A 1,021,358-nucleotide genomic window follows, 5' to 3' on the forward strand; every position below is an offset into this window, starting at 1 on the left:
AAAAAATAAAATATCAATTTGCCCCTTCCCTGCCCCCTTTTTATTTTACTTTGCTATCAGACATACTCTATACTAGTAAACTTGCTCATTTCTTTACTGTCTGTCACTTCCCAGTAGGATGTAAGCTCCATAAGTTCAGGCATTTTCTTCTCTTTTATTTACTATTTTATCTCTAGATCTCAGAAGTATTCCTGGCTCATAGAATGGGCCCAATAAATATTTGTTGGATGAATAAATGGATGAATGAATAGTGCCTTCTATTTTTTTCCCTAGTGAAATGGGAGGCAATGCCATCTGCTGAGGGAGGAGAAAAGAGCATGACAATGGGGAAGAGAAGTGTTTTGGGAAGGGTAGAAATATCATGGTGAAATGTAAAGGGACCATTAGTATTTGGGACCATGAAATAACTTGAAAGTTGTGATTTTTTTTCCCTAAAGTTTCTTAGCAGCCTCCATAGAGGGAGACAGAAGATACTTGGAAGGATCCAGTGTTGAAGATTTTTTTTCAGGTCAGTATAATGGACAGGAAGGAAGCATGGATATTTTGGAAATCTTCTAGGAGTATGATTGAAGTATTAGACAATGAGCTCTTGCCCAGAGAGAGAAAAGGAGAAGGCAAGAAGGGGCTGACTGATTGGGAAGGAAGAGAAGACGTCCCTATGGTAATGAAATTGAGAAATCCAAGCTCCATGGATCTCACCTCCTAATGAATGGAGGTATGCAAGCATAACCTGTGTGAGAAGGAGCTGAGATGGCTGACAGGAGACGTGCTTACTCCCACATGAGGAAGAGTCTCGCATACTGTATTTAGGGATTGTTATGGAAAAGACTGTGGATTTGGAATCCAGACCTAGGCTGAATTTGGACTCCGAAACTTGCTAGAGTATGATCTTGGGTGAATTATTCTCTCTAGGTATCTGCTTTCTCATTTTAAAACTAGGGATAATAATAACATCTTTCTCATGGAACATTTATGAGGATTGAATGAGATAAGATATGTAAATGCAACTACTATATTTAAGAGAATAAATCAGATGACATATGATACTGCATATTGCCTGTATAGAAAGAGTGTTTAATAAATATTGGTATTCTATTTTGCTGTTTGTCTGCTCATTCTGTTTTCTTTCTGGGCTAGAGGTTTACACTTATGATGTAGCTGTGGGAAGGGTGCCAAAGTAGGGGATTTTTGATTCATCTGGGAAGTTTTTATTTGTTTGTTTGTTTGTTTTCTTATCAGATGGTCCTTCATTTGGCTGGAACTTCATGTCCTAGCGTCCCCCCACTGGCCACCCTGCCTTAATCAAACCACCAGAAGTCTCCTGTGCATGGCTTCACCCTCTCTGGGGTTTTGCATTCCTGGTAAATGCCAATCCTCTCCTCCCATTTCCGATTCTTGAAACAACTGACTTAAAATTCCATTCCTTCAGGAATTCCTCCATATTTTATCCTCTGCTTCATATTGTCTTGGAGCTGGCCTCTCTTGCACCCCAGAGGGCTTTCATACTGTTTCTTGGCATAAGCATGCAGGGCAGGGTCTGGCTCTTCCAGGTTCTGGATTCCATGGCCACCTGTCCTTTCCAAGCCTTTGAGGAATGGAAGAGTCCAAGTCTCCAAGTCCTCCCCTGAGCCCCTGTTGCTCTGCAGTTGTGTTCTCACTTCCTCTTTGAGGCTGACGTCCTTGTCTGACCAGGTGCAGACTGCTAGGTGGTGCTTTCCTGCTAGTTGACTGCTTCTCAGCATCTCATAAAGATTCTAGTACCTCTTAGCTCAGCTGAGGATTTTATTATTATTATTATTAGACGTGATTTCAGTATTCTCTCCAACTTGAGCCTCATCCTGCTAAGAATAGCTGCAGGAGGTAATGGGGTGCCTTTGAAAGTTTTTATGTAGATGACTACTAGGTCTTGATTTGCACACATAGCTCTGGTGGTAAAGCAGAAAACAGACAGATGGTGGAGGAAACTAAAAGGAATCTCAGAGACAGTGGGTAACATGGAAGTCAAGATGCTTCTCTTGGCAGGGAACTAGGAGAAGAGAGAGATTAATTTGACCTCCTAGTAAATTTTTGTTTCTAGGGAATTAAATATTAGGACTGGTCAGAATTCAAATCCTGACTCTTCCATGATTGGGTGTTTAACCTGTACTAATTACATCATCTTTAGCTTCAATTTTCTCAGATGCAAAATAGAGAAAATAAAATTCATTACAGAGGACTGTTGTGGGGATAACAGAAGCTCATGTATCCTAAAGGCTTCTCACAGAGGTCCCATCTGGCAGGAAGTAAGTGCTCACTAAATGGAGCAGTGGTTATCATTTATTTTGTTGCTACTGTTTCCATGGGTTTCTGAATCTCCGTTTTTTTCAACAGTTTTTTCAACAGGTGGATAATCATGAGCTATGTAGATAGAAAATAATGTTTGGCTACTATATTAATAGTAATTTAGCTGCTGGAAATGACCATACTCTAAACAAAAGAGAAGTTTAGTCCTCTCTCACCTAATGACACAGAGTCTGTGGAGCAGCTCTGGATCCCCAGCATGTGGCTCTGCCTCAGAGTCCAAGGCAACTGCTCTAGTTCTGTCATATTTATTTATTTACTTATTTAGGTAGGTAGGTAGGTATATTTTATTTATTCATTTATGAGAGACACACAGTGAGAGGTAGAGACACAGGAAGAGGGAGAAGCAGGCTCCATGCAGGGAGCTCAATGTGGGACTTGATCCCGGGACTCCAGGATCATGTCCTGAGCCGAAGGCAGATGCTCAGTCACTGAGCCACACAGGTGTCTCCAGTTTTGTCATCTTTAAAAATCATAGGAGTTCTAGTACTAGAAGAGAAAAATGGATAATGGAGTAGAAGAGAAAGGAGAACAGGATGACTCTGGACAAGGGAACTTTAGTGGAAAAAATGCCTATGATACATCCATCAGACGACCTGGAAAATTCTTAGCAAGGCATGGCTAGCCCCTCATCTGCCAAAGCTAAATCAGATATGGCTTAGTCCATGCACCTGAGTGACAGAAAATATTAAAGCCAAAGACATGGGAAGGTGATTACCACAGAAGTCTTGTAAGTGGGGAATCAGGTGTTCCCTTGGTAGGACCACTATCCCTACCCAGGGGCTTGATTTTAGCAGTAAAATTCCTAAATCTTAGGAAAACACTCAGCCCCAGGGAAACCTGGATGGTTGGTCAACCTTCACTCAGGTTTCATTCGGAAAATGATTTTTCAGTGATGCTTCCGATACTGTCAAGGAGGACAAACTTTCCTTTTTCCCATCTTCATGACAGCAACATACATATGGGTTGAAATGGTATGGTCAGTCTCTTATGGAAATACAGGCATCAAGAAAAAATATTCATTTATTCAGCACTTATCAGTATTGATCATATACCAAGTACTATGTTAGGCATGTCATATATAGGGACAACTTAGACGTGAACCCTGAGTTCTAAATGTTTACAGCTGATGTGGGGAGAGAGATCAGTAAACTGATGATTGCGATAAAATGTGGTGAGTGGTAAGTGCTGTGAAGGAAAGAAGTCCAGATACATGGAAATGCAAGGGGAATGTGCCCAGCTAAGCCTGTGGAAAGTGGGGCACATTTCTTAGACATAAAGACCCTAAGTTCTTGCTTGAAAGATAGATACTGATTTCTTAGGCACAGTAAAGTGGGGAAAGAAGAGGCACAGAAAGGTGGAGAGGAGCAGGTTGGGTAGGAGGAAGAGGGAAGGCAGCTAGCTGTCTGAAGCAAAGGGCATCTGAATAGCTGGAACAGCAACTCGGGAGTTGACACTTAAGAAGGAAGTAAGTCGGTTGAATGACTACCCCCCTTCAAAAATCTCCCCAGTCCTTCAACCCTCACCTTCATCACTTCCTCCCAGCTTTAGGTGAGCTGGTTGTTACAACTGTGTACAGATCTTGACACGTTGCTGGGAAGTCCTCTTGGAAAACTTCATCCTTAACCGATGCTCAACGTTCTGGAAAGCAGGTGGATAAAGTCAATCAGAAGATGGGATCCCTGGGTGGCACAGCGGTTTGGCGCCTGCCTTTGGCCCAGGGCGCGATCCTGGAGACCCGGGATCGAATCCCATATCGGGCTCCTGGTGCATGGAGCCTGCTTCTCCCTCTGCCTGTGTCTCTGCCTCTCTCTCTCTCTCTCTCTGTGACTATCATAAAATAAAAAAATAAAAAAAAATTAAAAAAAAAGAAGAGGATCACACATCAATCCGTAAGAGTCCTACAAGCCCTGCCTCTCAGTCCTCAGTGTGCCCAGCCAGGAATCATGTAAATAAATACTAGAAAGTGTGACCTTTCAAGTTGTAAGTGAAGCACTTACTAATTCATCATTCTCCTCTGGAAATGTTTAGCGTAGGCTGCATAGCTCTCTCACATGGATCTGGGTTAAGCTGGTCTAGGGTCCAGAGAAATTAGTAAGTGAGAGGTTCTTCCCAATGTTGTCCATGAAGAATATTTCAAGTATTGACTAAAATAGTCATTAATTAAATCACAGGTTGCCACAACTGAGTCCAGCCAAAATCCTATTTGATACTTACATTAACATTGGCCGTGACTTAAGTTGCATGAGTTTCTCCTCCTGGAACAAGGTCCTGTCCTAATCAAGGTTTAATCTCATGGGTATCTTCTGTTCCGGATACATTATTAGCAACATCAACAGATACTTATAAGGGAACCACCTGGGATGCATTTCTTGGCCCTGGTACAAATAATAATAAGTCCTCCTGTTCTGGACTAAATTGTGCCTCTCCCCCCAGAATTCATAGTTTGAGCTCTAATCTCCAAGGTGGCTGGATTTGGAGATAGGGACATTAAGGAAGTCATTAAGATTAAGTGAGTTCATGAGGATGGAGCCCTAATCCAATAGGGCCAGCGTCTTTATTAGAAGAGGAAGAGATGTCAGATCTTCCTCCCTACCCTGAACCTGTAACCTGTACACACGCATTGGAACTCAGAAAGAACGAGGCTGTCTGTAAGCCGGGAAGTGAGCTCTCATGCTGGCACCCTGACTGTGCTTTCAGTCTCCAGAGTAATGAGAAAATAAACGTGTGCTGTTGAAGCCTCCGCTTCATGGACCTTTGCTATGGAAGCCCAACTGGACTCATTCATCCTTTGGGAAGATGTCTTCTTTTCTCCTTAGGTAAGTCTCTTCCCCCAGCTTTCACGACCCAGGCTCCTCACTGAGTGAGAGAGAAAAGAGGAAGGGCTGGTTCCTGCACTTCAGTCGGCCAGAGGGCAATATTTTTGCTAGGAGAAAAGGACTGACCTGATCCTACACAGATGTCTGCATTCTTTTTGGGTTCTTCTCTACCCTCAGTGGGATGAGGGGCAGGAAGGACTCTTAAGAGAACAATTAAAATAAATGACAATGGCAGGAGAGCACTTGAATCGGTACATTTTAGGCAGGATTTCAGGTGTGTTTGGGAGACCAATCCAGGTTACATCATGTCTTTGCTGGAAATATGTCTCCTTTCTTGCTCTGTGGGCAAATGTGCATCTCTATCCAAGACATCTGAGGGGTCCTTTTTCTGTAGAGAAACTAAAGGCCACCTTTTCTAGTCTGCACACCTGCACGGGGCAGCTCCCACCTCTTGGCCAGCGAGAAGCATTGTTTCGATCACCCACACACATGCCAACAGAGTTTGAGCGTGAGCACATGAGGAATGATAAGGGATGCATCTGGAAAGCACCACGGAGTGAAGAATGGAGGCGTTCCCTCCCCGGCACTTATGAAGAATTCATGGGTATCCTTGCTGCAGCCACTTCATTTAGTCAGAACTTTTGCAAAAGAAGCATGCATAATTGAAAGGCCAGAGCCAGCTCCTTCTCGATGAGAGCAGAGGGGGTGTGTCTGAGTGCTGGTTGGTGCATGCACACAGCAGCGCAGGGTGGGCACTGTGACAGCATCTTCTGTGGCCTCAGCATGACTTTATATTTAGTGCCTCAAAATTGGCACTCTGTTCAGTGTGGGGTATTTCTTACGTAAGTGGATGGATGCTGGACGGTCACTATGGCATGGACGGTGTGGAGAGAGAATGTCCATCTCTTGGCTTGTTATCTAGGAACTGGATAGATTACTATTTTCTAACTGCAAGTCATGTCACATGATGGGTCACAAAATCAATGTACTGGGTCGTGGGCAGCATTTTGCTTTTTTAAATGAATGGACTAGACTAGAATAAAAATTTTCAGTACACGCATCACACTCACCTACACACACACTCATAGACACAATGTGTCCTGGTATAAAATGTGCATTGCAGTAATTTTTTTTTAATTTTTATTTATTTATTTATTTATTTACGATAGTCATACAGAGAGAGAGAGAGAGAGAGAGAGAGAGAGAGAGGCAGAGACACGGCAGAGGGAGAAGCAGGCTCCATGCACCGGGAGCCCGATGTGGGATTCGATCCCGGGTCTCCAGGATCGCACCCTAGGCCAAAGGCAGGCGCCAAACCGCTGCGCCACCCAGGGATCCCTGCAGTAAAATTTTTGAAAGCCATTGGAGTCTATGACCTTTAAGTCCCTCTTACACCTGAAATCTCATAATTCCATGATTTTTTTTTAATGTGTGCTGAGCACTTTGTGAAGTGTTGCAGACACAAATATGTTTAAGATAGTATTTCCTAAATGGGAGACCTACCTAGTTCAGGGAAGGAAAAGCCAGTTAACACTTCCAGGCTCCTCCCCCCTGGGCAGGCACTCTGCTGGCTCTTTCTGCAGTTCCCTCTTTTAATTTCAGCAGAAATTGTGTGAGATGTGTATTTTTCTTTTCATTTTCCGGGTGAGGGAACAGGCCCAGAAAGGCTAACGGACTCCATATAGGTTACAGAGCTCTCCTGGAACATGAGACTTCACATGAAATAATAAGCTGATATAATACAATGCAAAACTCACATTCCAAAATGTTTGCTACTGGCAGCTATGGTCGTAGGGAATCCCTGAGGGAAATCAGTGTGAAATGTCCCATGCGGGCCAACTGGTTCTCCATGGTAAGCTTTGTGAAGGAGAACATCTAAGTTTGGGGAAATGGAAAAACTAAAGAAGCAGAGATAGTGTAGATCCATTCAAAACAAAACAAAACAAACAAAACAAAACAAAACAAAACAAAACAAAAATAAACATTGACTACATTCCAGATCCTGCGATAGCAACTGGAGCAGAGAAGCACCAAATATTCTCATTCCCAAGGAGTGTCATCTTCAGGGCAGGTGCTTCCAGAAGGAGCACGTGGGGTAAGTGCTGCCTGTCTTTATATCTAAAAGCAGATTGAAGAGACCCAAGCACTTTTCTGGTGGCCATGTTAAAGTTATTCTTTTTTTTTCCCCCAGGCTACTAGGTTTCACTGATGAGAGAAAGAACAATTTACTGAATAGCATAGAAGGGTTGCTGTTTCAGAACAGCCAAGAATACAACCAGGGAGTTTCTCAGGCAGCGAAGCATCTTATTCAGCAACTCTGAACAAAACCAAGGTATATCCAATGAGCCAAAGAATGGATTTGGATAAGATTCAACCACAATGCTTCACGCACAGAGCTAGTCCCAGCACTGCACCCAGGGCCCAATCATCTTTTGGGTGTGTCACCTCTGATGCTCAATCAGAGCCCTCTTATTATTCTGAGTCGACATGCCACGGCTAACATACCTCCCTAGTGTCCAACTAGTAGCCACCATGTGCTTCCCTCCAACATTTTCTCATCTCTCTATCCCATGTTCTTTTTATTTTTTTAAGATTTTATTTATTTATTCATGAGAGATAGACCGAGAGAGAGAGAGAGAGAGAGAGAGAGAGAGAGAGAGAGGCAGAGACACAGGCAGAGGGAGAAGCAGGCTCCATGCAGGGAGCCCCATGCAGGACTGGATCCTTGAACTCCAGGATCACACCCTGATCATGAAAGCAGAGCTCAACCGCTGCACCATCCAGGCGTCCCACTCCCCCGTCTTCTATCAGAGCCAACACTGTGGCCTGGATTTCATTCTTTGTCCTATTCTCTGTTCCTCTACCAGCATTTCTGTTTTTGCAAAAGCTCAGCAAAGTGTGTCTTTGTCCATCTCTCTTTCTCCCACTCATGTCATTCCCAGTGCATGCCTCAAAGAGCGCCTGTAAGGCATCTTTTACACCTGGAACGTGTGTTGATTCTTCAAACACCTGCCATCTCTCCAACTAAGCTCCTTTAGGAAGTTTTCCCTGACTATTGATCAGACAGACACCGTCCACCCTGTAGAAACCTCCTTTTCATAGAACTGTTTCTCAAAATGAATTGAGAGCAGCAGAAACACAAGATCATTAAAAACGGCAATTTCTTGATCTTTGTTATGTGGCCTTAGAACAGGTGTTTCCACTGGAGGGAATCTCTTGTCTTTCTACTACCTTATTATGTGCTGCTTACACCCTGGGAGTGTTTAGCCAACAGAGGCAACCCTGGGATAGACCAACCCATTTGCACACAGTTAGTTTCTGATGTGTGCCATCCTGCGCTAAGCTTCTGTGCTGGGGATGGAGAAGATTAAAACAGAACCTACGTCCTTCGGTAGCTTAGTTGAGTTGGGAGAGTGGGGTGCAGATGTATTTGCATATATTTCTAAGAGGACAGAACCCTAAGTGGGAGTGATAATGCAGGATTCCAGATTGCTCTGGTCACGTGCTCTTGCTTGCTTGTTTGTCTTTTCTCTCTGATCCAACAGGCCCACAGTCTTTCTGGAGATGATCATACACCTTCTTGGCTCCTGGCTTCCCCTGCCCCCATGGTGTGTCCCCACCTTTCACCTGCCCTGCCCTCCCCAGCAGTCAGGAGATGGCTCCCTGAGGGCGAATAAAGGAAGTGGATTTCATCCTCCATGCACTATGCTCAGCTCTTGGGAAGGGCATCCTTGTGAGTCAGGAGCTTGGAGAGAGTGCTGAGGGTGTTAAATGATAAAAAATGCAGTGTTTATGTTTTTTTAAATAACCCAAATAAAAGCAAAATTTTTTCTAATACTGCATGTGAGCTTCTCAGTTCTTCTATTATTTTTTACCATAGAAACACTTCATGATCATGTTTTCAAGAGGATAAATGAAGATGGAAATATACAAAGCGAAAGAGGAAAGCCATTCCTCACCCTTCCTGGACTCCGACCCCAAGGTGAGCACTGTCTGTCCGCTGATTCACCTCCATTCACCTCCCAAGATACATGCACATGTATACTTAACCTTTTATCAATAAATGGGATATTATACTCATTGTGCTTTGATTTTTTTTTCATTTTTCATGTAATAATTTCATTTAGAGATATTTCAGTACATACAGCCTCACTCCATTCTTTTACACAATGGTAGAGCATCCTGTAGAACAGAAGAACAAATGTGTACTTTAAAACCTCCCTTCTGATGGATCTCTGGGTGGTGCTTATTTCCCTTCCCGCAATCAAGATTGCAATCAAGATTGCAGACAACACACTTGTGTAGATGGTTCTTTGTACCTCTCCATATTTCTCCAGTGTGGAGCAACGAAACATACCACTGTTGACTAAAAGAAAATGCACATCTAAAATGTTGATTGACACTGCCCAACAGTGTGTGAAATGTTCTTTTCTTACATCCTCAACAACCCTCAATACTGTCAACAATTTAAAAATGTTGCCAATCTATGGCAGAGGGTAGAGTGGAGAATCACATTATTGCTTAAAATCGAATACCTATGCATACTAGTACACTTGAAGATCTTCTCATATATTTATTTATTGGCTTTTGTATTTCCTTTCTGTGTCTACTCTGTCGGCCTGTTTTTATATTGGGGTGTTGATGGGTAAGGAGATGCGCTGCCAGCCCATGGGGGGAGGGGCAGGCCAGCAGCCTCATAAGTGTCCCCACTCTATGCTCCAGGTCCGAATCAGCTTCTCAGAGAATCCAACCTGTGGCAGGATGCCTGTCTTCATTGTAATGATTTGTAGGAACATCTTAGGTATGCTGGTGCCTAATAAATGTTGCAAATACAATGGATTCCAGACCCCCAAAAAGCTACAAGTGAAATATCTCATTTTTCTCTCACTTGATTTGATTTCAGCCCTTTCCACTAGATGGCAGAAGCTGAATCTGAGACCCAACCATCATCACTCCTTCCCTTCCATTGGGGCCAAGTCCCTGGGGCAGGAGAGTACAAAGGTGTTGACGGCCAGATGCATCCGGGCTCCAGCCACCGTTTGTTCACACTGCCTCCCCTGAAAAATAGCTTATACCCTCTGATTCTTGATCTTTAAGGTAAAGCTGAATGATCCTTTGCTTCCATTCAAGGTGACTTTGCGTGCAACTTCAGTGCCATTATTCGGTGCACTGTGATAATTTGGCTGTTTTGTTGAACATGAGAGAAATCTGTAAGAACAGGTCAAGCCTGTCTCCCCAGACACATCATGCAGGTGTTTTCACTCTAATGCCCACAACAAAGGGCTGGGTTAAGAAGTGGGAACACTAGGGTCTTGCTTGGCCCTGAGTTCCACTTGAGAAAAAGATAGAAGCTTCTGTTTCTGCATTTTCTGTCTCTAAAGCCTGCCCCCCACCCCACCCCCCGCCTTACATACACACTGTAAGTACACCCTTCACCCCCAACCCCCTCATCCTCCCCCAGCCCCCCACCCTCCGCCACACCATTCTCAGCCTGTGGCAAAGGCTGGAGGCAGGATGTCTTTCCCAAGCATCCACCAGTTTGGTCCTTCTCTTTACTTCTCTCTCGACTCCTCTTCTTCCCAAAGCTAATAGAATCTTGATTGATAATCTAGACAATCAGATCTTGAGAATGGGATGGTCACAAACACATTTTTCCAGATAGTTTTTCTATGCCCTGCCCTAGGCTTTTGTAATTCAAAAACTGAGAGCTGACTCCTTTGTTCTCTGCATTATGCTGTGTCATCTGTTCTCTGAGGCAATGAACGTAGAACACCCTTGCTGCTGCCAAAAGAAGGAGGGGGCAGCTGGTGGGGTTAGGTGGCAGGTATAACACGAAGTCAGAGAGAAATCAGTTCTAATATCAAAATATTATTCTGCTGCACCAGTATTTCTTTTACGTGTCTTTTAACTTTGTTTATGGAGTCTTTTGTCATGCAGACATTTATAATTTTTGTACAGAAAAGCCTGTCTGTCAATCTTTCCTTTTATAAATTCTAGGTTGGGTATCTTAGGAAAGCCTTCCGATATACAAATTAAAAATATATTCTTTGATACTTTCTTCAAAGACTTATAGAATTTTGTTTTTTACCTTAAATTCTTTATCCCATCATAAATTAATTCTTTTGTACAAGATCAAGAAAGGAAGAGTCTCTCTGTCTCTCTCTCTCTGTCTCTCTCTCTCTTTATTTTGCTCCTTCTTCCTCTTGGATAGACGATTATCATTTTCCTAACATCATTTATTTAATAGCCAATTTCGTCCCCACTGATTTAAAATACCATCTTTAGTATTAACTAAATTCCAAGAGGCACACAAATCTTGTTCTAAACTCTATTCATGAGTGTTTCAGCCACAGAGTAAGGATGAGGTGGGAGTTGTAAGTATGTTTTTCCTTCAATTGGCTTCCATTTCTGTGTATATTTCATGAAGATGAATGTGATCCGCATGTCTAAAGATAATATGTTTTCATGCAACGTGCCTCTAAATTTAAACAAGCAACTTCATTTTTGATCCACCTCTAAAAAAACCAGTGAACTCTTCTAATTCTGGAAAAATGGTTATGCTAGACTCCTAAGGGATTTTAAAAGCTATTTTTGACTGTCTGCAATTTTCTATATGATGAGGCTCCATTGTATTCTTTTAAAATACCGGTGGATCCATTCTGAAATTTATTTGATGATTATTCTTCCTCAGATTTCTGCCTACTGAGTCAGTTACATTTCCATATGCTTCAGAAATCTTCTATTTCATTTAGATATTCAAAGTTTTGGCTTAAAGATGCACCTAATATTCTCCCAATGTTTAAAATTTAATTTGTGTCTTCTTATTTCTAATTCTGCCTGTGTAACAGGTGTGCTTGCACTGACCTGAGCTTTAGCTATTATATTATCTTTTCACATAACAAGATTTTGTTTTTATTGATCAGGTTTTCTGTTATAATCGTTTCTCATATATCTTTTTCCTCTTATTGTTGCTCATTTCCTCCATCAACTCCTCTATTCATTTTCAAATTTCCCCTTGCACCCAGCATTGGCCAATTGCTATAGTTTTGGCCAATGAAAACTAGTGGGATTTTGGGAAAATATTTGCTTTCCTGATACAAGAGGACAAAGCTAATGCACTCTTTACTCCTCTCCTTCTTCTTGCTTGGGATGTGAATGCAATGTCTGGAGAAGCACTAAACATCATGAGAGATAAGGCAAAGGGTAATAATAGACTCACAGAAACATCAACCCTGATACTGCCTAACTGCTGAACCAATGTCAGCAAATGCCCATCTCTGGACTCCTTTTTAAATAAAGAAAAAAAAACAGCAACAACAACGACCGTTCTTTTTTTTTTTTTAACACTGAATTCAGTTTTTTGTCTGCTATTTGTAGAAATATTCCTTAATAGACACATATGCCTCCTGGATTTACTTCTACTACTGCTTATCTAATGTCATTTAAGACTATACATTTTTTTTGGCCACATTCCATGCAATTTAATATACAATGTTCGAATTCTTTCATAAATATTTTGTAATTGTTGCTCAAATTCCTGTTTAAAGTAGGATTTTTCTCCTTTCAAGTGGTTTCTCTTCTCTTTCTGTTAATTTCTAAGTTTATTGTATTTTATCTAAGAACATGGCCCACAGCATTCAGAACATTAAAATGTATTAAGATATGTTGACCTGAAGGTAGTAGATTTGTGAAAATTCCATTGTGTTTGAAAGGATGAACACTGTCTATTTTGTAATTCAAAGTTCTGTTTCTTTATATATCTATCATTTGCCTATTTATGTATCTATGTCTACCTATATTATTCATTTATTTATTTTCAGATGGTTGATTCATTAAAATCTTCTGGGTACTTTTTTCCTAACTATTTGTGTACCTATGTTTTTTTTGAGAGTTGTATTAATATTTTTACAACAATTGTGGAGTGGTCCATTTATCCTTGCATATATGAAAGTTTTTTTTAAAAAGATTTTATTTATTCATTCATGAGAGACACACAGAGAGGCAGAGATGCAGGCAGAGGGAGAAGCAAGTTCCCTGCAGGGAGCCCGATGGGAACTCCATCCCAGGGCCCCAGGGTCACGACCTGAGCAGAAGGCGGATGCTCAACCGCTGAGCCTCCCAGGTGCCCCTATATGAAAGGTTTTATTATGTAATTAGTTTATTCACTTCACTGAAGTTACTATTGTTTCTTCTTGGTGGATTATACTATTTATCCTGTAAGTACCACCTTTTCTCATGATTAATCTTTTCACCTACATTTTTGTTTCTTTTGATATTAACATTCATTATACCTGTTTTTGCTATTATTTTCCTGGGCTATTAATAAAACTTCTATATTGTTTTATTTTATATGTATCATTATTAAATAGCCTAAAACCAAATTTTCTCAGTATTCATATCTCTGTGTTTTAACAAAGAAAATTAAGACACTTATAATTATTAATAGTGAAATCTTTATATTTTTTCTAGTTATCTACCTTTCTGTTTTCTTTCTTTTTTTGTTTTTTTTGGGTTTTTTTTTTTTAGATTTTATTTATTTATTCATAGACACAGAGAGAGAGAGGTAGAGACACAGGCAGGGGGAGAAGCAGGCTCCATGCAGGGAGCCTGATGGGAGACTCCATCCCGGGTCTCCAGGATCATACCCTGGGCTGCAGGCGGCGCCAAACCGCTGTGCCTCCGGGGTTGCCCAACCTTTCTGTTTTCTGTATTATTCTTTATAATTCCTTAGTTAGCTCTGTCTCAGATTTTTAAAAAATCTTATCAAGTTTTTTGCAGATTATCCAAGCATGTTTAAGTCATAGAATTAAGTGTATTGTACTTTTCTAAAAACACATAGAATTTTTTAGGTATTTTTCTTTTCCTTAAGAACTTTTCCTTAAGAACCCAGAATCTTAGCTTTTAAAAATTATTTTCTGATTTCCTATCTACTGCTCTCTACCCATCAAAACCCTTGGTCTCTCCCATGTTAAGAGCATCTGATATTTGAGTTTTAGATGTTAAGTTGTTTTTTTCTTTTTTCCCAGAAAACCATAACATCAACAATTATTTAAGTTTAGCTATAAGTATTACTGGTTTCTTTCTACTATTACTTGCAGCTGTTTCACTTTGGAACTTCTTTATCTTTTTAATTGTTTTTCCTAATAACCGCCATGTTTGATGAGACTGTCCTGAGATTTCCAGGATCTAGTGAAGTTATCATATAGCAAAACACCTTAGATGAGGTATTTCTAGAATTCAACTTCTGCTTGCTATCTCATGGCATTCTTTAGTTATGGCTCTTCTCGTTTTTGTCTAAACTCTACTTTTGACTTCCTAAATGGTGTCCCTGCCCCATATGAAACTTAGCAGGAGCTAAAACAAAAAAGAAAAAAAACAAAAACAAAAACAAAAACAAAGCAGCAACAACAAAAACAACCCAAAAAACCCTGCAAACAACTTTCCTGCCTTAAGCCACAGTCTAGCGTTCTTCTTTTGTGTCAGTTAGTGTCATTTATGCTGATTAATTCGATATTTATGATATTTATAACTGCTGGTCAGTCTCTCACTTAAACTGTGAGGAACTTCAGGAAAAATCCCAAATTTGTGAATAGTTGTTTTGTAGTACTTGCAAACTGTGTAGCTCACAGTGGGTGCTAAGTCAGTATTGTCCCATCTGTCACAGGAATAAGAGTGTGCCTGCGAATGGCAAGGATGCCCGGGTACCGTATCTGGATAAGACACAGAGCCCATCACCATGCCTGAACAAAGCTGGGGCAGGTGCAGTCAGTGACTGCACTGTGAGGGCTGGGGGTCAGACCTCATAAGGGTCCCTTCTGGTCTGCTTACACTGCGTCCTTTGGCTGCTCACTTTTTCCATCTGCAAGATGGGGAAGAAAAATAAAGTTGAGCAGAGCATGCCACAACAACCAATAAAAACATACTAAAATTCTGGTTGTATTTTCAGCCTTTTTACTTTCATGTGTGGTTTAGATTGAATTACAGTTGTAAACGTAGAAAAGGAAGGAGCAGAGCCTGCGTGTGTGCGGGTGCGTGCACGTATGACTCTTCTTCCTGCTTTTATTAAGAACCTCACCTCTTGCCCTGTGTGGGTGCCTTATTTGTGCAGTGACATTTCTACACACATTTCATTTCTAATAACATCAAATACAAACATTCGTTAAAGCCATTTTCCCTATACAAGCCTTTGCGATTGCATGATAAAATTTCTGAATTGCTGTAGAAGGCATGAACCATGTCTACATGTACACGTTTCTATTAACAGTGACAGGAAGTTGTGCACTGAGGGTCCCAGAATACTCACTTTTTCCGGTCACAGGCCTCCTTTTGAATGAGATGGATGCAGGAATACCATTCTGCCTGGAGTCATTTCTTACCCCATATTTTAGTAACCAATTTCAATATATTTTGGTATTTTGTCAGTGTATGCCACCCCCAGAAAGCTTTTCTGGGCTAAATGCAAAGAAGGTATATGGAAGCCTACTTCTTCTATCAGGTTAAGAGTCTCTTCTTCATTTAAAGAGAAAAAAAAGGAAAGAAAAAAAAACAAAGGAAAAAGAAATTGCAATTAGAACAACAAATAAAAATGACAATTTTAATGTAAAATCTATCTTTTGTTTACGTAGAAAGTTTCTGCCCCAAATAATTAAATTTGTCCATCTGAATTGAAAAATAATGTTCTTCTAGTAAGAGAATCAACATACACTCCGTGACTACTGAGTGCCAGTGGCTTTACATATATGCTGCATTCAATCCTATGAGGCCGTTGTTATTCGCTAGCCCATGAATGGGGCACCTGCAGCTCAGGCAACTCAAATCTCTGGTAAAAAAAAGAAAAAAGAGAGAGAGAGAGAAAAAAAGCAAAGGTGGGACACGGGCAGAATCCAGCTCTGCCTCACAAAGACCACACATCTATTCTACCTCTAGACCTCTAATCTATCTTGTTACTTTCTTCCCTCATAAGGTGGCATTTCTGTTAATGATTTTATTATCATCATCACATTATCTCTGTGTTGTGTGTATTTTCTTTTTTTTTGCTTTATATTAATGATAACTCATGCCTGAACCAGTGGAACAAGGGCAGGGGGTTAGGGAATCTGAGTTCCTTCTAACTCCATTATTTTTTTTTAGGATTTTATTTATTTATTCATGAGAGGTGCATACAGAGAGGCAGAGACAGAGGCAGAGGCAGAGGAAGAAGCAGGCTCCATGCAGGGAGCCCGATGTGGGACTCGATCCCGGGTCTCCAGGATCAAACCCTGAGTCAAAGGCAGACGCTCAACTGCTGAGCCACCCAGGGATCCCCCCAACTCCATTTTTGACTGCAAGCTTCTCTCCTCATCCTCTCTCTTCTGGATATCCAAGTTATATTTCTGTCCTCCTCACTTCCCTAAGCTTACTTTCAGACCTAACATGCTATCATTTTCTCTATCTCAGTCTCCCATCCCCCTCCAAAAAAAATGACAATAACACATATTACAAATACTTTATGAAAATACTAGGAAATAAAATGTGCCAACATATTTTGAAAATTGAAATTCAGCTTTGAGATATATGTAAAGCTTTAGTGTTATGAGTCTGTCCATAACGATAGTCATAGAATAATTTGTTTGCAACGGACTTTAAAACTCATTGATTTTGTTTCCCTACCAGTTAGCCCTTATATCATCCTAACCTAAAGCCTACACAGAATGGTGGGAGCGACCTGCACACAAGGGAGGGACAATGGATCACAATTCTTCAAGAGACAAAGGGCAGACTATATGGGGAGGTAGCTCAGAATACTCAGGAATGATTCAGGCAACTGTCTCTGTCTTTCTTCTTCTGGGCATAAATCAAAGACTCTAGCTTTCTAGGCTGCCAATTCAACACCTTTTATAGGCACTTAATTCACTCAGAAATTAAAAATATATACATACTCCTTACAGAAAGTACCATTATTCTTCAGCCTGACACATGATTTGATTTTAAGCCTTTATATGTCTCTTCTATATCCTACTGTGGGTTAGAATCAGTCAAATGTCTGTGATGAATAGCTATTGCTGCCTAGGCTAGTCAACTCCTACATACAGTCTGTTGATACCCTCCTGGAACAATCTTTATCTCTCCCTCTCTGCAGGAATCATCAATGCAGCTGATGGGGGCAGCCCATGGACGAGCTGGTGGCTTGATAAGAGTATTAACCATGCCCTCTTACCACTAGATCTTCTGTCTCCTGCCTTGCAGAGCAATTTTCAGAATCACTAGGAAAGCTGGGTCCATCATCCTTGACAGACCTAGCCTCTCTGGTTTCCATCCCCACCCTCCCCTCTCCTTCCCCCATACTCCGCATACCACACGTGCTCTTTTGTTCTCACTGTCACCCCCTTTTTTTTGTAACCTGTGCTTTATAAGGAAGTTGAAACCCCTTCACTCTAAACTTTCAATAAAAGTGGGTTCATGTATGTATCCCATCCAGGTATGATTAAGAACTTTCAGTGGCAAGGAAGACAATTTGGAGTTAGAAGGGCAAGCCAGGGGCTATTGTTTAGGCAGAGGAGTTTTTGCCAGGAGCTGTTCAATCAAGCTTTGAACTAAGGCATTCGGGTATATTCTGGAATAAAAGAAATAACACTGGACAGGAAGTCAAGAGAGTTCATTGTACTCCCAGCTCTGTTTCTAACTTGTATAAATCTAAGCATGTTATTGCCCTTCTCTGGACCACTTTTCAGCATAAAATGGGTTTGGGGGACCAACAGAAATATTCCCAGACTCTGTTTATTTCACACTGCTGCCCAAATCCAGTTGACAGAGTCCAGCATAGTTTTAAGTAGTATTAAGATACTATGAGGCTAAGCGATTAAGAAACACATAAATCTTTCTTCAGACCAGACCTCTCCTCCCCATGATGTCTTCAAATCAGATATGTACATGGGGATGAGTGGTCAAAGGCAATAAAGTGACACTTGATGGTCAAATAGGCTGAACTATCACTTCCAATGTAAGGAAGTAGAGCTGTCCCAGGTATCCCTAGAATGCTCCCACCTTCTTCTAAGTTCAAGCTTGGTTCTCACCACTGTACTATCGTCTGTTCAACTGCCTAGTGGACAGTGGGCTACAAAGAAGAGGTTACCAGGGCCTGTGTATGTGCCAGAGTCACTCGTGTGTGTGACCTGTGGAATACCCCAGAGCCACTGTCCCACAGTCTGCCCAGTCAGACTAGGAAAGCAAAGGACAGGAAGGTGTCCAAGTCCACAGGGCCAGAGACTAGATCAGGCGAGGAAGGGATCTCCTCTGAGGGAGTGATTTGCTTTGCTCTGCGTTTTGTCCTATTAAGCACCAGAAATACCAATTGTTATTTTACCAATTTTTTTCACTTTCTTGCTTTGAATCAACAGCAATTATGCTTTCAAATTCAGTTCAAACCTTCTGGACCCTTAAGTCCTTCCAGTTTGGGCCCAAAGTACATGTAATCTTAGTTATCTTGAACACATAGGCTCAAATCCGCTCAAGTTAGATCACCTTTATTCTCACAGAGCTCCATGTTTCCCTCCAACCATTTGCTGAGCCATTCACTTCAGTTTGAATAAACTCCCACCTTCTCCTATTTAAAGTTGATCAAGACAGATATCTTTTTCATAGCTTTCATTGACCACACAAGGCTTCTCTGATCTTTCTACTTTGAGTCTATTTTACTTAGAGTGTATCAAGTATGTGGGGGGAAGAGCATGGTCTTAGGTGTTCAGAAGGCCTGACCAAATACTACCTGGATGACTATGGATGAGTTAATTTACTTCTTTACTTGCAAATTAGGGGTAATGATATTTATCCTCTAAGGATACTCTAAGGGCTAAGTAAGAAGGTACAAAAAAATGCTACCACAGTCCATGGCATGTAAGGGGTTCATTAAATGGTGTTTCACTCTATATACCCCAACATTTAGAAGGAGTAGAGGGAATCCCTGGGTGGCGCAGCGGTTTGGCGCCTGCCTTTGGCCCAGGGCGCGATCCTGGAGACCCGGGATCGAATCCCACATCGGGCTCCCGGTGCATGGAGCCTGCTTCTGCCTCTGCCTGTGTCTCTGCCTCTCTCTCTCTCTCTCTTTGTGTGACTATCATAAAAAAAAAAAATAGAAGGAGTAGAGATTTGGTCCATCTTGACTCCATCTATGACCTTATTTTTTTTATAATTATTTTTTATTTATTTATGATAGTCACACACAGAAAGAGAGAGAGAGGCAGAGACATAGGCAGAGACATAGGCAGGCATACACCGGGAGCCCAACGTGGGACTCGATTCCAGGTCTCCAGGATCGCGCCCTGGGCCAAAGGCAGGCGCCAAACCACTGCGCCACCCAGGGATCCCTATGACCTTATTTTAATCCCAATTAAATAATAACACTAACCATTTGTTTTATAAAATATAGGGCCTTGGACACTTAAATCTCTACCTAAGGTATCAGATAATATCCAGATATTTGCCATATATCAAAGAAAGTAATGTAGAAAGTAGAAGGAAGGAAAGGAAGTTTGTATTCAGCCATCGTCCACATGGTCCCTATCAGTCTGGACCTCTTCAGTTGCAAATGATAGAAACTCAATTCAAAATAACAAGCAAATAGGGGAACCGGGAAGTCTGAGGGTGTATGTCTGCCTTCAAGCATGACTCATCCTACTTTTAATGATGCTCTCTCCTCTTGGTTCTACTTTCTTTTTTGTTGACTTCATTTCCTTGTAGACTTTCTCCACCTGTTAGGAAAGATACCCCCTAACAGCAATGCCTCTTTCCAAAAGTGCCTAGAAAAGTCTCAGGGAAGAAACTGATTGGCCAGGCCAGGGCCATTTGTCCACTCCCACACCAAGAGTCTAACAGCCATGATGAAACCACATAGCACTGATTCCCTGATGGGCAAGTGGAAGGAAAGTGTGCCAAGCATCCAAGGACATTGCCCATGTTCCAGTCCAAGATGGTGAGGTGGGAAGGCCCTGAACTCACTACTTCACCAAATCTATACATCAGGGCAATTCCTCTTGAAGAAGAACTGAAGGATGACTGAACAGCTTCTGCACAAAAAAAGATGAGAGACCACATAGAAAATGGTAAGGGAGACAAAGACATGGTAAGGAAGGCAGTCGTCAATACCTACATGTGAACTTCAGTAGGAAGGATAGTACTGAGGAACGAGAGCAGAATTTCTGCCCTGGGGCATGGAAAAAAGCTGTAGTTTAAGTGTATTTTATTTTACTTTATTATTTTAATTTTTAAAAATATTTTATTTATTTATTAATGAGAGACAGAGAAAGAGAGGCAGAGACACAGGCTGAGGGAAAAGCAGGCTCTATGCAGGGAGCCTGATGTGGGACTCGATCCCAGGGCTCTGGGATCATGCTCTGAGCTGAAGGCAGATGCTCAACAGCTGTGCCACCCAGGTGTCCCAAAAAACTGTAGTTTAAAAGAGCAACTAGGATATAAAGTATTCAGCCTTAGATTCCACCAAATGGTGGTGGATCTCTTTTGGGGCCCACAGTTTACATACCCCTCAACTGTGATAACACCAATGGGAGCAGGGAGCAGGGGTCTCAACACCATGGCCCCTTCAGTGAGCCCTGCCTTGGCCCCAGTGTGCTGGGTAACAGAAAAAAAAAAAGACAAAAAACAAACAAAACAAAACAAAACAAAACAAAACAAAACAAAAAAACTGCTTTGGTTTTAAAAAAGCAACTAGGATATAAGAGAACTAGCCCAAGAAGACTTCCAAAGGCAGGTAAGCTGCTGGGACTCTCTCTGAGTTGAAGTGGCTGATGAGTGTCATAGTTTACATTCCCCTTCACCTTGAGAGAGTGGATGGGAGCAGGTTCCAGGTGTCTTAGGTGGACCACTGCCTCATGAGCTCCTGTTCCCTAGGCCATGTGAGCCTCAGTCATCCCACTAAGGAGTCTCCAGGGTGGTACACACTGGGACATGCCTGGTCAGCATTCCCTATAGCTCCAGCTGTTAGGCCAAGGTGACACAGGTGCAAAGCACCCCAGAACACTCCAGGCCCTCATTATTTGGGCTTCAGATGGCTTTTTAGAGCACCCCCAGCACAGAGTACTCCACAACTGCTTAGCTCACACAACTTTGGTTCCAGCAACCCTGTGAAGATTCCCTCTAGAGTGCCCCAAGTCCCCCCAGCTTACATCCCACCTCAACTCCAGCCATCGGCAAGACCACCCTGTACTTAGCACCCAGGGATATCATGGCCCATGTGCACTTCATGACAGTGGTCTTGCCATGGTGCCCTCTGTGCTGAGTACCCTGGGACTCCCTGGCCTAAGCCTCATCTCAGCTCAAGCCACCCTACCCTTCTGTGCAGAGAGACCCTTTTCCTTATATTCACTTCACCTTCATCTATCCTGCCTGGGCCCTGAGATCCCAGAGATTGCCTTAGCCCATGCCCACTTCAGTTCTGACCATCTTGGAGTGCCCTGGAATCCCCAGCCCATGCCAGACACAACTCCAATCAGCCATCCAAAGTCACCAGGCATACATAATCTACACAGGGGATTACCATACCTGAAACCCTTCCTTCAAGTATAAGAGTAGCTGTTGCACCTAACTCATAGAAACAAACACAGAAAGTCAAGCAAAATGAAGAGAAAGAGGAATATGCTCTACATGAAAAGACAAGATAAAACCTCAGAAAAAGAACAACATGAAATGGAGATGAGCAATATGTTTGATAAAGAGTGGAAGGTGGTTTTTCATAAAGATGTTCACAGGATTGGAGAGAAGGGTGGAAGGACTCTGAGATCTTCAACACAGAGCCAGAAAAAAATATATATATAGAATGAATCAGAGTTGAAGAATACAATAACTGAAATGAAAAATACACTAGATGGAATCAATAGTACACTAGCAGATGCAGAAGAACATATCAGTGAACTGGAAGACAGGGTAATGGAAAGCACCTAAGCTAAACAGTCAAATGGAAAAACTAATTTTAAAAAAGAATAAGGATAAGAACTTTGTACAATGGTAGCATTGCAGTCAATGCACTTCATCTGAGATCTGATTATTGCTAATTGAAAAAGTGAGGATAGGTTAGAGGATCTCTTGGACATTGAGTAAATAAACATGCCTATCATAGGGATCCCAGAAGGAAAAGAGAGAAAGGGGTAGAGAACTTATCTGAAGAAATAATAAAAAATCCCTAACCTGGGATAAGAAACTGATTTCCAGGCTCAGGAATTACAGGGAGCCCTAAATAAGATGAACCCAAAGAAGTCCACACCACAGTACAGAATAATTAAAATGTTAAAGTTGAAAAGCAAAGGGAGAATTTTAGAAGTAGGAAGAGAGAAGCAAAAAACTACTTACTACAAGAAAAATCCCAGGACACTGTCAGCTGAGTTTTCAGCAGAAACGCTATAGGCAGGAAGACAGTGGCATGGCATATCCAAGAACTGTAGAAAAAATCCCCTCAACAGAGAACACTCTAGCCAGGAAGGTTGTCATGCAGAATTAAGGCGAGATAAAGAGTTTCCCAGACAAACAAAAGTTAAAGGAGTTCATTATCACTAAACCAGTTTTACAAAAACATGTTAAAAAGACTTTTTTTAAGGTGGAAAAGGAGAGGCCCTAATTAGAAGTACAAAAATTATGAATAAGAAGATGTCAGATATGATAACATATATACATAAAACATGTTGTGGGGGAGTAAAAAAAAAGTTCTTTTAGAAAAAATAAAACAAAATTGAAGGTTTAATTAATGGTGAATTTCTTGAGCAAAGCAAACAGTGAGCTGATACAAACTTATTTAGAAAACGACAAAGGAGAATAGACTTCAGGGAAGGTAAAGCAGATGATAGAGTACTCAGCAATGTAAAGGAAGAGGTTAGGGAAAGCAAGTAAAAGTAGACATATAAAAAAGAGAGTTACGTTGGAAACCGTATAATTATAAGAACACCCCTTGATTTTTTTTTACATCGCTAAGAATAATTATCAGCAGAATGTGTATGTGTACAAAAGAGACGAAACAATTAGGTAAGTATGCACTGGTCAAGAAAGAAACATATACAAAGAAAATTAAACTATGTTTAATTTTTTTTTAAGATTTTGCTTATTTATTCATGAAAGACACACGCACACACACACACACACACACACACAGAGGCAGAGGGAGAAGCAGGCTCCATGCCAGGAGCCTATGTGGGACTCGATCCCGGGTCTCCAGGATCACACCCAGGGCCAAAGGCAGGCACCAAACAGCTGAGCCACCCAGGGATCCCCCTACTATGTTTAATTTTAACAACAACAACAACAACAACAACAACAACGAAAGACAATAGCTCCTCAGTCTCCTACAGATCCCAGGGAAAACTTTTTAGTTAGAAGCATCCTGAAGGCAGTGGCTCTTTCTGTGAGGTTCTCGTTGTATATGATCCAGCAGAGTGATCTGTTTCTCAAACAACAGGATCACAAAGACTGGGAGCCGACATGTGGGTTAGACATCACAGGGGGCCTTTCGCAGTGTTCGCGGGGTTAATGCCTGTCAACTCTGTGAGGTTGATATTACTATTTCCACTTTAAGGACAAGATGTGAGGTGATGAGATGAGAAAATTGAGGATCATGGAATTGAAGCTGATAAGTGGAATTAGACTCAGATCCAGGTCTTCTGATTTTAAGTGTTAGATTCTTCCCATTACACTACTATGCCGTATTGCTTCTTTTTGAGATGATGATGATAATTCATAGAAATCTCAGCCAGATGACTGTGCCTCTAATTCCAGTTAGAAAACACTGAAATTTGTGGGAACGCAGACTTAAATCTCTGTGTCCTTAATCTCTGTGCTGTGAAGAGCTAGGCTTTCATGTTTAATATCAGCTTAGGCAATTTATCCATACATCAGGAAATCTCCTGATAGGAGTCAAATGCTCAAAACGGAGCCCCCGTAATTCCAACACTTGTGCCCTCGACCGATTCCATTCACATCAAAAATGACCATACGCGGGAGCTGCAGTCAAGATGGCTCTTCAGGGAGAGCCCCTTGCAGAGGTAGGAGGCTGCCTTCTGGCCGCCAGGCTGCTTCCCTCCCTGAAGTGACAAGTCAGAGCTGCATCCCCGAGCCCAGGTGTGTGGAGGGCAGGCCGGCTCCCTCCCCCGGCGGAGGCGGGCCCTTCCCCGCATCTGAGCTGTGAGATCCCCCTGCACTGAGCCTCAGCTGAGGCAGGCCGCAGCGGGGCGGACGGCGGAGCAGAGCAGAGGCTTTTGTTAAGTCCTGCACATTATTTCAGTGCTGCTCTTTAGATTTAAGCTCCTGCGGTTCTTTCCATAATAGCTGAGAGAAATAAAAAACACTGGCCCCCACCCCTTCCTCCCTCCTTCCCACACAGCATCCACACCTACCTCCTCCCCCTCACTGGGGCCTTCTGTCTGCCAGGCCTCTGGGCCTAGAGCCCCAGGGTTGCACCATAGGCTGGCCCTCCTCGGGGGGCTGGAGGGCTGCTGTCACGGCTCAGGTGGCATTTGATGGTGGGACAGTCAGGCCCACGGTGACCTTCCCGGACTTCCTGTCTGACTGGCGAGGTGACAGGTGTGCACGGGGGCAGTTTACAGGGAATCAATCCCTATTTATACTAGCTCACCGCACACCGTGCAGAATCTTAAGCTACCTGATGATGAGAGGTCCATGAAATGCCATCCTGGCTGCCCTCTTCTCAGCAGTCAGGCACCTCATCTGTTTTCCCCTTCCTTATGCCTTATTTCTTATGCCTTTCCCTTACCCCTTACCTACAAACAGCAAAATTATTTCTGTCGTAAAGTTCTCTTACGTTGAAGGAGTACGAAGGTGGGGGAACACCATTCCACCTCCACTTTGAGGTCCCTTTCCTGACATTAATTTTGTCTTAAGACCAGTCACCCTCTTTTGACCCTGGAACTGGGAAGTCAGTGGTGCATAACGTGCATCTAGCTAATCCCAGAGGCAAATTGAGTCCTGCAGACACCTGATTGTAAGTGCGCACACCTCCCGACTCAGAGGAGGGAGCGGTAATTGTGGAGTGAGGCACAGCGATTTCACAGCATCTCCTTCCAATCAGAGCTCCCCCCAATCAGGGGCTCCTTAGTCATTCCCCCCCACCGCATCTAGTCACAGGAATCCCAAACACAGTGGTAGGTCACCCCAACACGAGAGGCCTGGCCCGAGACCCCTGCTGTTTGGGGCAGTTGCCACAACAGAGATTTCCAGCTCTAGGCCCGAAAGACTCTGAGACTAAAATGGAAAAAGGAGAGGACAAATTCTGACTGCTTGGATGAGACCCACTTCATTAAGTAAGAGATGGGCCTGGTTGAACAGAACCCTTCTGGGTATAGCCCAGGATCAGCCTTTCAATCTGTAATGATATCAATGAGCTGCCAAACGACCCAACAGGCCTCGACAGGTGACATTGTGTTAAAGCCCCATGACAAAGGAGAGGCAAAGATGGCTTCTCCAGGAGGAGGTTAACTGTGTGCTTTTGTGAGACATGAAGGCCATTGGGAAATTACTACATGTGGTAAATTCAAGCACTGAAAGAGATACAGCTCTCTAGATAGTTTAGCATTTAACAGCACTCAGAGCCCAAATTAGACTTTTTGGTTTGGCAATCCCCTAGGATATATTTTGCCTTAGTGAATGCACAAAGTACAATTCTGAAACTACTCCCTCCTGGACTTGTAGTCCACAAGCGCTGGCAGCTCCTCCCAATGGCTCATGAGAGACCACATTGGTCTCAGTTTGGTCAAAATAGTAAAACAAATGAAAATGAGTCGATGGCTATGATGGACGGTGGTGCTTATAAGGGAATTTGAATCGTCGTCCCCATTTCAGACCTGGAGTGGATAGAACTGAACCAAAGGCCTGTAGCGCCGAGGGGTCGGAGCAGGGATGTGAACCGAGCCAGACTCAATACCAGTCTGTACTCTCAGTCAACAGGCCACGTTGACGGTGACGGGGGGTCTGTCGAGTGCTCCTCTCATGTGCCAGGCGTCTTACATCATCCTTGTGTAGGGAGTAACTACTATGGATCACACAATAGGCTGCATTTCACTTTTTTTTTTTTTTTAGTCTTTGAAAGATTTTATTGTGACACAGTGGGACAAGATGGGAGATCTCAGACAGGTCTCTGGAGCCCCAAATGTATGTGATGTATTTCCATCTCTAATTTCTAATTTACGGCTTCCCTTGCCTGCAATATTCTTCCCTCTGCCTGAGATTTAGTCTCTACTTCACTTTCAAGGGGTATCATGACTTTCACTATCCCCATAAAACTTTTAAAAACTGTCAGAAAATCTCTTCTATCACTTCTTTGCATTCTGATAAAATTAATTACGCGTACCGACCGTATGCAATTCAATGAATATTTAAAACAATACAAGGGTTTTCTTGTATTGCCTCTATTGATATATGTGTATCATATAATTTGCAATTTCACATGCTATTAAAGAAGCAAAAACATCATATATGAAGAGTGAAATCTACTTGGGTCCATCAGAGTTTTGAGCATAGGACAGTGTTTAAGAGGTTCGCCTGAGAGGCAAAGGCTGGGACTCCAATTCTGGCTCCACCGTGTGCCCGCTGTGTGCCGACTGGTTCCATTGCGCGCTGACTGAATGTGGACGTGTTTCCTTTGTGCCTCGATGTTCTCATCGGTCAAATGGGTGGGATGATAAGCGAGGACACTTCATAGGTGAGGAGTTAGTGAGAAAAATGCAGGCAAAACACTGAGCGCCACCCCTGACACAAAGCATATGCTCGATACATATCACCTAGAACTATCACTTGCTATTGTTGTCACACATACAGATGCTCAATAAATATTGGTCAGAGTACAGATTTACGGCAGTTTAGGGTGAGGACATTTACAAACGTTAGTGTGCCTGCCTCTCCGGGGAGGGACTGAAGACTTATCGATGACCCATGGCTTCTCTCGTCACTCCGGGGAGCCGCGGGCTGATGGTAAAAGGAAGCCCTCCTTCCTCTGAACTGTACTGCTCGCGTTGCCACAGCCATTCCAAAGCATTTAATTGCACATGTCACTCTGCTGAGCACCACACAAAAAGACTGGTAGGGAGATAAAATTCTCGTCCACCGGGAGCTCACAATATCAAGGACATTTTGATGGACATGTGAATTAGAACATAGTGGCAGGGAAAAAAAAATCTGTTAACGTAAAAACACCTTTAAAATGGAGAGATCCTGGAAATTGTTCCAGTTCTCGAACTTTACAGAAGAGAGGCCCAGGATCACGGATCACAGGGTCAGATGAGCTGCCCACGGTCCTTCGGCGTGTGTGAGCACACCTGGGCGCTCCCTCCAGCCGGTCCCTGGGCTGCACGTCTCCGCGGGGCCACTGCTCCTGTACACACTCAGCGCAGGTGCATGTGCCGCTTACACTCGTGCAGAATGGCCTGTGCGCTCCAGAAGATAAACAGACGGGAAGTGCTTTCGTTCTACGCCAGTCTGGAATCTGTGCCCTTAGTATCGGGGTTACGAGGAAATACAGCCCTTAGTTGTGGAGATTTGGAAGAAATATCCCCAAAATGTCCGTCAGGGCATTGTGATGGTGTGTATTGAGGGTCAGTTTGGAGAGGTTCTTTGAGGGGCTAAGTGTCCCCAGAAGCCCATTCATATCATATAACTTCCTTCCCATCGGAAGAAACCAAAAATTCATATTAACCTCCAGGCCCTTGGAGTTAAAAGTCGCTCTAGAGGTCCTTAATGCCCTTTTGACTATTTCTATCTGATTTTTCTTCTTACCCATCACCGAGGAGATGGATGTCTGCAACTCTCTGAGGACATTTCATAACCACATACAAAGTCCACAGTCAGAAAGTCCTTCAGCACGTCTAACTTAAATCTCTCTTACTGCAGTTTAAGCCACAGGCACTTACATTCTCCATTTTAATGAATGAAGGCTGATCAAGGCGTGAAGAATAAGCCCATCTCTTGCTCTCTCTTGGAGGAGCTTCTCCTTATTCAGACTGCAGCTCCCCAAAGACCTCAGAAGCCTCATCCTTGCCCATGGTATTCTCCATGGCATCGTACACACACTGAGGACTTCGGGAAATAAATGAAGGGAATGAAAAGGACGAGTCATACAAGAATTCTGAAACAGGAGGGACGGCACAGGAAAATAGGAAGTTCTTTATTATTTTCCAAAGCAACTAAGTAGGGGGTTGATTTGGGAAAGGTGAGCCGAGAGAGACAGAGAGAGAGAGAGAGAGAGAGAGAGAGAGGAAAAAAAATCTGTCACTGAATGATATTTTCATCGGAGAGGAAAATAGGTACCAACAAATGGAATTTGACTCATCTTTGCAAGTTTCACTGAGCATGAAAATATCCCTTTAAAATTTCCCGTAAGCCGTTGCCGGCTATGGGATTTTTCCAGTGCACGGGGAATCTGAGTTCCAGAGGCCAGGGAATGCCAGAAGGAAAGGGATTTTTTTGATGCTTGGGGCTCTGAGACTGTCAGTTTAAAAAATGAAAGTAATATAGAAGGGCCAAAGTGGCATTTATCATCCCATCTCTCCGGGCTCCTGTCTCTTTAATCAGCTAGCCTGATTTGCCCAGTAAATGATTCCTGAGTGAGAGTGTGTGTGTGTGTGTGTGTGTGTGTGTGTGTGCGCGCGCGCGTGTGCGTGTGCCGGCGCGCGTGTGTTGTAGCTCTGTCAATCCTTGGATTAGAACCAATGATTGCAGCTTGTAGGAGGGCTGTCCAGGGCCAGATTGTACGATGTGTCTCAGTGCCAGAGTATGAGTAGAGATAATTACTGAGAAGTCACACTCTCTCACACCCTCGGCTTTCTTGTGTCCTTCAAGCAAAACAGTGGATTTAAATCTCCTTCCAACAGCTTGAGAGCAACGCAATCTGTCAGGAAAGACAGAAAGAAAAAACCGAACCTGACAAGAAAGAAGAAAAAGAAGAAGAAGAAGAAAAAAAAAATCATGGAAACCATCCAGGCAAAAATGCACAATTCTATCTCTTGGGCAATCTTCACGGGGCTGGCGGCTCTGTTTCTCTTTCAAGGTAAGAGCTTGCTATCGATTTGCCTACCGTAGACCCAGGCATCGCACAGGGTGCTTTATAGGATCCGCAGGCTCCTGAGTCTCGGCTGTGCTGCACGGTTTGCAGGTGGAGGCGAGAGCGTTTACACAGCATGGCTGGGACTTCATTCTCCCGAGCAGGCTGTGAGAATATTGATTCGATTCTGGCTGCTGCCGGAATGGGGGAATGTATATGCATAAGTAAAATGTGGCTGGGGCTCGGGCGAGGTGCGGGGCTGCGCGCCGGTCTCCCCGGCTCTCTGTGCATTCTTGCACACATGCACCACGGAGCGCACACGGAGCCGTGGGGGGAGACCACAGACCTGGAGGGCAGCCGGGGCTGCTAATGTGTTGCTTGTGTAACCGGGAAGGAATTACGAGAGGAAACTTTAAATATCGGCCGGTAAACTTGCAAAGCTTCTAAAAGGAGCGGCTGGAAAAATGCAGGCTAGGAAAAATCAGGTAACCGTGCACCCTGCGAGGTTCTGGTCGCAGACCCAGCTCCGAGGGATGAATCAATTTGCGGCAGCGGCGGACAACTGTGTTAGTTCTGGATGTGTCTGGGGGTGTGTTGGCGGTGGGGGCTGGCGGCCGGGCTGGGGGGGAGGGTCGCCAGCTGATAAAAGGCAGTGGGAGCACTCGGGGTGTGGGGGGAACCCGGAATTGGGGGAAAGATTTTCCAAGTTGAAGGAGAGAGGCAAGAAGAGTCAATGCTAATTTGGTGTTTATTTATCCGGGTGGGGGGGAGCCGAGGCCCTGGGGCGGCAGGCAGCTGGGGTGGGCTTGCCCCCCCCCCACCGTCCCCGGCCAGGGCGGGCTGTGCTGGGTGCCTTTGGAAGCGGCCTCAAGCTCCTGTCCATCTGCTGCACCCTGTGGCCCCGCGCTCGCCCCGGCTGACGTTCCTCGGCCCGTCTGCTCACCTGCGGCCCGCACCCACCCTCCTCTGGAGGGTCTCACTTGCCCTTTTCATAGGAAAGGCGCCCGGAGTCCCCGGGCTGGGGGCTGGCAGGGAACTTTCCCTGGGTGGTCCAGCCCAGCCGCAGTCGGGATCCCAGGCGCAGTCGGGATCCCAGGCGGAGCTCGGCCCCGCACCTTGTATTCCCAGAGGAAAGTTCGGGCTCAGGGGGCCAGAGAGGATGGGGAGCTCCAGCCACCTGGCCCCTCCTCATCCTGCAGTGTGGACTTCTCAGCTCTCGCCCCTGCGTCCCCGCTCCGGTCCTGCTGACCCCCCTCCGAGGGCAGGCTCTGGGGACTGCTGCGGCCCCTGGACGTAGGCTGCAGCATGCACCGTGGGGACCCACGCGGGGTGGGCAGGGGGCGCCGGGCCGGGAGAGGCAGGTGCGTGTGTCCCCTTGGCTGGGGCTCAAGGAGGAAAGCAAGGGGGCTGCAGGGATGCGAGTCCGACCCCAGGAAGTTCAGGAGGTGCATTTTGCCGAGGTGGCCTGAGCGTGGATATGGTCTGCTGCCCTCAGCCTCTGAGGGGCGCCGGCCCTGGCATCTCTGTCCTCTCCCACAGGGGCCTTGGTGCGTGGAGGAGGAAAGGAGCCAACTTGGAGGCATCCTGGGATGACTCCTCTTACGTAATAGGGAGCAGCAATAGTGCGTGTGCGCATGTAAGTGTGTGTGCATGTGTGTGCAGGGGAGGGTGCGCGCCCTGCGTGATCGGGGCCCCTGGGGAGGCTCCCCTGGTCAGAGCAGCGCTCCAACACTCGCAGTGGGGGAAACTGAGGCAGGGCCGGCCTTCTCCCAAGCTAACCACAGACCTGAAAACTAAGCAGGCAGAGGGTAGAGTGAAGGGTCAGGGGAAGGGGAGGGGAGGGGACTGGCCCTCGGGAACCCCCATCTGTCCTCAGGTCCACGTCTCTCCTCTCTCTACATGGAACTGGAGACAATGGCCAAACTTCCACCATCAGCGGCCCCACTGGCAGCAAGCCAGGAGCCCCAGGGCCATACTGAATTTACATATAAATTAGCATACGTGATTTTTTTTCCTCCATCAGAAATAAATGCAGGGAAGCATAATATTTGCTCATACTTGGACTCATCCTTGCATAGACGTGTAGAAAGTGGCAGATCCCAGATGCCCCAGGGCGAAGTCGGATTTCGTGGTCTTGGTCCTCCCTCGCAGTAGGGCCAGGGGTGATGAGTATCATAACCGCCTCACATCCCACCAAATCTGACATTGTCCCCGGAGACCCGTGCTCCCCACCTCGAGCCAGCTGCGAGCAGGCTCCGCTGCATCCCCAGGAGGCAGGCTGTCCAGTTTTAAGGACGACGAACCCGCAAAGACACCCCCCCCCCCCGCACACGCCAGCTGGGCAGGCAAAGGTGCGTTCTGGTTTCCCTCTGGGGGTTGGAAGCTGGCATCCCCACTATCTCTTCAAGTCAAACTTAGGAGAGACTGAGGCAGCGGGGTCTGGCTGCAGTAGCCACCCCTACTGCCCTGACCCCGGGGACTAGTTGGAATGCAGGGCACATTCCAAGGCAATTTTTTCTGCTCTGTTTTTGTTTTAAGCCAGCTCTTCCTAGAGCTGCCACTTCCTGGGGTTCTCGCCTTTTTTTTTTTTAAAAAAAAAAAAGGTGTCCGGAGCTAGTGGCGGATTAGGGACCCCTCTCCTCCCCCACCCCCTGTGCCCCCACCCCAGCCACTGGCCGCCCAGATCCAGATTAGAGGGGGAGGGAATTTCCAAGGGAATCAGCGCTGATTAGTGCTGGGCGGGGGGGCGGGGGGGGGTGATTAGCGCCCTGGGGCTCTGGCCCTAAGACGCCCCAGGGTTGATTAACCAGCAGCTCCTCTTCCCTGGGAACAGGGGCCGGGAGGCTGGATTAGGCGGCTGTCCTTCTCAGCACACCGCCCACCTCCTGCCACCGGGAGGCTCTGAAAGGAATGGCTGGTGGTGCTGCAGCCTTTCTCTTTCTAGAAACCCGGCCAGTCCTCCTTCGAAGGATGAATGCTCCCTTCAACACCTTGCCTGAGCTTGGCTAGGTTCCTGTCTTACCTTCCACATTTTCTCTCATCTCCCCACGTCCCACATCAACGTGTATTCGGGCCACGTGAGACCCAAGGGGGTGGAGGAGAGGGAAGGGGACCCTGGGGCCAAGCTCTCCCCCTCCTTCACTCGGACACTGTTCAGCTGGCAGATGGGCCAACTTCCTGCCGCTCACCGGAAACCTACATTTGGGTGCCAGCAGCAGCCTGAGTTGGGTGATGCTTCAGGGGTGTGAGGGAGGCAGATGAGGCCATGCACCACGTTTACTGGCAAAGTGAAAAATCGATGTGTGATGATGGGCCCCTGGGCCTGATGTAAGCATTGTGGGCACTTGCAAGCACTGCCAAAATAATAATAATAATAATAATTATAATAATAATAGGAGAGAGAGAGAGACAGAGGAGCCTCACAAAGTAAACCCTGGTTGTCAGGCTTGGAGCTGGCAACTTGGGGCAAGTTAGAGGCAAGGCGCGCGCAGCGTAACACATGTACTCACCTTCGTCCTTCATGCTCCGTGATGGTCTTGTGAGCGTTTCACCAAGGGGGCCTGGGGACACCCAGAACCGACCAGTAGGCCTTGCCGCATAAAGACCGTTCTTGGGATTGCAGCTCCAGTTCCCAGGTGCACAGCCTCATCCGGGTGCTGGTTCCTCCTTCCTGGCACTGGTAAAGCCGAATATAGGTCCAATAATGCCTTCCTAGGAGCTGGACGCCTCGCCGCGACCTCTGGGGATTCTCAGCAGGCCTCTCCCACAATGCTGGTATTAGGGGTGGGTCCTTGACGGGCCGGCTCTCCTGCCTTCCTGCTCAGGGGCTGTGCTCTGGAATGTCTGGCTCCGTCCTCAGCATGCCTGCATTCTGGTGGCTCAGAGTTACAGTGACCCGGGCGGGATCGCCCACTGCTCACAGAGGGCCCAACAACTGGGGGTCTTGGGCCACAGTTTATCCACTGGGATGCGGTGATCCCTCTTAATATCCTAAGGACGGAGGATATTTCTAAATCAGTATGAGCCACATGCCTCTGGTGTGTTCGGGACACCTGTGCTAGAAAGATCCGCAGCATCTTTTCGAGTCTGTCTGTTCAGGATGAACACGCTTTGGGGGGAGGCAGGACGTCATGTCTGAGAGGGGGCTCTGTTCCGGGTTGTTATGGGTTTGGAGTTTACGACCTGCTCCCACGCACCACCCAGAAAACCAAAGATGCAATCAAATTCTGCTTTATTTTGACCTCAGCAGAGGGCCTCCAGACTCTCCAAAGCCTCTCATGCGCGTGCCCTCCAGGTTTCAAGCCAGTTCTGGTGGCCTGCCCAAGCCTCGGTGGGGAGCAGGTCCATCTGAGCTCAAAGTCCCCTATGTTTTCTGTAGGGGAAAATCTTTCCCTCTGTGTGCCTGTCTCCCCACCTGCCTACCAGGCTGGGGGGCAACTCCCCTGGGTGCTGTAAGGACTCATTAATGCTTGTAACGCTCCAAACATGTGGCGCTAAGTGGAACTCCATGCTGAGACTGGTTATATTTATGCAGTTTACTTCCTTTCTGCTCTATTGGCTTGTTAAATGTTTACTTTATGTCTATAGTCATTTGAAATTCAATAAAACAAATTAAACATAAAAGATGAAAACATGCAAAAATAGAGTGATCGATGGCATAAGGGTCAAATGGGGTCTGGTGGCGCCATTGCAGCCTCCCTCCCTTGGTGGTGGATGCTTCCACTCAGTTCCACTAGCAAGGGCACTGGGGAAAGGCAGAGGGGCTTTGGAAGGAGCATGAGGGAGGCCTGCCCACCACCCACTTGCCAACGGAGGTGCCATGCTGGCTGGGCCGGTGGCAGAGAGGAGGTGGTGGGGAAGAAAGCTGGAGCTAGTTTTGGAAGGTTAAAAAAAGAGCTCTGGTTTGGACCAGAAAGAAAAAGTGGGAAAGAGAGGACTCAATCCTCCACCTTGACTGCGAATTTGGTCAATAATCTCTGAGAGTCTTAGATTTTATTTTCTGTATTTCTGCATTTATTTATGCAACCTTCTGGAGGAAGCCTGCTCGGGCTATCAACTGCTTAGACTTAAAGGATCTGTGTGTTCCTGCACCTTCCCGCTCCTCCTCTGTCTCCCCATCCCTCTCCCACTCCTGCCTCCTGTCCTCTCTCCCCCTTTTCTGTTTTTCTCCATTTCCCTTTCTCTTTCCTCCTTTCATTCTTCCTTCTCCTCCACGGGAACAATAATTGATCAGTTGACAGATCTAGGTCATGCTGGCAGGGGTTGCTCCGCTTCATGCAGGCTTGCCCAAGAGAAGGAGAGAAAGTCTGTCTTCCCAGTTCACAAGGAGCCAAGATGATAGGGCATCGCGGGGGGAAGGGGAACCAGTGAACTGGTGGGCAGTTTCCGGCATCCTTAGCAAGGCTACCCGGGACCCCGTTGATTGATTGCAGAGTGCTCAGCCCTGCGATATCCCTGCCACTCCAATTTTCCATATCCGATTTACCTTTGCCACTTGCCCACATTTTGCTCAGCTTCTATACCCTGCCTGTTCCCATTTTCCTTTCTACTTTCCCCTCCTGTCCTCTTCCCCTTTTCTCCTCCTTCCAAAACCACGACAGATCACAGATACTCCCACCTAAGTCATATTAGAGAGAGGCCTTTTGTTTATTTGCAAGAAGAAAAACAGAAACCCTGCCAGAAGAACTCTGTAAGTCATTTGCAAACTGCAAAACAAACCAACAAAGATTCACATTTTCGGTGCTGAGAAGAGAATATTTCAAGAGAGACTGTCAAGCTAAGAAATCAAATATTGGAAAACACATTCTTTAGCACTGTTACTAAGGACATCTTAGGTTACTAAATTTGAGGTTTTTTTTTTTTTTTTTTTTCTTCTCTAAGAGTATTGCCTTCACAGTTATAAAAGACTGTTCAAAGAACTGGCTGGTTTTGGCTTCAATGGTTCATTCAGATTCACTCCCTGGAGGGGCTGCCTTTGCTTAGTCTTGGTGGTGCTACTACCAAACTCTAACCCAACACAGCCCGTAGCTGTCTATGTGTTTATTGGTTGGATCACCCAGCATTTATTGAATGTTTATTATGTTCCGTGTGGAGTTGTAGGTGGTGGGAATAAATATGTCGGTGACTAAAACAAACTAAAGGATGAGACCAAAGGCAGAGTAGAATTTCCAAGATTTGGCTTGGTTTGCCATCCTTTTTTAATAGTGCTCAGAAGCACCAACAAGGAGTGCCAGAAGCAAGCGGGAGAGTGAACGACACAGCTTCTGGTTTCTGGTGGAAATGAGGGCGGGCAGCAAGGGAGCAACTAACCCTTGATCGCTGTTCCACCTGGAGAGCACTGGGAGAGGGTGCATGGCTCTAGTCCTGGGTTAACAACAGATGAGAGGTGCTGCCTTTGCTCCTCCCTGCCGTCTCCTGCCAAGAAGGGCCTCATGCATGTTTGATGTGCCCTCAGTTAGTACATGGATGATGAAAGCTGGCGTAAGTTTGTTGGCCTTGTGACAATTGTCTTTTGTCATTCAAGTTATTAACTGATTCTTGGCACAATGCCACCTGTCTGGTAGCCTCCCCAGCTCCTTTTTGCCCTGCCTTCTGCACAGAATTAGAGGACCAAAGAAGGTAAGCAGAGCGGGGATGGGGGAGCGGTGGGGGGAGCTTATATAAGACCAGGAAAGGCTTTGCCTCTGGCAGCTAGTCTGCATGGGGCAAATGCTGTGCAGGGGACCTTTGTGAGGGATTCATAACTCAGGGTAAATCTAAGATGATCTCCCTTCTGAGAACCCTTTGACTTGCTACCCACTCATCATACCCAACTTAGGGTTCCGAGAATAATAAAAATGCATCATGATTTATTTGTTCTCCTCTGGTCATATACGACAGTTGGGGCACAAGCCTTCTTCCAATCCATCAACTTGTCTTTTCAGCCATATGTACAAGAGGGAATATAGCTTCTCTTTAGGCTCACACTGTACTAGCTGAGTCCGGAATGCTCTGAGATGATTGTCTATCTGGCTGCTTCTATCTCCATTCCCATAGTGGTGGTGATGATTGTTCTTAGCTTTTCTCCTGTAGGAGAACAGATAACTGCCTTTGTCATGGATCCTGATTCTTCTAAGTCAAGCAGCCTACAGCAGTTGGGATCTCCTGACCTCTGGTCCTCCGGGGGTAGGTTCAATGTGTATTTATTTGCAATATTTTCATTCCCTATATCTGTGGTTCTCAAACTTGGTGTATTCAAGTGCCTGAGGAGATTTATAAAAATACCAATGACTGAACCCTATCCCAGGTGAACAAAACCAGAACTTCATCATCAATCTTATTCAGAGCTCTATTAGAGGTTCTAATAGGTGGTCAAGTTTAAAAATTGTACCTCTACAGTCATCTGAAATGTTCTATGATCTTGAGTAAGACACTTCCTCTATATGAGCCTTAGTTTCCACATCTCTAAAATATAGAAGTTGGATTGAAATGTTTGCAAGTTTCATTTCAAGTTCAACATTTTGCAATTCTGCAAATAGTCTTTTTGTGTATACCACTTGAAAGAGAGTGACGCTAGAAGAAAGTATTCAGAAGTAGTTTCTGCTTGCAGGAAGCTAAGAATATAGACATAGTCACAGACAGATGACCAAAGTCAGAATGTGTGAATGCTGTGTGTGCATGCAAATCCTACATACCAATTCGTATCTACTATATCACATATCCATATATGCATGTATATCTTTATAAGGCATCCTCAGGATGGGAGGAAAGGACTAACTAGTCACAGCATTTTAGGTAGAGGGAATCAGGAATGATAAGGATTCTTAACCAATCCATCTAATAAGGGAAATTCAGGATCACTTGAATGTGGGTCAAGAAAGAACGTGTTAGAGCTGGATTTAGAGAGTGCTAAATGATGGTGAGTCTTGGAAGAAGCCCCATTCCTTAGTGTGAAGATTTGCATTTTCTCTTCTGCTCAGGCTCCCCCTTCCTGTCCCCGAGAGTCAGTGACCCAGGAGTGTTGCTCCCATTGCCCTCCTTGTCAGCGGCAACCAAAGGCCCAATGCTGAGAACCTCAGTGACAATTGTGCAGCTCGTGCATTAGGCAGAAGTGATGCTGGTTCCACCCCCAAGCCAGGTCATTTGCTGCAGTACACACAAAAGTGAAAATATGGTCTGTTTTGATGGATCTGCAGGATACGAGGGCCATGGGGAACAGAGCTACCCTGGAAATTTGTGCCCAGGGCAGTCTTTGAGTAATTCAGAAAGTACTCACATTGAAGGCTCCCCAAAGTGTTCACACTGCTGCGTCCGTCAGCCCAGGGTCACAACCAGCTCAAGCCCAGAGGAACTTTCAAGATGACTTCTTTCAGTCCCTCTCTAGGAGCTCTGATACCTCAACAATAAAGCTGCAGTGGTCCCCTAGCGTCTGTCTCCAATAAGAGGGAACATGCATCTCTCCAGATGGTCTATTGTACCTGACTGTTGGATTTCAGGAAGATGGGAAGAGGAGGAAGGCAAAGGAGAAAGAGAACCTGTCTTCGTATAGATTCCAGCCATTTGCTCTAGGTCTAGAGAGAGATTATCACACCGTGGCTGGATTGCCTGGGTCCAAACCCTGGCTCCACCACTCCCTAGTTTGAAACCTTATGTGATTCAGTCAACCTCTGTGATTCTCTTTCCTCTTCTATAAAATGGAGATAATTATGAGACTTAGCTTTAAGGCTGTTATGAGGATTAAATAAGTTGCTGCAGATAAGGTGCTTGGAGCATTGCTTAGCACATAGTAGGTTCTCAATAAATATTACCTAATAGTATTATGATTGATATTATGATTGATATCACCCACAAGACAAGTCTAATCCTTCTTCAACATGACTTTTCTTTAAATACTTGAAAGAAACATTCCCTCCTCTCCTTCCTCAAATTTTCTCCCCACAAGGTTAATTATCCCAAGCATTTCTCCTATTTTCTATATTATCATCCATAGAGAGGGTGCTGATTGCTTTTCTCAAAGATTGTTCTGGTTACTTTGTATTCATCTTAAAGTCTTATCCCAGTGTGCTCTGAGGAGCCCAAAATATTATAGAATGTGGACCCTCCTGGTTCCAAATCCAAAGAAGATGAAGTCTTAGCTCTTTGGGAAGGTATTGGAAACCCTACAGGTCTGACCTAGGTTTGCCAGCCTCTCCTAATCCTCTGCACTCCTGTTCCATGGGCTCCTTCCTCCCAGCATGTGTGCACACTGCTCCCTCTGCTGAGTGTCGTCCTAGTCTACCTCGAAAACACTTGTTATAATTCAAGAAAAAATTCCAAGCTCAGGATCCTTCTGAAGTCTCTCATTTCATCCTTTATGCCTCCATTTCTCTTGACCTTACCTCTATTCTTAACATTCACCACACACTGTGTAGTTACATGCTCACATGTCTATCTTCCCCTACCAGTCTCTGAGCTCCTAGAGGTCAAGGGCTGCCTTATGTATCTTTATTTCCCAGGGAACCTAGCAAAACACTTGGCACAAATTCAACACCCAGCATTTATGGCTGGAAAGAAAGGACACAGAGAGGGAGAGACAGAGGGGAAGTGCCATAAGGTCCCTTTAGTTTTTTTCAGGAGCTGTTGTCAATTCAACCCTTTCTTATCCTATGCTTGTGGTGTTTTGCTATGTATACAACAACCTAGCCTCAGAACTTACCCTTTCTGAAGTTATCTTATCAGATTCAATTACTACCTTTTTTTCTGACAAAATCTTTTTGGGACTCTGAATCTGTGATCCCATATTTCAGCAATCCCTCCTGGTGATAATCAGTCATAAATCTTATGCTGTAGGCACTTGGGGTGTGGTGGATGAGCTCAATATTTATGATTAAACTTACCCAAGAGCAGAAAATAGCCACTCTAGTGGTCAGTAGATCAGATGAGCGGAGGAACAAGGTGGCTATCTGAACGTACATTGGCATCAGGAGAAGCAACACAGATGGGAAATTTGGATCTAAAAAAACTGAGGAAGTGACTGGATGGATTGTAGTTAGTTGTAGAAGATGAAGTGCTCAAATGTTTCTTATCTTCAGATCTACTTCTTCTTCGGATCTACTTTATCTCACTTTCACAAAGTTGACCACTAGGTCATTTGGCTCTCCTCCTAAACAGTCAAGGAGAAACTCATCCCAGACATGGAAAAGGTTAATTGACAGCTTTTTTCTCAATGTAACCGGTGACACATAGAACTCTGCAGTTGTATAAACCATTTTGCTAATTTTGAAAACAAATAAAAATTAATTGTTCTACATTTCTCCTTTCTTTCTCCCCAACACATCTTAATAGAAGGATCTAAATGCCTTGTCACCATTTTTTTCATTACTTTCTTGCACTACTGAAGACTTGTCAAGACCAAAATAATTCAATCATCAAATACAAAAGCTTTTTCACAGATTCCTAGAGTTGTGAGATATCATGGAGTATTCTCAGCTTCCCCCCTAAGACAATGATCCTGTCTGAATGATTTTCACCAATTTATGTCCAACAACTCCAGAGATTCCCAGTGAGCAGACACTAACCACCTGCATTGTGGTCCCCAGTTCTGGCTGCCTATTGAAATCACCTGTGGAGTTTATTATGAGCAGATGCCCAGGGATGACTCACAGAAATTCACATTGAAGAGGTCAGTATAGGGCAGAGTCTTTTGTACTTCGAAATAACTACAGATAATTCTATTGTGTAGATACAATGGAGAATAAATGATATTAGCACCACTTTTCATAGTGGATAAACTCTGTGAGAAAATACTTTTTTGGCAAGGACTTTCGATATCGCCTCCAAATCAATTATTATCCTTTCTCTGTATAAACAGTGCTCTAAATTTGTTCAGGGTAGCAACGTGCCTGTTCAAAATATTTGTCACCAAAATTCCCTTATAGCTGAATATGGTCATGTAATGCAGTTCAGGGAAATGGAATATAAGCACAAGTTTACTTGGGGTTTTGAGGATCATACTCAGGAAGCCTGAGCTTTCTCAACCTTACCATTGCTGCTTCTCCTTGACTCAGAGAATAGGATACTACCTAGAGGTCCAGGAAACAGCTTGAAAACAGGAAGATAAACAATACATATAAAGAATGGCAAGGGGCACCTGGGTGGCTCAGTCAGTTAAGCATCTGGCTCTTGACCTCAGCTCAGGTTTTGACCTCAGGGTTGTGAGTTCAAGCCTGGTATTGGGTTCCACACTGGGCATGGAGCATACTTAAAAAGAAAAAAAAAAGATTGACAAAGAAGGAAAATTTTAGGCTGAACCAAATGGACTTAGCTGTTTTGGTAAATCAAAAATAGTTGAATATAGGCAATTTCATATGGCTCAATCTAATTAAAGGACCTTGGGTTCAAGATGACATAGCAGTTGTACTAGCACTAGGATACATGTTCCCATACTCACTATCACTTATGAGAAAAAAACTTATTTAATTACGTTTCTGTTACTCACAGATGAATATAATCCTAATGGATCTATGTTGAGCAAAAATTTGCCTCTTTCTAACTTCTGTCAATTAGAGTTGCTCAAAAATATAAGTAATATTGTGTGATCTTGTTTCTAAAAGATGGTTATCACAAACACTACTTAAATTGACATTCTTAGCTCCTTCTTATGATTATCATATGGCATAACTTTTAAACCATTAATCATTCTGATCCTTATCTTCTGAACATGCTCCAGTTTGATAATGATCCACTAAAAGGCATTACCATACAAATTCTCCTAAATGTAGTTTGATTGGTAAAGTGGAGCATAGACTATTACCTACCACATTTTGGACTGTATGGTTACATACATATGGTTACATATTATTGTATTATTTTCTTTTATTTTTTCAGAGATACTACCCTATTGGCTCATATTTTTTTTTCCCTATTGGCTCATATTGATGTGATTCAGTCATTGTGATGACCAAAATGCTACTATATAAAACCTCTCTTATTCTCGCTTATATTTAACTTTCTTTAAATGTTTCTTCTGGGGATCCCTGGGTGGCTCAGCAGTTTAGCACCTGCCTTTAGCCCAGGGCATGATCCTGGAGTCCCAGGATCAAGTCCTGCCTCAGGCTTCCTGCATGGAGCCTGCTTCTCCCTCTGCCTCTCTCTCTCTCTCTCTCTCTCTCTCTCTGTCTCTCTTTCTCTGTGTCTGTCATGAATAAATAATAAAATAAAAAAAATTTAAAAATAAATGTTTCTTCTAAGTATTTGAAATTTTATTCCTTTGAGTCCTTTATTTAAATACACTGAGATTATTTTTGGATTCTGATGAGTTGTCACCACCAGCTTTGTGTCATCCTCGGATGATTTAGACATATAATCTCCACATCAGAATGATTAAAAAAAAAAAAAGCAACATAATAGCACCAAGGGCATGGCCAGTTCTTATTTACATTTATATTTCAATAATAGACCCAAGGGTATGGCCAAGTTCTTACTTACACTTATATTTCATCCACTCCAGAATGATTTATTCATACCCTACTGTATGCTAGCCATAAACAACAACAAAACATAGTTCTTATACTCAATGAAGTAGACAATTCAATACAAAATGGTAAGTGTTGAGATAAAAGCGAGTGTTGTTTGCCTATGGCAGCATCTATGAGAATTTTCAGTTTGGAAAAATCTTCTAGAACGAAGAGATGTGAAAGCTGAGACACAAAGGTGACTAGATTTAACCAAGTAAGAGGAGAAATAAATGTTACAAATAAGATATGGCACATGCTAAGGCCTAGAGTCAGAAGAGCATGGTAGGAATTCAGGAATCCAATATCCAATCTGGCTAGATGGAGTGTGTTTGTGTGGTTTGGGGGCTCAAAGGGATGGGGGAAAAGGGGTAGGTAGAAAGACAAGATATACAGGTAGAGATGTAGGCAGAGGTCAGAGCTTGAATAGCCTTAGGTTTCCTATTAAAGATTTTATATTGAGAGAAGAAATTATGTTGAAGGATTGCATGAAGATAGTAACATGGTCAGCTTTGCAGTTTTACTTGTTAGGTAAGGTTATTTGGGTTACTTAAAAATGTTAAAATATGGTTCTAGTGACAGTGTGGAAAATGAATTGAAATAGGGGCAAGACTAGAGGAAAAGGGAGCCTTCTAGAAGATGCTGCAGCCAATCAAGCACAAGTTAACCAGGGTGAGTGCTGCGGAAATAGGGAGATATGGGAGTAATCAAGTGTTATGGAGGTAGAAGGGTTGTGACTTAGAGATGGAGAAGAAAGAAGATGATAAGTAATAAAGGGAAGTGAAAGAAAACTTTTCATTTTGGGGTAAATGATGCTTAAGTGGGTTTGAGGGAAATGGTGGTGATGCAGTTTGGGCCACAAAGTGTTTGAAGATGCCTAATGGTAGACATGTACAAAGTTCTATCCAATATGAAGTTAGCCACATTGATCTGGAACTCTGGAGAGACCTTTGAGCCTCAACAAAGATAGTCTGTGACATAGATACAATTAATTACCCAGGAGAAGAGTAGAGAATACATACTAGATAACTAGTACCCAAAATTTGGGAAGAGAAGAGATCTTGGGAAGATAACTGACAAGAGGTGGTCAAAAACATAGGAGAAAAGCCAGGAGAGCATGGTGCCATCAAGGTCAAAAGATGTGTCTGGAGAAGGCAGGAACAATAACAGTGTCAAATGCTACTAAAGGATCAAGTGAGATTATACTTAGTGACAAAAATTTCTTCTATCCCCTTGGGAGAGCAGTTCTGTGGGGTGGAGCCCTTAATGTGGGGAACAAAAGTAAGGTGAGAATATAGAAAATGTGGACAATTATCTCAAAAAGTTATTTTTTTTGGTTGTTATTGCTGTTGTTAAGAAAAAAAAGAGGGAGGAAATGGGGAAACAAGGGGGAATTGCAATTGAAGAGGATGTTGTTGTTTTTATAAGATGGGAAAGAGTTCTCTGAATCCTGAAGGTCAGGTGCTCATTAAGGGGAAGGATGAAAGACCCAGGAGATATCTTACCAAGTGAGGTCCTCTAGTAAATATGAGAGGGTGAGAAGGGTGGCAAATCTTGAGCACTGGTAAAAGTATGAGTCTTGAGTACAAGGAGAAAGACAAATTGCATTACTACATATATTAAAGAAGAGAAACTTATTTGAGAATTCCCACTATGATTGGATTCACCTGCAAATGATAGAAACTACACAATAAAAGTGGCTTAAATAAGACATTTTCTGTGTGGCCACAGAAACATTCCTCTCTGTCTTTTCATGGCTGGTGTAATGTCTTCTAAATTGAGGAACCCCATCCTTTCTGTGGTTCAGATCTGTTGTACAGGCCACATCTTTGGCCCTGTGGTCTCAGATGGCAGCATCTGTGTGCCTGGCAGTGGGACGAAAGGGTCGGTGAAGAAGGGACAGAATGCTGTCTCCCAGTGTGCTGTCTCCCAAAGAATGTTCCTTCCTGGAAGCCCACATACGGCACTCTTCTCCAAGTGCCTGTGGACAGAACTTAGTTACCCTGCTACATTTAGGTGCCATGATGGGAAATGCATCATCCCCTTTGGATGACCATGCGCCCAGAAAAATTCAGGGGCTTATTATCATGGAGGAAGAGGAAGACGGATGTTAGGAGACAATTAGCATTTTGTGTGGCAGGAAGGAATGTTAGATCTCCCCTCGACAAGGATGGAAGCCCTTGGATCCCCACAATACACACGTGATTAAGGTATCACCACCTACTTTTTTTTTTCACCACCTACTTTGTGGCATCTAACCATAGGTTGTCAAACTGTCATTAGGGAAACGCAAATCAAAACCACAATGAGACACTACTTTACACTCATTAGGATGGCTGCTGTTAAGAAATTTAAAAAGGAAACTAAAAAATGTTGGTGAAGATATGGAGAAATTGAATTGGAATCCGCCTCTGCATTGCTGGGGGGCAAGTAAAGTGGTACAACCATTGTGGGAAGCAGTGTGGTGGTTCATCCCAAAATTGAAAATGGAATTATGATACGAGCTAGTAATTTCACTTCTAGGTATTTACCATAAAAACACAAAAATTTGAAAGCGGGGATTCAGGTATTTGTGCAGCCATGTGCGCAGCAGCGTTATTCACAATGGGCAAAAGGTGGAAACAACCCAAGTGTCCATCAGTGGATGAATGGATAAAATACGACGTGTGCGTACAATCAAGTATTATCCTGCCTGAATGGAATTAATGAATGAAATTGTGGCACACGCTGCAGCACGGGTGAAGCTTGAAAACACAATGCTAAGTGAAAGAAGTCAGACAGGAAAGGACAAATATCGTATGATTCCTCTTAGGTGAGGTCAAAATAGGCAAAGTCATAGAGATGGAAAGTAGAAGTTTCTGGCAGCTGTAGGGAGGAAGAAATGGAGAGTTGTTTAATGGGTAAAATTTCTCTTTGGGATGGTGTAAGCGTTCTAGAGATGGATGGTGATGCTGGTTGCACAACGGTGTGAATGTACTTGATGCCAGTGACTTATACATTTAAAATGGTTAAAAGGGTAGATTTTATGCTGTATGTAAGTTGCTCTGATAAAGACAAATGAAAAAAGTGAAAATCAACTGTCTTCACACAGCATAGATTTGGGCAAACCTTCCAGCTTGGTTATAGGAAGGCGAAGGAGTCTGCATTCAACGGCTGTTATTTTCACTGAGTGTAATCCGGGGAAGATGTGTGTTCGCACACACGTGTGTACATGTTCACATACGTGTCTATAAACCTGTAGGCTGCATTTCCCAGAAGGCAGAAAAGACTAAACACAGTGACTTGTGGAATGGGCAAAATGCTGATTTCGACTCAGGATCACAAAGTCTCCTCCTTTCCTCCTGGCATCTTCTTCCCTCTGGACGCTAAGAGGCAGTCTGACCCGCTCCTTCTCGATGTCTCCATCTGTTCCCATGGTTCTGGTCCTACCATTGAGGAGATAGTAGCCGACCATCTCTCAAACTCGGGCTCACCCCCAGCTCCTTGCTTGGGCTAACTCTCAAGGGAATTACACGAGACGCAGTTACATGTTCACGGTTTGCAGAGTGCGTCCACATGAAGTCTACTCTGCCGTCAGAATGTTCTTTCTCACTCCAGCCCTGCCATTAACTCTGACTTTTGGAATCGAATATTCTTCCCAGAGCCCTTGTATTCTGCATCTGTAAAATAGGAAATTTAAACTTCCTTGGAATGTAGCTTCCATGTTTCACTGAATTATGTTTAATGAAACCTGGGAACTGCACTTCCCCTCTGCCCCCTGTCCCCTGAACCCGCACGCCCCCCTCCTATAACCACTCACGGCTCAGTTCAGGGAGGCCTCCGCGAGACCTCCCATATCTGTCCCTCCTCCCCTGCCCGGTGGCCCTGTCTCACTTCAAGCTCAAGTCACGTCATGCTAAACTAATGCCGTCTCTAAATAGGTCCCCTGCTACCAGGTCCTCCCCAGATGAGTCCATCTTCTCTCTTGCTAATAATTAATTATTGCTTAAAAAAATGTCACCTCAGTCTTTTCTTAAAATATCCGTTAGCTCCACGCGGCTGGCTTTCAAGACAAACGCCCAGGGTCCTTAACTTGGCACGGAAGTCCCTCCCCTAGCTTGCCCTAGGCTCTCTATTGCTCTGGCTCAGGCACCCACTTGCTTCTGCCCTTTCACCCTGCAGGCCCCAGGCACTGCCTCTGGACACTAACGCCCCGCTGCCGCAGCACAGGGCCTTTGCACATGCCGTGCCCAGGCAGGGTTGGCCTTCCCGCAGGACTCACTCAGTGCAACACTGTACAAATTTGCATCAATATTGAGGGTGGAATGATGGAATAATCCGGGCCAGGGAAGGAATTTGAAAGGCTGAAAAGGAGAACAAGGATTTTTGAGACCTACTCCAGCCCTTCATTTCTATCCTGAGCCTTCAAGCGGACCCCTCCGAGCGGTCTCCTTGTTCCTAGTCTGCCTGAGGGGAAGAGGAGGGGGTACACAGTGTCCTTAGAGTCATGGCTGTCCAAGTGTGGCCTTTGAATCAGAAAGTCCAGGGCTTTCCGAAACCTAGCTATGTGCATTTCAATAAACCCTTCAGGTGATTGATGCTAAATTTGGAGAACCACTGACTTAGAGAAATGGTTAACATAGGTGCAGCGAGCTCTGACTGGAGGGACCCCAGGGTGGGGGGCGCAGGAGGAGTCACCTCTCTACCCTCAGGGGAGGGGTCTCAGTTTCTCTTGAATATGCCCACCCCAGGAAAAAAACAAAAACAAAACATCAGGACAAGGCAAACTTGGTGCTATGCAAGCGATGGGAAAATATAAAGTAAGTCATTAAATATTCCCTTTTGCTCGGATTGCCAGATTTGGCAAATAAAAAAATCCAGGATGCTCAACAAATTTGAATTCCAGATAAGCAGCAAATGATTTTTTTTATTATGCACAGCATATACTTACACTAAAAAAAATAAAAAAAATAAATATTTGCTATTGATCCGAATTTCAAATTCAACTGGGCATCTTGTTTCTCTTCTGTTTTTATCCAGCACCTTACCTTTTGTCCCCTAAGGCCTTGGTGCGGAAGGGAAACAGCCTGCTCAGAATCAGGTGCTTAAAAGATAGAAGTTTCAGTCGTCTGTTTCTTTACTTTTTAATGCAGAGGAATAGGAGTTGTCCGGGAAGAAAAGGAATGGCTGTTCTTTCTGGCTCATTGGATTATTTGTAAAAATCGACATTTGGAAAGACAGAGGGGGGAGAGAGAGACATGATGATGGTGACCCGCATGCAGGAAAGTTCCTCCCCCTTGAAGTAGCTGAACCCCTAGGGAGGGCCAGGCCCCGAATCCACATCCCCTGCCACCGAACCCTGGAGCGAGCTTCAGGGACCTGGGGCTGTGTCCCTGGGGGGCTCTGTCTCCCAGCCAGAGTTTCCAGGCCACTCCTTACCTGTGCCAGGTGACTGCGTCCTCCGAGGCGGGGCTGTGATGCTGGGCCTGGCGGGTGAGTGACAGGCTCCCTAACGAGATGCAGCTGAGGGAGCGGCTTGCTGACAGAACAATTTGCTGGTGCCCAGAATACCTGCCCAGGGCTGGCGAGGCGGCAGCTGAGGCGTCAGGAGAAATCTCAGGATGTATCAGCGGCCCGGGTGGCAGGTGGAGGCCGTGCGCCCCGCGCCCACCTGCCACCCGCAGCGCCGTCCACCCAGGCACCCGAGCCCGGGCATCACACGTCGAACGATGCCATTTCCCCCCTCCTGATCCGCTTGTGTTTATGTAAATGACTGGAAAAGCAGTTTTTGGCTTATTTCCGAAGCTTAAGGGCTTCGCGAGAAGCCTATTATTGAAAAATCAGAAACTGAAAAGCAACTTCTTAGACAATGAATTAGCAACTCAATGACTGTGTGTAAAGCCAGACGCACTGGAACGGGCTGCAGTGCAAACAGGAACTCCCCTGGGACTCAAGCCGGGCCCACAGGTGGCCTCGCTAGGACAGTGAGCGACCAGAGATTTGTGGTTAATCCAAACAGGACAGACAAGTAGCCAAGCGGAGGGCCAGGGGAGGGAGAAGTGAGGCGGGTGTGCACGGCTGAGGGCCTTCTGACCTGGACTCCCGGGCCACCAGAGCCCCCTGTGAAGCCCGCAGGGCACCTGCCCAGCTGAGCACTCCCGACACCAGCCATGTAGGGGGGAAACTGAGGCTTGGCCGCATCCTGCACTAGCCAGGACACGAACCTGAGCACTTGCCTCTCCTGCTCCTGGCCAGGGATGCACAATCGGGCCATGACTTTAGTAGCCCTCGGTGATCTGCCTCAGGTTTCTGGGTCCTGGTGCCGTCTGCTGTTGTGGGGACGAGCCAGGGGTGGGGACTTGCTCCGTCTGGGTGGCACGGGTCACACAGCGGCACCACGCCGTTTCGGGAGGCACATGGGTTTGTATGCCCTCCTGGGTGTTCCCGAAGCGTGACCCCAGACCGGGGGACCTACTGGGAGTGCACGTCCCCGGACCCCACCCCAGGAATATCGACTTTCAGAAGCTCCCAAACGAGGCCCAGCAGTCCTCTGGGCGATTCTGATGCTTGCTAACCACTGGCTAATCTGGCCTCCCGGGCGCTGCAGGTGCCAGGGAACGCGCAGGGCGCTCGTGTGGGCTGGCCGCCGCCAGATCCTGAAGCAGATCTGTGCCCACCCACTCGGTCCTGATCCCCTCCCAGGGCTTTGGGGCTGCAGAGAAAGAAATTTAACATTTATTAAACATGTCCTAGTACTCGGTGCCAGGCACTGGTAAATGTTTTATGTGTGATATTTTATTTAATCCTTTCTACAACCTTGTGAGCTAGGTGTTGTAGATCGGATTTTGCTGCTGAGGAAATTTTGGCTCGGAGAGATGGGCTTGCCCGGGTCTGGATGTTTCCCGAGCCTGTCCCACCCAGCATCCCTGGCACACGTGCCCTCTGCCCCCAGAACGCGGGGGGTGCCGCCCACACAAAGCCACTGCCAGCCTGGCAGGCCCCAGTTCTGTATTTCTCTCCCTCCCCCACCCCACCCGACTCCTTGCCTCATGTTAATTTCCCACCTGAGTACTGAGTACTTTATAAATAGCAAATCTAAAATGAATTTTCTACCAGCGATCATTAGCTCCCTTGACATCCATTAAACATTCTCGCAAGCAGAGTGAAGTGACAAAAGGGATTGATTTTTACAGTATGCTTAATAGGGAAAAAGAAAGAAAGGTGTTGACAAGTCCTTTTTTTTTTCTGTCCTGATATCACGAGGAATTTGAAATCAGTCAAATGACTTTTATCTGGAAAAAAAAAAAAAGAAGAAGACGGAGGCTAGGATTGGGGGCGGAGGGAGAGAGGGTAGGGGAGAGGGAAGCAGCTTCCCCGGCACCTTGCTCAGCCGGGGTCTGTATCTGTGACAGGTAAACATGAAGTTAGTTAGCTAGTGCCAGCCACCAAGATGAATATGTCAGATTTAATGCTTCAAAATATATAGGGTCCGAGCCAGGGAGGGCTGAGGGACTGGGGGAAGCAAGCAAGCGATATTATAGGGGAAGAGGGAAATAGCCAATCTTCTGCTGAAACTATTGGAAGAATAAATGTGTTGGGGAAGTAGTTGCAGGCAGAGGAGGCTGGCATATGAGGCACTGTAGCTGAAAATTTAACTTTGATTTCAATTTTCATATTTGTCAGCAATAATTAGATTCACGCAATGTTTTGCCACTGTTCTAAAATACTAATAAGTAGAGGCCTTTGTAGTGTGGTTAATGGAGTCTTTTTTTCCTAGTGGTCTAGAAAAATCCCATTAAAGCGAAAAGTCATACTATATTACATCCCTCCAACATACATGGACTCTGCTGCTGAGGTAGCGCCCTCCCCGAGACTGGAGCCCTCTGTTCAACCACAGAGCCCCCCCCCCGCCCCCCCGCTGGCAAGAGAGTCTGGGCTGCATGCGCCGTGGCTGTTCACCGTTTCAGACCTCAGGACCTCCCTGGGTCATGGGCTGAGCCAGCCAGAGACAAAGGGAGGAGCAAATTCAACAAAGCATCGCTGGCAGAAGGAAGGTTGAGCTTTGATAAGCATGACCTCCTGGAGCAGGTTGGAGAGAGGACAGAAGAGGGTGGTCTGGTGGGCACCTCGCCCGGCTGGGAGGTGTGGCTCCAATCTGGAGAAAGGAAATCTGCTGTGGTCCATCAACAACCTGGCCTCTGTCCTGGGAGCTTGATGTTGCCCTCCTGGGGCAACAGTCCCCGTCCTGGAACAGCTGAACCCTCTGGAGATAAGGTTTGATGAAAAGGTCCAAGTTGTATTATTTTTGAGCAGCTTTTCGCTGGGGTGCCCAAGCCTCTCTGATGTCCTGGAAGTCCCCGTAGACCAGTGTGTGGAGGAGTAGTTGGAGGTGTAAGCCGCCTCCCTTGGAGAGTCCAGTGGGTGAGGAAGGGCCTGGAGCATCCTCACCGCCTTCCTACGTTGCCTTCAGCCCTACTCCCCTGCAGTCATGGATCCTCATTCAGATGGGCTGGCATCTCTCTCTCTCTGGCACATCCTTTTCCAGGCAGACTGCTGTTGCGGACAGCTGCCTGGTGCCTCGTCTCTTGGAATCCATCGAATGTAAGAATTGAATTCGGCCGTGATGTGCTTCTTTCTCCTTCTCTAAGTTCTGGGGAGAAATTCCAAGCTGTCAGCTCTAAGTCAACCACGCCAACAGAGATAAAGGGAGCCAACGGTCCTATATGATGCCCCCCATCTCCCCGCTCCATGCCCCCCTCCGTGTTACGTTGTGCTTGGCTTGACCTGAGAGCAGAGTGACTTGGAATCCTCCAGCCTTAAGTCTGTTCCCTAAGCCCTAAGGAGAAATGATGGAGGAACGTGGCGATGGGCAGGGGGCCAGGCCAGGATTAACAAAAACAGCCTCCGGGATGAAGGACGACTCGTGGAAGTCACTCGTGGCCAAGGGGAGGGTACATCCGTCCCATGGAAGCAGCTCCACGGCCTCCCTGTGCACTTCCCGCCCTGCCCTGCTGCTGAGATCCTGTTCCCTGGACTTCGTCCTCACAGGTTCCTTCATCCCAGGCGAACCTGTGAGAGTAGAGGGAAAAACCGAGCCTGTGCTCCGTCCCCATCGTGCAAAGACCATGCATGCTCTGGCCTCTCTCTCCACCCGCCTTCCTTCCTGCTCGGCCCACCAATCGCTGCATCGCTGTCGCCTTGCTTTTCCCTAGTGGCATGTGCCAGATCTTATCCCCATGCAGCACTTGAGGATGAAAGGAGGAGGGGACATTAAATCCACCAGTGATACGCGTGGCAATCGGGAGAGGCTTTTGTTGTGTCATTTCCTACCTCCTTCAGCCTATTAAGCAAACAAAAGTGCTTGTGGAATGAGAAATGTAAATGGCCAACGCAAGCCGATTAATCCTAGATGTACAATTCCATTAATAAGGCCGCTTTTTAATAGGCGGCTCCGGCGGCAGCGGCGGGCAGGCCAGGAATTGATGTATTCTCTGTAATTGTATTGCAACTAATAGGATATGAAGAAAATTGTAGCAGAGAAGCAGGTCTTTCAACACCACTTTCCAATCAGCTGAAATAATGACTTGCAGCCGAAAGCCTCGAAAAGTAACGACACAAAAAATACAATGTCATCCGGGAGTATCTGTAATGCCACATCCTGGGTTGGGGGCTCTTTCATTCATTCTTTCTTCCCGAGCTCTCTCCTTCTCTCTCCCTCTCCCTGCCTCATCTCTGTCTTCATCTCATCACCGGGGTTAGGAAGCAAACCCTGAGGAGTCTTGTCACGGTCGATGAGAGAGGAGTCACCTCGCAGGATGGCCGACGCAGGCCACGCATGTGGGCGGGCACTGCAATGCTTCTCTGTCTGGAAGTCCCGGGGTGCCCATGACGGCCGCGCACCACGCTAGGTTCTGGCGATGAAGGATGCAGACCCCAAATCCATCCCTGCCCTCATGACGCTTGCGGTCTCTCGAGTCAGCAAAATTTGTGCTGAGTCCGCATCGTCCATCCCACTGGGCCCTGGGCCTGCGACCATCCCGAGACCATCACTGGACAGCCGGAAAGCACCTGCGCCGTGGCTCCCAGCCAGGTCCTCTCACTCCCCCTGCCTGCCTCCCCTGGTCACTGGTCTCCCTCCTGCCCATTTGTATGCGGACTCTGACCCTCCCTTGGTCACAGGCTGGAGAGTAAATACAAAAAGAAAAGGCAAAGCACATTTCAGCGGAAATCCCCAAGGAAACTGATGTGATTGCTCTACAGAAATGGCTCCAATAAGGGCAGAAAGGAATATTGCTTTTATAGCTTTTGGGACATAAAACATTTAGAAAATGTGATTGACTGGCAGGGTCTAATTTATCATTTATCTCATTCCCTCTGCTCGCTCCCCCTCCCCGCAACATAGAGGCAGACACTCACAGGCAAACTTTTTTCCCCTCTTTGCTTTCCTTTCTTCTTCTCTCTCAGAGACTTGGATTTATCATCATTCTGTGAAGCAGGAGAACTCCTGTGGCTATTTATAATTAATGCTCAGAAACCTGCCAATCCATTTAATGACACTAGCAGGTCATGGCCCCCTTATAGCTCTCCATTAATCATCATTAGAACAGCTCTGAGTTTTTACATTCTTTTTAAATGTTAATTCACCTCTGTAATGCTCCTTTTAGTTAAAACTGTAAAGAGGCAAGTGGCTGGTACCTCGCTGCTGCCCGCCAGGGGAAAGGCATGGAGGAGTTGATAAAGCCTGGCTGATTTCCTCTGTTCCTTTGTCCTCCACCCCCTATCCCCACCACCAGATGTCAACCCAGCTTCTTCTTTGGTTGCCTGTATTTATCTTTAAAAAAGTGCCTAGTGGCTTAAAGTTCCAGTGAGATCACACACTCTGATATCTTTGGACTCCCAGAGCCAAGGCAACTTCCCGAGAGGCCCAATGTCACGCCATGTTTCGTAGCTCCTAAAGGTGACGAACCATGGAGCGCTCCAGGGGTAAGTCGCGCCAGAAACTATCCATATGCTTCTTCAAACACTCAAGAATAGGCTCCGAATGAACACACTGAAAGAAGTCACGTAAGGGAGTCTCTTTCCTTGTGTCAAGAAAGCTCACCAGTTATCCCATTGTTGCCACAATCGGCCATGAGACTTTGGGGAAAACATTGGACTTCCCTCCTCATCTACACCATGGAGTCACAGGCTTCCAGTTAAGGACTGAATACGTCGTGGGGACGGATGGCATAGCATGAGGAATAGTCAAGGGTTTCATAATAGTGTTGCATGGTGACAGGTGGTAGCTGTCCTTGTGGTGAGCGCCACACCACGTATAGAGTTGTGGGGTCACCATCTTGTACACCTGAAACTCATGTAGCATTGTGCCAACCGTACTTCAATCAAAATAACTAACTAAATTTTTTAAAAAATGAGGCCAATATCTGTCCCACCCAACGAATACGGTGAAAATCTGTAAGGATTAAATGGAGTTGCAATTGTATCAAACTTGTAAAACTGATAAGACATCGAGGCAAGGTGTCGCGATTGATAGTTTCCTGCCTTTATCTGCCCCTCTGCATATATATCCCGACCCCTTGCTGAAGCAGTGCCCTGTCATCATTCATACCCACGAATATGGATGCTTTCCAACCTCCATACTGTTGCATTCATATCACATTTCTCAAGCCAGAAAAATGTATATTCAGTCAGCAAAACATGTCGTAGAAAGTATGTTAAATTGGGAATGGGGGAATCTAAATGTAAGTATCAACTCTGTTACTAATTAGCTGTGCAACTTGGAGCAAATCACTTCACTTCCCCGAGCCTCACTTCTCTTATTTTTGGATTTCATATTTTTTAAGGCTCCTTGATCTTAGCAAATCCTGTGATTTTATTGTTTGACCCATGCGTCGGCCCTAAGGGCCATGCCAGTGACTCAGGTCCCTTCGACCAGTGGAGCTCTTAAATTCTCGTCTTGTCAAGCACCATGCCCTCGAGCTTAGAACTCTAACAAAAGCAAACACACATAGTTGAGAAAAATAGAAAATGTGCATTTAATTCATTTTTGACTAATCACCTGATTTCTCTTGATACCACCCATTTTTGTACTAGGCATTTAGAATTACGGACTTGAACTTATTTTCAAGGCTGTCTCAAATCCACGCAGTAGAGACTGAGATGACCCCTCAGGGCCTAACCGGGAACCACGCACCTCACAGATGGTATCATTTAATACTTTATAATACTCTTCCAAGGTGGGTTAGCCTCATTTGATAGATAAGTAAACTGAGGCTTGAAGAGATAGTGTGCCCAGTCCAAGATTTATGTACATTGCAGGGTCGTAGGTCAAGCCCAGATCTCTTAAATGTAAGTCCAGGTAGGGTTTTTTTGTGTGTTTGTTTTTGTACTCACCTTACTTTTGCCCATTCCTTCAGCTCCTATGAGTAAGGACGAGGTGACATACCATCTTCCATGAAATAAAGACATACTTTTTTCAGCTGCTCCTGTTCTGGCATGGATCATAACTAATGACCAATGATTTGGGCTGAAAGTCTACTTTCCTGGTTTGATTCCCCATCGTGCTTCGGTTCTCTTTGGCATTGGGACGGATCAACGAACTTCCATTGGTTTTCCTACAGGGAAGCCCGCAGGCCGCCCCCGTTCATTTTTGGTCTTCCTCCCTGTGTGGTCCCAGTCCCCCTTCTTCACAGGGCCAGCCATACCTCTCCTCCTTCTTCCCTGCAAAGCATCACTGACACTCTAAGCAGACACCAGTCCCCAGGCTGGGCTTTGGCCATCTGTTCTGCCCATCACTTGAGAATGCAATAAAACCGGCTTGACAATTATGTCAGCACAAAGGGCAGAGAGGGCTGCATGGCAGAAAGCTGTGTAAAATTCATTCTTCCAAAGGTTGCGTCAAGAATATTCCAACCCAAAAGAGCTTTCACAGCAAGTGGAATATTGTGTCATCTGCCTCTTTCTCATTTCTCTATTTGGCTTTTGTAATGGATTTGTGTTAGTTCTTGCTTGGTGCGAGTTAATAATAATAAGGCATTATAATTGTGTGGTGCCGGGTGCCTTTGAAAGGACTCCCACAAATCTATTCCGTCTTTTAATCTTGTTGACTGCAGCTGGATTTTAGAAATGAAGGGGCTCTAGAAACATTTACCCCAACTTTCTCAGCTGATTATTATTGATGTATTTTGTTTAGTTTAAGTAATGTATCCGTATTAAATATAATTTGGGCACCATACAAAAGTAGCTTTAAAAGATTTAAAGTCACTCATGCACAATTTCATTTAATGTATTTCTTCCAATTTTTTCCTTATTCTCGGCCATGGTTTTTATTATATAGTTATAATCATATCATTTATATCTCATTTTTTCTTTTAAGAATAGATCAGAAGCAATTTTCCATACCATTACATAGTATTAGTGAACATAATTTTAATTGGTTTCATTACATTACATCAAGTAGATGTACAATACCATTACCCTATGTTTGGACATTTATGTTGTTCTAATTTTTGGCCGGTATAAATAATGTTTTAGTGAACATCGTCATGAATTTAGCTTCATTCCAGTTTTATGATTGTTTCCTTAGACCAGGTCACTAGAAATATGAGTATCATCACCTTTCTTCTTTGACTCAGGGGAAACTGAGGCATAAAGAAGTAAAGTGACTCTGGATCCTGTGGTGGATTAGAAGAGCAGCACTCTGTCCAGAAGTCGGGTCTTTTCTCTCCTGGTTTTACAACCCTTCCATTATATGATGGTCTTCCATATTTCTAAGTAAAAGGGCTTGAAAAATGTGTTGAGTGTCCACATAGAATTAATTTGATTTTTAGTATGCAATAATTGAGGAAAAAACACAGTAAAAGGCATCATAAATTACGTAGCATTTGTAAACAGCATGTATGCAACGAAATACAGCAGCATCCATGTGTATTTAGAAATAATGTGAGTGGTGTATGTTAAGAAATATCTACTCCATCTGCCCGCAGCACTTGGATCCCATTCTCCTTTTAAAACCTCCCTCTTCACACCTTACTCCAAACTAGGGTCCACTGTACCATAAAGGAAGGCACCCTTAGTTTGTTTTTTTTTTCCCCAGCTAGAACCTTCGGGTACCCTCAGTTATCTCCCTCTGGATCTTTCCCGCCCTCTTTAATTTATGGGGATATCCAAGTGGCAGAGGAGAATATTGAGAGCCAGAACAGGTCTGCATAAGTTTTATGTAAAGACATGAAGGCTTTACAACCCGAAGGAATAGTCTCCAATAATAGTGATAGTTTAAATTTACTGACTGTCCACTAGTTACTAGGTATAATCCTAATTGCTATGCACATATTATTCCTGTTAATTTTTATAGTGTTTCTAGGAAGTGGGTGCTACATTTATCATAATTTTACAGATGAGAAGACTGAGGTTCAGCTCACACAGAACAAGTGATAGGATGGGATTTGAACCTTGGAAGCATGGCCACAAAGCCTCTTACGCCATGCACATACCATCTCATTTACTCACTGTCCTCCTGAGATTTAATTTAATTTTATTTTTTTCTCCTGAGATTTTAGAAGTGTGACGAGGCAGGTTATGGTCCTTATGTTTTCAGCTCTCGTTCTTATCCTAACCACTCTTTCACAAGCCAGTTATGGGGTGAGGGAGATTGTAGGGCTCTCTGGACCCTCTTCTTTACCATCTGGCTCTCCAGAATCACTGGGATTCTATGCAGCAGGATGGCTCTTCCTGCTGCATAGAAATGGGTGGGTGGCTCTGTGCCCTGGCATGATTTGCAAAATGTCTATGGGTGATCATGATTACAGTGTTAAATTGGGCCATGCAAAATTGCCAGTATTCAACCATTTTGATATCTAATAATATCATCTTCATAAGGCTTATTCTAGCACATATATGGAACACGATTGCCTTAATAAGGGTCATCATCGGTTGGTAGCACATTGCAGTGAAGGGAGAAAGGCGGGTATATAACCATCATGCCTGCCCCCCAGTCAGCACAGGGAAACTGCAAAGGGACCCAACAAACAGAGGGTATTGTAGGCTGTAATGAATAGATGATTAGGATATCACCTGTCCCTTCTCTTTAATCTCTCTTCAGGTTCCCTCAGGTTTACCAGCTATCCTGAACCTATGGCAACTCAGTTTCTATTTCCACTAGCTTTCCTGAGGATTCATGTTAGGGTACTTATCTCTTTATGCTAAAGACCATATGCCTTTTCTGAAATATAAAGCACTAGAGGAGCTCCTTCCAGATGTACAATCTTTATCCTTTGACAGTGTCTCTGTTCTAAAATCTTGCAATGTCAATCACAAGCTCAGGATTTAGAACTCGGGGGGGGGGGGGACTTGGTTTGAATCCTGATTCTACTTATTATGTGACCTTGAACAGTTTGTTTACTCTCTTGCAGCTTTGCTTTTGTCAACTATGAGATGATTTTAATGGTCAAATACCAGAATATACATAAAAGTATCCATGCATTACGGAAACAGAACACATTTTGCCCCCCCCCCTTTTTTTTTCTGAACCTGGTGACCTGGGAAGGATGCCAAAGAAGGAAATCTGAGGTTATCCATTCCCAGAAAACCCCCATGTGCTGAACTATTAGTTGGCCCCCAATTTACAACAAGTACAGGTATGTTTATGGGGATGATGGACCATATGATTTAAAATAAGGCACATTTTAGAAAATCTAGGACATGTGCTCTTTATTCTTTAATTTTTCTCCCTTGAGCTTGGAGTAAAACCAGTTTTCTTCTTCCTCTCTCTGGGCCTAGCCCTGGGCCTTTTATGTTTCTGAAGTCTGTTACTGAACCTCCTTAACCATAGTCCCCTCTCTCATACCAAGAGAGAAGAAAAAAAAAAGTGTGGCTTACATAGAAACAGACAGGGGTTGAGAGAGAGAGAGAGAGAGAGAAGACAGGGCAAGTGGCAGGTCGAGAGAGAGAGATGACAAATGATAGATAGATGTTAAAACCCTTAAAATCCAAGCCAAAAATACTTAGTGATCAGAAAAGCTTTTAATTAACAAACAAAATTCTACAGGCCTTTATTTATTTATTTTTTTTTTAGATTTTATTCATTTATTCATGAGAGACACACACAGAGAGAGAGGCAGAGACACAGCAGAGGGAGAAGCGGGGTCCATGCAAGGACCCTGACGGGAGATTTGATCCCAGGACTCCAGGATCACACCCTGGGCCCAAGGCAGGCACTAAACCACAGAGCCACCCAGGGATCCCCTCCTAGAAGCCTTTAAATAAAGTATCCCTAGGGTGTACAAAGAATAAACTCCCAGGTCATGCAGCTTTACCATTCCCCACCAAAGGCCCAAATCCCATCAAGATATGTGTTACATTTGAGACAGTGTGCTCACCACATCCTTTTGCTCAGGGAAGACTATTGGGATGTCTCCTTGAATTGTTTCCTTTGGTTAAAACGTGGGTTTTGAGAACAAGTAGACAAGGGTTCAAATACCCAACGTGCCCTCTGCTGGCTGTAAGATATTTAACCTTTAATCAGCTGTAATACTTATGTCTCTGTGGTGCTACAAAGATAAATGAATCTATGGCGGTGCTTGATATTAGGTACTCAATATAGGGAGACACTGCATCCTAACATCTGATATTTGGATGTCTCAGTAGCAGCTCCCTCCTTCTCCATCTTCCACTGGTTGCCCTTAGTGCTCACCTGTGTCTCCCCTCCCTCAGGATTTTGGGCATTTGGAGAAGATACTTTAACTGGGGCAATTAGTAGAAACGGTAAACTGAAAGAATTTTCTTCACATGTATTTCATCATCACTTTCTTCATCACCCCAGAATTATCTTCATCATCACTTGAGTCTGGTCATATTAATATGCTTACGTCTAGATCTATAGATTTATAGGTATAAATACATCCATATATCTATATATTTATATCTCTATATACCTATATCTATATATTAATTTAAACTGTGAGTTTCACCAAAAGAGGAACTGAACTGTGACAACTGGGCTACTCAGTGTCTACTCAGTGTCTTAGTTGCAGAGGGAGGAGAGAGATGTTAGCTGTGCCTTTCTCAGTCATCAAAGGCTCAGCAGAAGTCACCTTGCTACTGTGGGATAGTATGTCCTGTAAGCTTAGAGTCCTCAGATTTTTAAATAGATTTTATTTATTTATTTGAGAGAGAGAATGAGAGTGGCAGAGAGAGAGAAAGAAAATACTCCTCACTGAGCAGGGAGCCCAACACAGGCTCAATTCCAGGACCTGGGGATCATGACCTGAGTCGAAGGCAGACACCTAGCCAACTGAGTCCCCCAGAAGCCCCCCTTCTCAGATGGTTTCTGGACTTAGTGCCAACTTTGGAAAGGCAGCTGGCAGGAACTGGGTAAAGGATCCTCATTGATTTCTATGGATGGGAGAATTTGGCTTCACAGGGTCCTAAGAATAGATTATATTCCAAAAATAATGTTATGGATCCAACAATGTGGAAATTGCATGTCATATCACAACTACAATGATCAGATATTGAATCCACATTTAGCAGTTACCGTGATCTCTGTTACATTTCTCAGTTCCATACCCAGGGCATCTCTAGGATTCATTACCTTGTACTGAGGTTATCAGGAAAGAATGATCAACAGAGACATTCATTCTCTCCCGGCAGAGAAAAGAACCCAGTTTGTAGAGAAAACAGAACCAAATTTTGTAGGATCCTGCTTGCCCACAGGCCAAGTGGAGTTTGGTAGATGAGATCTCCAGAGAAAGATCAAGAGATGAAAAAGTAAGATAAAAATAAAAGGAGTTACATGAATACTCATAGAAGATGGGCCTCATTCATGGGAGTTGCAGAAGGAAGCACAAGCCACTAAGTGGTAGAGTCAATCTCGATATAAGTGTCTGCCTACACAGGATGGGAAGATTTTCTGAAACAAACAAGAATTGAACTTAAACCTGCAAGAAAACTCTAGTTATTTGAAAGTAATCATTAAAACAAAGTATATAATCCAGGGTAAAAAAAATATATATAGACACAATGGGATATCCTGTGATCCTACAGGTACTAGTGAACCTTTATTAGGACCCTTATTAAACCTTTATGGCATCTGCTATAGTACTCCAGAGAAACTCAACGGAAATGATCAAAGGGCCATATCATAGGCCCTATGAGGACTGCCACAAGGAAATAGGGTTGTTCAGCAGGATGAAGAAATTTAAAGGGTGACTTAATACAAGTTCACAATTAAAATAAAGGATACTCCATGTGGATGACAAGCAGCTGCTCTTCATTAGGCTTTGGGGACTGGAGAAGGTGAAACCTAATTTAATTGCAGTAAGAAAAGCTGAGATGGCATAAAAGGAAAAGCCAACCAACCCATTCGCACTTCTTCCAGACTCTGGGACCTTTAGGCCTCCTGGACTGTGGTGATTCTCTGAGACACCACTTCTGTTCAGATCTCAGATGGGCTCACCTCCTTCCTTCTGGAGGTTCTTTGTCTCTTCCATGTGAAGTAACAAGACCCTCCATTGCTCACTGAGGAGTCTTCCCCCTTGTTCCAAAGGTTACAGCACATTCCCTAAGTCATGGACCCTGCAGTTTTTCACTCCTCTCCTGTGTTCACCTCATTCTTTCCTCACTATAGCTGCTTTGACCCCATAATCACTTGTCTGCAAACACTCTGAATTCTCTGATTCTCTTTCTTTCTGTTGCATTTCCCTGGCTGAGACGAGACTTCGAGCTCGAGCTGAAACAACCTACCTACTTTTTCTGATCCTGGACTTGTGAAGCCGGACCTTGCTAGGAAAGAATCCTGTGATCTGATGCCATTTTCAATTTAAATTACTCACTAATGCCCATGAATCCTACTATGCATTCCTGGGATGTTTGCTTTTATTTTCTCAGACGTCTGATTTGTATTTCTGCCCCTCTCCTCAATATGTTTACAGTATTCCAAACATCTTCTTGCTCCCATTTGGGGTGGATGACTCATAGTTCATTGAGGAAACAGAAGCAGTCAGGAACTAACTCATCTTCAAGGTACCAAATCTTCCACTATACCTGCCTCATGTTTGTAAACCCATATTTCAGTCTTATTATAATAGGAAAAAAATCCCATTCCATTTTAGCGTTCAGCTTCTCTATGTATGCTCTGGTGGCTTCCCTCCTCCCTCAAGGATTTCCACCCTAGAATTCTCTTTCTCTTTCTTCTACATCATTCCTTCTTTCCTCTGCACTGGATCACTTCCATGGGCGCACATCTGCTCTAGTATCTCCCATCTTTACAACTATAACATCAACAACTTCTCTTGGTCTCGCATTCTCCCTCAACTTCACCCATGGTTTTCTGCTCTCCTTCCCAGTAAAGCTTCTCAGAGGAATGATCTTTACTTGCCTGTCTGTCCTTTAGATCCTGCCACTCACTCTTAATCTCTCCTGTCTGACACTGGTCCATACCACTCCCCTGAAACTCTTCTCGTCAAGGTCATGAGCAACATTTATTTTGCCAAATACAGTGATCAATTTCCAATCTTTATCCCACCTCTCAGCTGCACTTGACAGAGCTGACCCTTTCTTTCCTTTTGAGAATTTTCCTCTTGGATTCTTTGGCATCATTGTCTCCTGGTTTTTTTTCTACCTCACTAACCATCCCTCTTCTCTTTTGCTGACTGCTCCTCTACTGGATCTCTGTATGCTGGGGTGCCACGGGCTTGGTCCTCAGGTATTTTCTGTATCTGTTCACTTTTCTAGACCTCATCTAGTACTACGGTTTCCAATATCTCTATCTACTGAGGACTGCCAAATTCGTATCTCCAGTCCAGACTCCAGATTTGTAAACATATTTCAAACTTATTATGTCATTTTATTCATTTGATTGCCAATATTTTCGCACATCTTTATGTCTCTGAAATTAGGGTGTATCTTATAATCAATGGCATCTTATAACCTCAGTCTGCCAAGTGGAGATGTGTAGTCACTACTGCCCACAAGTGCGCAAACTCAGACCCATTTTCTTCATTTTCTTGAGTGCTATGCATCGTCAGTATGACATGAGTGAGTTTAATTGCCATTTAAAATTTTTCAAGAAATGATTCCTTGAATCACACTGTCCTTCAGTGTGATTGAAATAGAAATTATTTTGTCTACAAAAATGCATGTGGACAGACCAGTAGGGTGCAAATTGGAGAATAGAGAAGTCTATATTTGTCTATGGAAGAATGATCACAACAGTCAAGTGCTCTATAGAACCAAAGATAGAAAAGGATGACCACAGCTGATGACCTAGTTGTCGAGATACATGAATAAGGTTGCCTATCGCACTTAAACTTAAGGCAGAGGAAATTGCCAAGTCATTTGCAAGGACAAGAAGACATCAGCTCAATAGAGGCTGGTATGACCAGTTGAGAGTGTTTTGTTTTGTCTTATTTTTCCTTCCTTAGTATATAAGCTAATTGTGTGTCTTAGAATAGATTACATCTGCCATTTGGTGTGTCCAAAACGAAGCTCATTATTCTACCACCTTGCACCCCGTGGGGAGGGTGTTATTCACTCAGTCTTCTCTAAATTACTGGATGGCACCCTTTTGAACACGTTGCTCATGCACAGAGCTTAAGAATTATTCTCGTTCCTCCCTTTTCAGAACTTCTAATTTCAAATCTATCAGCATTTCTTGTTAGTTTTACTCCAAAGTCAATCTCCAATCTATTCCCATCCCCCTTCACTCTGATACCTTTGTCCACAGGACCATGACATCTTGCCTGGACCACTATGGTAGTCACTTTTGATTGCTTCCATGCTTTCCACCCACCCTCTGCCTCATGCCTCCTACAATCCATTTTCCAAACAGAAGTGCAAGTAATACCTTCCAGCATAAATTGTTGCTCCTCCTTTATACCGAGATTGAAATCCACACTCCTCCTCACAGACTCAAAGACTCCGAAGCCTTAGCCCTTGCCTCCAAGAGGTCCCCACATATCGCCATCTTCCTCAGTGATTTTGCTCCAATGAATGTCTGACCTGCTGTTTCTCAGACTTGCCTTCTGCTTCTTGGTCTGTTTCTTAGATGCTTGAGTTTTACTTGAGGGACTCTCCCTTTGCTCTGTCTTCTCCCTTGACCTTTTTCCTTCCAGACCTTTCCACGCAGGATGGATTTCTGTCATTCCAATCTCAAGGAAGCCTTTCTTCTTTCTTTCTCTATCACATCATTTACACAACTTCCCATAGAGCACCTCCCACTTTTCGAAGTCATTTTGTTGATTTGTTTACATGTGTATTATTTATTTCATCCAAGTAGGATGTTAGTTCAAGAGGGAAAGGAATCATCTCATTTATTATTGCATCCTTAAGACTGAAGGTGGTGTCTGGTAACTCGTAGATGATTGATCAATACTGTCAGAATTAATGAAGGGATACATATTGATATTCCGTCTTTTCTTCTTCAAAGTGGTGGCTCTGAACATAAGAGTCTTACCATCCTTCCAAAACATGAAATATAACACCCTTCCAGAAATTGGGAAATAGAAATGGTGGCTGAACAGAAATCCTTATATGCCTGGATGATTTCAGAGTGAAATGAAATCATTTATGTAAATAAATATTTTGCTAAATGGGAACTTTTATTATATTCCTCATTGAGAACCAGGTAGATGCTCTACTTTACTCCAAATCTGCAGTCTAAGAATATGCATAGATGTGCAAAGGGCTCCGCACTGAACAGCTCCGAAGATTGCAGATAGACACCTTCCCCCACACAAACATTGTTACCTTGGTCCACATTAAGTCAGTTTTTCAGTTGATTAAAACAAGTAGGAAAGCTAAGATGTTTACTCCTTACAGTTAATGAGATAAGATTAGCATTTTAAATTGTAAATATTGAAGACCCCAGTCTGCCACCTGTTCCAGGTACTGGTTCACTTTGAAAGGTCCCTTCCACTTTCTGGTTATATCAGTGGCCTGAAGGTTTCTAGTGAATAGTTACAAGACTGGATTTAAACAACCTCCCCCCCAAAACAAAACAAACAAACAAACATCCCAAGGCTGTCAGGAGAGGACCTTAGTGACTCAACATGTCTGTCATGGGATTCAGTGCATTTTCTCCCTAAATGGATCTGTTATGTGGTCAGAAAAAAAAAACAGTGTCACAAAAGGGAGCCCTGTGCTCTGTGCTGTCCTTTGCTTGTCAGTTTTTATACGAGGGTGGCATACAACGCCCTGGAAAGCAGTGTCATGGTGGAATCGGGAAATATTTTATAGCAGCACCCAGTCTGCATGCTCAAAAGACCCAATGACAGAGGACAGAAATGTGATATGTAAAATTTATATGGGAAACATGCCCCAGGTCCAGGGGAGGCTTATAGAGAAGCCAGGGGAGGGGATCTGGGACAGAGAAGAATAGTCAGTGGGGGAAAAAGGCAGAAAAAAAGGCTCAGAGAACCTTCAAAGATCAGGCTTTGTCACATTTTTTGCCTTAACTCAAATACTATGAGAGATGGTCCCCATGGACTGGATGTTGAGGAGAAAGAGTCACGTGGTCAGAACACTGCCCAGGACATCGCAAGTGGGGATTTCTTGGCCTGACTGCCTGGATCTGCTTGGTTTCTGGGAGGGGGGAAAGGTGACTCCTGATGGGGCTTGGACCCGCCCCTTTCTCTGAGCAAATAAACCAGTAGCATTTGGGTTAATGAACTGTGCCTTTTAATAAATGGTTCTTATCTCACCAGAGTGGTGCTAAATTGTCAGGATTTTAAATTAACTTAATAGTTTCATGGATGGTACTTATTCACTGGTTACTCGGAAAGTGAATGCAGCCCCCAGCCTGGGCTTCTTATTGAATTATGCAACAGTTAGTTATTTCATTTGGGTTTAAGGGGAAATGTTTAGGATTAATGTGCAATGCCTCAATGCCCCCCTTAATGGGCATTTCCAGGCCTACCCTACATGAAAAGCCTGTTATTTATCATTGGGTCACTCAATGTTCTTCTTCAGGCTTCAAGAAGAGATTGCTCTTGCCCAGGGATGGCCAACCGGTCTTGGAAACCCCTTCCCCTGCTGAAAGAGCAAAACAAAATGCCTTGTCTTCCTTTTGTTCATTTGTGAAAAATATTTACTGAGCTGAGCAGACCCCTGCCCTGTCTATAAGGAACTTATAATCCTAAGTGTTGTAGATAGAGGTGAGTGGGTGAGATTCAGGGACTTCAGAAGAGGAAGGAGAAATTAGTTTTGCCCAGAGGAGAGGGAGAGTTGGATGAAGCTTCTAGAGGTAGCATCTCAGCCAGGTCTTGAAAAAAAAGCATTAATTTATATGCATAAAAATATGAAGCGCATTCCAGGTGGAATTTTAATCTCGTGTCCCTCTCCCTTATCATGATCAGCTTGTGAGTAAAACGGATGGTCACTTTTTGAACATTTGCTGTGATATTATGTAAGTTCTTAGCAAGAAATTTATGAGATAGAAAACAGCATGGTTTCCATTGAACAGATGAGAAATCTGAGCCTCAGAGTTGGGAAATATCTTGCCCCGAGGTCCCCAGCTTTTTGGACGCAGAAAGAATCTAACTCAAGTCCACGTCTCTCAGTAACATTGGTTTGAGGCGGTTCCTTTATACGGACATTTATTTCAGCGGACGGTCATCACCACGAAGCAGATTCCTCTACAGGCATTAGAAACCACCTTTGGAAAAGAAGAAACCACTTAGCACGTAACCAGTGCCGATTCCCTGCAAAACGGAGTGTGCCTGGGGGGTGCGGCGGCAGATACGGAGGCAACTACACCACTCTCGGTGCCCCCCAAAGCCGTCAGGTGATGCAGAGACGACACCCCATCCCCACCAACTGGAGACGCGCAAATCACTGACATCCGCAAGCCGTTAACAGGTGCACAGCCTAAAATACCAAGTGCCGAGTGAAATGTAAGGAGACTGCAAAGCATTAGTATCCAACGGTGTCTGAGAAGCAGAAGGACACAAGGCAAGCGTGCAAGGGAGGCTGAACAAGGGCAAGTCCGCATGTGCACCGTGTCCTCATCACGCCCTCGAGCGGGCATCTGGACCCCACGGGTGGCAGAGTGTAGGGGAGGAGGTTGGACGCTGCTGAGGGGCTTCTTTCCGCAGAGGGGGGCACCAGCCCGACACCCCCGACTGGGCTCGCCCTGCTGGGGACTTCAGGTGTCTCTGCCCTCGGGCAAGGGCTCTACTGCGACTAAGGAGAAACAGAAAACAAAAGCTGGCCCTTCTGGCTCCTCGGCGCAGGTCCCTGGGAGAGGCACAAGGGGGCCTGCTGTGTGGAGTGACCTTGAGAAGGTCAAGCTGGCGTCTGAAGTGGTGCAGCATCACTGGGGCAGGAGGAGCAGCGCCAGCCATAAAGGAAATATTGTATATAAAAGGTCTGTTTTCCCTTTCTTCTGGAGCAGGCACAAGGCACTGACTTCATTTTGCATTCATAAAGCCTTCCCTTGGAAGCGCCTTTAAGTACTGCTGAGGGAGGCTTGAAGAAGCATGTTGGAGGGTCAAATGCACATCTCCTTGGGCTTTCTTTCATCTGCCTTAAAAACAAAAATCTCTCCTTTTTTTTTTAATCACCTCTTCCTGTAAAAAAGGCTAATCTTTTGTTAGCAGCAGCTTCCCATGGCACAGAATCTAAGCAATTAATACTGGAGAGCAAGGGAAGGACAGGTGGAGAGGGACTCAAGTGGTCGGGAAGAGGGACGGCAAGTCTGAAACGGCAGGGGAGCAGGCTGCTGGGCACCCGGGGGGGGGGCGGTGGGAGCTCAAGGTGCTCAGACGAAGCTGCTTTGTGGGTGCAGGTCTGCAGAGGCGGCCAGTCAGTCCAAACTGGGCCCTTCAAGGAGGCGGGATTTCAGCTGGTTGGATCCTTAGAGCCTTGTCTTCCTCCTCTTATCCCCGTGTGGTCCCTCGTGCCAACCTAGGGTTTGTCATTAGTTTGCCTTGGATTAAACATGGTCGCAGTCTCTCGTAAACAGATTCATTATCTCCCCAATTTCTGACTGTGGTTTTTGCTTTAGACTTACATTGCTGGGGGCCCCCGGGTGGCTCAGTGGTGGAGCGTCTGCCTTGGGCTCGGGTCATGATCCTGGGGTCCTGGGATCGAGCTCCCATCGGGCTCCCCACAGGGAGCCTGCTTCTCCCTCTGCCTGTGTCTCTGCCCCTCTCTCTGTCTCTCAAGAATGAATAAAGAAAATCTTAAAAAAAAAAGAATTACATTTCTTAAGAAAAATATGCTACTATTCCACTTCAACCTGCACCGGCTCCCCATTTCTCCTTGGATGAAACTTCAAACACGACAGTAAGGTTTAAGGTTCTTGGGTCCTGAATTTTATAAGCCTGTCCATCCTTTGCTATCAGGCCCCTTCCCTGACACCTGTGTCCTTTTGAACAAGCCATGTTCTGAGATGATTTTGCCCCCAGGAGTCTCTACCCACTGGACCTTCACTTCATCTTCTGCTGGCAAATCCCTCTTGTCCTTTAAAACTCTGCTCCATGATCACTTCTTCTGTGAGTCCTTGTGAGCTCTTCATGGAGGTTTTAATCACTTGCTCAGAGATCCTTCCATGGCCGTCTGTGTGCCCTGTTAATAATGTGCTTATTATGCTCTTTTAATGATTTGTTTATGTGGACAGCTCGTGTACCTCCATGAGATTTTTAAAAAGCAGTGAGTTTGTGTTCTCCTTTTTAGCACAGTGCCTGGGACCTAATTGACACTCAACACATGTCTGAGCTAAAGATTGCCAAGGATATATTAGTCTAATACAAGAGCCACCCCCTAACTTTTGAAGGGAAGGATGGAAAGAGGAGGAAAAAGGTTTCTGTATTTTAGTCTCCCCCCACCCCCGGCCCCATCAGGCAAGAGTAAGGGGATGGAGGGAAAGGACTGCTGGAGGATTTAAATGAGGCTGTATTGGTGTGGGTGTGCGTGGTGGGGAGCTGATGAAGCCAATCAACAGCAAGGAGACCCCAGTTAGCAACTACTGGGGTTCCCCAAATCAAGAGGACCCGATGCTCTGCTCCCAAAGTAGCAGGAGGTGAACCCCAGCAGCTCTGACTCAGTTGCAGGCCGGGATACATTCCTGCCCACGGCGCCAGATTTACAGAGCGCAAAGAGCAGGTGGGGCAAGTCAGAGCACATGGCTGTCACATTTTTTCTTCTTCTTCCCCAATTGTGTGTTTGGAACAGAGCCCTGAGGACAGTTTTATTCAGCAAAGGGAACGAAACTATACGCAACATTTGTCTTACTTATGTCCAAAGAGCTGTTGCAAAATCTCTTGCATGGCTAGACCCGAAAACATAGTTGGCTCCTTTCTGGTCTCAAGCCTGGTGCTTCCTCGCCACAGAAGTACTGTGCACCCTGCCCCTTCTCCCGGGGGTGCAAGCTGGCCGCCAGCTCACGGAGGTGTCACTCGGTGCCACTGCGACTCTAGTAGAAATATCACTTCAGTTTATTGAGCCCTAAGGATTATGTATTTACCTCCTCTTTTCCTGTCCTGTGCGAGCTTGCAAACTCCTGCCAGAAGGGATGTGGGAGCTAAGGAAGCAAGGACAGCTTTTGTTTTTGCCCCCATAAGCTTGTAGATTCTAATCATGGAATGATGATGAACTAAGCCGTTTTGGGAAAAGCCTATGACACTCGTCAGGAAGACCACCCCTAAGGTTTAGCATACATCACCTTTTGAGTGTTTTCATGGAAATGATATGGTGTGGAAGGAAGAAAGGAGGGGAAAAAAGGATGGGGGAAAGTAGGAAGAAAGAAAGAAAGAAAGGAAGGGAAGGAGAATAGGAGGGAGGAATGAAAGAGAGAAGGTTCAGAGGGGGGAACGGAAGGAAGGAAGGAAGGAAGGAAGGAAGGAAGGAAGGAAGGAAGGAAGAAGGAAGGAAGGAAGGAAGGAAGGAAGGAAGGAAGGAAGGAAGGAGGAAGGAGGGAAGGAAGGAAGGAAGGAAGAAGGGGAAAGGAAGAAGCTAGAAGAGATATGGAAAAGGAAAATAAATTGACCATTGGTTATCTGTGCATTTTCAATTTAAAGCACACGCTCATGACCCGTACATTCTCCTCTATAATCTTCGTCACCTGACTTCCAAATAATAATCTGGAACATTAAGACAGAATTGCCGTCCCCCCCTTCCCCTCCCCACTACATCAAGTTAAACATTTCAATACTTATCAGAAGTAGAAGACTTTTGTTAATCCCCCAAGGAACCAATAGCCATGAATTTGTTTGCTGAGTGATGTGGCTTATTGGTGACATTTGTGCCTCATCTCCTCCCTGCGTTATAAGGACGGGATCTGTGTGTAGCGTGAGTTAGAAAGATCTACAAGGTGGTTTCAAAAAAGGAAAAAAAAAAAAAAAAGAACATATTCTTGAATGTAACTCTCGGCAAAGCAGCCACCCCTCGGTGGGGCGTGTGCGTATGCGGATGTTTCTGAATCGTCACTGCTTATGTGAAAGGGAACGTGTCTCCTTTCTCTTGGTTTGCTTCAACGGAGAACATCTCTGATGGGAGAACCATTTGGTCCTAAGATGGTTGTAGATTCTGAGTGGAGCTTCAGCCTGGCCCACTTGCAGAGTTCTTAGAGAACATTTAAGATCTAATAAGACTTAATGCTGGATTTGGGTCAAAGAGAGAGAGTTTTTACCCCTTGGTCTTGTGAGCTTGACACAATTGCCTGTGAAGCCCACCTCTTCCCATGTGTTCCCTGAGTAAGACAATGACTCTTTCTCCAAGGGAGAGTCCTGGTGTCAGGAATGGAATCAATGCCACCTTGCAACCCCTTTGGAGAAGCCACTGCTTGCGAAAATATTGTTATCGATGTTAGAGAAGTAATTAAAATGAACTAATCATTTCCCAAAATATTTATGTATTGAAGGTAATTCCGGCTGATTGCCTTTAAATAGTGTTTTATTCTGTTTCAGTAATAAACAGTATGTGCATGCTTCCTTTTGCTTTCAGCCTAGCCACTGTGAGCATGACCCTGGAGCAGTGTGTGTCCTCTTTTCGAGGACAAGGTGATGACAGTACCCAACCAATGCCATGGCCAAGCCCGCTAACCCAGACACAGCCCCGTAGCTCAGCTGTCCTCCCTCCAGGGCCGTTTTGGGCAGAGCCCTGTCCTGTGGGTACACCTGGTATCTTCTCCCCAAGATGGGATCTGTTGTCTGCTTGGTGTGGCTTCCCTTGCGCTACAGCCTGAAAGAAACAGTAGTCTGACTAAACGAGGCCAGACACGCAAACACCTGGGTTGCCAAGCCCAAGGAATTTTATTAAAAATAATGGTGTTCGCAGCAGTACAGCCTTCTGAGTTTGCATGTGAATACATTGCTCCTGCCGGTCCAGACCCTTGGGGAGAGGCAGGAAAAGTGCTGGGGTGAAAAGGCGGGAAAGCCAGTTGGCAGGGATCTGCAGTGATCAGAGAAATCAGGATGAGGGGTTCTTTATGTCAGAAAAGTGGAAGCTAACCCTGGGACAAATCCAGCTCAGGAGACTGGGGGACCTGGTTCCTAGGCCTGGATTGGCTCCCACTGATTGTGTAACTTTGGGAAACTCCAAACTGTCTGAATCTCAATTTAATCTGCCTTACGTGCCTTACGTGCGAATGGATGGCTCTTTAGGATTTCGTCTTATCATAACATTCTGGAACTCTGGAGAAAAGCTCCAAGTACAGAGAAAGGGAAGAGCAGACGGTTCTGGTCAACGCTGGGAAACCGTGAGAAATAGATAAAATCTAAAGAAGAACTGTACAGAGTGTCTCCCTCCCCAAATACTGGGAGGTGATGTGAGCGGAAATGCCCTGGGGATTGGCATTCCCGTTTCTTTCCTCCTGCCCAGGATGAGCCTGTCTGCCGCCCAGACTCTAGCTGACACCTTGGAGCGGCGCTCTGCTCACCGCACCCATGGAGGGGCTGGTGCTAAAGGCTGCGCCAGAGTCCGTCCTGTGATCAGTGACAACACGACGTACCAGGGCAGCGGGCTTGGGGCTACCTCCACACGCAAACATTTTCTTTGTGGAGTTGAGGAGCGTTTAGAAGTTTGCAGGGCCCTTTGGAGGAGAAAACGGCATGGCCAATAGTCTGGGAGGTTATTTGGCCAAATACATCACTGTCTCCCATGTGCTAGCCTGGCCCTTGGCCCAGGGTCGATGGGCTCTGGAGGTGTCTACATCTGCCTGGGGCCAGTGATGGATGGTGGTGCGTGTTGTGTTCACCATCCCTCCTCTCACTCTGTCAAAACCCACATGTCTATTCCTTTAATGAGAAGGTCTTGCCTTCCCCGCGTGTACACTTGAGTTCTCCTAATTTCTTATTGGCTCTTTCTAACTCTTCTTAGGCCTGTGCGCCTATGCTCTCAATCTCCAAACAGTATTGCCTGCACACTACAGCTGCTCATGCCTTGGAGAGCAAGTTAGCCATTCCTCAAACCCACCAGATTCCAGTCTGCCAGTCTTGCCACTTGGTACCTAGTATGAACAATCATGATGACTTGGGGGTGATCCCGGTATCAGCCAGGAGCTGATCTTTCCCTTGAGACCAGAGGACCATTTATGACAGGAAATCTAAGGGCAGGCTGTCTGGGAAAATAATAGGGGATGGAATTGGAATGGAGTTGAACTATAATCATAGACTCTTAGAAAGGATCCTGGGTGATTTTCTAAGTCAATAGGTTGCAGACATTTTTTTTTTAAACTAGTGGCACCTTTATACAAAGAGAACCACCTCCCAGTATACAAAGCAGATAAAGAGAGCCTGCTGTGGTGGAAGCAGACTCAACCCACAGCCTGGTGCGCTCAGCTCCTCACCGAAGCCTTGCAGACCTCCCCTATGCCCTGGCCACTGTGGTGAGCCCATTCGGAATGCTACTAAGCTAATGAACTCCACTACAGATGAGGTCACTAAGAATAGTGCTTCAGTAACTTATTTATTCCCATACTGCTTGATCTTGAAATTCTAAGGATGTAAGTATTCACTGTATTATTAAACACAAATGAAATAATCCTAAGTTACTTATCTGAAGTTGCACATCTGATGGAGAGCACAGAAACCAGAATTGTGGGCATCTGCCTCCTTAGGCCAGAATTCCTTCCTCTAAGCTGAAGTCTAGGCCAGTAACATCGCAATCCCAAGACAACTGTTAGGAAGGCAAATTCTCATGCCCAACTCCAGATGGACTAAATCTGAAACCATGGAGATGGAGCCCAGAAATCTGTGTTTTGACAAGGCCCGGGTGATTCTGATGCATGCTGAATTTATGACCAATTGACAAGGCCTAAACCATGTTGATTCTTGAACTTCCCCAGCAATTTAGAATGTTCTTAGCATTGTATGGGTTAACGCTTTGGGTATTTTCCCCCTTGGTGTTTTTATATGTTTTGCTAGTGGGTGCGAGAGGTAGGAGAGATTTAAAACATACAGAATGCCTCACATGACTTTGGGACGAAAGTTGCTAGAGGTGGCAAACAAAAATACACAACACTCAGTTATATTTTTGTTCAGATAAACAATGAAAAATACTTTGTTTGGGACACATTTTATATTAAAAAGTTATTGGGACACCTGGGTGGCCCAATTGGGTAAGCATCCAACTCTTGATCTCAGCTCAGGTCTTTTTTTTTTTTTAATTTATTTATGATAGTCACAGAGAGAGAGAGAGAGAGAGGGGCAGAGACATAGGCAGAGGGAGAAGCAGGCTCCATGCACCGGGAGCCTGACGTGGGATTCGATCCTGGGTCTCCAGGATCGCATCCTGGGCCAAAGGCAGGCGCCAAACCGCTGCGCCACCCAGGGATCCCTCAGCTCAGGTCTTAATCTCCAGGTAGTGAGTTCCATCTCTGCACTGGGCTCCTCACTGGGTATAGAGGCTACTTAAAAAAAAAAAAAAGAACATTTACTTTTTGTCTGAAATTTAAATTTTATGGGCATCCTGATCCTGTATTTGGTCTGGCAACCCTGTTTGGGACAGATCATGAATCAGGAGAATTTCCTTTTTCAGAATGTCTTTTTCTTCTTTTTCTCTTTTCTCCTTTTTCTCCTTTCTCTGCACTCAAAGTCAGACACACATCTCAATTTTGTGCACTTATTACCTGAGTCCCTTTCTGTCTTGGTGGGAGAAGCTGGGAGAGAGAGGAGTCAACATGTATGAAATGGGGAAGGAAATAACCTCCAAACACATTGTTTTTTACCACCATTATTTCACTGGCACATTCATCACATCATAAAAACTGCTGAGTAAGAGGTCAAGAGACTCACAGGGCTGCCTCTCTGCCCTTGCTCCCAGCTCCCAACCCTAGTAATTTCCATAGCCTGGCTGCCACCTCCAGTCCAGTGCTTGCTTATGAACATGCTGGTGGATGAACTACTCATGGCCTCAGCTAGACTCGACCAGCAAAACCAAGTCCATGTTTGTAAGCCGCAGGGTTAGACTCAGCACACAGACTCAGCTTCTCCTGTGTGTGGAGGCAGGAATGAGGAGCATATTGTGGGAGGCAAAGTACCATGGGCCTTACCATTAGGTCTTCCCAAGAAACTTCTTGAAGCTCTAATAGGACCTAATTTGGAAACCAAAGGAAATGGATCTATAGTCTTGTTTTGATGTGCTGTCCAATTAACAGAACTTGAATTAAGGAGGGGATTAGGAGATTGGGAGGAATGTCAGCAGAGAGGGCCACATAGAGTAGAATGCAAAACAAAATGTTTTCTCGTCATATCCCCTGTTGGGTCTCCTTTTGGTGGGAAGTTAGGGCTGGTTGTCAGCAGACCTGTGTTTTAGTCTCAATTCTATTTCAATATTATCACATGACCTTGCAGAAGTCCCAAAAGTTTTCTTATTCTCAATCTCCTTATTTGTAAAGTGAGGGTATTTTTGAAATTATATAATTTTTAGTTTGATGACTCAAATAATATCCTTTTTTAGGGATCTGTTAATTTTCCCAGACCTCTGTTTATCTGTAGGCAGCCTAAACCCATTGCTGCCCTGGCAACCTTACACCAGGGAAGATGTCAACTGCTCAAACACCACATGCTTCATTTAGAGGATTGTGCATCGAACAACAGAAAGGAGAAACAACAACTGATCTTTTTTTTTTTTCCCCTTACCATCTATAGTGATGATAACAAAGCTTATTCAAATTGGTGGGTTCAGGGCAGACTCTAATGAAATCTGAGTTTGCACCAGGGGTGCCTTTGATCTGATCAATGTAGCCCATCCTTAGTGGGAAGCTTTCCTGGCTCCAGAAAGGGCTGCATTTTTTTTAAGACACGAAGGGACGTGTTATTATTAGTGGGAACTGAAGAGAGAAGTTCATTGGTCTAGAGAAATCTGAACAACTCTAGTGCAACTGTCTGTGCGTAGGTTCGAAACTTAATCACTGAGGGAGAACAATGTTCTAATAAAAGCAGGAGACTTAGGTATTTATATGCTCTGTGTGGCTGGATGGTGTGTTGAGTGCTTGCAAGGCTGCCCATGGTCTTGCGCGCATCTCCTCTGGAGCAGACCCGCGATGCAGAAATAGACATAACACCTTTCTACGTGATCGGCTAGCTGGATCCCTGCAGAGGGCAAAGGATAGGCAGGGTATTTAGAAACCACAATAACCCAAAGGCTCCCAAGTGCCAATTCACACAGGATCAGATCAACTTTTAATTTCTCTAAATGTCCCAGGGTTCTTTCCTCGTGAGAGAAGGATTCAGCAGTTAGTTCCAACCTGGATGTTGGGTTGTTCTGAAAACAGTTTAACTCTGTAGAGAACTTCTATTAAGAAACATTGAACTGCTGCAGTCCCAGGATAAAATTTTTTATTTAGAAGGAAAATGGCATGCTCATTATCCTATTCAAGGTGCTCAGTTTGGCATTTGAGATGGCAGTTGTGAGTGTTATAAAGAAAAGGATAGAACCTAAGGCAAGCAGAGCCCTTCAAAATGTTCCTAAGCCATAACCTCTTCCTATGGAAGACAGGGCCTAATCCTTTCGACAAGAAGGAGGTGAGTCAATGGCTTTCCTTCCCTTGATCCATAACACATACGGTTAGGAAGTTGTAGTTCACACCTCACCTAAAATTCCCATTTGGCAATGCAGGGCTTTTGGAAAACAAACAATCCATGGTGGAAAATATCCTCAGCCTTTGGCTGTCTCCTGATAGGTTTGGGTACAGGTTTCATTTACTCTTTTAATGGGATTTTCTATAAGTTATTGGCAGTCAGAGGGGCTCAGACAACTGGCTGAACAGGAGGCATCATAGGGTCATAGAATTTTAGAGCTGGAAGGAATACTTGGGCCTGCCTTCCAGACAGCAATCATTTTGTCTTAGGTTCAGCTAGGAGGTAGTGAGGCAAGGGTGATTTTATCCAGTCCTTTTTGCCACACGACTAGACTGATGGAGACCTTTAAATGTCAACAAAGCAATTTTGAGTGGAATTCAGAGCTCACTAGGAAGCGAGGACCGGAGCTGTGATAAAGAGGAATCACAGGAAGCAAACGCCTTGTTGTACACTGGTGGAAGTGTTCTGCGTGGACTGAGGCCTGTCATACTTTATCAGCATGTCAGGAAATGTGAGCTAGAAGCTGACTGCACGGATCACAACTACAGCGTCAGTACGGGTCAGACACCACCCACAGATATCCAAATCTCCTTTGTTTCTCATCTCCCACTCACCAGGGAACCAGTAATAGCTCTTCCAAAGACTAGGCTTTGAGGGAAACTGAACAGGTAGAGAAGGAATAAGCGCCCTGCCTGAGCTCCAGCCCTGTGTTCAAATGCAGAGTGAGCGAGGGAGTGAGGGCGCAGGAAGGAGGTGGGACATGACTGGGTTGGGCTCCAAAGCCTGTCCATCCACTCAAAGGCCAAGCCTGTCCATCTGGTCAAAGACCAGATGACATTTTCTTCCTCTTTGTTGCCTGTGCAAAGCCAACTGCGTATACCCTGGCAGGAGTCACTGTAGAAATGAGGAGCAATGACATGAACGTAGAGATTTTCCTGGTAAGTCTATTGATTCTCTATTAAATTGCAAGAAAGTAAAACAAATCACTAAGGTTTTGTCAGCCTGGCTGTTGCTATTTGTGTGTCATGTGTGTAGAGACATACGGACCCGGTTTCAAATGAGCAGAGTCTGTGTCCTACATCGAATCTCCCATGTATTAAAATCAAGGTATATACTTTAGGAGCTCCTTAAGTTTTCTACTTTCATCACCAAGTGGGCAGAGGCAATCACCAAGTTATGCTCTAATTAGACCAGTACAGGGATCCCTGGGTGGCGCAGCAGTTTGGCGCCTGCCTTTGGCCCAGGGCGCGATCCTGGAGACCCGGGATCGAATCCCACGTCGGGCTCCCGGTGCATGGAGCCTGCTTCTCCCTCTGCCTGTGTCTCTGCCTCTCTCTCTCTCTGTGACTATCATAAATAAAAAAAAAATAATTAGACCAGTACAGAGAGACCCCATGGGTCAGAGTGAGTACACCATCTCCCTTGGGTTAGCCTTCAGAGATGAATCCGCCCTTCCATTCACCCATGCATACATCCATCAACCATTCATTTATTTATCCATGCAACAGATGACCCAACCCTACCCTAAGTGCTCATGGTACACTGATGAAGAAAAAGTGCCTGCACTTGGTCCTTGTCATTACCTTGTAGTCTTGTAGGGGCATCAACAGTCCTCATTTCTCATAATTTGTTTGTCTGACTATATTATATATATAATATATATTATTTTTATTATTTATATAATACATATTATTTTTATTTTATATATGAAAATTTGTTATTATATGTAAGTAAATAAATACAAAGCCATAATTTGTGCTAAGTACTATGACAGTGCATAAGGAGAACTGAGAGAGGGTAAGGTGGGGGATGGTGGAAATTTCCATAAATAGAGTGATCCAGAGAAGGGCTCTTGGAGGAGTGTCATTCAAGCTGAAACCTGAAGGTTGAGAGGAGACCAGTGGTGAAAGAGAGACAGAAGAGCATCTCAGGCAGAGGGCTGACAAGAAGGCTGTGTGGTGGGAAATAGCTCAGCATGTTTCAAGGGACTGAAAGAGGCCATTATAGCTGGGCTGGTAGGTGAGGGAGAGAGTGGGACCAAATGAAAGGGTAGGGGACAGAAGCCAGATTGTGTAGGGGTTTGGAGGCCATAAAAAGAAGTTGGTTTTTATTTTATGTAAAGGCAAGACATTAGAGGGAGGGTTGGGAGTTAAAAAGATTCTCTTTAGCTGCTATGTGTAGATAAAATGGGAAGAGAGGAACAGCAAGCATTGGAAAACCATCATCGTAGCTTGGACAAGAGATATCAGTGGTGTGGACGAGGGGGAGCCTGAATCAAGACTGGTTGCATGCCATTCCTGAGGATGTATAAAGCTGAGCCATCTGTGCCCAGAATGTCACGGGAGGATTCTATTATGAAAGCCTCCCTTAACTTTCTCCCTCCCGTTGGTTGTTGTGGGCAGGTGATTGGCGTCAGGTTTAGTGTCTTGCTCTCACTTAGTTGCTCGCTGGAGTTTTATAAATGAAAGTGCACTGGGCTAAACAATTGGCTTCCAAAGATGTCTATGTGGTAATCCCTGGATCTCCTGACTCTGTTACTTTCTACGGCAAAAGGGCCTTTGCATGTGTGATTAGGTTAAGGGTTATGAGTTGGGGATACTGTGCCAAATTATCCAGGGGGACCTGATGTAAAGACAAATGTCTTTAAAGAGGGAGGCAACAAAGTCAAAGGCAGTAGCAGGAGCAACAGAGGCAAGAGGCTGGAGACATGACTTAAAGGGCCACAAGTCAAGTCATGCAGGCAGCCTCTAGAAATTGAAAAAAACCCCACAAAACTCAAAGAAATGGATATGCCTCCAAGGCTCCAAAAAGAACCAGCCCTGCTGACATCTTGACTTTATTTATTTTTTTAAAGGTTTATTTATTTATTTGAGAGAGAGCACACATGCGAGTATAGGGGGAGGAGCAGAAGAAGAGGCAGAGAAAGAATCTTAAACAGACTTCCCACTGAACGTGGAGCCTGATGCAGGGCTTGATCCCACAGCCCTTAGATCATGACCTGAGTCCCCAACAAGAGTTGAACATGTCACCAACTGAGTCGCCTAGTTGATTTTAACTCACTGAGATAAATATATAAAATATTTGACCTATAGAACTATAAGATAAGAAATTTATGTTGTTTTAAGCCATATGGTGATTTGTTACAGCAGCAGTAAAAATGAGTACAGAAAGTAACAATAATTAAACTGTGGAGGTGCAAGGCCCATAATGTGGTAAGCTCTGTTTTCTGCACCCCCAGGCTTTCTGTTTTGCATCCACCCAACTGCGACAGGCCTCCTATTATCATGCATCTAAAGTTTGTTTCCCTTAGTGGAGCAACCAACTGGGGACACTGAAGCATTGGGCTCCCGGAATCGGAATCGGAATCGGAGAGGCTCAGGAGACATGATCCAGATAAGTTCAGAAAGAACGTATTTGTTGTATTGCTGTTTCTGTTTCATAAAGGTCAATTTTATTAAAAATAGGAAACGATGGCAGGAATCATAACTTGGTAGAATCAGTGTTTGTTGGCAAATGCTTGGTCTGTCTTATGTGATTTAGAGCTTTTTCTATTCAACTCTGAACAATGCTCTTGAGCCTCCCACCCCATCTCTGGCACTGGCCTTTCTCTATTGTGCCTTCACCCCTACCTTCAGCATCTCTCCATTCTGAACCAGTTGGAGTGTGTCTACCCTTGAGTCGAGGGAACAAACAAACTTTGGAAATAAGCATTTTTTCCGCAACTAAACTTAGACATCTACTTGCCAACTATGCCTCCTCACTGGCACCAGCTCTCCAACAGGTCTGAGCTGGCTCTCAAGCCCGGTGGCATGGCTGGCTCACCAGCTTCCTGTGCCCACTGATAAAGGCCCCGGGCTAATCTTTTCCTCTGTGAAAGTGATGGGACTCACCATAGAGGAAAGGACAACGACATCTAAGAAAGTATTAGAATCCCGCCCGGCTTGGTGGTCCTCTCCTTGCAGGAGCTGCCAGCATGCCGTCCTGCCTGGAGGAAAAAAAATGGGTTGGACAGTGCTGAGGGTTCTTTTAGATCCTTTGACCTTTTCCCCACATAGACTTTTTCTCCGAAACCAAGACTAATGATCTGGTAACCCTCCAGACAGACCTCCCGGAACAGGGGCTTAATTAGTGCTCATTTATAGGAAGATACTGCATATGTAGTTACAGGCGACTTCCCCAAGGGCTCAAGGCCCAGATGACAGGGGGGTGACGTGGGTCAAGATTTAGACTCTTTCTTTCCCAGAACTGTCGCCTCTGCCTTGCCTGGTACGAGCTTCCCATGCTCCACCTCAGATTTAAACAAAGAAATTGCTGGCTAACCTACATATCTTTATTATGAATGCTCCACCTTGGCCTTGGAGAGATACATATTTAGCAATGTGATTATTTGGGGTTAGCTATTTTCTTCCTCTTATGAATACACATGAGGATCCTCCTTTTCCTCCTAACTTTGTTATGGTGACTGCCTCGCTAATAAGGGTTGTGTCTATAAATGCATCTTACGTCCATAATTACTGAGGGATTTAAATGTTCTCTAGAGAAATTAGCTGTTCCTGTGTCCTGGTGAGCAGGCCGTGGTCAGGAGCATAAGCTGTTGAAGAATCAATGGATTGAATAAGCCAGAGAGTTTTCATGTTCAGATCTGAGCCCCATATTTCAGCCACGATGTAGTGAAGCTGGTGTAGGTATCCTGCTTTGTCCTAAGGGAGGAAGGGAAAAACCGTGATCCTTCTTGGCTGAGCAGAAAAAAGCTTAAAATTCTAATAGGCCATTCAGAGCAGTGACATCTGACAGCAGTCACATCTGAATATTTCTGACCAAATATTTTAGAAATTGATGTTTGCCCAGTTCCGATCTGCTGCCTCCTTTCTGATGCTTCAACCAGATTCTCCATCTAGACACCTGTCATCTGTCTGGATGTCTGGCTCATTTCCATGAGGTTTTCTGCCTTTGGCCCCTTGCCCTGTCTAATCTGGCTGAGAAAGGTGCTAAATGGGCTGTTCTATTGGCCCCATTCACCTCCTCCTTCCTTCCAATGATCCCTCTCACGGCATGTCCTGCCCCTCTGTATGCAATTCAAGCTTCCGACCATGGATTTGTATTGGTGGTTACCGTTCAGGATTGACACTCCAGGTTAGGACCTCTAGCTTTCTCTACCTGGCCACTGAGATGTTAAAAAAGAGATGACAAAAGACGTGGCCCATCTCCATGAGTGTGTCTGGCCTGCCATAACAAAATACTACGGAAGCCAACTATCTCTCAGTTCTGGGGGTAGAAGACTGAGATCAAGGTGCTGGCAGAGGTGGTTTCTCCCGAGGCCTGTCTCCTTGGCTTGCAGATGGTGTCTTCTCTCTGTGTCCTCGCATGGCCTTTACTGTGTGTGCACCCAGTCTTGGTGTCTCTCCATGTGTCCTGATTTCATCTTCTTTTTATTTTTTTAAAGATTTTATTTATTTACTTGACATGGGGGGGAAGAGAGAAAGAGAAAATAAGTGGTGGGGGGGTAGAGGGAGAGAGAGAAGCAGGCTCCTCACTGAGCAGGGACCCCAAGGGGAGGACTGGATCCCAGGACCCCAGGATCATGACACAAGCCAAAGGCGGATGTTTAGCAGACTACACCACCCAGGCGCTGCCCGGCTTCCAATCTCCTCTTCTTATAAGGACGTCAGACAGGTGGCATCAGAGCCCAACTCCTATGACTTAATTTCACCTAAATTACCCCTAAATGATCTGATCTCCAACTATTCTGAAGCCATCTTCTTACGTACTGGGGGTTAGAACTTCAACATATGAATTCTGGGGAGATATAGCTTAGCCTGCTACCTATAGACGTGAGGATGGTGGTAATAATTCCTAAAATACTGAGTACTTACTACATACCATGCACTATTCCAAGCCCTTAAAAATATCTCATTTAATCTTCACAACAGCCCTCCCAAGTAGGCTTTATATAGAGGCACAAAGTAATTTGCAATGGGTGCTCAGCCTATAAGTAGTAAATATAAGACTTGAACCCAGAAATTTGGCTCTGAATATTTGCTCTCAATCTCCCTGCTATACTAATACTATTAATAATGATCACGGTTATGGAGAATTCATAGGTGCCAGGCACGATCCTAACAGCCTCATGAACATGATCTCATTTAATCACCACCTCGACCCCTGTAAGGTGTCTCAGAATCACTCTCCTACAGGATAGAATAGACGTTGGTGGGATAAGTGAGCTGGCTATGACCACAAAGCTAGGGAATATCCGAGTTAGGATTTGAATACCCATCTGGCAGGCTATACATAGCAAAGTTCTCAACACCACACAATGCTGCCTCCCGAGTATTAGAAGGTAAGGGGTCATGGGGCATCTCTAAAGATAAATAGCAGTCATGATTCCACGCACCTGGTTCTGGAAGAGCCATTTTAAGCAAAAACCTTAACTTTCTATGCCTTGGTTTCCCCATAGGGCGAATAGAATTAAACCGATCAAAAGATGAAGAGAGGAGTGAAAAGCTTTTCCTATTTGAAATGCTGGAGGAAGAATGGTTCATCAAGTACCATCGAATGTTCAGTTTCATTTTGGGAGGAAGCCGTTTGCTTTGGCTTCTGAAGTTACAGGACATCACCACTGGAACAGGGTGCTTGGAAATCAGTGCTGGATAAGAAGTGGCTGTCAAACACTTGAATCTTTAAAAAGACCATTAGTTTTTGATCAGGCATGAATTAAATAGAAAACCAGAAGCTGTGAGGTCCTTCTGAAACCCACTGGGTGACAAACGTCTAGGGTAAATCTCAGAATCCCCGAAGTTCGCAAGAATCTTCCAAAGTAAATTGGCCCATTTTCCCTCTTCCAGATCATATGGAACCTGAGCCATTTTAAGCACTAGTCTGGGGAGGAAATCTCAAAATCTCATCAGAACCCTCTTCCCTCCCCTGTCCTTCAGAAAGATATATTCCAGTATAAATCAAGGAGGCAGCATGCAGGAAGTCATTGCAGATGGCTAATTTTACTCCTTTCTCCTACACTTTAAAATCCGCTTGCTTATTTGATGCATTCTACATGAGAAATTTATTTCCCCTAAATCTTAAATAGTTGTTGAATATTGTATAAATTGTCAGCCTAAGATCGGGGACCGTATCTCTTATTGTTCTTGTTTCTATTTTGTAACAGTGAATAAAGTAGCCGGCAAGAAGCAAACGATCAATAAGATCGGTGTTTGCTGAGCATTTGTTATAGCCCAGGCGTTGTCCTTGGTCCACTAACATCTTTGCTCGTCAAAATGTGGTGCCAGGATCAGCAGCATTCTCTTTGCTCAGGAAAATTTTAGAAATGCAGTCCCTCAAGCCCCGTGCAGACCTTCTGAATCAGAATTGCCCTCGGACAAGACCCTCGGGCGTTCCACACGCACATGGTAGTTTGAGACATACTATCTGACATCATTCCAGTTACCCCTAGAGGGTGGGAGTCATGTAACACCTATTTACAGATGAGAAAACTGAGGTGTCGGATCAGGGATTTAAGCTCAGTTCTCTCTGTCTCCATACTCCACGCTTTTTGTGTTCTGCTATGATGATTTAGAGGAGAATCCATTTATAGTAAAGATTCAGCTCTAAGATACCTGAGTTTCCTAACTTTTGATATTTTCTGGGATAGATAGAGCTGATGTGTTTTTAAAATATCTAAAGGTGCTGATGAGTAGACTCTCTCTAAATGCAGGGTATTGTGCATTCAGTGAGAGACCACGCTGTTGTTCAGCTTCTCATGGTATCTGGCTGCATGGTAGGCACGTCCAGGTACAAAGAGTGAAGGGCTTGCTTGGTACTCCCCCAGGAGGAGTGTTTGCTGCTGAGCAGACAGGAAAGCACTAGTTATTCAGACACCGAGTGCTCTCTGACACCAACTCAGAATTCTCAAAAATGGCAGGCTGCCGGACGTCCACAAATCCAACTTGCCTCCAGGTAATAAAATATCAGGTCCCTTCTATGCTGCCGATCGGAATGCAGCACCTGTCCACCTCTCGTCTAGGACAGGGGATGTGTAGAACAGTCTGGATTTCCTCCAGTAGCATCAGCAGTCTCTGCATTCCCAGCTGAGGTCTTTCAGATGGGGAATTTCCATTTTTCTGAGGCTCCACCAGGCAGAGGCTAGAATGTCGTGTCCATTTGGCCAGCTGGTTAGGGAGGTGCCCTGGCCACTGACTCCCACTTCACACCCTCAGTGGTGAATGAGCTCAAATCTGCCATGCAAATAAACCCTAATGGTTTTTCTCCTGCATTTACATTATTAGGAGTTCCTTTGACTGGCATTATGATGATAAATGAAAAATGCTTTGCACCATTACATCAAGCACTAATGCAGAGTGGTATGAATTTCTGCAGTTTTTTTTTTTTAAGAAAAAGAGAAAGAGAGAATATAGCAGATGGGAAAGCAATTGACTCCTGGTATCCTGCTAGGTTACAGGCCTGGGTGGAGGCTGCCTGGAGGGTGGCACTGCTCACACTGTACCGGGCTGGGCGCACGCTGGCTGCCTGCCCCCATACTGCAAAAGTTTTGCCAGCCTGAATTTTCCATTTCTCAGGGCTGCACAAACCACTTAGACCCATCTGACAGGCAGGCCAGTTATTACAGATAAATGCCTAATTAGCCTGTGAACAAGCATTTCCCTCAGAAGGAGCACCATGATAATTTAGTGTCTGGTTTGCAATAGTTTAGTTCTATTCGTAACTTCTTGTTTTTGTTCTTTTTTTTTTCACTTCTCCCCTCAAATTTAAGTGCCATTGTTGTAAAGATCACTGGACTAAGGTGGGAAAGTTTGAAGTTCTTATTTTGTCCCCTCTCTTCATGCCTTGGGGAAGCCATCGTAGAACAGACTTTCTCAGTTTTAAAGTAGATATATTTGACACTCACCTTTTGAGAGTTACTTGTTTTTTTTAGGGAGGTTTTTTTTTTTTGGTAGATTAGAGTTATGAAATAATTTTTAAAATTTGCGTATGTGCAAGGTTTTATTCAAAGTGAGGCCATAGTTTCCAAACACCTTCCCACAGTTCCTAAGAGTCACACACCAGCAGGTCTAAATGGTCCAGGAGTAAGCATCTCAATCAAAAACAGCCTTTTGATGTTAAGGCCTCCAAACACTAAAGTAAATAATAAACACATTTGAAATCCTACAACATGATAGAGAAAACTTAAAAATGAGTGGAGAAAGAGTTCTGAAGTGTTCCCCAAAAAAGCACAAAATTCAACTGAGTAAATTTGAAGATCTAATTGGCTTTATTCAGTGATTCATGAAATAGATAGTATCCCCTCTTGCAAATAGAAAGGGGGTCTGGGAAGCTGTATAAAACAGAACACTTTTGTAGACAGAAGAGGGCAAAAAGGGAGTTTCTGAAGAAGAATGGATTGCTTCCTCTGTAGGATTATCAGGGTCTGTCATGTGGGTTACCTCACCAGTGGAGACCAGATAATTCTAGTTCAACTAGTTAAAGGTCATATTCTTGGGAGAGGCTGAAACTGCAGTTAAGTTAGATATTAAGTCTTGGTTTGTTTACATGGGCTTAGCACAAGTGACTCCACTTTTGGCCTTCTCTCTCTCTCTTTACCAATTCCCTCATTTTGATCAAATTCTCATCTTAACTGAGAGATGTGATTAAAATTTAATGCATTAGCACCACTCTCAGGTACCTACTCTGTAGTACTCACAGTTTCTGTTAATTCTCTGTGTGGCATTTACAGGTCATGGTGTTTTTTGCTTAACCTCTGTGATACTCACAAGCCACAACTTCAGATTCACAATTTTTAAGTCTGTCATTTTCTTTGCTCCTTTTCTGTTCTTCCAGTCTTAGTGAGATCATTTGCTTGGTGGTTAGCATCTATGAAAATGGATTTAAGGCTCTTAAGAAAATAAGGCATACCAAGGAGCCTACTATGATTATTATAAGCAGGATAATTCCCAATGTCAGCAGTACACTGCAGAGTCATGGTCCCCAAGACCCAACCAATAAAAATCCAGCAGTTCAAAGAAAGACCCCCACAGAAGGAGTCACTTTCTTAAGGCAAATGGCTTGCTCAGTGATCTCATGTAACTCAATTTCAACCTCCTCAGAAGTGTTAATCCAGGCACAGCTGGTAGTGTTGGCCACAGCACGGGCACCTCCCTGCTCAGCTAAAAGATAATCAAGGGCTATCCTATTAGAAGAACAACTTTGGCCAGGGAGTCTAAGGACTTTTGTTGGACAGCTACTGCTTTCACAACAGATTTGGGAGTAATTTCAAGAGTTAAGCAGAGTTTTCCTATCATGGCCTCACTGTACTCACTCCTGACCAGGGAAGTAGGGTCCTGGCAAAGGAGGCAAATCTAGAATCCTGAATACCTCCTGACAGTTCTCTTCTCAATCAGTGATGTGATTTAGATTCAGAGAAGTTGACCCAAGACGTGTCTCAGTCTGTTTGTAAATAGTTAGGGGCACAGTAGATAACCTAAGAGACATTGCCCAGTTATATGCTAGCCATATAGGCATCCCTAGGCCCAGGGACAATGATAACTACTGTAGACAAAGATAGATTTGGTCAAGGCACAAACCTCTCCTGCTAAGTTAGTGGATTTCTCAGAGCTTTTGATGACAGATCTAGCAGTCTGAAAGGGTACACCATTAGCAATGGCCTAGGAAATACATATGAGGGTATTATCTTTCTAGGACAATGCCAGCATAAAGGAAAGAAAGAAAAGGTGAAAGTGTTTTGTGGTTCATTAAAATAGGAAGTCTTGATCCAGTGGCCTGGATAGAAGCAGTCTACATTGATGTCAGGTGGAGTCTTTTTTAAATGTGAGATGTATACCTAAAGTTTACGTCTCTGAAATTTGGCTGTCATTTGGGGAGTGAGGGGTATCAGATATAGTCCCTTCAAGGAGATTCAAGGGCACCCTTTATTCTTAATAATTCCAAATGAGAAGGGTAGGAGAAAGTTGGAAACATTACTTTGAATAATCATAGCCAGATATTTGAGGAAACTAGAATAATTCAGGATCCAGAAGAGTTTACAGGTATATAACAAAACCTCAAAGACAATTAAAGACTAGAATCAAATGTCTACAAAGGTGCAAACATAACTTCTCTCTATAATTACTCCCATTTTTTTTTTAACCAAAGAAAATCACAGTGAAACTAGTTTGTTTGCATTGAACTTGGCCTGATTATTTACTTTAGTGTAGCAAAAGTAGTGATTGACCATATAAGCTCTTTTTAAAGACTCTTTTGCTGGAGCTTTAAAAAAAGGAATCTTAGATTGAACTATTAAAACCCTCTGAAGCCAAGAAGCTAAGCCAAGGACTCACCATTAGATTTTACTTCTAATAACTGTGGTTTGGGTAAATTCCTTTCTTCTTGATGTGCCCCCACATGACCTATGCTTCCTGGGCCTGCAAGGCAATGACTTTCCCTATTCACCTGGCAAGGATGCCAGAAACTCTATAAAGAAGGTACTGAATTGATCTTTCCAAACAGCTCCTTAAAGCTGTCTGGTCATTTCTGAGTCTATACACATCTTTCTCGAATACGACATTCCAGTCAAGGCTTATGTAATGTAGCCAATGTTTCCAGTCGTGTCCTGTTATAAGAAGAACAGATTCTTATTGAGCTTATGCAAATAACTAATTATATTGCCATGAAAGGAATATTCAAGAGTTTCTGAATTCTGCAAGAATCAAGTAGGGAGAAAAAGTAAATGTTCCATCTTTGTTTATAATGATATAGTTTACCAAATTGCTGTAAGTCATAAATAGCTTAAGAAAAGTTTTCCCTAAATCTGGAAAAATAAAACATTAAATAATCAACAGTGTTTCAAGCAAAAAGTCCTAGAGAATTATAAGCATCTTCTTTAGTTCATTCAGACCCATGTAATCGATACTTGGTCTGCTTGAACTGAGATTTTCCATTAGTCATAGAAATTTTTACCCAGTTCAGTTTTATGATCTTATAGTCATCAGAAACCTCTAATTGTCAAATATTTTTTCTATGAATCTCCTTGAAAACAATGCAATTTCTTGGGAACATTTTTGCAAAAGAATCTGAGTAAAACAGTAACTGTCCGTAAATGACAAAAGACCTAAAGGTGCCCATTGTTAAAGATCTGATGAGAGTTCATCAAAATAGAATTAACAAGGAAATGCGGTTGGTTATTTTTGTGGCACACACTTTTAAATGATAAGTGAAATTATGATAATAACTTTATACTAGAACATATTAGACTTCAGGAATTTTATATAATTTCTGGAAAACTTACTTCTACTAGTGCAACATAAAGAAGGCTTAGTATTACTTCTTATTTGACAATGTTTCCCATGTAATTTAACATATAAAATATGTCTAATTAGTTTAAAATTTCCCTTTTTGTAAGTAGAGTGAACGGATCTTTTGAGATGTTCTTGGAACCCTTTGAAAAATCCCAAAATTAGTTTGAGGTTAAAAGGACTTCATCTGGAATTTAATTTGGGGAAGGTAGTCAAAAATATCAAAAGGTTAAAAAATATTTGATCAAATAGGATCATAAGTTACTGTGAAACAATACTTAGTTATATCTTTATCCATAGTGACAAAGGCTTTGCAAGTAAATACGAAAAGTTAAATAGTTGTAAAACCAACAAAACCAACCTTAGCTCTTTTGCTAGAGAATACTCACTTTTCTTAAGTAATTAAAGACTTGATGATAAAGAAATATCAAACACAGTAAGTTATCTTGGAAAGAAATGAAATCTTTGCTTTCTTTGCAAATCACTTAAAGGATAAAAAAAACTTTCATAATCTGTTACCAAAAGCCAACCAAAAGTCCAAGAAAATGTTGTCCTTTTAACAAAGAGAAAATCAATTTTAATTTTGCACCAGTATACTTCTGACATTAAAATTCATTTTTTTTACTTAAATAAATTCATTCCAGTCTTAGCCAGGTTGACTACACATACAATTCATTTCACAGGATTCCTTTTCCAAAATTTTTCTACAATTCTGTTCTGTTTTTTTTTTTTCTCTCTCTCTCTCTCTTTCTCATCCTGAAGTAACCAGTCTGACTTTAGGTTAAAGTTACTTTTTTTTTTCTATTAACAAAAATACATCTCCATTCCACAGAACTTCTTTTACCAAAAATGTATTTTACTTTCCTTGCATATCTTCCTTATTTTTAACCCCAGAGAACCTTAATTTTTAGTTAAAATAAAGAAGTGAACAATTGTGAACTGTTTTTTACATTAGCATTATATGGCTAGAAAAAAATCATAAATATTTTTTATAATTTTTAGAAACATATGCTTTCTTATAGTAAATTATTTAGTGTAGCACAATATGTATTTATTAATATACCAAAATATTTTTCTAAAAGGAAGCCAAAAGTAGATAAACCTATGCTCAGTAATGTTTTAGTATTTTATCTTCTTTGGAAAGATATGGATATGTAATGACTATATATCATTTAATTTAATTTAGCATATCTTTAAGGTTTTGGGTTACCAAGATTTGGGGAAACTATTTAACAAGTTCAACTAAAAACTTTCATCCACTTATATCTATTTATACTTGTTCTCAAAAATTATGTTTAGATTATCAATAAAAACTTCATGAGGCATTATTAGATAAAGCTAGCCATCATCCCAAGATATTTTTCTTGCTGACAAATTTTTGTAACAGAGATAACATGAATTTATTTGACTAATAAACCCAAGTAGAATAAAGTTATAAGTCTGCATTAGACTTAGTTCAGATCACATGAACTTGAAAAGCATTTGAGTTAGTTTCTAGCATATTTCTGAGAGTTTTAGGAATCCTTTATTCATGTGAGCCCTGTTTCTCTTCAAGGCAATTAAATAGAGCTCTTTTACAAATTAATTTTAGTAATACCCTTTGGAGGCAGAAATACCTACATCTAGAGAAATACACACACACACACACACATATACACATACACTCTTAGTTCCCATTCTAAAATTTTAGCTATGAATTAAGTATAATAAAATAAGTCACTAGCTATAAAAGGAGTTGGACCTAAGTTTTTCTGGTAGATGGAACAAGTTAAAGTAGCTGCTCGGATGGCTAAAGCTTTCTACTAATATTTGTGGAGAAGATACATGATTTTTATTCACCTAAGATTCAAATGTTATTTTCCCTTTTTGTTCTCCTTCTGATAAGACTTATCTCCCTGAAGTGGGTACTTTAAATAGACAGCCTAGATATGTTACCGTTTACATCTCGAAGGCATAGGGAGAGAATCCATGTTCTACCAAGGAGAACTTTAGTTTTCCAAGGCCAATATTTACAGGTGTTTTGAGATACATAGGGGAGATTTGGAGATTGGTAAAAAGAAATAGAAGAGCTTCAACTGTGTTCTAGAACTGCATTTCTAGTTTTGCCAAGATTTGTAAGATAAGGACAGTTGTTCTCGATTCCTCAGAAAATTAGGTTGCCACTTAAATGACATCATAGATTGATCTATACAATCTAACCACGTTATTCTATGTATCTGTATGTATGTGTGCATGTATGTGTGTGTGTATGTGTGTGTGTAAACACAAGCACAATCATACACATCGACACACACCAAAGAAAAGACTTCCAACTGAGATGGAAATAAAAAGATTTCTGTCTGGATTTAGAGTTGTTTGTCTTTGGAATGGTTTAATAAATCCTTTCACCAAAGTTTCACAGGGTTTCTCTTTCCCTCAGGGTACATTAGCTTAGGGAAGGAGGCCTAAAACAAAACAAAAGTAAATTCCTCTAAAGTTTTGAATAATTTTACTTTCCCCTGGTTGTTAAAGGGAATCACATAGCATTTTACCAAAAAACCCACCAGAGTTCCATGTACTCTGGGAAAGGCCCATATGGGGCCTTCCTTTGAAAGTAGATGTGAAGTCATTCAAGTTGGTGTTGAAGAATTTACACAAAACCTTTGAGGACAATCCTTTTTTTTTCCAGTGTGTCAGTTGAATACAAATGAGATATCGATTTTTGGGCTGGTATTTTAATGTTAGAGTCTTAGAAGAGGGAATAATGGGGGAGGCCTAGGTGTTCTTTTAGATGCTTTTTATATTTTTAATTTTTCATTACACTTTTGCTATGAAACTTCTATTAGGCTTATTTTGGAATCTTGAAGGCTTTTGGAAGCTTTAAATTAAATCTTAGATATTAAAATAGGTATCCCGTTTTATTTGTTTAGTTTAGGAACACTTGCTTTCAAGTATCCTTCTTAAATGAATGAATGAATGATCTTGTCTAATTGGAATGTTCCTTACAATGACTATTGTAATTCTAGTTGTCTTTGGTAAGATTTTGCCATTTTTTAAAAGATTTTATTTATTTATTCATGAGAGACAGAGACAGAGACAGAGACATAGGCAGGGAGAGAAGCAGGCTCCATGCAGGGAGCCCGATGTGGGACTCAATCCTGGGACTCCAGGATCATGCCCTGGGCCGAAGGCAGTGCTCAACCACTGAGCCACCCAGGCATCCCAATGTTGCCATTTTTATAGATATTTCTAACTTCCAGTACCATAGTTCCTAGAAATAAAATAAGCAGGTATGCTAAAAGGTGGCATGCTTACCTCTTTGGATTTTAAGGGTCCCATTTTATTTATTTACTTAGTTAATTAGCTAGCTAGCTCCCTTAAGGCCAAACTAATACCTAAAAAGGATGGACCACTGGGTTGGGAAAGAAAATGTGTAATATTTTCACAGTGTACCTTGTTCCACAAGAATTTTCTTGAGGTTGTTGGGTGACCTGGTGTCAATATAGCCTCTTCTGTGACCAACTTCTTATAAGATAGGAATATTTGGATTACATGATGGGAGACCTAGCAGCTTTTAAACCTGTGCTTACCAGATTTGCAGCTGCTTCTGAGATTTCCATTAGCAATAGCCTTTATCTACACAGATCAAGACAAATAAATATGCAAACCTTAATATTTCCACAGTAACCAAGAGATATTACAGCATTTTGTCTAAGAGAAGGCCCTTTACACACCACCATCAAGTCTCACCATGGAATCTTGGACTAGGGAAAGGATTGACTCAACAGACCTCAACAAATGGGCAACATGGACTGGGCGTTCCACATAAATGGGAGAACTGAAAATTCCCAGTAACAGTTCCTATGTAGATCTTGGGATAGAATCAAGGGCTGGGGTTTTCTACTAATTCAACAAGAATTGCAGCCTGAACTACCAGAAGCTCCCAGCATGGAACTGACTGGGAAGCCAATTAAATTGGGCACTTGACACAAAGAGAGCAGAGCTCAGAATCAAAAGAAACTTACAGCCTTCAGAAATGGGGAAAAAGACAGATATCCCTAAAGTGTTTGCAGAAACCATATCTGTGTTTCTCATTGTCCCCCGATGCCATCAGGAATTTGCTTCAAATCCCACCACTGCCACCAAATATGTTTTTAAAAATTCAACTTAGTAGATTTGAAGATCTAACTGGCTTTATTCAATGATTTATCGGTTGAGCAGCATTCTACCTAACAAATAGGAAGGAGGTCCAAGGATCTGTATAAAATGAAAAGCTTTTATAGGCAGGAAGGGGCAGTTCTAATAGAGTAGATTACTTCAGGCAAGGTCACCTTACTTTGGGGGGAAGGGCGGGGCCGGTCATGCAGATTACTTCATTAGTGGGGACCTGCTAATTCCAGATTAACTGGTTAAAGGTCACATTCCTGAAAGAGGCTGAAACTGTAATTAGGTTAATATTAAGTCTTGGTTTGCAGACTTGGGGCTTAACACAAGTGACTCCATTTTAAGCCTGCTGTCTCTTTTTATCATTAACAGAAGATAGGGTTGAATGCTGGCTTCCCTCCAAAAATCACTAAAATACCCTGTTAATAAGGGAAAACCATGTTCATCACTGTCTATGGTAATGAGAACACCATCTCTACATAGCCTTCCTATCGCTTCTGAGGTAGAAAGGCAGATTTAAGCTACTTTTTGAGATGTTCAAGCCTGGCTTTACCTGGGTCTTTCAATGTGAGAGCTAAGGAGGGGCAGATTAGGATCCATAAGGGTCATAATATAATTGCTTAAGGTTAGTAGACACAAAGAGTCTTGGAGTAGGGTCTGTCCTTCCTTATTGATAACTTAATGGGTCTTTCAGGGAGTTCCTGGAGTTATTTGCAGCTGTTCTCTTTTTTGGGCAAGAGGTTTGGGAATAGTAAAATGTTGATGAAAACAGTAAAACAGTGAAGACATTAAGGTATACGCAAAGAATTAGGGTTCTCACCAAGCAGGACTCTATCTCACCACGTAGGATCATAGTGGGGGCAGTCTCTGAGCCAGAGACCAATGACTTTTACTGCTCACAGCCTGTGAGTGTTACTCTCTTGGAAGTCATCATGGAGGGCCTGCAGCCATGTTCTCCTTCCTTATCCCCAGAAGTGTCCTGTTTGGCTAAGAGGTCATCTTTCCCTTCAGACTGAGTGTCAGGATGAAGTCCGGGATGTGAGAGTACAAGTTCTTGATTTCATGTTCACAGTTTTCTTTGCTGATCCTATGAGTAAGGAAGAGAAATCTGTCTGGGATGGTGGTGGGAGGGTGACGGTGAGCCATGACACCAGGGACACCAGGAAGTGAGTGCATCTTCACGCTGATGTGATCCTGTGATCCTCAGCACACCTGAGGAATTCTGGCTTTTTATTCCAAAGTAACCCAGTATGCAGGGGGAGAATTTCCCTGCTTCCAGCTTCTAAAGAGTTGTATTGAGCAACTGTGAATAAAAAACAATTAAATTTGCTAAGGTCTGAGAAATCAGATCTAATCTCTTTGGGGACTTGGAAAAAACAAGCAAACAAAAGAGCTGAGTTATCGATTGCTGCATTTCAGCAGCTCTTAATCTGAAATGAAATCAGCCTGGGCTTGGGCCCAAAGGCCAGAGACCCTGATATCCATTCTCCCCTTGTCAGAAGGCCCACCTGTCAGAACTAGGCCTCCCTGCTCAACGACTAAATTAGTAGGCAGGTGGCAGGTTGCAGAGAGCTGCAGCCACTGGGCTTTCTTGGGGCACAAAAGGCAGAGGAAGAACTGGAGTATTTTCTTAAGTGTAAAGCAGTGAAGCAAATTGAGTTCACAGGGTCAACATTACTCTTCTTCACTGTATCGACAGAAGCACCTAATCTGGCTGGCAGCACTGTGCCTCGATCCTTATATTTCCCTTTTATGAGGTGCTGTCACTCTATTATCTTCCCCCGAGTTGGTCTTTACCCCTTTGACCTTCAGAGGTGGAGGGGAGGAAGGCGCAGGACTGGTGGTGGTGGGGGTCTGCCAAGGAGGAGATAGACTTTGACCTTGGATAAACTAGATATGCTGCTTTCCCAGAGTTCAGGTTAGTGGGGATCTCACCAGCTTCTCCAGTCTTAAAGCAAAAGACTAGCACCTGACAGGTCAAGGTATCTAATTTGTGTTTTTTTTTTGTGTGTGTTTTTTTTTTTATTTGTTTTGGTAACTGGAAGAAAAGTCATTTCGTATTCCCCAAAGCAAACCAAATGAATCTCTGAGATGAGAAGTGTGGATCCTTGACAGAGATCCAGCAGACAGATCAGAATGTCTTAAAAGTTATAGCTTCTCAGTTTACCTTTTCAGATCCAGGGACAAGAAAGAGGGAAATGATCATTATATATATGTATATATATTTTAGTGAGACCATTTTGTCTTCTTCCATTCAGGCTGTTTTAACAGAATAGCATAGACTGAGTGGCTTGTAAACACCAGAATCTTATTTCCCACAGGCCTGGAGGGTGGGAAGTCCAAGGATCAAAGTGCTGGCAGATTCCGTGTCTAGGGACGGCCCACTTCCTGGTTCGCAGACAGCCATCCTCTTGCTGTGTCCTCGTGTGGCTGAAGAGACAGGGAGCTCTCTGGAGTCTCTTTTATAAGGACACTAATTTCATTCATGAGCACTGCACCCTCATGACCTAATCAGAAACCCGACCTCCTAATACTATCACGTGGAGAACTAGGTTTGACATGCGAGTCTGGGGAGGATGCCATCCTCAGTCTTCAGCATTTTTGAAATATGGTCTCCAGGAAACCACAAGGCAGATGAATCTGAAAATATGCAGATTGACAGCTTAAAATAATTAATTCAGGACTCCTGGGTGGCTCAATGGTTGAGCATCTGCCTTTGGCTCAGGGCATGATCCCAAGGTCCTGGAATCGAGTCCCACTTCGGAGCTTGCTTCTCCCTCTGCCTGTGTCTCTGCCTCTCTCTGTGTCTCTCATCAATAAATAAATAATTACATCTTTAAAGAAATCATTAATTCATCATGAATAGGATCCGATCTCACCTCCATGCCCCCTGTCTCCCCAATGTTCTGCTCACACCTCCCATTCACTTTGCTTCACAATGAATCTTTCTGAAAGTAAGTCTCCAAATCTTGTTTCTCAGCATCCTGCAAACCAGCTTTTGTTGTGACCCCTGGACAGCCATGACCTTATCATTGACTAAGCTTCTCATTCCTTCCTGAACCTGATTTCCTTGAAACAGTTGGCATATTGGCAAACACTTCCTTGGACTGTTTCTCCACCTTGATGTCTTAAAGGTAGATGTTGTTTGTTCCTGCCAAGGACTCTCATGCAAGACCAGAGTGATGGTAATACTTTTTATGGTTGATGAAGAGGATAGCTGAAGACAGATGTACAGATTCCCCGAGTCATGCAGTAGAAAGACAGTCAAAAGAGAGGGACAGCCTCCTCAGAAAGGGATACAAAAGAGCACAGGAGAGATGGAGAAAACACCTGGATTCTCTCTCACTCCAAAGATGTGGGCAAGGACCAACTGAGCCTCAGTTTCTTATCTGTAAATAGGGATATGTTACCTGTTATAAGAATTCAGTGAGGGCTCTACGTGTTTTCTCAAGCCATCCATGAGCCCAGATTCTGGACATCATTACTTTTTTTTTTTAATGTAATCGTCTGTAAAACTGATGATAATTATGAATACTAAGGACACACAGTAATACAGAAATAAGTATATAAGTTATAAATACGTTTATAAAGAAGTTTATGAGCTATATTACTTAAACAAGAGTGTTGAAACAAGTGAAAAAAAATAGAGAACACTAATGTGTTCACAAAAAAATAGAGCCACTTGAATTGACAGCTGTGGCATTTCCACACATGCTGTGTGAACACTTACTGAGCTAGGGGTGTCTCATGTAAAGACGTTCTTAGGGATGCATTTTTGTTTACTCTCTGTATCACCAGAGTTTTTTTCTCAATAGTATTGCTCTAATGTATTTATTCAGTGGGATTTATAATACAGTTAGGAGTTCATGCCATAAACCTTTCCTCATCTCCACAAATAGCTTGCATTTCCCTCCAATGTGTCCCAAGGCGCTCTGATCCTACCCTGACCATGGTGCTGACGGGGCCGCTGTTGGTTGATTTCTCTACATGCCTCAAATGTGATTTGAATTTCTGAAGGATACGGGTGGTATCTTGTTCACCACGCTCCTGGTACCTTGTACAGTATGAAACTCTTCAGCTGTGATCAAAAAGTATCTTGCTAGCTATTTAATCATTCATTCCTGTGCATTTGTGGAGCGCATTTCACTACGCTTGGCCCTGGACGTGCCGTAGAGCTGGTCGTGCTTACGTGCAGAGGCCACAGATGGGCAGAGCCCAGCCACAGGGAGTGCTTTAATTAAAATTGTGGTAAGTGCAACACATCAAAAATATAATGTGGTAGGAGGGCCTATAGGGGTCCCCAACCCTGTAAAGGCTGTAGGAAAGGAGCTTTGAGGAAACTATAGTAAAATCTAAAGTCTAAGGTGTGGGGATGTGCACGGTGGGGAAGGGGATAATCCGAGAGAGCCACGGATGGGAAGGTGCTGGAACACGGAAGGTACAAACCCCTGAACCCCAAACAGGCAAGGGGACCGGCTTCCTCTGGGCTGCCACGTCACGTAACAGCAGAGGAAGGCCTGAAATCCAGGGTTTTGCTCCCAGGCCGCACAGTGCAACTAGAGCTGCGGTCAGGAAAATGAGAGAAGGCCCAAAGCGGGTTGAGAGCGGCAGTGGCCAGGGATCCAGACTGATTACAGGGGAGGGAAGCAAGTTCGTAGGGGCTAATTGGTTCTCCTTCAGCAAGACACCTGTCCTGTACCTTATCACAGTGCTCAGCAGGCAAGAGCACAGGTGACAGGCCAGACCCCCAGGTGCCCTGCTTGAGTCCTCTGGGGGATGTGCTCCCTGCAGGTGTCAGCACCGGGCCACACCCCCTGGGTGATCCGCTCCCCCAGACTGCTACTCCCCCTCCCAGCAGGATCTGCCACCTCCCAGCAGGATCTGTCGCCCTGCAGGTTGCAGTCAGGATCTTCCCTCTCAGCCAGGCTGTCCCCCGGGGCCACTGCGGTCTCCTGCGCTGCGGGGGAGGTGGACTCTGGAGATGCGCGTCAGCTTGATTTGTAGCAGCTCAGCTCGGTGCAAAGTGTTGCGGAGACCTGCAAATATCCCCATGGCCTTGATTACGCGTGCTTTTTGCTGTTTATCAGTGGCACCTATCTGTGTTTACGGCCACTCCTTTCCTGCCGGCGACTGCTGCCGAGGCCTATGGTTTCTCATTCAGGCTTGGCAGGCAGTGGGGGGCGACCAGAAAGCCCAAGAGGATCAGAAGCAGAACAATCCCCCAGCGCTGCGAGGGCTGCTGCCCGGGGGGAGGCAGCTGTCCCCTGATATTTTATTCCTGTTCGACACCCCCCCCCCCCCCCGCCACCGCACAAACATCTGCTCACACGCTCACACCTCGCTTCCAGGAAGGTGGCGGAGAAGGACAGTGGATAAGTTTGAGGAGATGCCTTCAAGCAAAGGCAAGTCTAGGTTAATGAGGTGCTTATCTGCCTCCCGCCACTGGTGTGAAGCTGCAGGAGCACCAGAGATGCTCGTGCCCAGGAGCTTGCCAGGCCCTCGCGTGCAGCTGGCCCCTCAGTCCACACCTAACCCAGTAAATGCTTATGATCTCATTTGATTCTCACAAGCCCCCTGAGACATGGATGAAGTGGGCTGGTCTCTATGCCCAGTTCACGGATGAACAGGTGACCCTCCCCAGGCTCCATGCAGCCTAGAGCCATGTGTGGATCTCTTGATCTGAGTGAGGGCAGCTTGCTCCCCAGGGAGTTTCCACACAGCAAGGAGAGCCCTGGGGGGACGGAACCAGCGAGGAGGCCCCTATTCCCCCCACAGGCCACCTTCCCCACACCACTCCCCATGACTCCCCACCTACTCCTACAATCCTTCCATTCCTGACCTCCCCACCACACTCCTCTGTCCCCTATCACCCCAACTGCCCCCTCCCCCTCCCCACCTCCTTCTCCCCACTCCTGAACCTTCCCTCTCCCCACCTCCTCCACTTCTGACCTCCCCCATACACCCCACCCTTGCCTACCTCTCCCCCATAACCTCTATCTCCTCCACTGCTACACTTACAACTCCCTACCTGCCCCCATCACCCACCACTCCCATTTCACCCCACCTCCCACATTACTCTTTCTTGAACTTTCTTTTTTTGGGTGGTGGAAGGAAGACTGATGAAAGGCATTTATAAAATTAAATTGCAAGAAAGAAACACTTTTGCACTCAATGATTCTTTTTGAGAATTTTTTAAATGTTTGGTAAATGCAGGGGATTTTGAATCTACCTAGAGGGGAAGGAGGATTCCACCCCCTGCACTTCCAAGCCCCCATTTCAGACCAGTGCGAAGTCTTACGGGTAATAACACTATAGCAGAGAGAGGGTATGGTGGGGAAGACTTAATTCCTCTATAAGGAGGCCTCTGCCATTTTTGATGAACTTGTATGTAGACAAATTCATTCATTTCTTTATTTTCTGCTAGGCACCAGAGAAATAATAGTTAAGAAACCATGACCCATCCCTCGATGGACTTTGCAATCTAGTGGGGGGAGATAGTTTAGATGAATAATTTTCTCATTAAAAAATGTGATGATTTCTCAGAAGAAGAAGTTTCTATGAGAGAAATGGTCAGAGGAACTTCTTTATATTGGAGGGTATCAGAGAAGGCCTTTTTAAGGAAGTGACAATTATATTGAGAAGGCAGTTAGATGAACTCTTGGCCTAGCAAGGAGAGATTAATTAATTGTTCAAGGTCACGTCACTAGGACATAGTAGAATTAGGACTAGGGGTCAGAGGACCTCAAATCTAGGCCTTGAAAAAGATTGTTATTTTTCTCAAAATAATTAAATATCAAAAGTTCTACAAGTGTAGTTCAAGAAAAAAACAATTGGCCTCGTGCCCCTCACCCAAGAATCCCATTCTCCAAAGGCGACCATCTTCAACTGCCATCTGTATATTCAGATATTTACCTCCAGATTTCTAAGTAGCATGCTTATAAAGCTGTTTCATAAATTCCACGCGCTAATTTGTGATGGAAAGTGCAGATTTAGCACTCTCACACCCCTCCCCCTGTTCCATTTCCTCATCATATTTTCCTAACATGTAGTTTTACATCATGATTCCGGTTGATCAGTAGTCAATATTCAGATTGTCAATATAATGCAAATCAAATCAACTGAATTATTATTCCATTTGCTCTCTTATACAGCCTGTTACATCTCCTGGAACTACGTGTGTGTGTGTGTGTGTGTGTGTGTGTGTGTGTGTGTGTGCTTGTTTTCTCCAGAATTGCTCCCGTGGCACTGCACAAAGGTGTCACGCATGAAGTGGCCTAGCTCTTCTCATTGCTGCTGTTTGCAGTGCTCCTCTTAGACCCTGTCTTCTAGAACCCCAGCTGTCTGAGTGGGTTGCTCCCCAGGCCTGCTCACAGCTCTCGCCCAGGTACTCCCCACCGCCGTCCTCCGGCGGCCCTTCCCCAGTGTGGAATCCTTGTTTCCTGTGGTTTCCATTTTCTTCATTTCTCCCTTGTTTTGGAGAAGGACACTTTCCAGTTACTTCCTTAGGAAAGCGTTGACAACCCGCTTGTTTGAAAGATCTCATATGTCTTTCTTCATACGTGATGGCTGTTTGGTTTGATATAGAATTCTCACCTCGAAATGTTTTTACTTCAGAATTTTCTTCATTATCTTGTAGCTTCCAGGGGGGCTGGTTTAGAAATGTGCCACTCTGATTTCTGATTCTTTCTGTGATCTATGTTTTTTCCTAGGAAGGTCTTAGGCAATTCTCTCTACCCCTGGTAGTTTGGAATTTCTTTATACAGTGGTTTGGTGTTTTTTTGTTTTTTTGTTTTTTTTTTTTGTTTTGTTTTGTTTTTGTTTTTTATTTGCTCTCATGGGTACTTGGTGAATTCCTTTTCAGTCAGTTTTGGAAACATGTTTTGGTATTTATTTGTTAATTTTCTCTGGTTTTCTTCCCTTTCTTCATCTGGAAGTCCCATTAAATGGACATTGTATTTTTAAAAATTATTCTCTCATTTCAATTTTCTATCTTTCTGTTTTCCTTTCTGGAAGAGTCCCTCAGCTTGATCATACTATGTTTAAACTTAATATTATTTAAGATTTTTTCTTTTGCTATAGCATTTTCAGTTTCTAAGAGTTCTTTGCTATTTTCTATTTATTGTATTTTGGGGGAAGGTAAGTGCTTAGCAATAGTTTAGAAGTGTGTATGTGACCATGCTGACCAGAGGGCTTCATTGTAAGCTAATACTGAGGGGCAGACATTTTGTTGGGGAACCCTCACGTCTTGGCAGCTTTGCACGATACTTGTGGGTATCTTTTTCAGAGAAGACTCTTCCAATCTGCTTAGTTGTGCTTGTCTCTGATTCTACTGTGCCTTGTCCCCTAATGGTTCTCACACTTAACGTGTGTGTGTCATGACATAGATTGCCCTGGCCTCTCTCGCGGAGGTTCTGACTCAGTAATTCAGTTGGGCGTGTGAATCTGAATTTCTAACAAGTTCCCAAACACTGCTGCCCCTGCTGTATAAAAACCACTATTCTGGGAGCATCTGGGTGGCTCTGTCCATTAAGCATCTGACTGGGTTTTAGCTCAGGTCATGATCTTCTGGTCTTGAGACAGGCCCCGCATAGGGTTTTGCACTCAGCATGGAGTCTGCTTCGAGATTTCTCTTCCTCTTCCTCCTGCTCCCTCTTTCTCAAATAAATAAATAAAATCTTTAAACAAACAAACAAAAACACTACTTAGGGAATAAGTTTTTCATCTCTTACCAGGATAGAAGTCTTATTCCCCAGTCTGAGAGAGGATTTAGGGAAGATGACTTTTCCTCATAGAGACTTTCAACAGTATCCTCGTTTCCTGCCTCATCCATTACCACAGCCTCCATAAATATATGGTGAGTATTTCTAGAGGTTCGCAGCCTGAATCAGCTGGCTTCTCCCATCCAGGCATTGCGGTTTTAACTTTCCCTGCGTGGCTAAATCAGTTACTATTCATTCATCTGCTCTCCATCCTATGCAGTTTTGTCGACATATTTCATCTGCTGACGTTTTCTCTCTTGTTTAATCGGTCTATACTGATTTTTTCTTTACTGTTATTTTTGAGGGGTATTGGAAGAAGAAAGTAGAACTTAGTGCAGTTCTTCAGGCCATTGTAATTAGTCATGTCAAGAGCATTTCGATTACAGAGCATTGCTTCCCTTCCCCTTATTAAGCACAATTCTCGTTGGCCATACGCTTAGAATGAGCGGATGCTGTCCCCAACCAAAGCCCAGAGACCCTGAATGTGCCATTATCCTAATCATGCAAAGCACTCTCATTTCCATTCCTGCTGAGGGAGAAATGCTTCCCAGAACTAAAATCCCAACCACAAAAAGAAGAAAAGGCAGTTTGACGTTTTCTTCACTGTTTGGAAATTTTTCTAGCACAACAAGCTGTTTATCCTCCACTCTGGTTCTTATTGAATTAAGGAGGGAGAAAAGAAATCATTTCACTCTCCATATGCTGCACGGTAAAAACCACCACTCACTAAACACTATGGAATATGTAGGAAAGAGGAAAAAAAGATAAATCAATCAACTAACAAGATAAGTGCCTTGTTCCTCCATCTGTTACTGCTGTGTCCTTATCTAGGATAGGAGCATGGCAGCCACGATATATCTTGTGTCAGGTATTATATTCCAAAGTCATATGAATGAATTTTCATGCTAGTAACCATCCATGATCTAGCTCAGCCACAGCTAAATTTGTCCTAAGGCACCAACTGTCTTTTTGCATTTGGAAGTCCATTGAATTCACAGGCACGAATAGGGTTGGCTGCTGCCGCTGGGTGATAGTATCTATCTCATAGCTTTTCTAGCATGGCTCTCTCTTTGCTGAGCATGGGCTGGTGGTGATGACTTAGTTGATTCACCTCTGAGGAAGTGCTCATGTCCTTACAGGAGACAGGACAGAATTGGAAGCCTGGAGAAAACATATATAGAGGTTCTGTGTATGGGTACATCAACAATGATTAAATCATTGATTAGATGATTGATTAGATGTACCACTTCTTAGATCACTGGGGAAAACTTCAGAATAGTGTTCAATTAGAATGACATCTCAGGCTCTTCAGCAGCTCCAATTATACTGTGATGATTTCCTCATTCAAAAACAGAGTTTATTTTGAGGACTCAGCCTTAACTGAGCATCCAGGTGCAAAAACAGAGATGATGACACGTGGCATAGGAACTCGTGCTTTTGGCATTTCTGACAAGTACTGGAAGTCTCAGTATATATATATAACTTGTTTAGATCCATGGTTGAGACTGAGCCTCACATTTTATTATAGAAATGGTATAATTCATCACATATTATCGTTAGCACTATCATCATCATCATCCTTGCCAGTGATGGCAGCAGCAACAGCCCTGCAACAGAGTGGTCATTACAGATTTCAGCTCTTCTCTGTGTCCATCTTTGTTCTCGTAACCTGAGTAGAAGAGAGCACCTACTAAATGCAGTGTGCTGGACAGTGTTACTTAGGCTGTAGTGCTCATGAGCCAGATTTGTTTCAGGGATCCGGATGAAAAAGAATGAGCAACTCAACTTTGTTTAAGTGGCAAGGGATTGGAAAGAATGGAAATAGGCTGAAAATATGAAGCAAATAAATTCAGGATATAAAGGCTGATTATATCAGGATAGGATCAAGGAGAGTGGAAAATGAAGTGTCCCTTTTATTTATTTTTTTTAAATTTTTATTTATTTATGATAGTTACACACACACACACACACACAGAGGCAGAGACATAGGCAGAGGGAGAAGCAGGCTCCATGCACCAGGAGCCTGATGTGGGTTTCGATCCTGGGTCTCCAGGATCGCGCCCTGGGCCAAAGGCAGGTGCCAAACTGCCGCGCCACCCAGGGATCCCAAAGTGTCCCTTTTAGACTTCTAACTAGGATGCCTGGGTTTGCGGTTGTACCATATTTGGAAAATAGGAGAAAATCGGTCATACTTATATAGAGAGGAAAAACTAAGTTTTCTTTGGGATATATTGAGATTGAGATGTCCATGAGTCATCCAAAGAGGGCTGTCCTGAAACCAGTGAGTATATGAGTCTAAAACTCACTGGAGGTACCTACAGATACAGACAGACATGGGACCATCAATGTACAGGTGACATGGTAGGCAGTCTCTGTGATGGTCCCTAATGATCCCCATCTATTGACTTCACACCCTGTGTAATCTCCTCCCTTTGAGGTAGGCTGAACGAACTGATTCACTTCTAATGAGTAGACTACAGCAGAAGCAGCGAGATAGCACTTCAAGATTGTGTTATAAAAGTATTGTATCTTCTACCTTGGGCCATCTTTATCAGTTCCTCTTGGATTGCTCATCTTGGCGAAATCCGGCTTCCTAGCTATGAGGCAGCCCCTGTGAAGAGACCCAGCTGGTGTGAAAAAAACCTGTGAGTAAGCTTGGAAGATCTCCCCCCACACTCCACCATTCCTCCAACAGAGCCTTCTGGTAAAAATAGAACCTTGCCCAACAGCTTGACTACAACCTCATGAGAGGTCTTCAGCCAGAGGCACTCAACTAAACCTCTTTCTGATTCTTGACCCACAGAAACCATAACAAATGCTTATTATTAAGTTGTTGAGGATTAAAGCATCTATGATATAGCAATAGACTACTAATACTGGTGGTTAAAATTATGAAAATATTGAGCCTATCCAGGAAGTTGGTGTAGAGAAAGGTAAGTAGAGCCTTGATGCTCACGAGTGTCTAGATAGATAAAATAGAAGAGGAGGAGGAGGAAAAAGAGAAAGAGGAAGAAGAAGAATAAAAGGAAGGAGGAAGGGAGGGAAGGAAGGAAAAGGAGCTAATACAGGGGACAGAACAAATAAGGTACAGTGAGAAAACCTGGGTAACTTGGCATTATAAAAGACCAGGGAAAGCATTTTATGGAAAAAAAAAGAGAGAGAGACAGCAACATTATCAAATGCTGCAGGTAGCTCAAGTAACGTAAAGTTTGTAGTGTCATATAGGGCTGGCAGTTGGGATATGGTCTTGGGCAATCTTACTAAGAGCAGTTTCTGTAGAGTAAGGGGGGTAGATGCTAGGTGGTAGTGGGTTGAGGAATAAATGGCACATGAGAAGGAAAGAGATAGAGAGAGAAAGAGAAATCATAGACTATGCTTTTTGTTTTGTTTTGACAATGATTCAGGAAGGGAGAAGGGTTGGTTGATAAAGCAAGACATGACATAAAATGACAGCTAGTCATTATGAAAGTACTTGAATGGGTTTATGGTTACGACAGGTCCAGAAGAAGAGGGAGAGTAGAAAATTCAGGATAGGTTTAGGGTGACTGATGGAAGAAAGCCACAGAGAAAATGAGAGAAGGTGGAGTCAAGCACCCAGGTGGAGGCAGTTGGCCTAAATAGAACTGCATCTCATCAGTTAAAACTGGAGGAAAGATGTAAGAGAAGATTAAATGTGGGCATAAATATGTTTCTGGAAAGGAGAACGAGAGATTGTGAGAGATTATACTTGACCTTGATTTTCTTATCAAAGCACAAAGGGATGCATACATATCAAGACAGCGTTTCTCAAAAGTTATGTTTATTCCTAGTGAGAAAGAAGAGTTAATGTGCATCCCTAGCAATCTGAAGTCATAGCACAAAGTGGTCAGCAACAAGCTCAAAAATTAAAATTAATTATTAATACTATTTATATTCTAGCCATGCCTAATATAAGATGGTTTTTTTTTAAATTTATTTATTCATGAGAGATGCAGAGAGGGAAGCAGAGACACAGGCAGAGGGAGAAGCAGGCTCCATGCACCAGAAGCCCGACGTGGGACTCGATCCCGGGTCTCCAGGATCGCGCCCTGGGCCAAAGGCAGGCGCCAAACCACTGCGCCACCCAGGGATCCCATATAAGGTATTTTGAATTTGTTATAATATTAACTTTCCTCCAAAATTATTCAAATAAAATGTGTGTTTCTGAAAGTTGCATTATATTTATCTTGCAGTATCTTGACACATTGGCTTGTACCCCTAAGGGTGTTTATAGAGCAGTTTGAAAGTCCCAACATTAAACCATTAGCACCCACTAACACATTAGCTCAATCGGATTTTGAGATTCATTCAGTTCTCAATGGTCACCATGGGAAACACAGAGCTTCATCCAAGTGAATGAATGAGAAAAGGAAAATTTACTTGTAGTTGGGGAGTTAGGAAAGCAGAAGGAACAATCTTAAGCCTGGGGTAACATTGTTAGAATTGGGTAGGTCAGGCAGCTCTGGTGGCTCAGTGGTTTAGCGCAGCCTACAGCCCAGGGTGTGATCCCAGAGACCCGGGATCGAGTCCCACGTCGGGCCCCCGGCATGGAGCCTGCTTCTCCCTCTGCCTGGGTTTCTGCCTCTCTCTCTCTCTCTCTCTCTCTCTCTATCTCTCATGAATAAATAAATAAAATCTTAAAAGAAAAGAAAAGAAAAAATAATTGGGTAGGTCTCTTTGCTGAACCAGTGGTGTTGTTGTAGAACATCACGGAGGAGCTGATCTTTGAGATCAGCCATGGCATATGACAGCCTCAAGGTGTTGGAGTTGGACACAAGAGGTGGGAGTTCTTGAGAAGTGGAATGGTATAAATTACAAAGACACATTTGACTTCCCAACTTTTCTAAGTAATGGACCTGGCAGGAATTAATAATTCCTACAAAATGAGACTTCTATACAACATGAAAGTATTCCGAATCCAAGTATTTTTTTTTTCCTTCTCTATCAGGGGTTGGCAAACTAAGGCCCACTGGTCAAATCCAGTCCATCATTTATTTTAGCAAAAAAAAAATTTCATGGGAATATAGCTAGGCTTATTAGCTGACACATTGTCCATGGCTGTTTTTTCCCTGTAGTGACAGATTTGAGTAATTGTGACAAAGACTTTATGGTCCACCAAGCCTAAAATATTTACTATCTGGCTATTTATAGGAAAAGACCCCTGTTCTAGACCGATCTATCTTGCAAGATAAAACTTAACAAATAATTTTTGCAGATCATTCCTGCTCATTTTCAACAATAATTCTGAGTTTTCAGATATTCAATTTAAGTCTCCTCAACCTCATGGAGGAAGGGCTGTCTTACACTTAAGAGATTTCTCAGCCTTCACCTGAATCCCCCCCAACTCAAGTCTGGTAGTGTAAGCCCATTAGAATTTCCTGTGCTTAAATACAGTTTTTATCCCAGCAGAACTTCATAGGTTCAGCTCAGCCTTACAACAGTTTCCCAAATTCTCCAGTTTGCAGAATTTCTTTTGGGAACCAGCCTTTGCATTGTCCCTATTCACCCTTCTCAGCTGTTCTCCTCCTTTCAAATTTTAGTTTTTCTCTCTTTTAAAACTTCCAAGAAAGCACTCACAGATTTCTGGGCTCAAACCTTGCTCTTTGATTTATCTTTGATCCTTAGTAGAGAAGTGAACAGGACTAGTAAGCAAATTTTCAACATCAACAGAAAGAAACTAATTCTTCATGTAAAATGGTTTACTCCACCCATCACAGCCAGTCACACATTCATTCACCTCCCTCTCCTTCACCTTGGAAACCCAGAGCCTGTGGAGCCAGGCAAAGCAAGTGCTCACAGCCTCTCCCATAGCATTAGACCCGCATGCCCACCCAGAGCTTTCCTCAAGTCATAAATGCTTCTCTGATTCAGGGTTTGGGATGAAATCAACTCTAAGTACACGTATGTATAGCCGGTGCTAACTGAATAGGACTTGCTGTGGTTAATGTAGTTTGTAAGACCTGGATGACTGACTTATAATGGTTAGCACACTTTGGGGCCCTCATCTTTACTGTTTTCCAGAGTATTTCCAAGAAACATGTAATTTGAATAGGCTTCAATTCTTACAGGGACCTAAGCTAAAAGTTGGCTGCGCAATATTGCGGCAACATAGTCTTATTGTATTTAAAGGCATGTGGCAAATTCAGATTTAATCATGGCTGACTTTAAAAACCACTGTGGTCAGGACACCTGGGTATTTCAGTCTTTTAGTGCCTGCCTTCGGCCCAGGGCATGATCCTGGAGTCCCAGGATCGAGTCCTGCATCGGGCTCCCTACATGGAGCCTGCTTCTCCCTCTGCCTGTGTCTTTGCCCTTCTCTCTGTCTCTCATGAATAAATAAATCAAATATTTTATAAATACATACATACATACATGCATACATACCATTGTGGTCTAATCCAACACACGGGATCAGCAACAGGAATACAGATAGTCGTGTTTTGGTTTTAGAAAGTCAATTTGTTTTTAGCAGAACCTCAGAATGAACCTGATTCTCTGGGCCCAGTCAGTTTGCCTGCAGTTAGGGCAGGTCCCTGACACCTGCAGGTTCCCATGCAATCTAGCCCATGAAGGTGGAAGTTAGAGGAAGGCATAATTTGCAGGATTATATGGATGCATAAGGCTATCAGGCACCTCCTAACAACCTAACACAGAGCAATTCATCTTAAATCCCATGGACTCCCAAAGCAGTTCCTTCCTTGGGTTAGCCTGGAGTAGGATATGGAGGGGAGGATGGCTGTAACAATTATAAGCATATGCATGGGAGAAACCGTTCTAGACTCTCAGTGCCTGTTATATACGCCTACCGTCCACTGGGCACCTACCACGTGTCAGTGGAATGCTGGGCTTTCTGCATCTATTAGCTATGTGGCGGGAGGGCGTTATTGGCCACAACCGCAGCTCACTGCTCCTGACAAGGAAAGCTGTCCTAGTGGGAACCACAGATGACTTCCCAGAGGTTATCATGTACAGCAGCAAGCTTCCAGTGGCAGGACTGTGAGCTTTGTTTGTTAGGAGGTGGTGGCACGCATCTAATAACGGAGAAAGTAAAAAAAGAAAAAATAATAATAGTGGAGAAAGCATATGAGGGCGAAGTAGGTGCCGTGAGTGTGAAACTTGTGAGAGTTATTATTTGCTGAGGATTTTTAAGAAAGTTTCACTGTGTGATACATGCTGTGACTTCTGCTTTCGCCTTTAAAGATGCCTAATTCGTTTTCACTGACATTCTGAAACAGTATATTGCACTTGGCTATGAAGGGATCCAGCTTTTTACAGGTTACAGGCAGCTACCTCCATTGAGCACCTACTATGCGCCAAGCACCGACCTATATACTTCATATACGTCTTCTCATTTATTCTTTGACAAAGTCCTTGGAAGTGGGTAATATTGCTGCACCTGGACTTGGACAGGTTAGGTACATTGTCCATAATCACAGTGACAGCAAGAGGCAGAGGTGCGTTTCCAACCAGGTCAGCCCCACTCCGGACCTTCACACCTGTCTGGGGCCCTCTGGGGAAACTGACAGGCGTCAGTAACCACATCTGAATGAGTGGCGGGCAGAGAAGATGAGGAAAAGCAAATGCATTTAAATACTAACCCAACTAAAAATATTGCCAGGAAGGAAAGGCAGTAACAGGATATAAATATCCATGTGTAACGCACATCAAAGCCAAAAATAATTATTTTTGCTTTCAATATCCTGCCATTTGATATGATCCATGCCAAAGCTCCCCTCTCCTTAACATGGATTATTGAGTTGTTTGTGTTCACAGGTGGAGGCATATTCTCATTTTGCGATAATTTCCATGAATTGTATATGCGGATGTCACCGCCTGGTGTGGGGATGACTGGATCCCCAAACTCGTTCCTTAGACCCCCTGAAGGTGATGATGGGGTGGCCTAGTTCCTTCTTTTCTTGGCTTTTTCCTGGGTCGTTGCTTCTGTGTGTCATTTTATCTTTTCAGGGTTCATGCGCTCACCACTGCATCAGAGAGGCGTCTCTTTCCTTTGCTTCCCACGTGGTCCTGGAGGATTTTGGATTTTGGTTGTCTCTTCAGAGGCTCCCAGATCCCTGCTCCAATTTCAATTAGAGCGCGCTCCCCGTGGTGGTGCGGGCTGGGCTGGGGAAGGAGCTCCTAATCCGCACATTAGTGCGACGCATCTCGTTCCTGAGCGTCACCATTGGCTGCTCTTGGGGGAGTGAGGGGAGAGAATCAAGCAATCTTTCAGAAGAATAAATATGGTTTGTTTGTGTTTGTATTTGCTTCTACGTTGAATTCTGATTGCATCCTGTGCCGTGACACCACAATTATTATTAATTTCCCCCGTCTGCTCTTCGATTCTTGTTGCCACAAAGACGTGATGAAGGATAATGTTAGATGTGGTTAATTGGATGAGCTGGGGGAGGGGAAAGGAAGGGAAAGACAGATGTTTTATGAGGAGCTTTTGAATCTCAATTTGGGCCTCCAGAGCGGAGGCCTAAAAGGAAGGTGCACTTGGGCAATGAGGTTGAGGAGGGGAGCCATCCTGACACTCCTGGTATCTGTGCTCCTCTTATTCTCCTGGCACTTTGTGTCTCGGGCAGGTGGATTTTATACTCATTGGCAGCAAATGCCAGAAGGCAAATAAGAGGGAACATACACACCTAGACCATCCCGAGTCCTCAGGCTGTTGCTTCCCCGGTTTGCGGAACAGCAGGCCTCCTGTCTTGCTGAGTGACCACAGCCAGGCCACGTCCTATCGCCTGGTGCAGTCGGGTCACTCCGGCCTGCAGGGTCTCCAGATCTGAGGTTACCAAGGGGGCTTGGGCGCACCTGCTGAGCGCCAAGTGTCACAGCTAACGATGCTGGCCGCTGGTGAGGGTGCAGATCGCTGCTCCAAAGGGGAGCAGACTGACCTGAATTTGGCCACCCCCAGTTCCCACTTCCTTGGCCCCCTGTGAGCCCCGCATGAGGAGCTAGGCTGTGGGACGGCCAGTCACTGCCGTGTGGCTCTCTCCTGACTGATGCCCGGTCTGTCCGGGACGGTCTGACCCCCCTGCCCCAGAAGCCCTCCTACCCACCTGGGCTCATGCGCACTTGGCTTCCTGACCCTGCCCTCGAGGCAGCAGCTGCCCGGGTGAAGAGGGCCTGCAGGAGGGCCTGCGGGAGGGTCAGCAGGAGGGTCAGCAGGAGGGTCAGCAGGAGGGCCTGCAGGAGGGTCAGCATGAGGGTCAGCAGGAGGACCTGCAGGAGGGTCAGCAGGAGGGCCTGTAGGAGGGTCAGCAGGAGGGCCTGCAGGAGGGTCAGCAGGAGGGCCTGCAGGAGGGTCAGCAGGAGGGCCTGCAGGAGGGTCAGCAGGAGGGCCTGCAGGAGGGCCTGCAGGAGGGTCAGCATGAGGGTCAGCAGGAGGGCCTGCAGGAGGGCCTGCAGGAGGGCCAGCAGGAGGGCCAGCAGGAGGGCCTGCGGGAGGGTCAGCAGGAGGGTCAGCAGGAGGGTCAGCAGCAGGAGGACCTGCAGGACAGAGTCGAGGGGCTGGAAATCCACCTGCAGGCAGGGTGCGGCCCCACCTGGGCATCCGGGAGACGGGTTTCCCGGATGAGCTGGCCTGATCTGAAAGCCAACAGGGGAGGCTGGGGGGCCGGGGAGGCCCCCTGGGGTTGACCCAGCCTCCCTCACAAGGAACCCAGCCGAAGGTGCCGTGCCCCAAGTTCTGTCTCCGCCGTGTAGCCCTGCTGCCAGTACCAGCCACGTAGAAGAGACAGGGCCTCAGACTGGAGGAGCCCTCCTGCCTTCCCAGGTCTTTCTCTCCACACCACCACGGCTTGTCCAAGGCTCAGCAGACGCTGCTGGGTGGGGGCCCTGCCACCCAACTCCATTGTGACTCCACCTCCCCAAGGGAGCATCAAACCCCACAGGGGAGCTCAGTCCACAGGGCTCTGCACCAGAGCCACATCCACACCTCCATGCACGTTTCTCGCCAGCTGCCAGAAACTGGGGGTTCCCGTGACCCCCCACCTCAGCTCAATCAGTTTGCCACAGGAGTTCATACAACTCGGAGAGATATTTACTTACAACGAACAGTTTGTTATAACGGGTGTTGCAAGGGCTCCAGACGCACAACCCGCCACAGAGGTCTGGACAGGGCTTCAGAAGGATCCCAAGGGCAGGACCTCCGTCTCGGACAGGTGGACGCCCTCACCCACCCGGAGCTCCCCAAACCTCCCGTGATGGTGTTTATAGGGCTTCGTGTGCAGCCCCCACTGCTCCGCCTCCCAGAGGTTGTCGGTGCGGGTTCCAGCCTCTACAGCCCCTGGTCTTGCCAGTGACCGGCCGCACCGGAGGTCACCTGGGGGCCCCACCCTGAGTCACCTCATTAGCATGAACTTATGAATGGCTCTTACCTTGCTCAGGAACTTCCGAGCGAGGGGCTTGAGGAGCTCTGTGCCTGGCACTGGGACAGAAAGCGAACGCATTACTTATCACACCTCTTCTGGAAGCGTCTCCCTGACAGTGCAGCCTCTCCATCCAGGCCTGAGGCTTCCCATGCACCTCCAGCTAACGGGCCCGTGATGTCCGTGACCCCAAGACTTGTGAAGAAGCCCCCACACATAATGCCTTTGACCTCAGCTGGACTAGACCCCAGCAGAGCTGGGGGCACGGTGGCCACAGTCCTTGTGGGAAGTCTTGCGGAGAGCATCCCTGAACCCCTGCTTCCACTGGGGAGAAAGGTCTTGCTCATGCCCCGCAAACCCTCTGCGGGTGAGCAGCAGGCCTACAGCACAGATAGGAGGAGAAGGGACACGAACGTGGCGGTGAACGTGAGGCACTGGGCAAAGGACAGCACTAGGCGGTGCCGGGTCAGGGAAGGGGCAGAGACCTGGAGGCCCTGAGCTCTAAATCGGAGCAGTCAGATTAGGCGCTTATATTAATTGTTTTCTCATCAGCACAGACACTGTTGGTCATGGAGATGCCGTGCAGTAACCCAGGCATGAGATGAGCCACAGGGGAAGGATAGCCCAGAGCTGCTGTTGGCTGGGGGGACGAGGGTGGGAGGAGCTGCTCACTAGTGGGAGTGGGCTCCAGCAGGGCAGCCTGGCCCGGCCTTCCTCCCCTGTAGACACACGGGCCCCAGAGATATTTAGAGTCGGGCTTCCTCACTCCATAAAGGGGAGCAGAGGCCCAGATTAACGAAGGGACTTGCCTAGGATCACACAGCAAGCTGGTGGGAGAGCCTGGGCCGGTATTTGGAGCAGCAAATGCTCCTTTACAGCCAGGGTGTGTTTCCTCTGTGGAGCTGCCTCACCTCTGGGGGTCATGAGTGCAGGAAGGGGAGAGCATGCCGCGGACGTGTGGCCAGACGGCAGCTTCAGCATCGCCCACATCCTGTCTCTTTCGTCTTTTCCAATCACACCTTCTCTCCTCTCCTAATGAACTCTCTTTCTCTCTGTCCTTGTGGCAGTTTCCACAGCTGGTCCTTTAGAGGAGCACCTGTGTGTGCGTGTGCACATGTGTATGCACATGTGTGCGTGTGCAGGATCAGTGGGGGCCCAGGTGTGCTGACCAATCACACTCCCAGGGAGAGGTTGCAACGGTCTTGGAAGCCCAGCGTAGCTCTCACACATGCCCTGGGTGTGGGAAGGCTTGTCCTGATGAAGGGTCCCACTGTCAACTCACCCTGGTTGCCAGATGGAAATGGAGTGAGTCAAGGAAAGACGGCTCCTGCCTCTTCATGGCACTCGTTGAATTTCAGGCACTCCCTCTGCATCTACTCAAACTGGCACTGGGTTTGGGGACCTGCAATCCCAGACCCACAGGCATGCAGACTTAGGGCACCGTCGCTTCTTGAGAGAGTTTCAGGGCCACAGATGGAGGTCTTAACGTCTTTTCTCTCCTTTCTTACAGACCTCAGAGTAAGCTGCTTTGTTTAAAGTTGCACCACTTACTTTGTCCCTCAAAATACCTCCTCAAAGACTAAAATGCCATGTGGGATGGTCTCCCCAACTACCACCTTCTCCACCACCTCCCTGTCTTTGCTAACTCCTCTCTCAGCCCTCAGCTTTCTTTCCATTCAACCAAGTGATGGAGAAGAAAACCAAGTTTTGCACGTAGGGGGTAGGGGATTCTCACCAAGGGGCTTATGGGCCAGACTTGGAAGAGGTGAGTGGCTCATGTGGGTTCCATTGGCCAGACGTGGAAGAGGTGCACGCATCCTGTGGGTTCCGTTGGCCAGACTTGGAAGAGGTGTGTGGCTCCCGTGGGTTCTGTTGGCCAGAACTCAGTCACCGGCAGTTGACCTTATGCCATCCCTAACTGCCTCACACCTCATTCTGGGTCGTCCCACCTAGAACCCTCTTCCTTTTTCACTTAACTAATTCCTAGACTGTTTGGTTTTACCTCCAAGAAGACTCCTGCCAATCCCTAGTCTGGGCGGTTGGCCTACCCCCATGGCCATGCCACTGTGAATGGGCCTTAGGGCAGCCTTCACAGTGTTGGTGCTCCTCACCCACCTCTATTAATGGACCATGATCATCTCAAGGCCTGGACTGTACTCTTGTTTTTGGTTTTGTTTTTTGGTATATTTCAGTGGTTCTTAATAGCAATTATAACTTAGAATTACTTAGAGATCTTTACAATTATCTGTGTTGGGGCTCTACCTTCAAAAAATAAATCACAACCTTTTGAGTATGGGATCCTGATTTTTTTTTTTTTAGAAGAGCTCAAATATTTATTCAGGGTTGAAAGCCATTATAGTAGATACCTCAGCAATATTGATTGAATGATTAAACCCTTTAAAAAAAGATTTTATTTATTTATTCATGAAAGATGCAGACAGAGAGGCAGAGACACAGGCAGAGGGAGAAGAAGACTCCATGTAGGGAGCCCGATACGGGACTTGATCCCAGGACCCCAGGGTCACGATCTGAACTGAAGGCAGATGCTCAACCACTGAGCCACCCAGATGCCCCTGATTCAACCCTTCTTTCCAGCATTTAGGAATGCAAAGGAGATGGTGCAGTACAACGGAGGCCCTTCTCGTGCCCAGAAACTGTTAGGTGGGTTAGGCCCATGTGGTTTCTACATAGAAATCAGTCTGTATTTGTCATTTTAAAAAAGTCATTAAAAAAATAAAAAAAAATAAAAAGTCATTCAAACTTTTCCCAGATATTACAAATTGGACATAATAAAATCCCTTCCTCTACTTCCAGAGTTGGGGAGGGGGGAAGGATATCTATGTAAAGAAAGAAAAATAAATTAACAAAGTTTTTATTATAAGCACCTATTGAGGGCCAACTATATGCCTAATCCCGAGGGGGACTTGGGGAGGCATGCGCAATAGGAAAGCACGGATTTTCAATCTAGGTGGGGAAACCAAGCAGATGCACAAAGACAAGAGTTTTATAGATGAGTATTTTCTCTAGATATTTTTAAGAAGTACATTACTTGGTACAGATAATTAGAGAAGAAGACAGCATACCATCAGGTGCTAATTATGCAGTGCAGAAAATAATGTAAAAGGAGTAAGAGGAGGGGGAAGTCATTGTGGGCTGAAGTTTCAGGGACAGCTTTACAGAGAAGAGAGGCTGTAGGTTCGGGACGGAAAGACGGGCCCACGCAGGATTTGGCGTGGGCAGAGGGAAGCCAGGCCGGGGGACTCATACGTACAGATTCAGAAATGGGCACGTGCAACTGGACACTGTTAGACAGACAGGTCTGGGCGGGACAAAAGGCATTTGCAGAAAGGAGCACGAAACCCATGTGCTTGGGGAGGGTGGGCTCACAGATGACAGGTTCTGGTACTGAAGGGATGGGGACGGGAAGCAGCATTGTTGTGTGATCTGGGGACACTATGGTCATCGTATATTAGAAAGCAGATTCTGTTAACGGTGTGCATGGAAGCTGAATGTGAGCAGCAGTGCAGAGGCCCATGAGGGGCCATTTGGGTTGTCTGGACATGGCCCCATTGGGTTTCCACCCAGTGGTAGTGAAGGGAGGGCTGGGTGTATGGCTTCGGGGCAGTGAAGGACCCAGGCCCGCGGCCTCTCCAGGACAGCTGCCAGCAAAGCCTCAAGCACCCACCACACCACACGTGCCACTTCTGCTCACCTGGGCCTTGGGGCTGTTGTCCATTTCCTGTGTCCTTCCCATCCTTCTCCCCCATAGTCAGAGGTACTTTGGGGTCCCTGGATTTGGAAGTGGGGTACAGCCTCCTTTGGAAGAGATGCAGCCTGGTGGGCTAGATGCTATTTTATCACTGTTAAAGTCTTCTGACTGTTTGGAGTTTTCTGAGCTTAATGGGCTGAGAAATGGAAACTCATTCAGTTGGCAGCAGCCTGGCCTCCCAGCCTGCTGCTTTACTGCTCCAGCACTCAGGCAGCCTCCGATTGCAGGCCCTACTGTCTCTCAGCGATTTTCCATGGCACGGAAGCCTTAGCTTGAACACAGTCTTTGTTTTCCCCCTGGTGCCTTGGCAGTCCCCGGGCGGGGGGTGCGGAGTCCTGCTTTGAAGGCCGCTTCCTTTATGACTTGAGGAAAGACTTGCCCCTTCCCGGAGCCTAGAACCCCTGCAGAGGGGGGAACCTGTTTCCAGGGGTGCTGAATGTAAATGGGTTGCCAGGAAGCTTCCCGAACCAGGTGAGGTGTGTGTTCCTATTTGCAGAAAGTGGGGGGGGGGGGAGTAATGCCTTGTTTTCAACCGTGTAAACATAAGGGATGAGATATGAAAATATCCGCCACTTAGCAGGTGCTCCGAAAAGAAAGGTGTTATGAACGTGGGCGTTCATTTCCATCCCGAGGAAGACACTGAGGCTGGAGGAGATTCTTGGCTTTCCCAAGACCCCCGGCTAGTCCCAGCCCGTGGCGGGAGCCTACCTCTGCTGCGATTCCTGAAAGCCCCACACCTTTGTCCTTCGGCAGAGGCAGTGCTGAGAAACAGGACGAGTGGGTCCCTGGGATGCTGCTGGGTGGGACTTTTATCACTCAACGACCGTGACTGCTACTTTATCCCATGACCCCTCAGAAAAAAGTACTAACAATAATACTACTCGCCCTCGTGGCCCAGATTCCCTGTGGGACTTAGCAGTTTTCAAGGTGCTGGGTGATAAAACGCACAAGACTCTGGTTTCTTTTTGCTCTTCTAAGACCATATTTCCACTGTATTTTCCTATCTCGGGGACAGAAACCCAGATCATCAGCCCTGGACTCCGGGAACTCTTGGTGGGAGGAACTCTCGTGGAGGTGTGCATGGAAAGCAGACCCGGTCTGGGGACCTGGGAAATGGGAGAGGAAAATAAATGCCTTCTGTAGAAAATCTGATGCCTGCATCTTCCCAACAGGTGCTTTCAAAGAGAGGAGGCCTCTTGTGATTCTAATTAATAACAATTAGTGATCAGAAATAGTTTCCATCTTTAGAAGGCTTGAGGGACAGTAACCCATGGGTTAGTTACCCGGTACCAACACGCCAACCACAAACCACGGGAGCGAGTTTTCTGTGTGAAGAAACTGCTTTATTCCAGTGGTGGTGCGGAAGGAGAGGGAAGGACGAGTACGGGGGCAGGAGTCACTTTATTCCAGAAACAAAATGTGCGAACCACAGAAAAGGAGCTTATATGAGAATGACGGAGCGTGCAGGAGGCTTAGAGGAGGTCGCCTCTTTGGTGCGGTGGTACATCGTGTGTTGGTGTGAACGTGCACCCTAAAGTGACGTGGAGGGTCCCGTGTGTCATACGGCCCCCCGTGCTGTTCATGTTGAGAGCAGAAGCTCTCTGCCATCCCTGACATCTGCCAGCATTTGCTGCAAACACCTGCATCATGAGGACGGCGCCGTGACACTGTAACATCCATGCGTCACCCGGGCTTCCGGGCGCACAAACGAGTGTGTCGGTCTGTCCGTCAGGGGTCGGGCTGCAGGAGGAGGAGGCTGGAGGCCTGAGGCTCCGTGAGGGGGTCCTCGGGGCTTCCCAGGGCACTGGCCCCAGGGGTCCCACTGCCAGGAATGCCCGGGCAGCTCCTCCTTCCAGCTCCGAGGCCTCCTCAGGGTGTCTCTCCTCCTTCCCTCTGGGGTCCTTTGCCCATCACACCCCACTGCCCAGCTCTAAGCACATGTTTATTTTCTTTGACTTTTCATGAACGGACACCCCTCAGCCCACCTGTAAGCGGATTACTGTCTCTTAAAAACTCTCCTCTCTCGTTCCCGTGTCTAAAAGTCCATCGGGCGACGGCAGATGCCCCCTAACCCACCCCTCCTCCCTGGTGTCTGCACAGCAGCCCAGGACACGTTGCTGCCTCCCGGCTTCTTTTCCCAGGTGGAGGGATTTTGTGGGCGCAGGTGGAGGAGGTGGAGGTGGGGTAGCAGAGAACTTAGCTCCTGCCACGGAAGCACACAATTCGCAGGGGCTTTGAGTGTGAGGTGCTGGCCTCCCCAGGCAACGCGTGTGCAAGGAGTTTGGGGGCCGGGGGGGGCGCAGGCGGGAAGGGGCCGACACTTGGGGAATAACGGCACCCGCAGGGGGCCAGCACATCCTGGTGTGGTAATAGGCTGGGGCCCCAGAGGAAAGAAAAATCACCTGTATACAGACCCTGTGTTTGGCATAGTTTAAATAATTTTAAATGAAACTGTCAGCCTTAAGCTCTGAAATGTGCCTCCAGCAAAAGATAAACACAGAGAGGAGAAGACAGAAACGGTGTTGGGGGGGGGGGAGTGAGAACGGGGCGCTCAGGAAGGGGAGACATCACAATCTTTAATATTTTTAATCAGCCTGTCTTCCCAAAACAGGAAACATTGTTGCAGATATGCTTACAGACTATAAATTTTCTGATTTTTTTTGTGTGTGTGTGTTATTCAGTGCAAGCATGATAGTTCCATTTCAGAGGCTCAGCAAGACTTAAAATCTTTGCTTGGCAGCCGCTTGGCAGTGGAGGCATCAGGTGCTGCCGATGGGTGGCTCAGGCGTCGACTGAGCTCTGCAAGTGTGAAGCAGGGGCTGCAGCCCCTTGACTGCAGAACACTGGGTCATGGGTTGGGGGCTGAGGCGGTGCTGCAAGCTGAGGGAGCACGAGGGGTGCACCCGAGATGCTGGGCATCGTCTCAGGGCCGCACGCCCCCAGGTATGCCCTTTCTCAGCCTGCCGGGGGAACTTCCAGCATCGACTCAGGCCACTGCCTTAGGCTTCGGCCCCCAAGTAAAAACCCCACTGAAAGCCTTACTGCAAAGGAGCAGAACTATGTGCCAGGTTAGGGTCCATATTCGTATAGAAAGCACTGTTCCGTGGGAGGAAATTGGCCCCCTGAGGTAGGCATGGAGACAAGAAAAATGCAGGAAGGGTCTCCAAAAGCATGGGGAGAGGGCCGTACTCATGGTGCTCAATGTCAAATAGATGTTGGCTTAAGGTAGGCTCCAGTGGAGGATTAGGCCCGGGCCTGGGCTTCCTTAAGGAAGGTCCACCTTGAGAGGCCATGGTTCTGAAGCAACGCAGCTCAGCGCTCGTGGGTGCTTGTGGTCTGCAGGAGGCATGGGCAAGGGAAGCTCCCTGAGCAAGGCATCAGGCCCTCCTCCACCTGGCACCCTTCTTTCTTGCCTTTGGAGGCTAGGCTGAGACTTCCCTCCCTCCGTGGTCCTCATCTGGCATGCCAAAGTCATCCCACGATAGCTCCCAGGGTGAATGGGTGGCTCACGGAAGGACCCTGCAGGGTAGATGGCGTGAAGAACGTCGGTGGTCAAGTTCAGCTCCAAGGGAAACGAGACTAAGAAGGCAAAGCCGAGCTCCAAAGCAAACTTTAATATCATGCGTAATATTAACTCGGAACCAAAGAACATCTTTGACCGTAGGGAAAATGCCATTTACTTGCAAGGGCTTACGGGTGATTGCCTTTCAAGTTGGGGCTGGAAGACTCTGCAGCTCCTCTGAGGCCCACAGCTGTACATGTTCTATTTAGCTGGGTCTCCTCTCCAGCTAAATTGGAGTGTTTGCTGGACCTTGGACCCCAGGGCTTTTCTATCTCTATGCTTACGGTTAGATTCTTCTAACACTGACAGTATCTTCTCAATTCACTCAATGCAACACGCCAGGCACCATGTTAGATTACGGAGGCCCCACAATGTATAAGATGCTTTGATCAGACTCAGGGAGCACAACATTCACTCTTGAGAGATGGGCGTGTAGTATAATACAAATCAGCATTTACTGAGCGTCTGCTCTGTTCCAGGGGCTGTTCTAGGTGCTAGGGATGTAGAGCAATGAGAACGGCAGAGTCTCTACCCTCCAGGATCACACAGAGGAAGAAAGCGAAACAAATAAATGACTGTGATAAAGAAAAATAAAGCAAGCTAAGCTGGAGAGAGGGTGTGAGGTGTCCTTCTCTAGATAGGGCAGCCAGAGGGAGCTTCTCAGATAGACTAATACTTGAGGACAGATCTAAAAAATATATGGGGGTATACAGGTGGTTTGAGAGAAAATGGCACTGCATGAAGTAGGAACTCACATGTGCAAAGGCCCTGAGGTGAGCAATAAGCTTGGAGACCGATGGGCTAAAGAGGGATGAGGGAAGACAGAAGAGTAGGAGATCAGGTCAGAGAGAGAGAGGAGGGTCAGGTCCTGCAGGGCCTCTTAGGTGAAGCATTTACATTTTACTTCGAGTGAGACAGGAAGCCCCTGGGGGTTGTGAACAGAGGAAGTAGAGAGTGAACAGATGGAAAAGATGAGAAGTGGATGGATTCTCCAATTTCAAAGTCAAACAGAATTTGCCGACCTGGATGTGGGGTTTGAAAGAGTAGAGACAAAGATGTTTTTGACCAGGGGGCTGGGAAGAATGGGGATTCCTTTTATTGGATGGAGACGATTAAGAGGGAGGAGGAAGTGTGCTGGAAAGGGCCACGACATCAGAGTCTATTAGGTTTAAGATGCCTACGAGGTCGCAAAGGGAAGACGTGAGGTCAGTGTTTGCCTGTGAATCCAGAGTCCGAGGAGAGGTCTGGACTAGAAGTGTTGGAACCATCTAGATACAAAATCCACCTGTTTGAGAACGGGCCACCTATAAGGAATGAGTATGGTGAGATAAAGAACAGGTTTGAGTTTGGGGTCCCGGGTGACCTTAATCTGGGATCATGGAGGAAGAGGCGTGAAGCAGGGAAGGCGAGGAGCGGATTCCCAGCAGACAGGTGCCCTATGCAGCGCAGTGACCCTGCTGCACTAGTCATGCTGACAGGTGCCACGAGCTGACACCTGGGGGCAGACCTGGGGCTGGGCTGTGCTGAGGTCACCCAGGACCTGACGAGAGCTTTCCTGCTGGAACGGTGGGGACACACAGATACGTGTCCTTGGCGAGAAGCCCCAAGGTGGACATAGGCATAGGGCGCAGTGCAGTACAGAGAAGGAAGAGAGCAGAAGTCCAGCCATCCTGCCGGGCCCATCACAAAAGCCACCTGCTCCGTTAATCGACCCTCATCTACCGTCCCTCCTGTCCTTGCCCTACGTGGTTGGATGGATTCACTTCTCCTTTTAACATGCGATGGAGCCTTCACGACATATCACCTGTTGCTATCTGGCACCGCTTCTTCCTGTCTACATTTGTAAGCAACGTAATAGGACAGGGGCTGTGCTCTGTGTCTTACTCGCACTTCTGCTCACCTCTAGCATCTAGCACATCGTCTTCGAGGGGCAGAGCCACTCCAGGAAATGTTGGCTGGATTGAATTTTTGAGACTGGTCACCAACCTTACATCATCTCTTCCCGGGCCTGTCTGAACTGGGTTGGCCCATGCTGGAGCAAAGCTTCTCAAACTTTTTATTCCAGATCCCCTGGGTGGTGGTGGTAGGGGTGGGGGGTTTTGTTCGAGTCCAGATTGCTGGGCCCCACTGTAGAGTTTCTGCTTCAGTCGTTTTGGGAACACGCAGGAATTTGCATTTCTAACATGCTCTCCATTGATGCAAAGGCTTCTACTTCAGTCAGGCAAAAAGACTCTGAGAACCATTGCCCCAGAGCTGAAATGGGATTTCTTTCAAGCATGTCTGTTACTCGGCTTCCTTGGAGAAGCTGGTCTTGTTTTTTTGTGTGTGTGCATAAAGGCATCTGGTCTGGCCGCATGGGGGAATGTGAATGGTCCCTCTCCATGCTGCTAAATGCCAGCATGACACCGTGCATTAGCCTCCCGCATGGGAAAGGGGCAGATATCCGCATAGCCACCAGACACTAGCCCTTCTGGACCTGCAGAGACTGGAGGCCACAGGCCTCTTGCACTCACCAGCGAGGGTGCCAAATAAACAGATGCAGCTTCCCCTGCACCTCCTGCTCTATTATTTTCCCACCCAGGTTCTGAAAGGCCTCGGTGGCTCCCAAAGACATATTTTAAGCTATCTTACAGATTCGTCCTTTTGCACCTCACTAAAGGCCTAAGTTCTATGTCCCTCCACTGGGTTCTTGAGAACAAGAAATGAGCCATACTTATCGGAATATTTAGAATTTTAGATTCTCCATAGCACCTCCTTATAAAAAGAAAGACTGTAGAAAAAAAAAAGAGTATCAATTGGATGATTCTGAGCGCTGCAGAAGTAAGCAAGCATTGGTTCACTACGGCAAAGTCCTAGTACTCTAACCTCATTTCCCTCAGGTAACGACTTATGTGGGAGGTTTGGTAGACATCGCTTCTTAAATTTAAGTATGGCATCTCCCAGGGGTCTCCATGACGTTCCTGGACGGTGGGCGGATTCCTAGCTGATTGGATGACAGTCTCCGTGGGGTTCTGAGTAGTAGATTGGGGTCAACCTGGAGGAAGTCCTTAGTCCTCTAACCTGGCCTGTTTAACATTTTTATAGCATTAGATGAAGATACAGAAGGCACACGATCACACTTCCCCTGACTCAAAGCTGGGATGGATATAGCACTGGGTCAGCAGGACGGACTTGGATTTCAAAAGATCTTGACAAGGGGCACCTGGGTGGCTCAGTCGGTGAAGCGTCTGCCTTGGGCTCAGGTCATGATCCTGGAGTCTTGGGATCGAGCCCCACTTGGGCTCCCTGCTCAGTGGGGAGCCCGCTTCTCCCTCTCCCTCTGCAGTTCCCCCTGCTTGCACACTCGCTCTCACTCTCTGTCAAATAAATAAATCAAGTCTAAATAAAAATTAAAAAAAGATCTTGAAGCTCAGGAAGTGGGCCAGCTTTTTTTTTTTTAAGGAACAATTATTTCAAAGCAGTTAAAGGAAACAAGGTTCAGTGCAGAACTAAAAAAAAATTATTGAGGAATTTTAGTTGCTAGAAAGCATAACATGTCATTAGTGGAATATAAGTTCCCCAGAAATTGATATATGGGGCTATATTAATAGACCAACAGTGCCCAGAACAAACTATATTTGCAGCTTCATAAACAGGGATTCATAGACAAACAGAATCATGTCCAAGCAGCCTCGGTGATGAATAGATCGGATAATGTGTCTTATGCCTCTTAGGAGGAGTAACAGAAGGGACTGGGGGAGTTTAGCTTTAAGCCTGAAGAGGAAAAGATGGAAGGAAGATGCAGTGATTCAGATATTTTGAAATAATCATATGTGAATCCCACTTATTTTGAATGCCTCCGGAGTCCAACCATGAGACCCATCAACGAAGTAATAGGCTACAGATCCTGGCTTAACTGAAAGATAAAATTTCCAGTTTCCAGTGCTACCTGTAGGTGATGGGGTCATGATGATGAAATGTCACCAAAGATGTGACAACTCACGCAGCATAAAGGACGACTCCTTCCAGGTATGGGGCTCGATGCACCTGCGCCGTCAGGAGAGTGAGCCGGGTGTCACTGGGGAGATGCGGCCATTGGCTGAGCGCTGATGTCACAGAGAGACCCGAATGCGAGGGAAGAGGCTGAGCAAGAGGACCTTGTGTTCTGGAAGTGCCAGGATGTGCTTTTTTAAGCTCGTGCACCACAGAACTGTGCGTACACAGAATTTTTTTTTTACTCTTTGAATAGTTCAGATAATTTCCTCTGGATGTTTCCACATATGAAAGGAATCGTGAAGATGAGAGCATTGGCGGCACATGGACGGTGGCCACACATGTGAGGGAGGGACTGCCCGTGAGCCAGCATCCGTGGGCGTGTCCGCGGGGGACCGGTTTGCCCTGCGCCTTCTAAGCAATTGATTTTGTCAGTTGTTTACCGACAATCTCGTGCCTGTGTGACTCAGGGTGGCCAACGCAGTAGGAGTTCCAGCTCCCTCCTGCGAAGAAGTAGAATGTGCACCCCTCGCCCCGCAAGGTGGAAGCCAGGCAGATGTGCAGAGCTTAGAGGAGCAATTTAGTGTCTCTTCAGGGCCTGGAGCCTACCTGGCTCTGACCTGTAGGAGCCAGGTAGGTTCATAGAAGATGCAAAGACAACTAACGAAAAGTCCCGGTAGCCCTGACCTTCGGCGATGCGCGAGGGGTTTGCAAGTTAAACATGCCCTCGCCTCATCCCCAGCGAGCCCGGGAGAGACGAGGACCGGTGCACGCGCAGAGCTGCACGCGGAAACCTGCTGCAGGCTGGAGCACGCGTGTGGGAGGTATACGCGCTGTGAGGAAGCGCCCAGCTGCCACACAGGAGAGCCCTCCGAGGACCACGTCAGCCCCGGAGGTGGGAGGGTAAAGATGGGGCTTGGAGGTTGATGAGTTAGGGTTAGCCAAGGGGGAGAAGGGTTCCCACCCGAAAGCCGTGCTCCTCTATCCCCAGTCCTCCTGTCCGTGGCCTCTGGTGGCTACTGTTTGGGTTAAGGGGGTCACCCTGTTGCGGTGGCTTCCTTCCCTCCCGCACTGGGGCCAACGCCTCCTCCCAGCACCTGCCACGTCCACAGGCCCTGCCAGTGGGACCGTCCGAGGGCCGGCAGCCGTGAGCCCGAGGCTCCCTGCCTCCCCCCAACTCTGAGGCTGTCAAAGGCTAACCTCGAATTCCCAAGGTCCACTTGTATCCCCGTGAGAAAAAGGAACCAGCAAGAAGCTTTACTTCTAAGGTCCAGATACAACGTCCCCTCTGATAACGCTAGGGAATTGCCGACCTAGGACTTTAGGGAACCGGGTTCTGGGCGCAGATTTGCCTTTGACGACGCTAACTTCACCTGCCGGGTCTTCCGTTTCCTCTTCTGGAAAAAGATGATAAGAAGACAGTGGGGTGTCTGAGGTCCCTTCCAGGCGCTGACATCCTATCACCTTGTCCTCCCCTGTCTCGCGGGGAAAAGCAGCAGGAGGTTGCTCTGTCTGAGCACAAGCCCTGCTCTTGACACACGGTTCCTCGGTGTCCCCCCTCAATGACACCACGAGGCACATGCGCCAGGATCCCCGGAGCAGGAGGTCGCCAACCGCAGTGGAGCGCTGCCCCTCACTCTGTGGCCTCGGGCAAAAGGCTTGACCTCAGTTTTCACGGCAGAGAGATGCAGATGATAATCCCTACGCGGCAGCGTGGCTTCTAAGGACGGGAAAGTATTCGCTAGCCAGATGAGAAGTATTTGGTAAATAACAGCTGCTAATATATGTCCTAATTATTAAGATCACCCTTATTATTATTACTTTCATTAACATCAAAGTCAGTGTCTGTAAAAGGGGCCTGCACACCCGATGGCAGGTTATCTGTCATAATCTGACGGTGGTCAGAGCTGACCCTTACAAATACTCCCCTTTCTCACCCTTTCTCGGTTTCCTAAAATTTTCTCTATGAAATCGGTGCAGGGGCAGGGGGAGGTGGGATCCACCTGATTCCCAGTCTCGGTGCAAAACCAAGGCAGAATCCGAATCCGGGAGGTGTCACCAGGAGATGGGTCCAGGGGACCAAGTGGGGACGGGAGGGGGGTGGTGCTGGAGCAGTGGCCACGGCGGCTCTGGCTCGCGACCCCGGCACATCCCCGGGGCTCCGATGAGGTGTGGGCGATGCGGGGGCCACAGCCGCGTGGGGCCCTAAGTAAGGCAACAGCTCTCGTCCTTTAAATGCTGTTTACGCCCCGCTCCGCTTTCTAGGCGATTTCCCCGCCGTCTCCCATGGCAGGCCAGTGTTTTCCTCTCTCTGGAGACAGTTGATGAGAGCCTCACTGAGCCCGAGCGGGCCGGCGGGCCGACGGGCAGGGACCAGGTGGCAGGGACGAGTGTGACTGGGACCAGGGACCAGGCGGCAGGGATGGATGGGGACCAGGCACTGGGGATGGGTGGGGGGGGCAGCAGGGATGGACAGGGACTGGGCACAGGGGACAGGATGGACAGGTGGGGACCGGGCAGCGAGGTTGGGCAGAGACTAGGACCAGGGACAAGGTGGCAGGGATGGACAGGGACCCGGTAGATGGGACAGGATGGGCGGGTGGGGAGCAGGCAGCAGGGTTGGGGGTGACTGCGCAGAGGGGACAGGTGGGGACCAGGACCAGGGACCAGGCAGTAGGGTAGATGGGGACCGGGCACAGGGGATGGATGTGGGGGGACTGGGCAGCGGGGATGGACGGGAACAGGGCACAGGGACCAGGCGGCAGGGATGGACAGGGACCGGGCAGAGGAGATGGGATGGGCGGGTGGGCACTGGGGAGCGGGGACAAGTGGGGACCAGGCGTAGGGACCCCCGCAGCCCCCAGCCGTAGGCCCTGCTCCTTGATGAAAGGTCAGGAAGTAGCCGTCCTTGGAGGCCTCGCAGCGTGTGGGACCTGCCTGAGAATGGGACGTCCCAACCAGAGGCAGAGCCCGGGAGGAAGATGGCAAGGAGCTATCAGGGGTGACCCACCTCCAGCCACAGGCCGAGGGAGGGGAGGGGGATCTGGCAGTGGTCCCCACCTGACCTGAGCGGCACTTCCCGACCTCGCTTGTCCCTTCCCCAGCAGCTCCCACGGTTCTCTCTGTTCCTCTCCTCTCGCTGCCGCTGCCGCCTTCCTCTTCTCTTGTCACTCTTCTCCCCGCCCCCTCCTGGACTCCCGACTTGGGAACGTCCTACAGACCCAGACACGGTGACCCCCCAAACAGGCACACAAATCAGGGATGTCTTTCGAAGGAATCCTGGGAACCAGCTGTGCCCTCTGAGGGGCCGGGATGTCCTTCTGCCAGCTAAGAACCACATTCTGCTGGAGTCTTTGGCAGCATTTCATTTATCAATGTCCAGCCAGGGCTCCGAGAAGGGTCAAGGGTAGCAACAAGTCATGCTTAAAAAGTTGGCCAAATATTTTGCCTGCTTTTCCTAAAAATCTCCAGCCCCAGAACATGTCAGAGCAGATTGATACCGCTCTGGGACAAGGCCTCCAATTCTCATTTTTATTTTTATTTATTTATTTTTTTCAACTGTCATTTTTATCCAGAATTTCTACCACCCGGATTCGGGGACAAGTAGCATGGAAATCTGGGGGGCGGGGGGGGGGAATTGCTCATGCATATAGACATATACACCACTCTAGATCCAGCCATTTCCCAACTTCCCCCAACGGCAGATAAATCCCAGGAATGGATGACCCCTCAGTGACTTATATTTGGCTTTGGTATATGTTAGGCAATTAATGCACAGTCTCACCACCTTCCCAGCCGGGCTTCTCTTGGCTGATAAATGACTTTGTATTCCTCAAACAGATCCCAGCAGCATGTGAGGCCGGGGAATCCAGGGGTGACCTGCAAACAGATAACCCCACAAGTGGGTAGCCTGTTGGCTCATCACCTCTCCGGGATTGCTAGACAGTTACTGCTGCAACTGCAGCCCTTCTTTGCATTCTAGACTAACTCTGAATCAGACTGAAATCTGAGTAAAATCCAGCAGGCCATGTCCTAGGAATAATGGACTCACAGGAGCAGGAAACTGATAGAGGCCACTGCCCACCAGGGGAGAGCCATGCCTATGATTTTTTCCCCTGTTGCCAGCTTGCTGCATCTTGTTCTACACACAATCAAAGTCCTTGTCATGAGTGGGTCCTATTGTGGGCCTACGCCCTTGGGACTTGTGTACTAACCTGAGGCTTCTTGGGTGCCGTGATTTCACAGAGCAGAGTACAAACTCTGATTGAAAGTCAATGAAGTATTGAATTCCACAGTGAACACTGTCTCTTCCTTTCTCAGAATTCCAAATGGGGTTATCATTAGTATAGACAGGTAGGACTGGATACTCCCATCTGAATGCACCAGAGCAAGTCCCCAAGCGCGTTTTTGCAGGTGTGCGTGTGTGAAGCATCGTGGACGGGCTGGGGGAGGGGATCGTCTGTGCTTGTGCCCCGTTATTCTTGGAGCCACAGAGCCCTTCTCCGAAGCCACAACAGGATGCCCTAATGGTGGCTAATAACCAACAGATGGCTGATGACCACCAGGGGGCACGACCCCTGGAGTTACCCTGTGAGCCTGAGCTCTCACCCAGCAGGGGCTTCAAGCAGAGCAGGACACGAGTCTTTCAGGAGTCCGTAAGCTTTTTCCCAAACCCATCACCTTCAGCACATTCAGCAGAGAGACGAGCAACAGGGGAGCAGGTACGTGATCTATTTCCCCCCAAATATGACTGATATTCCAGATGCCTGCTGGTTTCCAGCCCTGACAGCCAAGGATTAGGCCCACAAAAGGACCCCAGGGGAGAAAGCAAGGGAGAGAGGAAGAGAGCGGGGATGGAGAAGGAAATATAAATAAGGGATGTGGTAGTGTCCTCCGAGCTGATAACGCAGCCCTGAGTACTTCACAGGGGCCCGGCCGTGTGCAAACTGGATGCCGTTTAATTCGTACAGCGACCTTATTACAATAGGTGTTCTCGTCACCTCCAGTGATGAGCTGAGGACACTTAACTCTCTGAAAGTTTAAGCAACCTGTCCTAGGACGTGGAAAAATAGACACTGCAGCTGGCATAAAGCTTGAGCGTTTGTGAAGGCTTCAGAAGAAAGACATCTGAGCTCTCATCTCAGCTCTTGGGCGACTCACCCTGCCTGCCCTGGGGTCATGCACGCTGCTGTGCTAGCCCTGGTCAGTCTCTGCGGGGTGAGAACCGTTCTCTCTCTCTCTGTGTCCCCCGCCTTCCCCCCACTGAGGATGCCGTATAGCACAATTAGTTAATGCTCATAATGTGCTTTCGACAGGGCAAGTGCCACTTAAATCCACAGCATTGATCACCTCTCGGTGACAATCTCTACAAATTCCTTCCTTCCCACTGAAATGAGGCGGCTGAGCATATCTCGGCTCCAGATCACCGCAGCTGCTGATAGAGCAATAGAATCAAATGTAAAACTAATATACTTAGAAAGAAGATAGCTTTTTTTTTTTGAAAGCAAAATAACAAAGTGATGGTTTCTTCTCTCCTTTTAAATTATTTTCTTCGTGTTGGGGATTTGCAGGCTCTTCCTCCTTCAGTGCGGTGCTCTCACAGCCTCTCCTACAGGGGAAATGAAGTCCTTGGCTTGCTCTCCAGCTCACACACATGTGCCCACGTGCGTGTGCACACGCTCACGCCAGCATAGCACACTGGCGGTCCACCCGATCCTTTGGTTTCTGGCCTTCAGGGACTTTAAAGGTAGGGAAGGAAGAAAGTAAAGGAGGAACCAGTAAGAGAAAAGAGAAAGTAAGCAGAACTAAGGGAGAGAGGGAGAGAAGGAAAGGGATAGAAGGGCAAAGAAGGAAAAGAAGGAGAGAAGTCCCCAGGGAAAATGAGCTGTAAGTCAGAGAAGCTGTAATCCTGACTAGCATGCCCTGGGCGCTCCCCATGTCGCAAGCTATACATAAATTTTTCTCCTTCCCATTACGAGTCAGTAGCATTCAGGAGCCCGGCTCCCACTAGGAATGCTCTGGACTTCATCAGCCCCGTCACACTGCCTCTGGGTATTGGCTTTACACAACGGAGGAATTCAGCTGCATTTCAGAACTCTATTGAGTTCTAAACTGGCCCCTGAAGAAAATTTCCCCGCATATATTGGTTCTGTTTCCTCCGGGTAGAGGCGTGCCCTGGCTACAGGTCTGCTTATCCTCATAAACGCAAGGACCCAAATCGCTGCACGAGTCAGTGTTATTCAACCTGCAGGTTGCCACCCTTAAGAGGTCATTAAATAACTAGCGGCTTCCACCTGTAATTTATGGAAAAAAAAATTCCCCAAAACTTTGAAAGCCATGGAACTAAATCAGCCAGCAGGCCTGTAAGCTCTGTGAGCCTCTGAGTCTAAAAGATATGGCAAGGATGTCATCTGATGGCAAGCTCTCCCCTGTGTTTTCTGGAATTATATATCTGAGAAGCTTCTAGTTGATGGTTCACATCCAAAACTTTACGGACACCTCTTCAGTCAGCCCTTTGGACGGTTTGGGAAGAGCGCAGTTGGGGAATGGAATGAAACAGGGGAAGCCTAAGCTGATCACGCAGGAAGGGCACTTAGCACAATGGCCTCCAACAGGCACAGCTCACTTGCAGGCTGGCGCCCCTCCCGCCCTTCTCCTGCCTCCCCTTCCTGCCCGTCTGCTCAGTCACATCTGATTGACTGGCTGACTCAGGCAACCTAATGAGAGGTAACACCCCATATGACGAAGCCAACGCTGCGTAATGGGTTGATTGACATCCCAGGGATCTGACTCTATGCACACCCCACTTGCAGATAATGTTAATGGTTGAGGAATTAAAACGTTCTCACTGCCTAATGAATGCAGCATGTGCCTCCTATTAGCACATGCCAGCTGCATCTCTGGGAACCAGGAAGCAGCAACAATTTCTAAATTATTTATCAGTTCCCTTACCTGCACCCCAAAAGAGAGTTGGCTTATGCATTCATTTATTTCATGGACTGATATGCAGAGTAATTGCTTTGGGTTTTTGTGATTTTTTTTTTCCTATGGATTTTCTTTTCCTGATTCAACAGCAGGGGGAAAAAGGAAAATATCATGTCAATGTCATTTGAATCATAATAGCTACAAATTCACTCCCCTGAATAAATAGAGAAGCTTATTTATCAAATACAGACAAAATGTCTGTCGAGTTGTTAACAGAGAGAGATTTGAGTAAGCAGAGGCAATTGCAAAAGTTTGCATATCTCCAGAGCTCCCTTGGGAGGAGCAAGCAAGCAGCTCCTTCCCTTGCCTAGAACCTTGTGTTTTGGCAGCTGATTGGGCCGCCAAACTGGCTGTCAGAGCCTGTCACAGGATGAGCTGGGAGGCTAGGAGGCTGGGAGGGGCAGGTGCATCTGTGCAAGGGCCTGAGGAATGAGGCAGGGCTCACCCACGTGAGGCAGAGGGAATGGACATGAAATACAATAGTGAGAGACCAGATATAAAGGGTTAGCTTGTCTGTGGCTCTGGCCTTTTTATTTTATTTTATTTCTTCATCTCTGGCCTGGAAGGGCCGACTTCCGCTGTCCATCGAGAGAACACAGGCTTCGGGCGCATCCTCCCCCTACCCGGTCTCCCTCCCCCAGAGCCAGTCCCTCGGGGTCCCACCACATGCTGCCTTGTCTCCTCTCTGTGAATCTTCCTGAAAGAGCAGCACGATGTAACCAGAGTGGCCACTGCCTGTCGAATAGCTGCCTCCAGGGGCTTCTCTAAGAGCTTTTCATATATGATCTCATTTAATTCTTACAACCACCTACAGAGAAGACACTATTTTATGACAACTTGTTATAGATGAGAAAAGCAAATCCCAGGTAGGCTAGTGACTTGCCCAAGGTCATCCCGGCTACGGTGTGTCCAGCCTCGATCTGAGCCTTACCACTTATTGCCATGCAGGTAGACAGGCACACATCTGGGCTGCGAACTAGGGGACCCGCTGTTGAGCCCTAAATGCTGAGCTATCTCGGCCGTAGCTCCCGGGACCTCAGTTCTAGCAGCAGCTCACTAGGAATATGGGGAGCATGAGCTCAGGGTGTTGCTCCCGGCACTGCCACACCGGAACAGGGAGAGAGGGTGCCGGGGCCTGAGCGTCCCCCTATAACGGGGGGGGGAGGATCGTACCCCCTCCCTCACCAGCACGGTTTCCACGATGAGCCGAGTTACCCACAGAGGGAGAAGGCCAAGCCGGGCTTGGTGCGCAGCAAGCACGCGGTCACCGCTCGGCCTCGGCCTGTGGGTCAGTGTGTCCGACACCAGAGGCAGTTGCCTTTAAGGTTTACTTTGGTCTGGAAATTCTACGAATCAGGTCTGTGTGTACCCTGCTCCGGAGCTCTGTGGCATCGATGGAGCTGTGCCCCTGAGAGCGGGCTTTGCAGCCAGGGACTGCAAAGACCTTGCACGCGCATCTCTCTTCCACACATATGCCTCGTTTCACGAGGAGGCGGGCAGCCTGGGATTCCCACCCCCCCACATGTTGAACACCTGCTGGGTGCTTAGCCCCAGGTCAGAAAGTGGGGGGAGCCGGCCCGCAGCCTGTTGCCCAGCCTCCCGGGTTCCCGCGCCCCGCAAGGCGGGCAGGTTAGAGATTCTGACTTAAAGCCCCAGCAAGAAGGCGCCTCAGAAAATGAGCTTTTGTCTGACTGTATGAGGCACTTTCTAGCCCCAAATAAAAGACTGGGCAGAGAGTCCTGGCTGTATTTCACCGGCACATCTCTCTCTGCACATAAAGATTGACCACTCTCCCTTTTCCTGACCCGGGAGCAATTAATCTTGTCTCCTGCAGCCCCTCACGGTGGCATGCATTACCTCCATCTGGAAAACACACCATCCCCTGGGACCGGAGAAACATGAAGTCACCCAAAGCAACAAGAAGGATGGGGGAGTTCAAAGCCGGGCCGGTGGGAACCCGTGAAAGCCGCCCTGCCAGACGCCTCCCGAACTTCTGAGCTGTCGCCTGGGAGGCAGATCTGCCCCCTTGGCCTGCGGGCAGGGTCCCCGGGTCAGAACACCAGAGCACTCTGCTGGGGCTTCTGCATGCAGCAGGGTTCCGCAAGGTCCCGAGGGAAGGGAAAGGTCAGAGACCTGTGAACTTAAAAGAGCAAGCAGCCAGTGTTCTTGGAGCTGCTGTTGAGAGAGGGAGGCAGACAAGCAGTGCCTGTTAAAGCTTGTGTTGCCGAGCTCTCCGACCTGCCTCCTCTGCACCTTCTGAGCTAGCCCGTGCTCCCTACATCGAAATTTCCTTTCTCTGGGGAGAGAGCACACCTCAGAGCCAACAGGAGACCGGCCAGGCCGTCTACCTCGCCATCCTCTGCAGACTGGAGTCATGCTGGGAACATAGAACGTAGCAGATGCTCAGTGAATTCTCAAAAAATCAAATTAGATCAGCCAAACGGAGTCCAACAGCAGCGTTACTTCTACAAGACCCTTGTCGGCTCTAAAATAATGATGGGAGAGGGGATTCCTGGGTGGCTCAGAGATTTGGCGCCTGCCTTTGGCCCAGGGCGGGATCCTGGGGTCCTGGGATCGAGTCCCGTGTTGGGCTCCTTGCATGGAGCCTGCTTCTCCCTCTGCCTGGGTCTCTGCCCCACTGTCTCTCTGTGTATCTCTCATGAATAAATTAATAAAATCTTAAAAAAATAAAAATAAAATGAAATAATGATGGGAGGAGGGCAGCCGACTCAAGTAACCCAACAGGAGTGGCAACATACGCGACAGTCCCGAGCCTCCTTACAATACAATCATAGTTTTAAGGGTCTCTGTGCCTTCCCAAGGAAGTCTCTCCGTGGCTGATCCATGCACTCATTCAACCAATATTCCTGGAGTGCGTGCGTTATGCAGACACCATGTTAGGAAACGCCAGAGTATTGAGGCAGCCACTGTCTTTGTCCCTGCAGAATCGATCATGGATGGGGGCAAGATCCCCATTAGACCATAAATATAAGAATTGTCTGGCTGCGATGGTTACTTATGCTACTGGGAATTAGGCTGGAATATACCGGGAAGCCCTCCGGAAATCTGCCCACGGGAGCAGGGTAGTGATGAGGGAAGAAGGCTCTGATGTCATGATATTTATATCAAGACTTAGGGAACCAGGGATCCCTGGGTGGCGCAGCAGTTTGGCGCCTGCCTTTGGCCCAGGGCGCGATCCTGGAGACCCGGGATCGAATCCCACATCAGGCTCCCGGTGCATGGAGCCTGCTTCTCCCTCTGCCTGTGTCTCTGCCTCTCTCTCTCTCTGTGACTATCATAAATAAAAAAAATAAAAAAAAAAGACTTAGGGAACCAGTATGATAATTCTAGAAAAGTTTCGGAGCAGGGGGGTGGGGGAGGTTGAGGAGCCAATGTTAAAATGAATTTTCCTTTCCAAAGGATTCCCTAACTGGTATGGGTTAGCCAGGACCAAAGCTCGCCAGTAAATCACCTCCACTCTCAAAGGCAAATGCTTGCAGCGCCTTCAGGTTAGTCTTGCTTTGTCCGTGTGTTGACGGGTAGAGGTGTTGCTCTTTGGAATTCCGTCTGCTATGCCGGGATAACGGGGATACGTGCAGATCACCTGGTGCATGTCTTTCCATCCTCTAGGCTTGGTGGCATCAGCCTGGAAATGTCCTCTTCTCATCAATGACTAGAAAGGGGGAGAGTCAAAATTTGCTTACCCGGAGATTTTTACTGGGGACAGGGATATGAAGCCCCGTGTTATTGTGGCTGGCAATTCCAACCGGTTTCCTGAAACTAAGATATTTCAATTAATGTGTGGCACTTTACCCCAGAATATCTCTCTTCCCTGATTCCCAGAGAGCTACGTACCATAAATAACAATAAGCTGGCCCAGTCAGAGGCTATAATTGAGTCTCTTTTTTTCTGCTGACATCAGCGGGATTCCCTTGAGTGAGTTACTGTGTGGGTATTTAATTGGGTGACACATGGGGGAAGCCAGCCCCTCTTTGTTCAATTGCATTGGGTATCCCCCACTGGCGTCAGTGCCCAGCCCTGGAAGGGCTCTTGGACATCACTCATGTCCCTGGAAACAAGTGCAGAAGGGTTAGGGGAGACCAGGGACAAAGGGAATCCGCTTAGAGTTGGAAAGATGGGAGGGAACACAGGATAGAGAAGATGACTGATCCCATGAACGAAAGCAGCCACCCTGGTTTACAGATTTAACTCGTTTGGAGCCAGACATGGATGGTTTTCATGTGTGTGTGCATGTACGACTGCGCGTGAGTGTAAGTGTGTGTGAGTGTGTCTGTGCCTTGGGAAGTGGTTGATAAAAGGGGGTGGGGAGAAGGATCCTGGAGAAAGCACATCATCACAGAATGCAAGTTAGCCAGTGTCGGATGCTTCCAGAAAAGTGCAGTCACATACCCAAGCAATGTCGTCTAAAATTAAGAAACAGGAAACTTTATTATTTTTTTTAACTCCCAGTGTCTGGCAATGAATATATGTGATACTACTCCTTACACTAGCCTCTGCAGTGGTATTTAACATACCCATTTGACAGATGAAGAGGCCGAAGCTAAGCAAACAGAGTTAATGAGTGGTAGTAGGTGTTCAATTCAACCCATGTCGGTCTGACTCCAAATCTCATATTGATTCCACTACATGCCAGGGACTCAGCCACTCCTCAGACTTCTCTCAAGCTCCGTGTAGATCTCATTGGTTAATTGCTGTGCAAAATATTTGAGTTTACACTGCCTGTGTGGAACAGATTCTGAACGGAATATGAGGAACAGTACAATCTAGTAACAGTGGTAGCTGACAAGCTGACATTTATGTGGTTATTACTCTTTTCTAAGCCTTGTTCCGAACACTTTATAAATATTAACTGATCTAACGAGACAGCTACGTCCAGACAATGGACTTCCAAATGTATCACCACCATGTCTTGGAAGAGTGAGTGTCTCACCTCTGATTATTTTGAATCAGGGCCTAGTTAGCATGCAAGAGCAGAGAGCAGACTCTCGGCCCAGTCCAAGGCCAGGGCAGGCAGGGGTGCCGGGGCTCTGGCCCAGTAGCTCCAGACCAAAATACAAATTCTCCATGCTTTGCCAACTGTTCCAAAAAACCTTCCTAATGGAGGCTGTGAGCAGAATATATGGATCCCGGATGAGGAAGGAGGGGCTGTGAGTCAGTGCGTGAGGGTGAGTTTATCAGACACCAGGTTCCCCTCCCACCCCCTCCTAGGGCCTTGAGTTTTCTCTGCAGCACCTGGGGGATGCCACAGATAAAGATGCCCTTCATTCTCTCAGCAAAGAGCCTGAGGTGGGCAGCTTTAAATCGCATCAGAAGAACCAGAGGTTAGACGTTATTTAGAATGTCCCCAGCTATAAGGTGTTGGAGAAACTTGGAAGCAGGCCCGAGTCAGGGCAGGGCGAATGGAAGCTACTAGCATCATTGGGTGGCCGCTCTCATAGATCACAGAGAGCGATGAACCAGGCTCGGCTTTCTCTCCCCTTCACTCTGTGCTCATGCCCAACAGAAGCGCTCGGGCCCTACCCAGCGTCAGAGCGGCCCGCGTCTCCCCTGTGAGCTCAGAGGCTGAGGAGGCCCTCTTTCTGCAGAGGGCTGACCTGCCGCTTCCACCACCCATTCGACCCACTCCTACTCCCCCTGGAACTCTGGTCCATTTATTTCTTCCTTCCCTCTCCAGCATTTGTAACCTCTCCTCCCTCTGACCACTTTCTCTCAAACTATTTTTTCCTCCAACCTATCCAGTTTTCCTTACAAATTAAGGATGACAATAAACCTTAAACATATGTCCTCTTATAATTGCCTCCTGCATTACCATCCAGATTGCTTGAAATGGTAGTCCACACCCCCTCTGTCTTCACCTTATTACCTCTTACTCACTCCTCAATCAACTGTAATCTGGCCTCTCGCCCCACCATTTCACTGCAATTGCTTTCATTAAAGTCAGAGATAATGACCTCCTATATGACAAAAACTACAAAGCACTTTCAAAATTTCTCTGATCTTTCTCTGAACATATTCACGTGTCACATCTTTGTAATAGTTGACACAACTAACCACTTCCCCCGTCGCAAAACTCTTCTTCTCCGGCTTCTGCGACACCTGCCTTTCTTTCCCAACTGTCCTCTTACATGGTTGTTTGCTTTGGGTTCTACCTTGGGCTCACTTCTTATTCTACCTGTTATCCTCGCCAATTTCATCTACGCTCATGTTTAAAAATTCCACTTCTATGCTGAAAACTCCCGAGTCTATCTCTGGTCCGTGAATTCTGTACCTATATATCCAACTGTTTGCTGGACAGAGTCACCTGGATGCCTCTCAGGCACCATATGCTTTACACTCCAACATGGAATTCATCATCTTTATCTCTTACTCTGTTTTCTTCTCAATTCTCGTTTGTGATTTGTTAGCATCTCCATCTGCTCAGTTGCCCAGCCAGGAACCTAGATTTCTCAATATTCATCTTTTTCCAGAGTTCTCTTTACAACCAGTCACCAGTCCTGAAATTTTAATTGCAAAGATATCCCCCTTTGGTCGTCCCCGCGGCCGGCACCTTGGGTTAGCCTCTCTCTGTTTCATTCTTACACTATTACAATAGCCTCCTGTTATTCTTACCTCTGCTCTGCCCATCCCCTACCCCACCCAAACAGGGCCTCCAGACTGCTCCCAGAGAACGTTTCCAAAATGTGGGGCCGACTCTATGGATACACATATTCGATTTGATGAAGACGAAGCTTTCCTATGTTATACAGAAGGGTTTGATTTATGTGACATCAGCCCATTTCTCTACCTCGAGTCCCACCCTTGCTCTTTATGTCTTATCATTATTATGCAATTACTTCTACCCTATCACGGTGCAATGTTATCTAGTTCTTTGCTCGGAATGCCACCTCGACCTACAACATTATGCACCCCTCTCTCCCTCATCATGTCTTTGGCTCCATTAGATCTTTCATCAATTCTCTCAGTTGGCTGAGCACAGTCTTTCACAGACATGAGGCAATAAATATGGCCAGCCCAGCCCAAATTTATAGGTAGACAGAGCGGGTGCCCACCCACATGGTTTGAAGGGTAGGGCTTTAAAAAACTCATAACTAGTTATCTTTCATTGTTTGAAACTATTTCATTATTGGATCATTTCTGTTATTTCATTATTAGTTCATCTCTTCTTACTTTTGGAGATTCCTCTATAAATTTCTGGGGGGGAGGGGAGCTTAATCCCTTAAGTGTTGCCAGTTTCCATATATTATGGAAAAGGGGTCATGGCAGTTAGCTGAGAGTGAGGGTTTTGAAGAAATGGACAAGGCATAAAGAATTGCAATGCAGCGGGGGGGATGTTTGTACAGAGAGAGCTGAGAATGTCAAATAAAGCAGTCATGGCACAGAACTAATATGGTTGAATCATGTGGATGATGCCGTAAGTTAGGATTCAAGTTAATACCCAGGTCACTGAAAGAGAGAAAAGATAAAAGGATTTTCTGAATAATACAGAATCATCACCTATATAGCTCTATGTTCATTTCCTTAAAAAAAAATCTGTCAAAGATAGATTATTCGTTTAATGGGATCTTGTGGGATAAGCCAAAGTATATCTAAGTTTTTAGAAATAAAGATAAAGATAATGAAGTCAGTACCCTACATGTTGTCGGAGATAGAGTGAGGAAGAAATTAGGTTACTCTCGAAAGACTGGGAAGAAAAAGAAGAGAGGCAGGAAGAGAAAGACACATTCAACAACTTGTATTGAGCATCTACTACCCAGAGAGAGGTATGTCGCTGAGATTATATCGGTGATCAATACAGACATAATTCCTGCTGTGAGTATCTACTTGGCACCTGGTAAGTACTCAGTATAAATACTTGTGGAAGAAAGGAAGGGAGGAAGGAAGTAAGGAAAGAAGGAAGGAAGGAAGGAAGGAAGGAAGGAAGGAAGGAAGGAAGGAGATACCCTATTATTGTTGGTCTAAGACAGCTTAAATTAACTGCCTCTATATTAACAATTTACCATTTAGCTTTCCAGGCTATGGGATGTTCTTGCCCATGGCATGCTCCTCTAGGAAATTCACATGGAATCTATTCTCCATTAACATTTGGGAGCACTTTATCAGGCTAACCTGGGGGCTATACATCAACTCAGCGTGCTAAATTTGATGAGTCATTTAAACAGACAGCAAGTGAGTGGTAGAGTTTGAGGTTCTAAAACCAAACACCAAGATCCCAGATAATCATGTACCCGGGCCCTGTACATATGCTGGGAATGGATGCCTCCCTGCTTGTCTGGGCCACTCGATGGGCCACCACCTGGCCACACCCAGAAGGGGGAAAGAAAAGTAGCACAGGGCTCCATCCAGTCTTTGCTTTCTAATCAGTCTGATTTACAGGACCCAGAGCAATGGGGGGACGACAAACTTATAGCTTTTGATCAAGGGATTTATGTGTGTTCTGGGCCAGTTCTATAAGATAGCTGCCCCAATAAAGAATTTATCAAGGCAATAAAAAAAGAGAGGCAAGAACCTAAAGACCCTCCAGTGAAAATAGCTCTTTTATACTATGAGAATCTGAAAGGGAACACTTTGAATAAATGCTACACTTTGCCCATGCCCACCCCTCCCCATCCTTGCTCCTACCCAGCCCAACACATAGGCAAAAGAGCTCTCTCTAATTATCATCTCAGGGCCCACATACTAAAGGCACTTGACTTCTCGTTTTGTCTTATGACACCCACCTTCAATCCACTTACCCTAGATGGATTTTCCTTTCATTGGAAATGGCTTTCCTGTTTGGTAATCCTTGGGGATTTCAAAGATGGTGAGTTCTACTAATGAAATGGTTTTTAATTGAAACGGGCATCTCAACCCTTTGAAATCCATAAAGTGCTTCTCTATATAATCCACCACTTGCATTTTAGTTCAGTTCATCTATTCACTGAGTATCCATTCTTCTTCACGCATGTGTTGGGTGGGAGGGATAAAAAGCAGATGCCAGATAGCTCCAGGGCTTGTCGTGTTCACCGGAACACTCACTGGTATGGCCAGCACTGATTGCTAGTGCCCTGCACACCACCTTGCACCTTGCAAAACCAAGAGCTTAATAAAGGCTTATTTATAAGCACTCTGACCATGATGATTCAATTACTCAGTTATTCATAATTCATTTATATAACCGTCAAACTTGTTTTGAGCACCTGCTATATGCCTTTGATATAGAGAGAAATTGGAGACTGTCTCTCTGTCCTTGAGAAGCATTTTAGAGCTTGGTGCAGGAGACAGATGAACCAACAGACAATTACAACGCAATGGAAAGTGTCTTCTAGCAGAAGTCTACGCAAGGGGCAACTTTTCCAGACAGAAGGAAGAGACGACAGCATGTATAAAATGTGAGATGGGCGGAGAGAGTACAAGTGGCTCAGGGAAATGTTAGAACCTAAAATGAGTGCTAATGGATTCTTTGAGGAGCCCGGGACAGGAAATGGTAAAAAAATAAAATAAAATAAAAAAAATGAAGGTGCAGAGGTGAACTCAGGGTTTCGTAGGGCAAAACTAAGAGAAATGCATCTGTGATTGCTAACAGCTTGAATTCCCTACTAGGCCCTAGGGAGCCCCAAATGGTCCTTCAGCAGCAGGAAAAGCAGACTCAGCACTCTGGACAGGGGTAGTTCTGGAAATTAGTGGGCCAAATAGAGGCCTATTATACCCATGCAAGGAAGAGATGATGGGGCAAAGGAACTGGGCCTATGGCAGCAGGTATGGAGGACAGAAAGTGATTCTACAGATAACTGGGAGGCAAAGGTGAAGGTCAGGATACGAAGTTGTGTATGGGAACCGGGCAGGGCCCAGAGGAGGGTGAAGCAAGTGAGGCATTCACCTTAGGACAGAATTTAAGGGAACAGGAACAGAATTTAAGCAAAACTCAGCAATAAAAATGAGTACTATTTTAAGACAACATTTTAAAACATCAAACTCGATGCTAAACAACCACCCCGTGATTAACAAAATATCAAATTCTTAAATAAAGACAAATCAGTATTACTGATTTTTCCCTTTGTCTCTGGCTCCAATGAGGCTCAACATGGTAATGTACTGATCCTGGCTTTATTTTAAAAATTGGCAGTTTGTTCATTATGTTTTTGCCGTGATTTTGAATTTTTAGAAATAATCGCATGAAATTCTTGTCCATTTTGATTACTATTTTCCAGGGACACTCTCTTAAATTTTGCACTGAGGCAAGGGCTTCATTTACTTCCCTTAGCTTTGCCCCCAGAACAGGACAGAGAACAAGAATGGGGCGGGGAGGAGTTTTCAGGAATGATTGTCGTCAGACAGGATGTTATCAGTGTGCCCCCCATGGTGCCTTACTCCCGTTGAAGGACTATTCGGTCTGTTTCTAAAAAGTGACTTGTTTCCCTGTAACTTTCCTCTACCCACTGAAGGTTGCCATTTTATGTTAGCTTTCACCAAATGCAGATATCATGCATACCCCGCCTCGTGCCCTCCCTCTGAGCAAACTGGGTTTGGGTCTCCCATGATGAAACTCACATACGGCTTGTGTACAACTTGTCTAAATGCCACAAATGCTTTGGAATAAGCATGGAAATTGGTTTCTAAGCTCCAGCAGTTTCTAAAATAGGAGTGGTTTAAAATAAAGCAGTACTAAAAAAGGGATTCCTATAGAGCAGATTGTAGGAAATAGCAGTGAGCCTCCAAAATGGAAAACCTGGGGAAAGAGTCATAAAGGGCACCCAGCCATCCCTGGGAAAGGACAGTGCAGGAGGGAAATGGGGCCTGCCAGGGAGAGCAGTCAGCTCTGTCTCCATGCCTTCAGTGCAGTGAAACTCATTTCTCTCCATCCCCTGGAGCTTCTTTTCACTCAGATCCTAGCTCGATGCAGATATAATACATTCTGTCAGTGAGAAATTTGGGCTGAAAAATATTGTGGCCTTTGGAAATCTTCGGAGGGTGTGGGTGGCGTGGGATTTCCCAAATTAATTGCAGTGTGCAGATGGAGTACATTGGGCATGGTAAGGAGAGGAGGCTACTAGCTGCATCACAAGACTGTGTATAAGGCAATGCCTAGGGAGAGAACATGATACAGTGGGTAGGGCTGGGCATCGGTATAGAGAATTTGATAATGAAGAAGAGTGGATGAAAATGTAAGTGGATGAGGTGGGCACTTGACGGGATGAGCACTGGGTGTTATTCTATATGTTGGCAAACTGAACACCAATAAAAAATAAATTTATTATTATTAAAAAAAAAGAAAATGTAAGTGGAGCTTGCCTGATGGCTCCAATCTTCTTCAAGAAGTTAGACAAAAGGTTATCTTGTGAGAGCACGGGGTTGGGGTGAATGTTTAGCTGGATGGTGAGGTTGAAGAGGAGTAGAGGGAGACTTGTCCAAAGATAATGAGTGGATTTGGAAGCGACCTTGCAGAACTTTTGCACTTGCTGACCACGAATGCCTGTGACTCCAGTCTACATGGCTGCATGGTTTTTATCTCCAGTTGTGCTCAGGGTTCTGGGCAAGGGCTTGGGAAGGTAGGCCCCCAGGACAGGTCCCAAGTTGAGAATACGTAGGGCATGTGAGAGGTGAAAGAGCTGGGAGGTAGAAGACGGAGAACTGCAGAAGCAGCACTGGGTGACTTGTGAGACCAGCGATGATATGACATCTTTCACCAGTGCTGAAGAGAGGCGAACGAAGCTGGAGTTCCAAGCTTCCAAGTGTTAGGTCATCTTTCCACAGCGCAAGAAATGGCTGAGGGATCCGTGTGATTCTAGGGTCCTGTCTCCGTCGACTCAGCCATAGGTCAGCCTAGACAGCCACGCGACCTGCACTTTTTAGCAACAGGGGCCCCTTTTGTTAGCCGGGCATCCCTACAGTCAGCATGAACTCTGCATCGTTACCAGTACCATCTCCTCTCTTGAAATGCAGCTGAACAATCCCCTCTTAGGTAGGAGATGTCTTACCTGCTTCTCTGGAACACCATTTAGGAACAAGTAAAGTCTTAACTTACCAGGAGAAGATGTATTTCCTTTCTTAGCACCGTGAGTTCCCCTTACTTGCAAGGAAATTGTTCAAATATGGGAGTCAATAATGAAGGCAACATCCTCAGGTTGATAATGAAGACAGATGCCGCGAACATTTCTTATACTGCATACAGCTGTCAGGGCAGGAGGGAATTCGAGGAGGTGGTATATAATTAACCTAGTTGGAATTGGGCCAAGGAACCCGAGGTTAATGGCCCTGGGAATGGAAGCATTAATGACCACTAATGGTCAAGCCCCTTTTCATGTCTTACTCATTAGAGCTACCTTTTATATTCTATAAGATCGTGGCCTTTGGCCCCGGGACCAAGGGTAATGGAGAGTCGCCACTCCCCCAGACAATGTGTCATGCATTCTGACAGCTTCTGTCCAGCCCTGGATCTTGCCCCCGCCCCCCGCATCACAATATTCAGGTATATTGTGTAGCAGATCTCAACACATACCAGCCATCTGCTGAGCACCGCTGATGAGAGTGAAGACATAGACATGATGCATATTCATGGGCAAAAATTGCTTCAGGTTTTCATCCAACAGACTGACAAAACCATGACATCCTCTTGCTTTCACCTGTTTGGTGCTGGTTTTCCATTTTCTACACACTTCTGGGTAGGCTGGAATGGAATCTTTAACCACCCTGGAACGCGTCCTCAGTCAGATTTGATGGTGACAAGAATTATTAACATGCGAATCTTCCCAGTCTTCTGCCCTGACTTGATTGACAAAGAGAATGCTATTTTTGTCCACTCTCTCTCGTCTCCCCTGTTCCCTTTACCCTCCAAAAGCGAATTTTTACCTTTGCCATGAGCTAATCTTATGTGATAAGCTTTTGTGATGCAAATGTGGGGCACTGGGTAGACAGAGACAGACCTGGAATCGGGGAGATGAGGGTATAAACTCAGGGCAGAGAAGAAAAAAGCAGAGACAGGGCAAAGGAGAGAGGGAAAAAGTCTAATGTGATTCGTGCGTGATTTGTTGGGGGAAAGATGAGCATGGGGCGTGACAGGAAAGGAGCGTCAAGGTAGCTGCGCTGCGTGAGAGAGAGAAGGCATGTGACAGTAAGGGGAAGAGCCTTACAGGAGTCTGGTTGACAGTCATCAGTCAGATTCCTCAGCATTCTTCAAGGGACACAAATAAACACTGGTATTAGTTTTAATTATGTCTGGTTGTTGGAGTATTTTCCTTTGCATGGAAAACCCTCCTGAGACTGAGTGGTGCATAGACCTGGGATTATCCGAGTCTGCGTGTTTAACTGGAAGGCTGTCGTTGGTGCCCGAGAGAGGCTCCAACGGTGACAGGGACTTGGCTCCCCCTATCCTTAACCTGAGATTTGGAAACACATTTTGTGAAGCTACCTCCCCTCCTGGATTTTAAAAAGCAGAGGTGCATTAAAAATGACCAAGTACCATGAAGCACCATGCTGTCCGCAGCAACACACACCCACAGAAGGCCCTAGGGGTGCACGGCAGCATCATATATTCCTATTTATTTATATTTATTTATTTATTTATATTTATTTATTTAATAAATATATTTTTTAAAGATTTTATTTATTTATTTATTGATGAAAGACACACACACACACAGAGGCAGAGACACAGACAGAGGGAGAAGCAGGCTCCATGCAGGGAGCCCGACCTGGGACTCGATCCCGGGATGTCAGGATCATGCCCTGGGCCCAAGGCAGGTGCCAAACCGCTGAGCCACCCAGGGATACCCTATATATTCCTTTTTAAAAATATTTTATTTATTTAAATTCAATTTGCCAACATATAGTATAACAGCCAGTGGTCATCCCATCAAGTGCCCCCCTCAGTGTCTGTCAGCCACTTACCCCATCCCCCTGCCCGCCTCCCCTTCTGCAATCCTTTGTTCATTTCCCAGAGTTAGGAGTCTCTTATGGTTTGTCTCCCTCCCTAATTATTCCCACTCAGTTCCCCTCCTTCCCTTATTATCCCTCTCACTATTTCTTATATTCTATGTATGAGTGAAACCCTATCATGATTGTCCTTCTCCGACTGACCTATTTCCCCCAGCATCGTACATCTTTATTTCCACCTTGCGTAAACTCTCAGGAGTCGATACTACTTTCCCATTTCATGAATGTGAACACTGAGGCCTGGCGCCAGAGGGAGACTTAACTCTTCCAGTGTTACCATGCTTTGAAGAAGCACCTCAACCCAGGGTAGAAGTTTGAATTTTTATAAAAGGGCAGATGAAGAAGGAGTAGAGATCCTGAAAGTGGAGATTCAGTTCTTAAAAGGAGGCAGGAATTCAGCGAAAACTGAGTCTCCTCTTGGGTTTCATATTTCCTGCTCATTTGGGTGATTCTCTGCACACAGTTACTTTGAGGCCTTTGTTGAGCGAGTGAGGGAAACCAGCAGAGACACAGAGCTGCACCTCTTCCCGATGCATTTCATCCTGCATAATAGCCTCAGATGCCTGGTGATCTCGTCACTTAATTGTCCTTTTTTTTTTCTTTTGGACCCAACAAAAGGGCAGTGGAGGAAACACACCGTCTCCTGCCCATGACAATTAAGGACTGGGTAGAGACAGGACAAGGAGAAGATGTCCGCGTGGTGCTGCCAGCCTTGGCATTTCCTCCACGAGCCCGCAAGATAATTCAAGCCATTAAATCATCCAAAATCATATGCGGTGACTGTCATTTTTCTGTTTGAACATCTCACTGGCTCAACACGAGCATCTCAATAGCCCTGGTGCCCTAATTTTCTTCGCCGGAGACAACAAAACCAAAGGTAATGAGTAGGAGGAGGGACTGAGTCCCAGGGGCGCACTCTCTGGGGAAGTCTCTTGGGCTTAAATACATCTAAGGCAGATCCAAAAGAAAGCAGTGATTACAGGCTAATTTTCTGCCTGCATTATGTTAAGTGTCCCGTCGTTTACACAAATAGCAATTGCTTTATGCCAGAAATCTTTTTACTGAATTCCTCTTATTGGTAAATTTTGTATTTTTTTTTCTTTAAAAGAGGAGACTGAAAGAAGATTTTTCAATTTAAAGGTGAGACTATGGGGATGCCAGTGAAAGATGGAAGACTGGCACCCACCCAAGAGCTGATTTTCCTTTTCAAATGCAAATACAGGAGAAGGAGAAGTGGTCTCACTCTTTAACTTCACCAGGTAAAGGTCTGGGAGGTCAGAGCCATTAGCCTCGTGAGGACAGCTCTACCAGCTGCAGACGCACTTGGTCATCTGGCAAGAAAGCTGACAGTGGTCTGACGTGGGGGGCAGAGGCGAGGAGAAGCTGATAAATGCGGCTCTTCCCGCGTCATTGCAGGTGGGCTGTGTAAAGTGGAAATGAGAGGAGCTCATGGGGCCGTCTTTCTCCTGCATCAACACTGCCCTCTTCCTGGGACAAATGAGAGTCAGTTCAGCCCTTTCACTGAGACCCTCCTAACTCTTCCAGGCTCGGTGCCTGGTCCTACAGGCATGTGTAGGGTATTCACTCATTCATGCATCATCAGTTCCACAAACATTTCATTACTAAGCATCTTCTGGGTTGCAGACGGTGGGCCAAGCCCAGGGAATTCAAAAACACAATTATGAAAAGGAAGCTGGAAACACGACACTCAAACAGCAGCAGAATGCAGACATTGGAATCAGAGCCATCTGAATGGAAAATTGTACCCAATTCCTTCTTGCCTTGGATAAATAACTTAGCATCTCATACCTGTCAGTTGGGGTAGTGGGGAGCCGACCTTCCTCAGACAGTTGTTGAAAGGATTAACAATACACGTGAGGAAACAGGCATGGAGGCCGTCACCACAGCAGTGCTCAATAACTGCGAGTTGATTCCACACTTCTGAATTCTCATTTGGAACCAAAATGTTTTTTCTTCTTCCCCAGGATGCTCTGACATCCAACCATCAGGGCATCAGGCCCCCAAGCTGACATTGAGAGACACTTACGTTGTGCCTATTAAGATCTAAATCTATGATCCTCTTGATACAAGGAGGCTAGAAGGAGGCATAAAGACTGACATGTTCAGTGGGGCAGGGAGACTTTGGGATTGGTTCCAAGGGAAGGCAGCAAGGACTGGGAAGAGGCCCTTCTGCTCCAGGAGCCACAGTAGGCATTCTGTGGGGATTATTTTTCAGGTCTGTGTGTGGGGTGGGAAGCCTTGCCCCATTCAATCTCAGCAAATCCAGGAGAATGGACCTGGTGGGGTTGGAAGGACAAATTGGGGGATGCCAACTTCTCAGAGCCCCAGCAGAGTACTAAACCTTAGTCTTTGACTACCAAGGAGTGTCCATTTCTGAGGACATGTGGCAGGATCATTAATTCCTAAAAGGAGTGAAGATTTGTGTTGCAGTTGAGAATAAGCTGTAAATTAGCAATTAGTCGGTGTTTCATCCAACATCCCCAGAAGACAGAGTTTTAATACCGAAGAAGATAAGCTTACCCTCGAACTATCCAAAGTAGGAACCTAGGACATAATTTAAACTTGTCTCCATGTACATGTACTAGTGCTGAGGTAGGTGTTTCCTTGTCTCGTACATGCTGACCCCAAACTCCTGCAGTGCACATATCATCATGGAATCTTAATAAATGACTGATAACCTCCAAGGTTAAATGCAGCCTCAAGAGCATGATTGTGAGGAGGGGGGGAGGGTGTTGGTCTCTATTTCTTGGACAGCCTAGGCATAGACATTTTGTATATGATGAGCTATGTGACCTTGGGCACATTACTTTATTTCTTTGAGCATGTTATATCCCCCGGAAAATGGGGATGGTAACATCTGACAGGGTTGTTGTGAACCTCAATTTAGATAACACAATTTAAATACCAAGCAGAGGGGATCCCTGGGTGGCGCAGCAGTTTGTAGCCTGCCTTTGGCCCAGGGCGTGATCCTGGAGACCCAGGATCGAATCCCACGTCGGTCTCCCGGTGCATGGAGCCTGCTTCTCCCTCTGCCTGTGTCTCTGCCTCTCTCTCTCTCTGTGTGTGTGTGTGACTATCATAAATAAATAAAAATTAAAAAAAAATAAAAATAAATACCAAGCAGAACAACCACCATTTACTGGAGGCTCAGTTAATACTGGTTCCCTTATGCAGAAAACAGAATGAAGGACACTTGGCGAAGATTTGGTGTTTGATGATGATAATAATGATCATCACTGTGGGTGTTCTGAAAGGAAGGCAAACACGGGACTCGATTGCCTCCAGAATTTGGCAGTGAGTCGGATGCTAGGAGTAGAAATGGGAGTGGATTTGGCTTTGCTGATTTGTGCCACCAGCACAGCCCTGGAGTCCCAATTCCAGGCAGAAGAGCCATCTATGACATGCATGACGCCAGGTTGCACAGGAAAACCAGAGTACTCCTTGTCGTTCAGTTCTATCATCTCCATTCCAAATGCCCAGGGCCAACCACCAGTTCCTCTTCTTTCCCAACAGTGAGGAGGCTTTCAGGTGGGTTCCTAACAGCTCCCTGAATCTGCAGCCATTCAGCTCTGCCTCTGATGAACTCTTGTATACCTGGCAGGAATGAATCTCCAAGATTACATTTAGCTGGTCAGGAATTGGAAAGGACTTGAAGTCATTGAGTCCCAAACCATCCCTTCCTCCATGTCCATTGGAATTTGGAGATTGTCTCCTAAGGTGTGGAGCTTTCTCAAGGTCAAGTTGAGCAACCTAACCAACCCTGGCCAACTATCAATCTCTTCCTTTGTCTTCTTTTCCTTCCTACCCATGTTTTTCTCCAACTTCTCTTTCTTCCTTGCTTCTCATTTAGCCTTGCTCAAAATTGCTGAGTCAAAGAGTTCTTCTCTTATTACCCCTCTCAGAGAGTGTGAGGAGAATGGGATGCCAGTATTGGATGGTTCATAAATACTGGACGGTGTACAGAAACAGCTGGAAAGTCCCTCTGGTACAAAGAGCAGATCTTTCTTTCAATAACATATGATTCTATTTTCTCTTATTCAATGCCTGTGGTTCCTCTTTCAGTAGAGGCACACATCTACTTGTTCATTGGTATGAAACCCAAGCAGTGCCGATGGTTCCCCTGCTGTCTGATCCCAGTTTCATGACCAGGAAGTCCTATCTGACATCCTCTCCTAAATCCTGCGCTACCATTCCTGGGATCACTGGGAACCTGCAATAATGGTGCCAGGATAATATTGATTCAAGACTTACGTTTCATTATTTTAAACCCTTGTTATAGTTTTGACAACTGATACTTGCTGAACCCTGCAAGGGACAAAGTGCTCTAACTTGGTATTAAATACATCAAAATACTGATGTATTTAATTAGAGTGCCTAGTAAGTTCCATATTCAGGACTAAGGGTTTGGTGAATACCCGAGGTCTCAGACATAAACCTGTAAAGTAGGTTTTTAGTATTTCCAGTTTCAGTTGAGGAAATTATGAGTCAGATAAGTTAATTGATTAGTTCAAGGTCACTGGGCTAAGAAATTATATGCCTAAGACTGAAATCCAGCATCTATGCCTTCATGTTCCATATTCATTTTTCTTTCAGCTGATTAGGATTCAGAATTTGGGGACTGATAGGGGAGTTTATCAGTCAAGGTAATAGCAGGAAACAGAATTCCACTTGGTTCAAATGAAGACATGGTAATGAAGAGATAATTTACAGAGTTTGTAAGCAGAATAAGGGAAATTCAACAGGAATATTGAGACTCCCAGTGATTCACAATCAAGGGAAGCTATTACCACCTCTAATCCTAAAGGGAAAGGGGAAGAGATGATGTAATTGGAGCCAAGTGAAAGCTGAGCCATGGAAGAGTGTCTGTTTGTTAGGATCTGTGGCTTGGAAAGCTTAGCAACTGTTATTATATCAGCATTGAAGCATAGAGGGAGCAGGAAAAAAGGCTACTGCTACTCTCTTTGTAGGCATTTGCCAAACACAACTGGAATCAGGCAGCAAAGGACAAAGTGATGCAGTCAGTGTGATCAGCGTCCTTCGACACCGAGCAGAGCAGAGAAGTGTAGAGAATGGTCTGTTAAGGGTTGTACCATGGAAAATCACCAGCACAGAGAGCCAGCACATGATTCTTCATCATATGGTTGCCATGTGGAAGAGTCATTGTCTTTCTGCCCAGGTTTTATACCCAAAGGTGGATTTTGCATGAAGCTGATGAAATTTAATCTTTGGGGTCTATTTCTGTTAGTTCTTGCTGCACAATGGACTACCTAAGAACTCAATGGCTCAAAATAGAAATGATTTGTTATTTCTTATATGCCTCTGGCTGGACTGGAAGTTTTTCTCTGATTCCCATGGTTTCAGTCACTCACGTAGCTACATTCAACTGAGAGCTCACCTAGGTCTGAAACATATGTCAGCTCTACTTGGATTTCTGGGCTCCTCTGTTCTCTTGCACTTGGTCCCTACTGCACATGATTTCTCATCATTCACTAGTCCAGGATGGACTTTCTTATATGGCAGCTGACTTCTAGGAGGACAAATAAGAGATTGTCATACCTCATAAGACCTGGGTTAGGACCTGATGCAGCATCATTTCTGCCACAATTTATTGGTCAAAGAAAGTTGCAGAATCGCCCAGATTCCAGAATTGGGAATGTAGACTCTACCTTATGATGGAAAAAAACAATGCACACACAGGATGGGAAGAATTGTCAGGGGACTCTTTTCAGACAATCCAGCACAGTCTGCTTTCACACTACAGCAATTCACATTCTTTTTATGTGGATAGCATATCCACCAAGACACACCAAATTTTCATTCCACAGGAATGACCCCAACCATTTCTCCAGCTGGCAAAAGACTCTCAAAGTAGAGATGTTGGAGAAAAGATCAAATCAAGGCCATGGCTGGAGTATCCCTTGTTAAGACATCTGGAAGATTCTAAATTTTCATTCCAATACAGCAGCAACCTCAAGTCCAATATTTCATGATCTCTAATGAATTGGTAGAGAGATGTGCACAAGGGTCCTTAGACTGGGCACTTCTTGAACTAAAAAATTGTGAGCTAAAAAATACACATTGAATTCCCTCCTACTCAACAGATAGTTGTGATACAGAGTTAATACAGGATTAATTGCAATAAACACTCCTACTGAAAAAAGGAGACCAACCAAAAAAGCACACAGCAATTACTGGACCATAACAATTTTAAAATCCAAAGAGGCTTTTTCTGGCTGTTTATCCTTCCCTGGGCATGGAAGTTAACACTTTTAATTAATTTATTATTATTATTGTTTATTTTATTATTTTTATTATTTTTTTAAGAGACAAATTTTGCCTCTGGAAGGATTTTCAAACACACTGCTTTGGAACCACTATATAGACTGTGCCCACTGGTTCATTTATCCTTTTTCACAAGAAATAGCCCAAGTTTTTAGCTGAATAACTTTCTCAACCTGCTTTCTTCCAACAGAAGCTTAGAGATCCAGGGCCTCTTTTCACTTTTAACTTCCCCTTTCCTTTATCCAACCTGGCAGTTTTCTCTTGTCAGGACAAAGCTCTTTAAAATATCACACTATCTAGGAATCTTACAGGGGTTTACTCCATGTCTCCTGGTGCAGCACAATTCTTTCTGAGATTGAAAATCAAATCTCAGTGTCAAATATGACACTTCTGTGGGATGGCACCTTTAGGGTTCCCAGGAGCCCTCTGGTCTTGCTCAGTGTGTAGGGAGCATTGCCTTAAAGCTTCTAGAGGTCTCAACAAGGGATACTCCAGCCATGGCCTTGATTTGATCTTTTCTCCAAGGTCTCTACTTTGAGAGTTCTTTGCCAGCTGGAGAAATGGTTGGGGTCATTCCTGTGGCAGCATTCAGCCGGATGTTCTTGTAAGACTGGAACATCTAAGAAGGCCTCAACCCACTGTGTTTTGAGACAGTCTGTTACACAACAGTACAAAACAGAAATAGGATTATACTGGCTTCTTAATGGCCCTGGAAGAGGTGATAAAAGTAGTTACCTGATCAAGTATATGGGGTAAATAATAGAAAATTAAGACATTTTATCTGTAACCAATCAGGACTTCTGTTACTTTTTTCAGACATAATGTTCACCCCACTTCCCGGTGTCAGATGGCACTTGAATGGCCACAAGCATTCTGGGGATCCAGCTAAGAGGAGAGTTGGGAATACATTTACTTTGTACTTAGATGTACTTTATGCACTTCGTAGTCACTTCTTGCATATTAAATTCTTTCCGGCTGCTCCAATGTAGAGATGGCTTCCAGAAAGTTCCCACTGCCTACTATGAGACACCCAGTGTTACCCAAAGTCATGTTGTGACATGAATGGGTCGTCTGGGGCAGCACATTAGAAATACGTGGGGAATGGAAGGACAATGGTAAGGAACCAAAAGCTAGTTATTCTGCGAAAAAAATTCTTCCAAATATCATAGCACATGAATAAAAGAAACTTGATAGCTATTTCCCCAGATTTGGCCAAAATTCTAAAAATTTTCATGACACAACCAATCATGACTTGGGAAGCTGAAAGAAACTGCTTCAAATTGTCACTTTAAAAAAACAACCATCTTAGAGGAAATACTGAATTATTTTTCTGCTCTTTCTATAGAAAATACAAAATTGCTTCAAGTGAAAAAGTGACAAAAAAAAGCATAAAACGAAGAACATAGGAAAAATTTTACTGAAGTGTATTGGGGAGATATTGAATATCAGTATATTATGTTTCTAGAGTTTCTGATACATATGAGTATTTTGTAGCTTTTAAAACTTTACGGATTGTGATTTCCCATTTTATTTTATTTTATTTTTTTTATTTCTCATTTTAAATAAATACACCTGAACCAATTTTTATATGTGTAGTTGTATGTTCTTTTTCTTAAAGAGAACTTCAAAACTGTATAATATAAGAATCAGGCCCCACTGAATCTGGGCCATGTCTGTACCTAGATCACAGTCTTGACTCTCAAAGGCAATGACAGGATATTAACTAATAAAATCCTGGAGTTGGTGCTATTTCTCAGCATGGAGGAATCATGCTCATTGTAAAATGACTTATCTGGTTTGTATTTCTGGGGGAGATGGAGAGTCAGAGGATACAAAGCAAGATAAGACAGGATAAGGGATGAGAAAAGCAAAGAAGAAAGTAGCCTTACCTGGTAGCTGCTGAGACAGAGACTGGAACAGGAACTTTTGGCCACAGGACACTTTCAAATCTGATCAAATTCTGAGACACAGAGAGAATAACGACACCTCTAGTATTAATACCAACAATGATATTAGGGCTCACTCATTTAATTATCGTTCAGGTATCGCTTTGAGTGCTTTGTATGCATTAATTCATTTGATCTCCCCTAACAACAAAATAGTTTCCAATGCCCTGTCGATTTTGAAAAAAGGGAAAGCAGGCACAGAGAGGGGCAGGAGCCTGCCCTAGGGCACGCGGTCTCTGTGGGGTGGAATCGGGGCTCAAGAGAGTCCGGCTATGCCAGAGGCTGCTTCCTTTGCAGCTCCCGACCCTGCCTTGCATTGGTCTAGCACCATGCAGCTTATCAAGCAGTTTTGCAGAGAGCATCTCACTTGCAATCCTAACAGCCCTGCAAAGTTGGCAGGACAGTTGCCGCTACTCTCATTTTATGGGTGATTAATTGAAATCTAAAATTGCAAAGTGACTTATTCATGATCACATAGCTAGTAAGTGGTGATATTGGAACTGAAAGCCAACTCTTGTAGGCTTTTCATTATATCACACTGTGGATTAATACATTTCAGCAATAGTACTCTTCAGTTCCTAAAACATCTTTATGTAGAGTGCTAACACAATAATTTCTACAACTTTAGAAAAAGCATTATTATTATTATTATTATCCCAGTGTTACCAAAGAGAAACATGTGGGTCAGAGAAGAAGCACTCGAACCCTGGATATTTGACATTCGATTCACAAGCGGCATTCACCCCTCCACAAATGTCAGTATTTCCTGTCTGCTTGCAGAATCCCAAACACAACTTGGCCCTCTCCCGTTGGCTGGGGGAACAGAAGACAGAGCCAACTCCCTGGACTTGGAAGTGCATGGTGGGCTCAGGAAACTAAGTGGATTAATGTGGTAGGAGCATAGTGTGGATGGATATCAAATTGGAAAAAAAAATACAGGGGCCAGACGGTAGGAGCCTAGAGTACCATGATGCAGACATTATTTTGCCTTAAGTATATGTAGAGATCTGTCCTCAACTCTGGGTGATTAAACCGAGGAGATCCCAGTGTGTTTGTTAGCTGCAAGCTGCCCTCTAGTCTGGGAGTAACAAATATATATATAATGGAAGAAGGAAGCAGCAACAAAAAAAAAACAAAAAAAAAACAACTTAAAATTATTTATAAAAAATAAATGCTATAGAAAATTAATATTGGGTCTACTGAGTCTTTCAATTACTATAAGTGAAAGGATGATATAATAACCATATTTAAAATGACCCAGGGATCCATAGGGAAAAGAGCCTTGCTTACTAAGTGCTTTCTGTTTACAGTTGACCTAGAAAGTGACCTAGTTCAGAGTTTCATAGGTGGCCACTTAAAGTGGGAGCATACTCTATCCCCCACAGCTCATTAGATTAATTTTCCTTAAGCTCTTCAGTGGTGATGGTGATGGTGGTGGTGATGGTAGTGATGCTGGTGGTGGTGATGGTGGAGGTGATGGTGATGGTAGAGGTGGTGGTGCTTATGATGGTAATGGTGATGGTGGTGGTGGTGGTGATAGTGGAGGTGGCGGTGGCTGCCATTGTTCACTCCTTGCTGTGTTGAGGAGCCCACAGAAATTGACTCTGATCCAAAACCACACTGCGAGTTAAATACCAGGACCCCATTTCATAAAAAAGGCAGTGAGGCCAAGACACATTAACAGATTTTTCCAAGTGGTAAATCAAAACAAAACCCAAGTTTAAAAGGATACACACACCAGAATCTTTTCCTATTCTGGACTTTCCCATTCCTTTGTCCATGGACCAATATTGAGAATCTAATTTTTACCTCTCAAGGTTGAACAACTAATTCACATATTCATGGCATCCACAATTGAGCTGATAGGCTACATATCCAGCCTGCTTTCCCCCCCCCCCCTTTGGAGCTTTTTATTTCAATTCTCTTTTCTTACCAAATTTATAATAATTTCTCCTCAAGTACCTTTTCTTCTTATACCTCTTAGAGCTTGTCATTCAACAAGTTCTATCAACCCAGTTTTTATCAAGTATTGTACTCAACACATACACAGTCTCCCTTTCTTAAATGTGCTTCTCCCCCTCTCCACCATTCAAAACCCTATATGTGATTTAAGGTTTGCTCTCAGGTGTCAGGCACATAATACAGCCGAATAAATTATTGCTATTAACATCATTGCTATTTTTATCACTATTACCAGTCATCCAATAAATAGTTGAGTGTCTACAACGTGTCTGACCACTGAGAGGTGTTAGGAAGCCAATGACAAATATGATGTTCGCGGTGTCTGTGTGTGTGCGGGGGGGGGGATGTGTGGGAGGAACACGTGATTATACACAATATAGGATGGTAGGGTGACTAATGGTGCCGTGAAATAATGCCATTCGTTTTGGCATTGCCACAGGAACTTCCCGGAGGGGGTCAGCCGATGTCTAAGGAACGTGGTTCCGTTAGTCAAGCGAATACAGCTTCATGTTAGGTGACCCGTCATCCGTGTTTGCCTGGGACTCAGGGGTTTTCTGAATCACTGGATTTTGAGTGCAAAATCTGGGATAGCCCCAGCCAAACTGTCATCACCTGTGCAAAGATAGGAGGTAACAAAGCCTGGTAAATAATCTTGAATGAATGAATGAGTCAATTATGCATGAATACATGAGAGGAATAGTCCCCTACTGATGGACCTCTCTCTCAATATTTGCAAACCCAAATTTAACCTCGGAGGGTGTAGCTCCCCCTTGGTGTCCCTTCCACTTTCAATGTTCATTTGGGGGTTTGCCTCTATAGTGGGATTTTAATAACAAAGAGGACGGCTGACCCCCCGCAGGTGGGCAAAGGCAGCTCTGGGAAAGCTCTTCCTCTCTCCCTCAATCCCTCCCAAGCCTGTGTATTTCATTAAAATATGTATGACAACATTTCTTCTCATATGATTGTATTACACCATCCTTAATTGCATAATTCAACATTTTCAAGGGTATTTGGAGGAAATTTGGACGGTTCATTGACTGGTATTTGAAGGAAGCAGAGAATTAAATTAAAAAACATGAGGGGAAATTAGTAATAAAACAGACTGATTGAAGGGCTGATGTGGGCCGACTCCGAGCTCCCCACCCCGGCGGGCCACGCACCCCGGCTTGGGTTTTGTGGGGTGTCTGTGGGGCTCCACACACAGTTCCTTGTCCCCTGCCTGGTCACCAGGTGAAGGCGAGGAGAAGCCTGCTGCCGGTTGTCTTTCCTCCCCATGCTCCCCATCCTGTGGTTGGTGTTGTCGTTGTGGTTTGCGATTTTTGACATGCGTTTGCAGATTGCTTGTCTCCAGCTCTGCTGAGGCTCCCGGGCCCGGGGCTGATTGCAATCACGCTGATTGCAGGGAGGAGCCCACAGCCTGCGGCCCAGGCCACCACTGCCTGAGCCTGGCTCCTGGCCTCCTGCTCTCTGCCCTGCAAACTTTCTCTCCCACGGCTTTCCCTCAAGCTTTCTCCCACCCTGCAGATGCCCCTGTGCTTCCCTTGTAGGTGCTGGCTTCATGTCCGCAGCCGGCGAGCAGAAGCATCTGGCACAGACAAGAGGCTGGGTAGAGGAGGGTGGGTGGGCACTGCTCCGGGAGCAACAGGCCAGGATGCCTGTTCCCACTCCCAGATGCCTTGCTCCCCTCTGGTTCATCAAAAGCCCCAGGTTCGAGAACGTTGGGGATTCTTAGTCCCAGCCCACCTGTACGAGCACCCAATGCACGTGCCCCCATTGCAAGATGGTGGTGCATTCCACTTCATGGGTGGGGTGGTCTCGTGAGCAACAGAGGGTGCTGGGGGCGGGGTGTCGGTTATCAAAACAGATGCTCAGAATTTGAAAACTGATTGAAAGAAGTCTGGAAGGTGGGGGGCGTCCGAGGGGGCTCAGTCGTGGATCCTCTGACTTTAGCTCAGGTCATGGGCTCAGGGTGGAGCCCGGCCTTGGGCTCTGAGATAAGCAGGAAGTCCGCTTCTCCCTCTTCCCCTCCTTTGGCCCTCCCCTCACCCCTGCTCCTGTGGGTGCTCTCCCTCCCTCTCTCAAATAAATAAATGCAATGTTAAAAAAACAACAACAAAAAAAAAAATGGGCTGAATGGCCTTCCCACTCCAGGGAGAGGCAAACACCAGAGTTTGGCTGAATTCAAAACTGAGCTCTTTAAGACAGAGGGGAAGTGCCTCCGAGGAGGCAGGTGAGCAGTACTGGACCAACGTTCGGAATGGAACAGATCCCGCCCCTCCTTCCACTGCAGACCAGGTGCTCCCAGTGAAGTCCCACCACCTGTGGGCCCCTCCAGCCCCACCGCAGGGCTGCGGAGAGGGGGGCATTCTTGGGTCCCTCCTACTCTGAGGCTGAGGCCTCATGGCTTTGTTCACCCTCGGAGAACGCTGCTCTCAAGGTCCTGGCGACCAGCTGTGGTCCAGGCTGGGCAGGCACAGCCCAGGGCCAGGGCGGCCCTGTCCCCGCGCGGGGAGCCCCAGGAGGCCGCGGGTGAAGGCGAGCAAAGCCCTCTTCCCGGGCTCCCCCGCGCCCCGCGTCTGCAGCGGCTTCTGGGGAGCGGTCAGCTGTTCCAGTTCAATCACCCATTCAATGAAACTGTTCGTGCCTGACAGGAACCCCAGACTGGCTGTGGCCGCAGGACCCGCCCCCCCGCAGGAGGGCGCATCCACCCCTCTCCTGTCGCCCTTGTGGCCCAGTGAGAGGCAGCAGCGCTGCCAGCATCCTGTGCGCAGGCACCCGGGGCCTCTGCCGCCTTAGCGCACGGCGGAGCCCGGGACGTGGGGGACCCCGCACCCCGTGCCCCGCACCCGGCACACTGTGCCCCGCACCCAGTGCCGCAGGCCCCGCACCCTGCACCTAGTGCTCCCCGCCCCCACCCATAACCCGCACCCTGCGCCCCGCACCCCGCACCCAGCGCCCCCACCCGCGACCTGCGCCGTACCCTGCGCCCCGTGCCTCACACCCCACTCCCTGCACCCCGTACCCAGTGCCCCGTGTCTCGCGCCCCGCGCTCTGCACCCTGCGCCCTGTGCTCCGCGCCCAGCGCCCGCGCCCCCTGCCCTGCACCCCGCACCCCTCACGGCCTCGCACCCCGCGCCCCCTGCCCAGTGCCCCGCACCCCACACCCAGCGCCCTGTGTCCCGCACCCAGTGCCTTGTGCCCCCTGCCCCGCACCCCGCGCCCAGCGCCCTGCACCCCACACCCAGCACCCTGCGCCCCACACCCAGTGCCTTGTGCTCTCCGCCCCGCGCCCCGGACCCAGTGCCCCGTGCCCCGCACCCAGTGCCCTGTGCCTCCTGCCCCGCACCCCGCGCCCTGCGCCCCACACCCCGCACCCAGTGCCCCGCGCCCCTCTGCTGGCTCCCTGCTGCTCCCTCGGAACCCGGTGGGGTTTGCTGTTCCTGAGGTCTCCCCAGTAAGTGATGGTAGCTCCGAGGGGGCTTTGCTTCCCCGCTGGCCAAGGCCGTGCAGCTCTAGGGGGAGACTTGGCCTCACCGGATGCGCGCTGCGGCTTTGTCGTGCTCCAGCCAACCCCTGTGCATCCCTCTCCCGCCCCCCATTGGCACCTGACCTCAGTGGTGCTTGGTGCCCGGGTGGTGCAGCCGTGGTAACTGCCTGTGGAAGGAGGTGGCTTTGACTGGGAAGGGTGCTGCAGTCAGACCCGAGTTCAAATCCCGACTCTGCCTCATCCTGGTGACATAAGAGAGTGAGCTTCGGCCTCCTTATTCCCTAAAGGGGAACAGATCATACTCTCCCCCACCCTTGTGGGGTGGTGGGGAAGACTGGTGCACATGGTGCTTGGTGCCTCGCTAGTTCTTACTGGATCTTATCAACAGCTACTGAAATGGTATTATTTTGTACTGTTGTTTTATCGATTCTGTTATTTTCATTATGATTATTAGAAGATTCTCCTAAGTCCTGCTGGGGACTCTGAGGTCTGTCCTGGGGCCAGGACCTTTCCTCTCTTTTTCTTCCAAAAAAAAAAAAAAAATCACAGCAAGTTATTGCTCATTACTTCTGCTCTTTCCCTGTGGTCTTGTTTCATTAAAAATGCTAATTCCCCCAGCTTGCCTTCCCATCTTGGCATTTGCATATACATGAGCCGCTCATTCCCATGCTGGAGTCGGCTGAGCTGAGGCCTGAAAGGAGCTCTGTTGGAGTGGGCTGGCTGGGGAGCCAGGGCCAGAGCTGCCAGGAGGGGGTGACCACTTGCTCAGCTTCTCATTTGATCTCCTTTGTTCCCGCTTGCCCTCTTCTGGAGGCACCTGCTGGTGAGCAGGAGGATGCCGGCTCCTGCCCTGGGCACTCCTCACTGGCATTGTCTTGCCAGTGTCAGTTCCAGGCAGGAGATGTGACCTGTGCACCCTGCAGTGGAGGGAGGCTGGCCCTGGCTCTGCCTTCCTCAGAGCAGTGTCACTTGGCCAAGTGGTCCCTGGGACATTCCATTCCGGTGCTTGGAGTTTGCTCTGGAGTCCAGAGGGGCTAAACAGTAAAACAAAAATGATTATTACAGCTCATGTAGCACTGGAGAACATTATGTCCACTAAGCAGGTGTCCATAATTTTATAGGAGCACAGATTAGATATGATGGTTCTAGATATTTTGGAGGGATTGAATGGTGTGGGAGACAGAGAAAAGATTACTGGGGCCCCTGGACACAGGCTTAAATATGATCTTGTCCAGTAACAGCCAGGTAACCTCACCCACTCTGAGCCGCTTCCGCCCCATCTCTAAAATGGGTTTAAAGATAATGACGCCACAACGTTCAGATGATGCTGAAACAGGTCAAGGGCCTTGCTTACACCCCCCCCCCAACCCCAGTCCCCTTCACCTGTTTTGTCACCACCTGGGTCCAAACCACTCTAACCCCTTACTTGGACCTCTTCACCTGCCGCCTGAAGGTCTTCCCACCCATCACCTCTGCTTCTTTCCAATCTATCCTTCACACCTTGCCAGAATGTCCTTTTTAAAACCCAAGTTGGATCATATAATTTTCTTCTTTTAATCTTTAAATTGGCTTTCTTTTCTTCTTGGGGGGGGGGGGGAATAGTACAAAACCTCTAGCTTGTCCTCTGTGCTCTTCCAGCCTCATGTCGTCTACTTCCGCAACTGCTCACAATTCTCCAGCCACACTGACCTTTTCTAATTTTTTTTTAATATGCTAAGCTTCTTTCGCATCAGGGGAAAAACAACTCCTGAGACCCCAATCCAGATTAAGCTCCTCTCCACCTTCATTAATATGCTCTGAGAGTATCCTGTGCTTTTGATGTGTACCTGTAGGTCAGCTGTATACATATTTCCATTAATTTGTTTCTCTTCTAATATTTTGTGAATCGTTTTGCCTGTTGGAGAAGGTACATCACTGCAAATGAAACCCTGGGTTCATGTGTGCTCAGGCGCCGGTCACGGGACAGAAGCAGTGCCGTGTGTCACGGGACGTGGTAGGCACGGTGGAATTCTCTAGAAAGACTGCAGGTGCTGCGCTGCACTCCTGGCCCTGCTGCCCCCAGCAGGAGTGCTGTCCTGGGGCCCAGGGAGTGAGATCTGGAGTGCTTGCTCATTCTTGCCACACACTGGTCACCCTGCATCCCAACCCGCAGCACCTCTGTCCCCCACGACTGCGGTGGACCCGGGAGGAGAATAAACCCTCACAAACTACGGACTATGTAGACTCAATCTGAGAGGGGACCCCACACCTCCTTCTTCCTTCTTTGGACAGGTTCTATGTTCTGCTAGCAGGAGCCTGTGCAGAGAGATTTGCTTCTTTTTTTTTTTTTTAGATCCTCAACCCCAAGGGAATCATTAGGATCTAAAATTTATGTATTCTACGAATATTTATTGGGTAAAAATCCCCATGAAGCTCTATTCCCCACATTCTCTATTTATTTATCTTCTCTTACAACATCCTTGCCAGGTAGGTGCTGTTACCATTACCCTCGTTTTACAGACGAACTACCTGAGACGCAGATGGGTAAAGTCACTTGCCTGAGACCACACGGTTAGCAGGTGGTGCGGCTGGAGGCCAGACTCGGGCAGTCTGACCTCCCAGCGGCCCACTTCCATACGTAGAGTCCAAGCAGACAGGGAGCCTGCCTGCCCCCGCCGAGCTTCCATCCCGGAGACAGTCACAGACCACAGAGAGACACAAGGAACCAGCCAGGCTCCTCAACAGCAGCAAGTGCTGAGAGGAAAAGGAAGGGGACACGGAGTGGCCGGGCGTCAGGGGAGACGGCAACTGTTGAGGGGTCCCTGGAGACCTGTCTGAGGAGGTACCTTTTAGGCAGATGAAAGGAGCTCCCTGTGTTAATATCCAGAGGAAGAATGTTCCAGGCAGAGGCCAGGGAGGAGGACCTGTCAGGTTTGGGAACCACTCTTGTGCTGGAACACGGAGAGCGGGGAGCCACATGGCAGGGGACAGAGCCCAGAGGGGAGGCAGAGCCACTGCAAGAAGACAATGCCATCGAGGGAAGGAGTTTGGGCTCCGCTCCAGAGTACCAGGGAGTTTTCTGGAGGAGGATGCTAAGACCTGATGCATATGGCCAAGGGGTCATTCTAGCTGCTTTTTGGAGGATGGAATTAAAAGGACCAATGGCCACGCTCTGCCGTTCCAAGCAAGAGACATGTTGGTCCCCTGATGTGTGGGTTTGCTCTCCATGGTTTCAGTTCCCTGGGGTTAATCACCATCCAGAAGCAAAAGATCCTCTTCTGACATGTTATCAGAAGGTCAATGATAGCCTAAGGCGAGGTCACAGTGCCTACGTCATTCCCCTCACTTAATTTCATGTGGGTGTGTTACCTTCTCACATCATCACAAGAAGGATGGGTACAGTACAATAAGATATTTTGAGAGAGGCCACGTTTCACATAACCGTTAGCATAGTGTTAGAATTGCTTTACTTGGTCGTTAGTTATTGTTATTAATCCCTTACTGTGCCTAATTTGTAAGTGGAACCTTATCCTAAGTCTGTGTGTGTATGGGAAAAAACATAACGTCTATAGTTTGGAACTATCTGTGGTTTCAGGCATCTACTGGGGGTGTGGAGCATGTCCCTCACAGATAAGTGGGGGCTACTGTTATATTGAAGTAGGGGTGACACAAAATGGGTCAGACTATGTTTTAGAGGTCCAGTTATGACAGTATTTGCTGTAGAATAGAGTGTGTGGCAAGGGCTAAGGAAAAGTAGAATCAATGATGACTACCAGGGTTTTAGCCTGAGCAGCTGGTTAGATGATGACATCATTTTTTTAAATGGGGAAAGCCAGAGGAGGAACAGGTGTGTGTGTGTGTGTGTGTGTGTGTGTGTGTACCTGTGTGCGTGTATACCTATGTGCCTGTCAATATATTGGATTAGCCTGAAATCAAGAGTTCTGTTGTGTACATGTTAAGTTTAAGATAACCAGTTGACTTTCGGTGGAGATGTCAGGGCATATTGGGTCTGTGGGTCTGGGCTTCAGGGAAGAGGATGGAGACATCACAATTTACATGGTCTTGAAGCCCTGGACTGGACAAGAGCCCACAGAGAAAGCGTAGACAGAACAGGGAGGGGAGGAGAAACCCAGGCCAGCAGGACTAGGGGCTCAGGAAAAAGAGGAGAAGCCAGCAAGCAAGGGAGGACACCCAGGAGAGTGTGCTGCCCCACACGGAAGCTTGGAGAGAAGGGTGAGCACTTAGCCAGGCAGATCCTGATTAGCCTCTGCCATTCCTTCACTTCCCCATTCCCTGCCCTGTTTCTCTCCATGTCACTCCCCTTTCCACATCAGTCTTCACACTGGGATATAGACTCATAGGGCCATGTCCCTGTGTATTTCCAGACACTTCCCTGGCACCCAGGACAGGGCCCGGCACTTCATAGGTGTTTAGCAAAAATACTTATTGGATCGATGTCTTATACCAGAGAGGCTGGGTAAAATGAGGACAAAGAATTGACCACTGTCTCTGAGGGAATAGAAGTCACTGGAGTTCGTGGCAAAATATGTTTCTAAGGCCTGCCTAGATTCTGTTTGAGGAAAAATGAGAGATGAGGAAGTGCAGGTGGAGAACCCTGGGAACTTTTCAGGACAGTTTGCTGGCACCTTGGTTGGGTCGACATTGCTTATTGCTATTTTCTGTGGGAGTTGATACAGAATGCCAGCCTGCATTGTGTGCTGGTGGGAGTTATCCAGGAAAGGGGAAGCTACAAATGGAGAAGAGACAGAGGTGAATAAACACAGGAATGAAGTCCTGAGTGTGGGGAAGCAAACTGTGATGAAAATGAGATCTTGAGTGCAGATGAAGGGTTTGTCCTGAGGTAGAAGCAGGGGCACTTCACTTGGTAGAAATAGGAGGAACAGTAGAATTGATATACATGCGGGAGATTTGGGGAGAAAAGATTACGGATCACAGTTTTCTTCTGATTGTTTCCAGCTCCTCTGAGGTGTGAGAAGTGAGATCTTTACCTGGGGGAGAAGAGAAGGAGGTTTGGAGGCTTAAAGAGAAAGCAGGAGCTGTAGGATGGTCCTCTCTGGAGGAAGGAATAGCAAATTGCCTGGGAGAGCATTCCAGGAACACTGGCAATTTCAGGTGCATTGATATTTGAAGTCATAAACTAAAACTTGGGCTAAGTAGAAGCTTATGCATTTTTCTCTAATCCCATAGAAGTTAATAGGAGGAGGGATTAACTCAGATGCTATCAATAACCCTGTCAACACAAAAGGCCTGACCCAGAACTTCCAGAAGAGGCAGTTCTGAGCAAGGGACTGAGCCACAGCCTTTCTGATAGACTGGATTGCAGCAAAGGTGCCACCTGGCTCACTTTGACTCAGGCTCCTGAGGGCCACTCATACCAGGATCATCTGGGCCAGTCGCCCACCCCGCCCCAGGTCCCCTGCTTCTGAGGCATCCACTTTAAACACTGTGGCTTGTCTTCGACATCTGGGCCTGCCTGTTGGAGAACCCCACCAGCTGCCTCTATGCTCCCCTTCTTCTCTGTGCTGCACAGCACCCTCCCCCCACACACACACTTTGGCCTGTTCTGATGGTCTGTGGCCATTTCTGACTTCAGAATGGAGATCCACCCAGCTTAGGATCCCCCAGGGGCAAACATAGACATGTCTCCTCTCCTGACAGGGGGGTGCCCTCACATCAGAGCTGCAGTCTCCCAGCTCTGCCCTGGTTAACCCGTTGAGGCTTGGCAGAAACGAAGTTCCTAGATCAAGTTTCTTGGCAGAGAACTAGAAGGGCTTTAAAACCACTGAGTGCCACCGTACTGCCCATGCCCTGCTCCAAATGGGATTTGGAGTCCATTCCCCGTGGCACTGGGGTTCCTTCCCTCACAGATGGTGCTGCCAAAACCTCATGTGTCACTTCTCTCTTTATCTCTGGGCCTGTCTACCTCTACCTAGAATTCCAGCTCCTACAAACCCTGGCAGGGCTGCATACTCCACAGCCATCTGGGTGTTGGTGCACCCCCACACGTCTGTCAGCCGTCAGCCTTCCTGGATATCTGTCTATTTATCGATCTGTAGATTCCCTGCCATTGTGCCTGCTGACAGTCTGTCCACCCCCTTCCTCTTCCTCTGCCTGCACACGTGCCTCCCTCCCACCGCAGCCTGACTGCAGCCCTTCTTTTGTCAGTTGGCTCTCGCGTCTCCAAATCAACACATACATATTGAAATCACCCCAGCCCGTCCTCAGCGACATCACCCTTGGGCCAGAAGGTGGGCAGAGGGGCTTAACATGGAGGCCGGATGCTGCTCTGTTCCTACAGCTCGGTGGAAAGATGAGAGGGTCTCAGTCCTTAGACCTACATCCTCCTTGATGGTGGCCAAGTCGCTCACCTCTCTGGCCCCACTTAACCACATCTAGAAAATGGGGATCATGTGACTGGTCACACAGAAGTATTAGGTCACACGCTTAGAGGACAAGTGACCACCATATGTGTAGCTCTATTCACGGCACATGGTAGGTCTCTAAAAAACGCCCTTGAGTCTTTGGTTATAAGCAAGGTTATAAGTGTTATAAGTGTTAAATTGCAAACATGTAATATTAATGACGACCATTTATTGAATTATTATTCTCACTATCTTAAGGACTTTCTTAAGTTTCATTGTATTCAATTTTTCCAAAAACTCAATGACCTCGATCTTCAAAGTGGAACAGTAGCTTCGGTATCTCCTGGGAATACTGAAAACTGTGGAGCTTCATGCTCCATCCCCAAACCTTTTGAGTCAGTTGGCATTTTAACAAGATCCCCAAGATGCTGAAAAGCGACACAGTGCCGTTACTTATCTTCATTTTACAGATGAGCAGACTAAGGTCAAAACCGGGAAAATAATCTCTCCGAGGCCACACAGCCAACACATGGCAAATTCTGGGTTTTAAGATTGACATCCCCGACATTAGTCCTTGCCACTGTGGCCTCATGTGCTGTGAGGATGTAAACATGTAAACTCAGACACCCACACTCAGACTCACGTGCACACAGACGGCAGATGGGCGGCCACCCAGGTCCTCAGAGCCCGTGATGCGAAATGCCTGGCAGGGAGAGACCAAGCAAGTGAACTCTCCTTCCCCTCCCTGGCAGAAAGGGTTCTCGCAGGAATGTAGACTGGGGATGGGGAGACCTCCATTTAGCTGGCTGTGAGATCCTGGGTTTGCTTCTTCTCTCTGAGCCTCTTTCTTTATTGATCAAGTGAGATGATGAAACCATCATCAACGTACCTCTGTACCTCCATTACTATCCTTTTGTTTTGCCAGTGATTCTGTTCTGATGCTCCGTATGCATAAGAATTTCATCAGTGTTTCTGTTTGATGTCAGTCACCAGAATGGAGTTAGCATGGGGAGAATGGGGGGGGGGATAAGATGCCAGAGGTTGAGAGAGAATGTTTAAAATCTGAAATCCAAACCTGGCTTCTTCTACAATGACTCCTCCAGCGCAGACAGATCGGAGGGCCCCGTGACAATTACTCCTTGTGATTATTCTGGAGCTTGTTTGTGGGACTGGAGGCCCTTTCATACATCATTCCTGGGACTTTTCTCAAGGGGTTTATGGACCAAGGACATCTGGTGCCTGAGGCTTTATGTCTGTTGGCATGATCATCCAAACAGGGGAAGGGCCTATAACACTCCAAATGCTGGTGCCCGAATATCTTTAATTCCTTCTGAAGGGTCGAGGTTATTTCTCCATCGGGAGTGCTAATGGGATTCTAATACCCTGGCAAATGGGATTTTTTACAACTGCCATTCTGCAGTTACTGAGATGGCGTGTCTCTGGGACAGCCCTATAAATCCTGCCAAGTCGCTCTGAGGAGGAGGAGGAGAGGAAGCCGCAGGGAGAGAGGACTCACTTGGGGGTACAGGCTGCGTGCTGGGCCCGCAGAAGGACTGCTCTGGGTCTAGTTCTCAGGATGAGTTACTCACTCTGCCCGAGAGCCAAGAAAGCCCAGGGCCTATGAAACCAGCCAGAATTTGATGGAAATGAGGCAGTGGGCCTATGGGAAACGTACTTTACTCTTTGCCTCTGGTTTCCTACGGCCTCCGTTTCTGAGGGCTGGAGGGCAGAGGACTCAAGGATAATTGCCCAAAGCAGATACCTCTTATTTTGGGCTCAAAGGAACAGGACTCAGATAGAGGCTCATGGTGGAGAAGAAACATGCAATTGACTCACACTGCTAAAGGGGTAAAGCTGGTCCCGATGTTAGTACACAGCTTGGCAGTTTCATTCGATCATCCCGAGAGATGAGAAAGAGCAGATTACAGTTTTTCTATGTTAGGGAAGGACTGTAACTCTTGAAACCTGAGAAAAAGTGCCCCAGGACACGCCAGTTGGACGGATGTTGCTGACTTAGGCCTCAAACCCAGATTTCAGGATTTAAACCCGATCCGCCTCTCCCCCACTGCACCAAGTTGCATTCTCCAGGAAGGTGGACACAACCCCTTCCCTCTTGGGGGCCAGCGTGCCTTGAAAGGAAAGCTTTGCCGAAGAGTGGTCTTAAATTGGGGGTCTGCCCAAGAACCCCCTAACAAGGGCACCGGGTCCACGGGCACATGCCAAGCCCTCCATTCCAAGGTCCCCTTTCCTCTGTCCTCACCACAGGTCTGTCAGTTCCCTCTGGTTTCGCATTTGGTTTCCTCCTTTGCTTGCTTGCTTCCTTCCTCCCCTAGAGGCAGGCGGATGACTCAGGGGCACCACAGGGCACCATGAGCAGGCCATCGTCCCTCCCAAAGTGGAAGCTTCTCCGGGGCAAGCTTTCGGCAAGCAAGTACCATGTCGATAATGTTTTCATAAGCAGACCCTAGGGAGGTGATGAGGAAATATAAGGCCCAGTCCTAGTTTTCAAGGAACTGACAAATTCCCTGGGAAGGCCGGATAGATCCAGGACTTAAGAACATCAAAGTCACTTGTTGTCATTATATGGCTCTTGATAGTAGGGAGTATTTTTGGAGCGTTGTCTCGTTCCAGTCTCCGCTGGCAAGAGAGGGCTAGGGTGCTAGTTCCTTCTTTAGAGATAAGCTAATGGAGGCTCAAAGAGGTACACTGAGTCTTGCCCAAATTTACAAAGCTGGAAGGGGTTGACATAAAGCTCCATCATGGGCCCGTTGCTCCACGTAGAATGGGGCCAGCAATTAGGATGACGCCAGTTTGCACAATGCCGATACAAATGCCACAAGCCGTCAAAGAGCCAGAGCACTACACAGGAGGATGGGAGAAGGAGGTGAAATGTAAGTGGAGATCATGTTTCCCAATCCTTGACAATTTGGTCTGTGTGGCTCCGAGAGGGGGAGAGGAATGAAGACTGTGGGCCTGGAGGCACCCGGCCATCGGAGGGATGGGAATCACCAGTTACACGAAAAAGTCCAGACCTTTCCACTTAGGGGAGAGACTGTGCCATTCCGGTTCTGGGAACGCACCCCGGCTGTGTGGCTGTCCTTCCTCCTGGTGCCTGCAGCCCCAGCAGGCTCGCCACTCTCCACCCCTGGCCCACGGGCTCCTCGGCTCCAGCCGAGAGGCACAGAAGCTATTGGGAGGGGGGGAGGGCATTTTCTGGGGTAGAGGCACCTGGCCTGTGTCATTCTACAGCATAGATGGGAAATGCATGGCTCTGATGACCTGTTGTCCTATCCAAAGCCATCCAAAGAATGGGGATGGGAGCCAGACAGCCCTCGGTCCTCATCCAAATCTAAGTTTTATAGTTTTAAGACTATGATCAGTTTTCTAATTTCTCTTAAGCATCTCGTATCTGACTGTTAGTCACTGTTAGTATCATTCAGTTTTCACTGCTTTCATTTTATTAGCCGTAGACCTTTGTCAGGGTCCCAGCGGCCCACGTAACTGGGGAACTAATGTATGGGGGCAGCTGGCACGGGCTCCGCCTTCTGCTCAGCCCTGGCTGGACAGGGTTCTTGCCAACTGCCAGGCTGTGGGAAGAGCGCTGTGCTGGGGAGCACTCCCCCCGGGTCTCTGGAAGGAGCCAGGGGCCATCTGTGTGGAAGGAAACAGTTGTGTCATCTCCTAACCCAGGTTCTGCCTCCAACATTCCCTGCGGTTCGGTGAAATCACTTAATCTCTTGGAAACTCCAGATCTTGAAGTTGGAAGCCCTTTTGAAGAGAATGAGCTCCCTCCAGGGCTGTTGAGAGGATCAAGGGAGATGGTGCCCGTGGAGACACTTGGTCAGCTCCGTGCTCCAGACCGTGTGGTCTTCGGAACAATGGTTGTAGGGGCTCCTCTCGCGTTCCTCTGAGACCCACAGCAGATGTAGGTGCATCCGAGCAGAGAGGCCAGGTAGTGGGTGGACGCGGGTTTCCTGACCGGCAGCAGAAGTTCAGGAGGAGCCAAGCCATCTTCCCAGGGCCTGAGCCAGCCAGATGAGCCCGGCGAGTGAGACTGGGCCAGCAGCCAGCGGGAGAGCAGAGCGGTCCCTAGACCTAATTGAATCAAAGTGAGATGAAACCAGCCTGGGTGCCAGAGACCCTCAGTCTTGGCCTGTGTCTGGCCAGGGCTCCCGTGGCATTCACACCACTGCCGGGCAATCTCCAACCACCCCTCATTTCCCTCCAGCCTTCAATATGAAGCCCAAGGCCTCATGTAAGCTTGACTTCAGGCCTGTACTAAACGAAATACAACAACAACAACAAAAAAGCCAAACCCCAAACAAAACAAAAACCCCAAGGTTATACATATTACATGACTGCATCCAATCTCTGCTCAGGATTGATTTTTCTCCATCCCCAATTGCAGGAAGCCAGAAAGATGGGATTATTGTCTTGGGCAATCATGAGCTGAGGCACCTGGCAGCTGAGCTCGCCACCTCCTCCTTCCCCACGCTTGCAAATAGGCAACATCGAGTTCCATCCTGTCCCCACAATCCTCAGCTCTTATGGCACAAACAGAGGCATTTACTAAATCCCATTATAACTTGGAGCACTTTGCAAAGCCAATCTCTGTGTCAGAGGGTGACCTGACCGGACAGGAATGCAGGAGAGCCTGACCCACACCTGGGATGACAGGCACGCAGCCCGGCTCCATGGTCCAGGATTTCCAGCCATGTAGCAAAGCCAGGCCCACCTGCCATCCCAACAGATTCCACTGCCGCAGGAGGGGAAAGAAGAGGAAAGGGGCTGGAGGGTTAGCCACCCAGTCAAGCATACAGACCCCCGAGCTCCCAAGTGCAGGGCCCACCTGTGAACAGCAGGCCTGGTGGCCGAATGTCCCTTTAGGGGGGAGTGGAGTGGCATGAGGGCCCCGGGAGACACAGCAGACCCAACCGCGGGGTGTCTAGTTTCATCGTAGCACCACTCAGGCCACGCACGCTGAAGCACATGCTGAATTGATGATGGAAATAATTTGTGATGTGTTTGCTCGTTTGTCTCTCGTTTGTTCTCTTTTTGAATACATTTAAAATCCCTGTCTGTCCTTGCCGCCCGCTCCTGCAGCAAGGTCTCCACGGCCACTGCCTGTGGCTTGCTCTTCGTTGCCTGGCTTGGTCCGGCCCGGGCGGGAGTCGGGGGGTTCCAGGCCCTGGGGAGCTCACCTGCGGGGGGAGCCCAGAGGCCACCTCCTGCAGCCTCACTCACTTCTTGAAGACTCTGGCTCCGAGGCACCCAGTGCGAGGTGGCCAGGGCTTCCTGCCCCGGGCTCTGCGGGTTTGCGCTCTAGCTAGACTGATCCAGGCTCTGCGTGGCGGCAAGCCGAGCCTCAGCTCTGAGCTCCTGAGTTCATGACTCCAAGAACGGCATTGACAGGGTAGGACGTGAAGCCACCCCCAGACCCAGCAGCTGTCTGCTCTCGTTTCAAACTCAGGTCATCTGTCCTCTCCCAGTCTCCAAAGCCAGCTGCCTGCCCTGCATCCACAGTTGGGGTAGAAGGACATGTTGTCCCTTGTGTAGTCCCTTCACTTGTGCTCTCACCTCCTGTTGGCCCAGGTTTGCCTTCTGGAATGTTTCCCGTTCCCTTGGTCTGAAGATTTTATTTATTTGCTCGTGAGACACACACACACACAGAGAGAGAGAGAGAGGCAGAGACACAGACAGAGGGAGAAGTAGGCTCCCTGCGGGATGTGGACTCGATCCCGGGACTCCAGGATCACGACCTGAGACAAAGGCAGATGCTCAACCAGTGAGCCACCCAGGTGTCCCTCTTGGTCCAGATAAATTGTCCAAGTTAGCATTAGCTTGCTCAGCCCTGCACTGGACATCATAGAGACTTGGAACCAGATGAGCCTGGATGAGGGGCAGGACCTGAAGCCTGTGTCATCCTCTCCAGCCCTTTCCTCCAGCTCATGCAGCTCCTTGTTCTCTTCCGTGACCGTGTCCTTTCCCCCTGTGAGGCTGCATGCTCCTCATCCCTTAGGGAGGGCTCCCTCTCCCCTTCCCAGCAGCCCCCCAGACCTCACAAGCTGCACTGTGTTGATGAATCAGCGGCGTCCCATCCACTGCTGAGGCTGTGGACCCGGAGTGCAAAGTGAGGTTAACACTTTGCACGGGTGGCCGCTCCTTTCTAGAAAGATGCACCCATCAGTGCCATAGGAGGGGCCGTCCCTGCACCAGCCTGTCGGAGGGCCTTGTGTGGGGCCTGCGGAGAAGGAGTTAGAGCCTGTGCGCCCAGCCTCTGGCATCTCCACAGCAGAAGGCAGAGATGGCGACAGACCACGGAGGAGGCCCAGCCAGCCGCACCAGACACACCGGACACAGAGAGAAAGACCTTGGAACACAAGCCAAAGGTCAGCTCTGCCTCTGGTGGAGGCGAAGGCGCACCAATTTCAAGTTTGTGGGAGATGGGATTAAGGAATGATAGCGGCTCCCTTCCTTAATTCCTCCTTCCACGGCGAGATGTGGGGAAGATAGAATGAAAGAACCAATATGAAAGTGCTTGGAACTTTTTGAGGCTCAGAGGAGCTTAAGGATCTGAAGTATTATGATTACCTTTTAACCCTATGATAATATTGATTGTACGGGGGGGATGGTAGGTGTCTCTGGCTGCCAGGGCAGAGTCCTTGGAAGCGGAGTGTATTTTCCAGCGCGGTTGTGCAAAGACCTTGACTGAGATGATTCGGAGAGAGATTTATAAGGCTGGTGGAGGGCCAGAGGTTAAGTTTGATCTTTATTATGTGTCGGGAAGTGGCTTTCTGCCAAGGCCCGGCCCAGGGGGACGAGAATCAAATGCACCCTTCCCTGCGGCACCACTGTCCCCCATAGACACCAGTATTTCTGCTGCCTCCAGAACGTAGGCTCCCGACCCCCGGTATCAGGCTTCCCCTTGAAAATGTCCTTAATAATGTATTAATAAAGATATTAGTACTAAGTCAGCGGACACCATCACTAATGTCCCCGGGAAGAGAGCATAAGAAAATCGCCCCAACATAGATGCTTGACTTCATTTTCTCAGTTAGGACTCTGCTTCGGCTGAGGGACGAGGAGGGTCACGGATTCCAGGGTCATAGACGGTGGGGCGGGAACGTCTGTTCTGATAGGGATTCACGCGTCTTCTTTGGCAAACCCCTTGTTTGTTTGTTTGTTTGTTTCCCTAAGTCTCAGCCTCCTTATCTCTAAGTGGAGATGATATTAGTACCTGCCTCACCGTATTGTTGTAAATGGGAAGAACCATGCGAAGCATTCGACTGACTGCCCGACACGTAATAACTCTCAAGCACTGCGAGCTGTTATTAGTACTGGTATTAGTGTCGGGCTTTGAAAAGCCCCAGAATCACCTCTAGAGGACTTTACTTTTATTTTTTATTTTTTTAGATTTTTATTCATTTATTCATGAGAAAGAGAGAGAGAGAGAGAGAGAGAGAGAGAGAGAGAGAGACAGGCAGAGGCAGAAGCAGGCCCCATGCAGGGAGCCCGATGTGGGACTCGATCCCAGGACCCCAGGGTCACGCCCTGAGCCAAAGGCAGATGCTCAACCGCTGAGCCACCCAGGTGTCCGTCTAGAGGACTTTAAAGTGCAGATACGGAGCCCAGTGGATCAAAATATCCGCTGATGCTGATACCAAAACAGAATCACCGGCCCGACTTAGAGTTTTTGTACAGATTCATTTAGGTCGCGTCTGCCAAGTGCCCAGTGCAGCGGCCGGTGCACAGTAGGCTCGCATCCTCTGTCCGTAGCCCTACCCGGACGGAGGGAGAGGCCACCGCACTGGCGGAGATTACCCGGAGGAGGCTCTGCCCCTACCCTGCTGTGCTTCCGCCCCCACGTTGAACACTTACCCGCCTGCTGAACGATTTGGTGCGGTGTATTTTCCTCTGCCACTTAACTGTTTCTTCAACCCTTAACTGTGGTGGATAATTAGAAGCAAAACGGCAGGTGTGGGCAGAGTCACCTATCCAGAGAGCGGCTAACAGATGAGGTAGGAGTTCTCTGTGAGTTCAAGGTGAGAATTGCGCAGATCCTGTTCTGCTGGCGTCAGGCACATTAGTTTAGGAATGTGTGATTCTGGCCTGGGAAGCCGAGCCTAGGTTCAAAACAATAATTCACAGTTAATGAACTTACAGAGTTATGGCCCTAGGATCAGAGCTCTCCCTCTTGCTCATGTGGCCAGTTTGGCTGGATCAGGTGCATAAGCGCAGAAATGAGAAATGTTTCAGATATTGCACATATAAAGCTTCCCGTGGATGCCCAGGCTAATTTTCAGTCGTTTCTGTTTAATTATGCTGAGTCCCACCACGGTCACGCCGCACAAATGTCTGTTCTCTACCCGGTTTCTAGGTGGGAAAATAGTCACGAAGAGAAGATCCATATGGAACATGGTTTAGAAAATATGGATAATTTGGGGCAACTGGGTGGCTCAGTCCGTTGAGCATCTGACTCTTGGTTTCAGCTCAGGTCATGAGCTCAGGGTTGTGGGATCGACCCCCTTGTGGGGCTCGGCACTCAGAGCAGAGTCGGCTTGAGATTGTCTCTGCCCTCTCCACACCACCCCCCATCACTCCCTCTCTCTCAAATAAATAAATCTTTAAAAAAGAAAACACAATTTGCCGAACTTCGTAACATTTCCAATGGGCAGAGTAGAACTCCGTCGTCCCCTTGATAGCTGCGTGCACTTGTTTGTTTGAAAAATAAATACACTAGACGTAGAGAAGGTCCTGCTGGACGGAAGGTACTGCTAGATTGCCTTTAATCAATGGTGTGTTTCTAGAGTGTGCTTTTAATTTCTCAAAGTGCTTTTACATACGTTACCTGCTTTGATTTACGCGATGGTCCTGCGTCGCAGCAAGAAGGTACTATTTTATTTCACAGAACAGATGGGCCCCCGAGGCTTGCGTTCTTGAGGCAGTCAGTCGGTCCAGGGGCGAGGGGGCATCGCTAGAGCTCCAGCTTCAGGCTGCGGACTGTCCAGCCTGTGCCCTCTCCAACAGGGTGACCCCCGCCCCTCTTGGAAAGTTGTACCCTGCATTAGAAGGAGAAACGTGTTATATTAACCTGACTCTGGGCAAGGGAGAACTCGAAAGTGGCGTAGAAGAATTTCTTGTGTGTGCGAGCACCCGGGGAGCAGGTCACCTCTGTGTCTTTTCCCCTATCTCTCCCTCTTCTGTAATGTAAAAAAAAGACTCGTTTTGCCTCCTCCTGGGCCCTTTTAAGTGGTTTCCACAGAAGTAGATATAGAATCGTTTTAGATTGCATTTCAGGGTTGGTTGCTGGAGCAGGAAAGGTGACTGTGGCCTACCAAGTGACTATCTATCTTGATTGGGTGGTCGCCAGTGGAAGTGGCTGTGTGCTCGCTCAAGGGGAGATAAGCCAGCTGATGGGGAAGTCTTCCCCGGCTGTGGTGCAGAATCTTTGGGGCAGTGATCAGAGAGCCTGGCTTCTCATTGTCTATGCTGTGGCCAAGGGCTGAGCTGCTGATTGGGTCTCAAATTGTAGGTATTCCAATCATGGCCTGCACACGGCTGCTTGATTGTACCCGAGATGCTTGTAAAAGATTCTGAATAATGTGTAGAAAAGCCAGCGTCTGTCTGACTGCCCGCATCCTGCACAAAACAAAGACTCCGGGGTCACCGTACTAGAAACCTGTCCCTTTAACGGCAGCCCCGTCCTTCCCCTGCAGCACAGCCTGAGTGTCAGCATCGACTGCACCCCAACAACCTGGTCACGAGAGTCTCTATTAACAGGCAAAAACGATGCACGGCTGGCAAACAGGTGTAAAGAGAGCCGGTCGGGTGCTGCTTCAGCCCCTTCCGGGCTAAATCCTCATCTTATACGTGCCCTTCCCGTGTCCTTCCTCACAGGTTGTCCAAGCATCGCTCTTTCATTTTTTTTTTTCACTTTTATTATTATTTTTTTTTAAAGCCCACCGGAGTGAAATCCAGTGTCTTTGGTCTGGTTTTCCTTTGTTTCTGCTCAGGCGAAGGCCAAACAGGCTTCCCGTCCACGGAATGGTCCTTGAAAAGACAAGGGCACCTGTATCCACCTGCTGTCAGCCCTTGGGTCTAATTGGCCCATGTCCGAGCCAAGGTGCTCCCCTGTTTTACCCTCTCTTCCCTGCTCTCCCACTGGCTCTCCCATCCCCTCAGCAGCGCCAGTCCCTGTTGCTCCCCGAGGTTGCATGGCCCATCTGTACCACTCAGTATTCTGGAGATCGGCTCAGCCATTCGAATTAGCACGAACACAAACATCCTCATTTACATGGAACGCACAGAAGGTGACATTCTGTCTGTAACAATAGGTTATAATTATCATGTCTCTCATTTGTATTCCATTTTACAGCTTCTTGAATTGTTTTCACATGCATTATCCCATTCGATTCTGCTTACAATGCTGGGATGTAGGCAATTACTCATCCCTTCCCTCACTCGCCGAATATTTATTGAGGGGCTGGGGGAGCCGAGGTGATGGAGACAAGACTGGTTCTGCCCTGGGGGAGCTTATATTCTAGATGAAAAAGACGTCACCTTTCCTGTTTTATAGCTGACGTAACTAAGCTGGAGAAGTCGCAAGTCTCACGCCAGTCGCGGCCTGAGTGCAAGGGAAGATGTGGAACCTAGGTCCACGGCCCTTTATCCGGGGCTTCTCCTACTCACCTGAGTCTTTGAGGCCACAGGAGGTCCTCACCCCACACAGAGGCTGTGTTTCGGGAGTTGAGTGCTTGGAATTCAGGACACATTCTCCCATAGAAATTATAAGGCCATTCAACAAAAGCCCAGTTAACCCGTTTAACCCATAAGGTGGATGAAGCACCCTATTAATAGGACAGTTTCTTCCCCTGCGACACCACGGGGGAGGCATTTCACTGGGATCATTCAAAACCGATGCCGTGTGAATAAAATCGACTTTTGGCCTTTTGATTTTCTGAGCTCCATAGGCAGGTAACAGACCCACTTCCCTCCGCTTGTTTATCCTTGTTGTATTTTCTGCTATTCTTGTATGTGTTGCAAGGAGCTAATATGTATAAGCACTAGGCTTGATCTGCGTGGATCGTACGCTATTAAATGAGTAAGTGATTGTCTGGCTTAAGGACAAATATATAGCTGTTTCCATAGATACCTGGTCATAATAACTAATTAGACCAACATGTTTTCCAAAGCTTATTTCAGGGGCATTTCAGATGTAACACACTCCGAGCGTCCCGTAACGCAGCTATATTTTTCTTTTTATTTCTCTTTAGTAGCATCAATAAATAACCTCTGATGCCTTTAATAGAGACTAAATGAGGAGTTTTGCCATTCGGTGTGTTGAAGTAGCATTAGGTAAATATTATGGCTCCCCTACTTTTCTGAACAGTAATCAGATTAGCTACTTTCAGGGGCGTTTCATGGAGAAAAGCCCTGAGTTCAAAGTTGAGACCTTGGGACGTATGTCTCCATACCTTCTCCTGGCCCTCCCCCTTTTCTTTTTTCCACCTGAGGCTTCACTAGGACCAGAAACTTGCTTGGTGGGGAGGCAGGAAGTCAGTTCTGACCAACTCAACTCTTCTTAACCTGTAGGTCTCCGTTAAGAGGCAGTATCTTGCATTCTGTACTTAGGAGGTGGTGGATAGAGTCTCCAACCTTTGTCTCCATCCACAGTTGCATCATAGAATCACTAGATAATACAGCATCAAATTCTATAAATCCTCTAGTTTTGGTAATGTGGGAGTTGCCAGTAATAACAGTACTACTACTACTAATATTGACTGAGCATCCCATGTGTGGAGGCACTGTTGTGGGTACTTTATAAAGATTCTTTTGAGTCCTCCTGACAGTCAGATATTATCACAATTTCAAGATAAAAAAAAAAGCTTAGAAAACTTAGGTGATTTTCCTAAGACTATAAAAGTTATAAATTTGAAACCAAGAGTCTGTTGACTCCACTCCATCAAGAGGTTCAAAGGACTCTGGGAAACAACAAATGTCTATTCTCTTTAATATCTGTCCACTATCCATAGGTGGTGTCTAAGATAGCAGTTTGATTTATGAGCATCCTTAGATCTTGACTCTTAGAAACTCAGGGAGCAGGAGAAGCTTTTTGAAAATCCACCCAAATACAATTGATCTCTGATGCTTAACTTTGATTCTATCCTTTGTGTCTTATGACAGCTGCCAGTCATTATTGTCATGCCATGGGCCCCACTGTATCTTGACCACTGAATGAATTAGAAGCCATATATATATATATGGTTTGTGTGTGTGTGTATATGTATATATATACATATACACACACACATACATACATACTACCCTTAAAGGGAAATTTTTTTCCAAAAACTACCACTCAGCACCCTTCAACCCGAGTATGGACTAAAAGAGATCTGTACATATCTGCATCAAAATATGCTTGCTTCTTCTCCAAAGACTATTAAGACCCCTGTATCTATACATCACTATCTTCTCCTTCCCCTTTGTGCTCTCTGAAGACCTTAATATCTGGATTTTTCATCAATCCATATTTCTCTCCTTTCTAATATAATAATAGGTTAAACTTCTTTTGGAATCATAAACAAATTAAAATTTAAATGGATGTGTTTTATATGGAAAGATGACCATGCTGTTATATATGAAAATACAGCAGTGGAGAGTAGCTCCGGATTCCTGGATTAAAGAGATAGGTCGTTTTATGGCTGCTAATCAAGTTCATAGGTGTATATGGATTAACTGTTGGGGCCATCCAGAATCTTCTTGTCCCTCCAATTTCAGGATCTCCAGGCTGGCTCCTGAGCAAGTTTTATTTTTCTTAGGACTATTGATAATTGAAGTTACTGGAAGAAGGATAGAGGATTTGAGAGAACCTAAGTCAAGCTCCATACAAATCAGCCGACTCCTAAATTAGGTGACCAAATGCATTGCCAACAATATTTGGGGGAATTTGGGGGACAACAGGGGAAAAGCCCCTCTGTTGATATGTGTGGTATCTCCTTTTTAGCTATGTAAGTGCAGAAATAAAATTATCTGCTGAAATCTTCACTGATAGGCATTTCACTGCAACTACTGTGCCATGCACAGTTGAATTGATGAGCTATCAGGGTTATGTGTTTCTGTAAAACAGAGACATCTAACTTGGAAACGCTTTCTCCAGGGAAACAGACCTATTTGAGCTAAATCAAAACAAGATTACAGAGTGATTAAAGTGCTACAAATAAGACCTGTGTGGAAAGGTTGGAGGAACTGGGATCATTTAATGCGGGACAGAAAAGCTGCAAGGAGATTTCAGGAAAACTTCAAGTGTCCAAAACATTCTCCAACCAGTGCTTTCCTCTGTCTTCACAGAGCAACGAGCAAGAGAAATAATATTAAACTGCATTATTAGGGATTTAGGTCAGCCAATGGCTCTCAGCCCCAGCTGCATGTTAAAATCACTCAGCCACCCTTTAAAATGCACCATTGCCTGGGTTTTATCCTAGATTAATGTATCTACAGAAGTGAGACCCAAGCATCAGTCTTTGGTGATATGTAGCCAGATTGGGAAATTAGCTGATTGACTAAAGGGACGAATCTTGGGACAACCTTGATCCTGGAAACTGGTGAGGAAAGCATCAAGAGATATCTTGAAAATCTAGGTGAGATCAGTTATGGCTGTGCATGTTGACTCAGTATCCCCATTTCTGACCCTCGGACATTTTTTCAGCTACTAAGTGGTCTGGGACCCTCCAGTCACAGAGAGCATCTCAGCGCAGCTTCACAATCAATATATGTTGAAGGAAGGAAGAAAGAAAGAAAGAAAGAAAGAAAGAAAGAAAGAAAGAAAGAAAGAAAGAAAGAATCCTGAAAGACCTCAAAGGAGGACAGCTGACTGTTGTGATGCTCGTCTGCACAGGTGACTCTCAGGAATGGCTTTCCCCAAAGCAGGTGTTGCTGGAACAAGAAAATGCTGCTAGACATTGTAATGCAAAAATATCTGCTAAACATCAAGACATTTCTGTGAAAGAACAGTAGAGATAGAGGTCAGAATTCAAAGGTCAACAAGGAAGTGGGTGGTATCGAAGCTGAGGTCTATGCGTTGATGACTCATTTGCGAGGCTAGAAGTAAGGAAGAGACACTGAGTTATACCTGGAAGTGAATTATTGTCTTTCCAAGTGTGAAGCTAGAGAAGAAGGATGGTGGGGAAAGGTGGAGGGTTGAGATGCTGGGCAGGGAAGTGTCGCTGAAGGTGAACGTCTCCAGAGGACATGAGACTGAAGACACGGGTGGAGGACTTCTCAGTGATTCAGGAGGTGTGCATCTCACCTAGTAGGCTGTGGTTAAACTACATGAAAACCACCCCAATTTGCAGATCAGGAATTCGGTCAGAACTCAACTGGACAATTCTTCTGCTTGGCATGGTATGAACTAGGGTCCATTGGTGGTATTTGGTTGGTGACCCCTCTAGGGTACAAGTCAGCTTTACTCACATGCCTTTTTCCTTTTTTTTTTTTTAAATATTTTATTTATTTATTTGTGAGAGACAGAGAGAGAGAGACTGAGACACAGGCAGAGGGAGAGGCAGACTCCCTGTGGGGACCCGATGTGGGATTTGATCCCACGATTGGGGTCACACCCTGAGCTGAAGGCAGACACTGAACCACTGAGCCACCCAGGCATCCGCCTTGCTGCTTTGGAAGGCCATTTCACTTGGGCTTCTTTTCCTGTCCATGTAGGACTTTCTATGTGGTCTCTCCAGGATGGTTGTGGTACTTTTATGTGGTAGCCTAGAGCTCCAAGGGACCAAGATGGAAGCTGCCAGTCTTCTCAGGCTGGGCCTGCACTGGTATGGTGACACTTCTGCAATGCTCAGTTGGTCTATCAAGGTACAGAGGCTGGGCCAGATTCAGAGAGAGGATCGCTGGATCCCACCTCCCAATGGTGGGACTATTAAATAATTTGTGGCCCTCTTTAATCTGCCACAGTCACTCCCCAGAATAAATAGATGAACAGAGAAATGATAGTTTTGAGGTAGACAATAGTGAAAATTCAGTACTACATACAGAGACTAGCATGTATGCGTCAGTAAAACATGTTAGGGCCAAAGACTGTGTGTGGGGTTTGGGTCTAAGACTAATCTGGTTTCTAACACAACTATTTATCAATCAATTACTGTTCCCTCAACTGTAAAGTGTGGTTAATAATAGGACCTACCTGACCCTGAAATCGGTTTCTTCAGGAAGCAGAACCTGAGATAAAAGTTAGCAAAAAGTTGTCCATTAAGGAGTGTCCTTGAGATGAACACTTGTGGAAAGGTGAGTAAGGGAGCAGGATTGCACGAGAGACAGTTCAAAGGATGGTGTAGGCCAGCACCTGCTCAGCGTACTCTGCATGGAGGAGCTTTGCTGGAGAATGATCCTTCAGAGGAACCCTGAAGAGGCTGGGGTGGCCAATCTACTGCAGCGTTGACCACCTGAGAAAGAGGAAAGATCCTTGAGTATGATGGCTCTCTCTGGCTAAGAGGCTCCCTGAAGGGGCTGGCAGCTACAGGCTCCTGCAGCTAACGCTCCTGGCAGCTGGAGCACCGACTCCTCTTTGGAGGGGGATGTGGGCAGCACACCCATTGCCCACAGATCAGTGTTGGCCATAATTGCAGACACCAGCATGGCCCTCGTGCGCTGTGAACACCGTCCTAATGTCAGCTGTTGTCTGCCAGCGGTGCTTGTGAGAAAGGGTGGCAGGCCGGATGAGAGAGGCGGCGTGCTGAGTGATGATGTGGAGAAGGATCCGGACGGAGGTGGCTGGTGGGACCGTGCACGGCTCATCATCAGCACTTCCCAGAGGGCCGGGTGGGCAGGGAGTCAAAGGTAGCTAGAAAAAGCCCAGCTAATGGACTGGGCAAATTTGAGAAATTGCTAATACATTCCCAGACCAGTGTCAAGAAGCCAGTGCTCTCTTCACTGTGAAGGTCACGAGACCGCGCTTCGTCTCTTGCCCATGGTTGCTCCACACCGTTGGGGCAGGAGGTAATGGAGAGATAATGGGCTCTGGGTTCAGATCCCAGCTCTCCATTCACCAGATGGGTGAACCTTAGCAAGTTAATTAATCTCCCTGATCTTGGGCTTCCTTGTTTTAAAGCAGAGATCATCATAGCAAACCCGCTGGGGTTGCTTGGTCGTAATGTATACGCAAATTGCCTGGAAAAAAAGGCCTGCGATCAACAAGTAGACATGGCCATGATAGACGGGGTCACCTGTGCGCTGCCTCCTTTCTGCATTCAGAAGTTACCTCGTGTGAATCCCAGAGTGTTCGGATTCAGCTGAAACGTTGATAGGCGTCCCTAGTGTCGGGCTCTATGCCACGCACTTGCACACACACGCTCTCTCTTGAGCTTCACAGAAGTACTTGTGGGCAACATCACTGCCCCCTTTCACAGATCAGGTAACTGAGGCTCAGAGAAGCCAGGGCCCAGAGAAGTCAGCTTGTGCATTAGGCAGCTTTGTACCAGTGTCCTGACGCTAGTCACCCTTTCTGCTGCATCGCAATTACCGGCCCCAAAGTGAGGCGCAGGTCAACTGGGTCTCTGCAGAGGCTTCGGGGGCTACAGGCTGGAGCGTGCATCTCCACCATGGGTTTGGACTGTCAGCTTTCTTCGTAATGATTAATAGGAGGTAAAGGAGGAGGAAAATGACTAAAGAAATCATCTCTGTACATTTTAATCTGAGCCGTTTTTTCGAGCAGTGTGATAAGGCAGGGTGTGGAAATGTCAGCTTCTCCTTATCTCTAATTGACTTAAGTGGAGGCAGCTCTAATCCTTGTGTGCACAGGAGCCTGGAGTGGAGAGATGAGGCCAATTGATTCCTATTTTTAATTAACACATGAGCTGCTTAAAAACAATAGTATATTGGGGGCAGTTTGGGAGCAGGAGGGAATGTGAGGAAGGGTCGCCTCCAGCGCAGTGACATTTAGAGCCGAATTGGCAAGTGTCAGCATTTGATTTGAATCAGGGAGCAGGGCTAAGCGGGGTGTCTCCTGCATGGGTGCCGTGATGGGAGACTGCTGCTAAGATGGCAGGGAAGTTGAAGCATTAATGAGAAGACCTCACTGAGCATTGTGCCAGGGCGGGGGGAGCCTCGAGGTGTGCATGGGTGCCCGGTGACCTGTCTGCTGGTCTCCATGCTGGTGCTTGTCCAGGGACAGTTAATGAAGTTAGGGGTTTCGGTTCCCTGTCATCCCAAGCAACGACAATCTGGTCGGGGCCACATGTTAGAATCCTCATCCATACTAAAGACGAGAACATGGAGGAATTTTGCCCACACCGTGGCTGACGCGCTTGTATGTAAACCCCTGGGCACCCAGAGCTTTCCACCTGTTCTCATGTTATGTACTTGGTTTAAGTGGATCGTCTTTTGTCCCCATTCCCGTCAAGTCACCTTATTCCGATCTCTGGCTTGGTCGGCTGCTGCTCTGATTTCTACAAAATAACTCGTTTTCCCAACCTTGGGAGCTGGGGTTCGTATTCGGCACTCTCTCACACTTAGTGATGGATTATTAGTCTCGTACCAGCTTGGTCCTATCTATGATCAAAATGTATCTTGTGCATTCAACCAGCATCACACTACCTGGACTTCTTACTGCCGTGCCCACTCTACTGCCCAAATTCATTCCCTGGCACATCCCCGTATGGGTAAGAATGAAAGTTTGCTTTTCCTCCTCCTGGACGTTGACGTTTGAACTCAGCTCTGCACCAGGTGAGGATGGGAAAGAAAGAAGCCACCCTGTTGAATTAGCTTCCCAAGACCCATCCTTGCAAGAGCCATTTCTACTATCTCCTTCTCCCCTGGGTTTTTTCAACATTCCAGTGCTCCAGAGTATTTCAAGGTCAAATGAGCCCGGGTCACGATACCTGTCATGTTGTTGGAGTATGTTGAGAGGATAATGGGTTTTTAACTAGAGCCCTTTAGTAATTAATTAGTTAATAGGTGGGAGATGGGAGCATGGAGAAGAGGGCCTCTGAATGTTTTACTTTCCAGAATTAGAGATCTCCCTGTTTTGCAGATTTGGAAAGCAATACATACCGTGGCCGTCCATAGCATCACGCCCATCCCGTCCCTTAAAACATCCACCTCTCTTCACTCATGTTCTCATTAGTTTACTTTCATTCTACTTTTTTCTGTCGTCCTCAAAGTTCTGGTGTGAGGGGAATGCATCTACTTGGGACTATGCTATCTTTTCCATTCGAATCAATATGAGTTCCTTAAGGACGGGGGCCATGTTCCGACCTCTGAAGCAGCTCCATGACAATAATGAAACCTGGCATTTATGAAGCACTTGCTTTGTGCCGGAGATTGTGCTATGTCCTTCGCATATTTTCTTCATTCAACTCTATGAGGGAGCACTCCTAATATCCACATTTTCATAACGAGGAAAAGGAAGTTGGGGGATGTTGAGAAACTGGCGCAGGTTTCAGCCGCTGGTGGCGTGTCGGGCTCACCTCGTCAGCAGGCAATACAGTCTTTCTGCATCTAGTACAGCGCTGACATGGAGCAGATGCTCACGGAGCACGAGGTGAATGAACCAGGAGTAAGATATGGATTCTGTGTCCAGTTCTCTTACTCACTGGAAACTTGCCTCCAAGGCACTGAGCTTGGATGCTCCTTCTACGGGCCCCAGCACGAGGCAGCGTTCAGGAGACACCGAGTAAGCGATCCACTGAATGCACGGTAGATCTGGGAGGTGTTTTCTAGATCCAGCAATGCAGGACTGCAGCTTGTGTGGACTTCTCTCCTCTCCGACCTCTCCTAACCCTTCTGTGGCTAGACATTTGATTATATTCTATCCTTTGTTGGTTGTAGTCGCTCAGTGTATGTGTTTCATATTCCTCAATAAATTGTATTATATTTCCCTCGTTTTCCCCACGGTGCCTAGCCCAGTGCCTGGAAAAGAATGGGTGTTCAATAAATACAGATTGAAATGGAATTGAGTATTGCTTCAGCACACTTCAAGCCAGAAGGAACACTGAAATAGCAATTACCTCCTGGGCTGTTGTTTTAGTCTTCAGAGAAACTGCCATGTGGTTTGTGCTAAACAGATGTTTTTGACAGGTCAGGGAGCGGCATCCGGGCTGCTGGCTTCAGGCACAATTTGACATACTGCCACAGTGTACTTACCATCCACCTTATGAGTGTTGGTCTCCAGAGAGAAAGGGTGTTATGCAGCTTTTAGGAAATTCAGAGGCCAATGGTCTGAGAGGAAGAGAGACCCCAAGGTAGTTGATAAAAATCCACTGACGGAATGAATGGAGCCCTGACACGGTTGCAAACACACACAAACACACACACACACACACACACACACACCCCATAAGACCCAACGTAACTCTCCCCCAAAGCTGGAGGCAAAATTTGACTCTCGATCTTTCTCCTTCCTGGAAGTGAGGAGCAAAAATAATTCTCAGAGGGCAAATAGGGTGGGAAAATGCAGCTAGGCTCCCAGTGCCCAAGGAAATTGAGAAGGGCCCTAGTAGTAACTATGAAGAGTTGCCAGGGAAGTCATGGCTTCCTTCAGCATCTGAGGCACCAGGACTTGATGGGCACCACCTCGAAGTCAAGACTGACCGATGCATGTGTGGGCTTCACCGCATGGGGGTTTCTCCAGAGAGCATAGATTGTCTAGGGAGTAATCAGGAGAAAAGTCAACAGGAGGATGGAAAACCCGGGCTGAGAGAGACTGCTCACCTCCCCTTAGGCATCCCCCCTGCACCTGAGCAGCTTGGCCTTCTTGGCAAAACAGCCCGACTGTCCTTGTTTTGTGATTCTGTGAATAATTTGCCTTTTGTTGGGTTTCTTTTGAAGACTTTATTTATTTGAGAGAGAGAGTTCAGGAGCCGGGTGAGGGGCAGAGGGAGGAGCAGACTCCTTCCTGGGCAGGGAGCCTGATGTGGGGCTTGATCCCAGGATCCCAGGATCCCAGGATCATGATCTGAGCTGAAGGCAGACGCTCAACTGACTGAGCCACCGAGGTGCCCTGATCATTTGCCTTTTGAAAGAATAAACTCTTTTCTCTTGTTCTGCTTCCCTCCCGGCCATTCCCCACCCCTCCATCCCACACAACCCCGAAGAGCTCATTTGAGGAGCATGCACGTGCCTGTTAGAAGGGAGCAGACTGGGTATTTGCCCATCCTCACACGTCCATCTCATTTCCCAGGACCCATCAGAGAGACTGGGTCACGGATGCTGCTTCTCCACCTTGAAACCCCTCCATACATCAGACATCAGGTCACTTTGCAGTGACACATCCCCAGAGGCTCCTTTAGGGCAGGGACCGTGTCCCATGGATGGGGCCCTTCTGGCACCCAGCCCGGAGTCTGGGGCATGGTGGGCATTCACTAAACACTCCCCAAACACCAAAGGAAACCTAGCTGGGCTTGAGATTTACCTTCACTACTGTGATGGGTGGTTTATATCCTATTTCAGTCTATTCTTCCCCCACGAGGAGACTGAATACATAAGAATTCAAGGGCAGCAAGGAAAGAGAAAGAAATACATTCACCGTGGACGTCATCCAGCGGAGTTCGGTGCTCGGTACAAAGAAAACTTACGAGTTATTTAATTGGGGGACTTGAAAGCTCACCAAAGAGAAAGGAGGGTGGGAAAATAAGAGGCGAAGGGAAGTGCTTTCCCCACTATAGGGAGGGCTGGGACGCGAACAAAAGCCCTGGGTTTCACCCAAGAATAGGAGCTTAAAGGCCTTGGAGGATGTGCCAAGGCGCCGGAGGGCCTGCCAACCTTGGCGCACGCGGGCATTTGCCCTTTGTCGCAGCCCCGGGGGGGATTCGGGGAGGGATTCGGGGAGGCTCGCGGCCAGCGGTGCTGGAAGGCCCTTCCCTGGACTCTCCCCCTCTGGACGCTGAAGTCAGTGAAAGAAAGAGTTAAGGATGCAACTGGGAAAGCCCAGATGGCGATGGGTTGCTGAGAGAATTCCTGGGGAGGAAGAAACACACGGGCCCTGAGGAGGGCCCCGAGCTGGGCTGGGGGAGCAGGAGGGTGGCCGCCGTGGGCAAGGGCCTGGGCCTCACCTGCCGGCCCTGCTGCACCCCACAACCGGCCTGGCCAGGGCGAGGCTTTCAGCAAGTTGAGTCAGGCCACCCCAGGCGTCCAGAGCCAGGATGGCACCCCCACGGTCAGGAGCCACAGCAATGCCCAGAGGCAGAACCCAAGGACGGGAGGAATCTTCGTGGTTGTGAGTCTCTTCCACTGGGCTCAACTGTGGCGGCTTCCTGGGTGCACCTGCCACCGCCCGTCCCACCGCCTGTCCCACCGCCCCCCCTCCCCGGCCTGCGCGGGACGAAGACAGAGCACTGCTAAGACCCACTGGTGTGACTGGGCATGAACTGAGCTCCTGCTACAGGGTAGGGTTAGGGGTGCTACCCCGAGCTGGGGGTCAAACGGTGCCAGAGACATGGTCCCCTGGTGGGAAGCTCCCGGTCAGCCTCACAGAACCGTTGTAAGGCAGGCGAGAGTGACTCAAGGCAAGGGTAAATGCTTTAAGGAAGCACGTAGGGGGACATTGAGACAGCTGATGTGAGGGGAATTAGCGAGAGCTTCCGTGACAAGCTGGTGTGTTCGAGGGCAACGTGGGGAAGGCAATCCAGACAGAAGGAACAGTATGTGCGAAGGCGCAGACCGAGACAGGGCCCATTGCATTCGGGGTGACAAGGGTCACCCGGGCTGTTTGGCATCAAACTCAGTCTTCAGAATCTGCTGCCTTAACATACAGGGGTTTTTTGTTTGTTTTCAGAGGGGGTCTTTTTTTTTTTCAAACTGTGGTAAAATATACATAATGTAACGTGAGTAATATCATATAACATAAACTTTATCATCTCAACCATTTTTAAATGTTTGTGATTCATTGGCATTAGGTTCAATCACAACGTGGTGCAACCATCACCATCATCCACCTCCAGATCTTTTTTTTTTTTTTTAGATTTTATTTATATATTCATGAGAGACACAGAGAGAGAGGCAGAGACACAGGCAGAGGGAGAAGCAGACTCCCTGCGGGGAGCCCGATGCAGGACTCGATCCCGGGACCCCGGGGTCACGTCCTGGGCCAAAGGCAGATGCTCAACCACTGAGCCCCCAGGCGCCCCTTCTTTGGAAAAATCTTGACCGGAGTCCTCATTTTTGAATTGAGTTGCTTGAGGTTTTTGCTTTTTTTGTTGTTGTTGTTATTGTTTGTTTTGAATTGAACACCAATAAAAAATAAATTTATTTAAAAAAAAAGAAAATATGTTTGAGGATTAGGGGCTATAGAATTGCAGCTACACGTAACCAATACAGTTTTAAGCTTATTTGCTCTTACATCTAGTAAAGCACAGCTCTGCCTTGCCGAAGTGTGAGACTGGGGAAGTATTTTAAAAGTCTAATTGTTGTTGTATATTTTCTGGTGTTTCGTGAATAAGCAGGTCCTCTACAGTCCCCCATGGCCAAAGGTAATAAAACTCAAAGCAGACGTGGAAATGCCAAGCTAAATAAAAACCCAGAAAACCACCAGGAAACAATCTGAGGATGTAAATCACTCATCGTGAAAGCCATTGGATTAGAAACACATTACCCTCGTCTGGTTTGCTAACGCCCACATGTTCCAAGTAAGCTTCAAGTGTGATTTACATCCTGACATTGCAGGAAATGGGGAAAGGGTGATCCAGGCTGGCCTTGATGAATGCCACTCTCTTTGTCTATAACTCGAGGCCTGGGAAGGATGAGACAAGCGATTCCAAACAGGTCAGTGGGGGCACCGGGCCCCGGAGGATGCGTGTCCATCAGTTTAAGGGCTTCTCCTGGTGCTGACTTGATCCCAGAGACTCAGAGAAAGCAAGCAAACAGCTGCTTTTTCTAACGGATCTAGTCCAGGATGGGAGGTCAGAATTCCTGTCTTCAGATCCTAGCTCCTCCGCTCTTCCTGGGGCGACCTTGGGTTTCTCTTCTGCAAAGTGGGGACAGGAATTGCAGTTCGAGGGTGGTACAATTGTTCTAGGAAGCAAAGTATGTCCAGCAGGCAGTCAACCTGACAGGAAGTACGGTGTGAGAGATGCTGGAGGAGAAGGGGAAAAAGTGCAGAACGAGGCGAAAAGACTACAGCAGCAAAGCGTGCGTATATAGGAAACAAATGGCAATTTCGTCCAGTGCCCAAAGCAGATGTTATCTAACAGTTGGAAATTTTATTTGTTGTGTTTTCCTATAAATTTGAAGGCCTGTTTCCCGATGCACAGACTCCCGTCTGTCTCCCCATGTCCCCCTAGCACGCAGGACGTACTCACCACACCGCCCCCTCAACGTTCTGCTTGTCCCCCCGGTCCTTTGAATTACCGGGCAGTCCTGCCCCACAAGTGCTAATCCCTGTGGTTCCTCCCCGAAGGAGATTTAGCGGCATTCATGAATTCAGAGTTAAATCCCTCATATCCCTCAATCCAAGTGAACAGCTGGTAGTGGATGCTGATAGCAAGGAAAGAAGTCATCACTTTGTTGGATATTTCCCTGAATAATAAGCGAGCCGCTGTGACATTCCCAGGGGGCTTCTGAAACTCCCGTCACCAGGCCCCTTCCACCCCCTTGCTCGTAGGACAGGCTCTCTGTGGTTTGAAACGTGGCAGTTGTATGAACGATGACATCAGACCGGGGCCGGGGGTCCAGGGACAGCAAGCGAATCCAACTTCCGTTCATAGCATGTTGTAAACCATTTCTGAATCTTGGTTTCCTGCTTGTGAAATGGGGCTAATATTTGACCAACCTCCTGTTGGGATTAAATAAGACAGCCTAAAAAATAATCAGTAAATAAACAAATATGCAGGACAGCCCGTGACGGGGCCTGTGGCATATCACAGGTGCTGGATAAATGTTGGTTCTTTAGTTCCTAACCCAATGTAAGAGGAAATCCCCAGCTGATTTCTTTGTCCAAATAGAAAAAAAAAATCTTCTTATGATATTTAGGGGAGAGGTCGAAAGTAGGAGGGAGAAAAGCAACTCTCACCCACCATGACGCTGGCATCCTTCTTGGCGCAGGGCCGTATGGAGAAGTTGCTTACAGAAATGCATGCACCGCGTCCTCACGGGAAGAGGGTGTGCTTGGCCTGAGCCGGGCTGCCTGAGGGTCCGAGCACGCGGGGGATGAACTCGCAGCACAAATCCCTGCTGTAGATTCAATGGAACGAGCCGCTCCAGTGACACTGAACGGGGTGGGGGAGGCCTTTCCTCCCAAGCAGGTTTGCTCTACAACCACCACTGAACATGCTTTTAAAATTCACTTTAGGTTTGCCTCTCAGGGTCCTCGATGCTGCTCACGGAGGGAAGGTAGACAAAGCTCATTTGTCTGTGTGCCCCTGCGGCCCGGGGTGGTCCGGGTGACAGCTGTTAGCTCTGAAGCATGTTGGGCCCTAGGCAGAAGGAGGGCTTAATTAATCAATGCTTTGATTGAGCACCTACTGTGAGCCAGGCACTGTGCTAGACGCAGTGGGGTGTAGAAGACAAGGCGCAGTCTTGCCTTCTGGTGTCTTAAATTCTAGCCAAGGGTGATAATGCATAAGCATGTGGAAAGCTAAAGAGCAACATAAGAAATAAATAACAAGTCAACCCAATGCTATGGGAGATGTCGCACAATGATTAATTGCCCGATAAAAGGCACAGGCATTAAATGCTACGGGAAAAAATTAATCAGTGTGTATTTACTGACTGCCTCTAGCAGGCCCACGATCGTGAAGCGAGCAAGGTCTTTCTCGGGACCTCGGCCCTGGTCGCCTCCTCTCCTGCTACCTTGAAGCTCTTGGTGGTCTGTCGAGTGTCAGGCAAATGGCATAGATGTCCTTATGGGATTCTCTGGCTGTCCCGTCCCAGATGCTCAGGCTTGGTGCTGAGTTCCCCAAGGAGAAGGAGGCAGGGGATGCCGTGACCCCAACAGAGGCTGTCACCCGCATCCTCTGGCTTGAAGCGGTTGAGACGTGGCCCTGAAAAACTTCACGCATCTGTCTCCCTCACGGGAGCACAAGCCATGCAAGGACGGGGGCTTCCTTTTGGCTTCCGTGGCTCCCTTTTGGCCACTGTTTACACTGACCGACGTGCGGAGGCAACTCCCCAGCACGGCGGACTGCAAGCTCACGGCAGGCTGTTGACCTCACGCCCCACTACTGCCAACACGTCGGGTGTCGTAGCAGAGCCCTCGGGAGCGGACAAGGCCCTCCTGGAAAGAAAGACTCCTTGTCCGAAAGCCGATATGCACAATAAATGTATAGTTTGGGTGTTTGGGTGGCGGCACCCAACGCATTGCCTCTTTCCCCTGATAGAAAACCTGGGAGGGAAAGGCAGCTGGCTCCGTGCTAACTTCCCTGAGACAGTCCCGGGGCCAACAGGCTACTTGTACCCCCGCAGCCATGGGAGTGCGCTCGACCTCCTCCACAGGGGGCTCGGAGGCATGCACAGCAGCCCAGACAGGAAGAGGCGGGGGCCAGGTCTCCCCTCAGCCTCCCAAGCACCCTGCGTGAATGCTGGTCAACTCTGACGGCAAACAGAAGGGAGGAAGCAGGGTGCAAAGAAGCAGCAGCCTGTGAGGGGACAGCAGGGACGGTTAGCAATTCTTTGTGGAGCATCCACTGAATTTTCTCAGCCTCACCCAGGTCATTAGAGAGGACCTGACCCCACAGTTCCGATCCCGGGATGTAGGAAGCAGTTCATCCGTGTTAAAGAAACAGCCCCGTGCATGAAGCAGAAGACAAGAAACTTCGAATGTGTCCCTCCATTTGTGCGGGGACATCATCAAACACCGAAAAGAGGCAAGAAGTCTGTGGTGAGTCCCCACTGACACATCGTTGGGTTCTTAAATTAACATTTTCCTCCACTGTCTCTATCGGAAGTTTACCTCTCTATCTGCAGCCCATCCATCCACAGGACACTTCCGATCACAGGAAGAATATATTCCACTTACGGAAACAAAACATAGACACGAGAAGCAATTACTCAGGTTTTTACAGAGCAGTGCTGAACAGTGGGATGGAGATAGGCTCCCGGTGGAGCTGAGAAGATGAGCTTCCACGGGGAATAAAATACCCAGAGACCATTTCACGTAGGGAAGCAGGGCTTCCACCAAGCCCTCGAGAACGTGTGAGATCCGGACGGGGGAAGGAAAGGGCACAGTCTTCAGTGAGATGGAATCCAGGGACAGGGTGGGAAGTATTGCTGTGGCCAGTGAGGACCACGCCGCCCCTTTCCTGCGGCCCCGGGCTGTTCTGGTGCCAGCATCATCCTTCTCACCATCAGTGCGTAGGACGAAAGCTCTCCACATACCTCGGGGGCTTCAGACCTGGAGAGGGGCTGAGTGTCTTTCTTGTTGAGTGAGGCATAGTGGGATTCAAGAGCTGGTCCAGGGGGATGGGTCTTTTTCACCCAGAGTGAAATTTAAAAAGAAAAATGAGTTGGTATGTAGGGGAGGTTGGACCTGGAGGAGCTAGCTGGGAAGTAGCAGGGGGTTGAGAGTCCATCCTGGGGGTGCTGGTGGAGGCCCAAAGCCTGCCCGCCTGCCTGTCCCCAGCAGACCTGCTGGATGGGAGCGTGCGGGCCTCGGGGACAACTGCCACCTTCCAATGGGCTAAACAGAGCAGCCCCGGCCTTGGGTGGAGGCCGCTCAAGGAGGGATCGGGAACCAACGGACCCGCTAAACACCAGCTGCTCCTCAGGGCCATCTTGGGAAGAGGCTGCTGAAGGTCAGCTTAAACAGGCCTTGGTTACTTAGGGCCTTCCCGGGACATCTGCTGGTGACGGGGTGCAGGTGCCATCCCGGCCTGTGCTTAAGGGGCAGGCAGTGAAGGTGCGGAGCGATGACTGAGGATTGTCCGTACCATTTCAAAAACCAGCCACCTGTCCCCTGGCAGGAGAGGGTCTGGCTCCTTAGGGCTGGCACACCGCCCTGCCTTTGCTGGCTCTCTTTTCCTCCACTCTCTCCGGGAACCACCCTTCCCTTCCACCTGCATCGTGCTCATGGCCTGGGAGTTGTTTTAGTAAAGCCTGGACGTGGTCGGCTCGGGCTCCCTGGTGGGGGCGCTGCACCTGCTCTGCACCGGGCGCCCGGTGCTGTGCTGCCTGGAACAGGGCCAGGGCCTGGTGTCCACAGAACCAAAGCTACCTGTCCTGTGAACCGTCCAGCCACGCTGGGCCAGGAGGAATCGGAGCGAGTGCAGTGAAGGGATAAGCTCACTCATTCGGTGACGCGGCCGCTGTGTATTTTGTCAGCAAGATGGAGAAGGCTCACTATTTTCTCCGGCTTTCAGGATTTCCATATTTATTGCCTGTTTGCTACCACTAGGGAGAAGAGAAGAAAACAACATCTTCCTCCATTTGAAATTTTAAACATGAACACGTGAGGCTTCCCTCCCCTCCCTCGTCCCCTGCAGTCCCAGCAACGCATGGAACCGGGCAGAGTGTTGGAGCTGGAAGCACCGGGGAAATCCAACAGCGTTGCTTCGTTTTACATATGAGGAGACCACAGGCAGCGGATAAAGGGATCTGGTCAACGCCAAACACCCAGTTAGTGGCAGCCCATTTGTTTCTGCAGGATCTTAATATGCGGCCTCCGCACCGTGCAGGTCTTTCTATGCAAGACAAAATCCTCCCTCGTGTAGAAGATCCCACTATGTGTAAAGTCCGTGCAAGGGGCCTCCACATTATCTTGCACGTTTGTCGCCATCGAAGTGCCAAGATCACAGAGCAGGTGGTGCAGAACCACGGCCAGAGGGAGAGGTGGTCACTGCCCTGCAGGACAGCATCATCGAGGAGAAGTAATGACACAAAATAGACAGGATGCAATAAGGGGCGGTGTATGTGGGGGATCCCTGGGTGGCTCAGCAGTTGAGCATCTGCCTTTGGCTCAGGGCGTGACCCCGGGGTCCTGGGATCGAGTTCCATGTCGGGTTCCCTGCATGGAGCCTGCTTCTCCCTCTGCCTGTGTCTCTGCCTCTCTCTGTGTGTCTTTCATGAGTATAAATAAACAAAATCTTAAAAAGTAAAAAAAGGAATGATGTATGTTGGAAGCTAAAGCACGTAATGCATGGCACACAGTACATGCTAGATGTTTCTTGAAGAAAAAGAAGGGGCTATCCTGGGCCAAGGGGCCAGGGAAGGCCATGGAGGAAACAGCACAGAGGTTACCTTCTGGAGGAGTTTCATCCAACAGCCAAGCGGGAAGGGCATTTCCAACAAGAGGCAGAACATGAACTGGGATGTGTTCAGGAACGGCATACACACACGGTACAGGGACGACTACATGTGCGGAGGGAGCAGAGAGTGGGCCTGGAAAGTGGGGTCAGCCGTTCACGGTGTAGAGATTTACCGAGGGCTTGCCATGAGCTGGCATCCTTGTAGGCCTGTGATTTTGCAGGGAATAAGACTGAGGGGGTGAGGCTGGGAGGCACATACCCACACACAGGTTGTGACATAACAGCAAGTCCCTGGGAGCCTAATTTGACAGAGGCCATCTGAGGTAAGACTTGAATGACAAGGAGAAGCCAGGCGTGGGAAAATCGGAGTCCCGGAGCCCTCTAGGCAAAGGATAGGCAAGTGGAAAGCTTTGAGGCAAGAAAAAAACTTGGCACGCTTGAGAAAGAAAAAAAATAAAAGGCCCATGTGAAATGAATTTTGGGAGAGTTCACCAGTGGGAGAGGAGTTTGGGCAGCCGAGCAGAGGTTAGATTTTGTAGAACCTTCTAGTCCATGTCGGGGAGATTGAATCTCATTCTAAGGGCGATGGGAATAGAGTCCAACCTCCCTTCCTGCATTATCTGGCCTTGGGCTGTGTCTCCGTGGGAACAACTCGTCTTGGTTTGCCCAAGACTTGCCCAGTTTTAGTACTGAAAGGCCAGCATCCTGGGAATGCCCTCTGTCCCCAGCCAGCGGGGGTCAGTCACCTTACGCCCACCCTCACTGTTGCATGCTACAGTCTTGTAGCAATTGTTTGGGACTTGTGGAGTCCCTCCAAAATGTCTGGCAGATTCACTAGAAAATAGATAGCCAGGCAAAATTTCTGGGACTGGGAATAACATAATTAAAGTTATTTAGGCATTTGCAAGATAATCACAACCTCTAGGGTCCTTCAATTTACATAAAGATCAAATCTTTATCAAATCTAGGGATTCATTTGGATGCGGAAAGGGTAATGGGCCAATAGACATGCCCCCCTTGGGAATCACAAAGGCCACCTCCATCCAGATGTTGCTGTCAACACCCTCTCTTGCAGAATTGATTGGGTGCTTTCGTCCTCGCTCTTCAAGACTTGAAGCTATGAACTCAGAATCTCTCTCTAGAAGCAAAATGTACAGGAACAGACCTTCACACGACAATACAAGCCGAGTCTGCGCAGGTACCTAGGGTCATCTCACACCTGTTGTGGGAGAAACACCGTAGCCCCCTGTGTTCCTCACCTCTGGAGTCGTATTTTCTAGCTTCTCATTAGAGTGAAATCAGAATAGGGCCTTACTCCTTTAAGAATCTTTACCAAGATAATGGTATTCGTGATCTCACAATCACATAAATCACTGCCAGCCCCCTCAAGTCAATTCATATTTCTGTAGTTCGTTAGTGGCTCGGGAGGAAATTACATTTATTATAATTGCCTCTAATTGCACCAGATTAGTGATTACAATTATTGATGGCAGCTGATTATTCATTAGGCATCAAATCAATTCCCGTGCTTTCTCGTTACTCGAAACAGTAACTCTGATGAAGAGAGGTCTAAAGGAGGCCACGTCCACCCTCTTCTCCTGCGTGGCAGGCAACATCCCAGGGCTGTCTCTAAACAAACACCTAAAAACAATTTAGGACTTAAAGTGACAGGAGCATCGCTCTCCGTCCCCTTGCCTGATGCCAAGCCCAGCACTGATGGAGGAAACTGTGGGTCTGTTAAACATCAGCAAAGCTTATTTGGAGGCTCCAGAATGCTCCAGACTGATAGCTCTTCGAGGATGTCCTTCTTGTTTTTTTTTTTTTTACATTTTTACGAATTTAAATTCAATTTGCCAACATATAGTATAACACCCAGTGCTCGTCCCATCAAAGGATGTCCTTCTTGACCACATAATGGAAACATCAGGGTTCTCTGCCCCAACTTTACTGGAATATATACAAGCTAGATTGGGGAGAAGAGAATAGCCCTTAGAGCCTTCCAGACCTGACTTTAAATTCTGGCTGAAACCTTTTGAGCTACACTAAGCTGGGCGAGGCACTGACCCTCTCTGAGCTATAGAATCAACTGTAGGTCGTGTGTAAGCACGCGATGAGATCCAGCGTCTCTTCTTCACGACTGGACTCAATCACCTAGAGTCGTGCTAGCAGAGAGTAAGAGCCCCGTGAGGATCTAAGGAGCGAATGTGCGGCTGTAGTAACACTCACCCGGAATTCATGATGTATTTACAGACCTCGTCTTGCACCGAGTGAAGATTAACTGCTCAATAAACCCCTGCCTCAACTCTACTTCCTCTACACTTTTACATTTATCCTCAAAAGTTTTATCCTTTATCTCTTTACGCACTGGCTTCAATATTAACTGTAAACTTATCAACTATGGATTTTCTTGTCTGCGAACACTGGTGTATTTTTAATACAGGAGCAGCTTCCAGAAGACCTTTTGCATGGTGGTTTTTGTTCTTTCGCTCATTCATTAGTACCTACAGCATGCCGGGCCCTGGATCTAGAGGAGTGGAGGGGATAAATAAAACATAGGTATTGACCTTGGACGGGGCACAACCAGATGAGAAAGACTGTTCATTCTGTTTCTACGCTTTGTTTGCATTCAAGGAATGTACAAGGTCTAATAAGCCCACAGAGTATGGGAGAAACCCAGCTCAGCTTGGAGGGTCAAGAAGGCCTCATAGGGGTGGCATTTGTGATGGGCCTTGCAACTGCATGAATTTCTTCAAACGCCTAATGGAGTGACTAGGTTTCCAACAGAGCAAGTAGCACCTGAAAAGACACCTTTTCAGAGCGGCACTGTGTGCTTCTAGGTGTTTGATACTCGATCACCATGGCAATGATGAGTGCTGTTAGCCAGATACTCCCACAGGCCCAAACCTCCATGACGGAGGGGCCTTTCCATCCTGAGCAGCCGAGGAGTTGCCTGAGGCTTTTTCCTGTGGACTTCTTTGAGACCAGAGCTGCCTTTGATGACAAAATCTTAAGCCATCCTTTCCCCAAATTTTTAGGTCACCTAGGTCCCGTTCAGTGCCCTCATTCATCAGCTTTCCTACTTTTCGCAATCCCCATAGTCCCCCACATGATTAGTGTAAAGGGCGTGCGTGTGCCGGGGAGCAAAGGCATTCGGACATGCCAGGGCCTACTCAGCCACAGAAAGCTCTGCACCTGCCAGAGAAGGAAGGAGGGAGGCCCCAGTGAGGAGGCACGTAGCCCCCATGCCTGCCCAGGTCCTTGTCCACACGGGAGCCGGTGCTGAGTTCCCTGGTTGCTCAGATGTAAGCCCTCCAGTAGGTCTGACCTGTTCCCAGGGCCTCTAGGAGGATAGAGTGATGACCAGAGCAAGGCGAAACATGGGATTTCATGGAGGACACTGCCCCGGTGCCCTTTGTCTTGCAGACCTTACCCTCATGCCTGCTGGTCGCTTGGCCTCTTTCAGGGAAGCCGCAGGGGAGCCCAGGACTTCTCTGGGCAGAAGGAATTGATCTCCTACCTTAAGTCTCTTGAGTGCCCTACTTTTGAACCCGTTGAAACTTCACTATTTTGGAGGCACCTGGGTGGCTCAGGGGTTGAGCGTCTGCCTTTGGCTCTGGTCGTAATCCCGGGGGCCTGGGATCAAGCCTGACGGCGGGCACTCAGCTGGGTGGGGGGCCTGCTTCTCCGTCTCCCTCTGTCATCCTGCCCCCTCACCCCACTGCTCATACTCTCTCTCTCTCTCTGTCTGAAATAAATGAAATCTTAAAAAAAAAAAAAGAAAGAAAAGAAAGAAAGAAAGAAAGAAAGAAAGAAAGAAAGAAAGAAAGAAAGAAAAAGAAATTTCACCATTTTGTCTCCAGAGCTCCTTCTCCGCCCCAGCCTGTTTATCTATGCTGGAGAAAATTAACCCTCCCCTCCAGCTGACATGTGTCCCTACCTCCTGTCTTCTGAATTTCCCATAGGGTGGCAGTCTCCTCCTTGAAAGCTGATCTTTGAGGGGGAAGAAATATCTCAGTATAGTCTCTCTTCCTAAGAAAACAGAGAATATTAGTCCTGTATGATCGACCGGAACCCCAAACAATGCTTTCTCCTTCTTGGAGACTATACACCCCCCCCAACAACCCCCTACCTAAAATTCACCAGAAGGCACAGTCTTTCCTGAAGGGCAACAGGACATTAAGTCCCCTGACTTATAAAGGAAGTTACGATCCGTGATTTTCTGATCCTGGAGAAAGCTGCTGAGGCCAGAGCAGGCGGGGAGTTCCGGCTGGTGACAGAGCCATGTGAGTTTGCCAAGGCTGGTTTGGGAAGCTACAGAGAGCCTGCTGGCCGCAAGCACGTGAGCTAGGGAGATGGGCTGTCCCCATCCCCTCTAGCGGAGCTCCTCCAACTCTATGCTTCTAGAGAAATACAGGTCGAAGCACCCCCGCCCCTGCTCCTGCCTGGTCCTGCAGCATCCCAGTAACAGTTGGTAAATGAGTCCCAGTCTAGCTGCTTATGCAGGATGGTTGTGCAGTAAGAGCCTTCATCCTTATGGCAGGCACATTAATGCCAAGTTTGCTCATTCTAATTAATAACAGTCAGTAAACACCAAAGAGAGCTAATGATGATTACAGGCCACAGCTCCTGCGTGTTAGCAAACATGCCAGGCAGGTGGCCTCTCCTCCCTTCCCAGGAAAGAGGCCGGGTCTGTTTCTTGTGGAGATGCCATCCCGCCGACAAAGCCCCTTCCCCAGCGTTCAGCAAATCTTAGATGACTTCTCACCCAAATCCTGGCAAATAAGGAAAGGACAAGACCCACTTGGCGCAGTTATGCGGACAGGACCTGGCTTCCACATCAGAGGTCTCGGGAGTAGGCCCTTGGGTGCTTTGGGGCTCTGAGGCAGCTTTCCCCGGCACCCAGGATTAAGCAGATTTTTCTGTTTCCCTTTGTTTGATGAGCTGTTCCCCTCAAAATAATGCACTTTCCCTTGGAAAATTACGATACTACAGAAGAAGGTGAAGAAGAAAGTCAGAGCCTCCCTTAGTCTACTCCAGAGGCGGGCTGAGTCACCGGTTGTCATGCCCACTTTTCTGGGTTTCTCTCATCTTCTCTTTCTTGCAAGTTCCTACCTTGATTTTATTCACTTCTATTCCTGATGCACACGTGGCTTCATTCCCCTACTGAACTGTACCTTCATGTGCCCCTTCACTCTTTGTTCTACAGGCTTTGACCCATGCTCTTTCCCTAGACCTTTTCTCCCGACTCAAAGATTCTTCCTATGACTTCCAGGTCCCAGAAGACAAAAGGAGGAGGAGTGGCACCCCTAGGATGCCTCATCTTGGAATGTTTTCTTTTTCAAGTTCCCGGAGTTGTGGCAATGAAACACAATTGTTCTGGTCAGAATCTAAGTTTGGAGAATATTTTCCTTCTCAAAACAGTCCCCAACACCATGGCCCTGGGGATGCAACGAATTGCAAAGAGCACACATGATGGGTTTGAAAGACCCTCCCCGGAGAGGCCACCAACTCCAGCTTGTGGGCTCTCCAAGTGGTCCCAGAGTCAGATTATAAAAATGCATGTCTGTCCACCTGAGAAGAAAAGTACGATCTGAGGAATAGAGCAGGCCACCTTGGAATCGAAATCTCATCCTAGATCTTTGGCTGCAAGACCTTGGAGCCCTCTCCCTCTGTCATTTTGTCTTTGTTAACCCCATCTTCCTTTTAGAGAAATTAATTCATCCGGCTATAAGGCCACCATTACTTCTCTCACCAACAGCCATCCAGTCGACCCTTTCTCCTTTGATGGGCTGCTCCGTTTAACCCACCCAAACCTGGTTCTCTGAGGGTTTAAGGATGAAGAGAATATAAAGAACTATGAAAAGTCATTAGGCAACATTTCTAGAAGGCTAAGGAGTAGATCCAAGTAAAGAAGAGAGTGTGGGTAGGATGGCTTATCTTTCTGTCTTTTTGAATGCATGGGATCTGATCTTTCTTTCTTTCTTTCTTCTCTATGTCTCCCTTTCTGTGGCTGGAAGCCTTTCCTCCATCTTTTCTCTACTCAACCCATTCTTTCTCTCACCGTTCTCATTCTCTTACCCTCATCTCTCCTTTTTTGATTATAATAAGGAATCGAAGAGCACTGCTCAGTTTGGCCTGGTTGTGTTTCATGCATTCACTCATCCATCCATTCATTCACCCCACCAACATTCATAGAGCTCCGAGTCTCCATCAGTCACATTGCTGGGTGCTCAGAACGTGGAGAAGACCACGCACCCAATCCCTGCTCCCAAGCAATATTGAATCAGCAAGGAGAGGATGACATGAAATTAAAAACAAACAAACAAAAAACTATTAAATACAGGTAGGAGACGATGGGAGTTTCGAGAAGGTGATGAGCAGACCTACGAGGTCGTATCAGGGAAAACTTCAGAGAAAGTGACATTAGGGCTGAATATTAGACCATGTTGAAGGTGTCGCCGAGGGGAGTGCAAGAGACAGGGGGCTGGTGGGACGATGGATCTGCAGGCCGAGCATCCTACCTGAGCAAAAGCCTGCAGGTGTGAAGCCCCTGAACATTTGAATATCTGAAAGTAATCTAACCTGGCTGGGGAGGGCGGCGATGAGAAATGTTCCAGGGAAGGGCTGCTGAATTCGATGATCAGGAACCTGGCAAGCTCCCCGAAAATACAAACAGCATTTCTACACGGACCGTCAGCTGGCGGCGGGGGGGGGGGAGTGCTGTCAGGAGGGGGACTTTTACATTTTACTGAACGGCCTGCTGTACGATTTGAATTTTTGTGCCATGAGCATGCATTACTTTTATTAAAAGGTAACACTAATAATTTATGGCATCATGTGCTGTGCTAAGGCGTCGAGTGTGTTCCTTTCTGAGAGCAGGGAGGCAGGCAGGGTTTCAAGCAAGACAATGCTCTTTGAAGCGGGTCTAATGCTCTTCACTTGAAGCTAGGTCGAGGCTAAGCTCATTATATATTTCCTTAACAAAGGAAACTGCGTTGTATTTTACCTCTAAGCAACCCTTGGTTGATTTTATTTTTCTGTTGGTCAGTGACCCTCCGTAGGAGCAGGGCATCCCCCCGCTGCATTAGCAATTCCACTCTTTCCCTGGTGACTGTTCCATTTCCCTGTCATCCCACTTATAGACACCTGCCCTTCCTTTTACATTCTGCACATCAGGGATTTCTGCTAAGGCTGAAAAATCGCCCATCAACCTTGGCCGATGTCAACCATGTCATGTTTTCCAGACTCCCGAGCCAGCCTGTACTTCCTGCACTGTCCAATGCACCTGATAGGTCCCTTGGAGCCCCTCTGTCCTGCAACACCACATTCCCAGTAGCAAGAGAGACCTGGTAGCCACTGCCTCAGCCACTGGTGGGGGGGCAGATGCAGATGGAGCAGCCAAGAAAGCCAGGAATGACGGGCACCACGCTCATCTTTCTGCAAAGCTGCCCAGTGACCCTAGAAGGGAACGAGAAACCAGGTGACCTTAGGGCTTCTGAGGAAAGTGGGAGGCCCAGATGAAGAACCTTTGTCTTCCATTTCCTTGCTGTACCTTTCTTCTCTGGACCCGTCTTCTGGGCCTCAGGACCCTCTGGATGTCCTCGGGCCCTTCACCTTGGCTGGCCTCATTCTCGTAGGCAGGGCTGCTTCTTCCCTCTCCCCAAACCCTTAGTTCTGTCTCTGGGTTTTGTGCCATGCTACTGCCTTCCCATAATGCTTGCCCTCAGTATTGCTGGTCCGCGAGACTCTGCTCCAACCTCCTCTTCCAAGAAGACTCCCCTAGGACTTTAGTTCCTATTCATGCCCTCATCCTCTCCACTCCCACAGACCTCGCCGTGTGTTCTCACACCTAATTCACATGGGTTGGTTATTCTTGGATTCTTTGCCCCAATTCTATTTCTCTTTTGGAAAATCCTGGCAGGTGAGGGGTAGGATTTACTAAATCATTGATTGCTCCCAAGCCCATGAGGCCTAGCACGTGTGAGGCAGCAGGTGACTAGAAGGTATTGGAATAAGGTCACAAACTTGTTTTCAAGATCACACCAAAAAGAGCAAGAAATTTGGAAAAAGACAGGGGTTCAAACCTTGCCTCTGCTACGCATACAGTGATCTGGAGCAAGTTCCTGAAGTTAAAGGATTTTCTCTTTCCATAACAATAAAATAAGGGGAGCAGTGCTTCTCTGGGAATTTTCATGACGGTTCAGTTGGATAATGCAAAACAAGTAACTAGGGGTTTGGAGTTTACTAGGTAATAAATAAATCTTTGTTCTCTTCCTTCTTAAGTGTTTGTAAGAACTTTTTCCCTCGATCACAAGTATGTTTTACCTCCACTGACACCCTCTCCTTCTGTATTTTTCTAAGTCAATCCCACCCAGGAAAGAAAACAGCCCCCAGGCAGTGTATCCAGGTGATGCCTGGAGGAGTGAGAAAAATAATCGAAAAAAAAAATGTATTCTATCTCCCTAGAAGGGAGGGGTGAAGCTTGATCCTCTTTTATATTCACGGTGCTGTTTTTCTCCCCAGAGACTTAGGGCTATACCAATGTAAAGTCATAATAATTATGATAACATTCAGATTATGTGTGATGCTGACAAGGCTTCCGGAGATGCAGAGGTATGCTGGTTCCCACTGGAATGGGTGCAGCAAAGTCTGCTTTCCCATCGGGACTTCCCTGGCGGCTGGGGGTGTGGGGGACATGAAAGGCTGACCCATTGGGGTTTTATTTATTTACGTGACCTACATCCAACACACCTCTTGCCTCCAGGCCTCCTAGTATAATCTAAATCTAAATCTTATACACATCAAATGAAAAGAAACAAGCCAACAGCAAACTTCCACTATGGACTAGTAACTAAAAGTCAGTTACCAGGTACCCGGGGATGGGGAGCACTGACGTGGAAAGGGGAGCAGTAAGAAAAAAACTACAGTAATAGCCAATGATGTGATCACCCTCAAAATTGGGAGTCCTTGAAGGCAGAATTCGTGCCTTGGGCCTCCCTGTTTTCCATGTGGTATGTGCACCTATGACGATTAAAAACATAAAGGAAGGGATCCCTGGGTGGCGCAGCGGTTTGGCGCCTGCCTTTGGCCCAGGGCACGATCCAGGAGACCCGGGATCAAATCCCAAATTGGGCTTCCGGTGCATGGAGCCTGCTTCTCCCTCTGCCTGTGTCTCTGCCTCTCTCTCTCTCTGTGTGACTATCATAAATAAATAAAAATTTAAAAAAAAACATAAATGAATAAATGCCCAGAAGCAGAAAAGCTCCTCATCCCCACCATTCACTAGGCTTCTCAGGGCCCAAAGTGTAATGACAAGAAAGTACAGTAACATTTCAGAGGCTGATTCAGGAAAGAAGGAAGGTTTCTCCGTTTCTGGACCATTCTCTGATCCCATTCTAAAGGTTTGATAGCAGAAGCCCAGAAGCATGGAATTTGGGACATTAAATTAGGAAAAGACCGTGTATGTATCTGGGATGGTGCCTCTGAAAACTCCGCACATTGTAAACAGGCGAATAAAGAAACTTGGGTCTAGGGTCATATCTTTTGTAGGAAGAAACTATGGGCAGGAGGGAACAGGAGAGAGAACCAAAGGGTTCTTGCCTGCCTCCAAGATGTCAGGTGTCGAGGTAAACTGTATATTATCCCACAGCGAGGTGAAGTCTAGTGATTGCATCCTTAATTTCTTAGGAAAAAAACAAAAAACAAAAAACAACAAACTAAACTGTGATCAAAGGGTGAAAGAATAGTCTCCCCCAAGTCACAAGAGCTTATGTTTTCCAGTACCCCAAACTTTCTTACCCCAGGTGCTCATGTGCCTTGGATACTGAGAAAGGGCCTCCAGTCAAGGGCAGATTCTACTGGAGGTTATTCATCGTCACTGGAAGCTGTTCCCTGCAGCCTTTCAAAAAATCTTCATTAGTGAAGAGTCTGGAGGCAAGGGTTTTGGGGAAGGATGGGGGAGATAAAATGTTCACAGGAAGAAATCCAATACTGCCCCAAAGATGATGAACATCTCCCAACACTAACGAAGGGTTTCCATCTTTTGCACAACAGACAACACACAATTGATGGTAGTGTCCTTTTCACAGACACGTGTGTACATGGTGGATTATGTTCATAGGTTCAGATATGCAATGACTTGCCTTTCATGGCAGACACCTGAGCATGACATGGAGTGCTTGCATGGCTCAGGGGTGGGGGACACGCATCTCTGGATCTGAGGTTTTAGGGACCCACACCTACAGAAGAAGCAGGAGTCATATTGAGAACAATAAATAATAGTATTAAATATTTACTCTGTGCCAACCACAGTTCTGAGCCTATTGCATGAAATGTCTTAATAAAGACTCAGAAAAGAGAGAGAGAGACAGAGACAGAGACAGAGAGAGAGAGAGAGGAAGGAAGGAAGGAAGGAAGGAAGGAAGGAAGGGAGGGAGGGAGGGAGGGAGGGAGGAAGGAAGGAAGGAAGGAAGGAAGGAAGGAAGGAAGGAAGGTCCATGAAACAGACACTCCTCTGTCTCCTTTTTAGGTGAGGGAACTGGGCTGAGCCACGTGAAATAGTTTGGGCCGCCGCCCAGTCGGCAGTGAGAGAGCCTGGATCCAGACCCAAACCTTGCACCCTAGAGCCCTTGCTCTCGCGTGGCACCATACCTCATACCATTTCATGAAGGTGAGAGATCCGGGGCGACCTTTGCAGAGTAGAGGGACAGCATTAGACGAAGCCAGTGGCTCATCAGGGCAACACTAGCCAAGACGAAGTGAGTCTGTCAGAACCACACAAACGAAAACGGAGTGAATTTTGAAAGGGAAGGGAATACATGTAGCATGAAAATACTGTGAGGCAGTCCTCAACACTTAAGTAAATAAAAAGAAAATCTCATGATTGCAAGGGTCAAAGAGGTTTGAGAACATGGTATCTACCATCATCGATCACCCTCTTGGAAATTCAATCATCACTGTGCATAAAGGCTGCGGAAAGTCTTATAACTGAGAAACCAATTTAACTTTGTTAAAACCAATGTGTTTCAAACCAAGACTCACCAACTATTTTTTTTTCTTTTTATCTTCTGTTAACATCCTTGCAGATGTTCAAAAATCCTCTATCCCCCCAGGGGTACCTGGGGGGCTAGTTGGCTAAGCGTCTGCCTATGGCTCAGGTCATAATCCTGGGGTCCTGGGATGGAGCCCCACGGGCTCCCTGCTCAGTGGGGAGCCTGCTTCTCCCTGGACCTCTGCCCACAGCTCCCCCTGCTTGTCCTTTCTCTCTCTCAAATAAATAAAATCTTTAATAAAAAAATTTCCTCTACCCACGAGACTGCTCTATTCATAAAATGCTCATTCCCCTAGTCTCTTTGCTTTGTGTCCTGCCCTTGAGAGGACCCTCAGATGTCCTTGTGGGGATTTCTCTTTGTCATCAGAGAAGGGGACACACGAAGGAGGCTATGCCTGTGATAGCAAAACCCGAGTCTTCAGGTGAGGAAAAGAAGCAGGGAGCTGCAGCCAGCCCGCTGATAAGACCTAGCAAAAAAAATAATAATAATAATTTTTGAGATGAAACTCTTGTCTCCCACCTCAAGATTGCTACACACACTGTGGAAAGAACTAGAGAGAGGGGCAGGACCTCTTCGGCCATCCACAGTCACCATATAACAGGCAGGGGGACCAAAGCTCTCTGTTGGCAAGGATCACCACAAATACCTATAAAGTAAGGGTCCTGCAGTTCAGGCGTCTTCCTCAAAATCTAAATCTTTAGACAGCCCAGTAGACCTCAGCAAGCAAAAGACTTACACAGGCATTTTACAAAAGAGGGCCCAAAAGGCCAATTCAACATCATTAGGTATCAGAGAGAGGCCAATTAAGGCCACAGTGATATAGTGAAGCACACTCACCGGAATGCGGACAGAGGTAAAGAAGGAAGAGAGCGAGGGAAGAAGGGGAGAGGGAAGGGACCGGGTGGAGGAGGGTGAGAGAAGGCCAAGGAGGGAAGGAGAGAGAGAAAGAACAGGAAAGAAGCCTGCCAAGACCAAGCACCGATGGAGAGGGAGGTGTGGGCACCCGACCCACAGCTCGCAGGTGCGGATCAGGGCGGGCAGTTGGGAAAATCGTTTGCCTTTCTACCAAAGTTTAAGTAGTGGGACTTTATACATTCACATTCCTCGTTGAAGAAGTGTGTTCACACAGGTGCATCAGGGGATGTGTGCAGGAATGTTCCTGACAATGTTGTTTAAAATAGCCTCAAGATGGAAACAATGAAAATGTCTATCACAGTAGAATGAAGACATGCATCACAGTATATCCGTTCCAGGGGATGTCAAACAGCATTGAAAATTAGTCAATTCTAAAGACACATAACAAGGATGACTCACACAAAGCACACGGAGCTCCAGTAGCCAGACACAGGAGGACACACACTGCGTGACGTTTCAAAACAGAATTAAACTCCTAAGTCTTGGGAGGCTTAGAGCAAAACAAAACAAAAACCAAGCAAAACACGCAAAAACCCCCCAAGGGAGGTGATTATGATAAAATTTAGGATGGGGTTATGGTCAGTGAGTGAGGGGAATGACTTAATGGGGAGGGCCCACATGAGCTCTGGGGTGCTGGCAGCATCCTTTCAGAGATCTGGGTGGTGGTGACAAAGGTGTTCAGTCTTCAATAATTCATGAAGCTGCACATCCAGGTTTTATGTACTTTTTAGGTGTTAGATATTCTATGATTTTGGAAAAGATCTTAAAAACCTAAATATGAATACAGGCCAATTGGACTCCCCTGGCGCTCAGTGAACACGTCACCAGCCCCCAGGAGGCACCGCAACCCTGAGGACTAGAACTTAACTCATCACTCCGGCCTCCAAACCCAGTCCTTCTTTTGTGTTTTCTAATTTTATGAATGGCTGCACCCTCCATGCCCACAACCCGGGAGCCATCCCATCTCTCCCTCCCCTATTGTTTAAGTACAGTTAGTTCCTAAACCTGATTCATTTCCACCTCCTACACATTAAAAAAAAAATTACTTACACCCCCATGCTCCCTAGCCCAATCTTTGTTAGAACTGCATTATCCCTAGCCTCTAGCCTGTGTGATTTTTTAAATTTATTTTTATTTTTTTTAATTATTATTATTTTTTGCTTTAAGATCTTCGCCGTCATCTGTAAAATCAAGTCTTGACCTCTCCATGCGGCGCACACAGTGATTTAAAACCTGGCACCTACATGCCTTTCCACTGTCATTTCCAGTGAACTTGACCACTTGCTATTTCAAATTCTCTTAACCCGTGTACCTGTTAGTCTCCCTGCTGCCAATAGCCTCATGCCGTTCTTTCCCTGGCCAATCCCACTCACTTCCCGGTTGTTCAAGGCCCCAACCAAATGCTTCTCGCCCTGCCTTTGAGTTCTCCTTCCGCACTTTCTACCACTTCAACAACTGGGATTTAATTTTACTGTGTAACTTGACATGCTCTTTGGTCATTACGTGTTGACAGACCGGTCTCTCTTTCAGATCACGCGAACCTCTAAATGGTTTTGCCATCTTTACCTCCCTAGTCCCCAGAGCAACACTTACCAGAAAGCATGATCTCATCCAAAGTGACTGAATGAACGTGTGAACAATAAATTATTTACCTGATGATCCCGTGATGGTGTGAGGCTTAGGGCATAATGTGAAGAAGCCAACTCCCTTCCATATTTGGTGACATATCAGCTGTTGACCAAACGCAACATTTAGTAACTTATGACTTTCGGCGGGGAAACTGGAGATGCTCGGGGATGCGACAACTTACAAACAGATGTTGCTCCATTTATATACAAAGTTTGTTTAGGTTACCACCAAACATGCTCCCCCCCTCCAACACACACACATATAGGCCCATATTTATAAAGGAGTAACTCATGAGGACAAAGGAAGTCAGTTTGCTACTTCGCGTCCCTCCGTTCTACTATTTTCACCTGGCTTTTTCATCACTCTGGGATGCTGCCTTAATAAGTCCCAAGCAAGGAGCAAAAGAACCTCCAGGGTTAAGTTCTATATTAACACTACTTTGCTAACTACCAAGAGCAATTAGGTTTCAAGAAAGTTTTTGGAGATCACGTGGGCTCCCATCACCCCCTCATTTCTTGGAGAAAGAGAACATCTGCTTGGATGTGCTTTGCTTTGCCTTCTGAAGCACCCTGCTTCCCAGCTCCCAGTCAGGAGACCGGGGCACGGAGGCTACTGCTTGCTGTAATTAAACCACTCGGGGTGTCTCTGGGGGACTGGCGTAGGAAGACACAAGGAATCTGTCTCCTTTAAAGAAGTCATACACTTTCTAAGTCACCCATACGTATTAAATGCAGGTAATTCCACATGTCATAAATATTGGAGAAATACAATCATTTCTCCCAACCTGTAGTCAAAGTCAATTTACATCTCATGCCATTTTGTTTGCTTTTTCGTCATTGGTTCTCTAGGAAAAGATGGGATAAACCGAGCAGAGTCCCGTTAGTGGTCGTGTGGTCCTTACGATGTCGTCTGTTGGAGACAGTCTTCTAAAGGTGACAGTTCTTGAAACCCATGAGTGGTTCCCTGAGTCTTTTCTTGGTGAAGGAACTGATTGTAGAACAGAGGAGAGCCCCCCCCCCAGGACAGGAGGGTTAACTGAAGGCCCTGAGTTACCTACAGATCCCCCCTGTGTCCAGCCCCTGGCATGCCCGATTACAGGTGGATTCAGGATGAACGAAGCATAAAGCAGTCCAGGAGCATTTGGGGGAGTCTCTTGCCTCACTTTCATCCACTGGTCCCAGCCCAATTGTCAGCTCTGGCTTTCCGATGCTGTCTGGGGAGAGAAATGTTTCCAGCTCTTGCCCAGGCAGGAAAGGTACTTGTCTTCCCTTTATCAGTGCTGTCCGCCAAGAAGATGATAACCCCATCGGGCACAGAACACACTTTCTCTGATAGCATCTGTTCCCCAGAGCAGTCACTTTCCTCAGGGAATGGACTTAATAGAACATTTCTAAATGCCAAGGTGTGACAGTGCACTGGAGCCCCCAGCCCCAGGCCCCACGGGTAGCGAGTAAGGAAGGATTACAAATGGCAACGGGGCAAAGGCGCCACCTTTGTTGATGACTGGAAGCCTGTGGCTCCGTGCACAGGCCTTGGGAAGGAGTTAACCAGCCTCCAAGGGAACAGTCAGAGGAAAGCCTCTTGCTTTTGTGAGGAAATGCTGGTTTAGCACCTTGTGGATGGAAGTCAGTGTTCTGAGAGCTGTCATGGAGAGAATATGTCCTTGGAGCCAAAGGCAGCAGGAAAACAGATGGAAGATGGGAAGCGAGTGTGAAAGCCAAGCCAAGTGGCAGGATTAGAAACCAGGCTGCCTCTGGTATCAGCCTCTCACCGATGGCCAATCCCCACTCACCTTCCCACATCAAGAATCGAGCCACTAAAACCAAAACGTCGCTATCCCTTCCCTCCCTCACCCCCAGACAGAGCGAAGCAGGTAGACGGAATGTTATCAGTCACTAGAAATTTGGAAAAACAACAGCCTGCATACGAATTGCATTAAAGGCAGCATATTATCATTTAATTCTGCAGATTACACTCTTAGGGGAAACGGTGTTTCGTAATGGCTAAGGCAGGGTCCCTGGGTTAAAGCCTGGTTCCGCTGCTTAAGCAGGCGTGAATCTCTGGGCAGACTACTGTGCCGCCTCGTGCCTTGACATCCTTTTCTGTAAAAAAGGCTGCAAAAATTACCTATCTCATAGGGAATTTTGATAATTAAGTGAAATCATATACAATCTTAGAGGACCATGTGGTAAATGTTAACCTTATTGTTACTTTAAACCATTCTGGGGCAGAGAGCTAATGATGTCATAACTCTCTCCATGTACACGTGTGTGACTGGGAAGGGGTATTTCAGGTCATTTGTGTTATGCACACACATATATTATTTGTTTGTTTGTTTGTTTATTTATTTATTTATTTACTTCCTTCCTTACTTATTTTAAGCCAGTCTGCCATGACAGGCAGGGGCAGCTCATTCTAGTGTCTTGAAGCAGATTTTGTTTTTCTGGGATTTCCCAGGAAGGGAAGCAGGGCACCGTGGGAGCCCTCAGGGTGTACGTGTGGAAGGAAGCGCAGGTCGGGAGGGTCAGGACGCACTGAGCATTGGGGGAGGCCCTGGGTGACTCCGGGATCAGGCTGAGACAGCGCTGCCACTGTGACGCCGTCCCTGAAGCAAACACTTGGATGAATGCTACCTCTCCAGCTGAGCCACGGATCTTTGGGAGGAAGAGGCTGTGGTCAAGGTGCTCCCGTCCCACATCGTGCGGCTGAGGCTGCTCTGCAGCCACTGGGTTGTTCGTGCCTTGGGTGACTTGGCTCAGAGGAATGAGAGGGAAAACCAGACCCATGACCTGCATCTTCTCACTGGCTCCTGGCCCTGTGGAATCCACTTCACCTTCCTGTGCTTCACGCTTCTCCTCTGAAAGCAGCAGGAAGAAAAGAATCATTTTTTTTTAGCAAACGTGGCTCCTTCTGTCACCATGACTGAATCATAGTTTCAAAACTGTCCCACAGCCATAAAGCCATAAAGCCTCTCCCTCAGGAAGCCCAGGCCCCTGACTTAAAACCAGTAACAGATTTATCTGACCCCTACCCGGAAGACACACTTTTAAAATATTTCGATCATGTTTCATCAGTTCTGTTATGTGGCACATACAAGTTTGTGGCCTTTGCTTTGGGGTGTCAGCCTCCAAAATGTAGGGGGTTCTGTTGCTGATCCAATCGTGGCCGATTATTTATTTATTTATTTATTTGTTTGTTTGTTTGTTTGTTTATTTGGATTTATTTATTTGTGAAAGACAGAGGGAAAGTGTGAGTGGTGGGGGTGCAGAGGACAAGGGAGAGAGACTCTCAAGCAGATTATCTGCAGAGCGTGGAGTCCCACACCAGGCTCAATCTCATGACCCCGAGACTGTGACCTGAGCTAAAATAAATTGGTGGACGCTGGTCCGACTGAGCCATCCAGGCACCCCTGTGCTTGATCATTTAGACGCTGCTTGGAACATTTTGATGTTGGGGCTAGGGAGGCTGGGGGGCAAGGCAGTGGGGGCGGGGGCAGTGAGTGGTGCCCTATCAAGCCTGTACCTTTGAGCAAATGCTGTCTGTCATCTTAAGACTGAAATATCGAAAGAGCTAAGCCGCAGAGCCCAACATGTAACTCACTTTGCAGCACGTGGCTTGGTGTTGGGGCTGCAAAGGAATAAAGGAGACCATGTACATGGAGGGACGGGACTAGACCAGCACCATGGTTTCCCTCTACCTTGGGTTGCGTCTCTACCTGCTGGAGCAGCATGGAGACCCCTGGTGCTGGGCCCTGACTCCACGCAGCCACCCGCACGTTCCACAGACCCATTCTGCTGGGCTTACGCTGCAGGGACTGGAAAGACTCGTAACTGTCCAGTAACTCGTGATTATTCTGTTGTCAGGGAATCAAAGGACAGTGAGGTCTGTTTCCTAATCCTCAAAGTTTTATATAAAAATGCTACTGGTTTTATTATTCCAAAAGCCCCCGCTGCCTCTTTTCTTTAGCCTAGAGCTACAAGTCTATTTTATTCTCAACTTGTCAAGATTTCTCCCTTTTTGTGTATATGCCCATCCTATTATTAAAAGCGTTCCAAGTAGATCCCTTGAGATTTTGAGGATATCAGTTGCTAATGAGGTTGGCAGTATCCTAATAAAATCCAGGCACTTCCTTCCTTGGTCTGAAGTGCAAGGTACTGGCAAGTCAGCCAAGTATCATCGGGACCTCCGTACATCATTTTCAAGTCTTTGAGAGGATAGCGGTCAACCTGAGGGCAGGGGGGCTGCTCCCTCCCTTCCTTGGACTTCCAGGAGCAGCCGTGCAAATGCTGAACAGGACTTTGGCCTGTAGAAGGGAGAATTATGGGTTCTGATGCACCGTGCTACTTGTCTGTGACTCCTGAAAGAGAGCACAGTGACGGATAAGCAAACGTGTCAAAATTGTTCAGATCCGAATGGTAGTTGTATGGGGTTGATTCTTTCATTTTTTCTGTGAATGTTTGAATATTTTCTAAATAGGAAATAAATTCAGGGGCACCTGGGGGGCTCAGTCAGTTAAGCATCTGCCTTCAGCTCAGCTCACTATTCCAGGGTCCTGGAAGCCTGTGTCGGGCTCCCTGCTCAGCAAGGAGTCTACTTCTCCCTCTCCCTCTGGTCCTCCTCCTGCTTGTGCTCCCCCCCCCCCCCCCGTGTCTCTCAAATAAATAAGTAAATCTTTAAAAAAAAGGAAATAAACTCAAAAGATAATTGAAGGGATAATTATGAAATGCAAATCCAAGTATATAAAGAATGGAGCAAGAAAAAAGCTGTTGTTTATTTGTCTCTGTTTATGTCAGGTGACCAGCACTCCTTCTGGCTCACTTGCATTTCTCTTGACAGATCAACTTCCTTTTTTTTTTTTAAATTTCCAAAAGCCTGATAGAAAACTTTTCTACATATTCTCCTTAGTGAAACATGTGGCTATCACAGATAGTAGTCTTCACATTACAGAAAAAAGGCCCACCAACTCCTCCTGGTGTTTCAGTCTGGTGATTCTTGACAGTTTTCTGGTAAAGCAATAAACTGGCTTTCTGTTTTACATCTAAGGAGACTGCTTGGCTCCTGCAATACTTTTATCTTTTCCTTCTCCTCAATATGTCACGGGGAGAGGATGGTATGTTCACTTTGCGGTCTCAAATGTATGACACATAGTCCTGACCCTTAAGAAGTAAAATGTGTACAATGCTGTCGTAGTTTCAAGGTCCATTATAACTGATCTCTGCATTAGGCAAGATGCAGGCTAAGTTGCTTTAACAAGGCAACTCCACAGGCAGTGGTTTAATCGAAGTGGAACTGTATTTCTCCTTCCAGAAGGTAGATGGCCTAGGATGGTGGAGTTATCCCCACAGCCGCAGCTTTTACCCCTGGTTTCAAAGTGGCTGCTTCAGCCCTTACCGTCACATCTGTAACCCAAACGGCAGGGAGGAGTGAGGCAACCAGAGACTCACACATTTCTTCCTTCGAAACACACGGCCAGAAAGTGGAATCCATCACTTCTGCTCTCACCCCCTGGGTCAGAACAGTGTCCCATGCAGACCTCACTGCAGAAGTGGGTGGGAAATGCAGACTGGCTATTACAACGGGACGAGAGCATGTGGTCCAAACTAGAATTTTCTGCTGCACGTAGCTCATGGCCCCCAGGACCCAAATTCAGGTGTTCCGACTCTGTACGTGCTGCCCTTTAAGACATGAAACCGCAAGTTTAAAAACTGATCTGCCTCCTAACGTGAACGAACACAAGGGCTATGCCACGTGACTCTTATGAGATCCTGTGGGGAAAAGTCTCAGGCAAATCCTGTGATGCAGCCAGTCTCTGCGAACGCTACGCAGAAATGACTTTTCTATTCTGTCACACTTTCTGCATGGCCTCATCTGTCACAGGATGCTAGAGACTTTTCTAGTCTTCTACGTGGAAAGCCCTTGTTTTTCCTCACTTAGAAATTACAGAGATAGCGACCCCCAGCGTCTATCTCCATAGTTGCAAACACAGTGGCACAGATTTTGATTCAAATATACATTACACTGGGTGTTATTCTGTATGTTGGTAAATTGAAGACCAATAAAAATAAATTTATTATTAAAAAAAAACAAAATATACATTACATGGGGTCAGAGCCAGAACATATGTCCCAACATGCCGTAAAGTCTTCAGTAATTATATACTATTAGAAAAAAAAAAAAAGATCAATACCGTAGGGTCAGCCTATGATATAATGTCGAAGGAAGGGAACCTTCAGTGGAATATGTTTTCCATTAAGTCCCGGCCCGGCATGCGCCCTGTGTTCCAGAAGGAGTTCTCAGCTCCATTTTCCCTTCTTTCTGTGGGCTCCTCCCCTCCCTCTTTCCTCAAATCTCCTCTTTTAAATATGAAAAGCTATATTCAGGGCTTAATGTATTCTTCGGAAAAACCTTTAAGGCCATCTTCAGAAACACAGCCATTTCTTATTTAATAAACAATCACTGTCTCATTAAATGTAAATTAGTTCTTTATCCTTAGCCGTATTTGTTGAATCTATTACTTACTGTGTTTACCGATTTTGTTTCCTTTGGCTGCAAAGCTTTCTGTAAACTACTCATAAAAATAAAGTTGAAAGGAAGGCACTTTCTCTCCGCCGAGGCACCTGCATTAGCAGCTTTGAGCAGCCCTCTCCCGCAAGTCCTTAATACCCCTGGTGCCAAGAGGGCCCCCATCACCTGGAAAGAGCTCCAGAAGATTCCCGGCTGCAGGCGCTCTGACGCCCGGACCTCTGTCCCTCAGGAGTGGAAGCGTTCCCTCCCTGGTCCCGCGCTGGAGGAGTCGGAGCCCTCGGTGCAGGTGGGAGATGTGCGTGTTCTTTGAAAAGAGTGAGCACAGCCAGTCTTCTGCCGAGGAGAAAATGAGTTCTTTGTGGCAGCGGTAACATTTGGCACTTTGATTCGCTCGGTTCTAACATGTCCAAGTTTCCTGGCTTAGAGGGCACAGTGTAAGGCCCATCTGTTCCAGCAGGCTTTCCCTGATTAGATAGGATGCTTGGCAAACAGAGTCTCAGATAATGGATATTTGAATATTTTTGTAATTTCCATGCTTGTGTCTAACAGCTTAGCAGTTGGCCCTATGTTTAAAGAAAATGGATAATAATCATGACTAATGTGGTAATTTCCATTCAAAAATTTCAAATGGTGCTTAATTAAATCTTCCAATAACATTTGGAAGCAAAGGTTTGCCCTGCCCATGCGATCCAGGAAGCAAAGAGTGAGAGGGTGGTGGAAGGAGTCTTCAGGAGCTCGCCCGCGGGAGACACTCGCTTCATTGCAGCCCCTAGAGTGTTCTCGTCACCCGGCCTTTCCGGGGCCGGCTGAGGCTTTCCCCACAGTGGCAGGGCCCCTCCAACCTCCCCTGTTGCCTCCATGGTGCCTATGAGATGGGAGGACGTACCACCCAAACGGAGCTGCCTGAGGGTTTGCCCACACAGTTCCAGAAGACTTGTCCCCCTGACCCTGTCCTGGTAAAGAGGCGACTGGCTGCCGTCTGGGTGGCAGGGAAGGCTGCAGGCCCACCAGCAGGGCTCACTCAGCGCTTGGCCTAGATTAGAGACGCCCTAGTCCAAATCTTCCCACCGTGGAGGCCCCTTTTGATTTTAAAAACCTTCAACATAACAGCTTTCCTAAACTACTTGGTGACTTTTCATGTCTGGAACCCTGTGAAGAATCACATCTGAGCATCTTAGCATTGGGAAAAGACGTGGAGGTTTTCCAGACGGACCCCCTGATTTTAGGGGTGAGGCACTGAGCCCCCAGCCCCCATCCGCTCAAAGCCCAAAGACTAGGTGAGCTCATTTCAGCCATTTTCATCCTAGCTTGGCCTGGAACCCGGGCCTCCTGGCTTCCAGTCCAGCGACCTTTTGCTTCAGCATTAAAAATGGATTTTTTCCTCTCTTAAAATCCAAATCTATTTTTATTCCTTTCAGTTTCCATTGGGAGACAGGCAGGAGGTGGAGTGATAGAACAATTTGTCGGTACCCTACTTATATCCCTTCTTCCCATCCCACAAGGGCCGTGGCTACGTGGCCTCTCCCTCCTCTCCCTCCCCTAATCCGTTTGGCCTTGCATCATAACCTTGCCTCTTCACCTCCTTTGGTCTCATGTCCCCACCTGCAAAATCAGGCAAGCAGGATTTGCCCTTTACCCTCTCGGGAGATTAGAAGATTGATAACATGTCAGGGAAAAGACTGAACTTATTAGAATTTCACCGCACCCTGTTTAAACAGAATAGCCCCCAGAGAAAAGAAATTTGGAAATAACTTTCCCTTATATTATTTTTTAAATTCCCTTTCGCCTCTTCTTCTTATTTATTTTTATTATTATTATTATTATTTTAATCTTGGGGTCTGGTTCTACTACCCTTGGAAGTCTTTCATAAAGGTCTTGACTGTTCCCAAGCAAGCTGGCCACGCACTGAAGCAGGACAGAGAGAGGGATGATACAGCGAGCCGGGCCTGGGGAGCGACAGCCCTGTCAGGCTGACTTATGATGGATGAGGGAAAAGTCTATTTCTCATCCTGGTCGGGGAGGGACAGTGTAAAGAAAGATGCACCAGGAGTCTCTGGGCGATTCATCTCTCAGCAGATAAACTCTCAGAAGCTGCAGACTTTTGAGGGGAGGAGAGGAAGAACTGAAGACTCAGATTCATTATGTGAAGTATAATCTCAGGAGGAAATATCAAAATGTGTCAGCAGCACCCAAGACGGGACGGGGGTGGGGGTGGGTGCGTGGAGAGGGTGGGGACCTCACTGACGGTGTTTGTCAGCTGCTAAACCAGGCGTGGAGGCAGAGAGGCTCTGGGCCCCGCTCTGCCCTGCAAACAGCCTCCCACCCCGTTCCGGAGGAGGCCGTGCACACGCGGGGGGGGGGGGGGGCACTGCAGGAGACGAGGCAGGTGGGCCCGGTGTTCACCTGCACCTGCGCCTCCTGTGTGGGGAGCGGGGGTCGGGGGGCTGGTGTGAGCAAGCCCGGGAAGAGCCACAGGCACCTGGCCCTGTCGCTAGAGGGTTTACAGGGCTTGTTTGCCCCGAACCGCCGCCTCCCCGCTGCTCATGTCCGAATTTGAGCAGAGCCCTGGCCTGTCACAAGCAGCCTGAGTCTTGCAAATGAAAATTGATAGTTTGGGGAGCCTTTCCCTGCCACTGTAGACCACATATGCATTATTAGGCGCCAGGCAGCTCCCCGGCCGCACCTCTGCAGACCCGCCCCCCCGCCCTGCACCCCAGCACCCCAGAGGGAGAAGCCGCCAAAAGCTTCCCCAACTCCGGGCACGGGGGCAGCTTTTGCAATTTCAATCTCTGTCTCGCTTCTCATTCCCACAGTGACCTTGGGCAAATCACTTTCACCTCCCTGAGACTCAGTTTCCACATCTGGAAAGGCGAGATAATAGCAGGTAGCCTCCTGGGGGGAATCTTCGAGGCTTAATTAATTAATGTTTGGTAAAGCTTCCGAGACCTTTGCTTGAAAGAATCCGTGTGAGTGCAAATTATTATTATTATATCACTAGAGCCTTAACTCCAATTTGGTGGCTGAGGCTAATAATTATTTCTTTTCTGAAGGAAAAAAAATATATATTAATTTTAATTCCAAGCAAATTTGCCAGGTTGTGGGGGGAAAATTTACCTTTTGTCAAGGACAATGTTGTGTAGCTGGAAGTTCCAGCAGCTCCTCTCAGGGGAAGGCTGCAAGGAAATCTTCCTATTTTGCCCTCTTTCCTGGGCATCCTGTCCTCTCCCCTGTCCCTTTGTGTTGCTCTCTGGGGTGGAGGTGTCAGCCTGGGGGGTGTGGAGGTGTCAGCCTGGGGGGGTGGAGGTGTCAGCCTGGGGGGGTTGGAGGTGTCAGCCTGGGGGGCCGGGCGCCCCCTCCGCTCACTGTGCTCCGGTCCCCTATGCCAGATGTCAGATGAACCCCCTCCCGCAGGACAGTGCACCACGTGTTCCGCGGGGACAAACAGCGTTGGGCAGGCACGGGCAATGGTGTCCCCATGACCCTACTCCCAGGCCGAGGCCCTCAGAGCCCCTCCAGCAAACCCCCAGGATGTGCCCTGCGCTGCTTCTCAGAGCACCCCTGGTTCCCACAGCTGCTGCATCGCCGATCCTGCTTTACCCCGACCCTGTGACTTCGGGGTGCACAGCAAGTCCCATTGGCCTGTGTCGCTCGGGGGATGCTACAACCTCCTCTGAGCTTCAGGGCCATGAGCAAGGCTCTCTTGGTCCTGATGGCCCCCTTGTCTCTGCATGTGCTTTGGGATTTCCAGGGTCAATATTATTTCCATTTTTCTAAGGAAGAAAGTAGCAACAACAACAACAAAAATAGCTTTTCACGTCCTCTTTCTTTTGTCCTGTGTGGGGAGCCCCAGAGTCACCCCCTGCTCCCAACTTTTATTCTCATTTTCCTCTCTGAGCCTTTCTTCCCACATTTCTCTTTCAAGAATATTCTCACCCAATGCAGCACACGCGCACACATGCCTTCCCTTTGTCATCGACCTCTTGCGGTCCCTCTGGGGCAGCTGCAGGTGCACGTCACCCAGGCCGGAGCCACCTGTGCTTTGCTGTGTTGCAGATACCTGTGACTTGCGCCTCCACAGAGAGTGGCCCCGTGGCACGTCCGTACCAACTCTGGGGCGTCGGGGCCTGCGGGAGCGCTGGCAGGCCACGTGTGGCGGGAAGGACAAGGACTCTGAGTGGTCAGGAGCCATCTGACCGCTGCACGGGGCTGTCACGGCCGATTCCAGCAGACCCACCTCTCCGCTCGTTTCTTGTCTCCTCTCAAATCTGCCTCCAGCCTCATGACATGTTCCCCATCTCCCAGCTGTGTCACGTTCCCTTCTTCGGGGCCTTTCTTTGTGCTTGTCCTTCTCCCCGGAGTCACATTAACTCCACTTTCTGTCTGGAAGGACGCACCCAGTGTTCCTGGCCGGAGTCAAGCCTCTCCTCAGTGATGATCCTGGGTCTGCTCCCTGCCCCACCCCCACCCTGTCTCCCGTCCCCGATGGGAGGTTAGGGCCTGTCACTTCCTCCCATGAGCCGCCCTGGTGCCTTGGGGGTGACACGATGGTCAGCATTCTCCGTGCTGGGCTGAGCATTTCTCTTTTCGTGGCTCCTTCCCCTTCTGGTTGAAAAGTCCACTGAGATCAGTGCCTGGCCCTGAGTGGCGCTCCACGAATATTTAATGAATGATCGTGTGTGCCAGTGAGTGCCTCTACATTGCACATTTTGAGAGTAAAAATTAATCAGACATTTGATTTATTTTGCACATGTGCTAAAAAAAAAAAAAATCTGAGAAATCTGTGTGGGGCCCTGAATCCCTGTGGAACTCTGCTTATCGCTTCTGATAAATGTGACCTGACCTGACGCATCTTGCTGAAGTCATCCAGAGGTCCTCCGCTCTAGCAAAGCCCTAGGCCCACTTCAGGGGCTGCTCGCCCCGCTGACGTTCCCCAGGGAGGGTCCGGGTCCCTGTGCCGAGCAGTCCACACGCTCGGGGAGTCCTGCCTGCGCACTGCCTTCAGGTCGTGGTGAGGGGTGAGGGAGCTGTGTGCACCCAAACCAAAGCGATTGGGGATGAAGGCGCAGCATCGGTGGAAGATGGTGTTACCACCAACCTGTTCAGTGGGTTCCTGGTGTGGGCATCCGACGTGACGCCCTTCAAGAAAAGAGCTCCAGGGCAGCCCGGGTGGCTCAGTGTTTTAGTGCTGCCTTTGGCTCAGGGCCTGATCCTGGAGACCCTGGATCGAGTCCCACGTTGGGCTCCCTGCGTGGAGCCTGCTTCTCCCTCTGCCTGTATCTCTGCCTGTCTCTGTGTGTCTCTCATGGATAAATAAATAAAATCTTAAAAAAGAAAAAAAAGAAAAGTACTCCACACCATGTCTCGTGCAGTCAATACAATCCTGATAAGACCTATCACAGCGCTTGTGGTGTTGGGAGGGATCAACCATTTAGGGGACTCTTCCAGCCACCCGGGTGGAGCTCACACGACGCTGCTTCATTGACAGAGGCATCCATGCGTTCCTGCCGGCCAGCGAGTCTTCCCTGCAAAATGTGTGACAAACTCCTTAATGGGAGGACATAAAAACAAATCAGAGACTCCTTTATTCTGCTTTTCGTGCTCCTTCTCCGGGAGGCAGTCGTGGCTTGCCTGCGCGTGAAGTGTGCATGCCTGTGCGTGCATTGGGTGCAAGTGGGATGCACCCCGGGAGCGGAACTGCGGCTCAGCCCGTCCTACACCCAGGGTGAGTCTCGAGCTTCGCAAGGTTGGGCCTCCTTCCCGGCCATTCTGTGGATGAGCCAGGTGTGCCAGCTCCTGAAATGCGAGGACAGTCCTGTCGGCCCCTTGCACCCCTCAGCACAAAGTTAAACGGATTAATAAAACGCTTAAAAGGATAATACCGTCGGGCAACGTGCTGAGGTTTCCTGCTCTTGCTCGGGTTGTATTTTGATTAAGCTGTAAGCTGTGTTTATTTTTTATTTTATTTTTCCAAAAGATAGAGGGAGAAGAGGAAGAGACTTTTAGCGCCCACAGCCTCTTGTTTGCAGATTATTTTCCAAAGATGCTCCGTAGAATATCAATTGCCTGCGATTAGAAGTCCTGCCAGGTACTACCTGGAATGGAAGAGGCTTCGGAATGGAGAGCCGCACATTGTAGATCTGGAAAAATGGCTCGGCTAGAGTATGGCCTTCACAGTGGGCAGAGCAAGGCAGGGGTGGAGGGGGCTGGGGCCAAGCTGAAACGAGGGGGACAGTGTGAAAAAACAAAAACAAAAACAAAAAAAAAAAAAAAAAAGAAAGAAAGAAAGGCTTCATGCTCTGCTCCTGTCTGTCTCGGAAGGAGCAGCCTGCGTCCTAGTGACCAGAGCCCCAGCCTGGGGCGGTGGCAGGAAAGGCATGGGCTGGGGTCGGCGTCTTGGGAAGAGCCCCCAGTCTGGGCACAGGCGTTTCAAAGAACTCTGGCTCCCATTAAAACCAAACCAAACCAAACCAAACCAACAAACAAAAAACAACAAAACAAAAACAAAAACAACAAAAAACCCCACCTCTCAGAACTGCTAGGGTCCCACCTAGCACCCTTTCACGTCGTGAGCAATACAATGCACCTTAAACGTTTTTCAGGGGCACCCGGGTGGCTCAGTGGTTAGCGCCACCTTCGGCCCAGGGCGTGACCCCAGGGTCCCAGGATCGAGTCCCGCGTCGGACTCCCTGCATGGAGCCTGCTTCTCCCCCTGCCTGTGTCTCTGCCCTCTCTCTGTGTGTCTCTCATGAATAAATAAATAAAATCTTAACAAAAAATTTTTTTTCAAAAAGTTCTACTTGTGCTTTTAGAAACGAGAATGATTCTGAAAGTGGACGCGATCCCATATCAGCTCAGTTGGGTGAATGCTCCCCGGCTCAATCCCCTTTTGTGCCTCAGAACGGGAACGATGGCATGGCCCAGGCTGAGCAGTGGTGCGGGGCAGACACGGATGTCACCGGGGTCCCAGTGGCTGGGACCCCTGACCACCACTCGCAGCGCCGGCGGTGCTAGCCTGGCCCCGGCCGTGTGCTCATAGTCGTGGGCTGACTTCTAGGCCAACCCTAGACATTTCGGATTTGTGGAATCAGACAATACGTGGTCCTTTGTGTCTGGCTCTTCTGACTATAACATGACAATTTTAAGATGCGTCTGTGTCGTCGCATCAAGTCGGGGCTTTGTGCGTCCGAAGTCGCGGGTGCTCCCTGTTTTCCCACTGTCATTTATGGGAAGTCCTTGCATTTCGACGTAGGGTTCAGGTCTTTCTCCTGCTCAACGTTTCCAACTCCAAGAAACCCAGGAGGGGCTCCTGCTCCTGCTCCCCAGCCCCAGACGCCCTCCCGCAAGAGCCAGCCGAGCATCCCACCGGCCGCCATGTCTGCCGGGGGTAGCCGTAGGCTTCCACAGCTCGCCTTGCCTCGGGGCTTTTCCTTTCAGTAATTCTTGCATTCCCCGTAGAAGTCCCTCAGTCTGCCTTGCCGTCCCTCTCTCTCTGATCTTTTCTCTAGAGGCTCTGACCCACGGGTCCTCTCACTGCAACGTGCAGAGAATCTCTGGAAGCTTCTTGGACCTAAGCCTCCGGGGGCTGTCATCCTGTTGTTCTGCATCAGTGCATCCCCCAGGTTCACTAGGAAATTATGAAGTGGGTGGAGTTCTTGGACTCTCTCTTCCTCTACTCCTCACCTGGGTTCCAGAAGCCCTCTTTGCTCCTTGGTTCTATCCCCGGCCACCAACACTGTTCCAGGAACAGGCCTGCCTGTTTTCCACCCAGCTCCCCACTGCCCTCCCTTCCACCTTTGCTGTCAAAACCAAGTTTTCAGCGATTCATTCACTTGTCTCTTGAGGCATTTCTCAAACCGGAGGCATGCGAGGTGCAAGGCCAACAGCGATGAGCGGCCCCCGATCTCAAGGGCTCACCCTGCTGGGGGGTGGGGATCCAGGCATGTGGCGAGCTAGGCCTCGAGCTCCTGCACCATGGCCTGTGTGCCCGCTCAGGGCCGCGCATCCCTGGAGCAGAAGGCCTCAGCATGAGCAGGACAGACTAATCATCACCCAGATATAAGCACACGAGATGTCCTCAGAGCGTTACCCACAGCAGACAAAACCAAGAGGGGTAAGGGGTGCGAGGCATCACGCGGGGAACTCAGAGGACATGACGTGGGAGCATAAGATGCGGTTCTGTGAAGACCCGCAGGAGGGACATTCAGATGAGAGGGACGGGCTAGTGCAAGGCCCGGCGCGGGGTGACAGGGACCCTTGGGGTGCCGGGGCCCAGACAGGGGAGCCCTCCCTCTGCCGGACCTGAGCTCCTTTCTGCGCCCATGTCCCCGAGGCCCTCCAAGAAGAGCTTGTTTGCCTTTCGCCCCAGTAGGATTCCTCTCTCCGCCCAAGCGGAGCCCCCGCCTCTCTGACCCGGTGCAAGCAATGTGGGCCTGGGAAAGGCAACTGAAACCACTGACAGAGAAGACCCGGCTGCTGACAGTTTATTCAGACCCTTTGGGGAAGAAAGTGCACGTGAAACAGGTGGATGAGGCACCCATGACGCCTCAAGAGTACGCCGAATGGGACTTCTTCACAGATTCCGAATGTATCTAAAACCCGGAGGCTCTAGATGAACCTTGGAAGAAATGCATTTAAACTGACGAGTTCATAGGTCGTGAGTTTGCAGGGCCGCTTACCCCCAGGTGAACGCAGGCTAAGATGATCATTTGAAAGTGATGACCCTTCTTTCAAGAAACGGGATCGGGTCTTACGTGCCAAGCACAGTGACTCAGAATCGAATGCGAGAGAGAGAGAGAGAGAGAGAGAGAAGGAGCGGTTTGGGTTCCGCCAGTAGGTACAGCGTTGCAGAGGAGGAGGCCACCAAGCAAGTCAGTGAGGCCCCATCGGCAGTACCGTGCGGTGGGCGCGAGCCACGGCTGAGTCCCAGCGCCGCTCTGTGGCCTTGGGCAACTGACCCAGCTGCTCTGTGTCTCCAAGGGCTCGTGCTTAAAACAGGGAAACTAGAAGCACCTCATTTGGTGGTTGTCAGGAGTGCTTCAAGTGAGGCTCAGCACACAGCAGGTGCTCAGCAAGTACTGACTGTCCCGTAACTAATTAACCCTAGTTTTGGAAGTGTTAGGAGTCGACGGTGTAACCGGAGTCCTTCCTCGGCCTGCAAGAGCCTCCCGTTGAACCGGCATCGCAGGGGCTCCAAGCGTCGCACCGGATCATTTACATATATTAATGGGAATAAAAAAAAATCCCGCAGGGTAGATATTATGCCTGTTTTAATTTACCCAGGAAAAAAATCTGACACTTTTCAGGGAGTTTGAGCGTCTTGCCCAAGGTCATCTAGCTGGAAACAGAACCGAGTCCCGCACGGAGGCGTCCACGTTCTCAGCGTCCACTTGGGCAAGGAGGCAGGCGTGAGAGGGAAGCGCCACGGTTAGCTTCCGGGGGGAGGTGGGGTATTAGACACAGCTGTGCCCTCCCACACGATGTCTCTGGTGCCGTGGTCCGAGGAGAGGCCTGGGCGGGAGGAACCATGCTGGGACCCGGGGGACCCATCTGTTCTGTTTATGTTCTTGGTTAAATAATCAAAAAACAAAAATGCAGGGTGGAAAGACAAGTTGGGGTGGAGGGTGCTGAGTCCCGTCTCTGCAACCGATCCCAGCTCGCAGAAGGCCGCCTCCACCTCCCGGGCTGTGTAATGAAAGCTGCGGGGCCTCGGCCTTTCAGAGGCCATGTGGGTAGGACCCTCCTCATTGGTGGTCCCGCTTCGGCAGGAAGAGAGCGCCCCGGGAGAGGCGACGTTTGCCATCCTAGGAGGATGCCGCCTTGCAATGCCCGCATCCTGCCTTGGGGGCGGCACAGCTGGCTGGGCAGTCTCGGAACACAACCTAAATCCCCGTGTGAGCCCATTTGAAACAAGGTGGACAGACACCCGTTGACTGATGTCACAATCGTACACCGGAACGCGCCAAGGCAAACACGGAGGGCCGTCCCCGGGCCCTGGCTGGCAGGTAAGCATGCGTGAGGCCCCGTGCGGAGCAGCCCCCCAGTCAGAGGCGCCCTGCTGTGGGGCACAGCCTGGCTCGTGGTCTCACGGTGGGGACGGCCCAGGCCCTCGGGGCCTTCCGACACCCAGAGCAATGGGACACGTTGGCCCCAGAAGAAAGCTCTTGGCCTCGGTTCTTCTCCAAAGGGACCAGTCCCAGAGCCAACGTGTGTCCACTGCCCTTCCAACCCCTCCATGCCGTCTGGGCGTGCCCGTCTCCCCCATCCCTGCTTCCCTCCCTTTGTCTTCTTTTACCTGGCTGTGCTTTTTGATCTTCGCTGTGACAAATTCCAGCTGCCACAAATGTTCATGTACAGCTTGTTCCTCTTTCCCTTTGGAGGGCTGTGCGCTCCATGAAAGACTTCCCCGAGACGGCTCCCTGAATAGAAATACGCAGGAGACAAACAAAGCAAGCAGCTCAGACATCCTCACTGAGGCTCGGGGAGTTTAAAAAGCCCCCGTCGCCCCAGAAATGAGGCTATTAAGGTGTGACACGCTTCTCCCTTTCAGGCAAAGGCTTTTAAACCTGCTGTAGAGCCCAATCAGGAGAAGACGGAGACTTTAGCGTCTCACGCTGTCCCCCTCTCCCCGGCTGATGCAGGAGAACATGCCCGGACACACGTGGAATGAGAAGCAGGCTCCCGGCACCCAGTTAACAGCCAGGCTGAGCGCTCGGGGCCCTGGGCGGCCCGGGCTGTCACCTCCTGTCCGTCCACCTGCACCCCCACGGCCTCTGCAGCCAGCACGACAGGGTGCAGACAAGGCCCAGGACCTGCTGGAAGGTCTCAGTGCGCGCCCCCACCCCGGGCCTGGGCACCCTCTCCCTCCCCGGGTGCCCAGGCATCCGAACCAGCAACCAGCCCGGGGATGTGCTGGGATCGGCTGCAGCCCTGCAGCTAGAAGCAAAATCGGACCCACGCGTGTTACCTTGGCATCAGGAAAACCCGACTTCCAGTCCTGTCTCTACTCATTGCATCCCTGAGCTCCGGTTCCTTGGTTTTCAAAATTCCTGCAAGAAGGGACCGGGTGACCGTTTCACCCGAACGGCCTCACGCTGGAAAGTCGGTGCAAATGAGCTTGGGTGGTGGTTTCAGACAGCGAGGAGACCAAGGCAGGGCCTCCCAAGCAGCAGGTAGGGCTCCGTTCAGCTGAAAGTAGTCACTTCAGTTTCCCCCAGTCGTTTGGTTTCAAACAGAATCTGTGCCTTTCTCTTCATCTTGCTCGTCTTGCTCGGGACTTGAGGGCCCCTCCGGGGCTGGCCCAGCTCCACCAAGGCCCTCTCTCTCCGTCGGCCCTCTCTCCCGAGATTGCGGGCAGAAGCCGGGAGGAAAATAAATACAGGTCGTTTTAGCCAACAGAACACCCTCTGTCTCATCAGAATTATCCTGCCCCCAAATCTTTCCTGATTAGAGTAATATCCAGTAGCATTATTTTCTCCCAAGAAAATCCTGGGGACCTTTTTCCTAAAGAAGCCGAAGCTGCAGACAAGCTACTCTATTATCTCGGGGATACTGGTGATGAGAACGAGCTTACCCCCATCTCTAGTTGTTTTGTTTTGTTTTCCTAAAGCCTCAAAAGTATGTCCTTCCTGGGAACATTCACATTCCCAGGGGGTTCTTTGAGCCACTGGATGTGATCCCATCATAGGAGACCACAGCAGATTTGTGCAGCTTCATGATGAAGGCTTGCGGCTCCTCTTTCTCCTCCTCCTCCTCCTCCTCCTCCTCCTCCTCCTCCTCCTCTCCTCCTCTTCTTCTTCTTCTTCTTCTTCTTCTTCTTCTTCTTCTTCTTCTTCTTCTTCTTCTTCTTTCTCTTTCTGTCATGAAATTTTGTTTATGGCCCCTCATGGCTCCAGCATATGGATGTCAGGGCTGAATTCAGACATGGGGGTGCAGGAAGCTAGATGGCCAATACCTGGACTATGCAAATGTCCTATAAAGTGCTTGAGGAGGCAGGTCTAGTTCAGCCTTTTGAAAACCAAGCGGTGGTGAAGTGCCAGCTTTATTCTGGGTAGTTTATAGGTGAAGAGTGAGGCCTGTGATTTAGGGAACGGTATCCCTGCCTGTCTCTTTCATGAAACACAACCGAAAGCAATACCCAGTGTCCCCGTGCTATATTTTTTAAACCCCCCTTGTGTCCACTACTGTCTTTCTTTCAACATCCTGGGGGGAAAAAGGATCATTTATAGACTCTATGTTGCATAACAGAGACCTGAGCGGTGGTGATATGTTTTGTTCAGAGTTATATAGCGTGACTGAGGGAATCCATGCCTGTGGTAGACCCAGTGGGCAATGTGGAAGGACCCAAGCAATGCAACCGAGTGTGCATGTGCGTGTGAGTGGGACAGTGGACGTGGACGTGTCTGCCTGTATGCACACACACATGCAGATTTACATTTGCGTACCGACCGCTAGGATCCCTTCTCGTGATAGAGGGTTAGTGCCCTGGATGAGAGAGATAAAGAAGGTGGAAGGAGAACAAGAGGGTCGAAGGAAGAGGACTGGACCCTATAAAGGAAACAGCCATATCCCTCCTGGAAAGTCCTTTTTCCTCCCCCAAATTGGCATTAGGAGCAGCCTCCTGGTCACAAGAGAGAAGAGAGGTGTCTCTGCACTCCACGGGGCCCTGGGGCTGTTTGGGTAGCAGCAAGCCTGCCCAGGTCACCCGCCCCACTCCAAAGAGGCCCCCACCTGCCCAGTGGCCAGAGTTCTCTCAGACTCGGAAGAGACCTCGGGCAGCATCAATCTCAATCTGTGCAAGAATACGCTCTTCAGCAAGGTTTCCCAAAATTGTTTCCCAGACCATCCGTCCCTGGTTGGGGATGGTTCTTTAATGACAAGGGGGAAGCGGGCTCTATACTTCACCAGTTTATGTGATTGTTGGACACCAAACTTCCTCCGAAAGATTCACAATGCGGCTTTGCAAAATAAAGGCTCTGAGAAGGACTGCAGCAAGGAAAGCATGGTTATGTTAGGGTAAGACTAACAGGCTTTTATACAGATGCGGTTTAAACAGCTTCAGGGAAGAGACTCTCACTATTACGCGAAATTATTTTCTCCAAAAATGTTCCTACAGTACACGTCTTTGGGGTACGTGCACTTACTTTATTTTCTTTTCCAGTTGCCATGCTTCTGGAACCCAAGAACTCTATGTGGCGTTATTGATATCACAGTACGCAACACATAGAGACGCTCAGTACTGCTCTTTTCAACAAGGTGCATAAAAAATAGAAGTAATGTAAAGTAGTACATTCTGACTTAGTAACATAGTTAATGAAATAACCTTGATTCATTACCAAATCGCTGTGACTTTCCGAGTTCCAACAATTGAATCGGCATCGGCCTTTCTGTTACTGTCAGCCTGTTCCTCATGGTTTCACCCTATTCCCCTAATTCATTATAATATAATGAATTAAATAATAGCAGTAATAATGATGCAGGTGATGATGATGATACAACGATGGTGACGATGGCTTGGCTTTCCCTTGATTCTGAAAGCGTCCGGAGTACAGGAAATTAAGTTTAGACCGTCCCTTAGGTCACATCTCTCTCTTGGTGACTCATGTTGCCTTCCTGCCCTTGCTGCCTCCTGGCTCGCTGGGCACTCCGTGGATTCCAGCCGAATTATCTGAAGCGGCAAATACACTCTAACAGGAGGAGGAGAGCGACGCGTCGTACATCACCTGGGTTAAAATTTCATTTCATTCCTTGTCTGATGCTATTCAGAACCGTTATCTCCCCTTCTGTTCAATAGGCAATGGAAATATATACGTGGGCAGCAAGCCAGCCTTCTACGTGGTATCAAGACGGTGGGCTGGAAGGGGGAAGCCATTGTGATTTGTGCTTCCTTCCCTCGACTCCTCTCCTGCCAATTAGGGGAGAGGGGGAGCCGGCCCCTGGACCATAAATAACAGCTACACCACTGAAATCCCCCTGCTTCAGAGCATGGCTCTGTTCACGTTGGCTACGTATTCTACAGGCTTGCATCCCTTTCAACTATTCTCCAGCACGGTTGGAAAAAGACGAGAGAAAACAGCAGGATGTGGATATTTAAGGGGTCATTTTTCAAAAGAAGCAGGATTAGTCTGTAACTAGACGTGCTGAAGGTAAAGCCGGCCTAGTACCTGGTCCCCTCCCATTACAGTGCCCTGTTCCATACTTCTTGGGGCTGTGGCCCAGACCTGCCTCCACACATTGTCTGAGCTTTTGCACTGTTCTTCACCCCTAAGATTATCAAAGCTTACCTGTCTTTCTGCCCCGATCTTTCAATGTTCTCCTCTCAACTAGACACTTTGGAGAGGCTCTACTTCACAGCAAATCTGTACTGACTGACAAAGACTGCTTCCATTTAAACATAAAACAATGCCTCACTCAAAAGCAAAAAAAAAAAAAAGATCCTCTCTAACAGTATAATCACGTAGGGGAGCTCAGGGGAACAGATACCGCTTCCAAGACCCCTGAAAGAATGGCCAGTGGGCACCTGCTTGTGTCAGGTTTGATAATAAGATGAGCCCTGATATAAATAATAGCATGATTCTTCACAGCACAGTCTCTGGAGTTAGGTTACGTGGATTTGAATCTTAGCTCTGCCAATTTCTTGCTGTGCCACCCTTGGGGAAGGTCTTCATCTTTGCCTACAAAATTAGACATAATAATATCACCAGTGGTACGGCTATTGTGAAATTAAAGGAGATAATCTTCATGAACACTCAGCGCAGTGGCTAGCTCGTTGTCAACACTCAAGAATATTAGATCTCGATGCGCTGATAATCATATCCCATGAGATATGAAGGCAAATTTCAAGGACTTTTGGATCAATCGAAACAGAGTTTGAATTTTGGCTCTTTTGATTACTGGCTGGGCGATTGCAAGCAACTTGCTTAACTTCTTTTTAGCATCCGCTTCCTCATCAATAAACAGGAAGTATCATATCTCCCTCATTAGGTTTGTTGTAAGAGCTGAAGAAATTTATGTGCTCGAAAATACCGTGTAGCTAGGAGGCATTCAATAAATGTTTGGGAATGGGAGAGGCGTCCTCTGAGCAGATCGCTCAGGGAAAAAAATGACAAGGATTCTTTTGGGCATTTAGATGTGTGCATTTCAATAATGGACTTGCTTAGTCGCTCTGTCCTAAGGCTATCTATCAACTCTGATAGCACTTCTGCGAGGCACCGAGCAAATGTGGATAATGGTGTCTTGATTTTATTAGAGAAGCAAGTGTCCCAAGCACCAGTCAATATAGCGCAATCAAGGACGACTCTAGACAGACAGATTGCTTTCCTCCTTTAAAGCGATAGTTTTCAAATTATAGTTTGCATCTCACTTTTTCAAGAAGGATCTGAAACAGGACGCTGCTGTAATAGCAAAATGGCAGAGCTGCTCAGAAGGAAGGGGCTGGGTGCCCACTCCCTCCCTCCTTGGGCCCCCGCAGTAGCCTCTGGAGCACCTCGAAGAGAATCTAGGACTCCGTCAAAGGCAGCTTAGGAGCCAACGTGCTGAAGGTACGGGGTGTTCTTTAGACTACTACAATGCACTGTGTGGATTAATAGTGATTTCCTACGGTCTTAGATTTATTAATATCAGGTCGTGTCAAACAAACCTCATTTCCTGCTTTGACAGTGTCTTCCAGGGAAATGTAACAGACAGAGTGATTTGATATCTCAGGAATGCATTTCACAGGCCTTTTGGAATAGCTTTGTTGGAATGATGAAGAGATTTGTGCTGAAGACTAGTAAAATTAGGTGTATTAGTGAGTGGATGAACACTATAGCCAACAGGTGCTGAACAACTAATTGATCAATGTCAGCCAGTGGGCTGCCAGGATACACAGGACATTGGCTCTGTCCTGTATCATTAAATGTTTCCATCAGCAACTTGGATGGAGACATAGAGATGACACTTATCAAATTTGCAGATGACATGACTGGGAGGAAAAGCAAATTTATCAGGTGATCGAATCCAGAAAGATCTTGTCAGGCTGTAGGAATGAGCCAAAGCTGAGATGATGGAATTTAACGGAGGGAAATGCAGTATCTTATAATTAGGTTCAAAAAGCACATTATTCAAATATAGTTTTATGTCATATCTCATGTTAGATTCAGGCACTAACTGCAGGAGGTAGGGGTTCCTCAGGAGGGTCCTTCGGGTAGACTGAGTACTGGAACATGGGATTAGGAGAAAGGCTGATATGTCAGAGAAACATGGCCTCTACAGGGTATGGCTGTAGGAAAGGGTGGTGGGTCAGAGCAGACAACGATTCCAGACGGAGAACAGTGACAGAGTCAGGCACACAAAATAACTCTTTCACTCCTTCTCTGAAAACATTCATCATGAGGCTGCAGTATGTGGTCTTTAGGGGGCCAGGTTCTAGGCTCAGACTAGATGGGCGTAAATACAGGCTCTGTTGTTTACCAGCTGTGTGCTAAAGGCTTCTTACCCTCTCTTGCCCCAGTATTGCATCTATAAGATGGAGGTGTATTAGTAGCTCCCCACCTCAGGGGTTCTGGTGCAGATGCAGTCCAATAATGCTCAGAGCATATTTATTGTTTGGCCCATTCTTTGCTGGGTGCACAGCTTGATAGAGGGAGGAGGGATGAGGAGGGAAGTTTGGTAGCATCAAGCGGAACACCCTGTGCTGGAGATCTCAAGGCCTAGGAGTTTAGCAAGACAGTCACAGGAAGAAAGACAGGATGCCAGTAGTCAGGTCTGCCCAACAAGGAGTAAGCTGGGTTTTGGGGATGTAAAATGGAATTTAAGCAATCAAAAGAAATGCAGAGTCCCAATCAAGGTAACATTTGATGGAGAGGTCCAGGTATCAGGCTGGTGCACTTTAAACCTCCTCTGCTGGAGCCCAGGATTGATTATAGAGACGAAAGCAGGGTGGAACCTCTTGTGGACCATTTCTGGTCTGAATCCTGCTCTGAGGAACAATGGGGCACAGAGGTTGGAAATTGGGAGGAGGCTGATGGATTGAAGAAGAATTTCCTCTTAGTAGAGTGGAAAAAGGAGAGGGAAAAAAATGTACTGTTCTTTACTAATTGTTAGTTTCCTACAAGTTACAAGAGTGGGATTCCTTCTCCCATCATATTACGTAGAACAAGAACATTTCCGAGCACCGTATTAACTCTGAATTGGCCAGATAACATCTGGAGTGACGCCCTAACTACCCTGTACCACACTTTGAGAGCTTTCAGGAGGCCAGGATGGTAGAACCACATGCACGTGTGTGGCGTGAGCAAAGGATGTTAGAGCCTGCAGTGGTCCTCTGGGTGAACCAAAGCCAGGTCCACACATGGCCATAAGACCTCTTCAAATATTTGCAGGGCTGCCTCGTGAAGGAAGGGTGGCTACTCCTTGCTCAACATGCTACCAAGGACCAGGGGATGGGAGCTCTAGGGTAAGATCTTTAACTCTTGAACTCTAGGGTAAGATCTTTAACTCTTGAATAGAGGTTCCAAGGAGAACCTCTACCTTGGAAAGGCCATGGTTCCCAGGGGCTGGGCAAAGATAGCCCGGGCCTGTCTACACCACTTGGAGAGTTGGACTAGCTGTGGTCTTTAAAATCTTTCCCCAAACATCGTGTTCCACATTTTTATGAAAAATACTATGAGTCAGTTGAGTAAATCCCAGGGTTTTGGCTCTGGTTCCAGTGCAGTGTGCCATCTTTGGAATGGCTGGGCTGGGCCACATCGTGGCCTGCTGCTGTCATTTGCAGGAGCCGTTGCGAAGCGAGCTGTAGTCCTACAGCAAGCGGGGAGGTGGAGCCGGTGTGTAACGCACCTGGAGGGCCCCGTAGGGAGGGCCATGTGATGAACTTGAACACTGGAGCTCTCTGTGTGGATTGGCAGCCATCAAGGAATCCAAGAGCTAATCGGCCGCCATCTGTCTTCATTTTGCTAACCCCCTCTATTGGATGCCACCAGCAGCTCACTTCCTATATTTATAAACATCCCCAATCAGTCATTTCTCTGCCCGCTGTCACGTATTTGTGGCATTAATGCTGGCTGCTTTATCGCAGATTGGACTTCATTTCAGGCATAACTCTCATATACTGTGGTTCTGAGGTCTTTATCGCCACATTACGGTATATGGCTGAGTTGTGATTACACATGAGCGCCGTAAGGCCACGGACAGTGATTTGGACCTCGCTCGCCCACCTGCCGCCCCTGACCTCTGGGGGAAGCTATAGATCATGCTAGAGGCACAGAGAAACCAGGATCCGTGAGAAAGACAGAGAGAAAGAGGACAAAGGGCCAGGCCCACTTCCACTAGGGCTCGGGGGTAGACCAGGGGTACTCCACAAGCCCGAGAGCCCACAGGAGTGTGGCCTGTTTGCAGAGTGACCTGACAAGTGGAAAGAGTTAATGCAAGGAGAGGACAGGTGAGAGGCAGAAGTCTGTAAGGAACTAACCTTTCTCTGGAGCCCCCTCGATCTTGGTGCTGGCAATGGGGACATAGATTTTCCTCATCTTACGTCCAAAATCAGGAGTGTAGATTAGCAATTCCTCTTACTCTCTGCGTCATGCTTGCCACATTTGTAAGATTACTTTTCCTAGAGAAATTAAAGAATATAGTTTGCTGTTTTATTGCATTTGGCCTCTCGTAGGTCCTATGGATGGACCCTGAGAACCACTGTCACAGGGGAAGCATGAAAGACTCCCTCTTCTATAAGTCATGGTGGCCATTAAGAGGCCAGGAACAGGGTCACACTTGGTTAGGGTATAAACAGACAATCCGGGGGGAGGGCAGTAACATCTTAGAAAATAGTCAGGCCCTGGGTCATTGCTAGAAGAGCATGCGCCAATGGGAATGCCACATGCGTCTTCAAAGAAAATATTATTTCTTTCTGGAAAAAAAAATCCCAATTTTCAGTCTTTTGGCCATGCTTTCTTCTTCCTGGTCACAGAACCACGTGAGGAGGGGCTCTCATCCTTTTGGTGGGTGGAGGCTGCTCATCTTTTAACTCTCTGTGGACCTCCATGGGTCGGCCCTAACTGCTGCTCAGACCCCCCCCCCCCCGCCGCCACCCCCGACGGCAGCCTTGATGCTTTCTCTACTATGTCATTGCCCAACTGTCGATGCTGGTCTTTGCCTCGTTCCCCAAAGAGGCTGGTCATATGGCGGTAGGAGAGGGGAGGTACTTCAGAGACGAGGATCTAGGTCGATGTTGGACATCACACTTGCAGCCTTTCCCTGGGCCCCCACTCTCCTGGCAGCCTGCGCCGTCTTCTCGCTGCCTCTCCTCAAGGGAGACAGATCAGCTGCCTTCCTCATCCTAACTCACCAGAGAGATTGCCCTGTCCAGAAAGAGCACAGGCTTTGGCATTATTGTGGAGAGCCTTTCCATCCTGATGATCTCAAAATCCCCTTCTAGACTGGGCTCCAGTTCTGTTTTTTTTTTTTTTTTTTTTTTTTTTTTGGTGGGAAGGGGGCCCCAATGATTACCTGAGCAAATCCAAACCCCTGCCAGGGCATTTCCTACCCCATCCTACTTCTACCCTCCACATCCCCCCCCCAAAAAAAAGCCAGTTTTTCTCAGGTTGAGCCCCTAAAATGCAGAAAGTGCTACTGCTGGAAGGATCTACCTTTGAGGGGTTTCCCGTGCTAGTGAAATCTGTTTTAAATGATCTTCAAGAATAGCCTTGAGGGGGAAATATGGACTGAATCTACACCAACTGGCACCGACCCGCGTAAGCGAAACATGGAGAAAGAGACCAGCGCAGCCGCCTGTCAGCCGTGAGCCCTAACTGTATGTAAATGAATCCCCTAGGCTTTTTATAGAATCCTAGCAGTAGCTGCACTTCTAAATTTAAGTAAGATCCTGCTAAAGTTAACTTAGCAGCTAAGCCACGCTTTGCGGTTAGGCTGCCTGCATTTTAAATCCAAGCTCCCTGCGGACGCCGCCGTCTGCTTTGTTTTTACCCGGGCCGGGCCTCTGCTCCACCGTCTGAAAAAGAGAGTCCTGTTGACCCAACCTGGTGGGAGGAGAGACCCAATAATGCCCTCGAAGCACTCAGGACACTTGTCGGTACGGGCTGAATACTCAGGAATACACACCTTGATGTTCTCCGTAATGATCAGTGTCACGTATCCCCCGCCGGGCCCCACGGTCCTGTTGTACAGACCCCCCCCCCACCAAAATTCCAAAAGCCATCACTTCTCAGACTTACTGAGCTCTGCGGTGACATGGCTGCGTCGGAGCAGGTCACCTGTGAGCCCACGTGCCCCGTCCCCGTCTGCTAGTCTGGTAGCCTCCAGTCCCTGAATCGAGGCCCACGCACCCTACTGACTGAGGTCCTCAGCGACTCTAACGGGAGGGACTTCCTTTAGGACACGGGCTCTGCTGCCACCAACGTCCCCTCTGCAGCACGGGTCCCCCCCTCCCGCTGCCTCTGATTATACTGCCAGCCTATTTCCGTAGCGCTTGGGAAGCTGTGAGGACGGCCGCAGTTCCAACAGGACGGATTACGCGGTTTTCCAACTGGATTGGGCCCCCTGAGCGGAACACCATCCCGCTGGCCCTGGAGACGGGAGAAGACGGTCTCTCTGCACTTAGAATTTAACGCATTTCAGAGAACTGCGAAGCCTCATACCCACATCCTCCCACTCAACCATCCCCCGCCTGCACACAGTACATACTTTTCATGATCTAATTCTTTAGCCCTCGTGGCAAATAGATATTAAAATATTAAATCTGTCTTAGAGATCTTCTTCATAAAATATTAAGGGGAAATGTCTGTGTTAACAATGTTTTAACATGAAATAATAAACAAACGGCAGTAATTGGGTATTTTTCTTCTGAAGGTCAGATGCCTCCCCCAGAATCACCCTGGCAAGTGTGCAATTCGGAAGAGTGATCGCACCTTCCGTACAGGCACCGTGCTTTTCTGTGTTCAAAGAGCGTTCTTTAAACATTAATTAGTCACTCCACCAAATATCCTAGGAGGGGTGGATTAATATCTGATTAATGCAGATATAGATGCAGAAAGAGAGCAAGGAGAGTCTTGCCTCTCACATCACGTGACCACTCCGAGGCAGGAGTTTTCAGCTAAAGCTTTGTGAATGGACAGAAATAAGTCAACGGGTGAGGCTGAGAAATCAAGGGTTATTGATCCTACATTTCTTAGGCATCTCTTCCCTTCTTTGATTTGCATGAACCCCGTGGACGAACCCCTGAGAAACGATTTCATCTCCCCCCTCAACAGAGATATTCACTTGTGCCAAAGGTGTCGGCCTAGATGTCCTAAGGAGGATCCGCTCCCCCTAATCAGGAGGGGACCTCTTCTTTCAAGGGTCCGTTTCAGTCTCAAGTGATTTTACCCATAGAGACCCGTGACACCTTGCTGGATCCTGCCAACCTCCGACCCGGCCAGGCAAGAGCTCGCTCTTCACGGACACACGCCCGGAGTCACAAATGTGCATCCCTCGGTCCCTGCCCTGTGCTTTTCTTAAGGACTTACGATGTGCCCATCGCATAAAACCACTTGCAACCATTCCCAATAATTGCAGAATGAAAAGTGAGCTGGTCAGCATCCGATTTTTACGGCCGGCTACTAACCCAGCCAGCACTTTCTAATAATACTTTGCCTTTATATCCCAGGATCACAGAGCAATTTACAAAGATTAATTAGAAGCTCCTCCGAACTCTCATCCTTGGTGGAGGCAGGGGCGGAGGCCGTGGAAGGGGACTTAAATTAGCCTCCCGCAGGAGCGGAGAGCGAGGATTCTAAGCAAGGGCCCGTCTGGTTCAAGCCAGGGCTGTATCTGAGAACAAAACCCCGTGTCCCATTCAGAGGCAGCAGAGAAACGATGTGTCATCTGATATTTGGAAGGGATTCAATTAGGAGGAAGTAAGGAGGCCGTGTGTGTTTATTTTTTATTCCAAAAATGATGTAAATACCCAAATTTGTTACTGCCCCCAGGGTCCTGGCACCGTGCCTGAGATATCTGTCAGTTTGCAAGAGTGCATTTTGCGTCACCCCGGCCCCGGGCCCGTTTCACGTTTTGCTCTTCTCCCCAAAGCCCGAAGCCCGCTGCCCCAGCTCCCAGAGAGGTCAAGGGTGACGTGGATGTGACTGTGATGCCGCCTTCTCGGGGCTCCCCCCTCCCAGTGCGCCCCTGGGCCTGGCGCCCACCGGGGGATCAGCTTGGCAAAGAATAGGGAGTGATGGCGGAGAAAGGGCTCTATCAGGCCATTGAGGAAGCGCAGCTGTTGAGGGGCCGAGGGGAGGGGCCGGGGGAAAGCTGCAGTGACGTTCTGTTTTGTTCTTGCAACCAAGGCACAAATTAAAGCAAAATTAGAGACTTTCTTTGGGCGATAGGACGGATGGGAGGAGGAGGAAGATGGGGAAGCAGAGCTTTTAAGGACAGCAATTTGAGAACATCTGAGACAAATCTGTGGTTGATTCTTTCTCTTCTTCTTTTTTTTTTTTTCTTTTTGGTGGATTAGTTAGTGACTTTCTTTTTGGATTCCGGAGAGGCTTCCCCCCTTCCTTTCCCTTTTTGCACCATGCACATGTAAATGTGATTGAGAATTCTTTCGTCAGATCTGCTGTCTTGGCAGCCTTCCTGCCAGCTGGCCTGGCTGGGGGAACCCACGCTGGTGGCTGATTGCTACTGACAAGTTCTCCCAGGCTTTGCGGGAGGAAGTTGGGGAGACACTCCCAGGCCCTGGATTGGGCTCTAGCGCCCGGAGGAAAGGAGGGCAGAGCGGAGCTCCATGCAGGACTTAGCCACTCTCTGCCCATGGACGGTGCCCTCCACCACCTCCACCCTGGTCCCTCTCCACTGGGCCCACACAGTGGCTGGGGCGGAGCGCTTCCTGTTGTCATCAGTGTGACCTTTGCTGTAGGATTCCTGACACTCAACATCTGAGTCCATCTTGAAAGGCCGTGTAATGCACACCCCCTTCCTCTGTCTCCAATGAAGGCATTTCATCAAAATGCCAAGATATGAGAGGTATAAATGCTTTGCTCCCCAAAATGACTAGTTTATGGCCAATCCCGTCTTTTGCTTCTCCGTTTCAATTCATTCTCCATCCTTTCTCTCCTTTTCCCTACCTGGGCTGTAGGCCTGATTCATTTATTTGCTAGATTTTCTGTCGTTTTTACTATCTTCCTGTCTTCCTCCTGGCCAGGCAAATTCTCACCGACAACCGGGACCTAACTCAAGGCTCGTATCCTCTACAAAGTTCTTTCTGGTAACTAACTAATAGTTTATAAACTATTGAGTACAGAGCCTGGAGTAAAGTAACTGTTGTCTGAAAGGTCAATAAGGGGGCACCTGGGTGGCTCAGTTGGTTGAGCATCTGCCTCTGCTCAGGTCATGATCTCAGGGACCTTGGATGGACCCCCAAGTCAGGCTTCCTACTCAGCAGAAAGTCTGATTCTCCCTCTCCCTCTGCTCCTTCCCACCATTCATTCTCTATCTCGCTCTCTCTCTCAAATACATAAATAAAATCTTTAAAAAATAATAAAATAAAAGGTTAATGAAAGGCTCCTGCGTAGCTCAGTTGATTGAGCATCAGACTCTTGATGTCAGCTAGGTCAGGATCTTGAGGTCATGAGATGGGCCTCAGCACTCCGTGAGGCTCCCCCCCCGCCCCAAATAAATAAATAAAAACCTTATAAAAATTAAAAAAAATAAAAGGTCAATGTGATCATATTTTTCCCCATTGTGTGTGTGTAGGTGTGTTAGCTTAGTCTTTTAAAACAATATTTTAGTTCTTCTTTCTTTATCTCAGTTACACAAAGCTGCATGTGTGCAAAGTCTCTCTAGAGGTCACCTTCTGTGTGAGTGGTTGTGGCCGTCAGCCACTAAGATCGCCCCCAAGATCCTTGCCTCCTGGTATTCAGGACCTTTGTGCAATACTTTCCTCTTGAGTGTGAGCTAGACCCACCAATTCAGTTCTAACAAACGGAATATAGCAGAAGTGATAGGATGTCACTTCCAAGATTAAGTTAAAAAAAGATTGAAAAGATTGAAGTCCTCTCATCTTGAGAAAGCTCTCTCAACTGTCTCTGGGACGGCTCACCAATCCAGCTGCCACATTGTGGGGGGAAGCCAGCTGTGATGTTGTGAGGTAGCCCCATGGAAAGGCGTACTTGGCCAAGGACTGAAACCTGCCAACAATCATGTGAGTGATCTTAAGCAGATTTCCTCCTCTCCAATTAAGCCTTCAGTTGAGACCACAGCCCTGGCCAACAGCTTGACCATAACCATATGAAAGACCTTGAACCAGATTTCTGGCCCTAAAAACTGTGAGATAAAGAAATGTTTGTTGTTTTTAGCAGCTTAGTTTATTCCATTGGCATAGATAACTAGAACGGTGGCTTTCCAGGCCACCGTAATACTCCAACCTTCTCTTGAGATGCTTTAAACAAAAAGACTGTAGGTTCTCCAGAAGAAAATATGAAACCACCTTCAGCACAGAGGGACCATTTCTTAAGTGGTTTTAACTTGTACGGAAGAATCTATGTTACCGATCTCTTTTTTTTTCCCCAAAGATTTTATTTATTTATTCATGAGAGACAGAGAGAGAGAGAGAGAGAGAGAGAGAGAGAGAGGGAGAGAGGCAGAGACACAGGCAGAGGGAGAAGCAGGCTCCATGCAGGGAGTCCCACACAGGACTCGATCCCAGGACTCCAGCATCACACTCTGGCCAAAGGCAGGTGCCAAACCACTGAGCCACCCAGGGATCCCTGTGTTACTGATCCCACACTAGCTATATCTAAAACTAGAGCAACTTCCAGTTACTAAAAGAGATATCTGACAATGCTATAGGTCAAATTAACTTCAGTGATTTAAAAAAATAAGTAAAAGCTCACTCAGGGGTCTTTGGAAGTAGTGGAATCTCTCAGGAAAGAGAGGGATAGTGCACAGTGTTTTCTGTGTGTAGTTTTCCCTCATGGTGTATGTTGTAACCCATTCAATCCTCATGTTTATCCTACAGAGTGGGCTCTATTATTAGTTCCATCTTACAGTTGAGGCAGCTAAGGCACGGTGAGTTTAAATACATGTCTCAATGTTACAGCTAATAATAAGAGAAGTCTGACTTCAGAGCCCATCCTCTTGACCACAGATTCAAGTCATTAAATACAGTAGGATCTTAAGACCACAAATGTTGGTTGTTGAAGACATGCTGCATTACCTACCTACATGTGGAATCCATGTGGTACTACAAGGTGTATTTTAAATTCCATCCTATGTATGGAAACCTTTTGTTGCCTGTCGCAACACTCACTCACATGAGTGGAATTCTATCGTAAATCCTCTGTAGCACCCCATGCAGGGCACTATTGTTCCATGACTGTGTGCCAGGAACAGTGGAGAGAAGTGGTTAGATAGGAACTCAGCACAGAGAGAGCATGGTGGTCGTCAGTATTAAAGAAGAGGTGGCCCAAGATCGAAACAGGTTCGGGGTTCATAACATAAAAAGTGAGATAGAGAAAAACCAAATCATGATCTTTGTGAGAACTTTGATGAAGAAGAGTGACCTGAAGTTGAGGATGAAGTAAGACAAGGACTCAGAAAGGCAGCATCTATGGAATGTTTGTTTCATGCCAAGCACTAGTCTACATGGTTTGTGGGCATCATCTCACTTAATTTGCATATGTCACAGCTGCTAAAATCATCCTCATTTCACAGATGAAGAGACCGAGGCATAGAGGGATCGCTGCTGCTCTCAAACCACAGTTAGTAAATGAAAGGGTCAGAATACAAATTCAATACAACCTGAATCCAAAATCCTTCATCTTAAGCATGATATTAAATTTCCTTGGCAGCATAGCTTGAGGCAGTGGTCCTAGTAGATGAAGGCTATGAGGCCATTGGAACTGGGGAACAGGAACATTTACCCTCCAGGGCCTTCCGTAGGTGTTGGACCTGGGTTGCATGTGGGGAAAGAACCCAACTGTAGCCAAGGGGATCTGACGTCTTGGCAACCTCATTTTACCTAGAACTAGAGCAGAAATCAAAAGGAATGGGAAAGCTGGGGAATAAATATTCAGGGCTGATAGGATTTCACTAAACATCAAATATTCAACACTTATTTGTGTGTCTGTGGTGGGCAAGGACATTGGGTTAGGTGTTGCGAGTGTCTGAAGAAGCGTAAGCTGAGGCCTCGGTCCTACAGGAAGACAGCGCGGAGGAGCGTACGCCTCAGGGTGGTGAGTAATCACTGCTACTGAGGTAAAGTTGCTTCCCGTGAGGTGACAGACTGCCCCGAGCTGATGGGCTGTGATTTGAGTTTTGAGCAGTAGATCTTAGCGAGCACGTGGGACTCGAGGAGGAGGCGTCACCCGCCGTGGGGCTCCCACAGCATGAGAGTGCAGGCTAGCGCCCATGGGTCTCCACGTGGGAGCAGGGCAGGGAGGGGCGCAGGTCTCTGCCCTGTAGGCTGAGGGAGGTCCTGAGGAGACAGTTAAGGTGACGCCGGCTCCTGTCAACCTGAAGACGGGCCCTGGGCTCCGGCGACAGCGGGGGGCGCTAACCCCGGAGTCGGGGGCCCCGGTTCCTAGTGACTGCTCTGCCTTTAATAAGCTGAGTGAGTCTGAGCATCTCTCTTCTCTGGGACGCACATTTTGCCTCATGAAGTGAGGAGATGGAGGTTGTCCACAGCACTGGTTCTTGGGGTGTCCGCACCCGGCCCCCCGGATCAGGGTCGTGGGCCAAGCACAGCCATTCCCTCCATAGAGCTGCACGCAAGCGGCTGGGCTTGTCCTCTCTGGCTTACCTCATCCCAGATCCTCACCGTCCCTCAGGGCTTAGTGTCCTCCACGTGCGGACGGCCTCTGACCACGACGGTTCGACTTCACGATTGTTTCACCTCAGGGTGGGCCAAACGCGGGCCACGCTCAATAGGGATTGTGCTTCGAGTTTTCTATTTTGCGTCTTCCCCGGCTGGTGGTCTGTGGTGCCATCCGTCTCGGGACGCGGCGCAGGGGCAGCCGCGAGCCCACGGGGGTCACCAGCCGGTGCACCCGCACCAGCCTGTCCTTCACTCAGCGCAGTCTCCAGCGAGTGACGTGACACATGCAGCGCTTCATAGGCCGCTTGCGGGGTGCTACACCCGGGTGCTCTGCCCACGCGCAGGCCTGCCGCGCGCCTGGGAGGGTAGCGTCCCCTCATGCCTCGTGTAGGCTCCTCACACGTCCACACCACTCACACCTCCCCGCATACCTCACACACTCACACCTCACACGTGCACACGTCATCCCATGTCTCTCGTACGTGCATCTCACACACCTGAGGTCAGGTGAATGCACCGGCCTGGCCGCACTGGCCTCACAGCTGACAGGGAAAAAGCCAAGGGCTCAGGGGCCTTAAGGCCCCTCCGCAGTGCTCCTCAGCTAGAGCGTAAGGCCTGATGTCAGGCGACGTCGGGGGACAGATGGAAACCCCCCTAGGTAGAACACTTCCCGCTTCAGAAAGTAGCGGACAACAGTCCTCGCAACGTAACACCAGAAAAGTAAGCAGGAAATACCCTCTTCCACAGCCGTGCACCCGGATCCCATTAAATACAGACATTCGGGGATCCCTGGGGGGCTCAGGGGTTGAGCACCTGCCTTCGGTCCAGGGCGTGACCCCGGGGTCCCAGGATCGGGTCCCACATTGGGCTCCCTGCATGGAGCCTGCTTCTCCCTCTGCCTGTGTCTCTGCCTCTCTCTCTGTGTCTCTCATGAATAAATAAAATCTTAAATAAATAAATAAACAAACAAACAAACAAACAAATAAATAATAAATACAGACACAGGTTAGGGAGCAAGTGTGTTCCCGCCCCGACGCTGGGAGCACAGCCCCAGGATGACCTGAGAATGCAACTCTGCGGGCGCTCAGACGACCTGGCTCGGCCTCCCCGCTGCCCCGACCTCCCGGCCAGTGGGGCCCCTTCTTGAGCGGCTCAGCCCCCGCCCCGCCCCGGTGGACGACCGCCTCCGTCCGCCCTGTCTTCGGAGCCAGGATCATCCGGGCTGAGGCTCGTCCCAAAGGCCTGGGCCAAAGATGAGCTGCCGGCTACGAGCGGCCGCTGGTCGAAGCCGAGTTAGCTGAGCTGACTGCAAGGCGGTGACCAAGAGGTGCACCTAAAGACAGGAAGCAGGTTGATGGCCAAGGGGCAAGGCCGAGGGGCAAGGCCGAGGGCCAGTTGCAAGGTGCAGGGTGAACCGCCCACGAGAGAGACGGCGCTGGTCTCGGGGGGTGGGAGCAGGGCGGCTGCATGCCCCTCAGACTGGAATGCAGGGCGTCGGTGTGTGGCGTCAGCGCGCCGTGTTGGCCAGGTGTCCCCTGCCGTGCACAAGGACATGCGGCTGTCCCCGTATCCGGTCCATGGCCCACTACGGGTTTTACAAGCGTAACTTCCCTTTGTTGAATGAGGCTTACTCTGCACCGACGCAGAGGAATAGAACTGCGTCCTGGTTAGACCTGGCCCAGGGGCAAGCGCATGGGGGCAGGCCCATCACCCATTGCACGGATGAGAGCACAGACTTCTTCAGAGAGTGGGAGCAATCTGTCCGAAGGGGGTTGCAGGAAGCGGCAGGCCCTGAGTGGGAACACCGGCCTGACCCCCCTTCCCCACCCCTGGGGCTCCTAGGTGCTGCTGGCCGCTGTCTCCACTCACCTCCAAGGCCGTGACATGGCTAGCGACTGGAGCCCTGCAGGGGCTCGGGGGGGCCAGGCAGTGGCCCGCGGGGCGCTCCTGGGGGCAGGCTGAGGCAATGGGAGATGACACGAGCAGCCAGCGGGGCGCCGGGTGTTGCGACAGCCCATTGGTCTGGGGTCCAGCAGCAGTGATCCTGCCCGAGCCCCAGCATCTGGGGGGAATTCCTTGCCAGCTCGGCCTTTGTGCCAGGGACACCCCAGGCCCCCCGCCCTGTCGGCAGGGCCCCTCGTGCCCATCTTTGGGGCACTGTTCACTCATCGCAGGACCAGAAAGCCCGGCAGGGCTGTGAGGGCCCTGGGGGGCTGTCCTGGGGGAGGCCGCAGCTGCGACCGGGGCTTCCCGCCGAGACCAGCTGTGCTCAGAGGCACTGCTGAGGACAGCTGAGGTCGCCCTGTGGCTCTGCTGGGCCGCCTGTAGCTCACTGGCCATGGGGCCGAGCCCAGGGAGTGCAGGCACACGTCACTGCCCCATCAGGCTCGGCCCAGCCTACTGAGCTTCATCTGAGAGCCCCACCCAGGGGTGCGTGGGATCCCTGCCCAATGGAACTGTCTGCGGATGAGTGGGCCAGGGGTCCCCATGGGGGTGAGAAGGCCAGGGGTCTGTCCCCATAAAAGCCACTAGTAAAGAAAGCTCTGCTGCCCCCAGCATCTCTTACACCGGGAAGGTGGGAGCCCTCAACCCCCTGGGGGAAATGGGGCCTGGTGGATCGCTTGGCCCCGCTTGGCCAGACCCTGGAACATCCCAGGGATGCGTGTGACTGGCTGTGGGGCAGTGGCCACCAGCCCAGAACCAATGGGGGGCATTGTCTTCACAACCCAATGGGCTCCCCGGTGTCTGGCGTAAGTCCCTCCTGCTGCAAGTTAAGGCCACTTCCCCTTCTGGTTTCACTGGAGAGGTGCCCCCTGCAGCCTCTGGGGAGCTCCCGCACCCGTCACCCGAAGGCTTTTTTCTGATAAATCGGAGACAGCTCCTCTCGCACTGGCCATGCAGCGTTTTGGGGTCAGGCTTGACGGTGATGGTCCTCCCGCTAGGTGCCTGTATTGGTCAAGCTGATGAACAGGAGAAGAAAACTATTTTTTATTAAGCATCTATAATGAACTCATCATATTTGATCCTATACAAATTAATATTTGATAAAAGCAGAAGAATGGCTTCAACCGTGGAGGACATTAGAATTCCTGTTCATAAAATATGTAGTAGAGCCAGCTGAACACTAGCTCCAGTCTTTGCACCGCCAGTGCCGGCTGGGGTCCTTGGGTGTAGGACTCAGCACCTCCGAGAATCAACGTCCTTATCTGCAAAATGGGGTGATAATATCTACCTTTAAAAAAAGGATTTTATTTATTCATGCGAGACACAGAGAGAGAGAGAGGCAGAGACAGGCAGAGGGAGGAGCAGGCTTCATGCAGGGAGCCCGACGTGGGACTCGATCTCAGGACCCGGGGTCACGCCCTGGGCCAAAGGCAGATGCCCAACCCCAAGCCACCCGGGCACCCCTAATATCTTCCTTTTCAGTGGCTGTTGCTCTATCCGCTTACTCTCATATTCATGACTAGTCCAGGGCCTGGCGATCATAGATGCCCAGTAAGTCCTTTAGTAAGAGGTCACAGTTTGATGGCTGTGGTGCAGATCACTGGAATAACACATTTACATGCCTCATGAAGGGGGCGCCTGGGAGGCTCAGTCAGTTAAGCACCCGACTCTCGATTTCAGCTCCCGTCAGGATTTCAGGCAGGGTTCTGGGATCGAGCCTGTCAGGCTCCACGCTAAGTGGGGAGTCTGCTGGATTCACTCTCCCTCGGCCCCCTCCCACCCCCACGCCTACTCTCTCTCTCTCTCTCTCTCTCAAATAAATGAATAAATCTTTTAAAATAAATGCCTTATGAAGCCTGGTGTATAGTAGGTCTCTCAAGAAGGCTGGGTTCTTTTGCCCGGCGGTGGTGGCGGGCGTCATGAACCAGCATCTCATTTCCTCTCTCCCATGCACCCTTACAACTCTCTCTCTCTCTCTCTCTCTCTCTCTCTCTCTCTCTCTCTCTCTCTCTCGACTTTCTGGCCTCAGCCCACCGCCTCTTCCTCCCTTGCCCCTCCTGCTCTCCTTTCCAGCCCTTGACCGCCATGTGTCCCCCGCTGCAGCCCCGGGTCCTCTGCCCCCCGCCCCGTGTCCCCACCAACCCCAGGCTCAAAGCAGATGTGCGGCCGCCTGCCGTCTCCTCCGACAGCGTGCCGTCCCTGTCAATCTCTGGCCATGCCTGGCAGCTGGAATTGCAATTCGCCTTGTTTACAATGCATTGTAATTGCAGACACAGGCTATGCTGTCACTTGTAATTTTATCTTGTCCTGTTCTCCCCACACACTCCCTTGCCTAAGTGTCGAGCAGTTGCCCTTGCAAGAGGTGCCATTGGCAGGAAGTGCGGTTCAACATCCAGCAAAAAACCGAACTATTATTTATTTCGATTTCTCCCCCTCTGCACTCGAGAGGTAACATAAGAGTAGGAGCGGACCTGCCCCTCCTGCAGCCATGCACCCAGCCCAGATGTCTTCTTCCCTGTTCCCTCCAGCTCCTCCGGACCCCGGGCCTCCTGCTGCAGCTTGGGGTTGCTTCAGCAAGCCTGGAGATGAGGGGAGGACAGTCAAGAAAACCACCGCTTTGCTGGGCTCTCCATGCCCCGGTGGGGTGTCTGGGACCTTCTGAGGATGGGTTGTACTCCCTCAGGGCAGGGCCTGGCTGTCCCCAGAGCACATGGGCTCAAGGTCACCCAATCAGTGTGTCTGAAACAGGCCCAGGAGAGACCCCTCTGTTCCATGGCAGGCCCCGCTCATGCACTTTGCACGCATCCCTGACGCCCCCCCACCCCCCACCATTACAGCTCTGCAGAGACACGTCGTTGTCCCTGCGTCACAGATGAGGAAACTGAGCCGAAGTGCCGGTAGAAGATCACCCAGTGGATGGGGAAAGCTGGGGTTTAAAACGAACACCGTCCGGTTCCCACCCCCTGAATGTTTTAGGGCATCTTGTTGGGATTGTTGCACGTCTATCTGTGCTCTGGGCACACTCTGTCTCTGCACTTACAATCGCCTGTCTGCCTGTTTCTCTGCTACTAGGTTGTAAGATCGTCGAGGCCAAAAGGCTTATGTGTTGTTTCTTTTTTTGTCCCTTTGGCACCTAATGCAGTGCCCAATGCCTGGTGGATCCTCTACACATATTTGTGAAGAATAAATATCTTCGGAAGTTTGAGATTTCTTCAGTTAGGCTGCTGTCTTCCTGCTGCTAAATTCTATGCCCCCAGCCTTGTATATTCTTGTTTCTAAGTAACATAGAAAATTCTTCACCTTTAGGGGCATTACTGTGGTTGTTTTAGACGAAATTATAAAGGAGGACACTTCAGAACACATACCTCATGACAATTAGATTCAAGAAAAAAAAATCCACACTTCTGGTCCATTTACTTGTTATTTAATTTGGCCCTCCCCACAATCGGGAAGAGAAATTCTGGTACGTTCTGCAGACTTGTGCAAGCTCCGTGAAGCTGTCCTCTACCTACCCAAGTACTAATAGTGTTTGCGTTCGGGGGAGAATTAGGAGTGGATGTCCTTTTAGTGCTTTCCCTCCAAGTCTTTTTTTTTTTTTTTAAGGTTTTATTTATTTATTCATGAGAGACCCAGAGAGAGAATGAGAAGCAGAGACACAGGCAGAGGGAGAAGCAGGCTCCATGCAGGGAGCCCAACACGGGGCTCGATCCCGGGTCTCCAGGATCATGTCCTGGGCTGAAGGCAGATGCTCAACCGCTGAGCCACCAGGTGTCCCTCCCTCCAAGTCTTATGTGATGTTCTCAGGTTCTGTCCATAACAGAAAAAAAAAAATGTTTACAAGTTTAGGCAAGATTGGTAGCAATCCTCCTCCCAAGGAGACTATCGCACTGCTGTGAAGGGAGGTGGAAGGAACGAAATAAGCCAGCTCGTTGCTCTTCATCAAGACCCAGATCAGCTGTGTGCGTCGGGGGGCTCTTAATACCATTGCTGTTTTGACATTTTAAAAGTAAGGACGGTGACTTGGAGGAGGCCGGGTGGCAGCAGCTGAGCACGAGGTGACGCTTGCCGCTCTGTTTAGGCTCCGCGTGGGGCCGGTGGGCTCCCAGAGTCGCGGCCCAGACGTGGCCCACCAGCTGGTCACTTGCTGGCGTCTGGCCCTCCCTCCACATCTCCGTGCACCGCCAGCAGCTTTGGATGATGAGAAGGCTTTGATGACATCCAATTAGGAGCATGGATTCCACGTTCCGGAGGGCTGAGCACTTCATACAGAGGGAAGAAAAGACCCTGAAATTAGTCTAAGTGTGCTCCTCATGTATCTTCAGCAGCTAAATAATTTTTTTAAAAAAAATAAAAAAAGATGTGCCATTTAGTGGGACTGACCCCGGGGGGTGTTTGCCTCTCATTGGCAGGGACATGATTATTTTTTTGCAAATGACATCTCCATCTCCAGTGACTGTGTCCCCCCCTCACTCCGAAGCCCACATAGATAAATGATATTTAGAGAGCTGCTGACCGAGGAGGAGGAGACTGGGCTGACATGAGGGAACAGAGGGCCTCGTTGTTCCCCAGGACACCCCTTTCTCACAAGCCTGCATGTGCATGGACTTTGGAGGGGGGGAAGGCACATCAAGCCTCTCTGTCTCCTATTTGAAATTAGTAGGGACTCTGTCTGGAATGAGGGGTTTGGGGGAGGAGGCAAGAGTGGCTCCAGAAGACCTCAAAAGTGAACCCCAAAGGAGAAGATTGAGGGATGGAACGGATGGACGGGGTTCAGTTGCGCCGGACAAGCGGTGGGAAGGAGCTAGGAGGTCCCGCCCATCCCGGAGACGGGGACTCAGTGGGACTCAGTGCACTGCCTGCCACGCCTGGCCGTGAGGGGCCCTCGGCCTTCTGCATCCTCCGGTCCCTGGAGCCTCAGGCCTGTCGCGAGAAAAGCAGAGTACCGCCCGGTGCCGGCATCCCCCCGCCCTGTGAAATGGGCCACTAGGACTCTCTGTCGACCTCGCAGTGTTCTCGACCCGACCCCTTGTTTCCCTGGGCAGTAGGAAATCTTGACCGAGATGCCTCCAAGTACACTCCCTTCAGACTAGTGTCTGTACTGCTTCTTCAGCCAAAGTCAAGATTATCATTTAAGTGAGGGTCCAGCAGTCAACAGACGTTTTCTCCTAAGGGACAGTTGTGAATATTTTAGGCTTTGGGGGCCGTAGGTCTCTACTGCAAACATTTAACTCAACCACGGTGGCAACAGAGGTAAATGAATGACGATGGGTGGGTTCCAATAAAACTTTATTTATGAAAAGGGGCAGCAAGCAGTCTTTGGCCCAAAGGCCATAATGTGCTCACCCTGATGTATTCCGTCTGGGGTTTCCTCCTCTGCTTGCCTCCACATGCCCTCCGCTCCCTCCCCTTCCCCTGTGCCCTGCGAGCTGGGAGGGGGGCAAGACACTCATCTGGGATTTTGGTAAGGCCATGGGAGAGGAGAGAGGCCTGGGGACAGCATGGATGTGCAAGCTCACGTACGCAGGTTTTCCGCCTGCATCCCTAGGGTGCAGCCCCCGTCCTCCATCAGATCCCCTGGGGGCTAGGACCATGGTGGATCTGAGGCTCAGTTGGGTCTTCAGGAAATTTAGGGACCCCTTTAATGCCACACAGGAGGTTTCGGCTGTCTCTCTCCCTCTCCCCCTCTCTCTGTCTCCCTCCATTTTGCCTTCTATCATCCTCCCCTCTCCTCTGCCCTCTCCCATCCTCTCCGTGCATCTCAGTGCTTCCACTCCCACTCCTTTTCCACCCAGACAGAGGTGAAGCATCTGCAGAGGCTGCCCCCCAACACTTCCCAGACCATTCAGTCACTGGAGCCCCTCCGTTCCATAGGCAGGGAGCCTCTTCGACCCCAACTGGACATGCCAAACTTGAGGTCAAGGAGTCATTTTTCCTACGTCTCTATGAGTTGTCTGTACGCTGCACCCTTTCTTTCAGCAGAAGTAGACTTTGAAGGTCAAGTTCCCACCTCCTGAGCTTCACACTCCGTGGTCTCCACAAAAATCACTCCATTTTCCTTGCTCTTCCCAGACTGAAGGGGATAAGGCAAGAAAGCAAGCAGGGGAAACATTCCATCAAAACGCCTCGCTTCCTAAGGTTGGCACATGAGTTGAGTATATATTGGTCTCCTGGTATAAAGTAGCCACATCATTATGATATCCTTTATTATTAGCTTTAGGTAAACAACATTCAGAAAAATTCAAAAGAATCCATTTGCACAGGTGCAGAAAAAACCTCCACAGCCTATCAGGAAATGGCCCAGAAAGACACACCACAAAACTCTGACGCTGCCAACCCGGGTGGCTTGGGACTCCTTGCTTCCACCTTTGGTTGTGATCAGTTCTGCTCTTTGGAGCAGACACGTTCACGGTCTGCTGGGGGCCGATCTCAACCTTGCCGTCTCCGGGCTGTGAGTGTGGGAAACAGAGACAGACGACTCACTAGGTTATTGGAGGCAGGAGAGTTACCTCAGTGATGATGATGATGATGATGATGATGATTTTTACAGGGGATTTCTCCAAAGAATAGTAAGGGTGTGTCACATTGCCAGAATTCTAGAAGCATTTCCAGAATAGCCTTCTCTCTTAGCTGTGGCACCAGATGGTAATATTCTTGTAAATTCCCATGTTTCAGGGTGGAAGGGTTCAGAAATGATAAAGGCCATGGACTAGGAACAGCACGACTAATCCCCTCCACCACATTTCTCTTTCTGCACTATTCTGTTTACATACAGGTTGTGTGGATCAAGCGTAGGTCACAGCCACCAATTAACACCTACATCCCAGGGGCTTGCCAACACAAAGGTCAACGTGTGCGAGAGTGCACATGTGCACATGCATGGTGTGGGGCAGCCCTCCTCAATATTGCTCCCTCAGGGATCTAGGCAGATGGAGATTGCCGTCTTGAAGCCACATCATCTGGGACACATGGTCTCCACTGTCACCACAGCAGCAGAAGGAAGAGCTGGACAGCCACATATCTCGCTGGTGTTCATGCCACTTCTGTGCCCTCCCACTGCGCGGAACTGGACACGTGGTCCTTCCTCACTTCAAAGGGACTGGGAAACATGTGGAAGCCTATGGATATTGATATTGGTTGAGCAATAACTCATTCCATCACATAGGTCTTTAGCACCTTTCAGGCCTTCTTAACAGTCATCACTTTGGACAGGAGCATTTGACTGGTCATGTCGTTCGTATATCTCTTCAATCGTTCGAAACGGTTATGGAATCCCTAGTTTGTGCCGAGCACGTATCCAGGCATTGGAGCTGTAACGGAGAGCAAGAGAGATCCTACCTCTCCCTCAGATGGCTCGTAACAATGAAATAAAACAGTGATAGATGCTGTAATAGGAAAGACACGGTACACCATGGGAGCCACCTGGCAGGAGGAATTTGGGGAATGGAAGTTATCCAGACAAAGAAAAAACTGTTGGGCATGGGGGAGGAATAATGAAAAACTGAGGTTTCTTCAAGTCAAATCCTGTATCTGGAGCAGAGAATGAAACCCAGGAATCCTGTCTTTCCAGGGAGAGTTAGACTCCCAAGTGGCCTTCATTCTGGAATAGGGACAGTTCAGGCGCTCAGGGTATAGATACTAATCGCCGTATGCAGGGACTGTCTTGGGCCGACTGTCCTCCTGGCCTCTTCCCATACAGCATATGTGTCCTCTCTGGGCCAGCACACCTCTGGTGGGCAAAGTTGAACTACGTGGTGGAGGCTGCTCAATCTGCATCTCTTATAGATATGAAATTATTAATAACCCAGGATGTCGCTGCACATGTTTGGACCCCTCCTCCAAACAGCCTTCTCTGGTGGATGGGGTGAGGGTTGTAGGGGGACACCTTGCTGTTTAATAAATAATAGAAGAGATTCATAAAGTGTCTGGGAAGCACATTCCTCATGCAGAAATGTTACGGAATAACACAGGATGAATAATAGAAAAGGTTATTGAAAAATTCATAATTTCCAAGTGCCAGTGAAGGGCAGCTCCTATGCAGTCTATTTGCCTGTAGAAAAGTGATTAAAATATATATTATTGTCCTGTCTATAGGAAAATGTATTATTAAGTGGATACTAGCGTGACATTTGAAAAATCCATTTCATTCCATTTAGCAGCAAAGGGGTTTTGGCTGCTGCTTTGTGTCGCAGGGTTCCCAAGCGTTTTAATAAGCCATTTAAAAAACAAAAAGGGATTTTAATTATGGCCCCCTGCCTCCCAGTCATACTATTGCTTTGCATTTGTGGTTCTTTTGCCAAAGGAATTTTAAAACATATGTTAGGGAATGTAAATATCCTGCCTACATTTATTATGTCAATTGCCAAGAAAGCAACTTGACCATTGACCAGTACTTATGGGCTGAAAGAAGAGAGGGGAGGAAATGCATTTGCTGGTCCAGACACAAGAAGAAACAAAGCCTCGGTGTAAAGGGCCTGCAGTCCCTGCCAAACCCAAAGTGTGGCTACTCTTCTAAGCAGACATTTGCCAAGTTCTCTGTATGAAACCAGGAGTTACTTTGAGGTATACTTCTAAATGGTTTATATTTTAAAAATAATGACTTAACTTAGAATCAGGGATCATCTGATTCACCCATCGGCTTCTGGGCAGGATGGAGCTCTTTGAAGGTCCTCATGCCCATTGAATTCAGAGCTGCATTTTAATAGATTCAAGTTCCGGACTCGGAATAGGGCAGCTCTCTGACTCTTTATCAATGTTAAGTTTTGCCTGTAACTTGGGTAAGTGTCCAGGGCTAGGATGGGATCTGAGAGTGATCGAATGCATCCTATTGGCCTTGAGTTCTCATTGCACTTGGACAACTCTCATAGCCAGGTGCTCTCTCGATCAGATGGATGGTGATGCCCATGAGATGTCTCCCTCTTACCAGCTAACTGTGTAATTTTGTCATTATTACTCAACTTCCCTAGGTCTCAGTTTAATGATGAAAAATAGAGCAATTTATATTAGATCATGATTTTTAATATTTTAATTTAAGTGTTTTTTGTGAAAAATAGATAATCATACCATTTGTTTTAATGAAATCTCATTTGGGAGCAGATAAAATTGTTTCTCTGGGTAAAGATCTGGGGATCAAATTGCCTCAAACCTCAAACCAGTTTCCCTCCTCTTTTTTTTTCTTAAAGATTTATTATTAGTTTTTTTTAGACAGAAAGAAAATGCATGCACACAAGTGGGGAGAAGGGCAGAGAGAGAGAGAGAGAGAGAATCTCAAGCAGCCTCCCTGCCAGTGTGGAGCCTGATGTGGGGCCCAGTGCAGGGCTGATCTCATGACCCATGAGATCATGACCTGAGCCAAAATCACAAGTGGGATGCTTAACCAACTGAGCCACCCAGGCATCCCTTACCTCCCCACTTTTTAGGAAACCCCCTGGAAGCCTGGAGCTTCGTTCTGTAGAGTTCTGGAGTACAGTGTGAAAACCAATGTCTTTGGTGACATACAAGGTCTCTTCCAACTATACGTTTCTGATATTGAGCCTGTGGCTTGTGTCTGACTAGTTGAAATGAGAGGTTGGATTCATCTGGCCTCAGTTTTACTCCCACTTATTGAGAGTCCTCAACAAACCCTTCCTAAGAATGGCGCACACAATGCATGTGGAATGCTGGATGAAGTACTGCTTGAATACAGAACATGTGTAAGACACGGTCCTTGCTCTACGGAGCAACAGGCATCTAAACAACATGCTATAATTCAGAACATAGGACGTAACTGTAGAGGTGACACAGTGACAGCAGAGGTACAGATTGATTTTTTCCTAGTAAAAACTATAATGTAGCTTTACAAAGAAATTAACTGAGCATCTCTATAGGTTTTTTGTTTGTTTGTTTGTTTTTAGGTCACTTCCTTAATTAAAATACTTTCTTATGCTCTCAGTCCTCTGTGACCAATTGCTATTCAGTCAGGTTGCACCAGGATGGCTATCCCAGTTGTTAAAATATTGAAATACTTCCATGTAGGTTGGTGAATAGACTCTGTCTGAGTTCCCTGAGTGCCCACTACTGCCTGGTTACGTTGAATCCACACATCTCCAACTTTTCCTTCATCTGTCTACCCTTCTGAACAGTGGAAGTAGGAGAAGGGGTTCCAGGGCCTTGATGCCTGGCCTTGGATGGTTGGGGTGATGTGATTGTCAGAGTCTGGCCCTTGAGGTTAGTGCCGTTACCTTACCAGTTGTTAAATATGTCGAATAATGTCCTTTTCCCAAAGCCAGTCTATTTCAATGCTTTCTTAGATTCTAGGTTCCTAGAAGATGAGCGCCAATAGATACCTACTCACTATAGAGTTCCTAGCGCTTTTCTGGCTTGACAGTCAGTGAGTTAGCCTTCTTTTTGGCTTATTTTAACATTGTTTTGCATTCTGTATACTCTCCTAAGTGATCTCATTTTTTTTAAGATTTTATTTATTTATTCATGAGAGATCCAGAGAGAGAGAGAGAGAGAGAGAGAGCGGCAGAGACACAGGAAGAGGGAGAAGCAGGCTCCATGTAGGGAGCCCAACATGGGACTCGATCTGGGACTCCAGGATCACGCCCTGGGCCGAAGGCGGCACTAAACCGCTGGGCCACCAGGGCTGCCCCTGATCTCATTTAAATAGCATCTTTCTGTTAATGACTCCCAGATTTATATCTTCAGCTCAAACACCTTGAGTTCTAGATTCATACACCCATCTGTCTACTGGAGATCTGTGCTATATACCTATTCCCCCTCCCACCATGTGTCTCTGTCTGTAAGTGGTACCGGCATATGCTCAAGTGTCCATGCCAAACATGCAGGAGTCCTTTCCTCTACCATCCTTATTTAATCATCAGCAAGTCTTGTGAACCTTCAAAATATATCCTGTAATCGTCTTCATCTCCCCTACTATCACCTCAGTTCAAAGCACAAACATCTTTCTGCCCAACAACAAACTAGTCTCTGAATTTCTGCATTTGCTGCTTTCCAATTAATATTCCACATAGCAGCAAGATGTCCCGATTTTGCTTAAACCTTTTGATCCTTCCCAATTGCAGTGAAATCCAAACTTCATACTCTAACGATAAGTCCCTGAAAAATATGCTCCATGTTTACCTCTCCATACTAATCCCCATGTCACTTCTCCCTCTCTTCCATGCTAAACCCCATTGGCTTCTCTCAGTCCCTCCAATATAATAATATGTTGGTGTATCTTTCCCATGACAGAGCCTTGACCCTCATTCACTGTTTATCTAGATCAGTGCCTCTCAAACTATAATTTGCATATGAATAACTGGATAACTTAATCAGTATGCAGAAAATGATTTCATAGATCTAGGGTGGGGACCAAAATTTGCATCTCCAACAATCTTCCAAGTGATGCTAACCATTAGTCTGTGGACCACAGTCTGAATAGAAGGGGTTTGATACTACTCCTGCCTCAGTTTATTGCTTGGCTCACTCTTCCTCAATCATTTTTAAAAAGCTTGATTGAGGTGTAAATCACATACAGGCACCTTTGGTGATAGTGAAGGTTTGGTTCCAGACCACCATAAAAGAGCAAGTACTGCAATAAAGTCAGTCAAATGAATTTTTTGGTTTCCCAGGGCCTATAAAAGTCATGTTTACACTAGGCTAGAGTCTTTTAAATGTGGAAAAAGCATTAGCTCTCACAAAACACAATGTATATGCCTTAATTAAAAAAATACCACATTGCTAAAAAAGTGCTAGTCATTATCTGAGTTTTCCATGACTCATAGATCCTGCCTTGATGTCGATGGCTGCTGACTATTCAGGGTGATTGCTAAAGGTTGGGTGGTTGTAGCAACAAATTAAAATAAGGCAATGAAGTTTGCCACATGGATTATCTCTTCCTGTTATGAATGATTTCTTTATAGCATGCAATGCTGTTTGATAGCATTTTACCCACAGTAGAACTTCCTGCAAAACCGAGTCAATCTTCCCAAGCCCTGCCATTGCTTTATCAACTAAGCTTACGTAATATTCCAAATCTTTTTTTGTCATTTCAACAACCTTCACTGCTTCTCCACCAGGAGTAGTTTCCATCTCAAGAAACCACTGTCTTTGCTTGTCCATTAGAAGCAGCTCTTCATGTGTTCAAGATTCACACGAGAGTGCAGCAATCCAATCCCAACTGCAGACTCCATTTCTAATTATCCATGGGCTGCAGAATGGATGTGTTCGTGGGCGTGAAAACAACATTAATCTGACTGTCCATCTCCATCAGAGCTCCTGGGTCACCACGTGCATTGCCAGTGAGCAGTGTATTTTGAAAGGAATCTTTTTTTCCTGAGCAGAAGACCTAAATAGTGGGCTTCACGTATTCAGCAAATCATGTTGTAAACAGATGTGCTGTCAACCAAGCTTTGTTGTTCCATTTGTAGGGCACAGGCAAAATAGATCTTGCATAATTCTGAAAGGCCCTAGGATTTTTGGAATGGTAAAGTTGCCTTAGCTTCAACTTCGAGTTACCAGCTGCATCAGCCCCTAACAAGAGAGGCAACCTGTCCTTTGAAGCTTTGAAGGCAGGCACTGACTTCTCCTCTCTAGCTATGAAAGTCCTAGATGACACCTTCTTCCCATATGAGGCTGTTTCATCTATGCTGAAAATCTGTTGTTTAATGTACCCGCCTTTAATTAATTATCTTCTGGATCACTTGCCACAGCTTCTCCATCAACACTTGCTTCTTCTTTCACCTTGTACTTTGATGTTATAGAGATACCTTCTCTCCTCAAACCTTATGAACTAACCTCTTCTGGCTTCAGACTTTCCTTTTGCAGCTTCCTTATCTCTCTCAGCCTTCATAGAACTGAGGAGAGTTAAGGTCTTTTTCTGGATCAGGCTTTGGCTCAAGGGCATGTTGGGGCTGGTTTGATCTCTCCAGACCACTGAAACTTTCTTCACATCAGAAATAAGGCTGTCTTGCTTTTGTATCATTTGTGTGATCACTGGAAGAACACTTTTAATTTCCTTCAAAGAACTTTTGTTTGTAGGGATGCCTGGGTGGCTCCGTGGTTGAGCGTGTGCCTTCTTCAGCTCAGGGCGTGATCCCGGAGTCCTAAGTTTGAGTCCCGCATCGGGCTCCCTGCAGGGAGCCTGCTTCTCCCTTTGCCTGTGTCTCTGCCTCTCTCCGTGTGTCTCTCATGATTGAATAAACAAAATCTTTAAAAAAGAAAAAAAAAAGAACTTTGTGTTTGCATTCGCACCTTGGCTAACTGTTCGGTGTAAGAGGTCTCGCTTTCAGCCTGTGTCAGCTTTTGACACCCCTTCCTCATTGAGCTTAATAATTTCTAACTTTTGATTTAAAGTGAGAAACGTGTGACTTTTCTTTCATGTGAACATTCAGAGGCTACCGTACGGTTATTATTGGTGTAATTTCAATATTGCTGTGTCTCAGGGAGCAGGGAGGTCCCAGGAGAGGGAGAGAAGGGGGAACGGCTAGTGAGTGAATGGAGCACTCAGAAGATACACATTAACAGTTAAGTTCACCATCTTATGTGGGCGTGGCTTGTGACACCCCAGAACAATTATGATAGTAGCATCAAAGATCATTAACCACAGATCATCATAACAAATATAATTATGGTGAAAAAATTTGAAATATCACAATGACTACCAACATTTGACAGAGACAAAAAATGAGCAAATGTTGTTGGAAAAATGGCACCAAGGGTCACCACCAACCTTAAATTTGTAAAAAAAAAAACAAAAAAAAAAAACAAAAAAAAAAAACCAACACAGTATTTGCCAAGCACAATAAAGCAAAGCAAAATAAAGTAAGGTATGCCTATACGTGACAATTCACCAATTTAAATTGCATAATTCAATTTCATGTAGTGTATTGACAAACTTGTGTGACCATTACCAGTCAATTCTAAAACATTTTCATTCCCCTATAAAGAAATGCCTATACCATTAACTATCACTCTTGGGATCGCCCCTCACCCTCAGCCCTAGGCAACCACTAGCTTGCTGCTGTTTCTATAGATTTGCCTACTCTGGGCAGTGTGTATAAATGGAATTGTACAATATATGGTCTTTATGGTGGCTTCTTTTACTTGACATAATTTTTCAAAATTTATCTATATTGCACCATGTACTAATATGTCATGCCTTTTTATGGCCAAATAATATTTCATTATACAGACATATCACATTTTGTCTCTTCATTTATTAGCTGTCTTTTCAGTTATTTGCATGGTTAGCTATAATGAATAAAGCTGCTCTGAACATGCACGTGCAGGTTTTAGTGTGGGCGTTTGTTTTCACTTCTTTTGTGTGTATATATACCTAGAAGTGAATTTGCTGGGTCAAGGAAACTCTATGTTTAAGGTTTTTAGAAACTGCCAGACTGTTTTCCAAAATGGCCACAGCGTCTTAAAATCCCATCATCAATGCCGGAGGGGTCCAGTTTCTCCACATCCTCTCCAACATCTGTTATTATATTTCATTTTTATTATAACGTGCCTAGTGAGTGTGAAGTAGTGTCTCACTGTGGTTTTCCTTCACATTTAAAAAAAATATTTATTTATTTATTTATTAGAAATGGAGAGAGGCCATGGTCAGGGGCAGAGGGAGAGGGAGGTTCTCAAACAGACCCCACTCTCATCATGGAGCCTGACGCGAGGCTCGATCTCACAATCCCAGATCACGACCTGAGCTAAAACCAAGAGTTTTAACTGACTGCTCCACCCAGGCTCTCCTTCTTTGCATTCTTCTAAGGACTATTTAAATTGAGCGTATTTTCATGTGCTTATATGAAGTTGTGTATCTTCCTTGGAGAAATGTCTCCTCAGATCCTCTGCCTATTTTTCACATGGGATATTGATCTTTTTGTTACTGAGTTGTAAGAGGTTTCAGTATATTCTGGCTAATGGTCCCTTACCAGATATATGATTTGCAAACATTTCCTTCCATTCCTTGAGTTCCCATCTTACTTTCTTAATAGTGCCCTTTGAATCACAAAAGGTTCTAATTTGATGAAGTTCAATTGATTTGTTTTTTCTTTTTTTTCCCTTTGTGTTTACTTGTCATATATATGATAATGGTTATGAAAATCATTAAGTCATTTCTTAACCTAATGCTGCAAATTGTACCTCTATGTTTAGCAATTACATCTATGTCCATGATAAATTTTGAGTTAATTTTTATATACTATGTGAGACAGGAGTCCAAATTATTTTACATGTGCATATCCAATTGTCCCAGCACCATTTTGTAGAATTTTCTTGGCACATTTATCAAAAGCTAATTGGCCATAAATGTGAGGGTTTTATTTCTGGATACTCTATTCTATTCCATTGGTCTACATGTCTGTCCTTATGTCAGTACCACACTGACATTTGATATATATATATAGCCTTGCAGTAAGTTTTAAAATCAGGAAATGTGAGTCCTTTAACTTTGTTCTTCTTTTTGAAGACTGTTGAGTCTATTCCACAATTCCACAAAGTCTCTTGTGTTTCCATATTCATTGTAGTACCAACTTGTTAATTTCTGCCCTCCTTCCCCAAGAAGGCAGCTGTGATTTTGATAGAATTGTGTGGAATCTATCAATAAATTTGAAAGTTGAGCATTTTAACAATATTAAGTTTTTAAATCCATGAACATTTTTTAAAGGATTTTTATTTATTTATTCATGAGAGACACAGAGAGAGAGAGAGAGAGAGAGAGGCAGAGACACAGGCAGAGGGAGAAGCAGGCTCCGTGCAGGGAGCCTGATGTGGGACTCGATTCCAGGTCTCCAGGATCACACCCTGGCCTGAAGGCAGGGGCCAAACTGCTGAGCCACCTGGGCTGCCCAATCCATGAACACTTACTTAGGGTTTTGTTTTGTTTTTTTACATTTCTTTCAGCAATATTTTGTAGTTTTTAGAGTGGAAGTTGTACATATATTTTGTTAAAGTGATCCCAGGACATTTTATTACTTTTGGTGCTATTTAAATGGGATTATTTTCTTATTTTCACTTTTGGATTATCTGTTGCTAGTGTATGCTTATTTCTGTATATTTGCAAAAGTACAATTCATTTTCATATATTTATCATGTATCCTGCAACCTTGCTGAACTTGCTTCTTAGCTTTTAGGATTTTCTTTAGATAAAATCATGTTGCCTGCAAACACACTTTTAATTCTCCCTTTTTCCCTGGATCTCTTTTATATACTTTTCTTGCCTAATTGCCCTGGATAGAACCTGCTGGGTGATGCTGAATGCAAGTGGCAAGAGTGGACACCCTTGCTTTGCTCTTGATCTTAGGGGGAAAGCTCAAAGTCTTTCACCAGTCAGTATGATAATAACTTTGAGTGTTTTGTAGATGCCCTTTATCAGGATGAGATGCCCCCTCCTAGTTCTAGGTTTCTTTTTTTTTTTTAAATTTTTACTATGTAAATGTGTCTTCTTCAACTTTAAGTCAGCTTAAATGATTCCTCCTAATGAGCCCTAATCCCAGCAGCCTTAGAGTCCTTCCTGGATGATCTCATCCAAATCAACTTCCCCCAGGGGACTTTACTATCATTCTTTCAGTTCTGTGCTAATTCTTCTACATTACTTATTACACATTGTAAATATTTGTTCACCATCCTTGTTGTTGTTGTTGTTTTTCTTTCTTTATAACCATCATATCAGTGAAACTCTCCCCAGGAAGGCAGGAGCAAAGTCCGTCCTTCACACTGCTGTATTTTCTAGTATCTATCACAGTTCTTGGCAGATGGCAGTTGATCAATCAATAATCACTTGCTGAATAATTGAGTAAATTAGTGAATAAGTGAGTATCCTATAAAAATAAGTCTTAATAGAGAATAGAGTCTTCTCTATGTGGATGTCACACAATTTTTCATAAGCGATGGGCCCTGAGAATCTAACACTTGCTGACAGGAGGACCTAATAGGTCACTCATTAGATAGAAGCAAAACATTGGCCTTTACCCAGAAGTGATGAGAATGAATTAAGAACATAGAAGAAACACCTCTACAGTGAAAGATTTCAAACACTGGCCAAGACAAAGGAGAGAAAGAGAGAGACCAGAGAGACAGATTGAGAGATATCCAGCATATGGGAACTGATGGCAGAAAGAGCCCTGTGAACTTGAGACACCCTCATACCCCACCCAGAAACCAGTATTTACTGGGTTCAATAGTCTGGGTGTTAACAGGATGTTTTGTTTCTTTCCAGGGTAACAAAGAGCACTAATAGCTATTAAAAGTCTCCGCAGCAGGCTAGCATCCTAGGCCCTGGGCCAGCCTGCTTTAAGGTCTTTTCCTACCCCAGCCTGCTGTGTATCACAAAGGAAAGGCCATGGTGGAAGAGACCACATGGTGGCTGGTTAAATAAACCTCCAAATGTACCTTTATCATCAGTTTCATCTCCTGCCTTTTACCACCCTGCAGTTAAATCTGTCCATTTCTCAGCCTCCTCCTCCTGAGCCCCCATCATGATCATCTAAATTAAAATCTGTTATCAGTTTCTGGGTAATCCCCTTTGATGCCCTGAGTACTGCAGGATCTGTCTTGCTCAAACCTAGCATGTAAGTGCTGATAGCTTTTGAGCGGCTGAAATGGCTTTGTATATCTCACACAAATGTCTGCATTGCTCGCAAACAGCCAGAAGCTGGCAAAAAAGACACATTCATGGCTGGAAGTTTTATGAAACTGTGAGTGGAATTACCTTTGAGGACAACTTAGGAGGGCTCCTTGCCATTCTCTATTCACTTGCCCGGGAAGGGGAGAAATGGTGCCCATGCTTCTCCGCTGCTGTATTCATACTGACCTCCCTGTAGTTACTTTGTTGGTTTGCTGGCTTTCATAACAACCTTGCTCCGGGAGGTGATTTTTGTTGCTTCAGTGCCCAAATTATACATTTGAAGTTTTTGATGAGCAAGTGTTAATTCTCCCGGGCCAGTCAACCTCAATCGTGACATGACCCATGATTTCAATTTTGCTGTTTTCCTGTTTCTTCCTTCCACTCCTAATGACCTTTCTTTCTGGGGGCAGAGGAGATAGTATCTGTGTGGGGTTAGCAGACCTTGGCTTAAAGTGAGCCTCTGATGATCAAGATCTACAAAATGCTGAACAAGGTATTCAAGCCCTCTGAATTTACAGTCCTGTCTTCTATGAAATGAAGATTGAATTCTCACGTAGCAATTACTAAAATATAATAGAACTGATGGTTGCTGTACTTACTTATTTATTGTCACTCTCCCAACCTGTTCTGTAAACCAGACTATAGACTCTATGAAGGCAGGAAATGATCCTGTTATGTTTCCTGTACTCCAAAACCAAGCCCACAGCATTTGCTCAGTAAATGTTTTCGAATGAGTGAATGAGATGAAGTGACAGGAAAGTGCTGAATGCTCAGGGTGACATAATAGTGTTTTTTTTTTTTAATAAAAATGATTCTTTTCACTAGCTTGGATGTTTCTCAGATGCCATCTACAGACTGCCAGATTTGAAAATCTCAGTTAAGGAGAAATCTCCTTCCTTTGAGCCTTCTCCATGTGGGTATCACCCCATTTTTCATAAGCAATGGGCCCAGCAAATCTAACACTTGCTGACCAGAGGATTTGTGCATGCATCAGATGTAGATGCAGACCTCGCCCTGGGCTCCAGGCCTCCTTCCTTGGGATGTATCCTGGAAGTTTGCATATACCATTTCTTGTTCCCCTTCAAGCCTGTCCATTATTCCTTCCTCCCTCTTTCTTTTTCTGTCTGCCTTTCTTTCTCTCTCTCCCTCCCCCTTTCTGTCTCTCTATCTCTTTTCTCGTGTCTGACACATGAAGGTTTCTCTAATACCAACCGGTGGAGTTGCTTCATACGTTAGACAATAAGAACACATCTCCAGAGGCACGGAGATTCAAGGAGTCCCACAAAGTTGGTGGCACACCCGTGATTAGCTATCAAATTTTTCATCCTGATCTTTTTGGCTCCCTTGTAGTCCTGCTACCTATAGTAGCTGGAAATATTTGTTCAGATAATAATTTGAAACATTTTGGAAAACCCAATGGAGCTCTTTTCATCAAAATAAATCAATGTGAATCCTCAATAGTTAAAAACAAGAAAAGTAGAGGTGCTCAGGTGAGGGTGTGGACAGGACACATTCCCACTCAGCTTCCCCCTGAACCTTGGGAGGCTTCCCGGTGTGGAGGCTTGTGGTCTACAGGCCTCGATCCTATACACTGTAGATTGGTGATCAGTGACTTCTGGGGTAATGTTCTCTGAGTCATGCTGGCATTGGCCTTCTGAGTTTGGTTTGTCTCAGCCACACTGAGAGCTTAGGCTTAAATTGCTTGGCATGGTGGGTTATTTCACTTTTATTATGCCTGGCTTAATATTAAGGCCTTGTGGTATGGTCGAAGCTCTATTATTAAAGCCATTTAAACCCAGACAAGGCCAAGTCTGAGAGAACACACTGCAGGGAAGCACCTTGCCCACACTTAGTAATGGAAGCTATGACCTCGGCCTCCTCCATCACTGCTTTCATGCTGCGTGGTTCCCCGACTGTGACTCAGTTTGGGTTTCCATCGACAGCCTTTGACTTAATCCAGAGAAGATCAAAGACTCCTTGATGAGGAAAAGGCACCACAAAGGCAGACTGTGGTTTGCATTTGAGCTGGATTTATTTCTTGGTGTTTTTTGTAGGAGTAACAATGCCAGTCCCTGGGGCTGGCACTTAATAGATCCTTATTTGCTGGACGAGTAAATAACTACTCCCCCTTATTCACTCCTCCCTAACAGCCAAAACATGCTTCTGTCTTCAACCCTTCTACCCGGTCCCTAGTTCACTTAATATAAATGCTAATTAGGATGTGGGTTTAAGGTCATTATTCTCTGTCAGGGAGAAGATACCAAGGAGAGGCTTTCCTCTTCCAGAAGACAGCATATCTCAGGATGCCTGTCTTTCTCTTGCTTCCATCCCTTCATCTAGCAAAAGAGGTGGGAGTCTCTGCCTTTGGCGACAGGAGAAATACATTTCTTTGTTTCAGCCATTTGTGCAGTCCTGGCTCTATCACCCGAGCAGCATCTTGTGGAAAACAAAAATGTACAAGTGCAATTACCCCAGCTTCCCACAGTGGGTAGCCCTAAATAGGACACTTGCCATTGGCACCAGAAACAATAGTTAAATTGTCAAACAATAAACAGGGTAAACTGAGAGAGAAAATAAACCTAGTGCAAGCAAACAACAAACTGGGGAATCAGAAAGAGCAGTGTAAATGGAGTGTCTCCTCTGCTGGGCAGGAGGCTGCTGTGCCCCTCACTGATGCAAAATCGAATATTTTGCATTTAACCATGATGGGAAGTCTAGCTCTTTCCACCCAAAGTAGCTGTTGAGCCAGAAGAGGAAGAGAGGAAGCTGTTAAAAACCTTGTTCCTGGGGCTTTTATTAGGGTTTCTGGCTCACAGAATTCATCCATAAATAAATCTTGACTTCTTCATATATGTAGAGCCATGTGCTCAACCCAGGTGAGTGGAGAAGACCCACAGTCTTGACTATGAGAAGACTATCATTTCAGGAGTTCTGCGCCCAGAGCAGGAGAGACTGATTTTAACACAAGGTTATACATCGGGGCAAGTGAGCATAGTGGATGATACCTGCAATTGGAGTTGAAGACAAGCAGAGTCCAGGAGGAGCCAGAGACCTCATAGGTGTGGGATGGGGGCGTGGGGAGCATGGGTGGATGTAATTTGGATGCGCAATGCCAAAGCCGTTGGTCAAGGCTGTAACAGGGGCGGAAGAGAGCATGCGTAGAGTAGAGGCATGTGATAAGGGCTCTCGGGTTGGGTGGGAGTGAAAAGTAAGCAGAAATATACTTTGGAATAAATGTTGAGGATCTTGTATATCAGGCCAAGGAGTCTTGATTTCATCCTGGGACAAAAAGCAGAAGGTGCTTTGAACATATGAATGAAATGACCGAAGTGCCATTTAAGAATTGATCTGGTCAAAGCATGCAGAACCGTTTGGGTCAGAGGCATCAGACATGGCCAAACAACTTAAGATATTGATGCAAATAATATATGGGAGATGAAAGGTACTTGGGAAATGTGGTTAGGAGAAGGGAAAAGAAGGTATGGAGAAGAGAGACATGTCAGCCTGTCACTGTGTGTATATACGGGGCAAAGGGGATCATGTAAACTAAGGAGATGCTTGAGTTTTTAGCCTTTGTACCTCTTTAGGTGGAAACGTGGATAGAAAAAATGTGAGTTAGGAGGGAGAGCTGACCTGAGGAGGAGTGATGCATTGGGCTTAACTTGAATATGTGACATAGGAGGTAATAGCAGGTTATCCTAGCACAGGTTGGTGGAGAAACTAGAAGAGAACTTGAACTTCGAATGATACCTTCGATCTGTACAGAAATAAGTCCGGGTTCCTGCTTGTATGATAGCATTTTATAATCATATGCTAAACTCTGCGTATGTACATGAATTTGGTAATTACAGGATAAATCCTCTGGCTCCTTGACTCTCCAGCCCCTCTGAGTGGAATCGCTCTGCTCTGGGACTGAAATAACAATAGATCAAAGGGGAATCCACTTATATAAGGAACGAGGAAAAGAGCAAGGGGGAAAGACAAAAGGGTTTTAATTCAAACGGAGCTAAGGACCTGACCGCGTGCACCAGCTCTGTTGCTCATACAAGGAACTGGCACCTGGAACACAAAGGAACGAAGGACAGAGGCACAGTGCTGTGACTGAGCTGGATGGAGTGGTGCCACCAAAGTCGCCAGAGCCAATGAAATACGCTCAAATATGTCACCTGAAGTAGGAAAAGCGCGACTTTTCCCACGTGGAGCTGGAATTGCCGACTTGCGTGTCTGTGCACGCGGCATATGCTTCCTAGGAGAGTCCAGAAGTCGACTTCAGCAATCAGTTGCCGGTGGTGGTAGCCAATCTTGGAGTTTCCTTCTTTCAGGGAGCCTGAGCTCCTGGGGTGCGCATCTTCATTGTCTCTTCCCACAAAGCATCAAGGCTGGCCCTATGGGACCAACAGAGTGTGATGGAGATGGAGAGATGCGATGTGAGTTTAAAGGCTCAGGCATGACAGGTATTGCCATTTTGCCTTCTCTTTCATACCACTTACTTGAGGGCAAGCCTGCCCCTGTATCCGAAGCACACTCACAACACTCTCAGTCAATGAGCAGCACCGGCTCTGCAGGCACGTGAGGGAGCCACCTTGGAAGTGGTCCCCGCAGCCCCAGCCAGGCCTTTGGATGCCTTCAGCTCCAGCCTGCATCAGACGTCAACCTCATACATGACCCTGATACACGCTGCCATCCGAGCTCCTCCTGAATTCTTGATCCACAGAAACCGTGAGAGATAATGAAGTGTTATTGCAGTTTAAGCCGCAAGATTTGGGCTGATTCGTTATGCAGTGATAGATAACTAATACACTGGAGTCATACAAAATATGCTCGAACTGTTTAGAGGGCTCATCTCAATGTTAATGTGAAAAACGTTTTGGCTGCTGTGATGCATCACCAAGCTATTGAAATTTATGAATAAAATGTTTTCAGCCCAAAGTCGATCCAGAAGTGTGCAAAGTTTCATGGAGGGAAGCAGAGCTGAGGAAAAGAAATGGATGCATATTAGATGTCAAACATGTGCTTATTGAGTTAAATTGAATTGAAATTGCAAGACGGTTACAGATGAAGCACTTTACATTGTCACCTCACATGTTTATCAAATGCTGAACTAGTGACAACACGTACTGCGAGGACGGCTTCCATGGTTAGACTTAACATGGTGGAACACGAGTTTACCCAGCCACGCCACAAAAAGGTGTGCGGCAGAGCTCCACTCGAAGGAAAGCAGCTTCTGGCTGGATGGAGCCTGTGCACAGAGGAACAGGAAGCTGTGCCCCAGCTCCAGCCGTGTTCACCCGTGGCCTGGTGGTCACCCTCGCCGCCGGCCTTGCTGTAGGAGTCCGTTTCTTAGACACCCTCAGTGCAGCCTCACCTCAATGAATCATCTCCAAGGCCATTGCCCCATGAGGCTTCCAGCCTTGGGATGAGGCCCACGTGAGGACACATAGCCTGAGCTGTCCTCAAGCAAGCCCTCAGCCTGGCCCCTTGCAAGTGGTCTTCCTTCAAGCTTCCGTTCCTCGGTTCCTACTTCCCTTATGGAATGGAGTCCCTTTTGGCCTCCCATCAGACCCGCTTCCTTGCAGAAAAGAGTCCAGTTGGGAGCTTTTATCTGGGAGCCAGCCATCTGCCTGCCCATTGGAGCACGGTCCTTGCCGTTGACGCGCATAAGTCAACTCCTACCAGCAGCCCTCTCAAGCTGGCCGTCCTCGCCATTCCACTGACCACAAGCACGAGCTGTACACCTTAGTTTGTCCAAAGCCTGAGCCTTCATGCTGTGGTCTCTGAAATAGTATTTTCAATTATTCCAAAATCCTCTTGGCCTCCTGTGAAAAGCATATTTCTTGCAATAGGTTCTGTTAGGACCTCTTTGTCCTGTTCCTCAGGCTGCTCCTCGGGGGTATGCTGTTCCTTCCTTTCTGACACGGACCACCAAATGCCACCCCGAGTTTAGAATCCATGATCGAAAGGACCTGTCTTTCAAATTTAGTAAAAATCGAAGACTTAACCACGACTCAACTTGAACAGTCTAGTCTTCAAAAAAAAATTAGTAATTGCAGCTTCCACTCACCCGGCGTTGATCAAACACCAGGCTTGTGCGAAGAAGGTCACCTATGTGGTCGCATTTCATCCTCACCAAACCATTCAGAGGTGTTTTTATCATTCCCGGTTCACAGAGGAAGAAATCGAGACTCTGAGAAGTTAAGCATTTAGCCCCAAACCACACAGCCTGGGAGACCCGAGGTCTGTTGGTGTGTGTGACATCCCCACTTTGAGGTGCGTGGGCACTCGCACTATCACACGGCCCCAGGGAGGAGCCCTGCGTCCTGGCCTTGACTCCGTAGCCGAGGAAGCAGCAGCGCTCTGGTCGCTAGCAGTCTGGCCCTTGCTCTCTGTACCCTCGGCTCACTCACTCCCTTTGTGAAATTCCATTTCTTTTTTTTTTTATTTTTTTTATTTTTTTATTTATTTATGATAGTCACACACACACAGAGAGAGAGGCAGAGACACAGGCAGAGGGAGACGCAGGCTCCATGCACCGGGAGCCCGACGTGGGATTCGATCCCGGGTCTCCAGGATCGCGCCCTGGGCCAAAGGCAGGCGCCAAACTGCTGCGCCACCCAGGGATCCCTATGAAATTCGATTTCTTACGTATAGACATGCATTGTGTGTTTCCTTCCCTGCTTTGCAGAAAACCTCAAATATTGGTATCATAAAGGGACTTGAAGAGGCCTCTTCACACCAGGATGCACAGAGCTGTGCAGGCCTCAGTGCTTGCAAGGTGTCACGGGGATTCCGGGGTGGCGCCTGCCGGTGGTCTCGAACCAGAAGCAGGGATTTTGAGGAGCTGCTTTTTGAAGTGTGTGCTCCCTTCCGGCAATGCAGAGGATCTACTTGTAGTTGTCCCTGGTGTCACCTGGTCAGAGAAGAGTTCCCATTAGCGCCCGGATGCCCAGAAGGCCGAGTTCCTGCCCCCGCGCTCACGGGGGACCCACTCCCCACTCCAGCTCTATTATTAGCAACTAGACTTCTATGCCAGAAAATAAACACTTTCCCCGAAAATGGGTCAGTTCTTTTTCTTTTGATCTCTTATTCTCCCCAAGGGGACAAAACCGCTGCTGTTCCCCCAGACCCGGAGCAGACCACTGGTTTGCCAGCCGGGGAGAGCGAGCAGCCCCAGAGGAAGGCCCGGAGCCGCGGCCGAGGGAGCTGCAAAACTCGTCCCCCGAGGCCCGCGCCGGCCCGAAGCTCTTCCTTGCCATTTGGCCCAGTTTTCTGGGGCTGGCTCTGGGTGACTTTTTCACTGAGATTGTCACTGCTTTGTCAGTTCTTGTTTAAAGGTCCCCTGGGTTATAAAACTGCCATTGTCTGTCCCAGGTCTCAGAGCACAAAAAGCTGTTGCAGCTGCATATTGTCCACCACGACTATGAAATTGGAAAACACGCTGAGATTTGAAATTGCTTAGTTGAAAGTGAGACACTGGATAATCTCCTGTCATGTGACCGGCTTCGCCCTGGGCCCCCGCCGGCTCCAGGCTCCATCGGCTCCTTATCTCTTACAACTGCATCCCTGGCCCCCGCCCTCAGTGTGCCCTGCCTCCCTCACCCCTCCAACGTGGGGCGGTGGTAAAACCAGGAGGTCTTGCAGCCGGAGAAGGCCTTTTTGCCTTGACCCTGCCTCTGTAGCTCCCAAAGTGCCGGCGAACGGAGAGATTTCCAGCCAAATGATCATCAGACTCCCCGGAGACAGCACACTCGCGGGTTAGACCCCGGGACGGAGGACTGGAGTCTGAGCAGGGTTCGAATCCTGCCCTCTCACTCAGACCTGGGTCAAGTCACTAACGTCTTCCAGGCTCTGCGATAAGGGGATGGTGACAGCAGCTGCTTCACGAAGTGAGGGGCTAGAGTCAAAAGCTAGCACCACCCTGGCTCATAGAAGCCCCAGTGGCATCGAGGACGGGTCGCCCTGGATGGGTAGCCCTTTCCAGCTCCCAGCTCCCAGCTCCTGGAAAGCAGGGGTTTTTGTCTCATGCCTCTTCTGCAAATCTCCTGGCACCTGCGTGGTGCCGAGAACGTATACAGCAGGGGCCTGATGGAATAGCTGTCGAACCGGCCGGCGAACGGACAGCCCAGAGTCGCCGCAGGAGCTCTGCTGCCCTGGCCAGTGACCTAGGCAATGACCTGGAGACCAGGCCTGTGTTCCCTTCAGGAGCCAAGGTCCAAGGTGTGTGTAGCACGCCTGGTGCCCTCGGCCCCGAGGCGTCAAGAGAGCAGCCTTTGGGGGAGCCTGTCCACAAGGCGGCCTTTGCTTCTCTTCCTGGAGGGGCCTCAAGGAGCGTCCTTAGAACGAGCCGACCAGTGCTACTTGCTGCTCCGCTGCTCCCTCAGCTGCACTCGCTGGCACAGCCTGGTTCTTTACCGAGTGGCAAGTCATCCGTGAAGAACTGTTGCTGGCTCTGCACAGGGCAAGGAGGGGAGGCTAGGTCCCCAGCGGCCGTGACAGGCTGGTGAGGCCACACCGCGCCCTCCTGTCCCCGGCCGTGTGACCGGGCCCTGCCCCTTCTCCCCCCAAGGCCGCATCTGGTCAAACTGGTCCCTGAGCATCTCTGCTGCCCAGAGACAGGACCTGGGAGTGGAAGGACAGAGGAAAAATTATTCTTCAAAATGGGGAAATGAGAAATGACCACAGGCAGGGCATGAGGAGAGGGACAGGCCATCAGAAAACAGGAAGCAATTTGACAATGAGGCGAAAATTGCCACTGCCAATTCTCCGTGACACCCTAACTTTACTCATGTCTCAAGGAAATCTGTCAGCGGCTCCGGGAAGTGTCTGCAAGGGGCTGGTCATAGTTTAGTGCCTGCCTGGTGACTCGGAGAGAGGCGGGGGGCTGCGGCGTGCCAGGGGAGCGCCTCGCCTTAACCCACGATGGTGACGCGTGGACAGGCCCCCGCAGCCCCACTCCCCGGGGCTCAGCACCTGAGCTGCACAAGCCCCGGCGGCGGGGGGATGTGGAGGGAAGCGCAGATCGAGACAGGGTTTTCAAAAGACACAAGTGGTGAGGGCGTGCGTGTGTGCGTGCATGTGCACACTCGGCCGTGTGCAGTGCTCGGCTTTCCTACAGCTGTTTTAATGAACGTGCCTTCCCTTCCTGAGGGCCCCCCTCCTCTCTCCAGCATATCTCTACTTTATGGTAAATGGGTTTGGATTCTAAAGCAAATTGACCTTGAAATAAGTTTCAGGATCTGAGTTCCTACGTCCCAGATGCTGGGTTGGGAGTGCAGACTGCTCATTCAGCAGATGCCAGCCCCGTCCCAGGGACCTGGAGGCAGAGGGCCATGCCGTGTCAGCCTCGTGGGCAAAGCCAGAGCTGGAGGGCGGGAGGCTCTCCAGGCCGGGCCTGGGGTATGTCCGGTGTGTGGCCAACGGTTGGTTACTCTGGTTCTCCTTTTGATTGTGCATGTGTGTGTGTGTGTGTGTGTGTTTTGTGTGTGTGTGTGTGTAACTGAGGCTGCCCTTGCACTTGGAAATGCAGGTGAGCGGTGGGGGCCGTGTCACAGATCTAACACGTCACAGGGGGGACGGAGTATCCTTAATGGAAAGAAGGTGTGTGTCACGCATGTGCACGCGTGCATGCGTGGAAATCAAAATTTATCCCAAGCCCACGTTTGCGAAGGCAGCTTAGTCTGTTTTGCTGAGGCGCGGACCCCTCTCTGTCCTCACAGGCTTCTTGTATCACTAGGTATCAGTGTTACTCTGTGGGGTTTTGATGTGATGGGTATTTAGGGAACGTCGCCCTGTGCCTGCAGTGGGGCAGCCATCCCTAAGCAGGGGCACGAGCACAGCACGACCGCGTGGACTCCCTGTGGGGCGCCGGGTGTTACACGGCACAGGTGCCAGGCCTAATTTAAAGGTGATTTTCGATGTTGGTTGCTTTAATGCGTCCCCGGGCTGCACTGCTCGTGAACTGAACCTGCGGCATAGGGGCTCGTGTCAACAGAGCTCGCGTGTTCTGCACCAGTTCCCAGCTCCCACTCCACAAACTACTCTGGAGCCTAAGCTCTTCTCCCCAGGGGTTTTTGCTGTCATTGAGGTGGAGGCAGCAACACAGATCACTGCAAAGACAGCCAGATGCCTTTTAGAGATTAGAGAGGTGACTCCCGACCAGAAGGCAGATAGGCAGCGGGTGTAGCGGCGGGGGGTGGTGCAGAGCCACCCAGTGTGCCCTCCGACCCTCGGGTGGATGGATGGAGCCGTCTTAGAGGGAGCCGAGAGCTGTCAACGGAGCCGCCTCTGGGAATGAGCCCGCTGCTCTGGTGTGGCCCACGACCAAGCTTCTGGGATGAGAGCTGGGCAGAGAAAGAGGCAGGGAGCTGGAGCCAAAACAGCAATCCCAGGAAGGCTTGAGGCTGCTCATTTGCATGCTGCTCACTTCTCTTCCAGTAAGGGAGACCTTTGGGAGGGATTTTTATAGACGAAGCAGTTAGGTCTAGCTCTGGTTACAGTAGAAATGCAGCAGATCCAAGACCTCAAAAGTCCCCCTGAGGTTACTGAGTGCAGCCCCTTCCCCTAAGCAGATCTGTGCCTACAACCATTCCAGAACACTGGTGTTTCATTTGAAATATTTCTCAGGAAGAATGTCCTCCCTCACACCCCGGTACCAAAATGAAGCCTGGCAGAAAAGAGAACCAAATTTTGTCTGGACTGTGGCCAAGTGCAATCCAAGATGAATACAGATGTTTCTAAAGCCGTCAGTTAGTCAGCAAATGTGCCAACGTACCTCTTCTCCGTGCCCTCTGGTGACAGGCTTTCCAAATTAAATTAGTGTGATATTGCTCGGGGCTTCTATTTGACTCTGATTCATTCTAGTGGGAGCAACATTTTTAGTTCAAAGAAGAGAGGTGGGCAGAAGTCTTTGCTCCTGATAATATCAAAATGTAGACCTGACTTTAGCTTTCCTGATGTTCAGAGGAGACAAGGAAACTGGAATTTAATTGTTAATTACTAGCATTGCACCGTTGACTTGCATTTTAGCAAGTTCAGCGAGAAGCGAGGATCAAACAAAAGAAAACAAAAACCAAAAAACTGAAAACAAAATGTTCTGGAAACAGAACATCTTCTATGCCTGGATACAAGGGAACCTGTGCTAATGAGCTGTATACAGCTGCCCATCTATATTAGTCACCAAGTATTTGTGCTACCAATGCAAGAAGGTATTCCTAGGGAGGTGGAAGAAATAACCATCAGGAACGTTTTCAGAGCTTATGAAGAGAGATTCCAAAGGACAGAAATCCTGCAGATAAAAACATGCCGAGAATGGAAGAATTAAGGCTAAGCTAAAGAGATATGGAAAAATGGGGTGGGGGGGATGGAAGATGTTAAGAGTTTTGCCCTGGGAGGGAGAGAGTGGGATTTCTTTTTTTTTTAATTTTATTTATTTATTTATGAGAGAGAGAGAGAGAGAGAGAGAGAGAGAGGCAAAGGGAGAAGCAGTCTCCATGCAGGGAGCCCAATGTTGGATTCAAACCCGGGTCTCCAGGATCACGCCCTGGGCCAAAGGCGGCACTAAACCCTGAGACACCCAGGCTGCCCAGAGAGTGGGCTTTCTGAGACACAGTAGTACCCTGTGTGAAATGAGCTCGGAAGAGCATGCACAGGCACCCACGTCTGATGATCGGAAATGTGGGGTGGTGGTTGGTGATACTATAATTAAGAAAAAAAATGGAGGTAATCCAGTGGAGACTTGGCATGATTATTTAAAGAGCTTTCTTACTTAGGGGTGCATGGGTGGCTCATTCAGTTAAGCGTCTGACTCATGGTTTCAGCTCAAGTCATGATCTCATGGGTTGTGAGGTCAAGCCTCCCATCAGGCTCCACATTCAGTGCGGCATCTACTTGAGACTCTCTCCCTCTGCTCTTTCCTGGACAGGTGTGCACATTCTCTCTCAGTCTCTCTCTCTTTCTTTCTCTCTCTCTCTCTCTCTCTCTCTCCTTCCCAAATAAATAAATAAATCTTAAAAAAATAAAGAAGCAGCTTTCTTGCTTTTTGAACCATAAAATAATATGGATAGGAAGCTAAGATTTACCAATCCCACAACTGCTCCCATTCTGGATTTATATTAAAACACTAGACATAGAAGGAAGAAACTGGAAGACACACATCTCCAGTAGCATTGAAGGCTGAGGGAAGAAAGCAAGGCGGGAGCTCCAATGAGGTTCTCATCTTTTCTAGCATGTCAAGGTCAGGAATAAGGTGACGAGAGGAGAAAAGAAGAAGTTATTATGTATTCAGCACCGCAATGTAGGATTTTGTCTCTAGAATGCATAGCTGATCAGACTAAAAAGGTTGGTAGTTAGGAAGAGACAGGACATACCCATGAAGAAAGGAAGAAAGAACACGTCTGGACACGGAGTCACGATAATCAGAAAGCAAAACTTGTGGGAAAAGGAGAAAAATGCCTGGAAGCAACTGTTACATTAAATCTCATGGAGGACGGCAGGTGTAATATAGAAAGAAATGTCGATGCCATGTCCAGGAAAATAATAGGGCATTACATAGAAGTCATATTTCTACTTCAAATATCTGTATATTACAGCACAGAATATAGGTAGTCGATAAAGGTAATATGAGATTTTGCCCAAGGAGGTTAACTTCTATGACTGCAGGTTTTGCACCAGCAGGATTAGTCGAGATGAAGTTTTCTTTTCATACATCTTCTCTTTCTTACCCCCTTTCGTTGCACCAGGGATCTCCTCCTGTCCACTACGAAAACCCTTTCAAATCCTTTCATTACCCAAACCCACGTTTGCTACGGAAACCCGTTATCTTCTTCCAAAAGCCCTCATTTGTTTTCCTCTCTCTACCCTTTTGTCCATCCTTCCCTCTCAGCAGTCAGAGTTAACCTTTTAAAACATACATCAGATCCGGTTACTCCCTGTTTATGATCTAGTGGCTTCTCAGCTTGTATAGAATACAATTCAAATGCCCTGGCATGGCTGGCAAGGCTTCCCTCATCAGGCCCCTGGCTTTTGTACAACCTCCTGTTCTATGACTCCTCCTTGCTCGCTCAGCCTCTCACATGGGGCTTCCCACTGCTCCTCCAAACCACTAAGCAGAGCATGCACCTGCTTAAAGGCCCTAGCTCTTGCAGTTCCCTCCGCCTGAAGTGCTCCCATCCTAGACATTCACATGGTTGCTCAATAACTGCGCTCAGGTCTATGTACAGCCTCTACCACCAACTCTCCTCTGTCCTTCATAGCACATTACTAACTGGCTTTAGATCACAAATTTATTACTTATTATCTCCCAGACTAAGATGCAATTTCTGTGATATTCAGACCTATTTGGTCAGCTGGTCTACTAATGTATCCTCGCTGCCTAAAAGAGTACTTGGCGCATAGTAGATGTTCAATAATTACTTGGGAAATGAATGAACTAATGAATCACAGGTAGAAACTATGCTGACCAATGACGCCATTCAGTAACAGTGAATAAATGCTGCCAGGTAACCAGACTCCATAAAGAGTATGATGCAAGAATTCCCAAGACTTAGGTAATGTGACATGTGAGGGTGGGAAAGGAATCAGAGCTGACCAAGCCCACTCCCTGTTAAGATACTGGAACCACAAGATGTCTTATTTATCAATGCTCACATGACCAGTAAGTGGTGGTCCTGACCTACATTATTATCTGACCCGTAGTCCACACTATATTCATTTGGTGGCCAGAGTTTTGCCTGTCTACACTACACAGTTAAGCTATGTCCTCTAAACAATGATTCTAATTGGGAAGACCAGGTGTATTATTATGACAATAATTTGAGAACACTTGTGAGTAGAATAGTATGGGGGGTGACTAGGAGATGAACAGGTGTGAGGAGAGGTATCCATTGCATACCACTGCAATGGAGTTGTGCGAGTGCATGTCTGAGGGACAGTCACAGGCAAGTGCAAGGGAGAGGGGCTTTCTGGTCCTAAATCCAAACCACAAATCAAGAATCACCCCTTCCTCTCACTGTAGAAAAGAGAGCTACGGACAGGCACCGAAAGGACCGTTTCCACAGTGGGGTTTTGTGAGATGTGCAGCCCCTATTTGGGGGCCACGGAGTAAGTAGAATAAGAGACAAATGTCCTTCCCATCTCTCATTGGAAACATGAGAAACAACATGTTAGCTAGGAAAGCTGATTTCTGAGCAGGGCATCCATGAATGTGGATGTGGTGGGTGCCATGCCCCAGCCACCTGCAGGGGGTAGACATTAGCAAAAGGACAGGGGTAAGAACAGAAGGGGCCCCCTCTAGGAATCCATACCAATCAACACGGAGGATATAACTGGAGATTAAGTCCTGGTAGTTATATAAGGAGTAAAAAGCCAGCTAGTTCTATCTATTAAAAATAACATGGGGCACCTAGGTAGGTCAGTTGGTTGGGCATCTGACTCTTGATTTTGGCTCAGGTCATGATCTCAAGGGCCTGGGATCGAGCCCTGCATGGGGCTCCATGCTGAGCGTGGAGTCAGCTTGAGATTCTCTCCCTCTCTGTCTGCCCCTTGCCCTGCTCACATGCTCTTTCTCCCTCTCTAAAATAAATAAATAGATTTTTTTAATTTTTTTATTTATTTATGATAGTCAGAGAGAGAAAGAGGGAGGCAGAGACACAAGCAGAGGGAGAAGCAGGCTCCATGCACCGGGAGCCCGACATGGGATTCGATCCCGGGTCTCCAGGATCGCGCCCTGGGCCAAAGGCAGGCGCTAAACCGCTGCATCACCCAGGGATCCCAATAAATAGATTTTTGAAAAAAAAATAATGTGACCTTATGGGCACCACAAGCTGGTAAGGACAGGGGAAAGATGACAGAATTAAAATAAGTGAATATATGTTTTATTTATCTCATAGTTTGCATAATCTCAGGGAAACAGGGCTGCAAACTGAGGTTCTCAGATCCCCAACAGCATGTCCATGCTCTGTCATCAACTGCATCGCACACAGACAGCCATTCATTTGTATGCTTAGTACATCCTGGTATTCAAAACCGTTTTTGGAAAGAATGAACAAATAATTTATTTCTTGCTTGAAAAGTTAATTCATTTATATTAATATTTTGTTTATTACCTCTAAGTTGACCAGATTATTAAATTAACCATTATTCGGTAGCCAAAATTTTGCTGCCCTAACAGAATACAAATTGATTGTATCTATTCTGTGATGACACAGTTAACAAAACACTGAAGATAAAAAGAGGGAAGTGGGGCATCCATGCTTCAGTTCTCCTTCTGGGCCCCTACTCTTTCTGTGGCATTCAACAGCAGGCAGGATGAGAAGGTAAGGAGGTGTCCTGGCTTCCCCCCAGGAAACATGCACCCCAGTAACTCACCGGGCATCCTCTGCATTGGGCCCTCTCCCTGGAAAGCCAAGAAACCTGACTGGCTCTGTCATGACCTCAGTCACTTGGTCTTTATCTATTAAAATTGTACCTTTGTGTTGGTTACTAAGACATCGGTTGCCTTCTATCCAGGTGCTCTTTCTTGGTGTGCTGGGTTTCAAGTTGTAGTTCTCCAGAGAGCAAAAAGAGAAAGAAAAATAAATAAATAAAACAAAAGGGAAATGGCTCTGAAGAAACACCTTCCTTCCATCTTAGAAAACTCAGTCTCCAAGATACCCGCCCTAGCATGGAGAGGGGGAGCCCCGTGAGTTCCCAGACTCTCCTCTAACTGGAACTCAACTTTATAATATCCTTCAGATCAGCCCAGCAGGTAGTGCAAGATCCCAGGTGAGTGGTAGTGAGGGCACAGTGGCCAGGAGTATGAAGCTTGCAATCCAAAGATGGAAGCCAAGCCCCATTTGTACCGTGTGATAGCTGGGTGACCTTGAGAAAGTCACTTCCCCTCTCTGAGACTCAGCTCCTTGAGTGTGGATGGCAATATCACCTTACCTCCCCTCATCTGAGAATCAAATGAAAATAGAGGTGAGGGGCAGCCCGGTGGCTCAGCGGTTTAGCTCCACCTTCGGTCCAGGGCATGATCCTGGAGACCCAGGACTGAGTCCCACGTTGGGCTCCCTGCATGGAAACTGCTTCTCCCTCTGCCTGTGTCTCTGCCTCTCTCTCTCTCTCTCTCTCTCTCTATCATGAATAAATAAACAAAATCTTTTTTTTAAAAGCATAGATTAAAAAAAGAAAGAAAGAAAGAAAACAGAGGTGAGAATATAGGCTCTGAGCCCAGTAGAGCCATATGCGAATACTGGTTGCCTTTGGGTTGTTCAATAACGAAGAGCTAAAGCCTAAGACAGACAGCACGTTGTATACCAAATTCTGTTTTATACCAAATCATGTCAGCAAGCCCAAGTACTTCTGTTTTAAAATTCCATCTTCCACTGTTTGCATATTTAAATGAAAATTCATTTGGATGGCAGCGCGCTTGCAGCGAGACAGCAGTAACTAAATAAACAAATAATCAGCAATGGACTAGGCCTCGATACGGATGAGAATGCAAAGCACCTGCAGTGACACCAGCCTGCGAACGATCAGAGCTGATGGTCCTCATGCTCCAGCTTGTCACCCTCTGGGCTGGGCGCTCTCCCCCACCCCCAAGAAAGCACACTGCGCAATTAAGCACCTAATGTGTATGTAGGGAGTGGGGAGGAGTCGGCTATGTTTGCCTGTTTAACTTATCCTCTTTCTGTCCTGCTTTTCTTCTGCTGTCAGCCAGGGAAAAACCTCATGACTGCCCTACATTCGGAGAAGATAAAATGGAGGGCATGCCCTAGAAGTGCAGAATTTGAGTCCCCGCATCAACTCTTATCCAACAAAAGCAGTTGCTTTCGCAAAGGTAGCTAAAGACTCTTAATTTTTTCTGTGAAAAGAGCTGATGGGCCCTGTCAGGATGTGTTTGCCCCAGTCTTTTCTTGGGGCATCTTGTGCTCTGCTAGAGGCCAAGCCCTCCCATTTGTGCTTGTGGATGGCAGGGCTCACAGGGCTAATTCTGTGGCAGGTACCATCATAAGGTCTGGGCTGGACCTCCTACTCATCAGTATCCTGCCCGTTGTGCAAGGACCAACTAACTCCCCGAAGGCTTCTTCCAGTGACAGCATGCATTGTAGCTCTGCAGCTAGAAAACTACTGACCAGCTCGATGATTTGGGGCTCATCTCATGAGTGTTCTCATCTACAAAATGAATCCAGGGCTATTTTCCTCACAGAGCAGTTCTGAGTGTTAAAGGCAGGAGTTCGAATCCAGGGCTAAGACAGTGTCTGTCACCCTGTGAACCACGGACGTTGCGGGAAGTCTCCCCTGGCTGCTCCACTACCCTTGATTAGTCTTCCCCGAGCTGCCAGAGGGCCCTGTTGCTTATTTGCACCATTTGTGAGCTATTTGTATTTCTTGCTATTTCATGAATGCCTGCCTTTGAGAGTAGGAATTAGGTCCACATATACTTTTCTACCACTTGTAGCACTTAGCCTTTTGCTGAGCGTAGGGTAGACATTTAACGAATGATTGATTTGTTAACACAAGTCTGTTTTGCTTCATGAACAATGGAAGAGTCAAGTCAGAACACCCAAGCATGCTAATCAGGAGCTACTCCATGGCCTACACGGAGGGAAAGCCACTCTTTCTTTGGCTTATATTTCGGTTTGCTGCATGCATCCATTCATTCTCTCACTAAACATGTCTCACATGCCTACCGGATGCCAGGAATCTGGGACATGGTGATGAGGAGCAAGTCAGCCAAGGTTTCCAGCTTCAGTGAATTTCAATCATTGATCTGCTTGAAGTATTTGGTCCTTTGAAAAAGAAACTATCAAAGTACATAAAAATCTCCATAACCCGAAAAGCTTGGTGGCACATAAATAATAATGTGCACCTTATTATGTTTACCTGTCATCCGACTGGAAGCAGAGTTACCAAATCGGATGCTCTGTGCTACCTGTTGAGCTCATTTCATCTCCTATACAGTAAGAAGCCATGTGAGAAAACCACCTCATTCTAAAAAATACTTATGTTCTATTTTAAGTGTTAAATTTTCATGTTCTTTGAAGATGGATATGTGTCTTCAAAAGCATATGGAGGGGTGGGGAGCCTGGGTGGTTCAGTCGTTTGAGTATCCGACTCCTGATTTCCGCTCAGGTCATCATCTCAGGGTCAGAGATCAAGCCCTGCATCAGGCTTCGCACTTAGCATGGAGTCTGCTTGTCCCTCTCCCTCTGCTTCTCCTCCCCCATGCCCCCTTTGCTTGCTCGCTCTCTATCTCAAATAAATTAATTCATTAAATTTTAAAAATGCATATGGAGAGGCACCTGGGTGGCTTAGTCAGTTAAGCATCCAGCTCTTGATTTCAACTTGGTTCATGATCTCAGGGTTGTGGGATTGAGGTGCTTTTTGGGCTCCACGCTGGGTGTGGAGCCTGCTTGGGATTCTCTCTCTCCCTCTGCCTGTCCCCTCTGCTCATGCATGCTCTCTCCCCCCAAAAACAAACAAACAAACAGAAAGCAAAGCATATGGCTCTATCAGTCCGAGCTGCAGATGTGGTTGGTCACCCGATAAGGTCCTCTGCTCCTCCTTCGGTGGGCTATAGGGAGTCCCCTGTGTAGGGGAGTGACTTTCCTGTTCCATTCATGTAACTGCAGAGGAAGGAGCAGGAGTTTTCAGGATTCAGGCTTGACCAAAGGCCTAGAGGGCAACATAGGTGCTTCCTGGGATTCACTGAAATTAGTTCTATGGAGTCTTTTCCTAGGAAAAAAGAGACATGTTGGGGAGGGGAGGGAGGAGAGGAGAAAGAGAGAAAAGGAGGGGGAAAGAAGACAGGAAGGAAGAAAGGAGGCAGGCAGGCTTCACATACTTTTTTAAATATTTTAATTGCTTTTGGGCTTGATATGTAATAGCCAAGTTCACAAAACGCAGCCTCAATGAAGTGTCACAAATTGAACACATCCAGCCAGCCCGCACTCAGGCTGAGGAACAGGACACAGCGGCCCTGAACCCCCGCACCACTGCCGTCACGACTCCGTCCTCCCACGGGCTCATCTCCAGCCCGACTCCGGTAATGTCCACGGGGATCTGCCGAACGTCCTCCCTCTGGCTGGCCCCGTCTGTCCAACACTGTGTCCTGCGACTCACTGGTACCATTGCCTGTGTTTGTGGTACCGGCCCCCGCGCTGGGGAGATCCTACTGCGTGCACATGGGAATGATTATATCAAAGTTTCCCAGAAGAGGAGAAGTTTTAAAACTGCAAATACATGTAGAAAATAGTAGAGAGGAAGATACCTAATTGTACCGGGGCATTTATACTTCTTGGAATAATTTTTTGTGGCAATTAGTCATGACTGCAGTACTGAGCGACCCTGCACAGCGGGGATGAAATACTAATCGCTGTACCTGTGAATGCTTGCCCATTTGCTAAGGAGCTCTATCTTGTTACCAGAATGAGTAGGGAAACGTGTGAAAAACATATTTATCATCAAATCGCAGCCATCGGACACCCGTTTATTTGTCCCAAAGGTGGCGGTTTGCAGTGCCCGGTGGCGGGCAAAGTATTGGTCAATAAGAAAGTCTTGAAAATGCTGGTTTTGAAATGTCTCATGTGTAGAGTGACAGCAGATGCTGCAAAAATAATAATAACAGGGGATCCCTGGGTGGCTCAGCGGTTTGGCACCTGCCTTTGGCCCGGGCGCGATCCTGGAGTCCCGGGATCGAGTCCCACGTCAGACTCCCAGCATGGAGCCTGCTTCTCTCTCTGCCTGTGTCTCTGCCTCTCTCTCTCTCTCTCTCTCTCTCTATGTCTATCATAAAATAAATAAATAATTCTTAAAAAATAATAACAATAAGAAGAATGAAGTGACGAGCAGAGGGAGAAAGGCACAGATGGGGAGACACCTCTACACTCACTTCCAGGATCAGGACAGAATCGGAGAACCAGCTGAAGGGCGAAGGTGCCTCACCCCGCCTCAGTTCCTCCCCACCTGTGACCTGTGCCTCGCCTTTGTCCGTGGCCCAGCTCCCCCGGTGGAAGCAATTTTCATCCTCTGCCTCTTACTTTGCTGAGAAAGCATAAATTAATCAATAAATAGGCTGGCTCGCCTTCCCCAAATCGCTTCTCCCACCTGCCTCTTCCCGGGGAGTCCACCTTGTGAATCACAGCTGCTTGGGCCAAGGCTCTGAGGAATCTGGGCTTATCTCCTCCCCTGCACCCAGTGATAAGATAATGAGATGCAAGGCTCTGGTATGTTTGACAAGCTGGTGGCTCCAGCAGGCGAGTTGAGAGGCTCAGGGGCTGGGATTGGAGATTAATTAATGCTAAAAGACACAGTTTGATGTGGCAATGAAATTTCGATTATAATAATCTCTAATTATCTTGTACCACGAGCGCCCTGGCTCTCCCAGGTGTTTCTTCGTGGCTGGAAATTGCTATTTGTGCATGAAATACAGCAGACTGCGCTTCGTGGGGGAGGGGGAGAGGGTGTCAGCACGAATGGTTGGAAGATACATGCTGTCCCGCTCCGAACAAGGCGGTGTCTGGAGTGCCCCTTTGAGGAAAGTGAGCTTGGCTGTGCTTTATTAGAAGTGTTAACTGAGGGGCCACCTGGGTGGCTCAGTCGGGTGAGGTTCCAACTCTTGGTTCTGGCTCAGGTCACAATCTCAAGGTGTAGGATCAAGCCCTGCATGGGGCTCCACGCTCAGCGGGGTTTCTGCTGGAGATTCTCTTCCCCCTCCCCCTCCGCCCCTTCCTCTACTTGGGTACATGCACTCTTGCGCGTGCTCTCTCTCTCTCTCTCTCTCCCCCTCTCTCCTTCTAAAATAACAAAACACAGAAAAAAGAACTTGAGCTGGTGGAGGGGCAGAGAGAGAGAGAGAGAGAGAGAGAGAGAGAGGAACAAGCAGACTCCCCACTGGGCGGGGAGCTCGAGGTGGGGCTCGATTCCAGGACCCTGACATCGTGACCTTAGCTGAAATCAAGGGTCTGACTTCAACCCACTGAGCCATCCAGGGGTCCCTAAATAAAAATTAAAACATCTTAAAAAAAAAGTTTAACTGAGGCCAGATGAAGGAAAGTGTGATGAAGGAGCCTAACTGGACCAGAATCCTTGTCTCCTGGCAAACACCCTCCTGGCTAGACTGGGCCACCTCTATGAATATTGAGGGTAAAGTTCCCTTGTGGAGCACAAATTAAGTCTCATCTTCCCAGGTGCCATCAGGGGACTTTTTCATAATAAGGATTTCACCCTCGGAAAGGAACACAAGTCCTAATGAGTTAGGTGCTTGGACAAAAGATAATAAACCCTCCACGGGGGAGAACAAGGATCCCGTCTTGCCGCAGCACACAGGGATCCCTGGGTGGTGCAGCGGATTGGCACCTGCCTTTGGCCCATGGCGCGATCCTGGAGACCCAGGATCGAATCCCACGTCGGGCTCCCGGTGCATGGAGCCTGCTTCTCCCTCTGCCTATGTCTCTGTCTCTCTCTCTCTCTCTCTCTCTCTCTCTCTCTCTGTGTGTGACTATCCTAAATAAATAAAAATTAAAAAAAATAAAAATTAAAAAAAAGGGACTTTTCCATAATGAGGATTTCACCCTCGGAAAGGAACACAAGTCCTAATGAGTTAGGTGCTTGGACAAAAGATAATAAACCCTCCACGGGGGAGAACAAGGATCCCGTCTTGCTGCTGCACACAGCCGTTGCCCTCCATCCTCTGAAGCCCCGACGTCCACGGCGAGAGCCTCGTTTGCCAAGAAAATGTGAGCCATTCGAGGCTGCGAAACCTTCATTTGGCTGCCAGATGACTACAGAGCTCGGAGAAGTCTTCCAGCCAGAGGGGGAGTTGATGGGACTAAACGTCAGGAAAAACACGATGCAAAGACAGGAAGAGGAGGGAACGCATCCCTCACCCACGACACACTTGAAATCAGGGGCACCTGCGTGGCTCAGTGGTTGAGCATCTGCCTTCAGCCCAGGGCCTGACCCTGGGGTCCTGGGATCGAGTTCCACGTCGGGCTCCCAGCACCTCTGTCTCTGTCTCTCTCTCTCATGAATAAATAAATAAAATCTTAAAAAAGAAAAGAAAAAATCATCAGGATATTATAAGAAACTCATCTAACTTCTTCAGGGGTGCTCCTCACGGGCCCTGCCCACACCCACATGACAGCTCGGCGAGCCTTGGCATCACTGGCCGCGCAGAAGGGAGTACTGCGGGGAGCTTGGCCACAGGAGAGCGGTGTGGATGTGGAGAAGTTACTTCACATCTCTAAATCTGCTCTTTCACTTGCACAATGTGGGGAATAATAGCTATTAATAGTTCACAAAGAGTACTTTAATGTACTAATGTGTTTGGCACAGGGTTTGGCATGCAGAAAATGCTCAATAAACATGATGATTACCAAGAATATTTAAAGTTGTGTGGCTCTTTGCCCAACTATATAAATATCTGAAAAGCTTTTAGGTAGCACCGTGTGTGTGTGAGCGTGTGGGTATTAGAAGTAACTGCTCATCAGTTTTATTTGGGGCATGTCTGGTAGTCAAGAGTCAGACACCCACATGGTGCTCACGTCTCTCATCCTCATGCTCAATACCAATTATCCTGCTCTCTGAGGAAATTACCGCCTCTGTCTGAATCTCATTATGTGTCAGGACTGTTGCCGGGCCCTGCAGACCAAGTGCTACCTGAGTTGAAGCCTGAGCAAGGGCCGTTCTCGCTGGAGACATACAAATAAAAGAGGGGGCTGAAGTATTGTCGAAGTTTGTAAAAATCAAAGGGGACCCTGGGGACTGCTGTGCCCTTGGTTCAGAGGCGAGTGTCCAGCTGGAATGACAGCGGGTGCCTAAGCGCCGGAGGTAGAGGACAAAGGCAAACAGAGTAGAGGAGAAAGATAGGCCATACGAGGAGGCAGCGGGTGGACTCCCCAGGGATATGAGTGCCTGGCGTCTGGGTGGCAGGCCGCAGCCTTCGGGACATCTCCCGGCCTGGGGCCCGGCTCTCCGCTCACCTCCTGGGTTGGGAGCTGAGGGATCATGAGCAGGGCCCTCGTGAAATGTGTCCCTGGGAGTTTGGGGGGGGCTTTGTGTCTCCTGCCTTTAAATGAAGAAGACAGAGGTCTTCCCAGGGACTTAATAACAGATTCAACGAAGAGCAAAAGCCGTGCGGCTGCAAATGCATTTAAGATTCTTTTTTTTTTCTTTTTATCCTTCCCACTGGCACAGAATGCCTAAGTCACTTCCTGCAAGGTGCTCTCCGTCTGAACACGTCTAGCTGTGCCGGAGCCAAGCGCGTGGAAGCTCGCTCCTCCCCTAGTCGCCACCACCCAGGCTTGCGTGGCCGTCCAACCTCTGAAATGGCCCGACATGTGGACATGTTCTGAATCCTAACCTGAGGGGCACCCGCTCTCTGAGCAGGGTTCTGAACACAAGCAGCTTGATGGCGAGGGAACGGGCCGACGCCGATCCCCGCGCATTGAGTAATTGGCTGGCTGGGGAGAGTAGGACACTCTGTTGCCTCTTGCTCACATTTAGCTGCTTAAAATTGCTTCCACTGATGGAAGCCCTGGGAAGAAAGCAGCTCACTTATAAGAAACACCCCGGAGGATGCACGGATACATGCACACGATTTTGAAATGGGAGTATTTACATTTGGTTGGTTTGGCTGAATGGAGGATAGAACCTCATTTGTTTTCCATTAGACCCAACAATCTGTGGACCAGAATAAAGGATCCAGATTTGTATTTTGCTAAAGGAAGTGTATCGCTTAGGATGAGATTTAGTGGCAAGCCACAGAAACCTGAGAAATTATGGCTTAAATAATGTAGAAATCGGTTTTGCATGTATAAAATTCTCAAGATAGGCAGCCCAGGGCTGACTCGGTGGCTCTTTGTCACCCAGGACCAGTGCTCCTCTGCACCAAACAGAGTGTGATGCTTGCCCGCCTGACCATCAGAGGTCCAGGCATTGCTTACTACACCTTCCAAGGACCCTCTTCCAGAGGGGAGAGGAAAGGTCAAAAAGCATAAACCAACTATGCTTTAGGGAAATTCTTGGAAGCTTCCACCCAACCTCTTGCTGGTGGGGACTTAATTCCATGGCTACATCCAACTGTAAAGGAGGTCGGACCACATGTTCCACTAAATATCAGAGATTTTATGACAGTCGTAACGGATATTGGGATCGAAAATTAGCAATCTCTACTTTGGATCAGCAGAAATCTATTATGCTTATTATCCGAAAATCAGATTTTCCCCAAAGGAGATGCTTCTCAAATATTTTTTTCCTCTCTTCTAAGCCTCACCTTAATCTCTTGTGATTCATCATAGCTACGAAGATTCGGGTAAGCCCTTTTAAATTGAATCTAGGGGAAAATCTTGGAAGTTTTCAGGTTTGCTTGACCCTTTACCTTTTTTTCATACCTTGCTTGAGTTGAATACAAATATTTGTGTGGTAAAGGACTTGCCAGACCTGATGATTAGTTTCTCAAATTATTCTTATTCCTTCGCATTCATCATCCTTGCATAGACCAAATAGCCTAGTAATGCAAATTAGATCTATAGTCAGAGAACAAGTCAAGAGTGAGGACTCGTAATACATGATCCAATCAAGATCCAATAGACAACTTTAGACACTGAGATTTTTCTCTTTGTTAAAATCCCCCTGGGTCAGATCACGATAATCACCTTCTGTACTGGGATGTCTTGGAGGTTAATTAGTGATCTGTATTTCAGGTTGAGCCTTTTATTGAATATTTTTTTCTCTCCTTATCTCTGGCACATTATATGAAATTTTAACTAGAGTTTGTTAGGGATTTAGAGGGTTTTTTTTTTCCCTCTGAAAAGCTAATATTTAATATCTTTGTGCTATCACTCTTCAGAGAGAGGGAATCCGTTTGGATGAAAAACGCTGACAGTGAATATCCATGTTTTCAGAGACCAAAAGCTTCCCCCAATGTTTACGGTTGCATATGTTCTGCAGCTTCTCAATATTCTCTAGTAAACACCGTCCGAATGATCAGAGTGACATTAAATAGTTAAGGGAGCACAGCATGGGGGTAAGTAACTCAGGGATGCATTTGGAAATAGGCATATTTCAGTAGGGCTCTGGCCCCCACTAACAATTTGCTTAGACTTTGTGATGTGTAGATCTGTCACAGGTTAAGTGATCAGAAGAGCACGTCGTGTGGGGCATTGAGAGAAGTTAATGAGAAGTGTGTGAAGCATGCCTACCTTACCAAGTGTTTAATAAAAGTGTGTGTGTGTGTGTTTAATAAATGAACTTACTGCCTAAAGTCCCCAGACAGAGGAAACCACCCAAACCACGGAAAGTACCCAGACCGATAACATTTTCAATCAGCCTAACTTCTCAATGTCGGTTTCCTGCCTCTGTTATTGTTAGATACTTTCAAAGCGGGATGGATTTTTAAATCACAATATAAATTGTTCTCTAGAAGTTCCCTCTAATGTGTGTAAAAGAGATTAAAACCATTAAGAGATTGGAGTATTTTTTTAAACTACATGTTTTCACTATAGACAGTAGCAGTTGACTCACAGCTAAAAAGGATGTGGAAATAAGCACTGTAATACTATCACTTTCCCCTTAATTAAGTCATTATTTCCCATTGTCATTCACTTTTGTTACTGCAATTTTCATCATTGTTTTGTCCTAATTATAAATTTAAATGCATTAAAGTTTCACAACCAAAGAGTCTTTTACCTTTCCTCCATTTTGATTGGTTTGTGCATTTTTACATGTTTGGGGATGTCTGCTTTGTGCCTTTAAAAAGCAACCCAACCACTGTAATATTTTGCAGTCACATTTTATTTCCCTCAAATTGTGGCAGACACTGTCGTCACGTCCTCTAGCATTGACTGCTACCTTGCAGAGCTCTGATGGGCTTGTGTTTACCTATTTAGTTTTTGTCCAGTGACTCCTTTTTCCACCTAGATGCCAGAGAATTCTTACTTTATCCTTGACATTCTTTCATGTGAGGAGGATAAGTTTGAAATAATGTCTCTGGGAACACAGAGAGCTCCTGTGATCCCCAGACTCAGTTCTTCCTCCATTTCAGGGCAGGTCTCCTGTCTCGCCTACTTGAATATTTTGTCAGTGTGTTCATTAGGGTCTGTGGTCCAGGGATGACGCTTTTTCCTATGTTTGATTCCCTCCATACTCCTCATCTTCTCTTTAGTTTCTTTAATCACTTTGCCTTTCTTCCTCAGCATTTGCCGAGAGTATCCCAGGTCGTTCCTTTATGCCGCTAACTGAATTGGCCAGTGGCCCCTCTTTCGTTGCTGACTCCCGATTCATTAGTCCTCAAACGATCTTCAGTTCGGGCTGTAGAGCCACAGTTGGCTCTTTCATCTCAGTCTATTGTTTTGCAATCTTTTCCTTCTTATTTTACTCATGCATTCATGCTCTTGTCGAGTCATGGTATGGAATAAAGAGGATATGCTTAGGCATTTCAAGTTAGAGTTTCTTCCAAACGGGGTTTTTCATGGAACTTTTGTGAGCAAGGTTCCTTTCTTTATTTCTAATTTGTCCTTTTCCCTTTTCTCTGTGATGTGTTTGCAGTCTTGGCTTCGCACTTCCTTTCATCTTGCTTATTCTTGGGCAGCTTTGTTCAGACCATCTCTTTGTTCCGATATTCTCTTCTCACTGTATCCAAAACCTATTCCTAGAGCCAGAGGTTTGGTGTTCTGTTCCACTTTCACCATAGCCTGAGGGTCCCCCAAAAAGGGGGAGAGGTCAGATGAGTCTGTTTGAAGTATTTCTTAATAATTGGGCTCTGATTTATCCTCTCCTATTTTGTTAGAGGTACATTTCCGAGGGGGCTTATGTGGGACTTCAGAGTATTTCACTTTGCAACTGGGAAGACTTGGCTTCAGTCAGCAGGGAGCCAATCCTCTTTGAGAGGTTATTCTGCTTCGTCTTCACTCATTTTACCAATCTCTTCTGTCCCGTGGACTTCAAACAGAACCTCAGATGGGATGCATCCAACTGAAAGCGAGGCCCAGTGTAAGTGATTACTGCGGCTTCATTCAGTGCATGAAACTCAAACTTTTCTACATGTGTGTTAAGACAGCCATTATCTTCCAAACTTTAATAATAAAAATAAGAGAGTTCAGATTTGCTGTCTGTATCTGGCAGTGTTTCTACCCAAGTTTCTGCTCCCCCCACCCTCCCTACCTCATGCACAACGGCTATGCCATCGAGAAGAGCAAACAGCGGTCTTGGTCTTCTTCATGAATCTACTTCTATCATGGAGAGCAATTTCAGAATCTTGAAGGGAGGGGCTCAGTTCCTCATGGTATGTTACGTTCAGCCAAACGTACATTAGGAATAGAAAGAGAAAACGAGGTGGCCCAAAGTCATGAATCTCCAAAGCAGCCCATCTCCGTCTCTTCAAGGCTACGTTGAACACAAACCCCCTCGTGAGCTGTTTTGAGTTGCAGAACAGTTTGCAAATGAGCTTGGAGCACACTGGGTAAAAGGGGATGGTTGGTAAATTCTATTTCACTTCACCAGTGAGCTGAAAAAGCATTGGATAATATGTTATGAGTTGTAGATCTGTGTGATTGCATTGTTGCAAAGTGGGAATTGTTTTGCAACATAGATTCTTAATCACTGAGGCATCTATGATTGAATGCGTCGAAAATTGGCTGAAATTGAAAGTTAACTATACTGCAGACGGCTTATTCTGGTGTATAATTGAAAATAAATTCTAATAACTCTTCTCGAAAGAGCTGCTCAGAGGAAATTTCAAGCCCCCCGGAAAAAAAAAAAAAGTGCTTTCTTAAAGAGACTCTTCCTCTGCATAATGGAGTCATGAAAACAAAGCCTAACCTAGTTTTTCTGTGATTTGAATGGATTGACCACAAAAAAAAAAAAAAAAGTTGATACAGAACACTTGTAAACTTATTTTGTAATATGCTTCCTGAACCTTTATGCTTGAGGGGTCTTATCACTTCTCTTTGAAGTCACTTGATGATCATTTTACACAAAGACAGGGGGAAAAATGGCCTGAGCTTTTGTAATCAAACAGCCTTAAGTTTGACTCTTTGCTTTGGCCTCACTAAGTGACATTGGCAATTCTTTTTTTTTTTTTTTTTTTTTACTTCTGAGCTTCAGTTTCTATCTCTGTAAAAAGAGCTTAATAATATAATCTAGTTTTGCTTTGTGTAGTTATTGTTAATATGAGAAATAATATAACTATGTGGACAGTATCTTCTACATGGTTGGCACTAGAAGTTATATAAGTTATATGTATGTGTGTGTATGTGTGTAAATAAAGCTTATGTAGTCATTCATACATTCATATGTTCATATTTTGCTCAAATATTTGCCCAGTTTTGCATAACCACAGGCAAGGAAAGAATAGGAGAATCAGGAGAAAATGCCTAGCTCTATCCGGGAACAGAAGTTTAGTGTTCTGGTCCTGGATTCCGAAAGACTGGAGCTGGAATCCTGACTTGCGTATTAGCCTCTCTAAACCTCAGTTTTTCCATCTGTGAAATTAAAGTAATAACTAACTAAAACAATGCAGAAAATCTGTCACTGTGTACTTGTCAGGGCAACTGCAGTGGCTGCATAGCCTCTGGGCTGCTCCAGAGCCCCCCGGACACAGAACGAGGTGCAGAATCACACGGACCTGGCCCCTGCCCTACTCCCCTTCAATGGGCTACGTGACCTGGGGCAAGTTATCGCACGTCTTCCATGAGGCCCGATTCTCAGACATCAAATGGAGATGCTATGCTTCACAGTGTAATGAGGCGGCTTCACTGAGCTCCCGTGCTCGGCAGGTCCTGCTAGTTGTCTTCACCACCCCTCTTCACTTGTCGTTGGCCTTGTCTTAGGCAGAGTTTAGACTTTGACATTGCTTACTCTGTAGTCCAGATGATCTCTGAGGTCAGGCAAGAGCCCAGATTGCCCTGGAAAGTTGACAACGTTCATCGCCAAAGACATAGTCCCCTACTCACCTCTCAGCCTCCGAGTGAGCATCTTTCTCTTTGTCCCTGGTGGTGGTTGCCAGCATGGAGGTGCAAGCCAGCCCTCTGTCTCCTGGTTCACTCCAACAGTGCTGCTCTCATTCTCTTCTAAAACAAAATCCAGGTGGGACACCTGGCTGGCTCAGTCGGTACAGCATGCGACTCTTGATTGTGAATGTAAGCCCCACGTCGGGTATAGAGATTACTTAAAAATTAAAACAAAAATAAAGTAAACAAAAACCAAAGTCCAAAGCATTCAGAGGATGCTATCCCTGAAGCTGATTTTTTGTTGTTTTGTTGTTGTTTTCTTCCTTTCTTCCTTCCTTCCTTCCTTTCTTTCTTTCTTTCTTTCTTTCTCTTTCTTTCTTTCTTTCTTTCTTTCTTCTTTCTTTCTTTTTCTTTCTTTCTTTCTTTCTTTCTTTCTTTCTTTCTTTCCTCTCTCTCTCTCTTCCTTCCTTCCTTCCTTCCTTCCTTTCTTTCTTTTTCTTTCTTTTTTTTTTTTTTTGTGGAAGGCCCGAGTCACTTTCTATGGAAACACATTGCATTAAATTTTAAAAATCCAAATAGTGGGAGGAAAGACACTCCAGCTGCTAGAGCAGTAATATCAAAGGGTAGCGTGTACAGGTTACATCTGCTTTCAGGTGTCTGCACCCAGCTACGTTACATCTTCTCTGTTTCCCAAGCTGGGTGCATCAGCCCCACCTCTATCCTCATGTCCCTTCCCGTTGGCCCGCTGTCCTGGCCATGCAGTTCAGGTTGTCTCTGTTCTTGCCAGGCCAGCAGCTTCACCTGCTCATCCTGTGCCGCCTGCCAGAGAATATAGCCTGGCTCCAAATCAAGGCTGTGGAGCTGCTATCTCTCTGCAGGTAGATAACTGGCTTCTTCTGACTTTAATTAAGGGTGAGTCCTACCTGCCCCTTGGCCTGCTCTCTGCTTGCCTCTGCCACCACCTAACCTCGTTCCAGTTCTTGTGCCCAAGCCAAAAGGACACTGTCCTTAGGTAGCTAACTTTGCATAAAAAATCACCTCTCAGAAGCCACGCTAGCCTGGTGGTGCACAAGACAATGCATCCTGCAGAGATGTTATAAGGATGAGCCAAAAATGAAAGTTCTTGGAACAAACAGTCTCTCAAAAATGGTAGAATTTTTTATTTGCTTCCTAGACTTTGATTCCAGCACCTTCTTGTAGCTGAGCTTCTCCGTGGACTGATAACCAACAAGTAAGGGTCCCCCTCAACTGTCCCCTGTCCTAAACAGCAACATCCTCCAGGTCACATTGGCTGCCTTGGGCATGGCATTGCTCCCATAGTTTGACCCTATTATCTAAGAAGATCCTTCTGTTTTGACAAGCACTTGTTCTCATGCAGTGTAAACTCTTCTGGGAGGAAGAGTATAGATGTGTTGGTTCACGGGAATTACCAATTACCGGAAAGCTGTGCCCCATCAATAAGGTTAGGAGTGTTATCATCATAGGAGATTCAGATGCGAGAGTCTAGTGAATTTAAAACACTTAGGAAAACTTTATTTAAAAGTGGGCTTAGAAAAGTATGAGGGCACGTGATATGATGAGGACTGTGTGTTGTATGCAACCGACGAATCACTGAACTCTAGCTCTGGAGCTGATAATACATTGTGTGTTAATTAATGGAATTTAAATAAAAAAAATTTCTAAAAAAGATATGAAGATATCATAATGATATGTTAATGATAAGCAAACGTGATAAAGGAGGCATTACTCTAGAAGTGATCTGGCTTCAAGTCCTATCTGTTATGACACCCTCTTGTATCCCCTTTTGAAAAGCTCGAAGGCCATCCTATACGTATAGGAAAGCGAGATCCTGCTTCTAGGCTCTTCCACTACATAGCCAGGGGATCTTGAACATTCTCTGTGGTAGTAGTTTCATTATCTCTAGAATGGGAACAATTTAATTCTCCCTCCACGCTATTTGGAAACATTTTTTAAAGTGAGCATTTAGAAAATTTAACACAGTGATAGCTCAGCCTCATGAGGTACTTACAGACACTCTTTGGAAAACTTTTATGTGAATTAACTCAATCTTTGGGGGAATCTTAAAAGACTGCTTGCTATTATGCTCATTTGACAAAGGAGGTAGGGAGGCACAGAGAGGCTGAGTAACTTGCTGGAGGTCACACAACTGATGAGGGGCAAAGCTGGGGCTTAAAACTAGGCCATCTGAGCCCAGACTGGCCTTCCCATCTCATCCTACCTCCCTAACCAATTTAGGAAGGTGGACTCATGGCAGTACACTGAGAAGCATCCAAACGTTAAGATATTTGTTAGCATGGAGATAATTACAGTCATACCTTTTGGAATGCAAAGTAATACTGATCTTTTTCTTTTTCCTTTCCTTCCTTCCTGGTTTGAGGCATTTCCTACGAACTTGCTGACTGCACCTTCTTCTCTTTGCAGATCATATTTATTTTCCAAAGAAAATCTCTTTATCAAATAGAATTTGGTAGTCAAAGTGGAAAGGCTGCTTTCAATAAAGAAGTCTTAGAAGTCTAAAAAAGGGACATGTGCGACCTTTCCCCTCAACCACAGATACCTCACCTAGTAGGTCAGATACAAAGACCTAGTGGCAAGACCTAACCATTTTACTGTTAAGCCAAGAGGGGGAAGAGTCTTTTTCTGAAACACAAACTTGCCCTTCCCTCACCACGCAAAACCTATTCTGGCACTTTCTCTGGAGAAGTTGACAGCTCTTCAACAGGGGGTGAGTAGGAGGTGGTGGCCAAATTCCCCTCTGGTTCTAGTGACCCAGGGAAAGATGGGAGTACCCATCCTGGGAGAGGGTTTGGAAGCAGAGATACTCCAATTCTGAGGGTGTCTTTTTGTTTTCTGTGTATTTTTTGCCGGTTCCACAACCTCCTTGCAGTTGGGAAGAACCTAGACTTCCAAGGGCTTCCCCTTATACCTGGAAAGACTATGAAACCACATGGAAAGATACCGTACTTCCTCGTGCTGGAACAATAAACATATACAACTTATTATTGTGACAAGAGACAAAGACTAAAAAAAATGAGTCCAAAAAACTTCTAGATTCATCCATCTCAAAACAGATTATTGACTGAGAATGTACAGGGTTTGGCTCATCCTGGTCCTTAGAAGGTAGAGCTCAGGGTGGACAATCATCCTTTCCAGTAGAGGCTCCCCTGCAGGCTCTCATAAGCCAAACTTTGGTGTTGGCTGAACCATGGGGTGGACCTAATTTGCCATTTCTTGTCTCGTTCGTGAGGCTAACTCTCCCCCACTGCTTTGGAACAAAAGCTTGAAATATGAATCCAGAGGCCAGACTGCAGGACCTCACACTCCACAGGGGACATCAATTAAGTACAGCGACTCCTAAACGTGGGGCCTCAGCTGAACTCTATGTGGAAATCAGCGGTGAAGGTTTCTCATGCCTGTAGACGCCCTTGCCCACCCACTCCAAAACTATGAAACCGGTATCTCCTGGGAGGGGTCTAGAGCTCAGTATTGTTTCGAAGCTTCACAGCTTATTTTGATGCCCAGCAGAGGCTGAGGATGACTGTCACATGGTTTCTCTTCATTGGTGACCAAAAGCTGCTACTATCTACCTTTTTTTTTAAATTTTATTTATTTATTTTTTCACCTGCCAGGTTATAGTACTCAATGAGTTACTTTTTCCAGACACTACAATCAGCCCTGCATGTTGGCTGTCAGCACACATACTAAAGGAATCATGGAAATGGCATTGCCCAAGAGACAGAAATTAGTCCATGCAAGAAAACATGTACTCTTAGGAGGTGTCCCTCTGTGCTTAGTTGCCACTGTAGGACAATTCACGGGTGTCCACACTGTAGCTACTTGCTAATTTCTCTGGTGAGACTTACATTCTGTACCCAGATTGACATTATGGTGATGTTGATGATGATGATGATGATGATAATTATGATGATGATGATTTCCTAATTCACTAGACTGAGTTGTGGAATAATAGGCATGTCTTTGAAGAGGCATCAGGAGTTTTATTTGATAGTCCACCCCTGCAACCTTGGACAAGTCACTAACCTTATTGAATCTTATGAGCTTTTTTTTTTTTAACTTATAAAAAGGAGGGAGTTAGACTAGCTCAGTGGTTTTCAAAAGGTATTTCACAGTAGAATCCTTTTTTTAAATTATTTTTTTAGAATCCTTTTTAAATAAAGCAGATTAAAGGGGATTGTCTCTGGCTGCAGCCAGGGCTGTGGTGGTAGAAGCAGAGCTCCATGACTATGAGGTCTCTCTGAGACCACCATGAGCCCTCTGGTCTCCTGAGCTCAGAAGAGTGAGCAGATCTGAATCTTACCAATTGAGGCCAGTCTGGATGCCTGGAGCTGTCAGTCTGTCTAGCTTTTCCAATGCCAACCCCCTTTTTTGTTGTTGTTGGGGAGGGGTGGGGAGAGAAGAGCAGAGATGGGAGTCAGTGATGGCTGTGAGTAGCACCCTAACTGGTAATTTATTGTAGTAGATGATCCCTGGGTTTTCTTAAAGTTCCCATAGTCTGGATTTTAAGACTTTGCTCCTTAATGTATCTCTTAAATCAAGTAGAGAACAAAAAGACACCCATCAAAATTCTGGTGGTTTTTACGACACGACCATTGTCTGGCACAAAGCACAGCCACTCTGGAGCAAGTGACCAGCTGGATGGACAGTGAGGAGCACACCAAATGGAGACTGGAGATGGGGAAGGGTTGGGAAGAGAGTGCCACGTTGAAGCTCCAACAGTCCTCAACATTTGAGAAAGTCAGAGCAGTTTGGAGTTGAGTCAGGACTCCGTTCTAGAAACTGAGGAGAGAGCCAGATAGTTGCTTGTCAAAAGAATAACAATTTGGGGAAGTGCAAGAACTGACTTTGAAACAGATGAAACAATATAAAACTCCAATAAACTCAGGTATCACTCTGGAATTAATGGAGGACAAATTGGATCTGCTGTTAACTTAAATACCCATCTGCTCACATCCCTGGAGCCCATAAATTTGTGGGGCTAATTAGTTGTTGCCATCCTGAGAGCAGCAGGGGGCTAACCATGTTCCCTGGAGTTTTGTTACACGCAAGCCCATTTCCCTGCCTCTTCAGACACCTGAGCTGGAAGGGTGGGGAGCCGAGTGGAGATGGTCCACCCTGGACTGGTCCGAAGAGTTTGGATGAGATGGTGATGGCATCCATGGTCTCATCTTGACCTTCCTAAAAGATGAACTGAGAAACCTCCAAACCTAGTTACATTTTCTCTACTTTTATACATGTTTTTTCATCACATCTACAACGACAATGCTTTTGCTCATCCACCCAATTACCATCCCATCCCCTCCCTCCGTCCCCCTCTGCTGCCTGACTTGACTTCTCTAAAAGCGACTCTGTACCAGAAACGTGAAGCCTTAATATAGGCTCTTCAGCATAATCGCTTCTTAATTAAGTCAGGCTATGGCTCGGTTTCCCAGAATCGTTTCCAGAGGGCTTAATTTTACTTCTGCTCAAAATTAATATTTTACATTTTGCTCTTAAAAGAAACAAAAAAAAAAAAAAAGACTGAAAAGGAACTCGAGAAGAGGAGAATGAGAGAGCAGTCCAGGGAAAAAGAGAGCTCATCTTTCAGCTCCTATTACAGAACCTTCAAGCCTCTGTTGCTGTTTTCAGCAAGTAATACTCAATCTGTGACATTCACTTTAGCAAAACAAAGCATGGATCAAGGTAATTAAATGGCACAGCTCACAGTGAATTAAGGGATGATTCTATCAGCGGGAGACACCTGCTGATCTGACACTTTCCACGTGGCTGCTTTGTCCTGGCTGTGCCTGCCAGGGGCTGCGGGAGGCCTGCGGCCTGTACCTGCACACGGGGCCCCGGGGGCTCCTGGAAACGGGCACAGGCAGAGCTGCAGGTGCTTGTCCTGAAGGCCGGAGACCCGGGAGACGGTTGACATCAGTGGCATTGTATGGTGCTCCTCCAGGGCTGGCCGACTACTGTCCCGAGCCCTGGCCAGCACCCCTTGGGGGCTCTCACACGCCCGTGGTGCACAGGAACTGTGAGTATGTTCACCCTGAGGCCGCAGGGAGCATGCTTATCCTTGAGAAGGAGCTGGACTGCTGGCCCAAACCGACAGCCCTGTGTGTTACCCGCTTAGCCATCACTGATGCCTACCACCTCCGGGCTGTGTGCAGCTGCCGGAGCTCCAGCAATAGCAAGCCATGGATGCAGGTGCCGCCTTCAGCAAGCCTCACATCCGTGGTCACAGGACACAGGCAGGCTGAACGTGCACTTGTGCAAACTTGCTCTGAGCTCGTGCAGGAGAGCTGTGCGAAGGAGACCTGGGAATCCCCAGAGGCTCGGGGTATACCCTGGAGGTGTGTGCTGCCTAAAAATGAGTCAGGCTTGGATTTTTTTTTTTTTTGGTATAGTCATAATCAAATATGCACAGAAATTCTGTACTTCTTCTCTCATTCTGCACTTCTCTTTTATTTTTCAAAAATTTTTCATTTATTTTTGTGAGGGAGAGTGAGAACGCACAGGCAGGGGGTAGGGGAAGATGGAGAAGCAGACTCCCCACTGAGCAGAGAGCCTGATGCAGGACTCGGTCCAAGGACCCGGAGGTCACGACCTGAGCTGAAGGTAGACACTTGACCAACTGAGGCACCCAGGCGCCCTTATCATTCTGCGGTTCTTACCATTATAAGCCTACCTCCGTGGAATCTCCCAGGAGGTTACACAGTGGTTGGGGGGGTTGGGGAATCTACTCAGAGGCTGAGGAGCTGGAAATGTGGTGCTAGGACTCTGGCCCAATGTATAAGAGGCTAAATGCAAGCTCCCTGAGAGGTTTGTTCCTGTTACCCTCAGCCTTTCCTCCTCTCTGCTTCCCAGTGAAGAGGGGTGCTGTCCAGGGAGGGGCGGGGGGGTGGGGAGATAAGGAGTCAATGGAAGTCAAAGACGCCCCACGGGACCAGTAGACTGAGTTCTTAACCATTGATCTAACCTCATGGAATATGCAAATCTATGTGCACATATGTGATAATACCTGGACACGGCGTCTATGCGATCACTGAAATTCTGGTTCCAGTAGAACCTGATGGGAGTTGGGAAATTACATCCTAGGGCCCGTGACTGATGCTTCCCCAGGGTATTTCATTTGCATAACTGATTGTTGGCCCGATAGACCCTTTGTCCTACTGTACGAAGTACCACCAGAAGCGGGTGTCTACTACTTGGCCTGTTCTTGCTGTGGGGCTGCCCAAATTCATTACTTGCTATGAAAGTTTATTGTACGAATACTATGTAAGATAATTGTGCTGTACACTAGTAGGGATTGAGAAATCCTTTCATACATGGATTTTCATCAAAAGAAAAGTCTATTTCTTTTAGGAATGGATTCATTACAAGGGGCTTAGTTTATAGGATTTCTCAATTTCTTTTTGTAAATATTTTATCAGCATGATAGATTTGTCTTAAGAAGATTGAAAGGTATATTTTTCCTTTAGCCATTTGGTGTAAGAAGAGAAATGATTTTTTTCCCCCTGAGAAAGAATTGAGGATGGCTATAAACCCATGTATGTTCAGGTGTTTCATAATGGGAATGGGGACTTCCTCATTGATGCCATCTTGTGCTTGGTTATCAGATGCTTCCCCTGCAGTGTAGAGGCTTGCAACATCGTCAACATGGGCTCTACCAACACATGCCAGGCTCGAGTTTGGAGTCTCTGTGTTCTTATCCATTCAGAAAGTTGCCGTGGAGTGAGCCCTTCCCTTATGTGCCTCCTTTGTGGTTAGCAACCTTCACAATAATCATAAAGTAGATACTATCATTAGCCATTGAATAGTCAGAAAAATTAAGGTAGAGAGAAGCGCTTGACAACGGAAGGGGAGGGGTCTAGTTGACAAGGCCATGTGCTTGGGAATCCTATCATGCTGCTGCTTCTGTAGGTCCTCCCTTGGGAGAGGCTCTCACGTGCCCCTCTCAAATGTGTTTGCTGTTCTCAGACTTTCCTCAAAGCACAAAGTCCTGTCGAGTCAGAGCCAGTGGCTGGAGAGCGGGCAAAGGCAGCAGGCATTCTGGGGAAGGCGTGCAAGAGCATTCCATTTCGATTTCGGCTTTCACATTCAGACCCTACGTGCCCAATGGGAAAGGACATCTGTGTATTACACCAAACCCTGCGGCGTCTTACTCTTTTTACAATCTCATCCAGTTTTAACCTTCATCTCTACCATGGGGACCTCTCCCAGTGATTTGTTTTTTACATTCTTCTACTTCTTACACATTCAGGTAGCTAGTGCTGTGGTGCTCTTGGAGATATGTGTGATATGTATCTTCTTTCCTCCATGGTAGCAGAGCTCCCGTCCACCCTTGGGAAGGGTCTAATATTGTCTTTCATACCATTTTTCCACCAGTTCTTGGATAGGTCTGGAGATACTAGATTACAGGGGGCACCCAGAATGCTAGAGGTGAATGTCGGGGACTAGATCGTGACCCCAACACAGTTGCATGCTATCAGAAATGTCCATGATGCTTGGCCTTCGCAAGAGGAAATAGGAAACTTAGATTCTAATTATTAAGAGTATGAAACCCCAAGACCAATCTTAATGATGAATATGCACAAAACGGAGGCTAAAAACGCAGACCAGCACTGTCAGCACAGAGAAGTGAACAAGAGGGCAAGTATATTTTCTGAATAGACTTCAAGGACAAGCACACAATCGATCACCTAAGACAGAGGTCAGCAAATCATGGCCCCTGGGCCAAAGCTGGCCAAGTTACCTGTTTTTATAATAAAGTTTTACAGAAACCACACTCACACTTTTGCATATGCTCTAGGGTCGAATAGTGAGGCCCAGACAGCATGACCCAACAGCCTAAGTATTTACAACACAGCCCTCTGCTCTCCTTCTCTTTTTGGTGCATACAATTTTCTTTTAAACTTCACATGGAAAAATCTAGGCAAGTCCAACTCAGTCTCCTCCCCTATACCTTAACTCATTTTCTTTCTCTTCCACACATACGAATTTGAAAAGATGCCCAGAACTTTGATTTCTGCAAGTCAGTCATCTCTTCAAAATATTCGGTGCCATGGTCTACTTAGTTGCAGGTTTTACATGAAGTCCCAGAATTTTTTTTATTGTACTTTACCTTTTTAGAGTACATTTTAGCATAAATGGCATGAAAATTATTTGTGCGTTGTCTCACACTTAGAATCTCTTTGCTAGATCCTGCAATTTGGCCAGGAATTTCTGGGGGTAGGTGTGATAATCATCAGACAGTCCTTGACACCTCCAACTAGAAATGTATAGTGGGAAATTGAAGAGAAATGAACTCTAGAGGGGGTTTCAATCTCAGCTTTTTCGACTTTTGGAGTTTTGTTTCAATTTTAACCTACTATTCCCAGTATGACATATTTCCTGGTTTTCAGTATCGATTTTTATATTATAAAAGAAATACAAGGATGTGCTCACTGTTTCTGGGTCATGTCCACACCATAATGTGTTCACTAAGGAGTGTGTAAAGCCCTCAGTCCAGAATTATATGGAGACAGAAAATGTGAAAGGGGACCTGGAACTTATAGGCTGCCTTGCAGGGCTCCCCGACTGGAGGCTGTTCATAAGGAGGTTAGCCTTCACACCCAAGCAGCACCAGCTGAAAATTCTGGGTTAACTCATCTTAAATCTCACACGTTTATCAGTGGGATTATATCCCCCACCAACCTTCCTTAACAAAAGGTCAAGTGGATCACGGAGAAGTGTCCAGAAATAGCAAAGCAAGTCCTTGAGACTCAGAGGCATTTGATCCAGGGAAAATATGAGCCCTGAGCAAAGAAAGAAATTCACAACTTTCTTCAGATTTGAGAGTATCACCAGTGAGAATGCTCTTAGGTGCACGGACAGACCCCAGTAGGTTATGACATTGTGCGAGGCATGAACAGTGTGTCTCTAACCTTTGAGAAGGGCATCACCGAGGGCAACCACCACACTGTGGGCCATGACGCAGAGTGTCAGAGTAAACAGGCCTTTAGAGGAACCCCTAGCTTCCAAGATAAGAAAGGGCAAGCTAAGAAAAACAAATCGAGGGGGAAGCAATCTGTCAAACAATGAGCTTCCCAGTCTGCTAGGTTTATTTTTTTTTATACATGATTTCACTTGATTCTTGCCACATTTCTGAAATTCTACAAGTCGCGTCCATTGAGTAAGTGGGAAAATTAAGCTTTAGCAGAGTTAAACATTTGTCCGAAGCCTCTATAGTTTGTCAGTGATGGAGCTAGAGAGAAATTCATATCTGATTCTTCACCACACCACGCAGGGTTGGAGGACCATTGTCCCCAGCTCTTTCGGGGACCAGAGCTGAGAGAAAAAGTTGACCTTCATGTACCTTGTAGATAAGTTTTTTTTAACCTACTACAAATGACGATTTTAATATTTATTTCAAGTAATTCCTGAATTATGTATTTCAGGTCATTTCCTGCAGGCATATATTGCATCCTAAGCAAAGTACAGCTTAGGATTTAATTTCTTTTTGTAAGATATACTCTCAGCAACCCTATCACTTTGTAATACTAAGTTAGTTTAATGATAATACTAGGAAAAGAGAGGGGGCAAAAGCACGGGGTGGGAGGTATGTGGTAGCTTGTAGGTCATCGCCCTGTTCTTTTCTCTCATTATACTGCATCGTATGGTGTGAGGATATAGGACCTGAGATTTGTGGCACATTTCTCTTGGATCCATAAACTGCTTTTTGTGGCACATCCAGAAAGAGGAAATCGAAGAAAAAGAATCACTCTGAGTTGCGTGAATTCAAATGGAAGCCAAAAGAAGCTGACAAATACTGAAGCATGAGCCAGAGACAAAAGTGGGCCCATGACGTCTGCCGATGTTGTGTCTGGGGTTGTTCATTTCATCATGTCACGCGCCAGGTGCGTGGTGACAGGTTGTTGTGCTGACAACCGCAAGTGTTCAGTTAAGCACTGCCACTTGCTCTGTAACATCCTAGTGGAAGATGGAAAGATCTCTTTGTCTCAATTTGAGTAATAATGATGGTAATTAAAACACCATGCATGGCACCAGCTCCTGGTATGTAGCGAATTTACTCAGATCAAATAAATCTAAAAGTCACTGCTTTGACAACCATATGTGAGAGTAGGGCTTCCGGAAACAGAACGCAGTGTTTGCTTATGCATGTGGGGGAGGGAGAGTGGGAATGGGATAAGAAACGGTGTGGGCATTCCCAGGGCCCTTGCAGTACCTGGAGAGAGCTCCATAATTCATAATCCTGAAATCCATAGGCTGATAATCGCCTTAATCACTGAAGAAACATGGCTGAAACGAACGGAAATAAGCCATAAAACTCATTACAAGATAACAAGATTTTATCTATCCTCCGAGGTCACGTTAGTGTTCTGTAAGGTCAAGAAGTTAATCACCTCGTTCAGTAGAAGCACGTAGATAAGACACTGGTGTGTGTGTGTGTGTGTGTGTGTGTGTGTGTGTTTTAAATCTTCCCAAATTCCAAGACGATAGAGATGGCCAGGTAGGTGAACGAACAGTGGATGACAGTTTATGAATAACCCATGGTTTTGTGCTTTCCTTTGTCGACTTTTGGAGTACAGATGCCCAAGATATCAGTTATCGTTAAATGGGTTTGGTTTGCAGATTTAGCATTCCCCAGACTGACCCCCCTCCCGTACAATCCAAGTAGGCTGTCAACAGTCAACGGCCGTACAGGGCTATGGCTTGAGAGTCTGGGCAGACTTCTTTCCCGCTGGCCTGATCAAGTGAATGGTAGATGGTTACACAGGCAAGACTCTTCTGCGTGGCCCACTCTGATCTCCACAGTCTTTGTTTTTTTTTTTTCTTTTTGTTTTAATAAATTAATTTTTTATTGGTGTTCAATTTACCAACATACAGAATAACATGCAGTGCTCATCCTGTCAAGTGCCCCCCTCAGTGCCCGTCACCCATTCACCCCACACCCCACCATCCTCCCCTTCCATCACCCCTTGTTACTTTCCCAGAGTCAGGAGTCTTTATGTTCTGTTTCCCTTTCTGATATTTCCCACACATTTCTTCTCCCTTCCCTTATATTCCCTTTCACTATTATTTATATTCCCCAAATGAATGAGAACATACACTGTTTGTCCTTCTCCGATTGACTTACTTCACTCAGCACAATACCCTCCAGTTCCATCCACGTTGAAGCAAATGGTGGGTATTTGTCGTTTCTAATGGCTGAGGAATATTCCATTGTATACATAGACCACATCTTCTTTATCCATTCATCTTTCGATGGACACCGAGGCTCCTTCCACAGCTTGGCTATTGTGGACATTGCTGCTAGAAACATCGGGGTGCAGGTGTCCCGGCGTTTCATTGCATCTGAATCTTTGGGTTAAATCCCCAGCAGTGCAATTGCTGGGTCATAGGGCAGGTCTATTTTTAACTCTTTGAGGAACCTCCACACAGTTTTCCAGAGTGGCTGCACCAGTTCACATTCCCACCAACAGTGTAAGAGGGTTCCCTTTTCTCTGCATCCTCTCCAACATTTGTGGTTTCCTGCCTTGTTAATTTTCCCCCATTCTCACTGGTGTGAGGTGGGATCTCATTGCGGTTTTAATCTGTATTTCCCTGATGGCAAGTGATGCGGAGCATTTTCTCATGTGCATGTTGGACATGTCTATGTCTTTCTCTGTGAGATTTCTCATCCACAGTCTTTGGATGAGGGAAACAAGGCGCAGGCGGGGGAGGCCCTAGCCACGTCCTGCAGCCCATCACAGCAGACGAGAGCAATGAGCTTAGGCCAGGGAGCTATTTCACTAGAAGATCAGGTTCTCGGGGAAGGAAAAGCAGAAGCGAGAGGTGGCAAATGTCAGGAGGGTGGAATCTCTGAATCCCCCAAGGATGCTAAGAACCACGTCGTCTTGAACTGGAGCATCGTGTCTTCACACACTGAAGGCGAATATTGGTTAACCCGGCCCAGGGGAGCCTGCTGCTTGTTTTTTGTCCTCATTCCATGCAGGCGACCCACGTCCCCTTCCCTGCAGGCCCTCACCTCCATCTCTGCCCCTCCCTCTTCTCTGTAGCTTCCAAGACTCCGATCTTGCATTTAGACCTAGATGTCCCAGGTTTTCCAATAAAGACTGGAAAAGAGCAAAGACAACGAAACCGCCGAAAGGATATTTATCAGGAAAAGTGGGAGTTTGTGCCTGGTTCATAGAAAGTTCTCAATAAAGTCATGGCTGTCATCACTACCATCACCAGAGTAAGCAGGGCAGGATTGAGGGGTGAAACGAGACAAGGGACTGGCTAATTCTCATCACTGCTCTGCCCCCATTAGAAGAAGTGAGCTAGAAATGCAGCAGAAGGGAATATGTCAGTTTCAAAAATAAATAAATAAATAAAAATAAAAATAAAAATTACTGTTAAAAATTCTGTTATTTCATTCCAAGGAGATGCCTCAAAATCACTCTGCCTCCCTCATGAGGTGATAAATGAGTCATTGTTTAGGGACATGAGGTGACTCCTGTGCCAGCTCCAAATGGTTTCAGGCATTTAGATACCGTTTATCATCAATAAATTACGTGTAAATTTAAATCTACTGATCTGAAATCCTAGCTTTTTGTTTGCTTCTTCTGTTTTTGTACACGAGGCTTACAACTCTGTAGATGAAAAAGACCAAGAGTGTTGTCATTAGTTAATAGAACAAGAAACTAATTCCTAGCTCCTGCAATTGCCAACTCCTCTTGAATTTATTTTCCTTAAGATTGCTTTGTGAAAACAATTTGTATTAAGCTCCTGGAATATGCATTTATTAGGGATTTATTTTGATAGGTTCTGTGTAGGTGGTTATTGCAGAATTAATCCTCAGTAAATATATCTTTGATAATCAGTTGATTTTCATTTAACACACAGTAACCACCATCTAAACTCTAGTCAAGTAAATCTTGTCAAAAAAAAAAAGAGTAAATACTAACCAGTGATTAAATTAGATGCTTGTTACCATTTGCAGCCAAATTGACTGGATACATTCAAGAGTAAATTTTTAAGTGGGATTCCCTGGATGCCAAGACTAAGTTGTATTCCCTGACAGTAGTAGGGTTCTCGGGTCTACCTTCAGCTCAGGGCTAGCAAGTTTAAATGTTTGCTTCCTGGGGATAAATGAAGAAAGCATAAAAGCCCAAACGGAATCCACTAGAAGGGCATGCTGAGGTCAGCTCATCAGCTGTGCTGCCCCAAGGAGCTCTGTGAGCAGTTCCGTGCAGACTCAGGACGTGCTGACCCCGCCCAGGAGCTCACACGCTTCTAGCAGAACCCTTAGAAAACGGGCATGGGAATTGGGGTCTGCACCCAAGTTCTAGGTCCGGGAGTTAACAACGTGTGACCTGGGGTCAATGCTGACCTCCTGAGCACCAGGTTTCCTCTTGTGTAAGATGGGAATGTAATGGAATAAGCCTTGGTGTGAGTCTCAAGGGCCACACTGACGTACGTGACAGGATGCTTTACACCGTACGGCCTGTGAATAGAGACGCTACCCTCGTGATGTTTTCCTGATGAGCAAGGGCTTGGGATAGCATAGCCTGATGAGGCTCTCTTGCCAACCAAACGCGTTTGGGGGGACTTCAGTATCCAGATAATCCTCCAGATAATCCTCCGCTTCCCAGTAGCTGCAAAACAGAACCACGTGAGCTCGTGCTCCAGGCCTGGTTCCCTCGGCGTGGGGCCCGGACCCAAGTCCACACACTTCCATGGCTCACCTTCCCAAGTGCTCAACCCACCCTTGCTTTGACCCTTTGGGAGATTGCTAGCCCTCCAAATGGGCGGCAGCGCCAGGTGCAGCAGGACGGCAGCTGACTTACCTCTGTTGTAGGAAGAGACACAGTGGGTCATGGGCTGGGGACAGGCCCGTCCTTTACTTCCCTTCCTTCCTTGGGCATTCCTGCAGAGTCCAAACTCTGGAGCTAGGAACTTCGGGGTGGGGTTTACACCAACATGCCCCCCCCCAACCCCAGCCCCCAGCTGCTCGGGCTCCCTTTGTCCCTGAAAGAAAGAGGAAGTAATAGACCCACTTGCTTATCACTAAACAAGCAGACGAGGAAGGCGTGCGACCCCGTGTGCTGCTCCTGCCTGCTCTGGGGGGGAATCTCAGCAAGTCGGGGGGCTCCAGACTCTCAGAGCAGGAAGCAAGCCTTGGAGCATGTGGCAGCTGCTGACAGTCACTCCGCCTTCAGAAAGCCACTTGGAATGCAAGCTGTGCATCGCCTTCATCTTTTACTGCCCAGCCAGACTGTTTACTGAAGCAACCTTATTACCAATCTCCTAAAAATCCCCATAAAATCCATAGATCATAGGCTCTAGCATTATTACAGCACAAGCCTACATGATGAGCCTCTGCAGCTACTTGCCAGGGGCCGGAGGAAGCCGGCCGCGGTCACCAGGTCCCCGCAGGCCAACAGCGTGTGGACCCCCCGGCTGGCTCCAGAAGGACTGAGAAGGGAGCAAAGAAGAAAGGGCTCTCAGCGGTCTCTCCTTTAAGTTTCCCTTTCTTGTGGATCTTATTCTGAGGGGTTTCTTTTCCTTTCCCTCTTTGTTCTCTCACTTTCAGATTTATTCCTCCACCCACTGTCTTTCTGAGCCTCAAGAAACAGATGTGGGACTGGAGAAAGACAACTTCATAGTGGCGGCTCCCACCGGGGGCCTGTGGGGCTCGGGCCTGGCTGGCTGCAGCTGTGGGAGAGATCGCGGATGAATTTCAAAACCTGCCTCTGCTTTGGACGTGATCAACAGTCACAGCGGGGCTTGTGTTTGACGATGTGAACAGGCTCAGAGGGAGGGAGAGAATGCAGCCCCTCCGCTCCTTTCCTCCCCTGCCGCGGTGTAGACGCCGACCGGAGGGCGCAGGCAAGCGGGTCCCCCTGCGGGCCGCCAGCGTGCACCTGCCCTGATCGGAGCCATCCTGCACAAGGTGGGCCGCAGGTGCTGTGCCCTCAACATGCAACCCTGCCCCGGTCCTCATCCATGGAAGGTGCCAGATACTTAGCAACATGTGAAGGCGGGGCCAGCCCTTGGCTCCTCCCGGAGAGGCATGGCACCCAGACCCTCGGGGTCCTGGGGCAGCCTCCCGGAGGAGAACACAGGTGGGGAGGGCATCCAAGAAGCCCCATCTTGGGGACCTGCCCCCCTGTCTCCTTCTAGGCTCTCCAGAAGAGTGGCTCAGGAGATGCACTGGTGATAAACATTGCTGGAAGGAGGCTGGAAGCTACAAAAGCCCATGTGATCAATCAATCAATAAACAAACAAACAAACAAATAAATAAATAAATAACCCCTGTCTCCAGTGATTACAGCCTCCAGCCTTATCAGGAAGGTGGTTGCGGTGCTCTCCGAGGTGTTTGTTAAATATTCCTTGATAAAGCATAGAAAGCCTCACTGTCTGCCAGGAAATAACCCGACAGCCTCTTGGCTCTCCTGCCTGTAAAATGGGTTGTTGGCTCATGGATTAACTCAACAAACATAGAGCGCGTGTCTCCCTTGGGCACAAATGTACTAGGCGATGATTCTATGGGATAAGCTCGTTCCTGTCCTCAGGAAGCTACTTGTTGGATCCCAGGATTCCTTCCTAGAGGGATAAAGTCAATCCTCTGGTCGTAGAAGGGGGCAGAAAAGGGAACGCCTTTTCCAGCCTCTTTCCCTTTTTCTGTGTGAGTCTTGTTCACAGGAAGCTTTCTAGGCCTAGCTCTAGGACGACAAGAAGAGCCAGGTGGACCTCCCTGCTCAGCGGCAGGGCCAGTGCCCTTACGGCTGTTCGGGGTCAGCCTCATAGGAGATGGGGGGGACCTCAGAGTGCCCCAAACTGCCCTTGTTATAGGAAATAACTCCCAAGGCCGTTTTTCTCCCTGAAAACCTTAGAGCCCATCCAGGGCAGTGCTTCTCGATGTCTGGTCCCTGACCAGCAGCGGCAGCAGCATCACCCCAACTCTGCAGACACGCAGATTCTCGGGCTAGGGCTCAGACCTCCTCACGCAGAAATGGGAGGAGCTCCAAGCCCTCCAGGGCTCCAGGGTCTCAAACCCTGCGGCTGCAGGTTGGAATTGTTTGGGTGGTTTTTGACTCCGCTGATGGCTGGATCCCACTCCCAGGGATCCCGATTTCAGTGCTTGGGGTGAGGTTGGGGTACCCGCATTTGAAAACCTGCTCAGGTGATTCTAATGTGGCGTCCCAGTGGAGAACCGGTGGAGGAGGCTGAAAGCCCTGCTGTGGAGAAGAGGAACCCTCAGATCCTTGCCCTACCCCAGAACTTCGACTGCTATGCTTTTTGTTTTCTAGAATCCTTGGCAATTTCCAGACATTTGCACAGTCATTAAGGAAAAGATGCTAATTAGTTGCATCTAAGCTGGCACCTCTCACCTTCTTCTCTGGAGCCGTCTCACAGATAAATGGGCAATGTGCAGCGAGGCGAGGTCAGTCGCGGTTCCTGGGACTTCCTGGAAACACAGGGAAGTGGCTGGCACAGCTGGTTTTGCACAGCTGGTTCTTCTCTGCCACTTTGTGTCAGAGTCACAGAGGGGGCTGCAGGCTGAATGCAGCAGGTGGGTTGCCTGTACCCGCTGCTCGCTCTCAGATCCCCTCCCCCGACATTGCTTCTCCCCCCAGTCCCTACCTGGGAGTGGTGCAGAAAGAAGTGCAGGGCTGATGGGGGCGGGGGGTGGAAATTGAGATTCCCTAGACGTTTAGCACGTGATGGTGTCTGATTGTGAAAATCGATAAATATTCTCACTGGGAAGAAAAGAGAAATCTAGCCAGCCAAGCTCCGTGTGAAGCCAGGAAGGGAAAGGAAAAGCATCACTCACAGGAATTCTGGTCTCCAATGGAAACCTCAGAGCAGCATAAAGCCAGTTTCCTTCTGACACGCTGGGGCCAGGTTCATTGCCCATCTTGGCAGCTGCCCCATCCCACCCCTGGACATGTAGCCTGGCTCCTGAGAAGACTTCATCCCCCGTCCTAGAAAAGAACAGGAGGGCATGTGATGGGGGGCCAGGGACTATCCGTTACCCCCCATGCACTCATCAGAGTCCAGGTGACGTTTCTCTGGGCCTCTTCTTACCCACCAGCAGGGCACTGGTAGTAGACCTCCCTCCCCGGGGGCCCAAGAAGATGTGGGTAGGAAAGGGAAGAGGCTTTTGCATCTCAGCAATGTTCTGGGAACACGGAAGAAAGTCAGAGAGGGTCCACCCCACCTCCATCCTATTTGGAGGGCTGGCTGGAGAAGAGGTTTTGAAGCCATCCCATGCCTTTTACAACATACTGTACCTTTGGATGAGCCTACGTAATTTTTCTGCATCAATAGGCTCAAAAGCAATCCTCATTTCTTTTCCTCCCAGCAGTATGGCATGGACCATGACGGCACCTCTGAAACAAGAGAATAGCTGCAGGTCTGTAGGCGTCATCTCCCCGGTGGCACAGGCAGGGGTGGGAGAGATGGTGCAGAGCCTTGGCCGAGCAAGGCCTGTTGTGAAGGTGCTGCTGGAGCTCAGGGAGCTCACCTGTGGCATCAGGGCTCCGGTGGAGGGATTTCCAGAACCCCAGTTTGCACAGAGGAGGACTGTGGGTGTCAGGGGAAGAGAGGAGGGACACTGCTGAGCCCTGGGCCAGAGCCCCTGCCTTTACATCTTTTCTCTTTCCGTGGAGACCCAGAAGCCATCAGAGAGAGGGTTGCATCAAGGTGGTCCTCAGCTCCAGATAGAGCCAGCCATGGAGCCCGACTTTGGAGGAAGTGCGCAAGTGTCTGCTTAACCCCCTCTCCCGGGGTGCCTGGCTGGCTCTGTTGGTAGAGCGCAACTCCTGATCTCAGCTCCGTGAGTTCAAGCCCCACTTCGAGCAGACGGTTTACATATAGATACATAATCTTCTCCCGGAAGGCGACCCACTTCCAGGGAACATACTTGAACCACATACATTTTGAACTTGCCGGGTCCTCTGCGCTCCGTGTCAGGCATCCTTTCTTCACTCTCGAAGGCTCTGGAGTGCCCTGGGCTGTGGGACTGAAGGGTGGCCTGGCTTGTCCTTGGCACTCACTGTCCCAGTCCGGAACGGAGATCTGGAGAAGGAGAACCCCTTCAGTGGGAACCATTTTTGCGCAGCGAGGCTATCTCTGTGTGTGGTTTTCCCCTAGGCCCCATAAAAAGCAGCCAAAAAAAAAAATTAGTAGAACGAATCGGGGCCTTGAGTAGGGCCTTGAGTGGGGAGCGGATGTCAAGCCAGCCCCATTGGCAGAGTGAGCTCCTGTCGGGCTGCATCGGAGCCCTGCTTCGGGGTTCAGGACAGCTTTGGGAACTGCGCGGCAGAGACACTGTGCAGTGCACACAGGGAGGGTCCAGTGCTCCTGCGCTGGGAGGATGGGGACAGGCGGTGGTCAGAGATGCCTCGTGCAGCATTGCAGTGGGGGCAGCTCAGAAGGGCCAGCCCCGTCCTTGAAGATTTCCCTGACTGCCTCCATCGCGTGGCACGGCATAGTTCTTTCTTTCATGTTCTTCTCGGCACCCAAATGAAAGACACTAGTGCCCCGTGCTCTCATGGCACCTCGTGCCCGCCCCCGTCGTGTCGGCCAGGAGGCCGTGTTGGGATTCAGTGCCTCCCTGTCTGTTTCCCTCCAGACTGCAGGAAGGCAGGGATCGTATCTTTCTTTCTTTCTTTCTTTCTTTCTTTCTTTCTTTCTTTCTTTCTTTCTTTTTCTTTTTTTTAAGATTTTATTTATTTACTTGTGAGAGACACACAGGGAGAGGTAGAGACACAGGAGAAGCAGGCTCCCTGCAGGCAGCCCGATGTGGGACTCGATCCCAGGACTCCAGGATCATGCCCTGGGTGGAAGGCAGGCGCTAAACCACTGAGCCCCCCAGGGATCCCCCTGAGATCGTATCTTTCATCTCTGTGGCCCCAGAGCTTTGACATCATCTGGTGTTTAGAAATCCATATTTCCTTATCCATGGTTCCAAATTCAAAAAGGTCTGAAAATCCAAAGTTTCCTTATCACTCACTTTGCAGCAAAATCTGGGCCAGGTGTCACCAAGTTTGCAAAGTCAAAACGTGGCAGAGTGAAGACAACAGATCTCTAATAGCTGCACCATGGAGCACGTGCTGGGAGCCAGTGTGGGCAGCAAGCTGTGGGCAGAGCAGACATGACGGGCCCTCTGGAGTCGGCCGGGAGGGGGCCTCAGGGCACAGCACTGCAGCGGGGTTTAGATGTTAGATACGGGGAAGCCTGCTGGCACTGTGGGTTAAACATCCAACTCTCCACCCGGCTCAGGTCATGGTCTCAGGGTCATGAGCATCAGGCTCTGCGCTGGGTGTGGAAGCTGCTTAAGGTTCTCTCTCCAACTCCTCTGCCCCTCACCCCCCATCCCAGCTCTCATGCTACCCCCACCCCCAAAAATGTTAGCTCTGATTCCCAAAGATGAGGGAGTGGGATGGGGAGATGTGCCTGCCTCAGCACTCAGACCTCTCTACTTCCCCAACTTTTTTTTTTTAGGATTTTATTTATTTATTCATGAGAGACAGAGAGCCAGAGAGAGCCAGAGACCCAGGCAGAGGGAGAAGCAGGCTCCATGCAGGGAGCCCGATGCAGGACTCGATCTTGGGTCTCCAGGATCAGGCCCTGGGCTGAAGGCAGATGCTCAACTGCTGAGCCACCCAGGGATCCCCAATTCCCCAACTTATTATATTCCTCTCTTCTCTCCAAGTTTTCAAGCCTTCATAGGGCTGAGACTTGAGTCCCTTTTTTTCATCCTTTCTACGTGGCCCCAAGAAAGGTGCTGTGACAACTATTCTGGGGTCAGTACAAAGCAAATGCACTCATCTCCCAGAATGCTCCTGTTGTGCTGGAAATCAGTCTGGGCCTTGCACAGGGTTGGAGTCCAGAATGTTTTCTTGAGGGACACCTGGGTGGCTCAGCAGCTTAGCATTTGCCTTGGGCTCAGGGTCTGACCCCAGGGTCCCGGAATCGAGTCCTGCATCAGGGTCTCCACAGGGAGCCATCTTCTCCCTCTGCCTGTGTCTCTGCCTCGCTCTCTGTGTCTTTCATGAATAAATACATAAAATCTTTTTTTAAAAAAGAATATTTTCTTGGATAAATGGGAACTTAAGGAGTGTGACTTTTTGAATTAATAAACTTTAATTTTTAGAGCAGATTTAGGTTCTGGCAAAATTGAGCAGAAAGCACAGAGATTTCCCCCCACCAGCCTGCCTCCCGCATACCACCAACCCCCAGAGCCATGCACTGGCTCAGGTTCCTCATTGACTTTCCAGTATTTTTATTTATTTATTTATTTATTTATTTATTTATTTATTTATTTATTTATTTATATATTTTTTGGATTTTATTTATTTATTTGAAAGAGAGAGAGAGAGAGCATGAGAGTGGCGGGAGAGGCAGAGAGCAGGAGCAGGGAGCCCGATGCGGGACTCGACCCCAGGACCCCGGGGTCACGCCCTGGGGCAAAGGCAGATGCTCCACCTCTGGGCACCCCCTCCCCCACCTTGGGTGCCAACAGGCCAGTATCTTAATGCTCCTCTGTCCTTCCTCAAGAGCGACAACAGAGCAGACAGTCCTCGCCCCGCGGCTCTGCTTCCACACCTCTTTTTCCTGCCCTCACGCGGAGGTTCTGGGTCCGCTGAGAAACTTGCCCAACTGCAAAGCGGCAGAGCAGAGACAGAACAGGATTACAAGCTTTGAAAGGCGTAAACACTGAGAAGGCAGAGGAATCACTCCTGTGCAACAGAGGGAAACTTGCAGGCATAGGTATTAAATATGGGAAAGGGCCTTGGAGATCAGCTCCCTCCACCGGGGTCAGAGGAGGGCAGGTAATCAAGGAGCAGGAGCTCCTGCCTCCTCCTGCGTGGGGCCCGGGCAGCGCCAGCCCAGCCCTCTCCGTCTCTATCCACCGTCTCTATCCCCCGGCGCGGCCCAGGGACAGAGGTGCCAACCCCAAGCTCTTGAAACCATTTGCTCTTTTCAGTTTACAAAGTGCATTTAAAATATCACCCAGGCCCTGGCACGTCCCAGCGAAGTTTGCAGGGTGTTGGGATGTCCCTGGGTGAGGGATGGAGCCAAACCGGAGGCTGGAATGCTGAGTCCGGGCCTGGCTGCCTGCAGGCTGCGGTGGGGTCGCCCTCCGGGTGCCCTGGCCACAGCCTGTGACAAAACCACATCCGTTGCCCTTGGTTTAACATCCCCCTTAAAAAAAAAAAAAAAAAAAACACGACAAATCACCATCCTTGTGATGCGGGTGTAGGAAGCGACGTTTCTGAGCCAAATCATTTTAGGAAAACCTTAGGCAAGGCCCTTCACTGCGGACACTCCCCTCATCCATAAGATCCAAATGCGGCCCGAGTCTCCGAGAGGAGAAGAGGAGGCTGCGTTTCCCAAAGATATTTGGCCGCGATTCCGTTTTTGGCAGGGCGCCCTGAGTAAGCATCGCTTCGGGGGATTCAGTATTAAACCTGGTCAAATGCGGGGCGGGGGGGGGTGAGTCATGTGGTTATTTTTCAATTTAGTCTTCAGCTCTGGGGTGTCCTCCATAGAGGTTCTCAGAGAAACTTGGGAGGAGGAGAAGAAAAAAAAAAACAGAAAACTGAAATGTGTAAGAAGAGGCTGAAAGAGCGGAGTTATTCAGGCATAATAAGCAAAAGGTAGCGGCAGGCCACCGAAATCTTCGTTCCGCTACGCAGCACCTTAGGGATGTGGTACCTAGCCAGCGAGGCTCTGCTCTTGACAGACAAGGCCGCAGCCCTGCTGCACCTGCGGCAGAGGGAGGTGGGGCCCCTGGGCTCTGAGCCTTCGAGGCCGGCAGGCAGGCGAGGCTTGCACCCAGTGTCGTGCGGTTCTCAGACCCAGAGAGCGTCTCCTAGAGCAAGCATGGGCCACCTGGGGTCCCCCTTTGAGGCAGAGGACCGAGGAGATGAGCCAGGCGGGGGACACTGGCCTTGCAGGGCCGGGATAACCAGCAATTCCTGTAGGAGCGGAGCTGGAGGGCGGGTAGAAAGGTGAAAGCCCGGATGCTGTGGGACAGTGACACGGCTCCATCCCAAGCAGGAGTGTGGGGAGCTCCTGCGGGCAGTCAGAGCCAGGGCCATCCGAAAAGGTCACAGAGCTGCAAATGGAAGGTCACCTGGTGGGGGATGCAACCCCCATCCTGTGTAGGAGTGGCTGGCCCTGACCCCAGGTCTCCAAGCCCCCCCCCCCCAAGAGAAAAGGAGGCTCCCCGTGCCTTCCAGCTTTGGCACCCACGCCCGAAGTCCCCCCTTGGTCCCTGCGGTCTGTGTCTCCCACCTTCCTTCCTGACCTTTCCCTCAGCGAAGACCGGGAGCAGGCAGTGGGAGGCGAGGGTGGAGGAGAGGTGCACCGAGTGGCCACAAAACAAAAGGAAACTCATAAAGGGAGGCTGGGCCCTGGGGATGGGCTTCTTGCAAAAATCTCGTGTTTCATTAAATATAGAAAGGCAGGATGGAAAAAAAATAATATTCACTCATTGTTACAGTTTCAAAGTCGGAAGCCGGCCTTGATTTCAAAGAACTCGTATGTAATGTGATGCATGGCTTTCTCCTCTGTCTCTCTTTTTATAGGTAAGTGACATTTCATTCTGCTCATCCCCAAGGCAAAGTTGGATGTTTTTAAAGTGGAAAAAAAAATAAGCAGAAAAAGAAACGGGGAAGGTGGGAAGAGGTGGCGGTCGAGGGGTCGCAAAGGTAGGTGCCCGCTGAATTCATCATCCTTTGCACGGCCAGGCGAGGGGGAGGCTGTCCCCCCAGACTTGGTGGCGGAGGCTGTCTCCCGAGGACACGAGGTCCCGGGCGCCCTTGTGGCTTTTGAAAGGGGAGGGACCTTTGCTCTTGGAAAGCGGTCGGTCGGTTGGTGGGTCGCCAAGGGGGCTTTTCTCTGCTGAAGTTTGGATTCTGAAATGAGTTGGAGTTTGTGTCTGATGCGATGAGTCAGCGACTTGGCGGCGCGTTGGTGGTAGAGGAAGAAGGGGAAGCGGACAGCTGTGCAGCTGGCGGGGCCGAGCAGGCCTCTCCCAGGCGGCACCTGGCCGGGGATCGCACCTGCCACGGCCGACCGCAGGTGGTATGGGGATTTCTGGACCGAAAGGAGATTCATGGGATGGGCGAGGACATCCGGGTCCTCCGGTCCTTTGAGAATCGTTGGCTTAATTTTAAGGCATGTCCGATGCCTGTGGATGTATTTTTCCACGCTTGCCGGGTGGTCGGGGAGCCTGAACCCCGACTCGCTTCCTCCTTAGCATAAGGCCGACTGGTTTTCTAAACCCAGGGGCTAATTTATCATCATATTCCCCTTCCTTCTTCTTGGTCGTTCATGCAAGGAAGGCATTTTGAAGTCCAACAGTCCATCCGGGTTTTCTCCTGTTCCAAGGTTCCCCGGGTCCCCCCGCTACGACGAAAGCAGAGGTGCTTTTATTTTTCCTATAACTTGCAAAAGATCCACCGAGATCATTGATGGCTCTGCCCACACGGATGTGCTGTTCTCTTTGAGAGAGAGGCCAGAGCCCTCAGAGAAGAGCTCAGCCGCAAAAGAGGCGAGTCTGTAGATGGGCGGGAGTTTGAGAAAGAGGCACGAAATACCGGGATTCGCTACTGAAGGTGTTTGATTCTGTTTCTGAGATCTGGGTTACGGCGGGGCGGTGTTCTTTAAATTCTCTTTCCGTCGGTTTGAACAACGAGGTGAAAGGCTCAGAACACGACCTCCTCCTCCTCTGACACGGGACAAGTGCCCCTGGGCTGGGAAAATCTCAGAACCTCCCTCTCATCTCTCTGCACCGTGTCGTGCCCCAAGCTTGTGGCCTTTTATCATATTTCCGCCGAACGCGCGGTGACCCGCCTCCCACTCTCCCCGCGTCAGACAGGCGGGGAATGCTGCGCGGTGTCCGTCCTGCGCGGCGGGGGCGGCTGGGCTGCTGTCCCTCTGACACCCCCAGCCTGCTTGGAGAATGAAGACGTCCTGCCACCAAGAAGCAGCCCTCGAATTTTGCCCAACGGGACAAGGAGAAGGTGGGGTTCTTAGCCACGGGGCCCCTTTATTACACACTGCAGGCTTCTCTTTGCTGCCTTGGGATCGAGACTGATCGAGTCGGTGACTTCGTTGGAAGATTCATTGCATCTCAGAATTCATCCACAGAATAAGGGCTGCTGTAGACTTTCTTCTTTTGGTTTTCTGCCTTTTTTTTTTTTTTTTAGACAGCAGAGGTGGATGGGCAGCGGGGCGGGCATCTGTCTCTCCCAGGCTTTTCTGTTGGACACTGCCACGTGCCCGTCAGCTCCGAGGCCAGGGGCATTGCCAGGCCCGGGTTATGGTAAGATGAAATCAGTGCTTTGGAGTTTCCTCTGAATCAGGAGATAACAGGGTATGCATGTGTTGATTGCACAGGAAAAATTTACACGGAGCGCGTGAGGGAGTGCATGGGTGTGTTGGACTGGTTTTCGTGTGCTGCGATCCTTAAGCTGTGATAATCGAATTCTATTTGCACCCACCATATAAGCAACACGTTCCCTGGCATCACCCTGCCCCCATGGAACAGGAGGACAAATGGGCAGTGCTCGCACGCACGTATATCCCCAAACACACCACCCCTTGCAAGGACTCGTGCGCGCAAGTGCGTATTTTTAGATGCAAACGCGCAAAGCTGTGATTCTTGCTGTTGAAAGGTGACAAGGACCCGAGGCCTTTCTCAGACTCAGGCTGGCTCGCTCACTGTTGTTTCCCAAGAGAGGTACACGTGTGTTCTCTTTCATTCCCCTGTCATGTACCAGTTGCCTTGCCCAGCCATCCTATGTCACTTCACAGTTTGGAGGCTGAAAGCTGCAGGTTCCTCATTTGCTTTGGGATCCATCAGCCTGGGGTGTTCCCCAGCTGCTGTGCCCCTGGTCGGCGTGGTTCATCGTGCGGGGTCCGGCGTGGGGTGCCCCTCCTCCGGTGCTGGTCTCCGCTCCGGGTTCTGTGGTCGGCCTGGATGCCTCTGTCGGTGCCGGTTCTGGGCTGGACCGAGGGCCCCGCCATCTGACAGGATTTGTGCGTCCTGGGCACCAGGACCTCTGGCTTCCTGCAGCTGCAGGGAGATGAGGTGCTCCAGATGGAAACAAAGGGCATGCGGGGTTCCCCAAGCCCAGCCCCCTGCCCACCGCCCCCCGCAAAGCCTGCTTTGGGGACTCCTGAGACCCCCGCTCTTCAGGCTAGGAACATTCTGCTCATGTCTTTAGGACCAACCTTTACAGAGTCTCACACTCCAGGCTAACCAATCTCACACCCACACACACACACACACACACACACACACACACACACATTCACACATATTTTGTTTTCAAAACCATCTTATCATGTTGGTTTTATCATCCTCTTCTTACCAACAAGGAAATTAAGGCTGAACGGAATGAGACGATCAGCCGAAGGCTGCTTGACCTTGAAGCCTGCATCCGAACTCGTCCCTCTCCTACTCCGGTATCGCCGCTCTTAGCCGTGTGCCTACCGCCCCCACCCCTGTGCTGCGACGGAGGAGCAGAGGGTCACGGGAGGGACGTCTTCAAACCACACAGCGGGCTGGCTTCTTTCTCCTGTTTCCATCCTCCAAATTCTTGGCCGTGCGGGCGGCTTCTGGACGCGGCCGAGGCGGAGCCAGCACAGGCAGGTAGACGAGAGCTGGACACAGGCCCACGGGGGCTTGGGTGTGCAGCCCGCGCTGCCGTGCCTTTGCCGGGGGCCCTCAGGCAGGTTATTTAGTTCTCCGAGCCTCTGATGTCATGACAAAGGCGCACGACGTATGTAATACTGTCTCATGAGCTTAATAGGAGATGGAGCCAGGGAATCCTACCCACGAAGGCACTTACTGGTGTTGCCTGATGGCCCCTTTCCCTCTGCTCCGCAAACCTCCAGGTCGACTTTGTGATTTTTATGCTGAGGCCTAGCATCTTTGCCAAAAGCAAGGGATAGTTCTTGGCAGCTTCCTGAGCCTTCCGTGCCTTCCAGTACCAGGTCTGGGGAGGGCCGAGGAGCCCGCCCATCGCTCAGAAACACGCGGGGGGGCCCCCAGGAAATGAAACACCCCCGTCCCCAGTGGCCTGCCCGCAGCTGCCCGGCCCCCGATGGACACGCAGGCTGCACCTTTCCATTCCCAGGTCTCCTCTTTCCCTCTGTTCATTTGATCATGTTACCAGAACAACACAAACCAAGTAGATTTGAGATGTAATTCATTATCCCCAAAGGCCGAAGGTTATCACGTGCAGCCAGCGAGCCGGTGATTAGTGCGGTCTTAGTACATCAGCCTTTTGGATTTCAACATTTTCTCTTTCCAGCAACGTGGGAAAGCTCCTCTTTTACGTTGGGCACCATCCTTTAACGGCAAGTCCTTGGAGCTTGTGTGGCTCCCGTGGAGCTCCTGACGCCTCGTGCCTCTACTGGGCACCGGGGACGGCACCCACGCCACGGCTGCATGCGGACAGCGTATGGGTGCACGCTCCCCCACCCCGCCCCCAGTTGGGATTGCTGCTCTCCAAATGCTTCCTGTGTTTGCCTGTAGCGCTCACACGTTCCCTCCTGTCCCTCAGGGAAATTAAGAGAGGATCTCCTCTTAAGACTGACAGCTGCTTTCTCTCACCCCATCCTCTCCATACCCCATCTCTGGAGTGAGTTATCTTAATCCTGACATTTGTCCAACCATTCCTGGCAAAAACTATTCTTTTGTGCCGCAGGGTGAAAAATATTTGGGGTACACGGTGATCACACTGATGTGCAAAGCCCCGTGTAGATCCCACGGCAAGTGAAGGGATAAAGGGCTTTATCTGAGCTACGTGGGCACGGTTATGGGGTGGATTTGCGCCCCTTCCAAAATCCGCACGTTCCAGCCCTTGCCCCGGTACCTCAGAATGTGACCGTATTTGCAGATGGAGCCTTGGAAGAGGTGATTAGGGGAAAATAAGCTCATAGGTTTTGGGCCCTCTGCTGGCGTCCTCAGAAGAGGAGATTAGGACCCAGGCGCACACAGGGAAGACCGTGTGAGGACACAGGAGATCAGGCCATCTGTGAGCCCAAGGGAGCGGCTTCAGACGCCCTGATCTTCGACTTCTAGCCTCCAGAACTAAGAGAAAGTAAATTTCTGTTGTTTAAACCCCCCTTTGTGAGGGGAGTCCACGCACACTGCTGGAGTCACCACGTGAGTTCATCTAGACCAAGGCGAATGATGGCCGTGTTGTCCGCGCACATGCAGAGGCCCCGACGGGCCACAGACAGAAGGCAGACGCCCAAGTCAGAGCCCGCGCTGCCATAGTCTGCTTGACCTTTGGCACGTTCCCCTTTGGGTCCTCGGTTCCCTTTCCTGTACAATGGGTATGACGCATCTCTCGGTCCTGCCGTGAGGATGGCTTGAGAGAAGGCATAACAAACACGGGCGGGACCTTAGTGCTCGGTGTCTGGTTCTCTGACCCTTACTACTTCTCTGGACAGAGACGGGGATAAATGCAGTTCTCCGTGCCTGTGGTCGTGTCTTGTGCAAAACACTCACCCGGGGCACTTCCTTCACTCTAGCCTTCCTTCTCCTGGTCATTGAAGACAAGCCTGTTCTCAGGACTCTGAGCTGGGATCCTTGAAGTCACCCACCCGTAGGTCAAGGTCTGGGCGAAGGCCTGTACTTTCTGCTCTTCACCCCTCTGGATCTTCCTCCGTGCTCAGCCTTCTGGGCTTAGGGACGAGGACTGCCTTGGATGCCCACTCGTGAGATGTCCAGACCCCCTCAACTCCTATAGCAGGTGTTCCTCAGTTTACCTAAAACTCACAGTTACAAACAAGTGAGGCCAACCTCGAAGGATTTCCTTACAGTGCTTTACTTCGTGGGAGATGAGATTAGTGACCATGAGCATACAACGCACCACAGACACATGCAATATCGAAGGGGCCGGGGTATCAACTATCCCGCCTACGTCCTGCTCTATTTGGACACGGTGCTTTGCCTACACCATGCCGCTCCTAGAACAGTGGGTCTGGGCCTCCAGGCAGAGGAAGCCCTACCTGACACTCCCATTTGTGCATGCACCAAGGACCTGGTCCTCTGCGTTTCAGGTCCACGAAAAGAGAATCAGTCAAGGGACAGGATGCTCAGAGCTACACCCCGTGATGGACACCCCAGAACTCCAACTGAGTAATTTGCCGCACAGGGGAAGACATGCCTTATCCAGAGATTGTTGCTATCAACATTTCTGGAAGCTGAGTTGTTGACAAGTTTCTTGGTGGGGAAAGAGCTAAAGTAGAGGCTCCCAGGTATTTTCTGCCCCAACACACCTGAGAAATATAGCTGCCCACCCCCACGGGTGGTCACACCAGGGGCCACTAGAATTTTCCATTAGGGGCTCACCAGAGGGTCTCAGTGCGGATGGAGGGCTTTGATCCGTCCCTCACATCACGCCACTGCCTTGGCCCTTGTGACCACAGTGCTAGGAGGTCAGTGGGCCTTGAGGGATGGCTTATTCCACCTTGCATTCCCCCCTCTTTGTCGTGCTTAAAATTAATCTAAGAGCGTCATCTCTTTGCCTTTAAAGAGGAGGACCCGAATCTTGGATCAAACCTGTGGGGCTCCAGAGTTTCTGGACTCAGCTGGTCTCCAGTTGAGCGACTTCCTGGGCTTTCCTCACTCCAGCTGCTTGGGCTTTGCACTGGTCTTTGGTCCTTCTGCCTGGAACGCACTTGGCTGCTCTCCTCTGCCTGGGTGACCCCAGGTATCCGTTATAACTCAATCCAAGACCCTTCCTTGGGAAAGCCTCCCTGGTCCCCAAGCTGGGTCACAGCCACAGGATCAACCCCTTTCCCTCATGCATTTGTTTTGATTTACACTTAAGTATTCATTGGAGGTTCGATGCCAGCTATGATGGCAGGTGCTCCCCACAGTCTGCCCAACACCTGGAACAATGTGGGTGTTAATTCTGCTCATGGAGTGACTTGGGGAAGGGTCCCTGCCCCATAGCGGTGCATCTAACCTAACAGGGTTAGGTCAGCAGTGAAACATCTCTGGGCAGCCCTTTCCAGGAAGGACACAGCTCAGTTCCTCTCTGTGCTTGACCAACGTTGAAAGAGCTCGTTGTAGACCTCAGGAGGTTGAGTGGTTCCCAGCTCTGACCTCTTCCCAGACCTACCAGGGGAGCTTTTAGAAACACTAGTGCCCTTGCCCCTTGCATAAAGGCTCCCACTTGAATGCTCTGGTGGGTCTGATCCTCCTCAGGTGTTTCCATGTGCAGCCAGGCTCGGGAGCCCCTGCTTGGAAACATTTGCTTCTCCCACTGCGTGAGCTTTGATTAGCTCAACTCCAGATGCACCTTGCTTTCAAGTTCTTGTCATTGCACACTGTGCAAACCACTCTGGTGTTTCACGGAGCTTGATCCTCGTAATATCTAAAGGTAGCTGTTGGCAATCCTATTTTGTGGACGAGAAAGCACAGTCCAGAGAGATCAAGGATCTTAAGTAAGGACACACAGCTCCCGCTTGAAGAGGCAGGATTTGAACTCGTGTCTCCCTAATGCCGGAGGCCACCTATAGATACTACATCATCTCACTTCCCGTTCTCGTATCTCCTAGGGAATTTACTCTGGGGGATTCCCGGCCTCCCTAGGGATTCCCAGGTGGTGCAGCAACTTAAGAGTCAAAGAAAGGACTTTGTGTGGCCACCGCTCTGAGCTCTGCAGGCCCTTTCTTGTTGAACAGGAGTAAGGTGGAAGGTATAATGAGGCAGAAGCGAAGACTTAAGACAACAAATTTTTCCCATTCTAGTCCCCAATTTTGGACAAACATGGAGCCCCGAAATGAGTGAGGGAATTAAATTAACGAACACAATTTCTCCCTGTCATTGAACTCTGACTAATGAGTCTATTTCTGGGTAATAAGAAGGAGCAGGAAGTGACAAGGCAGTGTAATGAATTAGTGGCCCAGAACCTCGTTAGTCAGAATAATCTTTCCACGAAAGATAAATGATGCAAACATTAATTATAAAGCCAGGGTGGAATGCATCCCATTATTTGGCTTCCTAAGAAATCTATCCCAGTTATTATGAGGCATTTCAAACAACAATAATAATAATAAAGTCAAGGCTCAGTGAGAGCTCTAACCCCTGGGAGACTCTCTGGCTGTGGGAGCAACGGGAACTGGCTCTGTTTTCACGAGGGGCCATTCCTGATTCTCCTGGAAGCCAGCTGTGTGCCCGGGGTGTTGTTCCAGGACCGATTCCCCGGCCCCGGTATCAGCAACCTGCAGCCCGGCTGGGTCTCCAGCTTGGTTACTCGAAGCGGTCCATCCCGAGTCATTGCCAGGGGGACCGTTCAACAGGACCGTTCTCCTCCATCAGGAGACCACAGGGCCCTGTTTTCCTCCAGGGGCTCCAGCACCCCAAAAGGAGGGTCAGAGGTCACAACCAGGGAGGAGATGGAGGGTTAGGAATGTGGCTCCGGAACCAGCTAAGTTCAAATCTTGGCTCTGCATGTTTGAAAGGCTTAGCTTGTGGCTTCATGGGAGGACCGGGCATAGTGGGGGTATCTGGGTGGGAGGATGGTTTGTGGGGGTGAGTACGGCAATGCATGGAAGACGCTCGGGGCCTACCAAGGGCTCGGGATGGAATGGACCAGCTCCCGGCTGCAGTGCTGCCAGGCCATTGGGCCTCGGCGACAGTTCCCGGGGGAGGGCGAGGAAGGTGCCTGGAGGCTCGGAGAGCCCAGCAGGGATGTGGGGAGAGGGCGGAGGACCTTGCTGGGAACTAAAGTGGAGAAGGCTGAATCAGTGATAAACGTGGCTGCGGAGGCTACGAGAGTAAATAAACCGGAATTAAAAACTATAAAAAAAAAAGTCCTCGGCAGCATCCTGGTGATAAACTTGTCCGTGACTTCATGGCTTAGCGGTTGCTCAACTTCTAAAGATCACAGCTCTCCCGCGGCCACGCAGGGTCGGGGTCATTTGCTGCAGGGGGAGGCGCTGGAGCCAGAGAGGCAGCCTCCTTCCAGGTGGCAGCTGATTGAAGTGGAGGCTGCCGGCTGCTTTTGTTTTTAAGGCTTTCTTGTTATCCGAATGGCAACTCTTGGTAATGAAAGGGGGGGGGGGAGCACACACATACAATTAATTGGGAATGAATTTTAATTGTCTCTGACTTCTCATTTGTAGGAAATTAAAACGAGTTCCCTATTAAGCAATCATTCCAAGATCACAGGAGGCACCCCAAAAGTACTCCTCTCTCCAGCCCCGTCACAACCTCTTCCCTTTGGGCCAAAACGGGACCTTTGGGTTTCCATCAAAATGAACCAAATGTGGAAAAAAATAGGGGAAAAAAAAAATAACCTGGCTGCCATTTTTTTTTTCCTGCTGAGGAACAAATGCCTGTACTAGTTACTCTGTGATATTGGTTTTGTTCATATTTTGGGAATGCTGTAGGAAGGCTGCTTGGGGACAGGGCCGAGCTGGGTTTGGGGCCCTTCTGTGTCAGCTCACCCACCGTCCACCTGGAACCGAAGCTCCACACAGGGATGCACACGGTCCGCGGAAACAGAACCTGGCCAGGGGGACCAGGGGAGGGGACTTGAGAGGGGACCACCAGCCACGACGGCCTCTGGCCAACCCCACTTGCCTCTTGTTTCTTCAAGGGGTCAGGGAGCTGACTTTCTTTTTCTTTTTTCTTTTCTTTTTTAAGATTTTATTTATTTATTCATGAGACACACACACACGAGAGAGAGAGAGAGAGAGGCAGAGACACAGGCAGAGGGAGAAGCAGGCTCCATGCAGGGAGCCTGATGCAAGACTCGAACCCAGGACCCCAGGGTCACTCCCTGAGCCAAAGGCAGATGCTCAACCATTGAGCCACCCAGGGATCCTTCTTTTTCAAAATTCTTAAAGCTTTACTGAGGTAGAATTGACAAATAAAAATTATATATGTATTAAAGGTGCACAATGTGGCAATTTGAATACACTGTGAAATAATCCCCAGAATCAAGCCAATTAACATACCCATCACCTCCCCTAGCTACCATTTTCTTTCTTTGTCTGTGGTGAGAACATCTAAAATCCAGCCTCTGGGCAAATGGCAAGTATACAACATGACATCACTGGCGATACTCACCTCGCTGTACATGTGCCTCCAGAGCTCATCTTGCGTAACTGGAACTCTGTACCCTTGACCAGTGGCTCCCATCCATCCCCCTCCCCCCCACTTTCTCCTTCTAAGAGTTTGAACTATTTTAGATTCCGCTTACAAGGGATCATGCAGTGTTTGTCCTTCCGTGTCTGGCTTTTTTCACTTAGCATAACGTTCATAGCGGCGCTGTGCACAACAGCCAAGACGTAGAAACAACCTAAGTGTCCACGGACGGATGAGTGAATAACTAGACGTGGAGTGTAGACAAGCAACAGGATGCTAGCCTCAACAGAGAAGGGAATCCTGCCATGTGGATCGGCCTGGATGCACCTGCGGGGACAGGAGGGTTTCGCTGTCTGACCCAGCGCTGCCTGGGGCCACGGCCCACATTCCCTACTTGGCCATTGCTTTCCCCGGGGATGTTGGGTCCCTGAGTCACTGGGGATGTAACTGTCGGTGAATGAGACTGAGCCAGTGTGAGGACTGGGAGGGGGACAGGCGTCCTGTGGAGACAGTGGGTCCCCTCAGTCCCTCCCTGAGCGTGTGGGGTGTGGAGCAGCCAGGTCCTAGAAGCTAAGGACCCCGAGGCCCCGTGCATGCACGCCAACCCCTGCTTAGCTCCTTCCCTCCCAGATCTCCCCATTAGGCGCACCTCCCGCCCTCACCTCTTCTTGAGGGTCCCTCCCTCCCACCTCTTGCTCCCTCCCCTTCATCACCTTCTTCTCACCCTTTATCTTCCCCCTGCTTGCTCTCTACATAAAAGCCCCAGGAATTCCCCCACAGAGGGCTTGGCTCCAGAATATGCTAGGTGGCTCTTGGCGTCTTGCCTTTCCAGGTATGCTCTGCACTCAGGAAGTTTATGGCTGTCAAGGAGCCATCCGTGTCCCCTTCGGGCTGAGCCATAATCAGCCTGGAAGGCCAGTTCCACCTCCTCTGCTCCCGGGGGCTCCATCTAGTTCCCCTTCTCACCCCCACCCCCTGCCCATCGCTGCACAATTTATTTATGGAGGGCCAGCAGCACCTGTCTCCTTCCATCTAAATTACCTGCATATTCAAGGGGATTAATTCATGGCTCCTGCTTGCACTTGCCTTATTAGTTCTGGGCTTTGCAGAGAATGTGGCTGAATCAATGCTAACTCTGCACCCGGTGGAGCCATGGGATGAGACCCAGTGGGACCCTCCCCCTCCCCCGGCCCCTCGCTGGGCCAGGGGTACCTGTGACTTAGAGCTGGCCAGCGGCTTGGGGCCCTGTGGAGACCAACCCTGACTCAAAGGGGTAAGAAGTTAAGCTGCCAGGCTGCAGGTCACCGGGCCGCCAACATGCCAATCACTAATAGCTGCTCAAATGCGCGACAAATACTGGCGGAGAGGTGCGTGGCCCCTGAGCTGGCTCCAGAATGGGGCCCGGGAGCCTGGTGGAGGCAATGCTGTTTTTGGTTTGGGAGCTGAGGTCCCTTTGAAGGTTGAGGCCAAGTCTGGGGTGTCCAGAATCTGGTGCCCTTTGTTGCCGCAGCGGCGGGGCGGGAGCAGAGGCCACCCTGCCCTGGGCCTCCTGGGAGCACCACGTGGCCGGGCTGCTCCCCGCCGCACCTCCACCTGCAGCACACGGCGAGTGCAGCACCCGGTGCTCCAACTCAGGGCACCCCAATCCCTCTCCCTCGTTCTAAACAAACTGTCAGTGTGGACCAGGCTTCTGACACCACGCAGCCTGGGTGACAGGCCCCTGGGCATGGGCAGGAGCACGTTCGAGTGTTGCCGGCACGGGAGCCCCAGCTCCTCCCTCACCACCCGCAGCCCTGCAGGCACATATCTGAGCCCTTCCCTGGGGAGCCCTTAGAACAGCACCGGGAGGGGGTCCCCGTGCCTGCGGGAGCCAGGCAGGGGGTGTACATGAGCGAAGCCTGCCTGGGTGAGGCTTGTGGCGGGAGGCGGGACGCAGGTGTAGGGAAGAGGGAGGCGAGAGGCGGGTGGAGGGAAGAGGGTGGTGGGAGGCGGTGGCGGGAGGCAGGTGGCAGGTGTAGGGAAGCGGGAAGCGGGTGGCGGGTGGAGGGAAGAGGGTGGTGGGAGGCAGTGGCTGGAGGCGGGTGCAGGTGTAGGGAAGTGGGAGGCGGGTGGAGGGAAGAGGGTGGCAGGAGGCAGTGGCGGGTGGTGGGTGGTAGGAGGCAGGTGGCGGGTGTAGGGAAGCAGGAGGCAGGTGGCGGATGGAGGGAAGAGGGTAGTGGGAGGCAGTGGCGGGAGGCAGGTGCAGGTGTAGGGAAGTGGGAGGCCGGAGGCGGGAGGCGGGTGGCAGGTGGCGGCCGACTAGAGCATACACACCGCGTGGCAAGTCCTTCAGAATGAACTGTAACTGTAACGCTCCTGGACGGGACACGCCACGTGCCCGATTGGGGCTGAGCACCTGGGCTCCGAGGCAGCCATGCAGCCACCCTGGGCCCCCAGCTGCCTCTGCGCCCCGTCGAGCGCCACCGAGGCCTGTCGCTGTTGGGTCTGGGGTGCTGGGGTCTCTGCTCCTTGCCGTCTGACCCACCCCTTGCCCCCCAAGGCCCGTCCCTATTCCTGGGGCTCCGCAAAGGCTGCCGTCAGAGGGCCCTGCTCACCACCCGAACTCGGGTAGGGACATGCGCTGGCATAGGTTCCAGTTCTGCTGGGCCATCGGGCGGGCTTACTACAGGTTGATGGGCGTGCGGTCCCCCCGCCTGGCTCTGCCGCATCTGCCAGGGCCCTGGAGGGAAGGCCCTGGGGTCAACTCTTCCCTTAGGACGGTCACCATGCTTTGGGGGAAGAAGCTGCGGTGCTATTTGTTGGGAGCCTAAAATCACATAAAAATACATGTAGACAGGGATCCCTGGGTGGCGCAGCAGTTTGGCGCCTGCCTTTGGCCCAGGGCGCGATCCTGGAGACCCGGGATCGAATCCCACGTCGGGCTCCCGGTGCATGGAGCCTGCTTCTCCTTCTGCCTGTGTCTCTGCCTCTCTCTCTCTCTGTGACTATCATAAATAAATAAAAATTTAAAAAAAAATACATGTAGACAGCGAGAGGGCTGAGGAGGGCCTGAGGGTATGTGCGCTGATATTTTTGGTGGTGAACTGTGAGGACGGCGATGAGACGAGAAGGTGACTGCACCATCCTGCCGGCGGCCTGCTGGGGACCGAGGTCGCTCAGGGCTGGCGAGGCTCCCAGCTGAGCCGGTGCAGCTTGTAGGTGACCCGCAGGATCTCTCCTGGCCTGTTACGACTCCTGCCAGGGGCCAGGGAGGGCCGTGGCCTGCGGCAGCCCTGAGAGAAGCATGTGGGTCTCTGGAGCCGGGGCGCTCCTGCCACACTCCAGACCTGCATTTTCCAGGAGCTGCAAAACTGGCTTCTCTTCTGTGTATGTATGAGTGTGTATGTGCATTTATGCGTGTATGTGTATGTGTGTTTATGTGTACATGTGCATGTGCGTATGCATGTGTATGGGTGTATATGTGTGTATATGTGCATCTGTGTATATGCATGTATGCATGTGTGTGCATGTACATAAATGTGTGTATATGCATATATGTGTATGCATGTGCATGTGTGTATGTGTGTGTATATGTGTATATGTGCCTGTGTGTATATGCATGTGTGTATGTGTGTGTATTGTGCGTGTGCATAAATGTGTGTATATGCATGTGCATGTGTATGCATGTGTCTGCATGCATGTATGTGTGTGCATGCATGTGTATATGTGCATGTGTGTGCGTGTTCACACATGTGCATACATGTGTGCGTGTGTATGTGTGTGTGTGCACATGTGTATGTCTGAACATGCATGCTCTTCCTTCCTATCCTCTTGTTATCCTAGTCACCATCCTGGGGACAAAAACCTCCATTTAAATGCAGGATCCAGATATTGACATGGTACCCTTTGGGGGTGCGCACTTGTCACCCCAATTCTCTCCTCCATGGAGACCTTCCCAGAATGTTTTCCCGTCCTTCCCCGGAGCAGTGCTGGAGCCATGATGCTGGAGGGGCCCGTGCTGCAGGAGCCCCCAGCCCTCGCCCCAAACCTCCCATGCACGGCGTCCCAGCCCTGCGCCCTGGCTGTGCTCCTGGAGAACAGAGGCCTTAGGTTTGCAAACTGCCTTTTAAAACAAAAATGCCAGAACAGGGAAGGAGGGATTTCACATCTGCGGCGAAGGAAGAAAGTTGCCTGTTACTACCCGCCCCCTCCCGCCTCCCCTGTCTCGGAAGGGCTGGTGTCAGACTGATGGGTGGAGAGGCAAGCAAAGAGGAAGGGGGCGGGGGAACGGCGACTAGGGGAGATAATTGACTTCAGGAAAGCTACCTCTGAGATGTAGGAAGAAAACAAGTGAAAATATGTTATTTTACAACCTTGATACTCCTGACCTTATTGAAAATAAATATACAGAGGCTGTATGGGTGATCACGTAGCGCGGAAAGGGGTCCCCAGCACAGGGCACTGGTGCCCTCGCGCGGCCAGGAGGACACGGCACAGCCCATTTCCTGCCTCCCAGAGACTCCAATTTGGGCCCTGCCTGAATTAAACCCCGAAGGTGCAAAGTGCATGGAGCCAAGGAGAGGAGAGACGTCCCTAGAAGCCTCCCTCCTCTAAGGGAGGCTGTCGCCTGTGCCAGGGCTGCCTGGCCCCCAGAGGAGAAGAGGCACAGAGCCTATAGGAGGAACACTCTCCCGTGAGCTCAGGGATTTAGTCCTTGTGACCCGTCAGCCCCGTATCCTTTGTGGGCCTCAGTTTCAGCCCCTGGCAAAGTGATGAGCTTTGAACAGGATGATGGTTATGGTTCCTTCCAGCAGGGATGTTCCGTCCGTCAGGCTTCGGGAGGAACGCTGGAGTCCCAGAGCCCTGGCAGGCCGTGCCAGTCTCTGGGGAGCTCTCTGCAGGGGCTGGGCCTCCCATTTACACGCATTCAGCGCCGCCCTTACCTCCGGCTCCGATGAAGCTGCTGTCAGTGTCGCAGGACCCAGGGGCTCGCTCCTATTCGCTGTCAGGAGCCCCTGGCCGCTGTTCTTACAGAGCCCGGCTTCCCTGTCTGGTTACTGTCCCCCATAGGATGACAGAGAAGACGGTCCCCGGGGGCTGCAGGTTACGGGGCAACTAAACTCACTCCAGCCCCAAAAGGTGCACCCACGGGAGGTTTGTGTTACGGGAGCTCCCAATCAGGGATCCAGGAAAAAGCGGGGCTCCCAGTTAGTGGTATTTGGTCTTAGATTTTCCCTTGCAACTGAATCTTAACATAGGTCACTCACTTATAGCTAGAAAGGAAAACTCTTCAGCATGTAAAGGGGGGGGGGAGGACCATTTTCTGCATTACTCTGCCGTATTAAGAGTTTTTTTTTCTTCAAAATTTTAACCCATATGAGCAGATTTCAATTTTCACCCACCGACCTCCTGCTCCCAGATGGACCTCCGGATACCCTGGTGCCCTACACACTTCAGTTCTTGTCTAAGGCTAACAGACTCATTTATCTTTTCTGTTTAAACCCTTGGGATATTTCTGTTTAGCAAGACGGTGCTTTCAGGAAGCTGCACTGTTTTATTAAGTGTATTAAACTGCGGAGCAGCTCGTCTGGTGGCCACAGTTTGTCGACGGGTTGTCTTGGCTCCATCCCAACACATATCAAGGGTTGTTTTCCGAACACACTTTAAAATTTTTATTACTGACTATGATTTGATTTCACCGATGTTATTATTAAAATTAATTTGTGTCTCACAAAGCCTAACCCGCAGAGCAGACCTTTGCCAAATGCATCATTATGACGTTTCTGGAAAGGTGGCCTCGTGAATAAATACTCAGTGCGTGTTGAGTGCCTACTAAGGGCCGTGTGGCTTTGGGACTTATCTCTCCTATTTCCCATTGCAGCCCTGGACCGGGGATAGTTTCGTGTCGCTTTAAGAGGTGAAAGCACAGAGGCCCGGGGGTGCTGAGTGGCTCCCTCTGAGTTCTCACGGCTCCCGAATCCTGGAGGAGACAGGATTCACACCCAGCTCTGGCTCCGGAGCCTGTGCATGTCTCATAATAACGCTCCACCTCCAGTCATGCCTCTGCTCAAATTCCATTTGGGGCCTTGGTTCAGTGGGCGGAACCAGCGGCCAGCACGGCGGCTGCGGTTTTAGGCGTCCTTCCATAGGGAGGTGACTCAAAATTCGAAACCGAGTGTGCTAAGTCTGAGCACGCACCGAAAGGGAGCGGATCTGTCCTTAGAAGACAGGACGTTGGGCAGCCCGGGTGGCTCAGCGGTTTAGCACCTGCCTTCAGCCCGGGGCGTGATCCTGGAGACCCCGGATCGAGTCCCGCATCGGGCTCCCGGTGCATGGAGCCTGCTTCTCCCTCTGCCTATGTCTCTGCCTCTCTCTCTCTCTGTGTCTCTCATGAATAATAATAAAAAAAATCTTTAAAAAAAGAAGACGACAGGATGTGCTCCCACCTCGGCTGGGCGCACCTGCAGAGCAGCGATGTGCGGCCCAGATGTTGTCGGCAGGGATCTCTCACCGCTTGGATATTCCGTGCAGGGGCGGGGGGGGGGCAAGCTTAGCGACAGGCATGTGGTCCATTGACTTGAATCCTAGGAACTTGACCGGGATGGTTTGTTACCGCCCCGTCCGAGGGCACCCTCACACTTAGCCCACTTTGAAAGGAGGACCTTGGCTTTCTCCTCTGGAGAATCTGAGTTTTGACAGGAGATGATCGATGGACTCAAGAATCTACGTCAGCTTAAAAAAAAAAAAAAAAAAAGAATCTACGTCAGCTTTAAAGCGGGTGAACCCCAAGGAAGAGGAACTGAAAGAGGGGGGCTTTGTGGAGCACGCAAGTCCGTTAAGTGCCGTTTGGTGGGAAAGGAATGGGATGTTTTCTCCATGATGCCACAAAGCCAAGTCCGAGCAGTGCGCCTAAATTATTCGGGAACAATCAGTTCAGCGTAAAACAGGTGTAAAGGCCTGAGATGCCCAAAGAGGTAAAAGGCTGCCTTGGTGATTGTCTGGCACTGGAGGCGTGTGTGTGTGTGTGTGTGTGTGTGTGTGTGTGTGTGAATACGTGTGCACACGCTCGTGCAGATGGGGAAAGGGGAAAAGAGAAGATGAAGGATTTCGTCAGCGGACCTTTACAAATTCCGTATTTCCTGGATTTCTGTAACTGAATGTTTAAGGGGGTCCTTCAGGCACCACCCTGTCACCGCAGGTGCACTTGCTCCAGAAATGTGCCTGGTGCGCTCTTTCCCTCCTCATTTCAAACCTTCCAAACGGTGACGGGAAGAGCCTGTCGCACAGCTCCCCTCCGCGTCTGCCGCGCCATGTCCTGGCACAAGGCATTGACGTGAGCTCAGCGATGATGGAAGTGGGGGACTCTGACACACAGATCGGGGTTACCGGCATCTGCATTCAGGCTTCCCCAGGGATGGAGGGCGTATGTCCTTCCTCACGCTCTCCACCAGCCGCGGACCCAGGCCACTGAGCCCTCCCGGCTGTCACGCGGCTTCACGGCGTCTCATCCACCACAGACCCTTAGCCTGACAGTTTTGAAGACGACGGACAGACTGGCCGTGAGGGCGCTTTTCAACGCCGCTCGCATCACCAGCCGACGGGGCCGTGTCTGGGACGTGATATCTAATGAGTGTTACCAGCGGGATGGAAGGACATCTGTGAACTGAGGGCCACAGCCCCGATCCCGGCCGGCCCGGCTAGCTTGATGAACGTCAGAGGTGGCAGGTGCCGGGGGACGGACACCCGGGGTCTGAATGCTGCCCGGCCATTGGCATGTGAGCAAGCCGCCTCGCTCCTGATACCCTCAGCTCCGTCCTTTCGGAAGCGAGGGCTTGCGTGGCAGTAATAATTAAGCGGCGCACTGTAGGTTCAAGCGCCTCGTAGACTAGGGCGGCGTGCCAGACCCATGCACTCTATTATGATTCTTTATTAATGTGCGGGTGAGGCAGCCCGGGGGCAGGTAGCACGGTGCCGTTGGCACGTCCATAAGAGGCTGGAGAGGAACCTGGAAGCGGGCGGTCCAGGCGGGATTGTGGGTGTGCACTTGGACGTGGCTTCTGGGGTTCTTCTTGGGACCTCCCCTCAGCACACCCTTCCAAGGCCCTCGCACTAGTGATGGCCGAGCTTGCTGCGCACCCACCTGGGTTCCAGGGCTTTGCCCCTAGGAGCGCACATTCGCCTACCAATCCCGAAAGGTGTGATCTCACGGCTGAGATGCCTGGTTGCAGAGAGATCCCGTAATTCAGGTCGCACAGGTAGGAAATGGCAGGATGGAAGGATGGAGAAGCCAATTTGCAGCACCTGCAGCGGCACTGCTGTGTGTGTGTGTGTGTGTGTGTGTGTGTGTGTGGCGACTGCGTCCCCACCGCTCTTCCCATACAGCCTGGGTGGCACAGTGACTTAGGGCCAGGTGACACAGAGCTCGCCAGCAGGCCCTGCTCTAAAGCAAGGGCTTTATCTGAATCTGGAAAGTATCAACTCTTTAAGCAGGACCACCGTTCCTCGTTGATATGCAGATGTATGCTAATGAGCTCTGGTTCCCCACGTCCCTTAATGACCTTCTGAGTTTCATTCATTTGCTGACTTTGTGAGGGTGTGAGTCTGGAAAGTTTGGCAAGGAATTCAGGAGTTGTGCAGCCTCCGGGGCACCTGGAATGAGCGTCCCCGTCCCCTCTCCCTCCTCTTGCCTGGGAGCCTGCAGGGCTCTGGGGGTGACAGAAACCTCAGAGGCTCTGTGTCCGTCCGTCTTGTGCCAAGACTGAGGCTCTGGGCATCTTTCCGCAGTCGACCCCACAGGTGCTCACCAGTTGTCCCCGCGCTGGTTTCAATAGGACTCACCCTCCCACAAGGTTGAGGGAATCTCCACACATTAAACTTGGGGATATGGGGCAATGCAGATGGCAGGCCAACCGACCACGTTGCAGGGGGCGGAGCAGCAGCCTTCAGGGTCAGGTTCAGTTCCCTAATGGTGCCGCCTCTTTGGGAATGCAGATGCCCAGTGGTCACCTTGATTTCCTGCTCCAGCTCAGCACGGAAGCCGGGAAGGTGCTGTGGGCCAGTGGACAAGGTGTCTGAGCCTGTGAGCACCTGGCCCAGGGGGAGGAAGCAAGGCCAAACAGACGCCCTTCCCCTCTCTCCTTCCCACCCCAGCCTGGAGCCATGCTTTTGGGGGGACGACCCGGCCCGTGGTTTGGGGGTTTCCAGACCTTCTACTGTGCAGTTGTCTCTTCATGTGAGAGTTCTTCGAAGACCTTGCTCCCTTCCTCCTCTCCATCTCTTTGTCAAGAACCCTTCAAATTCCTGTTCCTTTCCCAATCTGGGTGGTTGGGGGATTGCTATTGGTTCTGTGTGCCTTCCACTACTGACCCCTGAGCCTCCCTTGAAGCGGGAGGGCTACAGGCCTCCCTGGCGGGACCTGCACCCACGGGGAGCGAGCCTGTTCCCAGGGCCCCGTGCCCAGCACCTCCACATGCATCCCTGTCTTCAGGAGCTCAGCTTCCTGTGACATCCTTTTATTATAGTCACTGCAGCTGTCATGTTACATAATCGCTTTTAAAATAGGAAATATTCCATTGTTGGAGAAAGTGCCCAAGGAGAAGAGGCACCTCCCTGTCCACCGTCTCCACGGGCGCTGTGCACCCACTCGAGGCCAGATCCCTAGAGAGCACCGTGTTGACTCCATGAAGCTGTTGCCCCAAACCCACCACGTTCCTCAGTCCGCTCCCACCTGCATTAGGACACATTCGCTCCGGGCTCTTTCTCCATCTCCTCATCCATTCTTGGGTCCCGATGGCCCCTCATGCTCAGAAGCAGATGTATGCAGGAGAGAAGGGGTGAGGGTGAGCCACGGGGAGGTGCCTGTTCCCGCAAGAACAGAGTTCAAAGTCTAGATCCAATACAGCGAAGGGTTGACATCCCGCCTCCTGGTTCCAGGTAGTCGGGGCGGCTCTCTGGAGTGGTGGGTTGGGAAGGGTGCTGAAGCCAGGTCTGGGCTCCCCAAGACAGAAGGCCGTGATTGATGAGCAGCGGGACCACGGGCCTGTGCGGCGGGGAGCTGGGGCTCAGCCTCCGGGGGCAGACGCCCGTACCTCTAGTCTGCTATTTCCTCTGCTACTAGTAGCCCCCTTTTCCCATGTCTTCCTGACAGCTTCTGGGGTGATTCGTCTCCCCTCAAGAGGTCCCTTTTGCATAAGAAATGTAAAAACCTTAGAGCAGCATCACCACCATCACATCACATCAGCAGCCTCTCTCGGAAATGCAAAATCCTGGGTCCTAACCCCGACAGGCTGGCTTCACAGCTCCGGGATGAGACTCAGGAATCTGCGGGATGTGGGGCCAGAGCCCCAGGGCACCCGGACGCGTGGCGCTGAGAGCCTCTGGGCAGGGGGATAGGAGGGACACGGGACAGGCAGGTGAACCGCAGAGGCCAGTCCTGGAGCGTAACTAGCTCCTCTCTCTCTCTCTCTTTTTGATTTCATTTTTTTGATTTCTTTAAATTTATTTTTTATGGGTGTGTCCTCTCTCTCTTTTAACAAAGTCGCAGAAAGGTGAGCCTGCTGGCTGAGGACTCTCTGGGTGAAGCGGCTCAGAGAGGCCTATATATTTTACAACAATATCCACCGGCAGATTTTATTGGGCTTCAGTAATCCCTCCTGGGCAAGGTGGGGGGAAGCTCCCTGGGTGACGGTGTGACGTGGCCCCAGACGGAGACGCTGCGAGAGCACCTGACCCTCCATCCCTCTGTGCTATTTACGCCCCTGTCGGGGCCACCCGCGGCGCCCGGCCCTCCCTCTCCCTGGCCACGAGCCTGGCATTCCCGATGTTTCTGGAGGGAATCGGGGGAGATCCAGGCTTGGGCTATTACAGGGAAGTGAGCATAATGTGAACGGTTGCGTGGATGCGAGTGCGTGTGTGTCCGTGTCTTCCCTCTTGCACACGATACCACGGAGTCAAGGTGCACGACAAGCAGGTTGAGCTCGCCCGAATCTCCCATCGCAGGTGACATACCTGGAAGGAGACCATCGGGGCGTCGACCCGAGCCCTGGAGCCAGAACCTGCACAGCCTGGGGCCCTCTCTCTTGGCCTCCGGGGGGGGGTGGGGGTGATGCTCAGCGCTGCTGAGACCTCTTCCAGCCACGAGGGAGAGGGGGCCGAACTGCTGCCTGCAGCAGGCTCCTGAGGGCAAATCTTTACCCAGGAGCGACTGAGGGGGGGGTCGCATTCCTGTTGCCCTGCTGTACCCCTGAGCAGCCTCCGCTGTTGCACCTGGAAATGGGGTGATACCTGCTTCAGAGTAACTGTGAGGACCCCGCTGAGGGTCTACACACGTGGGATAGCTGTGGCTGCTCAGGGACCTCGAGCCCCGCCTGTCAGGGCAGTCGCGAGCCGGGGGAGGACTACCCGGCAGTTCCTCCCTCCGTGGGTGCTCTTGCTTTCTTGCCCGCAGGGGCAGCAGGCTCCCCCTCCCAGGCTCCCCCTCTCAGGCTCCCCCTCCCGACTCCAGGCAGTGGGAACACAGATCAGAAGAGAGCAAGAGAACGGCTGTGCCTGCTGTGCTCAGACTGTGCCGCCTTGTGGCCGCTGCCGAGCCTGCAGGTCCTTAGCCTGGCTAGGCCAGGGGAGGGAGGTGCTGCCGGCCCTAGCGCCCCCAGGTTGCAGGAACGAGGTGCCAGGGGCCCTAGGTCCCCCAGGCTGCGGGAGGGAGGTGCTGCAGGCTCTAGGCAACCCCCCCAGGTTGCAGGAGCAAGGTGCCAGGGGCCTTAGGCCTCCCCAGGCTGCGGGAGGAAGGTGCTGCGATCCTTGGGCCCCTCCAGATAGGAAGAGGGAGGTGCTGTGGGCCCTAGGCCTCCCCCCCCAGGCTGCAGGAGGGAGGTGCTGCAGGCTCTAGGCACCCCCCCCCCCAGGTTGCAGGAGCAAGGTGCCAGGGGCCTTAGGCCTCCCAGGCCGCAGGAGGGAGGTGCTGTGGGCCCTAGACCCCCCCAGGCTGCGGGAGGAACGTGCTGCGGGCCCTCGGTCCCTCCAGATGGGAGGAGGGAGGTGCTGCGGGCCCTAGCCCCCTCCCCAGGCCGCAGGAGGGAGGTGCTGGGGGCCTTAGGCTCCTCAGGCTGCAGGAGGGAGGTGCTGCAGGCTCTAGGACCCTCCAGGCTACAGCATGGAGGTGCTGCAGGCCCTAGGCCCCTCCAGGCTGCAGGAGGGAGGTGCTGCTGCCCACTTCCTCCTGATGCCCCAACTCAGGAGATCCTGGTCTGGCTTCTGCTCCACGCTGACTCACCTCTACTCCAAAGCACTGTTAGTATCTACAAAAGTAAGGCAGCCCACTGCATTCCCTTTCTGACAGCGGTCTGCGCCACTGGCCGGCTCTCCCCGCAGAAGCGTTTCCTGGCTCTTCACTCTTTTCCTCTTTGGGGTTTGGACACTTCTGGGCTCCTGGCAGCCCAAGAAAGGGGCAGTCTAGCACGTATGCTGACCATGCAGGAAGCGTCTGCCCTTTACCGGCCAGCCAGAATGCACTTCATGCAGGAGACGTGGACGCCCCAACCCCAGCTTCCCTGCGCTCTTGTTCTCCCCTGCCCCCTTGCAAGCACACATTCAGGAACACAGGTTCACAGAGCTTTCTAGAAATTCTGCTACTGTAAATAACTCCTACACTCATCTGCTCAGCTCTCACACCTCATTATAACCGAACTTGCGCTTGCAAAGTACAACTTCCCTTCCTGCCTGCTAAGCCCACCCAGGTCTGCGGGCCTCTCTCCTAATCAAAAGGAGATGCTAAGGCGTCTGCAGGAGCCACACGGCTCCCTGACCTCGGCTCCCTCTTCGTCGCCCAGAGTGCTGTGTGCCCTCGGGTGAGCCTGCGTCCGGGGCGCAGTGCGGGGAGCTGAGGGACGGGGCACTGTGACCCCTGCCCTCCAGCCCTGGTGGACGGATCCCCCCCCCCCCCAGGGGAAGCCGCGAGAAGCCGCCTGGGCTCCAGAAGTCTGAGGAGGTAAATGCCGAGGAGCAGAGACCAGGGGTGCGAGCGGGTGGGGTGCCGGTGGCGTCGGGGCGTGTGTGCTCAGGTGCTCAGCCCTCTGGCCGCGCTGCAGAAACATGCCCGCGGTGTCAGAGGTTCACTTTGCCGACCGGTCTGGGGCTCAGGAAATAAGCCACTGTCCCTCTGGGGGCTGGCTCCTTGGGGAGGTGGGCAGATCCCAAGGCAGACAGTGCTCACACTCTGGGGGGCCGCAGAGAGACAGCCACGGAGAAGGGGGCCGGGTGCATCAGGGGAAGGTCCTGGGGGCAGAAACCTCTGGAATCTCTGCTGTCGGAAGAAAGGATGGTTCCCGGGCCAGCCTTCCCCTGGATCGACCCCATCCTGGCGCCGTGTTGCTGGGAGGAAAGGATTCCCTGGGAGCCTGGGGGGGGGGGGGGCTAGACGGTCACCGACAAAGGGCAGGCCAGGTGAAGGCAGGTCCCCGTAACTGGACCAAGCGACCAGATTCCGTCTGCCCTTGGAGTCCCACAGACCCCGGTTCTGACGACGCCCCTGCGGCCTGCAGCCTGTGCAACACAGCGCCTGCGGGAACCTGGCCCGGCCGTCCTGCGTGCTGGCCAGCTGTGAACTGGGCTCTCCTCCTCGGCCCAGAGGGGAGTGGGGGGCGCGCTGACCTCGGGGCCCAGCCCAGGAAGAGGCACAGGTGACGGGGAGTGGGCCACGTGCATGGTGTGACAACAGCGGCCATCTCTGGCCACACCGACCTTTCCAGAGCGGCCCACAGAGGGTCGTTCCGGCTGGGTGACCAGTGACAACCCCGGGATCACAGGACGATAGGCCAGCCCCACTTACGCTTAGAAACGGTGGGAAGGCGGTGCTCCCCACTCCATCGGGGCAGATGCAGCCCGGGGTTCGCTGACCGGGGGAACTGGTCCCGCAGCCTCGGAGTACCTGGAAGCGCGCCCTTACCTCGCCCCCAGCAGCCTGGGCCACGGCTTCCAGGGCACCAAGGGCATGGCCTCCGCTCGCAGGGCACCGTCCAGACCAGTCTCCCGTCCTCGGGCAGGTGCACGGGCTCTCTGCATGCTGGGTGTCTGCTCGGCTTCGGGCCTGAGGACGGACAACTGGGCCTTGCTCAGGTTGGGGCTCTTCCCCTGCACCTGCCTCGTGCCTCTCGGCCCTTCTCTCTCAGGAGCTTGTGTGTGCCCACATCCTGTGATCCCAGAGACCAAGGAGGCACCTGGACGCGGTGCTTTGAAGCCCAGCCCGAGCGATGGCCGGGACTCAGTGAGTGTCCCCAGCCGTAGGACAGAAACGAGATGTTGGGGTGGACAGGGGGGCAAGGGCCTGGGCTGTGGGGGGCTCCAGAGGGAGCTTTGGGGGGCACTGAGCTCCCTGTGAGGCCCAGCAGGAAAGCTGATGTGTGCAGGTCTCTGGCTGAGACCAGAGGGAGGGTCTGCTGTGTGTGCTCCGGGGAAGGACCATCTAGGCAGGGAGCGCAGCCCAAGAGAGAGCTTTCTAGAAGCTGTAAGGTAAGATGCAGGCTTTCCTCTGGGGCCTCCTGTAGGTGCCTCATTTAATTTTTATAACAGTGCCTTGAGGAAGGATTTATAGTGGCTGTTTCAGAGCTGAGGAAGCAGAAGCTCGATATCTGCATAACCTGACAAGACCACCCCCTCCCACCCCAGCCTGGGCAGGGCTAAAACGGCCCAGGCCCAGCCGATCTGAGGCCTTCGCGTGCTCTCTTCCTGGGAGTACTCAGGCCCAGACTGGAGCCCCAGGCAGCAACTATAAGAGACAGCTGGGGACTGAATGGGTACCTGGGCCGGCAGCCTGTAGCTCCTGGATTTCCCAGAACCAGCCAGGCCATAATTTTTGTGTTGTTGGCAGTTGGTACATCTCTATCTCATTTCTCACCCCCCTCCACTCATTCCAAGCAACCGAGTTTGTGTCCTAGCTGTTTCTCTCACATACCAAGCACCCCCTGGCCTCAGGACATTGGCACTTGCTATTCTTCCCTTTGCAATGCTCAAGTGAACCGTTTCTTTACCTCTTTCAGGTGTCTTAGCAAATGCCTCCCAATCACCCTGCATAGCCGAGTTACCCCCACACCAGGCTAGCTCTTCACCTTGGCTTACCATTTTCCTGGGCCCATTCTAACACGTAATATACTACATATATTGTGTTACCGCCCCCCACCCGATGGAAGTTCCATATGAGTAGGGACATCATTCACGTCTGCCCACAGTGTGTATTTATTCTTTTTTTATTTTTTTGAAGATTTTCTTTATTTATTCATGAGAGACACACAGAGAGGCAGAGACACAGGCAAAGGGAGAAGCAGGCTCCCTGTGGGGACCCTGATGTGGGACTGGATCCCAGGACCCCGGGGTCACACCCTGAGCCAAAGGCAGAGGCTCAACTGCTGAGCCATCCAGGTGCCCCTGTCCCAAAGCCATGACACTAGGCCTGGGCCCTGGGCTTCAGTTACTGCAGGGAGAGGAAAGGAGCACACAAGGGCAGTGGGAGCCCTGGCAGGGCCAGCTCTGGGTTGTGGGACCCACAGGCCTCTCTCTCCACCTTTAGTGGCTCGGCCCCAAAGATGGCGCAGAGGCTGGCTAAGAGGCAGGGATGAGAAGGAACTAATTTCTTGTGATTTCCTTTGATGTTTTCAGAGGCAGAAAATAATGTCTGTCCTCTTATGAGAAGCACTTAGCTGTAGGCTGGGGGCTGGGGGGCTCCATCCCTGGGAAATGCTAATTAGAAACAATTATACCCGGGCCTGACCTGCCAGGGACACCTGAGTGGAGCTGCTGCCCTGGGGGGGAAGGGTTGCGGGGGGGGGGGGGGGGGGGAGTGGGGGGGGTGCACAGATAAAGGGGGAGGGCTGTGGGGGGAGGGCTGCCCGGGTTAGGGAGGCATCCAAGCTGTGGGGGAGGGAAGGGGGGCGGATACAGGAGTTGGGGGGAGGGCTGTGGGGGGTTAGGGGACATCCGGGCTGTGGAGGGTTGGGGTGGGGGGAGGCCTGCGGGGGTTAGGGGGGGCATCCAAGCTGCGGGGGAGGGAACGGGGCGGATACAGGGGTTGGGGTGGGGGTAGGGCTGCGGGGGTTAGGGGGGCATCCCAGCTGCGGGGGAGGGAACGGGGCGGATACAGGGGTTGGGGTGGGGGTAGGGCTGCGGGGGTTAGGGGGGCATCCCAGCTGCGGGGGAGGGAACGGGGGCGGATACAGGGGTTGGGGTGGGGGTAGGGCTGCGGGGGTTAGGGGGGCATCCCAGCTGCGGGGGAGGGAAGGGGGGCGGATACAGGGGTTGGGGTGGGGGTAGGGCTGCGGGGGTTAGGGGGGCATCCGAGCTGGGGCCCTGACCCGGGACACCCCGTGTTGGCAGGCCAGCGCCCTGGGCGCGTCGCGGCTCGGGCTCCACGTTCCCCGCCTCCTGTGCCACCTCCCCTGCTGGCGAAGCGACACTTCAGGCGACCCCGGCTCCGGGCGAGAGCCCTGAGCCCCGAGTGTGGGACCACGTGTGAACACGGGGATCATAGGGCGAAGGTGCGGGTGCGGGAGGCGGAGACCGGCGGCCTCCCAGGCCCTCCTGCCGCCCTGCTTGCAGGAGGGGCCTCTGGGCGCGGACTCGGTGCCCCTCGGGGTGCCCCTCGGGGTGAAGGGAGGCGGGGCTCTGTGTTCCCGGACCCTCGGACACTCCGCCTGCTGCCGTCGGACTGGGGACGTCGTGGCACAGGCCGTCCTCCGCGCCTGGGTGACAGTGCGTGCGGGCGGGGCGGGGCTGCCCGGGAACAACGCCGCGGGTGCGCATCAGGGGACGGGCCGGGGGGGCCATCGGGGCGGAGGGGGCGCGGGCTGGGCCGCAGGGCGAGCTGGGCGCAGCTGGCGCGGGCCTCGGGGTGGAGGGGCGCGGGGCCTCCCGGGCTGGGCCGCAGGGCCTGTGCTGCCCTCACGCCTTGGGGTGCAGGGCCTCCCGGGCTGGGCCGCAGGGTGAGCTGCCCTCGGGCGCGGGGTGCAGGGCCTCCCGGGCTGGGCCGCAGGGTGAGCTGCCCTCGGGCGCGGGGTGCAGGGCCTCCCGGGCTGGGCCGCAGGGTGAGCTGCCCTCGGGCGCGGGGTGCAGGGCCTCCCGGGCTGGGCCGCAGGGTGAGCTGCCCTCGGGCGCGGGGTGCAGGGCCTCCCGGGCTGGGCCGCAGGGTGCGCTGCCCTCGGGCGCGGGGTGCAGGGCCTCCCGGGCTGGGCCGCAGGGTGCGCTGCCCTCGGGCGCGGGGTTCAGGGCCTCCCGGGCTGGGCCGCAGGGTGCGCTGCCCTCGGGCGCGGGGTGCAGGGCCTCCCGGGCTGGGCCGCAGGGTGAGCTGCCCTCGGGCGCGGGGTGCAGGGCCTCCCGGGCTGGGCCGCAGGGTGCGCTGCCCTGGCCCGGCCTCTGCTGGGCGTCCTGGTAGCTCCCAGCCCCACCGCACCCCAGGCCGTGGAGCGCGGGTCTGTAAAAGCCGCCTCATTTGCGGGCAGGCCTCTGGAGCGCTGGGTGGGGCAGCCTTCCTCTGACGGAAAAAGTGGTGTAAGGGCCTCCCCAGGGCTATTACTGCACTGACCTTGCGGCTCATAGACCCCTTGGGGTGGGCGGGCCCTGCCCTCCAGTTCCTGCGTCGGCTCGGGGCGGGCGTGCAGCGTGGGGTTGGCCACGGGAGGGCCCTGCCGCACCCCTGCGCCCTGCGCCCGGCTGCCTGTGCGCGGGGGTCCCCAACCCGGGCCCTCCTGCAGGGAGGCCACCTGCCCCTCCTCTCTCCTCTCCTCGCCTCCTTGGGCTTCCTGAAAGGCTGTGCAAAGCCCACCAGACCAGGGTTAGAAGGAGGCTGAGCAGCGCCCATGATGTAAATCAGAACCTGCTCCTTAATGATGATTTTAAAAGCCCATGAAAAATGCTTTGGAACCACATCAAAATATGATCGAACGTATCATTTCTTTTAGGAGGGGTCTGTGAGTCCAGCTGCAAAACCCCAGCAGCAGCAATAGTCCCTGGCTTCTCCGGTCCACCTGCTTCTCTTGGGGGTCCATACGGTATAAAGTGGGTAGGAGAGGCGCGGAGCCCCCACCCTCGCCCACCCCCTGCACCCCCAGGGGCTCTCTGACCGGTGGACCGCAAGGCGACTGCTCCCCTGGGGGGGCCCGTATCTGGAGGTAGCAGGTGTGTGTGCCATGCATGCTGAGCTGGGCGAGATGCTGGTGTGTCTGGGGCAGGTGTGGGGCTGAAGATCCCACTACCCGTGCACATGACAACCGGATTGACGGTCCTGCCGTCAGGCAGCACAACACCATTTGGGATCAGAAAATATGGCCATCCGTGTCACAGACTCCTCCGGAGCAGTCTCGCCCTCCCTCAAAGGCCTGTGAACCCCAGTATATCTTCCGTTGGGATGTCCAGGCCACTCAGGAACACTGAAAAGCGCATCTTATTTAGTTAGTTTTTTTTTTTAATGTGTTTAGTTTTGATTTTATGTGAGGGTGCCTGTTTGTAAGAGCAAACACGGGCGCATACATCGGACACTTGTTAAGGCAAATCCCTGGCAACCCCTGGGCCCCAGGAAGGAAGAAGGAACACTGCAGGTGGCCCCTCTTCTTGGGAGGGCAGCACCTTTCTTCTTGGGAGGGCAGCACCTTTCTCATCTGCCACAGCCTGGGGCTCTGCATTCAGGTGTGAGGGAGAGCCGGGAAGGGGTGGACAGGAATACAGAGGGCAGGGGGGCTGTCCTGGTGCTGCCTCAGTCTCCCCCTGGTGTAGCCAGAGCCCTCAGATACCCAGTAACTCTGACCAGATGGCCCAGGGTGGGCTGGCGGCCACAGGAGAAGGCGCAGGTGAAGGAGCAGGTGGGTGTGGATTTATGCCCCTTCCAATCTCAGCCCAGGGCAATAACTCTTTTCTTCAACTTTCTGGGCCTTAATTCAAAGACTAGCTCCGTCTCTAGGCCAGACTTAGGAGATTTACCTTGTGGAAGTCAGTTTCCCTGCAAAGGTGGCCGTTAGCCTGGTTCCCCTGAACGTTCGGGTTCTTTCTGGTGGAGTCCAGGTCCAGGAGGAGGGGCTGGTGTGGCGGTGACACCGTCCTGGGAGGGATGGGGTTGGGCCAGGCCCCAGCGGGGAAGGGATGGGAGGCCTCACAAAGGGAGGCCCCGGCTCCCCTTTTCTCCTCTGCCTTCCTCCAGGCCGCAGGTTGGTGGGCTTGCCCGCTTGCATTTTGAGAAGCCCGATTCAGAAAACATTTCCTCTCCTTTAGATCCCATGTTGCTGTTGTTCCAGGACACTTGCCCGGGATTCCATGAGACAGCCAGCCCGCCTTGCCTTTCTCCAGCCCCCCACCGCTTCCTACAAACCAGAGAGGAGGTGGGGAAATAGGGAAATGATTACCTTAGCAGCACGCTGTGCTCTTGGCCTCCTTCCTATCACAAAAGATACCACAGATAACTGCCTAAGCATAGCTACTAGGTAATGAGTCCTGGCTCTTTGTGGTTGGTGTGCCAGAAATTCTACTTACACTCCTCACTTAATTTCTGTCTTCACACCTACCTTAGGAAGTGGGTGCCGTTATCAACCCCACTTCGCAGACGAGGAGACTAAGGCCCAGAGATGTTACCGGTCACACATCTTGTTCGGCAGAGCCAGGTCTCAGCCAGTAGGCTGGGCTGTTGCATCAGCAGAAGCCACTAGACTCTCCCAGCAAGGCCGGTGGCTGGAAAGATGTTTCCTGGAAAGACACCGCGGCTCTCATGCGTCCTCAGTGCATTCACAAATATAAAAATACCGCATCCTGTTGCTTCCCAGTGTTTCGGTGATGAAAGGTACCTGAAGTAGAAATGCAGACGTGCGCAGAGCAGCAGCAGGGAGGACAGGAGGGTGGCAGGAAGTCTAGGTTTGCCCTGTCCAGTTTCCCTCCCCTGCTCCCCATCGCCCCCTCCCCCAGAGGGCTGGGGACTTACTCTTGCATCTTCCCTTCCCTTGGGTGGCAGACATCGTGCCCCCGCCCGCCCCGCCCGCTGCCACCATTGGACAGCCCTCCAGAAACACAGAGCAGTGAAAAGGCTTTTTTTTTTTTTTGCTTTGATAGCAAATACCAATTATTATTGGTGGTGTGTGCATGACCCGGGACAGGGGTATCTGCATGGGCAAGGTTGACTACCTGGTTTGCACAAGATGAAATTCAACACTACATCAACCCAGGGTCTGGTGAGCTGGGGTTCGCACTGTGGAAATCCACAGAGGGGAGCCCTCTCCACACTCAGCACTCGAGGCCTCTCTCCGCTCACTGGCATCTGTCCCTGAGCCCATCGGTTCGTAGACCTGAGCATAAGGGCTCCTGGGGCTGGCAAGGAGAGGCCTGCTTCCCGGATTAGTGAGGCCTTCCCCACACACCCCGGTCCAGTTCACATATTCACAAGCATTTCATCCGGAAGACGAGCAAAACCGCCCAAATCCTGGAGAAGGAGGAGTAGGCATTCTCCCAGAGGAACGCAGCAGGAGGTAGAGCCTGCACCCCAGTTTCTGAGGGGATGGGCAGGGCCCACAAGCATCCAGGCTGGAGCCCCAAGGCCAGAAACTCTGGAAAAAAATGTTTTACAAGCTGAATGCAAAATTAAAAAAAAAAACAGGCAATTAATGAACTGTCTAATAGGGGTGGCAATGACTGTCCCCTTTCACCAATGAAAAAATCAATCACACAGAAAAGCAAAAATAACACGTACCATGCTGAGGAGCTCCTCTCCCAGGAGAGGTCCACCTGGCCCAAGGAGTTGGATGAGGATGATGCTTAAAAACGGAGGGGAGGGAGGCTTGGGGGCAGACCCGGCATCACCGGCAGTGAGCCCTGCCTGAGGGGTCCTTCATGGCCCCAAGATCCTCTGAGTTTCTGGGCTCCACGGGTTCAGGTGCCAAGCCACCTGCTGGGTGCCCAGAGCCTCTGTGGGATGCAAGAGAGCCAGCTGCGGAGGCAAGGGGACAGGGGAGCTGCTGGCTGCCTCCTGCGTGCCCACAGACGGGTGGATAGCAGGGGTCTCCCACTGCCCGACCAGGCCGAGGAGACCTGCACTCCCACCACAGGCTAACGAGGACTCCCTTGTCCCCACACATGCAGTCCTCTTGGCTAACGGGCTGCTCCTCTCCTTTGGCAAGAGCCAGAGGGATTGGCCATGTTCCCATCCTGCCCCGCTGGCCCGTCCTGGGGTGCGGCCGAGGCTGGGAGGGGATGCGGGAAGGAGAGGGAGGAAAGCACGTCAAGTACCTACCAAGGGGTGTGCGGAGGGAAGCAGTGAGACAGTTCTTTCTAGAAAGTTTAACACGAGGGGCACAAGGGACATGGAATCTGCCTTTGAGGGAACTCAGCCAGGGAGACGATGGCTCTTAATGGAAGGAATACCCAGACTTTCCCCTGGAGAGTTCGGGGGGTCTCCGGAGCTGTGCCCTAAGGGGGGTGGGGAGGCTTGGGCTTTCCTGGAGGTGGTGCAAGTCTGGAGCGGAGCTGAGGGGTGAGGGCAGAGGCGAGGCTGCACCCGGCCGGCCTGTCCTCACTGCCCCCTGGAGCTCTCAGTCTCTCCTCTCACCATCAACTGGCTACTGGGGAAGGTCCGTGGACCCGCCGCCTTGCTGGTTGGGGCAGTGCCCCTGAGCACCCCCAGCCTCACCCGGTGCGGCCTCCTGCCCTCCCCGAGCCACGGGGCGGCTTTCCTTCACCTCTCACCTGTGCGGAGCTCCGTGCACACCCGAGGGCACAGAGGCAGCCCCTCTGCCAAGTGGCCTGGGGCGGGAGGCCACGGTGCCCTCCTGGCTGCGCCAGCCCATGCATGGGAAGCTCTCACTGCCTCCGGGTCAAGCCGCCCGCACCTGTCGGGGGCACCGTGGGGGCAGCTCGGCATCTCCTGTGGCCTCCTCTCGGGCTGCACGGTGGCTTCCCATGGAACGCAGGTGCGGCCTGGCCCAGCTGGCAGGTGTGTCTCCGTCCTCCTGGCCTCTGCGGGGACATGTGTGGGCACCTGCCTCCCGTGGGCCTCCATCTACCTTCCGTCCTCTGGAAGTCTTTCCCCGCCTCTCACTGTCTTCTCTTTCTCCTCTCCCCTTATGATAAGCCCCTGGGGCCGAGGGGGGACGGCGGTGTAAAGCCCTGAACCCCCAGAGGCTCAGGCATCTGCTCAGACGGAGTCCCAGGGGCGCCAACGGCTCGGCAGAACACTCGCCCGGCGCCACTAGGTGGAGCTCCATGAACTGTTCTGGAGTTTACCTGGCAGAGATGAGGCCAGAGCCAGCAGGCAGAGAGCTGGGGAGGGGAGGGATGGGGCCAGGAGGGGTGGGGCCTGGAGGGGTGAGACCTGGAGGGGTGGTGATGGGAGGGTTGGGGTGGGGAGGGATGGGGCCTGGAGGGGTAGGGATGGGAGTGATGGGGAGGGGAAGAGTGGGGAGAGGAGGAATGGGAGGGGAGGGGTGGGGAGGGGAGAGCTGGGGCCAGGAGGGCTGGGGCTGGGCCGCCAACATCCACCAAGCTTCCACTGTGGGTAAGCAGCTTTTCTAAGTTACCTTGCTCATCACACACACACACACACACGCATGCACATGCAGCGATTGTACAAAGGTATCCATATGAACTTTTCTTTTTAAACGAAGACAGGGAAGATAAAGATACTTGGGCAAGTCTAATTCCAGCCCTGAGCCTGATGGTAGCACGGGGATGTCTTCTCCTCAGGTCAGGAAGGAACGAGGATCTGGAACAATCCAGGCCGGGTCAGGGGGTGGCGTGTGGGATCTGTGAGCAAAGCCTCACAGCCCTGAGCAAACAACGAGATCGGGGAGGGAAGGGAAGAAAGGAGGGGTGGGAAGTCCCACCGTCCACAACTCTGCATCTCCTGGGTCTCTCCTCCTTCCTTGTTGGCCCTTGAGACCGTGTCCTGGGGACCCCCCCCAAGAGGCTGGCTGTGAGAGGCGCCCTCTCCGTGCTGGCCCCTCTCCCACACAGACCTCTGGGAAAGCACAAGGCTGGTTCCTTTTTATTTTTGTTTAAGATTTTATTTATTTATTCATGAGAGACCCAGAGAGAGAGGCAGAGACACAGGCAGCGGGAGAAGCAGGCTCCCTGTGGGGACCCCGATGCAGGACTCGATTCCAGGACCCCGGGGTCATGCTCTGGGCCGAAGGCAGGCACTCAACCCCTGAGTCCCCCAGACTTCCCGGCTAGTTTCTCTTTAAAGAAACCAAGAGAGAGAGAAATAAAGATCAAGAATCTCCACTTTGGCATCTGGGCCAAGAGGGGGGCATAAATCGAACTCTCAGCTGAGCTTGAGATGTGGTGTCGGAGCCGAGCCGGCTTCGCAGGCATCGTAGGGGAGAGCCCATCCACGCAGAGAACAGGGCCGGAAGCAAAAAGACCAAGTGGCCACCCCCCCGTCAGCGCTGCTCCTCCGGGGCCAATACACCGAGAACAAAACCCTAGAAAAGAAAGAGGGGCTAAAGCAGAAAGTCGATCAAGGCTTAGTGATTCCGGGACGAAGTCGGAGGGAAGCCCGTCACTGAGCATTCAGGGTTAGCTGTGGGCGCTTCAGCCTAGAAAGAGCATGAGTTTAGTTGAGATTCTGGGCTTTTATATTGTGGTTAATTAATGTAGGTTAAGTGTTTGCATCCACAGGGACAGATTGCTGGGCGGCACCGTCGGGTGGGCCCGGAGGAGGGCGAGGCTGTGGGGCTGGGGCGCGGCCTTACGGGGAACCGCTGTGTTGTGAGGGTGCAGGGTCAGGGCACACGGGCACCCGGGGAGCGGGCGACAGCCTCAGGGCCCAAGGGGCAAAGGCCCGGCCAGGGTGATGCTGGAGGCGGGTGCGGGGGTGGGGGCGGGGGGACGACGGCGGCTTTTTCAGGGGGTTGTTTTCCTAATTCCAAGATGTTATGTCTCCGTGAGGGATGGCGTGGGGGGTGGGGGGGGAGAAATCTCCAGCTGAAAAATGTCACCTTCAACCTGACACCAGAGCCAGAGCATTTACAAATCTGCCTGTCACCGTGACAGGCTGACAGATAGCAACCTTAGCGGGGACTGAGTTAAATCGCCACTATAAGTCTTGCAAAAAGTTTGGCTCTTAAGATTTTTATCATCGAGACAGGTTAAGGGATGGGGGGCACGGCTTCCACACAGGAAGGAGGCCGAGGCTCCCTGCCTGCCTGCTCCGGGAGCGCCAGCCGCCGCGGGGATTATCTATTACCTGCGGGGAGGTGACAGCAGAAAATTAGCCAGCATCAGCCCCATCTGTTGCTGAGCACCATTTATTTCACCTTCACTAATTCACTTGGTTTGTCATTTTTCCTTTGTCTCCGCGTCACCCACCGAGCCCTCCGTCTCTGTGCCCCGGTGCCCCCGGCCGGGCACCGTGGCTGCAGAAACAAAGCCTCCGGTCGCTTTCCAATAACTGCAGTCACTCCTGAGTCTCCCTCTCCTCTCTCTTCATTGTCATTTCCTCCATAATTGATTAGGAACTGGAGGCGGGAGAGGAGGGGCCGTGATTGCTTTTACAGCCGGGGTCTGCAGGCAAAGCACATTTCTGTGCTTGGCTTCGTCTCCCGGGACCTGCCTCTGTCAGGAAGAGGTGGCAGGGTATTAATAAGGCAGAGCGAACTCATGTCAGTGGGAGAGAGGTTGCAGAAACTAGGCTACAGCCCTGGCTCTCCCGTTACCTTTGGATGCTTGGCCATCCTCCTTGTTTTGGGGGGTTTTTGTCTCTGATTTTGTTTTTCCTCTGAAATGCAGAGCTAATGCCTGCTCTCCTCTCACCTGCCGCGGTTGTTTTAAAGATTAAATGAGATAGTAAAAGAGGGGAGCTCACGGTGCCTGTTGAATGAGAGAATGAATTTAAGGTACTTAACGGTGCCTTGCATATAATAAATGCTCCGTAACTACCGTTATTAGTGGCATGCAAATGCGAGTAATTATGATTATTTGTCATCCTTGCAGCATTTGCCATTCTCCTGGTTCCCAAGCTAGATAAAGTTTCTCGTTCGGCGTCCACCGAGCGGGCTGTGTGTGCCAGGCGCTGTATTCCATCCCGGGGCAAGGAAGTATTTTTGAAATACAAGCAAAGAACACGTGGCGCTTAGGTGGGGGAGCACAGAGCTGGTGGGCAGGCATGTCGCGGAGTTGAGAATGGGGGGTGCAGGCACGCGGCTAACTCAGAGTGCAGGGGGCGGGGGGCGGGCTAAGGTCCTGATGGAGAATGTGACATCCACATCGGGGCTTAGAGGGCTCCCCAGGGGAGTGAGGGCAGTCAGGCGGGAAATGGCGCTGTCCGCGATACCCCCGGCACGACAAGGCACAGGACCCCTGCTCAGCACCCCTGAAGTGAGGGGCTCCAGATTTGAGACTGAGCGTGTGAGCAAAGCTGACATCACAGAAGGAGCACATTTATCTCATGCCAAGCATCACGAGCTTTCCTGAAGGGCGGTGGAAACCACTAAATGCCTTTTACTGGGTGACCGGCACTGAGGGGGGCACTTGATGGGATGAGCTCTGGGCGTTATACTAGATGTTGGCAAATCAAACTCTAATAAAAAATATACAAAAAAATGTGTTTATAAACAAAGAGCAATGGGCGGCTCAGTCGGTTAAGCATCCGGCTCTTGATTTCAGCTCAGGTCATGGCCTCAGGGTCATGAGGTTGAGGCTTGCATGGGGCTCTGCGCCCAGCAGGAAGTCTGCTTGAGAGTCTCTCCTCCTCCCTCTGACCCCCCCCTCTCTCTCTGTCTAAATAAGGAAATGAATGAGATCTTGAAAAAAAAGAAAAAAAGTAAGAAATAACATAAACAAGGAGTAAGGGGACCAGATGGGCCTAGATGATCGCTCCGACCTGGATGGGGCATGAGCAGAGCCGAAAGGTGAGCCAGGTCCACTGTAGAGCCTGGAAAGAAGCTGCCTGGCTGCAACACGCACCCCTGGCCTCTCGGAGTTGAGGAGACGCTCCCCAGGGTGGGCGCCTCGGGCGCCTGGGAGCCTACGGCTGCGGGGATCCCTGCTTGGAGTCCAGAAGACCCATGAAGTGCAGCAGCCGCCACCAGAGGGCAGAGGAGGAGGGCTGAGATGCAGGCAGCACCTCCCAGAGGCATGGCCAAGTGTGTTGTCTGGGACATTTTCACCTTAACATGTTCTGGGGCATGGGCAGTCCAAGAATTCAGCTTAAAAAAAAAAATCTGTGTGTGATCCTACTGACAGGACACGTGCTGGACTCGTGTGAGAAGCCAGGGCGCCTGTGGTTCCGTGTTTGTTGTACTGGGGTTGCCTGCCTGTTGGCTCCCCCCGCCCCCAGACGACAGTAAGGACGGAGTTGGGTTAGCCTGGGGCCTTCCTAAAAGACTGGTTCCACGTGTCCCATGTGTCTTCCTACACGTGCTCTGACTGAGTCCTTAGAGCCGCCCTATGAGGTGCGTATTAAGGGTTGCAGGTGCCATTCAGAGGAGTTACTTGATTTGCCAGGAAATGAAGTCGATTTGATTCAAGAGCTCAGACTCTTCCCCCTATTTCACACCAAATATTTTCAGTTTCCTTCGTCCTTTGAAATATGATGCTCTCTACTCCATGGCTGGAAGTCTGTGGACGGTGTGCTTGAGCCCAATAGGCACAGCCACCTTGACAGCCGACGGGGATCAGGCCGGAGAAGCCGAAACGTTTCACTGAGTGCTTTCCATGGATGTTTCCCACCTAATTGTTGGGGGCAACCCCACGGGAGCAATCTTATCCCCATTCCCAAATGGGGACACAGGCTTGGAGAGGTGACATGCCCCGAGGCATCTGGCTAGCAACCACCCGGGGCATGTGCACCTGCACAGCTGCGCTGTTGGCTGCCCGCTTTCCCTGAGATTGGCAGAGGCCGCAGGTGATGACGAGCGCCCTCGGAGGGGCGGGTGCTGAGGTTCGTTAGGACGGCTGGATTTGGGGCCCAGACATGCACTTCACATTAATGTCGCGACAAGCCAGCTTCCCTGAGCAAAGAGCTGTCGTGGCAACACACCCGGGATAATCCAAAACCGCAGAGAACTGTGGCCACTGCGGGGAGAGTGGCTAATTCTCTTTGGGACAAAAAAAACCCGTTATCCTCAGAACAAACAGATTTCCTCAGCAGAACTGAGTGTTGGGACGGTGTTGGGGTCTCGCCTGAGAGAACAGAGCACAGCACCAGATGCAGCAATAGGGACCCCAGGTCCCCAGGCTGGGGGTGGAATGTAAGCCTGCGAAAACACCCCTGTGCAGCCCAGCAGGCTCTGTGTAAAGTCCCAGTGTCCCCTGGCGGGGGGCCATCCGGGAGACCCTGGTTCAATGCTGTCTCTTACTGGAGAGCATTCGAGGACGCACACCTCCCATTGCCCCACACGCCTGGATCACACCACACAACATCGCGCTTCTATTTGTTTGCAGACTTGGGTTCTTTCCAGCATGTTGTTTTCTCTCTATCTTGTTGTTATCCTTTTTTTTCCCCGTGGGATTCAGCTCCCAGGAGACTGGTGGTCCTTCCCGTTACCTAACTTCTCAGAGCCTCCCTCACTCTGTGATAAACCAGCTTGATCGTGTTCTCTGTATCCCGTTACTGTGAGAATCGGAAGGATAGGCGTGTATGAGAGCAATCAGCTCAGGGGCAGTGCATAGGAAGCTAAATAAATATAGGGTTTCCCTCTTCCTTCCCTTTTGTGTCTCAAACACATGTGTGCACGTGCACGCACACACATAGGGCGCACCACAAACCCTGCCAATAAATCTATGCTAAGTCAGAGTTAACTTTGAAAATCAACACAGTACAGAGGCTTTTAGAGGACTGACATTCCTCAGGTTATGGAAAACAATAATAATAAATCTTAGGGAATGTCACCTTGCTCCTGGCATGGAAGACAAGAACCTGGAAACGTTAGTGGAATAGCCTTGAGCGCGTGGAGAAAAGAGCAGACAGTGTGCTGGCAGCAGGGGAGGAGGGTGGGCTTTAGTGGGAGCAAGCAGAGGGCAGAGGGGTGGCCGTTCGGGTGTCAGGCTCTGGACTGGTTCTTTCTCAGCCTTCGTTTCAGGGTGAGCATACAGGGCAAAGTGACAGCGAATGCCGAAAACCCACAGATCACAGTCGCTAGAATTTTGGAGTGAATTTGACAATGGAGGTGCATCAGTCCTGAGCCATTCGATCTTTCTCGAGTGGCTGAGATACCACTGGGGCACTGGCACTTCTGAGAGTGGGCCTGGCTTCGCCAACGGCAGCCTCTTTGAGTCGCCTTCACTTTTGATGGTCTTCCGTGTTGGCTGAATGTTTTTGGTGCTTAGATCCTTTCATAATTTTGGAGGATTGTTCACCTCCCGTGATCTCCTCAAGTATTATTTCCTGGCGTGCATGCTCTTGGGTGCTTTCTCTCTCTCTCTCTCTCTCTCTCTCTCTCTCTCTCTCTCTCTCATAAGCTCCTATTGGGCGTGTGTTGGGTCTTCTCAGTCAAAATAGCTATTTTTTACTTTTCATTTCCACGTTTCCAGTGACTTCCTCAGATTTATCTCCCACGTTGGTCATTTTCTCTCCTCCCATTCATTAAGATTTTAAATTCTTCACGACTTCATTGTTGTATTTCTAAAACCTCTATATTTTAAGGCAACTCTTTTTTTGGAATGTCTTTTTATTTCCTATGTGTTTGAATCCTGTTTTTTTTTATACTGCATGCTGAACTATGCCACAGTCTCTATTACATTATTTGATTCCTCGAAGTTTGTGGGGGGCTCTGAGGAGGTGGCTGTTTGCTCACGTGTTTGGTAATGTGGAGTTCTGAGCACAGCTTCAGCAGGGGAATGTGGGAGTGGGAACTCCCGTGTGGCCTGGGGTGAGAGCACTTGGGTTTGCCTCTGCCAGGGGCCCCGAGGGGTGATGCATCTGAACCCCAAACCCACGTTCAGCACACTCTGGGAATTACAAACTCCCTGGACAGACAAGAATGTCCAGCCAGAGCCCAGGTCAGGACAGACAAGGTTCCTTACAAGCTTCATGCACATTTTGGAATTGTTTTCCTAATCCAACGTTTGCAGGCCTCCAAGGACTTCCAGGCTTACAGGGACCTGTCAGCCAGTTTCCAGACTCAGTTCCCAACTTCCTGCTAAGACTCAGCCACTCAGGTTGCAATACTCTCCCCCAGCCCCATGCAGTAGGAGCACCAGCCCCTACCCTCCTCACTCTATTTTAAGTCTTCTCTCTGTTGTTGGTCCTTGGAGAATCCCCTTATTTTCTTGCAATCATCATCATCATTAGCAACATCATCATCACGGCTAACATTTATCGGGTCCTTATACTGCATGCAAGCTCTCCTCTAATTGCTTTATATGAATGAACTCATTTAACCCTCATAATAATACTATGAGGCAGATGCTGTAATTATCCCCATTTTACAGATGATAAAATGATATTTTCCCTTAAAGAACAACTATTCCCCATTGGAAGACAAGGAAGCCCTAAGGATTTAGATAATAATTCTATAGAAGTAGAAGGGGAATCAGATCCATGGATATTCCAAGGTTCACCCAGCCAAGTCACATCAGAGTCAGAGCCAGCCACCCCGAGGTCTTCACTGTTTGTTAGCCCACTGCCCAATTTCCCCACTAAGAGTGTTCCTTTTGTGAAGTTCTGCTTATTTCTTAAATTGTAGTCAAGATTTGATTTGCTGAGGAAAATCTGAAAGAATGATTATGGCGTCTTTTTCTTGAAGGTTAGCCTGGCCCCTTGTTTCAGATCGCTGTGTGGCAGCAGATTTGCTAGCTGACCCTAGGACTGGGAAGATAGCAAAAGAGATTGTATGCCTCATTTACAAAATTACTATAAGAGTTTGGGTGCTAACTTCTGTCTTCCATGGAGGGTGTTTCTCACAAATACAGATAGATTTATAAATACGGACAGGATGTGTCTCAGTGAAAGGCGTTAAGGGTGACATGCATGCCCTCCTTTTACGTAAGTTGCTTTGGAAAAAAATCTATCTGCTGAACTCTATTGAAGTCAACCAAGCAGCCTTTGGGTTATGCTTTGAAATTACAGTTGATGCTCCATCAATGTAGGCTTGAACTATCTGGGACCACAAATATGCAGAATTTGTATAGTTTATACTGTTTTTCTCTTCCTTATGATTTCCTTAATAACATTTTCTTTTCTCTAACTTATTTTATTGTCAGAATACATATAGCCTACAAAATAGGTATGAATAGACTGTTTATGCATCAGTAAGGCTTCTAGTCAATAGTGGGCTATTAATAGTTAAGTTTTGGGGGAATCAAAAGCTATAGGCAGATTTTCAACTGTCATTATTGAGATTAAAAGCAAGAGGGAATCACAGGCTCTTTCTACTATTTTTCTGTCCTGAAGGCGTCTCTCTCTCCATTCATGAGGAGGACATCAGGGCATAGGATGGGGCAAAGCAGAAAGGGCAGGACTAAGAGTCAAGCTGTCCTTGGGGTCTGACAGGTTTGGGGCAGGAGAGAGTAGGATGAGGTCTGAAACAGGAGTGGCCAAGTACCTTCAACTCAGGAGAAAGCTCTCAGCTTTATACGCTGCTTTATGTGCCCGACTAACCATAGGTGGTAGGCATCCAGAGCCCATGAGTAACCTTGCCCTCCCTGGACACAGACAACATGTCAGGAAGGTCATATGATATCACCAATATTCCCCACCTGTGTGGGAAAACCTACAGACCTATCTGCACCAATACCCTTCTCATCTCCCCCACCCCAAAGCTCTGCTCCAAACCAATGACCCCAAGTTCAACTTCCTGCCTTCCTGACATTGCCCACACACTTTCCACCCGAGGTACACTTCCCTTTGCCTTTAATTTGCCACCCAACCATGTGCTCTACCTCCTATGTCATTTATTTCCTTCATAAAATCTGGGATTGATCTGTTTGCATCTATTCTAAACATCAAAGTTTCCAGCCTGAAGTATAGTACTGGTGGGGACCACAGAGTGAAACACACACACAGGGGGGACCTTTTGGCAATGCTGAAAATGATCTGTACCTTCATTATATGGTGGTTATGCAAGTATATACAATTGTTAAAATTCAATGGCTGGTACACTTAAAATATATGTAGGGTAATGTTTGTAAATTATACCTCCACAAAGTGGACTGTGAAAACCCCAATCTCTCATGTTAGACAAGGAGCTGGTCCAGAGCACTGAATCTTCACAGACTCTCTAAGCCTCGTTGAGGAGCAGAAATGGAGCTGGACTATGCGAAAGATGCTGAAGTTAAAAATGCACTTTCCAGGAATAAAGGTTTAAAAGGAGAGTCCTTGAGCACATGCAGTAGCCAGACATTATTCTAGGGCTGGGGCTATGAAAAAAAAAATCTCTGGAAAAAGCTTGCAGTCAAATAGGAAAATAGAAAGTTTCAAGTCAGTGGATAAGTGTTATGGTAGAGGTAAGAGTAGGGAACCATGGGGAAGCACCAAGCCCAGGTGAACGGCACAAAAGGCTTCTTGCAGGAAGTTCATATTGAGCCCTGGAGATCAGGGGAGTCCTCCAGGATCACTGGGGAAAGCAGCAAAGTACTAGGCACGTGCCTACGTGTGTGTGTGTTCACAGCTCCTGAAGACCAGGACTCTTGACCACATAAAGCTGGGATACCACATTCGGATTGAGAGCTCATTGAGGAGCTGGGTAATCCCCGGGGTATGGTAACACTTGGCACAAACTCCCATGATGGAGAAGAGCTGTCCAGTAAGCCGTGGTCCCCTTTACCCAGGACTTTGATTTAATGTTATTTCACTCGTTACTTCTGATTGTATTGGTTACCATCTAAGCACTTGTCTTTCTTGGTCAGAGACTCAATGGTTTATTGCAAGTATAAAGAAATGTTTCCCTTTCATTGAAACTTCAGTAACTTCCAAATGACAGGTCTTTATCCAATATCTCAAAGATGATTTGTGTATCTATCGAGATGCATTCTTCCTAAGGATTTCTTCTCTTCTCATTCTATCTTGTCTCCTTAAGAGATCTCCTTCTCGCCCTTGGCTTCTGTTATCACCTACAAGTTCAGAACTCTTGAGTTTATATCTCCAGCCAAAATCTCTCTTCTTAGCTCCATTTGACCCAATTGCTTACTGGGTCATAATAATCTTCTTAGCTCTGCAATGGCCCAGTTGTGTATTGGGCCATGATAATAGCAAACACTTACCTAGCACTTACTCTGCTGGGTACCATTCTAAGCACTCTGCATGTGTGAGCTCATTCAGTCTCCACAGCAGCCCGGAAAGGAAGCTGCAAACATTGTAGAGCATCTTCGTGGGTGCCTTGCAAGCACCCCAAATCCAGCATACCCAAAAGGGATGTCACAATCATTCCCTTGAAACCTGCACCTCATTTTTCCTACATTTCACATTTTATTAAAGGACACCATCTTCTCACCAGGTACTCAAACGTAGAACCTAGAATTCACCCTTAACCTTTTCCATGTTCCATCTATATCAATCATCAAGTTTGCCCTTCCCCCAGCCACATTTTTCTTTTCTTAAAAAAAGTATCATTGTGGGTTAGCTAAGGGTTTTGGCTTTGAAGGCAGACTATTTAGGTTTGAATCCTGGTTCTGACACTTAACAGCTACAAGTCCTTATGGAATTTACTTAAACTTTCTGAGCCTGTCTCAATGTGAGAATTAAATGAGTTAAAACATGTAATGCATTTAGAACAGTGCTTGGAATATAGTAATGGAATATTTCTTCATCTGTCTCAGTTTCCAGTTGGTGGCCGGTATATTACACTGAAAAGAACGAGGCGTTTGGTGACAGACAAACCTGGGATTATACCCTTTGTTTTGCCACTTACTTTATGTGTGACTTGGTCAAATTGGTTAATTCGCTAAGCCTAGTTTTTTAACCTGTAAAAGGGAGATAATACTACCCACCCACATGGCCATTGTGAGGAATAAATGAGAAACTCTACGTAAAGCCCCTAGCTTCACACTTGGCATGTGATAGACACTCAATAAATGTTATTTCCCTTCTCCCCCCAATCACTGCAGCTCTACACTCTCATCCACTTCTAAGAAGAAAATAATTAGTTGCCAGGGAAGCATCTAAGCATGGTGGAGGGGAAGGAAAGAGGGAGTAACTCAGCAGATTTGTCAATTTTGCCATGCAGTACAGGTTCAAGATCACGGGCAAGAATTGGGCCACTGACATGCCCATCTCTCTCACTTTATATCTTTTTTTTTAAAGAGCTGAATATACAGTTAGCTTGTAAATTATAGCCTATATATTTTTATGACCTATATTTTAACTGTACACCAATGTTCAATATTCACATTCCTGAAAAACTATATTCTCCAGCTCTTCCTTCCTCTTCACAGCAAGGGCACTGCTGAATGTCTTTCCATTTCCTAATTTAATGATGTGTCAGCAGGTCCCTTGGGGATAAAGGCCAAGACAAATACAGAACTGTCCTCACCCCATTGGAGGGAAGGCTAGGCAAGATATGGAAGGGATGGAGATAGGACAGCTGTCCTCACCCCATTGGAGGGAAGGCTAGGCAAGATATGGAAGGGATGGAGATAGGACAGCTACATCAGGTGCCAGGTCCAGGACAGAATGAAGATGTAGGCCTCTGAATAAAAAATCATTAAGTATTTTAGCCAAGCACAAACAAAACTTAAGGCCTTCTGAGCTTGGGGTCCTGCAGGATTGCACAGTCACTCACCCACAAGGCTGACCCTGGAGGGGAAGGCCTCACTCCCTTTCCCACAGATCCCTGTGGCCTCCCCTCAGATGCTTGTAAATAGCCAAAACCTTCTTCCTCAACCAGGGCTGTCTTTTCACCCTTCACCCAACTCAAGCATCCAAAGATTACTGAAGAAGCAGAAGCCCCAACATCACATCTCTGTTCTCTCCTTTATTGGGATTTTGTGTATTCTTTGAAACCACGATTTATCAGCCACTGCTTCTCCAATGACTTTCACCTCCTTTCTTGAAAAAAGCAAAGGTGCTACCAATAAAGATGTGCTATTTTCAAAAGCCAATATTTAGTGAGTGCTTATTTAATTCCACACAAAGAGCTTTTAACATAATTTTCCTATTTAATCTTTAAAGCCTTCAAATCAGTAGATAATGGTACAATTCCATTTTACAGATGAATTTATAGATTTAGAAGGTCAAGTATCTTGTCCAAGGTCATTCAGTGACCAAGCCCAAGGGTTAGAGCCCTGGGCCCTCAAGTTCCAAAGCAAGGGAAGAGTGTTTATAGAGTCTGAAAAGTGTGTAATAAAAGATGCACAAAGCAATCAAGTGGCAAACAACAAAGAGAGAGAGAGAGAGAGAAACTATTTCCATCAAGAGGACTGAATACTATTAAGATGTCAGTTTTTCCTAAGAGACTTTCTAGTTTTAAGGCAATTACAAGGAAACACTAATTATTTTGTTTTGTCTTGTTGGTATAGAATTATGTTCATTTTTAGCCATTGCCAAGAAAACCCCAACAGAGAAAATGAATGGAGGGTGGGGGGAGCTACCTTGTCAGTTTTATTTTATGTTTTTAATTGAGGTATAATTGGCATACAACATTACATCAGTTTTTAGGTGTGCAACATGATTTTAAATTTATATACACTGCAAAATGATCTCCACATCAACTCCAGTTTCCCCATCACCATGTAAAGTTTCATCCCATGTGTTACGGTATCACTATTGTCACCATGCTACCTAGTACATCCCTATGACTTATTTATTTTATGACTGGAAATTTGTACCTCTTGACCCTCTTCTCCCATTTTGTCTAATCCCCACCCATGTTTCTGGAAACCAACAATCTGTTCTCTGTATCTGTTTTGTTTTTTTTGCTTATTTGCTTTGTTTTTTAGGTTTTGCATATAAGGGAAATCACATGGTATTTGTCTTTGTCTGACTTACTTCATGCAACGTAACACCCTCAAGGACCATCCATGTTGTTGCACATGGCAAGATTTTATTCCTTTTTATGGCTGAATAGTATTCCATTATATATATATATATATATATATATATATATATATAATATACACACACGCACACATACATATACATATATATGTATGTGTGTATAGTAAGTGTAGTATTCATATTATAGCATTATAGTATGTACATAATATTATTCCATTATATTTATGCATATGTGTATATATTTATATATAATGGAATACACTTATATATATACACGTACCACATCTTCTTTATTCACATAACCATGGACATTTAGGTTGCTTCTATATCTTGGCCATAGTGAGCAATTCTTCAATGAACATAAAGGTGCATATATATATATTTTAAAATTAGTGTTTTCATTTTCCTCAGATAAATACACAGAAGTGGAATTACTGGGTTATCTGATAGTTCCATTTTTAAGTCTATGAGGAGACTCCAAGCTGTTTTCCACAGCTTTGCACCAGTGAAAAGCTGGTGCATCAGGTTTTACATTCCCACCAATAAATGCACAAGGGTTCTCTTTGCTCCAAATCCTTCCCAACACTTTGTAATTCCTTTTTTTTTATAATAGCCATTCTAAAAGGTATGAGATGATATCTCCTTGCAGTTTTGATTCACACTGTCATGATGATTTGCATTGTCCTGGATATTAAGGATGCTGAGCATCTTTTCATGTGCTTTTGGCCATTTGCATATAATCTTTGATAAAATATCTATTCAAGTTCTTTGTCCACGTTTAATTTAATTTTTATTGATTGATTTGTTTGTTAGTTTAGCTATCAAGTTGCTTGAGTTCCTTATATATTTTGGATATTGGCCCCTTATTGGATTTGCAAATACTTTCTTCCACTCAGTAGGTAGCCTTTTTTATTTTGTTGGTGGTTTCCTTTGCTCTGTAAAGCTTTTTAGTTTATATTAGCAAACCAAATTCAACAATGCATTAAAATGTTCATGTGCCATGATTAAGTGAGGTTTATTCCAGGGATGCAAGGATAATTCAACATTTGCAAAACTGTCAACATGATATACCACATTCACAAACAGAAGGGTAGAAGTCATATGATCATCTCCACAGGTGCAAAAACAATTTATTATTTTCCATATATTTATTTTTACGTTTGTTGACAATGCCTTTGGAGTCAGATTAAAAAATATATTGCCAAGAGTGATGTCAAGAAATTTACCACCTATTTTTTCTTTTAGGAGTTTCATGGTTTCTGGTCTTAATACTCATGTCTAATCCTTCTTGAGTTAATTTTTATGTATGATGTAATAAAGTGCTCTGGTTTCATTCTTTTTTAGGTGACTGTCCAGTTTTCCCAGCATGATCTATTGAGTAGATAGTCCTTTCCCCATTGTATATTCTTGCCTCCTTGGTTGTAGCCTAATTGGCCATATATGCACAAGTCTATTTCTGGGCTTTCCATTCTGTTCTATTGATCTATCTGTTTTTATGTCAATGCCATACTGTTTTGATTCTATGGCTTTGTAACACAGTTTGAAATTTAGAAGTATGATGCCTCCAACTTTGCTCTTTCTCAAGATTGCTTTGGCTATTCAAGAATTTTGTGGTTCCATCAAAACTAGTTCTAACAGTTTTTTTGGTGGATTCTTTACAATTTTCTCTCCATAAAATCATGTAGTTGACACTAAGGGTGGTGGAAGGGGAGGTGGGTGGAGGGTGGGGGAGACTGGGTGATGGGCACTGAGGTGGGCACTTGACGGCATGAGCCCTGGGTGTTATTCTATATGTTGACAAATTGAACACCAATAAAAAATGAATTTATATAAAAAAATCATGTAGTTCACAGATAGTGACAGTTACTTCTTTCTTTCCAAATCAATGTTTTTATTTCTTTTTCTTGCCTAATTGCTCTGGCTAGGATTTCCAAAACTAAATTAAATAGAAATGCTTAGTGTGGGTATCTTTGTTGTGCTCTTGATCTTAGAAAGAAAGAGAAGCTTTTGTTTTTTCACCATTGAGTATGATGTTAGCCATGGGATTGCCATGTACAGCCTTTATTATGTTGAGGTATATTCCCTCAATTCCTGCTTCACTGAAAGTTTTCATCATACACGGATGTTGAATTTGGCAAATTCTTTTTTTGCACCTGTGAAGATAGTTATATGACTTCTACACTTCCATTTGTGAATGTGGTATATCATGTTGACAGATCTGCAAATGTTGAATTATCCTTGCATCCCTGAAATAAATCCCACTTAATCATTGCATATGAACATTTTAATGCATTGTTGAATTTGGTTTGCGAATATTTTGTTGAGGATTTATGCATCTATGTTCTTTTACATTGGCCTATCATTTTTTTCTTCTTTTGTGGTGTCCTTGTCTGGTTTCGGTATCAGGATACCACTAACCTCATAAAATGAGTTTGGAAGCATTTCCTCCTCTTCAACTTTTTTGGGGGATAGTTTAAGAGCATTAGGTATTAAATATTAAATACTCCTAAATATTAAATGTTTGGTAAAATTCACCAGTGAAGGCATCTGGTCCTGAAATTTTATTTGTTGGGATGTTTTGATTACTGATTAAAACTCTCTCTGGTAATAAGTTTACTTAGATTTTTATTTCTTCATGACCCTTTTTTGAAAGATTGTGTGTTTCTAGGAGTTTATTCATTTCTCCTGGATTGTCCAGTTTGTTGGCATGTAAGTATTCATAGTAGTCTCTTACAATCCTTTGTGGGTATTTTTTGGTATCAGTTATAATTTCTCCTCTTTTATTCCTGATTTTATGTACTTGAGCCATCTCTGTTTTTTTTTTCTTATTGAGTCTAGCTAAAGATTTATTAGTTTTGTTTATCTTTCAAAGAATCAGCTTTAAGTTTCATTGATCTTTTCTGCTGTTTTTTTAGTCTTATTTCCTCTCTGATCTTTATTGTTTCCTTCCTTCTACTAACTTTGAGGCTTCATTTTCTCTCTTCTTTTTCTAGTCCTTTTAGGTGTAAAGTTAGATTGTTTGAGATTTTTTCCTGTTTCTTGGAGTAGGCCTGTTTTGCTATGAACTTCCCTCTTAGAACTGCCTTTGCTACATACAATAGATTTTAGTATGTTGCGTTTTCATTTTCATTTTGTCTCCAGATATTTTCTGTTTTCTCCTTTGATTTCATGTTGACCCCTTTGTTATTCAGTAGCATGTTGTTCAGTCTCCACATATTTGATTTCTCCAGTGTGTGTGTGTGTGTGTGTGTGTGTGTGTGTGAGAGAGAGAGAGAGAGAGATATTCCCTGCTTCATACCACTGTAGCCTGAAAAGATGCTTATATGATTTCAGTCTTCTTATATTTATTAATATTTATTTTGTGGCCTAACACATGATCTATCAAGAAAATGTTTCATGTACACTTGAGAAGCATTTGTATTCTTCTGGGTTTGGATAGAATGTTCTCTCTATATTTATGTCAAGTCCATCTGGTCTAATGTTTTGTTTAAGGTTGATGTATCATTATTCATTTTCTTTCTAGATGAACTATACTTTGATGTATGCTGGGTATTAATATCTCCTATTATTATTGTATTGCTATCCATTTTTCCCTTTATGTCTCTTAATATTTGCTTTATACATTTAGTGCTTCTATGTAAGGTGCATAAATATTTACAAATGTTATATCTTCTTGCTGGATTGACCCCTTTATCATTATATAATGCTTATCTTCAGCTCTTGTTACAGTCTTTGTTTAACACACTTATGTCACATCTATAATGTGAATGTTGTTCTAATTGATGTTGTCCCATACGTCCCTCAAGCTAGCTTCACTTTTTACAATTGTTTTTTTTTTTTTTTCTTTTTTCTGCTCTGTTTGGGTGAATTCCTCTGCTCTGTATTCCAGGTCACTGATCCTTTCCTGTGCTTTATCTAATCTGCTATGGAACCTTCCAGTGTATTTTTCATTTCATTTATTATATTCTCCAGCTCTGTGACTTTTGTTTGGTACTTTCTTATATTTTCTATCCCTTTGTTGATGTTCTTTCTATGTTAATTCATTCTTCTCCTGAGATTGGTGAGCATCCTTATGGCCATTACTGTGAACTCTTTATCAGATAAAGTACTTACTTCTGTTTCATTCCATTTTCTTCCCCTCCCCCAGAGTTTTACCTTGTTCTTTTACTTAGACATATTCCTCTGTTTTCTCATTTTGCTTGATTTTCAGTGTTTGTTTTTATATATTAGGTAAAAAGAGTTATCCATTCTTGAAGGAGTGGTCACAGGAAGACTGGGGGTGTGTTTCAGTCTGTTCTCTGTGTAGTTTCTTGTGGCTGGTAGCCTGCCAAGAATGATCTCTGATTGTTTCAATTTCATGGGACTCAGAAACAAAATCCTCACCCCTCCAGCCACCAGAGCTAGATGTTCCAGGGGAATCCCTGTGTGGACTACCTGACCTGCCAGCTTTGGCAGTTCCATGAGGAGTGATGGGGCAAGGCAAGCCTGCTTACCAGGTTTAGCAGGCCAGGGCCATGGGAGACCACATTGTTCTGCCTATTTGAAGTAATTTGAAAAAACTATAGTAATTTAAACTGTAGGGCTCTGGCATAAGAATCAATAGATTGATATATGTAACATAATTGAATGCCCAGCAATATTCTTATGAAATATAAAAAAAAATTACATGAATGTGACAAATTCAGAAATCAGTTAGGTAAGAAAGGTTTATTCAATAAATAGTGTAGATTTTTCTAATAGTGAAAAATCTATATAAATCCCAACTCCAAAATAAATTATAATTAGACTACTATAATTACTATGCAGCAAGTAAAATATAAAATCATTAAAACTGGAAGTGAATGGAAGTAAATCTACTTGGATTTAACTATATAGAGAAGATCTGTCTATGTGCAAGTACAATGACATAATAAGGGAGGAAAGACTAATAAATTTGGTAACATTAAAATTAAATATTTCTGTATGTCAAACAAAAATGTACAAGCAAACAATTAAAGTGGGCAAATATTTTTAACAATACAACAATCTCGATGTCTTTACTACGTAATGAACTTCAAAAGTCAATAAGAAAAACATAAATATTTCAATAGCAAAATAAGCGAAGACTGAAAAGCTAGTTAAAATATGTTAATGATCAAGAAATATAACAAAAACATCTAATCGCTTTTCATTAAAGAAATTCAAATTAATTATAGCTTAGATGTGCTTTTTTTGCCTCACAAATTGGCAAGGGTTAGAAAAATGTTAACTCTCTATCTTAGCAGTGGGTATGCTCCAATACTACTGTTAAAGATCTAAGCCAAAAAGCAGTTTGGCTGTATGCAACAAAGGTATTAAAAAACTATGCCACTTTACTTGGTGTTCCCATTTACAGGATTATATCCTAGGGTGGTTAAAATATAACTAATAAAAGGTTTTTATGAAAGGCTATTTTTTGCAGTTCTATAAAACAACAAAATAGTGGAAACAACCGAACTGCCAAGCTTTAGAAGAATGGTTATATACAGTAAATATGATGAAAACTATGAAGTCACATGTTTCATTTATTCATAAAAAAATCTACTGAGACTGTGTATGCTTTAGAAATGTCTCTAAACCCTGGGAATGTATCAGTGAGCCAAACAACAAAACCCGTGCCCTTGGGAGCTTACATTTCTGTGGAGAGAAAATAGATAAAAAGCATAACATAAATAAATTATAGCCAAAGCTGGAAGATGGTAAGTGCTAAGAAGAAAAATACAGATGAGTAAGTGATGAGGAGTGACAAAGATTGAAGTAGATTATTGTAGTTGGCCTCACTTTGAAGGTATTATTTGAACAAACAAATGAAGGTAATGATGGAGTAAGCTTTGTGGACATCTCTGGGGGTTGGGAGTGGGGGGTAAGAGGATTCCATAGATGGAAAAGAGATTGCAAAGGCTATGAAATGGAAGCTTGTCTAGTGTTTTTGAGAACAATAAGGAAGCCAGTGTGGAGCAAGTGGGAGGATGGGAGGCAATGAAGACAGAGGTAAGGCAGGGAGGAGGAAAGAAAGGTACCTACATAAGAGTAGGGTTCTGTAGGCCACTGTAGAGACTTCTGATTTTAATCTAGGTGAATGGAAATCTATTGGCAATTTATAAGCAGAATACTGGCATGAAATAACATGTCTCAGAGGATTACTCCTTCTTCTCTATTATATTTAGACTTCAGAGGAGCCAGAGCACAAACAGGAAGACTATTTTCAATAAACCAAGAAAGGGATGGTGTTCAAAGCAGTAGAGGCAGTAGGATAGAAATGGTACTTATTTTGAAAGAAAATACAGTAGGATTTCCTAAAGGACCAGTTGACAGCTGTAAATGAAAGACAGAAGTCAAGTTGTTCTAACGGTTTTTGGCCCAAGCATCTGGAAAAATGTCATTGTCATTAACATTGATGGGAAATGTTGGTTAGGGAAGACCAGTGGTCACTGTTAAACATGTCAACTTTGAGATGTCTGTTAACCATTCAAGTAGAGTAGTTGAACACACAGTTGGTTACATGATTCTGCAGTTCAAGGTAGAAGTCTCTCAGGATTGTCACATTTGGGAGTCATCAGCACGTACATTATATTTGAAACCATAAATCTGGATGAGCTCACAAAAACAGTAAGTAGAAACAAAGGAGCAGCTATCCAAAGTGTGAGCCTCAGTAATTCAACCATCTAGAGTAGCAGAGGCACAGGAACTGGGAAGGGGGGTTAAGAGGGGGTAGTCCTTGGGATAGAAGGAAAAAATTAAAAAAAAATAAGAAATAGGAGAGTATGGTATCCTAAAGGTTAAAGGAAGAAAGTATACTACAAAGAAAAAATAATCAATAATGTGAAATGCTGCTATGTCCAGTGTAGTGAGGACTCAACTTTGGAGGCCATGTGGAGGTCCTTAGTGATCTGGACAAGAATAGTGTGAATGTTCTTTATTCACACAAATGAAGGGGCAAAGATAGAGTAGGAGAGGCAAAGAGAGAGTAGGAGAGGAAGGCAATTGAAGACAGGAAGTCTGAACTAACCCATCACTGGTGCACAGAGGCCATCTCCTTTCACTAACTCAGAGACAATTTCCAGCTCTTTCTCTTGTAATCATCAGATGGCTCCTTTTCCTGGATCACTCCTATCAACATACAACTATTCTACAATGACTCCATCTATTTCCAAAAAGTACTTAATGACATAGGAAAATGCTCAGGGTGTCTTGTTGAGTGGAGCACGTAACACCATATAATATACTCAGTGTGATGCCGCCATCTACCCAAACATAAGATTTGGCCTATTTTCCTTAATCCACTAATCTAGCGGTTCTCAAACTGTAATCCCCACACCAGCAGCATCCACAGCATTGGGGAAGTGATAAGAAATGCAGATTTTATGGCCCCACTCCAGACTCAATGAAACTGAAATTCTGGAGGCAGGGCCAGCCCCTGAGACTTATAAGACTTCCAGGCTATACTGACGCCTCTTTAGGACAGTATAAGGCTAGGAATTTAGTCCGTCTTTGTATGGGAAAACAAGAATGTCATGCTGCACCCTGGGTATATAATTATAAAGAAATGGAAATTTTTAGAGCAACAAAATAGAAAATAGTTGAGCACATGTTCTAAATATAAACTACACAATACCATACATGCAAGGAAAAGAGAGAGAGAGAAAAGATAACAATCCGGCTAAGCACAAAAGGGTATTGTTGCCACTTAACTGTGATAAAGTTCTGTTTCTAACCATTTACTTTATTGTCCTCCTCCTATCTACATGGTTCAGCCTAGCCTGTCTCAACTTAGCCTCAGCTATTAAGTGAAGTCCAAATGTTAAATGCCTCATTAACACTTCCTGCCACCAGGAGCAATTGTGTCTGGAGTGATTTTTTTTTTTAACTTCCTAGGCCCAATTCATTATTTTCTATCTTTTAGAGAACTAGTCTCTGAAAAAACTTTTCTCTCTTCCTGAGCATTTTTTTTTCTTTTCTCCCCGGGAAAATGCCAGCTACAGGTAGACAACCATATCCACTTCTCCTTGAGCTTCCAGGTCTTACTCAGGCCCGCTCCTCTCATTGTGGAATGAACTCAAATGTGCCGCATTATGGAAGAAGAAATCGGCACCAGTAGGAGTAGCATTGATGTAAGGCCTATGGCTTATATCTGCATAGAGCACTGCCCTTCCAGAGTGCACTCTTGTCCACTGTCACCCCATGATGGCTGTGACACATTTGACACCACATTGCTCTTGTCGTTCTGCAGATACGACAATAGGTCAACTTCCCCAGCCTTTACCATTTCCCGTGGTCAGGACACCAGGCAGAGTGGGCTGAGTAGTGCTTCTTCACTTGATTTATGATCATTGACATTTACTGTATCAGGGTCTTTAATTTTACAAGCTGAAGCAGTACTAGAACCACACATGCTTTGTAAATGTTTTTAATGATAAAAGAAAGAAGTGAGATCCTTTTATATATGAAATCATGCCAGGTGCCTCAGGAAAATTCACAAGGAATGCTAGTTTCTAGGAACCAAGGAATGCATAAGACAGGTAAAGGGATAGTCATGAGATACGTGGGAATTAACTAGGGAATAGGCCACCCTCCAAAACCAACATGGGATTCTATTTCTCTCTCACCTGACATTTCAGAAGTAAGTAGGCTAAGGGCACACAGTTGCTCTGTCATCTTCAACCCTTGGTCTCCACCATTGTTCCAGTTTTCACCAATTTCCAGTTAGTAAAGAGGAAGAAAAAATTAGGGCAAACAGTGCACTCCTCTTTTGTTTATATATCATTGGTTCAAACTTAGTCACATAGCTACTGTAGGAAGACAGGGAAATGTAGTCTGTAAGCATATAGCTGAGGCCCAGCTAAAATAGGAAATAGGAAGGTGTAGTTTCTTTTTCTTTTTTATTGAAGTATAACAGAACATTATATTAGCATAAATATTAGATTAGCTTCGGATGTAAAACATAATAATTGGACATTTGTATATGTTGCAAAATGATCACCATGATGTCTAGTGACTTCTTGTTGCCACAGAAGGTTAATATAAAATTAATGGGGCACCTGGGTAGCTCAGTGGTTGAGCGTCTGCCTTTGGCTCAGGTCGAGACCTCGGGGTCCCAGAATTAAGTCCTGCATCAGGCTCCCCACAGGGAGCCTGCTTCTCCCTCTGCCTGTGTCTCTGCCTCTCTCTCTGTGTCTCTCATGAATAAATAAAAAAATAAATATTTAATATAAAATTACTGACTATATTCCCCCTGCTGTACCTTACATCTCTATGACTTAATATTTTACAACTGGAAGTTTGTACTTTCTGATCCTCCTTACTCATTTCACCCTCCCTTAACTCCCCTAATCACCCTCCCTCTCACCACCAATCTTCTCTGTACCTATGAATCTAGGTTTCATTTTGTTTCCTTTATTTGTTTTGTTTCTCAGATTCCACATATAACTGAAACAATGTGGGTTTTGTCTTATTTCTGAACTATTTCACTTAGCATAATATACTCAAGGTGCATTCTGTTGCAAAGAGCAAGATTTCATTATTTTTTATGGCCAAGTAGTATTCCAAGTATCAATGAGTAGTACTTAGATTGTCTTCATATCTTGGCTGTTATAAATAATGCTGCAATGAATACAGAGATGCATGTAGCTTTTTGAATTTGTGTTTTCCTTCTCTTCAGATAGATACCTAGGAATGGAATTGCTGGATCCTATGGTAGTTTTATTTATCTATCTATCTATCTATCTATCTATCTATCTATCTATCTATTTATTTATTTATTTATGTATTTATTTATCGAGGGACTTCTATACTATTTTCCACAGTGCCCTGCACCAATTTACATCCCCACCAACAATGCCTGAGGGTTTCCTTCTTCCACATCCTTGCCAACATTTGTTATTTCTTAGCTTTTAAAAAATAGCCAATCTGACAGGTGTAAGATGATACCTCATTGTGGTTTTGATTTGCATTTCCCTGATGATTAGTGATGTTGAGCATCTTTTCATCTGCCTGTTGGCCATCTGTATGTCTTCTTTGGAGGACATGTCTATTCAGAGGAAATGTCTATTCAGATCCTCTGCCCATTTTTTAATTGGATTACCTAGAGGGTTTTTTTGTAATTGAGTTGTACGGATTCTTTACATATTTTGGATACTAACCTTTTTTTGGATATGTGATTTGCACATATCAACATATCAAAACTGATTTCCAGCACCGGTACTGAAAGAAAGAAAATTTTTTAGAGGCTGCATTAGCTTTTTACAGCTGCCATGACAAATTACTGCAAACTGGGTGGCTTAACACAACAGAAATTTATTTTCTTACAGTTCTGGAGGCTGAAAAACTAAAATAAAGGTGCTGAGAGTCTTGGTTTCTTCTGGAGACTTTGAGGAGGCCTCTGTTCCTACCTTCCTGCTGCCTTCTGGTGGTTGCCTGTGATCTTTTTTATTCCTTGGCTAATGCACATATGCACATATCCGCTTCTGTCTTCAGATGGTACTCTCTTCTCTAGTGTGTCTCTTGAAATTCCTCTCCTTTCCTTTATGAGGATACCAGTCATTGGGTGTAGGGATAGGTTCTAATCCAGTATGACCAAAGACGGGTTTGTGAAGAGGCTGTTTTCTTCTGAAACCCTCGGTTTCGAGATGACCATCTTCCTGCTGTGCTCATGGCCTTCCCTCTATGAGCATGCCCCTAGTATCTCTGCGTGTTTCTAAATCTCCTTTTCTCATTAGGATACCATCAGATTGCATTTGGGTCCAGTCTAACAACCTCATTTTAATTTCATCACCTCTTTTTAGGCCTATCTCTAAATGAAGTCACACTCTGAGGTCCTAGGGGTTAGGACTTCAACATATGGATTTCGTAGAAAGGCAATAAAGACATAACACCATGTCTTCATTTAATTTCTTCTGAAAAGGCCCTGTATCCAAATAATGTCACATAAACAAGTATTTGGGGTTAGGACTTGAACATAACACAATTCACCTCACCACAGAAGCTATTAGAAGTACCCTGCATATTATGCCGGCACTGGATGCAATTTTGTTTACAGAACAGATTCACAGGGAAAGAGGTAATGCAAAGAGGGAGGCTGTCACAGCTAAGTTCCTCACGTAGTAAATGCAGCAAAATTTCCCCAAATCAGGTCAGTTTGCAGAGTTCAGGAAAAACCTAGATCGAAGGTGAATAGGACGAACAGATGGGCAGATTTATTTTAGCATTTCAGGCTATTTCCTCCACCAATCACTATTTGCTATTTTTAACTGCTTTATGAGGTATAATTGATATGCAATAAACTGTACATATTTAAGCTTGACAATTAATCATTTTTAATGTATCTGTTCACTTGTGAATTTTGTTGAGGTCTGGTCACCATATACCCTCCTTCCTGTTATCTCCCTCCCCACAGATGCAACCACTATCTTTCTGTCCCATAAATTAATTTGCATTTTCTAGAGTTTTATATATATGGTTTCACCCAGTACATATTACCTTTTGTCTGACTTTTACTCAGCATAATTATTTTGAGATTCTATGCATGTTGCTGCCTTTATCAGTAGTTTATTCTTTTTGAGTGTTGAGTAGTATTTCATTGTAAGAATAAACAAGACTTTGTATGGCCAATGGTTTTATTTCTCTTGAGAAAATAAGTAGGAATAGAATTGCTCAATTATATAGTAAGTGTATGGTTAGCTGTTTATGAAATAATTAGAATGATTAGATGAGTATAAACACATCCTAATAAGGAGGTAGTGGTATCTCATTGTGGTTTTTAGTACCTAATGACTAATAAAGCTCAGCATCTTTTTGTGTGCTTATTTACTAATTGTGTATGTCCTTTGGTATTACGGCTGTTCAAATCTGTTGCCAATTTTTATTGGGTTGCTTTGTTTCTTATTTTTGAATTTGGAAGTTCTTTATATATTCTGGATCTAAGTTCTTTAGCTGATATATGATTTTAAATATTGTTCCCCAGTCTGTGGCTTATCTTTTCATTTTCCCAACAGTGCCCTTAAAAGAGGAGAAATTTTAAATTTTACGGAAGCCCAATGTATCATTTTATTCTTTTATAGATTGTGTTCTGGTATCACATCTCAGAAATAATTACCCAACCCAAGGTCAGAAAGGTTTTTTCTTATGCTTTTTTTAAAAGAAGATTTTACATTTAGGTCTTTGATCCATTTTGAGTTATTTTTGTATATGGTGCATATGGTGAATTTTGTTTGAAAGCTATAGATATCTTATTGTTTCAGCACCGTTTGTAGAAAAAATTGTATCTTTTCTCCACTGAGTTGCCTTAGCACTTTTGTGGAAAAAAAAAAACAAAACACCAAAAACAAAAAATGCAGCTTTTATAACTATGGGTCAATTTCTGGACTCTGTTTTGTTCCATTGATCTATTTTTATGTTCTTTTGCTAATACTACACTGTTTTGCTTTCTGTAACTGTGACAAGTCTCCAAATCAGATGATGTTAAGCCTCCAACTTTGTTCGCTTTCCTCAAAATTGTTTTGGTTATTTGGTGTACTTTGTATTACCATGGGGATTTTAAAATCAGTTTGTCAATTACTACTAAAAAGAACTAGCAATATTTGGGTTGGAATTGTATTAAGTCTATGGATTAATTCTAAGAAAATTGCCATCTCAAAAATAATGTCCGTGACTGACACAGTATTTGTTTCTATTTATCTAGGTCTTCTTTAATTTATTTCAGTTAAGTTTTGTAATCCTTAGGGTACGGGTCTTGGATATCCGTTGACAGATTTAGCCCTAAGTATTTAAATTGTCAATGCTTTTCTGAATGGTGTTATCTTTTTTATTTAAATTTCAGATCACTTATTGATAGTATATGGAAACTCAACTGATTTTGCATAGAATATTTTGCCTTGCAACATTTCTACACTCATTAGTTACACTAGCTTTTTTTTTATAGATTTCATCAGATATTCTATAATGGCAATTACATCATCTGCAAATAGGTTTTACTTCTCCCTTTTCAATTTTGGTGCCTTTTATTTTTTGTTCTTGCCTTATTGCATTGGGTAGAACCTCCAGTACAAAGTTGAAGGGAAATCATGGAGAGACACATCCTTGTCTTTGATTTTACAAGGGAAACATGTTTCCTTTTATTTTAATATATTCTAAAAGCTATCAGTTTTTCACAGATGCTCTTTATTAGATTGAGGAAGTTTTCCTAATTAGTTGATATTTTTACCCTTTAATCAGGAATGGGTGTTAGACTTTGTCAAGTGCTTTTCTTCTTATTTGTTGGGATAATTATGCTTTTCTTATTTTAGCTTATTAATATCATGAGTTACATTGATTTGACTTTTTAAAATCTCAAACTAAACTTGTTTTCCTAGGATAAAACTTGTACAGCCCTGCTATATCCATTTTAAATATTGTTGAATTTAACTTACTAAAATGCTGTCTAGAAGATTTGTGTATGTGTTCATGAGGGATATCATTCCATCATTTGTGTTTCTTTTAATCCTTTTACAATTTTGGTGTCAGGATAATTCTGGACACATAGGATGAATTGGGAATTTTCCCCTTCACTTTAATTTTCTGGAAGAGTTTCTGTATAATTAATATTATTTCTTCTTTAAATGTTTGATGAAATTCACCAGTGAAGACATCTTGGCTTACATGGTTTTTGGTGGGAGAGTTTTTGTCTACGAATTCAATTTTTTTTGGATTTTACTTTTAAGATTTGTCAGGTGACATCAGTGCATTGTTTAATGGCAGACTCCTTACTGAGGCAAAATGTTTATGAGTACTAGACTCAATGCCTCAAGAATCTTAGTTTTTCACATCTGGCTGATAGGAATAGACACAATACCTGACCCTTTATGAGTGCTGAATACTGTTCCCTCCAATCTTCTGCATGATTCTTTCCTCAGACTTTGATAGTTTCACCCTCACATGCACTGAGTACTCTGCTGAATATGCAAAGGAACCCTCTACAGATCTCTGGGGTTCTCTCTCTGGGCAGGTATTCTCCTCCCTGATATTCTGTTCTGAGAACTCTGCTTTCATTTCCCTGATCTCTTAGCTGGTCAAGTCCTCTAGGCTTTGCCTGATTACCCTCCTTGCACTATGCCTGGGATCTCTCTGCAGGCAGTCAGCTGGGACAATTGCAGGACTAAACTCATTTGGTTTTCCATCTCTCCAGGGTCACTATTTTTCAGCGTCTGATGTCCAGTGTCTTGAAAACCACTGCCCCCTATGTTTTGTTCTTCTTGCTCTAGTTACTGTTGTTTCAGATGGGAGGGTAATCTGGTGCCTGTTACTCCATCTCGGCCAGAAGCAGAAGTCAGCTGTCTGCTTTTGAAGCTAGAGGAAAGCATGCAGTGTTGCCCAGGAAAGGCAGCTGTTTGGCTGTGCCAGCTACTTAATGTTGGAGAGGACATTCAGAGAGAAGGGAGCTCCTAATAACCCATAGCAGTGAAAGCTGCCATAAAGTATGCAGAGGTCACATGGAGGGTGCTTATAACAGAAGCATGAGAACCCATAGACTTGCAGGCTTAATATGGTAGAGAGGACACTGCCTCGAGAGGGCCAAGATAGAGAAATAATAAGTTTCTGAATGGTCCTTGGAGGGCTGTAGGAACTTGACAACAAGCCATTTAATGCCTGTGATTCTAAGCTAAACATGCTACTTATTTGTTAAGTGTGGAGGCATTTATGAAGGCCAAAGGGACTCTGTTTATTTTAAGCATCCTGTTGTGCTCCATCAATACTAATGGAGGCTGAGGAGCCAAGTCATCACGCGTTACATCCGCTGGGAAATTCACTCTCCAAGATCTAAGTGGAAAAGTAACAACAGCCTCAACTTTAGGAGACACTCATAAGGGGACAAGTTGCGAATGATTTGAAATTACTGTATTCTGAGCATGCCCAGATTGTGGACTGCCTTTTTTTTTCCTGTAAGATGTCATTCCTACACGATGTTCATGCTCACCTTGAGTATATTTTTGCTGTAAGTTATCTTACACTCCTTCATGGAAGGAAACATAGGCCCTCTCCCAGGTATTCAGTGGGTGCTTCCTTAGAACAGAGAAACATTATATTATGATTCAAAAAAGGAGAGATGACCAACAACCAAAAAAAAAAAAAAAAAAAAAGAAGATGACCCATGCAGGCTACAGATGCTACTGCTTCAGTTGACATTTTTTTTTAGAAGACAGTTGAGAAGTTGCCCATTATTGTATGTCTACATTATGCCAAGCAGTGTGCCAGGTGCTTGACAGTTATTGCTTTGAATTCTCACAAGCAAGTACGACAACATTATCTCAGCTTTATGGAGAAACAAGTGGAGACCCAGAGAGGCCACACACCTTGTTAGATTCAGTGTGTCTAACTTCGAATATCAAGCTATTTGTTTCTGCTGCCTCAAGGAATGCTTAGCTTTGGTCAGATCTATATTAATTTATTCGCAAGGTACTTCTGGAAACAGAAATTTCTTAGGCTTTGGGGCCAGACAATATAATATTTGTAAGGCTGGCTCCACCCACCCCCCTCCAAATAATTCATACATTCAACAGATACTGGAGATTATTAAAAGGGTGGAGAAAATAGACCAGACTGAACTTTTATTTGGTAAAGCTGGCAGCCTAGTGAGGGTGGCAATATGCAGATTCAAATTCAGGTTAGCCTAACATCTGTGCTTCAACTCTTTCTGCAATGTTGTCCTGGGTTGCTAATAAAATTTAGCACCATCTTGATCACCATGAAGCTAATAAACTACTTTAATTTCAGATTATATTATAATGTTTTAAAATATAGACTATGAAATAGGCGACCAGAAATCATGTCCCATCTCCACTACTTACTGTCCGAGAGATCTTAGGGACATTATGTATGTACCCTGTCTTTGCCTCAACATCTTATGTATAAAATGGGAGCGATAAGAAGAACTTACCTTATACTGGGTTTTGTGAGAATTAAATGAGCAGCACACTACGGCAAATGCTTAGTCCACTGTAAGTACTTAAATAATCATTGTTACCATCTTTTTCTTCCCAGTTTGTACACAGAAATACAAATCAAAACCACAATGAGATACCACCTTACACCAGTGAGAATGGGGAAAATTAACAAGGCAGGAAACCCTCTTTAGTTATGGAGGATGTTTTTCTTTCCTATTTAAAAATCAGGGCACTATAAATCAATGATTTTAAAAGTATAAAGAACAATAGAAAATATCTTTTAAAGTACATACTGTTGTTACCCTCTGGAAAAAAAAATCCTTTTGCCCAATTAGGATAAGTGACCCTGAGAAACCAGAATAACCCAGCTAATTAACATCAGAATTATTACTAGATCTCAGGAGACTGCAGGATTTATTTTTCCTTTGTACCTATCTTTCTCAAATTTCATCTGGGAGCAAAGAGACAGAATAGACTCCTCATTCCTCTATTTAGGGGCTGGGTGGTCTTGGGTAAATTGCCTAAACTTTCTGAGACTTAGTTTTCCTATCTATTATATAGAGATATTATAATCCTAATCGCTTTTAGTATTTTGAGATTAATAAAATGAAATAATGTTTATAATAGACAGAGCACATTATAAGTACTCAATAAATATTATTTATGGGTAGTGGCTAAGAGCACTTGGCTTCGGAGTCAAATATACCTGAATATGAATCCCTCCTCCATCTACCAAGTTGGAAATTACTCAACTTCCTTAACCCCTTCTCTCAGTCTCTTAACCTGTACAGTAGGGATTGCATTGTCTCTCTCTCTTAGGGTTGTTGTGAGAACTAAAGAAAATAATGCTTGCAAAGCATCAAGCACAATACCTGGCATACAGTCAATGTTCAATACAAAATAACAGATGCGAGTATAATTATAATTACTCTCATTATTATTTTTTCAATCATCTGGCCTCCATTGTGTCAATATCATTATGTGGTTAAATAATGTCCTCCAAGGTTCTAGACATGCACATCAGCTCCCTGAATGTAGGTATTCTGGATCTCTAGCCGGTTGTCTTTTCCCTCACAAACTACAACCAGTAAGAGTGAATCGTATGGTATGAAAGTGACAGGAACACCTATTACTTACTGCCAAAAGGAAAACTTTGGTGAGGTTCCCTTGATAGGCACTTTTTTACTATAGGGTAAGATTCCAAGGTCACTCTCCAAGACATATATAATTGGATCCACATTTTAATTTAGAAACATACAGAGGTCAAAATCTTGGCTAACCCTGACAGAGAGTGAAGGAGAAAGATGAGATAACGTATTGATGAAAATAAATATGCTGATGTTTTATCTTTTACTTTCTAATAGATTCTATGGGTGAGGATTACAGTGACGATCACAGTAAATGCCTGACTCATTTGGTTTAGCATCCACAAACTCAGAGGGAGCTTCAGGGCCACTAGAGAGTGGTAGGGTCACAACTAGAGTCAATAGGTCCTGAATAAGAACATTGCAAGCCCATCATAACTATTTCTCTTCCCTGTGGTTTGCTGGTCTGAGGTACCAGCTTTTCTTTATCTATTGTTGGTATCACACAATCACAATGTCTATAATGTGCATCTTTATTTTCTAATTTTTTCACTGTGGAATGAACACCCAGAAAGGTTAAGTGAAATGTCTGAAGTCTCCCAGTTGGTTATCAGAGAGGAAAGGCCAGATTCCAACTGTTTGATCATAGCTTACATTATTACTATCCTAAAATCCCAGTAGTTAGCATTTATTACTATTTTCTCACTTTTCAGAACAGGAACCCTTCTGCCCAGAGAAACTAAGTGACATACCACCCAGGGTCACATAGCTATTTAATGGCAGATCTGAAACTGGCATCTAGTTCTACTGGTCCTCAACTTGTAATTCTTTCCATTATAAAAAAAAATGGAGATACCTGGGTACCTGGGTGGCTCAGTTGGTTAAGCCTCCTAACTCTTGATCTCAGCTCAGGTCTTGATCTCAGGGTCATGAGTTCAAGCCCCATGTTGGGCTCCATGCTGTGTGTGGAGCATACTTAAAAATAAAATAAAAAATAAATTTTAAAAACTGGAGATATCAAAATCCTCCTTTCAGAGTGTCCTCTGAAAATTAAAAAGCATTATCTTCTGCCATTCATATCATCCAGTGGTGTTTTAAGCTTGCTTGCCATGGCAACCATCAAAATATTAAGCTCCTCAAAGCAGGATTGGAAAGGCAACTGCAGCTTTGCTATTGTTTGTGGTGATGGATGGAATCATGCAGAGCCAAGAATCACTTACCACTGATCCTCTTCCACTCAAGTGATGTAGATCACATAACTCCTGGATTGGGATTCAGTCTTCTCCTTGATGGTTCTGCTGTATTGTATCTCTGCCATGTTAAACATATAGGTATACAGGCATAAACACAAATACAGGGATAAGCACGGTAAGTCATAGAAGACAATTCCCCCACTTCCCTCCTTCCTTCCTCTCTCCCTCCTTCCTTCCCTTTTCCTTTCTATCCATCCTTCCTCTCTTTCTTTCTGTGGCCACAACAGAGCCCTCAAATCCATGTCAAGTTTCAAACGATTTCAGCCGAGCAGATCAACTCCAGCCCTCATACCCCATGCCTCTGGGAGACCCGAAACCGAGCTTAATGAGAAATATAATAAAAATATATACAGATTGTTTGCTTTTTGCTATCCTTCTCCTTTGTCTTAACTCTTTTCCCCTGATATCTTCAGCAAAGAAATGTGTGTGTGTGTGCATGTGTGTACTAGAGAGAGATATTTGTGAAGATACTGTGAAGATCTGCTACTAATACATGTTGGGAAGGTGGTTTGCTCCTGACTGACACTGAAGTTACAGGATCAGCAGGGGAAGGGGGAGATGGTTGACATGGTGGTAGCGAGCTTCAGGAAAGCCTGAGGGCCAGTGCAATGTCTTTGAACCAAGTAACAAATTCCTGGTTATGATATTTCAAAATAATTTCCCAGTTTGACATTACTTATCAAGCAGTGGATCTTTTGAAAGAGGTCATTTAGAACAAGTAAGTAGAGGGAGGGACTATAGTTTTTTAATAGCAGGGATTACAAACCAATACTGTAATTAGCACTAAATGGACAAACATGCATGTTGGGGTTGGGGAGGTGCAGGTATCTGTGCTGTTGCCTTGTTCTGTTGTCCAGATGTTGTGCCAGCTGCAGGGTGATAAGGAGGCTCATGGACCTTTCCTTCTCTACTTGTCTGCTACATAGCTGGAGGCTTCTCTCTTTGGCTGCCCATCTGGCTCCTGGCACCAGGAAGTAAAATTATTATTATTTTTTCCAAATGAAGGGCTTTGAATCACAGCTGTTAATTACCAGATAATTATTAAAAACACATATTGCCTACTGAGGTTTGAGAAGACAACTCATGCGTACTGTCTGGCCCTCTTCTCAGAGGTTCTTAGCCTCCATCAATATACATGTCTCTTCAAAGCACAAAATGTGATTTTACTACACATTCAGTCAAATGCAAATAAGAAGGGTAGTAGAGAGATGCCAGGGCATTGTTTAAAGTGATAAAGACTTTTCTTTCTCCCAGCACAGCATGTTCCAGAATCTCAAATTTGCTTATCTTAGCCCAATGCTTGATTCAGATTACCTCCATTTGGGGGCCTTTCAAACACCTGCAGCCCTTCTGATGGTGCTGACTAAGGCTGTGTACCAATGATGCCCGAAAAAAAGGAAGAAAGAAAAGGCCCAGCAGAAGGGTACTAATAAATTATAGATCTCAGCTGTCATGCTGGGTCGCTGGAACTAGGGTGAGGGACAGATGGAGGGTGCCTGAGCAGGCAACAGCCTGGGGGTGGAGAGAGCAGCCAGGGAGAGGTGGATTCTTTGCATGTCAGTGGAAATGACTGGAAATTATAGCTGGACAAGGGAGAGGAGGCAGGCTTTGAGCTTCGAACTCTGTGTTGGAAGGAGTGATGGAGAGAGAGCTCCAGATATTTATGGGGCATTGCATGGGCTTTCTGTCTTGAATCTCAAGTCTGTGGGACAATTGTGGTGAGACCTAGAATCAAGGAGCATCTTGTGCTCTTTACATTCTCAGCATTTCTCTAGGCTGGTGGGGAAGACTGCCACCCAGTACATGTTAGCTCTTCTCATGGATCTTACAAACTGGTTGGCCACAAAGACTACGATGGGTGGAGTAGTCCATGAACAATGAAAAGACAGAAAATTGGTGTTAAATTCACTCATTCAACAGGTGTTTTTTGACTATGCTTCACCACATGGATCAAGTACTATATTAATGAGCAAAATAAGAAAACATGAAAATAAGATCTCTGCTCTCTTGGGGCTTACATTCCAGTAAAATGAGACAAATAATTAAAAGTTTGAAGAAGTGAAATATATGCAAGTTTTTTTTTTAAGATTTTACTTATTATTCCTGAGAGACACACAGAGAGAGAGAGAGGCAGGGACACAGGCAGAGTGAGAAGCAGGCTCCCTGCAGGGATCCTAATGCAGGATTCGATCTCAGGATTCTGGGATCATTCCCTGAGCTAAAGGCAGACGCTCAACCACTGAGCCACCTAGGGACCCCAAAATATATGCAACATTATATGCAGATCAATGCTGTGGGTAAAATAAGCCAGACAGGAATGGGTGGTTTCCATGGTGGAGGTGAATCTAAAATAAAAACTAAATAATTTACTAAAATAAAATCACTATTTTTACTAAATTAAAAATCACAAATAGTGTGACTGGGGCAGGCTTCCCAGAAGAAAGAACTTGAAGGAGGAGAGGAAGAGAGTTCCAGGCAGAGGAAGCAGCCCCAATAAATGTGTTGAGGCAGAAGCAAACCTGGCCTCAGTGACCAGAGGAAGTGAGTGCCAGGGACCTTGAGGGGTGGGGCAAATGAAGTCATAGAGGTAAAAATGTAACCTATGTACATGTGGAACGTGGACGGGCATTACAAATACTTTGATTTTTGGAGGAATGAGATGGACTCCATCAGATGGCACGGACCTGGAAAAAAATGTGACCGGATTGCCACTCCAGCAGGCACCTCTGGTCCCTGTCCTGGTTCTCCAAGTGTAGCATTGCATTAGAATCACCTGGAGGGGAAAGAAGAAAAAATGAGTAGGAAATATCAGAAAGGGAGACAGAACATGAAAGACTCCTAACTCTGGGAAATGAACTAGGGGTGGTGGAAGGGGAGGTGGGCGGGGGGTGGGGGTGACTGGGTGACGGGCACTGAGGGGGGCACTTGACAGGATGAGCACTGGGTGTTATTCTATATGTTGGCAAATTGAACACCAATAAAAAATAAATTTATATATATTATTATAATTTTATAATATATTATAATATAATATATTATAATATAATATAATATAATGTTATATATATATATATATATATATATATATATATATATATATATAAAGAATCACCTGGAGAGTTGGTAACACACACAGTGCCACCCCTTGAGCCCCATCCCTGGATTTAATCGGTGTGGGGTAGGGACCAAGGTTTTGCATTCCTACCAAGTTCTCAGTGATGCTGCCACTGTTGGTACTGTGTTCCAGAACTGCTCTAGGAGGAACAATAGGAAGTAGTGAAGGACAAAGCAGCACAAGCTCCATCCTGGGAGCAGGATATGGACTTCAGGCCCTGAATCACACAGAGGGAGAGGGAGACCCTTTCAAGAAAAGAGAGATTATGTGAATGGATGCAGAGTGGGAGTGTTTTTTTCTTTTCCATTCCGTCTTCCCTGGGAAGAATGTAGGGCAGTGTATAAAATGTAGAACACAATTATCTACAGGCCTTATCTTTGGTAAATTCTAGTCTCTCTGGTGCCCCCTTGCAAGGTTCTCCTTCTTGTATTATGTCCAAAGGAAAAGAGGGATCTCCCATATAAATTTCAGCCTTGGTCTCCATGGCAGTCTGCTTGCTCTCACAACCTTGCAGCACCTCTCCCTCTTGGGTTCTGTGGCTGCCATTCTTTTTTTGGCATCACTTCTATTCTGTGGGGCACCAACCCTGTGTTCTACTGCCCCAATCACCCATGGCCCAGGGCTACTATGAGTGATAGGCTCTTACTGAAGGCTTGTGAGGGCCATGGGTGATTACGTAGCACAGAGCAAAAAACAACTGTCAACTGAGTACCAAATATCTTAAAAATTCCTCAGCCATCCTTGATGCTAGGAATTTCTTGCAGGCCACTCCTCCTAAGCTGTGGCCTCATGCTCTGTGACAGGGCCCCATCTACTCCCCCAAGAATCCACTGCTCCATTGCTCTCAAAGCTGATTGCCGTGTCACCAGGTCAACTCCCAAGTTCCTCTGAATCTGTTATAGGGTGCTCCTTGATGCTCTGTTGTGTTGTCGCTCTGCCTCTAGTCTAATACCATCAGGGGCTGTGACTTCCCCACCCTAGGGTTCAGCAAGGCCATTTCCTAAGAAAGGCAAGGTTCTCTTAGGAAGACAAATTAGGTGGGACCCGTGGGCCTCCTGTTTCAAAAACACCTGATTTCTTCTTCCCCCTTCTAGTTACACACACGATATAGCAAGATGAAATATATCTTAAATAGCTCAAAAACAGTGATGGGAACTAAAATGAGAGTAGGAAATTAAGGGGAAGCCAGTACATGAAACACATGCTTTTATATCCTAAGCTTGCTAGAAGACAGTTATAAATTTAGCTTTTCATATGCTTTCAAAAAAAGGGGGAAGCAAAGTATTAAGGACCCCTCTCTTTCTTTTCTGAACCCGCGAGATCAGTGAAGAACAGCGGAAGGAGTCCTTGTAATTAGGGGAGTGACAGGGACCAGCGTATCCACATGCAGAGAAGAGGAGCTTAGCGTTAACATGAAAGGCAACCAGGCACCCATTGAAGGTTTTTGGTTAAGGAAGACAGGTTTTAAACAACATTGAAGGAAAATCAGTCTGGCAAAAGTCTGTAAGGTAGACTGTGGAACGGAGAGAGTCTGGGATCAGGACAGCCATCTGAAGGCGCAGGCTTCAGCAGGATCCAGGTGAGGGCCTTCAGCACTCCCTGCACCCACCTTCCAGCCTCACTGCTGAAATGCAGGCCCTGGGCAGGCCCAGTTTCCAAGCAACCACTGCCCCTGTCTTTCTGACCACCCACATGGAAGCCATCCCTCTTTCTGTTCTTCTGTAGAACACAACATAGGCTGCTTATTACATCTGCGTTGCAGACATTCACAGACATATTTATGAGAAAACTCACTCCACAAGAGCAGGGCTCCCCTCTTAGACCACTTTGCCAAAGTTAGACCAAAGGTAGTATCATAATAGTAATGGTACTAGAACCACTTAGTGAGCTCTAGAACACACAGCTAGGCTCCCTGTCTGGGTACACACTCCAGGATAGCTGAAAGTCATGGAATAAGGTACGGAGTAACGTAGTATAGGGTTGGATAATAGTGTGTCACAATAGAGAAAGTATCAATTTAGGAGTCAGATTATAATATGGATTTGAAATCTGTCATGTCCCGGTGTTGACAAGCAGTGTGACCTCAGGCAATTGTGTAACTTCTCCACCCCAAAGTTTTCATGTGCTCAGAGGGGTCCTTATGAACATTAAATGAGCTAATATGCATAAAGCACATCAAAAAAACACTTGGAATGGGCGGAGTGATGGGTTATGTGTTAGCTATTAGCTCCATGACACACAGGGGACATTCAAATAAATTTTGGTGGGGTGAACTCAAGCACTTGGGGATCGCTGTTGAAGAGGGGACGGTGACATCTTTACCAAAAATTTTGTGAAAACATCAGTTTTCACAGTATATCTGTTTGCTTGTAATTAGAATATAATTCACATATTATAAAATGTACCCCTTTAAAGTATACAATTCAGTGGTTGTAGTATATTCACAAAGTTGTGCGATCGTAGCCATTAATTCCCGAACATTTTTACCATGCCAAAAAGAAACCTTAGACTCATCTGTAGTCACTTCCCATATCCCCTCCCCCTAGCCCCTGGCAGCCAGAGCCTACTCCTTTCTGTCTTTATGGCTTTCTTTATTCTTGCCATTTAATATACATATATAGAGAATCATTTAATGTGTGGCCTTTGTGCCTGACTTCTTTCATTTATCGTGATGTTTTCAAGATTCCGCCATGTTGTAGGATGAATTAGCACTTCCTTCTCTTTTTTTGGCTGAATCCTATTCCGTTATATGGTTCATTGATAATACTGCTATGGACATTCAGGTACAAGCTGTTTGCAGACATATGTCATTTCTCTGGGGTATGTACCTAGGAATGGAATTCCTGGTTCAAATGGTGATTTTATGTTTCATACTTTGAAGAACTAACAAACTCTTTGCCAAATGACTTCACCGTCTCATCTTCACACCAGCAATCTGTGAGGTTTCCAATTTCCCCACATCTTTGCCAATACTTGTCACCGCCTTCATTTGGATCATAGCTACCCTAGTAGGTGTGAAGTGGTATCCTGTGATTCTGATTCCCATTTCTCTAATGACTCATGATGTTGATCATCTTTCCATATGCTTATTGTCCATATACATGTCTTTACCTCCTTTGTTTTTAACATGATACATTGAGGTGAAAATAGTAAATCTAAATAAATTTGTCCAGGGGTAATACATGCCCTGTGAAGACATAGGCACACAGGTGAGCAAAAGGGACTGTAGTTAGAATCCTCCTACTAGTTATCACATAGATGGCTGCTGAAATCATGAAGAGGCATGAGTCCAAGGAGGAAGAGAAGAGCAGGGAACCCCCCCCCGCCCCGCCTCAAGAAATACCTGCACTCAATGGGAGGATAAAATAGGGAAGGGAAGACGAAAGAAAAGGATCTGCAGAAGTCAAGAATGGGTATAGGGTGCCTCTTTGAGAAAAATTTTTAAGTTTCCAAGAATTCTATTAGCATTGGCAATCTGCCTGAATCAGTGGGTTCTCTCTGAAATAAAACAGTCCCCAGGACAATCATTGCTAGTTCCAGAACCCAGTCAGTAAAATCTCACCCAAGTGAGTGAGGGTATTATTATCCAGAGTTTATTACACCAGACTGCTAGGCTGTTTCTTGGTTTGATTTGGTTTGCTTTTTTTTTTCTAATCTATGTAATACTTTATAAATTGGAATGTAGAATTTTTCCCCCTCTAATTTCTCAAGCCAGAAAAAAAAATCATAATTTAATGGAACACATGGCTGTTGGCCCACAACCCATCCCCCAAATTTGTCTTCTCACACTGTTCCTTCCTGTTCAATCTCTAGACCCTAATTTTGTTCTATTTATAGGACTCAAAGGAAAATCATAAGAACCGTGGATCTTTCTATACTTTATGGTCACCTGGTTTCTTTAGATCAAAGCTATGTAGATCAGCTCCCATTTTCATGTTGCTTAAAATAACTCAGTCTGGTTGGGTAGGTCAGTGCTTCGTTTTGATGCTTATCTTCCATTTCCGTCTGATATCAGAGTGTTTCCTTAAATATGATGCTATTTAATCAGCTCCAAATTCCTCTAGAAAAGGGCTTTAACAGTTCCTATTTATTCCTCTTATTTCAGTTCATTTTATACAGCTTCAAACATAACTGATGCTCACTGGGATCCATCGATGGAAAATAAAGGTCATAGCTGGGGGCGCCAATCATCACCTTTCCAGACTTCCACACACGTTTGTGCATGCGTATGTCAATCTTTTCAATTTTCTTCTTGATTTAGTGGAAGCAATCAGAACACAATTGGCACTGAATGTTAGCTGCAAAGCTTCCTTGAAGAAATTCACCAACAGGCAGGCAGCTGGCTGGATGGACCCCATGATTAAGTTCACCAAAATGCACTTAGAGAGGCCAGGGCCTGCTCAACACAGTCTCAGAGATAAATTCCTGTTCTCTGAAAAATGTTTCACAGGCTAGTTATGGTGGCTGTTGTTGGCATCTGTTCTGCTTCGGCGCTTCCTCTATAGACCTCCCCTCACCCCAGGGTCTCTCTCTACCTGCACATATCCTTGTCCATCCTGGTTAGGAAGAGCCATGCATGCACTTTCAAAACCGGCCATCCCTACCACTTCTTAAATGGGTAATATTGGACATATTTGACTTAAACTTTCTGTGCTTCCATCCATTCATCTGTAAAGCAAGCATAATTAAAGAAGCCATTTCATAAGGGTATCATGAGAATTCATGAAATAAACCATAGCAAGTTCTTAGTATAATAGAAAGCACAAAATCCATCTTGCATTCTGTTATTTAAAACCCACTTTGTTATTTATTAGCCCAGTTGTTCAATCTGGAAACTTCCAAGTGTCTGTAAATAGCCACTTGTCTCCTCATTCCTACTCTCTCTGTAGGAGAGATTAGGCCCCTTCTCCTGTTCATTGTATCCAAGGAAATCTCTAGAAATCATCTTCTTTATATTTTACCCTCGCTGCTTCGTTCAGGTCCTCACCATGTCTCCGTGGTTCTGCTTCCCACGTCCACTGCCTAATTCCTCTCATCTTTTGCAGGATTATCAGAGTTGTTTTTTCCTAAACACAGAGTTAACCATGTCAAATTGAACAACTAACTTTCTCAGTGTGAGATTTCAGAAGCGGAAATTTTAAGGCAATCTGAATCAATTGTAATTTTGATGAAATGCCTCAATGCTTTTGATTCTCATGGGTCTTTTTGTTTACACAAAGTCGTCATCTCAAGCCTAGTGCCATAGTATTCCATTATGTTTTCAGAGTTAGCTTTATGTATTCTTAGAGGGCACTGAAATAGTTCTTGGCGATGTCTATTTGGTTTTTGTTTGTTTGTTATTGAAGTATAATTAACATACAATGTTATATTAGTTTCAAGTGTACAACGCATTGATTCAACAATTCTATGCATTAGTCCATGCTCACCGTGATGAGGATAGTCACCATCTGTCACCAGACAGCATTACTACAATATTATTACCTATATTCTCCATATTGTACTTTTCATTTCCATGATGTGTATATTTTATTTTATTTTATTTTTTAATATATTTTTTATATTTTATAGCTAGAAGTATGACTTCATTAATTTCTTAATCCCCTTCACCTAATTCACTAGCCTTTGACCCACCTCCCCTCTGGCAACCACTAGTTTGATCTCTGTATTTAAGAGTATGTTTTGTCTGTTTGTTTATTTCTTTGTTTTGTTTTTTACATTCCACAAATAAGTGAAATCATGTGATATTTGTCTTTCTCTGACTGGCTTATTTTGCTTAACATAATACCCTCTAGGTTCATCCATGTTGTTCCAGATGGAAAAAAAAATCTCATCCTTTTTTATGGCTGAGTAATATTCCATTGCATATAAATTCCACATCTTCTTTATCCATTCATCTATGGGTGGACACTTGGGTTGCTTCCATTTCTTGTCTATTACAAATAATGCTGAAATAAATAAATGTTTTCTTTGGGGATATAACCGGTAGGGGAATTACTGGGTCATATGGTATTTCTATTTTTAATATTTTAAGGAAGCTCCATACTGCTTTCTACAGTGGCTGCACCAGTTTGCATTCCCACCAACGGTGCCCAAGAGTTCCTGTTGCTCTGGATTCTTATAATTTTGATGAAATGCTCCCATGCTTTTGATTTTCATAAGTCTTTTTGTTTGCACAGAGTCTCCTCATCTCAAGCCTGGTGCTACATATTCCATTCCATTATTCCAGTGTTTGTAGTATTAGTTTTATGTATTATGTACCCCAAGTAGTTCTTGGGGGTAAAGTCTGCTTGTCCAGACCTTTTTCTTCCTCCAGAACACATGGTCAGGGTCTATATACTTTTCCATGTGCAAATATGAATTTTTAAACTTTTAATAATTCTATTTTATTTATACACTTGTGTGGAAAAAATGTCTGTACTGTCATGTATACATACATAACCAATAGCAGAGACAGAGTTTAGTAATGAATCACATCTCCATTTTCTAAAGAACACACAAACGTTAAAACACTGATTGCTTTTAGAAGGCAGAGTGGGGCAAAGAATATTAGTTATAATTTCTATTTTGGTTAAAAAGCAGCACCCTCTGAAGGGATTCAAATCAATTAGTAATATTCACCTGTCCTGCAAAATAACACATACATGGGAGTTATGGTCTCTTTTTGTCCAGTCACGTGTCCTCAATGACAGTTTCAGTTTCTTTTTTTGATTGATTCTGTTGGTATAATATAATGTTTTACATCAACAACATTACAGTGATAATCATTTATTAATTTGGACCATTGGACTGATGAAGATATTATTAAGCAAATATTAAAGCCTTGCTTTCATGAAAAAAAAATTTTTCCCCTTTCAGCTGACAGCTGTTACTCTCTTATGTAGAAATGGTGCTGTTGCCCCAACTCTGTGAATTAAACTCAAACCTCCTCAGCACCACATTCAAGGCACGTTGTAATTGGCTAGTCCAACCTCCTCTTGCTCCACTAGCAAGTTCCTTGCCTCTATTTTCCTTTCCTGGCTTTTTTCTCTGTTTAACATCACCATATTTCCTCAGGCCATTAAAATTGCTCCAGAATGTTATTTTAATAGCTGCGTAGGAATCCATCATATGGATATGCCGTACTGGATTTAAAATTCCCAGGTTGTTGATCATTAAGATAATTTCCAATTATCTGGTATTAGGAATAATGTTATGAAAACATCGTTGTTCGTATTTTTTATCTATTGTCTACATCTATAGATAGTTTCTTGGAAGTTGCCAATAACTTGAAAGTATGCTTCAGATAGTAGCTGGTGGCAATCTCCTGCCAGGAAGAGACATTTGTCACAACAAAGGGACGCTACAATGGGGTGGTGCAGGGAGGGAAAGGAAGATGGGGGCAAGCCTATTCATCAATAACTTCTCATCCATAATTCTATCACCTCATCCTCCAGCTCAGAGCTGACTTCTGGGAGTGAATCAAGGCTTGTTCTTGTAGTTATGACTCTAGAAATGGACTTGGTTTGGAGTAGCTGAATAGTCATTACCAGTGTAACACAGTTGGAATATCTGGTGAGGCCCACCTAAGAGCCCAGAATATCCCCCGTGTTCCTTTCTGACTTTGATTGACACTTTTCTACTTTAGTGAGTCCTTCCTTCCTTCCTTCCTTCCTTCCTTCCTTCCTTCCTTCCTTCCTTCCTTCATTCCTTCCTTCCGTGTGGCTTTCTACCTTCCATCCTTTCAGTAGAAACACATTGAGGGCCAAAAAAGCATTTGGTGGTGTGCTAGAGGGGCCCAGAAGCGAATGAGACAGGGCCCCATCCTAAAGTAGCAAACCTCATCATCCACAAGACATAGAGTTAAGAATTTGTACTTTTGTCTCTAATTGTGCCGTTCTGTGACTCCCAACAATTCCTTGTCCCTGTATTGCCCCGTTTTTCTTCTTACTTTACGGTAGTGACTTTATTAATAACCGGGCTCTTCCCCTTTGCTTTACCCCAAGATGTGTGGGTGCACAAGTTTTATCTCTCTAAAAGGCTGTGAGCTTCTTAGACAGGAACTACTCTTATTATTGCCACTATTACTATCATTATTAATAATCCAAATAACAATATCAGTAACACCAGCAACACCATATCCCCCTGTGCTACGATTCACAATCATTATTATTATACTTCTTTTTATTATTTCTCCACCATCACCCAGGGGCTGTTCAGAAAATTAAAATCCAATAAAAAGAATGAAGAATAATTAAAATAACACCGCGAACAATAGCAACGAGATGACAAATACTAGAAAAGCCAAGAAAACATAACCAAGGGGCTAACTTCACCGTGACAGGTGCTAATAAGATCAACTAGGAATATGTGACAAAATCCTTCCTGAGAACTTGAAAATTCTCTCCTTACTCAATGGCCTTTTTGCCACCGAAGTCTCAAGAGGTGCTAGATTGTATAACACTTATTTAGCTGATCCTGCCAAAAATATGGTGCAAGGGGGAAAAAAGATGAAGAGAAGAAAACTCATTATTAGAGGTACACTGAAGATTATTTCCCCTCTGGCCAGATGCTGGCAAAGTTCCCAGCCACTTCTCATAGCTGTCCCAATCCCACAAAACACTTTGTGGAGCTCAAGAGGGACATCATACTGCATTTCTGCCATGTTCTGTGGACCTTTGTAGGTTTTGACCTCAGTTTCTCCATCTGAAAAATGGATGCACTATTCCAACATGCAATTTGTAGGGAAAGCCAGGTAAAATGGCTCTTTCTATACAATACCTATACCATAGTCATGTGACAGTCATTTTGTGAGAGCATGCAGGTATTAAAAATTGGAGAAGATGGAATTTTATTGCCTGAAATGAAGTCAAGTGCAAAAGGAAGAAAAAGAAAGAGGTAGGATAGGCAAGTTTTGTTTCATACATCCCTTGACAAGGTGTTTGACACTGAACAAAGGATGCACTCCTGAATGTCACCTGTGATACACATGAAATTGTCACCCATGCTTACATGCCTAGCTGAGTCTCTGGGTGCTTCCTTGCAATGTAAGCTGGAGCTCCTTCTGCTGATTTTACGACAAAGATCAATGTTGCTAGGCCATTCATAGGGAAAGCAGGAAGAGCCCTGGAGTTGGACTCTGAGACCTTGGAAACTCTGCAGGTTTTCATTTGGGAGATCAATATCCTTGAGTATTACCGAGCTGCCTCGGTGTCTAAATTCTCAAAGCCGCGTGATTCTCCACAAATCACTCCTCTCCGTGACTTAGTTTTCTCATATATATATGGCAAGCCATTCCTTCCAATGCTGACATTATTTCCATTATTTCAAAGATGAGAAACTCAGATCTGAGAAAGGTGACTTGTCCAAGGTCGTGCACCTCCATGGGTGCTGGACGTCTAGAACCATGGACGGCCCGTCCCAGATTCTAGGGTTATTTCCACATCGCCAGCCTACTTGCATCCCAGATGCCATGACAATAGCCACCTCTCCCCGATACAGATGCACACACCTTCCCCTGCCTGCCCAGGCCAGAGGCACCGAGCAGACAGTCTAGTGGAGGCTCTTCAAACCTCACCGTCTGTGAGGCACACACTCCTCTCCACTTACAATGCGCTGGGGGCCCCGAGCCAGGGGTGGCCCCGCGACCCCCGTGGCCCTCCCTCCCCTCCCATCCATCAGCCCAGCCGCCCCGGCTTCGCAAGTGGACTGTGCTTTCTGTTCCATCTCGTTTGACACTTTATCAGCTGGAGACGGCTCTGAAACGGGCCCACTGTCAACTCCTGACACACACTCCAAATCTGCCGAAGCCCCCACCCCCTGGCCGGGTGGCTGGGGATGCTGTAAAGGAGACAGAAAGAGGTAGATGATCACCTTCACTGGGTTGTGTTAAGATAGTGCCAACTATCTATTTTTTTTTATCTATTGTCTACATCTATAGATGTGCACCTGAGCTCTCTTAGGGCAGCATAGGGGAGAGGAGGGGGCAAAGGGGAGGATGAATGCAGCGATCACTGTCGTCCCTGCTTCCATCCTGGAAGGAAGTTTGTCCTTCTTAGTTGTGACTGTGGTGCTGGTCCAGGATATTCCCTGTATGGCTGTGACCTGCACTCATCTGGACAAGCCGTGGCTCATCGAGGGTTCCTACTCGGGGACCAGCGTCGCTTCAAGCTTCCCAAACATCGTGACACTCCTCGGGGGGCATCAGGTCACATCGACTCCTCCAGAAGCATGGTTAGCTATGCTTTTTTTTTCCTTTTTTCTTTTTTTTTTTTTTTTTTTTTTTTTAATTTTAAGAAAACTACTGTTTCCTGATGCTCAGTTGTCAGGCCAAGTGTTAGGGGCAGGAAGGGGGTGAGCGTTCACTGGGCTTGGATGTAGGTGGCCTTGTGTAAGATTCCCCGACAGCAACTCCCTCAAGGGGGGACAGTTGTCAGGAGCGGGGCCCCCACTCCGGGCAGCAAGGCCTAAGGGGAGAAACCGTGTGTTTGGTAGGATTTTTGGGGAGGGGAAGGAGGGGGCACAGCCAGGGGGTAGCAGGCTGGTGCATGTCCCCGCTCTGTCTCGGGACACCCACTGTCAGTACAGGCCACATGCATCAGAGGCCACGGAGAACCTTGGTTCCCAAGCTCAGTCGCATGTTTGTTCCGCTCCGCTTGCCTGCGGAGGAGAAGCCATTCATGCTATTTGTTTTACTGTACCTCTATTTTTATCTGGGATAAACTGTGTTGATTTTTCAGCATTTTCTTATTTGTTATTTCATTTGCCCTCCAGAGCTCAGGAAAAAAAAAAACAAAAACATCCAACATCATTTTACTTCTCTCTTCCTGATCCTGGGGGGGAAGATGAATAGATCTGGGCTGTATGATGTCTGTGCTCTCTGCTTCCTTTCCCCTTTTTCTTCTCCTTCCCTGTGTGCCCCTCCCTGTCCCCTGCCCCCGCGCCCACAAGTGTCTCCCACCTGGAATCTGCATCTCTCCGTCTGGCCCGCAGCCAGGCAGGGCTGGGAGGCGAGGGGGGCTCCCGTCCTCCTCCAAGCCGAGCGGGAGCGTCGATGCCCAGGACGAGGCTGACACCCCAGACCTCAGGATTTTCTCTCCCCTGCCCAGCTCGGTTTCAGAAGTTAAATGGTTTCTTTTTTTGATATGAAAATTAATTTCTGGGCAAAAAGAAATATGCCCGCACAGGGGCCGGCTGTGTGTTGTCTCCCAGCGCGGCCGTAATTACACTGTGGATCAAACTGACTCCTTCGTTTTCGGGGGCTCTTTTCCCTCTGTGATGCCCCCGAGGCCGCCAGGGTAGCCGGCAGCGGCAGTTTTCATTAGCGGCCAAGCGAGGGGACGGCGATGGATGGGCTGGGGTAGCCATCAGTCGTAGGGGTCCCTCCTCGAATTCTTTTTCTGGAGCGACATGTGCAACCCAGATGCACACGGTCGGGCGCAGGATCCAGGTCCCTCGCTGCAGGGTGAGGGGACACCGGCCGGGGGCCCTGGGAGCCCCCCTCGCCATTCTGTGGGCTGTAAGCACAGCCACTCTTCTACTTTTAGATGTCAGCCACCAGAAAGGCTTGACACACTCCCCACGACCACCCTGCCTACCCGACGTCCGTGTTCACCTGCCGCAGATGGTCACTGTGAATTAATATCAAGGTAAGAACTTGTGAAATAGGCCAGAACCAACAAGAAATTTTCCAGAGTAATGGAAGTGAAGTGGCTTTTATGCTGAATTCAATATTGTGAATTCTAGAAAAATTTCCAGGAAAACCATGTCTTCCTTCTTTTACGTCCCAACTCCCATAGCTAATCCCAAATCGCTTGTACACAGCTACTGTTTACTTGGTATAATTAGACACCAAGATCTACGGCCCTCAGGTGGACATCTACTCTTTGCCAATAAGCCACGTATTACTCCCCCAAGAAGCTTATTGGTTATGACATCTACAAGGTGAAGGAAAACTATGCACAAATGGGACTTGCATTCCTTCAGTTTCCCCATAATATGTTGGCTCCACATGATTTGTGTGTGGAGATAGGAGTGTTCAGACACAGTCTACATTAGAAAGTCAACCCAGGAGGTGTGGCTCAGCCCCATCGACGGAGCCAGAGCTCAAGAATAAGGCGATACAATTTCCTGGGTTGACCTAGGGGCCAAAGGGTGTGGCCTTTGATCCCTGCAGCCTTGCCCTGGCCCAGAATGACCACTCATCGAGTCTTTCCACCTGCCAAGGGAGTCAATGATCCCTCCCACTGCCTTGCTCACAGAAGCATTTATTTTCCCCACAAGTAGCATTTTAAAGATGATTGAGCATCAGTGCCTCTAAGAAAAAGTGCCTTCTCACACCCCCACTCCCACAAGTTTTTTTCAAGGTACTAATATTAATAGTGTTGTGACTGCTTTTGAAAAATTAAAACAGCTCAACTTGTCGGAGCAGAAAGAAAGAAAGAAAGAAAGAAAAAAGGATAGGTTTGGGGACTAGGCATTTTAAGGTTCCAATCCCAAACTTCCCATCTATGGCCACCGTGGAAAATGACTCACCCTCTTGGAACTTTTTTCCCAATCTAAAAAGTAGAGATAATAATGCCTCCCATGAAAGGCTGCAGGAGTACTATCAGTTGCGTCTGTTATATCGATACTCTTTGAACATGGAGGGAAAGAGTTTTGTTTGTAAATGGCTTGACAACCGACATCAAAGCTGTCATCCCCACACGCTGATTTGCTCACCTGCATCTCTTCCCCTGCACTTTCTGCATCTGTGGAGAGCTTTCAAAATCCAGGGAGAGCTTTCAAAATCCAGTGCCACATGCAGGGGTCTGTCAAGCCACAGAGTGCCCATAGCGTGCTTCCCCGTCCAGGGAAGACAATGCTGGCTCCCAGTTAGAGCAGCGATGTTTGCCAGCAGGAGCCGAAGAACGTGAATGTTGCAGGACGCCCCGGCCAGGCAGCTGCAGTTATCAGAGTCTGCGTGGGCTTCTGACTTGTCTTCACTCCTCAAGTAACAACAGGTACATAGCACCTGGCTGGAAGTGAAGATCCTGCAGAAACTGCGAGCGAGGAGAAGACTCAGAGGAAGGGAAACACCAAAAATGAGGAAGGAGCTGCACGCAGAGCCTCCGAGGCCTCCTAGGAGTGTGATTATCTGATGTTTTGGTTTAATGGGGGAAAAAATGGTCTGGAGTCAAATGTGAGACGCTTGCAAAGGGCTGAGCGAGTTACTTTTTTCACTCACTTTCAGCTTTTTTATTTCTAACACCAGACTGGTACTTAGCTCCTGGGCGAGACTGTGTTCAAATCTCAGCTCCCCTAGTTACCACCTCTTGGTCTCTGAGAAGGCAGCTTACGTCTCCGGGCCTCCGTTTCCACATCTGTGAAATGAGGAAAATGATAATTGATGGTCTCAAAGGTGTTGTGAGTCCTCATTGATATGGGGCCCACCAGAAGCTTAAGGTGAACGGTGCCTGTCATAGTGCACCCTCAACAAGTGGCTCCCTTTTTCACTGCTAAGTGGCTGTTATTAACATTATTATTATTTTATTGATTTTTGCTTATTATCCACAAAAATAGACAGCTCTTACCTACAAATTGGACCAGAATGGGGCACTAGCTATACAGTGTGTGTGTGTGTGTGTGTGTGTGTGTGTGTTTGTGTGTATGTGTCTTTAGATGGCTTATACTGAATTTCCTAGAAATTTTTCTTTCTTCGAAAATTTTTCCTTGACTCTGGAGTTTCCTTCCATTTAATCCCTGATCTCTCTCTCTCTCTCTCTCTCTCTCTCTCTGTCCTCCATGCAGTAAAACAGAGCTGCAGGCAGTCAATTTCAAGTCAGTGGGCTGTGAAAAGCAGTTAGAATAATAGTTTATTGACCTGAATGTGGCAGCTGGAACTGAGGGCAGACAAGGCTCGGGCGGAGCATAATCGTCACAATGGAGGCTGGATCATCTTTGATCATTGCCGTGACCTTTAAGAGACAAGATGTTTTCAGGGAACATGGCAAGTGCCACCAGAGCCCCCTCGTCCGGGGGAGATGGCCTAGCCCAGAGAGGGCCTGGCCTGATTGGAAAGGTAACAGGTGGCCGGTGGTGGGGAGAGAGCCTGTGTTCCGCATCCATCCGTGCTTGTGGGTCCCAAACCATCAGGGGCCCTGGGGGTCAGAGCTCTGAGAAACTCTTGACTTCCATTGGGCCCACTGACCCCCCTACAATCACATCAGAGCCACCGAGAAACACTTCGTGTTTCAGATCATCTTTGGGATTTTGCTCCTAAATACTGACTTGCCCTTCTTCATTCGCTGAGGTGATCATGGACTTTCTGATGGCAACATAATTATGAAATAAAAATGAACTAAGCTGATTGAACAGTGCAATATTGTAAACAACTTGTCTGCAAAGGGAATTACAAGTAAAAAAATAGTCGAAAAGTGAGATGAAGAGAAAAACTCAGGAGATAAAAGAAGAAAGAAGGAAAATAAGAAATGAGAGGGGAAGCTTATATTTTCATAATTTGTGACTTAAATATAGAAAAATTTAAAACAAGAATTTATACTCCTAGAATACTACACATTTAATAAAGAAACTCAAAATATGCAAATTTGGTGCAAACTTTGTGGCAGCCTTTGGAAAATATTTCTCAGGAATAACATGTTACTTCATTGTATTTACAAAATGCTACCTTTACCGCATTTGTTGTTTTCAGACTTATTTGTTTGGTGATCCTTTCAAAATGTAGAAGAGAAAATTTGTATTGAGAGATACGCAGTAATTTCTTTTTCTTTTTGAAGGAAAGCACCAGTACGGCTAAAGAACATATAAGTACCTTTTGATGTCTGTGATCTGGAGCAGAGAGGGTGTAGCTTTGCTCTTGGGCTGGAGAAATAACCTCTAAGAATTACATAGAAACTGTGATTTTAGCCAAGCCATTTCCAATATTAAGTAAAAGGGCACTCATGCCAATTTAAAGGTATTGTGAGCTCTGGGTGAAATGTATGAGAAGGGAGCATAAATTATGTCTTTTCATTTAATTTCTTTCCATTTAAAGGCGGGGAAGGCCAGCTTTCCTGGTGAACAAGCTGGTAAGCTAAAAAAAACAATGTATGTAGAGCTGAGAGCGGTGACAGAAATAGAAGAAAACGGGGGTCCGTGTATTCAAGTAGAATCGAATCTGGGTGAAGGGTGAGAATACAGACATGAAATAATATTTTGTTTTTCATAGTAACAATTCAGCAAGTGCACAAATTAAATTTGTATGAACTGAATGCCTAAGTGCTGACTGTCTGCGGAGGAACAGTATGAAGAGGGATCTCTGAAGGCTGACACGAGGGGCTGATAGATTCAGCTTCCCTTTCTCCAATTGTTTATGTATTTGTATGAACCATCTGAGGTCTGTAGCTCTGCTTGATTGTTCAGTTCAATTATTGAAAGAAGAGATTTCAGAAAAAATATCTTTGTCTTTCTCCCCTTCTCACAAAAGATGCAATTGTTTCAACAAAAGCTGAGACTTGGAGGTAACCTCTCAGGCCTGGGCATCCGTTTAAGACCTGACAGCTTGGCTTTTTATTGTTAACACTTTCCCAGTCGCTGGTTATTGTTAACATTGTGTGTGGAGGATTTGTTTTTTGTGGGTTTTTTTTTGTTTGTTTGTTTTTTCCAGACTTTAAAAGCAGTAACTCTTGGTTAGGATATATTGGTTTCTGGTGTCTGATAATTACTTAAGAAATAATTTAGGAAAAAGATAAAGGGGAGGAGAAGACAAAACCGTCGAAGCCATGGAATGAGGTTTACATTTACAAAGTTCCCCTTAAACACCAACATCCTATTTCTCAGAAACCAGGCATGAGAGTTTCTATGCAAAAACTATTGAAACAAGATGCAACCAGATGCAAGATAGTGCTAGAACCTTCATGGCGCTCTTCCTCGGGATGCTAATCTGTTTTGTGGGTTTTATGTGCATACAGGATCATGGATTCAGTTGAATGTAATTGGGTTGTGCAGTCTTCCTACCAAGGGCTGGGCCACAATGAAGGCACACCAGGCACCATGATGACCTCTCTCGCTTTCCAAATGGGAAAGGAGCCACTGCCCCTTGGTGCATCTTACTTCCACATCTCAAGAGAACAGGCAAAAACCAGTAAGACTGGAAGCCGTGTGAAATGGTGGAAGGAGCTGTTATTTTTCTGAAAATGCATTTACGCTTCAGCATGATGCAGATAGCTAGAGTTTCATCTAGAGTTTTAGTCCAGTACGTTGGGGCAGATCTATCAGACTCAGGGCAGTTCCTTGACGCCTAGAGGTCTGACCTGGCCTATTCATCCAGCATCCGAGCCAAATATACCCTTTGTGTTCCCAACGTCCCCAAGGTATATTTTGAATCCAGTAATCTGCCAGCGGCCGATAAAACCTAAATGTCTTTTTTACCCAGAGCTCTTGATAGTCCAAAATTAGCCCGTATTCAAGAGGCAGATCCTATTCTGCTTCCTATCTTTGGAGACACTATCTCTGTATCTTGTGGCAAGTCTCTTAACCTTTCCCGATTTCCCCATCTGTGAATCAGAGGTAATTATTTCTAACTTTAAGGAGCCATTGAGAAGATTAATTTGTTAATGTTTGTGAAGTACTTTAGATATGTAAAGTGCTAAGCATTATTAAATTCCATACAAATAAATTGCAATCTAGACTCTAAAGGGACTAAATAATCGACTTTATTCTTGCAAGTTTGTGATATTTTAGCAAATCTACAAAAAAGTGGGTTTTTTCCCCATCCAACATTTGTATAGAAATTATTGTTGTTTGCAATATAGAACATGCAAATCAACCCCTCCTTCCTACTCAAGTTAATAAAAACATAAAAGAAATGACTGTCATTAGAAGCACACTGAGTGTCCTGGGGGAAAGTATCTCCCAGTTTCAAATGTTGCCGGCAATTCCCTCTGCCAGCACTCTGCAGAAAACCTGTCGGAGAAGGCAAAAGGAGCTCGGGAGTCTATTAAGGCCTTGGATGTGGATTAGACAATTAATGTTTAAATCTTTCTTTAATATTTTTTTTATTTATTTATGATAGTCACAGAGAGAGAGAGAGAGAGGCAGAGACGCAGGCAGAGGGAGAAGCAGGCTCCATGCACCGGGAGCCCGATGTGGGATTCGATCCCGGGTCTCCAGGATCGCGCCCTGGGCCAAAGGCAGGCGCCAAACCGCTGCGCCACCCAGGGATCCCTGACAATTAATGTTTAAACAAAGGAATAATTTGTGCCTCGTGTTCCTTAAACTCTGGAACAATTTTGGTAAATAAGAGTAGCATGCTTGCCCTCTAGCCCGACTTCTTCAGGACACAGGCCTCGCCTCTGGACCTGGCTGGACTGTCCTCAGCCCCAGAGACTCGCAGATGGCGGCCCCTGTGCATGTGCCACCGTGCCGACGACAGAGCCGCCACATGACGACAGGGAGGCAGCCGTGTCCTTCGTGCATGTGGGGCTGAAACTCCTTCAGCAGACTCGGGCCCGCGGATCCAGGCGGGCTTGCTGTGATCGATGATGGTGCCACAAACCACTTTGCAGAGTTACAGCCTGGGATGACAGTGATGATTATTCCACGTATGACCGGGGCTGTGTATCCTGCAGCCATCCCTGGAGGGTTGGAGAGAGAACAGAGAGAGAGTGTCCCATGCTGGGGGCAGGCCCTACTATCAGGTTCAAGGCTCCGCCCTCAGCATCCTCATCTTTCAAATTGGGAGACTTACTCAAGCTACTACCTTACCTGCCTTACAGGATGAGGCCGAGTGATCCAGGAGGCGTGTCGGTGTCAGCAAGTTCCAATGCCCTGTGCAAATACAATGGGTGCTCTCAGAATCGCTATTTTGCCAAGATCTGAGCATCCCGTCAGGTTTAAAAATGCTGTCAACCCCATCCTCCCATCCTCATCGGCCAGGCTTAGCATTTAGGGAGACTAAGGTGCTCACAGAGAGTAAGTGAAGTCATAGCACTGAAATAAATCCTTCTCGGTGGACGAAAGAGACCTTTTAGTCTTTTTTTTTTAATTTCATGAAATTATTTTTAATTTCACAGAAATTTCATTTCCGTGGAAAATGCTCATTCTTTTTTTCTTTGGCCCTCTTTCGTAACCGCCGGGGCTGCTGGATGGCTCTGGTGGGGGAGCTGGGCTTGAGCTTGCTCCACCTGTCCCGGCCTCCACGGGGGACATGCCCTCTCATTTGGGGCCTCCTCGCACTCTCCTACTCCCAGGGTGACTAGAAGGACGAGATAAGTAGATGCGGTGGGGAATAAAAAGGAAAGACAGAATCTTCCTTCAGAAGGTGACTTTCAGGGTTGGCGAGATTTAATTTATTTCTCCGTGGCAACCGTCAGGGACGGGCATCTTTCATGGAGCAGGTCGGGCTCATTCCCTGCGTGCTGGGGGGGGGGGGCACGCACTGCTCCTTCCCGACCCTGGAAAAGTGAAACATGGCCCAGCGGGGAGCCCTTCATTGACTGTGGAGGACGGGACGTGGCCAGGTGATCGCCGTGAAAGTTTCAGGCCCAGGAAAGGAGGAGCCCGCAGGCGGGAGGGAGGACGGATGCTCCGAACACGGTCCTTCACCGTGCACCAGGCGCCAGGTTTGCTTTGCTTCATCCGTATGGTATAATTTTCCGGATCAAGATAAGCATGAAGCGTGTTGTCTGCCTCCTTCTGTACAATTAGCAGGTTCAGGTTGCGCTCAGATGGGTAGATCTGTGAGTGTGCAGACATTAATAAGCCTCTGCATTTAAATAACCTTTATCTTCCAGGGACCTTACAGTGTTATAAACGATGGAACCTTGCCCCCCACCCCGAGATTCTTACTGTTCTTATAAAACTTTGAATTTCAGTATCATCCTTCATGAGGCTATTGTACCATTGCGGGGGCTGGTGGGAACAGTAACAACGATGTCAAAAAATAATTGTGTCAAAGTCTCAACAACAGGTACAGGAAAAAAATCAGAAAATGGAAGTCAGAGTTTCAGTCTTGAGCTGGTCACTTCCCGACTTGCTATGGCGGTTTTGGCCAAGCCACTTAATCTTAAACACTCAAGTCATTGCTTGTAAAATTGGGGTGAACGTATCGACCTGCCGGGTCGTAGGAAGGACCTGGATGAGATACCGACTTCATTGCGAAACATTATACAAATATGAAATGATTATTATAATCGTTTCTTGGAAGCTACTGCATCCCTAAGGAGCAGTTTGCTTTTTATATAAATATGCCGGAGGGAAACTAAGGCACAGATGGAAAATGTACTTTTTCCTCCTGCAATCTATAAACTAACAACTCGCAAAACTATTAATGCAGACAAAGCTCTTGTGAGCTCAAAACTCCTACATCAAGATGCCAGCTGAGTAACTTGCAGGCACCCACCTCGGAGTCCCTTTCTGAGCGTCTCTGCAAGCCCGGGCCTCCTTCCACTTGTGGTGCAGGTGTCTGTGCCAGGAGCCACTTCCTGGCCTGCTCTTCTCCACTGCGGACAGGCCCGAGTCCCTCCTGACCCCCAGGCATCTCCATGCCAACCACACAACTGCTCTCTCCATGAAGCTGCTCACGTTTCTCCTAAATGCAGTAGCTTCGTAGCTGGGCTGTCTGCCTCTGGTCGTCCGCCCCCCACTCCTGTAATCCCCGTGCACCGTCTTGCCAGAGCCATGTCTGCAGAATATGATGAGAACCGATCAATCCTCGAAGGAACCCCCGCCCCCACCTGCCATGGACCGTGGAACAACCTCAAACTTTTCATCAAGATAAAGAGGAAAAGAGGATCCTTCTCACAGGCCCCTAACACACTGACCTCCCCCCCAAGCCGACCTCTCACCAAAGCCCCGGGAGCACCAAGCCTGTTTCCTGAAAGTGCTCCTCTTGTCTGGGCCACTCGTGTTCTATTCTCTTTGTTTGGAAGCCCCGTCGCTTGTTTCTTCATCTTGCAAACTGCCCATCATCTGTGACCTGAGGGAGGTCCCCACCAGGACACGGCCCACTCCTTACCGCATGTCCCCCTGACAGATGCCGGGCCTCCCAGTGCGCTCGCAGGGCCCCCATGACCCCAGTCCCCTGTCATGGTGACCTTGGTCTTACCTCTGAGTAAGACCTCTTACCTAGAGCTCTTTCCTCTAAGAGCCCATTGACTAGGTTCAAGACGTTCGTGCAGGATGCAGGTTCGTGCAGGATGCTACGGTTCGTGCAGGATGCTACGGTTCGTGCAGGATGCAGGTGCCGTGAGCCCACGGTGCTCCATTCTGTGGTAGAGCTGCGTGTGTTTGGTCGCTCAGCCAACTGTGTTAAGGGTTTACTACGGGACACGTTCCACGTAGGTTCTGAGTCACGCAGGGGCTCTTGCTGCGGTGTTCAGGGTGTGCACTACCTCCTATAGAAATGTGGGCGTGAGCTTCCGTGGCGTCCCTAGAACCGTGGAAATTTGGGAAAATAGCAGGTGCGGCAGCAGGAGAGGATTCCCACCAGCAGGGGCCACTGCAGCCAACCAGACGCCCAGACTCCGCGACCATCCAGAGGCCTTAGGAGCCCGGTCTTGAATTAATAACATTCTAAACGTTTTCTATTTATATGTGAAAATTCACATTTCTTTGCCTTTTGGGACTAGACTAGATCTATTCATTCTCCTTTAATGGCTTTGTAAACACTGTGTCTTCTGTGACCTGCTCCCTCCTCCCTTTCTCCCCGTGCCCATCTACTGTCTCTTACTATACAGACCGAGGAGTGATTTTTATTTTGATTGTATTCATTTCCTATAAGGAGAGAGGCTGTGAGTGAATCGTACATCGGTTCAAATGACTTTCTGTTTTGAGAATGTTCCCAGAGGGGTGCAATTCTTTTAATTTATTTAATCTGATGTGCTTTTTCAGAATCGCTCTCCTCTGCAAAACAGATGGGAGGGGAGCACGCAGCGCTACCTCTCTCTCTCACTCCGCTCCCTGTGGAGACTGGGCTCTCTACTCAAAGTGTGGGGGCCGAGCGCGGCTGGCGGTGCCACAGCACGATGCAGAAGAGCTCGCCAGCGGCAGGGGGTCCTTGACTTCAGAGGGGCCCTGGCTTTGCTTCTTCCTTGGGCCTGCCTCTGTGGCCTGTCCCCTGTTTTGTTTGGACCGAGAACCGAGGACACAGAGCAGTGCACGCCCTCGGCACTTAGATCCGCAACCAGGGCACATAAATGAGCTCTCCTGGGGCATTAAAAGACCAACAGCTGGAGCAGGAGTGCGTGGTGGAGAACATCATGGAATAGCTGCAGTCAGCTTCATTCCCAGCGAGATTTGTTCTAAATAAACTCATCGACAGCCAGACAAATCATGAGAGCTTGGGCGCAGAGGTCACCCAGACTTGGGTTTGAACCCCAGCTGGCCACTCCCCAAGACTGTGAATAGAGCAAACAGGCATGTTTTAGCCAGTGTCCTAGCACGTAATGAAGGGGTGACAACACCCCTCTCCCAGGACTTCTCTGAGGTGTACATGGCGCAGCTCGCCGAGTGCTCAGCCCTGTGCTCTCTCCAGCACAGAGTAAGCATCCCAAAGAGGCAGTGGACAGAAGAGTTATTATGATTAATCACACAGAGTTCACACTATAGGGAAATTGTTCTTTTCTTTCTCTTTCCAACTGAAGGAGCTTGGCTCGTTCAATGGAGGCCCTGCCCTGGTGTCTCAGGCCCTAGGAGCCACATCGGGTCTAGCATGTACATCTCCACATCGTCCTTGTTCTACCCGCAGGACCACTAGACCCCTTTCCTGTCAGGTCTACGGGGCACAGACTGAGTTGCCGATGTCTCTGTGTCTCTGTGTCCCTGTAGGCAGGGTTCTGTCATGGAGGAGTGGCCCTGTGAATGCCCCTTGAAAGAAAGCCGGGTAAGCTGCCCAGTGGCCACTTGCTCTTCGGTTTGTATCCTGAAGCTCCCACTTAGGTGACCACGTGACAAGCCATTAGGCACCTGCTTACGTGTGACAGAGAAAAGGCACCAATTACTCTATGTTCTCAATTCTAAGTTTATCCTTCAGAATACCTATCTTGCATTTCTTTTACACAGAAACATCTTTTTTCTTTTATTAATGAGACTAGGTATTTCCAACATTGCCCAGGGCTGTTAGACATGGTTGTCCAAGCTGGACAGTCAATACATCTGTGTGTGGTGGCCCTGATCTCACTCAGTGTCTAGTTAGAGAGAGACCCCTAAGACATTACGCGAAGTCACACGCCCATTGCCACATCCTTGTGTATTTTTACTGTCTTTATTTTTACAGTGAGGAGAAATGTTACTCTGGCAACAAGATTATCACCTCCTTCCCTGTAGGTTGCCACTCCAGCTTTCTGTACAAGTCCCTGTGACAGTTACAGTTCATTGGTACCTCCATCAGCCTAACTGCTCAAGCAGAGACCCAGCAGCCTGCTGGCCTCCCTCTCCTGAAGTCCTGTCATATGAGCTGTCACCGGATCTTGTTGATCTCCCCCTCCAAGGTTCATGGTGAACTCTTCCAATTCCACCTTGTCCACCAAGACCCATACCTCAGCCACCTGCTTCAACCACACTGATAGCCTTGGGCTAGCATCTCACTCCTCATTCTCCAGAGACTCATTCAAATCTCCTATCACTGGAGTCTGGGTGAGATTTGGAAAAGTATGCATTGGCTTATGCACCTCCCATTCTTCTACTGGTGAATATCCACTCCACTTAGGACCAGAGCCTGAATGATTTCCATGATCTGGAGAGCTCTCCTTCTGCTGGTCAGACCAACCTCCACATTCTCTTCCCATGCCACTCCCCACCACCTCTGTGTTCTCAACAACATTGGCCTTCTTTCCGTCCTTTCCATCCAGGGGTCTTCACACCCATCCTTCCCTCCATCTGGAAGACTTCCCCACTCCTCCCACCTCCCTACCACCCCATGTCCTCCTCATCCTTTATGGTATGTCAGATGTTCTTCCAGAGGGTTCATCTCTCACTTTCTGTGTATGTTGAGTGGCCTCTGTTAGCACATGTGAGTTATTTGTGCTTTTTTTGATACTGATTATACCAGGAGTAGATACATATTCATGAATGTTTGCTTAATATCTGCTCATATACTAGATGATTAGTTCCATGTTGCAGGGATCATGTCTGCTGCTGTGTTGTTCCCACTTTACACTCAATGCCTAGATTGAAGTACCTGCCCCCCCCAAAAAAATGATTAAAAAATTGCTTTGAATGGAAAAGACAAGATTAGTTTCATTTTTCTGTGTATTTTAAAACTCAATTCATTTCAGGGAAATGCAGACCAAAACCACTATGAGATACCAGTTTTTGTAAGCACTAAGACTAAAAAAAAAAAAAAAAAAAGCTGACCATAAGTAGGTGTTGCTCAAGAAAGACATGGAGCAACTAGAACTATCAAAAACTGATGGTACAAATTTAGAGAACTAGAGCTACTTTGAAAAATTACATGGTGATTCCTTATAAAGGTAAACATATATCTACCATATGACCCTGTCATTTCAGTCCTTGGTATTTATCTGAGAGAAATCAAGTGATATGTCTATGCAAAGACTTGTACGTGAATGTTAATGGTGGCTTTATTTGTATTAGTCAAACCTGGAAACAATCCATGTCTATCAATGGATGGATGGCTAAACAAGTTACAATGAATCCATATTACGGAATATGACTCAACAATTAATAATAATGAACTATTAATACAGGCAACAGTATGGATGAATCTCAAACGATTGTACTGGGCCAAAGAAGGCAGATACAGAAGAGCACAGATGGTGCGACTCTACAATCCCATTTATATAAAATTATAGGAAAAGAATAATCTATAATGACAGAAAGCATGGCGGGCAGTGTTTGTGTAGGGATGGAGGGCCATGGGGTTGACTGCTAAGGATGGGAAGTAACTTCCTGGGGTGATGGAAATGTTCCCTATCTTGATTGGAGTGGTGGTGCTTACACAGATGTATACATTGGGCAAAACTCATTGAGCCACACTCCTAACTGGCTACATCTCAGGTGTGTATCCACATATATGTGTACATATGTATAATGCCTTAATGGAGTTGGGTAAAAAGCTCAGTCAGGCACATCAGGAAACATCAGCTTTAAATGGTCTTAGGTAGAGGTTTTGCTCTTGGCCTAGGAGAAATCCCAGTAAGCCCAGGGAGTGGAGACTGTCAATGACAGCAGAGGAGAAAGCAATTAAATTTTCTTTGACAGGATTTTAGGCTTGTCACTGCAAAGTGAACCTGGTGCCCCAAGACATCAAGATACAGATAGATTACATTTAGGGTTGCCAAAAAAAAAAAAGAAAGAAACGGGATGACCAGCTATATTTCAGTTTATGACACGTAACCTATAAATCTAGTATGAGTATGTCCCACACGATCTTTGGAACATACTTATGCTAAAAAAATATAGATGTGCTGCTCATCTGTATTTCAAATTTAATAAGATGTCTTGTATTTTTATTTTCTAAACCTAGCAGCTCTCCCAACATGCCGTATTATCACCAAGATGTTTGAATGCATATGTGGAAAGATTTTCTTTTGAACGTGTTTTGCATTTTATGATGTCACTCCCATGGAAAATTGGAATCAATACTATGTAGCAAAAATAATGTGGATTTTTGTAGTGAGTCAGACATTGATTCTAATCCCAACTTTGCTACCCAGCTCATTCTGAGAGTTTGGCCAAGCTAGTTCCCATCTCTGCAAAATGAGGACAGTAACATCTCCCTCCGTTGTATTTGCGGAGTGGCAATAGAAGAATCAGGTGTTGTCCCTCCTAATCAAGAGGACCATCTCTGCTCCTTGTGCTGCCAGGCTTCGGCCGGGAGGCATCAGTGTCTCCACCTTCAGAACCACTAACATTGTGGTGCCTGGACCGGAGGCGAGAGCAGCACGTTGTTGGCAATACACGTACTTCTAAAAGGGATGCTGGGTTGTCGTGTTGATCATCACCATCAGTATCCCACACTCTCTGTGTTGCGAAGAGGTAGGTGTTGCAGCGGTGGAAGTAGGAAAGAGAATGAGATGTCCTTTTCACAGCCAGCTAATGCTTCTTGAGAGAAGGAAGGAGGTGTGGAATTGAAGAGAAACAGGGAGAAGGCTTGATCTACTCTGAAGAAACTGGGTGGGGGCGGAGGGGGGAACGCCCTCACGTTAAAGAATTGCTACGCTGGGGATTGTTTTATTTTTGGAAGAGAAGCAGAAAGGCTGTTCAGGGGGGATAGTGAAAACTGCTTACTCCCCTCACTTACTTTATCTGACAATAACACATAGACCTGAGGGCACTCAGTGAAATTTATGGCCAGTAAATTCCCAGCCATTAAAAGGAAATGCTTCTTTATCTGCTATGCAGTTGACTGCTGCGGGAGGTCATTCAAGCAGAACCAGGGGCTATGTCTAAAAAGGGGACCTGGAAATTTTATGATCCATAAAATCTTGGCTGGTAGGGCAGCTGGGAGCAGAGGCATGGGACGGCCCCCGAGAGCCCAGAGTGAAAGCTGGTGCCTTCAGCGGGCAGGCTACCTTTGGGCCACTCCTGGCTCTGTAATACCCCCAAGCTCTTGGCACTGGGGACATCATATTTTTCTTGGACCCTTCAGTCCTGGCCCTGGTAGAGACTTCCTCTGCTGCTACTGTACGCGATGCTGATGCTTCATCATCTCTCTCCCTTTCCCAAAAACTGTGTAACTAGTTCCCACGATGAAATTCCTCCTGTTAGAGTTCTGCCTTCTATGCGTCTCTGCCTGGCTGGCCCCTGACTGATGCACCTGGACTTGCCATTTTCCCAGGGCATTTCTGCTTGTCACACACCATCTCAGTGGGATATAGCTGCGCAGTCAAGGCCAACCTGAATGAAAGGAGACTTGGGCGAAGACTCTCTTCCTGCCCTTCTAGTTCTCGTTTTCAGGGATGTGCTAGCTCCACCGCTAATGCTGTGGGACAAATGATACTCCCCTTCACTCAGGGGAGGTGGATGCAATACCAGGACTTGATGTTCTAGACTTCCACCTGTGTGGCTTCAGGTGAAATCACCATGTGATTATTGTTGTCATGTTTGATGTTTTGTTTGCTTAGGAGGAGATTATCCATAAAGTATTCATGCAACACCACGATTCAAAGCCATGTAATAATGTTACAGAGGAACTTAATCATTGCAGGGGCAGTAGGACGATGATTAGTAAAAGTGTGGCCAACTTGAAAAAAGAAACCCACCCCAACATTAAAATGTAGAGAATAGGGATCCCTGGCGCAGCGGTTTGGTGCCTGCCTTTGGCCCAGGGCGCGATCCTGGAGACCCGGGATCGAATCCCATATCAGGCTCCTGGTGCATGGAGCCTGCTTCTCCCTCTGCCTGTGTCTCTGCCTTGCCTCTCTCTATCTCTGTGACTATCATAAAATAAAAATAAAAAAAAATTAAAAAAAATAAAAAGTAGAGAATATTTTTTTTAAAAACACAATCATGGGGACGCCTGGATGGCTCTATGGTTGAGCGCCTGCCCAGCCCTGTGTCATCCCAGGGACCTGGGATCGAGTCCCGTCTGGCTCCCCTCAGGAAGCCTGCTTCTCTCTCTGCCTGTGTCTCTGCCTCTCTCCATGTGTCTCTCATGAACAAATAAAATAAAAATCTTAAAAAAAATCTTAAGACACAATCATAAATAAAGTATATTCTAGATGATGAAATGTGGATAAAGGGTTCAATGATCATACTATCCTACCATCTTAAAATCTTAAACAGACCTCCACGAGTAGTTTAGGGGTTTAAAATAGTTATATTTTCAAGACCCCCTGCCCCCCAGCTGGTCACTGGATATTGAAGTCTGTTGAAAGCAAGTGGTCTAAACAATAAGCAAGAAAACCCAAGATTTTGAGGCCTGTATAGATGACTTTGTACAGTTTTAAGTTGTTCCATTTGAGTGGCCAAGAATAAACTTCCTTTAAATATAGAGTCACAAATGGTACGATTCTTTTCACTTTCATCTTTGAGAGTAAACTTCCTAATCCAACTCAGTCCTTTTTTTTTGGCCCTCCAATAGCTAGTTGTGCCAAACTCTCATGATGCGGGCTTGTAATACAGGCAAGCTTCATTTCTGAACATTTTGCAGGAAATTGAATCTTATTTACATTTGAAACAATTGAGTTGCACTTCACATTCACTAAAGAGTACTATCTTCGAAACCACATCCCCAGAGCTCCTTTAAAGAAAGAGACAGAGATACAGAGAGTGAAAATCTTTCCAGTTTGGTTCACTTGGAGTTTTCTGGATCATATTGTCTTTTTTTTTTAATCATATTGTCTTAAAACATCTATCTGCCCAGATGAGTCCTGATATAGAAGCAGTGACTATTGCAACATAAGGGAATTGATTACCCATCTTCATGGACATTAGGCGTCCAACTGCCTAAGCTGAGACATTTCATTTTTGAAAAGTTTAGTTGAAGATAACACAAAGAGCAGAGCACCATGGTACCCTTGCAGCTATTATTTGAAGAACATTCTGTGAAGACCTTCACACCTACACCTTTGTGATTCTACTTGGAACATGGCGGCCCTAACAAGATTCACGCAGGAAGGTCACAGCTGTGCCATTCTGGTGCAACGAGAAGGATTAGAAGCCACTATTTTACTCTGCTCTTGATTCCCTGGTACTGCTCATCGGCATATTTATAAGTTCTCTTAAAAAGAAAAAAAAATGCTTCAGGCTTTCTAGGGAATGAGAAAATAATTCCATCTTCATGGTTCCAAGTAAAGTATTCCTGGGGCTGCAAAACCAATGCTGCATAGGCTAAGATCGCCTGGCATTCTGGAACCCGAGAGCCAACAGAAGATAGTATTTGATTTATGCAGCTTTGCAGATTTTATTCAAATATGCACTGGAACGTAGACATTTTCATTGACTTACCAACTCTTCTTTCTTTACCCCCTTCCCTAGCTCTTATCGCTTCTTCTTCTTATTTCTGACTCCTTTGTTTGGAGAACACACACTGATATATTGAACAACAATTTCATTTGCCCATAGTAACAAGTTCATAACCACACACAAAAATTTGTAAGAGATCAGAAAGAATGCCGCTCTTCTATCAGAGGCTGGTTGCCTAAACGTATTTAAGATCTTTCTCGTGGCGTTTATCCTTGGGCTTGTTAGGGCTTATTTTCATAGCTGTTACCAAACTTTACTTCATCCAGGTCACTAAATTACTTTCCCCAAATTGATAGGATAGGAAGCAAGAATCTATTGAAACCTCGATCCCAAATGGATTTATCTCTCCAAGAAAGGATCCAAGTTTCACTTTTATTTTTAGTGCTTTGTTAGGTATTCTTTATAGGAGGAAGAAGGCGATGTCAGAGTGTTAATGAAAAAACTAAATAACTCTCTGAACATGAACCCATCATCTGAAAAACAGAAGCTAATTTTGAATTATTAAAGGAGGTTGGATCACAACTCACCACTGAGAAACAGAGGGAGGGAAAATGGTGTTTGGGAAGTCCAATTATTTCTGAACCAGAGACAGTCTTATTAAGTTGGGCAGAAAATTAATTAGGCTAATTAGAAAACCTCATTGGAATTCAGCAAGGAGTTATGAGAGGAAACATGACAACACTGGATGTGGTGGGAGAGGGAGAAGGTTCTGGGGGAGAGTGAAATGAGTTTTTCAGGAAGCAACTGGAGGGTGATTCACGCACATTGTGGTTGATCGTTGGGTCACTTCAGAGGGAAACAGCAGCGTTTTTATAGACTTCTGTTCCCAGTTGTGGATCTTCACTGAGTATTAAAAATGTCTAGTGTAGGTTATAAGGGGGGAAAAAGAGGGAAAAAAACTAAGATTTATTCTGAGGCTTCAGGGGGATTTTATATTTATTTTGGTATTTCCGATATGCTGGTTCATCAGCATGGCGCATTGTTAAAAAGTGCTGGGTGGGTGGTTTTTTATCTTCACGGATTTATGGAGTCCTTAAAACATCTGTTCCGTTCTGATTCCCCCGCTCAGTACAAAGACGTTAGTCAGGGGAAGTGTCTAACATTGCACGGTTTCAATGCACTGACGTTGGCAACAGTTAATAGAGATAACCCTGATGAGAGAATCGGTGGTGTCTGGGGGCTGGGAAGCAAGGGCCAGGGGATTCCATATCCAGGAAAAGGCACATGGAAACGGGGCCGTGTAGTGGGACTTGGTCATTGAGACTTTGAAGGGAGGCAAGAGGAGTCCAGGACCAGGACACACAGGATGGTGAGCAGGCCTAGGAAACCCGCTTCTGGGGAACCATGGTGAAAGAAAATGACCTCCACACATCTTCTAAAACCCTCTGACAGCGCCCTCATTCTTGATGGGACCCCAGAGGGAGGAGGCTCCCTCCTGATTCCTAAGGGGTGATTCTTACTTCTGTTGTTGTTTCCCAAGAAAGAAGGGTGCAACCCAGCCCAGCTCATCAGGATGGAGAAAATCTAGAACGGAAAAGGAGACATTGTCCACATGGGATGGGGGCAGGAAGGAAGTCCTGAGGGTAGAGATGCTACTATGGATCAAAGACTCCTCAGAAGAGGCAACGTGGGGATCCCTGGGTGGTGCAGCGGTTTGGCGCTTGCCTTTGGCCCAGGGCACGATCCTGGAGACCCGGGATCGAATCCCACGTCGGGCTCCCAGTGCATGGAACCTGCTTCTCCCTCTGCCTATGTCTCTGCCTCTCTCTCTCTCACTGTGTGACTATCATAAATGAATAAAAAAATTAAAAAAAAGAAGAGGCAACGTGGAGGGAACAGAATGGGTAGTTTTTAATACTTAGTACGTGTCACAGACTTTTTCTGCATTAACTCCTCTACTCCTCACAGTGATCTGGCTCAGTGGTGTTGCTAGCCACCTTATACAGGTGGGGCAGCTGAGATTTCAGTCATTGAAGTCATGGAGGATCCACATCTAAGAAAAAGAGGAAGCTGGAATTCAAACCCGCATGTTCTATGAATTGAATATCACCTGGGAGTCTGGGAATAAACAAGGGTTGATTCCCTCCAAATCCATTTGTTGAAGCCCTAATCTCCACTATGATGGTTTTGGAGATGGAGTCTTTTGAGGGGAGCAATTAAGGTTAGAAGAGGCCATGAGGGTGGCGCTCTCATGATGGGATTTGTTGTCTTATCTGAAGAGGAGAAGAGGGAGAGAAGGATCTCTCTCTATCTCTCTGTGTCTCTGTGTCTCTCTCTGTCAAGAAGGAAAGGCCATGCAAAGACAGTGAGAAGGCAACCTTCTGCAAGCCAGGAAAGGGGCTCTCAGTGGAACCCAACCACGCTGGCCCCCTGATCTAGGACTCCAGCTTCCAGAACTTGAATGAATGAATATCTGTTGTTTAAGCCACCCAGGTTATGGTGTTCATCATGATAGTTTGAGCCCACAAATATACCAAATTTGTTTACTTTTGAAGCCCTGGGACATCCAACAAACCCACAGTGCCTCCAAGAGCCCTCTCAGTAGTCACTGAGGGGAACCAAACATGCTTTCCTAGGTTCCGATGTGGCGCAGGGTAACAATGCTAACTCCTTAAGACCCTGTAAAAGTTCCTGCAGCCCCAGAACAATGGAAACTTAGCCTGCTCACCTAGACAAGGCTCTACTCTCCCCTTCCTCTGAGGAAGGATCCAAAGAATCTTAATCATAGGATTTAAAGGTGAGATATCAGGGGATGGGACAGAGTGATGCGGAAGGGTCTGAATTTTGAGTGTCCTTCATCACGGTTAGCTCACCAACACAGACAGATGGGCGGCATCTCTCCCTGTAGGCCAGGGGCAAGCCAAAGCCGCGTGTCAGAAAATTACAACCTGAATTTGTGGGGCTGACACTGGGCCGTCCACTTACACTCCCCCAGGCCCGGCAGGTGCAGTGGCCTCTTGGCCCCTCCTTGGCACGGTCCTCTTCAGAGGCTGTCCTTTTCCCATCACTAAGTTTGCCTGTCAAGCTGAGCCAAGTAATGAGACAGGAGTCAATTAGTTCTCCCCAATAGACTGCTCCCCTGTCTATTCCCAGACTCCCAGGTGACCCCATTATGATAATGGTCCAACCTGGCTGCTCTCAGAACAGGCCTGATGGAGAAGTGAGAGCCTCCTTGAAATGTGAATTACAGAGAGGCTGGCGGGCCACGGCTCTGTTCCCCGCTGGCTCTGGACGGGAGCCTTCTGCCTCCCCATTGTCACTGCTGAGCGATGCCATGTGCTTACTCATACCACATGCTGCTGGCATTCCAGGAACATCCCATCGTGCCATTCATCCCAACAATGGGCTCGGTCTGCTGACACCCAGGGAGACAGGTGGATTCAGAGTGCAAAATGTGTTGCTATTCACAGGCATCCCAATCCGAACTCAGTCTTTAGACCAAGTGCCCATATTTATATCCTCAAGAATATAATGCTGTCCCTCACACTAGACCTCAATAAACACACTTTTTTTTTAAATAAAATGGAGGTAACCTAACTGCAAAACTTTGGGATAAAAAGTTTAGCAAGTCAGTCAGTCATCCGGTATTTGATTTAGCATCAAACATCTTTGTCTTTCCCAGTATTTGAGTACCTTAATATTGGGATAACACAATCACAGAAACATCCCAATACAGGGATTGTGCGTTTCAATGATCTCAATGTTTAAAGGAGTATCATTCCGAACCCCTGGTAGGCTTCCTCTCCCACGTGCACGTACTAGGCATGGAGTCAGTGCAGGTAGCTGAAGAGCAGTTGTATAATATTTAGCCAAGATTGAAGCTAAATTTTGAGATAATTTAAAACACAGAGATGAAATGTGTATCGCATGTGGTAAACTCTTCAGTTAAAGGGATTATATTATCCAAGTGATTTATAGCTTTAGACAAATTACTCTGTGTGCCGGGGTTGATAAAATCCACGCACATGTCTGAATCTAGAATGGGAAGCGGAAGGGTCTTCATACTACAATCCCCAGAGCTCCTCACGCTGGGCCCATGTGGCCTTGCTCTTATCCATAGGCAAATCTTTTTTTTTTTTTTTTTGTATTGCTTAATGGTTTCCTTTCCTCTTCCATTCCGTAAGCTGCTTTATAGAGTGCATGTCCCTGTAGTTCCAGCATAATTTATTATTTAATTATGTAAGCATTACATAATTCTTCAGCTTCAGCCTTCAATGTTTCTATTGTTGCTAATGTAACTGCTATGGAGGCAAGTAAGTTTTATTTATTGTTTCCATTGTGGAGCAATAATTATGTAACTCTGTAATTCTGCAACTATTATTTCTATTTGTTTAATTACATAACTATAAGGATATTAAAACCTCTAAAACATTTGGTGATAGATTTATGCAGAAGATGCTGGGAGACAGAAATAATAAAGATATATCAGAGTAATAATAAAGCTGAGTAATAGTATTAATATTAATATTAATGGCAATAATGGTAATAAGCAGCAACATTACCATTTACTTTTTCCTCATGCTGTATTTGGTCTCTTTAATGGGTTCCTTCCCAAATCTCTGTGGTTAATTAGCTATATAACATTTGGTACTCAGCAGTGGGTACAACCTCATTCCCAGACTTTACCTGGCAAGGCTGTGCTTGATTGAATACCAGATGGAACAGGTCTGTTCTGTCCTTTTTTTATAAGGCTTGGAGTGGGCAGATTTCTTTCTTCCCTGTGTTACCTGGGGGCCCTCCATAGACAGGCTACCCTGTGCTGAGAGACACAGATGCCGCAAAATCCTAGAACCTGAGATGTGTTTGAGATGCGGGTGTGTGCTATGGATGCACTGTTTTGGTGGAAAGAGCCTGGGGTTTGGAAAGAGACAGATCTGGCTCGAATTCTGGCTCTGCCACTAACTAGGTGACCTTGAGCAAGTTGACTAGCTCTTTTGGACCACATTTTCCTCATATCTAAAATGAGGGTGACAGTATGTACACAGCGAGGCTGGTGTGAATGAAATAAAATAATAGCTGCAAATGACCAGGCCTGTGGTTGATGTCTATGGGTAACTATCGTTTTGGAGCCATCAGGCCTTCTCGATTCACGGCCAGGAGCTCTCTCCCTCCCAGAGCCCCCCGAGGTTCCCGAAACAGTTACAGAGGTAACACGGAGCCAGTGTTCAGTGCACACCGCCTTCCTTTCCTGCATTATCTGAGTAATCAGCATGGCCACCCAAAAGGTGAGGGTGATTCTTATTTCTGAGTTGAGGAGATCAAGACACAGAGAGGTTAAGAAACATGCCAAGGTCCTCCCAGCTCACGGGGAGTGAGTCCAGGCAGCGAATGCCCACCGCAGGTATTCCTCAGCTACACTCCTATATTCCTTCCAACTGTACAACCAGCAGCTGCAGAAAGGAAAAGCCATGTGAGCACCTCCTCCCTCTGGGGAGCCAGCTTTCTCCTTCCCCTCTCCCACCTCTCATGTCCATTCTCTGTAGAGCAGTGTATCTAATCATGTGAAAATGCAAATCAGTGCTATTATTGCCACTTTTAAATCCACCAATGGCTTTCCGCGACTCTCAACCTCTTGCCAGGGCCTAAATCTAAATATCTGTAGGATCTGACCTCATCTCTTGCCATTTTCCATCATCTGCCAGGCTCCAGACCTTCCCTGACTGGGCCAGCCCCCACCTCCATTTCTCTCAGGCAACTGCATTCAGTTTCCTGCTCCTGAAATGCTTTCTGTCTTCTCATCCTGTAAACCTCCACGTATATGTCATTTCCCCCAAAAGCCTTACCTAAATTAACCTTGGCCCCATGTCCTGCCACACATTTATAAGCATCTTATATGTTTCAGGTACATAACAAGTACACTATCCTTGAAGTTATTTTATCTTTTTGCTCATTTGTCTTTTGTAGCATGTCTTCCCCCTAGGACTCTGGTTGAAGCCGGGCTCTGGTTCACAGTCCCACCCCTGCCACACAGCTCAGGACCCGCCACTCAGTAAACATGTGCATATGGGAAGACTACCTGACTTTGTGTGGCCATACATGCCTTTGGGGTTTGAAGTAGTTCATGTATAATGGGAAGAAAAGGAGGTTGCATTTTCTCAGGAGGAGGAGCCATTAACATTCAAGATGTGATGCAGCACCTACCTTCAAAAACCTATATGTGGATGAGAGTATGTTTGGGAGCGAGGAGCTGGGGGCATAGTAGGACAGTTACGTTATGTGGTCAGACAGGGGCAGAGCGTGTCAGGGAAAAAGGCAGCTGAATCAGATACACCTGAGACGGGGAGTGGGGAGAGGCCTGCTTTGTTCCATAAAGGTGGGTACGTCAGGATCGTTGCCCCAAACTGACATTTGACTGGGAACACTGGGACTCAGAACAGTCCCGCTTCCAGGAGGCACACAGCAGGCTCCCTTTTTGCTGAGAGCACCTCTTGTTTGTAACCTTAGCTCCAAAGAAATCAGACCAACCTCCTTTATTTCACCTGTCCTCCGATTATGATCTTATTGAAGCACTTTCTTTCCTTGGCTTATATGTGTGAGCGATCTTAAAAATATAAGTTACATTATTTGTAACAATGTGCTCTTTTTCCTTTCCATTGACTCTTTTCCTTTTAAATCAGATGCTTTTCATTTTTACACATCACATTTCAGGCACAGCCACATGAATAACAGGAAGCATAAATATTCAGATCCAGCCCCTCTTTGTCCCATTTCTAATTCTTTTTTTTTCCCCTCAATTCACCTTCATGGGGATATTCCTCTCCTTTTTTCCCCAGTGGATTGGTTACAATAACCTTGTCTTCCACAATATTCATCAACCCTATTTATTTTCAAATTATTAACTAATGTGATTAAGTAGAAATCACACTTGTATGTATTTTCTTTTGTGCTGGGAACTACAGGCAAGGCAGTAAATCACATGTAAGGGTTAACAATTCAAGCTCCAGGATCAATTGGCCTGGGTTCCTAATCTCAGTTCAAGGACAAATTACTTTAACTTTTGGGAGTCCTTTGTTCCTTCATCGCCAAAGAGACTTCAGCAATCTGAACTCATGAGATTGTCGTAAGAATTAAAGTAATCCTAATAAAGTGCTTAGTGATTCCTGAATACATCAACTACTACTACTGCTACTACTACTACTACTACTACTACTGTTATTATAATTACTACTTGTAGTTGCAGTGAAAGTGTTTATGGTTCTAATAGCACAAGTAGAGAGTAAATCATGATTTCCAATCTATGGGATCCAGACCCCCTAAGTCAATGTCGACTAAATAAATAATATGACTTAGATATTTTTGTATTATTTTCGAAAGTGTGAAGTTTGTGTAATGTTCAATAATATAGCTCATTTAAGTGCTACTGGTTTCATCAAATTTAATGCAAATCTTCACAGATGATATGGGGGGTCTTAGTAAGTTCAGAAAGTTGTTAAACTTTGGTATAGGTTGCCTAGTACAAAGACTGAGCATATATCACATTCTCCAGGCAGTTCCTATGAAAGCAACATATAATTAAGCATTTAATGGCAACTTTTCTGTTGTGGATCTCACAGAAATCCTCTCCTAAAGTTTCCCAGATTTAACATTTCACACCTATCTCTGAATCCCCTATACTTTTTTCCACACCATCAGTTTGTATTTTATTCTCCAATGATTTGATATTTTTAGTTTTTTAAGGTGAAAAGTCTTCTCCTGAAACCATCCTTTCAATTAGGGAGAAAAGCACTCAAACCCTCTTCAAGCTTTATGCCTCCGTGAAAATGCTAGTGGAGAAACTCCAATGTAAAAGCAAGATGAGGAAGGAGGCAAGAAAGAAAGAAAGAGAAGGAAATTAAAGAACAAAGAAGAAAAATGAGTGTTCATCAGTAACTAGCTTCTGCTATCTCTAAGGCATTTACTGCTTCCTTTATTTTCTTGGGTGATCAAAATATGTTGAGTTCATTAATTACAGGCGTTTGGATAATGCTGTCCTGTAGGGGCTCTACAACACTGCCCGTGGAGCAAATTTTCCTCTTTTTTTTTTTTTTTTTTTTTAACAAATGAGGCAACAGCGATTCAGAACATTGGTGAGAAGTAACACTGCTCAAGGTGACAGCCAGTGACTAGAATCAAGTCCATGGGTTGCAAATGCTGAGTTCTTGCTACCTGTGCATGAGGGAGGACTGGGAGATAGCAACATCAATCATATCCCTGCCTTGCATATCCTGAACCAATTGAGAAATATGCCAACAGATCAGATGTCCATCCAGTCCAAGTAGACTAGCAATCTGACCTCAGGCTTCTCACTAACCAGTGGGCTGTTCCCAGAGTGGTGGAGGCAGATAATGCATCCTGAGGTACCAGTCCAGCAGAGCACACAAACTCAGTAAGTTTCCAAGGCTGATCAGTCAGATAGGTCTCTCCTTCCTCCCATGGGAAGAGCCAGTGGAGTGGGGAGGGTGTTGCAGGAGTGTGATTCTACTCATGTTTTCTTACAGAAATATCATGAGACAAGGTCTAAACAGGCTATGTTGCTATTTTGTTTATTCATCTACTTTTAATTAAATCATTAACTCAGCTAAGCTGCTTGGCCCCTCCCCTTGAGAGGGGAGACCATCTGGCCAACGCTGAGCAGGCTCAGAGTTGTGTTTCCCTCCTCCTTTTTACTGAAGGTGGAGAGCTCAGGGCAGTAAGGTTGAAGGGAAGGGAAAGGAAGGAGATGGACCTGTAGGCCTAGCCCATTTTTAAAATGAGATGGGAAGTGGTCAATACAGCAGGGACTCTCTTCCATCAGCAGCAGAAGCACTGAGTTCCAAACGATACAACGCTGTCTCAGGCTTCCAAGAACAGTCAGTGCAGCTTTCTCTGTATGAGTTCTTAGGCAAATCTCATCGGAATTAGGTCTATTTTGTAGGCTGCAGGGCTGTGGCCACTTCTGAGCCCTGGCTTTATAAGTCATGAGATTTCCCTCATAAGAAATGCCTGCTAAATTAAATCAATAGCCCATTGGTGGAAATAATAGCTTCCACATGCAGAAATCTCAAAATTCTGAGCTTCATGAAAATGAATTGGAGCTTCCTGAAGTCTCCTGTTCATTGTTTCTTTTCCAGTGCTTTGCCATTGATCCCTGGGAGGTTGGGAACACTGGCCCTTCACAACTTTGCTCTGCAGCCTCACGGTCAGTATGATGAGTATCACTGCCTGCTGCCTCGTGTTCCTCAGTCAATGTTTCTTGAGTCAGGATTAGGTCAGAAAGGACTGTTATTGAAGAGATACTACCTGTGTCTTTCCTTATACTCAAAATCCATAGCTTTTTGCGGGTGGCACAGTTCTTTCTGCTATTGTTCTGTGTCCTGGACTCTGCTTTTTTGTGGATGCTCAGATTGGGATGATGCTTCCTTTCACATTTTTTATAGCCCCAGTGACCTACATGAAGAGATCCTCTGAAGCATGTGCTGAGCTAAACAGAGAGCCCACCATTCTGAATAAGCTGGAAAAATCCACCACCTCCAGCTGTAAAGCTTATAGAACAAGGCTGATAATTTTAAAATGTAGTTTCTTGATAAAAGACATCTTCAGGATTCTCAAAATGCTGCATCCATCTCACTGTAAGAGTTTTATCAATTATGTTACTCTTGTTTATGATCATAGGAAAGTGCACTCTAGTCTTTATATGTTTCTGTAGCCACACTGCTGGATGCGAAGGTCTCAGGGTTCAAGCTTTGAGCAGCATCCATTACATAGATGACAGGGTTAGAAACGAAGATACCAAGATGCAAAGACTTCAGTCACAGTTGCCCCAGAACTTGGGCTGAGAGGTGCTTTTCCTTGCTCTAAGCCTGGGCACTGTCATCTTCCCTCAAGCCCTACTTAGGGCCCATGGAAGTGCCTTAGAACTTGGACTGGGAGAGAATATGGACCCTGATCCCTGCACTTTCAAGAAAGTTGTGCTGTTTCTCCTTGATTTTAAGAATATCAAAAGAAATTTGATAGTTATATGGTGTAAAATAGTGCATGCTTTATTAAGAAGTCTGGGGTGAAACATGAGGGCTGAAGTGGATACACTGCCAGGTTTCTTCCATATTCTCTAGGAAACTATAATTTTCTTTCCATTATCTACTTTCCTATGTCATTTCCAAATCTACTTACCATAATATCCCATCAAGTTTTGCTGTTCTTTGTTTATATGTTGTTTTCCTATTGTCAATTAATTTAAAAGAAGTTATTAGTGTCTACTATGTTTTGGTATCATGCTAGTTGTTTGGAAAAGGCATAGTGTCTGCTCCAGGGCAGACTGTGTATATGTGTGTGTATAAAATACACATATATAATAATACATGTATTATATACATATATAACAATATATGTATTATATATATACATGAAACACATATGTACACAAAAATGTATAATTGTGGATATATAATACTATTTATATCCTAGCCATAATATATATGATGATTATACTGCATCTTGGCAGTTTATAGAGCATGGTAGGCAGGATTTCAAGATGAGCCCCATGTCTCTCCTCCCACCTGCCTGTACACTGAGTATATTCTCCTCCTTGTGAGTTTGGGTAGAGTCCATAAATATAATGGGATACTACCTCTGTGATTAGGTTATTAATTAGTTGACTTAAAAGTAATCAAAAGAGAGATTATTCTGGATGAGATTGACCTAATCAGGCCTGGGACCATCAAGATAAGATGGAGTGTCAGAGAGATGGCCTCCTGCCGGCTGGCCTGGAAAAAACAAAAACAAAAACAAAAAAACAGCCTATGAGAGGGACCATGGAATGGTAGTCATAGCCTAGAACCTGAAGACAGACTCTAGGACCTGAAAGTGATCCCTAGCTGATAGCCAATGATAAAATAAGACTCAGTCTTCCAGTCAGTCACAAGGAAATAATTCTTTCAGTTATCTGGGAAAGCTCAAAAGTGATCATTCTCTAATTGAGCCTCTAGATGCTGATATGGCTTGCTGATACCCCGACTTCAGCATTGTGAGATCCTGAGCAGATCACTTGGCTAAAATATAAGGACTCCTAACCCATAGAAACCATGAGATAATAACCTTGTGTTGTTTTAGATGCCAATCTGGGGGAATTTTGCCCTGCAACAATAGAAAACTCACACATGGTATTTATAACAAGCACTGGGGAATCAAAGAGGAGGGGACAGGTATCTCTACCTGGGAAGAGCTGGGAATGCTAGAGAGAGGAGATGGTAGTTGAGATGAGACTAAAAGGAAGAGTAGGGATTTGCTAGACAGACAAAGAGTAGAGATATTTGTTGTTGTGATATCATCCAAGATGATTGCAGAATAGCAGATACACTGATATATCCAAAGAGTGGGCTGCCTGCACTCACTTTAGTTCGTTTTTTTTCTTTTTTACATTTTTAAAAAGATTTTATTCATTATTCATGAGAGGGAGAGGGGGGAAGAAGCAGGCTCCATGCAGGTAGCCTGACGTGGGACTCGATTCTGGGTCTCCAGGACCACACCCTGGGCTGAAGCCTGAGCCTGCCCTTCTTACCTTTCTAAAAATATTTTATTTATTTATTTGAAAGAGAGCAAATTAGAAAGAGAGCACAAGCAGGGGCAAGGGGAAGAGAGAAAGGGAGAAGCAGACTCCCCGCTGAGCACGGAGCCTGATGCAGGGCTCTATCCAAAGGCCCTGGGATCATGACCTGAGCCGAAGGCAGATGCCTAACCAAATGAGTCACCCAGATGCCTTTAGTTCTTTCTTAATACGACCATTTCACAATGCTATTTATGGATGTTTCCACGGGTGAAGCAGTGGAGTTACCTTCACCTTAGCTTCCCATATCACTAATGTCCCACATATATGCTGCTGTCAGCATTTTCTGTATTCCTTTCCTTGACGTCAGTCTCATATCTATGCATATTTTAAATCAGAAATGTGTTGTAAATGCATGCAGCAAGAAGTTTAGTGGACATCTTGACCTTGTCTCCAGAGATTTCCTTCCCTTCTTTCTGACTCTCTCCATTCTCATATGACTAAGGTGGGACCTCAAACTCATCACCTTAGCCACACAAAGTCACACATTGTCTTGTCAAATACGATGTCTTTATCCAAGAGTAGTATAACCTGATTGTGTTCCAACTTCAGTATGTCTTCCTTCTTCATTTAAGGTGAGTAAGTGGTGCATGATATTCCTCCCTTTTATTACATGGTTTTAGTTCTCATGGATCATGCTGTCAGCAATTACTCCTTGACCCACAGCACAATTCCCAGAAGTGTGTTAAAGCCTGGACTCACTAGTGCTAGGAACGTCCAATTCCTGACATTGCCTTTGTGCCATTTTTAAACAAAATAGTCAATAGCTATGGTGTCATTGACTTTGCCTTCTTCTGTTATTCCAAAATTGCTCTGAAGCCTTCCACCAGGCTTGGAGTACTTAATTGTCAGTGAATTCTTCATAAGTGTCAGTGGGAGACCCATCTGTTCCAAGAGCTTTCCTTTATCTTAGTAACTTTTATTAAGCCTCTTACCCCTCAGGCACTGATTTTTGCCCCTTACAACCTCAATTTCTTCTTATGCAGCAGCATCCTAGGGAGAACCCTGATGTGCTTCTTCATTTCTTCCTTCTCCCCATTTCTGTCTCCCCTTGGGGATGTCCATTCTTATCACTCACATTAACCCTTGACTTTTCACACAAATATACACACTTTCTTAAGGAGCTGGAGAAATCATTTTCAAAAGTCACTGAACCTTTTTTTTTTTTTTGGCATGAGAATACACTTTCTTCTTTCTGGAATAGTTTTCTCCTCTTCATATCATGCCAGCTAGGCCAATAGAGCAACTACTTGCTGCAGATTAATTCATGACATGCAGGATAAATGAGGAGGTCATATTTTTGGCTCCAAATATAATTTTCCATCTCTGCTTTAGGTAATGGTGTGGTCGCCAAGAATTGTAGCAAGTTTTCTCTATCACTTACCATTAGGGTCGTTCCTCAGAGCTGTCCTTGTGGTTTCCAGGAATGCATTAAACTTAAGGTGAAGATAATTTTGCCTCAGCATCAGTATGAGCATATCATTAATGATCTGAGAGCTGCTATGGGCTACTTCCTTCCTAGGATGCCTGTGGCTTTCAGAGCAGACTCAGATTTCAAAACTGCTGAGAGGAGCTCAGGGATGGACAGATCCTGTGGTGACTCATGAGAAAACGAGTACATGTGTCCTCTTTAGTTTTTTCTTCTTCTCACTTACTTGCTGATTTTCAAGGCCTTAGTGATGCACATCTCTCTTGGAGTTTTGTTTTTCTGGAAGTTAGAAATAGTAACTCCAAAGGTGCAGGCTTTCCCAGTTTGCTATAAGCCTCTCTGCAGCTCCCATTTCAGTGTCCCTGATTGTAACTCAGCAGAAGACTCCTACAGATTAGCTATAAAGCTAAATCTGTGCTTTACAGAACACAGTCAGCTTCATCCTAGAAAAAAAAATGTGGAAACACTTTGCATGGGGCCCGTCCCCTGAAAATGTTACTGATGGAGCATAACTGCTCAACCACAGTTGGTATCTTTATTTATTAGTTCACCTGGTTTATGGTTTAATATTAGGGTGTTTTGTTTGTTTTGTTTTGTTTTGTTTTGCTGTGTACAGCACTTGCTACAAGCAGAGAGATCACATGTTTCCTCCCTGGAGGTGAGTTTCTCCACGAGGCAAAGATTTTCGAAATGAAATTTTGGCGATTTTTGGACAGCAAGAATCAGCAAAATTGAAAAGGTTTTATTTTTCATTTTCCTTACTCTATAAATCCCCAAAGGAAAGCATTTTCCCCCATGATTTCCCTCTTCACCCCACTGACACCACTTCAAGGTGTGCATCTAGGGAATATCTCTTCCGGATGCCGATTCCGATCATCTCTTCTCTCCCGAAAGAATAGTCATATGGCAACACTTGGTATACGTGGTAATACTGTAGCTCTGTGTTAGTTAGACACACCCTGAAAAGAATTACATATACTTGGGCTTTTTCCTCTAGGAGCTTTGAATTTAGGATATATAAAAATATGGGAATTTCAGTGAACGTAATGCCTATGGTGAAACGAAGGCTTCTGTGCCAAATAAACAAGGGTGATGTGAACTTGATATTGAGCCACTACAAGTCTTGATGGAAGGTATATATAATAAGTGACTACTTGGGACTGTGTTAAAAAGGACAGAATAAGTGCTTTGACACAACAATAATCCACACTGCTTCATTTGTTTCCAGCAAGTTCCATGGGTCAGAAGTCACACTAAAAAAAGCTCCCTTTCTAGAACAATCATGGCACCTTCTTTATTTCTCTACTAAGCCTCTCTCTATCCAAGTAATGGTCGGTACCTTGACAACAGGCTTGGGTAGAAGCCCTGCTCGTAATCTGGTCTCAGCCCCAGGACCCTGTCACTTTGTTTAATTGAGAAATTTTAATGGGTATTTGTGGCTCAAAGGCTTTTAAAGTATTATTTTACCTTGTTTGTCCTCTAGAAGCAGTTTCAAACCTGTGTGACTCCAAATTTCTGGTACTTTTATTCTGTTTCTTTCTGTCTGCAAACTAGCTCCCTCTTTCTTGAAATACCTTGCCAAACACAGCAAGAGAAGACCAACATATGCTAGCATTCTGGCTCATTCCAACCTCTTTCCCGAGATGCACAGGCTCAGTAGACACTTGGTCTGCCTTCCACGCTAACAAGGGTGACAGTTTTACCAAATGTTTCACTACAGCAAGCAGGGACTTCCAGCTTGCTAGATCTGTCTCCTCACTGCCTACCACAAAACTGCTAAGCTCCTGTCAGATAGTTTAGATTTTTTTTTTAGCAGCATCTACTTCAATGCCTTGATTTTTGTATTGGTTTTGATAATACTAGCTGTTGCCACAAAGAAATTCCCACATTTTAATGGCATAATAAAATGAAAGTTCTCTTTCTTTCATATCAATTCCAATGCAGGTGTTCCTAGATCGTGAAAGGGTGGCTTTCTACCACTTAATGATGCAGAGATCCAGGTTCCTTCTGTCCTCTGACTCCACTACATTTGGGCCTCCAAGTCTTCAGCCTCCAGCCTGAAGAGGAGGGAATAATGGGGGGCAGGGGGTTGTGGATCGGCTTTAGAAGTAGCACATATGACTTATGCTTATGTTCCATTTTGCTGGAACTCAGCAAATGGTTGGAATGAAGTGTGATGAGACTGAAAATGTGGTCTGTGTCTGGGAAGCCACGTCCTGGTGAAAATAGCACAATTGGAAAGGTCAAATCACAAACTTTTGTTAGCAGAAGCTGCTTCTGCCATATAGGGAGAAAAGTTTTAGAAGAAATTAAGTTCTCTAGAGGGAAAATAAATATTCATCACACTTATATATATATTATATAATATATACACTTATGTACGTGTACTTGTATACTTATGTGTAAGGTGTTTTATTGATATCATATATTGTAGTTTGTATCTTTTCATAATACCAACTGGAGGTAGGGTTAGACAACTTGATTTAGGGAAGACTTAACATCAAGCAGAAACACCGCTTCATGAAGAAATCACACACACACACACACACACACACACACACACACAACACTGTAAATGAAGATCTTTTTCATGGACAATATGATTCTAATTCATCCTTATGATACAGGGGCCTTTTTTAAGTTTTGAAATACATATACCATGAATTATCATATTCAATTTTTTTTGTGAGCAAATCATTTTCCAAATGCAATTCTGGTGTTAGTCTTCGCTGAAGCAGGTAGTATGATATTCTTCTCTCATGCCTACCATTCTTAGGAGGGGTTTGAAGAAGTTGCCTGCTCCACACAGTGTGCTTTCTTAGTCCATATTCTTGCTTCAAATTATGGTATTAAAAAAAAAAACAAAAAAACCCTTTAGTCTCATTTTTGCAAAAGTAGTTCCTAAAAGTATTGTCAATAATGCCGTGAGTTCACTCTAATTTCCTGGCAAGTTAACATGCTCAGATATTACAGGTGCTACCAAGTTCCTTGTTGCTTCAGGAATTTTTACTTTGTATTAGTGTAATGACAAAGTTTATCTACAGTATAGGACTATGAATGCTCCCGCATGCATTTCCATTAATAGAAACACTATCATTTTTACATTAATCATAAAGGGAATTGATAATTGCCTATGGGAGTTTTTACCTATGAGCAAAACTGTTTGACCCAATTATGTTTGCATGGTGATGGATGAATATATTGAATTATGATAAATAGATCATTGGTGGATTTCAGGGGAAGAGAAGAACTATCCCAGGGGAATAAGTCATGAGTGAGCAAGTGCTAAAAAATTTAAAAACTGATAATACTGTCGTTACATCACCTGTCACAGCTCGGATATTTAATCCCATTCAATGCAGGAGATGAGAAGGTAAACCTGGTATGTTCAGTAACATTAAGCAGCTGTCATTCAAATCCCAGGATCCACATGGATTTGTAGGAAAGCAACAGCCACCCTCTACAAGGAGCTAAAACCTGCAATACTAGCTGGTGACTGGCTTTCCAGAAGGTTAAATTGAATCTAATGCAACTGGGTCCATGCATACTTATGCTTTGCAAAGAGATAAGCTACCAGTCTCACTTCAAAAACCATCAGCTATATTCTTTTAAACTTGAAGTTTAAGATTCTATTTAGAGTTGGTAAAGTTGAGCAAGAAATTTAAGAATGACTGATCAGACTAATTCTTCAGTGAAGATCCTTTTCATACACTTAACTAGTCAAAGGCTGAGGGGATGTTATTTGTTTGCAATGACTTGGAGTGGAAGGCAAGTCTAAGGTAGAAGAAAGATCATGTTAGCAGTAATCAGGAATGCTGCTTCTACCTCAAATTTCAAGGTCCTTAAATTTTATGTTCATTTATAAAATCAAGAATTAAACCACATAACTTTTTTTTAATCCAGCACTAGTATATCATGATGGTAAAGCTCATATCTTGATCATATATTATATATATATGTCTCATTTTACCCTACTCTTCAATATTGACTTCTTTTTCCATTTTCACAAACTTGTCATGAGGATCTCAAGTTTTGCAGTGAGCTAATGTGGTAGGGAGAATTCAAGGATGCCCCCTAGATTCTCATCCTCTGGTGTACATGCCTGTGTAATCCTCCATCTCTGAGTGAGGGCAGGGTCTATGAATATGATGAGATATTCTATTACGGCTCCCTTGGTTAGGCTATGCTATGTGGCAAATTTGATGACATTGCATTATATAAGTTTCCATCATAGAAGACTAGAGAGAAAGAGCAAGTCAGGCAGATGTGCTCCTGTTGGCCTGGAAGAAAGCAAATAGCATTGCTGTGAATAGCCCATGAAGGCTATGGGTGGAAGATCCAATCAGTCTCTAGGAGCTGTTAACTAGCAAGAACCTTTGTACCTCCCTACAGAACAGGAAATCCATTCTACCATCGCCAGTGAGCTCAGAAGAGAACCCAGAGCCTCAGTTGAGACCACAGCCCTGGCTGACAACCATGATTTCAGCCTAGATAGATTATGTTGTCTGTAATAACGTCCTATGCAGTAATAGAAAATCAATACGACTATATATGAAATTTCAAATCTGTGTTCAATTTATTCTTCTATTTCATTTTATATTCATACATTCTTATAAAATCTATTTATTTAGAACTTGAAATAAGACAGATGGTGTGCTAGGTACCAGTGATATGACACAGTCTCTCTGCCCTTAAAGTATTATAGACTAGTAAGGAAAGTAGGTACACAAACAAAATCTGTTGAGAATGGATCACATTCTCTCCTTTTTAAAATTTTTATGTATTTATTTTTAAGATTTTATTTATTTATTCATGACACACACACACACAGAAAGAGAGAGAGAGAGAGAGGCAGAGACACAGACAGAGGGAGAAGCAGGCTCCATGCAGGGAGCCTGATGTGGGACTCCATCCCGGGTCCCCAGGATCAGGCCCTGGGCTGAAGGTGGTGCTTAACTGCTGAGCCACCGGGGCTGCCATCTCCTTTTTTTAAATTCATAAAAGACACAGAGAGGCAGAGACACAGGCAGAGGGAGAAGCAGACTTCTTGAGGGGAGTCCGATGCAGGACTCGATCCCAGGACTCCAGGATCATGACCTGAGCTGAAGGCAGACACTCAACCACTGAGCCACCCGGGCATCCTGAGAACGGGTCACATTCTTAATACATAGTGCCCTATGAGTCACTTGTGCTGGCACAGCAGGCATAAAGAGTAGTAAATAACAAATAAGTCTTCCTGTGGGGTGGAGGGTTCAAGGAAAGATTCTATTATAAAATGCAACTTGAGTTATGTGTTAAAGAGGAATAGATGTTCTTCAGGTAGAAAGGGGAGAGAAGAGTATTCTGGACAGAAAAAGTCTATGACTAATTACACAGAGATGTTTTTCTAGGCACTTAAAAGAGGTAAGTAAATGAAAAGGATAGGGTTGCAGTGGAGGAGGTAGAAATGATGAGTCTGGAGAGAAGTCCAAACAGGAAAACATGTTAGAGACAAGCTACCAAAGTGGTCCCAGGAGGGGCAGCATTGGCACCACCCAGGGACTTGCTACAAATCAGAACCTCAGGCCTCACCTACATCTACCAAATCAGATTCTGTGTTTTAACTACATTCTCAGGTGATTCAAAGCTACTTTCATGGTTTAGAGCCTCTTGATACTGGTAGGTCTGGACACTATCCTTTAGCTAAAGAGAAAAATCTTGAAATGTTTTAAGGTGGGTAATAACACAACCAGAACTATCTTTTAGAAAAAAAAAGCATTAGAAGGAACAGGAAGGATGATGAAAGACACACGTGACAGAGAGCAGAAGAACCATTGGGAACATTATTCTAACACTCTAGGCAGGAGAACAAAACAGGGACAGTGGACTCAGAGAGGAGTAGACAAATAAAACACATTTTAAGGAGATAGAATATCTAAAATTTGAACAACAGACTAGGGGAGCTGAGTTGTTTAAAATAAACCTCAAGTGTCTGGTTAATACAACTATGTGGATGAAGTGGTTATTTTCTTTCTTTTTTGAAGAATATTTATTTATTTGACAGAGAGAGAGAGAAAGAGAGAGAGAGCAAAAGCAAGGTGGAGCAGCAGGCAGAGAGAGAGGGAGAAGCAGGAAGCCCAACACAGGACTCAATCCCAGGACTCTAGGATCTTGACCTGAGCCAAAGACAGATGCTTAACCAGTTGAGCCACCCAGGTGCCCCAAAGTGATCATTTTCAAATGTAGGAGATATGAGATAAAGGATGAGTTTTATTTTGGAAATACTGAGCTTGAGATGACTATGGGACTGAGCTAAAGATGTTTGGTAGGAAGTAGATACATGGATCTCTAGGTCCCTAGAAAAGTCTGGATCACTTCTAGGTCGCTAGAAAAGTCTGGGTCATTACTTTGCATGTTAGGGACTTGTAGGCTGTATCTGAAGTTATGAGTGAGTGAGTGATTTCTATTCAAAATTGTTAGAACAGTAGAATCAAGACTTCCACTTGATTTTTCTCTTCAACCTTATCAAAATAATACAAAATACATAATATTTCATACGTATACAATATATACAATGTGTAACACATATATCCAATATTAAAAGTTTTGAAATGAGCTAAGCACACCTGGCAGCCTTTTAGGTTCTTATATAAAAATTCTGACTGCTCCAAGGTGGGAAGTGATGATGGCCGGGAGAAAAATCCATCTCTCCATCAATTTTCAAATACCTTCTCTTTCATGGATAAACACAAAGAATGAAGTAATAATCATAAGAGACTTGTGAAAAGATTTGATAGAGTCTTTATTGTACTTACAAGATGAATATGATTATACCCAAGATGTAAGGAAGGAAACACAATTTAAAAAAACTTATACTACAGAAAACAGAAAGCGACTTTAGAGAGTATCTTATATATAATTTCCATAAAGGCAAAAAAAAAAAAGAAGAAGAAGAAGAGAAATCACTAGCTCTGTGGAAAAAGCAATAAAATAGAAGATGATGTAACAGCAGATTTAGTTAAAAAGAGAGTTCCATTATATCAAGAAATATTTAAGGAAACTAAAATTCAAGAGAAGGAGTATAGGACAGAAATAGCAATCTAAAATTTAATCAGTGATGCAGAGAACACATTTGGGAATGCTTTTTCTTTTCAAAATTAAGATGAAGAACAAAGAAATGAAAGAATTAAAGCAAAGAGAATAATTCTTACCTAAGGAGAATTTGTGTCCTATAAGAATATACCATACAAATTAAGAGCAACATACATAAAAAAACCTAATCATTTCCTAAGTTGCATAAATACTTTAATTTGAAGAAAGAGCACATTTAGGAAATACCAGTTGAGATAAATGGAAAAAAAAAGAACATGATGACTTATGAACCGAATCTAAATATATTATATGTTAATTTATAATTGTTAAATGATTTGCATCAAAACAAATGCTTAATAAGATTCTGTTTAATTAATTAATAAAATATTACAAAAAAACAAACATCAAGAAGCTAATAGTGAGGCTTCTAGGATATTGCTTCTGGCCATGAAAGATTAATTGGTATCAGAATTTTCTCCTGCTATAAAAACTAGAAAATGGCACATAATATGTGAATCAATGTTTTTAAGACATTGGACAACAGTCAGTGTAGACTATGATCCTTGAATAAATGAAGACAGATGAGGTAGAAGCTTCAGCCTAGAAGCACTTTCTGGAAGCACATCATTCTTACTGAGTTTAATACATAGAGACCAGTGTTCAGTGCAGTTGAGGAGATAGGAAGGGGGAAGGTGATGGGGAGAAAGAGCTGACTTTACTGGTGAATAATAAGGGACACATGTATAGAGTGAACACGTGCACAGCCAGGAAAAGAACTAGAAGGCATTTATAAGTTGGACAATTCCTGGAACTCAGAAAGAACTAGGAAATAATTTGAATTCTGACCAGCTAGAGTGGAGAAGTCTTATTGGACATATGTGGCATTCAGTGAAGAGAACAGATGGAAAACAATACAGAAAATAAATGAAACTAAAAGTTTATTCTTTAAAGATCAAGAAAATTAGCTTTTTACTTGTAAGAAATTTTTATTTTTGAGAAGGCTGATCCATATAAAATAAAGAAGATAATTACCAAGAGAAAGACGAAAGATGGTGTATTACTACAGCTCCTCCAGATAGCAAAGGGATAGTAACAGTTTATAATAAAGATTGTATGCCAATAAGTTTGAAGGCTTAGATAAAATGGAAAAAATTCCTTGAAAAAACAAAAATTACCAAAATTGTCACAAGGATAAGTAGAAAATCTAGGGTGCCTGGGTGGCACAGTTCGTTAAGTGTCCTACTCTTTCAGCTCAGGGTCATGAAATTAAGCTTCATGTCAGCCTCTGCACCCAACGGGGAGTCTGCTCAGAATTCTCTTTCCCTCTCCCTCTGCCCCTCACCCTGCTCTCTTTCAAATAAATAAATCTTAAAAAAAAAACAAGTAGAAAATCTGACTAGCCCTCTATATAAAGATATTAAATGCATAGTTTCATTTTTCCATAGAGAAAACTCCAGGCCTACATGGATTCATTGGTTAATTACACTAAATAGTTAAGGAGGAAATGATACCAAACCTATAGAAAGTTCAGGAAATAGAGAATTAGGAAATTTCACTAGGCGAGCATTACACCAAGTTTATTTCTATACATTAGCAATGAAAGAGAAATCAATTACAAAATTCAATTTTAAGAAATTCCATTTATAGTGACATCAGAACACATGAAATATTGAAGAATAGGGTTTCCAGATTTATTGAGATATACAATGTGATGATTTAGCACATGTATATATTGCAAAATATTTACCACAATAAAGTTAATTAATACATTCTTCACCTCACATAATTGTCATTTTGTTGTGGTGTTGAGACTACTAAAGGTCTCCTAATACAGCAACTTTTAAGTATGCATTACAATATTGATTACTATGGTCACCATCCTGTACATTATATCCCCAAAATTTAATGATCTTATAACTGAGAGTTTGTACTCTTTTACCAACATCTTCCCATTTTCTCCATCACCCAGCTCATGGCAACCACCATTCTATTTTCTATTTCTATGTGATCAGTGTTTTTAGAGTCAAAACATAGGAAAGAACATGCTCTTTCTCTTTCTGACTTATTTTACTTAACATATAGGAGGATTTCCTTCTTTCTTACAGCTGAATAATATTTCTTTGTGTATGAATGCTACATATTCTTTATCAATTCATCCATGGATGAATGCTTAGATTATTTTGATGTCTTGGCTATTGTGAATAATGTTGCATGAATATGGAAATATTTCTTCAAGACAGGGATTTCATCTCCTTTGGATAGATACTGAAATGTGGGATTACTGGATCATATGATACTTCTATTTTTAAGTTTTTCAGGACCCTCCATTCTGTTTTCCATAATGTCCATACCAACATCAACATTGCACAAGAGTTCCCTTTTTTCCACATCGTCACGAGCATGTATTATCTCTTGCTTTTTTATTACAACCTTTATGACAAGTGTGAGGTGATATCTCATTGTGCTTTTGATTTTCCTTTCTCTGAAAATCAATTGGTTTTTCAACAAAAATGCCATGGAAATTTAGTGGGGGGGGAGAGGATGCCTTTCCAATGTATCTGCATAACTAGATATTCATATGGAAAAAAAATCCATTCATACCTGATATGATGGACAAAACTAACTCAACATGAATCATAAATCTAACTGTAAGAGCAGAAACTATAACATCTCTAGGAAAAAATAGGAAATATTTGTGACCTTGGGGTAAGTAAATATTCTCTAGATCTGGAAGAGAAACTACAAATCAAAAGGGAGAATTATTGAATGGTGCTTCATCAAATTGAAATATTTTACTCTTTGTAAGTGTAAGAAAATGGCAAGGCAAGCCACAAATTGGAAGAAAATATTCTTTGTGCATGTATATAACAAATGACTTGTATCCATAATCTATAAATCAATCTTACATGTCAATAGTAAGAGGTCAAATAACTCAATTTATTTAATGGGCAAAATGTTTAAACAAATCCTTCACAAAAAAAGATTTATGAAATGCCAATGAAAAGATATTTGAGATCAAACAAGTCATCAAGCAAAAGCAAATTAAAATTACAGTGAGTGCCACTTCCCATCATCTAGAAAGGATGCAATTTTAAAGGACTGAAAAATAACATGTTAATGATGATGTGTGAATAGGTAGGACTCTCATATATTAACAGTAAGAATGAAAAATTGTATAGTTACTTTGGAAAACAATTTGATAGTTTCTTTTTTTAGATTTTATTTATTTATTCATGATAGACATAGAGAGAGAGGCAGAGGGAGAAGCAGGCTCCATGCCAGGAACCTGATGCGGGACTGGATCCCAGGACTCCAGGATCAGGCCCTGGGCCAAAGGCAGGCACTAAGCCGCTGAGCCACCCAGGGATCCCAATTTGATAGTTTCTTATAATACTAAACAAATGCTTAATATATGACCTACCAATCCCTAGGCATTACCCCAAGATAAATAGATATGTGTCCTCATAAAGACTTGCCCACAAATGTTCAGAGTTGCTTTATTCATAATAGGCCAAAACTGTTAATAATCAAAATATCCACCAAAAGTGAATGGATAAAAAATTCGTATAGCTGTAAGTTGGAATTCTATTGAGTAATGATAAGAAAACATTAATACATAGAAAAGAAGGTATAGATCCTAAAAATATTATTCCACACCAAAGAAGCTAGACATAAAGGACAACACATTATATAATTCAAATCATATGAAATTCTAGAGTGGGCAAAACCAAGCTATAGTGAGAGAAAAGCAAAGCTGAGTTGCCTGGCATCAGGGTCAGAGGGAGAGCGAGAGAGGGTTGATGGCATATGCTGGAAAGGGATCTGAGCTAATTTGGGAGGTTGTAGAAATGTTCTAAAGTTTGACTGTGGTGGTAGTTACATGAGTGTATATAATTATCAAAGTTCATTGAACTGTGTGCTTTAAATGGTCCCATCTTATCATATGCAAAATACATCCAATTAAAGTTGATAAAAGTGACTTTAAAATGGTTTTGAAATTTCTCTTTTTGGTCTTTCTGTATTTTCCAAATTCTCTCTTCAAATTCATGCATTATATTTTCATCAAAAATAAATTAAAAGATTATTTTTTCCCACTTTCATTACTTATGCAGTAACCTTGTATAAGTACTCTACAAGTGACCTAGTCAGCTCTACCAAATATAATCAAGACCTCCAAAAACTTGTCATTTAACTTTTCCTACATATATAGGTTTTCTTTATCTAAACACACACTTAATTCATAATTAAAAACAAAACCAAAACCTGCAGATGATCAGCCTTTACATTGGAATCAAGGTTTACAATTTTCTTCATTCTTGCTGGATCTGATCTGAGCAGTCCTGTCATCATGTTCTATAAGAGTGTGGGCAGTGGCAGGTGGGGTCCAGGCAAGCCAACCACTTACAGACTGAGAACACCTGAAATGTGGTGAGGCTAATGCTAGATCAGAAGCAAAAAACCAAGATTATATGAATTTTAACAAGTGAACCATAGTGTGAAATGAGAGGGAGATAAAAACAGACCAGAAATAGTTTCAAAAATGAGACAGTTGATTCATCAAGATACCCAAGAAAGCTAATTTTACAATTGAGCCTTTGGCAACTAAGGCTAACAAAGAAGTTATGTCGTATTACTTAATTATCCTTTTTCACTGAAAGAAAGCATGCCGATTTTCTGATAGAAAATGTGTTCCTGGAGTGGAACTCAAGACAGAATTTGTTATGGGGACAATGAACTTTTGGTAGTGAGGTAAATGGTATTGTCAAGAGAATTTTAAAAAGTCAGAAACTCTGCTCAATGACACTGTTCTTGTGCCTTAGAGGGCAGAGGAGGTGGTACTAAAATGAACATCTGATAAAGATGGTTAATTTAGGACACAAGGTTAACACATTGCTTTATAATCTAACTTAATACACTGGTAGAAGCATAGGAGAGAATAAAAGAATAAAGAATAAAAAAGGCTTATTAAACAGTATTCCGTAAGTATCAACTATATTAGGAGAGCCTCTGGTGGAGACCAGAGATCAGACAACGAGTGACTGAATCCTCTAACAAGTACCTGTAGTGCGGGCATCCTATGTTGCTGTGATGGCCATATGCTTCCCACACCAGATGGGAAGGAAGATGTCATTCTGCTGTGAAAGCTGAGGAGACAGACAGAAGGCTGTTCCACTTTAGAACAGGTGGGGACAGCAGGTTTTCTTTCAGGTAGAGCCAGCATTTTCTTCAGGGAAGAGCTTTCTGTCTCCTAAACTACTTAAGCACGTGTTTGGTTAAGATCTCAAAGTTTTACACCATGTGGATAAAATGGCTTTAGCTAGAAAAATTTTAAGACAAGTCTTATAGCTGACCTCCTTGCCCATCAAAGGAGCTCAGGGTTCACACTGGGGAATATCTATCTTTTAGACATACTGCATCTCGATGTTCTTGCCAAGATGAGTAGCTACAAGGTGAGCTGAAAACTTCACCTGTGCATTGGGATTATGTATGTTTTAACGTATCTGTGCTCATGAATGTCTTATAAATGTATCAATTGAAATTTTGGGAAAAGTGATGCGGAGACATTCAGGTTTCAGATTCCTCTTGAGAGTAAACATGGCTAAAATAAAAAAGCGACTGGGGGAAATTAGGGATTTTATTCAGCATTATTTAATATCCTAGATGATTACTGAGCACCCCCTCAAGATGCCGACAAGATCAAGAAACAGAAGCACTGTAGGGAATTTCTAACAAAACAAGTAAAACACTCTTAAAGAGCTTGAAACATGATTGATCTTTTAGAATTATCATGTTATTTAAATATGAAAAGAGAATTAGATAATATGTAAAGGGCCAGTTCCAGTTAGTAACATTTAAATTAGAGATCACACCTGCAGGAGGTTATTTCATCATTAACACTGGTTAGTAACAGAGTTCACAAACAAGTCTGGAGAGACGTTGGCAGAGTACAGCCAATCGGCCATACACTATTCTTGTCCATGAGTTAAAGACAGGTTTTATGAATACTGCCAGTAGACTGAACTTTGTTATGTGTTCTATTTTTTAAAGATTTATTTATTTAATTTTGGGGAGAGAAAAAGAGGAGAGGGGCAGAGGGAGAGGGAGAGAGAGATTCTCAAGCAGACTCTCCACTGAGTGTAGAGCCCCATGCAGGGTTCAATCTCATGACCTTGAGATCCTGACCTGAGGATCAAGAGTCAGATGCTTAACCATGTGTTTGTTCTTCATAATGCAAAGGAATTATATAAATAGAATTATATGAACTCTAGGTTTCTGTAAACATCCATATATATGTCATTATGTAAACAATAACATTACTAAATCCATACTTATTGTCTTTTGTCTACAATAGCTAAAACCAAATCTCTGATTCATCACAGAATCTATACTTCTTAAGGAAGAGAGATTATTTTTTTAAAGATCCTGAATTGAAGTAACTTCTAACCAATTATATTTTATTTTAATCTCTTGATTCTATTTCAGTTTTAAAGATGACTTTATTTTTTATTTTAATTTTTTTAGAGAGGGGGTGGGGCCAGACGGAGAGGGAGAGAGAATTTTAAGCTGGCTCCAGAGCTAGTCTTAAGGCTTGATGTAGGGCTTGTTCTCACAGCACTGAGATCATGACCTGACTAAAATCAAGAGTCAGGAGTGTCACTCACTGAGCCACTCAAGCACCCCCTATTTCAGTTTTACTTAGAATTCCCTCACACATAGGATAAAACCAACCTTTCTTATAGTTAATTGCTCAATTCTTGTATTACCAATTTAATGAGATATTTGTGTTGATATGTAAGAATGATATTGATTTATAGTATTTTTATTAGGTCTTGGTATTCATGTAATAGTGGATTGATAAAACAAATTTGAAAGTTTTATCCTTTCTATGGCCCAGAATATTTCAAATATCATCAGAATTTAAAGTCCATTAAACCTCAACTGTGAACCAATCTGGTCCCAATTCCTATTAAAAATTGCAGATGTGGAGCACCTGAGTGGTTCAATCAGTTAAGCATCTGACTCTTGATTTTGGCTCAGGTCATGATCTCAGGGTCATGAGATTAAGCTTCTCAGGAGGCTCCATGATGGGCATGGAACCAGCTTAAGATTTTCTCTCTCCCTCTCCTTCTGCCCCTCCCCCCATCCATAGGCTGGCACTCGCTCGCTCTCTCTCTCGCTCTCTCTCTGTCTCTCTCACAGATCGATAGATATGACAGTTATTTAATTTTATCTGCCTGGGGTTTCTACTTTTTTTTAACAAAAGATTTCATTTGTTTATTTATTTGAAAAAGAGTGAGCGAGCAGGGAGGAGCAGAGGGAGAGGGACAAGTAGACTCCAGGCAGAGTGCAGAGCCCAACACAGGGCTCCATCCCAGGACTCTGAGATCATGATCTGAGCTAAAATTAAGAGTCATACACTTAACTGACTGAGCCTCCCAGGTGCCTCTGGGTTTTCTACTTTTAGATGAATTTTTGTAAATTTGCATTTTGCTGTTTTGACTGTGTTTCAGGTAGTATTTCTTAAAATTTTTTAATCTGTATGGAATATTTGGTTTTCTCTTTTCTCCTTCTTTATGTTCTCGCCTAATTGTATCTGTACTTGTTTTCTGTTTTCTTCTTAATCAGGCTCACAAAGGACTTTTCAATGAACTGTGATTCAGATTTTTCCCTTCTCTTGTTTGTTTGTTTGTTTGATTTTAATTAATTCTTGATTGCATACATGCTAAACCCTTCTTCCTAGGTTTGTTTGCTTGTTTTGTTCTTCTTTCTCTAATTTCTTAAAATGCGTATTTAGTTCAACCATTTTTCATCATCTTAATTAGTAATAAAGACAATTAAGGATACAATAAATTTTTCCTGGTGTTACATACGCTTGATGTGAAGTATTTTAATTTAATTTGCATCTTTGATAACTTCTAATTCTCCTTTCTAACCCAAAAATGATCTGGGATATATTTCTTATTTTCTAAGTAAAGATTTTGCAACATGCCTTTATTAATTTTTAATTTAAGGAATTTTGGTTAGAGAACATTGCCTACAGAGTCTTTAACTTTTAAAATTTAAGTTTATTTGTACTCCAGGGCAAGAAAATTTTTAAACTAGCCCTAGTGCACATATAAATTGATACTATCTAGGGATAGTTGGGTGGCTCAGCAGTTGAGTGTCTGCCTTTCGCTCAGGGTGTGACCCCGGGGTCCCAGGATCAAGTCCCACATTGGCTCCTCACAGGGAGCCTGCTTCTCCCTCTGCCTGTGTCTCTGCCTCTCTCTGTGTGTCTCTCATGAGTAAATAAAATCTTTAAAAAATAAATAAATTGATACTCTCTAAATATAGCATATAATAATAAAGATTACATCTGATTCCAATTTTATTGACTGTATTCTTAAGTTCTTCTATCTTCTTATCATTGTTTTTTGTTTACTAAAGATGCAAATTCTAAGAAAGCTGCATTGTTGTTTCCTATTATAATTATTTTATCAAGTTCTTGAATTTGGATAGTTTTGTGGGGTTTTTGGATAATTTTGTGGGGTTTTGGATAATTTTGTTTTATATAATTGACTCTATATTGTATCATATATATCTATAGATTGATATCTATTACACCTTAATCACTCTTCATTCCATGGTTCCCTATATTTTTTAAATATAATTTTTTTATATTATTAATGCTTATAGTCTTTTCTGCTAATATAATCGACACATATTTTCCCTATTATTTGAAAACAGTGTAAAATGCAGTTGACCTTTGAACAATACTAAGGTTAGGGACACCTACCCCCAATGTATAATTTATGACTCCCCCAATACTCAACAACTGTTGAGCAGAAGTCTTACTGGTAACTAAAACAGTCGATGAACACATATTTTGTATGCTATATGTATTCTATACTGTGCTCTTACAATAAAGTAAGCTAGAGAGAGGAAAACATTAAGAAAGTCATAAGGGAAAGAAAATAAATCCACAATGCTGTACTGTAAAACATCCACCTGTAAGTGGACCCAAGCAGTTCAAATCTGTGTGGTTCAAGGGTCAACTGTAAAATCTCCCCATTAAGACTGACTTTCATTCTACAAAACTTCTCTGGTTTTCCTACCAATCCCAATCTCTGAATCCTCCCCAGTTAGAAATGAAAAGCTCTTCTTTCTCCTCTCTGTTACCTCACATCAAATCTTTGATAATATTTAGCTTGCTCCTCCCCCCCACCTGAAGATCTAGGTTTTGAGGCAGCATTCTGGACAAGTTTTATCATTTCTTTTTAAGTGCATGCCTCCCTTTACAAGAGCAGGTTTAAATATGTTCTAGGGAAGTTCTCCTTTATCCGTTTTGGGAGAAATTACAGACAGGTGTTCATTTCTCATCTCTGTTTCCCTTCTATCATCCTCCCCACTTTGAAGCCTCTGTTTTGCCTCATCCCTTCTTTGCTCTGAGTTGTTCTTGAGTATTTCCTTCAGAGAGGCTATATGCATGAAGCTGTTTCTGAATTATTGCCTAGTCTCCATATCTTTCTTTTGCTGTGACAGGTGAATGAAATCCTGACTGAACATAGGATTCCAATACTGCAGTCATTTCTCTCAGTCATCTGGGACATTATGTCATTGTCTTCTAGCTTCCTGGGTTGCCCATGAGTTCAATGACAGCCTGATTCTTTTTCTTCTGTAAGCCACTTGTTCTTTCTATGTAGGGGTTTATAAGCTTATATATTTATATAGGATTCCAGAATTTTATTGCAATATGCCAAGGTATATGCTTTACTCATCAATCTAGTCTGGAACAGAAGAAAACCATTTCATATTCAGACTCAAGTCTATCCCCAAATCCCCCATATTTTCTTCTGTTATTTGCTCAAATTGCACCTTTCTTCTTAGTTGTTTTTCCCCAAAATAAATAATTGTTTATTTACATATTAAACTCCTGTGTCTATTCTTATGGTAATCATATCTTTATCATTTTAATATGTGCTTTGAGCTATATTTTTTCCCTGATATTCCAGGTAACTAATTTGAATCTTAACAGTGACATTTTCTCTTTCCATTCAACTACAGAATTTTGGGGTTGATACTTATTGCTGTATTTGTGTGTGTATTTGTATATATCTCTATATCTATATCTGCATAGATAGATATAGATATGGATATATTAATTTGTTTTGTCATCCTCAGAAACTGTATTCTGTTAAGTATGAGCTTGGTTTGTTTTGACAGAAATTGCTTTTACCCCTCAGATTATTTTTCTTTGTCCATAAATTGGGATTCTGGTCTCGTTGCAAAATTACTAGATAGGTGGTGGGAGGTGAATGGTCTCTCCTGCTGGGGATCGGTGGAATAGAAATAGTGAAGTCCTCCCCACTACAAGGAGCAAGGAGGACTCAGCCCATCTGTTTAGATCCTTCTAGGTTTCCTGAGGTGTTGAGAGAACTAGGCCATTGAAACCAGGCAGATGTTGAGAAATTGATCTCTCATCTAGGATCCCACAAACTGCTGTGAGATAGGCTTGTGCCAAGGTCTGCCACTTTCTGGTTTGGACAAAGATTCTCAGAAAGTAATTTCTAGTTCTTTTCCAGCTTATAGGACAAGAGAGTAAGTCCTATGGAAATTCTCTTTATAGTAATTCCAGTAGATTTGCTTGCATCAGACTGCCCTTTGGTCCCAGACATGTGGCCCAGGAGAAGCAGATGAAGGTCACAAATAAAGCTAGAAAAAGAGCATTCAGGTCACCATTTTACAAAGTTTGTTTTAATTGTTCAGGAATCTCTTTGGAGCCATCTCTATCAATCCCGGAATGCAAGCAGCAGCAGCAACAACTGCCAATTGGTAGTAGCTCTTTAAGGTTTACCAAACACATTTGATCCTTGGAATCACCCTGTGTTGTGGGTGTTACTGTGTGAAAACAGGTTCAAATAAATGTTTAGTGCAATATCTAAATTTACACGTTGCTAAAGAACAACAATAAAACCAAGGCTTTCTCTCCCAAGTCCAATGATTCTTGCATGACTATTTTAACAAAGAAGAGGAAGTCAAGGCTAGCTTCATCCTATTTACTTTTTGTAAGTATATAATGTATAATGATGTCATAGAGCAAAGTAGTAGGGATGTATATAAAAATGTAAAAATTGCTCAACATCAATATGAAGAGAGTAGTTTCAGTTTTTCTGGTAAGGGAGAAGCTATTATCTTTTAGTCAGTATGATATGATTTTTCTAAAGCCAGTAACAGCATCTTTTTTGCTTGCTTACTTGTTTGTCAGTGTGTTTATACTTCTAGTAAGTGTCCTTTTGGTGTATGCGTATGTATACATAGATAGATATGTAAAGAAAAGTCTACATATCATAAGTGTACAACTTCATAAATTCCCCAGACTGAACACATGCATTGCAAATCTCATCAAAATCAAGCAACACAAGACTATCAACATGAAGAAATCTGTCTTACACTGTTTTTCAGTCTTTACCCACCCCTCGAAGAGTGACTGTTACCCGACTTCCAATAGCCCAGATGACTTTTGCGAAGACAACCTGAATTCTATATATAGCATTTAATGCAGAATGTGTACTGTGCTTGATAAATATGTGTTGGATGAGTGAATGAATGAATGGATCAGCAAGTAACTGCATGAGTCAACTATTAAGTGAAGAGAATTTTAGAAGGTGAAACATTGCCAAATATGGGTTTGGAGCCAGAGATTGAAGTGAAGATCCATGTATAATTGGTTGTGTAATTTGAGGCAAGTTATTTAATCTCACTGAGCCTCAGGTTACTAATCTGAAAATAAAAGCACCAATGTCTATCTCAAGGGCTGTTTGTCATAAGGCTTAAAGTTAATATATGTAGAACCAGTGCTTAGCACCTAATAGGCTATTTATTATTGGTACCTAATAATTGTTATGGGAAGAAAAGGGACCCAGCTGTCTGTATTTGGGGCATGACTAATCCCCTTACCTTGATCCTTTCTGTTATAAATAACCTTCAAATCCTTTTAGAAAAAACAACATTTTAATTCAGCGGAAAAGATTTAACCATACTCAGCATCCTAGCAAAAAAACAAACAAACAAAAAAAGAAATCAACAAACAGAGAATGTCATAGAGGGTAATGCAGCTACTTTGTGTCCTTATATGAGTTCAAGTCCTGGTCTTGAGGTCTGTCCCTCTGCCTACAGAGTCCTCTGATCACAGTATGTTCTCTTGGATTTCTGATCCTCTAGGTCCTGGCTTATTTCTTATTTCCAGCCCTGCCCAATTGTATTCAAGTTGGCATCATTTCAAGCCCAAGTTCTAACTCTACCCTTGGTTGTTTGAATCTCACAATAATCCAGGCTTACTTGACCTTCCAACCACCTCTCTAGAGTTCATGCTCTTCACTTCTCTATAGTGCTGCCATCACCTCTGCATAAAGTTCCCTCTCTCCGACCACCAGCCACAACTATCATTAACATCCTTGCTGCTTCTTATGCCATCTGAGACCACTAAAGTTTGCAGAAAAGACATCCATGACAAACAGACATGCCATCTTCACACGGCTCTTTCTAAAATACCATCTGTGGCCCTTACTCTTCAAATTGGTATTGCTTTCATTTTTGTTTTCAAGTTGAAAAGAGTAAGCATTAAGGCAGTTGATTTGATATGTAAGAAGAAAGATTAGGCTATAAAAATGGTTTGTTTTCTGCAGATCTCATCAAATATCTGTTTAGTAGGTACACACTTGTAGAAAGAGTCGTATTTACTTTCATCAAATTGCTTAATTTCTCTTACTGGCACTTATTTCTACTGTAAAATGGAATAGTCTGGATTGGATTCCCCAGAGTGCAGTTAGACAAATGTACATCTGGAAGTTGAGTGGAAAGTGTCCCATTAAAAGGAAGGCCCTGGGACCTCTCCTTAGTGAGAATTACCAGCCTGCTTCTAAGGACTTTTCAGAACTTCTGGTTCTCATTTCCACCACAAAAATTGCCAAGCACTGAAGCTACCCAGGAATATAGACTGAGAGGTTCACACAGAGCCTGCTGTATTTTCAGGATGCTTTTCATCCCAGTAAGAATGGTCATGCTTCTACGGTTTGGTTGCCGCCCCTTCTTTAAATAGTATTCATGATAATGATGATAATGACTATGTTAAGAATGCGATGAACTTTATGAAATGAATGGTTTTCTCCACCTGTTTAAGACTCTAACCCCAGCACCTAATATCTGGCACACAGTTGGGACTCGGTGTACATTGGTTAATGGCTGAAGCTGTGCCTGATAGTTTGCTAAGTTATCTTTTTTAACTTGAAGCTACCTAAGAAATAAGAAGCATTATCTCTATTTTACAGATTTAAAAACAGAGTAACAAAGATATTAAACAATTTATCAAAACCATAACACCTGTGTTGCCATCCTGGGGTCAGTCTGATTTGAGTCTGTACAGCACCTTCCAATGCTCTGTAAAGTGCTGGATTTTGCAAGCCTGGGGCAGAAGCTTATTTTATACTAGTTTAAATCTCTGTTTTATGGGAACCTTATACATCACATTTCCTGCCTCCACTCTTTTTTTTAATGACAATTGGTTTTCTAGGAAGAGATCCTGGCAGATGATTCCTAGAGCAGAGCTGGAGTTTTGTGGCCCTTGCATTGGTCTGAGCGTCAGAACACGGGCTGAGGTCAAGGTCTACCTACCAGTGGTTGTGTTGGGCTCTGCTTCCCGTCACTTCTCTATCAGAGAGGTAGACAAATGTGAAGGTTCTTGCCATAGAGCAACAAGAATGATTAGAAGGCTGGAGGGATTGACTGGTGAGATAAGATTAAAAGACCTCAATATTTATCATTTGTCTGAGCTGTGACTGTGGGACAGATGGGATAACCATCTACAAATATTTGCTGGGTGGAATCACCTCAGACCACAGAATTCTCCAGGCAAGTGGATGCTGACTGTCAGAAAGGGAAGAAAAGGGTTGTATGTGTGAAGTACGATGGCATGTGCAGCCTTCCGTGTTCTGAGTCTCTTTTGCAGCTCTGGCTTGGGAGGGTCGCTCCGTATCTGCATCTTCCCTGTAGGTAACCACATTGACATTTAGGTACCAACCTGTCATTAGCACCCAGGTCATCATTTTGTCATGGACTACGTTACAATAAGGCAACATTAAAACAGTGATAATCCTTTAACTCAGTGATACTCAGAGTTATAGAACTCTGGTAATATATTCACAAAAGCCATTAGCTGAGTCACCAGATCTTCATGATCGCCGGTATAAATTAATAAACTATGGCATAAGTATTCCACCTTTATGTCTCATCCAAAATTTACTATTTTATTCCTTGGGAGTTGTCCTAAGGAAGACAGAATTTCATTATTTGCTACTTTTTAACCAATCTATTTGCTGAATTCCACAAGTACTTGAATAAGGAATGGCAATGGATTGAATACAAAATAGGTACTACATAACTATTAGCTGAATAAATGAGTGCATGAATAAATAAGTACTACACATATCATCGAAACAGCATCTTTTAGCCCTAGAATGCATGACATCTGAAACTGTAAATAGCTTTGAATTTAGAGTTATCAAGTCCCACATGATACGTGAAAAAACTCATGTTCTTGGAAAACCCATACCTGGATAGCACTACATTAAACAAAGAGCTCAGCTCAGAAAGCTAGAGTAGGTAATACCCTCTAGATTACGGATGTATTATGGTCCCCTGGCCATGTAGTAAGTGGCGGATAATTGAGGGTTTTGAGCAAAGCGAACCCAAATTTGAATTTCAGCTCCATATCTTACTGGACGTGCGACCTTGTCCAAGCAAAATAAGCATTCAGCAGTGCCGCCATATTGGACCTTTTATTTAAGATTTTCTATTTGTTTATCTATTATTGTTTTTATTTTTATTGTTATTTAATTTATTTTTAAATATTTTATTTATTTATTTATTTATTTATTTATTTATTTATTTATTTATGAGAGACATAGAGAGGCAGAGACACCAGCAGAGGGAGAGGCAGGCTTCCTGCAGGGAGCCCAGTGGGGGACTAGATCCTGGAACTCTGGAATCACGACCTGAGCCAAAGGCAGACACTCAACCACTGAGCAAACCAGGTGCCTCTAATTTTGATTTTTAAAAAATATATTAACATAAGTGTGTGGATTACTGAGTTTCCTGTCACCCTCCTAAATTTTGCTCACTACCATCACCCTAGTTCCACCCTTTCAGTATCACTGTTTTCTTGATGTGCAAAATAGGATGATGAGTTCCTCCTATAGGATCATTGTTAGAATATAATGAACTGATGCCATGTCCAGGTGCTCATAGTGAATGCTCAATAAATGGTAGGTATTATAGTTATTAGACAGACACTTTCTTAGTATCACTTAAGAAAGGAGTGGAGATGTTTTAGGACTACCTTTAGATAGATTATTGGTATGAGACCAAGCACTTAATAAATAACTTGAAGAAATAGTAACAGGTCACTTCAAAGCTGTCTTTTATCCTCCATTTTTATAATTCATTTTATAGCAAAGCACCGCTGTGTCAGAACACAGCAAAGACATGTTCATCCAGTATTGTCCAGGTAAGAATCGTGATTCCACCCATGCAAAAGCATGGGGTGCTCTTAGGAGTTCAGTTCACATTTTAGGTCAGTGTGATGCAGATGCACATTAGTTTAAGGCAAACAGCAGACATTTGTGGTATTTCTTCTGTACACTGGGTCTGGTCTGAGGTGTAGGAGGGGCAGTAACCCATGTTGTGACACTGCCACAGGTGGCGGGGGAGCAACTGACTGTGGATACAGAGCCATAAAACAATATGACAGTGATAGAACCATGGTCACAATCATAAGAATGGACAGGGTGCTCTGGGAATGTAGAGAGGAGACGTGTAGCGTAGTGTGGAGGGGTGACTTTCTAGACTTTCTGACCTGCATCATGAGAGTCGATCAGACATTCCACATGTGAAGAAGGGCAAGAGGCATTTCAGACCAGGAGGATGTCATAAGCAAAGGTCGTGCAACAGCACCTGTGCAGAGAGGTGATACAAGCAGTGCCAGGTAGAAAACATAATCCACACTAATGATTTCCCAGAGATCATCTAATACAGCAAACTGGGCAACAAGGTATGGAAATGTGGAAAGGACAGAAGAAAAGACTGAAGCCCTCCTGGGGCTGGTAGGGCATGGAGAAGTTAGGATTGTCAGAAACTGGAAGTCTTAGGACCTATAGGAAATATTTTTAAAAGGCCTGCAGAGCCAGGACCAACCCTCCAAGGAGAGGGGCCACCTGGCTACTTCTGTATCTCAGGAGCATGTTGTGGGGGGTGCAGGCGGAGCCCAGTTAACGTCTGGGAGGGAGCAGTGCCACTGGCTATGCCAGTTCCCATGTTCCCATGACAGGGAGCAATGAGCTCGGTTGGGGACCATGGAAAGAAGCTGGAAACAGAACCAGCTGTTCTTGGAAATAAGTACTTCTTATTCTTCTGGGTGAAGGGCCGTTGCTGACGCAGCGTTGACAGGAAGAATAAGCCAACAGGAAGGAGCAAGTCCCCTTCCCCCTTTTCTGTTTTCCATTCTTTGTTTATGACCCTGCTGAGAAACCTAACACGAAGCCAGCTGCCTAAAGAAATGTGGTTTGTAGAATCCCAGCCTCTGCATCACAAGGCAGAACATAGAGGGTCCATCAGGGGCTGAGAGATGCAGGAGCTTGTAAGTGATGCAGGACGATGGCATCATGGGATGAGGTGAGAGACCAGAGCTGGAGTTATCTAGAGCCCCAGGAGGAAAGGCTTGGTAATACTTGGCTCCCCTGTACTACGTGGCCCATTGTCTGTGTTGTGCCTTATGAGGAGGATGAGTCCCCGTCTCCCTTCCTCCTAGACAGGCTGGCATTAACAAGTCAGTGTAGGAGGAGTTGAATTTATTACACTTACAAATACTTGGAAGTGATCCTTAGCAAGTCATCAAAAATATTTAGCAAATGATTACATAGATATATCTTTCTTCCTTTTGTTTTCTCTCCATAAAGCACTTCATTGTTTAATGAATAACTAAGGAGATACTTAACAGGCTCTAATAATGTAATTCTAATTAAATGCTTTTTACATAAAAAGAGATTCAGAATAATGTGTTTGGTAAGTAATGCTGTTCCTGAGTAATCTTTACACCAAGTAAATGACTTAAGACCATTTATTAGAAGCTTGTGAGATCATTTTTTTCAGTTTTTTTTTCTTTGTCGTTTGCAAGGATGAGCAAAAGAATCTCAACAAAACAGTAAAAGGAATTTTGTACAGTTGCACAACTATCTCCTCTCCACGTCTTCATGCACATATCTTTATAGAACATTTACTATAAATGTGACCCTGTAAGGGAGGACATGACACAGTAAGGTTTAGAAAAAGGACTAGTTCCTGCCCTCAAAGAATTTACAATCGAAAAGAGAAGAGATGCAGTGGACAAATAGCATTTATGGAGCCCTATGGCAACGTGTTTGTTTATCCCAGAATCTGAGAATATGAGGCAAATGGGACTTGTTCAAATAGATGCCTTTCCTTTAGTCAATGGCCTACTACGAGAGTTAGTCATTGCTTACTTTTTTTGTTCTTCTGCTGATGTTGGCAAGAAACCCTCAAATACTGAAATGTAATAACACAGTATGATAATGTGTATAAATCAATAATGTATTTTAGCACAATTACTAATGTAAGTCCCAGGTGTTTTTCTCATGCATGGATTTTTATATTCACTGGAAAATAACAATCACTTTAGTATGTACAACTAATTAAAAACTGTTGAATAATTTTCAACAGATATTAAGTAATTATTGGCAATTCCATGTCAGCACTAGTAAATAATTATCTCACCTTGTATCACATAATTAAAATTACAATGTCCCCCCAACAAATATTAAACAATCATAAATAATTCCAATTGTGTGCGATAGCAGCCCCACATTCAACTTGTGTTTGTAATTTAAAATGACATTTTTCATTTGACTGATGATTTATGAAATTTTTAAAAATCAATTAGCCTTTCTTAATGGGCTAACGCCCTTTGGGGATACACCAGATGTTCTCCTGCCCAAGGTTGGCAGCTGGGCAGAAAAAAAAATTAACCAAGCATATTGATACAAGACCTAAACAAGAAAAGGAGAGTAATAATGGGCAGCAGGGTTAAATAAATTAACTGAAGATCTGCTACAAAGGTGGTCCTTGTGATCCTCATCTTGATGATTCGTGAGGGTGTGCAGGCTGTAGTCTGCAGGTCCTCTTTGAATTCTCTGTCCTACTTCTGGTTGCTATTGTTATCATGGAGACCTCAGAGAAATGGCACAGTGGTGCAATTTCCTTCCATGTCTCCCAGGGAACTGTATCGAAATTTGGGAAGGAGAGAGAGGTTCTTCTGAATACTTTATCACATTTGCCCTCCTACAGCCTAGCTTCCACCAGAGGAAGGACAAGGTAGTAGAGTTGACAAGAATGATGAACCCAAAGCCTGATTACTGAAAGCAGATAGCTCCATCTTTCAACTGATTTGTTTAACTACTGTTTCATGAGCACTTAGTATGTGCTAGGTACTATGGTTGGTGCTTATTTTAAGGGTTTCCAACTTTTAGAAAGAGAGGCAATAAAACTCCTTTGCTGCTTGACCTCGGACAGTGTAAGGACTATAAATCTACATCCATAAAACAGTTATGTGCGCTCATTGTCTGTTTCTACTAATGTGTGAATATCAGATATGATGTGGGTAGATCATCTCTGGTTTTATGGATTTCGAGATATTATTATGGGTCATTTAGGGTGTCTGCAATCTCCTTCCCTGTAGATGGGAAATGACCATCTGTACTTGCACCTGCCTTGGGTTATTCAGATGCTTTCAGGAAGCAGATGGTAATGCCCAATGAACTTCTAACTACTTGTTCAATGATCTCTCCCCTACTAGACCATTAAATTCCATGAGAACAGAGTTCATGTCTATATTAATCAACTATAAATTCACTGAAATTAGCCCAGTGCAAATATTTGTTCAATTAATTCTTGTTTAAAATTCTAAAATAGTAAAAAGAGCAGGGAGTGTAATTGCCAATACCTTACACCCTTTATAATCTATTAAGAATATTCATCTTGAAAGTGATAGTGTCTACATACACTCTACTCCATCCCCGATCCCAATGTGAGCCCAATCATGACTAACATCCCATATGACTCTTAATGGAGAGTATCCTTCAAAGAGCCCCAAGCTGATGTACAGAGTCAGGCTCTGGTGTTATTTTCTGCACAGAGCTCAGGGACAGCTCCAGTGACCAGGTCAGTAATTGTCTGATCTGGGCTATGAGCATCTTTGCCCCTTGCATTGAGAAGGAACACTATAGGTATACAAATCAGATCCAGAAAGTCTTTATTAGGCATGTATTCTGTATCTCCAGATATATGAGCTATGTATAGGATACAATTCATTAAGAAGGCAAGGTTGGGAATGAGGAGTGGTAATTGTTGGCTAACAAAAGACTGCACAAAAGCCAGGTCTTCGGGTTTGGAGACCAGCCTGATACATCCTGGCTCAGTGGAGATTTGGTTTCTGTCTGTGTGCCAGGGGTGGGGAGATAGGTTCTGGAGTTTTCAATCTAGTGACAGCTGATCAAGGCAGTAGGTCCAGGTAGATTGTCACGCCTTCTCTGGAGTGGGCACAGGAGCATACCTGTGAAGAGGGAGGGGAAAAGACATAGAGAATCGGTATGAGTCTGGCTCAGTTGCTAGGTTGGCAAAGTATATTCTGATATTCTTAATAAAATATTTGATCTGTACAGAAAGTCATTTCTGAGAGCTTTTTGTTTGTTTGAATTCACCGATGAGTGAAGGTTCCAGAGGATAGAGAACACCACAGCGAAGTATCAAAATTACAGTTGGAGTAGATTCTATTAAACATCCGGCTTGGGGACTTTGATATGTGGAGACAGTGCTATAGGATTTAGAAAAAAAAAATGCAATGCTTTTGTTTAAAAAAATGCTACATGTGGATGGGACCTGGAATCTCAAATTGCTGTGCTTTGGGACTATAGTGGTTTCATTAAAACCTACTGACACATTCAAGAACATGATATTTAATAAATCTTGTCCAATTCCCGAAGGATACAGTACAGAGCATTTTGGCAAGTGGCCGCAGGTACATGGAACCCCGGTGTCACTGGGAGCCCTTTCTCCATTTCCTAATGTAGCTCTAACATAGAAGCTTTCCAACAGGCACTTGCCAACCTTTTTTTTTTTTCTGTCTTTTTTTTTTCTTTAACGGAGGCTGATTTGATGATTGTTTTATATAATGATAAATTCCAGCAACTTAAAACATGCATTATTTTCATCCTTTTTCAGTCATTATACTGACTCCCTTCTTCAAGCTCTGATCCTTCTGTCAAGGACTGGAACCATACTTGGTGCATCCTCTTTCCCTACGAGGGTCCTCCAAGCCCTCAGTCAACTATGGCATAGGGCCTATGATGGATGAATTTGGACCTTGGTGTCAGGTGATTTTCATTTACAGCCTAGTCTTCCTCTTACCACTTATGGGATCTTGGCCATTTTTTAAACTTTTATGAAAGTTATTACCTTGGTTTAAGAATGGGGAACCGGTATCCACCTCCAATGTTATTCGTGGATTTCACAGGGGTCATGCACACAAAGCCCCTAGAGTGGGTCTTGGCACTTCTGAGTCCTCAATAAAGTGTGAGTCCCTGTTCACTTGGCACCAGGCCAGACATAGCAGGCAAGAGCAAAGGGATTCAAGTGCTCCTGTGAACGCTTACATTGAAGAAGCAAACAGATTTGCCAACAGGGAAGGTTTATGACTTTTAGAATTTCAGAACAGTGTTTGTGGAAGGAGTTACAATCCCCAGTGCCTTATCTGGTGGAGCTGACCTAAAGACGTAGTGTTTCCCATTTACTGCAGACAAAACAAGCAGGTTATGGGGTTTGACTGCCTTTAGCCCATCCTTCTGTGTGTGCTGGGAGACTGTGCTTTAAAGCTATGAGCTTCAACTTCTATCCTTCCCTGTTCCCCATGTTTTCAGTGGGAATTCTGAAGCCTGGGCCCACCAGGTGTCCCCAAAGGAGCCCATGTATCATTCCTTCTCCCTGCAAAAGATTCATGTGGGCTCAAGAAATTGGATGGGTACATTTTGCTTTGTTTCCATAATATTTGGTTTTGCTGCTTTTAATCATAGGTTCCCCTGAGCGTGGCATGCTTTCTGCAGCACACACTGGCTGCATACCTAACAGATATTTTGAATACAACAGCTTGACTCCCCTGCTGCTTGGATGATAGCAATTGGCTAGGTGTTCTACCCTCTTCCTTCTCCCCCTCCTCTATGGATGCAAGGAGATTTCAAGTGCAATTTGGCCTTGCACATACAACGGCAATTTTCGCGCAGAAACCACAACCTCCAAAAACTCTACCCTAATCAAATCTATCAGGCCCAATTTAGGGGCGAGCTTGTGTCTGTTTATCAAGGAAATGGAGTTGAAATTGCCCCCTTTAATGGAATCACAGCTGCCCACCATAATCTTTCACATGGATGTTTGAATTAATGGCAGGACATGGCCCATGCTCTCCAACCTTGGAATTTGATTCCAGTTATAGGAAATTGCTATAATTTCTGTTCTGGGATTCTCAGGGATGTTGGGGCATTTTATGCTGGGGTTAGAATTAATGTGTCAGAGGAATTAAAGAATTCAGAAGTGGTTGGGGGAAGATTAGCACTTTTACACAACAACCAGTGAGTCACCTCTGCATCAAATCAAACCCACTGCGATCCATGTGAACTACTTTTACCAAGTCAAGAAGAAACATAAAAATAGAGGAATGACTTTTTCTGAAGTTGAGATTTCTTAAGTCAGAGCATAGCAGATATAGGTAGAGTGTATTTGCCGCTCTGAATATAGGGCAGCTCAGTGGGTTCGACTGCATATTATAAGTTGCCACAGCAGGTGGGCAAAGTACCCAGTTAGGAGGTCTAGATCATCCAGAGCCAGGACAGGCCAGCAGCTGCATGGAGTGGCCCCTCCTTCTCCTCCTTGTTCCTCCCTGCCTGAAACTCAGAACAATGGACTCCCCCCTCGCCACCCCCCCCAGAGCTCCAGTACCCCTGAGAGACTGTGTTCTGGCAGTTTTGCACTAGGACAGAGTCATTTCATTTTTTAAAATATCCTTACCAACAGACATCTTTTCCTCTTTCAAGCATATTAGCATCTTGTATTTATACAGAGCTATTCTTACCATGTTTTTCATGTGCATTTTTATGTTTTTTTATCCCGTTTTATTCTCACAGTACAGAAGGGAGGTGGATTATTTATAATGAAGTATCGTAAGTGGGGAAACCGAGGTCAGATGACATAGCCAATGAATGGTGGCACGTGGAATAAGGCCTCCTTCCTACAGACCCAGTGCTCTTTCCAGGGCTCTCTCTTAGGTCTTTCAATGTTGGCCCCCTCCCTTTGCATGAGTTTGAGCTGGGCACATCCTCCTAGACCCAAGTCAACATATCCTGTCCTGCACAACCCACGCAGACCTCCTGCCACACCTCATTTCTCCCTCAAGGAGGTCTGTCTTCATTTACCCCCTTCCTCAAGGAATCATTGTGAGAATTATGATAAATAGGTAACAGAGCTCCTCTTTTTTGAAATGCACCAGGGTCTCCGTCTTTCCATTGAAAATAAAGGGCTCCTAAATTAGAGAATCATAGAAATTTAATAAATGTGGGGAGAAAGCCTATTCATTTTCTTCAATAGTGACTAATGCTGCTCAGAAAAAAATCTCCCATTTAGAATTAATTCAGCTTTTCCTTGTTTCTTTCCCTCCTTCCCAGGCCTGCCTCTTTTCATTTATGGCCATTTGCATGAAAACAGCACTTCAGCTACTTGGAATTTTATCTGTTGCTGGTTATTCTCCCTCAGAATTCATAGGCCCCCAGGTAGCCTTCATCCCTGCACCCACCAGGTGTGGGGGGCCTTCAGGTAGAGGGTATAATGTGCCAACTGGAGGCCACGATGTCACAGCAGTGTGCCCGCAGTGCTGGCAAAGTGTGGGGTGGGCGCCTGGGCCAGGAGGGCTCTCTCTTGGCCTCCTGTGGCAGCTCCGCTCCATCACTGATCAATTGACCATCGTCAGTATGTGTCTGGAGGGCGGGAAGCAGTGGCTGGTTTCCTGTGCAGGGCGAGGGACCTGTTTCCTTCCTCCCCGCACTTCGTATGGCTAATAGCCCGAGGAGTGGAGGAAACACCAGAGGAAACAAAAACACAGCGTTATTTCCCCCACTTTATAAATTGCTCATCGGATTATTGATTGAGGTTTCTCCATTCTGTTGTGCGATATCTTTGGCTGTTTTTGAGAGTCCGATGTGCTCCCCACCCCTCCACCCCCCTGGGTGGGAACCTGTGGGTAGAAGCAGAACCAGCTCTGGCCTGGTCAGGAATGGCACCAACCGCTGATGTGTGCAAATCATTCTAGCACCTGATTTACCCGCTATCCTGAGTTTCCAAACACTTGGTAAATTTGCAAAGCAAAATAAGAAAAATCCACATAACATCCCTCACCCTGCCCGCTAGGCTGGTGAAAGGGTCTGGGGGGTGGCAGGGTGGAAAGCTTCACTGGGTAGGGTATTTTCCTTCCTCTCACTGACAAACTTTGCAAGGAAACACAGGGCACTCAGTGCTACTGGCGTCCCCAGGCTACTTCATACTTGGCCACCTGTTTTCTCCTCACTGTACTCTTTTCCAAACATTCTCTTCAAGTTTATCACCAATGTATTAATTATCAAATAAATTGGCTGAATCTCAAGTCATCCCACTCATTTCTGCAACATTGCACTTGAGCCATCTACGGCTCCTCTCTGTGAAGCTGGCCTCCCCGGCCTCCCCTTGTTTCTGGGGCCACTTGTTCTCTGCCCTCTGCTTGGCCCCTCAGCCTTTCTTTACCTCCCAAAGTTTTCTCCAGGGTTTGGTCCCTGGCTCTTTTCTTTTATCTTCTTTCCTTCTCTCTACTCTCTTTCTTGGCATTCTTATCACCTCCTACTGTCCAATTATCACCTCTGTGGGAATGAAGCCTAGATCTGTCTCTAGCCTTGACTCCTATCCTGAAATCCAATTCCACATCTATAATTGCTTAAGGGGTATCGGCAGCTCTCTTTCCTTGGCCCCTACACAAAATCTCTCTCTCAGGTCTGTTGATCTGTTGATTCTAACTTTATAATTTCACACCTCTCCTTTCCATCTCCATCACCTCCACTCGAGTTTATTATGTCATCACTTCTTACCCGAACTCTCAGAACCACCAATTAATTAATCTTTGTCCCTTCTGTCTCTACCCTTCATATCTCTGCTACGTTAATCTTCCCAAAGCACAGCTCTGATCCTGACACACTCCCTATCAGAAGCCACTAATGATACTTTTATGCCAGAAAAGTTAAGTTCCAAATTATTTTTTCAGGCATGAGTGAAGGTCATTAAGCCAAACTCATGGGCTAAACAGTAAGCATTTTTCATGTGCATGCCCTGTCCACCTCAAGCCCTTGCCTTCTTTCTCTACATGCATCAAGCATTCCAAGCCGCACTGGACAGCCAGTTCTTTCTTGAGCATGGAGCACTGGGTGATGCCTCTGAATTTGATTATGTTGTTTCCTCTTCCCAGATTATCACCCCACCCCCACCCCCATCCACACAACCTTACTCCATCTTCTCCACCTTGACAAATGCTTTATCATCTTCCAAAACTCAATGTGAGGATAACATTCTCTGCAAAGTCTTCTTTTACCCAACTTGGCAGAGTTAGCCAGTCCCTTCTCTGTACTCCCACAGCATCGTGTTTATCTCTGTATTATGGTATCTGCTTTTATAAGGCTGAGGCCATCTTATTCATCTTTATATCACCAGCACCCAACATACAGTAAACATGGGATCAATGGCAGCCCTCACTCTCTTCCTCTTTTTGCTTTTCCTCTGGTGCTTCCTTCCAGCTGGTGTCCCTCCTCACTTATTCACTTACCAAAATTCTGCCCAACCTTAAAAAGTTCAGCGTAAATACTTTCTCTCACAAGAAGCCTTCTTTGATCTTTTTTTTTTAAAATCAAATATACACATGTTGGTGTGGGTATGTGTGTGTGTGTGTGTGTGTGTGAACTCCAATACATGGGAAGAACAATGGTTTGTAATGATCAGACTTACATTAGGATTTATTCGTTGACCCTTTAAAAGTTTACTCTACACTCATATGGTACTTCCTCTTCCCTTTCGAGGATGCCGATACTTATAAAAGATCCTATGTTTGCACCTGGAACATGGCAAATGATTAAAATAAGTGTTATACATGTCCTTCCTTCCTTCAGGCACTTCTCATTTTATGACTTTTAGCACAGACATTCATGTCATTTTCTTATTGTCAATAATAGAACAAAGCTCCCAGTGGAAGATTAGTATCTTATTCACATTTCTTTTCCAGCAGTGACTATCAGATCCCGTTATATAATTTAGTTGTTTAGACTACTTGTTGAATTTAATGGAGCAAAGTAATTTAGAAAGCTTGATGCTTCTAAGAGAACATTGTTTGTTTTTTTACACAACATTATATATGGTGTTTATGATCATACCTATAAAATATTGGACATCACACTTTTGGTGAAAAATTCAACCTACATATTTCTGTGGAAAAATCAGATTAGACATCCATCATTTCAATTTAGTGTCTTTAACAAAAATATTGTTATTCTCTTTGTGAGGACTGCCTCATATCTTTATAAGCATGAAAAAAAAAGAAACAGCATTGACTTCACAACATTCTTTTCAGAGGTGGTCAATGAGGTAAATTAGATTACCTGGTAAATCCATGTAGTAATTGAGCTTTCTGTAAATCTAAGTGAAAAATCTTTGAAGAGCTTCATTCTCAACTAAGGAGAAAATTATAAAGAGTTGTCTATATGCCTTCAACTACTATGCCTCAGCATCTTAAGAATGTCTAGTAATCATTAAATATAAACATCTCTGAACTTTACTTTTCTCTTCTGATAAAGAGAACACGGTCAGTAATAATCATCTTGCCTGGATTGCAAAGTTGATTTGAGAACCACATGTGAAGTTCTTGATTTCAGAATTTGTCTTTTTTCCCAATCCCTGAAGCCTTTATAAGAGTGTCTGGGATAGGGGCCTCTGGGTGGCTCAGCGGTTGAGCATCTGCCTTTGGCTCAGGGCATGACCACAGGGTCCTGGGATCAAGTCCCACATTGGGCTCCCTACAGGGAGCCTGCTTCTCCCTCTGTCTGTGTCTCTGCCTCTGTCTCTCTGTCTCTCATGAATAAATAAAATATTTTTTAAAAAAGAATATCTGGGATAGAAAAAGTGTTCAATATGTATATTTATTGAACATGTGAAGAATACGAGGATTTTATAATATAGTAACATAGCTGAATTTATATTATCTAGTTTTTCCCTAATATTTTAAATGAAGTAATGAGACACAGAGAGGATAAGAAATTTGCCCAATGTCACTCATCAAGCTACTGGTAGAGCAAGTAGTAGATGCTGGATTCCCTGGTCTAGGGCTCTTCACACACATCAAACCAAATCAGCCATTTCCCAGATGTGATACACTCTTGGATAACAGAAAAAAAAATTCAACTAATATTTATTAAGCTCTTATTATGTACCAGGCATGGTGCTAAGCACTGCTGGGATTGCAAGATGAATTACACAGTCTCTGCTTTTAAGTTCGCAAACTTTGATGGAGGAGAAAACACATAAACCACTCCTAAATACTTGTTAGGAAATAAATACTGTAATGGAGATGTAGAGAAAGTGCTGTGAGCCCACAGTGAATGCAGTTAATAAATCGAATTCTAGGATGGGCAGAGTTGAAGGTTGTAGAATGGTACTCACGGGAAAAGTGATATTTAGGCTGATTTTTGAAAGAAACGCAGAGCAGCTATAAGCTAAGAATAGAAGGGATGAGTCTGGGAAAAGTGGAAGTCCAGGAGCACAAAGGAGGAGGAGGGCACTGCTGCCCTCAAGCCTGTGACCTGAAGGGGCCATAGAAGGAATGTGAGATGAAGACAGAAATTTCAGTCTGGCCAGATCATTGAGGGCTATGGACGTCATGCAAGGGAACTGGGACTTGACTTGATATGTGATGGGGAGCCTTTGATGGTGGTTGAAGATGGGCACTACCCTTCCTGGAAAGCCATCCTGGCTACCTCAAAATCCAGGGAAAGTTCTCTCTGAACAGGAAAACAGTGCTCAGAATAGAAAGAAATCAGACAGGAGAGATGTTACGGGGAAGACGCAGTAGGCTGGGCTCTGGATACGGTCCGGCTGCCTCCTGGTACCCTTACACAAGTGCCTGAAATTCTCTGGGCTGTTTTTTCACCTGCAAAGTGCTCACACAGTGTTGCAACTGCACAATGCTAAAAATGATTCCTGGTTCCCAGAAAGTTTGCAATAAATATTAGTGTTTGTTTTTCATAAAAGATGTGGAATGTAGGTGCCCCGAGAGCGAGTGTTTTATCTTACTCAGCACTATATTCCCAGTACCTAAAAAAAGTTTCTGGCACGTGTTAGACATTACTTAATAAATATTTGTTATTGCTTTTTATCATTATTACCAAAGTTTTCTGCTTTGTATTTTCTCCTTTTATATCCTTCTGTTATATGATTGTACATGAAGCTTTATTTACATAATCCTTATTTACATAGGATTCTCTTTAGATATTATTCTCTTTAGATATTATTATTATTATTAGATGTTATCTTCACATAGTATACACTGATATGTAGAAGGTTATTAATAATATCAATCTTCCTAGGGTTCTTGGGTGGCCCAGACGGTTGGGTGTACAACTCTGGATTTTAGCTCAAGCCATGATCTCAGGATTGTGAGATCAAGCCCCAAGTTGGGCTCTGTGATGGAATCCACGCTAGGTATGGAGTCTGTTTGGGATTATCTCTCTCCCTCTCCCTCTCCCTCTACCCCACTCTCTGCTCATGCTCTATCTCTCTCAAGAAAATAATAATAATAATAATAATAATAATATCAGTCTTTCCTAAGACTCTCACTTTCAATGTATTCAGGAGTGTAGACACTTTGCAAAAACAAAAACAAAAACAAAAAACCAAAACAAACACTTTGCAGACATCATTGCTTAAATTTGATTTAGGAGATCAGTGAGCTAAGGTTATGCTGGAAAATTCTAAAGCTAAGGGTTCTGTTTGGATGTTCTGTTGACTGACTAGATCATGAGATCCCAGCCATGCTCTATGACTCACCTTACTTATCTTTGAAATGGGATTTATTAGCTAACCTAATTGAAATATCTGTGTCTGTGAGTGATATGTGTTGTGGCGTAGAGAGAATGAAGGCGGTAGGTCAAGAGGGTTCATTGTGTGTGCACAGGCTCCTAATGATAGAGATGGGCGCTCCAGTTATAAGTCTTCAAGGACTGGAGTTCTCTCTTTTGTATCTGTTGTTCAGTGTACCCATTCATCTGGTTAGAATTCAAACCTCATTGGTGAAATATATTCTCCCAGCCACTTTCATCAAACATCTATAAGGCACCGACTAGGGGTCACACACTAGGGACTACTAAGCACGATTTAAATAAGTGTAAAGAAGACATTGTCCCCATGAATTGTGAACACAAATAAATCATACCTATAAAAATAGGTTCAATAAAAGGAAAAGGTACTCTATAGAGAGATATGTACAAGGTAGGAAACAAAGAAGAACCAGCTGTGTGAGTGGAGTTGGTGTGGATCACGGAAGGTGCCAGAGTCATGAACTGGGTGTCCTAGTAGGAGTGCGAGCAAGGAGGGGGCATTTTAATCTGTAATAACAAAGCTTGCAGAGCTTTTGCACACGGGAAGTATCAAGTCATCAATGGGAAGCAGTGCACATAGAAGGCAGCACATTAAGAACTAGATTGGAAAGGGAGGGAGGAGTTAGGTATATAGAAGGGTGAATGTGTACACACGTAACCTCCCTCCACAAACACACATACACACACACAGAGGCTGGTGGGACAGAAGAAAAGAAGTAGCTAGAGAGGGCCTTCAGATATGGACTGGAATCCTAGCTTCTTAATCCTACAGGGTTTCAATTTTCTCATCCATGACATAAGATTCATTACATCTACTTCGCAATGTTAATCCAAGTAGGGACGTCTAACACGTTATGTTCTAGAAAATAAAGGAATTAGTGCCTACATATATAAGTGGATGTATTTGCTTTAGTGTATACCCATATACAGTTGTTAATCTATAACATGTTTGCAGAGAGAGATATTCATTGACTTGGTGATAGACAGTCAACGCTTAGCTTCTTTAGCTCCTTCCTCAATTTCTATGGAAGTCTCTGAAAGAATAGCACAGTCATTTAGGCCAATGTGCAACAATGACACCAGTTGGTGAGCAAATAACTGGCTCTCTTCCCACACTGACAGTTTTCTTAGGACATTGTGGTAGCTGATGGATGCCGTCTATGTCTGACTTGCTTCTTCAAGTCACAGTGCTGCTGCTGGTCATTCACACTCATCTGTCCCAAGGGATTTGCTGCCACTAGTTCATGGCCATGTCTTCTGAAGTAGCCAGTCACTGCAACCTCCTTGTGCAGGACATTACTGGACGATGGGGGACAATGCAGGGAAGAGAAACTGTAATGTAAATGATGGGCACCAGTGGGGTGGGGTTCTGAGTTACACCTTACACTTGAAATTGTACTTGAACATAGGTTTTATAATTTCCTCAATATGCCCTCACTTCCTTTCTTTGTCAGCTGCTGTCTCTGTTTTGTTACCATGAAGTCTTTCTCCTCCTCGGAGAACTCCCTGATTTTGATCTGAGGCAGCTGTAGTCTGGTGACAACCCGAAATTCCCACAGTAGCTTCTCTGACTGTGTCCCAAGGTAGGCGAGCTCTGGGGCTCCGGTGGCTGCCCTTCCAAATCACCTCCCAGCTTTGTTTCCAAACTCCTGCTTTGACGCGGGTGTATGTTTTGATAGAAGGTTAATGCATACGTGAATACACAACTTTTGATTTATTGTTGTTGTGAGCTCATCACTCTTTCCTTTAAATTAAAACTCCCTCCAGATGGGGATCTGTGACACAGATTTATTGATCTGCAATAAAACCTCACTCATAATCTCTACAGCTGCCCATTCATCTTCTCTGGAAAGAGGGTTCATTACTCTGGATGTCCCAAGAATGAAAGCAAGAAGCTAACTTTCTGCTTTTGTTCCCTTTCTCTCCCTCCTACACTTTCTGCTTCTCCTCCCTCCCTTTCTCTGCCCACTCCCTCTCTTTACTCCATGAGATCAGTGGAATCCCCAAACAGATTTACTCCCTTTCCCCATTCATGTTCCCTAATATTTCTCTTCACTCCCCTGCCACCCAAAGATGTCCTAACATTTTTATGGGCATCTTGAACGTGTTCTGACATCAAATCTGGTTTGTGGCTGTCCTCAATAGCCCACCCTTCCACTCTGGTCCTTCCAGATGGTTTTGTATTCCCCAGTTTGGACAGGCCGCTGAGAACTCAGTAGATGAATGAAATAATAAGAAAAAAAGGGAACCTGAGCAGCCAGACTGAGAAATCAGACCGAGTGGCAGGTGGGAAGTCCTAGGTCTGTGGCTGAAATGGGGGTAATTGTGGATAAAGAATGCTTACTACTGTGTGTTTTGTTGGGTCCAAAGAGCCTCTGATTTATTGCCTAGGAGATATTCTGGAGTGCACACATGATCGAGGCTGCTTCCACTGGTCAGCAGATGGCTTGGCCCATGTGCCAGGAGGTAGAAGTAGCTGTTATCTCAGGCTCAACAGAAGGAAGGGCAAAAGAACTTTCAGAGTGATCAGATGGATGGCCTAGTCAGTTCAGTGGAGTATCTCTTCATAGTGTTAAAACTGTCTTGGATTTCCCTGCTGGAAAAAAAAAAAAAGGCATGGCTATCATCTAGTCTAGTGGATTTCAGCTGGAGTGTCATGATACCCTGGTGTGTTGCAATCAGCTGTGTGGTATAATGCAATATCCCGGCATGTCACAAGTAATTTGTTATTTCCAATAATAAAGTACTGAAGTTTGCAAATGAACTACTTAAAACAATCAATTAGAACAGATTCAAGGTTATACTTATAATAATGTCATTTTCACTCACATGAATTCTGATATGATTTCTCAAATAGGAACAGGATGTAGTTAGAGGTAGCCTGGCAAATATTACACATGGTATACAGGGGTCTGATGGGCATGTGGTGAGCATCCATCACCGGGAATTGAGAATTACAGTCCTGGTCTGTCTCTCTCTTGTAGGCAGGAGGGCTGTCCTTTGAAGAACTCTAAGTACTCATCTCTTGTGTCCTTATAGAACGGCAAAGGCTGTAGTTTCTCATCTTCATTTTAAAAGAGCAAAACCACAACCCAGAGCCAAGCAATGATTGCCAAAGTCAGGATTTTAATCCAAGTGTACAAATATGCATTCCCGTGCACATTTTCCACTGACCACTACCTCCTCTGACAGGCAGGCATGAGGAGCTTGGGGCAGAGGCGAGAAACAGGTGGAGGAAGAGTGAGTGGGAAATGAATCACCATTTATCACTGTAATCAGGAAGCTACCCCAAGCAGGTTTAATCACCCCGTGCAGAGAGGGATGCAGAGCAAGTTTATGGTTTACAGTGAGCAGGCTGACACAGCTGATTGATGTCAAATATGTCATGATGTATATTGTAAAGCAGGGAGATTTAATGGTGTAACTCTATGGCAGGCTTAGAAGTGAGTTGCTGCAAAGTAAGGAGTGATGGATGGGCTCATTTACATGTAAAATTGCCAATGGCATTGACAGCACTGGTATGTGAAGGGAAGATAAGAGGCAATAGCAAGCTCACTCTTGTCCTAGTATTGGAATATTAAAATACAGCTGCGACAGCATCTGGAATTCACAGTGGACTTTAGAGATAGAATTATTTTTCACCTTTTAGCCCCGAGATAATCTACATGTTTTATAAGGTTTTCTAAAAAGCTACCATGCCGTCCCCAGATCAGGTGTTTATGGTAGGTGGTGATGCTGGTACGAAATTCGGCTGCATGGAGATGGTTAGCAAACTGAAACCCTCCGTGGCATTTATCTACCCCTAATAACCTCAAAGTGCTTGCAGAGTAACAATGTGAAAGACCAAAACACAGACGTTAAAACTCCATTTGTCTCTCCAAACTCGATGTCTCGTGGTTTTCTCTGCCCTATGCCAGGAAGAGAATTCATCTTTCTCTCCCTCTGGCACACGTGCTTTCTCTCTGCATGTGTGTGTGTGTGTGTGTTTCTTTTTTATCCATCTCTTTCTTTCTCCTCTAATAAGGCTGCCATTATCATGTGAGGGCTAATGTCTATTATATATGAGAATGGGGAATTGATTTATCCTTTGTACAAACAATGATGTTTGGATCAACTCCAGCTAAACATTCAACCATGAGGATAGACTCCTGGGCCAAGGCTGGCAGGTTGAAGAGCACTTCGTATGTGTCCACGACATTAGAAAAATGACAGTAGGGCATTAGAGTCTGCCTACTAGCCCTTCCTTCCCCTCTCCCTTCCTCCACCCCTTATTTTCTGTTTTTTCCTCCATGCAACATACCCTAAGCATCATTGCTTAGGGACTAGAAACACAGAGGCAAAGCAGACACTAGGTTGGCGTGTGGGACAGAGAGGGGAAAACAAAACAAAACAAAACAAAACTCATGACAATGCATCACAATGGCTGCTGTGGGGCTGCACAAGAATATCTCCATGGGGCAAAGGGAGAGGGGATGGCTGTCAGATAAATAGCGAGGACTTCTTGGAGGAATTAGTGTCTGAACCAAGACTGAAGGTAGCAAAGCAAAGTAGAAAGGGCAGATTTTGCCAGCGGGAAAATGGTGGATGTGTGTCCAGAGTAAGGAAGTGGATAATTAAAAAAAAAAAAAAAGAGAGAGAGAGAGAGAGAGAGAGAGAGAAAGAAACGGTGGATAATTCAAGGATACACCAGTAGCATGATGCAAGGACACAGAAGCACTTGAAAAGAGAGAGTCAAGAGAGGAGTTCAAAGAAACCAGCAGTATCCCGAAGAGCCTGGCTACATGGCTGTTCAAGTGGTGTAGACCATGACCACCACAGGTTCCTTTGGTACATGTGATGAGGTTTTAGAATTGCCCTATCTATGGATTTGCCTTTAACAAGCTGGGTCTTACTTCTGGATACGATCATCAACTGTGTGGTTAGAAAGACACGTTGACAGTAATAATGTCATCAAAGCCATACCTTTCATGATGCTCATTTCTTATAATTAAGCACATAATATTTAGGACTAAGGATTTGCCAAATGTATTTGTCAGTTCAGTTTAATGTTTTTATGTATTTCTCCAATACCAGTTGACTGTTATCATGACAGCAAATTAATTTTATATGTTAGTAAATAGCATCCATATTTTATCATCCAATCATCCTTTCATTCCTCCAAAACATATTTATTGAGAACCTCCTAAATCCAAGGCTAGGTGATAGGGACACAAAGAGGCTAGGTGATAGGAACACAAAGAGGAATAATATAAACTTCTTCATAAACTAATGAGGAAGACTTACATATATGCGTATTGATAAATAACTATACACATATGACTATGCATAAATAAGTATATTATATGTACATAATATGTACATAGTATGTATGTACAACTATGCATAAATATGTATATTATATGTACATAAATTTATATATATATATTTATATGTGTGTCGACACCTGTATCTCTATGTATAGAATGATTGCCAACACATCATAAACTGAATTTTTATAAGGAATAGACTGGGGTTCTAGAGAGCAGAGGAATTTATGGTCTTTGCCAGAGTCCGGGATGCTCCACAGAAAAGGTATTTTCAAGGTATTTAACCTTGATCTTAAAGAATGTGTAAGAGTGTTCTATGGGTAAATTTTGCAGATGGGAAGCTAGGGAGTTCTGGTATCAGTAGCTCACCTACATAGACTTTTATGGATTTTCACCAATAAAATCAAAATAGTGTTATAATTCTCAGCTTCATTCAGCTCTACACAATAATCGTTTATTCTTCTAAGGACCTGGCCACAATATTATTTCAGCGTTGCTATTGGCAGTGTCAGGTAGTAGTTAGGACCAGAACATCTGGTATATCACAGAGACCTGGGTTCTAATTTCATCTTTGCCACTGGATAGTCGTAAGATCTTGGATGAGTCACTCACTCCCTGCCCTTCATTCCCCTCATGTGTAACACTGCTTCCTTCAGAGACTTCATCAAATATTAAAAGAGATAATGTGCTTAGCTTGATGTCAAGCACACAATATGAGTTAAATAAATGTTAGCCATGTATGATTAATAATATTATTATTATCTGTCATTTAACACCTAATGAAACATTGAATGAACCACAACACGGTACCTTTATGGAGCTAATGTACCTCCCAGAAACCCTAATAGAGTGCTCTTCTCATCTCCCTTCAGAAAAGATGTGGTCCCACTGTAATAAATCACCAAAACAAAAGTAGGTACACATCATCCCTATTCTCCGCTCGCCACTTGGGTTTTACACCAATTATTTTGCTATTTTCCCTTGTGTCTCTTTTTTTTTTGCTACTCAGCTGAAAACTTCATGAATGTGCAGTTTACTTCCCCTTCCAGATCATTAACAAAGCTGCTATGAACACTCACACCTGGCTCTCCTCCTTCAGCCTCCCTCCCTCTAGGTGCCTCCCCCACCTGGTTCTCTGTTAGACCAGATTGTGAGTCCACGCAAATATGTTCTTATCACACATTTGCATTGCATGTGAAAACAAAGGTTCCAGAACCCTTCCGTGCAGTTTCAGATGGCAGTACATTTACACTCCTCCCCACTCGTTGTTGAGGAAAAAAAAAAAAAACAAAGATTATCAATGGCTTGGATCCTAAGAGGCACTCCTAAATTTGGCCCTGCTCTCAATCCAATGAAGAGAAAATGTGAGAAAAATAGAATAAAACTCCAAAATGAGACAGGGAAGTGAGATGCACCCCCACTTAAGAGCTCTCCAGGTTCTTGCCTCTTTCTGCACTTAACCTCCATGTCTCACGCATTGCTCATAAGTCTCTATCGCTTCCACATCTGTTCCTTGTTCTGCATTGCTGCGTCCACCCTGGTTTCCAGTTTAGAAGCCTGGATTCCCTCTCAATTCCTTTCTCTTCCATTACATCCAGGCAATTGCCAAGTAAGGCCTGAGGATTCCCCCTCCCTATGCCTCTCAGAACCAAGCACCTTTCCTTAGCAATGCCTCCATCTTCCATAACAACACATTATGGGCAATGGCTTCCGATGGTCCTCCTTCATTTCTCCTCTTCACCAGTGTGCTCCCTACTCAGCAATCAGCAATTTGTTAAAATAAAAGTGTGATCTTGCTGCTTTCCTGTTGCCCTCTGGAGGGGATGAAGCTTAAACTCTAATTGGCTGAGAAGGATCTTCTTAACCTTCCTGACCCTTCATTCCCAATGGCCTCTTTGTTACCTATTGCTACTCCCCTGTCCCCTTCTCCCCCGCCTTTATGCTGATACTGGCAATCTACAATTTATCTGTTGGTTTAGAGCTTAAATATGACTTCTTTCTGGGAAGCTTTCCAACCCAACTACACTCTGCCCTATGACCCACTTACATGCTTCCATAGCTTTTCAAAACCCCCTGATCACAGCACTTAACCATATTATGGCCTATTGTAGGTGTTTATCACAGTGGCTGTGTCCCTTCTGGGTTGTGCTTTGTGAGAGCAGCCATTATTTCTCTTGCTTGTAGCAATCTCCTAGCATAGCACCCGAAACACAGTAGGTGCTCAAAATATATTGGTAGAATTCTTTAAGAATTTTTTTTCAAATACCTTTGAAGAATCCCTTTGAGATGGAGAAACAAAGCCAAGACCCAGGATAAAATCAAAATTCTCCTGGGAGTGGAAGTGAGAACCTATCTTCAAAGCAAAGGGAATGGCTTGGTGTTCCTCCCCATAAAGTGGTTTCCTGCCACCTTTATGTCTCCCCAGCCCCTCTCCTGATCAGGATCCAGCCTCTCATTTCTTTCAACTTGACAGTCAGCAGAGGGGCCTAAATTGGGATATTTTCCAGAGGCAGGTTGAGTAAGCACCAACTGAGCTGACCCTGATAGAAACACTTAAGAAGCTTTGCAGGAGGATTAAGCCTTTAATCTTGCTTCCTTTTGGGTGGCAGGAGCAGATTCCAGCATGTGGGCAGGGCTGGGCTGCAGTGTCTCTGAGCCTTGGAGATGAAGGCTGTGGGGGGTTGTGCACCAGGGGAGCCAGTAGTTAGGAATGGGGAGAGAGATCTGGCAAAGAGGCAGTTGTTTCCATTTCAACATTTTAAGAACCCAACTGAATTATCTTCTCTTTTCTCCTCCTTTATTTACAATTCAGAAAGCTTTCCTATTTCTAAATGTGAAGTGCTCTCATTAGTGGCTGGAAAATTCTACATTTGTGGATTATGTAAGAACTAAGGCTATACCCAGAGACACAGAAGCAGAAGAGGATTTATTATGGATCACACCAAGTGAATCCACGGAGGGAAACATCTGAGGCTTAGTCACTCATCAGGAATGCATCTCAGATGCACTGATCCCACATCATCTAACATTTTCATAGGGTCTTGGTGTGTGCAGTATCTGTCCCCCAGCTCCAGCACTCCTCAAACACTAGTCACCCCCAAGATTACCTAGAATGATAGTTTTACCAAAGTCCTGAGAAGAGAAAGTTGACATTTTTGCAAAATCTGGGGAATGTCCCTTCTCAGCTACTCTATGTTTTAGAGGTTTTGTTAATATAAAGATGAAAGCAATGCACTTCTAGGTGGGGAAATACTTTTATTGAATGTGAAACTAGAAAAGGGGTTTAAGATTATTTAGTCCAACACATCACTGACAGGTGAAGAACCTGAGTCATGGAGGCTTACCCCCTAGATTGACTGAGCTGGCATTTTTCCATATTACATTAGAGGGCTTAGAGGTTAAGGGTTTTTTAAGGGTGTGTGGTCTTGAAGGGAGACCTGTGCAGAGCAAAAAGAGGCCATGCACCATTTGAGGTTCCTTTCAGCTTAAACACTTAGAGTTGAGTTTCTAGGCAAGGGTCCATCCTTAGCATAGCCTAAAACCTAGGAGGCACTGGGTGTACATTAATTGGATGGTGTTGATTTCGTGCTCTCTAGTTTTCTGTAATCTCAGTAGGTTTCCGATTGTACCTGCAACTTCCACATACTTTACCTAACCCTCCCTGAAAGTTTTAACTGGGTTTTTTTTTTTTTCCTCCCCGTATGGCATAGCATCTATTTCCAGATAGTTATTTGGGCTACAGTTTGTGCAGGCATTTTGAAAACCAGGAGCACATGAGGACACATCACCTAATTTTGGTCTTGCTGGGTCTATCGTTTCAGGTTTTAATTTCAGTATGTCGAGGTGAGTCTCCACCTGAATTCCTCAGAACCTCCTTTGCATTCACATCCAGGCTGTTCTGAGTACTCCGTGTACCTGTGCGAATTTACCTGAAAGACTCAAGTGTGTCATTATACTTGTGTATTAATAATGTATCTGATTCATTACTACTGCACCCCAAGCAGTATGACCTTAGGGTATATACATGACATTTAAGACCGAGAATCATTTCACACAGAACAGATAGGCTTAAAATATAAAATCATCTTTAGGGATTTAGGGAGAATGAGAATTTAATGGATGGAGCTGATTTTTAAAAACAAACACTTGATCCTAAAACTGCTTCTCTCAGTCTTTTGTTTTATTAGGAATGGGAAGCTGGCCTCAGCCTGACCTCAAACTAGCCTTGACTCCTACCGGGCATGGCAGGAGCAGCTCTTCTAAGCTGAATTGCCAGGTCTGATTTGCTGCTGCTCCGTCATCTCTTAGCCAATGACCTAAAGAGACAGGGGAGCCAATTTGAATATCCTAGGACTTGGATAGTGTTGATTATGTGCTATTTAGCATTTTATGTGCAGCATGTACTTGGGTCTTTTCAAAGGTTGTTCCGGAAGTGGGTGCTGAGCATCTGCTCTGGTGATCTGCTCTGCATGCCCCCTTCCACCCCCTTGGTCCTACTTTCCTGAATCAGCTCACTGTCTAGCACCAAGGTGTTGGCCGCACAATTCGAATTAACAATAACCACCAGCCTTTGCATGCACTGACTTGACACCCACCACTGCCTCTTTTGTCATGGGTTTATACTGAGTAACTTCTGTTTTACATTTTAAAAAATATTTTATTTAATTGAAAGAGAGAGAGAGCATAAGGGGGAGAGGGGCAGAGGGAGAAGCAGACTCCCCGCTGAACAGGGAGCCCAAAGTGGGGCTCCATCCCAGGACCCCGGGATCGTGACCTGAGCCAAAGGCAGATGCTTAACAGACTGAGCCACCCACGTGCCCCTATACTGAGTAACTTCTGGATATTTTCCTAACCTCACAGACACTGAGCAGTAGATGGGGCTGGTGCCAGTTAGTGTTGCCAGATTTGAGTTGTACCACTTACTGTCTTTGCAAATAAGGGTGAATCCTCTTGACTGTGTTTTCTTCCAAAGAGATTTTTTTATCACCAACAACACTGAAAATGATAGGCTGCGGTGTTTACAATGAACACTCTGCACTTTCTTTACTCTCACACATTAGCAGGTTTTTGCACCCAACAGGCATCAGCTGAAGGAGTCTGAGAGGCACAGTGACCTGGAGTCTCCCTCCCTGCTTCAGAACCCATCTTCCCGCTGCAATGCATCCTTGTCACGATTTTCAGGGAATTAATTTAAAATGGCTTTCTTCTATCTTGTCCGGATGTCTGCAGAGGGGCTCCCACTACCCCTGACCTACCTGATTTCAACCCAGACCCTCTCCTACTAACTTTAGTAAATGGGTGAAACACATTTAAATGAAATACAAGATTTTTCTTTTTTTTTTTTCTTTTCTTTCTTTCTTTCTTTTTTTTTTTTTTTTTTTTTTTTTTTTTTTTTGAGGAGCTATAAGGACCTCTGCCTACTGACATAGACTAAAATCTCACTAGGTGCAAACGTATCCTTCCTGGAAGAGAAACCATACCTGTCTTGGCTCTGAAGCCATACATTTGCATATTGATAGAATCCATGGACTTGTATAGCTGGGTTGGGATATTAGAAACCATTGACCACAATTCAGTCCAGCAGTTTCCCTCTTGGGAAGGTGTGAGGAGAGTGATTATTTAGCATCTAGTGAGGCAGAAATACTCAATTTCCAAAGGCAAGCTGCACTTTGATTTACCCATTAGAGGTGCCATTCATTCATTCATTCATTCAATCATTCAACCAACGCTCCTATGTCAGGCAATGTCAGTAGCTGGGGCTGCTGGAGGTAAATAATAATAGTGTCAAAGTGTTTTGCTACAGCACTTGTCTCTACTGCTCATCCACACTTACAGATTATCTGTGTAGCCCCTATGTAGAGGATAGCAGGAGTTATGGGGCCTTACCTCTGCCTCTTATTAGGTACACATCTTTAATCTCCCCGCAGGGATAGAGTACACAGAAAAGGCACTCGGTAAACATTTGTGTTGATTGTTCTATGTGAATTCTGGGTCATGGAGTTTCAAGGTCATAGAGCTGTCGAACCCAAAGGGACTGTGAAGGTATCTGGTCAACAGAGCCTACACCCCGCCCCTTGTAATAGGCCAAGACACTGAGATTCAGAAAGTTTAATGTATTTGCCAAAAGTCACCAAACTAGTTGTTGATGGAGGTGAGAACAGACCCTACTTGTCCTAATTATCTTCTGGCTGCTTCTGGTACCATATAATTCCGTGACGAAAACCTATAAATCCAACCAAAGAAGACAACTGAGGTGAGAGACAACACAGATTGAAGGTGTGCAACCCTGGCTGTGCATTTAGAGTCACCTGGAAGAGCACATAAACCTGCTGAAGACAGGGTTCCACTCCCCAGAAATTTTGATTTACTTGATTCAGGCCACGTCTGGAGTATGGAATTTATAGATGATGTCCGAGATGATTCTTAGGTGTTGCTTCAAGGGAAAACTCCAGTGGAACATTCACCTTCACATTCTGCAGTCATGTTCATTCATTCATTCATTCATTCATTCATTCATTCCTTTCACGGTACCTATTTCCCTAAATATTTATTGAGCAAGAGAGAGTCACATAGAAAATCTCCGAAGCAGCCCATATCTGTGTCGGGAACATTTTGCTAGGCTCCCAGGACACCACGAGGACCTGCCAAATCCCTTACCCTGTTACTAAACATCACTAACAAGCAGGGTTAGCCAACAAGCCGAGTTGGGCCCATTTTCCAAGCTTACCCCACCCAGGAGCCACTCGAGAGCCATGCCACTATCTGTTGGGACCGCGTTTACGTTCAGGGCCATGACAGATGGCACCAGGGGCTCGTTTCCCTTTATTTACTTTTAATTATAATTTTCCTGTGTGGCTCTGCCTTCTTGTGAGAGCAGCAGCACCCTGTTAATGGGATTATGTGGTGTGGAGGCTGCTGTGTGCGTGTGTGCCGCTCCTCCTGTCTCTGAATTTCACCCAGATAATTGATTTTGGTCTGTTCCCTGACACTTGCCTTTGCAGCACAGGGTGTTATTAGGGCCTTTGTTCCATTTTTGAGTGACAAAGCCTTTACAAGCCAGCCAAGCAAAAGCAATTGTTGCATCTCTCACTTTTCTTATTAACTAACAGAGAATTGCAGGCAGCTTGAAACCCACTGAGAGAAATAATAACATAAGCGGCTGCTTGGGAGCAAAGTGGGTCCTTTCAACCACAACAGCCTGGTGAGATTAACCAGGGCCCCTCCTCTCATTTATCCGCTGGATCTGAGCTCTCCATCTTCAGTCCCTGCTCTCTCTGTGTTTCCTGCATTACATCTCTGTTTCTGGACACCTTTCCACCACCCGAAGCAGCACAGTGTTCTACCGAGAAGAAAAGCCACCTGAGATTCCAAGTGGCAGCAGCCTGCCCCACATGGACCTCATGCCTGCTCCGTGCCCCAGTTCTCTGGGGATTGGAGTTACTCACCCCAGTGACTGTGGCTTGCTGGTTGTTAGGAGCTTCTGTGCTTGCTTTTATATATTTTTCAATTAAAATATCAGTTATGAAAGATTTCAAACATACAAAAGAGCGAGAAAGGCAGAAAATGAACATCAGTGTATCTACTACCCAGATTAACAGAAAAATATGCACTCATTCAGGTAAGCTCCCCAGAGAGGCTTTCCCTGGTCCATTCAGCCCCTCTCCTTCCCCACAGAGTTCAAAACCCTTCCAAATTTGGTATCATCATCCCCAGACATTCATTTATATTTCTACCAAAGATGTGTGTGTCACTCAACAATGTAAAATACTATTGGCATGCTTTTAAGCTTACACAAAGTTATGCCATGTGTATTTATTAATCCAAGAGTTTTATATGTAACATTCTTCTATTTGAAACATGAGCTAAAGATCCTCAATGTTTACCCTGAGCACCATATTTTGCCCTATGATAAGTATATAAGTCGCAATGAGGTGCCTCCCTGTTTGTTGGAGGATGTTTAGTTGCTGGCATACACTTTGCTGTTATAAATGTTGCTGCCCGTCATATCTGGGTTTCACAGATCCTCATGCACACACCTGAGTCTTTCTAAAGGCACAACCCTAGACGTGGGATTGCCAGGAGATAGGGCTGTGTATCTTCAACTCTAGTGGGTGAGGGATTTTCTCCTAAAATTGTAAGGAAATGAGAAGTAGAGATTATTGTTCTCATTTCATCTGTGAGCACAGAGAAACATGGTTCCTCCCTTTGTTTGGCCAGGAAACTGAGGCAAGAAAACCACTTTCTCCAGGTTTCTGTTCTTGCCAACCATCCAGGGTGTCCTAGCTGAGCAGGAGCATCAGCAGATCCATTTCCTAATGGAACTGGAAACTCGTCCCTTGCTCTTGTTTCCTTTGGTGACTTTGGCTTCTATTCTAAAGCCACTGACAGGTAGGATCCTTAGTCACAGACATACTCTTTCCTGTGGCCAGGCAGGAGGATGTCCCCTGCTCTGTAAAAGATGCTGTATTTATTAACCCAGAGCTCCAATCCAAGTGACACTCTTTCCTGTTTCCATGTAAGCTTCAGGGAGTGAGGTGGGCACCCCGGCATAGACTTAGATTTTGCAGTAAGCATTTGTCTTGAATTTACATTCTCACCCTTACTAGTTTTATGGTCATAAACAAATACTTAACTTCTCAAACATTGTTTCCTTATCTCTTCAAAAGGAGAATGATCATATTTGCTTAGGAAAATGAAGCAAAGTAAAAAGTACAATGCTTGGAACTTGGTGAGTGACCAATAAATGGCCATTTTTTTAATTTTTAATTTTTATTTATTTATGATAAAGAGAGAGAGAGAGAGAGAGAGAGAGAGAGAGAGAGGCAGAGACATAGGCAGAGGGAGAAGCAGGCTCCATGCACCGGGAGCCCGATGTGGGATTCGATCCCGGGTCTCCAGGATCGCGCCCTGGGCCAAAGGCAAGCGCCAAACCGCTGCACCACCCAGGGATCCCTAAATGGCCAATTTTTTAAAAGATTTTATTTATTTTGGGGGGGAGGGGTCGAGGGAGGGAAAGAGAGAATCTCAAGCAGATGCCCCACTGAGCCCACTGCAGGGCTCCATCTCAGGACACTGAGATCACGCCTTAAGCCAAAATCAAGAGTCAGAAGCTCAACCGACTGTACCACCAGGCACCCCAGTGGCATATGTGGTTTTAAGTGTGTGTTGTGCTCTGCACATCTGGCATAGGGTGGTCTGAATGCTCCCCTGGAAGAAAAGCTCCTCAGAGGGAGATCTTTGCCCTCTTCCCCCCTTTCTTTGGACTCCATTTCCTGGGGTTTGAGGACACTGGGGGTTCTGACGTCATGGGTTGGTTCATGACAGTTTAGAGAGGAGGTAAAGCTTAAAGAGCTTTTCCAGACTCACTTCCATTCTTACCCCAAGAAGGCAAGTAGAACCAGTTTCTGTGGAGACATAAATCTCAGATACGTGCTTGTGGGGCTCCTCTCTCTTCCCACCTTTGTGTAATTGTGCTGTAGGAGATGCAGGAGCCATTTCCTGCCTCTCTCAGCAAAAACATGGGATGTTGAGACATCTCTCTGATCATTTCAGTGGTGTGACAGAGGGTGGGCCAGAGTCCATTGTACCTGCAAAGCACTGAGTTTGGGTGCTTTTCTGTTATTTCCTTCTTCACGGGTATTGTTTTCCTCATGCAGCTGTCACCCCATTTAAAGATCCCTTCTGTCTGTGCTTCTGTCCCCAGCTCCCCTTCCCCTGCTGCTCTTCTCACCCTCTCTTCATTTTCTTCCTTGTCTGGGCCTCCTGTCACCTCCTGTCCCCAAAGACTCTCATGCAACCCTTTTGAATGAATGATAACTGCAAGGGATAGAATTGTTAAAAAAAAACAACAACAACAATATTTTCTGTGCACCAACATGTAAAATGTACAATAACCAAGCAGAACAGTACTAAATGAATTATGGTTTAAAAAAAACAAATTACCAACCTGTCAAATACTATTAACACTCGAATCAGTAGGAAGAATAAGAATGTGTGTACAGAGGGAGCTTTTCTTCTTTTGAAAAGCAAATATCAGCCCCTCATAACAGCTGGTTTCAGTGTCTTGAATGAGTAACTGATAAGGGGAAGGAAAGTAGAAGACTCTCGGATGAATCGTTTTTCATAGTGTCAATGTCACGTGTTCCTTCTGTGTGCAGTTCAGATGCATGACTATATTTGAGTGAGGGCTCACTACCTTCCACAGGCTTAATGATATCCTATTCCATAGGACAGGGCAGATAGGAAAGGGGAAATCAAGGCAAATAAATTGAAGAAAGAGATAGGTTTTTATTTATTTTTTTAAGTAGGCTCCACATCCAGCATGGAGCCCCATGTGGGGCTCAAACTCATGACCGGAAGATCAAGACCTGAGCTGAGACCAAGAATTGAACACTTAACCAAGTGAGCCACCCAAGTGCCCGAAGGTAGATTCCTAAATTGAAGAGCTGATTTTCTTTCCAAAATAAAGGTTTAAAAGAAAAGTCACAGGGTGGCTCAGTCAGTTTAAGCAAGGGACTGGATTTTTGCTCAGGTCATGATCTCAGAGTCCTGAGATTGAGCCCCCACCTTGGGCTCTATGCTGAGCATGGAGCCTGCTTGGGATTCTCTCTCTCCTTCTCCCTCTACACCCACCTCCGTGCTCTGTCTCTAATATATAAATGTTTAAAAGGAAAGTCACACACACACAAGAAAATCTCTGTGAAGAGACTAATAGGCAATATCTATTTCAGCAAGAGTAGTAGCTTTCTCTTTTCTTTTCTTTTTTCTTTTTAATGCTGAAAGGAGACAAGTGAACTAGGTCTTTAATTCAATAGGAGTCTGGGTTTCACAGAGGCACCTCAAAGTTCGTGTTAAGAATGAGGAAGAAATTATATTACTTGGGAGGTAAGTTGCACTGATGGTGATAATCACAGGACTTCCTGAATCCATGGACATTCGTCTTTGATTACAGGGTGATTTCCTTTCCAACACTGGATAAAAGAAAACTTGGCCACTGGAGACAGAGCAGAATCCAAACAGTTTCTCACCCTGTAGTCACTCACAACTTCTTTGAATTGATCTAACTCTCTTGGGTTTGCTTTTCAGAGGAATATTAAATGGCCAAGGTATTAGTTGAGTATGGAACTAGAAATGAGAGAAACAAGGGGTGCTTGGATGTCTCAGTCAGTTAAACATCTGCCTTCAGCTCAGGTCATGATCTCAGGGTCCTGGGTGGGGTGGAGCCCTGCATTGGGAGGGGTGGGGGAGGTTCCCTGCTCAGTGGGGAGTCTGCTTCTCCATCTCCCTTTGCCCATCCCCTTCTCTCACTCACTCTCTGTCTCTTTTTCCCTCTGTCTCTCTCTCGCGCGCGCGTGCACACGCTCTCTCTCATGCTCTCTGTCTCTCTCAAATAAATAAATAAATTCAATGTCTAAAAAAAGAAATGGGAGAAACTAAATTATAAACAGATTCAGCTCATCTGGTCCACAGGAGATGCACATTACATCTTGGTTGAAGGAAGGCATTTGTTATGAACCACCAGTATGACCTGTGACAAGTTCTAATTAACAAGAATCTGCTTCTGTCCTCTGTTAACTAGTGATAATACTTTTTGCTCAATCTTAGTATAACAGAATACAGCCTTTTAAAGTGCCTGGGGAAAACCTGGATAAAAAGAAGTGTAGAAATATAAATTACTATTAATGTTATCATTGCTTAATTGAAAAGAGCATTTTCTTATTAAAAAAAAGCAACAACTTTGAGTTAGAGATGTAGTTATATTAAATGAAACTAAATGGATTTCAATAGTTAACCTTAGGTGTAAAAGGGTGTTACTTTGGCCTCTGTTTACATTCACAGTGTCCAAGTACAAGAGTGTGAGTCAGGAAGATGTGAGATTAAGTGGAAGACTTTCTAGTTTCTGTTTGTTCCTTGTGCAATTCAACGCTATGTATGATTACAGTGTTACTTGCATTTAAGTGCTTTGTTTTCCCCTGGGTTACAAACATCTAAGGGAGGAGGGAGGATAAGAGGATTGAAAAGAATTCTCAAAAGGCATTGTAGAGCACATCAGCTGAGGAGTGAGTTATAAATGAATCTGAGGAAGAGACATTTAATTTCCTTCCACATAAGCTTGAGGCTGAACAGAAGAACTTACCGGGCATAATTTTACTTACCAGGAGCAGCAAAATTTAAAAACTTCTTCATGTAGAGGAAAATAATTCAAGTCATTTGGTAATAATTATCTGTTACATTTGTTAAGCATTTTGCAGTTCATTGTTCCCTATAATTTCTACATAATTCAGTTCGACAAATATTTGGTGAGTGCTCAGTAGGTTTCAGATTAGTACTGGGTTTGGGAACATAAGGCTCAAAGAAGTCATAGTCTCAAGGGGCGACACAGTATGAGATAGACCCTAAGATAAATAAATAAATAGAAGGTAACGTGGCCAATTCTATACTTGTGGGAATCATAAACCATTAGGAGAATATAGAAGAGTGAGCAATTAATTCTTCCTGGGCTTACATTTAAATCAATCCAGAATATATATTTATTATGTAAGCATTCGTTCATTCATTCAAATAGAAAATAATTTTTTGTTTTCCTACACTGTGACAGATCTTAACAGAGTCAGGGAATGGCATGAATGAAGCACAATTATACCCTGAAACAAATTGAATGATAAACAAAACTTCTTTAGGCTGTGGTCTTCCTCAAGGATGCCTTTCCTTAACTGGGAAGGGAACAGGGGAATTAGTAGGAGTTAGCAAAGTAAAAGAGAGAGGGAAAGCATTACAGACAGAAGGAAGGATAATGCTCTGTTGTAGAAGGAGAAATGCAAGTCCCAGAAAAAGGAAGAGTGAAGAGGAACATGCTGTGTGTATTAGTTTGACAGGGCTGCTATGATAAAGTACCACACACTGGGTGGCTTAGAATAACAGAAATGTATTGTTTCACAATCCTGGAAGCTGTAAGTCTGAGATCACAGTGACAGTAGGGATGGTTCCTTCTAAGGGCTGTGAACAAAAATCTCTTCCAGTCTTCTCATATACTTTCTGGTGATTGGGTAGACATCTTTGGTGTTCCTCGGTTGTGGAAGCTAATCATTCTGGATGTGTCTGTCTTAATCTTTCCTTTTTATAAAACCACCAATCAGATTAGACCAGGGACCTACCCTCCTTTTAGTATGACCTCATCCTAATTTAACTAATCAGGACTACAAAGCCCTTATTTCCAAATAAGATAATGTTCTGAAGTATTAGAGATTAAGTCTTCAACATTCAAGTGGTGGGAAAGGAGGAGGCAGGCCAGGCTGACACTTTTTGCCTTTGACTTATTGGAGAATTGATAGGTCATGTTAGGGACTTGCTCTTTATCATAAGATTTTGAGCAAAGTGTGATGGTTGAATCTGCATTTCAAAAAGGTTTCCCTGCTTCTTCATACAGGATTCATTACAGAGATTTTGGGCATGGACAGATCCTTTGGAAACTATTGCAGTCATCTGGATGAGAAATTATGGACTAGGGTGTAGCAGGCAAGAGAAAATGGAACATGAAAAGAATAGATTAGGCTGATGCTCTAAAAGGTAAAATCAATGGGACCACAGGAGGGATCTGGACAGTAGAGGAGGACAGGGTCAAGGATGACAAGTGGATGGAAGGCAGTGTCATTTAGTGGCACAGGACCATATTCAGGAAGGAAAATCTTGAATTTAGTCTTGGCTACGTAAAATATAAAGAATTTTTGAAATAACCTAGAGGAGATGTTGAGTATGTTGTCGGAGTGTCCTACAGCAAAGAGATCTAGGCTAGAATATAAATTGGAGAATGATTGTTTTCTATGTTACACTCATAGATTAAGCCATGCATATGAAAAAAGGTGTCTTAGGGAGAGGGTAGTATAAAATGGCGAAGGTCTAGGGATATGCTTTGTCGAACTTCAATTCTAAAGGCCAAAAAAAAGAGTGATAAGCCTGAGGAAGAGGAGTGGCCAGAGAAGTAGGAGAAAAGCAGCCACATAAGTCAAAGGAGGAAAGAAGTATTTTTTAAAAAGGGAGAGTGGTTAACAATATAAAATGTTAATTGAGGCGAATGGGAAGGGAGTAAAAGTGGTGCCCATTGGGTTCATAACATAAAATTCATTGAAGTCATGGTACTTTAAGATAACAGTTACTACAGTGAGATGAGAAGTAAATGGGAGGAGAGACAACAGATGAAATATATGCAATTCTCTTGAAAATTTGCTTGACTGTGAAACAAGAAGAGAACAGGCTATCAATGTAGGATGTACCCATTACCCAGGCACCCCAACTGGGTGATGGGCAATTAGAGGGCACTTGGGCAGCCTGGGTGGCTCAGCCATTTAGCGCTTGTCTTCAGCCCAGGGCATGATCCTGGAACCCAGGATCAAGTCCCACATCAGGCTCCCTGCAGGGAACCTGCTTCTCCCTCTGCCTGTGTCTCTGCCTCTTTCTCTCTGGATCTCTCATGAATAAATAAATAACACTTTTAAAAAATATAAGGAGGGCACTTGATGAGATGAGCACTGGATGTAATAGTTATGTTGGCAAATTGAATTTAAAGAAAAAAATTTTTTAAATGTAGAGAGTCAAGTGAAAGATTCTGAGGATAGATTGATAAAGCCTGATATAGAGAATAACTACTTACACAAAAGAGTTAAAGAAAAATAAACACTGCCAGGTTCTGGAGAAAGCTAGAGGGGGTAAGAACTAAATGAAATATTGAGAGAGAGAGAGAGAGAGAGAGAGAGAGAGAGAGACTGACTAAGTTTAGCTAAGAGGAATAATAACTCCTCCATTGTATCAGTATGGAAGAAAAAGATAATGTTTTAGTAGAGATATGATAGTGGCTATACTGTTTGAGGATAAATACAGAATAGTTTTCTAGTAACTTCTGCCAACTTTTCTGAAAAATAAAATCACCTTTCTCATATGGCCATTAAGGATTCTTGATAATATCTGTTTAATTCTATAACAATTGAATGAATTAAAATTTTATAACTTGACCAGTCTGGTTTAATGTTGTAATTTCATATTGTATTCAACTCTGCTTCACCAAAAAATTTTCAGATTTTGGTTTTAATGGCTCTGAATGTAATGGACCTTTAGGTATGTTTTGCTCACTTACTCCTTAAACCTTTTGGTCTCCCTTGGGTAGGTGATATTCACGCAAGGAAGGAAACAAATGGAAAACGACCATGTCTGACTCATTTCATCTTTAAGGACACACATAGACTCAAAGTGAAGAGATGGAGAAAGATATTCCCTGAAAGGGGAAACAAAAGGGAGCATGGGTAGCTATACTTATATAAGACAGTATGGACTTTTAGCAAAAAAATCATAAATGACAAAGGTCATTATATTATGATAAAAAGGTCAGTTCACCAAGAAGATATAACAATCATAAATATATATGCACCCAACATCTGAGTATCTAAGTATATTAAACAATTATCAGACCCAAAGGGAGAAATAGACCATAATACGGTAATAGTTGGGGTCTTCAGTACCCCACTTTCAACAATGCATAGATCATCCAGACAGAAAATCAATATGGAAATGTTGGATCTTATTCCAATTTTAGATCAAATGGGCCTAACAGGCAAGTATAGAACATTCTATCTAACAGCAGCAGAAAACACATTCTTCTTAAATGCACATGGAACATTCTCCAAAATAGATCAAATAATAGGTCATAAAACAAGCCTTAGGAAACCTAAGAAAATTGAAATTATATCAAGTTTCTATTCCAACCACAATGACATGAAACTAGAAATCAATAACAGGAGAAAGGCTGGAAAATCCACACATAGGTCGAAATTAGAGACACACTCCTGATCAACCAGTGGGTTAAATAATTAGTTTTAAAAATATTGAAACAAACAAAAATGGTAACACAACCTACCCAAACCCAAATTAGTCTGCATAAGCAGTTTTAAGAGAGAATTTTATAGCAATAAATATTTGCACCCAGGAAAAAAGAAAGATCTCAAGTAAACAGCCTAAAGTCCAAGAACAAGAAATAGAAGAATACGTTTAGCCCAAAGTTAGCAGAAGGAAAGAAATGGCAAAGAGTAGAACAGAATAAATGAAATAGGGACCAGAAAAATAGAAAAGACCAACAAAAGTAAAAACTGTTTTTTTTAAATATATAAATGAAATTGGCAAACCAATAGCTGTACTAAGTAGAAAAGAGAGAGGATGCAAATAAAGAAAACCACAAATGAAAGAAAAGACATTAGGCAGCCCCAGTGGCTCAGCAGTTTAGCACCGCCTTCAGCCCAGGGTGGGATCCTGGAGACCCGGGGTTGGAATCCCATGTCGGGCTCCCTGCATGGAGCCTGCTTCTCCCTCTGCCTGTGTCTCTGCCTCTCTCGCTCTATGTCTCTCATGAATAAATAAATAAAATCTTAAAAAAAAAGAAAGAAGAGACGTTATATGTGATAGCAAATAAATAAATAAATAAATAATCATAAGACACCACAATTGTATGCCAACAAATTGAGTACCATGAAAGAAACTATCAACTCCTGAAAGCACACAATCTACCAAGACTGAATCATGAAGAAATAGAAAATCTTAATGGAACAATAATGAGTAAAAAAAAATGAATCAGTAAGCAAAAATCTCCCAACAAAGAAAAGCCCAAGACCACATGGTTTCACTGGTGAATTTTACCAAAATTTAAAAGATAATACAAATTCTTCTCAAACTCTTCCAAAAATTTGAGAAGAAACTCATTTTACAACTCTAGCATTTCCCTGATACTAATGCCAGATAAGGATCAATGAGAAAATAAAACTACAGACCAATATCCCTAATGAATACAAATTCAAAATATTTCAACAGAATACTAGCAAACCAAGTTCAACAGGACATTAAAAGAATAATAAACCACATTCAAGTGGGATTTATCCCTAGGATGAAAAGGTGGTTCAACATATGCAAATCAATAAATGTGATACACCACATTAGGAGAATAAAAGAAAATATCATAGGATAATCTCAATAAATGCAAAAAGATAGCATTGGCAATGGCAAACTATAATATCCTTTTGTGATAAAAAATAAAACCTCAACAATTTGGGTATGACAGGAACATATCTCAACATAATAAAATCTATGTATGACAAACCCACAACTAATGTCATACTCAATGGTTAAAATTGGAAAGCTATCCCCCTAAGATCAAGAAAAAGGAAAGAGTGCTCACTCTCTCCACTCCTATTCACAGCATAGTACTGTGCTGTGGCAAGAAAGGAGAAATAAAAGACATCCAAATCACAGAGAAGTAAAGCTATCTTTGTTTGCAGATGATATTATCTTATATTAAAAACCATAAATATTTTACCAAAAGCTTGTTGGAACTAGCAAACCATTTAGTCAAGTTGCAGGACACAAAATTATCATATAAGAAGCAGTTGTATTTCTATACAATAGCTGCAGAATATCTGAAGAAAGAAAATAATTCTATTGTTAATAGCATCAATAACAATACTTAGGAATAAATTTAACTGAGGAGGTGAAATACTGTACATGAAAAACAACAAGATTAGGGTTAGCTGATGCAGTGGTGGTAATCATTTTGGAATATGTAAGTGTTTCAAATCAACACTTTGTACACCGTAAACTTGCACAATGCTATATGTCAATATGACTCAATAGCTTATAGATCAGTAAAGCTAGAAGAAGAAAAAAAATAAAGGACAATCTCTGCCGAAAGAGAGTTGGTTACACTTCAAGTTGTGAGTCTTAACTACTCATCTACGTATTATCTGTAGACTCAGGAAGGGCAGAAGGAGACCCCTATAGTCCAGCCAGGGGAGTTTCAAACCCAAATAACTTCCTTAGTTGACATTAGTCCTTTAAGATCAGGAATCCATTGCTTCTTCCAGTTGACCCTCAGCTGGTGGCAACCCATTGCTTTGTTTAGTCACTCTAGACTCTGCTCCAAATCAGTCAAGTCCCCAGTGAACTTCAACCACACAATCCCATTCCCTCCCATTCCCTCATGGCCTATGGACACTTTGGGAACATCCTGTGTAAGTTTCCAGGACTATTAGGAACTTGAAGTATAGTCTGTCATCTTCTTCTCTGGCCATACACCATTCCATTTCTCCTTGGTGCTCATCTCCCCATCTCAGTAATACAGCTCAGCAGACTATTAACTGGGTGACAACTGTCAGACTTATTTCATTATTATGGATAGCCATTGACTTCATGAGAATTCTTTTGCAGCAATCTTCTTCCACTCAAGAAAAGAGAGTGAGTCAAGAGGCATTTTCCTTGCCTTCCCTTTTCCTCACAAATAGTACTTTCCTCAAAAAAAAAAAAAAAAAAAAAACCTCCTCTCTCGCCTTCTATATCAGGATAGAGGGATTTCAGAGCAGAAACCTTCTAGTCACACACTTAAGGAGGTGATTGACATCACAAAAGCCATTTATCTGAACTGATAATGTGAGGTAGGCAGTGGTTGATAAATTCCGAAAAATTGGAAAACATCTACTTAGCACTTTATCTTATTTGATTATATAGGTAAAATAACAGGAAGTTGAGAATGGAAGCTAGTTGAAATGCAAATTGGACAGAATAACAGAGGAAGACATCTAAGCATTAACAACAGATTCACTAGAGGTCAGTGATGAAGTATTTGAACAGACATCTATTTGCCCTACTGTGTAACAGTCTCCAGCCATACTTAGCTGCTCAGATGCAAGCATGGATAAACATATGTTTGGATTCCTACCCTGTTCAAAATACAAGAGAGGTGCAAAAGAAACAGAGGGGTGAGGCAGTTTGAGATATTTGGCAAGATCATAACTGACAAGAAGGCCATGGAAATTTAAACAACTTAGAAGAAAATGTAGAAAGAGGGAATGTTGAGGTTGAGGGGAAAAAATAGAGGGATCTGAACATAATATCTCAAAATAATCTCAATATAAAAATAATATATAATATAACAAATGTAGTATCAAGATATCAGTGTGTTTTAAGAATTTTTTCAGTGGAAGTCATTTAAAAAATGGATAGTAGGATGTTATGGCAAGAGAGTAGAAGCTTAAGTCAATTTTTAAATTAGGTCAGTTACAGATTGTGTCAAAGATTGTGATCTCTATGGGACCAAATCCTCGAGGTGGCATAGGGAAAAGGGTTATTGATTTTTAGTAGGTCAAGAATGGAGAAGCCAGAGTTTTGAATAAATTAGGCAGCCTCTAAAGTCAAATAGCATGAGCCTCAAAGAGGCTATTTTATCAAGAAAGTAAATAAGTAGTTGTATGGAAGGGGCAATGATAATGAGGAAGGACACATCCACACCTGTAGACTCTGAAGCAGTGGCAGCTTGAGAAAATATGAAGCTAAGTTTGCAAAGAAAGCAGTGTCCTCAGGAGATATCCAAGTTTAGCCAGTTTGGGCAGTCAGGTCATTAAGGAATTGGCCACAAAGTCTTGAAAAATTTATGGTGGAAATATTCTAGATGGGACAGTGGAAAGCTTGATGGATAAGAGAAGAATAAGAGATAGAGGAGCAAAGACCAGTGGTGTAAGGGATGGGTGGGGTGGATCTCCTCACTTTGGTAATGACAGAGGTGAAAAGGGAAAAAAAAAAAAACACAATAATGTGGTTACGGTTTCAATTCCACTAGTCCCTTCAGGGAAGAGTAAGAGAATGTATGTTAACCCCAAATAGAGCTGATTTTCTAGAGTTTTTGTGATGTGAGCCCCAGATTTGTGGTCTCTGCCTGCTGGGAGTAGTATGATAGCAAACCCAGGTATGCAGTCTCTGCACTTATACAGCATGGAATAGTTGCATTTTGGCTAGGCCATTGCAGGTGAAGTCTGAGAATCTCTGTTCATGTCAGGAGAGGGTATTATTCACCAGGAGTGTGTTTGTCCTTTCACTTGTGCATGATTTATTATTTCCTTCATTCACTCAACAAACATTTTTTGAATGCCCTCTTTGTACCAGGCTCCAGGTACACATTAGTGGATGAAAGACACAATTGCTTTCATTATTCTTAATGTTTACTGAGAAAAGATAGAAAATAAATGGCAAGCAAAATTGACACACATAAATGTAATTATATGTTGGAAAAGTGCCAAAAAGGTAGAAGGTAAAATGCCATGTTGGGAAATAAAATGCTTCTTTGGAGACTTTGGATCAATACAACCAGAGATTTTTGAAAATTAGATGGACTTTGGCATGAAAAATGTTGGGGAGCATCCATTCCTGGCAGGGGTGCGAAACAGCAGCAGGGCGTTCCTGTGGGTGATGCACAATGGGATGGTGAAGAGTCACTCTGGCTGTTTGGTGGAGAAAGGATTTAGAAAGGCAAGAAATAATGGAGGGAAGTGGCCTGATGGGTTCATAATTTATGCTGATCAGTTCCTGGTTGTCCTATTGCCCTTAGATACAATCTTCCTGTCATTTTATCTCTATGGAGCCATCTTTAATAGCCTATTGCTTCCTTCAAAATCTGAAGCCTTGGATTTTCTCCTTTGCCACTTTCCTCCACAGTGATTTCACAGCACAGCCCAAAATTAGGTCAGCTAAGAGTGAAAACAAAAATCTATATTCACACTAAGTGGTTACCTTGAAGTTCAAGTTGCATACAGGTGTGTAAATTATGGATATCTGGCGTCACTACTGAATCCAGCTTCTCATAGTCCAACAAAATAACCAAATGTTATAGTTACCTCCCTGATTTTGAAGTCCAACCATTTTCTAATCTTAAGATTATTCTCATCTGTACATTAACTATCTCCTAATACCCTTAGATGATAATGCTCTGTAGGTGTCCCATTTCAGGCTTTGAGCCATAAACCAGTTCCTCATTGGAAAAAAATTATCTTCGACCCTCATTTTTCTGCCTTTTCTGGGAAGAATTGCAAAATGATTGTGTTTATCATTCTGGAGTCAAATGGCCTGAGTTCAAATTTTTGCTCAATGCATAGCTATGGAACATTGGAAAGCTTTTAAATCCTCCATGCCTCATTCTCCTCATGTGTAAACTGAAGGGAGTGAAAGCCTTTACCTCACAGGGTTGTTTTTAGATCTAAATGAAGGAATTCGTGCAAAGCCTTTATCACAGCCTCATCCATATAAATGTCAGCTGTTATTATTGCTTACATTATTATCACCACCACTACCTTCACCCCAATCACCACCATCACTGCTAGCACCACCACCTACCACCATCGCCTCCACCACCTTATCCACCACCATCATCACCACCACCATCACCTCCACAACCACCACCACCACCACCCCTGTCATTACTATTATCATCACCATTAGAATCAGCACCACGTCTACCACCATCATCACCTCTACTGTTACCACCACTGCCATTGCCACCATCACCACTGCCACTACCACCATCACCATCAGCATCACCACCACCGTTACTACCATCTGATTCTGATCATCAGATGTCTTTTCTTTTCACATATTTAAAACCACCTCTCAATACCAAATGAATCCATTCAGCTTTTATTACTCCTGTTTTTTTCCTTCTGTTCCTCTGATTACTCTAGTTCCTATTAACCTTTCAAAGTATTAGAATATCTGAAGCTCACTTTTATATTTGAAACTATTTATCCAACACAATTAACCATAAAAACTTGAAGTTGTCAAAAGCATTTATGTTAGCCTCATGATGACCACCTGTCTGTCTTTGTGTCTATTTCTACACACATAAACATGTTTATGTCCAAAGGTCAAGGTTATGCAACCTCCTCAATCATCCCTTTACTTAGGTCTAGATGCTAGTGATGAGATCTCCCAGAGTATGATCCTCTCTGTTATCTCAAAGGAACCTTTTTCCTCATTTCCTTAATTGAAAATAGAAGCTTCTATGGTGTTGAAGGGCTCTTTTATATATACATATATATGTATGAATAATTAATAAATGAATAAAACTATTATGGTTTACAATTGATTAGAAGACATATTATTAAACCGATCTCTGGGGGATCCCTGGGTGGTGCAGCGGTTTGGCGCCTGCCTTTGGCTCAGGGTGTGATCCTGGAGACCCGGGATCGAATCCCATATTGGGCTCCCGGTACATGGAGCCTGCTTCTCCCTCTGCCTATGTCTCTGCCTCTCTCTCTGTGTGTGTGACTATCATAAATAAATAAAAATTTAAAAAAATTGAAAAAAAAATAAAAAAATAAATAAACCGATCTCTGTTGAAGGCTAAGCATGGCCATGAGGAAGCACTAGTCCAATCGTGATAAGAAGACTGCACCATGAGGTTATAGGATATGTTCAAATCTACATGGTTGGAAAATTGCAAAGCAGAAAGCTGAACCTAAGAACATGCCATGCATGCACACCAAGCCCAGGCTGGACATTGTGTGAACTCTAATAAGAGTTCCTGCCCTACTCTGGTGACTTACCCATTTTCAAGAGTTCTGGAGTCTGAGCAGTTTCTACAGAATCCAGATCATTATTGAAACTCCTCACACTCAAATCTCTAAATGTGTAAACTTTTTAGGAGTGTTCACGGCTTGTGTAGCAAACAATATTCCCTGGGGAAGTCACACCTTGAACTCCAGAGGAGAGCATTCTGTAATTGTATTCATACCATGGCTTTTCAGTAAAAATTAGGTCGCGGACACTCTCACTCTGAATTAAAGAGAATGAATTTTACTTGACTACTCTCAGACCAGCTTCGTGTTCAGATTATCTCAGGGTTCATAGAAGTCCCTTAAATATTCATGAAAGCATAAAGGTTCCCAAAATTAATCTACATACTGAAGGTAGAGAGCAAAGAGGTCTGATTTCCAGGTACATATATATGTGAAAAGCCAATATTAGTCAATTCTGCTCCAGAGGAAGATTCTTCTGCATACCAGATGGATGACAAAAGAGAATGTACTTTGTTTCAAAACCTACTCCAACTCCCAAGTTACCCGTCAAACAAGCCACACACACTCAAACACAAGCACAAACATATCAAATTCTAGATGTTAGAGGAGGAAAAAAAAGCAGAGATTATATGTATGCATGATGCTGCTTCTTTTCACTCATGAGTTCAGAGTAATTTTTTCACCTGCTAACTCAATGTCAGAGTCTGAGAGACCAAATTCAGACTAAACTGCCAGGGGACTAAGCATGTGATGTTTGGCAAAGCAATCATTACAAAGAAACCTCACTTCTAAGGAAAGAAACATGGATGCCCTGAGGAGGATTTGACCTGTATGTTTTTTCTTTGATGGTAAGAAAGAAGCATGATTCTATAGACTCACTGGAAGTAAAGAACTTACTATGAGTTTATTTTCAATCACAACATAGGACAAATTTTGTTGTGATAAATCCTGATGGCCTACAGAAATGAATCTTGACTTTACCCTCACCTGGATATGAGGCAGTCTAGTAGAGGAAAACCCGGAACAGGATCTGGTATTAGTTCTTGCTCATCACTTAACCAATTCTGTGGCTCAGATGAGTTCCTAACACTTTCCAAGCCCTGGCTTCCCTAGCTGTAAAGTAAGGAAAATAATAGTAACTCCTTCTCAGAGTTGATTTAGGGATCAGTGGAGGGAAGTGTACATGCAAAACACATGCACATTCATATGTAAATGCACATTCACATATACATTGTGTACAAATATGTATTCAGGCTTGCCTATGCTTATGAGAATACACCTTGAAAATTAAGTGCTATCCAATGATAAAGTAATTTTAAAATATAACTTAAGCTAAAAGGTATTTGTTGTAATGAGATTTTCCCTTTACTAAGTATGGACTAATTTGCTATTGTTCAGAGGGTGACCAAAACATCCATGAGATGGTAGGATTGGAATTGTAGTTAACACCTACAAAACAGATTTTTTTTTCCTCTGCATTGATAGAACTGGTTCACGAGACTAAGGGTATCTATAGCTTTACATGTGAGCCAGAAGGTGGCTATCAAGGCTAAAGGAGACATTAACTATGACTTGAGATCTTTTAAAAACATTCAGTGGGATCAACGCACAGTAAGTTTTGAGTTGGTTCCCGCTTCCAACACACCATCTTTTCTACTTATTCCTGTATCCTAAAGGAAGGGCTCTGAGGTTGAAGTACTTGTGAACAATGTGGGGGGGGGGGCAGGGGCACTGCCTCTCACCCAATCAAAAATCCATGTATAACTTTTTGACTTCCCCAAAACTTCCCTTAATTCTAATGGCCTACTGTTGACCATAAGCCTTAGTAATAATGTAGTCAATTAACATAGATGCTGCATGTTGTATGTGTTATATACTGTATTCTTACAATAAAGTAAGCTAGAGAAAAGAAAATGCTATTAAAAGTCATAAAGAGTGGGCAGCCCGGGTAGCTCAGCAGTTTAGCACTGCCTTCAGTCCAGGGCCTGATCCTGGAGACCTGGGATCAAGTCCCACATCGGGCTCCCTGCATGGAGCCTGCTTCCTCCTCTGCCTGTGTCTCTGCTTCTCTCTCTCTCTCTCTGTCTCTCTGTGTGTCTCTTATGAATAAATAAATAAAATATTTTAAAAAATCATAAAGAAAATACATTTACAATATTGCACTGTATTTATTATAAAAATCCACACAGAACAGTACCCATGTAGTTCAAACCATGTTCAAGGGTTAACTGTGCAGCCTAGCAGGTAAAGGTGTGTTATACAAAAAAAAAAAAAAAAGGTAACTTTCTTTTTCTCTCTATAATAGCTCAATTTGTTTCAAGACTCCATTTTGATCAATTATCATCTAATTATTTCCAAGTCTTTCTCCCCAGTTTTATAAACTCACTCAGTCCCCTTCCACACCATATTGTTTTCTCCTTTTCTTCTTGGGATCGATCTACATTCCAGAACCCTTACGTAGCCTCATGGCATGGGGGTGGGATGAGGTCAGGAGAACATTAGGTATAGGAATTCTCATTTTATCCTGAGAAAAATCCTGTCTCAGCCTTGTCTTTGTTTATTGGCCTCTTTCATCTCACTTTAGGCCTCCTCCCTTCCTGCTCTATCTTCTCTCATTCTTACTTTCTTTCCCACCCATGTCCCTAATCATGACCTATAAGCTGCATAGAGAAAATGTATAGTTTTTACCTCTAGCTAATTGCTCATTCATCTTTCATTCTGTGCATGAGTTGTAGCTTTGAGTAACACAGATGTGGTCTGACCACACAGAGCTTCTTTTATGATCTTCATCATTAACATCATACTTTGGTTGCTTTCATAATCATCATTATCACCATTACTTAGTGAGCTCTTAGTATAGACCAAGTTTCCTTGAAATAATTCACATGTATTCATTAGTTTCATCTGCACAGCAGCTTAGTGGGGTAAGTACTATTATTATGTGTACTTTACACATGAGGCACAGAGAGATTGTATAACTTAACCCAGGTCACACAGCTACTTAGTGCTATGGTCGGGATCCAGAGCTAGGCATTTTTGCTTTACAGCCCATGATTTCGCTCCTTTTGTGATACTGTCTCCCATTTGATATATTACCTAAATATTTGTTTCTTCAATATATAACCAGGAAGGTGGGGTTGATGTTCATCATTAGTACATATTAGGCAGCTAAAATCCTAAGACAGGTCACTGCCATTGTGACTCTGGTCATTACTTCATTCAATGAATATATATTTATACTTTTACTATTTGCTCAGTATTGTTCTCAACTCAGAGGAATACTACAGCAAATAAGACCTGCAAAATCCCCCACCCTCAAGGGGATTATTAATCTGGAGATTAATTGTATTATAAGAGGAGTAAGAGATTTTAGGGGATGGTAGACAACTGTTTTTTACTTAGACTTTCCCTTTTGGGCTCAGGAGCTATTTCCTATTTTTAAGGTATAAGTGTTAGTGCAAAGTATAATGTATAAGTCCCACACTAACAATTCTGAAGGGTGAACAAAACCGTCAAATACATGTATGCATGTGTGCCTTGGTGGTGATGACGTATACCATCTAGAATGTTGTCGAGAATTGATTTTAAGCAACCTGGTCTGAGCAGTTAGGATATTCACAGTGGATGTAACTGACAAGAGTTACCTCTAGAATGTATTAGATAACTCCTAAATATTTAAAAAATAAATAAGTAAAAAGATAGACATACAGTAGAAATAGCCAAAGGATTTAAACAGGTGCTTCACAAAATGACCAATACTTTGTAAAGGAGCCTGATCCCATTAATCATTAGGAAAAAGGAAAATGTAAATTAAAACCCCAATGGTATATTACTGTGTATTTATCAGAAGAGCTAATATTAAAAAGGCTGACAATACCAAGTGCTGGTGAGGGTGTAGAGCATCTAGAGCTCTCCTACATTGCTGCTGGGAGTCTAAATTGGTACAAACATTTTGGAAGATTACTTAGCCCTGTTAACTACAGGAATCTGACATGATCCTCCCCATAGACATTCCCAAGCATAGATGGGGAATTCACGCCCCAGAAGATATTCTACAAAAATGTTTCTTTCTAGCTGCTATATTTGTTTTAGCCTCAAACTAGAAGCAACTCAAATGTGAACAGTCCATTGGATATATGAATCGGGATATACTTATCCAATGGAATATTATTAAATACTGAAACTGACAAACTGTACTCAACATGGATGAATTTCACAAACAGAATGTTGAGCATAAGAAGCCAGACACCAAAGAATTCATAACAAGTGATTCTGTTTACATAGAATGAAAAAACAGGCAAAACTAACCTGCAGTTAGAAGACAGGATAGTGTTTAGAGAGTAGAGACGGGGAGCGATTGGGAGAAAGCTCTCTGAGTATAGGTTAATGTTTGAGTTCTTCAATTTGTGATAGTAATGCAGTTGTGTTACTGTGTATTTATTGTGCTTCACAGCTACGATGTCCTCATTTTTTGTACGTATCTCATATTTCAATAAAAACTTTCCTTAAACACTTTTTTAAAAGATTTTTATCTATTTATTCATGAGAGACACACAGAGAGGGAGAGACACAGGCAGAGGGAGAAGCAGGCTCCCTGCAGGGAGCCTGATGCGGGACTCAATCCCAGGACCCCAGGATCATGCCTTGAGCTGAAGGCAGATGCTCAACCACTGAGCCACTCAAGCATCCAAAAACTTTTTCTGAAAGTATTTAGGATATTTATCATTTTCTATCTGCTGGTTCTTCCTCTATTTACAAGATTTCACATGGAATTCTAATTCATTCTGCCAACTAGATTGACAGCTTTTCCAGGGCAGAGTTGTTGCTTTTTCATCTTTATAAACCTCACTTAAATATTTTGGGCCTAAATAGTGAATGAATTAAAAGAATTTTCAAGGAATTTTTTTTCTCAGTTTTATATGTCATTGCAGCACAGCATCTAGAACTTAGTAAGTAGACAGTAAGTGCTTGATGTGTTACTGGAGGGATGAATTGATGCTTTCTAAGTTACATAAATAAGTTATTTTTAGCATCTATGCTAGTAAGCAATTTATCCAAGCCTGGAAATGCAAACTTATTGAAAATGGCTTTCCAATGAGCATGATCTCTCCTTTATGGTTCTTTCCATTTAGTGAGTGGCTGAACTTTTATTGAGTCACTGAAGAAGTCAGTTAGCCAATAAAGGATGTTTTGTTTACTTTAAATATGTGAAAAATGGTTCCATTACTCAAGGGATTATTAATTACTGGTTTACTAATTACTTTGGGACTTTTTTTTTAAAGAAGTCTAGGCAGTTGTTTGAATGAATTCTTATTTAAGTGAGTAATTAGTTGGATCAAAATAATTGACTAAATTAAGAAATTCTTTAATAGACATTATTTAGGTGTCAGTTTAGTTTTGCTTCTAGTGATGTGTAACAAATTCATTGTATGGTTAGTAATAAATCTGTCATCCCTGAAGGAATCCTTAAAAAAAAATAAGTCAGTTGTGAGGCTTGTGGATAATAAGCCAAGTATTCCCTACATACAAGCTATGAAATATTTTGCATTTTATTTTTAAACTTCAGTTTACTGACAAAACTCAAAACAAAAGTGTCAGAGTACAGAAGAAAGTACATATATGTTTACATGAGAAGGCTCTTGTGAGGAAGGAATGGGTATTTTTTGAGCCGTGTTGGTGTCAAGACCAGGGTAGGTGGGGGTCCCTTCATGCATAAGCATTTCCACACAGGATTCTAAGAAGTTCAGCCTTTCAAGATCATTCGAAAAGGTATTTCCTCTATTACTCCTCTGCCCTTCACCCCCTCAATTAAGTAGTTAGCAACTCTGTAAATTAGGTTTTTTTAACAGACTGTGCAAATCCTGAAACACTGTTCCTATTATAATGTAGGTATTCACTGATAGACTGTATTCTGCTCCAGTAATTGTTTTTGTAATCTAAGAAATCAGCCTAGCTATTAAAGAGTGAATCAACAACACGGGAATGAGTTAGCACTTGGTAGGTTCACATCCAGTTGGGGCCTTGCTGCAAGTCTTTTTTTCTGTTTCGTCGTTGGTATGGTTTTCCTAATGATGAAACAGATCCCCCCTAGTAATGCTGATTTTTTGTGGCCTTGGCTCTGGTTGCTTAATAAGGGGTTTGAAAGCCAACCTCGAATAAGCCCAGCTGAGGATTTTTAACTGGCCCCAGCTCCTTGATGGAAGAAGTTACTGTGCACCCAAGGGTATGTGGAATGTGATATGAGACCCAGGATCATTAACTGCTGTGATCTAAGGCTCCACAGCGGGAGGGGTAATCGCTGTTTCTAGGCAGGGGGGGCTGTGACTCTGGGTGGTCACACCCCTGACATTGTAACACATGTTCTAACTGGGGATGACTTTAACTGCCTGAGCCAGAAAGAGGTCGTGTATAATACCAGGTTTTATATTAAACAAAAATAAATTTTCTCTAACGCGAGTTTTCAGACAGGTTGTCCTAATATATTAACTTCTGTCTGTGTTTTGAATAGTCAATTTCACGGTGAAATGAGTTCTTAATAATATATTTACCACCTGGGAGAAATCTCCCAGCCATCTGGAAAGGAGAGGGGATTTAGTGCCTCCAAACGGAGATTGGATTTTTTTCCAGTTATTTATTTATTTTTGCATCAGGTAGCGGGAAGGATGACCTGTTTCCAGCACCTGTTCTGGCTGCTGCAGTGGGCGGGGTGTGGGCTGCTGGGGCCCTGAGCATACTCCATGACCACAGCCGGGAAGGTGGCCCTGTGGGGTGCTCACCTAGGCCTTTAGGATGGAGGAGATCCTGGAGGAGCAGCCCATGCTATATTGGGCACTGCTGGGAAACAGAGAAATAGTAAAATTTAGTGTCTGGCCTCGTTTGCATTCTGCATTTTTATGGGGGCAGCAGACGGTAGATCAGAGCAATAGCTTTATACTGAAAAACACTGGATTCAAACCCTGACTCTGATTTACTAGTTGTGTTACAAATTAGTGGTCCCTCTGAACTTCATTTTCTGCATGTTTATTTTTTTAAATTTGTTTTATTGGAGTTCAATTTGCCAACATTTAGCATAACACCCAGTGCTCATCCCAAGTGCCCCCTTCAGTGCCCATCACCCAGTCACCCCCACCCCCCACCCACTTCCCTTTCCACTACCCCTTGTTCATTTCCCAGAGTTAGGTGTCTCTCATGTTTTGTCACCCTCACTGATATTTTCACTCATTTTCTGCAGATTTAAAGTCAGAATAATTTTATCCACCTTTCAATGTTGTGAGGATTGGAGATAGTGTAGAAAAAAAAATCTTAGTTCTGTGCCGGGGACAATGGTCAATAGGAAAGTGGTCAATATGAAAATGTAGCAGGTGAGAGAAAGCTGAAAATATGATTGTGTGAGTGTGTGTATCTACATGTGTGCGCATACACACATACCCCAATACAAACTATTCACTCACATTGATACAATAGAACATACTGAAACTAGATGCATAAAAAAGAGGGGCTGCAGTTTTGAAAAGAGTTTTCTAGAATTAAACAAAAATCCATTATTCATTTATTCAACAATATCTAGTGAGCACCTACTATGTACCAAGCACTCTTCTAAGTGCTGTGTATATGTCCATGAATAAAATGAATATGTCTGCCCTCTTTGACTTTAGATTCTCAAGATGGAGAGTGGACAGACAATAAGTTGTAAAGGTATTAAGCAAATTCTTTTGTATGATTAAGCTGATAAGTACTGATATAGAACAATAACAGAAAAGGGTCAAGGATTAGGAGTTTTAGGGCTGGGACAGTTTTCAGTTTTAACAGGATAGAGTAGGCATCATTTATTAAATAATATTAGAGCAAATATTTGAAGGGTACAAGGAAATGAATCATGTGGGCATCAGGGAAAACAACAGCCCAGGCAAGAATCATCCAGTGCAAATGCCCCAAGGAGCCTGCTGGGCATGCTCAGTGAGTAGCAAGAGAGTCAGTAGCTAAAACTGAGTGAGCCCAGGGATATTGTAAGAGTGAAGGTAATAAAGATAACAGGAAGCTAGAAAAAGAGAGACTTGTAGGTCATTCAGAGGATGCAGCCTTTACCACTGCATGGTGTTGCACAGAACTTTCATTAAAAAAAAAAAGTCAAGACTTCTTTGGTTGCAATGTAGAAACTAGATGTGAGTGGGCATGGACAAATGTAGATGTAGGGAGAACAGTAAGGAAAACTATTCGAGCAAACAATAAAAAAGATACTGGTGGCTCAGGCCAAGGTGGTAGCACTGAAGCCATTGAGAAATGATTTGCCTTAGGATATATTTCCAAGGTAGAGAAACATAATTTCCTGATGGACTGAATCTGGAGTGTCAGAGGAAGGGAGGAGGCAGGTACAATTGGAAAAATGAGGCCTGGATAGCTGGAAAGATGGGTTGCCATCAGTTGAGATGGTAAAGACTGTGAGTGGATGGTGTTGGGAGATCGTCAGGAGTTCCACTTTGAAAATATTGAGTTGGGGTGGATCTGAAAAGCAGGCAACTGCATATTCATTTCTCTAGCTCATATTTGCACCAGACATCTAAATTTGGAAGTTGTTGGCATATGGATATCATCTAAGGCCATGGGACCAAATGAGATCCGCAAGGAAGAGGATGAGATAGAGAAAAATGTTAAAGATTGAGCCCTTGAGTACTACAATATTAAGTAGTCGGAGAGGAAATGAGGACACAGAGAAAGAATCTATAAAGGAGCTAACCAGCCAGGCAGAAGAAAAACTAATAATGTGGACACAATGTGAAGAAGGTGTATCATGGAGTGATTAAATGGTTGACAGGTTAGATGATGCCTGAAAAGTGACCATTAGACTTGGACAGGAAGTTCAACAGCAACCTTGAGAACAACATCTAATGAGTACCGAGAGTAAAAGCCCAAATGAAAAGAATTTAAGAGAGGATAGGAAGAGATGAGTAGAAAACAATGAAATACACAATTATTTTTGAGGAGTTTTTTTTTTTCTTCTAGAGGGGATCAAAGAAATAATAGGAGAAGTAAAGTTAAATAAAAGGCTTTTCAAAAATGGAATACACAGCATTGTGTTTGTGTGCTGATGGGAATGATCCACAAGAGACAGAAAATGATACATAGAAGAGAGCATCACGTACAGATGAATGGTGTCTTTCGGTCCATCAGATAGAGCGGGATCTGGTGTTGGTTGGAGGCCCGATGTGTCCTGATGTTGGCGGCTATATGGAGGTGGAGGGTGAGTCTATGGAATTACTCTTCTGAAAGGTTTTAACTTTCCTTAATGAAGTAGGAAGTGAGATCATGAATTTGAGTCTGAGGATGACAGAGGAAAATGTTAGAGGTTGAAGAAGAGAGGAGAAAATATGAAATGAACTTCTGGGGGAGTGGGGCAGTCAATGAGCCAGTAGGATGGTATGGTTGTCCAGCACTATGAGACCCTCCTGAGTCTTTTGGTGACTAATTTAAACTCAGCTCATTCAATTTCTGCTTGGCTAACTAGGTTAAGTACCAGTTTTTGAGATACTTCTGGGTTGTGAAATATACTTGGCTCTGGAGATTTAAAAATGAATAGGATGTAGTCCCTCCCCTCAAAGAACTCACAGTCCTACAACAACAGAGACTGAAATAGGAAATCAATAACTATAACAAATTGTAATAATTCTGTAATAGAGTTATATTCATTGTTTGGGGAATTTCTGCCAAGTGCTGTTGCCAAATATAGTGACACAGCAAGCTGGTAGGGTAATTCACATCACAATCAGAATGTAGTTGTCCATAGTTACCTTCCATTTACTCAATAAACATTTATTAAGTGTCCATCACTGTGCTAGGTGTTAATGCTACAAAGGCAAATAAGATAACTTCTACATTCAAAGAGTTCACCAGTGAATGCAGGGATTTTCAACATTAGCAGCACATTAGATTGACCTGGGTGCTTTTAACAATCCAGATACCCAGGCCAAACCAGGTACCAATAAGTCAACATTTTTCCAGTTCCCTGACATTTGTGATATGCAGTCAAAGAAGAAAATTGCCGATATAGAGGGACAAACAGATGAGAAAACAGAAAGTGGAAATATAGCCATCATAAATGCTATAAGATAGGAAAGTACAAAATGGTAGGGGAGCTCAACTGAACGTTTTGACCCCCTCAGGTAGAGGGAGCAGTGAGGAATGTCCAGAGGAAGAGACAGCTGGAAGGAGTAAAGAATGGGTGAGAGTCAGTGTGGGAAGAAGAGGAGGGAAACACATCACAGCTGAAGGAGTGGAAGTGGCAAAGACCCGGGAGATGAAAGAACATACTCAGTTGAGAAATCTGAGCTGTGCAGTAAGTCCAGAGCGGGGGCCGTAATGTCAGAGAAAAGTGGCAAGAGATGCTGGTGACCGGTACACAGCAGCCGCATTGGACAGGGCAAGCTCCATTTGTTTCCATGCTATTGTCAAATCCCCATTCAGAGATGGCCGGGGAAGCCTGTTGGTCACAAAAGCTGGGTAAATTGAACCTGCTGAGCAAGAAAAAGCAACACTTTGAGACCATCCCAGAAGGGTGAGACATTAGGAAAGGGAACTTTACAAAGCTCTTGGGGCTGGGGTTAGCCACAGGGTGGTTTCAGGGCAGAAGTCAGTGAGTGGGGACTGAGCAGGGATTGGTGAGATTTCACAAACCAGTTGAGCCTCTGGAGCAAGTTGGTGGGTTTTTCTTTGGAACAAATGACTCCATGAGAAATCATATTAAATCAGTTGGGTCTATTCAATGGTTTTTATTTTGGAAACTGTGTATCTAAATAAGCTGTTATTAAAATTTTTGAGTTTAGATTCTTTGTGTTGCATATCATGATTTCATAGAGTTGGGTCTTTTTTTTTTTAATGTATTTGTTTATTTTTAAGAGACAGAGAGAGCATGAGCACAATTGGGGGGAGGGGTAGAAGGAGGGAATATCAGCCAGAGTCCCCGCTAAGCAATGATCCTGACAGTGGGCCAGTCCCACAACTCATGATGTCATGATCTAAGCCAAAACCAAGAGTCGGCCGCCCACTCCACTGAGCCACCCGAGCACCCCATGGGTTCATCGTGTTTATCAGTTTTTCGAGTTACAGTAAAGTTTTGCAAGCTATGTTTTCCATTTCACTTCTCACAATTAACTGTAGAAAAAAAATGGCTATGGGAAGTAGAGGACCGAGAATCAGGAGCCTGCCACACAATATGGTCCACAAACCTGCCGACACCTGGAGGTGACCTGAAGATGAATGTCATCAATGAAGCATGTTCATCTAGAGGGGGAAAAACTCACGGGGAACTAACCTTTATTTTTTATTTTTTATTTATGATAGTCACACACACACACAGAGAGAGGCAGAGACACAGGCAGAGGGAGAAGCAGGCTCCATGCACCGGGAGTCTGGACGTGGGATTCGATCCGGGGTCTCCAGGATCACGCCCTGGGCCAAAGGCAGGCGCCAAACCGCTGCGCCACCCAGGGATCCCCGAACTAATCTTTTTAAAAGACACTGTAGGGATCCCTGGGTGGCGCAGCGGTTTGGCGCCTGCCTTTGGCCCAGGGCGCGATCCTGGAGACCTAGGATCGAATCCCACATTGAGCTCCCGGTGCATGGAGCCTGCTTCTCCCTCTGCCTGTGTCTCTGCCTCTCCCTCTCTCTCTCTCTGTGACTATCATAAGTAAATAAAAATTAAAAAAAAAAAGACACTGTAAAAAAAGGACATTAATTGACTAAGTCAGCCTTTGAGTGAGAAAATTTGCATACATTTTTATGCAAATGCTATTAAAGTTATTACTAACATTTATAATATAGATATTCCAAATACATAGAAAAACATGATGAATAATAAGGCGCAAAATATGTACTAACTCCCCATCTTTCTCGCATCTTAACATTTTTGCCAACTTTACTTCAGACCTCTTTGTTAGAGAAATAAAACGTTACAGTCATACCAAATCCCCTTATTTATTCTACTTTGGTTCTATTCTCCTCACTCCTTTCTTTCCTCTCCAGAGCTGCTAATAATTATGAATTCAGTGGGATTTTCCCCCTAATTCTAATGCATTTGTGTGTGTTAAATAAGATATAATCTTGTCTGCCACGATCTTGAACTTTTATAAATAATCTCAATCTGGTTATATTCTTCTAGTTATTTTCCTTGCTTATGTAATTTTATGTTTCTGAGATTTGATTTATTACTATTGATAATATACAGATATCACGTATCAATATCATCTTCACATTTCATACATTTTGGTTACAGTATAGTGTCCCATTTTATGAATATACCATTGTTTAGGGTCTATATTGCAAGACAATTAGGTTGTTTCCAATTATCACAAACAATGCTGTAGTAAACACTCGTGTACATGGTTCCTTATATACATGTGAGAGGATTCCTGGGAGTGGCATATGAGCACCTTCTTCAAAATTTCCAGATATAGCCGAAATGCTCCATAAAATGGTTTAACCAGTTTATAGTCTCACTGGAGCAATGAAATAAGGCAATTTGCTTAGTGTATAATGATGTCTTATTTTCATTTTAATTTTAATTTGCATTTTCCTGATGGCTAGTGTGGTTGAGCATCTTTTAAAATACATATTGGTCATTGGTTTCCCTCTTACTGAACTGCCCATTTTTTTTCTTTCTTGGTGTTTTTTTTTATCTTTATTTAAATTCAATTTAGTTAACATATACTATATTATTAGTTTCAGGGTAGAATTTGATGATTCATCAATGTTATAGATAACACCCAGTGCTCATCACAGCACATGCCCTCCTTAATGCCTACCACCCAATTACCCCTTCTGCCCACCCATCTCCTCTCCAAGCAGACCTCAGTTTGCTTCCTAGAGTTAAGTGTCTCTTATGGTTTGGTTGGTAGATAGAGTTTTAATTTTTTCATACTTTGAATACTAATTCTTATATAGATACATGCATTACAAATGCCAATATTTTCTCCCAGTGTGTGACTTGAATTTTCGCTTTACGATTTTGGAGAGTAAGTTTTTAAGGGGTATTTTTCTTTCTTTTTTTTAATTGATTAAAATCATCTTTTTCTTTATGTGTGTGTGTATGTGTGTTTGCATAAAAATATTTTTCTACCAAAAGAACATGAAAATCCTCTTACTTGTATCCTAAAAATAACAAAACTTTGCTTTTCATATTTAGCTGTTTTATCTTCCTGCAGTTGATTTTTTTTTTTTATAAATTAATTTTTATTGGTGTTCAATTTACCAACATACAGAATAACACCCAGTGCTCATCCCGTCAAGTGTCCCCCTCCGTGCCCGTCACCCATTCACCCCCACCCCCCGCCCTCCTCCCCTTCCACCACCCCTAGTTCGTTTCCCAGAGTTAGGAGTCTTTATGTTCTGTGTCCCTTTCTGATATCTCCCACACATTTCTTCTCCCTTCCCTTATATTCCCCTTCACTATTATTCTGCAGTTGATTTTTGTGGATGGTTGAGAAAGGGATCCCAACAACATTTGTTTATTCCTCTGAAACCTGCAATGTTATTTCTTTCCTAAGTCCAGTTTCCATATACTGTGAACTGTTTGGGGTTTTTATCCTGCTCTACTTGCCTAGTTTTGAACCTATGCCACAATGCCTTAATTACTGTAGCTCTGAAATATCTGGCACAATGAGTCTTTCTGTCTTGCTGTTCAGACTCATCTTGGTCATTCCTGACTCTATTCATCCTCCTAAAATTAATGTCTAGTATCATGTAAACTTCTCTTGGGATTTTAACACGAGTTGTATTAAATTAAACTTATAGAATAACTTGGTGTAAATTGACATGCTTATGATGTTGAGCTTTTTCCACATGCAATGTGTTTCTATTTATTAAGGTTCCTTTTGTTTGGTTTTCAATAAAATCTCATCATTTTTGCTGTAGATCTCTTACATATGCTTTGTACAGTCATTTCCATAAGTTCCACTTTTATTTCCATTATAAATAGTGTTTCCAATAATTATTTTTATTGGTGGCCAGTTTTTGTTTAAAGATGTACTTCATATTTCTATATTGATCTTATATTCAGCAACTTCTCTAAACTGACATCTTAATTCTAATGAATCTTTAGAGTTACTTGGTTCTTCTTTTTTTATTTTTATTTTTTAACTTGGCTCTTCTACATAGATAATCCTATCATTAGAAGTCATTACCAGGCAGTTTGTTTTCTTTTCTATTTCTTATTATCTTTATATCTTTGCATTGACTCTCTGTGCTGACTCTGACCTCTAATTTGCTGTTGAACTGAAGGCATGGGAATGAGCATCTTTGCTTTGAACCTGACCTTACAGTAATTGCTTCTAATAGTATCACTATTAAATAAGATGTTTGTTAGACATTTTTAGTAAATTCTCTTTTTTCAAGTTAAGGAAGTTCATTGTATTCATAATTTCTTTTGAGTTTCAACCATGAATGTGTCACATTTTATTAAATAATTGTCCTGAGTTTATTGACATGAATAACCGTGGGGTTTTTCCCCTCAAAGTTGACCAACCATTTCAGAAGTTCACTGAATAAGTCAAGTACTTGTAACCCAAGGCTTGGTTCAAAGAGAATACTTGACACAAAAATTAATAGAGCTTGACAAGATGATGCTCTAGAATAGAGGTGGGGAGCTGTTCCTGACTAAAATAAAAATCTACTCCTTCTAAACCATTGGGTCTACATTGTTGCTTCTCAAGGGTAATCTACAGATCAGTGGTGTCAGCATCACCAGGGAGCTTGTTAGAAATGAAGAGCACCAGGCCCAACCCAGCCCTACTAAATCAGAATCTGCATTTAACAAGATCTCCAGATGCATACATGCCCATTAAAGCTTAAGAAATCTTGTTAGACATCATCCTTCCAACATCAGAAGCAAATTATTCATTCATGTGACCTAGTACCTTAATACATTTTCTAAAATTACTCCAAATTTGTATTCCTAGGATAAAACAACTTGGTCATTTTTTAAAAAGACTTCTCTAAATTCTGCATCTCTATAGGTGAGAGCAAACTATAATTTTCCTTTTCTGAAACTATCCTCTTCTGGTTTTAGTATCAAGACTATTCTAACTCGGGATCCCTGGGTGGCACAGCGGTTTGGCGCCTGCCTTTGGCCCAGGGCGCGTTCCTGGAGACCTGGGATCGAATCCCATATCGGGCTCCCGGTGCATGGAGCCTGCTTCTCCCTCTGCCTATGTCTCTGCCTCTTTCTCTCTCTCTGTGTGACTATCATAAAATAAATAAAAATTAAAAAAAAAATACTATTCTAACTCAACAAGTAATCTGAAAACTATTCCCTCTTTATACCTCTCTGAAAGAGTTTAACTTTTGAGTTATCTATATGTTGCATTTCTGTTAGAGCTCAACTGTAAATTATTCAGTGTCTAATGGTGGTTATTAGATTTTTTTAACTTCTGAAAACTTTGTTTTAAACATCACATCTAAACTTGATTTTCCACGTTTTTAGTCAGTTTCTTGTTATGTGTTTTCAAATTTACCAGTAAATGTTGTACCCATCAATGGAAAAATTCTCCAGAACTTATTATCATATACTAGTTTGTTATATTTCTAGTATTGCAACTCTGTCTGTCGATCCAACAGGATTTGTATTTGGTTTTATTTTAATAGTTTCACATTTTATTTTTAATACTTCCTTTATTCTATATATTTTGGGGTTAATTTTATTGTTATTTTCTTTTTTTTTTTTTTTTAGATATTCTGTTCTTTTTTTTTTTATAAATTAATTTTTATTGGTGTTCAATTTACCAACATACAGAATAACACCCAGTGCTCATCCCGTCAAGTGTACCCCTCAGTGCCCGTCACCCATTCACCCCCACCCCCCACCCTCCTCCCCCTCCACCACCCCTAGTTCATTTCCCAGAGTTAGAAGTCTTTATGTTCTGTCTCCCTTTCTGATATTTCTCACACATTTCTTCTCCCTTCCCATATATTCCCTTTCGCTATTATTCATATTCCCCAAATGAATGAGAACATACACGGTTTGTCCTTCTCCGGTTACTGTGGCCAAGTTCAAAAAGGGTGTTGCCTGAGTTCTCCTCTGGGATTTTGATGGAATCTTGTCTCACATTTAGATCTTTCATCCATTTTGAGTTTATCTTTGTGTATGGTGCAAGAGAGTGGTCCAGTTTCATTCTTCTGCATGTGGATGTCCAATTTTCCCAGCACCATTTATTGAAGAGACTGTCTTTCTTCTAGTGGATCGTCTTTCCTCCTTTATCGTATATTAGTTGAGCATAAAGTTCAGGGTCCACTTCTGGGTTCTCTGTTCTGTTCCATTGATCTATATGTTTGTTTTTGTGCCAGTACCACACTGTCTTGATGAACACAGCTTTGTAGTACAACCTGAAATCTGGCATTGTGATGCCCCCAGATATGGTTTTCTTTTTTTAAAATTCCCCTGGCTGTTTGGGGTCTTTTCTGATTCCACACAAATCTTAAAATAATTTGTTCTAAGTCTCTGAAGAAAGTCCATGGTATTTTGATAGGGATTGCATTATACGTGTAAATTGCCCTGGGTAACATTGACATTTTCACAATATTAATTCTGTCAATCCATGAGCATGGAATATTTTTCCATCTCTTTGTGTCTTCCTCAATTTCTTTCAGATGTGTTCTGTAGTTTTTAGGGAGACTCATTTTAGACAGAAGGACACCTACAACCTGAAAATAAAAGGTTGGAGAACCATTTACCATTCAAATGGGTCTCAAAATATACCCTAAAAACTACAGAACACATCTGAAAGAAATTGAGGAAGACACAAAGAGATGGAAAAATTATTGTTATTTTCTAACTACACCCATTGCAGATTAACTCATTAATTTTCATTATTTCTTTTATTTTAAATCTCCCATCACTATTGTATTACTGTACCTGTGTCTTATGCATTTTGACATTAAAGATTTAATTATAATTTTTTAATATTTAAATTTTTAAAAATTTAAAAAATATTTTTGAATTTTTATTTATATTTCTTCTTTGATTTATTTTATTTCTAATTTGCCCCATGAGTTAAAAGTTTATATATTTGTGTTTATATTTATATTTACTATTTATATAAGTTATGATTTGCTCTGCAGCCTAAATAGTAATCTGTGGTAAATATTCCATGTATATTTGAAAACTACATGTATTCTTGGGGCACCTGTGTGGTACAGTCAGTTAAGCATCCGACTCTTGGTTTCGGCTCAGGTCATGATCTGAGATCCAGCCCTGGCACGTCAGGTTCCACTCTCAGCACAGAGTCTGTTTCAGATTCTTTTTCCCTCTCCCTCTGCCCTTCCAACTCCTGCTCCTCTCTCTCTCTCTCTCTGTCTTAAATAAGTAAATAAATCTTTTAAAAAATGAAAAAAAGACATGTATTCTTTAATTTTACTGTAATTTGTCAACTCTGGGTCTCTATAAACATTCAGCCAGGCGAGTCTCTGGAGAGCCTCGGGAGAGCCTGGGAACACGTATGAATGTAAGGCTCACCTGAGGCAGAAGAAGTAGCATTAGCTCTCAGGTAGGGGAGAAAGCCCAAGTCACTGGTTCAGGCCAGAGTGACAGAAATCTAGTTATTTTTGGGGAACATAGAAAATGTGATAAGGATGGGCAAGGTATGGGACCAGAGTTGAAGCAACCAGGAGTTAGACAGTTAAGCAAAACCGGGGCTGGGAAAGGGCTAGGGACTCAGTATTAAGAATCTGGTATAAAAGCAACAAAGTAGGAACTTGATCATAACATGATGGTTAAAGTATTTGGTTCTGTGATCACGAGCCTAATTTCAAATCTTCATCTTGCATTTGGCTTTAGGGACCCTAGGCACACTACTATAGCGTTCTAACTTTGCTTTTCTTTTTTATAAAATAGAAATAATAATAATGTTTATTATGTTGGATTATTGTGAAATTAAATAATAAAGTGTTTAGTTTGGTCTCTGAGGTCTAGTGATTATTCAGTGAATATTAGCTATTACTACATATTGCAATTTTTTAATTATATGATTTTATATATGAATACCTGTCATTGCTAATGATAATAGTAAAGTAAAACAGGATGAGATAAGGCTCAGGAATAGAATTCTGCACATTTCTGCTGAGCAAGCATAAGACTTGCTCTCAGAACTTAGGCCATGGACAAACCTGCAAGGGGTCAGGAAGCTCTGACTCATTTCAGGGCAGTCTTTTCTGGAATGGACTCATCATTGTTGCTTCCAAGGTGCTTGAAATCCAGCAATATTCTATCCTCTTCTACCTGCTTGTTGTGCCGGTAACATAGGGTTGGACATAGAGTTGACCAACCATTCCTCAGCTTATTAACAGAGTCTCTTGTCCTGCCTCAGATGTTAGCATCAGAAAAATGCCTGGAATCAAACACCAAAACTGTGGGTGGGAGTCATGTTAAGGGGAAGACATGCATTTGAGGAGATCCCATTGCTTCAATATCAGCGCTGTATATTCACTTTCAAAAGACTGAAGCAAATGCTTGCAAGACTCTGCTGAATGGTATTTCAGTACATTTGCTGGGATTTAAAGTTATTTTGAAAATGTATTTATTTATCTGGTGGGGAGGAGCACAAGCAGGGGAGGCACAGAGGGAGAAGAAGAGAGAATCTGCCTCAGGGCTTGATCCCAAGACCCTGAGACCATGACCTGAGCCAAAATCAAGAATCAGTTGCTTAACTGAGCCACCCAGATGCCCCAATATATAAAGTTATTTTGAATAATACTTTCTATTTGCATTTCCTTTTCACTTGACTAAGAGATATTCTCCTAGAATCACCACTATTGTCTTTTATGTAAGGGTTTTGCTGTTGTCTACTACTACAACCTTCCTCCAATAGCTGCACGCCCAGTGTCCTGTTTGCATTGGCTTCCATAGGTAGCTTACCATATATAGGGGGCAGTGTACTTTATTATTTCTGTAAACTGAGAAGAGTAGTCTATATCTCGTCTATCAAGTTGCTTCTAACTCTAAAACTAGACTATTATTTACTTGTCTTATGAGCCAGGAGGTTGGACACAAGGCCACGACCCAGCTAATAGCTTCCAGCTACAAGGCAACTACCTATGTTAGCAAGTCAATATGGTTATGGCAATCCCAATTTATAGAATTCTTTCATATTGAAGCCACAGAAATTCAACAAGTGAGGTTGCCTATCACAAACAAGTTAGTCAACTGATGGCATTAGAATACCTGGGTAGGAAATCCTGAAAGACTAGTTTTCTTGTGACAAAATGGAAATTCTGTAGCACAGTTTTCCAAGTAGGAGAATGGACTAACCTATCTGTGATTTTCCTAGTTGCCAATAATTTTGTACTTCATTCTATCTCCTTTGTGATAATAGCCCCAACCTGACTCTTACCCATGTAGGGGCCAAGGGCAGGCCACCTCAAAAATGTGCCACTTTGACATGTAGATTATTTCGAGCTGAAAATAGACTCAGGAAGAAAAAAGGCCCAGTTAGAAATTTTGACCTCTCTCACCCTCCAACTGCCTAAAAGAATTTAGGTAGAGGACCTGCTCCAGGAAGGAAGCTATCACCATAGACAACTACATTATGCTTTGAATTTGAATGAGGCATGGTAGACAGGGAGGAAGCCAGCACAGCTCGCTTGATCAGAGTCCTCTATGTGTCACTATTTCTAAGTGGCCCAGAAAACATTTATTTTCCAAATAATTATTATTTTCCTATAAATTGCATTTCTTTCCTTTGAAGTTTCAGATATCTGCCCTTTCTCCTTAGTTCAAAATGACATTGATACCTCATTTTGCCTGATTGTCTTTGGAATTTCTCATCTGTGTGGACTCTGTATTGTATGTACATAATTAAATCTCACTTTCTCCTATTAATCTGCCTCATGTCAATTTGATTCTTAGATGAACTAGAAGAATCTTGAAGGATAAGAAAAAAAATTCTCCTTCCCCAACACCCTCAATGAGCTTTAGGGTTAGGTTAGTTCAATGGCTTAGCTTGGGATTGGATTTATTATACTCTAAATCTGCTTAGGGATGTGCAATTCATCCCTTCTTTTATCCACCCAGGAGGTACTCTATCACAGCTGCAGTGTGATAGATGAAAAGGATACATGATGAATACGGCACAGGCCCATTCTCAAGGAGTTCAGAGTTGAAGCATAGAGACAGACACAGGGGCATAGAGCTACTACCAATGCAATGCTTGTAATGGCACCAATAAGCACACGGTTGTATGGACACCCAGAGGACTGCCACTTAACCCAAACTCTGAGAACCAGAGAAGTCTTCTTAGAGAAACTAGTGCCCTATCTGCTCCTAATAGATCTATAGGTTTCTTATATTTAGAAATAGAGGTAAGGAGATGGGTGAGAAAAAAGATCAACTGAACAGAAGGTTCAGACTAAAGACATGGATTTGAAAAAAAAAAATCTTGTAAATGGGAGCAGAGGCAACTCAGTGTTTCCAGAATGCAAAGTATGATTATGCAGTGGTGTGAAATGGACCTGGAGAGAAAGGCAGGAGTCAGACATGGCCAACTTTGTACAACGGTAATGAGTTGTGATGTTACTGAGTGGATGACAGACAGCCTGGGTGGGTTCAGAGCCACGAAATAGGTACTGGCAGATTAGTGTGTTACACAAGTTTTGTCATACTTCAGGAGAAAACATCAGTTAAGTTAAAACATTAAAATTTTATCAAGTTTATTGGGCACTCCTTGTGGTACCCGGTCTGATTAGTTACCTATGAATTAGTTGTATATGGTTACACAGCAAATGACTCCAATGCTTAGTGGTTTAAAGAAAATGGCATTTATTTATTTTCTTATTTCCCAATTGTTCTGGGTCGGGAGTCAGGGCACAGCTTAGCTACATCCTCTGGTTCTGGATCTATCTTCAGACTATTATCAAGGTGTGTGCAAGTGCTATAGTCATGTTAAGTCTACTGGGGGTGGATCATTTTCAAGCTCTCTCACGTAGCTGTTGGCAAGATTCATTTCCTCCTGGACTGTTGGCTAGAGGCTGCCCTCAGGTTCTTGCCACATGGTCCTCTCCATATGGCAGCTCCCAGCACGGCAGCTCATTTCATCTGAGGGAGCAAGCAAGACAGCAAAAGATAGAGTGCAAGCAAGATGGAAGTCACCAACTTTTATAGTCTAATATTAGAGAGTGATGGCATCATACCATTTTTGCTGTATTCCATTTGTTAGAAGTGAGCTACTAGATCCAGAAAGGGAGGGGATTTACCTACAATCATAAATATTGGGAGAGGGGGAAGGCTTATTGCGACCATCTTGGAGGCTGGCTGCAATGCATAGAAAATGTCTATTATACATTACTAACATGGACAAATGAACATTTTTCTCTCTATTCATTATTTTCTCCTTTTGTAATGGGTTTTCTGAGTATCATATAGATGTATTGTGTCATTGAATAGAATTTTGTTTAGGGGTTCTAAACTTTAGATATAAAGTTGGTATGAAAATACAAGATATGTTGAGTATTTTTTTTCTTAATCTCATCCAAATATCCTTTCCTCCATCCAAGCTTACTTTTGTCTTTCCCCTTGGATTTCAGCTAAACAAATAATATAATAACTATAAAAAATATATGGAACCCTCCAAGCAGCAATAACTCTCAAGTTGAAGTTTTGATTTTTTTTGTTGTTGTTGTTGTTGTTAAACAGTCAATCTATTTTCTTCATCTCTAATAAGGTTAAACTGTGGCTATTTGGAATCCTATTTTATCTACATGAAAGTCACTTTCCTGATGATATGATAATATCAATAGTAATGTAGCCTTCAGCTCTCTCCAAGGCTGTGGGCAAGGTCATGATGGATGTTATTACAGAGAATGCATGCATCCCATGAAACATTCATGTTTTATATCAGCCTTCCTTTGGATGTTTCTTGAAGAAATCCACTTCCCTCTGACCTTTGATAATAGTATTAATATGCATGCTCATTTTCAAAATGCTATGAATGACTAACATTTATATATTCTTTACATTTTACAAAGAGCTTTCATATCTGTTATCATCCCTGGTTCTCATCCTAGCTCTGAAGGCATCAGATTGGCATCACATTACAATTCTAGGAAATTTCAGAGCCAGAACCAGAACCCAGATCTTCTCCTTGGAGTCTTTCCTTTTAATTACATCACAGCGCATCATGAAGTTCCAGCACTGTTTTTTCTTTCCCATAAACTAAGGAGCATTATTTGAATCACTACCTTATTATATAACTTTTTAATGTTTCCAAGAAAGGATGCCTTGCCAAATTGCTGACTTTTCTTATACAATCTATTTCACTGCTTAGAAAACTTCAATTTTCTCATCTACAAAATAGGAGTATAATTTTTTCCAAAAATAATAATTATATGAGACTAAGTGAACTCAATATAGTTAGGTTTTTAAGCCCACTTTATTTATCCATGGCATGTTTCAAACAAATTAAGAATTGTTTGACAATTAACTCTTGACAAATTAAGAATTTAGAGGGAGATAGAGACATAGACCCTCTTCCCAGGAAGGGTCGTAATTTAGAGCAGTTGTTCCTCTAGTAAGCTTTGGTGTCAAGTAGTTATTTGGACAATGACCCTTCCCTGACAGATCCTCACTGACAAAAACATGTTGTATAACATTTCAGAGACAGCTATAGATTAACTAAAACTCATCTTTGAATGCCAGTTAAGACCTCCGATCTAGGGGCACGTGGTCTGCACTCGGGATGCTAAGTGCAGGTTACAGTGACCATTAACAGTAAGCTAATGCCCAGGATTAGCTTTAATGGCTTGCTAATATTAGTGAAAATGTAAACACTTGAAATCATTCCATTGACAGGTAACACATACTTTAATATTCACAGCTGTAGCTTTGGGTATTTGGGTTAGCGATCAAATTGCTTGAAATAAAGCACCCCTGCACAATTAATAATAGACAATGAGCATTCACTGAGTCCGTTCATTAGATTGCATCCGTATCCTAGCAGCTATTAGTGGATGCTACCCACTGCAACCTCAAGAAAAAGAAAGCTAGCAATATTTCCTTTCCCACTATCACTTGGCTCTGAGGTCAGCAAGTCTGACTGTAGACTAAGCAAGTCACCCGTTTCTCCTTGACCCTGCAGGGCGTGTGTTTCTACTAAGCTGACACAGAGTAAGGGAGGCCAAAGTAGGTTTTCTTTCCTTGACATGGAAGTTTGGTTCGTCCTTCCAAGTATGAAGTTACTGCTTTTGATTCACTTAAAGAAAACCAAGAAACAAAAAGGATTAGCTGAAATTCCTTTGGGTAGGTAGCTGATGCTGAGGAGAATGGTCTAATGAGGTGAGCAGCAACAATCAATGCTGAAACGGAGGTCAGGAGGCCAGGCTGTGCCATTGGATTTCACTGGGATTGTTTAGTCGATAAATGACCTGGTAGGGAATTACTATAAACAAACTGCACCATCTTTAATTCAAGTGTGGACCGAGGGGAGGGCGCTGACCCATAGGATTTCTTGATTAGAAGAATAGGCAGCAGGTTATTTCTCAGGCTTCTTTGAACAGATTTATTTACAGAGCAGAGTTGTGTATGTACAGAGATGTCCTCTCTGCCCTCCCGCTTTGTCTTCCCATCTTTGCAGGCTGTCATCCATTCCACAGCTGTCTTGATACTGTCAGTGTGTGAGCATGGGCCCTCCTGGGTGTCTACACCTAAGCAGCTGAGTTATTACTTGCTTTAATTCAAGGGAAACCAAATTTCACTATGGTCAGTTGGTTACTTTGCAAAGTCCCAAAGGAGAGTACTTTGAGTTCAGGTTGTATATAACTATTGATGTCAAATTGATCCAAATAAATTATTAAATGACAGTAAAAACCATAGCAGAGATCAAAATGTTCAAATCTTTGGTTCCACATACAATAAAGTCCTCAGAATGATAGATTTGTCAAATACTGGGCAACAAAGAGGCTTGGAGTGTACACAGACCAGCACCTACCTTTCACAGATACAAAACTGGAACCCTAAGTGATTAAATGATGCCATGTTAAAAAATCAGCCTCTTTCTAACTGGAAACTAGTTTTATTATTGTTGTGTTTTTTTTATAACATTTCAATTTAATGTGGTATTATCCTTTAGCAAATGCAAAGAATGACATTTCCAAATTCAGTGGGGAGGTCAGGCTTTGCCTACAATATCACTAGGATTTCTGGTGTCTGCGAACTCCTCCACTGAGTTAAAAAACAAACAACAACAAAAAAAAAAAAACAAAAATCTCCTTTCAGATTCCAGCTGGTCTCTAACCCTCTATGCTCTGAGGAGAACATGCACTGTCTGGAGTCTGGTGAAGGTGAGTTCAGGAGAAAACTTCCCACTTCTGTGAAGCTTCCCCTTGCACTTGGTAACAGAGTGCAGCATCCCTTTTTTTGTGTCATTTTTCCTTATAGGAATCTCTAGTAGAGTACCATTTAAGACATGTTGCCTTTCTTGTCCTATCAGGCAATGATCTGCTCAAGGCCAGAAACCATCTATTCCTGGCAGGGAATAGCCATAAATTCATAATTAAAAATAACTTTGTGAAATGGTGGATTCAAGAATGGCCCATTCATTACTCAAAGCTTTGGTAGAATGAAAGGGGGAGAAAATGAAAAGGGACAGGGGAGAAGAGGGAGAAAGAAGCAAGAAGGAAGGAAAAGTTCTCATCTTGGTGAGAGTTCTGAGGAAGGCTTAGGTCACTTTGCATTTCATCTCCTAAAATCAATTCTCCTGTCTGGAGCTGGGACCTAGGACACGCACCATGTTGGGGATGAGCTGGCTTTATTACCAGCTGCTAGACTAGCTGATAGAATTGTCCTTGATGTTCTGGAATGGAGAAAAAGGCAGCAACTGACAGAGAGGGAGCGTGGGGAAGGCTCCTGCAGGGACAGAGTGTTATAACCTGCTGAGGCGGCTCCCCATGGAGCCATGAGCTGTGTGCAAATGGCAGTCCGTGTATGCTTTGAAGCCTCCAGCCTTGGGAACTTCAAACAAGGAGAGGACAGACAGATGATCTATGGGAAATTAATATCTAACAGGACTTAAAACTGCTCTCCCTGTCACCTTAATCTCCTGCCTGTTCACTGACTGTATTTACTTTCTGAACATACCAAACATTTAATACAACAGAGGCTCTCACACCCTTAATTTTTCTAAAACAGAGAACTTTACATTTCAATTTGAACTATTTCTCTTTTTTGCTCCACTGAACTGTTCATTTTTGTAGGCTTTGGAAGATCCCCTAAGGAGCAGAGAAGTGAACAAGGTTTGAGGAAAGAGGTAGGCTGGCATATGGAATGACCCTGTCACTGCCCTGCCCCACCTTGCCCAGAATCACATTCAAAGACACCCCAGATGGGTCAGGAGCAGATCTTTTCCTCCAACCTGGATATAAACCCACACATCCTGGGATTTTTTATTTAATGGCTGTACTAAACAAGCTTACCTTATACTATGCCTGGGAAAGAGATAGGATCTACCTCCATCATTCACCCATCCATTCAATCATCTCACCAACCATTCATCTACCACCTATTTATCCATCCATTCACTCATCCATTCATTTGAATATAATTAGGCAGATAGTTCATCTACAAACACTTTTAGAATACCCACTGTATGCCCGAACTATGCTAGATGGGGCTAGCAAGAAGAGAATAAAGAATGGTCTTGCCCTTAAGGAGTGTGTATTCTGCATCAGAAAATACTCATAAGCAGACAGACCATTCTTTCTACCTTCCTCTTGCCTTTCATACGTGCTGGTTAAGCTGTTCCTCAATTTCCTCCCTCATGGCCCTTCCATAAAGTTCTATCTTTACTACTACTTGGGGTGATCAGCTTAACAGGTTTGCCCAGCACTACCCAGGACTTTCCCAGTTTTAGCACTGAATATCTCATTTCCCTCAGTCTCAGAGAAACCAGGACAGTTGGCCATCTTACTGCCAACATCTCAGATTCTCAACCAGTTGTTCTCACAGGGTGCCCCCCCTTCATCCATTCACCCCCATGTAGCTAGGAGGCCTCAGCATTAACTGGGAACTTGTTAGAAATGCAAATTCTAGGCTCTGCTCTTTGATCCACTGAATCGGAGACTCAGGTACCACAGAAATCTGCATTTTAACAAAACCCCTCAGACGCTAAGGTTTGAGAAGCGCTGTTCTAAATTGGTTCTGACTTCTGACCCATCAGTGCTGTTTTGCTTCAGAGGTCCTCAGAATCCTGTAGGTGACTCACTACCTGATTCGATAAACAAACTTTAGCCAGGTGCCAATGGTGATAATCCGGTCCCTAAACTAATAATAATTGATACAGAAACAAATAAGCAAGCAGGCAAATAAATTAGATATGATGGTTGAGGTATACTTAAAGCTGAGAAGCTGCACCTGGTAGCTGAGGGATGTTTCCCCTTGAAAGGACAATGTGTGTGATGGAACAAAGTAGTGCCAAGCCCTGTGTGTCCTGGCTGGAAAATTGTTCCCTTTCCTAAATCACATTTTTACAGAATTGTGTGATGCTTTTGTGTAAAGTCTCTACAGTATTTGCTTGGCTATATTTGGAACAAATATTTGGACAACTGTCTACACTACCCGTACATGGAGCCAATTTCAAGAACCATGGTAGGAGTCAGAGAACCTGGCCTATCATCTCAGCTTGAGCACTAAGTGATCTTGAATAAATAATTTAGTCATCCTGAACTTTACTTCTTTCATCCATTAATAGATGTAATAATTCTTTGCCCTTCTTTAAAGATGTTCTGAAGCAGGTTCTTTTGAAAACTATGTCATCATAAACTGTTGTTTCTTTGATGATTGATTTATACACTCCAGTACTGTGTATAATGACACAAGATATGAGTGATTTACACAGTCCCATGTTGAGTAAGTAATCTATTCTTTTCTACTGGAATTATGTAGAAGTGCCAGTAATGGAAATTAGACAATGAAAGGGTCTGGGGCAGATGCATGTAGTAAGTTAGGGAAGCCGCCCAGGCACATTGTGACACATTGTGATAACTCTCTGAGGCTCACAAAGAAAGCATGAATAATAATAAAAGAATCTCACACCTGAAGTCATCCCAGAGTCAGATATATGTTTTCTGGAGGGCTGCCATCTTTAAAGCCTGTGAGGATCCCAGCTATAGGTATGCAAAAGTATCTCTGACCCATCTGTGGTAATGATGCCTTAGGTATGAGCAGTGCTGAGCACACAGAGATGAACAACGCTCACCAGGTCCTTCCCTTAGGGAGCTACCATTTGAGAGAAAAGTTGATGCAGTACATAGCAAATTCAGAAAAACAGATTATGCCTGTCACTCATGAGCACGGTACAGGGACTAAAGATAGTGCTATGATTGCTTGGGGAGGGGATTACCGACCGGTGTGGTCAGGGAAGGCCTTTCTGAGGATGTGGCATTTGAGAGGAAGAAAAGGAAGGAAGAGAACAAGCCATGTACCACAGACACAGAAGGAACTGTATCCTTCTCAGAGGAAACATCGAGCGCTAGACTCTTGACATCATGTGGACTCAGCATATTGGGGGAAACAGAGGGTCCATGTGCCTGGGGCACAGGGAGGAGGGGAGAGGGTACAGATGAGCTCAGGGAGATAAAAGGAAAAGATTCAGCCAGGATCTTTGGAGTTTGGGTTATATTTTAATAGCAGTGAAGAGATATTGGAGGTTTTAAAATAGAGTGGGCATTTAATTTACTGTCCAACGTGATTGCTTTTGAAAACGAATGGAGCACTCTTAATAATTACACCTGAACAGTGAGTGTCACAGGTAAATTGGGACTTGTGTTTTCCTTGATTCTAGGCAGTATGGCGACATGATTTCTGTTTGTTAAAGGCCATGTAGAGAATATGTCAGGGGAGAGCGAGAATGGAAATTCGAGCAACAGGAGCCAATGTGCTACCCGTGGTCAGGGACAGAGGCTCGGGAAGGAGACTGAGAGCGAGCCAGCCACAGCGTTGGGCACGGAGCACAGATGAGTTGGCAATTCTAGATCATCAGAACCAAGAGGCACCATGTGCAGCTTAGAAATGGTAAATTTAGAGCAATTAAAATGAAGTACTTCTTTACCCAGCAGGCAGTAAGTACATGAAACTTGTTACTCTGAGACATGGTACAGGCTGACAATCTCAAGAGGTTAAAAGAAAGTGAATGGAATGAGTTGCTAAGGGAAACTAGGTTATTTTGGATACATCCATCATGCTGAAATATTAATGTGAAGGAAAGTAACTCTGGCCCCTCCATATCAACTTCAGAAGCAATGGAGGACTGAAAATCTCCGTTATGTTAAGTCCGGTTGACAATTTTCACATTTTAAATTCCCTACTCCCTATCAACAAGCTCAGATGATCCACATCCTAACAAAAAATAAATAAAATGAAACAAAATAGATGAGACAAAACCAAACCTTTCTTTTGACCCTGCCATTTTTCAAACTACATTCGAACTACTTTTTCTTTCTCCTGCCACTGCCAAGTCTCTTTAGATAGCTACATGTCCCTGCTGGTCTTCATTTTCTTGCCTTCCATTGCTCCTTGAATACATGCCTCTTAATCTTCATCCTAAGAATATTTCTTAAATGTTTTCCTCCCTCTCCTCTTGATTACAGCATTGGGAGAGCTCTATGGGGCCTACACATTTGAGACCCTCACCTTCTTCAGTGAATTTCAACCTCCTTGGGGATGGGGACTGTGCCTTAGTAGCTAGCTTATTTTATGCCATTTAATAGATGCTCATGAAACACTGTTTAATTGAATTGTTACAAAATGGTCTAGAGTGTTCGCTGCGAGCTGTACATCCCATTCCTGACTGTTGGTACCTGCCCAATGAATGCATATGGAAGGAAGGAGCCTTTAGGCTCATGGGACAGTTGGAGCATGTTTATCACAGCCCTGTAGGGTGCCACACTGTGTCAGATGCCCTGGTACTCATATCAGTGGACACAATAAGGAGCCTGTGTCGACCGACAGTCCCAGTTTCCTGGTCATGCATTCATGCCTTAGCAGCTGTACGTCTCACTCTACTGCAGACTCTCCATCTCTGAAAGTGTAGTGATGTTCTTAGAAACATCAAATACAATGATGTTTCCTTAGGCCTCAAAAAAAATATCCTGTATTGTATAATTAAGAGACATTTAGAGATGTCCTCTACCAACAGTCTCCAAATTTTTCAACGATACTTATTTTTAAAATCCCCATGGCGCCATTTTCAAAAATGTCTTCCCAAATTTATATTCAGCAGTAGCTCATTTTCTCCTTTAAATAAAAGTACATAAAAAATAAATAAAAAAATAAAAATAAATAAAAGTACATATACACATTTTTTTGCCGTGCGAAGTGACTGATCAGCATTCATTCATAAACTAAACAACTAGTTATTGAATCACTGTGTCCCCAGTGCTGTGCTAGATGCCAGAAATTAAATGACGAACAAAAACCAAATTCCTTTCACACACAAACCTTATGATCTACTATAAAAACTATCCAGGATTACCATGCTGAGTTTCTGTGATTCCAGCCAAAATAAAAGACACATTTTATTTAGGTTCCACTGACCTTTGTAGATAAAAGTATCCATTTTTATATCACATTATATATAACATATAATATTACATATAATATATATTTTAATATATTTGAAACACCGACAATAGGCATGAGCATCTTCAAAGGCTCTACTACACTGGAGGACTCTCTCCACCTGTTAAGCCTCCACCTCATCTGACACCCCACCTAGATAAGAGCATTAAAGCCCAGACAGGTTTTAGTGGGTTGCTCAGGGTTGCACATCTATACAACCATGAAGCTGGTCTACAACCAACAAACGGGTTTCTAGTCCTGGACTTTTTTCCCTTTGTCTCATTCCTCGGTCACTTCTGATCCTCTTTCTTCTCCTTTGTACATAATATTCAAGTACCTAAGAGGTCCATTAGTAATAGAACCTGTTAAACTCGGCTTAATCCAGCATTTTCCGAACTTCGTTTAACCACAGTCCTCTCATTTCACAAAGCGGTTATAAACGTCTCCCGGGACACCGGCCTCCCACAGAAGAGACTTAGGAAACACTGGCCCAGATAAGAAAGTTCTAAGTCTTTAACTTGTCATTTAAATTCCTTCACCCTCTATTACTTCCTGTCATCTTCTATAATTCCCATGTATACATTGTCTTCTCAAGTTATTTTATTCCCAGCTCAGAACACGCCTTACTCCCTGCTCTGGCACCTTTGGCACCTCTCTCTTGGGCCATCCCCCTCCCTATGGGTGCATCTCAGTGCTGCCCACATCTCTGCTCTGGGAACACATCCTGTGTGTGATGATCGCAGCTCATCGCCCCCCCTACCTCTTGGTACTTAGCAGTCTCTGCCTTCATATGAATCTGCTGTTTGTTGTCTTTGCATATTTATATGTCCTGTCCCGAGGGTAGAAAGGAGGCTTGTTTGTCATAACTCCCATAGGCCAAGCAGGCAGGAACAACTGAGAAATTTGGAAACTGGTCAGGATGTTTCTCTCTCCGTGCCCTCACTAAATGACACCGCAAATGTGTACATCTTTTCCATTCCCCTTGCTAAAGCCTGAATCCTGGCCTGTTATCTCTAGTCTGGCCCATGTTATAGCCTCCTAACCAGTCTCTTATCTCCTGGCTCACCCAGCTCCAATCATCCTCCACCCTCCTGCTAGATGACCTTTCTAAAATAGAAATCTGATCAAGTTATTCCATTCCGTTCCCATCATCCGCAGGAAAGAGCCCCGACTCCTTCATGTACTGTAAAAGGCCCTTTGTTGTCTGGGTCCTGACAACTCTTCCATCTATATTTTTCTGTCCTTACTCTCCATCTTCCCCATCCCCTATTCCTCATCTTCCTTCCCAGGCTACGTTTTACCATACTGAGTCCTTAGGGATCCCAGCTACACAAACTGTTTTGTAATTTTCATACATGTGAATGCATCTTCCTGGGATGTTAACTCCCACCTGGCCACACACACTCTTCTCTATCTGGTGAAGTTTCTCATTTTTCCTTCTTGGCCATGTGTTCACCAGGTAGGATGCTGACATATTTGTGAACTTTGCAAAATAAGTAGATCTCACTTTGTGTCTCATCCATTCCTCTTTCCCTCTCCGCCTTTCCCTACACACACACACACACACACACACACACACACACACACACACTGTTAAACACACAGTTTTGCAGTTACTGAATTATTTATCTGTTTCTTCTACTGGGTTACAAGCAGATAGGGATCCTGTCTGAGTCATCATTGTATCTCTATAACTCACAAAAGAAACTGGCCTATGTAAGGAGTTCAGTATTTGTTTGATAAATCCATAAATGCATAAATAGTTTACAGTTCATGGGACCAACGAGGCTCCTATGCACTGGTGGGCTACAGCCATATAAAAATAAGATACTGAGTTAGGTGGGCAGAGTCCTGCAAGGCTGACAAGAGCAATTGCATGTGCATTGTTCTCAACTAAACTGGCATCTTGACTCACTGATTTTGCTTAAGCAGACTCTGTGGGAAGCTGAGCCCTTGCAGCTGGGAACCCACATGTTTGAATCCTCCCATCTGAAACATGCGCTGGGAGGGTGAAAGACCTGCAAACATTCTGTAGGGTTTAATTCTTGCTTGCAAATCCCCAAATCAGGAGAAATTTGCAGCAATACAGACAACTCCATTCCTCTGCCCATTGTTTCTCCACCTCTACTTCTAAGTGGAATACCTCAGATATATTAAGTGTACAAGAGGATGAGACAGTCAAGAGCAACTCTATTCCTCTAACCTAATTAATTCTTAGTCCAGAAAACCAGGAATGTAATAATCACAACTTCACCCGGTCAGGGGTTTGTCACACTTCCACTCCTAGGAAATGGTTTCAATTTCTCAAAGTCTGTTTTCATCTTCAGCACCTGTCCCATCTATCCAGCCACCCATCCATCCATCTACCCAGCCTACCTGTCCATCCATCTGTTGGTCCACACATCCATCCATCCATCCATCCATCCATCCATCCATCCATCCGACAGACATGTTTGGTGCCTTCCCGGTGCCAGGTATCCTTTTCAGGGAATACAAAGGTATATTCATATAGTTCATCATTTAGTAAATATTTTGTGCTGACTTTGAAAATGCTCTGTATATCTATAATCCTGACCAGTAGAAAAGATAAAACATTTGAAAAATTAAGGTTTCAAGAAAGCTCTTACTTCTTTAAAATTGTATAAAGGACCGAAAATATGGAACTGATAGACAATATTCTTGGTATCTTAGGTGGCTTACTCCACATGTGCTCCTAGGAGTTCAGGTGTGTTAAGGGGCAATTGGAGGTAATACTGCCTTGTTCCTTTCAGGAAGTCCCCTTAGGAGTCATGTTCTATGGTATCTTTCCTCTTTACGAGCCCTATTTAAGTAGTCTAAATACACTGAGTGCCGCAGGATGTCACCATGTCTGGGACTTACCTTGTCTTCCTGAAGAATGCATCAGGATGGGGGTCTCGATTCCATCACTTATCAGTTCTGAGCTGGGCACATTATTTAAACTCTCTTTCTCTCTGTTTCATCATCTAACAAATAGGAATACTATTGCCTGTTACCTATTGCATCCCATTATAAAGTTTACGGGAAATCCATATATGCAAAAAGCTTTGCATATATGCCTGGTACACTGTAAGTGCTCAATGAACAGTATCAAAGAGGACGATGTTGTTCATCATGATAATGAAGATAGACTCTGAGACCTTTGCATTTCCATTCTAGAAATCTCTCCCTTCTTTTATTTCTTTTCTCTTTCTTTTTTTTTCCTGAGACTATTAAAGATTGTTCTCATTAATAAGGGCATTTCCCCACTCTGTTCTCACCTCCTCCCCATTCCCCCTTCTTCTGTAGGTTCCTGGACAAGAAATAAAATGCATTTCTTATATGTGAGTAACTGCAATATCTATTAGAGCCCTCTGAACACGGGCAGTGCTTAGTCACTACTGGGGGAGATGCATCTATATTGGGCCATGGCTCATAACTGTAGCTTCCATCAGGATCAAAAAGAAATCCCAGAAGCAGATGTGAGAATGAGGTTTGAGAGTAGGACAAGAACCAGCTAGAAAGTTGTCACTGAGAGAGAATGTGTTGGGGAGAATATGAGACCATCTCATATTTGGAGATTCCATAGGAAGACTCAGAGGAATTAGCATAGAGCTGGACTTAGAGGTAAGATTTATTCCAGAGATGTGGTAAGGATACACAGCCAAATCACATGGGACAAAGGCATAGGGCAATCCACATAAGGCTTCCCTGTGCTCTCTTTGTAGTCCCATGAAGAGTTACACAGAGCTCACTCTTCACCCAAAAATAGGTGTGTGATGATTCTGCCCAGGGAAGCTCATTAGAGATGCAGTGCCCACAGTCTTAATCAGGGGCTGGCCATGTCAGCACTCTCTGCTAAGCATTCAAAAATCCCAGGATCCAGAAGGAAAACAGGTGTCCAGAGGAAACCACACTGTACCAACAGTGTAGACACATAGAATCATGTTTATCCTACTTAGATTTAGTGACAAAATAGTAGCTACCCTCCAAAATCCAAGTTCCCTGATACCAGTCAGGAGCCAGGCTTGCAAGCTGGCCTTTCTAAAGGCAGCGGCCTCAGACCTGCTGTGACAACTCCTTTCTGTGAAAAGGGCTGTTCTCTTCCCTAGCTAACAGCATTGTTTTCCACTTGTTGACTCAGCCCTGTGTGATTTCTGAGCCAGGCCTGTCCAAGGTGGGAAGTTAATTAAGAGCCCTGTGCTCTATGTAGTTCATCTTGCTACCGATGATCCTGTGTGAACTTCGGGGAGGCTGTGCCTTCCCCCCGTCTCTTGCTCAGCCTCAGTCTCCCTCTCATACACCGCGTTAGCCTTGGATCTCTACCCCAGGTCTTAAGCTGTCCACCATGTCCACCTCTTGAGTTCTTACCATCTCTCCCTTGGAGGACACGTTGATGGAGCTGTGTCCATTCCCTGATTTTCACACTCTTTGTGGACACACATTTCTCTCCCCACATCTTACTGGCGTCGTACTCATGAGGAAGGCTGGGGTGCTAGAGGCCATGAGAATGTCAATGGTGAGTAAGCTGATGCTGTTTCTGAGATCACGCTGGGTCTCACCTAGGACTCTGGCCACTTCCCTCTGATTAGGCATGATCTAGAGTTGATTCCAGTTTGCCATGGCTTTTGCACTCTGTCCGTTGAGTGTCAACCCTTTTTTCTAAGGGTACGATCTTAGTACCTGTGGGTTTCTTTAGCCCTATGCCTGGCTTTCTGGCTTCCCCAGGGGCATCTTATCACTAAGAATGAGCATGTCGTGAAGGGGACAACAGAGTCAGAAAGAGGACCTCAGTAGTGCTAGAGAGTGCCTGAACACAACACCCAAATGTTAGCAAAGGAAAACCTATGCTGTCCTATCCCCAAGTATTGGAAATACTTTATACCAGTGTGACTGGCAGCATAACTGCACATTTCCAAGCCTTCCTTTCTACATTAAAACATAACCCCACAGCTGTGAGAGGCATGGATGGGCCTGCTCTCCTCTCCCACTTTACCCCCTCACTCCTCTCTGCCCGCCTCACTCTTATTTTCAGTCTCTTTTCTTCTCTCTCTGCCCAACCTTCTATGTCCTCCATCTCTCTTTTCCTTTCTTGATGAAAATTAAGAAAAAAACAACTTGATAGATTTTCCAATAACCTTCCAGAAAGTCTCACCGGGTTACATTTTGCTTTAATAGCATTTAAGCCAATCTGCCTGATGTTGCTGTAAAGGTCAATTAAATTCACCCTAAAAATTTCACTTCTGGCTCATTATACAATTGGAAAATGAATTAGAAGCACATGCTGCCTTGAGGTTTCTGATATTTCACTAATGAATATGTCTTAGAATGCAAAAAAAAGAGAGAGAGAGAAAGGAAAAAAATATGTATGCCACACAACTGCACGCATGCAGTGCTACTGGCCTGACACAGATCATTGCCACACACAGCAGCTTCAGACAAGTGAGAGCTAGTTAGTCCTGTCTTCACCTTTGGAGATGTGCACACTTTGTAAATGCTCACAGGTATGGTCAGCTTTGCAGTGTCCCCCTCTGCATACCTGGAGCCTATTCTCAAACCCCAGATGAGATATATTCCTTTCTCTTCATGGGCTGTTGTTAGTGTGGGCTCAAGGAATCAAGGGCTAAGTTTAAAATCAGCCTAAATACAATAGGATTCTGAAGGTAAATCTGTAAAGAAGTTTGCAGGGAAAGGGGTGTACCTGGAGCACATGTATTGCAGAGCTGGGTATCCATCGATCTAGAGATCCTCAGACTCTGAAAACATGGAGAGACATGGTAGCTGCTAAGGAGAGAACAATGTGTGCAGGAAGGAATATGCATTTCTGCCTTAACTGGGGCTGAGGATACAGTGAACACAAAGTCAAATCTGAGTCTGACTTAAGGCAAGAGTTTATTTTTTTAAAGTATTTATTTATTCATTCATTCATTCATTCATTCATGAGAGACACAGAGAGGCAGAGACACAGGCAGAGGCTCCCCTGCAGGGAGCCCGACACGGGACTCGATCCCAGGACCCCGGATCACAACCTGAGCCTAAGGCAGACGCTCAACCACTGAGCCACCCAGGTGCGCCTTAAAGGCAATCATTTATTTTTTCTTTTTTTTATAAATTTATTTTTTATTGGTGTTCAATTTGCCAACATATAGCATAACACCCGGTGCTCATCCCGTCAAGTGCCCCGCTCAGTGCCTGCCAACCAGTCACCCCCACCCCCCGCCCTCCTCCCCTTCTACTACCCCTAGTTCGTTTCCCAGATTTAGGAGTCTCTCATGGTCTGTCTCCCTCCCTGATATTTCCCACTCATTTTTTCTCCTTTCCCCTTTATTCCCTTTCACTATTTTTTATATTCCCCAAATGAATGAGACCATATAATGTTTGTCCTTCTCCGATAAGGCAATCATTTCTAACTGACCCACCTCCTCACTGATAAAAGGGAAAGCTATCCAGTAAGAGTCTTCAACACACCAGAGCAACTTTGTGGCAGCCTCTTGTCCAAGAAGCTTATGTTTCACGTGTAAGATTCATTTATTCATTCATTTATTTGTTCAATACATTTGTTGATGTGCCATAGACAGAACTAATGTTGGGAATGGACACAAGACCACACTATGAACTGTATAGCCACTTTATTATATATTAAGACTATTTTACGGAAATGGATTTATTTTTAAAAGATGTTTCCACATCTACACCTCCACTTTCAAACCTAGTCCTGACATTCAGGTGTTTGCTCATGCTGGAGTTTTGGAGGACTTTCATGTTCTCCAGACAGCCAGGGTCATGACTGCTCTCCTTGTTTGAAACTGGTTTTCTATTTTAGGGCAAGATGGCTCTAAATCTAGCAATAGAAGTTATTAGATGTTTGTCTTAAGGTTTAAGCATAGCCTAGCTGAATTAATTAAAATATAGAGAGACAACCTCTCAAGTCCTTCAGGGAGGAAGAGGAAAAACCGTGATGCTCATCCTATATGTCTCACAAATGCCTGTATAGGATTTTAGAATTTCAGAGCTGGAAGGTACATTGAAGTCATCACATGGAACTTGTCCCTTCTTCAATGAGAGAACTGAGGGGCCTTTCTCCAGGGAGTTAGTAAGAGAACAATCCATACTTCACCCAGGGTCTCTAGACTCCAAATCAGTGTTATTTGTTTTTCTACCATACCAGCTTCCTCCATGTATAAAGCCGTGTTTTTCATGGAAATGGTGCTTGGCATGTAGACGCTGTCACGGTGTGTGTTGAGGGTGACCAGTGAAGCCCTGAGGAAAGGAGAGAATGGGCAGGTAGGTTTTTCTCTGAATCCCAGGCGATGATTTCCCTTTCTGTATGTGGGCCCCACAAAGCCTGCCTCTGAGAAGAATTTCACTCACATGCTCTTGATGTTTCCATTTTCGTTTCCTGGTGCCTGGAGGTTCCTGTCTTTTATCTCAAAGCTAGTGTTAGTAGATGCTCTTGGAATCCTATTGGGTCCATTGTGCAGCAAGCTAGACCTTTTCAGAGCATCCCAAGGAAGCACTGAGTTATATCCAGGAAGCGATGATTGAAGTCACTCAGCCACTCATTAGCTTCACTGACTCAGCAATCAAGCCTTGGAGCAGCAGAAATAAAAACCAACGTAAAAACCAAGCACTGCAGATTAATGATGGCATAAGGGAGGGGTTTTCTTTTCTTCCTTTCTAACCTCAGCCTGCTAACCGCAACTTTGAAGGCACAGAGCCTTTCTATCTGAGGTCCACAAAACCAGGTCATAGGATACTATGAGCAGAGGCCCCCCCTTCTCCTGCCTGCTCCCTCCTATTCCTGTCTACTTTCTCCTCCCAAGAAAACCACCCATGGGCTGAGGATCTCCTGTTGCTGCCCCATTGCTGGGAGGGCTAGCCAGGGCTTGTGGGAACCATTCTGATACATTCTTATTTAAAAATCAGAGTGAGTAATAGCAGTATGACCTGACACAATCAAATTTCAGATAAACGAGGGCAGGCCCTGAGAGCAAGCCTGATGAGTCTGGGGTCGCTTGAGGAATGGGGTGGGTAAAGTGTGGAATCAAATGCTTGGGGTTCCTCAATTTGTGATGCTGCACCTAGCTTAGGAAGTCAGAGGAGCAGAAAAGACAGAGAGAAGGGAAGGGAAGGGAAGGGAAGGGAAGGGAAGGGAAGGGAAGGGAAGAAGGAAGGAAGGAAGGAAGGGAAGAAGGAAGGAAGGAAGGAAGGAAGGAAGGAAGGAAGGAAGGAAGGAAGGAAGGAAGGAAAAGTGACAGCTGGGGAATTAGATCACAGAATCACACCGAATACAAGAGATGGGAGGACCTCATAGCTTAGAATGGTGTGTGTCCTTCTCAAACTGGCAAAAATAAATCGAGTACAGAATCCATCAGGAAAGAGTCAAATCATGCCTCTGCCCAAGGCAGGGCTCTGGTCGCTGGAGCGTTGTTACGTGACGCCATCAGTCTAAGGCTGCTGGAGAGCGGATGGGCAGCACTGACCCAGGAGAGCCTCTCCTTGGACTACCCAGTTTCAATTAAGACTATAACGGAAGCTAATTATCATTTTAAACCTGACTCTCAGACGCACTCTTCCTCCTGCTCTAAAAGGATTGCTTAATGGTCCCAGTGCAAGGCTCTGAAACACTGGAGGCTTCCTATTATTTCTTTGCCTCCAGCAGGGACCAGGGACTTCCAGAGTATAGGTTTCAAGAGAGAATAGGAGTAGCAATACTTCCTTTCTCTTTCACAGAAACAAAGACTTAGCATCGGGAGAACATTCAATTTTGATTTTGATATAGTTGGGCCTTCTACTGCATCAAAGCGTCTCCCTACATGCCATCTCTGACCAGGATTACCTGGCTTTGTTTGAACACAACTGGTGACGGCGAGCTTGTTACCTCCAGGTCCTTTGTTGGGCAGCTCTCGGAGCCACAATGTCTCTCCCAGTGTTGAGCTGACATCTGCCTCTTGCTAATTTCCATGCTCTAGTCTCACTTTGCCTCATCCTCAAGGTTGCTGGGCTTTGACAGTCCAAGAGCGTCTGATCCTGGCCGTGCCTGAGCTTGAGCAACAGGGCAGCTGGTCCAATTCTTCACGGTGCTGCCCTGACGGGATCTGCCGCTCAGAGCGCCTTCCGCGTGGGGGTCCTGGGTCCTGAGGCTCCCCCTTCTATCACCTGGCTTTTCCGAGCTGAGCAGGGAGACAGACAGCCACATACTGCATTCACTGTGCTTGATTATATACGCTACCGGGAGACAACGCGCAACCACCCTGGGAAGGGGCTGATAGAAGCCAATGTGCAAGCCAGGTCTGTTGACTCCAAAGCATCTTTTCCCATGTCACCCTGAACAAAAATTGGGAATACGTGGTTTGCTACGTACTTAGAATGCACTTGTGAGTGTATCACAGATAGCTGTTTGACAGTGGGAATATCCAGAAAAAATCCTGAGTATGTTGTACTTGCGTGGACGAAGGGGGTTGTTGGCACTAAAGCTATTGCACAGCTAATCTCTGTGGTCTGCTGAGCCGGCCCAACACGTCCCTCCCGCTCTGCACGTGATAGCTGGAAGGAACAAACACTGACAGGGCCTCAGTAGAGTCATGTTCACGATCCTATGCTTGGCCTGGACTGGTGGGACCAGCTCCTCCGCCATGGTCTCTCTGCTCCTTACACGCCCCCCCCACACACACACATCCTTTCACCCTTTCTCTATTCACTCTCATCCCAAATTTACAAGGGCAAACACAGAGCAGAAGCAGAATGGCTACTGGGGGTGAGGGGCAGCCCCCCTCACGATGGTGGTAGGATACTGGCTGGTGCTCCAGAGCTGCCCGGCCAATCTAGGGTGATGCGGAGGGTCCATTTCCTGGTGGGGGTACCAGGACCCCAAGATCCCGGCACAAACCTGAGGAGCAGGGCACTGGGACCTGGATGCACTTGTCTGCAGGGACAGGTCTACTTTTCCTTTCAGATCTCCAAAATCCCAGAGGAATGAATATTCAGAGTGAAGTACCCACCTTGCATTAATTCCATGTGTATATGTATATCCCCCCCCCCCCCCCCCCCGTGCAAATCGTGTGCGCTAAAAATACCTGAGCACTCCATGGCGCCAGAGACCGCTGACAAAGGAATTTACATTTGCAGTCAGAAACACCCTCGGATTACTTTTGAAATAACCTCCCTTACATTTTAAGCAGGTTGGTGGATTCATCATTTAGGCTACTGCCAGGAGTCAGCTATTAAGAGATGTGGCAGGGAATGGCATTTTCCTTAAAAGGTTAGAAAAGTGCTTATTTTCATTACACTGTCTTGATTTTTTCTGGTTTAAAAATAAAATCCATTTGAACTTGGGAGTCTTCCGACATACCGATATCTTTAGGGAAAGTAGGTTAATAAGAAATGTTTTTTGGAGGCACCAGGTTGTGTTCCTGATTCTTCTGGAATGAGAGCAGGACACCGGGTGCTGCTGCCAAGATGGAGAGCAGGATGCAGATGGGGGGAGGGAGGGCCAGTCCGCCTCCTTCCGGGTCTCTTGGACTAGGGAGCAGAGGGTAGAGGGAGCTGCAGGATCAATTAGCAGTCTGCAAGGAAATTAAGCAGCAAATTAACTTTTCAGATGTCCAACTGTTTGTCCTCTCAAACATCGCCATCCTCCCAGTCTGTCACTTGTACTTCACAGCAGCGCTGGGGACCGAGGGGGGCTCTGTGCAAACTCCAGGGCCCACCGGGGAGCAGACCTCAGGGACCCCAGAAGGCAGACTGCAAGCAGCAGGGAGGCCATCCAGGCTAGAGGGGATGCAGTGTGATTGTGGCTAGTGTGTGCACGTGTCTCCACGTGCATGTCTATGTGTGCACCTGCATGTGCCTGCCTGTGCATCTGGGTATGTGAGTGCTCCTGTGTGTGTGTGTGTGTGTGTGTGTGTGTGTGTGTGCATCGCAGGGAAACGAGTGTGGTGAGGTAGTTTTGAGGGCACAAAATGAGGATTTTGTGCATGACCACAGGCCACAGGGTCCCACGCCAGCAGATGGTGCTGTAGGTACAAGTTTGAAGGAGGCTGTGGGTTTGCAGGCGCCCTCGGAGTAATTACCCTATAGAACTCCAGGAGCTGAGGGTAGATCATAGCCTGTCCACACCCCACACCGAGAGCTGGCAAATCCGGACCACACCTTGGACTTCCCTTTGCTCACCAAGGAGCCCCTGCTTTGACTAGTTGACTGAACATCAGACTGCATCTGTGCAACAGCTCGTTTGGTTCCGTCCATGACACCACCCCACCGCCTGCCATCGGGACGCCCCATCAGTGGCACCTTAGGGCAGGAAGTATTCGCAAGGAAATGGGGCCTAGCTCCTGGGCTTCCCTCACTCTCCCCACTGCTCCTCCTGGGCCTCCGTGTAGCCAAACACCTGTCTGTCACCTTCCCTTCAGCCGCTAGGTCCCTATTACCTGGTGGCCCCCCTAGCTAGGCCCCTATCACCCAACGGGCCCCCCAGCTAGGGCCCTATCACTTGGCGGCCCTCTCAGCTAAGCCCCTATCACTCGGTGGCCCCCCAGCTAGGCTTCTATCACCCGGCAGGCCCCTCCAGCTAGGCCCCTATCACCCAGTGGCCCCCCAGCTAGGGCTCTATCACCTGATGGGCCCCCCCAGCTAGGCCCCCATCACCCAACGGGCCCCCCAGCTAGGCCCCTATCACCTGGCGGGCCCCCCAGCTAGGCCTCTATCACCCGGTGGGCCCCCCAGCTAGGCTCTTATCACTCGGTGGCCCCCCAGCTAGGCCTCTATCACCCGGTGGGCCCCCCCAGCCGGGCCCCTATCACCCAGCAGGCCCCTCAGCTAGGCCCCTATCACCCGGCAGGCCCCTATCCACTGAAGGCTCTCCTGAGCAGTGAGCCTGTGCATTGCCCCAACCCAGCCCTGCAGCACCCCCCCCCAACAGCACAGGGGCACACAGCCCTGGGCACATCTGGGGCCCAGACCCCTGGGTGTCTCCCTGCCAGCCGCAGCAACCAGCTGGATCCAAGTCCCGCCTCCCTTCTGGAAGGAACACCCCCTCCCAGCCCCCTCTGTGCTGCCAGTTTAGCTCTGGGACTCCACTCAGCTCTCCTCATGGACTCCTTGACCTTGGTTGGTCTCTCCACCTTTGTGACTGTTTTGTTTTTTTTTTTCTTCCTTTTTTAAAAATTTTGCCTTAAAAAAAAAAGTATTTTATTTATTTGAAAGAGAGTGAGCAAGCATGGGGAGAGGCAGAGGGAGAGAAGCTCAAGCAGACACCCTGCTGAGCACAGAGCCTGCAATGGACTGGATCCCAGGACCCTGAGATCTCAACCTGAGCCAAAACCGAGAGTTGGTGGCTTCACCGAGAGCCACCCAGGTGCCCCTAATTTGTCCTTTTATTTCACCCCCAAGACCCCCATCTCCTCAGATCTGTCTGCCTTCCGCTGCTGCTCCATGAAACTGTCCTGAAATACCCATCTCCTGCTCTGAACTCTCCAGGCCTGTCAGCAGACGCCTCTCCTCTCATCTGCCCTTTACACACAGTGTGGCCCCTGGGAACCTAACCCCCACCGAAGGTGACTCACCTCCGTCTTCCCCTCCACTAGTGAACTAGGGGCTCAGTGAGGGCTGTGGGAAAATGGACACGAAAAAATGTGCCCCTTACATGTTCCTTTTTCTTAGCTAAGGTTCAATTGGAGGTGATTCATGGTGGACTTTCCCCCAGCTGGGAAATGCAAGACAGGACATCGCCACCTCTTCCTGTGACTAGTCCTGTGACTCTAGAACCCTGCACAATCACTCCAGAGTCTGCCTTGAGTTTCCTCAGCCCGTAACTGTGCGCGGTGGTCAGGATCTGTAGGTTTGTTTCTCCGTTTGGCACTGCCCGCACCCGGCAGGCAGGTCTACGCCTGGGCCCCTTCCCATCCGCGCTGGCTGAAAGAGGCTAAGACGGGCTTTGGGGCCGGGCACAAACCTACTGCCAGCCACCCCACTGCTCCCACAACTAAACTGAAGAACCATAGTTTCAGAGAAAGGCCTTCCCAGGTCTATCACTCACTGTGTAATTCCAACGTTACTCCTTCTACCCTTCATAGCTTGAAGATTTTTCCCTTCTTTGAGGTCGATATGGAAGCAAACCAGGAGTTGAGATGTTCTTCTGTCTCTGACATCTGTTAACACATTCTCTGGCTTCCCCAAGAAGTTGGCCTGTCCTTTCCTTGCTCGTCTTTTGAATCAAATAAAACTTAAAATTATTTCACATGGCTTAGTTGATGCCAGCTTTCAGCCTCCCGAATGCTATTTCTAAAAATTTATGTTCTCATTTTATTTTATTCTTTGTTAGATTATAGACTTCTAGAAACAGAAGGAAACTTTCGTGATAATTTAGAAGACTTAATTGTGGATCTCAAGTCTGCTGCTGCTGGCTCATCCCTTCCCTCTGGCCCTGTCCTTCCTCTTCCAAAGTAGCTCCCAGAATTCCTGGCGGGCTACGGGTGGTCCTTATGGCTACACCTGGGCCCATCCAGCTCTGGACCATTACTACAATGGTAGCACAGGTGGTCCTCACTCACCTCTCCTAGATCCCAAGCAACTCCGTGGTTGCTAGAGCTTTAAATCAGCAGGCGTTTAGGGGCACCTGGGTGGCTCAGTCCTCTAAGTGACCAACTCTTGGTTTCCGGCTCAGGTCATGATCTCAAGGTTGTGGGGTTGAGCCCCACTTTTGGCTCCACCCTGAGCTGAATATAGATGTGCTTCAGATTCTCTCTCACTCTCTCTTCCCCTCCCCCTGCTCACATGTGTGCTTGCTCTCTCTCTCCCCCCAAAATAAATAAATCAGAAGACATCTATTAATTACTGATCATGTGTTACATGAGAGCCACTTAATTCACATCAAAATCCTACAAGGCAGATCCTAACCTCACAAAATGAAAAATGAAGGCATACAAAGTTTTAGTAGGTTGACTAGTGCCCTCAACCCTCAAGAGATGAAGTGAAGACACAGGCCTGGCCATTCTGACTCTAGAACCTTTGCTTTGAACTAGCCCCATTTTACTGCACTCTTGCAAAGGGAAAGCCCTAGGGGAAAGAAAAACAGTTGAAAGCTGAGGTCACAGTAGAAAAAGAGTAGATGGGCTTTGGGTTTACATCAAGCTGAGTCGAATCCTGGTTTTGCCAGTTACTTCCTGTATGATATTGAGCAGATTAATTTTCTGAACCTTTGTTTCTTCATTAGCAAAATGGGATAATTATGCTATTTCCAAATGTGTGTGTGTGTGTGTGTGTGTGTGTGTGTGTGTATACATGGCACATTAAGTGAAGTTCTAGGTGGGGAATGCCTGGCAACCCCGCCAATGAGTGATGTCTGGTGAATAGTAGGTGCCCTCTCAATGCCAGTTTCCCTCCTTTGAGTAGAAGGTTTGGAAGTCCTTGCTTTGCTTGGTAGATGCACCAGCCCCGGTGGAGCCCAGCACCAGATCTGACACCAGGTTGTGAGCCAGTTAGTGCTCTTCTTTAAGCAATGCTTCTTTGTAGCTTTGAGCAGGGCCTGCCCCCTCAGCCCCCACCTCACCGAGGAGGCATGAGCGATATTACCATTTCCAAGGCTCAAGGCTTTCTATCTCCCTTGAACTTTCAAGGTAAGAAAGTTCTGATGAAAAGATGCCAACTTGCAACATTTAGAAGCCAATTCGCAGAGAGAAAATGACTGAAATGCAACTCTACCCGCCCAGGGTAGAGTGCTTCCCAATCAGGAATGAACATCAGAAATGACCTGTATGTCCTGCTCAATATTTAATTTTATTAAAGATCACTCGAGTGCCCCATCCCCCTGAATCCCACTGACTTACAATATTTGAGATGGAGACTAAGATCCATGCTTCAAAAGCATCCCTGATTCAGAACCACTGTGCCAGGCATGAACTGAGGTGCTATGATTGGGTCTACTTAGGGACCTGACCTGGCCTAAATACAGAATCTGCAAGCTGTCATCCATGCGGAGCAGATGCAAGAAAGCCCGTCTGGAAGCATTGTTATATATTTTATAAAACCGTAGCCAAAAATACGATCCGTTTAGTCTCTGTGGCTGCACATGCTAAACAGTACCGGGAAAGGGTTTGTGTGATCATGTGAGCTGGTTTGCTTCTGTTTTAATCAGTGAGAACATTGAAACCAACATACGTTGTCCCTCTTAGTGTTCACAGCTCGGAGCTAAATTTGGGGCTCAGTTGCCCAGCCCAGGTGGTGCCTGGTACATTTCTTTCCTTGTTCATTTTTACCGGCTTGTGTTCCTGTTTTCATTTTTAGATATTCTGCTTTATATATATATTTTAACATCTCAAGCTGTCTCAGACCCTTTTTTTCTAAGTAGGTGGAATATAAATTATGAGTAAATAAATAAAGCCACTGAGGCAATGAGTGACTTCCGAGAAAGTGGAGGTACCCTAGGCGGGCAGACACAGCGGGACTGGATATTGTTATAATGGGTTTTTGCATTTCGATGATGGAACTATAGCTATTAGCTATGAAATATTGTTTATACGTTGTTGCCTCTGATATGTTTATTAATTGATTTGTATGAACTCCCATAAATAGTTTATCGATATGAATACTTTGCATTATGGGCTTGTTTTCTTCCGATTAAATCCAAGGAGAGACACGGTGGTGGTATTGCTCCCGTCAGCTGTTCGCCCCCCGCACCCTCCCCTCCGGAGCACATCCACCCTTCCCTGCTCCTGTAGACCCACCTGCCCCCCTCTCCCCGTCCTCTGGGGGAGAATTCCTCCTTTTTCTCTCTGAATTTGCAACTTCTGGTCCCCCAGGTCCTTCCTCTCTCATCATGTACCTTGTCTTCTCCCTCTTGTCTCCCCGCAACTCCTGCAGTTTCTCCCAATTAAGAATGAAGAGGTTCAGCCAATTTCAGTCCTAAAACTGGGAAAAACTGTCAGTGCCTTTAAGGGATTTCAACGCTTTTCATGAAGATGTGCTGTGTACACATGCAGAGCTCCCTTGGCATGTTCTCAAGCTCCATTCATTCTCCCGTGCCACCGGATGGTGCTTTAGTGCACCTAACACGTCGTCTTATTACCCAGTCATTCTCTACTGGGTGCAGGGCCGCCAAGTCACAGAGCCCCCCCCGCCCAGTGCAATTTGAGTAGATTCAGACAGACCTGGCCCCAATTCTTTGCAAACAGGTGAGGAAGCAGAACCCAGGTGCCCAGGCCAGCCTTTCATTAACCTTGAGGAAGTCCCTCATTCAATTTTCCTAGGGCTCAGCAGTATCTGGCTTTTGGGTGAAGACTTTCAGAAGGATTATACACAAGGAGTCTTAGATATCGACACACTTAGGAATGCCCAGATTTGTCAATTTCTCCGTGTGCTTCTACCTCGTTTCATTTGTCTTGATTCCCCAAAAGGGCCAGTGGCTGCCTCACATATTGGCTTGTTCAGCCACGATCTATGTGCATCAGTTCTTCCCATGACAGCCTTCCTGTTCATGCTGCCAAACACTTACTTAGCATTTTCTCGTTTTCTATGTCAATTTCATAAAAATGTGAAAAAAATCCAGTGGAATTGGCATGTCAACGTGCCTGTGTGCATGCAAGTATAGTTGGAAGAATGGGGTTGATGCATATAATGAGTACAAAGTGCAATTGTAGTATTTAAGGACACATGCAATCTAGTGATGTACATTCTCCCATCAGTGGATAGCTGACTATATTGAAAGTTGGTACCATTAAAATTTTGTTGATAAATTATGTTATCGAATTGTTGGGTATTGAGTCAAATTTAAAATAGGCAGTGTTGGCACTTAAAACCAGCAACAGAGTAAACACTGCATCATTCCTTGGTGGTCGCTTCAATGTGAAAAGAAAACAGATAAGGCCTTCTCGGTCTTACCCAGGAGTCCCACAGTTTATGTCGGTTGCAAGAAATGTGGCTCATCACCCTTCCTTCTGCACACAAATGGTGCCAGTCTCTTTGCCAGTCCAGTAGAGAGAGAATAAGGGCTGTGAAACTATGGCATGTGGCATACTGCATATAATCATGTTTTTCATTCTGATTTTAAGTGATTTTTTTTTCAAGATGAATTGTTTTCATCATGATGCTTAGTTTCCCAATTGCCTTTATTAAAAACAAAACAACAACAGTAGTAGCAAAATAACAGGATGATGTTCTTCATTAAAGAAATATGGCTAAGCATCATATGACACCATTTTAAATCTAGAGTTCTATGCATTTAATTGATTAAGTTTCTTAACTGAAATATGCAAATCTTACAGGCCCTGATTCTGGGGAGTGTCCTTAACCCTTGATGACTTTGCTACTTCTTGGGCATTCTCATCCCAGGTCTATCAGTTGGTTTAATACAGTGTATGTTTGTGTCTTTCTCTTTCTCTCTCTCTGGTGGTTACATCTTTCCCCATCCATTCTAAAACTGCCTAAAACTATTGCCAGTTCCAGTTTGAATGTTCTGTTCCAGGGATAGAGCTGCAGAAATGAGAAAACTAACTGTACATTATGATCATAAAAAAAAAAAAGAAACTGATATTAGCCAATGCTGAGAAGGATAAACTCAGTGAGGTAAGAGCGAGGTTCTTTCTTCTGGTGCTTCTTGGTATCTTAGGGCTCAATGGGGCAGCAGCTGGAAAAGTGGCCAGAGTAGAGACTTGAGCTCCAACAGAATCAGTACTACATCTTGGATCCTCTTTTTACCTGTCAACTGTGACTTGGAGAAATTGCCAACCACCCACCCCCAGCCTGATTTCACCACACTTAAAATGGGAATAGAATTATCTTCTTTGAAAATCTTCTCCTCACCATCCAAAACCCTGCTTTATTGGTCTCTTATATTAGACTTCCTGGAAATATTTTATGTGAAAATGGTGTTTTCCTGTACTTCAAAGAGTAAAACAATTGAATATCTTAGCTTATAGTGGTCTGTGAGTTCCCTGAAGGTGATATCTGTGGTTTTCCCATTGCTGATTTTAGAACCCAGTCAAGGACCTGATATGTGGTCCAGTAACCTCTGAATTGATTTTGAAATTTTGAATGAGTGAATAAACAAATTAATCTAGATCAGAAAACAGTTTCTTGTCCCATGTCCCTTGTGGTAGTAGAAGGAGAAGAGGAAGTAGAATAATAACAGAAGTAGAATAGAAAGTAAATCAGGAAACCTTTTTTGCAGGATGTGAAATGTATAATGGAATTTAAATTATAAGAAGCCAGCAGTATCCCTTAAACCCCCCTATTTCCTGTACAGAGCCTTGCACAATCATTTAATAAAACCCTCTGATGATGATGTCATCAGAAATGATGATAAACCTCTCTTTTGTGGTCTTCAATGGACATTGTTCCAGAGATGGAGATGGCCAGCTGGCAGAGAAAATCTCTTACCTACTCATTTTTTTTTGCCCTTTTGTTTTTTCTCTATTATTCCACTTAGTGAAAGGCTTTCTAAAGGCTATTTTTTGGTTCATCCTTTTTTAGAGCACTGAGAAGTGGCATCCAGAGCGATAACTGATGGCAGAGGCAGTAAGGCAGCTAAGAGGCAGAGGAAGAGGAGCCCTGTGTGCAAGGGACAGTCGGGCCACAGAAGTGACACTTGACAATTTAGTTTTGAACTTCTCTGTTATTTCCAGTAAAGCGATTTCCTTGACATTTTCTTGTGGCATTTGAAGGGGGAAAAGTAGATTTTTTTTTCTTTATCATATTGTTTTCCTTTTCTCCCTTTCCAAAGTGATTTATCTGGTCTTGCTCCAAAAACCAACACTTCTTGGAGTCTAATAAACAGCGTGAGTGTTGTATAAGGATGCACATTTGTGCTTCTCCGTGTGCATGGGCGCCTGTGTACACACATGTCAGTGCACACATGTTGAGTCAGTAGCCGTGGCCCCATTAAGCTAAATACTGGCATGTAAGATGGTGACAAGGGTCCCAGGAACTCGACAAGCTGCAGGGTGCCCGTCCGAGGCCCGCTCAGGTTTGCTCGGCTGTCTTCTCACCGCCTTTAGACTCTGGATATGGATTACAGCACCCAATCTCTCGTTTCCAGCTTGTCCTCAGGTGCCTGGCCCCGTTACTCACCCAATGTGTGATCATGAAAAGACCAATTAATTTTAATCTTAGCCCAGGCAAAACATAATTAGAGAAATCTGCTAGAAGAATAACATATGAGGCATTCCAAAGCCAAAAGCAGGTCAAATTCTGCTTTTGGCTGAAGGGTGTCGGGAAACTGCGTTTTCGTCTTCTCTCCATGCACCAGCCCACCTTTAAAGGGGTATTGCTCCGGAGGGCAGCATCGGCAGGAGCTGAGGAAGACCCGGTTGGATGAGGGAGACAGTCTTATTTGCTCTGTCCTTAGAATGAAAATAACTGCGGCTGTGCCAGAGGGGTAGTGTAAGATTTAACGAAATGGCCCGTGTAAACTGTAAAGCGCTCTGTGAACAGAGTGTATTTCTTATTGAGCTGATACTTGCTATATTGGAATCATACCTAAGTCCTGACCTACACCAGCCACCCTTTCCGAGAGTTCATGTTAAGGACCTCCCCTGCTAAGGCTCTGTGTTTTCAGTGCCACCTGCCGGGACCCACACAGACTCTCCCCCCTTCTTCTCTCTTTGTTCTGCCTGGGGCTTTGGAGGGCTTGGCTGTCTTCAAATTCACTTCCAGAAGGAATCTGCCAGAATTTCTGACTCACAAACCTCACAGGAATGTTCTGACTTGCTACAGACTGCACCCATGGAGTCCTGGGGACACAGGGGCTTGGCCCACCAGCCCTGAGAGGGGCCCCCCTCCCGAGGGTGCTGCAGCCACGCAGCAATAATGAAATACGCCCGTCCCAGGCATGCTGAAATCTCTGTTGGCTCTCCATTTCTCTTTCTTTAAACGCTTACGGAATAAATGGAATTTATAATCAGAAACCATAAAATGCCTGATTTATTACTCATCTTGATGACAATATTTAATAACTCGTGTATATTTTATCACATCTTTCTAATGCTCTGTTGTGGAATTTTACTTAAAGAGATTCCATCCTCTATGTCAAACTATCTTTCTTTGGCACCAAAGGGAATATTATCCTTTTGAGTGAGGGGATTGTAGGTATCCAGAGAACGCTCAGCACCCAGCAGGTGGTTTGGGAAGTGTCGGGTCCTCGGGGTGGGGATGGCCTCTTCCCAAACGGCAAGGTTCTCACTACACCTGTCACGTGAGGCACACCAGGGCTTCCTCATCTACTCGAAGCACCAAAAATTTTCTGTTTGGAGATTGAGTCCTTTGAGCCAGGAAGACTTTTCCTTTTCAAGTGCTCCCTATGAAGATAACCTAGGAAGGAAAATTTATCCGAGAGATTGGGGATTATGCAATAGCCAGTTGAAACATCCTATGAGAAGGACATATAGGGCAGAGGCCAGAGATAAAGAAGGGGCTCAAGAGGAAGTAGACAGAAGCGGGGACCTGCCTCAGAAGTGGGCATACTTGACCATTTTACTGGTCCATAGACTTAACCTTTCTAAGAGATTTGGAATCTCTTCAAACAAAGAAGGAAGGAGAGAGAGCTCTTTGCCTGAACGGAGGCCCATCACTCTAACACTGTAGTGTTTACCTCCCCCCAAAACAAGAATTCTATCTTCCTTACCAATATCTAACCCTCCCAATCAGGTAATCAGTATGATATCAACCCAAACTTCCCATGCATGGAACTCATTCACACATTGCCAACTGTCCTAACGAAGTCTCTTTTTCCTTTCTGGCCGAGGATCTCTTCCAGTAACACACATTTAATTCAGGTGTCTTGACTCACAGTCTATTTCACCCTAGAAGAGTTCCTTGGCCTTCAGTCTTCCATGGCCTTAATTGCATTTCCAGTGTATACAGACCTTTCTTTCTGTAGGATGGCTCTCAACCTGGGTCTCTATCACTTTGTTTATGACCAGGTATTCTTGGCAGGAATGTCACAGAAATGGCCTTGGCATCAGGAGGCATAATATCCAATGCCCTACTCCTGCACAGCTTAAACTGGATTCCTTGGCAAGGTAGTACCTGCCCGGGGTTTCTACTGTGTGGGAAACCCTCCCTGGAAACATGAAAACATCTAAATTCAAAGTTGCCTTGATGTCATGCCCCACTCCCAAACCCCGATCTTTAATACTCCTGCATTTAAACCGAAGTAAGGTTGATGGAATTAATTCAGCAACATCGGGTAAAATAGAGGGTTTCGGCAAGGTGGGAATGGGAAATACTCTGACCTGTCAGCTTAGTACAGTTGCAACTGCTTTGGAAGGACACAACAGGCTTCAACTTCAAAATATTCTTGATGTTATTTTTTGAAAAAAATATTCATTTGAAAAATGCTTGTTTTATTTTTCACTTTCTGAATCACAGAGAGAGATGAATCCAGCTACTTTGAGTCTTATGGATAAACTTCCAAAAAGATCCTTTGCTCAAGCTGTAGCTCTTCTCTTGCAGTCTTAAATAGTTGTCCCAAATTCCTTTCTTCTCTCTGGATTCCATATATAGTCTTCTTTATGTTTCCATGGTCTGTGGCCTTAGAATCTTGGAAAGCCGAAGGAGTGATCTGTATTACAAGGGCCCGCTTTAGGATTTTTGAGTTTGTGTGCATAGTATTTATCATTTATTTTTTTTTGTTTTTCTTTACTTTCTGGTTTTGCCACCTTTAAGAATTTAGCAGAATAGAGCCATAGCTCGAGAGGTAGAGACAGGAGACAGAAAAATCAACTTTACTCTTTTACTTGGTTTCCCCACCCTCACCCACCATGCACAACACACATGTACACACACACACAGCCATCTGGGCAAATCTCTAAATCTTTTCTAACCCAACAGACAAATCATAAAACTTTCCATAAAGACGACCAAGAATGGTTGGTAACTCTGAGGTCACATTTCCCCCCACCCTTTTTCAAACCATTGCTGAAGCCTTGACGAGCCTCTACTCCTTCTCCTTTCTGGCACTAGCCCAGCCCTGGAGCTCCTGTGCACACTCAATTCCATGGTCAACAGAACTGGGTCTAATGCTAAATTATAGTCTAGAGAAGGAGAGGACCCAGGGGGCAGATGATCACAGGCTATAAATACCTTCAAGGAAACAATGCAAATGAGGGAAGGGAATTATTCATTTGCTCAGCAGGTGCTAGGACAAGGAGCAATAGCCTGGAGCTGAGGAACAGAACATTTGGGCTGGGGATTAGCAGAAAAGCTCCTCACACAGAATTTCCTGCCCAGGGTTCTGGACTTTGGAGTCCAGTGCCAGGTGCCAGGGACAAAAGAATGATAGTAGACATTGGGAAGAATTCCTGCCAGATTCAAGGGTCACAGGAGCAAACCCAAAGCTTTCTGGTTATTATCTGTATTCTTAGGATGACATCCACATCCATTCCTTTGCCTGCAGCATTTAATTTCCAACCTGGCTGTTCAGGAAACAAATTCCTTGTGTTTGATGCTTTGTGACAGCTGAAAGACGGACTTCAAGTCTCATTCTTTTTTTTTTCCCCTCCAAACTGGGAATAGCTATAGTCAAGCCATGGTGACTAGTGTCCAACTATGCTAATCCCAAGTGCAAAGATGTAGGGCCTCTGAGCCAGATTCGGTGGATACGGAACTGATACTGTTGGATGCTAAAAGGATAGTCAGAGGAGCAGGGAAAAAATTCCACTAATAATTATTACTGGTTACATTATTATTTAACTTTTGAATGTGTGCTTTATGAATACTCAATAATAAGTATCAGTGGAAGAGAAAAAAAATATATAAGGACTAACCTGGTGTAATTCCAGCTCTTCCACAGATAAATGAATGGCACTGAACAAGTGTTAACTTGGACTTTCAGAACCTGAGAAAGTAGGATGATAATGCCTTCCTCCAACAGCTGGTGTGAGATTCAGGTAAAGGAGCTAGCACAGGCCTGGGCTGTAGCAAACAGCTAACTTCTCTCCTTCTCTCTCCCCCACTACCACCCAAATCTTCAACCCTTAAAAAAGTATGTAGATTACCAGATTTGGGAACTAGTTTATACAAACGTACATGCATCTGTGTGCGTGTGTGTATGTGTGTATGTATGAAGGTAGATACCTAGACGTGGATATAGACATAAATACATACTTTGTGAGCTCTCCACCCATTCGATCAGTACTTAGTACAAAGGGAAGTACATGGTAAGTACTTAAAAGGTACTTATTGAATTATATTACATTGTGTGGCTTTGTTCACATCTCCCCCAACATCCTTAAAACTGGAGGTTCTTGTTTTATTTCTGGCCATTTCTGCTGTTTTCAATCTAGGAAACGGGTCGGTGGCAACGGTTACCACCACTGTTAGATATAAGCATGGGTCTAGACTTTATTGACCTCCCCAGATCTCAACCTTCTGATGAATCTAAGGGCACATGATGGATACAGAGCCTAGACCCAGACACCACTTACTGAGGTTTTAATAATACCTACACATGTCTTTTAATTTCTAACCATTTTCATCTGAAAGCTAGCTCTCCGCTCTTACATCCTGATTCAGTTGAGTCTTTCTCTCTGACAGCCAAAGGTCTCTTTAATCACTGGTGGAAATTGGTAATCTGCAGCCATCTGTCATCCTTACCTAGTTCACTGCTCCATGGGAATCCACACTCAGAATCTCCTCATTTAAGGCTGCTTCTTGTCTTGTCTACACCTATGACATGTACAACCATAAAAGGCATCTCTTCGTCATGAACTTAATTTCATGAGCCTCCATGGGATTTGTCAGGGACCTTCTTATTGAAAGGAATCCATATATTCCCAAGCTACCTGCTTTCCTACACAGATTTTCTGTATTTTCAGCCCTGATTTCACTACTTTCTAATCTCCTACAAAGGCCCTTGTTCAGCTGTCCAACTGAATTTGGGTCTCAGTTGTTTGGTATTTGCCCTTCATATGATTGTCCTCATTAACACACACTGAGCACTTACTATGACAAATTAAAACAACATGAACATAGGCAAACATTTATTTTTTATAATCCTTATTCTCAGGAGTTTGAGGAGGCACTGCAGTCATAGAAAGTACATGGATTTAGAGTCAGAAACATTGGATGTGAATCCTATATTGGTCGCTTATTAACTGTATAATCCAGGGTAATTTACTGGATCCTGCAGGATTTCAGTTTGGGTATAATAAAACCCACCTAAAGAATAATGGTGAGATCTCGTTACACATGCACAACCACACAGCCTCCACCACAGAGCAGCCAATGAGTAGTGGACACCAGTATCAAAGATGCACTGAACGTAGTGTGTCAATGGCAAGAATGTGCTGCAACATTTGCCTCCTCCCTTAAGAAAAGCTTGAAGAGACACTAAGGAAGGTTAGAGAAAGATCATTCCCCACATTCTTTTAGAAGACTTTAGGATTGTCATATTTTCAAATTATGATTTATTTCTTCCCAATCACTGAGTACCTTGTCTTTGTATCTTTCAATGCTGGGGATGGGGCAATATGATGGGTGACCATGAGGAACCAATCAAGGAGACAGGGCTGAGGTGTGACTAGCTATTCCAAGGACATGCACTACACCATGCAGGACATGCCGCTGCAGGGTAGGACCCATCTCCATCACAGGCAAAGAACAACTTCACACAGCTTTCTTCTCTTTGTCTAATGTAAATTAGTTGGGATTTAGAAAATTGGGTGAAATCCAGGGAAGCTTCATAGAAGCAGGATACATCCTAACAAAATACCAGGAGAGAATGTCTTGCCTGTGGGGAAAGGGTAACATCACACTACATTACACTACACATGTCACGTGTGCATGTGGGTTTTCTGGAAAAACAGAATGAATAGAATGTATGTGTATGCATAATAAGTTGTGTGTTTGTGTGTGTACATTTATATATTTTATATGTGTGTGTATTTGTATATATAATATTAAAAAAAGAGATATTTATTTTGAAGAATTGACTCATATGATTATGGAAGCTGACAAGTTTAAAATAGAGCAGGCCAGCAGACTACAAACCCAGAGAAGAGGTGGTGCTACTGTCTCAGTCCAAAGACTGCTCGCAGAATCTCCTCCTCCCCAGGAGAAGTTTGTATTTTTCTATTAACGTTTTCAACTAATTGGATAGGACCCACCCACACTGTGGAGGGCAATCTGCTTTACTCAAAATCTTCAGATTTAACCCTGTCTGAAAACTACCTTTATGGAAACATCTGGAATAATGTTTTCCCAAATATCTGGGTACTGTGGCCTAACAAAGGTGACTCATATCAGCCATCAGAGCATGAAGGAGAAGTTACTTCACAGCACACACGCTTAATTCTGCTCCCTTCGTTCCTAGAGCGTCTCACAGCCAGTGGGCTGTGCACTGAGGTTCACATGTAGTGGAGGAAGTGAGGGGAAAGGCAATTCACAACTGAGATGGAGAAGTATGTATTTGCAGAATAGAAAGAGGGAGTAAATATTCTTTGCTAATTTTTGATGGGTGCTGAGGCAGGCGATTCTTAGCCTAATTATAAAGATCCTTGGATGCCATGTTGAAAAATTTAGGTTTGATGCAATTAGCAGTTGACAAGAGTTAAGAGTTTCTACTTTATTTTGCTCCTTCCTTTTTTCCCCTAATAAAACAGAGACTGAGATGGAAAAATTCAGAACATCACGTGGGCCTGGGCCATGTATCGAAGGCACAGAGGCTGTAGTCCCAGGGATAGAAAATATGGGCATATCCTGGGTACAGATTCCTACTGAGGATAGGAAAGCTGGCAGCACCAGAAAGAGGGATGAACCCTCGTGCTCCTCAGCCTTGCACCCAGGAAGTGGCCCAAGCAGTTTCCATCAATGAGAAATAGGGATTTGTCTTTGGTTGTTTGCTGCTTGTCAAGACCTACACATCAGCACCTAACCTTTCCATGCCAATTACAGTGCATCTCAAATAATTAAAAAGGGAAAGTTAAGACATTAATATTTCATATTCAAAGGTCATGATATTCCCAGTCTCCTTTCCAAAGGTGGTGACAGAGATCTTGGAAGCTTCCCCACTATAATGCCATAAAATCCACACAGAAATCACCTTCCATCCCCAGACACCAGGAACCAGAGCCTGTTCAGACCATGGCTGGATCCTCAGAGGCCTTTCAGTTATGGTCATATTCATAGTCCCAGGATTGAGAAAAAACAAAAACAACACCTGGTCCATTCCCATAGTTGTGCAGATGAGAGAACCAAAGTCTAGGCAAGAGTGGTTTTCTCTGTTACACACTAATTTTTGGAAGACTAGAACTTAGTTTTTTGATTCCCAGTTGGTATACATTCTCCTTGGTTTATGTTAGACACCCAGTGCCTGATACATCACAGCAGAGAGAAAATGACACACCAATACCAGAAAGGCATCTCTGTTCAAAGGTGCTTCCTTCAAAGGTGCAGGGCTGTGATAGATTTTCAAGGTAAACTTTATTTTCATGACAAAAGGAGAGAAAAGGCATGCATCTTTGTACCTGGGGATGACCTGCTTTTCATAGGCAGATGCTATAAAATTCGAGAACTCTTACCTATAATTAAACAGCTGTGTGTTTATGCGTGTTGGCATAGGTGGCACTTGGTACCTACAAATAATATTTAAAATTCATTGAATAGTTAATATGCAGCAGGAGCTATCCTAAGCCCTTCAAAGGAATCGACTCTGTTAATCTTTGCAACAATGCTATGAGTTAGATACTATCGGTGTTTCCCTAATTTACAGATAAAGAAACTGAGGTGTTACAAGTTATTGATACACCCAGGCTCTCATAGCTAGAAAATGGCAGAGCTGAAATTTGTGACTCTGGAGACGGGGCTCTTAACTCCTACATCATGACACCCATTTGGCTTTAGCTATCTACAGAAAAGACCACCTGTGAAAAGTTTGATCAACCACAAATTAAAGGTCTTTGGGGGTGCCTGTATGGCTCAGTCAGTTAAGCATCTGCCTTTGGCTCAGATCATGATCTCAGGGTCCTGGGATTAAGCCCCACTTTGGGCTTCCTGCTCAGTGGGGAGACTGCTTCTCCCTCTGCCCCTCCCCCTGCCCATGCTCTCTCTCTTTCTCTCCCTCTCTCTCAAATAAATACATAAAATCTCTAAATATATATAATATATATATAATAGCAATAATATGGGTCTAGTACAGGGAAACATTGGAGCCCAATAAAATACCAGTCAGTGGGCTCCAAGAAGAGAGGATATTGTGAGAAATCTTGGCAAGAGGGGACATGAGGAAAGAAGGTGAACAATCTTATCTTGATTGGTGATAGAATTGTGCCCTTGAGAGATGGATTAACTAATCCAGGATGAACTGTATTCCCAGTAGGTTCCTGGGACAAAACATTCAAATATGGAGAAAGAAGATTAAGATCTTTTCTAGGACTTTAGCATGGCTGCTATATTGAGTTTTTCCAAGATCCAGATCCTGATCTTAGCCCTTGATATACATTATATCATTCAATCTTCATAGAAAACCAAGAGGCAGGTACTGTCAGTATCTCTATTATCTGAGGCCCAGAAAGTCCCAGAAGATGAGATCAGATTTGCCAGCCAGGTAAGAGCTGAGTTGAGTCAATGTGGAGACTCATAGAGCTGGGTGAAGGCTCTGGAATTCCTCACCCTAATGTGAGGACTAGTCCTTGGAAGTGGACCAGGGTTGATGGAGGTCTCAGTTTTGAGGAAAAAGCAAGTCTTCAAAAACTGGGTGCCATACAGGTGATGAATGGTCACCGGAGTAATTGTGGTGACCATTTCACCGTGTTTACAAATATCAAACCATTTTATTGTACATTCAAAACTAATATAATGTTATAGATGAATTATATTTCAATTAAAAAGAAAAAGCTGGCGCCATACATAGCCTGGGAAACATGGCAGATGATATCCATTCACTCACCCATGTTGACCACTCACCATGTTCCAGGTGCTGGGTGTTCAATGATGACCAGGAAGGAAGGACCCTTGCCCTCATTGAGCTTACAGCTTGATGGGAATCACTTGGAAGGAAGAGAAGAGAGATCTGCAGTATCTCTGAGGATCCATCCCCGATAGCAGAGCTGTTCCCTCAAACTACTTTGTACACTATTCCAGGCAGGTGGGGGACCCCGCAGAGTGCCGCCTGACACATAAAAATGGCCTTCTACATTTCTGCTGACACGTCATCTGTATCTGATGGAGCAACATCTTCATTATGAAATTAGATGAAAATTCTGATGCACAGACTAATAGATAACATCCCACGCTCTTCCTCAGGAGCCAGAGCAACAGAAACAGCAAAGAGCAAGGAATCGAGCCAGAGACTGCCCCCACCCCATCCGATTCCATTTTCATACCCACCTGTCATCTCCCCACAAACGTCATTAGCTCACAGAGGGGATGGTGTCTCATTGCATTATCAGCCACCACCACAACAAAAGAGCTTTTTGCACTGAGACTGCTGTGAAATTATGGAACAACCAGATAAATTTTATTTTTTATTTTTATTTTTTTTAAGTTTTTTTAATTTTTTATTTATTTATGACAGTCACACACACACACACACACAGAGAGAGAGAGAGAGAGAGAGAGAGAGAGAGAGAGAGAGAGGCAGAGACATAGAGGGAGAAGCAGGCTCCATGCACCGGGAGCCCGACGTGGGATTCGATCCCGGGTCTCCAGGATCGCGCCCTGGGCCAAAGGCAGGCGCTAAACTGCTGAGCCACCCAGGGATACCAACCAGATAAATTTTATACAAGAAGTCCCCTGGTGGGGTAATGCCCTCTGCGCCCCCAGAACCTGTTATTTCTAACGCCACAGCGAGCAAACTTTGTATTTGGGAAAGTCTGTGCATCGAGGCCGCAGCAGATCGTAGAGATGAGATTGCTCAAAAGCTGAAGACTGAGGTGCTGAAGACCCCTGGATGCGGTCCTTCCAAGCAGGGAGGGAACAGGAGTGGGTTATTCCTCTGAGGGACGGAGCTCCTCCGTCCACGGTTTTCCCACGAGACACCTCCTTGCCACGCTGGCTGTGCCCGCCGGCACAAGTCCAACTTGACTGTTGCATGAGGGCAAGCTAGGCACAGGCAGGGCCCAGCAGAGCCAGGGAACAAGCACCATTACCACTGTTGGTTCCCTCTGCCTGTGCTAAATGCTCCTCTCGTTTCATCCGTGCCATCCACCTGCGGGTGCTAATTGTCCCCACTATGAAAACGATGAGCTCCCCTGAATAAAACCAACCCTGCACATTCCCAGCTGGCCATGGGGAGAAATTTCCACCCGGGCTGGAGGGCTGCTTGGTCTCCTGGGGCCATGGCTAATTCCCCAGACATCCCTTTCCTTGACGCCTCCTCTGCCCAGGTGCAAGGAGACCCTCTGCCCTCGGCTGGGCCATACAAAGGGAGACTCTTAGCTGGGTTATCTTGATTTAGCTGGTGGAGCAGACCGCTCTCCAGCCCTGGGTTGAGTTAGGTTGGCTCACATTTGAGCTCTGTACTTGACAGAATCCGTTCTAGGCACGCCTCTTGGGTTTATAGAGTGAACGACGTATCTGTGGTCCTCCCTTTCTCACTAACTCAGTCAGGAAGGATTTCCTACAGGGTTGGTGTGCCCACTTCTCTTTCCCAGGTGCAGGGATGCACTGGGGATTTGGATGAGATCCATGCACTCCAAAGTGAAAAGGGGGAAAAGAGCTCAGAGATGTTGAGGGATCCTTCCTGAAAAGATCTGCCCAGGACCATGGGAGAGCCAGACTCTGCTACCAGCGTTTCCGCTTTTCTAGCAAAGAGGGAGGGGCTCACGTGGGCCCATGGGGCCTGGGTTTCTATGACCCCTTGGGGAGGGGCTCCCTGGACATGGCTTCTGATCCCATAGTTTCCATCTGTCCTCCTTGAGGACACGAACAACATTCATTTACAGAGTGCCCTCGGTGTGCTGGGCTCTTCTGCGTACAGCATCTCATGTAATCCTCGGGATAAATCTGCATATGGGCACAAGTACCTCCATTTTACAACTTGGGAACCCACGACTTCGAGTGGTTAGGTTGACTGGCTGGTGAAATCCACCCAGTAGAACTCCAAAGCCCCATTGTGCAGCTGGGTCCTTAGATCTACTCGTGTGTCTGAGGAAGCCAGCCCTGTCTGGTCCCCGGTTCACTGCATTTCTCCACATCATGTTAAGACTTTAGGCTGACACTGTAGCTACCTTCTTCCAGTCCTTTCCTTTATCTCCCCAATATCCTTCCATCCCACCCCAAGGGGGCTGTTTCTTGCTTGACCAGCCTGAAACCAAGCTAATAACGTTTCTTTTTTTGTTGTTGTTTGTTTGCTAATAACATTTCATCGGGAGTCACCTATCTTCTTCATGTGAAAGACACATCCTCTGCCCCCGCCCTGACTTGGCAAACCTCTGATAGTCAACATGTGCTCTCTACCCTCCTCTCTGGGGTTAGCCATGTGGCGGCAGAGCCTTTGAGGTTGTGGGAAATGTGTCTTTGCTGGCTGGGAGGAGAGCTGGGATTAACATCTGACAACAGAGAATTCGGGTGTGGGTTACTCGGTTACTCACACGCCGAGGATGCTGTTAAGACTGGGACCCTTTCTTCCAAGTGCCAAAGAGAAACCAATTTTTGCTTCTGATATGTCAAAGCGCCGGGCCTCAGTAGCAGCGCACGCTCATGGGGCCCCTGCTCTGGGGGAGCACCTGCCACTGCAGATAACAGGAGCCAAATTCATGGACTTAACTCCAGAGCATGAAGTCCGAGAGCGGCGGGCGCCAGGAGGAGAAGCTCCACGATGTCTCTGGGAGGCTTCTCCTTCTGGACCACAGACCAGACCCTCCTCATGCGGCTGCCCCTCAGTGCAAGGGGAGCTGGCGAGCGTTGTTCCCAGTTAGGCTTAGCTCGGCCCTTGGTACCCTAACCCAACTCAGGGATAGTCGAGGAAGGAAGACGGGGAGAACCCCATCAGGTAGACGGCCTGCCAGAGACCGCGTCTGCTGCCTAGGTGTACTCCAGGATAGAGAGAAGCTGTTGAAGGAAACTCCAACTCCAAGCTGTTCTTAAGGGAGGCGCCCTCCCTGGGCTCTCACATGATCCCAAGTGTCTCTTACCGGTGGCCCCTCCCCACCGCTCATCTCATCCTCAGTCATCCACCGCCGCTCCAGACACCTGTGTCATTACACCCTAGTTCTCACAGTCAGGGAAAGATTATTAATTCCGTCTAGTGCATAAAGGACTTATAGTGGTGGCAGCGAGATTACGAATAGTACGACAGCAGATACAAGAGTTCAAAATGGACCATGCTTCTATGCTTCTACCTCTTTGTAAAAGCTCCGGCAAATTCCCCCCCCCTCCGTTTCCAACAGAGTGAAACCCAAACTCTTCAGTAAGCACCCCCCTCGGTGGGGGGAGGGGTCTTCGTTCCCGCCTCCTCTCCCTACTGTTCCTCAGTCATCTCTTGCTCTTTAAAAACAAAACAAAACAAAAAACAAAACAAAACAAAAACAAAAACAAAAAACAAACAAACAAACAAACAAACAAACAAAAAACACAAGCGGCGGTGATGGGGCACCCGGCTGGCTCTGTTGGTAGAGCATGTGACTCTTGTTCTCATGGTCCTGAGTTCAAGTCCTGCTTGGGGCCTGGAGTCTGCTTAAATAAACAAAACAAAAACAATCCTCCATTTTTCCTTTTTATTATTCTTTCTCTACCTTTCTAGAAAGAATCTGATCCCTTTTCCCCAACTGGAAACTTCCTACCTCTCCTACAAAACCTACAAACCCCATGACGTCTGCTAAGTTTTCCTCCAACTCCCTTGACTCTCTTCTCCCAAAGCTCGGGCTTCCTAGATCTCACGTCTTAGCTCCTCTCACAGTGTTGATGACTTGTGCACACGTCTGTCTCCCCTGGGATGTGAACCCAGGCTCCAGCGCAGTTGTTGCATCTAGTACCCTATTTGCTCATCAGATCAGTATACCAGCCCCATTCTGGTGCTTTCTGTGAAGGTGGTACTGTGATTCTTAGCCCCACTTTGCATGTGAGAAAACCAGTGTGGGAAGAGAGTAAGCCACATATAGACCTTCACAAGAGGAAGACCCTCGGCCTGAGCCTTGGCTTCCGGCTCTAGTGCCTACACTTGCCGTCATTGCTCAGCACCTCTGATTAAAGCCTGAGCGAGACCGTAGGCACTGTCCAGCCTGTTTTGCAAGGGTACTTTATGCCACGGGGAAACGTGCAGTTCACTTGACCCATCTGCCAGCCCAGTTCTCCCACCCTGAGTGGGGAGCCGGGCCCAGTTAGGTGCGGCTCTCCTTTAGGGGTGGCCACAGGTGCAGTGGGCTCAGGTCGAAGGCCACATCACAGCATCCTGGCATGGCTCCCTTGTCATGTCTGGCCTCCGCCTCCCTCCCCGCCTGCCCAGTCGCCCCCCACCCCACTCTACCACACCCCACACTCCTTCCACTTTCCTGTCACAGATGTAGAATCCACGCAGCCATCTCTGACGCTGCTAACCACAGGCATTCGGGAACAGTCTTGCTCCAAATCCTGCCTCCTATTTTCATATTTCCTGTGGCGTTTTATAGAAATAGCAGAACAATTGCTCATCCACAGGGGGTAAAGAGAACAGGATTTTATATAATTAAATGTTAAAGTGACAAAGTTTTCAGCCTAGGGGGGGAAGTAGCGGGAAGGAAGTGTGGGACGGGATGGTCCAGGGGTGAAGGAGAAGCCTGGGCTGTGCCTCAGTCATGCAGCATCCAGCTTTAATTCTCTCTCTCTCTCTCTTAATTGGTGACAAGGATGGTGGACATAATTTGTGCCTTTGGTTCTGCCCCTCCCTCCATCGAGTTGTCGCAGCAAGCTCCAAGTGGTGATGGGTCTGTGCCAGAGGCTGTTTGGCGTCACCTGCTTCCAGAAGGACCTCTGGATTTTCGAAGTGTTGATAACGTCTTTCTATCTTTTTGCATTTGTGCAATAGGAAAAAAAACAAAAAAAACAAAAAACGGTAGTTCATCTCCCAAAAGAAACATTCTTAACGTGATAACAGAGAACAGAAACATCTGTCTGCAGCAAGCATGCTCAGAGTTTCCCCATAAACACAGGTTTCCATGAAAACCAAACAAAGGAACATAAGAGAAAGGCCAGACACATTCCACTTCGGCTCCCAGATGTAAATGAGTCTGATAGCCTCGTTCCTTTTAAGGGCAGGAGACCAGAGGATGAGCCGGTCCCCGAGGCTGCACCCAGCCTGCACCCAGGGCTGGCCTCACACGCGGCCTCCTCCCTGTACGCTCGGGCGCACGCACACACGCTCTCTAGCCATTTGTTCCTTTGATGTGTGCTAAGTGAAACATAATTACCCACTTTGTCACATCGCATGTGACTTTGACGGCCCAGTGTGTGGGCTTTTTAAAAAAATACATTAGGAGGTCCTCAAGGAGAAACAGTGTTCCCCTGGGGATTAGTTTCAGGACTTGTACATAGTTTGAAGCCACAGAATCGCCAGAACCAGTCCTCCCAGTAAGGAGCCGCTGCTCTTCCCCACTGCCTGTCACCTACCAATATAGGAAGGACACAACGGGAAACAAAGTGAGGAGGGGCACAGACAGGCACATCCGTAAGGCCTTAATGAAGAAGAAGGGGAGCAGAGGAAAGGAGATGTGGGCAAAGTGCACTGTAAAGTGCCCCTTGCTCATGACGGATGGTTTTCGAAACCAAGGCTGGGGGTCTCTGCAAGGATCCTCTCATACACCTTGAGCACGCAGTCAGTGCCTTTCCCAGATCCCTGAACTCAAAGTCTCATTTCTTCTGCTCGCACAGACTCTTCCTCCACGGACATGCAGGACTCACCTCTCTTACAGCAAGCAGCCTTCACCCCTCATGAGCAGCACCCTCCTCCCTGACCCCGTGCCCCTTCCTAGAGGATGGCTGCTGGCTACACCCCTGCAAGCACACACATGCATGCACATGCACACGTATGCAGACATCACACACACACACACACACACACACACACACACACACACACACGCATTGAGCCTCTGGCCCTCAGCACCTTCACCTCTTTGTGGGCACACACCCTACCTCCCCGGAAGCAGAGCTTCCTATAGACATTCTGGACCTATAAATACTGTCAGGCATCAGCCCATGAGTTTCCTTAAATGCAAAGCCTACTCATTACTGCAATTAATTGGCATTGCCACACTAATTGTAAGGCAGCCTGCCTGTAATAAAAGTGCAGAGGGAGAGGTGGTGGGAGCTGAGCCACAGGCGGGGTTCACAGCGGAGAGCCCCAGCATCTTTATTTTTTGGTAAAGCCAGAATGCATGATTTGATTCATACTATTCATACTAGGAATTTTCAGTCCTCTTTTATTAGTGCTAGATTGATTTTCCGTTCATGTTTTTTTGACGTATTAAAGCATAATAATCTGAATAACTTTCATCCTGTATCAGCTGATTAGAAACATCACCACCCAACTGCTCACGAAGAAGCTTGAATGAGCCCCTCAGAAAACCCCTTTGGATGGGAACAGACACGTGCGAAATGAAGTGTTCATCTCCAAAATGGAGGTGGCTTGAGGATTTGGTATGAATCGTAGACGTCTCTGGGTGGCCCCCCCGTTGGCCATGGGGTGGCAGGTCTCAGGGAGTTTTCAGAATGGTTCACTCACTCAGCCTCTCATTCTGGCCTCATTCCAGGCAAATACTTTGCAAAGCGGAGGGTGCAAATGAATCCCATTTCTAAACCTCCTGGCTGCGCGAACTTGTCTCCAACGTGCAAGCTCTCCATGCCTCTGGTTCCTCATCTATAAAACGAGGACATTGATCGAGGGGACTCGTGTGGGCCTTTCCGGGTCTAAAGCAAATTGATCTAATGAAAGACAAACACCGTCCTAACAGCGGATTTATCTTTTGTGGGGAAGGTGCCATGTGTTCATCCCCAACCATAACACAAGGTGATATGTTTTTCCTGCTAGAGAAGAGACTAGACATGCTAAGAATTCAGAAGAGGAAGATCACCCCTCGAGGGGATCTGCAGAGGGGACTCCTTGGAAGAGGGAGGCGTCTGAGTTGTGTCCTGGGGGCATGAGTGTTTCCTTGGCAGATTGAGTGGAGGCTGAGACACGCCTGGTGGTGGCGACGGTGCCCTCCTGAGAAGGACATGGTATCTGCAACTACAAGGAGAAGGCCTCTCGGGGAGGAGGGTATTTCCGGGGCCACGTGCCACCAAGAGGCCAAGGAGCCTATAACCAAGACCTCCTGAGGGAGCCCCGCTGCGGACACAGGCCTCCGGTCCTCCCCAGGGTCCCGCCGGGTGTGCCCGCGGCCACCTCCCCACAACGCCCCTCAGGGCAGGACCCCAATTCGCGTTCCCCAACCTTGCTTCTTGTTCTGTGGACCTTAAATGCCGCTTTCCCAGAAACTCAGGAGTGACACCCAGGAGATGCACAGCAGGCCTCTCACGTTTCTCAGACATCCTGGGCTGTCTTCCTTTTCTTCCTCTGCGGCACACTCTTCACCGGGCCCACTTCTTCAGGACCGTCGGGCTCCTGTACCATCTGCTCCTGAGTTGTAGCCTCCGTTTGTTCTTCATACGTGATCCCCGTTACCCTGCCTGGCGCCCCTCGTGCACCCCATGAGCCATGACACAGGGAGTGTTCCTCGAGGCAGGAAGAGCGAGTCGGGATCCTATCAAACTACAGTGAGGTAGAACGAGTCTTGAGTTTTGAGTTAGAATGTGGAATGTGAGACCTAGATTTTCCCCATTCTGCCAGGGGCACTCTGCGGCCTCCCGCTACAAGCACCACCCTTTGTTTACCCACCTGTCAAATGGGCTCGATGGTTCTTCCAGACAAGGTTTTTGGGAGAGAATCAAATTACACGACAAATACGATTTATTTTGCCAGTAATTTAACTGTACAGGGAGAAAGGGTCTTTATCAGTTCAAAAACAGTTTTAAAAAGCCATTCTGTTTAAAATAACGGTACAAAAAAAATAAAAATAAATAAAAAATACAGAATAACACCCAGTGCTCATCCCGTCAAGTGCCCACCTCAGTTATTCTGTATGTTGGCAAATTGAACACCAATAAAAAATAAATTTATTATTAAAAATAATAATAATAAAAAAATAAAAATAAAAAGTAAAATCACGGGTACATATCGGGGCACCTTGGTAGCTCAGTTGGTTAAGCATCTGATTCTTGATTTCAGTTCAGGTCATAATCTCTGTCTGCTTGAGATTCTCTCTCTCTCTCCCTCTCTCTCTCTCTCTCTCTCTCTCTCCCACTGCTCCACCCCACGTGCTCTAAATAAAGAATAAATACCGAAAGAAATACATAAATAAATAAATAAATAAATAAATAAATAAATAAATAAATAAATAAATACAAATTTTAAAGACATTACGCGCCCACACTGCACCTCCTCTCTCAAGCAGTGTCCTCTCCTTCACAGTCGGGGAAGCCTGGCCACTTTCTAACTGAAGTCCGCATACTGTGTTTCATCCTTTATTTCCCCCATGCGTTTTCTGCTGGATGTGGAATTCCCCCGGGACTTCTACTGAGCATTTGGCTGCGTTGCTGTCTCAAAGGGTGGCCGCGTCCTGTCCTCCAGGCGAGCGCACTTAGGTGATGGAGGGAATTTAAGTGTCCTGTCTGGTGGTTTAAGGGCCAGTTTGCCTTCCTCCCCAGGAGTGGGTCGCACAGTGGCAGGACCAAAGGGAGCGCTGTGCCCCTGCCCTGGACTGTCAGGCGGGCCCTGGCCAGCCCGCTCCTCCGAGGAGCAGGAGCATCTTCCTCCGGAAGACGGCATCACTGCAGGTGGCCCACAGCAGGGGCACCAGCCTGCCTGAGTCCTCCAGGTCAGCGCTTCTGCCTCCAGACAGGAAGCTTTTCTCCTGCCCACCTGCTGTTCCTTCCCTGAGAACAGTCTCTCACATCCTTTCTCTCCCTTAAGGCAGAGCTCCAGTGTCATTTTTGGAGCTTAGAAGTCACTTTGAACCTTTGAGTCCTAGGATAGAAGCTTCTTCTGTGTCTGAAAGGATACAGGAAGGCAGAAAACGCCAAGAACGTGAGAGAAGGACAACATGTTTGTTCAAAATTGAGGATGTGGACAGTGCGGTCTTGGTTATTTGTAGGAATTTGTAGTGGGGTTAAGGTTTTAAAGACCTTTAAAAAAATGCCCGTCAGGGGCTGGATTGTTCAGGTGAAGGCCCTTTGAAAGTACACCACTGCTGGCCTAAAATACATGTGTAAGTGTGAATGTTGGAGGAGGAAAGGGGGAGCCAGGAGCCCACTTGTGCAAATATAGGGACGTCAATGACTCAGTTTCCTTCTCCATGAAGAAGATAATGATGCCGAGCTGCTTTGCTGGCAGATCAGCTAATGGGTGGGTGTTGTGTTAATTAACAGCATAAAGAGTTGCAAAAGCATGAAGACTTTGGAGGCATCCTGGCGTGGGATGATTCTGGGTGCACTCAGCAGCCTGCGTTTGCCAGTGTTTATAACAGTGAGGGAGTCGAAGAAAAACAGCAGCACAAAGCCGAAGAAGGCACGTGTGCACAGAGTGGCTCGGGGCTGAGTACAGGAGTCCGAGGAACGTGCCGCACTCGTCAGGTTGGCACGTCTCCCGCGATGTAATGGGAGCGTAGTATTTTGGGTGCTTTTGGTGGCAAGTAACCGAACCCTTACTAATGGAGGCTTAGAAAAGTAGGACGTTCAAGGGGCCTGGAGGCACAACATCCAGAAGCTCCGCAGCAGCCCCTGGGACCTAGAACCTTCGTCATGCCTGAGATGCTGGATCTTTGACCCCCTGGCTGTGGTCAAAGACAGGTTCAGTGGGGCTCTGAAAGGATGCCCCCCTTCTTCTCAGCTCGGGAGGGGTCCCAGCCCAGCTCCCGCGTGGTGTGGGCATCGGGGCTGCAGGTTGAGGGACGGGAACGTGAATATCTAGCCTTTTTAGCCTCAGTTGTGGGAGGCAGACTCTGCCAGGAGAAAAGAAAGGAGGGGAGCATAAGAGGGTTTTCCACAGACGTGGACACATAGCATCTCTGTAAACAGCAGCTCGTGGATAAAAATCTGGGAGTTGGTGGGGACTCCTCACTCCGTGAACACCTGAGACGAGTGTGCAGCTTCTCTCCACCTGCCAGCCATATGCTTGCCTGGTTAGCGTCTCCGAGGTCCCTGCCCAGGTGTGCGTGTGCAGGCTGTGGTGCTCCCCACCCAGGTGTGCACAGGGCCCTCCCCCATAGCCTGGCGTGCACCCGTGCGGGCGACCTGCTTGGCGGAACCAGACCTGGTGTGGTGTGCACATGGCAGCCCTGCAGAGTGTTGCTGAGCAAATGGGGGCAGTTCCGTGGGAAAGCCAGGCAGCGGGCCTAGTGGGAAATTAGTCAGATGTCCGGCCACCCTGCCTCACCCACAGGCTTCCATCTGCTTGCACCCTTCTCTTCCAAAACCAAGTACCAGTCGTGTCTATTCAGTAAACCGACTGGCCACTGTCCCTCTCGTCTCCTCAGACTGCAAACCAGCCACAGCAGCGGCAAAGGCTTCTTCCCTATCAGACCAGAGCGGCCTGTGAAAGTTGTTCTTTCTCCTCCCTCTTTCCTGATGAATTTTTCATAATTAAAGGGAAAATGTCATTTTGGTGACAGATATTAGTATGATTGGTGTCAGGAATGAATCTTCCTTTCTCTGTCAGTCTTGCTTCACACAATCCTAAGACAATGTTCTGTTAAAAGGCCACTTCCATTTCCAACTCAGGCAGCGTGCGAGAAGGGCAGGACTGGGCTGTGATGGATGGGTGTAGTCAAGGCTGGAGCCTTGCCAGGGAGCGCAGCTGGAGCCTGACCCTTCCACCACCAGGCGAACTGGAGGAGGTTTCTGGGAAACCCACGTCTTATTTCTGGCTGGATTCTGTTGGGAGCGTAGTCTTAAGAAGGGGAAACCTACAGCTCTAGTTGGTGACAAGGCTTTAGGGGAGAGAAGATTTGCCATCACCAGTGGCATATAGAGTGATATAGATCCAAACACTTACATTGGAGAGCTCACCTAGAAATGGAGATTTTTTGTTTTCTTTCCATGGAAATGTAGGCCAGCCTCTCTGGATGCTTTTCTAGGGTTCAGATCTGAGCCTTGCATGAGTTGGAGGTAATAATAAATTTTCCCCCTCCACCGCACGCTCGTCTGATACTCTGCATAAAATAACCTTTCGGAACTCATTGAAAGCTCAATTTCCTCATGTGTGAAATAAAGATAATAGTATCTGGTCTCTCTCAATTACCAAGAGGCCAGTTCAATCCAATGAACTCATACTCTGGGGCCTCATACCTTGCTGAGCCTTGGCGTGGTACAAAATGGACAAGAAATGGCACCTGCCTTCAGGGAGCTTAGGTGAGTTCAGGCAAGTATATGACCAACTATAATACAAAAAAAAATGTATGTTTTTTGTTATATGTCCCCTCTTTAGGATATATATCTTAAAAAAAGGGTTTGATTTTTAACCAAAGAGGGAGAAGGGCAAGGGGTACATCAGTAAAAGCAATATTTCATGAAGGAAATGGAATTTCAACTGGTCCCTGAAGTCTGAGTGGGATTTAGAAAACTCTGGACAGAAAGGAAGAGGATTCTTGCAGAGCCAAATAGGAGTAGAGAAGCTGGGGAGTCACCAGATGATGGATGAGGGTACAGATGAGCCTAGAACAGAGACTAAGCCTAGAAAGTTGGCTTGGGATACTTCTAAGGGCCTTGACTGCCAAACTTGGGAACCTGAACTATATATCACAGGCAGGGAAACACCACAATTTTCTGAACAGGTAACAAACATTACTGAGCTATGCCTTAGAAGGATAGAGCTGGCTTCTGTGCACAAAATTGTTTATATCAGCAGCTGTCTACTTTTCCAGACCCAAATCTTATTTTTAAAATATTTTGTCACCTCCTTTTTTTTATAAATTAATTTTTATTGGTGTTCAATTTACCAACATACAGAATAACACCAGTGCTCATCCCGTCAAGTGTCCCCCTCCGTGCCCGTCACCCATTCACCCCCACCCCCCGCCCTCCTCCCCTTCCACCACCCCTAGTTCATTTCCCAGAGTTAGAAGTCTTTATGTTCTGTGTCCCTTTCTGATATCTCCCACACATTTCTTCTCCTTTCCCTTATATTCCCCTTCACTATTATTCATATTCCCCAAATGAGTGAGAACATACACTGTTTGTCCTTCTCCGATTGACTTACTTCACTCAGCATAATACCCTCCAGTTCCATCCACGTTGAAGCAAATGGTGGGTATTTGTCGTTTCTAATGGCTGAGGAATATTCCATTGTATACATAAACCACATCTTCTTTATCCATTCATCTTTCGATGGGCACCGAGGCTCCTTCCACAGTTTGGCTATTGTGGACATGGCTGCTAGAAACATCGGGGTGCAGGTGCCCCGGCGTTTCATTGCATCTGAATCTTTGGGGTAAATCCCTAACAGTGCAATTGCTGGGTCGTAGGGCAGGTCTATTTTTAATTCTTTGAGGAACCTCCACACAGTTTTCCTCCTTAATATGATGCAAGATTAAGCTCTTAGATAAAACAAGCTACCCATACACCTACTTAAAAAATGTCCTAAACGGATCCACGAGAGAAATAAATGGCAAGTGATTGATAATCAAGAAGTGTAAAATACGTCTTTAGCAATACCATTGGACGTGATGAAGCGTAGACTCCCGTTCCCCTATACAGACTCTCCACAAATGTGATGGCTACAACACAGAAAAAGGGGTGTACAACTGGTGACTCAAATACCACCAAAAGTGATGCTGCTGGTCATGAGATTTTTCAAACTGATGATTGTTCAAGCTGATGAACGAATCAAAGCACACTCTTCCCTGAGCTTACAGGTAGTTTCATTCCTGGAGGATTAGGGAGCATTAAAACTTTGCAAAAATGTTCTGTTTATATAGGAAATAGAGTACATCCTGGGCTTAGATTTAAAAAAAAAAAAAAAGAAAGAAAGAAAGAAAGAAAGAAAGAAAGAAAGAAAGAAAGGAAAGAAAGAAAAAAAGAAAAAAAGGTTTCACTCCCCTCAGTGCCTGGCGTGCACTCGATGTCTGTGACTGAATATCCCGCACATCGTTGAGTGTCCAGCCTCCTTGTCCCCCATGCACTAAGGGGCACGACTGTCTCCACAGTTATGGTACAACCCATCTCCCCTCCACCCCAAGCCTTACCACCCCCAGGAGTCTACTCTGTCCCTGTAAGAAAGCATCCATTTAAGTAGAAGCAGGGTTAAGGGCAGAAAGATGAGTTAAAATTTAATTAAAATAGTAGAGAAGAGAAACAAGGGCAACCTCCATGGTAGTTGAATCCAGAAAGGAGGAAAAAATGAGGACGACATGCGCACAGGTGCGATAAGAGATGTAAATGTCCATGGTAAAGTTTAAAGCGCTATGCAAATATTGTTGCTGTTAGAGCTAAATGTCATTATATTCACTTTACAGAAAGGAAATCCAAGGCACGAAAATGGTGCAGTGACTTTCCCAAAGACATAGAACAGGTCAGGAATTGCATTAGACACCGAATGCCTCAGACCTACATTTTCAGTATAATTACTAATGCAAAGGAGCTCCTGCTCAGCCTGGAGAATTATAAGCAGAGAACTGGAGCAGAGCAAATACAGAGATGGAAACAACTTGTGGAAATAGTCGACTTCCAAGTGCTCTATTTAGCACCTCGTTATTTTATGGAATACCTGGAAAACTAGGATTCCAAACAAGACTCCTACCATCCAACCACTTCCATGTTTGCTTATGCCTCTAAATATTCATCAGTAACAGTTAGGACAAAGGAAAGAGATAATTACAAGGATAATTTTTTCAAGATATTAAAGGTTAACAGGATTCTTGGCATTTGTGTCCTGTCAGTTTCCATGCAATTATGCTCAATTCCCAGAATTCAGAGTAGTCACTTGTGCCTGTTAATGCTTAAAGATGGTATCTTTGGAAAATAATTTAGAAAGAAGATCGTTTCTCAAATTTTTCAGGTTCAAACCAAGCTCTCTGGCTAATAGTCTGATTATTATTAATGTTATTCTTGCATGGAGTGTGCTAGGAGGTCGTAAGTTGGATGTAGGGATTAGAATGGATTTCTTTATGAGTGTGGTGAGCTAGCTTTCCCAAGAGCATAATAAGTGGACTGAAAATATTTATAAAAACTGACTTACAAGCTTCTCTTATTTTGGTCTGATAAATAACAAGAACATGGAAAGGGCACCTCAGTTTCTTGGAACTCTACTGCCCCTTGGAAGAAAGAAAGGGGACTGGTAGAGATGTCTATGTAGGGAATGGGATGGCCTCAAGGAAAAATATTAAGACTTTAGAGTCTAGATGATTTTACATGTTTATTCCTTCAATCATCTGTCTTGCATTGAATTATTATTGCACATATTTTACCTCGTTCTGTGCTGAGACAGAGTGATTATGAATAGGACATTTTCTGTTCTCTTGTAATCTTGCACTTTTCCTTTGTAATATGTATTCCACTTGTGATTCATTGATTATCTGTACAATTATTTCTAATGTTTGTCTCTGCAGCAGATGGTAGCCTTGGGGGCCGGACCAAGAGCATGCCAGTCTCTGTTGTACCATCCCACCTACCCTAGCCCGGACTCATGGCATACATGTGAGAAGGCTGCTTTCGCCCTAGCTGGGCAATCAGAAACAATCTTTCCAACTTATCAGAACCTTGATTTGGGGGGAGATTTTCTAGAACCCTTCTCTTGAGATTCCCATATTGCTGGAGCACCAGGGCCCCATGCATGTTTTTCAGCTGCGTCTTCAGGAAATGAAAATGACTAACAGAACTTCCCAAATGAAGTTCTGTCCATATATAGTGAAGCAAACCATGGGGAGCATAAGCTGAGCATGCAGCCCCATGCGTTATCTACTGCTTTGGACCATGACTGTCACAGTGATCTTCTACTGCAGCGAGAAATGAAGAGTTATATGGAAAATTGATTGCTCCTCGTCATATCCGGGAAGGTAGGGTGCTGTAGGGAAGCAATGAGGTGGGAAAAAAAAAAGACCATGGACCAAGAGTTTAAGGACACATACTGTCACCCAGTGTTAGTTGTGAGAAGTTGAGCCTTTAGAAGGATTGAGTCAAGGATGCTGAGGAAACTGGCCAAGGTGCATCAGGAAATAACACTCAAGGAAACAGTGAGCACAGGGTAGGGCAGGTGTCCCAAGACATTGCTAAGAATAGAAGTCAGGAGTCAGATGTGGAGGAAATAGCCACCGGAGAGGAGGATAAGAATAGAAGGCAGTCCCACTAACTCTGCCCAAAGAAGGCTATTCCCCTGCTCAGGGTTCATTTCGTGCACAAACGACACACACGTTTTCTTGCAGAATTTCAAAAATGCTTTTATCGAACATACACGAATATACCAGAATGGGTGTGCTGTAAGATGTGCATGGGGAAAGGACAAGCACAATTCCGTTAGCTCTAGTGATGTGCACGATAGAATTATTGAGTAGATGGGAACATGACATTAGAAAGGTCACACCAGGTCACATCAATTCCAATGGCCTAGTTACCTGTTTTGGACAGTGGCAGTTTTACGTGGGAATCCTACTTCAAAGGTTAGAGATATACATCAGACACCCCTAACCTAATAAACCAGTATAGGTCTGTCACCCATTAATTTATTCTAGCCTTCCCTTATCCTATTTAGATCCTATTTCTGTCCGTATAACCTTTTATACAGACATGCTTGTCTTTATCCTTAAACTACCATCTTTCAATTTCTTGAAGTGCTTTTTTTTTTCTTTTAAATTTCCAGTTCTAGTGTGGTCATTAAGTCATGTCCACCCTATCCTTATAGTTCATGAATACCAAATGCCTTCATCTTCCTACTGTTTCTTTAGTGGAAGTCCCTGCCAGGAAATCTTTTTAATTTTTGAAATTTTCCCAGCTGTCCTAGTCACTTAAATTCACCAAATCCTTATCAGAAACCTATTAGGTGCCAGGGGTTGTGTAAGGTTTCAGGAATATAACTGAGGAAAAGACAGAGTTTAAATGATTACAGGTATTGCAAATGCTACAGGTACTGATGCAATGAGCATTTACCCTCATCAAATGGAACAGTTAAAATCAAGTCTTCAGGATGAAGGTAGAACTTACAAGGATGACTAGAAACAGCCAGAAAAATGCAGGGGCAGTGTCCCAGGCAGGAACGCGTCTTGTACAAAGTCCCAGAGTTGAGAAAGAAGAACGTGTGAGGGATTAAAATAAGAATAAATTAAGATAAAGACAAATGTATCTCTCTAAAGGAAGATGTTACAGGAGAAAAAGGTAAAAATAGAAGCCACATCATGAGGTTTTCAGAAACGACGTCGAAGATGTAAGGCTTTAGGGCACCCGTGTGGCTCAGTCAGTTAAGCTTCTGGCTCTTGACTTTGGCTGAGGTCATGATCTCAGGGTCGCAGGATTGACCCCCGTGTTGGGCTTCAAGTTGAGTGCAAAGTCTGCTTGTCCCTCTCCCTCTGGTCCTCACCCCTGCTCATGCTCTCTCTCTCTCTTTTCTCTCAAATAAATAAGTAAATAAATAAATCTTAAAAAAAATGTGAGACTCTATTCAAATTGCTGCATGGAGTCGCTAAACACTGAATTGGCAGAGTGACATGGTCAGATTTTCAGGAAAACTTTATTTCAGATTTTTAGCTCGAAATAGATCTGACAAGAGCAGCTGAAAGAAACCCATGCAAGAGAGAATCTCACTCTTCCAGAGACGACGATAAGGAGGGACGATGGCTTAGGCCAGGGCTGGGCAGCTGAGGTTGAGCAAGGCGGCCAGATATGAAAGATATTTCCATGAAGAAGCCACAAGAGGGAGAAGGACTGATTGGATTATGTGGGAGTCGGCAGCGGTGAGCGAGAAGAGATTGAAAATGACTGCGATTTCTGACTTCAGAACCTGGGCGTGTGAGGTTCCTGTGTTATTTGTAGCTACAGTAATAACTGTTAAAGTAATATTTGAAGAATTTATACACAGTAATTTTGAGTCAAGGTAACATCTCTTTATTTGTTTCTATTTCCCCCAATATGCTTCTATGCTTCTAATAGCTTTCATAAAATGTGTGGCTCAACATTTCTCTTTTTGGAAAAATATCCTGATGTCTGCAGACAATAATCCATAGTATCATACTCCAAAATGTGTTGTAAGGATCATCGCTTGGGAGCCACTGGCCACGACTATTTCCAATGTGTCTTTCCTGGGTTTTAGAAGGATAATCAACCACTAGCCACCATTTGTGGTGTCTGTACTGCACGCCAGGTTTTTCACTGGGTACTTCACAAATACTATTTCATTTAACCTTCACAGCAAATATATTTGGTAGGTGATATTCATATTGAATAGAGGAGAAAATTGAGGCTCTGAGGTAAGGAAATCCTTCAAGGTAAACCCAGTGATTTGAAGAGCTCAGCCCTCAAGCCAAAGCCATTTACCTCGAAGTCTACATTTAGTTCATCCTGATGGCCGTTCCTAAGTCCACTCCCCAGAGTCCAGGGTCTTAGAAGCCCATTTTATTTATTTATTTATTTACCTATGTTGTTTACTTACTTACTTATTTATTTTTAGAGGGTAGGGTGGAGGGGCAAAGGGAGAAGGAGAGAGATAATCCTAAGCAGGCTCCAAGCCCAGGTCGGAGCCCGACGTGAGGCTCCATCTCACAACCCTGTTCATGACCTGAGCTGAAATCAAGAGTTGGTCGCTTGCCTGACTGAGCCACCCAGTCACCACTTCTAGGTGGCCATTAGAAGCACACTTTAGATGTTTTCTTCTAAAACATGTTGCATCGCATTTGTCCACTTCTCTGCACACTCACACAACTTTGTGGGCTGTATGCAGTTCATCCATGTCGACTGCAGATTTAATCATTCAAGGAAACTCAATATCTTCTGCAAAGTCAGTCGAGTTCTCTATGAATTCCCTTTGACAGATCATTGATAAAAATATTACATTTGGTTGGTACCAGCAACTACTCCTTGGGGAATCTAGCAATAATACCTCTCCATACAGAAACATGTCAATCTACCCTTGATTTGTGCCTTAGCTTTAAGCTAATTCTCTACCTTTGAAAAAGAAGATAGTCTCCTCATTACCCACTTTGTTTTTTAAGGCATCTTTGATCTTGACACCTTGTCAAAACTGTTGTGAAAACTTAGGTAAATTATTTTCACGTGTTATCTCTTATTCACACGTACACTCAAAACATTTGCCCGTTCTTCCCCCCACCCCAGGTTCAAAGCTACCTGGGCACCAGTTAAGTCCACTCCTCCAAGCCACTCACAAGTTGCTCTTTTTCACTACCTGCAGCACCACTTGGAGCATTTTGGGCAAACCAGAGGAAGAAGGTGTTCAGAGAGTTTAGGGAACCATTTCTTCCCAGGAGGGAAAGCCCACGTCAACTCTCAGGTTAGAAGGAATGAGATGCTCTTTTTTTAAAAATATTTTATTTATTTATTCATGAGAGACGCAGAGTCACAGGCAGAGGGAGAACCAGGTTCCCCATGGGGAGCCCAATGCAGGACTTGATCCCAGGACCCCAGGACCACTCCCCAAGCCAAAGGCAGATGCTCAACCCCTGAGTCACCCAGGCATCCTGAAATGAGATGTTCTAAGATGTTCTAACTGCAGCATTCATCGCTTCACTGTGAAAGTCCTCAAACTCCTAATGGTCATGCATAAAGATGGGCAGGATAAAGGTAAAAGTCAAGATGATGCAGAAACCCTCAGAAATATGTTCAACTATGTCTTGAATTTCTAAGACAGAGTAAAATGAGGAATAAAGGTGCTTTGAACGTGGAGGATTTTTTAAACTGAAGACACTATGCGGATGGTGTGGTGTTGTTAGACAAACCCAACAGCGACTGAGGTAAAGAAGGAAAAGGAAGTGGGATGGTTTGTGTATGAGTGTAGTTAGACACACAAAGAAGCTAGACTTCTGTAGGCAGTGCAAATGCAAGCCTTCCTCATGCAAATAGTTCAGAATGCATTTAGTCCTCTTAAGAATGTGTGGGATGACTTCCAATCTGCCCACCTTTTCCTCATCCATGTCCCCATATTTGCCTTCCCGTGGCCTCTCCGGCTTCATTCCTCCCTATCGCACCCCCTCTCCAGCCCCACAAGGAAAATAGTGAACCCTTCACAAATTGAACTCAAGGGTCTATCCCTTTAGAAAACTTAGAGTGAATTATTTCAATCTCCATCACGTCCCACTTCTTGAGGAAAGTTAACTCAGCTTGAACACTAACCCATTTGATTAGGTGTTTATTTTCAATCCACATGTTGTGCTGGTAAACGGACTTGCTGAAGCCAGTGAGGGAGTGAGTGTGTGTGTGACGGAGAAATGTTGTAAATGTGTTACAATCAAAGCAAAATAATATCCCAGAAGTTCAGCCAGGACCACATTTATAATAAAAAATATTGATTGATCTCAGGGATAGCAAAGATCAGTTCTACCCAATTACACTCTCACTGCCCCTTCTAAAGCAGTGTGACTCAAGGATTATTTCACCGCTCTTTGTCTTTTATATATAACTGTTGTTACACAATGGTCTTTGTGACACATAAAATATGTATAACATTTATATATGGATATCTGTATATGGGTGTGTATAGAATTTGCTAAGTATCCTAAATGGTTATTCTAAGAAACTCAGGAGAGAGTGAGACAAAAACACAGAGGAATGAGTCTCAGACATGAAGTCCAAGATAAAAAAAATGCTGATGGTAAGGAAAGAAAGTGAGAGAGGGGAATTAAAAATAAAAAGAAGAAGAGGGAAAGCGATAAAGGGGAGACATAATAAGCGCTTAGGGCGGACATGGGGAAAAATAGCCCCCCCCCCCAAAAGTCAAAAGATACATGGTATAAAGCTTCCTAGTTGTGTTGACCTCCAAGAGCCTTCCAACCATGATATTCTAATAGTCTAGTCTTAAAAGGATGGCTTAAATATTCTCTTTTATGGCTGGATGCCTGGCATAGACTATGATCTAGACAGCCATGTCCCAGCTAGGCTTTAGGGGAAGATTCCCAAATGGGCAATTAATTTAGATTTAATAGGACAGTTACTGTAAGTTTAAATAAATGCCAGTTAAATATTAACAGCGTATTTATTGAAGATTAACATTGCTGGTTGCATTGTGGGATTTTCTTTTCCTTAAAGAAACGCTTTATCGGAAGACTTTTAATCATCTTGGCTCTGCCATCAGTGTGACTTAGACGCAGGGCAGCTCTTTTATTACTTTGTTCAACAGCGTTCTGAATTGTGAAGTGCATACCGTGGTGCCGGCAGAGAGTGGAAGGACATGAGGAAGAGGGTTTTTTCTCTACAGGAAGGATTGAGAAGTGAATATGAAGGATAAAGAGCTTTTTGAAGAGAGTGTCAAGAAGCATTAAAACTATAGGCTATGAGAATTGGAAGGGCCCTTGGAAGTCACCTAAACCAAACTCTTCCTTTGGAAGGAAAGCGGAAGTGACTTGAGCACCCTCATGCAGCCAGCAGGTGGCAGGTGATACCGTGGACCCCGCCCCACCGGGAGCCTCCGTCTTACTCTAGGGGTTGACTTTCGAAAGGGCATCCGCCCCTTTAGAGGCATTAGAAGGCATTAGATCTTCTCAAAGACCCATACATGAAGAAGCTGCTGGTGCTTTTGACAATTAAAAATTCAGAAAAGAAACTAAAAAAACTCAAAAAAGCACCTTATCTGAGGTGACCGAAGGATGGCTTGAGTTGAGACTAGAACCCAGATCTTTTGGTTTAGAAAATCGTATTTACAAAGTGTCACCTTCAGCAAAAAGTACAACTGAGCCTGCGTGTTTTCGACCAATTGTTTGTCTCTTCTGTTGCTGCCCTTGGCTGGCGAGCAAGGAGTAAGACCACGAAAGAAAATGCAGAGGCGAGATTAAAGAGAGAAATAAGTAAAAGGTAATTGTTTGGGAAGAAAGCAATGCAGGGGTCGAGGCAAGCCACGTTCGTCTGACAGTAAGTTTGGTGTGGAAGGCCCCAAGCTGGGGGCTGGTGAGCTTGTCATTCAGAGGGCTCCTCTCTATGAGAAACCACAACCTGACTCTGGTGGGGTTGCATCCTGTGGACGTCAGAACCGGCGTCCGTCTGTGCACGTGGACGATGTCTGCGTGGACCCCTCGCTCCCTTCTACAGAGGGAAGGAGGCCAGCCCTGAAGCACTGTGGTGGGGTGTTCAACAGTAGAAATCAGGAAAGATGAGGCCAGCACAGGATATTATCATCACATGATGAGTCTAAGATCTAGACCTGAGAAGGCTTTGGATTCAGCCGTCAGGCCCGTAGGAATTCAATGAAGGCCATGACGTTTCCTGGAAGGAGTGAAAGGAATTGAAGGAAGTCAGAGGCGATCGCTCACTTAATGATGGGACAGAGGGCTCTCGTCTTTTGTTCAGGTTCTTTCGTTACGTTTCAGTTACATGTGGGAGCACGACGAATAAAAGTTCCCAGGCTGCCCCATAAAGAGAAAGCCCCACCCTGTTTCTCAAGCACAGGCTGTTTCCCACAGGCCTGTATCCTGTGTGCTTTTGCAGAACACCAAGGCCAACACGCTCCGGGGGGAGCTGGGGGCCACCCTCTTCCTGGTCCCATTTGAAGGCCAAGCTACTTCCCCGTTATAAGCACATCTCAGCACTTACGTGTCTGCTGTCTCCGTGATGGAGATGGATCTCAGGATCTGGATGCTGGTGGTGTCTGTGCTCAGTGGGCTGCCCCTGGCTTGTCTGCATGAAGACCAGGTCCAGCGTCCTTCTGTCCCGGCTGGTCCCGCGTAGAAGCACAGGGGTGCCCACCATGGGACCCCCTGCAGAGTGTGCCATAGGCCTTTGCTTGACTCTTTACATCTATTGTCTTGTTTCTTCATCAACCGCTGCTTGTGGTGGGCACCACTGTTGCCGTTATTTTACAGGTGAGGTCATTTCCCCAAAGTCAAGGTCACACAGCTGGTGATGAAGAGGATGAGTGTCTGACTTCTGGTCTGTCTGATTCCAGAGCCCATGGTCCTTCTTCATTGATAACTTTGTACTGAAAAAAAAATCAGTAAGTGAATGAAGCTTGGGAAATCATGGTCAGTGCCCAGAGATCTGGACAAGCTAAGAGGTCAAAGGGATTCCCAGGGGGAGGTATCTTCCAGCTTGCTTTCCTTACCACAGAGAATGTTCTCAAGGGCTTACGGGGAGCGTGGGGTGGAGTTCGTTATAACTTCAGACTCGTGAACATAAATCCGGGTAAGAGCACTGCCAGACCTGGTCGCCTAGACTGTAAGAAAATCAAAGGTGGGGGCTATGCCTTCCGTGTGCGTATCGGTAACTCCAACGAGATTCCTGCTCCGTGGGAGCAAGTCTACCCATTGCTGTTTACTGAATACACTGAAACCCGTGGAATAATGGGATTCCCAGAGGTCCTCGGAGCGGGGATGGTATCCCTTCTTCACTAGTTCTCTCTCTTGCCCACAGAAGTAGCAGCCAAAGGAGTTATTTTACTAGTCGGCACAGACGCAGTGTCCTTACCTGACGCAGTGTCCTTACCTGACGCATATGGTAGAGAGGAGCCAGGCGTCCCGAGTCCTGGTTCTGGGTTACCAGTTATCCCCGTTCTGTCCCCACGGTAATGACTTCTTCCTCCTGGGTTCGATCCTCCACTTCTGAAATAAGTGATTCATACGAAATATCTTCCAAGGGCCCCTCTGACCATATCACTGTGTGGTTCTGTGAATCCAGGGTCTCATCAGGATCCAAATCCTATCTGCCCCCAAAGAATTCTGCTCTTGGCTTGGTGAGCATCTGGCTTTTGTGTTCATGGCTCTTTGATTTTAATCGCTCATTGTGCTCTTCCTCACTTTTCTGTCTACCTCCCGATTATTCTCCCGACCATCCCTCCCCTTCATGTACCTCTTAGAAAGTTGCACGGCTTTCCAAGTCTGTAGATAGCCTGACCTTTGCCACTTCTTACTGCACTCATTTTCCATTCTCTCTATTCGTGACCCCTTTTTTCTCCTCGGGGCCTTCACCCCCTTCTTCAAGTTGCTCTTTTGCTCCATCTGCTGAAATCCTAACATGCCGGACTCTAGCCCAGATGAACAATGACTGTATTTTGATCTTGAATTCGTATTGGTGGGAAAGAATAGCGAGTATTTTTGCAGCGTCCAGCCCATCCCTGCTGCCCTGGAGGTGGCTCTTTATCCAGACCCGCTCTGCCCTTCCTGATGGGACCTTTCGGGGTCTACTCCAGGCCGCACCGCTCCCACTGCCCTGCATTTCTCATCTCGCTGCCTGCACTCCTGTTTGGAATCTCCACCAGGAGAGGGGGGCCTTTAGCCTTTTTAGAGAAGGAGAAGCAGAACTGGCATTTCTTAAGCTAGTGCTCTTCTTTTGGTCTTTTGTGTGCGTGGAATATTCATGGCTCTTCAGCTAACCCCAGCTGGCTGTAGGTAACACAGAGTAAAACAAAAACAACAGCTGATTTTCCCTTTCACTGGGAATTTCTCTCCTGTTCCAACCCTGCTCTGGTGTTGGATGCTACTGCTCCCAGGAGTCGCTCTGTACTCCTGTCTCCTCACCTGCCTGCCAGCTCCCCAGGGTCTGCAGGCAAAGCTTCCCCCACCCCACCCCGCCCCTCCTTTGCAGTCACAGGATCAGTAAAGGGAGTATGATTGCTTTCTTTTGCTCGGTGTGTGTGTGTGTGTGTGTGTGTGTGTGTGTGAGCTTGAAAGGCATTGTCCTATAGATATTTTTATAACCTGAAGCAATTACAGCTGTCAGCACAGAGACAAGATGTGACAAGTTGATTTATGTGTACAGTATACGTGTATGCGGGAGGAGGGGGAAGAAGGAGAAGGAGATGGGGGGGGAGAAGGTGGAGGTGGGCGCTTGTTAGGATGCTGCTTTCCAGGAGGCAGAAAGGAAGTTGTTTCTATAAAGAACACAAATAATGAAATTGCTCTGACTGTCATCCCTTTTTCATTAACTCGGATATGCTGAGAAAAATAAAATAAATCCAGCAGTTTTTATGAAGCACGAGATGGGATATAAGATAAGCCACTAAGTGTTGGTTATATTTAGGGATTAGGGGATGGGCATGGAGTTGACATATGACTTGGAACTTCATCTATTCAAACAACTTCATTAACGAGTTCGAACGAAATGGGTTTTGCCTTGTTAATTGTGCAGGCGTCTCTGGTCCTTCACAGCTTCCTAAACTTCTAGTTTTGGATAAAGTTTGGGTCCCTGGGCCCAGAGAGCAGGTAGGAGGTTGCAGGTGGTTTTGTTCCCTGCACCCTGAGCCTTACCTGAGCTCTGCTGGGTCTCCTGCCAGATGCTGCAGCTCAGCACCCTCCCTTCAGGGCCGGAGACTAAGATGGTTTGACTGTCTCAGATCAATGGCATGCAGACTGGTATAAACCGAACATCTTAAAGAGCCCCTATGAAGAATTATTTTCCTGCCCAGTCATAATAATGAAGTGGCGGCAGGCAAAATGTATTAATAAAGCATCTTCCACCTTAAATGGATTTCTAAGTATTTTCCTGTAGAGTTAATCATGTATGTAGGTCCCTGGGGAAGGCCGGTTGTTGTCATTATCCACATTCCCAGGTGCAAAAACTAATGCTCATTTGTACCTACCTGGGAATTAGATGCAAGAGCCGGGACTAGAATTTATTATGAAAGGAATCATCCCTGCCATTCCCAGGCCTGTAGGGAAATGACTCCAAAACCCAGAATGAATCCCCCTTCCTGCTCCACCACTGTAATTACTTCCAGCTGAGGTGGTGAGGATGTATGTACACAGAGGGATGGGGGGCACGAGGGGCAGGTACAGTGGATAGATGATTAGAGGTAACTCCTTGGCTTTAGGGGAAGCAGAACCCCAAACTCAGTAGATTATGAGTCAACAAACACAATCTCACTCTTTACTTACTAGTTCCAGAGTTTCCCATTGTAAAATGGACATAGGATAGGGTCTTGCAAGAATGGACTGATGCAAAAATAGGTTTTTCTTTTCTTTATTTTTTTCTTTCAAAAATATAAACAATACTCTCCCGCTTTCCACAGATGCCCCTGTGTTGTTGTTGTTTTTGCTTTTGTCGTTGTCGCTGTTTCCTGATAGAAAAGTCACGTGCTGCAGTCGTAAGACGACAATTGATTTTTTTGGTGCTATATATCAAATGGTCCCCACTGGCTAAAAGTAGCAGATGGGTTTCCCTGAGAAGTTAATCTCAGGAGAAATCACCAGAGATGAGGAAAAAAAGTGGCCTTAATGATGGATTAATTGAGATCTTCAGTGTAAAGTTGCTCAACTTTTCTGGCTGACCACTTTCTGGCCAACTATTAAAAGAGAAAAGCACATTTGCTCAGTCTGTCTTTGTTAGCCTGGAGTGTGGCTCCCGCATCTGCAAACCCTGCCCCTGTCCCTACCAATCTAGAGTAGGGAGTATGAGGGGCAAGATGCTTGTTTCATCTCTAACACGTGTGTTACCTACTTGTAAGTGGTGGTTACGACCTGCAAGGTGTGATGATTTTCTGGCACCAGGGCTCTAATAGTTAAAAACAATTCAGTCTTTTTTGGTGTTGACCAGATGGCTTTTGGGAAGAAGTCTTTCTGTTACTTAACAGCTGTTGAATAAAACCAGCTTCCTGGTTGGATCTGATAGAAAGTCAACAGGGGAGACCTAAAGTCACTGTTGGTGATTATGGTAAAGTCTCCCCAGGGAGAATCTGGGTCAGTGGAAGGGGCTCAGATCTGGAAGTCCCTGGGGAGAGAGTATGCTAGTGTGGGCACTGGCACTGCGGTGTGGGCTGGGCAGCTCTGGGCTCCTCCCTCCAGCAGGGGCCAGGCCTTGGAAGGGGAATGTACATTCTGTCAAAGTTGGACTTAAAGGTGAAATTAAAATGTAGGTATGTGGGGACCCAACAGCAGCCAGAGAGGAGAAGTGATAGGAGCTGAGGCAAATCCCGTTTCTCCCTGAGTTTCAAGAATTCAAAAAAACACACCTCGTTAGATGAAATCAGCTCTGCAAAGACTGTGCAACCCAGGGAACTTGGGAGTCTGCAGTATAAATAAAGCAAGTGGCTCACACTCATTCGTCTGAATGAGCACTTTTGCAGGGCTAGCATCTTTTAATGTGGACCAAATAAGAATTAAGTGTGCTAAGTTAGTGTCGGGCCTTGACCAACATTTTTTTTAAGATTTTATTGATTTATTCATGAAAGATAGAGAGAGAGAGAGAGAGAGAGAGAGGCAGAGACACAGGCAGAGGGAGAAGTAGGGTCCATGCAGGGAGCTTGATGCGGGACTGTATCCTGGGTCTCCAGGGTCATGCCCTGGGCCCAAGGTAGATGCTAAACCGCTGAGCCACCCAGGCTGCCCCTTGACCAACATTTTGATGCGGTCTTGCCAGTTGCACACACCAAGGGGCTTCTGTGATTTTGCATTAACTTTATAAGCGGAGGATATTCTCCGTGGAGAATGGTGGTGCAGAGTCCAGCTTCCTTGGTGGGAGGGGTGGGGGGCCTCGGTGGGCGTTGACTCTGGAAGAAGAATGCGATTCCCTCCCGAAGCAGCAGCCTCCCCACGCTCCAAATCCCCTCTGAATGCTAATGGAATGAATCTGATGACTGTAAAGGTGCAGGCGAGCGTGCTGCGGGGGTTCCTTCCCTAGTTAATGAGTTTGTGACCCTTCCAGGAGGTGTCTTGGTCTTGTTAGGGCGGCCTGGTAACTTTGCCTTGCTGCTTCCACTGCAAGTGGCAGGTCTTGGAGGGAGGGGAGCGGGAGGGCGGCGGGAAAGGGCTGGAGCCCTCGCCGGGGCCGGGGCCGGTGCACCGCGCGGCGCCGCAGGGGTTAAGGCGCGCCCCGCGCCCCAGGAGCGCCCCGGGAGCCCCGCCCGCCCGCCGCGGCCCGGGGAGAGGGGAGAGCCGCGCTGACCGCCCCGCCGCTGCCATGACAACCCGGGGCCGGGCCCGCGCGTCGGGGCCGCTCCCGGGAGGGGGGAGCGCGGGCCGGGGGCGGCCGCTGAGCCATCCGCGCGGTGCGGGCCCCGCTGCGCCCCGCCGTCCGCAGCGAGCGAGCGGGAGCCGCGAGGGAGCCGCGAGGGACGCCGCGGCCCTGGGCCTGGGACATCCCCGAGTTGGCGGCGCGGCTGCCGCAGGAGCCCGGGCGCACCCCGCGCAGCCCCGCAGGCCGCCTCCGCCCGCGCCGCTCTGCACCTTGGCCATTGTTCCGGATTGTTTTCCTGCCGGCGCTCCCGCCTCCGAAACTTAACCGAGAAAGTGTCGGATCCCCACCCGCCGCCGCCGCCAACAGCCCCGGGCGGACCGAGGCGCCTGCGGACCAGCTCCGGGGAGCCGGCTGGGACCCACGCCCCGTCCCCCCTGCACCTGCTCCCCCCCGTCACCCCCGGCGTGGACCGAGACACCTGCGGACCAGCCCCAGGGAGCTAGCTGGGACCCACGCCCCGTCGCCCCCCCTGCACCTGCTGACCTCCCCCCCCCGCCCCGTCACCACCACCCCCGGCTTGGACTGAGACACCTGCGGACCAGTTGTAAGGAGCCGGCTGGGACCCACGCCCCGTCCCACCCCCCCCACCCCGTGCACCTGCTGCCCCCCCCCCCGCTGCTGCCACCCCTGGCGTGGACTGAGACACCTGCGGACCAGTTCTAAGGAGCCGGCTCGGACCCACGTCCCGTCCCCCCACCCCTGCACCTGCTGCCCCCCCACCCCGCTGCTGCCACCCCCGGCGTGAACTGAGACACCTGCGGACCAGCCCCGGGGAGCGGGCTCGGACCGACGCCCCGTCTCCCCCCTGCACCTGCTGCCCCCCGCCCCCCCCCCCCGCCGCCGCGGCTGTAAAGTGCTCCCTCCACTCCCAAGTGCCATGTCGGAGCTGCGAGCGCGAAGAAGCGGCTCCTGAGACGCGCCCGCGCCTCCGCACCTGCCCGGCGCCTGCTGGCCCCCGGCCCGGGCCGCCCCGAGGAGGAGGAGGAGGAGGAGGAGGAGGAGGAGGAGGAGGAGGAGGAGGACGCGGAGGACGCCCCCTTCCATGCGCCCCGCGGACGCCGGCGGTCCGAGGCCCGGTCCGGGGGAGGAGTCCTGAGCCTCGCAGGCGGCTGCGCGCTCTCCGCCTCGCGCGCCCCTCGGCCGCCGCGGGGTCCCTGCCGGGTCCCGAGCCCGCGCCCTCGCCCCGCCCGCCGCCCGCGCCCGCCCGGGGTCGGGGGTGTGCGCGCCGCCGCCGCCGCCGCCGGAGCCCCGGGAAGCCGCGGCCGTCGAGGATGGGGGTCTGTGGGCACCTGCTCCTGCCCTGGAAGTGCCTCGTGGTCGTGTCTCTCAGGCTGCTGTTCCTTGTGCCCACAGGAGTGCCCGTGCGCAGCGGAGATGCCACCTTCCCCAAAGCCATGGACAACGTGACGGTCCGGCAGGGGGAGAGCGCCACCCTCAGGTAGGGAGCTGCCTTCCTTGCGTGGATCAGGGCGCTGTGCCCGGGCTGCGGGAGGACAGGGGCAGGGGTGCAGGTGCGCGCGCCGCGGGAGCAGCCGGCGTGGGGGCCGCAGGTGCACCGGCCGAGCGCCCTGCCCCAGGAGCCTGGCGCTGTTAGGCGGGCGCTCCCAGGTCGGGAGGTGAGCCTTTCCCCCCCAAAAAAAGTGGCCTCTTGGGCTCGGGACTTGGTAAGCACGAGGGGCGGCCGAGGCAGGGGGTCGCTGAGGTCGAGGACACTGGCCTGGTGGCCGTGGTGACTGGGGACCTGCAGCGAGCAGGCGGCTCTGAAGTTAATGAGTCCCAAAGGAGGAGTGGTGAATGCCTGCACTCTGGGCGCCCCGGGGCGCGGGGTGGTGGTGGTCCTGGTGGTGGTCGTGGTGGTGGTGGCCGTGGCCAGGGGGCTCCTGTGCGCCTGCACAGCTGCCCTTGTGTCCTGGGCCGATGACGGGTCTGGGCTCTCCTGGGCTGCCTTCATGCCAGGAGCCGGTGGGCTGCAGGACATGCTTGTCTAAACATGGCTCTCTGAGACTGAAGTCATGGAGATGAGTCTGATTTGTCCACGGAAACATGTCATGTACTCTGGTGAGCTGTTCTCTCTCGGTGCTCCGACCGCGGATGCCGTGCACAACTCCTTTCCCGAGCAGATCGCAGATTTCAGTGCTGAGTTGGGTCCTGATTGGCTTGGGGGGTTGGAGGGGAGGGCTAAGGCTCGCAGAGAGTGAAGAGGAGAGGGAGAGTCGTGGCTCTGTCTTGCATGAGGTGGGACGAGGCTGTGTCCCTGATTACCCTGTCCGCTGGCGCGTCAACTCCGTCTCCAGTGTCTACGGAGGTGCACCACTCAGGAGAGGGGCGCAGAGGATTAGTGACTATGATGGGAAATCTCACTCTCTGGAATTTTAGGAAGAGTCCGCGTGAGGTAGAAGTTAAGAAGGTTCACGGGAAGAGTGATTTCTCTGCCTGTCTTTGATGTAAGGTGCCCTCTTATATAAAGTTTTCCAAGCTGGGCCGTGGAGCCGGCTGCCAGGCAGCAAGGCAGTAATCCTCTCCCTCGCATGTGAAGACCCTTGGAAGGATGCTGTTGGTGCTGGTGCCCATTGTTTTGCCCCTGGTGACTGTTCTTCTAAAATTGCATTGTTTGTGGATGATACCCTTAAGGAGATACCCGCAGGACAGAAAATGTTGAGGAGGGGCTACGGGCAGTATAGGGCAGACTTGTCAGGACATTGCCACGGGAAGCTGTGATTTAAGGACCCACGTGAGGCCTACAGGCATCCAGTGCCTTTGGGGAGCCAACCTCCGTGGCCCGAGTGAATTCCTAGTTTCTCATTGGTTCAGCAAAGCCACTTCTTCCACGAAGGCCTGTAGGGACTGTTTTGGACAAAGTTTAAGTATCTAACTGCCTCCCCCCCCCCCCCCCCGCCCAGAATGACTGTATCTGCTTTACAAGGGGATTTCACCGAGCTCTAGAAATGCTGTAATTTCCGGCTGCTTAATGAGAGATAGAGACATGAAGCCCTAACACAGTACAACGATGACTTAAGTGTTCTCTGGTTGTTCCCTTTGTCCCTGACCCTTAGCTCCAAGCCATTGTCCCCAGGAGATGAGATAGAGACATTCTCACACAGAGAACATTTTAGGAACAGACGGGGTGGTATTTTCAATGAGAAGGTGGGAAGGTAGTCAGCCAGGTAGAGGTTTGCAGATAGAGAAGTAGCAAAGGAGCCCTAGCAGACAGTGGCCCCACATCATAGGGACAGTGAGGGGGGTAGGGTGAGTCAGGATCTGGTCTCAGCCCCTCGAGGCTCATGAGAACCCAGACTCCCTGGAGAGTGACTAAATGCAGGAGATGCTGAGCCAGGGCATGGGCCTCAGTTAGGAGCAGCTTCTCCTTAAAATTGCATTATCATGTACTGGCTGCTTCTCTTTATCTTTCCTTCCATGCCTTTCTTGCTCACTCTGGGCCTCCTGTCCCTGTCCTTTTCACACAACTCATGTCTGTTTGCATTTTCACATCTGCTCTGGTCTTGTTTGGGTGTAGATGGAGAAAGTGGAATATGGTGGGGCTTCCTCTCTAGACCCAACCCTACTGTGGCATGAAAAGGCCCTCCTAGAACACCTCCTGCCATTCTGTGCCATTCTGTGCCAGCCCCTGGGACTCAGTGTCTAACCGAGATGCAGGAGGAAGACTGTTCCAGTGGATGGAGCCCCACAGGGCAGGGATTAGAGGAGCTAGGATGTGGCCTCTGGCCATGGGCCTGATTGAGGATGTGAATCTGGCAGCAGGTGTAGCAGATGACTTGCACGCGGATGCTCATGCCTCTGCAGGATGATCTTCATTCTTCTCAGGCTCTCATGCACTAGAGCAAGTGCGGTCCACTTGGGGTGCACTTTTGTGGACTGCCAGCCCTTGAACTCTCAAGCGTAGCCTCCGTACTGTGTAATTCTGTGCACAAAGAAGCAAATAGGAATTTGTATTCATAAAAATGGCTACATTTGCACATAACCTGACTCTGGGTTGTAGGAGTCCACTGGCTCCAAGCTATGGGGTTTTTGTTTTTGTTTTTTGTTGCTCTTTGTGTGTTTATGTGGATCTTTTCTTGTTCTTCCCTCTTTCCCCTCCTCTCACCCTCCATCCCTTCTTCCTTCCTTTCTTTTCTTTTTCTTTTTCTTTTTCTTTTTCTTTTTCTTTTTCTTTTCTTTTTCTTTCTTTCTCTTTCTTTCCTTCCTTCCTTCCTTCCTTCCTTCCTTCCTTCCTTCCTTCCTTCCTTCCTTCCTTCCTTCCTTCCTTCCTTTTTTTCAGCATTTGACCAAGCTAAACAGAATACAAGTTCAGAGGCCCCAGGCACCTGTGCTCTGCCCTGGAGAGCCGCTCTATCCATATTACGGTGGCTGACCATGAGGACCATGTAGTTTACTTCTCAGCCAGCAGAGGACTTTTTTGCTTTGGTTTCATGTTATTCTGCTTTGTTCTCACCAGTTTCATTTTTTGAAGATCTCTTCTAGTCCCCAAAGAATGAATGCTTCAGCAGCAGATTCTAATGTGAGGAAACTTTTAAAAATGTTTTATTTCATCCAATTAGCGCTAACGATCCTTGTGGAGGTATTGGGAAACCTTTCACCCAACCGTGGCATTGATAGCCTGAAAGGAATCGCAAACAATTTGCAATCTCCCACCCTCTCTGCCCTCCTGCTGCTAGTCTGTATGCATATATTTTCTTAAGAGGGTGAGGTTATGTAGAACAGAATACGCAGTAATAAGAACATGAACCAAGGTTTAGGGAGCACTTGCTCTGTGGCCGGGAGAATTCTGGTTTGCATAGTATCTCACCAGTTGTCCTGCTCCATGGTATTCACATTCAGCCCTAATAAAGACTCTGTGGTGTAGGTGCTGTTCGCATCCCCGTTTTACAGATGAGGAAACCGAGGCACGGGGAGTTTCCATTGTTCGATTCAGGTTGCACAGATAGGAAGTTTTGAGGCCAGCGACGAGGCGCGAGTAACAATAATGTCAATAAAATGAGTAGTGCTGTGGGCGATCCACGGGTTCCTGTGCGTGTTAACTATTTTGTATGCATAGTGACATTTAATGTTTACAACAACTCTCTGAAATGCAGGTCATTATCTCAACTTGGTGGCTGAGGAAGCGAAGGTCTGAAGAGGGGAATTTAGGTAAAATCAGACAAATAGCAAGTGGCAGGGCTGGGACACTGACTCAGGGCTGATTTTGTGCACCAGGGAGTCAAGTCCCCACTGCGTTCTGAGTTCTAACTCCATGCTGATATTGAGTGCCTCCTCTGCTCACACTGGCTTAGACCCTCTCCTGAAATGTGGAACTTTCTGTGTTCTTTCTTCTCGTGCATTGGGGGACAGCTAGTGCTTGGAAAGCAGAAATGGTGCCTTATAACGCCATGAGCACTGTGGGCTCCCTCGTGTTTACTCAACAGATAAGATGAATGAGGACAAAACGTAAATATCCCCCGGCCTGAGTTCAATTGGTCTCTTTACCGCATTTCTCTACCATCATGCCTTAAAATACAGCTGTGGTCAACCAGTAAGGATTTATTAAGAGGCTCTTACATGAAGGGCCCTGAGCTGGGTTTTGGGATGTGAAAAGACATGAGGTTTGGACTTCATACTCGGCCTTGAGTCCAACTCAAAAGGCAGTAACAGTGGACAAAGAGGTAATGGGCAGGTGAGGCAGTGTGTGCCCACGAGCCAGTGGGTGTATGTATGTGTATGTGTGCTCAGAAAAGAGTTTCCTGTCTCCGAGTGGGGTGGGCCTGGGTCCTCTATGGGAATACTGAAGAAGGAGTGAGGGGCAGGAGAGCCTGAGGTACCCAGCTGTGTGGATGTCATTAACTGGAGACATCCACTAAGTGTCCACCTGTGCAATCCCGACGAATGTGTTTCCTGCCGTCATATATTCCCCCAATGAGGTAACAGCTAGTAAAAAGATTTGTTTCATTGGGATCATCTGGTAAGAGAGTATCAGAGCCTGAGCTTTACCTTCTGTCACTTATCTAGACTGCAGGCTTTGCCACAGGAAAAAAAAAATTTTTTTTTTGGATGAGTTAAGAAGAAAAGATCTGATAAATGTCCAAGATTGAAGTCGGATTTTGATATAGCAACTCCATGGAATAGCACAGAATAATGTGTTTTTGAAATTTGAGAAAACCCAGGGAGTGCCCTTCTACACGTCGGAAGCTGTGGCACCTTATTCGTATCATGTCAAAGCACTTAGCATTTCACTGTATAGCAGATGGGTTCTCCCTTTGTCTCTCCAGCCAGCCCATGGCCTCTTGAGGGCAGAGCTATGCCTTCTTCATGTCTGTATCCCAACACCCAGCCCAGGGCTCCGCCCATGGTTTTTGCTCATAAAGTCGGAGTGGCCGTCCGGCCTGTCTGTCTGCTCTAGACATCCTGGTCTTTTCTCTACCTCATCAGCTTGGGAAACGAATTCTTGCTGCAGGGCCCTTCTACTTGTCTCCATGGACAGTTGGTTATCATTTTGGCCTCCACTCAGGTGGAAGCCCATCACTGGAGCCTTTACCCAAATCAGAATAACCCCTACCACGCCACCCGTCCGTCGCACCCCAGTGTACCATCTGGGTTGTGTTTTTCTTTCTTCAGGACGGGCATCCGTATCTGAAGTGTTCCTAGTTGTATGTTTGGTTGTGTGTTTGTGATCTGTCCTCCCCAACCGCACTGTGACGCTCTGGAGAACAGGTACCTGCCCTGTCTCATTCAGCACTGTGTGTAACCAGTGCTGGGCCGAGAGAAGGTGCCAGGAAATAGTTGTTGCAGGAGTGATTGAAGGCAGTCTGAAATCACCGTCTCCTCCTCCTTGCCCCGGGTTGTCCTGTGTCGTCCTTGCCCTGGACGTGTGACTGGCTCGCTGACATTTCTGCCCAGGCCGCCCAGCTGCGTGAGGTCGCTCTTGAGGAGATACAACACACACCAGCGATCAGGCTGGTGTCTTTCTGCCAGGGACACAGATGGACTGTGTCATTTGTCGGCTGCTTCATAGCTGCACCCAGGACGCGTGCCTCTTCCTGCCAGGCCACTGCCCTACCCGGGCCCCAAGCCTTTGAAGAAACGCTCCTCTCTGACGAAGGATTCAACCCCAGGTGGACCTCGGGGAAATTAGCATTTTCAAGATAAAGAGGGGGACAGAAAGGCACCTCTCGGCCCATCCTTCTTTCTCTCTCTTTGGAGTTGGCTGCCAGTGGTGGTCTCGTGGTGTAGCGATCAATCTGTTCTTTATGGGTTAACTCGTTCAGAATAGCAATGCCGCTCAGGAAGCCTGGGCTGTTCTGCTTGCCCTGCCTCCTCCCTGGATGGACCACTGTGTGCTCACCTCCAGGGCTTGCCAGGCATCCAGCCGGTGGCCTGTGGCTCAGAAGAGCATGGACATATGGGGTTGTGCAGGGAAGCTCCTGGAACTCCTGGAAGCCTACTCAGCCTTTTGAGGAGCCAAAAACTATAATGGGAAAACTAAAAACCCAACCAGGCACGGGGCAGAAGGAGAAGGAGCATGCCAGTTGTCATGGGCACCTGGCGAAGGGCACGGAGGGATGGCCTGGCCCTCCTGCATGCCTCACCTACAAGCCTAGGCACCTTGCAGAAATGTTTCTTTTGAGTTTGAAGGGATTGCAGAGACTGGGGAGTTGAGCCACCGGTTCTTGCAGACAATGAGGGTAGTGACCATCAGTCTTGCACAGAGATGCCTTCCAGAAGGGTGAGGTGGTTCCCCACGTGGCCATGAGCCCTCGTGTGGGGGTACCTGTGCCTGAAAGAGAGCCGCCGTTCCCTACTAAGTGCCAGAGCATCTGCTGACAGCGTCGCGACAGTCAGCTAGCATTTGTCACCGTGCTCACTCCTCACTGCCGGTCGTGTCTGGCACTGACGCCTGTGTTTTTAGCCTTCGTCCCCACCCCTGATTCCATCTGGGACAGCTCTGCTCACTGTATCAGGCTCCATGCTCAGCCCTCTACGAGCAGGGTCTTCTTTAATCCTGAGAGCTGCTCCACGAGGTGGGTGCGATTATTATTCTGATTTTACAGATCAGGAAACCAAAGCATGGAGAAGACTGAGGCATTTTCCCAGATCACACAGTCAGATGGTGGCTGAGTCTGGAGCTTGGAACCAGTTTTGTCTGACTCGAAGCTGGATCTTTTTTTGTACCACAGGGCTTCTCTCGTTCCTTCTTTGCTTCAGGGCCGGGGGGGGCTCCTTCTAGAAACCAGGTGAATTTGGTTTCTCCTCCTTGTCCTGGAGCGTTAAGAATCACCTTTCTTGAAGTATTTTAGGAACGGGGTATTGGGAGTGTTTAAGCTTTTGTGGCATGGAGTTGCAGAGACACGGAGAGTGACCCGGCTGGCCTCTACAAGTTCCTTCTCGTTACACAACCCTAGAATCTCCCTAGTTGGTTCAGAGTCAGTCTATTCTAGGTTCTCCCACCAATCTTTTGCTTCTGCGATGAGTAGGCTTGGACTCTCTCATGGGGAGTTAGTAAATCTTCAAACATCGTCATGTATTTCTCTGGCCGGGGATATTGAACAAATTGAGGTAGAAACACAGTTCTGTGAGGACCCCACTAGCCAGTGTACCTAGGTGCCCTGGTAGTGGGAGGCAGAGTGGGTGAGACCTTGACCCATAAACTTCCTTCTTCGTTTTACTAGAAGTAAGACCACTGGCATCTCTCACTATGGGAGAATCTTGAAAAAATGTATGATTGATGTTAATGGCATATTTACTCTCTTAGGTTCAAGTCTCCACAGATGGGTAAAATAAAGCGTTATCCTTCCAATATATTTTTTTAAAGATTTTATTTATTTATTCATGAGAGATACACAGAGAGTGAGAGGCAGAGACACAGGCAGAGGGAGAAGCAGGCTCCACGCAGTGAGCCCGATGTGGGACTCGATCCTGGGACTCCAGGATCAGGCCCTGGGCCAAAGGCAGGTGCTACACCACTGAGCCACCCAGGGATCCCCAATCCTTCCAATATTTGAGGTTACTTTGCTTCCTTGGGAAAAGCTTGAGGAGTCTCCGTTCTGCATGATGGATTACTGATAAGAAATTAACAACACAATTAATATCACAGAGATGGTCAAATAGTGTATTTAGGAAAGTAGGAACTGGGTGGGTTTAGGATGCAATTTCCAAATTGCACGTGTGCACCAAGGAGGAGGAGGCAATAGGAATGTTTCATGGGAGTGCGATGTTAGAGGCGATGATTTCCAATAAAGACTTCACTAACTCAAATTCTAGTAGGAGTGGTATGTTGGAAAGAAAACTGGGAGAAAGGATTCCGCTAAGCCTGACTCAAGCTTGTCAGTGAGCTGTCAGGCAAAAGTTTTTAATATCTCTGTGTAAAGAGGATGGTTATGCCCTACCTCAAGGGGTTATTTTGGGTTAAAATGAAATAATACACATAAAGTTCGGTGTAAGACTATTTCTTTCTCGCCGTAGGTATATACATATGCACCCATATATATGTATGCATATTTATATATAAAATTCACATCTTTGGCACTTTTCATTATAAGCTGTTGCAGCATAAACATCCATGTACCTTCACTCTGATTGATACACCCGGTCTTGCTTCTGAAAGATCTACAAAGAGAGGAATGCCTCTCCACCCACCGGTAATTGTACTTTTGCATGTTTCTCTACACATCCGTTTAGATCCTAGGACTCTTCTCCAGTTCAAATAATTTCTTGCACTGTTTTATTTCTGACAGGGAGTGAGAAGAAAGCTATTTCTTTATTTTTCATAACAAGATTGTTGCGTAGCAAGTTCTGACAGTTCATGGCTCTAAAGATGAATTTCCTACCAAAAAAATAAAAATTAAAAAAAAAAAAAGCCTTACAGAAGGCTCGGTAGAGGCAGGTTCTCTGAAACAAATAGTGGGTCAGGAGTTTATGTGTAGATTTAGGATTAGTAGAGGGTCCCCCCCCCCCTTGGAAGACTGATTTTTCCATGATAATTACGTTGGAGTCAACTAGCAAATAGAAGTAGGGATGCCATGACTTAGCCTGGGTTTGGTGGCGGTGGTGGTGGTGAAGTCCTTCTGTTTTTAATATTCTCTGATTGGAAACTTTCCATTCATTCACATCCCCTATGCATTACGAGGCCAGCTCAGGGGATGCACAGTGATGGTGAAAATTGAGAAGGAAGTCTCTCTGCAATTGGTAAATTTTCTTCTGTTCAAGTCTGGGGTAAGACCAGTGTGCCTGGCATTAGAAAGTGATCACAGAAATTCCCAATGAAAGTGCAAAAACAGTCCTTTTCACTTCAACTGTATGCCATGGAGTGAAAACTAATTTAAGTTATAGATAGAAGTCTCATCCTTTCCTTATCTGGTTTTCCCAAATCTCTTTGATTGACATGGTTGAGTTATTTGGGGTTATTTGGGCATGTTTGACCAACTTGCTCTCTTCTCAGTGTGAGATGCTTTGGCTCAGAAAGCTTTGGAGGTTTAGATTTATCTTATAAGATGAACATATGAAATAATCTTACAGTCTTGCTGATGGATTTTTTTAAGTAATATAATTTTTAATGAAAAAAGCATCACCCATGAGACTGATGGAAAATGACAAAACTGAAATCAACCATCAAATAAACCTTTGTTGGCCACAAGAAGGCAAACAGAGATACATTTGTATGAAGATAATTTCTTGGTCTTCTCTGGCTTTCAAAGAGGCTATAATGGAGCTGATGAGTGGAAAAGTGTACTCACACTCAGAATAATCATATTTGGACAAATTTACTCATCAAGCAAGCTCAATCCAAAATAATCCTAACCCGTCAGAAGCTATGAGGAAGTAAGTTGGATAGAGAATATTTGCAAATTCCTTTTCACTTGGTGCAGTTGTTATATGTGAAAGCTGGAAAGAATTGTATTTTGTTGTGGGTTGAATTGTGCTTCCCACCAAAACGAGAATAAAAAGAAGGACAGGAAGGAAGACGGGGGAGAGAAAGAAAAAGGAAAACAAAAGATATGTAGAAGCCCCAACATCCAGTACCTCGTAATGTGATCTTGTTTGGAAATAGGGTCATCGCAAAGGTAACTAATGAGGTTAAGATGAGACGGCGCTGGAGTGAAGGGAGCCCCTGACCCAGCATAGCTGGCATCCTTGTCAGAGGAGGGCCGTGGAGACACACAGTAGACACACAGGGAAAATGCCATATGGTGACGAAGGCCAAGGTTGGGGTTATGCAGTTGTCAGTCAAGGAATGCCAAAGATTGTCAGTGAGCCACCAGACGGAAAAAGCAGGAAAGGATTCTCTCCTACAGGTTTCACAGGGACCGTGGCCCTGCCAACACCTTGATTTCAGACTTCTGGCCCCTTGAACTGTGAGGCAATAAATATCTGTCGTTTTAAGCCATCCAGTTTGTTATAACAGCCCCAGGAAGCACATGGACTAGGAGAAAGAAATGATAAAGGAATAATTCTCTTGAATAATCATCATATATAAAGGACCGGTGAAAAGCCAGGTGAGATCACCCCGTCATCCACTGTGACTCAAGCCACCGCAGTCCACAGAGGAGATGTCAGAGCCCTGATTGTCCTTGGCATGGCTGTTCCCCTCCTCGTCGTGATGACCACCCAAGCCCTCCCCTACAAGTATCTGGGAGGCTGAGGTGGAGCAGAGCTGTACTGAGGGTTCATGACCCTCTTTTTCCTAAGAGACCATCAGGACAAGCCCTAGTGTTTCCGTGTCTCAGTGACCTCGGCCACCCCAGAAGTCAAAGCCCTCCTGCTGCCCCGGGTCGTGTGTCATTGTCTAGATTCCTACCTAACAATCCTGTACCTCCAGTGACCTGAACCGACTGAAGACTTCCCTCTAATCCTCTAAACCTTTCTACTGTCTGAGCTTCGTTATCTGTCATCAGCAAAATCCCTAGGTTGCCAGTCTTTTTCCTGAACTTTCTCTCTCTATCTATCTATCTATCTATCTATCTATCTATCTATCTATCTCTATCTCCATCTCTATCATCTCTATCTCTATCTATCTTTTTGGCTTACGCTTGAACTGTGGCTGTTTCCTGAGTTATTTCTCTTCCTAGACTCATGTCGACAGTGGGTGTTTTTCTCCTATGTACTGTTTACTGTGAGCCCTGGACTTCAGATAGATATTCTCCTTGCTACTCATTGTGGCTTCTGGACATTCTTTGTCTTTCTCCAAATCCCCACTTGTGTTGTGAGTGTGCCATGAGGCTGTGTCACCCACAGCCGTTCTTGCTGTGGCCCTCTGCTCCGCCCTCAGCAGGCGCTCCCAGGGGAGCACCAGACCATAGATCCTAGTGCTAATCCTCAGCTCTGCTTTTATGGCTCTGATGTGTCTTGTCTTTCTTTCTTTCTTTCTTTCTTTCTTTCTTTCTTTCTTTCTTTCTTTCTTTCTTTCTTCTTTCCCTCTTTCTTTTTCTCTCTTTCTTCCTTCTCTCTCTCTCTCTCTTTCTTTCCTTGGCTCAGACATTCCAAACTCAATGCCACCAACCAGAGCTCTTGATACCAGCTTCATTTAACCCACCTCCATCCAACAACTTGATCTTTTCCTCCTTGTCTGCCCCGATCCTAGGAATGGGTACCACCATTCAGCCAACTGCTCAGGTCCCACACTCAAAGGATCCCTATTTTTTCTTTCTCTTTTATGCTCCACCTGATGCATCAATACATCTTGTTTGCCTTTACTTTTAAGATACCTCTTTTTTCAAAATTTTATTTATTTATTTATTTATTTATTCATTCATTCATTCATTCATTCATTTATTTATTTTTTGCTGGTGTTCAATTTACCAACATATAGAATAACACCCAGTGCTTATCCCGTCAAGTGCCCACCTCAACGTCCGTCACCCAGTCACCCCCACCCCCCGCCCAACTCCCTTTCCACCACCTCTAGTTCGTTTCCCAGAGTTAGGAGTCTTTCATGTTCTGTCTCCCTTTCTGGTATTTCCCACTCATTTTTTCTCCCTTCCCCTTTATTCCCTTTCACTATTTTTTATATTCTCCAAATGAATGAGACCATATAGTTTGTCCTTCTCTGACTGACTTATTTCACTCAGCACAATACCCTCCAGTTCCATCCAGACAATGTTTCACCATCTCAAACTCTACGTCTTTAGTCAAAGCCGCCATCAGCTCCCTCCTGGATTATTCCAGTAGCTTCGCATATAGTCCTTCTGCTCCCCTGCTGCCCTAGCAGAGGCCATGCTCCACCTCCTGGCTCATGTTGTCCTCTAAGAACATTCATCAAATCATACCACTCTGTTCACAGCCCCATGGTGGCTTCCAGTATATGTAGGAAGAAATGCAAATACTTGGATGGTATGAAAACTTTTTGTTGCCTGGTGCCTGCCTACCCCTTAGACATCCCTTGTGTCACACCTGCTGCACTTGCAAGGATACCATTCACTGAACTTCTGTGTTGTTCTATGGACTCACCAGATCACTTCTTGCCGGAGGAAATGCTCTTCCTTATGCCAGGACCCACTGCAGTGTTTTATGGCTGGATCTTCATGACATTCGTGCCATCCTCAAGGAAGACTTTCCAGACCATGTTGTTCGAGATAGCCGTCCCGCCATCCTCCACTTTCCTCTGTTCCCCTACGTGGGTTTAATTTTCTTCATCGCCCTTAACACTCAGAGAATTCTGTTATTTATTCATCTATTATTTATTTATGGCCTCTTCCACTAAAATGTAAGATCCCTAAGGCTACTGACGTTAGCCTCTCATTTATAGCAGCTAAATTATGACCTGGAACGTGGTGTGTATTAAGAAATGGTTGTCGAATGAGTGAAAACTTTATAGGAATAATACTAAGCTGTTAATAGTGAAAATTATTTATCTTTCATTAGGAAGAGGGGACTCTGGTTTGTATCTGTATTGGCCGAAGTTTGGGTGTTCCTAAACAGAGGTCAAATTGATGGGGTGTGACCTAACCTGGATTTTGTCTTCCCGGACACTGAGTGGAATAGGAAGTTGAGGGGGGGGCGCGGTCTCGTCCAGGCAGTGTGACGCATTTCATAAAATCTGCATGTGCAGAGCCTAAAGGACCTTTAAATTTCCATTTTCACAAGAGGTTTTATAGACAATTTAATAAACACTTGAAAATAAGGATTAGGGCCCATGGCCATGGGGGAAGGGAAGGAAGTGGCATTTAGAAATCAGGCTGTGAGCCTCACTTCTAACACATTATTCCATGTCCATTATGTATTTTTAAAACTTTATTTATTAAGGGAAGTTTACCTTATGGCTACAAAGCATGATGATTGAGAACAGGATCTAGAGCCAAGCCCCTCTCTGGGTTCAGATCTTGGATTTGCCACCCAGCTGTGTGACCTTTGGTGCATTGATTAACCTCCCTGGGCCTCAGTTTTGTCATTGTTTGATAATAGGAGTGGTGAGCCAGGAGGGAAGGAGGAAGCATTTCGAGCTGCGCCTGGCACTCAGTCAGGGCTAGCCTCCTACGGCAGGGGGAGGATGGAGCATGAAATGGATCTGCTGTGGGCAAATAGAATTGCTTTGAGTCGGGTGACCCCGGGTGCCCTGGAGGCCCATGTTGCTACAAGTCCTGCATCTTTGTGTTGGAACGGTTTTGAAGAGTCTCAGCAAGTGTCATTGTTTTTGGAAGGTGTTGAGTGGCTGAGGATTGGGGTGACCTGAGTTTCAGTCCCAGCTCTGTCACCACTCACGGTGGGATACTGCGAAGAAAATTAGTGTGTTTCCTAGTTTCCCTATGTCGGAAATGAGAAGGCAGGGCATGACCCCTACCACTCGGTTCAATTCTTACATTTGAGGAAGAAATTGTTTGCTGTTCAAAAATATGGGGGTTGTTTATCCTCCTCCCCAGGTTCAAACCTTGACTCCCATCTCCAAACCTCTTTTGAACGTAGGTGTGGCCACGTGACCAGGGTCTACCCAGAGCAATGTGAGCAAAAGTGAGATTGGCCCATAAAAATCCCCTGTATGAAATACTTCACGCTGTTCCTCCTTACGCCATCTGGACGTTGATGTCCGAAATTACCTTGGAAGCCCATGTCCTATTTGGCAGATGCTCCATCATCGGCCAAGTCACTGAATGCCTCCACAGAGCAGGGCTCCCACCCCCGCCCCGCCAGCTGACCCAGAACCTCGTTTGTGAGATTATTGCACAGAAGGAAAAAATACACTTCCATTGTGATGGACTTCTGGGATTTTGGAGTTCATTTGTTACCGTAGCTAGCATGACGCTGCCTAATTCAACTATTGTAATTCATATTTTCTGATTGCAGTTGCATATAAATACCCAGAATTTTTTTTTAAAGTCCAAACTTAAGCACTTATTAAAATTTCTCAGCAATCCTTTTGGTGATTTTTACATGTGTCTGAAAGTGGGAACGATGGCCTTTTCAAACTGAAGCCTTAAATGTTTGATTTTCATTTGCTTGACTCTTTACATCTCTGAACCAAGTAAAATGTCTGGTCTACAGAATATGTGAAAACCAGTGACAAAGAAAAGTTTTACCTTGAAGTAAATTAGCACATGTCCATAATGGCTACGACTCGAGACATGGCGTAATTAGTGGAAATACCTCTCAGATGACAAATTGCTCATTAATGGCTGGAGGTTTCTTACTTAGTGTAACCTTTGTGCTAGAGATATTCCAACACTCAGTGTTTTAATTGACACACAGTAAAGAGACAGATGGGATGATTTTTAGGCTTTTTCTTGAAAATGTTGAAGAGAAAGGAGAGAAAACCATTGTCAGAGGTCAGATTTTAGAAGTTTAGAAGCACGACCAGGTGGTGTGGTAGGAAAGGGTCAGGGAGAGGCGATGGAAAGTGTGGAAAGGGAAGAAGGGGGCCAGTTGTGGCAGGGGATCTACAAGGAACAGGGGCGACAAAGATGCATAGAGTCAGGGACTGTGTCTTATGCTCCCTGTTGTCCCCGAGTGATGCACAGGGCCTGGCACATAATAGTTGCTTAATGCGTTCTTGGGAAATAAATGGATGAGCTCATTTGTATCACTTCAGCACCACATCCTATGCATCTTGTACATGTACAGGCACGGTGCCAAGTACTGGGTTCCTTTAGCACAGAGTGATTCTTAATGAGGGGATACCGGGGCTGCAGCTTGTATGAATCAGAAAGCAGGTGTCCTGTTCCCTCATGCAACTTGCATAGACCAGTTAGGAATAGGTGCCCCTCCTCCCGTCTGACAAGTCCATCCCTAGGGCTCCTGGTGGGATAGACAGAGCTGTGCTCTTTAAATCCTTCCACCCACTGTTCTTGTGCAGCACACAACCTGTGCAACCGTGCTCGACAGGCCCCAGTCGTCACTAAGTAACTAAGCGGACAAACAGTACTTTGTGTGTCGGAAAGCACTATGCCAGAAAGTAAAATGAGTAGAGGAAAGAATAATGTTGGCAGGGGTGTTGTCAGGGTGGGCAGGAGGGTGCTGTGGTCCTGACAGGAATCAGCAGGAGAAACCTCGTAGGCAGAAGAAGCAGCAAGTCTCATGACCTGTTGCAAGACGAGCAGGGCAAAGACAGGTAAAGAGTACAAAGAGGCGCGTGGGCCCTTGCATGCCTGAGACCTAGTGTAACATCCACGGTTCAGGAGCAAACTATAGCAGCACGGATTTTTTTTAAATTATTCAATCTTTTTTTATTGGAGTTCAATTTGCCAACATATAGCATAACACTCAGTGCTCATCCCATCAAGTGCCTCCCTCAGTGCCCGTCACCCAGTCACCCCCACCCCCTGCCCACCTCCCCATCCACCACCCCTAGTTCATTTCCCAGAGTTAGGAGTCTTTATGTTCTGTGTCCCTTTCTGATATTTCCCACTCATTTTTTTCTTCTTTCCCCTTTATTCCCTTTCACTATTTTTTATATTCCCCAAATGAATGAGACCATACAATGTTTGTCCTTCTCCAATTGACTTATTTCACTCAGCATAATACCCTCCAGGTCCATCCACGTCAAAGCAAATGGTGGGTATTTGTCGTTTCTAATGGCTGAGGAATATCCCCCATATACAGAAACCACAGCTTCTTTATCCATCATCTTTGGATGGACACCGAGGCTCCTTCCACAGTTTGGCTATTGTGGACATTGCTAGCAGCATGGATTTGAGGAGATGAGAAATAAATAAAAATCCCACATAGACAAAGACAACACCGGTGTTGATTTTATCTGTCGTGCGACGTTCCCACGTGGGGAGCAGTTGGGCCATCGCAGCTCTGTGGTTTGTGGCAGCCAGTCTCTGGTGCCTCGCACACATCCGGCCATATGGGTCTGGTGTTTTCTAGCCGAAATGCCATCCTTCTTTGGTCCATTATGCTTTGTCATTGCCATTTATCACATCTGAAAATTATAAACATTTAAAATCTGCATAATATCCAATTTGATGTTTTACCTGTTGCCATTTCCAGGATATTACTTTGTGAAATGAAGCCAGCGTTTTATGATCCTGTGTGGATGTGTGTGTGTGTATAAGCAGACACATATTTGGAATTAATGGACTCATAGAAATCAGAGATGGATTAGGCCTAATGAGCTGTTCAGAAGAATTATTTAGTGCATATTTCATATCTCTATTCAGTAATCAAACCTACACACTGCGTATGCTAAGAAGGTAAGGTTTTTTACCTTTTTTCTAGTCCTTGGATCATCTCCATGTCTGCCTGAAAATTTAGCATTGCGCCCCTAGAGCATTTTGCACCAACTTTATTAAGCATTCAGTTTGACATTTCCCTGCCCTTAGGGTTATCTTTGGTATTGAAAAAAATAGTTGCTTTGCTTGTTACCATTAATGTATAATTAGTAATTGGTGCCGGGCTCCAGGGATCCCACTGGGACGCTGGGCGGCTCAGAGCAGGTGGTGGTAGTGGTCAGAGACTGAGTCTGAAAGTGGGAACTCCCAGGCCCATCCAGTCTCTGGGAGACACAGCCCTGACCTTCAGAGTGCACTGAGAGAAAGACGTGGAGAGTCAGCCTAGAGGAGGGGCTCTCTGTATCCGAATTTTTATCCAAAGCAGATGACTTCCCTGCCACCTGCTGTTTTCACCTAAGCTATGCTGGAGCTGGTGACCTACCTGCTGGATGACGTGTGCACGTGGTGGCCATTGCCCATTCTGCTTCGTACGAGCTCTTTGAGCCTCAGTTTCCAACAGACCTTCAAAATCCAATTCACAGGGTCACCTAGGTGTCTCGGCGGTTGAGCATCTGCCTTTGGCTCAGGGCGTGATCCTGGAGACCCGGGATCTAGTCCCATATAGGCCTCCCCGCAGGGAGCCTACTTCTCCCTCTGCCTGGGTCTCTGCCTCTCTCTCTGTGTGTCTCTCATGAATAAATAAATAAAATCTTTTTTTAAAGAATCCAGTCACAGTATGGTGTTCCTAACTAACTAAAAGGAGGAATGGGGGGTGGGATATCGGATAGAATGGAAAGGTGAACTTTTTGAAGCTGGAACAGAGATGAAATTACGGGACTTTGAAGGAAGCCCCAGGGTGGCTTCACACATTGTCAGCCTTCGATCGGCAGATACCTACCCTGTGAATTTTCTCTGTGGCTTGTGCAGATATAAGACATAAATACAGATCCTAAACATATATACTCCACTCATGTTAGTCTAGAGAAAACACACTAATTGAGAATGACTCTGGAGTGCAGATAAAGGGACTCTGGAGTTGAAACCTCATTTGTGAAATTATTAACCTCTCTGAGCCTTTATTTTCTTATCTGTGAAATGTGGCTGAGTAATACCTCAATACCTACCTGACAGAGTAGTTGTAAGATCGAAATAATAACAACCACAACGAAACACAGCATCATTAGCAGCGTTTACTATGAGCCCTCACATCCTTTAATGATCATAGTTGTTTATAATAATTGCACAGGATAACTTATAACATCTCAACTGTTGTGCCTGACATATAATAAGCATTGAACATGTCATCTTCTGTTCATAATACATTCAATTAGGGGGAAAAGGAAGAAGTTAAAACTGTTTATCGCAGCTGGGAGATTGATGGAAAGTAGGCGGCTCCATCTATGTTGTGTCTCTTGCCTGGATTTCTGGGCACAAACTTCTTCTGACGCTTTCGTAGTTTGTCCCATATTTTGTGCCTTCAGGTGCTCCAGCACACACCCTCCATGGCTCACTTAGCCTGATTGCTTTTCCATACCCTTCTCCCCTGTTCTTTCTTTCTTCTCTCCCAGGCCCAAGACCCTGAAAACCCTGCAAACAGCATAATCTCACCCAAACCTCTTACTCACCCAGGTTTCCATAGTTTATTGTTCATGACCATGCATCATTTGTTCAACAAGTAATTCTTCAACACCTGCTAAGTGTCAAACCTTGTTCTAGACCCTGGGGAACATGAGGACAACGGACAGAGAAGTGGTTACCTACATGTCAGGGAGTGTTGCACACTCTCAAGAAGAAAGCAAGCAGGTGGGGGGGGGATGGAAACATGCAAAGACAGTGCTAATTTTAGACACCCTGGTTGGGGGAGGTCTTTCTAAGGCAAGGCCTTTGAGTCAAGTGTGATGAAGTGGAGTTGAGTGTGTGTTCATTTGGGGAAGGACCGAGTGGGAAGAAAGACACAGGTACAAAGGTGCAGAGGGAGAAACATCGTGACTTGCACAGACCGTGGAGAGGCGGGCAGAGCCAAGGCCAGGCCACGTGGCTGCAGTGACCATAGTGACCCCTTTGGATTTCATTCTTAGTACCGTGGAGGCTGCTACAACATTTTGATCATTTTTGGGGCTATATATTATTTTTTTCATGTTTCTGGATTTTGTTATTATTTTCATGCCCTGCCCTTGTTCAATTTTAAGTTCTTTAAAAGCAAAGACCATGTTTGATTTGTGTCTGTGTGTCACAGATAGTTCAGAGCCCTGACACTGGCTAAGGGAATCTGCGCTGAGCTTCCTCAGTGACCTGAGCCACCTCATCTAATCAGCACTTACCATAATTAGGGAAAAGCTCTTTTTCTGTCTCTCTGACTGTCGGTTAGGCTTACATTGATCCACCAAGTATGAAGCCGCTTCCAAATATGACATTGTGTGGATTTGGAAATTCCTTGGTGGATCATGAAATTCCCCTGGAGTACAGGTCCCTTGGCTTCCTTGGGTGAAAAAACCAGTCTGCCATCCTTGCACTTCCATTTCCAATGACGATCAAAGGCTCCAGCACATTTCCAGGTAGCTGTTGCTCCTGGTCTTACGAGGGTTGAAATTGATGAAATGTCCTGAATGATCTGTAATAAAAGCTTCAGCAGAGAGGCCATAGACAATTACTCTTATTTTATTATTTAATTAAAATTTTTTTTCATTACTTAAAAGAGGTAAATAGGTACTGTTCATTCTTTGTTATTACTACCTTAGTTGGTGCTGATGGCCTAATCCTACAGTGTATACCTATGGTATGTCTAGTCCATATTCCTCAATAGTTACTGCTGAATCGCAGATAAAATATTCATTAAACATACTCCCGTTTTTAAGCAAGTATTTACATATAGCTCCCAACCAAAATACATTTTGAACTTTCCTATTAAGTATTTTAGTCACCACGTTCTTTCCTGCTAGAAATTGGGGATGGTTGGGACGCATCATGATGGTGAAGGACGTGTGTTACCGGTTGCCCTAGGATTGGTCCTCCTTCCTCTGCGTCCGTGTTGGACCTTCCAGCCCCTCGCGCAGGCCTGGCTCACGGTAGGGCCCTCTGTAGTGCTGATGAAAAGTTGATTTCAGTAACACAATATTTCAGGCATAGTAAGAACCACATATGTATTATTTCCCTTTTGTAATGAGATATTTTATACCTCAAGGTGTGTATAACGTATCTATGTATAGAAATGTAACAGGCGGATGACCTGCGTGCCCCTCACCTTCTCCGAGAAAGAGAACCTTCCATTATCTGCAAAGTCTCATATGTTCCCTCCTTATTTTATACCTTGTCTCCTCTGAGGAGCCAACCTCTGCCCTGAACCTTTTTATTACTTCCTTTTTTCTTTATAGCTTTACCAAATATATAAGTATTCTTAAATAATGCATTGTCTATGTCTGTTTGCTTTTTTTTCTCAATTTTTAAAAGACTTATTTATTTGAGTGAGAGCATGAGCTGGCTAGGGTAGGCCGGGGGAAGGGCAGAAGGGGATGGAGAAGGACAACCTGACCCTGGGCTCAGCATGGAGCCTGATGCAGGGCTCGACCGCAGGACCTGAGATCGTGACCTGAGCCGAAATCATGAGTCAGACACTTAACCAACCCATCACTCAGGTGCCCCTGCTTTTTTCTTTATATAAAAAGAAATGTTATTTATTGTCCTGAAAACGTTTTTCATTTGACATTATGTATTTTCTAATATTTTGAGATTAATATCTTACTGAATATGGAATAAAGGAAGAACTCTAAGTCATTTCAGATAATTAACTGGCCTATAACTCATCTGTCAAAAATGGTTCAGTGCCCTGTAAATGTGAGCATAGATGTGCACCCAGACACCTGCTGCTGTTTTATTAACACAGGAATGCTCATCAAGTTTCTGAGTAGTGGAATTATCAGTCACTTTGATTTTCTTGTGTTTTCTATAATTATTAATGTTTCAAAGATTAAGTTTTACTTTTCTAAAATCAGAAAGAGGGCAATGTTATAAAAATCTAGGTAAAGTGAAAGTAGGTTACCACCGGAACCCATACTGCTGTGATAGGTCTTGGGGCTTTTTGCACACTTGCTGCCATGTGTAGGGCTCATGCTGTGCCCTGTGTGGGCTACCGAGATATATAAAGCACAGCTCCTGTCCTCGGCCAGCCTCCGATCTGGCCAAGTAGAGCAAGCTTCAGAGCCAGAGCCTTAGAAAGAGATTGGAAAAGAGGCCACTGCCCGTCTGGGAGGCCACCTGTATTCTGGGTTATGGGTGGGGTGGGGGGGTTGGTGGAGGAGCATAGAAGGGACGCTGTGGGTTGTGGGGGAGAAGGCAAGAAGGGGCTAAGTCTGTGAGCACTGGGTGGCTGGACTGGCAGGGCCCGAGTATGACCCTGCCCTGGAGCAGCAACAGGTCACTAACCTGAAGATAGGGTAGCAGAGTCTAGGCCCCTGGCTGGGCCTCCCCAGGGGTCGTGCCTATATCCTCCTCATATCTGAGCTTAGAGCGGTTAGGTGCTGTCAGAACACAGACTGAGAAAAGCATGCTCTGTGTGGCTATGTTGGGTTTGATTGTTTTAAAAATTGATTAATTTATCTGAGAAAGAGAAAGAGAGAGCACACACATACGTGCATACACACGAGTCAGGGGAGAGGGGGAGGGAATCTTCAAGCAGACTTGTCGCTGAGCAAAGAGCCCCATGTGGGATCCCAGGACCCCCAGGTCATGACCTGAGATGGAATCAAAAGTTGGGCTCCCAACCGACTGACCCGTGTGGGCAACCCTGGGATGGGCTTCATTCATGAATATTCATTGTGTGTCGACTGCATGGCCGACACCTTCCTGGGCTCCCCGGAAGACGGGAGTTAACAAAACTTCTTGCAGTTCCTGTGCTCGTGGAACTTCCCTGCCAGGAGCATGAGACCTTTCATGGATGGGATCACAGGCAAAATACGGAGTTCATAACTGGTGGTAGGGGCTGTGGAGAAGAGTGAATGAAGAGTGTGGGGGACGGAAGCACGGAGGCCGCGACCTCAGAGGATGTCTAGACGAGGCCTAATTAGATACCCTTCGCTTAACTGTGTATTTTATATTAACATTTTTTTTGAAACGGGATCCCTGGACGGCTCAGTGGTTTAGCACCACCTTCAGCCCAGGCCGTGATCCTGGAGACCCGGGATTGAGTCCCACATAGGGCTCCCTGCAGGGAGCCTGCTTCTCCCTCCACCTGTGTCTCTGCCCCCCTCTCTCTCTCTGTGTGTGTCTTTCATGAATAAATAAATAAAATCTTTAAAACATTTTTTTGAAAGAGTTATTTTAGAGAGCAAGGGAGGGATCCCTGGGTGGCGCAGCGGTTTGGCGCCTGCCTTTGGCCCAGGGCACGATCCTGGAGACCCGGGATCGAATCCCACGTTGGGATCCCTGCATGGAACCTGCTTCTCCCTCTGCCTGTGTCTCTGCCTCTCTCTCTCTCTCTCTCTCTCTCGGACTATCATAAATAAATAAAAAATTTAAAAAAAGAACAAGGGAGCAGGGAGGGGGGCAGGGGGAGAGAGAGACTCTGAAGGAGGCTCCCCGAGCCCCGAGCCCAGCCCAGCGCTCGGTCCCACAGGTGAGATAGAACCCGAGCCCATGCCAGGAGTTGGCCGCTCAAACGACTGAGCCACCCAGGTGCCCTGTTATCTGTAGATTTTAAATTATGAACAAAAACATACACTATTTTGACATGAGAAGAAACACATTGGAAAAAGAAAAAAACAGAGGATGGTTTAAGGCAATGTATGCTTTTTTTCTGCGCTGGGGGAAGAGACTGTACAAACAAGCTCCATCAGAAATAGGTTTTGGTGTCTACGACTCTTTACAGCCGGGATGTTGATCTTCATTTATCACCCAAATTCTTCTTCCTCTATCTTAATTGCCCCTGTCAGAAAGAATAAAAAATGGAAACACTTTGTCCGGCTTCATCACAGAAAACCTGCCTCTGATCAACAGAAGAGGAAAAACGAGCCGCTGCCGATGACGGTGATCGTTCATAACTTAATGAGCAGACGCTGATCAGTGGCGGGCGCCGCAGAGAACGGGGCAGGATTTACCCCCTGCCCTCAGGAGGTTTCTGGAAGGATGCCGAGTGCCAGGCCGCGGGGAAGAGACACAAGAGGCTGGATGCCACAGCCAGCCCCCCCCCCCGGCGACGTTGAGCCCTGGGGCCTCTGGAACCAAATCGCGTGGAGCGGTTTAACTGCCCAGACACTCAGAGCCTCTTAAAGGCAATGGCCGGTGAATAAGCCAGAAGTCATAAATAGATCAAGTAACAGGCAAATAATGGAATTAATAAATAGGGGAGCAGAACCCGTGCTGCGAGCACCCGCTAGATCAAGAAATGTCAGCTTTTCTCTCAGCTTTTCCTCCACAGCGCCAACTGTCAGTAATTTAACTAACATTTTGTAAATAAATGTGGCACTCGGACAGCTGTCAGCGCGCCTGCCATAAACACTCCTTTTGTCACTGAAAGCTGGCAGTGCCGCGCTGTTACTCCTGCAAGTGTGGCCGGCACTGCCAGTTAGCTCCTGGGCCCAGGAGATGCACGGGGAGATGCACAGGGACTAAAGGGGAGATGCTCGGGGTCAGGGGAGACGGTCGGGGTCAGGGGAGATGCTCGGGGTCAAGTGCGATGCATGGGGTCAGGGGAGATGCTCGGGGTCAAGGGAGATGCTCAGGGTTAGGGGAGATATTCAGGTTTAGGAGAGATGCTTGGGGTCAGGGGAGATGGTCGGGGTCAGGGATGATGCACAGGGTCAGGGGAGATGCTTGGAGTCAGGGGCGATGCACAGGGTCAGGGAAGATGCTTGGGGTTAGCGGAAATGCTCAGGGTCAGGGGAGATGCTCGGGGTTAGGGGAGATGCTCGGGGTTAGGGGAGATGCTTGGGTTTAGGGGAGATGGTCGGGGTCTGGGGCGATGCACAGGGTCAGGGAAGATGCTCAGGGTCAGGGAAGATGCTTGGAGTCAGGGGAAATGCTCGGGGTCAGGGGAGATGGTCGGGGTCAGGGAAAATGCTCAGGGTCAGGGGAAATGCTGGGGACCAAAGGCGGGAGGTCGGGGTCCCCCACATCTGCTGCAGGCCCCCTGCCTCTAGACTCACTGGCTTTGCGGCCGGCTCGGCCCTTCAGTCTCACTTGGCCAATTTGTGAGTCCCTGCGTTTTCATGCCTGTCCCGTTGCCCAAGTTCCCACAGGACTGTTGCTTTCCCAACACCTTGGTGTTTTAGTTAGGAATCCCGGCCCCTATCCTGACCCCTTAGCTGGGCCCAGGGCCTTGGCTCTGCCTAAGTGAGACATTTATGTCTCGGGGTCAGAGACGCCGAAGCTGCTGCTTTCCGCTCTGCCGCTAGGCGATTGCGTGAGGTTCGGCAGCCGGATCGCGCTCTGGCTCTCGCCTCCTCAGGCGCGTAGGACAAATGGCTCTGGACTGAGCGTTGACTCTCCCAGGCTTAATCACTGGGTTTTATTAAGTTAGTGCTTCCGTGTACCCTGTTTCCCTGTGAGGCTCTTTTTCAAGGATTCTTAACCTGTACCCAAGCAAAGCAGAGGGAGAGGAAAAATCTTTCTTAATATAAGAGTCCCGGGGGCAATAAATTTGGGTTATTGTAATATATATAATCTAGCTCAGCGAAGAGAAGGGTGTACTGGGTAATTAAATAGTCAGGATATATTTAGTAAGAATAAAAATTCTAGCAAACATTTACTGAAGTCTTTTTGTTGGCCCCGTTCCTCTTCTACATGCATCACACAGCATCTCACTTAACTTCTGGAGACCTGTGATCATCCCCGTTTTGCAGATGAGGGCCAGGAGTACAGAGGCTCCGAGAAACCTGCTCTAGGCCTCTGGCCTCAAGTGTAGGGTTGGGGGTTTGATCCCAGACAGCCAAGCCCAGGGCCGTGCTCCTGGCAACAGCAGCACACTTCTCGACCTGTAGTTATCCTGTGGGCTGGCTATGGGATCGCCCGTTCTAAAGACGTTTGGCCCCAGTAACATAAACCTCCCACTGGATCTGAGGATGCAGCCTTGATCGTTTTCCAGTGAACGAGAAGGCTTCTGATAGTCATGCGGCGACCTGTCAAGAACAGGTTCCCTAGGATATCATGGGGCAATAAGAGTTCAGGGACCAGGTAGAGAGTGAGCTCTGGTGTCAGCTCAGAAATTCACTTAACCTCGCTGGTAAACTGAGAAGAGTAATTAATAGAAACTACTTTGTAGGGATATTTTGTAGAGCAAATAACACCGTCCATATACAGCCTTCCGCGATACCTGGCAGAGACGGTGAATATTTATTCTCTCAGGGAAATGCTTATTTTGTGCATATGATGCGCCACGGATTCTGCAGTAAGAGCAACGTCACGAGTTCGTGGAGCTTGTATTCTCTTGAGAACAGATGGTGAACAAACAGTTATACAAATATGTCAAATAGGACTAAGGGGGCACAAGGGTGGCTCAGTTGTTGAGCGTCTGACTCTTGGTTTGGACTCAGGCCATGACCTCAGGGTCATGAGATCAAGCCCCACGTTGGCTCTGCACTCAGCAGAGGAGGAGGGGGTCTCCTTGAAATTCTCTCCCTCTCCCTCTACCCCTCCCCTGCTCATGCACACATGTGTGTCCTCTCTCTCTCTCTCTCTCTCTCTCTCTCTCTCTTTCTGTCTGTCTGTCTCTCTTTCTCTCTCAAATAAATAAATCTTAAACCATAGGACCAAGTGCAGTGATCCAGGCCACTTGGGTGGCTTTTGTAGATCGGTGGCTTAGTGACAGTTTCTCTAAGAGGAAGTGACATGTGAGCTGAGATCTAATTGGAGAGAAGGCTGTTGGAGAAGAGCTTTCCAGGCAAGGGCAACAGGCTGCAGGTGTTGGAGAAAGAGAAAAGGGACCATTGTGTCCAAAGCAGAGCAGACACTGGGGAGAGAGATGCAGGAAGAGGTGGCAGGGGTCGCGGGCCGTTCTGAAGGCCAGGTGATGGATCTGGGTCTCCTTTCGTTACAGGAGAGGGAGCCATCAGAGCATCTCGGAGAGAGCGGTGGCAGGGCCTGGGTTCCTGGTTACAATAGGTGGTGCTGGGCGGTCGGGGGTGGGGGGAATAGTTTACAAGGCTGAGAGGTGGGGGCTGTGACACCTGTACACAGTATACAGAACCCAGGTGAGGGACGGCACCAAATTTGACAATTGGTGGAGGCGATAAAGATTGAGAGTTGCCAACAGTTCTGTCTGATGGCCAGATGGACACAGTTAATATAAGGGTGTTTAGTGATTACAATGCTTGTGGTCTGTGCTATTAGAATACTGATGGTCTCCTTGGGTTATCACTATTGAGGTACTTACATAGGGAAAGCCTTATTTCCATCTTGAGATGTACTCGGAGAATTATTCGCCACGTTGCTGCTTTGAATCGAGCATGGATGCTCTGATTGGAAAGGATCACTCCCGACCCCTCATACTTAAGATCCACACAGGGGAGCCTCTTTTTTGTGGTTGATACTGTCTTCCCCTGCTTTACTGAGGAGACCGAGGTCAACGTCAAAAAATTAAAGAAAATAGAAGCAGGAAGGTACGACGGGATTAGGTGAGGACAGGAAAGTGGACACTGAAGGATTTCCTGGCTTAACTCGCCAAATTCCCTCTGCAGCCCTCCTGTTCACTCCTAGGGCTGGATGCAATTCCTGTGGACCTGGTGTCCTCTTCCACAGGAGATTATATTTTAATTGCGGCCTCTTTCCCTAGTCTTCTTGTTTGCAGAGTTTTAGTGCCAAGTAATAGAGGATTCTCAGTCCTGGATTCCAGCCCTGTCTCATGCAGAATAAGGGACAAAGACTATGCAGATGGAGACCGCGACATATCTCACTTTTTAATAAAATACTGGCATTCACTGTCATTAATACTGATGTTTTGTTCTTATGCAAAATCAGCATTAAAGTACCTGTATTGTAATTTCGCTCAAGTATTGCAATAACTAGGAGTGATAAAAAAGAGAGGAATCAAGGAAATCATAGCTATATGTGTATATAGAGAGAGCAGATTTTTAAATATCTCATTAACTCCTAAGAGTGTCAATATAAAAATTGGTGTTCAGGATGATGAATCTGAGGCATCAACATTTTAAAATATATTAAATTACATTCAGCATATTCGGTCTCCTAAGGCATAGAAGTGAGGCATATATTTGAAGTAATTTGTCATCAAAGTTGGTTAAAATTAAGATGATAATTTTGGCTCACATAGAATTAAATGTCAGTTTGTCTTGACATTCATTTATATGATGCATTGCATTCCTCTATATAATGCCAGAAAACTGCGATATCACTGCAAAATGCGTGTTTCTCATCTAAGGTTCTGAGTGTCTTTTAAGAATGTACTGTTTTCCTGGGTGTCTTTTTTATCAAATGTTGACTATAGCTAAATGGTGGGTGATCCGAGTAGAGGCCAAAGGGAAGTGGCTCTTGAGACCAGCCACGGCCCTGTAAAGAGGACCCGGCCTGTGATATATCAATAGAGAGAGCGAGAAGTGAGTAGATCTGATACGGAGCTAATGCCAGGATTCATCGGTCGCTTGTTACATATGCCAGATGGTGTTCCACGTGTTTGTGTCTGTTTCCTAACAACCCTGAGATAGATTCTCCTATTATTCCCACTTCATAGGTGAGGAAAATGAGGCCCAGAGAAGTTAAATAACATGCCCAGGAAAATACGACCAGTAAGTAATGGTACCAAGTTTCTAATTCAGCCCCAGAGAAGATTCTTATCCTAAAAATGTCCAACCTTCCTATTCTTTTAACTCTTTGGTTTTGAAGTATGAAGCCGTAAAGAAAAGGAGCAAGAAGGAATATTAGTCCCTGCCTAGAACTGTACCCAGCACGTCTCTTCTATTATTCCTGGAGAAACAGAAGCTCTGCATTTTCACCGAGGAGTAGAGTCAGCAGTTTATGTGTGTTTTTTTTAATACCCTCTTAGCAATTAATTATTCCTTTTAATAAGCACAATGAAAAAGAATCGTTATTGGACTCGTGCTTTAATTGAATTAATAATGTATTCTGGCTATTAATGTTTTTTTAATATTCTGTGTATTATTTTTTGTTCTATTAGACAGATATGGCAGGAAGATAAAATGTGAGGATACACGGGGCTGTGTACAGAGAGCTCTCTGGATAATGCATGGGTTCTGACAGTGATCGGTTTTAAGTGGGCGCACGTTTGCAGGGACAAGGTGTGAGTCGCCGTGCTGCTTCGTCACCGCTACCACAGATCCGATGGTCTTTCGGATAATTTCTCGGGCAGAGGTGAATGACATAGCAAAGCCATTCATATATGATTCAGAATTCTTCCTATGAAAGAATGGGGTCTATTCTTGTTTCTCTGATTATAGACTGATCTAGTCAAGGGGATACTTGTCGCTTCACACCCTGATAATCTGGGCCTGCGTCTAACTATAGAAATAATCATAATTTCTTTATATCTAGTATTCTATTTGGAGACATAGCCCTGTGTTAAAGAGTTACAATAAAGGGCATGGCATGGATTAAAGTCATTTTCTAGGGGACGTTCAGCAAAATCTCTCAAAGGGCAGACACAAGATGAAATTCCTTCAGATTCTGCACACCCTGTCCTCTGTACTCGGCTGCTTTTTGTATAAGATTACTGAGCCAGACCTCAAAATAATGTCTGTTTTAATAATAGACATGCTTGCTATCAATTTAGCTGGCTCACGTTATTTGTTAATTCGTTTATTCATTTATCTAACACTCACGGATTGCTCACTAGGTGCCGAGTATTATTTTAGGTGGTCGGGATACCCAGGTGACCAGCTCCGTCTTTGCCTTCACGGAAGCTCACATTTTCATGGGAAAGCAAGACGATAATAAACGTAATTAAACAAGGACATGTTTTGAGGAAAAGGAGCAGGTGATAGGGTGGAAAATAACTGGAGCAGAATGGTCAGGAACGGACTCTCTAGATGGGCACAGTTGAGCTGAGCCTTGAAGCCTGGGAAGGGGCCAGCCAGGCAGAGAGCCTGGAAGGAAGTGGAGAATTCTAATGAGCGAGGGAACAAGTAGGAAGCTTGTGTGGCTGCAGCCGTCTTGGCACGTTTGGGAAAGACAAAGGGAGTCACTGTGGTCCAGCATGACGATCAGAGAGAGGGCAGTGGAGAGGTCAGGTAGGTAGGCAGGCAGCAGCTTGTGCCCTGCCTTGCTGGCCAGGGTGCAGCCTTCACACTTTCCCCGGGTGCAATGGGGAGAATTAGAGGTTTCAGGCAAGAGAATGGCTCGGTCGTGTGTATGTTTCTAAAAGGCCTGGACCGCTCCATGTACAATGCCAAGTGGGAGGGTGACACAAATAGAGCGCCACTTCGGAGGTTCTTCTGGTCATGCCAGTGAGAAGGCAGGGGCTGTTTGGATGTGGTAGTGAATAACCAGGGATGTAGAGGGGGAAGTAGATATTTTGGAGAACTATAGGATGTGAAGCAGGGAGTTTGCAGTGAGAGAACAGAAGAAACCAGAATGATTTCCAGGGACTTGATGTGAGCACTTGATGGACCATGATGCTTTCTACCAGCGTGGAGAGACTGGAGAAGAAGTAGGGGAGAGGTGAGGAAGAAAGAGGGTAGATGGAATTTAAGATTTAGAATCGGAAGGGAGGAGTCTTTTCTTTTCTTTTTTTTTTTTTAGGATTTTATTTATTTATTCATGAGAGGCACACAGAGGCAGAGACACAGGCAGAGGGAGAAGCAGGCTCCATGCAGGGAGCCCGATGTGGGACCACGCCCTGAGCCAAAGGCAGATGCTCAACTGCTGAGCCACCCAGGGGTCCCTCAGGAGGAGATTTTAAGTGGATTTATGGTTGTGGAGCTCAGAAAAAAAGCGTGAGAGTTGAGGATATAAACTTGGGAGAGATCAGCTTACATTTGTTAAAATCTTGAAACTGGAAAAAAAAAATCACCAGAATAAGGAGACGGTGGAGCTGCAGCACAGGTTAAAGGACTGGAACCCTGAGGCTTTGCAACAAAATTGGGGGTGGAGGGAGGAGGAACGAACAAAAGCCACAGAGAATCAAGAGCTGGTCAGATAGGGAGAAAACTAAGAAGGTGTGGTTCAAAACATAGGTGGGGAGAAAATGTTCTAAGGAGGGAGCGACCAACTTTGCTGCAGAATGCAGCCACACCCTAGGTTCTGGAGACTGAGAAGCGAGGAGCATTCATGCAGTTGGATAAGATGATGACATGGGGATCCTGGCAATATGGATTTCAGAAGAGCAGTAGGGAAGGGGAGCAAAAAAAAATGGTGGTAACTGTGGAGGAAAATCAAGTCAAAGTAATTGTGTTTGTGCATGTATTCACACATGTGCAAGCCAGAGCCTGGCTACACACGGATGAGAAGGTTCCATGGAGTCAACTGTGATGCAAGAGAGCAGAGATGAGAAGCAAAGCATGGGGAGAGGCTGGTTTTTGCAAGAAGCAGGGGCAGGCCTTCGGTGTGATGATATTTCTGTTGCTTGCTTCCTAGTTTTCTTCCTTGAGGACCTCATCCCCACTAACCATTCCTGTTAACTACTTAACTGGGACAACTGATTATAGATTTTCATGAATTTCCCAATGAGACAGTGGAGAGTATGAGGAATTTAGCATATGAAGAAGTGCATTTTCAAGACTTCTCTTTTCCTCCCGTGAATGGATGGTATCTCGTGGACATGGGGGAAATTAAGAGGGTAGTAGGGATGGATGCCAGATTGGAGGAGAAGAAATGTGATACAGTGCCAGATGTGTGAGGACTGTTTAAAAAAACAAACCTCACCGGGAGATCTAGTTGGCTTTTATTTTTTTAATAAATTTATTTTTTATTGGTGTTCAGTTTGCCAACATATAGAATAACACCCAGTGCTCATCCCGTCTAGTGCCCCCCTCAGTGCCCGTCACCCAGTCACCCCCACCCCCTGCCCACCTCTCCATCCACCACCCCTAGTTCGTTTCCCAGAGTTAGGAGTCTTTCATGTTCTGTCTCCGTTTCTGATATTTCCCACTCATTTTTTCTCCTTTCCCCTTTATTCCCTTTCACTATTTTTTATATTCCCCAAATGAATGAGACCATATAATGTTTGTCCTTCTCCGATTGACTTACTTCACTCAGCATAATACCCTCCAGTTCCATCCATGTCGAAGCAAATGGTGGGTATTTGTCTAGTTGGCTTTATTAGATGATTCGTGTATCAGGCAGCATGTCGTCTAGCAAGTAGAGGGGAACTCCAAAAAGTTTAACAAAATGGAAGGTTTTTATAGGAAGGAGTGTAAGGCAAGAATTTATTAGCAAAAGGAGAGAAAGGATCAGTTCTGGCAAGGTCATTTTCCCTTAGGGGGAAGGGCAGGGCATCTTATCTCGTAGATTACCTCATTTTCCTTAGTTGTTGCTGGTGGTGGTGGTGGGGGGGTAGGTTATGGAGAGGCTCCTGTGACAGAGTACTTACTTCTTTGTTGCTAATCAAAAATTCTTAACTGACCAGTTAAGACTATTTCCGAGGCAAGTTGAAACTGTAATTAGGTGTTGGGTGTGAAGCCCAGTTTGGTGACTTGGCTTGGACTAGATGAATCCATCTTGGGCCTATGGTATTCCTTTCAACAGGACAATGTCTGGTTTGATCTGAGAAGACCCATCACGGGTTCCTCCATTACCCTGAAGACTTTCACCTGTGTCATCTCTCTTGCCTGAGGAGCTTCCTTCTGCAGATCTGAGCCAACCCAGAGGAAATCTGTTTTAGACTGGGCATAGAAAATCTCACTTCAGAGAACATTACTCACTATTTTTAGCTTCATTGTAGATGACCCCAGGATGGTGTGGATGATTCTGCAGAGACCTGGTTTGTCACTACACCCAGTCTCCCACCTGAGAACCTTACTAGTCGCTGCTCCATTACAATTTCTTACTTTTGTCATTAACCTGATGCAAAAAGAGCCACATGCAACTCCTATGCAGTTTCACTACACACAAAATATTGTCATCTGTTCTTCAGGCGCAGTTGATCAGGCAGGAAGAGGAAGGAGTGGGGAGTACTTTTAAGGCACCAAACAAGTAAAGACATTAATTGGTATAATTTACTAGATAAATATTATAAAGTTTACTGCAGGGGCCTGTGTTTACTGGGTTGTCCCAAGTGTTTTACAAAACCTGCCATGCATATCCACAAGTGATTTCCATGAGCCGTGTACATATGATTGCCCGCCACCCCACTATCGGGGAACTTGGCCTAGACACGGTCCACTTGTGTTACGGAAGGGAGAGACACTTGTTACAAATGACTATCCTAGAGCTTTCCAGAATGTTTCCTTATTTTATCTTTTAAAATAATTCTTGTGTTTTTCGGGGTCAGGATGTCCTCTTTCTGTTTCTGAGTAAGTTTAACGGAGTGTTTGAGTCTAACACCAGACGGGTATATCACTCTTTGTCCCCAACAAATGTTAAGTGTAAAGGAAAGACCTGTTGTTTGCATGCTATCCTAATGCTGCTGCATTCTTGAAACATGGAAACTATTTAAATGAATTATTTAAGCGGACAGGTACCTTATTTTGATGACACAAGCATGCTATCCTAATGCTGCTGCATCCTTGAAACATGGAAATTATTTAAATAAATTATTTAAATGGACAGGTACCTTATTTTGATGACACAATCCGTCTATGAGCTGATGTAATCAGTGATTCTTTTTAAAGATGTCATTTATGAACATGAGTACAAATTATCAAAATATTCTATCAAAGTGAACCTATTGTGCCAAGTACATTAAATTTTCTTCTTAACTGATTCTATTGACCGGAAGGATAAGTTCACATGACAGTGTGAATATAGCATGTGAAAGGGTTCAAGGGGTGAAGAAGGATACATTAGAGCATAAAAAGATGAGAGGCACATTTTATAATCTCTCACACATATTTATTTGTATTTACATATTTTTTTAAAGGGCAATTGCTCATACATCTGTTGCTCTGATTCCACTTAGTAGCTGGCATTTTTCCATTCCGGGTCCGTGGGGCAGAGTAAAAACTCATTAACCCAGGGCTAGAGTTGCATCCCTGACCACTTCCCTGCCAGCCCGGCCCCCACCCCCTTCTGGGAGTCAGGATAACACAAGGGAAAGAGCTCTTGGGACAAGAATTCAAATCCTGACTCTCCCTGTGCTTGGCTGTGTGTGACCTTGGGCAAATTAATTAATTACTAGACTTGTGTTTTCTTACCTGTGACCAGTTTTATAAATGACGATTAGAGGGGGTCATGTACACAAGCAGAGTGTTCCCAAACTGAACAGGGGCCAATGTCTCCTTCTGTCTGTATAGTGCCCCCATGGGCTTAGAGCATTTCCTCGTATTCTCTTTGTCTTCTGAAGAGACCATACATCAGCACCTAGAGAGCTGATACACCTAGGAGTGTATCTCTGATTCCTGCATTTCCAGGACCAGCCTGGTTCCCGGCCCATCACACCGTGGAACAAACATAGGCTCAGTGAGTGGTAGACTTATATTTTACTGCTCACCACTAGCCTGTGCCCTGTTGGGAGGACTGGGATCAAGCTTACGGAACACCTAACACAGCTCAAAGCATGCAGGTTCTCATTGACATTTGTGGGGAACAGGTATTACTTACTTGGAGTGATCAAAACACAACCAGAAAGAAAAAAAAAAGCAACCACTAAATAATGGATTTGGGCTCTCAACCCAATTCTTGTGCTTCCACTTGACTTCATTGCCCTTCAATCTAGATGAAGTGTAGATCTATTCAAATGGGCAGGTGTTAGCTGCATCATAATCCACATTAAAGAGCACACTTATAGTTATTGAACATCATTCCATATTATAACTGATTTTCCTTTCTCTACTTGCTTCCTTTTCCCCCTTCTTCCCCTTCCTTCTGCAGACGTTTGTTGATTGTCTGTTTTATGCCAAAGTTTTGTTATTTACTAGAGATTTAAAAGAGTAAAGAAAGCTGTAATCTCATGTGAAGATGGACACTTGAACGACTAACTCTATATAAATGGAAAATGGTATAGCAGAGGCGGGTACAGAGTGCTCTGCAAAAACAGAAGGGAGCGTGGATTAGTTGGGCGATGATTCCTAGCTGCTATAACAAACAACTTCCAAATCCTGGCTCCCTAAGAGAATACAAATTTCTCACTTATACAGTGTCCACTGCAGGTGATGTGGCTCTCCTAGGTGACCACTTCCAGGTGGTGATCCAGGGACCTGTGCTCTTTCCATCGTGTTTATTTTTTTTTTCCGTCGTGTTTATAGTGGAGTCCTTGCTCCCATGCAGGTGGACAAAGAAGAGAGTAGAGAATCAGGCACTACCTTTTGGGGACAGACCTGGAAATTAACCGAGAATTGTAGCATGTCTCCACAGAGATGCAAGGTGGCTGGGAAGGGGCATCAGCTCTAGGAGACAAGTGGTAACAGTTTGGTGGGCTCGGACCTCATCTCTGAATAGGAAATAGTTACTTCTGTTGAGAGCAAGAATAGAAGTCGGGGGATCCAGGAGGACTCTACAGAGGGGGCCCCCATTTCCCTTGCCTCTTGAAAGATGCCTAGGGCTTGGCCATGTGGGAACATCTCAGGGCCTTCCAGGCAGAGAGACTCATAAGGACCTGGTGCCCACCTGCCAATCTTTGTACCACAGTCAGGGGTTTGGAGTTGTCACGCTGCCGTCATGCATCCTCTCGTCTTCTTCTCATCCTTGCCTTCCTGGTGGCAGCTTAACCATTTGGGTTCCGTAGCAAATGGACTCTTCTTATTAGGGCAGATTCTCCGTTGTGTGCACCGTGGAGGAGCCATGGGCCCATCTCCCCTATGGAAGTTCTCTTCTCCCTTGCTCTCTTCTTCCTTGGCACGTAGGATGTGGAAACATGATCTAGGCTCAACCTAACAGGGGCCACACCCAAAATGTCAGCTAGTGAGCCCGAGAAGAAGGGGTAGCTGGAAGCCAGAAGGGCTCCAGGGCTGGGGCAAGTAGTCTGTGTTTTACCAAACCCTTCGGGTGCTCCTGGTGCATGCTGCAGGCTGAGCACTGCTTTAACCTGTTTCTCCTTGCGGGGTCCACCCTCAGTGGGGGATTTCTGGTTCCGAGGGGCTGGGCTGCAGCTTGAGGACGTGCATTTCTGACAGGCTGGTCATGCTAATGTTGCTGGTGGAGGGGCCACACCGGGAGAGCCTCTGCACCACGGTACGTCAAGAATGTAGAGTGCCGCCATATTACCCCACACAGAGCCAGGTTGCAGCCATGTCACCTGGAAAATATAATGAATAGAACAGAGAGGGAGCAAGGCACTGAGGGGGGCACTTGACGGGATGAGCACTGGGTGTTATTCTGTATGTTGGCAAATTGAACACCAATAAAAAACAAATTTATTATTATTAAAAAAAAAAAGGACACAAATGGATAGATCATCCAGTCGGAGTGAAAGAGGCTTCGGGTGCTACTCTCCAGCCCTCTTCCCTCCTTGCCCCCCGGCGCACCGTGCTCTCATTTCTGGCCAGAGCCCGCCCCGTCACACTGGTCCACCTCACTTGGGGAAAACATTTTAGAAATGCAACTTTCTTTTCCTTTTTTCCCTGTACAGGTGCTAGACCTGTCCTTAGAAATATCTTGCCATATTAGATCACAAATAAGCCAAGGATTTTCTTCAAAAATATAGATAATCAAAGCTTAGTATCAGAACCTGACCACTCCCTCACACGTCCATGGTGACGGCCCAGGGCTGCTTTCTTTACAGCCTGGCAGACATTCTAATTCTGATCACATTTTTCTAAAAGGTGGGAAAATATTACCTGATAGATGCTCCTTAAAGAAGATTCTTTCTTAGGGGGAACTTTATAAAAGCCACATTTGGGCATTATTCGTATGTGAAAATTGTGCTCTTCTTGCTCATAAACTTTTCTTGAAACAGTTTCCTTCCCCCCGCCCCCGTTTTTTCTTCGTAGGAGCTTAGAAAAAGGGCTGGTAATTTTCAAACGTCATCTCTGACACTGATATGCTTTTGGTAGCAGATAAATGCCAGTGGCTGGTGGGAAGACAATTTGCCTGGAAAACACGAAGTGCCATATATCCAGAATTACTAGGCACAGAGTAAAACTCTCCATTTGTTAAAAAAAAAAGTAAATAAATAAAAATGAATGAATGAATGAATGAATTCACCAGACTTGCTGTGTCTGAGTTCTGTGCCGGGCTTTATTAATAATCCTTCTGTCCATACCGCATGGGACACGAGAGCAGGGGCTGCTGGCCAGAGATGAGTTATTAATGAAGTGTGTGCGAGAGGCCCTGGTGTCGCAGGAGGGGATGCGGTCCGTCCTCTGATGCACCCACGAGGTGCGGGGAACACACTAGGTCGCTTGAACGTGCAGCCCTCACCTCAGCTTTCCTTCCATGCGAGGAACAATGGTACCAGCATGTAATCTCAGTATTTTGCCCTTGACATAAAATTCTGCCCGCCGCTCCGATATCCAGTAGCTCGCTCCTCACTAATTTGAAATAGGTCCCGGTGGATTGGCATCCCCTCCATCTGAATTGCAGCATGCACTTCATCTCCTCCTGTTTAAAATGAGGATGAGCACACTCCTAGTGTTTAAGAGTTGGAAGCTGCTTCAGGGATAGGTATTTGTAGTTTCATGAATTATTTATTTAGGCAAATGTATACAGAGCATTTATGTGCTGGAGTATATGCCTGAGCACACTCGAAGGGGTGTCGTGGAAATGTATCATGCCGCAGCATCACCACTGTGACATATGTAGTGTGTGGAGTCAAAACGCCGCTCCTGGGATAGAACGGGATTAGTTCAGTTTGGAGTCATTTGGCTCTCATGATGCAAGACTAAGTAAATGCGTTTTATCATCTCCTCTGTTGTGTAAGGATAAAGCCCAGCCTGGATCTATTTGGGCTTCATGCCTGGAGTTTTGAACTAAACACAGTCCCATTGGTGCATTGTAGGATTTCATTGTTTTTGTTTTTATTTTGTTTCCCCCCTTCACCAAGCACAAATTCAGAGAAACAGCAGTAGATGCTTGAAAGGTTTATAGTGTTTTCCTTACAGGGAGATTGCGAAATAGTATAAATCAAGTCAAATTTTTAAGCATTTGCATATTTCCGCTCCCCCCCCCCCCGTTTCCCTAGCATCTCCTGTCATACACGTGCACACACGGGCTCACGCAGTTGGAGGTCCGCGGTAACACTTAGCGATGCATTCAGGTGTTTAATTTGGGGCCGTGCAGAAAGTGAGGGCCTGAAAGTCCTCTCCTATGTGGGAAAATCCAGCCTCAAGTTTGCTTCGAGCCCTTTCCTCCACCGGCTGTGGAAACAGCTGCTGGGGACAACTTCTTGACCTCCCCCCGACCCTGAGCATTCTCACCTCCTGCCCTCTGGCTTCCCCTCTGGAGTGCGTCTAGAAGGAGCCCCTAGCACGTATGCAAAGCAGGTACTCCTCTCTGAAAATAGGTAAGAGGTGAAATCGAAGAGGAAAAGCTTAACCAGATGTTCAGGTTTGTACCTAAATGCTCAACATCTCCAAAACCATTTGAGGAATTAACTCCAAAAAGTCAGTCATCAGCCAGCCGGTGTTTGTCAAGAAGAGAGGGCCAACTGCACACGCTCCTCGGGCGATTGCCGAGCTGGACGGTGACCTCCTTCACCTCTACCGATGCCCTCTAAAAGTCCCACGTGGAAGGGTAAATATAATTGCTCGCTAAGACGCGTCCCTCCTGAAGTCTCCGGGAGACAGAAATATGGAAATGCATGGACGGCGCCTGGCAGATCGCTTCCTGCCAGTGATAAGCAATCTTGCCTATTAAGCGTCTCCCAGCGAAGGCGGCTGCTTACATGCCACGCACGGTCACAGGCACCGCCTGCGATGATTGATCGGATGTATCTCTACTTTGTATACAGCTAATGAACTGGGGATGCTTGCTTAAAAGGAAGACTGATAGAACCGAGTCTGGAGCCCAATTCTGGCCAGAAGGAGGGTGAGAGAGCGGTCCAGGGAATCCGAGGAGAGGGGGAGATAAATCGGGTAGATAGACATTATAAACAGGCCTGGGACGCTGGGGCTTGCAGGCGGCCTGGCAGGCTCTCGGGAAACGGGGAGAAATGAGGAAATGGAGCGCTGGTGGATGCTTCACTGCCTCCCCTCCTTAGCATGCTTGGGGGGAGCGGCCATATGCGCTTTTTAAAAAAGAATCTTCTTCCAAAATCCTGGACACATTCGTCTGAAAATACGGTAGAAATTGTACCAATGCCCTTCTTTCTGCGTAGGAGAAAGCGCCCAGGTAAAATAAACTGCATGGTAAGTGTAACAGTCTGATTTCCTGATCTTTATTGTCCTTCAAAAGGAAAGGTTAAAGTTTATTGTTGCTGTTTGAAAGAAGAAAAAGGAAGAGAAAGACCCTGGCTCGTTGGGAACCCTCGGACAGTTCAGTGTTTTTAGAAGTGCGGAAGGAAAGTTTCTTTGGAGGGGTCTGTGCTCCTCTCGAGGAGTACGTGAGCGTGAATGTATTTTTCTAATTCGTTCCTGCCCAAGTGCAACGCGTACAATAGGAGTTACGCACAAATGAAATATGTTACACGTATCGGTCCTTTTTATTTACAAACAACGTATTGGCAGCACACGTCCTCGTTGCTATGAATAAACTAAGCGTGCTTCTTCATAGACGCCGTGATATATTTCAGGAGTTTCTTTTTTTTTTTTATGATAGTCACAGAGAGAGAGAGAGAGAGGCAGAGACACAGGCAGAGGGAGAAGTAGGCTCCATGCACCGGGAGCCTGACGTGGGATTCGATTCCGGGTCTCCAGGATCGCGCCCTGGGCCAAAGGCAGGTGCCAAACCACTGCGCCACCCAGGGATCCCCTATTTCAGGAGTTTCTTATCGTCCCCTCTTAAAAGTACCGGTCGTTTCGCCAGCAAAAATGGATCCATTCAGGAGTGGCCGAGGATCGCGACTCAGGGCATACCAAGTATGGCAAAACCATAGGCAAGGCCCGCAAACAAAGGAGAGACCCGTTATTTTATGGAGGAGAAGGAGGGAGTTGGGAGGGGTTGTTTTGAACAAAAGTCCCTCCGAGAAAAGCAAGAGTTCAGGGTGATGACAGCGGTCTCAAAGCCGGAGTTGCAGGGGTGGTGGATGTTTTATGGGAGATGCAGTAAACATCCTTCCCTGTTGGGGCCGTAATTGATGCTTCTTTCCTGTTGAGATTCTTTTGGGCTCTGTAATTGACACTTCTGTTGTAGTCTGTAATTGACAATTATTTCTGTAATTAATATTTGAGTGATAAGTCTTCCCCTTCTGCGCTCCCCCTTTTAGCCTCTGACTCCGTTTTAGTGAGGCTTGCCTTTATTAATTTTCACATTACAGATTCACCTGCGAGTTATTTCTAGTCCTTCTTCTCTGCCAATCAAGGCCGTTAGGAACATCTCGGTACATGCGTATGGATTTCTCTGTGGTGCAGGCTCCTCGATACAGAATGGTTAGGACCGGTGGTACACAAAGTAAAAGTCTGAGGAGTACTGCGAAACTGCCTAACAGAAATGTTATGTCAGTGTGCCATCCCACCCACTATGTGTAGAGGGTTCCAGAAAACCTGGCCAGTAGCGAGTGTTTTCACACTTTCGACATTGGCAGACTGGTAGGTGAGGAGTGTTTGATTTATATTTCTTGGGACACCTGGGTAGCTCAGAGGTTTAGTGCCTGCCTTCGGCCCAGGGCATGACCCTGGGGTCCCAGGATCGAGTCCCACATCAGGCTCCTTGCAGGGAGCCTGCTTCTCCCTCTGCCTGTGTCTCTGCCTCTCTCTGTGTGTCTCTGTGTCTCTCATGAATAAATAAATACCTGATTTTATTGTCCATCCTCACCTTGTGCATGAAGGAGAGGGGAGCTTCAGGGCCCGCTTGCCATCAGTCTGCCATTTCCTGGGGAGTGTGTATGTCTGTCTTCTCCACATCCCAGCACCAAGCAGAGCTCCTTCCTGGCAAATACGGGCACTCCAAAAGCGGTTGATAAGGAATAAAGGACCAAAGGGAGGGAGGGAGAGAGGAGCAAGATGATGCACGTAGGCACCAAGCATTTGGAATGAATAGAACATCTGTCAGACACAAGGGCCCTGAGGTCTGTCCTTAATTCTGATTTCGTGATCTCGTTTTAGTGTTTTAGCACTCTGGGGTCTTGTTTCCTCACACATTGATACCTCTCAGTTACCCATATGGGGAGTATTTAATACACCAGCTAATAACATTGACTTTGGCATCAGTCGGATGTGAATGTAAGTAATGGCCATACCACCTACCGGTTTTTGATTGGTTTAATTTACTTTTGTAAGCCTCAGTTTTCCCTCCTTAGATTAGCAGTGAGGTTGAAATGAGATAATGCACTGAAAGCACTTGACACGGAGCCTGATATGGGGTGTAAGCACCCAATAAATGTTAGCTCCTACAAATAGGATTTCTGATGTTGTTGTTGTTATTATTATTACTGCTTTCTCACTATTACCCAGTGGTAAGATGATAAATCCAATTATTTATTTGGCCGTAAATCCATAGGCGCTACACCGAGCAAGACAATACAACAACAAAAACAAAATGAAGCCCAATGACGATTGTATCCAAAGATGTCTTTCTGGGGAACTAACACAACTTAGCCACTTTCTTTTACCAAAATATCGCTGTCCCTCTGATGATGGATCCTTGTTAACAAGGAGTTTGTGTAAAGCAGAGAGTTGACTTGTTTTGCATCTAGAAAGACTGATTGAAGGAAATTCGTGCCTCTTGCTCAACTCTTCAGTCTCGAGGCCTTTGCACTTGCTCTTTGCTCCACCTGGAAAGGTCTTCCCCCTCAGCATCTCAATGACTTCTCTTACTTTTTTCAGAAGAGCAGTGGGTCTGGGAGGCCTTTGCTGACCACCAGTGTAACACAGCTCCACTGCCCCGACAGTAGGCAGTCCCTTAGGCGGTACTACTGCCAGACATGTGCATAGATTTTTATCTTTTTAACTTTATTTTATTGTGGTAAGAACATTTAATGTGAGATCTACCCTCTTAACATGTGGTTAAGTGTACAATACAGTATTGTCAACTGCAGGGACATGGTGCCAAACTACAGAGGGGGTCTCTAGAACTCATTCATCTTGTGCCCTTGGGACTCCACATTTCCTCTACCCCAGCCGCTCGCTGGCAATCACCATCCTGCTCTCTGAGTCTAGGGGTCTGACTGCTTTAGGTAAGTCCGTAAGTGTGTTCACACAGTATTTGTCCTCCTGTGACTGGCTTATTTCCCCTAGCATAGGGTCCTCTAGGTTCAGCCATGTGCCACATATGGCAGGATTTCCTTCTTCTTTAAGGCTGAATACTATTTCATTGTATGGATATACCACGTTGTCTTTATTCATTCATCCGTCAATGGGCGTGTAGGTTTTTCTCCACATCTTGGCTGTTGTGAAGAGTGCTATAACTAACATGTGAGTCCTAATATGTTTCGTATATTTTTTGTTTGCCTGTGTATTGCCCATTTTTCCCCACTAGAGCTTAAGTGGCCTGAGGGCTTTGCTTTGCTTTGCTTTGTTCGTTGCTGTATCCTCAGAGTCTAGAATAAACCACTGTCCTAGACTCAGATCCCAGCACCTCTTTCTTTTGTCCATCATTACGTCCTAAGATGGAAAGCCTTCAGTCCAAGTTTCAGGCCACATATGAAAAAAAAAAAAACTGCCATTGTGGCTGGAGAAGGGATAGCTTTGGTACCTTTGGAAATTCAGGGTCATGTGCCTGGTCCCAGTATTGGTCCCAGACCCAGAAAACTGACCCACCTACCCATGATCTCTGAGGTCTGTCCATCCTCTTGAGCCATGAAAAATGTTGTGTGCTAGGCCCAAGTCCCTTGAAAGTCCATTTTCAATTGAAGATCCAGACACACTCAGGATTAGCACACTCAGCCTTGCAGATCATTTGCAGAATCCCTGGAAGAGAGAGAGCTTTGTTTTAATGTAAGATGGACACCCCATGTTCCATCTCCTGCCCCCACCCCACCCTCTATTCGTCCATCCTGTTGAGACTCTTGTAGCTACTAGTAATTCTTTCTTCCAGAACTTTGCAAACTCGCTATTACTTGCTATGTGTAATCAGTTTCCTGCACTGGAAAGTAAATTCCATGAAGGATGATGTCCTGTTTGTTCTGTGAACTGCCATGTCCTGCCTACCAGGCGTAGTGCTTTGCTAGAGTCAGAGAATATTTATTGAGCCCTGATGGATGGATTGACTTTTGTTTCACCTTCCCATCCACACTGCATCTCAAAGTTGGCATGAACCTTTCCATACCTGCCTTCAGCACACATTCCTAGGTTCCCCCTGTGGCCTCCTGTTTGTTTGGTCTTTTCCCCTCTAGATTCTTCACCCTGCAGCAGGGATGTCAGAAGGATGCTCTTGAAAGTGTGGCCTAAAGCCCTTTCCCTCTTTTTCCAGAGCATACAAATTGTTGCCTACTGCACAGCATGCAAACTTCCTCGCCTGGTTTTCTGGGCATCGGATGCACTGGCTTCACTTTTCCTTTCCATCTCACCTCTCCTGTCCCGGATGTCTTGCTCCCACCAGCCAGACAACTCACCTTCCCTGGATATGTCCCTCATTTTTCTTATACAGTTTGTTCATGCAGTACACTGTGTCCAAAGAGACCCCTCACTGCCCTTCTACCTCAGCCTGTTCTTTACATCTTTATTTCCTAAGCTTATAAAGAACAAAGAATCTGGTCAAATCCTGAATCTTCTTGGCCAGTGGGTAACACTTTCCTGAACTTGTGTTTAATAATCTGTCAAGTGGTGGAACTATCACGGCACCAACCTTATCAGGCTATCGTGAGGGTTCAGTTGGATACTATATACAGGTGGTTTGGCATAGAGTAACCACTTTTTCCATAAATATAGATAGTTATTTCTCTTCAAAGCTCAACTCAGAAACATCCCCCTCTGCCAATTCCCTTCTAATCTTCCCAGACATGGTCTCTCTTCTTCCTTACTACCCCCTTGGAAGTTATGGCAGAGTTGGCCATATATCAGGATGCTTCATATACACTTTCTGTCTTCCCTTCTAGTCATCGAAGATGAGAAACGCCTTGAAGTTAGGAATCGTGTCTCGTGTTCTCCGCAGTACTCTGAACATCACAGTCGTTCCAGAATTGTTTTTCTCTTTTAATGGACTGAATCATTTTGCTGCTGCTCAGACTACTACTTTCTATCACAATATCCTGTAGATTAGGTAAGGAGAGCCTATTTTTCACTTTGGTAATGGCCCAGCAGCAAGGCCCTGATTCTGAGCTTTTAATATGGTACCAGGAAAATCACTGGCATTGAAAGAAACTAGATCAGAGGGTGAATAAAAAGGCATTTGATGAGGCTCTTAGTATAACAGAATGTCTCACTCATCTTTTTTCCTTAGTCTTTGAAATAGACAATGGCCTGGAGCCTTCTCGGCAGATGGACCATGTTTGTGCCTTAGCCACTTAACAGCCATTAGCCTAATTCCATACACTGCAGCCAAATTAAATAATAAGTAAGAGCCTATGAAAAGCTGGTTTGGAGAGAGTATTACTGCGTCTCGCTTGATGGCCTTCTTGGAAGCACATGCTCCCTCTCCATGCTGTCAGCCCGGTCCTGGGACTAAGGAGCCTTCCACACAGATGCAGAGACGGAGGCCTGCAGGAGAGTTGTCTGCACTGTATGAGAACATCCTGAATATAAAATCTAGCTTGCATCCGCTACTCCCACCCTCTAGGCCACTTACCAAGAAGACAACTCACAATGATGTGACTTCTGCTTTGATTGGTCAAAAGTTATGGTAGCAGATTGTATATGGCCTGCAAAAGTTCACAAGAAGAAAGGAACATCTCTGTCCTACTGCCAATAAGCCAATAAAGCCTCCTTTATCACCTCTGTTTTCTTGTATCCGTATCACTGCTTATAGATCCTTCTTCCAGGAACCTCCCTGCCAACCCCTAAATCCTATGCATCCTTCAAGGAAGGGTCTAAATGGGCAGCCTGGGTGGCTCAGTGGTTTAGCACCACCTTTAGCTCAGGGCATGATCCTGGAGACCCGGGATCGAGTCCCACATCAGGCTCCCTGCATGGAGCCTGCTTCTCCCTCTGCCTGTGTCTCTGCCTCTCTGTCTCTGTCTCTGTCTCTCATGAATAAATAGATTTAAAAAAAGGAAGGGTCTAAATATCTCTATCTCCAGGCAACTGTCTCAACAATAGGTGCTTCTCAACTTCACCCTTACTGCAAATGGACCGTGTCCTCCTCTGAGCACCCTTCACACTGAATCTGAACCTAATACTTAATGGTATTTATTACTTTTGTGCTTGCATTAATGGGTCTGTGTATATTTGGTTCCTGAAGGGTAGGGCATCTGTTTTGTTCATCTATGTACTTCCTAGAAGTTTAACTCTACTTGTAATATGTTTGTATATATACATATATGTTCATGCATATATAGTCAATAATTTTTGAATCCTTGCATGTAAGCTCCTGACATTTTAATTTTATCCTCTCTTTCTCTCTGCAAATTTGTAGTGAGCCCCATTCTTTCTGCATGTGGGCAAACAGGTTTTTGTATTTATAAAATATTTCTATCGATTGTCAATGCTTATTACCTGGTTGTCAAGGGGTTAGATATAGGTATCTTCTAGAAAATGTGACTGCATTTCTTAACTTAAATTTTGGCAGAAAATAAAAGCATAAAACTCATTTTTCATTAAAAAAAGAAGAAACTCATTACTCTAATACAAGATCCTTGTATTATTGCAAGTTATACTTCATAAATAAGCACACATGGTTCTCAGGTGTGATAGCTCTGGCCGATGACCAGACCTTCACTTGTATGCTCTCCTTCTACCTTTGCTGTGGAGCTCTCCCCTAGAGTACAGAGAGGAGAGACCAATTAAATTAGAGTTGTTGTTGTTGTTGTTTTCTGTAATTCTGCTAGTGAAATGTCAGGTAGATTTGAGATCCCTGGCCCTTTAGGTAACATATACCAACTTGATTTTTTGGGTTGGCTTTATAGATTTAGCAAAATTAGAAGGTAGCCGCTCATCACGGCTTCTGGACAGAAACCATAAAGTTGAGCTCCCTCCAGCTCCTGGAAAAAAAGAACCTTAGGGTAGAGAAGTCAGATACTGGCTAGTTTTCAGGCACCAGGAAGAGACTGGATGGTCTGTTGTCCTGGCAACATTTCTTTGATGTTGCAATAAGCATGGAAAATGAAGTGCTAAGTTATCCAAAAATAGAGGCATAATACATGCACCCCCCCTGATATTTTTATAAAGTGTTTTCAAAACGTAACTTGAGACTAACAATTGAGATCTTTTCCTGGTTGTAGGGGTAAGGTGTGTAATCTCTCCAAGGCACTTAGAATGACAGAAGCCAAGTTAGTGTGGCATGTGTGTGTGTGTGCATTTGTACACAGTACAGAGATCAGGCCTTTGCAGACACTACACTACCTGTGGGGCATGAAATAAAGGGATTTTGTCTTGAAATTATGCTCAATTCTTTGGGCAGGTAGACAATTCCTGCCACCTAAGCCAAAGGAAAGCTTTCTCTAGGTAAGAAATTTCGCTGAATTGGTCACTTTCCGTGGTTGCTTCTCTGTGGTATTTCTGGCCCTGCACCATTGAGTCTGGTTGAGGCTCAGTGCTAGACAAAATACAGAACAGCCTTAGGCACCCAGACTTCTGTAGAGCTGCAATTCACTTTCTAATGACAAGGGAGGAGGAGGAAAGAATAGGAGAAAAAGAAAATTGTTAGTAGGCTAAAAAAAAGTTTAATAAACCAAAAGAAGAAACGATGAGGAGATCAGTCAGAAGGAAGTCAGAAGGAAGAGGGGGAGAAATGAATGATGTGCCATAAGGAGAACACAGACCTTGAAAGTGAATCTGATTAAGCAGGCCACCCTTCAGAGATGTAGAGGGCCGTCCTGTTTCTTGCTCACCTAAGCATCTACTATCTCTGGGACTATAGGGCCATCTGTAAGATTCGAGAGGTGAGTTCCTTTTGCTTAATGGTCTGTAATTGCATGAGTCAGACCAGAGGGATGCAACAGCATCATCTGACACTTCCCAGGGGGAGATGCTGACAGAGCTATGATTTAGGGCAGGCCTCTTTTTCCCTAAAGTAACCAGCCGCCTCAAGGATGCCTCCCGGCACAGAAGAGAGTCTGTGTGTCAGGTTAGTTTAGGGAAGGAGGCGTAGGCGTTGAGAGCAGCACAGGGGGCTTCTCTCACCACACCAGGCAGGGAGTCTCGTAGACCTGTGGGAGGGGCGGGAGGGGCGGGAGGGGCAGGACCAGCCTGCTGCCCTGTGGTCCAGGCCTGGGAAGCGTGAGGACTGTCAATGGGGCTCAGTAGCACCCAGGGTACCAGCCACGGCTGCACCTGGATATTTGTGGAGGCTCTGACTCTCTGCAGATAGATGACCCACTTCGGGACTTCATTGGGTCCACATTCAGCCAACACGTTGACTTAGGGCTCCCCGTGCTATGGCAGGATGGAAATTTGTCCCCATCGTGCTTGGCACAAACCATGTGCTCAATTAACTTTGACAGAACACTTTTTTTTTCCCCCTGAACCAAAATGATTGTATGTTTATAGTGGAAAGCTTTAGGATACACTAATAAAAAACCCCCCCCCCACACAATGAAAACCACCTATAATTCACCATCCATAGTTCATCACTGGTGCTTGCTTCGGCAGCACATATACATAGTTCATCACTGTTCACATAGTTCTATATATGCTGTTTTTATTTATATGGCTATAGATCTAATTACATTTTTCATTTACAAAAATGAACATTTGTATTACATATTTTGTTACATATATATACATACATATATACATATATATACTCATACACACACACAAAGTTTTTTTCCATGTCCTTTTTTTAAATAATAAATTCATTTTTTTATTGGTGTTCAATTTGCCAACATACAGAATAATACCCAGTGCTCATCCTGTGTCCTTAAATATTTTATAGATTATATTTCACGGTTACAAGAAATTCTATTTTATAGATGGATTATCTTTATTTAACTAATAACCCTCTCTGGTTTGACAGGCTATTTCTAGTTGTTTTGCTGTTGTAAATCCCATTCAAACGAGCATCTTTGTTGTTAAGTCTTTATTCAAAACCATGATGATTTCTGTAGGATAAATGATCCCAAGTGGAATGGTAGCAGAAAACATGCAAATGGCCGGTGCTTGTTGATACCTGCTGTCAGACTGCCCTCCAGATAGGGAATCCTGTGTGCTCCTTAGCAGGGGTACCTCCGCGGGGTCGTTTCTTGGGTCACCCCCTCTGCTTCCCGTCAAGGCTGACTGTGTAGGCTTGCTAGTTTGGTAGGTGGGTTATTTTTTTTTTTGAGGAGCAGTGAGTTTGAGCTTTTCCCCAGTGTGCTGATTGACTCTTTGATATTTTTTTTCCCCTCGTACCTACAGACATGGATCCTGGCTGGGCTGCCCAAAGTGACAATATGGCAACTGTTAGGCTTTCTCTTTTTTTGGAGAGGCATTGGGTAGAAAATGTACCTCATCAAATGTGTTCAGGGCACCCCTGGTGGCTCAGCAGTTTAATGCCGCCTTCAGCCCAGCGCGTGATCCTGGGGTCCCGGGATCGAGTTCCACATCGGGCTTCCTGCATGGAGCCTGCTTCTCCCTCTGCCTGTGTCTCTGCCTCTCTCTCTCTCTCTCTCTCTCTCTCTCTCTCTCTGTCTCATGAATAAATAAACGAAATCTTTAAAAAAAAGTGTTCAAAAATATTTTAAAATATAAGGGGGAACATGTACAGACTGATTATAAACTGAGGGCATTTGTAATAATTTTCAAGAAAGGCAAACACCCAAAAAATAGGTAAAGGGTCAAAGAACAAAACATCTCAGGAAATCCACTCATCAGGTTAGAATCCTCTGTGAGTGTGTTCCATCGAGAAACCCTAGAGGAGCCCCCTCCATCTCCCCTCCGCAGGCCCAGGGCTCTCCTGTGACTTAGGGACAGTGTAACTTTGTACCGGTGTCCCCACCAGGGGCACGTCCTACACTGGCTCACTCACCAAAATGTTCTTCCCCTAAATATAAAGCCCATGCTTTAGCTTTTAAAAATAACAACAGAAAATGACCAGAGGGGCACTCAGTGACGTTTAAGAATCCTGGGGCAAGGCAGCCTGTTCTTAAGATAGCTCCGTCCTTGTCTTGCTGAATTATTTACAAAACCTGTAGGGGCAGAGTCTGAGCACAGGCGCTTCCTTTCTGCACATGCTCGAGAACTCCCAGGGCCTGGCGGGGGAAGCCGGTGTCTCTAGGATGTCTGATACCTGGAGTCAGGGTGTCTGCCATTGATCCTCTTTAGAACAAACCTCTCTGCAGATGCCGCAGACCCGCATTAGCCATCGCTGTAGAGGCCTAATCAGAGGCGGGCGCAGGGAATAGGGAACTTCACCTGCTGATTTCATCCCTCTGGGCGGTTGCTTCCTCTGATTCCCATAACAACGAAGACAGGTTACCCCACATCTAAGCTGGAAGAGTGACCTTGAGCATTTGAGAAGCTTAGTTATTAAAGCCATGATTAGAGCCGTCCACACTAAACACTCATGTGGGAGTTGGGTAGGGAGAAATGACGAGCGTGGTGTTTGGATTGATTTCTTCCCCACAAAGGTGATTTCAGCAGGCGTTCCCAGACAGTTTAGGATACTTTGTTAGGACTTCGAGTCTCTGCCCAGACTTTTCAGTTAAGTTAAGCAGAGAGGCTCCTAGAAAAGACAAAACGTTGAGAAGACTCCAAGCCTTTGAGCTACTGCTGAGCATAAATTCATCTTGAAGTGGGTCTCCAGGTGGGCTGGGCCTTGGTGCCGAGGTGCGGACCACCTGGGGCCTTCCTCCCAGCTCAGGGGCAGTGTCCTCACGCTCACGCTCACTGGCTTCCTTCTCATTCCCTGCAGACTCGAGTTTCTGTTGTAGCTGTAGGCACCTTGCCCCTAATTGCCAGGCACCGGGCACCCCTTCTCTCCAGGGTCAGCCTCTGTGCGTCGGGGGCAGCTCGGCCTGCAGCAGTGCTCCAGCCCTGAGTCGGGGAATGGAGAGTGAATGGTTCAGGGCTTAGAAATGGAAGAGATGGTGAATACAAAGCTCTGCCGCTAACTCGCTCTGTGTCATTTATCAGGTTCCTGAGCTGCCCAGAAGGATGGGTGAATGAATCCACTTCTGTTCCTCAGGCACCTAGTCCGTGCCGTCTGCTTTGTGTCTTGTCAGTTGTCTCATTCGGTCCTGTTAATTCTGTGTGAAGCAGGGTCTCTCGCCCCTGAATTTCGTGTTCGGTGACTGCGGTTTGGAGCAGTCTAAGGTCCTAGAAGCCACTGGGTGGCTGTGCCAGGATTTAAACCCCAGTCTGTATTTTAGTACGACTCTTGTTCTCTTTCCAAGAGATTACAGTTGCCGTAACTTCACAGGACTGTTTTGAGGATCAGGTGATTATAACACATATGAAAGATAAAAGAAAACAGTCATACCATAGTTTGGTAGTGTTATATTGCTTCTATAGTGTAGTCACCAATCTGTTATGAAAAGGCAAGTTTCCAAAGGCCTTGGCTTTGAAGGGAAATAAGACAACTGGAGAAAGAAATAAGGGAGTGGAGGGGCTCTTCTTTCTATTTATCCCAGGAAGCCAGTTCCCCTGTAGCCTCGTTCTAGGAGGTCTCTTTGCCAAACTGGAAACGTGGCCACAGCTCTGCTCTAAGTCCCACCTCTCTGAACTGTTGGCCCCACTGACCAGTCTCTGCTTGCCTTTCATTTATGTCCACCGGTGCTAAAATCATTTTGAAATATCCCTGTTTATCATCACAGGGCTCCTGGAGCCCAATTCTTACTCATGATTTATTTTCTTTTTATTTATTTCATGAACAATACAAATAAAAATAAAGATAAGACCTATAAGAATATTTTAATTTTTGTCTTGCTAGTTTTAAACATCCACTGTTTCTCTCTCTCTCTCTGTCTCCCTCCCTCCCTCCCTCCCTCCCTCCCTCCCTCCCTCCCCCTGGAGCATTTTGGAATAGAGAAGACGCATACGCATTCATCATCCTATCCTCTCTCCCTAATCTCGAATTGGTGGGTGTGGAGTGTTCATATTAATAGAGACTCTTTAGAGCCTCCTCCAAGGGATATAGATAGGAGGATATACATATTTACTTCTCCCATGGCTTCATGTAGAATGTTTAAAGATCCTGGAAATTTTGCTCTAGGAATGGAAGTAGAAGAAGCCGCAGGCTTCATGGTTGATTGCTTTTCTGATTGGTGCCATAAAAAAATGCATTAGAGAGAGAATGTTTGATTTAAAGAGCGCCTAGATGCCGACACCACCTCTGTTTGTTTTCCTTCCTTTAGCAGAAACCTTGTAAAATTTTTATGAAGCATTAATGGATCTGAGATTTTCTCAAGCAAATTTTATGAGGTGAGCTTAATCCCACACATCCGACCCAATTTAGCAGTCTTTAGAGACATAGAACATAAAAAGCTCTTGGAAAGTATCTTGGGTACCTCAGTGCCATAGGGGAAATGGCATTGGGCAAGGAGAGGGACTCGGCTCACCCGCGGTGCTTTGACATGAAGTGCAGCCTCCACAAGGTGGTAAAGGCAATAACCGAGCAGGATGCACTAGAGAGATGTCCTGGCCACAAAGAACACCACACAGGTAGGCCAAAACTATAGGGATTACATCTTTATTTATAATGTAGCACAGGCTTCAAGAACTTCCCCTGTATCACTCTATTCATCAATGAGAAAATCACATCAGGAAAAACAAAAATTTATTTGTATCAACAGTTCCCGTGATGTTAACCTGAAATCAATGGCTTTGATCTCAGAGAAACACATACACACACACACACACACACACACACACACACACAAACCTTTCCCTCCACCCCAATTTGTTTCCTATATATGAAACAAAAGGGCTTTGAAGATGATGAATTAATTTTGGTATATGCTGTTGGGCGAATGTGTGCTTTGTCACGTGAAGTTTGGCAGCCCACAAACCAGGCAGCTCAATGGGTCTTAGCAGAGCAGTAAAAGTAGGCTTTTAGAGGAGTCCCCCTGCTATGCTGCTTTTGTCCCACAGTGGAGAGTTCTTGTCATTTATCGTGGGCCCTCCGTTACACTTATGACTGGGTAACAGGGGGAACAGTGTCTTGGGAAGAGAGACAGGAACCCTCACTCACTAAGACATCTTGGAGCCCTGAGCAACACCTGTGAAGAGTCTGAGATTTTACCTGACTTTGAAGCTAACAAGGTAGCTTGCTACTATTTCACGGATGCTGGCAGAGGACACAGGACTCCTAGGTCAGGGACGACGGACCTCACTACCCCTAGCATCGCAAGAGGCATGAGTTTCATGTTCCTACCGGTTCCTTTTGTCCTCAGATCCCAGGAGGGTGATGTGTGTGGCCCAGGTAGACAGCCTGTGTGCAGATTGCATGACTATGGGGAGGAGGTGGGGAGGGCAACAAAGGATTTGGACAGGGGCCTTGTGAGAGAGGTGCAGGACCAAGGGTCATCCCCTACTGTTCGGATCCACGTCTCCGTAAGGGTAAGGGGACAGTGACCAAATTGTGATGAGAGCCATCAGGAGAGACACATGGTGGACACCAGCCAGTCAAATCAAAGTGTTTGCGACAGTTTGAGAGTGCTGTGCCAGGTTCTTTTCCTCAGAAAGTAGGCTCCATGGGTAGTTTTGGAAGACAAAGGGAGATCTGTGTCATTTCTTCCCTGTACTTTCTGTAATCAGTCGTATCCCTCCCCAGGGACCTGGGGTTTTGCCTCTACCTCAACAAAATTGATGCACCATATCTAGTAGCTATTATTTTACCTTTTCCAGTCATCTCCTGCATGTACCTAGATCTTTGATCTAGAAGAATCAAGTACAAGAATCTCAAGGGCACTTTCCAGAAACCTACAGAGCTGCATTATGTAGAGGGATTTGGACCAGAAGGTACTCAACCATGTGACCATTATCCTTTCCATCTAGGACCGTATTGATCCAACAAAAGAACCCAGGAGGCTGAATCAGAATTGAGTTTGAATCCTCTAGATCCCCTTTTGGCCATGTCACCTCTGAGAAGGAGGACCCACCAGGCTGTCCTGGTGTTACTTTTACAGGAAGGAAAGAGCCACATGCCCAGGAACGGTCAGGGCGAAATCTTGAATTTTCAGGAAAGGCTTTTATAACCACCACCACCTGCATTTATTTTGTCCCGTTTATTATCCAGGAAGTGACTAAAAAGAAATGATTTCTTTCTTGGAACAGCCACATTCAGGAACCAAAGTGATATATTAAGGTGTGTGGATTAGGAGGAGGCAAGAGAAAAAGTCAGAAATCTTTTTGATTCAATTTTTCAGAGGCCGTTCCAACACTCACTGATATCAGATGCCTCCGGCTGATAGGGAGAATAAAGGTCCATCAAATACCTTTACTATCAGCCCTTTGTTGAGTTGCTTTAATGATAAAAAGCTGTAGCACTGCTAGACTGCGAAGGCTCTAGAAAGCTCAGCATATGACCCAGATAGGTTTGAAGAGCCACAGAGTTTGTGGATAAGTTAGCAGGTTATATTGGAATAGCATCACCATGCCCTGAAAAGTGTCTGCTGTAGTGAGGCAGCATCGATAGCCCTGAAGGAGGGGAGTGGATGGTCGGATGTTGTCAGTTCTCTAGTAACGGGCAGGAGCAATGGTCCATGCAAGAGGCCTCCCTATGACCACAAGGTAAATAGGTCAACTTGGGCAGGAGTCACAAGTGGTGGCCTTTGCATTGAAAACATGGAGCCATTTCCCGAGTGCCCAGGCTAGGATGGTAGAGGTGTTGTCATGAAGAGTTCAGCCATGCATCCAGGCATCAGTGGTGCCCATCAAAGTGGTGTGACTTCATCCCAGTTGATGTCCTGAGAAAACCAGTCCTTGCTGTAAGGATCTAAGTGAGCCACCCAGATGGTTTGATTAGAAGTTCTGTGATTTGTTTCCACATCTGGTGACTCCAAAGAGGGGCTCTCATCTCTTAAGTCTGTGGTTTTCTCAGTGTTAGACCAAATGGCAAGGCTGTTGACAACAGCCCGGAGTCACCACAAATGTAACAAGGTTCATCAAGGAAAATATTAGCCAGGACTATGTGAATGGCTTTGAGCTCTGCCCACTGAGTGCAGTGGCCATGCCCATTTCTGGTTCTGTTCTGTTGGAACTAAGGTTGAATAGCTGTTGCCATCTAGAGGATACTGTTGGGTTTCAGTTTAGCAGAACCATCAATCAGCCAAGTGCAGGGATTTAGGGGAACCTCTGTGACCTGAGGGCTTCTCTGGGTCAGTGGCTTTGATTCAGACAATAGAATTGGGGATGAAGTTACCTCAGAGGGCTAGCTGACACTTTTCCAGTAAAGCTGAGATGCCACTGAGCCCGTCAGGCTGCATTCTTGAAGAGACCATCTCCACTTGACAAGCAAGCTCGTTGAGCTCTTCCTCCTTGACAGTCATTTGGCCCTAATTGAGACACTTCAAAATGGGCATATCTGACTAGAGTCCCAAGGCCTCTCAGGGTCACATGTTCAGTTTTGACAAGAGCCCAGTAGCAAGTTAATAGCTGCTTTTCAAAAAAGAGATGTATCCGGTAGCCATGTCAGGGAAGGAAATGGTCCAAAATCCCAAGGTACACCTCTGGGTGAGCCAGGATTTCTTTGCCAGAGGCTCCAGTCAGCAAAGTCATCATTCACAGAAAGATGTAGCTTAGAGGGGTTGGTAGGGTCATGGGACACCGGAAGTAGGGAGGATGCCGCAGGTGGTGGACAACTTCCAACACAGCGTACTTGGGCCCCACTCAAAGGAAGCTGGTTGGAGAGCTAGTGAATAAAGAAGAGCAAGTAGAATGCTGAAGGGAGACGCATCCTTTTATCTATTACCCAGAGAGTCCAGCAAGATGCCAGACCTTCTCCTTGAGGGTGAGGGGCTGAAGAGACAGCAGTTTTTCCTTGACTTCCAGGGAGACTGGGTATTGGAGAGCTATCCACATAGTCCAAAGAAACTACTTGGCAAGCAGGCCCTTTAATTTTACAGGGCTTTATCAGCCAGGGTTCCCTGCTGGTAGAGGTGTGATAACACTACATCCAGGGTCATTGAGACTGAGGCCTCTAACTTGCCAATCAGCCAGATAGCACTCAAGAGTGAAAGCTTTGGACATCGGAGAATAGAGGCATTAGTGCTAAATCTTGACCCAGGCCCTGGTGACACATGTCAGGGGAGTATGTCCCACTGGAACTTCTCTACCTCCAGTTCTCTCTAATCAGGAGGATCCCTCTGACGTTTCTGGGATGTGAAAGTCCAAGCCTATAGCACATCAGTTCCTACTGTTGATGGAGAAGCAACGGCACCAGCAACAGTGCATTGAATCAGCTTAACAGGCCCAGCCTGCTGGTTCTCATTAACTTCCCCATCCGAGTGCTAACCCCGCTCAAACCCCGTTAGCTGACCTGAGTGCCTCTCCACGATGGAAACTGATAGAATCCTGACTGAAAGCCACCCAAAGCGGGATGGCTTAGGCAATATTTTGATTCCCTCGCCTCCTCACGGTTCCTTAGCATATGTGCGGACACGGAAAATTCAGCCCCGTCCTCAAGCATCTTTCTCCTTAAATCATCCAAACAGGGTAGAAGGAGTCCAAAGGATGAAGGGGTTTCAAAGGAGAGAGCAGCTCCATACCAATAGGCCAGGCACCACCAGCCAAACAAAATTTTGATGTTTTCGAATCACTCTGAGTTCTGTATCATCATTGCTAAAGCCATTTATTTTAGCTCTGGGTATTCCTGGGCTCAGCAGCTGTAGCCATATTGTCTTTCCACTGGGGTTGTGAGGTTTGCTACTTGACAGTCCTGATAACCTACCTCCCTGCCTCCTCCAACCTGGAGGGATGTAAGCAACAGCCGATCACCATGTATGGGACTGTTCCAATCCTACCTCGCCCTAGTCTCCAAATATTCAGTAATAGACAGGACCATGGGGGCCCTCATTCACAACCCCCTACCCACTATCGATCAGGCAATAGCATTTGCTGTCAAATCCCAATTGTTTTGTGACCTCTAATGAAGTTTGTGAGGTGCACATCCTTTCTCTTCCAGAAGGCTCTATCTCCATTAGTATCAAATTCTTATTATCAAAACCTGTCAGGAACTGTGGAGGGTCTGAGATCTTACTTAGCCATCAAACCAACAAGATTTTACCTAACCATCAAACCAACCTACTATTTTGTAAATGCTGGCAGGAGGCACAAGATTCCGGGGTCAGAGACAAAGGGCTTCATTACTCTGGCATAGCAAGCAGCGTGAACTTCAAGTTCACATCAGCTCTCTGTGCTTCCGAAGTCCACAGGCGATATGGAGAGTAGCCACATGGGCACTGTGCACTGAATGGATTTGCTTCATGACTGCTTCATGACTGCTAACCCCCAAGTTTAGGGAATCTGAATCTTTTGGAATGGGCTGCAAGCAAACCTGTCTGACATATGCCTAAGAAGAAGACATTATCTTCATTATATTGGGCAGTAAATAAAATATATCCTCTGCTCTGGAGGGAGATACTATTTCCATCTTCCAAGATTTTTCATTCTATAAATATCTGTGGTAAGATTGCCAGGTCCTTTGTTTGCAAGAGGTACAGAAATGCAAGTGACCCATGTTGGCTTTTTCCTGAGACCTTGACAAAAATATTCAGGCCAGAGGCACTGAGAATGTAGACTGTTAGAGCTCCAGTCCTGCCTTCAGAGCATCCTTTGATGCAACGACTACTTGCTAGAATGTTCTAGGCTCTGAACTAGACATAGAATAGATAGCGAATAAGGTAGTAATGCTTTCTTTCTAATGACAGGAGCTGCTTTCAGCAAAATAACAACCAGAGGTACACAGCACTTACTATGTCCTAGGTCTCCTGTAAGTAATTTACATTGTACTCATCCTAATGATACTCGTATGGAGATAGCATTATTATTCCCATATTTACATAGTAGAGAACTGAGAGTCTGAGAGAGGAAGTGGTGGAGTCAGGATTTAGATCCAGGCAGGTTCTTGAATTTGTGCTTCTAACAACTGTCCTATCCTGCTCCTAGTGGGGTTACTGCACAGTACCCTGAATACAGTTATTTGACAAGACAAGAAGAACTGGAATTGTCTAGGAGGAGTTTCTAAACCAGACTGAGGGGTATCCCAGAGGCATGTGGTCCCTAAGAATAGTCCTGAAGGGTGTGTGGGTCTGCCTCATTGAAGGTGGGGGGAGAGATTTGCCAGTAGGGAAACTGCACATGCAAAGGCATTGGAGGTGGGTTGGGATGGGTCATGATACTATTTTGATGGGTCTTTTACTCATCATGATGGCACATATTATGCTGGAATGAAGAAGCTTGGTGAGATTACCACCAGTCTTCTAATTCACAGCTCTTTGTTTGATGTGCATTTTTAACTAAAATATTCTGTATGTACTTTTGTTGTTGGTAGGGTACATGAGCCTCTAAACTGTCAGCAGAGTAAACCAAGGCGTAGTGGAAATGACAAAATCCATCATTATCTGGGTTTGATTTATGCAGGACTCGTAGACCCCAGGTGCCTAATTAGTTAGCAAGTAGAGACATTAAGGCCAGCTATGCATGGGATTATGGGGGAGAGAAGAAAAAGATTCAAAGCCAGAAATCTGTGTGGACATTGATAACTTCTTTGATGGTCTCTCTTCATTATGGGATTGCATTAGGCATCCTTTTCTCCTTGACCAATGGCTGCATCTTACCTTTAACATCTACCTCCTGGCAGCACTGGGGGGTGGTTCCCTGGGCTGTGAGCACTGGCCCAGTTACATTGGTCTTCTCCACACTAACCTTCTGTGTGATCAGCCCACGTTTTCCTTCTCAGTGTCTCCAGATGGAGAGTGCCCTGTGATCTGACAGCCCTGAATAATTGATACCTGCTCATACTGAAGTCGAGTTTAGGTTTTGTGGTTCAGCAGGATGCTTTACTCTTGTTGACCTTAACCTTCAGAGGCACTCGGGCATTACCAAGAGATCAATAAAACTTCCCCGGGCTGGTCTGAGAGGACAGGAGCCTGACAGAGAGTGATGATCAAGAGAAGAGGGAAGGAAAGATTGTGCTATAACCTGGGGAACAGGAAAGGGAGGGTGTGTGAGGCAGCGGGGAAGGGGGGACCGGGGTGGGGATGGGGAGCCTGTGGAGTGGAAGAGAAAAATACTTTTTGCAGAAGGATGAAATGAAAAATAAAGTGATGAGGAGAAAAGGGGCTTGACAAGGAGGGAAGAGTATCAGAGGAATAATAAACGGAAGCACAAGGACAACTGAGGGAGGGTAAGAGAGGAACGATTTATTCCTTAGCCCTCATGGATCGAAGCCTATGGTATACAAAGCGATACTATGGGCGATCTCAAGGAACTGAGCATCTCAGGGGAGCCAGACTACTAGATGCCTTACAGAGTGAGGCAGAGTAAAGTAAGGGTCGCAAGAAAGGAAGTAGGTCCCTGCCGGGTATTGCAGGGAGGGACTTCGTGTCTGAATGAGAACTGTATGCTCAAAGGGCTTCTGCACAACACTTAGTTAATTTATTTATTATTCATTGATCTATCACTGATTATATTCTTAGGTAGTACTTAATATACGTATAATTATTAATTATGTTTTAGTTAATTATCAAATAGCTTTAAGATAGGTGTTGTCCTCGTGTCAACGATGTTGAGTGTTTTGAGTAAGTTCACTGGTAAATGATGGAACTGAACTATGCGCTGGTTTCTTAAAGCTGAGCCTATGTGCTCTTTTCACCATCCGAGGCTGCCACCCACAGAGTGAGACATTATAGTGATTTATTCATAGGGAAGCAGTGGAAAAATCTTTAGTGAACCATAAGCTAATTGAAGACGGAGGCTGTGTCTTATTTTTTTCTAAATCTATCCTGGCTAACACAGTAAATACTGCCTAAAATATGCTAAAATATTTCTGGAAACGAGGAAGAGACAGAGGGAGGCAGGGAGGAAGTGGAGGAGGGAGGAAGTAATGAAGGAAGGAAGAGTGGGAGGGAGGGAAGGAATTGTATTTGGGCTGAATCTAGAAGAGTAGATTGTATTTTGGGGGGTTGGTTGTGGGAGGAAGAGCATTGGAGCTTGAGTAGCATAATCAAAAGCACATGGAGCATGTGTTTGTGTGATAAAAGAATTCCAGCTAGATTCTAGACTGAAGATAATGGTGGGAGATAAGATTGCTGAAACTGAATGAGTGCTGATTCATTCATTCATCCGTTCGTTCATTCAACAAATACTTTTTGAGTGACTACTGTGCCTAGGCATTGCCTCAAGGGCTCAGGATATGCTAGTGAATGAAAAGTCAAATACACCTGCTTTTATGGATCTTACATTCCAGTGAAGAGAGACAGGAAGTAAACATAATACATAAATAAATTATATAGAATGCAAAATGTAGTAAGTACCTGTGAGTGAAAAATAGAGCTGAATAGTGGGTTGAGATGCAGGAATATTTAGGGCAAATCCTTAGGAGGGTGGCACTCGAGTAATACCTTGAAGGAAGTGATGGAACGATGGACACATCTGTGTAGGGAAGGAATTCTGAGCAGAGGGAATAGGCTGCCTAACAGCCCAGGACAGAAGTGAATGTGAAGGAGTCATGGGACAGCCAGGGGCAAGTATGGCTGGGGTGTGGTGCATGGGGCCAAGTTGGCGGTGGAGAGGTGAGCAGTCTAGATCACGTCGGCCTCAGGGACTCTCACCATGAGAGAAGCAGGGATCCACTGGATGGTTGTGAGCAGAAAAGTGACATAGTTTGGAAAAGAGCACTCTGGCCATGGTGTGGGGCGGATGTGGCAGCAGGGAGCAGGTTAGGAACAAGCTGATGGTGAGGAAGGTGACTTCAGTGACTGCATTCCGCAGGCCAGATTCTGGGTACCTTTACAAGAGAGAGACAATAACATTTGCTGGTGGACTAGACACAGAGTGTGAGAGAAACATAAGAGTCGAGGGTAACTCTAGGGGTTTTTGTTTTGTTTTGTTTTTGTTTTTGTTTTTTGTTTTTTGGCTAAAGTTGCAAACATCTGGCCTGGGAAATACTGTGGATGATATCGGTTTGTCAGAAGAGATCTAGAGTTATCTTGTGCACTGTAAGGTAGGGTGAGGATTAGCATCCTCGTGGAGATGTGAGGAGGGCATGTGAATATGAAAGAGGGTGGAATGTAAGGGAGGCGTCCACGCGAGAGGTTTACACTGGGAAGACGTAAGGACATGGATGATATTTAACATCATGAGGTTAGAAATTACTAATTTGGAAAGACACTTGCACCCTTGTGTTCATTGCAGCATTATTTACAATAGCCAACATATGGAAGCAGCCCAAGTGTCTACCCATAGACGAATGGATAAAGAAGAAGTATGGGGGCTCCTGGGGGACTCAATCAATTCAGCATCTGCCTTTGGCTCAGGTCATGATCTTGGGGTCCTGGGATCGAGCCCCACGTTGGGTTTCCTCCTCAGTGGGGAGTCTGATTGTCCCTCTCCCTCTGCCCCTCTCCGTCTGTCCCTCCCCCAGCTTGTACTCTCTGTCTCTCAAACAAATAAAATCCTTAAATATATATATTTAAAGACATATATATTATATTTAAATATATATGTTATATTTATATGAATATATGCATTTATATAAATATAATATTTAAATATATATTATATGTATATAATATATATGAATGAGATTTTGCCATTTGTGATCATATGGAAGACGTTGTGCTAAGTGAAATTCAGGTAGAGAAGGACAAATACCATATGATTTCACTTATATGTGGAATCCAAAACCAAAACAAAAGAAAAAACAAAAAACCCAAATAAACAGACAAATACAGAGAAAAAAAAAAAAAACAAAACAGTGGTTTCCAGAGGAGGGGGTGGGGGAAAGAGTGAATAGGTGAAGGGGATTAAGAGGCACAGACTTCCAATTGTATAATAAGTCACAGAGATGAAAGTACAGTATAGGGAAGACAGTGAGTATATTGTGATCTTGCTGTATGTGACAGACAGGACTACACTTACTGTGGTGAGCACCGAGCGAGGTGTAGAATTGTTGAATCACTATGCCGTACACCTGAAACTAATATAACATGGTATATCATTATATTTCAATAACCAATTGAAAACAAATAGTCAGTACCTTTGTTCACAGATGTATCCCAAATGCTAAAAACAGTGCCTCACACAGAGCATGTTTAATAAATATTTGGTAAATGTTTAAAAAAAATGTTAAAAAAAACAAGAAAAATAGAAAACCCCATAGTTTTACAAGCAGAGAGAGAAGTCCAGATATCACAGATGCTCTCAAATGCTATGCCCATGGTGTGAAACTATATTTTTTGATCAATAGAGAGCTATTGATATATATATAGATATAGATACAGATCTATCTTTTTCTTTTCCTTTTTTTTTTTTTTTGAGAATAAGGTAACAAAACCTTAACTGGCCTTGTTCTGTTGGTGCTTTTGTTTGCCTGCTTTATCCAGTTGCCATTCTGATGGCCCTACGGCAGATGGCCTAGAAGGACCGGTCGGAGGCTGGAGCGCCGAGCTCTGTGGAGGGATAATGAGGACCCAAAAGGGAATCATGGCAGTGGTGATGGGGGAGCAAGGAAGAGGGTGAAAGATAAAGGCAAGTAGGGACAAAACAGCAAAAACCAATTTTCCTTTCACTCAGTTCAAAACAGAAATCACCAGATCAGTAGAAAAGAAAAAATAACAAACCTGAAAATAAGCTTTTTGTGTTTTCTTTTTTTCTCTCTCTGTTTTTTTGTTTTGCTTTGTTTTGTTTTGTTTTAAGTGCTTGAGGCATGGCTCTGGTTTATAATGCTTTGCTTCCTGTGGGCATAGCTAACAGCAGTAGGCAGGGAAAGCCCACACCGAGTTTTCTGAAATACAGAAAATGTGGAAGGTGAGGAGCTTGCTCCTTTCGTTAATGGTTTAGCCTTCTCAGAATCTGAGAATTTGTGAAACAAATAGATCTGAGTCATTCTGATAGAAAGATGGAAGAGTTGCTATCCCCTCAACTCCCTTGGCCTGGTAAATAATTGCAGTCATTCTACCTTATATAGGAAGAGAGTAAAAATAAAATAGCTAAAGCAGCTAGCCGTGTGTGTAACACACAGTAACTACTCTTTGGTCAACAATCAGTTTTATGGGGCACCTGGGTGGCTCAGTGGGTTAAGCATCTGCCTTGATCTCAGGTCATGATCTCAGAGTCCTGGGATCCAGCCCCACATCATCTGGCTCCCTGCTCGGCAGGGAGCCTGCTTCTTCCCTCCATCTACTTGCCCCCCAGCCCCCCACCTCATGCACTCTCTCTCTTTATCTCTATTTCTCTCTCTCTCAAATAAATAAATAAGCTCTTTAAAAATTACTTTTATTCTCATGATGAGCCAGTGAAGAAATCAGAGATTTCCCATTCCCCTCACTTTACTAAAGTAACCGAGCCCTCAGCAGGTGAAGTGAGTTGCTCGCATCACAGGGAAACAGAGCAAGGATCAAACTATCTGCAGGCTGCGGTTGCTTTCTCACAGCAGGTGCTCTCTGGCCACAGGGGGACTGTGCTGCTGAACACCTGGTGTGTGGCGCAGCCACAGCCCCGTCGTGTGGCATTACCAGCTCATGGTCCTCTACACTCACCATCATCCTCGACTACTATTCCTTGAAAATATTAGGGTTCACAAGTGGCGGGCTACTGCCGTCCTCCACAGATGCCCCCCCGCACTGGTAAGGAGGCAGACCCCAGGGCTGGTGGAGGGGGTAGAAATGACTATTCCTTTGCCTCTTATCCACGAAGTGCCCCATCTTGCCTGAGCAGGGCTGCGTCTTCCTCAGTCTGTGCCCTTTGCTTCGGGGGCTTGCTGGCTGCCCCCGTGTGTCGCAGCAAGAGCACCATTGGCTTTTGAGCTGAGGTGATTGCTGGGTCTCTAACAGGACAGAGGTATGTTCATTCCCCTTTCATTTCTACAAATCACACCTATCCTCCCAACCAGGCGTTTTCAGTAGCACGTTAAGTTGGCTGAACACAAACACCCTTCCATCCCCTTAATTCTCCTGATGATGACTTCCAGTTACCTCCCCACCGAGTGTTTCTCTTACTGCACTTTGTGTCTGTTGAAGACCATTGGTGGTTAGGACCTACCTGATGGATTTGTTTGTCAGAGGGCGAGGGGACTCTACCTCTGTCCCTGAAACATCTGTAATGAAGCACATTTAATTATAGGGCGAATACAATACACCAGCAGGGCTTTTAGGAATCAATTAGCATGCAATTCAAGATTACCAACGGAAGAGGACTAATTCTGCTTTCCTTTTGGGTGGTAGGCTGCTGAAGGAATAGTCAGTTGTACAAAGACCAAGTCTTTGCAGGAATATTTAGCCAGAAGCAGAGAAAGTTTACCCAGATGTCTCGGTTAATTATGAGGGATGGGACGTTCCGTGAGGGAGGAGGTGGTTGAAGGCAGGCCACGTTCTCCAGGAGACCTTTCATGGTTTTTGTCTTCTGAACCTCAAATCCACTCCATTCTTTTAGCCAGACTCTGCATGGGTTATATGCACTTGTTCTTGTTTCCCTGTCATCATTCAAAACTATGTCTTTTTAACCTGTACCATTTGCCCATCAACTCTGGAGGGCAGGGGCCTTTAATCTGCTGGCTTCGAGGCTGAGTGTGGAGGGGAATTGCACAGGGACTCCTCCGAGCCTCTTACTCTGGATTAGAGCCACACTGGATGTCAAGGGCCTCTGTGTTTGGGGTTCGGTGGCGTGTAATGTGAGTAGAAGTACTTTAGACATTGGACAGATCTGCTCCTTTGAAGTCGTCTCATTATCTCTAATTTTGAGTACTTCACAGAAGGGATACTCTACATTTTGAAAACGACATCGTGCTCTGCAGACTGAAATTTTTCTCTAAACTCAGGGAACCCTCTTCCTTTTCTCCTCTTTCTGTATTGTCATGTTAGTGTAAGGAGAGACAGAGGACAATGCATATACATAAAGGTGCTGTAGAAACTTCACCCTCACCTTTTTACAGCCAAATAATTGTCCTCACGCATCCAGGTCAAGAATGATGGTGTTCGAAGACCCTCACCATGGCCCTGGTCTCCTCGTGTTTTACCCCAGCTCAGTTTCCATCGGGAAACTGTGGGATTCAACTGTGCACTTCTCGTTTCTTTCACATCCTACCAGCCAGTGAGCTCGGGATGGAGGACACGTCCTTTGGGCCCCTCTCCATGCCTGCGTGGGGTAAACTGTACGTCCATCCACGTTGGACCTTCCAGTTTGCCGATCCCTGTTGTCATTTGTTTGTCAAGCCTGATGTCGCCAATCCTCTTTGGTAGACTTCAGCCTTCCCCAGTAGGCTTCTTGATTCCTCCCCAGAGATTTCTGTCTGTTCCCAGTTCCTGGGACCCTGAGACTAAAGCAGGTGTTATTTAACATACTGATAGTCCTGGATTCAGGGGTCAGCAGCATTTCAGCCTTGCAGCCTTGACCGCGATAGGCATTCCAGTTCTCATGCCCGGGCTCTTACCTCATCCTCTGTCCCTCATTCCTTTCATTGTTCTTTGTGATTTATGACACAGATGCAGGGTGGCTGAGGGTTAAGTCAGTTGTACTCCACAGTTCATAGCACCCTGTCATTCCTGAGAATGGGGGTTGTAGATCCACCCAAAGTACTATCTTACTTTCTCCTTCATCTCCAGTCCTACTCCTGTTGCTATTCTTCTGCAGTTCTCCCCACAAACGTTTCATAAAACTCATTAAATGTGTAAGTATCTTCATGAAACACAATGGTGTGTTCCGTATGTCTGTCACTGATTTATCCATTCCTGTGATTCTTCAGGGCTCTTTCTGGTCCCACTCTGTCTCATACGATCCCACAACTGACTTCCTCTTACACCCAGTGTGAAATTTCCTTAGGAAACAGAGCCAGTGGTGGCATTGCTGGGTAATGGGACCCCGCACATGGAATTGTATTAAGTGGTGCCGGATTACATCTCAATATGACATTACGTGTCTACTCTCCAGAGGAGACTGAGATCCCATCTACATGAATCTTCACCAACACTTAGTTTATCTACTTGTGGGTTCTTGTTTTGTTTAAACCATGTTCATGGATATAAAACGATCCCCCATTATTATTTTAATTTTTCTTTCTGTTTATTGGTGATTGTGAGCATTTCTTCATGGATTTGTTTGCTTTGGGGACTTTGTTTCCCTCCTGGGTATGGCACATTCTTATCTTTTCCCTTCCTTTTTACTAGGCTGCTTATGTTTTTCTAGTAGATGTGCAAGCATTCCTTTTTTTAAAAAAAATATTTATTTTGTATTGGTGTTCAATTTGCCAACATATAGCATAACACCCAGTGCTCATCCCATCAAGTGCCCCCCTCAGTGCCCGTCACCCAGTCACCCCCACCCCCCGCCCAACTCCCTTTCTACCACCCCTTGTTCATTTCCCAGAGTTAGGAGTCTCTCATGTTCTGTCTCCCTTTCTGATATTTCCCACTCATTTTTTCTCCTTTTCCCTTTATTCCCTTTCACTATTTTTTATATTCCCCAAATGAATAAGACCATATAATGTTTGTCCTTCTCCAATTGACTTATTTCATTCAGCATAATTCCTTATACATTTTAGATATTAATTGCTTATCAGTCTTAGATGTTGAAACAATCTTTTTTTCCCCTTTTTTTTCCTGTTACTTTTGTCAATGGTGCATTGTATAATGATTAAGAACATATATGCCAAACCAAACAGCCTGGCTTCAGATCCTAGCTATGTGGCCTTAGTAACGGTCCTCATTGTTCTGTCTGTAAAATAAGTATAATAGGTATAATATAATAAATATAATATAATAGGTATAATATAATAAAAAGGTTACCTTTTCTGGGATTCAATGAGTTAAATTTTGTAAAGAATTTACAACAGTACCTGGCAAAATGTAAGTTCTATATGTATTTTAAAAAATGAAAACGAATAGTGACTTCTTTTTTTAAGCTTTATAATTTCACCTTTCCCATTTAAGTAATTAATAGGAAGTGAAACTTAAGATACCATAACCTTAATATAACAAAATATGGGGATCTAGCTTTGTTTTTCCCTCTGGTGTGAGCTAGTTTTTCAGGACTAAACAGTCATCTCTGTTGCTTTGTGGGGCTACTGGTTTCCTGTTGAGTTCCTACACCTACTCAGTTCTTTTTCGGAACACTTGTCTATCCCTTTGGTCTGTTGTTCCTGGGCTTGTACCATACTGTTGTATTATTCTAGCCTTCATACCTATCAGGATAGTTTTCCCTTTTTTTGTGTTTTTTATTACTTGTGACTGTGTTTCTGCCTGGATCCCTACATCATTTTTCTGTCCACCAGTGTTGGCAGAGCCCATGATATAGCTCTCATGGTTTCATAAGATTCTTAGAAGCTATCCTGGACCAAAGGACTCTTAATATATTTTCTTCCTCTGTTGTTAGATTATAAACCTCTAAGAAGTGCAACACTGGTGTATCTTTTGTTTCTCTGTAAATTGCCAGACATAGTGTCAGAGGCAGTTAATTAAGATGTTTTTAAGGATAAAAAAGTAACACCACTTACCATCTCCCCATGTCATTCTAAATGAAAGGGAGTCTAATAATCTTTGTGACTGTAGAGTGAATTGTGAGTCCGCTTTCTCATTTTGAACGTGTCTCATTCAGAGAGGGTTAAATCACAATGTAGCCTCTAACGAATCTGAATCAGTTCAAACCAACAAATAATCAGACAGATAAACAAATAAGCAGACTAGCAACGAGAACACTACGTACTGAAGAGTCTCCTTAACTTCATGGGTCTTGAGGACTCATGAAAAACTCTAGATTCATTAAAACGGACCCTAACCTCCCTGGAGAGAATTCCCCTGGCCAGGGCCATCATCTTCCCTACATTCCCACCCACAATTATGTCAGCAGGATGATTCCATGAAAGTGAAATGGAGAAAACAAGGCCAGATCTCCTTTTTACTCCTTTTGGTCCATTCTGCTTTTTTGGGGGAACACAGAAGAGAGAGTTGAGCAGAGGGCTCTGCTGTAGTAACTTGAGGCTTTGGAATTCTAAACGTGGGACGTTCCCCTCCCTAGCCCTTTCCACTCAGCATGCAGAGGCAGTTGAGCTCCTCACTGACCAAGGGGAGACCTTTGTGGCTTTATTAGTGCTTATCTTGTGAATTATCCATTACCCACCCTGCCACTCCACTGTGGTGAACTCGTTAGGTCAGGAGTGATATCCCTTAGTTCTTCTGCGTCTTGCCTTGTTTGGAAGAGTGACCCACAAGATAGGCATTTAAGACATATTTGAATGAATGGAAAAATAGACGTGTGAATGAATTGTGATAACTTTTTACTTACACCAAATGTGTTTAGCCGGGCCCCTTTAAGACAGGAATCCTTTTGCACCTTGCTTAGCATCCCAGGATATTTGTCCTATAGGTAACTTGAGTGATATTAAGCATTGACATGTTTACCATTTGCATGTGAATTCACACCTCTTTGCTTCATGTTAATTAATTCAACAAGTATTGATTTAACATCTACCATGAGCACAGTGTAATGTCTGCAGGGTGCAAGGAGGATGTGTACTGTGAAAATAGATTAAGAGGTGTGAGCATGAGCTCTTGGGTCAGATAGCCTAGGTTCAGATTTTGACCCTGTTACTTAGAAGAACATGAATTTGGAGACATCACTAAAATGCTCTTTGCCTTAGTCTTCTCATCTGAAAGATGCTATTTTTCTCATAGAATTATTATGAAAACTTAATGAGATAATGTGTGTGTGCAAAGCCTGGCACATTCTTAATATGGAATTACTAGGTACTAGTGTCATCACAGTTTAACCGGCAAAACTCTCAAATTTAGATGGGAAATAAAGCATAGTTGAGGCAGTTGAAACTTTTGAAAAGGCTTGAGCAGATCACAGATGTTTTAAGTTGATTATGCCCACATTGTGTCTTTTAAGAAGAATTTGCAGGCTCCTCAAAGGGGTCTTCCTACACTGACAGATGAGCATTCTGCTCTCAGCAGATGCTCTTCAACCAGGAGATCTGATCCATCTTACATCTTAGAAAAGATTCAGATCGTATAGCTCCCTGCTCTCCCTGCCCATTTTCATCCTATCTTCTGTATCATCAGGTAATGGGTGAGACTGAAATTGGGATTTTTCATTCTCAGGGAGGGTCTGGTCTCCTATGTTTATAAACCACAAAAAGTCAGGAAAAGAAAAATCAAACCATAACGGAAGCTTAAATGCTTAGGCCCCTCCATGGATAAGTTTGTCGTCATTGGAGACTTCCTTTCCTAGGACCATGCTCCAAGATTAGGGGAGGGTGAGGACATGAGTGGCCGGGTCTGCTGCTTACCACCCAGTTTAATACGGTGCTTGTTTCATGCTATTTTGGCCCAAGTCCAGATGGATGTGTTTTCTGTGCAGTTTCCTTCTTGTGAAGGAGTATTTGGCAGGGTTCAAGAGTGCTCGGGTTTCTGCAGTTACACTTGACAGGAAGAGGGTCACTAGGGGAGCGGAGTTCCAAGTCTCCACGGTCAGCAGGAAGAGTTGGGAGGTCTGCACAGAATTTCCTGACATTTTTCATGGAGAGAGCTCGTGGTGAGCTCCGTACAGAATCAGGGATGCGATGAGTCAGGTTCAGGACCCCACGGGCCTCATCAGAGAATCAAGTGTTTCCAGTATCTGCAGCCAAGTGTCCTTTGTGAGGCGGGGCCTTGTTACCCTTTTCAGAAAGAACAAAATGGTCTTTGAGCGCATCTAAACATGCGGTTGGTGTTTGATTGCTGGCTTGTTTATTTGTTTTTAATTTGGAGAATCTTGAATGCACCTTTTTTTTTTCAAATATTTTTATTTATTCATGAGAGACACACACAGAGAGAGAGAGAGAGAGAGGCAGAGACAACAGGCAGAGGGAGAAGCAGGATCCCAGGATTCTAGGATCATGCCCTGGGCCAAAGGCAGAGGCTTAACTGCTGAGCCACCCAGGGACCCCTTGAATGCACTTTTTTTTTAAGATTATTTGTTTTAGAGAGAGCCTACGTGAGTAGGGGAGGGGCAGAGGGAGAGAGACCATCTCAGGCAGACTCCCCGCTGAGTGTGGAGCCCACCTCAGGGCTCAACTTAAGATCCTGAGATCTGAGATCCTGACCTGCACCTAAATCAAGAGTTGGCCGCTGTACTGACTGAGCCTCCCAGGTGCCCCTTGAATGCACTTTGACTCTGCTTTCATTATATTTAATGGGGATAAAATTAGAACAATGAGAGGAAGACCATGAGTGGTCTGGGACCTAAGATGGGTGAGGGGAAGGAGGCGAGGTTTTCTGATTATTACTGTTCCTATTTTTGGTCTCAGCTACCAATCAACCTGGTGGGAGGCGATCTGCTCTACTGGACAGCTGTCAGTGGGCCCTTATTTATGAGCTGCCTTTCATATTTGACAATTTGCAATGTTCTCTTCACATTTTCTATCCTAAGGAATCACTCATATGCCCCTGTTTTCTTAGATTCTTTCTTTGTTCCTTTCTGTTTTCTTTTTTTAAACTACAGGAGATGGCCGCACAGGTAATTTTTTTTTTTATTTATTTATTTATTTATTTATTTATTTATTTATTTATTTAATTTTTTTTTTTCCGCACAGGTAATTTAGAAGGATGCTTCAGTATCTGTCTCCCCCACCCCTCACCCCTACCTGGTACAGGAGTAACCACATTCGCAAATGAATAGATCCAATTAATAATCTCCTTCATGCCTCCATTTCTAATTTGTAGAGGAAAAGAAGCTGGTGTGGTGAGTAGTATTTTGCATTGAAAGGAATCCCAGCAAAAAAAAAAAAAAGTCCCACGTGATAACGCCATTCTCATTTCCATAACTCTGCTCCCTCTGGAGCATAGGTACATTTAATTTCTCACAACTGTTACTTAAATGAAGAGCAGCATGAGGAATACACAGAGAATGAAAAATATCCACGTATGTGGGTAGTACATGGCCACTAATCTTTCCTGACATTTACTTTCACTCATGAGCACAGGGGTGACCAGCCCCACCAGTCCTAGATGCTGAAGATAAATGTCAGCTCCAGCCATTGGAAGCTTTCTATGCATACATGCATATTGGAAATCAAACATATTTGGCATATCACACACTGAGGCTGCAGTGCCCATCCTTCAGAAGTACATTGATTGCTCTCTGCCATGCCACTCACCACCACCACTTGATAGAGCTGGAAAGTGGTAGATTAGCGTGCTGCCTTTTTCATGGGAGGAAAAATCAACTGAGCTTAACAGTTTTCACATCATATGCCTTCGGTGCTGTGCTTTGTCTTCCCACGTGTTGTGCTGCCAAATTTCCCAAGAGCATCTGCTCTTCCTATTGTGAAAACAGGAGCTGGGGCATGTCATGCGAGGGTGATCCTACCTCTGCCAAAGTTGTGTACATTTTAATTGTCCTCAGATTGGGCTCTGACAGTCACTCAGGTGCACACCGCTTCATCGGCCCTGGGCAACCAAAGTCATAACATTCATGAGCAATTGCTTCCCTCACGTGAAGGATAAAAGGGTTTTGGTGTCAAGGCCTTTCCAATTTCTTGACTAATTTACTCTTAACCTTGACTATATAAAGCCACTGTATGGCAAACATGGTGCTTGTATGACATGATTAGAGCCTGATGTGAATACATCCTGTAAGGGATGCAATTGTAAAATAAGGTCAGAAAAAGGACACTTTGTTTCTTTTGACTGGATATCATAAGAATCTGATGTCCATTGAAGATCTGAAGCAGGACTGTTTGTAATTTAATGCAGTGTGAATTGCTTTCAGAAAAAAACAGATGGGAGGCAGGTACCTACATTCTCAGGAAACCATTCATGACACAGGGTAATGTGACTTCTGATATGTAAGAACAGCCCAGAATAATTTATGGAGAAAATCAATCATGGATTAAGGAGAAAAGAATGTTGCTAAGTTAAATACAAAGTAAGGAGGTACTGTCAGTGGGAGCAGCTGGAGTGATGTCCAAGGAGGAGGGTCCTTCTTCCATGGTGGCCTGTGGTCAGAAGGAAAGGAGAGAGCCATGTGAGGTCAGGCTTAGATGCAACTTCTGGAATATCAAGAATGAAAACACACATCATTTATTCAGTGAAGAGACTGCTTTGAAAATAAAGGTGTGTCCCATTCTCCTTAATATGAAGTGTGAATTGTGGATGGAAGGAACAAGATCATAGGCTGGAAAACCTGTAACAAAATCATAATAAACTGAATCTAAAAAGCACAAGGACAGGAATGATTTGGATGTTTTATCTTATCACATAGTTTCCTTCAAAATAGCAATAGAGGGGATCCCTGGGTGGCGCAGCGGTTTGGCGCCTGCCTTTGGCCCGGGGCCCGATCCTGGGGACCCGGGATCGAATCCCACATCGGGCTCCTGGTGCATGGAGCCTGCTTCTCCCTCTGCCTGTGTCTCTGCCTCTCTCTCTCTCTCTGTGTGACTATCATAAATAAATAAAAATAAAAAAAAAACAAAATAGCAATAGACTCGGACCCTTTATGATGAAGGTGACTTTATTTATTTTTTTATTTATTATTTTTTTTGAAGGTTCCTTTAGAAACATCTAGTCTGGTGCTTTCCAGATGACTTTGATCAGAGAAACTGTTCTAGACAAATCAGATCTGATATTGAGAAATTAAAGCAAACAAACAGGATGGGAAGAAAAAAAAAAATAAGTTGACCTTCTCTGGCTAAGGAGCTGATGGGGTTTGAGGCTCTTCCTTGTCCACCTGTGTCTGGAAGCTCACAGCTCCATACAACAGGTTTGGAACTTTGCTCTTCCAAGCTCAGCTTGTGAATGCTCCACGAAAACATGTTTTCTTAGTTTAATAAGTTTGTAATGCTGCTTATGTAACCTGGAGCTTGGAGAATTACAATGCACACGAGCGCATTGAAGGCTGTGAGGAATCCTCTGGTTTTGAGATGCATTGATGTATGTTTGACCCACTTTCTTGCCTGCATGCTTGAATGTACCTGCTTAGGGAATCCTTCCTTCAGAAACACCTGCTAACATCGGTAGCAAACAAGTCCCCTAGAATGGAATGCAGGTTAGGAAACATAAATTTTGTTGGGGTTCTGGTCTAATTCCTCATTTTTTGAAAGGGGTTACTGAGGCTGGGAGAACTGGCAAATTACATGACCTGTTCTGGGTGACATCATCGGGAACCAGATGTAGGGCTCTTGAATCCATGAGGCTGAGGAGCTTTTCAGATATATTCTCTTTAGTATCTGTACATGTCTATGGGCAGGTAGTGATCATAGTCTGTCCTTGCGTCTTGCACAGTGTGACACAGAAAGTCATGGTCACCCAAACGCTAGTATAATTCCCCCTCCCATGCGCTGGTTTGCTTCCTGGGTGCTAAGTCAATTCTTTTCCCTGTTGAAAGGAAGAGATGGGGCCATCCATTTTTACATATCAGGACATGGTAAGACAGATTTAAACTAAAGGAAACGTGTGATGGCATCATTGACAATTGGCATAATAACCTCTGTGCGTTCACAACCCTTTTTGTAGTAATTGAAGGTGTTTTGCTAGGTTGGCATGAGAAACCTGGGCTGACCCCTGGCCAAGATGAAGCATAGCCCACGTGAGCTATGGAGATGCAGTGAAAGGGAGCCTTTGGACCCTCTCAGCTGCCCGCGCTTAATTAAGATCTGATCAGGCAGACTGTGTGTGGCCATTAATTCATGGTCTGGTAATCCAATAAGGGGTTATTGTTTGAAGCTCTTTGAGAGACACTCACCTCATTATTAACTCAAAGGTGCCCAGAAGGCAGCCCTTAGATGTCATTCTTTCTGCCCCAACGAGGGTATGACATTGAAAGATATTTCCCATCCCTTCTGACAGTACTTTACACTCAGTCATTATGGTTCAGGCATTCACAAGTCCGTGGATGTGATAATGGAACTGGTGGCATCTAATTACTAAATGGCAATTAATGGTAATAGCCCTTTGTGATTGCATAGGGCTCTTCTCTACAGTGGATTCATTGCTCTTTGCGCATATTGATTGATGTAGATGAGCAGGTGGTGACAGAAAGGTAGCTTTACAACTTTATTGTTGGTGAGTAAACTGAGTCACATTCAGGCTGCCTCTTACCAGTATACAAAAATTGTTTTCTGATTTGAAACTACGTATGCTATAGTTTAAAATTTAATTGAGGAGGAACAAGAACTATAGAGAAGGGGAGGGAATGGATGTCAAGAGGAAATTCAAGACATTATTAAAGTATTTAAATACCTCAGTTACTTCTACTCATATATTTTTAAAATAGGAATTGGTAATATTTACTGGATTAGTAGCTAGACTTTAAACAGTAGATGAGCTATGACAAAGTGTGGTGTGGCATAACCAGATTAAGGTTAATTTATAATCTCTCCATAGAGCCCCAAAGATGTTGGATTCTGTTATCAAGTCAAATTCAGCCTGGGTAGTGATGTTCCATTGGGCCTGGTAGCTACAGTCAGTGTGTTTGCCAAATGCCTGCTTGATAATGGAAATTTTAATTAAAACCAGGAAACTAAATTGTGTTATCTCTATTGATCCCATACAAACACCTCAAATTGTTTTATGATTTACTTAGAGAATTAAAAAAAAAGGAATGTTTTAAAAGATTTTATTTATTTCAGAGAGAGAGAGAGAGAAAGCACGCATGAGCGGGAGGAAGAGCAGAAGGAGAGGGAGAAACAGACTCCCCACGGAGCAGGGAGCTAGATACAGGGCTCCATTCCAGGACCCTGGGATCATGACCTGGGCCAAAGGCAGATGCTTAACCAACTGAACCACCCAGGTGTTCCCCCCCCCCCCAAAAAAAAAGGAATTAAAAAAAATGAATAACTACTCACATTTTAGTGTTATATATAGAAATCGAATGACTTTTCATTGCACTTGGAAAAGCAAATGGGAGACAACACCATTGTTTTGTACAGTACTTCATTCCCAAGTATTTAATGAGAACATATGATATACAAACAGTGTGCTGAGCCTTGGATTTATTAACAGAAAAACCTTTGATTGTGGCCTTTAAGATCCTCACTCTGGTGGTGAAAGGAAGATAAGTAATTACTATCCAGAGTGATAAATTCCACAGCAGGTGTATGAGCAAGTTGCAGGGGTTATGGGGAAAAAGAAAAGCAAGAGTTAATTTCTTCAAGTGGAATCAAGAGTAAATTTTCAAGCCCAATGTATGTATATTGGAATCAGAATCTGTATCATTATGGGCAATGCTTTGTGCTGCAGACCTATCCCCTGTCATTATTTCAAGATGACTTCATAGTTCTGTAGTTTGCACTTTTGAAAGGAGTGTGTGTGTGTGTGTGTGTGTGTGTGCATGTGTGTGCTAATAATGAGTTTAAATAGCTTGATCTTTTACAACCTCATTAACCCCTATAGGGATCCATTTGTTTTGACATAAGGGACAGATGTAGACTTTCAGTGGATATGACTTCAGCCGTAAGTCGAAGGTGAGTCTTGGACAATTGGGTCCATTAGTCATGCTGTGCATCTTTTTACTCTGCATTGTATCAGGCTACCTGTTGAGGCCTGGAGAAAAGAGAATTAAAGTTTCCTGATGTTGTGCTCCAGGTTGCCCGGATTTCAAGTTGGCAACAATTTTCCACCTAAGAAGCTCTCGTGCAGCTGTGTGAGAGCACATAACTTTCTGGTGAATGGTGTGGTGCCAGCTGGATGCCCCCTGTGGCCTTTTCCCTCACTCTCTCCTCAGGCTTGGGCTGGAGAAGTCTTGATGAATCTCTGCAGGCACTTCCTTCTCAACCGAGGGATGATTCATTGGCATGAAGCTGTTAAGCGAGTAAAATAAAACACTTTTATGGAAATGTTCTGCTTACCCTGTGTTCCCTGGCACCTCTGCAGTGTCTCCGTGGCAAGAGAAGACCAGAGGGGACACATATCATCCATGTGGGTTTTTTTCCCTCTTCTATTAGAATATCCACTATTTCTATGCTAGGCTAGGATTTGAAAATCATTCTAGTTCATTTCTGATCACCCTGCATGTGCTCGAGGGGCCTGGAAAAGAGAGGGAAATAAACAAGAAATTGCAGCTTGCAATTATTTCAGAGACTGCCCATCTGCCTACAGGGACAAGAAGTTTCTTAGGAACTATGGAGGGGGGTGGACACTTTCAGACAGCAGCACTGTGTCCCTGTGCAAAGGGAAGGCTTCTGTGTTTGTTTTGTACATAGGAACTTGCCCTGATGGGAGAAGAGTTTGCAATTCTGCTCGGTGTGGGGTTTCTTTGTTAAAATGCTTTAGAGGATGTTTGGGGAGTAAGAGAGTAAAGAGAATGAGGGGGCAGAGGTGCACTGGGCTGGAGGAAGGAAAGGAAGAGCTCAGTTGGAGGCAAGGGTGGGGTGGGATGGGTGGAGCAGGTGGGGAAATGGAGCAGGTGCAATGGCTTCTTGAATCTGGCCAGAGGAGAGGGCCCTTCCAGCCAGGGAGATCGCTTCTCCAATGTGTGCCCTTTAAAGCCAGCAACGTTGCGGGCACATAAAGTGTAAGGAAAGGAGGGTGGAATAAGGGTGGAAGTTACTATAGTTCTTAGACAGATGATCTTAAAGAGTGGTGATTTGGGTTTCTTTTATTCCTTACACATCATAAAGAACCCAGGCTCACTTGCCCATGGTTTTAAAGTCTGAGACCCTATTAAAACCTTTCTTGTTAGTAACTCTGCACTTTGGAAAACTCACTAAGAAAAAAAGCCAATTTAATCAAGGCAAGATTTAACACAAAGAAAGGACCTGATCCTGCCTTTCTGCAGAAAAAACTTTCAGGATCAAATGGCTTATGATTTTCATTTACCTAAAGAATCCCCGTGGAATTAGCAGTTGGAGGGAGGGGGTTCTTTCATTTGCTTGGAGGGCACACCCAGATTCTGTTTCTTCATGCTGAGTCCTGACTGCTTTCTCTTAGCTCTATAAAGAGAAATAATTTTTTAAAAGTCATGTGTATGGAGGAAAAAAAAATAAACTCATGGCCTAACCTATGGACAAAACCAAATCTACCTAATATCTGTATGTAGGACAAGATTGGTTGGTTCATCTTGACCATAACGGATCCTTTTCTTCATGACTGATATTATATCTTCAATTGCCAAGTGGTAGTGTGGTACAATGAAGGGGATGCTGGTGTTGGGGAGACATACGCTTGAGTCCAACGTCTGCATTTGCTGTCTTTTTAATTTGTGTAAAATAAGTTGTCCACACCTCATTTTTCACACCTATAAAACAGAGGACGTAGTAAGCATTTACTAATAAAAACACTTTCACATCATTGAGTTAATTCAATGTAAGTTTATGTCTTATTCACTGAACCATCTGTTTCTGATTGTTGGTGAGGAGAGAGCTTCTGCTCTATACAGCCAGGCAGGTACCCAGGCTAAGGAAGGTTGTGTTCTCTGGAACACGTGACATCCAAGTGGATCCCAAGCACTAGTAGCTATGGGTGTAGGAGGAGGAAGCAGCACAGAAGAGCGAGCATGCTTGGGAGGTCTTAAGGGTCATGACGATACAGGTCATTTTTTTCTCACCTTCCTTTGGCTAAAATGCAGTCACTTTGTCTACCTGGCGACACAACCTAAGAAAAGGAATCTGGCCTCATACCCAAACAAAACAAAAAACAGGTTTTGCTACAATATTTTCACCAGACACCCATTTACACCCCTCTTCACCAGATACTCCCTCTTCATGTTTAGAACATACACAGGCCAACGTTAGACAACTCACATTTCAATCCAACTGTTACATCCAGCTCAAAGTCCAAGATCACTTGGTGATATTTACTGCTTTTTCTTCATGACCAAACATGGCTTTTTCAGGGAAAACTAAAAAGATTGCCATGCCTTATTCCAACATCCTTTTTAATGGGGTTGTAGGACAGGATTATAAAACAAAACATTTGGAAATTTTGGAATTAGAAGAGAAGACCTAGAGATACAAAACACTTACTGCTTTGTGATAGTGGTGATGCCTTGGTCCTGGCAGTTGGAGATGTATACTTACTTAGCCTCTGCAATTTCTCGTCTGCTGTTCCCTGGAAAGTTCACCCACTGGGCAGCTCTTTGTTTGGTATCTTCCATGGCCTCATCTAACGTGGTCGTTGTAGAGCACATCCTCCTTGGGGCTGCATGGCATTATGCGCGGCTCATTTTCTGTTAGTGCACACTGGAGAGCTTGCAGTTGTCTACAGCCACGGGCTCTCATGGTTTCTTTGGCTACAGGATTCCTTCAAAAACATAAACTTCTGCTCTATTTTTTTTCAGGCAAATCTGTTTGCTACATAAAAAAATATCAAAGGCATAACTGGCTATAACTTTCAAGCCTACGGTATTTCCTTCCTTTTGTGCCCTTGTGTTCCTCTTTCTCCACTTACTGTGGCTGCGTGGAGGTGGTCTGAAAGAAAGGGCTTGGTAAAGGTGATGGCCACAATTTGGTCTTTGCCACTGAGGTGAGCCCTTTTGTCCCACTGAGAAGGCTTAATGGGCCTTTGTTACTTAGAACTGTGTTTCTGCCTTCCTGATATTTGGGATCCAAGTCAGTTGGCTTCTCCAAACCAGGGAGGCCTTAAAATTCTAGAGTCATTTTTTCTCTTTCTCTGCATCTGTCTTTCTTTCTCTCTCATTTTAATATCTGATTGAAAACTGGTACATTCTTTCTGAGCTCATCTCTTTTTTGTAATCACTGGTATCAACAGAGAGGAGTAATTAAGACACATAAACACTTTGGCTCTTTCTATCCATTTTTTTTCTTTTTTTTTAGAGCTGTGGGCTTGGTTGGCACTTAGTTAGCTTTAGAAATTATCAGAAGTGACAGCTTTACCAAATGTTTGCTATATCAAAACAGAAATCTCCAGGCTTCTAGCTCACACTGTCTGTTTCATTGACATCCATTGCCCCACTACAAAAGCCATTAACAGGTATTTTTGGTTTACGCCAAAGCTCCACTCCTGGTACCAATTTCGATATTAATTAGGGGTACACTAGTCATCATAATAAACAAATCCCCACATCTTTATGGCTTTGCAATAGGCATGTGTCTCTCATCATTCAATAGCTGTATGGCATGCTATAGGTTATAAAGTGTAAGAGTCTCTGCCTTTTGTGCTTTTTCAGAAATGCTCCATTTTGGAGACTTTTCTACCTTCATCGTGTGACTTCCAAGTTGGCCATGGGCATCAGCTTCTGATTAGGGCAAGAGGAGGGCATGGAGTGGCACCTGAAGGCGGCTGTAGAGGGCTAGGCTGGAGAAGTTGTTCATGTAACTTCTACCTTCATCCCAAGGCATGGAACTTGGTTACTGTATCACCCATAATTGCAAGAGAGGGTGGGAAATGGCATCTAGTGAAGTGCCCAAGAAGGGCACTTCTTTTGTTGAAGAGCCACCAATCTCACAAATATCCACCATATTTTGTAGTAAGGATTGCATGGGCTGTGCAATGGGCCCATCATGATGATAACACACATAGGTACTTGGTTAAGTGTTAGTTCCCTTCACTCCCTGCTCACTCTAAATAGCCACCAACATACCCAGTAAGCACTCCATAAACAGAGAATCAATGAATTATTATTTGCAGTTATTTCTCCTCTGAATTAGAGGGTTTGGAAATCTGACCTTATTCTGGACTGAGGTTTGCTAAATGTCTTTGGGTCTGAATTTTCTTTGAATTAGAATCATCAGACTATTTTCCAGAGAGCCCCATCTGGTCTGTTGGAAAGTGTTTCAAAGTTGAAATCTCAACCCTGATAGGTCCTTTGGCCACTAGGAATGAAGCCCTGAGGGATATGTCTATGCTGGCTATTAACATAACATAGCATAGCAGAAATTGGATGAAAGTCATCTGCCGTGCTGAATTTTATATCCTCTTTAAACATACATACCTTAAAATGTACCTTACACAAAAGCTTGATTTTCTTTTCCCCAGATTTTAAATCACTTTGCCGACGACAGAAATAGGTTTTGTTCCATTTCATTTCTACACGTGTTTATAATGTTTCCTTTCTTTCTTTTTTTTTTTTACCGTCTATTCATTTATTTTTTTTTCAGTAGGGTTAATTTTTGCCAGCTTTACTAAGGTATAATTGACAAATTAAATTGTAGGGTATTGAAAGCATACAACACGATTGTTTGACATATGTATAGTATACCTTGTGAGAGAGTTCCTCCCTCCTCTGGAGTTAATTAACACTTCCATCACCTCTCATATTTACCTTTTTATTTTTTCGATGAGGACAGTTTGCTACTCTCTTAATAAACTTCAGTTATGCAACACAGTCTGTCCACTATAATTACCATGTTATACAGTAGAACCTCATGCCTTATTCATCTTATAGCCTGGTACCAACCTCTCCCTGTTTCTTCCACCTCTCAGCCCTTGGCAACCACTTTTCTACTCTCTGTTCCTATAAGTTTAAATATATATATATATATATATATATATATATATATATATATATATATATATTTACTTATATTTATATTTAAATATTCCACATATAAGTGATACCATGCAGCATTTGTTTTCCTCTGGCTTATTTCACTTAGCATAATGGCCTCCAGTTTTATCTGTGTTGTCACAAATGATAGAATTCCCTTCTTTTTTGAAACTGGATAATATTACATTATGTATATGTGTGTGTACATGAGAGAGAGAAAGAGATTGGGGTCCAGGACAGGAATTACGGTGTGGGTTGTTGGAAGAGGAAAGAACCAAGCCAGAAAAGGTACAGCATCCCCTAGAAAAACAGATATCAAATCTCCCTTTTACAGATTAAGAAAGTGATGCTCTAAATGGCAGATTTCTTTGTCTAAAGAAACCCTAGTTCGTTTCCCAGGGTTAGGAGTGTCTCATGTTCTGTCTCCCTTTCTGATATTTCCCACTTATTTTTTCTCCTTTCCCCTTTATTCCCTTTCACTACTTTTTTATATTCCCCAAATGAGTGAGACCATATAATGTTTGTCCTTCCCTGATTGACTTATTTCACTCAGCATAATACCCTCCAGTTCCATCCACGTCGAAGCAAATGGTGGGTATTTGTCGTTTCTAATGGCTGAGTAATATTCCATTGTATACATAGACCACATTTTCTTTATCCAATCATCTTTCGATGGACACCGAGGCTCCTTCCACAGTTTGGCTATTGTGGACATTGCTGGTAGAAACATCGGGGTGCAGGTGTCCCAGCGTTTCATTGCATCTGAATCTTTGGGGTAAATCCCTAACAGTGCAATTGCTGGGTCGTAGGGCAGGTCTGTTTTTAACTCTTTGAGGAACCTCCACACAGTTTTCCAGAGTGGCTGCACCAGTTCACTTTCCCACCAGCAGTGCAGGAGGGTTCCCTTTTCTCCGTATCCTCTCCAACATTTGTGGTTTCCTGCCTTGTTAATGTTCCCCATTCTCACTGGTGTGAGGTGGTATCTCATTGTGGTTTTTATTTGTATTTCCCTGATGGCAAGTGGTGCAGAGCATTTTCTCATGTGTGTATTGGCCATGTCTATGTCTTCCTCTGTGAGTTTTCTGTTCATGTCTTTTGCCCATTTCATGATTGGATTGTTTCTTTGGTGTTCAGTTTAATAAGTTCTTTATAGATCTAAGATTTTATTTATTCATGAGAGACACAGAGAGAGAGAAAGGCAGAGGGAAAAGCAAGCTCCCTGCAGGGAGCCCGATGTGGGACTTGATCCCAGGACTTCAGGACCACGCCCTGAGCTGAAGGCAGAGGTTCAACCACCAAGCCACCCGGGCATCTCTCCATTTCTATTTCTTAATTTGATTTTGACCCATTAAATTGTTTTTGCAGCAAAACAAATGAGTTGTAAGGTAGAATTTGAAATTATTTGCTCTTTGTACTGTTTCCTGGTGTTGATAGGTACTGGGGCCCCAGATGACATGCTAAGGGTTAGGGAAGACTTTATGGAGGAGAGAACATTAGAGTTAGGCCTTGAATGATGGGTTGTATATAAGAAAAATATTTAAAGTAATAAACATTTCACCTATTCGGGAGATAGTACTCATATAATTTAGGTTTCTATCAAATAATCCTGATGCTTGGAATTTTATGATGAGTCTGAAGGAAAGTAAAAATGCTCTAATGTGTGGCTTTATTCATAATAATAATCCATCTATAAGTCAATTGGTTGGTCATTGTCATTCACTTGGGAAGTAATTATTGAGATCAGGTTTCCCCCCACCCCTCCAACTCAGAGAAATGAAAGTTGCCTTATCCATTTAAATCAGGGTTTCTCTAGAGAGATTGCTCTGTGTGGCTCCCTGGGCAGGACCTTCATTTTAACAATTCCCTGGGTCTCATAAATTGATTGCTAGAAGAGCCCGGTGGGCAGCTGAGCTTAGGCAAAAAAAAACCGTCAGTTTGAGGTTCTTGATTTTACATAGACTTTCGATGACTGAAACATAATACCCAAACCATTAATATCTATTTCCTTGCTTTAAGCCTATACTTAATGAACTTGTATTATTTTGCAGCAGAAAAAATAACAAACTAAAGTGTATAAACACAAAATAAAATAGAGACATCACCTTTCTGGCCCTGTAAATCCAGCAATAGTGGCCTGGAACATTCTGTACCATTTTTCTTTTGTTTTTATTTAATTGATACTATCAATAGAATTTATTGACAGTCTGGTCAATCCCTGAGATATGGTGCTGAATCTGCTCCTGCTGATTCCATTTTATAGTACTTTGGGCTCAATGTCCTTTGAAGATAGTTCTGTGTTATATATCTCATGTCATCCCCAGCATGGTGTTTTATTTAAAAAAATGGCTGCTCGAAAAATATACTAATTGACAAATTACTATCAACTAATACATCAACACAGAAAATTTTAATTTATGTGGCGCTTTCATATGCATTCTGTCATTTGATTAAAAAAAAACAGTGGCAATTTATTTAGTGATTTGTGCCTGGAAAGTTCCTCCAAAGTATTCAACTTACTTTTCAAAGAATAAAATTACAGTAGGAAATAGTGGTAATCATACATGATATACAAGAAACTGATCTTGGTAATTATTCACCTAATTTGTGGGATCAGAAAAGTGCAGCTGTACCAAGTATTAGTGATTCTGGGCTTTCACTATGCTTTTCAGAGGAAATAGAGCATGTGTTAATCTGGTGGATATTTCAGTGAAAATTAGTTAAGAAAGGTGTATTAGTCAGCTTCAGCTAAGTTACATTGCAATAACAAATGTCCCCAATATGTCAGTGGCTTACAAGCACAAAAGTGGCTTGCAAACTTTGTGTGTGTGTGTGTATGTGTGTGTGTTATTTTTTTATAAATTTATTGATTTATAATGTGCATGCACGCAACCATGCACATATGCTCTGGCCTGTTTTCTTGTGTGCATGTTATGAGAGCATGTATATCACATATGTAGAATGTGCTTTATCAGGTAACTGAGCAGGCCACCCTGTCTAAAACCAAAGATTCACAATGAAATACTCTTTTTGGGGGGAATAGACCATGTTCACATGTACATATGTGCATGTACATATGCATAAGTTTATATAATGTGTGAGTATGGTTATGTATGGTCAAATAATATGCATTTGTTTTTTTTATAAACATGTATGCACATAAACATGAAGACACACACACTCACATTTATTTGTTTAATTCTTTGACCAAAGTCTGAAGGAGTTGGTTTTATTTGGGATGTGCAGTCTTGCCTCAGACGAAAAAGAATGGCAAAACCACAGAAGAGTCTTAGAGTCTCCATGTTACAGTGCCACATGAAATTTCTATTCCTGTTGCATTGACCAAAGCAAGTCAAATGACCAAGACTGATGACAGTGGGGTAAAATGTATAATCTTTTCATTGGGAGAAGCTGCAAATAGTTGGAACAATAAAACAATATACACCATACTATTACTATATATAGTTGGAATGTTGAGATCTGAATGTTAGAATAATTGATCTCATGTTGATTTTGATGCTCAAAAGTAACCATACGTTTGGCAGAATAGATGTTACTCAATGTGTTTTATAGGGGAAAAAAAACTAAGGCTATTTTTTTTTTAACATTTTCAAGTCTCATAGCTGGTAAATGACAAATTCTAAATTTAAACTGATCTAAATCTGACTCTGCTTCTAACCTAAATCTAAATCTGATACTCTTCATGGCCATGATACATATGTGAGTATCTGTATGACGTCAGAAACTAAAATGAAAAACGAAAATATCCCAGCTTCGGGTTGTTGGAGAATTTGTTTTAAAATTTTCATTTAAAAAAATAAATAAAATTTTCATTTATATATTTCATATTTCTTAAGGTGACCAATATTGAACCAAAATAGTTCTTTTATGTCTGCGGATATAATCATCATTTTATGTTATTTTAATAAGATTCTTGTTTTGGACATATACGTGTGTGTGTGTGTGTGTGTGTGTGTGTGTGTGTACAAAGTCAGGCTCCTTCTGTCCTCTGCAGGACCCTAACTGAATGTTCTTACAGATTCTGCTAAAACTGCTGAGTTTCAAATCAGGAATTAGTTCTGATTCTGTTGATGTAAACCTGAACAGAGAGGAGAAACATAATCCACCTTCCTGCATTATTAAGATTTCAGATATACAGTTTTGATAAAAGCTTGCAAGTACAAAATTTGCTATCAAGCCTAATGTAGCATGGAAGATTTTGTCTGAGCTAGCAAAGGATCACATTTTCATCTCCTATGAGGCAAGAACCGGGCTCTATAAACTATTTTCCACATGCATGTTCTACTCTTCCCCCCCAAAAAAATGTGTTTCATTTTGAATCTTTGTTTGCTGTTAGAGTGGGTGGGCTCTAAAACCAGCTGCCTGATAAATTTCATTCTAAATGTGAAACTATACAGAGTCTCTAACCTATGCAAGAACATCGACTTTAGGTACAAGGAAAACCAATACTGCACAGTAAATGGACTAGATGATTCATTCACTTGGATTCATGTTTGCTGTACATTTAGTACTGTAGTGTACACTATAGAGGAGATGCAGTACCCTTCTGGCTGTCAGGGAGTTCTTGTTGAAGTGATGAGTTATACCATCTTAGGGAGATGCTCCTGAAGCAGGATTGAAAAGAACCTTTCTCCATCTGACATACTTTATTTTCCCTAAGATGGGGGGAAACAATCCATCTGTTATGTTTCATAGTTGAGAGCAGTAGTTCTATAACAAGAGAGTCTGGTTTGGAGGTCGGAGATTGGAGGTCATTACAGGCCACATGCAGTCACTTTTCTGACCCTCTCTTCATTCAACATCCTCTCCTGATTAATTAGTAATTACAAAGTGATTCTTTAAGTGATTCCCTCAACCCTCCAGTAAATATTCAAGGTCATTCTTTGTGCCCAGGCTGTGCTAATTGATCGAGAGCCTAGGTGAGAAGTAAAGGTCATATCCTTCATATTTAAGTCCACTGGAGACAAGTCAAACAGTGATTCCAATTCCATGTAACAAAAGTGATGTCAGATATAAATACAAGCACAAAAAGAATATATTTTCTAGATCTAAATACCCTAGTATGATTTTCCAAGAATTTTCATGGGTGAGAGGGCTAATTACCAAGATTTTGAAAAATGGGTGAAGGGCATTGTGGGGATGCTGTACATGTCATAGTATGCATGTAGAAAAGGTGTCCAGAAGCAACAGGTACAAGTAGTCATGACAAGTCCTTAAGTATAATGGGGCTGGAGGTGGGGAGACTTGTGAGGAGGAGAAAGGGTGAGGATGACAATAGACAGCTAAGATAGAAATCAAAATCATGAAGTACTTACAGTCATGTTTATTAATCTGTGTGAGTTGGGACTTACATATGGAAACACACTCAATCTAGCTTAGGCAAGAAAGGAACCTTGCTTAAAAATATTGGATACTCTCTTGGAGTACAAATGCAAGCCGATAGCGTGGCTTCAAGAATAGACTGCTGCTGAGAACAGGCATGCCATTGGTCCCCTTGTTCTGCTGTTCTCTTTATGGGTCCTTAATTCTCCTCAGTAATGCATGATTGCTTATCTACTCTTCCAATCCACAAGATGGAACACAGAAGGTGAGATGTCTTATATATACAGCAACCTGAAAAGATTGAATGTCTGTCTGTGTTCATTTACAAATTCTCTTTAAAAGAAAATTGGTTTGGTCACTTGAGTCTGGTGCCTGTGCTTGTACCACTTTGCCTGTGGCTAGAAGCTTATACTGTTATATGAACATTCCTTCTGTGACCACAAGACTGCAGGGGAGTGGTTGCATCGGAAATCCCCGAAGAAAGAGACTGAGGATTTTACAAAGTATACCTAAAATATAACTGGGTCACAGACAACAGTTGGCTGGTGGAGGTGTTTCACTATAACTTCTGGAGACATACCCCTGTATATATCTGGGGTTTACCTGCTAAACATTCTGATTCATTAGATCTAAGATGAGCTCTGGGATCTGCATTTTTAAAAGTTCAGTAAGGATTCTAATGCCCACCTAGAGTGAGAATGATTTTGAGAAATTATATTTTATCTCACAGAAGAGAAGAAGCCTGATGAGGAACAAGGAAATGCTGCGGCATGGATTTGCATCGTTGTACACTCACTCTGGCAAACCATTTAGCAAGAAGAGAATTAGGGTGGCGTGGATTTTTAGGAGTCTGTTGGATTCATGGGGAAGGGATGAACTATCCCAGGCAAGGCAGAAGCAGTGCAATGGACAGGAGGGAAAATCAGACGGTAGAACTACAGGGATGTTCAGGTGGCTCAGTGGTTGAGTGTCTACCTTCGGCTCAGGCAGGGCATGATCCTGGAGACCTGGGATCGAGTCCCATGTCGGGCTTCCTGCAGGGAGCCTGCTCCTCCCTCTGCCTGTGTCTCTGCATCTCTCTCTCTCTCTCTGTGACTCTCATGAGTAAATAAAATCTTTTTAAAAATGCAAAAAAAAAAAGGTAGAACTGCAGTTTGTTGTCATCATTATATGTGGGGGCCAAGGAATGCATCTGGAACAATTTCCATAGTTTTTGCCTGGGTAATGGGGTAATCAGGTTATAGGGCCATACAGCAGTTGGCTGTATGGAAGTTCTGAGCAACAGAGGATGCATTCATTGGTGATCATTGCTTGCAAATGATCATTGAAGACGTTGGGTGCAGATTTCCGAGGTTGGGTAAGGACAAAGAAGTCTGTGAGTTTTGGAGACATTAAAATTTTAGGAGAGGGGTGAGAAACAATGGAAAAGAGAAGCCTAGAAAAGAGATACATGAGAGAAGTAGAATATAAATCAAGAGAGATTGGTATCCTTAAAAGGTAGAGGGAAATTTTAAAGGTGATCGAACTAGCCAAGAAGAAACAAAAAACAACAACAAAAAAATGGCCACTGGGTTTGGCTAGCAGCATGTCAACTTTGAGTATAGCAGTTTTGTTCTATAATATTATTTTCATACACCTGTCCTCCCCATCTCATGGTGAACTTCATCCATTCATTTATTGAGTAAACACTGGGTGGGAAGGCTGAGAGTTCTGCAAGGCATAATTTCTGACTCAAAAAGCTCATAATTTAATGAAAAGACAAATAAGATTATAGTAGAAAGTGATAAGTTCCAGTGGAGGTATACAGAGTATTATGGGAGTCCATGGGGGCATATCTAACCACTTAACTAAGTAGGCACTCAATAAAATTTTATTAAATTAGCATATTTATTAAATTTGCTGTTGCAAAAATGAGTAATACTGTCACTAAGTGCAAAGACCAGCTAATGTGGGTTGGTGTGTTGGCGACGTTTGTTAAGAAAGGCAACGAGCCCTCTGTGGTGTTTTAAATGCTTATATTTTCCGGGGTTTTCTCATAAGCCCACTAGTCTCTGGCTCCACACAGACATCAAGGATTATTTCATCCCACTTCAGTGATTTTAGCCTTTGGGCCACTAACTTCCCAGTTTACATTTCTGGCCTTTCCAGATACCAGATCTAATTCTCAAGCTGCCTGCTGGACATTTCCGATATGTCTCCCACGAACCTCGTATTTAACAAGGCCTAAACAGGACTCCATTTCCAACTTCATTTCATGAATTCTTATTCCTAAACCCATTATCCACCTGTTCATCCAGACCCAATACCCAACGGTCATCCTAGACTCCTCCCTCTTCCATATTTCCTACTGTGGACTGAGTCTATCATTGAATGACTTTTTTTTTTTACATATTTTATTTATTTATTAGAGAGAGAGAGAGCGCGAGAGAGAGAGAGTGAGAGAGCAGGTTGAGGGGCAGAGGGAGAGACTCTCAAGCACACTCCGTGCTGAGCATAGAGCCCAATGTGGGGCTCCATCCAAGGAACCCCAAGATCCTGACTAGAGCCAAAACCAAGAGTCAGATGCTCAACTGAGTGAGCTACCCAGGTACCCCATTATTGAATGACTTTTGTCTCATATCTGCTTTCATTCCGCCACTGTGGTAGATCAAACTTGTCATTTCTTCCCTGACTTGAGTAAGCCAGGCTGCCTTCTCAAATTCCCACCACCAAAGGCATCCTCCTCCACTGCATGGCCACAGTGATCTTTCCATGTCCTTGAGCCAATGCCCTGCTCGCACCATCGGTAGCTCCGTGCTGATTGTACGTTACTATGTAAACAACTTATCAGGTCATGCAACACCTTAATTTGCTTCCAACACAGGTCTACGTAGCCACCTCACAGAATTACATTTTCTCATATTATCTGCCAGGCACTGGGCCAGATCCCCTGATCGCAGTGTTCTGCTCTAATGTGGCTTCCATTCATTTCAGTGTGGATGACCCAAGTGGGGCATGGAATTGAGAATCTGGTGAGTGTTTGGAAGAGAGCCTGGAGGGATGGGACCGTGTAGCTGTGTCTCGGTTAGTGTGGGAGGCACCATGGCCTGGGGTGCCTGCCGGTGAAGCTCCTCAGAGGAGGCTGTATCTAGGCTGAGGTCCACGTGGATGAGGAGGAGTTGGGTGGGTACAAACTGCAGGGGGAGAGTGGCAGGCTCCAGGACCCTGACTGGGAAGGGAGCAAGTGAGCGAGTGCTGTGAGAGGTGGAGGTGTGGGTAGACGGGAACCAGCCGAAGGGCCAAGGCTATGAAATGCACTTGTTGGAATGCAGCAGGAGCCAGACCAGGCCAGCCCTCTGCCAACTGCCTTAGGGAATTCGGACTTCCTTGCAGGGCCCATCGCCAACACCTAAAGAGTGTGGTGAGTGACGAGGAGAGTAAGTGACGAGGCAAGTTTTTGCTCCGGGAAGACTGCGCTGACTTTTCTGAGGGGAACGGGTTGGATGAGGTCAGGAGCTGGGGCAGGAGATGCAGCCACTTTACTGGTATCATTCACTCCTGTCCCCAGGCCTGGTGCCTGGCGCCTTCCATACCCCACACAGCACCTGGCATGCTAGGCGAGCCGTTGACTGTCTAGGTACACCTTCCCTCTAAGGAGCTGATGCTCTAGGCCAAGCAGATGGCTCACTGTCCCTAAAATCTGGGTGGTTCTTTCCTATGTGCGGCCACCACTGAGGGTTCCTTGGCTGGAAACGCACCTCTCGGTGAGGCACTGCAGGCTCCCATCCCCTCATTAAGATGCTGCTCAAATCCCACCCTACACACCTTATCTCCTTTAATCCCTAAAGCAGCCATATGAAGCAACTGTTTTATCTCCACTTTACAGATGAGGAAAGAGAGACTCAGGAAGATTATGGACTGCTCAGAGTCACATGGGGGGCTTGGGGATTTATAGCCAAGTCTCCTTGTCTTCACACCAGTTTATCCCACTCTTCAAGGCTCCTGAAAACATGAGTAATTTCAGAGGAATAGATGACTGACTCTGGGGCATTGCCACAGTCCCAGGGTTTACCTGGCTCCCTGGATGTGTGTTTGCCCTCTGCCAGGACCCTTGGTCCTCTGACTCATCACCTCCCTTGCTGTGGCGCATGTCCCTCCGGATGGCAGGGGACCCGCTCCATACGGTCATAACACATCCAGACCTATCACTGCCTTTCCTACACTTCTGTCTTCTCCAACCTGGAAAACCCAAGACCTCCACAGTCAGTCATGTCATGAGCACGGTCAGCTTCTCCATCCATGGCCTTCAGACACTCTGGCGGCAAAGCAGCAGTGGGGGCTCCCTCCACCTGTGGCATTTCAGGACACGGTCACCTCTGTTCCTCAGGTGTTCTCTGAGGTCTAAAGTCCATATGCATCACTTCAGCTACCTTCCTCAGGGTCCATGCAAGTGCCCGAGGGCCACGGTGGGCCTGCTCAGAAATTCTACCCCCAGCCCCCCTTCCTCTGTGTGCTTCCACCAGGAGCACCCATGCTGAGTTTCCCCAGCCTCTGTCCATGGCTTCTGCAGGATGACGCTGCCTTTTGCAGGGCGCATGGAAAGCACAGAGCCTGGCTAATAAGTTTGGATGATTTAAGATTCTGTATCAAAGCACAGGATCAGGTTGGCTCAGTCACAGTGACTCAGAAGGGGTCGTGTGGGCCTGAGCTAAGAGCCCAGTGAGGAGCGGGAGGGAGCACGTGGGGTTTGCACACTCTCGCTGGGTTGGGAAGGCATTCTCACCCTGTTTGATGAATTTTCTCTGAAGTGCATGGAACCCTTAAAGTGCCCTGAGCTGGGTTTCTGGCCCCTCTTCTGTGTGTGCGTATGTTTCCCTCTGTGATGCAGGTGCCATAGTAATGGGAAGATGTCCTTGAAAGATGCTATGGAGCCTGTGATTCCCCAGAGGCTTCCGTTTTTATCCTTCCATTGAGGGCACCCAGCCCCCGTTGGGTATGAATCTATTGCTGAACCTCCAGCTCTCACTGCTTGGCGACTAGTACTAGGGTTCGGCATTGGGGTGCTCCGAGATGCTCAAGAACCCTGAGGCCGTATTCATGAGCATTTCTCACGCCCACCTTCTACCTGCCGTTGCCTCCCCCTCACTCTCCAGGCCTCCTACCCCACCCACAACCTGCCTTCACTCAAGGCAAACCCCCCTGGTGGAGTTCCCCCCATCCTTCCTCGAGGCCTTGTAAATGTACAGACCATTTAGACTTTAAGACAGTGGGGCCACTTTTCATCTCGGGCCAGGCTGCTGCCTGGTTTTACAGGGTCATAAAAGTCCTGACAGGAGTCATAAAAGCCTCCAATTGCACTGCAGAAACCCTTGGAGTATATTTTAAGGGCCCCTGAGTTTTCATTTTGCTGCTTTTATGGGGACTCGTAAAAGCTGCGTGGAGCGAACCCTCTGATTGGCTGCTCACCACGGAGGTAGTTAAAATTACAGCTTTAGACAAATTGTTCCAGTCCCAATAAATCAGCATCCAGCATGTGGCAGGGGGAAGGCTTACAGCTCTGCTGCATTCCTTCTGGCCTCTCTTGTCTCACCTCTAGGCCAGGCTGTGATTGGGGCCACCCTCTCGGAGATGCCATCGTTCCCCAAAACCATTTGTTGCAAGAGAACTCTTGTTAATCAACTTGCTGTTTTCTTATGCATTTTGTCGAATAGCCAGTTGACTTCTTTATTTCCATAAAGCTCATTATTTTGTGCCAGATTGATTTATTTTTACATCAACTGGAGTTAAAGAGACACAATCTTAGATTCTGTGCATCGCATGGCCACGGTAGGCCTGCTGGCTGTAACGTGCATTCTCTCCGCGGGTGCCCTGGGGTCCCAGCTCCCTGTTTGCCCTACTGTCGTCTTCGCAGATCCGTCATAGCCCTCCAATGGGCCAGTGTAGGGTCACTGTGGTGACAGCATGGTGAGTGGCAATGTCATTCTCTGGACCCTCCTTAATTTTCTACTGGTTGTGCCGAGCGGAAAACCAAACCAGGGTGAGTGTTACGGGATGCTGCTCTGTTTTGTGCCATTATCAGCTTTTTATCAGCTTGTGCCTCAAGTTTATCACAGGTCTAGAGAATTCTCAGGACCTTGAATGGAGAAGCATTGTTTCTTCCCTTCTTTCCAGACCCAGCCTCCGTCAGGCCCAGTTGAATTACCATGCGAAACAACCTGAGGTTCAATCAGACTCTCCAATGGAAATTTAGAAGTTAAGAAGAAAGGGACCAACACTCGACCACTTCAGACACTCTTCCTTTTCAGGCAAACAAAGCTTCCTGGAGATGCTCCGATGGTGGTAGAAGAAGGAGGAGGCTCTGCTCATGCCCCCTTGGGAGAAATGTGCTACTCCTGTTTGTGTGGCCGCCTCTGTTCCCATGGCAACCACCTCTCTCCCCTGCTATTTCTGAAAAGCACGTGCTTGTGGGAGTATCACTCTGGGAAAAAAAAATAAAAAGATACATACTCCTCCTCTCCTGGAGGTTAGCCAAGTCGATACTTCCAGTGGCACAAGGTATCTTATTACATGGGAAATGCCCGGCTAAGTGTAGATGGTGGGAGAGCCAAGTGGAGTAGGGAGAGAGGCTTGGGGTAGGGAAGGAATGTAAGCAGTACCGCCAGGCAGGGACTGCTGAGAAATTAGACCAAGATCCATGGGAGGAAGGCTGTTCCACCATTACATCCCCCCTAGGATCATGGGCTGGCATAGCAGCCCTGCCGAGGCAAGGAGGCAAAGGGATGCAGGCGTCGCTGCAAATCTCCTGCCTAAGTCAGAAGAGAAAACAGGTTCTCTCCTGACATATGCCTCTGTTTTGAAGGGCCTTATTCTTTTCTTAAATCTATGAACCAATCACGAAGGTTACAGGCTACATGAGAGAAAAACACATCTTATTTCTGTCTTGCTCTAGTTTTATATAATTATTATATCAACTGTGGCTGATCAAAGCATTCATTAAAGAGAAACTATCTCTCCTATGCTTTTGTTGCAGTTTGGAGAGATTTGACAGGCTTTCTATGTCTCTGGCTATATTTCCCTTCTTCTTTTTCACGGTTGATTTCTCTCCTCTTCCTCTCCTCCTCCCCTCTCTCCATACTGGTGATTTCTAACACGACATTTTTTTCCCCTCCTCCACCTGGCTTAATCAAATCTCTCTTAAGGTATCAAGAGAACCATGAGCCAAAGCAGCTCTGGGAGCTCTGTCTGTATGTCTGGAAGGTGAGCCCTGCAGCAGGTGTCTGGCTGTAGAGGAGCGGTCGGCCTCATGGCCTTGCAGAGGGCCTCCGCGAGGCATGCCCCCCAGACCCCCCTTTCCTCATATCTTTCTCTCGGATGCTGATTTCTGTGCTGAGCATCCCGCTCTGCCCTTATAGTCTCCTTCCAGAGACAGGCGCATGTCTCACATCCCTTTGTCAAACCTAGGGGTGATTCTGTGCCAGCGGAGGATTTCCGTTTGGGCAGCTCCATCTTCACAAGCTTTCGTCTCGTCTTTCCACGTGGCTTTGGCTGCTCCTCCTCTCGTAATCCCAACGCTGCTCTTCCACTGGTGGTGGCTCCCGTTTATTTACCATAAAGGGTTTTCTCCCAGGGATTTCAGCAAACCAATAAATTACAAGAGGATATGACTTGAACTTGAAGAGCATTCGGGGTGCATGTGTGGAAGTACATTTTTCATCTTAACGTGCGTCTCTATCCTATTGTGTGGCGTGATTCCATCTCATTTTCCACTGGGCTAATGACAGATTCCTTCACAAATTTATAAAAGTGCTTTGGTTTTCAATCTATATTTCATCGTTCATTTATCCTTCACTCATTCAACACACAAAACACAGACTGTGTGCTGGGTGCTATGCTGGTGCCTGGGGACATGAGGGTAAATAAGAAACAATCTCCGTCTTCTTGCAATTCATACACAAATAGGGCAGGGGAAGTGTAATCAATTACTTAGTAAGCATTGTGGAAAATGTAATGATGTATACGGAGGAAGCAGGGATAAGCGGTGACTTTCTGGGAGTGCTTCATCTTATCTGGGTTTTCCTCAAGAGGAAAGAATCAGGACAGGGCATTCCAGGTAGAGATAGCAACAAAAGAAACGCCCAGAAACATAAAACAGCATGTTTGTGGCATTCATAGTTCTCTGCTGAAGACAAATAGGTGAGAAAAGCCTTGAGCAGTAAAGAGGCTGAAGAGAAATTCAAGGATCAGATTTGGAGAGGCATTTGTATTGGAAGATATAAACTGTGGGGTTTAGATTACTAAAGAAAAAAGCAGCATCCAGTGTTTCTGTACACTGTGGGGAATTGCATGGCCCTTCAATTTAGCAAATACTTATTGAGCGCTTGCTGTGTACAAAGTAGCACACCGGATGTGCCAGAGATGCGAAGACAATATAAAGATATCTGTCAGTACTAGCCTTCCGAGGATTAGACGTTGTGTTGCAGAGACAGGGTGAAAAACAGGGGAAAAAAATCCCATTGGAGCATAGACACGGGTACTCATACACTCACACACACCCAACAGCGATGGAAAGTGAGATCAGATCGTCCCTCAGTAATCATCAAGTAATCTTAAGGATAGAAAATTGTGGAAGCAGACAGCAGAGTAGTTAGACATGGATGGTTGAGGAAGCTTGTGCAAGGAAGGCCATTGGAGCCGAACCCAGCAGGATGGGTAGGATTTGGAAACCTGGAGTCTGAATGCACATGGAAAGATTTCATGGAAAGAGTGTTGGTGGGAAAATCCAGATCGGAATTACAGTGCAGCGAATGAATTGGACCTGCTGGAAGGGGGGTTAATGGGAGCACCAGGCAGCTGGGGCTGGAGGGATGTTGCCTGCAGATCACAGAAGGTCTTCAAATGTTAGGGTACTGGACTTTCCCCCAGTGGCAACGAGGTGTCCCTGAAGGTCCGAGTGAGGAAGTGACGTGGTATTGGTCAGGCTTCTCTGATGGGCTGTTTGTGGCACCTTTATTGTACAAAAGCCATCAAATTTAATAATTCTTTGGTTATCTGGAACATTACTGTAGCAAGATAGCCTATCTTTTAATGGGAATTCAGGAATGGGAGTTTACTGATAAGCAGCTGAATTAGGAGGATATCGGAAGGGAAAATTTGGGTGAAGAGGATAAGAAGGTACGTTCTGAGTTGCAGTGGTCCCAGATAAACCTTACTGTATCAATTTCTTCTAAGGGAATACAATTCTCTCTCGAAACAGGATGCAGAAAAATGAAACAGTTCCTTTATGTGTATTCCCCGAAACTAAGAGGCTTTTGGCCGTTGCGTGCATAACTTTCTGTTACAGACAGTCATACTTTTTTTTTTCTCTTAATACCCATGATTCTCCTGAACCATTCCTCTCCCTCAAGAACCTCATCGATTGGGGATCCCTGGGTGGCACAGCGGTTTGGCGCCTGCCTTTGGCCCAGGGCGCGATCCTGGAGACCCGGGATTGAATCCCACGTTGGGCTCCCGGTGCATGGAGCCTGCTTCTCCCTCTGCCTGTGTCTCTGCCTCTCTCTCTCTGTGGCTATCATAAATAAATAAAAATTAAAAAAGGTCATTTAAAAAAAAAGAACCTCATCGATTAAAATTTTACGGTACCATGTTGTTTGGGTCTACACTCAACTTCCTCCACTTCCTCGTGCGGTGATCTTGGATGAGTTATTGAAATTCTCTGTGCCTCCGTTAACTCACATGGGAAATGGGGAAGATACTAGTGTTGATCTTGTGAAGTTGAAGATCAAGAGCCTCACACATAAAGTACTTAGACCAGCTCTGCACGCAGCAGGCTCTTCACGGGTGTTACCTTTCCTGGATCTGCTGCTTGCAGAGCTAGCTTCCCCTGGATGTTTCGTGTTGAGAAGTTATTTCTCATTCAGCCACACAGATTCTCTAGAAGTTCAAGGTTCTCTTGGAACCTCTTTCTTGAGCATCCTTTAGTCGCTGGAAGGCCCAGCACCCCTACCCTCATTTTTCCAGGTCACATAGTTTCCTTAATCAAACATCAGCATAGTGTATTAGCCTATCCATAGCACAATTATATTTTGATTGCTCTGGTCCCAGTCATACTAAGAGAGGCCTTCAATCCAGATATAAATGATTTAGAATGTTTGCACCAAGGTGGATTACGGAGGAGGGAAGGAGAGAATATGTGTGCGTAGGGGGTCTGGTGGATGCAGATTAGTGATGGTGGCAAAAGGCAGATTGAGTTGCCATTCGGTCTTACGTGTCTTCTCCGGGCTTGCCTCAAGAAGATGGCACATGTGTATATATATTCCAAACACATACACCAGTTTTCATTGCTTCTAAGCCTCTCTTTCCTCTTAATCTCATTAGATGTGCAAAAAAAAATCTCTCATTTATTAAGTAAGAAACAGAGGGTGGTTTTGAGCGTCTGTTTCTTCCAAATGGTGAGCTCTCTGCGTAAATACACCCTCCTCTGGTTCATCTTTGGAAGACCTCTCTTTCTGTGTCCAGGTAACTTCCTCACCACCACATGGTTGGCAACACTTGTCTCTGGACTATTCGATTGTCAGTCTGGAATCTTGATTTCCCTTGATTGGCCTCCTCCGTAGCAAGCCATAGGAAATCTCAATATATTTGGGCTCTAAAGAAGATTCACACGCATGTGCCCCACATGCATCCCTTCAGCTCGTACATGGGCCCATCTGTGGTGGGGTCACAATCATTCAGAGCTTGTGAAATTCCAGCTACCTTGGAGATTGGTCCAGCTTCTGAGCAGCTGTGGACAACAAGATAAAAGGAGCGCTCTCCATGGGGACTGTTTGTGATGCCATTATTGGTGTCCTCTGAGCAGCATGGAGAGAAATTTACTGGAACGGAGACAGTTCATACAGTTACGTATAGAATGGGTGACATGTGTCTTAACCCATTCACGAAAATTGTTACTTTTGCATCTCCCCACCCAGAATGGCAGCGAGATGCTTGGGAGTAGCAGATCTGAGAAGTCTTTTGCTCCTGATGTGAAGAGGCTATGGCTGAGGGCTGGAATGGTGAGGGAGGGTGTGGGGGAAGTAGGAATGGCATTGGGAAAAGGTAGCATCCGTGTGACAGGTTCTAAGATTAGGCTCCTTGGGGGAGTTTTCAAAAATACAGCTTCCTCAGCCCCAGGCATAGAGATTCTGCACATCTGGGGGCGGAGTTCGGTTGGCTGCCTCTAAAGTCCTGCCAGGTTTGGATCATTTGGTCTTAGATGGTGTCAGAGAGACATGAGCTTGAATCTTCTCATGGCCAATTAATATCCGGAAAACTTTGGGTGAGATACATTCTCTCTGAGTCTCATACTTCTCATCTCATGTTTAGGGGGTGCTACTCCATCTCCTCGTTAGACGGAAAATAGCTTTTGGACACGATCTCTGTCTGCTGTCTCTTTGTCACCAGCTCCTTCCTTGTGCCAGGCAGAGAGCAAGAACTAGTTGTTTTAGAATGGGTGAGTGAATGAGTAAATATTGGAGGAAAGGGTCCTACGACTGTGTTGTGTGTATTAAATGAGGTAATCATGTGTAATGCTCCTGACATGTAGTGGGGATTCAAAGAACTTCCCTCCCCTTTCTCCTTTTCTATATTCCTTATGCTCAATGTGGGGTTGTTGTTCTTGTATTCCTTCGCCTTTCCCTTCCCTGATAAAAGGGGAGTGGCCCTCCGACTGTGCTCTTCCCGTTTCTCTTTCACCTGCATGGTCCCACAGTGGCTCTTCCGCATACATTATTAGCTCACCTGGATTAACAAACTGTCTTTCTGACACAAATCCTTTTGTTTCCCTAAAGAGAACACTTCTTTTCCTTAGAAATTTTAAAACAACGTTAAACAAGAAATTAAAAAAAGGAAGATATAAAAACTAAAGGACTTTCACCACATCTGAGCATTTCAGTTATTACTGCTCACCTGTGCCCCCATTAGTGCAGATAAGTGAGACTCTGCATTATTATCCTGTCAGAAGCACAGCCCCCTACCCTCCCTCCCTTCTGATTAGCTATTCCCTTCTTTCGGAAGCCTAGTCCCATTTGGCTAATTCATCTCGACAGCTCCTTTAATAAGAGTGCTTGGTGTTAGCATTCAAGGATGTGTAGGAGTTGACAAAAATCCACCTTGCAATCTTCCCATGGCTTGAAAATAAACGACTTCACCTGGGGAGACCCAGCACCTGCATCTCTCAACCCCAAATGGTGAGAAGGCTTGAGGGAAGAGGAACAGCCATTGATTCAACAGAGGCAGTTTGATTTGTTTGTGTATCTTCTCTTCTCTTCCCCGTGAAAAGACTAGAGGCAGGAGGGGAAATTTGGGAAATAGGAAATGTTTAAATCTACCCAAGAAAGAGGAAAGAAATCCAGCAAGGAGAAGAATCTGGAGAATGTGAGAAGACAGTCTCTTCGGGTGTAAATTAAAGTCTCTGTTGCGAGAATCTCATAGCACAAAGGTGTCTCTGCAGTATTGAAAACCTCAGCATGTCTCAAAAGACCTGGTTTTCACACCTAAGGACAGCCCTGGAGGAGGCATCCCACGGGGCAGGTGTGAACCAGGCACCTGTTCTGAATTCAGTAGAGCTCTGTAGTCCTTTCTTATAAGAGGCTGAATTAATCAGGGGTTTCTTCTACTGGACTAGTGGGGACCAGGTCACCCAGAACTCCATGCATTTGTACCCCCAGATCCCAAGATCTGAATCTCCTCATCCTCTGTGCTCATGGAATAGCCTTGGGCACCATGTGGGCCTGTGCTAGTCATTGGTGCTACGCAATGAATACTCTGGGCTCTCTGCATCCCGAGTAGGATTCTTCTTCTTCTCCTGTGGGGCAGAGGTGGGGGGAGCATGTGATAGTTCTTGCCAGCGAGAGGCAAGTAGAAGTGGCATGTATCTCTTGGGAGGTGAGTTAAGCATTTTATTTCCAGTGTGAGGTCCTCCAGAGCTCTCTGTTCCCTCCGTCGTGGCAACTGATGGCTTCAAAGATTGTCACTGGTCCCTCAGCCTGCGTCCCTGAGTTAATGGATGAAAAAGAACCTGTGGGGCCGCCTCCTGCCCAGTGACCTGGGATGGCCCTCTAATGTGAGAGACAAATCAGCTTTTGTTGTTTTAAGCCACTGAGACTTTCCAGTTGTTTATTAGTTCAGCATAAATTAACCTATCAAGAGTCTGATTCTAATGCAAAAAATAATCAGGAACTGAAGCTTGGCTGTCTACAGTGGCTCAGCTTTTTACACAGGGTAGTTTGGTGAAATGGAAATGAGGGAATAGTGGCAATTCATACCAGGAAGGCTTGTGAGCACAGATAAGCCGGCACCTGGCACCAGGCTGCAAAACAGGAGGGCCACTAGAATTCTGGAGGGCATGACTCCTGCTACACTTTTGGAGGCACTAAGTGATTTGAGGCCTGCCAACAGCTAAAGGCTAAATGAATAGGCCCAAAAACGTGAGTTCTCCAGGCAAATATTTTGGATGCTCCTTTTCATTACAGTCTGCTTTGCTTTATTTATGCAAAGAATATATCCCTGGGGGAAAAATCAAGTCATATCATAAATGCATCAGAGGAGCTTACTATTTAAGGAAGTCTGTGGTGAATCCTTTTGTGAAGGAATAATCATCCACCCTGATTTGCACTTGCTTTGTAAATTGTGGGGGTTTTGTGTGTGTGTGTGTGTGTATAGGGTTTTATGAATTTAGGGCACATCATAATGCATATGTCAAACAGAGTCCAACAGAGCTGAATTTTAATCTTAGGTCAGCAAAAGCATGCAGTTTGACAGTATAATGGGCGTAGAACAAAGGTCCAACTAGGTGTGAGCTCTTCCTAAAGATGCTCTGCTGCTTGAGAAGGTGGTACAAGGTAGATGGTGGGGATGACCCCAAGAGGGGTTAATGTGGCTGTAAGGAGGTCACAGAAGCTAAGGAATATGAGGAGTTGACAAGGGGCATTGAGTGGACCAAGCTTAGATTTCTTTTCTTTTCTTTTCTTTTTTTTTTAAATTTTTATTTATTTATGATACTTACAGAGAGAGAGGCAGAGACATAGGCAGAGGGAGAAGCAGGCTCCATGCACCGGGAGCCGAATGTGGGACTCGATCCCGGGTCTCCAGGATCGCGCCCTGGGCCAAAGGCAGGCACCAAACCGCTGCGCCACCCAGGGATCCCCAAGCTTAGATTTCAAAACAGGTGTTCGTACTGGTATGAGAAAATTTGGGGAAATTTATCCAACCCTGTCAAGGTTCTCAGTGAGGAGAGGCAAGAGAACAAGCCTCAATGTCCTAAGTGTGAATAAATGGGGCTGTGAGATTAGATTTGCCCAATTTGCCCTTGTCTCCACTGCACAGAAGTAGTAAGAAAAGAAAGAGTAAGAAAGAACACAGCCTATGGTTTAAGGTAGATGTGAAGTTAAATTCCAAATCTACCTCTTTCCCCTTGCTGGATGCATCTCTTTGGGCAATGTTTGTATTTTTAAAATTTTATTAATATTTTAATCTTTCTGGGCCTCAATTTTCTATCCGTATGCTAATGTCATAAGCCCTTCTTGCAGGATGGTTGCATGGATCAAGAGCCCACGAATGGTTGACCCCAGACAGGACTCAGGAAATTAAAACTATCAGTATTGTTGACTGAATATTTATTTTTTCCCAAGATCCTAAGTGTCGAGTCTGTGATAGGGCTTTTATAAATATTTGTTGGAAGAATGAACCATCTTGGTCGTGCAAGGAGTGTGGAATGGAAAGCAGATGCGAGTATTGAGGGGTAATGAGCCTCTGTGTGCGTATTGTGTGCCTTTCCTCCGCAGCATTACAAATGCCCCCAATTCCCCCGAAAACCATGTCTTTTCCACAGAATCCATATTGCTCAGAAAGATTAAAACCATTTTCAGAGATTCCGTGTGCTTTTTTATCCTTTCTGTTTTGCACATCGGGTTCCCTGACCATTTGATTTCAGCAACTCAAAGAGCTCCCTCTTTTCTTCCTTTTTCCTTTCCTTTTCTTTCTTTCCTTGTTTTTTCCCTGTTGTCAGAACCCTAGGAGTTTCTTTTCCCTTTTTAATTAAGAGCGAATGAAGGTAACAAAGTGTTTTATAACTGGAGAGAATTCACCAGTGGGACACCAAGGTGGGGATCCACAGGGGGAAAGGCGGGCAGACAGACACGGTATGGGCGCCGTGGGGAAGGTGCTCTGCACTTGTTCTGCGCCCTGCTGTCTTATTGCTGCCTGCCCCCTGCCCATTGGCCTGGAAGCTTTACCTCTGGAGGAAGTCCTCCTTGTCTTTTGTTAGGAAAAGCTACTGTTGGAAGTTTATTTTTTAAAAGCATTTTTAAACACACAGTGCACTCTCCTGAAATACGCCTGTGCCCGCGAGGCTCCTGCATGTCAATTCCTGCTGCCCAGGGAAGTGTCCTAATTTTCCCGGACTTCCCCTGACCTCCTCCGCACTGTGTCTCTGGCTGTCTTTCAACGCAGGTGCAATTTGGGATTGGAACCGCAGATCTCATGTCTGTTGGATGTATATGCATGTGCTGTTGTCAAGCAAAGATTGGGGGCTGAGAGAACATGGGCAAGCAAGGAGGAGGAAAATCAAATCCTATCGCAGAGAGCCACGCAGAAAGAGAAGGCCTCCCTGGCACCGATGCAGTGCCCAGTCCAGGGCTGTCGTGTGCTCTCCCTGGAGTTGAGGAGCACGGGCTGGTCCTGCAAGGAAGGGGTGCATGCCCTCGGTGATGTCCTTGGAACCCTGAACCTGACTCACTGCTTCCCGGGGCTATGTTTTGCATACCACACTTGGAGGATGGCATTATGAGATTCCTAATGAGGGAAGCATGCTTTTATTAAACTCCTGGACCAAATTGCCTCCCTGTTGCCCTCTTTCTTTTTCATGAGACATGATGGGTTATTACATTTGTGATTAAAAAGATCCGTCATCAGTGTGTTTTGCCTTTTCAATTTTGTTGGAGGGCAATCATGAGGCTGATTCTCAGAGGAACAGAAGTATGGAGAAGCGAGGGCATATTTTGATATTTAAGGAACTCACCCTGCAGAGAGGGCTGACCCTTCTTTTTCCGTTCACTGCTGACCATGTGGCTCAAATGGCTGTGAAAGGTCATTGAGCCGGCCACATGCTCACTGTACCAATTCTGCACAGCAGGAGTGAAGAAAATGGGCAGGCTGATTTTTTTTTTATGCCAGGGACCAGATTGTAGATGTCCATACAGATAATTCTGGAATTTTTAGAAAACCCAAATGTTTAGTCACACCATGGCTTTTACATAATACCTAATCAGCTTTTTGCTTCTTGTTAGCTTTGTGCTTACTATCAATTTGGATCTGAATGTTTCAGAAATGACTTTTTTTCTGTAAGAAAAAAAATACTGAACACAAAACTGAGCATTTGAAATTCAACTGTGATGTGTGATGTGTGATGCAGTTCGGCCCCAACTTCCCGTTCATCTTGGTGACTCTGATACCAGAGGAGGATGAGAGTAGGGATTCTCTTTCTCTGTGGTTAGACTACCCACTTTGGGATGTAGATATCAAGTTATAGGGATGACTGATACATCACCAAGGTCATTTGTCTTCAGAATCCCCCACTGCTTGACTTGACTCAGACTTGGACAAGGAGGATGGCCCCCTAACTAGTGTCTTTCTTTCCACTCTCAAGCTTTCCACATTTCTGTGTTCAGGTGTAGTTCTTTATGCTAAAAGAATGCCTTTATCATGTCGATCCTCTGCTTGAATGAAGTTCAATGAATTTTCCCTTCAATGGCCATTCCTGTCTTATCCGGGCATTTGAGGCTCTCTATTAAGTTATCTGCTTCTACTTCTTTTCGTCTTATCTTTCACTAGACTCCCGCAGGAGCTCTTCATGGCACTTGCATGGGACTACTGGCAATCATTGAAGGGTCTCTTACACTTCGCCCAGGTCTGGGACTTTGCCAGTGTCTCTCTGACTCTCCATTAAACTCCGGATCCTTTATTTCTGCCTACCCAAATTGTGCATTTTTCTTAAGCCACAGTCACATGCCATCTCTCTTTAGGATTCCCTGATGGAAGTTTCATTTGCTTGATGCCAGGTGGCTCCAGTTGTAATCTTAGCTCTTGGATAAGACCCTTAGACATCGGTTAATTACTTGTCTCCATATGCTTTTTATGTTCTTGTGATCTTCATTCTATAGTAGGAAGTGACCTAATACTTCTCCATCTCATGGGGGCATTACCACTATGGATACTACCTGGCAGTGTGTGGTTTCTACACCTTTGATTAGAAGGCTCAGCACACATGGCATTATTTCTTATCTGATTGTCATCCCTCATTACAGCTAAATCTATACTTTATAAAACTTGTTACATAAGTATGCGAAGAACTGAAAGAAACCACCATCAGTAAAAACTCATACCTTAAAATGATTCTGTGATTTGAGAAGAAAGAACTACATCAAGAGAGGAACTCCTTGAGGTAACAGTTTGCTTGTAACATTTTTTTTTGAAGTACAAATGATGGGGTTTAGTCAAGTCATCGTTCCCTCAAACTGATCTGAATGCTAGCAGTGCACAGGAGTGAAAGCCACCCTGCATTTCTGTGGAGAAACTGTTAGATAGATGATAGCAGAGGGTCAGACCAGCACCACCCTATGGAACAGATGAGCAATTGCTGAATGTCTGTCCTGCCATTACTTCAGCAGGGGTATTCATATCCAACATGCTCTTTTTTTTTCTTGTAAGAAAAAGATATTTGCATTTATGGTTTACATTTTTATTGCTTGTAATGTACCTGAGCTTCATAAGCATGATCCCAATTAATTCTCATAATAATTCTGTGACCAAGATATAATTCATATTTTAAAGCTGAGAAAACTAAGATTCAGGAAGTGCGAATAATTTGGCCAAGGTCACACAGCTAGTAAGTGGTGGAGCTACCATTCCGACCTAGACTCCTCTCATTCCAGAGCTCATGTTCCTTCTTGTGTGTCAGATGGTGTCCATTTATGCCCTACGTTTCCCTGCTTCTGTGTATGTTAAACCCCAAGTCTAGACTGTCTTTCCCAATTCACAGCTGCTACAAGTGTCCCGCCCCCCATTCCCAGGCCCTCTTTGCCATCACTTTGGAAGTAATGACACTTTTAATGGGAATTCTCACAGTGCTTTGGATTTTTGTCTAAGTCTCCTTAACGTAATTCATGACCTTCATTGGATAATACAATCATTTATATACTGATCCCATCTTCCTCCTGGTGCAGGAAGCTCCTTGAGGGCAGACTTGATGCCCTTTGACTCACCCTGTCCTCTTCAGGAGTGACTGGGGCAGTTAATGGTCCCTCTGGACACATGCGTGGAAGATGGGGTTGGAGGGGAAGGAGGGCGAGAAAGGAAGGAATTAGAGAACAATAGAAGACGGCGTATAATTAAGTGCTAAATTGTGTGGTTCAGACTAATTATAAAGCCTTTTAAAGAAATGTAGTTTTATTACTTTCAAGAACATAAAGTTAATTAATGGCTAACAAAATGTTGTCAAGTAACTGTCTTGTCATTCCCACTGTAATTAATCAATGCTTTTTGCATAAATGCAAAAGTGGACTTAAGCCCAGCCCATCTCCAGATTATTGAGAATTTTAAATCAGCATAATCTGCAATAATGAGTTTTTTTGAGGCTTAGATTGAAGTCTAAAGATGAAAGCATATAGTTAAAGAATGCATAGGACACTTCTAAGTGTTTTTCTCTTTCACCAGTGCTAACCAGGGTCTTCGTAATTGGTAAGGCACATATAAGGACCTTATTTGCTAACATGATAGCACATTTGCTTAGCATTTTGAATTACTTCTTTTCTCCTCTTTGTTTGAGTAAGTAAATGTTTCATTCACTCATTTAAAAAAAGATCTAAAATGACTATGTTGAGGCTATTTCAGAAATGCTAAAATGAGAGAGTAATAAAAATGATGAAGCCAGTAGCAGAGGGGGCAGGAAGGAGGAGAGAAAATAAGAACTGGAAATGCTCGGGTGGGATGTGTGACAGTCCCGTGCAGCAGTGAGGGGGAGGAAGGACGGCCGGGTAGCTTCCAGATTTTGTCCTTAGGTGACCATTTGAAAAGAAGGAGCACAGAAGGAGAAGAAGAAAGACATTTGTGAGGAGGAATATGGAATTGAATGCTGGACCTCCTGTCCCTGGAGTGTCTTTCTGGTATCGAACTGGAGCTATTCAGATAGCAGTTGACATATATGCCTGACACTCAGAAGGGAGGGTCCTCGGAAGACAACCAGTGGTGGAGTCGTTGGCAGATGTGGTTGGTGAAGCTTTTGACAAAGGTGGGATGTGCTAGGTCCACAGAGAATAGAACGAGGAAGGATGCCACAGAGAGTGAAGGTACGACTCAGAGGAGTCATTTAACAAATGATTTTGAGGAGTATGCAGAGAAGCCAGAGGGAAACCTAGAAGGAATGATGTCAAGGAACCTAAACAGAAATATTTTTGAGAAGGGATCTTGAGGAGAACTGCAGAGCACCCATCAGCTGTTGTATTTAGAGCATCAGAGATGAGTGCAGGCTTACTGTCCTGGTCAAGGGGAGCCCCTGGGCGGCCAGCTGTTGGGTGGGGAGGGAGGGCAGGGCCATGGCTGTCACAGACTGTGGTAAAAATATGTGGCCAGTGGGGAACTTGGGAGAAACAAAGGAGTTGAGAATAGAGCAGATCCAGCAGAAGGGCGATGGGAGTCGTCTTGATCATCAACACCATCTCTCATTCACTGAGAGAAGCGTGGAATAGTTGTGAATGTCTGCCTTCAGGGAGAAGCCCAGGGAAGAGGGTAGCTTGCTGCTGTGTTGTTTGTGATCGCTTTGTTAAGGTACAGTTGGCATGCCATAAAGCCCACCCACCTTAGTGTGGAATTCAGTTATTTTATTTTATGTTTTTGAATTCAGTTATTTTAAAGTAAATTTATAGTTGCGTATTCATCACCACAATCTACTGTTAGAACATTTCCATCACTCCAGAAAGTACTTTGGTGCCTATTTGCAGTTAATCTTCGCTTCTACCCTCCAGCTGTCATCAACCGTTGATCTGCTTTCTGTATCTCTATATTTTCCTTTTCTGGATATTTCATATTCATGGAATTATATAATGAGTAGTTTTTGCATTTGGCTTCTTTCATAGAGTTTTTGAGGTTGATCCACGTTGTGGTGTGTATCATCAGTGTAGTCCTTTCTGTTGCCTACTAGTATTCTGTTGTGAAGACACAACCTATTTTGGTTATTCATTTTCTAGTCATTAGACATTTGGATAGTTCCCAGATTTGGGACTATTATGAATAACACTGCTATGAACATTCACCTACATGTCTTTATGTGAACATATGTTTTCATTTCTCTTGCAGAGATTCCTAGAAGTGGAATCACTAGGTCATATAATACGTTTATTTTTAACTTAAAAAAAATCTGCCAACTGCTTTTCCAAAGTGGTTATAATATAACATTTTACATTTCCACCAGCAATTGATGAATTCTGCATCTTCTCCACATCCTTACCAACACTTGTTTTTGTCTCTTTTTTTGATTATAGCCATTCTAGGGGGTGTATAAACCACAGGAGGTATCTCCTTGTGGATTTAATTTGAATTTCCTTAATGACTAATGAAGCTGAACATCTCTTCATGGCTTATTACCCTTCATATATCTTCTTGGGTGAAGTGGCTGTTCAGATCTTTCGGGTGATTTCTTAATCATGTTGTTTATAGTCTTATTAAGTTGTAAGAATATTTTATATATTCGGGATACAAGTCCTTTGTTAGATATATGATTTGTAAATATTTTCTCCCAGTCTTTGGCTCATCTTTTCATTTCTGAATTGTGTTTTAAAGAAACAATAGTTTTGGGGTACCTGGGTGGCTCAGTCGGTTATGTGTCTAATTTCAGCTCAGGTCATGATCTCGGGGTCCTGGGATCTGCTTGTCCTTCTCCCTCTGCCCTGCACCCTGCTCAAAATGTTTCTCCTATATTTTCTTCCATAAGTATCATAGTGTTTTAGGTCTTATATTAAATCTATGATTTCAGTTTATTTTCTGTATGATATAAAACAAGGATTTAAATTCTTCAAAAATTGATTTATTTATCTGACAAAGAGAAAGAGAGAGAGAGAGAGAGAGAGAGAGAGAGAGAGAGAGAGAGAGAGAAAGCACAGCAGGGGGATCTGCAGAGGGAGACGGGGAAGCAGGCTCCCCACTGAGCAGGGAGCCCTATATGGGGCTCTATCCCAGGACCCCGGGATCATGACCTGAGCCAAAGGCAGATGCTTAATTGACTAAGTCACACAGGTGCCCCTTAAAGTCATTCTTATTCACACAGATATTTACCTGGTCTAGGTCCATGTGTTGAAGATACAATCTTTCTCCGTTTGAATTTTTTTTACCAGTTTTGTCAAATTTTAGTTGACTATAAATGGGATTTATGAATTTTTTAATTAGATTTATTTCTGGAATATTGATTCTTTTCCATTGATCTAAATGTCTATCCTTTAATCAGTCCCACACACTATTAATTAATTATTATTATTTTATAATAACTTTGAAATCAGATAGGATAAGTCCTTCAACTCGATCATCTTTTTCAATTTTTTTTTTGCTCTTCTATAGCTTTTGGATTTCCATGTATAAGTTTTTTTTATATATTTTATTTATCCATTCATGAGAGAGAGAGGGGGGGCAGAGACACAGGCAGAGGGAGAAGCAGGCTTCATTCAGGGAGCCTGATGCGGGACTCGATCCTGGGTCTCCAGGGTCACGCCCCGGGCCAAAGGCAGGCGCTAAACCTCTGAGACACCCAGGCATCCCTGTATAGTTTAGAAACAGGTTGTTAGTGTATATCAGCCTGCTGAGGTTTTGATAGGAATTGCTTTGGACATACAAATTAATTTTGGGGAAAACTGCCATCTTGACAATATTGAATCTTCAAATCCATGGATATGGAATGTCCCCCACCTGTTTAGATCTGTTTAAATTTCTGTCCACACTGCTTTATGATTATCAGCATAGACATTTATTCTTAGGTATTTAATTCTTTATGGAAATATGATTCTTTTTTATTTATCACTATGTTCTGTATCCTTGCAAAATTGTGGATTAGTTCTAGTACTTTCTTTGTGAACTCTTTAGAATCTTCTATATTCAGGATTTTATCACCTGAGAATAAAGAAGTTTTCTATCTTCCTGTTTAATCAGATTTCTTTCTTTCTTTCTTTCTTTCTTTCTTTCTTTCTTTCTTTCTTTCTTTTTCTTCTTTCTTCTTTCTTTCTTTCTTCTTTCTTTCACATGGACTAAAATTGCTGGTATAATGTTGAATAGAAGTGCCAAAATTGGATATCCTTTGCTTCTTCAGTGATCTTAGGAGGAAACATCCAGTCTTTCATCATTATTGTATGATGTTAGCTGAGGATTTTCATAGATATCTTTATCAGATTGAAGATATTTCTTTCTAATCCTCTTAGCTGAGAGTTTTTATTGTGAATGGGTGTTGAATTTTATCCGGTGTTTTTATTCATGTATTGAGATGACCATGTGACTTTTTCTTTTATACCTATTACATGTTATTTTTCATTAATTGATTTTCAGATACTGAGTCATTACTATTCCTATAATAAGTCTCAGTTTTGGTATATAATTCTTTTTATAAGTTGCTAGATTCACCATTTTGTTAAAGTGCTTTACACTTGTGTTCACGAGAGATATTTATATGTAGTTTTGGGGTTTTTACTTGTGATTTCATTGTCTGGATTTGATATCCACTAATATTGGCCTAATAAAAAGAGTTGGGAAAGCTCCATCCTTCTTATATTTTGAAAGAGTTCGTAATGGGTTAATATTTTTAATATATTTGATAGAATTCACTGTGAAGCCACATGGACAGGGCTTTTCTTTGTTGGGAGGTTTTTAATTACTAATTTAATCACTTGATTTAGTTCTATTCAGCTATTTTTGCTTCTCTTGAATCAGTTTCATATTTTGTCCTAAGAATTGCATCTAAATTGTTTAATTTATTGACACAAAGTTGTTAATATTTCCTTCTGTTTATAGTTGTATCATAATAGGGTCTGTAGGATCATGTCCTTTCATTAGATTTTGGCATTCTTTTTCTTTTTTTTTTTTCTTGGTTACTCTAACTAAAGATTTGCCAATTTTGTTAATTTTTCGAAGAACCAATTTGTTTCATTGGTTCTATTATTTTCTCATTCTATTTTGTTGATTTTCCTCCCTAAATCATTATTATTTTTCTTCTGTTTGATTTCAGTTTAGTTTTCTCTTCTTTTCTAGTTTCTACAGTGGAAGCTTAGGTTATTGATTTGAGACCTTTCTTCTTTTCTTACATTAGGTATCTACAGCTATAAATTCCATTCTAAATGCTGCTTTTGTTACATCCCATAAATCTTGATATGTTATGTTTTATTTTCATTACATCAAAATATTTTTTATTTTTCTTGTGATTTCTCTTTTGATCAGTGCATTATTTATAAGTATATTGTTTAATTTACAAATATTTAGGGATTTCTCAGATTTCTTTCTGTTATTGATTTGTAATAGAATTATGTCAATATTGGGAAGATACTTCCCATGATTCAATCATTTTAAATATTATTTGGTCTACTATATGTTCGTTCCTAGAGAATGTTCCATGTGCATTAGAAGTACACATGCATTCTATAGACATTGATTCTTATAGGAAAAAAAAGCAGGTCAGTTTGGTTCATAATATTCTTTAAAACTTATGGCTTTTCCATCAATTATTCAGAGTGAAATATTGAAATCTTCAACTTTAACTGCTGATTAGTCTTTTTTTTTCTTGCAGTTTTGTCTATTTTTCTTTGCTGTATTTTGAGGTGGAGTTTTGGGGTTCACATATAAGTGTTTTATCCTCCTGATATATGGACCTTCCATGAAGCACATCCTATTTGGATTTAATTATGCAATGCACCTCTTTGTCATTAATAATATTTCTAGTATTAACAACATTTATTTTATCTGATTAAGATTCTTCCATTTTAATCTGGAGGCCTTCTGTCTTATGCTAATTGTTTGAATAATATCTTTTTATTTTCAACCTGTTTGTAACTTTGGATGCAAGATATATCTCTTTTAGACAGCTTATAATTGGATCTTACTTTTTAAAAATCAAACCTGACAATCTCTGCCTTTCAATTGGGATATTTTTACAATTTATATTTAGTAATCATTATTTTTATGGTTGGATTTCTATTTGACATTTTATTATTTGTGTTGTTTATGATTCCTATCTTCTAAGTTCCTTTGTTTCTTTAAAATTGACTACTTTTGTGTTAAATGTTTTTAGTGTATACATTGTCAGTCTTATGTTGACATTTTATCTATATATTTGAATTGTGTTTTTATCAGTTGCTTTAATGATTTTACTACTCAGTTTCGTTTATCACAGTCTACTTCAGATAAATGCTGACTAAATTATGGCAAAATATAGAAAGTTTACTTTTTTTTTCCTTTTTTTTTTTTTTTTGAGAGCAAGAGAGCATGTGAGCTGAGGTTAGGAGCAGAAGGAGAGAGAGACTCTCCAGCATAGTCCATGCTTAGTATAGAACCCAGTGCAGGGCTGAATCTCATGGCACTAAGATCATGACTTGAATGGAAATCAAGAGTCGGATGCCTGACTGACTGAGCCACCCAGGAGACCTTAAAGTGTACTCAATTATAGTTCTATTTCCTCCTCCTTTCTTTGTGCTATTACCTGTTACATATGCTATATCCATATATGTTATCAACATAGCATTACATACTACAAATTTTGATTTATTCAATATTATACTTTAAAGACATTACAGAAGAAATAAGAAAAACATAAAGACTTCTTATAATTGGTAAAATATTTATAAAGACTTACATACAATACTATATTCTTACCATTTGTTCTATTCTTTATTTCTTGCTGTGAATTCAAGTTACCACTTTGGTAATTTCTTTTCATCCTGAAAGTGTTTTTTTGGTGTTACTTGAAAGATCACTAGCAACAAATTGCTTGTTTATCTGAGAATGTCTGTGTTTCAATTTCATATTTGATGGAGAGTTCTGCTGGATATAGAATTCTTGATTGCAGTGTTTTTTTTCCATCAGTACTTTGAATATGCCGTGCCACTGTTTTGCATTGTTTCAGATGAGAGGTCAGCCTTAACCATATCACTGCTCTCCTGTCAGTTTTATTTCACTCTGTGAAGATTTCCTCTTTTTTTTTGGTTGCAGTTGTTTGATTATTAGGTTTCTAGATGTGGATCTTTTTGAAGTAATCCTACATTGGATTTATAGAATTCCTTAGTTATGTAGGTTCATGCTTTTCACCACCATTAGGAAATTTTCCCAACTATTTCTTTGAATGTATTTTCTGCCACTTTATTTCTCATATACTGAGATTTCCATTATGTATATGTTGATACTCTGAGACTGTTCATTTTTCTGCTGTTTTTTCCCCTGTGTTTTTCGGTTGGGATAAACTCTATTGATCTGTTTCCAAGTTCACTGATTCTTTCTTCTGTCAACTCAAATCTGCTATTGAGTTCTCCAATTAAATTTTCCTTTTCTCATTGTATACTTTTCTACTCCATAATTGGCGCTTGGTTCTTTACAAGATTTGTTTCTGTGTTGAAGAACTCCACTTACTGATTTATTGTTGACCTACTTTAATTACTAAAAGCATGATTTTCTTTAGTTTTTACAATATATTAATAGGAGCTGCTTTGAAGTTTTAGTTACTAAACCCAATACCTGGTGACACTCAAGAGAGTTACCATTGCCTAATTTTTTTGTGATATAGGTCACAACTTCCTGTTTCTCTGTGTATCATATATATATATATATATATATATATATATATATATATATATATATTTAAATGACACTTCAGATGGTATATGGAAGCAATCTGGATCCTGGATTCTAGTCCTCCTCCCTTAAAGGTTGTTGTTTTTGTTATATTCTTGTTTGTTTATTTTTTCTTGGTTTAGTAAATTGGCTATAAAAATCAGTGAAATCCATCTTCTCTGCTGTACAGTGTGCAGTCATTAATATGTGTCCTCAGATTTGAAAAAAAAATCTCTATTTTAATTTTGAAGCCTAGCCTCCTACAGGTTGCCCCTTGGTTTTTGAAGCTGAGTTGTCAGCCAGTGATTGAACAAAGGCTATGCTTGAACATTTCAAGCCAGTAAGTGTTCTGCTGATAGATTAGTGTGTGGATAGGGAAGCATATTCAAAGTTCAGGCTATTTTTGGATATATTTTGATTTTTACCTTCTACCAGGGCCCTTTGTGTCCTTTAGGCTCATGTTCACAGCCTCTGAGTCAAGGAAGATTGTATGAGTGACATGAGTGCTTTCTAGGCTCTATAAGCATGTAGATATATGCTTCCCAATCCTGACCAACCCCATGTTAGTAGAGCCATTGGCTTTCCTCTCTAGCCTTTCCTCTATTGGCATTTCTATCAACAATACAAGCATCACCCACTGCTCTAGCTTAGGTGAGCCCCTTAAATCATAGCAGTGGTCCTCACAATTTGCCCTATCCTGAGAGAACTTCCACATTGATTGGGCTGGTGGTGAGTCAGAACATCAGAGATCCTGAGTTCTTCTAAAGTTCAGCACCTAAAAAATAAACAAACAAACAAATAAATAAATAAAGTTCAGCACTTTTACAAGAATATATGCTGCTCCAATTATTGTATGCCTTTGGTCAGTTTTTACATAACTTAAATGGTTGTGTGTTTTTTTTTTTATCAATTTTGTCCAATGTCATAGTCCATCTTTTGGTGGATAGAGCATTTCCAAGTTCATTTCTTTGCCCTAGTGGAAGTTGCCGGGTTTTATTTAGTAGTGTTCTCAGACCTTTATATTTGTAGCTTTGGGTGATGTTTCTTCAGCGTCCACATGATATTTGTTATCACAGCTCTCTAAATTTGTAAGTGAACTTTTAATCTAATTTGGCCCCGCAAAAGACAACTGCCCCCAGTTTCTGACAGTTGCCATGATCTCACCCCAGAGCCTCACAACACTTCACTTCCAAGATGTTAGCTATGACACTGAAGTAAAATTAGAGGCTCATATTTTTTGAGTAGAATGAAGTCAATGAAGTCCCCAATCCAAGCTTCTCTTAAATTCACTGTTTAAACTCAGGGAAAACATCCCATAGGCAGCTTTATATCTGAAATTGTCATGTGGACTGGATACCTGGAACTGTACTGACTAATGTGTGGCTCAAAGAATCTAAGAAAATGTGCATTGTGGTCCTTTAAGATTTGAAAGCTGCAATTCAAGGGCTGTTAAGACCTTCAGCTGGTGATAATTGGATTTGTAAGACAGTGCAACATGTGATAAAAACGCTCCTGTTGGATGGGATCCCAGTTTTCTTCTATCCTTCCTATTAATGTGATAAATGTTGCTGTCTCAGCTGATAGGGCCATGTTGGATAATCAGATTGGAATCAAGTTTGAGTTCCTCAGGCTGGCTCCATATGAAGCTCGTGGGAAGACTTGAAAAAAAATACTACAGAGAATAAAAAAGAGGCCTGGGTTTACAGAGGGAAAATTTTACTCTCCTTGCAAGGCTATGTGGTGCAGGGAAGACTCATTAACCATAGACTCTAGCCACATGCTACAACCTCTGTGTGTCATGTCCCATGGGAGGCTATGGAAAAGGATCCCCAATGTTTCTGGGCACATGCCATAGTGAAGGCTGGGGAGAAAATATTGCATCTCTTGACATGGGTGTTGGGCCAGGGAGGAACCAAAATAATGTTGGAAAATTAAACCTCTCTTAATTAAAGCTGATGGCAAACAAACTCGAGTAATATGGCACTACAGCTGGGAGATATAAGTACGATTTGAAACTGAACAGCTGTGAAATTGGGCCCTCTGGTTACAGATGGGCATGCAGGAGGGACAGAAGCCCTGGCAAAGGTCTTGCCCCCGCCTGGAGGACTGACTGAGCTAGGAACAGACAGCCAGCGTGGCTGGCTCTCCTGGTAGTTTTGAAACAGTATACTCCACCCAGATATCCAGCTCCTGGGTTCCTGGACTCTCAGGGTCCACTCATGCATATACCCTCTGCCACATGTTTGCTTAGGATCTTTCCTGATGAGAACTGCATCAATGTGGATGCTGGAATTAAAGGGAAAAGACTCACAGTGGGGAGGAGAATAGAATTTGTTTTGTGATCTAAAAATTTTTTTTATCTATTCATATTACCGAAGACCTCCAAGCTGGGCCCTTCCCTGCTAGCATGGTGCATAGGTCAGCTCTGCCATTCTGTTTCTGACCATTGAGTCTTAAGAGCCCTGTGTAGGGCAGGCCCAGAGCTGTGCCTCTCCTTTATACATTTAGACTTGCCCAGTAGCTGACTCTGCAGCTAGAGTCTGGCTACACTCATACTTGGATGGGTATATTCAGCACATTCCCTGAAGTGGTCAACTTCTGACTCTCACATGTGTAAACACGGAGGCACATGGCTCTCACTTCCTTTTGAATATTTTCCTTAGGCCTCTTTCTCACATTGTCCGTCAAATTTAATTGATGCTTTCAGAAGGTTAGGAGCAACCCCCAACTGTGTACACTGATCACCATGAGGCTGGGTATCAGGGTAGGCTACACTGCGCTGCAGAAATAAATAAGCCCTGAGATCTTCAAGGCCAAATACAATCCAGTTAGTTCTTCCTCCCTTTACTGCCTGGAATGGGTTGCAGCTAACCGAGAACTCCTGGATCTGACTTATTTCCCTGATGAGCCACCTCAATCTTGGAAGTCCCACGGCCTGCACACCACAGGTGAGGGATGGAAGGCTGGAGGAACAAGCACAGGATGGCATAGGAGATGGAGCAGGATGATGAATGACCAGGACGGAGGGACATTTCTCTCCATGCTCTGTTGTCTAGTGGTCAGTGATGTGCTTTCAGCTTCTCTGTAAGGGAAACTGGAGGATGGAGCCTTCCTGTGTGGCTAGGATTTGGTCAGTCCCTGTTAACCATAACTTAACATCAGTTTGTCCAGTTATCAATGTCTCAGTGCCTGGGCTTGAATGGATCTTTGGAAACAATTTAATAATTCTTCTATCTGCATCGAAAATAGATCAGTGCTTCTAGAAGTGTTGACCTGGGACAAGGGTGGTGGTCAGCATCATGTGGGAGGATGTTAGAAAAGCAAATCTTGGACCCCACTGTATCAGGAGTTTGGGGAGCAGGGCCATGCACTCTGTGCTTTATGAACTCTCCAGGGAATTTTAATGTTCCCTGAATTTTGCAAGCTACTGCCCCAGACCTGCAGTTCTCAACTCAACCATGGTCACCCATTGGGATCCCCTGGGGAACTGGAAAAAGCACTAATTGCTGGGGCCACACCCAGGAGACTCTGATTGAAGTGCTTTGGGGTTTGACCTGAGGCAGTTATGGAAATCAGTGCCCTAGAATGATTTTTTAGGAATACTTTTCCTCTCTGAAATTTTCCATGAAAATAGATTTCCCATGGATTCAGTGGCACTTCCTAGCAACTCCTGGGCTATGGGAGTGAGGAAATTTCACAACCTAAACACTGCCCTTTCCCCTTCAACTGGAAGCAACAAGCCAGCTTTGCAGGGAGCAAAGACAAAATAGAAATTTGAGAACTCACAAATGGAATCCTGATTCTGTCACAGACTCATCATGCGGCCTTGGGCAAGTCGATTAATTTCTCTTTGTCTTGTGTCTATAAAACGGGAGTAGTAACACTTGCCCACAGATGTTGCCAGCATTATCTAATTAATGAGCAGAGGATGTTTGGGAAATACAAAGTACTGTACAAATGCTAATCATTATGATGAATGCAGTGCATCTCGCAGATACAAAAGTGCTGTGTATATGCTTATAATTATTATAATTATTGCTAATACCAATAATATTGCTACTAGTAATATATTTCCCCGGCAGTGGGAGCTCAGTGTGTCCTTTGGGTTAGCATTTTGCCCTATATTGTCAGGAAGTCTTGCTAAGCAGCTGTTTAATGACCATTGCTCTGTACCTCCCTACAAAGTGTCATTCATCAGAAGTGCAAATAGTCAAGTATGTAAACCATCCTGGGGTCCACTTACGAAATGTCCCTGACTGTTGGGTCATCGCCGGATCATGTTGCAGAAGCTCTTCTTTAGGTTAAGGAAGTGCCTAGAATATAGTGTTCAGCCATTCTTTTTAGTATTTTCATTACAGGCTCCCCCCCCCCTTCTACGGCTGGTCTTTTATCTACAGTGCTTTTGCCATCTGCTTTCATACGGTTGTAAATGTGCTGCAGAAAATCCTAGTGTGTGTTGGTGAGTACAACTAGCTTCCAGTGCTGGCAATTCACAGATATTACCAGCAGCAATTGGTGTTGAGAACAGGGCAAATATTTTTGCTGTGGTTTCATTTTGTTCAGTTTTAGTTTGGATTTTGGTTTGCAGGAGGAGATATAAGAAAAGAGAATTGCATCTCTTCATTTCTCAAGAAGTAAATGGTCCTGAGGATTATGTGATTGGTTTGGGCCAAGCAGATCAGGGAAAAAACAAAATAAAATAAAACAAAAAAAAAAAAAAAAAAAAAAAAAAAACAAAAAAAAAAAAACAAATCAATTGATGATGTTCAGTTAGCAATGACAAAACCATTTCCCATACTCATGTTCATTCTGACTCTCCTTTCCTGGTCATAAAGACTTGGATGTCCAGATTCCTTAGACTGTCCACACTCCAGATTCCTGATTTATTTGTAGCAAATGCAAATAAAGCTTGGAAAATAAACTCATCCTGAGAATTCTCTCAATTTATTCCAAAGCCTTGGAAAAAATACGGAGTTCCCAGATTGTCCATACTGTTGACCCCTGTAGGCCTGCCAGTTATCACCACCATTTCAAAATCCTGATGGCTCTCCCATTTTCCCTCGGTGAGGCTGAAATGTGAAGTTTATTTGCTTCAGGATATAACTATGTCGACTCAGTGGGTTAGTGCTACTTGCCTTATGCTGATCAGAGGCTCTGATTGACAGAGATGTCTTAAATAAGTAAGAATGGGGAAAAACAAAACAACACTTTACGTGGCTCCAAGTCTCTGACCTACATCATTGCCCTTCTCTCTGAAGAACTTTTTGAAATTTTTTCAAGACAGGTCTACTGACAACCAATTCCCTCTGCTTTTGAGGAAGTTTTCATTTCTTTTTCACTCAGAAGGATAATTTTGCTGTATACAGTATTCTAGGTTAGTGATTCTTTAACACTTGACATTTTTTAACCTGCTCTCTTCTTGATGGCATGTTTCCTGAAGTCAGATGTGATTTTTTTTTTCTTAACGGGCTATTGTAATGTCTTGTTTTTTGTTTTTGTTTTTGTTTTTTTGCAATGGAATAAATAGTTCTCTTGATGACTGCTGTTATGTCAGGCTATTTAGTAGAATTCTGAACCACCCCAGTTAATGCTGGTTTTCCTGACTGGTGTGTAGTGTCCAGTAACTATAAATTCTTTATCTGAAACTGGTGTCAAACCAGCAGGACTGCATCGAGGCCTCCATCATTTTCAGGATTGTTGGTAACCTGGCCATATTTTCCCCAAATAACTTTGCCTCCTTGTGTCACAAGGCCCACCTCACTCACATCCACCACAAGGACAGTACATTTGGTAATAACACCTGACATTGTATATAATGGGGATGAGGGATCCTTTTCTACAATAAGTATTGGTAGGCAAAAGGTGGCTTTCAATTTAGGAAACCACCCTCTCCCATGCTCTCTTCTTTCTCTTTCATGTTTGAATAACCTTTAATACTTCTGTTTCTCCCTGGGCATGAACTTCAGGTAAAGGGACTTCCCATTTTCCTGCTTTCTCTTTTTGTTTTGATTTAATCTCATTGGAAAGTACATTAGCTCCAGACTATGCCTTTCTGTCCAGTAGATATGCAGGTACTGCCCCCTGTGGAGTCTTTCTGTCATTCTTTTGTTTGGTGTTTCTCTCTTCACACGTCTGATAGTCTTTTTCATTTGTATTTTCTCAGTATGGTGGTGTTTATGGTAGAGCTTAGCTTTCAGACCAATTATCTCTTTGGCCTTCTTTGAATGGTCATGAGCCTCTTGACCTCTCTTCTTTCTCTTTTCTTCATGGTAATCCATAGCACTTCCAGTGTAACTCAATATATTCATTTTGTGGCATGGTGATGTCCATGGAGCCACAGAGTGCAGCTCCTAGGGCGCAAAGAGCTCTCAATTTCCCAGAAGTCAGATGTGATTCTTACTCTCCCTCTTCTATGTATATGGTGCTGCCCCACACCTACCCCTACCAGCTTCTTTTCAGATTTTGTCTTTGATTTTGTGTGGTTTCAATATGATGTGCTGAGGTATAGTTTTTTGATCTTTTCTGGGCTCGCATTTTGATATCCTCTGAACTTCTGGATATGTGGTTTGGTGACTTTCATTAATTTGAGAAAATCTCGGGCAGCTCCCGTAGTGCAGCAGTTTAGCGCCACCTACAGCCCAGGCCATGATCCTGGAGACCCTGGATCGAGTCCCACATCAGGCTCTCTGTATGATGCCTGCTTCTCCCTCTGCCTGTGTCTCTGCCTCTCTCTCTCTCTCTCTGACTCTATGAATAAATAAATAAAATATTTAACAAAAATTGGGAAAATCTCTGTCATATATTCAAATATTTCTATGTTCAAATTTTTATCATATTTTTTTCTCTTTCTCCTCCCTCTGGTATGCACATTATGCATATGCTGCACCTTTTATAGGCATTCACAGTTCTTAGATGTTGTGTTCCTGTGGGGTTGTTTGTTCTCTTTTTCCATTTCAGTTTTGTAAATTTCTTTTGACATTTCTTCCAACTCAGTTATTTTTCCTCAGCCATATCCAGCCTACTGATGAGCCCATCAATGGCATTCTTCCTTTCTGTTGTGGTGGGTTTGGTCTCTAGAATTGCTTTTTGATTCTTTCTTAGAGAGTCTGTCTTTCTGCTTACATTGCCCCTCTGTTCTTATGTATTGTCCACTTTTATCTTCAGAGCCCTCAGAATATTGGCTGTCTGAAATTCCCAGTCTGATAATTCCAATGTCTCTGCCGTATCTGAGTCTGGTTCTGATGCTTGCCATTTCTTCAACCTGTGTTTTATGTCTTTTTGTATGTGCTGTAATTTTTTGTTGAAATCCATGCAGGATGTACAGGGTAAAAGAAACTGAGGTAAATTGGTATTTTTGTGTAAGGTTTTATATTTATCTAGCTAGGGGTTAAACAGTGTTTATTGTTTGCTGTAGCTGTAGGTGTCAGAGGCTACAACTTCTGCTTTTCTTTTTTTCCCACCTGGTTGTCTTTGCGTTTCCCTAGAGACTTCTTAAATAACATCTGAGATGGATAATTCTTTCAGTTGTATTCCCCTGTTACTACTATAAAAAACCCTTTCAATATGAAGGTAACTCATGGGAGGAGGAGAAGCATTATGTAGTCCTATGATTAAATCTCCATGTTTCAGCAAGCCTGTGTGCCTGGACTGGGAGCTATACCATTGCACCTCAGTTTTACTTTGCTTTTCCCCCTTAAGTGAGGTCGAAAGGCTGTTGCAGGACTGCAGTTGAGTATTTCTTATTCCCCAGGTTGTTTAGACTCTGTTAAAATAATTTCTCTTGAGATAAGAAGAACAGAATGCTCTGAGTGTATTTCAAAAAGCCTGCTTTCCTTCCTCCCTCCTGGAAGTAAAAGGGGATTTCCTCTGATCATCACTAAGGGAATCTGGTAGGACTCCTGGAGGGGATATTTACAAGTGTGTGTGTGGGCATGTGGAAGACTGGAATCCCTGGAGTGTGTACCTCTCAGAAGTGTCCACCCTGTACCTCTGATGGCTCCTGTTCCTATCCCAGTACGGTTCCCACAGAGCTGCTTGCTGTGGGCTTCTCCTCCCATAAGGTATGACTGTCTGTACGTATCAGATTCACCTATCTCTTCGGTTTTGGAGGGCAGTGGTTTGCTTTGTGGCCTCAGTTCTCTGCTGGATCCAGAAGAGTTGTTGATTTTCAGTTTGCTCAGCATTTTTCTTGCGTGATGGAAGTAATGACTTCACTCTCATGCCAATCTGGAAACTAGAAATTCTGTTTAATCCAATAATTATCACTTAACAGATTCAGTCTGTGTAGTCCATCAGGCAGAAAAATAATCATATGGGCCCTTAGTGTTGAGACGATGTGAAATGGAGTATATGTTAACTTAGAGCTACCACTATTTGTTACAAGCGACCTTTTTAAGAGAAGAAGAAGAAAATCATATAAGGGTGGGGGGAGGTGGGTCAGAGAAGAGGAGTGGGTATAAAATCAATTCTGCCTATTATTCATGGGGAAAGAATAATCAGCAAATTCATTATAAATCCTTATGTTTATATAGGAAAGTCTTATTTATGAGGTACCAGCAGTGTTCCACATGAATGAATTTGTCATATAACTGAGCTATCATCCTTTAAATTGAACTTAAAACATTACAATCCTTTTTGATAGAGTTCTTTTTCTAAAATATATTATTGTTCTGTCTTATTGAGCAAAGCACAGAGAATATCATTTATCTTATTTTGTTACTTGGGTCATTATTGTAAACATCAGTCACAGAGCAACTCTCTTGAAATTCAGAGCAGCTCTCAAGGGCTCTGGAGGTGACTGGGATCGTTTGCACCTAAGCACACTACTTGCCTTGATTCCCAATGCTTATCTTTACCTTCTCCTTTCACAAATTACTTTTAAAGCATCCAGCCTATCTGCTCATTCTCGAATAAAATTAAATATATTTTATTTTTATAAAATCTGTCCATTTATCTACTAAAATCATCTCACTTATTGCTTCCTGGTGCACACACAACAGTTGGAAAAAACATTGCTCTGAAGGACAGGGAGAATTGAAGATCAGCAGGGGAACCTAATTTATGTGTGTTTAATTGCTAAGCAGATTATATGTACGAAAGTAAATTAGAAGCTTTGGCCTATAGGGTAAATAAATAAATAAATAAATGTATAATATGTCATGAAGTGCTGTGGAGAAATATAAACCATGGCAAGGGGTAGGAAGGCTGAAGGTAGTAGTCATGGAAAATCTTTTCATTAAGGTATTTGAGGAGAGCCTGAAGGAAGTACAAAATGAAACCATTGGGATATTGTGGAGTAGGGAACAAGAGCAGCATGTACAAAGGCCCTGAGGTAGGAGTTTATGTTTGGGATCAGAAAAATAAGAGGCAAACATGACTTGGGCAGAAGGAGGGGGGTAGGGAAGGAGAAAGAGATGAAAACCGAGGTTGTAGGAGGCTAGATACTTGAATTAGTCAGCTCTTGCCATGGAAGTGCTACAGATATGACTCAGGGGTGTACAACAATAGCATTTTTTTTTGCACTTTGGAATTTGTGGTTTGGCTGTTTTGGCTGTAGATTGTAAATTAGGCTCAGGCCTCTTCTACACATGTTCATCTAAGACCCAGGCTGAAGAATCAGAACCGGTCCCCTATCCCCATATCTGTTCTCCAGGCAGAATAGCAGAGGGCAAGAGGAAAGCCTAATCACCCACGCACTTTGCAAGCCTCAAGCCTGCTCACATCCTGTCTACTAGCATCCCAGACACCAAAGCAAGTAATATGGCCAAGCCCAAAGTTGAGAGGTGGGAGGATCCACCCTGCCCATGGTGGAAGAGGAAAAGAGTAAAGAACTGTGCATAGCAACTCAATCTAACACAATAAGGAAAGGGTCTGTAAACCATTAAAAGTCTTTAACTTTTGCTCTTTATGTAAAGGTAAGTCATTAATGAACATTGAGCCAAGGACCGACTTGTTTTGACTTTTATTTTCAATGGGTAACTCTGATCATTTTCTTTTTTTTTAAAGATTTTACTTGGGATCCCTGGGTGGCACAGCGGTTTGGCGCCCGCCTTTGACCCAGGGCGCGATCCTGGAGACCCTGGATCGAGTCCCACGTCGGGCTCCTGGTGCATGGAGCCTGCTTCTCCCTCTGCCTGTGTCTCTGCCTCTCTCTCTGTGACTATCCTAAGTAAATAAAAATTAAAAAAAAATTAAAAAAAATAAAAGATTTTACTTATTTATTCATGAGATACACAGAGAGAGAAGAGAGAGAAGCAGAGACACAGGCAGAGGGAGAAGCAGGCTCCATACAGGGAGCCCTATGCTGGACTTGATTCTGGGACTTGATCCTAGGACTCCAGGATCACACCCTGGGCCAAAAGCAGGCGCTAAACCCCTGAGCCACCCAGGGATCTCCCATACTCTGATCATTTTTAATGAGTAACTCTGGGAACATGAGGAGAATAGATGTAAGGGTCCAGTAGATGTAAGAAGGACGGCAGAGAGAATGTTACCATGTGGCAGATGAGAGGTGATGGTAGCTTTGACCATCATATAGAAGTGGAGATGATGTGAAATAGTCATTTTCTGAGTTTATGAAAGAGTTTGAGTTTGTTTGGTAGAGGCATCAGGATTGACTAGGGGATTGGATGCTGGGTGTGAAAGCTAGTGGTCAGGGACTCCAAGACTTTTGGTTGGAGGACCTGGAGCCATGAGCCAGAAGACTGGCCAGAAAGCAAGTTTGAGGGTTATAGGCAGAGAATCTGGAGTTCTGTTTTGATCATTTAGATTTGAGATGTCCATTAGGCTTTCAAGTGGAGATACAAAGTAGGAAATTGCCTATATGAGCCTAGGGCTCAGGAGAGAGGTCCAGGATGGAGATGGCGTTAAATAAAAGTTTGTAAAAGATTCATACTTGTATTTTTCTTGGATGATGAAAATAATATTTCACTCAGAGTCAAACTCTGTTACATAATCTCTTGTGGGTGGGAGTCTAAATCCTCCTTTCTCTACTAGCTTTTCCTAAAAAACATAACATGCCCAAGCCCTCTGCTCCCTCTCTCGCTCCTTCTCTGTCCCTTTCTTTCATTCTTAATTGACATTTTTGAATAGTAATTTACTCCCTCATTTCTCTTCATTCCTTAATCAACTGGAATCTGTATTCTGTACTGCTGTATCTATTAAAAAAACTGCCCTGACCAAAGACTCCAAACTCTGCACAAATCCAAAGTGCATTCAAGAATATTTCTTTTACTGCTGCAATCAAGTTGCTGCCCCCTTGCTCTCCCCTTCCTGAAGCCCTGCCCCTCTGGCTTCTGGCTTCTGGCTTCTGGCTTCTGCAGTGCTGCCTCAACTGGTTTTCCTTGTGGTGCTTTGGCTGCTCTGGCTTTGTGTCCTGTGTTCTCCCCCCCACCCTCCCATACTTACCCCTGTAACACTGGTTCTGTCAACCACCCAAAGCTATTAGTCTTCTCCATGGAAAACCTCATCTATTTCCTGGATTTCCACTGTCGTTGATGTAGGGGCTACCTTATTGCCATCTGATTTTGATCCCTTATTTGAATGTAATCAAATTATTTCCTTCTACATGTTGCATACATCCAAGTCAGTGTCCAGGAGGGACCTCAGTCTCAGCATATCCAAAAGGAAACATGCCCTGGTGATTGAAGACGTAGAGACCATCTCTCTGCCTATAAGCTCTAGTGACTCAGGTCTTTCCATAGATATCATACTCATCAGTCCCCATGCCAACACCCATTCACCTCTGAACTGACTTGTGGTGCTCCCACAGGAGAATGTCCTCTAAACCATCCTTTCCTTTGTTTTTGTTACTCTGCCTTAAGACATTTGATTAAAATAGCAAGTCCTCTAAAAAGGCTCTTCTGAGTTTATAACTGGGATACAGTCTCCCTTCTTGATAGCTCACCAACATCCTATTCACATGTCTCATCAGATGTTGCCATTATGGGCACATCTTTCTGCCCAACTTTCTAAGTCAGACATCTCCAGGGAATAATGCTGTATTCCTCAGTGTGCTTCAGGTACCAAGAACAGTACTTTGCCCTTGGTAGGATCTCAGTAAATGTTTTTGAATTTAACAGAAATGACGTTTGGATAAATGAATCCAACTAAAGATAAGCAAGGCCCAGTTTTCTAGCCTTCATAACTTCACCTCTGGGATTCATAATAACTTTGGTCCATTCACAAGCTTTTTCTTCATGCCCACTATATGCATATAATGAGAGTGTGCTCGTGACTGTACGCAAAAGCACTGGATGATTTACATGAATTCTGACATCTCCTCAGAAAAAGAAAGTAGCCCAGTCATCGCTAGCTAGATGATGAGTGTGTCTCATGTTATTTCCAGGCAATGCAAGGTTTTATTTTTGTCGTGCACCAAATGGACTTGGTGTCAGGCAGTCAAATGCCTGGCAATCTGCCTAGCTGAAGAGATTACATGAGTACTGAATAGAACATTATTGTGTGATAATGATTTCCAGCAGCTATTGAAGATAAATTCCAATGCAAAATAGAAAGCTTTATTTCCAGGGGAGAAGATATTGATCCTGTGGCCACTGTAAATAAAACGGGAATTGCAGGTATACAGAGAAGTCCCATTTTGTCATTGCCATTGAGTTCTGACTAACAGAAGAACTGCCTTCTGAAGCCAAATGAAGACCCACTGACTGACAAGCAGTTTGATGTTCCCCTGAGCTGTTACTTTCTTGTAGAAATGTGTCATGGGGATCCAGCATGTGAAGATAGGTCCCGTCATCATGTTGTGAGTACAGTTCCTAAGTGTGCAATCAAACAAAGGCCTCTGTGGATCAACCATGATTTGTCCCAGTATAGGGTCTTACTTGGTTCTTGGAGAGAAATTGTTTTATGAGTCAGAGATAGGTTAGGAGCCAAGATTATGGAATTGTTTTATAGACTTAATGGTTGGTTAAAACATGAGTGTCTTTTTCTTTATCTACATCCTGAGATTGAAGATGTGATTATTCTTCATTAGCTTTTGAAGAACTGATCATTACAGCCTTTCTAGGTCATAGACTATTCAATCTAGGAAGGACCTTAAGGATCATCTCATTTAATCCTTTTATTTTTCAGCAAGGAGATGATGACCCAGAGATAAGTAACATTACAAAGGGCATAGTTTACTTGGCCTTCTTCCCCACCCCCAGTGAAGCATTATCGACATGTATGACTCATTTTAACCTTGCTAGAATTCTGGTGATTGTAGAGGATGTTTTCTTTGGGATAGCGCTAATTTATTCCAGAATGAGAAAAATATCATGGGGATGTTTCAAATTCTTAAGGGTCTGGAGAAGTGCTAACTCCCTCTGGTTTTGGAGGCTACATGGTATATTTTTATATTTCTTCCATGGATAAATGCAGACTGTCTATCTGATACCCTTATTCTCATCCTGAGATTGCTACCAGTAGGCACTATGGGTCTCAGTTTTGCATCTCCAAGATCTGTGGAGGGTCCTGAACTTTAAGGTCACAAACTTTAAGAACTGTACCAAGTGGGTTTGTGTACCTCACACCTCAGCGAAGAACATTTGCAGGGTACATATCGCTGGAGATCTGTGGCTGGGAGGTCAGCCAGTGAAAAGCTTGCTCAAGTGGGTGATGGGACGATGGCAAAAGGGTTTACGTTAAATCTAGATAAAACTCAAGAGGCCATTTCGATTACCCCTCAGCAATAGCTGTATAACTCTCATCATGTTGCTGTTCTCTTAATACTTAATTATAAATAACAGAAAGTTGAGAGTTTAGGGGCAGAGGAACCAGGAGAGACTCACAGGCTCTTTATCTCTCTTCAGGATCTCATAGAAGTACCCACATTGATCCCCATGGATGTGTCCCTTGTTTATTGCACATGGATAGGGGCCTTGATTAAGGCTTTTGTACATTCTTAACTGGATGATTATAATTCTGCAGGTCCTAGTCTAGTTGCTAAGTCCCTGCATTGATCAGAATGCATTCCTGGTTCTGTGGACAGAGTATCAACATGTATACCTAAGGTATAAACACCCACATGCTAAAGGGATATTGAACTTATTAGTATAAATCTAATCTCCTAGCACCTTGGCTATATACAGTGAAACTTGTTTATGCTCATATTTCCGATGTTTTTCCTCCCAAAGTTTCTGTTTTTCATTAATGAAAAATATCTATTTTTGTTGTTACTTTTGTGTTAACTTGCTTTTGGAGAACAGAGAGCACTATGGACAGAGAGAAATTTGAAATGTCTCTTTCTAACAGACCTCAATGAACTTGATATTTCAGCTTTTTCAGGTCTGTGTTTGAATCTGTAAGAAGCCATATTTATGCTTACACCATCCCAAAGTGAGTTCCCTCTTTTCTGTACTTCTGTAGCTCTTGTGGTCTGTGGCAGTCATTTGGAAGTTAATTACATACTGCCTCGTGGCATTATAATTTAACTTCTTATGTACTTATATTATTTGTGTAAGTGGACTCAGATCCTTGAGGGAGAGAATTGAGTATTATGCTTCTTTGTTTCCTCTTTTACACCTAGCAGAATGCTATGTGCACAGTTGGCTATCAAACAATATTTGCTGAATAATCTACCACACGGAATTTCTTAATGCCTCTGCATAATGGTCCCAGAGAGAATGTTGCATAAAAAAGAGACAATATTCTTCCTAGTATTAAAATATTTGGTGAAATGCTACAACAGGGATGTTTCATATGTCTGCAGATCAAGTGGCTGTGGGAGTGTAGATTAGCTGTTGGTGTGTACATGTACCCATGCACATGTGGAGCAGTTGCGCGCGCGCGCGTGTGTGTGTGTGTGTGTGTCTGTGTGTGTTGGGGAGCCTGTTCCTTTCATCTCTGATTCTGAGGACTTTAATTGATCCCTCCGATTAAGGATGGAGAACACTGGCTGGGTAATAGATGTCTTGCTATGGATGGTGAGGCAGTGATGCCTCAACTGGAAAATCATTAACTCCCAGATTTTAGCGTGTCTCTCGATCACCTATCAGCAGCAGCAAATCTGCTTTATCAGCCAAGAATTCCCTTATCTCTCAGTGACTGTGGGCCATGTGCTGCTGCTTTCTGTAGATGGGAGATAGAGCTGCATCATTACCCAGAGGTGACAAGGATATAATTTACAGGCTCAATCAGTTCTAGTTACCGTGTAATTACAGAGTTATTACATGGTTATTTGTTCCTGATGGACACCAGTGATCTCTTATCCTGTTCACTGTGGTCTGCTTCTTGTCTTACGCAACCACTGATGTTTAGTCTCCTCTGCATGGGGTGTTAAATGGTGTACTAGGGAGGAAGGACAGAAAAGATTCGGGATAAGATGTTGATTATGCTGAGATGCTGTTTGTTCTTCTCAATTGGCCTGTTGATAATAACAGCATCCTTTGGCTTTCCTCCCCTAGGCTCCAAGTTCACATTTTCTTCCTAAGAAAGTATGGTGACAATATTGTACTTGGCAGCATGGGGGAAATTGGGTGTAAGGAATATTCTGACCCATATCACCCAGCGATTAGATGGGAATATCAACCTTAAGACTATGTCACTGCCTTTTGTAATTTGAAGCTCATGGTAATGTAGTGCCTATTGGATGAAACATTCCTTTTCATAATGAAAAGAAGAGGAGGCATTTAAGTGTGTAATTCAGTATCATAGAGAAATCATGGGAAGTTTCAGTAACCTGCCAAATGTCACTAGGTGAATGATATGTTTGGAACTCAAATGACAAAGCTTGGCTCCTTCCATTCTAATACACTTAAATGAATTTCTCTCATTTGAGGGCAACATTCTTTTAAAAGCACAAGTACTAGATACGATGCAACAAAATTTGAATATTACCACATATTTGCTTGAATGATTTACCATAAGTTCTTTAACCCCTTATTTTTATTACTTATCAATCAACATGTGTGAGGCCGCTTCATTATCTGAGTGTCTAATATGTGTGGATTCCTAATTTGGGAGAAATGGGGTGAATGGGATATTTCTGTCACCCTTCCAAAGCATGATCGCCATGTCGTGGTGTGGACGGTATTCTAGAGGCAGCATCATAATGCAGGAAATCTGGGTTCTGGTTTCCTTTTCTTCCACTAAACTGTGTGATTCTGAGTCTGCTCCCCTGCCTGCACAGGCCTCAGTTGGCTCTTCTGGATGATGGTCATGTGGACCAGAAACAGTGGAGTCTTTCCCAGCTCTGACAGTGACCTGTGCCTCTGTGACTGAAGTTGACCCGCAGGCGAGCCTGTGACCAGTTTGGCTTCTTTGGGTGTGAGGTCACAGGAAGATGATATTCAGTGCTTTACCAGAAAAGCTCCTCCCCACATGGAAGCCAGAGAGGTGCTGGCGCGCACGTCACATTTCAGTTGACGGAATGCTGGGAATCATAAGCGCTGTCTCTCACTTCTCTCCACTTAAAACACCTTGCTGATTTAATTAAAATAATTTTTTTTCTTTTGAATAGCTTAAAAGCAGCCCTAATTATAATGTAACTGTTATGTAACTAATATGTGCAGGTAATATTGTGATTATATATAGGCAGCCATATGCTACGATGCAGCCATTTGCATGCTGTTAAACTGCTCAAGCGGATAACTCTATGTCCGTGCACAAAGTAATTGTACCAAACTAATTTGTGCTTGCAAACAGATCCCGAATTAACTATGTAAATAGGCAGATCTGCAAACAGAATATCATAATGTGCATGTGTGCACATGCATGGGGCTGAGGGGAAGTGATTTTCTACCTGCATGAATGATGGTGTCAGTGAAGAAGTGGAGCTCGCCTCTGGCATGTGTTGCCCTTCTTGGATTCCAGGTCCCTCTGAATTCTCATCCTGCATTAGGGATTCTGAGGCATCCTGTTCAAATGTGGATGACTGGAGGCAATGTGAATTTGTTTTCCCTGAGTGTAAAGGGTGATTTCGATCCATCTACCTCTCTTGACCTCGTTTACTGTCTCATGCATTCCTTGGCCAACTATGCTTCCAAGATGCCTTCGCTGGCTCAGTGTTTAATATGGAGTGAAGATTTCTCACTGTGAGGAGAAGAGAGTTAGTTGTGTGATTTGGCAATTGTTATTGTCCTGAGGACCACGTGGCACTCGGGGTGACCGGGTGACGGGCACTGAGGGGGGCACTTGACGGGATGAGCACTGGGTGTTATAGTATATGTTGGCGAATTGAATTCCAATAAAAAATATACAAAAAATGTTCAATCTGCCAACATATAGAATAACACCCAGTGCTCAACCCGTCAACAAATGAATCAAAAGATTTGAAATCCAGCTCCTCCTTGGGTCCCCTCACTTCTCTGAGGCTTGCTTTTCTTAACTGTGAAAGGAGGGGATGATATTAGGACTTGCCCCATAGGGCTGCTTAAAGGAATGAGTGAGTGCATGTGTGTAGTGTTCAGCATAGGGCTGCCTTGTGGTCAGGGTTCAATCAGCACTTGCTGCTACTCTGGCCATGCTTGATGCCACCATGGTTTTAGTCATCCCTGGCAACCCTGGCACAATTTACTGTGTTGAGACTAATTTCAGGCAGTTTCCCAACATAGGATATTGACTCCAAAGGAAGCTCACAGTATTAGTGAGCGTTCTCCAAGGAAACAGAACTGATAGGACATGCAGGGATGTGTGAGATGCGATAGTCTACGAATTGGGTCATGATATTACAGAGGCTGAAGTATGCCATGATCTACTGTCCACTAGCCGGAGACCCAGGAAAGCCGGTGGTATATATTTGAGACCAAATCTGAAGGCCTTAGAACCAAGAGCTCTAATGTCTGAGAGCAGGAGAAGAGGGACATCCTATTCAAGAAGAGAGAAAGAGAATTTGGCCCTTCTTCTGCCTTTTTATTCGGTTCTGGTGCTCATTGGATTGGATGATGCCTGGCTGAGGTGGTGAGGACGGAGGTTCTTTACTCAACCTACCATTCAAGTGCTGTTCTCTTCCAGAACCATCCTCACTGACACACGCAGCAATGATATTTTGCCAGCTATCTGAATACCCTTTAGCCTAGTCCAGCTCACACCCATCTGACCAGGCAAGGTGGACCCTGAAAGGAAGCCAAGTGTGTGTATCTTTTCTGTGTTCTCTGCTCACCACCGTCCCCATTCGGCATCTCCCCTTCCGGTACAGAAAGAGGCGGGGGCTCCTCCTTAGCAGCACTCGACCTATGCAGAACCTCAATTTTCTGTCTTCACTTTTCTGACATGCTTTTTGTTCTCTTAAACGTTACTCTCTTGAGGCACATTTTTCAAGACTTGCCCTGTACCTGGTGGTTATTTTGACCAAGGGCATTCAGAGGGTACAGTAGAAATGTTGGTCTCCTTGCTCCCTCCTCTAGCTAGTGCCTCAACCTGGGACACTTCCCACTGACACTCCCCCCCCCCATTCCTGCCTCCTGCTCCTTCAGGACTTCACTCACACCTCCCCTTCTCCCGCAGGCCCACCCCCACCAATGACAGAGTAGTCTGCCCCCACCCCCTACCCTGCTTCCCACCCCCACCCCATCTCCCTTTTTCTTACCCTGCCCTAGTTTTTCCTTTTTTATAGCTATCATCGCCTTCTACTATTTTATGCAATTTTGCTGATTTATTTTGTTTGCTGTCTGTTTCTCCCTGCTTGCATAAAAGCTCCTTGAAAGCAGGGTCTTTGTTTTGTTCATTAATGTTTGTCAAATTCTCAGTCTGTGCATGACTCTGGGAAGGTCCCTCATAAGTTTTAATCACAGATTCCTGTCTATATTCCTCTATTTGTCATCTCTGAATCCAGGTGGACTGAAGTGAGAAGGACCTGAGACGAGGGGATGTAGAGCAAAGAAGCCTTACTTGAGGCTGTCGGAGGAAATAGAACTGAGGGGCCAGATAAAGCTGGCGACCTTGGGGGCAGGGAGTCCCAAAGGGGGCCTGAACCAAAGGGAGCACAGCACACATCAGCCACAGGAGTGTGGGGAGCAGAGGCATGTGTCAAGGTGGGCATGGGGAGAGCAGAGGCACACATCAGCCTGGGGTTTGGGGGAGCACAGCACATATCAGTGGCTGAAGTTGGGGGAGAAGCATGAGCAGTGCAAGTCGGTCATGCCCTCATGCTGCATGTGTGACCAAGTGAATCACATGATTAGTTTTCTCATCTGTAAATGACAAAAATATCTGCCATATTTACCTAACAGTTTTTTTTCCCATGAGGATCAGTTAAGGCAATCACATGAACGTAATTATATAAATATAAATATAAATATTTATATATATTTATATATAAAATAATTCAAATGTTCAAATCAATAATTAAAATATACACATATTATACTATATATTATTATAATATATATATATATATATATATATATATATATATATATATAATTCAAATGTTAGGGATTTCTTATTATTTCTGTGCCTCAATTTACCAGTCTGAAAAATGGATGATTAGAATGGAGGTGGAGTGGGAAGAAGGATATTTCTGAAGGACTGTACATCACTAATGTTACTTCTGGATTACTTCCATGAGTCAGCCAATATGGAGCTCAGGGGTGAGATGGACTAGTGGCCGTCCATCAGAGGCCGACTGGGCACCTCCAAAGATTCAACTCACAGGAAGGACTAATGAGAGTTACATGTACCAAGAAGTGGACCCGTTTGGGAGACACTTTGCAGTAAAAGAGCTTTTACCTTCTTTAGCACACCTGAGGGCATTTCTTATTTCATATTAACCTAAGGCTACAAGGCCCTGTGGCACAAAAAAAATTGGGGATATTGATCAAAGATGAATAATTGGTCCTGGGATCCTAGGCATCACTCCTTTCTCTCTGAAACCTTTTTATATCGAGGTGGCTTCTCTATCCCCTCTCTCTCCAACCTATAGGACAGGAAGTAAGGATTGGTTGGCAGGCTGTAATAAAACTATTTAGCTGTTAATATTTGAGAACAAAGTGTCCTGTGTTCTCATCTTCTCCAGCCTCTGGAATCTTTTCTTCTGCCAGTAGGTGATCTAATTAACCTGCTGATGTCTTGAGAGAAGGACGCAGACTTGACTTTAGACTTTGAGTCAGATGTCAACTCACCATTTGCCAGCTATATTACCCTGAGCATGTCACTGGAGCACCCAGTTTTCCTTACTGGTATAGGAAACAGGTAATAACTAGTCCCACTGTAGTGACCAGGACTTACTTAGTTCATATTTGTGGAAGTAGAAGTATCTAGCACAATTCTTGACATATGGTCAAGGCATCCAGCAAATGTTAGTCTGTCTTGCCCTTTGGTTCATCAAATAAATAAGCTTGAGTCTTCCATGTCCAGTATTTAAGAAGAAAAAGGTTTCATTTCTTTAGATTGGAGGGGATTCATTTATTTAGTTACACATATCTAGATTGGAGCCTTTCTTTGTTTAAAATGTACATTTCAAGGATACCTAGATGGCTCAGTTGGTTAAGCGTTTGCCTTTAGCTCAGGTCCCGGGATGGAGCCCTTCCTCATCTCTGCTTCTCTCTCTTCCTTCTCCCCCTTCCCCATGCTCTCTCTCTCAAATAAACAAATAAAATTTAAAAAATAAATAAAATGTATATGTCAGCCTATATTTCATGGTTATTTTTGCTCATTTTTCTTAACGGAATGTGTGCATTAGGGTATTTTTTTTTTGAGGGAATCGTTTGTTGTTTTGTTGTTGTTGCCGTTGTTGTTTAATTTGCAAGCCAGGCAATGGGAGAGAACTACACACAGGAGAAACCGGATGTAGCTGAAGATGAGAATGTGAAAATGAAGGATATTCACTAGACTCAGTCAAAAGTGCTGATAGCAAAGGACTTTAGTTCTTCAAATCCTCTCAAATGTATTCAGAATAACCTTAAGCATATTTAGACAGTCATACATTTTATTTTTGTCTCTGGGCATTAATGTGCTGACTTGTGGGATTATTAAATTCTAATTCCCCAAGATACATTTCTGTCACTCAGTGGGTATTAATGTGCAATCATTAGCAAGGCCAAGATTTAGGATTCTTGTTTCTCCATGTTAAAGGGGAGCAGAAAAAGGAATACGTCTGATGTCGGAAGCTGGACAAACACCCACCACTATTCCCGAATCACTGGAAAATTCTGAGTCATAGTGGAAAGACTGTGGAATTTAGAACCAGAAGACACCAAGGACAAATTCTGACACTGTTGCTTATCAGCAGTGTGACTTTAGGCAAATCAGTGAACCACTTTGAGGCTTAGTTTCCTCATGTGTAAAATGAAGAGAATATTTGTCTTGTCATCATGATTAGGTAAGTTGCACATAGTAGCAGCTTGATAAATTTTAAAATACTAACTTCCGTTATAATATTTTTTATTCATTGCTATGAATTAGAACTCAGTTTTCAATTTAGGAGCTGAATACCAGGATTATAACCTAATTATTATAAGGGCCTGCCTGTATCTACCGTATTTATTGTTATACAGTGTTTTAAATGGTGGTGAGTGGCAGGTCACCCACAATACCATCTCTCTCTTATGCTTCAAATGGCAAGTGAAGTAAGCATCTACATGTTTGACTCTAGAACTTCAGTGAAGAAATCATTTGGTGTCAGAACTTAGGTTGTTTTCCTATGTAGAAGCAAAGAACAAGTGGATACTATTTACATTAGTATTCCCCCAAATGAAATCCTTGGCATAAATCTGACAAAATATGTGCAAGATCTTTATGAGACAAACTACAAAATGTGATGACCAAGATCAAAGAACTTAAACAAACCAGGATGCATTCCATGTTCATAGATAGGAAGGCAATATTGACAAGATATTATTTTTCCCACCTCAATCTATAGATTTAGTGCATTCCCAGTCAAATTCCCAGCAAGTTATTTTGTAGATACCAACAAATGGATTCTAGAGTTTATATGAAGAAGTAAAAGAATAGCTGAGGCAATACCAAAAGAAAAAAACAAAGTTGGAGGACTGACACTACTCAAGTTCAAGACTTAATTATAAAGCTACAGTCATTAAGACAGTGTGGTATTGGCAAATGAATGGGAAAATAGATCAATGGAAAGAATAGGACTTAGACGTTATGTGTTACTTGGATCCTAGACATCAAATAGCATGCTCCCTTTCCTTGTTCTTTTGGAAGGAGCCATGGCCTCTGCATTCGCGGAGGGGAACAGCCACATGTCTAACACAAATATGATCACTGTAGCTGGAAATGCCTGAGAGAGATTTCTACTTTCTACTTGTCAGTTACTTCTTTACAGGGGCTCCAGAAATGTTTCTTCCTGCTGAAGAACTCTTTACACAAACAAAAACTGCATCAGATCTCCAGAGGGACAGTGTCCACATGTTTACCTTATATTCCCAGCACCTAAGACTTTGTCTAACAAAGAGGACTTTGCCTGGCATAAAAGTGATGCTCAAAATATTTTAAACATTTTTCCTTTCACTGAGCTTATTCCTACAGTGGCTTAGGTACTTGATTTGTGCCTCTGTTATGTAAGTAAAAGTGTGAAGAGGCCAAGATTAAAGTGGAGGAGTTCTAGAAGTAGAGACTATTCCAGGATGCTAGAACATAAGAGTAGAATTTAGAAATCCTTTTATATTACTCCATGGGCCAAGAGATAGTTGAAAGGTATTTGTTTTTGGCAGTGCACTGAGGACTGCTGTCTTTACTGTCATGTTCTTGCTACTGCTTGTTTTTGGTTGGTTTGTATCTTGCCAAATTCCTGCATGACCACCAAGGATCTGGATTCGGTTTTAAGATTTGATCTAATTCTTCCACTTGAAACCATGTGGATTCTATTTAATGGATTTGCCAAAAGCAAAAGGAATGGTTATAATCACATGTCACTTAACCAAGGGCACTTTTAAAAATAAGAACTACATGCATATTGAGAAAGATGGGGGGAGGATGCTTTTGGCTGGTTGTCTAGACTTCACCGTGCTCCCTTCCTATATCATCCAGTGCTGTAATATCATAAAAGTCCAGTGTGCAGGGAAGTAAGCATATGTCCCCCTACATGAAACCATAAACCCTGACTCTAGCAATTTTCACAGTTTGTTGATTTGGGTTCACATAAGTTTCTACAAGATTGGAAAGTGGTCACCCATTATGGCCTTTGGCTCTTACTTCTGGGTCAGTTCAAGCACATGATTCAATTATTCTCCCCATAGCTGGCTGGCAGAGAAAACCAGTCATGGTATCAGATATTCAGGGAAGGTCTGGACTTAGCGTTATCCTAGCAGAATTGACTGGTGTCTGGTGAGGGAAAGGAGAGTATTAAGACTGAAGAGTCACACAGAGAATAAAACGTTCTGGTTTAGGGAAATACATATCTCTTGGCCAATGTCACTCTGTCCTAGAACCATTCTCCTGGTTAAATAAGATCTAGTCTTATTGAGATAAGTGGCAGTGCTGCCATCCCAGAATTTACAAAGACAGATGCTGACTCTGTGGTGTGTGTATGTTGTGTGCATGTGTGTTAATATTTGAAACTGGCCTAAGGCAGTACCTACTATGAGGCTGTGCTATGGCTTATGACCACCCAGTCTCTCATAATCTCAGCCCATAGCAGGGCTCCAGTGATGATTTTGTCTGTGTGACTCTATCTTTAAAGAACACGTAAAGCCTTTGCCTGGTAAGATTTATGTTCCCGCTGCAGTATGTGGAAACCGGGGCAGATGAGACACTTTGTCTTTCTTATGCAGGAAATCTGAGGCCAAAAGAAATAGGAATTGTAGATATCAGTAAGTGTGTCAGCTTAAGTGAGAGGATGCATCTCCTAAATATTGTCATCCCATAGTATCTCTTTTATGAATCTTCTCATGGACCAAGATACTTTCTTATTTCCATGTCCTTGAGGTGGCCCAGAGCTATGAGAGAAGATGAATAATACAGCAGAGAAGGGCTGGGAAACAAGACAGAACCAAGCTGTCCCATGTTATTGTGGGTGTTTCCTTGCGTTCCCAAGTATGTCATCATGAAGCACTGACTAGAAATACAGGTCTGCAGTGAGATGAAGGGAAAAGGTCGTTTTCATTTTATACTAATAACTTTAGAGTTTCTTAGAAGGTTGTCGGTTGCATTCTGTTTTTTGGTGGATATACCATTCCGGTGATGATTTGTACTCATTAAAGAGTTAAGCAGCAGCAACTCTGTAAAGCAGTTGCTTTGTCAAGAAAGTGAGACAAAAGGTAGTACTAATAGTGTTGCTGGGAAGGGAAAGAAATGTGAAGGGGGCAGTCAAAGAGAGAAAGGAGGGGACAGGGATGAGCATAATGGAATTTGCCCTCACAAATGTAGCTGTGATTGGACTATGTTCTTTAAAGGCTGATAACAGTCAACCTTTAAGAACTGAAAATTATAACATTTTCAGTTTATATTCTATACCTAGAGATATCTGAAATTATTATTTTGTTTTATTTCCTTATATTTAGCTTCTTTTACAAATAGAATATTTTGATTTCCCATGTGAGTAATTATTTTTCAGACACATGGTTTCTTTTAAAAATATTTTAATTTATTTATTTGAGAGAGTGAGCAAGGTGAAGATAGCACATGAGCAGAGGCAGAGGGAGAAGAAGAAGCAGATTCCCCTGCTGAGCAGGGAGCCCAACGTGGGGCTTGATCGCAGGATCCTGGGATCATGACCTTAACTGAAAGCAGACACTTAACCAACTGTGCCACCCAGGTGCCCCAGACTCATGATTTCAATAGCTATTTAATATTCTCTTCTATAGCTCAGCCACTCTGTTCCTTAAATGCAATTCAATAAGAAATATTTGGAATGTACTTAACTTCCAAGTTGGAGTGCAGCTAGTTGAGACAGGAGCTTCCTTTTTTTTAATTTTTTTATTTGAGTTCAATTTGCCAACATATAGCATAACACTCAGTGCTCATCCCGAAGTGCCCCCCTTAATGCCCATCACCCAGTCACCTCAACCCCCCACCCACTTCCCCTTCCACTATCTCTTGTTCATTTCCCAGAGTTAGGTGTCTCTCATGTTTTGTCACCCTCACTGATATTTTCACTCATTTTCTCTCCTTTCCCTTTATTCCCTTTCACTAATTTTTATATACCCCAAATGAATGAGACCATATAATGTTTGTCCTTCTCCAATTGACTTATTTCACTCAGCACAATACCCTCCAGGTTCTCTATGTCAAAGCAAATAGTGGGTATTTGTCATTTCTAATGGCTGAGTAATATTCCATTGTATACATAGACTGCAGGAACTTCCTTAAACACATTTCTTAACATGGACCAACAGTAATGGGGTTGAGATTTACTCTCCTGCTCTCTTCTCTTTTCCTATGATGCAGTGTGGTAGCCCCACATCTTAGTGGCTCTGGATCTCCCTTCACTTTCTTGATAGATTCTCTGGAATCTATATGGCCATGTCTTTTTCTGATCTCTTTCTGAAGATCCACTGTCTCTGGGACTCCATCAGAGAGTCCATAGAAGTGTTGTGGAAGAAAAAAATAAAATGGCCAGAGAATACTGCTGTTCTGGTCCTGTACACGTTATGTATAGAAATATAGTTGCTTGTATAAAATTAAGAAACTGAAATGAAATTTTATCTGTCTCCCCCACCCGACTATAACCATGAACTTGGATGAGCTACTCAAAGTATCCAAGCCTCCATTTCCACAAAATGAGGATAATAATAGTGCCTACTTCATAAGATGGTTTGAGTATTAGATGAGATAAATAAGATAATATGCATGAAGTGCTTTGCAAAGAGATAGGCGCCTTGTGATTGCCCAAGAAATAGTGACAATTCTCACTGTTTTGTCATTATTGTTATCACTCTGAGCTTTTCTACAGCAGAGACCATATTATATTTATCTTTGTCAGAGACATTCAATAAATGTTGGTTAAATTGAACTAACTGTTCTAAGTGAGACTAAATAAATAAATAGGAAGAAAGAAAAACAAATCTATTCTGTTATATAACAACACAACACTTCTACTGGCCAACGGAGGAAACGTGCATGCTTACTGCTGTGAGTTATTATATTCTCTGAATAAACATAAGCCTTTCATATGACCTAATGATTAATGACTTATGCAAAGAAATTTTAATATCATTAATAAAAAATTAAGCAGCAAGCTTTCCAACTTTTTTTTGACAGTGTCAGGCTTTCACCTGTTCTCTTGGGGACAACAGGTTTCCAAGAACATGCTGAGTACCGAAAACAGATCATTCCCAAATGGCATTTCTCTGTGTTCTCCATGTCTTTCTGACCAGCACGTGGGATGGATACAAGGTACTCTTTAGAGAGGGGAAAAGGGTCCTTGTGATATGAAGCAGAAAGGATCATTGAGTGCTTGCTCAGTCTCTCTCTCTACTCATCCATCCACCCATTCATCCATCCAGTATCCATTCACTTCCTCAGATCAAGGCTCTGTGTCAGAAATAACATTAAGGGGATGCCTGGGAGGTTCAGTGGTTGAGCATCTGCCTTCGGCTCAGGGTGTGATCCCACCCAGGTCTGGGGATCAAGTCCCATGACAGGCTTCCTGCAGGGAGCCTGCTTCTCCCTCTGCCTGTGTCTCTCTCTCTCTCTCTGTGACTCTCATGAATGAATGAATGAATAAATAAATAAATAAATAAATAAATAAATAAATAAATAAAATCTTTTAAAAAAGAAATAACATTAAGATCAATTTCATTTAATCCTTAGAGTAGCCTAGGAGGTTCACATGATTATCCCAATTTTACATATGGAATCCTGGCTCAGAGACTGTTTTGTGTCTGTGGTCATTGATGAAGAAGTAACAGATCAGGAATTGGAACATACGTCTGCCTATTTCCCAAGTTTCTGCTTAACTTTCTTGCCTGAGTCCAGACTTCTGTGCTCTTATGGACTAGGGTGAAGTAGACATCAGCCATTCTAGGCAAGATGAGCAAGATTCTGATACCAAATGTTCAAGAAGGGAGCCTTATCCAATTAACTAAATAATCTTTCAGTGTTGAAGCTGAGTTTCAAGTTAAGTATCCAGGGCAGCCTGGTGCTGAATCCTGAATACTCCTTTTGCATACTTTATTTGCAAATACTTGGGCAGCAGTGTTTCCACCTTGGATGCCATCCCCCAATTCTTTTAAAAGGTTGGTCTCAACCCCCATTACTTATTTGGAAGCCAGAATTCCAAATTTCCAGAAACAGAATCTTCAGACCTTGAAACCAGGGAGTCTGACAGAACTCGGTCATCACTAAAATTCTTGGGAAAATACCAGTTACAGAGCCACACCTCTATTCTTGACCCTAGTGATCTGGGCTGGACAATATGCAGGTTCAGCTGCAGGCTCATGTCTTTGGCAAACTTCCTTCTCTTGGATCACCCTGTTTCCTCGCAGACTCCTCTGTCACCAAGAGAAGAGAACAATCTTTCCCAGGGGACTACTCAGGTACTCAGGATGGTCTTGAGGACCCCCGTTCATCCCTGACCAGAATGCAAGCTCCCCTTGAGGTCAGAGTGGGGTGCACTGATTGTATGATGTCTCAGGTGTATTATCCTAATGCTCTCACTTCCTATACTGACCTTGTATTTGATTCTTAATTAGTTTGTATTAGGTATTTTTGTAGCTGTATGAACCTCGGTGTGTGTGCACCTAGGTTTATGTATACACACCTACTCCTTAGCTACATTTCATCTTTCAGGAGGAGGAGGCCATTCCTTCTCTATCTGTCTTTTGGATGAGCTCAGAGTTCTAGAGGTGTACACAAGGGTCTCAAAACACACTACTGCTTGACCAATACTGAGGCTTGTTCTCTTCTGCTGAATCTGAAGGCACACTTGTGGAGTAGCAACACCTCCCCCCCACTCACGGGCATGCTTCTGTCCCTGTCCCCCTCCCTCCAACTCCCAAGCAGAGCTCAAGATCCTCCCTCAAAGACCAGATTATCTTTTGTGCTCTGTAAAGATCTCTGGATTCACACCCAACTTTAGCTTCCATGTGGGGAATGAGTGTGCCATTCTTCGGTGCTGAGGATTGTGGGGCCAGTAGTGCCTCCTGAGGGCAAGTAGCAGGGCCATTGAAGCCCTTGAATCTTTGTCCATGTTTACCTCCTGAAGCAGGAAGAAAAAAAGGACAAAGTCTTTCCACCATCAGAGTGGAGGATGGTGCATCTTCTTGTCATGACTTCAGAGTTCCTCAGAAGCCTTGTGTGAGAAAGCAGTGTGAACGTGCTTGGCGTTTGTGGATGGTTGCATCCAGATGGCAGTGACAGTGGCTCAGGGACCCAGGAGCTGAGAAACTCCAGAAGAAGTCATTTTGTTCTCAGTATTAGCATCCAGCATCCTCAAATCAGATGAACAGACCAAACCACACAAGGGCAGCAACAAGCAACAACAACAAATAAAACTGACAAAAACTCTGGTCTCCACAACTGAAGAGATGTTTCTATTCGAGCAGCTGCTAAAACAGAACAGCCAGAGGTTCTTCCCTTCAGCCCCCATTTGTACACAGTGCTGGATGGGGAGGCGACTGAAGAGTCAGCCCAGACTCTGTACGACACTCAGTCGAATCCGCTCAAGAGAGGACTTCTGTCTTGTGGCTCAGGATTTTTGTTCATATTTTGTTGTTAATTTGGAGGCCAAAAAAAAAAAAAAAAGGAAATCCAGTTTTTCAGATGTGACTACATAATAGGGAATGTGATTGAAGAAAAACGTCATGGAAAGGTGATATTATAGCCTCTTGACTTTAAGGCTATGCACCTCAAATGCCTACTGACAGGAAAGCAAAATAACAACTTAGACCCATCTGACAAAAAAGGAGAAAAGTCAGAACATTAACTATGTCAGAAAAAAAAAATCCCAAGTGACCCCTGGAAGATGTCACCAGATGGCTCAGGAATGGAGACCATCTGCGATCCCGTGGGCATGGGGCACTTCTGCAGAGAAAGGGGAGTAGACATCTTCCCCTTCATTCCCTCAGTGCCATTGGGGCTGGTTATCCATGAGGAGGCTCCCTAGAGCCTTTTATCCACAACAGGCTAATCTTAAATCAGGGCTGGGTGGAGGCAGGGCTGGAGAGTTGAGAGACGAGGAGACAGGATGCAGCACTTTCAGTGAGCAAAGCATCAAGTCCCTGCAAAAAAAAAACACATTGTTTTTGAAGTCAATAAAGTCTCTTTCGCAGCTGCAGCCAGTGGGAGGCGTGTGCCCTTGACTGTGACCTCGCTGGTGATCAGCGCTGCTAGAGATGTTTATTGCTCCCATCACACTTGCCTGGGACCAGGTTTTACTTACGTCGGTGGTGGCATGACAGGTGGGGCTGTGACTTGTCTGGGGAAGCCAGTGTGGTGCTGTGTTCAGACAGAGGTGCGGTATGAGGAAGCTGGCAGGAGGAAAAGACAAACCGAGGAGCGACCTGCAGTTCTGTTCAGTTCAGTCAGGAGGAGAGCCATTAACGCTCTTGTCTCTTTGACACACCTGCTTGATGGGGGAGCTGCCAGTTTTGGAGGTCTGCCCTTGGCGGAGAACTGCCATCCCACTTCTGAGCCTCCTTCTGTGGGGCTCTTCCTGTTAGTGTTCATGGGATCGCCAGGTTGCTTTTAAAGATGCAGTGTCTCCCTCCCAGCTTCCCTACTGACCTTTTCTGGATTTCTAGGTTGGGCTATCCCAAAGGCAATGGGAAATTTGCTCAGTGGCATTTACCTAACCGAAGCTGCTGATGGTGTGACATAGTTGGGTGACTTTAGGGTTTAGAGAGAAAATGTTGGTAGGTGAATGAGGAGGGCAGGAAGGCGGGAGGAGGAGACATAGGCTCCTCTTTTCTGTGATGTGCGGCAAGCTTGCAGGCAAATTGGTTGGCTAATAATACCCCTCCAGGGGCAAAGAGCTGGAGACCCACTGCCCAAGTCAGGGCTGTTGGAGAGAACTGCAGAACCTGGGTCTGAAACTGGCGAAACTGAAAGAGCTGCCTGTTTTCACAGCCCCTGCTTTCCCGGAGCAGCAGAACCTTCCACAGTTGATCCTACAGTCATTGTGAATCAAACCCACCTCTTCAAGATTTTTTGTGCTCTGGGAATTCCAGAGGTAGATTCCTAGGACACAGAGAAGGAGGGAGGCGTGCTGGGCACTTCTATCCCTTGAGGAGATGCATTTTGCACTCATTCATTTTCTATGCCAGGTGCTGTGCTCACTGTTGGGACAAGGGAGAAGCTGCCCCCGCCTTCATGGTGTCATCGTCAAGTGAGGAGACAGACATCAACACAATTCCACAAGTCATTGCTTACCTATGAGATTTGGACTTCAAGGAGAAGCGTGTGCCCTAGAAGGACATACGTGGGGAAGAACCTAGACTGGGGAGTCTAGAAACTCCACGAGAGGCACCATCCCAGCTGACTTCAGGCATGAGGAGCAGGTGGTTAAGTAAAGGGGAGGATACGGAACTACCCCTGAGCAAAGGTCCTGCAGCCAGAAGCCACAGAGTACACAGGCACCTGGAAGGCCCATGGAACGGGGTGACTGCGACAGAGGGGAGCCCCCATGGCTGTTGAGCGACTGTTCTTTTTTGGCTCCATTTGTCTGCTTTTATTGTTTTTCTTTTCCTGTTTATGTGTTTTGCTTCACCACAGACACCTAAGCAATTTACCTTGTCCTGTGCCTCTTATGCTTAACTTCTCCTACTGGTAGCAGGAACTCCATACACAGGACCTGATGAATTGAGAGTCATACCACGTGCCCAAGGATGGGAAGGATGTCTTGGTGACATGTGGTTGGCTCACGCTGAGCAGGAGTGGTGTCTTTTTCCTGGTTGAGCCTTTGCCCTCTGGAGTCAGATATGTGTCAGTTCGAATCCTTGCCCTGTGACTTTGGCCAAGTGACATAATCTGAGTTTCTGTCATATTGGTAGGAAAATACAGATAATACTTCTTTATTCATCTGTAAACAATAATAATGAGAATAATAATAGTGATAGTGACACTTCCACACCAGGCACAGTTCTGAGTGTTTCAGAATGGGTGTTAACCCATTCAGTCCTTAGAACGGCTCTGTAAGACAGGTGCTATGATTATTCCCATTTTACAGCCAAGGCACCTGAGAGGTTATTACACAGTTAATACAGGTTCGAGCCCGGGTTTGGAATATGTGGGCTCTGGATCCTGAATCTGCACCCTCACTACTACCGTGGCTTCTTACAGTTTCAGTCTCCGTAGAGTCCGGAGTTGCGGGTAACACTGAGCTGCTGGTGACCACCCGGGAAGGAAGTGGGGTGGCCACAATGAGCTGATCCTCCCTTCTCTGTGTATCATCCTTTTGTCTAGGGTCAGTATTTGCCTGTGGTGTGGTGTCTTGTGTCCCCGGGGTGAGGATGGCGGACCCCAGGGGTTCTCTGGCAAGCCCGGACAGGACAAGCAGTCAGTGCTGGAGGATGAGCTGCCGTGCTGCCAGCGGGACTAGCCAGGGAGCCAGGTGCTCCTGTCTTGCTCCTGGGAAGAGTTCCTGCTAAGGCCTGCCCGCTGCTCACCGCTCACCCCGCATCCACAGCTGTGATCAGAGCGCGAGGAGCAAAGCTGTGCTTGCGCCTTCTCAAGTGCTGAGTCCATTTCAGAAATGATTGTCAGGAACTCATGGATGCCGCTTGCTTATTGCACTGTGATCCCTGAAGATTGGATTCAGTGCCGCGGACGCCGGCCGAGTAATGTGCCTGACCTTGCTTGTGGGGTCGCCGACAGATTGCACCAGTTGGCCCTGTGCTTGTCTCCCCTTCTCCCCGGAGGTGGGAGGCAAGAGGATTGATTAAATTTGGTGGCAGAGCTTCACCTTTCAGATGAGGAAAACAACAACAACAAAGCGGGCCTTTTATATAGAAGTTAATGTCATTATTAAAAGGAAATAAAAAATATTGGCGTGTAAAGAAAATATCCCACTGGTTTAGAACAGTGTTTTCTAAATCCTCAGCAGACATTTATCCAGAGGAGGAATATTCACTAAGCCAAATTTGCTCTTAATCCTTAATCCACAAAGCTGTGATCCCACAATTTTACCAAGTAAGAACAGGCATGAATACTAATTGGAAACCACCCTCTCTCCTACCTGCCCTGACCTTGTTGGGCAACAGTATTCTAAGTTTGGGAGTCTGGAAGTGTCTTCCCCCTTAAAGATAGCGTTTGAGTCTACACCCCACCACTCTCTTTGGCATTCACAGTGTAAATGGCACTTTATCAGGTGAGAATGTGAATCTTGTCAACAGCCCCAGTCCTGCCAGCTTATCAGGGAAAGAGAGGGGGGAGCGAGATTCGGAGAGATGTACCTGGTCCTGTTCATTCCAGAGGAGTGATAGATAATAACATTTCCAGGCAAGAAATGGCAGGGAATCTGACAGACAGGAATTAAGGCACCAAATGGAAAAGTCAATCGCTTATTCACTCCATGCTTCATAGTTGAAGGAAATGTTATTTGATTTGGACGCTTCCTCCTTCCCCTCCCTCTTCCTTCTATGAGGCAAGCGAAATAGCAGAATTAATTCTCTGTCTTCATAATCATATTTTCTGGGCTCAATGAGTCCACGTGTGTGTAAATTCTCATTTAAACAGGTAGTAATGTTTTGCAAATGTATATTTCTCAACCGTATTGGGTATTTTAAAGCTCTTCCTAAGTGAAAGGAGGGGTCTCTGTAATTCCTTTATTATGATGTCTCTTGTCACCTCTAAGATAGACTTAAATTCAGGGCTCACATAATAAAAATAATAACAGTACTGCTTTTGTAGTTCTATGCAGCTTATTTGTGCAGTATTTGATAGTTTTGCATTGCACTGGATGGAAACCACCTATTGCAATGATGTATCAATCACAACTAAAATAATGATCAACTAAATCCTGGGCATGCATAATTTAAGTTAATGTTTTTGCATTCGCCCTATGAATGTGTAGCTGTCATGGTCCTCACTTACGAACAGAAAAGCTCAGGCTGGAAATTAAGTAACATGTTCAAGGTCTCACCCAATAAGTGGTGGAGATGAGATTTGATCCAAGACATAGTTTGACTCCAGAGCCTGACCTCTTAAAAGATTCACTCTCTAGGTCATGAAAATGACTCAAAGGACTCATCGGGTCACAAATAAATGATGGACAGATCCATGCACTGGATTCAGGTCTTGTCAACTCCTGTTGCTATGCTCCTTGCCCTTACAGGGCCAAGGATGAAGAAAATCTAATCACCAAACAAATTAGTGTAGCATAGGGACCTGTGTCCATACAACAAAAAATCATTGTGGAATTCTGGACCAAGCCTGTAGGTGCCTACTTGGAGCATGGTGGGGAGAGGGGGTTTGTGAGGGGGGCTGGCCTTCTAAGTATGAAATAATGTGAAACAATGAAGACATACTCTTTCTTCCCTTACCACTCAACCTTCCAAAACAATTCCTGCAAAATTAAGCAAACACTTGCTTCAAAACTTCATGTAGAGGATTCATCAGCACCAAAGTTGTCCAGGTGTTTCCTGTAACAGAAGGCAGTTAATACTGTGTTCTTTCTTTTCCTTGGACTTATTATCCTAATTGGTGGGTTCCTTTCCAATAGAAGCTGCCAATTCCCCCACCAAAGTAGTTTCACAGAATCTTGGGGTCTATTTACAATAGCAAATGAGGTGATTGCCCAATAAAAATAAACCAAAAATAAAATCTTGTGCCTCAGCATCCCATTGGACACAGGATTTGGAATTTGGTACATAGCCATGTGCTCTCTATAGATTAGCAATTTGCTGTCTTGACTTTTTTTTTAAGCAAAGTTGTAGATTTAGCCATTTGTCTACACCATCTAGGGATAAACACAAGTGATTCCAGTTTGGAGCCATATTTGCTGGAAATAGCCAAATGATTTCAAATTTACTTCAATGCAAAATCCTTTCTCTGAAGAGCTCAAATCAACTTTGTGTTTATTATCTTGTTTCTACTCAAAATATTCTTTTAGTATGGGAGGGTAATATTGACAAATTTCACATTGAGGAGAGGGAATGGGTGGAGGCACGATTGGTTTGCAGTAAGTTAGGGGAATGTCAGCATCCCTTTGACTGTGCTGGTGGCCGGCAAATGGACTAAGTACAAAATATCTGATCTAGATTTAAGAGTGCCTCAGAAAAGAAGGAGGAAGGGGCAGGAGTGGGGAAACCAAATCACATACTTGAAATTTAGGAGCATTATCCAATCTGCCTTGAATGGGAAAAAAAAATACATCTCTATTGGTAACCTCCTAAGAGCTAACCCAGGTATTTGTGTTGTTTGAAACTTAGCCAGATGGTCCTGTTAGATGACGGAATTGAGACACAGGAAATGGAGATTGATCAGATGCCCTTCGTGTAGGGCCTGGAGCTTAGGCTTATATTCTGGGTCGGGAAGAGTTTGGTGAACAAAGGCAGGAGGTCCTGATGAGGTAGGTGTTCCCAGGGCTTGGTGCAGGGATGCACTAGAGGGTGGGGACATGGGTAAGAACCAATGTGAAGAGACCTCAGAGGCTGAGGCATGGAGGCACAAGGGTCTTCTTTTAAGATGCTCTGCCCACAGGGGAGATCCTACTTCAGAGCACCTTACTGCTGTGAGCATTTAGATATTCAGCTTTCTACTGGTAGTGCAGATGTAACAGTGGTCGTCAAGAGCTGAAATTCACCCCAAAAGAATTCGTTCAATGTGTTATCTTCTGTTTTGACTGATTCCGTTTCTCCGCAGCCTTCTAAAAAGTCTTGCCTGTGTATTGCATATTCAGTGCTGGACATCATCAATGACAAGTGGGAGTGCCACGTATTACACAGTACAGGCCGCTAGTCACTATGTCCCTGACCTTAACTGAATTACCTCATTCTGCCTTTCTGGTGTGTTATTCTCACCCCTATTTGGAATGTGAGGAAGTCAAGGCTCTGAGAGGTTCAGGAACTAATCCAAGGTCACATAGCAAGAAGTGACTGCAGATCTTGGATACTTGGATACTTGGCCACTACACCAGGCCTTTTATCATTGATTTATTTAGAAAGGAATTTGAAATCCCCATTGGTTCTAGGTCTCAGGACATGTCTGCAGTGAAGTATTTTTTAAAGATTTTATTTATTTATTCATGAGAGACAAACAGAGAGAGAGGCAGAGACACAGGCAGAGGGAAAAGCAGGCTCCCTGAAGGGGGCTCGATGTGGGACTTGATCCCAGGACCCCGAGGTCACACTCTGGGCCAAAGGCAGATGCTCAGCCACTGAGCCACCCAGGCGTCCCTGCAGTGAAGTATTTTTGATCAGTAACCAGAAGGGCATTGTGGCTAACTCCCTGGGTTCAGACCCTGGATCTGTTATTCACCGGCTGTGTGACCTTGATTGCATCATTTAACCTCTCTGTGCTTCATAAGACTGGTTTGAAGAATAAAGGAGTGGGTATTTGTAAATCACTTAAGACAGTGGCACTTGATATCACAAGGGTTCAAGAAAAGCCAGCAGGGCCAGTGAGTGGGATCAGAGAGGGTGTGAGTCCCCTGTTCAGCCTGAGAATGGAGATAGCCAAATTACAAAGGATGACACTGGCATGGAGGTGGGATCCAGTATGGCTGTAATTTTGACTGTCAGTTTTCATCCTCAGATCTTCTCACTTGAACACTTTTTATTGGCACTAAATTTGCTTTAGGATAATGAAAGCAGATGTTCCATTTATGCCCTCACCCCACTCACCTGCGTGTCTCATCGCAAAGACACTTTCTCTCCCTCAGGACTAAGTCTGAGCACAGTGGTGCCCATGTGTCTGAGCCGAAGGCTGGCACTTGGAGAGCATGTTTCTGGAAAGCCATAGCCTTGGAGGGGTTAACGCATTATCTGGGCATATTCGAATAGTGTGAGCCCATTAGATAAAAAAACATACCAACTCGCAAATGAATAGAAACATGTTTATTAGAGTGGAAGAAAAACAGCTTTTTGGCAGCAGTAGCACCATGGCATCAGGAGCAGCTGTAGCCTGGGACAGCAGGCAGGGAGGGGAAGAAAGTAAACAGGGGCTTGCAAAGTGCTTAATGTTAGGAGTGGGCATTTCCAAGCAGAGGAAGTTCATGCATGCGCTCATGCACGTGTGTGTGTGTGTGTGTGTGTGTGTGTGTGTGTATGAGAGAGAGAGAGAGAGAGAGAGATATGAAGAGATGCAGAGGGGCAGGCCGAGCCACCGTGGAGCAGCACACAGGTAACCAGGCACTAGCAGGTAGACATGAGACCCAGGTAGAGCTGGGGCTGAATCCCAGAAGTTGGATGGCCGTGGTCCCTTTAGTAGACCTCTCGGAAACTGCTTCTCTTTATCTGGACAATCCCAATCCTAAACTGTCCTTGGTGAGTCTTAAGTCAAAAGGTCACTGGAGATGATGTATTTTAAGAATCTAACACAGAACCTGGCACAGAGATGCTGCTCAATAGATGCTAGCCCTCATTGCAGTTCTGGGGTAGAACATTCCAGAAGGCCATGGGAGGTGGCCTTCCATAGAATCTCGGGCACAATTCAGCTGTGCTTTTGAGAAGGGAGGATGAGGTGCAAGGCAGAGAGAAGATTGAAGACCACATTTGATTTATGATTTCATTTATGCAGTGGGTGAAGACATGTGGAAGGACAAACTCCTCCTCTTCTAAAATTAAGGATTAGAAATGTTCATTTTTATTCAGTAAATGTGGCTAACCTAAAAACCCTTATTCCAAGCTTTGATGATTTAGATGGGAGTGAGAAGAGAGAGAGGGAGATAAGGAGGGAGGGGGAGGAGAGAGAAAGAGAGAGGGAGACAGGGAGAGAGGAGAGAGAAAAGGAGGGAAAGAAAGGGGATGGAGAGAGAGAGAGAGAGAGAGAGAGAGAGAGAGAGAGAGAGAGTAAATGGCTGAGAATGATCCTGGATTACAGGCCTGGGTTCCAAGTCCCTCCACACCCTCCCATCCCTAAGGGAGCAACACAGCTTTTATAGCTTGACAAATTTTCCATATAGGATTTCATTGGCAGAGAGGGTTCTACTATCTGGAAAAGCATTTTCACAGCCACTAGTATACATCATGTGATAGCTGTTTTTCTGCACTAAAGGTGAGCTCGTGAGGGCAGAGATCACTGGTTCACGTGGTAGGTGATCTAGTCTGCAGGGTGACGTAATGCACCCAGGAGTAAATGAATGGAAAGATGAGAAGAGTGAAGAGAAGAGGGGAGGGAAGGGGAGAGGAGGGGGAAATCAGACTTTCTTGAGCATGGGAAATGCTCTGTCCTCAAATGTTGACATTATTTTTCAGTCTAGTCTTGCTTTTCTCAAACTCGCAGCATATACTCTATAAACCACAGTGCTCTGTTATCTCTTCATTTGGTGTGTCCCTTATCTCATCGTTAGCCAAGGTCTGATTCCTCTGAGGATGATCCTCAACTTTGGCGTCTTCCACTCTTGCACAATCCATGGTCCGCAGTGACTATACGGAAACCATGCAAACCCGACATACTCCTGCGTGCCCCCCCCCCCCCCGATGAATGAGCCATTGCCTGGCAGTGCTGCTGGCCCGGCAGCGGCTTGGTTTCTGGAGCCTGCCTGCTTGGTCAGTATAGTAGAGTTTGTACAACTCTATGTTGTACAATTTTATGGCATTCTCCCCTGGCAGAAAAATGAAAATGCTGATACCAGTGATAAGAAGCATAGGTTTCATAAACTTAACACAGTGGAGGCCAAGATGGAAATCATTAGGCGTGCACAAAAGAGCAAATGTTTAGTCTCAGTTGGGTGCTTATCACACTTGAGCTGTCTGACTGTGTGTTCATCTGTGAAGGAAATGAAAAAGGGAACAGAAAAATAAAACGAGGCACAAGGCAGTAAATATTGTCAAAGATTAGGTGAAAAATACATGGTGCATTTTGGAATTGAATTGTCTTTTTTAGGATTCTAGGAATGCGCATGTAAGCCTGGCTGCTTTTTATTCTTGCACATGTTTTTGAGCTTGGTCCTGTGGTAGTGTAAGAATTGCTTAGCTGGTTTCCCTGCCCACCCTCTCCCTGATCCAGCTCATGGCTTGTTTTTACCAATATCATGATGCATCTTTTATCCTCTCACTCCTTTCCCATAAAGTTCCACGAGGTTTCCTACTTTGTCAGATAGATGAATCTATTATGTTTTTCATAGTTTGAGTTACATCTTCGAAATTGCCCAATTTTTAGCAAAACATCTCTTAAGAAAATACTTGTCATTTCCCCTGCCTCCCCAAATATGGCGTGTCCGTTGTATGTTGTCCTTTCTCCAAATTGTGCATCACTCTCCCTCTTCCTCTCCTTCCTACTCCTAGATCCTGCCAGAACTGCAGGTTTTCCCTTCCTTTTGGTCTTCTTCTGGACCAACTCCATCAGGGAACTCCTGACACTTATTTTGTGTGGGTAATCATGCCCTTGTGGTAAATTCTAAATAAACAGTTTAATTGAATTTTTTTACACTAGGCCTACAATCCCTATGTCCTTTCTCAATGGTTTTATTTTATTTTTCCTTTTTACTAAGAATATCCAAGAGTCACAGACTACTCTGTCACTGTATGGATGGGGATTTTTTTGTATTTTTTTTCTCTCCTCTTCCTCTGCTTCATCTCATGATCACTTTGGTTAATCACCTAAGACCGCAGCCCTGAGTGTGTTTCTCATTTCCAAGATTTGTAAGTAGATATTTTTTTCATGACCCTCTGTGCTTACCTCATAATTCCTGTTCTTGTTTGTAAGTGTGGTGATTTTCTGTATCTTTTTGTAGATATGAAACTAACTTAGAGAGTCCTGTTCTCATTCCTCTTTTAGCCTTGATTCCTCTTACATTTTTCTGTCTTTTGAGCCTCTTGTTTCTTCATTTGAATTCCATGATATTGATCTTTGTGAATCATGTGGTGATTCTTGATTGAACACATGTCTGTAAGTGATTTCCCATCAAACTACCTGGTGCATGTGTTTGTGCATTTGGATGGAGGAGGGGGGCAGGAGGTGCTGCTTGTGGGATGTGTGTTGCGTTCAGTAATAGGGAAGGAGTGGAAGGTGCTGTGGGGCTGCACACTTGGTCTTGGCTGTGGGTGATCTCTTATCCTCCCCAAACCACCAGCGTTGCGAGCTCTACCCTGCATATTAGACCCAATCCTCCATACTCACTGCTCCAGCCTTAAGTCAGACACTTCATGTCTCACTGCTTAGCATAGAGACTTAATATGTGTGGCTGTTCCCACTACAGTGGAGTAACCAATTCCATGTGGCTTCTACCTTCATCCCCCTCTGGCACAGGCACTTTCCATGACACTTTCCATTCCCCGGTTTGTGAACTTCCCTCTGTGATAGTTGTTTTCTCTGCCTTTTATCATTCAAGGATTGTTCAAGTTCTTATTTTAGTATGTTTCTTTTCTCTCATTTTCCTTGGGTTTGTCTGGGACAGAGGGATTTGGGCAGTAGGGGGAGATTCTAAGAAGCCACGTTAAACTAGAACATGTCTTCTCTGTGTCTGAGATGCATTGACTCTCAGAACATCCCCAAACCAGGGCTTCATGGCATAGGACCTGAATGGCATTGTTTGAACCCTGTCACCTATTATAGATATGTGATCTGTGAATCTCAGATGGAGGTATCAGGGATCCACAGTAGATATTTCTTTATAATGGAGGAAATCAAGCCTGTATTACCCAGAGTCCATGTGGCAAATATGGTGAAAATTTGAGATAGAAGAGTGAGGGGGAAATTATATGAGGAGTACAGACTCTTTTGGGGGACTCCTTTCACAAAAATTTTAAAGTTATCATTCCTAGGCTAATGTATGTACATATGTATATATGTACATATATGGAATATCCCCAGTCTGGTACTTTCTGCTCTTTACTTTCTTGCCTTGACCATACCTCCTCTTTCTCCTAGCCTATATGCTTCAGAACCAGGCTCTTGACTTCCAGCTTCCCCTTCAGTTGCCCACTTGACCCATTTCCAGTCCTTGCTTCTTTGGAGAAATGTGATGGTCTGACCTGCTGAGAGCATGGGTTATATGGTTCATCATCTGACAGCACAGAACCTCCTGACTCTCTTCCTCATGGCCAGCCCAGCCTCATGGATGGCCTGAGACTCAGCATTTGACCCCTCTTGAGTGTCTGGCCCTGAGAGAGGAAGAATGAACCACTGGAGAAACGTTTGCTGCCTCTAAGCAGCATAGCCTCAGGTGGCCTAGCAACAGAATTGTGTGCCCTCCCGCCAATTAATATGTGGACCTCTGATGTGACTGTATTTGGAGATAGGACTTTTAGGAGGTAATCAAGGTTAAATGAGATTATAAGGATATGGGCCTAATCAATTAGGACTAGCGACCTCATAAAGAGAGAAGCAGAGAGAGCTCTCACTATCTTCACATGCACTGAGGAAGGGCCATCCATAGACACAGTGGGAAGGCAGCTCTCTGCAGGCCAGTAGCAAGCTCTCACCAGAACCTGACCATGCTAGTGCCCTGATTGATTTCTAGCCTCCAGAAGTGTGAGAAAATGGATTTCTATTATTTTGGCTGCCCAGTCTACGTCACTTTGTTATGCAGCTTGAGCTTTCTAGGACAAGGTGCATCCCTCAAGTCATAGAAGAGAGATACAGGGAAAGGCTGTAGGGAACATGTGATGATCACTTCACACATTTCTTTGAAAATGAAGAAACCAAAGCTAGACATACCAGATGACTTGCCCAGCAAGTCGAGGGCACTTGCCAGAACAGAATTCTGATCTCGTAAATATCAGTCCCATGCATTGGTCAGCCAGGCCTCACTTCCTCAGCCAAGCCATTATGCACAAAAACCAAGTACCCAGAGGTGCTCCATAGCCGATGCTGGCTGACTGGTTCCCATGGGAACCCATTGCTGAGACCTTTGAATCTTTTCCTGATCTTTGCCTTCGCCTTAGAGTCTTTTTTTTTTTCCTTCAGGATGTTCATGTCAAGGATTCCCATCTCTTGTATTTCTTTCTCTCTCTGCTGATCCCAAGCTCCATTCCACAGCCAAGTCCACGATTGTATACTGTTTCACAAGCTCTCTTCCTGTAGTGAGTTCTCCAGAGCATGTTCTGCAGTGCCAAGAACTGGATGCATATTTTTTTCCAGATCTGAGTTTCTCCTAGACACCAGTAGCCAACCAAGATCCCCAGACCAGCACCTCACAGCCTCTGCAGGAGTTCTGTAAGAGACCCAGAGCTCTAGCAACATGGATCCTGCAGGGAGGCCTCCCTCCTCATGAGGCAGAGGCTGCCGGTTTGGTGGTAGAGCTGCCTCCACCGGCCAGCACTCCATCATGCTGCTTCTCCTAAAGACCACATAGACTTGGTTTCAGACTTCTTCCTGAAGACACAGCACATCCAGCAACTTGGGCTGTCTGTTCTGGTGTCTTATTACAAGTCCCCTCCTTATTAGGGGATGGGCAGAGGAGGACATAGTGTACCTGGTGCATTCAGGGATGATAACCTAAGAAGTACAAAGAAGGGAGACCTTGTCAGAATTTTCATTTTCTTAAGTGAGTCTAGCCTAGAATGAGGACTTCCTACTTCTAAGGAAGTAAGATGGTGGGGGGGGTGTCCACATTTAATAGGGCATAGGCAATAGAAGAAAGGAAAATATTTGAACTGCTACCGTCCGCTGATGTAAGGTGGAAGGAGATAGCTTTTTGCTACTGATGAGCTGGTATAGCAGATGCAGAACGGGGAGCGATACAGAAAACATGTCACGCTGTCACATGTTATTGGTGGAAACTGTTCATAGAAACTGAAGGCGGACGTTGACTTCCAGACACAGAAGTAATATACCATTTTGGATCTCCTTGAGAATGTACAATTTCTTGTGCAACTGCAGGATGTTAATATTTTCCTACCAGGAGGGTCTAGACCTAAAGTTGCAGAATAATTTAGAAATCAGTGTATTGCCTGCTTCACATGGTGTGATTAATCTTTTTTGATTTCACATGTCTACAAATGGTGTTAGTGGTCATAACTGCAAACTATTGCTATTTTTATTGGTCTGGAATGTGAATGTTTGTGTTAGAGCATCTGCAAAAGCAAACACGTTTGCTATGTTGAAAAAATAATGAAGATCTAAGTGATTTTAAGATGGCATTTTCTGAATGAACACTAAAATGCCTCTAGATTTTTATTTGTTTTACTGTTAATGCTCCATTGAAGATAGAGTTGGGTTGCAGCATGATTTTTTGCCTGTTTCTTCTTTTCTTTTGTCTTTAGAAACATATCCATTCTAGTTGCAGTTTTCACTCAGAAATTAAAGATTGTCATGCATTAAGATAAGTTCATAATCTAAGAAACAAATAAATGTAAAAGGAAAGCATCTCCTAGCAGTATCAGCTATTCTGTGTCATACATAAGTAATATCTTGCTTAGTCTTGGCATATTTTCTGTGTACATTTTAATAGAATGGCCAATATATCACAGTCATCTGAATGTCCTTATCAACATCTTAGGTGTTACACTCACTGATGTTTAGCATGCTTCATGTGGTGATTATAAGGTCCCTCAAACACCGACTGATAAATTATTTTTGGTTCTTTGCTGGGAGGGGTTGTGTTTCACTAATATTCATACTAGCCTGCACCTAATAGAGTATATGGCTAATGAATGTGTTGAATTAAATTGAATTAGATTGAATCGAATTGAATTGAACAGGAATAAATTGAATTGTATTGAATTATAAACCAGAGAGTGCAAATACATGGCGATCTAATAGCATCTGATAATAACAGAATATGGAATTCATATGCCCAACTTAGGAGACATTTGATAACTCATAAGTGAGAAAATTACCCTTCCCCTATGTTATTGGGCATTCTTGCCAAGTGGAGATGAATGTCATGCAAGACCCGAGGCAATTACACAGTTCAAGCGTCTTCTGTATTTGTGCACTAGTAGAGACCATGCCAAGAGGGTTACAAACTTGCTTTATTATTCTATATGTCACGAAGCAGGAGCTCCATTTTTAAATAATTTAAAACAATTTTTCCTTTTGTTCAACAGCAGCTAGCTCTTGTGCAAGCACTTAGAATAAAGTGATGTGTGTGTGTGTGTGCGTGTGTGTGTGTGTGTATCAGATAGGGGGTATCATTTGCTAGTTTTAATTGGTAGATTCAACATCTTCCACTAACGGTGCAGAAGCCACTGGCTGAGATGTTACCATGGTAAATCAAACCACGGTGTTTGATTAGTAGACTTTTGAAGCAGGTACAATCATTTTAATCAACTCCAGGAAAGTTGAGGCCATCTGGTTTTGCCTCACCTGGAAGTAATTTGCCACCCCAGGTGCAAAAAAAAATTACCCTGAGGTCAGTAACAGTAAAGCTGCCTCAAGATGTTCCAGCAGCGCGTGAAAGAGGAACAGTGTCACATAGTAATTTTTATCTGTTTGTTTTTATATTTTCAAGCTTCGGGAAGTGAGGGGCTAATCATGCACACCAGAGCCAAGAATAGACTTGGCAGGTGCTCACCCAGCTAGTTCCAAGCAGCAAAGTGAAAATCCCTCAAACTCACTTTAGATCAACTATTTTAATGGTCCAGTTCTGAATGTCTGACACATTTTGATCTTATTAGAGACACTTTCCCTAAGAACCAAGTTTCTCAAAAGTGGGGCTGAAAAGAGTAGAGTGGTGTGTTTTGGAGGGGTAAGGAGTGAAATGGAATGCACTTTGCAGTGAGGGAAATCTTTCTAATCTTAAGTCTTTCTAATCTAATCGAAATATTTCTTTGCCCTCCAAGAACATATTTTGAACACGTCCATTTTACCTAGTAACAGTATTTTAGGTATTCTTGTGATCACATAGGATGTAACCAGTCTCAAATATAGGTAGTGAGAAGACTTCAAAATCATTAGCTCTTCGGAGTAGTTAGAAGGATTTATTTGGCTCATGTGACATTGATTTGTTTTGGCTGCACTTGAAATGTGTGGTCTTTGCAAGTCAATAGAAATGAAGTCCTTTATTGAATAGGAAAAACTCCATGTAGTGAATTAGACAGAGAAACAAAAAGCAGAGCCTCCCAGTGCCTTGTGCATCTCTATCTGTGGGAGCAGATGTCAGGCAGGATGGGCTGAGCTCTGGAAAGGAAAGCACAGGGAGGGGCTTGACCTACAGCGGGCAGGTAGGAGTTGCAAAACCACCTTACAGGGATGCCGTGGAAAAGCTTGGGTTGGAAGTTGGCCAGAATGAAATGTATGGTCTGTCTTGGGAAGCCTGGGAGAAGCAGGGATAGGACTCCACCATAAATGATGGAAAGGCAGCGATTCTTCTAGAAGTGTCATAATCCCAGATGGTTGGGAGTGGAAGGCCCTAAAAAATCATTTAGTGAGAGGCCAGGTTTCATTAATAAGGGGATAAAGAGCCAGATAGTGGCTGAGGGCAAGGCTGGTATGGGGTGGTTGCAGTGGAGGTGAACCCTCTTCAGGGAGCTCCTGATCCACCAGAGACTGATAAACTTGTAGAATCGAGTCCCCCCCCCCTTCCCATGCCCTAATTACTAATTATTCAGTTCAGAGCTGGACTTCCGTCCTTTGACATGATTTTCATATTGCAACAATGGAGGATGGTTGAGGAATTGCTCATTGTCCAGATTCCCTTGGATCATTGGCTCAGAGCCACAGAGGCCAGAGCAGGCGAGGGATTCAAGTGTCCTGTTCTGCCCCCAACCCCGGGCATCGTCTGGAGAGGAAGCATGATTGGAAACCCTCTTAGATGAGTAGGTCTCCCATTTCACATCTTTTGAATAAACAGGTGAAACATAGTCCTTGTGATAGATACAGCAGCCCCTCTCACCATCTTCCCCGCTCTGAACGTCTGGTCTTCTCTCCGGAGTCAGACGCAGGTGGAACTCACCGAAGGTGGCTGAAGAAGCGAGTTGAGGGAGCAGCGTGTTCTGTCCCAGGGCCCCACAGAGCAGTTCAACTAGGTCAAGTGCAATGTGAAGGAGATGGGGTGGAGGTAAAGTGGGAGCAGGGATATGACAGGGAAGGTGAGAAGCACAAGGAAGGGCGATATGAGAGAAAGAAAGGGGGAGGAGAAGAAGACAGGCTTATTTCTCAGAGCTTATGACCCTTCTGTGAGTTACACACTCTTTTTAAGAACCTGTAAAGGCAGCTGCTAGAAAGATATTTTTCTCTGGGAAGCAAATCCCATCTATGGGATCTATATTCATACCCTATTGATCTGTATCTATCTATATTTCTGTCATTTGTATCTAAACGTGTGCCTATTTTGTACCTATTTGCAAGTCTATTTTACCTTGGCCAAGAGAGACAGAGACTTCCCATGAATACACAGGCAGAGGTGAGGAAAGGCAGTACAGTAGGATGGTGAATTTAGGGGTGTTGGCATCAGATACCCACGGGTACAATCACGGAACTTTGTGAGTTCCGTGTAACCTGGGCTCCTGAGCATTTACTCTTCCCTTGCAAGGCTGGAAAAGTTAGGCTTTTCCACACACATATGTGTGCCCCTGTGTGTAGGTGTGTGTGTGTGTGTGTGTAGGTGTAGGTGTGTTTGTACACACACACACACAAACACACACACACACACTAAATTGCAGTTCAGGTTAGCCATGAGTTACCCAAATAGAAAAAGGACATAGACATCAAATACAATCTCTCATTTTCTACGAGGTACAAGTGTGAATAAGGAGAGGGAACTGAGCAAAGGCAAATTCAAGGTGACTGCCAGGAATGAAGAGTTAATGGAGAGCCCTCCCACAATGTAGCGACTTCTTTAAGGGAAAGGATTTGAAGACACAGGTTTTGGATGATTTAAAATGAGCCTCACTAAAACCCTGGATAACACAGTGTGGGAAATAAACCTGAAAATAGCCAAAGGAGCCAGCAGAGAAGGAGAACAGATCTTTACTCTTTTGATCCACATGGTTCCCGCCCATCGCGTCCTTCTTCAGACTAACTTCACTTTCCGCAGGGAAGGCAGCGTCAGTGACCACCCCCTGGGTCATGGGTCAGCGCCCCATACCTTACTATTTCACATGGATGAACGTTTCAAGCATTTCATTTGCTTTCATTTCATTTCATTTTCTTTCCGGAACATGATTCATGGCACGTGTGTTTCTGCTTAGTTGTGAAATGCAGTACAATATTATGGATTCGTTGTCATACCTGCAAGGATGTGTGCACGTGCTAAAATTCCAAGATCCTCTGCTGTCAAAGGAAGAGGTTAGGGAGTTGCACACACCGACTGGCCTAGCTGCAAGAGGGCGTACGGTGTAGGGCTCTTGGAAAAAACCATGCAGCTGGCCATCGGGGTCTTAGGAACCGTGAAAGACAGGCTCTGTAAACATTGCATGTATTCCCAGCCGTTGAACATTGATTGACACAGTTCATAACCAGCTCCCTCAAAAGAGATGCCGCACTACCATGTCTTTTCTGGGGTAACCTTGCATAATTAGGCTGTCCCCAACGCTTCACCAGCCCAGACATGGAACACCTTCCTGCCACTGAGTGATCCCATGTGCCTGGCCACTTTTTCTGCCTCTCGAGTCAGAAAGACACAGTATTTGAAAATGTGCTTCCTGTACGATCTCCACGGTTCCTCTGGGCCTCATTATCTCCTTCCCGGAATCTCTTGCAGCAGGTTCCAGAGCGGCTTCTTTCTCACCGATGTTTGATTCTTCATATCTTTCTGCCACCACAGAAAGACAACTTATCTAGAACACAGAGAAGGTTGTAGTATTTTCTATTTTAAAATATTTCTGTGGATTCCACCTCACGTCATGAAACCAGCACCCTTGCTAAGTCATTCAGGAACTTCCGCAAATCTGAGGTGAGCCTAACTTTTCCAGCCTTGCAAGGGAAGAGTAAATGCTCAGGAGCCCAGGTTACATGGAACTCACAAAGGTTCCGTGATTGTACCCGTGGGTATCTGATGCCAACACCCCTAAATACACCATCCTACTGTACTGCCTTTCCTCACCTCTGCCTGTGTATTCATGGGAAGTCTCTGTCTCTCTTGGCCAAGGTAAAGTAGAGGTGGGAGGTAGGCTACACCAGTTCTCAAGATTTTTATAATTCTCCTTGTCTCCCAGGAAGCACCATTTGAAAATCAGTGGAACATCTCTAAGAGAATACCAGCTGTGACACCCTAAGTTTTTAAATTTCATCTTTTTAAAAATCTCAGAAAGGGAGACAGAACATGAAGACTCCTAACTCTGGGAAGCGAACTGGGGGTGGTGGAAGGGGAGGAGGGCAGGGGGTGGGGGTGAATGGGTGATGGGCACTGAGGGGGGCACTTGAAGGGATGAGCACTGGGTGTTATTCTGTATGTTGGCAAATAGAACACCAATAAAAATTAAATTTATTATTTAAAAAAAATCTCTATTTATTTAAATGATTTTACTTGAGCATAACTGACACACAGTGTTACATTAGTTTCAGGCGTACCCCATGGTGACTCAACATGTCTGTAAGTTATGCTGCGCTCTCACAAGCATTGCTACCGCCTGTCACCATACAATACTATTAGAGTATGATTGACTATATTCCCTATTCTATGCCATTCATCCTCATGATCCTCATGATTTCAACCCCATAACTGGATGCCTGGACCTCCTGCTCCCCTTCACCCATTGTACCCATCCACCACCCACGATCTCTCTGGCCACCATAAGTTTGTATTTATAAGTCTGATTCTGCTTTTGTTGATTTTTTTTATCGTTTAGATTCCACACGTGAGTGAAATCACATTGTACTTGTCTTTCTCAGCCTGCCTTATTTCCCATAATAAGTATAATATCCTCTAGTTCCACCTGTGTTGTCACAAATGCAAGATCTCATCCTTTTTTATGGCTGAGTAATACTCCATTGTATTTACCTATACTACATCTTCCTCATCCATTTATCTATTAATGGACACTTAGGTTGCTTCTATATCTCCATTATAGTAAATAATGCTGCAATAAACGTAGGGGTGTGTATCTCTTTTTGACTTAATGTTTTCATCATCTTTGGGCAAATGTCCAGTAGTAGAATTATTGGATCATATGGTAGTTCTATTTTTAATTTTTTGAGGCAGTTCCCTACTGTTTTTCATAGTGGTTGTACCAATATACTTTTCCCCCCAACAGTGCTTGAGAGTTTCTTTTACTCATCAGTGTTTGTTATTTCTTGTCTTCGATTCTAGTCATTTTGACAGGTGTGAGATGATATCTCATTGTGATTTTGATTGGCATTTTCCTAATGGTTAGTGATACTGAGCATCATTTCATATGTCTGCTGGCCGTCTGGAAGTCTTCTGTGGAGAAATGCCATTTTTAAATCAGATTTTTTTTATACTGAGTTGTATAACTTCTTTATATGTTTTGGTTATTAACTCCTTGTTGGAAACATCATGTGCAAATATCTTGTCCCATTCAATAGGTTGCCTTTTGGTTTTATTGGTGATTTCCTTCACTGTGCAAAAACCTTTTATTTGGTGTGATCCCAATAATTTATTTTTGCTTTTGTTTTTCTTGCCTTAGGAAACAGATCTAAAAAAATGTTGCTACAGATGATGCTGAAAAAAATTACTGCCTATGTTTTCTTGTAGGATTCTTACAGTTTTAGATCTCACACTTAGGCCTTTAATCCATTTTGAGTTTATCTTTGTGTATGGTGTTAGAATGTTGTCTAGTTTCATTGTTTTGCATGTTGTCATCCAATTTTCTCAGCACCATTTGTTGAAGAGACTATCTTTTCTCCATTGTATATTTTTGACTCCTTTGTTATAGTATAATTGACCATATAAGTGTGGGTTCTTTCTGGACTTTGTATTCTGTTCTGTTGATTTATGTGTTTATTTTTGTGCCAGTACCATACTGTTTTCAGTACTATGGCTTTGTTGTATATCTTGAAATCTAGAATTGTGACACTTCCAGCTTTGTTCTTCTTTCTCAGTATTGCTTTGGCTATTTGGGGTCTTTTATGATTCCATACACGTTAGTATTATTCTAGGTCTGTGAAAAATGCTGTGACATTCTAATTGTATCTTGTAGTCAGTACTGCTCCTGCTCCATCCCTTTTCAGAACCATGATTTCAGTGGTTCTTCCACATTGAACAGCGTTTTCTCAGAACACACCAGTCATTTCAACGCGTCTACTCTTCCTCCTCATGTCATACACTCTGCTCTCTGTGAACCCTTTCTCAAATCCTCTGCACCCAAAGAACAGTGCCAAGCCCTTCACACTTTGTTTGACTCAGTTGTTGTCAGTTCTGTGTTGCAGTGATCAAATATTCAGCTTCTGCAGGTTCTGAGCTCTTTGAAGGAGGATTATAACTTTTTCATCTGAGTTTTCTGTAGTTTGTATTGGTTTTCTGTGGCTGCTATAACAAATTAACACATACTTGGCTGCTTACAATGTCACAAATTTATTCTCTCATAGCTCAGGAGCTCAGAAGTCCAGAATCAGTTTCACTACACTGAAAGCAATGTGTTGTTGGCAGGGCTATGCTCCCTTCAAGATCTTTAAGAGAAATTGTTTCCTATCCTCTTCCAGCCTCTGGGGGCTGCCACTATTGTTTGGTTTGTGGTTATATTGCTTCAATTTTCATGACCAGAGTCTTTAAATTTCTCTGCTCCATCTTCACATTGCCTTGTCTTCTATGTGTGTTCATATCTTCCTCTGCCTTCCTCTCATAAGTATACATATGATTGCATTTAGTGCTCACCTGGATAATTCAGGATAATGTCCCCATCAAGATCCTTAACTTCATTACATCTGCAGAGATTCTCCCCACCTTCCCACCCCCTCACCTCCCACCCCTGCCGTATAATCTTACGTCTGCATGTTCCAGGGATTGAGATGTAGATATCTTTTGGGAGCATATTTTCCATTCTACCAAAGTTTGCCCATAAGCTCCCAAATATTCACATCCATTCAAAATGCAAAACACATTCACTGCCCTATTCTAGCACCCCCAAATTTCTCAAACCATCACTACATCAACTCAAGTCAGAAATCACATGTAAATATCATTAACCCCCAAAGTCCCAAATTTCATCATCTAAATCTATTCATTTGTCCTCTGATGGAGGCACTCTGGGTATGATCTATCCTGAGACAAAATTCCTCACCATCTGTGTACCTGTGAAAGTAGAAAACATTGTCTGCTTCCAAACTCCAGTGGAAGTATAAGCATACAATAACATTCTTTAATATTCTGATCTCAAATGGTAGAAAACTCAAGGAAGGAAAGGGTCACCAGTTCAGAGCACTTATAAAAATCAAGCAGGGTACATTCCATTAAGTTACAAGGACTAGGAATACTTCTCTATGGCTTATATCTTTACACTGTGGGCCCAAGTCTCAGCCGTCAGAATCAGCCTTCCTTTTTCTGGAAGGATTGTACATGTTTGTTAGCCTATATCCTATCTGTAGAATTTTGGGATCCCAGAAACTTTCTTTCATTTTGTCAGATTGTTCCACTGTCAGATCATTTCTAAGCTGGCAATATTTCCACTTTATAATGTTCCCAAAACTTTGTTGGTCTCCTATGTATATCATGGATACTCTTTCTATTAGGCAAAAACATCTTCCACAGAACTTTCTTGGAGAATCCTATCTCTAATCCTGGCTTCTGCAGATATTGCTGAGTCATATACTTGATACTTTGGTGCTTGCCAAACATTGTCCAGCTTGGTTTTCTCGGAGCACATTTTCTGGACAGTTGAATCTCCTAAATTTAGCATCTTTTGCAATTTAAATATGCTAAGCTTTTTAAAAATATTTTATTTATTTTTTCATGAGAGACAGAGGGGGGGCAGAGATACAGGCAGAGGGAGAAGCAGGCTCCATGCAGGGAGCCTGATGTGGGACTTGATCCCAGGTCTCCAGGATAGCACCCTGGGCTGAAGGTGGCACTAAACCACTGAGCCACTCAGGCTGCCCATGCTAAGAATTTTTTAAATCATCATGTAATTTTTGTTTAACACTTCTTCCTTTAAGTCTATCTTTCTCCTATTGTATTACTATGGACAGAAATTAAAAACCAAGTCACATCTCATACATCTTGTTTGGGAATCTCTTCAACTAAGTATCCAAGTTTGTAACTTTCAAATTCTGCTTTCCACTAAATGCAGAAAAAAATTTAACCATGTTTTCTGTTGCTATCTAGTGAGGATTGTCTTTTCTCCAATTTCCAATACATGTTACTCATTTCCTTCTGAGATTTCACCAAAAGCTCCTGTACTGCTTGCATTTCTACTAATAATCTGTTTAAGTAAATAAAGTTTTTTTCAATCATGAACCTAAGAATTCTTCCAGACTCTACGCATTACCCAATCCCCAAGACAGCTCCACATTTTTAGGTAGCTGTTCCAATAGTACCCAGCCTTCTGATACCAAAATCTGTGTTAGTCCAGGTTTAAACAGAAATGGAACCACTAATGGACATATACTAAGGGGTATATTTCAGAGACTGACTTATGTGATTATATGTGCTGCCTGGAGGATCCATAAACAGAACATCGGGAAGAGCAGGCTGGAAGTTCTTGGCATAAGCTGAAGCTGCTGTCCATAGTGGGATTCTCTTTCTTCCCCCAAAGTCTCAGCTCCGCTTTTCAGCTCTTCCAACTGATTGGGTGAGGCCCATATAGATTATCTAGGATGATCTACTTAAAGTCAAATGATTTCTGAACATTAATCACATTGATAACAACAACATGTATTTGCATGAATAACTGGACAATAATCCTAGCTAAATTGGCCCATAAAACTGACCATCACAGGGATGCCAGAGTGCTTACTTATAATAGGTGCTTGATGCATGTCTATAGACTAAAATTAAGTACTATTGTAGTACACTGCAGTCCTCAAACCAGTGAGGAAATCATTTGATTGAAGTACAAGACAATTAAAGAGACATTAAAATCCATTAGACATGGTTATAATGGGACTGTGGGGAAAGAGTATGCTAAATGTTTGTAATGGGACTTTGGGGGAAAGAGCAGACTAGAAGTGAAACTTCTAATAAAGTGAGGCTTATTCACTGGGCCTGTTAGAACAGATGAGCTTCAGGGGGTCCATGAGCTTCCCAGATTTATATGCTTTGAGTATGTGTCTGTGTGTGTGTTTGAGAGAGAGAGAAGAGCGATTAAGAGGGAGCACATGCATTTTTTTTCTGAAATTAAAGTCTAATGTGTTCATCAGATTCACAAGAATGTTCACAGAGATTCACAAATGCTACCTTATTTATATGGTAGCCAGCTCATCTATCAGTAGAAATAGGCTTGCATTAGGAGTCTGGAATATGGATCTAATAAAATCTTCTGTGTTCGTAAACTCACACTCACCTGGATAATCAAGAGTCAACTCAGAGAACTCAGAGGTAGTGCTGATAATGGCTCTTATGGGAATGGATTAGGGCAGAATCAGATGCCTATTATCCCAAAGCCTAGTAGGACATGTGTTTGGAGGGGAAAAAATATACTGCCCTTCAGTGTTCTCATAACTGGATTAAGAATTAAGTTGACATGAGACAGATTGACAGGAGAAAATCAAATTTAATTTTGATCCTACTGGGAATCCACACAGACATGAAATTCCAAAGATAGGCAAAATGAGGTATATATGTCATCCTGAACTAAGGAAAGGGGTAAGGGTCTGAGACTTCAAAGGGAAGGAATACAACTTACAGGAAGATGAAAAAGTAAATGTTTGGCAAACGCATGTTTCTGGCCCCCCAAGAAACCGTGGCACCTAGAGGACTCTGATCACAGGCTGCGCTAGTACCTTCCTGTCTATCACGCCTCGTTCATAGCATAATGTAGTTGTTTATGGTGATAGCTCCCTTCCTGGAGCAGGTCCTCTACCTAAATTCTTGTAGGTATTTTAGGGGTGGGGTAAGAGGTTTTTTTTCATGAGTCTTTGGGACTTCATTGTTTTCATCTAGAAATAATCTGCATGCCACAGTGGCAATTTTAGGGTAGACTGCCCTTGGCCTCTCCATGTGGTTCCTTCTAATAACGGTTGCCTGCTGGCCCCACATCAATGATTATGTACAGCAAGAGAGCGGTAAAGCAGAGTAACTCTGTGAATGAGCCGATCCCAGCCTCTCCCCTGACTCAGAAAAGGGTTAATGCACACAGATGGCTGCAAACCCCCCAAGCAGTCAGCATACTGTAAAACAATATTAACATCACTGCCTTTTGACTACCATCTATGTAAACCCCAGGATATGACAAGCCTCTTTAGAATCTTCTTTGATTGTGTTACTCAGTCTCCCGTAGGGAAGTAGGGAGGAGTAGGGGGTAGATACCAGAGGAAACATATAATTAGGAGTCTCTTAGAACAATAAGGGTTCTCAAACATATATGCATGAAGTTGATTTGTTGCTTTTGGTATTTCTATTGGTGAGTAATTAACCAAGATTTTTGAAAGTATGTGCTAGCTTGGGCAATCCGATTGTTGCAAACCATGGGGGAAAGAATAGTTCCCTTTAGCTATGTTTTTAGAGAAACATGAAATGGAGATGTGAATGCAGAGATGCCATTATGGTAATGTCAGAACTTCCTTTCAAACTCAAATAAATCTTTCTCGTTATCATCCTTATTTTCAGTTTTTCAGAAGACAGGAAGCCTATTTCCATGAGAGAATGCTGTGTACCCAGATCTCCTTGCCACCTCCCCAGGAGAGACCCATGGTGGTCTCTATGGATCTCTGGTTCCTTCTTTTACATTATCATTCGCTCGTCTCTGCAGTGAGTGTGTGTGGATTGTGGGGAGGGGATGCTTTGATTTTTCTGCTGAGAGGAATAAAAGCTTTCTCCTGGGAACTCTTCTGAGAGAAGAATAAATTTCTCACAAACACTTTCTAAAAGTTACTCTATGGCCAGATCTGAACAGATCAGAAGATGGTGTCATTTTTGAAAAATGAGGCTGGTTTAAGAGTCTGGCCCAAGGGCACACTGCCTCCAGCCACCGAACCTCTCAGCTGAGCGATGTGCTGGCTACACTTGTTCCGGAGACCGCTGGGGCTCAGTGTCATTGGCGTGAGGAAAGAGAGTTTAGCAGTTCTCTAGGCCAAGGTTTTCTGACTTCAGTGCCCTTCTGAGTTAATAATAGCCAAAATGGAACTTTTTTTGTATTGATGAAGAGAATCTAAAGAAAGTAAAATACTTTTATTTACTTTGGAGACCTTGGGCATGTACTTTGTCTTCCCTGGATCTCAGTTTACCCAACCAGAAAAATGGGAACAGTGTTTTTTACTTCTCCATAGGACTGCTATGTGACTGAAGGAAGCAGTGTTCTGTAAAAATTTTCTGATATTAATGGCATCAATAGTACATTGTATAAGCAGTAGCAAGTTTGCAAAGCATCTGGCTACCTGGCCCCTCCGATAACAAAGAGCTCTGGAAATTGCAGCCCATGAATATTGTAAAAGGGAGAAATGGCTTCACCCGCTTTCCAGAAAAGGTACATCAGGAATATAGGGCCACTTAAATAGGAAGGGAAGAGATTCGATATGCCCTGACCTGAAGCAGCCCTTAAAAACTGTGGGTCAAAACCCTACGATGAAACTCACCCAGCTAAGCATTAAGGCCGATTCGGTTTGGAAATAAAGCACCATTAATTCGTCTGTCCAGTGGTCCAGGCTCCTGTGTGGCCCAAGACTGCATTTGGAGGCTAAAGTGCTGGGGCTAAGGAGTCATTCCTCCTGTAAAAGCCTTTTTTTTTTTTTTTTTTTTTTTTTACTGTCCATAGTCTCAGGATTCCATCCATTTTTTGTTTGTTCAGACAGCTCATCTCTGGCCACAAGCCTGTTCTGAGTTTGATAGCCCATCATTTGATATACAGGCCTGGTCTCCCATCAAGTCAGGACTGCAGAGAACACTGCATGTCTGCCAAGAGGTTTCTTTAAGGACTTCTGGGGGGGAGGAGGCTGACATGATCTCAATGTGTGCTATCAGGCTACTGTCCCAGTGGCCATTCTAATTGGCTGTAGATGAGTCTTGAAATGTCACAGAAAGATTTATCTCTCAGCACAGATTCTCTCTCAACTAATTTTGCAATAGACCACGGGATAATGGGTTGTTTGGAAAACAATGCATAGTCTCAGTGGCTTTTGTTTTAGAATGAACTTGGTAGGCCTTCTGAAGCCAATGGACACGAGGGAATGAAACCACGACTGGCTTAGAGACCACATGGCACTGGTGGCCACAGACCTTGTTTGTGAGACATTTGGCTGTTTTTTTTTTTTTTTTCAGGGTGCTAGCACTGCCCATGAGGGGACTCATCAGACAGGTGGGTGGAGAAACCTGTCTCAGAAGTTAGGGCTTGTAAAGAAATATGGGGCTTGTCATCTTGGACCTGTTCTGTTAGTAGCAAGGATTAATTTCAGAGAAGCTATTTTATGAAACGTAGATTTCCACCGCTCACTTTTGATTTCCCAGGAAAATATATTTTGTTGACTTAGAAGGGTCCATCAACTATGAGGTGCTGTCAAATTAAGAACAGTTTTTGAAAAAAAAAAAAAGAAAAGAAAAGAACAGTTTGTGAAGGTCAGGAGAAGTAGGAAGATGGGTACCATGTTGCATGCACATACAGATTATAAGATACATTTCTAGATCATAAGCATTAAAATGTGAACATATATTTTGTAAAACTGAGGTCAAATATTACTTTTGGTGAAGGTACAGCAGAACTTCAAAACTCATTGGTGTAGAATTGCCCTCCAATGGAATTCCCAACTTCCTATGGCATTTCTTAGGCTAGTGAAGGATTTTTCTCTTTTATTAGTTGCTTTTTACATGTGTACACCCAAGCAAGAAGAGAATTTCTGATGGTCTGGGTTTCTTTTTAAAAAAAGATTTATATTTAAAATATGAAGGTATATGTAAAAAATATATTTTTTTATTGGAGTTCAGTTTGCCAACATATAGCATGATGCCCAGTGCTCATCCGTCAAGTGCCCCCCTCAGTGCCCATCACCCAATCACCCCAACCCCCCACCCACTTCCCCTTCCACCACCCCTCGTTTGTTTCCCAGAGTTAGGTGTCTCTCATGTTCTGTAACCCTCACTGATATTTCCCACTCATTTTCTCTCCTTTCCTCTTTATTCCCTTTCACTATTTTTATATTCCCCAAATGAATGAGACCATATAATGTTTGTCCTTCTCCCATGATCTGGCTTTCAAACAAAGCCCTGTCATCCCCAAACAGTTCTGGATTTTCCAAGCTATTCTTAGCCAGGAGAGTATAGATAATTGCAATCCACACCGAAATCTAAAAATAAAGTTTTATTCATTATTTCTAAAGATTGTTTTTAAGTGCACAGTCTTTTTCCAGAAATGTTTATGAGTGCTTAAAGGATGACTCTTTTCAACCCCTTCCCTCCCACCAGAAGTCTGAAGAAAAAGTGAAACACCCAAAAGTGGGAATCAAGAGAGAAAAGAAAACACAGCAAAGGTCTTAATCTGTCTTTAAAATGATTGGGAATTGGCTGAAAATCTAATTCTTCTTATGCAATAGGTAACCTTTATCTTTGTGGCATTTACCTGAACTAAGGTAAATGTTGATAGCATTGGTAAGTGTGTAATCAATGACATGCTCTCATCACTTCTTTTTTTAAACAACAGACACAATAGTATTGATTACCCCATACATTACATGCTAAGTAGCTGCATTAATCTGACTTAATGAGTATGTGTTGTAGAAACTGCTGTACTACAACTTGAGTGTGTTGTAAGCAACAGTTCTGCTTGCTGAATATTTCTTTTCTTCATCTGTAACTTCTACTTGATTATTGTTGAACCAAGGGTCAAGAGACGTTTTCTATAAAGGGCCAAGTAAGTAGGAAATTGGGCTTTGAGGGCCATACTGTCTCTGCTGTAGCTACTCAGCTCTGCCATTGAAGCAGAGAAGCAGCTTCGAATAATGTGCAGTCAGACAGGCATGACTGTGTTCCGATAAAACTTCATTGGCTTACCTTGAGGCCACAGGCTGCATTTGCTCCCTATGGAGGTCCAAGATTGGAGGAAGAAACCATAAATCAGCACCACAACTCCTGGAGGCCAACCATGTAGAAGGCATGGTCCCATTCCATGGTGGCAAGCTGGTCGGCAGGGAGTAGGGAAACAGAAAAATTTGCTAGTAAGTGAGTTAACAATATGACTTTAGTTGGCAATAAGCTCTATGTGGAAACAAGATAATTTGTGAAAGAGTAAGTTACAGTTAGCCAGGTATAATTTGTTGGGAGGGATTATAGGGTGTGGGATATGAACTGATGTTTTTAAGACCCATTTTTCTTCTTTTTTTTTCATATTCTTTATTATTTTGATACTCCTATCAAAGCATTGTTAGGCCCTTTCATGTTTGTAATGATGTTTACATATACCTCCATATTTTAAATATAAATCTTGGCAGAATTTTTTTTGAAGATTTTATTTATTTATTCATGAGAAAGACACAGAGAGAGGCAGAGACACAGGCAGAGGGAGAAGCAGGCTTGATCCTGGTACTCCAGGATCACAACCTGAGCTAAAGGCAGACGCCCAACCACTGAGCCACCCAGGTTTCCCAATCTTGGCAGAGTTTTAGATATTTTATTAAAATATTTTCAGTTATTTTTTTGTCAGTTGTGTCCAAGACCATGATTCAGCACTTTCCATCTTTCATGACTTAAGAAAAAATATTTTAAATTAAAAAAAAAATTGGGGATGCTCGGTGGCTCAGTGGTTGAGTATCTGCTTTCGGCTCAGGTCATGATCCTGTGGTCCCAGGATCAAGTACCACATTGGGCTCTCTGCATGGAGCCTGCTTCTCCCTCTGCCTGTGTCTCTGCCTCTCTCTGTGTCTCTCATGAATAAATAAATACAATCTTAAAAAAATAAATTTAAAAGATTTTTCATTTTAATTCCAATATAGTTAACAGCATCACATTATCTTCAGGTGTACAATATAGTGATTCAACAGTTTTGAGGCACATTTTCTGAGGAATCTGGCATCATCCCCTCAGCCTCTGTGTCTTCGTTTATAAGTTCATTAATAGCAATACCAACCCAATAGAATTACCTGGGCAAGTATGTAAGATCTTGTGAACCAGCAGAACCCGCTACATGTTCATCACATCTTATTGTCAGGATTTTTTTTTTAAGATTTATTTATTTATTTGAGAGAGAGAGAGAGAGAGAGAGAGAGAGAGAGAGAGAATGCACGTACAGGCACATGAGTGGGGGGGGGGAGTGGAGAGGGAGAGAGAGAATCCCAAATAGACTTCTTGCTCATCATGGACCAAACTCATGGCTTAAGCCAAAATCAAGTCAGAGGCTTAACTGACTGGACCACCTAGGCTCCCTAGGGTTGTTTTTGATGTTGTTTTTATCACCCATATTCTCATTATCCCTCACATTTGCTTGGTAATTGTGATCCAAAACATACTAGAGATTCTTTAAAATTCTGGTGGGTTACAGTTCTTTGCCTTTCACATCTCCTTGAGAGGATTTCTCTGTCATTGGCAAGCTGAAGCTGCTCTCTTCATTTCAACTGACACGAGAAACCAGTGTTTATGATCTACCCTGTACCCCTACCTGAGGATCTGTCACAGTTGCCAGTCCCATGGACTTGTTGATAACACATGAAAAAACTCAGCTTGAGCATGTCTAGACCCTCAGAGAAAGCGTGAAAAAGCTGAGAAATTGCTCTTGTTTATCAGAAGCTTTATACACATCTATTGATGAAGCTGATGACTGACAAACTAATATAATTAACCTTTATCGTGTTCAATCCTCTCTGATTCAGAATGACCTAGTAAAATATATATTATTTCCATTTACTGGATGATTTCCATAAAAATTCAGGGTTTTTAGAAAATGCATGTGTATGAAATTGAAACAGTGAAAAGAAAGCACCGTAGCAGCTGACCTTTGCTGAGCCCTTACAGCCAGGAACTGTGCCAGGTGCATTGGATTCAACTCTTTCTCAAACCATGCTGTAAACCACCACAACCTTCAGACGTGGTCAAATTCTCATTTTCCTAAGGAGGAAATGGAGAAGCTTCCTCAATGTCATCTGGCTGGTAAGTGGCAGGGGCATAAGTGAAGCAAAGAGCTGCCAACGCTCTGTTTAGGACGTGGTTTCTAAAAGTTTTTTGATTGCTTACGCCCACCAATAGAAAAATATACCATACGAAACAAAACAATGTTTAAAACTCGCCCGTAATATGCATATGATTGGTGCATTACCCGTTATATATGTATATCTCTTAACAAGTCAGATCTCTCTTATGCTAATATATATTGAGCAAATTATCAAACATTCATGATAAAAGAAATGTAAAAAGGATGCACTAAAAATAAATATAAATGGAAGAACTCCTGTTTTCCTCCCCCGGGTGAGGGCATCACCACCTGCTTGGAATGATGTGTAAACTGCAAACCACTACGCTGGACCACCGGGGCAGGCCGGACAGACACATTAAGTCTAACACTATTTTGTTTCCCCGGTAAATCCAGTTTAATCTCTGCGTGCAGCCCTGCCTACATAGGCTTTATCTCCCACGAATTCCAAATGAGGGCTGCACGGTGTGGTGCGGCTGGCTCAGGCTATTGGGGGCTGGCACTCATTGGTGCAGGGCCTTATCCCTCAGCAAATCAATGGCACGGGAGTTAGCATGCCACCCAGAGCGGAGCAGAGTCTCCCTCTGAGCTGCTGGGGCTGCAGCTGCCACGATGCCCTCGCCCACCCGAGTGGGGACCTGGGTGATGCTGCCCAATGACCAAGCAGTAGGCTCCGACCATTTCAAGAATGAACTGCTTCTTCCAGCACACAAATATCTTGCTAATTAGCAATTAGCCGTCAAGGGAGAGGAGACAGAGGGGAACTGGGGATCTGAAATGGTCTCCTAAGAGACGTGGGAAAAAAACAAAAACAAAAAAAAAAAAAAGGATCACTTAACGGAAGCCAGATAGAAACTGGGAGCTGCCTCATTTGGGCAAGATGTCTCGCGCTGTTTTTCTAAATGTTTTAGATTCAGCGAAGGGCCCCAATGCATTCCCGCCAAGTGCTTTTCCCTTTAATTTTTAAATGCATTCAAATTTCAAGGGGAATTTAATCCGTATGTTTCTGGTTCTTTTACACTTAACTCATCAAAATGTTGTTCTTTAAGAGCTGTTTGATCTGCAAGGCTTATGAGCCTTTGTTATAAGCCTTTTCAAAACCTCTTTCCCCTTTTGAATCAGCAAATGGAATTGTGCCAGTTGTGAATGGGATTTAAATAACGAGAAGTCCAACTTTAGGATTAAATGCAGAACCTGAAGGGTGTCTGGGCTGACTCTGCGGGGACACACACTTGACCTTTTCATGGTTGTGGGGCCACCAGCATGCTGGGGCCACCCATCACCAGGAGCTGTGCTCGGGGAGAGCCGAGAGCAGAGAGGCCATGCAGCTCAGAGGGCACTTGCTCCTGCTGGAGAGCCAGGAAAGGGGAGGGTGTCCTCAGGAGCCGCTGGCTTGTCCTTCCACTCAGTGGCATCAGTGACACATAATAATGACATTATGGGATGGCACCTATTGCCAGGTGCTGTGTGTGCTTCCTCCCTAACCCTCGTCACAGCCCTCTGCAAGGTGAGGGAGTACTAGACGTAGTGCATATGAGCTTAGGACGGGCAACTATTCGACCTGTGTTTGAATCCCGTCGTCAGCATTCATAAGCTTTCGCACATTAGGAGAGTTCTCGAACGCTCCCCAAATGGTGCTTCCCTTTGCTCTTGTCCCCGTCACTGTTGTTGTGGATGGTAAGGCTACCGATACTCTCATCGGGCCACTAGCCTTTTGGGGAAACCGTTTCTGTTGTTAGCTACTACTGTCACAAAGTCGTGCCTCCTTGTGTGTGTGTGTGTTTGTGTTTCTGTGCCCAGATCTCCTGACGAATCACTTAGTTCTAAAATAGAGTTGAACCAGCTCCTGATCCGCATGGCAGGTCTTCACGCACCTGAAGACAATTATGATAGGCACCCAAACTTCTCTTTCCTGGGTTCATAAGCTGTATCTGCTGTGCACTTCCTTGTAGGGACCTGCTTCCTGCCCTCTGCTTTTTCCCTGGTTGCACTTTCGTGACACAGTATCAGAGTGCAGCCGGTTAGGTGGGGTCTGACCAGTGTGACACACGATGGAGCTTTACCTGCTTTTGTATTTTACACCCTGATGAATATGGTCTTCTAGTCCTTTAGTTCAGGGGAAGTCACATTACCCCTTTTATCTTCCATTTAGAAGTAATGCCAATAATATAGTTTTTTGTACATGAACCATTTTTCCGGCGGTTCCTCTCCTGTACTTCCGTGCTTGATTTCTTGTTATGAAATATAGTGCTTTCTTATGGACTCTGCTGAATTAGTCAAAGTGATTAGAGACTCAATAGGAAAATGCATATTGTACTGAGTATTTAGATGTTAAGTGGGGATGTGGTCCAACAGGAAGAGTTTCATAAATTCGTATATTAACTCAGCTCAGAACCCCGGATCCCAAGCCTTCAGAGCCTCATTGTAAAGAGTCAGTGTGAAGCTTAGGTAAGTTTTATACTAAAGAAAGCCGAAGAAATCGATTGCCCTTGGCCCTCCCATTGGGTAAGCCACTGAGAACGAGCGTACAGCCTGCGTAGGACATCTTTTAATTTGCCAAGTGACTAAATGTGCATTCACTGCATCAGGCGTCCACCAGCTGTGCCCACATGGCCCGCTCAGCTGGACTGCTTTTCAAAGAACAGACAGGACTCATCTACCTTATCTCGGTACTGACATCCCATGCCAGAAAAGATCATCATTGGGCTCAGACATTTGCATGGAATCCCCAGCAGCCAAGGGTAGGCAGCTCTGCTCGGCAAAGGCGCTTCCGTCTCCGCTGTCAGGAGAGTGCTTTGCCCACTGCTGGCCACTCGGCCAACATGGCTAAGTCCAGGGGACGACTGGTCCTGCTGGTGATTCTGGCCGTCTTTCTACTTAACCTTTTATGCGTCCTTCACCTCTGTCCTCATAGGTTTGGGCAGACCCTGCACACTTACTGACCTATTTCTGCCTGTGAGCTGGGCAGTCCCTACAGGTCCTGACTTAACCTGAGAGCTTTTTGGATGCAACTCCATGGAAATGTCTTCTCTTGATAACAGTCCTTGGTTTGGATTTTAATCTCCGAAAACTGTGAGATGTACTTGTTTCATATGATATTTTTCTGAGAGGTTGCATGGAGATCTAATAGGTAGCTTATGACAAGTGGGAATGCAGAGAATTGATTAAGCAACAGGACCTGCATTCTTAATAGGCACCTGGCCCAGTGCTAGACAGGAAAAAATGCAGAACTTAAGGATGGTCGCCCGTCCTCCAGCCAGCCCTGACGGCTGTATAATGTGGTGGAGGGACCTAGTTTATGTCTAGGAAGGAATAGAAAGGTGTAGGAGAATAGGCAGGTGGGTCCTTAGAATGTGCTATAGGCCGTAAATACCATGGCCGCTCAAAAGAGGAAGAGCGAACTATGGGCAGAAGAGTCCAGAAGGCAAGACGGATCTGGGCTTCTGAGCCAGGTAGGATTTAGTTGGTACAGAAGATGGTGAGATTAGGGGGTGAGAATGGATCATTGGGAAATCATCGTGTACATGGAAACCGAAGTGCACGCACGTATGCACACCCCAGAAACTCCAAGCCAACGACATTCCATCCTCACTTAGTTTGCTAATAACTAAAAGCTACATAACTGCTGTTGCCAATAGCGATGCACGTTGGCTTTGTTCTCCTAAGACCTTGCACTTCCCAACAGGATGAACCCTGTCCGTTTTCAGAGACAGAGTAGATCTTTAAAGCCTGACACTTCTCTAAAGTAACATTCAGAAGAGCCTTCCGAATAATGCAAAGTATCTCAGCGATGGGCACACGGCAGGTTCCCGACGCCTCCTAACTGTGTGCTGAGCTCCCTCTCCGGCCCTCTCTGTGTCTGTGTCTGCACATGTACGTGTGTATGGTTCCACGCGATCCTCACGACCACCTCTGAGGGGAGGTGGCATTATTCTCCCCATTCACAGACAACGAAAATGAGGCCCTGCGGGGTTGAGGGCGGCACATTAATGAGGAACGTAGGGAGGCTGTGGACCCCGGACGAAGGCAAATGTCCAAGCAATGTGCTGCGTGTCCTCCTTCGCCTGGACCTGCAGAGCGGCCGACCCTTCCCACGGGTGGTTTCTGCCTCCTTCACAGCCTGCCCGTCCATGGTGGAGGGTAGCGCATCCTTAAGGAAACCGAGGCAGAGAGTTTCCCCTGAGGGTCGCAGTCGGCCTCTGCTCAGACCTGGGCCACGCCGTGTTTGCTGATGACCCAGCAAGCACTGCCCTGTGGGTGTCCTTGCCTTCCCCGCTGTGGTGAGCTTCATCCACGCTCCTCCCACTTCGGCTTTCCAGTGGAGAGTGTCCTCTGAAGTCCACGACCGTGCCCGCTTCCCCGACCCCTCCGGCTCCTCCGTCACTGGACCACATAGCCTGTGCTTCCTCCACAGCCTCCTATCCAGTCTCAGCTTGCTGCTTCCGTTGTTTCTCTTCTTTGGTTTCTTTGAACCCTGAGGTTCTCAGAATTCGTAGTTTTTCTCTCAGTCTGTAGTGTTCCTGCTTTCTTCACCTCCTCCCCCATCTGGCCTCAATGTGGTGACCCATGGCTCCATCTATTCCCAATACCCCCCGTGTCCTTATCCCACCATCTTTGTGTCACACTCTCCTGGCAAAATGTCTTTACTAGGAAAACTTAGGTCATTAGAGCTCACACTGGGCGCTGCTGGAGAATAATCATAAAACGCCTCATAGTGGTTGTGTCTCCATAAATGCGTGATCTCTGACCTCACCTCCGCTGCTTAAAAACCTGGCAGTTCTGTCTCTCATCCTCCCCGGTGGCCCTCTTTGGTCTCTTTAGTGCTCAGCCCTTCTAATCCTGCTTTTCCCTCCTATCTCCAGAGGATTGCGTTGCCCCTAACTTGGTCATTCTTCCTTTGGCAAATTTCTTCTAAGACTTAGCTAAGCATCTTTTTTTTTTAAGATTTATTTATTTATTGCTGGGAGACTCAGAGAAAGAGGCAGAGACACAGGCAGAAGGAGAAGCAGGCTCCATGCAGGGGGCTCGATGTGGGATTCAGTCCTGGGACCCCAGGATCACTCCCTGGGCTGAAGGCTCAACCACCAGGCATCCCAAGCATCATTTTTTTTAAGAGAGGCTCCCCCTAATACCAACATCCTTTTGTAATTTCCTAGTCTTGCCAATTATAACACATGCTACCTTAGTGGTTTAACTTTAGCATCGTGTTTAAGTTTCAAGAGGTCATTGAAAGAGTTCAGTGTGTTACATCCTCAGTGAGTATATATTTTAGTAGGTGCGTAATAAATATTTGTTGAATAATGGATGAATGAAGGGATCCCTGGGTGACTCAGTGGTTTAACGCCGCCTGCAGCCCAGGGCGGGATCCTGGAGTCCCGGGATCGAATCTCGCATCAGGCTCCTGGCATGGAGCCTGCTTCTCCCTCTGCCTGTGTCTCTGCCCCTCTCTCTGTCTTTCATGAATAAATACAATCTTTAAAAAAAGAAAAATGGATGAATGAGAAAAAAATACATGTATGCCGTCACATAAGAGCTTCCATAACCTCTTGCCACTGAAGCCGTGAGTCCTCCTTCCTTTCCCTCTTCTGTCCTCTTACAAATAAAGTTGTTCCCTCCCACCCAAAGCTCCCTCTTCCAGTGATGCTGTGGACCTCTTTAACCTACCTTCTTGGCTCCCTTGTTTTATAATCCTCCCTGTCTTTCCTGGACCTTTCATCTCTTCTCATTGTTTCTCTTCAGCATTTAAACTTGATCAAGTCTATTTTACACTTAAAATAAAACCTTTCTCTTGATCCCACTGGACGTGGGATGCTTCTGTTTTGTCTCTTGCTAGGTACTGTTTACACGTGGAGCCTCTGACTCTCCAGCTCTCCCTCAGCCCTCACTGTACCTAACCTCTGCCCCCGCCGTCCCACTGACACTGTGTTCTCTGTGGCTGTACTGGCTGCCACGGCCATGGAAATGCTGGCGTCTCCGGGAGGTTAACTGCTGAGCCCATCCTTTCTCCGGGGCTTCAGTGCCATCTGTATGCTGATGACTCCCTAATCAATAGTTCCAGTCTGTTTCCTCCCCTGGCCCTCGGAAATGGTGTCCTCTGACATCTCCATGGAGCGACCCACAGACACCTCAGATTCAGCAGGTCCAAATTGATTGCATTGCCTGTCTCCCAACCTCACTTTTTATACATGTATCTCCTCTACAAGACAAAGTCAGAGACCTTGGGATCATCCCAACTCTTGAGTCTCTGTTTCTCAAAGCTGGCTACTTCTCCCCGTCCCCACCACAACTTGGCTAACCCAAGCTGCCTTGATCTCTCACTGGGATTACTGTAACAGCCCCTAACTGAAGCTCCTCTGACCTCAGGCTGGCCCAGATCCTATTTATTCCCCATTCGACAGCCGGAGAGAACCGTGGGAAGGGAGGGCTGATCTGTCCTTCACCTGTTTAGAACTCATCATTGGTTTTCTTCCTACGTTCAGAATGAAGTCCCACCTCCTTAGCTCAGCTTTGGGGGCCCTAATTGTTTCACCATATGCTGTCTTCTTGCATCTCCCTTCTACTCGCACGTCCTAACCCATGCTATTCCTTCTAGCATATTCCCTACAACCCACATTCTATTCTCTGGCAACATGGAACTCAGACAAGCTTCCTTTCTAGCTCTCTCCTGCCTCTGGTCCTTCTGAGGCCTGGGACACCCATCAGAGTCTGCTGTCGTAGCACACGCTCACTGAGCCCACGTGTTACAGGCATGGTGCTCTAGAAAGAACTCAAGATTTGAAATTAGAGACTGGCTTTCCAATGTGTTCTTCCATCTACATCTCCAGCCATCCAGCCATCCCACAGATACTGGATCAAGCATTCTTCTCCTTCCTTCCATCCAAATACACTTTATCCAGCTTCTGTCTCCTATTAGTCTTCCTGCTGCGTCTTAGTCATCAGCTACTCCAGAGACCTCTTCTTTCACTTACACACACACACGCACACACACACACACACCTCTCTTTTTATTTATTTATTTATTTATTTATTTATTTTTTCACATCTCTCTTTTTAGAAGTTGCATCGTGGGGCAGCCTAGGTGGCTCAGTGGTTTAGCGCCTGCCTTCGGCCCAGGGCCTGATCCTGGAGACCCGGGGTTGAGTCGCACGTTGGCCTCCCTGCATGGAGCCTGCTTTTCCCTCTGCCTGTGTCTCTGCCTCTCTTTGTGTCTCACATGAATAAATAAAATATTTAATAAAAAAAAAGTTGCATTGTGCCCTGAGCTTCACCCATCATAGCAGCTTCTTTCACTTAACAAGTATGTGTTGAATGTCTCTCCTGTACCAGGCATCGCGCTAGGCACTGGCCACACTACAAATTGCTCCTATACTTGTCTGCATCCTCAGTACAATGACATGTCCCATGAGGGCTGTGTTGATGAGCGTTTCACAATGACGTTGCACCAGTCACTAGCACGATTATGGGTTATGGTAGATCATCAGAGAAGTATTGGTCGGCTGGCTGGCTGGAACGATGGCTGTGCCCTTCCTGGTGTACCCTGTTCTCTGTGGGCTCAGGGAGTGCGTGTTACTAGGACAGGTCTTCTGATAGCCAGTGGGGGGCACCAGCTATTCTCAACGGGGCAAGACTTATTCCCGGCTGCTCTGGTGTCTGTCATTTCTCCCTGTGAGAGCCTCAACCCTTAAATATCATAGTGCATCTCTTTAGGAAGGCCCCCTGAGCCATTTAGGGCACCACATACCTGAGGGATGGGGCTGGGTTAGGAAGGGCTGAATTATTTGGCCAGAATTTAGCAATCCGTTCAGGACTCTGGACTCCATGTGTTGGTAAATAGAGGTCCCTTTCAGTTTAAGAGCAGCAGGCTTTTCCTCTTTTTTTTTTATTGTGATGATTATTATTATTTTTGTGGTTCCCATGGAAACTACCAGAGTGAGAGAACAAAAAAGTCAGGGAGGTTAACGTGATGAGGCGGCCCCCATATGCTTAAGAAGACTGAGTGTGTCTGTGTGTGCGTGCGGCTGTGTGTGCGTGCTTGCACGGCGCTCACTTTGTTCTCCAGCACACTGCTGGGTCAGGGGAAATTGTGATGTTTATTCACGGCATTTGTTACAATCCGGCTCAACAAGGAGACAACTATCAGCTTTGAGCAATTAGGGAGCCTTTGTAATGACAGCTCCATCAGATTAATAGCAGGGGGAGGGAAGGCAGAGATGGAGACATTCAGAACGTGAGCCAGAGGAGTGTCAGGGAAGGAGGCATAACTCAAAAATGGAATCACCGGCTGGGCGGCATTTCCCTCTCATGTTCCTCGGAGCAGGACGCTCTGGGTGCCTCCCGTTTGGCTTTAATGGGGCATGGGAAAGACAGCTGCCTGGCAGGCCTGAGCGTCCCTGGGCTCTGCATCTGCTGCTCTCACTGTTGCTGCTCCCCGCCTTTGCCATCCTCTACCTGGTTTGGGGGGTAGGAGAGGAGCCAGCCCGGGTCCCTTTTCCCGAATGGTCAAGCAGACCACCAACATCTTGGGCCACCAGAAGAGGGTCACAAAAAACTGTGTGGAGGTTCCTCAAAGAGTTAAAAATAGATCTGCCCTACAACCCAGCAATTGCATTGCTGGGGATTTACCCCAAAGATACAGATGCAATGAAACGCCAGGACACCTGCACCCCGATGTTCTACCAGCAATGTCCACAATAGCCAAACTGTGGAAGGAGCCTCGGTGTCCATCGAAAGATGATGGATAAAGAAGCTGTGGTCTCTGTATACGTTGGAATATTCCTCAGCCATTAGAAACGACAAATACCCACCATTTGCTTTGACGTGGATGGACCTGGAGGGTATTATGCTGAGTGAAATAAGTCAATCGGAGGACAAACATTATATGGTCTCATTCATTTGGGGAAGATAAAAAATGGTGGAAGGGAATAAAGGGGAAAGGAGAAAAAATGAGTGGGAAATATCAGAAAGGGAGACAGAACATGAGAGACACCTAACTCTGGGAAACGAACTAGGGGTGGTAGAAAGGGAGGTGGGCGGGGGGTGGGGGTGACTGGGTGACCGGCACTGAGGGGGGAACTTGATGGGATGAGCACTGGGTGTTATGCTATATGTTGGCAAATTGAACTCCAATAAAAAAAAATCAAACTACATTTTAAAAATTCAAAAAAAAATGTCCCTTTGCAAAAGAACATGCCCCCCCCATCTTCTGGAGGGATAGGTGACGCATGGGAGCACTGTGGCCGTGGTGATCAGAATGGCCATTGTGATCTAGGCAGTACCTCGACCACAGAAGGCAAAGGAAGAAACAGACTGGAGATCCCTGAACTGAGGGTTGTGCCGTCTCATTGGCATCTGAGTAGAGAACACAAAAGACAAGAGCCAGAGAGGACATGCATGTGACAGAGGTCCCTGGCCCACTCCCACCCACGTACCCCCTTCGGTCGTGTGCTCTTGTGTCTGAAAGAGAAGGACCCCGCTCTCCAGTCATCCTCGCACCTGGGCACGGCAGGGCTCTGGCTCGCACGACTGTGGCTCCACGTGCCACTTTCAGACTTTCTGCAGCTGTTTACCGTGAAGCAAGGTCACCTCTCAAGACTCACGTTGGAAACACAGGATCTGTCATCAGCTCAGGCCACTTAACGACTGCTCTGAGCGGAGCCCACGGTGGCCCCCGTCCTGTCTCATGAGCAGGAACGCCAACACTGGACTATACCTGAGCCAGAAACTCTCCCTCTCTTTTTTTTAATATTTTGTTTATTCATGAGAGACACACAGAGAGAGGCAGAGACGCAGGCAGAGGGAGAAGCAGGCTTCCTGCAGGGAGCCCCATGCGGGACTCGATCCCGGGACCCCAGGGTCACGCCCTGAGCGAAGGCAGACGCTCACCACCAAGCCCCCCACATACCCCGAGACTCTTCTTTTACATCAACTGTTGAAATTGTTGAGTTTGCCACCATCCTATCTGATGCAGCAGCTCCCTGGACAGTGGCAGGAAGCGGGGCATCACTTCCTAACCCATCCCCGTTGCCGTGTCAGTCCCCGACATTTGCCATAGCGTCTCTGTGATGAAGTCCAGCCCAGTCTGAGGGACACATTCCATCTGATTGCCTGTTCCTCCTCCTTCATTATGACTGCCAGACACTGTTCCCTCTTAACTTTTTGGCTTTTTTTTTTTTTCTGAAAAACATTTTTTTTTTCTTTCTGACCAGCGGCCTTTGATGGCAAGGAGCAACTCAGTTACACATTGCCGGAGTAACAGAGTGTGTTGTAATTGGCCGGGAATCGGTCTTGAAATGTCAAGGAAAGATTTATTTCCTAGTGCAACCTCTCTAGGTGCTAATTTTGCTATAGGCTGCTGGATAATGGTTCCCGCTCACAATGGGCGAGAGTTCCTAATCAGAATACAGGGCTGTAATTGGGTTGAAGGGATTTTAAATCATTAAAGTTGCATTTAGAAAGGGGAATAGAAATAGAACCCCAAGATTGAATGACTCACTTAGTATTTAATGAGGGAGTCATGCAGTATTACTTATAATATTCTCTTAATGACCTTACAAGCAATGTAACTCCCCCCGCCCTCCAGGGTCTATTCACAAGGCACAATTCTGCAGTCTCGGATTCAACACTGTGGAGCAATTAATTACTGACCCATCAAGGAGCAATCAGGCTCTCCTCGGCCAGCAGAAGCTCTGAATTCCTTCCTCACTGTCTCCTCCGTCTTCATCTCCCTGACTGCCTTGTTCTAGGGCTGCCAGGAGGGGAGTCGACATTTACCAAGCCATAAATCATCATGCAGTTGGTGGAAAGCCAGCTTGCCAGGGGAGCAATAGGGTATCAAAGAGGAAGGTCCAGAGGAGGAGGGTTTGGAAGGAAGATGGAAGTCCCTTGGGAATGCACAGTCTGCAGCACCAGGATACTCTCCCGTGTTTCCACCCAGGGCTGGGATGTGCCGGTTTATCCAGTCTCCATCACCAGTTGGGCTCTCCCATGACTGGATCTCTGTGTTACTGGGAAACATACTACCAACCACTAGTGTTAGAGATTCAGGGGTGTAAGGGAAAAAAGAACATACTTGGGAGCCCTTATACATCAGGCCCTACTTCTTTTGAGTCAAGTGACCTCAGGCGTGTTAGTAAGTGTGCAGCACATAGTAGGCGCTTAGCAGGTGGTAGCTGCCTTTCATGGGATTGTGCCCAATGCTCACCGCCGTCGGCTCACTCAATGCATTTCACAAGGTGTAAAGCTCCGGCTCGTATTTGGGATTTTATCTCCTGGTAGATCCACAAGGCCTCCGGATGATAAATGGAATTCCCCAACAGTGGAATTTCTTACAGTTTATGTTGTGGAGGGGCAGCTGAAAGCATCGACGTACCTAATCCCCCGGTTCAACAAGGCGCCCGGCCCTCGGGAGAGAACATGTGTGCTGTGTGTGTGCTGCCTGAGTCATTGAGAAAAGCCCCCTCCTGCTGAGGACACAAAGTTCGGAAATAGGATCTTCTGTAGGGGGACCTGTCTGAAGGAGTCTGGAGTCAGAAGGTCCTGAGTCAGCCTCCGTTGGCCGCCCACTCCATGTCAGCCAGGCTGCTGAGAGCTTGGGTGACCAGGACATCCCTGCACAGCGGGGGCTTTGGATTCTAAAGGGTCAGTCATGCCACTGGTTCCATTGTGAGTGAAGTCGTTCGGGAAATGACTCCATCCCCTCTAGTACTGAAAAGAAGTCTATGACTTTCTTTTATGCTTCCGCGGTAATTTGTATTGGCTTAACATTGCAAGTGAGTGAGTCAACTGAGATGCGCTCTCAGATCAGGCCCGTCTGGGAAGGCTTTCTGAGGAGGTCTATGGTTCTTGGGCCTGGAAGGGAGGAGGAGGAGCTCCTCATACACCTGTGACAACATGGACTTCTGAGGCAATACAGGTTTTTCTCTTTGTTTTTATTAATTTATTTTTTAATATTTTATTTATTTATTCATGAGAGACACACACAGAGAGAGAGGCAGAGACACAGGCAGAGGGAGAAGCGGGCTCCATGCAGGGAGCCCAATGCGGGACTTGATCCCAGGACCCCTGGGGTCACACCCTGGGCCAAAGGTGGATGCTCAACCACTGAGTCAACCAGGTGTCCCTAGGTTTTTCTCTTTAGAATTAATTTTGTATTTTTACTGGGGTAGTTGTGAAGAGGCCCATCCCCTAAGCTTAAGAAGTCAATAGGGGAAGGGGGCTGACCTTGGTCGGGTTCCTCCTAATAGGTGGATGGTCACTGTACAGAGGGGCCCTGTTTGCCGTGCTCATTGTGCAGTTGAGTCAAGCCTTACGCTGCTGCACAGACTTGCCTACAGCCTACATTCTCCCTCTACCCCTTTCCCCACTTTGTCAGACTAATGCAAGGAAAGACGTGTGGCAAATACCGCATTATATTTGTTACCTCCGATGTCCATTGAGCCCACCGGAAAGACATGTGATGTGATTTGGAAAGGGAAGACAGCTAGGATCCTCTTTAATTACGAGGTGTTGGCTGATTTGAATTTAGTAACTGTGGACACACCAGGAGTTCTATCAGCGTCGACCAAAAATTAAAAATGATGATAATGCCTGCTTCCTGCAAACCAAAGACAAAACAGTGTAACATTGCGTGTGAGAGAACGAGCACTCGTTTATGCAGTTCACCTCTTCTCCCCCAAATGGTGACTCACTTCTAAGAAAAATCAAATGATGCCTTAAACGCAAGAGGTGGCCCATTATTTTAGGGGCTCCTGTGGAGACTCGTTGGGCACACAGATTCTTCACCACTATAACCGTCTCCACGGCATCATCCATTCTGAGACCTCCAGTGTCTGTTCTTTCTTTTAAAGAGGGCCGCCTCTTCAAATATGATAAACTAGGGCGTGAGAGCTTTTCATCTTGGGTTGCACTTGGTACCCAGAGGCTAGACTCACTGAGACCTGCGCTCCAGACCACGCGCGTCAGTTGTTCGCCGAAGACGGCCCTTCTCTGGCCAATGCTATTACTTTGGCGGTGGCTTTTCAATCTTCGATCCCAGCTCTAGCTGGTGACAGCTAGCCTGGAGGGTGTCTTACGAAGGAGAAATCATGCCCTAGTGGGCTAACATAGCGCACGAGTGCGAGCCTTGTGAAACCTAGAGCATCTTTGTGCAGATTAGATCCGGACGTGTAACTCCCACCCTGGAGCCATAGCTGAATTTCAGCCCTCCGTGTACCCCTTGGCCGGACTCCTTTGTGCAGTGAACGGCCTGTGCAACTTGTCAATGGAGCTGTGCTCTCCCACAGTCTGGACTGTTTTGATCACAACGAGAGCAATGTCCGAGGGGTCTGCTGAATATTCACACGAAACTTTATGTTTATATTTAGTCGGAGCGATAGTTTTGTCTTCTTTATAAAAGCAGCAAATCCCCAGAAGCTGGTCAGGAGCACCAGCTGTTTACTGCCTGCAGAAGCCGCTGCTTATCTCCTTGTAACAACCTGCCTTTTTAGAGATCATGTCTTAATTAACTCCGTGTTATCAAAACTGAAATTGTAGCAACATTGTAAAATCAAATTGTAAATGAAAGATAAAGGGGAAAGAGCTCTGCTGACCAGGAACAGAGCGTGGAACCCTCTCCTGAGTTGGTCGTCGGCTATAAGCTGGCTGTTGGCTGCCCGCTGAGACTCACAACAATCAAGTCCTATTTTGCTCCATTTGGAAGGAATCTTAGAGCTCTTGTAATCCAATGACTTTCAAATAGATTTTTTTTTAATTTCATGACATACAGCGTAGAATATTGTGCCATTTTTTAATTCTTTCCTACTCATTTCATTAAAAAAAAATGAACTGCCCCTTAAAAATCACCCAGTTGCCCTCATGACCTGCTACAGATTGACGACATGAAGACTGCAAAACAGAACAGTGATCCAGGCCAGTTCCTAAATTTTAAGGATTAAGGGCCAAAGAGTGAAGTGACATGTCCAGGGCACTGAGCACTGTCAGTGCAGGACAGCACCCCGAGGAGCAGGACCTCGCTCCCCTCTCCCCTCGGTGGAGCCTGGGATGGGCAGGACAGCAAGTGCAGCCCTCCGCGGAGAGCTGCTTTCTCATGTAAACAGGATGAGTAGAAGCCTCTGGTGCCTGCTGCAGGGCTCTGGGTTCCCTGCCGAAGAAGCAGTCGGAGTGTAGACCACCACCAGCAGGTCTCGCCCTGCCTACTTCGTCACTCCCTCCTCCCTCTTTCCCCCACTTCATTCACGTGGCACCAACTAATCCGGGGTGTACTCCCCTCCACTCGAGCTGCTGCTTCTGAGCCACCGGCCTGAACTGGTAAAAAATAAGAGAGGCCGTCTCGGGAAGACTCCGACTCCAAATTTTTGAAGGAAAGAAAGCACTTGGGATATTTATGACAGACGTCTCTTCATCTCTCTGCCCGTGTTGGTACACATTTTACGTAATAAAAGACGTTTTCCAAATGAAAGGCTCCTGGTTGATAACACTGCATCCACGGCTTCATCTCCATCACTCTTGGAAGCCATTGGTGGACCCAAAAGGAATTTATTTAGTACCTTTCTATAATATTGATGGGCGTCATTGATAAAGTATGCATTTGGTCTCGTTGTCCCAGAGCGGGGATTGATTTTGGATGGAGGGGAGCTGACACCCACCATGCTGCCGTCAGGGGCGGGCCGGGAGCAAGTCAGGGGGTGAGGGTAAAGGTGGCCCATATAGCAGAGGAGATGGAGGAGACAAGGATGCCAGCCTCCTTCGGCTGCACCCACGAGCCCATGCCTCTGTGACCGTTCAGCTACGATGCGCAGGACGGGGGCGTGAGGGGCAAGTGATCTCTACTAACTTCTCTTGACTCCGTTGCCTCATTTCCTGTTGCCCCGGCGTGTGGGCAGCAGCTAACTTGAATGGCTGCATTCACAGAAGATGACTTTCTTCTGCACACGGGGGCCGGGGAGGGACTGGGGGGTGGGTGCTGTGGCTGCCTTGGGTTAGCTTCCTTCCCTTCCTGCTCAGGGAATCCCCTCCTATTTTCCCTTCAAGGGTTCACGCCCACCCCCGCCCCCTCACAGACCTGTGCAGCCCCCCGAGCCTCCAGCGGAGATACGGGAGGGAGGTGAGCTATCAGCTGTGATTTAATGAAGAGTATCACTGTCAGATTTTACAAAATGGAATTTCATCCGATGCCGAAGGAAGACGTCTGCATAGAAACTACAGAGGGAAATTTGACAGCTTTCTCAATCCAGTTATCAAAGCATTTGCAGTTCAAAGCAGGTGAAACAATAATGTAATCTTAGCACTGAATGCTCATTTGTATCTGAGCGTTTCAATAAATAAAATGGTGGGGGGAAGGAAAGCAGACCTGTTGTCTCCAATCCACTAAATTTAATATCCAGGGTATTGACTGACAGCTTTTTATCACCATAATTAGTATGGATTGTTTCTGAGGCCATTGATCAATCTTCCCTACCTCTGTGGGCTCGAGCTGCTGTTTTCTTCCTCTCTTGCCCTCCCCACCTTTTATTTTAATATTGATCCCGCCAGTTGCATTCCACCACAGGAGGCTGCTCATTTAGACAAAAAGCCTGGATCACGAGCCACGCAGCCGCCATTCCCACGTGGTGTCCTGCTTTTGACGTCCCACTGGGCCTCATCCACTGTGACGCTGTGGCCTGAGTCCTGGGTCTGGTGACCCAGCTCCTCTGATGGGAACACACACGTTGCTACATGAAGACAGGCCACAGAGCTGGCGGTCAGTAGATACTTTTTGGGTAAACTGAGGAACTCAGCTGTGCATGCATATGTGTGTGTGTCCATGCACACAATTTGTTCTATCTAATGTGAGCCAGTGTCCCAAGACCTTCTTATTTCTCACCAAATTCTCCCAATTCGATATCCTCATTACATTTCCTCTCCTATGTGTCTTTCTAGCTCTGTCTCTCTATCACCAGTGAGAGAGTCCTATTCCCCACTAGCTCTTCCCTCCACTGTTGTGACCATGTACTTTGTGGGCTCCTGCCTCCTATCCTGTCTTGGCTAACCCCAGCCTTCCATCCGAGAACCCTCCATGCAGACGGCAGGTAGGCGGATGTAAAATACACCCTTATTATTCCTTTTGAGTGACTCTCATCATAGAAGGCATTCTTCTCTTTTTGTAAGGTTTTATTTATTTGAGAAAGAGAGAGTGCACATGAGTGGGAGGAGGAGCAGTAAGGAAGATTTAACAGACTCCACGCTGAGCATGGAGCCCAATGTGGGGCAACGGAGTCAAGAGAGCTGAAACCAAGAGTCGGATGCTTAAGTGACTGAGCCCCTCTTAACCATTGGGGCACCTTCGTCACTATCACTTCATCTATAACCTGACCCTCCGTACCTCAAGGTCCCATTTCTGCCCACCCCCTGCTGGCACTTCACACTTTGGAAAGAACTGCCTATAGTCTTTCTCACCACCTTTCTCATCCCTCAGAGCCTTTGCTCAGCACTTCATTTTGCCTGTCACACCCTTCCTATCCCTTTTCCCTTGACTATTCTTTCTCATCCCTCAGGCGTGAGCTCAGACGGCCTCTCTCTCAGGAAGCGTTCTTCTAGCCCCACAGCGCTCCAACTGTGTCTTCCCTCTGTCCTCCGAGATTCTTGTAGAGTATGCATACATATTCTTTTTATGTGTCTCCATCTCATAGTAGAAGGGAAACCCCTGGGGGACAGGACCTGTGTATTTTTCTTTGTTCTATCCCATGTGAGGAACACCACCAGGCACCCAGAATGTGGTTTTCCTAATATGGGAAATAAGTATCCCAGGGAAGAGAATCAGCGGACCCCCCGAGAGCTGGTGCATCTTTGGTATCACGCAAAGTATGTCCCTAGTGCATGTAACATGTGGGGCCATATGGCTCAACTGCACCATGGACGAGAGCTGGGTAGAGCCATGCTTATTCTCAGGATGGGGAGAAGAGGTGGGAGATTGCCTCTTATGCGGGGAAGGAAATGGCCAGGTACCTCTCCCTGACCACAAAGTATGCAGGCATTGCACGTCGGGTGGTTGCCCAGCTCGCTCCTTCAGACTGGGCCACCTACACACGAAATGTTGTGTTCTCTCATGGGCTTTCCTCATGCAATTTCTCTCTGCCCCACTTTGCCTTGGGGATCACACTCTCAGGGTCACTTTTCTGAAGGCCATTTCCCAAGGACAGCACGTGTTAGGCATCTCTGAAGGTGCCCGACTGAGTCCTTATGGACCAGCATGGCTTCCACACTGAGAGACAGCCCCTCACCCCCAAGTGTCCGCCTGGCCGTGTGGAGCCTGTCTTCCCGACATCCCTGGTGCAACAGCTCAGCCCCTTACAGGTGCCTGCGCACGTCATCTGCCTCGTGTTGAGGCATTCAACTAAGGGCAGCTCTCATTCCTCGCTGAGCACAACGGAGCCAAATTGGACTGTAAAGGCCACACGTTCCTGAGGGCCCCAGAGGGCCTGTGGCATCTATAATGCAAATCGGCCCCATAGAAAAGCAAAGCAGTGCCAAGGCTGGCCCTCATTTCATCCCCATCATGCCTATTGTGGAGCATCAGGAGCAGATGTTTCTAGAGGTGACCCCCAGATGCACGCGGGCACGCACGGCACCTCCTCCTCAGCAGCCTCTTTCCAGGCTCTTCTATAAGACAGATTTGACAGACCGATACCACTTGGCACATCGTCCCTGCCAGATTGGAATCAGGCCCTTCTACCGTCTTTGGGGTCCATTGTGGCTTCAAGGAAAACGTACAGAAGGAATGTGATTCTTAGCTACACAGCCAATTTTCCCTTTGCTAGTGTGCTGGCATTTCTAATCTCGGGCATTTTGTTGCTGCCGAGCGCCTAACTACACATGCAGTCTCCAGTTTAGGAGCTTTGATATTTGCAGGCCTGTGGAAATGCGTTTTTATGTTCCTACAGTTGGTCTGCTTAATTTATCATAGAGCGAAACTATTAAACAGGCTTCAGACTATATGGTTAGATTCTTCCCAGTTACCTACGGCTGGCGACGGGTGGCAAAATGTAAGGAACGGACCTACTCTCTGTCTTGAGTTTTCTGTGGCTTCTATGTGTATGTGCTGCAGCCTGGGAAAAGATGCCAATGCTCCTCTTCCTTCCTTCCTTCCTTCCTTCCTTCCTTCCTTCCTTCCTTCCTTCCTCCTTCCTTCCTTCTTTCTTTCTCTTCCTTTCTTCCTCGTTTCCTTCCTTCCTTCTTTCTCTTCCACCCTTCCTTTTTTCTTTCCTTCTCTTCCTCCCTTCCCTTTTCTTTCCCTTCCTCCCTCCCTTCCTTCCTCCCTCCCTTCCTCCCTTCCTTCCTTCCTCCCTCCCTTCCTCCCTTCCTTCCTTCCTTCCTTCCTTCCTTCCTTCCTTCTCTTCCTCCCTTCCTTTTTTTCTTTCCTTCCCTTCCTTCCTTCTCTTCTTCTCTTCCTCGTTTCCTTCCTTCCTTCCTTCTGCTTTTTCTCCCTCCCTTCCTTTTTTCTTTTCCTTCCTTCCTTCCTTCCTTCCTTCCTTCCTTCCTCCCTCCCTTCCTTCCTTCTTTCCTTCTCTTCCTCCCTTCCTTGTTTCCTTCCTTTCCTTTTCCTTCCTTCCTTCCTTCCTTCCTTCTCTTCTTCCTTCCTTCATCTTCCATTCATCTGGCTTTATTCCCCCTATAATGAACAGTTGATGAAAGAGTACAAGATATGAAACATCTCTCACTCTTTAAAAATTGATTTCACACAATGCCAGATGAAGAGAGCAACCCTGTTGTCACTTGAGGAAGCCTCACTGTGGTGGTTTATTTATGTCTGTCCTCCTCTCACCAGGAACAGCTTCCCTTTTCTTCATGTGAGCTACCCCCCAGACCGACCCAGATTCCTGTCACCTTCACCACCCATGTCGCTTAGCCAGGGCTCTAACCCCACACAGCAGAAGGAGCAAGATTTGGGCCCAGAGGCCTGGGCAGAGTGTAGGAGGTGATGTGATGTCTGGGAGCTGCGCCCCAGTTAGTGAGGGTGAATGGCAATGGGGAACATACAAACTCCCAAGGGACGGAGATGCTATAAGTTCAGGATAAATAAATGTATCTGCTTATTAACTTAACGTGTATGGTTAGGTCAGGAACCCATTTGTATTGGTGCAGAAAAGAGCTATTGAAAATCATCTCTGACTGAAGAAAGCATGGAGAAGGAAGAGAAAAGGGAAAAAGCAGAGGAACAACCTGTACATGAGGAAGTAGGGGGGGGAGGGAAGAGGCTGAGAGAGAAGGTGGAGGGGGAAGCAGATGGAAGGAGGAGCAGGTGGAGGGGGAAGCAGATGGAAAGAGGAGCAGGTGGAGGGAGGAGCAGGAGGGGGGAGCAGGTGGAGGGAGGTGCAGGTGGAGGAAGGTGCAGATGGAGGGGGAGCAGATGGAGGGGGAGCAGGGGGAGGAGGGAGCAGAGAGAGGGAGGAGTGGGGTAAGGGGGACTGGGGGGTTAGCAGGGGAAGGGGGAGTGGGCGGGGGGAGCAGGGGGAGGGGGAGCGAGTGAGGGGGGAGCTGGCAAGGGGGAGCGAGGTGAGGGGGAGCAGGTGGGGGGTAGCAGGGTAAGGGGGAAGCAGGGTGAGGGGGAAGCAGGGTGAAGGGGGAGTGGACGGAGGGGGTAACAGGGGGAGGGGGGAGCGGGCAGAGGGGAACAGGTGCAAGGCCTTAGGAAGAAAGAGGAGTGCAGGAACCAGCGCGGCAGTGGCGAAAGCAGCCCGGGGATGCGGGGAAGCTGCTCCTGGGCTGCAGGCCAGTCCGGGGCTCCAGAGCCTGCGGCTGAGCCATGGTCCATCCCCAGAGGCCCAGAGGGTGGTCCTCTAGCACCTGTGCAGAGGTGTGGTCGGTGGTGAGGGGTTCACAGCTCCCTGTTGCTGGGCCCTGCGGCCAAGCGTTGCCGCTGGCTTGGCCGGGCCTTCAAGCTCATGGCTTCTGGCCAGCGGCCAGTGCTCGGGGCCCACCTCCCCTGACCCAGCTTTTTCTTCTCAACCTAAAGCTATTTTGGAGATGCGGGAAGAGGGCGCACACTGGTGGCCCCTGTGCGTGGTGGGGTCGAGGGTGGGGGTAGGGGTCGAGCACCTCTTGGACCCACCTTACAAGGTCCTTGCTGTGCACCCAGCCCAGAAGCCAGGGGGCGTGAGGGCGGCCTGGGAGCGGGTGCTCAGTGGCTAATAGGGTGGATGTTGGCCTGTAATAAGTCCGTGAAATAGTGAGTTTCAATTACTTACATGTTCCCTGAAGCCAAAACAATTGCCATTACCCCATATATGATTGCTTGACCTACATTTTTACTTGAACACCTTCAGCTAATAATTAGTTTGAATGTTGAGTTATAAATAAACACATTCATATTCCAGAAACGAAAGGGCGGAGGGGAGTGGTGGCGGCCGCTGCGCGCTGTCCTCCCGCCATCTCTTGCCTTTGCCTTTGCCTGATGGTTCAACTTCGCTCTTCCAAGGTGATGACCGTCGGGGAGATTTCTATAGGGGCCCCTGTTCAGAAGTAATGAGGCATCCGGGCCTTCTGTGGGCGAGTGTCAGGATCATCGGTGCTGGGGAGATTTGAGCCATCTGGATGAGAAGGGTCAGACTCTCCGCTGGCAGCAATTAAGCAGCTCCGTGTGGAGAAGCCACGTGACTGCGCCAAAGGAGCTGCCAAGAACAGGAGATTAGTAAACAGAAATACCCAGCAGAAGGTGGCCAGGTTGGACCGTGCTCTGGCCACTTGGCGCTTGCGCAGCTTCCCCTCTCTGGTGCCCATCTGTCCGCGCCCACGGCCCACCTAGATGCTGTCTGCAGAGGCTTTAAACAAACTCGGCTCTGTCTGCGTTTGTTTAAACTGTTAAAAGTCCAGAGCCGAGTGGGTGGTGATCTTAAATCTCAGACGCCCCAGCATCCCGCCTCGAACGTGTCCGCGGCGTCCCCGGTGGGCACGATGGCTTTCTGCGGCTTCCCCGTGATAAGTCCAAGGGAGCCGTGGTTCGGTGGGACCCTGCATCCCGGGACGTTGCCTGTGATAGCTTGTCTGTAAGCATTTACGAGTGGGTTTCGGGAGACGCGTCCGGATTAGTTTAGCACGGGTCTTTGTGAAGCCTTGAGCATCAACCGAGGGACTTTCCGAGTTCTGGAAACCTTTTGTAAAAAATCCATGAAGGGCAGGCAAAGCTCTCAAATGTACGCGTTTATGCAGTCAACGACTCTTCATTCGGCGGGCACAGTGTCCATCTCCATGGCCAGAATCACGACCCGTTGTCGCACATATTCCCTCTTGGCCAAAGGGAAGGTGAATAGGCATCGTGACTGTACACTAGCCGCCCCGCACACTCCCGTCTCTAATTTCCAGCTGGAGTCCGTGACACAAAACTAACGTGTCCCAGGGATTTATGACACCTGAGGCTTTCCTGTCCCCCGCAATGTGCGGACGTACCACCGTAGTCCCAATAAAAGCTCTGTATTCATTCAAGAGTTCAGGATCCAGGGTGCGGTCTCGTTCCTCATCTTCTTAGTTCCCGTGCTGCAACACCGCTCTGGCTTTCTCTCTCCGACCCCACTGGACGTTGCTTGGTCCCTTGCCCCTCCCACCGTACCCTATCTTCACATTTATGCTCTTTCATAAATTTCTGTCGTCGCTTCCACATCTCCAGACTCCTAGAGACGATTTGATGGACAGTGCCATGCAGACGATGCTCACTGGGATGTCGAGGGGTGATTCGAACAGCCCGTCGCATGCACGTGTCGCAAACAGAATTACTGGGTTCTCCCTCAGAGCTTATCAATCAGCCCTACTCCGCCTCATAACGAATGGCGTCTTCCACTGGTGTTGCTCAGAACGTCGGGTTTTATTCCTCCGTCATGGTTTCCCCTGCTCGTTGCCAGTCCCCACACAGGTTTTGTTGGGTGTACTTCTGAAAACATCCCTAGTCCACACTCTGATCTGCATCTCCACAGCCTCTGCTTAAAGCCATTCCTGTAAAATAATAATAATAATAATAATAATAATAAGGATAATGATGATAATTGCATGAGCTTCCTAACCCCCCTCCTGCTATCTTGGTCTCCCCTTGACACTGTCCTCCAGCAGGAAGTCAAAACATCTTTTTTTAAAACCTAAGTCATTTAGCCTTTTTTGGCCTAGAACCCTTCAAACCCAACCCTTTACACTCAAAATCCCGTGTCCTTATCAAGGTGTCAAGACCTGCAGGGGCCGGGCCCTCCGGTCATATCTGGAGCCTCTCTGCTCAGCCGGGCCCATGTGGCCTGGACGCGCTGGCCGTCCGTCTGTCCCTGGGCCACACCACGTGCTGTCCTCTCTCAGCACCTCTGCACTGTCCTCCCCTTGCTCTCTCCCGGGCCTGCACTCGGCTGCCCTGCACCCACCATCAGTTTCAGGACCAGTATCACCTCAAAATACGTCCCAAAGGGAAGACATTCCCCATATGCTGCCTAAATTTGTTCATCATTCTCTAGTCCCTTGCCCCGTGTGGGGTTTTTGGAGCACACGTTGCTCTCTGAAATAAACGGGTTGTTCCAGGGGCTCTCTCTTCCAACCAGTAGGAGAGAAGGAGCCTTGTTTTTTGTTTGTTTGTTTGTTTTTGTTTTTGTTTTTTTTTTTGTGCCGCATCCCAGTGCCTAGAACTGTGCTCGGCCCCAGTTCGGGGCTCAACCCGTATTCGTTGACAATGAGAATGGAATGATCGAATAAAGGAATAACAAACTCCTCTCTCCCCGTAATTTTGGTTTTCCTGGTACCGACAAACTCGAGAAATAATATCCTCTTCAGTGTTTCTATATGCCTTATCTCTATCAAGGACAATTACCTCTCTGGAGAGCTCAATTGTCAGCCTGTGGCTCAAGTGTGACCAGGCGGACGGTAGGCCTGCACGAAGCACATTCCTTACATGTCGCTGCTGGTGGCCTGAGCCTTTAACACCTTTTTCCCTTTTGGCTAAATGGCTTCGCGGCCAATGTTTATAATCAAATTCCCGGGTAGTTGAAATTTTGTGACAAGAAGTAATTTAAGGAAATAGAGGTTGTGTTTTTTTTTTTTTTTTGTAATTTGAAAATGACATTAAAACATACGATTATTTCTAGATATATTTTCACTATTTAGATGAGTAAACCTGGAATTGTTTCTCGAACTTCTGTGTTCATAGAGAACACAGTCTCATGTCCTCTTCCTGAAGAGGAGAAGTAGCATGTGGAATTCTCGTTTGTGTTACAAGAGAAGTGAAATTCTGCTTCTAAGTTTACGCTCAGTTCGAACTAGAATGAGCTGGTCTCCTCTGTAGCATCATGTGTGGCAGAAAGTTTCCAAAGCGTTCCGCATGCATGTGTGTGTGTGTGTACATATTCACGTGTCCGTCCATCCAAAGCTTTTGATCTCTTGATTTTCTTTCTTTCTTTCTTTCTTTCTTTCTTTCTTTCTTTCTTTCGGTGAAAAATTTAGGGTAAAGAACTTCAAACATCAAATTCTTTAGAGCAGTGTAAGTGAACAGAAGCAACACCCATCCTGGGCTATTTTTTGATGAGCTTAAATATGAATATGGTTTAAATGCTGCCAAGGTTGAAACTCAGAGTGGACATCGGGAAGTGCTGCCTGGCTCAGATGCCACAGCCCTGGGCAGCCCTAGCAAAGCCCGTTCCGTAGCCTCGCAGTGCCCCAGTCTGTAAGGTGAGAACTCTCAGGAATATCCGTGACCCTCTAAGGAACCGACCTTCTGAAGACAGTTGTGTGGATGCCTCAACCATCCCAGCCAACTAAGGGAAGCACCAGGCTCCCGTTCCAGCTCATGCTGCTGGGTAAATCTTTATTTATCTAAGTTTTTCAACAGGTGAAACAGAACACGCGTCTTCCAGCCGGGCCCATGCCAACTGGGATTGAAGCCTGTCTCCATAATCACAATTATTAATACAGACTCTTTAGCACCAGTTGGCATTTGCTGGTGAGATTGTCAGTGATTCGTGCTCGAGGCAGAAGGAAACCAGTTGGATTCTAACACAAGCATTTTGGCGATGGAAGGGGGAAACTTTACTCTTCTCAACAGCTAGAAACATGACTCAGATTGCAAGTAGCTGCTCCACCACACAGCAGAAGGTCACTCCTTCCCTTGCATTTTGCTTCCCCAGCCATCTGGAATGAGGGCCAGGCTATTCCTGCCCTCCTTTCTTCCTCATCTCCCAATGCATGGCCGTCTTTCTGTGGAGCATTCTAGAGGGGGTGACCCAGGTGGAGACAGTGCTGTGCACGTGCATGCAGCTCAAACAGACCACGATTGAAGAAGTCTTATATCATTTCTTCTCTCCACTGTAAGGCATTGAATGATAAATGAAAGAAACCAGTCCCTTAACATTTAGCCTAGCTTTACATCTTGAAAGGCAAGTTGTGTAGAAGGGTACAGGCTAACCTATTGGGGGTTCAAGTACAAAAGAAGAAAGTAAAAAAAAAATACTTTTTTTTTTTTTGGAAAACCCATTCACTTAGTAAATAATGGGACTTCTTAGAAAATCCCTTGAGTTTCTCTGAATTGATAGAAAATGATGTTTTAGTCTTGGTATGGGACATGACCGGCCGAGTCAATATCACGAAAACCAGACTTCCACCGGGAATGCGTGTGCTGCTGCCTAGTACTATGAGGGCAAAACTATAGCGGGCCCGCAGTGCATCTCTGCACCCAGGGGCTCTAACTCCCTAACTCCCCAGGCTCTCCTGGGGCAAGACTTGGACCTGAACACCTGCATTGTCCTTAATAAACATTTACTGGGACACCTGTTCCCTGCACACGCACATGTGTGAGGGACCGCAATCTCCCAGGTAGGGGAAGGGGCTACCTCTCCAGCCATGTCCCCCGGCTTCTGTTCAGGCTGCTTTGAATGAAAACAATAGCAACTCCATTTTCTTAATTTAGAGACTGCAAAGATAACCGTCCTTGATCACAGGTAGGGAAACAGTGAGAGGGGGTCTTGCCACCCCCAGAAAAGCCCCAGAAGGCACCCGAATTCCTCCTGGGCCTACCAGACCATCTTTATATGTTTTTAGACAAAAAGAAAGGCTCCCCTAGTAGAGATCTGGAAAGCTACCCCTCCCTGTCACCCTCCCGGTTACTGTTTATGTGTCCCTCCCTCTGAGTGTGTTCTTATTTGTATACATTATGCAAATTGCCTGATTCCCTTGATCAAGTTAAGGATAAGAGGGGGCTCCCTCCGTGCCTCGAGCTCCGAGTTCCGGGCTCCCTGCTCCGCACTGCAGCCCCTGCCCACCTCACTGAGGCACTTCACCTGGGTGGTTGGTAAGATCTTCAACAAGTGATTTGCTTTTTAAATAACTTCAGAATCATAACCACAGTTGTAATAAATGCCTCCGTATTTGCATTTAAATAGTATTTTCATCCACAGATCACAAAGAGGAAAGCTATCTTAACTCCACATCATGACCCGAATTCTCCACATCTCAGAGCCAGCCCATGTGCACCAAGTACAGATTTTCGCTCGGTGTCTCATTCAGATCCACGTACCCTACAGATCAAAACAAGCGTTTGCTTGAGTGAGGATGGAAGTGCCCAAAAGGCCCCGGGGGCCTGGGTTCCCTCTCTTACATACTCACCCTCAGCCGGGATCCCAGCGAGCTATGACCACACACCTCCATCCGGCAGACACAGGACACAGGTCTCTGTCCTCTCTGCCCCTGGATGGTGCACCCAGCACCACTGAGGAGCGTGGTCTCCTGGGCTGGCAGTGAAGCCCACCTGATCTGGGAGTGATGGAGAGACAGTAAATATAGATCCCCCACCCCAAGTCACTTCAGTGGCCTCCCTCCAGAGTACTGTCCTTTTTGAAGGGTGCACTCCTCTGGGTTCATTGACTTGTCATTCCTGGGAGTGACGAGACAAAGAGCTGGTGATGCTCAGAGACAGGAAAGGAATCCGAAGGAAACATCAGGCACAAGACTTCAGCCCCATTTATGACAGCTCCAGTCTGATTACCCAATTTATCCTTGCGGCCTTCCTCGCCGGCCCCGAGTCTTTTGTCCCATCTTTTGTCATTCTTTCTCATCTCCGGGCAGGAATATATTTTTTCATACTGTACGGTTGGACTTATTTCATCATCAACACATTTTTCTCTGTCCCATGGATTCTTTAAAAGGCATCCTTCGAAGATGCATTTCCATTCAGACACAAGCTTTTGTTTAAAAAAATAAAGGAAGTGTAAATATGGAATGCTATTGAAAATGTCTTATCTTGCTTTAGACATGACATCTAAAAATGTGTTTAAAATAAAGAGCAAGTGTCGCACAAGGCGCGTGTCGAGGCAGTTGGCTTCCTGTAGGGAGAGCTGGGGACCACCTTAAACGCATTTCTGGCCCTGCAGAAACTTTCAGTGCATTGGGTCTCCGCAGCCCCACTTCCTCCCTAGCACATGCCCCTTCCTGGGCCACCTAGGTGCTTGGTTGGCTGCCTTGTTCCAATGACCATAATTAAACCACTTTTGAGGAGGTAAAATTATATATTTTTTTAGAAATAATGGTGTCATTCATATAAAAAACATACTCTTGTCAACTTGCTGCTGCTCTCTTCTTTTCCTTTTTTTTATAAATTTATTTTTTATTGGTGTTCAATTTGCCAACATATAGAATAACACCCAGTGCTCAGCCTGTCAAGTGTCCCCCTTAGTGCCCACCACCCAGTCACCCCCACACTCCGCCCACCTCCCCTTCCACCCCTCCTAGTTCGTTTCCCAGAGTTAGGAGTCTCTCATGGTCTGTCTCCCTTTCTGATATTCCCCACTCATTTTTTCTCCTTTCCCCTTTATTCCCTTTCACTATTTTTTATATTCCCCAAATGAATGAGACCATATATGCCCTCTTCCTTTCCTGCTCCCCCCACATGTTCTGCATTTCCATTTGCTCTGCATGTGACTGTGACACATCATGATTCTGTAGGGCAGAGGCAAGTGTGGGGAATTCAAGTTGGCCCTCCAAACAAACTATGACAGGAGGTGAATTGCAGGGGAAGGATCTGGGGCGGGGGCGGGGGGTGTTCTTGTTCAGCCTCGTTAAGATAAGGAAAGCTAAGTCGAGGAAAGTGGTCTGAGTTGCTCAAGGTCATAGAGTAATGATCAATGATCGGCAGCCCCTAATTGAAATCCAGTCGGTGGGACATTCTGAAGGCCTTTGCAGTCCAAAGCTTCCCCTGCCCAGTGCGCAGCGATCTCTTTACCTGACATTGGTCAAATCCACCACTGATAACCTTGAGCCGAGCACACTGTAGGTAAAAAAGTGGGCATAGATAATTTTTCCTCTGCAAATCTCAAGAAGGGGCTTCTGACGGAGTAGGTCGACTCGTCTGGTAAGGAGAGGTCCAGCCATGGTCTGGACTCAGTGACTCCCCACCACACTTGGTAACTGTGCCATGCTCGTAGCCCAGGAAGCCAGCTCCAGGCCCCAGATCTATCGCAAATGCCATGAGTTAGTGTTTCCCTGACCACTTGCCCTTGTTGTTCTAATGTTTACTTAATTTACAAAACGATGATTTTGCATTCCTGTCCGTTCATTGATTAGCACTCACACCTTCTGGGAGTCTGGAAATGCAGACCGTTACAAATACTGCACAGCAGAGGTGGTTGAGCTCAGCTCTTTCACCACCTCTGCATCTCTGAAGGTCCTCTGACTGTTGGAGTTATCTACAAATAAGCAAAAGGACCTCACAATGCCTGCAAACATGTCCATCCTCCTCCTGCTATCTGCTCCCCACCCTCCCTTCATCCTCTGGCTTGCTGCGACAGCATCTTCAAACCCAGCTCAGATCCAGCTGGGTCTCTCTGCTTTCTCTGGGGCATTCTCTTTTCCTCCTCAGCCTGAATTAGGTGCCTCCACCAGCCAGAAACCACTCTCTGTGTGTCAGTAGATACATTTGGTTACACTGGAGAGGAAGGTGATGGGAGAGCCAAGAACCAACTAGAAGATGGCCAGGCGAGCAGGAGATTTAACAATCTCCCATCTATCTACATGTGTCTCCAGGGCTGGAGGGACGTAGGCTGTGGCACTAGCTTGAGCTCAGAAACCCAGCCAGCAAAAGCTATACCTTTCAGGGAAGGGCTGGAGCCTGTGGGGAGCCCATGCTGAAGCCTGAGGACCTAGAAGGCCTGGAAGGCGTGGAAATATGGTTTTCTGGATACAGAGCAGAGTAGGGGAGAACAGGAATGAACAGAAGAACAGATGTGTGGATGGCTGAGCCCCTTCCCTGGACTCAGAGCATCCTGCACATCCACCCTCATAGCAGTCACTCCACTGTGTCCCGGTTGTCATTAGAGCAACTTTAAGGCAAGGACTGAGTCTTACACCACCGGCACCTAGCACAGAAGGGTACTAAATGAGGAAATGCTGTGGTCGGGGTAATTATGGTATGTGAGTACTTGTTATTAAGATCAAGCCAGGGGATCCCTGGGTGGTGCAGCGGTTTGGCGCCTGCCTTTGGCCCAGGGCGCAATCCTGGAGACCCGGGATCGAATCCCACATCGGGCTCCCGGTGCATGGAGCCTGCTTCTCCCTCTGCCTGTGTCTCTGCCTCTCTCTCTGTGACTATCATAAATAAATAAAAATTAAAAAAAAAAAGGATCAAGCCAAAAGCAAGAACTCGGCTGAGGACGACAGAATTATGGACCTTTCCAAACAGTGTATGTTCTCACTCATTTGGGGAATATGAATAATAGTGAAGGGGAATATAAGGGAAGGGAGAAGAAATGTGTGGCAGATATCAGAAAGGGACACAGAACATAAAGACTTCTAACTCTGGGAAATGAACTAGGGGTTTTGGAAGGGGAGGAGGGTGGGGGTGGGGGTGAATGGGTGACGGGCACGGAGGGGGACACTTGACGGGATGAGCACTGGGTGTTATTCTGTATGTTGGTAAATTGAACACCAATAAAAATTAATTTATAAAAAAAATAAAATAAATGCTATATTTTCTAAACCAAAAAAAAAAGAATTATGGACCTTTCTTTACCACATATAATAATAGAAAGAAGGGCTAGACCCTTTCCCTCGTGCCAACCTCCTTTGTAGATGTAAAGCTGAAATGTAATGCAGTTAATTAAAATACTGTGAATGAATGGATGGCGGGTTTAAGGGAAGAAAGCAGAGAGCCAAGGGCAACCCAGGTTAACGGAGAGTGAAAGGGGCAGGTGTGTCCCCAGAGAGCAATCCAGAGCTTGTGTCTCCTCAAGAGGTGAGACTCTCCTGCCATGGCTGGATCAAGGCAAAGCTCCCCAGCCCCCACCAGCCACTGAAGTCCAGAGTGCCCGAGTGCCTCACATTCATTCCAAATTCTGCATTAGAAGGTTTCTATTAGAAATCAAGAGGGTTCTTTTAAAATCCTTTCTTTGTATCACAACTATATTCCACTGTTCTAGTAAAACCCTCTAGCAATGCAAATGGTGTTCAGTCTTGCTGCATGAAGACAAAAAAGTGTATTTGCCAAGCTCTCTATCAGGGAAGGGGGCCTGGATTGTATTCTTTCTGTTGTTGAGATTGCAAAGGTTAGAAAGGTATGTCAGGCTTCAAACTAAGGCCTGGGTGTGCAGTCCCCTCTCCGGGGGCTGTGTGTGCCTCCTGGTCTGCCTTCCCGGCCTTATCACAGGTGATCCTTTGGCTTTTGCAGGCTTCTGCTTGTGCAAAGAGTGACAGGTCATTACTTGCAAAGTGGAGGACTGTGATTTGGCAAAGGGCTTTGAAATGCCCTGATACATAAAGCATTACCATCGTTAGTGTGACTAATACTGAAGACATCGTCATGCTGGGTCCTCTGATTCCTCCCAGGAAGAAAATCCCAAAGTCACCAGGCTCTAATCTGCTGGGCTGATGTGATGCAATCACACTAAAATAGTACAATACTACCACCGTCCACATTTCCTCTCCTCCTTACCCTCACTTATTTTTCTCCATCGCATTGATCATCTGATATATTTGCTTATTTTTGGTTTTTGTTTGTGTAAACTGCGTGAGAACAGGGCCTCTATCATTTCCTTCTTAATTCACTGCTCCATTCCTGGCTCTCAGAACAGGCACACGACAGGGACTCAATAAATACGAATTTTACAGAAGCATATATATTTTAGACACCTGTTCTACTTCAGGGCCAAGTTTAGCCAGGAGTTAGAGGTTTCCGTCTAGTTCCTTCCCTGTCTCCACACCGCCCCTCCCCACCAAGAACCTAACTTGAAAAAGGAGAAGAACTTGGGCTGCCTTGGAATCACCAACCCTGGACTATCTTGAATTAAATCAATCTTGTCACTCCCATCTGTCTGCCTCCATATCAAGGTAGATTAATTACAGCATAATATAAAACACATTGGTAAGCTTCTTCACAATAGTGTCAGGGTCCTTTACAGTCTTACAGTCTAATTGAATTGTAGCTTCAAACATGAATTTCTTTAGTTTAAATGCATAAACTAAACAGACAAGACTTTTTGAAAAAAAAAAAACTCCTCCTATTCTAAAACGGACAGACCAGCTGATTTCAAAGTCCCTGAGTATTATTAATTACCACTGGATCAAATCAATGCACGGGGTTTGTCTAGAAAGCTATTTCCTCCTTAGGTGAATGGTTGGGAATACAATATGTAGTAATCAACGACCTGAGATTACTGTGGATTGAGAGTATAGACGGAAGCCAAGGAAAGGCTGGGGCTGGGCATTGCCCCTCCCCGTCTCCCATGCAGGTGCCAGAGAATGAATCTTGACTTTGCCGGGAAGACAAAGCACAAACTCGGCGACAATGGCAGAGAAAATATAGAAACCCCAGAACATGGGCTTCCTCTCCAAGCACAGCTCCTTGCAAGTTTGGAGAAGCAGATCGGCTCTCCTTTCACCACGGGAAACCTGCCCTCCCGAGGATCAGTGGGAGGGGCCTGGGCCAGATGAGAGCCCACCAATGAAAAGAATGATGAAATGGCCCTTTAAATATAAATCTCTGGAGCCCCAAACCCGGTAGATGTTCCCTTAAGTATTCAAATGAGATTGCAGCATCAGATTGGTATGCATTAGGCTGGTTTCAATGAAAATTAACATGTAATTGCTTCAAATGAAGTAAGTGAGGAGGTAATCTGTTCTTAAATTGGATTCCCAGGATTTTGTGGTACCATAATGCAGCTGTGAAATGAAATATATTTTAAGGATGATGTCCTCAAGGGGGTGAAGGGGCTGGGGAGGAGGAGTAGAGAGAGTATATAGTAGAAGCCTCTCCCCCCAGCCCGTCTCATCTTTTCTCAGGCTCTTTCTCCAACAATGGCCAACAGATGAAAGGATAGTCTCCTACCATGGGTGGCTCCCATTTTCTGATACCGAAAGGGAAGCTGTCTTCCCCCTTGACATCTGCTGGTCCTTTTCACCATCTTTGTGAATCTGGAGCTGATTCCCAAAGGTGGGGAACACTCCCAGCCACTGCAGCTCTGGGGTCCTCCCTCAAAGCTGGATCTGTGGGGAGAAGTCACTCGTTCCACATATGGTCCCATACTGAGACCATCTGTTACTGACACTTGCACTGCCGGGGGTGGTCGTCTTGTCCAAAGCACGTCGTGCAATGGTAGGAAGCATTGCTCCTTGTCCTCCTGGTCTCTGAATATGGGGAAACACGTGCTTGATCTCATGACTGACTCTTCTGAAGTCAAAGCCAGCAGCAGTGGCAGCTGCCAAATTCATTACCACTACCGTCCTCCTAAAGCCTGGGTCTAGCCAGAGCAGCCCCCCTGCCACCCCCAGCAGCCATGATATGGTCTGCAAAGTCTGAAGATGAGCCTGGGAATAATTAACCTTCTTACCCTTCAATCAAGATGGGAAGCAGCTGGGTGAGGAGTCAGTGCAGGTTAACGCATTAAATTGTTTGCCTTTGCCATCCTAAGCTGAAATGGGATTTTCGGTCACAATTGAAATGAGCTGGCAGTCCTCTGGTCCCGTGGCATCGCTTCTCTCCACTGCAGAGCCATCTCTGATGGGCTCCGGGTACCTTCTGCAAGGCCACAGATGGGCAGAGCTGGTAAATGAAACGAATCACCTGGCAGAGGTGGGGTGGAGGTTCACACGGTCTAGACCAAGTTCTCCATCAAGGGGCTGGAATCCCAACGCCATGCCTAACCGTGCCTCAGCTCCTGAGGAGATAAGGATTGATAATATGCTGTATAAAGAATATATGTTTCAATAAAAGAGTCCCCATCAGAGCTATAGAGTGGGGAAATTAATAGGAAATCGAGAAGAATGAGATTCTGTGAAATCACTGTTGCGGCGCTGAATCGGGCCCTAGTCTGAGCCTCGCTTGCCCTGCCCCCCGTCACAGCTTGGGTTTACAGCGCGGCTGATGATTCCTGTTAATTCCTGTCTTTGCTTCTCTCTCTGTTTATGTTGCTATTTTCTTTCTGCACATGTGGAGCAGCTCTGGCTTTAAGACTGATCGGAGATAATGGCTTCTTCAAATGTGCATGTTGTATTTCTGGAGCTCTCTCAGTCCATGGGAGCACGCAGAGTTTTGAAAGGGTGCCAGAATGGTTCCCTTCTCCCCAGGGATCCGTGGGCTGATGAATGCAGAGACGATCCAAGTGACGAGAAGGGGAGTGAGGAGGTGTGACGATACTCAGCTTCCCTGGCTGACTTTAGGTCTCCCTGGAAACAATGGGCCGAGACCCTGAAGACCCTGGCCAGTGGCTCTTATTCCTGCTACGGGTCCAGCCACAAGGTTGCAGACAAATGCCTCCAAGAGAATCGTCTCTGTGGCCAAGGCTCCCAGGTCCCCTGGGTTGGCTAGTCCCACTTTGCCAGAGAACTGCCTACCGTGCTGACGTTTGTGATGGTTCCATATAAGGAATCAGACCTCGGGCTACTTTTCTATACCATCTTGGGCAAACCTTCAGTGTTGATTGGTTCTTTCCTCCTTTCATCTGGGAATGGGGAGAGAATGGCATTCGCCTATCTGCCTCGCCTTCTGCAAGGATTAATGGCGAGCTTGTCCTCCAGACCCCAGAGAGAGGCATGCTAGTAGCAACAAAAGAGAGCTTAGCATACTTTTCTAGATTTGTCCATAGATTGGGTATCTACTCTGCAGTGGGTTTGCACCCTAACCCCCACTGCCACCCCTCCATGGGATCTAACTGGCCCACTACAAGCTGCGCCAGGTTAGAAGAGGCTGCGCGGACATGGATGTCATGGTGTGTGCGTGGCTGTGTGAGAGCTTCCACATTGATCATTATTTCTTGATAATCTGATATCTCGTGCTAACAATCATTTTGACGCCCTTTTCCTCTATGAAAATCTACCACGTGACCACCCACCTCGGTAGACTTTCCTGGTTTAACTCCCTTCCAATTTTGCAGTGTTCACAGGAGAAAAGTAGAAAAGGCCAGTGATTTTATTCCATTTATTTATTTATTTATTTATTTATTTATTTATTTATTTATTTATTTATTATTTGTTTTCCCTTTTATTTTGGTTTTACTCCCATTTTAGAGACAGAGGCGCCTTTCACTACATGAGCCTGAGGAAGCGTAATTCATCTTAATCACTGAACTTATCTCCCGTGATGACATCCAGAAGCCCTTCTTCCCGGGACCTCATTTGCTTTGAATATAAAATCGGGGTCATGGTGTTAATTCCTTCCTCTTAAAACACAGACCGGCGTCAGGGTCTAAGTATCAAAAGGGAGATATAAACCAAAACGCATAAAGCGGTAGCCAGGGTGGAGGCTACCGTCTAATATGGGAAGCTGAAAATATCCCAAGTCATGTGCAAGACTCCTGGGTCAGCGGGGGCGTGATGAAATGCGGGCTATGAGGGACTAAGTGGAAAATGCCTGGCTCCATTTATTTAAGTAAAAAGACTATGAAGTACGGAAAATATAAGTGAAAAGCTGGTCCATTACAGGATCCCATTCCGAGCTCTATTCTTGCCATCCCCTCGTTTGACCTATGAAATCCCCTCCTGTTCCTCTCTCAAATTCTCCTTCAGCAGCTTTAATTCTCATTTTATTTTCCTTCCCTGCTTGTAATCTGTGTCCTTCCACAGCTTCGCGCCCCTCTCTTCCCGCCGGCAGACCCGCCCCTTCTGTTCATCCGCTCTCTCCAACAAGCCTAGACTGACAATTTTGCCAATAGTTTTCATATATAATAACTTAAGTGCATCACTTTTCTACAAACATGTTATCATTAGAGTTCAATTCTTCTGCTCCTAGCCTTTGTGCCGGGTAAACATATTCCTTTGACGTGTGTTTTGGAAGATGGCTCCGTTTTATGCATGTGCCATTAGTGCCAATTGCACAAAGCAGAAACACAAATTACCTGCATTCTGCAGACATATCTAATAACCTAGACACCATGGGCTGGCATTCACTGCAGCCTCCGCCTCCATGCACGAGGCTGAAAGGGGAGCACCCAAACTGCCTATTAATTCGAAATGTAGGTAAAGTGCGGGTGGGCGCCGAGAGCAAGTTTCGGGAAGCTGTGGCGGGGCACCGGGGCGCTCCGAGCGGCGCCCTGGGCCAGAGCTCTCACTCGGGGGGACGGCTCAGTGCCAGTCTCTTGGGGGAGATCCGGGCCCGGGGACCTTTGGATCCTGCCAAGGCTGAGATTGCTGTGGAAGTCCTCCCTGCTGGAGAGGAGGAGCCTGAGCCCCGTAAACCCTGGGGGAGAGCCCAGAGGGCCCGTCCCAGTGTATAGGACGCCTGGAGAGGCTGCGTGGGTTTTCCCCCACTGCAGTGTTCTGTAAGATTCCCTTCCAACTGCTTTTATTTAGGCAACTCTGTAGTCAGCGAATCAGCCTCCCCTGGGGCTGTTAAAGTCAAATCAACAGGGTTTTCTTGGAAAAAATATTTATAACAAAGAACCTGGGTGCCACCAAATGCCACCTACTGTCACACTTCAGGAATTTGTTAAGGGAGCCTGAAGATGTGCCTCCCTCTGCCTGGAGGAGGGGTGCAGGGAGGGGGGTGAGGAAACCTGGGTCCCCGCCCTACATGGCCCTGGAGCCCGTGCTCCTTTGGCCTGGAGCTGCCGGTGACACACGTCAGCGATATCAGCAGTGTGGCCTCAACAGGGACGTAGGTGACCCGGAGACCCAGCGGTGTCCGGAGCCCGGCCTCACCCGGGGCCCCTTCCCGCTCGGCCTCTCTCGCCAGCTCCTGGGTCCGGGGGTTTCTTTAATGACACTGACTCTGCTCGGAGTTTCTCCAAGTCCGGAGCATGTCACCGTGCTGCCCAGCCCTGGACTGTCGGTGCCTGTGATGCTCACTTCCACTCCTACGCACCCGTTCATCCAACAGAAAACAGCAAAGAACCCAAGAGAACGGGAACACCTGTCCCTGTGTCTCCTTCTTTCTCTCCGTTGAAAGATCTTTTCCTTCTGTTTTTCCTCTCTGGCCTCTCACGATTCCCCCTTCCTCCCCTATACCCTGTCCTCTCAGCCTCCCTTTTCCTCCATCTCCACTGCCCTCCTTCCCCTCCCCCTGCCTCCTTTGCTTCTTTCTTTCTCTTTTCTCTCATTTGTAATGAGGCTGCTCAACTGCCCGAGGGTCAGTGCCGTATATCACCGAGGGATCAGCGTGAGGACCACATTGACAAGGAAAGCTGTCATCAAATTTTACAGCTTCATATAAAATGCACTGTCCATGGCAAGGACGGAGAAGGGGCTGGAAGGGCACCGGGGTTGTTTGGGGAGAAGCGGGGAGAGAAGAGGATCGGGAACAGGTGAGGGGGGAGCTAGATCTGTGTGCTTTCCGCAAAAGATGCGTTCATGGAGACCAATCTGCTCTCTCTTCTCAACCCAGAAGTGTCCCCAGGAGGCTTGCTAGGGGACCCGCCAGTTGATCAGGGCCCCGCGACGGGTCTGTGTGGTCCCTTGTACGGGACCGACAAGGCCGCCGGTGGAGCCGTCGAGGGGCGAGGGGATGGGGGGGCAGTGGTGCGCAGGTGACTCACAGGCTCTCTTCCTACCGGTCGTTCCATGCACAGCCTTGGGGGCGTGCCCAGGATGCCCCTCAACAGGTGTCTGTGCACCTGCTGTGGGACAGTGGTGCTAACACCCCTGAGGCTGGGTGGGGAGGCCCCCATGCCACAGGCATCAACAACCTGGGTGGGCACGCAGGCAGGCCTGCCCCCACGGATCACTTAGGAAGGCCCCACGGACCGTCCCTTACCCACACTAAAGTTCCCGCCTGCCCGGGCCCTGGCCTCGACTCCTGGCCTCGAGGAACTCCTGATCCTTCTAAGGCATTTCTCAAGCTGGGAACTCGGAGGCAGGACGGGACCTCATCGTTGTAGAGTACGGGTCTCCCCAGGGAGGCCGCCAGAGGTCTGGTCCCCAGTCCCACCCTCGACCTTACTGTGTGACCTGAAGGGATGTATTGGCCTTCACTTTGGAGATTACGTGACCCCTCCCTCGCAGAGCGGTCGTGCGGATGCAGCGAGACCCAGCGTGGCCAGCGCCTGCCTAGCGCCCTGCCTGGTACCTGCGGGCGATCCATACCTGTTAACCACATGCCTCCCCGCCCACCTCGCATGTTCACTGAGGGTGGACACCCCCACCTGCCCCCCAACCCCAGCCCCTCAGGCCTCGCACAGGGCGGCCTTGCAAACACCATCAGCTTCTGCTCAGCCCGCTGTCCCGCGGGGAGCCAGGGGCTCAGAGCACCTGCTTGCCTGCCCTCCTGTCCTGTTTGAGACTCTTTCATCCCTGCAGGTGTGGCACAAATTCCTCAGGACAAGAACGCGGAAGGCCCTTTGTGAAAATACCTTTGCTCACCCGCCCCAGTGTTTTATGCATCTGTTTCCCATCCATTCTCCGTACAGTCGTCTTTACCCATCATGAAGATCTGCAGAGCTTCTTTGCAATGGGGAGAGGGGTTTATTTATAAGATGCAGTTTATGGGGGATCCCTGAGGGGCTCAGCGATTTAGAGCCTGCCTTGGCTAAGGGCACGATCCTGGAGTCTGGGGATTGAGTCCTGCATCGGGCTCCCGACATAGAGCCTGCTTCTCCCTCTGCCTGTCTCTGCCTCTCTCTCTCAGTCTCTCTCTCTCTCTCTCTCTCTCTCTGTCTGTCTCTAATGAACAAATAAATAAAATCTAAAAAAAAAAGATGCAGTTTGAAAAATCCACAAGCCTGGGGCCCTTGGGTGGCTCAGTTTGAGATCCCAGGGTCCTGGGATTGAGCCCCGTGTCAGGCTCCCTGCTCAGCGAGAGGTCTGCATCTTTCTCTCTTTCTCCCAATAAATAAATAAAAAATAAAGACTCCACAAAAGCGTCTCGCATGCCTTTCAAGCTGGGAAAGACTACCCCTGCCCCTAACAGCCCTGCCTTTGCTGCACAATAGGCAGGCTCACTGTCTGGTTCCCCCTGTGCGCCCGGCCCCTAGCACCTCGGCCATCACACAGGACGGATAGAAACCACTTGTTCTGGTCACTGCCTGCATAAAGACCTAAAGGACATTCCCCTTGAGGCCTGAGGAAGTTAGACTGAGTCACCTGCACCCACAGGACTTGGGGAAGAAGAAGGGGTACAGTGTGCTGGTAGGTAAGTGGGTGCAGGCACAGATTGGGGTCTATTGGGGTCTGGGGGGAGACGTGTGGGCTGTGGGCAGAGAAGACTCACAGCCCAGAAAAGGGGCGGCACCCATGTTATAAGTATCCCAAGCCCCCAGGAGCAGAGCTGTGTGAGGTGGGGGGCGAGGGGCAAGGGGGGGGGGGGTCCGCCCTCTGTGGATGAGCACAGAAACGCACACAGCCGAGATCAAGAGGACCCTGAATCCATCAGTTCCTCCGAATGGATCAAAATTGTCGGTGCAGGAGCTCAGGGAACAGTAGCAGAGAGACGGAGTGTGTGCACCCAGCTGTGGGAGTGACTCCCCAGTGGCCAGGGGTGACCTACAGGGCCCCGCGGAGGGTGACCCATCGACCTGAGGCCCCAGCTCCAGTCCCTCACCCTGGGAGACGAAGGCGGCCCTTCCTTTCTCTCCCTCCTCTGTGATAGGTGGGGGCTGAGCTGTGTGCAGGGTGCAGAGGCTGACAAAATGAGGCGATCAGAAACCAGAGCTCCCACCAGGCTGGCAGCGTGCCTGACGCAGCAGCCACCTCCCACGGCGGGGGCAGGAAGGGGGAGGAAGCAGCTGCTGTCATGTTCCCCCTAGGAGTTGTTTGGGGGGTTCTATTTCTCCCAAGAGGAGAGGAGCTGGGGAGGGTAGCCAAGGCAGCAAAGGAAGGAAAGGAGAAAGAGGGCAAGAACTGGGACGCACAAGGAGAAAGAGCGTAGGGAGGGATGAGGGGAGAGGGAGGCAACCGGCAGAGGGAGGAAGCCTGCGGAACATTTATTTTCCTGCTTTTCTCGGGTGGTGGACTTTGTGTCCTGTCTCTTTTCCAGCTGCCCCTCCTGTGATGTCAGAGGTGCTCTCTATGACCTATAAAATGTGCTTTAACTCACTATTCCTGCGCCTGTGACAGTTTGGGAAACTGAGGCACAGCACACTCGGGGCACATTAACCTGCTCCTTTTGGTCCCTGCTCTCATCCCTTTGTCCTGAAAATGCCAGAAAGCATCCCCACCTCCGCCTTAGAGGATGAAAAGTGTGTTTGTTTCTTTGCTTTCCAGACCACCCCCCTACCAAGGCACTTCCTACTGCAAACTACCCCACGGGGGGGGGGGGGGGGGGGGGGGTCCCTGCACCTGGGTCTTCATGGGTTGACTCTGCCCTCTGCTGGATCAAAAGGTGGAGAATGAGGTAGAGAAGGGGACTCGTTCCAGAAAAGGCACCCTGGCTCGCTTCCCAGGAAAGTCTTTGGTTAAAGCAACCTGAACCCTAAATGAATACAGCTCAGTATGCCTGTGATGTATTAATATCCTGATAAGCTGGTCAGAATGTGTTTCCAAATAGACCTATTACATAAGTGGCGATAAGTTCCAACCATCTCCCCTCTGTGTGGTTCGGGCACAGAAAGGGATCTATAGGGTGGGATCCCAGGGCCACGCAGACAGAGTCCTGGCAATTATGACCTTCAGACTGACGGGAAGTCCTGGGCTCCTTATAGCCCAGGTCCCCTGTGACATTCACATCACACGATGCTGCCCTTTGCCCGCCGTTTTAACGACTTTCTATTTTGTTTTACAACCTGCAATCTGCTGCATGTCCTGGTCAACAGTATCTGTCTTTTCTGCTGTTGCTTGCTGCCTTGGATGCTTTTATGGGCATTGATTCCCTTCACTGGTTCCCCAAAGAGGCTCTTTTCCTTGAGCCAGAGCGTCATTCCAGCGGATTACAGTGTCTGCCACTCTGCACTCCGATTTATTGCCATCCTGGGTTTTATTCTCTCCTACACTTGCAGCCAAGCCTCATTCATTTCGTTTTCTGGGGCGAGCAGAATGGAAGAAGTTGCTATTAATAGGAAAAAGGATGTCATGCCGGCAGGCTTAGTGATGTCTAAGTTTATGGTCTGCAGGTTCCAGAGCCTAGCTGTGGCCTAGATCCACCTTTCTTCCTCTAAGTGGCTGAACTAAGCAGGATTCTCACCACGGAATTGACCCTCTGAAAGTTTTACACTTTTTGTAAAGCTTTTGGGGGGGGCATGTGATATTCTTATTTGGAGGCGAGCTCATCTGTGTCCCCTACGTTCCCCTGATTGTGACCATCAGTTTGCCTCTGGAAGAAGGCGGGGCAGGTGGTGGATGACGTCTGGGTGCAGAGGGATGGGCTAGAGGCAGGAGGAGACAACTGACACACCAGCTCCGTTTAGGGGAGGCTTGCTTTACAGGTTTCCCAGGCACTAATGCATGTTAATCCAAGTGAAATCACTCCACGGGTTTTGTTTACTTTGATAAACGTGTTTACTAATCATTTATCACAAATCAAATAGTAGAGCAATTTCTAAACAATGTCCTACACATAATAAACGTCTTTTGAATATGCATACAAAATGTTACACATCCACTGGCGCTTGCCTCCGCGGGAACACCTAGAAGCGACGCAGGGGACCCGGGGAGCAAAATGACAGAGGCTGCCTCTCCGGGGACAGGCCTCAGCGCGTGGTGGACCAGCCCCAGGCTGTAAGGATTTCTCTCTCCTCCTTACAGGAACCAGAGCCACAGAGTGTCTTCCGTCGGGTTCGAGCTGTGGGCTTTAGTGGGGAGAGGTCCCCCAGCCGGCCTGACTTGCCAGGAGGTCCTGCAGGCACAGATGGCTGGTGCAGGTCGGCATCCCTGTGGACCGTGCTGGCAGGTTTCCCTTGGCTCATATTGATGGGATTGGCCACAGAGGACGTTTCTTTGTAAAGGGCTCCTGGGAAAACACAATTTGCAAAGAAGCAGCATGCATGTGGGGGTGGGATGGGGGCGGTGGGGGGGGGCTGGCTGGGTGGGCATTCCAGAGGAGAGGTGTGGAGGCCTCCATATAGGGACTGGTACCCCAAACTGTTTGCATCCTGGACGAGCAAAACAGTAGCGTGCACGTGTCTGCGTGAGCAGTGCCATTACTGTTGGGGCTCCGATGATGGCTCAGAGCCAGTTCAGAGGGTCCTTTGCCAGCCTCTCTCACGTGGATTGATCCCAAGTGTTTGGCTTTACCCCCCAGTAAGATAAACAGAGGGGTGGCGAACAGGACCCAGGAGCCTGCCCAGGTCCTGCCGTTTCTAAGTGAGCCCTTACATGAGGACTTTGGGAAACCAGACCCAATTGCATGTACCCTCTATGTCCCTGACAGCAGAAATATCCCTCGAGATGGAATTCCTAAATACAGACCTCAGGTGGGTTTTCCATGCCTGCCAAGAAGTAAGGTCAGCTTTGGATCAGTCTCCAGCTCTTTGTCTAAGTCACTGAAGGAAAGACTTGCTAGGAAGTAAGAGGTGGGTTTTTGTTGTGATTGTCCAGATTTTCTTCAACACACACACACACACACGCGCGCGCGCGCGCGTGTTGCCTCCCTCAAGTCATTTCAAATTGTTTTCCATGGGACTGTATTAGAAAAGCAAGGAAGAGGAATGTAAAGAGTACGAGAGGAACCAAAAGCCTATGGCCACAACCCTGGAAGACAGTGGCACTCATGCTGAGGTGCTGGTATGTCTTGTCCCACCCCCCTTCCTTTACCCTATTCCTAAAGCTAAAGGTACCAACATGCATCCTATTCTCAAGGAGAAGAACCTAATTCCAGAGACAGTTAGGACTTGGGGAGTGGGAGATTTGTTTCCACACTAGATATTCTCAAAAGAAAGGAGCCCAGAGGTGACCAATAATAGGAAATCATCTTGGCAGACGGGACCACTTGCATCTAGCAATCATTTGATAAGTGGGGTAGGAGGAAAGAAACAGAGCTCAATTGTTTGGGAGATGCTAGGGGTGCCATATAAAGTTACAAGATTTAAGAGTGCAATGGGTTTCCCAAGGGGAAGGAACTACATTTCCATCGCTCTGACTTTTTTTGTGCTTTTCTTGATAATTTCAATGAAAGGAGCAATCATGTTGCTAATTTTATTCCATGCATTTAAATTCTAATTAATATTATTTGATTCTCCTGTGTCCTGCTGAGGTGAAAGAAAATATGCTCCTTTACACTTTCCTCCTTCTTTCTCTCAAGAATTTGCATAAGAAGTGAAGTCATGTTTGCATTTATTGCATTCTGAGTAATTGGCATCTTTGCTCTCACAATTCCACTCCACTTTCCATTCTAACCTCCTAACCTGTCCTCTCTCTGTTCACCTTGGCAAAGAGAGCAGCACTTAAGGGTTTCAGGCAGCTCTGCCCATCACGGAATAGGGACGGAACACATTCTGGGGGTGCAGGCAGCAGACCTGGGATGTGGCTCAGGGCCGCCGGGCCCTCACAGACCAGGGAGCTGAGGTCCAGGGAGGTGAAATGACTTGCCTGCAATCACAATTTTGTAGCCTGGCTCTGGGGAGAGAGCTCCGTCCCTTCATCTGGCTTTGTTCTGATGATTCTGTGAGACGCGATGACATGTGCAAGGACTCCTCAAGCTGTCATGCACAAGGGAGGTGCTAGCTCTCCTTCGCCTGATTAATTAACAAAATGTTTTTATGGAATGTCGGCTGCATCCTCCTTTCTGATTCTGCAAGCTTTTGCGGGGCTGACCCCCCGTGGCTTGGTGACTTCTGGTAGCAGGGTTCACCCATGCTGCACGTGCAGGCATGTCAGGCTCCTGGCAGCCTGGCATGAGTAACCATGGAGAACAGTTGGAGGGATTCCAGTATTTGGGTTGTGCCTGAGGCCAGCTATTGTTCAAAGACACCTGGTTTAGGATAGATGCCTGCTGCAGTGTGCCTTCACCTGGAGCTGCAGAGATCTACAAAATGACGGTGATAATGGGCTAGATACCATGGTAACATGACTGGTCTCGGGGGAGGCGGATGGGGGTCAAAATAATAAAGATGAAGGAAACCCTTGGATCCTGCCTTCGCAAGTGCCAAGTGGCTTGGTAGGTGATGTGACAGCCGCTTACAAGGCGCTGGGGTGCGCGGCCGTCGGTGCGGGCGTGATACAGCAGAGGGGGCCTTGTAAAGGCAAGTGTGTGGGGTGATGAGGTGGAAAGGGGTGTCGCAGACAGAGAGGATGGCGCGTGGAGAGGTTTGGAGTCATGGCCGGGTTGCCGCATCGGGGAATCTGCAAGAGCACGGCAGTCATGTGCTGTGATGTGGGTCTTGTGCAAGGTGACGGGTGTAAATGAGGCAGGGGCAGCCACTCTGTGGCTCTATGGTAAGGGCCGTGGGAACCATGGGAGGGTTTGAACAAGTGGAGTCCAACAATCTTGTTAGAGGTAGAAAGACGATTAGCTTAGAGGGGTCACAACTGGAGGCAAGAAGAAGCCAGTTGGGTGAAGCTGGTGCCACCTGCCATGCAGGGGAGTCCAGATTGGATTCCCCCACCGGCCTCCACTTCCTGGGCCTCCGAGGGTGGTCGATCGGAGTGGGATCAGGGAATTCTCTGAGTTTGCTGTTGAAGGGCCAAGATCTCGGAGTACTTTATGCAGAGAAAGAACTAGCTCTCCTACGGCGCGACTAGAATCCCTCCCTACAGAGATCACTTACTAGAGAGCACCACCAAAGGTGCGGAGAGTTTCTGTAAAGGATTTGGGCAATTATTTGCCCAGTGCCCGTTGAAGAAACTACTGAGGAAGCGGCGGCCGAGGCAGCCCCAGCACTCGGGGACGGATTAGCTGGGGGATGGTTTGCGTCTGCAGCCCCCCCACCTCCCCTCCGCCTTCAGCCTCACCCTCAGGGCTGTGCCCGGCTTCCTGCTGGTGTGGGGACATGGGCCAGAGAGGAGGACCTTTGCCCGGGCGTCCCTGCCTCAGGTCCCGGGGTGAGTGCTGTACTGTCAGGGTCAAAATCGGGCCCACTCTTCTAAGTGTGCCCACTGATTGTCACTCGCTGCCCCAGCAGGTCCCCTGCTTTCTTCCAGTTACGCAGCTGTTACCTTCTTTGTATCCTAAGCTCCGACAATCTAGAGGGCAAGGAGTATGTTTTGTCCTGAAGACTGGGCACCTCATCTCCGCGGGCGTGCAAGCACAGGGGGCAAATGTCTAGTGTTGAGCAGGGTGTTATAGATGCATATGGTCCCTCGGGAAACCTCAACGGCGGGGGGGGGCGACTGTATTTTCACACAGACGCTTGGTAAATATTAACACCTCCCAGTTCCTTAGAGTCCTGTATATTTGCCCTTAAATTACCCATTTTGACCCTCGTGACAACCGTAAGAATTGAGTGGGCAGATGGTTGTTCCCCCTTTGACACATATGAAAACTGAGTCACATGAAGTCTAAGGACCCAGGCTTGTCACAGCAGATTAGGTAATAAAACAAGGGCTCGTAGGACCCAGCAATTGCACTGCTGGGGATTTACCCCAGATACAGATGCAGTGAAATGCCGGGACACCTGCACCCCGATGTGTATAGCAGCAATGTCCACAGTAGCCAAACTGTGGAAGGAGCCTTGGTGTCCATTGAAAGATGAATGGATAAAGAAGATGTGGTCTGTGTATGCGATGGAATATTCCTCAGCCATTAGAAATGACAAATACCCACCATTTGCTTCAACGTGGATGGAACTGGAGGGTATTATGCTGAGTGAACTAAGTCAATCGGAGAAGGACAAACATTATATGGTCTCATTCATTTGGGGAATATAAAAAATAGTGAAAGGGAATAAGGGGGAAAGGAGGAAAAATGAGTGGGGAATATCAGAAAGGGAGACAGACCATGAGAGACTCCTAACTCTAGGAAACAAACCAGGGGTGGGGGAAGGGGAGGTGGGCGGGGGATTAGGGGTGAATGGGTGACGGGCACTGAGGGGGGCACTTGATGGGATGAGCACTGGGTGTTATTCTGTATGTTGGCAAATTGAACACCAATAAAAAATAAATTTATATTAAAAAAAAAAAAAAACAAGGGCCCGGCTAGTTCAACACCACGGAAATTAGGCCAGAAGCTCTGGGCATGGTGGCTGCTTCTCTTAAATAGGAACGTGCAAGCCGAGGTTCTATCAGATAAAATATACTAATTCATGGCAGCTTGCTTGCGGATGGTAGAGATCTTGTTAAAATCTGAGTAACACCCAGTGCATTGTCAAGCTTTCAGCATGTTCATTACGGAGTCGCTCTTGGAATCCACTAACCCTGGGAATCACTGATTTTTTTTTAAATTTTATGTTGGTTTAAGGAATCGGGAGATGCAGATTGTGAATCTGCATCTTGAGTGGCTGCGTAGCCCTGGGCTCATGAGTGAAGTCACTGTAGAGATGGCACTTCACACCCTTACCTTATGGGCTGCTGACCCATCTCTCAGGTCCCTCCAAGCACCAAATTTATATCGGTTTGTAAAGTTCTCAGCAAAAGCACCACTTGTGCAAGACGTGCCCTGAGCCCTTAGACGGGGGTCGGTTCTTGGACTCCCCACCTTTCTTCTGTACAATAGCCCATGGAATCGTCTCCCGGAGACCCACGCTTCAGGATGGTTTGCTTTTCTTTGCCTCTGCAGGAGCAGTGTCCATCCCAGTCTGTCTTGCTTGTCTCTGTGTCACAATTAAGAGCCTAACACCGTGCACAACACCTAGTAGGTGTACCCCAGCACTCACACCGTCTCGGCAGTGCTGGCTCCCTACCTCCGCGTCCTCTCCTGCGCTGCCCCCTGACCTGATTTTCATCAAGGCCCCTCCACTCCACCCCCCGCTAGCCGCTTAGACAGCAGCTCCGTGCTGCACACGGGAGCACTCCAGGCCGTCCCCAAGCTGACTGCAGCCTTCCTGCTGCCCCTCTGCATCCCCGACCTGTCAGACCAGACCCTACACATCTGACCCCATGTGCACCATCCTCTCTTTAGGATCCATCTTCTCTTATGAAGAAACCTTCTCGCTGTTTCTCCATTTATGCAGATATATTTGTTGGTTTTATTTTCCTTTTTTTAAAAAAAAATATTTTATTTGTTTATCCATGAAAGACACACACAGAGAGAGGCAGAGACACAGGCGGAGGGAGAAGCAGGCTCCATGCAGGGAGCCCAATGGGGGGACTAGATCCCGGGACCCCGGGGTCACGCCCTGGGCCACAGGCAGATGCACCGCCGAGCCCTTCGGCGTCCCCGTGCAGATGTATTGTGCATCCGTGGGAACTCAGGGCTCCCTGCCCCATGACACAGCCCCACACACGCTGCCCCCGACCACACACCCCAAGTCCTCACTGCACTCTCTCACCTTCAGTCCGTCCGCCTGCCCGGACCGCATGTCCCTCCAAGGCCCGGCTCCCTGTTGGCTCTCCTGAGCCTCAGGCTCTACCCGGCCCTGCCACCTCTCTCTTGAGCTAGGACAACCCTTGCCGCCCACCCAGGGCCTGACTCCAGAGCAGGCTGCGTCCCTCTGGCACCTTCTCGTGGCCTCCAGAGCACTGTCCTTTCCTCGAGGGTTTCTCTCAATCACAGAAACTTTGTGAGCCTGACACAGAGGGCTGTGTCCGCTCTGGAGCCCCCGCAGCAGGCCCTAGGGACAGGAGCTGGTGATGAAGGGGCTTCCTGAGGCAGCGCTCCCCGGAGAACCCAGGGAGATGGGGAGGCGGGCGGGGAGGGCAGGAAGCCCAGGGGAGGCCCAGTTCCAGGCCAGTACGGATGAGTGCGGCTTCCCCTGGATCTGCGGCCAGGCTAGCAGGTACAGGGCCCAGCTGTCCCAGCCCCACAGCCCCCGGGGGTGCAGGCTCCCCTCCTTCCAGCCCCCTGGGTGACAGCAGAGCGGCCCTGAGGCCTCAAGGCCCACCTGCAGAGGGGGCGCAGATGGGCTGCTCCGAGCAGGAGCTCAAGAGGCCCAGAGATGGTTAAGGGGACCGAGGGAGGGGGCTGCACACCTGCACCTGCCACGTCCTGCCCACTGTGGCCATGAGGGAGGACCCAAGGGCCTCAGGCCCGGTGTGCACCCCCTCTTCGCCATTCCTGGCGCCCCCCGGCCCCCCGTGCTTCGGATCCTGTGGCAGGCTGGCGCAGCCCCGCTCGGGGGACCCAGTCTCACCGGAGCCCAGAAAAGAGGGCAGCACCGAGACATGTCCATCCCCAGGGTGAACACACCTGGGAGACCTTTCTCTGGGCCTTTCCAGGCCTCCCACCATCCTTGGTGAGCAAGAAGACGCAGGCGGCCAGGCATGCCCTTGGCCCCCGTCCCCGCTGGTCCTGTGGCCCACGGGCCCGTTAACAGGAACCAGTGTGAGGGGTTGGCTTCGGCTGAGGGGCAGTTCCTCCAACAAGCGACCGTCCCGGGACAGATGAAGAAATCCGACGGCAACCGCACCCCGCTGCGGTCCTCTGCTTGGTGACTGAGGACTGCGAGGGACAGCAGGCCCGGGCCAAGGCTGCTCCTTCCGCTGCGAGCTCTCGTCTTTCTGGGAGGTGCGTCCTGCCTCCCAAGGTAGCACATCACACAGATGAGCTATCTGGAGAGGCCCAATTAGCTCCTCTCCACTTAATTACTGTTACGTCTCCTTGTAGCAAACGCTGCTTTCTGGCCCCTGGGGACGCTTCGTCTTCTCAGGCCAACGGGGAATACATGAGGCTGGAGCAGGGCCGACTCCACGTAGTTCCGTTCTTCTCCCCGACGCTGGCTCAGCCTTGTGGGGAGGGGGTGGAGATGGCACCTGGGGGCCCGGGGGCAGCCAGCCTGCTCCCCGCCGCCCCGGCTCTCACACAGGCCCCAGGCCGCTGTCTGTGACCTGGCGGCACCGCGGAGAGGAGAGAGCTCCTGGCCAGGGTCCCCGAGTGAGAAGACCCGGGAGGCCCCTAGGCCCAGAGGCTCTCTTGGTCGTTTTGGAATCCAGGCTTCAGTGGGCCGGGCCGTTCTGCTGCTGTGCTGTGGGAGTCCGGCAGGGGGCTGGCTCTTCTTTCCCACAGGAGGAAAAAGAGCTCTGGCCTCCAACTGCATCCCTCCCCCCCCCCCCCGACCCGTGTTTCCCTGACATGGGATCATGCGTGCACCCAGTCTCCGGGAGGAGCACCACGTAGAAGGGCAACCTGTGGGCCGACTGTCAGAACTGCCTGGGCAGCCTTCGCCCTCGCAGGCAGGAAGGAGAGTGCTAGCAGTCAGTGGTCCAGGGTGTGGCTTTAGCCTCCTTGGCTTGGGGATGCTCAAGGTGGTCTTCACCTGGGAGGGGCGCTGGAGGCCGGAACCAGGCCTCAGAGAGGGGGTGGGGATTTACAGTTGTCCCAACAAGGTGCAAGTGTACGAGCCTGTGCCAGACTTGGAGTCAGAGTGACCCCCCACGCTGGCCTCACCGGAGCTGATGTGAGGCGCGGGGCCTGCCAGGCTGGTCCATCTTTCTTAGCCGCTCCTGGCCTGGGCTTTCAAGGAGGCGGACATTTCCACACGCCTTTTCCAGCATGCCTCACTGCGTGTATAATATGGACTGTCGGGGATCCCTGGGTGGCTCAGTGGTTTAGCGTCTGCCTTTGGCCCAGGGCGTGATCCTGGAGACCTGGGATCGAGTCCCACATTGGGCTCCCTGCATGGAGCCTGCTTCTCCCTCTGCCTGTGTCTCTGCCTCTATCTCTGTGTCTCTCATGAATAAATAAATAAAATCTTAAAAAAAATAATAATAATATGGATTGTCCATCCTACTTTACCTGAGTGAGCCCTGACTTTCCCAGTATTATTGGACCGGATGGTAGTGAGTGATGTGCTCCCTACCAGCACCCTGCTGGTCTGGGTCCAGCTTCTTCAGGTCGAAGCTCCATCCTGGGTGAAGGCTTTACAAGGAGCAGCTGGTGAGGACCAGGATAGGAGACGCAAAACAGAAGCAAAAAAATTGCAGATAGATTCATTTGCTGGAATCACATTTCTTTCCACGCCAGGAAGGGCCACCCACTGGAAGACAAAGAAGCAAGATCAATTTGGGTGCCTTTTATAGCTATTGGGGTTTTTTTGTTTGTTTGTTTGTTTGTTTTGAGGTTGCCACTGGAAAGTTCTTCACTTTGGTTCTCTGGTTCTTCTTGTCTTCGGAATAAATTCAGAAATCTTTCACACAGCGTACTGTACAATCCACCTACAAGAGTCAGGGTTCCTGCAGGGAAAAAAGATGGCATGCTCGAATTGAGTAATCTGAGGAGAGTTAATAAAGTGGATATTTGCAAAGGTAGAGCCAAATGGGATAATCAGGACCACAGGGCTAGCATAGGAGGGCATCATTAACCCCCGCAGGGCGGAGGGGATAAAAAGGAGGAGGTCACAGCTCCCACCAGAGAGGGAGGGCTGTGTGGAGACTACTGGGCAGTCCCAAGCCCCCTTTAGAATTTGAGTTAGCTTTGGGTTTTTGTAACCGGCACAAATCAAAATGTTGCACCAATCATTTCAGACAAGTCCTGGCCCACCTATGACCTCCTCCATCCCATCAGACAAACCCAACAGGAAGCCGGAGGACAGGGGATCCTGTAGATGTGACCCACATTGGTCAGTCTGTGGTGGATCCAGGGGACACAGACATAGCAGTGCACTCACTGCCTGGCCTCATCTTCCCTAACTTTTCTCTTCCTTCAAAGCCACAGCCCCCATAGAGTCCAAATTTCTAGCCATCTGCAAACATGCCAGGAATTTTTAAAGCTCCACTGTGCTTTTCTCATGCTCTTCCCTCTGCCTGAAAGGCTGTGCCTACCCTCTTGTATTTAGCAAGCGCCTTCTAATCTTAACATCCACCCTGATCCTCACAAGATCCTGAACGTAACCAGGAGCCCTTGGAATAAAGAAACAAATACATAATTCTTGCCTTCCCAGACTCCACCTATCACAGGAAGAGGGACTCTAAACAGAGATACAGACCAGGATGAAAATATGTCTGGAGATCATTCATGGGGGATTAAACAATTTTGTTCCAAAGGAAAGGTAGGATGGATACAAAACAATATAATAATATTTAAAATTGGCCTTGATGGGGGATAGGAATTTGTGTAAACCACAGCAAGGAAGGGCATTTCAAATACAGTGAGTTACTGAATCTTGCAAGTGAACAGAGTCCTCGGGTAACAGTTAGAAGTAGTCCTATATACCCGATGCGCGTCTTGCCTAAAGCAGTGGGGGATGGGAGGTGAGATGTGGCTTTGCAGGAGATCCTCTACTGAAGCACAAGATCAGATGGTGGATGAAGTCCAAGGCAAATTGCCACCAAACTTTCCCTCAGCACTTCTTGGTTCTCTTGCCTAGGAAATGTTGGTTTTTACCAAGGGGTTCCAGAGACCCTCCTCTATGTTTGGACAATTATGTGTTTGTCAGGAAAAGGGATAAGGAAAAAAAAAATAATAACACCTCCTGGCTGCTTGGCTTTGGTCACCTAGGGAAAAAGTCTCTGTTGCTTTTGTCTGGCTGGATGACATGATCAAGGTGATCCATAGCTCCCACTGAGTAAGGAAGTGGCTTGTGGGAGCTCTGGCTTAGAAACGTGATTATCACCTACTGGGCAGTCCCAAGCGCCCTTTAGAATTTGAGTTAGCTTTGGGTTTTTGTAGCCGGCACAAATCAAAATGTTGCGCCATTCATTTCAGACAAGTCATGGCCCACCTAGCTCAGCAGTTTGTTCTGAGATGATGCTATTTTATTTGCCTTGGACAGGAAGGACAGATGGATAGGTGTGCTTTTGGAGAGCACTTCCTGGAGGTCCACAAAGCCAAACCTTCTGGATTTATATCTTCAAGACATTAGAGACGTAGAGGGAGATAGACTCCAGGGTTTTGATGCCCTCAAAGGGTGAGCACGCATCGAGGGAGGTGTGTGTGTGCATTTTGTATTGTAAATGCAGGCAGAGGATTTATTTACCCTCACAACCTGGGGCTTTTCTGGACACGGGCTGTATGATCTTTTACTTCTCAAGAATCTGTGAAAGGGGAGAGATGTTTAAACAAAAAAGCATCAACAGATATTTACTGAATGCTTACTTTGTACTCAGCTGGAGGTTGTGTAGGGGCACATGAGAAAACTAAGCCATCGCCCTTGTTCTCGAGAACTTACCACCTAGCCAGTGATGCAACATACACACACAGGAGATGAGAAAGCAGCATGGATAATAGATTGTAGAACCGCATTGTTTGTTGAGTTTCTAACATGCAAAGCAAGGCATTTACATGCATGGTTCCATTTAATCTCTCATTAGCCCTATGCAGGAGAAAATGTTATTTCCATTGCAGATGAGTAAAATGAAACTCAGAGAGGTTCAGAGGGCCCGTTGAGGCAATAAGCACAGACCTGGGACTTTGATTCCAGCCATCTGAGTTCAGAGCCTGATCTCTTGGCTCTCCCCCCACCTTAGACCCCAGCTACCCGCCAGCAGTGTGAACTCCCAGGGCAGCGTGTGCATAGCTGGGCTTTACCCCCCACCCCGGCCTTTCCCCTCTATTTTAAGACTTCTGCTTCTACCCAGGCATGGGCAGCTTTGTCATTTTCATAACTAAGAAAGATTTCATAGCATGCATCTGTTTTTCTTTTCAATGTTAAGCCAAACTCGTAGTAGTTGAGGGATTCAAGGCCAGTGTGAATTGAGTGTTAAGTTCAGTATTTTTGTCTCTCTATGATCCAGAACAATTTTATGAATATCAACCTGAGTGTTGATGCATAAGTTTGGCAACCCCATTAGGGACGCTGTCTTCTACAATAAAGAGCTGAGGCACCACTGATGTCTGAATTTTCAGCAGGTTGGTGATGAAGCATCTTGCTTTGTGTGTTTGTTGGTTTCCCCCCAGGAACAGGTCTGGAGGACGCCCATGCCAACTCCATGGGACTGGGTGGCAGCATTTCTCAGCCATTCACATGGTAATGATGCTCCATGAAGCCTGCAGGGAGAGGTGGGGCACAAGCCAAATGCTCAGAGGAACCAAACTTAGGGGCAGCTGGAGCATTTCTGTGCAGTAAGAGGAGATTGTGACCAGGTGCTGTGAAGGGCGGAAGCTCTTATTTTACTGTAGTCTCAAGCGTTGCTTGAGACGTGTTGCTTTTCAAAAGCAGTTAAAGGGCCATTTGATAGAAGGAATGGTTGGATTACCCACTGTCTGGATCCATTATAGTCCTCAGATCTTCAGGCAGGTGTGTTTAAGAAAGGCCAAGCCTGGATTTTTCTCTCTTTCTTCAATAATCCTTCTCTTTATTTCAACACTCTCTTTGTCTGTCCTTAGAAGATTCCAAGCAGATTCTTTGGCTCTATTTTTCGTCCAGTTTCTAGACACACACTCCCTGCCTCCCTCCCTTTCTCATTTCCTCCCATATCCCAAAGTAGCTTGAGGCCTCAAGTCCATACTTTTATGGTTTTATCTCTGCAGCCCCTCGTCCTGGGCATACTTAATCATTTTTTTTTCTGTTTCTCTACGTATAAATGCATCAAGTGTAATAAAGCCACTATTCGTCAGCAAGAGATTAAGGACAGATAGGGCTGCATTTTTAGAGCTTTTGCACAATTGGTACAGCTGCAGAAAATGACAGGTGTGACAGCTTTCTCTGCCATACGCTATGCTCAGGTGCAAGGTCCAGCGTGGGCGTGTCTGGCTGGTCTTCTGTCGACTACACATGAACCTTCTCATCATTAAAGAAAATGCGTTGCTGATCCAATGCAAGCTGCACACCCTGGCTGATCTTAGTTCAGATAGAACAGGCTTGCTCTCTTTAAGAAGAAATTTCTCCAAGAAAAGGAGCAGGGTGCAGACCTGCAGACTGAGAAGGGCACTGTGGCTCATCAGTGAAATGCTAAGGAAGCATTTCTACTAGGCTCTGTCTGTCTATCTGTCTGTCTGGGTTTTACCAGGATATTGCATAGGTCAGGCCATGTGCTGCCCATGGGGTTTACACACAGGAGGAGTGCCACAGGCCTGGTGGGAGGGGAAGACCATTGACACAAGCCCTGAAGGCCGGGCCACAGGCCAGAGGGTTGGAGGATGGAAGTGAGGGCAGCATCGAGGCTGGAGGACAGGAGACTTTCAGAGTTGAGAGATGTTTGGAGTCAGAGAAGTGGGAGTTCCAGGGCTCAGGCCAGAAGGCGTAGGTCTGTAAAGGTGGTTTCTCTTTGTATGTCTGGCAGGATGGGTGGAGAAGATGCTTGGGTTGGGAGCTTAGTGTAGCTCAAGGATTCAGGGAAAAGGTGAGAGGTGGGGCACCTGGGTGGCTCAGTCGGTTGGGCGTCCCACTCAGGATTTCAGCTCAGGTCATGATCTCAGGGCCAGTAGATCAAGCCCCACATTGGGCTCTGCACTCAGTGGGGAGTCAGCTTGAAAGTCTGTCTCTCTCTGTTCTTTTGCCCTTCCTCCTACTTGCTCCATATTTGCCTCTCTCTCTCCCTCTCTCTCTTTCTCTGAAATAAGTAAATATATATATATATATATATAATATATATATATATATATATATATATATATATATATATATATTAGTGAGAGGCATTCAAGATTTGGGCAGGGCACTTTCAACTCCTCTATCTCTCCGTCCCCCCTTCCTGGCCTGTGTCACCCTGACCTGTGACTATTTCCCAACGACAAGTGGCCATCAGCACCTGCACTTGTCTGGATTAGGGAGCGTTGAGTTTGAAGCCTTCCCTACTCCCAGGTAACTGTGCAGTTAATTACCTTCCTGAATGACATGAAATACCATGGTGTGTTTGAGGAGTCATTTTGTAGGACTAGGTTAAGGGCCAACTCTGAAAAAAAAAAAAGGGGGGGGCACCTGTTGATAGCATTTCCCATTCTAACCTTCTACAGACTCCCCACAAGCCAAGGTGTTCTGGCTGAGGGAGCAATTATGCTTGCTTTTACTTTTTTTTTTTTTTAACCTGGGAGAATAGTCTCCTCGACATTGTTGTGGAGACTCGATAAATGAGACAGATAGATGGGGACAGGTATGAGGAGGTGACAGTAGTTGGCTGCCAAGTTACCTTTGTGATCCATCTCTGCAGAAGCCGGTGGTAATGCCATGGAGACTCTGCAAGACTGATACCCAGCAGTGACAGTTTGGACATCTAAACATGACCTTGGATGTGCCCAAAACCACAGCTGAAGCTATGCCAGCTTTTCAGTGTAGTATATCACAAGGGCCGCATAACCGTGCTGGAAATTGGCTGCGTTCGGAGCGTTAGCGTATCTGCAAATGAACATCTTTGGCCCTGGAAGCACGGCGCAGAGCAGTGAGACTACTTCGTTTCAGTCAGTTTCCAATAATTAGACACACACAGGAAGCCCAGGACCGTCCTCTCGGATTCATCGAGAGGCTGAGATGCCCCCACTGTGGGCATCAAAAACAATTATTCAAGCCGTGTAGAGGTTGTTGATCAGAATTTCCTGCACCACAGCCGGCCATTCACCTGGTGTCTGGTCACATTTTAGCTGCTGGAGGAGAAAATAGCCAGGCCTCCGCTCTGGCTTCCCAGAACATATCGGTTACAAGGAAGTCCTCTCCTGGAAAGTATGGGAAACTATTTCAAACCAGAATCATTTCCTAGTGTCCACTCACTCTGTAGCTCTCATTTCACCAGAAACCAGATGTCTAAATTAATGGATTTCAAAATGTGGTCTCTAGACCAGGGAGGGGCCCAGGAATCCATATTTTATTAGGGCTTTCGGGTGATTATGATGAGCATTGAATTTAAATATTGAAGGGTCCTGGGGTGGGCTTATAAGGACATTCAAAAATACTGATTGTGAAACAAAACAAAATAAAACTGGGTGTGAATCCTGACTCTGCAGCTTAACATCACAGTGATTCTAATGAATTCGGTAATTTTTTTTCAATTTGCATATTTTTTAACTTGACTTAACCCCATCTGTAAACTGGCATTAATAAGCGAACCCACCAAGTTTTTGAGAAGATAGTCTATATAATAGGCTTGCATAGTACCAATCATACAATAAATATGTATTCAATAAACATTAGCCATTATATGAATTTTATGAATTTCACATCTCCCTTAGATCCAAGCAAAATCTATGTTTTTAAGAATTTCTTTTTTTCTTTTCTTTTCTTTTCTTTTCTTTTCTTTCTTTCTTTCTTTCTTTCTTTCTTTCTTTTTTTTTTTTTGAGAGAGAGACAGTGGGGAGGGAGAGAGAGAGGGAGAGAGAGGGACTCTTAAGCAGGCTCTGCACTCAGCAGGGCTCCATGTCATGACTCTGAGATCATGACCTGAGCCAAAATCAAGAATTGGATACTCAAACGACTGAGCCACCTAGGCACCCCACCCCCAACCCAAGCAAAATTTAGAACAGGGCCCACTCTTAAGGCACTTAAGACAGATAACATCCCAAGTGTATTACTAGTAAAATATGCTGTGGAGTCTGTTTTTCCAGGGTTTCACACCACTGTGCTTCAAAGTCCATATTTCAGGTGAGACAGCCCAAGAGGATGAACGTCAGGAATGCCTGTGAGGAACCTAGGTGAAGGGATAGATAGCATCAGGTTCTTCCTCTCTGTTGGCTGTACTTTACTACCTCTCATTCAACTCTCGGAGTATTCTAGGCATTGCCATCAAAGCCAGAGGAAGACTTAAAGTACATTATAGACAAGCCCAAACTTCATGTGGATTCTAGTTACCTAGAGATTTTATTAAAATGCACATTCTAAATCATTGAAGCTGAGGCAGGGCCAGAGTCTCTGCATTTCCACCAGGCTCCAATGGGATGGTGATCTGTCGGTTTTCTGACCACACTTGCACATAGGAGGTGCTAGGCTAGTGCTTCCCCAACCCTAATGTTCATACATCACATTTCTAGATTCATGCAGGTCAAGGAATGGTCGAGAGCCAGCAGCGTAGGCATCACTTGAGAGCCTACTAAAAGTGCAGACTCTCAGAACACACCCCAGACCTACCAAATCAGAATCTGCATTTTCATAAGATTCCCAAGAAGTGTTGGTAAGCACAACAAAGTCTGAGTGAGATCCACGCAGGGTATGTATTTATTCAAACAGAGCCCTGCCCATGGTTCAATGCTCTACTCTCAATATCCTGAAACTCTTAATAATTCTTGAACAGAGAGCTCCAGATTTTCATTTTATACTGAGCTCCCCAAAGTATGGAGCTGAGCCCAGACACAGCTCTGCACCAGTGTTTTTCAAATTTTGGTAGGTATATGACCCAACTGGGACATTGTTAGAAACCCTTGTTTCTGGATACTCACAGACTGAATCAGTAGGGCAGGAGCAGAGACTAAAAACTTGTGACAAACCCCACATGTGATTCTGATGCAATTGGCCCATTCCCTTGACCTTTCCCTAGTAACATCCTCCATTATTTCCGTCCTGCGTTGTCCGGGAAACACAGTGAACAGCACAGAACTTGCTGGACACCAGAGCAAAGGTGTTTCTGGTTGAGCAGCTTTCCCTACAGGCATTCTCAGCAAGGCTCCCCACCTGTGCCTGAGTGGCCCTGCAATGATCCTGTGACATTTACACAAGTACAAGCGGAAAAAAAATGCACGATACAGGATATCTCCTCTTGAGAGCGACCGCCTGGGGAAGCAGCAGTTCTTAGGTTTTTTTTTTTTTTTTTTTATCATCATAGACCATTTTGAGAACTCAATGGGGGCAATTGCCCCTACCTACTGAAGAATCCCCCTTTGCCCTTTCCGAGGAGCACACGGGACTAGGAATGAGACGGATGCCCTGGCTGAGATGTCTGTCACTTCCTAGCTCCCTAATCTGGCCAAGTCGCCAGACTATGCCAAATGGTGGAGTTCTGATCTTTAAAGTAGAGAATGGGTAAGATAATCTACTTCACAGATTTGCTGCAAAAATCAAAAGAGACAGTGTGGATGTAAAAGCATTTTGTACACTGCAAAAGAATGTATAAATTTGAGGCATCATTATACATACTGAGCTACATTGCTATTTCCAGCATTATAGTTAGGATCAGGACACTGTGTTTGTGAATTTAGCCTAAGGCCATAGAACATTCTTGGTGTATTGAGAGAGGGAAATGAATACAGACAGGGAGATGTGATTAGGACTTGGCGAGAGAAGCTGGGAGATTTGAAAGTGTAAGGAAAGAGAAGGGAGCTTCCACAATTTGGGGACTCCAGATGCAAAAATAAAAAAGACAAAATCTATTTTTACATGTGCAAACAGTTTTGAGATTTTGGAAAATGCCTTTAGTCTCGCAGTAATTGAACATTTCTGCCCCTGGGTGTAATGAAGATAAATAGCAATGGTGGTGGTCCATATTTAGTTTTGACTTCAGAAGCCTTCTGTTAGAATTCGCTATTCTGAGATAACGTTTAGTAGTTAAAATCTGGGTCTCTGATCTAGCACATATTATCTGTGTGGCTTGGGAGAAATATTTAGTTTCTTTGTTCTTCCATCACTTTTACCAACAGAACCTTGCTCGTAGGGCTGTCACCAGTGCTGGATGACTTAGTACTCCCCAAATGCCTACAGCATGGGAATCCTTGAGCAAAGGGAGAGCCGATGGTGCTCCGAGGATCTAGCTGTTCTGGGTATGGAAGACGCCTCCAGTTATGACCATGAATAGTTACGACTTTGGAAGTAGTCCTTTGCTCAGGTGCATTCAGAAGCACTGACCTGGTCAGGACCCAGAAGTCTCAGATGGCCAGTGTTCTGAGCCTATAATCCCACAAGATCTCTGCTGCCCACTTCCAGAAAGTGAGACTCATGACAAACCAAACAGGAAATGTGTGTGTCTATACTGGGGCGCAGGGGATGGTGAAGATAAGGCATGGTGACAAGCCATCCTAGCATTGCTAAGAAGACCTGACTCTGATGGCTCCCCCTTCTTCTCTGGTCCCTGGACTTACACGTCTGGTTTTCCCTCCAGGTGCACAATTGATAACCGGGTTACCCGGGTGGCCTGGCTAAACCGCAGCACCATCCTCTATGCTGGGAATGACAAGTGGTGCCTGGACCCACGCGTGGTCCTCCTGAGCAACACCCAAACCCAGTACAGCATCGAGATCCAGAATGTGGATGTGTACGACGAGGGCCCGTACACCTGCTCTGTGCAGACGGACAACCACCCGAAGACCTCGAGGGTCCACCTCATTGTGCAAGGTAAGCGGGGCTTGGCTGTTCGGTCTGGGTGCACGGCTGGGAGAGCCCGTGTCCAGCACTGTTTCTGTGATCCTCAGCAGAGGTGCGTTTTGTGTGTTCCATCCAGCCAGGACAACAGGACAACTAATTGTCATTTATCCTTAGAGGCTGAATTTTGAAATACGTTTTCCTGTTGAATAGGACTAGGATCTTTTTTTTTTTGCTTTCGTTCCAATATATTTTCTCAGAAAATTATCTTCTAATTATTGCTTTCCTTGGCTTTTTTCTCCTCTTAAGATTTTTTTTTTGTGGTTCCATATAGTTCTAAGCTTGCTTTATTTTAAGACCAGTGTTTTAGTTCTTCTGGCACTACATACACGCCATACCCTCCCACAGTCTTCAAAGAAAGCAGAGCCCATCACAGATGCTCTAAACGCCCACTTGGGACACACCCTTCACAGCCACCCCCACTGTCTCCAGCTTGCTGGAGTCTCTCTTCTCCCAGCCCTGACTTTCTGACGCCACTTCTCCCTTTTAATAACCTGCACCTGATTCTCTGTGTTTGGTGGCACCCCAAGTCCCTGCCCCCTCTTACTGCACCCCTTACCCCCGCCCGGCCTTTGAGGCCTGTGTACTGGCTTTGCGTTTGGATCTCCCCTGCTTGTGCCCTGCCCGTGCTTCTCAGGCCCTGGCCGTGGTCCTCGCCTGTTCCCCCAGGAAGCAGAACCAGCCCGGGGCGTTCACACACTTTCCCGTGGGGGACAGCCTTGATGAGGGAGGAAGAGCCAGGAGCCAGACGCTTGCTGCTTTCTGGCTGGGACACCCCAATCAAGTTGCTGACCATGCTTTGGGATTTCCTTCTGTAAAAAAGAGTCGCTGTTGTGACGAGCTTGCTAAATTTTACGTGACCCTTAGAAGTAGGCCTCGCACCTCGTGCTCTGTGTTAGCCATCAAGATTTTCAAAATACTGATAGTACTTTTTAGATTTTGAAACTCTTCTACAGTGGACCCAGCACCCCATCATATCATCCCAGAAGCTTAAGCTCTGAGTAGTGGAGCCCGGCTCCTCTACCGAGGTCTCCTTTGCAGCCAGCTGAAAGGCATCCAGGGCGAGAAGCTCCTCCTGGGGAGGCTCCTTCAGCCACTGCTCCTTGTCAGGGTGCCCGAGGAAAGGAGGGCCTGGCAGATGAGTGGCTGGAGAAACAAGGGCAGGAGAGTGGCTGGAGAAGGAAGAATGCAAAGGAACGGAAGGAATTATGGGAACGTGACCTGCGAGAAAGGAGGAGGCTGCTCGAGAAAGGAGGAGGGTGATTGTCCTGGGCTGTGGGCGTGATGGTGAAGGGCGAGCGGAGGCAAGTAGGGAGGAGACACGGCTACAGCAAGGCAACGGTTGCTTGGCTCTGGGCGGGACCGCAGGGAAGTCTGTGCCCCTCGTGCTGGGGCAGAGCTTGGCCATACCGTGTGGTGCTTCTTTCTTTTTCTCACTTCTCTAAAAAGAAATTATTATGGCTTTTATCTATTAATTGGTTCATGGTTTTCAAACTGCTGGATGCAAACAGCATTTTTTAAAGGAAATGGAATTGCATAGAAGGTATCAGTGCATCACAAACAGCAGACTAAGTATCATCACATAAGACTTCTGTCTTAGAGTGTGTACATTTTTGATATAAAATACATTTTGGGGGGCACCCGGGTGGCTCAGTCAGTTAAACGTCCAGCTCTCGATCTCAGCTCAGGTCCTGAGCTCAGGGCTGTGAGTTCAAGCCCTGTGTTAGGCTCCACGCTCTGGGTGGGGCCTACTTAAAAAAAAAATTAAAATATCAGTCAATAAAAAAAAAAACATTTTTTCCTTTTTTTTATGGTGGATAGTTGGTCGAAAAGTAGTTTAAGGATCATATTTGATGAGGAGGTCCGGCGACCGTGCCAGTGGCACCATCTGTATTTGATCTCTACCAGGGGATGCTTCTGAAGCCATCCCCCATGCTGCCTTCAGGCCCGCCCTGCACACACTGTCGAGAGCAGGATGTCCCCACAGTGACAAAGAGAAGTTAGCAAATGCACACTAATACAGGTACTCACCTCAGGAAGCAGCTCCTTTCTGGAACTGGACTATTGAAGGAATAGTGGAAAATGCTCAAACCTCCCTGAAAATAAGCACCATATCTTTGTTTTGTTTTGTTTTGTTTTGTTTTTCTTAAGACGTCCCCTCCCAATACACACACCGACACACCCACACGTCCCTGCCCTAAGTACCTGGGGGAGCGCCTGACCCAAGGCACACATTTAATAAACGCTTATTGAAGCAAATGGCTGGAATTGTAGTCCGGAGGTCTTACATAGGCTCGGAGAGGGAAAGTGGAATGCATGTGGGGGTAGAGACGTGGGAGGGGCGAGGCTAGGGGGTCTACATCAATCTTCGCTCATGTCCAAGCTAATGGAAAATGTCTAATCCCCAGCTAGATGTTTACATCTGTGACTTGGCTAGGTGGCCTCTTAGCATGACACACCACCTCAAGTATTGGAATCTCATCTTGGGCTAATTTTCGAATGCTGATGGGTGTATTGATCTGGAAACAAGCTAGGTTAAAAAAGGCACCGGTCTTGTACACAGACTCAGCCCAAGCTAATCCGCTGTCGATATGCCTGGGCTGAGCATTATTGACACTTTAATGAATAGTGGACCATAGTTTTTCAGAGCCAACCTGTCCCCCCCTCATAAAAGCAATCAGACAAACTAAATAGAGCCAGACTCCCCCACTTCTGTATTGGAAAGAGGATACATCACCATCCAGGATTGAAAAAAAATAAAAGAAATATATTTATCTTGGGATCATTTATTGTACTGAACATAAACCCTAATTCCCCTAGCAGGAACTGACTGTCTGGATTTTGTTGAAGTTGCTATTCAACCCTAAACAGAACGCAGCTGGAATGAAAGTCAGACATATTAAGTTTTCAGAATGGTCTTACAATCATTAAACACACACAAACACACACATAATAGCAGCAGAAGAAAGAACCGAACCAACAGTATGTGTATTTACACATAAGCAGTCAGCTTCACATACAAATAAACCCCCGCAGAAGGGAGGTAGTCACATGTTGTTCGTGGCATCGTGTGAGCTGTTTACGGGAGACATCATGCATTTCCTCTTGTTATCAAATTACCCTTTGGGCCCCACTAGGTCTTTGTTCTAGATCTTCTCCATGGTTGTGATTCAGTATGTTCAGTTCTCACCGGCAGCTGTGATGCCATCTTCGCAGCTGCCTGAGAAGCAGACCTTCGGCCCTCTGTGCACGCTCTCATTAGTGCCTTCATTCCTTCCTAGGGGAAATAATCACTGAGAAACAACTCTGGTTACTGGTACTTTGGCCAACCGCTTAGCACACAGAGATTGAATAAAAAGCTGCCCTTGAAGAGTTAGTTCCCATGCATGTGGGGACGGACTTCTACGATATTTCCTCAAGTCATGCCCACGAATTCGTTTTCTGGAAGTATAGCTACTATTGGCTGAATCCTTGTAGGGCACCCACCAGTCCAGTTGCTCCTGGAAACACCTAAGGAGGGGGTCCTCTTACCTGCATACTATCTGATTATACATTTCAATAGAATTCAGAAATGACTTGTACAGAAATCAGACTGGTTTTATTATATGGCAGCTGAATTTCCTGGTGCTCCTAAGCATGAATCTATCCCTTAGCTCAGGCATGGGGTGAAGGGCTAAGGGCCTTTCTTTGGTTGGTGTTTTCCAGAGCTTCAGCTGAATACATCATCTCCAGTCCTTCCAATTGTTAGGACAGCCTTTCATTGGTGGAAAGTTCTAGATGTGTTTTTTTTTTCTTTAAAAAGTATCTCTGGGGGTACCTAAATTCTCCTAAATCTTCCCTAAGCTGATGGAGGCGGGGGTGGTTTGTGAAGGTCCCCGCAGGGCAGGTCAAGTGGCTGAAACATGGACTGGGTTGGTCTGGCCTGGGCTGCAGAGGAAGGTCCCTGCAGGGGGCAGTGTAGCGGTTGGAGGAGCAACTCTTAAGTGGAGCCATGGGGAGCACCAGGTGGAGTAAGGGTGCATGCCCAACCATGGAGATCTCTGTCTCCATGGGCCAGAGTGTTAGAGCAGCCTGCCAGAAGGAGACAGTTCTTCAGATTTGCATTGTCCAAGGTCATAGAGGTACGAGTGGGCTTGTGGCTGCAGGCCCTGAGCCCAGGTGATCATGGGAGCAAGTCTTCTAGACAAGCCAGGAATAAGGGACAGCTTTGACGAAGAGAATGGCCCTGGAGGCTGTGTGGAAGGAGGAAGAGGAAAAGACATCAGGGGCTGGTGGCAGGAAGGGGCAGGGGACGGGAAAACTGAGTGAAGTACCTGCTCAACACCATGGCGATGTAAAATTAAACAAGCTAACACCAATTAAAATTTAAAATTTATTACTTTGGTCGCATTAGCTTCATTTCAGGTGTTTCTGTAGCCATGTGTGACCAGTGGCTACGCTAGTAGGCAGTGTAGTAGTAGGTTATTCTCTCCTCTCAGAAAGTTCTTTCAGGCAGTGCCATACGTGATTGCCGTTATGGGCCAGTACATGTAAAAGTAGGAGTGGGTTTCATTAACTTAAGGGGTCAGGTGTGGTATGGAAAAGAGAATGGGAATTTGGAGAGAAGATGGAAATAAGAAAAGACAGAGGTCTTTTAAAGACAAGAGAGGGTTATTACCAAGATAGGGGACTGGTAGAGAGGATAGGCCAGAGTCTGAGGAGGTATCCAAGGGAAGATAGAGAGAAGTGGGGCTGGCTACATGTGGGTGTGGAGGGGCGAGGGGTCGCACCAGGACGTTTTACCTGCGGGTTCTGGGGCAGGTGATCCCAACTCACCTAAGCCTCATGCAGTAGAGCATTGTGTGGCAGTGCCATGGAGCCCCTCAGATCCTTGGACTTCTTAATTTGTAGAAGCCTTAAATACTCCATCCATAAGGAGTTTTGAGAAGTAAGAAATACCACCCACACATTTTCACGCCCACATAGGCAGCCTGAACACAATCTTTTAGGCCAGTGTGAGGGAGATCCATTTTAGATTTATTGAAATTGGGGTCTAATGATTTCCATCCCTTTGACCTTAGGGTGTTCTGCTTTGTGCGTGTAATTAATAAGTGACTGCTTCTGGAGTCCCAGCTGCATATTTTAACCCTATCTGCTCTTGATTCTGCAACTTCTTGGGGTATCTAGAATGGCTATACCTCTGGCTCTGTGGCTTTTTGGAAGAGAATGTAGCATGAGGAGCTCAGAGTAAATAAAACACCCTGTGGGACTGAATCGTTTGCTAAGTTAAGGGCAACATGAAAGATGTCTCAAAGCCCTGATGGTCTGGCAAGTGCCCTTGTGTGACCGTAGAGCATAGCTGGCCTGGTGGTCTGCACGACATTAGTGAAGGTCCTTCTCATCCAGGCACAGAGGCCTGGGTGGTATACGTGAGGGACTCTAATCTCACTCAGAGACATTTTCACATGGTAGCAAATGTTAGCATCCGGTGCCCATAAGACAGGGCATTAATTAGTGTAATGGCAATAATAATAAAAATAATAATAATCGACAAAGCTTTTGGTCTCTAGCAGTTTTCCAGGCTCTACCTAGGTCTCTCTTTTGTCACTGGAGTGTCTAATCACCCCCTCCCTTTTGTTTGGTGTAAATGAGTTTTCCAGTTTCCACCTAAGCAGAATTAATCTGAAAATCCCTGCTATTGTTTGATAGTTAATTACCTGTCTTTTGGAGTCAAACAGCTCTGAAGCTCACCAAAGGGAGGAGACGCCAATGCCTCTGGAATGGGGTAAGAATGAGCGAAGGAAGCCAGGACGTCGCTGTCATTCCCTGTGTTAGTGGAATTCCAGAGAGAAAGGGCCTAGGCCAGGGAGGTAGTCAGCACAGGCAGGTGACTTGCACACAATGGAGCTTTGGCGGTACCAGCCCTTCATTTACCTTTTATTGTCTTCCTGTACTGAGCCCTCTCCTCTTACCCACCTGATCTGTATAATCATGTTGCTTTCCAATCCTGAATAATTAATTGACCTTGTCAAACTAAACTCATTATTATGATTAAGGGAACGTGAACAATAACTTTTAATTCCTGGACACCCATGCCCTGTAGACACCCCTCCCCACTCTGAACCTGTACAAAAGGGAATATGAAGCACAACCTATCAAAGGGAATAATGTGCTCTAATCCTTAACATGGAAAGCAAAGATTTCTGTCTCTCCAGCCACCTCCCCTGGAAAGCAGCATGCCCTCCTGGCACTGCAAGCCTCCTGTAGTGTCGAGAAGACCTTTGTACCGACTCATTTCCATTCAAGCTACAGCTTGCTGAGCCCGTAGTAGAGGGAAACGTCACCATCCGGTTCTAAATCAACAGAAGTCACCTTCTGAGTACATCTGTGTTCTTAGGGTTTCAGTAGCCCTGCATGCCAGCAGGTCACATTTGCCATCCCAAACTGCTTTCCAAATTATCTTTCCTCTTCCTGCCCCTGCTCAAGAAATAGATGAACGTGAACATTCAGTCTGATTGTAAGACTGTGCATCTGAATTCGACAGAACTTCCAAAAAGTCAGGAAATTAAATCCCACTACAAAGTTAGAGTGATCCTCAAAGCACCCTGGAGAATGACAAGGAAGTAGGGCATTTTACCTGAAATTGATTTATAGAATTTAGACAGCATGCAAATGAAGCATTTCAGTTCTAAACGGTGAGTTTTTAAATTTCTCCATGCAGTTACTCACAATAGAGGGGCTGAAGAGTCTCTTAGACTAAAGGAATCTGAGAAAATTGCTGTAATGAAAGTCATAGTGGTTTAATAATGGCATTTTCTCTGCCTTCTGTGGTGTGGCCAGGAGGGGCCCTCATGTATGGGAAGCAGTTTGGAAAACTTGACTTCTGCCTCCCGTGATTCCTGGTCACAACAGTAAATAACGATGGGGTCGCCCCGGCCAAGGCCTTCATACCTCTTATGGCTCTCAGGAAGCAGCAAGTTCAGGTGACCTAACCCTGTTGCTTCACAGCAAACACTTACAGGAATCGGGCAACGTCCCTCCAGGTAAGCAGTTAGAGCTCCCAAAGGAGAGTCTTCAAGCAACTGCAGAATTCTTACCGCTGTGGTGGTTTTCCCTAGAGAGTCCCAGCTGCCTCCAATTCTAATAGCACAGTGGCTCTGATTCCCCTTTGATCTTACATATTTCTGTGGTCTCCAAATAAGACCCACTGTCATTTTATTTTTGGGAAAGGGCAAACATGAGATCCTGAATAAGTTGCCCTTCCAAGATGCATTCCTACAGATTGCTATTCCTGTATCAGAAGCTCCTGTGGTTTATCTGAGCTGAACTTGAAATAGTCTTAATTGGGGATGGCAGTGTCTCTTTGTGGTCTCATGACCCACTGATATGGATCTGGCTAATCTCAGGATACGTGTAAAAAAAACCCTCTTACAATATTCATAACAGTTTCAGTAGGCCTCACCTGTAGGTTGCGTGTAAAGTGTTATCAAGGCCAGCATCGTGGATTTAAATGTCATGACTTTTGCTAGGGGACCCATAGGTACTCAAAAGACTTAAAAGCCTCTGATAATTCTTCTGTTTTGTTTTTTTTTTCTAAAAATTGAAATACTTAGCTTTTTCAGGCATGGAGAGAAGTTAGTAACTATGTCTCTCAGCCCATCTGTTGTCAGATTGAGAAATCTCAACTGAAACCTTTCAGTTCCATTGAATAGTACTTTGAAGTCAAGCATTGGGGACACAGAAATTCAGATGGAATTCCCACCCTGTCTAGCAGAAGGCATTCATATCCTTAGAAATAGCTCTCCTATAGGGTAACAGGGGTTAGGATGCTCTTATATATAAATGCTATTAATACACTGAAAGGGAGCAATTGAATTTATCTGTAAGACCAGGTAAAACTGCATGGTTACATTTCACCAACCCGCTCAATGGTGAATAGAAATCTTTAGAACTGAAGAGAAGGCATCCTGGCAGCAGTGACAGGTGCAAAGCTTGGCATTCTGAGGAGGTACAATACATTGGAGGAAGGATGACTACACTAAGGTGGTCAAGGACAGGGCTCCTCTGGTGAAGTCGCTAAGTATATGGCCAGGAAGATCGTCTGCACGTAGGCAGGAGATGGCCTGCGTGCCAAGGAAGGAGCACAGTGAGAAGTGTAGGCCTTGGAGTCCTGCTGGTCTTCAAAACAGGCTTGGTTTTCCTTGATGTTGATAAGAACATCACTTCTCTTCCCCAAGGAAAGTTCCATTAGACTGTCCTGGCAAAGGACAAATATCTAAGAAGTCTATCAGTAGAATAGAAAATGACAAGCACCAGAGTCAATAAAACTTGGTAGGAAGAGGGAAGTATTAGAAGGAAAGAATACATCCAAACCAACATGGTTCTGTGTCCCTTGCATGGCAAAGATACAAAGGGGGAAGATTGCCAAAGACTCTTCTCCACCAGGCCAGTTTTTTAAAACACTAAAAGCTATGTTTTATGACCATTGCAGTCCCACTAATGATTATTAATCTGTAGTAAAGTTAAGCTACATTTCTCTGCACAACAGCAAATAGAGGATATGACAGTGGGGCTCCTCATTCTGCTATTGTGGCAATTGTACTGGTGAGGGCAAGGATGCCAGGAAGGATCAAGGTGAACAGGAAGGGGGGAACCCCTTAGGAACTGGGAGACTGGTCCCTTGCCAGCAGCTCCCACTCACTGGTAACTGAGAGCCCACTACATGCCGATGAAGGAGTCTCAGAGTTTCAGATGTCTCCAGGCTAATTTAGGCTTTAAGATGTCACCACTTGGCATATAGCATAAAACTCCTATTCCTGTTGAACATCATCTATGGTAGATTGGTGTCTAACGTTGGTGAAAATCGAATTGGCTACTGCTGGATGTAGGCTCAGTGGTGAATTGCTCCTGGAGTTGCCAGAGCTCAATGTTTTTCTTTCGAAAGATCTTCATTTCATGTTATTTGAGAAAGAATTTATTGATTTAAAATTAGGACAGTTTAATTTGGTGGCATGTTTTCTTTATGTCTCAATTATATATTCATGTCTTTGTGGTAAACTCAGCTGGTGGGGGGATTACGAATTCAAAATAGAGGATTTTCACTTGGCAAATAGTGCTTTCTACTGTGATTAATTGGGAGTCTGCACAATGAACCCGGTGTTGGCTCCGTTGGGGATTGAATAGCTTAGCAGGAAGAAGGAAATTTCAGGATTTAGGAATCCTGGATTCCAGTCCGAATGTTGACAATAACTACCTGAAAGAATGACCTACTTCTTTAACCTATTTCATATTTAGATGTCCTTTATAGGAATATTTTGATGTATCACATAATTAATTTGGAGAAAGGTACTAAATAAAAGGATGCCAAGCGCCACTGCATATTAAAATCCTTCGTTTTTGCAACTATTTATCCATAGTAAACATTGCCAAGCTCTTCTTTCCATTTGTCTCGTTTTGACTCCTTTAAACAGACCCACTCCTGTTCCAGCGATGCACACCTGTTCTGTTGTTGGTGCGGGTCCTCATTCCCAAGAACCTGGATTGTATCCCCTTTCCCCATCCTGGTTCCATCCTTTGGACTCTAGTGTTTCTGGTTTTCTGACCTTCTGGCCTGGTGATGTTCTTCTGCTCTCTAAGCATCATCTCCTTTGCTCTCATAATTCCAATTGGACTTGTTTACCGTACTCTGAAACTGGGTTTCAGAGAGGGACTCTCATGCTAACGCTGCCCCACACTAAGGATCCAAACTGGCCAAGTCCTTTCTTCCTCCCCTGAGAGAGGCTTTCCTTTTTCCCTTTCACACACATGTAGACCACCACGTACGAATTAGAAAATACAGGTTGGGATAGATACAGAGACAAAGGTGACCAGTCCATCTCATCAGGATATATAGTGGGGGTGGGGGCAGCAATTAAAATTTGAAGGGGAGGCTGCTGGGACAGAGCCATTCATAGGAATCCCAGGACTGAGAGCCAGGCTCCTCCCCAAGCTTGGGAGCAGGGGTGGGTGTGTGAGAAGGACACACAAAGAGAAGACTTTGGAAATGGATGGTCTAGCACTTCAGGTCCTGGCTATTAAAATGAAAATGAAATAGCTACTCTGCACACACCCACACTCTCCATCACCCACCCCTTCTCCACTAGCAGCCAGAGTGATCTTTTCAAACCTGAATCTGATAGAACCTCAAGGACTTCACCTAAAAGAGCCAGTTCCTTAGCAAGACCTACAGGGCCTTGGGATGAGCATCCTCTCCACTCCTAGTCTTCACGGTGCTCCTGCCTCCTGATGCTCATTTGATTTATTTCATTTGTCCTGTTCTTTCTGGTCATGGGCCCTTGCTACATTCCCTCTCCAGTGCCTTGGATCCTCTTCCTCTTTTCATTCAGCAAATCCTGTTTATCCTTCAAGCATGAACTTGAACGTCACTTCCTGAAGGATGCTTTCTCAGACCTGTCTGTCTTGGATTAGTTCCTTCCCTCCCCCAGATTAAGAGTCATGCTATTCTTTGTGTTTCTCGGCATAGTTATAATTTGACATTGGTTTGTATGATCACTTGGTTATATCTGTTTTTCCAGTAGACTATGAGCTTCCTGAGGGAAAGGGGCCCAGCCCCTTTTGGACTCTGTCTCCAATGTCTAGAACTTAATAGGGGCTCATGGGCAGTATAATGAGTGGATGTGAAAAGCTCCTCCTTCTTCTTCTTCTTCTTCTTCTTCTTCTTCTTCTTCTTCTTCTTCTTCTTCTTCTTCTTCTTTTTGAAAAGCTTCTTTAAAAAAATCACTAAACAAAATGATTTATTGTGTGTTGAGACTGGCTATGATAGGCTGAGTGACAACCACTCAAATGTATCAGATTTTAATCCTTGGAATTGTAAATGTTAACTTACATGATGACATCTTTGCAGATTTGAGCAAGTTAAGTGTTTGAGATGGGGAGATTATCCTTGATTAGCTGGGTAGGTCCTAAATATAGCCATATGCATACTTGTAAGAGGGGAGCAAAGGGGAGCAAAGGGAGATTTGATACACAGAGGAGAAAGCAATGTGAAGATGGACTAGAGGGAGACAAAATTTCTGGCCTTGAAGACTGGAGGGATGTGGCTATGAGCCAAGGAATGGAGCCAGCAGCCACTAGAAGCTTGAAGAGTGAAGACCAGCTTCTCCTCTAAAGCACCCAGAGGAAGCATGGCCCTGCTGGCACCTTTACAGATCCTGTCATTCCTTTGATCAGTCCTCCCAGCTGCTTGGCAACTCACCCATGCTAGAATCCAAAGTCCTTATCGTGGCCTAAAAGATCCTTCAGTGTGTAGCCCCTGGCATTTCTCTGACCTCCCCTCCTACAACTCTTTTTGTTAACCTGTCTCTTTAATGTTCTTAGAATATCCCCAAGAGGCATCCCTCTCTGGTCCTTATAGCTCCCTATGCTGGCACCCACGCCAGGTGTCCCTTGGTGCTCTCTTCCCAAAGGTCACTGTACAGGAGAGACCTCTTTGGTCACCTGTATGACATAGAGCTCCCCACCTCCCCCAGTTACTCCCTAGGACCCTTCTGATATATTTTCCTTGAAGACAAAGATCATCTATTGCATTGCATATATTCACATGTTTCAAAGTTGTGGTCTATTTCACCCCAAAAGAGCACGAGCTCCACAAAGTTAGGGACTTGGCCTGCCTTGGCACTGTGGTATCCAAGTCCTAGAGCAGGGTTTGGCATACAGTAGACATTCAGTGAGTATTTGTTGAATACTTATATGAATGAAAACTTGAAAACTAGGGCCTTCTGTTAAGTGAGCTTGATTTTTATTATTATTTTTCCCAGCATTTATTGTGTTTCTTTGTCTGAGTGTGAAAGTGTGAACTTTTCTGTTACTTCTATCAAAATGATTCTCAGACTGAGTTACATTAAGCTAAATCTAATTGAGTGGATTTTCTTAGGAAGGTAAAGAGGAGGCTTATGCCCCAGGCTGAAGGAATAACACACAGGCAAGGAATTGAGAGATCTGAGTGTGGGTTGCGTCACATGGCAGGCTGGAGAGAAAGCAAGAGTTGTGGGGAAGTAGCCCCAAGAGCCCCTCTGGCGAGAGGACCAATTCTCTGCCAACCCAAGTTCAGGTTTCACTGCAGTGGAGATGGGAAATCATCGGAAAATTTAAAGCAAGGAAATTACATGAGTTCTATTTTAGAAACACTTTGGGCATCAGAATGAAGAATGGATCAGAGGGGGAGTTTTGAGGTGGGGGCACTGGAAGAGTATGAGAACATGGTGTGTACCATGTTATCCTGTGTCCCTGACCTCAAGAGATCCCCTCTCTTCTTTAGCAGCTAGACAAATAGCTCTCTAGAGCTGCAGGTGGATACTGGATGGGTGTGTACATGCAGTAAGGGTGGTCTGGGCTCAGTTTTCTGGAAGGTTCTATCCCAGAGATGTGTCTATCCCAGAGAGTGTCGTTTGTTAAGTTTGCAAGTAAAGGGAACTAAAAGTTTGGGTTTCCATATTTCCAAATATGGGGTGAAATTGTGCCATGTTTTGTTTCAATTTGGAATTCTGAGAATATGGCTTTCAGCTTCTTGAAATGAAGCCAGATCACCAAAGAGGAGATAAGGTTTACACTAGCCCATGACCAAAGGGCAAAGCTTAAAATAAGATGAGATGGGAGAGAATCAAGCACCAGGAGGGCCTTTTAAATAGAAGATATTTGGAAATAGAGTATCAGGTTCAGAGAACACCAAAACTTGAGATACCGAAAACTGCCTGTCAGTGCACTCTGATGTCTCTCTCAGAAGCTCATGAGGAACTTTCTAGGAAAAAAAAAAGTATTAAGAAGAATGTAGACTCTCCCCAGACCAACTGGACCTGAATCGTGCAGGTGGAGGTGTGGGTGGAGAACCTTGTGTAGCTGGGTTTGCAGTTACGGGTCAGGGCACAGCAGGTCTAAGAGTCAGAGGCAACAAGAAGTCAGACTGAGAACATTTATATATATATATATATATATATATATATATATATATATATATATATAATTCTGATGTATGGGCATGCTCATTAGTAGGAATTGTGTCAAACCAGGTGAGTGGGCCTGTTCCATGCTTCTAATTACAGTGTGTCTTTCATCGCCCTGACCCTGTTGATTTATTGCTGTTCAAATGAAAGATAAGAAACAGAGACAGAAAGAAGAGCCGCTCACTTAGGTGGGTCAGTACTGTCTTCCCCCATATTCCTCTACTTTGTCTTAAAAATCATTTCTAGGGGCACCTGGGTGGCTCAGCCTACTAAGTGCCTGACTGTTGATGTCAGCTCAGGTCTTGATCTCAGGTTAGTGAGTTTGAGCCCCCACATTAAGCTCTTTAAAAAAGGAGCCTACTTTAAAAAAAATTAAAAATAAAATAGCTTCTAAAGAATTATTAGGCTGTCATCCTTCATCACTATATCCTAAGACATCTGAAGCTCTCCCTTTTCTCTCTTCAGGCAACATTCAGCCTATTCAGTACTCAGTAGAGGTGTATCCAACCTTCTTCTGGAACTCAGATGGCTGTTTTCCCCATAGCCAGGAACCACGGGACCTAGAATCGGGTGGTGGGAATAGCAGTGGCACTACCCACTATCACCCTTAGTGGCCACTAGCGAAATGTCTGCCACCTGTTCCTTCAACTTTAGGATCTGCTGATTGAGAGATCTTAGTTCCAAAGGGAAGAGTGCATCCAACAGGAGACACAATAATGATTCAATTCAACTGGAAGTTGAGACCACGTCACCCGGCCCCTCTGAGCTCCTCATGCCTCTGAATCAATAGGCAAGGAAGAGAGCTATGGTACTGCCTGGGATGATTGATCCAGACTCCCAAGGGAAATTCAAAATGGAGGTAGGAAGAGTATGTTAGGAATCCAGGAGATTCCCTTAGGGCATCTCTTAGTATCATGTTCTGTGACTAAGCTAAGGTAAAACCAACAATCCCATCTAGGCATGACTAAGAGAGGACAGAGCCCAGAAGTTTCAGGAATAAAGGTGTGATTACCCTGCCAGGTGAAGAACCATGATGAGCTGAGATGCTGGCTGAAGACAAAGGGAATGCGGGGTACTTGGTACAAGAAGGTTACAAATAGCAGCTGTAAGCACATGGCCAGTTACAGACATGAGGACTCTGCCTTGAGGTTTTAAATAGCTTCTCTCTATTTTGTCAGGGACACTTTTGTGTGTATGTGTATGTATATTAAGCAAACATCTTTGTCTTCTTTCCTCTTATTCCCTTATCATGTAGCATAAGATGTATTGACTTTTTGTGAATTTTACATCATAGTGTTTAAGTTACAGGATAAGAGCAAACACCACTCAAGGCCTTTACCTCCTCTTCTAGGGAAAGGATTAGTACGTTCTCAGTTGTATGCAGGAGAGTTGTGTCATGCTAAGTGGATGGCAACCTTGTCATTGTCTTCATTTGGAGATTAGGTGTAATTTAAGGAAATGTTAGCCAGGGGTAGGCTTGTGATTGTTAATTTTATGTGTCATCTTGGATGGGCGAAGGGATGCCCAGGTAGCCAGGAAGGTATTATTTCTGGGTGTGTCCAAGAGAGTGTTTCCAGAAGACATCAGCATTCAAAACAGTAGAGTAAGTAAAGCAAATCTCGCTCACCCATGCAGATGTGCAGCTTCCAGTCCGTTGAAGGCCTGGCTATAACAAAAAGCCAGGAAAGGGGCAAATTCACTCTTTGCTTGAGCCAGAACATCCATCTTCTCCTGCCCTCAGACACTGGTGCTCCTGGTGCTCAGGCCTTCAGTCAAGGGCTGGATTACACGACGAGCTTTTCTCGTTCTCCAGCTTGCAGACGGCAGATCACAGGACTCCTCACCCTCGATAATTGCATGAGACAGTTCCTATAATTTATATATATGTCCTATTAGTTCTGTTCCTCTGGAGAACCCTGACTAATACAGATGACAAGTAAGTTTTTCATGCTAAAAATCTTCCTCAGATTTAGAATAAGTATAGCCCTATAGGCGCTAGGGTGATACTGGGAAAGTTAGGCAAGCGTATCCCATGGCATTCAGAAGAGCTGGAAGCCCGTTGGCCTGGCAAGCAAAGGTAAGCTGAAATAGAGTCAGTGAGGTATCTCCCACTGAATTCACAGAAACTCTTGCTTCACCTTTCAGTTCAGAGCCTGGATAAAGAAGGAATAAGATGAACATAAACTCATTACTCCTTCATCCATTGACTATTCAAATATTCACTGGGTTCCTCCTAGGAGCCACATATTGTGCTGACTGTAGAACACAGAAACCAGATACTTGTCTCCAAAGAAATAATATTCTAGTGAGTGACAAGAGAAGTAATAGTTCTTCTATTGCTATTCAAGAGGTAGTTTGCTGTAATATAGGCAGAGTCAGGGCAAGTATCACGGCAAACCCTACATCTGAGAACCTCAGGGGACTTCACAAGGAAGCTTCACCTTAGTTGAGAGTTGAATAGGATTAGTTAGGTAAAGTAGGGAAAGAGGACTGTTCTACACAGGTAATAGCATATACGAAGGCTAGGGGATGAATGAGCCATTCATAGAAGCTGAAAGCATTCTGTAGGCAGATCATCAGAGGAGGGGACGGAGGGGTATGAAATGAGACCCAAGAGGTGGGCAGGAGCCAGATCACAAAACTGGGAACTTTTCTTAATGGCAAAATGGTCCCAAATTAGGAGAGAGCAGATCCTATTCAGGGGGATTGCTCATTGGGTGTCAGTTTTGGAAAGAGTGTATCTGGGAGCAAAGCAAAGGCACAAAGGTCCTCCATGGTGCATCATAGTTCCCTAGGCCATCCCATACCCACGTCTACCCAGAGGTGCCATGAGTTGGCAGGAGGCAATGTCAGCACCAGTCTCATAGCCTATATTTGAACATTGAACGGGGATTAAGCTGTGGATGGATCCTCCAGCTTGGCTTCGGTAAGCAGCTCTCCAGACCAGTAGAGTTAGTGTCGACACAGATGCACACTTCCCCTTCGGCGATAGGTCATTCTCTCCTCTTTGCCATTTTCCATCTGTCTCTCGAAGTCAGTCTTTCACTCGATCTTGCCAGCAACTTCTTTTTCATTACCACATGTACTTTTTGCTGTCTTTTCGTTTCTTTTCACTTTTGTTCTATTTTACTCTTCTCATCATTCTCTTTTCTGACCGACTCTTCTCTCACTTTTCTCCAGCATCATTATTTTGTTTTGACCTTTTGTTCTCAGGACTGTGCCCTTTTGCTCATGTGCTTCTTTCTTCTAATTTTTGCTGGAATCTTCTTTCCCTCACCTACATTTTCTCTGTCTCCTTTTCTTCTTTCTCCTCTTTCTTGGCTCCCTTGTGCTTTGGCACCTATTATTCTCTTCTTTCCTGGGTCACAGCTCTGTGCTCTCCTGCCTCCTGGCCCCTCCCAGCCCTGCCATCTCAGTGTCCCACCTGTCCATGAGGGCCATTACCCCTTGACGTGGCATTTGTGTTTTTGTCACCAGCACTAAGGGCTCACATTGTCATTATGGATAGGCTAAGATAATCAGATGAGCTTTTTTATTTATTTTTTATTTCCTTTAATAAGCACATCCTGAAATTGAGCTGCTGTTTTACTCAGGTTACATCATTTCCCCTGAGGAATCCATATCTAACCTCAGATGAAATGTGCTCCCTGTGCAGTGCTGAGAGGAAAGACAATATATCTAAGGTTACTTTGTTGAGACTCAAGTGTGCTGGGTCTGTGTGCTCTGTCCTCAATGCCATGTGTACCAACGTATGTGATTATATGTGTGTTTGTGGGGAGAGGATTTCATCTGTTTCTGAGCCTGAAGGAACTTGCAGTTGATCATGGGATGGACTTACAGTATTTATCCAGGCCTATGTGAGGACCATAGAGCAAAAAGGTACCACCCGAGACTGGGGACTGCTTGGAGAGTAGCTCTAGAAGAGAGACAGTCCCAGAAGACCTGATGCTTTATGCCGTGTAACTATACTGATCCCCTCTAAGAGAATAACAAGTTGTGAAGGTACCAATCATCAGAAATGTCCTGGTCACTCCACCAGCCACCTGGAACCCTTCTCTGCAGAGAGGCACTGCCTGTTACCAGCCATAGGGCACAGGCCACAGCATCAGGAAAAGGATATTTCCTGCAGTGGAATGGTGGCCACAGTACAAAAATCTACTGAGTTGCAGGAGTCTTTTCTGGCCCCTGCTATGCCCAGAGACCTCTTCTATTCCAGGATGGAGTACTTTATTGGAGCAGAGTGACTCTATTCTGGTCGTAGAAGATTATAAACACAGCTTCTCATCTCATAGGACCATTAGAGGCAACTATAGGAAAACAGTAGCTGGCAGGTTTTCATATGGAATGATAATAATATTTATAGCTACACCTTATTGAAACCTTATTATGTAGCAGCCAGGAATAGGATGCAGCACTTTATGAATATTATTTAACGTTCAAGACAACCCCACGTACCAGATGCTATTATTGCCATTACTTTAGAGATGAAATGGAAACCTGCTAACCTGGGTAAGACCAGACGTTACTAAGTGGCAGAGCCAGAATCTGAAATCAGGGAGTCTGACCCTGCTTAGCCCCCCCTCAGACACTGTGCTTCTCTTTATGGGCAGAGTCAAATTAATCTGACTCAGAGGTTGAATCCCAAGTAGGTGTACTCTCCATAAACTTGGGATTGGGTTCAAATCATTTCAGAAGCCACTTTGAAGGTTACCTAACCAGTGATTCTCAACTCTTGAACATTATGATTAGTTAGGGGATTTGTTGAATGAGAAGAATGTTCCCCTCAGAGATTCTGATTCAATTTATTGGGATTAAGGCTGGAGAAGGATTATTTTTTAAACTCCTTAGGTGCTTGTATTTTACCCCCTTGTTGAGAACCATGGTTCTAATATCACAGATGAGAACCATGGTTCTAATATCACAGATGGGAAAACATGAAACTTAAGACATTAACTGACTTGTCCAAGGTCACACCACTGGCTAAGGGCAGTTGTGAGGGCCAATCCCAGCTCTCCTGGCTCTCATCCAGGGCTCTTTCCCCTGCCCCTGATGAAGGACATATCTTTCCTTGTGTGTGTGAGAGAGAACACAGTAAAACATGGTGGATAAGATTTTGGACAGAGACACAACTGGGATAGAATAGTCACTGTGCAGCCTTGGGCTTCAGTTATCTATGTTTCAGATTTGTCTCATCTGCAAAATGAGTAAAATAATAAAGCCTGTTTCTAGGAGTTGTTGTGAGGTGATATAGGGAGATGATAGCACATAAAGTCTTCATAATCCCACCTAGCATATGGTACTCTTTTACTGTATGGAAAGGACCATTCATTAAACATCAGTCTCACCAGCCATCCTGTAGTTGGCAGTAATAGCAACTTTAAATTTTAAAAATAAAGTAGTATGTAAGTAAAGAATGTGTATTAGGTTCTAAACCCACTGAAGATGATGTGTCTCCTTCACATGTGTTTGCGCAAGTTGATATCACCTGCAGACTCTCATGAGGGTTTGCTGATGACATGTCTGGCCACTGGGTTGGCCGCAGTGGGCCAGACATTCAGATGTGGCCACTGCCCCTATAGCATATTATCACAAATGGGGGTGGTTGTCTGCCTCCCCAGGTTCTTCTCAGGATCACCACCAGAATAGAAGCAAAGACATTTATAAGGTTTTTATCCATATTTTTTTTCAATTCTATCCAACAAGGAAGCCATGGTAGAATGGAGGTTACTCCAAGGATTGTGCCTCATAGCTGATATAATAGTAGTCTTCCAAAGTCGTCCCTGACCTGGCTAGACCTTTCCCCTATGGCTGTTCTATTATCAGCTTCCATGACCTGTTGGTTTCCACTCCTTAACTTTCTGTTCTTCTCCTTAGGCTACATCATCTCCAATGATCTGCCCAAGCCTGTGACTTCAACTACTGTGGTTTCACTAATGAGAGCCACACCTTTATATCCAATATGAGCAAAGCTGTATTTGTAAGAGCCTGTTGGCTTCTCCTCTTGAAAGTTCCTCAATATGTTCACAATTAAATAAATCATCTTATCCCACCATTCTTGCCACCCCAAATACTTGTTGCTTCTGTATTAGCAGCTTGAAGAATGGAAGAATATCTTTCCAATGTCCAGGAGAGAGAGCTAGAGGTTATCCTTTATCTAACTATCTATCTATCTATCTATCTATCTATCTATCTATCTATCTATCATCTATCTCTCAGCACTCCTCACTAAGTCAGTCATCAGATCCTGTAGATGTCCCTTATTTGCATCTCTCCATCATTACTGTCACTGCCTAGGTTCCGGCTTTTATCCCACTTTACTTGATTTCCTTATATATAGTCTTAGTCATCCATGCCGTGTCCTCTGTCCAGTGGTCGCAGCAAAAATAATAGCAAACATTTATTGGGCAAAACTCATTTAAATCCTACCACCATAGACGGTAGATAAGAATATTATATTTACACCTTGTGGATGAGGAAACCAAAGTTAAGAGGACTCAGCATCTTACTAGAGATCATGAAGCTTCCAAATGGAAGACGGGGTTTGAACCCTTATCTGCTACTGAGAGAATCCCCATGGTAGCTCCACCACCTTTCCCAGGAATCTAAGCCCTTGCTTGGCTTATTCAAAATCATCCTCTTACTAAGTGTTACTTCTTCTAGAGAAGAATCTTTTTTCTTCTATTTTGTTTTTTTTCTTGTTTCCTCAGCAATGTTGATTTCATTGCATTTTCATAATATTTCATGCTTTAATTTAATTTATTTAGTGCTATTGTACAGGGCCCTGAGCATATTGGGAGAAGCAAGAACTTTATAAATAAAATTATTATTACAGCTGCTCCAATACCAGCCCCTGAGCTATTTAGCAGATATATCAATTACTCTCACTGCTGAAAATTTTCACCTAAAGCCCTTTATGGCCCAAGTTTTCCTTGTCTTTTGTTACTCTCTCCTGCTTGTGTAATCTTGACACAGTCATGTAGCATTTCTCCTTCCCCTCCCCATCAGAATTGAGCAGAAAGCACCTCAGCCAAAGTTCCATGTAATGTATTATGGAGAGCATGACCTAGTTTCTTTAGCCTTTTTGAAACACTCAGGTTCTGAATCCCATTTGCTAGACCTAAAATGTCAGTTTTGCAATGAATGAGTTAACCCTCCTTCCCCAACCCATGCTAAGTAAGACCTGTTATCTATCAGTCTGTGGCAGAAATCCCTTCCAGGGTACTCTAGAGCTGGATATGAGTTGATCACAACAGTTATTTGGCACATGGGATTTCAGGACTCTGAACTTCGACATTTGCACAGTTTTTTTGTCAGTCTGGAAAGGAAGCAAACCCCAAACAAGGGGAATAGGGTAAGTCACTGGGTTACTCATCTTCATTTCTAGCACTAAGGCTACTTTCTGGAACCTACCTGCTACCGTCACAATCTCATAGCAAGAGATGTGAGATGACCATTGTCTTCTATTTAAAGAATGTCAATGACTTGTTGAAGAATTCAGATGTGACTAGTGGCTAAGCTGGGATTTTTCCCTGGACATCTCCCAAAGAATGCTAGTGGACTTGACCTTCACTACCTCAGCTTCCCCATAGCATGCTCTTTCCTCTTCTTTTTAACACACTATATTCAGTCATCCATTCAATAAAAATGAACTACACACTTTCTTCGTACCAACAGATGGCTGGCATGCACAGTGATGAACAACATGTACATAGTTTCTTTTGGAGTGTGGGTTCTTTGCTTCCTCTCTTTTTGTCTTGACATGCCTCCCTTTCAAGAATATATTCTTGTCATAATTTACAGTTGTATTAAGGATTTCCGAAGAAGTTTCCTAATTAACCAGGAACAATACGCTGTGCTGTCCTCATTCCGTGTGTGTGTGTTTTGTTTGTTTGTTTTTATTTTTTTGTTTTTGTTTTAGAAAATAAAGGGAAGTAGCCAATCTGTCCATTACAAATGAGTTCATTCCTATTCAAGCAGCGGCTGCCACGTACCTTGCCTGAGGCTTCTTACGTTATGAGCAACATATTGGCTTTAGTTGTCTGTACTTCTTCCCAGCTACACTGGGATCCCTAGATGAGTGAAAGACACAATAACCCAAAATATTTTATTGTATTATACATGGTGGTCATGCATAGTTTCCATAACACAGTGAGCTAGTTCAAGGTGGGTGGGCATAACCCCTCTCCTGGCCAGATAGAGGTTGTTGGATATCTAACAACTATATTTCCTACTAGCAAAATAAGAATATGAAATGAACTGTGACCCAGATGTCTAGGTCAGCAAGAAATAGGATGAAACCTGTCTTCCCTCAAAGGGAAAAATAATTTCCAATAAAAAAATGACTAAGCAGAAATATTCAAATTGCTATCAAAGAATGCAGCCATAAACAACTGTCCAATTCAGTTGTTTTCCTGCAGCTCAGAAATGCTTTGCAATCCACAGAGTAATCATTGAGAACACAAGAAACTGTGCACTCCTCAACCTGGTATTCTCAAAATACATGATCACTCAGTGACCATTTGCATCCCCACTAAGCACAAGCCATTGTTCACAAAGCTGCTTGTGGACAGTCAGTCCCCTGTAGTTTCTCACTGTACAATGACTTAGGCCATAACAGCTAATCTTTGGTCACCTCTCTGGAATGCATCCAGAGGGGCCCAATTCTAGGCCCATTTCCACCTACCATTCTCCAAACAGATGGTGAACTTTGAAACCCCTCTTGCACAGGTCGGAACAATCTGGGGTTGCTAACTGAAGGCTGCCTTGGACCATTTGTCCCCACTCTGTTGGGTATCTCATCTCGGTCTCATTGTAATTCTATGTTAGTCCTTCAATAGAAATGGCCAGCAAGCCCAGAGATAACAGAATAGGAATCAATGGGACCTGCGATTGTCTGCATGCCAGATTCTCTTGTCAACCTAGTCTCCAATCCATCCTGCCAGCCCAATCTCCTCTGGGACTGAGACGTTTGAAAACAGTGCAGCAGCCTCATCTCCCGGGCAGTGTTTTTCTCCATCATTTGCTTTATTAAATATTGATTTTCTGTTGCATTATTAAACCTTAAGTCCAGAGCATAAATTCTGGGCTGATACTTTAATCTGGCTCTCCTCATTTTTTTGGCTTTTAGAACTGATTTTCAGGCCAGCTCTCCTGGGGAATCTTTAAGTCAACTCAAGGCCTGAGAGAAACCTGCCTGCAGGAAGGGGAGGAGCCCAGACTTGAGAAGTAGCTGGCCTTGCCAGGGCACTACAAAAACAACTGAGCTCCTGCAAAGCAGATCTTCACTTTACACTTGTTCCAGACACAGAAGCCTATCCCCATTGGGATTCAAGTGGTTGTACCAGAAAAGTCTTGGATTCACAACATCAAAACTATTGAGTAGGCAAATGATATGCTGAATCGATTTTAGAATCCGACATCACTGAACTCTTCAGACATTATCTAATCCACTATCCATTCACCTCCTTATCTTTTGGTCTCTATTATTCCTAGGATTTGAGTCATCAGATCTAATTAAATAGGCCTTTGCCTTTTTACTTATTTTAGGTCTCTAGTTTATTCTTATTTCCTCTTCCCCTCTGTTCTCTCTGAGGACCAGTGGTTGAGTGGTCGACTGTGTCAACCCATCATAGAATAGAGCCATCACAAACACTTTCTGAGGGATGTTGACATCTCCAACCTGCTGTGTTTGCTATGGTGACCTCCAAGTTTAATTCCCTGCCCTTCGAATAGTTTCATAGGCTGGTGCTGTCCTTGGCCTAAGCCTGAGGGCATGAGCCTGAGGATAAGATGCAGAAGGAATCATCATGCCTTTGTCTTCAACACTGACAGACCAACAGGAGAAAAATGGAAGTAAATATTTTTGGAGTTTCTCTGGCAGGACTGGAGCATGTTGCTGTCTATGTGGATGTTTGCAGAGAGCGATGCTCACCTCCCTGTCTAAACTTCAGTTTATTTCCTCTTTCCCTCTGTGCCCTGTCAGGTCCTACATCCGCAGAAATATGGTGTTAGAAAATTATTCCAGAAACTGGCAGAGCTTCTGGTAAAAGGCCATGGGTTAGAAGAGGAATGAGGAATGACTCATTCTGGGATAGAGAGAGAGCACAACTAATTCTGACTGGCCGCTGACACCTGCCAGGAGTGAACCTTCAGATGCTGTCGGCCAATGGCTGAGTAAGTTCATGTAGCCATATCAGATGTGTCTAGAAAAGAGTTGGGAAATATTTCATGGAAAACATGGGAAGGTCAAGGTAGAAGAGTCTGTCTCCTTCATTTCCTCCAACCTACCTCATATCACCAGCATCCTTAAGCCTCCAAAGAATAAGGGGAATTTCATGCTATGGATTTTCTCACAGTTTTTTTTTTTTTAAACCCGAATCTCTCCATAGTAAAATAGATAGGTTAGATACTATGTATGGCTCATTTGAACATAGCCAGTAATGGACAGCTAACTAACTAGTCATGTATGTACTTCTTTTACAAAAGCTCTAGCTTTTTAAAAAAAATATATTAAGCCAGAATTTGCTTCTCTCTTTTGTGCGTCTTTCGGTGATTTCCATTAAAACTACATAGAATAAGTTGAATCTTTTGTAATAATAATAAAAAATTCTTGGCTGTCAATTAAGAGACAGGAATTTAGACTCCTACAAATCTCCACAATTTATAGGTCAAGAATGGCTCAATATTAGTAGCTGTATATGTTTCAATCTGGTATTTAATCTCTTTGAGTTCCAACTTTCTCATTTATACAGCTCAAGTATAACTGCTCATCAGTTTACTGTGGAGGGAGGGGATTGAAATTAAGTGAAATGCCTAATATTAAGAACCATTTAACATTTTTAAATTTCAGTTTGAGGGTTCCTGGGTGGCTCAGTTGATTAAAGCATCTGCCTTCAGCTCACGTCACGATCCCAGGGTCCTGGGATGGAACCCCACATCAGGCTCTTTGCTCAGCTGTGAGCCTGCTTCTCTCTCCCTCTGTTATTCCCCCTGCCTGTGCTCTCTCTCTCTCTCTGGTTCTCTCTCTCTCTCTCTCAAATAAATAACATCTTAAGAAAAAATAAAATCCAACAAATATTTGTTAAATTCCTACTGTGAGTCAGGCACAATGGTAGGTGTTAGGCATAGGAAAATGAGTCCTAAGTGGTCCTTGACCTCACCATGGGAATTACAATTTTGAAGATACCTATTATTTTTCTCAAGTCTCCTCTTTCCCCCATAACAAAGTAGTTCAGGCATTGTATCTGGCTGTCATTATAATAAATTTTCATTTTATTGTAAGTATTTCTTCATCCCAAAGAATCTTCGCCCACTCTTTTGTGTTCAAGAGTCATTCACTGAATGTCACATATTTTTCTCAGTAAATGTGGACTGTTGAAGAATTTCTACTTCTTCATTTTTCCTTCTGTGATAGATTCTGATGTCTTCCATTCTCTCCTCAGATGTTAGCTAACTTTCTCCAGGGCAGCACAAACTCAGGGAGGCCAAACAAGCACTTGGACTTTGATGTGGTCCCTGCATGTCCTGTTGCTGATACCTTTCTTACTCTGTCATGCACTTTGACTACCTTTATTTTTCCCTTGGTTTTTCACCGACAATTTCTACCAACCCAGTCAGGATCATCATTAAGAATTCTGTGTGAATCATAGGAATTCACTCAACTAGTTGAATAAGGTTTATTGGAAAGATGGGCTGACTTTATGCAAACAGGTGCAGGAAGAACAAGCAAAGCCTGTGCGGAGGGACTGTCTTCCAGAGTTGTTCTCTGTGCTTCTCTTGTGGAGGCTGTATGGTCTCCTAATTGATGCCACTTTCTACCCATCTCCTGTGGTCTTGAATCTCTTCCTTAGGGTTTCTCTGGTACCACCAACTTCATCTCATATGTGGCCTTGTCCTGCCTTGGTGCTTGATAGATCACAGCTGGATGACTTGGTTTTGGTGCCTCAAGGTTAAGTTAGCAGGAAATTGAGTCAAACTGCCTTTACCTGAATCAGGTGTTCACCTTTGTCCCAATCAGCTGTGACTGGAGTGAGAGCAGAGATACTATGATTTATGAAGCTATTTTTATCTATTCAGGGCTCTGTTATTTTTGAAAGTTGATATGAGTAAAAAGTCACCAATTGGCAACTCTAATACAGAGATGTTTTGTAATGTCTGGAAGGTTATAAACCAAGGATGGTCAGTTTCAACCTTCTCTGCTTTTCTCAGGTCCCTCTCATCTACTGTACTTCCCTTCTGAGCATAGAAAAGGTTGTGTCTCAACCTGAGACACAGTCAGAAGATGTGTCCAGGAAAGGCAAGGCTTGGGGACTTGGGGAAATGTGTTCAGTGGCTTGAAATCACCCCAATTTAAAATGTTTTGGCCTAAAAGAGGGACAAAGCCATTAAAAACTACCAAAGTGTCAATAATTAAAATCAGGAATAGTATTGGAAAGGCCAGCCATGCTTCTTGCCAACACCGTGTTCTTCCCAGCATGCAGCCTCACAAGATGTGTAATTTCACATTGGCACATAGCAGAGGGTTCCAGGTCACGTAGGAATATTGAAAACGGGTTGGGGACCCAGGGTCTTTGGGTGATTTCTGTCTCAAGTTATTTTTATTTTTCCATTTGATGCTGTCAGAAAACTCCCGAACTGATCATTTGTGCTAGAAATAGCACAGCTTCTGCCCTTTGTTTCGATTGCTTTTGCCATGTTTGATTGGTGAATTTGATTGCTGGCCATAGAAAATTGCATTTGTGTCAAGAGCATTCTGAACAGATCAATGCAAGAGGAAACCAGGCAAGATCAATTGTAATACCAAAGGACTAGTATAAAAAGTCATGAAACTCACATGCCAACCTGTAACTCTCCATGCCTACACTTCTGCCAGTTTCCTCACCACTGGTCAACTAGTTAAACCTTATAATACCCCCTGAGGCCAGTTAGTGTCCAAGACTAGACATCCAGAAGAGAAAGAAATAAACCTGTCAATCCAACTGTAGTTACAAAATGTGTAAAACGTGAAACAAGAAGTCATAATCCAAATAATTATTATAATTTCTCCACATGTTTCCCAGGTATTATGTTAAGTGGCTGTATGCACATGTCTGATTTAATCTTCAGAGGAAGCATATAAATTCAATGTCTTTATCACTAGCATTTTATGACTAAGAAATCAGACCTGAAAAGACTAATCTGTTTATGATAGTCCATGAGGACGCAGAAAGTGGGCAGTAGGCCTTCTCATGGCTCCACATTCCCTGCTTTGAACTACCTCCATTTGTTTTCTTTGCATTTTTAAACCACAAAGGGGTTTATACTCATAGGAATCACCACCATGACCACTGCCCTATTCTCATTATTTTACTCATTCTACCAGATGTGTAGTAGGCTAGACATTCCTTCCCTTCCATGAAGGGCTACTGGGGTCCTTGGAGGACAGGTACTGCAACTCCTATTGCATCTGTAACAGTTACATGCATCTGACTGTATGAAGTGCTTTCCCTGCCCATTATCACAACTGGCTGAGGAAGGTGTGGGCTAAGTAGGGCAAGTGTTATTAATTCTATTTACTAAGTAAAGAATGTGGGGCTCACAGAATGTGACAAGCACCCAAGTTAGTGGAGATTGGAGCCCCCTGGCTACAGGGATGCTGGTCCATTTGCTTTCTTGCCCTTCTATAAGATAAAGCATTTACTTTATTTTTTAATTCTTTATTTAAATCTAATTTAGTTGACATATACTATATTATCAGTTTCAGGGGTAGAATTCAGTGATTCATCAATTGCATAAAATACCCAATGCTCATAACTTCAAATGCCCTCCCTCATGCCCATCACCCAGGCACCCCAATCCCTCCCCACCTCCCCTCCATCAACCTTCAGTTTATTTCCTAGAATTCAGGATCTCTTATGGTTTGTCTTCCTCTTTATTTTTATCTTAATTTATTTTTCCTTCCCTCCCTCTATGTTCATCTGTTTTGTTTCTTAAATTCCACATTTGAGTGAAGTCATATGGTATCTGTCTTTCTGTGACTGACTTATTTCATTTAGCATAAAACACTCCAATTCCATCCATGTTGTTAAAGCATTTATTTTTAAAGGTATCAATGTCTAAATGATATGAACCTTTTTCTTTAATATTGGACTATCTCCACCCCCACCCTCTTAAAATCATAGAACAACAAACACCAACAACAACCAAAAAACTGTTCAGAATGCTTTAGACACAGAATGTGTCTTACATTTGTATCATTATGCACATAATGTCTTATAAACCCATTTGGTGCGACCTAGCCTATAATAGAATGCTTTCAACAGAGAGATGCATTAGAAAGAGGCCTTAACTGACTACTTAGAAGACCAAATTCATGACTTAGAGACCTAATGATTCAGTCTCATCAATCTTTATTGCCAAAAAAAAAAAATGCTTATTGATGGCCTCCTGCATTCTACGCTCTCAGCTGGGAACTTAATAGCTGGCTGACCTTGGACAAGTCACTTAAGTTTTTCCAGAGCCTAATTCTATCATCTGCAGAATAGACTTAATAATGTTCTTTTCCATACCTCAAATAGTTATTGTAAGAATAAAATTAAATCATGGATATGAACTGGCTATATGAACTAAAGAATTCCTATATATATATGCAATGTGTTGTTTTAAGCTTTCAAAAATATGTGTGACTGTATTAGCACATGAAGAATGTACTTTTCTACACACCCCAGTAGCAACCAAAAACAATGCTGGAAAAGTGACATTACAGACTCAGGTGTGTTGGATGAAGGACAGGGCAAGAGGGAAGTCACTGTGTCCTGTCTTTTCCTCACTGGGTGAAGAAGGCTGTCTTTGGCAGGATTTAGCCACTCATTTTTGCTCTTGGAACTGCTTGCTCTGAGTGGTGTGATTTCTGTGGCATTTTCTTCTTTTTCTTTCTCTTTCTGGCAATGACTCTTTGAAATATTATTTTTGCTTCCTCGATGGCAGGGCTGTATAATTGATAGCCTCTCTGGGTTGCTGGAGCTGTGCATTTAAACCATGCTTGCCTTGGCTCCAACGCCTCAGAGTTCATTACTTTTTGAAAAGCTGCACGTCTGTTTGTGTTCAGATTATTGTTGCTCTGGAGAGGGAGGTTATTGTCAGGCAGGAAGAGGAGTGTGGAGCAGAATTCATGATAATCAAATTCTCTCTTCTCCTTAGATGAATATTTTTGGGTAACAGGACTTCACATTTATCTGGTATGGCTGTTCTGAACCAAGGGACCAGGGACCTTCACTTTTCCCCTGCAGCATGCTGGAGGGAGCTCAACAACACTCAGTCGTGGGATGTGGGAGGCTGCTGCTTTGCAAATAAAGTGGGTAATAAAAGTGCCCAGCTCTGGTACTAGGGAATGATTTAATGAAGAATATATACATGTAATATTTTTAATTAAAGGTGTGGGGTATATGTGGTTCTCAGTGACAGTGGGGGTGGAGGCACCTGTCCTCTCTACTTGAGCCTGTGATCTTCTCTCAACTCTGCAATGAGCACCACATCATTCTCAGCACCTGTCTTTGTCTTTTGGCACACAGGTCTGCCCATACCATTGTCACTCATGCATGCCCACACCTTGTGTCATACCAGGTCCATAAGCAATAGAACCTCAGATTTGGTAAAAAAAAAAAAAATCAACCAGGATTGTGTAAATTTAGAATATACCAGAACATGGTCTTTATGGCAGATGAAGAATAATTCCTCTAGTATAATTCCTCCCCCCCCCCCCAGGGACGGGGATGCAGAGACTGAGTTCCCTGGAATGGTTGTGGGAGATGTTACTGAGAGCTTTTAGTTGGAATTCTGGCATTCAATGCCTCTTCCTTCTCAGTCTGAAAAAAGAAATTCTACTCAATTCTTTAAGACTGAAATGAATTGCCTTCTTTGAGAAGCCACTCTTAGATATTACCACACTCCATCCCACCCTATCTTCAGAAAGCTGCTGGGTTCTCTTCTTGAACTTCCAAAAATTTTTATTTGTATCATGACTGCAGCATTGCTGTCACTGTTCTGTGAATATCCACCTCATGGGTGTTCTCTTTGCCCCCATTGCATCCCTTGAGGATAGGAGGCAGGCTTTAAAGTTTATTTCCACACCATCCCCCTCTAGTGAGGTCTTGACATATGGCTGACACTAAAGAAAAATTCATTGAATAAATCCGTGAAAGAATTTTGCTTGATCAAAGCGTATTCATATTTTCCCTCAAGTTAAGTGTTGCTGTGTGCAGAAGAGAATCTGTGTAGTGTGCAAAGGCTTGCTCATTCGTCTGTCCTTGGGAAACTCACATAATATCTCATTCCAGAGGGAGAGGTAGTCAGGTACAGTCCCTCAGGTGAGGCTATTTGCACAAGGTTAGGTGATAAAAAGTAGGGATTTGCAAAAATGGGTTTTTGGCATCTCGGTCAGTTCGGGAGATAGAATGAGTCTTCAAAGAAAAAGAAAACACATAGGGAAAAAATCAGTTTCAGAAAGAGTTTTCATCTTTATAGGAGATGAAACACTTTTAAGTTGAAGGCAGTTTCTTTCCCTTTTGCAATATAACAAGTAGAAGATATTGTCACATCTTGTCATTTGAAGGGCGTAAAACTGGGCTACATAAGTGACAAAAGATATCCTGTATGTGCTGGTGTTTAACAAATAATAAATATTTGAGGGGTTCCTCTGTATACATTCCAACGGACTTTCTAAATAAGATACCGAGTGGTAGATTTCCTCTCAGATTTATGCTTGACAAGGGGTATTACATCTGTATATTCCTTAGCATTCTGGGAGTGGGGAAGGCTTTTAGCCTCTGAATCGTAGTCAAGTATATGAGCCTAAGTTTTATTGTTTCTTTGGTACTCAACCTTCTCCTTGATGCATTCCATACGAGATTGTGTGGATTATTACAGCCTAAAGCTCAGCAAAGTGGAGGTGATTATCAGAATTTGAAATGCTGTGACATTTTGCTGCCAAAAAGTAATTGATTTATTAGAGACATTACAATACATGCATGATTCAACATAAGAGGTTTCTTTGAACTTGTTCAGTATCAAATCCTGTGGGAGACTATTTGCTTTCAGCACCACGGACAGAAACTCCGGTTCATTCAGATTCAGTTGGCCTTATACAAGTAAACATTAGAGCTCAACAGTAGCACTCCAATCTAGTGGCCACAGTATGATTCAATTTAATAGCTTTAACAATTTCAACTGGTGAGTACCAGAACATTAATACATTGTTTTGAACTTACGTCGCCACAAAGTGGAACAAGGGACAGGATCGGATGACTTTATAATACATTATTATCATTGCTATCATTATTGTTGCTGAAACAAAGGATAATATTTTACAACAAATCAGATCAAATACAGAACCTTTCAGAAGACATTTGATTTTTTTCCTAACAAGCACATTCTTAGTAATTCTGTACTTCAGAACTCTATGCAAGGAGCCATAATTGAGTTCAGTGGTTCCACACCTGAGCAATGAACCGAACAAACTAACAAAATGCCTAAAGCTAATGAAAGTCTTGTTGTTGAAAGCAAAGAAGCCCCAATGGGGCATGGGGAAAATACTGGGGAGATAGGATCTCTGCCTTAATGGCTGAACTAATGTATTTATCCTGACTAGGTAAACCTCTTGTTAATTCCCAATTGCTTCAGGCAACTGTACAGAAACTTTTAAAATAGACACAATCTTAATCCAGGATACTGTTTGCTTTCTTACTTACTGTTTATTGATTATAAATGTTCCAAAGAAACTTTATTACTCCTTACACACATGACAAAAGAAATGAAAACCAATGATGGAGTACTTCAGGAGCATTGCTGAAGAATTAACATTAAACTGGTTTATACTATGTATACCTATGTTGATGCCTAAATTAAAAATACTTATATAGGGATGCCTGGGTGGCTCAGTTGGTTAAGCATCTGCCTTCAGCTCAGGTCATGATCCCAGGGTCCTGAGATGGAGCCTTGAGTAGGGTTCCCTACTCAGTGGGGAGTCTACTTCTTTCTCCCTCTGCCCCTCCCACTGCTTGTGCTCTCTCTTGTGTGTGCATTCTCTCTCTCAAATAAATAAAATATTTTTTAAAAATACTTATATATCATAAGGTGATATAGGCCTTAGATAACTTAGATAATATAGGGAAACTCTGAATCATTAGGATCATATCACTTGACTATGGTCCTGGGGATAAACAGACATGTGGCTTATGCTTATCACTTGTTTGACAAAAAGAAAGTGGGAAATGAAAGTGAACATCATGTATCTTTTTCCTCCCTGTTATCCAAAGAAGCTGTAATGTTTCCCTTTCACTTAACAAGGCATCCATATAACTAAATAGCATTCCCATTTTGCCCTTTCTATCAGGAAGTGTAAAAAGAAATGTAAAGCTTAACATTATAATCTATGTTGACATTTATCATTGCCATTTGAGGTATTCTCCTTTTTGCCCTACTTTACTCTTTTATTTTGTTTTTCTATTGTAAAATGCCTCAGGTTTATTGTGGAAATGGTACAATAGAAATAATTATGAATAACTTAATGTATATATATATATATAATATATATAACAATAATATATAGTTAGTGTATGTAATTTAACTTAATATTATATTGTTTTAAATATATTCTGGACAGTTGAGTACTTATGCTTTTTGTGGATGTGAATTTTTGTAGAGAGAGAAGTAGGCTCTCTGCAGGGAGCCCGGTGCAGGACTTGATTCCAGGACCAGGATCACACCCTGAGCCAAAGGCAGGTGCTCAACCACTGAGTGACCCAGGTGCTCCTGTGGATATGAATTTGTCCATTTTAAAAATTGAGGATGGTGAGGGACACCTGGGTTGCTCAGTAGTTGAGCTCCTGCCTTTGGCTCAGGTCGTGATCTGATCCCAGGGTCCCAGGATCGAGTCCCACATCGGGCTCTCTGCATGGAGCCTGCTTCTCCCTCTGCCTGTGTCTCTGCCTCTCTGTGTCTCTCATGAATAAATAGATAAAATATTTTTTAAAAATGGAGGGTGGGGGAGGAATGCCCATCATTTGTCCATCAAGGAAGCATGATGTGGGAGAAGGGAATTAAAAGTTAAATTAAAAGAATAAGAATTTCATTAGTGTAGCTTTAGGCCATTAAAGAGAGAGAATATTTTTATTCAGAACAAAATGTTTTAAAAATATTATGGGAAAATGTAAATTCTGAGAATTTAACATTTAACTTGTCAGATTAATGGATTCAAAGCAAAGAAAACCTTGGGCATCTCATTCATTCAGTTCAAACAATTATATTAATTAAGTAAGCTGAATTTGCTTTTTGTTCCTGATTTTATTCATTTTGCCATTCATTTGTTGAGTACCTGTTATGTTTCAAGCACTCAGTCCTGTCTGGGCATTCAGAGATAAAAAGAATCACTATTCTCAGAGTTTTCAGGAAACTCCACCCTCTGTTAACATCTGATACAATGAGCTGTCACAGGATGTTAGAGAAACAAAAAAGAGGGTCAATACTGAACTGGCTCAAGGTGGTGTGGAGTCTGGGCAGGCTTCCACATCTGAGTCTAGATTTAAAGGGCTAAGAGGAGTTAGCTGTCTGAAGATTTAGAGTCTGCCAATGGAAGGAACCAGAATGGATGCACAAGAGAGAATTCTGGGAAGAAAGGGATGGGACAAACATCCTAATCCAGTTTACAGGTAATAATGATTGAAAGATAAGCTTGGGTGGGCAAAGGCCATGAGCATGTGTGCATGTGTGCATGTGTGTATGTGTGTGTGTGTGACAGAGAGAGGGAGATTTTACGTATATGGAGAAGGGGTGGGAGAGGGGGAGAGAGAGAGAGAGAGATGGACACTAATATTGCATGAAGATCAGATTGAAGAGGTATAAATGCACCAGTCCTGAGGGTTTTTTTGTTTATATACTCAGCCAAGGATTTTAGCTGCCAACCTGAATGAAACGTGAATACTTTAAAATATTATAAGCAGATGAGATTTGCATATTTGAAAAGGTAATTCAAAGTCATTTTGGGAGATGGTTGGAAAGTGAACAAAACTGGCATACTCCACGATAGTCATTTCAGGGGAGCAGTGAGAATGGCCTAAATTAAGGTAATTCACCATGATGACAAAAAAGATGGAGAGTTGAATGATTTTTCATCAATGAGAATCCATGGGACTCCATGACTGATTGGTGTGGGGGTGTAAGGAAACTGAAGAAGAATGGGAGATGCCCTGACTGAGGGATAATAGAGCATAGTGGTTTAGCATGTGGCCTCTGGAAGTAGACTAGCTGTTTTAAAATCTGGCTGTTTGACCCTGCCCTGACATATGGTTTCAGTTTCTTCACCTAAAAATGGCAAACATTAATAATAATAGTAATGTAATTTTACATATACTTTCAGAAAGTTATTAGAAAATTTGACACACTTCCCAGACACTTTAAAGGCCCATGAACACCATTTTAAGAGCTGTCAGAATATAAAAGAGGGACTTCTTGGGTTTGGTGGGAAAAGTGAGTCCTTTGGTATGGGACTTTACATTCACTTTGGATTGTGTATTCACAGACTAATAAATTATGCACAATCTGTGAAGTTGAAAGAGAATAAGAAGATCTTTAAAGAGGATGAAATAATCCGCTAGAAAGATATTGGAAGTGATTAGCAAAGGTGTTCAGAAGGTAGAGAGAAGTTGATAGTCATGTTAAGTTAGACACAACTTTCAAAGAAGGTACTAAACAGTGATAAATAACTAATTATTAAAGGCAGCTATTAGCCAAGAAGTAAAGGAGACAACCTCAAATGGACAAGAAAAATGGAGTAGGGGAGTGCTTATGGCCCTAAAGGAAAAGGATAAATTATAGAAATTTTATGCAACTGAACAGCTTTGCCTAAACGAGTAATTCTGGTCTGTTCTTGATTCCAGAACTGCTCATGGGTTCCCAAGGTCACAGGAGAAACAAAAACACAACAACAACAAAAACAAAAACAAATCCTCTTAGACTTTTCTATAATTTATGTCCTAGGCAGTAGAACACAAATTCAAGGACCTGAGTTACTGATTTCTCTGTCTGATACCTTTATAGTCATCAAAGTTGGTAACGCAGCTCCCCACCTCCACTCCATTTATCCTTAAAGGATGAAAAACTAAAATCTGATGAGGCTGTGCCATCAGGTTGCCTTTCCATTGTTTTCTGCTGCTGCCAGACCCAGGGACACATGAGTCCTTTCCTGGGTAAAGTATCAGAAGAACAAAATTAAAGAAAAAAATGAGCAGAAAGGAGAGGAAATAAATGATAAATTTGGTTCAGCACTATCTGGATATCATCAGTCATTCAACACTATCAATAAAGGCTACTTATTTTACTCAAGGATTACAGAAAAAGTTACCAAAAAGTGTAAGGTAAGTTAAGCTGTTCCTCTAAGGACCCACCCGTCGTCTCTCACTGTCAAATCCCCTGACATCTTTTCAGTATTCTTTCTGCTGAAATCGATTCCATTGCTACCACTCTCCTTGATATTCTTTCTTTCCCAGGTTTTCATGAAACCACTCTCTCCGCACTTTCACCCAGCTCTGACCCACTCTATCTCAGCTCCCTTGATAACCTAGACCCTTCTCACGAATCACAAATCTGGCATTCCTCTAGACTATAACATTGAGTCTCTTTACTTCTGGTCTTTCCCAGGTGCTGCTAGTCCATCATGGCCTTAGCATGGGGGTATTGATTTGGGTAGTCATCAGGGTGTTCTCTGTCTCACCTTTTTTCTAAATTTTCAAATGATTGCAGGTTATCTAGCGAGCATCTTAAACTTGCATGTCCTGCAAACAACTTGAACTCAACATATTTCAGACTGTTCTTATCTCCTGTACCTAACTGGGTTCATGGTTTCAATCAACAGAGATCGATTCTGGCTGACTTAACAAAAATTGAATTGATTACAAGTACAATGTAGAACCCATGGATGTGACAGAGGGTTGATTCAAAAAAGGGAAAGAGGTCAATATGAACACACACAAAAAAATCACAATGAAGGAAGAGTCTCACCAGGACACTGTAGCCACCACAACTAACATATGCACCATTATTGGTACCATCAGGCCCTTCTAATGTGTCTAAGCATTAGACATCCTGAAAATAATAAATTTCAAACTGTCCCTGCCTCTTCGTCACTTGGTATAGAGCCAGAGTCCCTAATGAGAGCACCCAGTAGACAGAGACCAGTTGATATGCCCATTCTCCAGCTATAGGAGTATCAAAGCACACTTTGACCTTATCAAGTTTAATACTGGACATACAATTGCAAAGGTTTCTTAAATATAGAAAAAAGGGGATCCCTGGGTGACGCAGCGGTTTAGTCCCTGCATTTGGCCCAGGGCACGATCCTGGAGACCCGGGATCGAATCCCACGTCAGGCTCCCAGTGCATGGAGCCTGCTTCTCACTCTGCCTGTGTCTCTGCCTCTCTCTCTCTCTCCCTGTGTGACTATCATAAATAAATAAAATAAATAAATAAATAAAAAATAAAATAAATATAGAAAAAGGGTTCAGATTCTGGGTAGTATTTTTAATGAATGGTAAATTATCACTGTATATGTCATGAGGTAAGTCTTCTCTTCAAACGGTACTTCTCTTCACAACAAATGACACCAACATACACCCAATCAACCAAGCTAGAAACCTCAGTATCCTCTGCAAATTTTTATTTTTTCTTTATGCTACAAATCTGTTAGTGCTGTTTACGTAAGTCCCTGAGTTTTACAAATCCATCTACCAAATATTCCTTAAATCTTTTGCACACTAACCTTACCCCCTTAGATCAACCTTATGCCTTTTAAAAATAGTACTTTTAATATTTTCAAGCAATAATGATGTTAAGGGTGTTATGGGTATGGATACCCGTGTCACACCACCTGTGTCCAAATCATACTTCTGTCTCTCACTAGCTGAGTAACCTTAGGCATTTTACCTAAGTTTGCTCTGTGTCCTACATAAAATAAAGTTAAGAATAGTACCTGCATGGAGCAAATAGCATGGAGTTGCTGCAAGAATTTATTGAGGCAGTATGTGTAAAGCATTTTGAATGCTCACAACACATGTTCCATCAAGGTAAGGTAATTAATACTCAAAGTGAAAAGTAGTGGTGATAGTTGAGGTGGTAAAGATGCTAATACGGTGGTAGTAGGAGTAGAGACTTCTCATCAGTACTCTCTAGAACACGCCACCAGCATTATCTTTCCAAAACATAAATTTGCTCTATTACTCTCCTGCTTGGAATTCTTTGATGGCTCCCATTTCCTGAGATAAATCCAAACTCTTTAGTGAGGCACATGAGCTCCTGCAGAATGGGACCCCTGGCTATCTTTCTGCTACTGTCATCTACCACTCATCACTACCCACATTGTAGTAGTGGAACATGGACCAACTCACTCCCCAGCACTTCTCAGATATTATTTTTCTGAGCTTTGACATATGCTGTTGATGCTTCCTCTAACACTTTCCTTTGTTCCTTTAATACTCCCGTATTTCCTGTACAGCCCAAATACACAGCATTTTACCTTGCATTTCCCCCTGCCCCTTCCTTGTGTCCCATCATACTTGACACATACATCTCATCTGGTGGCACTGTACAGGATTTGTTGCATGTATCATCAACTTCTGCTCTCACTGGGGTGACCTTGCTCCTACTCTTTTCGGTTCCATCGCTGTTATGTGGGGCTGGCACATAGTAGGTGCTCAGGGAATGGTGATTCACATTTGCAATGACTCCTTGAAAACCTAGAGGAGACCAGGGAGAGATGCACCAATTTGATCCAGATGAGTACTCATGTCTCATTGGCTATATCTGGCAGGGGGGTAAATGGGCAGAGTATTTGAGGGCCGTGACTCCTGTAGCTCTGCTTTAATCATTTCCTGTTTGTGCTTGGCACCTTGCTAGAAACATTAACAGAATACCAGGAACACGTGGTCCTTTTTTTTTTTCCTGAAGGAATTTTCATTCCAATAGAAACTCTAGATTATTGGACATCACACTTACAGGACTCTTCAATCACTGTTATGGACTGTGCACTTCCTAGTACAATATCCAAAATCAGAAGCTACTGCCTTTACAAAGGCAGGTGCCATTTGAAAAGCCCCACATTCCCTGAGAGGACCAGGACAGGTATATTTTCTATAGGTCTAAGAAACTGTAGTCATTTTGGATCCCCTCCTCTCAAAATAAAATAAAGTTGCAAACTCCTAATTAGGCTAAGTGCCACTTTATTTATTGTATTTGAAAACAAAAAGTACTACTGGATGAAACCAGAAATAATTTTCACAAAATTTAATTATTGAAAAACAGTAATTCTATAAAAATGCATGAATGCTCTTTCCATTTGTAAAGACAGTACCCAGAAAGCATTACCATGGAATATTAAGTTCTGGAGACCAGGAGTGAGAAGATTCTGGTATGAAATGCTTCCATCCCAGTCTAATTCACAAATAAAGGATTTTAGTGGGTACTTGGAAGTTATAAATCAGTATATAACAAACAAATGAATGTGCAAGAGCAAAGGTATAGCTTTGTAGTTAGGGCAAACGGCAGCATGCTCTCCGTTGCCAAATGGCAACCGCTTTTGCTTTGGAATATGATGCTTACACCCCTTTATCCTCCTGCACCACTGGCACCCTTAACTTATGAGTTACTTGATGAAGGTTACTTAGGTGAAAAATGATTTGATCTCAGAGTCCGTTGTACATACAGTTGAACTAAAATAAGAAAGGTAGGAGTTCTGCATTTCAAATATTTTTTTTTTTGATCTTTAAAAGGACTGGGTTTAGGAGCACCTGTGGGGTTCTTCTTGCCCCATACCCTGTGTCCACTAACAGAAGAGAGGAAGTTCTACCAAAACTTTTGCCTCCTTGTGAGGGCCAAAGAAAAGATGTCCTTCCTTATCTCCTACTTTGCTCTCTTGGAGAAAAAAGGGCTCAGATGGGCTGATCCAGTTGACCCATATATGATTGTTTACCATTTCCCAATCAGAGTTCTCTTCCAAGCTCAATTTACACTCTTCTTTGCCCAACTGTACAGGACACTTGTACTCCCTGGGATCCTGCAGGGCACAGACAGGTAGATCTCTCCTCTCTCTATTCAGCTTTTCTACCTACTACTAGGTAAGTAGATCAGATTGATTTAAGCAAAGAATTGCCCTACCCAAAGAAAGTGAAAACACTAATTCAAGATAGACACTCCTGTATGTTTATGGCAGTATTATTTACAAAAGCCAAGATACAGAAGCATCCCAGGCATCCATCAGTAGGTAAATCTATAAAGAAGATGGGGGTGGTATATAATGGAATATTACTCAGCCATAAAAAATAATGAGATCTTGCCATTTGTGATAACATGGATGGACCTAGAGGGTCTTAAGAAGTTATACAGATAAAGACAAATGCCATTTGATTTCATTGACATGTGGAATCTAAAAAGCAGAACAGGGAAGCCTGGGCGGCTCAGTGGTTGAGTGTCTGCCTTTGGCCCAGGTCATGATCCCAGAGTCCCGGGGTCGAGTCCCACATCGGGCTCCCCACAGGGAGCCTGCTTCTCTCTCTGCTTACCTCTGCCTTTCTTTCTGTGTGTCTCTCATGAATAAATAAATAAAATCTTTAAAAAATAAAAAATAAGCGAACAAATGAACAAATAAACAAAAACAGATTCTCAAATACAGAGAAGAAACTGTTGGTTGCGAGAGAGGGGGCAAAGGGCGGAAGGATGAAAGAGATAAAGGGGATTAAGAGGTATAGGCTTCCAGTTATAAAATAAATAAATTGGGAAGCTAAGAAGAATAGCATGGGGGATACAGTCAATAATACTGTAGTAACACTGTGTGGTGGATACACTTATCGTGGTGAGCACTGAGTAATGCATAGAATTGTTGAACCACTCTGATTTACACTTGAAACTCATATTGCATACCAACGACACTTCAATAAAAAGAGGGGGAATAAGAAGTTTCTCTTCCTCCAGGCCCCCTCACACCCCAGCCCTCCATCCTGTTGGTAGAACTGGTATAGACCTTTGATACCACCTGAAGTTTTGCACTGTCCCTCAGTTGTTAGTACCTGGAAAGAAGGACCAGGAGGGATTAGCACCCTAACATTTCAATGCTGCCTTTTCTGAATGTATATTATCTGTAATCCCAACACATGGATTTGATGAAGGGTTAGCTACACATAGTTTTCTGACAAAATATCCAGTTATAAGCACATGACCTTCAGTTGGGTTAACGCATTATTAATTCACTGTGTCACTGTGAACCTATGCTACACATGATCAGGTCAGATTTTGCAATTTAGGAGACAACATTTTTATGAAACTGTATGGTGCCTTGTGTTTGCGGCTCATCTTTTCTGTTGTCTTAATTTCTGTTAATTTGGGTTATTATTGTACTCTCTCTCAGCACTCCAGATTCTTTTGCTGAGACTGTTCATACATTGTGACAGCCTTACGATGGTATTTGATCTGTTATTCTCCAAGTTCCTGTAAAAAAAAAGTCTCATATCTGTACTCACTGGTATAGAAATAGAACTTTTTAGCAAAAATGGGAAACAAAACAAAAAAAAAAAACTCTAAGCCATCCATGTTGGAAGGCTTTGCATGCTTAAACATTAAATTCCCTCTCTGTGGCCTTTACCCTCACTGCCTCCCCAGTATGTGTGCACATATGTGGACGTGTGTGCATAAGTTTGCATGCAGATCGGTAGGCATGTATACAAAGAAACATGGATGCACATGGTTTTTGAGAGAGATATCAGACCTTTTGTTGTTCCCTTTAATGCTCTCTTCTCACTTTTTTTTTCTCTAGAGAGGAAGTTGTCTTTCATCAGAGCATCGAACTGAAATAAGCCCTGCATTTATAATGCACGTAGAGTTTTTCCAGTGCTTGTCTAATGAGAAACGATACCCAAAATTAGAGCTTGCTGCCTTCCAATTATCCCATTGCATATGATTTTGTTATACCACAAATAGTTATTTTCTTCCTTCCCCAATAGCTACATAAATGGGCCATGGTAATCCACTCCAAAACAAATGGCCAGGCATTGCTATTTTTGCTGTACATAGTGGGGGAAAAAAAAAACCTCTATTATTATTTTTAAAAAAAGAAGAAGAAGACTGTCCCGTTAATGTCTACTGGTCACAATCCCCAAGGCAGATTTGGGCTCTCTGGCATGGAGGACAGTTGGAAGTTCATTTGCCAGAAGAGAGCAGCTTTTCTGAACTCTGGGAGAGAGCCTAGAATAGAATAACAAGGGGCTGCAGGGTTGGGTAGCATCAATTACTTTTACTGTATTTTGGGGGGGAGCTTGGATTTTCTAATGTTGTCCCCACTTTGGGCACAGGCAAATAATGGGTCAAGTTACTTAAAGCAGACCGCTGCACTGGACTTGATTCATCCTAATCAAAAATAATGGCCGCGCTTGCCTATTAATCTCTTTGCCACCCTAGAAATTGAGAGATGAGGGGAAGTTGAAGTCAAATCTAAAATGTTCTGCTTTAGATGGTTAAGAGGATGATTGAAATCAATAAATCCTAGGCTTTTGGGAAAGCCGAGATGATTCCAAATTTACTAAGGAAAGAAATGCCAGCAGGAGCCCTTGGGGACCAGGACTCAACCATCAAGCTCTGCAGCCGCTCTCCCATCACTGGGACCTCCTAGGAGGAGCCTAAGTTTTACTTGATCCCATCTCATTATGATGTTCTGCCTATGAGGAGCAACAATCACTGTTAGGGTGTGATCAACCAAATTGAAAAACTGAGCAGCCAAAGTTAAAGGAATCGGTCAGTGGCCAGCAAATCCATGAATAAATTAGTATGTTTCTGACAGCCGGGATCTCCTGCGAGGAAATCCCATCCTGTCTCAGATTTCACAGGCAGCCTCCTGTCTTTAGTTGGGGTCTTGCATCCCAGCTTCTGGAGGAACCTGCAGGTCACCTGAAATTCATGACGGCGGTAGCAGCAGATAGAGACACCATCTCCTTGTCTGCATGTCTACTGGGTTGGACAGCTCGTCTTTCTCCCCAGCTCTGGAATGTTCTGGCCTTCAGGCCATGGCATCCCATCTCTATTTCATATTCTCTTTTCCTTACTGATGTGAAAACACTTTCACGGAAATTGCCTAATTTAGCTCTCGCAAGAACTCTATCGGACAAAGTAGTCATCATAATTTCTATTTTATGCATGGAGCCAGTAAGCCCTGAGACAGCGACCCTTTGGCCCCAATGTGTGCTGGGTCTAGGAGTCCTGTGGTTTCTCCCTGAGTCCAGTGCCCATCACGCTGCCACGTCAGGTGCCGCTGGCTGGCTGCAGATCATGCAGGAGGGTCTGAGTGCTTGGATGATGGCAGATGGAATGCCCTTGGGGTCATGCTTTCAGAGCAGCGGGGTGGGTGGTGGTGGCAGGTGTGTGCACATGGCCGCTGTCTTGATGGCATGTCTAGGAGAACATCGTCTGCCTATGAATGCAGTGTCCATATAGGCACCATTTCACAGTCTCCACCATGTGCCTGATGGAGTCAGAGCTGGTGGGTATGTGGCCTTGCTAACTTCTCCATGCAATTCCACAGGGAAATTTGCTACTGGGAGGACCTTTACAGAGTCTTGCTTGTCTTGCCTTCATCCTCACTGGGGAGGAAGTTGCTCAAATGGTGTGATTTTTTTTTTTTTTTTAGGCTTGGGTGCCTTGAAAAAATAAGATGAAAAGTCTAGAAGTACATTCAGCAACACCATATCAGGCTTCTCTGCACCCACTCCCCTCCTTTATATTTTTCTTAGCTGTTCTGTTTTAGTTAGCTCCAATATAGTGCTCCCCTCCCACATACCCCTTTAGGGTGAAATGCCTGCTCAGTGTGCTTCGGAAAGGCAGTATATTTTAGGCAGCCTGATAAAAGACTCTAATAGCCCCAGATTAATGCATTCATTCCTAGCCAATTGAAGGATTCATTACAGTGCTTAGGCTGAGGCTGCTCTCTGACGAATTTGCCCTGGGTAATGAGCCATTCAGCAGCTGCTACCCTGCACTGCTAGTAACCTGCAGAAGAGGGCAGTGAGATGAAACAGGCATAGATAAAGTACAAAAGTGGGGAAGCTTCTGGCACCTCCAGTTGGGCAGGGCAAGAGAGAGCAAGAAGGTGCTTGTGGACAGGGCATTGGCCTCCGGAGCTGGAACTGAGAAGCTATCTGGTGGGGGGGCGTACTGAGGAATGTGACAGTGCATTAGCATCGCTTGTGCCTTTACTGGCTGAGAAGTGAGGTTCGTGGCAAACAACATATGCCTCTGCTGCAAAAGTGAACCCCGATTGGGCACCTAGAAGGAATGTGATATGTGGGAGAAGCTTTCAAACAATTATAGCTGTCATAGAGCCAGAAAGTTAGGAGATGTTACAAGGGTTGGCTAGCCCAGTGCTTCTGGGGGCGGGGGTGACAGTGACTTTACCCTCCAGGGGATATTTGGCAGTGTCTGGAGACATTCTTGGTTGCTTGAACTTCAGGAGTTAGGGGACTGAGAGGCTCCCGGCATCCAGAAGGTGGACCAGGGATGCTGCTGAACATCTTACAAGGCATAGGAGAGCCCCCAACAACAATGAAACATCCAGCCCCAAAGGTCAACAGTGCCAAGGCTGCAGAAGTCCAGCCAGCCCCAAACCCTCCTCTTAGGATTGAGAAGGCTGACACATGGCAAACGGTGATTGGCTCAGAATTACATGGTTGGAGGAATGAAGAGCTGAGAGGGGCAGGAGCCTGTGTCTCTTCTCTCTCAATGACATGCCCTTAGCTCTGGGAGGCCGGCTTTCAAATTCTGCACCGATAAGTACTTTTAGAAATAAAGTTGTTCTTTCTCCTCCCAGACTCCAGAGCACCCTTCCCAGCCTGTATCTCCAGTAAAGAAAATTCCATCGCCTACTTTTATGAACTCATGCCAGTCCCTAACCTCTTCGGTCTAGGCAGATCTCTTTGGGAGGTTAGCTTATTATCTTTGTTATGCATTTTAGAAGTGGATGGTGCTGCTGATAAAAATAGGAATCACCAGAGGAGCTAGCACCAGACATTATGAGATGCTGTATGTGCAGTGTTGTTGCAAACAGTTCCCCATGAGGGTAGAAAGGAGACCCCTTCCCATACACATAACCGTATCTCACAATTATTAAATATTGATTCATCTCAGCAGGGGCCTGTGCCTGATTTCAAATGAAGGCAAGTACATTAACTTGTGCTAATCTCATCTAGACCCATTGCATTGCACCCTTGGCTGTCTCCGCTGACCCACGTTCTCTGATTGACAGTGTGGATGGGATCTGATTCCTTTGCCCACCATTCTGACTCTAGAAATAAGCATATATGAGTTTATATCTGGAGTTGTAGGATGTGTGGGATGTGAGCACGAGAATTTAATAAAAGAGAAAAGAAGCTTACATGATGATGAATAGCAATTACAGGGAATTAGATTAGTATCAGTGTCTGGAGTAATCGTAAACATTTTCTGGTGCCGATGTTTGATGGCACTGGGGAGGTTGGGAAGGGGGGGGACCGGGGGATGATAGAAAGGAAGGGAGGCCAAAGATAAGAACAAATATGCAAGTCCATAGTGTGTGCTTAATGGAACTGAGATTTATTTTTCTGTGTGTCTTTTTAAGCCTCCAGATAGATCACAAAAAATACAGCCAGCCAGAAAAGAAATAGCCCAAATGTAATTTAAAGGACAGCTTTTTAACCAATACTTCAGCTTGGAGACACCTGTCCTATGTTCCTTGAAGATGCCCAGCTCAGGGGAGGAGTATTAAAGTTACTGATTTATCTTCAGTAGTACAGACCTATTTTTAATTTATTGCCTGGTGACAGATTTTTTGTTTAGCTTTTCTGTGTTCCTCAACACAACCTTCTCTGTAAAAGAAGAGCAGCCTGGAGGCCATTGTTTTCTTTGATGTCCTAGTGCCCTAGAAGAAGACACTGAACTCGGACTTCTCAAAAGCATGTTGACATTTTCTCTGGCTTCATGACAAGCAGCAAATTTTGTAGTAGGAAATACAACCATCCTGTCTCTGATTCAAGACGTGTGTGTGTGTGTGTGTGTGTGTGTGTGTGTGTGTGTGTGTGTCTGGGCGTTTGTGCACATGCACGTAGGCCACTGGAATGGCTTTTGTGGTGTGTGGTGTGGCAGTAACAGTTTAATCATTCCAGTGTCAATAGTTAGTCAATAGTTCCACAGAACCCCTTACCAAAAATATCTATTTTAATACCATGGAGTCACAGGGAAGAGACTATGTATGGTGTAGTTCAAACATGCAAATGAACGGTCGGTTGTTTTTCCTCCGTTATTTGCAAGGGACACTGACTGCTCCATGCTGGGGGGTATACAAGGTGAAGCCTAGAAAAGGTGTAAAAATAGTATAACTCTTTCCTTATGAGTCTCATATTCCAGTGACAGTGCTAGGTGCTCATACCAGCGTTCACTAAGACAGTGTGTGGGGTGCTGTAGGAGACGGCACCTATTGAACAGAGGGCACCTATTGAACAGAGGGCACAGGAAGACAAGAAAGGAGCAGTTATTTCTGACCAGGGGAGTTCACGTACTCACCAGACATTTACTGAGTCCCTACTGTGTGCTGGGCACTATTCCAGGTGACAGGGATGGGGCGGGGAAACACGGGTAAGATTCTGTTCTCTCCGGCTTCACATTCTAATGAGGAAACATACAGGGCAAATACCAAACAAATGAAGACTTCAGGAAACAAAAGCAGAGGACTCGGGGGGAGTAGGAAGGTAGGCAGCTCTCCCGGATGGCACGGTCAGGAAGGATGCAGAGTAGGTGATGATCAAAATAAGAACCAAAGGAGAAACCACTAAGCGTGTGAAGATCTGGGAAAGAGCATGTCCAGAGAAGGAGCAGAAACCACGAAGGCGCGAGGGAATGAAGCCAGCTGGGCACCTTCAGGAACGGAAGGCAGGTCAGGGGACTGGAGCTGAGTTAATTCTGGGCCAAGCGGTCGGTGGAAAGTCAGAGCTCCTCCAGGGCCTGCTGTGTGTTAGAGACACGGGTATGAACTTCGCATTTCATTGCAGCCACGTGCCTTTCAAGGTGTTTAAGCCGGGGATGTGATCTCGGTCGTGTTGCTGTTTTTCATGACTCTAGTCGTGATGCAGGGGATGGGATGTCCTGCCCGTGGTAGAAGCCAGAGGACCAGCATGATGATGGACCTGGGTAGCAAGAGGGAGAAAAACTGGGGGCAAGGCAGCATGAGGGTTATTTTTGAGATAAATGCAACAGGACTTCATAATGGGTGTAGAGATTGAGGTGAAGACAGAAATCACATGTTCCTGTGACTCTGTCCAGAACAATTAAATAGATGATGAGATCATTCACTAGGAAAGGGTAAGTAGGATGGGGAGGTGAGGACTCCAGGTGAGACACAACGAGTGGATTTTCCCACTGAATGGTGAAAGAAAGATGACAAGTAGGCCACGTTGCTCTCCCGTATTGACGCACACTCTACGCACCGTATTGTTCTTTCCTCTTTATGCACATGAACTCATTGAATCCCCGGGATGGCCCTATGAGGAGTATAATTATTGCATCATCTATTTTTGGCGGGCGGGGGGAGGAGAAGCGAGGCTCCTTGATGTGCACAGATAAATTAATGGTGTCCAGGCTGCGTGCACTCTAGTGGGGACGGGCAGGTGCTTGCGTGAACAACTTGCCGTTGTATTTCCCACCACCAGTGGTCAGGTGTTCCCCACCCCTGGGAACCAGGAGACAGAAACCCCTGCCTGAGTGATACAGGGAGCAGATGGCTCCGTGTCAAGATTCATTCACATCCTGATAGGCTCACTTCCGCCTGCTGTGAGCTGATGAGGAGAAAGAGAGTTATTGTCAAATTCCCAACTTGCCCTTTTCGATATAAAGTTCACTTGTAATATATATATATATATTTTTACTTCAGTTGCTAATGCATTTTGTTCTCCAGAGTGCGAGAGACCCAGCTTCCTGCGTAGCCTTTAATTAGTTTCTGGATGATGACATCTCCACCGAAAAGCAACTGGTGGCGTCCCTCCAGTCTCGGGGGGAGATAAAAGAATCTAATAAAGACATTTGGTATTTCTAGGTGATGTGTTTGACAAGCTTTGTATTAACAAGAAGTCATGTTGGAACTTTCTTCTTCCCCCAACTGCTTCCTCCACTTGCTCCAGCACCATGACATTTCACTGGGGGATTAACGGAGCCATCGCCATCACTGAGAATTTGCAGCTTAAAACAGACCAGCCTGTGTCTCCGCCCCTCGTGCTGGAGGGGAAGAGGCTTTCACCTTGATCTGTTCACAGACCTTAACCTTTATGAGGGATTTAGTGGCAATAAGGCCTCCGAACAAGAGATCAGTTTAAAACCATCTGACAAGTTACTTTGGACAGCAGTGGGGCCACTTTCAGGGCTTCAACATTCAAGACCGGATAATGAGATGTTTCTTGCAGTTGCCTAAGTCATTCCCAAAGACGCCAGTCCCAAGGAGGGTGGGTATAACTCAGATTTTCATTCTGGCCTAAGAGACAGCAGCGCTCAGATAGAGGGAGGCAGGCACGCCCCCCGGGCCGCCTCGCTTCCTCTGAATTCAACCTTGCAGGTACTTGAGGGGGAAGAGAGCATCCTGTGGAGAAGCCGCACCACACCACAGCCACGGCCGGGTGGGCAGGACTCGCCAGCTGGGAGGCCGTGATGCGCACTGTGCATGCCAGAGCCTAGCTACCCCTGCTGGGGGCAGCAGGACAGGGAGAGCTGGAGATGCCACCAAGGCGGCTGAGGATGTGAGCGAGCTTGGCATGGTCAGCAGCCATGCACGAGTAGAGCGTGGGACCTCCACCGGCCGGGGGCTCCACTTCTGCCCGTCATCTCCATCTGATCTGGACCGGGCAGCCAGGAGGGGGTGGCTGGTACCTGCCCACCTGGGGAGCTCTCACTGGCAAGGGGAGACTATGAGTGAAGAGAATGGTCGTGGGATCCCTGGGTGGCTCAGGGGTTGAGCATCCGCCTTTGGCCCAGGTCGTGACCCCGGGGTCCTGGGATCGAGTCCCACATTGGGCTCCCCGCATGGAGCCTGCTTCTCCCTCTGCCTGTGTCTCTGCCTCTCTGAGTCTCTCATAAATAAATAAATAAATAAATAAATAAATAAATAAATAAATAAATAAATCTTTAAAAGAGAGAGAGAGAGAATGGTTGGCAGGAGTCCAAGATTATGATGACATCCACGGACCCACTTACACGTGTGTTCCTTGTCCTGCTGCAAGATGGATGGTGTGAACCCCGTCCTGGGGCTGGCACAGCACTGAAGATTGTACCAAGACCGTTCCTCTCTCCACAAGGTGGGTTTCTGAGCAGATGCAAGAACAACCAAGGGGCACAGTCAGCTAACCTCTTCCTTAGTTTGGAGGAAAAGGACCCCTATTTAAAATGAAGCGCCACCGCCGGAAGTGCAAGCTCTTAACACTGACATTTTTGCAGAGTTTCTCCAGCGCAGGCCCGGGGGTAGAGGTAGCCAGCCTCATCCTGAGCCAGGTGGGGTCTGTGTCTCATTTCTCTGAAGATCAATTGGTGTTTTGGCAAAAAAAAAAAAAAAAAAAAAGTCTTTCGGGAGGAGGGGCAGCTGATCCTGTGTAAGGGGCCAGGTGACAGAAGGTTCTATAGCTTAGCTTAACTGGCCACTTGAGCTTCGCAGGTGCCCGCTGCATTCTCACTTTAGGAAGAGAGAGACACAGGCACATGTCAGGGGCCAAGGGAACAAAGCAAACTGCTTGGAGAGGCTTTGTGGCCGCCTCTGGCTGCCGGCAAAAACAAGAGTCGACGCATCCTGGTGAGCAGGAATTAGACGCAGGGGCATCAGAACTTTTGTGCCGGCCGCTACCTGGGAGCTGCTGCACCTGAAGGACACAGGCGTGGCAGGAGACGTCATAGGTGTGTAGTCGAGAAATCCCAATCAGCAATTCCGGGTTGGATTGTTACAGCAGACGATGGTGCCGTTTATCCCTAACTGACCGAACTCTGCATTATCTCCGTCGCAATAGCGTTCATTTCTGGAGTGATGGGCAGTTCACTAAGTGAGCTCAATTATTTTTTTTTAAGATTTCATTTATTTATTCATGAGAGACATACGCAGAGAGACAGAGACACAGGCAGAGGGAGAATCAGGCAGAGGGAGAAGCTGGCTCCACTCAAGGAACTCAATGTGGGACTCGATCCCGAGACTCCAGAATCACGCCCTGAGTCAAAGGCAGACACTCAACCATTGAGCCACCCAGGCATCCTGTGAGCTCAATTATACCATATTTCATTTGATCTCTGAAACCCCGTAGAAAGAGCTTGGGTCTGGGGTCTGCCTCTTTCTAGCCCAGTGGCTTTGAGCACACAGCTCTTAAAGCTGCAGTGTTTTGCCTCCAAAGGGAAAATACGTGGCAGGTACCTGGTATTTATTAGGTGCTCAACAAATAGTAGTTCTCTTCTAGGAGGAATAATAATGAATAGAAATATTATCTTGGATTTCTTTCTTTAAAAAAAAAACTCATGACATTATGTAAGCATATCAGATTATTAATTGATTCCCTTTGGGGTAGCATTATTTTAGTTTTGAGGACCTCTTGTTTGTGTAAAGTTGAGCTGATTGCTTTAGGAACACCTTATTAGTGAATGGCAGTTGTCTCACTTCCTGTATGATGACCTGGAGTTAGTTGTTCAGCTTCTCTGAGTTTTGTTGTCTTTATTGTGCAGTGGGGGTGACGTGTATGAATTACCCTGAGGATTTAAAAGGAAGCGGTGACTGTTACACTGGAGCCATGTGCTCAGCATAGAAGGTGTTCAGTGGCTCTTCCCTTCCCATTATCTCCCTCCTCCCTTCATGACCTGGTCCCTAAAAATGTGGTCCCATATGATGAATAGAGCATGACTGTCAGCCACCCACACTTAACCCAAAGCAAGCGCTATTCTACTAGAAACCGGTAAACAACCATCCTGTCTGGATGGCAGGTCCACGTCATGATTAGCAGTAATACCCTTATGTTCCCACATTAAACAATTGATGAAGAGATGCTTCTTAGCAACTTCTTGGATGTTTTCAAATATAATGGAGCACTTACAGTTACAGGTAAGTCGCTGTGAAATTCAATTTACACTAATATGCCCAGAAACAGGAAGGCGTAGAGTGAGGAATGCATGGTGTTTATTTTATTCTCCTACGTCTCTATCAGGAATGACTAAACTGGGTCAGGGAGCAGAGCTCATAAAAACTTCCTTCCACACTTCAGCTGATTCTGAAAGGAACAAATTCCAAACTTCAGAACCAGTGGTTTATGACTAATCCTGAATAAATCACTAGCTTTTCTCCCAGGGCTTCATGATTTTCCAGCCAACATGAAGGGTTTTAATATGGAGAGAGAGAACGAATGAGATGTTAAAAAATGACAAAAGGAACCTGGTAAAAGAAATAACAGTCTGTTTGAACTTTGTCATTAAGAGCGTTTTCAGACTCTGATTTGGGATTCCGAGTGTGTGTGATCTGACCTTTCCCTTCTGGAAAGTGGAGGCAGCAAGCACACTGCTGGCAAGAAGTGGGTGGGGTCCTGCCGCACATCCCCACCCAGGTAGCAGCCCGGGTCCTCACTTAAGGATACTGTTTGCCTCTGAACCTCCGGAAGGTCTACATCGTGGCTAGCATCCGCTGTGGTGCTGTGGTGAGGGGTGGGGTCCCATGTCACCCTGGCAACCCAAGCCCCTCCCCCACAGCGCCTAATGTCTGTATTTGTCTTCGTATTGGCCTCTAGAGGTACACATTTTTAGTAACACTGATAAATCACATTTGAATAGTACTTTATGTTAAAAAATGTGATTTCTCACAGTTTGGTCTGATGCATGGAACATCTATTCTGAAGAGGCAAGATAGTAACATAATTAAGCTAATCAGTGAGTTAGATCATTTACATGAGTTTATGCAGCTAATAATTGTTGGGTCTGGTCTCACCTGATCTTTCGATGCAAAGGTTAGGCTTCTTTTTATCGAGGGATGAAAAGTCCCACAAAACCCACAATATTGGAATATGCATTCTATTATACAAACATTTTTATGGAAAAGAAGGAAGAAGGAAAGATGGAAGGAAGGAAAGAAAGGGAGGGAGGGAGAAAAGAAGGAAGAACAAAAGACAGAAGGACTGACTAGTCTTTTCAGGCAAAGTAAGCTACATAAGGTCTCAGTGGACTCAGCCATGAATTTGATTGATTATTTCTCTGCCTTGGTAGAGAGACACGTAGGACGCCTGGTTGCGGGAAGCAGCAGCTGTGGTGATGCCTCGGAGGAAAGCCGCCCAGGAAGGCCACGGCTCCCTGCCTCAGCTCACATTAGTGGAAGCTGAATGTGAGGGTGCTGATTAGGAAGTGCTGGTAGATGGAGCAAGGCAGAGGATGAGATATTTATGCAAATGTGGAAAAGTTCAAGAAATATACAAGTGAAACCTCCCCTGTCCTCTTCTGATAGAGAATAGCACCGTATACAGATGAACAGAGAGGGCTCCTGTTCCTGGATGGACCGTGGGCATGCAGAGAGGTAGAAGGGGATGATGGAGGAGGGACAGAGGAGTTCAGCAAGCCCCGAGGGTCACAGTGTTGGGAATCTGCATTCCACTGGACTGACCTCTCCATACCTTCAATCATACAAAATCTACATTCGGGTCCCACTGATAACACTTGGATAACTTTGAGAAAAGTTTTTAAATATCTCACTCAGCTTTAGTTTCTTCATCTATAAATAGGAATAGTAGTACTGCCTCAGAGAATCCCATCAAGATTGGATCAAATAATGGAGTCAATCTCCCTGTAAAATATCTAATGCACAATAGAGATTCATAACGTGTCACTTCCCATGTGTGTAGTTGTGTGTGTATGTACTTGGTGTCTATTAATTATTTTTAAGGTATGCATTTATGATTACACATGCTTTATAAAAATTTTCTAACTCATAAGATCCCTCATTTAAAAAAAACACTCTACAACTCTGCAATTTCCAGTTGTGTGTCCTTGAAAACTGTCTTGACATCTCCACATATACTTATCCTCATCTGTAAAATATGGGAAAGGAAATAATTAGGGCGATCAACACATGTCATTTGCCTGGAACTTTTCTGCTTTTAGTACTGAAAATCCCATGTTGCAGGAAACACCTCAGTTCCAAGTAAACCAGGACAATGGTGACTTTAGAAGTAATATCTACTTGTGGGGCTGATGCAGGGATAAAATAAAGCAATATATGTAAAGCATCTATTCTGCAGCATATATTTAATAAACAGTAACTATCAGCATTACTACAGATGTTAAGAGTCTTTAGGGGTCATTTCAAGATCTTGAGGAAGGTCATTCCTTTCAATTTAGTTGCATTTCCAAACAGTCTTATAAAAACCACCTAAGTCTTTCATTCAAAAATATTTATTGAACAGCTGTGCCAGACATGATGGTATGTGCAGAGCACCTCAATGAATAAGACTGGCAACAGAGCTTACATGTTTTTTTGAAAGAGGCAGGCAATTATGCAACCGTCTGGTACGGGAGGTTCCACTTGAGAAAAGGTGATCAACGGAGGCTTCATAGAGGAGCTAAGGTTTAAAGAATAAGCCAGAACCAGCCAGGTGAAGAGCACAGAGAAAGACCAGCAGAATGGATCTGAGTCAAGGAATGTATGGCTTGTGGTGTTTCAGGAGGAAAGACCTCAAGGAAAGAGTTTTTGTGCTCCATGACCAACTCCTCTCTGTTCAGTCTAGATGAAAGAAAGAAGATCCTAGATCAAGCATATTTTGCCATAGCCTGACTCCATTGCCTAACAACTAAATTTTCCCCTAGACTTTGCCCTGGTCCACAGTGGCCAGTGTGCAAAGATGGATTAGTCCAGAAATGAACATCTGTTTGATTATATCTTTAAGAGCTTTTTTTTTTAGGATGTTATTTATTCATGAGAGATACACACACACAGAGGCAAAGACACAGGCAGAGGGAGAAGCAGGCTCCCTGCAGGGAACCCAGTGAGAGACTCAATCCCAGGACCCCAGGATCATGACCTGAGCCAAAGGCAGATGCTCAACCACTGAGGCACCCAGGCTTTCCATCTTTAAGAGCTTCTTCATCTAGATTGAACATTTATGCACCAGGCTATTGACATATACCTGAGAGTCTCTGTGTGAGGTCAGAAACCAGGAAAGGTCAAGGTATTCCAGATTGGTCCTTTTGGTTCTGTAAGGACAGAAGTCCCAAGGCCTTAGCAGTGAAGGAGCCCTTGTTGTGAAAACCACCCTGAGTTGCCATGGGCATCTCAGATCTTCATTACAGAGAGGAGGCAGGAGGAGAAGTGCCAGTGGCAGTAAAGGAAGCCATCTGGGATGCATAGATCTGCATGTGTCATGCAGAGTAACCTGGTCCAAGCAGCTTATGTGCATTCCCAGCCCCACAGGACTGTGCAATGCTTAATAAAGCATCTTAATTTGGATTTAATAGGATATCTACTGTGTGCTAAAAACAGCAAATTGCTATTTATTAATGACATAATTATTAAAACTTAACACCTGGGCAGTGGAAGCTAAACCAAGAGTGAAGAAGTTCCCTGGAATACTGTTTCAATAATTATCTTATTTAATTATTTACACTTTTGAATTAGAATTCAATAAGAGCCAGATTAAACCTTAACATAATGTGTTAAATGTGGAACTGTATTCAGAGTGTGGCTCATTGGGCTCCTGCCTTCCTTCCCAAACAGAACCTACTCACTTCTTGGTATTCCTGTGTCCATATGGGTGTGTCTTCCAGATCCAGAACTCAAAGCCAGCAGAGATGTCACATACATGTATGTGAAAACAAGCTAATGGTCTTTTGAAAGGACCTATGGACTCTTAACACAACTCATTTACCTTTGTGGCTTCGGTTCTCCCTCTACTGTTTACTTTCAAACTATGTTCTGGGACCTTGCCCCAGAGCTTTGATGGTATCACTGTGACTCCTGAAAGGATAGATCTGCCTGTATGTCCTTGATAATCTCACCATCAGAATGTCTAAGACAGAAACAAACTCATCAAAATAATGTCCTCCCCAAAGGAAGGTCTTCATATAGCATCCTGGGGTCTACTAGCTCAGCCATCCAGCTGCCGCTGAAAAAATGACCTTCACATTTGACTCCTTGTTTCTAGTTTCTCTATCCTGGCAATCATCAATCACCTGCACATTTTGGTGGGCATTTCTCTCAAATCCATTCTTTTCTTTCCATCCTTATAGAGCCAGCACTCTATGCTTGAGTATCACTCTAATATAGATGAATTTATTTGACTTTAATTTCTGTCTATTCCCTTCCCTCTGGCACATTGTTACCAGATTATTTTTGCTTAAAGTAAATTTAAAATTATGGCATCATTTTTCTTTAAAAAATTCCAAATGCTTGCCATTGGCTATAGGATAGACTGAAAATTAAGACCTAGTCATTGAGGTTATTCCATGCTTTGGCTTTATCTTATCTCATTGATCTTGTATCCCATTCTTCATTGAGTCAGTTAAAATGTATCAACCATCCATTCTATATTGACACTACATATGTGTGTTTGCCAAGTGCACACAATATTACAACTCACTTACTGAGCACTTTACATTGCTAGGAGCTCCTTTAAGTCCATTTTATAAACTTATTCCTTAAGTCCTCAGAAGAATCCTGTGAGGTACATGGAATTATCACTTCATTGCATAGATGGGGAAGTCAGGCGCAGAGAGGTGAAGTGATCTGGCTAAGGCTGTCTGGTTTGAACACGGTTGAGTCAGGATCTCAACCACAACTCTCTACTGTCTTTTGTAGTAAGTCAACCTTGCATCTTCATACAGTTCATGGATTTCTGTATTCCTGTCCAACACAAAGCATCTTCATTTTCTCAGACTTTGTGAGTGTTTTTTTTTTCATTGGTTGGTATTCAAAATAGACTTGAGAGCCAAGGCAAAGCCACTCTGACACTCCTACTTAACTATGATTCTCCCTCTTTCTAACTTACAGAGCTTAATGTTTATACCACTCATTTGACATTCAACCACACACAATTTGGGGACAGATTTTACTTTATTTTTCAACTTTCTGGGATGTTTATATGCACTGCTTCCTCAAACAGCAAAGGAGGGCCAACAAAATTTATTTCTGCATGTCATTCATATATCTACAACACAGTTGTGTATACAGGAGGTGTTCATTGAATGTTTGTTGAATGATGTTTGGCCCAGCCTCCTTTAGCAGCTATTTGCCCATTACCAATTATGCCTGGCCACAAAAACTCCTAATAATAGTACTATTTCTGTGTTGTCTCCTTTGCCTACAATATCTTCCTACTTCTCTTGAGATTGACTTTTACTTATTTTCTTGAGCTTAGTCAGGTGTCACACATCCAAAAAGTCTTCCATGACTTCCATATCTAGGTTGGCTTAAGTATCTATCCTCTGTCTTCCCTCAGCATCATATCTATTCCTCTGTGTCACCAGACATTAAGGGGCTATACTTCTGTTTTTACATTTATTGACTGCAAACTCCTTGAGGACAATGGCTGTGTCTTTTTTAGCATCGAGGTCTTTAAGATTTTATTTATTTATTCATTCATCCATTCATTCATGAAAGACATGGAGAGAGAGGTAGAGAGACAGATGGAGAAACTCCCTTTGGGGAGCCTGACATGGAACCCAATCCCCAGACCCAGACCACACCCTAAACCAAAGGAAGAAGCCCAACTGCTGGGCTACCCAGGCATGCCTTTAGCATTAAGTTCTTAGTGTTAAGCACAATGCTAGTAGATGGAAGTGATCAATGAATATTGATGAAGGAAGGAAGGAAAACAAAGCAATATGAGTATGTTTATAACAGCCTGCATAATGAGAAGAGGTAAGATGCAGAATGTATCTATGGAAATAACATAAATATATAAATAGCCCTGCCTTAATTGGCCAGAACATTTTTATGAACATGAATTAGCTAGGGCCACAGTGCATTCTTATCAACTCAATTTAATTTTAAATACAGTATGCAAGCAGTTGCCACCTAGAAAATTATACTTTTACTCCTTTAGCATCCTAGGTATTGTGCTAATGTAGTTCTGATCTTTGGCATTGCACCTCTGGTCAAACCATCTCAGCTCGATGCCATGAATAGTCTGCCTTTCAAAATCATCTGGGGCCATTTGCCACCTTTGAGTTGCACTCCTGTGCAGCATTGAAAGAACAGCAACCATTTCTTCAACTTCTACTTCATAAGTGGGACACTTTCCAATTGTTAGTGGAGGGAGACAATTCTAGATGATTCTTCCAAGCACGAGGTGTGATTGTCTCATTTAATATACTTACTGTGCTGACAGCTCTGGCCCAAAACACTTTCTATTCTACTTGGGGACTGTCCATTGTTCTCTAGTGTATGATTAGCAGATTAGCTATCATGTAAGAAGCCAGGAAAATGAACTCCTAGTAAGCCCTTCCAAAGCAAAAGTAATTCATTACCCAGCCTGATTTCCACTTAAAATGTACTTTAAGCACACTTCCAACTACAAACCTTAAATCACCCTGTGTTCACAAAGTCCATCATTTTTTATTTTATTGCATGGCGTTGGCATGACATAATCCCTTGCAGAGCATCTCAGAGTGCTTTACAGATCAATAAATTACTTACCTGCACAGTTGAAGCAATGTCTGCAAGGCCAGCACGGTCATTATGCAAGCAGCCTGTCCTCCAGGAAGCAAGCAGAGCTCTGTGGGTGCCAACAATGGGCGGGAGCAAGGGCCAGGCAAATGTATGTGTTGGGGGAGTGGTGGTGCAAGAAATTACTGTTCCAGTTAAAACTGTGAATAAAATACATCAAATTTAAATGATTTTAAGACTAAGAGCATTTAGAAATTTGGGTCCTTCAGATAGTCAGCAAATCAAGTGTTCAGTCATTTACTCATCAATTCTATTTCTGTCCCAGAAGATTCAATCTAGCTTTTAAATCAGTACAAGCATAAAATACAATATTATTTCTTTGAAGTCCTGGATCATAGAACCAGTGGTCACTCCCCAGCCCTCACCACATTGACTCTCCTGCCAAATAGTTGTGAGACTGCAGGTATATGTGCAAACACACACACACACACACACACACACACACACACACTGCCTTATTTTCTGAAGCTTGAGGTGGATTTAAATCCAAAAATGATTAACTGGTGTTTACTTTATGCAAGACATCCTATTCAAGACAGCAGAAAATAAAAATAAGAGTAAAGCTCTTGCTCTGTAGCTTGTATTCAGATAATTTATAACAGAGAAGAAAGGTGAGACCGGGCTAACATAGGCAAGTTTATTTTAAATGCCTTGGAGGAGGCTATGGAATCCCCAAGAAAGAGAAGTCACATCTTTTGGGAGATATCTGGAAGATTTTATGGAAGGGATGGTGACTCAACTGGACCTTGAACAATTCCAATAGGTATACATAGTTGAGGAGAAGAATCTACATGACCAAAATCATCAGCAAAGGCATGGGGATTAGGATCCAAAAGTGCAACACATGCTTATTAATGAGTGTTTCCAGTTGTCTGATGTGGGGAAAGGGGTGGAAGACAATATGCAAGAAAGAAGGAAGGAACACGGGCTAGAAGAAGACACTGGCATGATACCCCCTTTTCATGGAGAAGAAAATCCAGCACAATTAAAAGTGAATGATTAATGGTTCAAGTAGAAGAAAGGCCAGCATGGAAATTTCTAATCAACCTGATTTCCATGTGACGGCCATCATCTGGCCTTGGGACAAGGAATAATGTCAACATTTAGGTTTCCTAGGATCTCCAGCTGACCAGACAGCATTATGTATTATGTGGATTATGTGCCTGGAGTTGCATACTCTGATGGCATAGAAAGGGGCTTATTCAAGGGAAGGACCTAATATGAGAACCTCAAGGGACCTGGATAGAGGGGACACTTGTAAAGAACTAAGGTGTCAAAACTAGTGTCTGTGAGACTGAACTGATAGAGACTGAACTGATATGTGTTAGTGATCCAGTCCTATGTTGTATGAACATGTAGCAGGTTAGAAAGGTGATTTCCTTGCATATCATTTGTTGGGCTTTTGCTGTGGCTCTAAATATGAGTATGTCATGGTTCAGTTTGTCAAAACGTTCTTGGTTAGTGGATGAGAGATGCTAAGTAAATAACCAAAATATAGTAGGATAAGTGCCAAGAATTGGAGTCTGGGGGCACAATAAATTGTACCCTTTATTTTTTCTAAAGATTTTATTTATTCATAAGAGACACAGAGAGAGAGGCAGAGACACAGGCAGAAGGAAAAGCAGGCTCCCTGCGGGGAGCCCGATGGGGGACTCAATCCCAGGACCCTAGGATCACGCTCTGAGCCGAAGGCAGATCCTCAACCACTGAGCCACCCAGGTGCCCCAACACCCTTACTTTGTAAACCAATTGGCAGATAAGACAAACGAACAGTCATACTTGAGCTAAATATCACTTTCACTGGTGGTAAAGATGGTTCTAGAGAATTAGGCTTAGATGTGCAGCAACAATGAGCTTCTAATTTGGAATCCTACAATGAGACAGGTGCACACAGGCAAGTGCCAGCTATCCTGTGGGGTCTACAGATCCCCTCCGGATGCTGTCTCCATGAAGCATGTATGAGGAGGACCACAACAAAATATAGCTTCCTAAGGGAAGGCTGGTTCCAAAACAAAAGACTGAAGGAAGTAGGCATCCTGCTCTCAATTTTACCAATTATAATGGGGGATTAATTTAGGGTACAGAAAGAAAAAAAAGACCAAGTGGGTTATGTCTAATTGGAAATCCCTCTGATTCCTCATCAGATACCTGTAATGTACCCTGGGGGCACAGATGAGAAGCAGCAGTAACTTAGATTTGTGAAGGAAGGCAAAGAGGAATAGGGGTAGAGAAAGCTGCAACAACATGGCATCTGATTTGTACCTTTAAGGATGACCAGAAGTTTTGGACATCCTAGGAAGGACATAAGGAACAGTGTAGATCCCAAATGCATGACAGCCAGGAAGCACATGGCGGGTTGGGATAACAGGGACGGTAAGGAAAGGGGGAATGACGGGGAAGGGTAGTGGAAACACAGATTACTGCTGGACTCTGATCGGCCTGGTACACAGGGCTGAGAAGCTTGAGTATTTTCAGGTGGGCAATAGGGAGCACCTGGGGGTGTACAGGCAGATATGATGCAACCAGAATCGCATTATAAAAAGAGGACTGACTGCGGTGTGGAGAATTACTCGTGGATGTGTGTCGGAGGTGGGTGGGGGTGAGAGTGGAGAAGGAAGCGGGTGGAAGCTAGGGGAACAGTTCTTGCAGTATTGCAGTGGAATCCATTCCCACTCAGACTCCCTGACTCTGTGTTTGAATGGGAGGAAATAGAAGCTAAATTCGAGGTAAGATATTTCTTTAAGGTAATTTCTCTAATTTCTCATCATTTATTCCTACAGTCCTGATATTTCAGCCCCTGGGTTGTTCTGCAAACTATCATTGTAAGACAACAAAGACATATTTCAATGAGATTTTTATTTCCCTTCTGTTTTGTTTCCACAGTATCTCCTAAAATTGTGGAGATTTCTTCAGATATCTCCATCAATGAAGGGAACAATATCAGCCTCACCTGCATAGCAACGGGTAGACCAGAGCCTACGGTTACCTGGAGACACATCTCCCCAAAAGGTAAGAGAGGAAATGGAAGAATTATTGGCCAGGGCTAGGAGGTCGTGGCACCGGTGGCTTTGCCCAAATGGTCCTACATTTTGGGTATCCTGATAACAATGTACCTGTGGCTGTGCAGAGAATTTCAGTGTCCTCTGCAAGACAGGAATATATCCTGTAAGACTGCAGAAATCATATTTGGGAATCTCTCGAATCCCAGGGAAATGAATCACAGTTGTTTCTGGGTGAAATGGTGGTAAGATGTTCTGGGTGAACTCGACTGATCCTCTTTACTGATAGAACAATCAGCGTAGGTGGCGTTGTTCAGGTGGTTGTTGTAAGATACTGAAAACACAAACACACCACGAGGAGTGAAAGCTTTGAATGGCCAGAGTCCTAAAATGAAAAAGTCTAAGTCTGCTTCTTCAGCACTGACAGATACCTGGCCCCTAGCCCATTAGTTGTTTTGTGGTTTTGTTGTTTTACTCTGATTAATCCTAGAAAACAAATATAGGGTAATGTGACTAAATTGCAAAATTTGCTTTGGGTAAATGTCTAGATGTTTTGTAGACCAGACTAAGTGTTGTTTTGTGCTTTCATGGATTGAACGTTCAACCTTTAGAATTTAAGGGGAGATGCCATTTATCATTAAGCTAGCTTTTATCCAAGGTGCATTGAATTATTTCATTTGTTTTTAAATATGTACTGAGAAAAAAAAATTAAAAATAAATAAATAAATAAATAAGTACTGAGTGCTTGTAATAGCCCAGGCACTCTTCTGAGCACTGAAGATGTGGCAATAAAGCAAAACATACAAGTTTCTTGTCTTCTTATGAGCTTACACTCTCAGGAGACAAGTGACAAAAAACCATGAGTACACAGTATAAGAAGGGGGGACAAGAATGAGAAGATAGAGCAGGATACATTGATGGAAGGACCGGAGGTTTGGTCAGGGAAGGCCTTTGAAAAGGTGACATTTGAACAGAGATGTGAATAAAGATGCCTCATTTCAGTGCTTATTGCTGGTTAATGTGAACTGTATTTAAATAAGTGTGTGTGTGTGCGTGTGCGCATGCACTCGTGCACGACCATGCTGCTGAGTACTGCACGTTTAAGGAGTCTAAAGGAAACATAGTAGTGGATATCTGCTTGGTGTTGCAGGTTGGGTGCCCAAAGCAGACCCTGAGTAACGCCATTGATGTGCAAGAAGTTTACTTGAGGAGCTCTTGGGATCAGCTCCTGTGACAGGGAAGGGACAGAAGCAGGGTTTGGCTGAGGGAGAAGCTGAGCTGCTTGAAGACTGGTGGAGTGTCTCAGCTGACCCTATGGAGAGCTAGCCTTACCCTTTAGCAGCGCTCTCTGTGGGGGTGAGAGGTGGCCTCTTACACCAGCAGAGCATTCAGTCCCGGAATTTGGGCTGTCCCCTGAAGGATCGTAACCCTGGGCCAGGTGACTTTAAGTGAGACAATCCGCATGAGCGGTGGCATCAGACTTCCGCCCCCCGGCAGCACATCTACCCGCTGGGGCTGACACCTTCCCCTCTTAGAGGGGAGAGCATCGCAGTGTCCACTATACCGGGGACCTTAAGTAAAATCCGTTCAGGACACTGGAGGGGCCCTGACACCTCACTCCCTCTCCCGGATAGTGACAGACTTACCCTCCTGCAGCTTCTCGGGGTGGGGGGGCTGGAATTTGCAGTGTGTTTGGCCTGCAGCGGCGGGGGGAACGACCCCATGCCACCGCTTCTGACGCTACCGCCGTGAGTAACAGGATGGGAGAGGGGCCTCGCAGACTGCGATTCTCTCAGCTGGGAAGGGTCCTCCTGATGGACTGGCCCAGAATCTGGGAGGAGGCTCCTGCTGTGCAGGAGAGCATCCTTGAGAGAACGTAGCCCTAGGGCACCTCTGAAGGAGGGGTGGTCGAAAGGGGCAGACGTCCCGAGTCCACGGCGCCCGCCGTTCATCATTGCTGAATGCGGAGTCCCCAGTGCTCCTGGCTGCCAGGGCAGTCTGTGCCTTCAGGGTCTGCAGAACATTCATCATCCTGGGTGGACTGGCCTTGCCTTCTGTCCAGAGGCACCGGGCCCCGCCCTCCTGCAGGCCTCCCTCTGGCCCCCCTTGGGTGTCTTCTCTTTCTCTTCTGGCTCTTCCACTCTTTGTCCTTTGCTGGGTCTCCTTTTCCCCTTCTCCTCTGTTGATCTTCTCCTTTTGTCTTGCCCTTTCATGCTTTGTGTTTTATTCTTTCCTTTCCCTTTCTCTCTCAGTGTCTTAAACACTTGTGCATTAATTTCCATTCTTTCCACATACCCCCCCCCAACCGCCCCTTCTCACAATTACTTTGTCTTTCCTCTGGCATTGGAGCCCTCTTCCTTTTATCTTGCTGGAGTTCACACTGGCGCACCTTAGAGTCCCCCCCCCCCCCTTGGTGACCATCCAGCAGACTCATTTCCCCAGAGGACTTTACCTGAGCCTGTGCCAGATGCTTCCATTTTACTGGGGTTTTGGCTGCTATGGAAACAGAAGATGGATCAAGGGGAGAGGAGCAAAATAATCAGAATTTACCTGTGGATCAGAGTAATTTAGATGAACAGCCATTTCCAGATCCCTGGTCCAGATTAGCTATCCCAGATTCAAACTGATGAGACATGCCAAGCAGTAACTAATCACCTCGAACTCACCAGGGTGCCGTTTTCCCTGTGATTGATTATTTGGAGATCAGAGGTGTCATTGGGCTGCTGCCAGGTCTGAACTGAAGCTGGAGACCCTTAGCCGTCAGACCTTCATCTTCCCCCACTAAATATTTCCAAAACGGTACTTATTTTAAATAAGATGGGACAGGTTTGGGGTTCCTTGGAGGAAAAAAAGATAGGACGCATCTCAGCAAAGGCTCCTGATGCAGAGAGCTGTTGTCATCTTTTGTCCCATCCTGTGGGGGTAGATCATGTTTCATTCTGGAGCATTCTCACACACATACCCATTATAATCCCTGAATTGATAGCTGATGGAAGCTAAGCACGTCGGCAACCCTGATGGCTTCATTACATTTTCTCCCTCCAGACGGATTTGTTTGTTTTGTACATTTCTGAAAAATCTGAGTTTTTTCCATCATAACTCATATGGTGCTACATGTAATAAATTTACATAAACCTCCTTAGAATATATATTCCCAGCCTTGACCACCTTTTATGTGGAAAAGGAGAACAGGAGTGTTAACCACCACTTAGTAACTGGCTCCTACTATTTTGATACACAGCCACTTAGGAGTAACATCTGGTTGGAAGAGGGTAGAGGGGCCTTGTCCTTGAAATCACCTGCCTGGCACTTTACATCGGATGGAGAAACCGTCATTTATCCATATCCAAGATGGAGAGGTAGCGGAGGCCTCCCAAGCCACATCGCTGTGCTACCATTGATCATGGGAAGCGGTTTCCTCTTACTCCTGGCAACATGTCTTCTAAGTCCCCTCATGAGCCTACCACTCCCAAGAGGTCAAGAAGAAAGTACAAGAGTTTTGTAAAGATGCCCGCCCTCCCTCTACACAGCTGCTCTGGAGTGTGCGAGTGTTGCTTACAACTGCATTGGCCTTGATCTTTTCGGAAAGACGAGCCCTCGTCTCCCTGTCTCACATGGAAATTCCACTTGGATCCATACGAATGTTTTACTGGCCCCTTGCCTAACTCTGTAAAAAGTACTAGCATCCTACTGCAGTGGCCCAGGTGGCCTCAGGGACCTCTGTCTCCTATAGACACATTCCCCATTCATGGCTCTGTACCTTGTCTTTCGTCTCCGTCTATGCATGCAGGAATTTATTTTCACACAGCTCTAAGCTCTAGTCTTCTTGTGTCCAAAATAATACCTTCAATGTTCTCTATTCCTCTGAGTCTTCCCTAAGGAAATAGAAATACCATCTCTTTCAGGATATCCTAAAAGGTGCTTATTAGCACCTCTCTTTCATGGAAAAGTATTCTCAAAGTCAAATCTTTAGGTTTCCGGTTGCTATTGGGTTGTAAGAGCTTTAGAGAGGAGGCTGTGATTCCTATATTACCACAACCCCGAGATCCCAACATGAAACTCGGGTGAAGGTATGAGTCCGATTGCTCTTGTCTGAGTTCTTTGATGCATATGGAACCAGGGATCACTGAGCGTCCTAATGGAGCTGCCCTCTTGAGTGTCCTGACCGCTTCCTCTCTCCCATCATACAAAACACTGAAAATAAAAACCTCACCAAGGCTGCTAAAGGAATACTTTGTACCTAGACATTGGTTGGGGGATCAGTAAGGTCCAATGAGATATTTACAGAAGTGTGTCCTGATTTCTGGTCCATGAGTTCCTTGAGACCTGCGTCTCTTTGAGGCCCTACATCTCACTTTGCTTCTTCACTTTCTAGCACAATGCCCAGCACATGGAAAGCATTCAAGGAGTATTTGTTGATTCAGTAAGCAAGCACTTACCTTTGCCAGTGCCCCCGAGAGGCAAGCCTGTTCTCCTGGTTCAAAGACTTCATCCTGAATGAATCCTGAGAAATTCTCTTCCACTTTGATATTGCTGTTGGGACCTGGTGCGTTTCCTGCTGGAGCTCAACTGGGAGGTCTCCAGGACATTTTCGTTGGTCTTCACAGGATTGTCAAGCCTTTCCTGAAGTCCCTCTACTGGGGAACCTGCTATGGCAGGGCTTGACTCTTCCTTGAGGAGAGACTCCTTTCCAAGTACTCTTTTGAAAAAGTTGAGAAGGCTCACAAGTGACTTTGAAAGTGGGTCTTCTGTGAAATCCCTTCCGCCTCCCTCACTGCCTCAATCACTCCCCTGATGTGTGTTTCTCTCACCTTGTCTTCATCTGGCCTTTCTGGGCTCTTGATCCTTTTGGTGTCTTACTCTTCCCAACCCTAATTATACCTAAACCCTCAGTGGCTCCCAACAGTTTCATAAAATAATCCCATATATTGCCAGGGAAAGTTAGTTCAATGGTATATGAAAATCTGCTGCTCCTCATTGGTTAAAAAAAAATAAAAATCCAAAGAGAGAAATCAGTACCAAAAAAAAAAGAGAAATATTAGTTGAAAAATTCTCCCTGCCTCCCCTCACCCTCCTACAGTATATGAATTGAAGTGGGAAAGAGATTGATTGGTTTTTCCCAGGGCCATAGAAAGACTCTGGGTGCAGAATGAGAGCAGGACCACATGTCTGTATTTGCAACCCGGGCCCTGTTAACGGAACCCTTCCCTTTCCACAGTGTGCAGTGGACCATACCTGCAAGACTGAGCAACCTTCCCCAGCTGCCAAATCTCTTCCTGTCCACCTGAGCTCCCCTGCTGTACTTGAAGAGGCCCAGGGACAGTTGGTTTCTCTGCACCTTGTTTCTCATGGTTTTAAAAGGCACTGAAAACCTCACCAAGTTGGTGAGGACAAAGTGACCCTTGGATGGAAGCCCTTCTCCTTGCCAATGCCCAGAGTCCTTCCCTCTGTACCCCCCCTCCACGACCACCTATTTCCCCATTTGTCAGCACTGACAGGTCTTCCTCCCCAGCCAAGCAGGACACTGAAGCACTAATTGGCATTGGAGGTATCACAGCTTGAGTTCAACCAGAGCTGGCAGGCGCCATGACTCCAGTGACAGCTCTGTGAAAAAGTGTCAGGAGCAGAGCTGTGGCATGCCATCGGCTGACTGCAGCACCCTGGCACTAATGAGCAGTCTGTCAGCACCAGCATCAGGGGCCCCATGTGGCACAGAGATCATTAGGATGGCAGACGAGAAAAAATTCTCCAGCAAAGAAGAGCTGGGGATGGAAGGCAAGGAGAACAAAATGGAACTAAAGGCATCTCCTTGCCCACAGATGGTTACCACCCAGCAGGAGAAAACCAAAAAAACTCCCCTCCACCCCCCAAAAAAGGTAAGAAAGAAAAATATGTTTTTAAAATATCTCTGTGCCATCTCTGGACAACTCTTAGACTCTCATTTTGATTGGGTTGCCCTGTAATTAATCAATACAGGCCATAAATCCTTACTAGAGTAGGCCAAGGGAGACTTGGTGAATAAATTCACTCTCCAGTCATGGTTGCCTGTGCTATGAAACCAGGCAAGTGGCCTGAGTTCCAAAGAAAGAAGGACCTGAGGCAAAAAAAAAAAAAAGGAAGCCTTGGGATCTGTGTCTTTTTGCGACTTTTCAGGGCAGGCTCCCTGCCCAGGAAACCTGCTGAGCTGCCAGCTGCCTGCCTGTCTTCCACTGGAGTATGAGAATCGAAGAGACATAGGAGGGGAGCTTTTTATTTTCTCCTTTGTTACTTCACTCCGGAGGTGGGTTTGGGAAATGGCCAGTGAGTCTGCTCTATTTTTCTGCTTCCTGAGGGCAGGTATGAATTTTCCAGCTCCATTCTTCTGCTTCAGGCATTCTGGAATGTCTGGCCTTTCTTTGAGGTTCTGGCTACCTGTAATGGCCCCATCTTCATGGGTGGAAGCTGCCTCCTAAGGCAGCCATCTGTCTGAGGGAGATGGGCCTTGAAAACAGGTCCAGCTGGATTTGAAGTCCCCTCCACTGCTCACTGGCTAGGTCACACCAAGGTAGTGATGAACCTTCTGGAAGAGGCATCCCTTTATAAACTTTGTTCTTGCTTCCTGGCATGGCACTGAGAGTTTTTGTTATTTGGTTCTGGACCCCATTTGCCCCACATGCTGCAATCACACCAACAACGTGACATTTACTGCATAGTTGGTGCCTTTACCTTTGCACTTACCATCTAGTCTTCCTACATCATCTCCTTGCACCTTTCGGGTAGAGTTTTACCTTTGTCCTAAGACCATGCTCAAATGTGACCAGTTCAGAGGTCTCTGGTGACTTTCTTCAGGCAAAGTGAGTCACCTCTCTTTTTTTTGAGATACCATAGCTCTTTGCACAGACTTCTAACAATGGCAATTCTTACTGCGACTCATAGGCTCATGAGGCCCTCTTCCTGTCCAAGGGATCAAGGAGAGCAGGAACAGTTCTTACACTGTTTTATTTTATCACAAACTCAGTGCCTAGCACAGCACCAGATGTTTGCAGGCCCTGTGATTGTTGAACAAAGAGGTGTCCAATCTATGGATATCGTATGTCCCATTCCTTCTTAAAATTAAGTCTTTCTGGTGCATAATTGAAAATAAAAGCAGTTATAGTGAGTAAACGGCAATATACAGGAGCTTCATCTCTTCATATCATCCTGTCTATAATATGTTTCTCAAACAAGTCCAAAGATTTTATAAGAAAAGTTTCCCCCCGCTGGTCTGCTCCCAGGACCAAGCCTAAGACTCTTCGTCTGCAAAACAGAAATAATAAGACCTTTCTAACATGGATGTGGTGAGGTTTACGTGGACTCTTCAATGCCAAGTGCCTGGCCCCATGATGACACGTAGTAGGTACCCAACAACATTAGCTTCCGCAGCCCCAGCCAGCACCTTCCTCTCCCTCCCACCCATGAGACAAGAACAAAAGGGGAAGAAATTAAAATTATTTTCTCTGAAAAGGTTGAATCCTTACAAAAGCTGAAGCTCAGTCAATTGCCAGAATGGATAGATATTCAAAGATGCTTAATCAGCACCTCCCTCATCACCCCCCCACCATTTTCTAATTAACGTAGATACTTGATTAAAATTCCCAGAGTACCCCCAAGTAGCTATCCCAGGAGAACCAAGTAATTGCTATTGCAAAAGATATTACAGTGGTCATTGATGGTGGAAGAAAAAAAAAATAATTGCATCATAATTGAAAGTGGCAGATCTCCTGTCCACAGTAGCAGCAGAGCATACGGTATTAGGCCCAACCTATACAGAGAAAGCGATTTATTATGATAAAGATAAACCAGTGGCGCAACTTCAAGTCTGAGGCAAAGTGATCGAGAAACTCGTTAAGCGAATGGTTTAGACACAGACACACCGACCAAGGTGGGAAAGAAGAAAGCCGAGGAAGGCATTTACCGATGACTGTTTAACTCCATAATTCTCTTTAACTGTAAAATTACAGCGAGTTAGATACAGTTAGGGTAAAATTTGCCAATGTCAATAAACGTTTTCGTAAGTTTAAAATTTATGATCTGGTTTAAAGCAATATTATAGCTGTGCAACTTCCTACTTCAAAGAAGAGGAGAATCATAAAAAGACTAGTGGGGAAATTAATGAGTTCAATGTGGCTGGATTGAGAACATATGAAATCAAGCCTCCGTCTAGAAACCAAGGGCAGGAGTGCATACCACAGACACTGTTTGTGGTTTTACCCAATTATTTTAAAACCCTTGAAAAATGTTGTAGAATCAGACGTCTGCTGAATTCAGACATTGCTAACAGCATCTTTCCCCACACTTTCCCTAGTCAGGCTATTTATGCTGGTACTTGATGACCGTTACTATGCAGAATTGTTTTGATAGAACAAAAAAGGAAACATAAAAGCAAGAGGATTGTATCATCTGCCCCGCAGATGCTAACCAGCCCTGGCTGAGTAAGATGCAAAGGATTTCTGAAAATGACAGCCCATCCAGGAGACCTCATTTCTGATGAGCACCTGTAGTAGGCAGCTCTACTTGGGGTATAAGAAGGGTCTCAGCAGGGCTTCACCACCCACCACAACCACAGTGACCTCTTCTCCATCAGACCCATGTAGACACTAAAGGCTTTGGGGTCCTGTGTTGGGGAGCCACCAAGAACAGCCATGCCAACTTGGAGAGGTTTCCATTCCAAATGTCCTTATCACCAGGACTTCAATGTGTAGATCTGACTTTGTACCGACTTTTGAATCCTGAATCGTGGCTTGATCTGAGATGACTGCTTTTCCCCTAGAGTCTAGATTATAACCAAAGTCTCTATTATCCAAGAGTAACAAAAACAGTTTGTGGATGCTTAAAAATGTGCTAGGTGCTCTTCTGAACATTTACGCATGGTAGTGTGGATTATTCACAACGGCAGTGTGAAACACATCCCATGATTAGGCTACTTTACCAGTGAGGGAGGGAGGCTTGGAGAGGTCAGGCTAATGGATCAAGGTCATACAGCTCCGAGATGCACTGCTGAGATCCAGTCCCCAGCATTGTCTCCGGAATGTGCTTCGCCACTGCTATACAGTGCCATTCTCAAAGGCTGGTCCCTGCACTAGCAGTGTTAGCATCACCTGGCTTACGGCCCAGAGCTAAGGTGGGAGACCCAGAAGTCTGCACGTTAGCCAATCCCCCAAGTTATTCTGATCACACTCAAGTTCAAGAACCTACTGTATAATAGTTGCCTTGTGCTGGGCCCATTACTTTACATACTTGATACCACTTAATTATCATGAATGGTCTAATAAGTAGATACTATTTTCATATTAGTGGTAAAGAAATGGAGATTTGAGAGGATAATTTCCCCACAAATATGAAATGGCCAAGGTGAAATTCAAATCTAAGTATTTTCTACTCCAAGATCCATATTCTTAATGTGTATTGATTTCCTGCCTGATTGCTGACCCATTGCTTCTTCTGGATATTCTGAGACATGTCTATAGTCTGGTTTCACATTTCCTGCCAGCCCGGGGCTTATGGCCTCTGGTTTGTCCACTTTTTCACACCATTCTTTCGAAGTCACCCACACCCTTGTTCAGACACTGGACTCTGGTTGGGGCACTGGGCTTGGCCTTGGCATTCCATCATCCCCAGTGATCTGAGGCTTCTTCCAGTGGATCTTTGCATGAAACCTCTGAGCAAAGGACAGAGCCCAGCATGGAGGGTCGACCTTGCCTCAGTTCTCAGCTGAGTTCTCTTCCTCCAACTGAGTAGGCCTTTGTGAGTTTTATGCTCTCTCACCCTTCCTCTTCCACCACGGGACCAGGACCCATGGCAGTGATGCAGCTGCTCTCTGACTTGATTTATTTTTTCTTCATGTTAAATACTATCATTCTCTCACACAATGGTATGTCTTCTGCTTTGATTGTTATTATTAGGTTGTTTTACACTTTAACAGCTTTAGATATGAAAAGAAATTGCTGGATTCCAAGGTATGTTTTTCATTATCTGACTCCATTCAGTTTCCCTACGTGTCCTTGTGGTATTTGGCATACTTTATCTTCGTAGTGGTGTAAAATGCTTTTACTACTGGAGCCAGGACAGTGGGGAGGGAATGAACGGAATACCAATGTGGTTCCTCTCAGATCAAGGAAGCTCCAGCCTCCTTCCTGGCTAGACTGCACAGGTTCTCCGAGAATTACTGCACGATCAGCTTGGTCATCACCTTTGAATTTGAGGTCAGGAAGCTGTAGCTCTCCCATCCCTAGGAGGATCATCTTTGCCAATTCTCCCCCACAGTGACTGATTCCTCTTTGCTCACACCCACCCCTCGCCCCAAAAAGCAAATCCCTCTTCCCTCTTCTAACAGAATGTTCAGAGGAATGCCTTTGGTCTTTCATCAGTTCCTCCATAATGGGTTCAGGACTCCTGTTTAACTGTTCTGCACTCAGGAAGCCTTGTGTTCCTTCTCTAATTTCCTGCATCATTGGTTTGCCCTCTACTGAATGGTTCACTGGGGTCACTGTGGTTGAAGATATTTGGCCAATCATCTGCATGAGAGAAAGAGACAAATGGCTTTCTCCCTTCACCAATTAATTTATTCTATCACCCACTATTCCAGAAAATGATTTAATCAGGGAAGGTGACACAGATTCCCCACATCCCCCAGAAAAATTCCTTGGCAAAACAGGTTTGATTGTCCCTGTATGAATTCATGTGTTCCTCAATAATTGCTTATGAAGCAACTTCTGTCTGCTAGATGACTGTCCTAAGGCATTGGAGACACATGAATGAGCAAAGCAGACAAAATCCTGGCCTCAGAGAGCTTCTAGTGAGAGAGAAAATAAGCTGATGGATATGTAAACCTTATAATGTGTTATATGGTAATTACTGTGGAAACATTAGTCAAGATAAAAGGCAAAGTGATTATCAGCATGTGTTGGGGGTTGCTGTCTTTTTGTTTAAACAAAAACTTCTGTTAATTGTCAACATTTCTAATGTTCCAAATTTAGGATACTAAGTAAATATTAGTTTTACTATTTTTATGTCCCTATTCACTTTTAGCCAATGTTAAGATTTTTAATGTTATGGCAAAAGTTTTTAAATATTCCAAGAAAATCGTATTTTTGTCATTATCAATTAAGATTATTTTGCATGGTTTAAGCTTATATGGTTGTTGTAATCTTAAACAGACAGGGATGGAGTCATTAAGAACACAGCCCATGAGGGTTTTGGGAAGACACTGGACTAACCCCAGAAGGAACGTACTTGGCAGGGCTAGTGGTGAATACAAAGGCCCTGAATCAGGACACAGCTGCCAGGGTCAGGGTCATCAAGGAGCCCATGGGGCTATCAGATTTATGTACTGCCTACCTTCTTCTTAATGGACTATAAGCTTTATGAGGGGAGGGAACATGCTCTTTCTTGATTAATGCTGTGTACACCAATGGTTAGCATGTGCCTGTCAAATTACAGACATTCAGGAATTACTTGTTCAAGGAACGGGCGAATCAAGTCAGCATGGACTTACAGTATGAAGAGTGGAGCATGCTGGAAAGTTACAAGCTGGTCCCTTAATTAGTGATTACAAGTTCTGGAGAATAGCATGATCAGGCCAATCACAGTGCTAGAATATGGTGAGACAGAAGGGAAGGTCCATGGAGAAGAGGGGTCCAGGTAGCTGACGGTGCAGGTGTCTGACAAATCATCAAAGGGATGTTGAAGTCACAGCCGATGATGGCTGAGGTTAGTGACAAGTAGGACTGTGAGCCATGTGAAAGCCCTCAAAGAGTCATGAGGAGTTCAAGACATCAGTCATTGGCAGCAAGGACAGGTAGCTGCAACATTGCCAGAGGGAAAAAGCTTTGAAAGGGTTTTCAATAAAAGTGTGAAAGAGGAACAGTCTCCAGGTGATCTTGAGGAGTGAAAAGGACCATCACCCCAACCTCCAGATGCCAAAACAAACAATCCAGCAATTTCTTGAGAGAGCCACAGAGGATGTGTTGCCCTCAGGAAGTAGCTGGACTTTCATTACTTAAGGCAGTTCAGGTAGTGGTCAGCCTGGGAACTGAGGGCCAGACAGAGGGTCTCGCTTAGGTACTGAGTGGTGTTCCCCAGAATGTAAGGCGGGGAGAAGGGGGGATGAAAGAGCCGCAGGACATTGGTGATGGGGGGAAGGGTCTGGTTGCAGAGTCACCTGGGCAGTGACAGGAGTGAGGCATGTTGGATTTAAATTGTTCCCAATGGAAGACAGTAAAACTGCATTTTGCAGATTTCAGCTGCAGCCTGTGCCTGTGGTAAGGGTTAGGAATCTCTTCTTCCTAAACCTTAAGGTGGGGTGGTGACAATGGTAGCTTTTGGCAAGGTCAAGCCTTTCTTTATGACCCAGAGCAAGGGGACTCACTTTTTCAAGGCCATTAAAAGGTCAAGGTCAGAGATCATGAGATAGTAGGAGAGGAGGGGAGTGTATAGAATTAAGAGATATGTAGCTGGGCCAATTGCCAGAAGCTGGTAATAGGGTCAGTGTGAGGTGAGAGTGCAGGCAGAGACTATGTTGACAAGAACACCTAGGTACCTAGAATGGTCTCCTTACTGCCTGTTTTGGGGGATTAAGGCTAATTATCTATCTGGCTTTTCTCCTATGTGGTAATAGGTAAGGTGTTAGGAACTAGCTGGTGTCTGATTTATTTTTGTCCATTGATCCATGTAGGCTAGCTCCCTTTTTTCCAAAAATGATCATGACAACTCCAGACTTATTTATTTATTTTTTTAAAGAATCAAGATTTATTAGATTGAACAGAAATGATAGAGTACAGCAGAGTTACAATAAATAGAAAGGATCATCTTTTATTCAACAGATATTTATTGAGTACCTAAAGCACAAGAGTGCCTGTCTAGGTCCTTCTGACTGTGTGGTGAACACAGCATCCAAAGTCTCTGCCTAAAAAAGAAAAAACAAAACAAAACAAACAAACAAACAAACAAACAAAAACAAACAAACAAAAAACAAAAGCAAAACAAAACAAAACAAAAAACAACTCTGCCTTGTGGAGCTGCGACAAGGAAGTAAAGGTAATATTTGATAAATAAATATGCCACCTAGTGTCAGGGAGAGATTGTTTTGTGGAAGAAAAGGACACATTTACCCAGAGATGTGATAGAGAAGGGTGAGTGTACTACTTTAGAGTATCAGGAGCAGCCTTGACAGATACCTAAAAGCCCAAGGGAAGTGAACCCATGGATGGGATGCATCAAGAGAGAGTATTCCAAGCAAAGATATCTGCAAATACCAAGACCACGTGTCCAGAACATGCTTAGTGTGTATGAAAAACCATAAGAATGTGGATACAAAGAAGTGACCTAGTATGTGATTAACGAGAGACAAGGGTCAGATCATGTAGCTCCTGGAAAACCATGTTAAAATTTTGGAATGTATTTGCAACACAAATATTGACCAGTTTTAAGCAACAGAGTGAAATGATTGAAAACATGTTGTTCAAGGGTCATTTTAACTGCTTGAAGCAAAAGACAGGGGTCAAGAGGTGAGGTAAGGGTAGCAACTGGGATGCCAGTTCAGATACTGCTTTGGTCCCTCAAGAAATGATAATGATGCGAACTGTCGTGGTAGGGTTGAAGGTGGTAAGACCATGTTCAATGTGGAATATATTCTGAATTAAAGCTGCCAAGATTCACTGAGTAAACATGAGAGTTGTGAGGCCGAGGTAAGAATCAAGGGTGACTGAGATTTGTAGCTGGTGCCATTGGTGACTAGCGATATCATTTTCTGCTGCCAAGAACTCAAGAGGAGCAGATTTGTAGGTGGAAACAGGAGCTTGGTACCTAAGGTTCACAAGTGATGATGCTAGCAGAGAGCTGGCTATGTGAGAGTGCATGGGCTAGAGGAATAAATGTAGGAGTCAGTAGCATCCTGATGGCATTCAGCCCTGTAAGGCAGGCTATCACCTCCTACAAGGTGATGATGGTTATATGGTTATAGGAGAGTTCTGTGGCCTGGGCCTTGGGGCATTCCCATACTGGGGTGCCAAGACAAGAGAATGAGCCAGCACAGACAGTGGTGAGGCAGCAGCCAGAGAGTGACAAAGGTAATCTGAAAGATAAGGAAGAGGATGCTTCCTAAAAGGGGAGGGTGATCCTTGCGTGTCCCTTGGAAGACAAGGGAGATGGGGAGCTCAGAATTGGTGAAATGTACTTGCATGAGACCCTGGCTGGTGATAATGGTTCTGGTGCCAGAAGATATGGGGCAAGATTGATTGGAAGGAGAGAGAGTGAGTTGGATGGATGGAGAGGGTAATAAAGTCCTTGAGAAGTTTTGCTATAAAATATGGCATGATGTAGGGTTAGTTGTTGGAGGAGAGTGTGAGGGTAAAGAAGGATATTTTCCCAAAGTCCAGTCTGCAGCCTGGCTTTTCTTGGCCATCTCTTGGCTATTATTGCTGTGTAATTATAGTGGTCCTTGAACAGCATGAATTTGGACTGCCTGGGTCCACTTAGATGAGAACTTTTCTTTTTTTATAAATACAGTATAGCACTGTAAATGTATTTTCTCTTCCTTACTGTTTTCTTAATAACATTTTCCCGTCTGTAGCTTCTTTTATTAAAAGAATACGGCATCAAATACATGTAACATACAAAATACATGTTAATTGACTTTATGTCATTGGTAAGGCTTCTGGTTGACAGGCTATTAGTAGGTAGGTTTTGGGGGCTCAAGGTTGATATGTAGACTTTCAACTGCACAAAGTCTCAGCACCCCTGATCCCCATGTTGTCCAAGGGTCAGTTATACTTGTGTTAGGGATCTCAACTGTCCCTCCTCTTTGGGTGAAATAAAAGAAAGAATTAGCTAAGACTGGTCTGTGCTTATGGGGCAACCTATACATTTTGAGTGATCCCAAAATTTCTCTGTGTGGTTTTTGAGTGATCTGGGAATTCAAAACCAAAGTCTCCACATTGCTAAAGCAACTGACTGTCTCTGACACTAAGGAATATTTTCTGGAGATGAGACTCTGCTGCCAAGTCCAGTGGAGATCCCACTGGACATTGGCAGCTAAAGCACTTACGGGAAACATTGCTTGGAGTGTGAAAGAGTCCATGACAAGGAGAATCAAGGATGATATCTGCTTATTTATAAACCCCCCCTTAGAGACCAGGGAAGAAGTTCTCAAAGTCCTCAATATTTGCCCCTCCATGACCAGATACTCAACTAGAACAGAGTATTTGAATTCATCTATTCCTCACCACCAGAACAGGAACCCAGTTGGCCTTGGGCAGACACTCCTTTGGCCACAGAGGATTATCCAGGTGAAACCCTTCCAGGAAGCTCCAAAGGGGATGGGTTAGGAAGGCCAACTAAGTACCCTGGAAGAGCTGACAAACACAACCCAAGTTCTATTCTGGGGGAGACAGCCGTCTGGGGAAAATATTTTAGTTCTCTGCAGATGTATGCCCTGGAAATTATGTGAACATCTCTGCTGCCCCAGTGTTGCTGAATTTAGGTCAGACAGAGTAGAGGGAGCAGATAATCTGTGTTTAATCTGGACTAATGTTGGAGATGGGAGAGAGTTCACCAACCTGGAAAAAAGTACCAGCAGTGACAGGTAGTGACATCTTCTCCACCTAATCCTACAAGTAAGTTCCTGAGAACTCTTCAAAGTATTTCTCCCTCACAGTCCTAACAAACACCTTCTCATTTTCCACATTACCCTAGAGGCATTTCTTCCCTTTGAGAGGGGAAAAGGCCCTTGATTGTTAGGGCACATTGTGAAATCCATGGAAGAGTTGGAAAGAAGTGGTTCCATCTGTCTTTGCATCTCTGTTTCCAACCAGAACCCTTGGCCCTTGAGAATCAAGGGCAGCTTAATGAATGTGACCACAATGTTTACATCAACATAATTTTGCTTCCTTTGGCTTCACTGCCAAGCATCCACACTGGCCAGTCCTTGTTCTTCTCTTAAACGGCCACATTCTTCTGTGTTGATGTTTTCTCTCTTTATCACAGCACTTTTCTAGGCCTCTTGATTTTGGTCACTCAGGTGTTGTCATGGCAATGACATCCTCAGTAGAGTGGTGCTGCTCATGTTGTCATGGTTATAAGAACCTCTTGATGAGAGCCCTACTTCATTGTTATAATGCGGACAGCAGTAAAGGACCCTAGGATCTCTTGGCAAGCCTGGATTCTTAGGCTAGGAGCTAGTGTTTCTGTGCCTAAAAATGCAAGTGGCAGTAATTAGAGAAATAGCAGCAGTCTAAAATGGTTAGATTCTAACCACATGGAAAGAAGACTGAAAGAGGGATCATCATCATCACCATCATCATGATAAGCAAAATTTTTAAAATAGTTGTCTATGTTCCAGGCACTATTATAAGCATTTCACGTGCATAAACTCTTTAATTTTCTTGACAAACTTGTGATGTAGGTGTTATTACTGTTCTTTTATAGTTCAAGAGACTGAGACCCGGAGAACTCACATAGGTAACCTGCTCAAAGACGTACACTACTATAGGGTTGGACAAGATGTAACCAGGCAGGTGGGTTACAGAGGCTCCACCCTGAACCCATGGCTCTCCTGCTTACTGGGTGTCCTATTTTATAATCCATAGCAAAAACCAAGATGAATCAACCCATTCACCAAAGGACATGCTAACTTAGATCATCTTTTTTTTTTTGCTAGAATTGAAATAGTTTCTATTTTTATGCCATTTTTAAATTATAAAATATTTTCATTTGATTCTCTAAAAACCGTAAGAGGTTAGTATTGCTATTAGCTTTATTTGACAGATGAGAAAACCCAGGTTGAAAAAAAGGCCTATGATCTTCCAGGAAATGGCTCTTAGACTGTGTGACAGACAAGGCCTGAATACATGGCCACCACTGATTCAGAATCGGGGGCTTTGTCCTGCCCTGGTGCATAACAGACCCTGTGGACACTGTGATACAGCCCTGACGCTGGGCTATCACCAAACCACCTAGAGCGCATAGTTGCTCACAGTCAACATAATAGTGATAGAAGGAATAAAAGGTAGGCCTTTCAATGTCATTCAGGTAGCCATTTGTCCTCTTTTGCCCTCCTTATTTTATGCCTAATAACTCCACTATTAATGGTAGCTACTTTCATCTATCACAATCTAGGCAGAAGAGCAGCAGCCTTCATTCCATTCCAACTGCTGCCATTGACTCTCTGCTACTTTGAGCAAGTCATTTAACCTGTGGGAGAATCCCAATAAAAGGTTAATTACAGCTCTATGTCTATGCTGATCTTCAGAAAATGACGATTAAACATAAATAAGTTACTTAGAAGCTGGCCTCTGAGAAAGTACAGCTTCTAAGGCCGAAGGAGCTCAGGCCTAAGATTTGATGAATCTTCTCATTTGAGTACGAGGAGATTGGAGGGAGATATACTGAGTGGAGGATGACACTAAGGTTAATAAAAGTGAAAAAAAAAAAAAACAAAAAAAAAACCAATAGTAGCAAAGGCTTATAATGTTCTTTTTAATGTGCTAACGTTTTACCTATATCAACTCCTCTAATCTTTGGAACTACTCTATGAGTTTAGCTGCTATTATTATATATATATTTGACGAATGACAAGACTGTTAAATAGTTTGCTGAAGGTCAGGTAGCTAGTATGGGGTAGAGCTTGAAAGTGAAATTTGCCTTCTGGATCTATCTGCAGATACTGGCATGTTGTCTCTTTCATGGGCATGGGCTGGGTTCCAGAAACCACATGAGCATCATCAGAGGCATGACATGGTGAACTTTCAAGACTTGAGTTTTTATTATATGACTCGCGAAGCATCGCCCCCTCGGCCACATTGCCCACCCTCTCTGAGCCTTAAGCATCTTATCTGTAGAGTGAGGATCATGATGGGATGTGTACCTGGGCTTGTTGTAAGGATACATGTGACAATGGATGTGAGTACGTGCCCTGTGCCTGGGATAAAATGAACTTCAATAAATGTATGTCTCATCAAAAGTGGTGCTGTCAGTGAGCGTTAGTGTCTTATTATCTCTGCCATTGAAGGTAGCATCTTATCTTATTTTTAAAAATTGACAGGCTGCTCCTAATACTTGAATAATGTGTCAAAGGTCATATGTTACAAGTCAAATGTGGCTGTCCAATTTTTGTGCCCTTCCACAATACCTTGGTTCATCCACTAGAGTTTGACCCATACAATTTTTAGATGAACTCTTGGTACACAGGTTATCATTTCCTTTTGACGATCTTCTCCAGAGCCTCAGTTTCCCCTTGAGTCAAACCTCCAGCTGCTTCTAAGATTCCCAGTGGAAACCCCCAGTTCCTAACAAATGCCTGTTGAGCAGAGATGGTGAATACCTGACTGCCCATTGGCTTTGCACCATCCTTTCCTTCACCTGTAAAAGAAAATGTTCATAATTAGCAGCATCGGATTTGGGGAGAAATGGAGGTTTCATTAAAATAGCAGAAAGTAACTGAAGTTTTTTTTTTTTTTGAAAGTAACTGAAGCTTAACCAAAAACAATAATACTGTGTCCTAGGTTTAATAAACAAAAGCACAAATAGAAAAGGCTATTTCTAGCCTAAAAAAAATTTATCTGGTATATAACAGTCCAGTCTTGAGGCGGGATGTGCCCTCCTCATCTCTGGTAAGCAGTGTTCTAGCCACGGAAGTGAAGTGCATGCAGCCATCAGCTGGGATACCTGTCTCTCATCAGGGACATGAGGTGAGACATAAAGTCTTCTCCACTCCCACTTCCAGGAATAGTAACGTGGAATTAGATGTGATGCTGCCCATGGGGCTTGATAACATCGAGATGCTTTGCTGCTCTCCTCATGTGATACTTAAATTAAGCATTGGCTTTGAGGATGTTTCCATGTGCCTTTAAAAATGAAAACCCTTTTCTCTGCCTAGCTAATCGATAGGTCAGCCTAGTGGGAGAGGACCCATCTGCCGCCCTCCCTGAGTGCCATGGCTGCTGAGTGAGTTGAAGGCAAAGTGAGAGAGCCAGGAGGGTCACAGCGGTGTTCCTTTCAAGATCCAAGTAAGATACAAAAGGGAATTAAAAACTTCACGTTGAGTTGTTGTCACTCTCCCAGTGTCTCGCCTGGGAGGATTCTCCAGCTGGAGAGCACTGAGAACACAGCCCTTTGGAGCTATTACAATTCATATTGACTATAAACTTCCCACAGCGCAAATAAGGGAAGGAGGTGCTTGCCAAGTGCTGGGGGTGGGGGCAATGCAAGTTATTTCACCATCTGATGATATACACCACATTGGGAAACAGGAGGGGAAAAGTAAAGGAGAAAGAGAGTAGAGTGTGTTGGGAGGCTGGCAACTGATCATCCAACATCCCTTGGTGAAACTCGAATAAAGGCTACAGGCTGAGTGAAAAGCAACAGACATCCAGGCCCTTCTACCCAGCATGTATCTTCACTAATGGAGCTTGGTTACCTCCAGTCTACACCCAGGAAAGGAGAACCTGCAATGCACAGATGCCACCTGGCATCCCGGGGTCACAGATGAGAGGAGGGAGCAGGGAATACTGTAAAAGGAAGGCCACTGTTGTCAGGACACTTGGTTTGACTCTCTTGTTCTGCCAATTAGGAAGGGAGTAGCCTTCAACAAGCCAGTTAACCTCAGTGAACTGGTGCCTCATCTGTGAGATGGGATCACAACACGAGATTAGTAGTCTCCCATCACAGGTGCTCCCTAAACACGAAAACATCACGTGCACGGTCCTTCTTTAAGGTTCTGTGTTAATCATGCAGAGCCTCCAAGCAATGCCAAGCAAGTCAAGAAGGCAGGGAGGGGAGCCGAAATCCCAGTACAGAGCAGTCTTCTAAGACAAGGATGTTTTCACTTTTTTGCAACATAAACTCAAAAAGCAAGTGTCGTAACCCTTGATTATGACTGTTGTTATAACAACAGCAATTATCATTTGGTAAATCTTATATTTATTTACGCAGCATAATTAATTTGAATGTCCACCTAAGCATTTTACCAGTGCTACATGGAATGTAGCCCAAGTGAGTGAGGGGAGTTGAATCTGCTTAAAAAGAGGAGGATAACAGGACACGAGTGTGCAGACCAGAAACCAAAAGGGAGATCACAGGCCAAAAGGCAGAGTTGGATCTGTGCTAGTTTTAGAATCAGTCCAGGGTCTCTGACCTCCGAGCCAGCGCTGGTTCTTCTTGCCCTATTTCATGACACCAGAGATCTGCAGCCTGTGACCAACAGGCCACATCTGACCTGGCAACCTGCTACCTGCTTTTGAACAGCCTGTGAGTTCAGAAACAATTTTCCACTTTTAAATGGTTGGAGAATAGCTAGAGAAAAATAATACTTCATGACATTTGCAAATTATTTGAAATTAAAATGCTTTATGGGAACATGAGACAAAGTTTTAAGAGAACACAGCCATACCCATTCGTTTACAGCGGCTTTTGTCTTGCAGTGTCAGACTCGAGTACTTGAAACTACACCATATGTCCTACAGAGCCTGGAATATTTATCATCTAGTCTTTACAGAGAAGTTTCCCAATATCTGTGCTACACGAAGACCTGCTCTTGACAGTTCTGATCACTGCTATCAAAATTCTTATTTTTATACCTATCCCCTTCCCTGGTTCTCTTTCTTGTAATCCTGTGACCTTGCAATTAGGATCGTTCTCATCCATGTTCAAAACAGTGCTCCTAAGGGTGGCCCATCAGAGCATGGCCCCAAGCCATTCCTCAAGGACGCCTCTCGGGCTCACAGCTGCAGTGCTCTACTTGCGAGAGCTGTGTTTTGACTTCCTCTATCATGAGGTACTCATTTGTTGGGCCCCAAGGAGTACTTCTGTTTTTCACACCATTCTACGCTCTTCCCACTTTGTCTTTTTTTGGGGGTTGCTTTTGTTTGGGGGTAAGGTAGGGGGTGGATGGATCATGAAAATAAACCCTAGCCCTGGATCTTTGATCTCGTTAGCTTAAAACATGCTCACTGGGTTGCTGTTGATTCCAGTTTTACCCTCAGGGAAGTTTGTTCAGATGCTGTTCCTGCTTTTCTTTTTCACATAGTGTTTTGTGCTAACATCAGAACCTGCCTTCACTAGTAGTTTTAATGATGGGCACCATCTTCCAGGAGGAACATATTTGCATTTAAATCAGCACCTTCCAACCATCCCAAGTAATTGCAGACTCCTGAGCTCTTCTGGTTTCACATCCACATTTGACGGTCACCAGCATTATCCCCCCTCTCCCATTTCTGTCTAACCTCTGTAGCGCTGAGTTTATTTGGGAAGACAGGTCTTATGTTTCCTGGATGATCACGGTCATATGAGCTCTACTCAATTTATTACATTCCTTTTGAATTCCTCAGGCATCTCCGAGATGAATAGTCTTTCAGAATCCCATCATTATGATTTCATAGTTTCAAAAATATTTTACACATTATTATAATAATAATAATTTGACCAATGAGAAAAAGGATCATTCTGTCAAAGAGATTTATTTTCTATTGAGATGTACTTTGAAATCCTGTCACTCACTTTCAAAGTGAATCCCAGTTTTTATTCAAAAAATTAATTAGTGGTTATTGCCAACTGTTGGAAGTGCAGGTGTTATTTATATTCTTCTTCTTAACTTTTCTACTTTTCAAAATGTTTAATATGTGTTTGCAACAATTTTTATCATCATAAATTTAACCTTTAGAAGTAGATTTTGAATTTTCAATTCTAGTACAATATGCTTCGAAGAGACAATACATTGAATTAAGAAGGCGAAGCCGTAATTTGCTACCAGCAAATTGCTGTATCTGAGACTAATAATTCTCTCCATAGGACAAAGCCAAGGTCTATTGGTTTATTTCCCCTTTTGCTGTAACTCCTAGAGCTCCATGAGATCTTAAGATTGTTCCAGATGATGTCAGAGTCATGATATTCCCTAGGTGTTACCAAAGGATACATTCTGGAACAAAGCTCAGATCCTAAAGGCAGCCCAAATGGGTTTTCTGATACAAAGGTAGATGGTCATCTCTGCTTCCATTTTCGGTAAATACCACTAGAATCATCTTCAGACTCTGGGGAGGTGAAAAATGCTAGAGTCCTCCAATCTGCATCAGTGGGAGGCGGAGCGTGTTATCAAACACATATCAAGCTGTAATTGTTCACTGTGCATATGTGCACATGTATGGATACACTTGTGCATGTGTATGTTTGGTCCACATTTGCGTCCTTAGGTCCCATTTATCTCTAGCCTCCAGACTGTTCTTCCAACTGCATTCTAATGACATTGGATTGAAAAGTGATGAGAATGGGCAGCCCCGGTGGCTCAGCAGTTTAGCGCCGCCTTCAGCCCAGGGCCTGATGCTGAAGACCTGGGATCAAGTCCCACGTCGGGCTCCCGGCATGGATCCCGCTTCTCCCTCTGCCTGTGTCTTTCATGGATAAATAAATAAAATCTTTTTAAAAAAGTGATGAGGATTTAGAATTAGAAATATTATAATTTAGTACTTTGGGTAACACTAGAATAGAAGGAAAAACTATTAAAATTAATTTTCTGGTCTTTTTTTTTTCCCCCTCTCCCTTTGTGAATCCCTGGTGGTTTATATATCTGTTAGCTGAGGTAATTTATGTTGAGACACATGGGACTCAGAGGCTGTCCCTACCTGGAAAATCAGTGGTTAAACAGTAGACTGAATCAAGTGTCCTATGTGTTTTCCAAGATAGTTCCACAAAATGATATATGGGCCTGCTGATGATCAGGGCCATATGATGCTGATGATCATTAGGGTTTTTAGAAGTGAACCCCCTGGAAAAGCTTGCAACTAATTAATGTTCACCTTTGCATATATGGTCTCTTTGAACAATAGGGTATTGTTGACAAGCACCAAACCTAGTACTTCGTCATAACCTCAGTCATCAGCAATGCTGGGAATCTTTGAAATTCCTTTCATGGAAGAGTTGCTTTAAAAAATAGGAGTACACTCAGGGGCTCCTGGGTAGCTAAGTCTGGTGGGCATCTGCCTTCAGCTCAGGTCATGATCTTGGGGTCCTGGGATCAAGCCCTGTATCAGACTCCTTGATAAGCTGGGAATCTGCTTCTCCCTCCCCCTCTGACCCTCCCTCCTGCTCCTACTCTCTCTCTCTCTCTCTCTCTCTCTCTCTCTCTCTCTCTCTCTCACACACACACACACACACACACACACAAATAAATTATAAATCTTTTAAAAAATAGGAATACATATACCCTTTCATCAAATATTTGTATATGTAGATATTTATACATACATATATAAATGGTTGTATGTATTATATAGACCCATCAAATTCATTATATATATATATATAAACATCTTATCATTCAATTCCAAATGACTGTTTACAAAATACAAGCTATGCTTGAAAAATGATTTTCTCTCATTGAGGTTATTAAAAAGCATCATTTAGTAACCATACTTGGGAATGTATTTCTTGCCAAGCTCTGTGCAGAATCCTTAACACCTCCAATCACATTTAATCTTCATAACAGCCTGATGGGATAGGTACCCTAGAGTCTCCATTTTACAGAAAAGAATGTTAAAACCTCAGAAAGGTTAGGGAAGTTTTCCAAAGGCACACAATAGTGACTCCTGTGGCTATTATTCATTAGCTCTTAGAGTATCTATAGAAACTAGTTTTGCACGAAGGGAAACAGCACGGTGGAAAGAGCTTAGACTTTGGAATCAGACAGACCTGTGTTCGGATCTTAGGACCTCTGTTTCATCTGCTTCAGTCAGTTTCCTCATTCATAAGTTTCCTCATTCATAAATTCAAAGTAGGAATGCATGACTATTCTATGTCAACTCTAGGCATAAAAGACATTTAATCAAAGGCCGCAATGATTACTCATGTTACTCACGCAGTGAAGAGATGATGGCCAGACCTATCTATACATGAGTTAACCATGGGATGGACAGAGCAATGGAAAAGGTTTGAATCAAAATCAGAGAAGCTAGACTACCACTATGGAAAGGCAATATTGGTGTTAATAAGTGGTATTGAGCCCATCCATCAGCTGCAGTAGAAACCCCTTCACTGGACAATGAGCTGCTTTCATGACTCCCTCCTGTGCAGTGGGGTAGAGCAGAAGCAGGGCTACGTGACTTCGGTGTTCAGGTCACAAAAGACCATGAAGCTCTCGCCGGTTTCTCATGGGATGCTAGCTGGGGAGCCTTCGGCCACCACCTGAGAAATACAATTATCCTGAAGTTGACATATGGAGAGACTATGTGAGGAGACCTCGAGAGAGCAAGAAGCAAGGGAAGCTCAGATCCCCAGGCCCAGCTGGAGGAGTGGGGGTGGGCAGACCTGGAGAGGGCCCAACCTCAGTCAACATCTGGCTCACAGCTGCATACAAAGGCATGGCGAGGTCACCTGGCTGAGCCCAGACGACTCCAGGCAAAGTGGCATGACTGTTGTTATGAGGATCCGTTGGGGGTGGTTTGTTACTCAGCAGTAAATTACTAGAACCTGGGCACATCATATGAGGAAGCCACAAAATTGCTCACTTGGATATATTGCCCTTCCTGCTTCTCACCTTGGTTTCCCCTTCTCCCTCCACTTTGTCCCTCTGGCCAAAGACAACATCGTCCCTGATGATTTTGGTCACATGGGGACGTCCCAGGGCCCGTGATGTATGATCTGATCTCAGAGTTTTCCTTTTGGATTTCAGGAAATTGTGGTGAGCCTGGTGCTTCCCTCAGATTTCACGGAGCTTCCAGAACTGCAGACGGCTAAGTTAAGCACTGTGTCCTGAGAATTAGCTCACTGCTCTCTCTGCCTTTGGGCCAGAGCACCCACAAAAATGAGGAATTTTCAGAAGTCTGTCATATAAAGGTCCCTGGTTTTCTAACCCATAAGTTAACGTTTGCTCTCCCTGACAAAGTCTCACCATTAGAGGCTGTGGTATCCTCTCTGGATCCATTGCCATCCCCTCTTTCTGGAATCCTCGGGCAGAGGCCTAAAGCCACTGTCCCTGTCATTCCCTATAAATCAGAAGCAGGGCAAGTAGAAACAAGGGAATTTCTCTCTCTCTCCACAGCCAGAGGAAATCAGAGAGCAGAGAAAGATTTGGAACACTTGAGCAGAGGATAAAAACTTCATCCTACCCTCAGCCAGTCCCAGGCCTGGACTCCAAGTAAATTAACTGAACCATTTCAATAGGCTTGAATTCTGTCAGCAGCTCAACCATCCCCTTGTTTACTGTTGAAATAATTACTACTTTGCCATAATATTAGCTCTGAGCCGTGACTCCATTACCATTATCACTGGAATATTACCCATTTATTATGTCCCAGCAACCCTGGAAGATGAATACTGGGCTTCAGAGACCAATTGTTTTACAACAGACAGGATCTTGGTGTGCATTGTTTAATGAGGTAAACTACATTATAGCCAGCATTAATTTGGCCGCAGTGCACGCCACTAAATCACTCTTAACCTGTAAATCTGCCACTGTTTTTGATGTGCACTTCATCAGTGAGGAGGGGACACATCACTTGAGAAGGGGATGAGGCTGGGAGTGGCGAGGAAAGGGTGAAGGTGAGAAAGTCCATGTTCCTGGGTGCGTGAGCAAGACAAGACTGTGGAGGTGTGGGTGAGTCACAGCAAGCAGGAGGAGGGAGCAGAGGGAGTCCACTCATCCTCTGATCCTTTTGGGCAAAACTCCTAAGAAGATGGAAAGGTGATGTGATGGGTTAGACATAATCAATATGCCTCCCCTCCTGCAGCTCAGGAGTGTGGATTCACAGAAACCATTTTCTGATCACTTTTAGCTCTTGTCTTCTTCTATTTGACATCCTCAGTATGACCACGGCAACCCACAACAGGCAGATGAGGGGAAGCAGAAAACAGAGCTAGACAATAAGATTGTCTTTTGGCACAAGGGGTGGTAGAGACGCCTGGAAACATGTAGTTCTCATTTGCAGAGCTCACAGGAGCCTGCGTGTGGGTGCACAGAGCTCATTGTCTTGGATGGAACACAGCTGGAAGCACACCAGGGGAACACAGCAGCAGATGAAAGGAGTTTCTTCATCAGGACTCCCTTGTCACTTACAGTCCTGCTTCTCAGACTTTAAGGTGCATATAATTACCTGGGGATCTTGTTAAAATGCATGTTCAGTAGGTCTGGGGTGGGGCTGGAAATTCGGCATTTCTAACCAGCAGCCAGGGATGCTGATGCTGTATGTTCGCAGACAGACCACACTCTGAGAAGTGAGGGCCTACCGAAAAGGGAGGAGCCTCTTCCAGCAGAAGCAGCTTTGCCTTCAGAAATGCCACTGGGTGTTATTCTGTATGTTGGTAAATTGAACACCAATAAAAATTACTTTATAAAAAAAAAAAAGAAAAAAAGAAATGCCAGCCCTGACTTGTACAGAGCATGCTCAGAACCACCTGAAGAAACAGCAGGGTTGCCCCTACTTCAGAGGGGGGCAAGTGGAAATGTGTTGCTCTGCTCCATCCGAGGCTGGTGACATCCACGTAGGTCCTGGGGGTGAGTGAGGCATCAAAAGTCAGAAATAATGTTCCAAGAACAAGAGAACAGAAAGACTGCCAGAAATTGGTGCCTTTGGTTTTTAGAGTGGAGAGCACTGTATTCCCAGAGTGTCCTAAGACATTACTTTTATATTACAAACTGAGAAAGAATCAAAAGGGTTTGAATACAATGTTGGACTCTTGAAACCTCAATCTAATCATCTTCTTTAAAGAGAAATATATTCTCTGTCATGCCACTTGTGAGTTTCCCACAATTACCTATGTTCTTAATTTTGGAAACCTTTTCTCCACACGACCTAAATACACTTGAAGCTTAAGCAGTTGGGCTACATATCCAGCCCAGGTAGTCAGGGTTGAAATTATCAAAATTGTTTCCTAGAACATTCTAGAGGGTTTTTGTTCTCTTTAAACAGTGGAGCTGACATCCTTCTCAAAAACTTTTCTCAGTTTACCCCCACCAGTCTTCTCAAGTAGTACTGAGTTTTTCTGAAAGAGACCATGGAGGAAGGGAGAGAAAGAAAGGGAGAAGAAGGCCTTTGTGATTTAATAGATAATCTCAGGAGTGACAGGAGCTGACAGACAGTATAACTTGGGAACATCTTTTACCGTATATCTTCCCTACCAAAGCTTTTTGTAGTATCCATTTTGGAAACTTAGTATTATTATTTTTATCTCAGGGCGTGCATCTGAAGAATAATGACGAGGTGTGAGGATGTGCATATCTTTCATTCTTTATAATACTAGAACAACAATACTAATTTTCCCTTTTAAATTTAATTATAGTTCAGCAAAAGAACACTACCAAGTTAATTTCCTATTATCTACCAAACTATTCCACTAGCAGTTGAATAATATTTATATGGTTTGAGAGTATTATGCTTTCCCTGGTTCATTTGTCCATCCATCCATCCTTCTGTTCATACATCCATTTAGAAGCATTTATTTAACACCTACTAGATTCCAGTAAAACTGGAGAAATAAATAGATTGGAAAAATAATGATGAATGAGGCATGGTTACTGCCCTCAGGGATTTCACAATTTTACAGAAGAGGCAAACACATAAATAATTTATTGTGATACCATTTGGTACGTTCCACTTGTTCTCTACTTCTCCTAATCCTGCAAACAGTTTGCTTTATTGGAATTACCTATAATTCTTTTTACTGAACCAGAGACAAACTTGAATAGAATCAAGCCAAAAGCTAAGAGTGTAAACTTGGATAGAATATTGAGATAGGGATCCCTGGGTGGCGCAGCGGTTTGGCGCCTGCCTTTGGCCCAGGGCGCGATCCTGGAGACGCAGGATCGAATCCCACGTCGGGCTCCCGGTGCATGGAGCCTGCTTCTCCTTCTGCCTGTGTCTCTGCCTCTCTCTCTCTCTCTCTGTAGCTATCATAAATAAATTTAATAAATTTAAAAAAAATTAAAAAAAAAAAAAAGAATATTGAGATAATGATCATAAGTCTTCTGGTGGGGGGAGGTTCCAATACAACTAAAATACTGGCTCTTTGTCTCAGGTTCCTCGATTTTAAAATTAAGCTATCCTAACTTGGCTATTCCATCTCAAGAGCAATTTTATATACTCCGATGAAAGATTGCATTGTTTCAAACATGGTGGATCTCTCAGCTACTGTCCATTGTCGACCCTACTTATTTGTCAGAAAAAATACCATCCTGCTGAAAAAGCTTTGTCACTAGTCTTTACTGAAGCAACCAGACGTGGGAAACTCTACTGAAGAAAATCTGTTCAAAAGAACTTGATAGTGGGATCATATTAGAGGGAAAAATTCCAAACTCTGTGACAGATGTGTCCTTAATAAAAGGCATTTTGATGTATCAAACTGAGGGATTTAAGCAGTTAACCAGTAATACTGGGGGTAGGAGAGTTCCAAATGTTTCTTTTGCATGAATTATACTTCCTATTAGAAATTTAATCATGACTCAAATAATGTGTATGTGTATCTATATATATATTTATATGTATATATATTTATATGTGTATATATACATATTTATATATATTTATGTTCATAAATATATATATTTATGTACATATAAAATTTTATCTATATATACACTGTGTGTATATATGTAGACTATATATGTTTATAAGTAAATTTATATTAACATATAAATATGAATATATTAAAATATATAAATGCAATGTATAGTATATGTAATAAATATATATGACAATATATGAGAGGTATAAACACATACATGCATAGAATTAGGTTTTCCCATTTGGCACACAAACACATCTTGTTTGGTTGAGATTCATGTGGCTGTTTTTCTGATGTGGATTTAACATTTATTGAAATGGTAGCCATGTGTTGGACACAGTACTATGTAATTAAATTTAATATTATTTAGTCTTCATCCCCTCGTAGCAATACAGTTCAGTGATGTCTAGTTAAATGAGCCAAATTAACTAAGGGGATGTTTCAACTATTGAGCAGGGACAATCAGAATAACTCAAAGTTATAAATACAAACAGTATCCTTTCTGTAGCTGGCTCTCTCTAGGAACCTTCACCTCCTCCTCTAACCTATCACATTCTTCTCCATCAACTGAAGTTTAGTAGTGAGTTGTTCCCAACTCCTAACACTTAACCCTAAGATGTAGCTAAAATGGGGGGGGGGGGAGGTTACTTAAAAGCTAGATGAAAATGCCAACTTGTTTTGCATGTATTTGTATGGAAGCCCTTCATCCATCAGTATACCCTCCTGTCCTGCTCCCTGATTTCTGGTACATCTATCAAGCCCAATTGCCCATAAACATAGAAATGCTCTGTTAAGTAGCTGCATTTGGGAGGAAAAATGTAAACTAGCCTTTGTTGTGATGGTTTCGGGGTATGTGTTCTGTGTTCTCTCTCCCTTAGAGGCAAATTGCTGTGGGTAAAACGTGTATTATGCTATCGTATGCCATCCCAGCCTTTGTTCAAGTGCACTTTGCAGAGGCACGATAGATTGTGGTAGTTTGATACCATCTCCTTGGATTCTCTCATCACATTTGTTTGTCTTGGTTAAGAATCCAGAAGCCCTCAGCAGGTGCTCTCCATCCTTAGCCTCAAATCAACCACTCAAGCCCTCACCATCCTGGGGGACCCTCTGGATGGCAAGCCTTCTTCCTTTGCGTTATTGTCATTTATCCACCTTCAAGGAAGGCAGCATCTTAAAAATAACTTTATACAAGATGACTGAAGTCTGGAAGGGGGTGTGGGTGGTGGTGGGGGTCATCTTGAGTAAATTCTTGGAGATTTTCAATTTGTAAAGACAAATGGTGCATTTTTAAAGGGGCTGCTTGGTTTAAAATAATAATAATAATAATAATAATAATAATAATAATAATAATAAAGGTGGGGAGGGGACAAGAGGATGAAAGAATATCCAAGGAAGAAGAGGAAGTCATGTGGGCATCTCAGTTATCTTTCTCCTACACTCCTTTTCAAAGAGCAAAGAAATCCCCTCTCAGACGCCGGCAGCCAGCCCAGCCTGTGCAGGGATGGAGGTGGGTTTCATGTGGGCCAAGTAGCCACCCAGTTTGAAAGGAAAACAAGAACAGCTAGGAGTATCTGAGATTTGTGAGATCGCTCCAAAAATTAAAACCTTTTATCAGCCTCTAATAGCTGTGCAAACTAATTATATTTTGGCCAAACTTTGCCAATGACTCCCTCGAGGTATTATTATAAAATTTTGAGCTTGGAAATGCGTCCCCATTCTGTCAACATCAGGATGTTTCAGCTGCAGGATTCGGGCTCCAGCTCATTTTAGCTTCCATGATGTGCTTTGCATAAACTGGCATTTGCGCCCTGGTGTGGCTGGGAGGGTCGCAGAGGGAGCACAGCTGTACTTAAGAACATGCACGGGGGTGTATTCCTGGCTGTCGCACCCCAGACGCAGGAGCGGAGTTGCCAGGAGAATCCATTCTTGCCCCAGATTGTAAGGAGATGCTGCAGGCTTCCAACCCCAGATGTAGAGGCTCACTCAACATCTCGGTGGAAACAGCTTCTAACTTGGGGGGGGGGGAATGTCACCTCCCTTCTCAAAGCTTCCCTTCTCCATATGTGGGAACAGCACATCTTAATGTCACTGCTCAAATCCTTGGGCAGGTTTTAGAGCAAAATCTTGAGGAGGGGGATTTCTCCAACAGCTTGATAAGGAAGTCAGCGCATGCTCCTTTGTCCCAGAATTTGGTTTATGGGTGAATAAGGGCTCGCGCCCTAGGAGTCCAAATAAAAGCCATTGGTCAGTCAAGGAGCGCGTATCTAAGACGCCCAGGCACCGGGGCATCATGCGAGGAGCGACTGCAGCCTTGCCCTGGGAAGGCCCCAGCTCCCTTCCCTGGGCCGGTGCTCCTGACAGTCCTCCGCCCGGCTGGGCCCGGAGAGTGGAATCTCCTGCAGCAGATGTACCCCCTACGGGCACAGAGTCCCCTGAAACCAGCAAAACCCAACAGGACGGGAGAAGCCTGGGGTTTTCCCTGCCCCCTAGCCTGCTGTTGGGGCGCAGCGCCAGGGGCCGGGAGATGCTGTTTCTTTCCTTTGCTTCCTTCCTTCCTTCCTTCCTTCCTTCCTTCCTTCCTTCCTTCCTTCCAGCCGAAAGCAGAAGACAGCACGGGATGACCTTCCGGGGCTCTGGGTGCCCTGGTTCAGTGGGTTCCGACCCCCGCCGGGGTGACCGCCAGCAGCTGTGGGCCTCGGGTGCGGCTGGGAGCCTGGACTGGTCCGGGGACAGTGTGGGGCCGGCCCATCAGCCCGCAGGTGGCCCAGAGCAGAGGCAGGGGGGCGGCCGGGCTGCTGCCAGAGTCAGGCCCCCCCTCACCACAGGGTCCCACGTTCATTTCGGTCTCTGCCATCTGCCATCCCATCTCAAAGGCTCCCACGGTGGTTTCATCCGATTCTTGATTTCTTTCCAGTTGTCACTAATTATACCGCACATCAGTAAATCATCCCAGGCCTGGCTGACAGGGAGGGAAGGGGGCTGCCTGCCGCACGGAGCCTCCCGGCCACACCTGCGCCAGGTACCCCGGGCACCCCGCCCATCAGGGCGCCCAATCACCCACGTCCAGGCCTCCGACCCTGGGCCGCCCCTGCAGATCGTTCTCCCCCTGGGGCCTGCTTCAGGCCGTACAACCACACTGGAGGAATTCGGGCGCCTCTGGCCAGAGGTTTTCGTGATGGTCTTGATATTGAAGGCAGCCGAGGTGAACAGTGATGCCATCAGCCATCTGGAGTTTTGGGAGGTCAGGACAGCTCTTTGCAAATGCGTTAACAATGCAGCAGGTAGATTAATGGATTCTGGCATGGGGTGTAAAGGTTTGCATTTTCAAGGTGCACCCCGGATGCTTCTGGGTGGCGGACCAGCATCCCACGAGAAGGGCTGCTGAGCCCTGGGTCTCACTCTTCCTTGCTCTGGCTGGAGACTCTAAGTGACCTGTTTGTGGATGGGGTGGTGACGTCTTCCTGTCCACCTTGCTGTTCTAATAAGGACACAGGTTCTCTCCGGACACGGGAGCTACATGAACAGCCCAGGGCACAGGCCGATGGCTGTTGCTCTGAGGAAGCCTGTGCCCATGGGGTCCTGCAACCATGGGTGTGGGCAGGGGGTGCCCCGGAGTCCCCCGCACCCCCAGCCCCGTGTCGCCCAGCCCAGCCCATTCACTACACAGATTGCTAGCTAATGGGGCGGAGCTAGCTCAAGTGGCTTCTATTAATGGAGCAGAATATAAACAGAATAAAGCCTTCATTTCCCAGGCTGTGGTTTCATTATTAATATACTTTACAGTTCACAGGTTGTACGTTTGCGGCCGTGTTTTCTCAGCTGGTGTAATCTGCAGCTCCGAGTGAGAACAGTCATAAAATTTTCATTTCCAGTTGAATGTGCGTCCAATTCGCCGTGAAATGTCCTATCTGTCGTGAATATTAAGTGCACTGGAGCAGTGGCTGCTGGATTAGGTAAAGAGGTTCCCCAGGCCTGGCGGGGGACAGAGGTCGGCCGGGCTGTGGGTATGACTTCGACTGGGAAGCCCCATGTGGCGGGAAGCCTGGGGTTTCTAGGCTGCCTCCTGGAGCTATGGTGGAGGAGAAGAAAGTTGCTTGCAGGCTGCTGAGGGGTCAGGAGCAAGGAGAATGTGCCCCGAGGGGCCAATGATGGAAAGCCATCAGACGGGAGGTGAAAGGGGCCTGGGGGTTCAGGGTCAGAGCCTAGAAATGGAGGGGCCGGTCATGCTGGGGCAGGGGCGAGGAGGCAGAGAGAGGAGGGGCCGCCGAGGAGAGAGCAGGCCTGGGGGGAGAGTGCGGACGGAGGCTGCACACAGGCGAGCTTGGGAGAAGCAAGTAGCCTTCCAGCGCATCTGCAGGACTTGGGGAGAGCAGTGGGGCAGGGGCAGGGCCAGATGGCACTTCGGGACTTGGGGGCTGGCCTGAAGCTTGGAGCAGGGGACGGGTGCAAGGGGCTTGGCCTGAGCCTGAGTGTTACCAGTTGCCCCTAGACCTGGAGTGGATGTCCTTGACCTCAGGGCACTAGCGGACAGTAGCGGGCACTAGCTTATCACCCTTCCAGCTCGGGGCCACTCCCTGGGCTGTCCTAACTTGTTCTGTCCTCCACACCACTTCCCTCCCCTTGGTGCCGTAGGGCTGGGATCCCTCAGCCCCTCTCAGTGTGCAGGGAGCACTGGGCCTGGGGAGGAGCCACATAGGCCAGGCTGGGGGTGGAGCAAGGAAGCTTCCCGGATCCCAGCTCCCAGCTGCTGCCAGGTGAGGCTCTTTCCTCCCAGAGGAGCAGGTGCCTCCCCTGCAAGGGTTTGATGTGATAGCCGCCCCAGGCTGGAGGGGACCAAGAGGCAAATTGGGCACCGAGCCGGAGCTGGTGGCGTCTCCTCGCCTTGTCAGCCCAAGAGAAGAAGCTGGAGAGAAGCTGGCTGTGCCCTGTGTGGGGGATCCCAGAGCTGAAGTGCTCCCAGAGCTGAAGTGCTGACTCAGGTGGAGCCTGGACTTCCGCCCAGGGTTGCAGGGGAGGGGGGGTGCTCCTCTGAGCTGGCCAGCGGGCCCAAAGGTAGAGGGTGCCTGGGATTGTTCCCAAGGAGTCAAGAGCCTCCACCCGCTGCTGTGGCCGGGCATCGGCACCGCTGTGCGGGGAGCCTGGGCACACACCAGCTGTGTGTCACTGCAGCTGCAGCTCCCTGTGCCCGCAGCGCCGCTCCATCCCTCCTCCCGCCCCACACCTGGAGCTACCCTTGCAGTTCTTCCAAAGTCAGCTTAAATGATGCCCCTCCTTGGGGATCCTTTCCTTGGCATCCATTTCACCCCCCAGAACACAGTCCCCCTTGCTGGGCTCCCCGTGAGCTTGAGCTGGACGTGCACACACTTCAGTTCCAGCATTAATCTCATTGTGATTTGCTCACCATTTGCATGCCCAGCTCCCGCAGGCACAGTGGCTTCCTCAGGGCAGGGACTTCAAGATGTCTGTCCTTCGTCAGATATCGAGCTCCGAGCCTGGGACACGGGCACTGGAATCAGACAGATTTGGGTTTCAACCCAGCACCGCTATCGATGGCCTCTGGCTTCATCATATCACCTGCGTGGGCCTTGGTGTTTCTTATTTTTAAAATGGGGCTCATTAGCTTCCATGGAGGACACATTATATAAAAAAAAATCAGTGAGAAAATATCTATGTAATAGAAAACTTAGGTACTGAAACTAAAACACTCAGTAGATGTCAGTTCCCTTTATTAATTATGCCTTCTTTTTGGTAAGTGTTTGTTGAACGAATAAGTAAGAAAGATATACAATTTTTAAAAGATGTATTTATTCACGAGGGACGCAGAGAGAGAGGCAGAGCCATAGGCAGAGGGAGACGCAGGCTCCATGTGGGGAGCCCGATGTAGAACTCGATCCCAGGACCCCGGGGTCATGCCCTGAGCCAAAGGCAGATGCTCAACCCTGAGCCACCCAGGTGCCCAAAAAATATGGCTCAGATTGAGGTCATACTGGTGATGCAGAAGGAAAGGATCAAGAGCAATTTGTGGTCACGATGATCCAGGAGCAGGTGTCCTTGACGTGATCCTTGAGGAAGAGAAGCTCGTTTTTCTTCCAAATCTACGAGGTTCACCTCTGCTCATGTGTAGGTCCCTGTCTCTGTCTCCTCTCTGCCCCCCTCTCTGGTTCCTTTTATTTATTGGAGCTGACAGGGTAGCTGGCACTCCTTACCCCATGCAGCTCTCCCCCATGTCTTTCTTTAATGCTAAATTTGAGATCACTGACCGCTAGGAAAGGACTCTTGCAGCCCTTACCTCCTGCGATCTCCTAAGAACTTCGCCTCCTCTCCTCTCATTGGGCCTTCGAGAAAGGCGTTCAAGTGGCATCGAAATGGCATGAAATGGTCACAGGGCAAAGCATCGACACATGGGAGAAAAAAAAAAGGGGACATTAAGAGAATGCGCTCTCAAAATACACAGGCCTGCCGAATCTCTCATCCTGCCCCTTGTTGCTCGGAACGCCTGCCCGTAGACTGCGTTCGGAACGGATTCCACCAGTGGCCGTTCTCAGGGAGGGACGGGGGGAGACTGTACATCCTTCTCCTGGCTTGTCACTGTAGAGTTGAGATAATAATAGTCTTTTTCTGATCCCGTGAACTTTCCCATCTGCTTCATAAAACAATGGCAATTTTTTTCCCTTGCTCTGTCTTCCTCTCTCTCTCTTTTATTTTTATCCTCCTACACTATAATTTAAAACTGTGGCAGTGCTCTAGCCCTGGAGTGTTTTTTTTTCTTTCTTTCTTCTCCCCTTGCTTTAATACATGACTGTTATTTAAAATGGCCTTTCATCTGAGCCCCAGGAAGCTGCCTGCATGGGGGGGAGGGAAGTGCCTTTTGCCTTTATGGAGGGAGGGTAGGACCCGTGTGGCCCCTGGTCTCGCCCAGGACGCACTTCCCTGTAGCACCGCTGTGCAAGTCAGGTGTGGGTGCATTGGTGTAGATTTCCCCCAAGGCGTTTTTTTTTTTGAAGAAGAAGACTTCAGAAGGGGAGGCCCTAGAAATGCCCCGACCTTTGAAATGGCCATCATATTAAGCTGGTGACCCTCAGTGGCTACCAGGCATCAGATCCAAACAAAGCGGTATCAGCCGAACGCAGTAAGTTCACTGTGCCCAGAGATGCCAGGAGGGGGACATTTGTCAGCCGCCAAGCACAGAGGCATTCAGCTGTTGCTATGCAAGCTTTTCCTCAGCTGCTCTGCCAATCACACCCCTCCTTGCGCATCTCCGCCTCAGCTGGATGGGCAAAGCCCATGGAAGGCGGTGGCCAGGGGCTGCTTTCCCCAGGGAAATGTCAGCTATTTTAGGCATCGGGAAGGAGGGTGCCTGACCCTGGTGTTCCCCGTGCCAGGCTGCCCCACCCCCTGCTCCTGGTGTGCCTCCCTGGCTGGTTATCACTCTGCTGGAAAACCCACTGCGCACGGCCTGTCGCCCTGTCGGTTCATTTCCATGTGTGCACCTGTACCTCCGAAAGCGATTTTGGCCTTGTCTTTTCCGCCCAAGCTCTCTCCAGAGACCCCCCCCCCCGCCGCCCCTAAACTGGCGATGGCAAAGCAATCATATTGTAAATGATCTTCACAAAGGAAGATGCCATTGCAATAAAACACAGGGGACAGAACAAGGCTGAAGGCTAGAAAAATGTTTGTGCGCGCGTGTGCACGTGGTGAGCGGGAAGGTGCGCTCCCGGAAGGTGAGCAGAGGTGGTTCTTCCACCCTTTGGAATAGGCGACCAGTCTGCCAGCTGGAGGAAGGCGCTCTCTGGGGCAGACGGGGCCTGCTGTCCCCAGCTGCTCTGCTGGGGAGGCCACGCACCTGCTGGAGACGGACACCGTCCCGCCAGCTACCGGGCTGCAGTCCTTGGCTGTGCTGCCTGAAAGGGCCAGTGGCAGGGGAAAGTCATCGGAGATCCCGTCTCGTGCTTCAAGTTATTGGGTTGCGTCTTCCTTTTGGAAATCTCCCTTCCCTCCAACATTGGAAACGACCTATAAAACCACATAGAACTCCGAAGAGAGGCTAAGTCAGGATCCCGACTTACTCCTCAATGTGATACCCACACACCTGAAGTGGTGGCAGAGCTTCAGGCCACAGCCATGTGCCCTCCCTCTGTCTATGCTTTAATTTTTATTTTTATTTATTTATTTATTTATTTATTTATTTATTTATTTATTTATTTATTATTTTATTTATTTATTCATGAGAGATACAGAGAGAGAGACAGAGAGAGAGGCAGAGACACAGGCAGAGGGAGAAGCAGGCTCCATACAGGGAGCCCGACTCGGGACTCGATCCCAGGTCTCCAGGATCACGCCTTGGGCCGAAGGCAGGCACTAAACCACTGAGCCCCCCCGGGCTGCCCTGTACTTTAACTTTTAAAGAGTAATTGTAATCGGTGTCTTTACCTTCCTTTTTGACAGTCCAAGGATGTCTGGATATTTTAAATTCCTCTGTCCCCAATCCAACTCCGTTGCCATCGCTGGGATGCAGTTTCATCAAGAATATATTTTAAAGGGTTGTTTTATATGGCTTTTCTTTATCACATATTTATCATATCTTTTGCTTTTTATTGCTCCCTGCACCTCCATCTGGGATATTTCTCTTCCTGCTTATTTAAAGTTTCTTCTTAGAAACTTTGATCTGCTGTTAGTATATTTTTCTCAGCTTTTGAGTCCTGAGAAGGACTTATTTTGCCCTGATTTTCTGGGAGGCACATGTTTTGAGTAGAGAATTTTGAGTTCAGAGGTGGTAGTTGTTGATGTTTCTCCCCCTGGCTACTAAGGGTGTTTTGACTTTCAGCATTATTATTAGGGGGTCAGTTGACAATCTCATTTCTGCTTCCATGAAATGTATTTTTTTCTCTCCCATCTCCAACCATCTTTGTTGCTTTTAAGACTTTTTCTTTGTTTTTGTTTGCAGTTTCACTATGCTATGTCTAGGTATGTATGTCTTTTTTTTTTATTTGATTGGGATTTTTTTTTGGTATTCTTGAATTTGTGGATCAGTGTTTTCATTAGTTCTGGAAAATTCTCAGCCATCAGTCTTAAAACACTGCCTCCTGTCCCATTCGGCCTTTCTGTCTCCTTCGGGGATTCTTTACAAATGTGAGCTAGACCTCCTCCTTCTATGTTCATCTCTTCTTCATTGTTTTACATTCTCTGTCTTTTTACTTACTGGATAATCTTTTCTTTATGGTTAATATATTGTCTCTTCAGCTGTGTCTTTTAAGCCTTTCCATCGGTATTTTTAGTCCCAGTTATTACATGTTTTATTTGAAGAAGTCCTATTTTTATTGTTCCCCTCAAATAGGCTATTTCCCCTTTTTGGTTCTATTTTCCATGAAGATATTTCAAGTTTGTGATTTATTTCTTTTTGTTTGTTTGTTTTGTTTTTTTTTTTCATTTCTTTATACAAAAGTAACATGTCGGTTTTATAGTCTGTGTCTCATAATTCCATTAACCAACATGATTTTTGAGTTTTTTGTTGTTGTTGTCTCTCTTGTGTTGCTTTTACTCTTAGGATCTTGTTTCCTTATGTGTCTGGTTATGGTTTGCTGTGTGATGCCCATTGTGTTAAGGAGAGCTTGAAATAATTTGAAACCTAGGATTACGGTACCTAATGAGACATGTTTTGGGTTAGTGTCTGCAAGATGGCTGGGGAACTCTGTTCAGAACCACTTTACACTGAATTAAGGTTCTTCTTCTGGTCCCCCAGATAGCCCAGGTCATTCAAACCATACCATCATCTCTTATGAGGGATGCTCGGCTTTTATCTCATTCTCATCTTGGGGATGTAGCCTTCTGAAATCTCAATTTATTGTAGAGAGGTTGTCCTCATAGACCCTCCCACTTCAAATGGGTCTTGGGCTTTGGTTTCTGATCCCTTGGACTTTTATCAAACAAAGGCTCAAATCTGCCTGACTTAGAAAAGGCCCTTAGGTAGGGGCCAGCTGTCCCTTGAGTTGTGTTTTCCCTTTAATTTGAGTTTTGGTAAATCCACACCAGGAAGGAAACTCTCTGGTGCTTTCAAGAAGGCTGTAAATATGTCTTGTCAAGCTATTTTAGATTTTGTTGTTGTTGTTGTTGTTTTCAATAGGAGGGCTGAATGGCAACTTAATCTGTCCTTCCCAGAAATAAGATGATCAGTATTTTCTTACCCTACAACCCATATTACTTTCCATCCATTTGCTAAAACTTATTTATGTGAGGATGAGTGTACTCACTCATGAGGAGAAAGGGAGAGAGGAGGGCATGTGGATTCCACTCCAATATCCACTGGCTGTTTTTAGCTTTCTGAGCTTCACTTTTCTCGTGTGTGAAATGGGGAGACAATAACCTGAAGTGCCCACCTCACTAGGTTATTGCAAAGCTTTAAAAAGATCATAAATGTTTTTGTTTTTGTTTTTGTTTTTGTTTTTACTGATTTGATGATGCCTATGTAAGTGCTTTGTGAGATGCCAAGCCTACTGCATATTTACTAGCTTGGAATTTGCTTGCTTCTCAAAAAGGGTAGAGTCACTATATAAAAAAAAAAAAGGGTAGAGTCACATGACAAAAGTAGACTAAGGAGGGGAGGCAGGATCTCCAGCTGCCTCTGGCCCTACCCAACAGAAGACTTCAGGCTAAAAGTGACAAACCCAGCATCATGAAAGCATGAAGAGAATGGGAGCCTGAAGGCGATACCTCACCTCATCCTTCTGCCAGTGCAGATAGAGACTGGGCACTGAGGAGGTGTGACCTTCCCAGTGGCATGTCTAGAAAGGGGGTCTCATTGAGCCCACACCTGTCCCACAAAGCCCCCAGACTCCCTCTTCTCACTGGCCCTGCCCCCTCTCTCAGCCAGGGCTAGTCTCTCAGTGGCAGTTCTACTCGGCAAACCTTCCCTCCCTCATCTTTATTTTAACATTGCTCCCTGTCTTATGAAAAATTGGAAATTTATCTGCAATCAGTCTTTCCACTCGCCTCCCTATCAGCTCCCCCAACTCAACACTTCTCATTTATTTCTGACAGGCATCATGTTAAAAATTCTTAATTTGATGAGCTAAAGGCAGCCCAGAGACAAAACAGGGAGCTGAAGTCAGGGCTGACCTCCGGGTCCAGTTAGTAATCCTAGATGTCCTGGACCATCTACCCATCGGCTCCTGAGAGCAGAATTCCTGGGGTGGACAAGGAGTAAAATGGGGGAGGGTGTAGGGAAGCAGGAAAAGGAGGCCCCAGTAAAGACCAACTGTTTTCTGTGGGGAATCCTGAAGAAAAGGAGCTGCATGGAAGCACCCACCCCATGAGTGTGGGTGAGTAGGTGGTTGTGAACAGCAAGTTCATTGCTGGTTGAGAAACAGATGGACTGTTATAGCTTTGGGATACTCTTTGATAATGATGGATAAGAAACATGGGCTTGGGTACATGAATGCTTGGGTCTGTTCATGACTGACAGTAAGCTGGGCAAGCAAGGGATGCATCTGTGTACACCCCGATTTCTGAAATTGTGTTCAGAATAACGTTGATGGTCTCTTAGAGGTTAATAGTTATTTCTGTAGGAAGGAAAAAACGTACCTTGGTCAAATAAGTCTAACAAACTGTATGTACTCTCTTCCCCATTTGGAGATCCATGGTGTATAATAACCTATCAAAGATCCTGAAAAGCCCTGCCTTTAATCTATTTAGCCCAGAGTTTCCCCAAACTTATTCAATAAAGAAGTCATTCTTTCCAGAATACTGATTACGGTCACATCTTGCAGGGCACTTAGAATTTGGGAAGAAACCACTAATCCTGAAGCAATAGCCATCTCTGTTTTGCCTCCGCTATTGGGGGATATTTGTTAAGCTACATGTTTCCAGAATGGAACCTGTGAGTAAAATTCTCATCCTGAAACACATCCCCATGTCCTAAGAGCTTACTGTCCTGACAGTGATAAATATTCCCATTTATGGACATCTACTTCTGTCCTACATGCTTTATCCATGCATAACCTCTAATCTTCACAATGATCCTGCAGGATAGATAGCATTATCCCCATTTCATGGATGAGAAAACTGAGAATCAGGTTTGTTAATAAATGTGCCCAACCAAGGCCAGGGGCTGAGCCAGGATTTGCTCTAAGGTCTGACTGACTCTAATGCAACGTTTTCCTATCCCACTACATCAATTGGGTAGGATGACAATATGACACATTGACTAAGCAAAATAATTTTCAAAAATGCAAACACGTTGAATGACTTTTCTAAAATTATATACGAGCACCATTTAATGTTAGCTCCAGGAAAAAGAAAAAAAAAGAAATGTGAAAATTATCCAGACCTATTTTTCATTTCTATTTTGCAAGCAAGGAAACTGAGTCTGGAGAAAGTGCAATGTCTTGCCCAAGATCGCATGGCCAGCTGGTGTCAGCGTCAATATGATCATCACCAATACCCTAGGTCCTGGTCTGGAGTTCTTTTTACCCATGGCAACACTTTCTCCCCCACGTCTCAGTGAAATAAGCAGATACTTCTTATCAGGCTAAGATTTACCGATGCGTTCAACTTGCAGAATAAAGACGAGCGCTCCCCCTCCCGCGTCACCACCCTCAACATAGCTCACGCCCTGTGTGAGAGGGCATCAGGAACAAGGTCTCTCCTAGTCATCAGTGCCTGCTGAGGGCCTAGCACAGTGCCTGGTGCGGAGAGACTAGGAGCTGGGCTGGTTATTGTCCAGGATTCTCCTGAATTCTCCTCAAATATAGACTCTGAAGAGATGGTTCAGAGCCATGAACACAAGGAGGGCCTGGAATGCCTGCCCAAAGCCTCATTGTCACTGTGCACCCTGTGCCTTCCAGCCCCCCGGCTTCCAGCCCACCAACTACATTGGATCTGAGCTGCTAAGTAGAGCTGACAGTGGGCTGCTGGCAGACGGTGTTCAGCGCAGCGCCTGGCTGTGAGCTCAAGCTCCTCTCTGCCCTGTCTCTGCCCGTGGAAGCTTCTTTCCCTCTGCCTTTACCTGTCCTTGCTTAATTCTCCTCGGTTTTTTGTCTCTTGCTTGCTTTACCTGTTATTTATATGACCTCTTTTCTCCTCCTGTCATTGGCTAGAGTTACGGTTCTGTACTTTCCCTCATTTCCCCCGTATTTCTCAGAACACCCGCCTTCTTCTCCTCACCATCTCTCTGACGTGCTCCCTGCAAATACACTTTGCCTCTGTTGTGAGCTCATCAGACATCTTCCTACTTGGGTGTCACACTTCTGCCTTCAGCGTCCTCTCTGAGTCACTGCCACCCCACTTAGCTATTCTTTCTTTCTTTCTTTTTCTTTCTTTCTTTTTGCTATTCTTTCTTTGTCGCCTCTTCATTTTCTTTTTCCTTTGTTTATACTATTCTTCTTCTGCTTTGACTTTTCCTTTATTTTTTTTTTACTTTTCCTTTCAAGAACCTGGGGCCCCTGGGTGGCTCAGTGGGTTCACGTCTGCCTTCGGCTTCAGTCCTGATCTCAGGTCTTCTCCCTGGGGAGTCGACTTCTCCCTCTCCCTCTGCTCCTTCATCTCCCCTCCCTCCTGCTCTCTGTCTCTCTGTCTCCATCTCTGTCTCTCTGTCTCATTCTCTCTCTCTCTCTCTCTCTCTCTCTCTCTCTCTCAAATAAATAAATGAGGGAGGCCTGGGTGGCTCAGTGGTTGAGTGTCTGCCTTCAGCTCAGGGCGTGATCCTGGAGATCCCGGACTGAGTCCCACATCAGGCTTCATGTAGGGAGCCTGCTTCTCCCTCTGCCTGTGTCTCTGCCTCTCTTTTTCTTTCTCTCTGTGTGTCTCTCATGAATAAATAAATAAAATCTTTTTAAAAATCAAATAAATAAACGAAACCTTTAAAAAATTTAAAAAACAATGACACCCTAAAAATTTTTAAAAAGACACCCATTTCTTGCCCCAAGATGCTTCCCCATCGCTCTGCTGTTTGTGTGGGAGCCTCTCCTGACCTCCGTCACCGTTCTCCTTGTTACTGGAGGACAGAGCGGCTCCATTCTGCAGAAACGCCAACAGCTGGTGGGTTGAGGGGAACCAGGACTTCCTCCTCCGGTGCATTTCCAGGGGTGTCCCGTTGGGTCAGCCTCCTCTGCCTGTCGCTTGGGTCCATAGCCTGAGGATCATCGGCCCCAGCACTACTGACATCTGGCTCGGTGATCTTTGTTGGGGTGGGGGGACTGTCCCGTGTATTGCATTTGGCGGCATCCCTGGGTTCTGCTCAGTACACGCCATTAGCAGCCACCTCCCAGTTGTGACAACATAATTGAGAACCACGACCGTGGCCCACGGCCTGCAGCCTCACTTCTGGAACCTGGTGCTGAGATGAGGACGCAAAGGAAACAGGCGTCGGTCAGGATGAACTGGAGCCTGCCTCTTTGTTGTCTTCACTCCCTTTGGCTCTGCTCCGACTTTCTAAGTCTTCTTTCATGTGTTTATCCATGTTCTCCTTAGCCTGCCTTCACTGTCACCCCAACTTCTTCTCCACATGACGACATGACAGGCTTGAGTCCCAGATTGCTGGAAACGGCCCTGATTAAATCCTCTCAGTGATTCTTCCACAGGATGCTGTGCTGTTTCCATCTGTAGCCTCGAAGGTCAAGGTGCAACTCGGCGGCTCGAGGGAGTGCAGCTTCTTGGCTCCCAGGTGGTTAATGCCTGTTTGATTAGCTGCAAAACAAAATCCGGAAAATACCAAGAGGCATATCTCAATTCACCTTTCTGAGTGGCGCTCTCTGCCCAGTCAGGGGAGAGGAGGTGGGGGGGGGGTGGGTTGCAGCTGTTAAATTTGCAACAGGTAAGCAGGCAAACAGACTCCATTCCAACGTGACTCCTCCAGGCTGCGGCACCACCTGAGTCCCTTGACTTCAGCTGCTGAGCCCTGACTGGAGACAGCTCTGCGGTTTCCTGCCCTCTCTGTTCAGCTGTCCATTCCCAGCTGGGTGCCCCCTCCGCCCCGGGCTGCCTCCCCCTCCCCTGGCCTCATGCCATCTTGTTAATTTTCTTCTAAGGTCCCCTCCGTAAGCAACAAACTGGTGTCCGACGTGTGTCCCTGCCATGCTTCTCTAGAAAATCCATCTCACCCTCACATCTGCAAAAAAAAATAGAAAAAAATTAAAATCAAGGAATGAAAGAAACCAAACACACTCCATGAACCCTCCCCTACATAAAATAAAACACCCCCCACCTTCCTTTCTCTCCCCCGGCCTGCGTTTGCGCTTGCTCCATCCTAGAAGGCAAATGTGGGTTATTCGGTCAAGGCTATGGGGATGGTGGGTTCCCAGTGATCATCTCCTGTGATGTTTCCTGCACGCACACTAACGTTGGAATGTGACGGTTGCCTCGTATTCTTTTCCATGACACATGTCCAGCCGTTCACTGGGGGAGGTGGCACTAAAGACTCCCGGTAATTATTACTCCCACAGCGTTAGGAATTCACAGGGCCAGTTGCCCAGAGTTTCCCTCTGGCCGCTGGTGATCACAGAGTCAGTGGACAAAGCGAATTAGCCAGGTCCCCAAGTCCTCGGTGAGCCCGGCCACTGCAGCACTGGGCTTCTGGGACGCGTGCGCTTGCTTATCTGGCAGGGCCAACTCGTTGCTTCCCGCCTTTACCTTACATAACTCTGCCGGCTTTTCTGAGTCCTTCTGCCTTTCTGTGCATTCATGGCTCATCACATCATCTTTACCCCAGGTCTTAAAGTCCTATCCTTAAATAGGGATGCTTTCTGAAGCCAGCCTGACTCCTACCGTGCTGGGTTTTCTCCCGGGCCTGTATTACAAGGCATGGCATGTTCTCAGGTGGGGAGTGTGAAAGCGGTATAAATGCAGCATGTCTGTGTCTATACAAAGCCCCTCCAGATGGCCTTCCGTGATGACAGGAGAGGCCAAGATGGTTTCATCAACCAAAGTCTCTGAAGCCCACAGCTCACCTGTGACACTGGCTGACTCCAGCTGAATGAAAGTGGGCAGGCCTCCCACGGCCCCGTGTTGTCATCGTCACGGCCCCCAGCTCCCACAAACGGGATGTGTGTGTTTGTCTGGCTGACTTTCTGCAGGAGCATCTGTCACTCTCCAGCGTTTCCTTTATCATTGCAGCAAAGTATTTAAACACTACCCACTGAACCCCATCTGTCACTGCGCCCCATCGCTGTCAGGGCCCTGCCTCCCCAGGTCTGTGAAGAAACTCGCTGGCAAAGGCTCTGTGCCAAACAACAGGGCAAATTAAATCAAAGCGCGCTCTGGCACCCAGGGGGAAAATGCACATCAGCTTTGACTTATTGCAAGGAGCACGCTTACAAGAGAGAAAGCAGCGGCTTTTGTCACTGCAAGGGGCCATGAAAAATGAATTAGGGCCTCTGCTGAGAGAGGGCATGGAGGAGAATCTTTCATTCCGAGACGTTGTCCTCTCTCACCTTGCAAGAAGGAAATAATAAAAGAAGAACTTGTGGTGGGTCTAAGTCTCTCCAAGCATTGGCTGTATCCTCAAGTGCTCCTGGGTGTAGATAGGAAAGGGAGAGTTGGGGAGAAAAGGACTTGTATGAGGCCTGGGGACAGCCTGAGCTGCATGGTGCTTCCAGAGGGTGAGAATGTGAGCAGGTACAGCTGAGAATGAGCAGCACCCTGCAAGGGGGAGGCATGCTGGGGCGGCAGGGACTCGTCTTCGGCCTCCTCATCAGTGCAAACCACAGGCCCCCCCGAGAACCGGCCATCCCATGTCCAAACCCTTGCCATGGGTCACTTACAGGGCTGATCCTTCTTCACACTCGATGCCTCTTAAGCCTCATGTCCCTCTGAGATAAGAATTATTTTTTGCCCATTTCACAGATGAGGAACCTCCAAACATTGAAAGCAATTCCTCACAGCCATCCAATTTGTGTGCGGCAGGGCCAGGATTCAAATCTACATCTGTCTGATTTCAAAGCCCGTTTCTTCCCTTTATACAAGAATTTCTCCTTCGTCCCCCGGGCTCCCCGTGAGACACAGCTCATTTATTTTCCTGTAATGAGGGAGGGGCCTTCGATTTCCTAATAGATTGCTCACCTGCCATACTAATGTAGCAGGCATTCACTGTGGGTCTAGCCGCAGAGCCTTACCCACCAGACACATTTGTACTTTGTGACAGCACGGAGCACGCGGACGGCTGCTCGGGCGTTTCCAGCGCAGCCCTTCCCAAGCAGAGCTCCTGACTGCAGATAGCAAGACTCCGTCTTCCAGGAGAGGAGGAGCCCCCGGGCCCCCTATCATTAGGTCCTAGGCTGGACAACCCAGCCTTCAGCTTCAGGAGCAGGAAATGCACGCCAGGGTGTTGATGGGTCTGAGAAAGGACCTGGGACCGAGGGATGGATTTTTCTCTGCTCTGACCTCTTCCCTTCTATCCCCGGGATCCATCTGTGGGTTATTACACTCTGCGATTGTGCGCTTTCCTCAAACAGAGTTGGGCTTGGATAAAATATATCAGGCACTGGGTTAGGTGCCTGGTAAGCTTTCCAATTTTCCTCTCGAGGATTCCAGAATGTCGCCAAATGTGTGGCCACTTGCTGGACTGCCTGTATGTTTCAAACAGAACGTGCTGCCCTCGACAGGGTCTGTTTTCTGCCCCTTCATAACTGAGTCATCCCCAGGCCCGGGCTTGTGTTCTGCTGGTACACTCTGCTCCCTTGGGCTCTCTCTGCGTATCCTTTTTTTTTTTATTTTATTTTTATTTTATGATAGTCACAGAGAGAGAGAGGCAGAGACACAGGCAGAGGGAGAAGCAGGCTCCATGCACCGGGAGCCCGATATGGGATTCGATCCCGGATCTCCAGGATCGCGCCCTGGGCCAAAGGCAGGCGCCAAACCGCTGCGCCACCCAGGGATCCCTCTCTCTGCGTATCCTAAAGCGTGTGCACTTAGATGACTTTGTCTTTCAACAATCGTTGGCCATAGGAATAAACGCACATAGCACAAGACCAAGAGCCACGGCGTACACAGACCACTGCTCTAAAATGAGCCTTTTATCTGACCCGCCCTCTCCACTCAGCACAAGCACCAGAGTACCACATGTGGGCAGAATGATGCTATAGCTTTATCAAAAATCCATAAGGACATTAGTATAGTGAGCAAGAGTTCATCCATAAGACAGTGACAGACACTCTTCATACCCTCATGTGACAGTCGAATGGATGTTTGGCTGAAGGCAGTCAAAATAGTCCAATTCAGTAAAAATTCAAAACAGTTCTGTTTGGAAGCATCTTCTATGCTTAATTCCACAAGGCTCCTGTTTATAGGCTCCCCTGTGAGTTAACTGGTAGAAATATTGACCATCTCTTTGTGAATATGATGTGAGCATTGACTGCCCTCTATGCCTCCCATCCCTTGGAGAAATCACTATTCTATAGGGCAGCTGGTATAGGGAGGGGCAGATGATATATAGGAATATTACGTCTATAATCTTTCTCCCCACAAATGTGTGATTTCCTAGAATATTCATGCCTTTAGGACTATAACCATCGTAAATATGAATGTAAGCATTAATGGGATTGCTGTTGTAAAGAATTAAATTCCATACCATAAACTTAGAGGGGAGAAGACCATGGGGTGGAAGGAGGGCTCAGTGAGAGGCTCAGATGAAAATAAAGGAAACGGGGAAACCAAGTGTTGGAAATTTGTCACCGAGGAACAGCCATAAAACAGTCCTTTGGTTGGTCACTTATAAGTCAACAATAAATACTTAGTCAATGGTTTTTCAACTTTTGTGTAGATTCAGTTGATGAATGGATTTGCCAGGGAGGAGCATGGAAGATGTGCCCTGAGAAAATATGGGGAGGGGGCGGGTATTTTATGACTAGACAGGAAGGAGAGGCCCTCCATTTGGGAGAGTAAGCAACTCTCTACTTTACCCAGAACTCATCCTGACCCTAAACTCAAACTGAAAACTGGCAGTCCTTTGCTCTATGGTCATTAAGGGCCAGAGATAGATTTTATGTTTAGTCTGGAAAGAACTTAAAATATCGCACAGTCTAATCCCCTCCTCCCCCTCTCTTTTTTTTAAGATGAAAGAACACAAGTTCAGAGAGGTTAAGTGAATTTCTCAAAGTCACGCAGCTAATTAGTAGCAGAAGCAAAACTAAAATCTTAGGAGTTTGACTTTTATGGTAACATCCTTCTTAAAACATCCCGCTGTCCTTTTGAATCACTGTGCAGATAGTTAATTTTGTTTGTTCATCTTTAAGGAGGCTTTGCAGTTTTATTTTAGATGAAGTTGCTTCAAAATGTGAATGATATAATTAAAAGCTACAGAAAGCAGAAGAGGAATAAAAAGGTGGCCATACAAATCTTTGATATGGTACCCACTAGTGCTGAGCAGAAAATCTGGCACAAATCTATGTCCTCAGATTAGACTTGTCTGTAGTTGGCTCAACTAGATTATAAAATATTTCAAAAAAATGCTTTTATTCACCATCTAGCCAAACTAACTTGTTTTGGTGAAAGACCTATAGCCAGAGAGGGTCACCAGATGGGAAAGCCCTTGGTCTCCAGAGCATGGCCTGCCTGACACACAGCTGAGTTTTCAGGGGTTGGCAATAGAACACCAGGGAACCTTCTGTTCAGATGTGCCCCAGAGTCAACAAGTCATAATCCTCAGCCTGGTTTGCAAAGAAGTTTATAGGCGTCTTGTCCTCATTTCCCCCTGAACACCACTTGTAGGCTCACCTGCTTTAGGAGAGGAAGGCAAGAGCCATTGCAGCTTATATGGGAATGGTGTCATGGGTAGAGTTAGGAGCATTTGGGGTCACTCACTGGCTCTCCTCACTTTAGCTGCATGGTCATGGGCGTATCTGTTAACTAGATAAGGAGGGGAAACGATTTCCCTATGTGATTAGTTGGTCTAGGGCACTAAGCCATTGTCATCTGCTTTACCTGTAGAGACAGGTGCACTTTCCATTTAGACAACTATTCCTTAAGCGAGGAAGTTCCTTAAACAACTTCCAGTCCCAGCGCCGCAGCTGGAGGTGCCACACACCCCCCCTGCTGTGGGGCTTATGATACTCGGGAGGGTCTGTTAGAGCGGCGGGCAAGACGGAGCACCAGGAAGGAGGAAAACCTGGGGTCTTCTGCGTGTGGTCAGAACTGGTTAAATGCAGAACTGGAGGTTCAACGTGCCCACATGCAGAGGCCTCGTTCAGAAGGCAGCATCTCTGAGGTGCCTTCTCAGACTGGACAGTGGAGGAGGGGAGAAAGCAGGGAGATCCTGTTGCCCAGTGACCGTGGGGAAACTTCAGGAACGCGGGAGCAGGTGACTGGGTCGACTGTACCAACAGCTGCCAGTCCAGGCATCTCCTCGGATTCCTGTTAATGAGGCTGTGACTGGATGGGCAGCCTCCGGACTGCTGGGCCTTCCCCCAGACTGTGCACTGAGCACTGAGCACTGAGCACTCGGGCCCTGTGGCCTCCAGGCACTGCCTTCCCGCCCAGGGAAGGGAACCCTGCCTGCAGACTGTCTACAGCAGAGCCTCACAGGCGGGGTTGGGGGCAGGCGCAGGGGCAGGGGTCGGGGCAGGCACTGCAGAAATAGCTTGGTTCAGGTGTGTCTGCAGCGCAGCAGCCCCCACCCCCATGGCCTAGTGGGTTTCTCCCTTAGCAGCCTCCCGACCTGCGCCACACAGGAACCCGCCAGCTACCCCAGCCCTGCCCTTCCCCTCTGTGCACCGGGTTCCTGCACTCTTTTGTCTGAAGCCTCAGGGGAAGCAGGGCCTGCCTGACACTGTGCTGAGGCCTTGCCTCTGCCTCCTGCCCTGACCCTGATGCCCGGATGGCCTGATGCCCAGACTGCACCTCACCTTGAGCGTGACTGCTCTTCTTTCCTCCCAAGAGCCCAGCCTCTGGCACCAGCTCTCCCTGCGGCTTTCTGGATGCTCCTCGGTTGCCAGCCCTCTTTCTGGACCTCACCTGTGAGTGCAGACTCCTTCCCCTTCTGCCCCAGACTCCTCTGTCACTTTCTGCAGCTCCTTCTCCCCAGCTCCCTCCCCTCCCACCCCAGCTTGTCACAATCAAGGCTTGGGCTGATTCAGGTTCTCTCTGCCCTTGTGGGTGCCAATGCTAAAAGGATATAGGTTACCCGGAGAGGCTTATATTTTGTTTTGTGGTGGAAGCTTAGCATCGTGGACCATTAGGAATCCCATAGAATCCAAACTGGAGAAGGCGGTCTTCTGCGAGGGGCCAGGGAACTGGGACTTAGGTAATGCCGACCTGGTCCAAGGCGGTCTCTTCCCTGGCCTGGGATTTTGCAGTCGCCTAATGAGAGCCTGCCACCCCTCCGCCCTGCTCTGTTCCCTTAGTGGCACAGCCCCCAGGGTGAGCTGACTAAAGCTGCGTCCTGTCGTCCTGTCCTGCACTGCACCAAATCCTGCAGCGGCCTCCGTCTCATTTAGAGAACAAGCCTTCATGGTCTCTCTGGCTTCATTGCCTCCATCCCTCCTTTTGGAACATTCTGTTCCATCCACATCGCCTTCCTGTCTGTTCTTCATATGTACCCTGCAGATCCCCAGGGCCTTTGCACTTGCTGTTTCATGGAATTCAGTTACTCCATTACTTCATGGAATAGTCCTTCCCAGATATCTACGTAGCTCACTTCCTGATTTTCTTTACTTTTTTTGTCTCAAATGTCACCTCTGTAGATCTTTTCCGAGCTTCCTGTATCGATTTATCCTCCCATCACGGAACTGCCATCCTATTGCCCTCCCCGGCCTCTCAGCACCTATCACTATTTCTGTACTATATATGTATGTATTTATTTTATTTATCTATCTCCCCACTTTAAGGTGTAAGCTTCCTGAGGCCAGGACTTTTGTCTATTTTGTTCACTAATCCATCCCTAACACCCTGTACAGTGTTTAGCATGGGACAAGTGCTCAATTAATATTTGTTTAATTAACTAAAACCCTCATTCATCCCAGTTTACAGTTTAATGACTATCCTAGAAAATGCCCCATGCATTTATGCAGATGAGTATACAGAACACATAAGTCCTACATAAGCCGGGTTCTACTGTCCGCAGACCTCTACAACTGCCTGTTGTCAACAACAAATCATGTACTTTTTTACTTGCACTACATAACTGGATGGCATTCAGGGTAACAATGCACAGCTCGTAATATGACCAGATTGTCATTTGTAATTTATTAGACTCTATAACAGCCATTTCTAGGGTCTCACTCTTTCCAAGAATACTTCCCTGAATCACTTCATACAGATAATATATTCAAATATATGTGCTCCTATATACACATATATATGAATATGTTTATTTCCATAGGTTGGATTGCCACAGTGGGCTTGCTTGATCACAGGACATGTTTATTTAAAAACTTCATATATTTCCAGCTACATTATCGCCCCCCCAATAAGGTCATGTCAATGAGCAATCTTGCCAATGCGTGGAAGTGCCCATTTTCCCACCCCTCAGCTCAGAAGAGATACCCTCAGTGGCTTACATTGCTGCCAATGTGATCACAGGAAATTGCACCTCACTTGGATTTGCATATCCCTGTTACTAGGAAAGTTACTGTGCATGTTCTTTTTCATATTTCATATATTTATTGGGTATTTGTATTTCTCCTGTGAATTGCTTGTCCATGTTCTACATCCATTTTTTTCCATTGGATTGTTTATCATTTTTAAAATTGATTTGTGGAAGTACAATATATATCATAGTGTTAACCCTTTGTTCTAAAGGTTGCCAATATCCCCCCCCCCCACCCTGCCTCTTGCCTTTTACTTTATTTTATGGTGTCATTTGTCATACAAAATTTTAGATTTATATGCAATAAAGTCTGTCAATCTTTTCCTTTAAGACCTCATCACATGTTGTGTTTAGCTTAGGCAGGCTTTCATACACACAGATACTGTATTGTGTACTTGGTAAACCACCTTAAATCCCTTTAAAAAAAAAGTCAAGACATAAAGAAATGAATGAATTAAAATCAGAAGAGTTCCTCCCAGGCACGTCACATGGAAGACAGAGGCACCTTATATTTACATAGCACTTTTACTTCCCAAGTGCTTTCAACTTTATTATCTCATTACTCAGGTCTGCAATTTATCCAATAGACAGAACTGCCGAAGGCTCCCTCAAGCAGCTGCTCATTGGATTTACCACCATTCCTTCTGCTCCACCCCTGGATGGATGTGCAGGCCCCTTTAAGTTTGTAACTGGGGCCACAGCCTTGCCCACAGTCCCAGACTGCCCCCCCAGAGCCCCCTAGTAAGTCATTAGTAAGGGGATACAGGCATGGGGGACAGCGCCATGTGCCAGTATTTCAGGATGCCCTCCTGGTTGCTGCGTGGTCATGGACCCTTTGTGGCACCATTTGCCCTGATGTTTATAATCCCCAGCTATCTCTTCCCTAAGAGGGCAATCATTGTGAGACGGCAGGAGGTTAGAGATGTCACTCTGCACAGGCTGCTAAGAAGCAGAGTGGGGAGTGTGGGCAGCAGGCAAAGGGAGAAACTTCTCTCCCACACTTCAGTCCAGGAAGCCCTAGGTTTTACTGATTACATACTGACAGCCCCCTCAAAAAAAAATCTTAAAATATTAAAATGAGGCCACACAGAAGGAAGGAGGCAAGCCTGGGCATCAAAGTCCAGAGGCCAAAGTTAGCATATCAGCTCCCCTGCAGACTAGCTATGGGGATGGGACAAGATAACTTCCCCAGTCATATTTGTCTTTCCATTCCTATGACACTAGAATCTGCTCTTAGCTTGTAGGATCATTCTGACAATTAAATAAAACTAAGCATCTGAAGCATGTTAAGCATAACTATCCCTTAAGGAAAGCCAGATATTTTTATTAAGAAGTTAGAAACTTCAAAAACGTCTGGTGTGATTGAAAGGGGTGACGTCTGTAGGCAAACCTAGGTTTTACTCCTGCCACTGCCATTTTTCAGCTGCGTGATCTTGGGTAAATTACCTAACTTCTCTGACAGGATAAAATTCTTTCCTGGCTCAAAGGGGGCATCAGATCTGTTTTGACTTTGCCCAGGAACCACCTAAACTCTCCATGGCTTCCTGAACCCTGACTGGTAGTTGGGTTGTACCAGCTAGGATCCTTTGCTTGCAAAAAACAACAATAACAACAAAAACAAAACAAAACAAACAAACAAACAGAAAAACAAAAAAAAACCCTGCACTGATTCTGAATAACATAAGCCAATGACACTAGAATGTCAAGAATTTGGAGACCCACAGAATTGATTGAGAGCCTGGCAAGAAGCAAAGAACATGACAAAAGAGGATAGAAAGAACGAAGCACATAAATAATAGTGAGGAATAATAGTGAGGATTCTGATGATGATGGTAATGAGAACAGCCGCTGACATAGAGCCTCACTGTAGATCATGGCACATGTAGTAACTCCTTCAGTTACAATAACAACTGGCATGAAGCGTGCATTCTTATTATCCCCATTTTGCAAATAAAGGAACCTGAGGTGGGGTTAAGTATTTTAAGAAATGCTTAAGAAAGTGGTGGATCTGGATCTCAAATCAAGGTGGTGGGCTCCAGCTCCAGCTCTTTCCCACCCAAGAAACTGTTAGGATTCTCCATCCATCTTGGTGCAGGGTTCATGGGAAATAGAGCCTTGGGCCAAAGTCTTATGTGCCAACTCCTTATTCAGGGGAGAAATCCCAAGGAAGGGTTGGGCTCCTGGGTCTGTCGTAGCGGTGGCCACCATGGCTCCAGAATAGTGTCACCCAGGCTAAGGTCACTGCTGCTAAAAGCACAACATTTAGCCGGAACAGCCGGAGATGAGTAGAAAAGGCATCCCATCCTCCATCCTCCTTTTGGAGAACCCTCCAAATATTATTTCACATGAAGATCACTCTATCAGGGCCAAACGGAAGCCACATGTAATGAGGAGAGAGGCCTTTAATCTCTTCCTCTGAGATGGCAGCATGATCTAAGTTTTAAAGATAGAGAACTCGAAGGCTAGAAGGATTATGTGATTTGAACGAGGTTTTATAGCTATTTAGACATGGCAGTGGAAGGAGCATCCAGGTGCCCTAGACCTTTCTGAGTGAAGACTTCTGAATTCCTCATTTTTGTCAGTAATATAGAGCTAATATGCCCATGACAGTTTGGTGTCGGGCAGGGAGGGTTACAGAGAGGAAAGCTATGGGTGTGTGTGTAGATGGGCCGTGGTCACCTGTTTTGGAATAAGCATATGTGACGGTTGAATGACTTAGTTAAAATCTGAACCAGAGAAGTCCATTAATAGAGTGTGACTGTAAATGCTTCATTTGAAGCCAAATGATCTTTTTAGAGACTACAAACGTTAGGGGTTGTTAGTCCTCATTGGCAAAGGTTGGCATATGAAATCATGATGAAAACATCCCGTGTCATACGCAGGTACCATAAGAGGCAAGATGGGGGGCACTCACCATGTATCATGCTTCTCCCAGGCTAACACCTTGTAATAAGGACAGACAGTATCTTATACGTTTATACGGTATATCCTTTCCCCGGAGTAGTTAGATCAAAGCACTCTCCTTACGAAATCTCATTTAGTCTCATAGCAAAGATTCAGTAGATGAAAGGCTAAATGTACAGTCTGGGCACGCAAAATCAATTAATTTGAAAAACACAGTGTAATATATTATAGCTGGTTACTTAGATGCTGCTAAAATATTGTAAAGATCATTGGAAGACAAGTTATCATTTAGATATACACATTTCTCACCCTTTGGTTATACCAGTCTCCTTAAATCTACTGGAATTTACATAATCTCGCTCACTCACACTGTCGCTACCCAACATTCAGTAGGTTTCAAACACATGCCCAAACCCTCATCTCAGGCATTTCCTTGGAACAAATTTTCATCCTAACTCTGCCCAGATGCCTGTTTTCTTTTTTTTTTTTTCCTCTTCACTTAAAAACTCAAGGGAAATCATACCTTGTCTATAAAGCCTCTCCCATGGAGTCCACGTGGGTGTTTTCTTCAACATTCAGGAAAAAAAAAACTAATATATGCAAAAGATAGTCAAGCACATCACCAAGAATACTCTGTCCCCCTTGGCTCTTTTAGACACGAAGCTCTTAAACGTCAGACACTGGATCTTAGACTCTTGACCCAAGGGTTCATACCTATGCTTTTACCAAATCATGAACTTAATAAATATTTATCAGGTGCTTACAGTGTGCAAAGTTCTGTGCCAGTGTGACGTGGGGGTTATATAAGTGCAAACAACCTGCTTCCAACAAGTTCTGTCTAATAAGGTAACTTCTGGAACCTATGTTTTCTTAATGATCACAAACCTAAAGTAGATCTGTGTAACTAAGAAGAAAAGGAAACTATATCGACCATCCCTTTGTGCCAGCTACCCTGTAGGTTCAATGTACATTAGTGTGTTTTTTAATCTATATCACAACCATGAAAGTAGATATTATCCTCAGTTTTCAAATGAGGAATTCAAACTCTATGAACAGTTCAATAAAAATTTAGCGGCACACATATAATAATCAAACACCTTCTGCATCATGTTTTATTTTTGTTTTAGAAGATTGGCATAGGATCTTGTTTGGTGAGAGAAGAAGCTGCCCATATGGTTAGGCTTGGCTAATGGTGGTGATTACTAATTCAAGTGTGTGTGTGTGTGTGTGTGTGTGTGTGTGCGCGCGCATGCCCATACACGTGTCTTTGAGATGGAGAGATGAATTTAGGATAAACCTGCCCTTTTTCTTTTAAAGATTTTTTTAAAAAGATTTTATGTACTTATTTGAGAAAAAGAGAGCATGATCAGGGGGCAGGGGCAGAGGGAGAGGGAGAAGCAGATCCCCACTGAGCAGAGAGCCTGACTTGGGGCTCCATCCCAGGACCCCAGGGTAATGACCTGAGTGAAGGCAGATGCTTAACCAACTGAGCCACCCAGGTGACCCAAACCTGCATTGTTTTTAAAACCAGTCTGGGCCAATGTTAATTTTGTAGTTAAAGAAGGAAAGAAGGGAGGAAGGAAGGAAGGAAGGAAGGAAGGAAGGAAGGAAGGAAGGAAGGACGGAAGGAAGGAATAAGGGAGGGAGGGAGGAAGGAAGGAAGGAAGGAAGGAAGGAAGGAAGGAAGGAAGGAAGGAAGGGGAGTCCAGATTGCTGAGAGGACAGTGCTATTGTGCATAACCTCTCTAGCAGAAAAGAAATAATGTTGAATCCGGGTCAGGAGTCTGGTGAAGGTCAGAGAGAGCTGGCTATATTTCTGGGTGACCTGAAGTGATCGTCCAGGTGTGGTCAGTCGTGATGGCTCAGTCTCAGACATAATTGAAGGATTATCAGAATCTCCATTCCTCTTGATGCTTTTATTCCCTGTCTTCCAGAGCAAAAGCTACACAGAGGGTGCAGGGGGAAGGGGAGGGGAATAAAATTGAATCTGCAGGCTGACTCCATGTGTCCAGTTGAATTAAATGTAAGGGTGGCCACTGTGTGAAGCAAAGGAGGAAAACTCAGGAGGAAGGATAAGATATTGCTCTGAAACACAGAAGCCGAGGACATACAATAGCACAAGAAATAAAATAAGGGAAAGCTACCAACTGTTTTATGTGCTTGAGAATTTGTCTTCCGTTTAGACTTATGCTCCACTGCAGATCTGAAGACCTGGAGTGAAGGAGAGAGAGCAATACCAGTGATTCATGTTTTTTTTTTTTTTTTTTGGTTTTTGTTTTTAAATTAGTCACCAAGGGTAATTAAGTTTCCTCTTTGAGTTTGAACGAAAACAGGATGAGACAAGCTCTAACCTGCAGGCTGGCGTGCTTCCTGGGCCAGGACACCGTTGTACCATCTACCCCCACTACAAATTGCAAATATTTCAGTAGAGTGTAGTACTTCTCTGTGTAGACTGGCGTTAATAAAAATCCTCAGCTGTAGCAATCCCATCCGATATGGCAGATAGTTATATAGGCCTTATATAGTTCAATCTGTGCAACGACCCTGTAGAATAGGTATTTTATAGGCCAAGATTTATACCAAAAATTGCACAGCTCATAAATGATATAGGCAGAATTTAATCAAGATTCCTCTCTGCATCACACAGCGCTGTACCGAGATTACCAGCGTAGGGCTGCCGAGCAAGGAATGTGAGAAAGCGCAGCCATTCTGTGATCTGGGGGTCCAGGCAAGCCAACAATTTAAAAATAGTACTGAAATCCCATCACCCAGGAGCAAGGCCTGCGAACACATCTGAGAGATGTGTGATTTACTTCATCGAGTGATTTGTTTTCCCGAAATCACCTTTAGTGAGCTATAATCTACATACAGTGAGACCCAAACATTTTAAAGTTGTTGGCTTTTGACGAATTGTACGAAGCCATGGAACCAGCACCTTAATCAAGATGTAAAGCCTTTCCACCCCCCAGGAAGGTTCTCGGTGCCCCTGTACAGCCCCTCTCTCCCAAGCACTCAGTCCCAGGCAACCCCTGATGTGATTTCTGTAAGCACAGAAGGAACTGCATGTATGTGAAGTCATGCAGCATGTGTTCTGTTGAAGGAGGCTTCTTTCTCTTAGCTCCATGTTCGGGAGATATATTCATGTTGTTGCATGTGGCATTCCTGTTGCATTTTTACACCGTAATATCCTCCCCATTCGTTTGCTGAAAGACATTTAGGTTGTTTCTTGTCTCGGCCTATTATAAACAAAAACTGCTGTGAACATTTGTATACATGTCTTGTAATGAGTATTTTTATTTCCCTTAGATGAATACCAAGAACTGTCTGTGTCACATGTTCATGTGTATGCTAAACTTTACAAGACGTATCAAAGACAGTTTTTCAAAGTAGCTGAGCCACTTTACTACCAAAAATATACGAGCCTTCCATTTGATCGACATCTTAGCTATTTGAAAGCGTGTCATATACTTTTCGTATTACAATTAATTAATGATTCGATCAAAATATAATATAAAATATAATGAATTAAAAGAAATACGGCTGTCAGCATTATTGAATTGTAATTAATAGGGCTTAGCATTTACCCACTTAAATGTGCACTATCTAGTGGGGTTTTATATATATATATATATATATATATATATATATATATATATATTAAGATTTATTTATTTATTTATTTATTTATTTATTTATTTATTTATTCATGATAGACGTAGAGAGAGAGAGAGAGGCAGAGACACAGGAGGAGGAAGAAGCAGGCTCCATGCAGGGAGCCTGACATGGGACTCGATCCTGGAACTCCAGGATCATGCCCTGGGCCAAAGGGAGGCGCTAAACCGCTGAGCCACCCAGGGATCCCCAAGGTTTTTTATATATATTCACAGAGTTGTACAAGTATCCATTTCTTTTGATGCAACATAAGTTTAGAAAATTTATATTACTCTCCAAAAGAAACTTATCTTTTATAAATCAGTCTTCAGGGACACCTGGGTAGCTCAGTGGTTTAGTGCCACCTTCGCTTGCCGCATGGAGCCTGCTTCTCCCTCTGCCTGTGTCTCTGCCTCTCTCCCTGTGTCTCTCATGAATAGATAAGTAAAATCTTAAAAAGAAAAAGGAAAGAAAGAAATGAGTATTCATATCAGCCTTCTCGCTTACCTGCCCTCAGCCCTAGCAACCACTAATCTACTTTCTGCCCTAATAGACTGGCTTGTTTGGTATATTTCATATAAAATGGCGTTGCTTACTTAACATGGGATTTTTGTTGTTGTTGCCCTCACTGACTTAGCAAAATTGTCTCAAAGTTCATCCATGTTTTGACAGTTAGCAGTACTTCATTCCTCTTCATGATGGAACATGCCATTGTATGGCTATACCACATGTTGTTTATCCTTTCATCAGTTTATGGGCATGTGGGTCATTCTCCCTCTTTGGTTATTGTAAATAGTGCAGCCATGCCCTTTTGTGTGTGAGTTTTTGTGTGAATATATTCATTCCTCCTGGTATATATACCTGGGAGTGGACTTGCTGGTTCATATGGCAGTCCTATGTTTTACCTTTTGAGTCACAACCAGACTATTTCCCAAGGTCACTGCATCATTTCACATTCCTACCACACTGCATGAGGGTTCTATTTTTCAATATCCACACCAATACTTGCTATTATCCATCTTTTTGATGATGGCCATATTAGTGGATGTGAAGTATTGTCTCACTGTGGTTATGATTTGCATTTTCTTCATGGCTAATGGTGTGAAAAAGAAGGGGAAAACATTCAATCTTTCACCATTAAGTTTAATGCAAGCCGTAGGTCTCTCATAGATGCACTGTATTGAGTTGAGGAAGTTCCCTTCTATTCCTAGTCCGTTGAGTGTTTTTACCAGGAAGGAGCACTGGATTTTGTCAAATGCAGTTTCTGATCTATTGAGATGATCATGCATTTTTTTGTACTTTATTCCGTTGATTTGGTATATTATATTAATTGATTTTTCAGATATTGAACCAATCTTGCATTCCCAGGATAAATCTCATTTGGTCGTAGTGTATAATCATTTTTGCATGCTTCTGGATTTCATTTGCTTGCATTTCTTTTTTTTTTTTTTTTTTTTTTTGCTTGTATTTCTTGTTGAGGATTTCCACATCTATACTTGTGAGAGACATTGGTCTACAGTTTTCTTTTGTTGTGATGTTTCTCTGGTTTGGGAACCAGGGTAATACTGGCCTCATACAATGAGTTGGGAAGTGTTCTCTTGGTTTTGTTTTTGTTTTTTCTTTTTTGCAGAATTTGTGAGGAATTTATATGAATTCTTTAAATGTTTGGTAGATTCACTAGCAAAGCCATATATGGGCCTGGCCTTTCTTTGTGAATAAAATTGTAGTTACTAATTTAATATTTTTTATTTGTTGCGTATCTATTCAGATTTTTTAATTCTTTTTGAGCCAGTTTTAATAGTTTGTGTCTCTCTGTGGATTTGTTCACTTCACATGTTCCTTATTTTATTTGCACATAATTATTCATAGTATTCCTTTATAGTCTTTTTTCCTGTGAAGTTGGCTCCTCTTTCATTCTTGATTTTAGTATTTGATTCCTTTCTCTCTCTTTTCTAAAGGCTTGTCAAAGCACTAATGTTCCGTTTGGTGGATTCTATTGATTTTTAATCCCTATTTCATTAATATCTGCTATATTCTTTATTATTTTCCCCTCTTGTGCTTGCTTTAGATTTAGTTTACCCTTCTTCTTAGTGGGTAAATACTTCCTATACTTAATAAAACTTTCCCTAACTGATATGGGAGGTTCACTGTGCCTAGATTGTTTGTACTTTGAGTTTTATGCTGCATACCTTCTTTTCTTTTGGGAGCCTGGAGTTTTGATATATGCTAGGCAGAGGGTACCTACAAACCAGCCCATAATTAAAACCTTGGGCACCGAGTCTCTAATGGGCTTCCTTGGGCAGAAATGTCACACACATGTTGCTGTATATTCATTGGTGAGGGAAAGATTGTGTTCTGTGTGACTCCTCATGGGAGGGAGAGAGCATAGGGAAGCCTCATATGGATTCCTCCAGACTCTGCCTGTGTCTTTGTCCCTTATGACTCAGCTGCATATCCTTACTACATCTCTGTAATAAATCTCAGCCATGAGCACAGCTACACGTTGAGTCCTGTGAGTTCTTCTAGTGAACCCCTGAGTGTGAGACTGGTCTTAGGGACCCCGGACACATTATTCTTGCCTTGTTTCTTATTGAAGGTGGAAGACATCCATTCTCTCATTCTTAATTTATTATACTTTTTAAACTGACTTATCTCTTAATGACTTTACCATTGCTTAATAATTTTCTAAGAGCATATTTCTCTCAAACAGGAGATGAGACCCTAGTACATGCTATGGAGGGATGAGATGACCAGGGATTGAGGTAGAAGGCCTTTATTTATGATGACAAAAAGAATTGAAAAATGATATTGTGGTACCTAAAGAACTACTTGACATCCTTTGCAGTTTTTCCTGTAAACTGCCTTTCTTCTTCTTCTTCATTCATATTTCCATATTTCTTAGTTCCTTGACCAATGCCTATCTATCATAGTAGGTTCTTAAAAAAAATTAGGTTTTTAGAATACTTGAATCAAAATTCAAATCACTGTAAGGCATTATTATTAATTTTGTCAAATGCATAATTGTATTTGATAATGGAGTATCAAAGGCACTACATTTTAGGGATATATTCTGAAATATTTTCAGGGAAAATGTAATGCCTGAGGATGACTTTAAAATATTTCAGCAATCAACAGTAACAAAAGTGAGATTATCAGCATATGGATCATTGTAAAAGCCTGGTTCTAGGCATACCATATTTAAAAGTCTTTTTTTATTATTAAAAAAAATAAGATTTTATTTATTTGAGAGAGAGTGTGCTAGCAAGCATGAGAGGGAAGGAAGGGAAGGCAGAGGGAGGGGCAGAAGCAGCCTCCCCACTGAGCAGGGAGCCCCAACATGGCACACGATCCCAGGAGCCTAGGATCATGACCCCAGGATCATGACCTGAGCTGAAGGTAGACACTTAACCAACAGAGCCACCCAGGTGTCCCAAGTCTATTATTTTTCTAATTAATTACTTTTTTAATTTTTTTTAAAGCCTTTTAGAAATATCAATCACTTGCCCTAAAATTTTGAAACAAATAAGTAAATTCTGGTCAGGGGATTTTTGTTTTCTGAGCTCCAAGAAATGAAAAGCATATTTGACAATTTTTTATGACAGATTATAAAGAACTATAAAAGATATTAGTATGACGAACTATCAGTCATGGAAAGATTAGAGAAATGCTTGTAATAAGAACACTCTGCTTTCATTGCCTCACCTTCCTCAGGCCACATTCACTGCTTACCACACAGGAGTCTGACTTCTGAACTCATCACTACCCTGGAAGAAACTCAAATCACCATGGGTCATCTGGTTGCCAAATCTAATAGACACCTCCTCACCTTACTTTGATTGTCTGCCTCCCTTTGTAGTGTTTATAGACTGCTCACTATTTCTTTTTTTTTTTTCTCACTATTTCTTTTGGATTTCTGTTCCTTTGCTTTGCCTCTACTCTACTTAGCTAAGAAACCATCCCCAAGCTTACTGGTGGAAACCAACCATTTTATTATACTCACAGATACCTTGAGTCAGGGAATTGGCCAGAGTGCCACGAGGACAGCTTGCCTTAGTTCCATGACTGGGAAGACCTGAAAGCAGGGCTGACTAGATAGCTTGGGGAGTGGAATCACCTCAAGGTATCCTCACTCACCTGTATAATTGTTTATACTGACTGTTGGCTAAGACCCCTGCCAGGATGTCAGCCAGACAGCTACATGGTCTCTCTGCATGGCCTTGTTTGGGCTCCCTCACACCAGGGCAGCTGGATTCATACAGAACAAGTGAGGCTGTACTCGAGAAGGCATCATTGACTCTGCCCTTCATTGAGTGGGTAGTCAAAGTCCATCTGACACAATGACATTGTCCAGAGATCTGTGGAAAACACCTCTGCCTTAGTTAGCCACATAACACTCTCAGGATTCTCTTTCCTCACTAAAATTTGTTTCTTACCTTAGTGTGGGCTCTTTCTCCACTTATTAGTGAAATGACAGTGGATCTTCAGGGTGGGTCTGACATGGATCTTTTCTTCTTTTCATTTTACACTTTCTCCTTTATCTCATTCCAGACCCCAGCTGTAACTACCACCAATGTACACCTGCAGTACATAACCAGACAAGCAGATCGGTATAGCTCAGGCTTCACTACCGAGCTCCAAAGCCAAATATCCAACTATGAAAAATACATTCTCATTTTAATGCCCTACAACCACTTTAAACTTATACTTCCCAAGTAGGATCCATCACTTGTTTCCTCTATTCTTTACTACAGGGAATGGCACCACTGTCCTGTTGCCTCAGACAGAAAATTGTAAGTTAGACAGAAAATTGTAAGTTAACTTGCATTCCTTCTTTCTATTCGACATATCCAACATATCCTTTGAGTGTCCAAGTCCAAGTCCCTTAGAAGTGTTTCCAGTTCTTCTAAATATCCTTTCAATACATTACTTTCTCCCCACGACCACTGCCATTATCTGGTTGGGGCGCATGTTACCTCTTCCCTTACTAATCTTTTTCACTTTTAGACATGTGCTTCTCTACTTCGTCTTCCATTCTGCTGGTAGAGGACACTATCTGTCATTGTATATATCTGATTTGTTTCTTCTCTTTCCCAAATTTTGCAAATGGTTTCTCATGCTCCTCAGGAATATCCTAAAACCTTTTTGTCTATCAAATGTAGATATCTGCCCAAATGCCTACACTAAATAGTGACCATTCTTTCCACTATTTCACTTTAAGCCCTAGGATCAACGATTTATTCATATACATATCTTAAAATATTGTGTTCTCTTGGGGTGCCAGTTAAGCCTCTGACTTCTTCTCAGGTTTGATCTCAGGGTCCTAAGATCGAGCCCTGTGTTGGATGCCATGCTCAGCATGGAGTCTATTTGAGATTCTTGCTCTCCCTCTGCCGTTCCTTCCACTCATGCACTCACCTGCACACATGCATGCTCTCTCTCAAATGAATAAATAAAATATTTTTTAAACTACTATGTTATTTTATGTCTCTGAGCCTTTGCACATGCTATTCCAGTTTCCTGGAATCCTTCCCCCCTCCTCTGTCTTCCATGCTCTTTGTTTATGTTTGGCCTTTTAACATCTCAAACACAAATAAATACATACATACATACATACTCAATTTAAGTGTTACCTCTTCCATGAATATTTCCCTGATAAACAACTCCCTTTACCCACACACATACACAAACCCACCAAAATTAGCTGCTGCAAGAACTCTGAGACTTGGAGATGTAATACTTGATTGCATTGTAACCTCTACATACCTCCAGTATAAAATATCCCAGTGTGTTATAATGGTTGTATTATGGAATTCTCCAGAAGCTGTAAGTCTTTTAATGTAAGAGTTCTGCCTCAGTGATTTCTTAATTATTCATTCTATTAACAACTAGTGCCTCATATACCCTGCTACATGCCAATCACTGTTGTCAGGTAAACAGGACTTCATTCATAGTCTATCACTGGCTCCCGGTCGGTATTTGGAAAATCTGTGTTGAGTTTTCAAGTAAATAAACAAAATGAACAACGAATTGGCGCTATTGTGGATGCTCACTAGTGTGTTAAGACGCTGTTGAGAAAAAATGCCTGCATTGCATGGATCTTGACTGGGGCCATTAGAGAAAGTCTTCTATGCACCTAGGGCCGAAATTGTGATTTACATAAGGCAAGTAAGTAAATTTGAAGTTTTCTGTTAAAACTCTCTTGATTAAAAAAATAAACAGAAAAAGATACTGGAAGTAGGATAAAAATAACAAAATTACATTCAAAAAAAAATTACATTCATTCCTGTATCAAAAAAAAAAAAAAAAAAACAAAAAAAACAAAAAAAAACAAACTCTCTTGATTTACCTTAAAGGGTATTGACATCCATTTTCCAAAGGAAAAAAAAAATAGTAAGGTAGCGTCATGAAATTCCAGGCCTCTCCAGTAGACATGTGCCATCCACATTACCTAGGCCCAGCTCAACTCTTTTTTGTTTCAGGCTACACAAGTCTGAGTTCTCCTGGAGGACATCTGGAGAGTCTCCCAGGCCTCATGCTGTTCTAACAGTTTTCCTTCAGTGCATTCTCTTGGAATTTGCCTCCATTTACTCCAGGTTTATAGACCACACTCAGATTTCAAAGCAACAAATATGAGTTCTTCACCATTCTACAGAGTTGGCTATCATTGCCCACAGGCTACAAATACAAAGACTCTGCAGGAAAATCAGGCTTGAGACAAATGACATTTCACTTTTAGCAGCTTTTTCCTCTTTTTTTTTTTTTGGCCTCTATATTGCACTGTAGACATTTTTATAATGGGCATAAATCTTCATTTAATTTCATTTGACATATGCTGCTTTAACGGTGCCACATCACCACAGAGTATCACTCGTTTAGTCACTGAATTCTGCTAACAGCTATAAAGGAACAATTCTGGGTGTGACCAGGGGTTATTTAGAGCATGGCCACATTTTGATTGGTTAAATTTTCTGTAAGTCTACACACCAATTACTAAAACATAATCACAAGCCTGAAGTATGCAGGAACTCTTCTTACAGGGAAGTAATATTGCTACATTTCTCAATATATTATTACTCTTAACGAAACATCTGACAGTGAGTAGGTAAATTAAAATATGCATGCAAAAAGCACAGTGGGCCCCCCCCCCAAAGGAAAGGAATTGAGAGATCTATATTTTTTGCAATTCCACTCATGCAAGTAACACAGAAACATTTGTTCACTTTCAGTTGGGTGCTGTTTATTGTGTCCTGTAAGATGCCCTATAAGGTCCTTGACCACCCTATGGGCAGAGGTTGTAGGAGAACCTTCTTTCATAAATTGAAACCAGTTTATTCTTGTTTGACATCTAGAGATATAGAAGCCTGATGTCCAGAAATCGTCTGTGAAGCCTGATTCCAAAGCATGAAACATGAAGCCCAAAGATGATTAGACAAATGTAGTCCTTCACATATAGGTCAAGTGTGTGCATATTTTTCCTTTAGGTTTAGAATAAGGGTTAATCACATAATCTAGGAAGGGTTCAGGAATGATATCTCTTTGTGAATTTTCCTAGTTATGAGTAATATCAAAAATTAACCTCACTCATGATGAAAAGAACAAGAAAGCTGAGAATTCTTTCAAGTCTTAAAAAATAGCCCTGTGATATTAATAACAGATGAAATTTATTTTTATTAACTCCTACTTCTAAAATTTCAACCAATGTGTTTTAAGCCCACATATTATAATACTGTTATGTTTTATAGCCAAAAGTAACTACATATTGATATTTCAGAAATGCCACAGGGCCTTTATGTAACTAGTTGCTATTTTACCTCAAAAAAATAAATAATGCTTCCTGTTTTTACTTTTACTTATCTGGAATAAGTAGCTATTGACATCTGCTGAAGTCAGTATAAAGATTTATTTACCTGAGTGCAGATATTGACCAATAGGGAGCCTGGCTCACTGTTGAAATTGAAGGACTATAAATTTTGATATTGACTGGCTGAGACATCAATATTTGCATTGTTGTAAACATTTAAAAAATCTCCATGAAATATTCTTCAGAAATTCTCTTGTCATCAGAGTGGCTGAGCTAGAGCTGTTTGGGGAATAGCTTATGTCTGGAAGCGAGTGGGTAACTTGAAATAGCTATAAATTGTTCTGGTTTCCAAGTTTACACAAAGACACATTTTTTATGGTGATGGATAATGGTGATTATTAGAAGCTTTCAGATGACAAACCAAGAACTCCACCCCCAAATCGAGGATTTTGTCTTAAACAGCTCCCTGAGCAGAAATATTCTCCATGATCAGCTTATGACTTGAAAATCTCATGTTTTCTAAAGAATATCTGATCCCCAATACAGGGGAACATCATTAATTCCAGCTAGACTAATTCATAACTTGAGATATTTACACTCAGCTTGGATGAATTTCTCCTTTGTGTTTACAGTGGGAAAAAAAGATGGTTTAAAGCAAGTTAGGGCAGGTAAAATGATAAATTGAATACTTTTTCAATTTAAGAAAGAAATCTACGCCATAACCTTAGAACTTATACCTATGAATACTTGCGTTTACCTGTAGCTTCTTGAATACAAGAAATGTGAGTGTGTGTGTGTGTGTGTGTGTGTTTACATAGTGTATGTGATTTTTTAACTAATTGTTTGGACAGATACAGGGTTATATACCTTTGTCAACTTGCCTTCTTATCAATGTATATATTTGGAAAAAACATGGCATGGACAATCCTACCATATAGCATATAAATTAAACTTCTGGCTAATTCTTAGTTCTTAGCTCTTTCCAAGTAGGTAAAGTCATAACCTACCTGAGTCTTTCAAGGCAATGAGCCCCACCTTTCGGAGAAGCACAGACTGACAGCCCTGGAGCAGGGTTTGATGCTGGATGTCTTTGTAAAGGAAGGCAGCTATGACAGCATCCTGATCAGAGATCAAACAGCTTGGGAAGATAAATATGATGCCCATTAATGTTGGAGCTTGAATTTGGATGGAAAATTTGGCATTCTAAAAAATATTTGCATCATGTATATATTCCTGGAAGATTGAAAAAAATCCAATATGCCTTAAGTTTCTTCTTTAGGCTATTGTTCACAGAACCCTGTTCTAAGTTGTCTTGGGGACTGACAGTGCTTTTAGCTAAGAGGACTGGAAGGGAGGCCAAGATGGGCAAGACTAAAATAGGCCTTTCCTGCTAGATGAGGGGCTTATGACGGAAAGTGGAAATTTTCCTGCCAATAATGGTTGTTACAAATGAAACATCCTGCTCTTGCTCAGTTCCCGTGGCAAGCCCCTGTTGTCACCCCACAGACTCCATTTCCAACTCCTCCTCCCAGTCTTTTTCTGGTACCTTTCTCCCTCTGGTCTCCCCACTCTCCCCTTGTCTATTCCTTTGGGGAGGCTTCTTTTATCCAGGACTGGGCCTGCATGTCAGGCCCTGTGTGCATGTGACTGAGCAGAGGGTCCTTGAGCTGTGTATGTGTCAAGCTGTGAGTGTGTATGAGGTTGAAGTTATGTGATTTCCTAGGAATAAAAAAAAAATCTGTTTTATAAGAAAAAATAATGTACTAAAAAGAATTGAGAAAGGGATTTGGGAGACTGAACAACTGCTGGAGAATATGATTATAGGAAGTCAAGTGCAAATGAATTAAGAACTTATGATTCCATGAATGTTTCCCAATATAGAACATCTGAAAAATAGACTTAAAGGGAAATAAATGGCAAATGTAAGCATTCTGCTAAATAGAGAAATAAGAAAATGTGCTAACATATGTGTATGTGTGAGTATGTATGTGAGTGTGTAACAGATAGGCTTACAATTTTATTAGCTTACACTTTGGGGTCTCTGTGCATGTCCAAGACAGCACATGGTTAATGGGAATAAAAGGAAAAACACAGTGTTCTGGGTATGTGCTGGGTGGATATGTGTCTATTTTGAAGAACATTGAGGAATAATTAAGGCTAGTCATTCAGCGTACATTTATGTGGTTGACAGGGATGATGTATTTTATCGCCGGAGGCAAGACTATTTAAAAGTGAAATTTTAGTTCTTTATATGCTTTGTGAAATATAGTCTCCTTTCTTGTCAAAAACCTTTAGCATTGTGTGCTATATGCAGGGCCTAGAGTTAGTGTTTCCCTGGGAACTGAAGCAGACAGTTCTACCAAACAGCGCAGAGGAAAGACAGCCTGGACAGGACACAAAGCAGAGTGGAGGATGCGATTCTCAGTGGAATCCAGAACCAAGAGCCACAGAAGCCAAGAGTGTTAAGAGCTTCCCAAATATCCCTAAACTATTTGAAGGAACATTGAGTTTTCTCAGTGCAAAGAAAATCCAGAATTACTTAAACTTAAAGGACAAATAAATTTTAAGAAGCTGTAAAACTTGGGAACATCCAAGATTCTGACATATGAAATGCAATTTGGTTGGCACCTATGTTGTACCATGTACTGTACTAGCTACTAAAGTTAGCTATCTTTTTTTTTTAAGAGTATGCATTTCTATGAGTAGATTCTATGCATAGATTCATGTGTTCCCTCACCACTGGAACTGAGCAGAATACACAGCAGCCCCATCACCCCAAGACATTTATTATTCTGCCCTTTTGTAATCAAGCTCTGAGCCCTCTCTTAATCTATACTGTTCAGATTGGATGACTTCTATTCATCTTCTTCAAGTTCATTGACCCATCCTGTGAATATCTAAAGTTCAGTACCATTTTTGTCTTACTTGTTTCTTATTTATGGCTTCCAATTTTCTGTTGAAAATTTATATTTTCATTCATTTCAAAAGTGGCCACTTTGGGGTTGCCTGGGTGGCTTAGTTGGTTAAGCAACTGACACTTGATTTCAGCTCAAGTCATGATCTCAGGGTCTTGGGACTGAGTCCCACGTTGAGCTCTCTGCTCAGTGGGGAGTCTCTCTAAAGATTCTCTCTCTCCCTCTGCCCCTCTCTCCATCTGTGCTCTCTTTCTCTCCCTCTCTCTCTAAAATATATAAATAAATCTTTTTTAAAAATCTTTTTTATTTCATGGGTCCTAGTTACTAGCTCCTTGAAAATATTTGATACATGCAACATATAGCTCTTCTGGTCTCTGTTGTCTTCTCCCTTATAGTTGTTGAGCTTTTCTTTGTTCTTTGTATGATTAGTAGTTTTGGATCATACCCTTCACACTTTGAATATTAGGTCAGTAGGCTCTAGGTTTATAAAAATTGCTTGAGAACATACCCAGAGATAGGAACTGCCTGTTTTAATAGCCAATTAGTTCAGTTAAGTTTTTGTCACAAATACTGATCCTCCTTTTTCTGTGATTCCAATGCCAGTTCTACCCCGAAGTCTCCACAGTGTTATTGAGATTGGCTAACTAGGACTCTGAGCTAAACAAGACTTCAGTTCTTGAAGATTTTGGTATGCTGTTTGGGGTGAGTTCACACATGTGCAGAGGTGAAGCAAAGGTTTTTCACACTGCTCTACGTGACCCCTTTTGAGCTCCCTTCTCTGTGATTTCTTCCTCTTCTTAGTCCCCATGGGTCCCCTTTCCTTGCCCTCTACCTAGAAAACAAAAGTATTAGACTTCTCTTAATGTTTCTCATTTCCTGCGACTGAGTCAAACTCTGGGGCAAAACAATGAAAGAGAAGGAAGAGAAGAAAAAATATGTAATGGAAATTCCTTCATATTTTTCAGGACACAGGAGCCCTTTCTCTCAGTTCTTCAAATCATAAATACTTTTTTTTTTCTTCAAGTTTTAGGTGTTTATGTGGCCACTGCAGCTACTAGTGCTGCTGCAGGACTGAGATTTACCTCAGGGCAGAGCCAAGAAGGGAAACATCAAAAAACCAAAACAACAGGGAATGTCCCTCACTCTCCCTATCTTGTAGATTCCCCCCTTCTCCATCGTAAGACACAAAGAGAAGGATTATTTTGAACCATTTTTCAGTTTGCATGTACCACACCATTTCAGGACTTTGGCTGCTCTGAGTTTATGCTGAGAAAGGAAAACAAAGCACAACCATAAACTTACCATTGCAGTGATCTTCCCTTCCCAGTCTGCCTGCTTACTTTTCAGGTCATTTTAAAATGTATTCTGTAGCTGTGATGAGTGGAAGATCCAAGGTGTGTTTAGGGTAAGGTGTGCTTACTTCATCTTAACTGGAACTTCAGAGAATTAATAATAATTGACTAAAATCAGCCCAGTTTTTAAAATCATCACCATGAAAAAAAATAAAATAAAATCATCACCATGCATGTAAACTTTTTGGACAATGGCAGTGAATACCCATCCCCTACTGCCCTGCCCCTGGTAAACCATTGATGTGAAAAAATGGAATCTGGAAGTAATAGGAAATGGGACTACAAAGTCAGGTATGTGTGTCATGGGGCCCTAGATATGCATTTGGTTATAAAGTAGGTTACTTTAACAGACTCTGTCCAAACAACATAGATAGACACTCAGTGTTGGCCTTGTATTATGTTGAGTGAAATGAGTCAATTGGAAAAAGACAATCTTCATATGGTTTCACTCATACATGGAATATAAGAAATAGTGAAAGGGATTATAAGAGAAAGGAGGGGAACTGAGTGGGGGAAAATTAGAGGGGGTGACAAACCATGAGAGACTCCTAACTCTGGGAAACCTATAAAGGGTAGTGGAAGGGGAGGCAGGCGGGGGGATGGGATGACTCAGGGTGACAGGCACCAAGGAAGGCACTTGATGGGATGAGCACTGGGTGTTATACTATATGTTGGCAAATTGAGTTTAAATTAAAAAAAATTAAGAATGTGTTGGCCACAGCAAACATATCAGCTAATGCATTAATTAATTCCTTTGTTCATTTAGTAACTACATGTTGTGAACACTATATGCTACAGATACAGAACTGCTGTCAGCCCTTAGTGGACTTTTAGTCTGAAGGGAGAAACAGATAAATAACCAGACCACCTTAATATTATATAAAAAGCATTATCACAGAAAGAAAGCACAGAGGACTTATGACATACAGTGAACAAAGGAACAAGGTGTTATCCCAGGGGCACCAGAAAGGTTAAGAAAGGATTCTCATAAGAGATGAAATCTAAGTTGTGACCTGAAGGAAAAGAAGAGACAGCCTGAGAGAGAGTGTATTTCTAGGTGTAAAACCAGGGACAAAATATAAGATGACATTCTTCTGGAATTATAACTTTTTTTTTTCAGTGAGGCCTGAGCCAAGTACAGAAATATATTACGGGAAAAGTGGCAAAGAAATAAAGAGGGGTTAAGTCATGACAGGGCATGTGATACTTTATGCTGACTTGGTGTTGACTGGATCATATGTTACCTACCTGATAGTATCATTGGAAAAGATTAAGTAGATAATATCTGTAAACAAGTTTTGTAAATTAGAAAGTCCATAGGCTGTTCCAGTAGTCTCTGAAGGGTAAGGTGATACAGGTAAAAATAGAAAGAGGAGAATAAACTCAAGGCGTATTTTGGAAGTAGAATCAGCAAGACTTGGTAATGGATTCAGTATTGTCATCAGGGAGAGGTTAGGACTGAGCATAACTCCCAGAATTTTCATTTGAGCAATTAGGTCAATAGAGGTATCATTCATTAATAAGAGAAAAACTGAAAGTAGGAACGTTTGAAGGAGAAAAGCCAAGAATTCCATGTTGGACAAATTTGGATGTTTATGAGACTTCCAAGTGATTGTTTTAGGTATGCTAGTGCATACATGAGTCCAGGACTCATGAAAGATAAATTAGGGGAGAAGTATAAATTTGTGAGTTGTTGCCATAGAACTGGAAGTTCAAAGCCACAGAATATGTGATGTTGCCTGGAAAATGTACAGTGAGAAAAGAAAGGAATGCCTAGGACCTGGCTCTTGACAACCCCAATACACAGAAGTTGGATAACTCAGGGAAAGCCAGTGAAGGAGATTCAGAAAGGGTAACCAGAGAGGATGGATGGGAAATTGGGAGAATATGTGATTAGAGAAGCCAAGAGAAGACCATTAAAAGGAGCTAGCTGTTGACCGTGTAGCCTGTTGCCAAGAAGTGTCATAAGAAAACACTAAAATATGTGGAATTAGTTTGGAAACTTGGCAGTCATTTAGTGACCTTTGTATGATTAGGTTCAGTGAAGATATGTGGACAGAAGCTCCACTGGACTAACTGAATTATGAATCTAAGGTAAAGAATTTTAGGTGGCACATTTGGACAATAGTTTTGAGACGCTTGACTATTGAGCAGGGCTGTGAAACACAGGGTCAGCAGTGAGGAGTGGTGTTAAGACAGACATTTAAAAGGTGAAAAAATAATCTGGGTGGATTACAACTAGGAACTAAGGGAGAGCAGACTGATTTTTATTAGTTGAGCAAAACCAATTGGTGTGATGGCCTGGAATCAAACATTTAAAAATGATAAAAATGAAAAAAAAATCTTTGAAGCATAAATAAATAAAGCAGATGGAGTGAAGCTCTCAAAAAAGTGAGAAGGGAAGAAATTATAGATCAAAAGAAGGAATTATTTTTTTGAGAAGTGACAAACAGCTGTTCTGTTAGAGAGCAGGAGTAGAGGGGAAGAAGTTGAGGGTACTTTCCATTGAGAGATTGTAACTCAGGACACAATGAGATGACAGGCACAGATGTAGAGGTCTGTAGATTTGATCGTGAGAAGAGGAGTGATACTGTCTGATGGTTTCTGGATCCATCTCATTAGCAGATGATCATCAGAAAATAATATAGAAGGAAGGAGATGATGACCAGGGAGTGAGGTGTTTGGAAAGCATGAGTAATGAAAACAAACCTTGAGAGTGGGAGAGTCTGGTTATCAGAGAAACAATGAAAAATTCTAGGGCAGTGGTGAGAGCTTATCTGTGGTGAATGTCCAGTCAAGTCAGGCTGCTGTTTGTGTGATACTCCCAAAGCAGACACCAGGAAAACAGATATCTGGATCCATGTTGAGTGGAGCTTCCTCCAGTGACTGTTACACACAGGCAGAGGTGAAATAGTTGTAGGTATTTTCCAGTGAGGGATTACAGTGATGCATCATGAAAACCTAAGTTTTATCAAGAGGGATGTCAAAGGGAAAAAGAGTAAAAAGTATTGTGTCAGTGGATTTGAGGCCTTAGTGAAGTAAAATCATTGTTTCCAGAAAGTCACTGAGCAAATGCGTTGGCAAGGACAGGAAGTCATGGACAGAGTGAGATGCTCAGGTTCATGACTTCAGAGGTGTGTGTGAAGTGAGCAGAAGAGAAACTCATTGGAAATTAGGGATCAAGAATGTGAGAATCAAGTTTTTCATAGATTATATTTCTGGACAATGAAGTCACTGAGAATGATGGGTAAGAGCTGGCATGGAGATGAAGGCTCTAAGCAGGAGCAAGGTCTTCATTGAATGGGAAGGAATGACCAGGAGGTCAGGAGAACAGAAGAGTGTGAGGCCGGAAGATGGAGTTTAGACATTTCACTAGAGAGCAAACATCCAACCAACAATAGAATAAAGCAGTAGCCTCCACTTGACAGGATGGGTCTCTAGTGGAATCCATACTCTTAGACTCTGTGACAGTGAAGGGGAGGTATCGGTCCAAGAAGACTGTGTGGGGACAAGGTCTGTCTGGCCGTCAGTAAAGGTGCACAGACCAGAATGGAAGAGTCTTGAGAGGAGAGGAAGAGTGTGGAGATGAGCCAGAGAAGAGTGAGACAAGACTCGTAGGAAGTAGAAAGCCGCCGGACGGATTCATACTTCTACATTGGCGGTCAGCACTCTGCAGACCACAGGCCAGATGCAACAGCCACCTGGTGTTTTGCATGTCCCACAAGTTGAGAATGCCTTTTACGTTTTTAAATAGTTGAATATTAGCCATAAGAGGAATCATAGTTCATGGTAAATAAAGCTTCATTGGACAGCAGCCACTCACACTCACTCACGTCTACTTTGTGGCTGCTTTTGCGCTACAACCGCAGAGCTCAGTAGCTGCCACAGAGGCTGCATGGTCTACAAGGTCTAAAAATATTTGCTGTTTGATCTATGTAGAAAAAGTGTGCTGCCCCTTTTCTAGAGGATCGGGTAGGAGAGTCTCTTGGAAAGAATGGTTATTCTAGCCAATCCTGGGGTCTTTAAAGTTTAGTAGGATGCTCCAGTGGTGTTCAGGCCAGCTGCTTCCACAGGCCTCAGACAGGAGTGGTTGTGTCTAACTACTTCCAGAGTGGTGTCGGTGCCTTTGAGCTTTGATGAGGACACGGTAGTCATGGGAGCGAGATTCTGATTTACCTAAGCAACCAGAAAATAGCCGTTAGCAAAACACTTGCATTCTGCTTGCTGTCTTTGTTGTTTGATGTGCAGTTTTATCATCTGCATATGCTCTGCCTCTCTCACACTCTCCCCTCCTCCTTTTCCCTCTCTATCTGTCTCTCTCTTTCTCTGAACGCTAGCTTCACCAGCCCCTGACTCCGTGGGTTGCTTCATGAGCTCCTGTCCACTTACCCACTGCACCATGCAAGGTGACAGGCGCCTGAAGTAGAGAATTAGAACAGAAAGAAAGAATAACTTACAGCCCCCCTCAGCTCAGGTGGTTAGTTTCCTCAATTCAAGAATCAGTGACATTTTGGTGTGTGATAAAGTAAACTATTTCTTCATCCCATCTCTTGAAACTACGGGAAAGGAAGAGAGTGGCTAGGTTTGAAGAAGTCCAGAGGAGTAGGAGCTAATACAGTTTAAGGAAAGCAGTTGAGGGCAGTGGGGGTGCCCCAACATGACATCGGGGCGCCTGGGTGGCTCAGTGGTTGAGCATCTGCCTTCAGCCCAGGGTGTGATCCCAAGGTCCCGGGATCGAGTCCCATGTTGGGCTCCCCACAGGGAGCCTGCTTCTCCCTCTGCCTGTGTCTCTGCCTCTCTCTGTGTGTCTCTTATGAATAAATAAATAAAATCTTAAAAAAACAAACAGAAAAAAGAACATGGCACTGTCAGTGGCAGGCCAAGGCCCTGGATCCTGAGAAGGAAAGAGGGCAGGGAAGTTGCACAGGCATGTGTGTGAGAACAGGCACGTTCCTTTGGTCTTTTGTGCATTTTGGCTTCAGACTTCATGAAGCAGGTGATGGGGAGACTCAGGCTGGTCCCCGCACTCCAGTACAGCATCGGTTTAGGAGGCGGAGTTCAGTATATCCTCAATAGAAGCAGCCATTGCTTGAAGCCGCATCCCTAGTTGCCAGCTTCCATCCCTGGCGCGGTGCTGCTTATTGTGCGTAGTGCTGCTGGCCCTGGTGTCTCTCCTGCAGAGTCTCCCCCCTCTCCTATTGAGGCCCACTTTGTGTTGATGACAGCACTTTTTTTCCTGCCTGTCCCAGGAAGGTAAAGAGCCTAATCACATTGCCTGCAATCATTCCACCACTAATTACGTATAGGCAGAGCTGAATCACCAAGCTGATTCCAGTTGGAAAAAATTCATCCAAATTGACGATGACATAAGAAAGCTCTCTGAGACACTTCTGATTAGGGCACGCTGTATCCTAACTCATTCAGAGGAAGCAGGAACATTAGTTACAAGAGCTTTTAACTAAGGATATTTGTGGAGATGGCCAAACCCAGCTCGTGTTCACTCCAACCCTAGCTTGATGAAGGCTTTTTTCAATTCCTCCTAGGAAGTGGGGGGGAGGATTCTTTAACTTAAGGAAATTTGAGAGGTCCAGCCCTTTATCAGGAGGAAAAATAAATAAATAAACCTTAAAAAGTAGACCTCTTCTGTTTTCGCAAAAGTCACCAAAGAAGGTTGTAAATAGTTCATTACGATAGCCAGAACAGCCACCAAAATTATAGTCATTCAGTTCATTCACTCAGTCTCTGACCGTAGGATCACTTGGTGCCTCCTCTGTGTTAAACACAGCTACAGATATTAGAGATACAGAAAGAAATAAGAGTTCCTTTCTTCCTGAGAATTTGAGTCCAGATGGGTAAACATATGTAAATACATAACAATGCAGTGTTATTAGTACGACACTCTAGAAACAAACCCCAAAAATAAGCTGGGTAGAAAGGAAAAAGGAACTTTGAATGTCAAGAAAGGGTTCCCAGAGGAATGATATGTAAGATGGTTTTTGAAGGATGCATAGACATTTGAAAGTGGACAAAGGAGTATTAGATCCCAGGCGGAGAAGAAGAGGTTACAAAGGCAGAGATCAATGGCCTAATGTTTTAGGAACTTTGCCAGTGTGTCCAGTGGATGTGAGGAGAAAGGAGCTGGTAAGAGAGAAATCTGGAGCTGCAGACAACAGCCGGCCCCTGAGGAGCCTGTGCATGCCACGGCCAGGAGGAACGTGAGGGGATTTAAGCAGGGGTGGAATTTTTATTTTTGGCAATTATAGACAAAAATAAAAATAATGAGCTGGAAGCAGGGAGATCAGTAAAGAGCATATTAAAATAATCCACAGTAGATAATGGGCACTTGGATTAAGATCGTTAACAATGACAAGGGAAAGAAGGAAATAGATTTGAAACCTCTAAAGAAGGTAAAAACAACAGGATTTGTTGACTGAGGCAAGAAATGAGAGAAAAAGAAGAATCACATGTGACTCTTTTTTTTTTTTTTTTTCTTAATCTCAGGAGAGTGGGAGAGTTAGCAGCTCGAGCAACAGACATGAGCGGATATGGGGTGAGAGCGGGTGTGAAGGGCAAGACCATGAATTCCGCCCTTGGTGTCTGTGAGACTTATTGATGAGGTGTTCGGGGGGCTGGGAGCTCAGCAGAGAATCCTGGGGTGGAGATGAACGTGTGGAATTATGAGCCTAGCTGGTAATTTAAAATGTAGGGAGGAGGTTTCGAAGTCTAGAGGGGCCCGGGGGAGGGGATAGATGTCGCCGAGTGGCCCTGATTTATGGATTGAGTGTCTTCTTTCCTATAGTGTGTGCCTCCTGGCGTTTATTGACCATCTTCCATGTGCCAGCACCCTCTGTGACTCTGCACAAATTCCCTCATATAATTCTCTGACCCAACCAATGAGTAATAAAATAAGTCTTCACATTTTAGTAATGAGGGAACTGGGGCTCAGCAATTTGCTCAAAATTACCTAATTGCTAAGAGAAATAACCATAATCAGGATTCAGAAACACCATGTTTATTCCAGGAGATCATGGTTGTCTTGCTCCCATACGTTGCATTTCCTCCAGGACTCACGTGTGCAGGCCTATTTTTGGATGTTCTGTGAAATGAAGAGCGAGAGAAGGAAATCGTAGTAGTGTCGCCAGTGAAAGAGGAGCTCTCCCTTTCTTTCCCATACACTCTCCCTTTCCATCGATTTTATGTGCTTGAAAATTCCACCCATGGATAGCAGAGCGAGGAAAAGCAGACCGGCAGGCAAGGCCCATGCGTGCACGGCGGGCAGTATGACTTGGCAGCAAGTAGATCTGGTGGTGGGTAGATTTTGAGAACTATTTGCAAAGATTCTATTTTATATATATTCATAGGCTGTAATCCATTATGGTAAATACCAAGGTTTTCAGGCATGTCTCTCCCCTCTCTCTGGGCCCAGATCATCCTACACCAGTGGGCTTCCTGCTGCTCCGTGGGTATTTCCATGGGATTGTCTCAAGGCACACATACTCTCCTACCCCGTGCCAGTTGGAAATGCACACACAGTATTCACATCTCTAGTACGGATGGGGCTTTGTATTCACATCTCTAGTATGGATGGGACTTTGCCGCCTCCCCTCATGATTTAATCTGAAAGTCTTCATTATATGACCTCAACTAGAGGTTGGTCCCCACCCCACCTTTTCTGCACCCCCCTCCCCCCAAATGGTCGTTGTTTGTGTGATAGAGTCACCAATAAATGGAATTCTTCAGGAAAGCCTTCATTCTGCTCCCCATCTGAGGGTGCTGCCTGTGAAGGGAAGGCCTTGTCCTTCCTCCTTCCTCCATCTGTGTACCGCGGCCACCTGGTTAATCACTGCTGGCCAGGGGCTCTGTGGGGAGGGGCAGGACCCTACACACTTTCGTTCCTTTCGCCCCAAGTCCTGGCAGGAAAAGCACTCCCCTCTTTTAGTGAAGAAAAGAACCCTTCAGGTCTGCATAACTATTCCTCAAAAGGGTTATTTATAAGTTACCTCTCTCCCCATCCTCCACAAAATATTTAATGAAACATGCACGAGGCTGTGCTTTTCTTCTAGAGTTACGTCCTTCCTATCATTGGTCACGTTCTGACTGTTTTTTCTTTGTGGGGCTGGGGGTTGGTAGAGATTTGATTCTGTATCATCATTGGTGGGATGAACAAAAGGAACACAGGGAGGAAGATATTAAACTTTTCCAGAAAGGCATAGAATCCTTCATTAGGGAAAATAAACACACATATGTGCATAGGCATCACATCATCCCTTAGGGTTCAGAGGCTCCTGGGGTTAGAGTTCCACAGTTTTCAGTTTGAGAACCCCTCTTCTCAATCTAGAAAGCGTCTTCATGAGTGAATGGCAGACTGAGTGTACAGACTACCCTGCTTTCCCAAGGCAACTTCCCCAGGTGATGAAGGGGACTCTAAGTGGACTTCTGACCTGAGGGTGTGCGTGCTGATGTTAGGAGACATTTAACCCATTAGGAGCCTCTCAAGTGAAAATAATTTCCTTAAATTAATCTGAGCAGGAAATTTCAAAGCAATTAAATCCTTCACATTTCTCAGCACTCGGTACTGACTTACATCTCTAGAGATTTAGAAAAAGAGAAAGCAAACAGCCAAGATCCTGAGGTAATATGACACTGCGGAGTTCTATATTTATCCCCTATCAATGTCTTTCAGATCAAATTGGCTGAGTTTACAAATCAAAAGCTGATTTTTTTATTTCTTTATTTATTTTTCTTAGCAGCCATCAGCTGCACTGCTTCAAATACCCAGGTTCCAGACATCAAGCTGCAAACTCCAAATATCCAGCTGTGTGCTTTCTGACTCTGATATCATCACCCGTAATAGAGGGTCTGCATGCAAAACTGAGCTGACAGGCTTCGTGAAAAGGCACATAGAAGAGCACACAACTCCCAGGGCCCAGCCGGCTGCTGAAGCCGCATCTGCACAGAGAACTAGTGTCACATCATTCAGGAAGGGACAGGCCTCAGGGATGCACAGGGCTTGTCCCTGTGGAGTCCCAGGGCTCATTTTCATATAATTACATTTTGGGCTTCAGCTCCTCCTTAATACATAGCTAATGATCATTCCCAGAAAGTTGCCCAATCAAAACTTAAGGAAATTCTTTTATTTTCCTTTCTATATATCTGTACAATAATACATTAACATTTTATACATGCATATTCACACACATGCAAAATATCTATATCTATATCTATATGCTCAGTTTCCACTATCAAATGAGGCTTTTTGTTTGTTTTTTAAAGAAAGAGAGAAAATGCACCTGCAGGGCAGGGAGGGGCAGAGAGAGACTCTTAAGCAGGCTCCACACCAAGCATGGAGCCCCATGTGGGGCTGGATCTCATGGCCTTGAGGTCATGACCTGACCAAACTCAAGAGTCAGATGTTTAACCAATTGAGCCATCCAGGTGCTCCTCTAATGAGCTCTTACTGCATACGAGGATCTATGCTAAGTGTCTCCCTGTTGCCTTTACAGATAGAAAGACAAATTGGTGCATAGACAGGCAGGCATGCAACTTGTAGTTGGCATCAGTTTATGTAGTATTTTTATTGGATCTCTTGCTTGATGATGGATGTAATCAGGTTAACAGATTAATTTTTCAACTCCCAATTTGCATTTCCATCTTAAGTCGAGGAGATAATGAGCATTGAAGCTGCCTGGGGAGTGGTATCTTCTGTGTGTAGGACATGGTACAAGAGATGCTGTGACCAGAGGGAATGGCTCAGAACAACCAACTCTTAGGTATCTAACAGAAAGCTGAGGGAAATGATGAGATAAGTTTCCCAGGTATAAGAAGAATCCATGTGGCATAGATACAAATCTGGGACTGGCAAGGAGGTAATGGCATGAGGACATTTCCTCATGCTGTACACTCCACAGCTTCGGCTCCCGGCTCTCTAGCAATAACCACTAACGTGTTTAAGGAAGAGCTCTCCCATATAGTGGAAGCCGGCTGTGAGAACAAGTCAGTCTGTCCCATTTCCCAAAAGTGGTTCCTGTGTTGCTACCTAGAGTAACTTTCTCATTGAATGTTTGAGGCTGTACCGCAGGGCTATCCTAAGTATTTGGGGCCTTCTAGAACTTTTTTTTTTTTCTGCAAGAGATCTTATAAATTTGTTTTATTCTTGGAAATATCCTCAGACTCTCTTTTCTATCAACCATACTGTGTGTATCCAAGGGAAAGGTCAAGGAGAGAGATAAAAATATAGACATATTATCTAGATATATAGATAATAGATTAGATATAGAGATGCAATTTACAGTTGGCATCTATAGATATAATATGGATAGATTATGTATCTTTATCTATATATCTCCCTTTATTCTTACTTGAGAAATTAGAGCCATTTTTCAAACCCTCACAGCAGCTCACATGTGCAGCTACACCTGCTTTCCTAGAAGAAATGATCCCAAGAATCTGTATCCCTTGTAAATCAAATCCTATTTTAAGTGAAGAGAGTAGAGCTTCCTCGTTAAAGGATCTGTGGTGAATCCTTTGTAAAGTTTATTATTATTAAATTCCTACTAGAAAAGCAGAGATCTGATTATTCTTTCATTTCTGCATCAAGATTTTCTTGTATCGAGGATCTTGTATATTAAAATGTGCTCAAACTGAATTGTGGTATCAGTGATAGTACCGTCTATTGAGAACTTATTATGCTCTAAGTTCTTTACACATATTTACTTATTTAATCCTCACAGTAACCATAACGTAGTATGATTTGCCCCATTTTATGGAGGAGGTATCTGAAGCAGAAGAAGGGAACTATGGGCCAGTGCGCTCTACAGGGCCGACGTGAGGACGTGGGAACTCAACCCTGCCCGCGGTGCAATCAGGCCAACGGTGCTGATAACCATGACCAGCTCTTGAGTATAATGTCAGACCCTCAGGAGCTATGCTGTGTGGATAAATCTATACTTCTACCGCGTCTGGAAATGCTTCTTAACATGGAGAGTCTCGCCCTGTGGCCGTCAATGTTGCTGCCTGGACTGTGTGTGATCCCGCGTGTCCCCAGCCTGGTCCAGCAGCACAGACTGTGTCAGTGCCACATCAGTATGGCTTTTAGGGACCCCAGCCATGCCTCAGTGTCTCCTCTGCTTAGTTCTTCAAATCCCTTCCATGTGCTCAAGTCCACGTCCCCTCATGTCTTGCCCCTGCCTCCCCCCGGGCAAAGCCCCTCACCTTTGCCTCCACTGACAGAACGAGCCCCTGTTGTCAGTGGTGGTTGGCTGTGTGCCCCAAGTCGAGGATGCCCTGAGGTCTCGGGGGCTGGGGATGAGGAAGGACTTCCCCACTTCACTGGCAGATGCCGACCCTGGATCTCATGGCAGGTCTGCCCACCTCGAACTCTCTCAGGAACACACCTCCCGTAGTTCTGGCCCTAACACCTGCTCCTTGAACCATTCCCTCTGGCTTGCAGGGATTGGTGTTGTGGAACAGCAACCATACCTCTGCCACACTGTTCTTGTCCACCGACCTCCCAGTCTCTGAACAAAACCATGTCTTTCTCCAACAAAACACAAAAAACCTCCCATGCTGGTCCACTCGTAATAAAGGCCCTGGGAGGGACACTGGCCCGCGAGTCCTGTAAACTGCTGTCCCTGAAGCCTGGTCTGAGTGTAACAGGAACATCCTGATGGAAACGGAGAGAGAAAGTGAGAGCAGTGGCACGAGTACCAGTCTAGCATGAAGCTAGTCACGGTATTTGAATCTAAATTTAAAAAAATAATTCCAACTCTCAAATTCTGGGATTCTGGGTTCTGTATTTTTTTTTCAGCTTCTGAGGACCTATGATTTTTATCTCAGCTGGTATATATGCCATAAAAATATTAAGTAAGGAGACAGCTGTGTCCTCTTCTCTCCAATAGCTACAGCTGTTCTCCTGACAAGCTTATTCTTGGGTGCAATAAAAATGATAATGGTGGCTATTATTATTTTCAGTTATAAAGGTTTTTAACACCCCTTCTATGAACTCAGAATTTTGAAGTTTTCTTTTCCAAAGAGTATCACTTGCACAGGGCAGTTTCTGTCCTGTGATTGGTTATAACCTGCTGAGCTCAACCCTTTGGACAAGGTGAAACTCCTTTGCGGATCGAGGGGCAGACGTAGTAATCCCATTTCCAACTTACTTCGTTTCCCTGCTTGGGTTGTCAGATTCCACCTCAAGAAATAGCTGTGCTCCTAAGAAGTTGGCTGTAAAACAAACTCTGTTAGATAAATCATACTTCCTCATTGATCTACATTTTTAAATTAAGAATGCATTCCTCTGAGGAAGTAATTGGCCCCAAGACTAAATATAAATTATACTAAACACTCAATAAACCTTTTAAAATCACATACTTAAAGAAAGTCTGTTTTGTTAGAACACTAATAGTGATGATATTTTTTAAAGTCAGGAAATACAAATATTGTGCTAAGAACAATTACCAGAAGTGGCACTGCCTTGGGAATAGAGCCACATGAAGATTAGGTGAGCAACATGGAGCTCCTCACTATTTTTCTTTCTCTTTTTAACTGAACTCAGCCTGTAGTTCCATCAGTCGATCATCTTATTAATAAGAAGTTGACAAATTTCGGGTTATGGAAACCACTTTCCTAGGTGCCTTTAGAGCTAGAGATATCCAAGATTGGTCCTTGCAGCCAGAGTTTCATTTCCATTGGAGAATATTAGACCAATGTATAACAGCACAAAACGACCGGCCACCGGGAAATGCTATTGTAGTTGCTGTGGATCGGACATCAGCAGACCTGGGTCGTCCTGTCACTGAGCAGACGTGAGCGCCCCTGAACTGCAGTTTCCCACATTAAGATACAAGGATTTAATAATATCGCTAACTCCCAAACTTGGCTGTATGTGGCAATTTCCTAGTAAAATTAAAACTCCTCGTTCCTGAAGATTCTGACTTAATAGGTATGGGTGGCATCTAGAAATCTATATTTAAACAACTATTCTAGGAAATTCTACTGAAGTCAGACTGTGTCCTAATATAGCAACTATGGAGTTATATATAACCATTAATGTCTCTTGAAGCTCTTGGGTTTAATTCCCTTATGGTTTTGAAGGCTAGAAGAGCTCTGCGTGGAACAAGATTGCTGGGACTGCCACGGGCACTGACAGGAGACAGACGGGAGTCTGAGTTTCCTAAGGCCGCCATAAGCAAGTAGCCCAAACTAGATGGCGTAAATAGCATAAGTGTATTGCCTCGCAGTTCTGAAAGCTAAAGGTCCAGGATCAGAGTGTCAGCTGGTGCACGTTCTCTCTGACAGCTGTAGGGGAGAATCACTACTTTGCCTCTCCTAGCTTGTGTGGTGTGCCAGCAATCCTTGGCTTTCCCTGGCCTGTAGAGGCATCGCTATGGTCACATGGCCACCTTCTCCCTGTGTGTCTTCACATAGTCTTCCCTCTGTGCCTGCTCTGTGTCCAGATTTCTCCTTTTCATGGAGATACCAGTCACGGTGGATGAAGGCCCACCCTAATACCTCCTTTTAATTCCATTACTTCTATAAAGACACTATTTCCAAATAAGGTCACATTTGTGCATGCTGATGATAAGGGCCTCAACAGGTCTTTTTTTTGGGGGGGGGGCACAATTCAACCCATATCAACGAGTTTTCAGGGAAGAATTAGGATTTGAAAATGAGGTGGTGTCTGCCTCGGTGACAGAAAGAACACAGCTCTGAGTGATAGATGCAATCTGTCCAAAAGGAACGATGATGTCTGTCCAAGATGAGAAATGGATGGCAGGGCCTGGCGGAAAGCTGTGGCAGCAGTGGTAGGGACAATGGTGGTGACAGTGCTAACACCTGCAAAATTTATCACGTGCCTTCCACTGTGCCAAGTGCATTGAGCATGCATTCCATCCTCAAAGCACCACTAGAGGTCGGTAACATTATTCTGAGTTGTAGAGAGGAAGCAATGATGGCACAGAGGAGTAACAGCAAGTTAACTCCTCCAGAGGCTTCAAGTACAGGACTGGGTGTGTCTGATGCCAGACTTTTGCTTTTCCCCAGGATGACCTGTTGCCTTCCTCATGGCACAGGTACGAGATGATTCGGTATGAGCAGACTGGGGCTAGCTGATGCAGGGTTTCCGTAAGACAGTGGAGCTGGCGTTTGATCTTACAGAAAATAGGGAGACACTAAGTCTGAAGAGGTGCGACATGATGGAGGCAGTATTTTAGGAGGGTGGGCATGTCATTTCTACTGAGGGGTGTGTTTTCTTTGGACAAGAAGGACTTCCGAGTGAGAAGCTATTGACCATGAAGGGTTTCTTTTCATAGGATTTTATCAAGTGATTTGCTCCTTTCCCTGCTGGTAGCTCTTAACTAAGAATTTCCTTTCACACTTTAAACGCCCTTAAAATATGCTGTGCTTAGAGGAGAACTCAGGCAACACCCTTTTTGAACTTGGCCACAGTAACTTCTTGCAAGATACATTCACGAAAGCAAAAGAAACAAAAGCAAAAATGAACTATTGGGACTTCATCAAGATAAGAAGCTTTTACACAGCAAAGGATACAGTCAACAAAACTCAAAGACAACCTACAGAATGGGAGAAGATATTTGCAAATGACATATCAGATAAAGGGCTAGTTTCCAAAATCTATAAAGAACGTATTAAACTCAACAGCAAAGAAACAAACAATCCAATCATGAAATGGGCAAAAGACATGAAGAGAAATCTCACAGAGGAAGACATAGACATGGCCAACATGCACATGAGAAAATGCTCTGCATCACTTGCCATCAGGGAAATACAGATCAAAACCACAATGAGATACCACCTCACACCAGTGAGAATGGGGAAAATTAACAAGGCAGGAAACAACAAATGTTGGAGAGGATGTGGAGAAAAGGGAACCCTCTTACACTGTTGGTGGGAATGTGAACTGGTGCAGCCACTCTCGAAAACTGTGTGGAGGTTCCTCAAAGAATTAAAAATAGACCTGCCCTACGACCCAGCAATTGCACTGCTGGGGATTTACCCCAAAGATTCAGATGCAATGAAATGCTAGGACACCTGCACCCCGATGTTTCTAGCAGCCATGTCCACAATAGCCAAATTGTGGAGGGAGCCTCGATGTCCATCGAAAGATGAATGGATAAAGAAGATGTGGTTTATGTATACAATGGAATATTACTCAGCCATTAGAAACGACAAATACCCACCATTTGTTTCAACGTGGATGGAACTGGAGGGTATTGTGCTGAGTGAAGTAAGTCAATCGGAGAAGGACAAACAGTGTATGTTCTCACTTATTTGGGGAATATGAATAATAGTGAAAGGGAATATAAGGGAAGGGAGAAGAAATGGGAGACAGAACATAAAGACTTCTAACTCTGGGAAATGAACTAGGGGTGGTGGAAGGGGAGGAGGGCGGGGGGTGGGGGTGAATGGGTGACGGGCACTGAGGGGGACACATGACGGGATGAGCACTGGGTGTTATTCTGTATGTTGGTAAATTGAACACCAATAAAAATTAATTTTAAAAAATATGCTGTGCTTATCTGTTCCCCCTCCCAATATTCTTTGTAAGTTCCTCATATGAGTGATAAAGCGTTGATCATTTACAGCCAGAGCACAATTGCTGTTTAAAAGAAAGCTCTCCTTGAATCACTAACTCTATAAATTCAGTCACCAACTTTGTAAATTTCAGCTTGCGGTGGTGGCGGTGGTGGCGGTGGTGGTGGCAGTGGTGGCGGAGGTGGTGGTTGAATTATTCATTTGTTTTAAGCAGCAACTATAGGAATTTCTGGTGGTTCAAAGTTTAATTTGCTATGTGTATTCCGACCTTTTTCTCTCCTGCTTTGCTCTACGTGCTTCCAGGGAAAAAAAAGTATTCGAGGAAAAGGCGGGGGGGGGGGGATAATAACAGTGAAACTTAAAATGTATGAAGTATTTTACTATACAACTCAATCTTCACATGCTTTACCCAATTTAATCAGAAAGTATACATGTAACATTGGTGAGCAGTAGAGTCATTGTGGCTTTTCTCCGATTCTACATTTGGTCTGGAGAACATATGATGGTGAAATTAAGCCTCATTGCTTTTCTGCAAGATGACTTAAGTGTAAATCCCTTCCCTCTGCTAACAGGAGTCCAGATCGATGGAGAGCATACAGCTTGCCCAAATCTTAAGCCGTCCAACTTCGTTTCCTACGTAAGATTGCCTGATATTCATGTACAAATATACACAGACACCAATGCACCCGTCCCCACTTGATGCGTTCTTGATTGTGAATACCCTTGCATTTATGTGCTTGCATATGGGTCTGTACTCCCCCCGACATTTGGAAGTCCATATTACAAGCTCATCCAAGCTTGGACCCTATAGATCATGCTGTCGTCACACAAGAACATATTTGGATAGGGAAATTAAAGTGGATGCATGGCCTCTAGTTGGAGGCAAGGATAAGAGATGCAGATACCCCTGTGTCCTTTAGTTCCCTTGCTTTGGTGGCATAATACATAGCCTCCTGGGAGATGTGAGGTCCTACCAATCACTGCTCCGACACTGGAGCTCAGTCCAGAAACAGCTGTCCAGAGCTAATTTATTTCCTAATGCTACGGCACTGTTAATTTATAAATTACATTGGTAATTCGAGCTATTATTAATTTCAGATGGTGTAGGGCAAGCCTAATTAAAATATGACACCAATTGCCACACATATGTACCAAGGACTACCATTTAAAATTAATGGGAATATGAAGTGTGACACTGGTCTCCAAGATGCTCTGCACAGTAATTACAGCATTCCAGCTGGGAAAGAACTGACAGATGCAGGCTTGAGGTTGGTAGAAAATAAACAATGACAATATACAAGGAATCACAGCTTCTTCATGTAAACCTTTTCTTCGTACTTCCTCCGCTCTTCCTCAAATCAGTGTTAGTACCTCTTCCCCTAAATACAGTTACAAAACAGTAACAAAAAAAAGGTAACTGTGGATAATTGGAAGTTTCTTACTGGTTGGCACTGTGAGTCTCTATGGCTTAATGTTGATTGTCCTCTCCCTGGCCTGGACCTTCTGGCCCTGTTTTCAACTTATACTGGGTGTTATTCTATATGTTGGCAAATTGAACACAAATAAAAAAATAAATTTATAAAAAAAAATAAAAATAAAAATAAATTAATGAAAAAAAAAACTTATTAAAGTATTCCTAGCTCTTGTGAATTTTGGAAGCTTGCTGTAATAGATCTAGGCTGTTCTTTTGCTCTCCTGTAGGTATAGAGGCAAGAGAGTGCCTACATATATATATAGTGTGGGTTCCATATGGCATGAAGAAGTATGAGGAAATGCTCAGGTTGGGCTTGTTACTGGACAGTGGCACAGACTTCTCACGACCAAGGAGTGGAGGCGGTGTTGGGCAGGTGACGGCCCTTCTTTACAAGATAGTCATTTTCTGGTTGCTGTCATTGTTATTTCTATAGTTACCTTGACAAAGGTGGTGACCTTAGCAATGTCACAGAACACATAGGATGGTCACTTTACATACCATACGTATGTGCCAGTTTCTTACTGTTGTCATTTTCATGCTTTATTTTTTTTATAAATTAATTTTTATTGGTGTTCAATTTACCCACATACAGAATAACACCCAGTGCTCATCCCGTCAAGTGTACCCCTCAGTGCCCGTCACCCATTCACCCCCCCCCACCCTCCTCCCCCTCCACCACCCCTAGTTCATTTCCCAGAGTTAGAAGTCTTTATGTTCTGTCTCCCTTTCTGATATTTCTCACACATTTCTTCTCCCTTCCCTTATATTCCCTTTCACTATTATTCATATTCCCCAAATGAATGAGAACATACACTGTTTGTCCTTCTCCAGTTACTGTGGCCAAGTTCAAAAAGGGTGTTGCCTGAGTTCTCCTCTGGGATTTTGATGGAATCTTGTCTCACATTTAGATCTTTCATCTATTTTGAGTTTATCTTTGTGTATGGTGCAAGAGAGTGGTCCAGTTTCATTCTTCTGCATGTGGATGTCCAATTTTCCCAGCACCATTTATTGAAGAGACTGTCTTTCTTCCAGTGGATCGTCTTTCCTCCTTTATTGTATATTAGTTGAGCATAAAGTTCAGGGTCCACTTCTGGGTTCTCTGTTCTGATTTTCATGCTTTAGATCAGCAGATCCATGTGAATTATGGAGAGGTTTTACTACCTGGGGACAAATGCTCCTTTCTTTCCTTTATTCATGTGGGCTACTCATGTTAAGATAGTTTCACTCCACCTGAGTCTCCACCTGAGTCTGTGCTTCCCAGCAGATCATGGGCTTACTTTCTAAAGCAACAGGTATGCAGCCTGTGACAGTTTTCGGATTGCTTTTATATATATATATATAGCTTTTATGTTTAAAAGCAATTTGTTACCCCAAACAATGCTGTGAGGCAATGGGACTGTCTGTACATCAGGCCTGGGACATGTCTCAATGGCGACATGAAAGGGTAAGCTTTAAAAAAAAAAAAAAGAAAAAAGAAAAGAAAAGAAAAATTAAAAAAAAAGAAAAAAAGAAAAAAAGAAAGGGCAAGCTTTGCAGCCATGTCTTCTTGATCTTGATTTTCTTCCATATTTGTGATTAAAATTTGCTTATCTTACTGAGTGTCTAAATCTAAAAATAGGAGTTTAAATTTATTTTATCAGTGCCTCCACTGCCTTTTATGGCTTGTGCGTGCGTGCGTGTGCATGTAACTGCTAGTTTGATATTTTTAATTTAATTGACTCATGGTCTGGGATGCAGTGATCAGCTCTATGCTTCAAGGTTCAGCCTCAATCTACCTTGAAGTCAGAGTTACTATTCACCTATGGTGCCTTACTTAGATCCCAGAGCCCCACTGCTTGGTAAGATTTGGGCAGTGTAAATGTCAAAATTATTAATCACTTATCGAGGACCAGTAATTCTCCAGACTCTGTGTTTAGTCTAGGCAGGAGCACAAACATTTCAGCTGGTCCACTGGGGAACTAAAGGAAAGTTGATGATGGAAGCAGTAAAAGGGCAGGGAGTTGGGGGATGGAGAACGGGCATCGTTCCCAAGAGTCGGAACTTGGAAATGGCACAATTCTCAGCAGACATAGCCATTTTATACTTTATTTTCTAAGTTCATACTTTTGGTGTTTTGTTTTGTTCTGTTTGTTTTCTCACTGCACCTTCTCCTGCAGCTGTGGGCTTTGTGAGTGAAGACGAATACCTGGAAATCCAGGGCATCACGCGGGAGCAGTCGGGAGACTACGAGTGCAGCGCCTCCAATGATGTGGCTGCACCAGTGGTCCGGAGAGTAAAGGTCACCGTGAACTGTAAGTGGTCTCAGGAGCCCCTCGCCCTGCACGTGCACCGGGCTGGCTACGGTCGTGGCCACAGCAAAGGGCCAGATCACAGAGCCAGCTGCTGACTCAGGCTGGGATGGGAAGCAGCGCCATATCATTGTGCATTCTCTGCTCTCAAGAGAAGCAATTCCAAATTCGAGTTTAAAACAAATTGCAGCTGAAAGTAATTTAATATAATCCCCAAACTTGACTTATATTCCTGGAAGATCATTAAATGGCTTTCAATGCATAATTTATAGAAATGTGTCCTTGAATCCCAATTTTTCCCATACTTTCCTCAGAATGTTTCCAAGCTCCTCACTCTCTAGTCCAGCCATCTCCATTGTGGGGAGCGCAATGCTAGGGGTACGAGGGAAATTTGTGATATATTTATGGAAATTTGTGGTACATATTTACGGGGTATTTATGCGACCTCGTACTTTTGTGATTACATATGTTGATGGATGAAATACACATTCCAGATTTAAATATAAATAAACATACCACCAAGGTTCCCTCTGACATTGACCCTCCACGACTTCTCCCCTTCTTCCTCATCCTCTCTCTTCTTGACTCCTCATAGTACACCCTGACTCAGTTCCATATGACATTTTGAAAGTTTTCTCTGTTATGCTCATTTCAGGAAGTCTCACGACAGGATGGAACCCAAGAACTAAACCAAGAAGCCTTTCCTTTTCTAACCTTGGGTGGGATGGAGGTGTGGGAAGGATATTGTGCCTTAGTGATTACTCATTCTTAACTATTTTGCTTTCTGTTACAATTTGAATCTACTTAATACACAGCACTTTAAGAAGCAAAGAAATAGGTATAACAATGCTACCGTTTTATATATATATATATTAACTGAAAGTCATTTCGAGTCTCTCTCTATATACATATATCAAAATTTGTGCCACTGATTTTTTTAAAGAGACTCGAAATGACTTTCAGTTAATAAATATTAACCTGGAGAATAAGATGATGTGAGCAAAGGGAAAACCTATTTAGGATGATAAGTGAAAGCTAGGGATAAATGAACACAGGAAACACATACCACAAGGAGAGTAGATGCAGGTGCAGAATTTGGCTCTGAGTTGTGAAATCAAAGCGAGGAGACATCATCTGCTTTAAGGTTTATGTCCATAAGATGAAAGCAAACTCGTTGCTCGGGAGAAACACTGCTCTTCCTGGTACCGAGACCCAAGAGAAATTTCTCTTTAGTGTCTCCACAAATAGATCGCTTTGAGATATAGTCAACAACATCACGCACGATATTTCTGCAATAAATAGAATGCCAAGTTTATTACGGCTGTTTTTTCATAATGCACTTCAATGCAAACGGTTGGAATTGCCAAGGGTAGTTAGGTAAAGACTTCAAATGAACGCAGGCCAAGTTTACTGGTCTAGTTCGGTCTGGCTTGATTCAAGGATCCATTTTGGGATACCTGGAAGAATGACTGATATGTCTATCCTTCAGGCAATTCTCTATGAATATTATTTCTTGCAACTGAGCTTTTGATGGGAATTGAATGGTTCGAGGTTATAGACTCTGGCAAGAACCTGGTGTGCAGGAATTCTATAAGGCAGATTAAAGGAGTGTAGGGTTGATGGACTGGCATTCTCCCACGAAAGTTCAAAAGTTTAAACAGGAAAAATGCCTGAATACCCGGTCATCCCACCTCTGCACAGAGGGAAACAGCAGCAATACCTGCTAGGAAGGCAAGCTTTTCCTTAGCACCGTGTTGAATGGTTTCACTCTCTGGCGCAATTCGTGTATCAATTTGTCAGCTCAAGCAAGCAGAGGTGGAGCAGGGAAGAAAAACCAAACCCAGTGAATGAGGCAGCCTGCCTCATTTTAGGATGCGTTCTAAAATGCTACCGCACATCTTCTCTCTGCAGATCCACCATACATTTCAGAAGCTAAGGGGACAGGCGTCCCCGTGGGACAGAAGGGAACACTGCAGTGTGAGGCCTCAGCTGTTCCCTCTGCTGAATTCCAGTGGTACAAGGATGACAAAAGGTAAAGACTTCCTCCCTACCCCACCTGCCCCCGAGGAGAAGGATGTTTTTCCAGGTTCCTGATTCCAGATGGTTACAAATGAATCTCTGAAAAATTTTCTTCTAGTTCCCACTAGCTATCAAGGGGTTGGGGGCAGAGGATATATTTTCTGATTATTCATGATTTTCAGCTCTGCTTTTAACATTTCTATGCAGAGTTAGCGCTCGCCAATCAACGAGCCTGAAAGAAAACTTTTTTTTTTTTTTTGGAAAAGCAAAGTCTCTAAGAAAGGCCACCAGAAATGTTGAAAGGCCTGTGAATTTTTTTGTAGGCCAAGAAAATAAAGTGTTCTGCCCATAGCTATTTTTAACACACTGTGTGGCTTGCATTAAGAAGCTGGGAATGTTCTCGGGGTGCTGGAAGTGGCCAAGAAGTTAGCAGGTCTCCAGCTCAGTCCCGGACACCATCGATAGGAATGGATAAAAGAGTCCATGACCCGCTTTAGCCCTCCCTTTGTGCCTGGGTTGTTCTTTCAAGGTAAAGGAAAAGAAAGGGGACTGTTCCCTTCCCTCTCATTGTTGCAGCCATCATCGGGGTATCTGTTGTGATTCAGGGAAGATTGTCATTGCGAGGAGTTCTCAAATGGTGAGTTAGCACAGGGTTCACCAGCTCAGAACAGTCAGGCAACACGACAATTACTGTGATCAAAGAGCTATTTTAAGGTGGGTGAACAACGAATAAATGTGCGAGAGCTGCCCATGTTCAAACACTTTAATAGAACCGAGGAGGGGGTGATGCAAAACTGTCTGGGGTGTGTATGGGGTGGAGGAGGAAGGCGTTACAGGGCCGAGAACCTGCAGAAGACAAACAGCCCAAGGGAGATGGTGAGAAAGGGAGCACTGAGCAGGTGCAGGCCAGCAGTGACCCAGCTGTGCCCCTGCTACCTAGAACATCCCCAGCGCGTCTTGGGTTTCTTTCTTGATGAGGTTGCTCAGCATCCGAAAACCTTCCCTGTCTCGGAATCACGTCACTCCGTCATGAGAGTCGTTGCGTCCTCTCATAATTCTTCCAAATGAGAAGCAGTGCTTTTCCATCTTGAAGTACAAAATCCGGAAGCTCCTTAACAAGGTGTATCCTATTCATCCAGCCCATTTTAGAGACGAAGCGTGTGAGGCAGAAAGAAGAAAAGCAAACACATGAAGAGATAAGAAATAGCTGGCTTCCCCCCTTCTAGGAATTCAGAATCAAGCGGAAAGGAGTAACATCTTCCCATTAAAGAAGCATTTTTCTTGCAAGTCCTGCTTTCCTTGTCCCTCCCTCTTCCCACTAAGGGGCCTCCTATGTGAAAGCCTAGTAGAAACAGAAACAACAGTAACAAAACACCACGGAGCTACACAGCCATTTCCTGAACGTTCGATTACCCAGGTCTTTCCCCAAACGAATCAGATGCCTCCTATTTTTTTTTAATTCTTTATGGAAAAAAATACAAGCAAAAATGTAGGAGAACATGAGATCTTAAAATATGTGGAGGAAAAGCGATGTGGCCATAGACATAGACATGGGCATAAATGGCCAGTGGTAAGAAAAAAGGAAAAGACGGCCCTGCTTTGCGCCCCCTGTGTCACAGGAGAGGAGCTGGATATGCATTATTTTCCCAGGAGGAAGAAAGCCCAGTCGGGTCCCTCAGAGACTTCAGACACCCCTGGCTCAAGCAGCCTTGATCCCCCACTGTCCAAGCTCTTCTCAAGGGGGCTCCTTTCTCCCCTTTAACCGATGCTGGTCAGTTTTCCATGTGCTTCTCATTTATTTATTTCCAGTACTCTCCCACTGAGTGGAGTTGTCTGTCCTCTTGACACCCTGCTCAGCAAGAGCCACTCTGGCTGCGAAGTCCTTGTCACTGCCTGCCAATCCATCCTGTGCCACTGAGGCTGGCAGGCAACCTTTCCTCCAGGCGGACCCCGTGGAGGGGGAGCAGCTCTACTCTAGCTCCATTTCCAGGGACATAAGCAGACATCTGGGGCAAATCAACGGAGTTTATATATTGGGGACAGGCAGTTTTCTCAAAATTTAGGGTAGAAGTCTCTTTTGTCTACGTCCTAGTACTACCCAGCTGCACTGTGTGTGTCATCAATCAAAGGGAGAAAAAAAATGGGATGCTGTACTTGATAAGATCCACCCATCCATGGGGGCATGAGCCAATGAAAAGCCTCAGATTCACTAAAAACCCGAAGGCTGGGAGCAATATGGGATGGGGAAATGTGTGACCACACAGAGAAGAGGCAAGTGTGCCGTTCCAGAAGCTGCAAAGTGCTGCAAAGCACTGCGCGCCACTCCACCCTGCTTTTAGCTAAAGACATTTCAGAGCTGTCAAGCAGGGCAGGAGCCTGCTCCGGTAAGTGTCTCTCGCCACTGCAGCGCTGAAATCTAATTCACAGCTTGGTTCTGATGTGAAGGCTTCCTCCCCAGGCCAGGAAGGGCGTCAAAATGGCAAATGGGATCAATACACTTGAAGAGCTCTCGAAAACCTCCTGGTGGGTGGGCTTGTAGGGCTTTCTCTGGACAGCACCCCCTAGAGGATCAATATCTACGTAACAAGCTGGAAATAGAAGGGTGGCGTCTGGCAGCACAGCCGGGCGCCTCATTCCCTTCCTACAGCGCTCACACTTTAATGAAGTCCGTGGACTCAGGCCAGTTCACTGCCCCTAGCTTAGGAGAGAGAAAAAGCTCCCGGAGGAAAATCTACATAATGAAAAGCAAGCAAGTTCCTCCAGCCAACCTTTTTGACTTCCCAGGAGACAGATGTTGAGCGAGAACCGAAGCCAGAGCCTGACTTTCTCTTCTGATCAGGGGTTGGGGTGACGGCGAGAGCCGTTCTATAGTCCTACAGAGACAACATCTTCAGATGATGACGAAGCAGCTGTCCTCTGTGCCAGAAACATGCTGGAACCCAGGGACAGGCGGGAGGTCTTGATGTCTGACTCCACAGAAATATAGTATATTGAATAACATTTTATAGTTTATGGAGCATTTTCTCATCATTGTCTTGCTGGGCTTCACTTTCTATTCTGCCTTGAATATTATATTTCTTGGTCTGATGACTCCGAAACCAACCATTGGCCCCAATTCCTGTCCCCTGCGCCTGTTCTGATGCACGTCTACCTTGACAATGTTTACTTTCTGCACATCCTGTCCCAGCCAAGCCCTAAACCATGTTCCCTGAGATCCTCCATTCAGAAGGATTTCTCTCCCTAAAATGTATCTTTCCCATAGCATAGGCTCAGCTTCTGGGCAAGGAAGACAAATTATTTCAGGGAAAGTAAGAGGTTGGCTTCAAGCCCATTCTCTGAAATAGGACATTGCAGAGCTTTTAAAAGGAAGAGGGTTGGTCTCATAATTTCCGTGTAGACATGCAATGGTAGTAGGAATTTTTGCTCACAGCCTCCTGAGATAGAGGATATGACCCCACCAGCCCCTAAGCAGTGTTCTCCTTATGCTCTCCACCTGCCCAGTAGAGGTATCCACGGTTCTAGCAGGTATATGTGTTTTCCCCCCTCGCCCTCTGTGACCCTTCCCTACCACCAAGGACAGCCCTTGTGGTGTATTGGGCGGCCATAACGGGTCACTCACGGAGACTGTCCAGGCTCTAGATGGTCATGTGCTTAGGATCTATAATCCTTTCTGGACTGAGTTATAATACTCAGGCAGACCACCTCCCAAGCCCTTCAGAGTACCTCGCTCTGAAGTGATCTAAAAGTGATCCCAGGTTCTTGTATCCTATTCACCGCCAAAAATAAGCTATTATCTGTAGAATGCTTCAAGTTCATAATTCTTTATCACCCAAGTCCTTGAAAATGCTTTGTTCTTTCAAACCCCTCAGGTTCTTCTCTTCCAACATTGAGGGTTGTGGTTTTTTTTTTAATTTTATGGTTGCCATCATCATCATCTTCATTAATCTTATCATCAGCATCAATTATGTCCACACTTGGAGCACCTACTGAGTGGATATGACTGTCTGAATGTCACACAGCAGGCTCATCACCTGCCTTCAGGGGATGTGGTGGCTATCTGTGTAGTGCCAAGAGTGTCCCCAAGCACATGCACAAAAATAGAGAAATACAACTATATGTCATTGTGTGTAAACTTGTGTACTTGAGCAGGGGAGAAAAAGTCATCATCATAATGTCAGAAAGGAGTCAATAAGACGATCATTCATTCCAGAGTCTGTCCTCCTCCTATGAGAAAAATATAACCATCTCCTTTTTTTCTCCGTTTTTGTCTCTCTCTTGTTTCTCTCAGACTGGTTGAAGGAAAGAAGGGGGTCAAAGTGGAAAACAGACCTTTTCTCTCAAAACTCATCTTCTTCAATGTCTCTGAGCACGACTATGGGAACTACACCTGTGTGGCCTCCAATAAGTTGGGCCACACCAATGCCAGCATCACACTATTTGGTAAGACTGAGCCCTGAGCTGGGCAGTGAAAGCAGGAAAGGGTCACGTGGGACAGAAGGAGTTGGAAGGAACAGCCGGGACGGAGTGGTACATGCAAGAGAATCAGGAGAAGCTGGGCAGAGGTGAATGAGAAGAGACGGGAGGAGAGTGACAGAGAAAGCTAGTGCATGGATGGGCACCGGTAGCCGGGAGAAAATGAGAAAGAATGCTCACGTTTCATTTGTAATGGGCAAAACCCTGAGGCAGGAGAAAAGGATGTTGGGATGGAGAACATTTTTTTCTCTTCAAGATCTCCTCAATTGACTAGGGTTGGGGGTTCGAATTGGGTATAATAGTGAAGCATTCAGAGAGGGACATTTACTATTTCAATACTTTATTCACCAGACCAGTGTAAAATGTTACCATTTCTGAACTTTTTCCCGGCTGTTGGGACATAGGAGAAACTGGATTCTATTTATAAGAGTAGAGTCATGGGCCTCGGGATCCTGAATATTAGCTTCAGAGGGAGAATTCACAAAGGAAACGGGGATTTCCTTGCTCTTCATTTGTGTCAAAGGGTGTTGTCTGACTGGATTAAGATATATTTGTCCAGCCAAGCCACCATCCCGCCAGAAGTCACATAGTCATTCATGCATTAATTCATTACACAACTGTTTATTGGAGGGCTAATGTGTGCACAGCAAATTGCTCTTCCTTACACACCTGGCAACTATATTGGTGCCAGAAGCAAGTAAAGGAAGCAAACAAACCAGCTCCCTCACAGATCGTGGATGTCTCCAGCAAGGACACGGAGGTGAGCCTGGGTGTGGAGGTCCGTGTCAGCAGCCGGGACTGCAGGCTCTGGCCATGACTTGCAACCCTTGGGAGATGCAGGTTCATCCTGCAGGCCTTTGAGGCCCAAAGGTTGCCTTTGAGGGGAAATCCCTCCACACCCTCGCAAGTTCAGGACGTTGGCATTGTTCAAATCCATTCCCCTAGTCTGCCCTGGTGCCAAGCACTCTTGAATATGATGCGAGGGAAAGTGAGGAAATTAGCAATTAGCAAGAACAGGAATGCCTTTTTTCTCTGAGAACTCCTGGAAAACCCCAATAGCTTCAGGTCTCTCACCCTCACCCCCAGCGCCTACCACCTCCCTCCAGGGCACAGTGTATCCAGCAAACCCCGAATATGCCTGTGCTGCTCCATTGTCCCATCTCTGCTTCCAAATCCTATTCGGCCCCCCTTCTATCCAGCACATAAAACAAAGCCCAGCTTTATCCAAAGGGGGCTGGGAAGGGGATGGCTGCCCTTGATCCCAGAGCTGGGAGCTCAGAATGGGCAGAGCTGTGATTAGAGTGATTGATCTGTCTGACATCTCTCACACAGGGATAGTCATAATTGCCCCTCACATTTGTCAGGCCTTTTCGCCTTTCTGGCAGGTGTCTGTCTGCAGAAACAGAAGGGCCAGGATTATAAAGGAACGGACCCCTCCTTCCCTGGCCTTGCAAATCTGAGGCTCTCCTAGCGGTGCCATCCACCCCTCCCCAGCCCTGCCCTCCACCCACAGCAGCCCTCATTCCTGTAAACAGTCTTCCTCCTCCTCTGACCTCCTCGCTCTTCTGATTGGGATGCATGACATGGTTTTGCAATTGGCTTTATCACTACTGTCTAATTCCCTGGCCTCTTCCCCTTAAGCCATCTGAAGATGAGAACATGGAGAAGGCACAAACCTGAAGAGTGAAATAGCTGACGTTTGTGACAAGGAATGCAGTGAAGCATGCGCCATAAATCTGCTCTTCTCAGCAGACCCCTGGGTGGCGATTAGAACCTCTGCCTCCCCACCATTGGTCTGTCTGCATTCGCCCTGTGTGTCACTGGGACGTTCCTCCAATTGCCAGCCCTCTAGAGCCCAGGCTTCTCAAAACAAAAAACAATAAACAAACAAAAAAATACACACACAAAAAAAAAATGAAAACGTGATAGTATGTGTTCAGATAAGTTTAGAAAAACTGCATCAACCAAGATGAATGGGGTACACCCGGGAATGTTCTTTAATGCGGAGGTCTCAGAGCTTTTCCTTATATGCTAAATCTCTAAGAGGGAGAAAAGGCTGGAGCATTTTCCAAATTTAATCCAACAGAAAGCAATTTTCAAGCCTCAAATGAGAGACCATTTGTGCCCTTCACAGCGGCTGACATAGTTCCGCGGAACTAGTAAACGTCCTTAGTGTGCGAGGTGGGTGTTTCCACCCCATTGGCTCTCACTGAGGTTTAGTCCAGACAGGGCAGCCCCAAAACTCGTGATGGAGGCCCACCATCAGCAATAAATACAAACTTCTACGGGAGTTTCTTGTGTCATCTCCCATTGTCAGCAGACCCCCAGCCTGAACCCTTCAAGCAGACTAGGGCCACGGGAAGGCAGCATTGGTGTCATGCAAATGTGTGAACTTTGTGATGCAGCCCATTCTCCTCTAGCACCACAGAAAGCCAGCTAACTATCTCCATTGTGCCACCAACTTTCACACAAATCGCATGCCCTCATCATGTGACCTGAACGTTGAAAAGTGAAGAGTGCTGTGCAGGGAGGCTCCATCCTGGCCAGTATGTCGGGGCCCCTTAAGCCAGATGGAGCAGGGTAATCCTTCCTATGGTGAACCAGTGTCCTGTGCACCTGCTCCCTAAGGCTGCAGGGATTGCAGGGCCCCCATCGTGGTGGTTCTTGGGGCCATCTTGCTCCTGCTGCGGTGCCACGGGACCAGAAGTTCCTGAGCTTGGTCTCCCAAACTGAGACAATGGGGGGGAGGTTAAGAAACCTCATCTGGGAAGGGACTTTGGTCCTTTGTTGCCACATCAGCCCCTCAGCTCAGCACAGCTCTGGGAAATGTATGAGTGGCCAGCTCCTTCACTCTTCAACCATCGCGTCCAAGGATGGAAGCATAAGGCACGTTAGTGTTTCTCATGCTGCATCTTGTCCTACCACTTTTGGTTTTTGTGTCTTCCTTTATTTATCCACCCTCCCCCAGAAATGTATGTGAAAGGCAGTATACAAACTATATATGATGAATATATAGCGGCTGTATATAATATATATGTTTGTTTTCATTTTTCTCTCCTGTATGTCCCTCACCCGATTTAGAACTAAATGAGCCTACAAGCTCAACTTTGTTGCAAGGTCAGTATCCCCCTTGCTTTATGGTTTTTCTCCCCTCCCCTTTCTCCCGAAGTCCCACCCTCCCTCCCCCACCCCTCATTACCTGTCTGTGAAGTTGCTTAGAGGATGTTCGAGAAAGCTAAGGTCACTGGAGCTGATGGAGCTCCAAGGGTAGCTTTCCTCTCTCCATGCCCACACTGCCCCAGAAGGGCCAGGAGGGTGGAGATCAGTGTAAAGGCTGAAGGTAGAGAGCATGAGTTTGAACCAGTAGGGAGACAGTCCAAACCACTGAGCAGTTTTCATAGGAAAAATCCTATCAGGGGCCCCTGAGCCACAGAAGCAAAAACCGTGTGTGTGAAGACGTAGGCATTCCCTGAAATGCATCAGCTGGTTCGCAGCGAGATTCTCCAAGAAAGGCAGGTGGGCAGGGTGCAGCAGGCGTGAGAGTCCATAAGCAGTGACCTGGAGGGAGATGCCACGGAGATCTAGTTCAGAGCCTGACACTTAGTGGTCCTATTCTCATGAGCTAGTTGCTAAATGTTATTGAGACTCAATTTCCTCTTCTATAAAATAAAATCGATCTGCCTTATATACCTTAGAGTTGTCCCACTGTTCAGCTGAAACTGCATAGTAAAAAGGCTTTGAACACTGCCAGGTGCATTTTGAATCGTCCCTGTCCCATCTCCAGATGCAGGCCGAAAGGCAGGAATTCCCTCGGTGTCACATCACAGCGTCAAAACTCTTGTCCCCGGGCCCTCTTCATCTCATCTCCCGTTAAGCCCTTCCCCAGACACAGCTCCTGCATTTCCTGCCCAGGTGCACACAGCCTCTGTGACTTTCCCAAAGCCCGCCAGCCCAGCGTAAGTGACTCACAAAGGTCCCCTAGCCTAGCTGAGGGGGTGTCGCTGACTGTGCCTGAGCAATGGGACAGCAGGGAGCCTGGCCGAGGGCTGGAGGAGGCTCACGCTGCACCTGCCGCTTTTCTCCTTCCAAGGACAGTGCTGACCACAGACAGGGTGGCTCGGCAGGAAGGCAGCTGTGAGGCTTTGCCCACCTCCCGCCCCAATCCCTGCCCTGTCTCATCCCATCCGCCCCCACACCCATCCCCTGCATCCCTTCCCATCTAGCTGTGCAAACAATCCTTGGAGGCTGGCCTTAGGTTTGCAAGGTGGGAAAGGAGAGGGAAGGAGATATGTTATATGGGAAGCTCCTTGACACATGAGCAAAAAATACTTTTATCACGAAAAGATTCAGGGCTGCGTCCCTCACCTTAGTGATGCAGGGTGCCGTAGTGAGGGCACCGCAAACAGGAAAATGCAACAAAGGAATAGAAAGTAAAAGTGAAGTCAATGGAGGCATCAGGTCCCATTTATGATTCGACTTGTGTTTATTGAGCCCCGGTGCAAGAATATCCACGGACCTAGAACCAAGAGCGTTAGGAGAGTAGCTAACCATAAATGGTAAAAGGGAGGCGTGCGGGACGGAGCAAAGAGAGACGGTGCGAGAGGCTGTGCTTTCAGAAGTGACCAAGCTCATTCGGATCACTTAGCTCTTTATTTGCAGAGAGAGTAGGAGCTTTTTAAAGAGGCAGTGGCTGCTTCGGGGTTAGAATTTACCCGAAGGTGTGCTCAGCTGATGGAGGGGCCGCTGTCCCACACCAGAACCAATGATGACAATACGGACTAAGAGCACACAAGTCGCGTCTGGCCGCCGCTGAGCACGGGAGTGGGGGCAGGACACCTAATGGCCAGGCTCCACCCGTCTGCCTCCCTCCTCTCTGCTGCAACAGTGCATTTGGGTGACAGGATCTGGGCGCCAGCTCTCAGATTCTCGGGGTGCTCTCAACCCCACTTCCTTCTTGTTGAGTACAGGGCAATGGGTCTTTGCCAGAAGTTGTAGATTACAGACAATCTGGAACGTTCCAAGATTTGGATTAGCGCGGTCTTCAGGACAGCTATTGGACTCTTGTACAACTGAAGAATATCTTGGAGAAAACAGACCTTGCACCTGGGGCATTTCTCCATTCATCTGAGTTCTTTTTTCTTTTCTTTTTTTTTTCTTTTTTTTTACCTCCTCCTTTGCTAGTCTGCTATTTTCTCAGGGAATACCCCTAAGTTATGCTCATCTTATCTCAGAAATACCAAGCAAGATTCATACAAATGCATGGATTTCCATGGACAGGGTACACTTGGCTTTAAGAGAAGTTCTCAGCTGTTTTGTTACCCAATATCTGGACGGACTAGAGAGATACTGATAAGAGAATTTCATTCCTCCTCAGCATTTTCTGCCACCCTTGAAGTATTTCTCTGCTCCCCTTTTGCAAACACAACAGATTGCATGTCACCCTCTCGTATTAATATTTGGTGGTACAGGACTCCTGCCATGATAAATAAGGACTCGGGGATGCACCACCATCCCTCACTGAGCTCCCTCGCAGGCGAGCGTGCTGGGGCCCACTCTGCAAACTCAGCGTCTTGGTAGCTGTTCATTTCCCATCCGCTGTCCTTTGTCTTTTATCTCCTAGGCATGAAGTCAGATTTGATGGTATCAGTGGGCTGGGAAAGGTTGGCTGATAAATGCCTGTGAACCTCACAGTGACTGTCAAACCAACTTACTAAAGAATGGGGGAGTAAGTAAACTCTGTGTATCAGAAGGAAAAAGTTGCAGCAGGAAAGATGATCAGTCCTTCCCTGCAGAGGATTAAAGGTAGTTAATTAGGCGCAGCCACCCAGCAGTGAGTGCTTCTCTGGCACGTGTGTCTAAATACTGAAGGTAGAGAAAGGCGGTCTCCCATCCTCTTTCTGGACGGCGACTGTACCCGCGCTGGCATACAACCAGCTTTCCTCTGCCCCAGAATCAAACAGAAGCCTAGGCACTTAGGTTTAGCTGCAAGCATTGGCTTCGGTGGCAGAGAGATCACATTCTGGATTGGCCGCAGACACCGACAAAGAGACTTGAGGGCAGTGGTTCTTTTTTCTTGTTTTTTTTTTCTTCTCTTTCCTTTCATTCTTTCTTTATTTTCAATACTTTATCCAATTATACATGGCTTCTCATTAATATATCAACAAAAAAAAAAATCACAAACTTCAGTCAAACCTTGGCAAGGAAAATACTTGAAAATGGTTGGATTTTCAGGGATCTTTTGTTTTCTTGATAGCCAAGAATGAACTCAAAAACATGCGCCTATGGGTGGCTCGGACGCACCTTGAAGATTCAAGCAAGGCTCACGCTCCTGCACACTGGTGCAACAGCGATACGACATCGCACATGATATGGGAAGCATGTTAGCATTTCTGTGTCTCTCCTTGGTGCCAAATCAAAGCAGGTGGGATGGAGTGCAGCATCAGAGTAAATATAAAGAATATCTTGGCTGAAAAAAAAAAGAAAGAAAAAAGAAAAAAAAAGATTATCTTGGCTGCACTCCCTCCCGCCCCCCCACCCCCCATTGTGATGATGGGTAAGGGGGACTTCTGGTCAACTTCATTTAACTAGAAGTTTCAAAACAGTGCGACCTGGAAAAGCTCAAGGATACACTCTAGCTAAGGATGAATGTCTGATAGTCCTTTACGAGGCGGACGCTGAAGAGTACTGACCTTATTCAAGTAGTGTGTGTTAGACATTCAGGGAGAAGAGTAGCTGGATTGGAAAAATTCAGATGAAGCTGTTTACAGATCTTTGCCTTTCAGAAAATCACAACTGGTCTAGATCACTGGTGGGAACTTACACTTTCCGTTAATTCCTCTTTCTGTTAGGGCCAACAAACTACCAAGTAGAACCCTCCTCTGTGTCCTTCCTCCAGCAGAGTCTAAACTAGCACCCCATCAGTCTATGGCTGCCCCCACCAAATGTTCCTACATCTGCCTGCTTGTGGTTTGGGGTCGAAGGCCTATGACTACTTTATAGTCCATGAGTCCCTCTTCCTCGTTCCTCCTTCCAGTCATCCTTCTTGGTACAGAGAGACTCAAGTCAGTGGTGCCTGAATGAGACACTTCATGAAAACAGCCCCACCTTTGCTTCTGGGTGGGTCTTGAGGCCCCAGCAATCATCCCAAGGGACTGTCCTTGCTAAATGCACAGAAGACGTTGAACCAACACTCCTGGCTTTTCTCTACCACTTTGACTTGACATCAGATCTGTGAATCGTACTTTTGATCTTTGATCATACATCACCTCTTACATCTTTTTCAGAGTGGCTTCCCAGCATTGGCTAATGTCCACTTCGGTCAAGAGGGATATTATATCTCAAGTGCCCTTAAAGAATAGATAGAAAGCTTGCATACGTACATACATATTCATCTGACTTTGGTCCAATGTTTTAGTTTAGTTTAGGTTGAATTATATCCAGGTTGTCTTCCTTCTATATGCAAGGACTTTTTTTTTAAAGATTTTATATATTTATTCATGAGAGACACAGAGAGAGAGGCAGAGACACAGGCAGAGGAAGAAGCAGGCTCCATGCGGGGAGCCTGGGTCTCCAGGATCACACCCTGGACCAAAGGCAGTGCCGAACTACTGAGCCACCCAGGGATCCCCTATATGCAAGGACCTTTGCACAGAGAGTGGTATCACTTTTATGCAAAGAACTCCATGCACTTTTTTTTGTTGTTTTCAACTTTATTGAGGTATAATTTATGAGTGAAATTATAAGACATTAAGATATCTTATAAGATATAAAATATTATAAAGTGTAATCATGATGATTTCATATACAAATGCATTGTGAAAGGATTTTGCATCCTCTCTGTATCCAGGCTGAACAACTGCAGAGACCCCTAGTTAAAGAGGGAAGTGAAATATTCGAGACTGGACCACTTATGGCCACTCAGGACATCTGCTATTAGCAGGGAAGGCTCTGTGGATTGTACAGAAGGCTTGAATTTGGTGAAATGTGGGTCTTTCATGGTCTAATCATCAGAGAGGAGTGGGCATCCCTACAAGCAGGTCCTACTTAGCAAGTGCAAGTGTAGCAGCATAGGTGCGGGTCTCACCACACGAGGTTGCGCCTCTGGGCCAGCTTGCTATAGCCTGGCTCATCAAGGAAAGTCAGGCATCACAAGCCAGGGCCCTCTGGCACAGGATTTCTAAAATGCGTAGATAAATGCCAACATTGTACATCTCAAATGTGGCATGGACACCTATGTTCAGATTGCTGCAGTATAATCCATTTGTATCAGCCAATTTTATACTTAAGGCTTACAGACCAATTAGGGGATAGTCTGGTGGCCAAAGAAAGAAAGTTGTTGTACAAAGAAGTATTGATTGGCTCGGGGCCTCAGGCTCCCCGGGGCACCAAGTCTCCTCGCTACTATCAGATGGATGTGTTGGCTCCATTGGATCGATGATCCAGTGTGACCATCATTCAAATCCTGCTCCAGCCCCCCACGCCCACTCAACGTTATGGCAACTGACTTCCCAGCAAAGTGGAGGGATGTACATAGGAGAGCTGGGCTGTGGTCAGGACAGCAAGAGCCAAGTGCAGGAGGGCTGAGGAAGGCCTGGGGCCAGGAGGGCCACCTCTTTCCCAGAGCCATCTAAGGACAAAGTACATGCCTCTGACTGCTTTCTACCTTAACAGCGGCTTGTTTTTAATTTTTTTTTAGAAGTGAAAACTACAGCTCTGACCCCTTGGCAAGGTTGGTATATTTATTTCCAGGCCGCTCTGCCTGGGTGGGGATGGGTATCCAAACCTCTTCACCTTCTTCCCAGATGCCTTCTCTTCTGAGCTAACCCCAGGAAGCAGCCCAGTGGGATCCTTCCCTGACCTTGGGCCATCTCTGTGCCAGTCTCGATTAACCTGTCTCCAAGGACCTGCATTCCCCCTGGGTAGCTTCCACTTGTAGACATCTAACTGCTGTTTGCTGGCAGCACTAATGAGCACCTGCCAGGGCCCAGAGTCACTCCACATCTTGGCTGCTCCATACCAAGCTGGCCTCTCCTTACGTGCAGATGCTCTAATGCAATGATCTTCTTAGACCCTGGCCTTGCATGCTGTCCTTTGCTTACCCTGTTCTCTCTTTCTCTCTTTCTAACTTGGAGCTGGAAGGGAAGTGGTGGGAGGGAGGGGGAAGCTCTAGGGTGAGTCACTTGGCTACGAATAAAACACGTCTTATTTGAGGCTTTCATTCCCACTAGATGTTTCTGATGGACACACTGACACTCATCACAGTTCCCTGGGACCCTAGCTGTCCTGGTAACTCGTCATTGTAGGCCTCCAGAGCTCTTGAAGGAGGTAAAGGGAATAAAGGCATCCGCGGCAGCGTGGAGGCATGGCTGCGTGATAAACGGAGGCCTCATCTGTGTGGCTCATGTCACCAGGCAGATATGCTGAGCTGGTGCTCTGAGGCAGCCCTGCCCCAGGATCTGTGAGCCACACCTTCCTGGACAAAGGGGCCTCGTCTCCTAGAATTCTTTCACGTGCTGGCAAGCATGGGGTAGCCACATGAGCCTAGGTGGGACGGGCCCCATGGCCTTACTTCCCCTCCTCGTTCTTGGAAAATGTGTGACTTGCACAATGTGACGGGTTAGTGCCTGAGTTAGTGGAAAGAATATTGTATTTGGAGACAGAAGTCAAGGAAGCCTGGGGAAGTCCCTTAAGCCCTCTGAGGCTGTTTCCACACCTGGGATCTGAAGAGAATAATCCTCATCTCGTACCTGAGTGTCTTCGAGGGGCTGGGACACCTTTCCCCACTGCAAGAACTCTTCCCGAAATCCTAATCAACATGGTTTTACTTCTGTGTCTACTTTCCCTCAACCGTAAGAACATTCAGGGACAGAAAAAGAGGGGAAGGGTGTTTGGAAGGGAAAACTGAGATAGAGGTAGAGGAAGAGTGTCTTGCTTTGGTTCGGCTGGTCTTTTTGCTCTTTTCTCTGAGTAGAATCCTAAGACAAAGGAAAACAGGGAGGCAAAGTAAACAGGAACACATCACTATGCATCAAAATGTTCTGGTTCCTTCCCTTTTTTCAACAAACATTTGTTAAACACCTGCCACGGGCCCAGTTAGACACAGACCCGGCCCTTAAGGAGCTTCTAGCACAGAAGAGGAAACCCACGTTAGACAAATAAAGGGGAATAAGACACAGATGGTGTGTATTTTAAAAGCTGGATGCATATGGTGCTGTGGAAAAAAAAAAAAAAAACAGGAGCCAAGTCAAGGAAGTCTGCCTGGAGGAGGTAACTGGGGCCCAGAACAGAATCTGGAAGGAGTGGGAGTGATTTGGGTGAAGGGCATTTCAGGCGGAGGGGCAGAGGTACGAGGGCGGGAAGGGAAGTGGGCCGGATGCCCGTGTGCCCGGCGCTTGTGCGGCGCGGTGTGGCAGGCAAAACGTCTCAGGAGGCAGGTGGCAAGCAGGTGACCGAATGTCGCGCGTGTCCTACAAAGCGGACGCTTCGGACTATAATGCTTTGGGCCTGGACTATGACGTTTTGTAAGGGCTGCAGGACCCACACCGGTGAGAGTCATGACGAACACGGAATCCTAGTGACCGTGCTCCAGAATGAGCGTCTGGGGAAGTTCAAGGGGGCAAGGCCGCAGGTGGCAGGGCCCGGTCCGTGAATGGTTGTGGAAGCAGAAAGGAGAGCTGATGCAGCCCACCTCTCTGGGAGGGCACCTGGGGCTGCCTGATCTTGGGATCAGCTTTGTCCAGGCCAGGTTCCCGGAACATGCCCGGGGGAGGGTGGGGCAGGGCGGGGTGAAGGGAGCCAGTGGAGGAGGAGGAGGCCGGAGGGACGTGATCCCCCACAGGATCCCCCAAAGGAGCAACAGTGTCCCGCTGGCCCAGGACAGGGAGCAACAGAGACCTCAGGGATCGATGCTGTGGCAGGAGGCCCAGCACACCTGGTGGCCTCCCCGTCCTCCGTGGGAAAGGTTCTGTGACGCAACAGGTCAGGACCCCGCTCGCAGGCCCTCGTGGAGCTTCCCCGCAGGCAGAAAGCAACCCAGGGGGCGTAGCCGCGGAGGATGCCCCTGCAGAGGCGTCCGCTCAGCCATTGTGGGGCACCTTGGGGTGCTTCCCTGCTCCCCCCGCAGCACTGCAGAGGCCCTGGCTGCGAACGTGGGCTCCCGACTTCCCCACGTGATACCAAAGCCCGGTCCCTGCCGGGCTGTCTGCCTGGCCTCCCTGAGACTCCCGCCAGAGAGGCGGCCCCGAATGGGAGGTTGGGTGGGGGGGGTGCAGGAGGGAGCCCGGGGGGTGGGGGTGCAGGCAGGAGCCCAGAGCCGCTAAATGCAGAGCAGTGGCATGCACCCCGTCCCTTCTCCACGGAGCATCTTCTGGGCGGCGGGCCTGGCAGCTGGGTGAGCGGGGGAGCGGGCTGCAGGGCCGCGCTCGGGAGGGCAGGACAGGCCAAGGGGGAGGCCCGCGGCTCAGAGGCCCGCGGCCAGGAGCATGGGGCCAGGCACGCGGACAACAGCCTCACGGGAACCCGCTCCACCAGGCCCACTGGGCCACTGGCCCCGAATCCAGCTGCGTGGCTTGCTGTGAGCCTCGGTGGGGGCAAGGGTCCGGATGCGAGGGAGCTGGGCCGGGCCGCAGGGCTTCCTTGGGGCACAGGACACACAGCCTCAGCCGAGAAGGCCGCGCTTCCCTGCCGGGCTCCCGAAGGGTGTCCTGCAGAAAACACAGCTGCCCGTGACCCGGGGGTCCTGACGGTCCGTGCACTGGAGCGCGCTGGCCAGATTTTCCAGGACAGAGCCAGTCAGTGAGCAGTGGTTAGAGACGAGCGTCTCTAAGACTGAGACGCAAGTCCCTGGAGCGCAGGAGTGCTCCTGTCACCTGTAGCCTGCGTGGGCTGAGGGGAGGAGGGCGGCCCGGGGCGGGCCTGTACTTTGTGCCACCCAGAAGGCCGCGCCCAGCACGTCCCAAGCGCGGGCACCGCCTGGCCGTGGACATGAGGTTAGGGCACCCGGTACCTCTCAAGCTCCAGACCGTCCCTTGAGCCACTGGCCCAGAACCAGAGATTTGCCAAGGGTCTAGGAAGTAAAATTAGATGGCAGTGCCTCCAGGCCAGGGGCCCCAGCACGTGCTGAAGAGCCCCGCGGAGGCCCGAAGGCTGGCCTCACGCTGCTCCGCATGGGCCAGCGGCGTGTCTGGAAGCTCTGCAGCATCCGACTCAAGCGGGCAGGGGGGTCTGAACTGGTGTTTTGGCATCTGTGAGGACGTGGCATTGGGGGCAGCTGCGCTAAGTCCCTCTGTCCGATCTGCGCCACAGAGCCCTCTGGAGCCAGCCCAGGCTGAGGAGGTGCCCGCACTCCGTCCCCAGCCCATGTGGGGCTCCTAATGCGGCCTGCTGGTCACCACTCCCAGACCCAAGTGTCGCGGGCACCGTTGGCCAGAAAGCTTATGTTTCAAGCCATTGGGAAAGTGCTGGGACCCGTCAGGCACCTCCCGGCTTTCTTGCACCCCTCACGTGGCCCGTCCTGTCCTGTCCCCTCCCGCGCACCTGCCAGCGGCCCACCTGGCCCGCGTCCACACAAGCCTCCCCTCACCTGCAGGAGCACAGCGGAGGCCACCTATCCCCTTACCCGACACCACCTCGACCCCTTTTGGGAGCAGGACACTAGCTAGGTCCACCGAGACCTCGTCCACATGGTGAAGAGGCCAGGCGCTCGGGGCCGCGGTGGTGGGGGATAGACCATGTGGCCTCCCCAGTGCACTGGGTGGCAGCTGGGGGCCTCCGGGCGTGTCCGGGCAGGCGCCGCTCAGAAGTGGGCAGATGGAGACACACACGGTACCGGGTCTCTCTGCCCGGCAGCTCTCTGTCCACCATCCATCCGTGTGCCGCCTTCTTGAGCGTGACCCGAGGCAGGGCCTCAGCACGGGCAGGGGGTGAGGCCACTGTCACCTGAGCCTCCCCGCCTCTCCTGGCCGGCGGGGAGCATGCATCTGAGGGTCCCAAGCTGCAGAAGGGTGCACCCAGGGCAGCGCCCCTCCCTGGCCTCGTGTGCGGGGCTAGCCCACGACACGTGGCAGGGAGAGGGTCGCCTCCCCAGAGGCAGAGCCGCTGCCAGCCGTGACCAGTGTGCTCTCTCTGCAGGCCCAGGCGCAGTCAGCGAAGTGAACAACGGGACGTCGCGGAGGGCGGGCTGCATCTGGCTGCTACCTCTCCTGGTCTTGCACCTACTCCTCAAGTTTTGATGCGAGCGCCACGTCCCCCCCGGGAGAAGCTGCTGCCACAGCAACCACCCACCCCACAGCAACGGCAACTCCGACAGCGACCAGAGCACCCCCATTCCTTATGAGCTAGAATCCAACGAAATTCCAAGAAACAGCCTAATGGGACACAAATTCGAGGGAGGGGAACAAAGAACACTTTGGGAAAACACGTTTTCAAAGGGAAATTGAAAATCCGCCTCGCAGGCCTTGCAGATCCGTAGGCACAGCTGAGTTTTCTTTCTCTGCCCCAATGGAAGGAAGGCACACCGGCCTTTGGACCAACCCACAGCTGCATCGTGACCTGTTTGTGACCAGGGTGGCCCGGGCTCAGCCACTCTGCCCCTTACCGTGCCCCCAGCAAGGAAAATTCTGGAGTGGGCCATCCCAAATTCAATAGAGACAAACAGAGTGAGTCGTGCAGGCCCGGATGTGCCGCTGTGGCTCCTTTCAGAGACTGTGCCACTGTTGTGTGTGTGACAAAGTGCAAAATTCAAGGAAAAAAAAAATAAAGAAAAAGGAAACTAAACAAGACAGCCTAACAGCTACAACAATCCCACAATCAACAGTCACAAAAAGATATCGTTAAACCTTCTTTTCTTTTTTTTTGGGGGGGGGGGGTTTCGTTTTACTACATGGACACCATGGATTAAATAAGGGATTCTGGTTCATTATTAATTTTATTAATTATATTTTCTGATATGAGTCTAGAATTTAGTGCAAAAACAAGACGAGACTAAAAAAAAATACACAAATGAAAGGGGTGAAGAGAAGTATGATTGTTAAACATTAAAGATAGTGTACTTCTTAACTAGGTTTACAACTGGTGGACCACACACCGGGCATTAACCACCCGGTGAGGATATGTCAAATCCACCAAAAAAACACATACGATTTAACCAACATCTCCACCAGCGCTACAGATTTCTCCTTATTCTGGCATTTAATGCAGACAATACTATGCTTCTACCTGCTGTTTAGAAATGGAAGGGTGATCCGCACTGTATCCTGAGTTTGTTGGCTATGCTTCTTTTGATGACATATATTATACAGTATATATATGCATATATTTTTTTTGTTAGAGTTCTAGCCATTTTATTTCTCAGCAGGGTCCTTTCTCAGACATTACTGCATGCTGTATATGGCGTTAGCTGTGTGTTGATCTTCTAAAAGATGATAGAGTTTACTGGTAATTGTGTAAATCAGCTCCTGCCTTTTTATTTTCTTGGGTTATTTACACGTCAGAGACATTTATAAAAAGTGAAAAGAGAAAGAAAACAGAACAAAACAAAACACTAATACCAGGCGCAGCATCTTTTCCAGGTGTGGCTCTCGGAGGCGAAGGCCCTTGACAGGAGGCCTGGCTTCTCCATCATGCCTTGGGGCGTGAGCAAACAGCAAGCAACTGAACCAACTAAACAGTCAGTAACCACTTGCTTTAGCCCATTATGGGAATCTCTGATGCCTTTGTGACTACTGGAGAATTGAGTCCTCTCGGTTCATTTTATTTAATTTCCCACCTTTGTGTGCGTGTGTATGAAAGAGAAGAAAATGCAGTTTTTAGATAACCTTTTTTTTTTCCTCCCCCGAAGTCTGGGAACGGGAGAGGCCTCGGGGAGGGGTCCTGGATGTGATGAGGGAAAGTGGGATTGGGGGCTAGGGGAGGGAGGGGTTGTCTCTGACTTGACATTAAAAAGTGTTCCATGTCCCTCTTCACCTGGTGTGGTACCTCATTCTCAAGCCGGGGGGTGGGGGGAGGCAGGGGCTGAGGGGTAGGAGAGACTGCCTGGCTTGTAGGGGGGAGATGTGGAGGGGAACGGGCATCTGACTCACGCTGCTGCTCTTTAGCTCCCTCCTTGGGGTCCAGTGGGTTCCTTCTGTGGATGTGCTCCAGTGACGGATGGCTTCAGGAAACCACTTTCATCCTCCTCACAGAAGCAGCCGAGGGGTGGGCCTCATGAGGACCGCGTCTCCAATGCCTTCAAGAAGGTGCTGGCCAAGGTTTGCAGCATCTTGCTGTGTCCAAACCCCTGGCTTCGTGTCCTGAGCAAAATGTCAAGGCCAGTTACGGAAAGGCTTTAATGGGTAATTATTTCTGGAAGGCAGCAGAGTGCAGCTATCACAAAAAAAAAAAAAAGACAGGGGGAAAAAAGGCACAAAACATTGTGGGTTAGTATTAAATATTCCCAAACTCTACCAACTGGGGTTTTGGGGACTCTCTTCCCTCCATGCCTACCCCAGAAACCTTGCCTCAGGTCACAAATTAAGAAGAAGAAGTAGATTTTAATACCAAATAGTATTCCAATAATGGGGCTCTGTTCTGATTGATTCTGGGAATTAAATAAGCAGCTGAAGATTCTCTGAGAGGTGGAAATAAGGGAGAAGCTGAAACACGCAGGGATTACTAGACTTGTGTCCTCGGGGGTCAGTTCAACCCGAGGGGTGTAGACAGATGTTTAGGAAGGAATGTTTAGGAAGGAATAGTTTCATTTCTGGGTGTTACTAACAAAATTGAGAAAAGATGGTTGACTTCAGGTCTCTCTGTGCCCTTTGGACATTCCACGCTCACTACCAGGTGCCGGATAGTCCCCCTTCTTCCCAGGAGCGTGATCTGGAGCGGTCTGGCCCAACATCACATAAATTTGGCTGCTTTGGAGTCACCCCTCCCTTATATCTCAGGACTGCAATGGCATGAGCTTTGGGTGTCCTTAGACTGAGTGGATGGGTGGGATTTACTAGTTCTCCGTTGCCTGAAACTGCTGTAGACACTGGCGTGTGGATTCGTGTGCAGGTCATGGTCCATGGGATTTAAGTGAATCCTGGAAACTCCCGTATTGCCAGATTTGAACCCAGATACCTCTGAATAAAATGTTTCAAGGCATCTGCAAAGAGACACTTCCCTGAGCTCGCTGGGATGAGAGAACATGCGGACACATGACCTCCATTTGAAACAGAACTTTCTCTTTCATACTCACTGAGCATGCTTGGGATCACCCCTTCGCCATCCTCCCATGAGGAACCGGTCAGTCACGACCAACTCAATAAAGTGACATTGATGAGGAAGACTTGAATTTACCTATTTGCGAATTCAATAGCCTTTCTTGTCTCGTAGTCCTTTAGAACTCTGGTTATTCAAGAGCACGGGCCTCACGGAAGCCGCTTTGGCATGACTGATGGGTTCAGCAGATGGGAGAACCTCTCCCCCCATCCTGCCTCAGAAGGGAGTTCCTCTTCTCTTCTGCTTCGTGAGCCACATGAGTCCCCATCCGCTAAATTTCAGTCTTTAAAGGGAGCATCCATGTGCTCACAAGAAAGGGTCTTTAACCAGATGTACAGTTCAATCCAGGAAGACATGGCTTTGATTAGGAGTTCATAGGGACAATTCTCAGGCTTGTCTCTTTTCAGGAAAAGGAGCTTGGCTAGAGAGCTCTTGTTCATTATAGAAAAGCATCCTGAATAGTGTCTGATGTTCTCTTTCTTGATACAGGTACTGATGGAAGACCATTCCTATGGGCTGGCCTGGATTTCAGGTGTACTGGAGTCACTGTCGTACATTAGGATTTATCTACCCCCCTAACTTTGGGATGTCCTTTGGGGGAGCCATGATTTAGATCTGGCAGGTTTTATCCCATTAAAAGTCTCTCCTGTTTTAGGGGTTGGTGAGGAATGTTCTAGCCCTAAGCACTCTAAGAGAACTCCTGAGGAAGCCCATTCATCTTCTTTCAAAAATATCTGCTGCTTTCTGGCCACATAGATGTGCAATGGCTCACAAATTGTTGTTAAATCTTTCCCCATAATTCTTCTCCATAGTGGGTTCAGATGTCTCACCTGAAGCATTATGAGTACTTGTCCAAGGACGGCCTTCTGATGAGTGGAACTTGTAAATCTGGAACTATAATCACAGTTGATGATCCACAAAAGTTTGTGTTGCTGTGGATGGTGATAATGATGGTGATGATGAATGACAGCTATCCTTTCTCAAGCTGGAGATAAGTTAGCAAGTGAATTAACACTAAAATCTGATTGAGATTTAGCACATTTCACTAGACCGACCTACCTTTACTGTTTATCTCTGTTTAGGAGGGAGGACAGTCACACTAGTCAGTCACAGAAATGTCCTTTTAATGTGTGCTTTTGATTTAAAAAAAAATGTAAGATCTGGGATCAGCAAAATATCCACATTTTTTTTTTACACTTACAATAGTACAGATTTGAGGTACTTCTCAGGACAGGAGAAAAATCTATGCAAAAGAAGCGATGTGGCGCAGGAGCTGGTCCTGCTCATGATAAGCCCACACACCTTTATGCTTGTATGGCTGGATGCATATGCGCATGCCAGCCATTTACTCTTCATCAGATAAGCGACAAAAAGAACTGAGATTAGTGGTATCTGAGAGAGGCACTAAATAATACCTCTTTCCAGCATTAAAAATAAAAAAAAAAAAGTAAACTAAATCCCAGACCTAATTTGGTTCACAACTTGCTCACTGGGGTTTGATTGTATAGTTAGTGTCTCCTTTATCATTCCAAAGTGCTCAATCAGGTCATTCTAAAGCATCCATCCCTGCCTCTCTCCGCTTTTAATTCAGATGCTATTTCCGTGAGTGTCCAACTCTATCTTTCTCTAAGGCAATAAATGCAAATTAATATCCCCGTGATTTGTGAGTAACTGAGATCTCTGAGTCTCTGCATCTTCATCCTAATTTCCCTGTCCCTCATGACTTCATATCTCTCCCATCTTATCCACATTATATGACTAGAACAACACGGCTTTCTGTAGCAGACTGTCCGATTCCTGAGCTCAAGATATGATCACTTCTTATAATTGATGTCTGAAGCGTGTTGGTGCATTATTTTTTTATGAAGGAGGCTTAGTTTGGTTTTCATTTTCTGAATGTGGATGTTACCCCCATGCAAGCTTCCATGTAACATAGATATCGCTTCTGACATATTGTTAAGGTACATGAATTTATTTATATACTTCAGGGATTGTTAACACTATTTGAAAATGAATTATGCCTCTGCCAGAACACCTATTTGATTAAAACTTCCTAGAGTACAAGTTGGCTGTGGCCATGGCATTTACCTGGCTTCCAGTGACTCTCCTTTTGGAATTTCTAAGTATCAGTGCAGTATTTTGGATACAGAGCCGAACTGCTGGTCAGGAGAATTAAGAACTAGTCCAGATTCTATTGCTAGCTAGTTGGATTCTCTTTATCTTTTACATAAGATGTTTTGATGGAGGATCACTCAACATTTTCAATCTTTAAAATTCAATCATGTAATTTCAGATTTTACAAGGTTTCTGCAGAAAAAACTTTGGAAAGTTGTGTTTATGATAAATGACAATGGAAGGTGTAATTGGGGTGAGTTCTAGAGCCAATGTATTATCTGTGTTCCCAGGATGACTTATAAGAAGGGAACATGCATGATCAAAGCTGCTATTTCTATAGATTTTTAAAGTGCCTCCTGAAGGAGAATTTGAGGGATGGACACTGCAGCTCCTGGAAAGGAGTGTTGTCTGTGTTGTCTAATAAAAGACAGTGGCTTTTTCTGAAACAAGAAATGATGTTAGCCCCAAGCTGCTGTGCAGTTTTGCTTTCTGTATGACACAAGTAAAACAAGAGAATGAACTGCCATATATCTTAAAGTCTAGGAAAATAGAAGATATTGGGGCTAAGCAAAATACTCAGAGTTCTCACTAGGAGTGTGTCTAGGGGGGCATGTGCATACACACGCGTATGCTTGTATGTGCATGCACATGTGTGTGGGGAAGAATTTACTGTAATTATTAAATTACATAATCCTGGGCAGCCCGGGTGGCTCAGTGGTTTAGCACCGCCTTCAGCCCAGGGCGTGATCCTGGAGACCCAGGATCAAGTCCCATGTTGGGCTCCCTGCAAGGAGCCTGCATGTTCCTCTGCTTGTATTTCTGCCTCTCTCTCTCTCTCTCTCTCTCTCTCTCTCTCTCTCTCGCTTTCTCTCTCTCTTTCTATCTCTCTCTGATGAATAAGTAAATTTTAAAAATCTTTAAAATAAATAAATAAATAAATAAATAAATAAATAAATAAATAAATTACATAATCCTTTAGCATAGATGGCACATGTTAAACCCAAGATTCATCGTTAAAATAACAGGAGAGAGTGATGAAAAGAGAGAGCTCCAAATAAAATTTCTTAATAATTATATCACATCATCCTGATATGTGCTCTGCTCAAGGGTCCAGAAATATTTTTGCAGGTCTTATTTAACATATTTGTGTATTGTTGGTTGAATTCTAGGTTCACTGAGTGCCCCTCACCATTCATCCTGCCCCTTAGACTCTGTGCTTCCTTTATACTCCTCTGTGAAGAGCATGAGGATAGAAGAGGCAGTGAACAAAGATTAGACTGAGCTTGGTGTTGGAAACTGCATGCTCCCTGGTCCCTTTTTCCAAATGTTTGTTCCTGGCCATTCTCTTAAGCTTCAGCTTCTTCTGAAGGTTTATTTGCAAAGTTGATGGAAGGATCAGGAGAAGTCATGAAGCCATATGCCCTGCACTGTGTGAACTGCAAAGGGAAGAAGAACACAAGCCATAGAGCACACACACGGGTGAGGGAGTCTTGGTCTTCCTTTGGAAGGAGGGGTTAGAAAGAAAAGGAAACAAAATAAATGCTTTATCAATCACGTCACTAATTCAAGACAGTGCCATGTCATTCTTTTCATTCCTGTCCACAATTATTCTCATTTGTACATGGTCACTTGGAAAGGAAGACAGACAGGAACTAAGATGTACAGTAATAGATACTGTCTGGTAAGCACAAAATTCTATTCTTTAGGTGTCCATCCTAGAGTTTAATAAGCAAGAAAAGTGAAAATAAAATGATAAAATAGAGAATAAGTTCAAAAGATACAACTTATTCCTGAGGCTGTATGTGGGAGGCGGTCTACACATATGCACAGCAAACATGCTTTGTGGTGTTAACAGTAAGTTCTTGGAGGGTAGCGGTGAGGCCCTGCCTCCTTCCTCACCAATCACTGTCAGCACCATTGCTAGACAGGCTCTTGGCAAAACACAATCAGATTTTGCACATTAAAGGTAGCACATGCTATTGCATGTCAACTTCCCCTCATTTTTTGAGGAATAAGTATAGGTAGAGTCAAAAGGATATGAAACAGGAAGCCAAAGGAGGAGTTCTAGCCCAACATGCGCTAGGGTGTGCAGTGAGATCTGCAACAGGTTGTCGTACCTTACAGGGCCTCAATTTCCTAATGGCTGAGATGAATGTTGTACAAACTGGTCTCAAAAGGCCTCCCATGTCTGAAACACTCTGGACCTTCCTTCTTCATTCTTCCATAGTTCACATCTACTTCCCGAAATGGAAGTCCACATTTGAATTGGTATTATGGAGATATTAAGAGGTATCACTATTCACACTCAAGTAGGTAGGGCCCCTTTTTCAGGCATGGAAATACGGATTCAAAAGGCCACCATTCTCAAAGCTTTGGATGTTAAGCTATCCTTGGAGACTCTGACAAAAACAACTACAGTCACATTCTTGAGACAAGACATCCAAGCAAGTACACATGCTCCAAAAATACTTATAAAATGCTCTAGATGGTTATAGATGGTTTGTGGACTATTCTAAACCCATGTTAAAGAACCCTACTGTGGCATTTCACTCTGAATTTCGCTTATAGGCTGTTTACATTTCTCACATATATTTGATAAGGATTGTATCCTGCATGCTTTGATTTTTAATCAAATAAACAGAAAGCAGCCGCTTCTAGAATCACCCAGGGAGTCCCATATGGATTAAAGCTCATCATTTAGGAATCAAACCCATAATGATGTAATTGCTCAAGCTCTTTTTCTACAAACTTTTTTGCTGACTGACTTCTCGGAATTTGTTCCTTACTCTGACAATGACTCCAGTTTAGGTAACAACAATCTTGCTGGTGCTTTTATTTGCACTAGCTAGTAATTCTGACTCTTCCCATCAGCCAAACGGTTCACAGTCCACAGAAAGCCCAAGAAATTAAATTGCCACTGTTTTCTCCCTGTGTCTGTTAGGTCTAAAGTGATCAGGACATTTTCCTTAATAAAAATGAATTCACCAGGCCCTCCACAATCTAGAATAATGGATAACTCATCCTTCTTACTAGCATTCTTTTCATCATGTTCTGCGTAGACAATGCCCCCCTCCAAGAGTGAAAGGCTTTCTTCATCTACAGAGCACTTGACTGAGCCAACAGTAGCGCAGCACGTGTGTAAAAGGGTCAGGCAAACCATTTGCCCAGCTCTGGTTCTGAACAAGGAAATCAATATTCCACGGCGTAATTCTCCAGTCAGAAGCAATCGCCCTCTATCACAGCAGCCCAAGGGCAGCAAATTCATTACAACGTGTTTGTTGCTATTCTCTCACGTACCTCAACACTGCTGCTTTACAAATACGTCAGACACCCTGGCCTCCTGATCATTTTTGCATTAATACCTGTCTCCTTCCCCAGCCACATGTGGAATCATCCTTCTAAACACTGGCACACTAGGAGCATCTATATTAATGTCTCATCATTCCTTGTCTTCAAAAATATAAAAGAATAATCAGTCAGGAGGAGTCCATGGCATAGGATTATCTGAGCTCCGGAACTCTAGGCATCAAATCAGAGTTTGTGAGTAGAAGCATAAGCTACTTTCATTAACAAACATGGCAGTGTTAAGACATAGCCCTGAACTATCAATGAGAAAGTCTCTCTGGTTAAATAACCCACTAGCCTAGCTCACCTATGTCTTTTTTAGTAGCATTTTTTTTCTCTACATTTCCTTTTATCTCATTTTCTCTTCTTTCATTCTATTCCTCCAATATAGCCTGTCTTCATGCTAAGAACCTAAGAAACTGGAGATCTAAGAATCTGGAGAAAAGAAATAAGTTTGAAGAAATAAGTTTAATGTTTCAGTACCTCTCTGTTTATGGTAGGCATTCTGAGAATAATTGTGACTTTGAGGGGGAAAAAAAAAACATGATCTGATTGGGCTATACCTAGGAATACACATTACCTTGAGTTAGATATATAGTGTTCTGAACTACACATCAGCCCAGATCACTGGCAGCAGCTTGGTGGACCCCTGGAGCAGTTCTACACTACAAGCTGCATCAATAGATCCTGGCCACTTGGTTAACTTGGGGAAGAAAAGCTGGTTTAACTCAGGAATACTTGTCAGCTTTAGGTATCTGGTAACCAACTTAAATGAGCCACATGAACAGAAAAATTACCAAAGAAATCCCAGGTTCTATTACTTCAAAAGTCCTTGAGGAATGATATCAACAACATAGCTGAGATGTTCTTGTCATACCTCCTCACACTCTTTCTACAACAGTGTAGTATCCATTCAGAGGCAAAAGTACCTTTGTGGAAGCTGTGGGATCCAGAACCATATGCCTAGGAACCAGAAGGAATCTTACCCATCTGTACATCAAGTAACAGACATGAGCTTGGTTCTGGCTCTGGACCCTGCAGTGACCCATGAACCAGCTCTAGACCCTCTCAGTCAAGTCCAGAAGCCTCTAGAGAACATGATCTTAGATCAACCATGATATTGAGAGCCCTTATGGAATTTCGGGTTTCTAGCAAAGAAGTTCTAGCACAGCATGAGAATTATAAATACAAGTTTGGATGCCTTGGAGAGGATAGGAGGAAAAGTTTGACTTTACTTATGTAACCATTTTTCCAAAGCAGTACAGCTCAGTGCCAAATGAGACCATCTCAGTCCATTATTTCTTCCACAGGGGAAAGTAAAAGTATCTGAGTAAGTCCTCAGTCCTCATCTTCCTCATATGGGGCCCATTTATGTCTCATTCCATCCAGAGTACTGCCATGAGCTGCATGATTGGGGACCTAGAAGAGTGGCAGATAGGACTCTAGGAAGGCATTACAAAAAAAAAAAAAAAGAAAAGAAAGAAAAGAAAGGCATAGAGTGTACTAACTGATCACAGTCTCCCATCAGGAAGTCTTGCCATGAGCTCCTTGTGATACTTCATCCATAGATTCCCCCAGTTGGCCCACACCCACTCCCAGCATTCCACATGCCTCACCCACACACCTTCACACCCCATGGCAAGTTGTCTGTGCATTCCCCTAACATTGGCAAGAGTCAGCTTTGGTAGATGACTGGTGAGCATGTGCAGAAAAATAGCTCAAATCTACAGGCCAAGAAGAGCCCATAAACTTGAGCTTTAATCCTGCCCTTGGGAAAGGAAAAGGGAAGTGTCAGCACTTGGCCTAGTGCATTGCAGTATAAAGAAAAGGCATACAATCTTAAGAAATCTGCCACAGGAGAGAGCAAAAAGTGTGAGAAGGGCATACCCATAGGAGGTCTGACAAAGCCTCAGAATCTCTAGCAGAATGGACAGAAAATATTTCTCTCCAAAAGTCAGTTAGTAAAGACTGGAAGAAGTGATTGTTACTGATAATGTAAAGACAGTAAAAGTTTAAGGAACATGAAAATTAAGGAAGCACAATACCATCAAAGAATCAAGTAACCTACCCCAAAGACATGAAGACCTGCAACTTTCCCAGTAAAGAATTCAAAATAGCTATTTTAAGGAAGTTTAATGAGCTACAAAAAAACACTGGAACACAAGTCAACAAAATCAGGAAAACAATATACAAACAAAATGAAAAGTTTAACAAAGAACAAGAAATTATTCAAAAAGAGAGAGAGAAACTCTGGAGTTGCAAAATATAGTGAATAAAATGAAATAGAAAGCATCAACATCAAAATGAATCAAACAGATGGAAGAATCTGTGAATTACCAGATAGGACCTTTGAAATTATTCAGTCAGAGGAGAACAAAGGAAAAAGAATGAAAGATAATGAAGAAAGCCTATGTGACCTATGCAGTACCATTAAAAGAAGAAATCTGAAAATTATTGGAGTGCAAGAAAGAGAAGAGATAGAAAAGATAATAGAACGGGATCCCTGGGTGGCGCAGCAGTTTGGCGCCTGCCTTTGGCCCAGGGCGTGATCCTGGAGACCCGGGATCGAATCCCACATCAGGCTCCTGGTGCATGGAGCCTGCTTCTCCCTCTGCCTGTGTCTCTGCCTCTCTCTCTCTCTCTCTCTCTCTCTCTCTCTCTCTGTGACTATCATAAATAAATTTAAAAAAATATATTAAAAAAGAAGAGAATAGAAGAATTATTTAAAGAAATAATGATGGACAACTTCCCAAATCTGGAGAGAGATTTAGATATCCAAGTTATGAAGCCCACGGGTCATCAAATGAACTCAACAATATAGTCTCCAAGATACATTAAAGTAAAAAAAAATGTCAAAAATCAAAGATAAAGAGAATCTTAAAAGCAACAACAACAACAAAAGAAGTTGTAACTTACAAGGGAGGCCTCATAAAGCTCTACGCAAATTTCTCATCAGAAACTTTACAGGCAAGGAGAGAGCATGATGATATACATATAAGGGGCTAAAAGGAAAAAAAAAAAAAACCTACCAGCCAAGAATACTCTATCTGGCAAGGTTGTTCTTCAGAATTGAAGGAGAGATAGGCTTTCCAAGATAAACAAAAGCTGAGGGAGTTCATCAGCACAAGACTTACCTTATAAGAAATGCTGAAAGGAATTCCTCAAGCAAAAGTCAAAGAACACTAGGTACATGAAAATATAAAAATATGCAAAAGTATATAATCAAATTCAAAATGCACTAATACTATAGTATGGTGTATTAACCACTTAATGCTAATGTAAAGTTAAAGGACAAAAGAGTAAAAATAAGTTCAGTAAAATAATATGTTAATCAATATACAATATAAAGAGAACTAAATCGTGACATCAAAAATATGAGTGGGTAATAAAGGAGTAGTTTTTGTATGTAATCAGTTAAGTTGTTAGCAGAAAATAGACTTATACCAAATGATTTTTGGTAAGCACAAAGCAAAAACCTATAGTAGATACACATAAGACTTATGAGAAGGAAATAAAACCATATTGCTACAGAAAATCATCAATTCAAAAAGGAATGCAGAAAGAGAGGAGAAAGGAATAAGGGAACTACAAAACAGCCAGGTAACAATTAAAAGATGGCATTAGTAAGCGCTATGGATAATTAGTCTTAATGTAATTGGATTAAATTATTGAAATCAAAAAGCATAGCATGGCTAGATAGATTAAAAAAAAAAAGACCAAATTATATGCTGCCTTTAGGTGACTCACTTCAGCTTTAATGATGCACATAGATTTAATGTGAAGGGACAGAAAAAGATATTCCATGCCAGTGAAAACCAAAAGAAAGCAGAGTTGATTGATTGATTGATTGATAGATAGATAGATAGATAGATAGATAGATGACAGATGATAGATCTCATATATATCATATATAAGATAAACTTAAGCCAAAAACTGAAATAAGAGAAAAAGATAATTATTATATGATGATAAAGTGGTCAATTTATAAAGGAGATATAATGTCTACAATAGTCAAACTATGGAAAGAGCCCAGATGTCCATCGCCAATGAATGGGTAAAGATGTGTGTGTGTGTGTGTGTGTGTGTGTGTGTGTGTGTGTGCGCGCGCGCGTGATGGGATATTACTCAGCCATCAAAAAATTAAATTTTACCATTTGGAATGACACAGATGGAACTAAAGGGTATTATGCTAAGGTAAATAAGTCAATCAGAGACAATTATCAATTGACAATCAATTATGATTTCTGTCATTTGTGGAATTTAAGAAACAAAACAGGATCATAGGAAGGGAGGGAAAAATAAAATAAGATGAAATCAGAGAGGGAGACAAACCATAAGAGACTCTTAACTATATAAACAAACTGATGATTACTAGAGGGGCTGTGGGTTGGGGGAAGGGATAAAAAGTGAAGGCATTAAGGAGGGTGCATAATGTGATGAGCATTGGGTGTTTTATGCAACTGATGAATCACTGAACTCTACCTCTGAAACTAATAATACACTATATGTTAATTCAATTCAAATAAAATAAAAAAAGAAAGTTAAAGATTAAAAAAAGAAGATACAATGATCTTATAAATCCAACATCAAAAAACCTAAAATATATTAAGCAAATACTAACAGATCTGAAGGGAGAGGTAGACAATCTGTTAATAATAGGTGACTTGAATATCCTATTTGCAACAATGGATCAATCATCCAGACAGAAACTCAATAAGGAAATATTGGATTCGAACTACAGTTTAGGCCAAGTGGTCCTAACAGATATAGACAAAACATTCCATCAATCAACAACAGAAAACATATTCCTCTCAAGTGCACATGGAATTCTCTAGGATAGGTCATACTATAGGTCACAATATGTGTTACTATATTTTAAAATATTGAAAACACATCAAGTAAATTTTCTGACCACAACGGTATGATAAATCAATTATAGGAGGAAAGCTGGAAAATCCACAAATAAATGGAAAGTGAACAACACACTCTGAACAACCAATATGTCAAATACAAAATAAAAAAAAATCTTGTAACAAATGAAAATGGATACATAACATACCAAAATTTATGAGATGCAGCACAAGCAGTTCTAAGAAGGAAATTCATAGTGCTAAATGCCTACATTAAGAAGAAAGAAGATTTTTTTTTAAAAAGCAACCTAACTTAACACCTTTAGGAATTAGAAAAAGAACAATGTAAGCCTATCATTAGCATAAGGAAAGAAATAATAAAGATGAGAGTGGAAATGAAGACATAGAGGACAGAAAAATAATAGAAAAGATCAAAGAAACTAAGAGCTGGAGTTTTTTTGAAAAGGTAAACAAAACAGACCAACCTTTAATCAAACAAAGGAAAAAAAGAAGACTAAATAACTAAAAGCAGAAATGAGTCATTACAACTATGACACAGAAATACAAGGATCCTAAAGGATTATTATTATATTATATTATTATTATATACGCCTATAATTTGGATAGTCTTTTACTAGAAATGGAAAAACTTCTAGACACATAAACCTACCAATACTGAGTCATGACTAAGTAGAAAATCTAAATAGGTGAATAAGTAGGGAGATTGAATCAGTAACAAAACCTTCTCATCAATGAAACACCCAGGACCTGATGGTTTCTTTAGTGAATTCTACCAAACTTTTAACGAAGAATTAATGCCAGTCATTCTCAAACTCTTCTAAAAAAATTAAATAGGAGGAATTATGCGGGTAATATTACCCTTATACCAAAGCCAGTAATGATATTACAAGGGAAAAAAATCACTACAGACCAATATTCCTGATGAATATAGATGCAAATAAGCTCAACAAAGTGTTAGCAAACCAAATTCAACAGTAAATTAAAAGGATCATACACCATTATTCAGGTGGATTTATCCCTGAGATGCAGGGATGGTTCAACATATGTAAATCAATACACCACATAGTAAAATTAAAGGTGAAAATCATATGATCATCTCAATAGATGAAAATATATTTTTTATGTTAAAAGATGTTATTTATTTAATCATGAGAGACAGAGAGAGAGAGAGAGAGAGGCAGAGACACAGGCAGAGGGAGAAGCAGGCTCCATGTAGGGAGCCCGACGTGGGACTCCATCCCGGGTCTCCAGGATCACGCCCTGGGCTGAAGGCGGCGCTAAACCACTGAGCCACCCGGGCTGCCCTGATGAAAACATTTTTGATGAAATACAGCATTCCTTTATGATAAAAACTCTCACCAGTTGAGTATAGAAGGAATGTACCTCAACATAATAAAAACCATATATGAAAAGCCCACAGCTAACCTCATAGTCAGTAGTCAAAGGTTAAGAGATTTTTCTCCAAGGTCAGGAGCAAGACAAGGGTGCGCACTCCTACTCAACATGGTACTGGAAGTCCTACGCAGAGCAATCAGGCAAGGAAATGAAATAAAAATGAAATAAAATAAAATATAACCAAATCAGAAGGAAAGGGGTAAAATTTCTTCATTTGCAGATGGTATGATCTTATACAGAGAAAATCCTACCAAAAAAACATCCAACTAAACCACAAATTCAGTAAAGTTGCAGGATTAAGAAATCAACATACAGAAATCAGTTGTGTTTCTATGGACTAACAAAGAAAATATCTGAAAAAGGAATAAAGAAAGCAATGCTATTCACAATAGCAGAAGAACAATAAAATACTTAGGAATAAATGTAGTGAAAGGAGGTGGAAATTCTATGCACAGAAAAATATAAGACTTTGAAGAAGAATTTAAAGAAGACTCAAGTAAATGGGAAGATACCTTGTGTTCATGGATTGGAAGAATTAATATTGTTAAAATATCTAGACTACCCAAAATCACTTACAGGTTCAATGAAATCCTTATCAAAATTCCAAAGGCATTTTTCAAGAAATACAAAAAGCAATCCTAAAATTCCTATAGATTCACAATAGACCCCAAATAGCCAAGGCAATCTTGAGAAAGAACAACGCTAGAGGCACCACGTTTACTGATTTCAAACTATTACAAAGCTGTACCAATCAAAATAATATGGTACTGAAATAAAAATAGACACATAGACCAGGGAACAGAACTGAGAACTCAGAAATAAACCCTAATATAAAGAAAGTGAGCCAAAAAATATTCAATGGGGAAAGGTAGTCGCTTAAGTAAATGATGTTATTGAATAATCACATCCAGAACAATGAAATTGGGCCCGTATCTTACACCACTCACAAAGATTAACTCAAAATGGATTAAAGATTTGAAATAAGTCCCGAAACCATAAAGCTCCTAGAAGAAAACGTGGGACAAGCTCCTTCACATTGGTCTTGGCAACATTTTTTGGATATGATACCAAACACACAACGAAGTAGAGCAAAAATAAACAAGTGGGACTACATCCAGAAGTTGAAAACCTGCGCAGCAAAAGGAATAATCAACAAAATGAAAAGGTAACCCACAGGATGGGAGAAAAAAAAATTGCAAACCATACATTTAGTGAGGGCTTACTACCCAAAATACATAAGAAACTCCAACATCTCAACAGCAAAAACAAGCAAACAAACAAAAACCCAGATAACTGGCTTTTAAAAAACAGGCAGATTTTTTAAAAAAATTTCCTGAAGAAGCACATGAGAAAATGCTCTGCATCACTTGCCATCAGGGAAATACAGATCAAAACCACAATGAGATACCACCTCACACCAGTGAGAATGGGGAAAATTAACAAGGCAGGAAACAACAAATGTTGGAGAGGATGCGGAGAAAAGGGAACCCTCTTACACTGTTGGTGGGAATGTGAACTGGTGCAGCCACTCTGGAAAACTGTGTGGAGGTTCCTCAAAGAATTAAAAATAGACCTGCCCTACGACCCAGCAATTGCACTGTTAGGGATTTACCCCGAAGATTCAGATGCAATGAAACGCCGGGGCACCTGCACCCCGATGTTTCTAGCAGCCATGTCCACAATAGCCAAACTGTGGAAGGAGCCTCGGTGCCCATCGAAAGATGAATGGATAAAGAAGATGTGGTTGATGTATACAATGGAATATTCCTCAGCCATTAGAAACGACAAATACCCACCATTTGCTTCAACGTGGATGGAACTGGAGGGTATTATGCTGAGTGAAGTAAGTCAATCGGAGAAGGACAAACAGTGTATGTTCTCATTCATTTGGGGAATATGAATAATAGTGAAAGGGAATATAAGGGAAGGGAGAAGAAATGTGTGGGAGATATCAGAAAGGGAGACAGAACATAAAGACTTCTAACTCTGAGAAATGAACTAGGGGTGGTGGAAGGGGAGGAGGGTGGGGGTGGGGGTGAATGGGTGACAGGCACGGAGGGGGACACTTGACGGGATGAGCACTGGGTGTTATTCTGTATGTTGGTAAATTGAACACCAATAAAAATTAATTTATTAAAAAAAATTTCCTGAAGAAGACATACAGATGCCAAGAGGTACGTAAAAATGTATTCAACATCACTCATCATCACGGAAATGCAAATCAAAACCACTATGAGATATCACCTCACACCTGTGAGAATGGCAAAGAGAGAACAAGTGTTCACAAGGACAAGGAAAAGGGAACCCTTTTGCACTCTTGGTGGGAATGTAAATTGGTACAGCCCCTATGGAAAAATGAATGGCAATTCCTAAAAAAATAGATAAATAAATATAGAAATAGCATACAATGTAGCAATCCCACTTTTAGGTATATATCCAAAAAATGAAATCAAGATCTGAAAGAAAAATCTGAACTTCTATGTTCATTGAAGGATTTCTTTTTTTTTTTTTACAATGGCCAAGACATGATAACAATCTACATGTCCATCTGAGGATGAAGAGATAAAGAAATTATAATATATACATGACATATATCAGATATTTTATGAGATATATATATAAAAACTGTGAGATGATTATGAGATATATATTGACATATAATTTCTTTATATGAGAAACATGATTTCTTAATATATGTGATATATATATAATATACTGAATATATATATATATATAAAATATATAATATACTGAATATAAATACTATTCAGCCATGAGAAAGAAGGAAATCCTGCCCTTCTGACATCATGGATGGAATTTGAGGGCATTACACTAAATGATACAAATCAGACAGAAAAAAACAAATATTACAAATATTACACTATTGTGTAATCGCTTATATGTGGAATCTAACAAAGCTGAGCTCATAGAAATAGTAAAATGATGATTCCCCGGAGCTGTGGGGGATAGTAAATGGGAGGCCGGTTAGAGAATACAAAATTCTGGTTACAAAATAAGTAAGTTCATGCACCCAATGGATAGCATGGTGATCATAACCAAATATACTGTATTATATACTTGGAAGTTGCTGAGAGAGCAGATCCTAAATGTCTTCACAAAAAATAAATGGCAATTCTGTGAAGTGATGGTGGTGCTAACTAACTCTCCCGTGGTAATCATTTGTTCATATGTAAGTGCATCACATCGTCACATTTTACGCTTACATTCATACGTGCAATTATGTCAGTTATGTCTCAATAAAGCTGGAGCAGCTCTTTAAGGAAAAGAGTGGGTCATATAAACTCCACTTTCCCGTCGGCCAGTGGTTTCTGGCATGAGAGGCACCTCACACAGGTTCCCTGGAAGTTCTCACTTCAGTAATGATATCATTCGAGAACTTTACATCTCCTTTTTGGAACTTCGGGACTCCGCACAGAGGTGGAAAGGGGAGTTCAGGAGATTTTTGGTGTTGTTGCTGACATTTAAGTTTATGCAAAGACTTTTTCGGTCTAATTATTTTCCTTATATTTCTGAAGCTTCTTTCTGGTGCATTCTGGTCATAAGGGTAAACAAGGACTTTTTGAGAAATCAATGAATTGCTGCCAACGATAAGGAAAGTAATTATGCTTGGAACTGGATAAGAAACTGGATAAGAAATACATTCATTCACTCCCCCTTATTTACTGAGGACTTAATGTATTCCTGGCACAGTACTTGGTACTAGGATAAAGTGGGGAGCGAAACAAAACACGGCTTTTGCTCCTGAGACATTTCCAGCCTAGTGGGTAAGAGAGGCGGTGATGCAATTGCGCATTCATGCACTATAAATGTGCTCCGTGCAGGGCGCTGTGAACACAGTTAGAGGAGCTATGTGGGGGTCCAGTAAGGTCTCCTGACCAGGTGAGATTTGATTTGCGGCAGGAAGGATGAGGATTCAAGGCAGGAGAGAGGGGGGAAGGACACTAACCACAGACACAAGGCCCTGACGTCGGAGGGGGACTAGCCTAGCAGAGAAAACCTTCATCTCCCACTTCCCGCTTCTTACATACACCATTTCGATAGGTTACTCTTTTCTTTTCAGGCACAGTAACCTTCATAACATACAGTTGAATGCAAACCAGTACACTTGCCATTCATCTCACACACACCTTTACACACAATAATATGGCAGTGAGCCTTTCTTTTTAATAGAAAATCTCTCTGTGTGCACTAAGACTTAGACTATTCTCTTTTTTTCATAATAAATTTATTTTTTATTGGTGTTCAATTTTCCAACTTACAGAATAACACCTAGTGCTCATCCCTGCAAGTGCCCCCCTCAGTGCCCGTCACCCATTCACCCCCACCCCCCGCTCTCCTCCCTTTCCATCACCCCTAGTTCATTTCCCAGAGTTACGAGTCTTTATGTTCTGGACTTAGACTATTCTCAAATCTGAATGCAGCACATCTGAATCACCGGGGTGGGGTTTCCTATTAAATCGGTATCTCCAGGGAGAAGGCCATGGAATGTGTATCCCATGCAAGTTTCCCAGGTGAGCCCTCAAGATGAGAACATCCAAAACCTCTAAAACAGGACATCCTGTCCTTCCAATTTTCTTTATCTCCATAACTGGCATCATCAAACTTGGGCTCAAACCAAAAACCTAGGATTTCTCTCTGACTCACCGTCCCTCACCCCCCACAGACAATCCATCAGAAGGTTCTATCACTTCCAGTTATGTCACATGTGTCCAGCTCTCTCCGACTTTGCTGCCACCTTGCTCCAAGCTCCCCGGTCTGCTCCCCTCTGTGTTCAAGTAGTCTATCCTAGTTCCCTAACCATTCCACAATGGCTCCTCACTGACCTCCTTGTCTCCAACACTCTCCACACTCTCCAGTGGCTGGTGTGATATTCAAACACGCGTACACAGACACACACACACACAATACCTATCATTTCACAACTCATTGTAGGTTTTTTTTAAGATTTATTTATTTATTCATGAAAGATGAGAGAGAAAGATTGAGACAGAGAAGCAGGCTCCATGCAGGGAGCCCGATGTGGGACTCGATCCCGGGTGTCCAGGATCACTCCCTGGGCTGAAGGCAGCACTAGACCGCTGAGCCACCCGGCTGCCCCCAACTCATTGCAGTTTTTGAGTCATTTTAATTCAGTTAAATCTTAACAACTCTCCCTCGAGATACTTCTCTAACTCTGATTTTCTGACCCTTATGTTCAGACACAGGGAGGGCTCGAGGCCCCAAGAAGTGAAGCCAGGATTTTAACCGTGGGGGTCTGACTCTGGAACTTGCAAGCTCTGTCTCTGAGTTATACCACCTTCAGGGAATGTGTTTTTATTCAATTGTAAGATGCACATTTTTTCACTTAAAAATCTATGAAATTGCAGATGTATCTTGCAATCGGTGGCATATCACAATTTAATTGGCATCATTTTTTTCTTAGGCTACATAAAATAATGTCTTACACCTGATGGCTCTTAGAGTTGGTGAAATATGATATTTGTTGAATGAATGGATGAGAGTAGGTCGGTGGAGCTGCCCTGGCCATCTCGGCTTTAGTCTTTGCACGCAAGCAAACAGTACATACACAGCACATTGAATACTTTGGATAAAAATCAATAGAAACCTATATGCCTGTTCTTATTGCTATCAATTATTTATGACTCCAATTAATTATATCTTAACTTATTTGACAACAAGAACTTAAGGGAAAATTACATTAGAATAACCCACCCTTTAATATTTATTTTTTCTCCCTTTAATATTTCTTGATGACTATTAAGAATCTTGACTCTGAAGTATTTCTCCCAAACTGATATTCTTGTGAGATTTTTTTTTAAAGGCATTAATTTCACCATGTTCTCCATTCTAAGTGGTTTGAGTTAGATGGTCCTAATTTTAGTCACCATTCTTCTTCTCTGTGAGTCACATACTTTTAAACACAGCCTGATGTTTACTTGTGTGAAAGGGGAAAAAAATCCCCACCAGGTAAATATATGATGCTTGCCTCTCTACCTATCTGCATGTATTTTATTCATTACTTTTATGTGGATGACTTGGGTTGAACATCTGGAGGTTTGCAGCATTATGATCAGTGATTGAGGGATACCTGCCTATGGAAACATACACTAGTAATAGTATTAAAAATAAAAATTTATACTCATCTGTTCTTTGCAATTTACAAAGCACTTTCACACACTCCAGCTCCTTTAATTTATTTAAATCTCTCCATAACTATGTATGGAGAGACTTGGCCTTTCACACTCTGAATCTTCTTAATTGTACCTCTGTCTGAATACTCTCTGGGCTCTGAAATGACTACTTTAGACAAGTGCAAAGTCATGAATAAGCCAAGGAGATACTGGGTCAAGAGTCTCAGCAAATTTTGGAGGTATGTTTCTGAGTGGTAATGAGCCTGCAACTCAATTATTCAAATGTTAGTAAGACCAGAGCTTACTAATACGGGTTCCATGGCACCTGGCATACAAAGTTTGGGTCGCAGCAAATCAATAGGGCAGGGCCTTGGGCTGCTGGAACCCCTGAGCCCATAGCATCTTACTGTGAACAGCTTTGTCCATGTATCCCGGCATGCTACGCGTGCAGACCTCCTAGCAGATTGAACGTTCCATCTCCGCCCTGTCAATCTGGCTGTGCCTCACTGCACAAGTGTATCAGGTGCCACTAGCTGTGGTCTACATGAAGCAGCTGCCACGAAGCTGTGGGTGAGGTGCACGGCCCAGTTGGCTCCATGCTAGGGCCCCGCATCTCTCTAACACAGATGTTAAAACTAACTCACTATCCAAGTCTGGACGTTGCCTCTTCCCTGGAGATTCCATGCCAACCCAGAGGCTTTGAAAAGCATGGGACTTTGGAAACTTCTAGGAATAGCCTGCGGACCTCCGGACAAGTAAAATCTCAGAGTAAGAATGTGCCACGCAACCCTCACCCGGCCTGCTTCTTGTCTCACAGTGACTCAAAAGGACTTTCAGAGGCTCTCCCCTTTGCTGAGATGAATCTCCTAAGTGAGATCTCCAGGTGGGACGGATACTATCAGCATGGCAGGAACACATCCCATGTGGTTAACCCAGCATTGTTGAGCAAGGGCAGGTGGCTAACACCCATCACCACGATGTGGGTACCAGCCCTTTCTGTTAAACAGGATTAGCAGCCTGGCCATCAAACCGAGCTGTGATGCCAGAGACTTTAAGGCCCTGCAGGAGCCCCCTGACTCTGAGAGTTTTTACCTTCAATTCCGTTTAAATCCAAGAGGCCTTCGCCCTACTGGCAGCTCCAGAGTTACCGCTGAGGCTTAGGGAGAAGCTGTTATGAAAAGCTGAGGTTGTTGCTAAGCAAAGGAAGTCTCACCCAGGCAACTGACAGAGGAAAAGCAACACCTGGTTAAACTGAAATTGACGTGAGAGCTCCTCCAGGCTTTAAGCTGCTTTTGTAAGGGTTAGAGTTCCATCCGCTAATATTGAAAAGGCAATAAGCATAGAAAATTGGAGCGTCCCCAGATACGCAGTTGCCTCGTGGGGGGTCATGGTGAGAAACACGGCCAACCACAAGGGCGCACTTGGGTTCTGGGGTAGGAGAGGGTCTCTGCCCATCTTCAACACCCAGGCCCCATGTGTCCTTTGTTGGGGCCCAGAAGCTGTGCAGAGGGGTAAGTTCCCGTACCTTGTCATCCTCTGCTGTCCTCACCCAGCGAAAGCAATCTGTGAGGAGAAATGTCTTCACACCTGCTTGGTCTGAGGGCAAGGCGCCTGACATCCGGTGTCTCAGTGGTTTTGACGCAGGGGAACCCAGAACAGTCGGTCGGCAGGTCTTTGTTCCTTTGGGAGTTCTTCCCACAGACTCAGTCTTGCGCTAGGTGTGTTGGGAGATTCATGGGGATCTGCTTGTGGTCTTAGCCTCAAGGCAACCTCCTTACGACAGCACTGGGGCACAAAATACGTTTCTATAAAAAGTTAGAGTGTGAGGACGTGTCAAAGGAGAAGGGCCTAGGAGGTGGGGTGGCCGGAGGGCCAGGTAAGCCATGGAATAGGACTTGAGTTGTGGACAGGAAGGAGGTAAGGCCTGCCAGCAGGGAAACCATGTGAGGGGATCTCCAAGGTGGAAATGAACAGGTAACGAGACATTTCTCTAGTGGACAGAGATTGTAAAAGACGGCTGAGCACTGCGCAGTTATTGCCTGTCTCTACTGCACGTCAGCTCAGATCACAGGCAAAGGACACACAGACAAATGCACCCAGTTTATTGCTATAAAGCACTGACTGTAAACACCCACATAGAACCTCTAGCCCTGGAGCTGGATTGGCTCTCCTGTGGGTCGCAGTCCTGTTGCCTGTACGTAGAGATTTATAACCTAAAGAACTGAAGGAGTTGCTTCCTGGTCTTATCCATAGGCTGCACCTGATTCTCTTTTACATGCTAGAATGGTAAATTCTAATGGAATAAAAAAAATTTAATAAAAACTAACACAAAGGGAAAGAGGAGATACAGCTAAGACCTGGTGCTTTCACACGAACCGGGTGCCGGGGTGGAGACCAAGCCTTTACTGTTGGTGGCATAGCGGGACCATCGATCAGGACAGACTCCAGCCCTCTAGGAGTTGCCCTGCTCGGCCAAGCCTTAACTGCTTGGTGTTGAGTATCCTCCATTTGCCCCTCCAAAGCAATCTCCTTCTTTTCCCACCCACTCTGCATCTAGGGGGCTGGCCTTGATTGCTAGCCTCCCCTAAGCCCCTGTGTTGTCTAGCTACAGGCCGAATGTGGCTAGTGAAGGGCTCTTCATTCCCTGGCTTCTTCCCCGTTGGCCCGAAGTTGCCAGTGGTTACATTCTTCCATAAAGACCCCAGTGCCTGTCAGCTGGCTCTCGCCAGTTACAGATCTAACCAAATTCCCAGAGCCAACACTTGGCCTTGAAACTTCAGGCCAAGGAATAGAAGTGGCAGCTTCTCACTGTCAGTAGGTAGACCTGAGGTGTCTCATCATGCCGTGATAGCTTTACTGAACTCCAAACACATCACTGTAGTTGAGCTTTCCATTCATCTCTTTTCAACTGCCCTTGAGGTTTGGTAAGTACCTGCTCTTGCAAAACCCCTCAATGATCCTTAAGTTGATTCTGGAGCAGTACAGGGCACTCTAGGGGAGGGTGGCTGGGGTATCCAGTAAGGACTGGGCCGCTCAGGAGACTTCTGGCAGGAGCTACGTACCAGAATTATGGAAGCATTTCCATATTTTAGCAGCCGCGTATACAGGTGGTGCTGGCTGCCCATCAGCCCCATTCAGACCATTAACTGCTTCTGTCTCATTTTTCAAATAAAGAAACCAAGACTCAGGAAGGTCAAATGAAATGGCCCATTATAATTTTCCTGTCTGCAAGGGTTTTGGGCTTCACCTTACAATTCCTTTTTAGGATGGTGAATGCCACATTCTATATATAAAACCATGACATATAAAGGAAACATGTAAGAAATTCTTTCAAAAGGGTCAGAACCCTGACTGCATTTATGTTCTTTACTTGTGATTTTTTTTTTCACTGACTCAATGAATTTAGTTTCTCTGCTCCCTGGGAAGAGCCTATATCATAGCAGAGACCTTACCTAATTCTTTGTTTTGCTACAATGTCTAACATGTTTTTGGCATTTAATGAATGTCCATGAATAGCACCTCTCCATGGGGGGCTCTGCGTTCAATGTGATCACTTGCTGCTTCATATACAGACATATAATACAAAAATAAGGGATCGCCTTTATTCCATATGAAATCATAGATCAGCTCTTGAGAGGGCTTTCAGAGGTCGTAAAGCTCAGCTCCTCAGCTCCAGCCCGGACTGGGTTTGAACTGTAACAATCAGACCCGTGTCTCCCATGCACACTCTGCACAGGTCCCTGGAGAGCCCTTCCCCAGCTCTGGCTGCCCAGCAGCGTAGCGTGATGCCTCCCGCTGTCTGATGAGGGTCCCTTCCACCATTCTTCCTGCTACAGCAGTGTGAACACAGTGGGGAAAGAAACCAGCTATAGGCCAGGCAGACAGAGACTGACCACAGATGAAAGTGAACCAAGTGGAGAATTATGGCAAAGGGCTGAGAGGCACTGCGCTCGTTCCCCTAGAATCAGAAGCAAAAGTATGTACATTTGTAAGAACCTATGGAGGCAGTCATGCATTCATCCACCAATGGGACAGATCCGAGCATCCATTGTGTTTCAGGAACTGAATCAGGCACTGAGGATATAGGAGTGGATGTGAATATCAGAATAAGATATAGAAATACAGATGGAAGAGAAGGATATAGGAATGAATCTTGACCACAAGAACATGCCTTTTAAAAAGTAGGACAATTAGAAAACAGTGCTACAGTTTGATGTTTATTCCATCCTGTATGTCAAAGAGGACGTCCTATGTGCTAGTAGCTTGAACAAGATCGCCCTGTCCCTCCCTGCAGGATGTTTACTTTCCAACAGGGGAACTAGAGTCCATCAAGAACTGTTTCCGATCATTATTCAAATATTATGGTACTGGTAGCATTGGGTTTTGTTGGGATTAAATGAGTTAATATTATAAAGCACTTTGAGTAATGCCTGGTCTATAATCAGTGATATGGGTGTCACAAATGAGAGGGATAGTGTGAACTGAGAGAAAACCTAAGGACCTAACCTGATCTTGGGGATCAGAAAATTCCTCCTGGAGAAAATGACATTTAAGGAGAGATCTAAAGAATGGGCCACAGCTGACTGAGCAAAGGTTGGTTTAAGACCAGGAAAGAGCCTTCTAGGCAGAGGAACTGACATTGTGGAGACACCAAGGGACAAAGAGCATGAGACAGGAAAGTTGGCTGGAGTGCAGATAAACAAGTGGGTAGTGAAGGAGAAAGCTGGAGAGATCTTCAAGGAGCAAATTGTGCCAAGCCCTGCAGGCTGGGTACGGGGTGAGTACAATCAGCTCCCCCTGGAGCACTTCCAAACCCTCCGGTGCATCCAGCATCCTGTAATTCCCGGGACCACCAGTTCAAGAGATCCACTTTGGCTCAAGCCTCTCTTGATGTGCTTACAGGATGGGCCCTGGAAGCTGAGTAGAATCTGCCTGGGGCAAGGTCACATCCCAGTGCAAGATCCCCAGTCAAATCAGGGTCTTTCCTATTAAAGACTGTTTATTTCATCATCTGCAGAATGAAACTCCCAGACAAATAGAGAATTAAAACACCTTGAAGTCAAGATCCAAGGACTATCACCTCCCAGATGAGGATTGGGGGATTAGCACTGCAGGGACCCAGCACCCAAGGCACTGAAACAGTGCTTGAAGAGAAAGCAGCGCTCAAATGCCTAATGTTGATGAGCCTTTTCTGAGGAAAGACCTGAAGCAGCTCTCAGATGGGTGGCAGACACAGTCTGGGGGATGTGGAATCTTTCTCACATGCCCAAAGCCTTCTCAAAGCTGGATCTGCAAGTAGGAGATAGGGGCCAAGTCTTCTGCTCTGGCTAAGGCTGCCTTCCCCCTCATCTTTGCTTGAGGCTCTACACCCTGCCCGGTTTTAGTCCAAGGTGCCGATGCTGCTAGGACTCCTTTTCTCATGTGACATTTGTCCTGTCCAGGTGGCACCAGCAGCAGGCCAGCTTACAGTGTCCACACACTCATGAACCAGGACAAGTCAACTGTCTGCCCAGATGGCCAACATGTCCCAATCAGGAGCACTTTGTTTTTTCTCACAAGACACAAAAGGTCTGTTCATCCTTTCCTTAGGACAAACAGCACAACCTACTTTATCTTTCTTTTTTTCTTTTTTTTAAAGATTATTTATTTATTCATTCATCATCTATTAATTCACACGGAGAGAGACAGAGACATGGGCAGAGGGAGAAGCAGGCTTCCCGTAGGAGAATCCCTATGTGGGACTTGATCCCAGGACCCCGAGATCATGCCCTGAGCCATAGGCAGATGCTTAACCATGGAGCTACCCAGGTGCCCTTACCTCTACCTTTTTGAAGGCAGCTGCACTCAGAGGTTCCAGAGGGTCCTCCCTTCTAAGGGACTTGCCCAAGCACTTCATGGGTGTCCAAGGCTGACTACTCAGTGATTCAAAGGATGCTTTTCTGAATTTACAGTTTTGTAAAGCAGCTGGCACTACCTCAACAAAGGGTAAAAATGCATCCACATCTATTTCATCTCAATGGCAGACCCCATTCAAAAGCTTTTAGGACAATCCTGGTCTAAGAGACTAGTGTGAGGACTTCCAGTTTCAGCCTTGGTGGAGCAACAAGGACTGGATTTATCCTTCTGCCTTAAGCAGCTAGAAAACAAGCTGAGTATAGAAACCCAGATTTCAGTCATTGGATAATACAGCCAAGGCAGCCTAGCATAGTTGTTCCTAAGAGAAGGGTAATAAAGAGTGAGGTTAGTGAACACCCAAGCTTAGTGTTCAAAGAATTTCCAGGCTTCCATGTGGGGAACAGGGGCCCACCAGCAGTCTCTTGAGCTGAGTTCAGGGTTCAGGGAGGAGGACACAGATGGAATCACAGGCAGAGTATCAGAGAGAAGAAAGCAACACAGAGGAGGAGGGCTCTGGGGATGCACACGGATCCCATGGAGTCTTCCCCTGGAAACTGACCCGCTGACCATGTGTGTACGTGTGAGATCACAGCCCAGGAAAGGCCACCATCATGGAGCAGGCAAAAGAAAAGACCACACATCACACGGGGATGGAAGTGGTTTTGGCCCACCAGGAAGAAGGAAAAGTCCTCCTTTCACAGAGCTGCTTTTGAGATAAAGAAAAAATCAGCTTCCCCACACAGTAAGCATCTGCTTCCTCCATAAGGAACAGCCCAAATCAGGTGCTGCTGTTGAGAAGTACACTTTCGCCATAGCTGCCAAACCGCCCAGTGGCTCCACGGAGCATAGATTTACCTTCAGCAGCTGAGTCTTGGCATATCACACTACAGGAAAAGACAGGTTGTTGGAACTACTTTGATGTTGGGAATGGTGCCCCTAAGGAATGTACTATTAGGAACTGGATATATCAAACAGGGAGCAGGACCTATGTGATTTTTTATGAAGTCTCTAAAATGGTAAAATATATTTAAATCTCTCAAAAGCATCAAGAGATGAAGAGCCCTGGAGGGTAATGTACATGTCAGTTTCTATGTGCACCCAGTTTCTAAACCTATAGAAGACACTGCTTGACCTAGAAAGAAGGTCTATGGCCGATGTACCAAAAGGATGTGTGAACCTCCATCTCAGACAAATGCCATCTTGGAAAAATCTGCCATGATGACGCCTTTTTGAGCAGAACACCACCTCCCCTTCCTTTCTTTGTTTTTGTTTAACCACACCCTCAATCACCCCCAGGGCATAATGTCCTTGATCTTCTCAGTAGATGTGATTATCTCAAACATTTCCTGCCAGGGGTTCTATCAGCACACACTCTTTAGCCTCTAGGGCTATAAAAGTAGGTCTTAGGGGTTGTAGAGATATACTCATCCTCTAAGACATGCTTCTGTCTGTAAGTCCCCTTAATAAGCCATTTCTTATCGAGTTGGGCTACATGGCCCTCTTCTTTGGTCTTATGGCTTTTCTGGTCATTGGAGGTCATTTTGTATAAACTTCCCTTTCATGGAACATCAGGCTGTATCTATACTGTATGGACATCTGCGTAGGCAATGTGGCAGGCAGTGAAGCCCAGAGTAAGGCCCCAAGAGTACCTACAACTATAGGAGATTTTATGAAGTGCAATGACAGTGCCTAGAAAGGAATTTTTAAGCTGTGACTCTACAAAGGCATTTAGATATTACAAGACTGGCAGGTCCCTGAGGCAAAGCAGGATAATAATTTTAAAAGTCTACAAGTTCCTGCACAAAAGGTCACCTGTGACCTCAAAACTGCTAATGCCTCAGTATCTGTCGCCAAGGGCTTAACTTCACTTAAACAGCAGCCAGTCTTGTAGAGACTGTAAGAACGTGCACGTCAATTTTCTTTTCCATGAAAAATGGGGGCAGAGAAGACCCTGCACAAGTTTTGAAATTAGAGAAGCATCTCCAGGAGGTCTTGCAAAAGGGGGCATGGGATGGAGTTGAGCAAAGAGGTTCAAGTGGATCTCTTGATGTTAGACATGACTTAACTTGAAATGATGCTATGGAAGTTCACATTTGGGGTTGGATGGTCACTGTTAGTAAAAGTAATTCTGGAAGAGAGAGAATAAGAACCAATGACAGAGGTTCTCAAGTAAGGGGAAGGGTTGGGGGAAGCAGCAACTGAAGGCCTAGGTCTGGCCTCAGGGGTAAGAATTGATGTGGATGTCAGACCACCCTGGGTGAGTCTATAACCTGAGGCTTTGTGAGGGATGGCGGCCAATCTTGCAGTCCATGTAAGGCTTTCTGGGTAGAGACCCCGCTATTTTGCTAAGGAACATGAACACAAGCAAATCATCTAAGGACACAACCCTACAGTCCCTGTGGAGGCTGGTCTGAAGAAGAACATTGCATTTTAGAGAATTCAGACCTTCCAGAGGATGTCCTCACAGCTGCCTCTACAGCAACCAAGTCCAAAGGAGGCATCACTCAGCTCTCAAAGAGGAGGTTCCAGGAAGCCCTAAGACTCTGAGTGCAAATGCTTCCACTTCGTGTAAGGTAGGCTCATTGGTTTCCTGTTGCTGCTGTAACAAATTCAAAACACACACACAGACACACACACACAGTGACTTAAAATAGTACAAACAAAAAAATAAAAAAATAAAAATAAAAAAATTTTAAAAAATTAAAAAAAAAAACAGTACAAACTCACTATTTTATCATTTTGCAGGTTAAAAATCCAAAATCAGTCTCACTGGGCTAAAAGTCCAGGTATCAGTGGGCTGGCTCCCTCTGGAGGCTCTAAAGTCAAAATCCGCCTCCTTGCCTCTTCAGCTGATTGAGGATGTCTGCATTCTTTGCTGTGGCCCCTTCCTCCATCTTCACAGCCAATAGTGTAACATCTTCAACTCTCTCTGACTCTCAGGTGTCTGCTTCCTTTGTCACATGGCCTTCTCAGACTCTGACATTCCCGCCTCCCTCTTCCAAGGCCTCTAGTGATTACCTTGGGCCCTCCCAAATAACCCAGCGAAGTGCTTTTGGTCAACTAAGGTAACATCTTTGCTAGTTGTGCCGACTACAACTCGGAAACCTTTGGGGATGGGTGGGGGCGTCATACAACCCAGCACAGTCGGCCATTTGTGGCAGATTAGAAGGATGCTGACCATAGACCCTTGGTGTCTCTGAAGTCATGTCCTCCCAGAAGGATGACGATAAACCAGAAGGGCACGAGGCTTAAGATGCTCTGTCACTTTCAAGTAAAGGGGTTCAAAAAACAGTTCCTTGACAGATGTCTTTTTTTCTTTATGGATGAATGGGACCCTGCAGAGGTAATGAAAAATACGGCAACATGGGGCAGAGGGAAGTACATTGCTGCCTGTGCCAGACATCGATGTTCAGTGGTAATCCAGCCTTCTATTTAGCACAGAGGTGATGCTAAACACTGCATTGTTTCTATTATGATGATAATTATTAAGAAACTTCTAAAATGGAAGTTTGGGGTGAGGGGCTTCCTCTAGCTATGTGGGAGACAGATGCTGGCATAAAACCCACACCTGTGAATAAAGAGAACTGGAACTTAAACTGGGTCTAGGAAAAGACACCCTTCCGTCTAGCCAAATCTCATTTCCAGACTCACTCTCTTCACTTCAACAAAAGCTACTAGCCAAGAGGGATTGAAAACAACATCTCCAAGACAGGAGCTAGTGGACAATGACTGTGGCATTGACGTCAGGAAGTCAGCGCTGGGCTAGAAGAGCCTTGTGTAGGTGTCTCTGTTTAGGAGAGCCCAAACTCTGCTTTCTGGCCAGAGTAATTCATGGTGATTCTGGGGTGGTTGACAAGAAGAAACAGTGCCCAGAACCCCTTCAAAACAGGACTGGCTGCCCAACTGCAGGAGTGTGCTCAGCAGATATCCCTGAGCTGCCAGCCTCTTCAGGGTCTGCCACAACTGTGAAGATCCTCCTCACTCAAGGCCCTGCCCTTCCTGGAACAGTCCACATGTAGTGACAATAAAAGAGGGTCTACACTGCCAGGCCACTTTAGACGGCAGTGGAATGCTCTGAAAGGCAGGACTTTCTCCAGAGCTCCCTATCACCTTGACCAAGGCTTTCTTGACCCCTCCCTCTGCACAATTTTGCTTCCTCTCCCTTCCCTTAGTAGGTATCTATCCAGAAGAAATATATTGTACCCCAAACAGTACAGGATTTAGTGCTGCTGAAATGAAAGTCACCTTACCTCTGACAAGCACAAGCAGGTTCTGTAAGACCTGAAATTGGGAATGACGATGTACCTGAGTGACCTGAGGCTCAATGACAAGAAAGGGCATTATCTAGCTGTGGAAGGCTCATTCAAACCCAAGCATCCAGGGAAGATCTAGCTGTGGCAGGGTGTGCCATGACGCCAAGCTCCTTGGGACCAGCCACCTGGCATGGTGGTCTTTGAAGGAAAACAGCAGAGCGTGTGCTCATGAACTATGAAAGTGGTAACCTTGGAGACCAGGCTCACAGCACCATGGCAGTGCTAGCAGGATTTCAACTGGTAAAGTGTCTCAGGACAGACAAGAGTTGTTCTTAACAGTGACAACATACGGCAGCCAGATGAACGGTGGAAGGCTGAGAGGGTTCTCCTCCTCTCCTTCTGCCTGGTATTTGAGAGAACTGTTCCCTCCCCTCATTCCTCAGTTGGACCAAGTGTGTTCCTAGGGTCTTGGATAATTCAGCAGGCTGGGCCTTTTAGAGATTGAGGCCCTGCTTCTTATTAAGGTTGGCATGAGGGTCCTTAGATAACTAATTTAAAATATAAAAGAGATGAGGATGTATTTGTAACCAAAAATGATAGCCCAGGTCATAAGGATATCATTTGATATTCAAATTGACACTATCGCTAATGTATAATATGAAATTAATATAACCCTTGGAGTCTTCATTTCCCATGCTTGGAGGAGAACTTGTCATTTGATTTTTTTCTCTCAACCTAGGAGAAATTCAAGGAATACAGATCATAAGTACACAGAGTAGGGCAGTGGGCAGAATGGAGTTAAAATTCTTCTTCAGAATAGAGGGTTGGAAACTGAGGGAAGACAAACCTTTGGTTTCAGATGAATGACTCTGGAGGCCCTCTCCACTCTGTCTCATGTCCTAACAGCAGGTTGCTTTACAGTGGACCATGGGGCATACCTCTCCATGGAATAACTTTAGTAGCTCAGAGATTTTGTGTGGTCTGCTACTCTTGCTCAGAAGTTGTCATTAATTAAATCTTACAAGGAAAAATTGTGTGTCATTAACCTGCATCACTGTGCCCCTAACACAAAAATAAGAAAATCATGGTGATAACGTTAATATTATCCATCTAAGGCAGGGACTCAGAAAGTTTATTTCCCCATGAAGTAGAAGTCTAGAGACCTTTCAGTGGAGGTTGTGGTGGTGGGAGGGACACAGAAGTGAAAAAATTTTGCAATTTTTTTAGGCCATCGCATCACTTTGGAAAAGTAGATCAGACTCAGGCTGAAACTTATTTGATCACCCTTAAATAGATGTTGGTCACACATGGCTCATGCGAATGTGGTGTGGACAATAGGATTGCTGCTCTTTCACCCAGGAATCTCTGTAGCCTAAAGATAATAAGAGCTCTAGGTCTCTGGAGAGTTGGCTGGAGTATCCACTTGCATGTTTGAGTCAGATAGTTCTCAACATCTGTACTATTTAGCAGTGGCAGTCAGTTTAGAGCCACATCACTAGCAATTTGTTGATAATAATTAGGCAGCAAACTTTGCCAATGATTACTTTCTTTGTAAACTAATGTGTTAAGCCTTCTTTCATTGTAACTGAGAGATAGCCACGTTGAGTTTATTTAGGTAAGAAGAGGAAACTACTGCAAGCTCTAAGTCACGATAGTAGCAGGGGTGCAGCTGGGTGTCAACTGGGAACTGAACTCAATGTCCCCGGGGCATGCTCATTCCCCCTTTCAGATCTATTCCTCTATGATGTTAGATTCATTCTCACTGTAGGAAATTCTTTTCTATGTGGCAGGAAATTCAGCAACAGACAGTTCACAAACCTCACATGTCACACATTTTGCCAGCAAAGCATCTTGAATCTCTGTTTCAAGTTTCATTTTGGACATCTTTAAGAAATAATTTCTATCTGCGTGTATTCAGGTCACGCAGCATGGCCAACTGTGGCCAAGGTATGTCACATTTCTGTTCACTTGACTCCAAAAACATCCACACCTCCCAGATAGGCTACATCAGCCAGATCCCATCTCCAAATTGCTTACGTAGCCTTTAGGCTGGCCCAATTTTCCACCTCTCTCCAACACTCTATATTATAGCTCAGAACTTATAGTCTGTCAGCAGAAATCCCCCTCCATCCTGAGCCCTTCCCTAGAAGTTATTTTTGCATCCTTCTCCTAAGTGCCCTAGAAGACACTACCTCTCCAGTTCCTCTCAAATGGAGGTATATCTTGTCTCCTTGTGCCCCAAATACCTTTGGGTCTGTACTACTTGCTCTCTGTGGCTGCCTCCAAATCACTTCTTTCCTACTCAGAATCCCCCCAATACCATGCATGCTATTGGTCAGTTTATAATTAAACTATATCTATTCTTATCCATCTTCGTTCCCCCTCATTCATGGACCTACTGATCATTTCACCTCATTCATTAAAAGTTTGGCACTTAACTCTGGGTAACGAACAAGGGGTGGTGGAAAGGGAGGTGGGGAGGGGGTGGGGGTGACTGGGTGATGAGCACAGAGGGGGGCACTTGATGGGATGAGCACTGGGTGTTATGCTATATCTTGGCAAATTGAACTCCAATTAAAAAAAAAGAAGTTTGGCACTTGCTTCATTATCATGTTTTCTGCCTCCATTATCTGAATCATTGAGGACAATTCATCTAACATCCATATTTGGGTTATATTTGGGCCAGGAGGGACCACATGGGGTATAGAGCACAAAGGAGTAGGGAAAGTTTTAAAGGACATTGAGGCCCAGTGCAGCCTTGAATTATGTATCATTGTTCTATGGATAGTGTAAGGAAGGGTGTAATGAAAAAAAAAAAAAAGCAAAACAAAACACCAGTATACATAGGCTATTACAGACTAGAAATAGCCTCACCTATTTGAAAAACAAAGTTATTTTGATTGACCAAGAGAGGAAGTAAAATATATAAAGGAATGAGAGAAAACAATAGAGATTTGAACCAGGGTGGGTTATCTATGGCACATTTAAAGAGCATCATTTTTTACTTTTTTTTACATGAAGGATACTTGAATGGTGTAGCACCTGCGCATGTCTTGATCACAGTGGTTTGCACATTATACAACAATTTGCTTCTCAGTCTCTCTCCTTTGTGAATTCATGAAGGTGGGAACCACCTTATCCATCTTTATAACTCCTTTATCTAACAGGGCACACACAGTGGGTGCTCCATGTTTACTGAATGAAAGAGTCAACTTGTGAGATACCTGAAGATTTACTGTCCATAGAATTATTTATAAAGGAAAATCTAATGAAAACATATGTCAAGTTGCAAATAATAACCTTGTAGAAAAACTTTAGAAATGCAGCCAATCCACAGCCCCAGGATTAAGATTTTGTGACTTTGACAATTTTTAAGCCTACTCTAGAGAACATGATTAAACTGCCTTGTGTTGAGTTTGTGAACAGGGCTAATACTTTACATGGCTTTATTGGTTTACAGTCTGCAAGGTGCTATTCAGGTACATTATTTTATTAAATCCTCTCCATCAAGTTTGAGAGAATGAGAGGTAGGTCTTGTTATTATCCTTACAATGAAGAAAGTAAGGCAAAGATTTTAAGCCATTTGGCCAAGATCATGTAATAAATAAGTGGTAGGGGCTGAACTTAAACTGGAATCTTTGGTTCCAAGTACAGTGATCCTTCCATTGTTTTTGCATTGCCTGTAGATTATAGCAAGGATGTCTGACATTGGAGACAGTGTAGGTAACAAGTGAGGTTGTTATATGGCACCACTATAAAAAAAATCCAAGGTAAAAGCCATCTGTGCTAATAAGTGTGTGAATTGCCTACAAAACCTGGCAATACTTTTATCCTTTTACCGTGCATGCTATTGGTCAGACCCTTGCATTATGTCTGGTCTGAATCTGAGTCTTTCAAGAGAGATGTGCAGAAATGTAAAAGGGATTCAGTCTATTGTATCTGATCTAGGAGAGAATATTATAGGGAGGATTATGTTCACCATCTCCACAGAGGGCATGGGCTCACAGGAAATTAGCAAGTTGCAGCAACACAAATATAGGCTAGACCAAAGAAAAAACTTACTGATTGTGAGGACTATGAGAAGCAGGGAGTATGTTTTCAAAGCAGGATATGAAACTTCTATATCTACAGATTTTAAGAATAAGAGAAACTTTGTTCAGAGTACATTGAAAAGCCTGGAAACTGAAGAATATCCAAAATTAGCTCTGCTTCCATCTCCTCTGGGGTGGGATGTGGCAATGGTAGATAGCCTTGGGACTTACCCCGACCTTTTTCTTCTCATTTCTCTCCCCCTCCCACCTTATGTTACTATGCAGTTGCTTTACTGTACGTAAATCTGTGTTCCTCTCTTTATACTCTAAAACGTGTGAAGTGTGATCAAGTTTATCTTCCCAAAGAAAATCTATGGTCTGAAAGGTAACCCGTGTTGGTGATACCACAGGTAAAAACAGAAAACAGAAAGCAACTAAACCATCTGTCTCTTTCCTGTATTGATTCCTCACCAAACCCATAACCATGTTAGAAATATCACACCATAGTTTTAATCCGATGTTAGATATCTTTTCACTTTTTACCAATTGCTTTATTCTGTACACTTTCCCAGATACAAAGTTATTCTATTTTTCTGTCTTCTTATTTAAAATATACACACATCTATATGCATGCATGTATATTTGTAGTTCTTTAATGTTTAGCTCCATGTATCATGTAAATTGTGTTAGGGTCTATGTGACAGGTTTCCAAAATTACACAATTTTTCATCTTCCTCCACTCACACCCCCTTGAGACGTGTGACTCATCAGTCTTTCCACTTTGAATCTGGACTCAGCCTGGGGACTCCATTGGCTTACGGGATGTCAGTAAATGTGATGCAAGCAGAGGCATTAGAAGTGTTGGGCCTGGAGGTTTATCCTCTCGCCACTCTCTTGGAACTCTGTGACCAGTCTGTGAAGAAAAAGCTGGCCTGCTGAAGGAGAGGCCACACACAGAGAGAAGCAGAGATAAGCCACTCTACTGGCAGTCTCTTTAGAACAACCACTTGCCAACTCCCTGACAGGGGCTTGAGTCCACTCTAGATCATCCAGACCGTAGCCAACTCACCCACTGACCTCGGTCCTTGGAGAGTCCAACAGAAATTAACCAAGACTAAATTAGTATAGACCAAAATAACTGACAGCTAATCTGCAGAGTCATTAATGAAATATATGGTTATTTTAAACTGTACAGCTTTTGGATGGTTTGTTACACAGCTATAGGTAACTGATAGAATCTGGAAACTTAGAAATGGCAGCATGTGTTGTGAATCTCCTCCATTTTGAGTTGATTTTGTATATCTTAGGGAAAAACAAACAAACTAAAAATTTAAAATACATTCAGAAACTAATGAATCAAACAGCCATGGATACATATTTTAATGTTGCATGTTTTTCAGATGATTTAAGATAGAATTATATATCCAAGCTGATCTCTCCCCAAGCCCATTCTCCCTCTTACTTCCTTTTAGCAATTATTCTCATAAATTTGGTCTGTATTTCCTCTGTCCAAGCTTTTTCAGTTTCATTAAAAACATATGGATGTGTGTCTACCTTTAGGTAAGGAATTTTTTTTTATTTGTTGAGACTAATATATATTAAATTACATATAAACTTCCTTCATATATTGATTTTATTTTTTTCATCCTCCATTAATGGACATTTGGTGTTGCTTTCAATGTTAAAAACTATGTGTCTATAAAGATTCCTGTATATATTTCCTTGTACTCGTATGAGGATATTGGCTAGAATGTCATTGAATTATTTATTGATATTTAGTGACATTGAACCTTTTTTTTTCATTTTAAAGTATAATTTTTAATAGTACATGCATATGGTATAGAATTCAAATGGCACAAAAGGATGAGAAAAAAATCAAACCTTCCTCTCTTCACTAACCAGCTATCCTGCTTACCTCCCTGAAGCCAATAAGTTTTCTTTGAATGTCTGAACATGCATGTGCCTATATCCTTAAGTCAATTTTAAGAAGTATAACCAGGTTCTTCTCAGTTTAGGTGTGAACTGTTAAATTTTATGAGTACCGGTTGTACCAGTTATTATATACTTGCTTCTCATGTCCAAATCCAGCCTTAATGGCCTACTCTACAGTAATGGATCTGGACCCTATAAATATCTCTCTTCTCTCAGCAGGCACAATGTTTCTCAATTTTACAAGGAATTGCAAAATAAATAAATAAATAAAAATAAAAAAATAAAAATAAATAAAAAATTTAAAAAAAGAAATTGCAGCCCTCCAAAATACCAAAAATAATTTAAATTTAATTAGTACCACATGAGTTTCAATTCTCTTACATGAAACAAATACTTGATTTTTTTTTCAGACAAGGATGGATTTGAGGATTAATGAGAAAATTATATGAAGAAAACTGTGTACAAAAGACTCAAATATAATCAATGTTAATATATTTTTATACCAAGCAGGTGAAAATGGTGTTGGGGGAGGTCACTGAAAGGAAGTGACCAACAGTAGCTCTTGAGCTGGACTTTGTCCTCTGCCTACAAGGGCAGGTTTCAGATTTCACCTGGGAAGCTCCTGAGGAGGTTGGGAACCAACACACAGTATCTTGTTTTATTTGCATTTTATTGATTATTGGTAAGAAACAACAGTTCTCAGTATGTTTAATAGTCATATATATTTCTTTTCCTTTGAATTTACTGTATGTGTCATTCGCACATTTTTCTATTGTGCTTATCTTTTTCTTATTACTTTCTAAAAAATTGCTTATATGGATATTTATCTCTTATTTTTTATAAATGTTGCAAATATTCCCTTCAGCTGGATTTTGCTTTTTTTTTTTTTTTTGGTCTGTAATGTTAGCCATACAAAAATTTGCATTGTGATGTAAATTAGTGTAATCAATCTTTTTATTTAATACATGGACTTCTTTTTTGTTTTGCTCTTTGTTTAAAAAATCATTTCCTCTATCAAATTCATAAGATATTTACATATGTGTTCTTTAATAATTTTATGGATTTGCATTAAATCCATGTGGAATTGAGTTTTGGGTTAAATGAGGAAGAGATCATGCATTACTCTATATGGAAAGAAAACTAGTCTTATGCATTTTAAATATTTCTGCTTTCCATATTGATTTTTAAAGCCATCTCTATTAAAAACAAGACTTTTAAAACACTTGGCTATAGTTCTAGATTTTCTCTTCTGCTCTGTTGATTTTTTGGTCTTTTCCTGCATCAATAACACATTCTTTTTAATCACTGTAACTTTAAAGTAAATACTGACAAATAGTAATATGAGTTTTTCCTCTTTGTTCTTATTTTATAGAGTTGTCTTGGTTATTCCTATTCATTTACTCTTTTATTTTAGATACAATGTTTTAAATCACACAAAAAATCCTTTGAGATTATGATTACAATTTCATTGCATTTAAAGATGAAACTGGAAGGATTATATATTTATAATATTGAATTTTCCTATCAGAATAATAGCTATCTCTCTGTTTATTTAGGTCTTCTTTAATATTCTTCATGAGTTTTGTATTTTTTTCCATAATAGTTTGCTCATCTTTTGTTAGATTTTTCTAAAAGACCTTTTATATATTTTGTTCTTATTGCAAATAAGATTTTTCTTTTACATGTTTTATTTGATCATTCCTGAGAAAGGTGAATAGTCTTTAAAATACTCAGATTATGTCCAGCAACTCTACTGTACTTTTTATTTATAAATAATTTTGAGATTTCTATGTATGTAGTCACATTTTAAATAAATCAACAAGAATGTCAACTTCTTTCTAATTTTAAAACATCTTTTCTTTTTATTTCTTGTTTCATTATTACTTAGGATCTCTAATAAAATGCTTTATACTCATTCATATACTAAATACTTATTAAAAATCTATTATCTGACAGACTCTTCTGAGTTTTGTCATAAAGGAGAGTGGAAAACTGAGCCTGTGGCCAGAGGAGGAGGGGGAGAGACAGAGACAGAGCACAATTGTGAGAGACAATTATAGAGGGAAAGAAAAAGAGAAACAGAAAGACAAAAAAATGGGACAAATAGTATCCTCAGTATACAAAACAGAAAAATATTTCTTCTCTCATGTTGCCCACATACTAAAAGAGACAAAGATTTTTATATATGTATATATATATATATATATATATGCTGCAATTTTAAATGGCATCATCAAGGCAGGCTTTAAGTGATATTTGAGGAGAGGCTTGAAGGACGTAAAGGGGTTCACCTTGCAAACATTTGTGGGCAGAACATTCTAGGTACAGGAAAATTCTCAGACAAGGTTCAAAGCAGTGAGGAAATTGAGAAAAAAGAAGTAATTGAATTTTAGGCTTTCTGTTGGATTGAATGTGATTTTTGAGAGACAGCAAGTTATCAAGAAAGATCCCAAAGTTTTCAGCCTAAACAACCAGAAAGATAAATGTCCTCTCAACAGGGAACGGAAAGATAGAAGTTAAATGGGTTAAGGGGGAGAAGATCAAGATTCTAACTTCAGACAAAGAAAGCTTGAGATGTGGATTAGATGTCCAAGAAGAGATATTGAGATAAGAATTTGATACTCGATCTGAAATTTATAAGAGAGTTCTGGCTGGAGACATTGGCAAATAGAAAGTATTTAAAGTCAGGAGACTAGATAAAATCATTAAGACTGAGGACTGGGGTCTGGAGTCCTCTAAAGCTTGGAGATTATTAAGAAAATTAAGAAAGGTAAGGGAAAAAGAACAGCCAGTTAGGGGGGGAAAACCAACACCATGGCATCCTAGAAGCTAAATGAAGAATGTGTATCAAGGAGAGAGTGGTTAATAGTGTCAAATGCTATACAGACAGGTCAAATATGATAGATAGAAGAAATAATCATTGAATGTAGTAATATGGAGATCATGAGTAACTTTGACAAGTTTATTTTCAATAGGGGCCAAATATTCTTTGAGAGATTTAAAGAGAAAATGGAGAGAGAAATCTGACATAGAGAATATAGATAACTCTTCTGAGTTTCGTTGTAAAGGAGAGTGGAGAACTGAGCCCGTAGCCAGAGGAGGAGGGGGAGAGACAGAGAGAGCACAATTGTGAGAGACAATTATAGAGGGAAAGAAAAAGAGAAACAAAAAGACACAGAAATGGGACAAATAACATGTTTATATGCTGATGGAAAATATCCAATAGCAAGAGAAAAATAAATGATGTAGGAGACAAAGAGAATTGTAGAAGTGATGTCCTTGAGCAAGTGAAAGGTAATGAGTTTGAGTATATAGCTGCAGTGATTAGTTTTGATAGCGTTAATAAGAAATTTCTAATCAAGTCATGGATATGCCCTTCGACTCTACTTTGTTAAGAGCTTGTTTTAATCACAACTGAGCATTAAATTGCATATTATTCTCAAAGACATATATAGATGTCCATAGTACTTTCCTTCTTTAATTAATGTGGTATATTACTAGCTTATTTTTATGTTGAATATCTTAACATACATGGGATAAATAGTACTGAGTCATGATGTATCTTTATGCACTTTGTTTTCAATATTTTAAGAATATTACTTCTATGTTTATAAATCATATGAGATTATAATTTTCATATGGATATTGTTTAATTTTGGTCAATATTATACTAATATTTAAAATGATTTGGTTAAGACAGGAATATCTATTTCTTAAAAGACAGGGATTATCTATTTCTTTCTAGAGGATTTGATGAAATCTATAAAATTATCTACAACTGATGTCTTTCAAGGGAGAAAATTTAGACTATTGACCCCATTCCTTTATAATTTTTGGTATATTCCATTTTCTACTTCATCTAGAGTCAATTTTTTTATTATTTCTATATGCCTCATATTCTTTTTTTTTAATGGTGGAAATAGTATAGTGCATTGTCCCAACTGCATCTGTAAGTATCTCTCCTTTTCCCATCTATATTGTCTTAGAAGATCCATATTTACATATGTTTTAAAAATCAATTTTATCACAAACATTTATTTTTACTTAGATATATCCAAGAAGAAATAACTTGCAAATGACTTTAAGTCCAAGAAAACCTACACATATAAGTTTAATTCTTAAAGGGTCTTTGAATATTTAATCAGTGTACATGAATTCCAAGATTTATGAGTAAATTCAAGCTTCATAATAAATACCAAGTGAGTCAATACAGTTTCTCATAACTGACAACTGAAACAAGCATCATACTAATCATAAACTTGAAGTTATAAACCATTTTGGTGGGAATCTCTTAGGAGAATTTCTTGTAAATAAACTAGCTAGGAAAGCAATTTTATGACAAAATATAATATAAGCATATAATTTTTTTTAAAACCTTACATCAGCTGGCTAAAAACAGTTCTATCTATAATCACTCTACTTGAAATTTTTCATTATTTAACATTGAAGCTAGTAGCCTATGATTTATTCTAATTTTTACTAAGGCTGAAGCAATGTATTAAGGACTCAGAATTTTCTATTTCTACTGCCTTTCTTTCTTGAAGTTTTGCAATAAGTTTTCTGTTATAATTCACAGAATTAGTTTTTGGTTTTGTTGAAAATCTCTGTAGACCCATTTTGGTTTTTCCTATGTCAATCATGTTTGCTTTTATTTTTATTATTTCCTTCATTTGTTCTGTGTTTTATTTTTCTTGGTGCAGATTTGTGATTGAATGCATAACTCATCAGTGAATAACTCAAGTTTCAGATTTTCTTATTTTTTTAAATTTGTATGTTTAAAGCTATAAAATTGCATTTAAAGCTATAAAGTTCCCTCTAATTACTACTTTAGCTGCAACCTGCAATTTAGATATAGAAAGCTTTCTTTGTCATTCAGGTCTAGATATTTTATAAGCCTCCTGTGATTTCTTTCTTTAACTCATGAGTTACATAGAAATGTGTTTTACATTGCCAAATATATGGTGAAATGTAATTAAGAATTTATTTTTGTTGCTAATATATTGTGGTCAAGAAAGTCAGTCTGCATATCTTTTGAATTTGTGATAAATGTACAACTATACATATAAAACTTTATGATAAGGGTGGCCTGATGTAACATGATTTCAGCTCTAAAGAAAAAAAATAGTTCTTTGCTTCTACCCTTTGTCTGTGTGTTTTCTTATAAGGCTCTTGTTTGAGTTGTGGAAGCGAAATGAAGGATAGCATAAGACCTCCTGGGGGAAGCAAGGAGGTGTGGGATGGGTTGTAGATCTCAGGCAAAGGATCTAGTATTGTCCCCATGGCTATTCTAGGCAGAACTGACAACTCTCATCGTGTGGCTCAAAAATGGAGCTGGTACTAAGTTGGATTTGGATTTTGCAGCGAGACCTGTGGACGTCCCAGAAAGTCCTATCTTTTCAGTTTCTTTCTTCTTTCCCCTAGGTCTACCCCCACTGAGCATTCCAAGAAGTACCATGTACCAAGCCAATTCACCTAAGTAACAGGCTGTCTTTTTCTCCTGCCTCATTGCAAAATGGAAGCCAGCTCAGTAAAGCATTATTTGCATTGCTTTGCATCTCTTCTCATTTCACTTTCCTTTACCTTACCCTCACTGACCTGGGTTTGCAACACTTAAATAGAAAGTCAACATTTTAATGCTTAATTCAGGATCTGTGGTCTAGGAATACCAGACAAAGGCAATTAATACTGCATGTGAAATCTGCAAAGCATATTCTTCAGATTGTCTCTAAGATTGTCTACCTGTCTGGAAGCAATATAGACTTTATTGCTAGTAGTTACTGGGATGATACACTCTTGTATAGAGCAGCTTTGCAGTTGATCTAAGCTTTCATTGCTGTTGATTGGGATAAAATGTAGTTACAACTCAAGGTATTGGAAGGGCATATTTCGAGATCAATCACAATGGGAACCATGAGCATTACAAGTCTTGTGGAATAGGTGGGTGATTATGATGCCACTAGAGACTTTGACAAAAATAACAGGCTGAGGAAAGTTTTTTTGTTTTTTTTTTTTTGTTTTTTTTTTGTTTGTTTTTTGTTTTTGTTTTTGTTTTGAGGAAAATTTTTCACCACCTTAGGATATCCTAAAACTAGAGGACTTCTTTGGTAGCTTTAAAGGGAGACTCTTACATTCTAAAATCTCAGAGTATTATGCTGAGTGAAGTAAGTCAATCGGAGAAGGACAAACAGTGTATGTTCTCACTTATTTGGGGAATATGAATAATAGTGAAGGGGAATATAAGGGAAGGGAGAAGAAATGTGTGGGAGATATCAGAAAGGGACACAGAACATAAAGACTTCTAACTCTGGGAAATGAACTAGGGGTGGTGGAAGGGGAGGAGGGCGGGGGGTGGGGGTGAATGGGTGACGGGCACGGAGGGGGACACTTGACGGGATGAGCACTGGGTGTTATTCTGTATGTTGGTAAATTGAACACCAATAAAAATTAATTTATAAAAAAAAAAAAATCTCAGAGTAGACTAAGTTGAAAGTCAAATCCCAAATCTGAATGTTAAGTAACAAAAGTGTAAAGAAGACTAAAATGCATCCATGGAAGTCTTGCACATCAATGTCAACATCAGTGTCATGACAAAGAGAATTGGGATCTAGAGATATCAGATAAGGTCATTTTTACACATGAACTTAAAAATATTGAATTCACAAGTTGTCCGGAACATTCTTCACAGGAAAATTCTCAAGAGGAAAATAGTCCCTTTTCTCCTGACAAAAACATATCCTCCCTTTACTGGAAGCATAAGGAATAAGCTTCACTAGATGCTTTTGATTTCCAAAGATTCCTCTTCACTGTGTTCTCCAGACTAATAATAAAAGTACACACTAAAGAAATAGGGAGAGAGAAACTTTTCTCCAGGAACATGTAGTCTACATACCAAAAGGATTTCAGGATCTGGCAATTCATATGGCAATAATCTGAGAGGAACACAGGTGGGAGTAGATCTTGGAGGTATTAGGACAGGTTGGGATAAACCATCAAGCAGGATAGTGGAAAACTTACTAAACTGGAGCTATTCTTCCACTGTTCAGGAGTCAATATTTTGGCTAAGACTTTCAGAATAAAGTCTACAGCAATTACCTAGATTAGCTTCTTGAAACCTGGACTCAACAATGACCTGCACAAAATTATATAGATATTTCAGTTTTAAAGAAAAGATAAGGAGACAGGGAGATGAGATGTTAGAGTGAATCTATTATGTGAGGCCAGAGATCCTACCATCTGACTAAATTTCCCAGGAGGATCCAGAAGCAGATACTTCACTGGGGCTGTAAGGAATACATTGGTGATGGGTACATGGACATTGCTGAGAAGCTAAGTTACAGCTATCTTCTGGAGGCTATGGTGGATTGTGAATGTTGCTACTTTCGAACTGGCTTTTTTCATATCAACATCAATTGGAATGACAAAAGACTCATGGAAGCACATAATCATCCTAAGCAAGGTAAATGTAATTGATGTAATAGACAGTACCCTGCCTTAACTCACAATATAACCAGGAAGCTAATAGACCATGGTGTTTTTAAGGGTAGGACAGAAGGACAGGAGACCAGAGTATTACTCCGGGGAGATAGCAAGTATCAGATTGATGTTAACTGTCACAATAGGAAATCATAACCCCTTGCTTCATTATCAGATCTAAGCTTATTCTCAGAATCAGAACTCACTGATTAGAGACAAGGTTATGTCCCCATCAAGAACCATGCTGCTACTCTGCTGTAAGTATTTTCAGTAAATATTTCTCTGATTCTTTAAAAAAGAAAAAAAAAACACTTTAAGAAAAGTCCTCTCTATGCAATGGGAAAATAGATATTTCTAGAATTGTTAGCTATTGCATTGGAACCTACATTTACATCTGGAATGGAGAAAAACACCAACAGGGACCCTATAATTAGGTTGAGGGCTCCTGGAAGTCAGTTGATAAATAGATTTTGGCCTGAGATTATCTTAATTGTGGTTTCACTGAGTTAGCAGATTCATCCTGTGGTTATTTTCTTGAATCCCAAATGCATAACTGGGAATAGATACTTTTAGCATCTAGCAGACCCTTTCCTTTGGTTTCCTGATCTGTGGGTATTACGGTATATACTATTAAGTGGAAACTTCTGAAATGGTTTCCCCATCATTCCTCCTCTCTTTATTGCCAAGAAGAAATATTGCATTCCTTGAGAAAATAGATATATTCACATCACAACTGAAGACATAAGATGCAGGGGTGATAGTCACTATCATACCTTTTCATCTGACCCTGAAAAATGGATTGTGGCAGATGGTTGCAGAATAAAAGAGAACTTAATGAGATGGTAGTCAAAATCCCAGCTGTCTCAAATGTCATCTTTACTGGGAAGATTAACATAGTTTCTGCCACTTGATATGTGGGTAATAATTTGGAAAATGCTATTGTCTATTGTCTTAATTTTTGATAATGAAAAGGATCAAAAGCAGTTAGGCTTTACATGGCAAGGAAAGGAATATACCTTATTGTCCTGCTTTTGTTAACTAGTATGCTTTATGCCGTGAGATAGTCAGCTCACAGAGATTCTCATTGTCCTGACACTCTGTGGAACATCAAGGTGATGAGTAGAGAGTCACATGCAGGACCCAAGAGACATGCTTCTCATATGATCTGTAGCAAATGTCAGTTGAAAAAGTTTTTGCCGTGTTTTTGTTTTGCTTTAATTTCTAATTATTCATAAACCAGTAGTTTTGTAAACTGTAGCACTAAAAGCTTGGACGTTGTAGAAATGTCAGGGTGATATGTAAAACTGTTCAATCACTTTCACTCTGGACATATTAAGTTATCTCCTGGACTGGTTAATTCATCTTTTGGACTCATCCAATAGCTCATAACCTAGCAGCAGTTTGAGGATTTTATTTTGAGCAGCACCACTCTAAATGCCTGAGTAAGACAAGTGTGTGTGTGTGTATATATGTGTGTGTATCTCCATGTACATATATAATATGCGTGTTTTTATTTGTCTATTTATATATGCATATGTATGTATACACACAAATGCATGCACCAAATGTAGAAAAATAAATAAAATAATTAAAGAAGCTCAGAAGCATGGCATATCAACGAATATCTTAACTATCCCCTGGTCTGGGATGTGCTGTGACATTGTAAAGTACAACTGCTGCATTTCATACCTCCTTAAACCAAACAAGAGGCATAGCACTTGGTTGTTCTCTTTGGATTTTGGAAATAAAATATACTTCATTTGGGACCATTGCTTCAGAGTATTTACTGAGACATCCATAGGCTGTCGTAAAAGGGGTTTCAGTAGTTTTTAGACTGCAGTACATGCTGTTCTTCCCCTTGGTCCATATAATTCAGACACTGGGAGACCCATGGTGGGTAAGGATGCTATATGAATTTTTTGCTGAACTTCAATAGAAGTCATAGAGAAGACATCTAAGGTTTTGGTGCAAAGCCTTGACTTCTCTATCAGAGAACTATTTTCAACTTGAAAAACAGCTTCTAGTGAGACATTGGGACATAGTAGATACTGAACACTTGATTGTAGAACAGATGACTATCATGCAGTGTTAGAGGAGCAGGAGGGTAAGCCTCAAAACACAGAGGCACATTTCAAGATCTTCTTGAGCTTTATCTGTTAACATTCCACTAGCCAAAGAAAGTCACATAACTAACCTAAATTCCGGGGGCAGAAAAATATATTGTGCCCATTCTAAGGTCGAAGAAAGTCACATGACCAGGTCAAACTTCAATGGAATCGGGATATGTGGGGTGGGAGAGTGATTTCTTAACAGCAATACCATCTATCACACTTACTAAGACATTAAACTGGGAAGGCTGATCAGAAATCCATCATGGAATGGAAGGGGCACATTTGAGAATAAGTTTGAGCAGATCCAGAAGTACAAATACGACATGTGAACAGATGTTACCGGCATTTTCTACCCTCCTTTCCCTCAACCTATACTTAAAGCCTCATTGTGAGGTAAGCAGTTTCCTTTGACCAATTGACTGAAGAGGAAAGAAATTTGACCTGATTCCCAGATGTGTCAGCACAAAATGTTAACACTAAAAGGAAATGAACTACTGCCTCATGGTCTCGAAGGGGTGATGGACAGTTGCAAAAGCAAATCCTTTTGAGGTAGAACTAACCATCCATCTTGTGTAGTGGGAGAAGAAAAGATGTAGACTGACTTCTGACAAAATGGCTTGACTCATTCACCAGAGGTTGAAAGGAATAAGACTAGGAGAATACAGATAAGGAGATCTGGGGAAGAATTATGTGGATGGATCCCTGGAAGTACAACAAAGCGTGGAGGTCTTTTTGTCCCATGTCAGTGCCCCATAGAGCACATGCATTGTAGCGTAGCTGCTCAATAACCAGGTGAGGAGGGTGACTTCTTTATAGATGTCAGTCAGCGTCTGTCTTCAGCCACCTGATACATGGCCAGCGCACGATGGTGGCAGAGAGGAGGCTCTGAAGGCATCCAGCAATCTAAGCTTGTCTTCACCAAGACCTCTCTAGCGAATGCCCCTGACAACAGCAGAAATGGACAGGCGACATTACTCCTTGGGGTACCTACCGGCCGTTGGGAAGAATCTATTTCATTGGACCGTTTCCATCATGAGGGAGCTTAAGTTTGCCTTTTGAGAATAAATATAAAGATGTACATGTGTCTCTACCATCACAACCACCCAAGGCTTGCAGAATGCCTCATTAAGAGATGAACAACCACATTGCAGGGCTTCAGACTGAAGGACACATTTAACAGAAAAGGCGATCTGACAATAGTCGCATGACCACAAGGCCCACTGCTCTTATCCATACCGTTATCTGGAAGTAGCCAGCCTGAAATAACAGTGAAGCAGCTGCCCATTGCAGTTGCAGCTGAGTGGAGCCATGTGGCTTATGCTTCCAGGATTCGGCATGTATTTTAAATCATCTACCAATACGCGGTTCTACATTTCCAAAGGTTGGAACGACTGGGTACAGGTGACAAGAGTGGACCTAGAAATGGCTCGGCTCGCTGTCACACCTAGTGGCTCTGGAGCAGAGTTTCAGCTTTCTGCACCGTCAGCCCTGAGCTACGCTGAGGTGGAAGTCCCAGTTCACAGGGTGTGAAGAAGCCTGCCAGGGAATACGTGAAATTTTCTGCTGAACCAGAAGCTGCAACTGTCACCTCGTTAATTTGGGCTTCTTATGTGAGGGGATAAACAGGCAAGGAAAGGAGCTAATGTAACTGGTGGGATTACCAGGTCTTGTTGGCCACGAGGAGCTGGGTGACAAGGCCACTGAGTAGTGACCTCATGAGGGTGCCTCTCGGAACTGCCATGCTTGGTGATACCTGTGAGGAAGCGATTAGAGCAGCCACAGACCAAAAGAGATGGGGAAACTAATGTCTTAGATACCTACGGGATCCGAGTCTGGATCACCGCGTCAGACATGGAACTGTGACCAACCTGGTGCTTTCCAAAAAATGAAAGAAATGCAGAGTCACCCACAGAGGAGGGAGTGATGGACAACTGGACGCCCAGCGCGGGCTTAGGCTAGAGGTACTGCAGGGTCGGTGCTGTTCTTCGTATCACTAACCCTCTTTGCGTAAGCGTCGCAAGAGCTCATGATCGCCTCTGATCTTAAACAAGACTCTATGAGCAGTTAGACTCATGACCCAACTCGCTATGTTTTGGGGAAGGTGTTAAGGCGTCATGTTCTCATGACACACCCATGCACACACACACCCATATGGTAGAGGTACTGTAGGGAAGAAGATGAATGGGACAGGTTGGCACCTGTACTGCCTCTACTGTGCCCTCCTGCCAAGCCCTGCTCCCTGGCCACAGACACAGTTTGTCGTTCTCGTTGTTGTTGTTGTTATTGTTGCTGTTGTTTTCTGCTGTAGTTCATAGCTACTAGCAACACTTCCAATCTTGGATGAAACACGGCACCACACTGCCCCACTGCACGGTGCAGGACCGCCTATCCCAAGTAGCTGCCGAAGAGGGCAGGTGATACCACCCGGGAGCACCAGAGACTGCACACACAACACTTTGGCTAATGGAAAGCCAAGGATGAATGCAGCTGGGAAGACGCATTCCCCCTCTCATCTCCTTCCCGTGGACTATTCCAAGGCCTAGTTCTTCATCTAGAGAAAGCCCACACATGGAGCCGAGCAACTGCCAGGTGACCTGCTCTGTCTCCTCCCTGCTGGCTCACTGTGAAGTGGTAGCCAGTGGGGAAAGCACCCTCCTGTTTTGCTTTTGAGGTCTCTCCCCGTTGCGCCTCCTCTCTCCTCACCCAGGCTAGCCCGCACCTGCGCTACCCAAACGAAGCTTAGTCAGCTCCTCTCTGCTAAGGAATCCGGACTAGGAGATGAGCCTTCCTCTGTACACATGCGTCCTAATGCCTCTCTTCTCCCAACAAAGAAGATGCCCCTCTTTCCATTTGAAGGCATCACTTCTTGTGCAGCAAAATCATCCCTCTTTGCCTCCTTAGGCTCCAGTCTTTGTCTCGCAACTACTTCCACTGTCTCTTTCCTGCATCATCTTCCCCATTCTCTCCTGGGTCACTCATCAGACTACAGACATGCCAATATTTCCCATCTTCAAAAATCGGTCCCTCCTCCAGTTTCCTCTTAGTTCTCATAAGGACGTAGCAAACCTCACTGGAGTAACTCTATTGTCTCTGCTTCCTCTTCAGCTATTATTTCTTTAACGTAAGCCAGGATTTCTCCTTACTGCTTCACTCACTAAAACTGCATTTCAGTATTCTTCCTCTTAAAAACTAATCGCCCTCCCTAAATATATCAGTCCAGTCTCAATCTTAATCTTGTTACACCTTTTGGCAGTGTTTGAACCCATTGATCATCGTGTCTTTGAAACACATATTTTATTAGGTTCCTGTCCCTCTCAGTTGCTTTCCGACCTCACTGGCAGCTCATTCTCACTCTCTTTTACTTGATTATGCTCTTGCTCCCCATCTCTAAAGGTTGGATTTCAGACCTCTTTTCTTTTCTAGCTATAATTTCTTCCTAGCAATTTTTTTTTCCAGATTCTGGCTTTAAATCTCATCTATATCCTGATGGCTGCCAAATTTGTGTCTCCAGCTCCAACTTCCCCCGAAGCTCTAGACTCATATATTTAGCGACTCGACATCTGGATGTCCAAGAGAAACCTCAGATGCATCATGCATGCACATGGGCGTGCACGCACACACACACAAGGCATATCACCCATCTTCCAGTTGTTCAGAAAGGACAGTTGGAGGCATCCTTGATTTCTTGATTAGTCTTTCTCTGGCAGGCCAACACGTCAGCAAATGCTATCAGACTTTTCTTAAACACAAAGCCCAGATCCAGTATTTCTCATGATCTTCACAGAGAGCAAGTAGGAGAAGGTCTCGCCAGGATGACTGCAATAGTTTTCCAACAGGCCTTCCTTCTTCCTCTCTTCCTTTCTTACAATCTACTCTCCATGGAGCAACCAGAAATGTCACTTTAAAAATGTCAGTCAAGGTGCCTGGGTGGCGTCAGTTGAGCATCTATCTTCAGCTCAGGTCACGATCCTAGACTTCCAGGATCCAGCCCCGCATTGGGCTCCCTGCTCAGTGGGAATCTGCTTCTCCCTCTGCCCTTCACCCCACTTGTTCTCTCTCTCTCTCACTCTATGTCTCTCAAATAAATAAATAAAATCTTTAAAAAATAAGAATAAAAATGTGAATCAGATCATGTCATTCCTAATTCACAAACTTCCAGTGATTTCTCGACCCACTTAGGCAAAAAATAAATAAATACTAAGTTTTTATCACATTCACGAAGTCCCACATAACGAAGCTTCTGGCTGTCGTTGTGATGTTATCTGCTACCTCTCATTCTTCCTTACACAGATCTGGCTTAACTTCTCTGCTATTTCTCCAAAACCCAACCATGTGCTTATCCCAGGACCTTTGCACCTGCTATTTCAGCTGTCTGGAGTGCTTACGGCTTGCTCTGCTTTATCTCCTTTAGGCTATTTTGTTTCCTCATAGCAGTTATCACTAACTGACAACTTATTACATATTTACTTAAATATTTTCTGTCTTTGCCACTAGAAGACGAGGTCCACAAAGGTTGGGATAATGTTTTATTCATCATTGTCTCACAAGATTTAAAAGATTACTTGGCTCATAGTTGGTATTCAATAAATATCTGTTGAATAAACAGACGAATAAATACAGTGACTTAATTGTTCTTTACCATTAATACTCAAACATACATTCATATTTACACTTATTTATTTATTTAAACTACTTTTTTTTTCTTTTGTGTGTGCTTACAATGCCTTTATACTTTAGTAAGTTTCGGTGTCTCCCATTCATTGTATTTTTTTTTACTTTAAATATTGTGATATTGGATTTCCATATGTATTTTAATATTTTAAATTATGAGCTTATTATTTCAGACATTTCCTCCTGTGGGGGTTCTGTTTATTCTGTGGTCTATGGAAGCATCCATAATAGGTCGTTTCCTAGTTGTTTCTGTCAAATTGTCACTAACTTTGCAGGGACCAACTTTATTTCATATAAAAATTGGGGTCGGGCATTCTGGTAGAGTTCAGACTCGGGTCTCTGATTCCTTGCAGTTGGATCATTTCCCCCCTGTGGTTCACATGGAGGTATGGCTTCCCTGCTTGCTTTAGGTGGGAAGTGAAGTTTTTCTAAGCAGGCACATTTTCCAGCCTCCTAGCTTTATCCAGGGAGCGTGTTTTCAGCAGCCCTGCACACACAGGACTGGAAGCTGACATCCATCCTATGCAGATGTTAAGACCCTAGTGGTATGTGACATGCCCATTTTCCTTCACAGATCCTATTATCTCAGCAGCTTCTTCCTACCGTGTGCTCCATCTTTCTTCCAGAAAATAGTTAGTCCCTTTTTGATTTCCATGCATGGCTACCTATTTTTATGTCTTTAAGAACACATATTTTGGGGATCCCTGGGTGGCGCAGCGGTTTAGCGCCTGCCTTTGGCCCAGGGCGCGATCCTGGAGACCCGGGATCGAGTCCCACGTCGGGCTCCCGGTGCATGGAGCCTGCTTCTCCCTCTGCCTGTGTCTCTGCCTCTCTCTCTCTCTCTCTGTGTGTGTGTGTGTGACTATCATGAATAAATAAAAATTAAAAAATAAAAATAAAAATAAAAAGAATACATATTTTGTGTAATGTTTCTATGTGTTTGAAGTGGAAGGTGGCTTCCTATAGCTCAGTATAAAATGGATTAGAAATCTCTTACTTCATTAAAAAAATACCTAGGATAACATCATAGGCTCAGAGGACCGCAATTATGGGACTGGCGGTGGTGTAAATGCGCCATTTGAGAATGTGGCAAAGCTGAAAAGGCAATTAAAATGGAAAACATGCCGGATTGTTCAAAAGAAAGTAATAGATGGTACACGTATCGCCAGTGATTACCACAACAAATTATCACAAACGTGGCCATTTTGAACAACACATATTTATTCTCTTACAATTCTGAAGGCCAGAAGCCAGGGATCAGTATCCCTGACCTGAAATCAAGGTATTGACAGGTCCATGCTCCTTCCAGTGACTCCAGGGGAGAATCCATTCCTTGCCTCTTCCGGCTTGGGGATGTCAGTATTCCTTGACGTAGGGCTTTAAAACTCCAACCTTCAAGGCCAGAATCTTCACGTTTCCCTCTGCTGTCTTCACATTACCTTCTCTGCGTCTCTTTTACACGGGTACATGTGATGGCATCTAGGACCCACTGGATAACTCAGGATAATCCCCCATCTCTAGATCCTTAACTATTTAATCCCATCTATAAAGACACCACACCTGCCCCCCTTTTTATTCTATATGAGGGTAAATTCAGAGATTTCAGGGGTTGGAAAGTGAGTATTTTTTAGGGAACCTACCGCAACCTACCACAGATAACTATAAAGAGGAAAAGTCCATCTTTTACCAGCATTCTAAAGTTATAATTTCAGAGGAAGAAAGCAAGACTCACAGAAAGCCAGTAAGCCAAGACCAGGAGAGCTGATCTATTTGGAGGAAGCTGAAGAGAAGTTGAGCCAAATCATAGTAGGAAGTACACATCAGGGGGCTGCTAGTTTGAGATGATTCTGTTGCATGGACAATTCCAGGGAGAAGACTAGTACAAGGAAGATGACGGAGGCTGACACTCTCGATTCCCCACGGCTCAACTGAATTTTAGGCAATGGTTTTCACTTTGGAATCAAAACAGCTCACAATAGCTGTGAATGACTAATGGAATAAAACTGCAAACTTGTTATGTCATGTTCTCCTTTTTCAGTAATGCCAGAAGCAGAAGGAGCTCTTGGCTCCTGACCCATGAGGTCAGGCAGAGATCAATAGATTCATTTCCAGTTCACCAAGGTCAGCCAAAGGTCAATGAAAGTCCCTCAAAATAAATGGAGACATTTTCTGCAGGAAGAGTATATTTCCTAAATTTGGGGAGGCGGAGTGGGAAAGAGCCCAGTCTACAAGGGGTCACATAAAAAGAAGGGTGGGTTTGCACAAAGTTCAATAAACCAAAAAGTTCATTCCAGTCAAAAGAAATCATTAGAGGTCACACACGTCAAGTTAGAATCTAACAGAATGCTGTTTTCTCTTCAAAATTAAGCACAACAGGAGCATTCTCTGAAGACAGAAGAGGTCAGAGAAAAGAAGCATTTTTCCACAAACGGATTAAAGATCCCTGCAATTCAACATAAAGATGGGACAAGCTACCTTTTAGACACGAGGATCCAAATGATTGGCCCACTTTCTTCTGGCGCCGGAACAATAGTGGAGAGTCGGGCAGTCTAGGATTTTGATCCAAAGTGATAGGAACTCCCAACTCAATATGATCCCTGAATACGCGCTACCCCTTAGAGAGTCATAAGGTTAACAGAGCTCCTTTGTCTTAAATGCAAATAAACCGTCAAATTGCAAACAGACTGGTCATTCACTGATCTCCGTGTATCTTCCATGAACTAATCCCATTGCCTTATCTGTGCTCCAGGTCTCAGTCTTGGTGTAAAAACTTTTGATCGAGTGCATGGGAGGTGCTTAGAATTAGAAGAAAGTGGAAGGACAGGAGACTCCGGGCACTAAAGAAGGGGGATCTAAGACCAGGCAAGAGCTGTGAACTTTGGCGCCCCTCAGGGAAGGGAAAGCAAACTAACAAGCATTTCTTTCCAATCACGTGCTTTGCATATTAGGAGTGTATCTCATTGAAATTTTTTTCAACAGTCCTGTGGGTGGGAGGACTGTCTCCAGGGACAAAGGTAAGAGCGTGCTTTGGGGGGACTCTGTTTAGGGTCAGAGGGAGGGCAAGAAGTCCACCCTGGCTTTCTTTGTCTTACTCGAATGTCAGCAGCATCCTAGGGGCCATGAACACAACAGAAGAGCGATGTCCACACATTCCTTACTTGCATTTCAGGTGCCTTAGTTCTGGAGAGAAGGAGAAGCTAAAATCCTCTTCCCCACCCCTGCATGGTCTTCCAGGTGGGATTCAGACTCATCCTGACCCTAGCAAGACGATTTTACATGTAATTACCCCTGTTCCAATTGTCCCCACTGGCCTTCTTGAGAGCAGGAACTGTGTCTTCTTTAGGGAGCTTATCTGGTGCCCCGCATAGGGCTGGCTATAAAGAAATGGCACAGAAACTGCACACTTTCTTCAGTGACCAGTGGGGACATCGTTCCGGCATTACCTGGATCCACGGAACAGTTATGAAGCACCTTCTGAGTCCAGGTCCCCTGCAAGGCGCTCACACATACTTTTCATTCAGTAATTCTGAAACAGCCCTGAGATACTAGGATTATTCTTAATTCCACAGAGAGAGAAACTAGGCTCAGAGAGGGAAGAGGACTTGCCTGAGGTTACATGGCAATGGAGGGTGTCAGGATTGTGCTTCCCTTGTACCCCATTACTTACTGCCCCGCCACGGACACGGCTCTCTCTTGGGGCCAACAGGAGAAAACATGGCCTTTGCACAAAGGGAGCTTAGGAGAAAGGAAGACAAAGAGAAATATCTAGGGATACTTTTAAAAGCAGCATGTTTGATGTAAAGGTAAAAGGCCAACTGACCAAGAGGCTGGGGAAGATAGGAGGATTAGGGGTGACCCCGGGGGAGTGGGGCTAAGCGGAGACGGCCAGGTTTCCTGAAGGAGGTGACATGTGAGCTAGCATAGCTCGCAGGTCTGCAATGCAGAACTGGCTCGCTCTAGAGCGAGCTGTGCTCACTGGGAAGTGGGTGTAATTAAGTCCCTTCCCCAGCAGCTGCAGAGCATGAGGTGCAGGGGCTGCCGCTGGTGTATTGCTAGCGCCCCCCTGTGCACAAAGGAAGAAGCGGAGCCCTGCACGGGGTACAGGGGGCAGGCACTGCAGCTGCCTGTGCCCTCCACCAGGAGCGTGCACTGCATTGCTGACTTCCCCAAAGCAAAATTTTGAAAAGGCTTCTTTAGTATGAGCAACAACTAACGAAGCGGGTCTCCCGGCCCAGAACGAGACTTTCCCTTCTCATCTCCCGCTGCAGTGAAGGCCTTTGGTCCTGGACACGATCTACAGGATCTCAAGAGATGCTCCAAGGGTGTGCTCTAGACAAGGACGAGCTGAGAATCCCTCCAGAGGAACGGCGAGGGTTAGCTCCCTGGCCAGGGCCCCAGTGCCAGGCCTGCCGGGTCTAAGTCAAAGAGCCCGGGGCTAGAAAGTATGGAATCAAGATATCCGTGTTTTTGTCTAGCTTTGGGTTATTATGGGCATTTTTTTTTCCTTTGGACTTCAGTTTCTTCATCTGCAAATAAGCACGGAATCATATTGCAGTTGACCTGCGGGAACCCTGCAGAATGGTGGTATTTGCTCACCCCCTCTCGCTGACTGCTCCTCCTTCCTGCCTCTCCCTTAGAGTCTGTGGTAAGGAATTTAGAAATTTTGTGAGTTCGTTTATTAAGAGTAGAAAACTGAAGGAGGCATTTACCGAGCTTGCTCTGCCTGCAGCCTTAGATTCCACGTAAGACTAGTCAGCTCCTGTCCAGAAGGTGAGCAGTGCTTTTGTTCCTTTGATTTCATTCAACTGACATATTTAGTGGCCATTATATGCCACTAAATTATATACATTATATACTGCCTAACTCACCGCTACCCCGCCCCAGCCAACCCGACCCTCTGCAGAAGACATCCGCTGGTATCCTAGTAAACTGCAATACAGAATTCTCTTTGCTGGGCTTACATCTCTGTAAGACTGTGTATGAGGACAAGAATCGGAGAGAAGTAGGAAATGCAAAAGTAAGACAAAAGTTGATTCAATACGGCGTCGGAAAGGGTGGGAGTGGGTAGTATGTGTTGTTATAATGTCGTCTATGCAAACACACGGATAGGCTGTCACAAGTCCATATAGACAGAATGAGCGTATTCGAGACAGGGAGCCATAAGACAGGGGCAGCACTGAGTCATTTTCATCATGGTTTCCAGAAAGTCTTGATAGGGATGTCTTTCTAATCTCTACATTAAAGGAGGAAGGTCATGCACCCGGTGAAGCAAGCTATGGAATAAAAAATAATGAAAGAAAGAAAGAAGAAAGAAAGAAAGAAAGAAAGAAAGAAAGAAAGAAAGAAAGAAAGAAAGAAAGAAAGAAGAAAGAAAGAAAGAAGAATAGATTCGTTCACTCATTCACTCATTCATTCATTCACAGCGGAGGAGGATACACAGATAATTAATACACAGTCCCTGCCCTGAAGGAAAACAAAGGGAGAACAAACAAGAAAGAGTCAAGAAATGTTCTTTATCAGATGAACACAAACCCAAGAGAAGCATTTTCTTAATTAGCAATTAATGATAACTTCCCATCTTCATGGCTCACTGTTTATAAGCGATCTGTCAGTTATAAGGAGTAGTATTATTATTAATATTAGTATTTACTCGGTGTCTATAGAGCTTTCTGGGAGAAGTGGGAGGGAGGAAAGAGAGTGAGGGCATGGCAGGGAGGATGGATTTTAAATGGAGGTCTGGAGTGGAATTTCTATCAATAGAAACACAAAGAAAACCAAACCTCCAAAATAGAGTTTGTGAAAATTTGAAAGAATCCTTAACATAAGAATGAACCCTAAGCTCACCTGCTGATACCAGCAGCCTCCCTCTGGCTGCCATGCCCAGGGCAGGCTATGTAAGGTGGGTGTTCTTGTTCATGTTTCTCTGACGCGCAGCAGAAACTGCACCCTGGTTCTCCCTGGGCCCGTCGGTGCTGGCACCAGGCAGGTTTCACCCAACAGGCCAGATGCACGTAAAACCCCATCACCTCCCTTCCACCAACAGCCCTTATTAGCCCGTGATACAGAAGCAAGGCCAACCAGAGGGGAAGAAGCCGGGGATTCCAGTTACATAGAGAGCTGGAGATTGATGCAGTCCCTGTCACCTCCATGTCTCTCCCTGTCACCTGGTGAAACGTGGGCACAGCCCAGGGCCGGGGAAAGACTGACCCCTACTCTGTCTCCAGTCCAGGCCCCCCTGACCCCACAGATGGGAGGAGAGTCTGCTGACTCATTAGAAGACGGGCAAAAGGCCAGACACTGGGTGGCTAGCTGCATCCTGCCTCGGGGGCAGGACGGGCACTGGCTAGATGAGCTCTCCTCTTCCTGGCCTGCTCCCTTCTTCCTTTCCTGTTGGCTGACAAGTGATTTAGTTCATCCAAAAATAAATAAATAAATAAATAAATAAATAAATAAATAAATAAATAAATAAATAAGAAAGGAAAACCCCCAACTTTTACCCCATCACCACCATTATCACCAAGATGTTCAAATCTCCAAGTCTAGGCTTAAGTTCATGTGAATAAAATAAAATAATCCCCTTTGCCCTCACTTCCTCACTCCACCCTAACATTAAGCACTCTTACAAAAAAAAATATATATATATATATATATATATATATATATATATATATATGTCTTATAAAAAATGCAATGGAGAGCCCATGGATTTTTTGGTTGATGTGGGTGGGTCTTCTAAAACAAGATGCCATCTAGAAACAAAAAGAAAACAAAACAAAACAAAAAAACAAGGTGCCATCTAGAAACAACGAAACAAAACAAAAACAAGGTGCCATATTTTAATATCCTCCCCTCAATTCAATTCAAAAGCAGTCTCTATAACTAAAAGGAATGAGGGAATCAATTTGACAAAAATCACTTTTTTTTCTTTGAATGAATGTATTGAGGCTAAAATAAAACAAAACAAATTAAAAAAAAAAAAAGTAGCCTCTGCAGGAGAAAGTACATCAGAGAAAGCCCTGCGAATTTCTGTTCATTTGTTAAACGATTCTCTCTCCCCCATTAAAACGGAGCATGGGGAAATGGATGAGGGACAGATGCTGGGGCTGTGAAGGGTTAAACACCTTTTTCTTCATCAACAGTATGCTCTGGGGATGTGAGAAGAACCCTGGTCAATAGACAGATATATTGACTTGTTATTATTTAAAGTTGTTTAACCAGGTAGAGATAAACGAAAGCTTTCAGCAGCTGAACTATCACACAAATCACAATTAAGGTGGCATATGTGTTTGGAAGACGTAAAATCAATTCCCGCGAAGATAATGTTTTAGTCTCTATTTGAACTTGAAAACAGGAGTAAATTTTCAGCAGCAACAGCTGGGCTTGTTCCATCCAGGAGGCTCTCTATTAACTGTACAAGAAGGGCCTTTATTACCTCTTCTAATGGTTTTCCTCTATGGTTTTGTCTTCATCAAAAAAGCCAAATTGATTGCCGTGGTGCTGTTTACTGATGTGGCGTTGAGGACTGCGGCAGCTGGGTGCTCACCCAGCCCAGTATTTGGACCTCCCTCTGCTCTCTGAATGCTATTTAATGTTTGTGGAGAGAACAGTGGAGCCCCGAGGGCTACTCACTGGACTAGGTGGGGAAGGGAGGGCGGTTCAGCCTCCTTCCTAGCTTCCCTCCCTAAGGTAGCCTTCCCCGGGCTTGCCTGGGTGCCAGAGCCTGTGTATAGGGAAGCGAGGCATTTATTTGTCTAAAGTAATCTCTGTGATTTATTCACCCTTCACATTTTCTCCCAGTAGGATGTGACCTCTGAGGACAGCACCTCACCACTGAGCATTTTAGTCATATGAATTCATGCATATGTTTGTGTGGTCCTCCTAATTCTCTCCTATGCTCCCCGGAGGCAGGGACCACATTTACTGCCACTAGATCTTTGATGGGACTTAGTATGGTGCTGGCACACGGTAGATGCCTTAAGTGGGGACGGGGTGGAGGCGGGTGTTGATAATGGGAATCCACTGATCCAAAGGCTGAAATCCAATCCACTTCCTCCCTACACTGCCCCTCTCTGTTGTTATTCATGATGGTCCTTGAGAAGTGAGGCCAGTTTACTGTTCTACTCATGTTGAGTTCTCGTTATCCTTTAGTTAAGATGCAAACTAAATGCCATGTAAGCTGAATGGAAATGAGGGTGGAGCATAAATTGCCCTTTTGGGGGGCTTGCCTGAGACTAAGAAGAAAAATACACTGAGGAAATAGGAGTTTGACTTCCCCCGAGCAGGTGGTAGTGGACAAGGACATTGTGGTTCTAGAGTGAAAACAGAAGCAGATCAGGGGAGGAAAGATGGCCAGTAAGGGACTCGTAGCCAGGGAACCTGGACTCCAGTTCTCATCTGGGTGCTAACTGATTGTAAGACCTAGGACAGACCATTGGCCTCGGTGTTGTGGATGCTTCATCAGAAAAGTATGAATGCTGGGAGGGACCCAAGCTTCTTAACACATGAACACTTATAGAAATATAAGCTTAGTATTACCGTTGAAGACAAAACAAGCACACAAAAAAGAACAAAAATTAAAAGAGGCTATTTCCTTTCAGACAAGAAGCAGTGTAGGCCAAAACCATCCTTTTTCCTTTCTCACTATCTTCTATATCTGTAAGTTCCTTTCCAACCCGTGACCACCCCCGACATCAGACACTCATGATCACAAATATGGACCACACAGAGCTCTCTACCTCCCTGACTTCCTACCCTACTGGTGCCGGCCTTCTTTCTTTCACTCTGTCCAGTATAACTCTAGAAGGTCTCTGCTCTCAGGACAATTTTGATCATGTTGTTTCTCAGCTCTGAAGTCATAGACACACTCATTCAATAGATGCTGAGGTTTATCATGTACCAGAAACTATTGCAGGTGTTTAGGAAATAGCAAACACATACACAACGTGCTGTCATTCAGCTGGGTTCATGGAGGATGATGGAGGAAAGATGATAGACAGATGACGAGATGAGGAAAGAGAGAGAGACGTTTTGACATAGACATTCCCATTTATATTTATTTAAAGTCAATGGTTCCCATTTGCCAGAATGAAGTCATATTTGACTGAATAGAGTCTATATTCTATTGTCTATAATGTACTTTCCCAGGTAGTGATTTTTGTGGATTGCTCTTGTTCTCTGCAAACTAGAAAACCAAGAAAAGCTATTCCTTCTTACTTATATGATACTGTGTTGTGTACTTGGAGCCTGGAATTAAATTATTTGCTCAGTTCTTTGCACAATTGGCAACTCCCTCCCATATGTTGCTTTTCTGAGGCTCTCAGACTTGTGCATGGTTAAGGGTCAGACACAGAGAAGCCAACAACACTACCAGGTGCTTGTTCCTCAGTGGGGAAGTGGGAAGGGTCAGTGCTGAAGAGTACAGCCATTGCTAGACCTGATCCTTCAAGCTCGGAGATTGTCTAGGGACTTGGTACCATTTTTTCCCATGAGACAGAACTTTGATCACGAAAGCTCACAAAGAAGGCCGACTTACAAAAGACTTAACTGACCTCCTCTTGTGTTCATAGAACCCGGTGTGTTTTTGGAACATGAGGTTAACCCCGACAACAGGGAGCAATCTGGTGTTGAACTGGAAAGAATGGGTCTGCATGGCATTCCTAACCTGCCGATTTCTAGCCTTGTGCCTCTGAGCTGCAGTGAGGATAACACATCATTCCCGGGGCTGTTTGGAATATTATAGGAGATAGTACGAGTAAACGCTCTCAGCTCCTTGCGTGGTTTCAATAAACACATCAGCGTTACAGGCTTCGGCCCTTGCTCTGTCTCCCCCTACTCCGGTGCACACAATGGGGCTGTTGTAATGTTTGTGTGCCAGGAATAGTTCCGCTAAAATATTGTTAACCCATGGACCGCACCGTGTGAAAACGGAAAGCATATTCACAAGACAGTACTTTTCACCCTTCTGGCACCTTCCAAGTCTTGTCTTACCCCCTTCCTCAGCAGCTTCAAGTTCCTTACGGTAGGAATTAAGAGGGAGGCGTCAAGTGGAGCGATGCTGAAACTGCCCATGGAACAGTTCAGTACAGGAAAGAGCAAGACTGGGACAATAGAGAATTCTGTAAGTCGACAAGGAATTGACATCAAAGGGAACACATTCAAACAAGCAGACTGACTCAGGTACTGGAGCCACCGCCACACGAGTTGGAAAATAACAGACGGGGAGAAATCACAAATGGGGGTGTCCATGCTGCCTGCCGCAGCACTGAGACTGGGACCCTGGCTTCATCAAGAGAAGAACCGGAGCCTTTGTATCTGAGAACCTCCGATGAGTCCCTTTACTGTCCTAGCTGACTCAATCACACAGCGAATCTTCCTCTAATAAGCTGATTCCCCTGAGACCTTTACCCATAAAGAGACAGAAACTGAAGTAATCTGGTCTTGTAACCGGAGCAACTGTCCTTGCAAATCTACTGAGAAGGGAACAAGACCAGGGGTGCAGGAGCAGGAGCAGGCTCCATGAGTAGTGCCAGCATGCCTTCTTCCTCGGGGACAATCAACCCAGATAGCACCCCACCCCCTGCAGGGCCGAGGCATCAGGGAATTAATAGACATCCTCTGTGCATTTGTAGTTGGTTTGTTTATACTCCAGTGACTGCATGGAGGCCCAAGAGAAAAGGAAGAAGGAACTGGGTATTATTTAACATTTAGGAGCTGGACACGTTTCTAGGTACTCTACGTGCTTTGTTTCATGGGATCTTAATAAAAAAAAAATCAGAGCATGTGATATTTAAGCAAAACCATCCCTTACACTTTGCCTTCTAGACCGTCATGTGTCGTAGTTGTGCTAAGACAGAGCCCAGGGTGAATGAAGCAAATTCCTGTATCAGCTTCCAGTCTGTGCCAAGCACCTACAGGCCAGGAACTTGCCGGGTACTTCCCCACTGCACCCCCTCATACATCTCACGGCAGTGTCATGGCATAGTTATTACTACTGCCACTGTGCAGATGAGTAAACCAAGGTTGCAAGAGATTATGCTGTAAAGTCACAGATACACAGCTAGTCTATGGGAGAATCAGGATTTAAATTAAGTTCTTTCTCACTTGCAAATCTGCACCAGAGCAGCATATGCTTATGGGAGCAAACTGACTGGCTCCTGTTGACATAGACTGATAGAACCCCTGCAGAGTCATGTTGCTGTGACATGCAGCCACACACCCATGGCTTTTGCTGAGATCCAGCCTTCCCTAACCTTGGGAGGGCCTCTCTGGATCATTGGGGGTAAAAATTGAACGGAAGTAGAATTATATCTATAGCTTTGAGTCATTCAAATGGAATATATTCCTCTTAGTGGTATATAAGCTTAGGCACCTTTCCGAAATGTGTTTGCAAGCAAGTGAGCATCAGATAATATGGTAATGCCAAGAGGACTTCCTCATTGTAACATAACCGATGAATTGTAATAAAACATTCTCAGTGCCCAGCTATTTTCTCATCCTCCAGTGAAGAGTGGGTTGGCTTTTTGCAACTGACTTGAGAAGTGCCAAATCCCATCTGGGTGGTGGGACAGCTGTGCCATTTCCCCCTTCCTCACTTAAATCATCTGTTACTTCCTGGCTGCCTAATCAGAGAACTGCTCCTCTACCCCTCTATCACAACAAGCAATAAAACTGGTACCTTTGTAAGACAAAAATCAAGATATAGAGGAAATGGAGGATGAGAAATGAATCGCAGATGATCCAAGGAGCTAGAGTTCCTATGGAAT

General features: G+C 45.2%; 1 protein-coding gene and 2 pseudogenes across 4 annotated transcripts; 2 read left to right on the plus strand and 1 right to left on the minus strand.

Moving 5' to 3' along the window:
- Positions 1 to 28,937: 28,937 nt before the first annotated feature.
- Positions 28,938 to 959,996, plus strand: NTM (neurotrimin). Of its 4 annotated transcripts, XM_055304696.1 has the most exons (10): positions 28,938 to 29,187; positions 565,331 to 565,415; positions 790,706 to 790,938; positions 849,559 to 849,684; positions 938,487 to 938,621; positions 940,530 to 940,650; positions 944,926 to 945,077; positions 948,192 to 948,227; positions 953,806 to 953,838; positions 958,239 to 959,996. In XM_055304696.1, the coding sequence occupies exons 1-10, from the start codon at positions 29,106 to 29,108 to the stop codon at positions 958,337 to 958,339; spliced, it is 1,104 nt and encodes a 367-aa protein (XP_055160671.1). In that variant the 5' UTR covers positions 28,938 to 29,105; the 3' UTR covers positions 958,340 to 959,996. The 4 variants fall into 4 exon arrangements, with proteins under 4 accessions (XP_055160671.1, XP_055160672.1, XP_055160673.1 ...); XM_055304697.1 differs by lacking the exon at positions 953,806 to 953,838; XM_055304698.1 differs by lacking the exon at positions 948,192 to 948,227.
- LOC129497996 (U6atac minor spliceosomal RNA) lies at positions 43,778 to 43,883 on the plus strand (annotated as a pseudogene).
- LOC129496596 (ribosome biogenesis protein NSA2 homolog) lies at positions 680,129 to 680,795 on the minus strand (annotated as a pseudogene).
- Positions 959,997 to 1,021,358: the final 61,362 nt, after the last annotated feature.

The sequence above is a fragment of the Nyctereutes procyonoides genome, unplaced genomic scaffold (genome assembly GCF_905146905.1).
Source record: "Nyctereutes procyonoides isolate TBG_1078 unplaced genomic scaffold, NYPRO_anot_genome, whole genome shotgun sequence".
Classification (NCBI taxonomy): domain Eukaryota; kingdom Metazoa; phylum Chordata; class Mammalia; order Carnivora; family Canidae; genus Nyctereutes; species Nyctereutes procyonoides.

Bases quoted from the DNA above. Each gene is read 5' to 3' on its own strand.
- NTM (XM_055304696.1), top strand. From the start codon at position 29,106: ATGGAAACCATCCAGGCAAAAATGCACAATTCTATCTCTTGGGCAATC. The intron at 940,651-944,925 runs GTAAAGACTTCC...TGTTTCTCTCAG, and splicing joins TGGTACAAGGATGACAAAAG to ACTGGTTGAAGGAAAGAAGG. The intron at 945,078-948,191 runs GTAAGACTGAGC...CACCCGATTTAG, and splicing joins TGCCAGCATCACACTATTTG to AACTAAATGAGCCTACAAGC.